The sequence below is a fragment of the Ambystoma mexicanum genome, chromosome 1p (assembly GCF_040938575.1).
Source record: "Ambystoma mexicanum isolate Mex_15411 chromosome 1p, UKY_AmexF1_1, whole genome shotgun sequence".
In the NCBI taxonomy this organism is placed as follows: Eukaryota; Metazoa; Chordata; class Amphibia; order Caudata; family Ambystomatidae; genus Ambystoma; species Ambystoma mexicanum.
Genome location: NC_090921.1, coordinates 390,538,643 through 391,692,075, shown reverse-complemented (window position 1 = coordinate 391,692,075; position 1,153,433 = coordinate 390,538,643). Strand labels below are relative to the sequence as shown.

The 1,153,433-nt window shown below is 47.5% G+C and overlaps 2 protein-coding genes across 8 annotated transcripts; one reads left to right on the top strand and one right to left on the bottom strand.

Annotated features, from left to right (window-relative positions):
* Positions 1-407,068: 407,068 nt before the first annotated feature.
* On the bottom strand, positions 407,069-1,045,945 carry LOC138570837 (serine/arginine repetitive matrix protein 2-like). 7 transcript variants are annotated; one of them, XM_069649149.1, is made up of 18 exons: positions 1,045,832-1,045,945; positions 1,026,839-1,026,939; positions 1,025,248-1,025,847; positions 1,000,643-1,000,768; positions 999,801-1,000,325; positions 975,301-975,409; positions 920,380-920,729; positions 895,544-895,658; positions 853,100-853,707; positions 852,216-852,455; positions 749,982-750,194; positions 687,362-687,592; positions 651,900-652,130; positions 624,011-624,063; positions 572,133-572,165; positions 571,643-571,779; positions 505,299-505,402; positions 407,069-407,261 (listed from the first exon to the last, which is right to left on the bottom strand). In XM_069649149.1, exons 2-17 carry the CDS (start codon positions 1,026,930-1,026,932, stop codon positions 505,333-505,335), a joined length of 3,735 nt encoding a protein of 1,244 aa, XP_069505250.1. In that variant the 5' UTR covers positions 1,026,933-1,026,939; positions 1,045,832-1,045,945; the 3' UTR covers positions 407,069-407,261; positions 505,299-505,332. The 7 variants fall into 7 exon arrangements, 5 of the variants coding, with proteins under 5 accessions (XP_069505250.1, XP_069505251.1, XP_069505253.1 ...); XM_069649150.1 differs by lacking the exon at positions 1,045,832-1,045,945 and adding an exon at positions 1,045,313-1,045,805; XM_069649151.1 differs by lacking the exon at positions 407,069-407,261 and adding an exon at positions 450,747-451,117.
* A 96,472-nt stretch (positions 1,045,946-1,142,417) lies between these two features.
* LOC138486326 (protein LDOC1-like) lies at positions 1,142,418-1,142,885 on the top strand. Its single transcript, XM_069613850.1, has one exon. It carries the CDS (start codon positions 1,142,418-1,142,420, stop codon positions 1,142,883-1,142,885), a length of 468 nt encoding a protein of 155 aa, XP_069469951.1.
* The last annotated feature ends 10,548 nt before the right edge of the window (positions 1,142,886-1,153,433 follow it).

Genomic DNA, 1,153,433 nt, shown 5'->3' with positions numbered 1-1,153,433 from the left:
GTTTTGCGGTAGGCTTTGTGTTCTGTAACGCTCACCTGATTCCCGCAGAGGCGCCGGTCTTGACTGGGTGAATGCCGTATCTTCAAAGGTGATGTGTAACACACGGTTGGCTCTTTGGGCCGGACCTCTGTGCACTGTATGTCTGACTCAAAGAGTAAGATGTCTGCAGATAGAAAATATGGGATTAATGAACTGGGGTTATTGGGTGCCTCTCTCCTCTTCCCTTTCTCTTCTCCTGTAGAACCCCAAAGGTTAACGCCCTCACCTTAGGTAAGTGAACGCCGAGCTCTCCATCTGCCTCGGGGCAGGGTGCCGTAACCAGTTTCTTCACTGGATAAGGGTGCAGGCCTCTTGACCTCAGAGGACTGCTGTCCGTCGTTAACTGCACGAACGGTAAGTGCTGGGCACTTCAAATGTCTTAAAAGTCTTTTGTAATGATATCTCTTGTTTTGCAGGGTTCCGGCGATGGCAGATGGCGGGCTGATGAGAGTTGAGGATCGAACCCGCGTGAGGAATAGAAGCGCCTGGAAGCACGTAAGTAAGCGCTTGTAGCCTGCTTCACGATGCGCACTAACTGTCCCTTTTATCTTGCAGGTACAAGTTCGGAGCTTTAGAGAAGCTGAAGGGTGCTGGAATACCCACTGGATTCGGCGTGGGAAGGAGTAATGGCACGTGAGTAATACAGTTGCCCAATGTCTTTAAATGCACCTTCTTTTGTCTTTCAGATGCGGGATGCAGCGCCGAAGGCCTCCGGAGCGTGCGAAGAGCTGGTAAGCTTTTGTCTTTCAGATGCCGGAATGCAGTGCGAAGACCTCCGGAGCATGCGAAGAGTAGGTAAGCCTTTGTCTTTCAGATGCCGGAATGCAGCGCGAGGCGTTGGTGACAGCCGATGGACCAGGTAAGAGATGCGCTGCCACTGAAGACCGTAGTGCTAACCTGTTCTTTCTTTGTCTTTACAGGTGCTGCTGAAGACTGGATTCCAGGATGGTAAGCCTTTGTTCCCTTAGGCCCAGGATCAGAAGCAGAAGACACGATGAGCGTTCTGCTGCAGAGAATGCAGAATAACACAAAGCAAGATTCATCCATCGGGGGTGGTTTAAATAGCCTCCTGTAGTGCTTAGGTGTCTCCTTCCACAGCCACGCCTAGGTAAGAAAAGAGTTCCTGCTTTCCAGAAGAGTTCCAATGTTCTGAACCTAGGGAGTGGCTCCTGCCCCACCCAACAGGAAAAGTAGTCCCAAACAGAAGAGGATCATGGGTTCAACTGGCAGGTAAGTAAGCAGCATGGTCTGCTGCAGGTAAGTCCACCCAAGCATTATGAGCCCGGCGCTTCCAGCGCTGGGACTGGGCATCTTTATGAGCCTGGTGCCACTGGCGCCAGGACAGGGTCCAAAAGGTCCCAATTGGGACTGGCTGGCACTCGGAACCGGGGTTATGGGTCTGCTTCCAAGGGAGTCGGGCAAGTCCTGATCTTTTGGAAGCAGAGATCATGACATCCAGGCTCTCGAGGAAGCCGGCAGCATCATGGGAGGTGAGCCCTCGACCCCTGCGGGGGACCCGACAACCTCACCGACAGACAAACCGCATAGCTTACCCCCGAGATCACAGCGCAGTCGCTGGAGAAAGGTTCTGAAAGGAGGGAAACTCCCGGCCACACACGACTAATAATCAACATCTGTTCTCCACCTACACTCTCGGCTCCCGGGCGTCCCACGCAATGCCCCAGCCGAGTGGATGGACAGTCACTCTGGCACGAGGCCCCTTGGGCCCAGTTTGGTTGGTTTTGTTTTTTCACCTTTTTGTTGGGCTGGGCCTCCCCCCGGCCCACATGATTATTGGGCCACGTTTGGCCCAGGTTGGATTAATGTTAAAATCCGGTTGCAGCAGACCCGCATCTACTACCCTCCACAAGAGAACTCCCACCAGCTATCGATCAACCTCCTCCCACCGCTAACCACTGACGACATCCAGCAACCCTCACCCCCCTCCACACGCCAAGCTACGCTATGTCTCGCTGAATGTATGGGGTTTGAACTCTCCCGCAAAATGCAAGTCCACCCTCCGCCGCCTACAAGACTTCCAAGCATCGGTAGCATTCCTCCAGGAAACATATCTTCTAGCAGAAGACTTCCCCAGGCTACGGTGCCGGGCTTTCCTGACCCAGTACCTGGCCTCGGGTGCTAGCAAAAAAGGAGGCACAGCAGTCTTGTTGGCGAAAGGCACACCCTTTAAGGAGAAGGGGACCCTGCGGAGCCCAGATGGCAGATTTGTGGCGGTTAAAGGGAACCTATATGGCCAACTCCATACGCTGATCGCAGTCTACGCACCAAATGATGGTCAAGAGACCTTCTTTGCCGAGCTAGAGTCCTCTCTCCCTCCTTTTCTCGAGGGCCAGGTGGTCCTGGGCGGGGATTTCAATGGGGTCCCTAACCCCTTGCTGGACAGAACAGGTCCGCCATCATCCAGAGACTTCAAGATTGCGCTGAGCCTTTGCCACCTGTTCAGAACCCTGGGAGTGGTGGACACCTGGAGGGTCCTCCATCCGGACACAGCAGATTATTCATTTTTCTCCCATGTCCATCGCTCCTCATCCCGGATCGACCTGATCCTAGCTAGCCCACAGCTCCTGCAGTTCACGGACGAAGTCAAAATCGGCACGAGGGCTCTCTCTGACCACTCCCTGATGCTCCTCACCACAAGGATCTTTGACCCGGACCCCACTGAAAGACACAGAGGGACCTTATATGAACCAATGTTACATGACATGGTGGTCCGTGACGCTATATCCAAGGCAATACTTCAAGGAAAACCCCCCTGACCTCACCTCAACAGCTATGAGATGGGAGGCCATGAAGGCCGTAATCAGAGGGCAACTAATAGCGCATACAGGAGAAGGCGAGCGCTTTGGAGGGGCCGGCTGGAGGAGGAAATGGCTGAGTCAGACTCGATCCTGAAGAAGAAATGGTCACCCAAGGTGGCCAAACGGGTGAGATTAGCCCGCACGAAACTGGAGGCCTACTATGAGGAAGAAACAGCGCAGTCCCTGATCAGGACAAAGCAGAACTATTATGTAAACGGCAACAAGGCCAACAGATACCTGGTGAGCAAACTAGCCAGAACCCGCAGACGAAACCACATCATCGCCCTAAAGGACCCGAGGGCATAACCCGGTATGGTGCAGAAGCTAAACTACAAATAGCGACAGCTCATCTGGCTAACGCCCTGACCTCGGCCCCCTGCCAGCGGGCTCTCCAGGAACAATTCATAGCGAGCGCCCGGCTACCGCAGCTCTCGGTAGCAGACAGAACCGCCCTGGAGGCCCCAATTACCACTGACGAGGTGGCAGAAACACTCAAGGCCTTGAAACCCAGGGCCCCTGGCCCAGACGGCTTCCCACCCAAGTTCTATAAAAACTCTTTCGCCCCCTTCTTCTGAACCCGCTGACAGAGCTTTTCAACTCCTTCCAAGACTCAGGCTCCATAGCCCCATCTATGCAGGAGTCCACAACAATCATGCTCCTGAAGCCAGGCAAGGATCCAAAGGGATGCTCATCATACAGACCGATATCGCTTCTTAATATGGACGCAAACGCCTACTCAAAAGTATTGGCGAACAGGCTGGCCCGCGTCCTACCATCCATCATAGACAAAGACCAGGCGGGATTCATCAAAGGCAGAAGCACAGTGGACAACATCTGCTGAGCACTTAACCTCGTCGAAGTGGCGTCCAGAGACCATCAAGACCTGGCAGTCCTGACCTTAGATGCCACCAAAGCTTTCAACAGGGTAGACTGGAACTTCATGCGGCTCACCCTGGAAGCATTCCAGTTTGGCCCTGCGTTCCAAAAGATGGTGTTGGCCAATTACATAGCCCCAAAAACATCACTAAGACTCAACCAAAAGACCTCCGCCTCGATCCCGCTCTCATGTGGAACAAGGCAGGGCTGCCCACTCTCACCGCTCATCTTTGCCCTGCTCATGGAAACATTCGCCCAAAGGACACGATCCAACGACGAAATCACTGGGCTGCAGATAAATGGGGAGCAATTCAAAATCTCACTGTATGCAGACGATGTAATGATCTCCATCACCAACTGTCAGACCTCATTACCCGCCGTCCTAAGAGAACTAAAAGCATTTGAACAAGTAGCGGGATTTCAGGTGAATTACTCCAAATTGGAGGCACTGAGCATCAACCTAAATACCCCCCTCATAACCACCCTGCAAACACTCTGCCCATTGACATGGAGCACCGACTCAACAGCATACTTAAGGATACGCCTCACAGCGGACCCAAAAAAGCTATACGCAGCCAATTTCCCCCCCTATTCAAGGAACTTGAAAACGACCTGCAACGATGGAACAGCCAAGAAATCTCCCTCCTGGGACGGGTCACAACATCTAAGATGAACTTCCTCCCCAGACTGCCGTACCTATGCTGCGCCCTACCAGCCTCGCCCCAGAAACAAGCCCTGGAGCAATTGCAAAAGAAGCTCGCAAAATTCGTTTGGAAGGGTCGCAGGGCCAGAATACCACTAAAAGTCATGACAGGGGCTGCTAAATGGGGCGGCCTGGGGATACCGAACATCACTAACTACTTCCTGGCAGCTCAACTAGTGAACGCCTCCACCTGGACGGAACAAGAATCCCCCCCGAAATGGACCCGGATCGAACAAGCCAACTGTCAGCCGCTGCTACGCTCCCTACTGCACACCCCAAGGGCCCTTCAGAGCCGGGGATCACAGATGCTAACTTCCACCAGAGCGACCATGGAAGCATGGGCATGGCGGAGGAAGAAGCTGCACAAGGGCCGGGGCCCGCTCTCCCCGATCATCTGGAATCCAGACTTCTCCTCAGGGATGGTGGCGTCTAACTTCAGCCGATGAACCGCTGGAGGCCTCCACTCCCTCTCGCAACTCTACGAGGACGACTCCCTGCTTAAATTTGAACAATGCAAGGACCGCCTCCAGGTAACGGAGAGGGAGAGATTCACATACGCTCAACTACGCGATTGGATCTCACAACCGGCAGTTCGTCAGGGGGAAACCCGCGACCTACACCCACTGGAGCACGCACTGGAGGACGACACACACAGAGGGCGGATCAAGCTGTACCGCCTCCTCCACGAGGATATACTGGAGGTCAGACCCCCATACATGGCCGGATGGGAGACGGATCTGGGATATCCCATTGAGGACCAGACCTGGGTGGAAATATGGACAAGGATTAACTCAACCTCCAGATGCGTCACGAACAAAGAATGCACCCTTAAACTCCTCCATCGCTGGTACCTCTCCCTGGTACGCCTACACCATTGCAACGCATCCCTTGACCCAGGCTGTTGGAGACGCTGTGGTGAGCGAGGGGCCTTCTTTCACATGTGGTGGAGCTGCCCAAAGGTCCAAGCCTTCTGGAGGGGGATCATACAAATCATCGAGGACATTACCCAACGCAGACTGCCGTTTACTTCAGAGGTGATTCTCCTGGGGGTGGCAAGCCCGGACTGCTACCCGAAATCAGGACGCTCCGCTAAATTGCTGACGCAACTATTATTAGCGGCCAAGATTACAGTGGCCCGCAAGTGGAAAACGCAAGAGGGCCCATACTATCCCTCTGGTGGTTGAAAGTCTGGGAAATACTAGTGGCTAAGAAAGTCACCGCAGCGAAAGAGGGGACCCTCCACCGCTTCACCGACTGCTGGGCGCCAGTGCTGGACTACCACAGCCAATTCCCAGCACTGACTTTTCAACCGCACCTGGTAACAAACTTCCTAGGTCTACAGAGCCCAGACAGATCCCCAGTCCACTAGAACTCCGCAGACATAGGGGAGTCCGTAAAGGGATCCACTGAGGGAGGGAGGGAGGGAGGGAACAAATTGCATGCATGTCGCTAATGATGGGAGTTGCACCAACGTGATTAATTTACCTGTTATGCTGTAACCGAAATAAAGTTGTTAAAAAAAAAACATTATCTGGCCTCCAAATATGAAATTGTTGGGGCTAGGTCTTTTTACAAGATGGTAGTTGCCAAAGAAAAAGAGAAATTGAAGATTTTGCATGGGCTGTTTCGGTATGAGCATCTACTAACAACGACCCAAAACATTTCTTGGAAATTGCAAACAATGGACTGTTCTATAAATATAAGCCTAAAGTGACAGATGCCATGGTCTCTGACCAGGCGTGGCTGGCCCATTTTTCTTCCCTATATAGTACATGCCCCGGGGGAGGAACACATGGGCACCTTTATACAGAGGATCCCTTATGGATCGTGAAGGTAGCCAACAAAGAGATGATTGAATTTACCGTGGGCGAAGTTATTAAAGCCATTAAGTGCCAGCATTGAGACAGGGCACCAGGCCCAGATAATGTTCCGGCGGACCTCTTCGATCTGAGCCTGACCTGTGGGCCCCTGTTTTGACTTTGAGATTTAACACAATTGGTGCAGGGAATATTAATCCCGGGGTCCTGGTTGTGTGCCATTATCCAGCCACATTATAAGAAAGGGCTGCAGGCTTTACCTGCTTCATATAGGACGATTTCCCTTTTGGACTCCCTTTTTAAAACATTTGGGTGGGCCATCCTAACAAGGTTGGAGGCTTGGGTAGTGGGTAGCAATATTCTTTCTTCTGTACAGTTAGTATTTAGACCTGGTCTGGGCACTCCACAACATTCTCTGAACCTTTATTTGGTGATGGCCCATTTGATGTATGTCAAGGAAAAGACAATCTATCTGGCCTTCATGGATCCATGAACTGCCCAGAGGCTCTAGTTAAACTCTTGCACAGACTGCACTGTTCAACCTAGGCTTGTGTGAGGAGTGGTGTTAACCGAGGATGCACTGATTCTTTTTCAGTGGAGCTGGGGGTGCGCCAGGGCTGCGTGCTGGCCCCCTTGCTCTTCTGTTTGTATATTAACGGTTTGCATGAATGTTTGCTAAACTCTACTCCGGATGTCCGTAGGATGGGCAGTCTGCCTCTGCCGCTCCTGGTATACACAGACAATACTGTCTTGTTGGCACATACCCAGCGAGCGTTGCAGAGGGTTATTGATGACCACCTCATTCATGGAAGCCTTGGGCATTGGGGTTAACATGCAAATGTCTGCCGTGATGGCCTGTAACAGGAGGAGGCGAACCCTGAAATTTCATGTTGGAGTGTACAGATCCCAAGAGTCCATAGTTTCGATTACCTTGGGGTCAGGTTTTCTTCCAGCACCAGTCCTGACCCACATGTAGTAAAAAAAATAATGAGATTCGAACAGGCCTTGGGTGGGGTAACCAGAGCCATGGGTATGTTTAAGACTAAACCCATCAATCTGGTGTTAAAGATGTATAATGGAAAGGCAGTCTCAGTCACCAGGTTTGGCATGGAGTTGTGGGGCCACAGTAACGTTAACACCATCCAGGTGGTGGAGAATAACTTCTTTAAGAACGTTTTGGGCATTCCTCGTTCGTCCACCAACTTTGGAGTACATTTGGAACTTGGCTGTACATTCATCAGTGATATAATTTCAGCACAGTCTGTTTTCCATCAGCTCAGACTCTGGGGCAATCCTAAGGCTGTATTCACCTAGGAGTTAATTAGATGCCTGGTTTAAAGATCCTAATGGGAAGATCCCCTTGCTCAGATATGTTAAGGTGAAACCTGTATAAGTTAATGTGGCCCATTTGTTCCCTCCTTCAGACATTCTATCTGTCAGTGAAATAAGGAATGTGACAATGAGGGTTCACTCGCACATTTCTTCGGAGCACAGAGTGTCCCAGGAGATTTTGAAACCCTTGAATAGGAGACTTGCAACTAGTATGGCACCTGGTATACAAAGTTACTTGCTATGGGTTGCGAATCCATCTCATTGAATGCTTGTAACAAGGGCACATTTTGATTGTGTTTTTCTACGAGCCGTGGTGGCAGCATGGACCGAGGATATTGACAATCAATGATGTCTCTTGTGTAGTGCATCCAGGGAGGAACTGGCCCATTTCGTATTATTCTGCCCTGCTTATCTCAGTTTGAGAGGGCAAATACTAAAACCACTGTTGCAGGAGATGGGGTTCACTCAGTGTAGATCTGCTCTGACCTATTTTCCCTGGGTGGAATCATTATTCGTTCAGGAAATATCTAATGAAATCTATAGGAATGTGATCTGATTATTTGTATTCGTAGCATACGGTTCTTACATTTGTTTGCAAATGTTTTTTATTGTTACTGTTGACTTATGTAACTTTCATGGAAATTGCTGTATGTTTCCGAAATTAACTTACATAATGATGATATCATAAAATACAAGTTACCATCCGAGTCCAGGGGTAATCAATACAAATAAATGCTGCTGTTATTCCTGGGCTAGCAATGAAAACCATCATTCGCATAGTTTTCCCAAGTTTCGAAACCCTGCCGAAAAATGCCAACTATTCCCCTTTCGATTACTTGTAAGAAGATGGTTTTATTCCAGAAGGCCCTATCTGGAGGTGTGATACTAAATTCGTATGTAGAGGAACCCTCTGACAGACAGCAAAATAACAGCCCTTGTGCGGGAAGCCCATTCTTAAGGGGAAGGGCATGTGATGAATTTGATGGAGTTATTACTGATTTCCCGGCGGTAACCTCCTCCCATGTGGCAAGGGGACGGCAACCGCTACCTGATCCTGACCCTGGGGGCAGCTATATGAGGGAGAACCACAAGGGGGGAGAAAACGGTCGAGGAGATGTCATGGCTTCATCAGGTGAGACATGTTATCACTCATTTTCTCTTGACAATTACCCTCCCATATCTAATACCCTCATGGACTATTGCCATACAGCTACTCATCCTCCTGTGAACAACAAGAAAACCTTTTCTCCAGACCTGTAGGCTATACTTCTAACACTGGTCTGCCTTGTGAAATTTATGACACCACCTATCAATCATCCAGGACTGGTTTTCCATTTAATACCATTGAAAATGCTTATTCAAGTTTTTCAAACCAAACATCAAACATGAATTTCCTTTCCCAGAATGACCAAAATGCTGGGACGAGGAAGTTGTTGCTCACCTACACCTGCGCCTGGTTAATTTAAAGAACAGAAGCAAAGAGTTATCAGCTGCTGTTGGCGAGAGAGAGAGACGCATCTCTCTGCGAGGATAGAGATACCGAAAGACTAAGACCAGTGTGGTGGAGCCAGGCGGCTCACCAATAAAGAAGAAAGAAGCTGCTGCATGAGCAGGACATGCTGTGGGAACGCCAGGAGCCAATGAGAGACACCTGGGCATTTGCACGTGACAGAAGGCAATGTTCACTTACCGGAGTCTGGAACGAAGAAGATGTCTCAGGCAGATGCCGCAAGAGATGTGAGAATGACGAGGAAGTGGTTGTGTGAAGGAAACAGAATGAGAACTTTCACCGGCTAACCACAGAAGAATCCAGGCACAAGAGCTGGTGAGTCCACCCAGAGTAAGCTGGGACATCGGGACGTATTGGCGGCCGCACCGAATGCAGATAATTGCAGTAACAGAAGGAGAAAAAGCAAAAGGACATATTGAAAAAAGGGGAATTGAATTACAAATAAAACCTTTACAAATATGTGAATACATGCAGTGCAAGTACATAAGAAACCCAAACAGGATAATATATCAAGAGGATACATTATCCAACAAAGTATATATGCAACTCTGGAAGAGGGCAGAGACTCCCGTATGAACAAAAACCCTGGCAGGAGAGTATACCAGGCAATTACAAGTGTATGACTACAAGAAGTCCTGGCAGGAGAGTATACCAGGCAACCACAAGAAATGTATGAATTTTAAAGTAATCCTAAAATGAAACATCAGTACTAGGAAAAGGATTGTGTTAATCAAATTTAAAGAAATTCTGAGGAGAAACATCGGGATTAGGAAAAGGATTGCGTTAATCAAATTTAAAGAAGCCCTGAGAAGAAATATCTTGACTAGAAAAGATTGTGTTAATCTAAAGAGAAGGAACAAAGTCCTAGCAGAAAAGTATACCAGGTGTCCAGAGAAACCCAAAACCACAAAGCCAGATAGTTTTGTAAGACAGAGTTGTTGTTGGTCAAGACCTACACAAGGAACTATTGTGTGTGAAACTTTAGAGAGTGGAGACAAATCCAGGTGGAGGGAACCAGCCCCTGGAACAAGGACCTTTATCCTTGAAGAAGCCATGTATTATTCCTTTATGAACACTTTTCTAAAACACCCACGATTAAAAACATTTGTTTTTCACCCTAGAATTTAGTTTATAGTGTGAGGGTCCGAATAGAACTTTGGACACAGGACAGTTTATGCGTTGGACTTTCTGACACCAACAGATCCTTAGTTTTTGGGTTAGGTAGGGAAATCCCTCTTAGAGCAGTGTCAGTGAGGGATTTTCCCAACCCCTTTATATTTTCAATAAAAACCTTTAACCAAAATCATGGCTAACTTGTGTCTTAGTTTCATTCCTGACTCCTCACAGACACCTCACACAAGTAGTTGGTTCTTCCGGAGCTTCCTGTACGTGCGCCGAGGCCTGGTCTATTTATATCTTGTGGTGAGGCTTTATAGTTTCAGCGCAACCGTGCAAAACACCATGGCATGTTGCGCTCTTACACTAAGCAATATTCCATGCCATAAGTATTTTGGCATGTTTGTGCAGGAGACAAGCATTTACAAACCAGTCTTGGGCCTGCTAAGAACAGCCCAGTCAAAATTCAATGCCATATTACCAATACACAGGAAAAGAAAAAACCTTTTGACCTTGTTGACTTGATCGGTTCAGCTTGTTTCCGAAAGCATACAAAGTTTGGACCCATGTCTAAGCATGCATCCTTTCACTTGGGTAGATGCATGAAAAACAAAAAGCGGGGGGTTGGGGGGTTGGATGCTTGGTGTTAACCAGTTTATTTTATGGGGGACAGTACATTTCTTGTAAGCTATTGTATTTTGTGCAACGTCGACCAGTCTGCTGCAGTGTCCATTCTTGATGACCATCTTGAAAGTATAAAGGTACACACAGGTAGGGTTGCCACCTGACATCAGTCGAGGAATTGGGCCAGAACAGGACAGAGCTGTGCTCTGTAGACAAAATTTAGAGACATGTAAACTGCCTCACGCTTGAAGAGGTGACATAATGCATTGCATTGTTCATGATTTGTGCTTCTCCTTAGCAACCACGACAATGGGTGTGCATATGGGACACATGTAGCTAGTTACCTGTTCTCCTGTGAGGCAGAACCCCACAAATGGCACAGAGTATCACACGTACGAGGAGCACTCATGTCAACTCACCCAAAGACTGGGCTTTGAATACATCTAAATCAGCGGGAAATACTGAAAGCTCAAACCTTACAAACATGCAACTGCATATGCAAAAATCTGAATCTCTCAAGTATGTCAGAAATGTGATTAAGCAAGGAACAGCATACTCCCTGTGCCATTGAAATATTCATTCTAAAGTTATAAAGGTGAAGTGACTTATCCTGTAATGTTTCCGTGTAATACAAAGAAGCACCTATTTCAGATTCTAAATTTTGTATCGGTGTGTTTTCTTTGTGCTCTCAGAATGCCTTCAGTGTCTTCTGCAACACTTACAGATAGCTAGAGCTATTAGACAAATATATCCTGATAATGAAACCAGTCCTTTCACACCGTTTTCTGGTTTGGTTCAGTTTTATTTCATGGCCGTTTTCTGATCTCTTTAATCGAGGTGTCGGGCTTGATATTTACCATATGAACAGATATATAGGTAGTCCTGTTATCTTCCCTTGTGTGCTTGTGGACACATTTACTCATGGTTCTTCACGGCTGAGCATGTGCAGGGTTCCAGCTCTTGCTAGCACTTTCTTATGGTCCTGCGACAAAATTAACATTTCACTGTCATTTCGCCCAATGTCAACACTTTTATATCATCCTCAGACAACCAACGAATTCAGTTTATAGTCAGTTTATTATTGTGAGCTGGAAGTATCAATATCACATGGAGGATTCTGGGTCGGTCAGAGTTTAATCGTAGCTGCTATGACAATGCTAAGAGCAGTTGGGCACTGATGGAAGAGCGACGGGGTGAGGATTTCCTAGGGTGGAGGGTACAGGGGGTATATGTGATTTACACACCAGGTACCGCAATTAGCGGATTTACACTTAAAGTACATCATGCACACGTACATGCAATTCTTGTCATAATTGTTATAGGTGTGTATAGATTCGGAGATCACTGAGAAACGGAGTCTGCAGCATGAACCATATACAGCGCAAATTCCCTGAATACGGCATACCATCGAAGGGGAGGATTAATCTTGAATTTAGGTGAGGGTTAGTTCACACACCTGATGGAGGAAGGTCCGGGGAGGGGACAGCAGGGCCCTACAAAGGATGTAATTAACACTCTCCACACCCACATTTGCAACTGGGTTTCGTCTTATGTAGCAGGCAGAGCTCTAGGCAATGGAAGGATGGGAATTGCAACAGGAGGGGGAAGGTGTTAGAATCCTGTGCAGTGCCCTTAGGGACCACTGCACACAATTAAGACTACAGGTGGCAATACAAGTTTTACCTTTGGTACAAGCCTGTTCTACTATGTCAGAGTGGTGGCAGTGACGGAGCAGCCAGGCTTATCTCAAGAGTATATGAGCAGTAGCAGAGATTACACAAAGGGACCACAATTACTGTGACTCAAGCAAACACTGACTCAAGGTTTCAGGTAGAAAAATATAAATACATTTATTTTTAAACCATTCGTTATAAACACAACACTTCTATTAGACTTAAACAAAAACCACACGTTAAATATACTACAACTAACCAATTCACTTTGTACAGTATGTCTCAAGGTAAGTACCCTGTGTTTGAATGAACCAGTGTTAGGCACAAAACTTGTTGCCGCAAATACGATTGCGATCACTTTTTGACAGTTCAGTCTACTAATTAAACGCGTATCCGTGACATGAAATGCTACCGGGGCAAAAGCGCACTTAGCACCTGGGATACTCAGAGGGAGTTGGAGCCAAAAATCACAGGCAATATTTTGGTTAGGCAAACAGAATCGAGAAACACTCATAGACAAGAGTTCAATATCAAAGGGCCGGAGCTAGGGTCAAGTGGCACCGGGGCCTGTTGCCGAAGATCACACAGTCAGATAGTTCACGATTCAACATAGCCAAAAGTACTTCGATATTGTCAATGTTCGGAAGCAAAAGTTATAAGGAGGGAAGACCAGGGCAAGCCTTGGAAATGAAGAAAAGGGGTTCACTCAGTTTCCTCAAGCAGAACACAGTACCTTATTCCAATGATGCAGCTGGAGCCCTGGCAGTTGTTCCTGTGGGTTTCCAGGCAGACCCACGATTCCTGGAGCTTCGTTGTGAAGGAGGACGTCTGAAGGGGGTCTGCACCACACAGGGATGAAGCCAGCAGTAGCGACAACGAATAAAAGGTGCGCTCCTTAAAAACACAGGAGAGGCTCTTCAAATGGCTATCCGGACCACTACAGCTGTGTGCAGCGATTTCGACCAAGGAAGAGGATCCTCTGGCTGTGGAAGACGAGCTGGTTATCCCCACCAGGCTCAAGGGAAGAAGACTCCAGACTGGATCTTCTCTTAGTCGTTGAAGGGGAGATAGCTCAGGACTGCAGCAGGGCTTCACCGGGATGCGGTAGTTGCAGCAGCCGTCGTTCTCTCCGCTTCTCTTCGGTTCCTTGTAGTTCCAGTGGCAACTCTATGACTTCTAGCCCAAGAGACCTGCCTTTTATGTGAAAAACCCCCATTCACACAGCCTGGCTGTCAATCACCCAGCAGGGGGATTGTCCAGCCTGGACAACTACCCTGGCCAATCATGACAAAGTGAGACTTGGGTTTCCTAGGATACCCTGTGCAGGGGGTGACTACACCCCTCCCTCACATTCAGCCCACCTAGACACCCAGGCACCTTGAGGAGGGCTTCTAGGTAGAAGCCCGCCAAAAGACAGTGAACAAAGAAGGCAAACCTAGTTTGCCACGCAAAGTAAAACACATGAAGGAGTTTAACAAAAAGAAATAGCGAATAAACCGCATCGGAGACAAACGAAAAAGGATTTGGTCAAGCGGGTTTAAGGTTAAGGCTAACACAATAGCCTTCAATGTTACCACGGTTATATAAGATAACCGCGGTAGAAATTTAGGGTAGATACCACTGCCACCAGCCATGTCTAAATGGTAAAAGAGCGAAACAATGCTCTACGAGGTACAGATGAAAAGAGTTAAGAGTTAACCCTTCCAGTACTCCATGTAAGATGGGGTGTACTGGATCTGTGGTTAGTTTTGACTAAGTAAAGTTAATGGTAACTTTACTCTTTTCTGGGGGACAGTAGTCTTATATAAGATAACCGCGGTAGAAATTTAGGGTAGATACCACTGCCACCAGCCATGTCTAAATGGTAAAAGAGCGAAACAATGCTCTACGAGGTACAGATGAAAAGAGTTAAGAGTTAACCCTTCCAGTACTCCATGTAAGATGGGGTGTACTGGATCTGTGGTTAGTTTTGACTAAGTAAAGTTAATGGTAACTTTACTCTTTTCTGGGGGACAGTAGTCACCTCAGAAATGGAGTCGGTGGGAAGTCTAAATGACAACCCTGTGCCACTGCACAGAAGGTGCGGTGTGACACACACAAAGAAGGGGGCTACTGAAGTGGTGTACTCCAGAGCCCACAACCCCAAAACAGGTACAAAACACATAGCAAAATACAAGTACTAGTGGTGAAAAGCTCACACTCTTACCAAGTGGAAAAGAAACAACTCCGGAGATCCAGCAAAGCTGCTGAGGGACTCACTAGGTAAGGGAAATTAGCCATGAAATGAGAATTCTCCCTAACGGAGGCAGTGGGTAGATCATATCGGACTGGGCTTGGAGGCAGGGCAGTGCAAGGAGACAAGTAGTGCATCTCTACAGGAGTAGCAAATGGTACCGGTGGAGTGGTGGGAGGGTGTTGCTGAAATCAATAATTATTGAGCCTGATTTTGATTTCACTTTGGGATTTCAATTATGCTGCTGTGTCATTGTGATGTTCCTTGGAGTTGCCTCGCTCGAGGCGCCCACACGGCCTCACTCGACCTTACGCGATCTGCGCAGCAGGGAGGAGACGGACTCGAGAGTGCAAACAAACACATCTTTATTCTGCGTGTTACAAACAGGAACTGACCCCTCTCTCCACCTCCCGCCCCTCCCCTTCCTGCAACTCCCCTGTCCCCCAACACGTGACAAGGGAAACTTTTGCAATGTGGACGTCACCCCCCCATACTAAACACATTGATCTCTCTAGTTCATGACCTCGATCAGTCGTTGAGGTCGATTGTGAGGATGCTGGGGCCTGCTCGTAAGTCTCACAGGCTCAGGGTCTTCACTCACTTCAGGTCCTGATACTATTCGCTCATTGCACGAGTCTTCCCCGTCTCCTTCATAGGGTGAGTCCCGCCCAGCGGTGACGTCATCTGAATGGGGATTCCAGTGGGCCGAAGAAGTCCAATGCGATTTCGTTCCATGCTTTCTCTGGCACGTCTGTCATGGACAAGGGTTCAGGGCATGTGTGTGGGTTGAGGACGACACAGGTGGGGCACGTCTGTAGGAGCTCTTCTACTCGGGTGTCCAGCCGGGAAAACCAGTTGTTTTGTCTGAGCATCCTTTTGGTCGATACTATGCCTCTGTGGCCCTCATGGGCTAGGTCCAACACCTTTTGGCGTAGTGCTTGGGGAATTACTAGTTTGGTTCCTTTAAGTAGGAGCCCCTTGGTTGTCTTGCTCAGTTCATCTTTGATGGCCATTAGGCAGGTGATGTCTTGTCTCGTTTCCTCACACATGTTCTCCCCCGCCTGTGTAGCGTGTTTCCAGTGACCTGTTTCAACGCATCGAAGGACGAATTGTAAACCTTGATCATTCTCTGTTTCCTGAGCTATTTGGTGGGGATCTAAACCCTTCGGCGTGACAGCTTGCACTATATAGTGGATATACAGATCTGCGATGGAATGAGAATGTTGTGGTTCCGTGCACAGATGCCTCGACAGGAAGTCTGCCGGGTTATGTTCTTTTCCCGGCCTGTGCACGATGTTGAAGCTATAGTCCTTCATTCGCAGTGCCCATTGAGCTATACTTGGCGGTATCTTGGATTGTGGATTTCCATAGAGGAGCAGCAGTGCCTGGTGGTCGATCACTACAGTGAATGGTTTTCCATACAAGAAGAGGTGGAAGTGCTCGCAGGCCCACAACACTGCCAGTCCTTCCTTTGCTGCCTGCAGGTAGGCCTGTTCCATTTTCGAAAGGCTCCTGCTGCCATAAGACACTAGGGCCCTCATTAGGACCCTGGCGGAGTGGGTTTACGCCAGCGGTATTCGCAGCGGACCCGTCCGCCCTACTACGAGTTCCCGTAGCGCCATGGAGCCGTTTTCCGCCTGGTTTTTCCAGGCGGAGAAATCCATGGCGCTACGGGACCTTGTTGTTAATTACGCCACCGTATTTTACGGTGGCGTAATTAACGCCTTCCCCACTCCCATTATACCCTATGGGGCAAAAATGGGAATGGAGAAGGGTAAAATGGGGAATGGGGATTTACCGCCCCGCCAAGGTCGGCATGGGGCGGTAAATCCGCCAACCCCCATGGCGGTATCGGCAGCTTTCCGCCGTGCTCCATGGTGCATATTGCACCACGATCTCCGCCAGGGTCGTAATGAGGGCCTATGTGCCTTAAGGTGCTGGCATTGGTGTCGATCTGCGTCGGGATGGCTCCTAGGCCAACTGGGCTGGCGTCCACCAGCAGCTCTATGTCCCTTTTAGAGTTAAAGGAGGCCATGTTTTTGACTTCTGAGATGCATTGCTTGATCTCTTGAAATTCTCTTTGACATTCCTCCGACCGGCAAAATCAGTGTTCAGTTTTGTAAGGGCTCTAAGTGGCTCGCTGACAGATGCAACGTCCTGTATGTAACCAGTGCAATAGCTGGCGAGCCCGAGAAAAGAGCGAAGGTCAGACACGTTTTTGGGCGGTTCAGCCTCTTTTAGTGCCGCTACCTTTTCAGGGTCCGGTGTCATGCCAGCTGAGGAAAATATGTGTCCGAAGAAATGGAGGGTGTGTATCCTAAATTCACATTTGACTTTGTTTAAGGTGAAGTGAGCCTCCTCCAAGGCCATGCAGACTCTCGCAAGAGTGTTGTCGTGCTGTTCCTGGTCTTGGCCAAAGACCAGTATGTGGTCCGAATAGTTTAAGCATTTGGGTATATGTTTGATTACGTTGTGAATTGCCGATAGGAAAACCTCTGCTGCCGAGGAGACTCCGAAGCGGAGCCTCTTATATCTATATAGCCCTAGGTGGGTAGAAAAAGTGGTGATATATCTCGAGTTCTTGCTGAGTTCCAGTTGATGATATCCCTTGTTGAGATCCAGTTTGGAGAAGGTCGTGGCTCCATTTAACAAATGCACCATGTCAGTGATGCGTGGTGCTTGGTGTCTCTCTCTCTCAGAATGGCTTCATTTGGTCTGCGCATGTCCACGCATATGCGCATGCTTGTTGAGTCCCTCTTCGGGACGGGGACCATGGGGATACCCACGAGGTAGGACCTTTTGCTGGCTCGATGAGGTCTGCCTCAAGGGGTTTTAGGAGTTCTTCAACCTGCTTCTGTATGTTGATCAGGATTCTCCGATAGTGTTGAGCCACGGGTGGGACACTAGAGTCAATGTTCAGGTCAATTTGGCGTCCTTTCAATTTTCCTAAACTCTCGAATAGAGCTGGCAAGAGCTGTTCGATTTTCGCTGTCGGATCTAGGTATTTGTGGACCATCAGTCTATATAGTACATGTCAATGGCTGCCTTATAGTTTAGGATGCACCCGCTGGCTGTGGCAGCCTCAAGTACGTGCATTGGGATTTTTTCCGACTGTCCCTTGTATTTGCAGGATGCCATGAAATACGCCTTGCAGGGTAGGGGTGTTTTCGCTACGTAGGGGTAGATGTGGAATTTTGCCGGTTTGTGCAGAGGGGCATGAGGTATGCTGTCGTACACTTCTTCGCTTATGACGTTAACGGTTTCACCCGTGTCAACCAGGAATTCAGCGGGAGTCTGGTTTAATTGAAGAATGAGGGTTGGGCTGTGTTCCTTAGCTGTTGGATTTCCTAAAGCGTAGAGGTATCCCTTTTTCCTTGGCTCTTCTCGATGCTTTTTGTTTCTTGGAGTTTCCTCCCTGGACGACGCGCTTGACCTGCTGTCTGATTGCGAGTGTTCAACTAGGTAGCATACGAATCTCCGGAGCCGCCTTCTCGATCTCGTCGGTGTCGGCTTGCTGTCTCGCCACTCACTTGACGCTCTGTTGTGTGACCTTCTTTCTGATTTCTCTTCCTTGAGTCTGCGTGGAGCAGGTTCGAACATTTGGTGGTGTGTCCTAGGGGGGTTTGTGCCGATCTGTCTCTTCCGGCTAGTTGTTTGCCTTTGCCTCGCATCTGGCTTCGGTACATTCGGCAGACGGCTTTGAAGTGATTGTCACCTCCGCAGGCTGTACACTGTTGTCCGATTGCGGGACATAGGCCCTCATGTGGGAATTCGTAGCCACATCTGTAAAAGAATGGCTCGCCGTTGCCCCTGGACACCGTGTCCAGTTTGTTGATGCGTTCACTTTTACCGGGGGTTATCTTGATGTCGCCCAGGCCTTCTACTTGGGAGGCCAGAGCTGTGTCTGAGCGAGCGAGGTGTAGTATTTCTTCTAGCATGCGTTGTTTCTGTAACAGTCTTTTTCTGAAATCCACACACTCGCAACCCACTATGATTTGGGATCTCAGTGCCTCGTTGTTTGAATAATTGTTAAAGTCACAGGGCCTCATTACAACCCTGGCAGTAGCTGTGCCTGTAAAACAGGCACCGCTGCCGCTGGAGTTGCATTTTTTACAGCACCTGTGAATGGGCAAGAACCGGGTCATGCGAGTTAGGCGGAACCGGTACTTGCCCATTTTCGGGTGCCGGTATCAAGGGCCTCCTCATCCCCATTCTGCCCCATAGGGCTGAGGAAAAACCTGGCGGGCTGACAGGCACCCGCAACCACAACACGTAGTATGGCAGACTGGGAACTGCGGTACCGGCATGCTTACCGGTACCGTAGTTCCCAGACCGAAAGGGTCGTAATGAGGCCCACAGTGTTTCATTTTTACTCTGAGCCTCATGACAAAGGCATCCATGGACTCTCCCTTGGTTTGCTTGGTTGTGTGGGACACATGCCTCTCACACTCCACGTTCGTGTGTGGGGTAGTCTTTCAGGGTCACTTTTATGTTTAAATATGTGTCTGTGGCGTCATCAGGGAGCTCATCCATGATGTCCCTGACGTTGGGGCCGATGGATCGGGTGAGAAGGCTGTGCTTCTTTTCCTCATCTAAGGGGCCGACTGCTTTGAGGCACACTTCAAAGTCTCTGATCCGTCTTTTCCAGCATGGCCCTAAACTGCTGGATTCTGTCAGGTCAGAAGGGGAGGGTACTTGCGTGATGAGGCTGTCTTGCATTCTTGGGGGTAAGGATGCTGCAGGTGTAATGGGTACTGTGGGATTGTCAATATCTGACATTTTGGCTGGGCTGTGTTCACTTCCCTCTTTTTGTGATTTTGTGTTGGCTGTGTCCCCTTTTCACTCGGGTGCCACTGACCTAGGTGAGTTTTCAGGTTAGCGATGGTTAAGATGAGAGCGGGAGGGTTATGCCCGAGGTGCTGGTGGAACTGCTTGCAAGATGGGCGCGCTCTTTCTTCCCGCCCTCCACGTGCTTCCGGATGCCTGCACCTCTGTTGTCTGAGTGCTGTTGCGTAAAATGCTGTTGCTGCCAGTGGCGTTTCCCTACAGGTAGCGTGCTTCCTTGTGTACCCTACTGTCTAGTTCACTGAGCTTTGAAGGCGCAATGTGTTTCCGGAACGGTGTCGCAGGAACCTTATCTGCGCGGTTGCTTTGCACTGCAGCTGTCTGGGGAGCCGGCAGCAGCAACGGTGTTCGCATGGGCGGAGCTGAGCTCCACGGCCAGGATTGAGGTGGGGAGGCTCCTCACGGTTCTCCGCTGCCCGGGTGCCTCTCTCTCACCATGAATGTGGAGACGGACCGACTGTCTTGCTCTCTGGTGTTCGGTGCGGCCCTTCTCTCGACTCGCGCCTTCGCGAGGAGAAGCCGGCACCGTGCGGGTCTCAGAACCCTTCATCGCCAGTGTGATGTTCCTTGGAGTTGCCTCGCTCGAGGCGCCAACACGGCCTCACTAGACCTTGCGCGATCTGCGCAGCAGGGAGGAGACGGACTCGAGAGTGCAAACAACCACGTCTTTATTCTGCGTGATACAAACAGGAACTGACCCCTCTCTCCACCTCCCGCCCCTCCCCTTCCTGCAACTCCCCTGTCCCCCAACACGTGGCAAGGGAAACATTTTGCAACGTGGACGTCACACCCATGTCTTCTCCCTTAGGGGGAGCCCCTTCTCATGAGGCCAGGGAGGCGAGGCCGCTACCCGAAAGTCCCCCGGGTAGTTGTACTCAGCGGGTGGATCTCATGGGAAGGGAAACCCGCTATGGGACTAATGATGATCTGCAGAGAACATGGTTTCCCCATAGCCCACCCAAACCTAACACACCTTCCTACCACCCTCCCACCAACACTTTCCCTAGTGTTCCCATATGTTTTGGCCATACCATTGTTGGGAAGGGGGCAGCCCCGCCCCACCGCCATGGGCGCTTTAGAGTGAGGCGAGATGTATTCGAAGCACTATGATGTGCCAGGGGGGACGGTGAGAGGACCACCTCCCAATACAAGAGGACCCCATTTCAATATAATCAACCCACATAGTATAGCGTAGGTTGCAAGCAGAATTGCTATTTTGCATAAATATTAGTAACCACAGGTTGAAGGGAAGGCCTGCGTGGCGAATGCGGCATTGTATGCACTAGGCTCAAATTGCGAGATGAGGGACATCTCCAGCCATGCCTGAGCTCCCATGAGGACAGCCCACACCCCCAACACCACAAAGCGTATCATTGTTCTAATAGTGTTGTAAAGATGTTCGAAAGGAATGTGCCCTACAAGGCTGTGATCACAGACCGGCGCCTGGTGTTCATGTTATCTCACACTGGCCAAAGCATGACCCAGCCCATCCCCAGGCGACCACGAGTTATAGCCCATATTTATTTATTTAACATTTATAAAGCGCTCACACAGCCCGCAGGCATCGAGGTGCTGTTGCAGGAATTGTTTGTTTTTCTTAGTTGCGTAATTGTGTTTTTTTTTTGTCTTAGTTACGGATTTATAACGCGCTTAGGTGTATCTGGGACGGGATATAACTGTCTAAACCTTAAGATCCCTGAATTCCATGGCACCAGGTGCCCTTTGACCACCAACCCCAAAAGTAACAAGGCCTGAAATCTTCAAGAGTCGGGCAAGGCATATTGTTGAGCGACAATCTTGGGATTTGTATTGTGGGGTGCTGGGAAGGATACATTATAGTTCAAAACGAGGATGGAGGCCTTGGAGCCAGATGGCGTGGAAGGAAGTGAGTGAAGGTTAGAGTGCCCCAGAACCTCCTTTGTGTCTGTCTTAAGGCCTGCCAGTTGCACAGTATAGTGATAAAGTAGTTGTATGTCAGGAGTGTAGTTCATTTGTTCTTTGACCTTTGACGTGAGAAGATGATGATCACCGGAGCACCCGCGTGATGGAAAACTGACAGATTGGGTTGGAACCAATGGCCTGGTATCTCTTATGGAGCAGGCAGATCATGTATAGGCGCACACCAACCAGCCGCGCTTACTATATGTATTGCGTCATCTATGACAATGTTTTTCTTTATAAGATTCTGCTTGTACTACTTTTCGGCAGAACTTTCTTAGCAGCAGAGTTCTTTGCTGTTGCTCTCATCTGCGTGTGAGATTAAAACTTGTTATCGTTACAAGATCGACTTGAGCCTTTTCATCCCTAGCGGGTTGTATTCTCTCTGGCGTGAGTGTTAAGGGACTTGTCTTTACCATCAATATAGGAAGTACTGAGCAAGGAAGAGTGTGGACTGATAGGACTCGCCCAAGAATCCTGGTCTGGGACCCACCTCATATGGCCAGAGAATGGCAGACGCTTCCTGATCCCGACCCTGCGGGTGTTGTACTGCGGGAGGATCACATGGGGGGGTGGAACAGACCAGGAAGACTGGGATGAACCCCTTTTAAACTTTGCCTGTAATCCCACCCTTTTGGTGGTCTTTTGCCAAACTAAATAAGTGGAAAAACCTAACTTTGATGAGACAAACTACATGTCCCAGAATCCTAGTGGGACTGAGACATAGACGAGGGCTAAAGAGGCATGTAGAGGTCTTCAGAAGTCAGGCAATTGAGGCTGATGGCTCACACCTGAAGCCATTTGTCAGACCTGTGGGCCATAAAAGGCTACAGCAGGAGAGGAGAGAAGGAAGGAGCTGGAGCAGGATTTGGAAGGCTGACAGTAGCAGTAGTAGAGGAGCAGCAGCACAAGACTGGCAATTCACAAGGAGGTGGGAGCACAGAAGGGACGCCGGAATGCAGAGACAGCAGATTTCACCTGCAAGTAGTGAGAGGGTCCTGTGTTCTCAAAACCTGTATTGCAGGGTATGCACAGAGGAAAATGTGCTAGAAGGGAGGTTTTCCCCATGTGAGCCGATTGTGCAGGAACCCAAAGCCAGAAACAGAAGGCAAGCCAAGGGTTTCGGGAGCGAAGGAAACTCCCAATTAAGGTAGCTGGACCAGAGACACCTGTGCTGGAAAAGGGTGCGTGTCCCAAGTGAGCCCAAAAAAGTAGCAGATGTCTAGGAAGATAGGCGAGCAAAGCAGCCCACAACCGCAGTGTCCCTGAGGCCGGTGAGTGAAGCTCTGCGCTCAGAAACACTTAATAAGCCTTGCTGGTAACTGTAACCAGCACCAAAGCAACTGCTTTTTGTGTTGTTGGCAATTTGCTTACCAATGTTTAGTTGAGGGGATGGGGTTCAGAGGCGGAGCAAACGAGAAGTTGGGAATTGGAAGGGGGGGTACAGGGTTGCTGGTTCTGGTTGTATAGTTGATTAGGTGGTGGTTTGGGCCCCACTGTGGAAGTGTGGGTTTTGAAGGTGGTATGGGGTAATGACTAGTGTGACCAGGGTAGGGGCCGCATTCCTGGTGATTCAACTGGTGTGACCGGCATAGTTGGGACGCATTGTCGAACGCCTCTGTTGGAGAGAGGGGCGGGAAGGGAGTGGGTGTTGGGGAGGGAGGGAGCCGGTGGGGATCTCATGAAGTGGTTCTTATGGATGGAGGGGACAGGGGACTTGATGGGGTATGAGAAGGACAATCAGTGAAGGGTGAGAAAGGGCTATGGCTGACGTGAGGATTGCCACACTGAACATAAAGGGATTACACTCCCAAAACAAGAGATTGCTCACTAGCAATATGTTTCACAAGCAGATATTGGCGATTCTTTTCTCTACAAGCTGGGGGCAGAATCTTTAATAAAGGGGAAGGATATCGGTTTGAACTTCTGGGCTTCCCACAGGGACTCCAAGAAGGAAGGGGTGGATATCCTACTGGGGAAAACATTTAAGATGACGTAGGTCCAGAACAGGAGAGGGTTTGGGGGTCGAGTCTTGGGGTTAAAAGGACTCTATGAGGGAACACAAATTACACTGGCTACCTTACACCCATCTACTGTGGGACAGTTGAGATTTCTGCACCAGATATTTGGGATGCTAGAAAGCTGGGCAGAGGGAGCCACAATCCTGGGGTGTGATTTTAACCTGGGGGTTGACCCGGTGCTGGATTGGTGGCCAGCAAAGGTGGGTTGGCAGAGAGCGGCAGGTAAAGAGAACCTTGCCTTCCGGAACCTCCTGCAGAACCACTATTGGGTAGATGTCTGGTGGGGCCACTTTCAGGGTCCATGGGGCTATATGTTCCTTCCAAAGAAAATAAGTGGGCACCACTGGGTAGATACACTTAAAGTCTGGTATCCATGGAAGTCTAAAGTTTTGAGAAAAATAAGAAAATATTCACAGGAGCTGGCTGTGATTAGTCTGGAGACACCCTGACTCGAAAAACATGTGAAGCAGGAGACTAGATGGAAAACCTAGTCACACAGCCGCTCTCCGTTTAAACCCAACATGGGTAATGCATTTCAAAACGAGTTTTTCAAATAATAATTGTTTCTTCTTCAACAGTATCAATTATGCATAAATTCAAATAAACTCTGAGTCTTAGTTAGAGTGATAAGTTGTCAAGAAATGATCACTAATACAATCTTAGTGAGGACGCGGCTGACACATCTCATAATTTGGGTAGACTTAATGTGCCAATGCATTTCGGAGCATTTATCTCCTTCATCAGGACAAGTCTATGCTAATATGGGGAAATGGTGACAACAACAAATGAAATATGGCATAATGGTAAGTTATCATACAGTGAGTATCATAATACAAGTGACCGGAACACATTACCACAAAGCAAAGTCATGACATGAAAAAATGAAAAAATGATCACATACCAATGCGAAGAAGAATTTGAATCAGGTTAGGGATATAGAAAATGAACCAAGAAGAGAAAAAGAAAAAGAAAAATAAGTGAGGTATTATGCTAACAGGTGGTCAGTTAACCGAATGCGGTGGTAAAAATAAATGGTTACGACCCTGCATTGGATTCCCAGATGGCCGCCGGCGGTGGAGGTTGCGCTCCCGCCGGGCACAACATAAAAAGCACTTCAACTGCGCAATTCCGAGGGGGCAAGCATTGAACCTACCTCCGCAGCACCCCAGTACCAGTGGATCGGCGTCGGGTGGGGAAAGACCGGCAACCTCCTCCCCTAGGAGACAGTCCGCCGAAAGAAGCGGTCGCCCGTCCCCCTCCGAAGACAGACACCATGGCCAAACCGGGGAGATGACACGGAGCATCGGCAGCGGTGCTGAGGGCCAAGGGGCCTTGGAGAGGCATCCACCGCCCTCCCCCCCGCTGTGGGTGTGGAGCTCCAGAGCGGCTCCAGGGACAGCGGAGCACGCGAGCGCCGCGCAAGCAACAGGAGGGGCAGCAACGGATAGACGGAGACGAAGGAGCCAAGGCAGTACCCTCCGGATAGGAGACCCAGCGGGCCCCCCTCCCACACTGCAGTCTGGTGAGCAGGTGGCGGAGGGACAAGCGGAGCCCCGCCGGGCCGGGAAGGAGTGCGGGAGGAGGGGCTCCCGCCCGATCATCCACGGGTGGCGAAGATCACAGAGGTGAGAGCGCCGGCGATACGAATCCCCCCCACTTAACCTAGTGCACGGGGCTGGAGACAGGAGAGCAAGCACAGGTACTGCCCCCCATCTTTACACCGCATCTACTAAAGAAATAGGCAGAAAAGGGGGCAGAGGCTACAATGGAACTGGCAAGACAGTGGGTAGCCCCCCCAACACGGGAGACGACAGGAGAGACACTCTACCCAACCCCATGGGAGCCAGATATAACCTCCTTTAGGGGGTGCAGGGGCCTAGAGAGGAACCTCAACTCCGGGGAAATCACTACCGGAAGACGTTAAGAGGGCCACGGGAACTATCAGACCACTGCCCCCTGGTGAAGCACGTGGGGGGGGGCACCAGACCCCTCATAAGCACCAGACCCCTCATAAGCAAAGAAAATGTCAAGGACAAAGGGGAAAGGGGGTGCCACGCAGCCAACCCCGCAATCCCACAAACAGGATATGAGTTTACTCCAGATGTGGTCCTCAGATTTGGGGGCAAACCTAAAAGATAGGGCAAGTGAAGAGCCACCATTGGACGCAAAACACCCCGAGCCAGAACGCTCTACTACCCACAAAGTACGATATGTGGTCTTGGTTCGCAGAACTACAGGACAGTTTCCTGTCCACAGTCCAGGACCAATTTGCCACTATGAGAAATGATGGTGCAAGAGTTAAAAGCAGATGTGGCCAAACTGGAGGAAAGGACAGACACAGTGGAGAGAATAGTACAAAATATGGAAGAGGAGGCGAAACAAAGCAGCGAAACACAAGAACAGCTGGTTAGACTGACGCATAACCTTGAAATTCAGTTTGAGGATCTGGAAAACCGTTCTCGCAGATCTAACATCCAAATTAAGTTTGTCCCGGAAACGGTGGTAGATAAAGATCTCAAGGTGTCGATACAGGAGGTATTCAGAGATATAATCGAGGCACAAGACTCAGCGGACATAGGGATTGACATAATCCACAGAGTGGGGCCGAAGAGAACTGGTGCCCCAGGGGAGAGACCAAGGGACCAGCTTGCGGCCCTAACATCATATCGCAAAAGGAATAGTTACTCAGGAGAGCGAGGCTACTTGATCACATAAGGATGAACGGAGTCGAAATCCAACTGTACCAAGATCTGGCATCAGCAACACTCCTAAAAAGAAAGGAAATGGGCCAGCTGGTGAGGGAACTGGTGAAGAAAGAAATTAGATATAAATGGACATTTCCCTTTGGCTTACTATTTGAGTGGGAGGGCAAACAAAGGAGAGTGACCACCTGTGAGGAAGGCCTCCAAATAATGGACATGCAAACAGATGAAACAGATATGAGATCCGGCAGGTTGAAAGGGGATCAGCACAAAAGGCCAAGAGGATGGGAGGTGGTGTGTCAAAAGAAGAAATCAACAGGAAGGGGGAAAGCGGAGTTACCCCATAGGGGTCTGGAAAATAGACACAACAAAATATGGCAGCTAGTCCGTCAGAGGGACATAAAGAAAGTTGAAGTTAAAGTTACCCTCGGAATACCAGGTAGCTAGTGGCCCAGTGAGGAACCGGGAAAATCATTGCGGTGGTCTGAGGATGGCGCGGGGTTTAGGACTCCCCGCACAGTTAATCCAGAGACATGAGAGGGCAGGGAGCGCAGGGCGGAACGCCCAGGCATCCATAGGGACCCTGGCCCTCCTCAGGATAAAAGTTGAATTTTGGTTTATTGTTGGGAGGGGAGTTGATTGGTTGGGGGGGGGGGTAATCTCCGGAAGAGGTCACAACAAACGGGAACGAGAGCTAAAGCAATAGATTATACGGGATGGGGGTGCTCAGAATCTACTCACAAAACGTAAGGGGGCTGAACTCACCTGTGAAAAGGAGAAAGGTGGAGACCTTGGTGAGAAGGGAAAAGGTGGATATTCTCCTCCTTCAGGAGACACATGTTAAATCCGCGGATAGAAAGAAGGTACTCCTCAGAGGATTTACCATCTGGACACAGGCGAATGCGGGGGAAAAAAGAGCTGGGGTAATGATAGCAGCAAGAGCGGGTCTAGTAGCAAACCTCTTAGATACTCGAGCGGACAAGGAAGGGAGGTACGCCTTTGCAAATGTTTCAATAGATGGCCGTAAGTTTACCCTAGTGGCAATCTACTCCCCGAACCCGGGGCAAGATGGATTTCTTAGAGACACCCTGGGGAGACTGGAGGAATTTACAAAAGGGGAGATAATTCTGGGTGGAGACCTGAACATGGCTTGGCAACCCAATCTGGACAGGAGTGCGGGGGGTTCGCATGGGTATGGGTCCCCCTCTAAACAACTTAGACAGAGGATGGAACAAATGGCATTGCGGGATGCCTGGAGAGAACTCAAGGGACAGGACAGCGGGTTTACATACTTCTCGCACGTGCATAATACGATGTCAAGGATTGACTATATATGGGTACCAATAGGTCTGGTGGGAAAGATAGATGGAATGGAAAAGGGCTCGATAGCGCTATCAGATCATGCACCGCTATGGCTGGACATACGGACTCCTAGAAGGGGGGGGCCTCTGGAGATGGAGAATGCCGTCTGACATCTTAACGGACCAAGTATTGGGGGAGGAGATAAGGGTCAAAATTGAGGAATACTTTGAGTTAAATGACAATGGAGAAGTCCCGCTGGGATCAGTATGGGAGGCCTTCAAGGCAGTAACCAGGGGTAATAGGATAGCGCTAAAAGCCACCAAAGACAAACAACATCAGGAGTGGGAAAGAACACTTGAGAAGAAACTGGAAGAAATACAAGGGGAGCTCATAATACATCCCACAAGGAGCCTGAAGAAGGCAATGAAACATGTTCAGGGACAATTAGAGATGCTCCGCAACAAAAAAGCTGAGAAATCACTCCTCTATTTAAAACAACAGTACTACATCAGGGCCAACAAGGCAGACAAATTCCTTGCGAGACAGCTCAGGGAAAAGCAGAAAACAATGACAATACTGAATATCAAAGACGCACAAGGAATACCCCACACGAACACTAAAGACATAGGGGAGGTGTTTAAAGCATTCTATCACGAGCTTTATACAACAGAACACCCAAATGAAGAGCTTCAAGACAGGTTTTTACATTCCATCCACATCCCGACTATAACTATAACGCTCACCTGATTCCCACGGAGGCGCGGGTCTTGGCAGGAAGCTGTCTGTGACTCGAAAAGTGATGTGCAGGATTGGCTTCTGGGGTCGAACCTCTTCGCACTGTGTGTCGGACTCGAAGAGTGAGGTTTCTGCAGGTGAAAGAATATGGGGGTTAATGGTCTGGGTAGTTGAATGTCCCTCTCTCTCTCTCTCTTCCCAGCTTTTTCGTAGAGCCCCCAGGTCAACGTGCTCGCCTTATATAGGTGAATGCTGGGCTCTCCATCTGCGTCTGGTGCAGGGTGCCGTTGCCAGTTCCTTCACTGGTGAAACATAGGCCTCTTGAATTCAGAGGATGGTTACCGTCGTTATCTGCACGTGCGGTGAGTTTCTGGACACCTTTTGTCTTTATAGTCTTTAAATGCGTGGCACGTTTATATGCAGACTCTATATAATGCTTTTCCCTTATGTATTGCAGGGCTCTTGAGATGGAAGATGAAGTGAAGCGCCTGGAAGTTCGTAAGTATGGCAAGCGCTCTAACTGTCTCTTTCCTTGCAGCTTAGTTCGTGTTAAAGAGACGCCGGAGTATTTGCAGGCATTTTATTGCGACGAGCGTGATGGACGTAAGTAAATACCTGCTTAATGTCTTTTCTTTTGCCTTTCAGATGTTGGTTTGCAGCGCCGGAGGCCGCGGAATGCCAGTAAATTGTTAACGATACTTTGTCTTTACAGGCGGCGATGCAGAACGAAGAAATCCGGAATTCACAGCGTGCCGGTAAGTATGGCAATGCTTTTGCCTTTGCAGGTGGAGATGCGGCGTGAAGAAGCGGCCGCAGCCGATGGATCAGGTGAGTAAGTACTGCGTGTAAAGTTCGCCTTGCTAACCTGTTGTTTCTGTTCTTTGCAGGTGCTGATGATGTCTGGATACTGAAATGGTAAGTAGGATTCTTGCAGGTCCAGGATCAGAAGAAGAAAAGCCGGAGCAGACTCGGTGAGCGTTCTGCTGCAGATGCAGAATAACGCGAAGCACGCTTCATCTATCGGGTGTGGTTTAAATAGCCTTGGAGTGATGAGGCATCTTCTTCCACGGCCCCGCCTAGGTAAGAAAAGAGTTCCAGTTTCCAGAAGAGTTCCAGTGCTGTATCCAGAGGGTGGAGCTGCCCCACCCAGGTAAGAAAGCAGTTCCTGTTCTTAGATAGCTTCTAAGTGGCTGGTAAGTAAGCAGCATGGTCTGCTGCAGGTAAGTCCACCCAAGCATCCTCACACCTATTATGAGCCCGGCACTTCCAGTGCCGGGACCAATGGTTTTGATGAGCCTGGTGCCACCGGCGCCAGGACAAGGTCCAAAAGGTCCCAGTGGGGACCGGCTGGTGCCTAGGATTAGGGTTAGGGGCCTGCTTCCAAGGACGTTGGGCTGGTCCTGGCTCCTTGGAAGCAGTGATCATGACAATAACAGAGGGGGACAGGCTGGCCCTGGAATCAAGGATAACAGAAGAGGAGGTCAGCAAGGCAATGAAGGGCCTCCCAATCTCAAAGGCACCCGGGCTTCACGGCCCAATTTTATAAAAAATATGCAGATATTCTGGTTCCGGTCCTGACAAGGCTTCTTAACACATTTAAAGACAATGGTAACGTAACTCCCTCCATGAATGAAGCGAAAGTTCTTGTGTTCCACAAACCAGGTAAAGACCCGACTCTCCCGGGCTCATATCGTCCAATTGCCCTAATAAATCTAGATGAAAAAATGTACACGAAGGTACTGGCGACCAGGTTATCACCCCTCCTCACGACCCTAATAAACACTGATCAATCAGGCTCGGTAGACAAACACACGACAACATAAGAAGAGTAACCCATCTGATAGAAAAAATAGGCATTACCCAAACACCGGCAGTACTACTCTCCTTGGACGCTGAGAAGGCATTTGACCGAGTAGAGTGGTCTATCCTCTTCAAAACTCTGAAGCATATGGGGTTTGGGGAACAGTTTGTAAATATAAGAGCTAATTATAACACTCCAGAGATTAGAATTGCCATAAATTGGGAAGTCACAGATAGGGTGCGGATCTCTAGGGGTACGAAGCAGGGCTGCCCCCTCTCGCCTCTGCTCTATGCCATATTCCTGGAACCCACTCTAATCAAGATAAGGGAACTTGAGGAGGTGAGAGGTATAGAAATGGCGGGCAGGCAACATAAAGTTATAGCGTATGCGGATGATATGCTGCTAGCACTAGAGGACCCAGGGAACTCATTACCAAGGGCCATGGAGGCACTCGAGGACTTTGGGGGGATCTCAGGCTTGAAGATCAATAGGAAAAAATCAGAGATTATGCTCCTAGTCGGAAGCAAGGAATCATTAGAAACACTGGCGGGCCAGCTCAATCTAAAAACAGTAGAGGAGGGCATCAAATATCTAGGGGTGACACTCACAAACAGGGTGGACAAGATGTATAAGAGTAATTACACCCCTCTACTGGCTAGAGTCAAAAAGGACCTTGAAAGATGGTGCCCACTTAGGGTCTCGTGGTGGGGAAGAATCCAATCTGTTAAAATGAACATACTCCCCAGGGTACTTTACTATTTCCACGCCCTTCCAATTTCAGTCCCTGATCCCTTTTTCAAAGCTCTCACCAAAGCCATCTCACGATTTGTGTGGAACAAGAAACCCCCGAAGGTTGCGAGGGCAGTTCTCACGGCCGCAACTAAGGCAGGTGGAATGTCCCTTCCCCACTTTAAGAAATACTATCAAGCTGCCCAACTATGGGTCCTGAAGGAGTGGTTGGCGGAGAATCAAAAGACAATCTGGGTAAAGCAAGATAGGGCGGTTGCTAGGACCCCTCTTGAGGACCTACTGTGGAAGAATAAACAACATAGACACCAGAACCTTCGATTAAGCGAAGTTATGAGAACTACGCTAAACGCCTGGGATGTCCAAACCAGAAAGGGGATCATGACCACCTCACTGGCTCCCTTCACGCCCATTTGTAGGAATCTGCAGTTCCCTCCAGGACAAGAACCCAGCGGCTTTGAGAAGTGGGAAGAAGCAGGATGTAGGAAGATAGGGGAACTGATCCATGGCAACGAAATACGATCTTTCAAGGAATGCAAAACAATGTGGAAGTTAACCGAAACGGACAGATACAAATACGAACAGATAAAACATTGGCTGAGTACACCTGAGGTTTATCAGGCGGCTACAAGGGACCTCACACCATTCGAGACGTACTTAATAACAAACCCAGGCGACAAAAAGTTGGTGTCCACACTGTATAGCTTTATATGCACACCAGAAGAGGAAATCAAATGGACTGATATGAGAAGATGGGAAGTCACACTAGGGGAAGAAATTACCAGACAGCAATGGGAGGAACTGTGGGCAGGCGTCCCCAGACTCACCAGGGCTGTCCAAACCAGGGAAATGTGGCTGGAAATTATCACCCAATGGCACTACACCCCAGAGAGGCTTGGATCGATGTATCCGGATGCGTCAAACCAATGTTGGAGGGGGTGCCAGGCTGAGGGAACCTGGAGGCACATCTGGTGGGAATGCCAGGGAGTGAAGAGCTTCTGGAAGGAAGTGCAAATGGAAATGACAAAAATATTTCCCGAAGCGGGCCAAATGGGGGAAGGAGTGTGGATGTGCGGATTCAAAGACCCCATTGCCAAGAAACTTTGCAAAGCACAATGGAGGAGTTTCATGGGCCTGGTTATAGCGGCATGGGCAACAATAGCCCAAAATTGGAAAAAACGAGACCCACCACTGACGTACACTTGGCTGCAAAAGGTGTGGTCCCAAATGACCATGGAAAAGATCACGAATCAGCTCCAGGCCCAACATAACTCCTTCACGAGGGAATGGGGAACGGTGTTGGAATACCTGAAATCAGACTACATGGATCAATGGTGTCCACACAACATAAAAATTTCGGACATATATAGCATGTAAAGTTCCCGAAAGTGAACTCTCTCAGGATCTGATCTCTTCCGGGGGGGGTGTGATGGGGGTGGGAGGAATGTTGGGGAGTACACATGTGATGATGTATATTGCTAAGTTAAAAAACAATAAAAATATGTTTTAAAAAATAAAAAAATAAAAAAATGGTTACCTCGCGAGAAGTGTCAAGCCAAGCGAGGTGAAAAGGTTCTGAATCAGTTTCAGTTTCAAACAGATAGTCTTCAAATGTGGTCAATGTGAAACACAAAATCCAATGCTGAACATAATCCAGTTAGCGATCTGTGGGAGTGAGGCCATATTCAGTCAAAATTGTAAAAGCCAGGAAAAGGGAATGTAATGGGCTGTGCGGGAGCATACCTGAGTGCTTGAAACAGGAGTTGCGGCGGCCGAGAGAATGCCGTTGTCAGGAAATCAGGATTTAGGGGTCCTGTTTCCAAAGTTTCATGTTCCGTCAAACAGGCTCGCTCCAAGTTACAGACACCTTTAGAGCCCCCAGACTCTGCAAAAACCTGTTTGCTCAAGACAGGATCGAAACATTTCGTTTCCTCACGTTTTCGATCCCTCTGACAGCGCTGGGGGTTGCCCTGGAGACGTTGGTTGCCAGAGCACCTACGTGCAAGGCTACGGAGTTTACAACGTTTTCTCTAATGGTCATGTGATCTTCTATAAAGCTCCGCTCTAACAACAGGACTCCGCTTCTGAATTTCGTTTGGAGCTCTTGTGTTTCTGTGCTACTGCCCATGTATTTACGACCCTTGTTTTGCTTAACGGTCTTTCCCCTTGAGATTACCCTCGGCTTCTTGACTTGATTAACAAGGAACTTTTGACTACGGAACGCTACAACCAAGCTCTCCTGCTTATCGTTTTTTGTTGTGTTCGATTCGGAACTTCTCATCCTGCACTTCCCAACTTACTGCTATTCGCGGAACTGCATAGCTGTTGTTTCCCGGCTCTTTGGCAAGCACGGAACCTTCCATTTCACATTGTACTCACAGTTCTTCTCTATGCGCTTTTGGGAAATTCACCTGGGATCTCTTCACGTACTGTCTTGTGTGGACAAAAGATACTTATCCACTTTAGGCGTCCGCGTGCCGGCGGGGGAAAGGTATAAACTGGATACTTTACTGCTGGAACATTCCTGTACGGCCAAGTGGTCCTCTTCAGTCTTCTCAACAATGCCTGTTTCCTGATCATTCATGGTAAGGGATTAGGGTCGTCTTATTCTTTTTCTGGAAGCATTGTTCCCTAACAGTGAATACACTAAGTTCCTCTCCTGTGGTTTTTTTTGCTGCAGGTTTCCGTCTCGTCCTTACCTGCATTTCATGTCTAGAGGTTTTTTCCCGTTATGTGAGACTTTTTCAGGAATCAATTCAGAAACTGTTTATTATTGTAATTCTATGAACCTGAGTCCTGACACTGTGTTCTTTGTCTAGGCAGCTGTGTTCCGGGTTCACCTTTCCTCTTCCGGGCGATTCCCCTTCCAAACAGTCCATCGGTACTATTGGAAGTTGCATTGTCAGGAAGAAGTCTACGGCTACACTACTCGCTCAACTGACAACTGGTCTCTACACCAGGTCTAATTGGGTGATTATTAACAGCTGTTTAGCATCGCCAAGTGAAAGCGTTGCCAGGGAAACGGTGACAGATATAGACACGTGACCGCATCGCGTTAAAGAAAGGCGCGATGCAGAACGTACAAAAGAGGACACAGCATGTGTAGTTATGGGGCATTAATAGAACAAGAAAAGCAATTATAAGGACTGCTAGAAGTAAATCTAGAATTATGGAAAGTGCAGAAATGCAAACAAAAAAATAAGACCTAGAAGAAATACCAGATGGTGAAAACACCAAGGATACTAAGCCAGTGTAGCCACAATTAAACTGTGCATGGAAGAAAAACATAGACTGAGGCAAGTCAGAAAAAACAGACATAAAAAAATGCTAATAGAGTGGAACCAATAAACTATGTATAAGAAACTGCTGATGCTAAAAATACATGCATCTTAGCCATGGTGGGTGGCACCAAAGGGTACCACCTTGGGTCCCAGACATTTGTCCGGGGTTGCCCGCTCAGGTGCAAAAGCGCAAAATGTGCTGTGGTTATTAAGTAACAGTTGTTAGATAATGGCGGATAGTGCATACTTATGATGTAAAAACGACTTGAGTGGTATTAAGCAGCATTGAAATACTACACATACGGAGGTACATCAAATAACCAGAAGGTTTCAACATTACATAAAGGTTAGAAGCACTTGTCAATAGTAAAACAAGGTGCTATGTGCATGTAATGCAAACAGACAAAACTTCTGAAGATTCAAAAACAGTAGGAACACCATTACATGAAATCAAAGAAGTAGTACAACAAATTTAAATTTAACAGTGATAGTTGATCTTTTCATTGAGGCCATTGGGATACAAGCTCCCAAGTCTATCACTCAGGAATGTTTCTCTTTGATTGAGCCGCAGGCCCAAATCCTCATGGGGATTGACTTTATTCAATACTTCCAAGATCAAGAACCTGATTTGTGTCAAATTGTGGCGTTTCGCACTCCAGTGACGAGCCACTGCTGAGTTAGGTTTTGAGTTGCGAATACAGCAGCGATGCTCATTCCAACGTACTTTTGCTGCTCTCGTGGATTGACCAACATAGTATTTCCCACAGGGGCACTTTATTCCATATATAATGTTCACACTGTCGCAGGTGCCAAATGTCTTGAGAAGAATTTTGTCGCCTGTACTGGGATGATATACGATGTTACCTTTGATTACCAAATTGCAGTTTGCGCAGTATAAGCAGGGGTATGTCCCCGTGCGTTGGGTGATGGGTTCTTTCAAGGGGGGTCTTGTGTGAACTAGTTCATCCCGTACATTTTTGCTTCTCTGGTAAGCAAATACCGGAAGTTGGTCAAATAGTTTCTGCACTCTTACATCGTTCCTGAAAATATTCCCATGTTTTTTAATGGAATTCTTGATCTTGTTACTTTGAACGGAAAATCTTGAGACATAAACAGGTGATTTGAGCTCTCTCTTGGGTTTAGCAGTGCTGGACAACAGGGTGTCGTGATCTAGAGCATTCACTCTCTTGGATGCTGAATCAAGATCTTCCTTTTTGTAGCCACGTGCTAAAAATGTGTCTCATTTCTGATTGTTGAGCTAAACATTCTTCTGGTTCACTAACAATTTTTTTGACTCGCAAGAGTTGACTATACGGTAGATTCCTAAGTAGGCTGGGTTGATGGAAACTCAAACGATGTCGTAAGTTATTCTGATCAGTGGTTTTACGGAACAGAGTGGTGCTGTAGTTGGTTCTTTTTACAAATCTCCGGCACACAGATGGGTGCCACCATGGCACCATCATATGCGAACCGCTTCATGCATAAATTTGAAATGGATCATATACTTAACAACCAAGAATGGAACAAAAGTATACACTTGTGGTCACGCTATATCGACGACATTTTTGGAATCTGGATAGGCACTGAAGCCACATTCAATAACCTTTTTGAATATCTCAACAGAATTGACCAGCACATCCAGTTTACCAGCAAGATATCTAAAGACAAAATCACATTTCTTGATGTTTCAATAGAGAAGAAGGATACCAACTACAGCACCACTCTGTTCCGTAAAACCACTGATCAGAATAACCTACTACATCGTTTGAGTTTCCATCAACCCAGCCTACTTAGGAATCTACCGTATAGTCATCTCTTGCGAGTCAAAAAAATTGTTAGTGATCCAGAAGAATGTTTAGCTCAACAATCAGAAATGAAAGACACATTTTTAGCATGTAGCTACAAAAAGGAAGAACTTGATTCAGCATCCCAGAGAGTGAATGCTCTAGATCATGACACCCTGTTGTCCAGCACCGCTAAACCCAAGAGAGAGCTTAAATCACCTGAATATGTCTCAAGATTTCCGTTCAAAGTAACAAGATCAAGAATTCCATCAAAAAACATTGGAGTATTTTCAGGAACGATGTAAGAGTACAGAAACTATTTGACCAACTTCCGGTATTTGCTTACCAGAGAAGCAAAAATGTACAGGATGAACTAGTTCACACAAGACTCCCCCTTGAAAGAACCCATCACCCAACACATGGGGACATACCCCTGCTTACACTGCGCCAACTGCAATTTGGTAATCAAAGGTAACATTGTATACCATCCCAGTACAGGCGACAAGATTCTTCTTAAGACATTTGGCACCTGCGACAGTGTGAACAATATATATGGAATAAAGAGCCCCTGTGGGAAATACTATGTTGGTCAATCCACGAGAGCAGCAAAAGTACGTTGGAATGAGCATCGCTCCTGTATTCGCAACTCAAACCCTAACTCAGCAGTGGCTCATCACTGGAGTGAGAAATGCCACAATTTGACACAAATCAGGTTCTTGATCTTGGAAGTATTGAATAATGTCAATCCCCATGAGGATTTGGGCCTGCGGCTCAATCAAAGAGAAACATTCCTGAGTGATAGACTTGGGAGCTTGTATCCCAATGGCCTCAATGAAGAGATCAACTATCACTGTTACATTTAAATTTGTTGTACTACTTCTTTGATTTCATGTAATGGTGTTCCTACTGTTTTTGAATCTTTGTCTGTTTGCATTACATGCACATACCATCATGTTTTTCTATTGACAAGTGCTTCTAACCCTTATGTAATGTTGAAACCTTCTGGTTATTTGATGTACCTCCGTATGTGTAGTATTTCAATGATGCTTAATACCACTCAAGTAATTTTTACATCATAGGTATGCACTATCCGCCATTATCTAACAATTGTTACTTAATAACCACAGCGCATTTTGCGCTTTTGCACCTGTGCGGCCAGACCCGGACGAATATCTGGGACCCAAGGTGGTACCCTTTGGTGCCACCCACCGCGCCTATGATGCATGTTTTTATTAGCATCCGCAGTTTCTTATACATAGATTAATGGTTCCACTCTATTAGCATTTTTTATGTCTATGTTTTTTATGACTTGCCTCAGCCTATTTTTCTTCCATGCACAGTTTAATTGTGGCTACACTGGATTAGTATCCTTGGTGTTTTCACCATCTGGTATTTCTTCTATGTCTATTTGTTTTGTTTGCATTGCATTTATGCACTTTCCATAATTCTAGATTTACTTCTAGCAGTCCTTGTAATTGCTTTTCTTGTCCTATTAATGCCCCATAACTACACATGCTGTGTCCTCTTTTGTACGTTCCGCATCGCGCCTTTCTTTAACGCAATGCGGTCACGTGTCTATATTTGTCACCATTTCCCTGGCAACGCTTTCACTTGGCGATACTAAATGGCGTTCTCTCTGCCACCGCAGCTCCCGTTTCAAGTACTCAGGTATGCTCGCGCACAGTCCATTACATTCCCTTTTCCTGGCTTTTACAATTTTGACTGAATATGGCCTCACTCCCAGAGATCGCTAACTGGATTATGTCCAGCATTGGATTGTGTGTTTCACATTGACCGCATTTGAAGACTATCCGTTTGAAACTGAAACTGATTCAGAACCTTTTCACCTCGTTTGGCTTGACACTTCTCGCGAGGTAACCATTTATTTTTACCACTGCATTCGGTTAACTGACCACCTGTTAGCATACTACCGCACTTATTTTTCTTTTTCTTTTTCTTTTCTTGGTTCATTTTCCATATCCCTAACCTTATCTGAATTCTTCTTCGCATTGGTATGTGATCATTTTTTCATGTCATGACTGTGCTTTATGGTAATGTGTTCCGGTCACTTGTATTATGATACTCACTGTATGATAACTTACCATTATGCCATATTTCATTTGTTGTTGTCACCATTTCCCCATATTAGCATAGACTTGCCCTGATGAAGGAGATAAATTCTCCGAAATGCATTGGCACATTAAGTCTACCCAAATTATGAGATGTGTCAGCCGCGTCCTCACTAAGATTGTATTAGTGATCTTTTGTTGACAACTATTTTTGATAAACACATATCACTCTAACTAAGACTCGGAGTTTATTTGAATCTATGTAGAATCGATACTGTTTAAGAAGAAACAATTATTATTTGAAAAACTCATTTTGAATTGCATTATCCATGTTGGGGTTAAACGGAGAGCGGCTGTGTGACTAGGTTTTCCATCTAGTCTCCTGCTTCACATGTTTTTCGAGTCAGGTTGCCTCCAGACTCATCACAGCCAGCTCCTGTGAATATTTTCTTATTTTTCTCAAAACTTTAGACTTCCATGGATACCAGACTTTAAGTGTATCTACCCAGTGGTGCCCACTTATTTTCTTTGGAAGGAACATATAGCCCCCTGGACCCTGAAAGTGGCCCCACCAGACATCTACCCAATAGTGGTCCTGCAGGAGGTTCCGGAAGTCAAGGTTCTCTTTACCTGCCGCTCTCTGCCCTCCCCCTTTGCCGGCCACCAATCCAGCACCGGGTCATCCCCCAGGTTAAAATCCCACCCCAGGATCGTGGCTCCCTCTGCCCAGCTTCCCAGCATCCCAAACATCTGGTGCAGAAACCTCAACTGTCCCACAGTAGACGGGTGTAAGGTAGCCAGTGTAATTTGTGTTCCCTCGTAGAGTCCTTTTAACCCCAAGACCCGACCCCCAAACCCTCTCCTGATCTGGACCTACGTCATCTTAAATGTTTTCCCCAGTAGGATATCCACCCCTTCCTTCTTGGATTCCCTGTCGGAAGCCCAGAAGTTCAAACCGATATCCTTCCCCTTTATTACAGATTCCGCCCCCAACTTTTAGTGAAAAGAATCGCCAATATCTGCTTTTGAAACATATTGCTATTGGGCAATCTCTTGTTTTGGGAGTGTAATTTCTTTTCGTTCAGTGTGGCAATCCTCACGTCAGCCATAGCCCTTTCTCACCCTTCACTGATTGTCTTTCTCATATCCCATCAAGTCCCCTATCCCCTCCGTCCATAAGAACCACTTCATGCGATCCCCACCGGATTGTATTAGTGATCATTTATTGATAACTTTTTTTGGTAAACACATATCACTCTAACTAAGACTCAGTGTTTTTTTGAATTTATGCAGAATTGATACTGTTGAAGAAGAAACTATTATTTGAAAAACTCGTTTTGAATTGCATTACCCATGTTGGGTTTAAACGGAGAGCGGCTGTGTGACTAGGTTTTCCATCCTGCTTCACACTATATGTTCCTTCCCCCACATCAGACGTATACAAGGTTAGACCTGCTGGTAGTTCCACAGGACTGGGAGGGAGAGCTGAGGGTGCCTAAAGTAGAGGCGATCACCTGGTCAGATCACAAGCTGGTGATGTCAGAGTGGATGGTACCGAAGTCTCGGCGCATTTCCGCTGGAGGTGTATGGCAATCTGTTGAGGGATCGGGTATTCCCCGGACTTTTTGGGGAAGGAGGTATGGGCGTACTTAGACACCAATGATATCGGGGAGATGGGCATGGCAACGGTATGGGAGGCGGCTAAGGCCACATCAGGGGACTCCTTATTGCTGAAGGGTAGCAAAAGAAAAGGGAAAGGGCGATGATCAAGGCCAGGCACCAGGAGGAGCTGAAAACATTGCAGACCCAACTGATCCAGAGGGATGCAGATAGGGAAAAACTCCTGGGTGTAATAAGGGATAAGAGGCAAGAACTCCACATGGTATTAATAGGGGAGGTGGTAAAGAGGATGAGGTTCATGTGACAAAGGTACTATGAACTCGATGACACAGTGGGAATGCTTCTAGCGAATAGAGTGAGGGGTTGCAGGGCGGAAAGGAGAGTAGACACAGTGAGGGGTAGCGACGGGAGTATGGTGGACAGAGGGGATGACATTTCGACTCAGTTCACGGGATATTACTGGGACGTGGAAGTGGAGGAGATGCAGGATTATTTTGGCGTCAACCTCTCCCCAAGCTCACAGGGGCTTAGAGGGAGGTCTTTGGGGGGAGGTAATGCAGGAAGAGGTGCTGAAGGCGATCCAAAGATTAAAAACTGTGAAGGCCCTGGGGGAAGACGGGCCTACTGCAGACCTTTTGTCCAGTGTGTTGCATTTACTCGAGGATTGTATTGCCCATGTCCAGTGTGCTGCATTTACCCTAGGACTGTATTGCCCATTTCCAGTGTACTGCATTTACCCTAGGACTGTATTGCCCATTTCCACTGTACAGCATTTACCCTAGGACTGTATTGCCGATGTCCAGTGTGCTGCATATACCCTAGAACTGTATTGTCCATTTCCAGTGTACTGCATTTACCTTTGGACTTTATTCCCCATAGCCACTGTACTGCATGCACCCTAGGACTGTATTGCCCTTCCCCAGTGTACTGCATTACCTAGGGTTAACTTAGCTCTGCTGTGATCTGCACACCATCCTGCACCCCTCCCAGCCCATGGTACTATACATCTCTGTACATTCCAACCGTATGGTTACACTTAACCAAGCACTACAACCTCAGACCATCATGATCTCACCCACATGGCCTCTCTACAGAGAGTTACGCTCACCATGGTTACCCTCTTAGCTTTGTTCCATACAATAGTTCCATCCAAGTTCCTACCCCCTATACAGCCATATGCACCTCGCCCTACTTGATCTCAACTCTAGCCAATGAGAACCGCAGTCCTCTCAGCCCGGCTGAATGGATCCTTCACTTCCCCTCCCACACCACTGGTCCCTTTCCCAGTTAGTTCTAGGAATGCAAGACTGGGCTCTCGCATCCTTCACAATAAGCCCACAAGTAGACCTCACACCCTAATGTCCTCAAACAAGACAAGGGTGCCCACGAAATCTAACAAAAGCCCATGCCCAAGTGTGACTACATCACCTCTACTTGTAACTCCTGCCCACATCACTCCTACAATTCAAGGAGCCCTTACCAACGCTTGCTCCTTGGTAGCACATGCCCATGACATCGCCAACCTCATAGTTACCAAACAATTAGACTTCCTTGCCATTACCGAAACGTGTGTACGCCCTGAAGCAGGGCCAGCCCTGTTGCTTGCTCTCCCAGACAACGACACAATCATCCGAGCCGATAGAGCTCTGGCAAAGGTGGGGGAGTGGCATTCATAGCTAAAACACACCTTGTCGTCAGAGAAGTTTCCAATGTGGGTTTTCCCTCAGCCGAACTCGTATCGGTTAAACTTCGTCTCTCCGCTACCTCAACTATTCTAACCCACCTGTTACACCGGCCTCCCGGCCCTATCTCCTCCTTTGAGGGTGACATTACTGTCCTCTTAACCCAAAACACTAAGCCTGGCTCCCAAATCATACTATTGGGAGACCTTAAAGCAGGGGTCTCCAAACAGTTGATCGCGAGCTACCAGTAGCTCGCCAGAGCCTTTGAAGTAGCTCGCACTCAAGTTTCAGAAAAAAAAAGAAAGAAAATTATGCCAGGAAGTGCTCTGACCAATCACAGGCCTGCAATTCTCTATAACATATGGATGGCACATTGCGATTGGCCAGAGCACGTTCCTTGCTGGGAGCTGTGCTCCCATTGGCCACAGTGGTTTCTTTGTGCTCCTCAGTTTGCCCGGGCTTTTGTCTTTAAAAAGCACCATGGCGCCTTGCATCGATTTTCGATCCATTTTGGAGGTGGCTGATGCTGGGGCTTGGACTGTAGGAGATAGCTGACAGTGGCAGGAAAACGTCTTTTGCTGAGGTAAGTTGGGTCGGGTCGGGTGGATGAGGGAAATTAATTTTTTTTTCTTTCTGCAGAGCCATTGCAGCCCCTGTGCGCACAGCTGTTGTGTGTGCTGTCAGAGGGGCGGGCAGCTCGACAGAACAAAGCCCGGGGTGAAATGGAGACATTTAGCTATGATGCTTAAAGTCTCTGCTTCACCCTGGGCTTGTTTGCAATCATGTGAGCTATTTTTAGAAGGCAGGGCTCTGGCGAGCAAGCCCCCTCAGGACTTCCTCGCCAGAGTCCTGCCTTTTCTAATAGTAACTCACATAACTGAAGTCAGCCCAGGGCGAAGCGGAGACATGCAGCATGATAGCTGCATGCCTCCGTTTCGAGCCTGGGCTCATTTTCAGTCTTTTGGGCTATTTTTAGAAGGCAGTGCTCTGGCGAGCAAGCCCCCTCGGAACTTCCTCGCAGAGCCCTGCCGTTTCTAATAGTAACTCACATAACTGGAAGTCAGCCCAGGGTTAGTGTTTGCTGTCCGAGAAAATGAATACACAACAATTTGTTTACTGTGGTGTACTGAAGTCTTTATTACTAAAGCTACATGCCAGCAATTGTCAACAGTCAGACTTTTAGGACAATAACCCTACTACTGGTGATGGCATGGGGAAGTGGCTACTGTAGTGGTAGGCCGGGGCAAGTTTAATATATACAGACAACCCCTATGCACACTTCTCTGTGGGCGTTGAAAGTTTAGTGCTTGGGTGAAATAATTCCCAGGCTTGCAATGCACCCAGTGCCATGGGGAAGTTTCAGTTGTGCATGGGGAGCAAGGGGCATTACAGGGTCCTTGTGTAGACAGGGTGGCGTTGGATTGTTCTGGGGCTTAGGGTTGGAGGTTTCTTGTAGGAGTATAGCTCTAGTCTAGGTTGAGTGGCAGATCTGCTGCTGTAAGAGCACAAGATGGCAGTCCTGGGTTAAGGCTGGATTCAGTCAGTTGTCGGGACCCTTTCCTGGACATTCCCATATTGTACCATCTGCTTCTGGAGTTCTAGAACCTTTACTAGATCTTCAAGTTGTGAGACAGTGATAGAATAAATCAATTTATGTGTGCTTAGAGCCCTGCTGTTTCTAATAGCTGCAGCCTTGTTGATCCCAGGCAAAATAGAAGTTTTAAAATGGGGGAACTTCTTTCATGCTGCTTCTTTCCAAACTCCACACTGTGCATCCGTTCCACTTTAAATCACTTCCCTGGCTGGGGTGCACCCAAAATACAGTTGGTAATACAGTTATTTTGAGTACATTAAGGGATCAATGTACACTCTACTGTAGAAGGTTACCAGGGTAGCTCAGCAGGTTGAGAGACTGTTGCAGAAATGTTAAATATAAAAAAAACTGCTCGTTTTCGTATGACTTTTGCAATTCCTATAACATGTGTTTGGCCAAGGCATGGGTTGGGCTGGTCGCTTGCTTATATTCAGGGGAGAGGGTAGGGTATTTCTGCCCCTGTAGTGAAAAATCAAAAGTTGGCACCCATGAACCCACAGTTTAATTTCCTAATAACTGCTGTCAGCACAACAGAAGCATTTATATATGATTAAACAGTTTGTCACGCATATAACATCTTTATAAATGTAACCTGTGATAAAACACAAAGGAAGGGGCACAAAAATGACGGGGTATGTGTGTGGTAGTCTGACAAAAAAAGAAATGCACTGAATGCAGCATTTCTGAGTTTAGAAATTATTTTTTTTCCTATGAAAGTGTTAGATGCAGATTTGGAATACAATAGTGTGGCCAGCTATGATTCCAGAAGCAAGTTAGAAAGCAAGTCTAAAAACCTCTGGAGTGGAACATGTTCATCATATAATTGAAAGGATTCTGAATGGGGTGTGGGAAGTGGTCACTGCTGCCCTGAGGGAACGTTTAAATGACTTCAACGCTACTTTTTTTCTGACACCAGCATTAGCAAAAACTGCTGAGGTTTAAAACAACCACGTCTGTGCTTAAAACGCACAAGATAGGAGGGCTCACTGTCTGCCCTGGATTGAGCACATGCTGCAGAGGTACAAGCAGGGGTGCAGCAGCATATGCCGAATGTGGGGTGATAGAGGCGCACATACCAGCCGCAATCCTTCCCTGTAAATGCAACAAATACTCGCTCATCTCCTGTCACAGCAGACTAAAGGCTAAAATTGGTTTATTGTTGCACTGGCCCTCTTGTAGTCCCATATTCCCTTGATTTGAGAGGCAGATATTCTCACCATCCATTTATACCTGATTCTTTTGCATAGAGGACTGACTGTATCAGGGCGAACATTACTTTTCTGCAGTGATAATTTTTAAAATCAATTATTATGACTTTATGACTTAAGGGCGTTCAACAAAGTAGGCTTTGACCTTCATCATCCTTGGCTAGATTCGGTGACTAGGTGCATTCCACAAAGTTAATATTTTTAGGAATTGCGAATGTGCTAAATGGCACTGGTTTTTATTTTTTGACTAAGCAGAATTTTGTGTGCTTAATTATTTTAAAAACCATAACACATCCTCCTCAGATTACATTGCACGTGCAGTCCCAAAAGAAACGTGCAAACGAAACGACACTTGTTGAAATCATGGATGCAGAAGTAGGCGGATCAGCCAACAAAAGGCAGAAGACGTATCATTTTCATCAAGAGTGGGAGACCGATTTATTTTTCGCAAGCATAAAAGGGAAGTGTGTGTGTTTAATCTGCAGTGCCAAAGTTGTGTGAATACAGCTAGTCCTGAACTCCTGAACATAGACAAATACAGCAGACTCCTGAGCAGGCTTAAGGAAGAGTTCAGTGACCGGTTCAGGGATTTTGAAAGGATTGAACCGTGCGTGATGTTCATCGCAAACCCCTTCATGGAAGTCAATGTTGTGAACATCACAGAACAAATGAGTGAGCTTTTTACTCTGAACAGTTTTGCTATGGAAATGGAGATTGTTAGCCTGCAAGGGGACATTCAGTTGAAAAGCAGACAATCTCACACCAATTTCTGGAGCCTTGTTGATTACAAGGAGTACAATAACATTTGCACAGCAGCATTACAAGTGACTTCTCTGTTTGGTTCCACCTATCTCTGCGAATATGCATTTTCAGATATGAACTTCATCAAATCGAAATTTCAAACCCGCCTGACCGATGAGTATCTTAGTGACTCCATTCGAGTTGCTGTATCAAGTTATACACCCGACTACAGAGCACTGGTGGATGGCATGCAGTGTCAAGCTTCACACTGAATGACTCATTTTCCTACATTGTGAAAGTCTTTTTATGAGAACTTGTCATGATTCCTGCCCCTCATGTCCCCAGCCCTCCAAGATGTCAGGCTGGAGCCAGGCCACGATCACCTACATGGCCCTCAAGGGCCTCTTCATCCCTCCAAAGACCCACTTGGAGTCAGACTTGGCGCTTGTGGCACCAGGCTCGCTCACTCCCATAGGATAACATTGGGGATTGGACTTTTAGTGCATTGATGGGGACAAGATGGATGCCCCCACATATTTCGGTCCCAGAACTGTATGTGCAGTCTAGTCTTTTGGGTGTGGTTCAGCCCAGAGACCCCTGGGATACACAGACTATTTAAGCCACACCCAGGTTGAGAAACATGCTTTGTGTTTTCTGCACCTGCAGCGTGACACTCACCGTGTTCGGATCGGTCTCCAGTAATACTGCATCTTTCTTCTGCGCTCAGCTCCTGCAAGAACAAGAACACTGTTAGGAACAGCCTTACCTTGCGGCGCTTCTGCCCATCATTCATCGCTCCTTCTGTTCTGCGGGCATCTTCGGCGATGTCATTCCCATCCCGGCACGCCGCTTCCTAAGGAAAAGGGAAAAGAACAGAAAAAAGGCATTAGTAAGCATTCTGCAAATCTTCGCTTATTTTTAAATACTGTACGAGCTTCAAACGCTTACCTGAATCCCAGCCGCTCAGGGGGAACTCTGTCTCCGGAACTTCTCATCCATCTGCAAGAGGGAAGAGACACTCCAGGTTAGCGTGGAAACATCTAGAGGCGCCGCATACTGTGCTTACTCACCGCATTTGTTCTTCATAACCGGCATCCATGCTGAAAACGCTGCGGCACCTAAAAGACACAGGAAAATAACTCAGTTCAATACAAATACGAAAGGGGTGCATCGCGCTCTCACTCACTTTCAGTGCTACTCATCTCAGCAGCACGCCGCCATCCCCAGACGCTGGCTATCATCTAAGGAAGGAAAGGAACAAAGTTAGAGAACTGTTCAAAAGACTCATTATACTTACCTGTCGGACTCTTGCCAGTGAAGTAACAATGCAGCAACGAGCCCACATCAATCAATGCGCTCCTGTGCAGAAAGCAGGACGGAGAGCACACTATCCAAGAAAACAAGGTGAGCTGGGGATCAAAGGGAAGGGTTGGACCCCGGGGAAGAAGGGGTTCAAGCACACAGACAATAGGGAGTTAAACTCTACCAATCCTGTGTTTCAGGCCCAGTCTCCAGTTGAATAGCCTCCAGGGAAGGGTTCGAGGTCGTAAGAGGTCAGAACAGGCCGAGTGACATCCCCGTGGATACCAGGTGAGCATTACAGAACTTCTAATAAAAAAAAAAATGCAATAAAGAGATTTTTGAACTTATTAACATAAACATGAAGGGATATGTTATCCCATATATTTATAAAGGGAAAAAAAGTACAAGTTCCAATGTTAATGAACAACCCCGACCCCCGATATCGCCCGCAAGTAGCTCTCGCTGTTGCCCCCCCCCCACTAAAAGTAGCTCACGCCAACATAAAGGTTGGAGACCCCTGCCTTAAAGGAATGGTTCGGTCAAACTTTTTTATTGCCCCTACGGGTCGGCCATGTGTTTTTAAGCCTAAGTCGCTCGATTTTAGAAAAATTTCCTATGGGCCTTACCCGAGTTTTCGCCCATTAAACGCACGTGAAAACAGCCATTTTGTGATAATCCTATCATTTCCCCCATCTCCCTGGCTGACCTGCTTTTGCAGCACTAAATCATATCCCCCGCCCCTGAGCCTGTCAGCAGCAGACGCCTACCGCCCATTTCACAATGCCAAAGCACGTCTCGTGTCAAAAATCGCTGCGCTTCAGCTAATGACGTGTCGCCATGGAAATGGCAGGACGCCTCTTTCCTCAATAAGTATAAACAGACCGTTTCACAACACACAGCAGCAGATTTTCGATTCCATTCCTCTCTCTGTGTTACTTTGAGTATTCTGTGACTCGTTTCTGTGCTCTGGTCAGCTACCTTCGTTGCTTGTAGCCCGTGTGAACAGATACCAGTACCACCGCTATCAATTATTTTAGTTTGTTTAACACACAATGCATACAATAATGCCCTAAATGTACGAGCCTGAGTATACCGAGGAGGAACTACTGGAAAGGGAAACACACGCAAAAACGATGGGTCTTCGGACGGCAGTTGGGAGGACGATTCAACAGCTGAAGAGCCTGGACCTAGTCGCATGGACGGTGTTTCCACCTGGTGCACATGCAATCGGTGCGAGCTAATGCCAACCGAGGACGAGAACTGCTGCTGCTGTGAAAACTCGGGATGCGTGGCCTACATTTCGGAAGGTGAGCCACGACCGCAATGCATCACCGAGCTGCCAGACTTCAGGGCAGCCTGCCTCACACGGTCCATGTTGAGGATAATGATGCTGCTTATGCACGAACTTCGCGCAACTGTTCGTCCTCGTAATCCGAGTAACGAGTAAGTATACTCTGCTTGTCATGCCACTCCCATTTCATGGTCTTCTACTATATTCAAAATTACATATACATATCATTGTAACGCATGAAAGTCGTTCAATAGTGTGCAGTGTCTAGATAGCATTTGTCCGAGCAGAATGCCATTAGTTACAAGAATCATCACTGACAACAAACGTATATTAAACTTATCTTGGTCATTTAAAAACAGTTTGTTTCATTCCTTTTCACAGGTGGTACAGGCTGGAGGCCTATCGTTCCTTTACATGGTGGTTTCAAGTGAGGCTTGGACACCGCGTTCGAAGAGTGATACCCGCCTGTGCCGTTCGTGCCATAAGAGAAACGTTCCCGAGTGACAGCGGTTAGTACAGGGATTTTTCTCTTGCTGTGCTGAAACCTGAACTGTACAATGTGTAAAGTTTTGTATTTTTGTGTCATCAAAATAAGCAACAAAATAAAACACCACATATATACGGTTGTTTCGATTTTTTAAATCAATCAAGTGTGTCTTCATTCAAGGATGGACGTCAGACACCTGTGCTCGGAATGGGTGAAGTTCAGGCACTGTGAAGCGGGGCGGTCTATCTAAGCTAACATAATATATTATCAATAATGCATGCACTAAATAACACTTGTTCAAAGTCTTTCAGTCGGTTATGTCTCTATAAAAGTCACACATATATCTATACTCTCAATTCACATTGGATTATACAGGCCTTAGGTCAAGGGTCTTGACCACTATAATACACTGTTTGAAGTGTCGGTCTGTGCTCACAAGAATCTCCGTTATGTGGCATTTGTTATTGATAGGCAACGATATACTGCAGTAGGGGTCTAATGTTAGTTGGGGATCTGCTAGGTGGGCATCATGGCGTGGTCAGTGGTCTGGCACATGAAGAGAATACCTTGCAGGGACACAGGGTCATAATGGCAGTAAGTTTCCACTGGCGAGGGTGCATGGGCAAGGACACGTTTGTGGAGATGAACGAGCCATGTGCTTGGTTCAGGCCGGTTCACATGCAGGACCGTGATCTCAAGAGAGTGATGTGTTACATTTATTAGCTGTTGCAAATACCTCTGGAGTTTTCCAGTCAGAGTGGGAATGAGGCTGTGGGCCATGTGCTCTGTGCGCTGTACTATCGCAGTGAGGCCTGGTCACCAAAATGGAGTGGAAAGGAGGTACAAAAATGGATGCCCCGTGTCCTGCTCATTGTTCCCATCTACGCGAATGTCATCCAAAGTTAACATCACATAAGGGCAAGGGGCGAACCCACTACTGGAGGCACTTGGTACGAGTTTCTACTGAGAAGTAAAGGATGAGAGGGGCCTGATGGCCCCTCGCTCCCACACACTTGCCTGCACGCCAAAAGGCGGTTCGCACCCGGAGATGAGCGCTGGCATGGGGGCTGTGACGGGCGCAAACGGCCAAGGTGCCAAATAGCATGTACACTTCAAAAGGTATCCCACGCCCAGGGACGATCGCTCACATGGCCTCCTCAGACCCTGTGCCTCCAGGTAGGCCTCCCCCCTGCAATCCACATAAGTGTGTCTCCATTCAGCAGTCTTCCTGTGCCTTATCTGCACGCCCCAGGCCCATCCATCCCACCCCCTCTATCAAAGGTGGTTCGCACCCGGGGATGAGCGCTGGCATGGGGGGCTGTGACGGGCGCAAACGGCCAAGGTGCCAAACAGCATGTACACTTCAAAAGGTATCCCACGCCCAGGGGCCATCGCTCACATGGCCTCCTCAGACCCCGTGTCTCCAGGTAGGCCTCCCCTGAGGCAGGCCGCCCCCCTGCAATCCACATAAGTGTGTCTCCATTCAGCAGTATTCCTATGCCTTATCTGCACGCCCCAGCCCCATCCATCCCACCCCCTCTATCAAAGGCGGTTCTCACCTGGGGATGAGCGCTGGCATGGGGGGCTGTGACGGGCGCAAACGGCCAAGGTGCCAAACAGCATGTACACTTCAAAAGGTATCCCACGCCCAGGGGCCTTCGCTCAGATGGCCTCCTCAGACCCCGTGTCTCCAGGCAGGCCTCCCCTGAGGCAGGCCGCCCCCCTGCAATAAACATAATACCACGACATACACACGTCATTCATTCACAAACACACCCCTGTTTCTAATACTTTATAAACCACTTGATATGTCTCATGAGAACATCTTTGTGCTTTGCAAGTCAACTCCTGATCCTTCTACCTGAGAAGCACTGAGATCTATGCTAATCTGCTCTTCGCCGTGCTATCTGTGACCGCTTCGAGCAAACTCGTCAGTGTGCTACCCGTGGCCATCTACCTGTTCTCCTGCAACATACTGCTCGGCCTGCTGAATCCAACTGTTTGTTGGTCAAGGTAAGGCCATGTATCCTAGTCCTATTTCGGTCATTTTTACATTTCAATCTATTTGCTATTACAGTACCCAATAGAGCTATGGTCATTGGTCTCATTGCTATTGACTTGAGTTTCAATTGTTATGCTATCAATAGATCTATTTATTTTCATCTGTGTCAATTGTCATCGAATTGCATTCTTCGGGGGTCCAGTCTATAATGTAAGCATGGTTCCTTTTCGTGCAAGACAGAACATCCAAGGGACGAGTCACATGTTCAGAGCTTAGTCACATAATTTAAAACATTTCTGTAACTTATGCAAATACTAAGCCGCACATGATAAACTGGTATAGTTCCGGCAACCAAAACAAACCTTGCATTGAGCATGGTATGGTTCATTTACTTTTTTATGACATTTTTATTCATCAAGGTTTTATAATAATCTTGATATTTACTTTTCAGAATTTTCAACAATGCCTGCCTGTTCGATTAGCGGTTGCCCTTCGAAGACCCATGCTAAATCTGAAGGCACTACAATGCATGTGTTCCCGAAAACAGTTGATCGAATAAGAGAATGGGTCAGACATTGCGGATATCCACTGGATGAGCTGGAAAGTAGAGTCCAACAAGTCTTTGAGGACAAGAGGGGTGATCGATACCGCATCTGCAGCCGGCACTTTCCCTCGAACATGATATGATATGATATGATATGGTATTTGTAATGCGCCTATACACAGGTGTTTCAAGGCGCGACGAGGCAGGGAGGGGAGGGACAAGGGGAGACAGACAACGATCCTACTAGGCCAGGTGTCATTCAGATCGCGCAAGTGCAGGGGTGGGGGAGGGGGAAAAGTGCAAGGGGAAGGGGAGGGGGGGAAGTGCAGTACAAGATAAGTGGCGTAAAGTAATAAATAAATAAATAGGGCCAGCTGGTGGCAAGTGCGAGGTAAGTGCAGAGCAAGTGCTGGGGAGGGGGGGGGGCTGTAGGGATACAGAGACAGTCCCGCAGTGCAAAGGGGTTCCAGGGCATCAGTGCAAGTGGAGAGTGGCTGGGCCCAGGACCGAGGCCGTTTAGAGTGGCCCAGTTGCAGGATCAGTGCATTTTCAGTGAAGATGTACACCACATCTTGGGTAACAAAGAAGAATAAACGGTGATCGACACGAAAATTGCTCGCAAACGCTTTTCCCACTTTATTCGTCCACAATCCGCCACTGGTGAGTCAAGTGTCCGTTTTTAGCTTTAGGCCTTGCGGTAGTGTGTAGGTAGCCGAATGGATTCATTGATATTTTAGGTGTTGTTTCCAATTTGTAATACTTTCAACATTGATATGAGTGTATAGCTTTTTGAATAATGACATTTATCAATATATTATTTTTAGATTTCATAACCCACAAACGAAATCTATATCTGGGCACAGGGAACTGTGCTATATTGCGCATTACTCAAGTATTCTGTCTCCTTACATGGTAATTTTAAATATTGGCATTTCATTATCAAACAATAATTTACCTTTACAACTTCTTGACTATCCCTTGAATCTGAAGCAAGAACATTCTACTTACGTCACGTGCTCGCAGTTATCAACCACTTCTAGTGCGTATCAGGTAATCATACTTGGCTATTCCGCTACAGACTTGTTTTATGCATGTCAAGTAATAGTTTGTATGTATCGTGTGATTATTTTACCAATTGTTTGGTTAGTGCTTTCCAATTGAAATTCACCTTAGTTGTCATCCCCTGGTGTTTGTTTTCAGTTATAATAAGTGTTATGCATACTAATGAAAGTACTGTCTTTCAGGGAGATGCTGAAGCGTCCACCACATTGACAACAGCCCTAGATGTTCTTCAGCAGTCCGAGTTATGGATACTGACAGCTCAACTGACCTTGATCATCAGGACTGGAACACTTGTCGTTTGATTGTTCTACACCATGTTTCATTTGTGGTTAGCCGTTGATATGTACCTGTGTGGTCGACCCCAAGCGTGTGTTGTGTTTTCAATATTGTAATCCTTACTAATGCAAATACTATGTTTCAGGCAGTTGTTGAATCGTCAACCCACGCACTTGATGCGGAGCCTGACATTCAAGTAATTCCGGTGGAAGCGGGACCATGCGGATACGAATCGGCGCAACAGCTTTCGGAAGTGCGCACCACATTGACAACAGCCCTAGCTATTCTTCAGCAGCATGAGGTATGGATACTGACAGCTCCATCGAGCGTGATCATATAACGTGATTGCATTTGCTATACTTTCTTCCCTATTAACGCAAGTACTGTGTTTCAGGGAGATGATGGAGCTTCCACTACAATCACAAGATCCCATTTAGATGATGCAGATGTAAAGAAATCAGAGAAATAAGTCGATTAAATCTGATAATTTTTAAATATTCCTTGATTCTTTTAGACAATGCAACATTTGTGGTTATCTCTTTATATGTACCTGTGCCGTCGACCCCAAGTGTTAGTTATGTTTACGATATTGAAAACCATACTAAAGTACTCTTCAATACAATCATTCGTGGCAGTCCATGCAGAGCCAGAGGTATGGATACTGACAGCTCCATCGAACTAGGTCATCAGAGCTCCGATACTTGTCGTTTGATTGTTCCACACAATGTTTAAATCGTGTTTGGCTATTGAGATGTACATGTGTGTTCGTCCTCACATGCGTTTTATGCTAACAATATTTTGATACACAGTAATGAAAATACTATGTTTCAGGGAGTTGATGGAGCCTCATTCCGTGCTGTCTATGCGGATACAGAAAATATAGTCGTTGCAGCGCAAGAGGAAGGGGAGACATGCGGATACGTATCGGAGCAACAGCGTGCAGATGTTGAAGGTTGAGTCAAAAAAGTTGCAAAGAAAAGAAACAAAAATAAGGTTAGTTACAAACAGTTCATAACCTTAGACATTTTTGTTGTGCTGGGGACTATTTTATGTTTTTTTAAAGTCAATTGTACTATACTTTATCTTGTGTTTAAACTGAACATCCCTTTTCCAATCTGTCCTCTAGTTACCTGTGGGTCTACGAACTATACATACACAGACAGTGAAGCGAATGAGAGATGTTGCTTGCCAGACCATTTACACTATGGAGGCTATGGAGGAACTATTAATTCAGACGCGGCATGTTGAGACTCGGGACGCTCATGTCCAGTGTACAGAAAATGAAATGAATGTGTCCGGAGAATCCAGCAAAGTTGTATTGGACCATTGCTACAGTACGACCGCACCACCGCAACAACATGATACTGGATGTATTGAAGATAGCTCTGAAGTAGTCGCAGATCAATTTACACAATCTACAACCGCCAAAAAATTGCCACCAAAAAAGCTGTTGACATTGTTGTGTTCTCCCATCAATGTTGAAGTAGCAGATGTTGAAATGACAGAGAATGAACCAGCAGCAGCATTCACTGACGCATCAGAACTTGATAGCAGCAATATTTCTTTCAAATGTGGTGATATGTCCTCAACGTCACAGGCCGAAACAACTTTGACGCAGGATGACAGTCTAATGAAAGAGGACAAATACATAGTATTTGACAGTCGTTTGATGGATATTATAAGTATGCTGAAATGTGGGCATTCCGTCAGAGGGAAAGTATGTGGCAAGCCATTGATTCATGTGACTCGTCAAAAACAAGGCAGTAACGTCACAATACATGCCGCCTGTAGATTACATCATACGTTCTCATGGTCTACACAACCAATGCTGGGGAAACTGCCAGCAGGCAATCTACTGTGTGCAGCTGCATCCCTTTTTAGTGGCTCCAGTTTTAGAAAGTTAAAGTCTTTCTTTCAGTTTGTGGGACTCCATTTCATTTCAAAAACGCAGTACCACAAATACCAACATGATTATCTGTTTCCGGCCATTAGTGATGCTTGGAAAATTGAACAATTGTCTCTAGCAAGTACATTCGAAGGCAAACGATTCAGGCTAGCCGGCGATGGACAGTGCGACAGCCCTGGATTTTCTGCCAAGTACTGCACCTACCACTTTCAGGACATGGATAGTAAGAAAATTGTGAGTTCGGTGGTCGTGCAGGTAACACAATGTACATCCTCAGTGGCCATGGAGAAACTAGGATTTATAAAATCAGTGGAATATCTGCAATCGAGTAGAATGCACTTCGACCTCATAGCCACGGACAGAAACGTTTCAATTGCCAAGACAATGAGAGAGCAGTTCCCACATATTAAACATCAATTTGACGTATGGCATCTTGCTAAATCAATCAATAAGAAAATCTCGGCTGCAGGGAGAAAAAAAAGGTTTGGAAAGTATTTCAGAGTGGTCCCAGTCTATCAGCAACCATCTTTGGTGGAGCTCCAAACTTGTTAGGGGTCAGTGGAAATACTACTTGAAAAATGGCGGTCACTGATGCACCACTGTACCAACGTGCACCACTGGTCAGAAAACCTACATTTCCACCAATGTGAACATGGCCCTTTATCCCCAGTGGAGGCACGGAAGAAGAAGTGGCTGAATCCATCTTCACCGACACACAAAGCATTGAGAAGATTGTTTTCGATAAAACTCTATCAAGAGATTTGAGGGGACTGACAGAATTCTGTCACACTGGAGGTTTGGAGGTGTTCCACAACATGTGCCTAAAGTACAGGCCAAAGCACTTGCATTTCAGCATACAGGGCATGAGACATAGGACTCTACTTGCCGTCTTGGCCCATAACGAGAATCTCAGCCGTGAACAATCTAGGACTAAGGGTAATGTAAGGATGTCTCGCTACACTAAGGCATTTTCAAAAAGAAGTAAGCAATGGGTGATCAAATCAGTTTATGAGGAAATGGAGTTCGACTTTGTCAAAAGCCTTATTGTTGCTGTATTAGAGAAGCACAGATATGGTATTTTGAACGTTTCTGTGCAGAGCACTGATCCATTGCCACCCAACATTGCCACTGTGCCATGTCCACCCAAAGGAGAGCTGGTTGTGAAGTACAAATCCCGGTTTAAATAATTGTAATACGATTGTCTTTTTGTAAATAAATTTTATTGTACAGTGTGCATACAAAGTACGCTAACCCTAACCCCTACATTCAGCATCCTGGGTGGCGAACGACCTGGGTGTCATTTTTGAATTCTCTCTCTATTCACCTCATATTGCTGATCTTGTCTATATGTGTATGTATATATTTTTGTTGATGTAACTAATTTTCGCAATATCTTATAAATGCTGGGCACTGTTAACCGAGGGGAGGCTTGCGTATTGCAAATAATAAAACAATAAATCTCACTTTCAACTCAACTCCTCGGGTACTTTATACTTTCCCTGACCTTCCCCAAAAAATTAAAAGTCTCAATAGTTATGGTTCTTTGGGGCTTCAAAGCTCGCAGACAACGAGGACAAAATTGGGGGCCTTAGAACGCGCCAAGCGAGCCGTTGGAGATGGGAGAGAAGCTAGTTCGCATTTGCACATTGAGACGCAGTACATAGATGGATTCGAAACTTCAAGTTCTCACAGATGGTTTTACTACGGGATGTTGGAAAGAAAGAATGTATGCTCATTTCTAGTGAAGGTCAGCGGCTTTGATTTTCAGCTCGCGCCCTGAAGAGGCCCACAACTCGTACTGGCAGTATAGGTTCTATTGTTTTTTGACCTTGAGAGACAGGGACCATGCCGAAAGAACTTCATTTGAATGGGGTTGGGGGGTGCAATAACGTAAGAGACGATAAAGCAGAACATTCTTAAACTAGACCGAGTTTCATGTTAGTTCAGTATACGAAAAATTGTTGTCAAGAGCACAGTGGGATTTACGGACTGCATTACGCAGAGACACAATGGAAATTGCAAATATAATGTAAGTAACTCTTTAGACGCTTTTATACCGGAATGAAGAATTAATGAATGGATGCATGAATAAATGAATGAATGAAGAGCTCTGAAAACGTTTGTGGGATCGTCCTTGTAGCGGGCACATGGGCATGCAGGTCCACATTCCACACGCATGTAGACAAAAAGTCGTTTCTCATTGTGTACTAACCTCGATTTATTTTGTTAGTTTTCGCATTGATTTTAGAGCCGAACATACTCCATTGCACTATCCTTGAAAGCAAATAGTTTCAGCTCGGCCGTAATAAATAAAAATGAATAATATTAATAAAGATCGGCTGGTGAGACTAATTATAAATGTTATGTTTTCAAAACAGGTATATACTTCCATTTTGCCACTGCCACCAGTTTCAGACACCGGCAGACGGTTTCTTCAGCCGCCAGCTGCAGCTTAATGTAAACAACTGCACCATTCTGATGATCTTATGGGACTATCGCCAAGGGCCCATATGCCCTTACGCGGTACTAGCGGCTAGAAGCAACATATCAACCTTTACGCTGGCCTAGTGCCTACTTGATGGAACAGCCTTGCGGTTCAACGTGCGACAAAAGTGCTTCTTTGAACGAAAAACCAACACCACGTGTACCATAAAGGAACAGCGCGTGACGCACGATAAAATTTTACGGATTTGCGGATAGAGATAAAAGAAAATAAATGACTTTCGGAGTTCATATGGAAATTGCTGAATATTCTATAAACATTTAATGTCAAATAAATGTACTTTACCAAATTTACTGTGTTGCTGTTTGATTTTAAAGTACAGTTTCATATTCCGAATTGTGGCGCGCTGTGTTGTGAGTTGATCTGTGTTGGTGTCCGGGTTCTGTGTGAAGTCGTGTAGAAGACGACTGGGCGTGTTTGCCTACGCAGCACAGAAACGTCACAGAGAGAGGCGGGGAATATGAATGTTTTGATAATGTCAGGCTCAGGGGCGGGGGATATGATTTAGTGCCGCAAAAGCAGGTCAGCTAGGGCGATGCAGCGAGTGATAGGATTATCACAAAATGGCAGCTCCCTGGTGCCTGTTTTTGCGTGCGTTTAGTGGACGAAAACTCGGGTAAGGTCCATAGGACATTTTTCTAAAATCGAGCGAATTAGGCTTAAAAACACATGGCCGACCCGTAGGGGCAATAAAAAATTTTGACTGAACCATTCCTTTAATTTAGGTCTCCATGACTCTAAGGATAATAACGCCACCGCCATAGAAAACTCCATCACACAGATTGGCCTCCAACACCGTATCAACGACCCTACACACATTAAGGGCAGAAACTTGGATTAGTTGGCTGACCTAAACTGCACCACTACAATCCTCAATAATGAGCCCTGTGCCTGGCCCGACCACCACTGCATCACTTTCTCCATCCAGGAGAGCACCCACCTCAACACTAGCCCCACCATCGCTCCTCAAACCCTCGCCAGAAACAATAGGAATATAACAGTAGATAACCTACTACCCCTACTTCAACCTTTCACAGGTTTTCCAGAAAATCACGATGTGGAGCTGTCCGTCCTGGTAGACTTGTACAACGATACATTAGAACAAGCCCTAAACAACATTGCCCCTGTTAACCTAAGAAAGGCTAAACCAGCAGCACACCTAAACAAATGGTTCTCAGCTGAACTAAAAACCATGCGCAATGCCAAAAGAGCTGCCGAAGCCACTTGGAGAAAGGCATCCTCAATTCCCAACTCAGCCGCTACTACATATAAACCTGCCATCCACAACACCAAAAAAGAGATCTATAATGTCAGAATTCAAAATGCAAAATCTGGCACGAAAGAGCTCTTGACCATACTAAGCGAATTAGAGTCCCCTGCTTTGCCCACAGAAGACTGCACCAAAGATGCATCCTGGTGCGCCAACATTCATAAGGCCTTATCTGATAAAATAGCCCTGTGACCCGGAGAACGGGCCCTTGTTGTCCACTGACGTTGGAGAATGGGAGCCCGCGCGGATTATGCTGTGCAGAGATCCAGAGACTGGCGCCGAGTGGGAGAGGCCGCACCAATTTGGGGACGCAGTGTGCCCCCCAGGAGGCATTCTATCTGGGAGAGGACAGCTAGCCGAGAAGGGCGCTGAGTTCTGGGGCTTGGGGTGGGCGGCACTGCAGTGGGAGAGCCATCGTGGGCTCGACGGAGTGGACAGAAGCACGGCCCGGCCCGTGCCTCAGGAGGGCGCTTCCCAGACCACAGAGTAAAGTTACGAAGGAAACTGAGGAGCCGGGCAGGAGGGGCCTGTGGAGGTACATTGAACCTCCGCCCGAGGCTTGAACGAAGGGAGGAAATCTGAACGAAGAGAATGCCTGGAGGCTGCCTCGAGGCTCTGGGCGGAATCCCGAGAACAAGCGCCGGGTCCCTGACGAGGGGACTGGGGTACATATATAAAGTGATAAAGAGGCGGCGGCAGGGAGAGAAGCCGCTGAGGCACCATCTATATCCTTCCCATCAAACACTGGGTGTGGGCCTCAGGGTGGGGACGGCCCCGGGCCTGGAGGGGAACCTGCACCATCGGTCCCCGGTAGTGGGTCCCGTGGGCCTCATGCGCCGGGCCTCTGATCGCACACCATCAGCACATCCGGGCATTTGATTCCAGTATCCTGCCCCCGCCCCAGACTCCCCAAGGAAAAAAGGAGGGGTACCACACGGGCATTCAAACTGAGGGCTGGAAGGAAGTGGGTAACCCTCAGTGCAATGGGCCCCGGACTCATATACAGTGGAGAGTCCCCCCTGACCACACTGCTGGTAGGGGTTAACAGCCTACGAACAACAACCCACCGGGTGGAACAGATGGGAGAAGGGGAGGGAGCCGCCCCCCACCCCCGCACAGATCACCCAGTAACAGGTGACTCCACAGGCTACTGGAGGGGCTAAAGGGTACTGGTGAGCTCTCCCGTCCGGGGAGCGATACTGCATCCGACCTTCCTGTGGAACCGAGCTGAGAGAGAGATCCTAGAGCTGTAGTTCAACCAGGGTGGTGACCCCGGGATTTCACCCGGGGCATTTTCCCGCACAGGGAAGACTCTTCAAGACAGTCCCCAACCCAGAAACAACCCCGGAGCCTGGACCACTGAGGGACATAACGCCTCTTGGGAGGGAAGGGAGGCCCTCTCCAACCAATCACACAAGCCCTTTTGGAACCATGAGGCGCCCGGGAGGATCCTGAGATGGAGCATGCAGGTGGCGGCCCAGGTGTTTCATCAGGGGAAGAGGGAGGAGTGGAGGGGATGTCCCCCCAGGGTACATGACATCTCGCTAGCTTCAAAGCGAGGGAGCTCGAGTCAGCAGCAAAGCAATTGTTAGATTGACACGAGGCCATTGATAAGCATAATTTCAACTTCTTCGCATAGCCTTAAGAAAAATCACCGGGGACCTCCCAGATCGTGCATGGTCCTCAGACAACAGTACTAGACCCCAGACAAGGTGAGGACCCCCAGAAATCGGGGCGTGTACCCACCTTAAAGGAGGCCACCACACAATACACCCCTCCCAAAGGGGGGGTGAACAGGAAAGGATGGATCCAGCTACACCCAAAAGAAGCACAGTGGTGAAGGATCCACTCCATCCGTCCCGCGACCACGCAGCAAATGCTTTCTACGGCGAGCATACCTGAGCCTAGGGCGAGCACATTTGAACCAATCGGGCTAGATCCACCTCGCCAACACCGGACACGTCGGTACTACATAAGTTGGAAGACAAGAGGCGATAAGGTGCCAAGACAGCCCGGACCAGGGAGGCGAGATGGACCGGTCCGAGGATTCGACTAAGACCGCCTCAGCAATGGAAAAGGGCTTTGCCTCCGTGCTGCAAGAAATAAGGGACATGTGATCGGACATAGCTCAAAAACTAGAGAAAATGAACTAAATGGTGGACAAAGCAGAGGACAGGCTGCTCCAACTCGAGACCAATCAATCATCTTCCAGTGTCCTAGAGGCACAGAAAGACATGAGACTGGCGGCACTGGAGAAGAGAGACAAGGAAAGAGCTTGACAAATGGACGATTTTGAGAACAGGGAGAGGAGGAATGGCCTCTGTTTTTTCGGCATTCCTGAGGTGCAAGGGGAGACCGAGAAGGATATCTGTCGAGTGGTCAGAGACGTGATCCGCCTCCTGTTTGGGAGCAAAGCGACTACGGAACCCACGATAGACAGGGCGCACAGGGCAGGGGGCCCCCGCTTGATCCTAGTGCGCTTCCACTACTACACCGAAAAAACAAAAGTCCTGGAGGAGGCCAAGAGAGCCCACAACATCACGTATAACAAAGCAAGGATAGCAATTTTTCAGGATTTGTCCTCTTTTACACTGGCCAGACGGAGATTGTGCCGCCAATGTCTGTGGGATAAGGGGTATGATACAGGTGGTGCTATCCATTTTCCCTGTCCTTTGAATACATGAGTCAGAGAACCACCCTTGCCACTGAAGAAGACAGAGGAGCAATCCAAGAATGCGTGGAGTTCTCCGATGGACAGAGACAGCCCACGGGGGAGGCAGCAGCTGGAGTAAGTGGAAAAGGAACTGCGAGGGATAGGAGAAGAATCCCAGGATCCAGAAAATTTAAGAAACGTAACACTCCCCTTCTGACTCAGGATAGAGGCGGGGAAGCCCCAAAGGAGGATGGAGGCCGTGGTCTGGTCAGGGGAAGCTGTCCAGCGATCTGAACTAAGTCACAGTGCACTTCCCCAGTGAATAGTAAGTATTGGGGGAATTTTTGGTGAAAGGCCATCATTGAAGAGGGGAGTGGGAGGTATGGGGGTGCTCAATGGATTAGGAGTACGTAAAAGAGGTCCAGCTGCAGCGGGCATGATGGTGGTCCAGCCAGGCTCCGGGAATGGTCAAACTCTCTGGCTGGGCGCTGGGGCAGAGGGGAGGGAGGACGCTGGGAGTTAGTGTTGAATGTTTTGTAGGAAGGGAGGGGGGGCAGTTGGGGTCAGCCCACATCCAGTGGGAGGGGGGAAGCAGAGAGGGGGGAGGTTGGGAGCAAACATAGGGGAACAGTGGTCTCCAGTTTACTTCTAATATTACAAGCGGGGCAAAAGCAAGGCGAAACAGGCCAGGGGGACCCTCTGGGGCGGATCACTAGAAACTACCAAGCTATTGGGAATGGGTGACGGCATACCGACACTGCAAATTGACTCTCTTAACGTCAGGGGCATGAACTCGCCCATGAAGAGATCTCTACTAGGCAGGGAATTTAGAAGGGCCAAGTTGGACCTGCTCTTCCTTCAGGAAATAAACTGGGCGAGAGGGAGGGTACCGGCCTTCCGAGGTAGACGGGTGGGGGAGGTTCTCCATGCCTCGTACAAGACAAAAAAAGGGGGTGGCGATCATCATGGCCAGTGATATAGGCTTCAAAAAGGAGTTTTCCATCAAAGATCCAGAGGGTCGGTACCTATTGTAACGCTCACCTGATTCCCGCAGAGGCGCCGGTCTTGACTGGGTGAATGCCGTATCTTCAAAGGTGATGTGTAACACACGGTTGGCTCTTTGGGCTGGACCTCTGTGCACTGTATGTCTGACTCAAAGAGTAAGATGTCTGCAGATAGAAAATATGGGATTAGTGAACTGGGGTTATTGGGTGCCTCTCTCCTCTTCCCTTTCTCTTCTCCTGTAGAACCCCAAAGGTTAACGCCCTCACCTTAGGTAAGTGAACGCCGAGCTCTCCATCTGCCTCGGGGCAGGGTGCCGTAACCAGTTTCTTCACTGGATAAGGGTGCAGGCCTCTTGACCTCAGAGGACTGCTGTCCGTCGTTAACTGCACGAACGGTAAGTTCTGGGCACTTCAAATGTCTTAAAAGTCTTTTGTAATGATATCTCTTGTTTTGCAGGGTTCCGGCGATGGCGGATGGCGGGCTGATGAGAGTTGAGGATCGAACCCGTGTGAGGAATAGAAGCGCCTGGAAGCACGTAAGTAAGCGCTTGTAGCCTGCCTCACGATGCGCACTAACTGTCCCTTTTATCTTGCAGGTACGAGTTCGGAGCTTTAGAGAAGCAGAAGGGTCTTGGAATACCCACTGGATTCGGCGTGGGAAGGAGTAATGGCACGTGAGTAATAAAGTTGCCCAATGTCTTTAAACGCACCTTCTTTTGTCTTTCAGATGCGGGATGCAGCGCCGAAGGCCTCCGGAGCGTGCGAAGAGCTGGTAAGCTTTTGTCTTTCAGATGCCGGAATGCAGTGCGAAGGCCTCCGGAGCATGCGAAGAGTAGGTAAGCCTTTGTCTTTCAGATGCCGGAATGCAGCGCGAGGCGTTGGTGACAGCCGATGGACCAGGTAAGAGATGCGCTGCCACTGAAGACCGTAGTGCTAACCTGTTCTTTCTTTGTCTTTACAGGTGCTGCTGAAGACTGGATTCCAGGATGGTAAGCCTTTGTTCCCTTAGGCCCAGGATCAGAAGCAGAAGACACGATGAGCGTTCTGCTGCAGAGAATGCAGAATAACGCAAAGCAAGATTCATCCATCGGGTGTGGTTTAAATAGCCTCCTGTAGTGCTTAGGTGTCTCCTTCCACAGCCACGCCTAGGTAAGAAAAGAGTTCTTGCTTTCCAGAAGAGTTCCAGTGTTCTGAACCTAGGGAGTGGCTCCTGCCCCACCCAACAGGAAAAGTAGTCCCAAACAGAAGAGGATCAGGGGTTCAACTGGCAGGTAAGTAAGCAGCATGGTCTGCTGCAGGTAAGTCCACCCAAGCATTATGAGCCCGGCGCTTCCAGCGCTGGGACTAGGCATCTTTATGAGCCTGGTGCCACTGGCGCCAGGACAGGGTCCAAAAGGTCCCAATTGGGACTGGCTGGCACTCGGAACCGGGGTTATGGGTCTGCTTCCAAGGGAGTCTGGCAAGTCCTGATCTTTTGGAAACAGAGATCATGACAGCACCCCCCCTCAAGGCCCCTCCCAAACCGGGCTTCTCCGGGGGTTTGGGCTTGTTAGGAAATGTTCGATGAAATCTTTTGATTAGACGAGGCACGTGGACATATTCTGCAGGTTCCCAGGATCTTTTTTGGGGACCGTAGCCTTTCCAGTCAATCAGGTAAAATAGTTTAGATTTGGAGATCTTGGAATCCAGGATGCTTTTGACTTCAAACTCGAGTTCTCCATCAACTAGAATAGGTTTTGGAGATGTAGTTAGTCAGGTTTGAGGTTGCACGGGTTTTAATAGAGAGACGTGGAAGACCGGATGTATCTTCATGTGAGGGGGCAAGTCCAACTTGACCGCTACTGGATTTACTATGGTAGTGATGGAATAGGGACCAAGGTATCTTGGGTTGAATGTGCGTGGTCCTTTTAGAGGTAGATATTTGGTGGATAACCAGACTTGATCTCCTACTTGATATTGGGGGGCTTCCTTCCGATGTTGGTCTGCTCCTTTCTTGTATTGTTCTTTAGCCCTTTGAAGGTAAGAAACGGCTTCCTTAAAGGCTTGGGTGATTGTAGAATGCAGGTGGTCTACTGCTGGTGTTCCAAGATCTTGGAGTGGATCCAACTCCGAGGTTCGAGGGTGACTACCGTATAAAAGAAAAACGGGGTCTTCCCAGTTCCCGAGTGGACAGAGTTATTGTAGGCATATTCGGCTATCCAAAGGATATCTTTCCAAGTTTTTTCAGTTTGTTGTAGCATGCAGCGCAAATACTGTTCCAGAGTTTGATTGGTCCTCTCGGTTTGTCCGTCGGTTTGAGGGTGGTGGCTGGTCGAAAGTCTCACATCAATTTGAGCCGACCGACAGCAACTTCGCCAAAAATGAGAAATAAATTGACTACCTCGATCCGAAATTAGAACTGAAGGAAAACCGTGCAGTCGGACGATGTTTTCGAGAAATTCTCGGGCCAGAGTTGCTGCTGTTGGTAAGCCTTTGAGTGGAATGAAATGCGCCATCTTGGAGAATAGGTCCACGATTACTAGGATCGTATTGTATCCGGAGCATGGAGGTAGATCGGTGATGAAGTCCATAGAAAGCGTATGCCAAGGGCGAGGCGGGATGTCAATAGGGCGTAAGAGGCCGGCTGTTTTTTCCTTTTGACTCTTGTTTTGGGCGCATACTCCACAGGACATTATAAAGTCTCTGATATCTTTTTTCCAAGACGGCCACCAGAAGTAGCGCTTGATCTTTTCCGAGGTCTTGGTCATACCGGGATGTCCTTCCATTAAAGAATCGTGATAGCAAGAGATTACCTTTTTCTGTAAATCTGTGCTGGGCAGGTATAACCGTTCTTGGAAATATAATAGGTTGTTCTTCACCGTAAAGTCCTTTCCCTGCAGATGCCAATTCTGTATGTCTGCTGGAGTTACCAGTAGCCTGGCTTTATCCTTAACTTCCTCTATGGATTGTGTGGCGATTACACCTAGAATTCTTTGTTCGGGAATGATAGGTACAGGTTTAGGATTGATCAAATGTTCTTCCACTCCCATCCGAGAAAGGGCATCAGCTTTACCGTTTTTTGTACCAGGTCGATAGGTAATTATGAAGTCAAACTCGGCAAAGAATAGTGCCCAACGGAGTTGCCTAGAGGATTGAGCTTTTGCGGTTTTCAAATATTGCAGGTTTCGGTGATCTGTAATCACAGTAACGGTGTGTCGGGCCCCCAGAAGATAATGCCGCCAAGCCTTAAAGGCGGACTTGATAGCTAGAAGTTCCTTATCAGTAATAGTGTAATTGATTTCAGGAGGCGAGAATTTGCGGGACCAAAATGCCACGGGATGCAACTGATTGGTTACTGGGTCCTTTTGTGATAGAACTGCCCCCATGGCAAGGCTCGAAGCATCAGTTTCAACGATGTAGGGGAGTTCTGGGCGAGTATGTTTTAAGATCGGTGCAGAGATAAATCTAGTCTTCAAATTCTGGAAAGCTTGTTCCGCCTCGGTAGACCATTCAAAACGTTTGTTTTTCTTTAACAAGGCGGTGATGGGCTGGACTATTCGAGAGAATTCGGGGATAAAGCTGCGGTAAAAGTTAGCGAAGCCTAACATGCTTTGAACACCTTTTACGGAGGATGGCGATGGCCATTTGAGAATTGCATCGACCTTCTTTGAATCCATACGCACTCCGCTAGGTGATAATATGAATCCCAAGAATTCAACTTCAGTCACGTTGAAAACACATTTTTCCAACTTAGCGAAAAGTTTGTGTTGACGCAATCTCTCGAGGACCATTTTCACGTGTTTCCGATGTTCAGTTTTCGATGAAGAATAAACGAGGATGTCGTCAATGTAAACAACAACACACACATCTATGAGCTCTCTGAGGACATCGTTCATAAAATATTGAAAGGCGGCCGGGGCATTGCAAAGTCCGAAGGGCATGACCTGATATTCAAATAGCCCATACTTGGTGCGGAAGGCCGTCTTCCATTCATCGCCCTCTTTTACTCGTACCAAGTGGTAGGCTCCTCTAAGATCCAGCTTTGTATATATGCATGCTTTTCTGACTTGGTCCAGGAGTTCAGGGATCAAAGGTAACGGATATCTATTCTTAACGGTGATCTGGTTCAGGGCGCGATAATCTATACAAGTTCTAAGATCCTCTTCTTTTTTTGGAACGAAGAACAAAGCTGAGGAAGCAGGGGACTTGGAAGGACGAATAAACCCATTCGCTAGGTATTGATCCAGGTATTGTCGGAGGTGAAGATTCTCAGGCTCGGTGAGGGCATAAATTCTACTACAAGGAGGAGTAGATCCAGGTATCACGTCTATCTGGCAGTCATAAGACCTATGAGGAGGTAGAGAGTTAGCCTGATCCTTCCGGAAAACATCTTGGAATTCTAGGTATTCAGGAGGTAACTGGGGAGCCTCCGAGGAAATTGCTGCCAGTGCAACACCAGGTCGAGGGTGAGAAGTAGACACACATTCTGGAAACTGAACGGTTCTTGCTCGCCAATCGATCTGAGGATTGTGCTTCTCTAACCAAGGAATTCCTAGAATAATCTGGAACTGAGGGGCCTTGATCACATCGAACACGATCTTCTCATGGTGTCCATCTTGACTTACTAGCGTCACTTCTTGGGTGGTATGCGTTACTGGTCCGGAGGATATCTCCGTACCATCCACCGTAGTAATGACGTCCTTTACAGCCTTTGGACAAAGAGTCAGATTCATCCTCAAAACCATTTCATGATCCACATAATTGCCGATGGCACCGCTGTCGACGTAAGCTTCAATCGCATGTAATCGATCCGGATGTTCAGGGCTAATGAGGACCATAGGTATCACGAAATGCGAGGTCACGGAACTGGTTTTAACGCTCGGCAAGAGGACCTCTATTCTTGTCGGGCGAGGTTGTTTCCCTGCTCAGAGTTTGTGACCCAGGTAACTGCAGCTCCTACTGCCTTCTTGGCTGGTTTCACCAGACAGTCTCGAAGAAAGTGCCCCGAGTTTCCGCAATAGAGGCATAATTGCAGCTGTTTTCTCCTTTTCCGCTCCTTTTGTGTTAGTGGTCCTTTCAGGCCCCCTATTTGCATGGGTTCCCCGGAGTCTACTCCTTTGGTAGGAGTTGGTGGTTTGGAAAATACTCGAGCATCAAACTTGGAACGATCAGCCTTCCTGTTCTGCAGTCTGTGGTCAATTTGAACGACTAAGTCAATATAGTCCGAACAGTCTTGCGGGGGATTCACTACTTGGGCTAACACATCTTTGAGTTCTCCACGTAGACCTCTATAAAACAGCGTAATCCTTTTGTCCTCAGGCCATCGAGTTTCCACTATCAGTCTGTTGAAAGACGCAATATAAGCCAAAAGGTCTTGATTACCCTGTTGCAATGAAAGGAGCTCATTGTCCAAGGCCTGCCCCTGTGAATGTCTTGCAAACAGTTTTTCCATACTGAGCTGAAAAGCTTGAAAATCATGGAGAACCGGATCATCTTGATTAACTAGAGGGATCGACCAGTCTGCCGCATTGCCACTAAGGTACGAAAGCACGAAAGCTACCTTAGCTTGATCAGTTGGAAAGGCTGCTGGCCGGCATAAGAAGTGCATACCGGGATGTCCTTCCATTAAAGAATCGTGATAACAAGAGATTACCTTTTTCTGTAAATCTGTGCTGGGCAGGTATAACCGTTCTTGGAAATATAATAGGTTGTCCTTCACCGTAAAGTCCTTTCCCTGCAGATGCCAATTCTGTATGTCTGCTGGAGTTACCAGTAGCCTGGCTTTATCCTTAACTTCCTCTATGGATTGTGTGGCGATTACACCTAGAATTCTTTGTTCGGGAATGATAGGTACAGGTTTAGGATTGATCAAATGTTCTTCCACTCCCATCCGAGAAAGGGCATCAGCTTTACCGTTTTTTGTACCAGGTCGATAGGTAATTATGAAGTCAAACTCGGCAAAGAATAGTGCCCAACGGAGTTGCCTAGAGGATTGAGCTTTTGCGGTTTTCAAATATTGCAGGTTTCGGTGATCTGTAATCACAGTAACGGTGTGTCGGGCCCCCAGAAGATAATGCCGCCAAGCCTTAAAGGCGGACTTGATAGCTAGAAGTTCCTTATCAGTAATAGTGTAATTGATTTCAGGAGGCGAGAATTTGCGGGACCAAAATGCCACGGGATGCAACTGATTGGTTACTGGGTCCTTTTGTGATAGAACTGCCCCCATGGCAAGGCTCGAAGCATCAGTTTCAACGATGTAGGGGAGTTCTGGGCGAGTATGTTTTAAGATCGGTGCAGAGATAAATCTAGTCTTCAAATTCTGGAAAGCTTGTTCCGCCTCGGTAGACCATTCAAAACGTTTGTTTTTCTTTAACAAGGCGGTGATGGGCTGGACTATTCGAGAGAATTCGGGGATAAACCTGCGGTAAAAGTTAGCGAAGCCTAACATGCTTTGAACACCTTTTACGGAGGATGGCGATGGCCATTTGAGAATTGCATCGACCTTCTTTGAATCCATACGCACTCCGCTAGGTGATAATATGAATCCCAAGAATTCAACTTCAGTCACGTTGAAAACACATTTTTCCAACTTAGCGAAAAGTTTGTGTTGACGCAATCTCTCGAGGACCATTTTCACGTGTTTCCGATGTTCAGTTTCCGATGAAGAATAAACGAGGATGTCGTCAATGTAAACAACAACACACACATCTATGAGCTCTCTGAGGACATCGTTCATAAAATATTGAAAGGCGGCCGGGGCATTGCAAAGTCCGAAGGGCATGACCTGATATTCAAATAGCCCATACTTGGTGCGGAAGGCCGTCTTCCATTCATCGCCCTCTTTTACTCGTACCAAGTGGTAGGCTCCTCTAAGATCCAGCTTTGTATATATGCATGCTTTTCTGACTTGGTCCAGGAGTTCAGGGATCAAAGGTAACGGATATCTATTCTTAACGGTGATCTGGTTCAGGGCGCGATAATCTATACAAGTTCTAAGATCCTCTTCTTTTTTTGGAACGAAGAACAAAGCTGAGGAAGCAGGGGACTTGGAAGGACGAATAAACCCATTCGCTAGGTATTGATCCAGGTATTGTCGGAGGTGAAGATTCTCAGGCTCGGTGAGGGCATAAATTCTACTACAAGGAGGAGTAGATCCAGGTATCACGTCTATCTGGCAGTCATAAGACCTATGAGGAGGTAGAGAGTTAGCCTGATCCTTCCGGAAAACATCTTGGAATTCTAGGTATTCAGGAGGTAACTGGGGAGCCTCCGAGGAAATTGCTGCCAGTGCAACACCAGGTCGAGGGTGAGAAGTAGACACACATTCTGGAAACTGAACCGTTCTTGCTCGCCAATCGATCTGAGGATTGTGCTTCTCTAACCAAGGAATTCCTAGAATAATCTGGAACTGAGGGGCCTTGATCACATCGAACACGATCTTCTCATGGTGTCCATCTTGACTTACTAGCGTCACTTCTTGGGTGGTATGCGTTACTGGTCCGGAGGATATCTCCGTACCATCCACCGTAGTAATGACGTCCTTTACAGCCTTTGGACAAAGAGTCAGATTCATCCTCAAAACCATTTCATGATCCACATAATTGCCGATGGCACCGCTGTCGACGTAAGCTTCAATCGCATGTAATCGATCCGGATGTTCAGGGCTAATGAGGACCATAGGTATCACGAAATGCGAGGTCACGGAACTGGTTTTAACGCTCGGCAAGAGGACCTCTATTCTTGTCGGGCGAGGTTGTTTCCCTGCTCAGAGTTTGTGACCCAGGTAACTGCAGCTCCTACTGCCTTCTTGGCTGGTTTCACCAGACAGTCTCGAAGAAAGTGCCCCGAGTTTCCGCAATAGAGGCATAATTGCAGCTGTTTTCTCCTTTTCCGCTCCTTTTGTGTTAGTGGTTCTTTCAGGCCCCCTATTTGCATGGGTTCCCCGGAGTCTACTCCTTTGGTAGGAGTTGGTGGTTTGGAAAATACTCGAGCATCAAACTTGGAACGATCAGCCTTCCTGTTCTGCAGTCTGTGGTCAATTTGAACGACTAAGTCAATATAGTCCGAACAGTCTTGCGGGGGATTCACTACTTGGGCTAACACATCTTTGAGTTCTTCACGTAGACCTCTATAAAACAGCGTAATCCTTTTGTCCTCAGGCCATCGAGTTTCCACTATCAGTCTGTTGAAAGACGCAATATAAGCCAAAAGGTCTTGATTACCCTGTTGCAATGAAAGGAGCTCATTGTCCAAGGCCTGCCCCTGTGAATGTCTTGCAAACAGTTTTTCCATACTGAGCTGAAAAGCTTGAAAATCATGGAGAACCGGATCATCTTGATTAACTAGAGGGATCGACCAGTCTGCCGCATTGCCACTAAGGTACGAAAGCACGAAAGCTACCTTAGCTTGATCAGTTGGAAAGGCTGCTGGCCGGCATAAGAAGTGCAACCGGCACTGATTAATAAATACTGCAAACCTCTTTGGGTCACCAGAAAATCGTTCGGGCGGAGCCAGAGGTACATTCCCAGGTAGGTTGATCTGCACTGGGTTCGTAGAGGATGTTGAAAGAAGATTTGCCCCTGATGCGGGTAACGGAGTTTGTCCGGCTTGTGACTGTAGCAATTGTCTAGCGAGATCGTCTGTTCGCTCCTTGGAAATAATCAGTTCCCTTCTTAGAGCATTCGTTTCCTGACGGGCTGCATGCACTTCTGCTCTTAGTTCCCCAAGTAACTGGGCTAGCTGGTCGGTATCCGAGGTTTCCATAGCGCCTGGGTGGGAGTTTTGCGGTAGGCTTTGCGTTCTGTAACGCTCACCTGATTCCCGCAGAGGCGCCGGTCTTGACTGGGTGAATGCCGTATCTTCAAAGTTGATGTGTAACACACGGTTGGCTCTTTGGGCTGGACCTCTGTGCACTGTATGTCTGACTCGAAGAGTAAGATGTCTGCAGATAGAAAATATGGGATTAGTGAACTGGGGTTATTGGGTGCCTCTCTCCTCTTCCCTTTCTCTTCTCCTGTAGAACCCCAAAGGTTAACGCCCTCACCTTAGGTAAGTGAACGCCGAGCTCTCCATCTGCCTCGGGGCAGGGTGCCGTAACCAGTTTCTTCACTGGATAAGGGTGCAGGCCTCTTGACCTCAGAGGACTGCTGTCCGTCGTTAACTGCACGAACGGTAAGTTCTGGGCACTTCAAATGTCTTAAAAGTCTTTTGTAATGATATCTCTTGTTTTGCAGGGTTCCGGCGATGGCGGATGGCGGGCTGATGAGAGTTGAGGATCGAACCCGCGTGAGGAATAGAAGCGCCTGGAAGCACGTAAGTAAGCGCTTGTAGCCTGCCTCACGATGCGCACTAACTGTCCCTTTTATCTTGCAGGTACGAGTTCGGAGCTTTAGAGAAGCTGAAGGGTCCTGGAATACCCACTGGATTCGGCGTGGGAAGGAGTAATGGCACGTGAGTAATAAAGTTGCCCAATGTCTTTAAACGCACCTTCTTTTGTCTTTCAGATGCAGGATGCAGCGCCGAAGGCCTCCGGAGCGTGCGAAGAGCTGGTAAGCTTTTGTCTTTCAGATGCCGGAATGCAGTGCGAAGACCTCCGGAGCATGCGAAGAGTAGGTAAGCCTTTGTCTTTCAGATGCCGGAATGCAGCGCGAGGCGTTGGTGACAGCCGATGGACCAGGTAAGAGATGCGCTGCCACTGAAGACCGTAGTGCTAACCTGTTCTTTCTTTGTCTTTACAGGTGCTGCTGAAGACTGGATTCCAGGATGGTAAGCCTTTGTTCCCTTAGGCCCAGGATCAGAAGCAGAAGACACGATGAGCGTTCTGCTGCAGAGAATGCAGAATCATGCAAAGCAAGATTCATCCATCGGGTGTGGTTTAAATAGCCTCCTGTAGTGCTTAGGTGTCTCCTTCCACAGCCACGCCTAGGTAAGAAAAGAGTTCCTGCTTTCCAGAAGAGTTCCAGTGTTCTGAACCTAGGGAGTGGCTCCTGCCCCACCCAACAGGAAAAGTAGTCCCAAACAGAAGAGGATCAGGGGTTCAACTGGCAGGTAAGTAAGCAGCATGGTCTGCTGCAGGTAAGTCCACCCAAGCATTATGAGCCCGGCGCTTCCAGCGCTGGGACTGGGCATCTTTATGGGCCTGGTGCCACTGGCGCCAGGACAGGGTCCAAAAGGTCCCAATTGGGACTGGCTGGCACTCGGAACCGGGGTTATGGGTCTGCTTCCAAGGGAGTCGGGCAAGTCCTGATCTTTTGGAAGCAGAGATCATGACACCTATTAGGTAAAGGCAAGCTCCAGGGCTCCCAATTAACCCTGGCGGTGTTATATGGTCCAAATGAAGGACAAGCGTCTTTCTGAGAAGGGGAAAGGGACAAATTACAACTTTTTGTGGAGGGCAACCTAATTGTAGGAGGCCATTTCAATATGGTGTTGAGCCCCTCGAGAGATAGGAAGAGAATGGCATCCCAATCTTTACAGGCAAAAGATGACCATGTGTCCCAGAATTTCCGTAAGACTAAACAAAAGCTGGGCTTGGAAGACACATTCCCGATCTCGAAGGGGGCAACCCTCCATACACATACCACTCGAAAATCCACGAGACCTTCTCAAGGATTGATTATGTCCTGGTAGACAATTCGCTGCAAGCTCACGTGAAGGACCACAGGGTAGACCCTGACCTAGTGATGGTTACCTTAATGGGAGGCTGCGGACGGCAAAGAGGGGTGGCAAATGGAAATGCAACGACGCCCTGCTGAAGGACCCAGTCATCTCCAAACTAGTGTTAGAACACATAACAGAATACTTTGAATTGAATGACAATGGGGAGGTCAGCCCACGCATCTTATGGGACGCATTTAAAGCCACCATTCGGCGGGTCCTGATAAAAGTGGGGCACAACGGAAAAGGGAAAGGGACAAACAAGAAAAGGCCCTTAGAGGTGAAATCGCAGAATTACAGCCAGGCAATACACCAGGCAAGTTTATCACTCCATAATAGGCAACGGCTCTAGACCAGTGTAAAACCCAATTAAAAGACCTCTTACTGTCCAAAACGGAAAGGAGCCTCCAATTCCTCAAACAAAAATATTATGAGAAGGGAGATAGGGCGGACAAAATATTGCCATTGAAATTGAGGGAAGCCCAGAAAAGTTAAATGGTAAAAGCCACCAAAACAACAGAGGGTAGGTTGACCTTCGACACCCAAGGGATAGGTGAGGCCTTCAAAGGGTTCTATGAGAAGCTATATAAATCTGAATTTGATGGTAACGCCGCCCCAATTAAAGATTTCCTGGGATGGATCCCCTTACCTGGCCTAGCGCGGGGGGTGGCAGATGACCTAGAGGCCCCCATAACAGAGGAGGACATTGTCCAGGTGATTAAGGCGATGAAGGGAGGTACCACTCCGGGGGATGATGGGTTCTCGTGAAATATTACAAGCTGGCCAGATCTACCCTCGCCCCACACCAGGCTAAAGTATTCAACGCAGTTCTCGCGGGAAGAGACCCTGCCCGAGACGGCGATGGGGCCATAATAGTGGTGTTACCAAAGGAGGGTATAGACCAGACTGAGTGCTCCTTGTAGCGCCCAATTTCCTTACTTAACACCAACGTCAAAATTCTGGCCAAGGTACTCGGTAGAAGGATGGAGGGGATAATGGCCTCGCTGGTCCAGAGGGATCAGGTGGGCTTCATTAGGGGCCGCCAGGCCCCTAATGACTTTCCATCGACTTGGAGAAAGCCTTTGACCGAGTGGAATGGCCGTACATAATGATGGCCCTCCTTCAGAAAATGGGATTTAGAGACCATATGAGGATGTGGATAGCTGCCCTTTACAGAGTCCCCACAGCGAAAATACAAGTAAACAGGGAATTTACAGCTCCTCTCCACCTTACCCGGGGTACTAGGAAGGGATGCCCTCTGTCCCCACTGATATATGCTCTCACTATGGAAACTCTAGCGATTGCGGTGACGACTCTCCCAGAAATCCCAGATCATGGATCATGGAGTCCTAGCAACAGCGTTACTAACGCCTAGCCAGGTCCCTGTGAATCGTAGAATGACTCAGCGGTTCACACGCTACAGAGGCAGACTGCGAGCAGGTCCTGTACCCTGACAGATAAGGCCATTTTGCCCGCACTCAGCAGACATTCAGAACTACTGAGGTGCCCTTAGTGCCATGAAACACTAATTGGATATTCCCGTTCGATTTAGGTTTTTGGCCGCGGGACCATTTTAAAGAAAAGAAAAACTAGGCTCGTTTACAAGTGAAACTTCACCTCCAGCTGAGAGGTAAGAGTCTGTGGTATGAAAAGAGTGCCCGCCATAACCGAGTTGTTTTCCGATCCCTACTTAGGTGATCCCCATACCAACAAGAAACTCCTTTCGTTCTGTTTTTTCACAATAGGATCAGACAGAGATTAGCCCTTGTGGCTTATACAACTTCCAATAACAGAACCTTTGGAATTAATACACCCATAGGTAAGCTGTGTGTGTTTTCAATACTGCACAGCGCATGATTTATTCTTCTTTAAATAATCGGTGCATGAATACTCCCCTGACAATTGTCTCCATTCCCCCTGCAGCACAAACCTCATACAGTACAGACCCCCGTCCTGATGAAGGCCGTATACCAGATGTGACATACTAAGCCCACCTAAAAACAGCTGAAACACCGTGGTGTAGACGCACTATCCCCAACTGCAGTACATCTATGCTGCTTTACACAATGAAAATGACTCTTTTTTGTCGAAATGTTCAAGTGATGTTGTAAATGTCCAATTGTTTATATGTTTGCCATTTTCATGCGAACTCCTTGACAAATGAAATTTGAATTTGATTTTGTCTTGCACACACAAAATGGTTGTCTTACCGAAAAACTTTTGACTCAGTGTGATGTAAATATTTTCTATACTTTAGGTCAATGACCTCCCCTTTATCTTGTTGCTAACTCTGAAACGTCCATTTTATTTTGTACTAACTTTAGATAAAAAATAAGTTTGATTCTACAACAGAGTTTGGAAATATGTATTCTTCTTTGATGCAGAGGGTGACAAAAAACAGAAGTATTCTCATAGCACCTATTTCTCGTGAACCTATTCAATTGTAATCATTGTTCCCTACTAACCCTCCTGGGTAGAATAGGCTCCCAACCAGGAGCCCTAACTTTTGAATTTGTGATATTAAGCAGACTCGTAGTTACCTCTGATGATTTATGCGTCTGTCCCGCTTTTGTTAAAAAGAAACTATTTGAGGATTGGATTCAAACAATTGACCAAACAAAGCGTTACTTTACATACTCAGAATATGCTAAATTTACGCGGAAACGTTTGCCATGCAACCCTTATGTCAATCTATTTCCTTGCACTATTATTAGGGTATTGTATATATGTATTTAACTAAATCAATTTCATACTAAAGAACGAGGTCATTACTGGGCTGGAAAAGCAATGTATATGCAATCAATGCAATGTAGATTTCCGATGTGTAAAGAACCTTATGAAACTCTAAAACATTTAGTATTGGAGTGTTGTCATTTTAAAGGACCACGCACATTCCATTTGGTTAAATTTGTTAACATCAAATTCGTTGATTGTACCGAATTTCTATGGGAAAGACATATGAATGGTGTACATTACCCATTAATTCTAGCATTGGGAAATGTTTTAAAAATTGTAGAAAAGGAACCCACAAGCTTTGAAACCCAAGATTAAATTAACTGAAAGCCGTGTGATTTTAATCTACAATTCTCTTTTAAAGTACACATCTACTTCAAATGCATTTTAAAATATTCTTTTATAAATATATATGTTGTTATGCGGAATGATAAGAATGTAATTTTAATAATGTTTTATTGTGTTTTGCATGAATTGTACTTGTAAGATGTGATTAATATGCGAATAATATGATTTCTTCTTTTTGTAAAGGTTTAATTTTAACCAAATACAAATAAAAAAATTAAAAAATGCCTGTCAAACTCTGCCCCTAAATACCTAGCAGATAAATTCTCTAGAAACACTTCTTCTAGACCTACCAAATTCTTCTACTCTCACTGTCTCAATATCCTGAAGTTCAAACTTAAAAGCCGCAAGTGGATCCAGTTTCCCTGTGCTAGCCGCCAAATGTTGGAATGATCTCCTCCCAGTCATCAGAGCCGAACCATCTTTCTGGACCTTCCAATCAAGAGTGAAAGACTGGCTCTTTGCCAAGCAACACTAATCTCTACTCCTACTGCCCTCTCCCTGCCAGCCTCTCCAATATTGCCTGGTACTTTCAACCACCTATTTAGGCGTTAGCCTATCTTGCATCCTTGATCACTGTGATCTGTTTCCAGCCTGTCTAGCACTTCTGTATGTTGTATCTTTCATGTTTCTCCAGTTGCTTGCCTGTTGTTCATTCTGTAACCCTTGTCAACAAGCCAAGCTCCTACAGTTTTTTATGTATGTACCTGTATAACTTACTATGCCTAAGCGCCAAGATACCTCAGGGTTAGGTGTGGTCTATAAATCTACAAATAATAAACTAAACTGTACCAATCCACATTGCCGGCGCCTCTAGCTAAGCTTTTTAACTCTATTATGGGGGAGTGCACAATGCCGCGGACGTTCCTTCGGGCTTTGATAGCAGTTATCCCGAAACCGGGGAAGGACCTAGCCAATTGTGCCTTGTACAGGCCCATTTCTCTGCTTAACATAGACGCCAACATTTTTGCCAAGGTCATTGCATCTCGTTTGGAATCCTGCCTCCCTCGATTGATCCACTCGGATCAGGCGGGCTTTTTAATGCACAGGCAAGGGGCTGACAACTTGCGAAAGACACATCATGTTCTTAATGCCCAGGTGGCGAAGGAAGATGGGGCACTGATGCGGACTTTGGATGCAGAGAAGGCCTTCGATCGGGTGGGCTGGGTTTTCATGGGGGAGGTCCTTGCGACTATAGGGATGGGCCCGAGATGGATGGGATGGAGGGTAGCTCTATACTCTAATCCAATGGCCAGGGTGGTGGTCAATGGTTGTGAGTCACAGGCGTTCCTGCTACAGCTGGGTACGCAACATGGATGCCCACTCTCCCCATTGCTTTATGCATTGGTTATGGAACCATGGGCGGCGGTTGTTAGGGAGGACAAGGGAATATGGGGTGTCTCGCTAGGTGGAGTAAAGTGCAAGGTTAGCTTCTTTGCGGACAACGCCCTGCATTATATCACCAAGCCGGTGCAGTCGGCACCCCCCTTGTTGGAGAACTTGCTGCAGTATGGGAACCTACCCAGCTTCAAAGTCAATCTGGAGAAATTGGTGGCCAACAAGGTAGGGGGTTGTAGGAGACGGAGAAGGAATACACGGGTGCAGGAGGACTCTTATCGTTATCTGGGGATACAGGTGACACATCATTACAGTGATCTTTTCCCCAAGAACTTTCTGCCGTTATGACTATCTGGGCGAAAGGACGTGGAGAGGTGGGCAGGATTGGGACTATCGTGGATGGTGCGTCTAAACTGTATTAAGATGATGGTGCTTCCCAAATTTCTGTTTTTATTCCAAATGCTTTCGGTGGTGATCCCACCGTCTTTCTTGACTGATCCCACCGTCTTTCTTCACTGAAGTGAGGGCAGCCATGCTGAATGTCCTCTGGGCAGGGGCTAAGCACAGGGTTGCCTACAGCACATTGATTTTACAGAAGGAGGAGGGGCTGTTAGGTTCCCAGATCTCGAGATATACAATAAGGCGACCCAGCTTGGGGTCCTGGTGGACCATCTGAAACCGCTCTCCGGTAAGCAATGGGTACCAATGCACAATGCGATCTTGGTCTCCCTGGGTGAATGGTTGTGGGTGCCCAGATCCTCTATCCCGAGAAGGGTACTGGAGGCTTTGTGGTCTATTTGGAAGGAGGGGGGGGTAACCGGTGGCTCTCCCAGCGGCCGTCCCCTCTGAGTTGTATCTGGGTCCCAACTGTCACGGACGGGATTGAGGAGCCACTGGTATTCCAAGACTGGTATGAGTGAGGGCTAAGCAGGGCCTGGGAAAGCTGTCACCATTCCGCTACCTACAATTGAAACGGGCCCTGATGGAAGCCCAGTGGGGTTAAAACTTGAGGAAGGGACTGACAGGGTTTGAACGCCTCCTGATAACGGAGATAAGCTTGAGGCGACTCATCGCCAGGCTGTAAAAGGCAAATCTATTGGTGGAACCCAGGGAACCACTCCCAGCAAGGATCAGGTGGGGGCAAGACCTGGGGAAAGACATTGATGATACACTGTGGATGTATATGTGTAGAAGGGTAGCACGCTCAATGACTTCCCTGAAGTATAGACATCAATTTCTGAAGTGGCTACACAGGTGGCGTTATCTGCTGGCTGTGATAGCTAGGATGTGCAAGGGATATGACCCATATTGTTGTAAATGCCACCGGGAAATGGGGGTTATATCCATATGTGGGGGGATGTCCTAGAGTGCAATCATATTGCATGGAAGTTCTATTGTGTATAAAAGGGGTAGATGGGATCCACAGGGCGCTCTCGCAGTCTCTTCTCCTTTTTGGGGTATTTTTAGAGGAGGAGACTGAGGTGGATGAGGGGTATATGTTGCAGATCATGCTGGCTGCCGCTAGATGTTGCCTAGCCCAATTGTGGAAGAACCTGTGCATGCCTCTGGAAAGGGAGTGGGTGGCAAAGATCCGAGCAATATATGACATGGAATGAGTAGGGGAGAACTTGGTGGGAATGGTTCTGGAGGAAACTTTTATGAAGGTTTGTGATAATATTTGATATAGTTTAATTTTGGAAAATAAAGTTCATAAACACCTGTGAACTTTGTCAAAAGACCAGTACAAAAATACCTGCTCCTGCCCCTCACAACTTTTACCTATTAAAGATGTTCTTTTTCTCGACTTGGGATGGACCTAGTAGGACCGTTGGAAATCTCAAAATTAGGTAATAAATATATTCTGGTTATTTTAGACTATGCTACCAAATATCCTGAGGCTTTTCCTTTAAGGAATAATACCTCAGAGCAAATCTTGAAGCATTTACTACCATGTTTCTGTCAAACAGGTTTTCCAAAATAAATTCTAACTGATCAAAGGTCCACTTTCATGAGTAAACCTGTATCCAAGATAAAAGACATTCTTCAGATCAAAATGTTCAGAACCTCCACTTATCATCCCCAGACAGATGGGTTCGCTGAAAGGTTCAATCAAATTCTAAAGCATATTATGAAGAAATTGGTTAAAGTGGATGGGAAAAACGGGGATGTTATGATACCTTGGCATCTGAAAAACTTCTCAGTCATCTACAGTCCCCCTTTAAATTGTTGTATGAAAGGGAACCCAGAGAAGTGCTAGACATGTTAAGAGAGACTTAGGTAGAGAGGGAAGAGAGGGAGAGAGCCATCATTCCTTTCTCCCAGACCGCTCAAAAGTTGAAAGAACAGATGGCAGCCATAAGGAAATAGTTCACTTAAATAAAAGCACAAGAACAACAAAAAGACTTATGGCCAGAAAGCAGTGATGAGATCTTTTTCCATAGGGCAAAAAGTATTAGTAGTTCTTTCCTCATCTGAGAATAAGATGCTGTCCAATTGGCATGGACCTTATGAAGTCCTAGAACAGATGGGACCTTATCATTATAAAATATCACAACTTGATTGGAGAATTAAAACACATATATATCATATAAACCTACTTAAAGAATGGAAATAATTTGTGTGTAAAGATACTTCCATCATGTGAACCAGTCTCTTATCAGAAGAAAACCATAAGAACCAATTCATCTTCCCTGAATTACCTCAACATAATAAGCTGGATTTATTTTATTTATTATTACAATTTCCTAATGTGTTTAGACCAGAACCAGGGAGAGTGAAAGGAGTATACCATTATATACATACTCCTCCAATTGTACATGAAAATCATTATTGAATTCCTGGGAGTAGAAAACAAACCATTCAGGAGGAAGAAGAAGCTATGTTAAAAGCTGATGTAATTGAACACTCACAAAGTCCATTGTCCTCCCTGATTGCCTTAGTAGCCAAACCGGATAACTCTTGGAGGTTCTGTATAGATTTAGAAAAAGTGAATGAAGTGTCTCAATTCGATAGCTACCCTTGATTGATAAATTAGGTGATGCCAAATACCTTTCCACTCTTGATCTAACAAAAGGGTATGGGAAGGGGCCTGTTAATCCAGCGGATACAGCCGCCTAGATACAGCAACACCCAAGACCAAAAGAGATCTTAGTGCCTTTATCGGGTTAATAGGATATTACCGTAGGTTAATCCCCAACATTTCGAACAAAACAGCTAGGCTGACAGAAACTCAAGAATGCCGAACCGCAGAAACTTCATTGGAATGACGAGGATGATATATGTTATAAGACCTTAAAACAGACTCTGTGCCAGAACACAATCCTGAAGGTAGTAGACTTCTCTAAAGAGATATATTACAGATGGATTCCTCCCTTACAAGGTTAGGAACAGTCCTGTCCCAAGTTTGCAACGGATTAGAACACCTCATCTTATTTGCAAGTTGCAAACTTTTTCCATGTGAAAGAAATTACTGTGTTGGAACTAGAGGCCCTGGCCATCAAGTGGGCCATTATCCATCTTAGATACTACCTATTAGGAAGAAAGTTCACACTCATTACAGACCACTCGCCCCTGTATTAGATCAGCCAACGCAAAGATTACAACACTCCGGTCATGCGATGGTTTCAAAACCTGCAACCCTACTGCTACTGTGGAACACTGAAAAGGAAAAGATCAGGGAAATTCCTTTCCCGGTTCCCCTGTGAAACAGCTGCGGCTACATCACATGGAGGAAGGTTATGTGAGAAATTTGAAGGTGTCCCACGCGCTAGTCCCCGAGATCTGTCATCCAGGTGGCCAGGACAACTCCATCGCTATTGGATCCAGTTCCTGGGGGTGGACCAGTGGGGGAGGATCACCTGGATGGGGGGTCCACAGGGAGTGGAAGTGGGACACCAATGGGTGAGACGCAGTACCCCCTTTCTTATAACACCTTTACCCCATCCAACCCTGTAGGATATTCAGAAGCTCTACTCCCCTTTTCTGACACAAAACTTTCTTATACCGTGAAAGACAACGGACTAACACCAGAGCCATTTACCTGACATGTCCAACACAAGAGCAATTGACATTAACTACACACATCTGACAGCCCTTTCCCTGGTCCACAGGGATCAAAGCACAGCACGAGCACAAGAGTACACTCTGAGAAAGATAATACGCACAAGGAAACAGCTATTCCAGGATGGCAGTTCAAACGGAGGAGAAAGGCGGCGAGACCTGAAAGGACGACAAGGAGGGCAGTGCCCTTACTCCTTTTGAGCCAGACCAGTGAAGCCTCCGTGAAAGGAATCATGGGACCGGGAACTACAGCTGATGTCTGGTGTAACAGATGTCAACGGTGCACAGGGCCCTCCCACACTGATATCCAAGGCAGGGAGACGCGCTTGCTACTGTGGTACCGTCCTTGACACCAGAGACAAGAAATGCCAAGGAGTTCAGCACAGCCAGTGAGTCAGAGGGAGAACCGATAGTAAACCGGGCTGTGTTGAGACAAGGTTGAAAACGGCAACATAATATGAATGGAAAGACCTTGTGAACAAAGAACCTGTATGTTACTGAACTTTTAAGAAATCCCAGTGAAAGACCAGCTGCAGAGTGGTCCAGCGCCGTGTGGGCGCTTATTCAAAAGACTCTGGTTGGTTCCCCTTTTGTTGAAACTACAAATACCAGGAGGCCCAAGGAGAGCCCGACGCAAAAGGTCAAAGTGGTCATGCAGGGTAGAGTAAACCCCTTGTACAATCGAAAGTCTTTGACACGTAGTCAAGAAGAAAGCTAGGGCAAGGGAGCCTCGCTTTCTGATGAACTGTGAAATTGCTAACTAAGGCAAGTGTGAATCCGGGGTGAAGCATAATAACCCTGTGAACATTGTGTTGACAAGAGTGAACCCGGCTGAGGGATATCCACAGTGAAAGGTTGTTCAGGTGAAAATATTATGAGGAAAAAAGGCTGTAGTGACCCTGACGGAGGAAGGCTAACATTCAAAAAGGATCGGAGACTAGTTGAGAGGGGATCCAGGTGTGAAGAGTCACCACCCAACGTAAAAGATTACGAAAAGGAACTTTTGTTTTGTTAGTTGACACTGCAGGCCCATAGAGGCAAGAGACTTTATATAAAAGAGACTTGGCCACAGAAGGTCCTGATATTGCTCAAAGGAGCTGTAACCTTGTGCTGGAGAAGCCCAGTTTTGTATTTTTCTCAGGAGACCTGCCTTGTCCGGTGCTAAAAATGTGGGGAAGGGAGACCCCAGCTATACCATCCTGACTTATCATTTTGTGAACACTTCTTTATTTTCTGGTGAGCATTGTCCCGCACTATTTCGTAACTTAGCGGTAAAGATTGGCAATAGTTTTTTTAGTATAGGCCCTTTTTATTTACTAGGACTGACTTATTATCATTTGATGGTCAAAGCTTGCTCCCATCTTAGATTTAGATTAGGTGTTTTTCTCACCCATTTATACAGTTTAATAAACACCCTTGAACTGTGATCACTTGTGTCTGTCTTTACTGTGACCACCATGAGTTCCTTACAGTACATAAATATTTGGCACCATCCTGTACTGTTGTTACCAGACCGGGAAACTTATGAGGCCCAATATCACGATGAGTGGGTCATGGGTACGACTAATAAAACTCATATGCAATGGTCTCAGGAGGGTTTGTTGTCAAAAAACAGTATTGCGACATATGACAACATATTTACATGCTACATACAAGGTGAAAAAGTTACAGAAAAGATTGGCCGTTTTAGAATTGTTGTAAATGTATCAGAATGAGAATGAAATCCGCCTGAGAAGGAGTGGATGCTTAATCAGCATAAGGAGGAGGATATAACACCTTTGGCTCCTTTTTCTACTCCTGAAAAAACTCCTCTTTCCCCTTCTGAAAACAAGAGCACAGATACTAAGGAATAAGGATTGGATCCATTAAAGGAATTGAAAGCAGCAGCGGGGTATATTAATCCGACATACAAGCCACTGCTTATGACAGTGAGAATAATACGGAACAGAGAAAAAGTAGAGAACGCAAATATATGCCAACACACTATGAAAGTAAACAGCGTGATGAGAGAAAGGACAGACAGATGGTGATAGAGGAAGAGGCAAGGCGACAAAGGGAAGTGAAAGATAAGGCTAAGGGAGTTACGCTAGTACAGAATGAATGGATGGGAGGAAACCTGAAGGTGTCTCGCTTACTAGTCCCCCGGGGATCTATCATCCAGGTGGCCAGGACATGGCCATCGCTATTGGATCCAGTTCCTGGGGGTGGACCAGTGCAGGGGGATCACTTGGGTGAAGGGTCTTCGAGGAGTGGAAGTAGGACTCGAAGGATGAGATGCGGTAACCCCTTCCTTATTACACCTTTTCCCCATTGTAGGATATCTAGAAACTCAACCTTCCCCCCTTTCTCGACACAAACACTTTCTCACTGGCTGATTACCACGAAAGACGACGGACTAACATCAGAGCTGTATACCTGACATGTACCAACACAAGGGGCAGTCAGAGTCAGGAGATAAAAGGTGGAGCATGAACGCACACTCTGAGCAAGGCTAAACGCACGAGGAAGCAGCTATTCCAGGACAGCAGTTCAAACGGAGGAGAAAGGCGGTGAGACCTGAAAGGACGACTGGGAGGGAATTGCCCTTGCCCTTTTCAACCCAGACCAGTGGAGCCTCTGTTAAGATGGATTTCTAAACTCTGACCTGGTGGGTAGAAGTTTAGGAGGCCACCCTCGGTTTAGTGAAACAGGGGAACCTTCTGGACAAGCCAGACCAATCTATGTAGCTTGGCAGGCAGTCAAGACTAAGTCTCAGAAGGGGTGAGAGTGATCAGAAACTCACAATGAGGACACACAGCAACAAACCACAAATTACTCTTAGACAGTTGTGTATGAAAAATAGCTATACATTTATTGTCAGTCGGACCAAATAGACACAAGTAACTTTAGCAATGACAAAAACAGATATCACACAATCCTTAATCTATACAGTATATATACATTACATTTCCTAGTGCAAATTAGTTACAAACTACAACCACAGCCTGCAAAGAAAGGGTTAAGTTTAGTACACAAATAGCAATAGGTAATCCTTCAGTGATCATTCCCTAACTTTCGAGTCCAACCCTAAGAAGACAGGAGCCTTGTGCTCAACAGTACAGTTGTGCGTAAAAACGCACAATCGTGCAGATGAACAACAGAGCAGATCTTCTTGTAGGGGCTGTGGCAAGTCAGGAAGGGGCTTGTGGCAATGAAGAATAAGTTCCCACTATTCGAGTAGGCCCTGCCCTTGGTGGCAAAGCAGTATTTAAGTGGTGAGAATAGCTAAAGAGCGCTAGCTTACCTAGCCAAGTTCGAGTACCTTTAAGGGATACTCGTGCGTAAAAACGATCGGCTGTGCCAGGGGGCCACCAGTAAATTATGCAAGTACTCACTGACCCTCGGCACAGACCAAACTTTGCCAGTTTAGTCGAGGTTGCTAGTAGGTTCAAGTCCTGCAATTTTGCGGCACTCCGTATCTCAGCAGCTGCAGTGGAGAATGATCGTCCATGACAGGACAGTGGTCTTTTCTCCGCTTCGGAAGGAGGTATGAAGAGAATTTCCGGTGCAGTGTGCTTCAGGGCAGAGGATAGAAGAACAGCAGGTGAACTATAGCAACCGTCACCACCAGGTAGCGATGCGGGAATCGTGGATGCAGGCAGCATTATGCACTCTCCTAATTCAGGACCCAGAGGAGCTAGGCCTGCAAAGTTTGGTGGGAGAATGCACAGGACCCTAAGCAGGCGATGTCCCAAGTCTGAGGTTGGCACTCGAGGCAGCGGAGCTGCGGGATACCCTGAGGTAGAGTTGGACAGTTCACTGGATGGCCCAGGAACACTTCCGACGGGGCTCATTGGGTGGGTAAGCAGGAGGCACAGAGAGTGGTTGTTCCCACTACTCCAAAGGGGCGAAGCGCCTTGGCAGGTCTTGATCAAAGAAGAAAGCATGGATCTGACGGGACAGCAGAGGGCGAAGGGCGCCAAAACCTTCTAATGCAGCTCCGGCAGTTTTAAGAGTCTGTTTCTTCATGTAGGAGACTTGGCTCCTTCTGTAGTTCGGTAAAAACACAGGTGATTGACCTCGAATGGCTGCAGAGCCCCCTCTCTTATCCAAAATTAGCTTTGTGCCAAAATCGAGGACTTCCAATAGAAGATTTTCTCTCTTGCAAGCATCCCAGACGTGGACCAATCACAGCCCACGGTGGTCTCAGTCATTCAGGCACTCCTGGCACCAACAATGTGTTTTGGAACTAGACAGTTCCAGCCCTCTCCCTGGGCACAGATATGTGACAGGCAGAAACCCGCAAACGAGATTGTTTTTTGCAGGAGGCTGCATGCCCAAATAATGAAAACCCGGGTTACTCGACCTGGGTGAAGGCAAGGGACAAAATGGCCATGGGACAGAACAAAAGACTTTGTGGCTCGGCCATTTTTGGACCTGTCTACAGTCTTCAGCTAAACGCGGTAAACATGGTTTAACTCGATAAAAAGAAGTAAAACATTATGAAAAGTAACTGCTGCCACCAGTTCATCCCAGGCACACTCGTACAATCACCAAAACTTCCTTCGAGGATGTGTAGGGCCATAAAACAAAAAGGGACCCCAGCGCACGGTACTGGAAGGTACATTGTGCAATGTTCCAAAGTTACCAAGAAATGGCAACATAGTCAAAGAGTAAAGAAAACATATTTTCACAGTACCGACAGTCTGTGACACAAGTGGACAAAAGGGGAACAGCGGGACAAGAGGACAGGCTGGATATTGTCATGTGGGGGGGGGGGGTAATATTACTTTAAGACCTGGAACAATAACGCAACAATCAAGGATTTTACATAACCGACATCTGTCCTGAGGATTTACAGCATTGATGACCTGCTTCCTCAGACAAGTCACACGAGCAGTAATTAGAATATTATCTGACCCCCCTAAGCATAGATGGCGAGCAAACCAAGCAAAGGAAAGGGCAAACAGATAACTCTAGAATCCTTTGAATCCTTTGCTAAGTGCCCTGAAGATAGCAATTGTGCTTTGGAACACAGACTGGACTCCCAGCCGGCTCAGTTGGAAGGAGAACTACAGATTCTAGCAGCCATTGCTGCACTGAAATCAGCACTGGAAGCCAAGATTGGTGACGTCGGGATAGATGTGAGCTTGCTGTGCCAGGATGTGCGGGCGCAAAATGAAACGTACATGCATTGTGGAAAAAAAGGTGGAAGAGAACAGAGGTAACATCCGGACGATGCAAACAGATGTCCACATACTAAAACAACAGGTGAAACTGCTTGAAGACAGGGCTGAAGATGCGGAGGGAAGAGCCAGAAGAAAAAACATTAGACTGCTGGGGCTGCCAGAGAGCATGGAAGGGACGGACCCAAAGGCATATGTAGAAAATCTATTATTACAAGAAGTGGGCCCGGGCAACCTGACATAGGGCTTCACAGTAGAGCGGGCACATAGAGCCCTAACTAGAAGACCCCCACGGGGAGCGCCCCCCAGGACCTACCATAGCGAAAACCCTCAATTACAAAGATAGGGAGAAAATATTAAGATTTTCAAGAACTGGAGGGGTTATACAGAGAGCATCAGCGAAAATTGCGGTCTATCCAGACTACACGTTTCAAGTGCAGAGACGTAGAGCCCAATTCGGGCCCACCAAAGAAAGACTAAGAAAAGCAGGACTCAAGTATATGGTGATATACCCGGCTCGACTGAAGATCCTGCGGAATGGTCATTTGCTGTTCTTTAACAGCCCTGAAGAAGCGCAGGATTGGATGGACAAAGAGCAGATCGAGATAACATCAGATGAAGCAGGGTCATGAAGAGGAAGACTAACGCGTGCCTTGGCGGATGACGACACCCACCTAGTCATTGAAGAGGACAGGAACCAACCAACAATGACATCATCACTTGACAAGCACCCTTAGAAAAGATGGCGCAAATTTAGCAGGAGACATCAAAAGACGTTACAGTAACGATTACATAGTACAAGCTAGTAACCTAGAGTGTCAGTTTAAAGGCACCCACTTGCAGTGCACCAACACCACAGAGGAAGTTTCGAGAGGTGGAGTGCGGTACGAGAGCACGCCTGAGCATGCTGGTCAAAGCTGGGGTACAGTTTCAAAATTGGGTGCTTGGAAAGGGGAATAAGTAGGGTAAGGGAGTTACATGGGAGTTAAGGCCTTTGTCGAAGAAAGGAGATTGCACGGAAGATTGCAGATACGCTACCACCCAACCACGAGGGGGGACTGAATGCTTGAAATTTGATATGGTGGTGATATGGGACATCCCCACTGCTGGCTATGGTGCACCATATTCGATCAGTGACATGGCATGTGAGAGGGTTGAACAGCTTTGTTAAGAGAAATAGAGTTATAATGTACCTGCGCAAACAGAAAATAGATGTGGCCCTATTGCAGGAGACATATCTCACAGAAGAAAGACAATCCAGGCTTGCTAGGAAATGGTGAGGGAGGGGGGCACTTGCGAGGCTACACGTACTCTGCATACTCCAGAGGTGTTTTGACCTGGATTGCACCTAAGGTGCTTCTTTAAATAGCGCATACAGAAAGAGACAAGGAGGGTAAGATGGTCATTTGGAAAACAGAAAGGTATGCATTGTGAACACCTATGCGCCAAATCATGACACAGCTACATTTTTTAGGTCTATGTATACTGGGATTGGGTCATACAGGGAAAGCGCTGTAATATGGGGTGGTGGGCATAATTGCACGCTAAATCCACTAGTAGATAGATCTGACTCGAAATTTAAGAAGCCGTCCCCACCAGCAAAAGTGCTTAGAATGTTACTGCACTCTTTTGCACTGGTAGATGTATGGCGACACCTAGACCCACACGGTCGAGACTATTCGCATTATTCAACCCCACATGATGTTCATACTAGATTAGATTCTTTATTTACGGGACTAGATTCCCTAGGAGAATTTACAGACGCAACATATAAAGGACGAGTCCTGTCAGATCACGCACCGCTGATGCTTAGTTGGCGGGTGACGCAGCCCAGACCACAGGTGCCGACATGGGGCCTCAGAAGCAAAGCGCTCCGAGATGTGGCATTTAGAACGCAAATCAAAGATTGCATTAGTGAATACTTTACTTTAAATACAGGAAGCGTGAAGTCCCCGGGTACAATATGGGAGGCGTTTAAAGTGGGGGTCAGGGGTGTAGCCATAACTAAGTCAGGGGGAATACAGGCAGAATTGACTAAGACCTAGAAATATTTCATGGGAAGGTGGGTATGGATTGAGGTAGGGAAGTAGAACTAAAACAGGAGTGCATTAAGTGCTGGGACAGGCTTGGGAAATTAAACTATGCGCGACATGTGGAAAGGCAACATGCAGAAGGAGACAAGCCCAGAAGACTCCTAGCATGGTTATATAAAAGTGATCGCCGGAGTGTTTGCAGAGTGTTCTTCCTATCTTTGGAGCTGCTTCTACTGTGCTGTGCTGCCTGAGAGAGTCCGTTTACAGTGTCTATCCTACTCTACTCCACTCCTCCTCAAAAACACCATCTTGGATGCAGAGCTTGCGCGGAGTGTTTGCAGAGTGTTCTTGCTATCCTTTGGAGGTGCTTCTGCGGTGCTGCCTGAGAAACTGTGGAAATTCTGTTTACAGTGTTTATCCTACTCTACTCCACTGCTCCTCAAAAACACCATCTTGGATGCAAAGCGTCTCCAGAGTGTTTGCAGAGTGTTTGCAGGTGGGTTCGCAACACCCCATCTGCTTCACCTACAACACCAGCTGAGGCACCTGCTGAGTTTTTACATCACATTGCCCCTAGAAAGGAATTTCCACCAAGAATATGGAGTTGGTCCAAACTATCCAAGTCCTAACAACAGACTCGCTAACGAGCGTACCCACAAATACTTTAAGTGATTCAGCGCTTTTCCATCAGAAAGACACTAAGCAATGAGTGCGTAGCAGGGAAAAATGACAATTGCGAACGTAAAGAAACCCCTGCTTTTACTTGTAATGCACCGTCCCCGCGGAATGGAGGCACCGAGGCTTGGTGGGGTTGGGGAAGTGTCGGAGCCGGTGAATCTGCCCCGCTCAGAGTCGAGCGGGGCCAAAACTGTTGAAAATGCAGCTACAGAGCCTGTCTCGATGGCAACAGTGAAATCAAAGGCTCATGCATCGAAGGTAGCGAAGACTCGCCCTGATTGCAGAACGGATGGGAGACTAGCAAAGAGGTGTGCCATCAAAAGAAGCTACTCGACCTCTGACGCTGGTACACTAAAATGGCATTTTATAGTCAAACCTATTTCTAATCTCCCGACCCACAATCAAAAACTAAACGTGGTCCTGAGGCAACCTGATGAGAATTGCATCCCGAACCTGTCGAAAGTAACTGATGAGGACTTATTACCTAGTATAGCCTCTTTACGAGAAGAGGTGGAACACCCAAAGATAATGGCATGTGCCCCTATAGCAGGAAAGTTAACATGTACCCCTGTCACTAATGAAAAGATTGTACTTAATGTGAAGGAAAATAATGGAACGGCAGTCAAATTGCAAATGAGGTTCGTAGAACCGGAGGAACAAGCTTAGTTCTCTCCTCCACAAAAGTACTTCCTACAGCACAAGGTATTTCGAACCGACCTTCCGGTTGTGCCGCCAGGACCAATGATTATTATTTACATGATATACAACGAGCGATTGGTGAAAATGGAGACAGAAATGCCTTAGAAAGTGCAACAACAAAAAATGGAGTGGAGCATGGTCCCAATTGGAATAATATAAAAGTGTACCATTGCCTTGGGATCAGATTGCCACCGAAAAAGAAGTAGATAGCCGGGTAATAGATAGAATGGGGCTGAAACAAATAGATATTGTTGCTAAAGCTACCCAAGGCGTGGGCCATATAAAACGTAGTAATTCGCCAGTTGGAAGTGCAAGTAGCAATGTTAATCACTGCTACGAAAACACTGCAAATATTAGAACACCGGAAAAGAGCACTTATCATGAACAAGAAAAAGGAAATACGGAAGACTTGTATAGGATCCCAACAAAAAAAAAAAAGCGACATAGTAATGTCCCTTTAAATCAGGTACAAGACTGTGGGCCTCATTACACGTTGTGCGGTAAGGGATTAACATTACCGGTAAGGGAATACCGGTAACGTTAAATCCCCATGCCAATTACGACCCGGATTACCGCTATTAGCGGCACCGCTAACTACGGTGCCACTAATAGCGGTCAGTTCGCGTGCGCGCGACCCTTCATCCCGTAAATAGCGCCATGCCGGTAAATGTCAATTTTTACCGCACAACGTGTAATGAGGCCCTGTGTATTACCTAAAGTGCTGCCCACGAAAGCTGTCCTTGGAAACCACAAAAGTTGTGATAGCAGGGTCCCATGATTAATCTAATACAACATCATAACCTTGACGACTCGTCTGAATCAGAGGACAGTGAAAGCCTCAGTTAGGAGTGACCCGAAGAGATACATTCCTAGAGTGCACCTTCAATACAGAAGCTTACCTGGAATACATACGCTTCAACAAGATGGCGCTAAACCACTCTGGGCTTGCGAAATACAGGAGTCTGTTGCGGCGGCTGTAACAACAACTTTAGCACCGTTTTTGAAATTATATGAAAATCTACACGAAAATTACAAAGATCAAAGAACGCTTATAGTCCTGATGAATTCGAAATTGATATACGTAGAATCTGTGATGGAATCGCTGCAAGAAAAAAAAAGGAGAGAGAAAGAAATGGAAGGAATTATCCTAAAATCTTTGCAGGACGCAGAATCAGATCAACGCATATTTCTACAAGGTGTGTGAGAAATTGCTTTATGGCAATTTACTCAGGCTAAAAATATTGAAATAAGACCTCAACTAGAAAAAGAAGTAATGGACCCCAATCGCAGATCAAAGTGCCCGCCGCCTCAGAGTGACCCCGAACACCATTTGGAAAATCAGGGTGCCATGCCTGGACCAAGAACCGACGTTGGAAATTGCCCTTTTGCAAGCAATCATTTGTAATGCATATGTATTACTTGTTGTACTCGTACTAATCTGCTTTTTGTCTATGTAACCTGTAACCTATAAGTAACTTGTAAGCCTAAAGTATTTTTGCTCCGTGCGCTGATACCTTCGGGTCTGGCGTGCGCTACAAATAAATAAACAAACAAGCAAACAAACAATCTAAATGCATCAAAAGAACTGGACAATCAAACTGGCGGCAACCAAGGAAATCACGAAAAATAAGCACGTTTAACGCCCATTGATCAACCCACACCAAACATCTCAAGACCGACAGTGGGGAAGATTATGAGCCAAAATAATCAGTTATCGATCTTCGAATATAAAAACATAAAAAATGTGGATATAAGAAGAAACTGCGGGTCCCAAAATGTCCTTTGGAAAATCTCTCTCCCGCCAGTTATAAAAGAATCTGGTATTGATCATCTACGAGTCAAGGATCCTTTTAAGAATGCGGGCCATGCAGGCAACAGAATTAGCTGGAGCAGCAAAAATATATCGAAGATAAAAACGATTTTGTTTCCTAGCGATTTGGTTGACCATGTGGGCTTCAGAGATATGGATCCGGAGGCCATTGAGCAATGGATTAGTAAATGGACCCATGCCAATTGCAAAACTATAACACCTGTATCTGTCTCAGGGAACATCAGATCTGATAAACCGTTTGATATCAATATTCACAACTCCTCACAGGGCTACCTTCCAACAAACGCAGCTGGTAGTTAAACAAATTAAGGCAACATATAGCACCTGGTTAAGGCACTATCGTACAAATCAGAGACGTTTTGCCTGGCAGCGGTTCGTTCAAACAATAATTTCTAGTGACAGCAATGAAGTTTGGAGGTTTCTAGCTCTGTCTAGCTCTGAACCAGAGGTTCAGAAGGCCAGCCTAGTTTCTTGGAACAGAGTAACCTCTGGACAAGCAAGACCAATCAGGGTAGCGATGGCGGCGGTCAAGACTAGGTCTCAAGAGGAGTGAGGGTGACTGAAAGCCTGCAATGAGCACACAAAGCAAGGACGCTTACAAATTACTCCAGACAGGTGTTATATTAAAAATATAAACACATATATTACAAGGCCTTTGTAACATCGACCATAGTAAAGAATCACGGTAAAACTCCAATAAACCAACACATCACAAGCAATACAATATATATATATATACACAAGACCAAGGGGTCTAAAGAGTTAGAAGCACGAAATATGCAGACCACCTAGATGGGGAGGAAGACAGGCAGTGCAAGTAATCGTTAGACCCAGTTCGACATCAGAGGCCACCTAACTAGAAGGATGTCCCAGCCCTACGAAGAGTGAAGCCTTGTGCTCAAAAGTAGCTGCACACGCGAGTGCCAACAGGCAAAGGGGAGTCTCTTCAGGGGAATCAGGCAGTTCAGAGAGGTGAACAAAACGATGATGAACAGATCCCCGCTACTCAAGCGCGGCCTCCACTTGTGGGCAGAAGCAAGGCGCGAGTGCGGAAAAGGGTTGCTGTTTACGACAGCGATGGAGAGCCACAGGCTCCTCCGGGAGGGCGACCGGTTAGGGTATTGACTACTCACCGGTCCCCGATGCAGGCAGACCCAGGCTTCTCCGGTTCCATTTCGGTACTGGCAGGTTCATATGCGATCAGCAGGATGTCTCGACGCCGTGTAGATTCCGCGACAGCAGGAATCAGGGTCAAGGGTGTCCCAAATGCAGCGAACACGCACAGGTTTGTTACCACAGCAGGGCAACTCGGCAACCGCAGGTATTCCGGTCCCAAAGCACACGTCTCACTTCAGACCTGGGAATGCCAAGTGTACGAATCGTGTGAGAGTGCTGAGGACAAGGGATTAGCAGTAAGCCAGACGGCGGTGACAGAGCAAGGTTCCTTGTAGGATGGTCAGTCAACTAGATGGCCCAGGGACGCTTCCGAAGGCTTACGTACAGGATTTGGTGAAGATGCCGAGAATAGTTGTTCCCACTATTCTAAAGGGTCGAAGCGCCAGTACAGGCCTTCTCGTTCGATCAGAGGCAGAGGGGTCTCACAGGACGACAGCAGGTCAGGGTGCCAAATCTTCAGAGGGTCACCAGCGATTCCTCGACTCAGCTTCTTATTTGCAGGATACTTGGCTCCTTATCCTTTCTTCGTGAGAACTCAGGAGATCGACATGGTAGTGGTGTTTCCAGCCTCCTCTTATCTAGAGTTCCCTTCGCGCCAAAACAGAGAGGACCCAATGGGAGATCTGCTCACAAAACACTCTCACCATGCGTGGACCCATCACGGACCACGGTGGTCCCAGGCATTCAAGACACTCTAGACTCTCTGGCACCCAGGATGTGTATTGGGAACAGACATCCCAGCGCACATCCTGGAGGCACACACAAGGCATGCAGAAGCCCGCGAAAGCGTTGTGTTTCGCGGGAAAGTGCATGACCAAATAAGGACTGCCCCGGGTCGGCTGGACCTGGGGGAAGGTGAAGGGGCAAGACGGTCAGCGGACAGGAGAAAGAACCTCATGACATGGCCATTTTGGAGGCCAGGCCAACCATTTGGGCCAAACGTGGGAAGCGTGATTAACATGGCAAAAAGGGGTTCAAAACACAAAGAAACGATAGCTGCCACCAGTCCCATCCGTGACACACTTGCACATTTCATGATAAGTCCAGCGAGAGTTTCGAGGGCCATTGGAATGACTAGAGACCCAAGAGCGTGGTAATGTAAGTTACGGTGCACTCTTGTTTCATGTTGCTCAAAAAGCTGCAACATGAGGAAAGGAATAAGGGAAACGAAGTCTACCGGTACTGACTGTCTTAAGGGCATGTCAGTTTCCCCGTACGAATGGAGCGAAAGCCCAGAGGAGTGCGGCGGAAGGCTGCGCTTCTCCGGCAAAGTCTAGATCAGGGTGTAAAACAACAGTAAAAAGTTTGGGGGTTGCCACATGGAAGGAAAATTACCTACAATTATGAAATCTTTCCTAACATTTATGGGTTGAATACGTGACAGAGAAGTTCTTTACCTCGACTATTTCTACATTTAAGCCTGATTCACAGGGTCCCTGGCCTGCCCCACTGAGTCATTTGATCTTGGTGGAAGCTATCATAAAGTTGAAGAGATCCAGAACCCAGGGACCGAACGGACTGGCCAATGTAGTTCTTAAAGATGACCCAGAATATTGGGCACAAATCCTACTAATTTTGTTTAGTAGAATTTGTAGAACTAAGTTAATTCCTTCATCTTGGCAGCAATCTGTTTTACTCCCAGTTTATAAAAAGGGAGATCGAGCCAAAATAAGTCATTACTGATTGCTATCTATGTTAGATAGTACGGGTAAGATTTTCACCTCACTTGTCCTTAAAGAACTTCAAACATGGGTGGTTAGAAATAACATACTCCTCCCAGCTCAGACAGGTTTTCGCCCAGGGTCTGGAACTACCCATAACATCCGGGCATTAGATCTGCTGATACAGACCACTCAGAGTTGGAGGGATGTGACTTTGTACATTGCTTTTATAGACTTTAAGAGGGCGTTTGATCAGGTTAATCGGCATATCTTATGGAACAAGCTGCAGGCTTTAAATTGCCCTAATTGGATTGTGCATATCCTTTGTTTATTACATAGCAATAATAACGCTAGAGTACGCCTAGACCATGGAGGCAATGGTACAGACCCTATACTTATTAACAAAGGGGTGAAACAGGGATGTGTTGCAGCTCCTACCATATACAACTTGTATATAGCAGATCTTCTTCCCAGTCTGCTGGGTGTGGCAAATTGCCCTCGCAGGATCAGTGATTTACCCATATCGGGAATGTTCTATGCAGACGATTTAGTTCTCTTCGACCACACGTACAAGCGTATGAAGACAATGCTTGGCGAGTTGTATGTATATGCCACCAAGCTGGGCCTGTCTGTCAAACGTGAGAAGACCAACCTGATGTTGATTACTAGGAACTTGGTCAACCGTGCCTGGATGGATACAGCGTTTGGTGTTATTGACTATACTGACTCATCCATATTTTGGCCTGGACTTTAGCTCTAGAGGTGATTATGTTGCCATCAGAAAAGAAAACTCGTAGAGCTAAGCAGTTAACCTAACATGCGTGTAAGTTTGCCAGAGACCATGCCAGCTTTTCGTTGGCGGGATTCTTTTGCTATAGAAGCAATGTTTTGTCCCTGCAATGCTATATGGCTTAGATGCTTTGGCGATGCAAGAATTCTCATGGCTTAAAGTTCTTGAGGGCCTCTTTTGGCGTGCACTTCTGCATACGGGTCCATCATGTTCCATGGAATATCTGAGACTGGAGCTGGGTCTCACATCTCTTGGCGGTATGGTGAATCGGGCCAGAGGTTGCTTTTATCTTAAATCCTGCTCTACAGCACAATGTGAGCTCCTGGCTACTATGGGCAAGAATTTCACTTGTGAAAAGGTCTTCTCAGGTATACATTTTCAAAAGTTGAACGAAGGACTCTTTAAGGAGATTAGCTAGATTTATAATCCCAGCCTGGCTACCCCATATATCCATCTGAGGAAAGCTTTCAAGAAATCATTTGACAGATGGGATTGGTGTAATAATTACACCCATTTAGCTAAAATTAAAGGATACAACGAGGTGTCCCATGTGGTACGTTGTTAGTGTAAAGTTCAACCATATCTATTACTTTGCCCGGACCCGATTATAAGGACTTTTATTCTTAAATTACATACAAATCAACTTCCCCTACACACAATTATTGGATCTTGTCTGGGATTGGTGGCTGAGGACCGATATTGTTGTGTATGTACACTCAAAACGCAACTGGAAACAGCTAGACATGCACTCACCCAGTGTATAAAACTTGGTGATATTTACATGGAAAATTATGGAGCTCTGGTGTATAGTTACGACATCATACCTAGTGAATCCTTCTGGGACAGATGCCTGAACACTGAATCCCTGCCCAACAAATCGCTTTGATGCGTGTGTGGAATAGGGTGTTAAACAATAAAAAACTTTTAAGTAAGGTTAGTTATCTAAACAGCTGGCATGGGAGGAACACACTGACACGAAGACAACTGCCCGGATGGGGGGGATTTTGTATAATGACACTCTTCATGTTGGGTTGGGGGGATTCTGTGTAAAAGCACTTGTGGCAAAGCATTTGGGGTCCGCATATATGTTTATGCATGTATGCCTGTGTATGGCATCGATTGCAGACCTTGTATGTTATGTATGAAGTTTTAATAAGCATGTGAATGCTATTTTGTATTTGGATATGGTTGAATTTTAATTGAGGAGGAGTACTTGCCACTTTAGTAGTCTAGCCTCTTTTATTGTGGATGATTGTTGAAGTTTTAGGCTGATTATGGCTATTAGGTATCATTATTATGACACTTTACATTATATTATTAATATTTTATAGTTTGATGACTGTTTATTCATATGTGATATGATATGAATTATGGATTGTTAATTACTTGTATGTGTAAAGTTCTTAATTGAACTAATCACAATAAAGATTTATAATTATTATTATTATATATCAAGAACCACTTCCGATTACAGCACTGCTGGGAGTGAAAAGGAACCAGAAAACGAGGCAAACAAGTTAAATGAAACTATTGAAGAGCTACTTGATCTATCAGTTTACGAAGACGATGTAACGGAGACAGCTGAAGATGAGAGAATAACTCATATCAACAAAGGAGTCCGAAGAGTCTGCCTGTCACATGAGGCGTCCAAAGAAGAAAATTGTCACTTTTTGACGCTAAGTGAAAAACACAAAAGGTGCAAATTTCAAACCTGTTTTCTTGATAAGGATTTATCGCAAAAAGCTTTAATGAAATCCCTTCTCATGAAACTAACACTGTAACAAAGAAAGAAACGTGCAAGGGCCAGACTCATTCGTGCCTGGATGTCACCCCCGGAAGAATGAGAATAACCAATCCACAAATAAGAAAACGATGAATTGGGAACATAGCATTTCTATAGGGCTAGAGAGAATCCTAAGAGCTGAGGATGGTCTGATCTTGAACAGATCGACCATAATGAAATTATTGCAATATATTCCACTGCTAAGAGTTATACGGTCAGAAGACATAGAAATCATGAGCTTCCCGAATGAGGAATAGACGACTCTGTAATAACGATGTTAAAATCCAGTGCTCTGAGTGCCCTAAAGCTTAAAGCGTGTGATGACGGAAACTGACGAAGAAAAGCGTCAAAAACAAAATTTGCACAGTACCGACAGTCGTGAAATATCACCACCAAATGACATGGGTAGGAGAACAACCCAGTCTGAGAAAGAATTGCCTCAATGGCTGATGGTGAACCGAAATGGTAGTAAGGACGATCAGCATTTACAAACAACAAATAAAGAAAGAGAGCCCCTGACTAAGATACGGATTATGATCAGGGGAAGTTACACCACTGAGGTGCACAACATTAGAGAATTCCAGTCTAAAGCTCCACCAACTGCATTCGAGGATCCTTCCCCTTGGAGTTGGGTGGCTAGCACACCAGCAAAGAAAGCTAGAAATTAGGATGTCAAGTCTGATAGATATACATGCTGGAAGCTAGGAAGTTGGAACACAAGGGGGTTTCGACACCTCTTCAATGAGAAAAATCAACCAATGGCTAACATGGAAATTATATGTTTACAAGAGTTGTGGCTTAAGAAAGCGGTTACTTGATGGGTACATAGTTGTGCTGAATCCTACAAAAGGGGGAATCTCGCGGAAGACCCTCGTCTGGCCTCTTGACCATGATTAAAATTGGGATGGAGATGTCCATAATTGAAGCCATAAATCTGAATCCTTATATACAGATTACTGTAATAAAACTGACCAGATGGATCCGCAAATTCAACGATACCCTTCTATTAATAAATGTTAATTGGAACCACACAAATACAGAAGGAGCGATATTATTAGATTTGGTAACTGACTGGATTGATCAGTTACCTGAAAAATATTGAGATACACAGATAGTGGTATTTGGAGACCTGAATGCAGACTGTTTGGGAAATGAGAATAGAAGATCTGAACATAAGACTCTTCATGAGGACAATAAAAGAAAAAGAGGTCAAGAATGGCTGGATGAAATGATGCAAAGATGTTTATATTGTCTCAACAGGAACCGCAAAGGACACAAACCAGCCGCACCAACCTGGACAAATGGTCTTCAAAAGGCAACTTTAGAATACATCTTTGTGTTGGAAAACTTGTTACCAAATATTATATCTTTAAAGATACAAACTGTATCTCAAAGTGACCATGAGCCAATGGCCGCTACAATATCAGGAAGGAACAATGAGCAAAAGAAATATCCTGCGAATGAACTGGAATTGGAAGGAGGACAAAACCGTTTAAAGATCCAACTTAGAGACATCCCGAAAATAACGAGAAACCTGAATGAATGGCAGAATCAAGAGCCTCTCTCTGTCGAATACGATCATACCTTGACATTATATAAGGAAGTGATGAGAGAGCTGCAAGACCTAGCTTCAAGGCTAGTCACATATATGATCTTGAGGTGTCCAGGCAGAAGAAGTTACTGAGGAAAGATCTTTGGTCTCTAAACAAATCTAATCAGCAGGATACAAAGAAGGAGACAACAGCGTTATAAGAACTGGCTAAAGTCCCACAAGGCAATACTCCTTCAGAGAGACGAAGAACATATGCTGAAAGCCTTAGATAATACAAACAGCAGGGATCTGTGGAAGCTATTGAATGAAAACAAAGGCCTTAAAGATCCTTGCCTACAAAATCCAATTGATGAAGACACATGGGTGAAACATTTTGAAACGTTATTTGAGGATGAAAAAAAGAATGCAAAGAATCAAGGTAAACAAGTAAAAATGCATCAATCCTGGAACTTTATGATCTGCAGAGAAGACATTGAGGCCCTAATCAAAAAATCTTGTGCATCCCGAGCACCTTTGAATGCAGTTTTAAAGAAAAATCCGGAATTATGGGCAGAATTCTGTGAGGTCCTATTCAAAAGAATAGTGAACAAAGGTAAAGTTCCAAAGAGTTGGAAAGCTGCGATTATAGTACCCATCTTCAAAAAAGGGGATCAGATGCTACCGACAAACTATTGACCGATCGCGTTGCTAGACTGCATGGGAAATTGTTTTGTCACTCTACTCCTTGAACGTTTGAAAAACTGGATCGAAGAAACGAAGTCCTTTAATATTCGTCAATCAGGATTCGTAAAAGATGTAGGCTGTGACCTCAATCTCTTCCTTTTTAGCCCCCTAAAGAAAAGAGCTCTCTTTACCAAAGGGAAAATCTATATGGCAACTATAGATTTACAACAAGCCTTCCACAGTATCGCTAGAGGAAAGCTATGGGATAAATTTGAAGCAAAAAACTGCCCATGCGATTTATTACTGGTCATAAAAGAACTTTACTCAGAGACATACATGCAAGTAAAGCTGGACCAAAGAGGGACTCTAACCAAAAGAATTAAAACCGGTAAAACGCTGAAACAGGGATGCCATTCAGCAGCTACCTTATTCAGCTTTTATATAGAAGATCTAAAGGAAATACCAGATAATAAAAGCTCATTCCCACCAAAAATAAGTGGGCAGGCTACTATATACAGACAATTTGATCATTTTGGATCAAACTAAGATTGGTCTACAAAGGTCGCTGAACAAGCTATCGTACGTGACCCAGAAGGACCTGAAAATAAATGCCAGTAAATCCGAAATCATGATCCTGGGAGATACAAGAGAAACCAAGAGACCAAAAGAAAATCGGACACTAGATAGGAAATGTCTGCAGCCGGTAAAAGAAATTAAATATTTAGGAGTCCAGTTAAGTACGTTGAAAATAGAAAAGGCATGGATAGAAGTGCTAAAACAAAAAACAAAAAGATTAATTGCGCAAGGAAAGTCTATCGACAGAAGATTTGGAAATGTTTCACTACGGCCAGTCATCATCTTTTATATTCAAAAAGTGCCACCAATACTCATATTTGGAGGAGAGACATGCCTAGGACTTTGAGAAGAGATTTGGAATTCATCAGAAGGTTCCTTCTGAAAACAGATCCTGCGATTACCAATGGCAACTCCAATAGCTGTAATTCGACAAGAATCGGGGCTAATATCCTTGAGTGTAAAAGTTGTGTGAAATATGTTATGCCTATACAGGAAGTCAATCCCCAGTAATTGTGCCCCACAATTTGATGTATTGGGAATGCAAAAATCTGGGAAAAAAGAACGAGTACTTGAAGATTGGAAAGCCGAATATGACACAATTATGAACAACATTGGAACTTCAGCAGACACCCTGATGAACAATCCATCGGTCGTTAAAAAGATTCTCTGGGCCGATGATTGGCAAAAAACAAGAAATAAGATCAAAATCTTCAACGCATTCTCTATCCTAAAACAACTACGGATTGATGAATAAAATACCATCATACTCGCAAAAATGTCCACACCCTAAACAACGTGACCTATTGTTGAGACTCAGATTAAATGTACTCCATAATAAAACCACTCTCAGAAGATATGGGAAACGCCAAGGATGCATTAAATGCCGATTATGTAGAATGGAAACTGAGACACTGAGCCATTTGATATTATTTTGCCCAAAACTGAAAGATCTGACGGCCATCCACTTAAGTGATCGATTAATGGCTATCGGAGGCGATAGACACAATGTATAATATAGCTAAGGGAGGACACACAACGTCACGGCTGTATGAGCTATTACTTTCAAAGGGCAGACATAGGGTATTAACCATCAGGCAGAAATGGGTGATGGACATGGGGAAAGTATGCACAGATAAGGAGTGGAGTTTTGGGATCATTACGCATACTGACACCAAGAAAGGTCCCACAATTTAAGGGAGCGGAAAATTAGAGCTGTTTGAAATGTGGGGACGGAGAGGTGGGGATGCTCCACATGTTAGTGTCTTGCCCGAAGGTACGACAATATTGGGAGGACATAGCAAACATAATGGCCGGAGGAGATATTGCATTAGAAGTACAGTCACCAGGTGCCTGCCTACTAGGGCTCTACCCGCACACGACGAGGAAGAAATATACAAGGAAACTGAAAGACCTGGTATGCATATTGGGAAAACGAAGGCTGGTCATGGCTTGGAAATCAAGGGAAGCACTTGCAGTGGAGGCGTGGTAGAATGACTTAGGAAAATGGATAATAGCAGAGTCAACAGTATGGCTGCAGGCGGCCAGGGGTAGGAATGGGGAAGACTCTGACGATCTCACATCCTGGGTCGAACTCACACAGACCTTGCTCACGTCCAGACCAGTGAGGAACAAACAATAGGACAATAAGATCTAATAGGACTAGATGCATGGCCGGAGCGTAGGCTGATGAAGGAAGACAAAGGCGGAGGGAGGGGTGGGTAACGGGTAGTTAATAGACTATGTATGTACATGTACTGTTGTTGGAAAATACAAATAAAAAAATATTTAAAAAAAGAAAACAAGTCAACAAAAGCCCAGGGGAGTTCAGATGAAGGCTGGGCTACACTGGAAAAAGTCAGGTTAGGATAGCCACACAAAAGCATAATGTTTGGGGGATCCATATATGGAGGGAAAATTGCACATAAATGAAATCTTTCCTAACACTCGCCCCTCCCAGACTAAGGACTGGGAAGCTAATCCACCCCTGGATAGGCCTCATGTTCAGGTTGGTTAAACATTCTGGACAACCCATCAGCATTGCTATGTTGGACACCTGGCCTGTGCTCAATGGTGAAGTCAAACCCTTGCAGACTTATGGACCACCTGAGCAACTTTGGATTCTCTCCCTTCATGTTCATCAGCCACTTTAAGGGCTTATGGTCAGTTTGCACAGTGAAGTGGGTCCCATAGAGGTAGGGTCTCAGCTTCCCTAGGGCCCACACAACAGAGAAACATTATTTCTCTACATTGTCTCTGTCCTTAAACTGGCAACTGATTAATCCAATTGGGTGTTCCTTGCCTTCCACATCTATCTGTGATAGTACAGCACCTATCCCAGTGTCAGAGGCATCTATCTGCACAATAAAAGCATGTTTGTAGTTAGGGGCGCTGAGGACAGGGGCCTGGCACAGGTAGTCGTTTAATCCATTGAAGGCCTTCTCACACTCCTCAGACCAAGAAACCGTCTTAGTAGTAGTGAGAGCAGCCACAGTGGCAGCTATGGTTCCATAGTCTGCCATGAAATTTCGGTAGTACCCATTGAGTCCTAAGAAGGCTGTCACTTGGGTTTGTGTAGTGGGGGTAGGCTAGCCTTGTACTGCTTGTACTTTACTGGGTAGAGGCTGAATCCTTCCTCCACCTACTTCATGCCCAAGGTAGACCACTGATCCTTGACCGATATGGCACTCTTGCTGGCCTTTGTGGTTAAGTGGGCCTTCTGAAGGGCCTGCAACACAATTCTGAGATGCTCTACATGTTCCTCCCGGGTGGCACTGAAGACTGCTATATCATCCAGATATGCTAAGCAGAAATCATCCATCCCATTTAGAATATGCTTTATAAGCCTCTGAAAAGTGGCAGCTGCATTTTTCAACCCAAAGGGCATTACCCTAAACTGGTAAAGGCCTTCTGGAGTTGAGAATGCTGTCTTTTCCTTGGCATGCTCTGCTAAGGTTATTTGCCAATAGCCAGCAGTGAGGTCAAATGTGCTGAGGTACTTGGAGGGACCCAAGCTATTAACCAGCTCATCAGTTCTCGGTAGGGGCGTGTGCATCTGTCCTGGTGACAGTATTCAGAGCCCTATAATCCACACAGAACCTAAGTTCTGAGGTACCAGCTTTTAGCACTAAAACCACCGAGTTGGACGTCAGTGAGAACTAGGAGGAGAACTGGTCCAGCAAAGTTCTTACTTCCCCTTGTTGGTCAGAAGTCAGGTGAGGGGCACCATGCACACCCTCAGTGGAGCCATCTGAAGGACCATTCTGGAACAGGTAGGGTAGAGGTTCTGATTCCTCATCTTCCATATCTAATGCCAGTAGCAGTGCAGCTATTTCAACCCTGGGGATGAAAGCCTTCGGCCTATTTATGTGAAACACTTTTGGGGCCTGTGCAGGCCTTCTAAGGTCCAACAAATAGTTGGCCTCACCCAGCAGCTCCACAACCATGTAAGGGCCTGACCATTTATCCTATAGGGCACAAGGCCTTATGGGATTCCTGATCCAGACTTCTTGTCCTGGGGTAAAGTGCCCAAGTGAAGCTTTCTGGTCATACCAATGTTTGACCAATGCCTGACCAGTCTCCAACTTGTCACTTGCCTGAGCCATTAGGAGGAGCATTCTCTTGCTTCACCCCAACACATAGTGCACTACATTGGTAGTGACAGGAGGAGTGGGGAGCGCCCACCCTTCCTTTACTATGGCCAGCATACAGGGTTACCAAAAAGAAGCTTGAAGGGGCTGAAGCCAGCCCCCTCTTGAGGTACCTCTCTGTAGGCAAAGAGTAAGCATGGCAACAGGAGCTCCCATTTTCTCCTTTGAGGTTCTTCCAGTGCCACAATCATGTTTTTGACAGTTCTATTAAACATCTCAACTAAGCCATTTGTTTGTGGATAATAAGCTGAAGAAAACAAACGTATAAGTGACCCCACACTGCTTCCACATGGTTTGCATATACTTGGACATAAAGTTGCTGCCTCTGTCAGACAACTTCTTTAGGAAAGCCAACCCTAGTAAATATGCTAAGTAAAGCTTTAGCAACTGATTTGGCAGTCACTGTCTTCAAAGGGATAGCTTCAGGATATATCTGGTGGCATGGTCAACCAGCACCAAGATAAACCTATTGCCAGAGAATGTCTGAGGGTTAAGGGGACCAACACTGTCAATCCCTATCCTCACAGATTGCACTCCCACTACAGGGAGTGGCACCAATGGAGCCTGGATTGTTGAGCCACGTTTTCCAGAAATCTGGCAAGTAGCACAACTCCTGCAATTACTTTCTACTTGCACCCCCATCTTGGGCCAGTAGAAGTGCACAGATAACCTTTGCTTTGTTCTCTTGATCCCAAGGTGAGCAGCCAGAGGGACTTCATGTGACAGTTGCAAGAGGAAGGGTCTTACTTGAAGGGGAACCACCAACCTCCTATGGTCTCCTTCATTAGACTCTGTGGACTCACTGTACAGGAGCCCACCTTCCCAATAAATCCTATGCATCCCAGGAGGTTCACCCTCAAGCTGGGAGCAGGCCTGTCTCCCAAGGCTTTCCAAAGATGGGCCCTCACGTTGGCCCTTACTAAACTCTTCCCTATGAGAACCACCTTCAACCAATAAACTTTGGAGTTCATGATAGTCATGTGGGTTGAGGATTTCAGGCAGCACCTCTTCCATGTCAGGTTCTGGTGCTTGGCCAACTATCTCCACCTCAGTGGTAGGTGAGTTTGGGGGACTATTCTCTTTCACTTCATTTTGATTTTCTGACTCCCCTAGACTTGGATATCCCTTTTTGCTTTGGCTCAGCCTTGGAATTGGCCAGGGCAGCTCTTATTTTTGACCTTGTGCATGGTCTTTCTGATGTATCCCTCACAAGACCTAAGTCTCTGAGGTCATTTACCAGCAGAACTTTTCCAGGGACTTGCCTCTGAACACTCACAGGAATTCTTACTACTGTACCATTAATAGTCATTTTAACAAGCTGTTACGCTCACCTGGTTCCCACGGGGCGTCGACCGGAACTGGGCCCTGTTGTTTCCACCAGCGTGACGTGTAGCGCCGAGATGACTGACTGGACTGGCCCGCTCAGCCTAGTTTGTCTGGCTCGCAAGAATATTCTTCTGCAAAGGAGAAGAGGAATTAACCACCCGTGGAATTGAGTGTCAACCCACCTTCTGTCTTTCAGTTCCGTGGCGAAATGGATCAGGATTCAGGTAAGGATTAAAGTTCAAACTCCTGTTCTAACCTTTATCCTTCTTTTCTTCTTGTTTCAGGAGTCCCAGGACTGAAGCGGGCGTGGCTGAAGACTGGAGCTGGTGAAAACACAGTGAGCGTTACGCTGCAGCAAGCAGAATAACGCGAAGCACGTGTGGCTGTTCGGGCGTGGTTTAAATAGCCTTGGAAGAAGATCCAGGTAAGTATTCTTCCACAGCCCCACCCAAGTAACAAAATAGTCCCTTCAGTAAAATAGTCCCTCCTAAGCCTCATTTGGCTTGAGTCTTCATGCAGCATGGTCTGCCTCAGGTGAGTATGCAGCATGATCTGCTTCAGGTAAGTTATCAATAATGAGCCTGGCGCCCATGGCGCCAGGACTGACTTTATCTTTATGAGCCTGGCGCCATGGGCGGCAGGACTGCACCCAAACAGCCCCTAACTGGGGCTTTTGGGCATGCTCCAAGTGGCATGATGTCTGCTTCCGGGGCTGCTGGGCCTGGTCTGGTCTTCCGGGGGCAGGCATCGTGACAGCACTCCCCCTCAAGGCCCCTCCTAAAGTCGTTCTCCCCCTTGGCTGTGGTTTGTCTGGAAATTCCCGATGGAACCTCTTCACTAAACGAGGTGCATGCACGCGGTCACTAGGTTCCCAAGACCTTTCCTGCGGACCATAACCTTTCCAGTCAATTAGGTAAAAGAGTTTTGATCTCACTCTTTTTGAGTCCAAAATATTCTTGACTTCGAACTCGGGCTCCCCGTCTATGAGGATAGGTTCAGGTGGAGTGGTTAGCCTAGTTCCTGGTTGCACTGGCTTCAAAAGAGACACGTGGAAGACGAGATGGATTCGCATATGAGCAGGTAGGTCCAACTTGACGGCCACTGGGTTAATAATTGCCTTGACAGAAAAAGGTCCCAAATACCTGGGGTTAAAGGTCCGAGTCCCCTTGAGTGGTAAGTGCTTAGTGGCTAACCATACTTGGTCCCCTATTTGGTATTGAGGAGCTTCACTTCTGTGCTGATCCGCATCATTTTTGTATTTTTCCTTAGCCTTTTGCAAATGGATGGTTGCTTCTTTAAAGGCTTGTGTAATAACAGCGTGGAGATGGTCCACTGCGGGCATCTCTAAATGCTGGGGTGAGTCCAAATCCGAGGTTCGAGGATGGTGCCCATAAATGGTAAAAAAAGGACTTTGTCCAGTTCCTGAGTGTACGGAATTATTGTACGCATACTCTGCGATCTTTCCAATTCCCCTCAGACTGATGTAGCATACAACGGAGGTACTGTTCAAGAGTCTGGTTGGTCCTCTCCATTTGACCGTCGGTCTGAGGGTGGTGACTGGTCGAAAGCCTAACATCAATCTGTGCCAGTTGGCAGCATTTCCTCCAAAAATGTGAAATGAATTGACTGCCCCGATCTGAAATTAACACTGAAGGAAAGCCATGCAGGCGGACAACATTTTCAAGGAATTCCTTGGCCAGGATTGAAGCTGAAGGTATCCCTTTTAAAGGAATGAAGTGGGCCATTTTAGAAAAAAGATCTACAATAACTAGAATGGTATTGTAACCTTGGTACGGGGGTAAATCCGTGATGAAGTCTAATGACAAGGTATGCCAAGGGGTAGGTGGTATGTCTAATGGTTGCAATAATCCAGCAGGTTTTTTCTTTTGCCCTTTATTTTGTGCGCAAATGCCACAAGACATGACAAATGACTTAACATCCTTTCGCCAGGTGGGCCACCAAAATTGCTTCCTAATTTTAGCTTCGGTTTTTGCAATACCCGGATGCCCTTCTATTAAGGTGTCATGGTAATGGGAAATGACGAGTTCCTGTAGTTCCTTTTGCGGTAAAAATAGCCGGCCTTGGTAATAAGGTAAATCATCGATGACAGAGTACTCTGGACCTTTCTTTGCCCAGTCCTGTAGGGCAACGGAATCAAAGAGCTGGTGGATCTTGTTTTGAATGTCCTCCAGTGTCTGTATGGATGTCAGGCCAAGGATTCTCTGTTCCGGAATTATGGGTACGGGTTCTAAAGTTATTTCTGCTTCTCCCATTCCAATCCGGGGCAAGGCGTCTGCTTTACCATTCTTACAACCTGGTCGATAGGTTATTACAAAATCAAACTCGGCGAAGAACAATGCCCAACGGAGTTGGCGCGAAGATTGGGCTTTGGCTGTCTTTAGGTATTGTAAGTTGCAGTGATCGGTGATGACCGTGATGGTATGTCTGGCACCCAGTAGATAGTGCCGCCAAGCCCTGAAGGCGGACTTGATGGCCAGCAGCTCCTTGTCGGTTATGGCATAGTTTAATTCGGGGGGTGAAAATTTTCTTGACCAAAACGCCACTGGGTGAAGCTGGTTAGTTTCGGGATCCTTTTGGGAAAGGACTGCTCCCATGGCTGAACTGGATGCATCTGTTTCCACTATGTAGGGAAGCTCGGGGCACGGGTGTCTTAATATGGGAGCAGATGTGAATTTAGCTTTTAACTCTTGGAAGGCGTTCTCGGCTTCCTCTGTCCACACAAAGCGTTTGTTTTTTCGCAATAGCGTTGTAAATGGATGTACAATGTGCGAGAAGTCCGGGATAAACCTGCGGTAGAAATTGGCAAAGCCAAGCATGCTTTGAACTCCTTTGATTGAACTTGGCGAAGGCCAATTAAGAATGGCATCCACTTTTCGTGTATCCATCCGGATTCCTCTCGGGGTCAGAATAAATCCAAGGAATTCCACTTCCGTAGTGTGGAAGATGCACTTTTCCAGTTTAACATATCATTTATGCTGGCGTAACTTCTCTAGGACTGCTCGGACGTGTTTTACATGCTCAGATTCTGATAAAGAGTATACTAAGATATCGTCGATGTAAACGACCACACAAACGTCGATAAGCTCTCGGAGGACATCGTTCATGAAGAACTGGAAGGCTGCTGGTGCATTGCATAGTCCGAAGGGCATCACCTGGTACTCAAATAGTCCGTACTTGGTGCGAAAAGCAGTCTTCCATTCGTCACCCTCTTTGACACGTACCAGATGATATGCCCCCGAAGGTCTAGTTTCGTGTATATACAAGCGTCCTTCACCTGGTCTAGTAGTTCTGGGATCAAAGGCAGTGGGTATCGATTCTTGATGGTTATCTGATTCAGTGCGCGGTAGTCTATACATGTTCTAAGGTCGCCTTCCTTTTTCGGTACGAAGAACAAAGCTGAAGATGCAGGGGACTTGGACGGGCGAATGAAGCCATTAGCAAGGTACTGGTCTAGGTACTGGCGCAAATGGAGATTTTCGGGTTCCATAAGGGCATAGATTCTGCTGCAAGGTGGTTGTGCTCCAGGTACAAGATCTATTTGACAATCATACGATCTGTGAGGTGGTAAGGTGTTTGCCTGTTCCTTTTGGAAGACATCCTGAAAGTCTTGGTATTCAACAGGTAATTGTATGGCTACTGGAATTACTGGGGCCAGGACTGAGTTTTGAGTTTTCCTTGGGTAGCAGGTGTGAGTACATTCTGGGAAGGTTAGTCTCTTCTCTCGCCAATCAATACAGGGATTATGTTTTTCCAACCAAGGTATCCCCAGTATCAGCTGAAACTGTGGGGCCTTGATTAAGTCAAACATCATAGCCTCTCGATGCCCCTCTTGACTCAGCAATGTCATCTCTGCAGTGGAATGAGTTACGGGTCCAGAGGCAATTTCCGTTCCATCTACAGTGGTGACAACATCGGCCGTGGTCTTGCGGGTGAGAGATAGATTCATCCTGGTAGCCAATTCCCAGTCCAAGTAATTTCCTATGGCTCCACTGTCTACGTACGCCTTTACTGCGTGCATGCGTGATGGCTGCTCTGGATCTACAAGGACCATGGGTATGGTGAAATGCGAGGTCAGAGTGTCCTTCTTTAAGCTCGGCAAGCGGACCTCTCCGCTTGCCGGGCGTGGTCGTTTCCCGAGTCAGATTTCACATGGTTTTCATCTGCTGCTCCTATAACTTTCTTGGGTGGTTTTACAGGGCAGTTCCGAAGAAAATGACCAGTAGTTCTGCAATATAAACATAATTGCAGTTGCCGTCTTCTATCTCTCTCCTTTTGGGTTAAGGGTCCTTTAACCCCCCCCGATTTGCATAGGTTCTGAGACATCTACTCCCTTGGAGCTTACGTGGGTTTTAACCAACACCCTGTTCTCAAACTTGGTTCGGTCAGCCTTCCTGGTTTGAAGTCTGTGATCGAGCTGAACCACTAGATCTATATATTCAGCACAGTCTTGAGCGGGTTCACGATTTGGGCAAAAACATCTTTGAGTTCTCCCCGAAGTCCTTGATGGAATAATGTGATTCGCTTGGCTTCAGGCCATTCGGTTTCCACTACTAATCTATTGAAAGTTGCAATGTAAGATAAAAGATCCTGGTTACCTTGACGTAGGGATAAAAGTTTGTTGTCCAAAGCCTGTCCTCGGGAGTGTCGGGCGAATAGTCTTTCCATGCTTGTTCGAAAACCCTGGAAATCTCGAAGAATCGGGTCATCCTGGTTAACTAGTGGAATGGACCCATCCGCCGCACTGCCGCTGAGATATGACAGTACAAAGGCTACCTTTGCCTGATCGTTTGGGAAAGCTCCAGGTCTACATAAAAAGTGCAAGCGGCATTGATTCATGAATGTTGCAAACCCTTTTGGGTCTCCGGCAAAGCGTTCAGGCGGAGCCAAAGTAACGGCTCCAGGTAAATTTATCTGCACCGGGTTATTCGATGGTACAGGAGCTGGACTTGCCCCAAGTCCTGGTAGAGGTGTTTGTCCAGCCTGGCTCTGTAATAGTTGTCTGGCCAACTCATCAGTTTGTTCTTTTGACACTATCAGTTCCCTCCTGAGGGCATTGGTTTCTTGGCGGGCAGAATGCACTTCGGCCCTTAATTCCCCTAATAATTGGGCCAACTGATCAGTTTCCGAGGTCTCCATGACGCACAGGTGGGTATTTGTGGGTAGGCTTCGCGTTCTGTTACGCTCACCTCGTTCCCACGGGGGCGTCGACCGGAACTGGGCCGCTGTTTCCACCAGCGTGACGTGTAGCGCCGAGATGACTGACTGGACTGGCCCGCTCAGCCTAGTTTGTCTGGCTCGCAAGAATATTCTTCTGCAAAGGAGAAGAGGAATTAACCACCCGTGGAATTGAGTGTCAACCCACCTTCCCCACTCCCGTTGTCTTCCCACAGATCACTCTTGATGTCCCCTCCTTAGTCTCACCTGATGGTTTGGAAGGATGAGGTCTCCATCCTGCGTCGACCGCAGGGGCGCGTTGATGACCAGTTACTTCACTGGCGTAGAGGAATTGGTGAGTTCCAGTATTGACTCTAAAGTCCAATTGTTCATAAGAGTTCAAATGTCTGATCTTCACTCTGTCCGATTCCTTGCAGGTTGCCGATTAATCCACTCGAAGATTTCCAAATGGCACTTGGTAAGATTCAGGTAAGTCTATTGTGGTTTTCCCCTTGGGGGCCGGGGTACGGCGATGAAGCAGAGTTGACTATGCCGACCCGAGATGAGGTGAGTACCTCCCGTGGTAAATCAAGTAAGTCCTAGGGGGTAGCTTGTATAGCCTTAGAGAGTTCCCTTGCTCACCTTGCTGTCTTTGTCTCCTTAGGTGTCGGAGGGCGGCCGCGAGATGGAGAGAGCATGATGGAATACTGAAGTACCGCCAAGCAGGTGAGTTCAGCGCGGCGCCGTAGGAATGCGAAGCGATGCTTCAAAGACTTCTGTCTTTCAGTTCCGTGGCGAAATGGATCAGGATTCAGGGAAGGATTAAAGTTAAAACTCCTGTTCTAACCTTTATCCTTCTTTTCTTCTTGTTTCAGGAGTCCCAGGACTGAAGCGGGCGTGGCTGAAGACTGGAGCTGGTGAAAACACAGTGAGCGTTACGCTGCAGCAAGCAGAATAACGCGAAGCACGTGTGGCTGTTCGGGCGTGGTTTAAATAGCCTTGGAAGAAGATCCAGGTAAGTATTCTTCCACAGCCCCACCCAAGTAACAAAATAGTCCCTTCAGTAAAATAGTCCCTCCTAAACCTCATTTGGCTTGAGTCTTCATGCAGCATGGTCTGCCTCAGGTGAGTATGCAGCATGGTCTGCTTCAGGTAAGTTATCAATAATGAGCCTGGCGCCCATGGTGCCAGGACTGACTTTATCTTTATGAGCCTGGCGCCATGGGCGCCAGGACTGCACCCAAACAGCCCCTAACTGGGGCTTTTGGGCATGCTCCAAGTGGCATGATGCCTGCTTCCGGGGCTGCTGGGCCTGGTCTGGTCTTCCGGGGGCAGGCATCGTGACACAAGCATTACTGGGACCTTGAGAGGGGGGCCACCAGCTAACTTGGTGGGCATCAGGGGAGCTCTGGCAAGCTCCTCCTGGTTGACCAGGGTGGCATCCACCACCGTTCTGCTGGCTCCACTATCCCTAAGGGCTGTTGTGTTACTCCATTGATTAGCACACTGTCATTGAAGTAGTGCTTGGTGTTATCAATTGAATTTAAAAAAAATGGCATGGTTCCAGAATATGAGAGACTCACTACCATTGAGAAAGTCGATACGTTTTTCAGGAATGGTAATTGTGATTTCATTTTGTCTTATGATTTGTTATTTCTTCCTTATAATTATGACATTCAGACACATAATGATTAAAAATGCAGATACTGTGGGGGACAATGAAACATCCTTCATGATCCCTATCAAAAGCATGAGCAGCATTTCCCCTAATTTTACTAAACAAATTGTTCGACTTAAAAGTGATGTTGGAGAAGATCATGAAGGCATAAACACATATCTTGGTATGGCGATCAAGTAGAACATTTCCATATGAAGATACTTATGTGAAAACACAAAGGATGGAGAAAGTGATGGGGTGGACAAGCAAAAAATGTATTTATCCATCCCAGATTGGAGAACGAAAAAAGGTTGTCGAAATGAGGAGGATGGAATGTTCAGACATAGTGAAAAGATCAGGAGTACCAGGATGCTGGGAGAAACGGCTATATTTTTTATTTTTTTATTTTTTATTATGTTGTTTTTGATGATACATCTTTACAACATACAAATAGAAAAACATTTAATTTCAAAAATACATTTTATCCATATCAACATACTTAAATAAAACATTATCACTAATTGCAGAATATATTTAAAACATTTTTTTAAAAACTCTGCTTCTTCCAAATTTGCATGTATCATTACTATACACAACTCTTACATGATTATACTAGCGTTTTAAATTTATCATATTGGGTTGCCAAGGTGCTTTGACTTCAATCACTCCTACCGTTGTTTTAAAGGGTTACTACTTTGGGAAAGAGGCAACATAGGTGAAGATCTTGAAAAGAGACAGTTCGTAAATAAAATAACCCAGAACCTGTCAACCTATATTTTAACAACATCAAGTTTGTTATCGATAATTAGCAGAAAATGAACTAATGCAAGTACCAATGATATCCTAGATCCCCACATACATTGAACCCAAAGAGTTTCCAGGGCAATACCGCTCTCGCTGTTCACGTACGTTCCAAGATATTTCGGTCTATCTTTTTCAAAAAATACACAGTACAAAACCAGATGTTTCAAAGTTTCAGACACATTAATCATGCAGAATCTACAGTTCTCATCCTACAGTTCACTACTGGTAGTTTTCCAGTATTTCGTGCGGGCCTTGGTTTCAAGCAGATTCAATTTAAATTGCATATATATTGATCTTAGCATGATACTGGGCACCTGCCTAATGTATAAGAGGTATGGTTTCTGCTTATAGCGAAACTTGGCATATTCTTTATAAGTTTTATACTGCCCAAGTAGATATGACATGTTTGCCCAATCATGTAGATACAATTTCTTTTTTACATATTGCGGACAAGTTACCAAGTCATCTGTACTCTGCGCAAACAGATCGAAGTTCTGTTGTACGTCTTTATATACAATATGCACAGATATTGGTTTACCATTAGTCACCATTGCTGCCAAATCTTCATACAATGAGTTTTCCATTGGCTGTAAGATTTTTGAAAAGTTAGATAATCTTCGCCATAATAATTTTGACGCTCGGGATGACAATCCGAGTTCATGAATGATTATGGGATTCGGCATTGAGTTTGTAAGATGTAATACTTTTTTCCATATCATGCCTTGGATGGTATTCAAAATGGCTCCAATAGAGAGAGTGCATAAGTCAAGACCGTATAGAATTATTGCTTCTACCTTGAGAAGGTAGAAATCAATAAGAGGGATTAGAGAGAATCTACAGACCCTCCAATGTGTGATCTTCATCTGAGCGACCAGTGGCATTGCTTTGATAGTGATTGCAGTTTGCCATTTCTTCACTGAATCAGTATTAGTAAGATTGTATTCCAGATAAATCATACCCATGGAGTGAGGGTTCAAATTACCATTCATTTGCCAATTAAATGATGCTTTTTTATTGGAGAAAACCATTACATTTGATTTACAAGGATTTAGTGAAAGATTATGCTTTTCACAAAAGGTAGAAAACAGGTGCAACATATTTTGTAATCCAAAGGGAGTTCGGTCCAACAGGATCACATCATCTGCAAATGCCAACCAATTTATGCGCAGACCCCTAATTTGACCGGAAATGAATCAGAGTGCATCCATAGTTTGTCTAAATCGGCTAAGTACAGGTTGAACAAAATTGCCGCTAGGTTACACCCTTATTTTACCCCTACACATGTCCTTATTGGGTCTATAAGATGCCCAGTACAGTCAATTCTTACCCTGTAATTAGTATTGTTATGGAGCAGGGCAATCATGGCTATTATATGTGCCGGAATCTGGAAATCTCGCATTTTATCCCACAGAATTTCCCTGATGACATTGTCGAAAGCTGATGAGGTCTATAAATGCCATGTAAATAGGACTATTTACCTCCTTTCTTGAACTTTTTAATAAATGAGCAAGAATTGTTGCATTCAGTTGCGTGCCCATTCCCTTCCTAAAACCAGTCTGGAAGCGTGATAAAATATGCCTAGATGAAATAAAGATATTCAGCTCGCTAAGAATTAGGGCAGAGAATACCTTTGCCGGCACATCTATCAGGGCAATTGGTCTAAAATTTGTCAGGTCATCAGTGGCTCCCTTTTTGTGCAGGGGGATAATTATGGCTGATGACCAGGAAGTTGGTAAACATTTTATTTGAAAAAGATGGTCATAACGACGTTTCAGGCATGCTGTCCATAACTTCAGGTCATCTTTCAGAAGACAAGGAGGAATTCCATCTGGACCAGCTGCTTTAGAAGATTTAAGATTCCTGATTATCAACTCAATTTCTTCCATTCCCCATGGACATTTGTCAGGCAGATCTTCTATCAAGGAATAAGACTTGTTCAGTTGCAATAGAACTCAACCCATGCCTCCCCACTTACAGTAGAGCACATTTCAGCCGAAGCTCTTACCATGGGATCTCTTAGGATCCCCCAGATTTCGCGTGTTTTTCTACCGATTAATAGGTTGATCATTTTTTAGTTCTTTAGATAGAAATTGAATTTCAAGATTTTGATATCATTTTTGTACTTTACTAAGATGGCTTTTTTCTTATCGATTATTTTATTTGGGGCAGTATTTGAGTTCCTTAACAAGGCCCGAATTTCTCTCTTTTTCTTCTTGCAATGTCAAAGTTGAACAGGCCTCCTGTGTCATCAGAAGGTACGTGTCTTTTTAAATTTGATAGGTGAATAAGATGGTTGTGAATCATACGGTCGTTCCTAAGGTCTAATGACCTACACTTTACAGAAGACAACAAATTTGGATTACATTTTATGATGTCACGGCTAACTAGGCCGTTAAGTTGTCGACATATTTTTGGGTTCCACCTTATGGAAGCAAATGTCTATCAATTTCAGGTAGTGACAATGGTTTACATAAACTGTGCTCTAAAAATTTACAATCCAATGCACACTCCAGACAGAAATGGTCACTCAGGGTAGTCTCATCTATTGTACAAGGCGAGGCTGTGATAGCTAACCTGCTCAATTTAACAATATAGTCGATAGTAGAGGCATTTGTCCCTCGTGTCCAAGTCACTGTAGACCCACCGTAAGTAAATGGGATGATCTGCATATCCCATTCTTCAAAAAAAATGTGCCACAGTTGTCCTCTCTCATATGAGGAAATAGTATACTGATTAGTGTGCGCTTCATTGTTAGAGTGACTTGTCACTAAGGTGGAATTAAAATCACCACCTAAAAGGATTTCAACATTCAGCATTTCATCCACAACATCCATCAACAAGGAATTCAATCCATCAAGTATACCATCAATAAAAATTGCATTAGAGTTCCAATATAATGATATCACTAAAAGAGGAATGCTCTGCGCATTGCATGACAATATAACAATGGCCAGCATCTGATCAGATGAATATACCTTTTCATTCAGCATTGCAATTTGCACATCCCTTGAATCATTATTTGACTTCTGCTGTACTTCTGGTGCTTGATATTCAATAACACTGGTCGCCTCCTCCATATAATGGCAAGCAGACAGTTTATACCTTAGAAACTCAAGATCTTTGTAGTGATTCCATACTAAGGAGACAATTATAGGCGATTGTAATTTACAGATCATGCGGTGGTTGCGCAAAAGAGGTAATTTAATCCACTCGATATCATCCGATACCAAGTTGCGTAAAGCCGGTATTTGGTGAAAAATGTTCATCACTGCAGCTCGATTTAGGCTAGGTTTATCGATCTTCGTTGGATCTGCCCACCACCCCACCACTGATTTCATTTCTGGGGGGATTTCCTTAATAGGCACAAATTTACCAGTTTTCCTCCAACCTCTTCTGGATTGTCATTTATAGGTAATATAGGGTTTAGGGGCTCTGAGGTCCCTCCCAGGAGCGGAAGATTTGTCACCAAAGCCGGCGGGGAACCACCTTCAGCTTTATCTTTTTCAGCACACCTCCCATTCAATGCTGTGTTATCCACAACTGTCCCTGCTATGCTATTGGACTATTATTTTGTCCATTTTCTCAAAGAATCTTTGCAATTGAGTTTGAATTAGAAGTGGTGAGCTATGAGATGACTCCCCCCGTATCGATCCCTTGTGCCCAATCTGTAATGTCTTGTGTCTTTTCGTATAATTGAACAAGTAGAGGTGGTTTATCATCAGACTGACTCTTGTTCACCTCTAAGTGTGATTGACTCTCTTTGTTCAATTAATTTAAATCAATGCCCATATCCTCACATGACCTTGGCCCAGAAGTTTTAATAAATGAACTAGGGCTACAGGCTTTTATATTTTTTGTTTTTTTAGATTTCTTTTTTGTTTTCTCATGATTGTCTATAGGGAAAGTTGGAGTGTTGGGCATACCCTGTCTTTTCTGAGCTCTTGCAAACAATTTTTTTGCCTTCCTTGACATAAAAAACGTGGATTGTTGTGTATCACGTTGTTCCATAGTAATGTGTCGGGGCTACATAAGTCACTACTTGATTGACAACATTAAGGTCAATCAAGTCAGTTAGTGCCGATGGACTATCCGGCGTATCATTGACGCCAACCGCCAATGTTGGCCGATTTCCCCCATCTCTTTTCATTAACTCGGTGGGAACTAAGTTGGCTGCCACTATGATGCTTTCTCGAACCAAAATACGATCGTGCTGTAGTTTGGCGATATCAAGATAATCAGGCACCGGGTATAAACCCTGTCTTCTATCAGCAGTTGTTTGTTGTTGTATGAATAATGTGCCATTGCTTGTATCAGGGATTAATTCAGTTTGAGAAGACTGATCACAACAAGCATTTGAGGCAGACCTACATACATTTTGAGCCGGCTGCTTAGCCATTATCAGTTGAGACGCCCAAAAAGGGTGACATTTCTCTTGGGACATCATAAACCCTTCAATTCTACTTAATGTATTCAGAATTTCTGCATTAAACCGTCTTTCCAGAGCATGGATTGCACCTTGGTTATATTCATGCCGTTTATCAAGGAGGTTCAAAATTCTAGCCAGTACCGGAACATTTTGGAGCTTTTGCTGGTTTAAATCTATCAGTGTGTCTTCAAGAGGGTAAACGGGTAGAGAGGAATTTGGAAGGCATGTATATTCTTTTCGTTCTTTTTGCTGATTTAGATCAGGGCCCAGTGCAGGCGATTGTAGATGGATCAATTCACTAGGGTTGCCAGCAGACTCGTGAGACGGGGATCTAGCCTTATGGTTCATCCTGTTTAAAGTTGAGCTTGCCTTTTTTTCCCATTTTCTTTGAGCTGTTTTAGATTTGCTGCAATTACAGCATGAAAATGAACCTGTTCTCTAATTCCATGAGAACTCGAAGCCAGCGTTGATGGCCCATTAGACAGTCGCGTACGACTGGGTAACTCGGCCAGGACTACAGGAGCCACTAGAGACGTATCAGAAGGAGGAAAAGCTAACACATCGCTAACAGCGCCTAGCAAAGAGTTGTCCTTGATCGGTACATTACAAATGGGATTCTTTGGATATATGATACTATCAGTGGGCTCAAGATATTTTACCTTTAAACTGGTGGATGGAGCACTGGTGAGGTCAATTTTCAGCTCACCACTTAACATCTCAAGATTCACAAATGTGCTACCCGCATTAGTATTCCTTGGCTCAAGCAAGTCTATACTTGTTGAAGCACTGGCCCCATTGCAGCCTTTTTTTACCTGATTCACAGACTCTTCATAGCAGTCTTCCTCCGATACATTGCCCTCAGATACAGTACTAGGGGAGCTATTCAGGCAACGTTTCCCACTGCGTAAGCTTTTATCCATGTTTGCCTTTCAATTACAGAGGCGCCAGCAGTTATACCCCTTATATCTGTTATATATTTTAACCCTATTAGGTAATGATTTGTCCTTTAGCCATACACCTGAGCACAGCCTCTAGAGTTACCAAAAGACCGCTATGAGAGGTCTCACATGTCTCAGATCTCTACATACCCAGTACCATTTCAATATATAAGCATGACTTCTTTACCACAGTGAATAATCATAACAAGTATCCAACCTTGAAAACTTCAATCTTAAGCTCCTGCACCCCTGCACTCCCGCTCATCTGAACAGCCAAACAGCCACTTGGGAGCCCACTTCGGATGTGCGCGCGCGGATGCGTGCGCACACAGTAAATATAGGAAGTGATGCAGTAATGGGCGGGCAATGTGGGCCGAGCAGGGGGTGGAGACAGGAGGAGCTACAGAAGAAGAAAACAGAGTAAACTCTGGTAAGTACTGGGCAGGAAGCTCTTCAGAAGCACAGTGAGCCGCAGTGAAACCGCGGCACACAAAACAATAATGACACTTTAGCAGCACCAGTAAAGAGGATCCAATTACTTGATCACGGTTCCAAAGCGTTCACGTTGCGGCAACACGTAGGATTCCTCTCGCTGACGGCGAGATAAGCAAGTTTCAATGAGGCAAGTTGAAACAGTCCAGGCACAGGCACACGTCCACCATAGCCTAACAGCCACTTGGGAGCCCACTTCGGATGCTATTGGTGTATGGACGAGTCGCTGCCAGCACAGGTTGGGAAGAAGGAATGTTATCTTGCCCCGCACTCTTATTGAAGAATAAACCAGTAAGTGCAGTACAAATAGTGAATGACATGTGTTTGGAGTCATGGGTCAAGTACTCTAAGCTACTAACATGGGTTGACAATGAAGCAGGACCGTATCTATAATACCACTAACAAATGCGACAACATGCTTCAAGAATGGAGGCCTGTTCCTGCAGAAAATAAAGGATGCAAACAGGTGCTCGAAGTGCCAGGAATGATTGGAGGAACTGCTGTGCTGATAGATCGATATTGGGTCTGTGGATCCAGATTTTATATGCAGCTGCCTGCCAATTGGTGAGGAGTATGCTCCCTTGTGGTCGTACAGGTTCCTGCATTAGTGATTCCTCAAAGTGAACTCCATACTGACAGATTTCCGAAAATGGATGAACACCAGAGAAGGCAGAGGTCACTCAATCTTTGCCGACTGAAGAGGGAGAACTATTTTTCTTCAAAGTCAATAGATGTCTATAACGATATTCCAGATGAGCATACATTTTTCAGAAAGTCAGCGATGATAATAACATCTATATTTATGCCAGGACTTCAAACTGTAGTGAATGCTAAGTGGCTGCAGATTACCAGATGGGAGCTGCTGCAAACGATCAATGCAACAATTCAAGGATTTAATACAATCAGAAATGAGCTGAGGGCCATTAGGCATAGGACCCTCCAGAACAGGTATGCCTTGGACTTAATTACAGCAATGGAATGAGGGGTGCACGCCTAGGTCGGGTCTTCATGATGTACATTCACACCTTCCCCATAATGGAGAAAATGGAACCCTAACAGAAGCAATAACTATGCTGACGACCCTGCATAAAGAAGATGGAGGTTGAAGCTGATGAGACAGCAGGAGATTGCTGGTTTTCGTCTCTTTTTTTGTGGATTCCAACCTGACTGGCAAATGCTTTCAAATTACTTGGAGCAATACTAGTGTTGGTATTGCTAGGATTCTGTCTCATAAGGATCATTTTGGGACAATACCAGAAAACTGCCAAGAAAGCTATTGGGATGAAAATAATGATTGATGTGAATGGAGATCATACACCACAGACCGAAGACACCACCCATGAGAACATAAAGAAAAGTTTGCTTGCACACCCAGGGATGAAGTTCAACTACCCTTAGAATCACAAGAAATATATAGGACGTTGCGTATTTTGTCAACCAACTGGAGAATGCTGTCACATGGCCTGGGGTGTGGATGAGCATATAAAGAGTGCAGATGACCTGAGGGGGGGATGATGAAAATATGGATCCCGAATAAACCTAGATGTGAAGAGAGTATGAAGAAGATTGAAGAAGAGGAGGTGGTCGAAGACTCGACCAGAGGGGGTAATGTAGAGGAGCAGGTGGACATGTTATCCCTAGCTTCCGCCCCCTCACCTCCATCATACTGACGATATGCACTCGGACAACTGTATCAAATGCGCCCTTGCACTGAGCGGGTACAAGGATGTCTGCACACACTATTGGACATCATAGAGTTATAAGGGAAATGTGACAAGAGCTGAGTGATGTCATAGAGGAGTGATACCGAGACTCACTGAAAAGATATGCAAATATTCAAAGAATAAAGATGTAACTCGTCCCGGGAGGATAGCTTAGCAGCAACATGTTCGCCTTGGAAGCAAGACGACACGAAGCAACACAGGTTCGATCCCCGGGTACCGCGCTTAGAAACCTCTGGGTATGTAAGCGCGTTATAAATATGCAACTAAGACAAAAAAAAAACAATTGCAACTAAAAAACAAACAATTCATGTAACAGCGCCTCAATACCCGCGGGCTGTGTGAGCGCTTTAAAAATGCAATAATAAAGTAACAAGAAAAACATGTAATCGAATATGTAGAAATCGTGCCTGCCGATTAATAAATGTATATACGCAGAAACGCAGGGTAGATGAGACATATAGAAGCTTGCTACAAAGGAAAGCATAACATGGCTAGAGCGGCCATGATCGAAAGATGGACGTCAGACTCGTATTAAAACTATTCTAAAACTAGACTCAATAGGTTGGACAGTTTGCCTCATTCAACATTGACAGCAACAATAGAAGTGTCCAGGGAGGTAAAAACGCTATGCATGTACCTCGATTACTCTTTAACACTGACTAGGCAAGCTAAGGCGACTGCCTCGATTACAGCCTACACCTGTAAATTAATTAACGCATGTAGGCCTTTCTTATCCACGGCCAACTGCATTACCATTGCTAGGACTCTGGTCCTATCTAAATTAGACTACCGTAATGCCCTTTACTCAGGAACAAGCCAATGAAACTTTAAAAAGTTGCAAACATTACAAAATAACACACTCAGATCGGTGCTGAACATTCCCAGATCCCACCACATCTCAGTGGTGAGACGTAATGTACATTGGCTTTCAATCAACCAAAGAATTGCGCTCAAAATACTCTCACTCACCCATGAAAGCCTCTCCAACCAAGCACCTAAATACTTGAGCGACAAACTCGTAGGAAACGTCTCAGACCGCCCAAAAAGATCATGGCAAAAACATTGCCTAAGATTTAAGCTTCAGAAAGCATGGGGTAGCAGTTTCCCGGTCCTAGCAGGCAAAAAATGGAATTCCTTGCCCGTAGCCTTAAGAGTAGAACCATCCTACACTAACTGCAAAAAAGTGGCTCACCTCTCAGATCTATGAAAGTGTTCTGCCTAGTACGAGAAATTGCTTTCCTCTGTATCTATCCTGATGTATCATATTTATTCTTGCATGTATTTCTTGTATATAATTTGTAACATATTAACTGCTGTAATATATCTACCTCTTGTACTTTCCTAACTGTATGTAATCTGTAACACATGTAACCTTAAGAAAAGGAGCCCAGATACCTAAGGGTTAGGCGTGCTATACATATAAAATATATACATGTATATATTCAGGCTACCTCGGAGACAGACTAGGGCTGCAGAATCAGGAGACACTGAAAAAACAGCTTTGTGTGAGGAATAAAGAGGAGTCTATAGGCCTGAGATCAAGGATGCTGTTTCAAGAAATAATTGTAAGGCACAAGGGAGTCAAAAGGATAAGCCATGTACGTAAGACATATTTGTCTAAGATTAAGCGAAGGAGAAAACATCTGCAAGAGCCAAGTATTAGACAGTTAAAGATGCTGAAAGTCCATGTAAGATGGAGTGAGCAAGTCTCCAGAGGCAAATAAGTGTAATGACACCCAGCACAATTGAATCAAATAGCAGTAAATAGAAGGTCAAGAGGGACACATTTATGGTCTCCTCACATGTGATTCGGAAGTTGAAAACAAGGGCTATTCATTAAGCACAAATCAAGATAATAGTATGCCTAAACTACCTTAAATATCCCGGAACAGAGAGCCGGCCTTGAGGTCAACTACAAAGGAGAAGCCTTGGCTTGGGGCCTGACTGAAGAGAGACGATGGACTAATTTGGAAAGTGGGGAGTAGTCTGACGTTGCTTGTGCCACCTGAGTTTTGTTTTGCTTATGTGCTGCTAACAAGCCAAAAGTCCAAGGTTGGGAAATGTGAGAAACCTGAAGGTGTCTCACCCGCTAGTCCCCGGGGATCTCTCATCCAGGTGGCCGGACACAGCTGGATCCAGTTCATACGGGTGGACCAGTGCAGGAGGATAACCTGGGCGAGGGGTCTTTGGGGATTGGGAGTGGGGCAACGGATGGCGAGACGCAGCATCCTTTTCCCTGTAACACCTTTACTCCATCCTACCAGGTAGGATACTTAGGAACTCAACCCTCCCCCCACCCCCTTTCTCAACACAAACACTTTCTCACGGACAGCTTGCTTTGAGAGAAAATGGACTAACATCCGAGCCGTATACCTGACATGTCCCAATACCAGGGTCAGGCAATTACTGAACATCACACACATCTGACTTCCATTACACTTCCCCACATGGATAAAAGGCGGAGCACGAGAGCACACTCTGGGCAAGGCAAAACAACAGACGAGTGATTGAACTTTGAAACCAAGATATGATACCTTTGACAGAGTGGTCCGGCACAGCGTGCATGCTCCTTCAAAGGTCTCTATAAGGTATCCAACTGAGAGCTGATAAAGGTGAAAGAGTGGCAAAGAACTGTGCATCAAAGTGGTCCAGCGGCGGCGCAAGTAAAATCCTCTTCCCAATCAAAAGTCTTTGCTGTTGATGCTGCCAAGAATGTTGATGACAAAGTAGATGTATTTGGTCCGAGGCCGAATGAAGGAGATCAATTCAAAGCTTTTGGGATAAAGCAAGTTTGTGTTAGAGTGAATTAAATTGGTTCCAGCCCGGCGGATGGAGACTGATTGAACATTGTGTTGATACCGGTCTGAGCCCGGCTTAGGGGGATACGGGGTAAACTGTGAATCACCTGAGAAATTGAGTATGTGTGAAACCCTAAGAGGAGCATTGTGTTAAATTGGACCTGAGCCCAGCTGAGGGCGATCCACGATGAATAGTGAATCACCTGAAAAATTGAGTATGTGTACAATCCTAAGAGGAAAATAACTTTATGTTTGTTTGTCACATCAGGTCCTCTGAAAGAAGAGACTTTGAAAGACAAAGACTTGGGCACGGAAGGCCCTGATGCTAATGTTTGAACTGTACCCTCATGCTATAGAAGCCAGAGACTGTGCTAAGTTCGAGTGTACCGCCTTGTTCCATGCTGAAAACGTGGGGAAGGGAGGCCAACAGCCAGAATATCCTGACATATTATTTCTTGCACACTTCTTTCTTTTACATAACACTGTTTCCCTCACTATTTGTATTTAGAGGCATGGACTGGCAATCGTTTTCTTTAATATAGGCCCTTTTGTTTTGACAAGACACCACTAGCACTGCATTATTATTATTTGATGGTCGTAACTTGCTCCCATCTTTAGATTCAGGATTAGATGGAGGTTTTTCAAACCCCTTTTGAAGTTCAATAAACACCCTTGAACTATGGTCACTTGTGTCTGTCTTACTGTTGATACCATGCCATCCTTACAGACAGCATGCCAACCAGAGCGTCTATGTAGCAACATGCTATACAATGTTGCAGAGACCAACCAGCTGCTATTTATTTCACAGTATTAGACATATTTAGAGGTAGTTCGAGGCATGCCCACCAGATAAGAGGCAGCCAATTAAGTTATTAACACTTATGTATGCTATAGGTACATATGTTCCCCTAACCAATCCCTCCCTTCAATAGGTTTTAGTTTGGCACGTAGAATGATGTCATAAATGATGCACATTGAGGTATAAAAGCTTTATATAATCACATTTGGTTTAGAGTGCGTGCGTGAATTACTGCCTGTTATTCACCAGATTGCCCTACTTTATTTTATTCTGATAATAAAGTAGTACTTTGTCATATTCTTTGAGTCTGTCCAATTATGTGGGTCCGAGTTAATTATTGGTAATTCCATCTAGCACATGAGATGCTTCAAAGTGCTAGAGCACACTGCTTTTTCCACTCCTTTTGGATTATTTGAATTTAAAGTATTGCTTTTTGTCTTACATGGAGTCCATGCTACTTTCCAGAGATTGATGGATCAAGTTTTAAGAAATTGTTCATCTTTCTGTGGAGCCTATATTGATGGCATCATTATATATTGCAAAACCTGGCCTGAGCATATGTTCCATTTGTATCAAGTCACTAGAGTGTGAAAAACCAGAGGATGTTTCACAACCTGCTCCCCGGGGATCGGTACTCAGGTGGCCAGGGAAAGGCCATCACTTTTGGAACCTGACCCTGGTGGTGGTCAAACGCAGGAGGTTCACCTGGGTAGGGGGTCCTCGAGGAGTGGGGGAGAATCACCTGATGATGAGACATGGTATCCTCCTTTATCCACAGCCAATTTAACCCCTGTCCCTACCTATTTTATGGGAAACTACAGTTCCCATAATTTCTCCCCACTTCACACTGACAACACTATAGTGCCGATGAAGATGAGGAACGAGACAAGGAAGATTTCCTCTAGTGCAATGGCTTGGTCCCTTTAATGAGACTGGGCAGAGTCAGGCACGTAATCCTAACTACACACACCTGCCACTTGTTAACACTCCCTGCCAGCGAGGCTGTGTACGAGAAGGAGCAGCTCTTCCAGGGCTAATGTGAACCAGGCTATCGAAATTGGAAAGCCAAGGGGCTGATCAGGTATTGCGGAGAATGAGAGTGAGTCAGGCGAGAATTCCATCCTTTCGGAAAGCCGTAAGCGTTCCAAGACAGAAACCAATTGAGAAGAAAGGATATACCTTCAAAGTGCTTCAAGGTGGCCCGCCTGCCTCCCGGGTGAACGACGGAGTCTGGGAGGAGCAGGGGAGGTATTGGTAACGGCCTTGACTGCTACATGAAAGGCATGGAAGAAACCCAATTAACACGACCGTTGAGTTATCGAAGGCAACAAAGGCACGGTTTGTGTTAAAAGCAAATGAAACTGTAAGAGTTGAAGGGAGCGCGTGTGCCGGTAAAACGCGTAGTGGAAAAGACAATTGATGAATTGTGATGAGAATATACAAAGTAATAGAGTGGTCCTGCGAGGCGGAATCGCACATTCGAAAGTCTCTGTGAAAATGTTTGCATTTTTGATAAAATGGCAAACAAAGGCAAGAAAGTAACTGCAATCCCGAATGAAAGTTGATTGAGTGAAGAGCGAAGTATACAAACTTTAAATACGCCAAGAGGGCACAGTATGAACTTTAAGCATGCCAAGAGGGCAAAGTAAAGAAGAAATAATTCCAAGAAACTCCAAGTTCCAAGAAGCATTGGTGTTGCGAGCTGATGAAGATTGGCAAATTGTTTAAAGTGAGGTTGAAGTGGTCATGCAGAGGTCTACGTAAAATCCTTGCAGTTTCGAAAGTCTGTGACAGTTAAAAGTTGTATGAAACAAAACTTGGGGAAGGGATACCAACAAAGAGAGAAAAGAGGGTTTGAGCCCGGCGAAGGGAGAACTATGTGAGATTGCAAAAGTGTGGAAAAAAGAAAGACAGGTTCGAGCCCGGCAGAGGAAAGCCTGTGCTGAACTATGGTAAAGTAAAAGTCAAGTGTGAAAAGAAAGACAGGCTCAAGCCCAGCAGAGGGAAGCCTGTGCTGAACTGTGGTAAAGTAAAAGTCAAGCGTGAAAAGAAAGACAGGCTCGAGCCCCACGCAGTGAAGTGTGAGAAACCAGAGGGTATCTCACCGTCTAGTCCCTGGGGATCTCTTACTCAGGTGGCCAGGGCATGGCCATCGCCTTTCGATCCAGGCCCTTCGGTGGACCAGTGCGGGAAGATCACCTGGGCCCAGGTTCCTATGGGATTGGGGGTGAGATACCCAATTGTGAGATGCAGTATCTCTTTTCAACACATTTACCCCATCCTATATTTTATTTTATTACCAACTTTATTTAATTTTTAGAGCATATATGATAGGCATGTATGCATCAATAAACAACGAATGACAAACGTAACTTGTTTTGCTTATGCCAGCTCTTTCTTGCCCCATCTCGGGGTATCAGATCAGTTCAATTCCTTTGCTCATATATAATAACCATATAAAATAACCATCAAACTCCCCCCCCACTCCCCCCGAACATATCCTCAATTTAAGGGTGAATAAGTGTCTTGTTCTTGTTTTAAGAGTTCAACGGGTTAGATCGCTCTTCCAGCTTAAAGTTCGTGTTTATCAAATGATAGATATTGCACGGAGCAACCTAGGCTTAAAGTACATCTGTTCTTTATCGTCTGTAAACTCGTGTAGTGGTAGCCAAGTAGTCTTTTTTTTTTTTAAACTCTTTTTTTATTAGTGGTCACAGAAAGGCAAAAAACACTATCGCACATTTGTTCAACTATTACAACAGAAGTAAATTGTGCAATATATTTTCACAAAACAATATTATGGTAACAAATCATCATCAGTAATCATATTGCACAGGTAGACTCTAAACGGGCCCCAAATATCTTTGGGTCTACATGCCGAAGGTTGGGTCAAAACAAACTGTTCCTCTGATTCATTGACATGTGTCAGTTCTTGCAGGAATTGGTTCATGGTGGGCGGAAGAGAACTCTTCCATTTCTGTAAAATACATTTTTGGGCAACAGCGCATGAAATGTTAAATAGTCTTAATTTTTTCTGAGTGCTTGCCTATGTCTTCAAACAGGTACTTCTGGAGGGTCAAATCGGGGGGTACCTGAGTAAATTCTTCCAACAGTCCTGCCACCACCCTCCAGAACCCCCTCACAACCGGACAGTCCCAGTACATGTGAAAGGAACCGGCCTGAGAAGCATAACATTTGGGACAGGCATCAAAGGCATCTGGTGCAAATTTTGCGATTCTGGCCGGTGTGTAATGCAACCTGTTTAGAATTTTAAATTGGATCAACCTCAGGCCCGATTTAAGCAAGACCTTCTTAGTTAATGAGCAATATCTGGCCCATTTCTTCTCGTTGATGGGAATTTGTAAGTCTGCTTCCCACCGCTCCCTTATCTGATCCAATGTGGGGGTATGGGCCTGGATTACTCTATATAGCTTAGAAATCCTTAGCTGTTACTAGCTGTACACATGGATGTGGTGGGGGTTCATCCGGGAAGAGAGGCCACCTATTCTGAAATGCAGGTCTCATACGGTAATATTGCAACGTTTTCAGTGGTCCGTCTCCCAGCGCCCTCAGCAAAAGATTAAGGTCAACGAAAATACCATTAACAAACATATCACCAAGTCTCATCTCCCCGATGGGGTCCCAGGACTCCTGTTTGGTCGTGCCATGTGTGGGAGGTATACCCGGAAAGTTCCAAAGCGGTATCTCGGGATTATAGGGGGCTTCTAATCCCAGCCTTTTGAATATAGCTTTCCATGCTCTGACTGTACAGCTAACCGGATTGTATTCACATGTGTCATTGTAGTGTGGATCAAATATAACTGATTATATGTTCGTGGGATGTGTAGTGTATTCCTCTATCCATGCATGGGGTGTACTGTTCTCATCATTGTAACAATATCTCGCAAATTGAGCCTGGGCCACATAATAGTATAGCTCGAAATCGGGGGCTGCTATACCTCCAGAGGAGTAGGGTTCTGTCATTTTCTCCCACCCAATCCTAGCTGTCTTACTGTTCCAAAGAAACGTTATTGCCATGGATCTGAGCTTGGAAAAGAAGGCCCTGCCAGGCCATATGGGAATGTTAACAAACAGATTAAGAAGCTTAGGAGGGACCACCATTTTAAGAATAGCAACTCGGCCGGCTAAGGAAATTGGGAGCCGTCCCCAAATCTGAAGCTTGGCGGTTAAGGTTTGCAGGGAACTTTCATGGTTATCTGAGTAGAGTGTGAGCTTGTTCCTGGAGACCAGTATTCCCAAGTGTCTAATGTGGTCTGCAGACCATTTGAGTCCATCTGTAACTGTAGGGCATCGGGTGGCAGGTGCAAGAGGAAATATTTCCGACTTGGACTTATTTATGGTGTACCCAGAGTAATTCGCAAACTCTTGTACCTCTGCCATGATGGGCGTTATATTTACTTCAGGTTCCCTGACATATAGCAACGTGTCGTCTGCGTATAGCAAGATTAGTTGGGTGGATCCCTTAATTTTGATCCCCCTATTTGAATGTCTAAGACGGAACGCAGCCGCCATTGGTTCAATGGTTAATGCCAACAGCAAGGGCGAAAAAGGACACCCCTGTCTGGTCCCCCTCCCCAGCAGGAACATTTCGGAAATAGCTTTATTGGTCAGGACACGAGCCCCGGGCTCCGTATAGAGCAGTCTTACATATCTTATGAAGTTGGGCCCCAACCCAAACGCCTCGAGCATCGCGAGGAGATAGACCCATGAGACCGAATCAAATGCTTTTTCAGCGTCAAGGGATATGGCCACTACGCTCCTCGTGGGATCTATTTGTGCCATAATACCATAGAGTCTCCGGAGGTTTAAGGCTGTAGATCGAGTAGGAACAAACCCATTCTGATCAAGATGAACTAGGGTTGGAACTGCTGGCAGAAGGCGATTCGCCATGACCTTTGCAAATATTTTAGCATGAGTGTTGATGAGTGACAGGGGCCTGTGGGACGAAACGTCCTGTGGCGGTCGCCTAGGCTTATGGAGTACAGTTATTATGGCCTCTCTCATAGTTGGGGGTAACTTACCACACTCGAGCGCCTCCTCCCACAACTGTAACAGTATTGGAACGAGCTCCTCATGAAATTCTTTGTAGAATTCAGCGCCCGACCTGTCCGACCCCGGCGCCCTACCTGTAGATAGAGCTTTGACTGCCTCTACAATCTCTTCCGCAGTCACCGGTTGATCCATTGCTAGGCGGTCTTCGTCGGGGAGCTTAGGGAGGGAGAGAGCTTCAAGATAAATCTTAATGTCTGAGGATGTTTTCCTGTCTTTGTTTGAATATAATTGCTTATAAAATTCCATAAATTCCCCATTAATGTCTTCACCTCTATGGAGAACCCTCCCCTGTGCTGTGCGTATACTTGTGATCTGTGTAGGTTGTTTATCGTGCTTAAGTAAATTGGAAAGCACTCTGCCAGCCTTATTGCCCTCCCCATATCTGCGCGCCCGAATAGGGGCCGCCATATATCGGACCTCCCTCAGTGCAAGTTTGTCAAACTCTTGAAGATGTGTGTATATATCGGCTAATACTGCCTTGTCTTGCATGTTTGAGTATGTTTTCTCCAGAGCATCTAATTCGCTTTAAATAGATGACAACTCGGTTCTCACCGCCTTCAGCATACCAGCAGTTTTGGACATCAACAAACCCCTTATCCAGACCTTGAAGGATTCCCACACTGTTGAGTATTTGTCAACCAATCCCATATTATTGGATAGAAACTCTGCAATTTCAACGTGGAGTGACTCTACTATCCCGGGGTCACCCAACATTCCACCTGGCATTCTCCACCTCCTGAAGGGACGTGGGGCATTCCGGAAAATTAATTCCAATAACACTGGGGAGTGATCTGAAAGAGTGCGAGGAAGGATTTCACATCCCTCAACTACAGCTCTCATGGGCATGGAGACAAACCAATAATCAATCCTGGACTCGGAGTCTTGCACAGAGGAATAAAACTTGTATCTCCTACTACCCGGGTGGGTTTCCCGCCATGCATCAACCAGCAAGAGTTGTGAAAGAACATACCTTAGATTCAGTACTGCCCTACTTGGGGGTCTCACCACATTAGAGGATCTATCAAGAACTAAGTCCAGGGCTAAATTGAAGTCCCCACCCCATAAAACATTCGGAACATCAAGTGACATAATTATTTGATATATATCCATGTAAAAAGCAGGGTCATCGATGTTGGGCCCGTATGTGTTGACCAGGAGCAGTTGTTGGGTAGCAACCTCCCCCCAGACCATGACATATCTCCCCTTGAGATCGACCTTGTGACCTCCCACCCTGAACCCAAGACCTGGGTGAATAAGGGTGAGAACCCCTCTGGATTGGGACGAATAATCTGTATAGAACCCTAAGGGACCCCATCTGGGGAGTATATGAGCATTACCTGTCCCGACTGCATGGGTTTCTTGTAACATCAGGATTTGGGGATTATGCCTAGAAACATAATTGTAAATCTTCCTGGCCTTAACTGGATTGTTTAATCCCCGTACATTCCACGTTAGGAGTCTGACCTTATGGGATCTGAGATGGAGAATTAGCCATTGTCAAATCTGACGAGTTTACAGTAGTCGTGCAATACAATCAATGCCAGCCTAAATGCGACCAAAATTTTACTTTTCAACCAAAACGTTACCGTAACCCATTTTCTACTTGAACATAGCTCCCTTGAGTGGCCACAGTCCCCAATAAAATGCCACCATAAGTCAATACAAGAGCTGAGATAACCAGCACCCTCACCCAGTCCCACCCACCCTCCCTCATCATCACCCCCAACTTGACGATGTGTCCAACTGAATTTATGGAATATTCCGCCGATCAGGTCCAACAACTCCACCAACCATATTGCCTGGTATACCTTAATCAGAACTTATCTGGACTCAAGCCCCAGAGAGGGTCGACTCAGGAGTGTTTCTTAGTCTGCGGGTCTGGGACTGTTTTGTGCCGGTCTGCCCCCCATGGGAGGAAGGGGTATGGAAGTTTCAATGTAATGCGTGGCCTCGGCTGGGGACTCGAAGAAATGGGCCCTTCCCGCATGATGAATCCTCATCTTCGCTGGGAACATTAAAGCATATGGGATCTGGTGTTCTCTTAAGAGCCTCTTGGACTGGCTCGTAGGACCTTCTGCTTGCCGGGACCCCCGAGGCGAAATCCAGATAAATATGTATGCGGCTTTCCTCATATTGAAGGGTGCCCGCCTCTCTTGCCTTACGTAGGATTGTGTCTCTGTCCCTATAGTTGAGGAGTCGGGCGATTATAGTGTGTGGTGGTGCGCCTGGTTTAGGTGGAGGAGCCAATGTACGGTGTGCACGTTCTACCAAAAAATGTTCAGAGAATGTCTCTGGTCCAAACAGGGTTTTAAGTAGTGTCTCAAGTTGTTTGTCCATTTGGCCTTTGCCAAACGATTCCGCTACGCCCACTACACGGATATTGTTTCACCTTGAGCGCGATTCTAGGTCATCGCACTTATTCTGCAGTTTCGCCTTGCTCTCCTTAATTTGGGTGATGTCGCGGCTGTGGTGTGAGATAGCGTCTTCATTACTGCTTATCCTGTTTTCAGTTTTTGTTATGCACAAGCTTTCTTTCTCTACTCTAGCCTTTAAGGAGCCGATGGTGGACACTATGTCATTCAACTTTGTATTGACTGAGCGAAAACCATTCTGAACAATTGCGGTTAGGTTGTCTAAATTCTCACTGGACGCAGTAGGGGCCTCGGTTTCGTCAGTGTGGGCGTCAGCCGATGTGGCCCGACTCTGGCTAACCGTGTAGGCGTCCATAGGGCCTTTCTTTTGCTTCCCTGGGGTCTTGGTGCTTTTCGCTGGCCTCTGTCGTTCCCCCATGATAGTTTCCGTATGGCACTCCGAGGCGGTGAAGTATGTTACCAGCCAAACTATATTCGTTGTCGAAACTTGCCGTTTACACAGTGTCCCAAGGATCAGGGTAAGGATTAGAGACATTATGAGCAATTAATAATATTGAGCCCCCAGCCGGAGCCGGAAACTCTTGAGTGGACTGTGTCCCCCCACATACTGAATTACACAGTCACTGCGTTTGTGGTTCTTTATGGTTCTAATTTGTTCCAGGAGGGGTTCTAGGCCATTCCGATGCGAAGCCACTGCCGACGCTCGGACCCGCACCCCGCCCGGTCCTCTGCGCAGGGTGTGCTCTGCACTGCCAGAGACAGCAATGCTAGCGTGTGCCCCCCGGAGGCCCGATGGCGTGTACTACAGTGCGCCCGGGGGTCAGAGCATGTCACCAAACCACAGCTGGTATTTGGGGTATTGGAGGGGGGCCGACTCCCAAACCGGGGAGCCGGTCCAGATACTGCACCGTCGAGATCCGCAGGTCCAATGATGCGGGAAAATAAAGTGGATTGTGTCAATAAAGTCAATAAAGATTCTCACCAGGTCTGAACCAGCCGCGAGCCCAGGATGGCAATATGTCCCCCCGCGGCAGCTCTTCCTTCGCCCAGCCGCGTCTCCTTACCAGCCGTTAGAACGGGTGCCTCCGTCTCAGGGTTTCTTCTCGGTCGTATTCCGCGAACCAGCCGGATGTCTCGCTCCGCGTTGGACCACCGGATCTGCGAGGAGGCAACTGGGGCCCAGTGGACACAGCAACCACAACCGGGGTCGGGTCGGGGTGCGGCCAGGTCAGCGCCGCAGGATCCTCTGTGTCGCGGCAACCCCAGAGGCTGCAGCGTTCCACTAGCAGGGCGTCAGACTCGAGTCGGGACCAAGCTCCTCCCACACGGGGCCCAGCCACTCCTGCCGCGACAGCGGTCCTCGAGTGGATTTCCCTGGTGCGCGCCTCCGGATGTTCAGTCTCCTCGTGTATCGGCAAATCTGAGTCGAGCTGTATCTCTGGCGTTCCTGGATTCCGATCCACAGGAGTTTGCCCGATCAACCACGGGTAGCCGGGCTAGCGTCCCAGAACGTTTGAAGTCAAATAGGCAGTGCTATAACGGATCAAATGGCTCAGGATTTCTCGGTGGAGCGGGAGCTCTGGAATCAAGCGGCCATATCTATCGTGCGCAACAGCGCCCCCCGGTAGCCAAGTATTCTGATATTTTGAGTAAGAGCCATGGGCTATTGCCATCACCTTTTCCATGCCCATCACTCCCCACAACCTCACCCACCACATGGCTACTTTTGGTCCTTCCTTAGTTTTCCATGCTTGTGCCACAGTGATTCTGGCTCAACATATGAGTGATAAGCGTAGCTGTAGGCCCTGAGTTCGCGTAGCATCCCTCGACCGCCTCTCCCAGAAGCACCACAAGCGGATCAAAGGGAAGCCTTGCACCAGTTATTTATTTAATATGACTTAAGATCTCCATCCAATAGGCCTCTGCTAGTGGGCAGGACCACCACATGTGCATAAAATCTCCAGGTTGCCCACAATTTTTCCAGCAGGTTGCAGGGTATTCTGGGTTGACAGTATGCACACGTACGGGCGTCATATACCATCGGAGGCATAGTTTGTATGCTGCTTCCTTAATTGAAGTATATTTAGAGCTCTTTGCCGTTCTATGCCAAATGTGGCCCCAAGTTTCCCCAGAGATTGGTCTCCCTAGATCCGTCTCCCACCTTTGCGTATATGTGAGGTTCTCCTCAGGATCCACCCCCCACATTAGACGGTATAATCTAGTTATTCCTTTATCTGGTTGGCCTTCTTGTATTGTTAGCTCCACTCCTATTGGGCTTCTAGCTGCCCCTCCTTTACCTTTGCGTGCCTAAGTTGAACATAGTGAAATCGTTCCCGCTCCGGTATGTTAAACTTGGCCTTATAGTCTTCAAATGTTAAGGGTGTCCCCTCTGTGTTAAGGGTGTCCCCTCTGTATAGAGGTCTTTTAGAGCCATGTTACGTTCCCTGCCCCCACAATGTGACCAAAAGTTAGCCTGCATTCCTGGGGTAAATTCCAGGTTGTAAGCAACCGGTGTGAGTGCCCCCCCACCCCCACCTTGATCTTCTTATTTCTCAATACCTTATCCCAATACCACAGAGTAGCTTTAGTTGATTCTAATAGCATACCTTCTTTTTCCCTGTGTCGTGTGGCTAAGAAGCCTAGGTTCCCCAGAGGTATCTTGGTTGCTTCCTTCTCTAATGATACCCCCTGATTTCGATCTTCTCCAGTTGCCCATTGTAGCATCGGTGCTACCTGTGCTGCCCATAGATACCTACGAAATTCTGGGACTCCCAGTCCCCCCAAAGCTTGTGGTCTAAATAGTACTTTTTTGGGAATTCTCGGTTTCTTCCCCTCCCCATATAAAGGTCATCACTTCCTTCTGTAATGTCTGAATGGCTGGGCCTGGGATTCGTATTGGGAGGGCACGCACTACGTATAAAAACGTAGCAAGTAAGGTTATTTTAACCGCTATAATGTGTGCCAGCCAGGACAGTTCTTGGAGTTCCCAACGTTTTAGGTCCCTTGCTAGTGTTTTCAGGAGATCCGGAATATTAGCCCCGTATAATCTATCGTATCTGGGGGTCAATTGTATCCCCAGGTATTTTACCGCCTTATGCTCCCATTTCAGGGGGTATTGGTTCTCCCATTCCGCAATTTGTGCTGCCTTTTCCGTAATATTAAGGGCTTTGGATTTGGGGTAGTTAATATTGAATCCGGAGACCTTTGAGAATTCTTCCAATAATCGTATGGCCGCTGGTAGGGATTTCGCAGTGTCCTTCAGAAACAGAAGAATATCATCTGCGTAAAGTGCCACTTTTTGAGGTCCCCCAGTGCCCACTCCCACACCTTGGATTCCCGGATGGCTACAAACCTTACATGCAAATGGTTTCATAGCCATGGCAAAGATCAGAGGTGACAGTGGACACCCCTGTCTTGTGCCTTTCTGAATGGGGATATTCCCTGTAAGTTTGCCATTGACCATTAACCGTGTGGACGGGCATGAAAAATTGGCCCTTACCATGCCTGTGAAGACCGGCCCACATCCAAATCTTTCAAGGGTTAGCCATAGAAAACCCCAATGCAGGCTATCAAAGGCGCTGGAAGCGTCCAGAGCCACCACTGAAATCCTCTGACCCGTCCTCCGTCCCCAGTCTATCGTATCTATGGCTCTGCAAATATTATCGTATGTGTGCCTTCCCTTCACAAAGCCTGCCTGGTTTGAGTGGATTATCTCCGGGAGTACTATTGCTAATCCCCGGGCCAGTACCATAGAATAAATCTTTGCATCCCCGTTTAATAAGGAGATCGGACGATAACTTGCACAATCCGTTGGATCCCAGTCTGGTTTCAACAGTAATATTGTAGTCGCTGGGCCCATATCCCTAATGAAGTTAAACAGGTTTGTTAAGGGACCCATTAAGGTGATCTTGAATGTTTTATAATATGTATGCATTGCTTAACCCATCTGGGCACAGGGTTTGTGTCCTTTTAGTGCCCCTATCGCCTCCCCCTCTTCCTCCACTGGGAGCTTCCAACCTTTGCCTGCCTGCATCATTAATTTGCGGTAACACTATCTGGTTTAAAAATGCAGTCTGTGTCTCCCCCTCTAGCTTTTCCCTTTTCAGATTGTTGGTGTAGAATGAGAACATTGCCTCTTCTATTTCCTTCTCCTCCCTCACTAAATCCCCGTCTCCATTACGAAGTTGGGTTATACGATTCTGGAGTTTCTGGTGCCTCAATTTAGCAGCAAGGAATTGATTAGCTTTACCCTCATGTGTGTAGTAAAATTGTTTTGTTTGTACCAAAAGGTGGGCTGCATCATCTGCTAAGTGGGTTTCTAAGATCGTTCTGGCCTTTTTTAGTTCACGCCACGCCTTCTGTGAACCCCTGTCTTTGTATTCCACCTCAGCCTTGTGTATATTGGCCTCCATGTTACGTCTCAATCTCTCCCGACTCTTAATGTAATTTGATGTCTGCGCAAAAAACTCCCCCCTTACTACCGCTTTGCTGGCGTCCCAGATAGTCGACCAATCAACCCCTAGTGTCACATTTTCCCGGAAATAGTTCTGTAAGGTTTGCTCAATGCCTATCCGAACTGTTAGGTCTTTCAATATTACCTCATTTAGTCGCCAGGGTTTGTGGGGTAATGGTTGCGGGTAGCTTGGTTCTATTTTCAGGAGTACCGGAGCATGGTCTGATAGACATCGCACTCTAAGCCTGTAACCTGTGGGACCACTGTTTCTGAGATAAGTATCATATCGATACGGGAATAACTCCTGTGTACTGCTGAATGGTGGGTATATGCTCTATCTCGTGGGTTAAAGAATTGCCATGTTTCCAACAAGTGTAGTTCCCTTAAAAATGTAGCCAGGGCTTGTCTAAATATATGATCGTTGGAGGTGGCTGGGAGGGTTTTATCCATTGTTGCATCCATGACCCCGTTAAAATCGCCACCAATTAGATTTTTTCCTATTCCCCATTGTGCAATTTTGGGTAACAGGCTCAGTAGGAAGTGGTCCTGTTTCGCATTAGGGGCATAAATTGAAATTAACGTAAACAGTTGGCCCATCAGTTTCCCCCCCAGTATCAAGTAGCGGCCTTCCAGGTCATTTTTAACAAATGGTTTCTCAAAACTGATATCTTTTGCCAGTAAGATGCCCACCCCCCGCTTTTTAGTCTCGCTGGAGGCCAGATACTGTATAGGGAAGGCTCTATGTCACAGCCTCTGTTCATCCTCTGGGAGTAAGTGTGTCTCCTGCAACCATACCACCGAAGCATGCATATCCCTCAATCACAGATTTCCGCTTGATTGGGGAATTAAGTCCCTGGACATTTAACAAAACAAATGTTAACTCAGACATTATTATACTTTAGCCATTTGTCCCCTTCAATGCATTCCGGCCCAAGAACATGTTTAGGTATTTTGTGTGTGCTTTGTACCTCTTCACCCAAAAAAGAAAAAAAGGAACTCCCTCCCTCCCCCCCAACTTTTGTATTCAAACTCTCCAGTAACATTCTCACCATAGTGTGTTCACAGTAGGTCACCAGGGTCTTTACTCACCTGGGAAATTTGGGATCCGATTTCCTTCCCTCCTCCCCTTTTTCCTGCTGCCAGATGGCTAGCACAATTACTTCTTGTGTACCCAACTTAGCTTGGGGTTACGATCCAGATGTAGGTTTCACCATTCTCCTTGTTTTCCCCATTTTCAAATTCTGGAGGGTCTGTCTCGTACCTCCAGGTTTTTAACAGTTGTTCAGGTGGGGGCTGTGAGTTTAAGTTCTTTATTACGCCCCCGTGGTTGAGGACGCCCTAGCCTCCATTGGCCCCTTCCCGATCCATCCTCTGTCTCCTCATTCCGGGGTGAAGATCCTTCCTTGTCAGTGAAGTTGCCTCCTCCGTCCTCCTGCATGAGCTTAGCCATCTCTTTCTCTTTGGAGACAGTGAACTTTCGGCCCTTCCACTCGAAACGAAGGCATATCGGGTATCCCCATCGGTATCGCACATCCCTGGCTCTCAACCAGTCTGTGACTACCCTAAGCTTTTTCCTCCTGGCGAGTGTTGTTTGAGCTAGATCTTGAAACAGCTGGATTGATGTGGAACGGAATCTGATAGGTCCCTTCTTACGAGCAGCCCGCATAATGTCCTCTTTCAGCTGATATAGTGCATCCAGGTTAGCACATCGGGAGTCAAATTCTTGTTAAGTTGATATGCAGAGTATATCCTGTGCGTCCTGTCTAGCACTATTTCTTGGTTCTCTTCTGGGTCCAGGATGTGTCGAAACAGATCCATCACATATAGTTGTAAGTCAGAGTTGATTACCGACTTCGGAATTCCACGAATCCGAATATTGTTTCGCCTGGACCTGTTTTTGGCATCTTCCTGTTTATTCTCCACATGTTCCATTTGTTGTTCCACCTCATGCACTCTGTTCACCAGGATGTCATGATCATAGCTTTGTTACGTTACCACTGTTTCAACCTCGTCAATCCTTTTTTCAACTGCTAGAACTCCTTTACTGAGATCAGAAATGGACTTGGCTAGGTTATTTGCACTATCTTTAATGTCTTTCTTAAGCTCCTGCAACATTTCCAGTAGATCTGACTTTCGAATGGGTGGATCTTTGAGGTTCCCCGACACCTCCGGAGGGGGTGTGTGTACCTGGGCCATCGCCTGTACCTGATTGCGCTTCTGAGTGTCTGCTGTCTGCAGTAAGGTTTTAATATTGCCAGAGCCTTGGCCTTTATCTTTCGATGTTTGTTTGGACATCGTGATGTTCTTGCTTGTCGTTCTGGATTAGGTCTGTTGAGCCAAGATCAATGTTACTCACCACTGTTGCCCCCCGGGGGGGGGGGGGGGGTTTCCACCCTCCACCACCTAAAGAACTCCCATGTAGGACCAGACACAACTCTATCTATTTTGTGTTTGTGCCTTGGACTGAGGTTTATGCTGCACTTTTGGGTTTAGCCTCAAGGGGTTCGCTCTTCCTCCACCTCCGCCCCTTTTTGAGTTGTGTGCTTCAATTTGTTGTACAGTGGGAGCATATATTCTTTTCTTCTCTGTATAGCTCCTACCACCCGTTCTGTTTATATCTAGCTGCTTGTGGTTTGCTTCATTGGGTGGGCCAGCCTCACGCAAGCTCCATTATAGATAGGCGGTGGGGTAGAGCAACTCAGTGAACATCCGAGCCTTACACTTTGGCTGTTGTTGCGTATCCTGGTCCCCTAAGTGCTGCTCCAAAGATATGCCGTTAGGGATTCATTCTTCTCTCCACTTCAGTGGCGCCTTGAGGATTAGCTTGTGTCCGTTTCACGCTGTACAGACACCCGGCCGCCCCTATGCACCTCAGGCTGTGTTGGCTATTGCTCCATGCCTCCCCCAGAGTGCAGGCCATATTATATCATGCCAGTGCCCAGCTTTTTAATAATCGCCCTTTGTTATGCTGGGTGGGTGACTTCTGTACCAGGATCACATAGAGCCCCCAGATGGGTGTCACGTAACATGGCTATTGCTCTCCTCTGCATTCCGTTTTTAATTTCCCTCCACCATCGCTCTGAGTGTTCCCCCGTTGGGGCCACCCCTCCAGTCCAGATAGAGAGATAGCCCACAGGGATCCCGGGGGCGAAGGGAGGTTTCACTCCCAAGTGTCCATGGATATGCCGGTTGACGGCCGATGTTCCAGGCCCCCACCCGCAGCGCCCAACCGCTCGGGCCGTTGCACGTTTTGCCGGTGACTGTTCGCCTCTTCCTGTTTTCGGCCCTGAGAGGGCTAACCGCTTACTTTTTCCGGGGTGTTGCAGTTATAACCGCAACCCCACCGGGCACCAACACCCCCACAGCCTACTTACCCTCTCCTGGGCTGGGAGTTTTCCTCTGGGTTCAATGGCGCAGAGACAGATCACAGGGACGCGGGGGAAGGGGGATGGGAGCACAATGTAGAGCCTCTGTCTCCAGTCCGACGCCAAAGCTTCACGCTCCGGTCAGAGCACCTCAGCAGCGAGTGTCCCCGGCACCTCTGAAGACTCGTCTGGCTAGATTTGCTCCGCGCAAATGCCCTTATTTACAGATTGCCGCCGAGTCGCAGGCACCCCTGGGAGGACACCCGGTCCCGTCCGCCATCTTGTCCGCAGGCGTCCAATTTTAAAACCTCATTTTTACCCCCTTCTTGTGGGCTCCAATGTTCGCCCAGGTCCCATCATCTGTTCACAAGGTCTTCCGAAGCACTTCAGAGTATCTCAAATGGTCCCGTACATCTTTTAGGGGGGTTAGGGGGCTCAAGAAGGGAAGGAAGCACGGAACTCACCGAGGCGGCATCCGATGGCATCCTCGGCTGGCCAAGCCCCTCCAACCCCATCCTATTTTTAAGGATATTGGAAGCAAGCCCCTAAACGCTTATACCAGATATAATAACCCGCTAGGGAAGAAAGGCCGTAGTCGATCTTGTAAGGATAAGCTTAATCTCATGTGCAGATGAGAGCAACAGCAAAGAACTATGCTGCTAAGAACGTTATGCCAAAGAGGTACAAGCAGAAACATTTAAACATTTAAAGCAAAACATCGTCATAAGTGATGCAATACATATAATGACAACCCGCGTGGCTGATTGGATGGACCCTATACAGGTGCTGCCTTTAGGACAAAGACGGATATGTTTAGGATATTTCTCCTCTGTGAAAGATAGTGAGCTAAAGACTCTGGGTAAGGCTCTTGTAACCAGGACTCATGTCTGGCAAGAGTCTCCCAGGACCCCCCTTGTTATTTGCATATTCCTTACATATAGTGCCAGAAGCGGGATGCAACTAAACCGAAAAAAGTTGGGGAACCCTACAATTTCAGTAACTCAGTCACCGAGCCTCTGACCCCTCTATTGCCACTAAGGAATCCATTGGCTTTTATGTGTGTAGCAGTAGGGAAGCTACCATCCCTCCTGGGAAGAGAAGATTAATTCCCACTGACTTAGTTCTAATTCCCCCATCGCGGTGCTGTATTAGGTTAGCCCCCGAATCTGGTTTAGCATGGAAATTTGGTCTGGATGTCCTGGCAGGAGTTATAGATCCAGACTTTAGGGGAGACATGAAAGTTCCTCTACACAATCATGGAGAAAATACTTTTGAAATACGACCTGGGGATAAAATTGCCCAGGGAATTCTTGAGAAGGCCCTATTGAGGAGGAAATTGAATCTGAGGAAACAGAGAGGCGACCTAGGTTTCAGAGAGGCTAACAAGGAGCCTAACATCAACGGCAAAAGGGATGACGAACCCACCATCCTTCCTGACTTAGCCTTTGCCCAACGAAATTATCCAGTACTCGCAGAAGCCTTCTTACAAACTATTCCTGAAGAAAAAGGCAAAGAAAAAGGCAGCCCCTTTTTCTTTCTGAAACAGGGACTCCTATATAGGAGACAAACATCTAGGGAAGGCCTATTTAAAACCCAATTGGTAATAACTAAAACTCATCGAAAAATAGTATTTTAAATTGCACATTCTCATTTGACAGGGGGACATCTAGGACAATCTAAAACCCAAGCCCATGTCAGCGGAACATTTTATTGTCTGGATATACATGCAGATATAAAAACCTTTATTCAAACATGTGAAATATGTCAAAAGGCCAGTGCACCTATTCCTTTACCGGCTTCGTTAAATCCGTTACCCATAAGAAAAATTCCCTTCTTTAGAATAGGGATGGATATTATTGGATCCTTGGACACCTCTAAATTGGGCAAAAAAATGTATTCTTGTAATTGTAGATTATGCCACCAGGTACCCAGAGGCCTTCCCCATGAGAAATAGCACCACTCAGCAAATCTTAAAGCATTTGTCACCCTTATTTTCTAGGGTTGGATTCCCCAAGGAAATTCTAACTGACCAGGGAATGAATTTTATGAATAAGCTAATGTTTGAAATAAAAAAATGACTCCACATTACTACCTTGAGAACCTCAGTTTACCACCCCCAGAGAGATGGATTGGTGGAGGGATTTAATAAGACCATCAAGACAATTTTGAGAAAGTTAGTAGATAAGGATGGAAAAGATTGGGATTGCATGATCCCATGGGCCCTGTTTGCAGTGAGGAAAACCCCCCAAGCATCTACCAGATTCTCCCCCTTCGAATTACTGTACGGTAAGGACCTGAGAGATGTCTTAGACATGTTCATGGGGACATAGGAAGAAATAGGACGACCAATATCCTTGTCATAGACAGCTACCCAATTGAGAGAACACATGAAGCTAGTTAGAACTCTACTTCATACTCATATGGAAAAAGTTCAAGCCCAACAAAAAAAAAAGAGTGTGAAACTTAGATCATTTTTAGTAGGTCAGAAAGTGTTAGTCCTTTTACCCACCTATGAAAATAAACTTGTTTCAAAATGGCACGGGCTGTATGAGATACTAGAACAAACGGGATTCTATACCTATAGGGTAGTACACCTGATAAAAGACCAAAAACACATCTGTATCATATAAATCTCATGAAGGAGAGGAAAGAAAACCCAGCTGCCTCCAACTCTTCCATATTATCCTGTCTGGTACCTGAAGAGATGGATAATCTAGACCTAATTCCACAAGATATATCTAAGGATAAACAGAGAGATATAAATAACCTTGTTAGTACTTTCCCTGACGTATTTAGTGAAAAACCTGGAAGGGTACAGGCTACTTATCAATACATCACAACACCACAAGGGAAGGTAGTACATCTAAAACCATACAGACTCTCAGAGGCAGGAAAGAGAATAGTGGTTGAGAGGTTTGAGAATATGCTAAAAGCCAATGTCATTGAGCCCTCTTCAATCCTGTGGTCCTCTGCTATCGTTTTGGTAACCAAATCCGACCGATCTTGGCGGTTTTGCATTGATTTCAGGCAGGTCAACACCATCTCCGCCTTTGATGCCTATCCCATGCCTCGTATCGATGATTTAATAGATAAGCTAGGAAACGCAGTATTTTTGTCAACCCTCGATTTAAAAAATAGATATTGGCAAGTCCCAGCACATGGACCTGATAAGGAAAAGACACTATTATGAGGGTACTCGGACAAGCCACATTGACTGCCAACCGAAAGAAATGTAAATGAGCTCAATCAGTAATAAAATATCGGGGCTTTTTCTTGGGACTGGTAGTGTACAGCCAAAGCAAGAAAAGGTAAAAGCTGTTCTAGACGCTCCCACACCCAAGACCAGGAGAGATCTTCAGGCATTTTTGGGTTTGATTGGATATTATCGTAGGTTTATCTCAAGGTTCTCTGACAAAACATCAAGATTGAGTGACAGACTAAAAAACGCAGAGCCTCAGAATGTTCGCTGGACTGAAGAAGACGATATCTATTATAACAACCTAAAACAGACCTTATGCCAGAACCCCATACTAAAAGTGGCAGACTTCTCCAAAGAATTTACATTACAGACCGATGCCTCCTTGACAGGATTACGTGCAGTATTATCCCAGGTACATGATGGTCTAGAACATACCATCCTATCTGCTAGTCGTAAACTATTCCCCAGAGAAAATAACTATTCTGTGTTAGAATTAGAACCCATGGCCATCAAATGGGCAGTCCTCCATCTTTGATACTATCTACTGGGTAGAAAATGTACACTTGTCACTGACCACTCACCCTTAGTATGGATAAGTCAGAGGAAAGAGTCTAACCCTCGAGTCATGCAATGGTTCTTGGACCTACAACCCTACTGTTCACCGTGGAACACCGTAAATGTAAAGATCAAGGGAATGTGGACTTCCTTTTCCGGTTCCCTTGTGAAACAGATGCACCCACATCACATAGGGGAGGGCATGTGAGAAACCAGAGAGTGTCTCACCATCTAGTGCCTGGGGATCTCTTGCTCAGGTAGTCAGGTCACACCCATTGCCTTTGGGTGGACCAGTGCGGGAGGATCACCTGGGTGAGGGGTCCTCGGGGAGTGGGGGTGTGATACCCAATGGTGAGATGCGGTATCACTCCCTTTTCAACACCTTTACCCCATCCTATTTTTTAGGATATTCCAATTTTCCAACTCCCCCCCCTTTCCTGCACAAACACTAAGCCGAGGAAGAAGAGGTCTGAGCGAAGAAAGACTAACACTCAAACAGTACACTGGACAAGTCCTGTTAGTACGGTCAGGCAGAGTCAGGCAATTGACCACAATTGCATACACTTTATACCTATTGACTTTCCCCACACAGATAAAAGGTGGAGCACTTTGAACACTCTAGCAAGGCAAGGCACGGGAAGGAGCAGTTCTTTCGGGGCAGCAGCAAAGCAGGTGGAGCAGGACGGCAGGCCGAGAAGCAGAATCAAGGAGTGGAAAGACATTGGGCGTCCTGCCAAACGATCGCTACCTCCAAAGAATCTTGATATCTGCACAAGTGACCCTGAGGATAGAGAACTGTGAATCCGGAATTGGGTGCGAAAGATGCCAGCAGCCCTCCCGGGTGAGTGATCGGATTGGGGAGGCGAAGCAGCAGCTGTGGTATAAACATTGGCTCCTAGATCAAAGATGCAAGCACAGAAACCAGCGCAGCCGGTGAGTTAAAGAAAGCCGTGAATGGCTTGTCTTTGTGGAAGATAAAATGTACGAGCGGCAACAGTGTATCACAAGAATGAAGGTTGTGCATATACTGAGAAGACGCAAGTGAAAGTAAAATGTGATTAAGCCGCCAAAGTATTGCAGAACTGTGACTCGAACAAGTAAGACATGATAAGAGATAACAGAGTGCTCCGGCATAGCGAAAGAGCCCAATCGAAGGTCTCTGTATAAATGTACATAGTGGTGCAAGCGTAAAAGTGAGAAGCCGAGAAACCCATGAATGACAAATGTATCTGACATCAGTGGGAAAATGAATACGAAAAGTGAACTGTAATTGAAGTGGTCATCCAGAGGTATTAGTGAAAACCTGCGCACATTTGAAAGTCTTTGATGAGAAAAGCGAACTGTGAGAAAGTGTGATTGGAAGGTTCGAGCCCGACAGAGCGAGACCTATATGAACTATAAAGTCTGAAGTTTGTGAACTATGAATCCTTGAGGAAAGGTACTTTTGTTTTGTTGAATGAACCCAAGTCATCCTGTGAATAAGAAACTATGTGCAAACAAAAGTCTTTGTGCGAACAAGAGACTTTTTTTCATGGAAGGCTCAGGTCCACGTCCTGAGTTGCACCCTTGTGTCTAAAGCCAGAGTGTATTCTAAGACCCAAGTGTGACACCTTAGGTAATTATACTCAGTGTTACTTGTCATAGGCCCTCATTCCGAGCTTGGAGGTAAGTATAGGTACTTTCCGGCATGGCGGAAAGTACGAGACCGACCCGGTGACAGACCACTAATTGCGGCCCATTACGACATTGCGAGCACAAGCTTTTCGCCATGCCGGAAAAGTACATATCGGCATGCCGCTAAATGACCCGTAAAACCCCCTACAGGCATGCTGCGAGACGCGTGCCGCTAAATGACCCGTAAAACCCCCTACCGGCATGCTGCGAGACGTACTTAACACCGCCACGGAAGCAGCAACGTCTGTAAATAACGGTGACCGTAATTTACGGATCCCCTAAAATACGTTCACCACAAAATAACAGAACCGGAAATTTCATCATCACACAGGAACGGGAAGGAGCGCGGCGGCCATCTTTAAAAACAATCCATTGCCATCCTCATCAGGCAGCACCCTTGGGAGCAATCCGAAGTTTGGGAAAGGACCACACACCCAGGAACAATGCCAAAAGTCCCAACGAAGTCTGAGGACCGGCTCCGCAATTAGCGATTCTGCCCAGAAGAGCTGCAGGCCATGCTGGACAACCTGGCAGAGCACGCTGACGTCGTGTTCAGCACCAACATGCGGCGAGAGGCAATAATCCGGAAAAAAACATCTGGGCACAAACCGCCCAAAGGGTGAACGCAGTAAGCACCACCCCCCGCACCCTCAAGGACTGCCGCAAGCGGTGGGATGGCGTGCGGGTGCGGAGCCTCCTCTCCACCAACCGGAGTCAGGCACCGCAGACCGGAGGGGGCCCAAGTTCCCCAATGAGACTGGAGCCATGGGAGGAGACATCCGCGTCATTGATCGGGACCGAATCGATAGAGGGAATCGGCGATATGGAGTGCGGGGCAACGTCGTCTACCGATGGAAGTGAGTGTCCAAAGACAACACTGCCAATGGCATTTACATGATGTATACTCCCCCAAGGGCCGTCAAAGGCACCTTGTCATGCTGCCTCCCCCCCCCATCCACATAATGCAGAGCCAACTGTCACACAATCAAGGGACAAGTGCAAGTACATAACGCACATCAACCATAGTGCACTAACTTGCCCATCCCATTATGCACACTGTGCAGCAGGTTCGGCAGTGTGCGAGCCAGACAGCACATTACCAGGGCAGGTTGAGTTACTCTGACATCTGCGTACCAGTGGTCGAAGTGAGCGGGAGCGGTCAGGAGTGGTGCTCCTCTACTTTTTTAAGTTACCTTTTACAGCTCCCATACTTTTATTTTAAAAAGAAACAGTTCCGGAATGGTTTCATTCTAAAACAAAATTGAAAGAAGAAGGTGAAACTTGCACTTTTAGTGCACTGCACTGAACGTTCCCTTAAACAGCAGGTTTAAGTGTTTGGGAGGGGTGTATTGTGTGTGGGAAGGGACGTGGCGATGGGGTTTGTGGGGAGCAGGGGCAGGCCAGCAGGGAACATAGCTCCACTACTTCTTTTCGTACACTTCGACCACTGCTGCGTACATATCATACACATGCATATGTACTAGTGCTGTTGCAATGCCCAAAAGGACACAAACCCCAAATGACTGAAATGTGAATGTAGCCATCAATGTAATTAGCGTCTCAAACAATCACTCATGTCGTCCCTCTCTTCTACCCCCACAGGCACTGAGCATGAGAGCGGGGAGCCCGAGACGAGCCGTCCAACCACCTCCACGGCAGAGGCAGGGTCCGCCGCATACCAGCCCCTACAAAAACAGCCCCCAAAGGTCAGTGGAGGGTGCACCACCCCAATCCCTCCCTGCGCGGCGCCTGCCACAATGGCCACCCCAGGGTCGGAGGAGTCTAGCATTGCTGGGGAGGTGGCAGCTACGGTCCCCCAGGAGAATGTGGACAGCCCCTTGTCCATCTGTCGGGCATCCGAGGAGGAGTTCTACCCCACAGTCCACACCCCGGAGCCCAGCAATGTCCCCCAGGCGTCGTGCAGTGACTCTGGGGAGCCTGAAACACCTGGCCGTAGTGCACATGCCGATACACAGGGAGACGCTGATCCTGTCCCCAGTTCCCCAGTCGAGGCCATGCCAGGGCATGTAGGCCCAATACCCTGCAGGGATGAACAACCATCAATGGATGCACTTCGTGCAACACAGCTGACTGCCCTCATCACTGGGTTGATGGAGGACAACCGCCAGGCCAGGGTGGAGTGGCTAGATGAATTTAGGGAAATGCGTCAGGAGGTCACAGAGAGCAGCAACAGGTTATGTGACGTCCTAGGACGCATCGCAGATGCCCTTGAGGCTGCGCATACCAATCAGCAGCCTCAGCAGGAGGACACGCCCTCATCCAGTCAATCCAACCCGGCAAGCCCACCACGATGCACTCCGAGTTCTATGCGGCGCCGGGACATGCCTCCCCCGGGCCCGGGGAGCATGGTTTAATCGGCATTGCTGCCACATGTGGCCTTAATGGACAAAATGGGACTACTGTTGTGGAGTTGGGGGTGAGGGTTTGTTGTGGAGTTGGGGGGGAGGTGGGTGGGGGGTGAGGATTTGTTGTGGAGTTGGAGGGGGTGGGTGGGGGGGTGGAGGGAATGTTCACACGCATCCATTTAAATTTTCAATACACCATTGGAGTTGCAAAGTTTAACCTGTGTGGACATTCATCATTGAGCATGTGTATTATGACGTCTGACAGTGCATGGTCTACAAGTATACACACACCCAGTGCCCTGTGTACCCATGTAATGACGCCCTCTGCTGACTTGTGTTTTGGTTATTATGTCCAATCAATGTTTGCCACACGACATGTCCCTCCCGTGCACCGCCTCCATGATGCTGTGTTGCCCCTTCCTCCTCCTCCTTCACTCCATCTTCATCTGGTGCTAGCAGTCCCATGTCAGGGGACAGAGCCACATTCCAAGGGAGGCACATTTTGTTCAGCTTTACACATGACATGGGGGTCTTGGACACCACATTGCAGTAGATGGGTCCCCCACCAGTCCAGCTTCGGCAACTCATATGTGCCTTATGCAAGCCAGGTGACTGCTTCATCTCCACGCATGCACGGGTATGGCAAGTATTTTAGGGCTTCCTGGGCCTGTTCTGTGGATTTCTGACAGGGGTCCTGTACCATGGTGTCAAGGGACAGCCACCAACACCTGCATGTCTACCCAATTAAGGTAAGTGTTTGGTCTGTCATGGTGGAGAACTGCACTTGTCTGACATGGCAGCAGGTCATTGATGCCCATATGCACATGTCCATGGATGCATTCAGCCCATTCATGGCCACAATATGTGTCCAGTGCAATGGAATGTTGTAGGGGGGCGCGTCTACGAGATGGTCCATGAACAATGGCACGCACATCTCGTGGTACGTGCTTCGTTGATGCATGCAGCAGTCTTGATGTTAGATCCATGAAGTGCTGTGTACTGTGTGAATCCGTAGTTGGGTGTGTTGGCTGTAGTCAGTGGCTCATATTCATCCTACTGCTCTGATCCATACTATGGTGAATTCCACCACTCCCATGGGTGTGCCGAACTGGTGATGTGGTGTGGTATCCCTGCTGCCCTCAGTTCAATCCACTCCCAGGGATGACTCTCCGGTGTGGTGACATGCTGGAGGCAGCCACATTCTGCATATGCAGTGTGTCTTCGAATATGCCCTTATGGTTGTGGGGGCCGCCAATGAGTGGTGCATGTGTTGTGGGATTTGGCCTTGTCAGATGTTGGTAATGTTGTGTTTGGTGTGTGCCTTACTCCATCGATGTGGGAATCTGTACTCATGTGCCGTTACACTGGTTCTGTGGCACAGTGTTTGGTGGAGTGGACATCGTGCACTGGCTTCATCATTTCAACCCAGTTTGTTTATGCAGGCACCCACCTCATGCCACCAATGCTCTGGAATGACACAGTCAGACAACTCACCAAGCAGCCAGGCACCTCATCCTGCTTGTTGCCCCACGCGGCACGGTAGCATGGAGTTCAGCTGGCCCATTGAGTCATGAGTTGTTCCTGGATGTCGGGCCCACCCATGTGTGATTTCTTGCTTGCGTTGCATTCCGTCTGCACGTTGGGGGCGTGGTATTGCTTGCGGTTGCGATCCGCCACCTGCATGCCATGCAGGTCCACCTAATCCACGTGGGTGCTGTCAGGGGCACCCATGTCATTTGGCATGCCTGTGTCGTATATCTCCTGGGTAGTCCATGTTATGGATTTGTAGCCCCTTGTGTGCTTGAGGAGGTGATCCAGCACTTGGTTCTGCGTCCGTGTAATGGACGGTTGTGACATGCCATGCATGGGCCCCACTGTGTGCTGGTAGGTGCCTGTGGCATGGGTGTGGGGCACAGGCACCACCTTCAGTTGTGCCAGGATAGCGGTGTGTATTTGTATGCTGCTCGCTTATCTCGTAATTTCTCGGCCCAACTATGGTGGTGATGGTGTCACAGTCAAGCTGGTAGGGTGTGTGCATCTGCTCAGGGGTTTCCTTAAGGGACTGGGCCTGCTGCGTGGGAATGGGGGCTGCTGGGGTGGTGATGGAGGCTGCACTGGTGCTGCATGCTGGGCCTGTCTCCCCCTCCTTCTCCCCCTGTGTCTCCCCTCAGTGGGGGGCCTGGTGTTGGTGTAGTTCTTGTGGTTGTGCCCTGGCTGGCAGGGCCTCCTGCTTCATGTCCTGCTACAACTATTGGTCTCATCATGGTGTGGGAGGGGGTTTGGTGTGTGGGTGTGATCCTTTTCCGTTGTGGCAGACTCCATTGCCTCCACCTGTGCAGATTGTGTGCACTTGTGGCTCTGGGTACCACTGCTCAGGGTTCTTTACTCCTTCTCTGAGGTGCCTGTATGTACTCCATGCCGGTAAGGTACTTTACGGCCTTAAGGAGGCCGTTTTTTTACATGTGCTCCTTACTTGTGATCAGCTCCGGTTTACGCCATGCCGCTAATTTCGGCATGGTGGGGCGCGCGCGTGACCCAAGACCGATAATTACAGCATCGTAGTTTACGGTGCTGTAAATAGCGGTCTGACAGGTCAGAATAGCCCGTAGCGGAACGCGATGCCGGTACTCCTTTACCGGCATCGTTTTTCCCTTACTTCCAAATTTGGAATGACCCCCATATTGTTTTGAACACTGCTTTTCCTTTACATATCCATCTTTCCCTATACACATTTATTGTAGTAGAGTAAGGGCAGGCAATAGTTTTTTTTTTTAGCATAGACCATTTTGTTTTGACTGATAAAAGACTAGGACTGTGTTTTTTTACTTAGATGGTCGAGAGTACTCCCATCTTTAGCTATAGGGCAAGCTAGGAGTTTTTCAACCCCCTCTTTCAAGTTACAATAAAGGTTTGCATCTACTTGTGATACCCTGCCTTCCTTACAGAAGCCTGTGCTGAAATGTGGTCAAGTAAAAGTGTTAAAACGAAGACAGGTGCAAGCCAAGCGGAGGGAAGCCTGTATTAAATGGGGGTAAAATAAAAGTCAACAGTTGAACTGTGCATTTGTGGCAAGGCAGTCGAAGCCTAAATAACTTGTTGAACTGTCAAAAGCTTGAAGCCCAAGCCTGAACTGTTGAATTGTACCAGTAAGCCAAAGTGTGCCAGATCAATAGAACTGTGCCATCCACCTTTCCTTTTAAGGAACTCTCGAGACCCTGTGCTTTTGAACGTGGGGAAGGGAGTTGTTACCCAAGTCATTCTGACATTTCTTTTAAGACACTATTTTTCCTTTTTATATCCCCTTTACACATTTGCCATTTCAGAAGTAGGGCAAGGTTCGTTTTTTTTAGTATATGGCTTTTTATTTTGACTAGACCGACTTGGACTTGTTTGTTATTTGTTTAATGGTCGAGTCTATTCCCATTCTAGAGTTCCAGTTAGAAATTCTCCCAACCTTATCAAATACAAAATAATGGTTTTCAAAACGTGCATCTATTGCGTCTATGTCTGCTGTTGAAACCATGCCTTCCTTACAAGAGCCTTGAGAAAAGCAGGATTAACAGCAAACCCAATTTGTTTTTACCTGGACAGATACGCAGTTAAATACCTTGGTTTCTTTGTTGGGAATGGATTAGTACAACGCCAACAAGATAAAGTGAAAGCCATAAGAAGAACTTCCCCTCCTAAAACAAAAAAGAGTTACGTGCATTTTTAGGTCTCGTTGGCTACTATCGAAGGTTTATTCCAAATGTTTCCTCCATCTCTGGTCCTTGTACTGATGAACTTAAGAATGTAGCCCCTTAGAGACTACAGTGGCTATCAGAGGATCAAAATAGCTTGGACAAATTGAAGCAGAAATTATGTAGCAAGCCTGTTTTGAAAGTAACTGACTTTAATTAACCCCTTATTTTACAAACATACGCTTCCCATATTGGTTTAGCAGCAGTGTTATCTCAATTACATGATGAGATAGAACATCCAATCCTCTAAGTCAGAAATGATTTGATCTGAAAAGAACTATGCCACTCTAGGGTTGGAAGCCCATGCTATCAATTGGGCCATAACCTATTTGAAATACTATCTGACGGGAAGAAAATTCAATTAGAACTATCAAAATGGTAGGAAAGAAAAATCATGAAAATGTACCTTGAAGTTGGAGGAATTCTAAGAGGTCTAAGAATCTGCATCTTCCCTTCTTTTGAGGAAGACTATAAAGCAGCCCTTAATGATTGGGAAGAGTTATTGGTGAAAACCTCGAAAGAAATTATGATTAGGATAATCAATCAGGCATCCTTAGTACATGAACGCACCATCAAAGAAATTGCATTAATAAAGGAAAGAAAAACTCAACTATCCAGAACTTACTTTTAAAAATTATCAAATTTTGGACGAATACCTAGTAAACTTTACAAGAGAATTAAAAATTAAAAAACAAAGAAAGTTCATCCGTGATGAAAACGACTACAAAGAAAAAAAAAAGTCTACACATTTCAAAGGGAATGTGATGCTAAAAGCTGTTATAATGCAAGACAAAAATTGAGAACAGCAACTAAAGACCCAGACATGTCATCACAATCATCAGACCTTGATTCCATCAGTGATAATGAAAAAGGTCAAAACGAAACACCTAACACATCAACAGAGAATTTGGATTGTCCTTTTTTAGAGGTACTATGAAGGTACAAGAGGCGCTCATGGCAAAATGCTCAACAGCCAGACAATATAAATTCCATGCAAAAAATGACTCCAAATCAAAATACTTCAACCAAGTACATCCGCACAGGAGAGGCAAGGGGGAGGAGCAAAGAAACCCAAGAGAAAACAATCTGGGAATGAAAACCAGATCACAAAGACGAGGGAAAAGATACATTTGATGTTAAACCTATCAGATTATCATACTGACCCTGCCCTCACATCAGCATTGAATAAAGGTCTCTCATTTAGCCCAACTAATAAGGCTGACTATTTCCAGACCCAATTGGTCATCTTTAAATTCTGCAGATGTTTAAAACTTAAAAAGTTCTTTGAGGAAATCCTGTACAAACAGAAAGAGAGACAAACATCGCAGAATGTCTCAGAACTAATGATGGAACTTGCAGAGAACCCGGTTAACCTATTTAATCTGGACGAAGAAGAAGAATATAACACAAGGAGATTTATTGAAGAACAAGAGATCGATAGTCATCTAACAGAAGGGATGAGTTTAAAACAACAGTCAAAGTTAACTCCGACACTGCCAGAAAACAATGTGATCAACCTCTTTCAAAAGACTACCTGTAAAGAATTAAGATTCGACTATTTGACAAACATTCAAAAATACGCTTTAACCTATCTCTACAAGAAAAACAAGTGATTTGAAAATTGGAGAAAAACAAGGAAGTAATCACAAAGATGGCTGACAAGGGGGACAAAATAGTTCTAATGAATAGCAAAAATTAAGTCAGGGAAGGTAATCTACATTTAAGCAACCAAGATTGCTATCAAAAACTGACCCATAACCCGCTACCAGATCCCCTAAAGGAGTGGCAAGAAAGAAGCAAAGCCTGAGGCAATAGAGGCCTACTTCCAGAGGATGAGTTTCATTATATGAATATAGCATTTCCAGTTATGGTGATTATATATTTTTTATCCCAGATACATAAACAATTTGCTACATTTCTATCCTGCTGTCCAATAATTAATGGAATTGGATCACTGACTGAAAGAATTTCTCAATTTATTGACATCTATTTGCTACCTTTGGCATCAGGATTAGCGTCATTCATTCGAGACACTAAACATGTTATCCAACAATTGCAATCTATCCCTTGAGAAAAGAGTTACAGATTTGTAACCCTAGACGTGATATTCCTATACACTTGTATTGAACACGACATGCAAGTAAAACATACTGAGTTATTTCTGAAAACAAGATCGATTTCCTATAAGGATCAGAATGAGATGATCATAGAAATGCAAAAATGTGCATTTTGCAACGATTTCTTCATCTTTGACAAACAAATCTATCGTCAACTGCAAGGGACAGCCATGGGCTCAAAGGTTGCACCAACGTATGCCAACCTGTTTATGGGGTACATCGAGATAAACCATGCCTGGAAACACAAAGCATTTAATGGGAACAAAGATATAATTTTTTGGGGGCGCTATAAAGATGATATTATGATCTGGGAAGGAGAAAGATCAACACTTCTAGATTATGTCAACTATCTAAATGATAACAAATTCAATATCAAATTCACTATGAAAGAAAGCCCAGAAAAAGTTGAGATTTTGGATCTGGAACTGTATACCCAAGAGGAAAAAATACAAACAAACCTCTATATTAAACCAGCAGCAGGAAATATTATCTTGCATGCACAAAGCAATAATCAACATCATATAATCAACAATATTCCATATGGGGAAGTACTGAGAGTAAAAAGAAACTGTAGTATGAAGGAAACATATCAAAAACATGTGGAAAACATGATGAATACATTTTGTCAACAAGGCTATCACCCTAGAAATCTGGCTAAAGTGGTTGAGAAAGCAGAAAAGATTCCAAGAATCTATTTACTTACGGACAAACCAAAAGTACTGAATAAAATGGCAAACGTGAATTTTATAACAACGTACAGTAGTGATGCGCACATCACTAAAGAAAATACTTGAATAAAAAACCAACGATCACATTTCGGAAAGCACCAACAATAAAGAATTTGATGAGTCCAAGTTTCTTAAAACCGGAACCACCTAAAGACTTATGTAACCTTTAGGAAACACCCAACTAGAATCCATAAATGTGGGAACTGTAGCTATGTCCACAAATAATGAGCTGAACTAATAGTCTAAAATTGCCAAATGGAAAAACCAAAACAATTACACAATTTATATACTGTAATAGCAAATTTGTTGTCTATGGCATAAAATGTGTATGCGAAAAAATTTATATTGGAAGCACAATCAGAGCCCTAAAAACAAGACTGTGGGAGCATATGAGAGCGATAAGAAACAAAGATCTAGGGCCTCATTATAAGTATTGTGGAATGGGTTAACGGGTGCCGCTAATGGAGGCGGACCTGTTAACACCATTCCGCAATATTACGAGGTCCCTCGCGGGACCTGAAGTGGACGTCTGGTCTTACCAGACGTCCATAGTGGGTCCCGTGAGGGGACCAGGGAGCTAACAACGGGCAGGTCGTAATCGGCCTGTTGTTAGCTCCTGCACCCATTCCCATTTGAGCCCTCTGGGGGCTCAAATGGGAATGGGGAAGGTCCGGGCCTGGGTTCCCAGTAGGAGGAATTACTGGGCCCACCAAACTCGGAATGGCCCGGTAATTCCCAATTCAGGGAACCCGGACCCAGACCCGATTTTGGAGGCAGCCATGGCACCAATAGCGCCATGGCTACCTCCAAAGTCGTAATGAGGCCCCTAGACATAGATATTACATTTCTGGGACTTGAAAAAGTGAAGACACCAGCAAGAGGTGATAACAGAGAGTTACTCCTTAGGCTTAAAGAAGCCAAATGTATCTGTTTAATGGCCACTTCACTTGCTTTACACGCTTAAACTCGGACAATGAAATGTCAAACTGGTTGTAAATTGAAGCTAAATGCTACATTATTAGTTTAACCTGTGCGGCCTAAAATAGCTGTTAACCCAGAGGAAACTGCTTTAAGCAATAGAAAATTAGCCTATGGTCTCGTAGTACAAGATGTAAACATTTATAATTTGGTATTCACTTGTGTGGTTTTATAGGTTGTTACTCTATCTTTGTACAAGCTGTAGCAATGGATTTGTATCAAAAGGACCTGACTAAGCAAACGTACGTATACGATCAGGAAAAGCTAAATCCCATGATTAAGGGAGTAGTTATGATGTATCTCTTTTGTATCATGTATGCATAAACTCATTTAAAATATTTATTTGAAATGATACACAAAGCAAGTTCACTCACATAAATGCTAATTCTGATAATTGTGGAGCAAGGCAACAAGAAATCCAGGGCTGTAACACAAATCAGAACTAACACAGCATTTCAAAATGGCCGCGGAACGCCTGGCATAATGACTTCATTGCGTAAAGCTATGCAATGATGTCACAGCATCAGTAAACAAAAAGCCACCATTTCCGAGGTTTAAATGCACCACAGATCGGCAGTGACCATAGGGGGCAAGCGGATCTCCCTTTCTTTGATAAGAAATAATGGCTTATCCTTTAGTTTGCTGAATCCTTAGTTGATACGCTTAGCATATCCTATTTTTGTAAAGAAGACAATACTTCTTGATTCAATTTGACTTAACCAGCATCTTGAATTATTATTGTAAGTGACGTTTTTCTAACCCAATTGTACCACTAGGTGTATGAGTAATAATCTACCTAGAAGAAAAGTGAAGCAACCATTTCATTTCTACTGAAACAAACCCTCCTCCTTTTTATTATTTGTTGAAGGTTCATACCAACTGTGCCATCCTACAGCGTGGTATCAGTAAATGTTACAAAAGGAACCCCTTTAACATTGTGAGACAAAACAAAGCAAGAAAAACAGGGTGAGTAAAAAACCAGCTGAAAGAATTAGGAACCATGTTTATTGTACCAACAGAATGAAGAATGCTAATGTTCTTAATTATGATTCTGTCTGTAGATTCTCTCCTGATGACCCATTACAGAAAAATTGAGAAACACGTGTAGAGAGAAAGATAAGAGAAATGTATCCATAATATGAAAGCAAAATACGAACAACAAATGTCCAAAAGTGATGAAATATATGTTGCAAAATAATTAAACAAAAATAAAATAGAAAAAGAATACTGAATGAAAATTGTGATGTTTGGAAAATCCTTATATGCTATCACCCTGAGAAAATGATGCAATAAGCTGGCGCACTGAGAAAAATACCATTTGGAAAAATGGTTAGCCTAGTTACTGATCATGCCCCGTTGAAATGGGTAAGTTTGAGAAGAGATACCAACGCTAGAGTCATGTGCTGTTTTTATATTTACAGCCTTACTGTTTTATAATGTAACATCAGAAAAGTAAACAACCCGGGAATGTGGATTTCCTTTCCCGGTTCCCCTTACAGGCTGAGAAAACCACTACCATTAGGGGAAATGTATATGAAGAAATAGGATTCTCCCCAAAAACCTGGTCTGGGACCCTCCTCATGTGGCCAGGAAAAGGTAGACGCTTCCTGATCCCGACCCTGGGGGTGGTGTAATGCGGGAGGATTACATGGGAGGGAACAGACCAAGAAGACTGGGATGAACCCTTTTTAACTTTCCCCGTAATCCCACCCTTTTGATGGCTTTTTGCCAAACTAAAGAAGTGGAAAAACCTAACTTTGATGAGACAAACTACATATCGCAGAATCCTAGTGGGACTGAGACGAGGAAAGGGCTGAAGAGGCATGTAGATGTAGCAGTCAGGCATTAAGCCCAATAACCATTTAAGAAGTTTGGAAATTGAGGCTGATGGCTCACATCTGAATCCAATTGTCAAACCTGTGGGCCATAAAAGGCTGCAGCAGGAGAGGAGGAAGGAGCTGGAAGGCTGGCAGCAGTAGTAGTATAGCAGCACAAGGCTGGCAATTTATGAGGAGGTGGGAGCACAGAAGGGACGCCTGAACGTGGAGACAGCAGATTTCACCTGCAAACTCTGAGAGGGTCCTGTGTTCTCAAAACCTGTATTGCAGAGGATGTGCAGAGGAAAACGTGCTAGAAGTGACGTTTTCCGCCATGTGAGCTGAGTTGCTGTGATTGCAGAGTCGTGATTGTGTGGTAACCCAAGGCCTGAGGCAGAAGGCAAGCTGAGGATTTCAGGAATGAAGGAGACGACTCCCAATTAAGGAGGGTGTGGGTCCCAAGTGAGCTCAAAGAAGTAGCAGAGGTCGAGGAAGTCTGGAGAGCGAAGCATCCCGCAACCGCAGTGTCCCCGAGACCGGTGAGTGCAGCTCGGTGCTCAGAAACACTTAATCGCGCCTTGAAACACTTGTGTATAGGCATGCTATAAATGTCTTATCATATCATATCACATCATATCATAATAAGCCTTGCCGGTAACTGTAACCAGCTCCAAAGCAACTTGCATAGAGTTGACCGCAAGTAGAAGTTGTTCGTCACTTTCAAGTACACCGTTAACAATGAAAATGTAACACGTACGCATATTCTGAAATCCGGTGTGTTAGCGTAGAAAGTAAAGACCATTCAATTAATTGTTAAACACTTTTCATATTACCAGAATGGTCGCGTGCCTTTAATTGTGGAAAAAGAACGCTGTTTGAATCCATTCGGAAAACCCAGAGATACTGGGCCTCATTACAACTCAGGCGTTAAGGGTTAACGCCACCGTTAACCCTTAACGCCTGATTCTGATTTTAACGCCTGCTTTTAGCAGGCGTTAAAATCCATGGCGCTAACCTGCCATGGTGCTAATTACGCCGCCGTAATTTAGGGCGGCGTAATTAGCGCCTTCCCCACTCCCATTATGCCCTATGGGGCAAAAATGGGAATGGGGAAGGGAAAATGGGAAATGGGGATTTACCGCCCCACTCACCTTGGAATGGGGCGGTAAATCCGCCATCCACCATGGTGTAAACGGAGTTTACACCATGGTGGTAAAGTTGGTGCACTTAGCACCAAGGTTGTAATGAGGCCCACTGTCTTACAAGAGTTACTAGTGAAACAAGTACAAAGAAAAGTCGAGTGTGACCAATTTTATTTCCCGAACAAAATCAGAAGTAGCCTCTTTAACCTTACGCAGGAATACAATTTCATTCAAGTGTATAAGTTTAAAAATCTATCTTAAAGATTGGTAGTGTGTGCCTAACTATGGTTTCACTTTGAAGTTTAAACCTTGGAACATCCTGAATTGATATTCTTTATTTGATGAAGTTTCTAAACAGAAGGAAATAACAAGCACTGCCCAAGCCAAGAGGTGAATCCTTTCCCCAGTGAAGCAAGTACTGCGTAAATCCCTTCACATAAAATGTGAAGTTGTCAACAGTCCAGTGGCCTTAAAGCAAAATGTGGCATTGTTACCTGAAGCTGAAAGAATGGCACTACGGCTTCTGGGTACTTACTTGGACAAAAGGGCTGTGAACAAGTCTGGGGAAGGGGAAGTGGGTGCTTGGAAGGAACCTTGGGGAAATAACCTGTAATGCTGTAGACGACGCTGAGAGGAAGTCAGTCTTGTGAACAGAGGCAGGTTATACATATGGCAGTAAAACAGACAGAAGAGGCAAAGAGGCTGCCCTTTTCATGCAGCTCATAGAAAGGAAGAGTGACTTGCCTACCTGTATTGGTCCAAGTGTCTTGTCGATGCATGCCTAATAATTCGGAAATATATAACTGAAGAAGTACCTGAACTGTGCTGGTATATAAAACTGTCAGTGGATGTGACATTGAAGTTGTTTGGAGTAGCGGCGTACTGTGGGACAAAGGTGACTGTTCTCATAGTAACAAATGTAGAAGGGTGGTTGTTAAGAGGGAAGCAGCAACCCAAAGAGAAGAATCCTGACAATTATACCTAATTTACTGCAGTGGTCCAAACTAAATGTAAAGTTGTAGATGAAGACATTATATTCATTGAACTGTGGCAACCAATATTGAAGAGAAGATATCCAGGATTACCATTGCTGCTATTTTCTTGGCTGGAATTGGAGGGAGATCTTTTCAACCAAATGCTGGAGAATTGTTACCAGTGGATTTTTGTTTGATTAACTTTTGTTTTGACTTGCAACTAATAAGAACTGGTTCAAGACTTTTACTTTGAACATTTTAAAGTGACTTTGAAACCCTTGGGGAAGGGATTTTCCCAGGACAGATGAAGGCCGTCCAGATATTGTTCAATTCATGTTTATTATCTTATGTTGCTTCATTATTATTCTTTGAATGTTTTGTTGTTTAAAGTGAGGGCCAGTTTAGCTATGTTATGAGTTGTTCCCTTAGCCTTTACACTAGGTAGGAAATTCCCTGATAGAGTAGGGCAAGCAAGGCTTTATTTGCAAACGTTTTCTTTAATAAAATGTCTAATCTTGAGAAAACTAAAAGTAGTTGTCCCCCTCGCATTACTGACCCCTCACAACTCCTCAATGGACATGCATCCCTTAAGTACTGAGACGAGTGAGAGACCAATTGACTCACTGGAAGACCTCAAGATCAGTACTGGGATGAAGAAGAAATGCAGAAGCATAAGATCACTCATGAGAACTTGCATTGATGGCCAAGTGTTTCCCAAAACCTGATTCAACCCATTCAAAACTGAAGAGGGAAAACAGGAAGGGTAGAGAAGCCCTCACTGGAGGAACTGTGAACCGGGAGGCAGACCGTAACTGAGAACAAATAAGGTCATTGCTGGGGACGCTGCCCTGTAGGCAGAGATGTCCTTATCCGGTCCACCGTGGAGAGACCGACCTGAGCTGTGGAGAAGCAGGCATCCAGGCACGAGAAGCAGCTGGAATGTATGGTCAACAGGAAACGCGCAGCCTGCGAGGAACCAAATGCTTCGGAGCCGCTGGTGCATACAAGAAAGCAGCATTGGCCACGAGAGGCCTGAAAGGACACAGAGAAGAGCCCACTAGTGACCGAAGAACACTGGTAAGCACCTTTCAGGTACCTGGGTTGCCGGAATGCTTGGTGGGCCTTCAAAAGGGCTAACAGGTGTCAGAACACGGGTCAGGGACCTGCACCTTTTTATGAAGAGTAACCTAAGTCATCTTCATAGTCACATGAACTGGCAGGATAGTGAACCAGGGCTACAGCATCAAAGGGGATAATCCCACGGGTCTGTGTCCCGTACCCTTTTATGAAGAGGAACCAAAGTCATCTTCATAGTCACAGTACTTGGCAGGATTGTGAACCCGGGCTACCGCAAATAGACAAGAGAAACACACGTGTCTGGGACCCTCACCCATAAGATTAGGAACTTCTGAAGTACAAACTAAGCCTGGGGAAGGAAGGCATTTCCCCCTGGTAATAGTGAACTGTGAATTGTGAATAAAAAGGGGGTAAAGAAGCCAGGGGAAGGGAGGCATTTCCGCTGGCAGTGTGAACTGCATACTAATGTCTGAGAAGGGCGTGGGTGATGGGAGTCATTCCCCCCAGCCTTTGTGAACCATAAAGCCAAGAGACATCAGGAGAAGGAATCGATACCTCTTGGTGTTGTGTCTCATGAAGCCAAGAAAGATACGGGGGAGGAAGCCCTACCCCCTGGTGGTGTATATCATGATGCCAAACAGAAGAAGGCCTGTGAAGGGAGTCATTCCCCTGGCACTGTGGAGACATTAAGAACAACCTATCTGGAGAAGGAAGACATTCTCCGGGAACCCAATAATGAAGAAGACTATGGATAATAAGGAATAATGTTTGAGTTAGAGCTTTGGCTTTAGAATTGGAACCGAGAACTTTACAGCATGACAGGCTGGAACTTTGTTTCCTTGGAAAGGAACTGAGTCCTTCTCTATGGTGAAGCTCCCACCTACGATTGGAACTGTGGCTCATTGTCCAGAAGAAGGGAGTTATTCTACTGGACCAGGAAGATCCACTACCTCTTTTATATTAGCTATAAGTGTGAGGGTGTGAAAGCATCAGTAAGTAGAAACTGACAACTGAGTAAAGCTTTGGTTAAAAACTTTTATTAAAACAAAAAGAGGGTTGGGAAAAGGCCTATCTTGCCCTATGCTAAGGTGGGATTTCCCTTTCTACCTACCTCAAAACACTTGTGTATGGGCGCCTTATAAATAAACAATACATAAAATAAATAAATGCATAACTGAAACTATTGGTAGTCTGTGTCGGAAAGTGCAAAGCACATGTCTGTCTTTGTCCAAAACCTATACTTGCCCTCGCATCTACTTCTATGTAATTTGTGGGGATGTCAGCGTCCAACTAACCCAATGCTATGGCAGGATTTCCCTGTCTAAAGAAATCTAAGGAAAGTCTGTGTCTATAAGTCAAAACCAAATGTCTGTCTGTGTCAAAAACCTATGCTTGTTCCCACAACTACAACAACACAAGTGGGGAAATGCTCTCAACCAAATATAACTGTTCCAAACTAAATGTGCAATGATTGTCAATTTAAGTTTTTCTAAAGCTCTCTGTTTCAAAATCAATACCGTTCCAAAGTAGGCTTGTGGTAATAATGACTGATCAAGTTCTGAGGTTACCTTCTGCAGATTCACAAATATCACAGTTCATATCACTTGCTGGCCTTGGGTTTCCATTTCCCCAGTTCCAAGGGTAAGAAAGTACACACAACACTGTGGTCTCTCCGTTCCCCGAGATGAATATTATACAATTTTTGTTCTCAGGGTTCCCTTCTACAAGATTTACTTTCAACAATTCACTTGTTTCTTCCGCTCATCAGTTTGCAAAAAAATCATGGGATCTACTTGACCCTTCTTTTAGTTAACTTCATCAATGATTCACTTCTTTGCTGCTCCTACACTTTTTGTGGTTTTTGGTCTAGGCGCAATTGTCAGACCACACAGTCCACCCATCACAGGTCACGCAAGCAGCAACCACATGTGCTTTGAGTCTTGATGTTGGAAATGTTTGTACTAGGAAACATTCTGGTCTAGGCACAGTTCTCAGACTGCAACGTCAACTGTGAGAAACCCGAAGGTGTCTCACCCGCTAGTCCCTGCAGATCTCTCTCTCTCTCTCTCTCAGGGGGCCAGGGCATGGACATCGCCTTTGGATCCAGACCCTGGGGGTGGACCAGTATGGGAGGATCACCTGGGTGAGGGGTCCTGGGGCTGTGGGGGTGGGACACTGGATGGTGAGACGCAATATCCCTCTCTTCCCTGTAACACCTTTATCTGATCCTATTTAGAAACTCAACGCCCCCCCTTTTCCAGCACGATCACATTCTCATGGACAGCCTGCTCTGGGAGAAAACAGACTCACACCCGAGCCATGTACATGGCATGCCCCAATGCTTTGGTCAGGCAATTATCGAAAATCACTCACATCTCACTTCCATTGCACTTCCCCATACGGATAAAAGGCGGAGCACAAAAGCACACTCTGAACGAGGCAAAACATGCAAAGGTACAGCAGTTTTGAATTGGTACTTGAACGAGGTGAGAAAGACGGCCAGGCACGAGAGGTTCGTGAGAGGGGCTACACCCTTGACCTCGTTGTCAGGAAGCCGTTACTTTCAAGAAACCTTCAAGGCAGAAAACTTAAGACCAGGAAACAAGCCTAAAGAATCCTGCACTGTGTGTCGCAGATATTGAGGGTCCTCCCGCGTAACTGACCAAGGTGGGGAGGAGCACCTGACGCTGTGCTATTGTTCTTGGCTCCAAGAAAAAAAAAGCAACAGAGAAACACCCAGCCGGTGAGTTGGAGAGACCGGTCTGTGTTGAAGTCAAGGTTTCAAGCAGCAACATTGTAAAGTGAGCACTGGAAAGAACATTGTCAAATGCGAGTGAAACTGAATTGCTGGTGAATATAGTTGAACATTGGAAGAAAAAATACAATACCATTGACAGAGTGGTCTGGCACTGTGAATGTGCTCAATAGAAGGTCTCTGTATGGTATATTGACGAAAGGAAATGAAAGCAGAAGATCAATGTAAAGTGTGAATTGTGTGAAGTGCATCGAGGTGGTTTTGCGACGGTTCAGCAAAATCCATTGCACATGCAAAAGTCTTCGATTCTGGCATTTAAAGGGGATCTGAGCCCAGACAAGGGGGATCCATGGTCCGAACCCGAAAGAGGGAGACCAAGTTGTGAGTGGAAGTGGGGAGAGAAGTGGTTACTGGTGGAACAGTCTCAACTGTTTTTGTGGAGGAGGAGCTTTCTGCCTGCACTGTGATTCCCCTGTATATAATCCCGAGTCCAGCACAGAGGCGCTGCATAGAGAGGAAGTAGGGAGAGAAGTGGTTACTGGTGGAACAGTCTTTCAACTGTTTCTGTGGAAGAGGGGTTTTCCGCCTGCACTGTGATTCCCCTGTATATAATCCCCAGTCCAGCGCAGAGCGTGGAGAGAAAGTGGGGAGAGAAGTGGTTACTGGTGGTTGGTGGATGGTGGTGTGGCGGTGAACAGTGCAGTAAGTTCTCACACATGGCAGATATTTGTGATGCTGGAAATGCACCGGAGGGACAGGGCCTCCGTATCATTGTCCTTTACTGCTTTTTATCGTGTGTTCGGTCGTGTTTTTCACGCAGTTGTTCGTGTGGGACTCCTGGCGGTGCAGCTCTCTCTCTTTTGGTATGGTGAACAGACCCATGGGATACCCTTATGGCACCTATGTGTATGGGTGCAACGCTGTGCCCCTAGTGTATGTTTTTGGGCACCTGTGTGTGACCCACAGAGCAGGGTACGGGCTGGTGGCAGCTCCATGCTGAAATGACTGGTGCCCTGAGCGTCCTCCATTTTTGGATGCCCAGGCCCTGTCATTGGAATCGGTAGATTCCTGATGAAGACAAAATGGCCCCTATGCCCTCTTGCCTTCCATCACCTGTTACCATGATCTTCCCAAAGCCCCAGGAAGCCCTGCCTCTGTCCCTTCCCCCTGACTGGCTGTTGGGTGGAAGTTCTGTATATGGTAGTGTGGGGAAGTGCCAACCAGACCGGCTGGAGCCTTCTCAACAACCGTATGTTGTGGGTATGCCTGTGGGTGGGACCTGGGTGAATGGAGTGTGTGACGAATATACATTCTATGTTGTGACTGTCTAGTATCTGGTGTTTGACACAATGGTTGAGACATCCCCGCCCGAAACCGGTATGAATGCAGTTTGGAGTGTTGAATGGCTTGGTACTTGTCCCAATACACATAACTTGTTGTGAGTGTCTCGAGATAAGTGAATGGCCTGAATACCTTGTGTACCTGATTGGTTGCCTGCCTGCATGAATGCCCGTAAGTGATTGGATGCTTAAGTGCGACCCAGCGGAATGAATGGGAGATCAACAGTATATCGGGGGACCTCTCACTGCTAGGAATCGTGTTCAGAAGCTGAAATCCACTACGACGAGTAACTGGAGTGAAGCTTAACCTTGAGCCCTGCTGGACGAGAACAATTGCTGTTGCTCTCCTTCGCAATCTGAAAGCTGCGGTGTTTCAAGAACTGACCCATAGAGGACCTGGTAAGGCACCCTCTTCCCGAGCTACGAGGGACCATCGTGCACAGCTGATCTTTGCCTACGCTCCCTGGTAGACAGGCCTTCGACAGGCTGCCGACCCGATACGGGGATTGCTGCGGAACTACAAGGAGAAGCGCCCGGACTGTTGTCCACCACTTTCGCCGACTGCCGTCGCCGACCGGAGCCGCCGTGCTCCCTTTGCCTAAGAACTTCATTGATCCAAGGACGCTCTCATCCGCATCGTCGCCGCTGTATCCTGCTGGAGAAGGCCTGACCGTCGGCGCGCCGAGGAGTATCCACCGGTGGGTTTCCTGCCACCCAAAGACCACAGAGACGCCGACGACTCGACGCCCTTGCTGGGCCACAGTTCTTCAACTCTTTGTGGTCCAGAACTATCGACACCGAGGTGCCCCGCACACCTCTTCCTTGCAGGACGTTTACACTTCCCCGTCAACGAGCACCGCTAGGAATGACACGGCCACCTCACCGTCGTAGCTCGACCTGTTCTCCGTTGGACGTTCGACGACCCCTGACTCCTACCTGAAAGGGAGGACACTCAAGAAGGGTTGTCGATTTCCCCAACGCGGAACACTACAACACCAAGGTACTTTGGCATTGCAGAACTATTGGGAAGTCTAAGGGTGACCAATATATGGACTGGGCTTGTATCTTTCTTCTACAGGTTGCCCAGGTGGGGGGGGTCTCCACACAGAGCTGTGTTTAACGGTAGCTATCAGTACTCTGCCTATTGTTCAACCACCTTGCTTTCCTTCCTCTCTCTACTGCTGGTTTCCTCTTTATTTTGATCTGTGTGTCATTCTGACCGTAGGCACTTTAATAAGATCGAGTAACGTTAGTGGTACCACTTTAGAGCTGTACATATTTACCATTGTTGATTTTCAGAGTACAAAGTGAGTTGTCGTGATTGTGTATATGACTTTGAATATTAATTATATAAAGACTGTGTTCTAACCGATACAGTGTGTGGACATTCCTTCGTGGGGTTGGGGACTACACTGTACTTAAGAACCAGCTCGCATCACCTCCCGAGAAGCTAGGCCTTGATTGCTCGACTACATTACCATAATAGAGAATCTTGGCAGGGGTCTCTGTGCCTCCCCTCTACCATATAGAGAGCGGAAGTGCAGACCCCCCTCCGGTCTTTACAATATTTACTTCGTGGAGTATTCCTTGGAGACTTTTCTGGTGTGACTGCCGACTTCCTTCTGAGGTGACTGTGGGGTGTTCGGAGTATACCTATAGGTCCTCTGTACTTTCCTGCCTCTGTCCTAATTCTGTGCGCCTATAGCCTGTACGCACACATTTTAACAGACTGCATGATCCACGAACTATCCAGAGCCTGTGTGTCAACCGTGATGGTTAAGACAAATGCTTTCTAGTTGCTTCTTGGAGGTGTGGCAGGGGGGTATAGACGGACTAAGGCTGCCCCCTGAGCCGTCGGGCATTCCCTGCCCGCCCAGGCCATCAATACGAGTTGTGATTTGGATATTGTTTTGGGAACGTATGCTTACCTGTACCATCTGGAGACTGTTTTAAAAAAAATCCTGATTTTGGGTTTTGGAACTTTTTCTCTTTTTTTCTTTTCTCATTTTATTATTTTTTGATTTTCAGAAGATTTTTGATTAGGTTGTGTATTTTGTCATTTGATATTTATAGTTTCAGGCGCTTTTTACTTGTAAATCTGTCTTTTTGACACGTTGTTTAAGATTGTGAGAAGACCATAGTGGGAGAAGACTATAGTGCCTGTAGAACGCTAGACAGAACTGTTGCCGGTTGCTAGGTGCCAATATAGCTAAAAGAAAAGCGTGGAAGGAGGGAGGCCCGGGGCTGATGGCTACGAGTGCAAAGAAATCTAAGCAATCCAAGGAAAAACCTTGGACTGAATCACTGTGCATGCAACATTCTCTGGGCTCCTACTTAACTAATATGGCAGGAAAATTGGAAAACCGCATCCAGGTTACAGAAAAGGCCATTTGGGATGCCACCTCTGGTATAGAGGGCTGCTCCGAGGCTGGCATAAATCCCAGGCGGAATGCCAGTATGTCGCAGGGAAAATCAACTTCCATACTTAAAAGGATGAGGAAAAGGAAGATTTGGTGGCAATAGCCTTGCGGGAAAGATCCTGGGTCGATCAGGAAGTACTGGATTGTGTGGTAGGAACAAATGAAACAGAGCGGTAGAGGGAGGATGAGGTGTTAGAGGTGGCAGAGGTGTTGGGGAGGTCGGGGAAATTTCTGCGGGGTGCTCCCATGGGGCTTGGGTTGGTATTTTCAGTAACACAGGATCCTAGTGTGGTCTCTGTGGAAGAGGAGGATAAGACCTGATTGGAAGCCCTACTAGATGAGAAGCTTAATCCCCTTTACCAACTCCTTGTTAATCAGAGTAATGCTCCAGAAGGTCTGGAACAAGTTTGTAAGGAGAAGTGGGAGGAAAATCTTCAGACAATATATGAGTCGCTCCATTCCTTTATGTGTGGGGTCATGAACATGCTTGCTATTTTGGATGATTCCATAAGGTAACTTAGGAGGAATGTGGAAATAAATAGTTCAGAAAGGGCTAGGGAGAAAGATAAGGAAGCTCCCGTGATAACTGCACTGCAGGGTCAGGAAAGGGTGGCAGTGCGAAGGGAGGACAGGAGGAAGGATTTGGAGGTTGAAGAGGTTGGCCCTTTAAATTCTAATTCTAAGAGTGTAAACATGGGCCAAGGAGGAAGTTCTCGAAAAGATGTGGGACTCAGTAAGGGATCTCTTTTTCTGGGGGAACAAGGTGAAAGAAAGGATCTTAGGGTTTCCAGGGAGAGGGGGAAAATCCTGTAGAGGAGTATTTTAAACCTAGCTCCCGTGGCCGCCCCTTTGGTGGGGGTAATTATGGGTGTACCAGTGTTGCAAAGGGGTGGTTTTGAATCCACAATTTCACTGATGAACAAGGCAAGTCATTAGATCAATAAAACTTTGATGGACCCAAGTATTGAACCAAGTCTTATTCTGATGGCCAGAAGGGTAGGGTGGATTGGTCCTCAGTGCAAATCGGTGGAAGTGGACTGTATTGTAGTCTCCTTTTCGGATCCACTATTTGTAGAACATCTGATAAACTCTGATAAGAGGCCTTAAATCTAATGGTTATAGACTTCACAGTAGGATGGTTTCATTGGACTTCTTTTGTTTCATTCCCAGGGAAAGGTGCCGATGACAGGATTGGCCCATTGTAGCATTTAGGGAAGAAGGGAGAGTGGGAAGGTGCTTTTCCGCAGGGATCTTCTAATCCCAATGTGTGTTCTAGTTATAACTTCAGGACTAGCGCTGGTATTGATACAGCTAGCCAGGTAACGAAGGGTACGGTGGCTGCCCCTCTGGCAGCATTGACTTCCAATCGGTTTGACCAACTTTCGTCCACTGAAGAGATAGATTGACGGACGGGCTCTTCACCCATCGGTCATGATTGTGGGTTAGTCGGGGTGGGTGCCCTGAGTACAGAGAGTAGGGAGGGCCCTGTTGGGGATGGGGATGCTTCCCCGGTGGTGGGTCTGTTATAATGTAATATAGCAGGGGCTAGGGGGAAACTGTACGAGGTGGATATTGTGGAGTTTTTGAAGTCCCAAGAATTAATGCTTCTTCAGGAAACAGTGGCCTTGGAGATTTCCCTCATTGACGGTTATGTATAATATGGGATTCCAGCCAAGAAGAATGGTAGAGACAGATGTTATGGGGAATGGTTATTATGGTTAGGCCCTCATTGAATTGTAAGGTGAAGGGAAGGGAGATGAGGATGGATTATTTACAGATGTTGCTAATCTCACCAACCCAGGGGGACCCGGAAGCCATATTGAATTTCTACCATAGTCTTCACAAGGCTGAAGCGCACAGGCTGGTCAAACTAAAGGCCTTTATTGATGACCAACTAAGGAATAGGGAATATAGCAGGATCAAGTTTGTGTGGGTAGGAGATTTGACTCTTAGAATGGGTGCTGGGTTATCGGATGGTCTTTTTGACCCACTGGAGGACCTGACTCTAAACATCCGAAAGCTGTTAATTAAGGATGCTCGGGTTTGTGTGAAGGGGTTGCAATTTGCCACCTTGCGTATTGAATTGTGGATGCAATCTGTGAATGGCTGCATAGCGTCCGATGTTCTGGGCAATCGGACCTTTAATAACCATCAGGGTTCCTTCACGATAGACTATTTCTGTCTTTCATTGGGGTTATGGGACAGGATAGTAGGGTTTGAAGTGGTGACTCACCCTTGTAGTGATCATAACCCAATTAGTTTGAAATTAAGTGGTGTGGGGGTGAGGCGTCCAACAATTCCCCCCTGTATGATGAAAGCGGAGGATGTGTCTAACAGGAGAATCAACAGGGCTAAAATTCGGGATTCTAAACTAGATTGTAACATTCTGGCAGGGAAAATCCCAGAAATTCTTTGAATTCTGGACAATACTGCCAATTCAGAGTTGGTTGTGGAATTCTTAGTAAATATATTGGGTGCATTGGCCAAGGGCTTTGTGGTGGAGTGTAAGAGGAAGGCAAAGCTAAAGGAGAGGGGATGGTTTAACGACGCCTGTAGCTTGGCGAAAAAACTATTATTGAAGGCATTACAATCACTGGCTTGCTCTAGGAAGGAGATCATTCAGTCTAGAACTAATTATAGTTCTGTGTTAGAGAAGAGGAAGAAAGAGCTAGAAGAGGAAGCATGGGAAGAGTTTTTAGAGACATCATGATCAAATAACTAAAAAGTATTCTGGGAATTTGTGAATGCGGATCCGGCCTATAAAGCCCCGTAAAGATCTAGGGACACCAACATGGAAGTAGCAGTTTGGGTGGAGTACTTTGCTACCCTGTTTGGAGATAGAGCTCTATCTGGGGGACCTCGGAGCAGCCGTACATAACTTAGCTTTAACTTAGAGGAAGTCGGCAGACCACCAGGGGGCGCAGACGGAATGGCTGCCTGAGCCTTCGCCTCCCTCTTCAGACACGATACTACAGTGATTTACAACAACTAAAAGCAAACTTCACACTGGAAAAATAACACGTTTTAGCTCCAGAACACCTACAGCACATCGAGGTGAATTTCTAAGAGGAACCGCAGCTTGGAAAGAGTGAAACAAGATAGGCTAGTGATCCTGATCCACGTAGCCGCAGCAAGGCCATAATGGCGGCCTGTGGCCGGGAAGGCTGAAACAGGAGGCGATCTCCAAGTAACGCCCAGCCCCCACCTGGAGAAGCGAAAGCCTGGTGAACTATATGGCCGGAGAGGGAGCGACCGCCCGATGTTGGCAGCACACTGGGTAAGAAGCCGGTTGGAACGGGGAAGGCACACGCCGTGAGGAGCGGGCAAGCCGCTGCCTTGCCCCTGGGGGAGAGCGAGCAGTATACTGGGGCGCATAAAGCAACCCCGCAGTGGTGCCCCCCATCTTCAGCCCCCGGCCTACAGCACTGCACGGCAACACCCCCTCCTCTGGGGTGATCGAGCGTGGAGCCACCGCCTAAGTTCCTCTGTGGCGGCTGCCCTGGAACGCAGCGCGGGTCCTGCGCTTTGCCTGCCTGCGTGTGAGCCCACTCCATAGAAGAAGCCACAACGACACAACGCGGAGCTCCCAAAGCAGTGAGAGCGGCTCAGCTGTACTTAAAGCCATAACGAGGGGAACACCACCTCCACCCTCACGCACTACAGCCCCCCCGGATCAGCATCAGACAGCAGGGGGCCCCCTCTCTCCAACATCCCTCAGTGGTGGACAATTAATCAGAGACCCCCATCATAGGCAGCAGCCCCCACGCTTCCACCCACAGACTATAACTATAAGGAGTACAGTGTCCTCAGTGAACTCTCTGGGCCTCACAGAGCAGGGATCCTGGCAGCATCAGATGGCAACCCAGGGAAGCAAGCTGCTGTAAGTCCAGAGGCGCAGGGGCCAGTGATCTCATCGCAACAAACTACCTTGTGACCCCACAGAGGGCTGGAACTTTCATTGCCTCACCTTAATACACCACAGGTATAGCTTGGAGTCACCACCTGGCCCTCTGGTCTTGCAGTCCCGGCCAGCACACTCCTCAATGCGAGAATTGGACTTTGCCAGGCACAGTGGGAAGGAATCTGTGTGCATACCTACATAGTGTGCTACCGGAAGAGGCTGGAAAAGGGGCAGATAACTTTCAAAGAATTATGTTTGTTTGTTTATTTGTAGCGCGCGCCGGACCCAAAGGTATCAGGGCGCGATAATAAGAATACTTTAAGCTGTGGCAAGAGGCGCGAGAAACCTGCATTCTGCCCAACATCCAGCGGGAAGGTGAACCGTAACTACCTGATAATACACTCGGAGTGTGGGGAGAGTCGCCCCCCCAGCTAGAAAGCTGTGTGCGCTGTGAGCGAGCAGTGCTTCTGGTCATGGACGGTTGGGACAAATCACCCAACAAATATACGAGAATCAGCTTTAATCAGGTACGTCGGAGCATTGCCAGGACTAATGATACGCACTCCCCCGGGATAGTGATGGGAAGGAGACCACGAACCTGAGCCCACCAGGGGGTGCAGATGGGATGGAAGCCTAAACCAGCATCTCCCTCTCCAGGCACGACCATAACGCGGGACTCCTGATACCCAGTGCCTAGCAAACCCCGGAGCCTCTCTGCAGCACAGCCCGCCACCTCAACAAAGCCGCCAAGGAGTCAGACCCGGCAAGCCCCCGCTCCTGTGAGGCGGTAGCACCTCAAACCCCCCGACACAGCACAGCTTGCAGGCCAACACAGACCTACAGCAACCAGCGGCCAGCAACAGTCAGCCACGGCGTGTCCCAATGGACCGGCAACAACACTGTGAACTCTGTGGGGAGGGACAACATAGTGGGGGTGAGAGCGGCCCTGGAGCCCTTCCTCCCATCTACGCTGGTCCAGAGCCGGATCCCCCACAAAACTCCCTCCCCAAGGGGCAACAACTCTGAATCAACTGAGCACAACAGGGGCACCAAAAGCCCCCCGCCACATAACCGCACACGAGCCGCAAGGCGGCCCACCATAACTACCCCCTAGCCCTCATCCCGACACCTACCGCCGAACCAGAGCCCAAGCAAGCTCTAGAACCATCCTTCGGCATGGCCCCCTATCTCAGCAGGGGCTTGGGCCGCCACACAAGAGACCACTGGGGGTGAGGAGTTACCGCCAGAAGAAAGCCACCAACCGGAACAATTTGCACCGCAGCAAAGCACCCTCACACCTCCGGAGGTTGGGACCACCACCAGCACCCTAAAACCCAGATCATCCAACCACCCCCAACCACCAGAAAACCCCTGGCTGCCCCTCACAGCCAGTCCCGGAAGCTGGGCTACGGAACCTCCCGGTCAACAACTCTCCCAGAGGGCCCCCCACAGGACCAGGAGCTGAATCACACCACCACCTGGCCAAGAGACCACTGAGGGCCCCGCCATCTCGCACCAACACCCATCACCGGACCAAAAGCCAAGCAAAAGCCTGTCAGGCACAAGGCACTCGCGCACCCCCAGAGTCACCCTCATAGACGGCGGACACCACCTGCCACACCCAAGCCTCAAAGCGGCTAATCTCTGGTGAACACCAGGTCGCACCCCATATTCAAACCAGGAGCTGGGCCCACAGGACAATAAAATCCTGGGTGGGGAAGCCAGTACTGCGGTCCCACGCACCCCGCATCCTGCTTCACGCTGGAGTGACCCAGAGTCCACGTAGCCAAAGCAGTCACAGCTCCCCTCATCCCTAAACCCAAGACTGCCGGACCAGCCCCAAATCTCTACGCTGCGACCTCAGCACATCACACCTCAGCCAGAGACTCGGACCTACACCCATCATGTCGAAAAAACCAGCGAAGCATGCAGACTTAGCTACTCTCCTATCCACCCCTGCAACAGACAGATCCAGGAGGGGGGACTGCCTAGAACCAGGGGAAACCAACGCTGGGAGCATGCACGCAGAACCACCCCGGGAAGGCCCGACTCAGGCGGTCACGAAGTCTGACCTCCAGGACCTCGTAGCAGCACTGACTAAAACATTTCAGAAGGGCACCGAGGAGGTAAAGGGCACCATCACAGCGCTCGAAACAAGAGTGGGGAACTAGAGACAAGAACAATGGAGGCGGAAACCACCCTGTGAGAGCTCAGCTATGAAATTGAGAAGGGGGCAGACAGGCTGAGCGCATTTGAAGCCCGCTGTGAAGCACTCGAAATCAAGCAGGAGGACTCAGAGAACCGCTCCCGCCGCAACAACATTCGCCTGACAGGGATCCCCACATCCATTCCAGAGGCGGACCTCGAGCATTATGTGAGCAATCTTTTCCGCTTCATAATCACCCTGCCGGACGACTCCCCCCTGGTGCTCGACAGGGTCCACAGAACTAGAGTTAAATCCAATGACTTGGCCCCGCCAGACGTCCTGGCAAGAGTACACTACTTCAAGGTCAAGGAGGAGATCATGCGGGGGCTAGAAGCTCCCCGCGAATACAGTTCAAGGACACCTCAATCTCCCTTTACCAAGATCCCGCCGCCACCACACTCATGAAAAGGAAAGCACTGAAACCAGTGACGGAATGGCTGAGAGAAAAGGGCGTATAATACCATTGGGGCTTCCCCACGGCCCTGATTTTCCCCTGCAATGGGAGCATCTGCCACATTCGCAAACTACATGAGGCCGAAAAACTACTGAACCCGGCAGCAGGAGGAGAAACCAACAACGAGGAAGCGCCCTCAGACCAAGAAGACCGGCAGAACTCTAACCGGTTCTGGTCCTAGGTGGAGAGGCGCTGTCGAATAATCAGGGGACCCCCACTCAAGGGCAGGCGCCCGAGCAACGACGACTAAGGTGGGGCGACACCCAGGCTCCCCCGGAACCGACAAGCATCACCTAAAACCAGACGCCAGCCACTAACACTGGTCACGCACCGAATTCTTTAAGTAAAACAACACCTCAAGCTCACATACAGCTCTCACCGCCACGAAATAGAGGCCGAAGGGTCTCATCCTCAAAGGATTGTGATGGCCCATCCGGAGCCCCCGTTGGTCGAAGGCTGGCCCAGTTGATCAAGTTTTGTTTGAATGGGGGGAATAGAGGAGGGGCCACCGAGTGGGAGCAAACCCCCAACACAGGTCCCAGCTCACCTGGCAGCCGCCCGCACAGGCCGGCAATAAGCGGAGCATGATGGTGCTCACTAGCTGCAAAACGCCCACACCAAAATGGGGTCACCCATTAAGAACCTGACCATGATCACCTGGAATGTCCAGGGCCTCAACTCCCCCAGGGAACGGAAGTCCGTGGAACACCGACTGACCCAGCTAGAGGCGGATGTAGTCTTCCTACAAGAAACCCGTATCCTAGCCACGGACGAACAGAGAGTCAAATACCAAAGGTTCCCTAAAAGATAGTTCACATCCTCTGGCCAGAAGAGGGGAGGGATGGCAGTCCTGCTCAGTCAATCAGCGGCACTGACAAAGGTCACGGTCAAACGGAACCACAAGGGCAGGTTCCTAATGATTAAAGGCCTACTGGTCGAGCTCCCAATAACCATCATAGCAATCTACTGCCCAAACAAAGCCCTTGAGCGCTTCCTACGTAGGATCCTCCCAGTCATATTGTCCTTTGCCGAAAGCAAACTACTGATCGGAGGGGACTTCAAACTCACCCCAGACCCAACCATCAACAAGACCTTGCCGCCCACTGGAACAGACTTCACGAAGGCACTGGGGTTCGCGGAATTCCTAAGAGAGACAGAGACAATCGACGCCTGGAGGCTGGAGAATGACAAGACTCGCGACTACACTTTCTTTTTGCATGTGCACAGGGGTCTCTCCAGGATAGACCTTCTACTCATCTCAAGCTCGCTGTTCCCAAGCATCGTGAACATCCACATCGGCCTGAGAGCAATCTCCGACCACGCCCCAGTCATAGTGCGGCTCCAGACGGAAGGCCTACCAACACCGTGACACAGAGCCTGGAAGCTGCAGGACTATCTCCTCACGGACATTGCAGACAGCCAGGAGTTGTCGGAAGCCCTAACTACTTCATGGAGAACGTGGGGAAAGGGCCTACAGAGCCTATGGTATGGGATGCCATAAAGCCAGTGATCCGAGGGGTCACCATGAACTGTTCAGCAGCACACAGGCGCCAGCACCAGCCAAAATCAGAAGAACTGGAAACAGAGTTAGCACAGAAAGAGGCAAACCACAAACAACGCCAATCAACAAGGTCATGGAACGAGCTACGCAAAGCTAAAGTAGCCCTGGAAATGCACCTGGCAGACTGTACAGCCCGAGCGTTGACATACACGAAGCAGTACTATTACCTGAACAGCAACAAAGCCAACCGCCTACTCGTACATAAGCTCAAGAAAATACACACCAGGGACAACATTGCAGTCCTACGGGACCAAGGCGGGACTCCACGCTGCTCTGAGGCCGAAAAGATGAACATCATGACCGAGCCCCATAGGAAAGTAATGTCAGGGAACCCTACGGAAGCGTCAGCACACGCCGCCTACCTGAGCATGATCCCAAGCCACCTCGCCACCCACAGATGGACACCCTGGAAAACCCTATATCCTCAGAGGAGGTGTCTGAATTGATCCGCTCCATGAAAAACACTGCTCCTGGCCCAGACGGGCTGCCCGTGCCATTTTACAATAAATGCAACCACATCCTGGCCACCTAGCTTCACTTTTCAACTCCTTCCTCGAAACTGGCTCCACCTCCCCCTCCATGGAGGAATCAGTCACAGTTTTGAGTCCAAAACCAGGAGCAAACCTAGAACTCTGCGGGTCATTCCGCCCAATTGCTCTACTGAATGTAGACTTCAAAATCTTCTCGAAGTTACTGGCACGCAGGCTCGCTGGCTCCTCCCAGACCTCATTCACCCGGACCAAACGGGTTTCATTTCCGGGCGCAACACCTCGGACAACATCAGGCGCACCTTAAACATCGAGTCAGCCAATAGAACTGGAGAAGAGCTAGTGGTGGCCTTGCTCGACGCACACAAGGCGTTCGACATGCTGGACTGGGGCTATATGAGGGAGACACTGTCACTACGGAATTGTCCCGAAATTTTTGAAATGGACGATGGCTAACTATCAGCACCCCACCACAACCCTGAGGATCAACGGCGCCAGATCCCCAAGAATCGAAATCACTGGAGGCACACGCCATGGCTGCCCCTTGTTGCCTCTTGTCTTCACCCTGTCAATAGAGCCGGCAGAACCCGGCAATCCTGGGCCTCAAATTCAAGGACGATATCTACAAAGCGTCCCTATACGCTGACGATGTACTGCTAACACTTACGCAGCCAAGCACATCCCTCACTGCGCTATGGGAGGAGCTAAGCAGCTTCAAGTCAGCATCAGGGTTCTCAATCAAACTCACGAAGTCCACAGCACTGGGCATCAACATTCCAAGAGCAACGCTGGACTCTATAGGGACCTGCCTCCCAATTCCATGGGCCAGATCCCACTTAAATTACCTAGGCGTCCCCCTACTGAAGCTAGCAGAACGCACCTACAAACTAAACCTCCCACCCCTGCTGAAAGACCTACAGTCGGATATGGCCCACTGGCAAGATCAGGAAATATCCTGGCTAGGAAGAATCACAGCACTTAAGATGAACTTGGTCCTTAGACTGCTCTACCACTGCCAAGCCCTCCCGATAGCAATACCCAAACAAGCCAAACAGAAACTGCAAGCAAATATGCTAAAATTAGTTTGAGGGTGCAAAAAGCCTCGAGTAGCCAGGAAAGTCTTACTTAGGAGCCCCGGGTCCGGAGGTCTAGGAGTCCCTGAGGTCGAAAGATACTGCCTAGCCGCCCAGCTCTCGGCGGCATTCATGTGGCAACCTGGCATCAACAAGCACCGCTGGCTAAAGCTGGAGGAGGACTGGAGCCAATACCCACTGGGATCCCTCCCACACATCACATGGCCCAAAAATCCCCCTAACGTCGGGCCCCTCTCGACCACCAGGAACACGGTAAGCATCTGGAAAGAGGCAGCAAGGAGGTGGAACTGCAGGAGCACGGTGGGTCCACTCTCTCCGATCTGGGAGAACCCAGACTTCACCCCAGGCCAAGGGCAGAACGTTTTTTCTAAGTGGAAGGCGGGCGACCTGCAACGCATAGCGGACTTCTATGAAGGAGACTCTCTCCTCGCCTTCGAGGATTGCAAGAGAAAATTCCAGGTACCGGAAACCGAGAGGTTTCACTACACCCAGCTCCGTGATTGGTTGTCACATGATTCAATGAGAATACATGGGCACAGAGAACTGTCAGCACTGGAGCTCAACGACAACCCCACCCAGGGGGAAGATTTCCACCCTGTACAGGCTGCTGGTCAGGGCAGACCCCGACTCTAAGGAGCCCTACATGACACGGTGGGAGAGAGACCTAGGCCGAGAACTAGACAGGACCAGCTGGGACCGCATCTGGAGAAGAACCCACAAGACCTCTAAATGCGTAACGAACAAAGAGGGAGCCATTAAGGTCTGTTACAGGTGGTACATGACACCAGAAATCCTTCACAAATGCAACCCCGCTATCCCGCCACACTGTTGGAGGGGCTGCACAGACACAGGAACGTTGTTCCACCTCCTCTGGGAATGCCCGAAGGCAGAGACGTTCTGGAGGGAGGTCCTGGAGCAAATACGACAGATCACAGGCCTATCAATACCGTGGGACCCCGGGATTGTCCTACTGGGAGACACGGGAGAAGGACAGTTCCCGATGACCCGCAACCTGGCAGACCTCTGCACACATCTACTGACCGCAGCCAAGATTTCAATCGCCAAGCTGTGGAAACTTCAGGAAGGCCCAGCAATCCCCGTGTGGTGGGTCAAATGCTGGGACATCGCCGCAGCGGAGAAAATTACCGCCATCTGCCTGGGCAACCAAAAAAAGTTTCACAGCACCTGGGGCCCATTCCTGGACTTTGTGGAAAGATTCCAGGAAGTGGCCAGACAACCTACAGCACTCCGCTGGCTAACTAAAATGGACTAATATCCTAGCGGCCCCCTGGACCGGCGCACATGGCAGCCTACCCTATCGCAACCACAGCACCCATACCCTGTAACTCCGACCTGAGACTGATGCGACCCCTCCCCCAGACCACCCCGGAACTCACCCCCCATTCTTTTCTCCCCTTTCGTTTTGTCTTTTTGTTCTTTTTACCTCAGTTGAGGCATGTTTTATTTTTCTTGTTTATTATGTTTCACTCAAAAGCATGTCACAAAGAATAATGAAGCCTCTGTTGTTTATAAATGGCAATAAAATGTTATATTGAAAAAAAAAGTTAGAGGAGGTCTCTTTGGCTATTAATGCTCAGGCTCGCAACCAGTCCCCAAGCCCTGATGCTATCCCCTCAGACCCTGTTCCAAGACCAACTCAATCTATGGGTACCTCTCCTGACAGTAGCCTTTCACACTTTTTTGGATTCTGGCCATTTCCCGTCCTCATGGAAATCCGCCACCATCTTCCCCATTTTCAAAAAAGGGGACCTTGCTAGCCCTATGAGATATAGACCTAGATCCGTATTGGACACTTTTATTAAAATAATTGGAAGGGTGTTGTTGGGGTATATGGAGACCTGGCTGTTGCAAGGCACGGTACTCTCTGATATACAGTTTGGCTTTCGTCCAGGAGTAGGAACAATCGAAAAGGGTTTAATCCTGTATCTACGGATTTCGAATTCCGTGTTATGTAGGGGGGAGGCAGTGTATCTGGCATTCATGGACCTGAGCACGGCCTTCGACAAAGTAGACAGATCGAAGTTATGGGCCCTGCTCGGGTCCATGGGTTGTCCAGAGGAAATTCTAGCGGTATTGTGTGAACTGCACAGCGAAAACTGGGCAAGTGTGCACAGCGGACCAAGGGGGCAATGCACTGCGCATTTTGATGTTGGGATCGGTGTCCGTCAGGGTTGTGTTTTGGCCCCCATTCTGTACACCCTCTAAATCAATGGGCTTTTGGAAGCCATGATGGACACTGGAGCGGACTATCTGAGCTTGGGGGGTAGGGCCTTTCTGGTTCTTGTTTATAACAATGATACAGTGCTAATATCCAGAACTGCTTGGGCCTTCCATATTTTGATCGATGCCTATGCAGCATTCATGAACAATTTGGGGCTGAAAATTAATACCTCAAAATCAGCTGTAATGGGATGCGCGGGAGGGAAGTGTCCGGTAAAGATGTACCCGATGTTCTGCAATGGGGCTGTAATTCCTAGAGTCAAGGAATTCGATTACCTTGGTCTCAGATTCTCAGAGGCAGTTATGGTTCGAGCACATGTTAATAAACAATCCCTGAAGATGAGCCAATAAGTTAGGATGATTTTCTGTTTTTTGCCCCGTTGTCAGGGACAACCTTTGGAACAGGTGAAGGTTTATGCTGTGCAGACCCGGGACATTGACATTGCGACATTGTATGGAGCACCTCTGTGGGGTTACATGAAGGTGCCTGAGATACAGGTTAAGAAAAATAGGTTTCTCAGATGGCTTTTGGGACTCCCGGGATCTGCCCCCTGTGTCTCAGTACATATGGAACTGGGGGTGGATTTTTGGGAGGATCATTCGATGTCAGCCCTGAGTTTTTTTGGCTGCGTCTATGGTCTAATAATCGTGCTACTCTATGCCACTTCATTATCAGGACCCTCATGGAGTGGGCAAATTGGCACAAAATCCCTTAGTTTGCGTTTATTAATGACTCAATGTCCAAGAGCGATCTTTTGGTTCTTTGCCCTCCAAAAAGTCTGTTGACTTTGCGGCAAACAAATCATTATAAGTGCATTTTTTATCGAGTGGTGAGGGAGAAGAGGGAGAATGTGGAATTTGACACCTGCTCTGATAGTAATCACGCCATGATTAGCAGGGTGAATGAAATCCAACAATACCTTCTCCTGAGTTTGAAAAAGGGAGATCGGTGGCTGATTACGTGTGCAAGATTTGACAGCTTGCTGTTGAGAGGAAAAATGGTGAAGTGGCACGGGTACCCTTATACAGCTAGTTGTGCAGCATGTGGGGCTGGGAGTGGGTTTGAAGCACTTTTTATTGTTTTGCCCAGCCTATAATGATGTCAGAAGGGCCACGATTTTGCTGGTTCTTAGGGAGTCAAATTTGCGCCTCCAGAGGCTGGCATGGCTGTTTCTTCGAGCAGCCAACTCTGCATTGACCGCATGGGCACTTTTGTCTGTCTTGAAAAGAGCGTTGTATCAGAGAAAGGGGATTTTGGCACAATTGTGAAGAGCCTTTTACACTACTGGATATGCATTATGCGTCTCTGCACCTGAAATTGTAATATATTATCTTTTTTGTACGACAATGATGTTTTATATTTGTGACAGTGTGGTCTTTTTAATTGTGCTTGTGTTTATTCTGTGTGTGTTTAATGGATGTTTTTATCCGAATAAACATATATATTGATTGATTGAATATTGTGGGAAAAGGTATCTGAGCCCGAACAAGGGGGATCCATGGTCTGAGCCCAAACGAGGGAGACCAAACTGTGAACATCGTAGAAAAGGTGTCTGAGCCCAGACAAGGGGAACCAGTTTACCGAGTCCAAAGGAGGGAGACCAGTCTTGAACTTGTCAAAGTGAAACCTTGACAAAAGAAAGGAATGTTTGTGTTTTGTTTGCTGCATCAGGCCCTCTGCATCAAGAGGCTGTCATTGAGAGAGAGAGACAGACTTTGGCAGAAGGCGCTGATGCCTATGTGTTGAACTGTTACCTCATGGCCAAGAAGCTAGAGTGTGTACGAAGCCTGCACGTGCAGCCTTGCCCCCATGCTGAAAACGTGGGGAAGGGAAACTAACTGCTCAACTATCCTGACATAACATTTCTTGAACACTTTTCTTTTGCTTACATTGTTATCCCACACCATTTTGTATTTAGAAGTCAGGATTGGAAATAGGTTTATTAGTATAGGCCCTTTTATTTTGACAGACTCCACTAAGACTGCGTTATTATTATTTGATGGTCGTAGCTTGCTTCCATTGTTAGAGTTAGGTTTAGATAGGCATTTTACCAACCCATTGAAGTCCAATAAACACCCTTGAACTGTGATCACTTGTGTCTGTTTTAGCTGTGTGATACCATGCCTTCCTTACACCATCCATCACAGATCACGCAACCATACATTTCCCAAAGCTGATGCTTAATAGTTCACAAGTCAATACTTTCATTTTTTATTTCTTTTTTAGTTTTTATTGGCATATGCATTTTTAAACAATTAAACATTTCCCCTTCTCCCTCCCCTTTATCTTTCCTCCCCCTAACTCCTGCATCCCAGAGCTGCTTCCTTTTATCATGCGTTTGATAAGGAAATTCCATTTTTATTGTTTGGTCAGAAGTCCATCACACAATGTCCAAAATACGAATGTTCTGCTGGCACATTTGAATCCTATATTCATCTCTCAAGTATTGCAAAATTACCCCCCAATCTGTACGGAATTGTTGGATGTTGCCTTGAATTGTATAAGTTATCCATTCCATAGCCAAAATATTAAATAACCATTTGTGATGGGTGGGGGCCGTCTCCTGCTTCCAATTCTGCGCTAATACCAATAAGGCTGCCAAACTCAGAACCATACATGCTTTGAAGCACGCCCTTCCTGTCGGTGCCTTATCCTTTCACCACAGACCCAAAAGGCATTCATCAATCACCAGGGGCGTATCTGTCCCTATCACCTCCTGCATTGTTGCACAAAGGTGACCCCAATATGCTTTCAAGACCAGACAAGACAACCAAATATGCCAATGGCCCTTCCCTTTACAATTCTGCCAGCATTCCTGGGATGTCTCTGGATACATAGAACTAGGTTTTTCCAGGGTATAATGCCATTGAGCAAGGGCCTTATACCACATCTCCCTAAGTTGGATGGATTGAGTAAGCCTCGGGATATTCCATCATGTCCCTTAACCGTACACAGCCCGCCTCCAGCCATTTCCTAAATGCGTGTATAGCCCTCCCAGGTGTGAACATGGGATTCCCAAACAATGGCGTAAATGGGCCCGGATTTGTCGAGATATGCCTTTGTTTAATCACCTCATCCCATATTTCCCCCACTAGTGCAGTGATCCGCGATGCTTTCATGCTTGGAGGTTGGTCCTCTTTAGCTACCCATAACACTGCATCAAGTGGAGCTCCCACCACTGCTTTATCCATGGAAACCCAAAGTTTGCTTTCATCCCCTGACAGCCATGATTTCAACACCCGCAGCTGGGCCGCCCAGTAATACAATCTGAAATCAGGAAGCGCCATTCCTCCCCTATTCCTCGTAGCCATTAAAGTTTGCAGGGCCACCTGTGGTCTCTTATTTCACCAAATCAACATAGACAATAAACGATTGAGTGACTTAAAAAAAATTACTGGGGAGGGACACTGGCAAAGCCTGAACAAAGGGAAAGCGTGCAACGGTCACCATTTTAATCGAGGCCATACGCCACATCCATGAGATATGTAACGGATTCCATCTTTGTAAGTCGGTTTTGAGTAGGTTAAGTAATTGGGAGTAATTCCCCTCATATAATGTAGCCACTGATTTCGTAATATGAATCCATAAGTATTTAATTTTGTCCAACGCCCATTGAAATTGGTTCTCCCCTGTATTTCCCTTTCCTTTTCCCTTGACAGTGAGAGGTTTAGTATCTGTGATTTATTTGTATTAATTTTTAATCCTGATACTTCCCCAAAGAAAGCCAACTCGTATGTTACCGCCATTGATGATACCACTGGGTCACCCAATGCCAATAACATGTCATCCGCAAATGCGATTATTATGTGATCCTTTGCCCCAAATTGGATACCTTTCACTCCCAACGCTTCTCGGAGATGTTGTAAAAAAGGGTTCCAGATAAATTGCATGGAGCAAAGGAGACAGCGGGCATCCCTGTTTAGTTCCCCTTTCCAATCGGATAGAGCATGACAGCTGTCCATTGATACACAAATGCAGGGTTGCAGTCTGATAATTGGCTTGTATCCTTCTTAGGTATCGTTCCCCAAACCACATGCTCTTCATCGTTTGAAACAAAAACGACAATTTCACCCAATCAAATGCCTTTTCGGCATCTAGAGCAAGAAGAACAGCTGGAATCTCACACCTCTGTACCTTTTCTATTAGGTGAAAAAGCCTTCTAATATTGTCGAAAGTTTGGCATTGCTTAATAAAACCCACCTGGTCAGGTCCTATTATAACTTTCAGTCTATCCTCTAGCAGTGAAGCTAAAATCTTAGTATATATCTCAGCATCAACATTAATTAATGCTATCAGATGGTAGGACCCACACCCTGTTGGGTCTTTACCTGGTTTCGGAATATTACCAATTTAGCCTGGTCCATAGATGTTGTAATATGGCCTGTTCTTTCAAAAGAATTATATAATTGCGTTAAAAACAGGGTGAGAACTGTTTGGTATTTCTTATAAAAAACATATAAATTATAAAATGGCATTTTAAATTGTTATTGTACTTGGTGTTTGCAATTAATTAAGCGCAAGTGCACAGGCCCAATCCACTCTCCTCCTCCACCTGCCACAATCGAATCAGGTGCCTTTGAATTCATTTTAATCCATTGTGTGCATTTTCAATTGAAATTGTACTTGGTGTTTGCAATCAATTATGAGCACGTGCACAGGCCCCATCCACTCTTCTCTGCCACCTGCCACAATCGAATAAGGTGTCTTGGAATTGATTCATCTATTTATTTGGATTTTTATTTCTAATTGTACTTGGTGTTTGCAATCAATTATGCGCACGTGTGCAGGCCCCATCCACTCTGCTCCTCCACCTGCCACAATAGAATAAGGTGTCTTTGAATTGATTTTAATCAATTTATTTGCATTTTAAATTGTAATTGTACTTGGTGTACGCAATCATTTGTCCAGTTTTATGTGCGCCCTGAGGCCTACGGGCATGTTGGCGCATTACAAGAATTAAAATAAATAAAATAAAATAAATTTAAGCGCAGGTGGGCTGGTCCCATCCACTCTCCTCCTCTCCCCCGGCCCCTACTGTGATTGGTCCTTCCTTCCTTTTAACACTACCTCCCAGGGCAGCCCTCTGCCGTGCATCCCAGCGGCTAAAGGCCCAAGGCAAAGGGTAGCTCCAGAAGCAGCGGCTCCACACAGTGTCTGCAAGTGTCAGCAGGGGAGGCCAGGGGCCACCCACTAACACACCAAACCCCATCCTCTACTTCCCTCCTCCTGTTACACTCCACTTAATAAGCGCACCCTTCCACCTAGCTAGCCTACGCCCTAAGCCCAATAGTAACCTACAGAGCCCACAACTACAGCCAACTAGCAGTGGTTGCAAAGTCACCCCACCAAACCAGCAGTTGCAACAGGCCACAGCGCCCTGACATAACTCACAACAAATAGACTGCCATCACCCAGCATCAACGGATAAGGTAGGAACAATTTTCTATCTACAACATATACAGACACGGTCATACGAAACCTCCTGTACAATACTGCATTATGAATCTTAGGCCTCTCTCTGTCACTATACAGGACTCTCGAACCTCAGTGTGTTCTCCTGAAGATTAGGCCTGTTCCCACTATACAGGAACCTTCTAGGTGTACTCCCCTGTATCTGAAACTGCATTCTAAACTACATTTGAAACTCAGACCTCTCTCCTACTATACAGGACCCCGTTCTCAGTGTGCCCCCGTCTGTATAGGTCTCTCAAGTCTCAGTGTGTTCTCCTGCACAAAACTAGATAGCAAACCTTGCGGCCCCTCTCCAGATATACATCACTCTCAAATCTCAGCATGTTCTCGTGTACTAAGCTGCACAGTGAAACCTAGACCCCTCCACCTCAATACAGAACTCTCGACTCTGGGCGTCCCCTCCCACACCAAGCTGCACTGTGGAACCGAGGCTCCCACCACCGCGCAGAACTCACATCTGGGTGTGTTCTCCTATACCAGACTATACCTAGGTGTGCTCACCTGTGGCCTAGCTGCATTGTGGAACCTGAGGCTCTCCGCCTCTGTACACGAGAGCCAACCCTAGGTGTTCCAACCTCTAGCTTGTACTGTCAAACCTGCTACACTGTGAGGCCGAAGCCTCTCCCGCTGTCTGGGTGTCCCAGCATAGGTGCATAATTGCTGTCTAGGTATCCCAGTCTAGGTACTCAATTGCTGCATGACACTCTGAGATCAGTTGCTACCTGACACCTGACAGCCTCTCCTGCTGGCCAGGTGTTCCAGTCTAGGTATACAATTGCTATCTAGGTGTCCTTTTCTAGGTGTACAATTGCTGTCTGGGTGTTCCAGTCTAGGTGTACAATTGCTGTCCAGGTGTCCCAGCCTAGGTGTTCAATTGCTGCCGACACTCTGCGAGGCCTGGACCTTCCTCCCGATATCTAGGTGTCTTAAAATTGGGTGTTAATTACCACCTACCTCTGTCAACTAAACCTCCCCTGCCACCTAGGTGTTCCTAACCTAATAACTGTTCACCACCTGCCTTCTACGAAGCCTAAAACCCTCTCCCGATAGGTAGGTGTCCCAGTCTTGACCACTGCCTGCCTTTACAGAACCTGGACCCACCCACTGCTGTCCAAGGATAAGGAATAGAACTGTTGAATCATTGCTTGGCTCCCACCGAAACCTACATCCCTTTGGACATCTGATATCCTACACCCAAGAGTACAAACCATTGTGAACCACCTGCAAAACCTAAGCTCTCCACCTCTTACTTCCCACCCGTCTGGATATTATCATTACCTACCATAGTTGAATCCTAAGAATCTGACGCCCCTGAACATCCAGCGACCACTAAAGCTGGTAACTACCACCTTAATCCCCACCTAATTTACCACACCCATAGCCCATAACCAGCCGCGTCACCCTCCCACGTACAATACTCCCCAGGACAGCCCTCCCGTTGTAAGAGAAACACCCCTACCCAACCAACTAAACAAAGACCATAGCCCATAGCCCACACCAGCCGCCCCACCCTCCCACATACAATACCTGCCAGGACAGCCCTCCCATTGTAAAAGCAACACCCCTACCCAATCAACTGAACAAAGACACACCCTCTAAAAAACTTCCAGACGCAAAACCCTAAGAGGATTAAAATCAACATCAGCTTGGAATAAGGAACAACCGTTGGACAACTGACCCTATAAACCCAAACCTCAGACCTCCCCCTTCAGGGGCCCAAAATGCCCCGACGCAGAATTGGACGCAGACAAAGACAAAAGGAACACGGTACAAATAATACAGATGCACAAGCTCAACCACACCCAGCAGAAGACGGCTTCAATACAGAACACACCCTGCAAATCAATACTATAGACAGAACAAACATCAACCCAGTTATCAATCTCACAGACCGATTCAACGATGAAGCCGCCTTCACAGAACTTAAACCAATCAGAGTCAACATAAAAGCACTCCAAATGAACACCCACAAATCAAAACCGGGAACAAATAAACCAAATCACACGAAAATGATCCACTGCAATCTAATTAACGCAAGATCAGTGTCAAAACATGCCACCGAAATCTACAACCTCCTAAGTGACTGAGGCATCGACATCCTTTTCATAACCGAAACATGGCTAGATGATAACTACAAGATCACCCTCAATAACTGCCTGCCCGATACCTTCAAGTGCATCCAAGCAAACAGGAAAACCAAAAGAGGTGGTGGACTGGCAATCATCCACAAGGAACACTTAAATTAAAGCAGAAGACCCATTAAACATCAATAAATGCAAATCCCTAATCATACGTCTATCAACAAATCCAAGAACAAACCTGAAATTCATACTGGTATACAGACCACCAACGTATGATGCAGCCTTCGTAGACACCTTCATAGAAGCAATCGCCAACCTAGCTATCAAGCATAACCAATTAAATTATCCTCAGAGACGTCAACATCTGGTTCGATGAAGAAACCACAACACCACAAAAATCTCTTGCTAGTCCACTAACAACGATGAAACTACATCAGCTGGTTAAAGGAGCAACCCACACGGCAGGACACACACTGGACGCAATCTTCACCAACAGAAAACTAATTACCACAGTGCCATCCATTCAGATCCTCTGGAGTGACCACCTCATCATCCCCTTCGTAATCACACTGCCCTCCCCAATAACCAAGAAACAGGAAAAGCTACCGATCATCATGAAAAGAAACTGGAGAACCATTAAAAACTCCAATTTAACAGAAATGCTGGTGATCACCACTAGCAACAACTATGGATGAAGCTGACCTACACACTAAAATAGATATACTTCACAACTTCCTCACCTTCCCACTCCCTAATTTTCAAGATCGTTTGGGCGGCCCACCTTTATCTCAATTGCTGTGCTAATAAACTCCCCACCCTATTCACCTTGATATAATAGTGTTTTTTGGCTCTGAGAAGGTTCCTCTCAGATTTTTTAGCCCTTAATATCTCGAGTTGTCCGCAAACTGCTCTATATGTTTTTAATGTTTCCCTTGTAGGGTAGTTACCCATTTTCAGTACAATATCTTTGAGTTGAGCCTCTAGATTCTCCTCCAACTGCCAACTTAATTTCTCTCTCTGGGCTTTACATGGAATAATTTCCCCCCTTATTACCGCTTTGAAGGCGTCCTACCATATACCTGGGGAGGTATCCTCCAACGCATTCTCTCTAAAATAGTTTTGACTCTTCTCACCTATCTTGGCTGAGGATAACATATCAGTCAGAATCCATTCTGGCAATACACACTGCCATAACCCTTTATGTCAAAATTACATTTCTAGCATCGCCCCCAGCAGGGCATGGTCAGATAGCATGATTGCCCCCAAAGATACATCGTGAACTCGTCCCACCAATCGTGAGGAAACCAATCTATAATCGATACGTGATTAGGATCTATGGACGTGAGAATAAAACGTGAACCCAGCTTCCTTTCCCTTACAAGCACGCCACACGTCAACTAAGTTGAGGAAGCCATCTTGTCCGGAGTTAGGTTCATATACCGTTGCTAGTGTGTATATCTCTGTCCCAGTACGAAACTTTGCAAATAAATATCTTCCTAGCTTGTCCTCTGTGGAGCCCAAAATCACCACATCATGATTAGTTCTAAATGCAATTAACACCCCCTGCTTCTTGTCCTTGCATTAGCCTGAAAGATTTGTGGATACCCCTTAAGCCGAAGTCACAATCTATCCTTTTTTCTTATATGGGTTTATTGGAGCGCGAGAAAGTCTGTTTACCATGCCTCAAAAAATGCTCCAACTTACTCTGCTTTGCCAGTGTATTCAGCCCTCTAATATTATATGAAGTGACCTTAAAACCCATGGATCAGTTTCAATTTTATATAGTCCCCTCCATTCCTTTGGAACCTTTTCCCTAACTCCCTTTGGGAAGTCCCCTTGGCCTCTTGACTTTTGCCTCTTTCTGCATAAAAACTCCATCTTTGGGCCCTTGTATCACCTGCCCTCTTACCTGCCACCCCAACCCACTTCTCCACCCCTACCCTGCAGCTTTCCCTCCCTACCTCCCCCCCCCATGTGTTGAACCGGGCAGGTTCATTGGGCCTAATGACAATGACGGGAAGAGCCCTGACCATATACCGGTAAACTAGCCTGGATCCTACCAACTGTGGAGAGATAAACTAACCCTCTCCCTTAGATCCCAAGCAGGCCCCCAGCAGCAACCTCCCTCTTCACACCGCCCGCAAAGTCTACAATTACCCAAGCACCCCCCCCTGCAAATTCAAAGCAATAGCATTCTTTTCCCATTCACCAAAGTACCTGAGCCCCCCTCCATCAGCCCTCCGTGCCTGGCCTGTCATTTGAACTCCCCCAGCCTCTCGGGACTTGTGCCTTTCCAATGTCTGGTTTCACCATGGACCATTCCCATTGCTGCCTCCGCTGAGTAGAACAACTCCCCTCCTCTCGTGACCTGACCTGATCACTGCTCTCCAGTGCCACCACATTGAGGCCTTCGTCACACGTTGTTACCCAAATCTGCCAGCCCTTCCATGTAAAAAGCATGTCGAACGGGAAAGTCCATTGGTATCGAACCTTTTCCTGATTGAGAATACAGGTGACTGGTCCCATCTGCTGGCTTTTCATTAGAGTTGAAAAAGTCAAGTCCTGGCAAAGCTGTACCTCTGAGCCATTAATTGTCAAAGATGTGCCCGCTTGCGCTGTCCTCAGAATCTCTTCCTTCTTCCCATAGGACGAAAAGGCTGCCGAAACATCTCTCGGTCGGGCCCCCCCGGCTCTTTTCTCAACAGTCCCACTCTGTGGATCCTATCCAAATGTATTTCTTCCAAAGGTATTCCCAATAGTAACTCAGCACAAAAGCTTTATATCAATTGTTTGAGCTCTTTATCCGCTATTTCTTCCGGAAAATGTTTTAGGCGGATGTTGGAGAACCTGGTCCTGTTCTCGAGGTCTTCACACTGAAGCTCTAAATTATGCAACATCTGTGCCAATCGCTCTATTGCTTCATCATTTTTCCTGAAGTCCTCTGATAGCTCCTGTAGGGCTCGCTCGTTCCCAGCTACTTGTTCCCCTAACATCGAAATTTCGCCTTTTATTTCCTGTACTGCAGTTTTGATGTCCATTTTCAGGGAGGGGGATCTGCTCCTGTACAGATTCCTGAAAAGAGTCTTTAAGGTGCTGCTGATGGTCTGCTAAGCATTGCGTTAATTATTCCTTGGTGTTCACCATCTTATCCACATGTTCAGAAGTTTCTTCGTCTAGTCCTTGTGCACGTGAGGAGTTTGCCGCACCCGAAATTCCCTGCGTCTCCGTCTGCCAGAACTGTGTCATTTAGGCCTCAGCCCCTGGGCGTTCGGTATGGGTTGTGTCGGCGTAGCCTTATTCTGTCGTTTTCCCTTGGCTTTAGACATGTACCTCGATTTGAATTGTCTCCTTGGTAACCACATCGCCCATCCAGTTCGGACTGTGTCCCAGAGTGAGTCGGACCTGCTCCCCCAAGCCTCTGGTAAGGTTGTCCCTCAAACCTGCTGTAACAGCCTTGTATTGCACCAGTAGGCACTAACCTAACCAAGATCTGGATTCCGGTATTTCCTTGCCTCTTCCACAAATCCCCCAGCAGAGCAAAGTCATTCACCACAGCAGTCTAAACAGCCAGGATTCCCACAGTTGTCCTCACCTACACTTGCACTGTGTGGGCTCCCAAGACAAGCGCCTTCCCAAAACACAGCAGAGCCTCATACCATTCACTCGAGCTTTCCTCTTCAATATTATTGAGCGACTACTGCTGTGTTAAGTCACGTGTGGGAGGGGGTACGCATTCCCCCTGACCCAATCCACAAGTGTTAAAAGTTGCTCCCGCGTGGCAACAATACATAATTCTGGTGGAGGCAGGAGCCCAGGATTTCAGGTATTTCAGGTGTTCTCAGTGTTATTTTATAAGCCACCTTCCCACCACATCAATCCGTATGCATGTTTCCACTGGCTCGCCTAAGCACAGACACGGGATGAGGAGCTCAGCTCACTTCCAATGATTCAGTCCACTCCTTGTCATGCGCTCGCCTTCCGCCAGTATACACACCTCCAGGTGCCACTTACAATGCTCCAGTGCCGCTGGAACCGGCTTTTTCACTCCAGAGCTGCTCCGGGCCGCACCCACTGCCACCACGTGGCCGCCCCTCTCCCGCTCCGGTCCTCGGGACATTCTCTGCACCGATGCCTGCAGACTTTCTCCCAATCCTGGTGGTGTGCCTCACGTTGCCCCAATGGGGGAGGGGCCCACTGCTCCAGGTAGCTGCAGTAGCGGGGGGCGGCCCCCTGCTTTATACTCCTTTCGATGATACGAGTGACAAGCCGCTCTTACCACATCCTTGTCCTGTTGGCAGCTATTAAATTTTTTGTTGGATTTTCATATGCCTTTCAATGTGTTTTCCAACCATGAGACAATTGATTTCCCCAGACTGTTCTGATAGTTCTTAACACTTTGTAGTTTTGTTCCAGTAACCACTTTCCTGTTGTTCAATATTTCCAGCATTGCAGAATTCCCTTGGTTTCACTATATCCATGCTTTCCTGTTATTCCATATTCAAGATGTATAACTTTACACTGTGTGATCGCAAATAATGTCTTTCAAACAATTAAGTATTCAATATATGCAAGTTATACTTGTATGTGTTCAGCAACTCTTTTTATCATGTTCGGTATTCAATATTTGCCAGGTTCACTTCTGCGGGCTCAGCAGTCCCTTTCATCAAGTTTGGCATTCAATATTCACAAGGTTTACTTATGCAGGCTAAGCAGCCCCTTTCAACAAGTTCCGTATTCAATATTCACAAGGCTTACTTATGTGGACTCAGCAGCCTCTTTCATCAAGTTCGGTATTCAATATTCACAAGGTTTACTTATGTGGCTCAGCAGCTCCTTTCATCCAGTTAGGTATTCAATATTCAAGAGGTTTACTTATTTGAGCTCAGCCGCCCCTTTCATCAAGTTCAATACTCAATATTCATAAGGTTCTTCTTATGCAGGCTCAACAGCTCCTTGGAGCACCTCAGAGATCCCAGTCTCTTTGAGAGCATTACCGGGTTACTGCTGCTCCGCTCGGCGGCTTCCCCCCTTCACACAGTAGAAGTAACTTGCCAGTTGACCGGCTGCTTCCTTCCAGGTATACCGGCCTTCGCGCTGGGCTTCGCCTCCGCTCCTCAGCAGCTTCTGCTCTCCGTCTGCATTCACAAGAGTTCCCAGTCCTGTTCGGTCTGTTCGGCAGGATTCCCAGGATCTTCAACGGGCACCTTAGCGTCTCGGCTTCCTGCCCCTGAGCACGGCACAAACTTGCTTCTGTTGTTCTTCTCCTGCACCAGCTGCATCTCTCGCTCCCTTTCCACCTCTCTGACTTCCATATTTGATACTCTTTCATTGATAATGGGCTGCAGGTGAAACAAGGTATTCCTAATTGCCTGATCTTGTTTACGCCCATTATTGTGACATGCCTGATCTCTCTTCTTAGTCACAGTACCAGGGTGATGTTAGCCATAGGAAATATGTACTGCTCCTAGTTGCATCATCTTCTTCTCAGTACCTAGAGGAAAATTACTGGGGATGATAGAATGAGATTGACAATAGCCCATAAAGGCTAAGGAAGGGGATGGTAGGTTAGCATTGGAAAAAGAGGGCTACAATGTCTCGCCTTCAGGTACCCTCTCTCCAGTACCCAAGGACCCTCCGCTCAGGTGATCCTCCCTCGCTTGTCCACCCTTAGGGTCAGGATCCAAAAACGATGGCCTTTCCCTGGCCACCTGAACCCAAGATCCCTGGGGAGTAGATGTGAGAGCCCCTTCAGGTTTCTCACACTTCCCTAAGGTTCAGGATAGTTCAATTTACCAAAAAGAGGGGATCCCTTTCCCAAGCTTTCAAGTCTCTCAGTGTTCCAAAACAACACAATTCCTTGGGATACATCCCAGCTTCTCTGGCTGAATTGCCTTTCACCAATTTCACCAATATCACAGAATTCAGTACCCTAATTTCAGATCACACAAGTTTTCCTTGATATTCAATCACAAGCGTTTGAGTGAGTCTGTCTTTTCCTTTAGGCGGGTGTACTCGGTCTAGCAGCAGTTGTCAGACCACACGGTCCACCCATTATAGGTCACGCAACCGACACACTTTACTTGGTTCTTCTTCCCAGTTACACTACCACTGTTTCAGCTAAACAGTGGTATTGGACCTATCCTCTTGGAGCTTTCTCAATACTTGTTTACCACTATTCACTTGTTATCCTTTCAAAGATTCTCAGAGCTTATGCCACTGCTTATTCTTTCAAGTTATACATTTCCTTATATTCTTATGGCACTTGCCAATGCTTGTTCTCTTCAGTTTACACAGTTCACATTTGCTTTTTATCAGGGAATTTCACCAACTGCTTTTAATCCAATTGGTATTCAAACACTCTTGCTTTCTTTTGGTTCGGTATTCAAATAAAGGTTTCATTTCATTCCTTTCAGTCACATTGAATAAACTAAAATCAAATTCCCAGTTTACTCTCCTGCTGTGAATTTGCACCAATTTCACGGGCGTATTCACAAGTTCAAAGATTAGTGTTTTCCCGGCCATTTCTTGGCCTTGCCATTTTCATCTCATTTATAGTTCAGTATTCACAAAACCCCTTAATTCAGTTTTCTCAGCAGCTTCACGTTATCATACTTATCAAAAGTACGTATTTCAAGCTGGGCCGGCATTCATGGTGCCTAAACGGTCACTAGCTATCTCGCGAGCGAGCCGACCTCCAGCAACCACGCAGTCCACACCACAGCATCCCAAAGTCATTCAGACTTCTCTGATTTACTGGATACGCTGTATCCAGGTGCTGTTCTCTGCGTTGGCAGGCTCTCTAACTGTCGCTGCTCCCAGCTCGGCGTGCCTCTCATCCTGGATCTCTGTCACCTTGCTTGTACGGAGAGGGGGTCTCTCTGACTCCAGGAGGTATGCAAACCAGCTCTGCTACCAGAGACCTTTCAAATACTCCTGCCACAATCTGCTCCGCTGCAAGGACTCTGCAGCTTATATTTGCTTCGGGCATGCGTCTTCCTGACTTCACCACTGGCTTCTCTTGCAAGTGTTCCACAGGTGATCTCCTTAGCCTCACCTGAGCTGGCCATTTTTACTGCCCCCTTGGCCTTATGTGCAGGCAATGTTCCTTTACAGCATTACCAGTCTTGGTACTCGCCATCCCTCTTCCTCGTCCCAGTACCAGAGTGGTGTCTGTGTATGTCTGAGTTAATAAAGAGAGCATGTATGGCTCTGGGTTGTCTCTTCCTCGTCTCAGTACCTGACAGGTGTGTACTGTGAGATGGTTTTCTGGAAAAATAGGGAAGGGATTGGTAATACCCTACAAAGGCATAGGGGATATTTTACACCTTATAAAAGAGAAATAAGGGATACCGTGTCTCACCCAAGGGTGCCTCATCCTCACTCCCAAGTCTCCTCCACGCAGGTGATCCTCCCTCGTGTATCCACCCCAAACATCAGGAGCATTTCCCCGGACACCTGGGAGGAGGATATATTGGGGAAAGAAGCATACCCTTCCCCTATGTGGGTTGGATCTGGATGTTTCACAGGCGAATCAAGACAGGAAGTTGAAATCTCTTTGATCTCAACCCTTCCGGTGTTCCACAATGAGACAGTAGGGTTGAAGATCCAAAAACCACAGCATGACTCGCGGATTGGACTCCTTGCTTTGGCTAATCCATATCTGGAGTGAATGGTCAGTGACTAGTCTAAACTTCCACCCCAACAGATAGGATAATGGCCCAATTGATGGCAAGGTCTTTGAGCTCGATAACAGAATAGTTTTTCTGTCTTGGGAATAGCTTCCTACTTATGTAGAGTATTGGAGGTTCCAGGCCGTTGTGATCTTGAGAAGGACAGCTCCTATCCCCGCTAAGGAGGCATCTGTCTGAAGGATGAAATCTTTCGAAAAATTAGCCACTTTTAGGATGGGACTCTGACAGAGGGTTTCTTTCAAGGTTGATAAACACTTTGGATTTTTTTCATTTCACCTGATCTTCTGGGATTCTGCATTTTTCAATTTGTCAGTGAGTCTGGTGCTTTTACTCTAAAAATAGAGGATGAACCTAAGGTAATAGCCGATTAGTCCTAAGAAAGCCCTAAGATCTTTTTTTGTCTTGGGTGTACGGGTGTCTAGGACTGCTTTAACCTTTTCTTGTTGTGACTGTACCGTGCCATTCCCCATGAAAAAGCCTAAATTCTTTACTGCGGTTTGAGCCAATGTGCCTTGCTTAGGATTAGCGATTAACCCTGCTGCTCTTAAAACTTGACTATTTATAGGTGAAAGACATGGTCTGCTCAGGTTTTAATGGGGCCCCACAGAAGTCAGTGTAAGGTTGTAAGAATGTATCCATCAACAGTTGGAATGGTGCGGTGGCCCCATGTAGCCCAAATGGGAGGACTTTGAAGTGTAACAGGCCTACGGGTGTGGCAAAGGCAGTATTTTCTTTATCAGGACCATACAATGGAACCTGCCAATAGGCTTTTGTAAGGTCTAAGGTAAAAAGATAGACAGGGTTGCCAAGCCGATCAATGATATCAGCATTACGGGGCATCGGGTAGGCCTCAAAGGCCGATATTGCATGGACTTTTCTGAAGTCAATACAAAATCTCCAGCTCCCATGGGGTTTGGCTACTAACACAATGGGGGAAGACCAGGGAATAATATTAGCTTCAAGCATCTGCTTGACTTCCTGGATGATGGTCTCTTTCCTTGCCTCGGGTAGTCTATAAGGTTTTAGGTGTACCACTTTTCCCTCGGGGTGCGGATATGGTGGTAGAATCCTTTCACTCTTTAAACACATCATTAAATTGGAGGAGTAGTTCATAGAGATCTTGTTTCTGGTTATTACTAAGTTCAGGAGGTATAAGTACCTCTATATTAAAGTCATCGGGTAATAAACAAGACAGAATGGTGGTAGTAGACACTGTAGGGTTCTCTTTCCACTCTTTTAAAAGGTTGATATGGTATACCTGGGTTTTCAACCGGCGGTCAGGTTGGGACATTTTGTAGTTACAGGGTTCTGTCTGTTCTTGTCTTTCCCTCAAAGACAGTATCATAGATATATTTCCCTTCTCTTGTTCCCTTGTTCCTTAACTTTAGGCCATTCTATATCATTCAAGATGCTAACTGAGATTAAAATTATAGCACCGAGGCTGGGTGATTGCGAATTGGTGTCTAAACTCAGAGCCCTCGGTTTGCCTTTCTTCCTTTACTGAGACAGGTTTCAAAAATGATTCTTTTGATTCTGAATAGGAGAGAGGTTCCTCTATCATTTCATATTTTAGGATTCCTAATAATTGACCCCTGCTAATTTTGATATGAGTATCAGAAACATTTGACAGGGTGAACTTTAATTCCTCTCCACAGGATAGTGTAGGCTGAATCTTTAACCCTGGAATCTTTGATGGTAATATATATATACTTGACTCTAAGGGAACATCAACTTTTAGGCCCAAGGAAATTATTATTTTACCTCTCCATGGTATTCTACACTAATATGGGCAGAAGAGATGATAATTACCTTCGACAGATTTTCTAATAGGGAGGATGGCCTGGATAGTTAAAGTTCGGAAGATTAACCCTAGCTGATGAGCTTTTTGATTGAGAAGACAACCTTTCTCTCCATTTTAGGAACCTACTGATTGGATAGACGGATCAACGTTCTGACAAGTTATACAATCAAGTGGCAAGGTTTTGATATCAAGGGTCTGGTTGGCTCTAGGATTGGAACCTGCCCATGCTAAGCACCATTTATAGGCTGGAAGGTTTGTTCTGGTGGCGCAAGATCACAGGAGTGGTTAGGGGTTTAGCCAGGACCCCAATTTGGTGCGTATGAGAGGTGGGTTTACTCCTGGTTATCTTGTCTGATTCGGTATCAATAATCCTTCTAACACGGTAGTTATTGCGATACAGGTTCGCTTTTATTGATGGTTTATGAAAGATTCCACTTGATACAATGATTAATGTGTAGAACACTGTTATGGCATTTTGTGCCTTGGTGCGGTCAGCCGACACGTGTTTCAACCCATACGGGTCTTTCTCAAGGCAAGTATGTATTGCTGCGGTCCCTAGGTGGGGTTCTTGTTTTATTGTGGGTGGCTGTCCTTATGGCAGTCTAGCTCCTATTGGGCTCTTCGTCTGAGTAGTGTCTGTGATGCGTTGCTCCCTGAGGTTTTGATATCAGTCTCCATCTAAAACCAAAAGAACCTTTCTCTCAAAAAGTCAATAAATAGTCATAGGTGCCCCAAAGAACAGGTCATTTAGCTGTGTTTGCTCTCTCAGAGGGGCGCCTATGGCTGTTTTTGATTGTTTAAGGGACTTAGGTTTAGTAATGCTAGGTTTCCTAGTGTCATCCTGACGTGGACCCCATGCTCACTATGCTCAGAGAGGCACAGCTCCACCTCACTGATGAGGCCCAACAATGCTGAAACATGTGTCTGAGGTTGCTGTTGGTGCTCTTGTTCAGAAGAGAATTGCCATAGCATTTGGGTGCTGGACTGCCCAATCGGGCGGGACAAAGACTGATATGCAAATGTTTATTTCCCTTCCGTGAATGGTACAGTGAGCTAAAGTGTGGCTGCGGACTCTCGAGTGGGTACCTTCCCAAAAAACAGGTAATTTAGCTGTGTTCGGTTCTTGCAGAGGGGCACCTATGAATATTTTTGTTTCTCTCAAAAAGGTTTTAAGTTTCTTATGGTTTGTGTGATCATGTGTTAAATGAGACTGGACTTTTCACAAGACAATGGGCCTCAATACGAGTCTGGCGGTAACCTTGGTGGTGTTACCGGCGGGTTGCCACTAGACTCGTAACATTTTACCAGTGCCTGACTTCTCGGTCCCTCCGGGACATTACAAAACGGGGGCCCGGGAAGTCAGGCACTGGTAAAATGTTGTTCTCCATTTCCGTGGAGTCCTGCAGGATAAGGCATATCTGCTGTATCAGACAAGGAATAACCACCAACACTTTCCTTTCTCTCCTCAGGTGTTACTGTTATATCTCTCTCCAAGTTCCACACCCTTCCAGCCTTTGTCCTTACAGCATACCTGAACACTTCTACAACTTCGATGGGTTTAGAACATCGACAGCCATCACCCCTCAACACCGATGGTACTTTAATTCTGACCCAATCTCCTATCTTCACAGGAAAATGCTTCACCCATCTCCTGTTATCATACAAGACTTTGTTACACATTTGTTTCCGCCTGACGTTTCCTTCCAAACCCTCCAAACTTACATCCATGCCAGCTACCTAACCCATCCAACCTGGAAAGAGCCTTGTGATACACTTCCTTCCTCTGCTGAGCTAAAATGGTAAGACTCCGGTGGTACCATGTGATGTGAACGGCTGTCTTTCTTACCATTACTTTTCCAGTCTGTCCCATTAGACCATGCCCACCTAATAGCTTCCTTAACTATCCTGTTGTACCTTTCCCCAATAACATTGGTCTGTGTGTGGTATATAGCACTGTTTTTTTGTAAGATGGCTCTCTCCTCGCAATACTCCTCCATCTCTTTTGACTTAAACTGCAGCCCATTATCCGTGAGAATCTCTCCTGGATACCCTTCACGCTCACCCAACTCCTCTAAGAACTCAGTCGCTCTCTTGGAAGACACATGTGGTGTCATCATCACCTCTGCCCATCTTGTCAAAACATCCACTTCAACGACACAATACATCTGATACCCTTCGCTCTATATAGGGCCAATTACATCAATAGCTATCTTCCCCCATGGTCTCCCCGGGATGTCTGTGAGAGCCATGGGGCATTTTCCCCCACACACACTTTATCGCTGTTTGAACAAAGGATACACCCTCTGACAATCATCTCTATTTGACTGTCACATGCCGGCCACCAGTAGTAGTTCCTTATTCTTTGTGTCCTTCATGTGCTAGTCTCCCTAACTTCTCTCTTAGTTCCTCAGGTGGAACCAATTTGTCTCCTCTCATGACAATGCCCTCCATAACGCATAGTTCATCTCTGACGTTCCAAATCCCTTCCACTCCTGCCCTCTGGGCAGATTCTTTGTCCAGTCTTCCTTCAATCAGTTTGTTAATAACAATCTTCAATTTCATATCTCTTTCACCTGCCACCAAGCACTCCCGTTTTGATATTGAAGGTTCTCCTATTTCACAAATTTCATCCTGCTCCTCTCCTTCCTTCTCTTGTTCTACATAAGTAGTCATTTGCGACAGACAGTCTGCGACAATTTCGTACTCCTGGAAGTATTGCACCGTAAAATCAAATACCTGCAGTCTGGACACCCACCTTCTTATCCTTCCAGAGAACTTGTCCAAACCCTTTGTGGAGAACACCTCAACCAACAGTTTGTGATCGGTTTGTATTTCAAAGGTGGTACCCCATACGAAGCTTCTAAATTAATCCATAGCCCATCTACTAGCCAGTGCCTCCTTTTCAATTGTGGCATAGGCCTTCTCTGAACCTTTCAATAGACGAGAGGCAAAGGCTAGTACCACCTCTTTCCCTTCTTTGACTTACGTGACAACAGCACCTGGTTCCACATTGCTTGCATCTGTGGTCATTATTGTATGTCGACCTTTCTCATAGTTATGTAATGCCATTGCTGTTGTCAAAGCACCCTTTATGTATTTAAACTCATCCTCGCATTGGTCATTCCATTCAATATTCCCATTCATTCATCAACAGCCCTTATCAACAAAATTGATATCCTGCAACAAAACATCCATGCCTATCACAAAAACCTCTCTAAACACATCCAGTCTGAAACCCACATTGCGAGCAAACACACCAAAGACATAAAACCTTTCTCGTTCAGAGAAGTAAGTGAATCTGAAATAATTGACATCGTAAAGAATATGAAACTCTCCAATTGCAAAGGCGATGCCTGCCCAGCAAAACTGTTCAAAGAATGTGCAGACACCCTTGCGCCTTTTCTCAAAACCTTCATCAATGCTTCCTTCAAATCCAACTCAGTCCCTGATAGTCTAAAAGAAGCCTGGGTCCGCCCAATCTTGAAAAAAAACCACTGGACCTCAAGATAGCCAACAATTAACAACCATGGACTACGGTCCCCTTCCTGCATCCTGGACAAGGTTTCATATATCCAAATCCAGCAATTCCTGGAAGAAAACTACATCCTAGGCAAAAGACAGCCCGGATTCAGACCGGGCCATGGGACGGAGTCGGCCCTACTGAATCTAAAAATACAACTGGGTGACATTAAGGGCAAAGGTAAACGGGCACTTCTTCTGATAGACCTATCGGCTGCCTTTGATCTCGTCAACCACAACATCCTCTGCAAACAACTCAAAAATGCTGCCCACTTCTCACCACAAGCCACAGCCTGGATCGAGTCCTTCCTCAAAGGAAGACTCATAAGGGTCTTCTCAGACACTGCATGCGCAGACCCCACCACCATTCACTGCGGAGTCCCGCAGGGCTCATGCACAGCACCTACAATGTATAACATCTTCACCCCCCCCTCTCTTTAATGACCTGGATCATCGTGGCATAGCCTACACCAACTATGCTGACGATACGCAAGTCCTTCTCCCACTTACAGGATCCTATGAACAAGACTCAGAAGCCCTAGATAACATCTATGCAGCCATACAGACATGGATGACAGCAACCGGCCTATGTCTCAATGGGCACAAAACCAAAATCCTCCTCGTAGGCACCAAAGAGACCCTCAGCAAGCTCTCTTCCCCTATACGCAACCTTCAATATTGACAACACTCCTACCACCTTCAGTCAAAACGCTAGGAGTATTCCTTGACTCTTCGCTATCCATTTCACGCCAGGTCAGTGCCATTGCTTCCTCAGCTGCACTCACCACCAAAATCAAACCATTCCTATCTACCAAGAATTGCCTCAACATCGCCAGGGCCACAGTAGGCGCTAAACTATTGCAATGTCCTCTTCCTAGGTACCTCTGCCAAAAACATCAAAAAGCTACAAGTCACACCTTCACCATCCTTTCCCCTCACTCTCTGGCTGGCCTCCCTTGGCCCTCCTCCTACCCCACCTGCGAGGCTAAGAACCTCAGGGTCATCTTTGACTCCACACTTTCCTTCTACGACCCACATCTCTGATGTCTCTAAAAAGTCAAACTTCCTACTGCACCTCCTCAGAGGTACTCTGCCTTTCCTCTCCTTCCCCAGATGCTCATGGTCTCCCAAGCTCTGGGTCTCTCTAGGTTGGACTATTGTAACAGACTCTTTCTAGATCTACCTGCCTCTACACTCTGCCCTCTGCAACGAATCCAAAACAGGACTGCAAGACTTGTCCTTGGCCTCAAGCCCTGGGATCATATCTCTCCAGCTCTGAAATCCCTCCATTGGCTCCCAGTGCATGCACAGATTAAATTCAAACCCTTCTGCATTGTCCACAAGGCTTTCTGGGGCCTGGGTCCAAAATACCTTCAACTATCTCTCCGCAAATACCTTCCCTCTCGAGCTCTTCGCTCCTCTACCTCTAACTCCCTCAGGGTCAGTCGTTTTTCAAAGAAACGAGCTGGGGGTAAGATCTCTGTGTTCGGCTGAGGCCTCCCTCTGGAACAGCCTCCCTGCCACTCTAAAACTTGAGGAGAACCATCTCCGGTTCCAGAAGCACCTCAATACATTCCTCTTTGCTTCTGCCTTCACTCTCCTTCTCCCCTGTTGATCTGCTCTCTCTTGGCACTGTGCACCTGGCCACCCTCTATCCCCTGTGCCCAGGTACCTGCTCACCCTGCCACCCACTTGCACTGCCTCCAGGCCACCCCTAGCACTGGGGACTGTATCTGTACCCATACAGTCCCCCACCCACATTTTCTTCTTTTTCTGCACTTATCAGACTTACCCAGTCTGCTGCCATAAACACAGCACTTGCCACTTGCTGCCTGCACTACCACTGTTTATTGCCTCCATTATCTATTTCTTTCTTTTCATTTATTATTATTTATCCTGTTCTCCTCTGCTCCACACTTTCCACTCTCCCCCTTTCCATGCACTTTTTCCCCTTTCCCTTGCACTTGTGTGTTCTCAATGTCACTGGGCCTAGTAAGATCATTGTTGTCCTTCCGTGTTTCCCCTCTCTTGCCTTGTCGCACTCTGAAACACGTGCGTCTGTGCGCGATACAAATAAAATATATCGTACTCCAATTGGGACCCAAAGTCTACACAGCGATTACCTGCGCTCGTCTCATCATTCTCCTATGGGCACTTGGAATTTCAGCTGTCTACTCTAGGATACCTCAATTTCCTTTTGGATTCTGACCTACCTACCTGTCCAATGATATGATATGATATGGCATTTATAACACGCCTATACACAACCTATTACCTATTTCCTCTACCCACTCCTCTCCATTCTGTCTTACTCATGTACAATGCAGCATGGCTTTTCTTAAGGCGAATGTGGGCGAAATACTTTTTATCAACGTTCTACAGGAACCTTCTGGGATGTCTTTTGGATTCTTTTCCAGTTTTTACATATGGAAAAAAAGAACCAGGTTGGCATGCATACTTTAGTAAAACTGTCAAACTTAAACCTTTTTCTTATACAAGAAAATGTTCATCCCTTTGCACAGCCATTCTCTCCACTTACTGGGTGACGCAATATGTGAATTGGATCTGAAGAACGCAAATCTCGATGTTCCGATTTGGCCTCCTCCTCAGCAGTTCCTGAGATTCTTATTGAGAAGCAAATCATTTTAGCATAGTGTTTGTAACCTTGCCATGAGCTTGATGCCCCTCATTGTTCACCCAGATGAGTGGACTCCTTTCGACATTGGGATACACATCTACGTGATTGGCTAGTACAGGCTGACTACCTTTTGGAAGGCAATTTGTCTTTGCAAGTTCTACTGAAACTTTTCAGTCTAGGATTCTTAGTAAACCAGAAATAATATCCACTCTGATTTCGACTTCGTCTGATCTTCATTGTTTATCTTTGGAAAACTCCAGAGTGTCAGGTTGTTCAGACCCCAGACATCATACAGCAGCTTCAATTGGCAGTTCATATAATTTTCTTTTCAGGAACACCACCATAGCCTGATGATTCCTATATTACTTGAGGCCTTGTATACCTTAGCAGTCCCCTTTGCTAGGCTCACAACTTGTATGCCAGTGAATTATGGCTTGCAACCTGAATCGGCCTCAACCCCAATTTCTCAAAACATTCAGCAGTACATCTGGTGGGGGGTCAGAGCTAGATCCTTCTAAAGGAGGACCTTTTAAATGCAGGACATCATGTCACTAGTGGATACAGGAACTCTGCTGGAACAACAAGTCCCACAGACAGAGGTAGCATTTTAACCTCTGCACCTCTCAACTAAAATGTCATCATTGTTGCCTTATCCATCTGGTGGTCAGGTAATCTCTAAAAATATGTTATACTAGGTTATGCTATGGTCAGTGGCGTAACACAAAATGTGGGGGCCCCCCTGCGAGCCATGCTGAGTGGGGTCCCCCCCCAGCTCGGCAAAAAATCATGGGTTGTGCCACACTTTGGGCCGGCCTAGATTATCACGCTTGGACAATACACATGAACGTGCTGCTGAAGGGGTATACCACACACTGTACTAGGAGAAAGATATAAATATGTGTTTTAATGCAATATACAGCACACTTTCTGAGAAAAATTGGCTAAAAAGCCGGAGTGTTTGCCATTGTTTTGTAGGGTAAAACCAATCCAATACATGCAAATCACGCGTTGCTATTAAAAATGCCATGCCACATTGAAAACATGTCCCACTGGCTGCACAATGTAGACCAGTGTAGACACATTATAACATTACAGTAAAGCATGCCAGGCCACATTTAGACATACATAGACTGGTTGCGCAAAAATGCCAGTCGAAGCAATAACACTCTTCAAGAAGAGAGCACACATTGAAGCCTGGGTCTCTGCTGCCTCTAACAACACTGCCAAACTCTTTAAAATCTGCATGGAACTGGTCAATCCTGTTGCGGTCTCCACCTCTCCTGTTCCCTCCCAGACCCTCTGTATGGCTCTGGCCTCTCACTTCTCTGCTAAAACTCAGAACATTCTGTCCACTATCTCCTCTTCCTCTCCCCCTCTTGGCCCCCCTTTGGACATCTCTACCTCTCCTCGTCCTTTCTCCTCTTTCTCTCTGACAACACCTGACAAGGTTTCTAGACAAGTCTGATCCATGAAAGTGCTGTCCAAACGGTGCTCCCATGCTCCTCCAGAACCATCAAGGACCATATTGACACCCTCTCTGCACCTTGGGCGATTTCTGTAATCACTCTTTCACCACTGGAACGTTCCCTCTCCCCTTAAGCACTCCCTTGTGCACCCACTCCTCAACACGCCGTCTGTCGATCCTACCTGTCAGGCAAACTATCGCCCAATCTCCATCACCCAAATTCTTGGGCAAACTCTTGGAAAAAAGCTGGCCATCTCGCAGCTTACTCTCCACATTGAATCTGTTGGTTGTCTCCATGACCATCGGTCTGGCTTCAGAGCTGCCAGAGGCACCAAAACCTCTCTCCTGAACACCTGTGAAGATCTGCTCTCTAACCTTGATTCCAGCATTCCTTCTGTCCTAATCCTCCTTGATCTTTCCTCTACTTTCGACGACACAGTCAACCATGCCATCCTGCTAAATTGACTACGTGAGAACCTGGGCATCACGGATCAGGCCCTGGAGTGGCTGACATCCTTCCTCTTGGACTGCCCCTCCCAGGTCCAACTTGGTCCCTTTCTCCCTGCCACCTCTCTACCTGTGGCATTCCACAGGACTCTATCCTCTCACCCTTGTTTTTTAACCTCTACTTGGCCTCTTTGGCCTACCTTCTCCTCTAACTTTCAGTGTTACGGGGTTTCCTTCAGGCTCCTCTCATCTCTTGCTCATTCCAGACTGTCTATCTGTGATTCAGGATTGGTGCACCGCCAATGATATCTACCATAGTGCCACTAAGATGGAGATCCTTCTCATTGGTACCCCTGCCCCTGCTTTCCCTCTCTCAACCTGGCCTCCCACCTAGGGCCCTCTTCCTTCACCTTCCTGCGAGGCAAAAAACCTTTTGTGTCATCTTCGACTCCACTCTCTCTTTCTCTCCTCGCATCTCAGACGTTGCCAAGTCGTCCCACTACCTACCAGCTGCTCCTCCTCAAAGGGACTCTTCCCTTTCTCACTTTCCCCCAGAAGCTCACTGTCTCCAGAGCCCTGTTTCTCTCTAGGCTGGACTACTGCAACAGCCTCTTTCTCAAGCTGCCTTCCTCTCTCCACCCTCTGCAACTAATCCAGAACAGGACAACAAAACTTATCCTTGGCCACAAGCCCAGGGATCATATCCCTACAGCCCTGAAATCTCTCCACTTGCTCCCGGTGGTTGCAATAATCAAGTTCAAGACCCTTTGCATTGCCCACAAGGCTTTCTGGGGTCGGGCTCACACTACATCCAATGCTCTCTTCCAAAATACCTTTTTTCTCGAGCCCTTCCCCTGGCTACCTCCAACTCTCTAAGGGCTAGACGCTTCTTCAGGAAGAGAGTGGGGGGTAGATCTCTTTCCTCTGTAGATGCCTCCCTGCCCCTCCCAAACTTTAGCGAACCACCTGATGTTCTGGAAGCAGCTCAAAACTTTCCTCTTCTCCTCTGCTTTCGCTCTCTCCCTCCCCTGCTGACCTACCCGACCTCCTCTGCTGACCTACCTGACCTACCGGTCCGCTGTACCGACTGGTTGCTTGGCTACCCTCAGAGTCTCACTGAGTCCAGGCTCTTTCTTGATCAGTCACCCTTGCACTGCCTTCGGCCTACCACACACTTAGGGACTGTAACTGTAACCCTGCAGTCCCTTGTCATCCTTGCACTACCTAGAGCCTCACTGTCCTGGCTGCACTTACTCAGAGCACTACAGCCCTGTTTTCCCCTCCCTTCTTCCTTGCACTTCCCCCTCCCTTTCCCCTTGCATTTCTCATTCTCGCACTTGCACGATTTGAATGACAAGGCCTAGTAAGATCATTTGTCTTGTCCACCCTCTATCTTGTCGCACCAAGAAACACTTGTGTATAGGCATGTTATAATAGAATTATATCATATCATTTTATCACAGATGCTCAAAAAAATATACAATGCTGCAGTAAGAAATGGCTAGACTGGCAGCACCCAAATGACAATCTAGCCAGGTAATTACACTTATCAGGACTGCTTTATCATAAATGTGCAGTTAAAATAGGTCATAATAAACTGAGGAATAACTAGACTGGGTGCACCAAAATGCCTCTCTAGCCACTAATACCACATATCATGCCTGCTTAGCCTGGACATGGACAACCATTATGATTTATCGCAGAATCCCACCGCCCACACATCCCCTCTCCCTCCCATGCCCTACCCCAACCTCCAAAATAAGCTCCTTGGCCAAGAATTACCTTCACGTCCCTCTTCCTTGTCCCAGAGCTTACGTTTGAGGATCCTTGCCTCATAGGTAAGTACTGGCATGAGAAAGAGTGGGATTAGGAGTAATGAATATACAGGTAGCTAAGTCAGGCATTACCTCCATGTACCTCTACCTCATCCCAGTGCTTGTGTATGAGGCATGGTGCCTCATACCAAAGTACTGCCTCAAACACAAGTACAGAGACAAGGAAGAATAGGGCTAGGACTAATGACGATTACCAATAAGTAATTAAGGCATTAAACACAAGTAGGGGCTTAACAATATCCAGTTGACTGGGCTGCAGCACTCACCCCCAGAAAATGTGGGCTATGTTGACTCAACCTGGCTGACCTGTCGCGCCTTGAAACACTTGTGTATAGGCGCGTTACGAATGCCATATCATATCATATATACCTTCAGAGCAGTTACCGGACAGAACAGGACGCAGATGTTGAACAGAACAGGCACCTGGGTTTCGCTGTTAACAAGGGCCCAGCCGTTCCTAACATAAAGCATTTCACTGTTAGCACCTGCATCCAAATGCCAAATTTTTTAGGCAATTGAAATTTGATGTGGGTTTAGTACGTTCATGCCAGGGAAGTGATTGGAAGGGTAGAAAGGGAACAGGAGACTGTTCATTCTCACAACAGTTCATAAGTGGATGCTTTTACCCTTAAAGGAGAGAGTTAACTGCTTGTAACATTGAAGCTGCACTAGAATAGTCTCATTAAAATGCGTAAAGAAGTTAGATGCCCCCACTCAAATAAGTTTGCTTCCCCCACCACCTGTGAAGTTAGCGCCTCTTCCAACATTTGAAGAATCAGCCCCCCGAAAGAACAAGTTACTTTCTTACCTGGTAACGTTCTTTCGACGGGATGTTTCTCCGACGTATTCCTTACCTTTGATATACGTTTCCAGCTTGCTGGCCTCGGAAATTTTTTCTGTAGAGGGCGCTGCGCGTCGACGTGCGCCGAGTCGATGTCCCTCGACGGCCACCGTATCGGCGCCGACGTCACCATGCCCATAAATAGACACGCACTGCGTCCGTTGCTCAGTACCGTTTTGTAGTATAAGAAAGACATGCCTGAATTGGTTAGTAACCTTGAAGGAGCGAAAGCTGCAACCACAAGGGAAGTTATCACTGCGGGGATGGATGGGAGGGGCGATAAGGAATACGTCAGAGGAACATCCCGTCGAATGAACGTTACCAGGTAAGAAAGTAACTTGTTCTTCGAAGGGATTGTGTCCTCCGACGTATTCCTTATCTTTGATAGACTCCCATAGCAGTGGTATGTAATGAGAGGAGGGAGTGATAGTGTTATGTATCCCTTTAGGGATGGACCGAGTGTAATACGGCTTTGCCAAATCTGGTCTCTTGAGCAGTGGAGGAATCCAGATTGTAAGATTTTGTGAATGTATGTGCGGACGACCATGTGGCAGCCACACATATGTCCCGGACCGGTACACCTCTCTGGAGAGCCGAAGAAGCTGCGATACCCCTGGTTGAATGAGCCCTGAGGTTTTGTGGTGGCTCTTTCCCTGCTAGTCTATAACATTCCAGGATGGCCAAGATAATCCACCTGGAGATGGTTTGTTTTGTTATGGGTAGTCCCAACTTGTGACCTGAGTATCCTACAAACAGCTGGTCTGCTTGCCTGATTCTAGCCATTCTGCTGATGTAAAAGCTGAGAGCTCGCCTAGGGTCCAGCCTGTGTAGCCTTTCCTCCTCTTTCCCCGGATGGGGAGGAGGGTAGAATGAAGGCAAGGTAATTTTCTGAGTAATATGGAATTCAGAAACCACCTTTGGGAGAAAATTAGGCTTCACCTGGAGGACAACCTTGTCCTTGTGGAAGATTGTATGAGGGGGTTTACAGGAGAGAGCTTGTAGCTCACTCACCCTCCTAGCCGATGTTAGTGCTACAAGTAGGACAGTTTTAAGTGTGAGAAATCTGAATGCGCAAGAGTGAAGTGGCTCGAATGGAGTGCCCATTAAGAAGTTTAAAACTAAATTTAAGTCCCATAATGGAACCTGGAATGGTTTTGGAGGGTAAACATAAGTCAGACCCTTGAGAAATTGTACCACTAGAGGAATTTTGAAATACGATGGTTCCTCCGCAGTGCGCTTGAAGATAGAAAGCGCTGCGAGATAGCCTTTTACAGTGCCAACTTGAAGGCCTGAGTTTGCCAAGTAGAGTAGAAACGATAGCACCGTTGGTGTATCACATGAAAAAGGGTCGATATTCTCTTCCCTACACCAGCTGCAAAACTTGTTCCAACGGCAGCGGTATAAAGACTTTGTTGCTGGTCTTCTGGCCGAAAGCAACACCTCCATGACGTCATCAGGGAGATCCCAATCCTTGTATCTCAACCTTTCAGAAGCCAAGCGTGAAGGTTGAGGGTTCTGTCTGGATGAAGAACCTGACCTCCCTTCTGCGAGAGAAGATTCTCTTTGAGTGGGAGACGGATTGGAGGACAGATGGACATATCTAGGAGGTCCGGGTACCACGTCCTCCTGGCCCAGTCCGGGGCAATTAGGATCATGGTTTTCCGGAATCTTCTCAACCTCCTGATCATTTGAGGAATAACAGGGACTGGTGGAAACGCGTAGAGGAGTGGAAACTCCCAGTCCACTACGAACGCGTCTCCCAGAGCTCCTCTTGGGGGAAATTCCCTTGAACAGAACAGATCGCACTTCCTGTTGGTGCTTGTGGCGAACAGATCCACCTGAGGGGTTCCCCTAAGGGCGAAGATCTCTTGAAGGACTTCCTGAGCTAGCTCCCATTCGTGGGAGACTGTGCTCTGCCTGCTCAGAGCGTCCGCTGTCAAATTCTTCTCTCCGGCTATATGGACTGCCGATAGAGAGATTCCTTCCCGAATTGCCCAAAACCAGAGCTGCATTGCCTCTCTGCACAGTGGCAGTGATCCTACGCCTCCTCTTTTGTTGAGGTAGTGCATGGCCACCGTGTTGTCCGTCATTATCAGGACATTTCTCCCCTGTACTGATGGCAGGAAAGCTTTCAGCGCTAGTCTGATCGCTCTCAGCTCTAATAGGTTGATATGTAGCTGGACTCCGATGGAGACCAACGACCGCTGATGGTCAAGTCGTTGGCATGGGCTCCCCACCTTGTGAGAGAGGCGTCTGTGACTACTGTTATCTCCGGCCATGGTTGCCAAAACAGTTCTCCTTTCAAGATGTTCTCTGAATAGGCCCACCATTGAAGGTCGTGGGCTACCTTGTCCGGAATCCGGAGGAGGTCTGACATTCTCCCTTAGAATTGTGACCACTGTCTTCTCAGTGCCCACTGAAGAGATCTCATTCTCAGGCGAGCCTCTGGCACAAGAAAGATGCAGGATGCCATGAGGCCTAGCAACCTCAAAAAGTCGAAGGCTGGGAGACGTTGGACATTTTGAAACTTGGTGACCATCTGTAGAATATCTTGAGCCCTCACCTCTGGTGACGAGGCTTTTCCCAGGGAAGTGTCCAGGACCGCTCCAATGAACTGGAGTCTCTGAGATGGTATCATCTGTGACTTCTTTAAATTGAGGGAGAAGCCCAGTCTGTGAAGGAAGAGGCAGACATAATCTAGCTGGGTCTGGGCCTGTTCCGAAGATGCGGCCCTGATCAGCCAATCGTCCAGGTATGGATAGACGTGGATCCCTTCCCTCCTTAGACTCGCTGCCACTACCGACATCAGCATGGTGAAGAACCTCGGGGCGGAGGTCAGCCCAAATGGCAGAACTTGAAATTGATAATGAGAGTTGCCAATTGCGAACCTCAGGTATTTCCTGTGCTTGAGATGGATTGGCACATGGAAATAAGCATCCTGAAGGTCCAGAGATACCAGCCAGTCCTGGAGGGCCTGAAGGATCTAGGAGAGAGTTACCATCTTGAACTTGTCCTTCCTGAGGAACTTGTTCAATTCTCGTAAGTCCAGGATGGGTCTCAGTCCTCCGTCCTTCTTTGGTATGAGAAAGTAGGGGGAGTACCAGCCCTTGTTCCTGTCCGCTACAGGTACCAGTTCTATGGCACCTTTCTCTAGCAGGTCCATAATTTCCTGCAAGAGGAGCTGATCTGGAACTTTTCGGGAGCTTTTCCCCAGTGGATGACTCTGAGGGATGTGTAGAAAAGGTAGGCAGTAACCATGGGCAACTGTCTCCAACGCCCAAGCATCTGACGTTATAGCCTGCCATTCCGTCAGATGGTGAGTTAACCTGCCCCCCCCACAGGTGTCTTGTGTGCGAAGGCCTCAGAGTGGTTTGGGGGCGGCTGATGCAGATGCCGAGGGTAAAGAGGCACCTGCTGCTGCTGCGGTCTTAGTACCTTTGACCCGTCCACCTCGGGTGGATCTTCTTTGGCCTCTTTGAGCCGGCTGTCCTCTACCTTTTCCGAATGCCGAATACTAGCGAAAGGACTTTCCTCTCCCAGAGGTTCCTGAGGGGCGAAAAGGAGTCTGGCGGATAGCAGCTCCTAAAGATTTTGCTGCTGCCTTGGAAGTCTGTAACTTTTCCAGACTGTCATCAGCCTTTTTTCCAAATAATGAAGAGCCGTCAAAGGGCATATTCAAAAGTCTGGCCTGTACATCTGGAGCAAAGCCAGACTTTCGCAACCACGCATGCCTGCGGATTGTTGTACTAGCCGCCATGGCCCTGCTGATACTGTCAGCGGAATCGATGCCAGTTTGAAGAGACTCGCACATGGCATCTTTGCCATCTTGAATGATGTTAAGGAAGGCTTCCTTCTCCTCTCCATCGGGTATGCAGTCAGCCGCTGATGAAGCACACTCCCATAATGTGTGACTGAACCTGGCGAGCGTACAGGCGGCGTTGATGGACTTCAACGCCATACTGCAGGCAGAGAAGACTTTCTTTGCCATAGAGTTGTACCTCTTGTCATCCCTGTCCTGTGGGACAGTAGGGTAAGCAGTCCTACTGCTGGATGAAGTTGCCGCTTGAACCACCAGGCTCTCTGGGGTCGGATGTTTTGACAGGTATTCAGGGTCAGCAGCCGCTACCCTATACTTTGTCGACAGTCTTTTATTGACTGCTGGGATGACTTCAGGAGTCTCCCAATTGGATGCAATTTTTCTTTGTAGGGCTGCATGGAAGGGGACCACCGGGTCCTCCTGTGGGCCTTTGTCCAATATATCCGTTAGATCATCCTGTTGGAAAACAGGTGAAGGCGCAGACCAGCCCATAAACTCAATTATTCTTGCCATCAGGGTTCTATATGGTGTTTCGGCATGTTCCCCTGGGTCTGGCTTTACAAATTCCACTTCTGGGGAAGTGTCAAGTCCACTGGCCTCATGAAGTGAGTCCTGTAGCTCCTTAAGCCTCCTTTCTTCAGAGGTGAAATCCTCTGCAGCAGGCAGTGAGGATCTCTGTAAACCAAAAGTTTCTTGGTCAGAGTCTTCTCTTTCTTCATAAATTGAAGAAAGACCAGGGTATTCTGATCTCTGAAATGGAGTAAAGCCCATTTCTAGGGCTGAAGGAGCCAAACTTGTCGTTATTGGACGAGAAAATGTCGAAGTCGTCGACGCCGATGTAACTGGCCTCGAAGGCACCGAAATTGGCGTCGAAAAAACTGGAAGGGGCCTCAAAGAATTCGAGAGGATCGGGATCCTACTCGAGGGCATCGACGACGATCTCGGCGTCGTGCCGGAGGCCCTTGAAAACACCGTTGGTTGTGGAGCCTTGGTCCTCTCTTTCATCGGCGTCGACCCGTGCATCGAAGGAATCTTCGACGACGAAGGAACCCTCGACGACGACGTTGAAGACAGTGCCTTCTTACCCGATGGCTCATGGCGCTCTCGGGTGGAATGTTTTGCTGGGTGCTGCGACTCGTGGCGTTTTGATTTTTTGGGTTTTTCACCCGGTGTATCACCCTCAGCTGTCTTCGAGGGGGTCGAGGCCGCGTTCTCGAAGACGCTTAACATTTTCTTTCGAAATTCCTCCCACTCAGCTTGAGAACTGTCTTTGGTGGGACAGGAAACTCTTTCTGGGGACACCGAAGAGGACGAGGAGTGGGACCTTCGACGTCTCTTTTTTGAGTGTCTAGATCTCAACGAATGGTGGGAGCTGCTTCGAGATCTGGAATGGGAGTGTTTTCGATGGCGAGGAGACGAATGCCTCGGCCGACGAAACCTTCGAGGAGGATTTGGCTGACTTACCTCTCTCGAGCTTCCCCTTTCGCTCCTTCAGGGCTTTCGCCGTCATGGACATGCAGTCCTCACACTCCGAACAATGATGCTCGGACCCCAAGCACCATAAACAGACCCTGTGTGGATCCGTTATTGACATTTTTTTACCGCAGTCTCGACATTTCTTGAAGCCGGATCACGGCGTCGTCGGTTCTGATGAAGAAGCCATCGAGAACTATAAGGAATATTCATCGAAATAGATTTAGATAAACCTGACTGAACTGAGCAACGATGTTCCGAGGCCCCACGATGCGCGGAAAAACGGAACTGAGCAACGGACGCAGCGCGTGTCTATTTATGGGCATGGTGACGTCGGCGCCGATACAATGTCCGTCGAGGGACATCGACTCGGCGGACGTCGACGCGCAGCGCCCTCTACAGAAATAAATTCCGAGGACAGCAAGCTGGAAACGTATATCAAAGATAAGGAATACGTCGGAGGACACAATCCCTTCGAATGTAGGTTTTGTTGTGCCCCTGAACAGAAGCACAAACACCATTCACCATATACATGCATGCACGCCCAGCCATCCTTACATTTAAGTGTGCACTCTTTCACCATACAGGCACACCTAGGCAGCCATTCATACATTTAAGTGTGCACCCTTTCACCATACACGCACACCTAGTCACCTATATATTTGTGTGCACCCTTTCACAATACACTCGCACACCTCATTGGTTTGAGGGACGCCCTATTACAAAAAAAGAAATCGGGCCTCAGTATATGTTTGCTGGGCTGGTAACAACGGTACCGTTAAGCTTGACGAGTTCTGCTCCCGGGTGCCTTCCCGTCCGCCAAGTCTGACCTGGGGGGCGTACCGGCACTCGCGAGCAGAGCATGTCAAATGCACCGGCACCATTCTGAATGGTGCCGGTGCATCCGAGCTCCCCATTCCCATTGAACCCTATGAGGATCAAATGAGAATGGGGCGCATTTTTTTCCGGCCCCCGCGAATGGCCAATTACCGGTAATTGCCCATTCGCAGGTGCCAGAAAAAAGTGCAAGTTTGGCGGCAGCCTACCGGTTTTACCGGCAAGGCTACCGCCAAACTTTTAATAAGGCTGATTGTCTCTTTTTGAAATCACTCTGACTTCATAAAGAAATTATTTCTGTTAAGGACCGAACCATAACGGAAATCATTTCTTTATGAAGGCAGAGTGACTTAAAAAATAAACTATTTCTTTTTTTAATTCATAGGACTCCCCCAACCCATGACATGGAGGCCTCCAGCCTGGGACCTTCCATGTCATGGGGAAGGAGGAGCCCTCTGATTTCAAAAAGAAGGTTTCTTTTGTAGTCACTCTGTCTTCATAAAGGAATTTATTTATTTATTTATTTTTATTTTAAGAAAACTACAGTTTGAATTTAAATAGAAAAAAAAGACAAACTTTTGTTTCAGACAAGACCTCAATTCACGCATCCTAAAAGAGGCCAATCAGGCGGACATACAACTAAGGAACATACAATTACCGACTCCATTAGGTTTACGGCAAAAATGTAGCTTTAGCTCTCTGCTTTCAGAATCGAGTCAAAGTAATTCACAGTTGCACATGCAAGTTTTATGTTGTGTCCAGAGATGATCCTCCCCCACCATTGTTCCATGTCTCCATCTATCGGTGCAAAACTTCCCAAATGTAATGTGCGTTGAGGAACAGTCTGAGTACATTCAATTAACAGATGTTTGACTGATTCGATCGACTGATTACAGAAACGGCAAAGATTATCATTGATGGATTTGTCCTTTCTTTGCCAAAGAATTTCTTTGGTCTTTAAAGCATTAATTCGAAACCTAAGAAATTGGTCTCGATAATGCCTCGAAGGACAATGCAATAAGTAGCTTGCCGGTTCATGCAGCTTTCTATGCACACCTTCCATTAATTTCATCGATTTTATTTTGGATCTTGCATCATTGTTGGCCATCCATGCCCAATTGTCGAATTTTATTTTTGCATGTTGTGGACGATTTATCAACTCCTTGTTGGTAATATTTGCTGCAGAGAGGAACGCCGACAATTTATGAAACCATAAGCTGAGGAGATCATGCTTATTCGACGCCTGATTGTTGGCAAAGATTTTGTATGCCGGGGCTGATGATGTTAAAGCTATTCTCCTCAATGTTGCGATAGAGTTCCAAACCATTTTCATATGCAGCGAATTGATCGCTAATTCATGTCGCAGGACAGCAATTTGTGTTGCTTGCGGCACCCGCATAACTTTCCGTCAAAAGCGGCCTTCCAATGTGTGCCACATTTGAACACTTAAGTTCCAACCTGCCTCAGCCCCAAATATTATAATCTGAGTTACTTTTTGTAGATAAAATTTGAGGACTGGTTCCAATGAAAATTTTCCAAAATTCTTGTTGATTATTGCAGCTTGTAGGGCTAACTTCGTCATTTTCGAAGTTAATTCAGCAGCCCATTGTTTCTCGCAAATCAAATTATTGAATTGTATGCCCAGATATCTTATTGAGTCGACAGTCATTAAATTGGATTCAGCAATTTTCCACCTGAACGCTTTGTCTTTTTTGCTTTTTATGTTTCCAATCGACATGATTTTGGTTTTCAAGGTGTTTATTGACAGTTGGTTTGAGTCCATATATATTTTCAAGCACGAAAGGAGACGGCTGTAGCCCAATTTGTGTTCTATCCATCAGGACCAGGTCGTCTGCATATACTATACAATTGATTGGAGTTTGGTTTATCTTGGGTGGAAAACATGGAATTTTATTCAGATGGATTGGAAGGTCAGCCAAAAATAATTTGAACAGTTCTGCAGCGAGGGGGCAGCCTTGCTTGACGCCCTTGTGTGTAGAAATGGCTTTCGATAATAAACCACTATGATTTAGCCGTACTTTAATTGACGTTTGTTCGTGCATAGCAATAATTGGCTCTAGGATTCCAGGCGGACAACGCCAATTCGCCAATTTTGCCCATAACAAGCTTCGATTCACTCAGTTGAACGCTTGTTTTAGGTCAATGAATGCGAAAAACATCTTGCCGTTCTTATTTAGGGTTTCCAATTTTAAGATTGTCAGTATAAGCAGATTTACATCCACGCCGGTCCCTTTCGTAAATCCGGTTTGCCCTGTATCGTTTATCTGTGACAGTTCAGCCCATTTTGCGAGTCGCAAGTTTGCCCCGAATATTTTGCCAATAGTGTCGAGCAGTGCAATTGGGCGATAGTTGTTGGGATCGTCCCAACTGCCTCGCTTATGAATTGGCACAACAATTGCAGACTTCCAAGATTCGGGCAGTTTTTTTAGATAACTGATTTTTATAAATAGTTTTTCGATAAACTGTGCCCACTCCCATGGATGTTTTTTTAGGTCGATGTTCGAGATCAAATCAGGGCCAGCTGCTCTTGAGAGCTTTAATTGCTCGAATTATTTCCTCCTGTTCCATCCAGACATCCCACTTGGTGCCATTAGAGCTCACTGGTAACGGAATCTCAAAGACTGGTTTTTTGAAGACCAATGAAAAATGCTTCTTCCATGCATCATTTGTTATGGTATTGATTAGGTTTGGGGTACCATTTGTAGACTCCATGTTCAAAAGTTTCCAGATTTCATGTGTGTTCTTAGTCAATATCAATTGTAGCATGTGTTCAGCTCGATCTTGTTCAATTATGGCTGCATGTGACTTTATCCAATTTCGATATCTCATCTGCCTTTCATGTATTGCTTTTTTGAGTTCCCACGCTTGGGATACGTTTCTTTAGGCTTCTTAGATCTTTCCGCAGAGCCTTTTTTGCTTCGTATAGAACCTTACAATATATGTGTCGATGAGGCCTCCCTAAGCTTTGAAGGGAGTTTCCATTGATGGTAAACTCAGTCAATAGCGGAATATAGTTGGGCGCTTACGGGGCTGTCCTGTTATTATCATTACCCCAAGCTCCTCAATTTGCTTACCATTTTCTCGTATGCGATTTCCGCGACAGTTTGTTTTGAGATCTACATTGTATGTCCTTGTCGACAAATTTATGTTTAACTCGAAACGTAAATGTACAAGGCAGTGGTCGCTATGTTTCATTTTCTTTATTTTCAGGTCGACTATCTTCGGAACCAAATTGTTTGAAATCCATATGTAGTCAAGAATACTGTGTGAAAGGTCTCTATTCCATGTTGGATTTGCTGGAACATCTCCTTTCACATTTCCATTTAGCATTTGAAATTCGCATAAACTCATTGCGCTTTCCCATCTTTTTGCCCTTTCAACCAGCGCTTCCTTAGGGATTGGCTGGTAGCTCTCCAAAACTAGATTAAACTGGAACCACGTACAGTTCATGTCTCCACAGCAAATAACTGAAAGCTTGCTATAAGCTAGCGCCGCTTCATCAATTAGGTGTGATACTGCAGAGATGATCTCTTTTGTGCTGATCTTTATTGGGTTCCAGTATATATTTATGATTAATAAATATTGTCGCTCACTGATCTTTTTTCCCTGGTATGCATGATGGTTCCTTGCACGTATGAGTTTGGATTTATTGGAATTGGAGATGACCAGATTTGATTGATCCTCACCATTGTTATAAGGCCCGAACTTGGACTACCTTTAGCGTTTTTGACTGCTACGTTTAATAAGACCGTGAATCCATCACAAATGGGCGGTGTACAAAGCCAGGTTTCCTGCAGACATATTAAAAAAACGTTTTCCAACGGTGTCTCAAATTCGTTAAATAAATGTTTGTAGCCACGTGTATTCCAGGAGATGAGTCCAGTTGGCTTTCCTCCTTTTGTTAGTCATGGCTAATACTGCTTCCTATGATGATTTACATTCAGTTTTTTAAGTGACCCTTTTTTTTGGGACCGCTGGACCGGGCTATACAGTGAGGCAATACTCATGGATTGTCTTAATACATCTGCGTCAACAGGTTTCCTTGACATACTTTTTCCCACGTTTGTTCTTTCTGGTCGTATAAACTCATTGTGTTCAGGTTCGTGCAAGAGTTCGAAACCTAAGAATAGCAGTTCATCACATGCCTTTAGGAGTGTGTTACGTACACTTGCTGAATTGATGTGTAGTAACACCTGATCGGAGAATTTTTCAGTTGCATACTCAACTATGCGTATGTCCTCTGAGACAATTGTGCGAAGCGACGGAACACATTGAAACAGTTTCATAATATTTGTTCTGTTCAGATTTACTACAACGTCGTCGCTTTGAATGTTTTGCAGTCGTAATTTTTGGCAGACACGGGTGTTTAGAGAGGAAGTGTTCTCATGCACTCTACTTTTAAATTGAACACCCTGTGTTCGTTGTTTGAGTGAATTTCGGATTCAGCTGAAAATCCGTAGGCAGAGCCTTAGTAGGTTTTCCAGCACCCACATTACACTGTTGCGAGTCTTGACTTGCGAATTTCCCATCTTTTGCTGAAGGTGTGTTTACAGCGTCGGCAAAGGTCCGAGAGGATAAGGGTCCGTTGCCATTTTGACTGCATTCATCATCTTGTACCTCACCCACTGAGTACGTAGACAAGTCGCAGAGGTCTATGGAGTTAGAGTCAGTTGAAGTCATGCAACTCTCCGAATTGGAAATTATTCTTCTCCGTTTTGAAGTTTGTTTGTGGGACACTTGAGCCAAGGGCAAACAAGCAGCTATATTAGCGGCAACCTCAGCTTTGGTCTTGTTCTGACCATTTTTGCGTTTGAAAATACTCAAACGTGGCGGAGTTGATGAGTTTCTTAAAAGCTTTTTTTTTTTTGGAAGAACCAATTGGATTTGTAACCTTTACAAGGTTTTTGGTTTTACTACTTGCTTTTTTGGGGACGGTTTTGCTTTCATCTGTTGTGACAATTGTAGTTTATGCAGACCCAGAAAAGATGCCAAATGAGGAGAAATGACATCCTGGTAAAGCAACTTTTACTTGAGTTTCAGCCTGGTGTGATACATTGTTATCTTCTATGTTGTTTCCCCGTGCTTGGGATCCAGGAATGTCATTACAGTTCGAAATCCCAGACGTGGTCGCTGCCTCGAAGTGGTTGGACTGTGTCTTCAATTTTTCAGCCCAAGCTGGATTATTAGCATTTATTCGATCACATTTCGCCTCAGATAGAATCACACAGTCCTCGTCTATTTTGTTGGCATTATTTTTTGCTGAAGTTCCGACCTCATTTGCCTTAAGGAAGTCCATTTTCTGCGACATGGTCTTTGCATTTTCGTGTCCACGTGCCACACAGCAATGACATTTTTGCGTTAAGTTCATTGCCTCAATCAATCCTCCAACTAAATTCTCCTGGTAACAGCTGTTTCTGGTAGCCAAGACATCTTGCCTTTTTTGCCATGAAGCCATGTGTTCTGCATCAGCATGAATCTTTTCATTTAGACAGATATTTGACTTTTCTAATTCTGTCATTTTTTTAATCAGATTCGATAGTAGTGCCCCTTGATCCTGTAGCCGTTCACTTAGTGCTTCATATAGTTTGACAAAAGGAATCATTGCCAGGGAAGATGCTGCCAAGACGTTGTTATGAATTTGCATCGCTGCGGCTGATGAAATGCTGGCTTTTGCAGGAGTTTGTCCAATAATCTCTCCTCCACTAGTTGAGAGACATGAAGAGTCTTTCATTAAAGCATTTGTTTCAGTTGTTGAATCAGCTTTTCGAGCTGCTTCCGACCCTTTGCTATTTCTGCTTTTCCGAGATGGTGCCACAGGGGTGCTTGTAGTTGGTTTGTTTATTTCAAACATTGAAACCGCTGTTGCACCATGCATGGAGCTCTTATTTGTCATCTGGGTAGTCTTTGCTATGCGATTTTCTTAGCTTAGCAACAAAGAAGTACCATTTGTGATTGGAACTAAGCTTTCTAACCTAGGGGTCCGAGGAAAATCATCTACGGAGGAAGTAGGCAACGGTGAAAGCATGGAGGTATGATTTGGACCCTTGTCCAATTGCTTTCCATTAGGCATGGGATGATAGCGTATCACCTTGCCTCCAGTTGGATTCGCACCCCTGTGGGTTCCATACAATTGAACCCGATGCGGGTTACATATTGTTGCGTTTGAAGACTCACAAGAGGGCTCATTAGAACTTTCAGCTTGGCCATTTTTCATCTCACTCACTTCTCTCAACTCATTCCCCACTGAGTTGTTTATAGATTTAGACTCAATACATGTCTGGTTTGCTGATTCTGGCACGGCAGATTGCACTTCTAATTGATTGTCGTCACACAAGTTGGTTGGCTCCACGATCTCATGTTCGATACTCCGGTCACATAGTGGAACATCTTGTCGTTTGCAAGGTTGTGTGTTTGCTGAGATTACTTTTGCGCACATGTTTGGTGCAAGAGGCGCAACGTGTGCGGCAGCCATCATGTCTACATCTGTGAGTTCAAATGGAGAATAGAATGTCTCTTGCGACGTCGGGCTGCAAGTTTTCTCGTGGGATTCACAAATCGACTGTGATATGGGTTCTAGATTGTCTAAAGTTAGTAATACAATTTTTGGTAGTGTACTCATCGCTGGAGTCACTGATCGTAACTCAGAATGGATTTCCTTTGGCGAGATACACTTATTGCCAGACTCAACAGTCGACGGATTTTCATTATTGTTATTAGACTGAATGTCAGGTTGTTCAGGAAGTCCTAACGGCTCTTTTTGGGCAGTGAGTGAGGACGTGGGGATGAGAGAGGAGTCTCCATTTGTGTCGCCGGAAGAGGCAATTGCAGTGTTTTTGTTTTGCAATTTCACATCCCCTAACTCGGTGCTCGTCTCCTGCGAAATTGACCTTTCGCTTATAGAGCCCGGAGTCTCCAGGCTTACAGAAGCAGTAGCAGTTACTTTGCTTACCTTTCCATCGCTGGGTCTGTCCTTGCTTAGGGCTGTCCATGGGTTCAGCATCCGACGTTGCTGAAGCGTTTTGTGGCGGGTCTGAGGCCCTGACTTTTTGCTCGTCACGTCCGTCATGGTGCGGACTGGGGCATACTGGGAAACTCGCCGCCGAACTCTGCGCCGCGCTCCGCGCTGATACAGCGATTAAATAGTAGACAGTGAAGTAGGGCACAAACAGCAGCTCTCGCGTCGTGCAGCTCCTCAAAGGAAAGACAAACGGGACTGGGGCAGACTGGGAAACTCGCCGCCGAACTCTGCGCCGCGCTCCGCGCTGATACAGTGATTAAATAGTAGACAGTGAAGTAGGGCACAAACAGCAGCTCTCGCGTCGTGCAGCTCCTCAAAGGAAAGACTAACAGGACTGGGGTAGAAATAATATCTTTATGAAGGCAAAGTGATTTCAAAAAGAAATGTAAAAAAAAAATATTTTGAAAAAAAAAGTTCATTTTTTTTCTCCAAGTGGGGCCCCCTCCCAGGCATGTACTAGCGGGGCCCCCCGTACTGCAGGGGCTGCAGGGGCCCCTGTTACGCCAGTGGCTATGGTGACTGACAAGAACACACACATATTAAAGCCACCTCTATTCGAAAGTGTCAACCCTGTGATCGCAGGTCAATGAAGTCAAGGCGATATACATCAATGGCTAGCCTGGAAGTCTCCACTGCTCCTGGACAGACAATAGCTAGGATGCTGCTTTCCTACGATCCCCCCGGTAAAAGGTACCCCCCACCCGACGCCCCTTCAGAGCACGGGAGCTCTCACCAGGCAGGCTCCTGGGACCCCTGCTTAAAAAGGGCCACCCTCACACCTGACTGTTGCATACCAAAGGGATTTTGAAGTCAGCAAGCTGCTTATGAAGGAGCCAGAGTTAGAGTAGCGAGAGAGGAAAGGTGGACCAGAGAAGGGTTTCCAACAACTTGGTTTTCTGTTTGTTTATTTATTTGTTTATATAGCGCTAAAGCCTGCAGGCATCACAGCCCGAGCGCTTCACAAAAAGACAAGACAATAATGAATAGACGGGACAAAGATGTGAGCCGGGCCATTATTTCATCGTAGTAGGATTGATGTAATTCCAGTATTTATTTAAATAACAGTGTTTTCAATTTCTTCCTGAACTGCATATAGTTAGATTCAAGCTTCAGTGATGTTGGAAGTTCATTCCATTTTTTAGTGCTTTTGGTCGGGCAAGCCAAGCCTAGGCCATTTTGCTTTTTCGTTGCGGTAGTTTGCAGTAAACCTATATTGGAAGATCTAAGGCACCTAGATGGCTCATGCCACTTAAACTGCTTCTTAAGGTAAGCCGGAGCTTTGCCATATAGGCATCAATGGACCATGGTGAGTGACTTGAAGATGATTCTCTCTTTAATGGCCAACCAATGAAGAGCTTTCCTGTCTCCAGTAATATGTTCCCTCCTTGGCCTGCCTGTAATTGTCCTGATGGCGTTATTTTGGATCACCTGACATTGTTTCAAACATTTGCTGTTAGCTCCTAGGAGCAAGGAGTTTCCATAGTCCAGTCTGGATAATATTGTTGCTCTGGCAATGATGGTGCTGTTCTTTTGATCGAGCAGAGGTCTGATTTTTTTCAAGAGAATTTGATGGTACTGGCTATTTTTCTTTAGGTAGGCTGTATGTGCCTCTGCTCCTAAGGAGGCTTGTAGATAAACTCCCGGAGTCTTCACTTTTCCAGATGTTGAAATATGGGTGTTTTTGATACAAAATGAAGAGTAAAGGGAACTCCGTTTCTTTCTGGCCTGTGTGGATCCAAAGATCATGAGCTCTGTCTTAAAGACATTTAGACACATCCAGTTGTCCTTCATCCAACTCTCAAAGGTGTTGTATAAGGTTGAAAGTTTGTCGCTATCCTTTTTGTGATCCCCGCTGAGCTCAAAGATCAGCTGGGTATCGTCAGCAAAGTTTGTGAAAAATATACCCATTTGGGACAGCATGGTGCAAAGGCAGCGCATGTACAGGTTGAACAACAGTGGGGAGAAACTAGCTCCCTGTGGAACTCCACAATCCACCGGTTTGGTATTTGAGGCTTTATTTCCCCAGACAATCCTGGATTGCCTATCATGTAGAAACAAAGCTATCCACTCAGTTGCCCCTGGTGAGCAGTTTCCTGAGTTTTCGAGGGCCTCTCGGAATTTTGTATGATCTAGCAGACCAAATGCTGCCGAGAGGTCCAATAAAATTAACAAGCCTGATTTGCCCTTGTCCAAGATGGACATTTCTGTCTGAAGGTCTAAGAGAGCTGACTCGGTACTATGACTAGACCTGAAGCCGGACTGTTGAGGATGTAATAGGTTGTTGTCATCCACGTATCTTTGGAGTTGTTCAGTAGCTATTTTGTCCAGAATTCTCTGCAGACAATTGCAGTTTGTTATGGGTCTTAGATTAGCTGGATCTTGTTGGTCTAAGTCGGGTTTCTTGGGTAAAGGAGTGACTGCGACTGTTTTAATTATAGTAGATACCGTTTGGTCCCTAAATGAGGCATTAACCATTCTTCTGAAGAAAGGGGCAAAAATATCAGGATTGTCTAGGATGAGTTTGGGTGATAGTACGTTTTCCGAGCATGAAGTGCATCTCATGTTAGTGAGTGTTTTCTTCATTTCTTCTAAAGTAATGGACCTGAATTGAAATTTAGGATTTTCTAGCTCATTCTTGTTTTCTGTTGGATTAATCTTGATCGGTATGCTTCTGGTCTGACAATTAAGAATGGTCTCTTTGGCTTTAATGATTTTATTGTGGAATGCAATTTGGACTTTCTCACAATCTGTTTCTGTGGGCTGGAAAGGTGGAGTGAGTGTTATGGGTTTGTCTATGGATTTGAGAATCTGAAAGAGCTTTCCCGTGGAGTTAGCCGCTGTACTAATGAGCTCATTGTAATAGTTTTTCTTAAGGTCAGTAAGTTTGGATTTGTAAATGTGGTCTGCATTCTTCCAATTAATTTTGTTTGTTTCAGTAGGCTCTTTTAACCATTTCCTCTCGAGGTTCCGTTTGTCTTTCTTAAGATCAATAGCTTCAGCATTAAACCATTTTTGGTGACTGGTATTAGGTCTAACTTTCTTGTTTTTTAAAGGGGCTTGGAGGTCAAGTAGTTTTTTCATGCCTTGATTGTACATCAATATGATGTTTTGGCATGAGTCCTCGTCTTTAGTGTCAGTCTTGATTTTATTCATTTCATCAGAGAGCATATTGCTCGTGATTTTTTTCAGGTTCCTGTCAAGTACAGATTTAGGTGTATTATCTGATTTTTCCTTTTTGTGTTTCAGAGTCAGGGAGATTTCCATTTTGAAGTGATCTGACCAAATACATGGATAAGTTCCAAGCATGGTCACATTGGAGCCATTTGTGACAATCCAGTCAACCTGGTTCCCTGTGGCTGCCGTAGGGCCCTTGTTGATTATAGAGAAATCGTAGGTCTCTAGATCCTCTTCAAGGATTATGGCTTGTTGGTCATTTTGATTACCCCTCTATCTGTTTATATCTCTCAACAGTATGGTCTCCGTGTTGTGTGATTTGAAGTTGTTGAGAATGGTTATAAGTTCATCGTTAAAATCAGATATTAGGGATGGGGGTCTGTATATGACAATTATGTTAATACAATTGTTATGGGTGGGTGTCAGTTTGAGGTGAATAACCTCACATCCTGTGCACTGAATCAGAGTGGTAAAGAGTTTGAGAGTATTTTTAGCGATTATCGCCATACCTCCGCCCTTTCCAATTTCTCTGTTTTTTTAATAGATATTGTAGTTAGGTGGTACTGCGATATCTATAGTGGGGCCCACTCGTTCTTGTAACCATGTTTCCGTCAGACATAAAATGTCTAGCTTCTCCTCTACAATGTAGTCATGGATCTCCTGTGCATGTTTTGACATTGACCTGGTGTTAAGTAATGCAATTTGAAGGTTAGCATTTTCTTCTACTGTCTCCTGGGCTGTTTTATGGAGGTCCGTTTTAGGAAGTGTGCTTCTGATCTGTAATACAGTTGGTTTAGGTAGATCAGGTCTGGATCTAAGAATGTCTTGGACCAGCCCTTGGTGCTGTAATGTAGTGGCTTGGGACAGTAACACACAAAGATTTGGGTAGGCCATACCTGTGTGTTAGATGAAGTTGGGCTACGTTAATAATCCAGCAGCGTTTCGTGCCGTGTGCCGTGGGACACCGTGGACCGGCATAGACCGGCTTTGTCGCGGAAGCGCTGGCGCTGAAACGCCTGACATTTCCTTAAGGCGATGTTAGAGGATTCTGGGAACAGTAGTCGGCTAAGATGCCGGAAGGCACGCAAGGCACTCTATTTCAAAAAGATTACGTTTCGCAATATGTTGAAGTCTGTTTACAAACACAGGACTTCAAGGGCAGCAGAAACAAAATAGGCTAATTCAGTCAAGGCAATAGCCACTCAAAGCGGTCTGTGTTTTTGCTAAGAGGTGGCTTACAGTCAGGTTTCACTGTTACAAAAACAATTCACTAAAAACCTAATTGCTAAATCTAATACAAGTGCTGCAATCCTTATGGGACTGAGCTTCTATTTCTAGTGCACGTTACAAAGGCACAGTGATTCAGAGGCAAGTCAAAGTGAATTAAATATTCAGTACTTTACCAGTTAAGTTACTACTGTTGAGGCTCTCTTCTGTCCTGTCCCCTCCAATTCCTGCAGAACAATGCACTAAGTACGTTCCAAGAAGGCAAGGGTCACTTGTTACAGCAAAAGAGACTAAAACCCTTACAGCAGGCTTTCTTGGAGCCAATCCACAGTGACATGTTGTCTTTTATAAGGAGGGGGGTCTGACACCACTTCCATGATTCAACTTTGGACATCAGAAGAAGAATACATTTTTAGACATCTGCTGGGAGGGAAGTACATTCCAAAGTTCTCTGAAATAGAGCTGGAGCCAGCATGCATTAAATGCAGAGAGGAGCTCTGTTTCCTAACCGTCCCTAGGAAACCTAGGTGGTTAGCTGCTGTGGAGCAAAGCCTGCCACTCTGCCAGCTGCACTGGAACTAGACACCTCACTGAATGTAAAAGAACCCCTGTATCTGCCAGCATTAGGCTAGCATTGCAGAGTCAGAAGGACTTGTCCTAATGTCGCTGGATTGGGATTTACAGAACCCTGAAGTTCAAATGAGCCTGGAATCCTGTTTCACCGCTTGGAGTCACGCAACTTGCATCACCTTGAATAGGGTTCTACCACTGAAAAGCACCAAGATGTCAGTCTCAACATTGTCGAGCCTCCCAAGACAAGAACCAGACGCTAGAATCGCAGGAAATGAATTGTCTTCTGCTCAGCTGCAGTGGACTGGCTATGCAAGTTCATCCTCTCCCCTTTTACCTTGACTGTGTGATGTTCTCACCCAACTGAGCCGTGGGCCAGGCATGTTTGTAGAGCTCTTTTTTTAGTAAGTGCCTACCACACTTCAGGGACAGAATCATTCTACTCTTCCAATCCGTTGGGGAAAAACATTTGGAAGGGATCTGCAGCCTAAATCTGAACATACAATAATACTTTTGGTTCTAGCATATAAACATTTTTGAGTCCATGGCTACAGTTGATTTAATTTTTGTATCTTAGAAGGTAACATTTTTGGTTGCAGTCATCTCAGCTGTTCAGATCAGTGAACTTCAAGCTGTGTCAACTTCTGAACCTCAGACTGTTTTTCACAAGGATTAAGTGGTTCTGCGGACACATCCCTACTTGCTCCCATTTTTTTCAGACTTTCACGATTATCAGGAAATTCCGACCTTTCCCTGAATCCCTCTTCAGAGATGGAAAGGGCCCATTATTGGCACAATGTTGGCCGGGTATTGAATTCTTGTTTGGACAGAGCCAATTACACCAAGTCTTCTGACCAGTTATTTGTGACACACAAGGGGTACACATTTAGGCAAACAGGACGCAAAAGTATCCCTTACCCACGGGACCGTGCAACGCATTTCAGAATATTCTATTTCCTGCACTGACGGGCAACCATGCCCATTTGGTGTGGGGCCAAAGATAACCTTGGTAAACTTCCAGAGACTGTGTTCATTCAATGTCATCTGCATGCAAAGCCGCCTTGACGGCATCATCGACCTTCTATAAATGTCACTGTCTTCACTTCAGCACTAGGGCAGATGCTCGGCTTGGTCAGGCAGTACTGCAAAAACCTTCTCTGGTTAAATGAGCTACATCCATCGCCCACAGTCTTTCACTTTGTCAGTGTTCCTGAAACATGGAGGGGAGAGGAGAGAGACCATTTATAACTTATGGTAGTGACTACCGAATGCTGGTTCCCTTTCCTCCGTAGGCTCTCCTTTCATTCATTCAGCCATCCACCAGGAATCCCCTCTGTGGAGGGCAAAGGACTGTTGGGCAAAGCTGTGGAGCGCGGTAAAGCACAGGGCATGCACATATGTTCTCACTTTGCTTTCTGTTTTCCAAGGTGAGAAGCTCCGGCCCTGTCCACGTGGCAGCTGCCATCCCTGAAGTATGGAGGAAATGGGAGTATGGACTAGCAGTACGTTAGTCACTACGTGAGAAACCTTACATTTTGCATTGTGCTTGCAATACCTGCTGGCACCCAGGATATTTCCTTCATTACATCTATACCAGCACTACTGAGACCCATTCAGGAGCCATATTGTAGCCTTCGGGTTCCCCATGTGTTGACAGTTGACTCCACTATTAACTGTCTTTAGACTTCTTTGTTGTCCCTTTCGTTCATGTCCTTCTTGCAATCTTTATTTTCTCTAATAATTATTGGTTTCTGAGCCGTTTCCCTGAATCTTTTCCCGACTTCTCTCATGTATGTACAGTGGGTTTCCCCGGTGGCAGAAGTGGTACATCTTTTATGCGTGTGCAGTGTTATATTTTGAAATGTTAGTTCTGGTTTCGAATAGCTGGCTGTTCACAGAACACAAGACTACATACACACTTTATAGATTCATTAGTTGATGAATAGGATCCTACACAACATGAGAAAAACAACACATGTCTCTCAGACCAAAAGAAGCACAACATAGAGCAGCCAGGATACACGAATTATTATTTAACATCTTCTAGAACAATGAAAGCACTTCGCTATATCACTTAAAACCAGATACGTAGAAGCTATCACCTTCTCGAGCGTGGGACATATATAACATATCACCCAGAGCACAAGAAACACAACATATAGCAGCTTGAACATGAGTGCACTATACAACGAACTCAGAACATACGAGAAACAGTACCTTCAACATGAGAACCACCGCACAAAGTGTCTATTTCAAGGCAAGGCCACTGCATAACATTTGAGATGCCCACCAGAGCTATATAACCTGGAACAGGGGGCCTGCATTTGTTGGCTCTGCAGATGTTTTGGACTACAAATCCCTTCAAAACCATCCAGCAAAGTCAATGGTGCAGGATTCATGGCAGTCGCAATCTAGAATATCTGGTGGGCAGCAGGTTGCAGATCCCTGACCTAGAACATAACCAACACAAACCACCTAGAACAAGGGAAGCCGATAGCACAGCACTCACTGTACTAGAAAAGCGGAACTTGCAACGACTGCTCTACTGTTCACATTTTCGCACTTCCTTTCTCGTTAAGAACCTGTGCCAACTCGTGGCGAAAAAAGAAGCAAGCACGCTGTTCACTTAGTTAAAAACGGATATCCATCTACAGACAAATGGACAAATCCTCGAGAGCAAGTTTTAGGTTGCAATATGTATACATGAAGAACAGACGTTTACACCTAGTACTGTCTTTCCAGAGAGTTAGTGGAAGAATAGTTGTAAGCTTAAGTCCAAAAAAAAGAGTAGCACAGCTCACCTATAAAGGGAAACGCTTTCAAAGAGATGCTTTCTTACAAAACTACAAACTTTGATTCGAAGATCATCCGAATTGACGCTCCCAAACCACAGTTCCGAATTCCTCTCCTATGAAAGGGATGCCTCAATTTCCTCTTTAATAACTACAAACGTGGGACCTAGATTTTCTTATGCATAAATTGTAGTAAGTGTAATCTGTTGCAATAATAGCCAATGCCCAGTGGTCATCAGAGGGCATTCTTTTCAGAGCTCTTATCCACTGTAGATCTCATTACTGTATCATTCTTGACCTATCGGCCATGTCCTATTCCCCGGAACATCTTCTCTTCCCACAAATATCTGTACTGGTTTAGTTTGGTGTTTTGTATAGCACCACATTTCTCCATGTGACAACTTTGTTCATCCTTATGACCAACACCAATGCTCCTCAGGCCAACTAGTTTTGTTACTACACGATTAGGGTTTCTTTGAGGTGCAGGAGCAGTGTTTCAACTTTCTAGAGAAGTAGGCTTTGTAGTCATTCTTGAGCCAGGTGCTCCAAAGTAGTGGCGCAGAATGTACCAGGTTAACAGCGCTTGCTGGAATTGGAAACGAAATGAATAGGAGATGTCTTGATTTCTTCAGTCTCCTATTATATTGAATTAACTTTTGCTGAGATTGTTCACACCAAATGCAATTTGTGGTTTTCTTACAAATCAATCCTTTTGAAAAAGTTTAGTTTTTCTCTATGAATGCGAGTACGGATGGATGAGGGGTGGATGCTTCAAATCCTCAGGTGGTCAGATTTTTGCTACTGTGAGGATACAGGGGGCCCCCCCATAACCGTTGTAAGCAATAGACCAATTGCCTTGCCCCTTATGTATGAATTTATGTAGGTAACTTCACCTTAAGTTACCTTTTGAGTTCACATTTTACAATTTGAAATAAACACACCATTTTGTACCAGGTTGTGTTTCACACGCCTTATTACTAAGCTAGGTATTATTTATTTAATTGTTTTTTTTAATGCGCTCAATACCCGAGTTCGGTTTCTAACTGCGGATCCACGATCTGAACCTCTTTTGCTCTGAGTGGTCTTGCTTCCAAGACTAGCTCGGTGCCCCTGTGCCATCATCCGTTCACCAATTTAATTACATTAAATTATTGTATTGAAGTTCAAAACAGGGGTTCCCTCTTTTTGTGTTGTGTTCTTGCAGTGAGGCTCAGATTCTTCTTGGGGACGACTCCAGCAAAGACAAATGAACAGACAATGTTTAACTCAATGTAAAATCCATAATAAAAGTGTGCATATCATGTGATTAAACTTTTAGAAGTGCATTTTGACGAAACTGTTGTATTAGTCCTCCAAAAAGCACTATTGAAATTTGGTTGTGTGCGCTTTGGTGTCCTGCCAGCTCTCCCTCCCTCACATTTCCTCTTTGACTCCGACTCTCTGTGTGTAAATGTAATAAGTGAGAGAAAAAAGTGCAGGGTGCGCCAAAGGGCCTATACTGCTAATGGTGGTAAGAGCATACTCAGCTCTTTGCCTCCAGACCTCTGTTCTGGTTCCTTCTTGCTGTTTTCTGTCACAAAGTCGAGTGAATCCGATCAAGGCACAATGCCAGGCATGTAGTCTTGCAATGGTCTATTTACAAGGATAAGCGAATGAATTCAAACTAGAATGTCTTTCACAAGTCCTCTTGTGGATTTACATGGCCTCAACCATCACCGAGTGAAGTATCTCTCTCTTGGGCTTTCTGTTTCTTGGCTGAAGTAGTGCATATTTTAAGTATGCTGGAGAGGCCTCAGTCCACTGTGGTACTTGCCTCATGGATCTGTGGCAAACATTAAATCTGAGCCAGTTTCTCAACTAGGCCCAGAGCTGCAAACTGACAGAAGGCCACCCTATCATTTCTACTGGCTTTTCGCTAGGCCATCACCACCTCCTTCTCTCTGGGTCCTGGCTCCATGACTCACCAGCCCACTGTCTGTCTCTCCTCGTTGCTGTCTGACCACCTACTCGCATCTGTGGCCCATTGACTTACGCCCCTCCTTTGCTCTCATGCACCTCCTCAATGCTTTGATAATTCCTACACCTGTCCCAGACTTCCCTGTGTTAGTGTGGAGAAGGGTGAACCTAAAACTATCACCTTATACCTTTCTGGGCCAGCTGTGCCATTCTCTCCAACCACCTCCTCTCCCTCTCTCTGATATCGGTCCATTGTCAACATCCCCCTCGCTTCTCACCCTCAACCCATTTATTCCATCAGATTAGCTCTACGCAATGGCTGGGAATAAAGGAAAGGTTATTGGGGAGGTTTTCTCTTTGGTAGATCTACTGGACAAGTTTGCATCACAATTTCATCCGCACAAAGCAGATACATTCTGCCACATGGATCAGTTTACTGATAAGATAAATCAGAGTTCCCAAATCATCCAATGTGACTTGCGTTATCTGGCGCCCATGGACATAAATTAACCTTTAGTAGATGGTAAGGGCATAAATATTCTGGATAGTAGGGTCAACTTGTCAGACGACTCTTGAGTTAAGGAATATGGCACAATTTCGGGATAAACTCATTAAACAGCAGAAAGTGTTATCCAACCCGCAAGCTTTGCCCCCAATCACGCCATTATAAGCGGAGGAGTACAATCTTAGTTAGTAATGCTGAGGATCGGAGCAGGAGAGTTCATTCACCTTCTGTATAGCCTGTTCAATAGGATATTACTATCCTTAAACATGGCCTCCCCAGGAGTTTGCATAGAAGTAAAACGTGTATGCCTCCAATCACAGAAGATTCTGTGAGGAAGATTGTGATGGACCATATACATATTCTTATCACAGATGTGGAGGTACCAGCAGGATAGAAACCTAGGGAAGCTAGAGGAATAAGCTGCTGGAGTGGTTAAGTCAGAAGATTGGGCTTGGTGGTGTTAGAGTTTCAAATCTTAAGATCATTTGGAGAATTAAGATGGACCATTGGTGTACCCAGAGTAGCAGGGATTGTATCTTGGTGGGGTGTCGTAAAAGCAATCTTCTGTCCTTTTTGTCCATCTGCAATGATTCCGCGAGTTTCATCTGATTTGAAGTTAATAGTTGACTTTGTTGCACCATAGTACTGTTGAATCTGTGGAACATGGGCTCTCCGTTTCATTTTGATTTTCTGTATTGTCTTGTTTTGTGCTGTGCTCTGAGGCCTATGGGAGTGTGATGCATTATAACAATTAAATGAAATTGTTTCAGAGCACCTGATAATTGTCCTTGGCGTATTGTACCACCAGCCGTGGTGCTCCAGACCTCAGTCTTCTTGGGGAATAGTGAGTGAAACTGAGCAATGAAAGAAGGGGGAGTGGTGAGAGGCGGCTATTTGGGAAAGTGGCAAATCGAAGTGCTTAGTGTATGGATTGCCTAGAGAATAGATATATGTTCTGAAATAGCATATGTAATTTTGTTCCAAGGCAATTCTGGAGAGCTCCAAATGAAATATTGATTTGTGTTGGGTGTGTGAGGTGCTCAAGAACATACTCGTGCAATCCTGGTAGAGGTGTTGGCTTAATAAATATGCTCCATCCATTTACATTATAGCACATATTTCCTGGAAGGTATTTCTGGGACTGCCAAGACAATCTGAATTCAGAAGCATAATCCTAGAGTAGAATGGTCATAAAGGTGAAAGTTGTTGTTGTGGAGGAGAGAGCGAGGGAACGGTGAGCAGTCAGAAATGCGAGCTGGACACAAGTTTGTCAAATTTTTACCAAAGATATTTGTTAGTTCTGGCTAAGATGTCGTCGTTTGATGAGAGGAGATGCTGCCAAGAATCATTGGCGGTTTAATTCTGTGGATATACTTGAATTTACTGGTGGCACGTCCAGTGGACAGAACAGAAAAGATGTGACAAACCTTATTTATGTAAAAGGATCCAAAAATACACTTAATTCGTGTATCTAACACACATTTCTCTATTTTTAGAACAAAGCCCCGCCCTGTTTCCCAGCAACCTATTTGGTTTGCTTGGCACGTGCCACAGCACGCGCGTGCCCATCGTGAAGTTCTTCGCTCGGAGCCTTCGTACGAGGGAGAGCTGCCGGCACTCTCCAGCCCCCACCTTTGTGGGGGCAGAGCCAAGATACGAAGCGCCAGATCTCTGCGTCGCATTAGCACTGCGATGCGGAGAAACAAAGGAGCCGGGCCCGGTGGTGAAAGCTGTCTCACGGAGCTTATTTGAGGTAACGTGAGCCCTGGAACCCGTTGTGGCAAACAGGCTTTGACCTGCCAGTCAGCCCACCTAGTGACCCTAACGCTCACGCTCAGCAGAGCACACAGAGCAGGAAACAGAGCAGGCACACAGAGGCACCGGAGCTCGTGCCTGAAACAATATACAGGAGGCAATTTGCACAGCAGAACAGTACAGAGCCCAATTAAAGGGATTTGAGCGATAGCCCATCACAGGCTTGAAGAAACACAGAGTCCGGTGCAGCCACATATATGCCATAAAAAAAATATATAATAATAATAAATAATAATATTAAGAGAATTAATTCCCATATTAAGCAAAGGACAATTATAAAGATTGGGAGATCAGGTATTACGGCACACAGCAACCTTCCTAAAAAGATGTCGGAATTTGAGTGGAGTGAAGAGGAGTCGTCGCTGGATTTAGCGCCAGCTTCAAGGAGGTGCTGGGGAACTCACTAGTGGATGCTGTGGCGGAAGGGGTCAAGCCCCTTCAAGAGAGGCTGGAGACATTGGAAGCAATCCTACATCAGACCAGAGGGACAGAGCGCACGCCCACTGAACCCTCTGAAGCAGGGTCAAGGGAAGTACTAAGGCCAGGAAGAGGAAAGCCTCTTGCGACCCCCAGGGCCCTTCGGATGGGGCTAAAGAAAAGGCCCCAGAGGTAGTCAACGCTTTCGTAAAGCTCAGAGAAGCATATTTGTAGTGTCAGACAGTGCCGGACTTCACGACCCCTGCTCCTGGGGAAGAAGATGGAGAGGAGAACCCAGGCTCGGAAGGTGAGCCAATAGAAGGAGACCTTCCCTCCCAAGACGAGGATGAGATAGAGGAGGAGGAGGAGGAAGTCAAGCCCAGCGGAGGGAAGAGAATCCGCAAGGAGAAACACCTCGAGGAGGTGGACGAGGATATGTTCGATTCGGACAGCATCCGGAACCCGAGGTCATCGGACTGGCAACCATCACCAAGGGTGGCACAGTACATGACCATGATGTTAAGGAAATCGCTCAACAAGGAAGTCCGACAGAACCTTCGAGCAGAATGCCCGAGACCAGACCTTCCGGGCAAAGTAGCCTAAACACCAGAGATAGACCCCAAGATGCTGACGTTCGTATCTAAAACAAGCAAGGATCCCCGTAAGGGTAGCGATAGAAAGTGCTAGACCTAGCCGGTCTGCTCGCAAAAATCATGGACCTAGCAGAGAGGGCCAGGGATACGTGAGAAGAAGTAGACCCTGACGCCCTGGCAGGCTGGGCGCAGAGAGCAGTCTGCTTACTGGGCTTGCCAACTGCGCCAACTGAAAATGTATGCCAAGCTTGGCGACCTCGCATCATATGAGGCAGGAGAGGCAGAAAAAGGGCTCCTCTTCGGAGAAACCTTTGGGAAAGAGATGGACCGTTTTTTTGGTACCTACAACTCTTTGGAGAAGGCGCAAGTCTCAATTTGCAAGATCTTCCCTAACCGGGCTTTTGCCGGGACCAGCCACTACAGGGGTTGCACAACTGGTGGAAACCAGGGAGGTAGAAGGCCCCCTAATCCCAGAGCCCAATACTGGGAGAACAGGCAGCAGGATTCCTTCTTCCCATCCAGAGGGCGTTTCCCGAGAGGGCGCAGAGGAAGAGGATCCGGGCGAGGACAAGGATTCACTCAAGGTGAGAGCAGCGCATTACCCTCCAGTAGGGGGGTGAACTGGTATGTTCTGGAGAAACTGGCGCGCACTTTCCAGCGATGCCTGGGTGTTGCAAACCGTACTTGGCATGCATCTAGAATTTGTAGAACCGCCCATACAAGAGTGCAAGCTGCACCAGCAGCGATTAGAGCACGCAGAACAGAGACTGCTAGATCACGAGCTAGATCAGCTGGCGCAGAGGAATGCCATAGAGAAGTGTCTGAGAGAGCCCAGCTTCATAAGCAATATGTTACGGGTGTACAGAAAGGAGAAAGTGCGACCAATCATAAACCTCAAGGAGCTGAACGGCTGGATAGTCTACCAGCATTTCAAGATGGAAGGCATCCATCAGCTCCGAGACTCCCTCAGAGAAGGAGATTGGCTGACGAGACTGGACCTGAAGGACGCCTACCTAATGGCTCCAGTGACAGAGGAGTTCAGAATCTTCCTAGCTTTTCTCTGGAGGGAGCAGTTTTGTAGTTTCAAAACAATGCCCTTCGGGCTTGCATCGGCCCCTTGGGTCTTCACCAAACAAATGAAGCCACTAGCGACAGCGATAAGGGAGAAAGGTATAAGGCTAATCATTTATTTAGACGACCTACTATTGGCCAAAGACCAGGAGGCACTCCTATATCAGACGAGATGGGTCCAGGACCTGCTTTCGTCCCTAGGATTCCTTGTCAACGTAGAAAAATCAGACACCAAGCCTGCACAGAGGCTAGACTTCCTGGGTTTTGTCCTAGACACCAGGAAAGCCACGCTGGAGCTTCCAGCCCAGAAAATATGCGACATCAAGAGGGAAATAAGAGTGTGTCTACAGAAACAAGTAGTTTTGCTCAGAACGCTTGCGAGAATAGTGGGGCTCCTAGCAGCATCCATTCAAGCCATATTTCTCAGACCGCTGCAAAGACTAAAGATAAGACATCTGCAGCAAGGCTTGATGTATCATCAGTTGGTACCTTTGGATCAAGAATTTGTGACAGAACTGGAATGGTGGTTGAAGAATATGGACGCCTGGAATGGGCGAGCCATTTTCGGAGATCGACCAGACCTGATCATAGAATCCAACGCAAGCCACTTGGGCTGGGGAGCAAGATGCGGGGACCTGCAGACTGGGGGGAAATGGAGCGAAGAGGAACTCTGCCTCCATATAAACTGTCTGGAGCTGTTAGCAGGGTCCTTTGCGATCAGAGCCTTCATGAAGGGGAAGATGAAATTGTGCGTTTTACTAAGGATGGACAACATATCGGCAGTTCGATATATGAACCATCTAGGCGGCACCAGATCCAGGATGCTGGCAGAGCTGGCGAAAGATTTTTGGCATGTCTGCCTTCACTCACAGCCATCAGTAACGGCGGAGTACGTACCCGGGACTCTGAACGTAGTAGCGGATTGGAACTCACAGTACCTCACGGACTCCAGCGATTGGAAGCTGGATCCAACAGGGTTTCAGAAGATGAACCAAAAATGGGGTCTGCTACACATAGACCTCTTCGCAATGCCGGTTGAACGCCCAGACAGCAGTGTACTTCAGCTTGAGGCTGGACCCGGGGGCCCAGGGCACAGACATGTTCCTACAAGATTGGAGGGACGGCCCACATTATGCTTTTCCCCCATTCATGATGCTGAGCAGAGTTCTAGCGAAATGTCGGAGGGAGAGAGCAGAGCTGCTGTTAGTAGCACCATTGTGGAAGTCACAAGTGTGGTTTCCGACACTTATGGAGCTAGCAGTGGACCATCCGAGAGTCTTACCGGAAGGAGAACGACTGCTCGTTGGATCGTATCATCCTCAGAGTGAGAGGGACACTCCCGCTCATCGTGTGCAGGATATCAGGAGACGCTGGGCACTGCCAGGCATTTCGGCGCAAGCTGCAGAGCTCATCGCAGAATCCTGGGCCCCATCCACTAGAAGGAGCTACGACGCGGCTTGGGCCAAATGGATTAGCTGGTGCAAGAGGGGAGGTGTTCATCCCATTTCTGCACCTGTAGTGATGATACTAAACTTTCTAGCGCAGTTTTTACAAGACGGACGAGTGTTCCGCACAATAGGAGTGTACAGGTCTGCGATATCTGCAGGACATCTGCCGATCGAGGGAGTACCAGCAGGGGAACACCCAGCAGTGGTTAGATTTATTCGAGGGGCCAGATTTAAAGCGCCCCCAGAACCTAGATATAAGACAGTCTGGGATGTATCCCTCGTCCTTAAACTATTAGAAAGCTGGCCCGTAGACAGATACTTATCTCTTAAGCAATTATCAGGTAAACTGGCAATGCTTTTGTGCCTACTGTCTGGCAAGCGCCTATCGGATGCGAGAGCGCTGGAAGTAAATAGAAAGTTCTTTGGGCCAGAGGGAGTGACTTTCAAAATAGTTAAGAGGACTAAGACAGGTACTTCTTCAGTACACTATCCATATTTTCCAAACAAGTCTAAGTGGGGCGTAGAAAGTTGCGTCAAGGAGTATGAAAGCAGAACAGCCAAATACATGGCAGTCAGTATCACGCAATTGCTCATATCGCTGAGGAAACCTTTTCAAGGCGTGTCCACAGCTAGCATTGCTAGATGGGTCAAGGAGATCATGATAGCAGCATAATGACTTAGGAAAGTATGGAGCACACTCAGTGCGAGGAGCTATGGCTTCTAAAGCCTTAACAACAGGAGTGTCTCTGAGAGATATTATGTTAGCAGCAGACTGGGCAAATGATTGCACGTTTAAAGAGTTTTATTTTAAGCCAACCGAGAGTTTAGCGGTTGCTGTGTTGGGAAGCTTTGAACAAGCATAATGCTCTCCTCCAGTCTTGTCATAGAATGAAGATTACCCCTGCTAACTGCGCAGGGAGTATTCATTCTATTAAAGACTAGGAGGCAAGCATTAAATTCCCGCCCAAGTTATGTATTGTGTATATCGTATTTGTATATTGTGATGGATAATACTGTATGTGATAGTGACAATACATGGACACCACCCGGAATCTTCTGCTTTGTATTGTTCCTAGGGGAAGAGCAGAAGAACAATTGAGATAGGAGACTAGCAACCGTAGTTGCCTGCAGTCGAGGAGGATCGACATTCGGTTTGGAGTGGTATAAGTCTTAGCTCTGTTGGCAGGACATAGTGTGGAGTTTTGGAAGTGACTATTGAGAGCGAGTAATAGAGGAGGCGCTCAGGGATAGGAAGTGGTTATAGCTGAGCATGAAAGGAGATAGACTACAGAGACTATGGGGATTGTAGTTCCAAAAGAAGAAAAGAAGTAAAGCCCATTGAGACTTTTTTCAGTGTTTTGTTATTGGTTTTATTGGTTTGTTGAAACTGCTGTGGAGTAGTATATTAAAGAAGTTGAAGCATAATGCTCGCCTCCTAGTCTTTAATAGAATACTCCCTGCGCAGTTAGCAGAGGTGATCTTCATTTTATTGAGCACTGTGAAAAACACAGAGATAACTCAGTGAGCACTGGTATACTTGGGTTTCATTGTGTTAGACATTGCAACCGCTGTTAAAAGCTTATATTTTACACAAGTACTTGTGCAGGAACCTGCTTGTAACGAGTCTGCTAACCTGTTAGGCCCGCTAGTCCAGTAGTAATTGGAAAACAAACTAGACTGGGCAAAAATTGCATACTCTCAGACACGCCGGGCTTTTCTTTCTTCCTTGTATTTTTTATTTCTTGTACCAATTGATATTTGAAAGCATGTAAGTTGAATACAGTTGTGCATGTGTGTAAATTGGTTGATGGATTATTGCTGAGAGAAATATCTAGAGAAAAACACCTTTATGCACTTTCTTACAGGTATATTTATACTTATACATAGATGCGCACTATTTAATGTCTAAGGTTAAGAGAGCCACGATAGTCAAGGAGTAAAAGCAGACTCTCTACTCCCCGAGACATATTGTGAAAGGCTTGCATCAACTCAAAAACGGATTGTTCATCAATATTGAGCAGAGTGAGACAAACGGTCTGCTTTGCACAAGAGTGTGAGATCATGGTAACCATTAGTGATGTGGAAAATGCGAGTACCGTAGAAATGCCACATGAAAATGTTCTGTTAGCAATAAGGTGGTGTAGATGGATGTGCACACCAAAAATTATATGTAAAATGATATAAGTGCAAATAATACGAAATTAACCACCTTTTCCCCTAAGAATAAGAATATGGATCCAGAATTAGAAGAAAGTGTAGCATGTGAAATTGTAAAAGAATTGAGTTGTTGTTTAAGTTGTCTAGGTTCTACGCTTCTAGAAACTGTGATCACTCAACTTCTGATGAAAGTGAGAAGTGCTCACCCTCAGTTGATAAGTTCTGTAGATGAACATGACATAACAGTATAAGGCTGAGAAATAAATACCACCACATACACGGTCAGTGACTAATAAGGAGAGGCTGAACTAGAATAGAATCACACTCCCGTCATATGTCAACAATAGTACATAAACAGCCTAACTCGCATATGCAGGATTTAATAGGACTAGAAGAATCAAAAAACCTAGACTTGAACTTAGAAATGTCAGAAATCATGTATTTGGGGGATGAGAGGTAATTAACCTCTACGCCAGATATAATGTATGCTGAACCAGACCTAATAATAAAGAAAAAAATCCAATAACCAATGTCACATTACCAACTTCTCGCATTAATTATACCGATTGCGAAGGCAAAGAAGAACACTCGACAAGGTGAACCAGAAAGGTCCAGAAACAATACTTCTGAAAATCACGCAGAGTAGTACGTCAAGTATGACATCAAATGACATGTTTTGGGTACTTGATCATTTACTGACGATGCTTGTTGAGAAATATACAAGGTTAGAGAAAAAAATAGATCTGTCTTATTGATGAAAAGCATCAATCGTACACACAAAATCTTAAGATGTTAGTACAGAAATGGAACCATGCGAACAGATAGGATCATCAGTAGTGAGCGACGATAGTATGCAGAGTAAACAGATCAATGACAAAAGAGAAGTAAAGATTGTGAAAATTGATGATAAAAAAGTGAATACTAAACCCATTTCTCATGCGATCATGTACTCAAGACGACTAAAACCTCGTACCAAATTAAATGTAACAAGAAATAAAAATAAAAAACAGGTAGACAGCTCTAATATCCCAAGTGTTTTACCTAAGTTGGGCCATCCTCCACCACCTGTTCCAAGCAATGAGAGTACCATAGATAGTGTGAAACATGCGAAAATTGATGTGAGTAATGAAACTACGTCAACCACCGCAAATAAACTCTGGAGTAGAGATAATTGGTCATCAAATTTCAAACACACAGTCAGCCATTCCTCGTGTGAATAATCAGAATAATCTATTAGATATGTGGGCCCCTAAAACAGTGAAAGCAGTACCATTCATGGATGATGCGAGAAATGAATCTGTCCCAGCGCAGGAACTTCATAAGGCATTGCATTTAAAAATGATCTCCCCCAACTTGAACTTCCCTCTATGGAATCGCTTGGCAGTATTGAGTATCTGTAATCTGATAGTACCACTAAGAGAAATTCAATCTAGTGATATTGTGATAGTAGACCAACTTGAACATATAAATGAGTATTACAAATGTAAGATTTAAATTGCTGTCCACCCTTGATTTTGTATTAGGTTTTGAAGCTCAACTATTCAAATTAGGCTATTTAACGAAAGAAGTAATGTTACCAACAAATAAAATTAGAACACCTAAAATACCTCAAATAACATTGTTACCTACTCAAATAGGGAACCTTGGAACTCCTAACATAGTGAATAATTTTCATTTGATAGGGACAAGTAATATAACGCCTGAGAAAAATCAGACACCCTCTAAGAAAAACAGCTCTACTTATCACATGCGTGTAGAACAATCAACTAAGCCATGTAATACCCCTGGTTAAGAAATTGATGGCTTCTGGCAATGGCTGCCAATAGCATTTAAGTCCCACTTTAGCTTGCAGCAGCAATGTTGAAACCATCATGCTGTCATGGAACACCCGTGGTTTTTCACACATATTCCAAGATGAAGGGCTAGCAGCGAATATGGCTATATTTTCTTGGTAGCACTTCAAGAGACGTGGTTAACAGAAGAAATACAATTTGACGCTCGAGCGACCATGCAACAGTTAGCAACAAAAGCATCCTGAGGCTGTCCAAAAGGAAGACTATTGATCTCCGTAAAACAACCGTGGAAAATAATAGAACTAAAAAATAGTTCACCTAACATCCAAGTAGCCATGATCTCACATGAAAAGGCACAATTTATAGTAATAAATATTTATATACCTCCAAATGCCAACCATACTAAGGGAAAAGTGAAATAAGTACCATCTACAGTGAAAAAGTTTTCTCACTCATATCCTCTGTGGTTAATGGGGGATTTCAATGCTAAAATATTCCCAAAGGCGTTGGGGGTAGAACTAGAGAATTGTTCTGGCCCAGTAAATCACAAAATGTTGAATCGTCAAGGCAAATTCTGTACAAATTTAGTAGAAGAATTGAATCTAACTATTCTTAATGGATATTGCCCCAGCGATGCGACAAGAGCCTTTACACGGGCAGCTGTTAAAAGTGCTTTAACAACCGACTACATTATGGTAAATTCCGTTGGACAGTCCTTGACTCTTGATATGGGAATAGTATTACAGGAGGAAAGTGATCACGTTCCTCTCTGCGTACTGTTGCACCCATATGTCTGGAATGATACTGTTCAGAATAGGGATATGAATGGGAAAATATTCCTGAATGAACAGAATCGTATTGTATGGAATGGGGACACAGTGATCAAGGCTAATATAACCGTGCTTCAATTACTGTCAGCATATATGAATACGTTTGCAGTGAATAGCTATGAAAATCACGAAGAAGAGATTAATGCGTTCTCCAAAATGACTCAATTGATTGACAACTGTAGGAATAAATGAGAATATAAACTCCTTATGAATATTCTAATATTAAAATAACAAATAGAACACAATGATAAAAATATATATGCTGCAAAAAAAAAATCTATGCAGGATGCAATTGCAGCAATACAATACCCAGCAAACAGAATAGTGGAGGCCAATACTAAGTCACTGCTGATAAAAAATATCAAACAATCATTGCAGTTGGCTAAAGGCATACAAATATTCTTGTGAAACTGAGAGGTGGGAAAAAAAGCATTGCTGGCAACCAAAAATAAATCAGAGATATGGAGGGAAATCCGAAATTCAAAGAAAAGAGATTTACCAATTAATTGCATATCTGAAAGAGCATGGGAATCTTATATCCAAAGCACCTTAGGAAGGAATGAGAACAAGGGTGAACAGATGTATCTCCCTGAAAGTAATTGGATACATAGTACTACGCCAGCTGAAATAAAGATAATTATGAGTTTGAATAACGAGAGCCATCGGTCCAGATGGAGTGTGCAATCACCTGATTAAAGAATCATCCGAGCAATGGGCACAGACACTATATATTCTATATATTCATCCTCCTGTACTCAGAAACATCCATAAAAGTAAGATTAACAAAACAAGGAGCCACAACTTTTGCTATACCAACAGCAAATGGACTAAAACAAGGATGCCCTCTGGCAGCAACACTCTACAACCTGTACACTGCTGACATTGAAGAACATCTAACATCCGACAAAACCAACCCTCCAAAAATCAACTCGATACCAGTTCCGGCAATGGCATATGCAGACGATATTGTTCTGCTAGACAAAACACCAACTGGACTACAAGCCTCTCTGACAGCCTTGAGTCAATACATGGAAACTAACGAATTAACAATCAACACTGGGAAAACCAAGACAATGATTCTCACAAAACCATCCACAAAAAAATCATACCAACCGACTTTTACCATTAACGACTCCAAAATTGAAACTGTGACATCCTTTAAATACCTTGGCATTCCAATAAATCAATCGAAATCAGAAGACCAATGGATAGACAAAATTGATCAAACAGCGCAAACCCTATCAAGACAAGGATGTATACTTCATAGAAAATATGGCAAGTTTTCTTTCAACCCCATCATCGCCTATTACAGACAGAAGTACATACCAATATTAACATACGGAACAGAGGCAATGCTGAATGCCTAAACAATTAACTGGACGAAATACAAATCAATATTTTGGCGAAAAATCCTTCGGCTTCCACAAACATACCCAATGCCAAGAATACGCTACGAACTGGCAACCCAGTCAATCGACTCCTTTGTACAATGGAAAAGATTAGACATTTACCGCAAAATACTTACAGATAAAAAAAAAACAGCTATCCAAATTCTACGAGCAAAAGAAAACACCTTTAACACTACAATACTACAAAAATGGAAAGCCTCAATGAGAACTGAAATGGAAAATGAAGATATATCGGAAGAATTCCTCACGCTTCGCCCACAACATGCAAAAATGAAGCTCTTGCATAACGACTGGATAAAGACCATCCAAAAAAAGAATACCTACAAACAGAATCTTCAGTGCACAAAAGAAAATAGAAAAATTCATGAACCACCAGCCTACTTGCAAATCTAAATAAACTATATAATCAAAACAAATATATATATATATTCTTTTTAACGCAATAGGAGCCCAAGGAAACATACCAGCAACCTGGAAAATGAGCAACATCCTCCCTGCCTATAAAAAGGGAGCCTGGGATAATCTAGTTAATTGCTGCCTTCTGGCTATGCTGAATATCCCAGCAAAATGATTTGCAAGGTTATTGTTAAGAGAACTAAAGAGCTGGATTCACGAAAAAAAGATACTTCCACCTAATTAAACTGGTTTTATTGAAGACTCAAATACAGCACACAACCTGATCATCCTGACCACTGTAGTCGAATACTCCTGGGGAGTGCGGAATACTAATCTTTACTGCGCATACATAGATTATAGTGCAGCATTCGACTCAGTGAACAGGAATATATTGTGGAGAAAGCTAATGAAATGGGGCATACCAGTTGGGCTAATTAAAATGATAATGTTACTCTATTCTGAATCCTCAGTCCAGATTTGACTTGATGCAAAAGGGAAGTTGTCACAATCGTTTTCTAAATATATTGGTGTTAAACAAGGGTGGAGAGTAGCCGCCACCCTTTTAACTTGTATCTAGCTGACCTACCAGAAAACTTGCCACAAGAAAAAACATGGCCTGCTAAAGTAGGAGCGGTAACATTTAATTGGTTAGCCTATGCAGACGATTTGATCCTTTTGGATCATATACCGCAAGGATAACAACGGACCTTAAATGCTTTGAGTACTTACTCTAGAACTAACCAACTTAAGATAAATGTAGAAAAGAGTAAGATCATGGTATTTGTGAAGAATCGAGCTAGAAAAAAGAATACATACGTGTGGATGCTAGAGGGGAACCAAGTGTTGAACAGTACCAATATCTCTGACCCTTTGTGGATGAGCATTTAAACTGGAAATATCACTGGTCAGAACTTAAAAGCAAGTCTACGAAAGTGGTAAATATGATTAGTAGCTTCATTGGAAGAAACATGGGCTGGTTGATGCGAACAATTTTGATGTTGTATACGGCAAGAGTAAAATCAATTCTCCTTTATGGAATTGAGATTTGGGGTTATAAATATATACTACACATTCGAAAATTCAAAGCTCGGATTCTTCGTAAACTATTTAGGCTACCCAAACATGTCTATAGAATATGTTCTCTTAGAATTCGACCTGAATAGTATAGACATTGATATGACAACTAGAGTAACATTGAGCTATGATAAACTGCTGGCACTGAATAACAACATGATTGGAGTGCAATTTGTAACCAAATTCAAGGAATTTGACATGTCCAATAAGATTGGCTCATTAGGAAATATGATGGTGATGAATAAATTGTGGTTTGACAAATATGAAAAAATAACTACTGCCAGTAAAACACTAAGATTCATAACCTGGCTGGGAATATCGAATGCACCGACTGATGCCACCAAAATATATTCAAGCATATCCATCCCACAAAGTCATATGTCAATATCCTTTACTAAAATTCAATAAGGGAGAAAACCTAGAGATAAAAGGAGCACATCTGGGTATACTACATTCAGAGAGGTGGTGCAGACTATGTGGTAATTTAGACCAAGAATCACTCAAACATGTATTACTAGAGTTTGATTGTCTAAATTCTTTAAGAATTTTTTTCTAAAGCAGTATAATAATCAGCTTGATAGTAATAACATCAAGTGGTGTTTGGACTTGTTTTTAGAAGGAAATTATATGAATTTCATTTATTTTATGATAAAGTTTTATTGGAAATGTACTGAAATTTAAAAACTGTTATCAGAAAGAGTCTATTAAAAAAGGACATGCAAGAAGTTTTTAGATATTAGTAATATTAACAGTGACTCCATCCCCTTTAAAAAAAATTGATGTGAAAGAAGGACACAAACTGATGATGAATTTGAGTATAATAAGGAAAATGGGGATGCAAACAAATGCATTTTTTATAATATGTGTATGTACTTGAATGAATGTAAACTGTTTTTTATGTGATTTTATTGTATTTGTAATGTATGTTGTATTTACAAAACCAATGGTTGTATGTAAATTAAATCAAATAAAAAATTAAATCAGAAAGGGTTGTGAAAATCCCTAGCTGACCCAATGCTTAAGACGAGTGTCCTTACCTGTAAACTAAATACTAAGGATCTGTCGGTCAGGATATTAATAACTGAAAAGCCGTCTTTGTGTCCAAAACGTCCTATGCTGACCCTTACACTACAAACAAAAATAATAAAACTGTAAGGAAAAAGATCTTCAATTGGTAACTGGCAAAAAGTGTTCACAACTAAGGCAAGAATAATTCCAACAAAAATATTCTCCAAGGTGGAGGCCCCTGGCTCCAGAGGGTTGTGCCCATCCCCTGGAGTCTTGGGTGAAATGAAAATAGTTTCTTGTTTAACAGTTATTTTGCTCCTTGCTTGGTTTCATGAGACTCCTGGAACAATGCCTATCCATTCAACAACATGGTGGGTCTTGAAATGATGACTTCAGATAGTGGGACTGCGGGCAGCCCTGGTGGGCCTTCCACGTTCCCATAGGCGATTTTCCAGTAGTCTTGCAACATGACACCTTAGGGTGGAGGTGAAAGCTCAGGCTAGGGCTGACTAGCAGAGAAGAAATGACTTCTTACCAAAGGGGTCATTCCAGAAAAAGGGAAAGAAATCAAGTCAGCATGAAGAGTTACTGCAACCGGATCAAATAACTATGGGAGAAACTTCCTTACTCTCGTCACTTCAGGGGTTTCACACAGATTTGAATCTAGATGGTGAAAATATTACATTGGCAGTTAAAGCCATGAAGGACAAACTTGGGGAATTTTCTGGAACAGTGGTATCTGCCAAGTAGGCCGTTGGTGGTCTTGAGCCATGGTTGTCTATCTTCAAATGGCAGAGGGGAGTAGCCTTGGTCTCCTTTAAAAATTTCAGATGTGTGTCATTGATAGTATCATGAAGCTGGATGCTAAAGTGGAGATGTTGAACAACCTGAGGCGGGGGAATCTCATATATGCATGTTGGGTCTAAATCTGCAGGCAAAAATAGAGGAAGTCCTGGGTGCACTCTTGGGTGAACTGAAGGGAAATACTGCTGCATACCAAGACACGTGTATAGACTACCCACAAATACCTTACCTCCCCCCCACAGAAACTAAATGTCTCCAGATCTCTGGTCCTCTTTGGCTTGACTATTGCAACAGCCTCTTTCTCAATCTACTTTTATCCTCCCTTCACCCCCTGCAACTAATCCAGAACAGCACTGCAAGAATTATCCTTGGCCTCAAACACAGGGACCGCATCTCTCAGCCCTGATGTCTCTCCACTGGCTCCCGGTTGCTGCTAGGATTAAATTCAAGACCCCCTACATCATCCACAAGGCTATCTGGGGCCTTGGACTCCCTACACCCAACTCTCTCTCCCTAAATACCTCCCTGCTAGAGCCCTTCGGTCTGATAGCTCCAGCTCTCTGCAGATCAGATGCTTCTCTAATCAGAGATTGGGCCTAGATCTCTCTCCTCCACAAGAGCCTCCCTCTGGAATGGCCTCCCTGCCATTTTCAGGCTGGCGCCGGATAGCCTTAAATTCTGGAAGCTCCTCAAAACCATCCCCTTCTCTTCCTTTCCTCTCCCACTCCCCTGCTAACTCCTCCCTCTGCCGCAGTGACTGGCTGCCTGGTTCCCTATGAGTTCGACAGGGCACCAGCCCTCCCCCTCAGTCCATCTCCTCCCTTGCATTTACCACATGGACCCACACCACGTGGACCCACACCACAGCATTCCCTGGCACTTGCCTTCCTGGCCTTCCCTAGCACTTGCACCTGCTCCTCTTTACCATGCTTCCCTGCCCACCCTTGCACTTTGCTTTTTACGCAAACTGGCACCCCCCCAGCCCTCTTATCACTCGCACATCTTGTTCTGCACTTGTACAATCCAAAAGTCACAAGGCCTGGTAGGACTGTTATTGTATTTTTCGCCCTTGTTTCCCCCGCCTTTTTTGTTTTGTGGTACCTTGAAAGACTATTTGTTGTATAGGCACTTTAAACATATGCAATAAATAAATAGTTTGGACCAAAGAACACAAAGAAAAGGGACCTTTCTGGTGGTGCTCTGATCGTTGCACTTAAGCGATGGGTTTCTCTCAGCAACCATTCGAAACAAGGATGGTTCCTTCTGGTGGTCCACAGGTAACCAAGGTTCCACGATTTGAGTCACAAGACTTTGACAAGGAAAAGGGGCTTTTTTGGACTAAGGAAAGAATTGAATCAAAACGGCATTATGGATAGGATTACCATCTCGCTTAATGTTTCCTCTTGTAATCGTCTCATAATTTATGTATTCGCCAAGGAAAGCGCAGCGTGGGCTGTTTTACAAGTGATGGAGGAGGGGCAATGTAAAAGCTACTGTAATCAAAGAGCCTGCTGACACAGTGGGTAGGAGGCAGTTTCTAACTGTGTTGAAGTGCCTTTGGGCCATAGTTTGAAATTTGTTATGGGGAAACTTCCACTGGAGGGGTGTCTCTTTAAGAGGGTAAAGTTTATATCATGGTGTGGGATGACTTCTACTTCTAGCATGAAACTGAGTTGATTCCCTGCGACACTCCTTAGTCACAATACTGCCCTCCCATTTTCATGGGCATAAAATAGCCTCTGCCGAATTTGGACAGAGATCAGGAATAGGATCAGTGGGCATCTGTTGTATAGGGAAAAGGGACACGGCCCCTTTAAGAGGACCAAGGCGAAGGGAGCGGGAGAAAGGCGGAAGGGGAGGGGCATAGGAGGGGGAAACCAGAAAGTGTGAGAGAGAGAATAAAGAAAGTTGACAGGACCCCAGGCTCTGCGTCGTTATTTCGGTGTATGCATGGGCAGTGCATACGGCAGGCCTAACACTGGTGACGAAGCCGATGCGGAAACTCGCGTGCCGGCAGCAGTAACTGGAGGGCGGTGAGCCCAGCAATTGAGGAGGGCCCGTGTGCCCGGCAGTTTAGGCCCGTGCGAGGTGAGGCCTGTGCGTGGAGGGCCCGTGTGCCCGGCAGTTGGAGGCGGCCCCGTACACCCGGAGCCCAGCAGTGGCCCGTGTGCCCTGCAAGCACCTCGAGAAGGTGAGACCTGCGTGAGAAGGGCCAGTGTGCCCAGCAGTCCTGCAGCGGCCCGTGTGCCCTGCAGCCGGAGGCCTGTGCGCCCCGAGAAGGAGAGGCGAGACCTGCGTGAGAAGGGCCCGTGTGCCCAGCAGTCCTGCAGCGGCCCGTGTGCCCTGCAGCCGGAGGCCTGTACGCCCCGAGAAGGAGAGGGCTGTAGCCCTGCAGCGGCCCGTGTGCCCTGCAGCCGGAGGCCTGTGCGCCCCGAGAAGGAGAGGGCCGTACGGAGGGCCCGTGTGCCCGTAGCTGATCGGAGGCCCATGTGCCTCGAGAAGGTGTGGCCCGTGCGCCCGCACAGAAGAAGTCTGCGCACCTCGAAGGGGCGACGCCGGAGGACCGAAGAAGAAAGGGAAGAGCGCCGGAGGACCAGAGCAGGCCCGTGCGCCCGGGAGAGAAGAAGAGCGTCGGAGGACCAGAGCGGGCCCGTGCGCCCGGGAGTGAAGAACCCAGTCCGACGTGGAGACTGGCACCGTGACGACCACGTGAAGTAAGGAGAGGGGGAAAGGAGCCTCGCGTCTCCTGACGGTGACAGGCTAAAGCAGTCAGGACAGACCGCGCCTCGGGGAAGGAACCCCGTGCCCCCCCCACACGTGACACTCACATACCGCGGGAGAAGAAGAACCCTGTGTCTCCCCATGTGACATTTACAGGTGACACGCGGAAACCGCAACCTACACAGGGAAGCCCCACAAAAAAAAACCCTGTGTCTTCCCACGTGACATCTGCAGTTAAAACGCGGCAACCGAAATTCATACAAAGGGGCTCCCGCAAAAGAACCCCGTGCCTCCCCATGTGACATTTTACAGTCGATACGCAGAAGCCGCAACTTACACAAAGAGGATCCCACAAAACAATCCCGTGTCTTCCCACGTGACAGCTTCAAAAAAACAAAAAAAAAAACAAATCGAAGAAAGGACGATCACCACACCACGCAGGAAAAGGAAACCTGCACCCAAGTGGAAACGGTACAAAAAGGACCATAACGGCATAAGTAACCACCACATGCACCCAAGTGCTACCAACCAATAAAAGGAACTTTAGTGACACCATCATGTCGGCTTCAGACGCTGCAGACCCCAATGCACAGCCCGCACCACTAGAGGTACCATCCTCATATGCCAGCCTAATGAGGAGACCCGCGCCGTTCACTCTAAACCCACACCATGACCAGGGCCAACGATGGGAAGAGTGGATGGAAGAATTTGAGGATTTTGTAGGTGCGATAGGAACGCAACAACCACCCAACATACTAAGCATCTTCGCAAATGTAGCTGGCAGAGAAATTAAGAACATCATACGCACGATCCCGCTACAGGACCGTTCCACATATGCAAAATTACGACAAGCCATCAATGACAAAATTGTCATCTCACCCAATCGCGACTACGAGAGATATACGTTCAACCAATGCAGTCAACTACCCCACGAGTCATTCGCCTTCAGAGGAAAATATCGAAGTGTGACTCCGCCAACTTTAATGATGAGGAAGCCATCAGGCTGCGTATAATAGAAGGCTGTGTATCGTCGATGTTCCGGAAACACCTCCTAAAGAAGCCCTTATCCCTGAAGGAGGTATTAGACCTAGCCAGAGTCTACGAGAGAGTGGACATCCAAGCAGCGGCCATCGAAAACCCCAAGCAGGGTGAGGTAATAGCGGCAGTACATCCCTATGCCCGGAACACAGCACAACAAACAAGGATGAACACGAGGTACCCGTCGCAACGGACGCAAAGTGACCGCCAATGTTATCGATGTGGTTTTGAATACCCACACAGAGGTCCCTGCCCGACCATCGGCCAACGCTGCATGAGATGCGGCATGGAAAATCACTTCCAGGTGATGTGTAAAGAACTACTACCGGAAGGAGGATCATCACGCCTGAGACCCGACGCTCGCACGATGGAAGCCCACACAGACCAACCGCGCCAGACGGACAGAAACATGCCAACCTCCGCGAGTGGGTATCAACGGCCAAACACTATAAGAGCCCTCGAAGGTCTCCAGATCGAGCCAGACAAAAAAGATCATGAACTATATGACACACACAGGAGTAACATCATGCAAAACGTGGAGTATGAAGTGACCCACAGGGGAGAGACCACAAGTTTATGTGAGCAAGACAGAGACCCATACCTCAACTTCCCCCCCCCAGCATCACCCAGGAGAGAATGACCACACTCAATACCTGCAAGATGGCTATGACAGAGAGTACGTATGTCTCCTCAGTGTTGAAGATGAAGACACGTCGGCCCCCAGAGTAACGGTCCAACTGGGCAACATCAGAAACAGATTCATCATTGACACGGGAGCGACAGTAAATGTCATGAATGAAGACATCTACCGCAACATAGCGTCGTCATACCCCCTACAAGAATCCAGAACACACATTTTTCAATGGGGAGCGACACAACCCATGTCGACTAAAGGAAAATTCCAATGCAACCTACGGCACAGAAACATCACAATACCAGCCACGATACACGTCGTAAGGAGCCCATCCGTCGGCCGCTGCCTCCTCAGCTACCGAACAGCTAAGGCCCTCGCACTAATTGTCCTACACTACGACCCGTCAGAGGAAATAGAAGGGCTACCACTGCCCCACGGACTCATCAGATCAATAACAGACAAGCCCCTATCGAAAGAAGACCTCAAACGCCAATTCCCCAGGCTATTCGAAGGGGTGGGCATGTTAAAAGACTCATGCATCAAGCTGCACATTGACATCAACATCAGACTGGTCCCACAACACCAGCGTAAAGTGGGTTTCCACCTTCAAGAACAAGTATCAAAGGAAATACAACTTCTTCTCTCCAATGATATCATAGAGAAAGCAGATGGTCCAACACCGTGGGTATCGCCAATAGTCATCGTCCCCAAAGATAACGGCCGTCTTCGCATATGCGTTGACATGCGCATCTCAAACACCGCTATCCAAAGCGAAAGGCACCCGGGCCAGAGCTTAGAAGACATGCTGATCAGCCTCAACCAAGCCAGATTCTTCTCGAAGCTTGACCTCAACCAAGGATATCATCAACTTGTCCTGGATCCTGAGTCACGGCCCATCACTACATTTGCAACGCACGGTGGGCTATTCCGATACAAAAGGTTAAATTTTGGCATATCGTCAGCCGCAGAGATCTTTCAAGAGACCATCAGACGGCTCATAGCATCGGAAATGAATGCACTAAACTATAGTGACGACATCTTGATATTTGGGAGAGATCAGGACCAGCACGACAAAGCCCTTAGAACTGTCTGCTCCATCCGACAGGACGCGGGACTGACCCTCAATGAACCCAAGTGCGACATTAACAAGACAAGCTTAAAATTCTTCGAACACACTTTCTCGAACAAGGGCATAACAGCTGACCCGAACAAAATAAAGGCAATAACCAAACTCAGAGCGCCTACGACCGCTGCTGAGCTACGCTCTCTGTTGGGAATGGCAGGATACTGTGCGCGCTACCTCCCAAACTATGCCTCAACAACTGACCCGCTCTGCAACCTCCTAAAGAAAAATACACCATTCACCTGGGACGCACCTTGCCAGGAAGCGTTCATGGCAATCAAGGAAGGCCTCTCCAACAACCGTCAACTGGCATACTTTCGCCCAGACTGGCATACCATCATTACGGTCGATGCGAGCCCGGTGGTACTAGGAGCCATCCTAGCCCAGACCGACCCCTCGGACAGTACTCATCACGCAATAGTCGCATATGCCAGCCGTGCCCTGTCACACACTGAAAAAGCGTACTCTCAAGCGTAGAGAGAGAGCCTAGCCTCTGTATGGGCATGCGAAAAGTACCACCATTTCATCATTGTTCGAAACTTCACTCTGGTCACGGACCACCAAGCCCTGCTGTCAATCTTTGGAAACCCCAGGACGAAAATGCCGCCCCGCATTGAACGGTGGGGGATAAGACTACAAGAGTACGATTACTCCATCATCCACAAACCAGGGGGAGGTGCCAATCCAGCGGATTACTTATCCAGGCATCCCCTAAGGGACAAAAAGGACACACTAGAACACGAAGCCGCTGAATACATCTCATACCTGTCAGCAAACGCCACGCCGCCCACCATCTCCTTAACAACATTTGAGGAAAGGAGCAAAGCAGACCCGACAATCAGGGCCGCAATCTCCCTCACCCGCTCCAACAAATGGAGAGAACACTGCACAAGAAAAACGGAAATGGAGGAGGTAGACCAGAAAGAACTCGACCGGCTATCCAAGATACACGAAGAACTCATATCAACCGACCAAGGACTCCTGCTACGGGGGAAGAGACTAGTAGCACCCAGAGACCGGAGAAAGACCCTAGCAACCCTAGCTCACGAAGGCCACAGGGGCATAGAGAACACCAAACGATTCCTCCGGAACTACGCCTGGTTCCCATTCATGGATATGATAGTAGAAGACATGCTTAAGCACTGCAGACCCTGCCAACTAACAGCGCAAGGACCGAACCCAAACCCTCTGCAGCTAACAACGCTCCCGACAAGGGGGCTATCTACTAGTAATAATAGATGAGTATTCAAGATTCCCCTTTGTCAAACAAACAATGTCGACATCTTTCGAGGAAACCGCACCCATAGTGGATGAACTGTTCAGCGAATGGGGCATCCCCAATGTTGTCAAAACCGACAACGGATCTCCATTCCAAGGAAGGGAATTCGCAAACTTTGCAAGCCACCTAGGATTCCACCACCAAAAGATCACCCCGCTGTGGCCCCAAGCCGACGGGATGGTGGAACGATTTATGGCTACAATCAAACTGACAAGACTAAAGGCAGTGGCAGAGCAGACGCCACATCCGAAGGCCATCTGCAGCATGCTCTGGGGCTATCGGAATACCCAACATGACGCGACAGGAAAACCACCAGCCGAGCTCATGGTGAGATACCAACCCAGAACACGCATTCCCCGATGGGAAGATTATACACCCGAAGAAGACCTAGCCATCAGAGAGCGGAACGCCGAAAAGAAGAGGAAAGCAAAGCAATGGGCCGACACAAGAAGGAGAGCGAAAGAACAACAGCTAGAGGTCGGACAAACTGTCCTCGTGCGACAAAAGCAGCGCAAAAAAACAGACACCCGGTACAGTCTTGAACCGCGCATAATAAGGGCCATCAAGGGACCCATGGTCACAGCAACTGGGGACCTAGGAGACATTACCCGAAACTCCTCATTCTTCAAGAAACTGTATCTAGAGGAACCCGAGACACAAGGAACACCCACTGAGGACCACAGCGAAGAAGAAGAAACAGAGCCCCCAGTGGAATCGACTGGCGAGAGCCGCGAATCACCAGGGAGACCCCCTCGGACAATAAAGAAGCCAATGAGACTCATCGAACAGATGTAATTGGGCTTTCGTGTTAAGCACGGGGGAGGTGTTGTATAGGGAAAAGGGACACGGCCCCTTTAGGAGGACCAAGGCGAAGGGAGCGGGAGAAAGGCGGAAGGGGCAGAGGAGGGGGAAACCAGAAAGTGTGAGAGAGAGAATAAAGAAAGTTGACAGGACCCCAGGCTCCCAGTCGTTATTTCGGTGTATGCATGGGCAGTGCATACGGCAGGCCCAACAGCATCTACAAAGACCACTTGTTGTGTTAGTTCTGTTTCTACGGCCCTTGCAGAGGAGGAGTTTCAAACGGATGAGCATATGGAAGTAGCTTATTTTTTTAATGCTGTTAACTTTTCATTTTTTCCATGATGTTATTGCTTCTTTTACAAATAAAGTGATATTTAAAAGAAAAATGATTAGCTAGGAAGATCCACTGGCTGAATTTGAGAAAATGTTGCGGCCAGTCTGAGTTGCATAATGGATAAAGCACAAACCGCTCTGGTAACTGCTGTGACGAATCAAGAGTATTCATGCCTTCTTCCCAGGGGGAGAGCCACCCCCTGTTAGGCTAGGGAGGTGAACTCACTCATCAAGACCCTCCCTCTAGGGAACAAGGACTCTCATTCCCATTTGGACCTACCTAGACAAGCAACACTAACTGATTTTATGGGCTTGCCTTTAATACCAAGTAATGTGCCTTTCCTTTCTATTGACCCGAGGCAATGCTGGATCAAATACGAAACATGAAGGAAAACGGAATGCCCCTTTAAACTCTGACGTGTATGTAACTGGGACGAACCAATCGAGAAGATTGATAGAGAGCCATACGCAGGGGAAGCCCATTGACGTGGCTACACCTTGGAGGCACGGAGCAGTGATGAGCCGCGGAGCCAATGGTGGTGGTCAGCGAGGAACATACCATCAACCCAATGATGGCAAGGACCCAGTTCTCTCCAAAGTTTGTTCAACTCAGGAAAGAAGATTCAAACATTGGCCCTTATTACAACTCTGACGGTAGCCGTGCCGTTAAGTCGCATTTTTTCCCGGCACCCGTGAATGGGCAAGAACTGGTTCATGCCGAGTTAGGCGGACCCGGTAATTGCCCATTTTCGGGTGCCAGAATCAAGGGCCTCCCCATCCCGCCCCATAGGGCTGAATGAGGATGGGTACTTTGGATGCACCGGCACAACTCTGAAGGTGCCGGTGCATCCGACGTGCTCTACTCGCGGGTGCCATTAGACCCGCCAGGAAAAACCTGGCGGATGAAACTGTTCCCGCGAGCAGAACCTGTAGTATGGCGAACCAGGAAGTACAGTATTGGCACGCTTACCGTACTTCCAGACCGCCATGCTCGTAATGAGGGCCATTGTTTAGCCAATTAAAGAAGGATAAACAATTCCCAAATTTTATCTGATAGATAAATGGGAATCTTCACTTGATGCACCTAATTACCAGTAGGTGTATCCCGCAGATCAAACAAATGGATGGAAACAAAGGGATTCCAAGATGGCCGCCAGCACAGTGTAGATGTGCTGACGTCACTCTCTCTCCACCCCCGCAGCAATAAAGGGCCCACCACCCCACCAGGGCTAACACCTGACATCAGAAGGACCCCCACAGTTTGCACCCACCGCCTGAGCTCTGTAAGATTGCAGCACCCCCGCGTGTCAAGGTGGCATGGAGAGGTAAGCTCCAGGTGTGGAGAGCGGAGCGGTGTTCCTTCAGCTGCCGCAGCTGCGACAGTGCCCAACAGACGAGGGGTCCACCCTCTGCAGAGGAGCCGCCGCACCCCCGGGCAAAATACACCCGCAGAGACCCCAAAACAGCTGACGGGGACCACAACAAAAAGCGCGGACACCGGCCAGAGGCACCTGAAGCCGCACTTCATCAGCCGGAGCCAGCGCGACTTTTACGGAGCCTCGGTGACCCCCATGAGGCCCAACATCAGCCTGCGGCGGGTGGAGTCGGGTCCCATGCCACGGAGCGCACATCATTGTGGCACACAGAGAGGTCCCAGGCGCCAAACATAATCTGGTTCCCTGCAGAGCGTTCGGGCAACCGACCTTGTGGGTGGACAGACCCGGCCGGGGTCCGAGGACGAGCCTCCAACTTGACAATCGAGGCGGCCCGTGTGCTGCTTCTATATAAAGGGAGAGATCACCAGCTACAAGTACGGCATCACCAAAGGTAGGAGAGCAATCCCGGCTGTCCCGCGTCTTGGAATACTCCTCCCCACCGCTGCAAAACAGAGAAACTGTCCACTGCACCCCCAGCTTGGGCCATAGATCTGTTGCCTCAGCCGCGCCACAAGGCCTGTAAGCTGCTGAGCCCTAGGTAAACCAAGCGGGCCCAACAGCAGCAGCAGCTGCAGCTGCAGACGCAAAGCGAAGGCCCACAAACCAAAGCCACGCCGCGCAAAACCGGGGCATCTGGGGAGGGGCGTGCCCCCGCTGTTCACAACGCATAAAGGGATCAGAGACCCCACAAAGAGCCTGTGGCTTATAGTAATTACCCACGTCCCTTTGTAGCAGGACACCTGCCTAACAATGAACACACAAACAGACAAAGGCGCATACCACCCCGGGGAGAGGCCAGAGCCCCTGCCCCCCATCTCATCAGTAGGAAACCAATATACTGCAACACACAGAGGGGGGGCCCGCAGAGGCATGCTGACCCCGAGGCCCTCGTCCAACCTGACCCCCGACCTCAAACAAAGTACACTGCTGGCTAACTTAACAGAAATAAAGTCAAGAACCAACCCGCAGTAACTCATTTTAAGGTGCATCAGGGCTGGAAGACAACGTGGGGAAATCACACCACAGGCCCCGAAACCAAGTAAGTGGGGCAAGACGGGGAGCAGCCCAGAAACCTGTGGAGAGGGGCTTACCAACAGAAGCTGAAGGACTACGTCTCAAAAAAATAAGGGGAAAGGGGGCAGGGCAGCTCAGGCCTTGGGCGACGTGCCTGGCACCCTACCAAACATGTGGCCAGCAATGGTGGTGAGGGCTCTGCCCAATCAAGGACATGAAGGAACGAGTGGAACCAGCACCCCGGGGCACGAGGACCCCTCTGCCCCCATGCCAAGAGAGGACTTCAGGGGAGAGAAGCTAGCACTGCAGGATAGGTTAGCCAAAACCTTCCAAGAGCAATTTCAACTATTAAGGTCAGACCTAACCTCAGCGTTGGGAGAAATCCAAAAAGACTTGAGGCAGCTGGGCGAAAGAATTGACATTTAATTTAGAAAGCGGTCTGCAGGAGGTGGATAAGGAGACAACGACCCACAGCGAGGCCATAGAGCGCCTTGACAATGCCATGCAGAATCTGTAAATTCAAATGAAGGGCAGGATTAACGTAAGAGTGAAGATGCTTCCGGAAACGGTCGCGGGCAGAGAACTCAAAGGAGATGTTCAGAACATCTTCGCCGAAATCTTGGGGGTAGAGACCCCGGATGCCATAGAGTTAGATCGCATTCACAGAGTAGGCAGGATGGTTAAAGGCCCAGGGGCAAGACCAAGGGACGTAATGCTGCCTTCACCAGGTACGCGCAAAAGGAAAAAGTCCTCCGGGAGGTGAGGAAGCGGGAACCTCTTTTGTACCAGGGGCAGCAAATAGCTCTATACCAAGATCTGGCCAATAGCACAATCGTAAAGGGATGACAGATGGCTCCAGTAACAAAGGCACTTAATGAACGAGGCGTGCGATACAAGTGGACCTCCTTGTTTGGCTTAGTGTTTGACTGGGAAGGAGGTCAGAAGCAAGTCACTTTGGTACAAGAGGGAGCCGACATTATGCAACTGGACCGAGATGAAGCACACACAACAACAGGAACAAGGGCCTCAGACTCCAGGCCAAGACCCAGACCCTGAGAATGGACCACAGTGGGGGGAAAAAGGAGAAGGTGTGAGAGAGTGGGCAGACCCCCCCGGAAAGACAGAACAGGACATGGGGGAGGCGGATAGAACAGGGGAACCAGAGAACTCTTAAACAAGCAATGTCACAGGGGTGGTGGGCCTCGGAAGGATGTAACAGGGCAGGGGAGAGGGGACAAACATCCTGGAATTAGAAAGGGCCGGAATGCCCGAAGAATGTGAGGAGGGGAAGCAGGAAGGGCAAGTACTTCCAGAAGGGGAGGGGAGAGGAGAGGGAGGGCAGGGGGGAGTTAGGTTGAATCAGGGGGGCAGGGAGGAGCGGAGCGACGCGGGTGTGAAGGGCGAGCTCTCCTTGGGGGAGTGAGGGGAATGTTGGGGGGAGTTGGGGTAGGGAGGGTGGGTGAGCACTTCAGGGATTTGGAGGGACTGAAGGTCACCAACAAGTGATGGGCAAGACAGGATCCATAACCATTCAAGTGGCTAACCCATAACGTCAGGGGGCTTCCCTCCCCCCTTAAAACGAAGAAATTAGACCAATTTACGAGGAAAGAGGGGCCGGACGTTCTGGGGATATAGGAAACGCACCTCATGCCTAAGGACCAGGGGTGACAGATTGAGGGGGTTCGACCAAAACCTGCATACCTCCAGAAAGAATAAAACCGGGGGAGTGGCCTTAGCCATTAAAAACACGTTTGACTTTAGAGTCACAGAGACGTTAGGGGACAAGGAGGGTAGGTACATATTAGTCAAGGGGACGTACCAGGAGCAGTTCCTGATGCACGCCTTGGGGATACTAGAAGAGAAAGCAGGGGGTCACATAATCCTGATGGGGATCTCAATATAACCTACGATAGGGAACGGGACAGGACGGGGAGCTCTGGGAGGGGGAGCGGAGATGACAGTGTAACTAAGGGATAGGATTGGAAGGGCGGGACTATGGAACGCATTGCGGGAGATGAAGGGGGATGAGGAGGGCTACACTTTTTTATTGGGAGTTCATGGGGTCACAGTCAAGAATTGACTATGTCTGGGTCTCAGCGGGCCTGGTGGGTTGTATCCGGGATGTACAGACAGGGCCCATCGGGATAGCAGACCACACGACGGTAGACATCCACATGGACCTAAGGCGCAAAAACAGAGGGGCGTGGGGATGGAAATACCCAAAATTCCTACTCAGGGATCCAGTAGTTGGAGAGGAAATAGAAGGGAAAATTAAGAGCTTCTTCGCAGACAACAAGAGAGGGGAAACGAGGGAGGATACAAGGTGGGACGCCTTTAAGGCCACGCTAAGAGGGGAATTAATAGCAGCAACAGCGCAGAGGGTAAAACAGTTGAGGGCGATGGAGACACAGCTCGAGGCGGAAGTAGAGGTGGCAAGACAAAAGGCCAGATCAACCCGACCAGGTCTTCCATGAGGGAGTACAGACGGGCACTAGGGCAACAAGAGGTCCTTCAGATGTTTTAGTTCGAAGGGGCACTGCTCACCGTCCGCCAAAAGTACTACGCTAAGGCAAACAAGGCAGACGCACTCCTTGCACGCCTATTAAGGGGGGCGAGGTCAAAGAACGCCATCACAGCATTGCAACGGCAACAGAGGAGTGGATCACACCATCAGGGGACATTCAAGAAACGGCAGAATTTTATGAATCCCTATATACATCACAAACACCCCAGCCCAATCTGCAGGTGGAGTTTCTAGAAAGGGTGAAGTTGCCAAAAATAGGGAGGGAGGTGCAGGAGACCCTCAACCGGGAGATCACAGAGGATGAGGTAAGGAGAGTGATCAGCAATCTGCCACTAAACAAGGCCCCCGGGCCCAGATGGCACACCGCGGCATTCTATAAAACATTTGCAACAGAGCTAACCCCACACCCGACATTCCTCTTCAACACCTTCAGGTCTACAGGTAGAATAGTGCCATCCATGGAGGAAGCCAAGCTAACCCTTATCCTTAAGCCTAATAAAGACAGAGAGCAGAGGACATCCTACCGGCCCATTGCACTGATAAATGTTGATGCCAAGATATACACATAAATCTTGGCAAATAGGCTGGAAGAATAACTCCTGGACCTGATCCACCCGGATCAGGTGGGCTTTATATGAGGCAGGCAAACAGCAGAAAACATCAGGAGGGTGGCACACCTGGTGGAAAAGGCACAAAATAACGGACACTCCCGCTGTCCTATTGGCTCTGGATGCAGAAAAAGCGTTTGACCACGTGGAGTGGTCCTTTCTATTTCGAGTGATGCAGGAAATGGGCCTCGGAGGGGAATACCTAATAATGGTCCAGGCGAATTACCAGATACCATTAACAAGAGTGGCAGTGAATGGGGTGCTGTCAAGGCCCTTTAAGCTCAGTAGAGGCACGAAACAAGGATGCCTGCTGTCCCCAATGCTTTATGCACTATATCTGGAGACCCTCCTACAAGCTATAAGGGAGGTGGAAGGGATACGTGGCATCCCGTTTGGGGAGTAACAAAAAAAAGGGGGCAGCATTCGCCGATGATATGCTGCTTACCCTGACAACACAATTAGAGTCCAGACTTTGGAGAGGTCTCAGGCCTGTAGGTGAATATCAGCAAATCTGAAATATTGAACTTAACCCTGAAGGCAGGGGAACGAGACACACTGAGGACAAGCACCCCCTTTGTGTGGAGCCCAGGGGGAATTAGATATCTGGGGGTGAAAATCACGGCGACCCTCCCGGCTGGAGAGCGGCCAACTATCCCTTATTGTTAAAGGGCATTAGGCGGGACTTTAATAGGTGGAGGAACCTCCGGGTCTCGTGGCTTGGTCGGCTGGCTGCAGTTAAAATGGCCACACCCCCACGGTTACTTAACCTATTCCAAGCGATACCCCAAGAGATACCAGCAAGCCTTTTCAGGAAGCTACAAGCTCTGATTAACACATTTCTATGGGAGGGAAAGAGAGCGAGGGTCAGTAGGAATTTGATGATAGCACCCAAACGGGAGCAGGGATTGGCGCTACCGAACTTCCAGCAGTACTATGAGGCTTCACAGCTACGGGTGACTAGAAAATGGCTTCAGGAAGGGGAAAGTACGCAAGACAAGCAATGGGTTAAAATGGATAGAGCGGTAGCACACCACAAGCTAGCGTACATTCTGCGGCTACCGAAACAAGACAGGCCAAAGCATCTATATGAGAGCACTATAACCAAACTAGTGGCGGACAATTGGGATAAACTGGTGAGAACCAAGGGGAGAACGACCTTCCCGCCCCCCTTCACACCCATTTTCATCAACGGGGACTGCACACCGGGACTAGAAAAGGGGGCATTTAAGCAGCAGCAGAATGGGGGGTGCAGGAAACTGGGGGACATGTTGCGAGGGGTAGGGGGGGGAATACTTTCCTTTGTGGACTGTAAAAGGGAATTCTCAGTGAAGGAGGGGGAAAGGCTCCGATATGCGCAAATAAGGCATTGGGAACTGAATCCCGGGAACAGGGAAGCAGCAACCAGGGAAAAACACAGTTAGAAAAATTCCTCCTATCTAACGATGGGTACCAACCTCTATAGGATATTGGATAATGCAAATGCTAGGTAACAGTGGCCGTACATGCGGAGATGGGAGCGGATCCTGGGGAGGGAGATTGAAAGGGAGGAGTGGGAGAGGTTATGGAGAAAGATTCCCAAATTAGCTACAGCATCCCAGTTGCAAGAAACTTGGTATAAGATCCTATTAGGCTGGTACTATACACCAGCCCGACTTCACAGGACATACCCGGGAACCCCATGGGACTGCAGGAGGGGCTGTGGGATGGAGGGCACGGCAGAGCATATCTGGTGGGAGTGTCCCAAAATCGTGACTTTTTGGCAAGAAATACAGAGGGCCCAGGATCAGGCCTCCGGGCCAGGGAAGAGTCAACCACCAGAGCAGATTTTGCTGGGAATCAGAGGGGGTACTGCAGTGGGGGAACACAGATCTCGGGAGAAAGCGAGAGTGATCCTAACGCTGGCGGCCATGACATTAATAGCGCAGAGGTGGAAAAGCCCGGAATTACCCATGATGCAGGACTGGCTGCGAAAGATATGGGAAATTATAGCTCTCGAATGGGCAACGTATGCCATGGACAACAATGTGCATAATTTTGCAAAAGACTGGGGAGAAACTTTGCCATTTCTCAAAGATGACTTTAGGGTAGTGTGGTGCCCCCAGCGCCTAAAACTGTTAGATCTACAATGAACCTTGGCGACCGGCCCATGAAGGGACTGAGCAGAAGTTGCCTCCGGGAGGGGGGTAAGGAGGGGCTGGGGAGGGGGGGGATTTGTTGTGGATTGATTCAACATGTTGTAAATTCACTAAAAAGAGTTTAAAAAAAATGGGAAACAAAAAGATAAGTCATAATTAATGGGTTGAAAAAGATGTTTTTTCAGATTTTTACATTCATTTGCTATACATTTGGATTTTATTAATAACGCAGTTTGCTCCAGAATCAGGGGCACCGCAATGCACTTAAATGATTTTGAACATGTTAAGTCAATGGCTGCATTATGTTGCTGAAGTTCAAATCAAGGAAGAAGTCACTTCCTTCCTGGAAATACTCGACAATGCACTTTGCTAGTAAAGATCAGGAAAGAACACGCCTTGTTTATTGAAGAGGCTTTTATTAATTTAAATAATATTCTTCAGCAGCAGGCCCTCTACACTCAACTCCTTTAGGAGATCTCAAAGATGGCACGTCTGAATATTAGTTGCAAGAAGCCCCAAAACACATTTTTATCCCAGGATAATGGCTGTTGATTCCATGGATTTGGCCAATCCCATCATTGGTTCCATACCTGAAGATTGTTATAACAATATTGATGGTTACAGGCCAAAAAGTCTCTATAACGACAACGGGGGAATTTTATGGTGTAATCTCTGTGTCCTTATGGAGTGGAGGATGTTACCTTTGATATGTCAGAAGATGAGGTAGTATTCAGAGTTACTACCTCAGAACTAAGGTAGACACACTAAGTAAGGATGTATCCACCTAATTAGAAGACAGCACAAATAGCCAATCCAGAAATATGTCCAGTCTTCCATCAGACAGTGGAGGAACAGATCAGTATGGCTGATTCATGTGAAAAAAAGAGCGCAAACAAAAGTTGACAGGTATTTTTACATTTTAAGAAAAAGCCCGCTGTTGGTTCCTAGGATTGTGTACATATGTCTCTTCATTATACCACAATACCTACGAACTCTGATATGGCACCAGTATTTGTAAGACAATTCTGATTGCCTTTAGCGTCCATACAATCACTTATAAAGATTGTCAAAAACCTTAATTCCATGGGATTATTTGACTGATTCACAGTGCCTTTAATAACCCAGTACTGACCATATGGAAACCCAATGAGCAGTGGAGAGAGACTGTGCCCAGACCTAAGGGAATTGAATAAGAGGGTACACAGTTCACAGTGGTCTCACCCTTCTATCCATCAGGGTTTAGCACAGATCAAGGGTTCTAAAGTATATATTGCCTGTGTGACTAATGAATATTGGACTATCTCGGTACTCTGCAAACACCAATGTAAACATGCAGTTGCATTTGAAGGCAGCAATATGCCCGGATCCAAACTCTGTTTGGGTATATTAATATTGGAAATGAGTTCAATTTATTACTACATAAATCCATGCCTCATCTTGTAGAGAGGGAATTTGTCCTATTTAGATGACCTGTTAATCAACAGTAAAACTGCGGAAGACCAACTGGTGCAGATCTGCCATGTGTTGACCCAACTAAGAAATGTAGGTGTAAAGTACTATATTTAAGAAGCCTAAGGCAACTAAAGTAACCTTTATAGGGTGTAAAGACTGGAGGGGGGTTTCTGTACTCCTGCTCGCTATATGCCAGAGTAGAAGCACAGAGCACCCCAGCTAAGATTCTCTATAGGGTATCTATGGACGAGAAATCAAGGCTTAAGCTCTCAGGAGGTGATGCAGGCTGGTTCTTAAGTACAGCGTAGTCCCACAGCCCCCCAAAGGAATGGCCACACACTATGTTAGTGATAACAGTTTGTTATATAAATAAGGTTCAAAATATATACACACACAATAATACACTGTGTGCCAAGGCAATACTAAAATGATAAATATGTACAATATCTATGTGGTACCACAATTCACTCTTGAGTCCTTTAAAATGTGCCCACTGCTGACAGTTCAAAATGACATACAAGTCTAATAGCAATGTGAACCAACACTAGACATGGGAGGAAAACAAGTTGGGTTAGACAATTGGCAGAATACTGGGTCCCTACCGCAAGACACAGTTCTGTGTGAGGATCCCCCCCACCTGGGCAACCTGTAAACAAGATATACTGACAAGCCCAGTCCATATATTGTTTAGCAGAGTCTTGTTCTCTTCTAAAAATGTTCTACTACCCCAAAGTACCAGGTTTAGCAGAGTTCATCGATGAGTCATCGACAGATGCCTCATGAGTGAACTCCCTTTAAGGCAGGAGCCACGGATCGTTGAGATTCCTTGAGGAAAAGGTGAACAATGTCATCGAGGCAGCAGCTTCAGTCCTTGCGGTGCTTGTCGATGATCGGCCGTGGACATCCTGCAAAGATGAGGCGAGCAGTGCACCCCGATGACAAGAGTTTGTTACCGCAAAGAGTCAATGAAGAATGTAGGCCCGGCAAGGAGGTCAGATCGTTGGCGATCGGGACTCGACCACGGCTGGCTTTTGGATCTTTGTCGGCATCTTTGTGGACTTCAGACTTTCTCCGGTGGGACAAAGCGGTCGATGGTGATGAGCAAGAGAGTCCTTGATTTCAAAGTGTTTTAGGCAATGGAGCATTGCGGCTCCGGTCGACGAGGTTACAGCGGTTCTCCGAACCTCGTCGACGGTGATGGTCGTCAATTGCTTCGACGTCCTGGCGCTTCACTTCAAATTCCTCGGCAGTCCCCGACTCCGGTTGGCAGCCTTTCGAGGACTGACTTGCAGGGAGCCTTGGTGAAGGTTAGCTGGTGCACAATGTTCCCTCGTAGCTCGGGAAGAGGTATCCTAGCCAGGTCTGGAACAACCACCTGTATGGCAACTCCTGCATGGAGTGATTCAGTCCCAAGGGGAGGGTAGGCCGATATCAACGATCTACATAAATCTGCTGTCAGACACTACTACCCAGTCGATGACCCTGAAAATGAGATGGGAGAAATTACTAGGGGTCACGATTCCAGACGAAGACTGGTCATACGTCCTGCGGAAAACCCAGAAGGTGTCCCTGAAGTCGCGCTATAAGCCGATACATTTTAACTTCCTACATCAAGTGTGCCAAACTCCACAGACAAGATCCAACCATATCAGCAACATGCGAGCGATGCAATGCACCTACAGCAGACTTTATACATCTGGCTTGGGAATGCCCGACGATAAATCGCTTCTGGAAGGAAGTACTGGAGCGAACCTCCGCAATAGTGGGCGAACAAATCGAACACAGCCCCATGACAGCAATGCAAAAGACACACCAGCTTCAGTGAGAAGGTTGACCAGCCTGCTGCTGGTACTGGCGAGATGGAGTGTGGCCATGTCAAGGGGAAGGGGCCGCCCCCCACTCCACAACTTTGGCTACAAGATATGGCATACTGTCAAGACACTGAGGCGAACTTTATCAAGACTCTGACCCTCCACGCGAGGCCTCCAGACGTATGGGGACCCTACATTAACTATTTAATATCCACTTCAGATTGAAACCGACTACACAGTCCATGTCACAAATTAATGTTTCGCCCAAAAAATGTTCACCTTCTCGGCAGGCGCCATATGCTGAATCTCTTTCGCAATCGTATGTATGTCGTACATCCTTTTATCTTACCATCGGGGAAGGGATGGGGCGGAAAACGCGTGGCGCACTGTTGGAACTAGTTTTGTTATGATTTAAAAGTAACGAAAATAAAGTTTTTAAAAAAAATAAAGCATAGGCTGTGAACCAGGTCTTTCCCAAGCACGCTTGTTGGCTTAGCCCATTAAAAATAATGAAAACAGGATTTTACAACACCTAACTGAACTTATATCAGAAGCATGACCAGTTCAATAAAGTGATCTTGTAGTCAAGCAAAGCTTTATCGCTGCTGAGATAAAATGTAATGAATGTGAGAAATCACTCCTTGCAATAGCATAGGTATTGAAAAAAGAACGTCCGTTAATCCATGGAGAACATATAATAGTTGAGACCTCCCACCAGCCTCTACAAAATGCAGAGTAACCGGATAAGGACTGGAAATTTGTCTAACTGAAGGATTACTTCCTACAATCTTTCAATGACTGGTTATTCTGTAGAAAATCTGATATGGTCAGAATAAAGAGTCTGATTGCACAAGCATTAGCTGATATGCATGACTGTGTCCAAGATAATTGTCAAGATGAAGAAAAACTAAAAAAACGAACAATGTAGAGGCTTCTAGCTTCTCCTCATAAGGTGTATGACGAAAACATCTGTCAGGGAATGCCCATAATTTATGTAGATATTAAAAAAAATGATGTGAAATAATTAGTTGTTTGGGTCTGTGTTGTCCGCCACCAATGGCTTAACTTGCTTAGCCCCCGCCATTGGAGAGGCGGAGTTTATAACGGGGAGTTGGGGAACGAGGGGAGTTCTGGGTAAGGCGCGAGAAGCGCCAGTTATCGTTTGTGGAAGAGTAATAAAGACGTGTTGAGAAATCCCTCCGTGTGCGCCTCCTCCTTTCAGGCCTAGTCAGAGGCAACACTGGTGACGAAGGCTGTCCGTGCGCACAACGGAGTCCTCCTTTGGCAATCTGCCTTATCCTCCCTCAGATGTCCGCCGAGTCTCCTCCTACTCCTCCAGTACAAAAAACGTGCGCGTGGGCGTTTTCGCCGAACTCCTCTCCTCCTCCATCGTCACGCCTGGGACGGCGTCCCAGACAGCTGCACGAGCACTGGGATGTGCGCATCTGGTCCTGGCAGTCCGCCAGGTCCGCTCCAGCGACGTGTGCCGGTGATCCCACCCGCGCCCTCCGGCTGCACCTCCGGCCTCTTTCTCCGAAGGGCCAATCTTTGTCGCCCGACCCTCAAGTGAGTGCAAGTCCACGCTCGCCTGCGTGTTAGGCCTACCAAACTGAGGCAGCATTTGGACTGACTGCACGCCCGCAGGCTCCCACCGCCCAGCAACATGAGCAACCCTGTGTCCAATCCTGGATCCCCCCAACTGGCCCGCATACGAAACCAATACAGCTGCGATTACCTCCGCCATTCACAATGGCGTCCCAAGCCACCAAGGGGCCGAGATGGACTGACTGGATGGAAGACTTTCAGCACTACGTGCGGGGGTCTGGCGATGACGACTCCCCCAATATCAGGGACATCTTCCTCAATCTAGTGGGGGGGGGAGATAAAGACAGTTGTGAAAACGATCCCCGCAGCCCAACAAACCACATTCACGAATTTGATTGGGGCCCTTGACAAACTCCTCATTATCGAAGTCAACCGCGACTATGAGCGGTATCTATTCAACAGATGCACCCAATTGCCACATGAGACAGTCGATGAATTCATAACCCGCCTGAGGGTGAAGGGAGCAAACTGTCAGTTCGACGCATTTTCCCTAGTAGAAGAAGCGATAAGGCTGAGGGTCGTGGAAGGGTGCCTGTTCCCCGCACTCAAGAAACAGCTACTGAAAAAAACCCTCACCATCCCAGAAGTCAGCGAGCTTGCTCGCATACATGAGAGGGTTAATGCCCAAGCTTCATCCATGAGCAACACAGGCAACCCCAAACATGACACCAATGAACTCGTCGCAGCCATACAGCCCCCTCATCAAGGTGACAGAGGGACGCAACCATACAGAGCGCCAGCTACGCAGGTTCCGCGCCAACAGAGACAATGCTACCGCTGTGGGATGTCCTTCCCACACTCCGGGTCATGCCCAGCTCTATCCCAATGATGCACAAACTGCGGAAGAGAAGGACATTTTCACTCTGTATGTAGAGAGGGCATACCATATCCTCCAATGCGCCCCCAAGCGCCCGCCAGGACGCCTCTCCGCTCGCCGTCCCCACAATACAATCAACCCAGATACTGCCAGCAAGGGCAAGGACAGAGGCGATACGTCAGAGCCATCGACGAGTACCAAGCACAGGGGTACCCACCACAGGTAGACCAGGCAGACCAAGCCAGATATTTCATGGATGAGTATGACTACCCACCAACAGAATATGGGCCTGAAACATTCTACCACGACGAGCCGGAAGCAGCATACAACACGCCATATGATCAATTCGACCAGGACGAATACGTCAATCTTATACTTGACAACGAAGAGGCCAGGGAAGCCTCCAAAATCCCGATCAAAATGGGGAACTGCCAATTCCGATTCATGGTCGACTCAGGCGCTACTGTTAATATCATGGGCGCACAGGACTACGCCAAAATACCAAACCCGCCAATGCTCGAACCATCACAGTCGAGAATTTTTCAATGGGGAGCTGCCACCCCCCTGCAGACAGTGGGGCGTTTCACACAACGGCTCTTCTTGAATGGGCGGCAAGTGGACACAACCATTCACATCATCCGCTCACTTGCCAGAAGCCGATGCCTTCTCAGCTATCACACGGCATCCCGCCTGGGACTGATTGAGATACACGTAAAGGTGGGAGACACCATTACTGCTACCTCGAACAGACTGAATCCGAGAGACTCTGTCGGCACCATGGCGTGTTACCAATCCCAGAACCTCATCACACAAGGCGACATCACAAGAACATTCCCCAACCTATGCACAGGGCTGGGTAAACTCAAGGCCCCTCCCATCAAACTCCGTATCGACCCCTCAGTAAGACCGGTGCCACAACACCCCAGAAGAGTTGGGTTCCACATGCAGGAGGCAGTGTCAGCAGCCCTCCAACAACTGCTTTCCGATGGCATCATCGAACCGGCAACGGGGCCAACGCCATGGGTATCTCCTCTTGTGGTCGTGCCCAAGGAAGGAGGAAAGATCCAGTTGTGCATGGACATGAGGGTTGCGAACACCGCCATTCAACGGGAGAGGCATCCGGGCCCGTGCATTGAGGACATAATCGTGCAACTTAACAATGCCCGGAGGTTCTCCAAGCTCGACCTCATCCAAGGCTACCACCAGCTGGAGCTACATCCTGATTCCAGGCCCATCACAACGTTCGCGAAGCACGACAGTCTTTTCAGATACCAGAGACTGAATTTTGGCATCTCGTCCGCCGCAGAGATTTTCGAGGAAGCCATACGCCAGGTCATCAGGCCCATAAGAGGCACGCTGAACTACAGTGACGACATCCTCGTTTTTGGGTCTTCAAAAGAGTCCCACGACAAAGCACTACACGCCACGTGCACAGCGCTTCAGGAGGCGGACATCACACTCAACATCGCCAAATGCCGATTTAGCAAGACAAAACTAAAATTCTTCGGACACATCTTCTCCAGTGAAGGGATGATGCCAGACCCCGACAAGGTCGACACAATCACCAACCTCGGCGAACCACTGCAGGTTGCGGAGGTCCGCTCCTTCCTCGGCATGGCGGGATACTGCGCGAGGTACATACCCCATTATGCCTCTCTCACTGACCCGTTGAGGAAGCTACTGCAAAAAGACTCAACCTTTGAGTGGACCCCTGCCTGCCGCCAGGCCTTTACCAGCATCAAACACGCCCTAACAGAAGCCCACCGCCTTGCCTACTTCAATCCCTCATGGCACACGGAAGTGGTCGTTGACGCGAGCCCGGTTGACCTCGGCGCCATTTTGGCTCAAACCAGCGGCGAAGACATCAACCCCAGGCACATGGATGCTTATTCAAGCAGGGCACTGTCAACCCCAGAACTGGCCTATTCCCATGCGGAGAACGAGAGTTTGGCACCGGTCTGGGCATGTGAGCATTTTCACAATTTCCTCATTGGGAAACGGTTCACGCTGATCACTGACCACCAGGCGTTGTTGTCGTTGTTCGGGAACCCGCACACCAAAATGCCCCCGAGGATTGAGCAGTGGGGCATCCGTCTACAGGAATACGATTATGACATTATACATTGCCCCGGGGGTGACCTTAACCCTGCTGACTACCTGTCGCGACATCCAGTCGGGTCCCCATTAACCCGGAAAGGCGATGTCGCCTATGTGCAGTACGTAGCATCCAACTCGCCGGCTCTGTCCCTTGAGATGGTCGCCAACGCTTCGGCTGCTGACCCTATGACAGCCCTCGCTATCAGCCTCACGCTGACCAACAAGTGGAAAGACCATCACAGAGAAATGCTGGCACACCCGGGAGTGAGCAGGCAGGAGATCAAAAGACTGGCTAGGGTGCACAGGGAACTGGCTGTCAAGGACAACAACATTCTTCTCAGAGGGTGCAGGATTGTCATCCCTGCCACACTAAGGAGCGAGGTTGTCCGAACAGCCTATGAGGGGCACAGAGGGGCCGAGAACACCAAAAACAGCTCAGGTGCCACGTCTGGTTCCCCTTCTTAGATGCAGCAGTAGAGGAATGGGTGAAGAACTGCCATGCCTGCCAGTGCACATCCCCGGCTGAGAACCCACCACCACTACAGCACACGCAGATACCCGATCGCCCGTGGGAGCGAGTAGCCATGGACTTTTATGGGCCCACGGAAGCGGGTGACTATCTCCTGCTGCTAATAGACGAACACTCCAGATTCCCGATCGTCAAACTGGTTACCACCACAGCGTTTCCCCAAATAGCAGCGGCGCTGGAGGAAGTATTCAGCGAGTGGGGAATCCCTAAAACAGTCAAGTCCGACAATGGACCACCGTTCTGTGGCCACGACTTCGGGCATTGGCGAAGCATCAGGGTATCACACACATGAAGATAACCCCCCGCCACCCGCAAGCGAACGGAATGGCAGAACGTTTCATGGCATCGATTAAAAAGACGATACAAAGGGCCAGGGTCGAAGCAGTCAATCCCCACCAGGCACTGTGTCAACTCCTACGAGACTATAGAAACACACCCCACGAAGCCACGAACAAGACACCAGCCGAGCTAATGCTCCGCTACGAAGTGTGAACCCGCAAACCACGCAACCCATCAAGCGATGAACCGCCTGACATGGACCTACTCCAAAGGGATGCAGAAGCCAAAGACAGAGCAAGACAAGATACCGACACTCGCCGCCACGCAGTGACAAAAGATTTCCACATAGGGGATGAAGTTCTCGTCCAACAGCCAATGCCCAGAAAGACAGATCCGCGGTTTGCCCCAAGTCCCATGAGGGTAACCGCAGTGAAAGGTACAATGGTGACAGCCGAAGATCAAAACAGAGCTGTCACCAGTTACTGTCAGCAATTTAGACACTGTCAGACGAGAGGGAACGGCGCTACCTCAGAGACCGTGTTCCCCAGAACCGCGAGAGCCGCGGGACGACCTGTGGACCCTTCCGGTAGGAGATCCTGGAGGGACAAGCCAAGAAGAAGGAACTCAGGAAATGTCAGGGCCAGTTGCCCAAGATGAGAGACCACGGCGAACCATCAAGAGACCTATGAGGCTTGTTGAAGAATGTTGAGTTGATGTTTGGACATATTGTTCGGGGGTGGTGTTGCCCGCCACCAATGGGTTAACTTGCTTAGCCCCCGCCGTTGGAGAGGCGGAGTTTATAACGGGGAGTTGGGGAACGAGGGGAGTTCTGGGTAAGGCGCGAGAAGCGCCAGTTATCGTTTGTGGAAGAGTAATAAAGACGTGTTGAGAAATCCCTCCGTGTGCGCGTCCTCCTTTCAGGCCTAGTCAGAGGCAACAGTCTGAAATGGTTGGGTGAATGACAACCCTGAACCCTCAATCGGCTAAAACATAAGCCCCGTTGTAGCCCCGTTGTAGTCTGTCGCAGAACTGATGGCCATATATAAAGCTGTTCTTAGTGCCATAAATCATCAACTACTGGAACTAGTAATCATCACTGATTATGTCCGAAATGGGTTTGTTGAGCACTTGGAAATCCAGAGGTATGCTTTGTGCAAACAACAAACCCCTGAAACACTGGGAGTGAATCCAAAGATGATTTAGTGACAAACAACATGACCTTCATTCTGGAAGAAAATAAAAGGCCACTCAAAGGTTCAAGGCCCTCATAAGACAAAACTATGTGGCCAATCAATTAGCTGAAACCGGAGCATCCTAGGGGAATACACTGATATGGAACATGTCCTTGGGGAAAGGCAAATTACAGCAATAATGTTGTCGCAAACTCAAGCAAAAGAGTATGTTACTTACCGGTGCTATCATTCTTTTGATTGGATTTTCCTCCAATGTATTCCTCATTTTAAGATAGCTATATCCATATCCAGCTTTAGCTACTTTGGAAAAAATGTCCAGCAGGCGGCACTGCATGTCGATGCCTGTCAACTCGATGTCCCTCTAGGGTCTTCAACTCGATGTTGACATCACTGGTATATAGCGCACGCAGAGACCGTTGGCTTCAGTTCTGTTTTTGTGCGTACTTCCAATTTCTCTCTGGATGTGCCTTACGTAAGACAGTTACTCACCTTCAAACAATGTAAACTTGCAATAACAAGAAAATTATACTGCAGGATAGTTTGGGAGGGACGATGAGGCATACGTGGGAGGAATATCCAATCGAAAGAATGTTAACATGGGTAAGTAGCTTGTTCTTCTAATGGCTTTTGTCCTCCCACGTATTCCTCATTTTAAGATAGACACCCAAAGCAGTGTTTGCATTTTTGGAGGAGGGAGTCAGAATTTAGGAGTTCCTTATTGGCTTGTGTGTATCGAATGTAACACTGCCTTCCCAAATCCACCTTCCCAGCCCGAGGAAGAGTGCAGACTATAATACTTTGTGAATGTCTGGGCGGAGGATCATTTGGCCGCTGCACAAATATCCTGAATTGGGACTGTAAAGCAGAGTAAGTAACCATGCCCTTGGTCGAATGAGCTCCGAGACCCTCAGGAGGGTCTTTCCAGCTAATCTGTAGCATTCGGAAATTCCTAAAATGATCCACCTTGATAAGGTTTGTTTTGTGACTGCCATATCCAACATATGGCCTGTGTAACCAACGAAAAGTTGGTCACCCTGTCTTGACTGGGACATTCTGGAAATTTAGAAGCCAAGTGCATGCCTTGGGTCAAGCCTGTGTAATTTCTCCTCTTCCTTTCCAGGATGTGGTGGAAGACAAAAAGATGGTAGTATGATTTTTTTGATTTAAATGAACATCAGACACAATGTTTGGTAAAAATGTGGGTTTAACCTCTATCCTTAAAAAAATTGTATAAGGAGGCTTGCAAGACAAGGCCTGAATTTCACTCACCCTAGGGACTGATGCAAGAGCAACCAAAAGGATGGTTTTGAGTGTTAGCAATCTTAACAGACAGCAATGAATAGGCTTGAAAGGAACACACATGAGACATTTCAAAACTAAGTTGCGATCCCAAACCGGGACTTGAAATGGGATCGGAGGGAATACATTTGTCAATCCCTTCAGAAACTGTATCAGTAGTGGTATTTTGAAGAAAGATACCTCTTCAGAGGAGCACTTAAAAATAGAAAGCGCTGCTAGATGTGCTTTAATTATGCCAACCTGGAGCCCCAGATTAGCCAGGTGTGCTAAGAAAGATAAAATCATAGATGTGCTGCATTTAAAAGGGTCTACACTCTTATCCCTGCACCAGCTGCAGAACTTCGTCCAACGACAGCGGTATAGGGATTTTGTTGCTGGCCTTTTGGCCGAAAGCAACATCTTTATTACATCATCCAGGAGGTCCCAATCCTTATATCTCATCCTCTCAGAATCCATGCGTGAAGGTTGAATTTCTTAACCTCTGGATGGGGAACCCAACCCTCCTCTCGCGAGAAAAAGTCCTCTCTTTGTGGAACACGTATTGGAGGGCAGATGAACATATCCAGAAGGTCCAGTTACCAAGTCCTGCTGGCCCAATCCGGAGAAATTAGGATAATGGATTTCTCAAACTTTATCAACCTCCTTAACACTTGAGGAAAGACAGGGACTGGAGGAAACGCGTACAGGAGTGGAAACTCCGAGTCCACTATGAATGCGTCTCCTAGAGCTCCTCTTGGGAGTATTCCCTGGAGCAGTACAGTTCACAGTTCCGGTGGACACTGGCTGTGAACAGATCCACTTGAGGGGTTCCCCAAAAGGTGAAGATCTCGAAGGACTTTCTGAGCTAGTTCCTACTCGTGGGAGACTGTGCTCTGCCTGCTCAAAGCATCCGTCGCCGTGTTCTCCTCTGCGTCTAGGTGAACTGCTGATAGGGAGACTACTCCTTGAATAGCCCTGGACCAAAGCTGCATTGCTTCTTTGCACACTGGTAGTGACCCTACACCTCCTCTCGTTGAGGTAGTACATGGCCACTGTGCTGTCCGTAATTAGCAGGACACTCTTTCACCGTACAGAGGGCAGAAAGGCCTTAAGCGCTAGTCTGATTGCCCTCATCTCCAAAAAGTTGCTGTGTAGTTTGGACTTCCACTGTTGATATTGTCAGATCGTTGGCATGTGCTCCCCACCCCCTGAGTGAGGCGTACATAACTACCGTTATCTCCAGCCAGGGTTGCCAAAAGCGTTATCCCTTCAGGATGTTTTCCTTGCAGGCCCTGAAGAAGGTCCTACATCCTGCCTGAGAATTGGGACCATTGAGTCCCAAGAGCCCATTGGAGAGATCTCATTCTCAGAGGAGCCACGGACACCAGGAAAATGCAGGATGCCATGAGGCAGAGCAACTTCAAGAAATTGAAGGCCAGAAGACACTGGGCACTCTGGAATATGGTGACCATATGCAGAATGTCCTGAGCCCTCACCTCAGGTGGCAATGCTTTTCCCCAAGGATGCATCCAGGACTGCCCCAAAGAATTTGAGCTTTTGAGATGGTATCATGTGAGACTTCTTGTTATTGAGGGAGAAGCCCAGTCTGTGGAATGAGTGGCAGTTACGCTTAGATGTTCCAGGATCAGTTCGGGAGAACGGGACCTGATCAGCCAATCGTCCAGGTAGAGGTAGACGTGATCCCCTCTCTCTCCTGAGAGTCGCTACGACCCCTGCCTTCAACTTGGTGAACCCTCGGAGAGGAGGTCACCCCAAATGGTAGAACTCAAAACTGATAATGAGAACCGGCAACGGCAAACCTCATCACAGTGGATGATCCGGAGGCCTTTTTAGAAAGGGAAGGCAGTACCCCTGGGCTACAGCTTCCAAAGCCCATGCATCTGAAGTAATACCTCTCCATTCTTGCAGATGCTGTGAGAGTCTGCCTCCCACTGGGGTTTGTGGAATAAGGTCTCCGAGAGGTTTTGAGGCGGCTGATGCAGCGGCCGAGGGTAAAGAAGCTGTTGCCTAGACGGTCTTAGCACCTTTTCACCGTCCAACACGGGGGAATCATCTCTGACCTCTTTGACTCAACAGTCCTCTCCCTCTTCCAACTGAGGAGTAATAGCGAAAGGAACTGCCCCTCCAAGCTGTACCAGTGGGGCGAGTTTGTGGTTTTCTGATTGCAGCACCAAGGGATTTGGCTGTTGCTTTGGCGGTCTGCAGCTTCTCCAGCCTCTCATTAGCCTTGCTGTTAAATAAATGTGTGCCATCAAAGGGCATGTTAAGAAGTCTCGATTGCACATCTGGAGCAAAACCCGACTTTTTTAACCAGGCGAATCTGTGCATTACAGTGCTAGCCACCATAGTTCTGCTGATACGGTCAGCAGAGTCAAGACCAGTCTGAAGGGTTCGCACATTGCGTCCTTCCCATCCTTAATATTTAGGAACCGGTCTCTTCCTTCCCTTTTGGGGATATGTTCAGCCCCCATCGATATAAATTCCCATAGGGTAAATGTGAATTCAGCCAGTGCACTCATGGCATTTGCCGATTTAAGGGCCATACTTCCCGCAGAGAAGACCTTTTTTGCCATTGCATCATAGCGTTTGTCATCCCTGTCAGGGGAATTGTTGGGTACTGCGAGAGCCCACATGATGTCTCACCCGTTAGTCCCTGGGGATCGATCTCTCAGGTGGCCAGGGCACGGCCATCGCCTTTGGATCCAGATCCTGGGGGTGGACCAGGGAGGGGTCTTCGGGAAGTGGGGGAGAGGCAGCTGATGGTGAGACAGTATTCCCCCCTATTTTGTTTATCCAACCCATCCTATGTTTTAGGCTGTTCTGAGGTCCCAACTCTGCCCCCCCGTTTTTACACAAACACTGGGCGGAGGAAAAGGGTGAAAGAGTAACAACATTAACTGTCACACATCGTACTGGACATGTCCCGCTAATCGGGTCAGGCAAAGTCAGGCACTTAATTCTAAGTGCATACACCTGAAAACAATTAGCTCTCCTCACACGAATAAAATGAGAACGATTACGAGCAGGGTTTGTGGGACGAAGTGAAGTGGGAGAATGGAAGACCAGGCTCCCGTCCTTCACCTCTCGCGCTTGGCCTAGAGGGTCACGGCCCAGACACCCGCCGCGAGAAGAGTTCGTCCAGTTACCAGACGACCAGGTACCATGGTACAGGAACATACGGATGTGTCCACCTGCCTGCCCAGCAGCCCGCACTGGCCGTGCCGACACCTGCGGCCCGGATCAGCTAGACTAAAAACCACACGTCGTTAGAGATGCCATGACGACCTAGACAACGGGAAGCACATCTGTATAAATATACACACTTAACATTCCCACACCAATCTACACGAAGAATATACTCAGTGCTCTGACGTAGGCGACAGGCATATTCACGGACATGCATCTTTATTATTTTTACATAGGCTTTCAGAGTACAGAAACGCAAGACGCATCATGAACTCATCTATAACGCTTGCTCATGCTTCCCTTGAAACCCGTTACCACCGTGAGAGGTATAATGGAAACACGATATTGGTCATGGAAATATATGCCACTATAATCTAAAGCACCCATGCACGAAATGGATCACTTATGCACCAGGCCCAAGTAGGCCTCAAGCAAGAGTTCCGTGGACATTAACAAAGCAAAAGTCAGGTTGCTGATCCTGCAGAATGAGCCTGGTGGAGCACCCAGCCAAGGTCGCAATGTTGCAAACCCACATCCAAGACCAAATCATCAAAGGCACGATGTTGCAACCTCGCACTCCGCGTACCAACGTTAGAATCATATCTACAAATTAAACCAGACACACAGTGGAAAAACAATATTAATTGTGCAGAATTCTGCCTCAAACACGGTCCCGCCTCACGTGACCAAGCCGAACCTGACGAGATGCCAAAACCCAGGAGAGACCGGGCGTCTGGGTCCCGCACTACGAGACACAGGCCGGGACACTTGAAAGGCTCAATGGACACCTGCTACAGTGGGAACGGTCAGCTCCCACCTATGAATAAATCCTCACATTGTCTGCATGTACCCATATTGAAACATTGTTGCAAACACGGGTACACCGAGAGCTGGGAACAACGGTGGTCCCAGGCTGGGGAGCTCACGGATGCACCAATCAGAGCATGGGGCTCTTATCTCAGACGTCAGTAACATTAGCCAATCCTCAGGGGTCTTCATGTAACAATTCTTATGTATCTAATTGAAGGGACAACCCAGATATACCACCTGACTACACCTTGACCACTAATATCATTCTCTATATGTGTACTATACTAACCCTACCACTCGAGCAACCAATTAAGAGTGGCGGTAGGTTTTTGTTAACTTTTTGAAGTGACGCAAGTAGCGCGTCATATTACAGTAAAAAGGGCCTGCGAGCCCCACGATCGTGTGTGTGTCAGGACGAACGCGTACGCTCCTTGACCCATCCCTGCCGTTTGCATAATAAACAGCAGAAGTTGCCTTGCTCCTTGTGTGTGCCTCATACTCTGTCTCGATCCGAGATATACACGGGAGGAGTTGGGGCCTCCCTGCCCGGAGGTCTGCGGGCGGCCCGGCCGACCCCGGCAGAATTTCCCCCCGACAAGTTGGAGGCACTGCTGAGATCTGTTTAAGATCGACTTTTATTTTTAATTTTTCCAGGCACTCCCGTTGCGAGGAGGCCCGGCGGCGCGGCCCCCTCTGCCGTTGCCCCCTTCTGAGGACTACAGGACCATCGCGGAGCTGCGAGAGGACCGGACAGCGCAATCCGGATATTGGCCCTCGGGAGCCGGTTGAGAAGTATCCCGCCCGCGGTCGGCGAGTGTCCAGACGTGGTCCAGACGAGGGGAGGTGGCGAGCCGCTTGGAGGGGTGCACGCAGTCGAGCGGCCCTGCATCGAGAGAACTTGGTGAGCATGACACGCACAACAAGCAATGCGAAATTGTGAGGGAGGGGGAGGAAGTAAATAAGGGAGGAGGGAGGAATTGTAAAGTGGCGAGGGTTTAATTGAGTGTTGCTAAATGGAATGAATGGTAGCGAAACGAGTGCGAAAGCAGGCGGCTAACGTTACGCGAAAGAGGGGGGCGGGGCACGAAAACATCACGTGCAGCCGCTCGTAACAGTGAGCTAACGTTACGCGAAAGAGGGGGGCGGGGTACGAAAACATCACGTGCAGCCGCTCGTAAGACACTGATTGGCCTGAATCGCGGATACGTGTGAGGGTGGGTGTGTGGTTTCCTACGATTTGATATTTATTATTGAATGAGTAGATGAGGTTCCCTATTGTTCGAGCAAGAAACTCGATAGGTAGATGACGTTTCCCTGTGGGCGGTGGCTAGTTACATAGTTGCCCAAAACGGAAGATAATTGGCTGGTTAAGCCCTCCTGTTGAGGGGCGTATCACACGCGAGGCGACGCAGCGTGCGCAGTCCGGTTATAGTATTGATGAGATTACCTTGTTCCAGGAGAGACAGGAAGACAGCTGTAGGGTTAGCGGGGTAGATTACAAGTGTATTTTGAATTTAAAGAACATAACACGAATATACCAGTAGCTCGAAGAAATAGGTGACGTCACCAGTAGGGATTTAATAGGATATCGTGAGCACAAGGAACCTTGGGTTCGAGAGTGGTGGGGAGGAGAAGCATGATAAAGGAGCTGATACGGAGATAAACTATAAACCAGTGGATCGAAAGAAGAAGGGGAAAGGGGCGTGGCTGCGCACGGAGAACGCCGGCCACGGCAAGTGTAAAAGGGGGAGGAGAACGGAGAAACAGGACAACTGTATAAGATCGTCGTAAGGGGTACGCAGCCGCAGGGGGCTGCGTGCGCTTCGGCCGCAGGGGGCCGTAGGGGAAGGAATATAATATAACATCACATTTATTACTATTGCATAATTTGTCAAAGGATTGTCGTAAGTCCCCACACTTGCGGGGCGAGGTAAGCAATACAAGGTTGTATATTGTAAATTGGTAGTAAGGGGAAGGGTAACAAGGGGAGTACAACCATGTCATACGGGAGAGGGTCGGGAGGGTGGGGGAACACCCTCACTACCCCACTACAGCACATATGCACCACACTGCCACCACACAGGGAGAAGTTAATTAAGTACAGCATAGAGTGGACCCAGGGGACCGACAATAAAATGTTAACACCATGGCCGCCTAATGGTAGTTTCGATCCATATGCCCAACACTCACTACTGAACCATCTGCACAATACATACAAGGGGAAGAAGTTGGCAAACCACGTGGAGGTGTTTAACTTATGGAGGATGTTCCAGGGGTCTCGACCAGGACCAAATGGAATGTTCACTATGGGGGAAACACCGGAAGAAAAGGAGATTAAGAAAGAAGGAACGGGTGGGGAAAAGGAGTGCGAAAGCACAAAGAATACGGGGATCGAAAGACAGGGAGGAGAAAATGTTGATAAATCAGACGACATAAAAAAGGAACCGAGCAATGAGATACCCATAACACCGGGAGTGAAAACAGAGGGAGGAGGGTTGTACCCGTTAAGAGAATTAGGAGAAATAGAAGGACGGTTAAGGGCGGCTGAAGGATACTCAAACCCGGCATACAGCCCTCCACCATATGTAGCTCATGGGAAGATACCAATGGGGGAAGGGAGGATTAGAGAAGAGCAGACTGTAGAGATAGGAGACGATGAGTGGGTAGCTGCACAGATATTGTTGAAATTACGAGGCTCACTAACTGGAGAAGAAAAGGAGGCGGTAAGGAGAACAAACGAGGATAGTGCCAGAGAGAGTGAAATGAGGGGAGAGGAGCTACTACGGCAGAAGGAAGAGATTTTGGAGGAAAGATTAGCAAAACTAAGGGAAGAGCAGAATGAACTGATCAAACAACTTGAGAGGGAGGAAAGAGAGAGAGTGAGGAAAAGGAAAGAAGGTAAGGACGAATTGGAAAGATTAAGGGAACGAAGCGAGGAACAAAAGAGAGAAGCTGAAAGGGTAAAAGCAGCAGCAGATAGGGTATCAAGAGTAGTGCTGAGAGAGAAGAAGAAGGAAGAAGAAGAAAAGGAAAAAGAAATGGAAATATGGAGGAGGAGGATAATATCTGAGACAGCTAAAAAATATGAAGAGGGGAAGGTAATAGAGAGTATAGTAGAAAGAGAGAGGGTGAAATGGGAAAGGAAGAGGGAGGATGAAAGGATATTGGAACAGATGAGCAACGAAGTAATGGAGGAATTAAAAAGGAAAAGAGAGGAAAATAGTAGGGAAATGGAGGAGAGAAGTGAAGAAGGAAGAGAAGGGAGGGGTAGGGAGAGTGAAAGATGGGGAGATGTATACAAAAGTAGGGAGGTAGCAACGACATCAGCACTAGGGGGGACAGTTGGTAACAACGAAAGGGGAGAAAGAGACTTAATAGATTTAAAAACAGTAACAATAAAAGGAAAAAAGGCAGAGTGGGGGGTGGAATTTATAAATAATTTTTGCAGTGAGGAGGAAGAAGGAGTGGAGAAGGATGGAAGAGAGAGTGAAAGGGAAAGCTTAGATAAACTGTACCTCACTAGAACAAACATAGATTCGCCCTGGATAAGTAGAAGAGGGGAGGAGCTGGAGAGAAGTAAGGAGGAAACGAAAAGAATAGGGGAAACACAAACCAATGAAACCACGCCACCCACATCTCCATCACGCCGCCCTCCCACGTCACTACCTACGTGTTCAACCACCGCACGTTCTCTGCACAGAATAAAGTTCGCGCCCTTCATGAACGAACTTACACCGTATGCATGTCGGCTTAGGGACCTCCCTAGTCGCAGGCAAGACAGACAAATAAACATACCCATATTGAACACAGGAAATGATGAAAGAAGGGGAAAGGAAGAAGAGGGAGGTAGGGGAAGAGGTAGTAAGGAAGAATTTGAAGTAGTAAAAGAAATGGGGGAAGAGGAGGGGTGTGAAGACTCAATATCATGGAGCGTAAAGGGTGAAAAAAGACAGAATTTAATGCCACTGCTGGAGAGAGGAGGGGTTAGACCACAGTATGTACCTTGGAAACATACGGATAAGGAAAATATAAAATGTAGGCTCCCATCACTAAGTGGAGGTGCGGGTAAGTGGATATATGAAATGGAAAAACACACCGCAGGACAGAAACTAGCAGTAGGAGATGTGAAGGGCCTGTTAATATCAATATTAGGGGATAGAGCGGATGACATTTGGAAAAGAGCGGGATTCCATGGAGTAACAATAACAAACACATCGCATGATGGGGCACCATTTGCAAACTGCAGACATGCGCTATGGCAGGCACTGAGAGTGCAGTACCCAGACACCTCAGACATAGGAGCCATTACTTCCCGTAAGATGGGTGAAAATGAGGATCCTGTTGATTATATCCAGGACATTCAAGAGAAGTGGCGCATGGAGACTAGAGAACAATGGGACAAGACACCAGCCATATTTTATCATATACTAGTACAAGGGCTCCCAGAAGGAGTTCAGAAACAGCTAAAGAAAGTAGTAGGAATGGAAGCAAAACCATGGCCAGAAATACAACTGACTATAGTTCATCACTGCAGGACATGGCAAGGAAAGATGAAACAAAAGGAGGAGGACAGGAAAACAGAAGAGGCCAAATTAGTACAGAAAAAACTTACTAAATACACAATGGAAGGGGCACTAATAACTACGCCCACACCAATGACCCAAAGCCCAACGCAAGTAGTGGCTGCACAAGATCAAGCTCAAATAGCGCCCCCACAAGGTGTAATACAGCAAGTGCCGCCTCTGCAATTACACACACCGAACATGGGAGGAGGGTACCCAATGCAAGGAACTGGGTATTATAGTTATAACAGAGGGAGAGGAGGGTTTATGAGAGGGAGAGGATATGGATATAATACCCAACAACAGGCTGGGGGACTCAGAAATAACTACTCCACAGGGCAACCCGTATACCAAGACAACGCAGGGAGCTTCCCATGGCAAAACAGGGAACCACCCGTGTGTTGGAGCTGCGGAATATTAGGACACATGTCACGTACATGTAGGGTCAGGCCAGGAACACCAGCATGGAATGAACAAGCACAACCTAGGACATCACAAGAACAGCAGGGCATACAACAGCAGCAGATGTCACAACAAGGGAGTGGCCAACCACAACAACCACAACAGCAACAAACCTATTCACTGCCACAACAACAAATAACACAGTATCTGCCACCGCCACAACAACAAGTAGCGTTAATACAATCACCACCACAAAATGAACGAACACAATTGGGTGGGGTGACGGTGTTGGGACACAACCCTTACACAGGGAATGGCCAATCATTGTACCCCCAATAGGCCAGCCCACAGACGGCCTTGGTGTGTCCCATCCTGTCAGTAACACCTAATAGTGCGGAGGAACCACGCATAGAGGTAAAGATAGGTGACAAAAAATTATCATTTCTTGTTGACACCGGGGCAACCCGGTCTTGCATAAGGGAAGGTAAATTTAAGATGTCAGGCGAAGCCATGAACACCCAAGGATTTTCTGGGGCTAAAGGGTTGGTTCCATTTACTGATAACGTTCCGTTATCTATTGGAGATTATGATCTGTCAGTTCCACTTTTGTATTATAGCGCCTCACCAGTAAAGATACTGGGGAGGGACATAATGAACAGGTTGAACATGACGATCTCGTTTACAGAGGATGGCATAATTTGCTCTACTCCAGGGATTAACATGCTCGCAGCACGACAGATTTTGCAAGCATACTGTGGACAGACAGCGATTAGGGCGGAGCCAGTAGATGGCGAGATATTTCAATATGGCACTGACATGGCATTTGCATGGATGCCAGGGATAGAAGGGAAAATATGGAGGAGACCAGCAGCCTATCTATTCCGACCAGAAACACCAGCTAATGAACTGGAAGGGAAGGTGTTTGCAGTGGACATTGAGAGCATTATTGCAACAGCTGATTATGTTGCTGTGCACGCCCAAGATAAAGAAGGGAGAGCTTGGAGGGCGGTGATAGCACTAGCAGAAGGGTGTAGGCTGACCCAGGTGTCAGATGAAGAGCTGTTCTCAGAAGAAAAGGAAGAAAATGAAATGGTGTTCATGATGAGCGTAGAAATATGGCTAAGAGTGGCTCACAAACAAGTAGCACAGAAAATTGCAATGGCACTTGAGGCACCCGCAGGCACCCCAGTCCCATTTTTTAAGGAGGATATGTCAAAGGTGCCCAAATCATTATGGACTATTAGCCCTTATGACGTAGGATGCATAAAAAGCATAGGGGGTGTAAGGATAAAGTTGAAAAAGGGTGCCATATTACCAAGAGTGAAACAGTACCCATTGTCAAAAGAGGCAGATGAGGGCATATATGAAACCATAACGGCCCTTATAAACAATGGCATATTAGTCCCCTCAGAATCACCATGTAACACAGCTGTGTACCCGGTGCGCAAGGCTAAAGGGGGGTCTTGGCGCTTCATACAGGACCTCAGACCTTTGAACAACATAGTAGAAGCAGAGTATCCAGTAACAGCAAACCCGGCCACAATATTGTGTGGCATTCCGGCAGAAGCATCACGTTTTACAGTGATTGACCTTAAAAATGCTTTTTTCTCAATACCATTACACCCAGACTCACAAGATTTGACAAGCTTTACTTACCGAAATACAAAGTGGAAACATACCAGATTACCACAGGGGTATTGTGAATCACCCTCAATTTTCAATAGAGTAATACAGATGGATTTGGGTAACGTTGAGGTGGAAAGCACAGTGTTACAGTATGTGGATGACATAATAATTTGTAGTACAAACGAAAGCAAATGTAGAGAGGACTCATTAAAAATGTTGACGATACTGGCAGAAAAGGGGTACAAGGTAGACATGGAAAAGATACAATACTGTCAGGAACAGGTACTTTACATTGGCCAACTGATATCCCAACATGGAAGAAGGATTGCACCACAAAGAGCACAGGCCATCTCAAGCACTCCCGTGCCACAGACTGTGAGAGAACTACAGCAATTTCTGGGGCTGTGCAACTACTGTAGAGCATGGGTATTTGATTACAGCTCATACATAGGACCCCTGCTTGAGGGGTTGAAGGAAGCAAATAAAGGGGAGAAAAAGTTGGGATGGACTATGGAAATGAGGGAGGCATTTGACGAATTAAAAGACGCAATATCAACTGCTCCAGTACTGGCATCCCCAGACTATGAGCGGCGCTTCTTTATATTTTCACATTGCGACTCAGCAGTGATGAAAGCAGTATTGGCCCAAAAGACTAGCATGGGCTATAAACCAGTAGCATTTTACAGCGGTCACTTAGACCCTATAATGTTAGGCCAATTCTCGTGTGAACAAGGTCTCGCTGCAGCTGCTTTTGCAGTAGAAAAAGCATCAGCAATAACTATGGGGTGTCCAACTACACTATTTGTGGAACATGCACTATTTGCGATATTGAATAAACCTAAGTCCACACTAACAACACAGAGGGCATCAGGTTATGAGATTATTTTGTCTAAAGCTGAACTAGCAATTGTTAGATGTAGCACGGTTAACCCTGCAAGGTTCCTAGCAGAAGTAATTGAAGAAGGAGATTACGCCCACGACTGCACCCAAGTAACTGAACTATACTCATGTACTAGGAAAGTTGAAGAAAACGCACTAGAGGGAGGTGAGCTTTTGTTTATTGATGGGTCATCAACTATTGATCAAGGAGATGGGATACGAAGGACTGGGGCAGCTGTAGTAAAAATGATGGAGGCGCCGGTGTGTGTGGCTATGAAGTGTGTACAATTACCACAGCATTACTCTGCTCAAGCGGCGGAACTCGTTGCACTCATATTGGCATTAAAGGAAAGTTTTAATAAAAGAGTAACCATATATTCCGACAGTGCATATGTTACATCCACTGTCCACTCAGGGCTATCAAAATGGAGAAGAAGAGGGTTTAGGAGAGCTGATGGCACTCCAGTACAACATGCCCTCTTGTTGGCTGAACTAATTGAAGTAATAAACGATCCCCAAGAACTAGCCCTAGTAAAATGCACCGCACACACCAATGGAGAAGACTATGTATCAAAAGGAAATGCAGCAGCAGACGCACATGCGAAATATGCTGCATATTTTGGTGAGATATGGAACCCCACCGACTCACAGAGAGGGAGAGGGAGGGGAATAGCGAGGGAGATGTTAATAAGAGAAGGGTACACCCATCTCCCAGCCACACAGATTATGGAGCTACAAGCGGCTGCACCAATGGCCGAAAAAGAAGTATGGGTGAAAAGAGGATGCACAATGTCACCAACTGACGCACTATGGCGCCAGGGTGGCACTGGGAAAGTTGTAATACCGTTGGCACTGTTAAATACCGCCCTGAGCCAATTACATCACCCTGCCCATACAGGCAAGGAAATAATTGCAGCACGAATTAGAGAAGATTGGTTTTGTCCCGAGCTAACCTCTCATGTGTCAAATTTTATCAGCAATTGCCTCACATGTCAACAATTTACGGCCGGCCATACTTTAAAAGTGATAAGAGGTACAATACCCCGGCCAGAAGGACCTTTTCGGCACCTTCACATTGACTATGTTGATATGATCAACATCTGTCAAGGCAATAGGTATATGATTGTAGTAGTATGCCCATTTTCTAGGTGGATTGAAGCAGGGCCCTGTTCACACCCTGATGCGTTTAGAGCAGCCAAATTCATAGTAAGGGAGGTCTTCCCCAGATGGGGAGTGTGTGAGGTGTTAAGATCAGACAACGGGCCCCATTTCGCAAACGAAATGTTCCAGCATATCACATCCCTGCTGAACATTAAACACAAATTTGCATGTGCATACCACCCACAGGCTAATGGTGTATGTGAACGCCTGAATGGCTTATTGAAGGAGGCAATTGCTAAAATACAACAAACAACAAAGAAAAGTTGGTTGTATTGCCTCCCGTTAGCATTGTTTGAACTTAGAAACAGGCCAGGGTCCGACCACCACCTCACCCCACACGAAGTGGTTACTGGACGCCAAATGCGCCTTCCCCTAACACCAACGTCAAGGGCATTCACCGACCACGAAAGTTCAGCGAATGTATTAGGTGATGAAATGTATCAATATGTGTCTTCTTTGATTACTAGTGTCGTGTTTGTGTCTCAACAGCTCGAGCGCACACGGGGCGGGTCCACCAGCAATCAAGAAAAAGACGAAAGTACGGAATTGGGAAAAGAGAACTCCTGCAAACTTGCCAAAGGTGACCACGTACTACTTCGCAATTTCAATAGAAGGTGGCATGAGAAGAGGTTCACTGGCCCCCATCTGGTAGAGGACGTATCAACAAGAGCTGTAAAACTAAAGGATAAGCGTGCCTGGAACCACCTACATGACGTAAAGATCTACAAACTGCAGACCCGCCCCAGCGCCAACGACAGAGCAATTGGAAGAACAGCAACCACATCCCCTACAGCGGAAGAAAGTTCAACCACAGACAACGACCCAATTGTTCCCTCGGAGACAATAACTGACCAAGAAGGAAGTGATCCCCATACTGCCCACCCCATGATCACTCGCTCAAAGAGTAAAAATACTTCCGCCATTTGAGCACAAACCCCCCCATTGACTGCTAAGTACAGTTGTAACTAAAACTGAAGGACATGCTTGCACTAATACACATGTAAACACGTGAATGTTCTCTTTTTCTCTCGCACATACAGGAACTGCGTAATATTGTATTGTTAAGAAAAGTTAATTAACAAGTTCAGTGTACAGGCGTAGATGGTGCTGCCAGACGATAACTACCCAGAAGAATTGTCACACCAATTTGTATACGAAATAAAGAGGCCAACATACTTAAAAAGGAGAAGGGTACGTGTATACTACACAGCCTTCCTCCTGGCCATAGAATATCACATGCCCCACCTCCACCCATACTTACCAGTCCTAAGAGACCCATCACTTAGAGTAGCGTGGGAGCAGCTCTTCGCCTGGGCACTGAATGACTACTTGATAGGGAGAGCTTAAAGGTAACAAAACTAACATCTAATAACCAGCACTTTTGAGAATTTTCAGGCGGGCAACTATAACGTCGCAAGAATAAGCTGCCAGGACCGCAGCAAGGTAAGAGCAAAATGCCGGTGAAATTAGCATATGTAATAAAAATAATAGGGATTTTTATGATCACCGGGTTCTTGGCTGCTTCTGTCTGGCAGTACAGCTATGCTATTGATTTTATTGCTGCACCCAACCTTAATATACCCCCGTCCCCTGCTGCAACAGGTGTTACGTCAGGTGGTAATAGTAATTTTGCACCCAAGCAAAATAGAGTTAAACGCAGCACATACTCAGACAATAAAGGTATTGATAATTATGTACAAGATTCAGCACACGTCACAAACAACATATGGTACCAACACATGACCCGCATTGGTAAGCAGACAACTGAGGATAGCTGTTACGTTTGCTCATTAATACCATACGCCATGAGCGCTTCACGAACATTTGTTGCCACAGAAATAGATGAAAAAACAGCACAGTGCGTAATATATTTGGCCCTGTTCCAAACAAAAGGAAGATTTCAAGGAACAGTAGTGCACATGACATGGAAAACACGAGACTCATACCCATATGAAAACAACTTCCTCAAGACCTATTTAAGTTATCACAAGACCAGTTTACATGCTGAAGCATTCAGGTACATAACAAGTGGCCCTGCAAAAGGAGAAACAAAGAAGGTAACACTGCAGTACCTACCATGTGATTGGTACGCCACTGAAGTTCCGGGTAAACAAGGATGCTGGGAAAGGCCGCTACTGACGATAACAGGAAAGGTGTTCCTGGGCAACAGCTGGGAGATAGGAGTGATTGGCAGCAACATGGTAACAAAAGAAACTATCTCAACTATCGAGACACACAATCATCGATGTTGGACGACGTGGATCAAGTATGTACCAATGCTCACATGGGTAGAAGAAGATGAAGACCCGATAACTATACTACCATTGACTGCACCCAAAGTATGCTACCAGCATAAAGGAGAGGTGGACGTAGGATATAACACCAATTGTGCAAACGTGATGGAGTTACCTGAGGGGGGAGCGGGAACAGCAGTAATAATGGACCATTATTGGGCCTGTGGGGAAAAGGCATATCATACATTGCCTCCCCTGTGGAATGGTGTGTGCACAATGGTACACGTCAATGTACCATCACTAGTGGTACCTAAGAAGCATGTCGATGTGGCGAAATTTCCTAAAATGGATGAAGGGGATAAGAGAAGAAAGAGATCTGCACCACTCCAAAAGGAGCAAGGAAACAGGACCAACAGCAATGATACTGTCCTAAACAGGAGAAAAAGACAAGGAGAGCCATTGACAGGAAATTACCTGTGGGGAAGATCGGAAACGGAACTAACATCAATACCGCCAGAACATAGACTATTCAGTAGAGCAGCAATGTTCTTCTCCTCAATAATACATCCGGGACTGCAGGCATACGCAAACGCAAAATGGCTCCAAATAACAAGGTGGGAACTAATGATGACCATCAATTCAACAGTAAATGGGTTCAACGCAATTAAAGAGGAGCTGCGAGCTGTAAGGATGGTTGCACTCCAGAACAGATATGTATTGGACCTCCTCACAGCAATGGAAGGAGGAGTTTGTGCAAAGATAGGACAATCTTGCTGCACGTTCATACCTGCCAACGATGCTGACAATGGTACGCTGACAGAAGCAGTTTCACAATTGGCCCAGATGCACTCCAAAATGATGGACGAAAGTAACGGTGTGAACAAGGATAAGAGCTGGTTTTCACTATTATGGTCATGGATGCCATCTTGGCTGTCAGATGGACTGAAAATAATAGTGGGATGTGCTATTTTGGCTGGAGCTGCCCTGATAATAATTAGGTTTTGGAAGGCCCGGAAGGCACGCACGACTGACGAGTTGCTGGAAATGGTGGGAATGCACCCCTTGATGCCAGCAGATGATGGTCAGCATACAGGGGTGATAATACAAGAGAGGGAGAAGCTGCGCACACAAATCATCGCCAACCATCTAGATCCACCATCAGTGAAGATCGAGAACCCAAGGAACCCCAGGAGCTACATAGGAAGATGGGTATACTGTACTCCTGGAAGAACATGTGAATACATGTATTGGTCGTTTGAAGATCATGTAAACCATTATGGACATCTCGGAGGGATAACTAAGATATGGAGGGTAAGAGGAGATAACGAGAAGGATATGTTTGTGGTCGACAAGTCGACCAGAGGGGGGACTGAAGTGGGAGAATGGAAGACCAGGCTCCCGTCCTTCACCTCTCGCGCTTGGCCTAGAGGGTCACGGCCCAGACACCCGCCGCGAGAAGAGTTCGTCCAGTTACCAGACGACCAGGTACCATGGTACAGGAACATACGGATGTGTCCACCTGCCTGCCCAGCAGCCCGCACTGGCCGTGCCGACACCTGCGGCCCGGATCAGCTAGACTAAAAACCACACGTCGTTAGAGATGCCATGACGACCTAGACAACGGGAAGCACATCTGTATAAATATACACACTTAACATTCCCACACCAATCTACACGAAGAATATACTCAGTGCTCTGACGTAGGCGACAGGCATATTCACGGACATGCATCTTTATTATTTTTACATAGGCTTTCAGAGTACAGAAACGCAAGACGCATCATGAACTCATCTATAACGCTTGCTCATGCTTCCCTTGAAACCCGTTACCACCGTGAGAGGTATAATGGAAACACGATATTGGTCATGGAAATATATGCCACTATAATCTAAAGCACCCATGCACGAAATGGATCACTTATGCACCAGGCCCAAGTAGGCCTCAAGCAAGAGTTCCGTGGACATTAACAAAGCAAAAGTCAGGTTGCTGATCCTGCAGAATGAGCCTGGTGGAGCACCCAGCCAAGGTCGCAATGTTGCAAACCCACATCCAAGACCAAATCATCAAAGGCACGATGTTGCAACCTCGCACTCCGCGTACCAACGTTAGAATCATATCTACAAATTAAACCAGACACACAGTGGAAAAACAATATTAATTGTGCAGAATTCTGCCTCAAACACGGTCCCGCCTCACGTGACCAAGCCGAACCTGACGAGATGCCAAAACCCAGGAGAGACAGGGCGTCTGGGTCCCGCACTACGAGACACAGGCCGGGACACTTGAAAGGCTCAATGGACACCTGCTACAGTGGGAACGGTCAGCTCCCACCTATGAATAAATCCTCACATTGTCTGCATGTACCCATATTGAAACATTGTTGCAAACACGGGTACACCGAGAGCTGGGAACAACGGTGGTCCCAGGCTGGGGAGCTCACGGATGCACCAATCAGAGCATGGGGCTCTTATCTCAGACGTCAGTAACATTAGCCAATCCTCAGGGGTCTTCATGTAACAATTCTTATGTATCTAATTGAAGGGACAACCCAGATATACCACCTGACTACACCTTGACCACTAATATCATTCTCTATATGTGTACTATACTAACCCTACCACTCGAGCAACCAATTAAGAGTGGCGGTAGGTTTTTGTTAACTTTTTGAAGTGACGCAAGTAGCGCGTCATATTACAGTAAAAAGGGCCTGCGAGCCCCACGATCGTGTGTGTGTCAGGACGAACGCGTACGCTCCTTGACCCATCCCTGCCGTTTGCATAATAAACAGCAGAAGTTGCCTTGCTCCTTGTGTGTGCCTCATACTCTGTCTCGATCCGAGATATACACGGGAGGAGTTGGGGCCTCCCTGCCCGGAGGTCTGCGGGCGGCCCGGCCGACCCCGGCAGAATTTCCCCCCGACAGAAGGCAAACCAACTGGAGTAGAGCAACGGACCAAGGAACTAGAGCAGTTGGTTGAAACCCCAAGATTTCCCTATTGGAGGGTGTTGCCTTCGACAGGCCGCAAAAGACACGTGGAGAAGGCCAGATCCCACAAGTGAAGATTGCATTGAGCTTCAAGGACGCCAGCGACCCTCCCGGGTGAACGGCCGAGTTGTGGAGGCGAGGCCAAGCCTGTGGTACTAACTTTGACTCGTGGATTGGGAATCGCAAAATCAAGAAGAGACGTACACAGCCAGTGAGTTGGCAAGTGACCTCAAAGACCGTTGTGTGTTAAAGTTTGAAGTAAGAACATTGTATCGCAAGTGAAGGTTGCACCTGTGTAAATGAAACACGAGGAAAGGGAAACCTGTGAATGAACTTTGAAGTAAAAAACATCGGCGAAAACAGCAATACTAAGTAACGGAGTGGTCCGGAAAAGAAAGTAGCCCTCTCGAAAGTCTCTGTGAAAAGTAAATTGTTTGAATAATAAAGTGTATGAACATCAAAAATGAAATAAAGAAGCTTAACTCCTAGAGAAGGGGAAAGTGAAAGTTGAACTGTAAACTTTGAGTCCAAGTGGTCCTGCAGTGGTCTGCAAAGAAAGTCATGCACATTTGAAAGCCTTCGACATTCAAAAGTGGTCCGAGCCCGACAGAGGCAGACCAGAAGTGAAATAAGCTTGTGGAAGGGAGCCTCCCTTGCAAGTTTGTGTTAAACTTTATCGTGAGAGGTCTGAGCCTGGCCGAGGGTGACCTAAGAGAACTGTGTAGTTAAAGGTCTGAGCCTGACAGAGAGGACCTTTGTGAACGTTTTGTTTGAAAAATTATTTTGAAAGTCAAGAGACTTAAACGTGGAAGGCCAGACGGACCCCAAACCACGTTTTTGAACTTTTTATTGTGTTGGAAGCCGAGCCAGTGTGCGTCATCCTGCCTACAGGGACAGCCTTACTCCGTGATGTCTAACGTGGGGAGGAGAGCTGGTTCTACCACATTTATGTATATGAACACTGATTTTTCCTTTCGCATATATTTCTCCTTTTTACACTTCTTTTGTACAAGAGATAGGGCAGGCATTCGTTTTTTTTTTACCATGGGCCATTTTGATTTGACAGACTCCACTAGGACTGCGTTATTTATTATTTGATGGTCGAGACTACTCCCATCTTAGTTACAGGGCAAAATAGGAGTTTCTCCAACCCTAACAATTTCAATAACCGTTTTACAGATTGTACCCATTCTGTCAGTGCCATACTTGTGATACCATGCCTTCCGTACAGTATGCAGTCTGCTTAGAGGAGGATGTGGTGGCCTGTACCCCCAGACTTTCTGGAGAAGGCTATTCACTTGGGTAAAAGGGGTCACTGCTTGAAGCTTTGTATTTGCTTCTTAATTTTTTATTTACTGCTGGAATTCCGGGGTCTCCCAGTTGGCATTGACCTGCCTTTGAAAGGATACATGAAAGGGAAGGATAGGATACTCCTGTGGTCCCTTATCTAAAATATCTGTAAGATCATCCTGTTCAAACTGTGGTGCAGGTCTACTCCATCCCAGATATTCAATGACTCTAGACATAAGTTGTCCGTACGACCCATCAGCATGGTCTGAGGGATCTGGTCTTCCAACCTCAATTTTGGGCAAAGTATTTATCCCACTTACAGTTTGTAAAGTCTCACGTAGATCCATTATCCTTGACTCCTCAGCTATCAGAGCCTCTGAGACACCTTGTGTCCCATATTGCAACCCAAAAGGACTTGATTCATCAGTAGAGGATTCATGTTCCTCATAAACTGAAGGAAGTGATTTAAAGAAATCCTTCCTTGGTAGTGGGAGAAAAGAGACTTTTTTTTTCAACCTCCTTTGAGGATTTTGTCACATGCGTCGATAATGGTGAAGTCTTCGACGCCGAGTGCTTCGACAACTGAGGTGTCGAAGATTCTTTTGACAAGTTTGTCGACTCTTTAGGCATCGATGACGTTGAAGATTTTCCCTTCAAACAAGTTTATTCTCGACTTGATGGAACCTCCGAAGGTTCGAGGAGTTTTCTCCTGGACACCCGGACCTGAAAGCACACAGGTTTTGTCTTTTGCCTTCTTGCTAGGCCATAAAGCCTACACATGGAAATTAAGGCACAATAACCATATATCCAAGTGACACGTCAGGCACGAGGTTCATTTTCCAAACAAGTCTGGTTTATCTCAAAGTATTCTCAGTCGGCCGACCCGGTCTCAACATCTCACGACGTGTGTTCCCAGACCTCGTGAGATGCGAGAGAGCCAGCAACGCTTAAGCAGTAATATATATACATTACATATAATCTTTACGGAGGCAATTCGATCCGCCCACAATCATGTTTTTCAGGCTAGGGTTCAATGATTGACAATCATGACAATTATGACATGTTATGACAAGTCTTCATTCACTCTAAACATAGTTATTCTAGCAAAGGCAGCAGAGACAACTTTCTGTTATGGGGAACATGGAGTTTCTGGCTCAGCAAGGATATTGCGTTCTCCGCAGGGAAAACATTCATTATTACATTATCTGTATGACTTGGGTCATGAGCTAAAAGGTCAGATAGTTCTGAAGCAGAATACCGCTCACTGTGAAGGAGCACCGCTGAAAGAATATAATTCATGTTTTAACTGCCTTTTACTACAGCGTTTGCAAGACAGGCCGGCACCTGGACTACTGATTAGATGCGGCTTCTGCTCGGTTTCAAGGACTTAGTGAGAGAGAAAAACAATGTATTTCTGCATAGTTTGACATTCCTGTCTGTGTTAGTATTTCAGCATTCAGGCCATGGCCTCGCACTGTGTGCGAGTTCGAAGCATATAATACATTTGCAAAGCGGTTTGACAGAAAGGAAAAAAGCAAATGGCCGACATTTCACAAAATGGACGCCCTCTGGTTACATTGAAGATTCTCTGACCGCGATGTTTGTCACATGATGCAATTGGTTTCAGGCCAACATACTATACATACTATAGGGTTGTTTCTGGTCTAACATTCTCTTTGTTGGGTTTCTCGACATGGGCATGACTCTTGCTCTTCAGTCTGAATCCCTCCCATTCAGCCGGTGAGGCCAATTTGGTCAGACAAGCAACCCATTCAGGGGAGGAACTAGACAACGAAGAGGGCGATCTGTGATGCCTTTTCTTTGAATATCATGAAGACGATGGCGAGTGGCGAGACCCACTCCTTGATCGAGATCTTTTAGCTTTCTTATGACGAGGAGTCGCCCCTCGACTCGTCACAGGAACGCTTTTTCAACAGAGTCGTTCAGGGGATTTGTGTGACATAAATCTACATTTCAATGTCTTATGATCGGATCCGAGACACCATAGACACACCCAACAGGGGTCCATAAGGGACATTCTCACCCACAGTCATGGCATTTCTTAACCCCAATTTGGGCATCGATGATGCCGATGAAGATGCCATATTTTTTCAAAATAACTGTAGATTCACAGAGGCATCAAAGCACGCTGATGTTCCGAAGCAAGAGCTCTCATGGAAAAACAGAACTGAACCCACGGTCGATGCGCGCACTATATACCAGTGATGAAGTCAATATGGAGGTGGTGGCACTTCAGGAACATCGAGTCGACAGGCATCGACACGCAGCTTCCCCAGTTGAAATATTTTTCCAAAGCAGCCAAAGCTGGATATGGATATATCTATCTAAAGATGAGGAATAAGTGGGAGGACACAATCCATTCAAAATCAAGTTCAAAATAGAGAAATGACTGTACCATGGTCTGATCTTCAGATCAACTCTTTTGGTTCAGTGATTTTACAAATATATGTAGACCATTATGTGACTCTTCACCAAGTAGATTGAGCGCCTCTCCACCTCAAATATCAAGGCGGAGACTACAATTATGTTATTGCTCAACCACATCTTTTCTTGTTTCGGCATTCCTCAAAGGATTGAGTCTGACTATGGAAGTCATTTCACCAGTGAGGTAATTAAAGGTGGGACATATTAGGCGTCAAAAGAAAGTTGCATATCACCTACCACCCAGCATCCATTGAGGTTTGGAGAGGGCAGAACCATATAATAAAAGCATTGTGTGAATTTCAAAGAAGTTCATAATGGGTTGTGTACCCACTAGTCAGAATGGTTCCGACATATATCCCTAACTCTGCAACTAAGATGTTGCCAAAAATGGCCTTGTGTCAACATCTGTTGTACAGAACAAAGGAACAAACATTGATCAATGCCTCTACCACTCATGATTATGTAGAAAACCTGTGCAAGCATCTCCACAATGCTTTTGCATTGATGAACCCAGAGAAGGCTATAGTAAGTATGAACATATACTACGATATGACGAACTCCAAAAATTAATACATCCTTCATCAGGGAAATGTCAAACTAATCATAAAAAATATTATAATTGCATATATGCAAGTACCAATGAAAGTTAAACATAATCAATTGTATTGTATATGATCCACTTACCTCATTTGTGTCTCAAAGTGTCAAATCTGAAAAAACAAACCGAGAATCTTTTTAGCTGGACTACAGGACCTCTTCAAAGGGATAGCTGTTCAAATAAAAATATATGTATATATGTATATCCCATTATCCATTAGAATATGCTAATGTCAAAATATAGTACTAAACTTATTTTCTCACCACAGTGTAAACTGCCACTGCTGCTATTGCATGAACTGCTACTGTCATAAACAAAGGTTGTCTTCAAAAGCGATGTGAATGAACCACCACACTGTCCAGTTCTAAATTATGCAAGATGGCACCTAGCACCATATCATGCAAATGTGATGATGTCATCATCCCTGATGCCATCGTGTGAATTCTTTTCTTGTTAAATACAAGCTTTGCATAACGTTGGATCAATAAATAAAAAATGATAGTATCCCCCTATACAAAAAGGAATATTAGCATCTTGTGTATGTTTGTGGTAAATAATGTAGATTAGATTTGAGATCCTTTAAATGTTGGGCAGTTAATGTCACAATTTATGGCCATCTTAAGTGGTCAAACTCAGTATACAAATATAAACGACAGCAAATCAAACTGCGAATATTTACGCAATGCAGCCACTCTCAACACAATTAGCCCTTCAAATAGTAAATACATTTGGAACACAACAGACTCTTCTCAAATTTGGTGGTAGGTCCCTGATCAGGGACACAGGTAACACTACACATGATGAAGATCCGTCCAAGAAAATTGAACATCTAGAACGTTGAAGACATAAAAAAATAAACAGAAAATTACATGCAGTAACATTAAGTACATACTACAAGGCCTAGTATAACCCCAGGAGCTGGCGCATTACATTGAGACCAACTCTGTGCAATGAGTGTAAGGAACGTATACGTAATGGGAACAAATGTTCCTTAGATCTTATATTGCTGACTATTCAAGAGTCATCAAAGATCCTAGACCATTTAGAAAGAGATTGAGGAAATACTAACAGACTTACATAGAACACTGAATAGGACAGAAACAGATAAAATATTGGAGGAAAATAATGCTAGCTTACATCAATATCAACAGGAATTAGAACAACAGATAACCAAGTTTAAAAGAGAGGAGTATGATTATCTCAATGATGAGGTTTATATGTAGATGAACTGCTATAACACACACACTCGGATTTCCAAAAAGAGCAACTCTGCATAGTTTTCCAGTTCTGATTCAGATAACCACAGTTTGATACAGAATGTACAGAGAAGGGACTGAACACAGTTCAACATCAAACACTGCAGGAACATCCTCTTCTTTTTTAGGGTGAGGCACGCAATTAAGATTAGCAGTAGAGGGCCCCAGAAAGGGAAGTTAGACATGGCCATTGACGAGACAATTTAACAAGAAAACATAGTAGTTAATTTATCTAGTAGAATCCTATTACCATGTGAATTGACAAACCCTTCAGAAAGGTCTATGCTGTGTACCAACCAACAGCAGTTTGTTTTTTTAGAACACGATAGACCTACAAACATGTGTGAGGAAATATTTTTTTCTGATTTAGAACAGTCAGGAAAATACTTTAGAGGAATTTGTAGAATCCAAACTGAAGAGTACATGTATTCCACTCTTTCAGAAAAACAGTCCAGTAACATTGGTTTTCTACCGGTTACCTAAAATTCACAAACATCCCACCAAGTCACCACGGAGACCAATTTTATCAGTGACTGATAGCCTTCTTCAACCATTAAGTACATATATTTTTACAACCACTCGTTACAAAATAATCTACATATACTAAAGACAACATACTTTCTATGTATTTTACAAGATGTTAAGAGTTGAAGAAACTGACATTTTATTTACTGTGCATCTTAAGTTTTTATACGTTCGTTGCTCAGGCAAGATCCAGTGGAATGGTTGATACTACAGGAGGAACAACTTTGAGCATCTTAATTATTCATTAGAACACTCTTGGCAATATTCATTTTAAAGTTATTAAAGCCAGGTGAAAATGTCCTGTAATTTTATAGGATGTTGCCATGTTATCCATGTTATCACCTTTCTGCTGAACACGAAGAAATGACCTTAATGCAGAGAAGATATGCTTTAAAGATGTTTTATTTACACTGCCAATTGTAAATTTATTAAAATGTACAACTACATTATTGCCAAATGTACATGGCAAAATAGATTTTGCATTCTCACTCCAAATCTTGTTTTGTTCTCATCCCTGTAATGTGACAATGTATTTTATATAAAGCAGGTAAAACAGATAAATGAACAGTATAATCCTCTGATCAACCGTTGTATTTTGTATTATATCCAAGTGCTAGATTTCATAGAGGAATCCATTAGTGTCTTAAATCTACATGGCTCAACGAGGCTGTTGCAATGTTACATTCTTGTGGATATTAAAAGTTACAGAAAAGCAAGTTTGAACTTTTCATAGCATAGACTGTGCATTAAAGACGTTTCTCTCAGTGGGAAGGTGGTGTAGCTAGCAGCCGATCGATGCGAAGCGAGCTCCGGCACAAACCACCAAACATTTGGAAAAAATACAATCTTTTCGGCTAAAGCTTCATCTAAAACAGAAGGAATAGCTTGGTCGTGTAGCTACTTCAGAATTTTTGTTTCGGCACAGGGCGCTGTGCGTCAATGCAATCGACTCGATGTTCCTGGAGGGCATCCGTCTCGAGGATGATGTATTCCAAGGGTTATATAGCCCGCGCAGCGCCCGTTGGCTTCTGTTCTGTTTTTTCGTGTCATTGTCAAGTAGCACTACCCACATCAATACGGGTTTGACCGTACTAGGCTCTGAAGGAGCAAAAGCTGTAATAGCATGGGAAATTCTACTGAGGGGTAGGCTGGGAGGGCATTGAGGAATACGTGTGAGCAACATCCAGTAGAAAGAACGTTAACAGGGGTAAGTAACTTGTTCATCGAATGGATTGTGTCTTCTCACGTATTCCTTATCTTTGATAGACTCCCAAAGCAGTGTTAGTTTTGGTGGAGGGAGTAAGAATTTTGTCATCAATGGTTTCCATGAACAGAACAGAGGACAGTTTTTCCGAAGCTTCCATCCTGACTAAGCGTAGAATCAAGGCAGTAATCCTTGGTGAGTGTGTGTATTGTGGACCACGTAGCAGCCTCACAAATGTTTTTTTAATTTTTTTTATTGTGTTTAGTTTCTTACAAACATTTTACATTTCAAACTTTTATTCCCTCCATCACAACACCCCCTTAAAATCTGAGTAAGTCTAATGCATAGAGTTTGTTTTTCATTACTGTGTGCTCTTCTCTTTCAGCTTTCTTAGAGCAGCATTTAAGAAGTTCACTGTACAATAGTTAACTCTTTGATCAGCTGCTCCATAAATTAGCTCCCACCATTTCTCAGCATCTAGTCCGGCTTTATTTTTCTAACTCCTTAAGGAGATGTATAGATCTTAAGCCCTTCAACTCAGGACAAAAAAGGCATAGATACCTTAATGTTTTGCAACCTTTTTCACATAGCCAGCAAGTGTCTTCTCTTTCTTGTACCTCTTAAGTGTGGTGTTGTTTTGTATAGGTTTAATCTAAACCTCAACAATAGGTTCCTTGCTTCATTGTTTGGGAATTTCCTTAAATACAGTCTTGTCGTGTTTAGGTGGACAATGTTATTTTTGACAAGGTGTGCATTTTTGACATCGCTCTCTTTTCTTCAGTAGTTCTCCAATCATCAGCCCATATAATTGTTTGTAGTTAACAATGGCTTTTTACAAAGTGTCTCCGTTGATATACCCATATTTAGAAAATAGGTTTCGCAGTCATTATTCCATTTTTTAAGTACCCATTCATCGTCACCATTCTCTCTACTTTTCAGTACTTCAAATTGTGGAGGACTCTCCTTTAGTATTATTTTTCTGAAAAGTAGTAACTTATTCCATTGAACTTTCACCTGAAGTGTACACTGACCTAGTGCATAGCAGATCATTGCTACCGGGATCGTTTGTGGATGTTGTAACACTTTCTTCCAAAAGTGTCCTTCAAGTCGCTCCCAGACCTCATTTTGTATCCCCATTCAGGATTCCGCTCCATAAAGTACAGGTGTCACATTTTGTTTAAAGAAATTCAGAATGGGAATCAAGGAGAATTTTCTGAATCTTCTATTTAGGACTTTTCCTTAAACGGTAAATTGTCTGACTTTTTTCATAAGATGCTCAATCATTGGCCTTTCACTTTGTAATACGTTTAATGACTCCCCAAGTATTTCAATTCTACAACTGGAGATAACCTTTCCGTATTTAGCATCCAGGAGTTTTGGGATTTTTTTCCTCTTTTTGTTTCACCAAATACCACATCAGATTTTTCGGCATTGATTCTCAACTGATTTTTCTCAATGTACTTCTGCAATATAGATTACTTTCTTTGTAAGCTGATCTTGGTAATCTCTAGCAGTATTACATCGGCCGCACATAATATCCTTCCTGCTTCTCTGCCATTGAATTTTGGTGGGAATGTGGTCTTATCTGTCAATACCTCTTGAACATCATGGATAAAGAAGTTAAACACGGTTGCTGCTAACAGGCAACCCTGTTTTAACCCCTTAGATGTTTTGATTTTCTTCGATAGATTTCCCCGGTTGTCCAGTTTTACTTGTATACTTGTATTAGAATACACCTCTTGAATGATTTCCAATAGATCTTTCTGGCACCCTTTGTTTCTTAGTTTCTGCCATAATATTGTGCAATCTATACTGTCAATAGCTTGGCTTAAATCAATGCTGGCCATGAAGGTTTTTCTTTATGTTTCGCTCGAAGAAGTTTAAGATCAGTAGATTTAGGTTACATCCTTCCTCCTTCACAAACCCAGTCTGTCGAATGTCAAAGGAGTTTGTGTCTCTTATCAAATCCTTTAACCACCCTAGTATCATTGTCGCAAAGATTTTTCCCACCACATCCGACAAGGCGATTGGTCTATAGTTTTTAGGTATAAATCTGTCCCCTTGTTTGTGGATGGGAATTATTATCGCGGTCTTCCAGGATTCAGATATTTTTCTTTTTTCAAGGATCCTGTTAAATATGATTTCACAATGTCGCTCACTGCTTGGGGGCTTCTTTCATTAGAGCATTTGAAACTCTGTCAGGCCCGGGTGCTCTTGACCGGCTAGCTTTTTTGATTAGCTGCAAAATCTCCTCTCTCTCACATGGTATGTTCCAGCTTTTTTGATTTTTACCCAATTTGGCAGTATCTTCTTTCGTAGGTATCATATTCTTAATTTCAAATAACCGTTCGAAGTTGAGCATAAGTGATCTTAACATGCTTTCAGCGTCTTTCTGGTGCATATCCGATCTTTCATTTTTCATCCAGTTTCTGTACTTTTGTTTCCGTTTCCTTACGAGTTCTTTTTTTCTGGGCTCTTTAGCTTGTTTAATTCACGTAGATCTTTCTTTAACAGCTTTTTTTGGTCCATTATTTTTTATTATGGACATGATAATGGATAAACTTTGGTCCCAGAGGGCCTTTATTTACTTCTTTAAATGCCGTTAGAACCCAGTCATACTCCACCACTTCTAATTCTTGTTTGTATAACTATTAGGTTCTCTGATATTTTAGGCACATCTTGCGGGTTTATTCTAACCCTATTTGACCCTCTATTAATCTCAACGTTATGCAACCATTTCGATTGAGATCTCAGATTTACCCCTTTAAAAGTTATTATTAGGGGATCATGGTCGCTGTGTATCGATTTCTCCATCACCATGCTTTGTACCTCTGACAGGATATTTCTTGATACAAAGCAATAATCAAGGGTTGCGCGAGTAATTCGTCCATGTGGGAGCTGCTGGGATATCTCCCATAATGTTACCATCTAATAGATGCAAGTCCCTTAGCTTCATTTCATCGATGCACGTTTTTCCCCTCGCCGATTTTTAAAGCTTCTTTTTTCTGATCCTTTTTTATTCTAAACTGCTCTTTTCCATGATGCAGTTGGAATTCAAACTGCCACAAATCACAATTCACATCTTAGGGTGCTCGTCCATATTTTGATCAGACTCTAGAAAAGTCACCCCTTCTTTTGTCTCAGGGTTCCAATACAAGTTCATAATGAGAACGACCTCCTTTTTATTATTTCCATTTATTTTTGGCAATTTGATCGTCTGGATATATGAGTTAGGGTTCTTCATTTTGGTTATGGCAAAATTACAGTCATTTTATACCATTAGGCCGGAGGAAGGTCTTGCCCGAGGTCCTCCCTTCGCGGGATTAAAATAGACGGTGTATCCATTAAATAGTTGGGCTTCTTTTAACCATGTTTCCTGGCAGCAAATTATATGTAAATCAAATAGCTTTTGAAACAGATTAAATAATTGGTTTCAGCCTCTTGTGTTCCAGCTCCCAAGTTTCCAATGGTCACAATCTTTCTTCATCTGGCTCTAGTCTTAACATTTGAATGCTATTGCTGTGGCCATCCAATCCTAAGAAGTACTTTTATTTGCCTCATTCTTTTACTTATTTGGGTTGCCATTTTTATGGTGTTCATCATTGGGATCCTTACCTTGGATTGTTACTTTGATTTTTTTGTAGCACGTTTTTCTCCATCCTATAAACATCAGCACCGTTATTCTTTTCTTGGTCTTGTTTACCTGGTGGTGACAACCTGTAATCTTTTGTTTTTAGAAGTTGATCTTGTTTTTTGAGCATGTTCAGGGCTTCTTACTCCTTTTTTGCGGGCTAGTCTCGTGCCTCCTTTATCATTGTTACCAGTATTAAGGAACTCATAATCAGTGAGACTTTATTGTTAATCCTTTCGTCTGGAAAACAAATGATTTCTTAATCACCCGCAGCCGCAGGATGTGATGAAAGAGTCATCAAATTTCATCGATTTAGAATGAATCCATCGTTCTTCAATATTCTTTCTAAATGTATGCACACATTGCCATCGCTTTTCTCCAGTCTTTTTAAGGTTTCTCTAAGGGCAACTTTTGTAGGACTTCTTTGGTGATTAAGTGACTGATGATCCCCTTTATTACTTCCTTTAGTTGCAGACCTCATCTTTGTCGAGTTCCCCATAAGCCTCCTCATTAGCGCCTCTTCAGGCAACCTGGTTTACATTTTTTTCTGTTTTTCACTTAACTTGAGAAGGGGGGGGTTCACGGAAACTCTCGGTCTGACCCCCAAATCTACCACACCAACTTTCTCTGGACTGATTACAACCATACGTTCAGTTTTTTGGGTTCAAGTTTTCTTCATAAGTAGATAGATCCAACAATTCAATCAAACTCTCATCAAGGGCATCCTGTTGGGAATTTGATGCGACTTCTTTCTTGTGACTTGCCTTACACATCTTTGTTTGGTCAGGGGTAAGAGATGGTTAGTCTTGCTCGGTATCTCTCCAGAGTCATCTCCATTCTGCTTGTTACAACCTTTCAATTTCTGCAGGAATCTGCGCAAGCCACATGCTTTATTTTTTGCCAATTTTTTGATGTTTTTTGATTTCTGCACTTGATTTTCTCCCCCTTTGGATTTTTCACTTTCATTCGACTGTGAGTCCTGTTTGAACGTGGAAAAAGGGTTAGCACATTTGAGCTTCGTCAGTAGAATTTTCCTTTTCACTCTGGCTGTGATATGGTCTTCAATTCCTATATTTGTATTTGCACTGTGTATCAGAGCATTGGTTATTTCCATCGGGGCCCTCATCTCGCTGGTACATGGCTTCGTCGGAAGAATGATGCGTTCGACATCTAATAGTAAAGGCAGCACCACTTCCGTTGGCTCTTCTAAGATTCACCTCACTGCTATGCTTGATTGGCATGGTGGGAACAACCACTACCTTCTTTAGCGGTACTGTTGTTTTTTCTTTCCCGCATGAATCAGCTTTTACCCAATCAAGAATTTCTTTAACTCCTATCTGTTTTGGAATCTTGTAATCATCCATGAGGGATTTCAAGATCACTCCATCTAGTTCTTTCTCTCTTCCCTTCTTCTCTCTCATATAACCGATGAAGTTTTCTACAAGAACAAGCTTGGAGATCATCATTGCCAAAAGTGTCGAAAGGTCTTTGTAGTTATCGCTCATACAACTTAAGGTACGGCACTAACGTTAATGCAACTGCCGAAATAATTGCTGAATGCATGTTAGTTCCATCCTTTCCATTTGCTTCTTGCGTCGCTCGCTTTTGGTATGACACTGTTGCTCCCCGCAACAGTTTTGATGGTCTTCTTCTGTTCCGTTCTGCTCCTTCTGAGTTTTCTGAGTCAGACAAATCAGAATCATTGCTAAAGGACATCTGTTATTTTCTGCTGTTTTGATTCAGTATGTTTTGTAGGGTTGGATCAAATGGCATATTCATCGCAGTGGTTTTTGGGGGGTTGTGGAGGAGCAAAGGCAGTCATTGACCACCTCTTTCCTTCTCTGGTACGGATGACATACCTTCATCTGTAAAACCATCCTTATCTACTGCTTTCCCAACTCTTATTCTTTCTGATGCAATGTTTGTTTTTGTAGAGATATTTACTTCATTCGAGGTAGCTCGATTTGGCCACCCGTTCGTATGTAAATCTTTCTCTTTATTGAGTGGTCCATTTATTCTAACATCATCAGAAAATAACAGTGGGCTTCCAAGCATAGCTTCCAGTTCATCATTAACTCCGACTGATGTAACAACACCGGTACGTAACAGGCTGAACGTATGTTGTATGCGTTTTTGGTTCACTTGTGTTGTCAAAAGGCCATCTCATGTCTCCAGCATTTTGATTTGTCACATCGGGCTGCATTAAGGCAGTACTTTTTATCACTGCTTCGTCCATCTGTGAATGTTTCCCAGTAGCCCCACTTTCATTAGGGCAGTCAAATAGTGCCTTTCTCGCTTCTAGATGATTTGCACTAAGTAATGGTATTATGCAGGCTACAGTGGGTTCGGCTGTTTCAGTTGGGGACCATGGAAAGGTAGCACAACTTTCTTCAAAAATGTTCACTGTGCTATTCAAAAGGTCTTCATCAGTGACTTCTCCCATTCCTTTATAAACTCTGATTTGTCATGCATTGAACATTGTGCAACACCTCTTGCCTTTCGTATGTTGAAGCAATTCGCTGTGTGTTTTTAATTTCCCTAGGCTTGAAGTGCCATTTTAATGTTCCTAATTCGGAGTTAGAGTACCACCTCTTCTTTAGGACTCTGTCTATGTTTGTCTTGCTCAGCCGTTCATTTCTGATCTGTGTACTAATTTGCATGACTGTTTAGAGTGTCAGTGCCGCTTGTCAGTGGGCAGCTGGGAACGGCTGCCTGGCTTTTGGCTGCTCGCGTAACGAGCTTCCCTGCTTCGGGTCCCCAGCTCAAGCCACTTTCGGTTTTGCTGTTCATTGCCGCAGTGAACACACTGTCTTTCTCAAACACGGCATACTCTTGGATGGATGGCAGGCAGCTTGTTGTATCCGCTCCGGCCGCCACTATTTGATGGTGATCTTGATCGGCAATGTACGGCCCTTTACAAACACTCAAAGCCGCAGCTGCAACCACAACCTCAACATCTCTTACGCACTCTGGTATATTGTGTTTACTGTAAGACGCGCGGAGGGGGGATGAAACGGGGGATGTGACTGCAGAGCACCTCATACTCGCACAGTCAAGTAGAACAAGATACTTACCAACTGTAACGTTCTTTCGACTGGATGTTCCTCCCACGTATTCCTCATCTTGTGATAATTAGTTATCGCCAGCTTCGCTGTTTCAGAAAATAAATTCTCCGCAGAGGGCGCTGTCCCTCGACGGACTCTGTACACTGTCGACGTCACCGAAGGTATAAATAGCTCGAGCCGCGCCCGTTGCTTCAGTTCTGTTTTTTCGATGAACATATAGGAGGAACACCCAGGTGTGCCCCATGACCAATACATTCTTTGTGAGAGGAAAGTGTAAGAAAACGTAAACTGTACTGTGGGGTAGGATGGGAGGGCTGATTAGGAATATGTGGGAGGAACATCCAGTCGAAAGAACGTTACAGTTGGTAAGTAACTTGTTCTTTGAATGGATTGTGTCCTCCCACATATTCCTCATCTTGTGATAGGCTCCCATAGCAGTAGTAATTTTGGAGTTGGGAGTACTAATTTCAGTTTTCGTGGACAGAATGCAGAACTGCCTTTGCAAATAAACCCTCATTAGAGGAGGCAGTATCCAAACAGTAATGTTTGACAAAAGTATGCATTGTTTTCCAGGTTGCGGCTGCACAAATGTCCGCTGCCGGGACTCCCCTCTTGAGAGCCGCAGAAGTAGCCATTCCCCTTGTAGAATGGGCACAAAGCCCTTCTGGTGGTTCTTTTCCCGCTAATCTGTAGCATTCAACTATGGCTAAGATGATCCAGAGGGATATGGTCTGTTTTGTTACAGATAAGCCTAATTTATGACCAGTGTAACCCACGAATAGTTGGTCATCTTGTCTCAATTTAGCCATCCTTGAGATGTAAAAACTAAGAGCCCTCTTGGGATCTAGTCTGTGCAATCTCTCCTCTTCCTTGCCCAGATGAGGAGGAGGATAAAAAGTTGGCAGTACTATTTTTTGTGACAAATGGAAGTCCGAGACTACCTTTGGTAAGAACGAAGTTTTAACTTTAAGGACTACCTTATCCTTGTAAAAAATAGTATATGGTGGTTTGCATGGGAGAGCCTGAAGTTCACTAACCCTGCGGGCTGATGATAGGGCCACAAGAAGGACAGTTTTTAGAGTTAAAAGCCTCAATGGACATGAATGCAGAGGCTCAAAAGGTATGCAGGTCAAGAATTTTAGTACTAAATTTAAATCCCAAGTTGGGACATGAAAAGGTACTGGAGGGTATACATTAGTAAGCCCTTTTAAGAATTGAATGATTAACGGTATATTAAAATATGAAACCTCCTCCGAGGAGCTCTTGAAAATGGACAGCGCAGCCAGGTATCCTTTGATTGTTCCTATCTGGAGCCCCAGATTAGCTAAATGTACTAGAAAAGAAAGCACCATTGGGGTGCCACATTGAAAAGGGTCCACATCCCTGTCTTTGCACCAATTACTAAACCTGTTCCAGCGACATCGGTACAAAGATTTTGTTGCTGGCCTTCTGGCCGAAAGCAAGATTTCCATTACGTCATCCAGAAGATCCCAATCCTTCTATCTCAACCTCTCAAAAACCATGCGTGAAGGTTGAGTGTGTTGAGAACCCGACCTTCCTCTTGTGAGATAGGATCCTCTCTTTGCGGAAGACGTATTGGAGGGCAGATGGACATGTCTAGAAGGTCCGGGTACCACGTCCTCCTGGCCCAATCCGGGGCAATTAGGATCATGGTTTTCCTGAACTTTCTCAACCTCCTGATTACTTGAGGAATCACGGGGACTTGGGGGGGGGCAACGCGTACAGCAGTGGAAACTTACACTCCACTACAAATGCGTCTCCCAGAGCTCCTCTGTGAGGAAATTCCCTTGAGCAGTACTGATCGCACTTCCGGTTGACCGCAGTGGCGAACAGATCCACTTGAGGGGTTCCCCAAAGGGTGAAGATCTCCAGAAGGACTTCCTGAGCTAGCTCCCACTCGTGGGAAACTATGCTCTGCCTGCTCAGAGCGTCTGCCGCCGTGTTCTTCTCTCCGGCTAGATGAATTGCCGATAGAGAGATTCCTTCTCGTATTGCCCAGAACCAGAGCTGCATTGCCTCTCTGCACAGTGGTAGTGACCCTACACCCCCTCTCTTGTTGAGGTAGTACATGGCCACTGTATTGTCCGTCATTATCAGGACATGCTTGCCCTGCACAGAGGGCAGAAAGGCCTCAGCACTAGTCTGATTGCCCTCAGCTCCAAAAGGTTGATGTGTAGTTTGGACTCCGATGGAGACCAACGACCGCGGACTGTCAGATCGTTGGTGTGTGCTCCCCACCCCGTAAGTGAGGCGTCCGTCACTACTGTTATCTCCGGCCATGGTTGACAAAAAGATTCTCCTTTGAGAATGTTGTTGTTGCAAGCACACCATAGAAGATCCTGAGCAACCTCGCTCGGGACTTGCAGAAGATCCGACATATTCCCTGAGAACTGGAACCACTGCCCATTGAAGGGATCTCTTTCTCAACCTGGCCTCTGGTACTAGGAAAATGCAGGATGCCAAGCAACCTGAGAAAATCGAAGGCGGGTAGACGTTGGGCATTCTGGAACTTTGTTACCATCTGCTGGATGTGGAGAGCTCTCACCTCGGGAGGCGAGGCTTTTCCCGAGCAAGTGTCCAAGACTGCTCCGATAAACAGGAGTTTCTGGGAAGGTATCATGTGGGACTTCTTGAAATTGAGGGAGAACCCCAATTTGTGGAGGAAGTGGCAGGTGATCGAAAGATGTTCCTGAGCTTGTTCTGGAGAACTTGCTCTGATCAACCAGTCGTCCAGATAGGGGTAGATGTGAATCCCCCCTCTCCTGAGACTTGCTGCCAGAGCCGCCAACAGTTTGGTGAAAACCCTCGGGGCGGAGGTCAACCCGAATGGCAGAACTCGAAATTGATAATGAGAATTGCCAATCGCGAACCGCGGATACTTTCTGTGCTTTGGATGGATTGGCACATGAAAGTAAGCATCCTGAAGGTCCAATAATACCAACCAATCTTGGAGTTGGAGAGCCTGAAGGATCTGAGAAAGAGTCACCATCTTGAACTCGTCCTTCCTGAGGAACTTGTTCAAGTTTCTCAAGTCCAAGATGGGTCTCAGTCCTCCGTCCTTTTTTGGAATGAGAAAATATAAGGAGTACCAACCCCTGTTCCTCTCCGCTACAGGTACCGGTTCTATGGCACCTTTCTCTAGCAGGGTTAAAATTTCCTGCAACAGGAGCAGATCTGGAATTTTGGCGGAGTTGGCTCCCGATGGATGATCCTGAGGCCTTTTTTGGAAGGGGAGGCAGTAACCTTGGGCTACTGTTTCCAGTGCCCAAGCATCTGAGGTAATGCCCCGCCATTCCTTCAGATGCTGAAAGATCCTGCCTCTAACTGGTGTTTTGTGCGACAAGGTCTCAGAGGGATTTGGAGGTGGCTGCAGGAGTGGCTGAGGGTACAGATGCCACTCCTGAGGCTGATTTTGCACCTCTTCCTCGTGTTCCACGAGGAAAGTTTCTTCTGCCCCTTTGAGAAGCCTGTCCTCTTCCTCTACTAAATGAAGAGTAGTAACGAAAAGAACAACCCCTCCAGGAAGATGAGCCGGAATAGGGCTTTAGAGGCTGGCGCAAAGAAGCGCCAAGTGATTTAGCTGCCGCTTTCGAGGTCTGAAGTTTTTCTAGGCTTTCATCAGCCTTGCTGCCAAAGAGCCTCGAGCCATCAAAGGGCATGTTGAGGAGTCTAGCTTGCACATCTGGTGCACACCCAGACTTCCTCAACCACGCAAATCTGCGTAGCACAACGCTTGCAGCCATGGATCTGCTGATACTATCAGAAGTATCCAGTCCAGACTGGAGACATTCCCCCATTGCCTCCTTCCCATCTTTGACTATATTCAGGAAGCCTTCCCTTTCCTCGCCTTCCGAAATATGATCAGCCGCCGCCGAAATACAGTCCCACAGGGTGTGGGTAAACCTGGCTAGGGTACAGGTGACATTTGCCGACTTAAGGGCCATACTGCCTGACGTGAACATTTTACATGCCCACGCATCAACTTTTTTATCCTCTCTATCTGGAGGGATAGTTGGATAAGCAGTTTGTTTTGAAGTGGATGCTGCCTGAATGACTAAACTCTCTGGAGTCGGATGTTTATTCAAATATTCAGGATCCGTTCCAGCTGGTCTACATTTATTTGGAAAAGTACTATCTGCAGCAGCAATAGTCTCTGGTTTATCCCAGTTTTTCTCCACAGTCCTTTGAAGGGTCCTGTGGAAAGGGAGAACAGGATCTTTCTGAGGTCCCTTGACAATTATATCCGTCATGTCATCTTGTTCAAAAATGGGTGAAGTATTACCCCAACCCATATATTCAATTATCCTGGTCATAAGACCCCTGTAAACCAACACAGGTAAGTACACTTGCACACCAATTTGAATGTAATTTAGTTAGGTTTAAACAGAATGGTAATCTTTAGTAAATTATTTGAGGTGCGGGGGAGAAAGACACAGCCTTGGTACCTAGGCTGGTTATATACAAAAAACAAAGAAGAAATCCAATGTGGATAGCCACGTCCCCTGCACACTTTCTAGATGGCCAAGATAGGCCTTTTGAACATTTTTTGTAAAATTTTTTAAATACAATATTGATAACTTTCAATCAATTCTGTAGAAAATGTCCATAAATGATTCAGTTGAAACTTTGTTTTATAAAAAACTATTTTTGCTTTTTATTTGTCTTCTGGTGAGCCCAACGCGTTTCGAGTATAAAAAACTCTTCATCAGGGACGGCATTTTTCAACAAATTAAAGTCTACAAAAGAAAATACATATATACTTCAATTAGTTTGAACTTAAAGCAGTTTTTACACAATTTTGAAAAACATCATATCAAACTTTTAGATCAATTTTAACAAATAAATTGTTTACAAGGCAGTCAGCCTAGTCTATAGGGCAACATCCCATTTTTCAGTACTCATTTTAAATCCATCTCCCACAGGGCTACAAGCTATAGGATTTCGTCAAAAACCAACAATTAAGGTTGATATGCAAATGACCTAAGTCTAGTATGGGCGTATAGTTTCTTATTAAATTTCGAATGTGGGGTAATATGCCTTATGTATCCATAGTTGTGGTACACAGAATTGGAGAACGTGGTATAATATTTTAAGCAACTGTGTTTATACGGAGGAAGTGATGAGAGAAACAGGCTAGGAGAGGTGGGTCAAATAGCATTCGGAATGTGAAAAAATGGGCAACCATCTTACCCAGGAACATATATTAGGCTCATGGAATGATCCAAGATTAGCAGAGCTGATCCAGGTGCAAGCGGACACTATGTAGTGCATCTCATGGAAAGAAGACTTTGGTGAAGCCTTGATGGATATGGATATCTAAATGGGATAATGGTATAACCAAGCGGTTATTAAATTAGCTGAGCGGAATAATAAGTGCAAACGAGAGGGTCCAGCCTCTAACTCAAAAGGAACTTACAAGTTCAGTATCCATCTGCGTCCAGGAGTAGTCCGAGTACGATCGGGAACCGCACCAGAGTGATGTGTTCACTCGGCGTCCCTGTTTATACACTGAAAAGAGGCTGTGAGGTCATTGCGCGCAAGTGCATGTGACGTCACCCGCGCATGTGCTCCAAAACGTAAACAAACCAAGTAAATACGTTTTAGGGGACCGGGTTGGATTTGAGCCATGAAAGAATTATGAGTGATAAGGATGGTCATGAAGTTGAACAGTATTTGTAAAGACTAGGTGATGTAAATCACAATCAGAAGGTATGTAAAAAAGCAAGAGTTAGGCACATAACAAACAATTAAAAACAATGTTATTAGTCCCATAGATTATTGGGTGTGCTTTCTGGTGTTCGTCTAAATGGCAAAAAAATGTGTCTGGCAAGGGAATTATCAGAATGCAGACAGTTTAGATACATCTAGAGAATGTCATTTACATTTCAATTTGAAAACAGAATATGTACACAAATCTCGAGATGCCAAAAGTATAGATATCCTAGGTATACAGACTAGTACATGTAGGAATAATTTATGTTTAGAAAATGGGGTAGCATATAATACACAATATCAGTCACAAATTTCACAATATTAGTCCCAAATTACAATTGTTGTGAGTTTACATGACATAAGTAAACTGTACATTTATATTTTATACAAAAACTGGGTACAGGTGATCCCTTGTCTAGACAAACAGGTGCTAAAAGTGAATAAAGTTTTAAGGAGTGTCAGGCCAAATCTTGAATTTTGATATTTGAGCTCCTATCATGGAATGAGATGTTTGGGCTCAAAGTATTACAGGGGTAATTTACAAAAAAGTTCCTAAATAGTAATCTTCATTGATTCCAAGTGGAGTCATGGAATCAAGTTTGTTTATCCAAAAAAGTTCTCTTTGGGCCAGAAGTTTTGGAAGGTCCCCACCTCTACTTAGGGGTCATAGGACTTCGAGTACCACAAATCTCATCTGTGATACATTGTGTTTATCGTCTCGGAAGTGTCTGTACACGGGGGATTTGCAATTTTTCGTCCTCACACAAGATTTGTGCTCTGTCCACCTGTCCTTAACCTTTGTTTGTTTTGCCTACGTAGTACATACCACATGGGCAGCGGATTGCATAGATTACGTTCTTTGTATCACATGTAGCAAAGTTCCTTAGCATTATTTTTTTGCCATTGTGTGGGTGTCTAATATTGTCACCTTTGATCACGTTGTTACAATGTTAGCAATGTAGACAGGCGAAAGTGCCTGTTTTTTGTTTGCTGAGGGTCATCTGAGTTGTCCGTTTTGGTTTCTCTGCTTTTATCAAATGGTCTCTCAAGTTTCTGCCTCTTTAATAGGCCATCATAGGTGGGTCCAAGAACAATTCAGATAGTGTACTGTCGGATTTGATAAGGTCCCAAATTTTGTGTATTATTCTTTTGATCTGGAAGCTTTGACACGAGTATCTTAGTGTGTGGATTAGTCCTTTGTCTTTTCTTTTTGGGTTTCCTTCCAATAGTGTATTTCTGGCTTGAGTTTCCGTGCGTGCTATGGCACTATCAACAACCTCCGGAGGAAAACCTCTATCCAAGAATCTTTTCTTCATTGTGCTGTATTCATTATGCAGCGTGTCTGCCTCTGACGTAATTCTCTTTACTCTTAGTAACTAGCTGTACGGTAGGTTGTCTTTCAGATGTTTCGGATGATGGCTTGTGTGGTGAAGACAACTGTTCACGTTCGTAGGTTTTCTGTATATCTTGGTTTTCACAGTGGAGCCTGTGATTTCCACCGTGACATCTAGAAAATTCACATGTGGCTTGCCGATTTCGATGGTAAATCCGATTTTTGGGTTACAGCTGTTAAGGAAATTCCAAAAGTTTAGCAATTCTGTTTCGGTGCCACTCCATATCCCGAAAATGTTGTCGATGTATCTCTGCCAGCATTTGATTTTATCATTCCAGAGTATACTATCAAGTACAAAGGCCTTTTCATAGTGGTACATGAAGATGTTTGCATAAGATGGGGCCACTGAGGACCCCATTGATGTTCCGGAGATCTGAAGATAATATTGACCATTATGTCTGAAGTAATTGTTATAGAGGATGATGTTCAATAGTTACAATGCGAACATTTTTTGAATGTTTACCCGTCCATGATTTAGTAAAAACCATTCTAGTGCTTCAATGCCTTCTGAGTGTGGTTCAACTTCATGACCATCCTTATCGCTCATAATTCTTTTATGGCTCAAATCCAGCCCGGTCCCCTAAAACGTATTTACTTGGTTTGTTTACGTCTTGGCGCACGTGCGCGAGTGACGTCATGCTTTTCGTGACGTTGCACGCACTTGCGCGCGATGACCTCACAGCCTCTTTTCAGTGTATAAACAGGGACGCCGAGTGAATACATCACTCTGGTGCGGTTCCCGATCGTACTCTGACTACTCCTGGACGCAGATGGATACTGAACTTGTAAGTTCCTTTTGAGTTAGAGGCTGGACCCTCTCGTTTGCACTTATTATTCCGCTCAGCTAATTTAATAACCGCTTGGTTATACCATTATCCCATTTAGATATCCATATCCATCAAGGCTTCACCAAAGTCTTCTTTCCATGAGATGCACTACATAGTATCCGCTTGACACCTGGATCAGCTCTGCTAATCTTGGATCATTCCATGAGCCTAATATATGTTCCTGGGTAAGATGGTTGCCCATTTTTTCACATTCCGAATGCTACTATTTGACCCACCTCTCCTAGCCTGTTTCTCTCATCACTTCCTCCGTATACTCACAGTTGCTTAAAATATTATACCACGTTCTCCAATTCTGTGTACCACAACTATGGATACATAAGGCACATTACCCCACATTCGAAATTTAATAAGAAACTATACGCCCATACTAGACTTAGGTCATTTGCATATCAACCTTAATTGTTGGTTTTTGACGAAATCCTATAGCTTGTAGCCCTGTGGGAGATGGATTTAAAATGAGTACTGAAAAATGGGATGTAGCCCTATAGACTAGGCTGACTGCCTTGTAAACAATTTACTTGTTAAAATTGATCTAAAAGTTTGATATGATGTTTTTCAAAATTGTGTAAAAACTGCTTTAAGTTCAAACTAATTTAAGTATATATGTATTTTCTTTTGTAGACTTTAATTTGTTGAAAAATGCCGCCCCTGATGAAGAGTTTTTTATACTCGAAACGCGTTGGGCTCACCAAAAGACAAATAAAAAGCAAAAATTGTTGTTTATAAAAAAAAGTTTCAACTGAATCATTTATGGACATTTTCTACAGAATTGATTGAAAGTTATCAATATTGTATTTAAAAAAATTTACAAAAAATGTTCAAAAGGCCTATCTTGGCCGTCTAGAAAGTGTGCAGGGGACGTGGCTATCCACATTGGATTTCTCATAAGAACCCTGTACCCAGCATCTGCATGCTCTGCAGGATCAGGTTTGGCGAACTCTAATTCTGGGGATGTGTCAATTCCACTGGCAGAATGTAGAGTATCACTCAGGTCTCTCATTCTAGATTCCTGGTCAATATGTTCCTCAGGAACTTGTCTTGTACCATAAGTAACTCCCAAAGGAGTAACCTCGTCTTCTTCTGAAGCAGACTCTTCATAAATTGCTGACATAGATTTGAAAAGGTCTGACCTGGGCAAAGGAGTGAATCTCCTTTCTTCCTCTTCCATCCGCTTCGAAGAAATTGGTAAATCCTTTGAAGTTGTCGAAGGGGTCTTTGAAGACTTTGAAGATGACTTTGATACTGGCGTCGAGGATGTTTTTGGCTTCGTAGCCGAGGGCGTCGATGAAGTCGTCGAAGTCTTCGACGACTTGTGTTTCTTGCATGGCACTGGAGAAGTGCTCGACTCTCGAAGAGTCTTCGACGGTTTTACGTCGACTCTAGTTTTTTGGGATTCCTCAACGCTACCAGTCTTTGCCATGGTAGCCTTGGACTTCCCTTTGTCGTCCAATAGGAGCGACTTTAGGGGCATGGCTTTTTCGAGGCTCTTTCGAGGGGGTTGGGCCACGTTCTCGAAAACCTCCATCATCTTTTTACTGGGAGAATCCGATTTAGTCGGACATCGAATTTCTTCGGTCGACTCTGAAGAAGATGATGATGGAGATCTATGTCTCCTCTTCATTTTTTTCGATGATGGCGAAAAGTGTCTCGGTCTACTCCTAGATCGAGATCTCTTTGAGTGCCTATGGCGATCCGATTCCTTAGAATCAGTCACTTTCTTGTGTCTTTTTGACATAGCCTTTTTTGAGGCCTCTCTCCCCACCGACAGTTTACCTCTCCTCTCACGAAGCGCTTTCTTGGTCATGGATTGGCAGGACCAGCAGTCGTCTGTACGGTGACTGGAACCGAGACAAATCCGGTGGGGATCGGTGATCGACATTTTAGATCCACAATCTGCACACTTCTTGAACCCAGTCTTGGGTGTCGAAGGAGTTGAAGGTGACATTTTCTTCACAGAAAATAGAAGTGCACCGTTCTCGATAGCGAAGGGATCGGAAAAACGGAACTGAAGCAACGGGCGCGGCTCGTTCTATTTATACCATCGGTGACGTCGACAGTGTACGGAGTCCGTCGAGGGACAGTCGGCGCCACGACCTCGAGCACAGCGCCCTCTGCCGAGAATTTTTTTTCCGAAACAGCGAAGCTGGCGATAACAAATTATATTATAAGGAATACGTGGGAGGACACAATCCATTCGAAGAGGAGAGTTTTTAGAGCTTAAATTTTCCACACTCTCGCTCTCTTCTACTCTGTGTCCCTCCCGCTCCCGCAAGACAGTGCTGCGGCTTTGTTAATCATTCATTTGCGTACCTTACTTCTTGTTCTCTGTTGTGGTCCGTGATCAGAGGTACCATCCATTCTGGCAGTCAACGATCTTACGCTATCTCGTCTATGTCGCACTGCAGAGAGGCAGAGTTGGTTGCGGTGTGATTCCTCACACATCTGCGAACACTCTGCAAACGCTCCGCGTACAGAGTGGAGTTTTTAAAGGTGAAGCCAAGTGTTGATAGTGAGGACAGACTCCCAATCTTAGAGGACAGACTGGTCTCCAACAGCAGAAAACCAGGGATCCTTACAGATTCAAACACTCTGCAAAGACTACACTGTTTTTAATAGGAACACCTTGCTGCAAAGCAGAGAAGTGGCCATGCCCCTAGCATAATGGGCCCGCAAGCCTTCTGGAGGAGCCTTGCCCGCCATCCTGTAGCATTCTGAAATTGCTAGAATAATCCATCTGAATAAGGTTTGCTTGTCACAGCCTGACCCAGTCTATGTATGACCTGCATAACCTATGAATAGTTGGTCATCCAGAAAAAGTTCCAACAACCTTGAAACGTAGAAGCTCAGAGCCCAATGTGGATCGAGCCTGTGCAACCTCTCCTCCTCCTTGCCAGGATGAGTTGGAGGATAGAAAGTGGGTTACACAATCTTTTGTCCTAAATGAAAGTCTTACATGATGAAGGCTTAACCCTCAGGGCGACCTTGTCCTTGTGAAACACAGTAAATGGTGCTTTAGAGAAAAGTGCCTGCAACTCACTCACTCTACGGGCTGAAGTTAGTGCTACCAACAAGATAGTCTTGAAAGTTAGTAACCTTAAAGGACATGAATGGAGAGGTTCAAATGGTGCACACATACAAAATGTTATCACCAGATTGAGGTCCCAAACGGGAAACCTGAAAAGGAGATGGAGGGAACACATTAGTGAGTCCTTTCAGTAAATGTATCACCAAAGGTATCTTACAATATGAAGTTTCCTCAGACTAACGCTTCGAGATGTATAGTGCCGCCAAATAACCTTTAACCCCATAGTGCCAATGACACGCCATCTCATCCTCAGCAATACGTTTCCAGTAACAAGCACAAGATAGCTCGTCCTTTTTGGCACTTGTGTTTGTGCAAATGCTGCAAAGCAGAGAATGCACAAACTCTAAATCCAACTCCCAGTCTATGTGAGGAGGATGTTCCCCTTCACGGCCCGGGGTTTCGATTTACTTCACTGTCATGTCAGCGTGCATAATGCGTGCTGACATGCCACTGAATGTAAATTTCACCACTGCAGCCATTTCTGGCTGCAGCAGTGAAATAGAAGTTAATTTCCTCCCTCGATATCAGGTATTTCTATGCCGTTTTTATCGAGGGAGGCATTGTTAGAAAGGGGAAACTCTCCCCTTTCCAACAATCCTTCCTTGAAGCATTGCTGGGTGCGGATCGCTCGATCCGTGCCCAACAATGCCACTAGACCACCAGGGATCTGTTTTTGAAGTGGAGGGGCGAGGGGGGCACTTACTATGTAAGCAGCCCTCTCCCCCGGTCCCTTAAGCATGGGGCAGTACATTTTGCCCACCTAGGTGTGGGGGCTAGGTGTGGGTGTGGGGGCGGGGTTGTTTTCGACCATCCTGGAGAGCTGGCTGGACTGCATTACAGAATTTCCCTCACGGAAGGAAAGGGGACCCTGCAGGGGCTCCCTGGGACAGCCGCTGCACTTGGGGATGGTCGCCCCATATGGGAGACAGCTGCCCATGGCCAGGGACATTACCCCTGACTATCCTGCATTACAGCTTCTCCATGTGGGAAAGGTTGGGACTCTGTCAGGGCTCCCTGGTACTGCTGCTGTGCTTTAGGATGGTCGACCCACATGGTAAACTGCCACCCAAAACCAGGGACATCACCCACGACTATCCTGGAGCTCTGGCTGGCCTGTGTTACAGCTTTCCCCTAACAGGAAACCCCAGCAGTGTGCCAATACCTCCACGGAGGGAAAAGCTGTAACGCAGCACAGCCAGAACTCCAGTACGGTTGGAGGTGCTGTCCCCATCCTTGGGCATCCATCTCCAATGAGCGTCTACCGTCTCCAAGCACACTGGTAGTCCCAGGGAGCCCCAGCAGGGTCCCCATCTTTTCCCAGAGAGAGAAGCTGTACCGCAGGCCAACAGAAGGTCAGGATAGTCGGTGGGTAATGTCCCCAGCCCTGGAAGGCTGTCTCCCATGTCACCACCAAAGGGAAATTCCCCCAGAGGGAAATTCAGCAATGCAGCCCAGCCAGAGCTCCAGGATGGTCGGGGTGATGACACCTGCCTTGGGTGCCCGTCTCTCATTTGGATGGGCAGCAACTAAGTTCAACGGATGTCCGGAGGAGCTCCGGCAGGGTTCCCGTCCCTTGCTGGAGGGAAAAGCTGTAATGCAGCCCGGCCAGAGCTCCAGGCTGGGCTTGGGGATGGTCAACCCACATGGGAGACGGGTGCCTAATGCCTGGGACATCACCTCTGACCATCCTGGAGATCTGGCGGAGTTGGATACCCTGCCGGGCCTCCCTGGAATCACTGCTGGGCTTGGGGACGTTCAACCCATATGGGAGACAGCCAACCAAGGCCTGGACATGACCCCCCCACCACTCTGGAGCTCCAGCTGGGTTGTGTTACAGAATTTCCCTCCAGGAAGGGATGGGGACCCTGCCGGGGGACTCCCTGGAACCGGCACAGGGCTTGGGTACGATCAATCCACATGAGACTGGTGCGCATGGCCGGGACATCACCCCACCCGTCCTGGATTTCTAGCTGCGCTGCGTTAGAGCTTTTCACTCCGGGTAGGCATGGGACCCTGCTGGGATCCCTGGCACTGCCGTTGGACTTGTGGACGGTCAACACTTTCTTTTCCGCCCAGGTAGGTGCACTCACACGTGAGATACCGTTTTTGTCAGGACACCTGTGGGAATGTGGGAAGGTAGGACAAGCGTTGTTGCTGGTGTGTTTCGGTGGTTTCGTGGTGGGCAATGTCAAAAAGTGTGTTTTTTCCCCTACATTTTGGACTTTGCCGAGCCTTGGGGGTAATAAATTCAAGGGCGATTTGCGCAAGTCAGACCTTTGTGGATTCCCACTGGTGTCTTCTTTTCAGAAATGCATGGGGTTCCTCGTTTACGTTGGTGGCTCGGACACCCCAAACCATTTGGGGATAGTAGTGGTTTAGCCTTTTCCCCAGATAGGTGCACCTACACATGAGGTACTGTTTTCGTCGGGACAGCTGTGGGAACACAGGAAGGTAGAACATGTGTTGCTGGCGGCGTGTTTCGGTGATTTCCTGGTGGCATATGTCTCAAAATTGTGTTTTGTTCCCTACATTTTGGAGATTGCCGGGGCTTCTGGGTAATAAATTCGAGCGATTTGCACGAGTCAGACCTCTGTGGATTCCCACGGGTGTCCTCTTTTCAGAAATGCATGGGGTTCCCAGTTTTCCTTGGTAGCTACGACACCCCAGGCCCAAATCTGTCAGTTGTCCACAAGAGTCCAATCCTAAAAACGTGCACTCCCAAAACCCTTTAGGATACCAGTGGTCTAGCCTTTTCCCTTTGCGCCAGGGTAGGTGCAACCACACATACAAGGTACCGTTTTCGTCTGGGCACCTGTGGGTACGCGGGAAGGTAGGACAAGGGTTGTTGGAAGGGTGTTTCAGTGGTTTCCTGGTGGCAAATGTCTGAAAATTGTATTTTTTCCTGTACATTTTTGACTTTGCTGGGGCATATGGGTAATACATTCGAGGGCGATTCGCACAAGTTAGACCTCTAGATTCCCACGGGTGTATTCTTTTCAGAAATGCATTGGGTTCCGTGTTTTCCTTGGTGGCTGCGACACCCCAAGCCCAAATCTGTTGGTGGTCCAAAGTCTTCCCCAGGACATTTTATGTATCAGTGGTTTGGCCTTCTCTCTGCGTCCAGGTCGGTGCTCCCACACATGTGATGTACCGTTTACGTTGGGACACCTGTGGGAATGTGGGAAGGTAGGACATTTGTTGTTTTCTCTTGGTTTTGATAATGTTTCATACATTTGCTACTGCACTTTGTTACACAAACCTTTCATTTCCCAAATGTACCCTATATTTAGTCGCTGCTTTAGGCACCATACACTTTTGTAACCTGCACAAGTCACCTTTCCTTCAAAAGGTCTGCCTGTGCTCTGTCAATAAATGTATGCTTGCCATTCCTCACCAAATTTCTTTTCCTTATTTACACATGCTAAGTACATCTGTTTAGGCCATCAGCATGAAAATCCGGAGTACCATGGCTCCGTTTTTGGCTTGTGATATTGCTTGTTTTTTTAAACATTACGGAAAATGTGTCATTTACTAATTAGAAGAGTCGTGGGAATGTAGTGGTGCATTGCTTTTCTCAATATTCACTGAAGCAATTACCTCACAGGTCCAACCATGTCCAGCACATACCTTTTTTTCAGTCATTTTTTCATTTTTTTTCCAAACTATGGGAATTGTACCTACATAGTTGTTGCCTGACCTGTGCAAATGACCTTCCTAAACTTGGAATTTTGTCTACTTTTTATTTTTACTAGTTTATTCATTTTACCGTCATACAAACTTATAATAAGCACAAATCAAAAAATAAAGTTTCAACCATGAGCATCATTATACATTTCTAAACATACAGGAACTCTCTCCATCCCCACCCACTAAACCCCATACTAGTTCTTAATGTCTAATTTAATGGAAGGAGAGAGAGAAGAAAGAGGAGGAAGAAAAAATAACTCATTCCTATTTCTTACTTTGCTTTAACATTGTAAATACTAAAAACATTTCACATGTCTACTTTTCAGAAATGTATGCCTTTCTGTCTTCCCAAATACAGAACAGCAAACAATTTGTTCCTAGCTCTTACAAGGACAAAACCACAGGCTCCTTTGTACACCAGTTTATTGTCATTTTCTGAAAAAACACAAAATGTGCTCCTTTTTTTAATTTTCTCTCATCCCCATACAGCAACCTAGTATGGGGGTGAGAGACCGCCTACTTGTGGGAAGAAAAGGGGCCAAATTTGGCACAGATATCACATATTGCAATGGATCGAATGGCGACACATACCGAAATCACCAAGAAAGGGCTTGGCACTGGGAGGGCAGTTAAAGGGGTAATGGTCCCAACCTGGAGCCCCAGATTGGCTAGGTACAGTAGAAAGGATAACACCTCTGGTGTTTTGCATAGCAAAGGTTCTACATTTTTGGCCCTGCACCAGCTGCAGAATGTGTTCCAATAGCAGCAGTACAAAGATGATGTTGCTGGCCCTCTGGCCAAAAGCTAAATCTCCATTACATTATCTGGGAGGTCCCAATCCTTGTACCTCAGCCTCTCAGAAACTATGCGTGAAGGCTGAGTGCCTTGACCTGCAGATGGAGAACTCGACCCTCCTCTCACGAGAAGCTCCTCTCTTTATGGAAGACATTTTGGAGGGCAGATGGACATGTCCAGAAGGTGTGGGTACCACATTCTCTTGGCCTAATCCGGGGCAATTAGGATCATGTGTTTCCTGAACCTTCTCAACCTCCTGATCACGTGAGGAATGCCAGGGACTGGATGAAACGCTTACAGGAGTAGAAACTCCCAGTCTACTCCGAACGCGTCTCCTAGAGCTCCACTTGGTGGAAATTCCCTGAGCAGTACAGTTCGCACTTCCGGTTGACACTGGTCTCGAACAGGTCCACTTGAGGGGTTCCCCAAAGGGCAAAGATCTCTTGAAGAATGTCCCGAGTTCGTTCTCACTCGAGAAAGACTGCTTTGCCTGCTCAGAGCATCCAATGCGGTGTTCTCCTCGCTGGCTAGGTGATTCCTCCTTGAATTGGCCAGTACCAGTGCTGCACTGCCTCTCTGCACAGTGTTAGTGACCCTTACACCTCTCTTGTTGAGGTAGTACATGGCCACGGTGTTGTCCGTCATTATCAGGAAATTCTTACCACAAACAGAGGGCAGAAAAGCCTTCAGCGCAAGTCTGATTGCTCTCAGCTCCAAAACATTGATATAGTTTGTACTCTGATGGAGACCAACGACAGTCGATTGTCAGATTGTTGGCGTGGGCTCTCCATCCCGTGAGTGAGGTGTCCATCCCTACTGTTATCTGCAGCCAATGTTCCCAAAAAGGTTCTCCCTTCAGAATGCTGTCCTCACAGGCCCACCACAGGAGATCCTGTGCGACCCTGAAGTAGGTCTGACCTACTTCAGGTCCATGTTGCCGAAGAATTGAGACCATAGTGTCCTGAGAGCCCATTGAAAGGATTGCATTCTCAGGTGAGCCTCTGGCACCAGAAAAATGCAGGATGCCATGAGGCTGAGCAACTTTCCGGGGGAAACTTTGAAACCATCTGCAGAATGTCTTGAGCCCTCACCTCGGGTGGCAAGCTCTTTTCCACAGATCTATCCAGTACAGCCCTGATGAACTGGAGCTTTTGAGATTGTGTCATATGGGACGACTTCTAATTGAGGGAGAAGCCCAGTCTGTGAAGAGAGTGGCAGGTGACGAGATGATCCACAACTTGTTCTGGAGAACGTGCCCTGATCAGCCAATCGTGCAGGTAGGGGGTAGATGTGAATCCCCCCTCTGCTTAACTCGCTGCCACCACTGCTATCTGTTTGGTGAAAACCCTTGGGCAGAGGTCAGCCCGAATGGCAGAACTCGAAACTGATAATGAGAACCGCCAATGGCAAACCTCTGGTACTTATTGTGCTTGATATGGATTGGTACATGAAAATAAACATCCAGAAGGTCCAATGGCACCATAAATCCTAGAGTTGGTGGACCTGAATAATATGAGGTAGTGTGACCATCTTGAATTTCTTGAGGAACTTATTCAAGTATCTCAAATCCAAGATGGATCTCAATCCTCCGTCCTTTTTGGGGATTAGGAAATATGGAGAGTACCACCCTTTGTTCCTCTCCGCTTCAGGTCTCTATAGCACCTTTCTCTAGCAGGGTCAACATTTCCTGCACCAGGAGCGGATCTGGATCTTTCAAAGAATGGCTCCCCGGTGGATGGTTCTGAGGTCTCTTAATGAAGGAAAGGCAGTAACATTGGGCTATGGTTTCTAATGCCCAAGTATCTGAAGTAATGTCTCGCCATTCTTTCAGATGCTGAGCCAGTCTGCCTCCCACTGGGGTGTCGTGACTCAAGACCTCAGAGAGGTTTTGAGGTGACAGAAGCAGTGGCTGTTGGTAAACATGCCTCTGCTTGAGCCAGCTTTGCACCTCTCCCTCGTCCACCACGAGGGGATTTTCTTTGTCCTATTTGACCAGCCATTCCTCTCGCTCTTCCAACTGAGGAGTAGTAGCGAAAGGATCTACGCCTCCAAGACGGTCCAATGGGGTGAAAAGGCTGAGGCTGCCTAATAGCGGCACTCAAAGATTTGTCTGCCAACTTCGAGGTCTACAACTTCTCAAGGCTTTGTCAGCTTTGCTGCCAAAAAGGTGAGAACCGTCAAAAGGCATGTTACGGAGTCTACATTGCACATGCAGTGTAAATACATGCTTCCTTAACCACACAAATCTGCGAATCGCAGTGCTTGCCGCCAGGGCTCTGCTGATGCGATCACCAGAATCCAGACCCAATTGAAGAGACGTGCACATTGCTCCCTTGCCATCCTTAACGCTCAGCGACATCTTGGTATCGTAGTCTTGACACTTCTAAAACCGGTCTTCGGGGTAGCCGGCGTCGAAAATGTTTTCGTATATTTCGCAAAGGAAATATTGAAGCGCTGTAGTTCTCGAAGCGCAAGCTTACGGAACTGAAGCCAACAGGCGCTGCACATGGTATAAATACCTTCAGAGACATCATCCTCGAGACGGAGGCCCTCGAGGGACATCGAGTCATCTGCACTGACGCACAGCGCCCTCGGGTGAATTTTTGTTTCTGAAGAAGCTGACACTGGTTATTGGAGATATCAAAGATGAGGAATACGTGGAAGGACACAATCCATTCAAAGTAACCTACACTGGCGGACCTGGGATAGGCCTCCCAGTCAGCATTATACCAGTGATCAGACTCTGTATCAAGCTGCGGCTGGCGCTAGACACCTAACAACGCTGGGCCAAAGGAAACAGGTATGTCGCTCTCCCCTTCGTCTAGCAGTTCTAAAAGGGAATTGTATAATGACCTTTTATACCTGCCACTGAAGGGTCATTTGTAAGCCAGGGCTCCGAAGGTAGCTGCCTGACCCTGTCATGGCCACCGCTGGTGCTCCCTTCCATATATGCTGAAATGGTAGAGGGTAATACACCCAATCACACAGCATAACTGTGTGGAGAAGCAGCTTTCCAAAGGACTAGTCAGCGGCTCTCTGTATGAAAGTCACCTGTACATTACCATATGATACTATATGGCCCTACTACCTCTACTGCAGAACAACCTCCCTACATTTGCTTTATGGTGAGAACTTCCAAACCGCATTCAATTAAAAACTTGCTGAAGATACAAAATGGCCTGTGTGCTTACAAACAGAATATATATGTCACAGAAGGCAGAGAAGACTAGGATGTCCAATTGTGGAAAAGATATTCTAAAGAATGGGTACTCACAGTTTTTTGATATCGGGGGGTCGGCACTATCAAATGGGAGACTAATTTAACAACAGGAAAGTAATAGGTCAACTACCCCCTCCTTGAGTCCCTGTGACACTTGTAGGCTGAGTCCAGGATAATCCTGATGAATCAAAGATTAAGCAAACCACAATTTAATCAGTTATAAAAAATGTATTTATATGCATCTTATGCAAAAACACAAAAAGGACCAACACAGAGTCGTACACATCAGTAACTAAGACTACTAAAATCTGTGCTAACCACTTACAGTCTAAATGGTGTGGTAACACCAAACCTTTCATGATGAATAAAACCAACACAGAGTGAACAGGAAAGAATTCACACACACAGGAAAAAGAAAGAACTCATCACACAAGTTTGTTAATGACCAAATTGGGATCAATATTCCTGATCCCTTATGCATACATACATGTCTCACAGTTTGCTTGGAGCGGTTGTGAGATATTAAATTGATATGCCTATTTTTAAACACTCAATATTTATTATAAAGGTCAATCAAAGGTATCTGGAGGTATATTCTACACTCTACCCTTCGTTGAAAACTTGTGAAGTGGAGAGATAGGAAAAGTAGAATACAGATTTCCTAGTGTAAAGTCGACATATGTTTAGGCCTTGTAACTCATACAATGCACTTCACAACAAGTTTTCAACAAAGGGTAGAGTGTAGAATATACCTCCAGATACCTTTGATTGACCGTTATAATAAATATTGAGTGGTTAAAAATAGGCATACCAATTTAATATCTCACCCTTACTACAAACAACTTGTGTGTTGGAGAATGGATGGATGATGGAGAGGGCGACTCACACAGTGGAAACCAAAGAATAGTAGGTATGCCGAAAGGAGAGAAAGGTGGCTTAATGGAATTATTCTTAGAAACCTGGCTAAAACAAACCTTTGTTTCGTAGAAGCCTCTCCAAATGGCTTGCAGTTGAAAGAACACATAGCGTTCCTATTAGAGTCTTACCTCCTGGAACCAGACAGAGACCCTTCCTCTTTCAGGGACTGGGACGCTATTCGGCAAATGGCGAGAAGTAAAGGCCCCATCAATATTAAGAACAATACTATTCCCGTACTACACCACCAAAAGTTCAGGAACAGCGCCAGAGCTTTGAGGAAGTGAAAAGAAATCCAAGGGCCCATGATACCTGGTACATGATGATGTATCGTTCAAAATTAGAAATAATTCAAGTCACCAAAACGTGTATCTGCTACTCTCCTCAGGAAGTTTGGGACTGATGGGAAAGGGATGAATCCTGGACTAGAAAATCAAGCAACAAACTAAAGGGAAAGAACACAGAAATAATTTGCCAAGACTATGCAAAGCAAGACACCTGAAATGCCACATACTTACTGGAGTCCAATCAACAATCAAGGAATGGCAGAGAAGCAGCACAGGAACAAAAGGATCAGCTATTTGAGACTGGAATACTTATGGAAAACAGACACTTACTACAAGAAAATGATTACCGGAGACCAGAATGACCCTCTCTCACAAGGCTTCCAGTGGCAGGGGACTTGAACGGAGGGCACAACATGAACCATATTAGGCGGTTATCTTTAACACACATGTTCCTAAAGAAAAAAACCTGATGGATAAGTAAGCCAGTTTGGCTCCTAGACCCTCCCCTGGTGGATAGACCTTGTATATATCTCCCCCGCAGGTCCTGGAAACCTGCTCATTAGGGACTAGGGGCTTGATGGTTTACAGGCACACATTGGGGTGACCGAGTTTGACCAAATGTTTAGAATATATATTTTTGCTACAAATTCATTATTGTTATTGGGGGTTTTTAATTATAAAAATTGTTGGCCTGGTATTTCACTATATAGGAATGTGTACAGGCAGAATATTTTTTTAACACATTTTATTTATTCTGTATACATTCATGAATGGCAGACAGTTCCAACAGTAGTAATATCTTGCATATATGCTTCTCGCCATTTTACTGTGCACCCCTCTCGCATTGTATCCAGCCCTCTTTTTGTGCACAAGGTTTCTTACATCACGTCATAAAGAGTTTCAACGCCACTTTTATTTTAAACGTACCCCCTTCCCTTATCCCTCCCTAACCCCAACTTGTATGGCTTAGTCTTCCACCTCTAGGTTTAGCGCTTCCCAGTCTGTCTCCTCAGGGGCAGTCTATTGCCTTCATTTCCTTTATTCGACACACATGAACATTTCTAAGTAACAGGTTTGTGAAAGCAATTTTCCCTGTCCTTTATGTATTCATGAAAGGGTCTACATACTGCCAAAAACTTCAGATATTGTCCAGCTTTCAAGGCGCATACTTTCTCCATGGCCATCACACCCCAGATCTTAACTCACCACCATTCAATTATTGGGCCCTCCACCGTTTTCAACCCTTGCTCCAATGTCATCCGCGCTGCCATCAGCAAATGTGTAATAAGGGTGGCGTGGTGCCCAGTTGCCGCATAATGCACCTCTACTTCTGCCCCCAACACATCACCTTTGGTGAATTAGGTCATTGCACCCCCGTGATCTCCTTTATATGTCCCAGGATCTCTTGCCAATAGATTACCGCTTTCAGGCATGTCCACCACATGTGGAATAGATCTCCTTTCCCTCTGCATAATCTCCAGTACCAGGGGGGATATTTTGCGTTTATTCCGTGTAGTCAATGGGGGGACAGGTACCATCTATAACAGATTTTATAAGCTGTCTCTTTGATAGGTGTGCTTTTAGATTATTTTGTGCGCCATCCTCTAAATCTGTCCCCAATCCTCCTCTGTGATTGATTCACCCAAATCTTTCTCCCAGTTTTCTTTATACGAAAGCTTGTCTTCCATTTGCGTGCTAACCACCTATATAGTCTCGCTATCCCTCTAGAAGTTGCAACCTTCCTGCATGGTCAATTCTTGTCCCCGCTTCCTTCACCCTCTTTTGGGAGATCCAATGTCTAATTTGTATATATTTGTACCTATCCTTGTCCCCAATACCACATTTCTGTTTACATTCTTCAAACAGAACGGGGACTCCTCCCTGAACCATCTCCTTTAGGTCAATAATATCCACTCCCATCCAATCCTCCCAGAATGTCTATTGTTGGCCTGGGGTGAAATCCACATTATGTGCCACTGAGGAGAAGGGTCTACTCCTCGCCGTATTTTCTTCCTTCTTAGTGCCTTATCCCAACCCTGCAGAGACACCTTAGTAGCTTCCAGCAATTGTCCCTCTGCTCCCCGGGCCTCTGTGCCGAGAGCTTGTAACACTTACAGTGGAATGGACGTAACCGCTTGTTCTACACTGCACCAACACTTTGGTATATCTTGCCCTAAACATTTCAACATCGGTGCTACGTGCGCTGCCAAGATATATCTTTCTATATCTGGGACCCCCATTCCACCTAGGAGTGTTGGGCGGGTCAGGATTTTCTTTTGTATCCTCAGCTTCTTTCTGTGTCATACAAAGGAGAGTATTGCAGTCTGTAGTTCCTTAATCATTCGAGAAGATACATCGACGGGGAGGGAACCCGCAACATAAAGCAATCGGGGAAGCAGGGTAATTTTGACTGCCGCAATTCGTTCAAACCAGGCGAGCTCCTGGGTATCCCATCTATGCATATCGTCATGTAATTGCTTCCAAAGTGGTCTTATATTTGCTCCTAACAGCCCACTAAAGTCCCTCGTCAATTTTATCCCAAGGTATTCAATGCTTTCTTCTTCTCAGATTGAGGGATATATTTTGCCCAGTTTTGTAATCTCTCCTCGCTCATATGTTATGTTTAGTGCCTTGGATTTTGAGTAATGATGAAATCCGATATTGTGGTGAAATCCAGTAACCTTTTCATCACTCTAGGTATTGTGTCCTTGGTGTTTTTTTAGAAATAGCAATATATAGTCAGCATAGAGCGTGATTTTATGGGTTATCTCCCTGCCCGTCACCCGCAGAATCCCCTGGTAATGTCTAACCACCAACGCAAAGGGGTCCATAGCCATTGCAAAAATTTGATGTGATAAGGGGCAACCCTGACGCGTACCTCTCTGTATTTTAATCTATGCAGAGCTCTGCCCATTAACTAGAAAGTTCGTTGTTGGAATTTGAAAGTGCGCTATACCCATCCTAGTGAAGTCGGAGCCACACTTAAATCCTTCCAGGACCATCTGCAAATATCCCTAAATTAAGCCATCGAAAGACCCTAGAGCGCTGCAACCACAAACTGTTGTCCAGTTCTTATCCCCAGATCGATTATATCTATAGAGGGTGTTACATTATCCTGTGTGTGCCGCCCCACTATAAAACCCACCTGTTCCTCATGTATGATCCCCGGTAGTACCTTCATCAACCTTACTGCTAGGACCTTAGCATAGATCTTGGCGTCCCTATTTAACAGCGCGATGGGACGATAGCTGGCAAAATATGTGGGGTCTTTCCCTGGTTTAAGTATCAGTATCGTGGTGGATTTCCCCATGTCCTCTGAAATTCTACCACTCTCCCTGATGGCATTAAAGAGTCGTGTTAATGGCGCCAGAAGTTGTGATCTAAAGGTTTTGTAGTACCCATTACCTAACCAGTCCGTGTCTGGAGTTTTAGTAGTCACTAACTTCTTGTGCTGTTATCAAGCCATTTAGTGTGTCCGTGCCACCTTCTGTGACTTGGGGTAGAGACATTGTTGACATATAGGCCGTTTGTAGTGAGGGCTCTAGGTCTGCTTGTTTCAGCAATCCTTCATGGAATCTTTCCATTATTTCCATTTTCCCCTCATCCGCCGTACATAGTTCCCCTTGTTCGCTTTTAAGTTGGGATATGTAGTTAAGGGATCTTTGCTTTCTTAATTTGGCATCTAAGAATAGGTTGGCTTTCCCACCGTGAGTATAATATTTTTGCTTAGTGTTTACTAGTTTCTGTGCCACATGATCAGCAACGTGCACTTCCAATTGGGATCTAACTTTCCGTAGTGCTCTCAACGATTTTTGTGTCTGACGTGCTTTAAGTTGCTTCTCTGCTTACTTTACCTCCCCCTTCAGTTTCTTAGTGATGAGACCGCTTTCTCTGAAATATGCTGCAGATTGAGATATGAATTCTCCCAGGACCACCGCTTTCCTCACATCCCACACTATACTCTAATCTGTCTCCGCGTTATCATTGTCTTTGAAATAGTTGTTTATAGTTTTCTCCATATTCTCTCTAAGTGGAATGTCCCTCAATAGCATCTCCCTCAGTCTCCAATGATTCTGCTTTTTCCTCTCGTCATTGCCCACTTCAATTTGTATTCACACCGGGGCGTGGTCAGAAAAGTGTTTTACCCCAATTTCCACCATTATCACTTGCGGGATCAGTGTTGCAGAGACCAAGATCATATCAATCCTTGAGTAGCCCTTATGTACCGCCGAGTAGTGAGTTTACTCCTCATGTTTGTGAAAGAATCTCCAAGTTTCAATTACCCCTAAATCCTTAAAGAATGTCCCCAATGCCTGCCTGTTCTCTCAGTCTGCTGAGGAGGGCGGGAGTGTTTTATCTAATGTAGGGTCTATCACACAGTTGAAATCTCTACCAATCACCACCTGTCCTTCACACCACCCTCCTAATTTCAGCAATATCTCCATCAGGTAAGTATCTTGTTTCTCATTGGGGGCATACAATGCAATCAGTGTGTAGAGCTGGCCCCTTATAGTACCTTTGAGCACCTGGTATCTACCTTCGGTATCTCTATATAGGTGTTGCTTTTTAAAACCCAGACTGGGGCCAAGCAAATTGCAACCCCCTTCGCTTTTCCCCACTTCACGCATAAAATTGGTTGGGAAAAGCCTTTTGCGACATCTGTCGTTCATCCCTTTCATCCCTAGGGAGGAGATGCGTCTCCTGCAAGAATACAATCGATGCCTGCAATTCGACCAGTCTCCCCAAGATTGAAAGGTGTTTCGCTGGTGTATTTAAACCCTGTATGTTCAGGGTTATGACGGTTGACTCAAGCCATCCGATATATTTGTGGTACTGTATACCATTGGCCGAGGGCCTCTGCTCCTATACCCTTTCATGCTCATCCACGCCATATACCATACTATTACCCCAATGACTCTAAGCCATACCTCCCCCCCTTCCCGACGTCACCCCTGATCCCAACCCCCCCCCATCTCCTCCTTCCCCTACCCCAACGATCCCCCTTCCCTTTACCCCAACATGGTCAGGGTTCTCTCGAACCTCCCCCACCGCGGTATCTCCGCAGGCCATAGGGCCTTGTACAACCCCGGGAAGTCCCTCCGCCAGGATATCCCCATACCCTGAATTGGATTCCAAGATGTTTCTCCCTCCCCTCGTTGACCAGGATCTTAATGTACCTCGCTTAGTATTTGTAAGGCCCTATTCCCACCCCTCGGTCTGCCTATTAGTAGCTTACACCCCTGAGTTTACTGCAAACCTCTAGTACCCACACGCCCATCATTTCGTTTAAGGACCTGACAGTTTTACTTCCGTTCCACATCTCAATCTCTTGTCAGTCGACTACTCCCACGGTCTGGCAACTTCCTTTGAGGTGCTTTGCTTTGGGTCCTGTCCTCTTGGTTCGTGTCCGCTTCCATCTGCAGCAGTGATAATCCTTCCTCATACGTAGTGATCTGTTGCTGCTTACCTTCCCATGTAAAGAGAAGCCCAAATGGGAATGTCCATTTATAAGCTATCTGTTTAGCCATCAGTCTCCTCTTGTGCAATGTTGATGGCGCTAGGGTCCTGGATATGGGCTCCGCTGATTGTCAAGTCCTCTTGCGTTCTTGCCGCCCTAAGTATTTCCTCCTTCAAGGTATATGAGGTTAGGGCTATTAGGACGTCTCGTGGTCTTACTCCCGGGTCTCTCAATTTAGGGCCAATTCTGTGCAATATATCTATGCGTACCTCTTCGGGTTGCGTTCCTGTTAAGAGGCTGCTGAAACAGTGCTTCATAGGGTCTTTTAGTCATTGTCCATGACTGATTTAACCAGGCCCGTGACACTTATATTGGACCTGCAGGACCTATTTTCTAGGTCCTCTGCCTGAATGTCCAGGTTATGAGTTGCTCTGGATACTTGTTCTAGCACCATGCTGCTCCGTTTCACCTCCTCAGACATTTCAGATAGGCCAGCTTCAACCACATCCACTCTATTGCCCAGATCATTGATCCTGGAATGATGACTTAAGTTCTTCCTTTATTTTCCCGAATTGGTCATGGAAGGATTCCAGCATCCTGTTTTCCATTCCCTTCAAACAGTACTGCAGCTCCACTTTATTTAATGCCATCGTAAGTGGTGTCTCTGTGTCCACCGTTCCCCGTCTCCTTTACGGATTCAGGTATTTGAGGTGTACCTGCTGTTGTTGCCTCCAGCACCTTTCCAGTTGCCCCTCTTTGCAGTCTTGTTGACCCTTTTGCTCTGGCTGGTGTACTTTTGGGTTTAGTCCCTGGCATCTGGGGACTCAAACACTTGCACGTGATCCTCCACCTACTATGTGTTCAGGGGTGTGGGGGGCTCCACTACTCCAATGTCACCCACTTGTAGTTTGCCCGTTATACTGCAGGTGCGCGTTCTCTATCCACTGACAATCTTCTCCTCTATTCCGTCCTGCTGCTCACTACTTCTTCCTCCCTCTTGCTCAGGCCCGGGGCTGATGTAGGATTTATGTCCCGAGTGTCTTGTCTTTCTGATCCCTGGCCGCTACTTCTGCGTGTGACCCAGTTGCTTCTTTTCCTGGGGGTGGAACTCTTCCGTCACCCTGTCTTCGAATTGCCTTCCCCCTAGTTTTCAGACGCACCTATGTGCTCATCTTCTCCTTACGCTCTGCAGATTCTGCTATGATAACCGACATGTATAGCCCTCTCTACACCCTTTGCCCCAGTTCACCCGCTGTCCCCTGTCTTCAGTGGGGTGCACTTCCTTGGGTGCATTCCCTCCCCCTTATGGCAGGTGCTCTATTCCCGCAGCTATTGTTCCCTTTCTGGTGCCACCTCTCTCCCACTCCTTTCTTTTGGAATCTTCCCGTCACTCTCCCCCTCTGTGTGGGCTTAGTTTATGGCGCTCCCGCTGTGTACCTTTGAGATGGGGCGTCCTGCTCCTTCAGACCATGAACTGATTTGTTCCGCCTTCCACTGGTTGCTGCCGGGTCGGGGGGCGAGACCACTCTTGCTGCCGTGATAGGGGGAGACTGCTCCACACTGCTTTCCATATCTTGTGTTAATCCAGTGGACCGTAGACCGTCTTATCTCCTGCATCCTACTCCACCTCTCCCTTACGCATTGCGTTTTTGGGAGGAAGGATGGTACCCCACGTGGTCTTGTTTTCTTTGCTTCGGCTATCGTTTATCCTTGCATTTGCGCAGTTCCTTGGCTCCCACTGTCCTACTTTTGGGTGCTGTTTTGTAATCGGTTGTTTCCTCCTAATTGGTATGGAGGCTCTAGTAATGTGGAATTACGTCCTGTTACATCCTTTAATTTGTATTACTGCTGTATGCTTTCCTTGGACTGTCCGCTAACACTTTTCCTCATGTGTTTGTTGCCCTCTGTTGTCCCATACTTTATTTCCTCCTCTCCCCGTGTGTCACGCTTCTCCTTTGCGTATCTTTCGGCAGTGCCGTCTTCACAGCGGTTAACTTCTGAATGAGTGCTTTCTGTAGCGTTGTCTACCGAAGTTGGGTTTCCTCGCCGTCTGTGCTCCTTCGTCACTGCTTAATCCCCAGCCTCACCGTGCATCTGTGGATCTAATAGTCGGGAAAGCCCGGGACTCGCTGAAGCTTCTACGCTTCTTACCCAACTCGGCATTGCGCTGCTGTATGCGTCCTCTGACTCTCAACCTTCTTTGCTCCCTGCTCCTACCAGGCTTACTTGCTGTGTGGTGGGTCTCGTAGCTTTCTCATTACTCTCTGCACAGTGGGACCGACACCGTTGTGCTGTTTCTCTGCACTTTTTACTGCTGGGCTTCTTGCTGTTTCATGTGGGGTGCCCCGGGCGCTTCTCACTCTGGTGCCGCTGCTGTACTGTCGTGGTCCGCAACTTTCGATTATGGCTCTTGTGAGCTTGTAAAGTTGTCCGGGAGTTTTGTATTATCGGCGGTACACAGGAGTATTTATTTCAGTCTCTGCTTCATTGGCGGGTTATTGCAGATCTCCGCCTGTCGCCCTCCTGGGGCCTGCTTCAATGTTCACTCTGCGTTGGGCTTCCTTCTCAGGACAGCTGTGGCGTCGCTTTTGAGTCAAATTGCTTTCTACTTTCTCTCCTGCCTTCTCTGTGGGCCTCGGGAGGGTGTATTTTCTACTGCTTTCGTGTTTCTTCGGTTTCCCTATTTTCTCCCACCCGGACAGAGGTCAGGAGTGTGTACCTTCACTGAGTGGCGGCCATCATGGAATCCTATACAGGCAGACTATTAAGAAAAATCAAGATATCTGTGTCCATGATGCTGAATAGGTATGTGTACTCAGTACTGGAAATATTTCTCCAGAATGAGTAGGATAAAATAATGACAAGAAATTGATCCACTCCGACCAGGTGGGGTTTATCCAGGGTAGGCAGGTGGCCAACACCCAGCGCAAAACGCTACACTTAATGGGGCCTGCAGCAAGGAGTGAAGGGAACCCAGTAATGGTTGCCTCGGATGCAGAGCAGGCTTTCGACCGTGTCGACTGAGACTTCCTCCACAGGGTATTGAGGACAATTGGGTTTGGTAAAGGCATGCAGAGGGGTATACAGGCACTGTGCAGCTCCGGTGGCCGGGTCACAGTAAATGGGTGCCTATCATGGTTCTTTCTACAGAGGCAGGGATGCCCTTTCTATCTGCTCATGTTCGCTTTAACGATGGAGGTATTGGCAGAATACTTGAGGATGGTGCCTCAGGTCCAGGGTATCACGGTGGGTGGTAGGGTGTTGAAACTGGGACTGTGTGCAGACGATATGATGCTCCACTTGCTGAAGCCAGGGGGGTCTGTCCCGGCGGCCTTGGTAATATTTGAGGCGTATGGGAGGTTCTCTGGCTTCAGGGTCAACAGAGCTAAGTCTGTGTTATTCCCCTTTGCTGCAGATGGTGTTAGGGATGTAGACGCACTCGGGCCCCTGGGACTGCAGATCCAAACGGGAAGGTTTCAAATATCTCGGTATCAATATCGTTAGACCGGGAGAGGATCTGGGAACTGCTAACCACCCCCGTCTTTGAGAAGTTGTTTGCAGAAATGATTACTTGGGGGAGCAGGCAGCTCTCCTAGATGGGGAGGCTCAATGCGGTAAAGATGAACCTTCTACTGAGGGTACTATACTTGTTCCAAATGTTACCCGTCAGGGCCCCGGAAGCACTCTTGAAGGAAGACATGCATTACTCACCGTAATAGCATTTCTGATGATTGTATCTGCTTAGATTCATATACTGTGCATATAGTCCAACATCCAGTGGTAACAGCAGAGTATTGCATCTTGACTTTCGAGGATCGAAAGGGACGTCGACATGGGTGTACCTGCAACACACTCCCTAACGTGACTTGTAGTGTACCCAAAATCCCTCACGCGTCGAAGTCCCCCCAATTGTATTTTTTCTGCCATGAGGGAGCCCAATGACTATCATGAGTACATAAAAGAGAGGAAGTAGTAAGACGTCTATGTTCCTTCCACCCGAGCGGGGAGGAAGGGTGGGCGCATGTGAATCTAAGCAGATACAACCATCAGAAATACTATTACGGTGAGTAATGCATGTCTTCTGGTGCTTGTTAATCTGCTTAGAATCACATGAGGTGCATAGACTACCGAGCAATACCCAGAGTTGGAGGTGGGTTGTGAGAAGGAACAGTAGTGAAAAGATGTCTTCATACTGCTTGTCTCACCTGAGAATCAGATCTAGAATGAGTGTCTAGGCAATAGTGTTTTGTAAAGGTGCAGAACCCCAGGTTGCCGCTTTGCAAATGGAATCAAGGGGAACATTTGCCATGAATGCCCCAGTGCCTCGAGTAGAATGTGCTCTAGGCTTGAAGGGCAGTTCTTTCTTAGCAAGAGTGTAACAGTGTAATGCAATTGACAATCCACGTTGAGATGGCTGATTTAGAGACAGGATCCCCTTCTCCACTAGCTGCCACTGAAACGAAAAATGTATTTGTCTTTGTCAGTGGTCTAGTTCTTTCCAGGTAAAACATGACTGCCCAGCACACATCTAATGTATGTAGGCTTCTTTATGGCCACCTTGGTGGGGTTCTGGAAGAAAGTAGGCAGCACTATTGATTGGTTCACATGGAACTTGGAAATAAATTTAGGCGCAAATCGAGGGTGAGTGCGCAGAGCCACCTTATCTTTATGGACTGTAACGGAAGGGTCTAGGACTGAAAGGGCCTGTAGTTCACCAACTCTTCTTATAGAAGTGATGTTCACTAGGAAGGCTGTCTTATATGTAAGATCCCTAAGACTTGCTTTATGCATAGGCTCAAAGGGAGACCCCATTCTAGTCAATACCACATTTAGGTCCCATTCGGGAGTCGGGTTAGAAATGGGGGGGATGATTTCTTTTATCCCCTTCCATGAAAGCCTTAATAATTGGTACCTTCCACCACAACACCTTCTTTTGTGATGCGGTGTAGGTTAAGAGGGCGCTAGATGAACTTTCAGGGAATTAAAAACTAGACCCGAGTCCAGTAAGTGAGTCAGGTACAACACAATGGCCCTCATTACGACCCTGGCGGAAATCGAAAAACGATGGCGGAAATGCAATACCGCCATCGAATAGCGCTCGGTGCGACTATGACCCGTCACCGCAAAGTACGAAGCCATTAGCGACACCGTAGTGAACGCCAACGCTAACTGCACCAAGCACGCGCGCGCGCGCCATGCCAAACCGCAAACACCACCATGGTGCAACGGTACGCCAATTCCGACCCTAGCGGACATGCACCGAACGCCATCAGGCATGGCGTAATGTACCATTCCGCCATGGCGAGAAGTACGGCATCGCGAATCAACCGTAAACGGCCCCACTGAGTGCCTGTACACCGCTCCATGCCCACAAAGTACAACTCCCCGTAGGTGCAATGAAGCCACAATGCAACCATTGAAATGTACAAGTCACCCATGCATGCCAGCGAACAAAAGAAACACAACAGGGGCCAATGGGAGCTGCAGGGCACAGATGGCACGAATACAGAAGCCATCCCAATGGACATGACCACAGTCCCCCACCAAGAAACGCACGCAAACACAGGCACCTGTGACCAGCAATATTCCGAAAATCACATCATTCCACCAGTCCACCTGGCTGACCGGCATCTGTTACACAAAACCCAATCCCCCGCCCCTGAGCATGACAACATTCAAACTGTCATATTGGCAGCCCCCATCCCTGACCTCACTGGGCTTCGTAGGCAAACGCGGCCAGTACAGTACCACGCAACTAAACCCCGAAGCCGGAACCCGATGCAGATCTCCTCACAATACATCGCCCCCCAAATTGGCATATGCCACATCACTTGCAAAGAAAAACGCTACACGGGCCAAATCCGAATAGAAATTTAATGCACATCAAAATCACCAAGCCCATACAGCCATCAGGCCATGAACTCCAAAACACCAATCACCATTGTGGGCTGCTTCCGCAAGAAATGACCAGCCACTACCTGTGTGTCGCCCTGTTCCCCCATGGTACACAGAGCCACAATCACGTACGAAAAGGCAACATGGAAGCGCACAGAACCGCAGGCCCGTCCCAATGGGGAGGCACTAGTCCAGCTGAAAGGCCGAAATGTTGCTCCGAGCCACCAGTACTGCGTAAGGGCATGTGGCCCATTGGCGATCGTCCCATAAGATCATAATGCTGCTCCACTGATTAACACGAAGCAGCAGGTGTCGGGAGTAAAATCCATCTGCAGGAGTGGCATACAGATGGCAGTGGCAAAAGGGGAGGAGATACCGGTCAACCAAAAGAAAAGAAAAAGAACAGAATGGCCATCAGAACTACATTCCAACTACTCACTTCAATGATCACACGAAATCCACAGCCATATGCATGCTAGCCCAACCAAAAGGATCATCACCACCCCAAAACCACTTGCGACTCATAACCATCTATATCGAGGTGCAAACACCATCACAAACGAGTGTACCTGTGCATGCGTCTGTCAAAACAGATTCCATCAGATGGGAATGTTAACGTGCATGGACACAAGTGTCTGAGGGCGCCTCGAGACAGGGAGGGCTCAACAAGGCCAGATGGACGATGGTCCCACAATGGCAGCCCTGCATCACATAGCGTAGGGGAGGCGGATAGATCCCAAGAAGCCCTGTACATGGCAAACTCTGTATCAAATCACCTGCCCATGCATCCATCCATCATTCCCTCATCCCGGGATCAAAATGCCTGAATAATTACTCACATAACATTAGAAACATCCATTGAGTCCGTGCGTTATGCAGCCTGCTAAATCCACAGTGCCCCAGCCCGTAATTCCAGTGTTGTGAAGTAACATGTTTTTGGGAACGGACGGCCTCATCGCCCACGTAGCTATTGCGCATCCCAAACTATTCATATGAATCATTGCTCCCTCGCCATGGGCCCTGTCTCAAGGACATAGAAATATAGAACGTTACATTTGCAGTCAGACCTGTGGGCATCTCCTCGCCGCTAGCTGGAAACCGAAAGCGCCGCCCCTCGAATTCCTCATTTGCAACATCACGTCGAAAAGGCATCTGTGGCCGTTTGAAATCACTGATTATTCCATCGAGTGCGGCTGTGTGTGAAAATGGCAACTGCCTTCACCCACGAATGGGACGCCCCGCCCGTCGTTGAACCTCGGTGCAGTGATGCATGAGGGTCCACCGTTACTCGAGTACTACGTTCCACTGACCCCTCACAAGTCAGTTCGCGACTGCACAGATAGTATGTGAAACAATGGGACCACAGCAGAATGAACATATCAACCAATCTTACACGGCCATCGGGTACAAATACATGATTGCAATAGCAAGATACAATTCCCCGAATTGCAGCGTTGTGCGCGGGACGTGCTCGGCCAAAGGGGAGAGCAGTTTGCACAGGTGGAATCAATCACCACAGGTGGAGGCCATACAGCCTGAAAACACATAAATTGCACATCCAGTCTCCTCCCACAACCACACCGAAATGCTACCGGCAGGACTCGCGATGTTGGCGCTGGGGGACCTGATAGCACTGCAAGCGCTCCGACTCCAAGAAGAAGACGAACACCAACTACAACCAGCCGCACGGAGGAGACGCAGGAGGAGGAGGAGGCCAAGGCAGGGCCAGCAAGGGCTGCCAGCACAGCCACTACCACCACGCAGGCAGCCCGCAATCCCACGCCTCCGAGCACATCCGTTCAACCTCACTGATGAGCAGATCCACACCCTCTACCGTCTGGACCGGGACACCATAACCGCCATTGTGGACATGACACAGGCTGACCTTGTCAGCATGATAGATAGCCCAACCGCCATCCCACCCCTACTGAAGGTGGTGTCTGTACTCCACTTCCTGGCCACAGGCACCTACCAGCACACAGTCGGACAGTTGCATGGCATTTCTCAGCCACTGTTCTCACGGACACTATTGCAAGTGCTCGATGCCCTCCTGAAGCACGCAGACGACTACATCTCTCTACCACGCTCGGAGCAGGAAATAACCAACACAAAAGTGGGATTCCATGCACTTGCCGGCATACCGGGTTGCATTGGTGCCATCGACTGCACCCATGTTGAATTGGTCGTCCCACATGCCATGGAGGCCCAGTACCGCAACCGAAAAGACAATTTCATTCCCTGAATGTACAGATGGTGTGTGACTCCAACAGGATCATTACACATTGTTGTGCCCGATTCCCTGGATCAACCCATGATTCGATGGTCTTGAGGAACTCTACAATACCACGCTACATGGAGCGACACGCAGGGAACAGATCCTGGCTACTCGGTGAGTCTCATTACATGCATGATGATGTGGGGTATGTGAATTGGCATTGACCTGCCAGGAAGGGGGGGGGGGTGTGCGTACGTATCAATGGCATTCCACATCATACGTTTCTCGTCCACATACAGGTGATGCTGGATATCCACTGAAGAGATGGCTCCTCACACCAGTCCGGAACCCACGGGACCAGCATGAGGAGGACTACAACCATGCCCACTCACGTACCCGTGTAGTCATTGAACAGGCATTCGGCCTACTGAAGACCCGTTTCCGCTGCCTCAGCAGGTCTGGCGGGGCACTCCTGTACCGCCATGAGAAGGTTGCAAAGATGGTGATGGCATGTGTCATGCTCCACAACATGTGCGTACGTAGAAATGTGCCCATGCCCCCTGACGCAGAACTGCAAGCACCTGATGATGGTCATGATGAGGGTGGGGATGTGGCAGCACCTCATGGAGTCTGCGAGGCACCGGAGGCCCGTGACATTCGTCAGCATCTCATTGATGTATGCTTCTAGCACTCACGCCTGGTGGCTGATACATGGACACGGGACTCGTGGCACTGCGTGTGTCTGGGACATGCACAATATGGACTGTACGCCTATGATGGCCTAGTACACAAAGATCAATGTCCACACTTCTCATTGGTTGATCGTGCACTTTTTATGGCATATGTGATATCATGTTGAACACCCTATCGACCCGCCACCCAAGTGAGCCCAACACACCCCCTCCACCCTCCTACCTCCCCCCCGAACACCAGTGTCCAAAGATGCTCATTGTAAGTGGGCTGTCGCTATTGCATGCCCCCTCTGCGGGTATCAGGGGCACCCCTGCCTGTGGAGCGCAGGTTCCTCCCAGATCTACGTTGGGGGCTGCCCTGGACGGAACTTGCAACGGATGATGTGTCTGCCTGCTCACGTCCATGCATGTCCCTAAGGGTTTGCGAGAGCTCAGTGAGCACACGGCGCACTGCGGCAAGTTCGGCACATACGTCTTTGGACGTCGCATGCAGTTCCCCCCTCAGGCTCTCGGTGCTTCTCTCAATTTGTGCCCTTAGCGTCTCTGTACCTCTCTCCATTTCTGCCCTAAGTGTCTCAGTTGATGTTTCTATGTCTGCCTTAGTGCACCCACATTCATCGGCATGGTCCTTGAGGAGTGTGGCCAGTTGCTGCTGTTGTTCGATCAACTGGTCGAGGGACTGTTGCCTCTGCTGGGCCATGGCCATTTGCGGGGGTGTCACAGAGGGGCTGTTGTCCTCATGTTGCCTTGCCACAGGGCTTGTGGGGGATGGCCAGTCGTCGTCTGGTGGGTGCCCCTGCGTGGTATCCTCATGTTGTACGGGATGGAACAGACAGGGGGATTGGGACAGGTCATGGATGGATCTGACTTCGGCATCCCCGTTTTCTGTGTCCGAGCATGCTGCCATCAATGGGGTGTCACCTATGGTGCTGCTGCCACCAGAGGCAGTGCCTTCTGTGGCATCCATTGGGGGGACCTGTGGTGGTGGTGTTGTGGGCATGCTGGCTGCTGGGGTGCCTGTTGATGTTCCCTCCTCTGTGCTGCCACCTGATTTGTGCTGCTGCCGTGTCTTGATGCGTGCAGCTGAGGTGGAGGGTCTCTGGCCGTTGGTCTTGGCCCTCTTTGCAGGTGTGCTGGTAGGGGTGTCCTGTAGCTCGTCGTTTGGATCGGACCCTGTGGTGGAGTAAAGGAGGGCGAGGGTTATTGATGGGTCTGTGGGAATTGGAATGGCATTGTATCACATGCATTGTGGTGGTACCTGAGGGTGATTTGGGTCGGGGCCTTGGAGGTGCTTTGATTTGTGTGTGGAGTGAGGGTGCAGTTGTCTGGCAGCCTGCAGTTAGGGTGTGCCTGCTGCACGTGTAGTGCGTGTATTAGGGGTTTTTAATTATTTATGTATTTATTGTGGGTTTTAACGTGCGCTTGCAGGCCGATGTGTGTGGACGTTCTCCTGGACATGTGTTTCTGTTGCACTATGTGGACGCATGGTACTTCACATGGATGGACTGTGTGGATTTGGCATTGTTTTATCTGGCCCACCTACCTGAATCTTCGGATGTCTGCACTCCTTTCTCCATCCCTCCGACTCCCTCTATGCTCTCCATTCCGATGGTGGAGGCACAGATTTCTACCCAGGGGGTCAACTTGATGGGTGATTCAGGACCTCCCCCGGTGGCTGTGGCAATGTTGCGGTTGGCAGAGAGTATGCTGCGGACGCGTATCCGCAGGTCGTCCCATCGCTTGCGGCATTGCTGTGGGGTGCGGGGTGCGGTCCCCACCGCACTTACCCGCTGTGCCACCAGAGCCCATATGGCCTTCTTGTTTGCAAGTGCCGTTCTGGTCATTTGCGTGGAGAAGACGACGGCAGCATTCTCCTGGAGGGTCTCTGTTAGCACGGTGAGTTCCTCACGGGAGAAGTGGACCTGCCGCTTGCGGTCGCACGCTTTCTTCGCTACTTTTCCCATTTTTCTTGGTTTCGCTAGGGTGGTTGACGGGTTGGGGTGTGTTTCAGGGTAGTGATTTTAGTGGTTGTGTGGTTTTAGTGTATTTATAGGTGTACGCCGGGATGTTTCCCGTTCCGGGCCCATGTTTTAACTTCCGTTTCCGTATATTTCCGGCCACCGTACTTTCCGGTAGGCGCACACTGCGGTGACCGCTAAGAGGGGTGGCGGTATTGCACCTAGGGCGCCGTACGGCGGCGGTGTGGGCCGTTTTGGGGTCATTTCCGCCATCGCGGACTTTGCACTTCCGCCATGCCGTGGTGCTCGTGCCCGATGGGTCGGAATGGGCCGCACTTTGCTCCTTCGTGCAATGGCGGAAACGCTATTTACGCTGTGGCGCTCCGGTCAGTCGCTTTCCGCCAGGGTCGTAATGAGGGCCAATGTGTATATGAGAGCAGTCAATGGGATTGATGCCCTTGGAGATGCACCAGATAAAGCGCTTCCACTTACTGTAGTAGCAATATCGGGTGTTAGGTTTCCTCGCCTCCCTAAGTATGTCAATGCATCTCTGAGGGAGTTGTTAGTGCCCGAACTCTATGACCTCAGGAGCCAGGCTGCTAAATTCAGGGTTTGCGGGCATGGGTGAAGTGTTTCTCCCTTGTCCTGAAAGAACATGTTGTACGGACAAGGCAGTTTTCATTGGAATAGACAGGGACATCGCCATCAGATGAGAACCATGGTTGGTGGGCCCACATGGGGGCCACCAATATCATACTGACTGGTTCCTGGTGCACCTTGTGCACAATCTTGTTGAGTAGCAGAGTTGGGGGGAAAAGCATAAAATAATGTCCCTGACCATGCAATCCAGAGACCGTACCACTTGGATCGGTTCTGGGGGTACCTGGAGGCGTAATCTTGGCATTGAGCGTTCTCCACAGTGGCGAACAAGTCGATCTCTGGGAAGCCCCATTGTGCGAAAATGTTGGAGACGTCTTCGTGTAGTCACCAGTCGTACTCTACAGACAGTGGGAAGTCTCTGCTGAGCACGTCCACCAGAAGATTGAGTTCCCTTGGACCGTGAGCCCATTTCCAAATGTTCTGGGACAGCTTGGATAGCCCTGGAGTGTGTGTGCCCCCTTTTTGTTCAGGTAGTACATGGCTGTGGTGCAGTTTGTCAGGATCAGGACCGTCTTCCCCTGCAACTGTGTCTGAAAGGCTTTCAGTGCTTTTGAATACAGCCAATAGCTCCAATAGATTTATGTGGTTGGATGCTACTTCTGGGGACCACACAGCGTGTGCCGTCTGCTGAAGCAGGTGAGCCCCCACCCCGTGAGAGATGCGTCTGTTGTGAGAGTGGCTTCTACTGTGGGGGTGGTGAAGGCTTTCCCCTCCAAAAAGTTTTACTTCGACCACGACTGCAGAGAGACAACGAGGGTTGACGAGACAACTATCAGATCTTCCCATTGTCCACTGGCCAGACACCACTGGCTGTTAATCCACTCTTGCATGGGACGCATGCGCAGACATGCGTGAGGAACTAAGTAAATGCATGACGCCATCATTCCTAGCAGTCGCATGGCCTTACGTACTGCCACCTCTCGACTGGCTACATACTGAGGGATCTGAAACCGCATGTTCTGAACCTTCTCTTTGGAGGGGATGACGAGGCAGTCTTCTATCCGAATTAGAGCCCCTAGAAACTGACTGACTTGACTGGGGTCTAGGCTGGATTTCTTCCCGTTGATGGAGAATCCCAGGCTGAATAAGAGGTCTATTCAACAGGCATGTTCAGTAGGTCCCCCCTGTTATGAGCCAGTCGTCAAGGTAAGGGTAAACCGGGACTGATTCTCTGGCAGGTGCGCTGCTGACACTGCCCGTATCTTCGTAAACACCCTTGGCGCCGAGGCAATGCCGAAGGAGAGTACTTTGAACTGATAGTGCTTGTCTTCCATCATGAACCTTAGGTATTTTTTGTGCACCGGCAACATTGAAATATGAAAGTATGCATCTTTCATATCCAATGTTGCCATGTGATCCCCCTGTTTTAACAGCAGGATTACCTTCTGTAATGTGACTATACAAAACTTTTGAGGTTTGACAAATTTGTTTGCTGGGTGCAAGTCTAGCACACGGCGCATGGTGAGATCCTTTTTGGGTACAAGGAAGTACACTAAATAAATACCCTCATTTACCTGTAGAACAACCTCTTGCTGTAGGATGCATAGGTGTTCCGGCATCAGGCGTCTTGATTTTGGCGGCTGAATTGAGGTGGATGGCAAAATTCTATGCATTACCCGTGGACGACGGGTTTGAGTAACCACTGGTCTGTTGTTATCCCCTCCCATGCATAAAGTAATGATGTTAGACACCCCCTGACCGGGGTGGCATGGGATGGGACCCGGATCTGAGGGTCATTTCTAACCTGAGGCTGGGGAGCCTCTGGGAGTGGAACCCCTGCCTCCATCCTTTCCATGCTGTTGTCCTCTGGGTGGATACGCATTGGTGGTATTAGATCCTTGTCCTGAATTTCAGTTGTTTCCCATACTGGTTTTGAGGGGAGCGAGATAGCCCACAAAAGGACCGACGAGAGCCGCCCCCTCTGTTGTGAAGGCTTCTGGGTAATCTGTTGCAGGGACTTGAATCTCTCAGCTTCTTTTTTGGCGGTCTCAAGTGCTTCGTCCACTGCCTTGCTGAACAAGTTGGTTTCCTCAACGGGCTTGTTTATTAAGGCAGCCTGGGTCTCTGGCTTAAACCCAGAGTTCCTCAGTCAGGCGTGTCATTTAAGTAAGGTACCCTGTGCCAAGGTTCTTCCCACTGTTTCAGCAGTGTCTAAAGTGTTCTTAAGCACATTCTGATACACCTGTTTGCCTTCCATTACAATTGCGAGCAACGTAGCCTGCATTGGTTCAGGTACCCCTTGAAGGCCTTCTTGCAGCAGGTTCCACTGGACGTCTACATAGCTAGCCAATAGAGTGGTGTTATTGGCCATTAGGGTGGAAAACGCAGCAGCAGTCGTGACCCTCTTCCCCAGTGCATACAACCTCTTGGATTCTTTATCAGGCAGTGCTTCACCTGTAGACAAAGGTATACCTGCCCTTTTCCTAGTAGTGGTAACTACCAGTGAATACGGAGTGGCATGGCCCTTGATGTAAGCAGGGTCGGTTTAAGGGCGAAACAAATTCTCTACCCTGGGGTTAACCACTCTGGTCTGAGTTGGTGTCAACAATGAAGGCCCAAGTCTCCTTTTGATAGAATTCAACAAAGGAATGGCCTGGCAGCAGGATGCTTTTCTTTCAGTATGTCCTCTACAAAATCTGAATCCGGTAAAGCCTCATCTGAAAATGTTCATCCACCTTTTTCAAGATAGCTTTAAACGCCATCTGATAATCCACAGGGGAGGCTTGGCAGACTGGAGTGGAGGGGGGGGGGGTCCATACTCGGGGCATCAGGGACCGGGGTAGGAGGAGGGGACGTCCAAGGTTGACAATCAACCTGATGGCTGCCTTCCCAATTATCCAATGGATCTGCAGGATCATCAATACTGTCATTGTCCCCAAAATGGGCATCATCTTGTACATATGTGCCCACGGAACCTCATCATCAGTGAGGTCATAAGTATATTCCTCATGAGGATCGTCAAAGGTCCTCTGAAACATGGCCATATGTGTAAAGGGATGGTCCTCATGAGTCCTTTTGGGAGCAAACCCCTCAGAAAGAGAGACAAATTTCTCTAGTCTGTCCATACACCCCTCACACTTCTCCCTGGTCCATGAAGATGAACCAGAGGAGTCCAGGGGAGGAAAGGGGTCAATTCGACCCATTTCTTCTGTAGAGCGTCGAGATTGGTCTCCTAAAGCACTGGACAAAGGCAAAGGACTCTCAAAGTAGTTCTTGCGATGTTCCAGAGGTTGTGACGTGTCTCTCAGCGCGTCTATAAGCCGTTCCTTCTGTTTCAGCGTCTTTCGACCGTGCCTTATGTTTAACCACCAAGGTGATCCTTGCGATACTATTGCTGATGCTCGGGGTAGTAGGGAGATGTGCCGGTTGAACAGGTGGCTGCGCAGTGCATTTTGGTGTCACCGGGGCCGTAAGCAGTGTCAGCGCTTTCATCTGTAGCGTCTCGACAGCCTTTTTTTCGTGCTAGCGCCCTTTACTTGAGATTGCCCAGACGCATGCCGCTGCTGCAGTTGAGGGGAAGGCTGCCGATCATAAAGAACAGCGGACCCCATCGAAGTATCCAACTATCCCGTTGGCGCTTTAGAACGCTTCGACTGTACTGCCGAAGCTGAACCTTGGGTTGTGTGTTTAGTGTGGGAACTTTGGTTGTCCCTGTCGCCGGGTGTTTTCCCCATAGCATGACTCACATCGTGCCTATAGGGGTCTGGGATGGACGCTGCAGAACAAGAACTGTCCGCCGTTAGGTCAATGGCTTCCGAAACGGAGCATTGGTCATTGCTAGTTACTGCGTCACCCTCGGTGGATGTGGCGGCGGGGGAATTATTTTTGGCCTGCGACATACCGTAGGCCGCCCACTGCTTCAAACGTCGCTCCTTAAGCGTCTTTGAACGCAGGAGTTTACAGGCCACTTTGTTGTGGTTGAGGGGTAGACAATTATTGCACCGACGTTGCTAGTCTTTCTACAGAGATTTGGCCTTACACGAAGGACAAAATCTAAATGGAGTCCTGTCCATAGTGCAGGATTGATCCAGCGATGACAAAACCCAGGGAACAAAGAGGGGGGAAAAGGAAAGGCATTCTTGAAAGAATAGGACCACCCAACCCCACTCTTGCTACTGTACAGGATGGCCAGAAGGCCCGGCCATGTGGTCGGCAGTGCCTGCCGGATCAACAGGCATCAAAATTCCCAGCGGTCTTCGACGGTGCACAGGATTCAACCGTCAAAGTGACTTAACGGGAATAAAACAACCAAAGATCGATAAATATAACAATAACGCAATCTCTTATGAAGAGCTCTGCATTAAGGCAACCAGATAACTGGGTGGAAAAAAACAATCTGAGGGACCTCGACGCGTGAGGGATTTTGAGTACACTACACGTCACGTTAGGGATAGCGTTACAGGCACGCCCATGTCGACGTTCCCTTTCGATACTCGAAAGAAAGGATTCAATACTCTGCGGTTACCACTGGATGTCGAACTATATGCACAACATGTGATTCTAATCAGATTAACAAACATCCGAAGCAAAGTTACGGATCTTAAAGTTCCTCTGGCAAGGTCGAAAGCGCAGGGTGGGATATGGGATGCTAATATTGCCAAAGGACAGGGGAAGGGTGGGGCTCCCAGACCTGTTAACATATTATAGGGCAGCACTACTCGGGGGCTCTGGTCCCACATTTGAGGGATGACCTGGACAGGCAATGGGTATTTTTGGAGAATCAGCTCATGCTCTCGGCAATGGTGGGGGAATGGCTCTGGGTCCCAAGAAGTAGACTCCCTAAGCAAATCTGTGAACATCCAAATCCTGGGAGTCCACTGGGAGATGTTGGGCATGAGTGGGAAGAAGGAAGGGATTACTACTTGGCCCTCCCTGATGAGCCATATCTGGGCTCCACCAGGGAGGGACGTGATGCCGGAAGTCGAATGGTACCAGTCGTGGTTCGGAGGTGGACTTGCTAGTATAGGTCAGCTGTGGAAAGGAGGGGACTTCATTAGTATTCAAGACCTGGAAAAGGCGCTAGAAATAGGCAAACTGTTGGTGCTCATGTACCTCCAGTTAAAGGGAACCTTCACAGCAGAGAAGTGGAGAGCGTATTCAGAGAGCTCATGCCAGTTGAAAAGGTCCTCAATGGACACACAGAAATTAAGGGCCTTATCTCACCTCTCTATGGAGCCCTCTTGGAACCAAAGGTGGGGGTCATATTGGGGCTTCGAGCACTGTGGGAGAGGGACCTGGGGACGGAGGTGGGTGAGCACTTATGGCAGCTGATGTGTAGGAGGGCTTTTAAAAGTTCCATAGCGTGCCAGTACAAGTTCAATGCCGTGAAGTTGTTACATAGGTGGCAATATGATCCGATGCGCCTGTCCAAAAGGTTCACCACAGTTGACCCCCATTGCTGGCATGCTTGCAGTACCAGGGCCGATTGCTGGCACATGTGGTGGGGTTGTGTCAGGGTGCAGGTGTATTGGACAGAGGTCGTAGGCTGAATTAAAGAGGCGGGGGGAGGGGAATGCAAGCTCGATCCCATGTTGGTACTGTTTGGGTTAGAGAGGCATGAGGATCAGTGGCTTCCCCTCATACCATTGGTGCACTTTCTCCTCTTGGCGGCACAAGTTTGCCAAGCTAGGCAGTAAATGAGTGGTCAGATACAGCGAAAGACATATACGCAATTGAAAGGATCACAGCAGCAATTCATGGGGGAAGTGCAACCATTAAATTTGAATGGCTCCAATTTTGCAATACATTTGAATGAGGGGGCGGAAGGCGGATGTTTTGCAAAGAGTGCCGGCCCGGCCCGAGAGACTTAACTGTAGGGGTGCAGGATAGTGATACAAGGTGAAACACGTGTGTATGCACCACTGGACAGTTATCGATCCACAAGCATACTGTCTGTCATATTAATTACAGTAGTGTTTATTTGAATTTAAAGGGGCTTGGGGGGGGTTCATGTGGGGGATAAGTAGAGTTTCCTGGAGGATTTGTAGAGGACAGGTTCCTCATGAGGTTATGTTTTTCTCTAAGCTTGTCACTGTTTAAAACAAACTTCAATTTACAAAAAATAAAATAATGACATGGCTTGTAAGGGTGCTGAGAGGGAGGGGAAAAAAAAGATAAAAACTGGAGCATATTTAAAGAGGAATGGGCTGCATATAGCACTCCTACAATAAACACACCACCTAAGACATAACCTAGATAAATTAAAATTAAGATGGGGTGGTGAGATATATTGCTGTAACTTTTCCTCATATGGTAGGGGATTCCTTATAAGGATAGGGAAATAAGCCCCCTACAGGTCAATAAAAGAGTGAGGGATTCAGAAGGCAGAACAGTTCCAGTGATTGGACAGTTAGATGGCAGGGGCCTGCTTGATTAATTCATAGGCTCCTAATGAGGACAACAATACATCCTTTGTGGCAAACCACACAAGAAGAGGGCTCCTGCTGGGCTGGGCTTGCAGTCCCTGATTTTCGGGCCTGTGAGCGCTGCATGAGTGGCCCTGCCCCCTCCTCAACTTTATTTGAACTGCATGTTTAAGCACCTCTGGCCACCTACGTGGCGATCCACGCTAGGAAGAGGGCTCCTGCTGCAACGATCTTTTAGCTCCTGATAATTGCGCCTGTGAGCGCTGCGAGTGGCCTTGCCCACTCCTCGCTGTAATTTGAACTGCACTTTTAAGCGTCTCTGGCCTCTGTGGAGTGTCAGAAGGAGAACACAGACACTCTGAAGACATGTTTCAAATGTTTTTATTAACGAATAAGGCCTAACTTCTCTATCGCTATGGGATAGTCCCTACCTATATATCTAACTAGGGTGCTTGTTAGTCTGTGAACGTTCAAATGAATAAGTCTGCTGTCCAAAACTAATCAAACTGGCCCTACCACTATTCTAAATAAACAAAGGTCCAGAGAATGGCTTCCTTCTCCTGGGGGTACTTCTTGTATCAGTGGATTGCTTGTTAATAGGTAACCTTTAGTTAGTCTCTATACTTGGTGTATCAGTTCATGCAGCTCTTTCATGAGACCATTAGCTTTTTTCTCGTCCTGACGAATATCTTTCCTTGACCTTTTATACTTTCTTTGATCCTTTTTAAAGGATTCAGAACAACCTGGAAACATACAATTTATTCAGTAGTTCTTGCCTTCTAGACAATTGTGGTTCACCTTACTCTGACATTCTCGGTCTTGTATATTGCTTACTTCCTCACTTTCACCCAGAAGCTTAATGTCTCTCAAGCTCTGTTCCTCCCTAGATTAGACTACTGCAATAGCCTCTTCCTTAATCTACCCTCTTCCTCCCTACGACCCCTCCAGCTAATCCAGAACAGGGCTGCCATACTTATCCTTGGCCTCAAGCCCAGGGACCACATCTCTCCAGCACTAAAAACTCTTCACTGGCTCCCGGTTGCTGCAAGGATCAAATTCAAATCCCTCTGCATCATCCATAAGGCTGTGTCCAGGGTCCATGCTATCTACTACTTGACCTCACTAAATACTCTGCCTCCAGATCTTTACGAAACTCTCTATGCGTCATGCGCTTCACTGAACAGTGAGCTAGTGGCTGTTCTCTTTCCTCGGCAGGCTCCCTCCTATCGAACAGCCTCCCCCTTCGCCCCATGCCTCCCACACATCACCTTCAGTCTCTGCCCGCTCCCAGCACTTGTCTTCGCACTCACTGCCTATGCCACCGCTGGCCTGCTTGTTTATTGGCAGCTGACCACTCACCTTGGCACTTACAGCTGCTCACTCCATAGCACTTCCCTCCTGTTACACCTGCACTTATCCCCCAAACCCCTCGTATCTTTTCTCTCTCTCTGCACTTGCACGTTCTGAATGCTCACAAGACCTAGTAGGTCTGGCTCCATCTTTCATTGTTACATTTGACTTTTGTTCCCATGTTCCCTCTCTGTTGTCCTGTGGGAGCTTTGAAACACAATTCACTCTCTTTCTCTTACGTTCCTCTCTTCCTATCTTGAATAGCTCATCTGCTTTTCCTCTTCACAGGATATTGATATCTAAATTCTCTTGTTCCCTCAAGGATTTCTATGAGCTTCTTTCTCACATTAATATCGTTCCTAAAGGTTTTGTGAAACCTGATAGTATGGAGAAGCCTGGTTTGTTATCATTATGGAATCATTACTCATGGTTATGGAATCATTACCCATCATTACCCATTTAGGGATTAGTTATCCATCATTGCATCCTGTTTAGTTATATGCATTTGCAAATTGAATATCGAATGAGGCCCGTTATATTTGAAGTGCCATGTAGAGACACGTTATACATGTAGAGATATGTTATGTATTATGTATGCATTGTAGAGAGACACACATTGAGTGTGCTCTTAGAATATGCATTGAGCTTTAAGTATACTGCTTGGTATGAACGAATGTGTTAGGCACTACATTCGAGAATAGAAAGAATGAGGCCTATGGCATTATACAGCCATTCTGAATGGAGACACACAGAAGCGGTTTGTTCCGTGGAGTGCAAAGTTGTTATGAGTTAGTGTACAAGTATTCGTAAACAGTTGCTTGGCAGGCAGAGACAACATGAACCTTTGTCTGAGAGGAGCTGGATGCTGGCTTTATCAGCATGGCTGGCTGTGCTTCGCAGACTAAGAAAAGGTGGGAGCTGCGCCATGGAAAGAGGGAGAGCTTGTCTACGGAGAGCTTTGCATGAAGGAGGATAGAGGGATTTGATGGAGAAATAGATGGTAAAATGGTGTACTGCAGGCAGACAGAAGCACTGATAGCATGGTATAGATATGTAGAAATGTCACATTGACAAAGAACACGTAGTGATTGCAAAGTAAAGTACATGCAACACAGACATTTAGGCACTGGTTTAGATTTAGAAATGCTGACAGAGACAGACGAGTGAATTTTAGCTTAGAGAATGAATGTAACCATAGGGATTTGTATACATCATTGAACAGTATAATGAGAGGTGAGGCCTGAGGGAGTTTCTAGTTGTTGGAGATGTAGATTTGAAGTAGTTGCTGCTCTGCTCTATGGGATGTTGTTGGAGAGGCAGTTCTAAGATCGAGGGAGCTGACTTTAAGATGGGAGAGAAATGTTTGGCGGTGGCATAGGAGAGACGCTTGGATGACAGAGAGGAAGCTTGGGGAAACATTCTGCAGCAGAGCTGATGAGATCTGGCAGGGAGATGCCTGGCCCTTCCTGACTGACTGGTTGCAGAGTTAGCAGGAGAGGAGAGCAAAACAAGAAAGGAAAAGGAGAGTATTGTTGAATAAGATGCGTGCATGGGGATTAGAACAGGCACTCGCACAAAGCTATAGATGGGGTAATCACACAGGGTCTGTCTGAGAGAGAGTGTGTGAAGTATGGTGTGGAATGGAGAGGAATTGTACTGCTTGCATTAGAAGCCTGTAAGGCTTACAGATATTTCACTGCATGGTAGATTTGCACCTAAAGCATTAAAGGTGCAAATCCGAGTTTGCATTATAGTAGTGCTTGCATCATTCATTGTTATGTATGAATAAAAGTGTTTCTATTTTTTAATCAACTCATGTGTTTTCTTTGTGTCTTATGTTAATGTGTCCATTGGAGTAAGATAGGAGTATGTTGTTGGGAGTAATATAGGAGTAACACAGTGCACAAAGGCCCTGAGATATAAGAGCAGGGGGGGCATAGTGATCCACACCAGATTGTCTAGGATTGTCTAAGACTGATGCATGGTCGCCAACTAGGGGCAAGATAAAGGCAGATTTGTATTACAGTCTCAGTTTCTCTATACTTCAATTCATAATATTATCTTTCTCTTATGTTCCCCTCTTTCTGAAGGTTTGGGTACTTTCCCCTTTTTCCATAAAAGCAATTTAAGTTAATCAGTTTTGTATTCAACGTTTCTTTACTTGTACTGGGACTTTTTTTCTAATTGTATAACTATTCCCTTTTGGCCTCCCAGTCTTCCCATTCTCCCAGTTACCTTCAACATAATAGGGGAACTTCTCTGGGCTCTGTGCCTGTCTGGGAGCTTCTCTCTCGCTCCTCGTTGCTGTCAGTTCACTGTCACCATTGTCCTTTTCCTGGGATTCTCTCTCGCTCCCACTGTAACGCTCACCTGATTCTCGCAGAGGCGCCGGTCTTGACTGGGCGACTACCGTATCTTCAAAGGTGATGTGTAGCACCCGGTTGGCTCTTTGGGCTGGACCTCTGTGCACTGTATGCCTGACGTGTAGAGTAAGATGTCTGCAGATAGAAAATATGGGGTTAATGAACTGGGGTTATTGGGGTGTCCCTATCTCTTTCCTCTTCTCCTCTCCTGTAGACCCCCAAAGGTTAACGCTCTCACCTTAGGTAAGTGAATGCCGAGCTCTCCATCTGCCTCGGGGCAGGGTGCTGTAACCAGTTTCTTCACTGGATAGGTAGCGCAGGCCTCTTGACTTCAGAGGACTGCTGTCCGTCGTTTACTGCACGAACGGTAAGTTTCGAGTCATTCAAATGTCTTTAAAGTCTTTAGTAATGATGTCTCTTGTTTTGCAGGGTTCCGGCGATGGCGGATGACGGGCTGAAGTGAGTTGAAGATGGAGCCCGTGTGATGAATAGAAGCGCCTGGAAGCACGTAAGTAAGCGCTTGTTGCCTGCTTCACTATGCGCTCTAACTGTCTTTTTATTTTGCAGGTACGAGTTCGGAGCGGCTGCAGGGTGCCGGAATACCCACTGGATTAGATGTGGAAAGGAGTAATGGCACGTGAGTATCAAAGTTCGCCAATGTCTTTAAACACACCTTGTTTTGTCTTTCAGATGCGGGATGCAGCGCCGAAGGCCTCCGGAGCGTGCGAAGAGTTGGTAAACTTTTGTCTTTCAGATGCCGGAATGCAGTGTGAAGACCTCCGGAGCGCACGAAGAGTAGGTAAGCCTTTGCCTTTCAGATGCCGGAATGCTAACCTGTTCTTTCTTGTCTTTATAGGTGTTGCTGAAGACTGGATTCAGGATGGTAAGCCTTTGCCTTTCAGATGCCGGAATGCTAACCTGTTCTTTCTTGTCTTTATAGGTGTTGCTGAAGACTGGATTCAGGATGGTAAGCCTTTTTCCTTAGGCCCAGGACCGGATGCAGAAGACACGATGAGCGTTCTGCTGCAGAGGTTGCAGAATAACGCAAAGCAAGATTCATCCACCGGGTGTGGTTTAAATAGCCTCCTGTAGTGCTTAGGTGTCTCCTTCCACAGCCACGCCTAAGTAAGAAAAGAGTTCCTGGTAAGAAAAGAGTTCCTGCTTTCCAGAAGAGTTCCAGTGTTCTGAATCTAGGGAGTGGCTCCAGCCCCACCCAACAGGAAAAGTAGTTCCAAACAGAAGAGGATCAGAGGCTCAACTGGCAGGCAAGTAAGCAGCATGGTCTGCTGAAGGTAAGTCCACCCAAGCATTATGAGCCCGGCGCTTCCAGCGCTGGGACTGGGCATATTTATGAGCCTGGTGCCACTGGCGCCAGGACTGGGTCCAAAAGGTCCCAATTGGGACTGGTTGGCACTCGGAACCTGGGTTATGGATCTGCTTCCAAGGGAGTTGGGAAAACCCTGACCTTTTGGAAGCAGAGATCATGACACCCACTGCGTCCCGGTGTTCCTTCAGGTAAACGTTAGGATTGCTGCTCTGTTCTCTGGATGGTATCGGCATTGGTTTGTGGGCCACCTGCCCACCACGTATCCTTCATGGTCACACTACCACCCTGTTTCGGGCTCCAGCCTCTTCTGCTTCTTGCATTTGGGCTATCCGTGTCTCCGGCGTTTCCCCTTCAGTTCAGCGCATGCTTGAATGTTGCAGGATCTGCGGCTCACTTCTGCTCAACCTTCAGGTGTTACATCGTAACGGGGCTGCCTTGCCTGCGTATACATTCCTCTCTCTCGCTACGTTGTTTGGCATGTACTCGCTATTGAACATACTCGTCTCAGTGGATTGGAGACTTATATTTAAAGGGACACAATCTTTCTTCTTTATAATGGTATAGATTGGCTTTTTCTTGCAAGTCCGTGGTATTTTAGAGAGTCTCATGTATGCCATTATGCATAATGGTTTTGTGAGTTCCTCACAGGAACGGAGTCCTTGTCCCCTAAGGGGGAGTCTCTCCCGGTAGGCCCCACTTGTCTCGAACCCTAGGGAGGGTGTTGCAGTCGAGCTCTGTGATGATCCCTCAGATGGCGTCACTTTTCCCCAGGTGGGAGTACCTTTCCATGAAGCTAGGGTGGTGAAGCCACTAACCAATAATCGCCCTAGGGGTGGTAAAACGCAGGAGGAGCTCATGGCGAGGTAATTCCCTCCTGAGGAGAAGGCCGTAACTCTGGGGAAAGCCGTTGTCACATCCCAACCTTAGAACAAAACCACACGATTTCTAAAAATATAATTAATTCAGAAACTATGTGCTACTGTACTAGTTTGGACATTCTACTGACAAGTATTGGGGCGCAAACAAATCAAAGAATGCTTTTGGACAGCACAAAGATTACTCAATCAGGTACTGACAATTGGGCTGACGCCGCGTCAGAAAGGACTTGGATATTGTGATGAATCTCGAGATGTTGTTACTTATACCTGAGGTAGCCCCTTCCCATGAAGCCAGAGTGTTGAGGCCGCCAACCGATAGTCCAACTGACGGTCGTATTCGGCAGGAGGATCTCATGGAAGTGAGCTCCCCTCTGGGAACAAAACATCTTGGAGAAGGCGCTATACCCATCCTTCACCCATGCTCTATACACCTCCCTTCCATTACAAACTTGTATACTGACTGTAGGTCCATGTACTTCTGCAACATATGTGAAATTGACATAACCAAATGTACTGGGATGAAGAAGATCTTTAAGAACCAGGAGGGTTTGCCTGACCCAAGTACTGGGACGAGGTGGGCCGTAGGAGGAATAAGGACTGACATGGAATCTAGTCACAAGTGTAGATGTTGTGCCGGGGGTGCCATAAAAAGAAAACAGAAGAACATCTGCAGCCTGCAGCAAACCCAGAAGGTTCAAAACGTGTTCCAAGAAGAACCAGGCAGAGCAGCGGACGCCGACAAGCTGTGGTAGTAGCCTTGAGGAGGGTGAGTTGGCAGCGACCTCCCCTCCAGACCAAACAAGCAGAGAGACGGCGGCATGACCGTTCCCAGGCAGACCAGATGACTGGGTTACAGCGCCAAGAACACAAAACAGAAAGGTCAAGAGTAGACCCAAGAAGCTGATGAACCAAGTGAGAAGGAATGTCTTCCATCAAGAAGCCAGATCCTAGGAAGAACCAGAGTGCTACCTGATCCAAGTGACAGGTATGGGAAGTTAGTGAGGTCCAGTAGGGACGCATGGCAGGCGGCAAGGAGGGTTTTGCATCCGAGGAACACTTCCTCAGCACAGTGGCCTAATGAAAAGCACTGACCACCAGAGAGGGGTTTGGGACCAGAGTGTGAAGATTGAGAGTCAGAGGGGAAGGGAAAACCAATGACTACAGAAGGGGGGACGGGAACCAAAATTGCAATCATCTTACGAGCCATTTTCCTCGTGGCAGTACTTGGCATAGTAGTTAACCAAGACAATGAAGAAGACAAACCTGGGTCTGGCACCCAAACCAAGAAGAGAGTGAATGGAGTCATCTTCCTCGAGTCAATCTTTGGCAGGCGAGTGAACCAAGGGGGCCAAGTGGAAGGAGATAATCAAGGGTCTGGGACCCAACAACGCAAAGCAGTGTTCAGAATTACAAGTCCTCTTCCTCGTCGTAGTATTTAGCAGGGTAGTAAGCCAAATAGCCCTGGTGAAAAGATGGAGAAGTTCATTTTTTCTCTTATTTTCTTCTCTAATAAAAGTCTACAGCAATCACTATTCCACCTGGGTGTCATTCTCCTCGTTTTGCACCCTTACAATATCTAAAGTAAACAGCAAGCAAGGACGACGGAGAAGGAAACGACCGGAGAGAAGTTGACGCTGAAGCTAGAGGAGAGAGTAAGGAACCAGGAGTAAGACCCAGACACAAAGGCATTGTGGTGGTTGGCAAAAACTTTTATTCAAAATAAAAAGAGGGCTGGAGGAAATCTTATCGCACCCTAACTCTAAGTGGGGATTCCCGGCCTCAACAAAACTAAAGGATGTCTGTCAGAATGTCCAAAACAAAGTTCTCCGTCCTGTGTCCAAGTCCTAATCTGACCCTTACACGGTAAACTGAAGATAAGGTGAAAAGGGCTATAGTCTTTCAACTGGTAGTCTGTAGTTCTTTCCCAAACTCCAATTACAATGTAAAGTTAAAAAAGGTGCAAAAAATAAACAACCAACCAAAGTTGAACAGGTCTCATGAGGTTCTTCCCGTTCCCCGAGTTCCTCAGGTTCTTTACAGTTCACAACTTTAAAGATAATGTTTTTTCACTTCTTTTTCAAACACTCATGGTATGCTTCACTTCCCCTACTTATCATATGCAAGTTCCAAGTCCAGGGGGAAATTGCTCCCTTCCCCTGGATTTCACACACTCAAGAGGTGGCTTCCCTTCCTCTTGATTTTGTTAGTTTCCATACAGATTCTTGTTAAGCATGAGTGAGTCTCAGACCCTCATTCTGTCAATTTGGCAAACTCTACTCATTTGCTTCCAACACACTTGTTTAACACAATTGGGTGCAGCTCCCCCACTGTCAACTGTTACGATTTTGCAAAGTTCACAAGGTGAGGGGCTATCCTTCTCTCCCCATGACCTCTCTTGGGCTTTGCTTCTCTTTGAAGGGGTATGGGTCTTCCCTGGTCTTTATTCTGTGGGTTTGTGAAACGGCATGACTTAAAACCTGCTCGAGGTTATCGACCTAAATTGTGAAGTCTAAGAAATCAACTTCACTCTTGCTGTACGTAGAGGTGAATTTCATAAATGGGTTTAGCTGGTTAATCCATTCAATAAATTCCAAAAATGAACTTTCTGAACCATCCCAAACAATTAGGATGTCGTCGATGAACCTCCGCCAAAGCGAAATATGGGAAAAGAACAGTTTGGTTGGCTGGTATATGTGGGTGCAACTGGAGACCCCATCGCTGTACCGTGAATTTGATGATACAGTTCTTTCTCTGTCAACGCCATTTCGGCACACCACAGTATGAAACTGTTCGGGGTGGCACCAGTCACTCTTTTGGACAGCAGTACTTCTTCCAGAACGTCAAGTGTATCCCTCTGCGGAATACACGTGCATAATGATACTATGTCCAAACTTGCTAGTAGCTGTTTCTCTGAATCAAAAGTCATGTTTTCTACACAATAACCTCAGTGGGGTCCTGTATATACGAAAACATGGTTAAGACAAATGGTTTCAAATATTTGTCTGCAAATTTGGACAAAGATTCTAACAGTGAACCTGTGCCTGATACTATGGGACGGCCTGGTGGATTATCCAAAGATTTGTGGATTTTGGGCAGCGTGTAAAATTTAGGGATAGAAGGGTTGGATACCGCTTGGTACTCATGTTCCTGCTTGCAAATCCACTCCCTTTTGAACGTTTTGTCTATTTTGTTGCAAATTAAGATAGAAAGTCTTTCTGTAGGATCCTCAGCAATGTGTGAATAGAACGACCGGTCTTCCAGTTGTCTATTGCATTCAGAGATATATGCTAGTCTGTCCTGTAACACGACCGCACCACCTTTGTCTGACTATCACAATAACTTTATTGTTAGCAAGGCTTTTGACTGAAATTCTTTCTTCATTACTGAAATTGTGAAAAGTTGCTGGAGTTTTTTCACTGTCCAACTGGTAGAGATCTCGCCAGACTCTCTTGGCAAACACCAAAGCCTCGGGTGTATAACTCGCTACAGGTGGATCAAACTGCGAACGGATGCGCAACCCACTCTCATTGTTCGTTATGTCGTACGTTTTGTCTTGTAAGTACTGTTTAAATGGATTTTCCGCAGTAGTAGTTCAATTTCGACACGGGTTTCAAATGTATCGTACCAGCGCAGTGGGTACAAACCCTAGCCCTCTCTTCAGTACTGCCTCTTCCAAGGGACTTGCTATATAACTTGAGAAATTGACAAGTTGGGGTGGTTGCTGCATGTCCTTCTTTCTTCCTGCTTCCAATTGCTGGCCGTCGAGCGCTTGTCTAAAAAAAGAGACTACAAAAGATGCCTGCAATTGTTGCTGGAGTGGTGGTTGACCTGAATAGAATTGGTTGTTAGCCCCACATCCCCTCTGGGGATGCCTATCCCGATTGTTACCCCTTTGCTGTCGCCCCCGATTCCTATAGGGTCTTTGGCCACGCCCACAGTTACCTCCATCACTAGAGCTACCCGAGCTGTAGGATGTGTATCCCATTTTTCCTGGTCTTTGTTGACTCTGTCCTCTTTGTTGAAGAGGAGGTGAGATGTACCCTTCTTTTGTATACTGAAACGCACTTTCATGTGTGAACTGTATCAAATCCTTCTTCATCCGCGTGACCCGATCTTTAGTGCACAATACTTTGAATTCAGCAATCTCCTGTGCGATTTCATAAACCGTTTCTTATAAGTTTCCAACGGTACTAACTTTTTAATTGCTTCCTCCATGTTGTTCAGGTCACCCATGATCTTAAGTATCATCTTGCGTGCAGTGTCTATGACCAAGACCCAATCTCGTCCGCACTTGTAAGCTATGTAGCTCCACTGTAACAAAAATTGCTGGTCATCAAGAAACAATTGCGGCTCATTATACACAATAAGGCCTTGTAGTAGGGTTCCTGAACATAGGTATTCAATCATAATAGAACTATGAACTTCTGTCTGGATCAGTCTGTTCTTGATTTGTACCAGCTCATCCCAATTAGTGGCTAATGGACCTGTTACGCTCACCTGGTCTCTGCGGAGGCGTTGGGGCACGGTTGCAGCCCTCCCAGGAGTTGGATCACCCCTGTCAAGTCTTTCCCTCTGCGCATAAACTGCGAGCGGTGGCAATTGGTGACACTGCTCCTGCGTGGATATAAGAAAACTTGAGTGCGCTGATCGGTGACTATTGTACCTCTCAAACCCTTCTATCCAAGGTGCTCACCTGTTAATTATTGATGGTAAGCTCTACGTCCTGCTACTTTCTGGCAGGGGCGCTTATCGAAGGGATTTAGTTCCTTCACTGATCCCTGGTAAGTAATAGTCCAGTCTAGCTGCGACTGTGCTTCTCCTCTTGTCTCTTTTCCCTTCTGTTTTCTCTTTGCGTTTTCTGTTTTGGTATTATTGCTCTCAATATAATTCCTGAATAACGTTTTCTCTTCTGCTTTTTTCCCAATAGATGGAAATGCAGCCCAAAAGCAGCTGTGGAGGCGCAGAGCGCGGGCAGGAGGAAGATGGATGAAACCGCAATGTCCGACAACAGTTGAGTGATGATTTAAGGCAAAGCGCGAGGTTCGGTGGTAGCGCAACCTTAAACTGAATGTCTTAAGTGTCTAACCTTGCCTTTCGTTTTATTTGCAGTTGCTGCTGTCGTGGACGAAGCGTGTCGTGCTGCGGTGCCAAGATGAAGATTTCAGCATCCCAGAAGATTTGAAGATGAGCTGCGGTGCCAGGATGAAGATGTCAGTGTTCCGGAAGATTTGAAGAAGAATGTCAGGATCAACGAAGACACGCACAGGTGAGAGCAGGTTCCCCAGGTGGTAAGTATGAAAGCAGGATTTCCAAAGGTAAATTAATCCCAGGCGGCGGTGAGCGTTACGCTGCATGGAAGCACAGAATAACGCGAAGCATCTGCCTTGTGGATCGGAGCAGCTTATATAGCTGCGATCGTGGGCACGCCCACTAGGCCTGGCTTGCCTGCCACTCCTAGAGAGTCAGCACATGCAAGGCAACCCAGTAGCATCAGCAGCCACACTCAAGAGTACACGTGGGGGCTGCTTTAGTGATGGAAGTTCCCATGTTAAATGCACCGTGCACCCGAATTTGGTGTTATGTCCCAAATTAAATCATTCTTGTCCCAATAAAATGTTCTTGTTTTTTTTTTTATTCATGAGCCTGGCGCCAAAGGTGCCAGGACTGTGTCCATCCGGGCACCCTGTGTATGTGACCCTTTAATGTTTGCGTCCTTGGCCCGATGACCATTACAGCACCTTCCCCTTCTTCTAAAAAGAAGGTGGCTTGTGCTAAAAGTTTCTCTACATATTTGTCGTAACTTAGTCTTGTCGGACGCCATTAGTTAGTCTGTAAAGTCCGTCAATAATTCGCAATTGATCTAGTCAGTTGAAAACTACTGTTCAGTCAGAAACACCACTGGCAACGTCCCTAACACCACAACTTATGCTCAAAACCCCTCAATCTTAGACAAAGTCGAACCCCTGAACAAGTCTCACGGGACACACCCGCGAATGTACAAAATACTACAAAGAGACTGGGGAGGCTGTAACCGACTCCAACCAGGGGTTACAACCACGGCTCAACCCAGCTAGCCCTTGAACTGCCACATCATTGATCGCAGATTGGCGCACCCAAGATTATCACTTTGACGGCTGTCGCCCACCGACTCGACACACTGGAGCGTCACTCAACATCCCCTCCTGGCGGCTAAAGCCAGACTTAACCTGGCCATCTGCAAAGCATTCCGGGGTCCACCCGACATTCTGGGGTCCACCCGACCTGCATCTTTGAGAGCCACCCTTCTACCGCACAGAGCACCCACACTCGCCCCCAATCACCTCGCGCTTGCTGCTGGAGCCTCCAATATCCTGCATGCCCAAACTGAGCCTGATCAGTTTGCATCTACATTCAAACCTAGGACTGATTGCGTCAGCCCACGAAGAACTGAATCCAGGTACTGTTGACTCTGAACTGCCCCCTCGGTCCACTTGGACTTTAGAGGCTGGTTAGGTCACGGTCGCTCATGTTTTCAACAAGATTTCCTTTTTGTTGTTAGTATTCTACCTACCACCCTCTGGAACTATACTCAAGAGTGCTACTCTCTCCAATCTCCGTCCTTCCTTTGCGACGGGTTTTTGTACAGCGCTTTTTATCCTTTCTATGTGTAAATGGCGTGTTTGATTAAAGTATATATATTTTTATAGAACCTTGAATGGACATTCCCTTTACTTTGTACTGTGATACTGTGTTGTTTGGGTCACTACTGATTCAAGACCACACCGCTCGAGAGTATAGCCTTGCCTCAGCCTACGTTACCACAAAAGGTAAAAGAGGTATCTCTCTTAACATTTCCTGTTTTACCTTTATGATTGCATTGTGTTTTTGTTTGTAGAAGTGTGAGGGGTGAGTGGCCCATTGTACCCCTACTTACCCTTGTACTCTTGCCGAGCAGAATCCAATTCGTCACAGGCTGCATACAAATGAGAAGATCCTGTGATGCTATTTTGTAACTGCACTGTATATCTTAATTGCATTCCTAAACTGTCAAAACTAAAATCACAAGTTGCTTTCTGTTATTTAATGTATGCTTACTGTTTTGAGGGAATATATCAGATTTACATCATACTTTATAAGAGAGTTAACTGACAATGAATGACACAAGGTGATGTTTCTTGCTGAGATTTCTGCAGCAGGTACATCAACCGTACAAAGTATACATTCTGCTGCATTAACTACTTAAACATAAGTGAAATCATAAGGTTGTGTGAGGGGTCAGGAATAAAACTCGGACACAAGTTTGCCATCTTTTTGGTTAAAGACTTTTATTGAAAATAAAAGGGGTTGGTAAAATGCCTCTCTGACCCTGCTCTAAGAGGAATTTCCCTTTTTAAATCAAAAGTAAGGATCTGTCCATGTCCGGATGTCAAACACAAAATTGTGTTCAAAGTTCTATTCGGACCTTCAAACTATAAACTAAACTCTAAGGTGAAAGGGAACATTTCTTTAACCATGGGTGATTCAGAAAAGTGTTCTTAAAGGTAGAATACATGTTTCCAACACAAATGTTCTTCACAGATAAAGTTATTTCTTGGCTCCAGAGGGTAGTTCCCTTCACCTGGATTCTTCTTTACTCCTTGAGATTTTTATACACCACAGTTCTTTGGGCCTCTCTTGGCCAACTACAACAATTGCACACAAAACTGTCTGCCTTTACATATTTGGTTTCTTTCAGGACACATGGTATTTCTCTTTATCAGGTGGTGTGGTTTCTTCTTTCTTGTTTAACACAATCCTTTTCAATCACCTGGTATACTCAACTGCCAGGGCTTCTAGTTTTCACACACTTGTGACTGCCTGGTGTACTCTACTGCCAGGACTTCTGTTGTTTTGGGGTCTCCCGCTCCCAAAGTTGCTTATATATAATGTCAGACAATGTATCCTTCTGATATGTTATCCTCTCTCTGCTTCTTAAGTATTTGCACTGTGTATATTCACACATGGGAAGAGGGGTGGTTTGGGATTTAAGATCCCCTTTCCAACATGTCCATTCTTTATCTCTTTCACAATGAAGTGGTTCTCAAATGTTCGCACTCGGCAGCGATATGCCTCGGCATCCCTGCTACTTCTGGGTGGACCCACTGGTTCCTGTTGGTGAATTCCCTTGCGGTATGCGGGTGAAGGATTCTCCATCTACCGCCTTCTTGCGGCCGCCTTTCCTTCATTCGCCGGTCCTCTGTGGCTTCCACTTGACACACCTGCTTTCCTCTAGGCTCCGGTAAGTGAAATGCTGCCTTCCTTTGTGAGTGCCCAGGAGTCCCTCACTGGCTCCTGACGTTCCCACGGCATCTCTTGGCTCAGCAGCTTCTTTCTTCTCCGCCAGTGACCTGCCTGGCTCCACCACGCCGGTCCTGGCTCTTTGGTTCTCTGCTCCTCATAGCTCTCTTGCCAGTCACCACAGCAGCTGTCCTTGATTCTCTGTTAAGCTGCTTACATTTACCAGGCTCAGGTGTTCGTCAGAAAACACCAGAGAGCTTGTTGAGCTTGCAGTCTCTTTGGCACCACATTGTTGGATCCCTCCTCCGCGTCGCAGTATTTTGAGGATTCTAGGACCAGAAGTCCATTGCTGATAATTGTGACGTGTCAGAAATGAGAGGCAGGCACAAAGTTGTAATATTTTCATTATCAGACATCTTAATTAAAACAAAAAAGGGTTGGGGACAGGCCTCTATGTCCCCATCCTAAAGAGAGGTTCCCTACCTAGAAAACTAAAACTAAATATCAATCAGTGCCAAGTCTTCAAACTTATAAACATACAAATCTGACCCTCACACTAGAAATGATCAACTATGGGTGCAAGGAAATGTCTCTGACTTATGTTTGGCAAAATGTGTTCATAATCAAAGCAAATCGATAAATCCAACAGAAACAGTATTTTCCAAGAAGAAATCCTAGGATCCAGAGGGTAATATATGATATGGCATTTATAATGCGCCTGTACACAAGGGTGGTTCCCTTCCCCTGGATATTTAGGTAGGATGGCAAATATTTCTCTTTCAAACAACAGTTTAAGGATGGCAAAAGTTTCAACAATTTCTTTGGTTCCTTATACCAGGTTCAGAAAGTTCCTGTGCAAAAAATATGTCCCATAACATTTAGCTCTTCTTTGGTTTCTTTGAACTGAGTTCACAAAAAGGATATTATTCAGATGAGAAATTCCATATAAGGTTTCCTTTAACCTCTTTTGTATCTTGGTGGATAACCTGATGTGCTCCTCTATTAGGAATCCTCCTGTGAGCTCTTCAGGTCTCCTTGTCTACCCCTCTGCCAGGTATTTTGGTCGCAACATGAAAAGGTCTTTGTTCAACTTTACAACTTCAAATGCCTGGTACATCTATCCACCAAGATCTTTTCCATGTGCTTCCCCGAGTCTCTGGTATAGTTCTCTACCATGTGCTTTGAAAATGAAGTAAAATGACGCTCTGGTTAAAATGGCACTTTATGGACCGAGAGAGTCTGCAGAGGCATATAGTGACAAATAATTGGTGGGGGTTAGAAACATTTTTCTCTGACAGTTCAGACCACAGTGTTGCTTGGTCTGACTTTTGCTAAAAAAAAAAAGAAGAAAAAAAAATGTACTAAACTAAGCAAATACATTTAAAAAAATGTGGTCTGATTTTTTTACTCCTTTTGACTAATCTCTCTGCCTTATTTACTAAGAAGGCTGGTAAAAGGAAGGGAAGGCGGCACCCTGGGTGGTTTAATGCAGACTGCACAACATCGAAGTCCTCTCAGCTTGACATTTTGAAGAATCCCCTGGCCACGAAGCGCTATATAGTCATGGCCCAGGACATTTACAATAAAGTCATTGCTTCTAGAAAGTGTGAAATTGAAGCAAAATCTTGGGAGGATTGGGTTAACTTCTCTGTTACTAATGACAAACATTTTTGGGACATTGTAAATAATGGGCCTTTTGATAAATGTAAGCTTAGTGGCACGGTTGTGATGGTCTCGGATCAGGCATTCGTTTCCCATTATTCCTCCTTATAAAGCAATGGTCCTGGGGAGGTGGTTACTGAACGGCAACAAGCTTTGGATCGGCAACAGATATCTCAGACAAAAGACAAAATTACCTTCATAGTTGGGGAAATCCTGATCGCTTTGAAATGTCAAGTTAGGAATAGAGCTTCTGGCCCAGATAATTTTCAAGCAGATTTATCTGACAGAACCGAACCTTTGGGTCCCTATTTTGACCTTGGGGTTTAATACCATCTGTGCAGGAGGTACTCAAACTGTCTCTTGGTCTCGTGCAGTGATCCACCCAAATTATAAGAGGTCAAGGGCGCTCCCAGCCTCATATAGACCAATCTCTCTTTTGGATTCAGTGTTTAAGATCTTGGGGAGGGCTCTCCTGGGGAGGTTGGAGTCTTGGGCTGAGAGTAGTAATATCCTCTCCCCTATTCAGCTGGGTTTTATGCCGGGTCTTGGAACTGCAGTGCAGGTCTTGAATCTCTATTTGGTGGTGGCACACTATATACCAAGGAGGAGCCTATTTTCCTGGCTTTCATGGATCTGAGCACTGCATTCGACAAGGTCAGTCGTGACAAGTTGTGGAGCGTGCACAGATCTGTGAATTGGCCAGGTGCTTTGGTGGAAATACTCGAGAGGTTACATCTCTTAACGGTGGCGTGTGTGAGGAGTTGGGTATATGGACCTAGCACCACATTTTTCCAGGTGGATCGTGGGGTCTGACAGGGCCAGAAATCGGCTGTTATGGTCTGCTGCAGGGCGGAAGCGTTCTCTGAAATGTTCACCAATACTTAGCAATGGTGAGGTAATCCCCAGAGTGGATACTTTTGATAAACTGGGGGTCAGATTCGTATCGAATTTCGGGGCAGAAGCACATGTTGATAAGAAGACCATAAGATTTAAACAGGCTATTGGTAGGGTTGTTAGAGCTTTGAGTACGTTCAAAACAAAGCCGATTGAGCTTGTGCTCAAAGTTTATAATGGCAAAGCCACCTCTGTCGCTAGGTACGGTATGGAGTTGTGGGGTTATGGCAAGATTGAGCACATTCAGGTGGTGGAGAACACCTTTTATAAGAGAATATTGGGGCTTCCTAGGTCTGCCCCCAATTCTGCGCTGCACCAGGAAATGGTGTGATGGTTTCTTAGTGATCTTATTGCATCCCAGCTTGAAAGTCACTGACAAAGTTTGGGGGAATAGTAAAGCCATTTTGACTTGCAAGCTAATTAAATATCTTGTGCACAGGGACTCCATTTTAAGATTCCCTGGCTCAGGTATGTTACAGCTTCACTGGTGGAAGTGGATGCAACTCAATATTTTTACACAGCAGATCTTCTAATGTTGTATAAATCATGAAAGCCAATGTAAATCAGTCTCTTCCAGAGACGAGTCATTGAAGATCATGAGGCCTAATAGGAAATTCATGATTATTATGGTCCCAGGTCTCCAGAAATATCTGTGCTGGGTTCAGAATTCTTCTCACCATATACTTATTACAAGGGCACGTTTTAATTGCATTCACTTGAGAGCAGTGGTGGTGGCCTGGTCCAAGGGGACCAATAATATGCATTTTGTGCGGTGGCTAAAGAAGATGTAGCACATTTTCTATTGTTTTGTCCCGCATTCTCATCCATTAGAGGAGCATACATTAAAACCAGTTTTTCAGTGCTAAGGATTCTGTTATGAGCCTCCTTTGCATTTTTGTTTTGGGCAAACTCAGTTTGTGTGTGGTGGGAACTTCTGTCATTTTTACAGTATGCACTGTCTCTGGGGAAATGTTTAGTAAGGTTTGTTTGAACAGAGTATCTTGGGAATGTTCTGAGGGTTTTAATGTTATTTTTATCATTTTTAGTTATGTACAATATTGTTGTGATTATTGCTGTTTTTATGGTATGTTTTGTATTATCGAAATAAACTCATTTAACTGACCGTACATTTATTTCTACGACCTTAGTAGACCTTCTGGTGTACTCCCCGGCCAGGAATCCTTTAGTAGGTTCTTCAGATCCCCTGGTATACTCCCTTGCCAGGTATCTTGTCACAATGTCTTATCCTTCCATATACTTTGGGTGGATATTCTGGTATACTCCCCTGCCAGGAATCCCATTCTGGGGTCTTGCAGATCCCCTGGTAAACGTCTCTGCCTGGTATCTTCCCCCAACTGTTCACTGCCTGATGTGCTCCTTTCACCAGGGCTCCTTCTCAGTTTCACTGTGTTTTAGTAAAGCACAGTTATATTATTTCACTGTGTTTCTACTTTATTTGCTTGAGGTACTACTTGTTCCAACGTTACCCACATTGAAATCTCATGCATGGGCACTTGTTCAAGTTCTGCCGCTGCATTTATTTCTTTAGCATTTATTTGCTTAGGGTAACACTTGCTCCAACTTTCCCCACATTGACATCTCATACATGGGGACTCGTTCAATTTGTCTTTGTGCTTTATTTGGTCAGTATTCAAATAGTCGTATTCGATTTATTTGCTTACATGCCTGTCGGTACGCCCCGGGCCGCTGTTGCTGCGTGAAGCAGAGTCTCTATTCTGTCTACGGTGCAAGGACGAGGAGCCCTGCTGTGAGCCCAGCAGTGTTCAGCCGTGGTGGAGTAAGCCATCCCTCCCTCTGTTTCGCTCAAATTGGGAAGTCGACCCTGCTTTAAGGAGTCTGCGGAACGGATCTGCTGCACAGATTGCGCCGCGCTCCAAAAACCAATGTGAGCGGCGTTAGCAACAAAGAAGCATATTGGGTGCCCTTGTATTTGGCTTCTACGTTGGACAATAGAAACATGGAAAGGGAAATTGATAACGCAGCCTCAACCGGTTTGAATGAGGAGATCAATGAGACCGACGACACCAACAAGATTAACGGGACTTGGTCCGAATCTTATGAGGAGGCGGGTGTATAGAATATGAGCAACCCATTCTCTGTCTCTGGCTCCGTTGTTATTGGCACAAAAACTGCGGCTTATATGGATGCACTCCAGAAGGGGGAGCTGGCTACAAGCACTCCCATCTTTAGTCTACCAGCCGTGCCTATCCATACTCTGGTCCCCCACCTGGTAACTAACTGTTTTGCGAACAGGCATGCAGGAATCACCTATTAAAGTTATTGAGGGGGCGGGTTCCGCAGTGAAATCTTTGTGGCCCAATTGTGATGATGACTTGTCTAAGGATTTAAGAAAAGAACTAGAATGTGCATTAACTACAGAACATACCCAGCAGTATTATCAAAGGGAAACTCGGCTGAGACTGCATCCTCAACCTGTGCCTGTACCCCACACAGAAAATCATTGGGGCCATCTCATATGGTGTCCAAAACTGTTCCTTCACCAATAGTGGGAAAGCCACAAGATTCTACAGGGGTATCCAAGCAAATACAGTGGTGGCCCAACAGGCAGGGAGATGTGCAGAAGAACACACCTGTTACGAGAAGCGACACTAACAGAGGGCCGGTCCATCAATGGAATCATCCACAGAATCAGTCCACAGACCCCCTGGAAGGAGAAAGAAATATCTGGAAACCCAGGGGGCTGACAAGGACTGATTCTTTAAACGGAAAGGGCTTTTCATACCGAGACCCAATCTTGACGGCTAACCGAGGATCTGAAATATCGGATCAACTGCTATTAGAGAGTGCCTCCAAGACTGAGTTAGGAGGAGAGTATTCTGCTAAAAGCAACGCCTTGGATCAGCTGTCACGGGATTTACCCACAAATGTTAGAGTGACTGCCGCGCTTTCCAAATGTACGATCTTGCAACCCCCTTTGCAGAGGGAGTACCAACCTTCATGTTCACGGCCGCAGAAAAAAGGCTGCGCAGCGACAGTCCTAAAACAAACACCACAACTGTGTACAAAGACACAATGGTGCTAGGTCATTCTACACATACGTCTGCAGACAAAGGAACAAACACTTTAAACCAAGTGCAAGAAGCTACGGGCGGGGGTCACTGACTTCGCAACCATTACAACACAGACATCTATTTTAGCTTCTTTTATGAAGCTTTACGAACAGACGGGTGATCAGTTACAAGACCAGACAACAATGCTAGCTATGCTACATTCTAAGACGGTCTTTGTCATGGTTTTGTAACAGCCATTCAGAAAGACATGGATGCCAGTACTGCGATAAGTAACAGTACTGATGCATACAATACTGGACCCTTTGATCTAAGAAAAAGAAAATCGACGAGTGTGTAGATTGTTTGATATACAGGACCTCTGTGACGCCACCTCTACGTCTCAAACTCCAATCATTCACAACCAAAAGGGCCGAATCCCAGTGCAAAGGACCACCAAGAACATCAAAGTGATAACTGAGACTTTACATCATTAAGTAAAGGAACCTTAGGAAGAATGGATACAGATACCACCCAGGGCCATCTTAAGCACTTTTGGGGCCCTGGACACGGACATCTTTGGCCCCCCCCCCTCCACCAAACCAAAGGAATTGAGGGATCCAGAGTACTGGTCACCCCCCACCCGTCGCGCTCACAACCTATAGGATATGCTGTCTCGCAGCATAATAAGCAGGTTTACTCCCTTTAAGTCCCCTTACCCTCTTCATTCAGAATGATAAACAAGTAGCATTTGAAGACCAACATTAGCAGTCTACGAAGATGTAACTGTTCTAGTACATACAGGATACTTTTTATCAATAACATCCAGGAAGGTAGGCAGCCTGTAGTATTAATGCAGGACTGTAAGTAAAAGGTACTTGTAACCCACAATCGACAGAACTCACATTAGCTGCCTCACAGAATGCAAAAGTGCTCATGAATGGATAGAGACCACCAATCCGAAGAAAGGAGAATGCTACACATACTGTAGTATGGATAGTGGCGGCAGATTAGAAGCTACCAGGAAGGTCTCTTTATCCAGACAGACTGAGATTAGAAGTGGGATATGGTTTTCACATAGTGTTGCCATTAGATATCAAAGGAACAAATGCCTGTGGTGCGCAATATAAATATGCTCACTATTAACACAGTGAAACCATGATTAAGGCTTTTATGACGATCATACCATGAGAATGAAATCCCTCTGAAGAACTGCCAATTTTAAAGGGTTTAGGGACTGGCAATTTTAAGAGGTTAGGCAATACAAGATTAAATGAGATGGCCAGGATCACACATTGGTTAAGGGGTGAAGGTGGGATTTGTGCCAACTCTGCAATTCCTGCATTTGAACACTTTCTTTTCCAGTTCTTACCATTAACTAAAACAATCTCATTTTATATTAAAAAAAACAGATGTGTAAAGTACACAAAACATTACCAAACATGACCATTTTAAAACAAAATATCATAGAAATGCGTTATGCAAAATATGAATGATTCTAGCTTCATTCTCTCCATCATCTACGGAAGTATATAAGAACCAGCATACCAATCAATGTGATTTAACAAATGTAATCTGGGATTGTCTTTTGTATTGTAAAGCTTTAAATACTTCCAAAACAATGGCTTGTGACATTTTTATTTATAAACATGCATTAAAACCTTTGACTTTTACCAAAAGGCAAACCATTTTTTGTGACAAAGAAGCATACCTTAAAATATGCTTGCCCGAGGCCTGCAACATATGGTCTGCTCTCTTCGGTCTACCATCCCTTCCACCCAAATGGCCTACATAAGAAGAAAGATCAAGTAATGGGCTAAAGTACGATACCAGCAGCATGCAAGAAGGCAAACCTCACAGAGGACAGCACAGTAATGTAAGGTATATTAGATGATTTGACAAGGATCACTATCATCTGCTGGCAAATCCAGGATACAAGCATGAACGCTTTTGTTCCATAGTCTCGAATTTGGATACTTATTCACCTCTTGGACTAACAGTTTATGCCATCGCTGGAGGCGATTGCCTAGGTTTTACACACCACATCTGAACAAACCAATTTCTAGACCTTCACCATACGGATGAGATGTTAGTTTTTATAGCAACCCCTATCTGGTGCAGGTACATTGCTGATAATAGCAGATGTTGTTCTGCAAAACCAAGTACATATGCAGACACGTTATAAACTTCAGACATAGGAAAGGCTCAGCCAGCCTTGCTGGAATGTGATTTTCTAATTTTGCATATCAACGCTCATCTCTGCAATGGGTGCTTCACACCATGATCTAACTTCTGAACCATTGTGGTCTCAATTTATCAATATGCGTTTCACAATTGCCTATTGCACATGATCAACATAATTCCCACAGGAAGGAAAGAATGCCACACAGTTGTGCCGTAAAGAACACACAAAACTATGTATACCACAGTGGACACCGAAAGCAATACATGATGAATTGATCAAAGCAGAATGTACTTGTCAAAACAGAAAGGCAATGAGTTTAGAGCCTCAGCAGCACCCCACAAAATATCCTGACCTGTGCCATTTAAGACTGGTGAACAATGGACTCTTACTTCAGATCAGCTAGCCTTGTGGGGCCCCCCTCCAAGGTGGGGGGCCTTGGGCAAATGCCCCTTTTGCCCTCCCATAAAAACGTCTGATACCACCTCCAAAACAAGTACGGCAGACCCCATTCAAAGGATGTCGGAACAGCCGTTGAATACTACAAAAGAGTTGGCAGTCCAGGCCAGTGTGAATCCGGATGAACCGTTGCACGAAACAGTGACTTCGAATTTAGGTGTACCACAGTTGGAGGTCAAACAAGGAGAGGTGGGGGTGAACTTCATGAAAGGCTCCAGTCAGCTATGCCCTATATTTACTAATCCAAGAATTACTCAAAAATCAACCACGAGTAAGGCTACGTCTGATAAAAGTGTTGCCAACTTGAATGGTCCATTAACAAAACAAGTAGGGGTCACGCAACAAAATTTACAAAAGTCAAAAGATTCAGAACTGCCCCCAAAAAAAGACAGCCAGGGGAATTCGAAAATGTATAAAAAACATCACGCAAACTGTAAATATAATCCAATTTAGTTCAGAAGGAAGCATTAAGGAACTGTCAGAAGGCTTCAACAGCAAAAACAAGTAAACATCTTTGTGAGAAGGAAAAGGAAAGAGCACTGCGTGAAGACGACCGGGATGAAAGTCCATCAATAGATTTGAAGGATATATCTACATACTCAATTTTAGATCAGAGTATGTCCAATGAGCATTATCAAGAACAGGACGATCAACATAATGAGGAAGAAGATCAATACAGCGAAGAAGCAGCCAGAGGACTGGAAGAGAAATGCACAAACATAAATCAAAAACCGGAGTGGCATAAAAGACCATTGGGCCCGAGTCAAGCATTAGGTCACTCTAGACTCAACATTACCAAATCTCAATCTCCACCAGAGACAGAGAACGCAATTAAGGAGGGGGATCGTCGGAAAAATCCTTGTGCAACATGGCATACGGAAGGAATGTCAAAGAAGGATGAAGGCCTAGAAAAAAGGCTCTGCCCTTAAATAAGCAGGAATATTGAACAAAGAAGAAAGCGGAAGAAACTCAAGTCCGTCATGCAGAAGAGAACGTAAATAAGGAGACTGCTTCTACAATCTCCTATGAAGTGGAAATTGCACACTCGGCAGTCAAGGAAAAGATATATGTGGCCCCCCCCTCTAAAACTAACACGACCATTGTTAAGAGTTAGTAGGGAAAGAGACCCTAAGATCAATCACACCTCAGAATACTACCGGGATAGAGCTGGGTGACCCAACACCTACAGAGGACATAATAGTAATCATCAAGATGGTTTACTATTAGAGAGATTGACGAAGTCATCGGATGGCCTGATCTTAAATAGAGCTAATGTTATAAGACTATTTCATCATGTACCATCACTAAGACTTCTAGCCTCTGACTGTTTGGCAATAGTTGAATTTTCGGACGAATTTCGAACAGACATGCTGACCATTTATCCGACCACCCCTCTGATCAGCCAACTTCTGAAAGAAGAAGCGAGCCGACTAAGACCATTGGGCTTTCATTTGACGGAGCCAGAGTACCAAAAAGATCACCATAAAGAATACCATAGAAACAAAGAGAAACTCATAACTATCCCTGTATGGAAAGATCTGGCAGATTTAAGGAGAGAGGAAACTCAAGGGAGCGTCCATATGGTCGGAATATCGGTAGAGACGGCCATAAGTCAACTAACACGGGAAAGGAAGTCCAAAGGTCAGAGTAAAAGAACTGAAGATAATGGGAAGTGGCTGATGGGCTTGGTGGCAGAAAAAAAAAAATCAAAATGTCAGACTCCTCAACCCACTGCAATCAAACCCTTGACAGTGGCAAGCAGGAACACTAGGGGTCATTCCCATTTGTTCACTAAAGGGGCTTCTAAAATAAAGGAACATGATCTTATATGTTTTCAAGAGACATGGCTAAGAAACCCCTTCTAATAGACGGATACTCAGTCTACTTAAATGCGGCAACCAAAGGGATAAAGGGCAGACCTATGTCAGGTCTAGTGAAGAAGAAATAATGTCAAACCCACTTATCCAAATATTAGTGGGAAATATACATTTGGAAGGCAATAAGAAGAACAGAACATTAGGTCTGATTAACTTATTTTGGAATCCAGCTAGTATGGCAAACCTTAACGATCCAATTCAAGTGGCCGAACACAGACAGCTGTCGAACCAAATGGAAAGATACCTGGTTTATACTATGCAGAGACTTAAACTGTGCATGCCTGTATAAAAATGGTGAAATCATTGGTGCAGAATCCCGGAAAACAATGTCAGCCGAAAGAAGAGGGTCTCTGGAAAGAGACTATGGATTTGAAAGACCTGATTATCCTAAATGGTAACATCCGGGGTGACACATCCGGGAATGGCAAATATGGTGGTCAGATCCTTGATTACATTTGTATTTCTCAAACTATGGTTTGAACTCAAGATACTATGAGGTGATCACAATCTATTAAGTCTGTCCCTATCCCCTGCTGTCCAATACAATGGAGAAATGCATTTACCAGATGTAGAAGTCACTCAGGGGCCTAAGAGATTAAGAATCGCATCTCATCACCTTAAACATCTGTCAGAAGATTTCAAAACAACTATCTCCCGGTACGAATTGAAAGGGGAAACCCTAAGATTACATAACTTAAGTCTTTTCTCTGCGTTCGAAGAGAAGCAGAGGGGGATGATTAGATCTCAAATTACCCACCGTCATGTCTATGACCAGGCAGTGGTTTCTAAAATGAAGGTTTTGAAAGAAAAAAATTCTGAGTCTCAAAAAAGAGAATTCTTTTCAAGCTGATCAGCTGAAGGCGGCCTGCCAACAATATCACAATTTACTGAGATTTTACAAGAAAAACCTGCTAAAACATGCAGAAGACATGCTAACTTAGCTAAAGACAAGGAATACGGCGGGGATCTGTTACGCTCACCTGGTATCCACGGGGACGCCACCCAGCCCTGGTTGGATGATTTGCAATCTCGAACGTTCTCCCGGTCCCTTGGTAAGGCCTCTGGTTAAAGATAGGTCTTAATATTGTGAAAAGTGGATTCTCCGTCCTGCTCCTCGTGGCAGGGGCACGTAGATGTGGGGGGCGAGCAGCGACCAAGTTACTTCACTGGTGCAAGCCCCCTGTGTGAATCCAGGCCTGCTGCGACTCTGTAGGTTTGCTGCTTTTACAGTATTTATTTCTTTACAGTTCTTATGTTCCTCTTAGTTCGAATAATAATGTCTTGTTCTTTCCTTTTAGGTATGGAAAGGTATTTTGGTGTTGTCATGCAGTTTGAAGATAAGCATGGGCCGGTAGGCGAAAGCACGGTGTGCGCGATGCTGTCCGGTGAGTAATGCACGGCGCTGTTTCTCCTTTTATTTTGCTAACCTGTGTCTTTTCTCTCCTTGCAGGTTGCCATGTTCCTCGCCAAGTGCTGTGATGTTCCAGCAATGATACTGACCAGGAGATGGCTACCGAGGTAGGAATTGTGTGGCTTTCTTCGTTCAGGAGGAAACGTGAGTAAACTCTTATTCCTCCTCTTTCCAGGTTATGGTATTCCAGGATGCATGCGGTGCCGGATGATGGAGTTCTTACCTTCAGGTGAGTGGAACTGATGTTGCAGATGGTTTGAAGACAGGATACTATTCCCCGTCACGTAAGTTTTGTAGTGTTCTCTCTCTCTCTCTCTGCAGGTCCTTGGTTTCAGGTAAGCTGGCATCAAAGAACTGCTCACGGTGAGAGTTACGCTGCCCACAGCAGAATACCACGAAGCGTGTTCTGCTGTTTGGGTGTGGTTTAAATAGTCTCAGGTAAAGTAGTCCAGGTAAAATAGTCCCACGCCTGCCACACCCAAAGTAGTCCAGGTAAATTAGTCCCAGGCCTGCCACAGCCAATAGACTAGACCGCATAGCTCAGTACCTTATAACTGAGCTATTTGTGTGCCTCCAGGTTGACTGAACTCCCCCTGCCCCCAAGTTAAATAGTCCCAATTCTAATGTTGGTCAACATGATGGTTATGAGCCTGGCGCCAAAGAGTCTTGGATAAGGTTTTAAGGCCTTTGACCTGTCCCTAACTGGAAGGCTAAAACAGAGGTGATGGCTGGAAGGTTTAGAATGAATCCTAACCACTGGCATTGCTCTGGGCAACCCTCCAGACCACTGTTCTTCACCTGCCAAGCCATTACAGAAGGGGAAAGACCATATGCAAATCAGGCTTGGCCCCACCCCAAAAGGGGCAGTCCAGCCCGAACTGCTAGGTCACATCCCTTCTGCACGAGACCACAAGCATCCCCAAACATGTTTCGCCCTTGTTGGGGCTCATCAGGGAGGAGTAGCTTGGGTCTCTATGCCCAGCAGGCACGGGACCCACGTCTTGGCATACCCGTCCCACTCGGGGTGACAAAGCAAAAACAAAGAGGTGACAGCTGGAAGGTTTAGAATGAATCCTAACCACTGGCATTGCTCTGGGCAACCCTCCAGACCACCGTTCTTCACCTGCCAAGCCTTTACAGAAGGGGAAAGACCATATGCAAATCAGGCTTGGCCCCACCCCAAAAGGGGCAGTCCAGCCCGAACTGCTAGGCTAACTTGCCAGTGAGTGCCAGGGTTAAGGGTCATGACAGGATGTGGGCCTTAATTAATCACTAACACCGTTGGACGCCCTACAATTGACTACATTTCACCAATGGCTTGGATAGCCTACTTCGAGAAGTTTATTTATTTTTTTAAACAATTTTATTATTAAACCAAAACAAAATGCAACAAACTTACAGCACACATTGTAACATTTTCATATCTACTTTAACATTTGAGTCTGCTGGCCACCTCTCCCCCTCCCATCCGAGCCTACTCCGCTTCTCGCTCTGCACCTGTTCCTACTAAGGGGATTCCTCTTTCTGTATCCTATTCTGAATCCTGGTTGCTTGAGCAGTCTTTGGCAGGTCCACACAGTGTTGTCAGGGCTTCTGCCTCTTCCTCCCCCCTCTATTCCCGGTTTTGTGCCATACTGCTGTTTCAGCTTCGGTCCATTTTTGTAGATCACTCCACCAGGCTTCTATTCTAGGTCTGTTACATGCTTTCCATCCCATGGCCATTCTGCGTTTGGAAAGTATGTATGCCAAGTCCTTTAATTTACTCACATGTTTTAGTTGACGTGGCCTGGGGAATCCTCCTAGCAGACATGCCCACACTGATTCGACATCTAATTTAATCCCTTTCTCTTCAAAGCGGTGAGCTATTTTCCTCCCAAAATTTCCCAATTTCTGTGCATGCCCAAAACATATGCATCATCCCCGCATTATCTCCTCCACATTTGGGGCATGTTTGTCGTTCTGCGTTCTTGAATTTGGCTATTCTTTGGGGAGTCATGTATGCTCTATGGGTTATATATAGCTGTATTTGCTGTAGCCTCGCATTTCCGGATACTTTTGTGTGGTACCCTTGTGCCCGCACCCACATCCCATCACTCATTGGTATCTCCGCCTCTTCTTCCCAATCCTGTCTCAGTTGAGTCACCTCCTTTCCCACTCTAGTCATCAGGAGTATGTATAATCTAGATATCTCATGCCCTCTCTCTGCAATATCATATATTGAGTCTATGACGGCATCAGGTTGCTCTTCCAAAGTGATCTCTGACCATGTCTCTTTAATCCGCCGTACCATTCTATTATATGTAATGTACTGCCCCTCAAGCAATCCAGTTTCCTCTACTAGCCCCTCAAACCCCTTCATCTCCCCTTCCTGCCACATATCTCCCAGTGCCTCCTAATTGTCTTTCTTAGTTGCTCATCCTTCCCCGCCAGTGCGACCAGTGGTATTTGTGGGGAACATGGTGTCGGGTTCTCCATGGCCTGACAAGCTTTTCACTATATCGCCCAACCCAGTACCAACATCTGAGCGCTCTATTATCTCTTCTTTAGGCAGCCATATTTCTGTTAGGAAGGTGGTCATAGTTCAGCAGTTTTATATCCCATTTGTCATGTGTGTTCTGCAACTTCCAAAGGGCAATTCTATTCCTTGTCCCATGCCATAGAAACCCCCTGCATATGCTCTGTAGCTTCAGGAAGAATCGCCTTGTTATCAGGCATGGTATATTCCCAAAAAAGATTAATAGTCTGGGCAATACTAACATCTTCAGCAGCGCACCCCTTCCCATCATTGCCAAGGGGAGCTTGGACCAGAACCTCATGTTGTTTTCAATTTTCTGCACTGCTTTCTCGGTGTTGTACTTAAGTTCCACCTCCACGGAGTGATAGATGTCTAGCCCCAGGTATCTAAATATTTTTGATTCCCAAGGTATTTGCAAGACCGGTAGTTGATCGCATGGGATCCCTACATACCTCCCTAATGGGAATATGCATGATTTCTTGGGATTCACTGCTATACCAGATAGCGATGCAAATCGATCCATCACTTCCAGAATATATTGGGGATTTTGCTCAGGGTATCGTAAGTATAGCAGCATGTCATCCGCGTATAGCAAGATTAGATGCGGCTCCCCTTTTATTTCGATCCCTATTATCTCGTATTGCTGACAGGTATATTGCCAGGGGTTCAAGTGCTAAAATATACAGCATCGGTGACCAAGGGTATCCCTGTCTGGTACCTCTGCTCAGTTGCCATCTTTCGGAGATGACGGCTCCAGTTTTGACGCTGGCTAGCGGCGCGCTGTACAATAGTTTTACCCACTTGAGGTACCCTGGTCCTATCCCATAATGAGTCAGGGGCGCCATCAGCCAGGGCCACCTGACCGAGTCAAAGGCTTTTATCGCGTCGAGTGATACAATTGCCATCTCCTCTGTATTTTCTTGTGTGTGTTCTATAACCCGGTGGAGTCGTCGGAGGTTGTCGGATATGTTCCTGCACGGAACATACCCTGTTTGATCAGGGTGTATTCATTTGTTAATGATCCGTTACATTCTGTTTGCTAATACCACCGAGTATTTTACTATCTTGGTTCAGCATCGATAACGGTCTAAACAAGCCGCAGTTCATGCCCGGCTTGTTAGGTTTTGGGAGGGGAATAATTATTGCTTCTCTTGCCTCATTTAGCATTTCAATTAGCGGGGGTAGTACCTCGTTCTTGTACATCTTATAGAATTCGCTGGGGAGCCCATCCGCCCCCAGGGTCTTACTAGTGGGTAGTTGTACCACCACCTCTTCTAGCTCCTCTAGTGTAATCAGGGCATCTAGGTCCTCACGCTCAGCCGCACTAATCCGTGGCAATCCTATGTCCTCCAGCGTATCCATTATTTCCCCGTTATTACTACCTTCTTCATCCCCATATAATTTCCTGTAGTATTCTAGGAACTCTCGATTGATGCCCTCTTGGGTGTCTAATAGTTGCTCATCTTCCCCTGTTATTGCCCTTGTTGTAGGTCTGGGTGTCTCTTTTGTACAACCACGCTAACATCCTTCCAGGTTTGTCTCCCCCCACATGCTGCCTCTCTATATACTTTTTATAGTTCAGATTACATAGCCTCTCCCAGTGTTCTGCACATTCCAGTTGCAGTCGGCCTATGGTTTCGGCCTATGGGTTCAGCCTCCTCCTTCGTGCTGCCTCCTCTGCTTAAGGCTATCTCTAGTTTGGTTTCGGCCTTCTGTAATTCTCTTAGTATACCCCCCTGCAACCCCTTAGATTTGGCTATCGCTATCCCTCTCACTACCACCTTAAAGGCTTCCCATAGCGTACCAGCAGACTCCCCGCTCCGAGTATTAGTCTCAAAGTACCTTACAATTTCTTCTCTTAGGTCCTCTCTGAACATTGCATCTTTGAGTGCTTTAGCTCTGAGTCGCCAAGTTGGCATCTTGGCCCTTGGACGATATTGCCATATTAAAACCAATGGCGAGTGGTCCGTTATGACCCTCGCCTTGTATTCCGTCTGTAGTGCTTCTGCTACCACTTCCTGCGTGGCGAACATGTAGTCTAGTCTCGTATACAGGTTATGTGGAGCGGAGTAATGCGAATATTGTCATATCTTGTGGATGGCGCACCCTCCATATAACCTCTAGTAGCAAATCCATAAGCAGGGGACGCAGGGCCTAAGCTGAAGGGGCGGGCCTATCTGGTTTATGGTCCGACCTGTCCACCTTCTGGTTTAATGTGCAGTTAAAATCTCCTCCCCAGATCACCGCCTCCCCCATGTGAGGACTCAATTTGCTGTATAGGGTCTTAAAGTATGTCCCAGTGTCCTGGTTTGGAGCGTATCTATTAATTATACATATTGCTCCATTTTCCACCAGGCCCCGTATAACCACCAACCTCCCGTCCGCTTCAATTGTGGATTGTAGTAATTGAAATGGGACATGCAGTGCTACCCACGTGATCACTCCCCTGGCGTAGGCCGAATATGTCGCTCCAATAACGGTACATCTCCACTTTTTCTGAATCATCTCCAATTTTTCTTTTGTGAGGTGGGTCTCTTGTAGTAGGGCTACATCTATTTTCTGCTCTTCTGAGGTACATCATCTTATTCCTTTTTAGGTAGCTATTAAGCCCCCTCACATTCCAAGAAATTACCTTAGGGTCCCCCATGCTCTAGCCTATCCCCTCGTGCCTTCCTGACCCTTGTCCAGTATGCAAGTGCTAGCGCGTGTAAGTTCGTACCCCAACATAAACTACCCTTAACTATTAACACTTCCCAAACCTCCACTCCTCCCTTCCCTTCTTCCCTTCCCCGCCCCAACTTAATCCCAAACTCCCTGCCTTCCCTCCCCCATCCCAACTGTTGCCCAGCTCCATCCCTGGATCTCAGGCACCCCTGCATCTTGCCCGTTTCCTTGCTGTCTAGCCAAGAAACGGGCAAGATGCAGGGGTGCCTGATGCAGGGGTCACCAGTACTCGGGGCACAGCAGGGACATAACGCCCTACTGGCGTCTCTACAACTTTAGCTATTGGGGGTAGGTTGTCTTCATTCTGTGTCTGCTATATTGGCTATTGTTTGCAGCGCATTTATGTTTTATAGCTACATTATGCAATTCTATATACCAGTCCAACATGTCCGCCCACTGATTTATCAATTAGTTCGCGTCCGCACGTCTTGGCGCACCAATTACACCCGTTCCTGGCACCTCACTAAAGCTTCTCCCACCTTGTGCAATATCAAACATAGTGCTGTCATTTATCCTGTCCATCTCGATCCTGGCTGTCTTCAGACTGCGCATCCCTGGGTATCCAGCCAGCATGTCGCCTCCTCCGGGGTTTCAAAAATAATGCGCTTTCCCTTTGTGTAAGACCTTAAGTTTTGCAGGGTACAAAAGCATGTATTTGAATCTGGCTGTCCTCAATCTTCTTTTTACCGCAACGTAGCTGCATCGTCGTCTCTGTTCCTGCATGGCATAATCCGGGTATGCAGTGACAGTCCCGCCGCTGGCGTTATTGTTCCTCCTTTCCGAAAAAATTCAAAGAACTTTTCCCTGTCTCTGTAGTTCAATATCTTTGATTTTATGGCTCGGGGAGGGGCCCCAGGTTGCGGCCTTCTCATCAAGGCCCTGTGCGCACGTTCAATCGCAAACCCTTTGGAGAGCTTGCCTGCCCCTATTTCCTGGATGAACATGTTTTCCACATAGTGCCTGGGGTCCTGGCCTTCTTCTCCTTCCGGTAGGGCCACCACGCGTATGTTATTGTGTCTCGCCCTCCCTTCGTCGTCCTCAGCTCAGTTTTCCAGGTTAGACATTTGTTGCTTTAGTATTTGGACCTCTTTGGCGTTAGTGGTGCTAACATCAGAGTTGGTTGTAACAGCACTTTCTAAGCTGCTTGTTTGGTCCGCTAGTGCTCTTACGTTCTGCCTTAGCAATTGACCTCTATCCCTACAGCATCGATCTTCGTTTCCAATGCCGCTTTGAGGTCTGCCATCGCGGCTCCCCACAAGGATTTCAGTTCCGTTATGGCCGCCAGGACCTGGCGGTCGTCTCTTGGCGAGGTCATCTCCGCCGGTGTGGTGTCCGTAGTCTGTGCAGGCGTGGTCAGGGCATGCTGTATTTCGGTGAATATATCCATCGTTGGCTGCTTGCCTTTACCTTTGCCTCCCTTGAGCACCATTGCCTGAACGTCCCAGGTCTTGCCCATCTACTGCTCAGGTTTACGTCTCGCTCACCGTAGTTTGGTGTTTGTGCTGGTCCACCGCCTTGGCTTCTCGAGTGCGGGCCTCTTTGTGGCCGTATCTGCTGCATGCGCCTAGTCCTCCGTGTGCAGGGCACCCTTGTATGCGACCTGCAGTTCTGATCCCTCGACTTCTCAGCTCTCTCATTGGGGCTTGTGCTGCACCAGTTCTTTGCTTATAGCTAAGCTCAGTCACCTCTGGTCCACCTTTCCACGTACATGATGCACGCTTCCTACGCCCAGGTGGTGTGCGCACTGGCTCTTCAAGTGTGTCTAGGCCCCCCCTCCAGGGTAGGTGTGCTGTTTCAGAGGAGGACGAGCCCGGCTCTAGTTCCACTTGCGTGATGGCACTTTGCGAGGCTACTACCTTGCCTCATTGTTATGCTATCCTTATTAGTCAGCCGGTGTGTCTTTTCCGCCTCACCGAGGATGTTCCTCCCTTCTCCTCATTCTTTACTTGCCTCCAACTTTATTTATGTATGGGGGGGTGCACCTCCTTTCATGCCAAGGTCCACTGTCTGCATGTCCTTGGCTATGGCTTACTTCCGCTGTCCCCCTAGGGCCATCACTGGACAGCTTTTCGGTGCCCAGTCTTGGTTTGCGCCCCCAAGGCACCGTTTTCTGTGTTCAGCTGCACTCTGGTGTACGCGTGTTCTGGTGCCTACTTTGGAGCCTCTGTATATGTCTCTTTTTTGTTGGCAGGGGCAGCTTCTCGTGCATCACCTGCTGGGTGCACTGCACCCTCAAATTAATGTGTTTATTCTTGAGGCTTGTTACTGTATACATATGGTACCCATTGGCTGTAGGGGAGACATTGTTCTCGTTCTGCTTGCCATCTTCCTTTATGAGGGCTGCATTAGCTTGCATTCACCAGCTTTCATATGGCGCTGTTGGGCAATGGCGGTGTCTATATTCCTTGGCATTCACTAAGTAGTGTAGTCCTCCAGAGCTCCTCCGTGCCCGCTATACGGCCTGTATGATATTGCGGTGGCCGCGTACTTTGTCCGTTTGCGCTCACGTTTCCTATTTGGTGTTGCAGCCGTACGGCTGCCTGCTGCTGTTACGGCACGTGTGGGGCCGCTGAGTTCCACCCGATTCCTGGGCGTTTAGTATGCGACCTTCGGGGACCTCGGCTGTCAGCACAGGATTCGTCTCCTGTCCCAGGTCGCCCACCTGGCCACCCTCTTCCGCCCCTGTAAAACGGGCGCTGCGGCATGGGCAGCTACTTTCGGCCGTACGCTAGTCTTCTTTGCTGGATGTGCTCAGGTTTTGTTCCGTCCGTGTGAATACACGCCTGATTCCTAGCTGTTGCTGTCTTCACAGCCGGACCGTTCCGCACATCCGGAGGCTCCTTTGTTGTGGGTTTGCTGCCATCTTGCTGCCAGCTCCACATCTTCGGTCGGCGACTTCAAGGCTTCATAACTCCTGGAACCTCCATTCGATTTGCACGCGAACGCATGCATTAGATTCCGTTTGCTTTCTCATTGATGCCATCTGCTTTCTTTCCTGAAATAAGTGGTCTAAAGGCATGCACCCGTCCGGATCAATTTTTCCGATCGGGAGCACACAAAAAGAGCAGCCTATTCCATGGCTGCCAAGCCACCCCCCCCGAGAAGTTTATTTTTACCAAGAACAGAAGCAGGACCAGTCTATCCTGACTTTGCTACTAAGGGGTAGGGGTGGGACTCTATTTAACCAGAACCCGAATATGTACTTGAGATAATTCGAAAATCATCTAACTCTCGTGCCCTTGGCCCAGATGGCTTGAGTAATGCCATCTTAAAGGAATGGTTCGGTCAAATCTTTTTATTGTCCCTACGGGTCGGCCATGTGTTTTTAAGCCCAAGTCTTTCGATTTTAGAAAAGTTTCCTATGGACCTTACTCGAGTTTTCATCCATTAAACGCACGCGAAAAAAGGCACCAGGGAGCTGCCATTTTGTGATAATTCTGGGAGCTGCCATTTTGTGATAATTCTATCGCTTGCCTCCATCGCCCTGGCTGACCTGCTTTTGCTGCACTAAATCATATCCCCCGCCCCTGAGCCTGACATTATCAAAACATTCATATTCCCCGCCTCTCTCCGTGACGTTACTGTGCTGCGTAGGCAAACGCACCCAGTCGTCTTCTACGAGACTTCACACAGAACCCGGAAACCAACACAGATCAACTCACAACACAGCGCGCCACAATTCGGAATATGAAACTGTACTTTAAAATCAAACAGCAACACGGTACATTTGGTAAAGTACATTTAACATTAAATGTTTATAGAATATTCAACAATTGGCATATTAAATCAGAATGTCATTTTTTTTCTTTTCTCTCTATCCGCAAATCCTGTTCCGTTTTATCGTGAGTCACGCGCTGTTACTTTATGGTACACAGGGTGTTGGTTTTCGTTAAAAGCACTTTGGTCACACGGTGAACCGCAAAGCTGTTCCATCAACTAGGCACTAGGCCAGCGTAAAGGTTCATATGTTGCTTCTAGCTGCTAGTACCGCATAAGGGCACATGAGCCCTTGGCGATCGTCCCATAAAATCGTCAAAGTGGTGCAGTTGTTTACCAGAAGCTGCAGCTGGCGGTTGAAAAAAACCATCTGCCGGGGTCCGAAACTGGTGGCAGTAGCAGTAGGGTAGGATATGCCTGTTTTGAAAACACAAGAATTATAATTAGTTTCGCCAGCCGATCTTTATTACTATTATTCATTTTATTTATTACGGCTGATCTGAAACTATTTGCTTGCAAGGATAGTGCAATGGAGTATGTTCGGCTCTAAAATCAATGTGAAAACTAACAAAATAAATCGAGGTTAACACAATGAGAAACCACTGTTTGTCTACATGCGTGTGGAATGTGGACCTGCATGCCCATGTGCCCGGTACAAAGACGATCCCACAAACGTTTTACTTGCTCTTCATTCATTCATCCATTCATTAATTCTTCATTCCGGTATAAAAGCGTCTAAAGAGTTACTTACATTATATTTGCAATTTCCATTGTGTCTCTGCGTAATGCAGTCCGTAAATCCCACTGTGCTCGTGACAACGATTTTTCGTATACTGAACTAACATGAAACTGTCTAGTTTCAGAATTTTCTGCCTTATCGTCTTCCGTTATTGCACCGCTACTTCAAATGAAGTCCTTTCGGCATGGTCCCTGTCTCTCAAGGTCAAAAAATAATAGAACCTTATACTGCATGTGCGAGGTGTGGGCCTCTTCATGCCGCGAGCTGAAAATCAAAGCCTGCTGACCTTCACTCGAAATTAGCATACATTCTTACTTTGCAACATCCCGTATTAAAGCCATCTGTGAGAACTTGAATTTTCACATCCATCTATGTACTGGGCCTCAATGTGCAAATGCGAACTGGCTTCTCTCCCATCTGCAACGGCTCGCTTGACGCGTTCTAAGGCCTCCAATTTTGTCCTCGTTTTCCGTGAGCTTTGCAGCCCTAGAGAACCATAACTATGGAGACATTTAATTTTTGGGAGATTGGCAGGGAAAGTATAAAGTACCCGAGGAGTTGAGTTAAAAGTGAGATTTATTGTTTGTTTTATTATTTGCAATACGCAAGCCTCCCCTTGGTTAACAGTGCACAGTATTTACATGAGATTGCGAAACTTAGTTACAGCAACAAAAATATATACATACACATTCACAAGATCATCAATATGAGGTGAATAGAGAGAGAAGCTACAGATGACACCCATGATGGTCAGGGTGGTGAAGGGAGGGGTTAGGGTTGGCATACTTTGTATGCACACTGTACAATAACATTATTTTCAAATAGACAATTAGATTACAATTATTTAAACCGGGATTTGTACTTCTCAACGAGCTCCGCTTTGGGTGGACATGACACAGTGGCAATGTTTGGTGGCAATGCATCAGTGCTCTGCACAGAAACGCTCACAATTCCATATCTGTGCTTCTCGAGTACAGCAACAATAAGGCCTTCAACAAAGTCGAACTCCATTTCCTCATATACTGGTTTCACCACCCATTTCTTACTTCTTTTTGCAAAGGCCTTAGTGTAGCGAGGCATCCCTACATTTCCTAGTACGAGATTGTTGGCGGCACACATTCTCGTTATGGGCCAAGACCGCAAGTAGAGTCCTATGTTTCATGCCCTGTATGCCGAAATGCAATCGCTTTGGCCTGTACTTTAGGCACATATTGTGGAACACCTCCAAACCTCCTGTGTGACAGAATTCGGTCAGTCCCCTCAAATCTCTTGATAGAGTTTTATCGAAAACAATCTTCTCAATGGCTTTGTGTGTAGGTGAAGATGGATTCAACCACTTCTTCTTCCGTGCCTCCTCTGTGGACAAAGGGCCATGTTCACATCGATGGAAATGTAGGTTTTCTGTCCAGCGGTGAACGTTGGTACAGTGGTGCAGCAGTGACCGCCATTTTTCAAGTAGGATTTCCACTGACCCTTCACAAGTTTTGGAGCTCCACCAAAGATGGTTGCTGATCGACTGGGACCACTGTGAAATACTTTCCAAACTTATTTTTTCCCCTGCAGCCGAGATTTTCTTATCGATTTAGCAAGATGCCATACGTCAAACTGATGTTTAATATGTGGGAACTTCTTTCTCATTGTCTTGGCAATTGAAACGTGTCTGTCCGTGGCTATGAGGTCGATGTGCATTCCCCTCGATTGTAGATATTCCACTGATTTTATAAATCCTAGTTTCTCCATGGCCACTGAGGATGTACATTGTGACACCTGCACGACCACCAAACTCACAATTTTCTTAGTATCCATGTCCTGAAAGTGGTAGGTGCAGTATTTGGCAGAAAACCCTGGGCTGTCACACTGTCCATCACCGGCTAGCCTGAATAGTTTGCCTTCGAATGTACTTGCTAGAGACAATTTTCCAAGCATCACTAATGGCCGGAAATAGATAATCATGTTGGAATTTGTAGTACTGCGTTTTAGAAACTAAATTGAGTCCCACAAACTGAAAGAGACTAACTTTCTAAAACTGGAGCCACTAAAAAGTGATGCAGCTGCACACAGTAGATTGCCTGCTGGCAGTTTCCCCAGCATTGGTCGTGCAGACCATGAGAACCTATGATTTAATCTACAGGCGGAATGTATTTTGACGTTACTGCCTTGTTTTTGACGAGTCACATGAATCAATGGCTTCCCACATACTTTCCCTCTGAAGGAATGCCCACATTTCAGCATACTTATAATATCCATCAAACAACTGTCGAATACTATGTATTTGCCCTCTTTCATTATACTGTCATCCTGTGTCAAAGTTGTTTCGGACTGTATCGTTGAGGACATATCACCACAATTGAAAGAAATATCGCTGATATCAGGTTCTGATTCGTCGTTGAATGCTGCTGCTGGTTCATTCTCTGTCATTTCAACATCTGGTACTTCAACATTGATGGGAGAACACCACAAAGTCGACAGCTTTTTGGGTGGCAATTTTTTGGCGGGTGTAGATTGTGTGACTTGATCTGCGACTAATTAAGAGCTATCTTCAATACATTCAGTATCATCTTCTTGTGGTGGTGCAGTCGCACTGTAGCAATGGTCCAATATAACTTTACTGGATTCTCCGGACACATTCATTTCATGTTCTGGCCATTGGACATGAGCATCTCGAGTCTCAACATGTCGCGTCTGAATTAATAGTTCCTCCATAGTGTAAATGGTCTGGCAAGCAACATCTCTCATTTGCTTCACTGTCTGTGTATGTATAGTTCATAGACCCACGGGTAACTACAGGACAGATTGGAAAAGGGATGTTCAGTTTAAACACAAGATAAAGTATAGTACAATTGACTGGAAAAAACCATAAAATAGTCCCCAGCACAAAAAAAATTCTAAAGTTATGAACTGTTTGTAACCTTATTTTTGTTTCTTTTCTTTGCAACTTTTTTGACTCGACCTTCAACATCTGCACGCTGTAGCTCTGATTTGTTTCCGCATCTCTTCCCTTCCTCTTGCGCAGCAACGACTATATTTTCTGTATCCACATAGACAGCACGGAATGAGGCTCCATCGACTCCCTGAAACACAGTACTATCATTAGTATGTATCACAATATTGATAACATAAAACACACGTGAACACAGGTACATCTCAATAGCTAAACACAAATTAAACATTGTGATTAGAACAATCAAACGACGAGTATTCGAGCTCTGATGACCTAGTTGGATGGAACTGTCAGTATCCATACCTCTGGCTCCGCATGGACTGCCATGAAAGATTGTATTGGAGGAGGCATCAGCAATTCCCTGAAACACAGTCCTTGCGTTAGTATGGTTTTCAAAATTGTAAACATAACACACACTTGGGGTCGACGGCACAGGTACATATAAAGAGATAACCACAAATGATGCATTGTCTAAAAGAATCTAGGAATATTTAAATATGATCAGATTTAATCGACTTATTTCTCCGATTTCTTTACATCCGCATCATCTAAATGCAATGTTGTGATTGTAGTGGAAGCTCCAACGTCTCCCTGAAACAGTACTTGCGTTAATATAGAAGACAGTATAGCAAATGGAATTACGTTATATGATCACGCTCGATGGAGCTTTCAGTATCCATACCTCGTGCTGCTGAAGAATATCTATGGATGTTATAAATGTGGTGCGCAATTCCGAAAGCAGTTGCGCCGGTTCGTATACGCATGGTCCCGCTTCCACTTCCCCTGGAATGACTTGAATGTCAGGCTCTGCATCAAGTGCGGGGGTTGACTCTTCAAGAACTGCCTGAAACATAGTATTTGCATTAGTAAGGATTATAATATTGAAAACATAACACACACTTGGGGTCGACCGCACAGGTACATATCAATGGCTAACCACAAATGAAACATGGTGTAGAACTATCAAAAGACAAGTGTTCCAGTCCTGATAATCACGGTCGATGGAGCTGTCAGTATCCATACCTCCAGCTGCTGAAGAACATCTAGGGATGTTGTCAATGTAGTGGACGCTTCAGCATCTCCCTGAAAGACAGTACTTGCATTAGTATGGATAACACTAATAACTGAAAACACTAGGGGACGACAACTAAGGTGTATATCAATTGGAAAGCACTAACCAAACATTCAGTAAAATAATCACGCGATACATATAAACTATTACTTGACATGCATAAAACAAGTCTGTAGCGGAATAGCCAAGTAAGATTACCTGATACGCGCTAGAAGTGGTTGATAACTGCGAGCACGTCACAGAAGTAGAATTTTCTTGCTTCAGATTCAAGGGACAGTCAAGCAGTTGTAAAGGTAAATTATTGTTTGCTAATGAAATGCCAATATTTAAAATCGCCAGGTAAGGAGACAGAATACGAGAGTAATGCTATTGAAAATGCGCAATATAGCACAGTTCCCTGTGCCCATATATAGCTTTCGTTTGTGGGTTATGAAATCTAAAAAGAATATATTAAATGTCATTTTCCAAAAAGCTATACACTCATATCAATGTCGAAAGTATTACAAATTGGAAACACCTAAAATATCAATGAATACATTCGGCTACCTACACACTAACGCAAGGCCTAATGCTAAAAAGGACACTTGACTCACCAGTATCGGAATGTGGACGAATAGAGTGGGAATAGTGTTTGCGAGCAATTTTCGTGTCTTCGCCGTTTATTCTTCTTTGTTACCCAAGATGTGGCGTACATGTTCGAGGAAAAGTGCCGGCTGCAGATGTGGTATCGATCACCCCTCTTGTCCTCGAAGACTTGTTGGACTCTACTTTCAAGCTCATCCAGTGGATATCCGCAATGTCTGACCCATTCTCTTATTCGATCAACAGTTTTCAGGAATACATGCATTGTAGTGCCTTCAGATTTAGCATGGGTCTTCGAAGGGCAACCGCTAATCGAACAGGCAGGCATTGTAGAAAATTCTGAAAAGTAAATATCGACAATATTAAACAATCTTGATGAATAAAAATGTGATACAAAAGTAAAGGAACCATACAATGTTCAATGCAAAGTTTGTTTTACTGACCGGAACTATACCAGTTCATCATGTGCGGCTTAGTATTTGCATAAGTTGCAGAAATGTGTAAATGATGTGACTAAACTCTGAACATGCGACTCGACCCTTGGATGTTCTGTCTTGCACGAGAAGGAAACATGCTTACATTATAGACTGGACCCCCGAAGGATGCAATTCGATGACAATTGACACAGATGAAAATAAATAGATCTATTGATAGCATAACAATTGAAACTCAAGTCGATAGCAATGAGACCAATGACCATAGCACTATTGGGTACTCTAATCGCAAATAGATAGAAATTTAAAAATGACCGAAATATGACTAGGATACATGTCCTTACCTTGGCCAACAAACAGTTGGATTCAGCAGGCCGAGCAGTATGTTGTAGGAGAACAGGTAGATGGCCACAGGTAGCACACTGACGAGTTTGCTTGGAGCGGTCACAGACGACAAGCAGATTAGCATAGATCTCAGTGCTTCTCGGGTAGAACGTTCAGGAGTTGACTTGCAAAGCACAAAGATGTTCTCAAGAGACATATCAAGTGGTTTATAAAGTATTAGAAACAGGGGTGTGTTTGTGAATGAATGACGTGTGTGTATGTCGTGGTATTATGTGGTTTGCAGGGGGGCGACTTGCCTCAGGGGAGGCCTGCCTGGAGAGACAGGGTCTGAGGAGGCCATGTGAGCGATGGACCCTGGGCGTGGGATACCTTTTGAAGTGTACATGCTGTTTGGCACCTTGGCCGTTTGCGCCCCTGACAGCCCCCCATGCCAGCGCTCATCCCCGGGTGTGAACTGCCTTTGATAGGGGGGAGGCCGGTGGGCGTGCTGGCAAGTGTATGGGAGCGAGGGACCATCGGGCCCCCCTCATCCTTTACTTCTCAGTAGAAACTCGATTCAAGTGCCTCCAGTAGTGAGTTCGCCCCTTGCCCTTATGTGATGTTAACTTTGGTTAACATTCGCGTAGCTGGGACCACTGAGCAGGACACGGGGCATCCATTTTTATCCCCCTTGCGACTCCATCTTGGTGACCAGGCCTCACTGCGATAGTACAGCACGCAGAGCACATGGCCCCCACCCTCGTTCCCACTCTGACTGGAAAACTCCGGAGGTATTTGCAACAGCTAATAAATGTAACACATCACTCTTCCTCTGAGATCACTGTCCTGCATGTCCTGAACTAAGCACATAGCTCGTTCATCTCCACAAATGTGTCCTTGCCCACGCTCCATCGCCAGTGGAAACTTACTGCCATTCTGACCTGCAAGGTATTCTCTTCATGTGCCGGACCACGCCATGATGCCCACCTAGCAGATCCCCAACTAACATTAGACCCCTACTGCAGTATATCGTTGCCTATCAATAACAAATGCCACATACCGGAGATTTTTGTGGAGCACAGACCCACACTTCAACCAGTGTATTATAGTGGTCAAGACCCTTAACCTAAGGCCTGTATAATCCATTGTTAATTGATAGTATAGATATATGTGTGACTTTTATAGAGACATAACCTACTGAAAGACTTTGAACAAGTGTTATTTAGTGCATGCATTATTGGGAATATATTATGTCAGCTTAGATAGTGACCACCCTGCTTCACATCGACCTGACCTTCACCCATTCGGAGCACAGATATCCGACGTCCATCCTTGAATGGAGACACACTGGATTCATTTAAAAAAATCGAATCAACCGTTGTTAAAAAATATGTGTTTTTTTATTTTGTATCTTAGTTTGATGGCACAATAATACTAGACTTTACACATTGTACAGGTCAGGTTGCAGCACAGTGATGGAAAATCCCCTGTACTGACAGCTGTCACTTGGGAAAGTTTGTCTTATGGCACAGGCGGGTATTACTCTAACGCGGTGTTCAAGCCTCCCGTGAAGACACCATGTAAAGGAACGATAGGCCACCAGCCTGTACCACCTGTGAAAAGGAATGAAACAAACTGTTTTTAAATGACCAAGATAAGTTTAATAAACAGTTTGTTGTCAATGACAATTCTTGTAACTAATGGCATTCTGCTCGAACAAATGCTATGTAGACACTGCACACTATTGAACAACTTTCATGCGTTACAATGATATGCATATGTAATTTTTGATAAAGTAGAAGACCATGAAATAGGAGTGGCATCACAAGCAGAGTATATTTACTCGTTACTCGGATTACGAGGACGAACAGTTGCGCGAAGTTCGTGCATAAGCACCATCATTATCCTCAACACGGACCGTGTGAGGCAGGCTGCCCTGAAGTCTGGCAGCTCGGTGATGCATTGCGGCCGTGGATCGCCTTCCGAAATTTAGGCCACGCATCCAGAGTTTTCACATCAGCAGCAGTTCTCCTCCTCGGTTGGCATTAGCTCGCACCCATTGCATGTGCACCAGGTGGAAACGCCGTCCATGCGACTAGGTCCATGGTCTTCATCTGTTGATTCGTCCTGCCAACTGCCGTCCGAAGACCCATCTTTTTCGCAGGTTTCCCTTTCCGGTAGTTCCTCCTCGGTATACTCTGGTTCGTACATGTAGGGCATTATTGTAGCCATTGTGTGGTAAAAAAACGAAAATAATTTATAGCGATGGTACAAATGTTCACACAGGCTACAAGCAACCAAGGTAGCCAACCAGAGCACAAACGAGTCACAGAATACTCAAAGAAATACAGTGAGAGGAATGGAATCGAAAATCTGCTGCTATGTGTTGTGAAACGGTCTGTTTATACTTATTGAGTAAAGAGGCGTCCTGCCATTTCCATGGCGACACGTCATTAGCTGAAGCGCAGGGATTGTTGACACGAAACGTGCTTTCGCGTTGGGAAATGGGCGGTACGCGTCTGCTGATGACAAGCTCAGAGGCGGGGGATATGATTTAGTGCCGCAAAAGCAGGTCAGCCAGGGCGATGGGGGCAAGCGATAGGATTATCACAAAATGGCAGCTCCCTGGTGCCTTTTTTCGCATGCGTTTAATGGATGAAAACTCAGGTAAGGTCCATAGGAAACTTTTCTAAAATCGAGCGACTTCGGCTTAAAAACTCATGGCCGACCCGTAGACACAATAAAAAGATTTGACCGAACCATTCCTTTAAAGCAAGATGAGCCTCAATGGAAGGAATTCTTTTCCATAATGTTTAAATATGTGGTAAAATCTGAAAGGATTCCGAGCTCTTGGAAAGCCTCAATTATTGTCCCTAGTTATAAAAAAGGACCAAGAAACGATTCAACAAATTACTGGCCCACTGCCTTGCTAAACATCCCAGTAAAGATTTTTGCTTCATTGATCCTTGAGTGCTTGGTCAAATGGTCAATCACATCAGGCCACCGAGACGTCTGGCAAGCAGGCTTTGTGAAGGGGGACGGTACGTCACTGAACATCGTCATTCTAAATTTGGTGAAAGCCAGAACGGACAGAGATAAGGATAAGAAGATTTATCTTGCGTTCATTGACTTAACCCAGGCTTTTGACACGGTATCAGACCCAAATTTAAAAGTCAGACTGAATATGGCAGGCCTTTTGTCTCTACGCTCTTAACACTAACAAATGCTTAAAGCAAGGTTGCCCACTGGTCCCAGAGCTTTTTAACCTTTTCATCTCCGACATGGACCAAACTACCTTTGCGATATTAGATGTTTTCCACTGCATCTGGCTAACACCTGCATTGGGAGAGTCTTGTATCTGGATGATGTAGTCCTGATGGATCAGACCCAAATCCCTTCAAATCTAGGATTCTGCCGCTGGGACATCGCAAGGGGCAAGGAGGAAAGAAGCTCATGGAATGGCATCTTCAGGGCCAGAAAAATTCCAATGGTGAATTCATTCACCCATCTACGAGTTTGTAGGAACACAAGCACCACCAACGCCCCGAGATGGGAATCTTTAAAGCAAAAGGCACAGAATCTGGCTGGACAGAGGAGATTACTTTTGAAAAGATTATGAATTTTCTATATGTCCATTGATTACATTCTATTGCCCAAAAGTGGCCCCAATCCTGACATGTGAAGCTTAAACCTCTTTACCTTCAAGGCAGAAAATTGGGCATGAATAGAAGGATCATTCTGGAGAAAGGTATTGGGGATACCCAAATCTACCCCAGTGCAGGCAATCCGCATGGAACTGAGGTTGACGTCACTAAAGGCGATGGTGGTTTGGAAATCACTCTCCTTTCTCAGAAAAGTGGATAGAGGAAAGACCGAAGGGAGGCTTTATAGTCCTAGAAAAGGCCTTACATGAAAATACACAGGCTATTTTGATGGAATGGAAACAAGTCCGCCAAGAAATGTTGATAAATTTGGGTGAATATGAACAAACTCTTGTCCTAAACCTAGAGAAAATTAAACGCAAATTGTATATTCAGGATTGGATCCTCACACAGAATGAAAGAGCCAAATATAAATTCTACGGGAAAGCCTTGGATGAATCGCAAATCTTAAATACTGTACGAAAGTATTTACAAACCTTTACAAAATGTTTTTTCAGAAAACAATTTTTGCGATGGAGATTAAATCTTTTCCCAACCAAAGATGTACTGAGGTGGAGGAAAAATGAAGACATTTCGGTGATATGATATGGAATTTATAACACGCCTATACACAAGTGTTTCAAGATGCGACGAGGCAAGGGAGGGGGAACAGAGGGAAGACAGACAACGATCCTACTAGGCAAGGCGTCATTCAGATCGTGCAGGGGAGGAGGAAAGTGCAGTACATGGGATAAAGAATAATAAACAATAAGTAAAGTACGCCCAGCTGGTGGCAAGGGTAAGTGCAGACATCAGGTGTCAAGTGCTGGTAGTGGAACTGTAGGGATACAGAAAACAGTCTAAGTTCAGGGGTTACCAGGAAGGCAGTGCAGGTGTGCGATCGGGGGGTGAGGGCACCTGGGCCCGAGATCAGAGGGCAGCCAGATAACCAGTGCAGTTTCAGTTTCAGCCAGGAAGTCAGCAGGGGAGAGGAGGAGAAAAAGCAGAAGCAAAGAGAAAGGTTTTGAATGGCTTCGGAAACAGAGATGATTCTCCTCAAGTTTCAGTGAGGCATGGAGGCTGTTCCAGAGGGAGGCCCCCAGCCGAGGAAAGATCTACCGCCAACTCATTGCTTGGAGAAGCGACTGACTGAAGGAGTTGGAAGCGGATGAGCCAAGAGCTCGAGAAGGAAGATATTTAGGAAGAGAGAGCTGAAGGTATTGAGGTCCCAGGCTCCAGAAGGCCTTGTGGACGATGCAGAAGGTTTCGAACTTAATCCTCGCAGCTACTGGGAGCCAATACAGAGATTTCAGTCCTGGAGAGATCCGATCCCTGGGCTTGAGGCCAAGGACAAGTCTCACAGTCCTATTCTGGATGAGTTGCAGAGGGCAGAGTGTAGAAGCAGGCAGATTTAGAAAGAGGCTGTTGCAATAGTCCAGACTAGAATGTAGATTGCGTCAAGAAATGGGCTCAATCGAAACCCTGAAACATCTGGTTATGTCTTGTTCGGCAATCAATGATCAGAGAGTAAATTTAATGATGGCGGCAATTGATAAATTTGGACACAGACCCGCTGACGAATGGTGGCAGATTTTTCAGGGTGGGGAAAAAGTCCCTATAACGTTAGCATTGGTCAAACTGCCAACAATTTTTGAAAAAATTGCAGCTTCTGCAGCTGAAATTTCAGTCACAAGGGAATGTGACCAGCTTTTCTACCATTTTTCTTTTTCCACACTTTTCATTTTTAAATTTTCATTTTAAATTCTTATTTCTTTTACGTTTTTCTCTTTTCTCCTCTCTGGGTCTCTTAGTAATTTTATGTTTTATTAGTGACACTGTATTTTAAACGATGTAATAGTGTCTAAAGGTTGTCTTGTTGTATAACCAATGTAAGCCAATCCATTTGGAAAAAAAAATAAAAATGTCCTGCACACTAATGATTCACCAAACACAACTAGTCTGCATATTCAACTTTGTGCTTCTTTCAATCTACATCAACTCCTTCTGCCTCTTCCTCGTTTCAGTACTTTAGGATTTGTTGGAATCCATTGAAATTCTAGGATTTCTAAAGTGATGTTGTTTAGAACTTTCACTTAGATGGTGTGATATGTGTGCGAGGTATGAATGATATTTTGTGTAGAGCGATTTGTAGGAAGGGGTTTCTGGGTTTTACAATGGCAGGGATTTGTACTGTGACAAGCCATCAAGAATTTAATAACTATGAGGTCGTCTTCTCTAGAAAGGGAAGCATACCGAGCCTCTCCTGATGGCGTCACCACTTCCCCCTAACACCAGGCAACCGTCTCCTCCCATGTAATCCTCCCTCATAGCACCAACCCCAGGATCAGGTAGAAGCTGCCGTCCCCTGGTCACCAGGGAGGAGATCCTTGTTTGTTTGGTAATGCGCACCAAACCCTCAGGTAGCTGGGCAGGGCAGTTACAGTAATATTTGAAGCTTAGTTACAACAAGAAGGTTCAATACATAAACCTGAAGCAGATTACATTATATACAATTTACAGTCAGTCAATAGTGTAGTGCACAAAGAAACGCGCAGATAGTCCTAGGGTCAAGAGGATAAGGTGGAGGAATGCTAGAGTCATTTCTTAGATGTCCTTGGTTCGAAACCAGCTCAGCAAGGTACGTCTAAATCTAGAGTGTGGCTGTTCCGTTCTAAAAGGCAGTAGGGAGTGGAAGGAAAGGCCAGCTTTGACTGGAAAGCTACCTCCACCAGCTTTGGATAGTCTAATCTTGGAATTTCTAAACAGATGTGATTTGAAGATCTAGTATGGTGAGTAGAGACTTTTCTGGTCAGGCTGGCAGATAGAGAGGTGCTGCATTATTGAGGCATTTGAAAGTGAGTGATAATGTTTTGAGGCATATCCTGTCGCTAATCTTTAGCCAGTGCTGGTCTCTTATGATGTCGGAGATGTGCTCTGTGCGGGGTATATGCAGAGCTGCTCTCAGGGCATTATTCTGTAATATTTGCATTTTATTCAGGATATTTGTTAGCGCCTACGTAAAGGGCATTACAATAATCTAGTTTAGACATTAATGCATTGGCGAGTGTAATGCAGCTAGCTTTAGATAAAAAGGGTCTACAGGCTCTAACCCGTTTACAGGTGTAAGCTGTAGATGAGGCCATGGAGCTGACTTGTCTTTTTAGTGATATTGTAGAATCAAGGTAAAAGCCTAGTGTTTTTACCTCGGTTACTACTTTGATTACGTTGCCATCGATGTTGAATGCAGTGTAGGTGGGGCTGAGTTTTTTTAGGTTGGAGTCAGAACCCAGAATCAGGATTTTGTCGTCATTCAGGCAGAGGCCATGTGAGGCCATCCATTCCTGAATGAGGAGGTATATCCTGTTTACCAAAACCGTGTCTTCGGCGAAATTGCCTGAAAGGGGTATGAGGATCTGGGTATCATCAGCATAATTAGTATATGTGACACCCAGCCTGTCAAGTTTGTCAAAGAGTGGCTTGGTAAAGATGTTATACACGGTCGGTGAGACGCATGAACCTTGTGGAACTCCACAGGTAATTTGGATTGGGTCTGCTGAGGCTGAGAACACCCATCGTACGGTTAGCTAGGAAGGATTGTACCCAGGCTATAGCATCACTCGAGAAATATGCAGCCGACGCTAGGTGTTCACATAACACTGCGTGATCCACCAGGTCGAATGCTGCTGATGAGTCGAGGAGCAGCATAGCTGTTTTACCTTTGTCCTTCAACTCGTCGATTTGTGTCTAAGTCAATTAGAGCCACTTCAGTCCCGTGTTGTGGTCTGTATCCAGATTGGCGCGATCCTAGTAGAAGGTTTGCCTCGAGGTAGCTTTGGATTTAGAGGTAGGCTACTCTATCAATGATTTTGAGGAGGGATGGGACTGTTGTAATGGGTCTGTTATTGGTGGGGATGGCCGGATCTAGGGTCTGTTTTTTGAGGAAAGGTAGTACCCAGAATTCTTTGAGGTTAATTGGGAAAGTGCATGACAAATGAAGCGTTGATTAGCTTGGAGATGAAGGGTGCTAAATCTCTAGCTGCATCTCTGATAATTTGTGCTGGACAGCTGTCACGGTCCTTGGTATTGGAGTTAGCCTTGGTGATTCTTTCATTGAACATGTGTTTTGGCAAGGATTATTTCTTTCTTGTACATATTTGCGAAATTGGCTAGAACGGTTTTGTTCTCAACCGTAGGGCAGTGTCGCCAGATAGCTTGGAGTTTCCTTTTTTGTAGTAGTAATTCTTTAAGCTGGGGAGTGAACCAGGTATTAAGGTGAGGTTTTTGTTCGTCTTTGCGTAATTTGATTGGCACAATCTTGTCAATGGCCTTGATCATGGTGTCATTGAAGGTCTCTACTAGTGCGTTTGGTTCGGAATTATTAGTGATTGAAGAGAGGGTGTGTAGGAGCAGGAGAAGTAGCTTTTCAATAGTGATGTCTTTTTTGCTTCTAGTTGGGAGCGATGGTGCTATTTCAATGTTTTTCTGCTTTTGGTGTTCCATTGAGATGACAAGCCGATAAGGTGGTGGTCTGTCCAATGTTGAGGGGTTATTTTGGTAATATTGATAGAACAGTTCATGTTGGCTACCAGTCTAATATTCACCCTTTTATGTGAGTAGGAGCAAGGACTTTTTGGGTCAGGCCATGTTCAGTCAAAATGGTTTCAATCGATTGGGCATGTTTATCCTCGGGATCGTTCAAGCCCAAGTTGAAGTCTCCTAGCAGTAGGAGCTGTGAGGTGTCCTTGATGTTGGTGAGGAGCCCAGCGAGGTCTTCCTCAAAAGTTGTCTATAGGGCCAGGAGGTCTATATACTAGAAGGATGGTTAATGTGCCATTATTGGAGATCGGGAGTTTAGCTAAGAGTAGTTCGCAGGATTTGATTTCGTGGCGGGGGGGGGGATTGTGGTAAGCCTTAATGCCAGTTTGGTTTTGGCCATGATGGCAAGGCCACCCCCTCTGGTATTGGGCCTGTCAACCATGAATATTATCTGGTATGGCTAACATAAGGGCTGGGCCTGCTGCGTCATGTAGCCAGGATTCAATAATAGCCAAGATGTCTAAGTCGTCAGTGGAGACCAAGTCTGCAATTTCGGTGGTATGCGCCATAAGTGATCTGGCGTTGATGAGGGCTCCTGAAATATTTGTCATTTTATTCTGCCTTTGGAGAGGGGGTGGTCATTGTTTAGTGTGGTTGGTTCTAGTGTGATTGCAAGGAGAGTGGGCAATGCTGTGGGTATGAGTTTCTAAGGTGGGTGTAATTGGAACGTAGTCTGTGGCAAGGGTATTAAGGCTGAGATGGGAGTCTGGATCTAAATCTATTAGTTTTAGGTTCATAGATCCGGGGTAGTCTTGATCAGTCTCTGGTTTCTCTCCTGCGGGGTGCAGTGTATGAGATTAATGCAGGCCATTATATTGAGGGCACAGACAAGGAACAAGTTACTTACCTGTAACTGTTGTTCTCCAGCATGGGTCTGGCATGGATTCACATGCTCATGAATATTCCCCGTCGTCAGGCTGGGAATCCTCGGTAAAGAAAAAAACCAGTATCAGTTTCGTTTCTGATCTGTCTTTCGTAGTAATAACCAATCACTGGTCTCTGCGTCATACTGACCACAGCCAATGACTGCCCTCTACCTAAGCACCGCCTCTGGCAGCCATCTTCAGATTTGGAAGCACGTGAAGTGGCAGTATGACCAAGTGAAGAGCCGCAGAGGGGTAGGCGGGAGGGTTCGCATGTGAATCCATGCCAGACCCATGCTGGAGAACAACAGTTACAGGTAAGTAACTTGTTCCTTCTCCAGCATGGGGTCTGGCATGGATTCACATGCTCATGAATAAAGAATACATAGCAGTACACACATGCACAACCACGGGAGGTGGCAAAGGCTCAACATTAAGCATCACATCAACTCAACATTAAGCATCTTACCTCCTCACCAGGCTCACCTCAGGCGAACAGGTTTCGCAGCACTGCTTGGCCGACCCTGGACTCCTCCCTGGAATCCCGGTCGACGCAGTAGAATTTCGTGAAGGTGTGCGTCGACCTCCACGTAGCAGCCCTGCATATGTCCAGCAGGGGCACACCAGATAGGAACGCCGTGGTAGCTGCGATCGCTCTGGTGGAATGGGCTCTCGGACGGCCAGGCAGCGGTCGGTTTGCCAACCGGTGACAGCACATGATACAGCCGGAGAGCCATCTGGAGATGGAAGCCTTCGAGAGAGCCTTCCCCTGATTGACAGGTCCAAAGTTCACAAAGAGTTGTGACGTCTTCCGAAAACCCTTCGTGCGGTCCACGTAGAACTTCAGCGCTCTAGCTACATCCAGCGAGTGCAAAGTCCTCTCAGCCGGCGACGAAGGCGACGGGAAGAACACAGGTAACACCAAGGGTTCGTTGAGATGGAAGTCCGACGGTACCTTGGGCATGAAGGAGGGGTGCGTCCTGAGCACTACCCTCGTGTCGTGGAAAGTCAAGTACGGGGCCTTGCAGGAAAGGGCCTGGATCTCTCCCACTCGTCGTGCGGAGGTGATGGCCACAAGAAGGAACAAGTTACTTACCTGTAACTGTTGTTCTCCAGCATGGGTCTGGCATGGATTCACATGCTCATGAATGGAGAAGGACTGTGCGTTTTGCGGCAACATGTCGGAGCGGACCATGAAGGACTGCCATCAACGTCTCACCAACTGGCTGGAAGGGAAGAGCCCGTCAGGCGAGAAGAAGAGGAAGAAATCCGAGCGGTCTTCTAAGACCTTTGAGGACGCCCCGGCGACGGGGGTCCAACACAAGGCCAAGCACCGCGAGTCCGCTGGCACCGGGAGCGCCGAACGGTCGGGCTCTACGGGCGCCAGGCAGGGCGCACCCTCCCCGGCACCTTCAGCCACAAATGGAAGAGGTTCTCTGTCTGGTGCCACGCACAGAAGATTAACCCTCTACGGATTACGGCTCCCCAAGTACTGCCGTACCTGCTGACGCTGGCCAAAGCTGGACTGGCACACGCGTCCATCAAGATTCATCTTGCTGCGATCTCCCGATACACCAGAACCACGGGCCGGACGTCCTTGTGGTCTCATCGTCTGGTGAAAGAGTTCATGAAGGGACTGTTCAGATCTTTCCCGCCGGTGAAGGCGCCGGCCCCGGCGTGGGAGCTCAACGTGGTGCTGACCAAGCTCATGGGACCTCCGTTCGAGCCTCTGCACTCGGCCCCGTTGAAGTTTCTGTCGTGGAAAACAGCTTTTCTTGTGGCCATCACCTCCGCACGACGGGTGGGAGAGATCCAGGCCCTTTCCTGCAAGGCCCCGTACTTGACTTTTCACGACACGAGGGTAGTGCTCAGGACGCACCCCTCCTTCATGCCCAAGGTACCGTCGGACTTCCATCTCAACGAACCCTTGGTGTTGCCTGTGTTCTTCCCGTCGCCTTCGTCGCCGGCTGAGAGGACTTTGCACTCGCTGGATGTGGCTAGAGCGCTGAAGTTCTACGTGGACCGCACGAAGTGTTTTCGGAAGACGTCACAACTCTTTGTGAATTTTGGACCTGTCAATCAGGGGAAGGCTCTCTCGAAGGCTTCCATTTCCAGATGGCTCTCCGGCTGTATCATATACTGTCATCGGTTGGCAAACCGACCGCTGCCTGGCCGTCCGAGAGCCCATTCTACCAGAGCGATCGCAGCTACCACGGCGTTCCTTTCTGGTGTGCCCCTGCTGGACATATGCAGGGCTGCTACGTGGAGGTCGACGCACACCTTCACGAAATTCTACTGCGTCGATCGCGATTCCAGGGAGGAGTCCAGGGTCGGCCAAGCAGTGCTGCGCAACCTGTTCGCCTGAGGTGAGCCTGGTGAGGAGGTAAGATGCTTAATGTTGAGCCTTTGCCACCTCCCGTGGTTGTGCATGTGTGTACTGCTATGTATTCTTTATTCATGAGCATGTGAATCCATGCCAGACCCCATGCTGGAGAAAAGCTGTTTTCCACGATAGAAACTTCAACGGGGCCGAGTGCAGAGGCTCGAACGGAGGTCCCATGAGCTTGGTCAGCACCACGTTGAGCTCCCACGCCGGGGCCGGAGCCTTCACCGGCGGGAACGATCTGAACAGTCCTTTCATGAACTCTTTCACCAGACGATGAGACCACAAGGACGTCCGCCCCGTGGTTCTGGTGTATCGGGAGATCGCAGCAAGATGAATCTTGATGGACGCGTGTGCCAGACCAGCTTTGGCCAGCGTCAGCAGGTACGGCAGTACTTGGGGAGCCATAATCTGTAGAGGGTTAATCTTCTGTGCGCGGCACCAGACAGAGAATCTCTTCCATTTGTGTCCGTAGCATTTAAGAGTCGAGGACGCCCTGGCCTTTGCAAGAACCTCTCTGCAATCGGCCGGTATGTCGTATCCTCCAAACTCTAGCGCTGCAGGAGCCAGGCCTGCAAGTTCAGCGACTTCGGGTCGTGGTGGAGGATGGCGCCTCCTTCCCTGGAGAGTAGATCCGCGTCCGCCGGCAGCTTGATCGGCGGGGACGCTGACAAGTCCAGCAAGTCCGGGAACCATATCTGCCTCGGCCACGCAGGTGCGACGAGGATCATCCTGCACCGTGACCTCTTGAGCTGGTTGACGAGCCGGATTAGCAGAGGCAAGGGAGGGAACGCGTAGAGGAACAGGCCCTCCCAGGGGAACGAGAAAGCATCGCCCATGCTCCTCGTCTGGGGAAACCTGCTGGCGAACCTCCGGCACTTGGTGTTCGTCGCCGTCGCGAACAGGTCGATCTGGGGTGTGCCCCACCGTCGGAAGAGGCGATCCACCAGATCCTGCCGTAGTTCCCACTCGTGGCACGAGTGCAGCTCCCTGCTGAGTGAGTCGGCGATGGTGTTTTTTATCCCTGCCAGATGAAACGGCACCAGAAAAATCCCTTGGGCGACGGCCCAATGCCACAGGTCCTGCGCCTCCTTGGACAGCGCTGGGGACCTGGTTCCGCCCTGTTTCCTGATGTAAAACATGGTGGTGGTGTTGTCGGTGAAGATCCTCACCACCTTGCCCTTGAGGGACGGAAGGAAGGACCTGAGGGCCCAAAACACTGCACGGAGCTCCAGGACGTTGATATGCAGGGACTTCTCCGTCGGGAGCCAGAGTCCCCTTGCGTGCAGATTTTCGGTGTGCGCTCCCCACCCTTCCAGGGAGGCATCCGTGGTCACAGTCTCCTGGTGGGCTGGGGTCTGGAAGTCCATGCCCGCCGTCAGATGCGCGCGGGTGCCCCACCACCGTATCGCTCGTCGGAAACTCTCGTCGAGCTTGATCCTTTCCTCGAAGCTGCCCGTCGTCTGGATCCAGCGCGCATCCAGGAATTCTTGCAACGGGCGCATCCGGAGCCTGCACATGGGAATGAAGTAGATGCAGGAAGACATCATCCCGAGGAGGGACTTGATGGACCTCACTTTGGCCGCGTCGGCCACCAACATCCGTTGCACCTTGCCCATGATGGTCCTGGTCCTCTCCTCCGACGGGGAGGCCAAAAGGGACACTGTGTCGAGCCTCGCTCCCAGAAACAGTGCGACTTGCGCGGGCACCAGGTGGGATTTGGCGTAGTTCACGGAGAATCCCAGGTCCGTGAGGAGTTGGACGGTCCTTGCCGTGTGGACCACGGCGAGCTCCCTCGTCTTGGCGCGGATGAGCCAGTCGTCCAGGTAGGGGTAGACGTGAATCCCCTCGCGGCGCAGCTGCGCCGCCACCGGTGCGAGGCACTTGGTGAATACCCTGGGTGCCGACCGTAGTCCGAAGGGAAGGGCTTTGAACTGGTAATGACGCCCCTGGACCACGAACCTGAGGAATTTTCGGTGCCCCTTTAGGATGGGAATGTGGAAGTAGGCATCCTCCAAATCCAACGACGATAGGAAGTCTCCTTCCTCCAGCTGACCCAGGACGTGCTGGAGGGTGACCATCCGGAACTTCTGCGCCTTGATGAACTTGTTCAGACGTCGCAGGTCTAGGATGGGGCGCCATCCTCCCGTCTTCTTCTTCACGAGGAAGTATCTCGAGTAGACTCCGGAGCCCCGAAGCCTCTTTGGGACGAGTTCGATGGCGCCCTTTCTGAGCATCGCCTTTACCTCCAGGAGAAGTTGAGGGACGTGAAGTTCTTTCCTGGCCACGGGGGGGGACGCGCGGGCACCTTCTTTGAAACTCGAGCGCGTGGCCCCGGGCCAGGGCGTCCAGCACCCAACGGTCGGTGGAGATGGACTCCCACACGCTGACGAAGCCCGCCAGCCGGCCTCCCACCGGGGTGCTTCGGTGGGGGCCCGACCCCACGGCCGGTTCAATCCTGCTTGGACGCGGCCTTGCCGCCTTGACCTCCTTGGCGACGACGGCGGGGTCCGCTAGACTTGCCTCGTCCTCTGTAGGCCTCTTGCGACGACGAGCGGGCCGCTTGACGGTAGGAAGCGAAACCGCCGCCGGAACCTTTGGAGGCGCCCTTGCCTCCGTCGCTCCGAAAGGGCGTCCGTCGTTGCTGCAGAACTCCAAGGGCCCGGGCCGTCTCAGTATCCGCCTTGATGGCCTGAAGGGAATCGTCCACTGTCTTCCCAAACAGGTTGTTCCCGTCGAAGGGCATGTCCAGGACTCTGGTCTGGACGTCCTGCCGGAAGTCCGTAGCTTTGAGCCATCCACGACGTTGAAGGCAAACGCCGTTGCCCAGCTGGCGGAACCCAGTGTCGGCGATGTCCGTCGCCACGGTGATGGCGTGGTCCGAGGCCACCTCACCTTCCTGCAGGATCTCCAGGGCCTCCGCCCTCTTGTCGTCCGGCAGAAAATCCAGCAGGGGAGCTATCTTGTACCAGAGCTCCCTGTCGTAGCGAGTCACGATAGCCAAGGCGTTGGCCGCTTTAATCGTCGTCGCTGCCGACGAGATGACTCTACGTCCCATAGCATCCAATTTCTTTCCCTCGCCGTCCGGCGGGGAAGTCGATGTGGAGGCCGCACCCCCCCCCACTTTCTTCCTGGCTGCCGCGGAGACGACGGAATCCGGGGTAGGCTGCGCCCGGAGGCATAGGGGGGCCGTGTCCGGGACCCGGTACTTTTTCTCGTACCGGTCTCTTCTAGCTGGCGTCGTGGAAGGGTTCTTGAGGAGGGAAAGGCCCTCATCCCAAATGTCGTCCAACAGAGGCACTGCGAGGACCGTCTTCCTCTTGGCCTCGCGCCGCTGATAAAGGAAGCCTTCCTTTTTCTTCTCCTCAGGGCAGAGTTGGAAAAGCTCGGAAGCCCTGGAGATCATGGAGTGGAAAGATCCGATCTCGTCGGGCGGAGAAGCCCTGGTGGGAGGCGACGACGGAATATCCTCGTCGTATGCCTCGTCGTCCGTACCCGTCGCTGCCGTGTCAGTCCCCGTATCATCCCCTCGGGTGGACGGGGAGGAGGGCTGGACGGGGCGCGACGGTTGAAAAGGAGGTGGTGGATGGATCCTTCTTTTCTTGGTAGGGGGAACACCAGAAGGTCCCGGTTCTGGATCCCCCGACGGGAGAGGTTCCTCCGTCGGTAACGGTAGCCTCGTCCTTATCTCGGAGCATAAGGACTGTATGGCCAACAAAATGGCCGCCGAGTTGTCTTGCGGCGCTGGCAGAGGGGAATCCGACGGGCGAGCAGGGGCCCCTTCGGTATCCTCGACGATGTCGTCGTCGTCACCTGCGTCGGGGTCCATTCCGACGGGCTGGCCTTCTTCCACGCCTAGGCCGTGGCTTAAGACCTTGATCAGCTCCTCTTCTGAGGTTGAGGCCGAATCTACGACGACGCCCTGCTCCCCCTTCTTCCCCACGGAGGGTTTCACGGGGGTCCTATCGATGGGCACAAAAGAAGACTCCCTCCGAGGAGGCAGGGAGATTCTGGGCCCTGAGGTCGCCACCACTGGTGCAGCCACCACAGGCTGAGGCAGGGCCGCCGCGACCGTTTCGATAGAGGGCTTGGTCGGATGGATCAAGGCCTTCACCACCTTAGGTGCGCTCACCGCCTTATCCTTGAGGGAGGGGGCACTGCCACGCTCCTCCTCTGCCTTAGAGCTCGACCGGGGCCTCTCCAGGAGCTTCGCCGGGTGCTCGGCCTTCCTCTTACCCGACCCAGAGCGTTGGCTCGTGGTTGATGGTGCCGGGGAGGGTGCGCCCTGCCTGGCGCCCGTAGAGCCCGACCGTTCGGCGCTCCCGGTGCCAGCGGACTCGCGGTGCTTGGCCTTATGTTGGGCCCCCGTCGCCGGGGCGCCCTCAAAGGTCTTAGAAGACCGCTCGGATTTCTTCTTCTTCTCGCCAGACGGGCTCTTACCCTCCAGCCAGTTGGCGAGACGTTGATGGCGGTCCTTCATGGTCCGTTCCGACATGTTGCCGCAAAACGCACAGTCCTCCACGTGCGTCTTGTCCTCATGAAGGCAGTAAAGGCAGAAAGAGTGTTCGTCCTCCTTAAAGACGTTCTGCAGCTGGCATCCAGGGCAGACCCTGAACAGCTTTCCGGGCGTCGAGCTTCCCTTCTCCTGGGCCATCTCCGAGACCGGGCCTGAGAAGCTTCTGGAGTCCTCCGAAGTGTAGCTCGACGAAATCTTCACCCTTGAGGGGCACAGACGAATCCGACACGGGTCCCCGTTGATCGGATGTAGGATCGGTGGAGCTTGAGGCTCTTTTGACCGAAAGAATCGAAGTTTTTTGTGAAAAAGCGCGAAAAATAGCACTAACGCTCGAGAGCAATAGCACGAGGATCCCAACACATGAACGTGCGGTAAAAATCTGAAGATGGCTGCCAGAGGCGGTGCTTAGGTAGAGGGCAGTCATTGGCTGTGGTCAGTATGACGCAGAGACCAGTGATTGGTTATTACTACGAAAGACAGATCAGAAACGAAACTGATACTGGTTTTTTCTTTACCGAGGATTCCCAGCCTGACGACGGGGAATATTCATGAGCATGTGAATCCATGCCAGACCCCATGCTGGAGAAGTATCAGTCATATGTTGGTCAGATGAATCTTTATGGTGTGCATAATTCTGTTTGACTAAAGACAGTTGGTCCTAGGGCTCTGGAGGGTAGGTGGTATCCTAACAGTAGAGATACATTCAAATATGATAGGCTAATTCCAGGGTTAGCTTGATTATATTTGGTCAGATGGGTACGTTTTAGAACAGGTGGCTGCGTCATACATTAGCTAAACGGTAGTGTGGGCAAGAATAGGCTAGTCCCGTTTTGGCATAGTGCTAATAAGGGCTGGTGAGTAAATATCACAGTATTCAGGCAAATAGGCTAGTGAGCAAATATCACAGTATCACAGTATTCAGGCAAATAGGCTAGTGAGCAAATATCATAGTATCACAGTATTCTGGGCAAGTAGGCTAGTGTGCAAGTATCACGGTAGTACAGTATTCAGGCAAGTAGGCTAGTGTGCAAGTATCACGGTAGCACAGTATTCAGGCAAGTAGGCTAGTGTGCAAGTATCACGGTAGCACAGTATTCAGGCAAATAGGCTAGTGAGCAAATATCACAGTAGCACAGTATTCAGGCAAATAGACTAGTCCCATTTATAGCAAGGTGCTAATCAGGGCTGGTCAGTACATATAGCAGTATTACAGTGGTCTTGGACACATTGCTCAGGGTAGGTTACTGTTGGAAAGTTCAGACAGTTGCAAAATGAGTGATGGGTGGGGCTCAGTCGTGCATTCCGGCTTAATGGCGAGGAAATTAAAAAGTTGATCAGACGAGATATGTCCGGGAACAATAGTGCTAATCAAGGACAGGGTAACACGTACTTTATGTGCTGCAGGTGGTACACAGCATTGCGCAACCATGCGCATAACAGGGGCACAACAGGGCCTTTGTATGGGCTTCGTATTGGGCCACCGGGGTATTCGCCTACTGGCGGATGTTTGAAAATATATTGTTACAAGATCAGCCTTGTTATGGTGCCGCAAAGCGCCGGGCATTCATAGGTCAGGCAGGCCGTGTAAGGTGAACAGCATAAATAAATCAGCTCTTACTGAGTGAAATGATAGTTGCAGTATAGAGGATTGCTCTGGTTCACCTTATTGTAGCAGAAGGAGCGTAGGTTCGGCTTCCGTGACGGTCAGGGATGCGACTCTGCTTGAAACACACCACGTGCTCAGTGTGGATTCAGGAGAGGGGAAGGGCTCCTGCCCTCTTCCCTCGGTGTTGGTGGTGAGATGGGGGTCCTGGGGTCACAACAGGGCCTTTGTATTGGGCCACCGGCGTATCCGTCTACTGGCGGATGTTTGAAAATATATTGTTGCGAGGAAACTAGGATCAGCCTTGTTATGGTGCCGCAAATCGCACGGCATTCATAAGTCAGGAAGGAAGTGGGACACTGTCAGGCAGGCCCTGTATGGTGAACAGCATAAATAAATCAGCTGCTACTGAGTGAAATGATGGTTGCAGTATAGAGGATTGCTCCGGTTAACCTTATTGTAGCAGAAGGCGCATAGGTTCGGCTTCCATGGCGGTCAGGGATGCAGTGATGCGACTCGGCTTCAAACACACCACATGCTCAGTGTGGATTCAGGAGAGGGGAAGGGCTCCTGCCCTCTTCCCTCAGCGTCACTGGTTCCCTTAATAGGGAACCAGTGATGACTCCAGAGGATTCGATACAATTGACTTTACAGAATTTGAATAAGCATTTTTGAAAGGTTTTAATGGCAAGTCAGACCTGGTTGATTGACGGGTGGAATTGAAAAAAGGTGATTTCATCATATGGCAAAGCAGACCAAAGTTGGAAGTTTGGTCCATACATTTAGTGAAAAGGTTTTCCCTGTTCTTCGTAGGAAAAGAAGATGCATAGCAATTGGCCATAAGTGTTTTAGTCATGGGGAGGTTATTTTTAAGGGAAAATGGAAGATAGCATGTCTCACCCGATGGTGCCATGAAATTTCCCCAGAGGCTGTCTCCTCCCATGTGATCCTCCCTCATATAGCTGCTCCCAGGGTCAGGATTAGGTAGCGGCTGCCGTCCCCTGGTTACATGGGAGGAGATTATCGCCGGGAGATCAGTATTGACTTCACCGGATTCATCACATACTCTTCCCCTAATGCTGCTGCTTCTCTCAGCATCTATTGGAAAACGGCAAAGGAAGTCTACATTACCAGTTCTCTTCCTTTTCAGTGTTCCATCTTAAAACAAAAGGGCTGCAGGTCTAAAAACCTGTGCATGATTCGTGCATTGGGGTCCTTGCAGAGGCTCATCCATGTTAATTGATGATGATATGTGACCAACCTAAACTTGCCAAGGCCTTCAATTAAATAGCGGCGTAGTTCTTTTCCCGGGGAAACCGTTTCCTACTAATGTACAGAATCGGGTGTTCAATACCATTTTGATCTTCTGAAAGAACTGCCCCTAAGCGAACATGTGAAGCATCATTGTGTAAAACAAAATTCTCTGTTCAAATCTGCTACCTTCAACACCGGTTCACTACACAGAATGTGCTTCAGCTTATCAAAACACAATTGGTCTTCCTCGTTCTACTTTGCCTTCTGGGGTTCTGCATTTTTGAGCTCATCAGTGAGGCAAGACATGATGGCTGAATAACTGGGGATAAATCGCCTATAGTGCCCCATTAGGCCCAAAAAAGCACTTCAGTCTTTGTTTTTGGTATTGGCGTTTCCTTGACTGCTTTTACTTTTTCAGTCTAGGGCTGGACTAATCCATTACCAACAAAAAATCCAAGATACTGACTGCTGATTGTTATGAGCCCTGCCTTTCTCACTGTTCTGGTAACTAAGTACAGGTGGTGTAAATGTTCTTTCCATGTCCTACTGTGGATGATTTTATCACTCAACACCACGTAAGTGGGATTTCTACTGTCTCTCTCAATGGTGTGGTACCACCACCCCTGGGGCCTCTCCACCGTTTAACCTTTGTCTGGCTTTGTATAATTCTCTGGCTGGTGCTTGAACATAATTCAAACTGATTGGCAGAGTCTTTCTCTAATGCGTTCCAATGTTCGACAAATATGCTTCTGACGCACCATAAATGGTGTTAGCGGTAGTATGGTAAAGTCCTGAGACAGAGAGAACGCCCATCCTCCCAAGGGTATACGTAAACATCTAGGATTGTCCGGTATAAAACTTACCATAGGAAAAAGAAAATGCACTGCCCCAGCTGAAAGAGCATCATCTACTCCCCTGAATGTTAAATTACCTGATAATTCAGACCTGGAAGAAGGAGTAGAAAATAACCAAGGTCCCTGAGGATTCAGGTGAGTAGGAGAAGCCGAAAGTGAATTTTCTGAGACCTGTGTCTCTTTGGCTACCTCCAACCTCACCACGAGTTCCAATGAAACCCTCATGAAGTGCACAGTAGCTCATCAGATAGAAGTAGATCAGCAGCTCAAAGAAGGATTAGAACAAGTGAGAATGAGTCCTCAACGCTGCATGGTATATTTCAGTCCTACTAGAATGGCAAGGATTTGGGTGCGTTCTTTGTAAATTATGAATGGTTGGCTATCCTATTTAATTGTGACGAGGGATTAAAAACATGTTATTTAGCCACTTTGTTTAAAGCAGATTTACAGGCCTACTATCAGAACACTGATCCCTTGGGGACTACGCCATTTCCTGAAATCAAAAGGGCACTACTAGAGCAGTGGGACATGCAGAGGCTTTTTTTTGATTAAGGTTCTGAGAAATCCACCGTTTGTCCAATGAAAGCCCATTAGAATTACCTGGACGCGTACAAAATAAGCCTATCCAATGGCTACGGAGGAACACTATCGGAGGTCCTTGAGGCCCTAGCCTTAGAAGAATTTATTAATGCTCTCCCTCCGTCTTTGCAACAAGGCATTTTACAGCAACATAAACCCTCACTTGAGAAGGCCATTCGGGTAGCCCAAGCCCACTCAGAAGCAGCTAAATATCTGAAACAAATAGGGAAACCGGAAGAAGTGAAGAGATATATAATTTGATCCCAAGTTCGTGCAACCCAAAAAATGGACAAGAGTCAAGAAAATTCCTCCCTGAGAAAATACAAGTAAAGAAAATGCTCATAAAATAAGTCCTCCAGTCCCACTAATGACATATTACCCATCAGCTAGAGAAGAAATGGGGATAATATAAACTGCCTTCCAAGCGACCCCTGTATGTTTCTCATGTGGAGAAAAGGGATACATTGCCAGGTTTTGTCCCAAAAATAGCCATCCTATTTCCATAGATTCTTTTAGGTTAACAGCAGAGCGATGGGAAGAGGGGAACGAAGAATTGGGGGTAGAGCCTGATAATTCTGAAATATAATACTGTGGAACACAACCTTTTCAGACCCATGAGAAAGTGCAAGTAAAAGGGGTGAGCGCTAATGCACTCCGGCTCTGACTGCAGTTTGTCTGCACCCAGAGTCTCTCCTATAACCAGAGGTAGTTCACCCATAAAAATAACCTGTGTTCATGGGGATGTGGAGACCTATCCCAAGGTACCCTTGTCCCCGAAGGTTAGAAACCAACCTAAGATTATGAAAACAAAAGTGGTACTTGGTCTGCCAGAGGAGGTAATCATAGATGTGGATTTGACAACTTTTATGAAACTTAATACCTGCTGGAACTCAAAAATCGAATCCACCATACTCTCCTTTACAATCTTGGGAACCCTCCATCAAACCTTCAGACACCCCCATATGGAAATGGGGCGACATCAGGTCTCTAGACCCAGAGAGAACAGGACCACATGCCCCAATGTTTGCAAAGACAGACAAGAAATTACGAGAAACTATATGAAGATTATATATTAATAAAGAGACCCAAGACTGGTACCACAAGCACCAGAGCCATTCATCGGATCTAAGTTATCATAGTGGTAGAGTCAGTTAGGTTAGTTTGGACATCATACTTATTCCTTTGGACTTGCATGAATGACCGACGAGCACCTTAGTAACATAGGTAGGGACCACCCATAGTGATAGTGAAAGTTAGGCCTTATTTCCTTTAATAAAATTAAGTGAAACATACCCTCAGAGTATCCATATTCTTCTTCTGACTCACCACAAAAGGGTCCTGCTTGCTTTCTATGAACACCTTCTGATAAATAAAAAGGAAGCTACACAAACATTTAAACACATTTAATAATAAATCAGTTTTAAATGCAATGCAAACCTTGTCAAGAAAATTGAATAAGGCAGTGATTTAGACTGGAATGAAATTTCAATTACAGAAATGTATTGCAACAAAAGCACTTATGCAATAAAACAACTACCGAAGGCAAAGGTAGAGGTTAACATGTTTTTATTAAAATGGTACATTACCATACAATGGATCAATCTCCTTTCTCTAGTTGCTACATAAGATTTATTGCAACATTTAGCAAACACAGACATACAAAACGAGTTGCTCAAGCAGGGATTTGAAACTCAAACTAAACCCCACACCAACGAAAGAAATCAGTCTTCATGGAAGAGACCCTGCAACACAAACAAAAAAACATTTATTGTTTTATGGAATTACATTTACAAATTTCATTTACACCAATTTCCTCATCTTGACCCATATACAATGAGAGACTTGAAACCACACTGACCCAGACATGTTACTTCTGCAAGACCATGTGTGTTCATCTTAACAGAAATTACCTTTTGGTGCATTTTGAGGTGCTCGATGTGTGTGTCAAGGCTAAGACTCATTGAAATTCAGTTGTTTAGGAACATGCCCATAATCGAAGTGCCTATAAATATACCACCATCTCATAACATTCAAATTTAATTTGGATCCATGAAACAGTTGCATCCAATGAAATTCCTAAAATGATTATCCTACTCCTCCTGGGACGTGCGGCTCCACAGCCAGACAATGGGGGGGAAAAACTGGCAAGAAAACAGTACGGCATGGGGTGCACTATATTTCATATCCCATCCCAACATGGCCTCCGTCACACATGTTCCGAGTGACGGTGGCCAGGTGTAGGGTCATGGCTGACCCAGGAAACAAACACAAATGGAAGCATAAGAGAGTGCACTTCCAGGTGTGTTATGTTTTTTATATTGCGCCACTCGCCCAAAGGCTGCAGTGCTCTCACAAAAAAGACTAACAGAAAACAAATCTTGGGCTACAATGGATGGTATATCAGTTATCGCAGGGATCCTATACTCATTAATCTATCCTTCTATCAAACAGTAACGTTTTCAGTTGTTTTTTTGATGGAGTTGTGGTAGCATAGATCGTAAGATCAAAAGGGAGTGAGTTCTAGATGGTTGGTGCCCAGGCATTAAAGCCAGAGCCACCAATCCTTTTTAGAGACACGTGATTGGTGCAACATCATGATATTGTTTGAACGGAGGGTCCGCCTGAAAGGAACCCTTTATCCTCAACGAAAAATAAAGAGGGGCTTCACCCGAGAGACATTTGAACACCAGAACGGAACCCTTAAATCGAATTTGCTGCTCACCTGGGAGCCAATGCAGCTTCCTACAAGATGCAGAAATCTGGGAGCGATGACCCAGTCCACATACAGCATGTACAGTTCCGTTCTGTGCCACCTGTAGCCTTTTTATGTTGGCCTTAGAGGTTCCCACCAAAAGACTGTTGCAGTAGTCCAGCTTTGTATTTACAATAGCTGCAGCAACCAGGGCTCTGTTGGCCTCTGATCGGTACGGGCGGATCTGCCACAGTAAGTTCGTATAGTAGGAGCAGGATGACTTAAGATATCAAACATTTTTCTTGAAGGACAGATGAGTCAAAGAAGACACCTATCATTTGAAACTGTAATGGCATTGCCATTGACCAAGAAGCATTTGTACTGGGGGTTTTGGTTTTTTAACTTTTGCTGGGTGCCAATGACAAGCAACTCTGTCTGAGTCATTCAGAGCCAGTAATTTACAGCCCTCCATATCCGTATGGCTTCAAATACCTTATTAACTCTGTCCACATCTTCGCTATAAACCCGTTAGTTTGAAGACTGAGTGTCGTCTGCATAATTTGCAAACTGGACTTCCAGCGTGACAGGCAGATCACATAGGGGTTTAGAATACACATTAAAAGCAATGGAGATAAACATGATCCCTGAGGGACAACAAGTTAAACGTTTTCTTAGCGAGTGGGCATTACCTTTAGCCACTGTAGCCATCCTTGGTCCCAAAAATGACTTGAACCAATTTCCAGCCAGGGGGTGGGGTGGGGTGGAGGGGTGCATTTCCCAACCTCAATCAGTCTATTCACCAACAGTGCGTGGTCGACCAAGTCAAACGCTGAGGAAAGATCTAACAAAAGTAAAGCTGCACTACCTTCCTCAATAATACCTGTAATATTAGATTTAAAATCTAGGAGGGCAGTCAACGTCCCATGATCCATATGAAAAAAACAAAGGTTTTTTTTTCTCTCTGCGGCAGAGGAACGATGGAGCGGGCAAGGATGGCTGTGGCACCAGGTAAGGGGTGGGTCTTGCTCCTGTGTGCGAGTGGGGTGGAAAGGTTTGATCCTGTGGAGGAGTGGGGTGGGAGAGCTTTGGATTCACTGGAAGCAGGAGGTTGTGGACTGCTGGGAGTGTTGGGGGCGCCCAGAGACTGTGCTGGGAGAGGGGTGGGGCAACCTAGGGTCTATGCTAGAAGTAGGGTGAGCCCAGGGACAGCTGGGATAGGAATGAGTAAACTCAAAGTCGGTCTTGGGAGATGGGTGGGAGAGGCTAAGGTATGTGCTGGGAGAGGGATGGGAAGAGCCCAGGGACTGTGCTGGAAGAGGGATGGGAAGAGCCCAGGGACTGTGCTGGAAAAGGGATGGGAAGAGCCCAGGGACTGTGCTGGAAGAGGGATGGGAAGAGCCCAGGGACTGTGCTAGGGGTGGGGTAGGGTGAGCCCAGGGACTGTGCTTGGAGAGCAGTGGGGGAGCCTGGATACTCTGGTAAGAGTGGGGTGGGAGAGCCCAGGGACTGCTGGGAGAGGGGTGGGGAGCACATGGACTGAGCAGGGTTGAGGAAGCCCTTGGACTGTGTAACGGCATAAAATAATTCATGGCGATTGATAACTACTGGCAATGTGGGGGACCTGGCTTGCCCAACATTTGCTTAGAGAGGGCAAGGATAAAAAAGTTTGAAGACCACTGATATATATATATATATATATATCTTATATGATCTGATATGATACATTACTCACCATAATCGTATTTCTGATGCTTGTATCTGCTTAGATGCACATGCTATGCATAGGCTATCTAGTGGAAGCTGCAGAGTTTAACAGTTGTTTTTGAAACTCGAAAAGGGACTTTGATAGGGCGTACCAGTAATACTATCCATTGTGCGACGTCCACTGTACCCATGGTCCTTCACGCGTCGAGGTCCCTCAGATGTTTTTGTTCTGACATGAGGTTGCATGAAGTGTAGCGTGAGTACAGCTATATCCAAGCAGATAAATAACAGAAAGCTCATATAAACATCTATGTGACTTCTCTCCGAGCGGAGGAAGGGTGGGCGCATGTGAATCTAAGCAGATACAAGCATCAGAAATACGATTACGGTGAGTAATGTATCCCTTCTGAGGCTTGTGGAATCTGCTTAGATCACATTAGGAGACGGTGGTGGGTTGTGATAAGGTTCATGGGCGAACAGATGTCTTAGAACCGCTTGTCCCACCTGTGTATCTGTCTTGGAATGTGTGTCAATGCAGTAGTGCCGAGTGAAAGTGTGTACTGATCTCCATGTAGCTGCTTTGCAAATGCTGTCTAGGGGGACATTTGCAATAAATGCCAGAGTAGCTCTCGTGCTCCTTGTAGAGTGAGTGCTAGGCGTGAAAGGCAGTGTCTTGTCTGACAGGGAATAGCACAGTTGTATTCACCTGACTATCCACCTGGAGATGGCATTCTTGGAAATGCGATTGCCTTCTCTGCCTGTGGTTACGGAGAGAAACAGTTGGTCTGTTTTCCTTAACGGTCTGGTCTTGTTTACATGGTAAAGGACCACCCTTCTTACATCTAGTGTATGGAGTTTTACCTCAGCTGAGCTTTTTGGGTTCTGGAAGAAAGCCGGAAGCTCAATGAACTGGTTCACATGAAATTTAGAGATACCTTAAGAGAGAACCTAGGATGAGTACGTAGAACCAGCTTGTCCTTGTGTATGACAAAGAAAGGATCCTGCACTGGAAGTAATAGCCACTAAGAAGGCAGTCTTGTAAGTCAGGTGTTTAAAACTTGACTTGTGCATCAGCTCGAAAGGGGGGGGGGGGGTCTCATGAGCTTAGCAAGTACTACATTGAGATCCCATCCGGGCGGCAGGTTGGAAACCGGAGAGTGAAGTCTCTTTACCCCCTCCATGAATGCCTTGATGACCGGCACCTTCCACCATGATGCTTTATTGTGGGAGGTGGTGTAGGCTGACAAGGCCGCCAGGTGGACCTTTAAAGAGTTGAATACTAACCCTGAGTCTAGCAAGTGGAGCACGTAAATTAGAATTTGGAATGGGGTACATGCTATGGGGTTAATTTGTTTAGACTGGCACCAAAGAACAAGTTACTTTCTTAACTGGTAACTTTCTTTTGATGGAATGTTCCTCCGACGTATTCCAGATCTCTGACAGCAATGTCCACAGCTGTGCTGCTTCGGAAATTTTTTTGGCGTCCGTGTCCTACGCTATACGCTGTCCCTCGAGGCCCTCCATCGCGAGCCAACGTCACTGGATGTTATATGTAGGACACACGACGCCTGACACCTCAGTTGTAGTTTTTTTCCCAGAACGTGTGGCACCAATCTTCTGCCAGTATGACTACAGAAAGCCTTGCGGAAACGTAAGCTGCAATCACCTAAGAATTCTGTAGAGGGGCAGGCTGGGAGAGTTCAATGTGGAATACGTCGGAGGAACATTCCATCGAAAGAACGTTACCAGGTAAGAAAGTAACTAGTTCTTCGAGGGGATTGTGTCCTCCGACGTATTCCACCTCTCCGACAGACTCCCAAAGCAGTACCAACGTATGGAGGTGGGAAAAGAATTTAGAATTTTAGAATGCCCAATAAAATTGCTGAATAGAGGACCACCTTCTTAAAGGCCAAATCCTGCCCATGGATGGAATCCAGGGAATAGTGTCTCACAAAAGTATGGACAGAGGCCCATGTGGCTGCTTCACAGATATTACAAATGGGAACACCCCTTTGCAGAGCAGTGGAGGCAGCCACACCCCTAGTAGAATGAGCCCGTAAGCCTACCGGAGGGTCCTTACCCGCCAAACGGTAACATTCAGAGATCGTCAAAATGATCCATCTGGACATGGTCTGCTTAGAAACAGCTTGACCTAAACGCCTTCCAGCGTATCCAACAAAGAGCTGATCGTCCACTCTGACCCAGGACATCCGTAAGAGAGAGAAACTCAAAGCTCTCCTAGGATCCAACCTATGGAGCCTCTCTTCTTCCTTACCAGGATGCGAAGGAGGATAAAACGCCGGAAGAATTACCTTCTGGCTCAAATGAAATTCCGACACAACCTTCGGAAGAAAAGAAGGATGAACCCTAAAGACAACCCTGTCCTTATGGAACACCGTGAAAGGTGGCTTGGCGGAAAGTGCCTGCAACTCGCTCACTCTGCGAGCGGAAGTAACCGCAACTAAAAATACAGTCTTAAAGGACAACAGTTGCAATGGACAAGAATTTAAGGGCTCAAACGGAGCTCCCATTAGGAATTTTAGAACTAAATTCAAATCCCATCCCGGCACCTGGAAAGGTGACGGTGGAAACATTAGTTAGTCCTTTCAGAAACTGAGAAATCAAAGGAATCTTAAAATAAGAACAATCCTCAGACGAGAGCTTAAATATGGACAGCGCTGCCAGGTAACCCTTAATGGTACCCACTTGCAGGCCCTTGTTGGCTAATGAAAGCAAAAAAGACAGAACCACAGGAATTGAACATTGAAAAGGATCCACATTCTGTACCCTGCACCAGTTGCAGAACTTTCTCCAATGGCAACAGTACAGGGATTTTGTTGCGGGCCTTCTGGCCGAAAGCAACCCTCCATCAAGTCTTCGAGGAGGTCCCAATCCTTATACCTCAACCTTTCAGATACCAAGCATGAAGGCTGAAGGACTGGACCTCGGGATGGAGAACCCCGACACCCCTCCTGTGAGAGCAGATCGTCTCAGTAGGGAAAACAGCATGGAGGGCAGATGGACATGTCTAGAAGGTCCGGGTACCACGCTCTCCTGGCCCATGCCGGAGCAATGAGGATCATTCGGGAACCGAACCTCCGTAACACCTGCGGAATGACGGGGACTGGAGGAAACGCGTACAGCAGTGGGAAGGACCACTCCACTACGAACGCGTCCCCTGAGGCTCCTCTTGGCGGAAATTCATGCAAGCAGAATCTTTCACACTTCTGGTTGAAGCCCCCGCGTTTTCGTCTCTGGCCAGATGAACTGCCGAGATCGAAATTTCCTGCTGAATGGCCCAGAACCAGAGCTGTATCGCCTCTCTGCACAGTGGGAGTGACCCCTGCCCTCTGCCCCCTTTTTGGTGAGGTAGTTCATTGTCACTGTATTGTCCGTCATACTCAGGACAATTTCCCAAGCACAGCCTGAAAGCCCGCAGCTCTAACAGATTGAGGTGGAGTATGGACTCCGACGGAGACCAATGACCGCCGACTGTCAACTCGTTGGCATGAGCTCCCCATCCCATGAGGAATGCGTCCGTAACAATCGTCACCTCCGGCCAGGGTAGCAAAATGGTGCACCCCTCATCAGATTGCCTTCGACGGCCCACCACTGAAGATACTGGGCGACCGAGGGCGGAACCTGAACGGGATCTGACATCCTGCCGGAGGACTGCGACCACTGCATCTTGAGAGCCCAATGCAGAGATCTCATCCGCAGCATGGCCTCTGGCACCAGTAGAATGCAGGATACCATGAGGCCGAGCAACCTCATGAAATCGAACGCCGGGAGACTCTGGGCACGTTGAAACTGGTCTACCATCTGCAGAATGTGATGAGCCCTCACCTGGGGAGGCAAACACTGCCCCAGGGATGTGTCGAGCACTGCTCCAATGTACTGGAGCGGCTGGGTAGGTGTCAAATGAGACTTCTTTAAGTTGAGGGAGAAGTCCACCTTGTGATGGGAGTGGCAGGTGATGGGCAGATGACCCAGGGCTTGCTCGGGAGAGTGCGCCCTGATCAACCAATCATCCAGGTAGGGGTAGACGTGAATCCCCTTTCCTGAGATTCGCTGCCACCACCACCATTAGCTTGGTGAAGACCCTCGGGTGGAGGTCAATCCGAACGGCAGGACCCGAAACTGAAATTTCGAGTCGCAAACCTCTGGTACTTCCTGTGCTTGGGATGAATCGGCACATGAAAGTAAGCATCATTGAGGTCGAGAGACACCAACCTATCCTGAAGTTGAAGGGCCTGGAGGATTGAGAAAGAGTAACCATTTTGAACTTGTCCTTCCTGAGGAGCTTGTTCAAACCACGCAAGTCCATGATGGGTCTCAATCCCACCGTCTTTTTTCAGGATCAAAAAATATGGGGGATACCATCCCTTGTTCCTCTCCCAGTTCTATGGTGCCTTTCTCCATCAGGGATAGGATTTCCTGCGCAAGGAGCGGATCCTGACGCTTCAAAGAGCTTCCCCGGTGGAATGTCGCGAGGCCTCCGATGAAAAGGAAGACAGTAACCGTGGGCAATGATCTCTAGAACCCACACATCTGAAGTAATGGCACGCCATTCTACAAGATGCTGCACCAGCCTTCCCCCAACCGGCGAACCATGGGCCATGGCCTCATGACTGAGCGGAAGCAGCAGTGCCTGAGGGCAAAGAGACAACTGCCCAAGCGGCTTTAGCACCTCGAGTACCTTGTTTTCCACCTCTGGTACTCCTACGTTGGCCCCTTTGACTGGCAGCTCCTCTCGATCTACCAAAGGAAGAGTAGAATCGAAAGGAACCTCCCTTCCATTGCTGTCCCCTAGGACGAAAAGGCAGAGGTTGACGCGCTGCAGCGCTCAAGGACTTTGCTGCAGCTTTGAAGGTCTGCAACCTCAAGGCTCTCGTCAGCCTTGCTGGCAAAAAGATGGACACCCTCAAAAGGGCATGTTGAGAAGTACATCAGGAGCAACCCCCGACTTCCGCAACCACGCAAACCTGCGCATCACGGTGCTCGCCGCCATGGATCGGCTGACACAGTCTGCCACGTCCAGACCCGACTGAACGGATTCACACATGGCATCCTTGCCATCTTGAACCAGGCTAGAAAACCATCCCATTCCTCCCCTTCGGGAATATGTTCAGCCGCCAAAGGTAGACAATTCCACAGAGTGTGAGTGAATCTTGCCAAGGTACAAACGAGTTGGCTGCCTTTAAAGCCATACCCCAAGATGAAAATACTTTCTTCGTCCAACCATCAAAGCGCTTGTCGTCCCTATCCGGAGGGATGGTAGGGTACGCAGCCTGCTTCGCTGAGGCCGTAGCCGCCTGCACCACCAAACTCTCCGGAGTGGGGTACATAGACAAGTAGCAGGGGTCGCCACTGGCTGGATGGTATTTTTTCAGTAGCGACTTATTCACTGCCAGGAGACTCTCCGGAGCAGTCCAAGCTGCTGCCGCCGCCACCCTTCTCTGTAAGGCCATATGAAATGGCAGCACTGGGTCAGTGGGTGGACATTGGTCCAATATATCTGTCAGGTCATTCTGCAGAAAATCCATAGGTGGAGCAGACCACCCCAAGTACTCAGTCACCCTCGACATGAGACTCATGTACAATGACTCAGCATGTGTACCAGTCTCAGGCCTGCCAAACTCAACCTCCAGAGAGGTGTCCAGACCACTGGCGTCATGTAAGGACTGACACAGGTCTTCCATCTGGCTGTGACCAGACAACAGGTCATCAGGAACCTCAGGAGGTACAACCCCCTCCTCATCCGACCCTTCTTCCACCTCTGAAATGTAATCCAAAGGCTGGAATGAGGGTACAGAAAAAGGCTCAAATACAGGCCTCACCGACTTACTGAGGGCCTTTCTCTGAGTTTCCACAGCCCTCCGGGGCACCTCCGGTAAATCCTCCTCAAAAGGCGTTGAGGGCGCCGATGGAATTGGTGTCGACATCGACCGAGGCGCTGACGACTTCGACAACGGCTTCGAGCATGACCTTCAACGGCCTCGGCGCCGATGGCACGACAACTTCCTCAGAGCCGGAGCCTTGAGAGAGTCCCTCGACGGACATGGCCCCAACGGCGTCAATGCCTTCTTAGAAGGCTTCACAGGCTCAGACGGTCTCGAGGGTGTCGAGAACCAGGACCTGGACCAGGCACAGCTATGACGATCAACCTTGTCCGATCAGGACCTCGACGGCTCCCGATGATCGCGCTGACGGCCCGAGCCCGAAGGCGTGCGAGCGGTGGCTCTAGCTCATTCCTTGCCGGTTTCTCTCGAAGGCGCGGACAGAACGGTGCCCAGCGATTTGAAAATCGCCATCATCTCCTTGCGGAATGCATCCCATTCCGCCGACGATGAATGCTTGGTGGGACAAGCTACCCGCCGTCTGGCGGAGTCCTCTGACGAGGAAGTCGACCGGTGACTGCGCTTCCGCGAATGCCTAGAAGAAGCAGATGAATGGCGGGAACCACTTCGAGACCGACACCCCCTGGACTTACGCTGACACGGAGAGTCGCCCCTCGAATCGTTGGTTGCAAGTCCAGCGGATTTCGACTTACAGGGTTTGGAAACCCTACCCTACAGACAACTTCTTCTGCTCCCGCAAGGCTTTGGACGTCAAGGACTGGCATTCATCGCAGTGGTCAGTGTTGTGGCTCTCGCCGAGGGACCAGAGGCAGACGTTGTGCAGGTCCGTAATTGACATTTTGGAAACGCAGTCCCGACACTTCTTGAAGCCCGACTTCGGGGTAGAAGAAGACGAAGACATATTCTCAATACAAAGTTAGAAGAACCGATTCAAAGGAGAAGAACCGAGGTGTGCCGAGATTCCGAAGCAGACACATTCGTGGAAAAAACGGAACCAAGGCTACGGGCGTTGTGCTTCCTACATATAACATCCGGTGACGTCGGCTCTCGAGGGACAGCGTATCGACGTCATCGACATAGGACACCAACGCCAAAAATGTTTGCAAAGCAGCACAGCTGTGGACTGTCAGATGTGGAATACGTCGGAGGACACAATCCCCTCGAATTACACATCTCCTCCACTTGTCGAAATAACTGTCTAGATTTAGGCTTTCATGCTTCCGTCAGGATATCCATACACCTCTGTGGCAGGTTACGATGTCCGAACTTTATGACTTCGGGAGCCATGCGACCAAGTTCATTGAGTGTAGTTGTGGGTGCACTGTTAATCGCCCATGCTGAGTGAGTAGATTGATCAGGCACACGAGCAAGATGGGATCGCACATCGCCAGTTTGCGCAGATGCGATACCAAGGTTGTCTTGCCCACATAGGAGCAACTAGGATGAGCGTCAGTAGTTCCTTGTGGATCTTGTACACCGCCTTGTTCATGAGAGGAGTCGGTGGAGGTGGGAGGGGGGGGTGCGAGGGGAGGGACGGGAGTAAGCAAATTTCCGTGACCAGTTCATCCATATGGTGTTCACCTTGGAGCATGGCTGGGGGAACTTGGACGCAAAGTCTGGGCACTGACTGTTTATGCTTGTGCAAACAAGTCTATTGTGGGGAAACCCCATTGAGAGAAGAGTTGCTTTACGACCCTTGTGTCTAGTTGCCATTCGTGTTCCTCTGGTAGAGGATCTCTGCTCAGAGAGTCTGCCAGAGAGTGGAGTTCCCCTGGAACATGCTGTGACAATAGGAATATTTTCCGTCTGAGGGCCCATTTCCAAATTTGCTATGCTAGCTTGGACAGATTTGGAGAACGTGTGCCCCCCCTGTTTGTTGATGTAAAACATCGCCATAGTGCTGTCAGTGAAGACTTGCACTGACTGGTTAGCTAGGTTTATCTCAAACGCCTGAAGGGCTTTGAACACCGCCAGTAGTTCCAAAAGATTGATGTGGTTCTGCGCCGTAGCATGAATCCACAGACCTTGAGCTGTGTGATGAAGGTAATGAGCCCCACCACCAGGCGAGTGAGGCGTCTTTTGTGACAATCGCTTGCACTTCTGGATCGTGGAAAGGGTTTCCCTTCAACAGATTTTCTCTTGTCCAACAATGAAGGTTTTGTACTAGTGTTGGCGAGGCGACCACTAGATCGTCCCACTGACCGCTTGCCTGAGACCATGGTTTTGACAACCACTCCTGCATGGGTCGCATGTGCAGGCGCGCGTGTGGCACCAGGTAAATGCAAGATGTCATCATGCCTAGCAAACGCATAGCTTTGCATACGCTTATCTTCTTTCATCTGACGGAAAGACCAACCCCTCTTCTGAGTTCATAACAGATCCTAGGAACTGCTTGGTTGTGCATGGCACTAGGCTTGATTTTTTCTCGTTGATGGAAAAAGCCCAATTGAAAGAGAAGGTTGATCGTTCTTTTAATGTTTTGTCTGCAAATTAGGGGCGACTCCCCTCTAATCAGCCAGTCGTCCAGGTAAGGGTACACTGGGATTGCCTCCCTGCACAGTTGTGCTGCCACTACCGGCAGTACCTACGTGAATTCCCTTGGTGCAGATGCTATTCCGAAGGGCAGGACCTTGAATTGGTAGTGCTTGTTCGCTATCTTGAAATGCAAGAATCTTGTGGTCGCTGGGAACATTGAAATATGAAAATAAACATCTTTCATATCTAGTGTTGCCATGTAATGCCCTTTTTTAGCAGAGGGATTACATCTTGTAGCGTAGTCATGCAGAACATTTGTGGCTTGACATATTTGTTTGCAGGGCGCAAATCGAATACTGGGGGTATTGTTAGATCTTTCTTTGGCACAAAGAACTAAGTTGAATAAATACCCCGGTTTACTTGGTTGGCCGGGATGATTTCTATGGCGTCCTTTTGGAGCAGCGTGATTATTTCCTCGAGGAGGATGCAATGGTCTTCTTTGGCGTGGATTTTCTGGTGTGGGGGGTGATTCCGGGGTTGCTCGAGAAGCGCTATACAATATCGGCCTTCTATGGTGGACAGCACCCATCTGTCTGAGGTGATTCCCTCCCAGGCTTGAGTGAAGTTGGCAATGCGCCCTCCTACTGGAGAGGCATGGGAGGGCACCTGAAGCAGGATGTCACTGCTTCTGAGGTGGGGTACCACCTCTGGAAGAGGGACCCTTTCCCAGACCGCACGATCTGCGCGGTCCTCTCTGGTAATTCTGAGAGGCTTGGCCTAGATTGTTCCCCCAGGCTGTTCCCTGACTTTTTGAGAGTAGCCTGGGTCTCTGGCTTAAACCCGGATTGGCGTAACTAAGAGCAACGCTTAATAATGGTTCCCTCAGCTATGATTCTGCCGGCGTTGTCTGCGGCATCAAGACCGCTCTTTAGCAGGCTATCAGCTCCCAGTGCAGAAATCCTGAATGAGCAGACAAATAGCCCACCAAATCCCACAAACTGGAACACCCAACAGTTAGTTGTAACAACTATTGAGTTGTCCAGACTGGGGGAAAGGGGAATTGGAGAACACAACAAATGGTCAGGACTCCTCTGGTTCCCTTCACTCTCAGATACTCTGGAACACTGGATAACCTGCAATAATGCAGCATAGATGAAGTATTTAATCACATTACACCAGCACTAGAAATCATATGCTTCTTCCCAGCACTCTCTGCTACCTGAGAGCCTCTGCTAATTGCCTAGAGGCAATTTAAATTGAAAGAAATTCCTTATAACTCTGCTAAAGCCTTTACTGCTCAGCCTTCTTGACTCTCTGGGACTCCTTTCAAATGTTGCTCACTTGCATTTAACTTCCTTTTTCTATTGTTTACTAGTTCCACAGTATGAGTTTCTTATGAATTAAGCTTCTGTTTTACTGGAGTTCCTTTCCAAAGGTCCAACTCACATGCTTACAGAGTCAGTTACTTTATTTAAACTATCTCAGTGCTGAACTGACTGGAAAGCTTTCCTGTAGTAACTTGAATTCACACGATAATTTAACCTTGCCAACTTTTCATTGAGAAATATTTGCTGCTGCGCATTTACGGTATTCTTAGCAATCTACTCTGTCACCATGCGCTGCCACTTACTGCAGGGATCTTACTGCCAAAACTGGATTTGCGCGAGTACATGCTGACTCTCCGTGCCAGATTCTGAATTGAAGACGGATTCTTCCGCTCCGCGCACACGAAAGCCAAACTGACTCCTCAGCTGACTGCTTCAAACAAAAAAAGAAATGCACACACGGAAACCCGTAACGGTTCAACGGAAAACTGTATGGCGCTGAACAGCTGAAAAAACAAACGCTTGATGCTGCAACTCGCACTGAGCTTCAATCACACGTTACACACGCCGCTAGGTCTGTTCTTCTAATGCGGCTGGATTCACGACGCATTATTAAAACATTTCAATGCTTTAGGAAAAACACACGCGTGAGCCGGCACAATGTTACTTTACTCTACTAAGGCTGACGCGCACAAGTATATCCAATTTGAAAACTTGTAAATACCATTTTCAGACTTTTCTTCCACTGTCTTTAAATAAATGCTGTACATACAATTCCTTTTGAAAACTATAATAGGAAGTCATTTTCTCAGTAACTTATCTAAAAATTAGTCTCTGGCTCTTTCTGAAGAAGTCCTCCTGGATATGTGGTTTCTTTTCCTTGGTTTCTATAGTTTATTCTGGAGCTCTTGAGCGCTGTGACCACTCTCAATGGGATCTTGAATGAACGGCAGTTTAGAACCTCTCCTGAGGTTCCAAACTGCATCACAATAGTCCTTAGCTAATTATTGCTGAGCAGGAAGTTCTCCATCTTGAACTGGGACAATGGCTGCTGGCTAACATTAAGGTCAAGGAAACGCAGTGCACTCAACCCAAAACACAACTATTAATGCCTCCGATACCCAGGGACCGGACTCCGGCAGCTTGACACTGCCCTCCCTTCTGCAGCCATCAGTACTAAATGAGTCTTGAGAGGTTCCGGGGCTGAGGAGAGTAACGCTGAGACTTCGTCTCATTTATGGCAGTTTTAACTAGCTAATAAGGGAGCGTTATTAGCAATCCTGGTCTGGAATGCAGCCGTAGAGGCCACCTTCCTAACCATTGTGTAAAGCCTCTTACTTTCGTTGTCTGGAGGAGCCTCAGAGGAAGCTAGGGGAGTACTTGCTCTTTTTCTTGTTGTAGTAACTAGAGAGTCAGGCTTTAACTGCCCCCTGATTTACATCGGGTCTGATAGTGCAGGTCTGAAAAGTTTCTCTATGTGGGGGTTCACTGCCCGCGTCTGATTGGGCGTTTCCAGCGACGGTTGTACCTTTTGCTAGACAGACTTCTTTAGAAGGGGAATAAACAGAGTTACAGCTTTTTTTTATCTCCCAAGATTTCAGCCGCTTTGATAAGTACCTTGTTCAGAAGAGGCTGATTATCTATGGGTGAGTCTACAACAGGGGAATCGATGTTGTACATGTCTATCGGGATCGTCCTCATTATCCCCATAATAAGGGTCTGCGGCCTCTTGGACATAGCGGTCTTCGTGATCAGTGTCCGTGTCAATGACAGTGGGGTCTTGCTCACCAGGGAGAGACTTCTTAGCAGGAGGTTAAACAGCGTTCTGAGACCCAGAGGCCGCTGTTGTGGGAGGAGTGGATTGAAAACTTGTGAAGTAGTCAGGGTCTATCTCATAAAAATTTGCCACGAAGGACATTCTTCTCATGACCCATCTATATCTTCAGATGACCATTCGGCAGAACTAGGAATGACGATAGGTTGAGGTGGGAGACCTAAATCTTCTTGAGTGGGAGGGATTACAGTAGAAGGTGTAATTTTCTTCTTTAAGGCTAAAGACAGGGAATACTGTGTCTGAGGTTCCTTACTCTTTTGAGGGGACCTATCCTTCTGTGTTTTATCCCTATGAGGGGTCTTAGAGGAGCTCTTCTTAGACTCCCTTGACTTTACAAGGCCTTCTGGTACGTGCTGTCGATGTCCCTTTTCGAGTTTTAAAAACAACAACTGTAATACTCTGCAGCTTCCACTAGATATCGGCCTATGTACAGCATGTGATCTAAGCAGATTCCACAAGCCTCAGAGAGGGATCTAGATATATATATATTAATGAATTGCTAATAACTTTTCACTCGTACAACTGGTTTAGCTGAAATTTTGCTGGCTGACAAAATTGTACCGGTACTCCCCTCCCCCTATTAGTATTAATATTATTTGTTATGCGCAACCAAAGTGGCCGGAGGCATATGGGCGCAGATCATTGGAGTGGATGTTTCAAGACTGAAAGCATAAGAATTTTGATTATCTAAAGAGGTGTCTCTTGATTTTATATTTAAATTCTCCAAGCCACAGTTTTTTATGTTTGATGGTAATGTGTTCCATGTTGTGGGAGCATTAGACCACAAAGCACACTTTCTCACGAGTTCTAAGGAGGTTTTAGGAACGTCAAGGTTTCAATCTGTTTGAGCGGAGTGACCATTTTATTTGCTTTGGTTTTAGCCTATTAGCTTTATAAGTCGGTGCATCACCGGCAAGAGCCTTAAACGTGATAGTTAGGAGTCTAAAAGTCACCCTCTGCTCTATAGGTAGCCAGTGCAGTTTCGTTCTTATCTCTGAGACATGGGCACATTTTCTTAACCCCATAAGTGCTCTTATAGAACTATTCTGAACTACCTGAGTTTGTTCAGTTCAGTTTTGTTTATCCCAATAAGTAACGAACTGCAATAGTCAAGTTTTGCAGATATAATAGCTCTCGTGATGGTTTCACATCCTGTTTGTGACAGGAATGGTCTTATACGTGCCAGGAGTCGAATATAGTATGCCGACGAGGAAACAAAGTTGTTTACATGAGCTGACATACTTAGCGACTGCTCAAATGTAACTCCAAGGATTTTTATTTTCTCCTTAACTTGGATAACATGGTTATCGATACAGAAAGTTTGGTAATCTGATGTCAGCATCAGCTCTATTTTTCCGGGATTCAGGGCCATGCCGTTCATGTCCATCCATTTGTGAATGAAATCATATTTCTGCTACAGTTGCTACGTCCTGGTCATAGTTTCCGGATAGGGTAATAGGACCAAGTCATCAGCGTAATTCAAGAAACATACTTTCCTATTTTCCAGATCGTCAAAGAAGGAGACTGTGAACAAATTGTATAAAATCGGTGATAGGGCTGCCCCCTGAGGTATACCATCATTCATGGTGACTGGGTCTGCCTGTGCTGGTTTACTACAGACTGATAGTTCCTGAACCTAGGAAGGACAGCATCCAATTCTTCGCATTAGTATCAAATTGGTTCTTTCCTCCAATCTGTTCACAAGAAGTTGGTGGTCCACCAGAGCGTATGCCGCTGAGGGGTCTAAGGACATCAGGAGCATTGTGGAGCCTTCATTTATTTTGGTCATCATGTTAGATTTAAGTTCCAGCAGAGCCGACTCCGTACTGTAACCTGGGCAGAATCCTGACTGTCCATTATTGAGTATCGTATGTTCATTAATAAAAGTTGCCAGCCGGTTCTAGGCCACTCTATCCATGATCTTCAGGATGAAAGGGGAGTTGGTGATAGGCCGGTAGTTCTTTGCCTCTCCCGGGTCTAAGTCAGCTTTTTTTTTTAAGATTGGGGTGATCCATGACCCTTTAAGCCTAGTGGGGACTGTGCCCTCACTAAATGAAGCATTTATTTTTGTAATGGAACCAATAAGTAACTCAGAGCATGCTACTGGAAATGTAGGGAAAGAGTGGTTAAAAACTAAACAAGTTACTACAAAAACAAAAATAACACTTTAGGCCTAATCTAAATTCATATTCCCACAGAGCAAAAAATGACAGCTTTTGCTCGAATGCACAGCGAAAACTGCTGGACGGAATAGGACCAGGTATGAAACAACTTGGACACAAAGCATTGACTTGATTTGTGGGGGAATGGGGTGTCTGGGTTTATTCTGTCCAGTAGTTTTCTAAAATATTTACTCAAAATTATAGGTATATCTACCACAGTGCATTGCAGCAGACCCGCTTTTCAGGACTAAACATTTGCTATTTTTTGGGGTTTGAGGCAAGAGAGTATGGGTGTACCCAAAAAGGAGAAGGCAGAAAAATGCCATCTGCAGCTCAAAACACAATGAAATGCCATCAGACTAGAGGTGGGTTGGGGGGGCTCAAGAGTACACCATGTGAAATTGGCAGTTGGGGCTGGGGACAAAGTTTACAACACAAAGTACAAGCCTTTGCTGGTAGCTGCGGTTATTCGGTAGGATAATCGTGGCAAACATCGGAAATTAAAGTGCACCACGGAAAAAAGTGGTGTGGGGGGGAGGTGGGTGGCGAGAGGGCTGGGGAGGTGAGGTGGCCTTGAAAGGAGTGGGGAAGCAGGCCATGATGAGGCGAGCAGGGAAGCATTTTCTTCTGCATTGTCCCGATAACCCCGGGTATCGAATAACTAAAGATAACTGTGGCTATCTGTAGTACATTGTTAAAATACCTGCAGTTATAGGGCACATGTTTTTTTAAAAAGAGTAAATAAAATTATATTTATACAGCTACAGTGAGGTAGGAGGTGCAAAGTGGACCCAAAGGCTGTGGCCAGTGGCCTGGTAGTGTTTTAAAATAGAGAGTGGGCACAGCCAAAGGCCGTGCTTACTAGTCCGAGCCGAAGGCACTGGCCGATGTGCTCAGAGAGGGGGAACATGCAGTGGACACAGCTAAAAGAAACACATTGGTGGAACATATAAAGTGGACACGGACGAAAGCCGTGGCCACTGGCCACGACTGAAGATCAAGGCCAGTGGCATGGAAAAAAAATGGTGGTATAACAAAATCCTTGAAATTAACTGAAAAAAAAGTTTGTTGCAATAAATCTGATCAACTAAACCCTTCGAAAAATTCAGCACATTGGGTTTAACCCGCCGCCTTTCCGTTGCAAAGTCCAAGAGCACATACATATTATAACAGAAGGGACTCACAGTAACATACAAAATGGCATTATGGGGTACATCAAGCTGGTCGTGACTTTGGGGTTTGTTGCGATAAGCTCAACTTAAGCTCGTTTTTTCAGTGAAAATATACATAGCATACTACATACCTATAACCGTCTTTCTGATGCTTGTACGTGCTTAGATTCACATCATGGGCAAACATCTAATGGTTGGTGCTGAGTACTGCATGACTTGTTTTCAGAGTTTGAAAAAGGACATCGACAGGGCTTGTTTGTAATGCTATCCCTAGTGTGACGTGTACTGTACCAATGGTACTTCACACGCCAAGGTCCTCAGATTGTTTTGTTAATGACATGAGGGAGCATGAAGTGTGTATTGTATTAGAGTAAAGAAAGGTGTGCAAGGTGTCTATGTACTTTCTACTCCAAAGAATGGAGGAAGGGTGAGCGCAAGTGAATCTAAGATGATACAGGCATCAGGAAGACTATTACTGGTATGTAATATTTGTCTTCTGAGGCTTGTGGATCTGCTTAGCATAGACGAATGACCAATACCTGAAGAAGCTGGTGGGTTGATAGAGGGTACAGAGGCAAACGGTTGTCTTAACACTGCTTGTCGACACAATAATGCTGTGTGAAATTGTGTACTTAACTGCAGGTTGCTGCTTTACAAATTGCCTCTAGGGCACATGGGCAATGAAAGCCAAGGCAGTACCAGTACCCCGAGTTGAGGGTGATCTGGGTGGAAATTCTAGTGATTTGTTTGCCAAGTTCGTATATACTATTCTGCATAATAATGTCTGTATGGACTCAACACTGTATACCGTATGTTACATTTAAAGAAACAAGAGAACACTACATATATATGATACATTACTCACCGTAATCGTATTTCTGATGCTTTTATCTGCTTAGATTCATATGCTGTGCATAGGCCGACATCTAGTGGAAGCTGCGGAGTATTAGTTTGTTTTTCGAAACTCGAAAATGGCCATCGACCCAGGGCATGCCAGTAATACTATCCCTAGTGTGATGTCCACTGTACCCATGATCCCTCACGCGTCTAGGACCCTCAGATTGTATTTTTTCTGACATAAGGTAGCATGAGGAGTAGCGCGAGTACAGATTATCCAAGCAGATAGAAAGATAAGACTACAAGCATCCATGCGCCTTCTCTCAGAGGGGAGGAAGGGCGGGTCGCATGTGAATCTAAGCAGATACAAGCATCAGAAATACGATTACGGTGCGTAATGTATCCCTTCTGAGGCTTGTAGAATCTGCTTAGATCACATTCTGTGCATAGATTAGCGAGCAGTGTTAGAAGAAGGAGGTGGGATGTGAGAAGGATCATGAGCAAATAAATGTCTTAGAACCGCTTGTCCCACTTGAGTATCTGTCTTGGAATGGGTGTCAATGCAGTAGTGCTGAGTAAAAGTGTGAATAGAGCTCCAGGTAGCTGCTTTGCAAATGGTGTCAAGGGGTACATTTGCAATAAAAGCCAGAGTGGCCCCAATGCCTCTTGTAGAGTGGGCTCTTGGCGTGAAAGGCAGAGTTTTTTCAGAAAGGGAGTAAAACAGCTGGATACAGTTTATAATTCTCTTAGAGATGGCACCTTTAGAGACACGATCTCACTCTTTGCCTGTACCTACGGAGACAAAGAGTTGGTCTGTTTTCCTCAGCGGTCTGGTTTTGTTTACATAGTATAGGACCGCCCTATGCACATCTAGGGTGTGTAGTTTCACCTCAGCCGAGCTTTGTGGGTCTTGGAAGAAAGCCAGAACCTCGATGGACTGGTTCACGTGGAATATGGAAATAAACTTAGGTGAGAACCTAGGGTGTGTTCGTAAAACCGGTTTATCTTTATGGACAGTAAAGAAAGTATCCTGCACTGACAGAGCCTGCATTTCACTGACCCTTCTTATAGACGTAATGGCTATCAAGAAGGCAGTTTTATATGTCAGGTGTTTGAGACTGCTCTTATGCATGGGCTCGAAGGGAGGGCTCATGAGTTTAGCAAGCACCACATTAAGGTCCCACCCTGGTAGTGGGTTAGAAATTGGAGGGTGAAGTCTCTTTACTCCTTCCATGAAGGCTTTAACCACTGGTACTTTCCACCACGATACTTTGTTATGCGAGGTGGTGTACGCTGACAGAGCTGCCAGGTGTACCTTCAGTGAATTAAATACCAACCCTGCGTCCAGCAGGTGGAGCATGTAGGTGACTATAGTGGACGGACTGCAATCAACTGGGTTGATTTGCTTATTCTGGCACCAGATAACAAATCTTTTCCATTTGTCAAAGTAGCAATACCTCGTGTTTGGCTTCCTAGATTCTTTTAGGATGTCCATACATCTGAGGTAAATTGAGATGCCCAAACTATGACCTCAGGAGCCATGCTGCCAGGTTCATTGAGTTGGGTTGAGGATGTACTGTCTGACCTTGGTGCTGGGACACCGCTAGTCTGCGTAAGTGTGGGAACCACGGTTGCCTCGCCCACATGGGAGCAACTAGGACGAGCGTCATCGATTCCCTGTGCATCTTGTTGACCACCTTCCTGATTGGGGGGGGGGGGGTTGGTGGAAAAGCATACGCAAACATCCCTGACCAGTTCATCCACAGGGCGTTCCCCTGGGAGTCTGGTTGGGGTAACCTGGATGCGAAACCTGGGTACTGTCTGTTTTCGCTTGTGGCGAATAAGTCTATAGTGGGGAAACCCCACTGAGAGAAGAGATCTTCTACGACTTCTCTGTGTAGACACCACTCGTGTTCCTCTGGGAGGGGGTCTCTGCTTAGAGCATCCGCTAGGGAATTGAGATCCCCTGGAACATGTGATGACAGGAAGATGTTCCGTCTGAGTGCCCATATCCAGATTTTCTGGGCAAGCTTGGACAGATTTGGCGAGCGAGTCCCTCCTTGTTTGTTCAGGTAGAACATGGCTGTAGTGCTGTCCGTCCGGATTTGCTCTGACAGGTTTAAAAGGTAGGGTTCGAAAGCTTGAAGCGCTCTGAATACTGCCAGAAGCTCTAGAAGGTTGATGTGATTTTTGGCCACTGCGTGAGACCAGAGACGCTGAGCTGTGTGGTAGAGATGGTGAGCTCCCCACCCCGTCAGGCATGCATCGGTTGTGACTACCGCCTGTATCTCGGGATCGTAAAAGGGTTTCCCCTTGGACAGATTCTCTCTTGTCCACCAGTGAAGGCTTTGTACCAGTGTTGGCGAAACGACCACTAGATCGTCCCACTGACCACTTGCCTGAGACCACTGTTTCGCCAACCATTCCTGCATGGGACGCATGTGCAGGCGCGCGTGGGGGACCAGGTAAATACATGACGCCATCATGCCCAGCAAACGCATTGCTTTGCGTACCGTTATCTGGTGACCGGACTGGTATTGCGGGATTTGCAGCAGTATATTCCGAATTCTTTCCTCTGAAGGAAAGGTCAACCCCTATTGAGTGTCTAGGATAGCTCCTAAGAATTGTTTGGATGTGCTTGGCACTAGACTTGACTTGACTTTTTCTCGTTTATTGAGAAACCCAATTCGAAGAGGAGGTCGATAGTTCTTTGAATGTTTGTTCTGCAAATTACTGGGTTTCCCCCGTGATGAGCCAGTCGTCCAGGTAAGGGTACACCGGGATTGCCTCCCTGCGTAGGTGTGCTGCCGCCACCGCCAGTACTTTGGTGAATACCCTTGGGGCCGAAGCTATCCCGAAGGGCAGTACCTTCAACTGGTAGTGCCGACTGTCCACCTTGAAGCGCAAGCATTTTCTGTGCGGTGGGAACATGGAAATATGAAAAAAGGCATCTTTCATGTCCAATGTTGCCATGTAATCCCCCTTTTTTAGGAGGGGGATTACCTCTTGGAGAGTTGTCATGCCAAACTTTTGGGACTTGACATACTTGTTGGCAGGCCGTAAGTCCAATACTGGGCGCATTGTCAAATCTTTTTGGCACAAGGAAGTAAGTTGAATAAATACCCTTGTTTACCTGGTGTCCCGGGACGAGTTCTATCGCGTCCTTTGCTAGCAGATTGACTATCTCTTCTAGGAGGTTCTTCTGGTGTTCCAAAGAATGTATTCTTTGTCGTGGAGGATGGTCTCGGGGACGCTCTAGTAGTTCTATACAGTACCTCTCGGATACTGTTGACAGCACCCATCTGTCTGATGTGATCTCTTCCCAAGCTTGGGTGAAGTTGGAAAGGCGTCCCCCTACTGGGGTTGCGTGAGAAGGGACCCTGAACGGAGCGTCACTGTTTCGGTGGAGGCGTGCCGCCTCCTTTATTGGGGCTGCCTCTACCTCGACCACGTCCTCGCTTATTCCCCCTGCCGTAACCCTGGGTAGACTGCTGGTTATTACTGTTCCACTGTGTACCCTGCCCTTGGGAATAGTTAGAACCTCTTTGGGAATTTTGGCCGCGTGGGCGACGAAAATTGCCATTCCCTCTCTGATTAGGGGGTTTAGTGGTTAGCTGGCCTAGGGATTTGAGTGTTTCATACTCGTCCTTAGCATTCTTTATTGCGTCCTCGACCGCCTTACCAAACAGATCCGGCTACACCGGTTTGTCCAATAGTGACGCTTGTGTTTCAGCCTTGAAACCAGACTGGCGTAGCCAAGCGTGTCTCTTAATAACAGTTCCTTCTGCTATTAATCTGCCTGCGTTATCCGCGGCATCAAAGGTTGCCTTTAAAATGCAACCGGACACGGCTCTTCCCCTCTGCTGAAACTCGTGCCAATTGGCTATTTAAGGGTTCTGGTGCGGAGTCTATGAGTGCCGCGACCTCTTCCCACTGATGGCAGTTGTAGCTGGCCAACAGGGTGGTGGAGTTGGCTGGTAGGCGGAAGTGGAGGCCACTTTCCTGCCTAACCCGTAGAGTCTTTTGCTCTCCTTGTCGGGAGGAGCCTTGGACGATAAGGGTGTTCCAGCCCGGGGGGCGTGGCTTGGACGCCATGTGAAAGGACGTGCCTGAACGGGAGCTCCCGCTGATCCGAACATTATCCGGCTGAATCCGCGCAACGGCCGCTACGATGTGGCATAGACGGTGATGACTGTAAATGCGAAGCTCGGCTGCACATGTGGATGCATTTTCACACGGGATTGTGCAGCGCTTGTGTACTCAGGAGCCGCGAGAAGTTTTGGTGCCGGAGCTTCGCCGGCAGACAAAATGGCTGCCGTCGCTTGATGCTGGGACAAAGGATCGGGGACCGGGATTCTGGAGGCGATTCTCTCAGTTCACGTTCAGCGCGATCCAGCGAGAGCAAGCCTGACTGGAGGTAGCCGAAACTGTGTGGCGACGGGGGGACATAGTGCCCCCAGGCCTGGGGCCTAAGCGAGATCGAAGGGACGCTCCTGATCGAAGATATGTCGAGCAAGCTCCTGAGGGCGAAGAATAAACAGCCCACGCTCGACGAATTTGCCAAGACGTCGCCTGGCACCGAGGGGACCAGGAGCAAAGAGAAGGCCCAGCCCAAGGAGATGGCCGCAGGAGGAACGAACCAGGAGGTCCTGGCAGCGATCGCAGATCTGAAGGCGACATGGGAGACCAAACTCCAACTTGCGGTGGCCGAACTGAAAACTGCGATGGAACTACAGGTCGGGGCGGTACAGGAGGACGTGAACCTCCTGAAGCAAGATGTGCGAACCCTGGCCGAGCGCACAGAGACCCTGGAGAAGGAGATGGGCCCGACTGTGGCGGAATGCACCGCGCACAAACGAGAGATCCATGCCCTGGTGCAGAGGGTAGGCAACCTGGAAAGCAGGGCTGAAGAGGCAGAAGGTCGGGCCCGCAGAAACAACATCCGGATTGTGGGCCTACTGGAGGGAGCGGAGGGCCAGAATCCCACAGATTTTATTGAGACCTTGCTGCTGCAGGAGATCACCGGAGGTGCCCTAACGCAGGGATTTGCAGTGGAGAGGGCACATAGGGCCCTGATCAGAAGGCCACCGCCGGGTAATCCGCCCAGGCCCGTGATCGCCAAGATCCTCAACTACAAAGACCGGGAGAAGATTCTGGAACATTTTCGTAAAGGGGGCACCATACGGCGAGGGGAGGCAACCATCACTGCTTACCCCGACTACACTCTACAAGTGCAGCGCAGTCGGATGAACTTTGGGGCGGTCAAAAGGCGCCTGCGGACGGCCGGTTACAAGTATATGTTACTCTACCCAGCCAAACTTAAGGTCTTCTTCAAGGCTAAGACGCTGTTTTTCGACACCCCTGAGGAGGCCATGGCTCGATGCGCAGAACTGCCCTCAGGAGCCCGATGAGCAGATGGCGGACGGAGCAGGGAGAGTTAAGTGAAACAGTGGGCCCGGCTGACTTTGAACATTTGGACTGGAATATAGTCTTTGCCACTTTGTGATGGGGATGCACTTTTTAACTGTTTCGAACATGGTCCGCGAGCGCGGATATAGATGTGTAGGGGGCATCCGAGGGCCGTTTTTTTCGTACCCCAGTGTGTGTTTAGATTAGTCACTGTGTCGGGTTCTCTACACGGGCTTCCGGAGAGAACCGGACACGGGGATGCCTGAGATCCAGGGATGGAGCTGGGCAGTTGGTTGGGTTAGGGGTGTTAGTTGTTATGTGAGCCTGGGGAAGAAACTGAGAAGGGAAGTAATCGGGACTGGGGGGAGGCGATCAGACCAGAGGGGGGAAGTGGGAGCTACGGATAAATCATGGGAGACCTTAAGGTATTGACATGGAATGTTAGAGGGTTGAATAGCTACCTGAAGCGTAATAAGGTCATGTTGTATTTGAAGAGGCAGAGGATAGACGTGGCCTTGTTACAGGAGACGCATTTGACACGGGATAAACTTGAAATGGTGCGGAGAAAATGGAGGGGGACAGTGGTTGGATCCACATTCTCTGCGTATGCCAGGGGTGTGCTGGTTTGGGTTGCACCACATGTCCCGTTCAAGCTCTTGGGGGAGGTTGTGGAGTCGGACGGGCGGCTGGCCATGGTTCGGGGGATTGTGGAAGGTAGAGTTGTCTGTATCATAAACAGATATGCGCCCAACCAGGACACAGCGACTTACTTTAAGACACTGTGCGCGAGACTCGGTGAAGGGATGGGGAGCACAGTAATCTGGGGTGGAGACTTTAATTGTGTGCTTAACCCCAGGGAGGACAGGTCGGATGACAAAATGCTTAGGCCCAGCCCAGCGGCCAAGGTATTGCAGTCGCTGCTAACGGATCTAGGCCTGGTAGACGTGTGGAGAGCGAGACACCCGGGTGGGAGGCAGTATTCGCACTATTCGGCTCCGCACCAACTGCACACGAGGCTCGACTACTTTTTTGCCACTCCAGACATTCTTACGGAGTGTGAACAGATTGACTACAGGGCGAGGGTCCTCTCGGACCACTCGCCCCTAATCATGCAATGGCGGCTGCGTCCCCCACGTGCACGGATTCCAACATGGCGCCTTCGGGCGGACGCGCTACGGGATCCGGTATTCAAGGAGGACATGAGGGAGGAGATAGTCGCGTACTTTGAGTCGAACACAGGGAGTGTCAAGTCGGCTGGTACTTTGTGGGAGGCTTTTAAGGTGGTGATGAGGGGAGTTGCTATCGCGAAGTCCAAGGGATTAATGGGCGGAATCCTGACCGACCTGCGAGAGGCCGAGATCGAGCTGGAAAAAGAATTGGAGAAGGGTGGGACTGATATGGAAGTAGTTACTGAGCTGCAGCAGCGGTGCTCTGGGCATTGGGACAGACTTTGTAACCTGAATTATACGAAGTACATTGAGAGGTTGCATGCGGGTGGGGACAAGACAGGCAGGCTCCTCGCTTGGCTATATAAGAGCGAAACCCCTAGGGCTCCGATCCGATCGGTCATCACCGAAGGGGGTGCGGAGATCGATACGCAAGAAGGGGTAAATGGGGCATTCGCAGAATACTACCAAACATTGTATGAAGATCGGGAAGGGGGGAGCCGAGAGGAGATAGATGAAGTACTCGGGGATATAGGCCTGCCCAGAATCAGCGATGAAGAGCGAGAGGAGATGGATGCTCCGATCACTCTGGAAGAGCTCAGAGAGATAGTGCGACAGCTGCCCACTTGCAAGGCCCCGGGGGCGGACGGGTTCCCCAGTGAGTTTTATAAGGCGTATGGGGAGGAGGTACTCCCACCCATGCTGGACATGTTTAATGAGGCGTTTGAGCTGGGACAGCTACCAGAATCACTCAGGGAAGCGGTCATAGTGCCACTCCCCAAGCACAATACACCGGGACACGGTTGCGGCTCCTATCGACCCTTGTCGATGCTGAACCAGGACAGCAAGATCCTAACAGCTGTCTTGGCGGCTAGAATGAGGAGAGTGATAGGCAAGCTGATTCACCCTGACCAGACGGGCTATGTCCCGGACAGGAACATTACCCACAACCATAGACGCCTACACAGAGTGGTCGAATGGGGATGTAGCAAAGACGGCGAAATGGCGATAGTGGCGCTGGATGCGGTCAAGGCGTTCGACTCTGTTCGTTGGCCGTGGCTGTTGGCGGCACTGGATCACTTCGGAATGGGGCCAGGGTACAGGAGGTGGGCCGAATTATTATACAGCGCGCCTCTAGCCAGAGTTCGTACGGGGGCAGTAGTGTTGGACAGGTGGCAGTTAGGTAGAGGCACCAGGCAGGGATGTCCTTGGTCTTCAATGTTGTACATCCTGGCCCTTGAGCCCTTGGCAATTTACCTCCGGCAACAGTATGACCCGGTGGGCATAGAGGTGGGGGGGGGGAGAGCCATCTGATATCCCTGTATGCCGACGATATGCTGTTGTACCTCCAATACCCTGAAGAGAACTTGCAATATGTCTTGGAGGTGATGGAGAGGTTTGCTTGGCTTTCTGGCATAGCGGTCAACCCTCGTAAATCCACTCTGTTCCCGCTGGGCGGCTATGTGGGGATACCGGCTGAGAGGTTGCCAGTATTGCGGATCCCATGGGCGACAAGCACCTTTCGGTACCTTGGCATAGACGTATACCACACGACCGGGGAGGAACACAGGCACAATACTGAATTGGCAGTGGGGAGGATTGAGAAGTGCATGAGGTTTTGGGAGAAACTACCCTTAGCGATGATGGGCCGGGGTGCTATGCTTAAGATGGTCGTGCTACCTAGGCTGCTGCATTATTTCAATAACATTCCATACATGATACCCAAGGGGTTTTTTGCTAGACTACATAGGGTATGTAGAGATTTCTTATGGCAGGGCACGCGTAACAGGGTCGCATTGTGGAAATTGCAAAATGCTTATGAGAAAGGCGGCGTGAGGCTGCCGAACTTTGAGGCCTACTACGTGGCAGCGCAGCTGCAGTACGTGGCCAAGTGGCTTTCGGACGACGAAACCCCGGAACACAGACTGTTGGGAAAGGACTGCTCCCCCTTCTACCTGCGAGAGATTATTTGGGTATCCAGCACATGGATGAGGGGGCGTCCTAAGATGCTAGCGTTGGGCAGGAACATGTGGCGAAGAGCCTGCCGGATGATGGGGGATCCCCTGCCGTGCATGCCGCAGCTGCCGCTGGTGGCCTTGGCAGGGGAAGACGGACAGCTTAGGGCCATCCTGCGAACATACTGGGAGTCAGTGGGGCTGGTCACTTTGGGTGACATTTGGCAGGATGGGGCCTTGGCGGAGTTCGCAGATCTAGAGGCGGGGGCGGGGCTGCATACGGGGCAATACATGACGTTCCACAGAGTGGTCAGGGAGGTCCGGAGCACTTGGCCCGAGACCGTATTGGCTGACGAGCCGGATGCGACGCTGGAGATTATGTATGACGCATCCGAGGGCGGGCATGAGGTCTCCAGGCTGTACGAGATGCTGATGGCAAAGGTTGGGAAGGATTTGGGGTACCTGAGGTTGGAATGGGAAACAGAGATGGGGGCCCCGATGGCGGATGGGCAGTGGGAGCGCGCCCTGGGGTACCACAAAAAGTTATCGAGGAATGCCAGGTTTAAACAGATACAACTATATATCACGCATAGGGCATACATGACCCCCCTGAGAATTTCCAGATTTCGAGACACTGGGCGCCAGGCGTGTCCCAAGTGTAACACAGAGAACGCTGATATGATTCACATGTTCTGGGCCTGCCCTGTGATTGCAACCTACTGGAGTGAAGTGGCGCAGAAGCTGGCAGGGAGGGGCATTGTACTTAAGATAGATTCGGCCTGGGCCTGTTTGCTTGGAGGGTACCCCAGGGCACGCAAGCTTCGGCACGTGGAGAAGCTTAAAGATTTGGCTTATGTACTTGCCAAACGCAGAATAGCCATGGGATGGAAGAATTGTCAGAGGCCACGGGTGGAGGTATGGTGGCGTGACCTCCAGAAATGGGCTGCCGCCGAGACGACAGCATGGTGGGAGGCCAGCAGGAGGGGAGGAAGAGGTGAGCTCCCTCACGGCATGGAAGGTGCTATTGGCTGAACTGTTTAGTACGGGGTCGACCTCGGCTGGATCTGAGAGCGACGGAACCCCACCACACGGAACGGACAATGATGGTGGACACCCTACAGGCTCATAGGGGGGAGGGAAGGGGATTGTTAAGTTAATTCTGTTCTGTTTTTTCTTTCTTTTCTTTTTCATATCTGCTGTTTGGCCTTTGTTGTGGCTTGCTGTGTTCTATTTATGTTCTGTTGCACTGTGTGGTCGTTATAAAATAAAACACATTTAAAAAAAAAAAAAAAAAAAGGGTGTTCCAGCCCTCTTACGGGTGTTAGTAACAACCAGAGAGTCCGGCTTCAGATGCCCTCTTATATATAGTGGGTCTGATTGGGCCGCCTTGAAAAGTTTTTCAATCCTAGGTTTCACTGCTCTGGTGAGGTTATGATTGAGGAGTGACGGGTCTATTCTTCTTTGAATATATTTTAGGATAGGGATGGCCTGAGCAACAGGCCTCCTCTCCCCCACTAACTTCTGCGAAATCTCTTTCCTCCTGGGCACCCTGGGTGTCGATGTGGAAATGTTCGGCTGCTCGAGCCAGCACTTCATTCAGGAGTGGCTGGTTGTCGACAGGGGAGTCAGTAATGGGGGCCTCTCTTTCTTCTGGGGAGTCTCCCCTGTAGGGGTCTTCCTCCTCCTCATCATCATCCCCATAGTAGCCTGTCATCCCCATAGTAGCCTGTCCCAGTTTGTTCCTCCACCATGCCCAAATCTGGATCCTCAACAAAGGATGTATCTCCCTGGTAATGAGAGTAGGGCTGGACGTAGAAGGGGTCTGAAGACCCTGTTGGTGTCTCAAGGTGGGACATTGCACTTTGAGGTATAGGATCCTTAGAGCCAGAGGGTGCTGACCCGTCGGGAGTATAAGCAAGAAAGTGTTCTGGGTTTTTTGCATAAAAATCTGCCAAACATTACATCCTTGACATTACCCTATCTATGTCAACACTGGTCCATTCTCTGGAACTGGGAATGACCCTTTCTGGTAGTTCACCAAATTTATCCTGACTAGACTTGGTAGCCTGTGCAGGGGTTTTGGTGTTATTAGAAGACGTGGACTTGTCTTTCTGTTTTTGAGGAGTGGAGTGTTCTACGGGCTTGGAAGTGGGTAGAGACTGCTTTCTTTGCTGTTTCCCTCCCTCCCCGTGACTGGAGGAGTGTTTCCCGTGTGTTTTAGGGCCCTCTGAGCTTTTCGACGCCTGGCGTCGAGGTTCAGGGGTCTTGACCCTATCCTTCGAGCGTGGAGGTAGGGTTTCAGGACCTGTAGTAATTCGGTCTGCAGGCGCCGACTCTTGGAGTGCGGCCTGAGGGCGGGAGTCGGCTTCGTCTCCAGACGATCGAGCTTCCGTGACCTTAGGGAGCGAGGCACTCTTGGCAATAGTGGATGCTTGCCTGGCGTCGTATGGCGATCTAGATCGAGAGCGCCCAGGACACACTGATTCGGACCGTTCTCTACGTGCCTCTTTCCGAGAACTCGGTTGGACTTTGTGTGTTTTGTGAAGGTGTCATGGGAAGCGCTCGTGTCGCCGGGGGTGTTCCCCATAGCCTGCCTGCCGACCTACCTTCCGAGGTCGGGGATTTGTGCTCGGCTGTCTTTCGACACCATAAAGCCCTCGCCGTCCGAAAGTACGGCGTCGCTGCCGTCGCTGAAGGTGCCCTCCGCTGCCATGGCCTCTTGACGCCTGGCGTGGTGGGCCCAACGCTTGATTGAACGGTCCTTAAGTGTTTTAGGCTTAACCCTACTACAGGCTCTGCAATTTGCCTCGGGGTGGTCCCTCGGCAAGCAGAGGTTGCACGTGGCATGCCTGTCGACCCAAGGGTATTTGCGATTGCACTTGGGGCAGAATTGGAAAGGGGTACCCTCCATACGCACCTTGTGGCAGCGGGCTGTTAAGTGTAGGAATATATAAGTGTGTCTATATATTACAAGAGTGTAGAGTATGACCACCCCCCACTCTCCCTACTTGCAGGGCCTTGGCCAGCAGCCCAGGCCCGGGCCGAGACGGAAGCCTCAAGGCCCAAAGTCGTCGTGCAGTCGACGGTCGAAATCCTCTCCGATCCGGCGTCGAGTGTAGAAATTCGGTATCTCGACGTTGGGGTGGAGAAGGGGTAAAATTATCACTATTGTGCAAAATTATGGCTTAGTGCCAGGAACTCCGTGAAATGCTTCCGACCAGTAGGGCGGAAAAAAACAATCTGAGGGTCCTAGACGCGTGAGGGATCATGGGTACAGGGGACGTCAATCTAGGGATAGTATTACTGGCACGCCCTGTGTCGACGCCCATTTTCGAGTTTCGAAAAACAAACTGTTATACTCCGCAGCTTCCACTAGATGTCGGCCTATGCACAGCATGTGATCTAAGCAGATTCCACAAGCTTCAGAAATATATATATATATATATATATATATATATATATATATATATATATATATATATATATATATATATATATATGAGAATCCTCCTAACATGTAGTAATGCGGTTGACAGGAAACAGTGCATGTTTCTTCAATAGTGTCCGCAATGACGTTGTCCGTCACATCGTGGCAAATCTCTCATGATAATTACAGAAACTTCATTTCCCACAGAAGTTGATGAAGGTATGCCATCTCAACTGTAGGAAGCTTACATGCTATAGCGATACATGTACGGCTGTAGATTGAGAAACCAATTATGTTGCTCGGCGCTCCAACTCAAAGTAGCTGGAATCGATTTTTACAGGATTCATGCTTTTCCAATGGCCAGCTTCATGTGGCTTGCTCCAGAGTTAGAGTTACAGGAAAGACAAGCAATATTGTCTACAAAGCAGCATTGGTTTAGCTCATTAAATAAACTTCAAGCTAAGACTGAGGTAGGAATTTCCCTCCCAGGACCTCTCCCACTACCCCGCTTTCACTCTTGGTTCGTGCGATGCAATATCTTTTCCGAGCAGGTCTTCCATTGTAGCAGCGTGAATCGCGCTAGATTCCCCCGATAATCCCAAAAGGTTCAAACTAACTGGCACCCCAGACCACCCCCAAATCTTCAATGTCACATGGTATCCTCTTTCCCCTTCCCTACCTTGAGCTTCATGAAACTGCATCCTTTTTCCTCCTCCAAATAGCTTTATGAGCACTTTGTTTTCGCATTCTCCTGGTAATCACTTGCACCGAGCAAACTTTTTTTAATTGGCGTATTTTCATTTCTGAAAAGCTTCTCTGCTGCAAAGCATCATGGGAGATGTAGCTAAGGCACACCTTCCCCGTTAAATATTTTGAAACTGACTGGACGGATTTACCCCAAATCTGTCCCAGAAATGAAGTCAACGCTCTGTGCCCAAGTTGTCTCAACTGCTGCAAATCCACCCAGTAGTGTTTGCGCTTCGGCTTTACCAAATTCAGACTTTTTCTCCATTGGAAATTAATGGGATTAGGCCGAAAACTTTTTTTGCTTTGGGGGTAGAAAACATTTGGTGGTTTGTAATACTATCCCTACTGTGACGTCGAGGTCCTCAGATTGTTTTATTTCTGACCTGAGATTGCATGAAGTGTTTATGGAGTGTTAGCTAAATTATAAATTACTCACCGTAGTGACTAGTCCCCTTTCATCCATACTGCATGGGCGTCCCTTCCAAGGGACGGGAGACAGAACCTTTTTCACCAGAAAAAACCTTCTTCCCCTTTAAATTTAGAGGCGCGCGTGGGTGCAGCCATGGGAGCATGCCTGCTCTGACTCCGCCCTCCGGCGCCACACCTCAGTCCCCACAGACGCGTCGACAATAGATTAACATTGCCTAATGACACCAGTTTTATTAAGGGGGAGGATGGTGGGACATATGGAGGAAAAAGGACTAAGAGTGCGTTAGTCACTACGGGGAGTAAGACATGCATTACTTACCATAATAGCATTTGATGATTGTATCTGCTTAGATTCACATGCTGTGCATATGGTCCGACATCCAGTGGTAACCGCGGAGTATTGCATCTGGTCTTTCGGGGACCGAAAGGGGACATCGGCATAGGTGTGTCTGCAACACACCTATGCCGACATGTGACTTATCGTGACATGTGTAGTACTCAAAAACCCTCACGTGCTGAGGTCCCTCCGATTGTATTTTTTCTGCCATGAGGGAGCCCAAGGCTATAGTGAGTGAGTACATAAAGAGAGAAGTAGTAAGAGTCTATGTTCTTTCCACCCCGAGCGGGGAGGTAGGGAGGGCGCAGGTGAATCTAAGCAGATACAATCAGAAATGCTATTATGGTAAGTAATGCATGTCTTCTGATGCTTGTTCATCTGCTTTGAATCACATGCTGTGCATAGACTAGTGCATAGACTAGCGAGCAGTAACCGGAGTTGGAGGTGGATTGTGAGAAGGAACAGTAGAGAAAAGATGTCTTAGTACTGCTTGTCCCACCTGAGAATCAGACCTAGAATGAGTGTCTAGGCAATAGTGTTTTGTAAAGGTGTGTACAGAAGTCCAGGTTGCCGTTTTTTCAAATGGACTCAAGGGGAACATTTGCAATGAATGCTATGGATGCCCCAGTGCCTCGAGTAGAGTGTGCTCTAGGCTTGAAGGGCAGTTCTCTCTTAGCAAGAGTGTAACATAGTGTGATGCATTTGACAATCCACCTTGAGATAGCTGATTTAGAGACAGGATCTCCTTCTCTGCCAGCGACCACTGAAACGAGAACTGTTTAGTCTTCCTAAGTGGTTTAGTTCTTTCCAGGTAAAACATGACTACCCTGCGCACGTCCAATGTGTGAAGGCTTCTTTCGGCCCTGTTAGTAGGGTTCTGGAAGAAAGTGGTAGTTCGATTGATTGGTTCACATGGAACTTCGAGATGAATTTAGGCGCAAACCTGGGATGTGTGCGCAGAACTACCTTATCTTTGTGGACTGTAACAAAGGGGTGCGATTGATGCTCTTGGAATTGCACCAGATGACAAAAAGTTTCCATTTGCTGGCATAGCAATAAGGTGTATTAGACTTTCTCGCTTGCCCGAGTATGTCCATGCACCTCTGAGAAAGTTGCAGGTGTCTAAACTCTATGATCTCAGGAGTCAAGCTGCGAAATTCAGAGTTTGCGGGCATGGGTTTAGGGTCTTCCCCCTGCCCTGAGACAACATGCTGTACGGGCAGGGCAGCTTGACTGGTGGGGAGAGGGACATTGCCATCAGGTGAGCGAACCAGGGTTGGCGGGCCCACCAGTATCATGGTAACTGGTGCATCTTGTGCACTATTTTGTTGAGAAGGGGAGTCGGGGAGGAGGTAGGGGGGGGGGTAGGAGTTAAAGCGTAGCCAAATTTCCCCGACCAAGTTATCCAGAGACCATTCCCCTTGGATCGGTTCTGGGGGTACCTGGAGGCATAGTCTTAGCATTGGGCGTTCTCCTGAGTAGCGAACAGGTCGATCTCTCGGAAACCCCATTCTGCAAAGACGTTGGACACAATGGCCCTCATTAGGACCCAGGCGGTAAGGGGTTTACGCCGGCGTAAACCATGGCGCCCCTTACCGCCTGAGTACGAGTTCCCTTAGCGCCATGGTGATTTTAACGCCTGCTTTTAGCAGGCGTTAAAATCCATGGCGCTAAGGGACCTTGTTGTTAATTACGCCACCGTAATTTACGGTGGCGTAATTAACGGCTTCCCCACTCCCATTATGCCCTATGGGGCCAGGAATGGGAATGGGGAAGGGTAAATGGGGATTGGGGACTTACCGCCCCGCCAACCTCGGAATGGGGCGGTAAGTCCGCCAACCCCCATGGCGGAGTTGGCAGCTTAGCGCCATGGACCATGGTGCTAATAGCGCCATGGTCCTCCGCCAAGGTCCTAATGAGGGCCAATGTCTTAGTGCAGTCGCCATTCGTATTATTCTGGCAGAGGAAAATCTCTGCTGAGTAAGTCTGCCAGAAGATTGAATTCCCCTGGAACATGTTGGGACAACAAAAACATCTTGTGTTTGAGAGCCCATATCCAAATGTTTTGAGACAGCTTGGGTAGCCCCTGTTTGTTCAGGTAATACATTGCTGTAGTGCTGTCCGTTAGGATTAGCACGGTTTTCCCTTGCAGTTGCTTCTGAAATGCTTTTAATGTTTTGAACACCGCTGATAGCTCCAGTAAGTTTATATGGTTGGACGCTACTTGAGGGGACCACACTCTGTAGGTTGTCTGCCGAAGCAGGTGAGCGCCGCACCCCGTGAGAGATGAGTGTCGTGAGAGTGGCTTCCACTGCAGAGGTGGTGAAGGTCTTCCCCTTCAAGAGGTTTTCTCTTGACCACCACTGCAGAGAGAGGGAACGGGGGCTGGCGAGACAACTACCAGATCTTCCAATGGTCTGCTGGCCTGACACCACTGGCTGTTGAGCCACTCTTGCATGGGACGCAGAAACCTGTGCAGTTCCCTTGGGGACCACTGCAAAAGGCTTAAGACTACAGGTGTTGGCAGTAAACCCAACTGGTAGCAGTCTGTACCACCCAGATTTACCTGGTAGCTGTGGCTGAGCAGCCAGACTTCTCTCAAGAAGAGTTAGACAGTATATAGAGTATACAAGATAGGTACCCAAATACAGTAGCACAAGCAAACACTGACCAGAGCTTCGGTATAAAAGTATATAATTATTTATTTAAAAACACACTTTATGAAATACACTAACACTAATATGGCAAGCAAGTTCAATCACAGTCACTATTAATATATATACATCCCTGATCACTTATTGAACAAGTCTTGGTTAAAACACCACTTATTTGCAGACAGAGGTGAGCGCTTAACCTAACATGGCACTCCAATAAGTTAAAAAGGGAGGGGAAAAAGGCAGAATTAGGAACATACACAATACCAACACTTTAGGTGAACCAGAGCAAGTCAGAAAAGGCAGATTCTACTGAGGAGCAAGAAAGTCATAGGCCAGGCCCACTCAGAGAGCAAGGCGGAATGTATCCAAGATCACACAGTTGAATAGTACTTTAAAAAGAGTCTTGCAGATATTTCAAGAAAGGGTTGGATCAAGTCAGGAAAAGTTTAGTAGCAGGTCCCAAGTCACCCCAGGATAGAAAGTCAAGGATTTACGGGACACCTCGAACAGTCTGTTGCAAGGGAGACCAGGCGGGACTCAGTACCTGAAATGGTGAGGAAGCTCCAGCGGGGGCAGTTGTTCCTGGCAGCGGGTGCACGTCGGTGTTTCGTCCAGAGGAAGAGAGGGTCTCGACGTGGAGGAAAGCTGGAGGTCGTTGCACTGCCAGGGAAGAAACCAGCCGCAGAGTTTCTCGGTTAAAAGGTACTACCGTTTTATTCGCGGTAGTGGTGAAGCGTGGCTATCCGGCCGCCGGGGTGCTTGGCACGGGTGATTAGATCACGAGACGATCCAGGAAGGCGAAAAAGAGGGCGAACTGGTTATCTCCACCAGTTCAGAGGAAGAAGACTCCCGGGATGAAGATCTTCTCTGTCGTTGGGAAGTTGTGAGACGGTTCAGCAGGGCTCCACCGGTGGTGGTGTCGTTGCAGGTCGGCTCAGCTTCTCCCTCTTCGGATTCTTTGGTCCTGTGGCGACTTCTGAAGTTCCAGTCCCCAAAGCCCTGCTTTTATGCAGAAATCCCCCATTCATCAGTCCTAGCTGTCACTCAAACATGCTAAGTGGTGAGCCGGGCGGCTCACCACTGGGCCAATCACACAAGAGTGCGACTTGAGTTGTCGAGGCAACTCAGTCCAGCTTGCCTAAAACCCCCCTCCTCCCACACATCCTGTGGACCCAGACAGAGTGGCACCACTTTTGGAGGCTTCTGTGCAGAAGCCCGCCAAAAAGTGGCACAAAGGGCACGACTTGGGTTGGAGTTAGAGGCGAACACAAACGCCATTTTAAAACCGAGTCCTGGCAAAAAGACGCAACCGGGGAATAAATATTAAATAACCCGGCGGTATCTTTAACATTGCACCAAAAAAGTGGTGCGTTTAAAATGAATGGGAAAATCCCATAGGAAATATTCTGGTGGAATATTTCGCGTGGTAACCACTGCCACCAGCCAGAAACTGCACAGTGCCCCCTCATAAAACAGACCCAGGGGCAATCTAATTGCCCCTACCAATACTTCCACAATAGGATGGTTTGTACTGGTTCTGTTCACAATTTAAGACTAGTAAAGTCAATGGCGACTTTACATGCCCTGGGAGACAGTCAGTCCCAGGGTATGGAGTCTATGTTTGGGGGTGACTATGACACCCCTGTGTTACTGCACTGAGGGTGCTGTGTAACACTTACCAAAAATACATGAAACCCTATGGAGTAAAAGACCCCATAGCCCATAAAACACATTACTAAGTCAAAGGATATCTCAAATCATGTCTAAGAGTGGGAGAAAAAGAGTCTCACTCTTAGCAGGAGAATAAAATAAACCCCAAAAATCCAGTAAAGCTGCTGGGGGACTCACTAGGTTTGGGAAATAAGTCTTAACAGAGAATTCTCCATAACAGCGCCCCCCCCTCCAGACTAAGGGACAGGAGGATTTAATCCACTCCTGGATGAATCTCATACCTCTAGTCGATGACATACATCCTAGAGAGACCATCAGCATTTTGGTGGCGACATCCTGACCTGTGCTCAATGGTAAAATCAAACCCTTGAACGCAGATTGACCATCTCAATAGTTTTGGATTTTCCCCCTTCATTTGCATCAACCATCTCAAGGGTTCGTGGTCAGTCTGAATGACAAAAGTAGAACCATACAAGTATGGCCTAAACTTCTTCAGTGCTCATACAATAGCAAAACATTCTCTTTCAATTGTTGCCCACCTTGTCTCAGGATCCTTCAGCTTTCTGCTGATGAAGCAAATGGGGTGCTCCCTACCCTTCTCATCCAGTTGGCCAAGGACTGCACCTATACCTATATTAGAACCATCTGTCTGCACAATGAAAGTTTGGTGATAGTCAGGAGCTCTCAATACTGGTGCTTGGCAAAGAGCTTTCTTCAGGTTTTCTAAGGCCTGATTGCATTCCTCATTCCATTTGACCTTCTTAGCGAATTTTGGAGAGGAGATTACATTCAGTGGAGAAGCTATGGTCCCATAGTTCTCTATGAAATTCCTGTAATACCCAGTGAGGCCTAGGAAGGCTCCCACCTGGGTTTGAGTAGTAGGTGTTGTCCAGCTTCAATATTACTGAGCAAAGGCCTTATTTCTCCCCCTCCTACCTCATGCCCAAGGTAGACCACCTTACTCTGACCAATCTGGCATTTACTTACCTTTATGGTTAGATTGGCCTGTCCAAGAGCCTGCAAAACATGTCCTAGGTGGTTAACATGCTCTTCCCAGGACTGGCTGAATACTGCAAGGTCATCCAAGTATGCCATGCAGAAGTCCTCCATCCCAGCCAGAACCTGATTTACCATCCTTTGGAATGTTGCAGGTGCATTTTTCATTTCAAAAGAGGCATAACCTTAAATTGGTATAAGCCAACTGGGGTAGAAAATGCAGTTTTCTCCTTGGCATGGTCTGTCAGGGCTATTTGCCAATAGCCTGACGTAAGGTTAAATGTGCTGAGGAACTTGGCTGAACCAAGTCCATCCACCAACTCATCTGTCCTTGGCAAATGGTGGGCATCAGTCTTAGTGACTGCATTAAGAGCTCTATAATCAACGCAGAATCTGAATTCTTTGGAGCCTGCCTTTGGTACTAACACAACTGGGCTAGACCATGGACTAGTAGAGGGCTCTATTACCCCGAGATCAAGCATCTTCTTGACCTCCGCTTTGATGTGGGTCCTTACATTTTCTGACATTCTATATCCTCTGCTTTTGACTGGCAGACAGTCACCAGTGAGTATATCATGCTGGCCCCAAGGTGTCAAGCCTGGTGAAAGTGAGAACAGGGAAGCAAAATGATTTAACATACATTTGCACTCCTCTTGTTGCTCAGGTGTCGGATTTGAAGAGAGATTTACTCCTTCAATCTTTTCATCTAAGGGTAAGCCTCTGAGGAGATCAGGGAGAGCTTCACACTCTTCTTCCCCTTCCGTTGAAGCTAGAAGCAAGGCTCCTACTTCAGGCCTGGAGACATACACCTTTATTCGGTTGGTGTGAAAGACTCTGGGAGCCTCCTTGGGATTGCCCAAGTCCACCAGATAGTTCACCTTTCCAAGTTTACCCACAACCTTGAAGGGTCCCATCCATTTATCTTGCAAGGCCCTCTGCCTTGTTGGGATCATAACTAGAACTAGCTGGTCTTGAGTGAACTCAACCATGTTAGCCTTTTGGTTATGCCAATGCTTGACCAAAGCTTGCCCAGCTTTCAGGTTATCATTAGCTTCTGCCATCATGTGTGACATTCCCCTCCGGAGACCTATCACAGTGAAGGAGCACTGGTTGGGGGAAGGAGCACTCTCCAACCCCTCCTTAATCAGGGCCAATGGACCTCTGACTGGATGACCATAAAGAAGTTCATAGGGAGAATAACCTACTTCCTTCTGAGGGACTTCTCTATAAGCAAAGAGAAGGCATGGCAGTAGAAGGTCCCATTTTCTTTTAAGGGGATCTTCTAAAGAACCTATCATGCTCTTCATGGTTCTGTTGAACCTTTCTACCAATCCGTTTGTCTGAGGGTGGTAGGCGGTAGAGAACTTGTAAGTAACTCCACAGGTTTTCCACATGGCTTTCATGTAGTGGGACATAAAATTTGACCCCCTGTCAGAGATTACTTCCTTAGGAAACCCAACCCTGGTAAAAATACCAAGGAGGGCCTTAGCTACAGCCTGAGTTGTAACAGTCCTCATAGGAATTGCCTCAGGGTATCTAGTAGCATGGTCTACTACAACAAGGATAAACCTGTTGCCTGAGGAGGTTGGAGGATCAAGGGGACCAACAATGTCAATCCCTACCCTCTCAAATGGGACCCTCACTACTGGGAGAGCCACTAAAAGGTGCCACATTCTTGGAACCAACCTTACCAGAAGTTTGGCAGGTGTGGCAGCTCTTGCAAAACTTATCTACCTCAGCCCCCATCTTTGGCCAATAAAAGTAGAGTGAGAGCCTTTCCTTGGTCTTCTTGAAACTCAAGAGACTAGCCTAAGGAATCTCGTGGCCCAGTTGCAAGAATTGTTGTCTGTTTTCTTGAGGTACTACAAGCCGCTTGTAGTCTCCAGGTGCAGACTCAGTCGGTTCACTGTAATCCCTGTTTAATAAATGGGGATTTGTGGGACGAATGGTTCAGAAATCGCAGTTTCTTTTATGCGCAAATTACATGAATGAACCACACAGTGTGAGGAACAGTAAGAATATTAAGGTAGTATTGTACTTATTCTTTTTTTGTGGAATGAACAGGTTTCTTCGGATATTTTGTTTGTAGTTCAGATGCTGCTGATTTTTCAGTAAAGTGGTCTTCACTGCAATTGTAAAAGAAAGAAATTAGTAATTTTGTGCGTTTATAGCACTGATGTTAATGTAGACGTTGATTTTTATGTTTGTGGTAGTATTCTTGTTTGATATCTGAACATACCGTATGCATGCATTTCATTTGACTACGTGCAGCCTTTATATTTTATTTACAATATGTTATTTCAACATGCTTTGCAAATGAGTAGAATTTTAAGTGCATGAAATTCACTTGGTTTTTTAAAGCTGTGTTGTAGATAGCATACAGGTTTGGAAGTGACAGTTGATTATAGTAGATGGGAAACATTTCAATATGTTGATTTAATAGGTAGACATGCCAACAATCGGGAGCCTCAGAGGGAGATTTCACCACAGCAATCGGGAGAATTTATTTTTCCCATAGGATTGAATTGGGATTAGCATTAATTTAGGCGGGAGATAGTAAAAAATAGTGTGATTTTTCAATGAAAAATCGGGATTCTCACGCCTAAATCGGGAGGGTTGGCATGTATGTATAGGCTATGCAGGTTTAGTGGCATAACTGTTTACATGGATTCATAAGAGTTGTACATGTACTGTGAATAAAATATGCATACCTGTAGTTTGTATTCATGCATGTGGATATGAATGCAGCTGTAAGCAGAAATCTGGGAGACTTGTAGAGTAGTTTTTGTAGTAGGTGCTTTCCAATGATATGAGACTTGTACTCAGAGTGATCAACAGTACATTTGAAGTGCGGAACTCTGATGATGGAGTTAGATGTAGAGGTCTTGGATGTGATTGGTGGATGGTTGTGTGAGTGCTTAGCTGTATCCAATGAGGGAATGGCACTGAGAGTGATGTGGAAAGGGTAGAAGGGCTGGCTAAGAGTTACGCGCTGCGCAGACACTGCGGCTGTCCGCGGATAAGGCGTGCCACATCCGGGGTTTCCAGCAAATCCAGTATCGAAAGGGGACCGTAGGGATCAGCCAATCAGATGTTGACGTTGTAGATTTGTATAGAAAGAGTGTGTGTAGTGAAGATGGCAGAGGTGGAAAAAGTCAGGGTGTTGGTGCTCGGAGATATATTTGCGCATTGTTTACAGCAGTATGCTCAATGCAGGCATGTGACAAACTATTTCGATGTTAAAGGAGTGGAGGTGGTGTGGAGTGCTGTGCCTGATGGCAATGTAGAGCAAATTCTACAAGCTTGTGAAGATATGCGCAGGATGAACAGTCCCCATCTGGTAGTTTTGCACTATGGCGCTTTCCATTTGGGCTACATCAGTGCCCCTACTTTGTTGGCAGATTTGGAACAGTTGGTTCAAGGAGTAATGAACATTCTTCCAAATGCGAAAGTAATTTTTTTCTGCATTACTACCTAGGGCAATATGGGAGCATAGTTCCGTTTTTTTGTCCTCTGCAAAACATTGCTAGGTGTGCAATCAACCGAGGCATGTGCGCTTTCATGCTTAGAGCTGGTATGTTTTTCTGTAATAATGAGAATATTGATTCGAGTAATGCTGTTTATTTTGAAGAAGATGGCATTTCCTTATCTTTTTTGGGAAACGCCATGCTGTTTTGGAATGTAAGGGTTGCTTTGGAGAAGGTTATGTGAAGATTTTAGTAGTAAAGTAAGAAGAAAAGAACACCAAAAAAATACAAAACGGGTGTCTGTCAGGCATCTGCAAAAAAACTAAAAAAAAAAACACGACTCTTTTCAGAGCCCACCTCAAAGGGAAAATGGGGCTCACTATATAAATTTACATTCACCCTGCTCAGATTTTCAATATGTCCGCGGACATGGCAGTAGTCTGCGGACAGTGCATATTACCTTCAGGAATTCTGGGGTGGAGAGGCATGCAAATGAGAATGAGCGGAGCTAGGGATTGGTCAGTAAAGTTTACTGGGTGTGTTGTGTAAGGAGAGATATTGTCAGAACATCTTTTTCCAGAGAGAAGAACAGATAGCTATGGCTGTGTGTTTCCGAAAAACAGATTATCTGGATTTTGGGAGACTCATGGACACATTGGTTGGAGGTGCATGCAGAACGTTGTGGAGTAGTTGCAGATCTTGGATTCCCTAATGTGGAAGTGCACTGGCATGGAGTGCGTGGAATTAAGTGGCTTAACTTGGTACCCCTCTGTGCTACTTTACAGACAGAGCATCATCCAGGCATAATTCTAATTGATTGTGGAGGGAACAGTTTAGGACATGTGTGTGGAATTTCTTTGCAATTTGCAATGAAAGAAGGACTTGAGAAGGTCATGGACATGTTTCCAAAATCCCAAGTAATTTTTTCTCGTATTGCGCAAAGACAAATGTGGCTGCGTTCTTCTTTATTTGGTCCACAAATGGAAAAAGTGAGGGGCAATGTCAATAAGGCGGTTTGTGCCTTTCTAAGAGATGGTTACACAATGAAAATATGTTTCATAGCGCATATATTTCTTGCAGAGATGGAGTCCATCTTACTTATGCTGGCAATCAGATTTTTCTGAGAAATGTACAAAATGCATTGCGACCTTTTTTGGAATTAGAGTCATCTATTTTGCAGTAGATGTTGACGATTTCAAGTTTTTCAGACACACAAAAACACCACCAAAAGGCTCTTTTCAGAGCCACCACTTCCTCCCAGAGAAAAGTGCATTGGTTTTGCTAGGGCAGCACCCTAAAAGTTTATATGTCCTAGGACTGTCCGCAGACTTACAAAAAAACGCACAGGGCCCTGCACTGTTTATTTGCCACTTTTATTTTTAAACTGTGAAAGGCGGCTCTGAAAAGAGCCTTTTTTTGGATTTTTGTTTTATATATTTTTTTATTATTATTATTTTTTTAACACACAACACTAGGAGAGGAGGGGAAAGGAGGGTAAGGAAGGGACACCAACCACAGGGATAAGAAAGGACAGGTGGAGAGAGGAAGATGTAGGGTGGGCCTTACTTGGGTAGGTAGCAGGTCTTCTGGTGCTCCCAGACCGTAGTCTCGAAAGCGCTTCGAAGACTCTCCCCCCTGCAGAGTACTGCTTTGCAGTACATACACAATATTGTGACCCTTGAAAGGTAAGGGTCAACAGCATCGTGAATGGCCTGTGAAGCAGCTGGAGGGATGCGCTCTCCCACTGGAGACTCTTGTGGTGAGAGGAGCGGAAACCGAGGATGCAGTAGAGGAACTCAACCTACTACGTTTATCACAAGGTACAACATTGCGAATGTCCACACTGTGGAACGACGTTAGGTTAGGTGTCGCTTCATGGAAGTCGTACCAAAGCTGTACGAACCACTTCTCCCACGACTCTGCACCATTTTGCACTGTTTGCAGGTGACCTTGTTCGCATGTGCTTTTGGTATGTTACCATGAATGGTAAACAACCGCCACACCCAAGACTCCCGGCGAGTGCTGGTAGTAGGGAGTTCCTCGACTTCATCCTCGTTCTCTACATCCTCATGCATGTTCCACTCTGCAGGCCCTTGGGGAGGAGGGTTTAGGGGTGGTGCTGAGGCAAATGTAACAGCAGCCATGGATGCCATCAGGGTTGATGAGAATCTCAGCAAGAGCAGCAAAGGTAGCAAAAGTCAATCTGCAATTGCCAGAAGTACAATGAAGATCAGCTCTGGGGTGTGGACTTTTATAGGGGTAGAGGGGTGCGCTTTGCAAACAGATTGAACACCCAAAAAGGTTCAAAAAGTATGTGGAAAGCCAGGGTCATTGTCTGGGACATGTGCAATGGTGAATTTTTAATGTAAAATAATTTGGGTTGTCTCAAAATGTTCTTTTAAAATGTTGGGGAACCGGACAGTGTCTGCGAATTAGGACACATGCTCAGCGTGGGTGCGGTCACATGATGTCGGGAACATGTCTGCAAAGGGAACGGGTGTCCGCAGGGCACCAAATGCACGGGAACGGTCGTGCATATGCGTATGGGTGTTCTACGGACTGTGTTTGGGTCCTCAAATAAATTAAAAGTGCGACAAGTGAGACGGACAGTTACGGACAGGTGCGATGTTCGCAGGATTTACGGGTGTGGTGCGCATGTGCGTAGATGTTCTGCAGACTATACGGACAGGTATAGTGTCCTTAGGATTCCTCCATTTTATTCAGTTACGGACATCCTGGACACCGGGTGTGTTCTAAGAACAGTTCCATCTTGGTTGCGAACGGTACGGACAGGTATAGTGTCCTTAGGACACCCCCATTTTGGCTGATTACGAACATTCCGGACAGGTGCGCTGTCCGCAGACATTTTAACTGCTTTTTGAAAAAAAATTAAGACACAAAGAATTTCATTAAAAGAAACACAATATTTTTTTATTATATACATATACACAATTTATGAAAGAGGGGGGAAGCAGAAACCGATACAAATACAGGGGAATTAGGGGATTGGAGAGGATGGATGGGAGAGAATGAAGGGATGGAAGTCTCAAAAAGATTTTCTTGGTGTTGAGGGTTTGGGGATAGTTGACTGGGACATGGAGAGGGGGAACAAGTACATGTGGCGCAATGGTATTTAATTTTGTCTTTTATGTGGTCCTCCACAAAATGTTTCAAAACACTGAAATTTTCCTTGAGCATGTTCATTTTCTGTTCCATGCGTTGCAGAGTCTTTTCCAAGGCGTCTTTTGGTGTATTATTTTCAATGTTTGTATGGTCTGTTAAAAATAAAGTACACATAAAGTAATGATTATTAATTTGCTTATATAGAGAAGTATCTACCATTATCACGGTCTTCAGACATTTCCTCACGTGGAAAATGTTCAAGCCATTCCAAAGTACTGTACATTTCTGTGTGAAAAACAAAATTTATTGTAGTGTACCTAATACATAAAGTTTACAAATATATAAGAAAAATGAAGTTTACTTACTAGTTTCTGGTAAATTGTATTTGTACTGTTGCGTAGGTCTACTGTTGCTTCTAGCTCTGCAGTTTCTGTGAGGTAATTATGTTGGAGGCATATCTTTTTTTGTTTTGGTATATTCCATTTTACTACATATGGTATTTAAATGGATGGTTGATGTGTTAGATATAAAAGTTCCACTGCTTATTTATTATTATATATATTGTCTTTATGTGCTGCTTTTTGAACTTGTACAGTGTTTATATGGTATGATAGAACAATTTAAGATACCCCCTGAGTGTTTGGCAGTGTTGATGTCGTCTGCGACCGTTCGCAGACATATGCCCAGTCTGCAGACATCAAAATCATTAGCGGGGAGTTCAGTATGTTCTGTTACATGTATATAAGGTAAGGGAATCCTAGTAAACATCAAATTCACACTATGAAAATTGATATTCAGTAAAAAAACGTTGTTAAAGGGACATTATGGTTAAGTTGCGCTACTAAAAACCTATGAAATTCAGTAAAAAAACTTTAAAAAGGGACGTTATGGTTCCAAGTAAAACCGAAAACCCCCTGAAATTCCCCAGTTATGGTAAGCTAAGCAACCATAACTCGCACCACCACAGTGCACTGCTAAGACTAACACTCAGGACATCAAAGATGACATCATAAATGTCTTGATGACATCACTGATGACATCACATGTGCATTTACCTTTCATGAAGTCTGTACAAGGGATTCTTATTGTAATGTTAATAAAAAAGTGTCAATGATCATTGGAATAAATCTGAGGTACGTAGTGCATTAAGTAATGTATTCATCCAAATAGCATTGTATTATGAAGTTTTTTCCAATATACTAGGGTACACATGCAGTAACATAGGCATAGTGTGCAGAAATGAAGATGAATATTAATAGTCTTGCCATGTTAAATACTAAAATTATAAATGCTTTCTTATTAGAGTCTTGTATACTGTGAAACATGTAATAAGTACCTAATGAAACCCACTTCCTCCATTATTGCATTACCGCACACAAGACAGACAACACATACCAATAGAGCATATACAGGGAAAGTGAAGTAAACAAAAAAACAGCAGTATTACCCACCAATCTTCATAACCTAACTGATTATCTTTATGCAGAGAAATGATTGGTCCGTTTCAAAGCTGCTACTTACCATATGTATGTGTATCACATGTGACTGGACCCTAAGGAAAGTAGTGCGAGTACAATGTATACAAATATGAGCATATAAAGGGAAAGTATAGTAATAAAAAAAAAACTATCAGAAAGTGCTTATAACCCTACTCATTATCTTCATGCACAGAAAGGATTGGTGTCTTTTAAGCCTCTCTTCCCCTATGTATACGTTTCATACGATGTGACATGACCCTAAGGGAATTACTGTAAGAACATACTTGAAAGGTAAGTCTACAAATATAGTACCTTTTCAATTTTTAGTTCCTGACCGTTACTGAACAAAACCATGTGGCCTCGATAGGTCAGTAAAGGAAAAAAGGGGGAGCCAGACATGTGATGTCATCAATGACATTTGTGAGGTCATCTTTGATGTCCTGGGTGTTAGTCTTAGCAGTGCACGGTAGTGGCGTGAGTTATGGTTGCTTATCTTACCATAACTGGACATTTTCAGGGTTTTTTCAGTTTTACTTGGAACCATAACGTCCCTTTAACAAAGTTTTTTTTACGAATAAATCATCTTTCTATATATATATATATATATATATATATATATATATATATATATATATATATATATATATACATACATACATACACACACATATATATATGGGATACATTACTCACCGTAATCGTATTTCTGATGCTTGTATCTGCTTAGATTCACATGCTGTGCATAGGCCGACATCTAGTGGAAGCTGTGGAGTATTAGTTTGTTTTTCGAAACTCGAAAATGGGCGTCAACAGTGCATGCCAGTAATACTATCCCTAGTGCGACGTCCACTGTACCCATGATCCCTCACGCGTCTAGGACCCTCAGATTGTATTTTTTCTGACATGAGGTAGCATGAGGAGTAGCGTGAGTACAGATAATCCAAGCAGATAGAAAGGTAAGACTACAAGCATCCATGCGCCTTCTCTCAGAGGGGAGGAAGGGTGGTTCGCATGTGAATCTAAGCCGATACAAGCATCAGAAATATGATTACTGTGAGTAATGTATCCCTTCTGAGGCTTGTGGAATCTGCTTAGATCACATGCTGTGCACAGATTAGCGAGCAGTACCTGAAGGAGGTGGGATGTGGGAAGGGTCATGAACAAATAAATGTCTTAGAACCGCTTGTCCCACTTGTGTATCTGTCTTGGAATGGGTGTCAATGCAGTAGTGCTGAGTAAAAGTGTGAATAGAGCTCCAAGCAGCTGCTTTGCAAATGGTGTCAAGGGGTACATTTGCAATAAAAGCCGTAGTGGCCCCAATGCCTCTTGTAGACGGGCTCTTGTCGTGAAAGGCAGAGTTTTTTCAGAAAGTGAGTAACACAGTTGGATACAGTTAATAATCCACTTAGAGATGGCACCTTTAGAGACGCGACCCCCCCCCCTCTCTGCCTGTAGCTACGGAGACAAACAGCTGATCTGTTTTTCTTAGCGGTCTGATCTTGTTTACATAGTAGAGGACCGCCCTACGCACATCTAGTGTGTGTAGTTTCACCTCAGCCGAGCTTTGTGGGTCTTGGAAGAAAGCCGGAAGCTCGATGGACTGGTTCACGTGGAATTTTGAAATAAACTTAGGTGAGAACCTAGGGTGTGTGCGTAAAACCAGTTTCTCTTTATGGACAGTAAAGAAGGGATCTTGCACTGACAGAGCCTAAATTTCACTGACTCTTCTTATAGATGTAATAGCTACTAAGAAGGCCGTTTTATAAGTCAGGTGTTTGAGACTGCTTTTATGCATGGGCTCGAATGGGGGGCCCATGAGCTTAGATAGCACCACGTTAAGGTCCTATCCTGGTGGTGGGTTTGAAATAGGGGGGTGAAGTCTCTTTACTCCTTCCATGAAGGCTTTAACTACTGGTACTTTCCACCACAACACCTTGTTATGGGAAGTGGTGTATGCTGACAGGGCTGCCAGGTGTACTTTCAGTGGGTTAAAAACCAGTCCTGCATCCAACAGGTGCAGCATGTATGTAACAATAGTGGAAGGAGTGCAATCAACTGGGTTGATTTGTTTATTCTGGCACCAGATCATGAATCTCTTCCATTTGTCAAAGTAGCAGTGCCTCGTGTTAGGTTTCCTAGATTCTTTTAGGATGTCCATGCACCTCTGTGGTAAATTGAGATGTCCGAACTCTATGTCCTCAGGAGCCATGCTGCTAGGTTCATTGAGTTGGGTTGAGGATGCACTGTTTGACCTTGGTGCTGGGACAGTAGGCTGTACCAGCCCGGAAGTTTGATGGGTTCACACACTGCCAATCTGCGTAAGTGTGGGAACCATGGTTGTCTTGCCCAAATGGGAGCAACTAGGACGAGCGTCATCGATTCTCTGTTCATCTTGTTGACCACCCTCCTGACTAGAGGAGTTGGTGGAAAAGCGTACGCAAACATCCCTGACCAGTTCATCCACAGGGCGTTCCCCTGGGAGTTTGGCTGGGGGAACCTGGATGTAAATCCTGGGCATTGTCTGTTTTCGCTTGTGGGGAACAGGTCTATAGTGGGCAAACCCCACTGAGAGAAGATATCTTCTACGACTTCTCTGTGTAGACACCATTCGTGTTCCTCTGGGACGGGGTCTCTGCTTAGAGCATCCGCTAGGGAATTGAGATCCCCTGGAACATGTTGCGATGACAGGAAGATGTTCTGTCTGAGTGCCCATATCCAGATTTTCTGGGCAAGCTTGGACAGATTTGGCGAACAAGTCCCTCCTTGCTTGTTCAGATAGAACATGGCTGTAGTGCTGTCCGTCCGGATTTGCACTGACAGATTTAGCAGGTAGTGTTCGAACGCTTGAAGCGCTCTGAATACTGCCAGAAGCTCTAGCAGGTTGATGTGATTCTTGGCCACTGAGTGAGACCAGAGACCCTGAGCTGTGTGGTGGAGATGGTGAGCTCCCCACCCCGTCAGGAATGCATCGGTTGTGACTACCGCCTGTATCTCAGGATCGTAAAAGGGTTTCCCCTTGGACAGATTCTCTCTTGTCCACCAGTGAAGGCTTTGTACCAGTGTTGGAGAAACAACCACTAGATCGTCCCACTGACCACTTGCCTAAGACCACTGTTTCGCCAGGCGTGGGGGACCAGGTAAATACATGACGCAATCATGCCCAGCAAACGCATTGCTTTGCGTACCGTTATCTGGCGACCGGAATGATATTGCGGAATTTGCAGCAGTATATTCCGAATTCTTTCCTCGGAAGGAAAGGTCAACCCCTCTTGAGTGTCTAGGATAGCTCCTAGGAACTGTTTGGATGTGCTTGGCACCAGACATGACTTTCTCGTTTATTGAGAAGCCCAATTCGAAGAGGAGGTCGATTGTCCTTTGAATGTTTGTTCTGCAAATTACTGGGGTCTCCCCCGTGATGAGCCAGTCGTCCAGGTAAGGGTACACCGGGATTGCCCCCCCTGCGTAGGTGTGCTGCCGCCACCGCCAGTACCTTGGTGAATACCCTTGGGGCCGAAGCTATCCCGAAGGGCAGTACCTTGAACTGGTAATGCCGACTGTCCACCTTGAAGCGCAAGTATTTTCTGTGCGGTGGGAACATGGAAATATGAAAATAGGCATCTTTCATGTCCAATGTTGCCATGTAATCCCCCTTTTTTAGGAGGGGGATTACCTCTTGGAGAGTTGTCATGCGAAACTTTTGGGGCTTGACATACTTGTTGGCAGGCCGTAAGTCCAATACTGGGCGCATTGTCAGATCTTTTTTTGGCACAAGTAAGTAAGTTGAATAAATACCCTTGTTTACCTGGTGTCCCGGGACGTGTTCTATCGCGTCCTTTGCTAGCAGATTGACGATCTCCTCGAGGAGGATCTTCTGGTGTTCCAAAGAATGTATTCTTTGTCGTGGAGGATGGTTTCAGGGACGCTCTAGCAGTTGTATGCAGCACCCTGCGGATACTGTGGACAGCACCCATCTGTCTAATGTGATCCATTCCCAGGCTTGGGTGAAGTTGGAAATGCGTCCCCCTACTGGGGTTGCGTGAGAAGGGACCCTGAGCGGAGCGTCACTGTTTTGGTGGAGGCGTGCCGCCTCCTCTACTGGGGCTGCCTCTACCCTTTCCACGTCCTCTTATTACCCCTGCCGTAACTCTGGGTAGACTGTTCCACTGTGTACCCTGCCCCTGGGAATAATTTGATCCTCTCTGTGAATTTTGGCCGCTTGGGCGACGAAAATTGCCATTCCCTCTCTGATTCGGGGTTTATTGGTTAGCTGGCCTAGGGATTTGAGCGTTTCATACTCGTCCTTGGCATTTTTCAGCGCATCCTCCACCGCCTTACCAAACAAATCCGGCTCCACCGGTATATCCAACAATGATGCTTGTGTTTCAGCCTTGAATCCAGACTGGCGTAACCAAACATGTCTCTTGATAACAGTACCTTCTGCTATTAATCTGCCGGCATTATCTGCGGCATCAAAGGTTGCCTTTAAAATGCAACCGGACACGGCTCTTCCCTCCGCCGAAACTCGTGCCAATTGGCAATTTAAGGGTTCTGGTGCGGAGTCTATGAGTGCCGCAACTTCTTCCCACTAATGGCAGTTGTAGCTGGCCAACAGGGTGGTGGAATTGGCAATTCTTGCCTGGTAGGCGGAAGTGGAGGCCACTTTCCTGCCCAAACCATACAGTTTCTTGCTCTCCTGGTCGGGAGGAGCTTCGGACGATGACAAGGGTGTTCCAGCCCTCTTACAGGTGTTAGTAACAACCAGGGAGTCTGGCTTCAGATGCCCCCTTATATACAGTGGGTATGATTTGGCTGCCTTGAAAGGTTTCTCAATCCTAGGGTTCACTGCTCTGGTGAGATTAGGATTAATGAGTGAAGGGTCTATTCTTCTCTGAATAGACTTCAGGATAGGGATGGCCTGAGCAACAGGCCTCCTTTCTCCCACTAACTCTTCGGCGAAGTCCCTCTCCTCTTGAGCACCTTGGGTGTCAATGTGGAAATGTTCAGCTGCTCGAGACAGCACTTCATTCAGGAGCGGCTGGTTGTCGACAGGGGAGTCGCTAACCGGGGGTTCTCTCTCTACCGCAGAGTCTACTCTGTAGGTTTCCGGGTCTTCCTCCTCCTCTTCTTGGTCCTCATCATCCCCATAGTAGCCCGTACCAGTTTGTTCTTCCACCATGCCCAAATCTGGATCATCACACCTTGATACTGAGAGTAGGACTGAACATAGAAGGGGTCCGAAGACCGTGTTGGTGTTTCAAACCGGGACTTATTACTTGGAGGTATAGGTTCCTTAGAGCCTGAGGGTGCTGACCCGTCGGGAGTGTAAGAGAAAATGCTCTGGGTTTTTTGTGTAAAAAACAGCTAATGATTACATCCTTGACATGACCCTATCTATGTCATCACTAGACCATTCTCTAGAACTGGGAATGACTCTTTCTGGAAGTTTCTCAAACTTATCCTGACTAGACTTGGTGGTCTGAGCAGGGGTCTTAGTGATATCAGAAGACTTGGATTTGTCTGTCTGTTTATGAGGAGTGGAGTGTTTTAAGGGCGTGGAAGTAGGTTGAGGCTGCTTCCTTTGTTGTTTCCTTCCCTCCCTGTGACTGGAACAGTGTTTTCCCTGTTTTTAGGCCCCTCAGAGCCTTTCGACGCCTGGCGTCGAGGTTCGGGGGTATTGTCCCCATCCTTTGAGCGTGGAGGTAGGGGTTCGGGAACCGGTGAAACCCGGTCTGCGGGCGCCGACTCCTGGAGTGCGGCTTGGGGATGGAAGTCTGCTTCGTCTTCCGACCTGTTACCTTAGGGAGCGAGGTACTCTTGGCAATAGTGGATGGTTGCCTGGAGTCATGCAGGGATCTAGAACGCGAACGCCGATTCGGACCGTTCTCTATGTGCCTCTTTCCGAGAGCTCGATGTGCGTGTCGAGTCCCGGTTGGACTTTGTGTGCTTTGTGGAAGTGTTGTGGGAAGCGCTTGTGTCGCTGGGGGTCTTCCCCATAGCCGCCCTGCCGGACGACCTTCCGAGGTCGGGGACTTGCGCTCGGCTGTCTTTCGAAGCCATAATGCCGTCCGAAAGCACGGCATTGCAGCCATCACTGAAGGCGCCCTCCGCTGCCATGGCCTCTTGACGCCTGGCGTGGTGGGCCCAACGCTTGATTGAACGGTCCTTAAGTGTTTTAGGTTTAAACCTACTACACGCTCTGCAATTTGCCTCGGGGTGGTCCCTCGGTAAGCAGAGGTTGCACGTGGCGTGCCTGTCGACCCAAGGGTACTTGCGGTTGCACTTGGGGCAGAATTGGAAAGGGGTACCCTCCATACGCACCTTGTGGCAGCGGGCTGGTAAGTGTAGGAATATAGAAGAGTATCTATATATCATAAGAGTGTAGAGTATGACCACCCCCCACTCTCCCTACTTGTAGGGCCGAGGCCAGCGGCCTTCCAAGGCCCGGGCCGACGTCATAGGCCTTTACGAGGCCCAAATCCGTCGTGCAGCTGGCGACGGTCGATTTCTTCTCCGAGCCGGCGTCGAGTGTTGGAAGTTCGGTATCTCGACGTTGGGGTGGAGAAAGGGTTAAATTTAACAATATTTAGCAAACATATAGCTAAGGCCAAGGAACTCCGCAAAATGCTTCCGACCAGTATGGCGGAAAAAAACAATCTGAGGGTCCTAGACGCGTGAGGGATCATGGGTACAGTGGACGTCACACTAGGGATAGTATTACTGGCACGCCCTGTGTCGACGCCCATTTTCGAGTTTCGAAAAAAACAAACTAATACTCCGCAGCTTCCACTAGATGTCGGCCTATGCACAGCATGTGATCTACGCAGATTCCACAAGCCTCAGAAATATATATACACACACACAGTTCTTTGTGGTACCACTGTTACCTTTAATTTCAATTGTAATGCACCAACTGCTGGCAGTTATTAAAAAGCAATTAACTTATAAGGCAAGGGTTAACTTCATAAAACATTACTGTAGTTGGGAAGGTAATAATTAGAACATAGGCAGAATGCTCTCTTTGGGATACAAAGTGCAATACTGCGTGAATATCTCCCATCTGGGCAACCTGTAAGGAAAGTTAAGGTGTACTTTTAATGGTATACTACAGCCCAGTGCAAATATGCTTCTCTTTCTACATATCTCACTACCCAAAAGTACCTGGGAAGCCACAGGAGAACAAGATCCAAGAAGAATCTGGGACCCCTGGATAAATCCTGAGGATGGAAGATGCTCTTCCTCGTCACAGTATTGTTGGTGCCTTGGCAGGCTAAGTGGTGGAGTTTCTTGGCTTTACTCAACAAGACCCCTCTTGGAAGCAGAAGTTGCTGGGATGTCAGTGTCGATTGGAAGGTAACCAAGCAGTGTCGGAAAGGCAGCAATGCAGGTGTCCCACAAAGATGAAACTTGGTGTGGACCTCAACAAGGCCTGGATGAAGAAGACAAGTCCTTTGGCGGTCATCGATGACTTTCAGTGGCAACGGGTGCAGTGGTAGAAGTAGGTGTCAGGATTTGGGAGTTCACCGCCTTTAGGTTCTTTGGTTCGGCGGCCGCAGCACGGTCCTCAGGATGGCTTCTGGCCACCAGGACACGACCACTGGACTGCGGACCCTCACCAAGTCTAGACCCTTGGGATGTCATCTTTGGATTTTGGTGGTGGAAACCCATCAACAGACATGCCTCTGCAGACCATGACCATGGATCTTCTCCGGCATCGAAAAGTGGATACATGTGCTGGCAGGAATGCCCTTGAAGATTTCTTTGGATGGTTGGAACTTTGACAGCTTTGGGTGTTGGGCAGCACTATGCCAGGGTAACCCCTCTTCTGGGCGATACTCAGCAACTTAGCTTCTAGCAGTCACAAACAATCCTCAGGACCATAGGTGACAAAGATGGACTTCTTGGCTTCAAGATGTCCAGGTACTCTTCTTGTGGACCCACAAAGATCCCTTCGCTGGACAGCAGGCACACAGGACTGGGTTCCAGGACACTTCGGGTGAAGAGTAGCAGTTGCACGATGTCCCCTTGTAGCTATGGGAACAGGTTGCCTATCCAGGTCCTCTGATTCAGTCCTCGAGCCAGCACAGCAGCTTTTGGATTACTTGGAAGATTTGCAGCCACAGATGTCTTCCTCCAGCTGGACTCCAGGATGGAAGCTTAAGATTCAGCTTCAGATTTCTTGTTTCAGCTTCTGACTAGCAGGTCAGCGTGAGGTCCCTGTTACACAAAACACTCACCCATTCACTCAGGCCGAGCCAGGCCCAGCCAACCAATCACACACAAGCGCATTCATGCAGGTAGCACCCAATCAGACTTGCAGGCATTCAGGCCATTCACCAGAAACCAGACACCCATATGACAGGATGTGGATTGGGGGCTACTCCCCAGCTTTTCAGAGCAGTACACTGCATTCATTCCAGTTTGTCAAGGCGGACTCAGGCATTGTGTCACACAACCAAAACCAGACACACAATACAGAATGCGCTGTCCAGTCCGATAGCACAGCGAGTAGAGTGCTTGCTTTGACATCTGTGCAGAGCCTGCTGACACAGGTTCGAATCCCGGCAGGGTCAAACTCAGCCTTTCATCATTCCGAGGTCGATAAATGAGCACCACACTGTGGGTAATAATAAGCAGTGCTCAGATACCCGCGTGTTTGTAGCGCTATATAAATGCTAAATTATTATTATGAATGCATATTGACTACTCACTCCATTCATGCAGGCTCCACCTCACGGGTGTACCCACAGCAAGCAGTCCCTGTGAAGGCTCCAGCCAGTCTGGACGGAGGCATTTCCAGAGCCATATATGGTCCTTCCACACAACAGTCATTCAGGAAAGGGGACAGAGCCAGGGCTTTTCAGAACTTTGAGAAATAAGGGGGAAAGGAAGAGGCCACCAGTCGCCAGGTTGTCTTTGTAGAGAAGTACATTGATACATATGGCTGGGCCTGGGTAATGTAGCATGTAGCTGCCACCAGACAATAATTTGCTCTGTGGGTGTTAGGGAGATGTATCATTTCCATGCTTCATCACCCGCTCCTAGTGAGATCCCCAGCACTTTTGCTTGACGTCTGGACCTTTTTCTTTCAATCCTGAATGAGTGGAACCTTTTTCCACTCATTCAGTCTTGTGGGCTCTGTCTTTTGGAACTCTAGTCTTTGTATTCTACCTCTACTATGGAGTCTGTCTGCTCCATAGCTCTTAAAAGGCATCTGTTTTACTACTGCAGCACACCGCTCTTTATGGGCAGTGTTGCTGGGGTCCTCCTTTAAGATTATTTTCTATATCCTCAAGTAACTGCAGTTCTTATACTTCGTATCTCTCCCAAAACTCTATAGTCCGTTGTTAGCACACAGCACCTTCAGTGGAGTGGCAAAGGGATACTTGCAATCCCCCTTCTCGCTGCTCCTGTGACTTTTTAGTCACAATCACCTAGTTATGGCTGGTTGCAGTGGACGTGTTCTACCAACTATTGTGTCTTTTTTTAGACTGCAAGCTATGTTCATAGCCCCGGTAGTGCACAATAGGGGCACCCAAGTCTTGACTTGGGGCCTCCCTTCTTTTTTCACCATTACTAGCGTGGTTCTTCTTTGATAGACCCCCCCCCACCATTCTGGGAGGGGGAGGTCTATGTGTGTGTGTGTGGGTTTTGACTTTGGTGGGAACCAGTAGGTATCCTTGCCTAGGCTCCAGAGTGTCTGGGCGGGCAGGACATGGGGGAGGAGTCTTCCACTCCCCTGTCCTTTGTCTGCCAGAGTGCCTGAATAGGTCTAGCTCCCACAGAGGGTCTGGCTGTCCCGATTGGACAGCCAAATGCCCATTTCTGTAAAATGCTGAGAGGAATTGCAGAGGAGTGTGTGCTCAAACTGTATAATAGGTTAGTCTTATGGAGTGTAAAGCAAGTCGACCACAGGAAACAGAAGTAACAGAAGAGGACAGCCAGAGACACCTGCAGACCCTTTGCAAGACTGAAGCAACCACTGCTGTCCTGAACCTGTTTTCTATGCGACAGAGGAGCTCCTGAAGAGGCATACTCCTTACCTTTGTCTGGTGGGAACATCCAGTCCCAAGACAAACTTTGAAACGGCCCATCTCCTGAGGTCCTAGGAGCTTCCAGAATTGGGGAACCCCAATACCAGGAGACATGCTGCCCATTTCGAGTTTATCGTCATGAAAAGGCCAAATCGATCCATATCTTTGCTGAACCCGTAAGGACACCCCATAGATCCGATCCAACACGCCCAGAACCGCTCACCGGGACTGCAAGAAGCAAGGAAGATTGACTGGGCGATTTTTTGGTGCTACTGAAAAGGCACCAAAACCACACAGTGAACCAATTAGTTACTATAATTTGTTCTACAGGTCCTCCCCCGAGACTGCTGCTGAGAGACACCGTCCATTGTCCTGCCTTTTGTCATCAGACCAAGGAACCCGGATGTTGGGTCCAGAGCTACCACATTGCGGATAAGTCTTCAAACCAAAAGGTACTGTGGGGAAAAAGGTATTGCTTACCTGATTCCACGAACTCGGCCCAGAACGTTGGAGTGCATGTAGAGGTGTCCAAGGCAACCCCCTCTTATGTCTGACCCAAGCCGCTGCTTGTGTTCCCTTTGAGTATGTTTTAAGGTCTCCTTTGTTAATTGCTAACTTGCTGCTTCAATAACTTTAGACACTGGAAGAAATCTGCAGGAATGTGATGCTGGAAATGCATCGGAGGGACGGGGCCTCCGTATCCTTGTCCTTTACTGCTCTTTATCGTGTGTTCTGTCATGTTTTCCGCGCAGGAGTTCCTGTGGGACTCCTGGCGGTGCCGCTCTCTTTTGGTTTGGTGAACGGACCCGTGGGATACCCTTATGGCACCCATGGGTGGGTGTACAACCCTGTGCCCCTAGTGTATGTTTTTGGGCACCTGTAGGTGGCCCGCAGAGCAGGGTATGGGGGTGGCAGCTCCATGCTGAATTTGACAGGTGCGCGCAGTATCCTCCATTTTGGGATACCCCGGACCTGCCATTGGGATCAGTTGATTCCTGATGGAAAACAAGATGGTCCCTGTGGCCTCTTGCTTTCTATTACCCATTACCTTGTTTTCCCAAAGTCCTGGGAAGCCCCGACTCTGTCCCTTCCCCTTGACTGGCTGTTGGGTTGGGTGGAAATGCCATATATGGTGGTGTTGTGAAGGCCCGGCCAGACTATCTGGAGCCTTCCCGGTGATGTTGTGGGTACCTCCTGTGGGTGGGACCTGGGTGAATAGAGTGTGTGACGAATATGCATTCTGTGTTGTGGGTGTCTAGTATCTGGTGGTTGACACAATGACTGAGAGAACCCTGCCTGAAACCGGTATGAATGCAGCTTGGAGTGTTGAATGGCTTGGTACTTGTCCCAATACGCATAACTTGTTGTGAGTGTCTGGAGAGAAGTGAATGGCCGGAATACCTCGTGTGCCTGATTGGTTGCCTGCCTGCATGAATGCCCGTGATTGGATGCTTGAGTGTGACCCAGCGGAATTAATGGGAGATCAACAGTATATCTGGGGACCTCTCACTGCTAGGAATCGTGTTCAGAAGCTGAAGTCCACTATGATGAGTAACTGGAGTAACTGACGCTTGACCTTGAAGCCCTGCTGGACGAGAAGAATTGCTGTTGCTCTCCTTCGCAATCTGAAAGCTGCTGTGCCTCTAAGGACTGACCCAGAGAGGACCTGGTAAGGCGCCCTCTTCCCGAGCTACGAGGGACCATCGTGCACAGCTAATCTTTGCCAACGCTCCCTGGTAGACAGACCTTCGACAGGCTGCCGACCCGATACAGGGACTGCTGCGGAACTCCAAGGAGAAGCGCCCGGACTGTTGTCCACCACTGTCGACGACCGCCGTCGCCGACCGGAGCCGCCGTGCTCCCGTTTGCCTAAGAACTTCATTTGATCAGTGGACGCTCTCGTCTGCATCGTCACCCGCTTGTCTCCCGCTGGAGAAGGCCCGACCGTCGACGAGCATCCTCCAGTGGGTTTCCCGCCACCCAAAGACCACTGAGACGCTGATGACTCGACACCCTTGCTGGGCCACAATTCTTCATCATCTCTTTGCGGTCCAGAACTATCGTCACCGAGGTGTCCCGCAGGCCTCTTCCTTGCAGGACGCCAACGCTCTGTCGTCGACGAGCACCGCTAGGAACGAAGCTGCCACTTCACTGCCGTAGTTCAACCTGTTCACCGTCGGACGTTCAACGACCCGTGACTCCCGCCTTAAAGGGAGGGCACTCAAGAAGGGCCGTCGATTCCCCGACACCGAACGCCAAGTTCCCCCGACGCCTCTCGACGATCCGTGGCTCCTGCTTTAAAGGGAGGCACTCAAGAAGGATCGGTCGACTCATCGTCGGAGAACTCTACTCCACCAGGTACATTGGGGGGGTAAAAACCTTAGTAGGAAGTGAGACTATTGAACATATGGACTGGGCTTGTGCTATATATCTTTATTTACAGGTTGCCCAGGTATGCGGGGGGGAGGATCTCCACACAGGACTGTGTCTAGGTAACGGGGCCAGCATCCTGCCTATTGTTTCAACCATCTTGCGTTCCTTCCTATCTCTATTGCTGGTTTACTCGTTATTGATCTGTGTCACATTTCAACCGTACAGTTGATGCACTTTAATGAAATTCGATAACACTGGTGGTACCACTTTAAAATTGTATATATTTATCATTATTGACTTCCGAGTACAAAGTGCGTTATTGTGATCATGTACATACCTTTGAATATTAATTATATAAAGACTGTTTTCAGTAATACAGTGTGTGGACATTCCTTTGTGGGGGTTCGGGGACTACACAGTACTTAAGAACCAGCCTGCATCACCTCCTGAAAAGCTAGGCCTTGATTGCTCGACCACGTACCAATAATACAGAATCTTGGCTGGGGGTCCTCTGTGCCTCCCCTCTACCATATAGAGAGCGGAAGTACAGACACCCCCTACCAGTCTTTACACCCTTCATACTTTGCTGTTTTTCAAGACTTAAAGCCCTCTCTGAACTGCCTCTAGCTACGGTTGTGTTTTTCGACTTAAAAGACTTGCCAGGCGAAGAAACCGTCTCTAGAACCTTGAAATAAGCTCATGTTGCACTAACCACTTACTTTCCTCCCTGTAAGTGACTTTTCTATATGTTTTTGCAGAGTAAATGCATTACCGTATGACCTATTGAAAACCGCATGAGTGCGCAGTAACCAATAATACGATAACCTTGCCTTTTCCCTTTCTAATGTTGCGACAAATGTAAGTACAAACAGACACAAAGTGAAAGTGCCCTTTGAAGTGTATTCTAAGTCAAGACCGGAGGCTCACATTATGCTTCTCTTTCTTTTAATTAATTATTAAACAGAAGCTCAGCAGAAAGGTATTTCCGCACTTAGATGTAACAAAAGAAGTGCTAGGAAAATACATAACAAGGAAAAATAAAATACATAAGTCCTCAATACTAAGTAGGGAAAAACTACAAGTCCCATGATGCCCAGTAGTACATTGGGTTCCAATGTCACTTGACACAGTTCCTCCAATAAGTGACCAAATGTCTCAAACAGTCCTGAATAAGAAAGATAAGCCATTTCTTATTCAGCATTGTTTTACATATTCGATACTTGCCATTGCTATATATTTGCATGTTTGCCTGAATATACGTGGATACAACTTAGTACATTTGTGTTTTGTTTTGCTCACCAGAGACAGCCGCTCTGCCGTGGGATTCGCTACTTGAAACACGAACGTTGTGTAAACAGAGGCGAGGAGGAAAAAAGGGGTTTTAGACCCTCGAGCCCGGAGGAAGACCAGCAGGGCATTTAAGAGGATACAAACCCGATTGTGCATGAGGATTCATTACATACCTCCTCAGATGAGGATACCGAGAGATGGGGTACAAAACCCTCGACCTCAGGGAATGCGGCAGTCCCCGTCCCCAAGGCAAACATTCAGGAACTGCACCCTACGGAGGGAATGTTTGATCCAGAGGACTTGATTCACCCCAGATCTACTGACTGGCAGCCGTCAGTCAGAACATCAGAGTATATGTCCTGCAGGCTACGTAAGCCGTTAGAGAAAGAAACCTGAGCTCGACTCAGAGCAGAATGCCCTCGTCCTGACATCCCGCATAAGATTGCCTTGACACCGGATCTCGATCCGAAGAGGATTACCTTCATGGCCAAACACGTAAAAGACCCTAAGAAGGGCATAGACAGGGCCTGGAAATCATGCCAGGACAAATTGCTAGATGTAGCAAGCCCGCTTGCTAAGATTTTAGATCTGGCAGAAGGAGCTTCCACCACCTCCAATCCTATTGATCCGATATTCTTTCGGGGTGGGCTCAAAGAGCTATTTGTCTGCTCGGGAATGCGAGCTGTGCCATTTCTGCAGAACGCAGGAAGGGTATTCTATTCAAGCTTGATGGGAAGCTCGCAGAATTGGCGAACACCGAGTCCGGCATGGCCGCACAAGGTCTGCTTTTTGGCGATCCCTTTATGAAAGATGACCAAATTCGTAAACACCTTCACCGCTTTAGATAAAGCGCAGGCCTCCATTAAGAGGGTCTTTTCATCTAAGGTTTTCGGCAGCGCTGGTCGAGGTCGCTCCACTGGCCGATATGCTGTCGATCGAAGACCTCAATATCATCAGCAAAGCACATGGCAAGATCGAGCCGACACCTTTTTTCCCTCCAGAGGACGTGGTAGAGGACGCTACTGGAGGAGAGGATCAAGGGGCGGATCCCAACAACCCTCAGGTCAGTCTAACAATCGCAGCGCCAGCGCCGCGCACGCCTATTGGGGGGAGATTAGCTTTCTTTGCAGACGCTTGGGGCGCTTTATCAGGCGATGCATGGATCAGGAATGCAGCGTGCGGATTGCAGCTAGAATTTTTCGCACAGCGCCTTCAATACACTTCCCCAGCTCGGATCCTTATGTCAGAGCTAGATCAAAGAGCGCTAGACAGCAAAATTCAAAACCTGCTCCTGAAAGGGGCGATGCAGCCCTGCTCGACGACAGGTGGATTTTTCGGAGAAGGGAGAAAGTGAGACCGGTAATAAATCTAAGGGCACTCAACAAATTCATTGTCTACCGACACTTCAAGATGGAAGGCATTCACATGCTGAGAGATCTCCTCAGACAGGACGATTGGCTCGTACGTCTAGAGCTCAAAGACGCTTACCGGGCAGTGCCCATCCATCCGGACCATGTGCAGTTCCTAAGGTTTTCTTGGGATCACAAAGATTGGGAGTTTACGAGCCTACCCTTCGGGCTATCTTCAGCGCCCTGGGCATTCACCAAGCTGTTAAGACCCGTGGTAGCTCACTTAAGAGAACGAGGCGTCCGCCTGATAATCTATCTGGACGAGATCATACTCATGGCTCTCGAGAGCTACTGCAGGATCAGGCCAGATTAACAATAGACTTACTTCACAGTCTCGGTTTCCTCATCAACTGGGAGAAGTCAGTTCTGTGCCCTTCCAAGAATTTGGAATTCCTGGGTTCATTGTAGACACCCAGAACTCGCAGCTTCGTCTTGCGGCTGCCAAGATACACTCGACCAAAAGAGAAATTTGCAGGCTTTTGCAGAAGGATCTCATCTCTCTGCGAGAGCTAGCGAGAGTAATAGGCCTCCTGTCCTCGTCCATACAAGTGATTTTTCCGGGTCCTTTAAACTACCGGGAATTACAGAGCCTGAAAGGTCAGCATCTGCGCCGCAGCCTTTCTTACTCCCGAAGACTGACACTATCATCACAGGCTAGGACAGAGCTGAATTGGTGGCTTTCGCACATGGAAGCCTGGAACGGCAGAGCCATTTTCGGTTCCACTCCGGACATCATAGAATCGGACGCCAGTCGTTCCGGATGGGGGGGGCAAGATATGGCGCAGCCACCACTGGAGGGACCTGGTCTCCGTAGGAGCTGGATATGCACATCAATTGCCTGGAGCTCCTCGCAGGATCTTTCGCAATACGATCTTTCGCGAAAGACAAAGTGAGCTGTTGCATTCTACTGAAGATGGACAACATATCCGCCGTGAGATACATAAATCATCTGGGTGGTACCAGGTCTCGTCCACTAGCAGAGCTCAAAGACTTCTGGCATTTCTGCTTGGACCATCAGATCTCAGTAAGGGCGGAGTACCTGCCGGGCCTCAAGAATGTAATAGCGGACTGGCACTCTCGCCATTACGTCGATTCCAGCGATTGGAGTCTCAACAAAAACATTTTTCCGCTTACAGCAACATTGGGGTCCATTGTCCACAGATCTCTTTGCGTCTCGGCTCAACACGCAACTACCAGTGTTTTACAGCTGGAGATCCAGCAGCATTAGCGACAGACGCTTTTCTACAGCCTTGGACACAAGGGGTACTCTATGCGTTTCCCCACCTTCTCGATGATAGCGAGGACTCTGGCGAAGGCACAGCTTGACAGAGCAGAATTAGTCCTCATAGCCCCAGTATGGCCTTTTCAGATTTGGTATCCAGTTATTCAGTAACTTTCCACGGATTCTCCAATCCTTCTACCCCAGTGTCGGGATCTCCTGTTAGATCCATGGGGACGAGTTCACCCGCTACTGATCTCCGGGTCCCTGACCTTGGCAGCGTGGAGGATTTCAGGACAAGATGGCGAACACCGGGTATGTCCAGCACGGCAATTCACCTCATTGAGGAGAGTTGGGCCCCTGCCACCCGCAAACAGTATTCCAATTGCTGGAATGCATGGAAGCGCTGGTGTCAGGACCGAGAAGTGCATCCAATTTCAGCACCACTGGATGAAATCCTACATTTTTTAGCATCCTTAGTAGAGAAGGGTTTAGCCTATAGAACAGTGAACGCTTACCGTTCAGCAATTTCTGCAGGGCACAATTTTATACAGGGAGCACCTGCGGGAGAACATCACCTAGTGTGTAGATTAATGAAGGGTATCCGCCTCACAGTGCCTCCTACGTCTCGTTACAATAAACTTTGGGACGTCAATAAAGTACTTAATCTCTTCCTTTCCTGGCCGGATAATGCGGAGCTATCTCGTACGGCACTATCCGGAAAGCTTACCACACTAATTTGTCTCATCTCCTGCAGGAGAGTATCTGACGTCAGAACCCTAGACCTGGAAGGTGGGTCTTTTTCTCCGGATGTTATCATTTTTCATATACGAAGGAGAAATAAATCTGATTCTACAGTAATTTCTTACCCTGCATTCAGAGAGCAGCCCAAGCTTTGTGTGTTTCGTTGTTTAAAAGTTTATGAGGAAGTCATGGCCCCGCTTAGACTCTCTCCAAACGGGCAACTCCTGATAGCTATTCGTAAGCCTCACAAAGCAGTTTCTGCCCCTACCGTAGCTCGCCGAGTGTGTTGGACGCTATCCCAGGCAGGAATAGACACATTGCAGTTCGGAGCCCATTCAGTCAGGGGTGCCATGGCTTCTAAAGCCTTCCAAGTTGGTGTCCGTCTCGAAGACATCATGAGAATGGCTGTCTGGTCAGGTGAGTCCATTTCTAAACAATTCTACTTAAAACCAGTAGAACAACCTGCTTCGATAGTGGTAAGTAAGCTTTGAACCAGCATAATGTGAGCCTCCGGTCTTGACATAGAAAAAAGATTTTCCATAATAACTTACTAGAAATTCTTGAGTCTATTAAAGAAACGGAGGCGAGCATTATCCCACCCTTCGAAGAAAAGCATATAGCGCTGTATGTAAATATCACTTTGTTGTTTCAGCCTGCAAATATAAATTTGTTTACGCTATGTATGATATGCAGATGTTTTTTCTTCCCGCCCTCTTGAGAACTAGGGTTGTCATACGCAAGAGCCAACGTATTTTCTTTTCTTGACAGCTCCCACAGACAAGTCCACCTGATGTACACAGTGATGGATCTTACCTGGTTGGGCCTGTTTAAAGTTTATCGACGATAAGTTCGCAGCCTCGAAAGAGGAAGTCGTTTCTTATTCAGGACTGTTTGAGACATTTGGTCACTTATTGGAGGAACTGTGTCACGTGACATTGGAACCCAATGTACTACTGGGCATCATGGGACTTGTATTTTTTCCCTACTTAGTATTAACGACTTATGTGTTTTGTTATTTTTCCTTGTGTATTTTCCTAGCACTTCCAACATGAGTTTTGTTACACCCAAGTGCGGAAATACCTTGCTGCTGAGCTTCTGTTTAATAATTAATTAAAAGAAAGAGAAACATAATGCTCGCCTCCGTGTCTTTAATATAATCAAGAATTTCTATTAAGTTATTATGGAAAATCTTTATTATCTAGTATTCCTAAGTGTTCCATCGTAAACGTCTGAAGTATTTAAAGTGATTCTGCTATAAATATAATAAATATATATAAATGCTTCTTTGTTGTGCCTGTCTAGATAAGATTCAGCATACTTACCTACAGCTCACATCTTCATCTTAAGATAAGCCTGGCTGCAGTGCCACACTACTCAAGGTCCTGAGCTAGTACAGACTGATATTAAGAGTTGGTGATCTACAAACCACTGCAATAGCTTACTAAACTCTTACTGCCAGTAGGATTTAGGAAAACTCCCCCTATCAGCGGGTAACACACAGGTGCCCAAAAACATACACTAGTGGTATGAGGGTGTACCCCTACCCAAGACCGTCCTACTGCACAAGCATCTTTGCTTACAAGGTACTGTTCAGCCCCTAATACTTCCTTGGGGCCTGCTTTGTTGTTCCTGTGCTTCAGAGGGTCGCAGTGAAGCTGTTACTTGCATCCCATTCCAGGCCTACATTGAGCTATATTGGGGTGGACAACCCTTTGTGCTCTTTATGAAAGACACTTAACTGTAACTCACCTGTAAACTTGATGAAATCTTCAGAGACTCTGCCTTGTCTACTCATTACCTGCCTTTAACTTCCTCAGCCCTCGGTTATTGGCCCCAAGCACCCCGCTGGACTCTATGAGACTGGCTTGAATAGGGTTGGACTTCTTAAGATTGGTTAAGCAGGGGTTAACTAACATTATACAAGTTGGTCTCAAGTTTGCATACTTGTTTCAGAAGTTTCAACTACTTTTGTGTGACAGTAGTTACCTTACTTAAATGTTATAAGCCTTAGTTTATATAAAATAAATGCTTACTTTTATATTAGTATGTAAGGGTTTCCTTGAACTAAGTGCATGCTCTGAGACACTGTGCCTCACTGCAGCTCTCATCCCTCCTAGACTAGGCCTGGCTGCTCGGCCATTGCTATCAAACATTTGGGTAGTTCAGGCCAAACCTAAGGAGTGTCCCCTAGTTCATCCAAGCCGGGCTTTCTAAAGTTTTCTCACAGACAGGACTTTGGCAAAAACCCCTAACAAGCCTCATTTTCAGTAGAAACAAGTAAATCTGCCGCCTCAACTAGTTTGTCTTTTAAGTTATCCTGCGTCTCTGGTTTAAATCCAGACACCCTAAGCCAAGCGTGACTCATATCAACAGTGGACACTGCTATTACTTTTTTTATTATTTATTTTTTTTATTAAATGTTTGGTTTGATTTTACAAACTTTACATTACATTCTTATTCATTTTCATACTTAAAAAGAAAAATTTCATTTGCTCTGTACATTTCAACTCATTTTATAATCTCAGTCCAGAATTTCATTATTGTAATTATTAGCCATTGATCATTTCCTCTTAACAGATTCGCCCATCTTTCTTCTGTCGTCATCTCTTTATTCGATATTCTAAAGAAGTTTCTGAATAGATCTCTTTTTTCTTTCAGCATCGGACACACCATGATTAAATGGAATAATGTTTCTGGCGTTTGCAGTTCTTTACAAAATCTACAGTCCGCGGAGGTAGAATCAGTTTTATCAAATGTAGCTAAGTAGTCCCTAGTTGGTAATATATTCAGGCGAAATCTTAAAAATAAATCACGGATCCTCCTATCAGGAAATTGACTTAAGTATTTTGGTAGTTCGTTTAAGGCCCTTACTTCTGTATCACATTTAAGGTACCTTTTGTAATTTTTTTGTTTGTCTATTGTTTTTATCCAGTCATTCGTTTTAAGTTTTGTTTTCGCTTGCTGAGGTCTCTTTACCAACATTTCTTCAGTGATTTCTTCAACTTGCGTTTTTCTTTTTATTGTTATAATCCATTTAAAAAGAGCTATCGTGTGAAATGCTTGTTCTTTTCTTTTTAATATTTCCAGTGATGGGATCCTATCGTCCAAAATGACTTTTCTGTAAAGGTCCATCTGCTTACATGTGACTGTAGATTCAATGTATTGTAGGCCCAATTCAAATCGGATCCTAGCAATGGGAAATGATTTGGGTGTGCTAACGTTTGACGCCAGTATAGGCCTTCGAGGACGGACCAGTTAATGACCTTCTCGTTGATTAAAGATTCACTGGCATAGGTTAACATTGGAACTACCTTTTGCCTGTATAATAGCATTGTGGCTATCGCTGAGTATGTACCATACTTCAGATAAAAGAATCTACCTTGCCTGGCCAAGGACCTTGTCTTTTCTTCGATGTTTTCGTACCATTCTTTTTCATTATTTGAAGGGTTTATGAGAGCCCCTAGATATTTTATTGTCTTTGTGATCATCCTTTCTTTATTATCATGCAATATTTTTATGGGATGTTGATTTTTATGCTTCTGACTGATGAGTTTCATGATCTTCGTTTTACACGTGTTGATTTGGAGATCGTTTACATACATGTAATCTTGTGTTTTGTTCAAAGATTCTTGTAGACCTGATGTCGTTTTATCCAGTAGAATTATATCAGCATAGATTAGTGCATAAATCGTTTCATTATTAATTCTTGGGGGATTTGCCTTCGTGTTTTCAATCTGCTTCTCGAAATCGTTAGTATACAGATTGTATAAACAAGCAGCTAATGGACAGCCTTGCTTGAATCCATTTCAAGTTGCAACTGGTTCAGTGACCATTCCAGCATTTGTGAGTCGAACTCGAATGGAGGTATTTGAATATAGTTGGATGATTGGGTTTAAGATATGAGTGGGACAACCTCATGTTAATTTACCCCAGAGCTTCTGTCTGTTTACTGAATCGAATGCCATTTTCAAGTCTAAGAACAAAGCATATACTTGTTGGTTTTTGGTACTTGCTTCTACTTTTATCATATTCAGTAACAGTAATTTACGTTTGTTCCAATTTTTGTCACAAAGCCAGTTTGCCTTTTCGCCTGTTTCCCGTTCTTTGCTGCCCAGATGTTCAGTTGTTTTTGTAGGTAGCTTGCAAATAATTTTCCCAGTGGGTCTAGAAGGGCTATGGGTCTATAGTTGCCTGGCATCTTTCGGTCTCCTGTTTTGTGGATTGGAATCAGAATTGCAACTGTCCAAGTGTGGGGGATTTTTCTATGAGTTCGAGTAGATGGAAGAAAAATGCTGCCCATACTTTTGGTGTTGCTTTAAGGACTGAGTTTGAAAGCCCATCCGGGCCTGGGGCTCGTGACGGATTCAAGGCTTTAATTTTGTTTGTTATATCCTTGATGTCCCATTCAAATTTCCAAGTACACTCTTCGTTTCCTCTGTTCGTTGTCAAAATGGATGTTTTGCTATTGTAAACTTCTTGATAATGTTTTACCCAAACGTGGGGCTCAACTTCTTGGATTAGATTTTTTTGATTGGATTTATCAGTCATCATTGACCTAAAATGTCTTGTGTTTTTATTTTGTAGTGCACTCAAAATTGTTTCTGCGTCGTGTTGTTTCATCATCGCCTCATTACTTTTTAGAAAATTAGAGTAAATTTGTTTTTCTTTGTGTACCTGTTTTTTGCGGTCTATATCATTCTTTAATTTCAAATGCCTTATTCTCTTTTGATGTTCTTGCTTTTCTTGTTTGATTTTTTGATTGAAATGATGACAATGTGAGGTTTTTGGGGCACTCTGTTTTTATTTGTGGAAATGTATATTTTTCTAAAATCCATCCATAATCTAATTTTTCGTGCTCTTTCGGAGGGGCCACTTGGAAAGTTGAGAGTATTTCGCTGGCTTGATTTCTTATTCTTAATTTATTCAGCCCATTAGATAACTCTAATTCAGGTAAGTTTATTTGATCATTGGTTGTTCTGTGTGCAAGCCATGAGATTGAAATTTGGTGATGGTCACTTTCCTCGTTTGGAAGGTTATTAGTTCCGGTTATGGAATGTTGTAAGTTGTCAGAAGCAAATATATAGTCAATTACTGAGTTGGAAGTTTTACATTTCGTGTGACAAGTATTTGTTACCCTCTTTATCAAAGAGATGCATGTTGAAATCGCCAGCTATGATGAATTCATTTAGATTATTCGCTTGCATGATGGAATCAATTTCTTCGAATATAGCATTGATAAAAATGTTGTCATTAATTGCAATCGGATTCCAATAGATGTTGAAGATTGAAATACTTCTATATTCCGTACTGCATATCGTTTGCTTTCTATTGTGTTCTGAACTGTATGCTGGCATGCTAATGGTAATATATTGACACAAGGGATTATTGTTCTTTCTTGCAGTTATAGACCATGTCACATTAATTTGCATCAGAACATTCCTGAGGCCGCTCTGCCTATTTGACGGAATTGAGGGTTCAACCAGGATATATATCCCTCACATAGGATCTCCTCAGTTAGCCAGGTCTCTTGTAGGCAGATTATTTCTGATTTTACTAACATTGAGGATTGATTTTTCAGGAGATGTTTGTAGCCCCTTGTGTTCCATGACATTAGGAATATTTTATGTGTGTCGCTTAGTTTGTCCTTTGATTGTTATAGATATGTTTTCCTTGGTTGTCTGGTAATCTTGACTTTTTCCACTCCATTTACCTGAGTTGGAGAACTTGAATAATTACTTTGAGTGTCCCCTTGGTTTAGCTCATTCTTTTTGTTATATTTCATCCTTTGATCAAGAAGTGTAATGTTTGTTGATTTTTTGCTAGCCTTCAGTCTGGTTACATATATTTCTTCAGCCTTAAAGCCCAGCCTCTTGAGTTGATTGATTGTTGCTAGGACACGGCCCATGGTTTCTTCTGAGTAGACGTCAACATGGGCTTCCTCCATATGTTTCTTATTCGGGAAGATAATTACTTCGATGTCATTAGTTTTTAAATCTCCAAGATGTGGGATAGCTTTCAACAGTCGAAGAATGTTGGATCTGTTTAGCGTCACCAGGTCTTCAGGATGTGGCGATAGTTGAAACAGAGCCACTCTATAGGCATACTTAGTACTCAAAGGGTTCTGGAACTTAGGTCTCATAATGGGAGCATCTCAACTTTGTTTATCGTCATTTTTTTCCTTCTGTTGTGTCTCTATCATTGACCATGTTTCATCACTTGAAACCGCTGAATAAGTAAGGGATTAGTTTCCCTCTTGATCTGTCAATTCCTAGGAGTATGTCGATGACAATATTGAGTCATTATATTCGTCAATTACAATCAACTCCTCATTTGGATCACTGACGACGGATGAAGTATCTTCAGTTGAGTCCGCAATTGTTGAAGGCTCTTTTGTCAATACTATGTTTGGATTAAGATTTTTGTCGTCTCCATTGGTGTCTATTCCCTGGCTTGTTGACTGCTTATTGTTATGAAGATTTATTTCAATTAGCAGATCATCCAATGGTTCCTTTGATATTTGTTTGGCTAATTGGATAACTGGTTTAGAGCTGGTTGTTTTAGCCAGAGCCATATTTGGAGCTGTAAAATCTGTTTCGTTGCCCTAGTCTGCTTGGCTTGTGGTGATTTGTCAATTGTAGATTTTTGTGCCCTTTGCATGTTTCTCGAAAATGCACGAGATCCCGTTTGTGATCGTTTTGTCGCTTGTCTGATCACGTTATCTTGTCCTGTTGGTCCACGTTTTGTAAGGTCGAATATGTCAAAGGGTGTGCACGTTGGAGGTTCATTATTATCAATTGTGATTGGATTTAGCTGAGAATTTTGTTCCATCATTAGTGGTTGGATCTCATACTGTGTTGTCTGTTCACTGTTATTTTTGTTTGGGTAACCTTTTTCTTCAGTTTGTGTTTTCTTGTGTTACTAATTTAGAGGAATGTGTTTGTGACCGTTTTTTCGCCTTTTCATCTATACGTTTTTTTGTTATATTTGACACTGTTTCCATTAGGTTCTGCTTTTCGATGTGCTCCGCTCTTGCCATATCCGTTAAGCATGCTTGCCAGGTCCTAGACGTTTCTGCCTCATATTTCATTCTTTCCTGTAAGCTATTTGGTAGGGATTCAAAGAGATTGTTTTGTCATGATCATCGCTAATAGCGTTGCCTGGTCTTTTGTGGCATCAACCATTGACTCCTGTATTTTCAAGAATGGAATCATCGCATTTGATAAGACTGCAATTAGAGTATTTTGCAAGTCTAACATTGTGGTAGATATTCTCAATGGAGACTCAACCAAGTCCTTTGTGCGATCTGAGTGCGTATTTATCGATCTCGATTTCAGATTTATGATTTTGCACGTAACCATTTGCTTCGTCCCCGTGTGTTTTTGCTGGTGTTTTGCTGTCTTTGTACTTGTTTGGTGTAGAGGTATTTATTTGGTTGGTATGGTTAGTTAATCCTTTCCCATCAAATATATCTTGTCTTTTGTCTTGACAGTCCATTAGAGCATCTATCTCTGTTATGTCCATTGACAATCGAGCAATCCTAAGGGGGAGAGCCTGTATATTATCATCATATAATGAATGAGTGGGACGATAGGTTGTCTTCCACTGTTTAGCAATCCATGCTCTCTCTTTTAAAGATGGTGTAACGCATGAGTCATCTGAATTTTCTTTTTGTAAGTGGTTGGACTCCGCTTCCCCTTGTTTTGGTGTCTCTTTGACGTGAGCCGTTATCATTTCAGTTGGGGTCTGCTGGTTTAAAATTGCAACTGATAAAGGGTAGACCAGGTCTGTGGAGATTTTGATCGGACAGTGTGTTTCGCTATTCATAATCTCCTCTCTAGTAAGTGAGTTTTTTTGTGTTGCCTCGCTAATGATGTGTTTTTGCTCGTGGTTCAGTGGAATGGTTGCATTAGTTTTAATTGCACTTTCTTTTCCCTCTGTATGCATGTTATTTATTTGAGGTTTAGTACTGTTTTGAGCTCTATCTTTTTCATTCAACGCTAACGTTTCTTCCAGTTTCTCTTGTAGTCTAGTACGAGGTTTTACATTATCCATCTTGATCAAGTTGAGATTATGCTTAGGCAGACACTGTACTTATACCAGAAGTAGGTTAAATAGGTCTCTTACCTAGTCTTTTATCCGCCTTCCACAGGGACTGCACTGCTGAGGTTTTATGCCGCTGTTCGGGAGGATTGTCTCCGGGTTGCCACGTGACCCTGCTCACGTGATGGAACAGCAACCAATGCACACTGGCCCGCTCACTTCAACTGCTGTCTGCTGATGGTAGTTCAGCTGGCAGTCTTACGCGAATTGGAGCAGGTGAGTATTTCGAGAAAGAGTTACTTCATCTGAGATTAAGTAGAGCCTCCACCCACACAGCAGTCGTCAGTTTGCCCTTTTCACCACCCGGTCTCCTATGAGTATGTTTCAGTTTATATGCACGTGTGTATGAGCGATGGACCGCTAATGGAATCAGGCGTCAGGTCTTCGCACCTCCGGTCCAACAAATGAATGGTATGCAGACTGCGTATGGATTTGGACACCCCAGCCCAAACAGCCGCACAACAGCCGACGCCCTTTTCCCTGACGGGGTTAACGCCGTCAGTAAGTAGTGGGTGAAGGTCACGTGATCTGTCACAAGACTGTCACTAGGCTCGCCTCTCCAGGAAGCGTCCGCTGGGCAGCAAGAGCTTTCCTTGCTCGCAATGCTGCTAAATGCAAAATGAAGATAAAAGCGTTCCAAACACCAGGCGGACTTTGCAGGAAAGGAGTAACACACCGCTCGGGCGGATGGGATGTCCGTAAGTAGTGGGTGAAGGTCACGTGATCTGTCACAAGACTGTCACTAGGCTCGCCTCCTCCAGGAAACGTCCGCTGGGCAGCAAGAGCTTTCCTTGCTCGCAATGCTGCTAAATGTAAAATGAAGATAAAAGCGTTCCAAACACCAGGCGGACTTTGCAGGAAAGGAGTAACACACTGCTATTACTCTACCAGCCGTATCTTCTGTGTCTAGTCTAAATAGATTTTAATCACAGCATTAGCCAAATGTTTTTCTTCTGCCATCACTTTAATCATGTTCGATTATAATGGTTCAAGAGCTTCATTTGTGAGGTGCTCCATCTTGTGGCACTGGGCCACGTTATACTGTGGCATATTATATTGTTATTCTGTGGCGTATTAGAAATTCTGAGTTCATGTGCCACTGATGTGGCTATTGTTCGACCAAAAGCATACACTTTATTGCATTTTGTCAAGGGGGTTCTCACTGGTTGACAGAGGAGGCCATTCTTTTTCCGTGTAGTGTTAGTTCCAGTGAGTCTACTTTTAAAAATGTCCCCATTATGTAGAGTGGGTCACTAGGGTTATATATGATCTTACCGAAAAAGATCAGAGTGGTGCATTTCATCGCGACCATAATACAGAAAAATACTGTTTAAAAAAAAGAAATTTTGATTGTGCCTCCTAATCCCAACCATCCGACTCTCTATCCTTATAACGCCAGCCCAACCCCACCCCGTCCCATTTTTATATATATATATATATATATATATATATATATATATATATATATATATATATATATGATACATTACTCACCGTAATCGTATTTCTGATGCTTGTATCTGCTTAGATTCACATGCTGTGCATAGGCCGACATCTAGTGGAAGCTGCGGAGTATTACAGTTTGTTTTTCGAAACTCGGAAATGGGCGTCGACACAGGCGTGCCAGTAATACTATCCCTGTGTGACGTCCACTGTACCCAAGATCCCTCACGCGTCTAGGATCCTCAGATTGTATTTTTTCTGACATGAGGAAGCATGAGGAGTAGCGCGAGTACAGATAATCCAAGCAGATAGACAGAAAGGTAAGACTACCAGCAATCATGCGCCTTCTCTCGGAGGGGAGGAAGGGTGGGTCGCATGTGAATCTAAGCAGATACAAGCATCAGAAATACGATTACGGTGAGTAATGTATCCCTTCTGAGGCTTGTGGAATCTGCTTAGATCACATGCTGTGCATAGATTAGCGAGCAGTACCAGAAGAAGGAGGTGGGATGTGAGAAGAGTCATGAGCAAACAGGTGTCTCAGAACCGCTTGTCCCACTTGTGTATCTGTCTTGGAATGAGTGTCAATGCAGTAATGCTGAGTAAAAGTGTGAATAGAGCTCCAAGTAGCTGCTTTGCAAATGGTGTCGAGGGGAACATTTGCAATGAAAGCCAGAGTGGCCCCAATGCCTCTAGTAGAGTGGGCTCTTGGCGTAAAAGGCAGAGTTTTTTCAGAAAGAGAGTAACACAGCTGTATACAGTTGATAATCCACTTCGAGATAGCGCCTTTAGAGACGCGATCTCCCTCTCTGCCTGTAGCTACGGAGACAAACAGTTGATCTGTTTTCCTTAGCGGTCTGGTTTTGTTTACATAGTAGAGGACCGCCCTACGCACATCTAGGGTGTGTAGTTTCACCTCAGCCGAGCTTTGCGGGTTCTGGAAGAAAGCCGGAAGCTCGATGGACTGGTTTACATGGAATTTAGATATAAATTTAGGTGAGAACCTAGGGTGTGTGCGTAAAACACCCCCCTACCTCGCCCAGCGCATCGCCTTCCCCACTTCCACAAAGCCATCTAGGCTAGCCTACACCAACTTGATCACCAAGCCCAAAACCTGCAGAGTGCGTGCAGGGGGCTCCAGCTTCCCAGCCATCGCTGCCACCCACTGGAACGCACTACCTTCACACATTAGGGTAATTGACTCTCACCTAGCCTTCCGCAAGGCCATCAAAACCAGCCTGTTTGTCTGAAATGTCAGGCGCCGTATGCCCATCTGTACTCTGTAACCTAGCACATATGATGTAACCAAGTAACCGCATGTCCTAATGTACTCATGCCTACGTACACTTTCATGTAAACAGCGCCTCAATGCCTTGGGGCTGCAGTGCTCTTTACAAATGTAAAACCAGTTTGTCTTTGTGGATAGTAAAGAAAGGATCCTGCACTGACAGAGCCTGAATTTCACTGACCCTTCTTATAGAGGTAATGGCTACTAAGAAGGCAGTTTTATAAGTCAGGTGTTTGAGACTACTTTTATGCATGGGTTCGAAAGGGGGGCCCATGAGCTTAGCTAGCACCACATTAAGGTCCCATCCTGGCGGTGGGTTAGAAATAGGAGGGTGAAGTCTCTTTACTCCTTCCATGAAGGCTTTAACTACTGGTACTTTCCACCACGACACCTTGTTATGGGATGTGGTGAAAGCCGAGAGGGCAGCCAGGTGTACTTTCAGAGAGTTAAAAACCAATCCTGCATCCAGCAGGTGGAGCATGTATGTCACGATGTTGGAAGGAGTGCAATCAACCGGGTTGATTTGTTTATTCTGGCACCAAATAACAAATCTCTTCCACTTGTCAAAGTAACAGTGTCTTGTGTTTGGTTTCCTGGATTCTTTTAGGATGTCCATACACCTCTGAGGTAAATTGAGATGTCCAAACTCTATGACCTCAGGAGCCATGCTGCCAGGTTCATTGAATTGGGTTGCTGGTGCACTGTTTGACCTTGTTGCTGGGACAGTAGGTTGTACCAGGCTGGGAGTTTGATGGGCTCGCACACCGCCATCCTGCGTAGGTGTGGAAACCATGCTGGTCTCGCCCACATGGGAGCAACTAGGATGAGCGTCATCGATTCCTTGTTCATCTTGTACACTACCTTCCTGATGAGGAGTTGGTGGAAAAGCTTACGCAAACATCCCTGACCAGTTCATCCACAGGGCGTTCCCTTGGGAGTCTGGCTGGGGGAACCTGGATGCAAATCCTGGGCATTGTTTGTTTTCGCTTGTGGCGAATAAGTCTATAGTGGGGAAACCCCACTGAGAGAAGAGATCTTCTACGATCTCTCTGTGAAGGACCCATTCGTGTTCTTCTGGGAGGGAGTCTCTGCTTAGAGCATCCGCTAGGGAATTGAGCTCCCCTGGAACATGTTGCGATGACAGGAAGATGTTCCGTCTGAGTGCCCATATCCAGATTTTCTGGGCAAGCTTGGACAGATTTGGCGAACGAGTCCCTCCTTGCTTGTTCAGATAGAACATGGCTGTCGTGCTGTCCGTCCGGATCTGCACCGACAAGTTTATTAGATGGGGCTCGAACGCCCGAAGCGCTCTGAATACTGCCAGAAGCTCTAGCAGGTTGATGTGGTTCTTGGCTACTGAGTGAGACCAGAGACCCTGAGCTGTGTGGTGGAGATGGTGAGCTCCCCACCCAGTCAGGCATGCATCTGTAGTCACCACTGCCTGTACTTCGGGATCGTAAAAGGGTTTTCCCCTTGCGAGATTCTCTCTTGTCCACCAGTGTAGGCTCTGTACAAGTGTTGGCGAAACGACCACTAGATCGTCCCACTGACCACTTGCCCGAGACCACTGTTTCGCCAACCATTCCTGCATAGGACGCATGCGCAGTCGCGCGTGGGGGACCAGGTAAATGCATGACGCCATCATGCCCAGTAACCGCATTGCTTTGCGTACCGTTATCTGTTGACCGGTCTGATAATGTGGAATTTGCAGTAGTAAATTCCGAATTCTCTCTTCCGAGGGGAAGGTCAACCCTTTCTGAGTATCTAGGATAGCTCCTAGGAACTGCTTTGAGGTGCTTGGCACTAGGCTTGACTTCTTCTCGTTGATTGAGAAGCCTAATTCGTGGAGGAGGTCGATAGTCCTTTGAATGTTTGTCCTGCAAATTCCTGGGGTTTCCCCCGTTATGAGCCAGTCGTCCAGATAAGGGTACACTGGGATTGCCTCCCTGCGTAGGTGTGCAGCTGCCACCGCCAGTACCTTGGTGAATACCCTTGGTGCTGAAGCTATCCCGAAGGGCAGTACCTTGAATTGGTAGTGGCGACTGTCCACCTTGAAGCGCAAGTACTTTCTGTGCGCCGGGAGCATGGAAATATGAAAATAAGCATCTTTCATATCCAAGGTTGCCATGTAATCCCCTTTTTTAGGAGGGGGATTACCTCTTGTAGCGTGGTCATACAGAATTTTTGGGGCTTGACATACTTGTTGGCAGGCCGTAAATCCAGTACTGTGCGCATTGTCAAATCTTTCTTTGGCACAAGGAAGTAAGTTGAATAGATACCCTTGTTTACCTGGTGTCCTGGGACGAGTTCTATCGCGTCCTTTTCTAGCAGAATCGCAATCTCCTCGAGAAGGATCTTCTGATGTTCTAAGGAGTGTACTCTTTGTCGTGGAGGACGGTTCCGGGGACGCTGCAGTAATTCTATACAATATCCTGTGGACACTGTTGATAGCACCCATCTGTCTGAGGTGATCCCTTCCCAAGCCTGGGTGAAGTTGGAAATGCGTCCCCCTACTGGGGTTGCGTGAGAAGGGACCCTGAACTGAGCGTCACTGCTTTGGTGGAGGCGTGCCACCTCCTTTGTTGGGGCTGCCTCTGCCTCTTCCACGCCCTCTTTTGTTACCCCTGCCGTAACTTTGGGTAGACTGCTGGCTGTTCCACTGTGTACCCTGTCCCTGGGCATAGTTGCCTCTGTGAATTTTGGCCGCGTGGGCGACGAAAATTACTGTTCCCCCTCTGGCTAGGGGGTTTGTTGGTTAGTTGGCCAAGGGATTTCAGTGTCTCGTATTCGTCCTTGGCGTTTTTCATTGCGTCTTCGACCGCTTTCCCAAACAATAGATCGGGTTCCACCGGCTTGTCTATTAATGAAGACTGAGTTTCTGTTTTGAATCCCGACTGCCGTAACCACGCATGTCTTTTGATAACAGTACCTTCTGCTATCAATCTTCCCGCGTCGAAAGTTGCTTTTAATATGCAACCAGACACGGCTCTCCCTTCTGCCGAGATCCGAGCCAATTGGCCTTTTAACGGTTCAGGAGCTGAGGCTATGAGCGCCGCGACCTCTTCCCATTGATGGCAGTTGTAGCTGGCCAACAGGGTGGTGGAGTTAGCAATCCTTGCTTGGTAGGCGGACGTTGAGGCTACCTTCCTGCCAAACCCGTAAAGTTTCTTGCTCTCCTTGTAGGGAGGAGCTTCAGATGAAGATAAGGGTGTTCCAGCCCTCTTCCGAGTGTTGGTAACAACTAGGGAGTCTGGTCTAAGATGTCCTCTTATATAGAGAGGGTCAGAATGGGCTGCCCGGAAAAGCTTTTCGACCCTGGGGTTGACTGCTCTGGTGAGGTTTGGGTTCACCAGGGACGGATCTATTCTTCGTTGGATGGATTTAAGGATAGGGATGGTCTGAGCGACCGGCCTCCTCTCTCCCACCAACTCTTCTGCGAAGTCCCTTTCCTCCTGTACACCGTGGGTGTCGATGTGAAAATGTTCTGCCGCGTGAGCGAGAACCTCATTAAGGAGGGGCTGGTTATCGACTGGCGAGTCGGTAACTGGGGCTTCGTTCTCTACCGGGGAATCTACTCTGTAAATTTCCTGCTCATCTTCTCCCTCCTCCTGATCCTCATCATCCGCATAGTATTCCATCCCGGTTTGTTCCTCCATAATTTCAAACTCCTGGTCCCCCTCAGGGAATGGAGTAGAGTAAGGCTGCACCTCGAAGGGTTCAGGCCTTTCAAACCGGGCCTTTTTACTTAGGGGGATAGGATCAGTGGAACCTGAGGGTGTGTCCCCCTGAGGGTCATACGAGAGGAAATGCTCTGGATTCTTGTTGTAGAAATCAGCCAAGGAAGACATCCTTGACATGACCCTGTCTATGTCGTCACTGGACCATTCTTTGGAACAGGGGATGATTTTAGTAGGCAATTTAGGGGACTTATCAAGGGTACCCTTGCTGGATGTTGATCTCTCAGTAGACTTGTATTTGTCTGTCTGCTTAGGGGGGAAGGATGGTTGTACAGGAGTGGAAGAATGTGCTTTCCGCTGTTTCCCCCCCCCCTCCCCGTGCGTGGAAAAATGTTTTCCCTGTCCCTTGGAGGCCCCGGAGACTTTCGACGCCTGGCGTCGAGGATCGGGAGAGGTATTTGTGTTTTTCGAGCGTGGGGCCTCGCTGGAGTTAACTGCGGGCTCCGCCTCTTGGAGCGCGGCCTGGGGGTGGAAGTCGTCTTCGTCCTCCGACGATCGAACTTCCGTTAGTCTAGGGAGTGAGGCACTCTTGGAAAGAGTGGATGATTTCCTTGCGTCATGAGGCGATCTCGATCGAGAGCGCCCAGAGGACACCGAGTCGGACCGTTCTATCTGTGCCTCTTTCCGAGAAGTCGACGTCGTCGAGGTTCGGTTGGACTTAGTGCTTAGTGTGTGTAGGGTGTGTAGCGCTTGCGTCGCCGGGGGTCTTCCCCATAGCCGCCCTGCCGGACGACCTTCCGAGGTCGGGGACCTGCGCTCGGCTGTCTTTCGACGCCGTAATGCCCTCGCCGTCCGAAAGTATGGCGTCGCTGCCATCGCTGAAGGCGCCCTCCGCTGCCATGGCCACCTGCCTGGCGTGGTGGGCCCAACGCTTAGTCGAACGGTCCTTAAGTGTCTTAGGTTTAAACCTACTACACGCTCTGCAGTTCGCTTCGGGGTGGTACCTCGGCAAGCAGAGATTGCACGAGGCGTGCCTGTCGACCCAAGGGTATTTGCGGTTGCACTTGGGGCAGAATTGGAAAGGGGTACCCTCCATACGCACCTAAAGGCAGCGGGCTGGTAAGTGTATGAAATATATAAGATAAGGTGTACCTATATACCAAGAGTGAAGAGTATGTACCACCCCCCACTCTCCCTACTTGCAGGGCCGAGGCCAGCGGCCTACCAGGCCCGGGCCGAGGCCAGCGGCCTTCCGAGGCCCAGATCCGTCGTGCGGCAGCCGACGGTCGATGTCTTCTCCAGCCGTCGTCGAGGGTCGACGTTGGGGTGGGGAAGGATGTTATTAAAGAATTATAAATTAAAATTATTAGCAAAAGTATGGCTAAGGCCAGGGGACTCCGCAAGATGCTTCCGACCAGTATGGCGGAAAAAAACAATCTGAGGATCCTAGACGCGTGAGGGACCTTGGGTACAGTGGACGTCACACAGGGATAGTATTACTGGCACGCCTGTGTCGACGCCCATTTTCGAGTTTCGAAAAACAAACTGTAATACTCTGCAGCTTCCACTAGATGTCTGACTGGGTACCAGTCACTAGTGGCCAGCTTATAATTTGTTTCTATCAAAGGGTTTACCGTTTTATTTTGTACATGATTTGCTAAATGGGTAACCCTTTTGAGAATGCTTTCAAGTAGAGGTATAGATTTCCTTTTTTAATACATCCTCTATAAAATATGTTTTACGGATCTGATCGTGGTTCTGGATCAGCTGCTCTTTTAAGGAGGTCTGCGTTCAGTACTTGCGTCCCTGTTGGTGAGGAGGTTGCACTATATCTGGTGATGGTAAAGTATAGCGGCCTGGTTTTGTATTATCCTTGCGGTATTACAACCTCCTACTCTGAAAATTCTTCCTCTTTGAACATGTCTTCTTCCTCCTCCTGTAACCTTCCATTTTTAGCAAAGTATCCACTTTTCTCTTTTTTAAGGAATTTGCCACAAAAATCCATAAAGGACTGCATTTTACCAAGAACAGTTGCAAAGCGCTCTTCTGGCCCTGGTGTCCCTTATAGGATGCCTTTAAATGTGGATTTAGAACATCTAATTCTAGTTCGGATTCTGAAGAAGAAATTCTATTTTAAGACGTCCCTGGAGCCTGACTTGACTGTACTCGTCTTCGATCAATGGACTGCTACATGTTTTGAACCCTCTTGTTGGAGGGAAATACAAGACAGTCTTTGGTCCGGATTAGAGCCACCAGAAACTGTTTGACCCTATTGGGGTCTAGACTAGATTTTTTCTCGTTTATAGAGAATCTTAGGTTGAAGAGGAGATCTACCGGCTTCTGGTTATTTGTTTGGCATGTTCTGTACAAATCCTGTTATGAGCCAGTCATTGAGAATAGACTAGGATGGACTGCCTGTGCAGGTGAGCAGCTACTACCGGCAGCACCTTCGTGAATACCCATGGTGCTGAGGCAATGCCGAAGGGGAGAACCTTGAACTGATAGTGGGTGTCCTCTCTCAAGAACCTGAGGTACTTTGTGCGCTGGCAAAATTGAAATATGAAGGTATCCATCTTTCATGTTCAATGTGGCCATGTAATCCCCTTGCTGCAGCAGTGGGATTACCTCCTGTAGTGTTGTCACCCTGAACTTTTGAGGCTTGACATACTGTTCGCCCAGCGCAAGTCTAGAACAGGGCGCATGGTGAAATCCGTTTTGGGTACAAGGAAGTACACTGTATAAATACCCTTGTTTACCTGGAGAAGGGGGACGACTTTTATGGTGCCCTTTTGCAGCCGGACCTGAACTTCTTCCAGCAGGATACAAAGGTGTTCTGGTGACAAACGTCTGCTTCTTGGTGGATGGTATCGAGGTGGTCGGAGAAACTCAATACAGTACACATGGGCAACAGTCTTTAGTACCCACTGGTCTGAAGTGATCCCCCTCCCAGGCGTGGCTGAATGACCAGTGACTCCTGATCGGGGAAGCGTGGGAGGGGACCTAAACTGGTGAGTCACTTTACTCAGAGGCTCCCTGGCCTCCACCTCAGAGTTCCTGCCTCTACCCTTGACCCTATGAGGGCCTCTGTTGGTATTGGAGGCTACCAGATGAGCTTTGGCCGGAGGACAAGGGGGTTCCATGAGCCGTATTGTCCTTGGGGAGAGCGGGATAAGGATTGGCCACGAAAGGACCGGCATGAGTTAGAGCCTCCACGCTGGTGGACGGGTTTAGCTTTCTTTGCCGTCTCTAGGGCATCAACAACCGCCTTCCCAAAAAGGTTGGAGTCCTCCATTGGCTTGTTGATTAGAGAGGTTTGAGTTTCGTGTTTAAAGCCAGAGTTGTTCAACCAGGTGTGTCTTAAGTAAGGTCCCCTGGGCTAAGGTGCGTCCAGCGGTCTCAGCCGAGTGCAGCGTGTTCTTCAGTATGTTATGTGTTACTTGTCTGCCTTCAGCCACGCCCACCAGCAGGCGTGATCGGGTGGGCTCTGGAACAACTTCTAATAATCCCCCTCGATGAGAGGGGATGCCCTTGTACTCTGGCTGCCGAAATGATACTCGCAAGGCTTTTGCAAATTTTGGTGGTTGTATTGAGGGTCTCGACGCACTTGAAGGCGCAGCCGGTGACTCCACCAAGGCCTAAGGCGCTTGTGCGCCCTTGGACGGTGTGTCGACGGCAGTATGTTTTTTAGGGTGAACGCCCGTTCCAGAGGTATGCCCAATCGCATGCAGCGAAAGCAGTTGCATGGAGGGCGCTGGACCGTGAGGTTAGGAAGGTGTCAAAATTTTCAGCGGCCATGTGGGCATTATGCACTTCTTCGGCAACTCCAAAGAGGCTTTAGGGGTTGTGTGCTTGTATACACGTAGTGCGTGTGTTATTTCCCCATAACAGTGCCGGTGGCCTGAATGTCGGGGCCAGGCATTTGACAGCCCGAGGGCTCCGCTGAGAGGTCGATGGCTTCCAATTCGGAGCCATGACTGCCGACAGATTTCTTGTCATCCGAAGCAACAGCACCAACAGGGGAAAGGCTTTCGGCCTGTATAGAGTAGGCTGCCTACCGTTTAGTCCACCTGCCTTTCAACGTTTTCAGTCAAAAGAGTTTACAGGCCTTGCATGAGCGCTTGTCGTGGTCGCGAGGAAGACAGATTACATTGGCGATGGGTGTCCTTCCAAGGAAACTTGCCGTTACACGACAGGCAGAATTTAAAGGGAGTCCCCTCCATAGCAGAGGGTAGCGGCAGCCAGACCAAGAAGAGAAAGAGGGGTGAAGGAAATACATTCTCCGAGAGGAATAAACCCAGGACCCCCACTCTCCCTGCTATAAGGGCCTGGCCGGAGGGCCGAGGCCATGCGGTCTACCGTTGTCGAGCAGTTGAACAGTCATCGAGCAGTTGTAGATGCGTCAGTGGCAGGAAACCCACAAAGCAGTCGTCGAGAATGTTTGTCAGGAGACTAGACGGCCGTAGGTTGTGGGGACAAATTTAGCAATATAAAACTCTTGCGAGCTACACATAGCGACCAACAAGGTTGGCGGAAAAAAACAAACGTAGGGACCTCGATGCGTGAAGGATTTTGGATACACTACACGTCACATTAGAGATAGTGTAACAGTCACGCCCATGTCGATGTCTCCTTTCAATCTTCTAGTGGAAATCGCGGAGTGTTGGACTATAGGTACAGCATGCGATTCTAAGCAGATCCACAAGCATCGGAAACAGTGTTACTAGAAGCATTATTGACAAGTTATCTATGCGCACATAATTTCCTCGCTAAAGCAACTAAGGCCACATACCCAGCTTGTATCCATGCCAGTGTGCTGGGTATCGCAAAGAATGTGTTCTTACTCTCAGAGTTAAATCACTAGTTTTCTTAACCTGGTACCAAAAAATAGACAACATATATTTTGTCATTAGGGTGGCCTGTAAATCAGCACCACTCCCACCGCTAACATGTCAAGTGGAATTCTCCTCTCCTCCCCCACAGGTATATAAATGCGTCTAATTACCTTTCCCATGCTATTAAGCGTTAAGAGTTCCCATGGCAACGAAGGCTGCTTACTCATAGCTGAGCAGCCGGGACGCTCTTATCTAGAACGTTAAAACACAACAGAGTGCCGTGCATGCAGTATGCGCCTCGCACTGTGCGATCTCGCTGGTACTTACTAAGGCAGTATTAAGCAGAGTCACCGCCAGGCAGCAGACCGGCAACACTGGTCGTGTGCCCCGCGGCCGTCAATAAATAACTCGTCTCCATGGCGATGGCCTGCCGGCCAATTCAATTGCGTGATGCCAGCGTGTCGGCCATTATGGATTAGGAGATACATTCGCCCAATATAGTGTACCCCTCACTTATGAGGCAAGATTACTTAGCGCAAATTCCATTCATGATGCTATCCTTCGGGTAAATAGTAGCACATGTAGGCTTTTATTTCGCATAGGTAATGGCTCCGATGGCTGATCCCTTTAAAGCGGAAATACGCCGCCTGACTGTTGAGTCTCCTCTTAAGATCGCTACATTCCCCCTTTTACCCTTTGTGTAATTCCATACAAGCTATACTGGCAGATCCACTCTGCTCACACCATCACCCTCAATGGTTTTTGTACACTCCATATTACAAAGTAGCCAATAATATATACAGCCTCTCAGGAAATTCCTGCTCACATTCTGTGATGGGCTATGCTCCACATTACCATCTATCAAATAGTGTACACACACTCAGGAGATTCCTGCTTACATTCTGTGGTGGGTTCCGAGGACCATGGGGTCCATAGTGTCCCCCCAGTAAGATCCTATCATCAATCTGCAGGGGAAGGTGCCAGTGTTGCCCCATAGCAGAGGTTACAGGGGTAGATTGTCATATGGCCAATTTCTTAACAACAATTTAGAACAGAGACATTAGCCCAAGTGTTGGGTGTTATGTTAAAATGCATAGCATTTTTTGGTTTGTGAGAATGTGATTAAAATCATTAATATTGACGAATGCCTAATCTAGTAAAGATTTATTTGAAGGACCCTGTCTGTTAGGAGTGCATCTAACAGGCATTCTTTAGGGTCTGGACCGTCTCTGCTGTATGTTGCGTCGTCTGGGCATGAGAACGAGACCGTACCAGCAACCTCCAGTTCTGTACACACCTTTACACAACACTACTGCCTAGATACACACTCTAGGTCTGACTCTCAGGTAAGACAAGCAGTGCAAAGACATCTCTTTGCTACTGTTCCTTCACACATCCCACCACCATCTCTGGGTACTGCTCGCTAGTCTATGCACAGCATGTGATTCTAAGCAGATCCACAAGCATCAGAAGACATGCATTACTCACCATAATAGCATTTCTGATGATTGTGTCTGCTAAGATTCACATGCACACACCCTTCCTCCCCTCGTGGAGTAGAAGGAACAGACCTCTTACACCTTCTCTCTTATGTACTCGCTCACGCTATGAGGCTCCCTCGCGGCAGAAAAAAAAGGGACCTCGACGCATGAGATTTTGGGTACACCACACGTCAAGTTAGGGATAGTTTTAGTCACGTCCATGTTGGCATCCCCTTTCGATCTTCGAAAGAAAGATGCAATACTCCATGATTTCCACTAGATGTCGGACTATATGCACAGCATGTGAATCTCAGCAGATACAATCATCAGAAATGCTATGACGGTAAATAATGCATGTCATACTTTATTACGGGTCAGACTCGATCTTTGTGAACCCACATAAATCTAAAGGTTTCACCTGATTTATATTTACCACATGAGTATGTTCGCCATGAAAGGATAATGAAATGAAGAAGGCATCACTCGTTGTAGGTTACAGATGACTGTTCAAGATTGTTAAACATCAATGTAAGGACAGCTTATAGCCTTCAAGATGGATATAATGGCATATTTGATGCGCGTTTGTATTTAAATTGGAAATTTGAGACTTCATTTTTTCAGGATTAAGCTGTACTGTGTGTTCAAGTCTTCACAGCCTTTGAGTTCGAAATTGTTCTTGAGAAATTGGCTATAACAGACATTAGCCCAGGTGTTCGGTTTTATATTTAGATGTATAGCATTTTTTTGTTTGTGAGAATGTGATTAAAATCATTAATATTGACATATGCTTAATCTAGTGAAGTTTTATTCCGAAGGACCCTGTACGTTAGGAGAGCATGCGGGTTACCTTTTGGAAGCAGGCTTTCTTTAGAGTCTGGACCGTCTCTTTTGTATGTTGTGTCGCCTGGGAGTGAGAACGAGACCGGACCAGCCCACTGTCCAGGTAGGGCTAGACATACAGTCCCTTCCACCGAAGGAACGCCGCCACTGGGGCTAGGCATTTGGTAAACACCCTCAGGGCTGATTTGAGGCCAAAGGGTAACACCTTGAACTGGTAATATCTTCCTTGGAAGACGTACCTTAGGAATGTCTGATGTTTTGGATAAATGGGGATGTGGAAATATGAATCCTCCAGATCCAGCGTCAATAGGAAATCTACCTCTTCCAATTGGCTGAGCATGTGCTGCAATGTGACCATCCTGAACTTTTGTAACTTTAGGAATTTGTTGAGTCAAGGGAAGGCCAGGATGAGCCTCCAACCGCCTGACTTCTTGAGAACCAGAAAGTATCTGTAGTACACTATGGGGCCCTTGAGGGACAGGTTATATTGCCCATTTTAGCAGCAAGGCCTGAACTTTGAGGAATTTGGCTCTGTGCTGCTCTCATCATGGGGGAATACGGGGGAACTTGTCCCGGAACTTTAGACAGTGTCCACGCTCGATGACATCGAGCACTCATTTGTCCGTGGAGATGGAGCACCACATGTAGACAAATTGAGATAGCCAGCCTCCCAGTAGGGTGCTGAAGTGGGGGCTCGGGGACTGGGCCTGGTCAGGCTTTCTTCGGTGTCTGCATCATGGTGGCCTAATGACAATGATGCTCTGTACCTCCCCTATAGGCCTGGGAACGGCCTCTATACCCCCTCCAGGGTTGAGGAGCGAGAGGGCTGGCGGTAGGAAGGGCTGAGCACCTTGGAAGTTCGAAAAAACCTTTCCTTTCTGGGTGCGAAAAGTCTGCCTCCTTTGTTGCAGTGTCTACAGAGAGCGTTTTGTCTCCGTGTTTGTCTTGATGGCGAGAAAAGAATTGTCCACGGCCTTGCCGAAAAGGGGATTTCCGGTCGACCAACTTGGCTTGGCCGTCCTGCCTGAAAGCTGTGGCCCTGAGCCAACCCTGACTGTGTAGGGCAACCCTGTTGCCCATCTGCCGGAAACCGGAGTCAGCAAAATCAAGGGTGACTGATTGCATGGTCAGATGCCACTTCCAACTCCTGAAAGATGGCCATGGTCTCAGATGTCTTGTTCTCTGCCAGGAAATCTCTTGTGACAAAGTTCTCTGTCCTGGCACACAAGTATGGCTAGGGCGTTGACTGTAGACGCTGCAGTAGTGGTTGTGCGCTTTCCAGTTGCATCAAGCTTCCTTCCCTTCAGGTCAGGAGGGACTGAGAAAGAGGACGATGGATTAGACAACCTCTTTCTCGTAGCAGCCAAGACTACTGAGTCTGGTGTCGGTTGGCTTCTTGGGCATTTAGGAGCCGTAACCGTGACTCAATATTTCTTCCCCAGACTCCCCTTTAAGGTGGGCGCGGAAAAGTGTTTTTCCATCACAACCAGCCAGTCTTCCCAGACATCATCCAGAAGCGGACTGAGACTACGGCCCTTCTGGAGGATTCACAGCGCTAGAAAAGGAATACTTCCTTTTTTTTCTACGGAACCAGGTTGAAGAGCTTGGCTGCCCGGGTAGTCATCGTTTGGAAAGATCCCACTTCAGCCAGGGGCGAGTCCATAGATGGTAGCTCTACATGTGATGGCTCACCGTCTGCAGGGACATAGGACTCAAACTCATGCGCACTCTGGGTACCATTTGTATTCAGGTTTGTGTCTGTATTAATGTCAACTCCTCTATGATAGGGGTCCGTGGAACAGGATGTGGCTGAGAGATGGTGGTCACTGGGGAGGTGCCGCCAGTTGGGGCCGAGACGATCTTGGTGGACTGGCCACAAGAGCTGGGCCCAGCACCAAAGGAGGCCCAGTAGGTGCTGCTGAATCTGAGAACACAGTGTAGAGTTGACAACATGTCCAAAGAAACATCTCTTGGCAATGGAGCTCTCTGGGCCTGAGGCATCAAAATTGGTGCATGAGGCCAGAGGCTCATATGGCTAGCAGGCTGAAGCGGTTGCTCATGCGGCAGAGCTGGCTGTGTTACCAGGCCAACATCACCCTCCATAGGGTGTGGGCCGACATCAAAAAAGTTGGCGTCCTTTTCCTCCTCCGATAGGATGGAAGGAGTGGAGACCAGGGCTGGAGACAACCCTGGGAGACTTCACAGGGGATGTGGCAGGCAGCTGAGTGGTCTTTGGCAGAAAATAGAGTTTTTGTAGTATCTCCCTCTCTCTACTAAAACCTCTCTGGAAGGTGCCCAGCACAGCCGTAGCTGGATAACTTAGTGCGGATGGAATAGACCCAGCCAAGACTGATGGAGGCCTTGCAGGCAATGCTACCCTTGAGATAGTCATTGTTACATAGAGATTGTGCCTGCAGTCGTCAACGGGCCTGTAGACATGACAAAAACCGATACTGCCAGATGGTGTTGTCGATGGAGTCTGTCTATGACCATTTAGTCGACTGTCTTTGGGGTGGTCTTCGATTATGCTGACGAATTATGCTTTGACGACGGGGCCAGCGGTGAACGAGTCGACAATCCCCAGTCCGCCAGATACAGGGTTCTCTTCATGGTCGTCACAGATGCAGACGCCACAGTGCTCGGCGATGAGGAAGTCAGAGTGTGCAACCAATTTTCCTTTTTAGGTACCTTCCCCTTGGAAGCGTCCCCAAAGTATCTCTAGTTCTTTCCAGAAGGAGTACACTCTTTGGGCCTGCTAGCCCTGTCAGAGGCATGACTGCGCACAGATGCTGAGTGAAAGGCCTTATATCCATATCCAGCCGCAAGACCAGTCTCTGGTGGAGATCCTGTCTTGTCCTGGGAGAGAAAGACTGACAGATGGGGCCTCTCTCCACATCGTGGTCTTGGTGCAGGCAGTAAATACATTTCTGCTGGCTGTCTTCGATGAAGACATTCTTCTGACCACGTCTGGAGCAAGCCTTTAAGAGGCTCGTCTTCTCGGGTATCTTAAATGGCGCGTGAACCAGGTCCAAAACTCAGCTTGCGGCCTCAAACGACCTAGCGATCCGACTGAAGGTTGGATCGAGACACGCAGCCAACAAGTCACAACCCTGATAAATTTGAGTAAAATCGGGACAAAAACTATCAAAAATAGGCTCAAACTCAAGGAGCGAAACTCGAGGACTCCCAACATGAAAATGTGCAGTACAAATCTGAAGAAAGCCGTTAGGCAAGATTGTATGGAGTACCCTGTGGGAGACTGCACCAGCCTTGTCCTCTTGGCAATAGTTAACCCAACCTTTGGTGTAAGCATGTACTAAACAAGTTGGTAGGGTGACTGAGCAGCCAGGCTCATCTCAAGAGGGATCAATGTGAGCTGTAGGGTTGCTACATAGAGTTGCTCAGTGACAAGTATCCAAATAACACTTACACTCCAGGTTTCTTGATGAAACAATTATTCATTTAACAGTCAGTTTGAATAAGCCTTCTTTAGAAGGGAGCAAATATGCAACACTTAAATATACTTTAAAAAAAATACACGCTCAGTTTCAATAAATCAGTAGATACCCTTTTGGGATGGCACACAGACATGTCCTACACCCTGAGGTGACTTCAATAACGAGGACACTGGACATCGATATATCACTGGTACATTAAGAGCAATACTGATTTTGGTGTCAAAAGGAAATGTTTAGAGGAAGAAACAATGTTTAACAAGTTTCTCAAACAGATAAGCACATTTGAACCCCCCAATGCAATGTAGATTAACCGTGTCCCAGCTATACAAGGTATCTATGACTTTTTGGTGCGACAGATCAAAACACACCGTCAGAGGTTAGAAGAGTCTATCAGGAGCCAGGACAGCCAATGGCAATTGAGCAAAGTCTAAGGGAGCTGAAGTTCTTCTTGAAGGCAAGTAAAAAGTCTTGCACAATGTTATAAAAAGTTTTTGTTGAAAAAGAAAATCACTGTTGGGCCACAAGCTGGGAGGCTTATGAAAGGCAGCGCTGCAAGCAACTCTACAAAAGGTAGTAAATGCAAGTTTTAACTGAGAGCAAGCAAACTACACAGCAACAGGTAAGTACCTCTTAGTTTACAGTACCATAGGTCTGAAGAAATGGGTTCCAGCTGGCTTCTGTTCCTGTTGTAGTAGGACAGATCCTGTTGTTCCTGGGCCTCAGTCGTGGGGACAAGAGGGAGGACGTCTGGGGACTCCTGCACTACAGTTTGAAGGTCCAGCACTCTGTTGAGGTGGCTCAGGCTTGGTTAGTCCTGCTTCGAGGGACACCGGAGGATATTCCTGGAGCTCGGGTCTGACTTAAAAACGATGCACTCGATTCTTGTGTTCCTCTCCCTGCCACTCGGTTCTTGCAGCAGCAATGGAAGTACAGCCAACTTCGAGAGATTTTTAGATTAGTTTGTTTTGGTGTTGACTGGTCCCACCAACCAAACGGGAGAAGTCGTCCTTTGCAGGCCTTCTCTAGTCAAGGCAAATTTAGAGCTTCAGCACTGCATCAGGGCTTCACCGGGCAAACCAACGGTCCAGGAGTTGCAGCAAGCGCCTCTTCCAAGTTCTTCGGATTCCTTCGCCCATTGGTCGACTCTGTCTCAAAGAACCCACATTTTATGCAGGTTTCTCCCATTCATTCGAAGCCTAGCTGCCACTCACACAGCACGGTGGCTGTCCTCCAAGGGTAGCCAGCCAATCACCTTTGGGTGCATTCCTGTAACCAAGGAGACGAAGTACAGAGAGCTAAGGAGGACTAGTGTCATTGGTTAGGGCAGTATGACCCCAAGTGACGAGCAACAATGTAGTTTTTTAGCTTAAAGCTGAACCGCTTCATTTTACTGACAGGGAATATTCTTATAATGTGAATCCTTGTAAGACCCCATGCTGTAGAAAAATATATACCATGACTCTGCGTTTTCCATCCAACTATAAGGACGGAAAAAAAAAATCTGAGGATGTCAATGCGTGAAGGATCATGGGTATCCACACATGCAGGCATGGTTTCGCATTAATTCATCGTTACTTCTCTTTAGTTAATAGTTGTACCTGTGATTTTATGTCTGGAGTGTTGAGGCCTAATATAGTATTTTTTTTTATAAATATCCTTTTTTATTTGAGTGCCCTGTGAATGTCTCAGTGTACCACTAGCCTTGCTGCTCCACTACTCTTACTTTTACTGGGTTCGGATAGACCCAAGTGTTAATTACCCTTTCCACAGACTAGAGTGCGATATATAGTAACCCTGTAGCACTTCACTGTAAGGTGATGTGTGCTACAGCTAAACAACAAAGGAATCTTGCAGAGCGGACAACCCCACCTCCCACACCCCTGCAATGGTAATCATATTGGCTGACAAGGCCCACCAAAAGAGGAGTTGAGCAAGGAAAGGCAGTCAAAAAGACTAATTACCGCCAAAAGTCAAGACAGGCTTTAAGCCATAGCAAAATGTTAGGGAGTTCTATTGATGTCAATGGAGAGAATGTTTTAAATACTGTCCACATGAGTAGTGGATAGATACAAGTATAATTCCCGTAAAGATATTAATGTGGCCATCTACATTGCACTTTTGTTTAGTGCTGCTTACTGGAAAAATCATAATATAAATGTTAATTTGGGGGCGATTTGTTTATATTCAGTATGACATGGTCAGAAGCAGGACTCTAACGTTTATTTTAGAATCAAAGGGACTATTCTTTCCTTAAACCTATGAGCTCCAGCCCTATTCTACAAAAACAAGTAAAAACTGCTTATTGCGATGTCAGAATTTCTAACCAAAGTCCTCGGTCCTGAATCCTGCTCGAACCTGGTCTCTTTCCCTACCTCTAAAAAGAAACAAAACACAAACATGCATTTAATACTTGCACACAGAAAAAAAAAAGTTGGCTGCGGGCTTCTGACCCCATCCTTTTTACCATAAGACACCGCCTAGGTGTACAGTGCCAGGCAAATAGTTCATGTCATACTGGAAGCCATTCCAGGACTACAGCCAAGTCTCTTCACTTCTGAATCTGGGGTTTTCCCCCCCCATTTTCTCCCTTTGGGGAGACCTTTGTCCATCCTGGTCTCTCAGTCTCTTCCCCACTCAGGGGCTCACCTCACACCACACACTGGGCTTTTATTCAATCAGTCTCTTTACCATTATGGGCCTCTGCATCTTCTCAATTCCCACTCTGCGGGTTTCTTTCAACCTTTTCCCCACTCTGGGATGGTCCCCCCATCTCAGTCTGGGGTTCTGGGTCTCAATCCATTCTCCATTGTGGGGCTCCGCTCCTTCTTGCTCCCCACTAAAGTGTTTCTTTATACCTTTCCCAACTCTGGGGCATTCCTCCTTTTCCTCTGCAATCTGGGGTGTCGCTTATATTGTTCCCCAGCTCTAGGACTCTGCTCTTTCTCTTCCCCCCAATATCGGGTTTCTATTCTACAGTCTCTCCCCACTCCAGGGTATTTAAAAAAAAAAAAAAGTTAGTTGGTTGAGAGAATTCAACATTTAATAATACATAAGCAAAATACATTTCCTTTAAAAACACAAGCCCATTCTTCACATATTTACATACATATGTACATTTCTCATGAAGTACAAACTGCATACATACATAGAAATTCATGAAGCAGGGGGTAGTACTCACAAATGATTTAACAAATCTGTTCCAGGCAAACTTCCTGCCCCTATGGGAAAAGATTAAAACAGACTTGCAAAGATGGTCAAAAATAGATCTCTTGGGCCACCAGGTTTACGTCTATCAAAATGAGCATACTGCAGAGACGGTTTCTCTTCCAATCACTTCCAGTAGTGATCCCAGAGCCATCCCACAAAGTTGAAGCAAACGTTACTTCAGTTCCTGTGGGCTAGCCAGCGACCATGGATATCATACATTGATAACGCCCAAGGACAAGGGGGTTATGGGTTTCCCAGACGTCTTCGAAGACTATAGGCCATCACAGTTGCGTATTCTCTCGGATCACCTGTGGGAAAATACTAAGAAGCAATGAGCGAATCTTGAAAATGGGCTCTTTCTGGTCACCCTGGGTAAAGGTTATGGGTCCCTTGAGGTACCATGCCCCGTAGAATTCGTGAGCACCCAGTACTTGCAGTCTTGTAGTCTCTCTGGCATCCATCACACTGTATGCAGTGACTGACATCCTTGGGGGATCACCACTTAGTTGCATTTGAGCCCCCACCCCATAGGAGATCTGCTGGTTGACCCAATTCGCCTCAATAGGAGGTCGGCTTGGTATGAGCATGGCAGATGTGGAAGGATGGCGCCTTTGTGACAAAAGTCAACCTATAATCGGCCCAACAGGGCTAGGTCATTCCGCCGTTGCAGTACTTGCAACAAATGAGTGCACTATAGACCTGCGTTGGGGCCAATCCCTCAAGCAAGCACTTGCGCCGCTAGAAAGCGCCCTGAACGAACACCACGGCTCCAGAGGGTTGATAGCAAAGCTTTACTCCTCCTTAATAAGCAGAGGTCATTTACTGATACCAGGGACACAAACTAGATGGGAAGGAGAGTTGGGATTACAAGACAGCCAAGACACTTGGGCAGTGAAATATAGAGCGGTCTGGTCCACTTCAATCTCCATAACAGGAGGCTACTGATACAATGGCACTTAACCCTGCAAAGATTGGCAAAAATGTATTCAGGCGTTACCCCGTATTGTTGAAGAAGTTGCCCCAAAGTTTGAGACTATTGGCATCAGTGGTGGAGTTGTCAAAGTTCAGGTATACTGGAATGAGATCCTGGGCTTGATGTAAGTCATAGATTGGATTCACAGAAACGTGTCCCTGTTCATAATGTTATTTGGAATTGAAACGGATGCAGAGGGGCCACACACAGTACTGTCACACATGCCTAGGAACCTGCTTTTAGCAGCAAGAGTCTGCCTCACGATTCACTGGAAATGTAACATGCTACCCTCAAAGAAAGCATGGTTGAACAAAGCCCATGAGATATACCAGATGGAAAGTATTACAGCTGCATTGCTGGACACACATTCTCACATAGATATGACATGGCTCCCCTTCTTTGGATACTATGCTGCGTTTAAGGACATACACACGCAGGCCACACAAAAAACATAGGGGGCCCGATAACCTACGAAAGGATCACTCTAAGCACATAGATAAGTGGGCCTTGGTCGAACAAAATTAGTGTACCTGTGATTCTTTTCCCTGACATGTACATTATTATATCTGATGGACAAGTGGAGTTGCGGTTTGTATAGTTTTAGAATTTAAGACTTATTTTTTCCCCCGATGTGAAGTGTAAGTTGTTGGGGTGTGGGGAGGGCCGTGGGTAATCTTCAGATTTCTTAAATTACCATAGGTTCGAAAGCCATCAGGGTCACCTCTTGCAATTGTGATTTACTTGTTCTTTAATTTTTGTTGACCAATCTTATTTCTTGGTACATTACCTAGGTTGGGTAATGTCTTAACAATGAAGGAGGCTGCTGATTATGCTGTACTTATATGATGCTGGTTGTATTACGATGGTAACAATAATCCAATAAAATACAATTTCAAAAGAAAAATTCATGAAGCAATTCAATCATCCTAAAACATTTCTAAATTCAATGCTCTAATAAAACAGGAGACTCCTACGACTGTCAAGGTAGTCCTCCCTGCCAGACAAGTGTACCAGATCACATCAGTATCCAATCTCAGGGGAAAACCAAATAACTTTCCCAAGTATACCCTGCGCAAGTTGCTCAAAGCAGTGCAGTCCATTACCCAATGTTTGGTGGTCTCCAACACACCTATTGTTTTTTCAGAATCTGCAAAAACTCAGATTTGCTGGAATCTCATTGTGTCGCAACAGAACAGGTTTAGAGCACAGTAAATTCCAGCGAAAATTAATAGAGTGCACAGGTCGATGTGTCTTGGTATATACGAGAATGGGGTTAACACGGCCCTCCTTTTGTAATCATTCCTCAAAATGTGCCAAAGATGGATAATAATGAAAACCTTCCAGTGTCAATGTCCAATCATGTTGATATAACAGTAACTTTACCCTGCCTGGGTTGTCAATCAAATCCTGTGCACAGCATCTAATTATTTCCAATAAAATATCACATAACTCCTGGAGGGCTCAAATTCTTCTACAACACTGCTTGATATAAAAGGTATTAAAATCTACAAATAAAGATATGCTTATTTTAGGGAGACTAATCCCAATTCATATCGAATTGCCCCAGCTGGAAAACTCATAGGTAGATTTACATGTTTCCAGATTCTTCCCTCCAGAATTGTCAAGTGGTCTAAAATAGCAAAAGGGTGGGTCTCGATACCATAAAGGAGCTTAGGAATAATGGCTCTGAGACATCCGGTCCAGCAATCTCCCTTGCTCTCCCTCAGGGATACTCCATCCTCTGTCAAGACAGACAGCTTTTGAAAGGTGGAGGTGTAGCCCTCAAATCCAAGGATGTGCTCTCCATTAGGCTATGCAACCACCCATGGGAAGGAAACACTGACCTCACAGCCATACTTTCATTATCCCCCCCCCCAATTGTGCTATTAATTTACATATCATTTACAGACCCCCCCCAGGCACAGCCCCTGACTTTCAAGGGCACCTTCTCCATGTTCTAAGTAACAACTTAAAGTCCACAAAAACCATTTTACTCAGAGACCTCAAGGACATAGCAGCCTCCACCCTGGCTTAAGAACTTAAAGACCTTGGGTTCTTACAAAAAGTTACAGGTCTGACCAACTACAAAGGCTGCACCCTCGACTGGGTGGCAGACCACAACTGCTCATCCTCCATCACCTCCAACTCAGCTTACCCGTGGATGGATCACAATTGCATCCAATTCACCATTCTCACCGAACCTACCACTGAATTACTCTCCTATGCTCCCGCAGCTAAGGTTAGATGCTCCAAAAAATGTACAAAGTATAACCTTCTTCCCTTTCTGGATGTCCCGGAACTCAAACCCAAACCTCCCCCCTCCCCCTCGCAAGTGACCCGACCTCACTCACCGACATCTACTCTACTCTCACACCTTGACACTATAGCTCTGATTGAAGCAACAAAAAAAAAAAAAAAGAGAAAAGATCCATGCACACTAATTACTGGTTCTCGGAAAACCTACTAGCCCTTTGTACCAGCAAATGCATTGCTCTAGCCAACTGGCAGTCTACGCCTAGTGATTCCACCAAAGTAGAATTCAAAAGACTATCAACGCAATATAAGAAAGCTAAATTCAAAGCCAAGTCTAACTCCTTCAACCATCAGATTTCCAACACCAACTCCAAATCTAAGGAAATGTTCTCCATTTTTAAGGCCATCATCACCCCTTCCACTAGCCCTGAAAAAAAACATTATGGATGAAGCCTGGCACCCCAACATACAGGTAGCCTTGCTCAACAAAATAAAACTTCTTCAGGATAAAATACAAGCACGATGCAAAGCACTCTTGAAGTCTGACCCTGTTACTGCACTCCGTATCCTTCCACACTCCATCCGCCCCTCTCATCTCATTCAGAGACGTCTCAGAATCGGAAGTCCTAGATCTCCTCCAAAATCTCAAACCATCCATGTGTAAAGGAGACATCTGTCCACCCAAAATCATCACCCTGGTCCCTCTCATTACGGCATACATCAATGCCTCTTTTACCACAGGCACTGTCCCATAGAGCCTTAAAGAAGCCTGGGTACACCCCCCTTCTAAAAAATACCTCACTAGATCCCTCATCCCCCAACAACTACCGTCCTATCACCACCGTCCCATTTCTCCTCATAATCCTAGATAAAAGCAGCCCACAACCAGCTCCAACATTTCCTAGAATCCAACTCCATCCTAGGTAAAAGACAATCAGGATTCCGTAAAGGCCATGGCACCGAAACCGGCCACCTGGACCTGAAAAACCAAACAACTGAGATAATGGACAAAGGCAAACCAGCTCTCCTCCTGGACCTCTCGGCTGCGTTTGACCTTGTGGATCATAATATTCTTACCACCCACCTCACCCATGCAGCTCATTTCACTAAACGAGCCTCCACATGGATAACCTCCTTAGAAGGTAGTGCCATGAAGGTCTTCCCTGATATGGTAAACGCAGCTCCTGCTACCATCCATTGCGTAGTTCCCCTGGGCTTCTGCACAGCGCCTATTCTCCATAACTTGTTCACAAAACCACTTTGACAAACTGGACTCCATGGGCATAGCTTACACCAACTATGCCGACGAGGCGCAAATACTCCTCCCTCTCTCTGGATTATATGACCAAGACTCATCAGCCCTCCGCCAAATATACACCACCATCCAAGCCTGGATGGTGGCCAGTGGACTGGGCCTCAATGGAGGCAAAACAGAGATCATCATCATAGGCTCCAAAGAAACTGTCCAAACTAAACCAAACATATCGTAACTTTACCATCGCCGACACCATCATCCATGTCTCTCAGTAAAGATCCTTGGGGTCTTCCTAGATTCCACTCGGTCGATGACACGACAGCTCTGCTCCATTGCTTCCGCCTCTGCCCACACCACCAAATTAATAAATGCCAAGAAACCATTCTTATCCAACCAGAACTGCCTATCCATAGCTCGAGCTACCATCGGTGCTAAACTAGATTATTGCAATGCTCTTCTAGCAGGCAGCTCGGCCAAAAATCTAAATAGGCTTCAAATAGTCCAAAACAATGCGCTTAGACAGCCCTCAATATCTCGAAGAGAGACTATATCACGCAGGTCGGACGGGATGCTCACTGACTCCTGGTAAAGGAGAGAATCACCTTTAAAACCCTCACACTAACGCATAAATGCTTAAGCCTCGCTGCCCCGCCATACCTATCTGAAACGATAGCTCGCCCCAAAAGAACCTGCTACGCCAACCAACAGTGCATCCCTCCCATCAAGAGGGCTAAATGAGGGGGGCTCGGCTTTCCACACTTAGCACCCAAACTATGGAACGCCCTACCCAACGCACTCAGAGCTGAGCCAGCCCTTGCAGCATTCCGCAAAAGGGCTCAAAAGCACACTCTTCAACTAACCCACCCCCCTACAACAACCCCACCCACACCCTCCACAACTTCAAGTATTATAAACTGCCATGTAACCAAGTACGTATACCTTACCTACGTTGTCATGTAACTAAGTATACTTTTTTCTGCAACCCGCAATGACTTCATGTAACAGTGCCACAATGCATAAGGGCTGCTGCGCGCTTTATAAAAGTTAATAAAGGAATGATTTTAGCCTCATAGTACTTTATAACAGGTTTCAAAGAGAACCTACCAATCTTTGTCAGTCAGCTTTAGCTGAGTGACCAATTTCGAAGTTAGCTCATTCAACCAAACAAGACTATTCTTCAAAGAAGGTCTAGCATTGACAGGAAACCCCAGGTAAATCAATGAATCAACACTAGAGACCACCGATTTTCCTATAAACCACTTAAAATTAGACTTCTTCGTACTCTTTGTGAAACTTGCAACCTCTTTCCTCTTCCCGCTCTACCGGTGGCCTCTTCCCCTCTCCTGTGTCTTCTGCCCACCCTGGGGTTTCTTCCTTCCCGCTCTGTTCCTTTCCTCTTGCTTTGCCGCCCATGCCCTGATACTCTGGAGCCACTGCGTACCTGCCTGTATTGACCGGTGCTCCTCTGGAGGGATGCGAAGACTGATCTGCCCTCCTCTCGCTGTCGAGCTGCTTACGCGACTCACCAACTGGACTCTGGTGTCTACCGGTAGCAATTCCTCTCTGCTTGCTCGGTATGGGGCAGGCAGGCAACCGCTCTTCAGGTCTTTGCCTCGGGCCTCTGAGATACTTCTTTCTCATTCTCCTTGTGGACCAGGACTGTTCTGGTTACTCGTCCGTGGTGCCTGTCTGCACTTATCTACTGCGTATCATGGGCCGGGACACCACGTCTGGCATGCACGCTCTCTCCTAAATCGGTCACCTGGGAGTTCTCTGGAAACTTCAGCATAGCGCTCCCCCGGGTGGTTCCTTCAATGATGCTTCCCTGCTGTCTTCCATGGATAGTGATTTATCGCAGTTGCATACACCCCAAGTCTACATACCCCACCAAGGTGTCTGGGGAAGAACAGTGACTTACACACCTCTCTGGGGTTTTCCTATTCCATAAGTGGGTGCTGAGGGAGTGGGGGTAGGAGGTCACCTCCAGAGCGATCCCGTTACCATATCCTCTGGGGCTGTTAAGGGTAGTGGGCTCACCTCCCCAGTCCCAAAGTGTGGCTTCCCCTTGGGGAGAGGGTGACAACCCCTTTGGGTTTGTCACAGCAGTGAATTACTGAAAGGAAAGAACATTTTGATTGTGATTTTTAAATTATTTTCACTTAAGGAAAGAATGCATCAATATTTCATGATGTGCGTGGATTACAAGCAAAACCCTCCCTAATGAAATTCCTCTGTGCACAGAATGTTGTTTTGCAAAATCTGCTGTAAACCTCAAGACGTCAGCTGTGAGGAATTGCCTTTCCTTGTGGATTTGTAAATGCAAATGTCATAAATATGCTGTACCAAATTGTAGCTACTTTAACCAGAGACGCTAAAGTGAACAACCCACTACAATCAGCAAAAGATGAGTAAGGCAAACATAATGAAATCCATTGCTTTAATTCTGTCACAAAAACGTTGCTTTAGCTCAAAGGATCCAATTTGTATTTGCTTGCAGGGCATTAGCATTAGCCAATTTAGAGTTAAGCGATATTAGCAAATGTTCTGTACTGGAAATCAATTAAAGATGAACAGGCAGCTCATTAGTAAGAGTCAGACTTTCAGTCGGAAATTGAATGATTGAATTAGTATGGCATGTCTCCGACTGCAGAAGACAGAAAACAAGATGCAGCAATTAAAGTCGAAGAGGATCCCCATTACTTCTGAACTGTACTCAAACCTCCCCCTCCAGTGGCATCAGTTATTTGTTTTCCCCATACTGAACACCATCTAATCACCCTTACCAACATGTATATGCAACACAATAGCACATTTTCAACATTTTGTTCACACATACACACCTGGTAGCCCTGGTTCTTATTGTGTTGTAAACTAATCCATTGTACTCGCTGAAGTGGCCATTAGACAACATGTTGGAACCATACACAAAACCATAATAAAATTGACAAGAAAAATAGATAGAAACAATTGCTGCTAACATACCCAATGAGTTACGGTGAAGGGTTTCCTGGCACACTCATTTTTTAACCGAACGTGCTGATTTCCTACCAGTAACATTCAAGTTACCCTTTCCAGTGGAGGGAGCCCTGAGGATTAAAAGGATGATTAGCTCTTTTCCGTAGGTTTAATTGTTTCAAGAGATAAGCAGATCAACATTTGAAATCAAGAAAACTTAAAAATGCAGGAGGATATTTGACAGACTGCGATTCATTCTCCAAAAGCCCTGTAGAGTAACACACATTGATCCAAAAGATTTTCTTTTTGCTGCTTTCCTCCCATATACTTCAATAGGACACCCTTTCTTTTTTACTTTGTTCTGAATCCAGATCTGGCTTTCTGCTTTACTTCCCTTATCTTTTGGCACATTGTTATGGGGAAACTGATCAGTCCATAATACTATCGGTGCTGAGAGACTAGGTCTCTCTTCGTGAATTTCTTGTATTGTTCCAATTGCAAACTTAACCTTAAAGTGAAGTGCGGTTAGGTTACTTTGTATCCTTGCACCTTTTTCTATAGGGGCTTTTTGGTTACAATGGGCGTCATTACAAGCTGGGCTGTGTGGGTAAAATGCTGCGGTAAGACCGTATACGGCACATTACTGCACCGACCAACTATGAGTTTGGCATTAAATTGGCTGATTCACCTCCAGCTATTAGCTGGAGGTGAATCCGCCACCTGTCCGCCAAATCCCGGCGGAATTTCTGACGGTGTAATTACTGCTGAGCTAATTCCGCCAAAATCCCCCATGGAGTCCTCTGGACTCCAATTAAATGGGACCACCAGCGCCTCCACAACTTGTAATCCAGCGGTAATACAGCCGGACCAAGTGGCAGCAACAGTAATTCCGTTTGGTGGCATCTCTGCGAATTTATGGCCGAGATACACTAAACTTAGAATGTTCCTAGGATGGGCTGGTGGCAGCAGATACTTTTTTACTGTGTTCATACTTTTTACTTTTGCAACTTTGCATGCACCACAAATGCCTGTCCTTTGGCCATATTGTTCCGCCGTCTTCCTGTCCTCACTGGTACAGAATTGCCGTACATGGGAAGACCTTTCTCGGGGAAAGATGCTGCTTTCCCGGGTAAAGAGGTAGTTTACGTGTGAGCCAGGTTGGAAGGGCTTGGACTGTCTGATCCCAGTTAACATCCTGGTGCCTGAATGTCTGTTGCGGAGCACATGTTGTGGACAGTGGGTATCCAGGATTGGATAGCTACCACCAGTTTTAATGGTGTAGATCCTTCTCATTGGTAGTTCTGAGTGACCTTACAATACAGATCTTGGATAAAAGGAGGACTCCCTCAGCCATTGAACATATCAAGTGCAGCCCACTGACAACCCGAGACAGTCTCATGCAGCTGACCAGCATCCACTCCAATGAAGTCCCAGTAAAGGCTCTGCTCGATCAAGAAAACTTTTGTTTGTGTCCAAGAATTCCGAAAGAGAAAAAGTCTCTCAGTGCCAACAGTCTTCATGACTAGTCAGTTTCCCCAAACGAATAAGCAAAACAGGCAAGGGAAGTAAAGAAGAAGGCTTTACTGACCTCCAAAAATTAAGAGCAGGTTCACAAATAAGCAAAAAGACTGAGGGACCTATACGACTTGAAACACATTTTGTATAGGCACATTAAAAACCCAATAAATAAGAATCTATGGAGGGAAAGGTGCAAAAAGAAAATCTTTTACTTACCTTGATGGGGTTTGGCTAGACTTCAGTGTCCCTGTTCATCATAATAGGTTGGCCTCTCAAAATCCAGCCCAGGTTTGATTTTGGAGATCCATTTTAACGCACACCACAAGAAAAAAATATCCAGATTATAAATGTTGTGCTTTCACTGAATTTACCTTTAAGAGAAACTGCAGCATGGAAATATGTACTACAGATTAAATACACATTTATCTAAATGTTTGAATCTATTTGTATAGAAAACCCAGTGAGGGTCAGCACTGGGATCTTTAGATTCCTGGGAGCCATCATCCTGAAACCGGTGACCCATCTTTATGGTAGAGACACCAACTGGACAGGGCCATCTTAAACACTTTTGGGGCCCAGGGCACGGACATCTTTGGGGGCCCCCTCCACTGAACCAAAGGGATTGAAAGATCCAAAATAGGTGTTTGCGCCCCCCTCATTGTACTCACAACTCATAGCTTGATGTGCTTGTTTGCCGTGATCAAAATAATCATGGGTACTCCCTTTCCGACCCACTACCCTCTTTGTTCCTGCTGTAATCGGAATGATAAACAAGCAGCATTTCAAAGCCAAGATTAGCAGTTGACAAGCACACTTGTGTTCTACCATCGGCAGAGGACACTTAATTAATAGCAGGCACGAGGAAGGTAGACCGGCTATAGTATAAAAGCTGAACACAATCATATGAAAAAGGGTGCACACTCCAGAATAGACAGTTGACTCAGATTAGGTGCCTAAAAGAAGGCAAAAGGGCGCAAACATGGATACCGCAAACCAATTGAAAGCAAGGAAAAAGATACAGATACTATGGCATTGCTGACAGATGAAGATTAGAAGCTACCGGGAACAAGTCCATATTCAGGCATACTGAGATTAGAAGAGGGACATGGATTTCAAGAAGGTTTCAATTAGAGAGCAAAGTAGTTCTGGTGTGCAATATATCAATGCTCACCCTTATTACAGCAGAAGTAACACCATAGCCAGTGAAACCATGAGTGAGGCTTTTTGGACTCCGACACCCTGAGAACAAAATCCTTCTGAAGGATCACAATTTCCAAAGGTTTTGGGACTGGTAATTTTGACAGGTTAGGCAATACGAAATTAAATGAGATGACCAGGATCACACATTGGTTAAGAGGCGAGGCTGGGATTTGCACCCATTCTGTAATGTCTGCACTGTACCATTTTCTTTTCCAGTTCTTACCATGTACTAAAATCATCCCATTTTATAGTAGTGACGTGAAAAGTACACAATTCACATAATTCAACATGCCAATTTCTAATAACAAAATATTATAGAAGCATACTATGCAAAACGGGACTGATTCTAGCTTCGTCTCCATCAAGGGAAGTATACAAGTACCAGCATTTTAGTTGATGTGATCCTAATAGAATTGTATCCAGGTTTCTGTTTTGTATTTTAAAGCTTTGAACATGCCAAAAAATGCAGGCTTGTGAAATTGTTATTTATAGGCGTACAGAAAAACCTTTAAATTGTACAAAAGGGCAAACCGTTTTTGTGTCAAATAAGCAGACCTTAAAATATGCTTGCCAGAGGCCTGTGATGTCCACTATCATCTCTCTAGAACCCTTCCAATACAGGATGGATGCTACAGGAGTTTTGCTGCAGTCAATTCACAAACTATGTAGCCAAAGTGTACACAGAAAGCAGAGCAGAATTCAACAGATACAAAATAGGTTTAGAGTCTCAGCAGCATGCCATAGAAAATGCTATGTAAGTTTGGTTAACAATGTAAGTTTTCTTTCGATATGGCAGCCTTGTGGACCCCCCCCCCCCAAGGTGGGGGCCCGGGGCAATTGTCCCATTTGCCCTCCCATAAAGACGTCTCTGCAACTGGAAGCAGAAAAACTGGAAACCCAACGCTTGTAATTGAAATTCCCTGTACTGTAGGATTAACAGGCCTGTGCTGCGGGTGGTTGTGCCTGGGCATGAAGCCTCTGCTTATTGTTCCACAAAACAAATGAATTATAGTGAAACAACCACACTGTGTTTAACACAGACGCCGCGGCCAAAAGGCTGTTCAGTTTTATTCAAGCCTCGCGCAACAGCAACGTACAAAAGAATCAACTCCTGGGTTATTACCCGCATTCCGCACGCAAGTGCCTTAGGACTGCATACTCTGCAATAGCAACATAGGCCTTGAGAAAGAGCATGCGCTCTAACCATGAGTCGGCTGGTCCATAAGTTGCTTTGCTTTCTTTGAAATCCCTTAACTATTAAATTCAACATCAAGGGTGAATTTGCGCAGTGTGGTTGTTTCACTATAATTGAGCCATCTTTATGATAGTTTACTCTTCGCTTACCGTGAAGCGAGGAAGCAGAAGCGTGTTAGGGAAGTTTTTCAACAGCAATCTGCTGAGGGATGTCTAGCCATCTAACCTAAAGGATTCCAACCAAATGAAAGGCCAAACTCTCAAGTGGTGGTAGTAGTGCCAGAGCAGCCAGACTGGTACTGAAGAACAGTTATTTCAAATAGTTACCCCCTATATATTAAAGAACACTGGCATACTGGAAAATATACACTTTTTGTAAAATCGCAGTTAGAATATCTATAAACTCAAATAGGTTCTTTAGGTAAAACATAACATTCCTAATACCTGGTGGGAAGAAAAACTGAAACCTAGACAGTAAAACATATTTACAGAGTCATATTAATTCCCCTCTCCTCCAGTACATAGAGTCATTAATGTCACATATGTACACTATGCATTACATATAGCACCTAGAGGGAGAAAAGGGGTTAACACTAACAACCAAGCCCAGATAACCACCAAATAAGGACACTTATGCTTAAAGTAACAGGCTCATAAGGTATCATTATACTCCTCGAAAATAAATAAAAAAGTAAACGGTAGTGATACGCAGTAACTTCGCATATTTCCGTAGGAAGGAGTGTAATGACGTGATTTAAAAAATATCTATACAATGAGAGGTATACGATTACAATTCCAGTCTCTTTTAGTAAAGTCCAAGGGTCCTAGAGGCACCCTGAAGTCAATGTAAGTACCCTTAAAAGTCACTTCAGTAGTGTTTTCCATGGCAGCAATGCAGGAATTGGACAAAGTCTGCAGGCAGAGGGAGGCAAGTCTTAGTTATACGCCCATAGGTTTAGAGATGGGTGCAATCAGCCCAAAGGAACACAAGTGGAGACTTTCTTGAAGAGTTCCAGTTTCAATGCCCAGATTCCCCAGGAAGAAGAGAAGCAAATAAGTATGTTGACTGTTGGGCAAATACTGTATGCAGTACCCTTAGGGTGCACTAAAACAACCCTGACCACCTGGCAACAGGAAGCTAAACTTTGGTATAAGTCTGTACTACACAGGTTGGTAGCATGTTGAGCAGCCAGGCTCATCTCAAGAGGGGTCAATGCGAGCTGTAGGGGACTACATAGAGATTCACAGTGACAAGTATTCAAATAAACTCCTACACACAAGGTTTCTTGACTAAACAATTATTAATTTATCAATCAGAATAAGCCTTCTTCAGAAGGGAGCAATATACCAGTAACACTCAAATAGACTTCAAAACACACACTTTAGAGTTCGTCAAAGGGAAAGATTAATATGACATAAGAGATCTCACAAATATTCTCAAAGCAGGTAAGTACTTTTGTAAACCCACCCAATGCAAAGTTAGTTAACACTTTCCTGTAAGGAAGACCAAACACATTCACAGAGGGAAGAATCATCATTCATGGAGCCAAGCCAAAGTCAATTGAGCAAAAGTCTAGGTGAAACTAAGACTGATTGAGAATTATTTGTGTTATCTCTTGTTGTGTCATATTAACCTTTCTCTTTGACAAACTCTGAAACCTAAATCTAAATGCAACAGTGATATATTGCTGATTTAGAAATATTAAGAGTGCATTTTTGAAGTGTATTTGAGTGTTACTGTTATATTGCTCCCTTCTGAAGAAGGCTTACTCTAACCCACTGATAAATTCATAATTGTTTATTCAAGAAACCTTGTGTAAGAGTTTATTTGAATACTTGTCACTGTGAATCTCTGTGCAACAGCCCTACAGCTCACATCAACCCCTCTTGAGATAAGCCTGGCTGCTCAACACGCTACCAACCTGTCTAGTACAAGCTTATACTAAAGGTTGGGTTCCTATTGCCAGGATGTCAGGGTTGTTGAAGTGCACCCAAAGGGTACTGCATACAATCTTGCCTAACAGTGCAGAATACATAGGCTCAAACGGAGGTCCCATGAGCCTAGTAAGCACCACATTGAGCTCCCACGCCGGGGCCGGAGCCTTCACCAGCGGGAACGATCAGAATAATCCCTTGACGAATTCCTTGACCAAACGGTGCGACCACAAGGATGGTTGTCCTGGGGATCTGGTGTAGCAGGAGATAGCCGCCAGATGAACCTTGAGGGGGGGGGGGGGCGTGGGCCAGCCCCATTTGGCATACGACAGCAAATATGGCAGTACCCGAGGAGCTGTGGCCCTCAGCGGGTCAATCTTCTGGGAACGACACCAAATAGCAAATCTCTTGCATTTAAGTCCGTAGACTATGCTCTAGCCTTGGTGCAAACTTCCTTGCAGTCTGCCGGGAGATCGTAGCTGCCGAATTCTAGCGCTGCAGGAGCCAAGCCTTCAGGTTCAGAGACCCTGGATCGTGGTGAAGAATGGCACATTCTTCCCTGGCGAGAAGATCCGTGACCACTGGCAGCTTGACTGGTGGAGATGCTGACATGCTGAGAAGGTCCGGGTACCAGATCTGCCACGCCGGTGCAATGAGGATCATTCGCACCGGCACTGTGAGTGGACTGATGACTGGAAGTAACAACGACAACGGAGGGAACGCATACAGAAAGAGGACTTCCCAAAGGAATGAGAATGAGTCCCCCATGCTCCCCCGCTGGGGAAACCTGCTGGCAAACCTCTAGCACTTGGTGTTCGTCGCCGTCGCAAACAAGTTGATCTGGGGTTAGCCCCATTTGAGGAACAGTTCTCCACTAGGTCCTGCCGAAGTTCCTACTCGTGGCAAGAGTGTAGCTCCCTGCTCAGGGAGTTGGCGACCGTGTTCTTTACTCCTGACCGATAAAACGGGATAAGGAACATCCCCTGGGCAACGGCCCAGTGCCATAAATCCTGCGCCTCTTTGGAGAGCGTTGGGGACCTGTTGCCCCATTGTTTCCGGTACTAAAACATTGCGGCAGTGTTGTGTGAAGACCCGCACCACCATGCCCTTGAAGGACAACAGGACCGACCTGAGGGCCCAAAACACCGCCCGTAGCTCCAGAACGTTGATGTGCAACGTCTTTTCCTTCAGCAGCGAAAGGCCTCTGCCGTGAAGACTTCCGGTGTGGGCTCCCCATCCCTTCAGTGAGGCGTCCGGTTACCGTCTCCTGATGTGGTGGGTTCTGGAATACCGCGTCTCCGGTCAGATGAGAGTGTACGCCCCACCATCTCATCTCCCGACGGAACCCCTCGTTGAGAGCGATCTTGTCCTTAAAACTTCCAGACACCCGAATCCAACGGGGGCGTTGAGGAACTCCTGCAGTGGCCGCATCCATAGCCTGCAGAGTCGGATGAGATAAATGCATGACGACATCATGCCAAGCAGAGACTCGATTGTCCTCACTGTGGCGATCATCAAAGTGAGCAGCCATTGCACCTTGCCCAGGATGGCCGTCGCTCTCTCCTCAGACAGTGTTACCAGGCATGACACTGTTGAGCCAGGATCCTAGGAACAGCGTGTGCTGCGATGGGGTCAAGCAGGACTTTGCATAATTGACCGAGAACTTCAGATCTGTCAGCAGGCAGATGGTCCTCGCTGTGTGGTCGACAGCGATGCTCCTTGAGATGGCCCGGATGAGCCAGTTGTCAAAGTAGGGTAGACGTGGATCCCTTGCAGCTGGAAATGTGCCAGCACCGGCATTGGGCACTTGGTGAAAACCCTTGCCGAAGGGAAGGGCCTTGAACTGGTAATGCTTCCCCAGGAGGACGAAGTGCAGAAACTTGCGGTGTCCCTTGTGAATTGGGATGTGGAAGTACGCATCCTCCAGATCCAACGATGACAGAAAGTCTCCCTCTTCTAGCTGTCCTAACACATGTTGAAGAGTGACCATTCGAAACTTCTGGGACTTGATGTATTTGTGCCATCGTCGTAGGTTGAGAATGGGCCTCCAGCCCCCGGTCTTCTTTCTCATGAGGAAGTACCGCAAAGCTGCTTTGGGACAAGCTCCTTCGCCCCCCCCTCCCCTTTTTTTAGCATGGCCTGAACCTCCAGCAGCAGCAGCTGAGTGACGTGGTTTTCATGTTGGGCCACCAGTGGTATACGGGGACACTTCCGTTCCGTCTAGAGGGTGTCCGTGGGCGAGAGTGTCCAGCACACAACAGTCGGTGGAGATGGTCTTCCACACGCTGACGAAGTTAACCAGCCGGCCTCCCATCTGGTTGCACGGGTGGGGGTCCGATGTCACGGCCGGTTCATTCTTGTTTGGATGTTGACATGCCACCTTGGGGTCCCTGGCGATGACGACGTCCTCCTCCGAAAGCCTTGGAGTGGCCCCTGTTGGTCTCTTGGCCGAGGAGCAGGAGGGCTGGCGGTACAAAGAGGAACTCCCACCGTAACCCTTGGAAGAACGGGGAGACTTGCCTACAGTGAATCGAAAGGACCGCCGTCGCTGCTGTTGCGTGCCCGGGGCATGTGCCGTCTGTGTCCGCCTTGATGGCCTGTAGACACTCATCTACAGCCTTCCAGAAGAGTTTGTCTCTGTCAAAGGGCATGTCCAAAACCCTCGCCTGGATGTCCTGTCGAAAGTTGGTGGCCATTAGCCAGCCACGACGAAGGCAAATGCTGTTGCCCATCTGGCAGAACCTCGTGCCTGAGATGTCCGTGGCCATCCTGATGGCGTAGTCCGACGCTACCTCGCCTTCCTGGAGAATCTCCAACGCCTTCGACCTCTTGTCATCGGGGAGGAAGTCCAGAAGAGGGGTGATCTTGAACCACAGCTCCCGGGTGTAGCGTGCTATGATAATGAGGGCGTTGGTGGCCTTGATGGTCGTCGCTGCAGAGTAGATAACCCATCGTCCCATAGCATCCAACTTCTTCCCCTTGCTCTCCAGAGCGGTAGATGCTGCAGAGGAAGAAGGGCCCGATGACTTCTTGGCCGCAGCAGGGACCACCGAGTCTGGGGACGGTTGGGCCTCTAAGCACTTGGGCACAGTGTCCGGCACCCGGTATTTATTCTCCAGACGGTCCTTCGCTAGGGCCGTAGAAGGGTTCATGAGACAGGCCTTCGTCCCAAATGCCATCCAAGTGCGGGACTGAAAGGATGGTCTTTCTCTTCTCCTCACGGCGCTGCTATAAGAAGCCCTCCATCTCCTCTGGCTCGAGCTGGAAGAGCTCCGAAGCTCTGGAGATCATCGCGTGAAACAAGCCTATCTCGTCCGGGGGGAGGATCTGGGCAGCGGCAACGGGAGGTCCATCCCACTGTCGTTGTCCTTGCCCATCGTTTTCATGTCCGGATCCGTCTCATCCCTCGGGGGAGGAGATGGCAGCGAAGGGGGGCAAGGAGGCAGAGGGGGCCTCTTCCTCTTCTTGGCCGGCGGTTCCCCCGTTGCCAGAGGGTCGGCCGCCACCGGAGCCGCGGGTGGGGCCATTAGCAGAACAGGCATCCTCATCTCGGAGACCAGTATATGTAAGGTAGAGAGAACATCCACATAGGTCTCTAGGGGGCAGCGGAGGCGGAAAAGGAAGCTGGGGCGCAGGAAGAGAGCCAAGGCCCTCATCTTCCTGAGGCTCTCCCTCACCTTCTACCATGTTATCTTTGTCGTTGCCTTCATCGGCACCCTCATCGTAGGGTCTGACCACGACGTTCTCGTACTCCTGGATGGTCTGAGGGTAGACCAGCTGCTCCTCTGAGGAGATATTTGTGCCCTGGAGGACCTCCGTTCCTCCCCCCTTTCCTCGCGTCCAGAGGGGACAGTCACAGGGGAGATGACCGGCATCATCTTCTCCGGGGTCTTCTCAATCGGTTGTAATGAAGACTCCCTCCTGGCAGGGAGAGACACTCTTGCCTTCGAAGGTGTGCCCTGCAGGTCCGCCACTGCAGCCTTCGAAAGGGATGCCACGACCACCTTGATGGAAGGCAGAGCCTTCGTCAGGTGTACCTGGGCCTTCACGGTCAGGACCAGTCCCTTGTCCCGCTTAGCCTTCTCCTTACGGAGAATGTCGGAACCTCGATCCCCTTGGCCTTCTCTGCCGAGGGCAGACTGGCTTTGGACTTCTCCTTGGTCGTCTCGGGAGCCACCTTGAGTTTTCATGGATGGTCCGACTTACTCTTGGACGAAGATCCTGAGCGTTGACTGGTAACCGAAGTTGCTTGAGATGTCAGACGCGCCCTGGCAGCCGAGGAGCCCGCCGCAACGACGTTCCCGGTGGCAGTGGACCCGCAGTGCTTGGCCTTTTGTTGGACCCCCATGGGAGGGGTGCCCTCAAGCTCGTTCAGCTTTCCCAGATCCGGGGGAGAGGCATGCTCTGGGAACCACCCGGTGCAGAGGCCTTGGCCTGCAGACACTCATTCAACGTGCGTGTTGAGTATTCCCGTCAAAGTGCACAATCGTCCTCCTTGTGTGTCGGGTACAGGTAATAAAGGCACTGGGAATGTTTGTCGTCTGAGAAGACATTCCGTAAGCCGCAGTCGGAGCAAAGCTTCAAAAGGAGGGTGGAAACCTCCTCCGACATGGTCCACGCAGCGTAGGCCTGAAGAATCTTCTGGATGCCACCACAAAGCTACTCGACGTAATCTGCCCTTGAGGGGTGCTGAAGAATCCGAAAAACGGGTCCCCATTAATCGGAAGGATGCTCGATGGAGCACAAGGCTCGATTGACCAGAAAATAGAGTAAAACTAAGCTAAGCACGAGGACTCCCAACACTTGAACGTGCGGTAAAAATCTGAAGATGGCTGCCAGAGGAAGGGCTTAGGTAGAGGGCAGTCATTGGCTGGGGGGAAGTATGACCCAGAGCTCAGTGATTGGTTGTCAGGAGAAAGACAGTTCAGAAATTAAACTGAAACAGATTTTTTTAGTTAGAGGATTCCCAGCCTGACGACAGGGAATATTCATGAGCATGTGAATCCATGCGAGACCCCATGTTGCAGAAACTTTTGTATCACACTAGTCTTGGGATTTTGGGTTATTTGTATAAGTGCCTAAAGATAAGCTGGTGGCAGCAATTACCTTTTACAATTTTTGCAATATTTATAGCGTGGACATTCATGTTTACTGAGTTTGGCTACTAAACATGGCTAGTGCCCTACAACGCTAGTGCCACGAGATTTTCACTTGTTCTGCAACCATATTGTTTGGCATTCTTGCTGCCTTCTTGGGCCAGGAAATCCCACAAGTCACCTTCCTGCCAGGTTCCAGCTTCTCGGCTTCAAGGGATCCGTGCTCTGGAAGGTATTCTTTGACTGACTGGAGAGATGCCTGCCATTGTCGCTGTGCGGTGACAATCTGTGGAAGTCAATACCCTGTGTCCTGTGAGGTGTCAGGAACAGCCCTGCATCAGTGAATCCTGTTTGCCTTCTTCGCCAGGTGTTGCATTCTGCACCAGCAGCCAACCAGACTCTGACCGGAAACCTTTAGACATCCTGCACTGGAAACAAAGTGTGAAAACCTACCTCCAGCGACCTCCTGTCGATCAATCTAGTCGTCTGAAAAAATCAGAGTCAGGGGGAAAGTAATTCAGCTCCCTCGTTCGCCTTAGAATACACTTTGGGTATTCCATTCCATCGCTTTTTGATCACCAGATCTGAAAGCTTTTATCTGAAAGATAGGAGTATAACTTTGTTGAAATATCTTCTGGAACATATTTATCACCAAAATAACTCTTACAGCAGTCCCCTCTCCTAAGAAGAAGCTTTGTGACTTGCCCCATACATTATAGGAAAAGGACTTGGAAAGTTATGGTATACATTTTGTGAACTGGTTTCACTCTACTACATCTCTACTTACCTTCTTTTTGTTCTCTAGGTTATTGAATGCATTACTCAGAACGTGGCTCACAAGAACACCCTCCCTCGATGGATACGAAATTACCTTGGCCCCGGCAAAAAAGAGCACGATGGGACGTCCCTCCTCTGGCCTCCTCATAGCTAGCCGCATTGGAAACGGGCTCAAGCTGGACAAAGTGCTGGTTGCAAACCAAAACCTACTGGCAACTCTCGTAACTTGGACTCATAAAAACGACAAAAACAAAACTGCACAACACACTCCATTAGCCATCGTAAACACGTACTGGAACCCTGCAAACACCGAACCTGCAGCTTTTCTGCTGGAAATTGAGACCATAATCGACGAGATCTTGACAGTCCACCGAGTACTCCACATCCTAATCTGTGGAGACCTAAACACCTCTTTTATACCCCACAGCCATAAAAGAAATCCCACTCCATCGGAATATTAGAGGCTCTCTCTGGTTAAACTTAATGAACTCCAGAAAGCTGCAAAGCTTAGATACGGCTTTCTCCAACATCGATCGCTTACCAACTTGGTCAAATGGGACCACATATTCCACTATTGACCACATTTTCGTCTCAAGACCACTTATCGAACTCATTATGTGCTTTGAAGTTGCCCAATCCAAGGCCAGCGATCATAATCCACTAATAGCCACCTGGAGGAACATTAATAACGCAGTGGAAACCTTGGATCACCAGCTTGAATTAAATCCCCAAGGGAGCAGACTTCGGCTCTCGGCAAAAGACAGAGCTGACTAGCAAGTATGAAGAGACCCCAATTAAAAAGTACAACTCGGCTGATTATGGTCCCTTGCTAATAGCTTACAAAAAAACTAGCTAAAAAAAGTCTCAACCTATCGACCGTAAAAAGCATACTTACGACACTGCTCTAGTTCAAAAGCGGCGAGAATATCGGAAGGCCCTAAGGAACGCAGAAAAGCTCAATCACGAGCAAACAAACAATGAAAAACAAGAGGCCAAACAACTATATCGGACCTTGGTAAAAGCACATCGAACAAAGCTCTACCAACAAGATTCTGAAGCTGTTCTCAAGTCGATATGCACGAAAAACTCGAGAGAATGTTGGTCTCTACTAAACTCTACAACATCAACCAGGAATGAAAACATCCAGAATGGCATTGGGGAAACGACCTGGACAACCTACATCAAGAAAACGTTCACACTTCCCCTGGGCCAGACAACGCCAGAACCGAGAAAGTGTGCTACTCGAAATCTGTAACTTGATAAAAAAGCTAAAAAACTCAAGAGCACCAGGCCCAGAAGGCATCAGCAATATAGACCTAAAAGCCCACCCCAGCAGCCTGGGCAAAACTCAGTCTGGTTTTTGCAAGATGCTCCGCGACTAAATCAATTCCAGCTTCCTGGACCTTAGCCATAATAGTGCCTATATACAAGAAAGGCGACAAAAAGCCCTTCCAACTATCGCCTGATCACGCTGCTGGACCCGATTGGAAAGGTCTACGGTTCTCTCCTTTTGAAAAGGTTCCAAATCTGGGCAAATGATGCACCGTGCAACGATCAGTTCCAATCGGGATTTAAGAAAAACTTAGGAACCACAACAAACATCTTGATGCTAACCGCCCTGAAAGGCAAAGTGATCGAAGGGGGACCCAGGCTATTCATGGCCTTTATAGACTTCAGCCAGGCTTTCGACAGGGTCGACAGAAACCGCCTCTGCGAGAAACTAGAAGGATGGTCCTGTCCTAGCGAAATCCTCGACCCCATCAAAGCACTCCATAACAATACCACTGTTAGAGTGCGGCTAAACTATAAAGGGGCCTTATCGGAATCAATTGATACCCAAACAGGAGTTAAACAGGGATGTCCGCTGGCTCCCTCCCTTTTTCTGGCCTACCTAGGAGATTATCAAGCTTCAGAAGATGACATCAGATCTTTCCTATATGCTGACGACTTAATTAATCAAACGCCTATTGGATTGCAGCGTCAACTTGACAACTTGATATCTTACACAACCAACAACAACCTGGAAGTCAACAGGGAAAAAAACAAAATAATGATTCTGGAAAGGAAATCAAGGAGGACTGACAAGACAAAATGGTACCTCCAATCAACTGAGATTGAAAAAGTGAAGAACTTCAAGTACCTCGGAATAACACTGGATAGTTCCAAAAAGGAATTTGCTATGCAAGAAACCTTACGTCTAAAAACCAGGAAACTGGCCAGCCAAGGAAAGGCAATTGATCGAAAATTTGGCCACTTCTCTACAATACCATCCATAAGCTTCTATAAAATGAAAGTGGTGCCCACACTCACCTATGGAACTGAAGCAATGTTATTGCTTCCAAACGAAATATGGCCCAAACTCGAAGCACTTTTCTGGAGGTCAGTCCTTGGCTTACCGGCCTCAACACCAGTAGCTTCAATTAGAAGAGAACTGAGCCTCCAGTCTTTGCAAGGATCACGGAACTGAAATTCCCTGATGCTATTCAGGAAATGTCTCCTCCCTACAAGCCCATTACCTTACAGAATCATTAAACTGGAGATGGAGAACCAATGCAACAAGACACTGCAAACCTGGAGGCTAGACATCTCAGCACTGCTAAACTATCTAGAGCAACGAAGAGGAACTGGTGAGCAATCCGGCAAAAGTACTGAAAAAAATCAAAGATCTAGACTGGATCCAGACTGACACAAGCTGCAGGAAACAAACTAACACTCCATTTGCCGACAAATACAAAGAAGCTCAACGAACTGCAAGGCTACATTAAACAATTTCCCAACAGACAAGCAAGAAACTGCCTCCTTCGAGCCAGACTTAATGTTCTTCCCACAAACGAAGTTAAAGCTATTAGAGGCCTCTCAAGCACTAACCACTTCAGACTTTGCTGTCAACAAAATGAAAAAGAAACAGTCTGGCACCTTCTTCTCAATTGCTCTGAAACATCAAGTCTTAGATCAAAGTACATGAAGCACTTCTCACTTAACCCCTCATTGGAAAACGAGACATGCTGGTGGTCTAGGTAAGTGGAGATCAGCTAACCTGATTAATGGCTACATCTAAAATACTGCAACATCTAATGACTATGCTGGAAAATTTGCCTCCCATAACCTCGGAAACTTTTGTGGCCAGTTAGATCTCAGGCCTCCAGATACCCTAATCCAACTTGATGATATGACACTACTGAAAGAAAAAAAAAAAAAAAAAAAAAAAAAAAAACAAACAAAAAACGAGACTACAAGTGGTTGATCCTAAACAGCTGATGAACCAGGGAAAAGGGCCCAAAGTGGCTGAAAAAAATCTTTGACAACGATTTTTGTTAAAATCATATCTTTGACAAAACACAAATAAAAAAAATAAAAAAAATACTCAGAACCTAAAGGTGACTCTACAGATGTGAAAATTTAGTATTGTGAAATATTACCTGCTCATTTCATTTCATTGTTTATTTATGTATTTATATTTATTTGAATTGTGCATAAGTACAGGCCGGTAGGCATAGTAGCAAAGTCATGACAAAGCATAAAACGGAATCATCAAAAACGTGTCGGATCAGGAGTAGGAGGTAAATCAGAAAAATAGGAGTGTTTTCAGGGCTTGTTTGAGAATGGCAGCCACAGATGATCTTAAGGGAAGAAGGGCACTTTGTATCCTTCCTAAAACAAATGTAAGAGCGATTATAATAGGCCAACTTATGTGAAGTGCTAAGGGGATACCTACTATCCCCCTTCTCTCGCTCCTCCTGTGCCTTTTTGGTCACAGTGGCAACCCTATAGTTATGGCTGGTGGCAGGGGACGTGTTCTACCAATACCACCTGCTGTGCAAAGAGCAGCGGCAACACCTTTTTTCCCTGTAGGCCTGGGACCAGCAGGAGGGCCTGAAGTCGCAGGACATCCTTGAGAAGAACTAGTTACTTACCAACTGGTAAAGATCTTTCGACTGGATGTTCCTCCAACGTATTCCAAATCTTTGACATTTAATGTTCACAGCTGTGCTGCTTTGGAATATTTTCGGCAGAGGGTGTCCTGCATCAATGGCGTCGGGTCGAAGTCCCTCGAAGGCCGTCAAGGGTGACGTCACCGGATGCTATAAATAGGACGCACGGCACCCGTAGCCTCAGTTTGTGTTTTTTTCCCCCCATAACGTGTGACATGCTAGTACACAATGCCTGCTTGACTGCACATAGCTTTGAGGGAACACAAGCTGCAATAGCATAGGAAATTCTGCAGAAGGGCAGGCTGGGAGGGCGATGTGGACTACGTTGGAGGAACATCCAGTCAAAAGAACGTTACCAGTTGGTAAGTAACTAGTTCTTCGAATGGATTGTGTCCTCCAATGTATTACACATCTTTGACAGACTCCCAAAGCAGTATCAGTGAATGGAGGAGGGAGAAGAATTTAGAATACCCAATCCGATGGCAGAATAAACCACCGCTCTACCAAAGGCCATATCCTTACCATGGAGTGTATCCAGGGAGTAATATTTGACAAAGGTGTGGATGAAGACCACGTAGCTGTGTTACAACAAATATTCCCAATAGGAACTCCCCGCTGCAGGGCTGTGGATCGAGCCACGCCCCTAGTGGAGTGAGGTCGCAACTCCTGAGGAGGGTTCTTGCCCGCCAATCTAACATTCAGTAAAGGCGAGGATAATCCACCTGGACAAGGTCTTTTTGGTAACAGCCTGGCCCAATCGGTGTCCAATGTACCCCACAAAAAGTCGGTTGTCCACTCTGACACTGGACATCCTAGAAACATAAAAGCTCAAAGCTCTCCTAGGGTCCAACCTATGGAATTGCTCCTCTTCCTTTCCAGGAGGGGGAGGATAGAAAGCAGGAAGTACCACTTTCTGCCTCATATGAAACTCGGACACTACCTTAGGTAAAAAGGATGGACGTACCCTCAGTACAACCCTATCCTTGTGGAACACAGAAAAGGGTGGTTTACATCAAAGTGCCTGCAATTCACTCACTCTGCGAGCCGATGTAACTGCAACCAAGAAAACCGCCTTGAATGACAAAAGTTTCAAAGGACCTACAGAGGTGCAAACGGAGCACCCATCAGGAATTTCAAGACTAAATTCAGATCCCAAACCGGCACCTGAAAAGGATCAGCATTGTTTCCTCTGCACCAGTGGAAAAACTTATGGCAATGGCACAGGGATTTGGCCGCCGGCTGCCTGGCAGAAAGCAACACCTCCATCACGTCATCCAGGAGGTCCCAATCCTTGTATCTCGACCTTTCAGAAACCAAGCGTGAAGGTTGAGAGTCTTGACCTCTGGGTGGAGAACCCCCTGACCCCACCCCCCCCCTTCCCAACTCCCTGCGTGCGAAAGAAGGTCCTCTCTGGTTGCGCGCATCAAGTATGGCTGCCTAGAGGGAGAGCTCCGGCTCGAAAGAAATCCTAATACAAAATAGATCCTCTCAGACCGCTCCAGACACATCAAGCAGCTGGAATTCGGTAGCGGAAGACGAGGGGCACAACCTGGAAAAGAAAGTGAAATTCCGTGGCGACAGCGGCGAGATAGTGCCCCTGAAACCCGTGGCGGCCGAGAGACTCCCGTGTGGCCGCCTGGAGGCTCCATGACCACGTAGGCTGTGAGCCGAGCAGGGGGAGGGGCGCCACGTTGTCTGTAATATCCTGACACTCAAGGAAGGAGCCGAGCGGCCATCCCGCCCTGAGACGGCTGCAGTGGCACCAGCGAACGCTCCGGCGATCCGAGGAAGGTAACGGGAGGAGGAGAAAGCGGGGGAAGAGACACCCAGGGGCTGTGTGCTGCTACCACCGAGGGCGCGGCTGGAGGCGCTGCGCGGATCTACCTCCGGGCCGCGTCGCCGCATGGCGCTGCCCACGATCTCTGCTGAGGGGAGCGCGCTGGAGTCGAGGACATGCGGGGAAGGAACCCCCCCCCCGCACCAAGTGAATGATACCAGGCCAGGGGGGTGGGGTGGAGGTCCTCTTGGCCTTTTCTGATGTCCGTAAACAGGACTTTTTTACAACATACGGCCCGCGGTGGCGGCTGCCAGGGAGGGGGGGGCACATCATTCTTTGCAACTGCTGTCCCATACAGCCCCCCCCCCCAGGCTGACCCTCTACAACTACGCGGGAGATAAACATCAATCTTCAGGCGCGGAATGACCGCCTGCAACCCTATAACACGGGCACATCCAGGGGGTCCCCGCGGGCCGTCCCTGTTGCTCCAGGCGTGCCGCCACACGCCCCTCGCTCAAATAGGCCTGGAGGTCAGGCAGTGGGGATCTCGCCAACACAGAACTGCCAAACCCACTCCTATATACATGCAGCATATCATGAGCTAAGAGCGGAAGTACAGGGAAACATCCCCCCCCTCGTCTTGAGCCACACAGAGGTGCATCTGGCGACAATACGTGGGAGAACACAGTCCACCCTAAACTGCAACACATGGGCCACAACAAGAAGGGTACAGGAGGGAAAAAGATCAGCCCGATGGATACCTTCGCCAGTTCGCAGCCACATGGGGTGACTGGGAGGGCACCACCGACACCCGATGGGCAGGAGAATGACCCTATAGATCGCCTAGCGACACTGGTGCAAAATGGGTTTATGGCCGTCAATGTAAAAATGGATGATATAGTGGCGACAATCAGATCCCTGAAAGCACGAGTGGAAAAAGAGCGCACGTATCACGGAGGCAGAAACAGGATATGCACAAACAAAGATACGATATCACAACACAGTCGCGACATAGCCAATCTCCAAACGGAACTGCACAAAACTCAAAACAAGTGCGAGGATCTCGAATCGAGATCCCGGAGAAACATCCGGATTGTTGGGGTTTCAGAGACCTTTGGCAAGGGACCCATGGAAAAACAAGTGGAAAGCCCGCTGAAAGACATCCTGGGAGCCGACTCCTTCTCGGAACACTTCCTAATTGAAAGGGCCCACCGTACCCTAGCACCACACCCGAAACCAGGAGCTCCCCCCTCGTACCATAATTGCACAGCTCCTTAATTACAGAGACAGGGACACCATACTCCGATTATCGAGAGAGAAAGGAACTTTGCATTATGATCAAAACAGAATCCACATATACCCGCACTTTTCAGCTAATGTACAAACGCGAAGGAGATCCTATGATGGGGTGAAAAGGCAGCTACGGATGCGCAACGTACCCTATGCCCTTATCTTCCCGGCAAAGATGAGAATACAATATGGGGGAAGAGCTCACTTCTTCGAGAACCCCACAGAAGCCATGACATGTGGAAGCCTCCATTCCGTTATCTTTTGGAAATCAAGCGGTTGACTAAAATGCGAGACCACAGCCGAGAGACGAGAGGCGAGACCCCACAGACTGAAAGAGATAATGATAGCCAGCTGCTAACCGCCCAAAGGAAGGAATAATTCTGTAATATGGACGGTCTGAATGAAGACTTATAATTAACCAGGCCGTGAGCCTCCGTCGGGGCAAGCCAGGTGCCTACAACAGGCGACCCTCAGGAAAGCTCCACCAGTTTAAGGGAATGAACATTACAGGGCAGCATCGTCAAGTTGGGAGAGATGTGGGTGGGGGACCAAAGTATCACAGGATGTTCAGCTCTGGTGAGCAATGTGGGAATGGGCAGGGGGTGTTGAGGGTTTGGGACTCAGTTGATGGAGTCCTACAAGTTAAAAATCATGGTGGCATTGCAGCACATGGAACTCCCCTGAGTAACAGCAAGACAAGAGACGCAACAAAGGTATACAGATATGGCTAATCCAACTGTGACAGGCCGAGGGCTGAGACTAAAACTTCTCACATGGAACACCCATGGGCTAAATCATCAAGCCAAGTTGAACAAGGTGGGAGCCTAGGTCACTCGACACCATCCCCAGATAATCATGTTGCAAGAAACTCACGCACTCCAGAAAGTCAATACTGAGCTCTTGAAAGGGTGGGGTCAGCATAGCTACTACACCGAATACTCTTCACAGGCAAGAGGAGTACTCATCCTGATCCACCCCTCCGTTGGGTTTCCATTTGGGAAAAGTAAAATAGACCCGCTGGGTCGCTATGTAATAGTGTGGGGCAGCATCGCTGGGGAAGAACTCATTAATAAACACGTGTGGTCCGAACATGGACGACCCTGACATTTACACAAATGTGATGCAAGAGATAGGCTTCTCTTGAAGCGAGCAAATATTGTGGGGGGGGGGGGGGGCCTCAACACCATTTTGGACACTACCCTAGACCGCTCCACCTCCAAGTACAGGAAACCCACAAAAACAGCTGGTATTCTGCAACATATCATGTTGCAACGAACACAAGTAGACGCCTGGAGAACACTACCCCTCCCCCCATAAAAGACAGTATTCATTTTACTCTTCTGTGCATGACAGCGAATCTCGCATAGATTACTGGCTGGTGTCCGCATCTCTAATGAACCAAATCGACAACAGTGAAATACTTCCCTGTACCCTATCGGATCACTCCCCTATCCTTTTAGACATGACACTAGGAAATCTAAAACCCCCGGTCAGAAGATGGAGAATGCCATCCGATATTCTTAAGGATCCTACAGTGGCAGAGGCACTACATACAGAGGTAAAATTCTTCCTTGAAACTAATAAAAACTCAGTCAATAGTTCTGCAACTCTATGGGAGACATGGGTGAGGGGGATCCTGATCTCCAAATCCATGGGGCTGTTGAAGGCGGTCAGGGTGGAGCTGGCAGAAATAGAGAAACTGTTGGGTGAGTTAGAAAAGCGATATACAGCCGCACATGAAGACAACAACCTGGCGGACAACAATAGTAACCTACAAGAATTCAATAGACTAGCTACCAGGGAACTGCTGTATATGCCTACTCCAGTCAGTGCACGCCGGTATGGCGAGGGGAACAGAGCGGGTTGCACCTTAGCCAACCTGCTGAAGGCCGAGGGACACCACACAACTATCTCCAGCATAGTAGCGGGGGACGGTAACCACAAGTGAGGAGGGCATAAACAGAGAATTCTCCAATTCTTTTACACAGAACTGTATGCCAATCAGGACCTGAAAACTCCCAATGACATTAGAGAATACTTATACAACATCATGCTCCCGACGTTGCCATCAGAACATAGACTGTTGCTAGACCAACCCCCAACGGTCGATGATAAAGGAAGCGATAAAATCGCTAGCCAACGGAAAGGCACCCTCAGACGGACTGCGGGTTGAGTTATATAAGGAGCTCCATGAGGAGCTGGCCCCGATACTATTGTCCATGTGTGAGGAGGCCTTGGAGTTAGGGACACTTCCAACGTCCATGAGAGAGGCCATAATAACGGTCCTCCTCAAGCCCAGGCGCCCGCCGAATGAGATGTCCTCGTACCGGCCCCCATCCCTTATAAACTGTGATGCCAAGGTATTTGCAAAGATTCTGGCCACGAGACTCCTACCCAACATGCCTGTGTTGGTGCATCCGGACCAATGCGGATTTATCCCCACCAATTGATAGCACTGAATCTACGTAGGTTGTTTGGTATAATGGCCCAGATTAAGCCAGAAGCCCAGGCGGTGGCCATATCTCTAGATGCCGAAAAGGCATTTGATTCAGTGTCATGGTCATACCTCCTCATGGTGCTTGAGAAATTTGGACTAGGCCCATACTTCCTAAAATGCGTCAAGGTATTATACACTAACCCGGGAGCCAGGTTATTGACTAATCGCACCATGTCAGAATAGTTTGAGCTAGGAAGGGGTACGAGACAGCGTTGCCCATTCTCCCCTATACTGTTCGCCCTTACTATGGAACCAGTCGCAGCAGCAATTAGGGAACACCAGGGACAGAGGGCTATATGGATGTCGGGCCTGACCCAATCAAATATCACTATATGCAGATGACGCCCTGTTATACATCCGAGAGCCAGACACACACCTGGGGCCAGCAATGGAGACTGTGCATGCATTTGCAGAGTACTCAGGATACAAAACCAACAGCTCCAAATCTGAAATCTTTCCCCTGACCCCTGCCACTAGATGTCCAAATAACACACACGGCCTACAATGGTCCCCTGCTAAAATAAGATACCTGGGTGTTATTGTGTCGGGAGACAGAGCATCCCTATTCTCGAACAACCATGACTCCCTATTGAACACGATTTCTACTAAACTCCGCTTCTGGGCCAAACTTCCCATTTCACTTATCGGCCGGGTCGCTATATTGAAAATGGTTATTCTCCCCAAGCTGCTATATATATTTACTAATATCCCGATATGGGCCGGTAGGCGGTTCTTTGATGCTCTTAGATCCATGACTGTAGAGTTTGTCTGGAGCGCGGGGGGGGGGGCGGCCAGAATTAAGTGGGAAAAATGGTGGAACCCTATAACAAAGGTGGCATAGCAGCTCAATACTTTGAATTATACTTCCTAGTGGCACAGGCCCAGTTTGTTAAACACTGGTATGATGAGCAGGATACCTCACCCCACATTTGTTTAGAAAAACACGCCGCACGCCCAACCGACTTAAGGTCAGTCATCGTTAAAGGAAAACACAAAGATGAGTGCCCATTTGATCCACTCAGCACAACAGTGCATGCATTGTCCAGAATTTACCGTAGGCTCGGGCTGGAGACACCATACTACTCTGAGGCCCCGTTCTGGAACTTCTCCGGTATAGCACCCACATATGATCCAGATGTGCAAAAGACATCGGACCCGGAGGGAGAATTTAAAATCAAAGTCATATTCCCCAACAGCAAATTTATAACATTGGAAGAGTTCAAAACAGGGATGGGAAGGGAACAATTGATATTACAATATTACAGAATGAGAATGGCATTTAAGGCTAGGTGGCCACTGTTCCCAGATGAGCCCCTACCACACCCGTGCCTGGAGGCTTTGTCAAACCGGTGGGGAACCAGTGTCTCGGGGCTTTACACTGCTGTGCAGGCCAACACTCCAACGGTAAACACTATAAAGACCTCTTGGGAAACGGATCTGGGTACTACCATAACTGATAGATCCGGGGAGAGATACTGTGAACTGACAAAGTGGGTGTCCATGAACATGGGCCTCCGGCTGATCCAATTTAAGGTGTTGAATACGTTGCACTATACCCCCCAAAAAATTGTGAAATTCACAAAAAACAGTCCCGGCATGTGTCAGAAATGTGGGGCGGATCGGGCTGACTCGATACACATGTACTGGAGCTGGCCACACATAGGTGTATTCTGGGGGGAGGTGGCGAAAATCCAGGAAGAAGTCGCGCAGATACCGGCAGACCTCACACCACAAAAATATCTGTTCGGGGATATAGGAAAATGGTCTGAAGTAATCAGAAGGCTCTTTAATATTGCATGTGCGGTGGCCAAAAAGTACATTCTGCAAAAGTGGAAGAGTGCACAGGCACCACAAGTGACCCATTTCCTTAAGGAACTAATGTATGTTAATGAATGTGAGTAACACTATGTAATGTCTCTCCCGAACTCATGTAAACCAAAGGACATCTGGGCCCCGTTCAGAGTGTATCTATGCGAAATGGATTCGACCAGCTTTAGCCCGGCAGGGCCCAGTAATACGTCTATTCTGTAATACTGCATGTTATATAACTGAACTGTACGTCTCCGATATGGCTATGTATGGAGTGTCGTGTTGATGCAATGTTGTGTGCCACAATCATTAAATAAAGTTTTTTAAAAAAGAAGGTCCTCTCTGTGGGGAAGCTGGCGTGGAGGACAGATGGACTTTTCTAGAAAGCCGGGCACCACGCTCTCCTGGCCCAATCCGGAGCAATGAGGATCATGTGGGACCTGAATCTTTGCAACCTCCTTAGCACCCGAGGAATGACGGGGACCGGAGGACACGCGTATAGAAGTGAAAACAACCAATCCACGACAAACGCGTCTCCTAAGGCTCCTCTCGGAGGAAATTCCTTTGAGAAAAATCTCTTGCACTTGCGGTTGGCACCAGTCACTAACAGATCCACTTGAGGGGTTCCCCAAAGGGCCAAGATCTCCTGAAGGACTTCCTGAGCCAACTCCCACTCGTGGGAGACAGTGCTCTGCCTGCTCAGAGCGTACACCGCCACATTCCCCTCTCCGGCCAGATGAACTGCCGAGAGTGAGATTCCTTGCTGTATCACCCCGAAACCAGAGCTGCATCACCTCTGCACAGCAGGAGTGACCCTACCCCACCTTTTTTGTTGAGGTAATGCATGGCCACTGTGTTGTCCATCATGATCAGGACACTCTTCCCCCCACACAGATGGCAGAAACGCCTTCAGGGCAAGCCTTTTGACACTCAGCTCCAAAAGGTTTATGTGGAGTTTGGACTCCGATGGAGACCAATGACCGCTAGTGGTAAGCTCGTTGGCGTGAGCTCCCCAACATGTGAGGGAAGTATCCATCACCACCGTCACCTCCAGCCACGATTGCCAAAAAAGCTTGCCAAAGCTTGTTAAGGAGAACGCGCCCAGATCAGCCAGTCGTCCCGGTAGGGGTTAGACGTGAACCCCCCCTCCTGAGATACGCCGCCACCACCATTAGCTTGGTGAAGAACCTCTGGGCGGAAGTCAATCCGAACGGCAGGACTCAAAACAAAGTGCGAGTTGCCAGCCGCAAACCTCAGGTATTTTCTGTGCTTTGGATGGATGGGCCCATCAAAATAAGCATCCTGAAGGTCCAGAGACACCAACCAATCCTGAAGTCAAAGGGCCTGAAGGACCCGAGTGACCATCTTGAACTTGTCCTTCCTGAGGAACTTATTCAAGCAACGTAAATCCAAGATGGGTCGCAGTCCTCCGTCTTTCTTGGGAATCAAAAAATATAGGGAATACCAGCCCTTGTTCCCCTCTGCCACAGGTACTAGTTCTATAGCGCCTTTCTCCAGCGGGGTCAAGATTTCCTGCACAAGGAGCGGATCCAGAAACTTCAAAGAGGTTCCCCAGTGGATTGTCATGAGGCTGCTTTAGGAAGGGAAGGCAGTAGCCGTGTGGTATTGTTTCCAGAACCCACGCATCTGAAGTAATGGCTCGGCCGCCTGAACCACCAAACTCTCAGGAGTGGGGTGAGTGGATAGGTAGCCGGGGTCGCTACTGGATGGGCAGTATTTCTTGGTTAACCCCTTGTTGACCGCCGGAAGAGACTCCGGGGTCTGCCAAGTAGCCGCCACCCTTTTCTGTAATGCCAAATGAAAAAGCAACACTGGGTCAGTGGACAGACCCTGATCTAAAATATCAGTCAGGTCATCCTGATCAAATGCAACCTGAGGGCCGGACCACCCAAGGTACTCCGTAACCCTCAACATCAACCTCCTATAGGAGGAATCAGCATGAGCCCCAGGCTCTGGCCTACCAAACTCCATCTCTGGAGAAGTGTCAAGGCTACTGGCATCATGTACTGAATGACACAGATCTTCCAACTGACTGTCCTCAGAAAAGACCATGTCAGGAGCCTCAGGTGCTACACCAGGATCATCAAAGGGCGCCAACTCCACCTCAGATCTCTCCTCATCCTGCAGAGAATGAAAGAACTCCTTCCTAGGGACAGGAGTGGTCTTGGAGACAAGAACAGGCCTCACCGTCTTAGACAGAGCCTTTCTCTGAGGGTCTACAGTCACAGGGGCTTCCCATTTTGCCCCGATGGCGTCGAGGGCATCTGCGTTCTCGGCGTCCACAAGGGCGCCGAAGGCTCCGAGGGCCAGCCCGATGGGAAAACCCTAACAGCCTCTCTCTAGCCCTTTCCAGACGTCTCTGTTTTTGTTGGGGACGAAGGCCACAATCTAGATCTGGCATTTCTCTGGCGATCCACCGGAGCCTTGTCCGAACGAGACCTCGACGGTTGCCAATGCTCATTACGCCAACTACCCGAACCCGAGGGCGCGCAAGCCTCGGACCGAGATGTTCCCCGACAGCTTCCATCGAAGGCGCAGATGGAACTGTGCCCTGGGATTGAAAAATCACCAGCATTTGCTCCCTGAATGCTCCCTGAATGCATCCTATTCCTCTGGAGTAGAGGATTTAGTGGGACAAGCCACTTTCCTCGCAGAGCCATCATCCGACGAGGACGGGGAAGGCGAACGGTGACGCTGCTTCCGAGAGTACTCTACGAGGACAACGAGTGGCAGGAACCACTCCAGGACCGCAAGCCCCTGGATTCTTTCAGACGAGGAGAGTCACCTCTCGAATCGTCAGTGGAAATACCCATAGATTTTTTTGGTTTTACAAGGTTTGGAAACCTGACCGACCTGTAACTTCCCCTTGTCCGTAATCGACATTTTGGATTTACAGCCCTGACATGGCATAAACCCAGACCGCAGAGTCGGAGGGGTAGAAGATGAAGACATTTTATTCGAAGATAACACGAGGCGCGCTCAGTTCTCGAATCAAACACGTTTGCTGAAAGAATGGAACTGAGGCGAAGGGCGCTGTGCGTCCTATTAATAACATCTAGTGACGGGCCTTCACAGAGGCCTTCGAGGGACACCATCCCAACGCCATCCACACAGGATGCCCTCTGCCAAAAAATGTCCAAAGCAGCACAGCTGTGGACATTACATGTCAGATGTGGAATACGTTGGAGGACACAATCCATTCGAAACCTGTCTTCTCGGACTGAAGGCGCTGTTGCAGCGTGCCCAGTGAGTGGGCGGTGTCCGTGTCCACCTTGATGGGTTGAAATGTGCCCTCCACCTTCTTATGAATAGGTCTTCCCCATCGAAGGCCAAGTCCATCTTTGCTTGCACTTTCGAATCAAAATCAATGGTGTGCGACGTGTGTCATCGTGAAAGGAGCAGCGAACAGAGAGGAACGCTTTCATTGCTTCCTGCTGTTTGTGGAACGCTTTCATTGCTACTGACTACAGGAGGCTTGGCTTTAAAAGCATCCTTGTGCGGGGCCGCAGTGTGCGACGCGTGTTTTCGTGTTCTTGTGGCATCAGCGACTCGGGAGCTCACTGGCATAAGCGAGGAAGCACAGGACCACTGGAAAAACCACCCCCCCCTTGCCGGCTGTCTTCTACAGCTCACTGGCACGCTTCTCAGGTATTGTGCCTGCAATTATATGTGCCCATTGCACAAATAGTTTTATATGTTCATCCTGAGCTCATTTTGATTAAAACACTGACCGTAAGCCCATTCCAAGTGTTTGGATAGAGACTAAGTTTGCGCTAATACTTCGCCAAGATCTACTGGGGTAGTTGCGGGAGGTTGGCACGTATCATAGCCCAGTCCTACGTCCCTGGCTCAACTAGTGTTTCAGGAGTGTGGTGGGGACACTTCAACAACATAGCCTGAACGCCCTTCAGCGCCACACAACACATCCTTGGTAGATTATTGGGCCTTGGTATTGCATCATTGGTATTGAATTCGCCACACTAGACCAAGATGCCTCAGAAAAGGGGGAAGTGGATACCACAATGAAGTCCCTCAGGCTGTGTCCCATAGAACTGAGAAGGAAAGTGGCAAATTTGCTACTATATCCCAGACGGGGATCATTCCATCATTTTTCCAAAGTGAACAACATGTCTCTAACCCCCTGGTTGAACCGGAAATATTGGAATGCCCCACACAGGAGGAGCGGATCTCTAATCACTCACTTAACTTCGAGAACATAGATAACAATTCTCTGCTAGACCTCTGCTTGTCTATTCAGCCAAATATGGCTGCAGTGTCAGAGTCCTGTTCACTTAGTAGAGCTAAGAAACAGTGGGACATTGTTCGCACGTGAACTAATTTCTATGGTTGCCAGTCAATTTGTCGAAAAAAATTGGTCGACCAGACAAATGGTCGAAGCAAATTGGTCGAAAACCATTTCGTCGAAATTTTTTTTTTCTATTTTAACCCTTCATTTATTTATTTTTTTTGGGGGGTCCTCCCCCAACCCCCCTTTTTTGCCTTAAAAAACCTTTTTTTGCCTAAATGAACACCCAAAAAAATATATATAATTTAAAAAAAAAAATTCGACGAAATGGTTTGACGAAATTGCGTCGACCAAATGTCATTCGACCAATTTGAGGTCGACGAATTGACTGGACACCATTTCTATCAGATATAATCACAAGTTCTACAAAAATAATTGAACATTTTTGATGCTGTGGGACAATCTTGACTCTTAGATTGAAGTAGAGTTGTAATACTACTGAGACTGTTCTCAAATCCTTAAGTTACCACTGTGATGGAATTGGATGACTCTTTTGGAAAGAAATAAATTTGTTGTAGCCATTTAGTAGCACTCGATTTGTAGGATACTAATCAACTTTGTGATTTTTGTGTGAAATTCTACGCTTGTTAATTTTCTTTTTTCCTTTTGCTTTGCTTGTTGATATTAATTATCATTGTTGGATTTTGTTTAACCATGATGTTCTTGTTTCCCTTCTTTTTTGAACTAGGTTTAAATCGGAGTTTGTAAAAAAGAATTATATAAGGTTTGTAATAAATTGTGAAAATGTTATGCTCATTGTTAGGTTCCATGTTTCATGAAGTTGACAAATTGAAAAAAAGAAAAAAATGGCTCATCTAAATGTATGATTGAGTTTATATGCATGTGATGCTATTTTGAGCGAATAGTGGAGAGGACACCATCTGAGAAAGCGATTAGAACATCCAGATAGGAGTGATCCTCTATTGCCCATTCTTGTTTTTTCTGTTTGGACTAAATGAGGTTGCAGGTAATTCACATACCGCATTACATCTAGACCATTACCTGTGGGGACACATTTTACTGGTTTTTAGAGTCCTGTTCACTGCCAATGGAGGACGATCAGGTGGTGAGTGCTCAAGTCATCCGAGTGCAGGTGAGCCCGGTGCCGAACATGGCCTCAGCGAGCCTTTCAGCCTCCCCAACCTGGTTACAGAGTCTTCAGAGGCTTTATAAAGTGAAGATTCAGTCCAGCCGGAAAGCTCACTTAGTAATGGCTTTTCGGAAATACAATCTTTTATTACATCAATACAGTTCGCAATGAAAATCCTTTTAAAGTTATGTGGTAGCATCCATGAAAATCTGTACCCTCACCCTAACCTAACACGCCTAATTGGCAGCCTGCATTGGCAGCAGCACAGCTGGTGATAGTCCCCATGGCTATCGCACAGAATGATGTCATGTCATCCTCGCCTCCGGATGCTAATATTGACATTTCTAACTCCTCCGCCATCTTTTTCTCATGCAAGCAATGCCGTCGTGCCAGAAGGGCTGCCGCCAGCAAACCTCTTTGTGAGGTAGCTGCCTCATTACCTGCTACGGATATTCTAGCCAAGAAATCTAAAAAAGCACGGAAAAAGAAAGCGCTTAGTAAAAAACAAAGGGAAAAGCCTGGGCAACTTATCTAGCTGGGTCATTGAAGACAAATCTGCTGATATGGCAAATGTTACACTTGATCAACAGGAAATAAGCCTAGGCTCTACGGCTTTGCAGCCAGACCCAAAAGGTACCAGATAGTAATTCTACTCCTAATACATCTCAATGCAGACCACTCTCTGGCTCGAGCACCAAGCAAGGTGGACGACCTGATGGAGCGCACTGTACTGACACTATCACGGAAAGTAACATATGCACAAGAACACCAAACAAAAAGTTCTTGACAAATGGCCATCACTCAGTCCAACAACTATGAGTGCTGGTATCAGATTTTCAATTTATTGAGCCCCTCAGGGACAATAATCCCAATGTTTGGGCAATTCATTGTAAGTGGAAGACCACAGTGCAGCTCCTTTGAAATTATTTTGAATGGCTTTTAGCCCGGGGAGGTTGAGCTGGATGCTGAGGTGAACTGGATTGATCCCATACTAACGGTCAAGACTGGCGCTAGCAATATGGCATCAGCAGCGGTGGACCATCTACCACCAAAAGACTAAGTTCAGCTCTCAGATATCCAAAAGATGCCGAAATGGCTGGCAGATTCTCTACCTATGGCCATGAATAAGCAATGAGACTGGTCACTCATATCCTGGGATTCTCACATCTGTTATCACCTACCGGGTCTCTCTCATACATTACTCCACACACTTATTTCCTATTGCAGGAAACATAGTTAACTTCTCCCATCATAATGGACGGGTTCACCATCCACCAATCATTTGCTAAAAAGGGCACTAAAGGGAAACCCTCAGGTGGCCTTGTAACTGGGTTGCTATATAGTTTATCATGCACAATTGCTATTACATAACTGCTTTTAGCGGGAGAGGTGTCTACCTCTGCAGAAGGTAAATACAACAAGATCTTGCTCGTCAACGTATATAACCCTCCCGGTGCTCTCCATAGAGAACAGCTGCAAGGCGCTTTGCACAAGCTCTTTATAAAGTGGGATGGTGGGCAAGGGGAGGAATGGGTCATTATAGGAGATGACCTTAATTGTCATTGTGCCATGGGTGTAGGAACACAAGTGAAAGACATTACTCCCAGAAGCATTATAAAGCAAAACCACTCTGACAACAAGGGGCTTTGTTGGCTGAGATTCTTCCAGAGTTGGGAACTTGAACTCTTGAATGGGCGCACTAAAAGTGACACTCCTGGCGGCTACACTTGGAGGGAAGCACCTGTGCGACACTTGATATTTTTCTAAATTGCGAAGCCGCAATGAGGTTGATAGATCTATATATCAGTGTTAACACATGGAGTGACCACAAGGCCCTCATCCTCAAGCTCAGGGCCCAGTCTGTGCAGACAATAGTGCAACCCCTCAGGGACTTGGAGATTAACCACTCAAGAACAACCTCATCAAGGCCAAGCTTGCCACATCTCATATGGACTCGCTGGACCTGCGGGCGTTTCATAAAATGAACAGGGAGGGCATTGAGAGATGGATTGTTTCCTTCACGGGACTACACGCAACATCTAAACCATGCATGACACTAAGAGTAAAAACCCCCATTTGATTTACGACAAAAACGGACGCTAAACAAAAGTTGCAAGGGGACCTGCGCAGGGCTAAATTCACTGCATTGTCTCGGGTGGGCATATCGGTTGGTGATAAAATCAATACACACTCTTTTGGCTCAGCTGGTGGCGCAGATCTGAGATTTATTATGGCAACATATGGTGGCTGCCCTTTGCTATGGCGATTCCTGCAGCATTTGGTCTCTTCTGGGTGAGGCTAAGGGATTTAAGAAACAGGGTATGATTTGTAACCACATAAATGAACATACATGGGTGTCCTTTCTGTCTAAACGCAATACCCCTCTTCGGGTCTCTCCTCCTCTTTGGGTTGATAGTAAACCCTTGAACCTCCCCATGGAGATCAAAGCACATGATATCTACCTGCAAATTAAGAAGTTAAAATCTTCCAGGGCCTCTGGGCCAGATGGTCTGGCCAATGTGGTTATGATACAAAATCAGTATTTCTGGTCCACACGCCTAAAGATAGTTTTTGACAAGGTACTCAAGGAAGGAAAGATTCCTGCCACCTGGCAAACCACCATCCTTGAGCCCGTTTTAAAAAAAGGGAACCCAAGAGATGTCAGTAATTACGATTGCTTTCAATGCTTGACTGTACTGGAAAGCTCTTTGCTTCATTCCTTGTAAAGGAATTACAGAAGTGGGTCGAACAAAAGGGCATTCTGGATAGATACCAGTGTGGATTTCGCCTACATTACTCTAGCTCACACAATCTGCAGCTCATGGATTCCCTGGTGACAAGCCCATGGCCTAAAAAAATCCCCGTTCGGTAAATATTTGTGGTAGTACCCTCTGGGTGCACTACAACAACAATAGCCTCCTAGCAATAGGACCCAACCTTTGGTAGAAGTCTGAACTACACAGGTTGGTAGTGTCGTAGACCAGCCAGGCGTATCTCAAGACGGGTCAATGTGAGCTGTAGTGAGTTTACACAAAGATTCACAGTGACAAGTATCCAAATAAACGCTTATACACAAGGTTTCTTGATAAAAGCATTATTAATTTATTTACAGGTCATTTTAATAAGCCTTCTACAGAAATATCTTAGCAACACAAAAATACCTTCAAAATACACACTTAGTTTCTAAATCAGCAAACACCAACTGGGGATGACACAGACACTTCCTACACCCCTCAGGTGACTTTAGTAGCTAGGACACTGTGGACATTGATCTATTACTGTTTGACACTGTTAGGGAGAATTCTCATTTCATGGCTAATTTCCCTTACCCATAGAGTCCCCCAGCAGCTTTGCTGGATTTGAAGGGTTTGTTTCTTTTTACCTGCTAAGAGTGAGACTCTTTTTCCCCACTCAGGCATTTTTGCTATGTGTGTTCTAGGCTATTTTTGTGTTTAATGCCTATGGGATCTTTTCTCTCACCCATAGGAACCATCTTTATGCACATGTGTCACACAGCACCCTCCGTGCCGTGAAACAGGGGTGTCGTAGCGACCCCCAAACAGACTCCATACCCTGGGACTGACTAGTGTCTCCCAGGCATGTAAAGTCCCCATTGACTTTACTAATCGATTTTTATGAACTTAACCAGTACACCCCATCTTAATATGGAAGTACTGGAAGGGGTTAATAGTTTTTTCCCTATGTTCATTTTCGAGAGGGTACCTTAAAGTCCCCCCTCTACAAAGTTTCTGGCTGGTGGCAGTGGTTACTACCTTTTATATTCAACCGCAAATATCTCTCTATGGGTTTTTCCCCATTGTTTTCGAGGCTACCACTTTTACTGACAGCCTCTAACATACTGCCGGTCTATTTATTTTATTAACTTTACTCCGGTAGGTTTTATTTGCCAGAACTTTGATAAAACTTCTTTCTAGAGTCTTACTCCATTTTCCTAACCCAGGTCGGGGATCCTTTGTTCGTCCTTTTGGCGGGCTTCTGCCAAGAAGCCCTCCTTTCGGCGCCACTGAGTCTGGGGTGGGTCTGTTTGGGAGGGGGAGTAGAACCCCTGGACAGAGTTGCCACCGCAACTCAGGTCGCTCTCTAACCCGATAGGCTGGAGGGTCTCCCGCCAAGATGACCACTCCACTGTGTGAGTGACAGCTAGGCTGTATGAATGGGTCTCTTTCTGCATAAAAGCAGGGTCCTGAGGACTGGAAGAGCAAGACGTTGCCTCTGGAACTACGGAACCGAAGAGAAGCCAGAGACATCTTCAGCATCTACACCACCGGTGAAGCCCTGCCGGATCATCTCACCACTTTTCTTCCACACGACGAGAGGAGATATTCAACCAGTTCACCTATCGCATCCTCGGACCTGCCTTGGTCGACTCGACAGTCCCTCGCACTTGAAGACCGCATAGCCAGGCAGCTATCGACCTGGACCGCGATTAAAAGGAGCGTACCTTTTAAACTTCGTTTGGCAGCACCGCGGCTGGTTTCATCCCTGGGTAGTGCAGCGACTCGAACCTTCCTCCATGACGAGAGCCTCTCTTCCTCTGTTGGACCTCTCGACCTGCAGGAACTACCAGGAACAACCGCCACCGCAGGAGCCACTTCTCCATGTTTAAGGTACATTGTTCCGCCAGGCCGTCCTTTCTCCGTGGTAGCCCTAAAGGTGTTTTAAATCCTTTAACTACTTGTGGGGTCGGCCGCCCTCCCTCTTAACATTGTCTTTCGCCTTGCATCTACCTCTTCAAAAATGTACTAAAGACTTGACTGCAGCTACAAGAACATTTTTGCTCCTAAGCTCTTGGTCCTGTACCGCTGACTCTGGCTCAGGCCTATTGACTCTGGCTGATTTGTTAGATCTGCTCTCACTAGATTAGTTTTCAAAGAGAAATGTGTTGATGCACCTTAATCTTCTAAACACCTCTTCCTTCCTACTGTTTTAACTTGTGGTGTGCCATTTTGCTCAGTTTTTCATTCACTTGTCTTTTGGTTAAAGTGTTACTGTGCATTACTTGCTCACAAAACATCAGGGAAGAGTTGCTAGGGGGTGTCTGAAGATATTTTGGTTTAACGTGTACTTTCCCTCCCTTTCGTAGAATTGGTAGAGTGCCATTTGTAGTAGGTTTTCACTGTACCGCAAATTTGTCTACAATTGAATAGGGAGTTGTATATGCTTTTCTTTTGACTAAACTTAACTTACTTTATTAACTGTGATCTATGTGTTGACTTAGAAGTGTATAAAATATATATTCTCTTTTTAATACAAAACTTTGGTCAGTGTTTCCTTGCTCCATACTACTGTACTACCTATTGTGTCAACCCTGAATACTGCTCATCTCCCTCTTGAGATAAGTCTGACTGCTCAGCCACAGCTACCAACTAAATCTTTGTGGTACAGACTGATAAAGGGGATTTATTGCTCTCACCTGTAGTCCTAATCTGGGGTAGTGCTCCCTAAGGGAACTGCCCTGGATTCCGCTTACCAGATACTCATCCCAGTGCTATTCTAAATGCTAAAGAAAAGGTTGTTAGAACAAACAAGAGATCACAAATATTCTTAAACAGGCAAATACTTTCGGATCCCTCAATAAGAGGGATTCAGTGAAACAGGCTAAGCCAAAGTCAATAGGCAAAAGTCTGAGAGCTGAAGCACTTATTGCAGGTAAGAAAGAAAAGTCTGTGCACAATGTTTTAGAAGTCTTTGAAGAAAAATAAGAATCAATGTAGGGCCACAAAGACTTGGGAGTAGTAGAAGGTGCAAGAAACTCCACAGTAAGAGGTAAGTTCTCTCCGACTTTACAGTACCTTTAGTTAGAAGAAAAATGCAGCAGATGACTTCTGTTCCTGTGCAGCTCAGCAGATCCTGGTGTTCCTGGGCCTTAGTCGTGGGGACAAGAGGGAGTACTTCTGGGGACGCCTGCACTGCAATGGGACGGTCACTGACAGTAACCGGCAATCTTTAAACAAGTGGCACTTTAGTGTTTCAGCTCCGCGCGTCTATCGCAAACAGCATCACAGCGGTTCCTGGCTGTCAAGATGGGCTTTCCTTGCTTCTGGGGAGCAGCACTCTGTTGAGTTGGTTCAGGCTCGGTCAGTCCTGCTTCTTGGGAGTCCGGAGGATCTTCCTGAGGCTCTTGGCCACCTTAAAAGCAACTCACACAAACTGGTGTACCTCTCCCTGGCTCTTCGGTTCCAACAGCAACTGCAGTGGAATTGCAGCCAGCTTCGAGAGGATGTTCAGTTGGCTTACTTTGGAGTCGATTTGTCCCACCAACTTAAGGGGAGAAGTTGTCCTAGCATGGGCTTCTTTGTCTATACGAATTTGGCGTTTCAGAACAGCAGCAGGGCTTGACCGGGCAAACCAATAGTCCAGGGAGTTGCAGCAGGCGTCCTCTTCAAGTTCTTCTTCGGTTCCTTCGTCCAGTGGTCGACTCTGCCTTCCAACCCAAAAGCATTGCCTTTTATTCAGTTCTTTCCCATTCATTCCACCCCAGCAGGGTGGCTGTCCTTGCCGGACAGTCAGCTGGCCAATCACCACAAGGTGCATTTGGGTCACCTCCCTCATTTCCTGCCCCCACCAGACACCCTGGTGCCAGAGGCGGGCTTCATTTGTGAACCCTGCAGAGTAAATCTCAAGAGGACCTTTCCATAAAGAAATGGCGAAAAAAGAAGACCTGGGCCATTTTCACAAAAATGGCACCCTTGGGTGCTTTACTGCCGCTGCGAATGCAGCCCGTGGTAAATGCACACCATAGTAGTTAAAAGTAAACCACTGCCATCAGTCATTCATCGAGGAAATGGTAACATAAAAATGTTACATAAGAAACTAGACAAAGGGCATACTAAGTAACCCCTCCAGCACCCTATTGTAAGCGTGTGCTGGGTCTAGAAAGTTGTAAATGTAAGTAAAGTCAATTTCAATTTTCTGCTCTTGGAAACAGTGAGGGCGGATGGCTGTCCTAGACGCCCCCCCACCCGTGTGATTGACAGTTTAGTGTGTGAAAGCACTGGTGAAGCCTTGCAGTTGTGCCCAACCCTTTTACCCATCGACAGGGAAGCTCCGCCAAGGGTAACTTCCTCCCTTAGGCTGGTGGGACCAACTAGCCTCAAGACCTGCTTCATTCTGGGCCAACTCCTATGTTGCTGCGACCTTCCTGGGCAGCAATTTCCCAATACCCAGGATACCTGGGCCATCGACGAGTACGTCGTCTTCCGAAGGGCGAATCCGGCTGAATCTTCGCAGGCATTTGTGTGAGTCTACAGAAGCAGGAACTCTTCGTCCAGAGTCCCCTCACCAGAGTTACCGGACTGAGGAAATTTGTTCCTCTTTGGCGGCGAGAAAAAGGCACCAAAACCACAAAGAGCCGCTGAAACAAGTGGAAACCATTGCTGCAGAGTCCCTCTAGAGAGTGCTGCCGCAGAAGCCCGCCAGGCGTTCTTCCTTTCGTCACCACGACCAAGGTCCAGGAACAAGGGTCTACATCGCTGCATCAAGAAGGAAGTAGCTGGAACATCTGCTTCAATTCTAAGGTACTGTGGGGCTTTTGGCTTAACCACCTTTAGCCAAACCTAGTGCTTCCTAGCTCGAGGAGTGCTCCTTTCTATCCTTTTCAATTACTGCAATGCACCTGTGCAAGCCTAACAGCTGGTGCACCTCAGGTAGGCTCCCTTGAGCTCCTGGAGTTTTCTTTAATGAACAACTGACTGTACAACTAACTTTGTCTAAGAAGATTGCATCAGAACTAGAACCGTCCTATTGACTTTGGCTGTCCTGGCTCCCTAAAGGCATCCCTTCTGATTGCCCCCTATAAAGGTTTTAATTGGTTGACTCTTATTGCTGGGGAAAAAAACTTCCTACATCCCTCAGAGAAAAGACTTGTTACAGTGCTACAGTGTTCTATTCCACACTATTTCCCTCCAAACTCAATATTGAATGGTGAACCATAAGTGTTACTACTGACCTTGATTGATGTCACTCCGTATGCTGGAAATGTTTTAGCACAAAAAGAATGTTCTCACCTGCATTACACTACTGCTTGAACAACTTGATTCTGAAATTCAACTTGATGTTTCCATTAGTTGCTGCATATCAAGTGTGATTCTTTCACTTTGTATATATATATATATATATATATATATATATATATATATATATATATATATATATGATACATTACTCACCGTAATCGTATTTCTGATTCTTGTATCTGCTTAGATTTACATGCTGTGCATAGGCCGACATATAGAGGAAGCAGCAGAGTTTATCAGTTGTTGTTTTCGAAACTCAAAGGGACGTCGACAGGGCGTGTGTCATGCTTACCTGAGCCTCCGCAGGAGCGATGGAGTCCACTGGCTTTTCCCTTGATTTCTACTTGCCCACTACTGCTGGAAGCGGTATCTGCCAAGAAAGGTAATGTTTTAGAGGAGAGGCGATGAGTAGTCCAAAACCCCCGACCTTCTACCCAGTCCCCACTAACCAGAAATGTACCTGCCTTCCAACCAGGGGATAACTCACTTTTCTGTTTAACTAGGGGAGCTCTCCATCCTGCTCTTGCACGGGCGCAATGTCTGGGGTACGGAGGGCGTTGATGGAGATGGCCGCTTATAACAGCTGTTGCTCTGGTATGTGTTCCTTCAGTTAAAGTTCGGGACCAGTTGCCTCACTGGTAGGTTTCCTTGTGCCAAAAGTAAGTTCTGAAACCCAGTTAACTCACTGGGTTTGGTTGAACAGGTAAGTTCTGGTACCAGGTAAGTTCAATTCCCCACTGGGTTGCACAGAGTTCCTTGCGCTGTGTGATTTGCAGCCTGAATGCGGCGAGAGTACTGAGCGAATGTTTGCTGGGACTAACCTTGTCTTCCCTTTCTCTTCTTAGGTCCGCTCCGGGAGGTGCTGAAGTACTGGATGGAAGAAAAGAAGCAAGAGGCAGGACCAACAGCTGTTCCAGACGAAGAACCCAATCTGAAGGTGAGTGTCTGTAAGCGGTCTCAGCGCAGTATCTTAACGCGCTGCAGAAAACGAAGTAACGTTCCGACACTGGCCGGTCTTAATCACCTGTTTTTGCCTTTCCTTTTCAGGTGCTGGTATGCTGTGTAAGCCGTGGGACAAAGGCGAACACTTCGGAGATGAACTCGTTATCGGTTGATGGTCGCGAAGTCCTCAACGGAATTCTGGTAAGTGGAGAAGTTCACACAAGACTGCAGGTAAGCTGAGAAGTCCGGGTAAGCGTGTGAAACAGAATTCACACCAAGCGCATGTTGATCACTGGCCGTGGTTTACATAGGCAACCACGCCGCCCAGAGACTAGACCGTGCTGCTTGCTTTGTGCTGGGAACTCTTGTCCAGAATAAAACAATCTGGAGGGACCTAGACGCGTGAGGGATCACGAGTACAGTGGATGTCACACTAGGGATAGTATTACTGGCACGCCCTGTCAACATCCCTTTTTGAGTTTCGAAAACAACTGTAATAATCTGCAGCTTCCACTAGATGTCGGCCTATGCACAGCATGTGATCTAAGCAGATTCCACAAACCTCAGATTATATATATATATGACAATGCATTACTTACCGTAAAAGCATTTCTGATGGTTGTATCTGCTTAGATTCACATGCTGTGCATAGGTCCGACATCCAGTGGTCACTGCGGAGTATTGCATTTTGTTTTTCGTAGTCGAAAAGGGGGACGTCGACAAGGCGTGTCTGTAACACTATCCCTATAGTGACATGCGTTGTACCCACAATCCCTCACGCGTCGAGGTCCCTCTGTTTGTATTTTTCTGCCCTGAGGGAGCCTTCTCGACGTGAGGGAGTACAGAAAAGAGAGAAATATAGAAAAGGATGTCTATGTTCCTTCCATCCGAGCGGGGAGGAAGGGTGGGCGCATGTGAATCTAAGCAGATACAACCATCAGAAATGCTTTTACGGTAAGTAATGCATTGTCTTCTGATGTTTGTTAATCTGCTTAGAATCACATGCTGTGCATAGACTAGCGAGCGGTACCCGGAGTTGGCGGTGGGTTATGAGAAGGAACAGTAGAGAAAATATGTCTTAATACTGCCTGTCCCACCTGGGAGTCAGATCTAGAGTGTGCATCTAGACAGTAGTGCTTTGTAAAGGTGTGCACAGAACTCCAGGTAGCCGCTTTGCAGATGGACTCAAGGGGAACATTTGCAATGAACGCTATGGAAGCCCCAATGCCTCGAGTGGAATGTGCTCTTGGCTTGAAGGGTAGTTCTCTCTTAGCAAGAGTGTAACAGAGAGTGATGCATTGAACAATCCATCTAGATATAGTGGACTTTGAAACTGCATCTCCTTCTCTTCCTGCTGCCACAGAGACAAAGAACTGATTAGTCTTTCTCAGTGGTCTGGTTCTTTCCATGTAGAACATGACAGCTCTGCGTACATCTAGTGTATGCAGACTTTTTTCTCCCGAGCTGGAAGGGTTTTGAAAGAACGTTGGTAGTTCTATTGACTGGTTTACATGAAATATCGAGATGAATTTTGGTGCAAACCTTGGGTGTGTGCGTAGAACCACCTTATCCTTGTGAACTGTTATGAAGGGGTCTAGTACAGAAAGAGCCTGTAGTTCACTTACTCTCCTAATGGAGGTGATAGCTATTAGGAAAGCAGTCTTAAGAGTGAGGTCTTTAAGAGTTGCCTTGTGCATAGGTTCGAAAGGAGGGCCCATGAGTCTAGAAAGTACCACATTTAAGTCCCATCCAGGAGCTGGGTTAGCTATCGGAGGGTGTATTCTCTTTACCCCCTCCATGAAGGCCTTGATAACTGGTATCTTCCACCACGACACTTTAAGTTGGGAAGTGGTGTATGCAGAAAGTGCCGCTAGGTGGACTTTAATGGAATTGAACACTAGACCTGAATCCAGTAAATGGGTCGAGTACAGAACAATGTGTGTGGGAGAGCAGTCAACTGGGTTGATGCTTTTACCTCTACACCAGATGACAAATCTTTTCCACTTGCTAGAATAGCAGTGGCGAGTATTAGGTTTTCTGGCTTCCCTGAGGATGTCCATACATCTCTGCGGAGTTGTAAATGTCCAAATTCTATGATCTCAGGAGCCAGGCTGCTAAGTTCATGGTCTGAGGGCATGGATGCAGTGTCCTGCCCTTGTCCTGTGACAGCATGTTGTACGGGCAGGGAAGTTTCACTGGCGGAGATAGGGACATCTCCATCAAGTGAGCGAACCATGGCTGCCGGGCCCACATTGGGGCCACTAGTATCATGGTAACCTGCTCCTGGTGCATCTTGTGCACCACTTTGTTGAGAAGGGGAGTCGGGGGGAAAGGCGTAAACAAATTTCCCTGACCATTGAATCGACAGACCGTTCCCCTTGGACTGGTTCTGGGGGTACCTGGAGGCGTAACTTTGGCATTGTGAGTTCTCCAGAGTTGCGAACAGGTCTATTTCCGAGAATCCCCATTGCGTGAAGACGTCTAAGACGATGTCTTCGTGCAATTGCCATTCGTACTCTTCGGGCAGGGGGAAGTCTCTGCTGAGTTTGTCTGCTAGCAGATTGAGTTCCCCTGGTACATGTTGTGATAGTAGGAACATGTTGTGTTTGAGAGCCCACTTCCATATATTCTGGGACAGCTTGGACAGTCCTGGAGAGTGAGTGCCCCCTTGCTTGTTGAGGTAGTACATGGCTGTGGTGCTGTCTGTGAGGACCATCACTGTCTTTCCTTGTAGGTGTTCCTGAAAGGCTTTCAGTGCTTTGAACACCGCTAGTAGTTCCAGCAGGTTTATATGCTTGGATGCTAAGCTCGGAGTCCACGCTCCGTGAGCAGTCTGATGGGATAGGTGAGCCCCCCCCATCCTGTAAGGGATGCGTCTGTGGTTAGAGTGGCTTCCACTGCGGGTGTGGCAAAAGTTTTCCCTAATAACAGGTTTTCTTTTGTCCACCACCGTAGCGAGAGAACCAAGGCCTGCGAGACCACCACTAGATCGTCCCATTGTCCGCTGGCCTGACACCACTGGCTGTAGAGCCACTCTTGCATTGGGCGCATGAGCAGGCGCGCGTGAGGTACCAAATAAATACATGACGCCATCATCCCTAGCAAGCGCATTGCTTTGCGTACCGTCACCTCTCGACCTGCCACATAATGGGGGGATCTGAAACAGCATGTTTTGGACCCTCTTGTTGGAGGGGAAGACGAGGCCGTCCTTTGTTCGAATTAGAGCCCCTAGGAATTGTTTGATTTGACTGGGGTCTAAGCTGGACTTCTTTTCGTTGATGGAGAAGCCCAGTTGGGACAAAAGGTCTACGGTCATTTGGGTATTGGAGAAGCATGTTTCGTAAGAATCCCCTGTTATGAGCCAGTCGTCGAGGTAAGGGTATACCGGGATGGATAACCTGAGCAGGTGGGCCGCTGCCACTGCCAGTACTTTCGTGAATACCCTTGGTGCAGATGCTATCCCGAAGGGTAGTACTCTGAACTGGTAGTGTTTGTTCTCTATCTTGAACCTGAGGTATTTTCTGTGCGCTGGCAACATTCAAATATGAAAGTATGCATCTTTCATGTCTAGTGTTGTCATGTAATCCCCTTGTGATAACAGTGGGATTACTTCCTGCAAGGTCACCATATGAAACCTTTGGGGTTTGACAAACTTGTTCGCTGGGCGCAGATCTAATACAGGGCGCATGGTTAAGTCCTTTTTGGGTACAAGGAAGTACACTGAATAAATACCTTCTGTTACCTGAGATAGGGGGACAGCCTCTATAGCTTCTTTTTTCAGTAGCTCTTCCACTTCTTGAAGAAGAATGGTGAGGTGTTCCGGTGTCATGCGTCGGTTCCGTCGGGGTCTGTACTTCGGGGAACCGTTGAATTCGATGCAGTATCCGTGGGCTATGGTGGATAATACCCAGCGGTCTGATGATATTCCCTCCCATGCTGAAAGGAACGATGTTAGCCGGCCCCCGACCGGTGATGCATGGGAGGGGACCCGAATCTTCGGGTCATTTGTTGGTATTGGGCGTGGAACCTTTGGGGCTGGAGCCGCGACCTCTTCCTCTGCCACGGCGTTGGCCTCTTTGACTGAACTGGGTGTTGTTACCCTGGTTAGAGGGCCAGTTGGTAGCAGAGTAAAATTGCTGTTGTTTTTGCTGCTGGCGTTGGCCACGAAAGGAGCGTCTATTGCCATAGCCGCGTCTGTTAGGGGGCCTAGAGATTTGGTCAAGAGTCTTGATGGTATGAAACTCTTTCTTCGCATGTTCTAGGGCCTCATCAACTGCTTTCCCAAACAGATGTGTTTGTTCTATGGGCTTATTTATCAGGGAAGCCTGGGTTTCCGGCTTAAATCCCGAATTGCGCAGCCAGACTTGGTGTTTGAGAAGTATTCCCTGAACCAGGGAACGGCCAGCCGTCTCTGCGGCATCTAAGGAGTTCTTTACGATGCCCTGGTTTACAAGAGTTCCCTCTGAGATTGTAGCTAACAGGCGTGAACGCAGGGGTTCTGGTGCGTCCTCTGCTTCGCTGCGCAGCTTGCTCCACTGTGCATCTGCGTAGCTAGCTAGTAGGGAATTGTTATTTGCAATTCTAGTTGAGAAGGCGGCGGACGTCGTGGTTCTCTTCCCAAGTGCATAGAGCTTCTTGCCCTCTTTGTCAGGTGGTGCCTCACTAGTGGATAGTGGTACCCCCGCTCTTTTCCTTGTATTAGTAACTACGAGGGAGTCCGGAATAGAATGTCCTCTGATGTACAAAGGGTCAGAGGACGAAGGGCTGAAGAGCTTTTCTATCCGAGGGTTGACCCCTCTGACTAAGGCAGGATTGGAAAGGGAAGGAGTTATTCTTCTCTTTATAGAAGCCAGAAGCGGAATAGACTGACTAACAGGGGCTTTTTCTTTAATAACTTTCTCTACAAACTCTATGTCAGGAAGAGTCTCCCCTGTGTCTATTTCAAAATGCGCTGCTGCCTTGCGCAATAGCGCATTAAGTGAAGGTTGGTCATCTATGGGAGAGGTGTTTCCAATAGGTGAATCCTTGGGAGGAGAAGGGAAAAAGACATCAGGGTCTGAGTGCACTGATGGGGATTGCCAAGGCTGCACTGATGGGGATTGCCAGGGCTGCGAGGTAGCTGTATCTTCTTCGAAAGCTCCTGCACTAGTGTAAGGATCTTCTTCAAACCCCTCTTCCTCATGTTCTTCCTCTCCACCCAAACACTACTCATCTTCCTGGAGGTATTGCTCCTCTTCAGTGAGGTCATATACGTCTGTAGGAGGGGGAAACAGCCTAGGAATCTTGACCCTAGGGTCACCCTGGGGCCATTCTCTTGGTCTTTTGGGTGTGGGTGGGTTTTGGTTTCCCTAAAACCTTTCCATTTTCTCCATACAAGAATGGAGTCTTTCAAGGGTCTCATGGGGGACCCCTGAATAGTCTAGAGGGGGGAAATCAGTGTTTTCACCTTCAAAACACTTAGAACGCTCCCACAACGAAGAAAGGTTTCCGTCGCCCTCTGAAAAGCCCTCCGGTAGTTCAGAAGTGCCCTTAGATGAAGGGGGCAGTTCCTGGCTACTCTTGTGCTTTTTCGGCGTTTCCATAGCTTTTTGTGCGGTATTCGACGTTTGTTTCGTCGTCCGCTTACGTTTGTCTTCGGAAACAATTCTCGCCAGGCTCTCGACAACGAGTTTGTCAGAAGAGGACTCTGGTGTTGGCGTTGTCTGCGTTACGCGTTGTTCCTCGACGGCCGCTCTATGGAGCGTTACGTCGGATGATTTTGGGGTAGCGCCCGTGTTTGATGAAAGCCCAATCGCTGGTCGCGGCTGCGTTTGCGGGTGGGGCTTGAGACCCTTACGGTCTGAGGTAGACGCCAGAGTGCCCTGCGTCCCCTTCAGCGCTGATGGATCCTTCGTCTTCAACGAAGAAGAGCCGTGGGTTGTGTGCTTAGGCCTATGGGGTCTATGTGCGTCCTTGTCGCCGGGGTGTTCATCCCCATAAGCAGGGCGTGAGCCGAGCACGTCGGGGACGGACGTCGAGGAGCGCGAGCGCTCCTTCTGGGGGTTAATGACTTCCGTAACGGACGTTGAGTTATCACCCTCCTCGTCACTTTCTGTAACAGCGGCGGCGGGTGAGGAAACTGACTTCGACATAGCGTAGTCCGCCCACCTCTTAACTTTGCGTTCTTTAAGAGTTCTTGGTTTCAAGAGCTTACAGGCCGCGCAGCTGTCCTCCTTATGATCGAGGGGCAAGCAACGATTACAGAGCTTGTGTTTGTCCTTCCAAGTGTATTTGCCCCTACAGCATGGGCAAAACTTAAAAGGTGTCCTCTCCATAGCTGAGGCAATAATAACTGGTGATAACAACCCCAAGGGAAAGATAGGGGAGAAAGAAAGACATTCTCAAAGAGAAGATAAAAGTTCGAACCCCCACTCTCCCTACTGTATGTTGGTCGGCGAGGCCTGGCCACGTGTTCGGCAGCGCCGAAGGATCTCCTCCGTCTCTTCCCCTCCGTCGAAAACTTGCTTGGCGGAGAAACAGCTTCACAGCTAACGTCGAGGGGAGGGATCTTTAACAATAAGTATATATTAAGGACCGAGGTCCGTAGTAAGTATTTGCAATGTCTCTCTAGGAGCTCCGCGTAAGGCGACCAGAAGCTGGGCGGAAAAAAACAATCTGAGGGACCTCGACACGTGAGGGATTTTGGGTACAACGCACGTCACTATAGGGATAGTGTTACAGACAAGCCTTGTCGACGTCCCCTTTTTCGACTACGAAAAACAAAATGCAATACTCTGCAGTGACCACTGGATGTCGGACCTATGCACAGCATGTGATTCTAAGCAGATTAACAAACATCAGAAATATATATATATATGATACATTACTCATCATAATCGTATTTCTGATGCTTGTATCTGCTTAGGATTAAATGCTATGCATAGGCCGACATCTAGTGGAAGCTGCAGAGTTTAACAGTAGTTTTTTGAAACTCAAAAGGGATGTCGACAGGGCGTGCCAGTAATACTATCCTAGTGTGACAACCACTGTATCCATGGTCCTTCACGTGTCGAGGTCTACCAGATTGTTTTGTTTCTGACATGAGGTAGCACGAAGTGTAGTGTGAGTACAGGTGTGTCCAAGCAGATATGTATCAGAGAAGCTCATATAACATCTATGCCCCTTCTCTCAGGGGAAGGAAGGGTGTGCGCATGTGAATCTAAGCAGATACAAGCATCAAATGTGTTCGCTGGGCGCAAATCTATTACATGGCGCATGGTTAAGTCCTTTTTGGGTACATGGAAGTACACTGAATAAATACCTTCCGTTACCTGGGATAGAGGCACAACCTCTATGGCTCCTTTTTCTAGTAGTTGGTCTACTTCTTGAAGAAGGATGGCGAGGTGTTCCAGCGACATGCATCGTCCCCTCAGGGGTTTGTACGTAGGGGATCTGTTGAACTCTATACAATAGCCGGGGGCTATAGTTGATGGCACCCAGCGGTCTGATGTTATACCCTCCCATGCTGGAAGAAAGGATGTTAACCGGCCCCCGACCGGCGTAGCATGGGAGGGGACCCAAATCTTTGAGTCATTTGGTGTTGGTGGCTTGGGAACCTCTAGGGGTGGGAACCCAACCTCTTCCCTTGCCACGACGGTGTCCTCTTTGGTTATATTGTCCGCTGGTGCCTTGGTTAGAGGACCAGTTAGTTGCAGAATATTCCTGCTGCTGTTGTTGCTGATGTTGGCCTTAAAAAAAAAAAAAAACGCTTATTGCCATAACCACGTCTGTTGGGAGGCCTTGCAATTTGATCTAGTGTCTTGATAGTGTCAGATTCTTTCTTTGCGGTTTCTAAAGCCTCATCCACCACTTTACCAAAGAGGTTTGCATCTTCTATAGGTTTGTTAATAAGAGATGCTTGCGTCTCGGGTTTAAAGCCTGAATTGCGTAGCCATACATGGCGTTTCAGTAGGATTCCTTGTACTAAGGAACGGCCGGCCGTTTCTGTAGCATGCAGGATATTTTTGATGATGCTTTGGTTGACTAAAACACCTTCAGACACCGTGGCTAGAAGGCGAGTACGTAGGGGTTCCGGTACCTCCTCAATGTCCTTACGTAGTTTGCTCCATTGTGCTTCTGCGTAACTTGCCAGCAAGGAGTTATTGTTGGCAATTCTTGCGGAAAAGGCAGCTGAGGCGGTTATCCTCTTTCCTAGGGCATATAATTTTTTACCCTCTTCATCTGGTGGTGCCTCGCTAGTTTACAGCGGCACACCTGCTCTCTTCCTGGTATTTGTCACCACTAAGGAGTCTGGTACAGAGTGGCCCCTAATGTATAAAAGGTCCGAAGGAGAAGGACTGAACAATTTTTCTATCCTAGGGTTGGCCCCTCTGATCAACGCAGGAGTGGATAGTGAAGGAATAATTCTCCTCCTTACTGAGGCAAGGAGGGGAATGGTTTGGCTGACAGGGGGTTTCTCCTTAATGATTTTTTTTCGACAAAGTCAACAAAGTCGATGTCAGGAGGAGTCTCAAAATGTGCTGCTGCCTTACGTAGAAGTGCATTAAATGTGGGTTGATCATCTATAGGCGATGTATTCCTAATAGGCGAGTCTTTTGGAGGGGACAGGTTTATGGCTTCAGGATCTGAAAACACCGACCGGGACTGCCAGGGCTGTGAGGCCCCTTCTTCTGGGTCTTCTCCGAAGCCCCTATCACCCATATCAGGGTTGTCTTCAAAACCTTCCTCCTGTAGGTTTTCTTCCCCCTCATTGCCTAGGAATTCATCATCCTCCTAAAAGTGGGTGTCCTCTTCAGTGAGGTCATATAAATCTACATTTTCTTGGTGTGGATCAAACAACCTGGGGTACTTGGCCCTGTGATCCTCCTGAGGTCCCTCTCTTGATCTCTTGGGTGTTGGAAGGTTCTGAGTCTCCATGAACCTCTCCATCTTGTCCATACAGAACTGGAGTCTCTCTAGGGTTTCTTGAGGTACCCCGGAGCGGTCAGCGGGAGAAAAGGGAGGGCCTTCCGTTAGAAAAGGCTTCGACCTATCCCATAACATCGAAGAGAGGTTTCCCTCGCCCTCTGAAAAGCCTTCTGGTAGGCGAGGAGTCCCTCTTGACGGAGCGGGCAGTTCCTGCCTTCCTTCTGACCTTTTAGGCGTTTCCCAGGCCTTATGAGCGGAAACCGATGTCTCTTTCGCCGTCTGTCTCTGGCTATCGGTGGAAATAATCCGCGGCAGGCTCTCGACCACTAATCAATCTGTCGAGGGTACCTCTGGCGTCGACGTTAAAGGCGTCGCTTGCTCTACGCTGACGGGCGCTCTCTGCCGGTGCGCGTCTGGCGGGTTAGTGGTAGCACCCTTATCTGGGGGTAGCCCAGTCGCTAGTCGCATTTGCGGTTGCGAGGGGGCCTTCAGACACTTAAGGTCTGAGGCGGCAGCCGGTAGGACCTGCGTCTCCGCTGGCGCTAATGCTCTCTTCGTCTTCGACGAGGAAGAGCCGTGGGAGTGTTTTCTGTGTGCGTCCTTGTTGCCGGGGTGGTCATCCCCATAAGCAGGGCGTGAGCCGAGCTTGTCGGGGGCGGACGACGAGGAGCGTGAACGCTCCTTAGAGAGGTCTACGACTTCCGACACGGATGTCGTGTTGTCACATTCCTCGTCACTTTCAGCGGCGGCGGCGGGTGATGAGTCAGACCTAGACATGGCGTAGACCGCCCACCTTTTGACCCTATGTCTTTTAGAGTCTTCGGCTTAAGTAGCCGACAGGCCGCACAGCAGTCTTCTTTGTGGTCGAGAGGCAAGCAACGGTTACACCGTTTAGGCTGGTCTTTCCAGGTAAACTTGCCCTTACAACGCGGGCAAAACCTAAAGGGTGTCCTCTCTATAGCTGAGGAACAAAGTGGATGTGACAACAACCCCGAGGGGAAAGGGAAAGGCATTCTCAAAGAGAAACAATGTCCCACAACCCCACTCTCCCTACTGTATTTGGCCGTCGAGGCCAGGCCACGTGTTCGGCGAACGCCGAATAACCTCTTCCGTCGAAGGCACCACCGTCGGAGATCTTGATCGGCGGTCAACAGCCTTGAAGCTACGACGACGAAGGAGGGGGTGTAAGTAATATAAGTTACGGGCGATCAAAGGTCGAATAAAGTTTTTTGCAATGTCTCTCGAGGAGCTCCGCGTATAGACGACCAATATCTGGGCGGAAAAAAACAATCTGAGGGACCTTGACGCGTGAGGGATTGTGGGTACACAATCGTCACTATAGGGATTGTGTTACAGACACGCCTTGTCGACGTCCCCCTTTCGACTACGAAAAACAAAATGCAATACTCCACAGTGACCACTGGATGTCGGACTATGCACGGCATGTGATTCTAAGCAGATTAGCAAACATCAGAAATAGATATATATATATATATATATATATATATATGGGATACATTACTCACCGTAAATGTATTTCTGATGCTTGTATCTGCTTAGATTCACATGCTGTGCATAGGCCGACATCTAGTGGCAGCTGCGGAGTATTACAGTTGGTTTTTCGAAACTCGAAAATGGGTGTCGACCTAGGGCATGCCAGGAATACTATCCCTAGTGTGACGTCCACTGTACCCATGATCCCTCACGCGTGTAGGACCCTCAGATTGTATTTTTTCTGACATGAGGTAGCAGGAGGAGCAGCACGAGTACAAAGTATCCAAGCACATATAAAGATAAGACTACAAGCATCCATGCACCTTCTCTCAGAGGCGAGGAAGGGCGGGCTAATGTGAATCTAAGTAGATACAAGCTTCAGAAATACGATTACGGTGAGTAATGTATCCCTTCTGAGGCTTGTGGAATCTGCTTAGATCACACGCTGTGCATAGATTAGCGATCAGTGTTAGAAGGAGGTGGGATGTGAGAAGGGTCATGAGCAAATAAATGTCTTAGGACCGTTTGTCCCACTTGAGTATCTGTCTTGGAATGAGTGTCAATGCAGTAGTGCCGAGTAAAGGTGTGAATAGCGCTCCATGTAGCTGCTTTGCAAATGGTGTCAAGGGGTACATTTGCAATGAAAGCCAGAGTGGCCCCTGTGCCTCTTGTAGCGTGGGCCCTTGGCGTAAAAGGCAGAGTTTTATCTGAAAGGGAGTAACATAGCTGGATACATCGGACTATCCATTTGGAGATGGCACCTTTAGAGACACAATCTCCTTCTCTGCCTGTGGCTACGGAGACGAACAGTTGATCTATCTTTCTTAGCTGTGGTCTTGTCTACGTAGTAGAGGACCGCTCTTCGTACATCCAGTGTGTGTAGTTTCACCTCAGCAGAGCTCTTGGGTTCTTGGAAGGCCGGTAGCTCAATGGACTGGTTAACATGGAATTTTGAAATGAACTTAGGTGAGAACCTAGGGTGAGTTCGTAGAACCAGTTTATCCTTATGAACAGTAAAGAAAGGATCCTGCACTGACAGAGCCTGAATTTCACTGACCCTTCTTATGGATGTAATTGCTACTAAGAAGGCATTTTATAGGTCAGGTGTTTGAGACTAGCTTTATGCATGGGTTCAAAGGGGGGGGCATGAGTTTAGCAGGTACCACATTAAGGTCCCATCCTGGTGGTGGGTTAGAAACTGGAGGGTGGAGTCTCTTTACCCCTTCCATAAAGGCTTTAACCACTGGTGCTTTCCACCACGACACCTTGTTATGGGAAGTGGTGTGGACTGACAGCGCCGCCAGGAGTACCTTGAGTGAATTAAATACCAACCCTGCGTCCAGCAGGTGGAGCATGTAGGTGACAATATTGGAAGGAGTGCAATCAACTAGGTTGATTTGTTTATTCTGGCACCAAATAACGAATATCTTCCATTTATCAAAGCAACAGTGTCTTGCGTTTGGTTTACTTGATTCCTTTAGGATATCCATGCACCTCTGTGGTAGATTGAGATGGCCAAACTCTGACTTCAGGAGTCATGCTACCAAGTTCATTGAGCTGGGTTGAGGATGCACCGTTTGTCCTTCGTGCTGGGATAGTAGGTTGTGCCAGCACGGGAGTCTGATGGGTTTGACACTGCCAGTTGGCGCAAATGCGGGAACCACGGTTGTCCCGCCCACATGGAAGCAACTAGGACGAGTGTCATCGATTCCCAGTGCATCTTGTTGAGATCCCCTGGAACATGTTGAGATGACAGGTAAATGTTCCGTCTGAGTGCCGTCATGCTGTCTGTTAAGATCTGCACTGACAGGTTCTATAGGTGGGGTTTGAACGTTCAAAGCGCTCTGAAGACTGCCAGAAGTTCTAGCAGACTGATGTGATTCTTGGTCACTGTGTGAGACCAGAGACCCTGAGCTGTGTGGTGAAGGAGGTGTGCTCCCCACCCCGACAGGGACGCGTCCGTAGTGACCACGCCTGTATCTCTGGATCGTAAAAGGGGTTTCCCCCTTGCCAGGTTCTCTCTTGTCCACCAGCGAAGACCTTGTACCAGTGTTGGCGAAACAACCACTAGATCGTCCCACTGACCACTTGCCTGAGACCACTGTTTCGCCAACCATTCCTGCATGGGTCGCAGGCGGGCGTGGGGAACCAGGTAAATACATGACGCCATCATGCCTAGCAAACATCGCTTTGCGCACCCTTATCTGGCGACTGGACTGATATTGAGGAATTTGCAGTAGTAGATTCCGTATTCTTTCTTCTGATGGAAAGGCCAACCCCTCTTGAGTGTTTAGGACAGCTCTTAGGAACTGCTTGGAGGTGCTTGCCACCAGGCTTGATTTTTTCTCGTTGAGAAAACCAATTCGAAGAGGAGGTCTATCGTTCTTTGGATGCTGGATCTGCAAATTACTTGGGTCTCCCCCTTGATGAGCCAGTCATCCGGTAAGGGTATACTGGGATGGCCTCCCTGCGTAGGTGCGCCGCCACCACCGCCAGTACCTTGGTGAATACTCTTGGAGTCGAGGCTATACCGAAGGTCAGCACCTTGAACTGGTAGTGCTCACCTTGAAGCGCAAGAATCTTCTGTGCGCTGGGAACATGGAAATATGAAAATAAGCATCCTTCATGTCCAATGTTGCTATGTAATCTCTTTTTAGGAGGGGGGTTACCTCTTGGAGTGTAGTCATGCAAAATTTTTGGGGCTTGACATACTTGTTTGCAGGGCATAGGTCTAATACTGGGCGCATTGTCAGATCTTTTTTTTGGCACAAGGAAGTAAGTTGAATAAATACCCTTGTTTACCTGGTTGCCCGGGACGAGTTCTATCGCGTCCTTTGCGAGAAGATTGACGATTTCCTCGAGGAGGACCTTTTGGTGGTCCAGGGAGTGTATTTTTTGTCTTGGAGGGTGGTTGCAGGGACGCTCAAATAATTCAATGCAGTATCCCGCGGACACTGTGGACAGCACCCATCTGTCCGAGGTGATCCCTTCCCATGCCTGGGTAAAGGTGGAAATGCGCCCCCCTAATAGGGATGCATGGGAAGGGACCCTGAGCGGAGCGTCACTGTTGGATGGGAGGCGCACCGCCTCTACCTGGGCTGCCTCTCCCTCTACCACGGCCCCTCTTGTTACCTCTACGGTAACTATGGGTAGTCGGTTAGTTTCCACCCCACGATGTACCCTGCCCCTGTGAGTAATTAGAAGCCCTCTGGGAACTTTGGCCACGTGAGCAACGAAAATTATTATTCCCTCTTTGTTTTGTGGGTTTGTTAATTGTCCCAGGGACCTTAGGGTATCATTCTTCTTTGGCAGTTGTGAGTGCCTCCTCTACCGCTTTCCCAAACAAGACATTCAGTTCCACTGGCATGTCGATAAGGGGAGCCTGGGTCTCGGGTTTGAACCCTGACTGTCTCAGCCAAGCGTGTCTCTTGATGACCGTGCTCTCTGCAATGAGCCAGACTGCATTGTCTGCTACGTCAAAAGTCGCTTTCAGAATGCACCTGGACACCGATCTACCCTCTGACTCAATCTGGGCTAACTGGCCCTTTAGTGGTTCTGGTGCGGAGGCAATGAGGGCAGCTACTTGCTCCCATTGGTGACAATTATAACTTGCCAGCAGAGTGGTGTTTTTCGCGATTCTTGCCTGGTAAGCGAAAGTGGAAGCCACTTTCCTTCCTAGACCATATATCTTCTTGCTCTCCTTGTCTCGGGGAGCTTCAGATGCTAGAGGTGTCCCCGCTCTTTTCCTGGTGGTAGTAACTACCAATGAGTCGGGCTTAAGCGGACCCCTTTTGTAAAGTGGGTCAGAAGGGGCGGCCCTGAATAGTTGTTCAATTCTGGGGTTGACTTCCCGGGTGAGATTAGGGGTGAGGGAGGGGACAATTCTGCGTTGGATAGACTTCAGAATTGGTATGGCTTGGGCAACGGACTTCTTGTCCCCCATGATTTCTTCTGCAAAGTCCCTCTCTTCTTGAGCCCCTTGAGTGTCTATGTGAAAGTGCTCTGCAGCTCTAGCTAAGACCTCATTCAGTAGTGGCTGATTATCCACAGGTGAGTCATTGACCGGTGGATCTTTGGGGATAGGCGAGTCTAGACTATAGGCCTCCGCCTCATCTTCTTCCTCCTCATCATCCTGGTCCTCGTCGTCTCCATAATAATCGACCCCTGCTTGGTCGTCCAGTATTTGTATGTCTGGATCTTCAGCATACTGATGGTATGGTTGCACAGAGAGCGAGTCTGAAATCAGACCCTGAGCTGGAGTCTCATTCCGAGGTCTCTTACTAGGAGGCTGAGGGTCTTTGGATCCTGAAGGAGTAGAGGTGACAGGGGTATTCTGATAACTCAGAAAATAGTCTGGGTTTTTCTCATAGAAATAAGCCATAAAAGACATTCTTCTCATCACCCTGTCGATGTCATCAGAGCTCCATTCCCTGGAACTGGGAATGACCACCTCTTGCTGAGGTTCCTCTTCTATTCCCCTATCATGTGGAGTGGGAGGGACAACCTTGGGCCTAGTGACAGGGTCAGGGGTCTTAGATTTGTCTTTATCCAAAGATTTATGTTTGTCTTTGTAGGCTTGGGGTACAGATGTTTTCTCTGATGACTTTTTCTTCTGCTGTTTTTACCCCTTCACCCTGAGCAGAGGCATGTGTCCCTGATTTTTTGGCCTTCTCTGAATCTTTCGACGCCTGGCGCCGAGATTCGGGGGTGGTTTGGCTAGGTTCTGTAGCTTTAGAGGGTGTGCGTCGAGACTCGGAGGCAGACGTGGAAAGGACTGCCAGAGTCGACTAAGCGTGCTGCTTGGGGGTAGAGGTCGGATTCGTCTTCTGACAACCATACATCCGTAACTTTGGGGAGCGAGGCACCCTTGGCAATCGTGGACGGTGGCCTTGTGTCGTGAGGCGATCTCGACCTGGAACGCCCAGAGGACACCGATTCTGTGGACCGCTCTCTTTGTGCCTCTTTCTTCCGATGACTCGACACGCGTGTTGAGTCTCGGCTGGGGTTGGTGTGCTTAGGTGCAGTAGTGTGGGTAGCGCTCGTGTCGCCGAGTCTAATCCCCATAACTGTCCCGCCGGACAATCCTCCGAGGCCAGGGACTCGCGCTTGGGTATCTATCGACACCCCTGTGCCCTCGCCATCCGAAACTGCGGCGTTGCTGCCATCACTGAAGGAACCCACCGCCTCCATGGCCTCGAGCTGCCTGGCATAATGGGCCCAACGTTTAGTGGAGCAGTCCTTTAGTGTCTTAGCTTCGTGCAGTCTCGACGGCTGTTCATTCTTCGGACCAGCGTTGATCTTCAGAATCTCGACGTGGGATTTAAAGAACGGGGAATTTTAGATGAATTATGACAAAATGGCTGAAAGCCAGCGAACTCTGCAACTATGCTTCCGAAAAAATAGAACACTTGAAGGGCCACAAGTTGGGAGGCTTGTGAAGGGCAAAGCTTTAGCAACTCTGCAAGGTAACCAAGGCAGGTCTCAACTGAGAGCAGGTAAGGCTACACAACTAGAGGTAAGTTCTCTTAGACTGTACATTACCTCTGGTTAGAGGAAATGGTTCCAGCTGGCTTCTGTTCCTGTACAGCTCTGCAGATCCTGTTGTTCCTGAGCCTCAGTTGTGGGGACAAGAGGGAGGACGTCTGGAGACTCCTGCACTGCAATGAGACCGTCACCGCTCACAACCAGCAATCTTCAAATCAGTGGCTGTTCAGTGTTTCAGCTCCTCACGTCTACTGCAAATAGCAACACAGCGGTTTCTGGCTGTCGAGATGGACTTTCCTTGCTTCTTTCCTTGCTTCTGAGGTCCCGCACTCTTGAGGGGGCTCAGGCTCGGTAAGTCCTGCTTCCTGGGAGTCCGGAGGATCTTCCTGGAGCTCTTGGCCAACTTAAACGCAACGCACACAATCTGTTGTTTCTCTCCCTGGCTATACAGTTTCCAGCAGCAACTCTATGGAATTTCAACCAGCTCAGAGAGGGATGTCCGGTGGCTTACTTTGGAGTTGATTGGTCCCACCAACTCAAGGGGAGCAGTCATCCTTGCAGGGGCTTCTCCGTCAATATGAATTTGGAGTTCCAGCACAGCAGCAGGGCTTCACTGGGCAAACCAACAGTCCAGGAGTTGCAGCAGGCACCCTCTTCAAGTTCTTCTTCGGGTTCTTCGTCCAGTGGTCGATTCTGCCTTCCAAGCCAAGAGACTCGCCTTTTATTCAGTTCTCTCCCATTCATTCCAGCCTAGCTGTGACTCACCCATCAGGGTGAGTCAGAACCCAGAACCAAGGAGAGTGACACCAGTTTGTGTGCGTTACTTACAGCCACTGAAATTGAAGTTTGCCAGTTGCAAACTTTTGACTGTCCCAGTGTAGGAGTCCCCAGACGTCCTCCCTCTTGTCCCCACGACTAAGGCCCAGGAACTGCAAGATCTGCAGGAACTGCCAGGAACAGAAGACATCAGCTGCCTAGTTTTCCTCATTGTAAGGTACTGTAAAACAAGACAGAGTACTTAACTCTCGTGGTGAAAGTACTTGAAACTTTTGCAACTCACATGCCTTATCAGCTTGTGACCCAACATATGATTCTTCTTTCTACAAACTACTTCTAAGAACTTGTGCAGAGACTTTTCCGTCTACTTACCAGAACTGCTTTGACCTATCCAAAACTTTAGCCCATCGACCTTGGCCAGCCTATTGAAATTAATTGACTTCTGGTGAACTCAAAGTATTTGCACTGTCTAAGAAACATTGTAGCCTTTGATGTTCTAATAACCTTTACCTTTCACTCCTCTTGAAAAGTATTCTGAATGCCAACAGTAAGATATTCATGTCCCCAGCACCCTTGTTACTAAAGTTACCTGTGGTTGTAGGTTGTGTCTGTGGGCCATCCCAAAAAGGTCTTATTTGATTCAGAAACTTAGAATGTACAGTATTGAAGTATAGTTGTGTGTTATGATTGCCTCCTTCTATTGAATGTTTTATAACTGACTGGGTAATAAATTAGTATTTAACCAAGAAACCTTTAGTGTAACAGTTTATTTGAACACCTGTGATTGTAGACCTCTGTGTAACATCATTACTGCTCACATTTCCCCTTTTGAGATAAGCCTGGCTGCTCATCACGCTACCAAAACTGCGTAGTACAGACTTATACCAAAGGGTATTTGCCTAACAATCCTCCTGCACTGGTCCACCACCAGGAACTGGATCCAAAAGCGATGGCCGTGTCCTGGCCACCTGGATGACAGATCTGCGGGGACTAGCGGGTGAGATACCTTCTGGTTTATCATAAGGCGGAGAGATTCCTTGAAGAGGTGGGTCTTAAGAACAGAATGCAACTTAGAAATGCGCGAAACGTACCCTTGACTAAGAATGGAAGGAAGAAACAAAACAGACGCAAAAGAAGGAAAAACAAATGTATCAGTGATTTCGAAGACTGATGAATAAAAATGAATAATATGGTTGTCAATTCAAGGTGTGGCAATGCTGGGGATAATGTGGAGTCTGAAAAGCTAGACATCGCTGGAAACTCAGTAAATGTAGAATCTAGTGGTGCTTGCATGATAGGGGTTGAGATGGAGCCTGAAGATAATAACCAAGTACAGCATCTTACTATTGAGCAACATGATCATTTAACTGTTGGTGCAGCAAATGTAGCAGACTTTAGTAAGAAATGTCAAAACAGAATAGTTTTTCAATTGCAGCTCTGTTCATGGAGAACAACCTAAATCTGTTAAATCGTTGTCATACTACACCTTTTCTCCCAAATTCCACTGTTGCGTGTATTGACTACCCTGGAAATTAACTTAATTGAATTTATTGACATAAACTTGCACCCAAAAATAAGAGCACAGTGCACTTTAGAAGTAGCTGCAAGAATGATTACATCTCATTCGCACCACTTTTTTAAACTAGGGTATGACATTGGACGTACAACGTGACGGATAAAAAAGTGAACTATGACAAAATCAAAGTAGATGCAGGGAGGAGTGTTTATTGTAAAATGGATGCACAAGTCGGTTCTGATATTGTAAATTAAGATAATAGAGAGGAGTGAACATGGTGGCCTGAGATTCTTCAATCTACCCCCCTACACCTCCAAGACTCTGACCTGTTCAAATTATAACTTGAAATATGCAAGGGCATTAATATCTTGCCAAGTAGGGACTCAAATTACTGTACAAGGCTGACATTTTCTTAGTCCAAGAAAGTTGGCTTACTATTACTATTTGGGTTAATAGGTTCAAAGTTTTCCAGAGATATGCTACTGTGGGCAAATTATGATGTATTGTGAGCGAGCCATATTAACTAACACACTTTGGATGTGGGAAGAAACCTAGATGAGAAAATAGGGGACTTAAATATTAGCAAAGGGGCCAAACGTATATATTGGTCTGATCAGAATAGAAATACATGAGCAAATTTATTACTGACCTTGCTTAGTATTGTATGACAATTTAGATTCAGGTCACCTGGCAAGATTGTTGCTTAAAGTTATAAGCTCAGACACACTTTTGTGCTGAATGACACACGATGCATGAAAGGGAGGGAATGTTCATGACTACGTTTATGCCATCGTGATTAGAGATGCCAAGCATATGCAGACACCACAGATAGGATATTAATCGGCACCATGTAAATGTTGTAGGCAGAATTGCCTTGATCAAAAAAGAAAATAATTGGGTAAAGGTCCATATGTTTGCAGTAACTAAAGCACATTGGAAGGCAATGTCCAATGAATTGCTCAAGGGTGCAACACCCAAACTATTGTACAGATATATGATTATGGTTTTAAAAGGACTCTAAACCATTATAAAAATAGATCATAACCAACATTCAAAACATTGCCTACCTTTGAGATACAAGTTTCTCAGGTAGCTAATATTTCTGAGGAATTGCTTTTTGTTTTGTAATGTTGCTCGTCATTCAAACCTTGATGGTTCCCTTTCAATGTCTTTTCTCCGATTCCAACAAATTAACAAAATTAGGATGGAAACATTGTCCCAAATGTGCCCTATACTCAATTTAAAATGTCCCACTAATGTGGGTGTATAGCTTACCTTTGTTGGCTAAGTGAATACTGGATAGAAGTCCAGAGGTAGTTTTAAAATGTTGCTGTGTGGTTTTCTGCAAAACAAAATGGCTGTGTATCTGTATTAATCCTATCGCCCTCACGTTGAGCGTGATGTCCTTACGTAAAACATAATGCGCAATGACATGTGATTTGAAAGGTCAGCCATTGCAGAACAATTCAATGCAGCCGCTATTGTCTTGAATACCACATTAAAACCCTTGTTCTTGCCATTTTTCTTAACAGTTCACACAAGTATTTCCGTGTTTAAATTACATTTCTAATGATAAACTTCTGGAATTCAATGGATTGTCAATAAGAAAAGTGCACCGTTACATTTATTCTTTGGTTCAGAGTCATAGCAATAGTCTTGTTGGGGTACATATATTAGAGAAATAGCCTTCCAACTTCAAAGATATGACCCCAGTTCATCGCCCCGATTTAAGGCAGAAAAACACGTATCCATATATGTAATATATTTAGCTTCTTGTCGTAATTTGAGTTCTATTTTGCCCCCTCTGTTCAATGTTTGTAATGTTGTCAAGGCTTTTTGCTTGGAAGGCAGAGACGACCACTGGACGAGGGAACTGAAGAACTTGAAGAGGACGCCTGCTGCAAATCCTGGACCGTTGGTTTGCCTGATCAAGTCCTGGTGCTATGCCGAAACTGCAAATTCGTATCAACAGAGAAGCCTCTGCAAGGATGACTTCTCCCCTTCAGTTGGTGGGACCAATCAACTCCAAAGTCAGCCACCTGGACAATCTCTCGGAGTTAGTTGCAGTTCCACAGAGTTGCTGCTGGAAACCGAAACCCCAGGGAGAGGTACACCAGTTTGTGTACGTTACTTTTAAGTTGGCCAAGAGCTCCAGGAAGATCCTCCAGACTTCAAGGAAGCAGGACTGACCAAGCCTGAGCCCCCACAACAAAGTGTGGGACCCCAAAAGCAAGGAAAGTCCACCTAGACAGCCAGAAACCGCAGTGTTGCCATTTGCGGTAGTCGCAAGGAGCTGAAACACTGAAGTGCCACTTGTTGTAAAGATTGCCGGTTGCGAGCGGTGACCATCCCATTGCAGAAGTCCTCCCTCTTGTCCCCACAACTGAGGCCCAGGAACAGTGTGATCTGCAGAGCTGCACAGGAACAGAAGTCATCTGCTGCACTTTCTCTTCAATATAAAAGATACTGTAAAGTCTGAGAGAACTTACCTCTCATTGTAGAGTTGCTTGTTTCTTCTACCACTCACAAGTTTAAACAGCTTGTGGCACTACATTTGATTCTTCTTTTCTTCCAGGACTTCTAAAACATTGTACAAAGATTTGTCTACTTACCTACAAGAAGTGCTTCAGCCCATATGACACTTTTTGCCCATTGACTTTGGCTTAACCTGTTATACTGAATGACTCTGCTTAGGGGATCCAAAAGTATTTGCCTGCTTAAGAATATTTGTGGTCTCTTGTTTGTTATAATAACCTTTTCCTTTTACCAACTTCTAAGAGTATTCTAAATGCCAACAGTTAGATACCAAAGTCCCCAGCACCCTAGCTATTGAAGTCACCTGAGGGTGTAGGTTGCGACTGTGGGCCATCCCAAAAGGGTTTTTACTGATTTAGAAACTAAGAGTGTACAGTTTTGAAGTGTTTTCGTTTGTTACTTTTATATTGCTCCCTTCTGAAGAAGGCCTAGTTTAACTGACTGGTAAATTAATAATTGTTTATTCAAGAAACCTTGTGTGTAAGTGTTTATTTGAATACTTGTCACTGTGAATTTCTGTGTAACTCCCCTACAGCTCACATTGAGATAAGCCTGGCTGCTTATCCACACTACCAACCTGTGTAGTACAGACTTATACCAAAGGGTGGGTTCCTAGTGCCAGGAGGTGAAGGTTATTGTAGTGCACCCTAAGGGTACTGCATATAATCTTGCCTAACAGTGCTTTACTTCGAGAGTAAACCCTTTCTCCTGTCGACAACCTTCGGGACTGGCTTCCAGGGTACCTCAATGAAGATCAGCTTCTGCACAATGTTCCCTCGTAGCTCAAGGAGAGGTATCCTATAGCCAGGTCCTCTCTCGGATCAGCCCTCGACAGACTCAACAGCTTTTAGATTGGGTCGAAGGAAAGCAGCAGCAATTCTCCAGCTGGGCTTCAAGGATAAGGATAAGCAGCTTCAGGTTTTGACTTCAGCTTCTGAACAAATTGTTAACTGCGAGGTCCCCAGATATACAAATTTGTCCTTCATTCACACTGCTGTGCCAAGCTTAGTCAATCAGACAGACGGGCATTCATGCAGGGGCAGCCAATCAGGCTCCCAGTGCATTCAGGCCATTCACTTCCACTCAGACACCCATAACAAGGAATGTGGATTGGGGCAAGCACCCAGCCTTTCAGTACACCAGACTTCATTTGTGTCAGTTTCAGGCAGGGCTGTCTCATTCATTGAGTCATCCACGCAGAAATCAGACACCAATAACATGGAATGCATATTGGTCACACACGCCATTCACCCAGGTCCCACCCCAAGGGTGTGCCCACAACATAGTCATTGGGAAGGCTCCAGCCAGTCTGGCCTGGACTTCCCTACAATACCATATTTGGTTCTTCCACCCAACAGCCAGTCAGGGTAGGGGGAACAAGGTAACAGGTAACAGAAACCAAGAGGCCACAGGAGCCATCTTGCCTTCTATCAGGAATCCACTGATTCCTATGGCAGGGCCTGGGTATCCCAAAATGGAGGATACTCGGAGCACTTGTCAAATTCAGCATGGAGCTGCCACCAGCCCATACACCGCTCTGTGGCCACATACAGGTGCCCAAAAACATACACTAAGGGCACAGGGTTATACCCCAACCCATGGGTGCCATAAGGGTAACCCAAGGGTCTCTGTTCACCACAACCAAAAAGAGGAAGGACTGCACTGCCAGGTGTCCCAACTGGACTCCCGTGCAGAAAACACAGAACACACATAAGGGAGTACAGGACAAAGACATGGAGGCCCTGTCCCTCATATGCATTTCCAGCATCACAGTAAACATTTCTGTTTAGATATTCCAAACTAAACAAAACCAACTAAACAAAATTGAAAAGTTTGTGTCCGATGCATCCAACTCTACAACCACTACATTTTTAACTATTATCATACTTTTGTGCAGACAGTGGCTGTAAGGAAGATGACAAGACAATATAAAAGATATTTAAGAACATTGCCTTGGGAGATGCCAGATTTGAAAACATTTTGGCAAATGATTAATCGAATGAATGGTATCAAGAAGCAGTTGTTTATAAAACCCATAGTGGAAGCAGTTTGGGTTAAATATATTGAACAAATTAGGCCACCTGGATAAAGGCACATTTATGCAACTCCTGATGGGATCCTGGTCTTTGATATTGGATATCTCTGAGGAGAATGTCTTTGCAATAATATTAAATCAAGTAGTCGATGGTGAATTTGTCCGTCGAAGGCTGTCGAGCAGTCCGTCGGCTGTGCAGCAATAGCGGACAATAAGGAAAGAAAGAAAAGTCTACTAATCAACTTTCAACTAATCAAAGGCATCAGCGTGGAAAGGAACTCTGCAACTTGCGACTGACCACGATGGCGGAAAGAAACAATCTGAGGGACGTTGACGCGTGGCGAACCATGGGTACAATACACATCACACTAGGGGGAGTATTACTAACATGCCCGGACGACGCCCGTTTGAGTTTTCAAAAACAAATCTTGTAATACTGTGCGACTACCACTGGATGTCAGACTATGCAGAGCATGCGATCTAAGCAGATCCACAAGTTCCAGAAATATATATTTTTAACAGTGGGAAGCTTATATGTTTAGGCAGTTTTTGTGCCACCCTCTGTTGAGATACTAAAACCACTAACTCTAGCGGGGGGAAGGGGTAGAGGAGATTAAGGATAAGAAAGAGAAGCCACACCTTATAAGTGTAGGTAAAATTGTCAGAGCGAGCAGGCATGACTCTCAGGTAGGGGCAGTAGGTTTACAGAGGTACAATTAGTCCACACAAATCTAGAAAAGACACTACTCTAGATATACTGAAAAACATTCTTTAATAAATTAAACACATACAAAACTCTCAGTTCAAACAGATACTTTGAGTATTAATATAAAGTATTAAAAGGTATCAGCATAAATACAAAAAAAAGTCGATAAGAGCATACAGCATGCTCCATCCTACAGGAAATCCACTTGCAAGTGGATCACAAAACACACACACTTGAACAGGGCCACAGAAAAACAACATTTTCAGAATGAATGTCATTACCCTACTTAATATACACTTTTGGGGCACTTCAGCTTCTTCTACAGCAGTTGGGAAAGTGCAGGTGAAAGGTCCCAGTGGGTTGCTTCTCAAAACTATTGTTTTGAACCTAGGTGGGAGGGAAAATATGTTTTTGCCTTCTGGCAGCCTTTGAGCTGGTGCCTTTTTTTGTAATGTTGTGGGTCACAATTGATATACTTACCTCTTCAAAAATCACCAATGTTTCATGCATCACCACCTATAAACCTAAAACAAAAAATGGACACTCATCCAGCCAAAGCGGAAGTGGAAAAATGTCCATCCACTTAACAGTAGGAGCAGTTTTTTCAGATTCATTTGGTTTCTGATCTTGAAAACATCTTCCGAAGGGATAAGGGTCATACTGAATTTGTATTTGTCAACACCTTTACAGGAAAAGAGAAGTTCAGGATTTTGGCCCTTCATTATACCATGCTACAAAGTCTCCTAGAGGTCTGGCTTTGCAAGGTATAACTTCAGGATATGTGCTACCAAGCACTAGTTCATCCAACTCAAGGAATAATACCTCTGCTCTTATGCTTTTGTCTAAGTCTTTTATATTAAGCTACAGTGTGCGTCTGCTCTAAAATACACAAGAAAGGTGTTCCAAATGCCATGGCAGTAGTGGCAGCCCACCTGAGGAAAAAAAGGTTGTTTACATACACGCAGCTGGACACTTTTTTCATTAAAGTAGATGCCTTCTAGAAAACCACTTTGCCCTCAAGTCGGCTTACCTTCTCAATTAATCTGGCCTTTCAGTGAACATACGGATTGTTAGACATTCATAAAATAGGCTTTATCCCACACAAGGCTTAGGATGTGATCTGTCTCTCTAGCCCACAATTAATCACTTTTTCACCAGGTGTCCAATGTAGACAAAGAATGAGTTTGTCGAATGCTTGAAAGTGAAGAGTTCTAGATTTTTTAGCAACGTTTTTTGCCTCGTGTCCTATCATGAGATTGCATTACCGCTGGCAGTTCTAATCACGGAACATAAATAATTATTCTTCGTTGGAGAGGTTCCCCTCCATTCTCCAGATGTTTCAGCTGTTCCAAATAAATACAAAATAACCTTATAAGTCAACTACCTCCCGAGGACGATGGCTTCTTGTGTTTTCCTCGACCCAAATGCCAGGCTTCAAATATGGCCACTTGAGTGCCTCGAAAAGCAGTGGACACATCAGGTGACATGGAAGTCTACTTTAGCATGCCCAAAAAAGCACAGCAAGCTCTACAGATCCAGTATGATAGGAATGCCCTGTACAGTGAAGGCTGCAGGTTACTACCATTTCAGACACCTTTTAAATGGCAGGGAGCATCACCACAATGGGGATGAAACACTGTTTCAGAGTCATGTCTCCAGCTGACAAGAGATGGCACAAACATGCTGTAACTTATGAAGGATTGAAATTCCAAACACTGTTCTCTACCAGTAGAACCATATTTATAGAAGGAAACGGAAGGATAGAACTAACACCAATGTCCCTCAAAGGTTAGGCATTGTGATATTGTGCTCTGCAGCAGTAAATGAACCAGATATTCCAAACGGTATCTTTCATGACAAAGAAATACCACAATTTGACTAATTCACAAAAGCAACAAATGTCTAAGCTTTACAGCTCAGTTTTGCAAGCAGGGTAACTCGAAGATTGCTTTTAAATTTCCTTTTGGACGTACATACCACTGAGATCCGTGGTGACCTCAAACCTCAATACTTATGAAGGGCAGATTACTTCAATTGCACCAATTTATTGTCACCATTGGTGTATCCAGACTCCTCTTCATTCATTGGAATGGCCTAACTGCACACTACCAAGAAGGCCGGATTCACTGTAGCGGTTGGGTGCAAGATCTTTAACCACAACCTTTTAAGGGCGAACTTGAGAGCATAGCTCTAAAGTCTTGCCATATGTATGCCGCAACATTCTCCTGCATTGTATGGCAATATACTTACTGCTTTACGATTTCAGTGATCAAGTTTTTTTAGTTTTTAGAAGGACTGCAAAAGGTTTTTCTTCCTGTGAAATGGCAATCACTTTTGGGGGAGTTTAAAATAGTTATTTCCAAATTTAGGAAATCACAAAGCAGACTTGACAGTTTTTTACTGGAATTTTGTTGTAGCAATTATTAATTCTGATAGAAAACTGATTTACATCGAGAAAATGTTCATGGTCTTTCAATGAGCAAAGGTTGTTTGAAGGACTGTGGCGTACTGGAGTGAGGAGTTCGCGACAGATGGCATTTCAATATGCTTTTTATTTAAGCAAAGAAGAAGATAACATCTACCTTTCCCTACTTCTAGAGGGTTGTCCCTACCTAACCAAGTCCAAACGAATATCAGTCCTCTGTCCAAAAATCTCTCTGCTAGCCCTACAACTAAACAGACAGAAACCTGGATAGTACAAGGAGAATGACTCCCTTCTCCTGGATTTGCAAGGATCAGTCCTAGGGGCAATGTCCAAGAGTCTATTTCAGTTCAGGTCTTGTTCTCGAATAGACAATGCCTGGAGAATTACTCCCTTCTCCTGGCTCCACAAGTCTGACAGTCCTTTACAACCTTTAACTTTAGCTTTTGATTCAACGAATACAACCCAGCAGAATGACTCCCTTCTCCTGGTTCAGTGACTCAAAGTGCTCATCTATATGTTTTTCATAATAGTTCTTATGAACCCTTCAGTTCCCTCCTTCTCCTGAGGTTTTGCTTACTGTTTTAACAGTTACTGAGATGAAGGGGATTCCTTCCCCAGGCATGCTTGCCAACTTATTCTTAATGCAATTACTGGGATGAGGGAGATCAATCTCAAGGTTTGCTTCACAATTCTTATTATCAGTGCAATTACTGAGACGAGGGAGAGCACTCCCAAGGTTTACTTCACATGCCTCCACTCCTGTAGCTCCAGTTACCTTTACTTTGGTCAGAGCACATCACTGGTTCTTCCTGCGGTGTCTGGCTTCTGCATTCCCAGTGAATGCTTGCCTGGCTTTGTTCTTCTCTCTCCACAGACCCGCTGAGTCTATCTCTGTGGGCTTTCTGGGCAGGCGGTATCAGCATAGTTGTGGGACCACTCAGTGATCCTCCACGGTTCACGCTACAGACTCCCAGATGCCAGCGTCCAGTTCGGCTTTCTTTCACTCGGCCATAGAAGGACTTTTCTGGTCTGTGGCCGGTGCCTCCTAGCGCCTGGTTTGCTCCTTCAACCTCTCGTCTTCTCTACCGTTTACAAATATCCTGGGGGCTCACCAGGTTTCACACCCGTTGCTCGCTTTACTGAGCCCTTCTTTGCTTTTTATCTTGTTGAGCTGGGACCTCCCCCAGCAGAGAACAATAGTCCATCGTCAGGCTCCTCCAACCTCCTCGGAGCCATCTCGTCCCAACATCTCTCACATTAGTGTTCTGCAAGACTCTCTGAATGTTGTGGTGGTTGTTCTTCTCAGTACCTTCATAGTACAAATCCAGTTTAGATTGAAGGTCCATATTGATGGTATACAATCTTACAGGAAGAAGAGAAGGAGGATCACAATAGCAAACAGTAGAACACCAACATATCTTAAGGGTTTCATAGTTTTTAGGACAAGAAGGATAGGACGTTCCATCATGGCACAGGAGTCCTTGTCCCCATAGGTGTGTGTGTGTGGCTCCCCGTGAGGTCTTCCCGCTTTTTACCACCCCTAGGAGGACTATCTGGTAGCAGCATCACCTCCCTAGTCAAACATGGAAGGGTTCCCCCTTGGGCAGAAGTGACGTGATCCCATGAATCGTCACATGACACCCTTCCTTTTGTTGGAGATTGTGAAGACATCCCTATCAGACAGTTTATTATTCCAAACACAAAGGTTGCTTCTAAGCAGGCTGTCCATAGAATAGATGTAAAACGTCCACTTATGCTTTATACTTCATATTTATAGAATAAGAGACATCAATTCATCCTATCAGCTGTTATATGACAGAGGCAGCAGCTGCTTCCACTTCAAAGCAGTCTATTACAAGATGGACTGTATCATACATAAAACGATATAAAAGGTTAACGGCCCAGTGCTGACTGACAGAGCTTATTGCTTGTTTCAGAAACGACCAAATCAAACGTGAAAGTCAGAAAGTGTCCCTCAAAAACATGTTCAGAAATCCAGGACACCCTAAATATTAGGGTTATTGCCCTTTCCACATCCACTGGTGAGGCACTGATAATTACTCATTCGATTCAAAATATTATGATTGATGAAGAGCTCATAACGGTGCAGGAAACCTTATTTGGATATTATCATATTTCTCCATAATGGGTATCTGATGACTTTGAAAAGTATTATCAGGTCCCATCTCTTTGTGGCAATGTAGCATGTCTGTGGCACTAGATTGAAAATGTTTGAACAAGCAGCACGTTGTTTCAACCTTTGATTTAAACTTCTGCAACTCAAGTCCCCATTGAGTGAGGAAATAGAAACAGCTGTTAAGTGTCAAGACACCTCATACCCTAGTGCTTTAGAAAAATAGTCACCATCTTTTTTACTATCCATATGCAGCATTCTGGTTTGTTCAGTCTTGGCCACCCTCGTGACAGTACCAACCCTAGCCTTTGTGAATTCATTGGACAGTAGAGAGCTTGAATATCCTTCGTCCTACTCCTTTGGTCAACGGTTAAAAGAGGTCCTGGTTGTGTTGATCAGTCTTGCTATCATTTGGCCATAAATGGCATCATTTTGACAGCACAACAATATAACAATGATAAAAAAAGGAAAGCATGTTTGAGATCAACAACAATATTTGCCCTCAAACAAGCCATACAACATAGCTGAAGCCATTTATCCTTGTAACCAAAAAAACCCACATGTGGATTAAGTGTAGCACCGACATTGAGGACTCATTTTGTCTTCGTGTGTACCTTCCGGGATGCCTTCTTGTCTGTGATATCCGGATTTGGCCTTCTGAGTTGTAATGCATCAGAAATTGCCTCCAAAGTATCCGTAAATGAATATTTCTTTTTTGAGAAGGTAAACCGAGTAAAGGCATGAAGGTTTAGTCAGGCAGGGTCTGCCTCATAGGAACTCGCACCTGGTCTTCGGCAGCAGAAGTCTGACCATTTGAGATTCTTCTCCAGATAACAAGAGCCATTAAAAGAATCTGCAACCTAATGTGAGATACATCCCACATGAATTCTGAGAATAAATAGATAATGGACATTTGTTAATGGGTTTCAGTTACTTACATGTTACTAAGTTGTTTGACTGCCATTTCTCGTGAATCAAGGCTAGGCTTAGGTGCCTCTATGCTGTCTCTCTCTTCATAACAAGCTTCCTTCGTGCTTTGTTCTGTGGTGGCAGGCGGTGCTTGTTTGGACTGCTTCTACAAAGAGGCAAAAAGTATTTGTTATTTATTCAACATATGGCATGCATGCTAAAGGATGTTTCTCCGGCAGCTGCTCATGTCAGGGCCTTAATTATGAAAGAATTCTTTATGCACGCTGAGTATACACAGTGAGCTATTTAATGGGCTTTAAATAGCAGAACCTATGGCCAAGGGGTGAAATTCTTGCAGTAACACAATCTCACTGCACAAAACAGCTGTTGGGCAAGACAAAACAGCCCCAGGCTCCAGCCAGTTTTATCTTGAATGTTGTAGTACAGATGTACAACCAACAGAACACAACCACAGGTTACAGATTTACATAGATGTTATGTTGTTTCTGAGATTTATACCTCACACTGCTGCCTCCAGTTGCTCTTGCAGTTCTGAAACAGAGGGGCAAGATGGTAAGAACAGGTGAACAAATGAAAAAAACAAATCCTTATTCTAAATCTTCCAGTGGGGACTGAAAGGACCCTCAGTAAGAATAATACAATGGAGTTCCAGCACTTGGAGCGCGTTAGCAGACACAAAGTAAATGCCATCAGAATGTTATGCCGTCAGAACACCCAGGATGCATTCAGACAAGAAAAGGAACACATTAACACTGAAGATGATTTCATTGAAGCAAAGTTTTGGGCAAAGCAATAATATTTGTGAAGAAAACACATTCTTAAAAAGAAAAAGCAGTTTGATGCAGCATAGTGGGTGGTATCGGAACATACCATTAGTGTAACAACCACTCCCATACAATTTGTATATACACTAGACAATTTATTGATCATAATATTCAACAATTCCAAATACACTGCAGTGTCATGGCCCATATGGAGAAAAATAATGCCAAAATGTAAACGTTCATGTTAATATAATCCCAAGAAAAAATGTTGGAATCATTAATGTCTTAAAGGGTCTCGAGTAATGTTCCTGAGTGGTTACAGTACAGCGATTCATTCATGCTGCTAAAGATAAAATGGAAATCTTTTATGTTGCAGCAAAATTCAATTTCTAAATTGTAAATATTGTAATGTAATACACAGTATTGTAACTCAAGCTGAACAATCCACTTTTTGCCTTCTGCGCCCAAATACCCTCGGGTCTGGTGCGCAGTATAAATAAACACACAAACCTATTCTAAGCCGAGTTTGGGTTATGACTCATCCAGGTAAGCAACATCCATTCAGTTGCAGCAGTTAGGCATGCCCCCAGTGGAGCAAGCACTAACCTTGGGTGAAGGCAGCTTTAATGTGCCAGTGAGAAATCCTTCAATGCTTTTCAATAACTATGTTTGACATGGATAGGGGAAGGTGTAAGGGCTCACGGAAACAGGCACAACGTGGCAAGTGGCTCGTTTACTCGAGCATCAATCACCAGTATGGTCAGGACACCTATACTTCCTACTCCCCAAACTGAATCCAGAGATAAATTAGGGATGCAATAAAACTACAACTTAAAAAAATAAAGAGACCTCATAAAACATTTTCCCACTAAAAACTTACCCTAAATGACTGTTCCTTTCATTGTATCCCATTACTAAGGAAGGGTGGTGTGTGTTCAACAAATATTTGCAACAGCTCTGTAGAGGGAAGTGACCAGTGACAACACTAACAACCGGCCACACGCTTTGATAGGTTTGACAAATGACCCGCCACTCAAGACAAAAACATCCCCCACTCCCAAAAACCAAGTATAACAAGTCAGAACAAGAGAAATGGCAGTGTGTGGCATGCTCTTTGAGGTGACTGAGGTATGTGGCAGTAGAAGCTAATGAACACAAAACTATCAATAACACATAGAATTGCCTAATGGTGGAAAGAAACATCATTTTTAAAGGAGTGGTACACTCAGGACTTTTAATCGACAAAACAAACTAGTTACTTACCAACTGGTAACGTTGTTTCGACTGGATGTTCCTCCGACGTATTTCACATCTTTGACATGTAGTGTCCACAGCTCTGCTGCTTTGGAAATTTTTCGGTAAATGCGACCTGCGTCGGGTCGATGTCCCTCGAAGGCCTGTTGAGGGTGACGTCACCGGATGTTATAAATAGGACGCACGGCACGCTCAGTCTCAGTTTATGTTTTTTCTCCCATATCGTGTGACATGCTCGTACACAATGCCTGCTTGACTGTACATAGTCTTGAGGGAACGCAAGCTGCAATAGCATAGGAAATTCTGCAGAGGGGCAAGCTGGGAAGGCGATGTGGAATACGTTGGAGGAACATCCGGTCGAAAGAACATTACCAGTTGGTAAGTAACTAGTTCTTCGAATTGATTGTGTCCTGCAACGTATTCCACATCTTTGACAGACTCGCAAAGCAGCATCAGTGAATGAAGGAGGGAGAAGAATTTAGATTACCCAATCAGATGGCAGAGTAAAGCGCACTGCTTTACCAAAGGCCATATCTTGACCATGGAGTCTATCCCGGGAGTAATGCTTGACAAAGGTGTGGATGGAAGGCCACGTCGCTGCATCACAAATATTCTTAATAGGAACTCCCAGCTGCAGGGCTGTGGATGTAGCCATGCCCCCTAGTGGAGTGAGCTCGCAACCCCCCAGGGGGGTCCTTTTCCGCCAATGTGTAACAGTGAGGATAATCCACCTGGACAAGGTCTGTTTGGTAACAGCCTGGCCCAATCGGTGTCCAGTGAACCCCACAAAAAGTTGGTCATCCACCCTGACCCTGGACATTAGAAATATAAAAGCTGAAAGCTATCCCAGGGTCCAACCTATGGAGTCACTCCTCTTACTTTCCAGGATGAGGATAGAAAGCAGGAACTACCCCTTTCTGGCTCAGATGAAACTCACACTACCTTAGGTAGAAAGGATGGATGGACCCTCAGTACAACCCTATCCTTGTGGAACACAGTAAAGGGCGGCTTAGATGAAAGTGCCTGCAATTCACTCACTCTGCGAGCAGATGTAACTGCAACCAAGAAAACCGTCTTGAAAGACAAGTCTCAAAGGACAAGAGTTCAAAGGTTCAAACGGATCACCCATCAGGAATTGCAAGACTAAATTCAGTTCCCAAACCGGCACCTAAAAAGGGGACGGCGGGAACACATTAGTGAGCCCTTTTAGAAATTGGGAAATCAAGGGAATCTTAAAATAAGAACATTCCTCAGACAGCGCTTGAAAATCGGTAGCGCCGCCAGGTAACCTTTAACAGTACCCACTTGACCCCTGTGGGCCAAAGAAAGCAAGAAAAAAACCATCGGAATGGAACACTGAAAAAGATCAAAATTGTTTCCTCTGCAACAGTCGCAAAACATAAGCCAACGTTACAGGGATTTAGTCGCCGGCCGCTTGGCCGAAAGCAACACCTCCAGCACATCATCCGGGATGTTCCAATCCTTATATCTCAACCTTTCAGAAACCAAGTGTGAAGGTATAGAGTCTTGACCTCAGGATGGAGAATCAAACCGCCATTAAACCCATAGATCACCCACCCACCCTCGCACGAGTGAAGATCCTCTCTGTGTGGAAGACGGCATGGAGGACAGTTGGCCATTTCTAGAAGGTCTGGGTACCACGCTCTCCTGGCCCAATCCAGAGCAATGAGGATCAAGTGGGACCCGAATCTCCGCAACCTCCTTAGCACCTGAGGAATGACGGGGACCGGAGGAAACGCATATAGAAGTGGGAATGACCAATCCATTTCAAACACGCCCCCCAAGGATCTTCTCGGAGGAAATTCCCTTAAGCAAAATCACTCGCACTTCCGGTTGGCACTGGTCGCGAACAGATCCACTTGAGCGGTTCCCCAAAGGGCGAAGATGATCTGAAAGACTTCCTGAGCCAACTCCCACTCGTGGGAGACCATTGCTCTGCCTGCTCAGAGCGTCCACCGCCCCATTCTCCTCTCCGGCCAGATGAACTGACGAGTGAGATTCCTTGCTGCATTGCCCAGAACCAGAGCTGCATCGCCTCTCTGCACAGTGGAGTGACCCTACCCACACCCCCTTTTTTTGATGAGGTAATGCATGGCCACTCTGTTGTCCATCATGATCAGGACACTCTTACCCCGCACAGACGGCAGAAAAGTCTTCAAGTCTAGCCTGATGGCCATCAGCTCCAAAAGGTTTATGTGGAGTTTGGACTCTGACGGAGACCAACGACCGCTGTCAGCTCGTTGGTGTGAGCTCTCCATCCTGTGAGGGAAGCGTCCGTCACCACCAGCCAGAGTTGCCAAAAAACCTCCCCATCATCAGATTCCCTTCGCTGGCCCACCACAGAAGATCCTGCGAGACAGAGTAATCTGAATGGGATCCAACATCTTGCCTGAGACTTGCGACCACTGCATCTTGAGAAACCATTGAAGGGATCTCATTCTCAGGCTGGCCGCTAGCACAAGAAAAATGTAGGATGCAATGAGGCCGAGCAACCTTAAGAATTCGGGTCAATCTGAATGGCAAAACCAGGTCCAGATACACCAACCAATCCTGAAGTCGAAGGGCCTGAAGGACCTGAGAAAGAGTGACCATTCTGAGGAACTTGTTCAAGCAACGCACGTCCAAGATGGGTCTCTGTCCACGGACTTTCTTGGCAATCAAAAAATATGGGTAATACCAGCCCTTGTTCCTCTCCGCCACAGGCACTAGTTGTATAGTACCTTTCTCCAGCAGGGTCAAGATTTCCTGCACAAGGAGCGGATCTGGAAACTTCAGAGAGATTACCCGGTGGGTTGTCGTGGGACCGCTTTAGGAAGGGAAGGCAGTAGCCATGGGCTATTGTTTCCAGAACCCACGCATCAGAAGCAACAGCTCGACATTCTTCTAGATGCCGAGAAGTCTGCCCCCCAACCGGCAAACAATGGGACCTGGCTTCATAGCTATTTTGGAGCACCTGAAGGCAAAGCGGCAGCTCTCCGAGTAGCTTTGGCACCTCTTCCCCGTCCACCACGGGTACTTTTACGGTAGCTCCTTTCGCTCTACCAAAAGTGGAGAAGTAACGAAAGGAACCCCCCTCCATTGCTGTCCCTAGGATGAAAAGGTGGAGGTGGACGCACAGCAGCGCCCAAAGACTTAGAAGCTGCTTTGGAGGTCTGCAACCTCTCAAGGCTCTCGTCAGCCTTGCTGCCAAACAAATGCAAACCATCAAAGGGCATGTTGAGAAGACTGGCATGCACATCTGGAGCAAAACCCGACTTTTGCAACCATGCAACCTTGCGTATCACGGTGCTCACAGCCATGGACCGGCTAACACTATCAGCCGTGTCCAACCCAGACTGAAGGGATTCACACATGGCATCCTTGCCATCCTGCACAAGAGCAAGGAACCCATCCCTTTCTTCTCCCTCAGGAATATGCTCAGCCGCTAGAGAGAATTCCACAGTGTGTGTGAAAACCTTGTCATGGCACAGGTGGAGTTGGCCAACTTCAGTGCCATACTCCCAGCTGAAAATACCTTGGGTGCCCAACCATCGAGGCGCTTGTCGTCCCCATCAGGAGGGATGGTAGGGTACGCCACCTGCCTCGAGGTGGCTGTGGCCGCCTGAACCACCAAACTCTCAGGAGTGGGGTGAGTGGGATAGGTAGCTGGAGTCGCTACTGGATGGGCGGTATTTCTTAGTTAACGACTTGTTGACCGCCGGAAGAGACTCCACGGTCTGCCAAGTAGCTGCCACCCTTTTCTGTAATGCTAAATGAAAAGGCAACACTGGGTCAGTGGACGGACCCTGATCTGAAATATCAGTCAGGTCATCCTGAGGGCCGGACCACCCTATGTACTCTGTAACCCCCAACATCAACCTCCTATAGGAGGATTCAGCATGAGCCCCAGGCTCTGGCCTACCAAACTCCATCTCTGGAGAAGTGTCAAGGCCACTGGCATCATGAAGAGACTGACGCAGATCTTCCAACTGACTGTCCTCAGAAAAGACCATGTCAGGAGCCTCAGGTGCTAGACCAGGAATATCAAAGGGCTCCAACTCCACCTCAAACCTCTCATCAAATGTCCTGCAGAGAATGAAAGAACTCCTTCCTAGGGACAGGAGTGGTCTTGGAGACTAAAACAGGCTTCACCGTCTTAGATGGAGAGTCTAGTACAAGACGCATAGTTAAGTCTTTCTTTGTTTATCTGGTTTTCTGGACTATCTTCATTGCGCCTTTCTGTAGCAAGGTCTTTATTTCCCTCTTGAAGAATAACTTTTCTGATGTTTCGGATTTTTTTCTATGAACTCTTTGCAGTACCTCCCGCCCCATCACTGTGGATAACACCCACTGGTTGAATGTGATCCCCTCCAATGCGTGGTTCTATTGGCAAATGTATTCTCCAACTGGAGATGCATGGGAGGGAACCTGTATTGGGGAGTCATTGTTTAGAGGCAGGGGAGTCTCTGGTGGCGGAGGCTCTACCTCTACTTCTAGTTCCTCTATACCCGCTTTGAAAATTGGGTTGGTGTCCGGTTGACTGAGTGTTGCCCCAAGATGATTGGGCTTAGTTATAACCCATAGATTTTAGGTAGCTTTGCCCACGAATGGAGTGTCGGGCGTTGAACACCCCTTGATGGATGAAGAGCCTGTTAGTTATTTGGCCTGAGGATTTTAGAGTCTCGGGCTCATTTGCACTTGTTACAGCATACTCAACGGCCTTGCCAAATAGTACGATACGTTCCATTGGCATATTCGGAAGTGTGGCCTGAGTTTTTAGCTTGAAATCTGACTAAGTCAGGCGTGCCGTTTGATCAGGGTGCCTTCAGCTATAACCTGGTTTGGCGTGCAGAGTAAATCTCAAGAATGACCTTTCCACAAAGAAATGGCAAAAAAAGAAGACTTAGTAAGATTGTTCTTTTGTCCGCCCTATGTTTCACCCTCCTTGTCTTGTTGCGCCTGGAAACACTTGTGTACAGGCCCGTTATAAATGCTGTATCATATCATACTTTAGTTTACAATGCAAATGTGGTTTTATCTCATGAGTTCCCAATATTTGTATATATTAATGTATTCCGGTTATGTTATAGTCAACAAATCATTCTTGTTTTTTCTGTGAGTCTTCAACTTTCTTTGACACGTGTATAACCTACGACAAAAATACTTGATAAAACTATTTCTTTACCTGGAAATATTACTTTGCAGATCTTATTTTCTATTTGCTGTTGAACTCCTCATCTCCAACTATGTGTTTTGGCTTATCTATCTAGGACTACTTTTTTCAAAGTCATGCAAAAAACATACAAATAAATGTTTTCAATTAGTTCAACAAAACAATTTCTATATTATTTACACAGATGGTATAGTCTGTTAGCATTATTTTTCGTGAGCACATTCGCTTTTGCCGTGTATGGCTATTAAACGTGGTTAGTACCCTAGCATGGCTGTGCCACAAGATTTGTGCTTTTTCTTTTGCCATATTGTAGTTTGGCCTTCTTCCGGCCATTTTCCTGCCTTCTCAGGTCATGAAAGTCCTTTTAAGGACATGCACTTGCCCGGGAAAGCTGCTGCTTTCTCGGGCTAGTGGGCCATTGTGTGTGGGGCACAGGAATGGGGCCAGGACTTTCATATTCTGTCATATGTCATCTGGATTTGGGTTGTGGGAGTCACCCAGTCTCGTTTAGCTTGTACTTTGCTGGGTAGAGGCTGAATTCTGCCCCACCAATCTCATGCCCAAGAAAGGCAATTGACCCTTGACCAATCTGGTACTTGGTAGCCTTTATAGTCAAGTGGGCCTCCTGAAGGGCCTGTAACAAAGTCTTGAGGACGCTCACATGCTCTTTCCAAGTATGACTGGATTGATCTAACCCATTCAGGACATTATTGACTAGTGGCAGGTGCATTCTGTAGACCAAAGGGCATTACCCTGAACTCGTAACCCCCACACCACCCCCCAGGCATTGAGAATGCGGTCTTCTCCTTGGCATTTTCTGTCAGGGATATGGAACAAGTTACTTAACTAACTCCTGTTCTCCAGCATGGCTCTGGTATGGATTCACATGCTTGTGAATATTCCCGGTCAGGCTGGGAATCCTCGGTTAAAAAAAGAATGCAGTTTAGCTTTAACCTGAAAACTGTGTGTCCCCTCTATAACCAATCAGTGTCCTTTGGGTCATACTGCACCAGCCAATGACGGTCGTCTCCCTAAGCTCCACCCAAGGTAGTCATATTCAGATTTGGTAGAGTACGTAAAGTGGCAGTATGAACCAAGAAGAGCCACAGAGGATGGAGTGAGGGTTTTCATGTGAATCCATGCCAGACCTATGCTGGAGAACAGGAATTACAAGTAACTTGGTTCCTTTTCCAGCATGGGGGCTGGCATGAATTCACATGCTCATGAATAGGATTACACAGCAGTACATATATGTTAGGGAGATTAATTGTGTTTATGCTTCATCCCCTCTCCGAGTGAGAACCATAGCCCTTTTTGCTGGACTTCTGGACCTTTTTATTTAATCCTGAATTAGTTTCCACTCATTCATTCCTATGGGTTCTGTCTTTTGGAACTCTATTTACCTGTCCTATGGGGTCTGTATTGCTCCATTATTCTTAAAGGCCACTGTATATTACCATTGCAGCACACAGCTCCTTATGGGCAGTGTTGTTGGGGACCCTTCGGGCCCTCCTTTGAGATTTTACTTTATCCTACAGTAACTACAGGATAGAGAGATACATAGCATCTCTCCTAAAACTCTATAGTCTAAGAGACTGGCACACACCACCTTATGTGGAGTGCCGAAGGGATACCTATTCTCACCCTTCTCTCTGCTCCTGCAACTTTTTAGTCACATAGACAATCTCTTAGTTATGGCTGGTGGCAGTGGACGTGTTCTACCAACTATTGTGTCATTTTTCTACAGCAGGCTATTGGTAGTGCACAATAGGGGCACCCAAGTACCAACTTGGGGCCTCCCTTCTTTTTTCACCATTACTAACGTGGTTGTTCTTCGTTAGCCCTTCTACCATTCTGTGAGGGGAAGGCCTGTGTGGGCATTTTGTCTTTGGAGGGAACCATTGGGTGTCACCGCCTAGGCTCCAGAGTGTCTGGCAGGCAGGAACTGGGTAAGGAGTTTGCCACCCCCTGTCCTTTGTCTGCCAGAGTGCCTGAATGGGACAAGATCCCACAGGGGGGTCTTGGCAGTTCAAACACTCCTTTCTGTTAAATTCTGAGAGAGATTACAGAGAAGGGTGTGCTGGAACTGTAATTAAGGTGAGGCTTCTGGAGTGAAAAGCAAGTCGACCACTGGAAACCGAAGAAGTCTAGCAGAGACGCCTGCAGACCCTTTGCAACACAGTGTAGCGACAACTGCAGGCCTGACTCCGTTTTCTATGCGACAGAGGAGCTCCGAAGAGGACGACTCCTTTTTGGCTGTTGGGAACAACCAGTCCCAAAATGAACTTTGAAAAGAGCCACCTCCCGAGGCCCAAGAGCTTGCAGAACTGTTAAACCCCAAGACCTGCTGCCCATCTCAAGTGCATCCTCATGGAAAGGCCGTAAGGACACCCCAGAGATCCGATCCAACTCGCCCAGACCCCCTCACCAGAGTGTGGGACTGCAGGAATCGAAGAAGATTGACCGAGCGATCCAGGTCCTTTTTTCGTGCTGCAGAAAAGGTGCCAAAACAGAAGTTGCTGAATGTTGTGTCACAGGTCCTCCCTCGAGACTGCTGCTGAAAGATCCCATCCATTGTCCTGCCTTCAGTCACCAAACCAAGGAATCCAGAGGTCAGGTCCAGAGCCGCACCATCGTGGAGCATCCAGCATGAACATTTTCTTCTAATCTAAGATACTGTGGGGAAAAAGGTATTGCTTATCCGATTCTAAGAAGTCACTCCAGAGCATTGGAGTGCATGTAGAGGTGTCCAGGGTAGCCCAGTCTTACCTCTGACCCAAGCCACTGCTTGTTTCCCCTTCTTTAGTCCAATTTAAGGTTTGTTAGTTGTTAACTTGCTGCTTCAATAACTCTAGAAACTGGAAGAATCCACAGGAACTCTTCGTAATTCACTGCTCGTCAAGACTTCAAGTCGTTTCCGAACTGCCTTTAGCTAGGGTTGCATTTTTTGCACTTAAAAGACTTACTAGGCAAAGAAAACTCTACAACCTTGAACTAAGCCTATGTTACACTAACCGTTTTCTTCCCTTTCAGTGACTTTACTATATGCATTTTCAGAGTAAATGTATCACCGTATAAACAATTGAATATGGCATGAGTGTGCAATATTCGGTAATACGATAACATTGTCTGTTCCCTTTCTAACATTGCTACAAACATAACCGCGAACAAACACAAAAGTGAAAGTGCCCTTTGAAGTGTATAACCAAGTGATTCTAAGTGTTCGAGTATAAACGTCTGAAGTATTTAAAGAGATTCTGGTGTAAATACACAAATAGTTACATAAAAAAATATATAGTATAAGTGCTTCTTTGTTGTGCCTGTCTAGCTAAGATTCAGTGTACTTACCTACATCTCACATCTTCCTCTTCAGATAATCCTGAATGCTCTGCCACTCTAGCAAGGTCCTGAGCTAGTACGGACTGATACTAAGAGTTGGGATCTACAAACCACAGGAATAGTTTACTGAAGTCTTACCGCCAGAATTAATTTAGGAAAACTCCCTTAACACTGCATTAAGAGCTCGGTAGTTTGTTTGTTTTTGTTTGTTTGTTTGTTTATTTATTTGTAGAGCGCTCCGGACCCGTGGGTAAAAGGGCGCTTAAGGAATCGGTTACAGGCATAAGATAAGCATTTACAGATACAGAGTACAACAAGTTACAGGGAGTATTTACAATTACAAAGTACATCAAATAGAGAGCATTTACAATTACAAAGTACATCAAATAGATTTACAACGTACAACAATTTACGTATAATACAGGTGTGGTTACGGCTGTTAGAGTTTCGAGATGAGGTTAAAAGCTACTCTTTGTTCAGTAACCAGCCTATAACAAGTTTCCTAAAGATAGGGAAGGACTCAGTGGTTTTAATGTTGAGTGGTAGGGTGTTCCAGAGTTGGGAGGCTAGTACAGTGAAGCTGGCGCCTCCTGCTCTTTTTAAGGCAAATCTGGGCACTAACAGGCATAGGGAGTTGGACGATCTGGTGGTTCTGGGTGTGGGTTTTAGAGTGAATTTGTCAGAGAGGTACAGTGGGGCTAGGTTATTTAAGGCCTTGTAGGTGAGGCAAATAGTTTTGAGGTCGATTTTTTGCTGTATGGAGAGCCATTTACACGCTTTCCTGGTAGTGGAGATGTGCGCACGCCATGGGATGTTCAGTGCTGCACGCAGAGCATTGTTCTGAAGAACCTGGAGTTTGTTAGTTACGGATAGGTTGGCTCCTAGGTACAGGCTGTTGCAATAGTCTAGTTTGGATTGAATGAGTGCTCTGGCCAGAGTGAGGCAGCTGTCGGGGGATAGGAAGGGTCTGCTAGCCCTGATTAGCTTGCCCGTATAGGCGGTGGCCGAGGCAGTTGAGTTGATTTGTTTGGAGAGGTTGGTGTTGGCATCGAGGTGAAAGCCTAAGGTTTTCACACTTTTAGCAATAGGGATGGTGTGACCGTCTATGATAATATTCTTGTAGCTAGGACTGAGTTTAGACAGGTTATGAGGAGAGCCGACCAGCAGAAGCTCCGTCTTCTCATCATTCAGGCAGAGGCCGTGGGTGGCCATCCATGCCTGAATGATGGAGAAGATTTTGTTGATCCGGGAGACGTCCGCGTTGTAGTTGCCTGAGATGGTGAGGAGGATCTGGGTGTCATCTGCATAGTTGGTGTAGGTGACACCCAGACGGTCCAGTTTGTCGAATAGGGGCTTCGTAAATATATTGTACAGGGTGGGGGAGACACAGGAGCCTTGAGGGACTCCACAGGTAATGGGGATGGGGTCAGCAGCGGCTGTAGTTGAGAAGACTCGCATGGTTCTATTCGCCAGGAAGGATTGTATCCAAGCGGAGGCAGAGGAGGTGAAGTGGGCTGCGATAGATAGGTGGTTGCATAGGATTTCGTGGTCGACTAAGTCGAAGGCCGCTGAGAGGTCTAAGAGAAGTAGGATAGCTGCATTGCCTTTGTCTTTGATTTCGTCAATCTGGCTTTTGAGGTCAACCAGAGCGGTTTCAGTTCCATGTAGAGGTCTGAAGCCAGATTGACGTATCCCTAGCAGTTGATTAGATTCCAGGTACTCCTGAATCTGGATGTAGGCAACTCTGTCCAGAATTTTTAGCAGAAAAGGGACAGTGGTGATGGGTCTATAGTTGGTTGGTATGGCTGGGTCTAGGGATTGTTTTTTTAGGAGGGGGAGCACCCAAGATTGTTTTAGGTTGTTGGGGACAAAGTTGTTTGCAAATGACAGGTTGATAAGCTTAGTGATGAAAGGGGAGAGGTCTCTGGCAGCGTCTTTTATTATTTGGGCGGGGCAGCTGTCCCCTTTGCAATTAGAAGGTTTTAGGGAAGTGATGATTTTTTGGACTTCTAGGATAGTTACTTTCTTAAAGGTGAAGCCTGTGTTGGGTTTGATCGGTGTTGGTGGGCTTAAGCTAGGGTTAGTGGTTTTGTTGCTGAAGAGTTGTTGACGTTTGTCCTCAATTTTGGTCTGGAGCCCTGTGATTTTATTGTTGAGGGCATTCTGGATGCTAGAGCACCAAGGTTTGTCTTTTGGGCAGTTGTCTAGGAGGGGAATAGGGTTTTCTAGCTCCTTTAGAATTTTAAATAATTCTTTAGTGGAAGAACCTGCCTGGTTAATCCTAACGTTGTAGGCATCTTTTTTAGTGCGAATAATCTCACTTTTGTATAGTGCAGAGGTGGTATTTAAATTGGATTTGTTTACAGGTGATGGGTTGGTTTTCCATAGTAGTTCAAGTTTAGCTTTCTTTTTCCGGAGTATTTTGAGTTCGGGAGTGTACCACGAATTCAAGTGGTTTATTGGTTTACTTTTGCGTAATTTCAAAGGGGCAATGGTATCGATGGCGGTGGCCATGGAATTGTTGAAGGTGTCAACTAGGAGGTTAAGGTCAGCAGTGTCCGGTAGAGCGTTAAGGGTAGGTAGGACCAGAGGTAATAGTGCTTCGGCAGTGATGTTGCGTTTGTTTCTGGTTGGGCAAGCTGGTGCCAGGGGGTATTTCTTAGGCGTGGACTGGTTGAAGTGAATTTCAAGTGGGATAAGGTAGTGATCCGTCCATGTTAGAGGTTGGGGGTCTTTACAGGTAGTGTTGCAGTTAAGAGTTGCTACCCAGTCGAGAATTCTGCCTTTCTGGTGGGTCGGTACGATACTGAGTTGAGCAAGTCCGTGCTCAGTTAGGGCGTTTGCTAAGGATGCAGCTGGTGCGTCTTTGGGGTCATTGTAGCCTAGATTGAAGTCGCCAAGGATAATAATTTGTGCTAGTGGCTTGGAGTTTTCTGTGATGAGCGCTGTAATGTCTTCTTCGAAGGTTCCAGGCGGGCCTGGGGGTCTGTATATAAGGTGAAGTGTGATCGTACTTGTGGGGGATGTTTGTAGCTTGATTGTGAGTAACTCACATGATTTAAGAGATAGGGTGGTGACTTGTCTGCAGCCAAGTGGTGTTTTGTAGATGAGTGCTACGCCTCCTCCCTTGCCATTAGGTCTGTCAGCTCTGAGGATGGAGTAGTTGACAGGAATGGCTAGCGATAAGTGTGGTCCTGAAGCCTCGTGTAGCCATGTTTCCGTTAGGGCAAGGAAGTCAAGATCATGGGTTAGAATGGTGTCAGCAATTTCAATGGGGTGTGCGGCCAGGGATCTGGCATTGAGTAGGGCTCCTTTTAAGGAAAGTGGGGCGGGCTCTTTGGGGGTCTTTGGTTTCTTTGAGGTTTTGGTGTTAAATTTGGCTGGGGGGATGCTATTTGTGAGGGGCAGCCTAGTGCCTAGTCTGTTGTTACGGGCAGTGATGTCTGCGATGGTAGAGCGTGGGGGTTCTGGAGATTTCAGTATGGGGAGCACAGTGAGAGATGGAACACTGAATGTACCGTGAATCCGAGTTTTGTTAGGGGTCACGATGGCTGGGGAGCTGTTATCTCCGGTGGAAGTAAGGTGAGAGTGGTGGTTAGGTGGAAAAGGCGGCTGGGTGGGTAGGAAGGGAGTGGGGCAGGGGATCGGGTAGTGCCTAGGACAGCCAAGATTGGCTAGGCCGTTGTTGACGGTTATGAGGATGTTGCCAGTACAGTGTATATTGTCCGGCATGATGCAGAAAGGGAACATAGTGAGTGTAAGCCAGGTGATCATGGTCAGGGCGCACGGCTACACAATGCAGGTCTGCAACACGCTAGGGCTAGGTTGCAATGGGACAGTGCCTGGAATTTAGTGGTACACCCAGCGGATAGTGCTGTGAGGTAGCAATTAGGGGTGCATGCAAGGCAGGTGTAGGCAGGCGCAAAGAGACACTAAGAGATGAAGCAGTTGGGAGCTGGAGCGGGCTAGTAGAGGCTTTACCTAATAGCATGAGACATGAGTACAGCAATGTTGGGGCAATACCGCCATGCCAGATGGTAGGCTGATGGTGGGCTTATACATGCCAGAGTAACACTACTGAGAACAGCATATTGCTAGAGTAACACTTGTGATAGCAACATAATGTTTACTTGAATGTAAGATCCGTCTGACACCGTATCATGTGCCATGCATCGGATACGTGCAATTAGTTGTACAAATAGGTTGTGAACAGATGTTAAATTTAAACATGCATGGAGGAGCAGCTGGGAGCAGAATGAGAGAGCAAATAAGTAAAGGCTCTGTAAAGGGGCTGTGAGCAAAGACAACAATGCAATTTAGTTTGGACACACGTGGATGAGCGGCTGCGAGCAAAATGAACTGACAGTGTGGCAGGGCTCTGTAAGGGGGCTGCAAACACAGTCAATAATACATTAGAGAGTAGGCACACATGGAGGAGCGGCTGCGAGCAAAATAAACTAACAGTGTGGCAGGGCTCTGTAAGGGGGCTGCAAACACAGTCAATAATACATTAGAGTTTAGGCACACATGGAGGAGCGGCTGCGAGCAAAATAAACTAACAGTGTGGCAGGGCTCTGTAAGGGGGCTGCAAACACAGTCAATAATACATTAGAGTTTAGGCACACATGGAGGAGCGGCTGCGAGCAAAGTAAACTAACAGTGTGGCAGGGCTCTGTAAGGGGGCTGCAAACACAGTCAGTAATACATTAGGGTGTAGGCACATATGGAGGAGCGGCTACGAGCAAGATGAAAAAGCAATAGAGCAAGGCTCTGTAAAGGGGCTGCGAGCAATGTCAACAATGCAATTTAATTCGGACACACGTGGATGAGCGGCTGGGAGCAAGGTGCGGCGCAAGGCAGTGTTTTAAAGGTAACAGTGTAGGAGACGGTGATCTCATTCATAGAATAGGATTAATGCCAAATCGTGCAGTGAGATTTACTGCTTAACAAGTCATGCAGCTGAAGATGTGACCACAAATACAAAGGAGCCTTTAAACGAGGGCGGTAGGAAGGTAGGTGATGTGCTGTGTGCTGGCAAGTCAAATTGCACGCAGAGTCTTACCGATCGGCGGCAGCAGGTTGGTGATTTCCCGATTTCCCGGGACACAGGCACAGGATGTAGGCAAGGAGGTGGTGAGAAAAACGTGCAGGGGGTATCGGCGAACGGTGAGGAAGGCTGAGGACAGGCAAGGGACAGGGAGCCTTTGTGGGTCGAGCCTTCGTGGAGAGGGCCGGCTCTCGCCTCTCGGTTCGGATTGGCTGACAATATCAGGGCAGCAGCCAATCCGGCGACAGAGAAGGCAGCAGCACTAGGTAAGCAGGGATGGTAGGGCTGCAATCCGGCAGGCGGCCATCTTGGAATGGTGGTAGCCTCGTGGCATCTAATGGAGGATCACTTTGCAGATGGTAGTTGCTGGTAAAAATCAGGCAGTAAGTTTATAGTGAGGACTACTGCGGTATTAGGGCGAAAATAGCGCCCGCGATTCCGGCGTCACGAATTGATTATTGGATTCTTTCGTTTCAAAGGGAATGGCAGCACAATAAACCTATTGGCCTACCTTGCAACTATGTGGTTGCTTCCAGTGGATCATCATGGTGGTTACACTGCTCCCGCAGTGTACGTCTGGGAGCTCCTGCTCCTACCAGGGTGATGTGATCAGTCAGGCTGGGACAGGCAAGGGACAGGGAGCCTTTGTGGGTCGAGCCTTCGTGGAGAGTTCATGCAAAACCTAAAATCTGTGGTGACTGCTTTTGGTACCAATACCACTGGACTGAACTAAGGGATACTAGAGGGCTTGATCACCCCAAGATACAACATCTTGTTGACCTCAGACTTGAAACCCCTACTTTTGGTAGAGACACTGTCTCCTGTGTCAATATCATGCTTACACCAAGGTGTTAGGCCTGCAGTTAGAGAGTCAAGGGGAGAAATTGTCTAAGCAAAGTTTTCACCTCAGCTTGCTGTTGTAGTGTCCGTTGTAGTGTTATGGGGTCAATTTGACACACTCAATGGAATGGAACCTGGAACTCATCAGGGAGAGATTCAGACTCCTCTGTTTCTGAAGTGAGAAGCAGGGCTCCCTTTGAGGGTTTTATACAAAAGGTACGGTCTAAGGCAGCACTTGGGAAAGCATACCTTGGGTGAACAGCGTTCCACTACTTCGGTTTAGACTGAACCACTCAAGAGTATAGTAGAATGGCGAGCGGCCAGGCTTAGTCTAAGGAGGGAGGAGGGCTGTAGTGAGGTACTAAGAACTCGAGCATATACTTAGTGCAAGAAAGAACTGATCTATTTATATAAAAAATAGTTATGTAATATATACACACTAAGGCACACTGTTGTAACTTTCAAGTCCAGTAAGTACTATAACACAGTAAAACAATAGAAGAACACTTGCAACATTATGTGGAGGATAAATCACAGATGTAGTCACACTAGAATAGCTTCATCAGTTACAAATTGCATAGAAATACCATCTGACATGAGATGCAAACTTTTCCAAACTCTTATACCCGTTTAGTAACTTTGTTCCAGCCTGCCTTTAAGAGTCCAACCCTATTTTAGGAGAGTCTTACAATGTTCAGAGGGGACACTGGGCCACCAGTGACCAGGGTTAGGGCAGGAAAGGCAGGAAGACGGAGTGACAGGTTCAGATTGGCAGAGTCCAACAGGGTCTCTTCTTGGTTTTGCAGGCAAGTAAATGTTAAGTTTCACAGGTCAAAGAAGCCAAGAGGTTTCCTTGAAGGGTTGCCCCAAGGACCAGTGTCCTATGGCAAGATTATGGTACAAAGGGTTGTATACCCTAATGTAAAAATATGGGACCGCCGGGGGGGGGGGCGCGGGGGGCAAGGTACCAGCTAGCTACAGCTCCCAGGAACACATGATCATCAAAGCAGGCTTCAGGTAAGTTTTACTAGGAGCAAGACAGTACCTTGGAGTGAAGAAGCAATTGCTGAAGAACGGTTCCAACGGTAAGGCGACAGCAGACACACAGGTCACAGGTTTCTCAGTCGTGGCGACAGAAGAAAGGGACTTTGGTGGATCTGGCGACAGCTCTCGTGCAGACAGACGCCAAGCAAAGGATCTTTGCAGTTCTGGCTTGTTGGCGCCTTTTGCAGGCTTGGATGAAGGACGTATGATGTGCCGGTAGACTTCTGCTCCCGGTCTTCGTCTAGGGTGAGGGTACTTTAGAGAGCTTGCTCGAGCCACTGCATGCTTAGAAGGATGCCCACAAAGTTCCAGGCAAATTTGCGCTTCGGTCGACAATGCACAGAGATGCAGCACATGTCCACGGGTATTTGTGAATTGCAGGCCGTCAAGGTTGTAGCTCTTCCAGGGATGGCGCAAAAAACAGTTCGTCTTGGGACAGGTTGGGTCCACCAGTCTAAGGGAGGAAGTTGTGCTCAGATCTTCCCTGCTGCTTAGAAGTGGAGGTCGGGACAGCAGCAGTTACTCAGCAGGCTCTGGCGGTCGTAGGAAGTTGCAGGCAGCGTCATCCCTTCTTTGGAATCTTCAGTTACAGCGGTTGACTATGTTTCATCTCCAGGACCTTAAAATGTATCCAGAAACACCAGCCGAGTACAGTAATCAAGACCTATGCACCATTCAAACCTGGGGGATGGTTGTCCAACGGGGGCAGTCAGCCTCCCAATCTAAGCTGATTTCAGTCAGCCACACTGCAGGACAAAGACCAGGGGAGTTTCGGTCATCTCCCTCCCAATTCCTGTCCAGCCAGCCACTAGAGACCCTTCGTAGGCTTTACTTTGGAAGCTTGGCGAAGACAAAGGGACCAGGGAATCCTCCCCTACCCAGAAAAGTAGAGGAAGACATCAGAAAGGACAAATCATCTTGTTTAGGGCTTAGAAAAATACAGCCACGATTTTGGGTCAATGGTGACCCTTGTGTCCCCAACGGCAGCTGCGAAAACTGCGGGTGACAAAAGTACACAAAAAGTAGTGCAAAAAGGTACACTGCCACCAGCCTAAACAGAAGACTTATCACAGTAACCAAAATGTTACTGGAGAGTCGAGAAAAGGGATACATTGGATACAGTCAGCATTCCACATAAGGTGAGGTGTGCTGATCTCGCAAAAGAAAATGCAGGCTGGAAAAAAAGGATCCCCCTGCCCTTGATAACATCAGTTAACCCAACAAAAAAAGTGGGAGCTCTAGGAACGTCCAGCAACACAGCACAGAAAGTGCTGTGTAATGCAACAGTAAAAGGTACATGCCAGAAAAGTTGGATGAACGCATAGCTCCAAAATGAAACACCCAAAAGAGGTAATAAGGGGTCCCAGGACCAGAGTAAAAGAAGGAGTGAGTGGAAAAAGATTCCCACTCACTCAGGAGAAGTAAAAAATCCAGTGGTCCAGCAAAAGGTGCTGGAGGACTCGTTGGTGGAGAGAATTTCACACAAAAAAGGGAAATCTACTCTAACACTCCCATTTCAACCCTACGGATGAACACAGTCAAACTATTTACATGGAAAACATGAAAGGGGACCACCAACATCCAATGGTCTCCTTCAGTGGACTCTGTAGGGTCTCTATACAGTAACCCACCTTCCCAATAGAGCTTATGCTTCCCAAGGGATTTGCCTTCCAACTGTGAGCAAGCCGGTCTCCTTAGGCCTTTCAGTGATAGACACTCACTTTTACCCATAATGAACTTATCCCTAGAGGGGCGTCCTTCTGCAGGTAAACTTTGCAGTTCGAGTGCTTATGGGGATTGAGAACTTCTGGCAACCCTTCCTCCTCGTAAGTTTCAAGGGTTTGGTCAGCTATCTTAACCTCAGTTGTGCGCATAGCAGGGGAAGAATGCTTATTTCCCCAATTGGGATTGATCACTCATATAGCCTAAGGTTTCCCCTTTGGTTTAGATTGAACCTTAGGCTTGCCTAAGGCAGCATTAGTTTGAGACCTAGTGCGTGGATATTCTGCAGTGTCCCCCAAAAGACCCAAGTCTGAAATAATTCGCTAATTTTTCCTGGAACTTGCCTCTACACACTGACAGGTACCCTGACCACTCCTCCATTGACAGCTAAAGTCATACGCATAACTAGAAAATTGAGAGGGGGACCATCAGCCAATCAGAGGGTATCGGAGGAGTTCTGGCCAGAGCCTCTTCATTTTTCAATGTAGAATACACCACAGTTCGACTGGCCCCTATGTCTCCAACAGCATAGGTGTCTACACCATCTTCTAATACACTATCCTTAAAGTAATGTTTGGTATTACAAGGATGGCAGCATAAGCTTTAGGAAATCTAGGTTCCCAGGGAAACAAACTACTTCAGCTCCAATTCCACTGGGAAAGGTGGTTGAAGAAAATGCTACAGTAAGAATCTCTTCCTAACTAAGTGCCATATTCACAGAATGGACCCCCGAAATCTTACCCCGACATCTGGGTTTATCCTTCATGTGGTCACTTGCTCCACAGATTACACAAGATCCACTGGACCTTTGCATGTAGGAAGGCTTATAGTGTCCACATTCTTGCTTGAAATGTTGAGTCCCACGACCCTTCCATGTTCATGTGATTTTACCCCTCTTCCCCCTTATTAAACATTTTGTGGGCCTTATGGGAAGATTTTTCAGAACAGCCCCCACCCCCTCCTTTTTCACCACCTCATGCGTACCAGAAGCAGGTTTGTTCTTATGGGACACTATCAGAAACCCAAAAGTCAGCAGCAATGGCCAGCTTCTTATGATCTAACTCCTTGGAATCTGCTGAATGCTGCTTCAGCTCAGGGGCACAAGAGGCAAACATCTGTTCAAGCATGACAAGATTAAATCATACCTTCAAAAATGGTTGCTCTGTGGCCTCCAACCCAACCACAGGTTTTTCAAAGAGTCATTGACAAGTGTAACCCAAGTATTACTTTTTTTCTTTTTGTGGCATCTCATTCTCTTGTACTGGGCAGGAATAGCAGAGCCTGTTCAAATGTTTCAGTCTTTTCTGTCACCCTTTGAGCACTCCATAATGACAACCATGCAATCTTATTAGACTCCTCGACTTCTTGCACTTCAAAAGGCATTCTCAAAATCAGTCAACTAATCTATGATATCATTTTGTTCATCACACATACTTCACAGATCCTTAGGAAATCTAGGATGAAATGAGGACTCAGAGCCACTTCCAGGCCCTCTGGAGGTGCCTTGGGAATCCTGTAGTCTGGCCAATTCCAGCTGGAATGTTCTCTCCTTCAGCTTTTCAATCTCATCAAACTCCAACTTAGCCTTGTTAAACAAGTTATTTTTCTTTGAGCCTACGTTTTCCTTTCTTCTGAAGTCCTATCTTCTTTTATCTGGGTTTTCAATTGTAGCAGACAGAACAATACGATTGCTACTGCTAGGCCCTGCCCCAGCATCAACTGTATCACTAGCCACAGGAAAAGGAATTACCCTATATTTCTGGTGATACATTAATCAGACCCTCCAGGATATTACAGCATGAATGGCAACTTTTGCAGCATGAAATGTCAAATTATGCGGCACAAACCTTTATATATTGCAGCACTGTTGGGGAGAATTCTCAGAAATGTGCTAATTCCCTCCACCTTAGAAACCCAAGGGCAACTTCTCCCTTTGGGTTGGTGGGACCAATCAACTCCAAAGTAAGCCACCTGGACATCCATCTTGCAGCAGGTTGAATTTCCACAGAGTTGCTGCTGGAAACCGTACAGACAGGGAGAGAAACAGCAGATTGTGCATATTGCTTTTAAGCTGGCCTAGAGCTCCAGGAAGATCCTCCGGACTCCCAGGAAGCAGGACTGACCGAGCGGAGCCCCCTCAACAGAGTGCGGGACCCCAGACGCAAGGAAAGTCCATCTCGACAGCCAGGAACCGCTGTGTTGCTATTTGCGGTAGACGCTAGAAGCTGAAACACTGAACAGCCACTGAATTGAAGATTGCCGGTTGCAAGCGGTGACCATCCCAGTGCAGGAGTCCCCAGAAGTCCTCGCTCTTCTCCCCACGACTGAGGCCCAGGAACAGTGAGATTTGTGGAGCTGCACAGGAAAAGAAGTAATCGGCTGCACTTTTATTCATTCTAAAGGTACTGTAAAGTCAGAGAACTTACCTCTTACTGTAGAGTTGCTTGCATCTTCTATTACTCACAAGCCTAATCAGCCTGTGGCCCTACATTTGATTCTTCTTTTCTTCAAAGACTTCTAAAACACTGTGCAAAGACTTTCTACTTACCTACAAAGAAGTGCCTCAGCTCATATAGACTTTTGCCTATTGACTTTGGCTCTTTTACTGAATGACGCTTATTGGGGGGGATCTGAAAGGATTTGCCTGATTAACAATATTTGTGGTCTCTTGTATGTTCTAAATAACCTTTTCTATTACCATACGACTCTAAATGCAACCATGATTATATTAATGTCCCCAGCACCCTGGCAATTGAAGTCACCCGAGGGTGTAGGTAGTGTCTATGGGCCATCCCAAATGGGTATCTACTGATTTAGAGATCGAGTGTGTATTTCATGAAGTGTATTTGAGTGTTACTATTATATTGCTGCCTTCTGAAGAAGGCTTATTCTAACTGACTGATAAGTAAAATAATGGTTTATTCAAGAAATCTTGAGTGTAAGAGTTTATTTGAATACTTGTAACTATAAATCTCTGTGTAACTCCACTATAGCTCACATTGACCCCTCTTGAGATAAGCCTGGGTGCTCAACACGCACAAACATCTACCGAAACTGGGTAGTACAAGCTTATACCAAAGGTTGGGTTTCCTATACCTGTAGTCCGAGTTGTTTGTAGTGTTCCCAGAGGGTACTGCATACAAACTTTGTTTAACAAGCACATTTTATTATTGACTGACGGGTGTAAGATTGGGACATTGCCAAAAAGACACGTGTGCAGGGCTACAAGAGAGCCAGGATGTCTCTGGTTTGGCAGAAGAGTGTTTGTTATGGCTACGTTTTTGGTTTAATGTGTATACCCATGTAATATTATTAATGTTAAGTAAGAATTGGTGCATTCACACTGAGACTACACAAGATTTATCTGATTGGTATTAAGGTAACCCACCTTTTGGTATAGGTCTGTACTACAACGTTGTTAGTGTGACTAAGCAGCCAGGGGTAAATGTGAGCTGTAGAGCTGTACAAATGAAATCCGTAAATACAAGCAGCCAAATAACACTTACATTCAAGGTTTCAGTTATAAATAATTATTTAACATCAGTTTTAAATAAGCATTCTTTAAAAAGGCAAATGATTGTAACAATTAGAGTAAACTTTGAAATTACTTTTCAGAATCAATAAATCTAGTGAATAATCTTTGGATATGCTCAATACATTTCTCCTACACCCTGAGGTGACGTCAATTACAAGGATAGTATTTGCATTTATTTATCACACCAATATACTTTGTAGATTCTGAGTTGCAGAAAGAAAGGGTTAAGCGAAGTAAAAAAAAAAAAAAAAAGGTTAGAACAGTTTCTCAGAACATGTGAGGACAACTGAATTCTCCAATGAAGTCTAGCTATGCCTTTCCCAGCAGTAACAGTACACAAGCCACAAACCTATGGGGGGATAAGAAATACCAAAGTCAATGGATTTAGAAGAGTGCCTTTAACAGCCAAAGTCATTTGGACACAGTCTACAGTTCTGAGGCACTTCTTGGTAAGAGTCTCTCACAAAGTTAGAGTTCAGAAAAATCACTTGTAGGGGCACAAGCTGTTAAAAGTAAGCAGGTGCAAGTCTCAAGTGAGAAAGCACGACTTAAGGCAAGAAGGTAAGTACCCCCAAACCCGAAAAAGTTCCTTTGGTTAGAAGAAAGGGGTCCAGCTGGATTCCGTCTTGCTACAGGCAAGCAGACCCTGGATCCGGATACTCAGTCGTGAGGACAAGAGGGAGGATGTTTGGAGGGCTCCTGCGCCAGTAATCGGGAAGGTCGTCTGCAGCTTTGGGTTTTCTTAATTTCAGCAGCACTTTGCTGTTTCAATGCTTCGCAAACAGCACTGATGCAGAACGGTGGACAGCAGTAGGGCTTTCCTTGCTCCCTCGGTCCTGCACTCTGGTGAGGGATTTCCTGCTTCTGGAGTGTCCTTAGGAGGCTCCTGGAGCTTTTGGCTGGATTCGGTCTGCGGCAGACGTTGCACTTGGTTGTGGACACTCGACCCCCTGGTAAATGTCATCTTACTATTCTTGGGAACTGTAGTTCACCCAAGTAAAGGTATTTAGACCTCAAGAGAAATCCAAAGGACTTCTCAGTGACACTGCACTGGAGGTGTTGTGTGTCACTATACAAAAAGTAGATGCCTATGGAGTTTGTCAAACTCCACAAACAGTGAAAAAACAAAATCCAAATCAGGGAAAAAAAAAAAAAACACACGAGAGTGAGAAAAAGGTCCCACTCACTCAGGAGTTAAAATAAAGAGTTCAAAGTCCAGCAAAAGATCTGGGGGTCTCTAAGGTGGGGGGAATTTGGCACTGTATTGAACATTCTCCCTAACAATTAACTGTATTGACCATAATCAGTTGTAATGCTCAAAATATTCCCCTTCTATTTTCTCCAATCCCCCAAACACCCACGCACCTCTTTCACCAGCACCCCTCACACATCTCACCAATTCTCCATCACAACTTGCATTCCAGAATTGCTCAATCTGTCACACATATAATCATGTGCTGTCACACTGCCAAGTCACAATTTGCACACCCCAGTCCCTGCCACACTCCAAATCGTACTCCCAACTCACACCTTACGCTCCCCAATTCCTCCCAGAGTATCCTACCTTCACCCTTTTGTGCTACTTCTGCATCTTGAATCCTTCCGCCAAGTCTATTGCACTCTTCCCATATTCTTCCAATATGCAGCGCTCAGCTACTTATCGGCACTTCTCTGATTTCTGGCCCACTGCCCCAATGCTTCCTCTCTGCTCTCTTGCCCATCGCTTCCCAATTTGACCCACTGCTCTCCCTCTGTTTTCTTGCCCATCACTTCACATCTCACTCATCTACCGCCCCCCCCCTCACCCTCTCCCATTTCCCTTTATTTATTTTTTACATTTATAAAGCATGCACACATCCAGCAGGCATTGTGGCTGTTAGGGAATATTGTATGCAGTACCCTGTGGGAGACTGCACCAGCCTTGTCCTCTTAGCAACAGTTAACCCAACCTTTTGTATAAGCATGTACTACACAAGTTGGTAGAGTGACGGAGCAGCCAGGCTTATCTCAAGAGGGGTCAATGTGAGCTGTAGGGTTGTAACAGACTTCCACAGTGACAAGTATCCAAATAAAACGTATACTCAAGGTTTCTTGATCAAACAATTATTTATTTAACAGTCAGTTTGATTAAGCCTTCTTTAGAAGGGAGCAAATAAATGCAACAAAAATAGACTTCAAAATACACGCTCAATTTCTGTAAATCAGTAGCTGACCATTTGGGACGGCACACAGAAGCTTCCTACACCCTGAGGTGACAAAGAACTAGGACACTGTGGACATTGATATATCACTGGTACCTTTAGAGCAATACTGAGTTCGGTGTCGAAGAGGTTTTGGGAATAAAACAATGGTTAAATATTCGTAAGCCGGTAAGTACTTTTTGAACCCCCAATGCAAAGTAAATTAACCCTTTCCCAGCTACACAAACCTTTGTTGGGAGATAGTTAAAGCACAAAGTCAGAGGATAGAAGAGTCTTTCAGGGAGCCACGACAGCCAATGCTAATTGAGCAAAAGTCTAGGTGTGCTGAAGCACTTCTTGCAGGTAAGTAAAAAGTCTTGCACAATGTTTTAGAAGTCTTTGTAGAAAATGAAATCTGTGTAGGGCCATAAGCTGGGAGGATTGTGAGGGGCAAAGCTGCAAGCAACTCTTCAAAAGTAACCAATACAAGTCTCAACTGAAAACTAGTAACCACACAACAAGAGGTAAGTCCCCTTAGTTGTGCAGTACCTTTGGTTTGAAGAAATTGTTTCCAGCTGGCTTCTCTTCCTGTGTCTGCAGATCCTGTTCCTGGGCCTCGGTCTTGGGGACAAGAGGGAGGACGTCTGGGGACTCCTACACTACGAACTCGAGGTCGGCGGCGGCAATGGGCAAACTTCAGATCAGCAGCACTTCACGGTTTTAGCTTCTCGCAGCTCCCGCAAATAGCACCACCGCGGTTCTCAGATACCTTATGGTCTTTCCTCACATCTGGGGTCCAGCACTCTGTTGAGGTGGCTCCCAGAGGATCTTATTGGAGCTCAGGTCCAACTTGAAGACTACACACTCAAGTCTGGTATTCCTCTCCCTGGCACCCGGTTCCTGCAGCAGCAATGGAAGCAGAGCCAGCTTCGAGAGGATTTCCAGATGAGTTTGCCTGGGGGTCGATTGGTCCCACCAACCCAAGGGGAGTAGTCCTTTGCAGGGCTTCTTTAGTCCAGGCAAATTCGAAGCTTCAGCACTGCAGCAGGGCTTCATTGGGCAAACCAACGGTCCAGGAGTTGCAGCAAGCGTCTCTTCCAAGTTCTTCTTTGGATTCCATCCTCCAGCGGTCGACTCTGCCCTCCAAGCGAAAGACTTTCCTTTTATGCAGGTTTCTCTCATTCATTTGCAGAATAGCTGTCAATCACACAGCAGGGTGGCTGTCCTCCAAGGACAGACAGCCAGCCAGCCAGCCAATTACCTTTGGGTGCATTCCTGTAACCAAGGAGCCTTAGCAAAGGGAGTTTCGGGCACCTCCCTAGCTTCCTGCCCTGTCAGACATGCTGGAGCCAGAAGCGGGCTTCACCAGTGAATCCCGCCAAAGACAAAACAAACAAAAGGTACCAAACCTGGTTTGGCGCCCAGAGTACATCCCAAGAAGGAGCTTTCCAACAAGAAATGGCGAAAAAAAGACGACCAGGGTAATTTTGACCAAATGGGCACCGCTCGGTGCTTTACTGCAGCTGCAATTGCAGCCCGCAGTAGAAACTCTCAATGGTAGTAATAAGTAAACCACTTCAACCAGCCATTAATTATAGAAAGGTTAACAAAAAGGTTACATGAGAAACTAGACAAAGGGGATACTAAGTAACCCCTCCAGAGCCCTATTGTAAGATAGTCAGTGCTGGATCTAGAAAGTGACAAATGCAAGTAATGTCAATTTCACTTCACTGCTCTTGGAAACAGAAGTTCAACCAAGAGAAGGTATTTAAAGGAATAGTGCGCTCAAAAATATTATTGTCCCAAGCATTCAAGCATGTGGTTTTATGCAAACTGATCGATCGTAAAAATATTTCCTATGCACCTTATCTTGGTTTTTCTGACTTTTACACATGCGAAATCAAGCAGCGGGTGCGCCCATCTTGTGCTAATCTTATCCATTGCTGCATCGTCTAAGATGATCTGCCCTCGCAGCACTAAATTATATCCCCCGTGCCCCTAAAGCTGACATCTCTGGATGCGTACGGCCAATTTCACAATGCGAATGCACGTCTCGTGTCAACGTTCTCTGTGCGCAAGCTAATGACGTGTCTCCATGGAAATGACAGGACGCCTCTTTCCTCAATAAGTATAAACAGACCGCTTCTCATCAGACGACATCAGAGTTGCTTTTTCAATCGTTTCACTGTCTTTTTTTGTATAGCCTGTGACTCGTTTCTGCTCTGTTCAGCTATCTTCGTTGCTCGTAGCCCGTGCAGACAGGTACTAGTACTAGCATTACGATTGATTTAAATTTTGTTGTATAATGGCAACAAGGAACAAGTTACTTACCTGTAACTGTTGTTCTCCGGCATGGGTCTGGCATGGATTCACATGCTCATGAATATTCCCCGTCGTCAGGCTGGGAATCCTCGGTAAAGAAAAAACCAGTATCAGTTTCGTTTCTGATCTGTCTTTCGTAGTAATAACCAATCACTGGTCTCTGCGTCATACTGACCACAGCCAATGACTGCCCTCTACCTAAGCACCGCCTCTGGCAGCCATCTTCAGATTTGGAAGCACGTGAAGTGGCAGTATGACCAAGTGAAGAGCCGCAGAGGGGTAGGCGGGAGGGTTCGCATGTGAATCCATGCCAGACCCATGCCGGAGAACAACAGTTACAGGTAAGTAACTTGTTCCTTCTCCAGCATGGGGTCTGGCATGGATTCACATGCTCATGAATAAAGAATACATAGCAGTACACACATGCACAACCACGGGAGGTGGCAAAGGCTCAACATTAAGCATTACATCAAACATCTTACCTCCTCACCAGGCTCACCTCAGGCGAACAGGTTGCGCAGCACTGCTTGGCCGACCCTGGACTCCTCCCTGGAATCCCGATCGACGCAGTAGAATTTCGTGAAGGTGTGCGTCGACCTCCACGTAGCAGCCCTGCATATGTCCAGCAGGGGCACACCAGAAAGGAACGCCGTGGTAGCTGCGATCGCTCTGGTGGAATGGGCTCTCGGACGGCCAGGCAGCGGTCGGTTTGCCAACCGATGACAGTACATGATACAGCCGGAGAGCCATCTGGAAATGGAAGCCTTCGAGAGAGCCTTCCCCTGATTGACAGGTCCAAAGTTCACAAAGAGTTGTGACGTCTTCCGAAAACACTTTGTGCGGTCCACGTAGAACTTCAGCGCTCTAGCCACATCCAGCGAGTGCAAAGTCCTCTCAGCCGGCGACGAAGGCGACGGGAAGAACACAGGCAACACCAAGGGTTCGTTGAGATGGAAGTCCGACGGTACCTTGGGCATGAAGGAGGGGTGCGTCCTGAGCACTACCCTCGTGTCATGAAAAGTCAAGTACGGGGCCTTGCAGGAAAGGGCCTGGATCTCTCCCACCCGTCGTGCGGAGGTGATGGCCACAAGAAACGCTGTTTTCCACGACAGAAACTTCAACGGGGCCGAGTGCAGAGGCTCGAACGGAGGTCCCATGAGCTTGGTCAGCACCACGTTGAGCTCCCACGCCGGGGCCGGAGCCTTCACCGGCGGGAACGATCTGAACAGTCCCTTCATGAACTCTTTCACCAGACGATGAGACCACAAGGACGTCCGGCCCGTGGTTCTGGTGTATCGGGAGATCGCAGCAAGATGAATCTTGATGGACGCGTGTGCCAGTCCAGCTTTGGCCAGCGTCAGCAGGTACGGCAGTACCTGGGGAGCCGAAATCCATAGAGGGTTAATCTTCTGTGCGTGGCACCAGACAGAGAACCTCTTCCATTTGTGTCCGTAGCATTTAAGAGTCGAGGACGCCCTGGCCTTTGCAAGAACCTCTCTGCAGTCGGCCGGTATGTCGTATCCTCCAAACTCTAGCGCAGCAGGAGCCAGGCCTGCAAGTTGAGCGATTTCGGGTCGTGGTGGAGGATGGCGCCTCCTTCCCTGGAGAGTAGATCCACGTCCACCGGCAGCTTGATTGGCGGGGACGCTGACAAGTCCAGAAGGTCCAGGAACCATATCTGCCTCGGCCACGCAGGTGCGACGAGGATCATCCTGCACCGTGACCTCTTGAGCTGGTTGACGAGCCGGATTAGCAGTGGCAAAGGAGGGAACGCGTAGAGGAACAGGCCCTCCCAGGGGGGGGTCCCGGTTCAGGATCCCCCGATGGGAGAGGTTCCTCCGTCGGCAACGGTAGTCTCGTCCTTATCTCTGAGCATAAGGACTGTATAGCCAACAAAAAGGCCGCAGAGTTGTCTTGCGGCGCTGGCAGAGGGGAATCCGACGGGCGATCAGGGGCCCCGTCGGCACGCCAAGGTCGTGGCTTAAGACCTCGATCAGCTCTTCCTCCGAGGTTGAAGCCGAATCTACGACGACGCCCTGCCCCCCCTTTTTCTTCCCCGCCGGGGATTTCACGGGGGTCCTATCGATGGGCACAAAAGAGGACTCCCTCCGAGGTGGCAGGGAGACTCTGAGCCCCGAGGTCGCCACCACTGGTGTAGCCTCCACAGGCTGAGCCAGGGCCGCCGCGACAGTTTCGATAGAGGGCTTGGCCGGATGGATTAAGGCCTTCACCACCTTAGGTGCGCTCACCGCCTTATCCTTGAGGGGGGGGGGGGGGGACACTGCCTCGCTCCCCCTCCGATGGGGCCTTCGAGCTCGACCGGGGCCTCTCCAGGAGCTTCGCCGGGTGCTCGCCCTTCCTCTTACCCGACCCAGAGCGTTGGCTCGTGGCTGAAGGTGCCGGGGAGGGTGCGCCCTGCCTGGCGCCCGTAGAGCCCGACCGTTCTGCGCTCCAGGTGCCAGCGGACTCGCAGTGCTTGGCCTTGTGTTGGACCCCCGTCGCCGGGGCGTCCTCAAAGGTCTTAGAAGACCGCTCGGATTTCTTCCTCTTCTTTTCGCCTGACGGGCTCTTCCCTTCCAGCCAGTTGGCGAGGCGTTGATGGCGGTCCTTCATGGTCCGCTCCGACATATTGCCGCAAAACGCACAGTCCTTCTCCACGTGCGTCTTGTCCTCATGTAAGCAGTAGAGACAAACGGAGTGTTCGTCCTCCTTAAAGACGTTCTGCAGCTGGCATCCAGGGCAGACCCTGAACAGCTTTCCGGGCGTCGAGCTTCCCTTCTCCTGGGCCATGTCCGGGCCTGAGAAGCTTCTGGAGTCCTCCAAAAACGTAGGTCGATGAAATCTTCACCCTTGAGGGGCGCAGACGAATCCGACACGGGTCCCCGTTGATCGGATAGAGAGTCGGTGGAGCTTGAGGCTCTTTTGACCGAAAAAACCGAAGTTTTTGAGGAAAAACGTGAAAAAATAGCACTAACGCTCGAGAGCAATAGCACGAGGATCCCAACACATGAACGTGCGGTAAAAATCTGAAGATGGCTGCCAGAGGCGGTGCTTAGGTAGAGGGCAGTCATTGGCTGTGGTCAGTATGACGCAGAGACCAGTGATTGGTTATTACTACGAAAGACAGATCAGAAACGAAACTGATACTGGTTTTTTCTTTACCGAGGATTCCCAGCCTGACGACGGGGAATATTCATGAGCATGTGAATCCATGCCAGACCCCATGCTGGAGAATACAGTCCTACCCGTACAAGCCGGAGTATTCAGAGGTGGAATTATTTGAAAGAGAATGATGCAGAAACGATGGGGCATCTGATGACAGTTGGGAGGACGAATCACCGGATCATGAACCTGAGCCTAGTCGCATGGAAGAGGTTTCCACCTCGTGTACCTGCAATCAGTGCAAGGTCATGCCAACCGAGGTGGAGAACTCCTGCTGCAGAGAAAACTCTGGAGGCTTGGCATACATAACCAAAGAATACACAACCGCTATGCGTTACCTAGCTGCATGACTTCAGGGCAGCCTGCCTCACAATGTCTGTGTTGAGGATTATGATGGTGCTTATGCACGAACTTCGTACAACAGTTCGCCCTCGCAATCCAAGTAACGACTAAGTGTACTCTAGATATGATTTCAATTAGGCCACTAACATTTCATGTTTGTCTCCTTTATTGTCGTAACTTTGACCTATCACTGCCAAATGAATGTAGTCTGGCAATTCAATACATCTCTCGTGATTTGGGGAAATCAAAGTGGTCATCTTATGTGTCTTTCTCGTACAACCAAGAAACAACATTTCTCTGTGCCCCAAATGCTATGGATAGCACGGGTGTTCAGTTTTGTAATGTGTCTACACTTTAAAGCCCAACTTGATTGATTCATGAAGTAACATTTGTACTGGCAACTATGCCATAGGATACAGGATGCATTTTCAAATAAGGTTTGTACACTTATAAGGTTCATTTAAATACAGTTTGTATGTATCTTCCACAGGTGGTACAGGCTGGTGGCCTATCGCTCGTGTATATGGTGGCTTCATGGGAGGCTTGGATACCGCGTTCGACGAGTAATACCCGCCTGCGTCGTTGCAGCCATTCGAGCCAAATTCCCCAGTGACAGTGGATTTTCCCACACCGTGCTGCAACCCAAAGTATACAATTTGTAGTACATTTGTGCCATCAACAACAAAATAAAATACAAATCACCTTTTATGAGGAACAAGTTACTTACCTGGAACTATTGTTCTCCAGCATGGATCTGGCATGGATTCACATGCTCATGAATATTCCCTGTCAGGCTGGGAATCCTCGGTAAAAGAAAAAAATCAGTTTAATTTCTGAACGGTCTTTCTCCTAATAACCAATCGCTGGTCTCTGGGTCATACTGCCCCAGCCAATGACTGCCCTCTATCTACGCCCCTCCTCTGACAGCCATCTTCAGATTTAGTAGCACGTAAAGTAGCAGTAGGACCAAGAGAAGAGCCGCAGAGCGGTAGGCGGGAGGGTTCGCATGTGAATCCACGCCAGACCCATGTTGGAGAACAACAGTTACAGGTAAGTAACTTGTTTCTTCTCCAGCATGGGGTCTGGCATGAATTCACATGCTCATGAATAAAAGAATACATAGCAGTACACATGCACAACCACAGAAGGGGGCAAGGCTCAACATTAAGCATCTCTTACCTCCTCGCCAGGCTCACCTTCAAGCGAACAGGTTGCGCAGCACTGCTTGGCGGACTCTGGACTCCTCCCTGGAATCCCGGTCGACGCAGTAGAATCTCGTGAAGGTGTTTGTCGACCTCGGTGTACAGCCATAATGTCGAAAAACAATAATGTCGACAAACAAAAATGTCGACATTTTTCGATATTTTTTCGAAATTTAATTTAGTGTATGCATAAATAAAAAAATAAATATATGATGTGTTGAGTATGAGGGGTGGTTGGGGTGGTGTGGGGGGGGTGTTGGGTGAGGGGGGGTTGGGGGGGACCCCCCCATAGTAAATACAATTTTTATTTATTTAATTATTGAATAAATAAATAAATAAATAATTGGTATGTGTTGAGTATGAGGGGTGAAAGGGTGGTTGGGGGGTGTGGGGGGGTGGCAGGGGGGTGTTGGGTGAGGGGGGGTTTGGGGGGGACCCCCCCCATAGTAAATGATCCTTTTTTAGGTTATTTATTTATTGAATACATAAACAAATAAATAAATAAATAAATAATTGGTATGTGTTGAGTATGAGGGGTGAAAGGGTGGTTGGGGGGTGTGGGGGGGGTGGCAGGGGGGTGTTGGGTGAGGTGTTGATAGTTTTAAGGGTTTATAGTCATGTCAAAAAAAAAATGTCGACATTTTTTTTCGAAAAAATGACTTTTTACATTATAAGTATAGGATGTCGACATTATTATTTTCGACATTTTTTTTTCGACATTATGACTATAAACCGTCGACCTCCACGTAGCAGCCCTGCAGATGTCCAGCAGGGGCACACCAGACAGGAAAGCCGTAGTTGCAGCGATCCCTCTGGTTGAATGGGCTCTCGGACGGCCAGGCAATGGTCGGTTTGCCAACCGCTGACAGTGTCTGATGCAGCCGGAGAGCCACCGGGAAATGGAGGCCTTGGAGAGGGCTTTCCCCTGGTTCACAGGGCCAAAGTTCAAACACAGCTGTGACGTCTTCCGAAAACTCTTCGTGCGGACCAGGTAGAACTTCAGCGTACTAGCCACATCCAGCGAGTGCAAAGTCCTCTCAGCCGGCGACGAGAAGAAAACGGGTAACACCAAGGGCTCGTTGAGATGGAAGTCAGGCGGGACCTTGGGCATGAAGGAGGGGTGTGTCCTCAGCACTACCCTCATGGAAAGTCAAGTACGGAGGCTTACAGGACCTGAATCTCTGCCACTCGTCGTGCGGAGGTGATGGCCACCAGGAACGCCGTCTTCCACGATAAGAATATCAGAGGTGCCGAATGCAGAGGCTCGAGCGGGGGACCCATGAGCCTAGTCAGCACCACACTGAGCTCCCAAACCGGGGCTGGAGCCTTCACCGGCGGGAACGAGTGGAAAAGTCCTTTCATGAACTCCTTAACCAGGCGATGCAACCACAACGACAATCGCCCCGGAGTTCTGGTGTAGCGGGAGATAGCCGCAAGCTGGATCTTGAAAGAGGCGTGCGCCAGCCCTGCCTTGGCCAGCGACAGCAAGTAGGGCAGCACTTGAGGGGTCGTAATCCGTAGAGGCACCAGACGGTGAACCTCTTCCATTTATGTCCGTAGCACTTAAGAGTCGAAGAAGCCCTGGCCTTGGCAAGCACCTCCTTGCAGTCTGCCGGGATCTCGTATCCTCCAAACTAGTGCTGCAGGAGCCAGGCCTGAAGGTGCAGCAATGACGGGTCGTGGTGCAGGATTGCGCCTTCTTCCCAGGCGAGAAGATCTGCGTCCGCTGGAAGCTTGACGGGAGGGGACTCTGACATGTCCAGAAGGTCCGGGGGCCATATCTGCCCTGGCCACACGGGTGCGACGAGGATCATCCTGCACCGGGACCGTCTGAGTTGACTGATGAGTCATAGGAGCGACGGCAACGGTGGGAACGCATAGAGAAACCTGTCGTCCCAGGTGAATGAATGCATCCCCCATGCTCCCCGGCTGGGGAAACCTGCTGGCGAACCTCCGGCACTTGGCGTTCGTCGCAAATAGAACGATCTGGGGGTTGCCCCATCGTCGAAACAGTAGGTCCACCTGATCCTGCTAAAGTTCCCACTTGTGGCAAGAGCACAGCTCCCTGCTGAGTGAGTCGGCGACAGTGTTCTTCACTCCTGCCAGATGAAAGGGCACCAGGAACATCCTTTGGGCAATGGCCCAGTGCCATATATCCTGCGCTTCCTTAGAGAAGGGGATCTGGTGCGCCCCTGGTTCCGAATGTAGAACATCATCGTGGTGTTGTCAGTAAAGACCCGCACCACCTTGCCCCTAAGGGACGGAAGGAATGACTTGAGAGCCCAAAACACGGCCCGGAGCTCCAGGACGTTTATGTGCACCGACTTCTCCGGGAGCCAAAGGCCTCTTGTGTGGAGATTTCTGGTGTGTGCGCCCCATCCCTCCAGGGAGGCATCCGTTTTCACAGTCTCCTGATGCGCCGGGATCTGGAAGTCTGTGCCTGCCGCTAGATGAGCGCGGTCCCCCACCATAGAATCGCCCGACGGAAGGCCCAGTTGAAGGCAATCTTTTCCTTGAAGCTTCCCGTTGCCTGCATCCAACGGGCGTCGAGGAACTCCTGCAGCGGCCGCATCCGCAGTCTGGACAGCCGAACGAGGTAGATGCATGACGACATCATGCCGAGCAGGGACTTGATGGACCTCACACTGGCAACCTTCATGGTCAACAGCCGTTGTACCTTGCCGAGGATGGCCTTTATCTTGTCCTGCGACGGTGCGGCCAGGCGTGCCACCGTGTTGAGTCTGGCTCCCAGGAACTAGGCGTCCTGAGATGGCTCCAAGCAGGACTTTGCATAGTTTAACGAGAACCATAGTTCCTTAAGTAGGCGGACGGTCTTAGCTGTGTTTCCGACGCTGAGTCCCTTTGACTTCGCTCTGATGAGCCCATCGCCCAGGTAGGGGTAGACGTGGATCCCCTGCAGGCGCAGCCGCGCTGCCACTGGTGCCAGGCACTTGGTGAAGACCCTGAACTGGTAGTGCCGTCATTGAATCACGAAGCGCAGAAACCTTTGATGCCCCTTGTGAATAGAGATGTGGAAGTAGGCATCCTCCAGGTCCAACGACGACAGGAAGTCCCCTTCTTCCAGCTGTCCCAGCACGTGCTGAAGGGCGACCATCCAGAATTTCTGGGATTTTATTTATTTGTTGAGGCGGCTGAGATCTAGGATGGGTCGCCAGCCGACGGTCTTCTTTCGAACAAGGAAGTACTGAGAGAATACTCCAGAGCCTCTTCGGGACGAGCGCTATCGCGCCCTTTTTTAGCATTGCTCGTACTTCCAGAAGTAGTTGAGGAATGTGGTTTTCTTTCCTGGCCACAGTTGGAAAACGGGGACACTGCCTTTGGAACTCCAGTGTGTGCGCACGGGCCAGGGCATCCAGCAACCAATGGTCGGTGGAGATGGATTTCCACGCGCCAATGAACTTCGCCATCCGGCCTGCCACCCGGTTCAGTCCTCCTTCGCTGAGGTCTTACCACCTTGGCGATGAGGACGATGTCCGCCGGCCTTGTTGCGGCCTCTGTAGGCTACCTGTGACGAAGAACGGGCCGCCCCGCATGACGTTATGAGGAAGAGCTGCCGCCAAATCCTTGACACCTTGTCAAGCGTCCGGAAAGCCGAAAGGACGGCCGTCGTTGATGGCGCGTGGCCAAGGCACGGGGCGTCTGTCTGCCTTGATGACCTGCAGTGACTCGTCTACTGCCTTGCCAAAAGTTGTTCCCATCGCAGGGCATGTGCAGTACCCTAGTCTGAACGTTCTGACGGAAGTTGGTGGCCCTGAGCCAGCCCCCGCCAGCAAATGCAAATGCTGTTGCCCATCTGGCGGAAGCCGGTGATGTCTGTGGCCACCGTGATGGCATGGTCGGAAGCCACCTTGCCTTCTTGCAATATTTCAAGGGCTTCCGCCCTCTTGTCTGGGAGGAAGTCAAGGAGGGGGGCCATTTTAAACCACAGCTCCCTATTGTAGCGGGCCACGACAGCGAGAGCGTTGGCCGCCTTTATGGTCGTCGCCGCCAACGAGATGACCCAACTTCCCATGGTGTCCAGTTTCTTCCCCTCGTCGTCCGGCGGGGATGTGGAAGTCGATGCCGTTGCCCCAGCCGATATCTTCTTGGCCGCCGCAGAGACAGTCTGGGGGGTGGCTGTGCTCTGAGGTACATCGGTGCAGAGTCTGGAACCCAGTACTACTACTCGTACCGGTCCCTCTTCGCCGGGGCTGAGGATGGGTTCTTCAGGGGGGCCAGCTCCTCGTCTCAGATGTCGTCCAACTGCGGGACTGAGAGCACAGTCTTCCTCTTGGCCTCCCATCGTTGATAAAGGAATACCTCCTTCTGCTCTTCGGGGCATAGCTGAGAAAGCTGAGGCCCAAGTAATCATGGCGTGAAAGGAGGCAATTTCGTCGGGAGAAGCCGCCCAGGTTGGTGGCGAAGGGAGATCAGTTCCGTAGTCGCCGCCGTCGTCCGTCCCTGTCGTCTGTCTCGTCCCTCGGTGGAGGGGATGGAGGTGAAGGATGGAAGGGTGGGGGGGCGGATGAACCCGCTTCCGCTTGGAAGGAGGGCTCCCCGACAGTCCAGGCACCGCTGGGTCGTCCGCCGGAGGCAAATGCATCCGTGTCCTTATCGCTGTGCACAGTGTGTGCAAGGCTAATAAGAAGTTCTCCAACCTGTCCGTCGATGGTTGCGTCGGCAGCAGCGTAGTGTCCTCCGGTTCCTCGTCGATCTGCCGTTCCTCCTCGTCACCTCCGTCGCTCTCCACGTCCACCTCATTGGGATCCTTCCCGTAGGATCGGACCTCGTCAAACTTCGTCACAAACTGACTTGAGGCCCGAAAGCTCATCCTCGGAGGAGTAAATCGGAGCATGGTAGGACTATTGTGCCCCCCCCCCTTTCTTCTGGGTCAGGGGTTTCACAGGGGTCTTCTCGATGGTCTTCTCGATGGTTGTGAAAGACAATTCCCTCCGACTGGGCAGAGACGCTACCACTCCCTCAATCAAAGCCTTAGCCTGGTGAATCTGGGCCTTCGTGACCTTCGGCGCACCTGAAGCCTTCACTGTGGGGAGAGAGAGAGAGAGATGGGGGGGGAGGGGGCACCACCTCGCTCCCCTTTGGCTTTCTCTGTCGGAACCGGTCAGGCCTTTTCCAGAAGCTTACCCGGGTTGTCCGATTTCCTTTTCATCGAGCCGGAGCGTTGGTTCGTGGTTGACAGCATCAGTGATGCTGCGCCTGGCCTGGCAGCAGAGGAGCCCGTACCAACGGCGCTCCTGGTGTCCGTGGACTCGCGGTGTTTCGCCTTATGTTGGGCTCCCGTCGCCTTAGCGCCCTCAAAGGTCTTAGAAGACCGCTCGGATTTTCTCTTCGGAGAAGTACATTGCTGGGGCTCACCTGCCGCCGGGCTCTTCGACTCCAGCCAGTCAGCAAATCGCTTGTGACGGTCCTTCATAGTACGGGAAGACATGTCCTTGCAGAACGCACAGGCCTCCTCGACATGCGATTTATCTGCGTGCAGGCAGTAGAGGCACTGCGAGTGCCCATCCTCCTTGAAGACGTTCTGTAGTCCACATCCTGGGCAGATCCCAAACAGAGGCGTCAAGTCTCCCCTGTCTTCGGCCATGACCACGAGGGGTAGGCATCCAAGATCTTCTGGAATCCTCCAAAAATAATTGACGAAAATTCTCCCTTGAGGCATGTAGAGATTTCCGAAACGGGTCCCCGTTGATCGGAAGATGAAACGGTGGAGCTTGAGGCTCGATTTGACTGAAAAAATAAGAGTAAACTCTTTGGAAAAAATGCAATAAAAGCGCGAGAGCTAAGCACGAGGAATCCCAACACTTGAACGTACGGTAAAAATCTGAAGATGGCTGCCAGAGGAGGGGCTTAGGTAGAGGGCAGTATAACCCAGAGACCAGTGATTGGTTATTAGGAGAAAGAGTTCAGTGCGCTCCCAAGGGGACTGGCAGGGTGGGAACGCCCAAGGTGCCAAACACCATGTACACTTCAAAGGTATCTTCCACACAGGGGCCATTGTTCACATGGCATAGCCAGACGCAGTGTCTCCAGGCTCCCCTGAATCAGACCGCGCTAGAAACATGGTCACTCATTCGCATACACACCCGCTTTTCTAATTCTTTATAAAACCCTTGATATTTATCCTGAGAACAACTGTGAGCACTGCAAGTCAACTCTTGATCGTGCTATCTGTTCTCCTGCTACTAACTACACTGCTTGCTGAATCCAATTGTTTGTTAGTCAAGGTAAGGGCAGGTCACCTATTAACTTCACTATAATCATCTCTTTCTGATCTCAAAATGTCTATCTATTTCGAACAAATGTACCCAGTGGTGTAATGTTCATTCATCTCAATGACTTTACCATTGTCCACTCTTTAAAGTCTTCTGATCTCAACATATAGCAATTTTCATCAGTGTCAATTGTGACAGAATCGCATCTTTCTGGGACCATGTTCATAAGCTTGTTTCCTTTTGATGCATGAAAGTACATTCAACGGACTGGTAAGGCATTACGATTTGCGTTACATCAATCAATTTTGTATGAAAGTCATCCCAGCGTACATTCGACTACGCTACACAGGTTTTGCTTCTTTGACCAAAACAAACATTGCATAGAAAACTTATATAATTCCATCAATCTCATGCAGTCAGTAGAACTTTTTTTGTAATTATGTATTTTTTTTTTAGAGAGATCTTATAGATTTCTCAAGAAAGCCTGCTTGTACGGTTTTCGGTTGCCCTTCTAGGAGCCATCTCAAAAATAAGGGCTCAATTCTGCATACATTCCCGAGTGATATTCATTTAATAAGAGAATTGGTTCGACATTGTGGTTTTCCGGTGGACGAGCTTGCAAGTAGAGCCCATGCTGTCTTGGGAGACCCCAGGGCGAATCGATTCCGCATCTGCAGCCTGCACTTTACAGACGATATGTACGACCAATCAAAATACACAAAAAAGCATCGACTCAGAACGTCTCGTAAATTGCTTCCAAATGCAATTCCAACTCTATTCATGCACACGTGGCCTGAGGTGAATCCCGGATGATGAATTAGCTGTAGGTGGTGGGGTACTGAACAGGTAACTACAGGAACGGATTAGTGCTTTCGGTGTAAATGTGTCTAAAAGTTTGCATATTTACCAGATTGTATTACTTTTTAATTATACCACATTTTACTACACATGTCCATGGTTTAAGGAGCACCATAGAAATTATAAGTTACTCACCGTAGTGACTAACATACTCTTGGTCCATAGCCCCCTTTCCTCCATACTGTATGGGTGTCCCTTCCAAGGGACGGAAGACGGAACCTTTTTCACCAGAAAAAACCTCCTTCCCCTTTAAATTTAGAGGCGTGCCCTGACTCCGCTCTCCGGAGCCACACCTCAGTCCCCACTGAAGCGTCGACAATATATTTCACATCGTCTAATGACACCAGTATTATTAGGGGGGAGGTTGGAGGGACATATGGAGGAAAGGGGACTATGGACCAAGAGTACGTTAGTCACTACGGTGAGTAACTTATAATTATTCTTACGTCCCCTTTCCTCCATACTGTATGGGCGATTACAAATTAATGTAGCCCCAAGGTGGAGAGGAGACCCTTCTTAAGCAAATAGGTTCCCGAGTACCGCCTGTCCGAAAGCCGCATCAGATCTGGAGCCGGATTCCAAACAGTAATGCTTGCAGAAAGCCGAGGGAGAGGCCCATATGGCCGCCCTGCTTATGATTTGTCAAGGGACATGGCGCTGGAATGCGATGGCTGTTGCCTTGGCCCTGACCAAGTGGGCATGCATGTTGGCCGGAAGTGGCTTGTGCTGGCCCTCATACGCTTCTTTGATGGCAGAGACCATCCAGCGGGATATGGAAGCCTTAGAGGCCCGATAGCCTGGTCTTAAGCCTTCTAACATGACAAACAGGGAGTCTGATTTGCGGAAGCCGTTGGTCCTGTCCCAGTAGAATTTCAGGGCACGCCTGACATCCAGGCAGTGTAGCACTGAGCATCGTTCTTGGGATCAGGAAAACACGTAGGAAGGACTATTTCCTTGTTCAAGTGGAAAGTAGACGGAACTTTGGGTAGAAATGCCATGTGCGTATGCAAGACTGCCTTGTCCTTGTGAAAGGTAGTATATGGTTCCGAGGTGACCAACGCCTGGATTTCGCAGACTCTACGAGCTGAGGTGAGGCCGACTAGTAAAGCTGTCTTGATGTTGACTAGCCTGATGTCCACGGACGCCATTGGCTCGAATGGTTTGTGTGCCAGGGCTGCCAAGACTATGTTAAGGTCCCACACAGGGTGTGCCTGCCACCAAGTTCCTGCAAGTCCAATGGTTGCGAGATATGTGCAGCAGGTGTCCACCTGCACGCCTGAGTGGGCGAGGTGCGCCGAGAAGGAGAGCACACCGTCTAAGGTGCATGCCAGGGGGTATATTCCCTTGGAGTCGACCAGTGGCAGAATCTGGTCCATTTGCTCTTGTACTGTGCCTTGGTAGCCTTGTTCCTGGCACCCTATATAATCTCTAGATTGGCCTGTGAGAGGCTGAGGTGCCGAAGCGTTACCTGCTCAGGTACCATGCTGTGAGGGCTAATTTGCCTGGAGCGGGGTGGATGACCCTGCCCCCCCTGCTGAGCCAGGAGAGGTGCTGGGCCTGTCGGGAGGTGAATCGGGGGCACTTCCGAGAGACTAAGTAGCTCCAAATACCATGGCCTCGCCAGCCACCATGGAGCTATTGGAATGATGCAGTGTTGGCGGGACTTCTTGATCTTGCAAATTACCCTGTGAATCAGGAGGAGTGGACGGAAAGGCGTAGGCTTTCATGCCGGTCCACTGGAGGTGAAATGCAACTCCCAGAGAGCCGGGACCCTGACCTTGCCAAGATGCAAACTGAGTACACTTCTTGTAGGCGGTAGCAAAAAGATCCACCTGGGGGAGACCCCATCTGTCAAAGTTCTCCTGAATCACAAGGTCGTTTAGCTGCAACTAGTAATTGACCGCTCCCAGCCTGCTGAGCCTGTCCGCTTCCAGGTTGGCTTCCCTGGGGAGGTGGACTGTCGCGAGGTAAATGTTTTCCAGGGCATACTCCCATATGCTGACCGCCAGTCTGCCCAGAGGAGGGGATCTGGTGCCTCCCTGCTTGTTGACTTAATACATGCTGTTCGAGTTGTGCATCTGGATGAGGACAACCTTGCCCCCGAGAAGTGACAGGAAGGCTCTGAGCACCAGCCAGATGGCTTTCAGCTCTAGCCAGTTGATGTGGTATTTCTGCTCCTGCTGAGTCCAGGTGCCGTGGACCGAGAGTTTGTTCAGGGTGGCTCCCCAGCCCTCGAGCAAGGAATCTGTGGTAATGGTGGCCTGCGGAGTAGGCGGACGGAAGTGCTTGCCCATCTGCAGGTTGTAGTCTCTGGACCACCAATTTAGGTCCGGGTGGAGAGATGGAGGAACGTTGACCAGCTCGGCTTGAGAGTCCAGCTCCTGGTTCCATGAGGCCGCGAAGTGCAGTTGAATCCTCCTCATCCTTAGTCTTGTGTGCAGGACGGCCAATAGGACCGCTGCTATTAGACCCAGGAGATGTCGGTACCACCATGCAGAGGTCACTTCTCCGTTGAGTAAATGGGTGGTCGCCCTCTTGATCGCCGAGACCTCGTCTTCCGAAGGAAATTCCTTCTGGGAGCCAGTGTCCCAGATAAGGCCCAAAAAAGTCAGTCTGCGTGGGTTGCAGCGGAGACTTCTTGAGGTTCAGCGAAAAAGCCCAGATCGTGCAGAGTGTTCATAAGGGCATGGGAAGAGTGGTGAACCGCTTCCGGAGAAGTAGCCCTGACGAGCCAGTCGTCGAGGTACGGGTAAATGTGGAGGCCACGCACGCTGAAGAGGGCCGCCACTGCATTCATGAGGCTGGTGAAGACCCTGGGGGCAGAGTTGAGGCCGAACGGAAGGAAGGATCTTGTACTGAAAATGTTAGACCATGATCCTGAACTGGAGGAAGGAATGATGGGGCTGCCAAATCGGGACGTGTAGGTACACATCCTTCAGATCTAGGGAGCACATCCAGTCTCCCTTGTCCAATGTCTCCGCTATAAAAGCTGGCGTAACCATCTTGAATTTTTGCAGGGGTAAGGAGAGGTTGAGGGTTGAAAGGTCCAGCACAACTCTCAGACCCGCCAGGTTCTTCTTCTGAATGGCGAAAATTCTGGAGTAAAGGCCAAAGCCTCGTTGGGAGGCTGGGTCTTCTTCCACTGCCTGGCTCTCTATGAGCGACCAGATCTCCCCCAAAAGAGTTGTTGTCCCCCAACCTGTGGGAGTGGAGGGGAGGAGGGAGGAGAGGCTGGGATAGGGAGCCGTAATCCGTGGATACTACGGTAAGGATCATGGGTCCACGAAATTCTGGCGCCAGAAATGCGCATGGAGAGCAAGCCTGCCCCCCACTGGAGACATGCGGACCCGAAGGGGCGTGTCATGCCTTCTTTCCCTCTGAGGCTGTCACAGAGGAGTGGGACTGGAAAAAGCTGTTACTCTCCCCCTCTACCCCCCGTTTAGTTGCTTACGCCGGTTCTGAGACGGCGAGCGGTCCGGCTGCCTGGGTCTATGTTCCTGGAAGCCCCGGAACCCTCCGTACGTACGACCCCTCTCGGAGCGTTGCTGAGATTGGGTGTACGATTTGGGCATGGTCTTTGTAAGGATGGATAAAGTCTTGGCCGTTTGTGAGATACTGTCCTTTTTGTCCAGCTCTTCATCCGCGGAGGAGTGGAACAGGTCCCCCCCTGGAAAGGTAGATCTAGAATGCGATCCTGGACGTCCGGGTTGAACTTCGTTGCCCAGAGCCAGGCTGTCCTTCTCATGTCCTTGGCAATGCAGATGGCACGGCCAGAGTGTGTCAATATGGGCCATTGTGGATTCCATGAGATCATGCGCCACCAGCTTAGCCTCTACTAGCTCGCCTTAAAGCGTGATTGGCTTTGGGCGGGGAGTTCCAGAGGAGAGTCTGCAATTTCCCGCCATAATCTTTGGTTGGCAGCAGCCAGCATGGCATCTGCATTGGCCTGACGAAGTTGCAAGGAGGCGTTGGAATAGAGTTTCTTGCTGTACGCCTCCAAGATCTTCTCCTCCTTGCCTAGCAGCGCAACAGGAGGCAGCTGAGGACGACTGAGGCTTGGAATACAGTGATGCCGCAGCGATCACCGAAGAGTGCGGCTGAGGATGGGCCAAGAGCAAGAGTGTATTCCCCTTCATCTGCCTGTACTTGGCGTCCTGGCGTCTATTGACTGGCTGGGCCGAGTGGGGTTTGAGCCAGCCCTTCTTGGCCAGGGAGACTACATCGGTTTGCAGTGGAATCCCCGTTTTGGCAGAGGGGCGTTGCGGGAGGACTTCAGCCAGGACCCCCTCTGCCAGCTGCTCGACCTCTGGCTGCGGCAGGCCCAGATATTCTGCCAGCCCAGCAAGACGTTCGTGGAAGGCCCTGGCTGAGGATGGCTCGTCAGGAGCCTCTTCCTAATCCGTATCCTGTGGTTCTAGGGGATCCTGTGGAGGAGGAGTAGCTGGCGCTGGAGGCTGGGACCACAGCCAGAGGCTGAGGAAGCGGCAGAGGCTGGTACGGAGCTGCCTGGGGATCCAGGGGAGGTGGCTGCGCCGGGGCGTCAGCGGAGGCATCTGTGGTGCTACTAGCATTGTGTTACGCTCACCTGGTCTCTGTTGGGGCACGGTTGGAGCGCTCTCTCGACCTGGCTCCCCTGTATCGGCTATCTTCCCCAGCTGCTGCGGTGTATGCTTTTCTGGATGCTGGTATTGCCCCTGGGAGAAGATGAGAGGCAATGAGAATGGTGTGGGCGTGTTGCGAATTCCCTCGACCCTTTTATGCCAAAATGTAGTGCGCAAGCGTTTTCCCATGCAAGCTCACCTGTTTTGTAATGCTAAGCTCTCCGTCCTGCATCCTTCAGCAGGGGCACGTAAGTTCGGCAGAATCTTGTGCAGTTCCCTTGGGGACCACTGCAAGAAGATTAAGACTACAGGATTAAGCAGTAAACCCAATTGGTAGCAGTCTGTACCACCCAGATTTACCTGGTAGTTGTGGCTGAGCAGTCAAGACTTCTCTCGAGAAGAGTTAGGCAGTATACAGAGGATACACAATAGGGCTAAAAAACACAGAAGAACAAGCAAACACTGACCAGAGCTTTGTATCAAAAGTATATAATTATTTAACACACTTTAGGAAATACACTAGCACTATAAATCAATGCAAGTTCAAAACACAATCAGAAAAGTATTCACACCTCCCTTAGCAATTACTAGACAAGTCTAAGTCAGAACACCACTTTTTGTCAAAACAGAGGTGAGCGCATAACTTAGATGGCACTCCAATAATTAGGTTAAAGGGAGAGAAAAAGGCAGGCCATACAAATAAAACAGTTCCCAAGACTTTTTAAAGACCAAAACAAGTTAGTGAAGGCAGAGTCTACTGTAGAGCCAAAGTTCATAGGCCAGGCCCACTTCATATGGGGCAAGGTGAAATGTGCCCAAGATCACACAGTTGCGAAATGCATTCAAGTCTTTGTAGAAATGTTCAAAAGAGGTTGGGGTGGTTCAAAAGATAAAGTTAGAAGGTCTGAGGGCCAACCCAGTTGGAAAGCCAAGGATTTAAGGGTCACCTTGGGCAAACCGAAGGTGGAACACAGTACCTTTAAAGTTGAGGAAGCTCCAGCGGTGGCAGTTGTTCCTGGCAGCGGGTGCAGTTCGTGGTTTCAACCAGGGGAAGAGAGGATCTCGTCGAGGAGGAAACTTGGAGTCGTTGCATTGACCAGGGAAGAAACCAGCCACGGAGTTTGTCGGTGAAAAGGTGCATTCCTGTTATTCGCGGTCACAGTGGTGCAGCTTGGCTATCCGGCCATCGGGGTGCTTGGCACGGGCGATTCGACCAAGAGACGTCCTGGAAGGCGAAATGGCAAACTGGTTGATCCCACCAGCTCAGAGGAAGAAGACCCTTTCAGCAGAAGATCTTCGCTTGTCGTCGGGAAAGTGGTGAGGTTGTTGCAGCAGGGCTCCACCGGTGGTGTCATCGTTGCAGATGGCTCAGCTTCTCCCCTCTTCGGATTTCCTAGGTCCTGTGGTGACGTCTGAAGTTCCAGTCCCAAAAGCCCTGCTTTTATGCAGAAAACCCCCAATTCAACAGCCTAGCTGTCACTCAAACATGCTAAGTGGTGAGCCGGGCGGCTCACCACTGGCCCAATCAGAACAGAGTGCGACTTGGGTTGCTAAGGCAATGCATTCCAGGGTGCCAATTCCCCCACCCACACATCCTGTGAACCCAGACAGAGTGGCACCAGTTGGAGGGCTTCTGTGGAGAAGCACGCCAAAAAGTGGAACAAAGGGCCCGACCTTGGTTGGAGTTACAGAGACGGACACGAACGCCATTTTAGAAAAGAGTTCTGGTAAAAGACCCAACCGTTGATTTAATATTAAATAAATAAACCGGCGGTATCTTTAACATTGCACCAAAAAGTGGTGCGTTTAAAATCAATGGGAAAATGCCATTGAAAATATTCTGGTGGAATATTTTGCGTGGTAACCACTGCCACCAGCCAGAAACTCGACAAGGGGGGACTGGACAGTGCCTGCTTGGAAACAGACCCAGGGGCAATCGAATTAACCCCTTCCAGTACTTCCACAATATGATGGTTTGTACTGGTTCTGTTCACAATTTTCGACTAGTAAAGTCAATGGTGACTTTACATGCCCTGGCCAGTCCCAGGGTATGCAGTCTATGTTTGGGGGTCACTATGACATCCCTGTGTTACTGCACTGAGGGTGCTGTGTAACACACACGACAACAGATGATACCCTATGGAGTAAAAGACCCCATAGCCCATAAGCACTCAAAAAGTCAAAGACATACCTCAAATCATGCCCAAGAGTGGGAGGAAAAGAGTCTCACTCTTAGCAGGAGAAAGAAAAAAAAAAAAGAAATCCAGCAAACCTGCTGGGGGACTCACTAGGTTTGGGAAATTAGCCTTATAAGAGAATTCTCCCTAACGGCGTAGAGTGGACCTAGTTGCTTCACTGGCCCGAGGAAGTGGCGATCCAGACTGGCTGTGACCAATCCACTTGGAAGTTAAGTCTTTTGTTATGATTATTATAATGTCTTTGGCAGGGAGTCTTTTGCCTTGATTGTAAAATAATTCTTGCAATGTCTCTTCTCTTCCCAATAGGTGTGAAGATGACAGATCGGAATCGTGAAGTGATTCTGGGGATTCCCTCGAGGATGATGGAGCTCTGAAATCAGCAGGTAAGTTGGCCGTTATAATGGGGTTCTAAACTCAGGTATGGAGCGGCCAAGTGTTTGTTATTTATAAGATTTCTAACCTGTTGTGTTCTTTTTCCCTTGCAGGAGCGGTCTGGCGGCATGGAGCAGAGTCTGGATGCTCGAAGGCCGTTCTGCGGCCCTGGATGAAGATACCACGAAGATAAAGAAAAGGAGCTCCCGCGTCGCTGGACCTCCGGATCGGGTAAGGAAAGGCTCCGATTCCGATGTCGACGGAAAGCCGATAGGGTGCGCATACATTGATGGAGCGGCTGGAATCAGGTAAGGTGCGCCTTCAGCAATGGAGCGGCTGAAAACTGGTAAATTGCGCCTTCCGCGATGGAGTGGCAGGCTTCAGGTAAGATGGTCTTCAGAGGTGGAGTAACAGGAACTGAGCTGAGGAACAGCAGTAAGCGTCACGCTGCAAAGCAGAATAATTCGAAGCAGGGGCATGTGGTTGGGCTGGCCTTAAATAGGCTGGCTCTGGCCCCTGCTTTTGGCCTCGCCTTGTGGCTCCACCTTACCCCTCCAAGGGATTCTTGCACGTGCCTCCCAATGATGTTCTATGGCCACGCCCGGCCCTGATACACGTGCCTTAGGCACAGTGTGCAAAGCACACTATTCTTTAAACCTTGCGCCAGGACTAGGTCCATTTGGACCCTGGGGGTGAGGAAGGCCTGGGCCCTTGCCCAATGGCCATGACACATTGCGGGAAGGACTTCATTTGAACTTCGGGTGATCGATCCACATATAAGATTAGCACACGATTGCAGGCCCCGCTCGTTGATTTTGCATGTGTAAAAGTGAGGAAAACTATGGTGCAGTGCATTGGAATTGTTTTTTCACGATCAATCACAGTTTGCTTAAAACCACATGCCCGAATGCTCGGGACAATAATATTTGAGCGCACTATTCCTTTAAACATTTGGAAAATCTGAAAGACTTCCCTGTGTCACTGCACTGAAGGTGCTGTGTGTCACAATGTAAAAAGATGATGCCTATGGAGTTCAAGGTCTCTCACTCTACAGGATCAAAATTAAAACTCCTAAGAGCCGGGGGTCTCTAAGGTAGAAGGGAATTAGCATATGTCTGAGAATTATCCACAACATTCACAGTGGCTGCAGGAGTCCTCTGCATATCCAAAATTCGAGCTGGCAAAACGTCCAAGCCAACCAATGGTAAGGATCTGCCGCATTCAAACAGTCAGTAGTTGTCCAATCAGGCACAACTACTGGTTTCACATCTGCCCCATTCACCCGTGAGACCCCCCCCCCCCCCAGAACTTTTTGCTGCACTTGTGGGTTTTTTGTCTATGTTCCTGGGTGAGTGTGAACTTTTCCCCCACTCGCCCCTTCTTTTAGTCTGGCTATTTGTATATCATTTTTGTATATCTGCATACCTTATTTTTGGAGTCATACTTTCCTCCAACTTTATAGGCATCTGTAATTTACTTTTGCAGCACAGAGCACTCTCTGTGCAGTGTTGCTGGGGCGTCCCTTGGGCTTCCCTTTTCATTTTATTTTCCTTGTGTGAACACATGTTCCCAAGGGTAGAGGGATACATTTTATCCTTTCCACATTTTATATTGTGAGATCAGCAGACCACCTTATGTGGAGTGCTGAGGGGTTACACTGTATCCCCTTTCACAGGCTCCTGTAACATTTATTTTACAGTGACACGCGTACCTGAATGGCTGGTAGCAGTGGACGTGTTGTACAGAGTTGTGTGTAATTTTTGTCTGCAGGCTGTACTCCCAGAAGCGTCACTGTTGACCCAAAATGGTTACGGTTTCTATTTTTGCCATTTCTTGTGTGCTTGTCCTTTTTTGGTCCTTCTGCCCTGCTGGGTGGGGGAAGGTCCTGGTTTGACTTTCGTCTTCGGAGGGAATCCTTTGGGAATCTCGCTGGGACGATGTTATGCAGAGTTTGTATGCAGTACCCTCTGGGAACACTACAAACAACTGACTACAGGTATAGGAAACCCAACCTTTGGTATAAGCTTGTACTACACAGTTTTAGTAGCGTGTTGAGCAGCCAGGCTTATCTCAAGAGGGTTCAATGTGAGCTGTAGTGGAGTTACACAGAGATTTACAGTTACAATTATTCAAATAAACTCTTACACTCAAGGTTTCTTGAATAAACAATTTATCAGTCAGAATAAGCCTTCTTCAGAAGGGAACAATGTAACAGTAACCATCAAATACACTTCATGAAATGCACACTCTCAATCACTAAATCAGTAGATACCCTTTTGGGATGGCCCACGGACACTACCTACACCCTCAAGTGACTTCAATGATCAATGTTGCATTTAGAATCATATAGTAATAAGTCCAAGGAAAAGGTTATTTAGAACATACAAGAGATCACACATATTCTTAAGCAGGCAAATACTTTCAGATCCCCCAATAAGTGTCATTCAGAGAAAGAGGCTAAGCCAAAGTCAAGAGGCAAAAGTCTGAGCTGAAGCACTTCTTTGTAGGTAGGTAGAAAGTCTTTGCACAGTGTTTTAGAAGTCTTTGAAAAAAAGAAGAATCAAATGTAGGGCCACAAGCTGATTAGACTTGTGAGTAGTAGAAGAGGCAAGCAACTCTACAGTAAGAGGTAAGTTCTCTCAGACTTACAGTAGCTTTAAAATGAAGAAAAGGGCAGCAGATTACTTCTGTTCCTGGGCAGCTCTGCAGATCTCACTGTTCCTGGGCCTCAGTCGTGGGGACAAGAGGGAGGACTTCTGGGGACTCCTGCACTGCAAAGGGACGGTCATTGCGCGCAACCGGCAATCTTCAATTCAGTGGCTATTCAGTCTTTCAGCTTCGAGTCCACTGCAAATAGCAACACTGCAGTTCCTGGCTGTCAAGATGGACTTTCCTTTCTTCTGGGTTCAGGCACTCTGTTGAGGGGGCTCCGGCTCGGTTTGTCCTGCTACCTCGGAGTCTGGAGTATCTTCCTGGAGCTCTAGGCCAGCTTAAAAGCAACGCACACAATCTGGTGTTCCTCTCCCTGGCTATAAGGTTTCCAGCAGCATCTCTGGAAATTCAACCAGCTCCGAGATGGATGTCCAGGTGGCTTACTTTGGAGTTGATTGGTCCCACCAACTCAAAGGGGGAGAAGTCGTCCTTGCAGGGGCTTCTCTGTCGATACGGATTTGGAGTTTCAGCACTGCAGCAGGGCTTCACCTGGCAAACCAACAGTGCAGGAGTTGCAGCAGGCGTTCTCTTCAAGTTCTTTTTTTCGGTTGCTTCGTCCAATGGTCGACTGCCTACCAAGCCAAAAGCCTTGCCTTTTATTCAGTTCTCTCCCATTCGTTCCAGCCTAGCTGTCAGTCACCCAGCAGTCCTTGGCAGACAGTCAGCCGGCCAATCACCACAGAGTGCATTTGGGTCTCCTAGGAGACTAAGCACGGAGTTTCGGGCACCTCGGGCATCCTACTGGATCTCTAGAGACAGGATTCAACTCGGTGAAGTCTCCTCACCTGGGTGCTGGACCGAGAAAGCAAGGCATATCGATCAGACTCCGTTCTTGATTTGGTATACTGAAAAGGGTGCCAAAATCATAAAGCTGCGAGAAGCAACAAAGAATCGTTTACTGGGAGCCCTTCCACTCGACTACTGCTGCAAAATCCCTTTGTGTCCTTCCTCTTGTATGAACACAGAGAATTATGTGACCGGGTCCTGTAGCTGCTGCATCATGAGGGCGTCCGTCTGCATCATCTTCACTGCTAAAGTACTGTGAGACTCGAGGTAATACTTACCCAGTGTCATTCTGCTATTCATGTGTGGCTAGGGTGGCGATACGTACGTTTGGGGGTTCGCTCCTACATGTTCGCCCAGGCTCAATGTTGGTATGCATTCAAGGAGCCTTCTCTGAAGTTCCTGAACCCTGTGACCTACAAAAAGTTACTTATCTGCTACAAAAGATTTCCACAGGAGCTCTCGACTTTGCTACAGCTTGTGCCTGCCTTTTTACCTCCAATTTGACCCTGGAAGAACTAGATAGGGAAGGACTCCTAAAGCCTAGGCTCTGAAAAGATTGCTAAGTAACTTACCTGGTATTGGTGCTCTGTCATAATGATCTGAAACAACTTATTAAAGTTATTACTCACCTTTGAATTGCCTGGCTGTTCTGCCATGGCTGTTCTGCCATGGCTACCCTTACCATGAGTGATACAGGCCTTTACTAAGATTTGGAGTTCTGCATTGCCCAGGGAATAGCAGTGTTCAATACCCATATGTGGTAAACACAAATGCATGCACCAAAAATAATGCAAAAAGGGGAAAAATGTAACCGCTAGAATGAAGATGGGTGGGCACCACCTCTCGGTTAAACAAATAATAAACTTTTAAAAAAAATACAGGCGAACTACGGTGGAAAACCCTAGGCACTAGGGTAAAAAGTACACCAGTGTAAATCCTAGGACAGTCGTTCCAGGACACCACATGCTCACCCAACACTGCTCAAAGAGCTAGTAAACCATGTCAGCACTGTACATTGTCAATTACAGATAAGTATATTTAATAGTACATATAAATGATAATACAACTCAAATAAGTGGACAGAATATTTAATCGTGGTCAACTATGGCAGAAATTAAACAGACCCGGCAGGTCTCTTGAAAATGTCTGTTGCACTTTACCAACACAACTGTGATGGGTTAATTAGACATGACTGTAGACTAAAAACATATTGGACTTAATCAGGGATGCATACTAGCTCCCTTAAAGTTTAATCTGTACCTGGCTGATTTAACTGAAGCACTGAGCAGCCAGTGTTCTTACCGGCCCAAATTGGTATTACAAAAACTCCAAAGGTTAGGATACACAGAAAATTTAGTGCTTTTGAACTTGGCAACCTCTGGATGCCATGCAGCTTTACAGCACATTCATTTGCTCAAAAGAAAAAGGTTTACTCAATCAAAATAAAAGATCATGGTCTGGTAATAATTAAAAGTCTAAGGCTACCCAAGGCAACTGAGCTGGAATACACATTAATAATCCAACTATTAAATGTCCGTATCTTACCTCTGCATGAAACCGTTACTTCCAGCAATACAGAGGATAATGCTTATTACCAATTATCAACATACATAAGGTCAAATTATCTGCAATCATTTTATAAGGTAGCACAAACTGGGCCTCTAGACATTTGAATACGATTACCAAGCTTGAAAGTGATGCTTAAAACAATATTTCAAGCTTCCCAAATGCACATCAGTACGGAGCTTAGCCTAACTTCAATGCGCACAAGGGTGAAGCAGAGATTAACTCCTTACTCTGACATGCTACAGGCAACCCATCGGTACACTATTATAAAGTAGTAATAATCAGCCAAGCACCCTTGACCGATAATACCACTGTGGTAAAACCCAGGAAAATGTTTATTGATATGGGTACATTATTTAAAATTAACCCTAATGAATGGTTCTAAGAACTATATAAATCCAATATTCGCCACAGGCTTTGAGCACTGAACTATGAGCATAACATCACAGACTTATGAACGAAAGCACACACAGGACACTACACATTAAAACTTTGACATTGAATGTGTTAGCCAACTACATCACTACATTTCCTAGCCCATTTGTGAGACGTGAGAATTTACATCTTAAATCTAACTTGCTACCTACACTGGACGTGTTCGGAGCGAAGGTTTGGCATACCTAGAAAGAATAGGTTGTGCACAACTGGGTGTCTGGTTGAGACCATGAAGCATTCACTGTTAGAATGCCCAGGCCTAGATGACAGAGTGCAATATTTGGGCTTGATTCAATATCAAGCCATTCACATGATTGACCAAAACTGGTGTCAAATCTTATTGTCTGTAATTATGGTAGCTGTTATAATGTGGCTTGTGATGTCCAGAATGCTCCTGGATATGTGAACGTGGACTGTCATTTTATTGACTTCCTTTTTTATTGATTCCCTAGGTTCGTTGTTATTCTATAGTGCAATTTATAATTTCTAAAAATCAGAGATTGCTGTACATATATAATAGAAAATAAGCATAAAGTACCAAAGAAAATAAACATTAATTCAAACATTTCCACCATTTTGTGGGCTAAATTACAATGGCTGCATCAGTCAGTTTTAACTGCACAACCGCTGAATTAAGGTAAGTCAGGCTAATAACCTTATATTAACAGCATAACATGTGTTTCCCTCACCTTTCTTAGAGGTTGTTCTCCACTTAGCTTCCCACTCTCGGTTTTGACAGGGACTGTGGATTAAATTCAAATCAATGTTATAATCGCAAAGGAGAACGTCGGAGAACAACATTTCACAACAATCACTGACCTGTCAAACATCTATCCCACCTCAAGACGAGTTGTGGGAAAAACTTGGAAGGAACATCAGAGAAAGTACAAAGCTTGGATTTCTTAAGAATGCATCATTTTAGAATAAGCAAGAGTTTCAAACAAATGATAGGAGTCACCCTGCTTTGAAATCTGCTACATGTGGCCAAGCTAAGATCCAAGGGAACAAGATACAGCACACCTCAATGCCCAGATCTCCTTCGCTCATTCTGGTCCATGCTATCTTGAGTAAGTCCCTATAGTCAATCAGTACCTAGAAACAATAGCACATCATTAATCTTGTTTCCTCTCCATGAAGGCATAGAACCCTCTTTTTCAACCCAAGTCTTTATTTAGCACTGGCCCAACGTAATGCAGCATGGGAAATGTCAGCATTTTCCTAAAGACATTTTCTCGCGAAGAACCTCGTTAGTCCTATGGTCAAGTATAGGACTTGAAACTGGCTGCTACTCGGAGGCTGAAAACTGTGTACACAAAAAGTGCTTGTTGGGCATATTTTAGTGCTTATTCATAGGGCTCAGATATAGCAGCCTACTTGGTATATAGGGTTTTTCCTTTAAGTTCTGTTAGGACAGATTTCTCTTTACAGCACACAGCACCAAGGTACAAACAGAAGAGACAGCTATCCCCGTTTGTCACTACACTATGCCACCACTCGCACCCGTCTACAACCTTGAATTATGACTACAGGAACACATTTCCACTACACATAGCACACGTCCTAGTCCACCCCTTGTTGCAAGCTAGACATCCATCAGAAAGGCAAATCCTGGTGTGTTTTCTGTTATTGACTATTATATTTTGAAACCTAGGCCTTCTTTCCACTATCCAGGATATTCAAACCTAGGTGTGCTTCATTGACTGATATATTTTGAAAACTAGGCCTTTTTTCCCCCCACTATCCAGGATATTCAAATCAAAGTGTGTTCTGATTGACCACTATAGTTGGAAGCGTAAGCCTATGAGTATAGGGGAAAATCATAGTTCGGTGCGTCTCCACAACTGATATACCCTGACTTCAGCACACTAGCAACTAACCGCAGAAGATAATTGACGATAGGTAGATCCCAATCTCAAACTAATTTGAAGCTCAGCTCCCCCCTCATGCCCTCCCTTCCAAACCAAACAACCACTAAGTGAGTTTCTCTCACTGCACCCCTAGAAACTCAAACTACTGTTAACTCTGGGTCCACCTTACCCAGGAAAGTGGCACACTAGAACTCTATCTCACAACATGGGTAACCCCTCTAAAAACCCCAACGAGATAGCCAGACGCCACAACAACCCCATCGCATTCAACCCTGTGCCTCCTTTAACCCAACCTCAAGACAAACTAATCTGTAGGGTAATGACGCCCCCGTCAATACCTCTGCCGGGAGACCCCACCCCTACATGATTACCACCCCACATATCAAGCAACAAGACCGTCCAGACTACACAGTTACACCAATGCCTCCAGATAAGGTTCGTACCAGGCCTTTTTACGCATGACAATCTTCTAACTACGACAGCTTTATTATTTTCTTGTGCACATTTACACACCAGTTTAGAGCAGAGGGCAGTGCAAAGGTCAGGTTACTTGACAGAAACCACAACGCATTTTTTGATTTTTAGCTACATGGATGTATTTGCAAGCCATGGAGTAAAGCCTCTGAAACAGAATGCATTTCTCTGAAGCCTTAAAGAAAAAAAGAAAAAAACTGCACATATGATAAAAGGTTTATTTCCATTTAGCTTCTGCTCTGTTGGGTGTAGATGCTCATCGAGCAAACAGATGCACTGTGCACATTTTCCTAGCATTTTAGGATTGTATAACTAAGATGGAAAACTAAGTTGCAACTGAGAATTCACCTTTTGTAACACAGTATGACTTTTTCCAGTGAAAGCAAACCAGTATTGCACAATTATATTTTTTCAAGTGCCGTGTGCATAATCATGCAGAGGCAACCATTTTTACACTTATAATTTAATTTACACTCCAAGTATAAAAACAGTGTAAAATGATGAATATGCAGAGTTTGGTTTACATCCATTCAATCATGCAGTCAATGGGGTACATTACTATAACGGGCAGTGACAGCAGAGTTTTGCTCAAGGGTGAGTGATTGTCATTACACCAATCACAGGTGTTATAGACTCAAATCTTCAAGACTAATTAAAACATCCAAAACCTGACTCTCCAGAAAGTGCAAGCACTGTTCAAAAACAAATAAATTCAAGTTACATTTGTAATTGAAATAGAAACTCAGCAAAACTTTTCCCTGTTATAATCCAGATAGGCATTTAACTGTATGAAGCGCTTCATACATGGTTTGTTCAACATCTAGGCACTGTGATCATTATACCTCAGTCGATACTCAGTTTACCGACCTCTGAAAGATGTTCACCAATAAGAGAGCTCAGCTGGTTGAGTGCTCATTGCAGCGATCTGTGCGTGCTCTGTAGGCTACAGGTTCGAATCCCGGCTTGGCCAACATCCTTTCGAGGTCGATAAAGGAGTACAGACTTCGGTTTGGTGATAACTGTGATAAGGAACAAGTTACTTACCTGTAACTGTTGTTCTCCAGCATGGGTCTAGCATGGATTCACATGCTCATGAATATTCCATGTCGTCAGGCTGGGAATCCTCGGTAAAGAAAAAAATAAATCAGTTTCATTTCTGAACTTACTACTAGTAACCCATCACTGGTCTCTGGGTCATACTGCCCCTAGCCAATGACTGCCCTCTACCTAAGCCCCTCCTTTGGCAGCCATCTTCAGATTTGGTAGCATGTAAAGTGGCAGCAGGACGGAGGGTTTGCATGTGAATCCATGCCAGACCCAGGCTGGAGAACAGTTACAGGTAAGTAACTTGTTCCTTCTCCAGCAAGGGGTCTGGCATGGATTCACATGCTCATAAATACAAGAATACATAGCAGTACACACATGCACAACCACAGGAGGTGGCAGGGCTCAACATTAAGCATCTCTTACCTCCCAACCAGGCCCACCTTCAAGCGAACAGGTTGCGCAGCACTGCCTGGCCGACTCTGGACTCCTCCCTGGAATCACGGTCGACGCAGTAGAATCTAGTGAAGGTGTGCGTCGACCTCCACGAAGCAGCCCTGCAGATGTTCAGCAGGGGCACGCCAGACAAGAACGGTGTCGTAGCAGCAATCGCTCTGGTCGAATGGGCTCTCGGACAGCCGGGCAAGGGTCGGTTTGCCAACCGGTGACAGTGCATAATGCAGCCGGAGAGCCATCTGGAAATGGAAGCCTTCGAGAGGGCCTTCCATTGGTTCACAGGTCCAAAGTCCACAAATATCTGTGATGTCTTCCGAAGTCTCTTCGTGCGGGCCACATAGAACTTCAGCGCTCTAGCCATATCTGAGTGCAAAGTCTTCCCAGCCAGCGACGAAGGCGATGGAAGAAAACAGGTAACACCAAGGGCTCGTTGAGGTGGAAATCCGACGGCACCTTGGGCATGAAGGAGGGGTGCGTCCTCAGCACCACCCTCGTCTCGTGGAATGTGAGGTATGGAGGTTTACAGGAGAGGGCCTGGATCTCTCCCACTCGAACGTACGGAGGTGATATCCACAAGAAACGCTGTCTTGCATGACAGGAACTTCAACGGTGCCGAATGCAGAGGATCGAATGGTGGCCCCATGAGCCTGGTCAGCACCACGTTGAGCTCCCACGCCGGGACCGGAGCCTTCATCCGGCGGGAACGATCGGAACAGTCCTTTCATGAACTCCTTCACCAGGCGATGAGCCCATAGGGATGACCGCCCCGGAGTTCTGGTGTAGCGGGAGATAGCCCCCAGATGTTTCCTGATGTGACGGGGTCTGGTAGTCCATGCCCGCCGCCAGATGCGCGCAGGTGCCCCACCACCAAATCGCTTGACGGAAAGTCTTGTTGAGTGAGATCCTGTCTTTGAAGCTGCCCGCCGCTTGCATCCAATGGGCGTCAAGGAACTCCTGCAATGGTTGCATTAGCAGTCTGCATAGGCGCACGAGGTAGATGCACAAGGACATCATGCCGAGTAGGGCCTTGATGGACCTCACCATGGCCACGTCCATGGTCAACAGCCGTTGTACCTTGCCCAGGGTGGCTTTCGTCCTTTCCTCCGGCGGCGAAGCCAATCGCGCCACTGTGTCGAGCCTAGCTCCCAGGAACAGGGCGACTTGCGACGGTACCAAGTGGGATTTCGCAAAGTTGATCGAGAATCCCAGATCCTTGAGCAGATGGTCTTCGCTGTGTGATCGACGGCAAGTTCTCTTGACTTTGCTCAGATGAGCCAATCGTCCAGGTATGGGTAGATGTGGATTCCCCTGCAGGCGCAGCTGCGCTGCCACGGGTGCTAGGCACTTGGTGAACACCCTTGGCGCCGAGTTCAATCCTAAGGGAAGGGCCTTGAACTGATCGTGTTGCCCTTGGACCACAAATCGCAGGAATTTGAGGTCCTTTTAGAATCGGGATGTGAAAGTAGGCATCCTCCAAGTCCAGTGACGATAGGAAGTCGCCCTCCTCCAGCTGTCTCAGCACATGCTGGAGGGTGACCATCCGGGACTTCTGGGACTTGATAAACTTGTTTAGACGACGAAGGTCCAGGATGGGTCGCCAACCGCTGGTCTACTTCCGGATGAGGAAGTATCGCAAGTACACTCCGGAGCCTCTTTGGGACTAGCTCGATGGCTCCCTTTCTCAGCATCGCCCGTACCTCCAGCAGCAGTTGAGGGACATGGCTTTCTTTCCTGGCCATGGGTGGAATACGGGGACACTTCTTTAGAAATTCCAGAGTGTGCCCGCGGGCCAGGGCATCCAGCACCCAACTGTCGGTGGAGATTGACTCCCACACGCTGATGAATTTCGCCAGCCATCCTCCCACCGGGATGCTCAGGTGGGGGCCCGACGCTACGGCCAGTTCAATCCTGCTTCATCGGGGCGTTGCCGCCTTGGCGGCGGCGACGGGATCCTCCTGCCTTGCCGCGTCCTCTGTAGGCCTCCTGCGACGAGGAGCGGGCCGCTTGGCGGTACGAGGAACTGCCGCCGAATCCTTTGGAGGCACCTTGCTTGCCTCCCAAGTTCCGAAAGGACTGCCGTCATTGAACACCCAAGGCCCGAGCCGTCAGTGTCCGCCTTGATGGCCTGCAGTGACTCGTCCACTGTCTTGCCGAACAGGTTGTTCCCGTCTAAGGGCATGTCCAGAACCTTGGTCTGCATGTCCTGGCAGAAGTCTGGGGCCTTGAGCCAACCGCGCCGGCGAAGGCAAACACTGTTGCCCATCTGACGAAAGCCGGTGTCAGCGATGTCCGTGGCCACCGTAATGGCGTGTTCCAACGCCACTCATCCTTCCTGTAGGATTTCCAGGACCTCAGCCGTCTCGTCGTCCGGGAGGAAGTCCAGCAAGGGAGCGATCTTGAACCACAGCTCCCTGTCGTAGCGTGCCACGATAGCGAGGGCGTTGGCCGCTTTAATCGTTGTCGCCGCCGACATGACCCGTCGTCCCATGGCGTCCAGCTTCTTGCCCTCAACGTCCGGCGAGGATGTTGAAGTTGAGGCCATCGCCCCCGCCGCTTTCTTCTTGGCCGCCGCAGAGACCACTGAATCCGGGGACGGAGTCTGGGACCCGGTACTACTTCTCGTACTGGTCTCTTAGCAGGAGCCGTGGACGGGTTCTTCAGTTCTTCGGGGCAGAGCTGGAAGAGCTCAGATGACCTGGCAATCATGGCGTGGAAGGAGCCAATCTTGTCGGGGGAGGGTTATGAGGTAGGCCCAAGGAGGTGGTGAAGGGAGGTCCATTCCGTCGTCACCACCGTCTGTCGCCCCCGTCTCAGTCGTCCCCGTCTCATCCCACGGAGGAGGGGATGGAGGTGAAGGCTGGAAGGGGGGAGGAGGAGGAGTGACTCGTCTCCGCTTGTTAGGTGGGGTCCCCGACGGACCAAGTTCCGCTGGGTCTTCGGTGGGGGGTAATGGCATCCTTGTCCTTATCGCCGTGCACAGGGCCTGTATAGCCATCAAGATGGCTCCTGAATTGTCCTGTGGCATGGGCACCGGCTGCAATGGGACCGACGGTTGGGGCGTGAGGTCCTCCGCGTCCCTATCTTCCTCATCGGCTCCCCCGTTGCTTTCCTCGTCGGCCTCGTCGGGATCCTTCCCGTAGGCCTTGGATTCCTCGAACTTCTTGTCTAGGATCCTTTGGACGCTTGCCAACTCATCCTCAGAGATGGTATCCGTGTCAGTTATGGCTACCGTGCCCCCCCCCCTTTCTCCTGCTGGGGTTTCATAGGCAGAAATGAGGATTCCCTCCGGGGTGGCAGGGAAACTCTAGCCCCTGCAGTCGTCTCCACTGGGGAAGCCTCTGTAGGTTTTGCCAGGGCTGCCACGACTCCCTTGATCCAGGCCTTCACAACCTTGGCCGTGCTAGAGGCCTTCACTTTGGGGGGAGGGTCACCGCCTCGCTCCCCCTCGGCTGCCTCCATCGGGATCGACCGGGGCTTCTCCCGAAGCTTACCCTGGTTCTCCGACTTCCTCTTCACCGAGCCAGAGCGTTGGATCGTGGATGATGGCGTCTGATAATGCACCCTGCCTAGCAGCCGAGGAGCCCAACCGATCGGCGCTCCCGGTGCTTTTCCTTTTGTTGAGCCCCCGTCGCCAGAGCGCCCCCAAAGGTCTTAGAAGACCGCTCAGATTTCTTCTCACCCGCTGCTGGGCTCTTCCCCTCCAGCCAGTTGGTGAGTTGAACACGACTATCCCTCATTGTCCGTTCGGACATGTTCTTACAAAACAGTCCTTATCCACGTGCGATTTGTCGTTGTGAAGGCAATAGAGGCACCAAGAGTGCTCATCCTCCTTAAAGACATTCTGAAGTCCGCCTCCAGGGCAGCTCCTGAACAGCTTGGATCCAACAGGTGTCATGCTTCCTTTATCCTGGGCCATGTCCACGCGGGGTAGGCCTCAAAGATCTTCTGGAATACTCGGAGAAGGGGACAACACGACGAAAAAGTGCCCTTGAGGGGCGTAGAAAATTCCGAAAACGGGTCCCCGTTGATTGAAGTAGAGTTGATGGAGCTTCAGGCTCGACTGACCGAAAATATAAGAGTAAACTCTTAAAAAAAAAACGCAAAAAGCAGTAAAAGCTCGAGAGCTACAGCACGAGGCCTCCCAACACTTGAACGTGCGGTAAAAATCTGAAGATGGCTGCCAGAGGAGGGGCTTAGGTAGAGGGCAGTCATTGGCTGGGGGCAGTATGACCCAGAGACCAGTGATTGGTTACTAACAGAAAGACAGTTCGGAAATTAAACAAACTGGATTTTTGTCTTTACTGAGGATGGGGAATATTCATGATCATGTGAATCCATGCCAGACCACATGCTGGAGAAAAATATGCAGCTGAAGAACTCTGTTCCTGGCAGTCCCTGCGGATCTTGCTGTTCCTGACCCTCAGTCGTGGGGACAAGAGGGAGGACGTCGTGGGAATCCTGCACTGCACAGGGACTGGTCAAAAAGCTGGCAAACCGGCAATTCTTCTATTCTGGTAGCTGTCTTCAAGCTGGTGTCGTTCTACCTGCTTAATCCTAACCAGGTCTGAGAATGGTATCCAGGTGGATTCCGAGTTGATTGGTCCCACCAACTCAAAGGAAGAAGTCGTCCTTGAAGGGCTTCTCTGTCTAGGTGAACGTGGCGATTCAGACCTGCAGCAGGGCTCCACCGGGCAAACCAACGGTCCAGTAGTTGCAGCAGCCGTCCTCTTCCAGCTCGTCTTCGGGTCTTTCGGTCCATTGGTCGACTCTGCCTTCTAAGCCAATAGCCTTTTAAACAGTTTTCTCCCATTCATTCCAGCCTAGCTGGCACTCACCCAGCAGGGTGGCTGTCCTTGCCGGACAGTCAGCCAGCCAATCACGCCAGAGTGCATTCGGGTCTCCTAGGAGACTAAGCACAGGGAGTTTCGGGCACCTCCCTCACTTCCTGCCTACCTTAGACACTCTGACGACAGAGGCGGGCTTCAGTCCTAAAGCCCGCCAAAGGCATAGAAACAAAGGGACCAAACCTGGTTTGGCGCGCAGAGCCAAACTCTAGAAGGACCGTTCCAAAAAACCACTGCTAGAGGTCATTTCGAAGGAAAGGATAGCAGGGGACTGCTACACGAGTTTGATATTTTATTTCTATCGTGCTCGTACACAAGTGTTCCAGAGCACGACAAAGCAAGGGAAGGGAACAGGGGAGAACAAAACCGCGATCTTACTAGGCCCAGTGAAATCGAGAACGTGCAAGTGCATGGTAGAAGGGGAGGGGAAAAGTGCATGGAAGGTGGGAGAAGTGGAAAGTGCAAAGCAGAGGAGAAACAGATAAATAACCATAAATAAATAATAAAGGTAACAAACAGTGATAGTGCAGCCAGCAATTTGCAAGTGCTAGGTTTAAGGCAGCAGCCAGGGTAGGTCTGATAAGTGCAGGAAGAACAAAGGGGGGGGGGGCTGTACGGTTACAGATACAGACCCCAGTGCAAGGGGTGGCCCGGAGGCAGTGCGGGAGGGTGGCAGGGTGAGCAGGTACCTGGGCCCGGAGGACAGAGGGTGGCCAGGTGCACGGTGCCAAGAGAGAACAGATCAGAAGGGGAAAGGGGGAGCGAAGGCAGAAGAAAAGAGGAAGGTCTTGAGGTGCTTCCGGAACCAGAGATGGTTCTCCTCAAGTTTTAGAGTGGCAGGGAGGCTGTTCCAGAGGGAGGCCCCAACCGAAGACAGATCTACCCCCAGCTCGTTTCTTTGAAAAACGACTGACCCTGAAGGAGTTGGAGGTAGAGGAGCGAAGAGCACGAGAGGGGAGGTATTTGCAGAGGTATAACTGAAGGTGTTTTGGACCCGGGCACCAGAAAGCCTTGTGGACAATGCAGAGGGTTTTGAATGTAATCCTTGCATCCACTGGGAGTCTTGCAGTCCTGTTCTGGATTAGTTGCACAGGGCGGAGAGTAGAGGCAGGTACATTTAGAAAGAGGTTGTTACAATAGTCCAAGCTAGAGAGAACCAGAGCTTGGGATACCATGAGCTTCTGGGGGAAGGAGAGGGAAGGCAGAGTACCTCTGAAGAGGTGCAGTAGGAAATATGACTTTGTAGAGACCTCAGATGTGGGCGGAGAAGAAAAGGGTGGAGTCAAAGATGGCTCGAGGTTCTTAGCTTCGCAGGTGGGGGTAGGAGGAGGGCCAAGGGAGGCCAGCCAGAGAGTGAGGGGAAAAGGATGGTGAAGGTGTGCAGATGAGGATGTTTCAAGACATAGGGATACTAGGTAACACCTCCAGCACTCTATTTAACTTTACATTCTCTGGGAAACAGTAGTTTATCCCAGAGAAGATATTTAAACCTTGGGACAGCCTAAAAGGCTTCCCTGTGTCACTGCACTGATGGTGCTGTGTAACACACATGAAAAGATGATGCGTATGGAGTCATCTAAAACACCATAATCAAAGAACACAAGAGTACTAAACACAGAAAAATACATGAGCGAGTAGGAAAAAAAGGCTCTCACTCTCTCCAGGTAAAGAAATCAAGACCTCAAAATCCAGCAAAGTTGCTGCGGGTCTCTAAGTTGAAGGGAATTAGCACATTTACGAGAATTCTCCTCAACAAGGGTACTGCATACAATCTTGCCTAACAACCACACAATATGCAGACCCAAGTAACCGCATCAATTTCCCACTGATATTAAGTTAAGCTAATTTAATTTTGTGTTCGAAAGTAGGCAAACTCGCTCCAGTTGTCCTTGGTCCTAGAGGCGGCAGATTCCATTGCTATGAAGGACTTGTCACACTCATAAATCCAGGTTAGGTCTTCCAGCCATTTTTCACTTGAGGGGTGTACTGATCCCTCCACTTCTTACGTATACACCTTTTTGTGACTAAACAGCCCACGTTTAGGAAAGTTCTTTTACGTTTCTCAGGAACGGTGTTCCAGATTCCAAAGAGTCCGCTTATTGGTAATACAACTAGTTGGTGACTGATTATCTGAGCCAATGAAAAAACAATCCGATTCCAAAACCGAGAGACGTGGACAATTCCAAATCCTATGCATGTAATCCACATTCTCAGGATGGCAATTTACAAGCCACTGTGAGGGAGATTTATCATTTGTATGCTTAATCCCCTCTTCTAGTGAGGCCCGGAGAACATTTTGCTGGACTTCGGGATTGAAAGAAAAAGGTCCAGAATGAGTTGAGCCTTTTTCCACTTAGGAGATAATTTAGGAGATCATTTTTTACTATCCCCGTAACTACAGTTCTAAGTGATACTTAGTATTTCTCCCAAAACTTGACAGACTGAGATTGGCACACAACACCTTCAGTTGGGTGCCAAAGGGATACATAGTATCCACCCATCTCTCTGCTCCTGTGACTTTTTCGTCACATACACAATCACCTAGTTATGACTGGTGGCAGTGGACGTGTTTAAACCAACTATTGTGTATTTTTTGGTACCGCAGGCTATGTCCATATCCTCGGTAGTGCACAATAAGGGCCTCAAGTACCAACTCTGGACACTCCGCCTTTCACCATTACTAGCGTAGTTGTTCTTAGTCAGCCCATCTTCTACCATTCTCGGAGGGGGAGGCCTGTGTGTGTGTGTGTGTTTTTCCTTTGGCGGGAACCCTTGGGTATCTCCGCCTAGGATCCAGAGTGCATGGGCAGGCAGGAAGTGGGGGCGTAGTCTTCCATCCCCCCTGTTCTTTGTCTGGCAGAATAGGACCAGCTCCCACGGGATTGGTCTGACTGTCCTGATTTGACACCCAAACACCCCTTTCTGTAAAATGCTGAGAGAGATTGCAGAGGATTGTGGGCTGGAACTATATAAAAGGTGAGGCTTCTGGGGTGGAAAAGCAAGTCGTCCATTGGAGCTGTAGGTAAGCACACTGAATTTTAGCTAGACAGGCACAGTAAAGAAGCACTTATACCTGTAGTTCTATAGTAAGTATGGATACATTACTCACCGTAATCGTATTTCTGATGCTTGAATCTGCTTAGATTCACATGCTGTGCATAGGCCGACATCTAGTGGAATCTGCAGAGTATTACAGTTGTTGTTTTCAAAACTCGAAAAGGGACGTTGACAAGGTGTGCCAATAATACTATCCCTAGTGTGACGTCCACTGTACCCATGATCCCTCACACGTCGAGGTCCCTCAGATTATTTTTCTGACATGAGGTAGCATGAGGTGTAGCGTGAGTACAGTTGTAGCCAAGCAGATACGTATCAGACAAACTCATAAGCATCCATGCCCCTTCTCTCCGGGGGGAGGAAGGGTGGGTCGCATGTGAATCTAAGCAGATACAAGCATGAGAAATACGATTACGGCGAGTAATGTATCCCTTCTGAGGCTTGCTGAATCTCCTTAGATCAAATGCTGTGCATAGATTAGCGAGCAGTGGTAGAAGGAGGTGGGACGTGAGAAGGTTCATGAGCGAATAAAGGTCTTAGAACCGCTTGTCCCACTTGTGTATCTGTATTGGAATTAATGTCAATGCAGTAGTGCTGAGTGAAAGTATGTACATAGCTCAATGTAGCTGCCTTGCAAATACTGTCTAAGGGAACATTTGCAATGAAAGCCAGAGTGGCTCCTGTGCCTCTTGTGGAGCGAGCCCTGTGCGTAAAAGGCAGTGTTTTATCTGATAGGGAATAGCACAAATGGATACATCCGACTATCCACCTATAGATGGCATTCTTAGAAATGCGGTCACCTTCTCTGCCTGGCGGTATGGCGACAAACGATTGATCTGTTTTTCTTAGCGGTCTTGTCTTGTCTATGTAGTAGAGGACTGCTCTCCTCGCATCTCGTGTGTGGAGTTTTACCTCAGCTGAGCTGCTGGGTTCCTGGAAGAAAGGCGGTAGCTTAATTGACTGGTTTACATGAAATTTGGAGATTCATTTAGGGGAGAACCTACATTGAGTACATAAAACCAGCTTGTCTTGGTGTACAAAAAAAAAAGGCTCCTGCACCGATAATGCTTTAATTTCACTAACCCTTCTTATGGAAGTGATAGCCACTAAGAAGGCAGTTTTATAAGTCAGGTGTTTTAGACCAGACTTGTGCATAGGCTCGAAAGGGGGTCCCATGAGCTTAGCGAGTATCACATTGAGATCACAACCTAGCGGCGGGTTAGAAATTGGAGGGTGGAGTCTCTTTACTCTTTCCATAAATGCCTTGATAACCGGTACTTTCCAACATGAGACCTTATGATGAGAGGTTGTGTAGGCTGACAAAGCCGCCAGGTGGACCTTTAGGGAGTTGATACTAACCCCGGATCTAGCATATCGAGCATATAAGTTAGAATGTGGGATGGAGTACATTCTATGGGGTTGGTCTGTTTAGACTGGCAGCAAATTACGGATCTTGTCCATTTGTCAAAGTAACAGTGCCTAGTGTTTGGTTTTCTTGATTCTTTTAAGATATCCATGCATCTCTGTGGCAGGTTGAGATGTAGAACTCTATGACCTCAGGAGCCATGCTGCCAAGTTCATTGAGTGCGGCTGAACTGTTAGTGCCTCGTGCTGGGTGAGTAGGCTGTACTGGCACGGGAGTTTGATGGGATTGCACACCACCAGTTTGCACAGATGTGGATACCATGGTTGTCTTGCCCACATAGGAGCAACTAGAATAAGCAAATTTCCCTGACCAGTTCATCCATAGGGCGTTCCCCTTGGAGCCTGGCAGGGAGAACCATCCATGACGCGAAGTCTGGGCATTGACTGTGTTCACTTGTGGCAAATAAGTCTATAGTGGGGGAACCCCATTGAGAGAAGAGGCGTTCTACGACTCATTTGTGTAGATGACAACTAATACTCTGCAGCTTTCACTAGACTTCGGCCTATGCACAGCATGTGATCTAAGCAGATTCCACAACCCTCAGAAGAACAAATGACTTACCAAGTGGTAACATTCTTTCGACTGGATGTTCCTCCAACGTATTCCTCATCTTAGATATATTCCATCCAGCTTTAGCTGCTTCGGAAATGTCGGCAGAGGGCGCCGTGCATTGATGTTGTCGAGTTGAAGTCCCTCGAAGACTTCCATCGAGGGTGACATCATCGGGTATACAAGTAGCACGCGCGGAGCCCGTTGGCCTGAGTTTAGTTTTTCCCCCTCTTGCTCTGCTGTATAGATAGTGCAGGTAGCCAGGTGTCAGCCTTGCGAGAGTTGAAGTGGTAATACCGGAAAATCTACAGAGGGGTAGGATGGGAGGGCGATGAGGAATACGTTGGAAGATAATCCAATCGAAAGAATGTTACCTGTTGGTAAGTAACTTGTTCTTCGAATGGATTGTGTCCTCCAACGTATTCCTCATCTTAGACTCCCAAAGCAGTGTAGAATGTTCTCTGGATGAGGGAGTAGATTTTTAATATTATATAGCTGAAAAGAACACTGCTTTACCAAAAGCAAGCTCTTTAGAGCGGGAAGCATCCAAACTATAGAATTTAGAAAAAGTGTGCAGCTATGACCAAGTTGCTGCTTCACAAATAGATTTTATGGGAACACCTCTTTGAAGGGCTGTCGAAGAGGCTATGCCTCTGGTAGAATGGGCCCTCAAGCCTTCTGGTGGATCTTTGCCCGCCAATCTGTAGCATTCTGAAATGCAAAGCACAATCCAACGTGATAGGGTTTGTTTTTGACACAGATTGACCCAATTTCCTTCTGGTGTAGCCAATGAAAAGTTCATTATCCACTCTAAGCTTGGAGAGCCTAGAAATGTATAAGCTTAGAGCTCTTCTCCGGTCCAGCCTGTGCAATCTTTCCTCCTCCTTACTGGGATGAGGTGGAGGATAGAACGCGGGCAGAATAGTTGTCTCATTTCCATTTAAATCAGAAAACTTTAGGTAAGAATGAGGGTTTAACCCTTAATACAACTCTGTCCCTGTGGAACAGAGTATAGGTTGGCCCAGAAGACACTGCCTGCAATTCACTCTTCATGCAGATGTTAAAGCAACCAAGAAAACGGTTTTCAACGTTAGTAATCTTAATGGAAAAGTGTGCAAGGGTTGAAAAGGGGCTCACATTAAAAACTTTAGAACCAGATTAAGGTCCCAAACTGGGACCTGGAAAGAAGGAGGGAACACATTGGTGAGTCCCTTTAAGAATTGTATTATCAAAGGAATTTTAAAGTAGGAACATTCTTCCGAAGAGCGCTTGAAAATGGAAAGCGCTGGTAGATAACCTTTAATGATCCCAACATACAGGCCTCTATGTGCCAGGGACAAGAGGAAAGACAACACTTCTGGGATAGAACACAGAAAAGGATCAACATTCTTTTCCCTGTACCAGTTGCAAAACTTCTTCCAACAGCAAAGGTACAGAGATTTTGTTGCTGGCCTTCTTGCCGAAAGCAACACCTCCATGATGTCATCTGGAAGGTCCCAATGCTTGTTTCTCAGCCTTTTTATATACCAAGAATGAAGGTTGAGAGTCCTGACCTCTCACAAATGGAGGGCCAGGTTCTCCATCCAGAGAAGGTCATCTCTCTGATGAAGACGTAACGGAGGGCAGATGGACATGTATAGAAGGTCCGGGTACCACGTTCTCCTGGCCCAATCAGGGGCAATTAGGATCATGCGGTTTCCGAACCGTCTCAATCTGATGACTTGAGGAATGACGGGAATTGGAGGGAACGAGTACAGCAGTGGGAAGTTCCACTCCACCACAAACGTGTCCCCAGGGCTCCTCTCGGGAAAAATTCCCTTGAGCAATACTTTTCGCACTTACGGTTGAATCCAGTCGCAAAAAAGGTCAACTTGAGGGGTCCAGGACTTCCTGAGCCAGTTTCCTCTCGTGGAACACCGTACTCTGCCTGCTCAGAACGTCCGCCGTCATATTCTCCTCCCCGGCTAAATGAACTGCTGTTAAGGAGATTCCTTCTTGAATTGCCTGATACCAGAGCCGCATTGCCTCTCTGCCCAGAGGTAGTGACACTACGCCTCCTCTTTTGTTTAGGTAATGCATGGCCACTGTGTTGTCTGTCATTATCCCTGACAGATGGCAGAAAAGCCTTCAGAGCTAATCTGATTGCTCTCAGCTCTAAAAGGTTAATCTGTCGTTTTTACTCCGATGGAGACCGCTGACCGCCGATTGTCAGATCGTTGGCAAGAGCTCCCCAATCCCATGAGTGAGGCATCCATCACTACTGTAATCTCCGGCCATGGTTGCCAAAAATGTTCTCCTTTTAGGATGTTCTCTGTGCAAGTCCACCACAGAAGATCCTGCCGAACCTTGTTCAGAATCTGAAGGAGATCCGTCATTTGACCAGAGAACTGGGACCATTGCGTCTTTAAAGCCCATTGAAGGGATCTCATCCTCAGGCGTGCTTCTGGCACTAGGGAAATGCAGGATGCCATGAGGCCAAGCAACCTCAAGAAGTCGTAGGCCTGGAGATTTGGGGCATTTTGGAATTTGAAACCATGTGAAAAATGTTGTGAGCTCTCGACTTTGGAGGCGAGCTCTTTCCCCCAGGATGTGTCTAATACAGCCCCTATGTACTGGAGCTGTTGGGGAAGGTGTCATTTGTGACTTCTTGAAATTGAGGGAGAAGCCCAGTCTGTGGAGGAAGTGGCAGGTGACTTTCAGCTGATCCAGGGTTTGTTCGACAGAACGTGCCCTGATAAACCAATCGTCCAGGTAGGGGCAGATGTGAATCCCCCTCTCCTGAGGTGCGCTGCCACCACTACCATTAACTTGGTGAAGACCCTCGGGCAGAGGCCAACCCGAATAGCAGGACTCGAAACTGACAGTGCGAGTTGCCAACTAAGAACCTCAGGTATTTTCTGTGCTCGAGATGGATTGGCACATGAAAATAATCATCCTGGAGGTCCAATGACACCAACCAATCCTGAAGTTGAGGGGCCTGAAGGATCTGAGAAAGAGTTACCATCTTGAACTTGACCTTCCTGAGGAGCTTGTTCAAGCACCTTAAGTCCAAGAGGGGTCTCAGTCCTCCGTCCTTTTAAAAAATATGGGGAGTACCATCCCTTGTTCCTCTCCGCAACAGGTACTGGTTCTATAGCACTTTTCTCCAGCAGGGTTAAGACTTCCTGCTATAGGAGCGGGTCTGGAAACCTCAAAGAGTGCCTCCCTGGTGGATTGCTTTGTGTTGCGTTAGAAAAGGGAGGCAGTAATCTTGGGCTATTATTTCTAGAGCCCAAACATCTGAAGTAATGGCTTGCCATTCTTGCAGATGCTGTGACAGCCTGCCTCCCACAGGTGTCTTGTGATGCAAGTCCTCAAAGTGGTTTTGTGGTGGTTGCTGCGGCCGCTGATGGTAAAGAGGCTGAAGCTGGGGCTGGCTTTGCACATTTTCCTCGTCCACCACGAGTGGCTTTTTTCTGGCCTCTGAATGGCCATTCCTCTTGCCTTTCCATAAGAGTAGTAATTATAGGATCGTCCCCTCCAAGATGGACCTGATGCACAAAAAGGCTGAGGTTGCCTAATAGCAGCTTCTAAAGATTTGGCAGCCGCTTTTGAGGTCTGCAACCTCTCAAGGCTCTCATCAGCTGTGTTGCCAAGTCAAAGGCATGTTCAAAAGACGGTTTAGCACGTCTGGTGCGAAACCCGACTTTCGCAACCATGCAAATCTGCGCATTACCATGTTAGTGGCCATGGACCTGCTCAAACTATCTGCAGTGTCCAATCCAGACTGAAGGGATAACTGCATGGCCTCCTTTCCACCTCTACCAATGGCTAGGAATCCTTCCCTTTATTCCCCTTCTGGTATGTGCTCAGCCGCCATTACAATGCACTCCGACAGAGTGTACGAATATTTTGTCAAGGCACATGTGGAGTTGGCCGATTTTAACGCCATACTACCAGTTGAAAATACCTTGCGTGCTCAACCATCCACACAATTGTCGTCCCTATACGGAGGGATACGCCACCTTATTTGAAGCTGTGGCTGCCAGGACCACCAGTCTCTCAGGAGTAGTGTGTTTGGACAGATAGCCGTGGTCGCTACTGCAAGGGGGGAATTTTGAAGTGAGGGACTTATTCACAGGAGGAATTGAGTCGAGGGTCTCCCAATTTTTGGCCATCCTATTTTGTAAGGCTACATGGAAGGGTAAAATCGGATCTTCGGTGGGGCCATGATCCAATTTATCAGTCAGATCATCCTGGATGAACGGAGTTGGTGGTCTAGCCCATCCTAAATAATCGACCACCTTGGTCATCAGCTGTCTGTATGAGGGACTGGCATGTTCCCCTGGTGCTGCCCTGCCAAAATCTGTCTCAGGTGAAGTGTCAATTCCACTTGCATTATGAAAGTTTCCACCAGATCTCTCCATCTGCTTTCTTCAGAAATCGGGCATTCTGGGACATTCGGGGTGCCATACTCTAGGCCAAAAGGAACATCCCCCTCCTCCTCAGACCTTTCTTGTTCTTCAAAAATGGAAGTTAAGGATTTAAAATATTCTTTCCTTGGTAGAGGTTTCTACATTTCTTCTGGAGGATTTGTTGCAGTAGAGACTGAAGGCTTTACAGCTTTTTCTTTTGCTGCTATTTTGACAGTTGCTGGCTGAATTGGAGCCTTTGAAACATTCAGCGCCGAGGGCTTCGGGGTTGACGTCGACAAGGGTGTCAATGAACTAGTAGTCCTCGACGGAAGGAGCTGGTTTAGAGGGCGTCGAGGCGCTCTTCAAAGGCTCGCCCTTCGAGGTGTGTCGGGTTCCGGATGGCATCGGTGACCTCGAGCGGTCGATTCGAGCAACCTTTTTTGGTCAGGGTCCTGCAGGGTTCCCGATCTTTTCTCCTTCGATCACCCGAGCTCGAGGGCAAGCGAGTGTCGGAACGATAACGCTGCCGGCCATCTTCTGAGGATGACGCGGACCGAGGCTTAGCCTTTTCAAAAACCTACATCATTTTAATTCTAAATGCTTCCTATTCTACCGGAGGAAGAATGTTTTGTGGGGCATTTCATTCTCTTGGGGGATTCGTCCGAGGACGAGGTGTAAGGGGGTTTGGTGGCGTCTTTTTTTTAACTTTTTCGAAGACTAAGAGTGGTGTGAACCACTTCGGGACCTAGACCGATGCTTTTGCCTTTCGCGTTGAGGAGATTTCTCCTCATGGGACCTCGACTCGACGCTTGAGTCTTTTTGGTCGGGTTCTCGACCTACCTGTAGTTTTCCCTTGCTCTCGCAAGGCCTTCCCTGTCATTGCCTGACACTTCGTACGGGCCTCCATGTCGTGGCCCTCACAGAGGCATCACAGACATTCTCGGTGTGGATCCGTGATGGACATTTTGGAACCACAGGATTTACACTTTTTGAACCCCGAACGCAGTTGGGGTCGACAAGGACATCTCGATTATCGCTTCATAATAACTGCGTCACAGAACTATTCGAGGCACGCCGAGTCTCTGAAGCAACACGTACTGTGGAAAATCGGAACTGAGGCCAACGGGCACCACACGTGCTACTTGTATACCCGATGACGTCACCCTCGACAGAGACCTTCGAGGAACTTCAACTCGAAAATGGACTCTAAGGGGACCCAAGCAGCAGCTTGGGTCTGAGGTAAGAGGGGGTTGCCATGGACACCTACGTGCACTCCAACGCTCTGGAGAGACTTCTTGGAATCAGGTGCACAATACATTTAGGTTAGAAGAACATGTTTGTGCTGGATGCTCCACGATGTTATAGCTCTGGAGCCGACTTCCAGATCTGCTGACTGAAGGCAGGACAATAGACAGGATCTCTTAGCAGCAGTCTAGAGGTAGCACGACTTTCAGCAACTTAAGGGTTCACTCTGCGGTTTTGAGGCCTTTTCTGCATCCTTCTTCACTTCCTGCAGTCCCGCGCTCTGATGAGGGAGTCTGGGCGAGTTGGATCGTATATCTGCAGTGTTTTTACGGTTCCAGCAAAGATGTTGACAGATTCAGCCTTTCCACAACAATGCACTCGAAATAGGTATTGGGGTTGTTAGGTAAGATTGTATGTAATAACCCTGTGGGAGACTACAACAGCCTTGTCCTCTTGACAATAGATACCCGACTATTGGTATAGGTCTGTACTACACAAGTTGGTAGAGTAACTGAGCAGCCAGACTTATAATTCTGAGCTGTAGATATGCAACATAGGCATTCACAGTGACAAGTATTCAATTAACAGTTATACTCAAGGTTTCTTGATTAAAATTATGATTTATTAATTTAACAAGTCAGTTGTAAAATAAGCCTTCTTTAGAAGGGGCAATATGCAACATTTAAATATACTTAAAAATTACAGTCCTTCAGTTAAGTAGATACCCTTTTGGGATGTGTCACACACACCCTTCCTACACCCTGAGGCGACTTCAATTGCTAGGACACGGTGGACATTAATAGATCACTTTTTACACTTAAATGCACTACTGAAATGATGGCAGAGGAAAAGGTGAGGGAAGGAAACCAAGGATAACAAGTTTCTCCAAACAGGTAAGTACCTCACAATCCCCCAATGAATTATAGTTTAACCCTTTCCCAGCTATACAAGTAAAGTATGTATCACTTTTTGAGGGACAGATCAACACAAAGTCAGAGGGTCAGAAGAGTCTGCAGGGAGCCAGGACATCCAATGTCAATTGAGCAAAGTCTAAGGGAGCTGGGGCACTTCTTGAAGATAGCACAAAAGTCTTGCAATGTTAGAGAGTTTTGCTAGTAAAAGCATCACTGTTGGGCCACAAGCTGGGAGGCTTGTGAAAAAGCAAAGATGCAAGCAGCAAGAAGGGCAGCAAATGCAAGTCTCAAGTGAGAGCAAGCAAGTGACACACAAGAGTTAAGTAGCCCTAGTTACAACAGTTCCAGGAGTCTGAAGAAAAGGTTCCAGCTGGCTTCTGTTCCTGTTGTAGTCCTGCAGATCCTGTTGTTCCTGGGCCACAGTTGTGGGGACAAGAGGGAGGACGTCTGGGGACTCCTGCACTACTGTATGAAGGTCGGCAGCAGCAAGGGGCACACTTCAGATCAGCTGCACGTTGCAGTGTCAGATACTCGCAAATAGCAACACTGCGGTTCATGGATAAACTTGTGGTGGACTTTTCGTCCTTCGGTTGAGGTGGCTCAGGCTTGGATAGTCCTGCTTCGAGGGAGTCCTTAGGATCTTCCTGGAGCTCGGGTCCGGTTTAAAGGCAATGCACTAGCTCCTGGTGTTCCGGTGCCCTGGCACTCGGTTCCAGCAGCAGCGAAGAAGTACAGCCAGCAGGGAGAGGTGTTCCAGCCGAATTCATCTTGGGATCAGTTGGTCCCACTATCCAAGGGGAGTTGCCATCCTTTCCGGGGTTCTCTAGTCGATCGGAAATTTGGAGCTTCAGCACTGCAGCAGGGCTTCACCGGGCAAACCAACAGTCCAGAAGGGTGCAGCAAGCTTTTGTTCCAGTTTCTTCTTCGGTTCCTTAGTCCAGTGGTCGACTCTGCCTTCCTTGCAAAAGACCGACTTTTATGCAAGTCTATCCCATTCATTCGCAGCGTAGCTGTCACTCAAACAGCAGGGTGGCTGTCCTCCAAGAACAGGCAGCCAGCCAATCATCTTAGGGTACATTCCTGTAACCAAGGAGACTAGGCAGAGGGAGTTCGGGAACCTCCCTTGTTTCCTGCCCTGGCAGACACCCTGGAGCCAGAGGCGGGCTTCACCAGTGAATCCCGCCAAGACAAAACAAACAAATGGACCAAACCTGGTTTAGCGTGCAGAGTAAATTTCAAGAAGGACCTTACAAACAAGAAATGGCGAAAAAAGAGGTGCTGGGGCCATTTTGACCAAATGGGCACCCATGGGTGCAATACTGCAGCTGCAAATGCAGCCTGCGGAAAAAAACGAACAATGGTAGGGAAAAGCGCACAAAGGACAGGGGAGTGGAAGACTCCTCCCCCACTTCCTGCCTGCCCAGACACTCGGGAGTCTAGGCATGGACACCCAATTGTTCCTGCCAAAGGGAAAAAACACACTGACCTCCCCCTCCCAGAATGGTTGAAAAAGGGCTAACTAACCAACCAAGCTAGTAATGGTGAAAAAAGAAGGGAGGCCCCAAGATGGTACTTGGGTGCCTCTATTGTGCAATGGTATGTGGTGGTATAAAACCGACAATAGTTGGTAGAACACGTCCACTTCCACCAGGCATAACTAGGAGATTGTCTATGTGACTACAAAGTCACAGGAGCAGAGAGAAGGGGTGTTAGGCAAGATTGTATGCAGTACTCTTAGGGTGCACTACAACAACCTTGACCTCCTGGCAATAGGAACCCAACCTTTGGAAGAAGTCTGTACTACACAGGTTGGTAGCATGTTGAGCAGCCAGGCTCATGTCAAGAGGGGTCAATGTGAGCTGTAGGGGAGTTACACAGAGATTCACAGTGACAAGTATTCAAATAAACACTTACACACAAGGTTTCTTGAATAAACAATTATTAATGTATTGATCAGTCAGTTAGAATAAGCCTTCTTCAGAAGGGAGCAATATAAAAAGCAACACACAAAAACACTCCAAAACTACACACTCTTAGATTCTAAATGAGCAAAGACCGTTTTGGGATGACCCAGAGTCACAACCTACACCCTCAGGTGATTTCAATAGTTAGGGTGCTGGGGACATTAATATTTTATTGTTGCATTTAGAATACTCTTAGAACGTGGTCAAAGGGAAATATTAGAACACACAAGAGACCACAAATATTCTTAAGCAGGCAAATACTTTTTGATACCCTAAGCAGAGTCATTCAGTATAACAGGTTAAGCCAAAGTCAATGGGCAAAAGTCTTATACGGGTTGAAGCACTTCTGGTAGGTAGAAAAAGTCTTTTCACAATGTTTTAGAAGTCTGAAGAAAAGAAGAATCAATGTAGGGCCACAAGCTGTTTAGGCTTGTAAGTAGTAGATGCAATCAACTCTACAATAAAGGGTACGTTCACTCAGACTTTACAGTACCTTTGGCTTGAAGAAAAAGGGCAGCAGATGACTTCTGTTCCTGTGCAGCTCTGCAGATCTCACTGTTCCTGGGCCTCAGTCGTGGGGACAAGAGTGAGGACTTCTGGGGACTCCTGCACTGCAATGGATGGGACAGTCACCGCTCGCAACCAGCAATCTTCATACAAGTGGCACTGCAGTGTTTCAGCTCCTCACGACTAGCGTAAATAGCAACACAGCGGTTTCCGGCTGTCAAGATTGACATTCCTTGCTTCTGGTGTCCCACACTTTGTTGAGGGGCTCAGGCTCGATCAGCCCTGCTTCCTGGGAGTCCAGAGGATCTTCCTGGAGCTCTTGGCCAACTTAAAGGCAACGCACACAATCTGGTCTTCCACTCCCTCGCGTTTTGGTTTCCAGCAGCAACTGGAAATGCTCCAAGAGAATATCCAGGTGGCTTACTTTGGAGTTGATTGCTCCCACCAACTCAAGGGGAGCAGTCATCCTTGCAGGGGCTTCTCCGTCAATATGAATTTGGAGTTCCAGCACAGCAGCAGGGCTTCACTGGGCCAACCAACGGTCCAGGAGTTGCAGCAGGCGTACTCTTCAAGTTCTTCTTTGGTTCCTTCGTCCAGTGGTCGACTGCCTTCCAAGCCAAAAGCCTCGCCTTTTATTCAGTGCTCTCCCATTCATTCCAGCCTAGCTGTCAGTTACCTGGCCAATCACTACAGAGTGCATTTGGGTCTCCTAGCACACTAAGCACAGGGAGTTTCGGGCACCTCCCTCACTTCCTGCCGACCCCAGACACCCTGGAGCCAGAGGCGGACTTCACCAGTGAATCCAGCCAAAGACAAAACGAACAAAGAAACCAAACCTGGTTTGGCACGCAGAGTAAATCTCAAGAAGGACCTTACAAACTAGAAATGGCAAAAAAAGACACCGGGACCATTTTGACCAAATGGGCACCCATGGGTGCCATACTGCATCTGTGAATGCAGCCTGCGGTAAAAACTAACAATGGTAGAAAAAAAACACACACAAAGGACAGGGTGTTGGAAGACTCCTCCCCCCACTTCCTGCCTGCCTAGATACTCTCGTGTCTAGGCATGGACACTCATTTGTTCCCCCAAAAGGCAAAACACAAACACACTGACCTCCCCCTCCCCGAATGGTTGAAGGGCAAACAAATAACTCAATTCACTCGTGAATCCCACCAAAGGCAAAGCGGACAAATGGACCAAACCTGGTTTGGCACGCAGAGTAAATCTCAAGGACCTTTCCACAAAGAAATGGCAAAAAAGACAACCGGGCCATTTTGACAAAAATGGCACTCTTGGGTGCTTTACTGCAGCTGCGAATGCAGCCCGCGGTAAATGCACACCACGGTAGTTAAAAGCAAACCACTGCCACAAGCCATTCAGCAAGATAAGGGTAACAAACATGTTACATGAGAAGCTAGACAAAGGGGATCCTATGTAACCCCTGCAGCACCCTATTGTAAGATAGTGTGTGCTGGGTCTAGAAAGTTACAAATGTAAGTAAAGTCAATTTCACTTTATTGCTCTGGGAAACAGTAGTTTATCCCAGAGAAGGTATTTAAAACTTTGGCAAATCTGGACGACATTCCTGTGTCACTGCACTGAAGGTGCTGTGTGACAATGCAAAATATGATGCCTATGGAGCTTGACAGACTACACAACCAAAAGAAACACAAAGTTCAAAAATCAAATTTAAAATACATGACAGAGTGGGAAAAAGGGTCTCACTCTCTTGAGGTGAAAAAAAATCAAGTCCTCAAAACCCAGCAAAGTTGCTGGGGGTCTCCAAGATGGAGGGAATTAGCACATTTCTCAGAATTCTCCCTAACAAGGGGAATAGTAGGTATCCCTTTGGCACTCCACTGAAGGTGGTGTGTGCCAATCTCTCAGACTATAGAGTTTTGGGAGAGACAAAAAGTAAGAACAGTAGTTACTGGAGGATACAGAAAAAGAATTTTAAAAAGGAGGACACTAAGGGTCCCCAGCAACACAGCCCATAAAGAGCTGTGTGCTGCAGTAGTAAAAACACAGATGCCTTTAAGAGCAATGGAGCAGAGACTCCATAGTAGAACTAGAATACAAAGAATTGAGATCCAAAAGATAGAGCCCACAAAAAAAGGCTCCACTCATTCAGGATTGAAAGAAAAAGGGATGAAGCATACAAATGATAAATCTCCCCAACAGGCTCCCGCTGTAGGTTTTCAGTAAAAAGCCAGGCTGCCATGTCAGGATCCAATTAGTGTAGGCAGCAGTTACGGAGGCTCAACAAGGAGCAACCATGTTGTAGGCTGCTCAGCAGCGCTCCTGAAGGGTGCAGTTTTTCAATATGATGGAGGTTTTGAGAAAATAAAGAAAACATTTGCAAAAGTGTGGCCGAAACTTGTTTCTGTTTGCAAAGTTTGGGTGTAGTGACGTAGGAAAACTAAAGGATGTACTTTCTGCCAAACTGGGCATGATCAGTCTTCAATACTGTCCTCTGGAATGTAGGACTTCGCAAAACTATGCCAGTGGTTTGTAGATCCTCAACTCTTAGTACCCGTCTGTACTACTGCTGGAACCTTGTTAGAGTGGGAGAGCAGTCAGGCTTACTATAGGTACACTGTAGTTAGGTACACCGAACCTAGTTAGTAATGCACATCAAAGAAACACTTGCACATAAATATAGATAATATTTACACAAGATTCACTTTAAAATACATAGCAGAATAAACCAAAACAGTTGGGCATACTGTAGGATACTTTTCAAAGGCCACTGCTTAGTTTGTAGTTGCTTGCGGTTACATTTGTTACAGCCTTTGACAGTAATGACCGTTCTACCGTATTATCGGTAATAACGCGCACTCGCAAACCTTATCAGAAATGCAGTAAAGACATTTACTCTGCATACACATATAAGATAGTGACTTTTGGGAAGGAAAATAGTTGGTTAGTGTTATACTAGAACAGCGTTAGGTTCTAGAGGTAGTTTCTTTGCACAGCAAGTATTTCAAGTCTCAAAACGCAACCCTAGCTTAAGGAAGTCGGAGAGGGCTTAAAGACTTGACGAGCAGCAGAATACAAAACGTTCCTGTGGATACTTTTGATGTAGCAAGATTAAACCAACGTCAGAGACCCTTTTAAGGACTAGCTAAAGGTACACAAGTAGCGGCTTGAGTCTGAAGTAAGGGGGGGGGTTGTACCTTGGACATTTCTATGTGCACTCAACGCCATGGAGCGACTTCATGGCGCAAGGTAAGCAATACTTTTTTCCCCACAGTACCTTAGGTTAGAAGAAAAGATTGTGGCCGAATTCTCCTCAACTAGGCAGCGCTGGACCAGACCTCAGGATTCCTTGGTCTGATGAAAAGCAGGACAATGGACAGATCTCTCAGCAGCAATCTCAAAGGAGGACCTCTGATATGGCTTTCGAAGGACCCGGTTCGCCCAGTCAATCTTCTTTGCTTCTTACAGCCCTGCACTCTGAGGGGGTCTGGAGGAGTTGGGTTGGGTCTCTGGCATGTCCTTGAGGGCTCAGCAAAGATATGGACAAATTCAGCCTTTCCACAACGAAGCACTCGGAATGGGCAACAGGTCTCCTGGTATTGGGGTTTCACAGCTCTGGAAACTCACAGGACTTCGGAAGATGGCTCAAACCAAGGTTGGTCTTGGGACTGGTTGTTCCCTCCAGTCAAAGGGAAGGAGTCCTCTTCTGAGTTCCACGGTCGCTTAGAAAACGGGATCAGGTTGCAAAGTGTCTGCAGGCATCTCTGGATGTCATCTTCGGTTACTTCAGTTTCCAGTGGTCGACTTCCCTTTCACCCCAGGAGACTCACCTTTTATACAGTTCCGGCACACACTCCTCTGTAATTTACAGAAAGGGTCGGGCGGCTGTCCAATCAGGACAGCCAGACCCCCAGTGGTAGCTCGTCCCATTCAGGCCCTCAGGCAGGCAAAGGGCAGTGGAGTGACATTTGGGTGACTATTTTGTATAACCAGGGCTATGGACATAGCTAGCGGTTGAATTGCATACAATAGTTGTTAGAACACATCCACTGCCACCAGACAGAACTAGGAGATTTCCTATGTGACATAAAATTCACAGGAGCCGAGAGATATACCCTTGCCACTTCACTGAAGGTGGTGTGTGCCAGTCTCTAAAACCATAAAGTTTTAGGAGAGATGCTAAGCATCCTTAAGAACTATAGTTACTCTAGTATATAGAAAATAATCTCAAAGGGGGACTAGAGGGGTCCCCAGCAAAACAAGGAGCTGGGAAATACAAAGGTACGAGTTCAAAAAGACAGATCCCATAAGAATGATTGAGTGACAAAAGGCTCCAATCATTCAGGATTAAAGAAAAAGGTACAGAATTCCAGCAGAAAGTGCTGGGGGTCTCACTCAGAAAGGAGATGAAGCCTACAAATAAGTCTCCCTGACAAATACACCTCGGATAAATGAGCATGCAGGTAGCACTGCAAGCATTATTAACCTGTGGAATTATAGCACGGGTCATATTCTGGTCATTTTCCAGTATTCCTGTTCATCTTCTGGCTTTTTGGCTTGCCAGTTGACCCTGAAAACTCAGTTCAGTGAAATGGCAAAGTTGGAAACATGGTCTATGAATGTAGAATTCACATAGCACATCTGATGCACACATGACCCATCTTAAAAGTGTGCAGCATTTTATGAATAACGGTAACCCATCTTAACCTGAAGCTCACCCATAGGTTGACAATTCTGCAAATTTATAGGTCAAGTGGGCAGAGGTTGTGCCATTGGACCATGTTATCAATTTCATGGGATAGCTTCATAGAGCAACTAGAGGACAGACTAGCAGAGGATGACCATTGCAGCTGATCAGCATTGCCACCAGGAAAGACCAGCTGAAGTCCTGCTCCTCTGTCTTGATCTCAAGAAGGCCAATGTCAGTGCTTTGACCATATTACCAGCGGGAACAACCAGTCTCTACCCCTGCTCGAGGATCCATGCCTCCTGAGCCTTTGAAAGAATCCTGGCACATCCTGTGTACTGACCAGCTAAATTAATGTGCTTATATGCTAATTTCATTTCAGAATATTTGCCTCTGCACAAAGACCAGCTTTTCTATTGGAGAATGTAAATATAAAGCCCCCGTGCCCCCTTTGTTCCCCCTTTCTACCTGGGTCACAACTGTACCACTTCATGCACTTGCACTAGGAGAAATGCTGACAGGCCTAGTATGCTACTTTTTCTGTTAGATCATTCAGAAACTTCAAAGACTAAGAATGATTACTGTATTCCCTTGTTCCCTTCCCGCCTTGAAGCGCTTTGTAGCGCTACACCTGTGTATAAGCGCTGTATACATAAACAATTACAATTCACTGTTGCTACTCTTCACACATAGTTGAAACTAAATGACTTAATGCTTGAACACTGTTGGGTAACTCATTTCGAAGTTTGCAAGCAATCATGTCCTAGCAGGTCATCCACATTATGATCTAAGGAAGGTCTATAACCTTTGGCTCTTGAGAGGCTATGGACTACAATTCCCATAAGCACTAGTCAGCATAGTCAATGGTGAGGGATTATGGAGTAGTAGTGCTAAACATATAGAGAGCTGCTGGTTGCAGAACCCTGATGTAGGGCTTCTAAAAAGCAATGACAGTAGCAGGAAAGATCCCTTTAAGATTATAAAATCCTTAACACAAAACCACCATCATCACTTTGATAAAAAATGAGGAGTTATTCGAGACAGAATAGAACCGTTCCTTCCCATAAATTACTGAAAGCAATTCTGAATTCAAGCACTAGAAAGGGAAATGCACATGATGCTAATACAAAACAGATTCAAGCCCCCAAAACACACATGGATACTTGCCTACAGTCTCTCGTGCAGAGGACAATCTCTTCGGTGATTTTGTTGCTTCCTTAAGAGGTCCACCCTGAGGGAGTGGACACTGTGTTGATGGTACATTGGGTTCTACGTCATCTGAGTTGGAGCTCTCTGCAGGCTCACACTGCGCACCTGAAATTTGAGCGGACTCCTCTTCAGTCCCGAGGTCAAGGTCCAGAGATTCAGAGGATTTCAAGGCAGGACTGTGAGGTTTATCTGAAACAATAGAATTATGAATTTTAAAACAAGTAACCTCAAAATATTGATTCAAATTATAGAAAGTTCAGGAATACAATGTGTCTCTTCATGAACTTAGAAAGCTTAATTATAATGCACAAAGGTGGATGACTGTTTACTTTAAAATGGAATGTTCTCACTCCTACAGTATATAGCAAGGCAGGATCTATTGCCGGTTGCACCCACGGCTTCCAATCTTAAGAAAGAGGGAGCCAATCTTACAAATTCTCTAACCTCAGATGATGTGTTAACATGGATTATGACACAGTTATTGATTAGACAGGGTGAGGGTTTCAAATCTGGACTACACTGGAATTAGGATTTTAATTTTGTTGTAGACTACGGATCCTGAAGTTGAGCAGGATTTTAGTGACTGATCTTGGGTTTAAGAACTGAGCATGGTGTCCCCTGCCAAAGTCCTGAGGGAATGTCCGGATTGTCGGCTGTCCTCTGGAGGGGTCGACAGTGCTTTTGGCTGGTGTCTCGGGGGTCTTTGGGGCCTGAGCCCTTTCCGGACCCTTGAGGGGGGCAGAGACCCTAACAGTTGTTCAATAGAGTTTTTTTTTTAGTCCCCTCACTTTGAAACCGTTCTTCCATCAGTCTACGTTACAATTGTTGTGGAGTTGTGTCCTCTAAATGGTTGGAGGAGGGGTCTCAGAGGTGGCATGTTGAACACTAAGCCCAAGGGCGGCGTAGCAAAAGGTGGTCTGGCCCAGCAACCTTTGGATGTCGCCCGGAGTCCAGGCACCAAGGGGAGGGGAGGTGGTGGGAGTTAAGTTGTTTTCAAAGGCGATCCCAGTTAGGAAGAATTCTCAGAAATGTGCTAATTCCCTACAGCTTAGAGACCCCCAGCAACTTTGCTAGATTTTGAGGACTTATTTTTTTAACCTGGACAGATTGAGACCCTTTTCCCACTCTTTCATGTATTTTAATGTGATTTTTATACACTGCGTTTCTTTTGGTTGTGGAGTCTGACAAACTCCATAGGCATCACCTTTGACATTGTGTCAGACAGCACCTTCAGTGCAGTGACAAAGGGAAGTCTTTCAGATTTCCCAAAGGTTTAAATACTTTCTCTGGGATAAACAACTGTTTCCCAGAGTAGTACATTGAAATTGACTACTTATATTTGTAACGTTCTAGACCCAACACACACTATTTTACAATAGGGTGCTGGAGGTGTTACCTAGTATCCCCTTTGTCTAGCTTCTCATGTAACATTTTTATGTTACCCTTTTCTCATTGAATGGCTGGTGGCAGTGGTTTTGTTTTAACTACCATGGTGTGCATTTACCGTGGGCTGCGTTCGCAGCTGCAGTAAAGCACCCAAGGGTGCCATTTTTGTCAAAATGGCCCCAGTCTTCTTCGTTTGCCATTTCTTTGTGGAAAGGTCCTTCTTGAGATTTACGCTGCACGCCAAACCCGGTTTGGTCCCATTGTTGGCTTTGCCTTTGGCGAGATTCACGAGTGAATCCTGCCTCTGGCTCCAGGGTGTCTAGGGTAGGCATGAAGTGAGGGAGGTGCCCGAAACTCCCTGTGCTTAGTCTCCTAGGAGACTCAAATGCACTCTGTGGCGATTGGCCAGTTGACTGTCCAGTAAGGACAGCCACCCTGCTGGGTAACTGACAGCTAGGTGGGAGAGAACTGAATAAAAAGGTGAGGCTTTTGGCTTGAAAGGCAGAGTCGTCCACTGGACGAAGGAACCGAATAAGAACTTGAAGAGGACGCCTGCTGCAACTCCTGGACCGTTGGTTTGCCCGGTGAAGCTCTGCCTCTGTGCTCTGAACTCTGGTTCAAGATAGCTCCCCTGCTAGACTTCCTACCTGACAAGAGGGCGGAGGCCCTAGAAATTCTGCAGGAAGGTGAGGTGGCGTCGGATCACGCAATAACGGTGGCAACAGACATTGCCGATACCAGATTTCGCCAACTGGGCAACGGAGTTTGCCTCTGACGACGAGGATGGCTCAGGGCGACAGACTTTCGCCAGGACGTCCAGACCAGAGTGTTGCACATGCCGTTCGACGGCAACAACCTTTTTGGTAAGGCGGTGGACAGGCCATCAAGACAGGCCATCAAGACCGACTCGGAGACAGCCCGGGCCCTAGGGGTGCTTCAACAGTGATGGGCCTTTCGGAGCTCCGGAGGCAAACGGGGTGCCTCCAAAGGATCCAGCAGTGGATCCTCCACTTACCGCCAGGCGGCCCGCTCCTCTTCCCAGGAGGCCTACAGAGGCCGTGGCAAGCAAGGGCGATCCCGCCGTCGTCGCCAAGGCCGCCTCCAAGCAAGACTGACCCGGCCGTGTTGTCGGGCCCCCACCGAAGCACCCCGGTGGGAGGCCGGCTGACGAAGTTCTTCAGCGTGTGGGAGTCCATCTCCACCGACCGTTGGGTTTTGGACACCCTGGCCAACGGGCACTCGCTGGAATTCCAAAAGAAGTGCCCTCGCATCCCTCCCGTGGCCAGGAAGGAGAATCACGTCCCTCAACTGCTGTTGGAGGTAAGGGCAATACTCAAGAAAGGTGCCATCAGGCTCGTCCCCAGGAGGCTCTGGGGCTCCGGAGTGTACTCAAGGTACTTCCTCGTCAGAAAGAAGACAGGCGGTTGGCGCCCCATCCTGGACCTGTGTAGGTTAAACAAATACATCAAGGCGCAGAAATTCAGGATGGTCACCCTCCAGCACGTGCTGGGGCAGCAGGAGGAAGGCAACTTCCTATCGTCGTTGGACCTGGAGGATGCTTACTTCCACATCCCCATTCTAAAAAGGCACAGGAAGTTCCTCAGGTTCGTGGTTCAGGGAGCCACTACCAATTCAGAGCCCTACCGTTTGTATTAAAGTCGGCACCCAGGGTTTTCACCAAGTGCCTGGCACCAGTGGCTGCGCCTGCAGGGGATCCACGTCTACCCCTACCTGGACGACTGGCTAATCCGGGCAAGGACAAGGGAACTCGCCGTCGAACACACGGCGAGGACCGTCCGGTTGCTCATGGAGCTGGGGTTCGCCATCAACTACCTCAAATCCCACCTGGTTCCATCGCAAGTAGCACTGTTTCTGGGAGCGAAGCTCGATACAGTGGGGCAATTGGCCTCCCGCGTCAGAGGAGAGGACCAAGACCATCCTGGGCAAGGTGCGGCGCCTGGTAGCCACCGACGTGGCCAGGGTGAGGTCCATCAAGTCCCTTCTCGGGACGATTTCCTCATGCACCTACCTTGGACCCCTTTGCAGACTTCGGATGCGTCCACTACAGGAGTTCCTCGACACCCACTGGTTTCAGGCGACGGGCTGCTTCGAGGACAGGATCCCTCTCGACGAGGAGTTCCGTCGGGCGATACTATGGTGGGGCACCCGTGCTCACCTCACTACAGGCACAGACTTTCAAACCCTGGCGTTTCAGGAGACGGTGACGACGGACACCTCTCTGGAGGGTTGGGGGGCCCGCACCGTCTCCACGCAAGAGGCCTTTGGCTCCCGGAGGAGAGGCCTCTCCACATCAACATTCTGGAGTTCCGAGCAGTGTTCTGGGCTCTCAAGTCGTTCCTTCCGTCCCTCAAGGACAAAGTGGTGAGGATCTTCACCGACAACACCACCACGTTGTTCTACATACGGAAGCAAGGGGGCACCAGAACCCCAGCCCTATCTAAGGAGGCCCAGGATCTGTGGCACTGGGCCGTCGCCCAGGGGATGTTTCTGGTTCCCTTCCACCTGGCAGGAATAAAAAACACCATCGCCGACTCACTCAGCAGGGAGCTGCACTCATGCCACGAGTGGCAACTTCGCCAGGATCAAGTGGATCAGCTCTTCCAACGATGGGGCAAACCCCAGATCGAACTGTTCACGACGGCGACGAACTCAAGTGCCAGAGGTTCGCCAGCAGGTTCCCACAGCCGAGGAGCATGGGCGATGCTTTCTCGTTCCCCTGGGACGGCCTGTTTCTATACGCGTTCCCTCCGTTGCCGTTGCTGCTCCGCCTCATCAACCAGCTGAAGAAGTCCAGGTGCAGAATGATCCTCGTCGCACCGGCGTGGCCGAGGCAGATCTGGTTCCCGGACCTTCTGGACTTGTCAACGTACCCACCAGTCAAGCTGCCGGCAGACGCAGATCTTCTCTCCAGAGAAGGAGGCGCCATTCTCCATCACCACGACCCACAGTCGCTGAACTTGCAGGCCTGGCTCCTACAGCACTAGAGTTTGGAGGGTACGATATACCGGCTGATTGCAGAGAGGTTCTTGCAAAAGCCAGGGCATCCTAAACTCTCAAGTGTTACGCTCATAAATGGAAGAGGTTCTCTGTCTGGTGCCGTGCACAGAAGATTAACCCTCTGCGGATTACGGCCCCTCAAGTACTGCCGTACCTACTGTCGCTGGCCAAAGCTGGACTGGCTCATGCCTCCATCAAAATACATCTGGCTGCCATCTCCCAATATACCAGGACTACAGGACGGGCGTCCTTCTGGTCTCATCGCCTGGTGAAGGAATTTATGAAGGGACTATTCTGATCATTCCCGCCAGTGAAGGCTCCTGCTCCAGCGTGGGAGCTTAATGTGGTGCTGACCAGGCTCATGGGGGCCCCATTCGAGTCCATGCATTCGGCGCCTTTAAAGTTCCTGTAATGGAAGACAGCGTTCCTCGTGGCCATCACCTCCGCACGAGTGGGAGAGATCCAGGCCCTATCTTGCAAGCTTCCATACTTGACTTTTCATGACACGAGGGTGGTGCTGAGGACGCACCCCTCCTTCATGCCCAAGGTGCCGTCGGGCTTCCACCTCAACAAGCCCTTGGTGTTACCAGTTTACTTCCCGTCGCCGTCGACCGAGAGGACTTTGCACTCGCTGGATGTAGCTAGAGAGCTCAAGTTCTACGTGGACCGCACAAAGAGTTTTCGGAAGACGTCACAACTGTTTGTGAACTTTGGGTCTGTGAATCAAGGGAAGGCTCTCTCGAAGACTTCCATTTCCAGATGGCTCTCCGGCTGCATCATGCACTGTCACAGGTTGGCAAACTGACCGTTGCCCGGCCGTCCGAGAGCCCATTCGACCAGAGCGATCGCTGCTACCACGGCGTTCCCGTCTGGTGTGCCCCTGCTGGACATCTGCAGGGCTGCTACGTGGAGGTCGACGCACACCTTCTCAAGATTCTACTGCGTCGATCGGGACTCCAGGGAGGAGTCCAGGGTCGGCCAAGCAGTGCTGCGCAACCTGTTCGCCTAAGGTGAGCCTGGTGAGGAGGTAAGAATTGCTTAATGTTGAGTTTTGGATGTAATGCTTAATGTTGAGCCTTTGCCACCTCCCTTGGTTGTGCATGTGTATACTGCTATGTATTCTTTTATTCATGAGCATGTGAATCCATGCCAGATCCCATGCTGGAGAAGGAACAAGTTACTTACCAGGATGGGTCTGGCATGGATTCACATGCGAACCCTCCCGCTTACCCCTCAGCAGCTCTTGGTCATACAGCCACTTTGCGTGCTACCAAATCTGAGGATGACTGCCAGAGGCGGGGCTTAGGGAGAGGGCAGTCATTGGCTGGGGGCAGTATGACCCAGAGATCAGTGATTGGTTACTATTAAGAAAGACAGATCAGAAACGAAACTGATACTGATTTTTTCTTTACCGAGGATTCCCAGCCTGACGACGGGGAATATTCATGAGCATGTGAATCCATGCCAGACCCCACGCTGGAGAAGTAACGTTTCCTTGTCGAAAAGGTCAAGGGAATTTCCTTCCTTGCGATCTCCTTCGGTTTTGACGCCTTTCCTCTCTTGCTCAGCTGTTTCCTTGTGTGTTTTGCCTCGGTCACCGTGTGCTCTCGTGCTCTGATTTTTATCTGTGTGGGGAAGTGTAGTGGATGTCAGGTGTGAGTGACTGTCAATAATTGCCTGACCATAATATTTGAACATGTCAGGTACACGGCTCGGGTGTTAGTCTGTTTTTCCTTAGAGCAGGCTGTCAGTTTGAAAGTATGTGTTGTAAAGGTTGAGGTCGGGGGGATGAGTTCCTAAATATTATACTTGGTAGGATGGGGTAAAGGTGTTACAAGGAAGGGGATACCGTATCTCACCATCCAGTGTCCCACTCCCAGAAAACCCCTCACACAGGTGATCCTCCCGCACTGGTCCACCCGCCAGGAACTGTATCTAAAAGCGATGCCCGTGTCCTGGCCACCTGGATGACGGATCCCCAGTGACTAGTGGGAGACACCTTCTGGTTTGTTACATTAGTCAATTCTTATGAGTACCAGGGATATGACTGAGGTTTCTGTGGGGGAAGGAGAGTTAGAGGAGTAATCCTCTGAGCAGTTGTAGGAGGAAGAAGCATTTTTTGGGTTCCAGTGATAGCCTGTTGTCCACGAGTATTCCTAGGTTATTACATCTACATCAGTAGTCTCTGGTTGTGTACCGGCCAGTCCAGTTGTGGGTTCCCTCCAGCAAATTCTGCGGGTGATGGCATTATTTCTGTTTTTGTCGGGTGTAGTTTAAGGTTGTTAGTTGTCACACAATTGTATATGTCTGAGGCAATCATTGCGGCTGTTATTTTGTACCTGGGCTCAGTTTGTTTTTACTATCAGTTGTGTGTCATCTGCATAGTTGTAGGCGGGTCTGTGGGTTCGAATGATTTTCATCAGTGGGCACATGTAGATGTTGATAAACAGAGGGGAGAGACTGGATGCATTTTTGGTGTTTGAGGTGAACGGTGGTAGGTAGGTTCTTTCAGTTTTGTTTATTAGGAATAAGGTGGGCCACTTTAGTGAGATTTCCTGTATGACACATTACATCAATCTTTTTATTAGTGTTGCATGGCTGATAAAGCAGCTGAGATGTCCATTAATATGAGGGCCGATTGGGCATAGTCATCTGTTTATTTTCAGGTCGTCCCAGATCGATAGAAGTGCCGATTCTGTTGCTCTCATTGTTCTGTAGCCTACTTGTTACCGGTCGAGTATTCAGTTTGTTTCGACTTATTTAAGAAGGATTTTGTGCACGTGGTTCTCCAGGATCTTTTCTGGGTGTGGCAGGCCGGATATCGGTCTGTAGTTGCTTGGGTCTTCTGCACTTTGATTCCTTTGTTATCAGTGTTTTAATCTATACTGATTTGAAGGACAACGGACTATTCCTCTTTTGAGTGATAGATTAATTAGGTTCCAGAAGTGTGTTGCCGGGTTTCTGTGGTTGAGGGTTCCTTTGAAGCTGTCAAGAGGGCAGGGATCTCTTGGGGATCCTGCAAGGTTGGTGCCCTTGATCAGTGTGACAAAGGTTTCTTCTGTGATTGGTTCTAGGCAGGTGAGTTCTGCTGTAATGTTCCTACTCTCCATCTCCCTCTTCTTCCTGTCCATTCCCCTCCTCCATCCCCTTCCCCACTCCTCCCACTCCACACCTACCCCCCTCACCGTCCTAACCTTATCTCCCCCCCTATTGTCCATCCCTCCAGCCTCATCAACAGTGCTCTCTGGAACGCCAGATCCCTCTGCAACAAGACCGCTGCCGTCCTGGACATGTTCTTTCGTCTCAACCTTCATTTCCTATGTCTAACTGAAACCTGGATTCCCCCTTCACAACTCTGTCCCTGCTTCCCTCACCACCTCCTCTTCATCGTTCATTCACATCGCTCGCCCTTCTGGTCGTGGCATTGGCATCGGCCTTCTCTGCCACTCTAAATACCTTTCCTCTGCCTCCGCACCCCCCTTCCTTTGAATATCTTTACAAAACCTTTTCTTCCCCTCACCCTATCTCCTTTCTAATAATCTATCGGCCTCCTGGCCCCTTTCCTCTTTCTTCGACGACCTTGATCACCTCCTCTCTCTTATTTCCCCCTCTACTCTAACTGTACTAGGCGACTTTAATCTGCACCTCCCTATCCCCCCCTCACTCCTCCCCCCTATTCTCTATCCTTGACTCCTCATCTCCTCTCCCCTCCTCTCCTCTTCCTCCCACCCACCCACCCTTGACCTGATCTTCAACTCAACCTACCCCTCTTCTACCGTCTCTATACTACCTATCCATCTCTGACCATGCTCTACTCTCCTCCCTTACTTCCGGTCCCCTTTCACCTTCTCCTTTACCCTCCCCTATTATCTTTTCTCGACGGGACCTTCGCGACTTTAAACCCTCTCTCTTTTTTGACACTTGTTCTTCCTCTCTTCCCTCGCTCCCCGACTTCTCTTCCCTTCCGCCTAGCGAAGCACTATCCACTCTCTTCTCCTCCTCCATCTCCTCCACTCTCGACTTACTCTACCCCCTCTCCTCTTTCCGTCCTACCCGTATACCCTCTCAACCTTGGCTCTCGCCTCAACTTCGCTCGATGCGTCGTCTCCTTCGACGTCTTGAGCAACTCGCTCAAATTTCCCGCACCATCCAACCAAACCTCTTACTTCTCCTACCATTCTCTTTAGGACTCATGCCTTGCCTCTGCTAAACGTTAATACTACTCTAACCTTTTCCACACAAGCCCCTCACCCTCGCCATATTTTCCAAACTCTCTCTCGCCTTCTCTCCTCACCTACTCCTGACCCTTCAGCTTCTTCTACCCTTTCTCCTTCTGACTTTGCAAACTACTTCTCCAAGATTCTAAACTGCTCTTCCTACTCGTCCCCCCGGCCCCCATTCCCCCTTAACATGCATGTCTGACTTCTTGCCTGTCTCCCATTCTGAAGTCTCCCTCCTCCTGTCCAAAGCCCATCCGACATCTGCCCCTTCTGATCCTCGCCCCACCCTTATCCCCAAGATCTACCCTCTTCTTATTCCTTACTTAACTTCCTTCTTCAACTCCTGCCTTTCCTCAGCCACCTTCCCCTCTGCATTTAAGCATGCCACCACCATCCCTATCCTGAAGAAACCTTCTGCTGATCCTCTTCTTACCTCCAACTTCCGTCCAATCTCTCTTCTCCCATTCCTCTCTAAACTACTTGAACGCCTTGCTTATTCCCAGCCTTGGTCACTAATCTCTCTCTCTCTCATTCCACCCTCTCAATCTGGCTTCAGACCTAAACACTCACCCGAAACTGCCTTCACTAATATCCTTAACTCCCTTCTTTCCGCTCGATACTCTAAGCAATCCTCTGTCCTTATCCTCCTTGATCTATCTGCTGCTTTTGATACTAATGATCACCCCCTACTTCCTAATACTCTTTCTTCTTTTGGTTTCAAAGGCTCTGTTCTTAACTGGCTCTCCTCCTACCTCTCCTCCCGCTCATTCGCTGTCTCCTGGGGCGGCCGTTCCTCGCCTACCCTCCCCTTGGAATACGGTGTACCCCAAGGTTCGGTTCTTGGCCCTTTCCTGGTCTCTCTCTACACCTCTCTCCTTGCCCCCGTTACCTCTTCATTCGGTATCTCTCACCATTTCTATGCTGATGAAAGCCAACTCTTCCTCTCTTTCTCTTCATTCTCCTCTGATCTCCACCTTAAACTGTCTTCCTGTCATCCAATTTTCTTTCTCTCAATACTGATAAGACTGAAGTCCTGTTCTTTCCCTCCAATACTCTTCCCCCTCCTTCTCCTCCACTTCCCCCCCTCCAATCTTCCTATCTCTGCCCATGCTCGCAATCTAGACATTCACTTTGACTCTTCCCTCTCCTTTGCCCACCATGTTTCTCTTAGCTTTCGCGCCTGTCGCTACCACCTCTTCAATATTCGCAAGGTCCACTCCTCTCTCACCTTCCATGCAACAAAACTTGTAATCTCCTCCCTTATCTTCTCTCGCCTCTTCTACTGCTCCTCCCTACTCTTTGGACTACCAGCTTCTCATCTTGCTCCCCTCAAATCAATATACCACTCAGCTATCCGTACCCTCCGTCTCCTTGCCCCGCATGACTCCATTTCCTTTCGCTCTCCTCTCTTGGCTGGCTTCCCTTTAACGCTCCACACCTACCTTTTCCTCCTTTCACACTTCCCTGAAATCACTTCCCCATTCCCCACCTTGAAACCTTTGCCTCCTCTCAACCTCTCCCCTTCCCTCGAATCCCCCTATGATCCTCTCCTCCCTCCCCACTTCCCCTTATCCTCCCTCACTTCACCCTCTTATCCCTTCTATCCCCCCACCCCTTCCTCTTCTGTCTCTTCCCCTCCCCCCTTACCGATGAATTGCTCTGCTTACTGTTTTTATTGGTTTGATTCATTGTAAATTGCTTCTTGGTTATAATGTTCTATGTATTCTGTTATAATGTAAAACGCTTTGGATGAAAGCGCTATATAAAAATAATAAATACAAATCTGTGTTTCGCCCAGTGTCTGTGGTCCGGCAGTCGTGGTTGCATTTTCCTGGACTCGGTTGATAGTCTCCTGGATTGCTCCTTTTTATTGCTCTCAAGTGGTTGGTGATGTGGTTGGTTTAGTTTATTTTACTTATATAGCGTGCCTATCCCAGGGGTATCTAGGCGCTTTTACTTCACAATGCAACAAGGTACATAACTACAGGCATGGTATTACATAATTACAATATAGGCATGAGGCATCATTTACAGTATTAAACGTTATACAATTATATACAGTGTAGCAAGCAGGAGAAGGGCAGAACTTTTGCTGTTAGCCAAGTTAGGTTGAGTGCTGAGCGAAGAGCCAGGATTTGACTTTAGCTCTTGTATGGGAGGATTGGTCCAAGGGACCACCCTCCCCCCTGCATCCTCTTCCCCCCTGTGAAGTCCATGGCTCGTCCAGGGTTCCCCCTGCCACCAGGGCCCAGGTGGTGGGTAGGCCACTGGCTGAAGACATGGACCAAACAGGCTGAATTTAGCTAGGCCCTGGAAACCATTTTTGTGAAATAAAGATGGCTTGAGCCCTGTCCACCGCAGCGCGGCCCCCACCCTTGGAGAGTGTCACTTATCCCTGTGGCCGCAGTTCTCTGGCAGATCAGCTGAGAGCCCGTTCCCACAAACAGGCGGACATGAGCTAGTGTCAGATACCAACACTAACATTTCACCTTCCACAGTTATCGCGGTTCCCCGTATGACCCGGTCAGCAGGGCCGGGGTGGAAAAGAACTGTAAAATGGTCACCTGACAAAAGCAGAGTCCCCAAATACTAAAGAGCAAACCACCTGTGATGAAACTTTTCTCTCCACAGCCTTTCTGACTAAAAACCTGTAACCTCCATGAAGATGGCAGAATGTGTGCTTACATGACATTCGGGATGAAGTATCCACATCCCCGTAGCTATGCGTAAATAGTAAAGGTGTCCCGGGGGTTGTTCGTGTTATGTGTTTCACCGAGAAGACTGCACCCCACGGTCCCGCACCATAACTGAACTAATGCTGCTAGAGTGCAAAGGAAGACAAACGCAACCATATTGAGAGCTCATGTAAGGGGTGAACGAAAAGGCACCATATGCGGGTCCAAGCTCACTATGTGTCACTGCCGTCAGCCTTGTTGACGGTTTGTTCCTGCGCGCTCCACCAACCTTACTACTACCTCACTTACCGCACATGTATAGAAATGTAACAGGATGTTGTGGGTGTTAAATACTTAGCGTATAGATATCGTGTGTTAAATGGCCATGTGAAAGGGACTAACAATGTCAAAACATAAGCTTTGAAAAGACTCAATGGTACTGTAAATTATGTGAATGTTTATGTCTCCTCCACTTAAATCTGCAACACACGAGGAAAATACCTTTGTGAGCACATGCAAGGCCATTCCCCCTTCCTCCCATTGAAGCCTGCCAGACGAAAAAGCAAAGGCCTGTGCTGCGCTGCTCACCTCCCGCATTTCGGCTGAAGCCGCTTCAAGCATTCACATTCCCCCGCAGCACCCAAGGCCACGGCCTGCCACCTGAATTATTTACAACCCAGCAGTAAACCCCGGTCTTAAAACACAGATCCAAAGGCGCCCTTTCTTAGGCTACACGACCCACCGGCTTACCTTAGGTTAATGGCCCCTGTAAAATTAGGACACCCAATATTGTAGCAACACTACAGGAACACATTTATAATGACTTCTAACGAGACATGATAACTCGGACAGCCGTCCCATGCCCTTAGACCCAACCTCGCGACCTATGATACCCGGTCAAAAGGACGATGGTAACCATGTATTGATGGTATCGCCAAAAGACCCCACTCTAGGTGCATTCCTCCTGTGTTGCATTAACCTGTAGAATTACCTATTGAAAGATTTACCGGGGAAGATAATATTGCAATGTTGAATGACTGCGGTGTGCGTGGCCTTAGGGCAGAAAGTCAGGAAAGACATTCATCACGGACACTGGTCGCGGCTGGCACAACAACACCGCCCGGATGAGCCCAGCTGACCTGCCCGGCCCAGCCCAACCCACGAGGGTAACCAGTGACGTCCACCAAACACGGCAAACCACATCGCAGCAGCACCTATAGTTAGTCGTCGCCACCCAATCCCCACGAACTTGTGCCCCCTATAGCATGTAGGTTCTTATGACGCTTTTTGTAAATATATACGCCTGTCTTTGCTATTGTCAGACAGAGCGCTCTCGGAGTTTGCAGAGTTCTTTGCATGCCCTATTCTGATTGATAAACTCCCATTTAAGCTCACCCGCACTTTGTCCTGGCCTTATTCCCATCCTGGGAGAGTCCATTATTGTCTCTCATTGTGGGGAGGATCGTGCTATCTGGGGGACGCTCGCCTTCACTCTGAAGGCCCATAAAGAGGGTTCAGCTCTGATGGGGGGAGTGGGGGTGGGCGGGGAGTGTGTTCCAACATTTGGCCGCAAGTACCAGGTAGCTGCAGCCTTCAGCTTCCCGGTACTTGGTGATGTTGTCACAAAGTGCTTGTGTCAGGATGATGGAATGCTTGCAGGAAAAGGGTTTTATCTCCTTGATGATTTTCTTTCTGTGTATTGTTTGCAGATTCTATTCTTGTGGCGTAGTAGAGCCTTATTTGCTTTGAGGACTGTTGATTTGTATAGTTTGAGTTGTCTTTGGTATTTTATTTTGTCTCATCAGGTGTATTCTGTCAATTTATTTTCCTTTTTTGTAGTTTTCAGTTCTTCTATGAACCATTTTGCTGCCAATTTCTTTGGTGTTGCTTTGAATGTTTTTGCTGGTGCCTTGGTAATCCAATTGTTGATTGTGTCTTCTGCTGTGTCTATGGTGGTTTCAGTGGGTTCTCTTTCACTTGGGAGGCTTGAGTCTAGACGGTTTTATAGAGCAGGTGGATGCATTTTCCCTAGCTCCCGCCCCTCACTACTATCATACTGGAACAGCAGGAGACAGGCCCTGTGTGAGATCTCATGTGTTATGCCTATATCTCCTCGAGCGTATGAGAGAATGTATGCACTAATACTACCATTTTGAATGCAACCTCACAGTGTGGAAGGATGCCGTATAGAAGGATGTCAGCACGCACCATTGGACATCCTGGAGCGCTGAGCGAAATCTGACAAGGGCAGAGTGATGTCATGGAGATGATGTACAAAGCCATGCTGAAACGATCTGAAAATACTTCACAGTGATGATGTAACTGAAGCGATAAGAGAAACATGTACAAAACGATAAAATAATCATGAATGTAAAAGAAGACAAAGTAAATTGTTGCCCAATAAGTGTAAATAAGCGGTATTGCGACTTTTTGCCGACACCTGTTTTTCAGACGGGTGTTTTGCTGAAGATTTCCATCTAAATCTTTAAGGGGGGCTGGGTTGCGAAATGGTAAATAAAGGGTTGGGGGGAAGGGTGAACCTCCATTCCAAAATAGGTTTTTCTGCAAAATTCCCACGGCAAAACACCAGTCGGAAAAAAGGCGGTCGGCGAAATGACATGCAACCACACAAGCAGTAACGCATGGTAGAAAAGATACATAGAAGCTTGCTATAGAGGAATATAGATTGTGGCAAGGACAGCCATAGTTGGAAAATGGAAGCCGGCTTGTGTAAATATTCACTTCAACTACCTCAGAAGCCGATCAGTGTTGCAGAGTCAGGAGATGCTGGAAGAACAGCTGTGTGCAAAACAAAGAGGAGCCAATGTTGGCTGGGTTTTGGTTTCCTTACATACTGCTAGCCGAGTCAAAAGTCCAAGGTTGCATGAGAATGCCAACCAATCAGTGGGTCAGCCTGCTATACAATGTTGCATAGACCAATCCTTTGCCATTTTGTTCCCTATAATCAAGGCTGTACTGGCCGATTGGGAACTCTGGAGATTTCCCGGGCGGCCTCGGCACTCTGGGCCTCTTTTGTGTTGCATTTCCAAATTTTCCCATAGGAAAAGGGTTGGGCTTGCTGAAAATGTGTAATTTGGGGCCACTTTGAACATTTCCAGGGCCTCTTTTGGTTCCCAGTCCACCCCTGCCTATAATTAGTAATATATGCATTTGTTAGGTAAGAATGTGGTGTGGGACTTTACAAGACTTATATCTTGTTATTAGGTAACCCACCTTTTAATATAGGCCTGCACTACACAAGTTGGTAGAGTGACTGAGCAGCCAGTCTTGAGGCTCGTTTGAAGTGGGGTAATGTGAGCTGTAGAGCTGTACAATGAAATCGGGACATACAGGTATCCAAGTAAACACTTGCACACACAGAGTTATAGTATAAATATTTATTTATATATACACACAAGGATAATTAGCTTGGCGTGATGGCATGGTCTGGTAATGATGGGGTTAACGCTAATGGCCTTCTGGCTACTAGGAAGGTTGTTTTTTTTTATTTGCCATGGGCATAGATCTGGTAAGGGGTTCGAAAGATTTAGTTAATCTAGATCGGAGTCTGGAATTCCTGGGAGGTACAAGGCTTACTTGGAAGTGTTCCAAATGTGGAGTGTCTGACTTGTCCAATGGAATGTGAGCCAGTCGAAGTTTTTGGTCAGGCTTAAAGGGGCTCACGCGTCAGTAGAGAGTGTTGAGCTAGACACACGGAGGTTGAATATGAATAGTATGCTAAAGGCGCAAATGATGTGCACAGTAGAAATCATATTATGAAGATTTCAATTGTGGTAATATTGGCAACTAGTACAAGTTGGGATAGTTAACGAGGTAGGCTGGAGCAGTTAGCGTAGTAGTCTAATCCAACGTTTGCATGGATGGGGAATCCATGGATCAGTTCAGAGTACAGGTGAAGGAATGTACGAGGTAAGCTATCACACAACATTAGCCAAGATAGGTGAGCTATCGCAACGATGGCTAAGGTAGGGGATCACCAGTGCAGGCTAGAACTAACGATTATATTAGACTAATCTCGTAATACATGCAAAAGTAATGAGCAAGTAGGCTAGTCCAGTTATTAATTGAGCTGGGGATCAGCAGTACGTACTAGCGCAAAGATTGTAATAGGCTAGTTTTGCGGTACCGGCAGAAGCAATAGACAGGTAGGCTATTCCAAAATAGCTAAGATGCGGCAATCCGCAGTGTAGGCTGAGGCAAAAATATAAGGTAGGCTGGTCTGACTGTGGGCAAGAGCAATGAACAAGGTAGGTGGGTCAATAATAGCTAAGCTAGGGGATCAATAAGGCATGCTAGGATCCAAATCGTAGTAGGCAAGTCTGGCAGTGCAGGCATAGGCAATGTGTAGGTAGGCTGGTCCAGCATTAGCTATGATAGGGGAATCACTAATCTAAGCACATCTAGGAACCAAAGGGAGGTAATCAAAGGCATATAAGTTGGCAATACAGTAATCAATACTCATGTACTAACAGTGAAGCAGCTACAGACAACACCGTATTGCAGTCAGTCGGTGAGTACTTACAGTAATGACAATCAAGATGGCAGGTAATTGCGGAAGTGTGGCGCGGAGTCTCATAGGCTCAATGTGCAGTGTATGCAGTTCTATGGGTATTCCGATTACGTTTGCCGAGAACGACATGCATAAACACATAAACACAAGGGTATTGCAAAGGATACCTTGAGCTAAAGGCGCGCAGTAAATAGGACTAAATAGTGTAAGAAAAGCACATTGGACTTCAGAGAGTTCCGAAGCTAGTATCTTTAGGTTTCCGTTGACTGTAGCGTAGTGAATGTTCGCAGTTAGTTTTCAGAGTGTTGTAATAGGTTGCAGGCAAGCAATATGGCTTACTGGGCACAAGGAATCGAGAGAATCACGCCAATGCTCCAAACGCGAACAGGCACAAACAGGGCCTTATCAGCATGGGCCTTGCCGGACACGGGCCTGCTTCCACCTGCTGGGGGAAGGACTGGATTTAAATGAGGATTCAGTTGCTTAGCAACATGATGCTACCCTTTGTTAGGGGGCGGGCGGCCATTTTGGAGCGCAGGCAGTAGCCAAGAGATACTAGTAGGCAAATGGTGGCGTGGCTCATTGTGGGTGATCTTACTGGATGATCAGCACTTTGCTGTAGAAGGTGCAGAGGCGAAATTATAAGTTACTCAACGTAGTGACTAATGTACTCCTAGTCCCCTTTCCTCCATACTGTATGGGCATTCCTTCACTAGGGACTGGAAACCGAACCCTTTTCGCCAGAAATCATTTTCTTACCCTTTAAATTTAGTGTGCGCGTGGGGGCGCGGCCCTGTGAGCATGCGCTCCCCTGACTCCGCCCACCAGCGCCACTGCTCAATCCCCTTTGACACATTGACGGGAACGGACCGCATTCACTAACGCTCCTAGGTTAGGCCTCCGGCCTTGTAATTCCATGTGCTCTTCCCCGGAAGACTTTTTATCTTCTTTTTTCTCTTAGCAATTGTCAGAGATACTACTTTGTCCTCTGGTGCCACAATCCTCTCAGTTGCATGTCGACTGTGGGTTTCAGCGGGTGTCCGGCCTGCTACCGTTCCTTCCCCGCGTCGGATCACCACGAGCTCCGCTTCCGGTGCCTTGGCACCGACCATGGCTGGGACAGCTGTTCTGCGTGCAACGCATTGACTCCGCAAGCTCTCAAGAATCGTTTGGCTAGGTGGAGAGGGCTGTTTGAAAGATCACCTCCAGAGGACATCAATTCATACGTGAGGGGGAAGACCAGGCCCGGGGTAGGTGCCCTGTTCTCCTCCGCAACCCGGAAGGGCTACTAGTTCCCAGGGAAGCACCCAAGTGGGAGTGGCCTTCCAGGTCCCAAGACCAGCAAAGGGACAGAGGCTCCTAGAGCTACGCACCAACAGGCTGAAGGGTCATAAGATCCTCCCGGTCCCACCGCTGAGGGTACGCACGGCTCTGGTACTGGGGACTTCCCCCAAGGTGACGGGAAAAGAAACGGGAAGTAGGAGTAAGAGGACATATGGCTAGCTACTGTGGCAGCACTCAGGAGAGGGACTGCAGCAATGGATTCTCCTTGATTCAGCAGCCTTTTGTAGTTCAGGCACCTTTTACGAAAAAGGCGCCAAAGAAGATTGAACAGCTCTGGTTGGAAGTTACTTGATCCATCGGACCAGGACTCTTAGGGGACAATGGATGCATATTTCCTGCTTCTGTAGGGTCCTCTGGATGCCCAAAAAGTTTTGGCCGGATTCGCACTTCCGAAGACAATGCACTTGATGGTTAGGGGTCCCCGGGCATTGGATTCTGCAGCCATGGAAAGTCACAGTAAATCCAGGGTTGCGTCAAAATGAAGTTGGTCCCACCAGCCCAAGGGAGGAAGTCGTCCCTTGAGGGTTTTCCCCAGTCAAAACGTAAACTGGGTGAGCACAGCTGCAGGGCTTCACCGGGCACTTTACAGTTCAGAAGGGTGCTGCTGGCATCTCTTCACGTCTTCATCGGTTGTTGTCCTCCAGTGGTCGACTCTGCCTCTAGTCTCAAAATCCTTGCCTTTTATGCAAGTCCCCATTCTTTCACAGCCCTAGGCTGTCAATCTTCAGGAGAACCATCTACGGTTCCGGAAGCACCTCAAGACTTTTCTCTTTGCTTCTGCCTTCGCCCCCTTCTCCCCTGTTGATCTGTTCTCTCTCGGCACTGTGCACCTGGCCACCCTCTGTCCTCCGGGCCAAGGTACCTGCTCACCCTGCCACCCTCCCACACTGCCTCCGGGGCACAACTTGTACTGGGGTCTGTATCTGTACCCATACAGTCCCCCACTTACCCAGCACTTGCCACTTGCTGGCTGCACTACCACAGTTTATTGCCTTTATTATTTATTTATTATTAATCTGTTGCTCCTTTGCTGCGCACTTTCCACTTCTACCCCCTTCCATGCACTTCCTCCTCTCCCTCTCCCATGCACTTGCACGTTCTCAATGTCACTCGGCCTAGTAAGATCGTTGTTCTGTTCTCCCCTGTTCCCCTCCCTTTACTTGTCGTGCTCTGAAACACTTGTGTACGAGCGCGATAGAAATAGAATATCAATTCCATTCAATCACCCCAGAAGGGTGGTTGTCCTTCCGGACAGCCAACCAGCCAATCAAAACGGGTTTCAATCAGGCACACCTAGAGACAAAGGACGGAAACATTTCAGGACCCTCCCTCACTGCCTGCCTTTTCAGACACACTGGAGACTGGCATCAGGACTGAAGCCTGCCAAAGGCAAAATGCACAAAGGACTTAAACCTGATTCAAACAACACAGTAAAAGCCCAGAAGGAACGGACAAGAAATGGCAAAAAAAGAAGACTGGGGACATTTTGGGAGAATGGTCACCCTTGGGTGCACTGCAGCTGAGAAATCAGCTTGCAGATACATGGCACAAAGGTAACAAAAGAAATCACAGCCACCAGCCATTCAAGTGAGTTAGTGTAACATAATGTAACATGAGAAGTTACTATGTAACCCCCTCTGCCCCCAGCACTCCACGTCGTAGGGTGGTGTGTACTGGACCAACAAAAGAAAAAGACAAAAGTCATCTTATTATTCTTGGGAACAGTAGTTCACCCAAGAAAATGCTATTAAACATGAACAGGTGCTGTGTGTCACATTGCAAAAAGCACATGCCTAAGTAGTTTACCAGACTCCGTTAAACAGTGAGAAACACAAAATCCTACTCAGACACAGGCGGGAGATGGGGAAAAAGTCCCACTCAGGAGTAAAGATTAAAAAGCCCAGAGTCAATTAAAAGAGTTGGGTGTCTCCAAGGTTGAAGGGAATTGGCACAGAAATAAAAATTCTCCCCAACAGTATTTAGAGGTAGTTCAGGGGTTGTCTTACAGATACGAGACAGCCAATGAAGAACTAAGCCCTTTATATTCGTTAAGTGGATGTTCCCATAAAACCTCTGTGTAATCAAGATTATGTGTGAGTGTGCAAGCATCTGTTTGATGTTTGCCAGTTGACCGTGCTTTATTAACCTGAGAATAAAGTAGTACTTTGCCATATTTCTTGTTTTGGTCTGGTTATTTGGCCCAAGATATTTATTGATAATTCCATCTAGCACAAGAGACGCTTCAAGATGCCAGAACACAGTTTGTTAGGGGCTCTGTTCATCCAGTTTCTTTTCTTGCTGGTATGGAGTATTTCCTTCGCAACCAGTAGGCGGGTTTGGGACGTGATGTTGAATAGTATGTAGTGGTCGCTCCATACCATGTGTGTAGGTGGTGCAGATGCGCCAAGTCCTTCCCTGCAGAAAATCAAACCTAGGGTGCGTCTCGCGTCATGGTGGAATCATTTACTATTTGCTTGAAATGCAAAGTTTCTAGGAGTGTGCAAAGTGAATTTGCTGTGGACTCGTTTTCTTTTTCGAACCATAAGTTGAAGTCTTCCAGTAGGACTAGGTTGTCTCGGTGGGTTGATAGCATGGAGGTCGCGTCCCTAGTTTCATTGCAAAATTGGGTTTTTAAGACGGTGGTGTAAAGGAGGCATGGCATCACAAGTATGACACTGAAACAATAGCTACACATTTCAAAACCTTTATTAAATTCTTGGGGTCTGGAAAAACTCCTACTTTGCCCTATAGCTATGATGGGAGCAGTCTCTAACATCAAATAATAAAGAGAAAACAGTCCTAGTCAGTCTATGTCAAATGAAAATGGCCTAGGCTAACAAAACCCAATGACTGTACTTTCTCTTATACAAGAATTGTGTAAAGGGGAATGTGTATATAAAGGAAAATCAGTGTTATAACAAAGGATCAAGGTGGCTGAGTCGGCTCTCCTCCCCACGCTGGACAGCACAGAGTAGGACGGCTCCTGTAGACAGAACACCACATACTGGCTCAGGTTATTTATTAAAAAAAAAAAAAATTTAAAAAAAGGCAGTTCAAAACGTGGGCCGAGGCCTTCCACATTCAAGTCACGTATTTCCAGTTCACAGCTCTTTCACGGTTCAACAAAAGTTCCCGTGCATCTCCCTCAGCCGGGCTCGGTCCTCGTAATAACAGCACTTGCAGGGGTTCCCTTCCCCAAGCTTCATTCACATTTGTTATGGGTTCCCTTCCCCCCAACTTATTTCCTGTTCCCGGTCTCCCACAGTCAGGCTCGAACCTTTCACTGATGTTCCATAGACCTCCGCAGGACCACTTCGACTTCCAATTCAGCTCCCTTATGTTATTTGCTGCAGTGTCTCTTGGTCTTGGTAGTTCCATAACACTAAGAAAGTTAAAAGAAATCTTTCTCTTAAAGCAATCAACTTTTAACTGCCCCTTTCGACGGGATTAATCTTGACCATTGCGCTTTTCATAGTTTGTTTGCTTAGTTGCTATATAACAAGACATAAAACATTTTGCAGAGACTTTCGAGTGGGTAATTTCCTTTTGGGCAGCACTCGGCTACTCCATCACTGGCTTCACAGTTATTGGTAACTTTTAAAGGTCAATACTTGTTTGGTTTCTTTCACGTCTCAACACGCGCTCAATCTTTAATCCTGAGATACACTGTTGCGGCTTCAATTTCTCCTCAAGACAAACTGGCCTTTCATGTCTATCGCTAACTCACCGGTTTTGTGCATTCCTTTGTTGTCTGCAGCTTTGATTCACGAGTCAAGGTTGATACCACAGTCTTGGCCTCGCCTCCCCAACTCGGCCGTTCACCCAGGAGGGTCGCTGGTGTCCTTGAAACACAATGCAAGCCTCTTCTTGTCTGGGATGTGGCTTTCTCTGCGCATCCTTCACTGTTTTCCGGCGGCAACAACCTCCTGCAGGGATCTTCAGGGTTTCCCTACCCTTCGCTCTGGTCCCTCGATCGGTCGTCCTGCTCCAATGACTTTGCCTTTGCCTGGATGATCTCCGTCTCGCCTCTCACCATGCACAGAGTGCGTCTATGTCCAGCCTTTTATCCGTGTGGGGGGAGCTAATGGGTATCAGATGTATGTGATTAAGGTCAAGAGCCTGACTTTGCCTGACCTTATTAACAGGACAAGTCCAATGAAATATGCAAGTGTTTGCCTCTTTACTCTCAGTCCTCTTCCTCGGCCCAGTGTTTGTGTACAAACAGGGTGGGAGGGTGGGGGGGCGGAGGGTGGCGGAGTTGGAACGTTGTAGTATCCTATAAAATAAGATTGGGTATGGCATGGGAAAGAGTGGGATCTCACATCTCAACATTGCCTGCCTCACCCAACCCTCTTATGGGGCAGGAAGTGAGGGAGATGCCCGAAACTCCCTGTGCTTAGTCTCCTAGTGGACCCAAATGCACACTGATGATTGGCCGGCTGACTGTCCGGCAAGGAAAGTCACCCTGCTGGGTGACTTACAGCTGGGCTGGAATGAATGGGAGAGAACTGAATAAAAGGCAAGGCTTTTGGTTTGGAAGGCAGAGTCGACCACTCCACTGGATGAAGGAACCGAAGAAGAACTTGAAGGACGCCTGCTGCAACTCCTGGACCGTTGGTTTGCCCGGTGAAGCCCTGGTGCTGTGCTGAAACTCCAAATTCGTATTGACAGAGAAGCCCCTGCAAGGACGACTTCTTCCCTTGAGTGGGTGGGACCAATCAACTCCAAAGTAAGCCACTTGGACATTCTCTCAGAGCAGGTTGCATTTCCACAGAGTTACTGCTGGAAACCGAAACACCAGGGAGAGGAGCACCAGATCGTGTGCGTTGCTTTTAAGTTGGCCAAGAGCTCCAGGAAGATCCTCCAGACTCCCAGTAAACAGGACTGACCGAGCCTGAGTCCCCTCAGAGTGCGGGACCCCAGAAGCAAGGAAAGTCCATCTCGACAGCCAGCAACTGCAGTGTTGCTATTTGCGGTAGTCCCAAGGAACTGAAACAATGAAGTGCCACTTGTTGGAAAGATTGCTGGTTGCGAGTGGTGACCATCCCATTGCAGGAGTCCCCAGAAGTACTCCCTCTTGTCCCCACGACTGAGGCCCAGGAACAGTGATATCTGCAGAGCTGCACAGGAGTCCTCTGCTGCACTTTTTCTTCGAAACAATGGTACTGTAAAGTCTGAGAGAACTTACCTCTCATTGTAGAGTTGCTTGCATCTTCTACTACTCACGGTCTACTCAGCTTGTGGCCCTACATTTGATTCTTCTTTTCTTCAAAGACTTCCAAAACATCGTGCAAATACTTTTCTACTTACCTACCAGAAGTGATTCTGCCCATTTAAGACTTTTGCCCATTGAATTTGGCTTAACCTGTTATACTGAATGACTGCTTAGGGGATCCAAAAGTATTTGCTTGCTTAAGAATATTTGTGATATCTTGTTTATTCTAATAACCTTTTCCTTTTACCAACTTCTAAGAGTATTCTAAATGCCAACAGTAAGATATTTATGTCGCCAGCACCCTGGCTATTGAAGTCACCTGAGGGTGTAGGTTGTGACTGTGGGCCATCCCAAAAAGGGTCTTTACTGATTTAGAAACTAAAAGTGTACAGTTTTGAAGTGTATTTGTGTGTTACTTTTATATTGCTCCATTCTGAAGAGGGCTTATTCTAACTAACTGATACATTAATAATTGTTTATTCAAGAAACCTTGTGTGCAAGTGTTTATTTGAATACTTGTCACCGTGAATCTCTGTGTAACTCCCCTACAGCTCACATTGACCCCTCTTGAGATAAGCCTGGGTGCTCAACACGCTACCAACCTGTGTAGTACAGACTTATACCAAAGGTTGGGTTCCTATTTCCAGGAGGTCAGGGTTGTTGTTGTGCACCCTAAATACACTGCATACAATCTTGCCTAACAATGGCGTTATAGTTGTCCGATAGCGAGGTTTCTGTGAGAAAGAGCAAGTCTGTGCCTCCTTAGGTCATGGATTTCTATCGAGTGTTTTGCCATGGATCGAACGTTGAGAAGGCTGCAGTGTAGTTTGTTTGATTTTCTTTTCGGGTTGTTCGGCCCGGTGTGTCGTCGTATGGGTTTCCCCTGGTTTAACGTTCTGGGCGGTGTGGTTCTTTGTTGATCGGTCTCTTAGAGAAGACTGAAAAGGTTTATGGAGGGGTTGGTTGGTTTTGGTTCATTCTAGGTGGTAAACTGTGTAGTTATCCGCCCGTTGTTCCAGTCTTTGTTGATGTAGAACATGTAGAGGGTGATGATTCCAGTTTGTCCCCGATTCTGGTATTGTCCATGGTGTAGACCGAGTTGGGGTGGTTTTGGTGTCCTGGTGGGGGTCTGTATTTTTAATGCTTGTTGGCTGTCGGATAGTTGCTGGGCCATTTTTGCTTGCCACGCGGTCGGATGTGGCGAGGCAGCGACCCATGTAGTCTGTCTCTGCTCTTTAGATGTCTCCTTGTGGAGTCTGGACTGTTTATTGTCCAGTTGTTCAGAGTTGTGGGATCATGCAGGTCAGTACCTCCCAGTGCTGCTTGGGTTTTGTTATTAATGTTTGATTGTTCTGGCTTCTTTGTCTTTCTGGTGGTGAAGCATGATGTTTGGGGTGTATTCCATCGTGTAGCCGTCCTCTTTGAATTGGTGCGCTTCCTGGTCCTTGGGGTTTAGTCTTTGCGGTTTGTGTTTAGTTGTTGCTTGTAGTTTGTGAGGTTGTGGGTAGTGGAGACCACGGTCAAAAGACCTTTGTTGTTTGGTTCGTTTATTGTGCTTTCCATTCTGGCTCCTGTGAGGTTTTATTATTTATTTTGGTGGGTCTTTTGGTTGAGATTGTTGAAACAAGGGTAGTAAACTAGTGTGGTTTTCGTTTTAGTGGTCTTTTCTTTCGGGCTCCGATGTACGAACCTGCAGTGTTAACGAGTCAATACAATTTAAATCTCTTTGCATAGTCCATAGGGCTTTCTACGGCTCTGGAGCTGTGTATTTTCAGGAGTGGTTTACTACGTATGCTCAATCCCGTAATCTCTGCTCAGCAAATCTTTTGCTCCTCTGTGTTCCTCTGATGTCTAGGAGTACCATTGGTAGTCAGGATTTTTTTCTGGTACTCCCTTCCTCCCTCCCACTCTGAGGGCTATTTCTGACCATATGTTCTTCAGAAAAAAGACTTAACACTTTTTTATTTGCTTAGAGTATAGGAGCGGCCTTGATTCTTCTCTGCTTGTGGGGGCCTACCGGTAGATAGTTGTACTCTCAGTGCCAAGATACCCCTGGGTCGTTGTCGCGCTTCTTTACATTAAAGTGTATGAATACGTCAAACACAGTGGAAAAAGATGCACTGCTACCAGTCCATCTTGGCCACATGGCATTTCTAACCACAAAGTTATAAAAGAAACAGTAATAAGGATACAAAGCTCCCAAACCGCACTGTAAGGTGATGCGAGCGATAATGGCCCAAATTGTTAAGTTGAGGAAATCTGGACACTCAAAGGTTTATAGGCTTTTAATAAGATAATCAATATTCATTGATTATCTTAATAAAAGCCAGTACAGCACTACCAGAGAAAGCCAACATCAACTGACTAATCTAGAACCTCAACAGAAAGTAAACAATAACAGCTGATGACCTACTAGCAGCATTCCATCCATCAGCAGCATTGCACATAACACCCATAAAGAACTCATTAACATTGGCTTACAAGCCACACTAACACAAAATGTCGCCCTCACAATTACGACAGCAAATAAATTCACAAAAAAAGTCGCCATTTTCAGCCATAGTAATAAAAGTGGTCACAATAATCAAATAGATCCGATGTGAGCAGCTTAAAAACTACAGGCAAGCCACTTTGTCTCCCAGTACTGATAGTCCTATTGACTGTTCAGTATCCCCATAAAAATTAGCACAAAGCAAGGTAAGTAAAGCAGAAGTGTGGTCAGGAGTCCAAAAACAGCAAAAAGACAGATGTGTATGGGAATAAAAGCAGCAAAAAGAAAATCTTTCCTAACGCTGAACCCCCAGACTAGAGACAGGGGGAACTAATCCAACACTAGATGGGATTCTTGTTCCAGTGGGTTATACATCCTGAACAACCCATCAGCATTGCTGAGCAGAGGACCTGGCATACGCTCAATACTGAAGTCAAAGCCTTGAAGACATACAGGCCAACTGAGCAACTTTTGGTTGTTCCCCTACATGTGTTCAGCAGCCATTTTAAGGACTTATGTCAACAAGACGTGCATTACTCATCGTAACAGCATTTCTGATGATTGTATCTGCTTAGATTCATATGCTGTGCATATAGTCCGACATCCAATGGTAACCGCGGAGTATTGCATCTGGTCTTTCGAGGATCGAAAGGGGACGTCGGCATAGGCCTGTCTGTAACACTATACCTACCGTGACGTGTAGTGTACCCAAAATCCCTGACGCGCCGAGGTCCCTCCAATTGTATTTATTCTGCCACGAGAGAGCCCAAGGCCTATCATGAGTGAGTACATAGAAGAGAGAAAGTAGTATGACGTCTATGTTCCTTCCACCGGAGCGGGGAGGAAGGATGGGCGCATGTGGATCTAAGCAGATACAATCATCAGAAATGCTATTACGGTGAGTAATGCATGTCTTCGGATGTTTGTTAATCTGCTAAGAATCACATGCTGTGCATAGACTAGCGAGCAGGACCCAGAGTTGGAGGTGGGTTGTGAGAAGGAACAGTAGTGAAAAGATGTCTTAGTATTGCTTGTCCCACTTGAGAATTAGACCTAGAATGAGTGTCTAGGCAATAGTGTTTTGTAAAGGTGTGTACAGGTTGCCGCTTTGCAAATGGACTCTAGGGGAACATTTGCAATTAATGTTATGGAAGCCACAGTGCCTCTAGTAGAATGTGCTCTAGGCTTGAAGGGAAGTTCTCTCTTAACAAGAGTGTACAAAATGTGATGCATTTGACTATCTACCTTGAGATAGCTGACTTAGTGACAGGATCCCCTCCTCTGCCAGCTGCCACTGAAACAAAAAATTGATTTTTTTTCCTCAGTGGTTTTGTTCTTTCCAGGTAAAACATGACTGCCCTGCGCACATCTAACACATGTAGGCTTCTTTCGGCCATGTTAGTGGGGTTCTGGAAGAAAGAGGGCAGTTCCATTGACTGGTTCAGGTGGAACTTGGAAATAAATCTAGGCGCAAATCGAGGGTGCGTGCGCAGAACCACCTTATCTATGTAGACAGTAACGAAAGGGTCTAGTACTAAAAGGACCTGTAGTTCACTAACCCTTCTAATAGACGTGATAGCCACTAGGAAGGCTGTTTAATAGGTAAGGTCTTTTAGACTTGCCTTGTGCATAGGCTCAAAGGGGGACCCCATGAGTATAGTCAGAACCACATTTAAGTCCCATCTGGGAGCTGGGTTTGAAGGGGGGGGGGATGAATCCTCTTAACCCCTTCCATGAATGCACCGATAACTGGTATTTTCCACCATGACATCTTTTGTTGTGACGTAGTGTAGAGCAGCAGCTAAGTGAACTTTTAGGGAATTAAAAACCAGGCCTGAATCCAGTAGGTGGGTCAGGTACAATACAATGTGAGTAGGAGAGAAGTCAATGGGATGGACGGCCTTGGTATTACACCAGATAACCAAGTGTTTCCATTTACTGGAATAGCAATATCGGGTGTTGGGCTTTCTCGCTCCCCGAGTATGTACATACATCTCCGAGTGAGTTGAAGGTTTTCCGAACTATATGACCTCAGGAGCCAGGCCGCTAAATTCAATGTTCGCGGGCATGGGTGCAGTGTTTCTCCCCTGTCCTGAGATAACATGTTGTATGGGCAGGGCAGTTTCATAGGAGGGGAGAGGGACATCTCCATCAGATGAGAGAACCAGGGTTGGCGGGCCCACCAATATCATGCTGACCGGTTCCTGGTTTTGTTGAGTAAGGGAGACTAGGTGCAGAAGCGTAAACAAATTTCCCTGACCATGCTATCCAGAGCTCGTTCCCCTTGGAACGGTTCTGTGGGTACCTGGAGGCGTAATCTTGGCATTGAGCGTTCTCCAGAGTTGCGAAGTTGATCTCTGGGAAACCCCATTCTGCGAAAACATTGGAGACGATGTCTTCGTGTAGTCGCCATTCGTACTCTACGGGCAGTGGAAAATCTCTGCTGAGCACGTCTGCCAGAAGATTGAGTTCCCCTGGAACGTGTTGGGACAACAGGAACATCCTGTGTTTGAGGGCCAATATCCAAATGTTTTAGGACAGCCCTGCAGAGTGTGTGCCACCTTGTTTGTTCAGGTAGTACATGGCTGTGGTGCTGTCTGTCAAGATCAGGAGTGTCTTCCCCTGTAACAGTGTCTGAAAGGCTTACAGTGCTTTGAATACCGCCAATAGCTCCAACAGATTTATGTGGTTGGACGCTACTTGTGGGTACCACACACCGTGCTCCGTCTGCTGAAGCAGGTGAGCCCCAAACCCTTTGAGAGATGCGTTGGTTGTGAGAGTGGTTTCTACTGTGGGGGTGGTGAAGTTTTTCCCCTTCAAGAGGTTTTCCCTCGACCACCACTGCAGAGACAGAACGAGGGCTGGCGAGTCAACTACCAGATCTTCCCATTGTCCACTGGCCTGACACCACTGGCTGTTCAGCCACTCTTGCATGGGACGCAATCGCAGACGCGCATGAGGAACCAAGTAAATGCAGGACACCATCATCCCTAACAGTCGCATGGCCTTGCGTAACGTCACTTCCCGAACTGGCTACATACTGAGGGATCTGAAACAGCATGTTTTGCACCCTCTCGGAGGGGAAGACGAGGCAGTCTTTCATCTGAATTAGAGCCCCTAGAAACTGTTTGACTGGAGTCTAGGCTGGATTTCTTCTCGTTGATGGAGAATCCCAGACTGAATAAGAGGTCTATTGTCTTCTGAGTGTTCAATAGGCATGTTTCGTAGGACTCCCCTGTGTTAGGCAAAGTTTGTATGCAGTACCGCCTGGGAACACTACAAACAATTATAACCACAGTTATAGGCAACCCAACCTTTGGTATAAGCTTGTAGTACATAGTTCTGGTAGCGTGTTGAGCAGTCAGGCTTATCCCAAGAGGAAACGTGAGCTGTAGTGGAGTTACAAAGATTCACAGATATAGGTATTCAAGCAAACTCTTACACTCTTAAGCATTCTTCAGAAGGGAGCAATAGAATAGTAACACACAAATATGACAATGCAGATGAAAGGGGCAGTTCTTGGCTACCTTTGTGCTTTTTCGTCGCGGTATTCGACGTTTGTTTCGTCGTCCGCGCACGTTTGTCTTCGGAGACAATTCTCGCTAGGCTCTCGACAACGAGTTTGTCAGTCGAGGGCTCTGGTGTCGACGTTGTGTGCGTTGCGCGTTGTACCTAGACGGCCGCTCTATGGAGCGTTACGTCGGATGTTTTTGGGGTAGCGCCCGTGTTAGATGAAAGCCCAATCGCTGGTCGCGGCTGCGTTTGCGGGTGGGGCTTGAGACCTTTACGGTCTGCGGTAGACGCCGGAGTGCCCTGCGACCCCTTCGGCGCTGATGGATCCTTCGTTCTCGACGAAGAAGAGCCGTGGGTTGTATGTTTAGCCTTATGGGGTTTATGTGCGTCCTTGTCGCCGGGGTGTTCATCCCCATAAGCAGGGCTTGAGCCGAGCCCGTCGGGGCCGGGGACGGACGTCGAGGAGCGGGAACGCTCCTTCTGGGGGTTCATGACTTCCGTAACGGACGTCGAGTTATCGCCCTCCTCGTCACTTTCAGTAACAGCGGCAGCGGGTGAGGAAACTGACTTCGACATCGCGTAGTCCGCCCACCTTTTAACTTTTCGTTCCTTAAGGGTTCTAGGTTTCAAGAGCTTGCAGGCTGCGCAGCTGTCCTCTTTGTGATCGAGGGGCAAGCAACGATTACAGAGCTTGTGCTTATCCTTCAAAGTATATTTGCCCCTGCAGCGTGGGCAGAACTTAAAAGGTGTCCTCTCCATAGCTGAGGCAATAATAGCTGGCGATAACAACCCCAAGGGAAAGAAAGACATTCTCAAAGAGAAGATAAAAGTTCGAACCCCCACTCTCCCTACTGTATGTTGGCCGTCGAGGCCCGGCCACGTGTTCGGCAGCGCCGAAGGATCTCCTCCGCTCTTCCTCTGCGTCGAAAATCTGTTCGGCGGAGAAACAGCTTCACAGCTAACGTCGAGGGGAGGGATCGTTAATAATATATTAAGTATAACAAAGGACCGAGGTCCGTGGCAAGTATTAGCAATGTCTCTCTAGGAGCTCCGCGAAAGGCGACCAGAAACTGGGCGGAAAAAAACAATCTGAGGGACCTCGACGCGTGAGGGATTGTGGGTACAATGCACGTCACTATAGGGATAGTGTTACAGACACGCCTTGTCGACGTCCCCTTTTCGACTACGAAAAACAAAATGCAATACTCCGCAGTGACCACTGGATGTCGGACCTATGCACAGCATGTGATTCTAAGCAGATTAACAAACATCAGAAACTTCAATACTGTACACTTTGAGTTTCTGAATCAGACACGACCCTTTGGGGATGGGCCACAGACACAACCTACACCCACGGGTGACTTCAGTAACAAGGGTGCTGGGGACATTAATATCTTACTGTTGGCATTCAGGATACTCTTAAAGTAAAAGGCAAAGGTTATTAGAACAACCAGAGACCACAAATATTCCTGAGCAGGTAAGTACTTTTAGATATTCTTAGAAGAGTCATTAAATTCAATAGGCTAAGCCAAAGTCAATGGGCAAAAGTCTTGGATAGGATGAAGCACTTCTGGTAAGTAAGTGGAAAAATCTTTGCACAATTAAGTTCTTAGGAGTCTTTGATGCAAAGAAGAATCAAATGTAGGGCCACAAGCTGATTAGACTTGTGAGTTGTGGAAGTTACAAGCACTTCTACGGCAAGAGGTAAGTTCTCTTAGACTTGTTTTACAGTACCTTGGTAAACGTCAGGGGACTCCTGCAATGCACTGGGACTTTCAAAACCTGCAACCGGCAAACTTCACTTTCAGTGGCTGTTTGGCGTTTCAGCTACCGCAAATAGCAACAAAGCGGTTCCTGGCTGTCAAGGTGGACTGTCCTTGCTTCTGGGGTCCTGCACTCTGCTGAGGGGGCTCAGGCTTGGTCAGTCCTGCTTTGTGGGAGTCCGGAGGATCTTCCAAAAGCTTTAGGCCAGCTGAAAAGTAACACAATCTGGTGTCCCTCTACCTGGCTATACAGTTTCCTGCAGCAACTACGAGGAAATCCAACCAGAGATGGGTGTCCAGGTGGTTTACTTTGGAGTGGATTGGTCCCACCAACTCAAAAGGTAGAAGTTGTCCTTGCAGGGGCTTCTCAGTCGATACGAATTTGGAGTTTCAGCACTGCAGCAGGGCTTCACCTGGCAAACCAACGGTCCAGGAGTTGCAGCGAGCGTCCTCTTCAAGCTCTTCTTTGGTTCCTTCATCCAGTGGTCGACTCTGCCTTCCAAGCCAAAAGACTTGCCGTTTATTCAGTTCTCCCATTCATTCCAGACTAGCAGTCACTCACCCAGCAGGGTGGCTGTCCTTGCCGGACAGACAGCCAGCCAAACACCACAGAGTGCATTTGAGCCTCCTAGGAGACTAAGAACCGGTAGTTTCGGGCACCTCCCTCACTTCCTGCCTATCCCAGACACTCTGGAGCCAGAGGCGGGCTTCACTCCTGAATCCCGCCAAAGGCGAAATGAACAAAGACCAAACCTGGTTTGGCACGCAGACAAAATCTCTAGAAGGACCTTGCCACAAAGACTTTGTGAAAAAAGAAGACCAGGGACCATTTTTGTCAAAGATGGCTCTGCACCATTTTGAAAAAGATGGCTCCTGCGGTTAGCTTAACCAGAGCTGCGAACAGCAGGGTTAAATGCAAACCATGGTAGTTTAAAACAAAACCACTGCCGCCAGCCATTCTGTGAGGAAAGGGTAACAAAAAGTTTACATGAGCATCTAGACACAGACCAAGTAAACCCTCCAGCACTCTATTTTAAGATAGTGTGTGCTGGGTCCAGCAAGTTACAATGCTAAGTAAAGTCAATTTCACTTTACTGCTCTGGGAAACAGTAGTTTATCCCAGAGAAGGTATTTAAAACTTTGGCAAATCTGGACGACTTTCCTGTGTCACTGCACTGAAGGTGCTGTGTGACAATGCAAAATATGATGCCTATGGAGCTTGACAGACTCCACAACCAAAAGAAACAAAGTTCAAAAATCAAATTTAAAATACATGACAGAGTGGGAAAAAGGGTTTCACTCTCTTGAGGTGAAAAAAAATCAAGTCCTCAAAACCCAGCAAAGTTGCTGGGGGTCTCCAAGATGGAGGGAATTAGCACATTTCTCAGAATTCTCCCTAACAAGGGGGATACTAAGTATCCCTTTGGCACTCCACTGAAGGTGGTGTGTGCCAATCTCTCAGACTATAGAGTTTTGGGAGAGACAAAAAGTAAGAACAGTAGTTACTGGAGGATACAGAAAAAGGAATTTTAAAAGGAGGACACTAAGGGTCCCCAGCAACACAGCCCATAAAGAGCTGTGTGCTGCAGTAGTAAAAAAACAGATGCCTTTAAGAGCAATGGAGCAGAGACTCCATAGTAGAACTAGAATACAAAGAATTGAGATCCAAAAGACAGCCCACAAAAAAAGGCTCCACTCATTCAGGATTGTAAGAAAAAGGGATGAAGCATACAAATGATAAATCTCCCCAACAGGCTCCCGCTGTAGGTTTTCAGTAAAAAGCCAGGCTGCCATGTCAGGATCCAATTAGTGTAGGCAGCAGCTACGGAGGCCCAACAAGGAGCAACCATGTTGTAGGCTGCTCAGCAGCGCCCCTGAAGGGTGCAGTTTTTCAATATGATGGAGGTTTTGAGAAAATAAAGAAAACATTTGCAAAAGTGTGGCCGAAACTTGTTTCTGTTTGCAAAGTTTGGGTGTAGTGACGTAGGAAAACTAAAGGATGTACTTTCTGCCAAACTGGGCATGATCAGTCTTCAATACTGTCCTCTGGAATGTAGGACTTTGCAAAACTATGCCAGTGGTTTGTAGATCCTCAACTCTTAGTACCCGTCTGTACTACTGCTGGAACCTTGTTAGAGTGGGAGAGCAGTCAGGCTTACTATAGGTACACTGTAGTTAGGTACACCGAACCTAGTTAGTAATGCACATCAAAGAAACACTTGCACATAAATATAGATAATATTTACACAAGATTCACTTTAAAATACATAGCACAATAAACCAAAACAGTTGTGCATACTGTAGGATACTTTTCAAAGGCCACTGCTTAGTTTGTAGTTGCTTGCGGTTACATTTGTTACAGCCTTTGACAGTAATGACCGTTCTACCGTATTATCGGTAATAACGCGCACTCACAAACCTTATCAGAAATGCAGTAAAGACATTTACTCTGCATACACATATAAGATAGTGACTTTTGGGAAGGAAAATAGTTGGTTAGTGTTATACTAGAACAGCGTTAGGTTCTAGAGGTAGTTTCTTTGCACAGCAAGTATTTCAAGTCTCAAAACGCAACCCTAGCTTAAGGCAGTCGGAGAGGGCTTAAAGACTTGACAAGCAGCAGAATACAAAACGTTCCTGTGGATACTTTTGATGTAGCAAGATTAAACCAACGTCAGAGACCCTTTTAAGGACTAGCTAAAGGTACACAAGTAGCGGCTTGAGTCTGAAGTAAGGAGGGGGTGGTACCTTGGACATTTCTATGTGCACTCAACGCCATGGAGCGACTTCATGGCGCAAGGTAAGCAATACTTTTTTCCCACAGTACCTTAGGTTAGAAGAAAAGATTGTGGCCGAATTCTCCTTAACTAGGCAGCGCTGGACCAGACCTCAGGATTCCTTGGTCTGATAAAAAGCAGGACAATGGACAGATCTCTCAGAGCAATCTCAAAGGAGGACCTCTGATATGGCTTTCGAAGGACCCGGTTTGCCCAGTCAATCTTCTTTGCTTCTTACAGCCCTGCACTCTGAGGGGGTCTGGAGGAGTTGGGTTGGGTCTCTGGCATGTCCTTGAGGGCTCAGCAAAGATATGGACAAATTCAGCCTTTCCACAACAAAGCACTCGGAATGGGCAACAGGTCTCCTGGTATTGGGGTTTCACAGCTCTGGAAACTCACAGGACTTCGGAAGATGGCTCAAACCAAAGTTGGTCTTGGGACTGGTTGTTCCCTCCAGTCAAAGGGAAGGAGTCCTCTTCTGAGTTCCACAGTCGCTTAGAAAACGGGATCAGGTTGCAAAGTGTCTGCAGGCATCTCTGGAGGTCATCTTCGGTTACTTCAGTTTCCAGTGGTCGACTTCCCTTTCACCCCAGGAGCCTCACCTTTTATACAGTTCCGGCACACACTCCTCTGTAATTTACAGAAAGGGTCGGGCGGCTGTCCAATCACGACAGCCAGACCCCCAGTGGTAGCTCGTCCCATTCAGGCCCTCAGGCAGGCAAAGGGCAGTGGAGTGACATTTGGGTGACTATTTTGTATAACCAGGGCTATGGACATAGCTAGCGGTTGAAAATGCATACAATAGTTGTTAGAACACATCCACTGCCACCAGACAGAACTAGGAGATTTCCTATGTGACATAAAATTCACAGGAGCCGAGAGATATACCCTTGCCACTTCACTGAAGGTGGTGTGTGCCAGTCTCTAAAACCATAAAGTTTTAGGAGAGATGCTAAGCATCCTTAAGAACTATAGTTACTCTAGTATATAGAAAATAATCTCAAAGGGGGACTAGAGGGGTCCCCAGCAGAACAATGAGCTGGGAAATACAAAGGTACGAGTTCAAAAAGACAGATCCCATAAGAATGATTGAGTGACAAAAGGCTCCAATCATTCAGGATTAAAGAAAAAGGTACAGAATTCCAGCAGAAAGTGCTGGGGGTCTCACTCAGAAAGGAGATGAAGCCTACAAATAAGTCTCCCTGACAAATACACCTCGGATAAATGAGCATGCAGGTAGCACTGCAAGCACTATTAACCTGTGGAATTATAGCACGGGTCATATTCTGGTCATTTTCCAGTATTCCTGTTCATCTTCTGGCTTGTTGGCTTGCCAGTTGACCCTGAAAACTCAGTTCAGTGAAATGGCAAAGTTGGAAACATGGTCTATGAATGTAGAATTCACACAGCACATCTGATGCACACATGACCCATCTTAAAAGTGTGCAGCATTTTATGAATAACGGTAACCCATCTTAACCTGAAGCTCACCCATAGGTTGACAATTCTGCAAATTTATAGGTCAAGTGGGCAGAGGTTGTGCCATTGGACCATGTTATCAATTTCATGGGATAGCTTCATAGAGCAACTAGAGGACAGACTAGCAGAGGATGACCATTGCAGCTGATCAGCATTGCCACCAGGAAAGACAAGCTGAAGTCCTGCTCCTCTGTCTTGATCTCAAGAAGGCCAATGTCAGTGCTTTGACCATATGACCAGCAGGAACAACTAGTCTCTACCCCTGCTCGAGGATCCATGCCTCCTGAGCCTTTGAAAGAATCCTGGCCCATCCCGTGGACTGACCAGCTAAATTAATGTGCTTATATGCTAATTTCATTTCAGAATATTTGCCTCTGCACAAAGACCAGCTTTTCTATTGGAGGATGGAAATATAAAGCCCCCGTGCACTTGCACTAGGAGAAATGCTGTCAGGCCTAGTATGCTACTTTTTCTGTTAGATCATTCAGAAAATTCAAAGACTAAGAATGATTACTGTATTCCCTTGTTCCCTTCCCGCCTTGAAGCGCTTTGTAGCACTACACCTGTGTATAAGCGCTGTATACATAAACAATTACAATGCACTGTTGCTACTCTTCACACATAGTTGAAACTAAATGACTTAATGCTTGAACACTGTTGGGTAACTCATTTCGAAGTTTGCAAGCAATCATGTCCTAGCAGGTCAGCCACATTATGATCTAAGGAAGGTCTATAACCTTTGGCTCTTGAGAGGCTATGGACTACAATTCCCATAAGCACTAGTCAGCATAGTAATGGTGAGGGATTATGGTGTAGTAGTGCTAAACATAAACACAAAACCACCATCATCACTTTGATAAAAAAATGAGGAGTTATTCGAGACAGAATAGAACCGTTCCTTCCCATAAATTACTGAAAGCAATTCTGAATTCAAGCACTAGAAAGGGAAATGCACATGATGCTAATACAAAACAGATTGAAGCCCCCAAAACACACATGGATACTTGCCTACAGTCTCTCGTGCAGAGGACAATCTCTTCGGTGATTTTGTTGCTTCCTTAAGAGGTCCACCCTGAGGGAGTGGACACTGTGTTGATGGTACATTGGGTTCTACGTCATCTGAGTTGGAGCTCTCTGCAGGCTCACACTGCGCACCTTCTGAAATTTGAGTGGACTCTTCAGTCCCGAGGTCAAGGTCCAGAGATTCAGAGGATTTCAAGGCAGGACTGTGAGGTTTATCTGAAACAATAGAATTATGAATTTTAAAACAAGCAACCTCAAAATATTGATTCAAATTATAGCAAGTTCAGGAATACAATGTGTCTCTTCATGAACTTAGAAAGCTTAATTATAATGCACAAAGATGGATGACTGTTTACTTTAAAATGGAATGTTCTCACTCCTACAGTATTTAGCAATGCAGTAGGCAGGATCTATTGCCGGTTGCACCCACGGCTTCCAATCTTAAGAAAGAGGGAGCCAAGCTTACAAATTCTCTAACCTCAGATGATGTGTTAACATGGATTATGACAGTTATTGATTAGACAGGGTGAGGGTTTCAAATCTGGACTACACTGGAATTAGGATTTTAATTTTGTGGTAGATTACGGATCCTGAAGTTGAGCAGGATTTTAGTGACTGATCTTGGGTTTAAGAACTGAGCATGGTGTCCCCTGCCAAAGTCCTGAGGGAATGTCCGGATTGTCGGCTGTCCTCTGGAGGGGTCGACAGTGCTTTTGACTGGTGTTTCGGGGGTCTTTGGAGCCCGAGCCCTTTCCGGACCCTTGAGGGGGGCAGAGACCCTAACAGTTGTTCAATAGAGTTTTTTTTAGTCCCCTCACTTTGAAACCGTTCTTCCATCAGTCTACGTTACAATTGTTGTGGAGCTGTGTCCTCTAAATGGTTGGAGGAGGGGTCTCAGAGGTGGCATGTTGAACACTAAGCCCAAGGGCGGCGTAGCAAAAGGTGGTCTGGCCCAGCAACCTTTGGATGTCGCCCGGAGTCCAGGCACCAAGGGGAGGGGAGGTGGTGGGAGTTAAGTTGTTTTCAAAGGAGATCCCAGTTAGGAAGAATTCTCAGAAATGTGCTAATTCCCTACAGCTTAGAGACCCCCAGCAACTTTGCTAGATTTTGAGGACTTATTTTTTTAACCTGGACAGATTGAGACCCTTTTCCCACTCTTTCATGTATTTTAATGTGATTTTTATACACTGCGTTTCTTTTGGTTGTGGAGTCTGACAAACTCCATAGGCATCACCTTTGACATTGTGTCAGACAGCACCTTCAGTGCAGTGACACAGGGAAGTCTTTCAGATTTCCCAAAGGTTTAAATACTTTCTCTGGGATAAACAACTGTTTCCCAGAGTAGTACATTGAAATTGACTACTTATATTTGTAACTTTCGAGACCCAACACACACTATTTTACGATAGGGTGCTGGAGGTGTTACCTAGTATCCCCTTTGTCTAGCTTCTCATGTAACATTTTGATGTTACCCTTTTCTCATTGAATGGCTGGTGGCAGTGGTTTTGTTTTAACTACCATGGTGTGCATTTACCGTGGGCTGCGTTCGCAGCTGCAGTAAAGCACCCAAGGGTGCCATTTTTGTCAAAATGGCCCTGGTCTTCTTCGTTTGCCATTTCTTTGTGGAAAGGTCCTTCTTGAGATTTACGCTGCACACCAAACCCGGTTTGGTCCCATTGTTGGCTTTGCCTTTGGCGAGATTCACGAGTGAATCCTGCCTCTGGCTCCAGGGTGTCTGGGGTAGGCATGAAGTGAGGGAGGTGCCCGAAACTCCCTGTGCTTAGTCTCCTAGGAGACTCAAATGCACTCTGTGGCGATTGGCCAGTTGACTGTCCAGTAAGGACAGCCACCCTGCTGGGTAACTGACAGCTAGGTGGGAGAGAACTGAATAAAAGGTGAGGCTTTTGGCTTGGAAGGCAGAGTCGTCCACTGGACGAAGGAACCGAATAAGAACTTGAAGAGGACGCCTGCTGCAACTCCTGGACCGTTGGTTTGCCCGGTGAAGCCCTGCTGCTGTGCTCTGAACTCTGGTTCAAGATAGCTCCCCTGCTAGACTTCCTACCTGACAAGAGGGCGGAGGCCCTAGCAATTCTGCAGGAAGGTCAGGTGGCGTCGGATCACGCCATAACGGTGGCAACAGACATTGCCGATACCAGATTTCGCCAACTGGGCAACAGAGTTTGCCTCTGACGACGAGGATGGCTCAAGGCGACAGACTTTCGCCAGGACGTCCAGACCAGAGTGTTGCACATGCCGTTCGACGGCAACAACCTTTTTGGTAAGGCGGTGGACAGGCTATCAAGACAGGCCATCAAGACCGACTCGGAGACAGCCCGGGCCCTAGGGGTGCTTCAACAGTGATGGGCCTTTCGGAGCTCCGGAGGCAAACTGGGTGTCTCCAAAGGATCCAGCGGTGGATCCTCCACTTACCGCCAGGCGCCCGCTCCTCTTCCCAGGAGGCCTAGAGAGGCCGCGGCAAGCAAGGGCGATCCCGCCGTCGTCGCCAAGACGGCAAGGCCTCCTCCAAGCAAGACTGTTGTCGGGCCCCCACCGAAGCACCCCGGTGGGAGGCCGGCTGACGAAGTTCTTCAGCGTGTGGGAGTCCATCTCCACCGACCGTTGGGTTTTGGACACCCTGGCCAACGGGCACTCGCTGGAATTCCAAAAGAAGTGCCCTCGCATCCCTCCCGTGGCCAGGAAGGAGAATCACGTCCCTCAACTGCTGTTGGAGGTAAGGGCAATACTCAAGAAAGGTGCCATCAAGCTCGTCCCCAGGAGGCTCTGGGGCTCCGGAGTGTACTCAAGGTACTTCCTCGTCAGAAAGAAGACAGGCGGTTGGCGCCCCATCCTGGACCTGTGTAGGTTAAACAAATACATCAAGGTGCAGAAATTCAGGATGGCCACCCTCCAGCACGTGCTGGGGCAGCTGGAGGAAGGCAACTTCCTATCGTCGTTGGACCTGGAGGATGCTTACTTCCACATCCCCATTCTAAAAAGGCACAGGAAGTTCCTCAGGTTCGTGGTTCAGGGAGCCACTACCAATTCAGAGCCCTACCGTTTTCACCAAGTGCCTGGCACCAGTGACTGCGCCTGCAGGGGATCCACGTCTACCCCTACCTGGACGACTGGCTAATCCGGGCAAGGACAAGGGAACTCGCCGTCGAACACACGGCGAGGACCGTCCGGTTGCTCACGGAGCTGGGGTTCGCCATCAAATACCTCAAATCCCACCTGGTTCCATAGCAAGTAGCACTGTTTCTGGGAGCGAAGCTCGATACAGTGGGGCAATTGGCCTCCCGCGTCAGAGGAGAGGACCAAGACCATCCTGGGCAAGGTGCGGCGCCTGGTAGCCACGGACGTGGCCAGGGTGAGGTCCATCAAGTCCCTTCTCGGGATGATTTCCTCATGCACCTACCTTGTACCCCTTTGCAGACTTCGGATGCGTCCACTACAGGAGTTCCTCGACGCCCACTGGTTTCAGGCGACGGGCTGCTTCGAGGACAGGATCCCTCTCGACGAGGAGTTCCGTCGGGCGATCCTATGGTGGGGCATCCGTGCTCACCTCACTACAGGCACAGACTTTCAAACCCCGGCGTTTCAGGAGACGGTGACGACGGACACCTCTCTGGAGGGTTGGGGGGCCCGCACCGTCTCTGCACCGTCTCCACGCAAGAGGCCTTTGGCTCCCGGAGGAGAGGCCTCTCCACATCAACATTCTGGAGCTCCGAGCAGTGTTCTGGGCTCTCAAGTCGTTCCTTCCGTCCCTCAAGGACAAAGTGGTGAGGATCTTCACCGACAACACCACCACGATGTTCTACATACGGAGGCAAGGGGGCACCAGATCCCCAGCCCTATCCAAGGAGGCCCAGGATCTGTGGCACTGGGCCGTCGCCCAGGGGATGTTTCTGGTTCCCTTCCACCTGGCAGGAATAAAAAACACCATCGCCGACTCACTCAGCAGGGAGCTGCACTCATGCCACGAGTGGCAACTTCGCCAGGATCAAGTGGATCAGCTCTTCCAACGATGGGGCAAACCCCAGATCGAACTGTTCGCGACGGCGACGAACTCAAGTGCCAGAGGTTCGCCAGCAGGTTCCCACAGCCGAGGAGCATGGGCGATGCTTTCTCGTTCCCCTGGGACGGCCTGTTTCTATACGCGTTCCCTCCGTTGCCGTTGCTGCTCCGCCTCATCAACCAGCTCAAGATGTCCAGGTGCAGAATGATCCTCGTCGCACCGGCGTGGCCGAGGCAGATCTGGTTCCCAGACCTTCTGGACTTGTCAACGTCCCCACCAGTCAAGCTGCCGGCAGACGCAGATCTTCTCTCCAGAGAAGGAGGCGCCATTCTCCATCACCACGACCCACAGTCGCTGAACTTGCAGGCCTGGCTCCTGCAGCACCAGAGTTTGGAGGGTACGATATACCGGCTGATTGCAGAGAGGTTCTTGCAAAAGCCAGGGCATCCTAAACTCTCAAGTGTTACGCTCATAAATGGAAGAGGTTCTCTGTCTGGTGCAGTGCACAGAAGATTAACCCTCTGCGGATTACGGCCCCTCAAGTACTGCCGTACCTACTGTCGCTGGCCAAAGCTGGACTGGCTCATGCCTCCATCAAAATACATCTGGCTGCCATCTCCCGATATACCAGGACTTAAGGACGGGCGTCCTTCTGGTCTCATCGCCTGGTGAAGGAATTTATGAAGGGACTATTCTGATCATTCCCGCCAGTGAAGGCTCCTGCTCCAGCGTGGGAGCTTAATGTGGTGCTGACCAGGCTCATGGGGGCCCCATTCGAGTCCATGCATTCGGCGCCTTTAAAGTTCCTGTAATGGAAGACAGCGTTCCTCGTGGCCATCACCTCCGCACGAGTGGGAGAGATCCAGGCCCTATCTTGTAAGCTTCCATACTTGACTTTTCATGACACGATGGTGGTGCTGAGGACGCACCCCTCCTTCATGCCCAAGGTGCCGTCGGACTTCCACCTCAACAAGCCCTTGGTGTTACCAGTTTTCTTCCCGTCGCCGTCGACACCGGCCGAGAGGACTTTGCACTCGCTGGATGTAGCTAGAGCGCTCAAGTTCTACGTGGACCGCACGAAGAGTTTTCGGAAGACGTCACAACTGTTTGTGAACTTTGGGTCTGTGAATCAAGGGAAGGCTCTCTCAAAGACTTCCATTTCCAGATGGCTCTCCGGCTGCATCATGCACTGTCACCTGTTGGCAAACCGACCGTTGCCCGGCCGTCCGAGAGCCCATTCGACCAGAGCGATCGCCGCTACCACGGCGTTCCCGTCTGGTGTGCCCCTGCTGGACATCTGCAGGGCTGCTACGTGGAGGTCGACGCACACCTTCTCAAGATTCTACTGCGTCGATCGGGACTCCAGGGAGGAGTCCAGGGTCGGCCAAGCAGTGCTGCGCAACCTGTTCGCCTAAGGTGAGCCTGGTGAGGAGGTAAGAATTGCTTAATGTTGAGTTTTGGATGTAATGCTTAATGTTGAGCCTTTGCCACCTCCCTTGGTTGTGCATGTGTATACTGCTATGTATTCTTTTATTCATGAGCATGTGAATCCATGCCAGACCCCATGCTGGAGAAGTAACGTTTCCTTGTCGAAAAGGTCAAGGGAATTGCCTTCCTTGCGATCTCCTTCGGTTTTGACGCCTTTCCTCTCTTGCTCAGCTGTTTCCTTGTGTGTTTTGCCTCGGTCACCGTGTGCTCTCGTGCTCTGATTTTTATCTGTGTGGGGAAGTGTAGTGGATGTCAGGTGTGAGTGACTGTCAATAATTGCCTGACCATAATATTTGAACATGTCAGGTACACGGCTCGGGTGTTAGTCCGTTTTTCCTTAGAGCGGGCTGTCAGTTTGAAAGTATTTGTGTTGTAAAGGTTGAGGTCAGGGGGATGAGTTCCTAAATATTATACTTGGTAGGATGGGGTAAAGGTGTTACAAGGAAGGGGATACCGTATCTCACCATCCAGTGTCCCACTCCCAGAAAACCCCTCACAGGTGATCCTCCCGCACTGGTCCACCCGCCAGGAACTGGATCTAAAAGCGATGCCCGTGTCCTGGCCACCTGGATGACGGATCCCCAGTGACTAGTGGGAGACACCTTCTGGTTTGTTACATTAGTCAATTCTTGTGAGTACCAGGGATATGACTGAGGTTTCTGTGGGGGAAGGAGAGTTAGAGGAGTAATCCTCTGAGCAGTTGTAGGAGGAAGAATCATTTTTTGGGTTCCAGTGATAACCTAGGAATACTCGTGGACAACAGGCTATTACATCTACATCAGTAGTCTCTGGTTGTGTACCGGCCAGTCCAGTTGTGGGTTCCCTCCAGCAAATTCTGCGGGTGATAGCATTATTTCTGTTTTTGTCGGGTGTAGTTTAAGGTTGTTAGTTGTCACACAATTGTATATGTCTGAGGCAATCATTGCGGCTGTTATTTTGTACCTGGGCTCAGTTTGTTTTTACTACCAGTTGTGTCTCATCTGCATAGTTGTAGGCAGGTCTGTGGGTTCGAATGATTTTCATCAGTGGGCACATGTAGATGTTGAAAAACAGAGGGGAGAGACTGGATGCATTTTTGGTGTTTGAGGTGAACGGTGGTAGGTAGGTTCTTTCAGTTTTGTTTGTTAGGAATAAGGTGGGCCACTTTAGTGAGATTTCCTGTATGACACATTACATCAATCTTTTTATTAGTGTTGCATGGCTGATTGTCTCAAAAGCAGCTGAGATGTCCATTAATATGAGGGCCGATTGGGCATAGTCATCTGTTTATTTTCAGGTCGTCCCAGATCGATAGAAGTGCCGATTCTGTTGCTCTCATTGTTCTGTAGCCTACTTGTTACCGGTCGAGTATTCAGTTTGTTTCGACTTATTTAAGAAGGATTTTGTGCACGTGGTTCTCCAGGATCTTTTCTGGGTGCGGCAGGCCGGATATCGGTCTGTAGTTGCTTGGGTCTTCTGCACTTTGATTCCTTTGTTATCAGTGTTTTAATCTATGCCGATTTGAAGGACGACGGACTATTCCTCTTTTGAGTGATAGATTAATTAGGTTCCAGAAGTGTGTTGCCGGGTTTCTGTGGTTGAGGGTTCCTTTGAAGCTGTCAAGAGGGCAGGGATCTCTTGGGGATCCTGCAAGGTTGGTGCCCTTGATCAGTGTGACAAAGGTTTCTTCTGTGATTGGTTCTAGGCAGGTGAGTTCTGCTGTAATGCTCCTACTCTCCCTCTTCTTCCTGTCCATTTCCCTCCTCCATCCCCTTCCCCACTCCTCCCACTCCACACCTACCCCCCCTCACCGTCCTAACCTTATCCACCCCCCTATTGTCCATCCCTCCAGCCTCATCAACAGTGCTCTCTGGAACGCCAGATCCCTCTGCAACAAGACCGCTGCCGTCCTGGACATGTTCTTTCGTCTCAACCTTCATTTCCTATGTCTAACTGAAACCTGGATTCCCCCTTCACAACTCTGTCCCTGCTTCCCTCACCACCTCCTCTTCATCGTTCATTCACATCGCTCGCCCTTCTGGTCGTGGCATTGGCATCGGCCTTCTCTGCCACTCTAAATATCTTTCCTCTGCCTCCGCACCCCCCTTCCTTTGAATATCTTTACAAAACCTTTTCTTCCCCTCACCCTATCTCCTTTCTAATAATCGATCGGCCTCCTGGCCCCTTTCCTCTTTCTTCGACGACCTTGATCACCTCCTCTCTCTTATTTCCCCCTCTACTCTAACTGTACTAGGAGACTTTAATCTGCACCTCCCTATCCCCCCTCACTCCTCCCCCTCTCTTCTCTATCCTTGACTCCTCATCTCCCCTCCTCTCCTCTTCCTCCCACCCACCCACTCTTGACCTGATCAACTCAACCTACCCCTCTTCTACCGTCTCTACACTACCTATCCATCTCTGACCATGCTCTACTCTCCTCCCTTACTTCCGGTCCCCTTTCACCTTCTCCTTTACCCTCCCCTATTATCTATTCTCGACAGGACCTTCGCGACTTTAAACCCTCTCTCTTTTTTGACACTTGTTCTTCCTCTCTTCCCTCGCTCCCCGACTTCTCTTCCCTTCCGCCCAGCGAAGCACTATCCACTCTCTCCTCCTCTATCTCCTCCACTCTCGACTTACTCTACCCCCTCTCCTTTTTCCGTCCTACCCGTATACCCTCTCAACCTTGGCTCTCGCCTCAACTTCGCTCGATGCGTCGTCTCCTTCGACGTCTTGAGCGACTCGCTCAAATTTCCTGCACCATCCAACCAAACCTCTTACTTCTCCTACCATTCTCTTTATGACTCATGCCTTGCCTCTGCTAAACGTTAATACTACTCTAACCTTCTCCACACTCAAGCCCCTCACCCTCGCCATATTTTCCAAACCCTCTCTCGCCTTCTCTCCTCACCTACTCCTGACCCTTCAGCTTCTTCTACCCTTTCTCCTTCTGACTTTGCAAACTACTTCTCCTCCAAGATTCTTAACTGCTCTTCCTACTCCTCTCCCCTGCCCCCATTCCCCCTTAGCATGCATGTCTGACTTCTTGCCTGTCTCCCATTCTGAAGTCTCCCTCCTCCTGTCCAAAGCCCATCCGACATCTGCCCCTTCTGATCCTCGCCCCACCCTTATCCCCAAGATCTACCCTCTTCTTATTCCTTACTTAACTTCCTTCTTCAACTCCTGCCTTTCCTCAGCCACCTTCCCCTCTGCATTTAAGCATGCCACCACCATCCCTATCCTGAAGAAACCTTCTGCTGATCCCCTTCTTACCTCCAACTTCCGTCCAATCTCTCTTCTCCCATTCCTCTCTAAACTACTTGAACGCCTTGCTTATTCCCAGCCTTGGTCACTAATCTCTCGCTCTCTCATTCCACCCTCTCAATCTGGCTTCAGACCTAAACACTCACCCGAAACTGCCTTCACTAATATCCTTAACTCCCTTCTTTCCGCTCGATACTCTAAGCAATCCTCTGTCCTTATCCTCCTTGATCTATCTGCTGCTTTTGATACTATTGATCACCCCCTACTTCCTAATACTCTTTCTTCTTTTGGTTTCAAAGGCTCTGTTCTTAACTGGCTCTCCTCCTACCTCTCCTCCCGCTCATTCGCTGTCTCCTGGGGCGGCCGTTCCTCGCCTACCCTCCCCTTGGAATACGGTGTACCCCAAGGTTCGGTTCTTGGCCCTTTCCTAGTCTCTCTCTACACCTCTCTCCTTGCCCCCGTTACCTCTTCATTCGGTATCTCTCACCATTTCTATGCTGATGAAACCCAACTCTTCCTCTCTTTCTCTTCATTCTCCTCTGATCTCCTTAAACTGTCTTCCTGTCATCCAGTTTTCCTTCTCTCAATACTGATAAGACTGAAGTCCTGTTCTTTCCCTCCAATACTCTTCCCCCTCCTTCTCCTCCACTATCCCCCCTCCAATCTTCCTATCTCTGCCCATGCTCGCAATCTAGACATTCACTTTGACTCTTCCCTCTCCTTTGCCCAACATGTTTCTCTTAGCTTTCGCGCCTGTCGCTACCACCTCTTCAATATTCGCAAGGTCCACTCCTCTCTCACCTTCCATGCAACAAAACTTGTAATCTCCTCCCTTATCTTCTCTCGCCTCTTCTACTGCTCCTCCCTACTCTTTGGACTACCAGCTTCTCATCTTGCTCCCCTCAAATCAATATACCACTCAGCTATCCGTACCCTCCGTCTCCGTGCCCCGCATGACTCCATTTCCTTAAGCTCTCCTCTCTTGGCTGGCTTCCCTTTAACGCTCCACACCTACCTTTTCCTCCTTTCACACTTCCCTGTAATCACTTCTCCATTCCCCACCTTGAAACCTTTGCCTCCTCTCAACCTCCCCCCTTCCCTCGAATCCCCCTATGATCTACTCCTCCCTCCCCCCTTCCCCTTATCCTCCCTCACTTCACCCTCTTATCCCTTCTATCCCCCTCCCCTTCCTCTTCTGTCTCTTCCCCTCCCCCCCTTACCAATGAATTGCTCTGCTTACTGTTTTTATTGGTTTGATTCATTGTAAATTGCTTCTTGGTTATAATGTTCTATGTATTCTGTTATAATGTAAAGCGCTTTGGATGAAAGCGCTATATAAAAATAATGAATACAAATCTGTGTTTCGCCCAGTGTCTGTGGTCCGGCAGTCGTGGTTGCATTTTCCTGGACTCGGTTGATAGTCTCCTGGATTGCGCCTTTTTATTGCTCTCAAGTGGTTGGTGATGTGGTTGGTTTAGTTTATTTTACTTATATAGCATGCCTATCCCAGGGGTATCTAGGCGCTTTTACTTCACAATGCAACAAGGTACATAATTACAGGCATGGTATTACATAATTACAATATAGGCATGAGGCATCATTTACAGTATTAAACGTTATACAATTATATACAGTGTAGCAAGCAGGAGAAGGGCAGAACTTTTGCTGTTAGCCAAGTTAGGTTGAGTGCTGAGCGAAGAGCCAGGATTTGACTTTAGCTCTTGTATGGGAGGATTGGTCCAAGGGACCACCCTCCCCTGCATTCTCTCCCCCCTGTGAAGTCCATGGCTCGTCCAGGGTTCCCCCTGCCACCAGGGCCCAAGTGGTGGGTAGGCCACTGGCTGAAGACATGGACCAAACAGGCTGAATTTAGCTAGGCCCTGGAAACCATTTTTGTGAAATAAAGATGGCTTGAGCCCTGTGCACCGCAGCGCGGCCCCCACCCTTGGAGAGTGTCACTTATCCCTGTGGCCGCAGTTCTCTGGCAGATCCGCTGAGAGCCCGTTCCCACGAACAGACGGACATGAGCTAGTGTCAGATACCAACACTAACATTTCACCTTCTGCAGTTATCGCTGTTCCCCGTATGACCCGGTCAGCCGGGCCGGGGTGGAAAAGAACTGTAAAATGGTCACCTGACAAAAGCAGAGTCCCCAAATACTAATGAGCAAACCACCTGTGATGAAACTTTTCTCTCCACGGCCTTTCTGACTAAAAACCTGTAACCTCCATGAAGATGGCAGAATGTGTGCTTACATGACATTCGGGATGAAGTATCCACATCCCCGTAGCTATGCGTAAATAGTAAAGGTGTCCCGGGGGTTTTTCGTGTTATGTGTTTCACCGAGAAGACTGCACCCCACGGCCCCGCACCATAACTGAACTAATGCTGCTAGAGTGCAAAGGAAGACAAACGCAACCATATTGAGAGCTCATGTAAGGGGTGCACGAAAAGGCACCATATGCGGGTCCAAGCTCACTATGTGTCACTGCCGTCAGCCTTGTTGACGGTTTGTTCCTGCGCGCTCCACCAACCTTACTACTACCTCACTTACCTCACATGTATAGAAATGTAACAGGATGTTGTGGGTGTTAAATACTTAGCGTATAGATACCGTGTGTTAAATGGCCATGTGAAAGGGACTAACAATGTCAAAACATAAGCTTTGAAAAGAGTCAATGGGTACTGTAAATTATGTGAATGTTTATGTCTCCTCCACTTAAATCTGCAACACACGAGGAAAATACCTTTGTGAGCACATGCAAGGCCATTCCCCCTTCCTCCCATTGAAGCCTGCCAGACGAAAAAGCAAAGGCCTGTGCTGCGCTGCTCACCTCCCGCATTTCGGCTGGAGCCGCTTCAAGCATTCACATTCCCCCGCAGCACCCAAGGCCACGGCCTGCCACCTGAATTATTTACAACCCAGCAGTAAACCCCGGTCTTAAAACACAGATCCAAAGGCGCCCTTTCTTAGGCTCCACGACCCACCGGCTTACCTTAGGTTAATGGCCCCTGTAAAATTAGGACACCCAATATTGTAGCAACACTACAGGAACACATTTATAATGACTTCTAATGAGACATAACTCGGACAGCCGTCCCATGCCTTGAGACCCAACCTCGCAACCTATGATACCCGGTCAACAGGACGATGGTAACCATGTATTGATGTATCGCCAAAAGACCCCACTCTAGGTGCATTCCTCCTGTGTTGCATTAACCTGTAGAATAACCTATTGAAAGATTTACCGGGGAAGATAATATTGCAATGTTGAATGACTGCGGTGTGCGTGGCCTTAGGGCAGAAAGGAAAGACATTCATCACTGACACTGGTCGCGGCTGGCACAACAACACCGCCCGGATGAGCCCAGCTGACCTATCCGGCCCAGCCCAACCCACGAGGGTAACCAGTGACGTGCACCAACCACGGCAAACCACATCGCAGCAGCACCTATAGTTAGTCGTCGCCACCCAATCCCCACGAACTTGTGCCCCCTATAGCATGTAGGTTCTTATGACGCTTTTTGTAAATATATACGCCTGTCTTTGCTATTGTCAGACAGAGCGCTCTCGGAGTTTGCAGAGTTCTTTGCATGCCCTATTCTGATTGATAAACTCCCATTTAAGCTCACCCGCACTTTGTCCTGGCCTTATTCCTATCCTGGGAGAGTCCATTATTGTCTCTCATTGTGGGGAGGATCGTGCTATCTGGGGGACGCTCGCCTTCACTCTGAAGGCCCATAAAGAGGGTTCAGCTCTGATGGGGGGAGTGGGGGTGGGCGGGGAGTGTGTTCCAACATTTGGCCGCAAGTACCAGGTAGCTGCAGCCTTCAGCTTCCCGGTACTTGGTGATGTTGTCACAAAGTGCTTGTGTCAGGATGATGGAATGCTTGCAGGAAAAGGGTTTTATCTCCTTGATGATTTTCTTTCTGTGTATTGTTTGCAGATTCTATTCTTGTGGCGTAGTAGAGCCTTATTTGCTTTGAGGACTGTTGATTTGTATAGTTTGAGTTGTCTTTGGTATTATTTTGTCTCATCAGGTGTATTCTGTCAATTTATTTTCCTTTTTTGTAGTTTTCAGTTCTTCTATGAACCATTTTGCTGCCAATTTCTTTGGTGTTGCTTTGAATGTTTTTGCTGGTGCCTTGGTAATCCAATTGTTGATTGTGTCTTCTGCTGTGTCTATGGTGGTTTCAGTGGGTTCTCTTTCACTTGGGAGGCTTGAGTCTAGACGGTTTTATAGAGCAGGTGGATGCATTTTCCCTAGCTCCCGCCCCTCACTACTATCATACTGGAACAGCAGGAGACAGGCCCTGTGTGAGATCTCGTGTTATGCCTATATCTCCTCGAGCGTATATGAGAATGTATGCACTAATACTACCATTTTGAATGCAACCTCACAGTGTGGAAGGATGCCGTATAGAAGGATGTCAGCACGCACCATTGGACATCCTGGAGCGCTGAGCGAAATCTGACAAGGGCAGAGTGATGTCATGGAGATGATGTACAAAGCCATGCTGAAACGATCTGAAAATACTTCACAGTGATGATGTAACTGAAGCGATAAGAGAAACATGTACGAAACGATAAAATAATCATGAATGTAAAAGAAGACAAAGTAAATTGTTGCCCAATAAGTGTAAATAAGCGGTATTGCGACTTTTTGCCAACACCTTTCAGACGGGTGTTTTGCTGAAGATTTCCATCTAAATCTTTATGGGGGGGCGGGGTTGCGAAATGGTAAATAAAGGGTTGGGGGGAAGGGTGAACCTCCATTCCAAAATAGGTTTTTCTGCAAAATTCCCAAGCGAAAACACCAGTCGGAAAAAAGGCGGTCGGCGAAATGACATGCAACCACACAAGCAGTAACGCATGGTAGAAAAGATACATAGAAGCTTGCTATAGAGGAATATAGATTGTGGCAAGGACAGCCATAGTTGGAAAATGGAAGCCGGCTTGTGTAAATATTCACTTCAACTACCTCAGAAGCCGATCAGTGTTGCAGAGTCAGGAGATGCTGGAAGAACAGCTGTGTGCAAAACAAAGAGGAGGAGTCAATGTTGGCTGGGTTTTGGTTTCCTTACATACTGCTAGCCGAGTCAAAAGTCCACGGTTGCGTGAGAATGCCAACCAATCAGTGGGTCAGCCTGCTATACAATGTTGCATAGACCAATCCTTTGCCATTTTGTTCCCTATAATCAAGGCTGTACTGGCCGATTGGGAACTCTGGAGATTTCCCGGGCGGCCTCGGCACTCTGGGCCTCTTTTGTGTTGCATTTCCAAATTTTCCCATAGGAAAAGGGTTGGGCTTGCTGAAAATGTGTAATTTGGGGCCACTTTGAACATTATTTCCAGGGCCTCTTTTGGTTCCCAGTCCACCCCTGCCTATAATTAGTAATATATGTATTTGTTAGGTAAGAATGTGGTGTGGGACTTTACAAGACTTATATCTTGTTATTAGGTAACCCACCTTTTAATATAGGCCTGCACTACACAAGTTGGTAGAGTGACTGAGCAGCCAGTCTTGAGGCTCGTTTGAAGTGGGGTAATGTGAGCTGTAGAGCTGTACAATGAAATCGGGAGATACAGGTATCCAAGTAAACACTTGCACACACAGAGTTATAGTATAAATATTTATTTATATATACACACAAGGATAATTAGCTTGGCGTGATGGCATGGTCTGGTAATGATGGGGTTAACGCTAATGGCCTTCTGGCTACTAGGAAGGTTGTTTTTTTTATTTGCCATGGGCATAGATCTGGTAAGGGGTTCGAAAGATTTAGTTAATCTAGATCGGAGTCTGGAATTCCTGGGAGGTACAAGGCTTACTTGGAAGTGTTCCAAATGTGGAGTGTCTGACTTGTCCAATGGAATGTGAGCCAGTCGAAGTTTTTGGTCAGGCTTAAAGGGGCTCACGCGTCAGTAGAGAGTGTTGAGCTGGACACACGGAGGTTGAGTATGAATAGTATGCTAAAGGCGCAAATGATGTGCACAGTAGAAATCATATTATGAAGATTTCAATTGTGGTAATATTGGCAACTAGTACAAGTTGGGATAGTTAACGAGGTAGGCTGGAGCAGTTAGCGTAGTAGTCTAATCCAACGTTTGCATGGATGGGGAATCCATGGATCAGTTCAGAGTACAGGTGAAGGAATGTACGAGGTAAGCTATCACACAACATTAGCCAAGATAGGTGAGCTATCGCAACGATGGCTAAGGTAGGGGATCACCAGTGCAGGCTAGAACTAATGATTATATTAGACTAATCTCGTAATACATGCAGAAGTAATGAGCAAGTAGGCTAGTCCAGTTATTAATTGAGCTGGGGATCAGCAGTACGTACTAGCGCAAAGATTGTAATAGGCTAGTTTGGCGGTACCGGCAGAAGCAATAGACAGGTAGGCTATTCCAAAATAGCTAAGATGCGGCAATCCGCAGTGTAGGCTGAGGCAAAAATATAAGGTAGGCTGGTCTGACTGTGGGCAAGAGCAATGAACAAGGTAGGTGGGTCAATAATAGCTAAGCTAGGGGATCAATAAGGCATGCTAGGATCCAAATCGTAGTAGGCAAGTCTGGCAGTGCAGGCATAGGCAATGTGTAGGTAGGCTGGTCCAGCATTAGCTATGATAGGGGAATCACTAATCTAAGCACATCTAGGAACCAAAGGGAGGTAGTCAAAGGCATATAAGTTGGCAATACAGTAATCAATACTCATGTACTAACAGTGAAGCAGCTACAGACAACACCGTATTGCAGTCAGTCGGTGAGTACTTACAGTAATGACAATCAAGATGGCAGGTAATTGCGGAAGTGTGGCGCGGAGTCTCATAGGCTCAATGTGCAGTGTATGCAGTTCTATGGGTATTCCGATTAAGTTTGCCGAGAACGACATGCATAAACACATAAACACAAGGGTATTGCAAAGGATGCCTTGAGCTAAAGGCGCGCAGTAAATAGGACTAAATAGTGTAAGAAAAGCACATTGGACTTCAGAGAGTTCCGAAGCTAGTATCTTTAGGTTTCCGTTGACTGTAGCGTAGTGAATGTTCGCAGTTAGTTTTCAGAGTGTTGTAATAGGTTGCAGGCAAGCAATATGGCTTACTGGGCACAAGGAATCTAGAGAATCACGCCAATGCTCCAAACGCGAACAGGCGCAAACGGGGCCTTATCAGCATGGGCCTTGCCGGACACGGGCCTGCTTCCACCTGCTGGCGGAAGGACTGGATTTAAATGAGGATTCAGTTGCTTAGCAACATGATGCTACCCTTTGATAGGGGGCGGGCGGCCATTTTGGAGCGCAGGCAGTAGCCAAGAGATACTGGTAGGCAAATGGTGGCGTGGCTCATTGTGGGTGATCTTACTGGATGATCAGCACTTTGCTGTAGAAGGTGCAGAGGCGAAATTATAAGTTACTCAACGTAGTGACTAATGTACTCCTAGTCCCCTTTCCTCCATACTGTATGGGCATTCCTTCACTAGGGACTGGAAACCGAACCCTTTTCGCCAGAAATCATTTTCTTACCCTTTAAATTTAGTGTGCGCGTGGGGGCGCGGCCCTGTGAGCATGCGCTCCCCTGACTCCGCCCACCAGCGCCACTGCTCAATCCCCTTCGACACATTGACGGGAACGGACCGCATTCACTAACGCTCCTAGGTTAGGCCTCCGGCCTTGTAATTCCATGTGCTCTTCCCCGGAAGACTTTTTATCTTCTTTTTTCTCTTGTCAGAGATACTACTTTGTCCTCTGGTGCCACAATCCTCTCAGTTGCATATCGACTGTGGGTTTCAGTGGGTTTCAGCGGGTGTCCGGCCTGCTACCGTTCCTTACCCGCGTCGGATCACCACGAGCTCCGCTTCCGGTGCCTTGGCACCGACCATGGCTGGGACAGCTGTTCTGCGTGCAACGCATTGACTCCGCAAGCTCTCAAGAATCGTTTGGCTAGGTGAAGAGGGCTGTTTGAAAGATCACCTCCAGAGGACATCAATTCATACGTGAGGGGGAAGACCAGGCCCGGGGTAGGTGCCCTGTTCTCCTCCGCAACCCGGAAGGGCTACTAGTTCCCAGGGAAGCACCCAAGTGGGAGTGGCCTTCCAGGTCCCAAGACCAGCAAAGGGACAGAGGCTCCTAGAGCTACGCACCAACAGGCTGAAGGGTCATAAGATCCTCCCGGTCCCACCGCTGAGGGTACGCACGGCTCTGGTACTGGGGACTTCCCGTTTCTTTTCCCGTCCCCTTGGGGGAAGTAGGCGTAAGAGAGTACATAGGGCTAGCTACTGTGGCAGCACTCAGGAGAGGGACTGCAGCAATGGATTCTCCTTGATTCAGCAGCCTTTTGTAGTTCTGGCACCTTTTACGAAAAAGGCGCCAAAGAAGATTAAACAGCTCTGGTTGGAAGTTACTTGATCCATCGGACCAGGACTCTTAGGGGACGATGGATGCATATTTCCTGCTTCTGTAGGGTCCTCTGGATGCCCAAAAAGTTTTGGCCGGATTCGCACTTCCGAAGACAATGCACTTGATGGTTAGGGGTCCCCGGGCATTGGATTCTGCAGCCATGGAAAGTCACAGTAAGTCCAGGGTTGTGTCAAAATGAAGTTGGTCCCACCAGCCCAAGGGAGGAAGTCGTCCCTTACGGGTTTTCCCCAGTCAAAACGTAAACTGGGTGAGCACAGCTGCAGGGCTTCACCGGGCACTTTACAGTTCAGAAGGGTGCTGCTGGCATCTCTTCACGTCTTCATCGGTTGTTGTCCTCCAGTGGTCGACTCTGCCTCTAGTCTCAAAATCCTTGCCTTTTATGCAAGTCCCCATTCTGTCACAGCACTAGGCTGTCAATCTTGGGGAGAACCATCTACGGTTCCGGAAGCACCTCAAGACTTTTCTCTTTGCTTCTGCCTTCGCCCCCTTCTCCCCTGTTGATCTGTTCTCTCTCAGCACTGTGCACCTGGCCACCCTCTGTCCTCCGGGCCAAGGTACCTGCTCACCCTGCCACCCTCCCACACTGCCTCCGGGGCACAACTTGTACTGGGGTCTGTATCTGTACCCATACAGTCCCCCACTTACCCAGCACTTGCCACTTGCTGGCTGCACTACCACAGTTTATTGCCTTTATTATTTATTTATTATTAATCTGTTGCTCCTTTGCTGCGCACTTTCCACTTCTACCCCCTTCCATGCACTTCCTCCTCTCCCTCTCCCATGCACTTGCACGTTCTCAATGTCACTCGGCCTAGTAAGATCGTTGTTTTGTTCTCCCCTGTTCCCCTCCCTTTACTTGTCATGCTCTGAAACACTTGTGTACGAGCGCGATAGAAATAGAATATCAATTCCATTCAATCACCCCAGAAGGGTGGTTGTCCTTCCGGGCAGCCAACCAGCCAATCAAAACGGGTTTCAATCAGGCACACCTAGAGACAAAGGACGGAAACATTTCAGGACCCTCCCTCACTGCCTGCCTTTTCAGACACAGTGGAGACTGGCATCAGGACTGAAGCCTGCCAAAGGCAAAATGCACAAAGGACTTAAACCTGATTCAAACAACACAGTAAAAGCCCAGAAGGAACGGACAAGAAATGGCAAAAAAAGAAGACTGGGGACATTTTGGGAGAATGGTCACCCTTGGGTGCACTGCAGCTGAGAAATCAGCTTGCAGATACATGGCACAAAGGTAACAAGAAATCACAGCCACCAGCCATTCAAGTGAGTTAGTGTAACATAATGTAACATGAGAAGTTACTATGTAACCCCCCCCGCCCCAGCACTCCACGTCGTAGGGTGGTGTGTGTTGGACCAACAAAAGAAAAAGTAAGACAAAAGTCATCTTATTATTCTTGGGAACAGTAGTTCACCCAAGAAAATGCTATTAAACACGAACAGGTGCTGTGTGTCACATTGCAAAAAGCACATGCCTAAGTAGTTTACCAGACTCCGTTAAACAGTGAGAAACACAAAATCCTACTCAGACACAGGCGGGAGAGGGGGAGGGGGAAAAAGTCCCACTCAGGAGTAAAGATTAAAAAGCCCAGAGTCCATTAAAAGAGTTGGGTGTCTCCAAGGTTGAAGGGAATTGGCACAGAAATAAAAATTCTCCCCAACAGTATTTAGAGGTAGTTCAGGGGTTGTCTTACAGATACGAGACAGCCAATGAAGAACTAAGCCCTTTATATTCGTTAAGTGGATGTTCCCATAAAACCTCTGTGTAATCAAGTTAATGTGCGAGTGTGCAAGCATCTGTTTGATGTTTGCCAGTTGACCGTGCTTTATTAACCTGAGAATAAAGTAGTACTTTGCCATATTTCTTGTTTTGGTCTGGTTATTTGGCCCAAGATATTTATTGATAATTCCATCTAGCACAAGAGACGCTTCAAGATGCCAGAACACAGTTTGTTAGGGGCTCTGTTCATCCAGTTTCTTTTCTTGCTGGTATGGAGTATTTCCTTCGCAACAGTAGGCGGGTTTGGGACGTGATGTTGAATAGTATGTAGTGATCGCTCCATACCATGTGTGTAGGTGGTGCAGATGCGCCAAGTCCTTCCCTGCAGAAAATCAAATCTAGGGTGCGTCTCGCGTCATGGTGGAATCATTTACTATTCGCTTGAAATGCAAAGTTTCTAGGAGTGTGCAAAGTGAATTTGCTGTGGACTCGTTTTCTTTTTCGAACCATAAGTTGAAGTCTTCCAGTAGGACTAGGTTGTCTCGGTGGGTTGATAGCATGGAGGCCACGTCCCTAGTTTCATTGCAAAATTGGGTTTTTAAGACGGTGGTGTAAAGGAGGCATGGCATCACAAGTATGACACTGAAACAATAGCTACACATTTCAAAACCTTTATTAAATTCTTGGGGTCTGGAAAAACTCCTACTTTGCCCTATAGCTATGATGGGAGCAGTCTCTAACATCAAATAATAAAGAGAAAACAGTCCTAGTCAGTCTATGTCAAATGAAAATGGCCTAGGCTAACAAAACCCAATGACTGTACTTTCTCTTATACAAGAATTGTGTAAAGGGGAATGTGTATATAAAGGAAAATCAGTGTTATAACAAAGGATCAAGGTGGCTGAGTCGGCTCTCCTCCCCACGCTGGACAGCACAGAGTAAGACGGCTCCTGTAGACAGACCACCACATACTGGCTCAGGTTATTTATTAAAAAAAAAAAAATTTAAAAAAGGCAGTTCAAAACGTGGGCCGAGGCCTTCCACATTCAAGTCACGTATTTCCAGTTCCCAGCTCTTTCACGGTACAACAAAAGTTCCCGTGCATCTCCCTCAGCCGGACTCGGTCCTCGTAATAACAGCACTTGCAGGGGTTCCCTTCCCCAAGCTTCATTCACATTTGTTATGGGTTCCCGGTCTCCCTCAGTCAGGCTCGAACCTTTCACTGATGTTCCATAGACCTCCGCAGGACCACTTCGACTTCCAATTCAGCTCCCTTATGTTATTTGCTGCAGTGTCTCTTGGTCGTTCCATAACACTAAGAAAGTTAAAAGAAATCTTTCGCTTAAAGCAATCAACTTTTAACTGCCCATTTCGACGGGATTAATCTTGACCATTGCGCTTTTCATAGTTTGTTTGCTTAGTTGCTATATAACAAGACATAAAACATTTCGCAGAGACTTTCGAGTGGGTAATTTCCTTTTGTGGGAGCACTCGGCTACTCCATCACTGGCTTCACAGTTATTGTTAACTTTTAAAGTTCACTACTCGTTTGGTTTCTTTCACGTCTCAACACGCGCTCAATCTTTAATCCTGAGATACACTGTAGCGGCTTCAATTTCTCCTCAAGACAAACTGGCCTTTCATGTCTATCGCTAACTCACCGGTTTTGTGCATTCCTTTGTTGTCTGCAGCTTTGATTGAGTCAAGGTTGATACCAGTCTTGGCCTCGCCTCCCCAACTCTGCCGTTCACCCAGGAGGGTCGCTGGTGTCCTTGAAACACAATGCGAGCTTCTTCTTGTCTGGGATTTGGCTTTCTCTGCGCATCCTTCACTGTTTTCTGGCGGCAACAACCTCCTGCAGGGATCTTCAGGGTTTCCCTACCCTTCGCTCTGGTCCCTCGATCGGTCGTCCTGCTCCAATGACTTTGCCTTTGCCTGGATGATCTCCGTCTCGCCTCTCACCATGCACAGAGTGCATCTCTTTGTCCAGCCTTTTATCCGTGTGGGGGGAGCTAATGGGTATCAGATGTATGTGATTAAGGTCAAGTGCCTGACTTTGCCTGACCTTATTAACGGGACAAGTCCAATGAAATATGCAAGTGTTTGCCTCTTTATTCTCAGTCCTCTTCCTCGGCCCAGTGTTTGTGTACAAACAGGGTGGGGGGGCCGAGGGTGGCGGAGTTGGAACGTTGTATCCTATAAAATAAGATTGGGTATGGCATGGGAAAGAGTGGGATCTCACATCTCAATATTGCCTGCCTCACCCAACCCTCTCTTATGGGGCAGGAAGTGAGGGAGATGCCCGAAACTCCCTGTGCTTAGTCTCCTAGTGGACCCAAATGCACACTGATGATTGGCCGGCTGACTGTCCGGCAAGGAAAGTCACCCTGCTGGGTGACTTGCAGCTGGGCTGGAATGAATGGGAGAGAACTGAATAAAAGGCAAGGCTTTTGGTTTGGAAGGCAGAGTCGACCACTCCACTGGATGAAGGAACAGAAGAAGAACTTGAAGGACGCCGTACTGAAACTCCAAATTCGTATCGACAGCGAAGCCCCTGCAAGGACGACTTCTTCCCTTGAGTGGGTGGGACCAATCAACTCCAAAGTAAGCCACTTGCACATTCTCTCAGAGCAGGTTGCATTTCCACAGAGTTCCTGCTGGAAACCGAAACACCAGGGAGAGGAGCACCAGATCGTGTGCGTTGCTTTTAAGTTGGCCAAGAGCTCCAGGAAGATCCTCCAGACTCCCAGTAAACAGGACTGACCGAGCCTGAGCCCCCTCAGAGTGCGGGACCCCAGAAGCAAGGAAAGTCCATCTCGACAGCCAGCAACTGCAGTGTTGCTATTTGCGGTAGTCCCAAGGAACTGAAACAATGAAGTGCCACTTGTTGGAAAGATTGCTGGTTGCGAGTGGTGACCATCCCATTGCAGGAGTCCCCAGAAATACTCCCTCTTGTCCCCACGACTGAGGCCCAGGAACAGTGATATCTGCAGAGCTGCACAGGAGTCCTCTGCTGCACTTTTTCTTCGAAACAAAGGTACTGTAAAGTCTGAGAGAACTTACCTCTCATTGTAGAGTTGCTTGCATCTTCTACTACTCACGGTCTACTCAGCTTGTGGCCCTACATTTGATTCTTCTTTTCTTCAAAGACTTCCAAAACATCGTGCAAATACTTTTCTACTTACCTACCAGAAGTGATTCTGCCCATTTAAGACTTTTGCCCATTGAATTTGGCTTAACCTGTTATACTGAATGACTGTGCTTAGGGGATCCAAAAGTATTTGCTTGCTTAAGAATATTTGTGATATCTTGTTTATTCTAATAACCTTTTCCTTTTACCAACTTCTAAGAGTATTCTAAATGCCAACAGTAAGATATTTATGTCGCCAGCACCCTGGCTATTGAAGTCACCTGAGGGTGTAGGTTGTGACTGTGGGCCATCCCAAAAAGGGTCTTTACTGATTTAGAAACTAAAAGTGTACAGTTTTGAAGTGTATTTGTGTGTTACTTTTATATTGCTCCATTCTGAAGAGGGCTTTTTCTAACTAACTGATACATTAATAAATGTTTATTCAAGAAACCTTGTGTGCAAGTGTTTATTTGAATACTTGTCACCGTGAATCTCTGTGTAACTCCCCTACAGCTCACATTGACCCCTCTTGAGATAAGCCTGGGTGCTCAACACGCTACCAATCTGTGTAGTACAGACTTATACCAAAGGTTGGGTTCCTATTTCCAGGAGGTCAGGGTTGTTGTTGTGCACCCTAAATACACTGCATACAATCTTGCCTAACAATGGCGTTATAGTTGTCCGATAGCGAGGTTTCTGTGAGAAAGAGCAAGTCTGTGCCTCCTTAGGTCATGGATTTCTATTGAGTGTTTTGCCATGGATCGAACGTTGAGAAGGCTGCAGTGTAGTTTGTTTGATTTTCTTTTCGGGTTGTTCGGCCCGGTGCGTCGTCGTATGGGTTTCCCCTGGTTTAACGTTCTGGGCGGTGTGGTTCTTTGTTGATCGGTCTCTTAGATAAGACTGAAAAGGTTTATGGAGGGGTTGGTTGGTTTTGGTTCATTCTAGGTGTGGTAAACTGTAGTTATCCGCCCGTTGTTCCAGTCTTTGTTGATGTAGAACATGTAGAGGGTGATGATTCCAGTTTGTCCCAGATTCTGGTATTGTCCATGGTGTAGACCGAGTTGGGGTGGTTTTGGTGTCCTGGTGGGGTCTGTATTTTTAATGCTTGTTGGCTGTCGGTTTGTAGTTGCTGGGCCATTTTTGCTTGCCACGCGGTCGGATGTGGCGAGGCAGCGACCCATGTAGTCTGTCTCTGCTCTTTATATGTCTCCTTGTGGAGTCTGGACTGTTTATTGTCCAGTTGTTCAGAGTTGTGGAATCATGCAGGTCAGTACCTCCCAGTGCTGCTTGTGTTTTGTTATTAATGTTTGATTGTTCTTGCTTCTGTGTCTTTCTGGTGGTGAAGCATGATGTTTGGGGTGTAATCCATCGTGTAGCCGTCCTCTTTGAATTGGTGCGCTTCCTGGTCCTTGGAGTTTAGTCTTTGTGGTTTGTGTTTAGTTGTTGCTTGTAGTTTGTGAGGTTGTGGGTAGTGGAGACCTCGGTCAAAAGACCTTTGTGGTTTGGTTTGTTTATTGTGCTTTCCATTCTGGCTCCTGTGAGGTTTTATTATTTATCTTGGTGGGTCTTTTGGTTGAGATTGTTGAAACAAGGGTAGTAAACTAGTGTGGTTTTCGTTTTAGTGGTCTTTTCTTTCGGGCTCCGATGTACGAACCTGCAGTGTTAACGAGTCAATACAATTTAAATCTCTTTGCATAGTCCATAGGGCTTTCTACAGCTCTGGAGCTGTGTATTTTCAGGAGTGGTTTACTACGTATGCTCAATCCCGTAATCTCTGCTCAGCAAATCTTTTGCTCCTCTGTGTTCCTCTGATGTCTAGGAGTACCATTGGTAGTCAGGATTTTTTTCTGGTACTCCCTTCCTCCCTCCCACTCTGAGGGCTATTTCTGACCATATGTTCTTCAGAAAAAAGACTTAACACTTTTTTATTTGCTTAGAGTATAGGAGCGGCCTTGATTCTTCTCTGCTTGTGGGGGCCTACCGGTAGATAGTTGTACTCTCAGTGCCAAGATACCCCTGGGTCGTTGTCGCGCTTTTTTACATTAAAGTGTATGAATACGTCAAACACAGTGGAAAAAGATGCACTGCTACCAGTCCATCTTGGCCACATGGCATTTCTAACCACAAAGTTATAAAAGAAACAGTAATAAGGATACAAAGCTCCCAAACCGCACTGTAAGGTGATGTGAGCGATAATGGCCCAAATTGTTAAGTTGAGGAAATCTGGACACTCAAAGGTTTATAGGCTTTTAATAAGATAATCAATATTCATTGATTATCTTAATAAAAGCCAGTACAGCACTACCAGAGAAAGCCAACATCAACTGACTAATCTAGAACCTCAACAGAAAATAAACAATAACAGCTGATGACCTACTAGCATTCCATCCATCAGCAGCATTGCACATAACACCCATAAAGAACTCATTAACATTGGCTTACAAGCCACACTAACACAAAATGTCGCCCTCACAATTACGACAGCAAATAAATTCACAAAAAAAGTCGCCATTTTCAGCCATAGTAATAAAAGTGGTCACAATAATCAAATAGATCCGATGTGAGCAGCTTAAAAACTACAGGCAAACCACTTTGTCTCCCAGTACTGATAGTCCTATTGACTGTTCAGTATCCCCATAAAAATTAGCACAAAGCAAGGTAAGTAAAGCAGAAGTGTGGTCAGGAGTCCAAAAACAGCAAAAAGACAGATGTGTATGGGAATAAAAGCAGCAAAAAGAAAATCTTTCCTAACGCTGAACCCCCAAACTAGAGACAGGGGGAACTAATCCAACACTAGATGGGATTCTTGTTCCAGTGGGTTATACATCCTGAACAACCCACCAGCATTGGTGAGCAGAGGACCTGGCATACGCTCAATACTGAAGTCAAAGCCTTGAAGACATACAGGCCAACTGAGCAACTTTTGGTTGTTCCCCTACATGTGTTCAGCAGCCATTTTAAGGACTTATGTCAACAAGACGTGCATTACTCATCGTAACAGCATTTCTGATGATTGTATCTGCTTAGATTCATATGCTGTGCATATGGTCCGACATCCAATGGTAACCGCGGAGTATTGCATCTTGTCTTTCGAGGATCGAAAGGGGACGTCGGCATAGGCCTGTCTGTAACACTATACCTACCGTGACGTGTAGTGTACCCAAAATCCCTGACGCGCCGAGGTCCCTCCAATTGTATTTATTCTGCCACGAGAGAGCCCAAGGCCTATCATGAGTGAGTACATAGAAGAGAGAAAGTAGTATGACGTCTATGTTCCTTCCACCGGAGCGGGGAGGAAGGATGGGCGCATGTGGATCTAAGCAGATACAATCATCAGAAATGCTATTACGGTGAGTAATGCATGTCTTCGGATGTTTGTTAATCTGCTAAGAATCACATGCTGTGCATAGACTAGCGAGCAGGACCCAGAGTTGGAGGTGGGTTGTGAGAAGGAACAGTAGTGAAAAGATGTCTTAGTATTGCTTGTCCCACTTGAGAATTAGACCTAGAATGAGTGTCTAGGCAATAGTGTTTTGTAAAGGTGTGTACAGGTTGCCGCTTTGCAAATGGACTCTAGGGGAACATTTGCAATTAATGTTATGGAAGCCACAGTGCCTCTAGTAGAATGTGCTCTAGGCTTGAAGGCAAGTTCTCTCTTAACAAGAGTGTACAAAATGTGATGCATTTGACTATCTACCTTGAGATAGCTGACTTAGTGACAGGATCCCCTCCTCTGCCAGCTGCCACTGAAACAAAAAATTGATTTTTTTTCCTCAGTGGTTTTGTTCTTTCCAGGTAAAACATGACTGCCCTGCGCACATCTAACACATGTAGGCTTCTTTCGGCCATGTTAGTGGGGTTCTGGAAGAAAGAGGGCAGTTCCATTGACTGGTTCAGGTGGAACTTGGAAATAAATCTAGGCGTAAATCGAGGGTGCGTGCGCAGAACCACCTTATCTATGTAGATAGTAACGAAAGGGTCTAGTACTAAAAGGACCTGTAGTTCACTAACCCTTCTAATAGACGCGATAGCCACTAGGAAGGCTGTTTAATAGGTAAGGTCTTTTAGACTTGCCTTGTGCATAGGCTCAAAGGGGGACCCCATGAGTATAGTCAGAACCACATTTAAGTCCCATCTGGGAGCTGGGTTTGAAAGGGGGGGGGGGGGTGAATCCTCTTAACCCCTTCCATGAATGCACCGATAACTGGTATTTTCCACCATGACATCTTTTGTTGTGACGTAGTGTAGAGCAGCAGCTAAGTGAACCTTTAGGGAATTAAAAACCAGGCCTGAATCCAGTAGGTGGGTCAGGTACAATACAATGTGAGTAGGAGAGAAGTCAATGGGATGGACGGCCTTGGTATTACACCAGATAACCAAGTGTTTCCATTTACTGGAATAGCAATATCGGGTGTTGGGCTTTCTCGCTCCCCGAGTATGTACATACATCTCCGAGTGAGTTGAAGGTTTTCCGAACTATATGACCTTAGGAGCCAGGCCGCTAAATTCAATGTTCGCGGGCATGGGTGCAGTGTTTCTCCCCTGTCCTGAGATAACATGTTGTATGGGCAGGGCAGTTTCATAGGAGGGGAGAGGCACATCTCCATCAGATGAGAGAACCAGGGTTGGCGGGCCCACCAATATCATGCTGACCGGTTCCTGGTTTATCTTGTGAATGATCTTGTTGAGTAAGGGAGACTAGGTGCAGAAGCGTAAACAAATTTCCCTGACCATGCTATCCAGAGCTCGTTCCCCTTGGAACGGTTCTGTGGGTACCTGGAGGCGTAATCTTGGCATTGAGCGTTCTCCAGAGTTGCGAAGTTGATCTCTGGGAAACCCCATTCTGCGAAAACATTGGAGACGATGTCTTCGTGTAGTCGCCATTCGTACTCTACGGGCAGTGGAAAATCTCTGCTGAGCACGTCTGCCAGAAGATTGAGTTCCCCTGGAACGTGTTGGGACAACAGGAACATCCTGTGTTTGAGAGCCCATATCCAAATGTTTTAGGACAGCCCTGCAGAGTGTGCGCCACCTTGTTTGTTCAGGTAGTACATGGCTGTGGTGCTGTCTGTCAAGATCAGGACTGTCTTCCCCTGTAACAGTGTCTGAAAGGCTTACAGTGCTTTGAATACCGCCAATAGCTCCAACAGATTTATGTGGTTGGACGCTACTTGTGGGTACCACACACCATGCTCCGTCTGCTGAAGCAGGTGAGCCCCAAACCCTTTGAGAGATGCGTTGGTTGTGAGAGTGGTTTCTACTGTGGGGGTGGTGAAGTTTTTCCCCTTCAAGAGGTTTTCCCTCGACCACCACTGCAGAGACAGAACGAGGGCTGGCGAGTCAACTACCAGATCTTCCCATTGTCCACTGGCCTGACACCACTGGCTGTTCAGCCACTCTTGCATGGGACGCAATCGCAGACGCGCATGAGGAACCAAGTAAATGCAGGACACCATCATCCCGAACAGTCGCATGGCCTTGCGTAACGTCACTTCCCGAACTGGCTACATACTGAGGGATCTGAAACAGCATGTTTTGCACCCTCTCGGAGGGGAAGACGAGGCAGTCTTTCATCTGAATTAGAGCCCCTAGAAACTGTTTGACTGGAGTCTAGGCTGGATTTCTTCTCGTTGATGGAGAATCCCAGACTGAATAAGAGGTCTATTGTCTTCTGAGTGTTCAATAGGCATGTTTCGTAGGACTCCCCTGTGTTAGGCAAAGTTTGTATGCAGTACCGCCTGGGAACACTACAAACAATTATAACCACAGTTATAGGCAACCCAACCTTTGGTATAAGCTTGTAGTACATAGTTCTGGTAGCGTGTTGAGTAGTCGGGCTTATCCCAAGAGGAAACGTGAGCTGTAGTGGAGTTACAAAGATTCACAGATATAGGTATTCAAGCAAACTCTTACACTCTTAAGCATTCTTCAGAAGGGAGCAATAGAATAGTAACACACAAATATACTTCAATACTGTACACTTTGAGTTTCTGAATCAGACAAGACCCTTTGGGGATGGGCCACAGACACAACCTACACCCACGGGTGACTTCAGTAACAAGGGTGCAGGGGACATTAATATCTTACTGTTGGCATTCAGGATACTCTTAAAGTAAAAGGCAAAGGTTATTAGAACAACCAGAGACCACCAATATTCCTGAGCAGGTAAGTACTTTTAGATATTCTTAGAAGAGTCATTAAATTCAATAGGCTAAGCCAAAGTCGATGGGCAAAAGTCTTGGATAGGATGAAGCACTTCTGGTAAGTAAGTGGAAAAATCTTTGCACAATTAAGTTCTTAGGAGTCTTTGATGCAAGGAAGAATCAAATGTAGGGCCACAAGCTGATTAGACTTGCGAGTTGTGGAAGTTACAAGCACTTCTACGGCAAGAGGTAAGTTCTCTTAGACTTGTTTTACAGTACCTTGGTAAACAACGTCAGGGGACTCCTGCAATGCACTGGGACTTTCAAAACCTGCAACCGGCAAACTTCACTTTCAGTGGCTGTTTCGCGTTTCAGCTACCGCAAATAGCAACAAAGCGGTTCCTGGCTGTCAAGGTGGACTGTCCTTGCTTCTGGGGTCCTGCACTCTGCTGAGGGGGCTCAGGCTTGGTCAGTCCTGCTTTGTGGGAGTCCGGAGGATCTTCCAAAAGCTTTAGGCCAGCTGAAAAGTAACACAATCTGGTGTCCCTCTACCTGGCTATACAGTTTCCTGCAGCAACTACGAGGAAATCCAACCAGAGATGGGTGTCCAGGTGGTTTACTTTGGAGTGGATTGGTCCCACCAACTCAAAAAGGTAGAAGTCGTCCTTGCAGGGGCTTCTCTGTCGATACGAATTTGGAGTTTCAGCACTGCAGCAGGGCTTCACCTGGCAAACCAACGGTCCAGGAGTTGCAGCGAGCGTCCTCTTCAAGCTCTTCTTTGGTTCCTTCATCCAGTGGTCGACTCTGCCTTCCAAGCCAAAAGACTTGCCTTTTATTCAGTTCTCCCATTCATTCCAGACTAGCAGTCTCTCACCCAGCAGGGTGGCTGTCCTTGCCGGACAGACAGCCAGCCAAACACCACAGAGTGCATTTGAGTCTCCTAGGAGACTAAGAACCGGTAGTTTCGGGCACCTCCCTCACTTCCTGCACACTCTGGAGCCAGAGGCGGGCTTCACTCCTGAATCCCGCCAAAGGCGAAATGAACAAAGACCAAACTTGGTTTGGCACGCAGACAAAATCTCTAGAAGGACCTTGCCACAAAGACTTTGTGAAAAAAGAAGACCAGGGACCATTTTTGTCAAAGATGGCTCTGCGTCATTTTGAAAAAGATGGCTCCCGCGGTTAGCTTTACCGGAGCTGCGAACAGCAGGGTTAAATGCAAACCATGGTAGTTTAAAACAAAACTACTGCCGCCAGCCATTCTGTGAGGAAAGGGTAACAAAAAGTTTACATGAGCATCTAGACACAGACTAAGTAAACCCTCCAGCACTCTATTTTAAGATAGTGTGTGCTGGGTCCAGCAAGTTACAATGCTAAGTAAAGTCAATTTCACTTTACTGCTCTGGGAAATAGTAGTTTATCCCAGAGAAGGTATTTAAACCTTGGGAGATCTGAAAAACTTCCCTGTGCCAGTGCACTGAAGGTGCTGTGTGACAGATTGTAAAAGATGATGCCTATGGATTTTGTCAGACACCATAACCAAAAGAAACACAGAGGTAAACATTTGCATTAAAATACATGAGTGGGAAAAAGGGTCACACTCTCCAGGTAAAAAAAATCAAGTCCTCAAAATCCAGCAAAGTTGCTGGGGTCTCTAAGGTGGAGGGAATTGGCACATTTTTGAGAATTCTCCAAAACACCCTGTTATGAGCCAGTCGTCTATGCAAGGGTAAACCGGGACAGATAGTCTGCGCAGGTGTGCTGCCGCTACTGCCAGTACCTTTGTAAATCCCCTCGGTGCCGAGGCAATGCCGAAGAGGATTACTTTGAACTGATAGTGCTTGTCCTCCATCATGAACCTTAGGTATTTTCTGTGCACTGGCAACATTGAAATCTGAAAGTATGCATCTTTCATGTCCAGTGTTGCCATGCAATCCCCCCCCCCCGTTTCAACAGCGGGATTACTTCCTGTAAAGTGACCATACAAAACTTATGGGGTTTGACAAACTTGTTTGCATGGTGCAATTCTAGTACAGGGCGCATGGTGAGGTCCTTTTTGGATACAAGGAAGTAAACTGAATATATACTCTTGTTTACCTGTAGCATAGGGACAGCTTTTATGGAGTCCTTTGCTAGAAGGGTCTGCTTCTCTTTCAGTAGGATTTGCAGGTGGTTGGGCATCTTGACATTGACAGTCTGAATTGGGGTAGTCGGGCAAATTCTATACAGTATCCGTTGGCGACCGTCTTCAGTACCCACTGGTCCGTTATCTCCTCCCATGCAGTAAGGAAAGATGTTATACGCCCCCCCCGACCGGGGTTGCATGGGAGGGGACCTGGATCCGCAGGTCATTTCGGACCATAGGCCGGACCGCCTCTGGGGATGGAACCTCGTCCGCTACCTTTCCCACGCCGCTGTCCTCTGGGTGGACAAGTGGTGGTTTTAGACCCCTGTCCTGAATTCCAGCTGTTTCCTGTATTATACTGGTTCTGGGAAAAAACGAGATTGGGCACGAAAGGACTGGCGGGAGCCGCTTCCTCCCCGAGGAGAGGGTTTCTGGGTAATCTGTTGAAGGGACTTGAGTGTCTCATCGTCCACTGCCTTGCCAAACAGGTTGGTCTCCTCAGCAGGGTTGTTAATCAGTGCTGCTTGGGTCTCTGGCTTGAAACCGGAGTTCCTCAGCCATGCATGTCTTTTGAGCAAGGTACCTTGTGCCAGGGTCCTCCCTGCTGTCTCGGCAGCGTCCTGAGTTTTTGAGCACATTCTGGTTCACCCGCTTGCCTTCGGAAATGATGGCGAGCAACTTGGTCCTTCTAGGTTCTGGCACTTCCAGAAGGCCTTCTTACAGAAGGTTCCACTTGACGTCTGCATGGCTGGCCAATAGCGTGGTTTTATTGACTAAACAGGTGATAAACGCAGCAACAGTTGTTACCCTTTTCCCCAGTGCATAAAGTCTGTTGAACTCCTTATCGGGTGGTGCCTCTCCTATAGACAGGGGAACACCAGTCTGTTTTCTAGTAGTGGTAACCACTAACAAATCTTAAGTGTCATGACCCTTGATGTAGGCAGGGTCGGTCGGAGGAGGCCTAAACAGCTTCTCCACCCTAGGGTTCACAACCCTGGTCTGGGCTGGCAACAACAGAGAAGGTGCCAATCTCCTCTTGATTGAGTTGAGCAAAGGGATGGCTTGGCTGGCTGGAGGTTTTTCTTTGAGTACATCCTCCACGAAATCAGAATCTGGTAAGGGCTCTTGAGTAGCGATCTGAAAATGGTCAGCCGCCTTCTTCAAGATGGCGTTGAATGCCATCTGGTCGTCCACTGGGGAGTTTTGCCGAGGTGGAGGGGGGAATCTATGCACAGATATCGGGGTGGGAGTAGGGGACGTCCGGGGTTGAGCATCAACCTGACGGCTGTCCTCCCAATTGTCCATAAGACCTGTCTTATCATCCAGATTGTAGTTCTCCAGAAAGGTGCCATCTTCATCCTGATCATAAGTGTCCATAACATCATCATAGGATAGCTCACTGGCAACGTGTTCACCTTGGAAGCAAGTTGAACGAAAAAGGCGGGCACCGCTCTCTTCAAAAAAATTCCGTTTGAATGTAGATTATGGGTTAATGTCGAGATTCAAGGCGTCATCCAAAACATGCGACATACACAATGGCACAGAAAAAGTAACAAGAGAAAACCGCTCAGTGGCACTTCCACTGAGCTTTGGAGACGCCTTTTTATGTAGTAAACACTACATCAATTGTATAATAGTTTTAGATTTGATTTTAGGTATATAATACTCCTTTGGTGGTCAATCATCCATGTGAGGACCCCCATTGTATGCTTGCTATTAAATCACTTATGCATTGTTTTGCAATTTTTCTTTATTATATTTATTGTGGCAGAAGCCCTTGCCGATGCATTTCGGACAAAGTGGAAGCAAGGCAACACGGAGCAGCACAGGTTCATCCCCGGGTCCGCGCTTAGAAACCTCTGGTTATTTAAGCGAGTTATAAATGCGCAACTAAGACAAAAAAACAATTACGCTACTAAAAAAAAAATCCTGTTACAGCGCCTCGATGCCCGTGGGCTGTGTGAGCGCTTTAAAAAAAATGCAAATAAATAAAATCTGTGAGGACACAAGTAAACTCCTCGTGTGGATCTTCCAGGGTCCTTTGAAACTTGGACACAGGCGAAGGAAAGTCTTAGAGGCCTCTTGGGAGCAAGGGTCTCAGAATAAGACATTTTTCAAATCTGTCCATACATCCCTCAAATTTCTGCCTGGTCCATGAGGATGAACCAGGGGGGTGCAGGGGAGGAAAGGGTTCATCTTCCCCGGTGACGACGAGATTTTTCCCTTAATGTGCCCGACAAAGGCACAGGACTCTCAACGTAGTCCTGGCGGGGTTCGAGGCACTGTGGCGTGTCCTTTGACATCTCTCGGCCGTTCTTTGTGCTTCGCCGTCTCCTTCGACCGCTCCTTCAGTCGAACTGCTGAAGTAATCCTTGCGATGCTCTTGGTAAAGGCCGGAGAATCCGGGCGGTCTACTGACTGAATAGGAGACTGAGCAGTGGATTTCGACGCCACCGGGCCTTAACCGGCATCTGCGCATCCTCCTGGAGCACCTCAATGTCGCGTGTTTTAGTGTTAGCGCTCTTTACTTTGGATTGCCCAGTCGCAGGCTGCGACTGCAGTTGCAGGGAAGGCTGCCGATCAGCGGATCCCGTTGAAGATTTCAGCGGTTCCGTTGGCGCTTTGGTACACTTCGACAGTGCCGCCGAAGCTGAACCTTGGGTTGAGTGTTTGGTGTTATGATCGTGTGCGCACCAGTCGCCGGGTGTTTTCCCCATAGCGTGACTCACGTCAGGCCTGGTGGGGACGGTCATCGCGGACCGAGAGCAAGTAAGTTCTAGGGGGTAGCTGAGGCAGAGAGCAAATGGGACGCTGGGGCGCAGGAAGAGAGCCAAGGCCCTATTCGTCCTGAGGCTCTCAGTCGGCATCCTCGACGGTATCTTAGTCAACCTCATCATGGGGCGTGACCCCGACGTTTCCCTCGTCGCCTTCACCCTCCTGGATGGTCTGAAGGTAAACAAACTCCTCCTCTGAGGAGATGTCTGTGCCCTGGTAGACCTCTGCGCCCAGAGGGTACGATCTCGGGAAGATGACCGGCATCATCTTCTCCGGGGTCTTCTCAATGGGCTAGAATCAAGACTCCCTCCTATGGGTCCGCCTCAGCAGCTTTAGAAAGAGATGCCACCACCATCTCGATGAAAGGCAGAGCCTTCATTGGGTGTACCTGGGCCTTCATTGTCGGGACCGGTCCCTTGCCCTGCTTGGCCTTCGTGGCCGTCCAGGGCGCCTTGTCCTGCTTGGCCTTCTCCTTAGGGGGCAGGTCGGAGCCTCAGCCCCCCCCTTGGCCTTCTCCGTCGAGGGCAGGCTGGCTTGGGACTCCTCCTTGGCCGTCTCCGGGGCCACCTTGAGTTTGCCCGGATGGTCCGATTTCCTCTTGGACGAAGTTCCTGAACGTTGGCTGGTGACCAAAGTTGCTGGAGACGGCAGACGCGCCCTGGCCGAAGAGCCAACAATGGCGCTCCCGGTGGCAGTGGACTCGCGGTGCTTGGCCTTTTGTTGGACACCCGCGGGAAGGGTGCCCTCAATCGACTTAGAAGCCTGTCCAGCGTTCCCGGATCCGGGAGAGGCATGCTCCTGTGACCCATCCACTGCAGAGGCCTTGGTCTGCAGCCAATCTTTCAGCCGCTTACGTCGATCCTTCAACATGCGTGTTGAGAATTCACGGCAAAATGCACAATCATCCTCCTTGTGCTTCGAGTACAGGGAGTAAAGGCACTGGGAATGTTTATCATCCAAGAAAACATTCCATAAGCCGCAGTCGGAGCAAAGCTTGAGAAGGGGGTGGTGGAATCCTTCTCTTCCTACATGGTGCATGCGGCGTAGGCCTAAGAATCTTCTGGAAGCCTCCACGAAGAAACTCGTTGAAATCTGCCCTTTAGGTGCACTGAAGAATCCAAAAAACGGGTCCCCGTTAATCAGAAGGGTGATCGATGGAGCACAAGGCTCGATTGACCGGAAAATAGAGTAAAAAAAAAAAAGCGATAAACGCAGTAAAAGCACGAGAGCCAAGCACGAGGACTCCCAAAACTTGAACGTGCGGTACAAATCTGAAGAGGACTGCCAAAGGAGGGGCTTTGGTAGAGGGCACTATGACCCAGAGCTCAGCGATTGGTTGTTAGAAAGACAGCTCAGAAATTAAACAAACTGATTTTTTCTTTACCGAGGATTCCTGGACGTCCGGGTTTAACTTCGTAACCAGGCCGTCCTTCTCATGTACATGGCGATGCAGATGGCACAGCCTGAGGTGTCTATATGCGCCACAGTGGACTCCACGATGTCCTGGGCCACCATTTCTGCTTCTGCAAGCCCCGCCTTGAAACGTGCCTGACTGTGCACCGGAAGTTCTGGGAGGAAGTCGGCTATTTCCTGCCAAAGCCTCCGATTAACGGCTGCGAGAATGGCATCTACATTAGACCGACGAAGGTGTAGCGAGGCGTTGGGATAGACAACCTTTCCATGGTTCTCCAAGATCATCTTCTCCTAACCTAGAAGAACTGAAGACGAGGTGGCCGAGGACGACTGAGGCTTGGAGTAGAGTAAGGCTACAGCAATCACAGGCGAGTGTGGTTGAGTATGCGCCAACAGCAAGTGTGGATCCCACTCCAATTGCCTGTACTTGGTGTTGAGGTGCTGATTGGTAGTCTGGGCTGAATGGGGTTTAAGCCATATCTTTTTGGCCAAAGCGACAACGTTCTTCTGCATTGGGAACTCCGTTCTAGCCACAGGGCGTAGAGTGAGGACCTCGGCCATGACCCCCGCCTCCGGTTGTTCAACCTCGGGTAGCGGAAGCCCCAAGTTTTCGGCCAAACCTGTGAGACATTCATGAAAATCCTTGGCATGTCGGGGTCCTCCTCCTCATCCGTGTCCAGTAGGGTGTTTGGCAGGTCCGGAGCAGGCGGAGAAGTGTTGGGCACTGAAGGCGGAGGTGGAACCGCCTGAACTGTAGTAGGGAGAGAAACCGGAATTGAAGAACCCATCATGGGCAACTGCAGCTGCGCGGGGGCCTGAGGGTCTGGAGCCATAGGAGTGATTACTATAGGGGCAGGAGGCGGGACTGGAGGCATGTCCCTGATCACATCCCAAAGGATGGCACTCATCTGAGGGGACCTCATGAGCATGAGTAACTTCTCAAAAAACCTGTCCTTGCAGGCTGGTGGAGTGGCAGGTGGAATTGGCGGAGTAGCATGCGGCTGCTCGGTCCCGTGCATACTCTGCCTTGCTGATTGCGGGGTGTATCTGCCCTGCAACGCTGAAGAATAAGCTGTAGGCCACGTACCTGGTGAAGACAGGTCCCTACTTGAAACTCGATCTCCTACCTGCTCCCCGAATGGGGGTGGTGTCGGACGAGCAGCCATTTTGTCATGCTGCATAACACTTGCCAGCGTCGTGTTGCTTGCCGTGCTGGGCAGGGCCTCCTCCAGAACTCTTGGCGGTGGAGCTTGAGGCCTACCCTGCACCTCAGGACAAGGCCTGGTAAGCGTAGCGCCCTCAGCTTTGTCACCGGTAGTGCTGCGTACAGGCGCCCCTCAGACATTTGCCCGGTAGTAGAGGTAGCTCCTCGGGTGGACACCCAGTGAAATAACCTTGCGGTCACCTCCGCACTGTCTCCGGAAGGATCTAGCGACCCCAAGGTCTGGTGGACGGTAGCTGAATCAGCCACGTACCTGTGCTGGTGCGAGAACCTGAATGGTCCTTCCCGCTCGGATGTTTTCTTGGGAAGGAGTCGTCCTTGTGGGGTGCGATGGAAAAAAGCGGCCATATCTTGGGCCTTGACTTGTGTCTGACGAAGTTGAAGTCCTCTGGAGGCGACTTCTCGAAGTGCTCCCTCCACCGAGCTAACCTATTCTTCAGAGCATGCGGTGTAAGTGAGTCACACGCAGTACAACAATTCCAGCCATGTTCGGGGCCAACTCAGCGGGGGCAAAGAGCGTGGGAGTCAGGCGTAGGGAAGAGCCCATCGCAGGCCGGAAACCTGCTGAAGCCTGCTGACATCGACATGCGCCGATTAGGTACACAGCCCTAGAGTACTGAGTACCTGATTAAGACCAAAAACAGAATACAAAAAGACAGAAATCCAGGGAAGGACGCATGTGAAAGCGGTCAGTTCGCGTCAACACAGAAAAGGGTACTGGGGAGCGGTGCTGGTGGGCGGAGGCAAGGGAGCGCATGCTCCCAGGGCCACGCCTCTACATTTAAAGGGGGAAGAAGATTTTTTCTGGTGAAAAAGGTTCTCCCGTCCCTAGCGAAGGACGCCCATACAGTATGGAGGCAAGGGGACGATAGTAGGAGTATGTATGGTGAAGTGAGTTCCAAAGAGATACATGTTCTGCTTCCTACATGTCCACTTAGCACCCGGTCCTTAATCTGACGGCTGATGAAACATAGGGTGTCCCCTGCCTTTGACACTGGAATAGTAGCCATCCTCTCTCAGATGACAGAGGCATTAGCCTGAACAATAAATGGTCTCTGGCAGTCAGGTGTCCTGAGAACAGGGGCTTGGCAAAGGGAATCCTTTCAGCCTGAAAGGCCTTCTCACAAGCCACAGACTAAGTAACCTTTTGGGATTTCTTAGGAGTAGTGAGTGCAGTCGAAGGGGCAGAAAGATTAAATGAAATTCCTGTAATTGCAGAGAGGCCTAGACAAGCTCTCACCTGGTTTTGGGTGGTAGGTGTCCTGTACAACATGTGCTTTGCTAGGTTGAGGCAGAATCTTACCCCCGCCAATCTCATGCACAAGATAGGTCACTGATCCTTGTCCAAACTGGCATTTCATAGACTTTATGGTTAAGTGGGCCTCATGAAGAGCCTGGAACAAAATCCCAGTTATTTTATGGTCTCATTCCGAAATAATTCAAATTGACTGATAAAATCCCAGGTGTTTCATGTTTTCTTCCCAAGTAGGGCTGCAGACTGCAATATCATCAAGATATGCCCTGCTATCAGGCAGCGTGTTATGCTGGTGCCTCGTACTTGATATCCTTGTACTTGAGCAAGATTGAGCCACAATGCCACCAACAGGCGTACTGCAGAACTAGTGTAGTTCAGAAAGACAAACCGGCACTCATGAGAATAGGAGACACAGGGGTAACTTCACCAGTCTCCCTGTGTCTGCCACAGGATAGCACCTCAGATTAACATGCCGCAAGGACAGTGCAAGCCCTGTTACTGAGTCACTGAAACCAAGCTAGTCAAATCCAGGAAAGTAGCCATGGAAGGAGGACCAGCAAGGGCAGGGTTGAGGCAGTCCAGGGCAACTGAAGGTGGCAGAATCATGGCAAGGACAAGAAGAACTAAGGGACTACCCCAGGAGGCATGGGTCACAGGAGCAAAGAGGCAAGAATAAGGCGAGAAGATCGGAGGAGCAGTGTGAAATGAAATAAAAATTATATAGTTAAGTGGTCTGATATAGATACATTTAACTTGACACATGCAAGAGACTGCAATAAGGTAGCATACAGCTGAGTACATGACAAGCCATTTCACACTTATTAGGTCACATGTGGGTTGAATTAAATTATTATGAATGTGCAAAAATGTCCCCATATCTATAAAACTGTCTGGATGCTCTGATGATAGAATAATTTTATCGATGAAAAGCAAAAATACCAGTTCTCTGAACGGGTTCTATAGCAGACATGATAGCACTCAGTTGTTGAAAACAAATGATCCTGTATGATGTGATAAAGCATTTATAACGCGCCTATACACAAGTGTTTCAAGGCGCTAGGTTGCTGTTCCGCCTTATGGCGTGGTGCAGTTCATTGCGGTGCAAATGTCTTGGAAATCATGCATCCTAGGGTCTTGAAACGTAGTTCGAGGTCCTATATGAATAAACTCCAAACAACACAAAATAATGCACTAAGAGCAGCCCTCAATATACCTAAACGGGACCACATCGCGCAAGCCAGAAAGGCAGCACACTGGCTACCTGTCAAAGAGCGCATCACATTCAAAATACTTACCACTGCACATAAATGTATTCACCTATCTGCACCTTCCTACCTGTCTGACACGCTAGTCAGATCGCACTCCACTAGACCAACCAGACAATGCCACACCAACCAGCTTAGGGTCCCACGCATCAAACGAGTCAGAGCAGGTGGAATAAGCTTCCCTTACATTGCACCGAAACTATGGAACGCACTTCCTAGCACACTCGGAGCAGAAACATCTCTTTGCCTTCCGAAAAAAACTGAAAACCACCTTGTTCAACTAGCTCGTCGTACAACATCATCTCCTCTTCCTTTCCTATCTTCTCCTTACTACTCTCTTGTAACTAAGTAATGACTTCTTTGTATGTATAACAAGTCATCTCTGTAACAAGCGCCACGATGCCCTATGGGCTGTATGTGCGCTTAACAAATGCGAATAAATAAATAAATAAATTGGGCCCTCTAGTTTTGTTCTTCGTGTTGGGACCGGTTGAGAAGACAAGTTACTCCTGGTAACATTCTTTCGATTGGATGTTCCTCCAACGTATTCCTCATCTTAGATGTATTCCATCCAGCCTTGCTGCTCTTCGGAAATTCTTTTGGCAGAGGGCGCCGATGTCGTCGAGTCTATAGTCCATCGAGGACCTCCGTCGATGGCGACATCATTGGGTGTATAAGTAGCACACATGGCGCCCGTTGGCCTCAGTTCCGTTTTTCCCCCTCTTTTTTATCTGTGATCTTGTACTGTGTAGATTGTGCCGGCAGACAGGTATCAGCCTTGCGAGATTTTAGATGGCAATAACCCAGAAAAAATCTACAGAGGGGTAGGTTGGGAGGGCGATGAGGAATACGTTGGAGGAACATCCAATCGAAAGACCGTTGCCAGGTAAGAAGTAACTTGTTCTTCGAGTGGATTGTGTCCTCCAACGTATTCCTCATCTTAGATAGGCTCCCAAAGCTTTTGTATAGTTCCTCTGGAGAAGGGGTCAGATTTGTTTTTATTTTTTTAAATGCCCTTAGATGGCAGAGTAAAACACTGCTTTTCCAAAAGTTAGCTCCCTAGACTGGGAAGCATCCAGGTTATAGAATTTTGAGAAGGTGTGAAGCGAAGACCAAGTTGCTGCTTCGCAAATGGACCTTATGGGAACACCTCTTTGAAGGGCTGTGGAAGAGGCGATGCCTCTGGTGGAATGAGCCCTTAACCCTTCAGGTGGGTCTTTTTGTGCTAGTCTGTAGCATTCTGAAATGCAAAGCACGATCCAGCGTGAAATTGTCGGTTTTGTTACTGATTGACCCAGCTTTCTTCCAGTGTAGCCTATAAACAACTGGTTGTCCACTCTTAAGTCTAGAAAGCCTAGAGATGTAATAGTTTAAAGCTCTTTTAGGGTCCAGTCTGGGTAGTCTTTCTTCCTCCTTAGAAGGATGAGGTGGAGGATAGAATGAGGGTAAAACAATTGTGATTTAAATGAAAATCAGATATTACCTTCGGTAAAAAAGATGGTTTAACCCTCCACACAACTCTATCCTTATGGAACACAGTATAAGGTGGCCCAGAAGATAATGCCTGCAATTCGCTCACTCTTCTTGCTGATGTTAGAACTAAAAATGCTGTTTTCCATGTTAATAATCTTAATGGACACGTGTGCATAGGCTCAAAAGGGGCACACATTAAGAATTTTAATACGAAATTTAGATCCCAAATCGGTACTTGAAATGGGTGAGGAGGAAACACATTAGTGAGACCTTTTATGCATTGTGTTAAAGGAATTTTGAAGTAGGAGCATTCTTCCGATGAGCGCTTGAAGATGGAAAGTGCTGCAAGGTAACCTTTTATTGTTCCGATATTCAGACCTCTATGTGCTAGGGTCAGAAGGAAAGGTAGTACCTCCGGAATAGAACATAGAAAAGGATCGACATTTTCCCTGCACCAGTTGCAAAACTTTTTCTAACGGCACCGGTACAGAGACTTTGTTGCTGGCCTTCTTGCCGAAAGCAACACCTCCATATCATCATCTGGAAGGTTCCAATCCCTGTATCTCAGCCTTTCAGATACCAAGCATGAAGGTTGAGTGTTCTGACCTCTGGGTGGAGAACCTGACCTTCCATTTGAGAGAGAAGGTTCTCTCTCTGAGGAAGACGTACTGCAGGACAGATGGACATATCTAGAAGGTCCGGATACCACGTTCACCTGGCCCAATCCCGAGCAATTAGGATCATGCGGTTCCCTAAGTGTCTCAGCCTCCTGATGACCTGAGGAATGACGGGAATCGGAAGGAACGCGTACAATAGTGGGAAATTCCAATCCACCACGAACGCGTCCCCCAGGGCTCCTCTCGGGGGAAATTCCCTTTAGCAATACCTTTCGCATTTTCGGTTGGTACTGGTTGCAAATAGGTCTGAGGGGTTCCCCAAAGGGCGAAGAGCTCTTGAATGTCTTCCTGAGCCAATTCCCATTCGTGGGACACCGTGCTGTGCCTGCTCAGAGCATCTACCGTCATATTCTCTTCCCCGGCTAGATGAATTGCCGTTAAAGAGATTCCCTCTTGAATCGCCCAATACCAGAGCTGTATTGCCTCTCTGCACAGCGGTAGTGACCCCACACCACCTCTTTTGTTTAGGTAGTGCATGGCCATTGTGTTGTCCGTAATTATCAGGACATTCTTTCCCCTGACAGACGGCAGGAAGAGCTTCAGCGCTAGTCTGATTGCCCTCAGCTCCAAAAGGTTGATATGTAGTTTGGACTCCGATGGAGACCAGCGACCGTTTATTGTCAAATCGTTGGCATGTGCTCTCCACCCCAGGAGTGAAGCGTCCGTCACTACTGTGATCTCCGGCCATGGTTGCCAAAAGGGTTCTCCCTTTAAGATGTTCTTTGCACAGGTCCACCATAGAAGGTCTGACCTTGTTCAGAATCTGAAGAAGATCCGTCATTTGGCCCGAGAACTGGGACCATTGAGTCTTTAGGGCCCATTGAAGGGATCTCATCCTCAAGCGTGCCTCTGGCACCAGAAAAATGCAGGATGCCATGAGGCCAAGCAACCGTAAAAAGTCATAAGCCTGGAGATTTTGGGCATTTTGGAATTTTGAAACCATCTGAAGAATGTCCTGAGCCCTCGTCTTGGAAGGCTAGCTCTTTCCCAAGGATGGGTCTAATACAGCTCCTATGTATTGAAGCTGTTGGGAAGGTGTCATTTGAGACTTCTTTAAGTTGAGGGAGAAGCCCAGTTTGTGGAGGAAGTGGCAGGTGACTTTCAGATGACCCAAAGCTTGGTCGGCAGAGTGCGCTCTGATCAGCCAGTCGTCCAGGTAGGGATAGACATGAATCCCCCCCCTCTCCTGAGGTGCGCTGCCACCACTACCATTAACTTGAAGATCCTCGTGGCGGAGGTCAACCCGAATGGCAGGACTCGAAACAGATAGTGTGAGTCGCCCACAACGAACCTCAGGTATTTTCTGTGCTTGAGATGAATAAGCACATGAAAATAAACATCCTGGAGGTCGAACGACACCAACCAGTCCTGGAGTTGAAGGGCCTGAAGGATCTGAGAAAGAGTAACCATCTTGAACTTTTCCTTCCGGAGGAACTTGTTCAGGTTTCTTAAGACCAAGATGGGTCTCAGTCCTCCGACCTTTTTGGGGATCAAAAAATACGGGGAGTACCAACCCTTGTTCCTCTCCGCTGCAGGTACTGGTTCTATAGCACCTTTCTCCAGCAGGGTTAGAACTTCCTGCTGTAGTAGCAGATTTGAAAGCTTCAACGGGTGTCTCCCTGGTGTATTGCTTTGAGGTTGCTTTGGAAAAGGAAGGCAATAGCCTTGCGCTATTATTTCTAGAGCCCAAACATCTGAAGTAATGGCTCGCCATTCTTGCAGATGCTGCCTCCTACAGGTGTTTTGTGGCGGATGTTGCAGCCGCTGATGGCAAAGAGGCTGGAGCTGGCTTAGCACGTTTTCCTAGTCCACCACGAGTGGCTTTTCTTTGGCCCCTTTGACTGGCCATTCCTCTCGTCTTCCCGTATGAGGTATAATAACGATAGGATCGTCCCTCTCCATGATTGTCCTTGCGCACGAAAAGGCTGACGTTGCCCAATAGCAGCTCCTAAAGATTTGGCCGCTGCTTTTGAGGTCTGCAACCTCTCAAGGCTCTCGTCAGCCTTGTTGCCAAAAAGGTGAGACACGTCAAAAGGCATGTTTAGGAGGCGGTTCTGTATGTCCGGTGCAAAAACCGACTTCCGTAACCACGCAAACCTGCGCATTACCGTGCTAGTGCCCATGGACCTGCTCACACTATCCGCAGTGTCCAATCCAGATTGAAGGGATTCCTGCATGGTCTCCTTTCCATCTCCAACGATGGCTAGGAAACCTTCCCTTTACTCCCCTTCTGGTATGTGCTCCGCCGCCATTGCGATGCACTCCCACAGAGTACGAAAATTTTGCCAAGGCACATGTGGAGTTGGCAGATTTTAATGCCATGCTCCCGGCTGAAAATACCTTCCGTGCCCAACCATCCACACGCTTATCGTCCCTGTCTGGAGGGATAGACGGGTACGCAAGTTTGTTGGAAGCTGTGGCTGCCTGTATGACCAAACTCCCGGGAGTTGGATGTTTTGATAGATAGCCGGGGTCGCTACTGGCTGGGCGGTATTTTGATGCTAGGGATTTATTCACCGGAGGAATAGAATCCGGAGTTTCCCAATTCTTGGCCACCCTGTTTTGTAAGGCTACATGAAAAGGTAAAACTGGGTCTTCAGTGGGACCATGGTCCAATACGTCTGTCAAATCGTCCTGGATGAATTGGGCTGTTGGTTTAGCCCATCCCAAGTAGTCTACCACCTTTGTCATTAACTGACAATAAGATGGACTGGCATGCTCTCCTGGATCTGGTCTACCAATGTCATTCTCAGGAGAGGTGTCAATGCCACTTGCATTATGTAAGGACTCCATCAAATCCTTCATCCTGCTTTCTTCCGATATTAAGCATTCCGGGACATTTTGGGTGCCATATTCCAACCCAAAAGGTACTTCTTCCTCTTCGGATCTTTCCTGATCCTCAAAAATTGAGGTCAAGGATTCGAAAAACTCCTTCCTAGGGAGAGGCTTGAAAATCTTCTCTGGGAGAGGAGGAGGAGTAACACTAGATTTAGAAGAAGATACATTTCTTTCAGTTTTCTCCTTCTCCTTTTCTAGCTGCCCTGGCTTGGTTGGAGCTTTTGGCGCCGAAGGTTTCGGCGTCGACGTCGATAAAGGCGTCAACGACATCGTGGTCATCAACAGCGTCTGCTTCGAGGGCGTTGAGGCGGCCTTCGAAAGTTTCCTCTTCGAGGTGTGGAACGTCTCGGACGGCGTCAGTGACCTCGATCGGTCGACTCAAGCGTTTTTCGCTCGGCGTCCTGGAAGGTTCCCTATCCTATTCTTTTACGATCACCCGGGCTCGAGGGCGTGCGAGTGTCGGAGCGATGACGCTCCCGGCCGGCTTCCGAAGAAGGCGCGGACCGAGGCTTCGTTTTCTCAAACACCTCCATCATTTTGACCCTAAATGCTTCCCACTTTTCGGAAGACTAATGTTTTGTGGGGCATTTCATTTTCAGAGACTCATCTGACGAGGTGGAGGGAGATCTATGGCGTTGTTTCTTCGACTTTTTCGACGAAGACGACGAGCGATGAGAATCGCTGCGAGATCTGGATCTATGCCTTTCGCGTCGAAGAGATTTTTCCCCATGGGGTGTCGACTCGACGCTAGAGGCTTTCCGATCGTTCCGACCTACCTGTAGCTTTCCTCTCCTTTCTCGCAAGGCCTTTCCAGTCATCGCCTGACACTTCGAACAGGCCTCCATGTCGTGGCCTTCCCCGAGACACCACAAACACTCGCGGTGCGGGTCCGTGATCGACATTTTTGAGCTGCACGATTTGCATTCCTTAAAACCCGATCTCAGGGTTGTGGTCTGCGTTGATGACGAGGACATAATTTCTTCATCGAAATATTATATTTCCTGACAAAACTCGAGGCGCGCAGAATGTCCGAAGCAACTGAGGCTAACGGGCGCCGCGCCTGCTACTTATACACCCGATTACGTCACCCTCGACAGAGGCCCTCGAGGGACTATCGACTCGACATCGACGCACAGCGCCCTCTGCCGAAAACATTTCCGAAGAGCAGCAAAGCTGGATGGAATATATCTAAGATGAGGAATACGTTGGAGGACACAATCCACTCAAAACATTTTTTCTTTCCATTCCTGGTAAACATGTTTTACGGTTTCGTCGGCAGACCCCCCCATCTCGCAAAAACCCTCTGGAAAAGTAATTTCACCTGATGGGGCCAAATGTAGAAACTTGTGGAATGGTACCTGCCTTCATCTCCACCTCTCGGGTCCATTCACCTTGCATCCATTTTTTGTTTCCCTTCCCGGTGAACATGGTTTATGGCTTCATCGGCAGGCCACAAACCACAAAGAAATGGAAGTCCAACAGCATTGTCATTTTTCTGATGTGTATTTAAGGCCGATCACACAGTTTGGCAGTAAGTACATCCTTTAGTTTTCCCAGTTGCTACACCCAAACTTTACAGACAGAAGCAAGCATCAGCCACACTTCTATAAAAGTTTTATTTTCTTAAAACCATCACCACATTGAAAAACTGTGGCCTTCACTACAGGACTGCTTATGATATTGGATACAATATATGGCATTTATAACACGCCTGTACACAACGTTTTCTAGGCACAGCAAGACAAGCAGTGGGAAACCAAGGAAGGACAAAACGACGATCTTACTAGGCCTGGTGTCATTCTGATCGTGCAAGTGCAGGGAAGAGGGAGCGGAGAAGTGCCAGGAGGGGAGAAATGCAGGTAGCTCAACAAGTGCAGCCAGCGAGGGGCTTGTCAGTGCATAAAGAAGAAAAAGTTAATTACCCCAGGTAACGTTCTTTCGACTGGATGTTCCTCCTACGTATTCCTTATCTTTTGATATTTCCCACATCCAGCTACACTGCTCCGGAAATAAAATGTCAGCAAGGGGACGCTGTGCATCGATGCTTGTCGACTCGGTGTCCCTCAGCGGCCTTCAACTCGATGTAAAAGTCACTGAAGGTATATGTAGCATGCGCATCGCCCGTTGGGTGCAGTTCAATTTTTACAAGTGAAGGTTTTATCTTTATCTGACGGTTACTCCTCCTGAGAGCGCAGACTAATAGCAAAGGAAATTTTAGTGCAGGGTAGGTGGGAGGGGCGATGAGTAATACGTGGGAGGAACATCCAGTCGAAAGAACATTAGAGGTAAGTAACTTGTTCTTCAAATGGATTGTGTCCTCCCACGTATTCCTTATCTTTTGATACACTCCCAAAGCAGTTTGAAATGTTACTGGAGGAGGGCGTTCGAATTGCATATGTTAATTTAATAGACTGTATGGGTGTGTGCGCACAGAGTGCAACACTGCTTTACCAAATACAGTTTGACCTGAGGAAGGGTCTAAACTATAATGTTTAGTGAAGGTATGTACAGACAATGTGGCAGCCGCACAGATTTCCTTTATTAGTACCCCCTCTGTAAAGCAGAGGAAGTTGCCATGCCTCTGGTTGAATGAGCTCATAAGCCATCTGGAAGATCTTTTCTCAACAGTCTTTAGCATTATGATATTGGTAATATAATCCATCTGGATATTTGTTTGGCGATCGCCATACCCAATTTGTGACCTGAATAGCCCACAAATAACTGGTGTTCCGTTCTCAACTTTGCCATTCTAGACATATAAAAGCTCAGTGCACATTTAGGGTCAAGCCTGTGAAGCCTCTCCTCTTCCTTCCGAGGGTGAGGAGGAGGGTAGAATGATGGTAAAGTTATCTTTTGTGCAAGATGAAAGACGATTTTGGGAAGAAAGGTGAGTTTTACCTTCACCACCACCTTATCTTTATAAAATACAGTATAGGGAGGCTTGCAGGATAAGTCTGTTGCTCACGCACCCTTTGGGCAGACATAATAGCTACTAAAAAGATGGTCTTTAGGGTTAGTAGCCTCAAAGCACAGGAGCATATCATAAACTTCAACACTAAGTTGAGATCCCAAACTGGGACTTGAAATGGGATTGGAGAGAAAACATTTGTCAAGCTTTTTAAGAATTGGATTATTAGGAGGTATCTTAAAGTAAGAAACTTCTTCTGAAGTGCGCTTAAAAATAGAAAGCGCCCCCAGATATCCCTTAATGGTACCAATCTGGAGCCCCAGATTAGCCACATGTAACAAAAAGGATAACACCATCGGTTTATTATATGTAAATGGATCAAAATTCTTATCTCCACACCAGCTTCAGAACTTATTCCAACGGCAGCGGTACAAAGATTTAGTTGCTGGCCTTCTGGCAGAAAGCCAAATCTCCATTACGCTGTCCGGGAGGTCCCAATCCTTGTATCCCAGCCTCTCAGAAACCGTGCGTGAAGGCTGGGAGTCCTGATATCCAGATGGAGAACCAAACCCTCCTCTCGCAAGAGAAGGTCCTGGACATGTCCAGAAGGTCCGGAACTTTCTCAACCTCCTGATTACGTGAGGAATGACGAGGAATGGAGGAAACATGTACAGAAGTGTACATTCCCAGCCAACTATGAACGCGTCCCGTAGAGCTCCTCTTGGGGGAAATTCCCTTGAGCAGTACAGCTCACACTTCCTGTTTGCACCGGTTGCGAACAGATCTACTTGAGTTCCCCAAAGGGTGAAGATATCTTGAAGGACTTCCAGAGCTAGTCTGCACTCGTGGGAGCCTGTCCTCTGCCTGCTCAGAGCGTCCGCTGTTGTGTTTCGCTCTCCAGCTAGAAGAACTGCAGACAGAGATTCCTTCTTGTATTGCCGAGAACTAGAGCTGCATTGCCTCTCTGCACAGTGGTAGTGACCCTACACCACCTTGCTTGTTGAGATAATACATGGCCACTGTGTTGTCCGTCATAATCAGGACATTCTTTCCCCATACAGGCAGCAGAAAGGCCTACAGCGCTAGTCTGATTGCCCTCAGCTCCAAAAGGATGCTATGTAGTTTGGACTGTGATGTAGACCAATGACCGCTGATTGTCAGATCGTTGGTGTGGGCTCCCCACCCTGTGAGTGAGGCATCCGTCACTACTGTTATCTCCAGCCATGGTTGCCAAAATGGTCTTCCTTTCAAGATGTTCTCCCGACAGACCCACCACCGAAGGTCCTGTGAAACTGTTCGGGATTTGTAGGTCAGACATCCTTCCTGAGAACTGGGCCCACTGAGTCCTGAGAGCCCATTGGAGAGATCTCATTCTCAGGCGAGCTTCTGGCACCAGAAAAATGCAGGATGCCATCAGGCCTCAGAAAATTGAACGCCGGAAGATTCTTGGTATTCTGGAATCTGGTCACCATTTGCAGGATGTTTTGAAGCCCTCACCACTGGTGGTGATGCTTTTCCCATGGATACATCCAGGAGTATTCCAATGAATTGGAGTCTTTGTGATGGTATGTTGGTTGAGGGAGAAGCCCAGTCTGAGAAGGGAGTGATGGGTATAGCTGAGCTGTTCCAAGGCATGCTCTGGGGAACTGGCACTAATTAACCAATCGTCCAGATAGGGGTAAACGTGAATTCCTCCTCTCCTGAGACTTGCAACCGCCATCAGTTTGGGGAACACCCTCGGGCGGAGGTCAGCCCAAATGGCAGAACTCGAAACTGATAATGAGAACCGCCAACTGCAAACCTCAGGTACTGTCTGAGCTTGTGATAGATCAGTACAAGAAAGTAAGCATCCTGAAGGTCCAATGATACCATCCAATTCTGAAGCTGGAGTGCCTGAAGGATCTGAGAAAGGGTAACCATCTTGAACCCGTCCTTCCCGAGGAACTTGTTCGAGTCTCGTCCAAGAGGCATCTCAATCCTCTGTCCTTTTTTGGAATGAGAAAATACAGGGAGTACCAACCCTTGTTCCTCTCCGCTACCGGTTCTATAGCACCTTTCTCTAGCAGGGTTAGTATCTCTCGCATAAGGAGCGGATCTGGAAGAGTTGTTCCCCGGTGGATGACTGAGGCTTTTGCAGAAAAATAAAGCAGTAACCCTGGGCAACTGTTTCCCATGCCCAAGCATCTGAAGTAATAGCCTGCCATTCTGTCAGATGCTGTGATTGTCTGCCTCCTACTGCAGTCTTGTGAACCAAGTGCTTAGAGAGGATTTGGGGTGGCTAACGCAGCGTCTAAAGGCAAGGCAGCCACTGTTGCTGCAGTCATAGTAATTCTTCCACGTCCACCACAGGGGAATCTTCTTTGGCTTCACTGCACTGTCTTCTGCCCCTTCCAAATGTGGAATAGTAACAAAAGGACGTCCAGGGTGTGCCCGTGGGGCGGTTTGGAGGTTGTCCGATTGCAGCACCAAATGATTTGGCTGTGGCCTTAGAGGTTTGCAGCTTCTCCAAACTAATCATCCTTGCTTCCGAATAAAAGAGTGCCGTCAAAGGGCATGTTGAGAAGTCTGGATTGTACGTCTGGGGCAAATCCTGACTTTCTCAAACAGGCCAACCTGCACATAACTGTAGTCACCGCCATAGCTGTGCTGATGCTGTCAGCAGAGTCAAGACCAGTCTGGAGGGATTCGCATATTGCATCTTTCCCATCCTTGACTATATTTAAAAACCTGTCTCGCTCTTCCCCTTCGGGGATATGGACAGCCATCATGGAAATGCACTCCCAAGGGGTGTGAGTAAACCTTGCCAACGCGCATGTGGCAATAGCCTATTTCAAGGCCATACTCTCAGCCAAAAAAACATTTTGGGCTAGAGCGTCGTAACGCTCATCCCTATCCGGGGGGTAGACATTCTGTCTGTGAGGTGGCAGCTTGGACCACCAAGCTCTCTGGTGTTGGATGTTTTGACAAGTACAATGGGTCAGAGCCTGAAACTCTGTATTTTGAAGTCAACTTCTTGTTGACGGCCGGAATAGCCTCAGGTGCCTCCCAATTGTTAGCCACAAGCCTTTGTAAGGCTTGATGGAATGGCACAATTGGGTCCTCTTGGGGTCCCCTATCCAAAATGTCCGTTAAGTCGTCTTGCTCAAAGAGGAGAGTCGGTCTCGAGCAACCAACCCCTATATTCCATGACTCTGGACATCAATTGCCTATAAGTAACCTCTGCATGGTCACTGGGGTCTGCCCTGCCACATTCTACCTCAGGTGAGGGGTCTAACCCACTGGCATCACGCAGGCATTCCTGTAAATTCTTCATTCTAGAGTCCTCTGAGATTAATGCCTCAGGCACGGATGGTGTACCATACTGTAGACCAAAAGGTCTAGATTCATCCGATGATTTCTCTGCATCTTCATAAATAGAGGAGACTTGAAATTGTCAGATCTGGGTAAAGGAGCATAGGTTTTCTCCATTGTCTATGTCGTCATAATATTTGTAGTTAAAGAAGCCGAAATCATTGAGATTGTCGATGTAGACGGCTTTGACACCTGTGGCATCAAGGCCCTCAGAGCGTAGACGTTTTGGGCGCCGATGACGCCTCTTTCAACCCTGATTGTGTCGATGTCGAGTCTTTCGGCGTCAATGACGTCGACTACTCAGCCCTCGAAAAGACCTTTCCTCTAATCGAAGGATCCTTTGATCCATCTTGACAAGCTTTGCCCGCCAGGGCCAAAGACACACAGCTTTTATGCTTATGAGGTCTTTCGACGGGAGCATGGATTTTAGGTGTAGTCGAGGGGGGCAAAGCCGTGTTCTCAAACACCTTTAACAATTTAAACAAACTCTTCCCACTGAGCCGGTGAAGCAGATTTAGTGGGGCAAACTACCCGTTCTGGAGAGGAACTGGAAGACGAGGAAGATGGCGATCTATGGCGAAGTTTGTTTCCATGCCACGATTGGTGGGAACCACTGTGTGATCGTTTGCTCTTCCTATTGCGAGGAAAACCGTTCGACTCATCTGAAGTTTTTTGTTTTTTCAACAGCGATGAAGGGGATTTATGGATCCTACCTGCCGCAAGCTTCCCCCTGTGCTTTCAGGGCTTTCAATGTCATGGATAGGCTGTCCTCACAATAAAACGACGGATGCTTGGATCCCAGACACCATAGACATATCCTATGCGGGTCCGTAACTGACATCTTTGCACCGCAGTCACAGCATTTCTTGAAACCCGACTAGGGAATAGAAGACGCTGATGACAAAGCCATTCTCTCGATTTTGCTCGAAAATGTTAGTCAAAGTTTTCCTCACAAGGAACGAAGTACACTGTATCCAAAGCGTAAGCACGGAAAAACGGAACTGAAGCCAACGGGTGCTACACGTGCTACATATACCTTCGGCGACGTCGTCATCGAGACGGAGGCCGCCGAGTGACAGAGTCCACAGGCATCGCTGCACAGCACCCCCTGCTGAAAAAAGAATTCTGAAGCAGCGAAGCTGGATATGGGAAATATCCAACGATAAGGAATACATGGGAGGACAATATCCATTTGCAGGGACTGTAGGCTTGCAGGTACAGACTTCAGTGCTGGGGGAGCCCATAGGCAGTGCAAGGGCAACTGGACATGCAGGAACCTGGGCCCGAGTTCAGAGGGTAGACAGGTGACCAGTGCGTGAAGCAGTCAGGGATATCAGCAAGGGAGAGGAAGAGAGAAAAAAGCGAAAGTGGGAAGGTCTTGTGTTGCTTCCGGAACCGGAGGTGGTTCTGCCCAAGTTTAAGAGAGCAGAAGGGCTGTTCCAGCGGGAGGCCCCAGCCTAGGAGAGAGATCTAACCCCCACCCTCTGCTTGGAGAAGTGTCTGACCCTCACACAGACAGAGATGGATGAGCGGAGAGCTCGAGAAGGAAGATGTTTAGGAAGAGAAAGTTGAATGTAGTCCAGTCCCAGGCACCAGAAAGCCTTGTGGACGATGCAAATGGTCTTGAACTTGATCCTTGCAGCCAGAGGGAGCCAATGAAGAGATTTGGAAGCTGGAGAGATGATCCATGGGCTTCAGGCCAAGGACAAGTCTTGCAGTCCTGTTCTGGATAAGTTGTAAAGGTCAAAGATTAGAGGCAGGCAGATTTAGAAAGAGGCTGTTGCAGTAGTCCAGCCTAGAAAGGACCAGAGCTATGGAGACAGCGCGCTTCTGGGGTAAAGTGAGAACAGGAAGAATACCGCTGAGGAGTTGCAGCTGATAGTTTGACATCTTAGAGACGCCAGAGATGTGAGAAGGGGAGGGTGGAGTCAAAGAGGACACCAAGGTTCTTAAGCTTACAGGACAGAGCAGGAAAAGGGCCCAGAGTGGGCAACCAGGGAGAGAGAGGGGAAAGGAGGCAGCAAGTGTACCAATGAGGAGGATCTCAGTATTACAGGCATTAAGACAGATCACTGACAGCACACCAGTACTGAATTGCGGCCAGAATGTCTGGTATGAGAGAATGAGCAGAGGTGGCTGAGGGGAGCGTGAAGGAGAGCTGGGTGTCATCCGCATAGCACTGAAGTTGGAGCAGAAAGTAGTGATGCGGTGGGCAAGAGGTGCCACATAGTGGTTGAAAAGCTAGGCAGAAAGGTTAGACTCCTGGGGAACACAAGTAGAGAGAGAGATAGAAGAGAGGAAAGACCCCAGTTGGACCCAAAAGCAGAGGATAGATGGAGAAGGAGGACAGAAGGAAGATTAGAGCGCAGATTTTCATGAGTGTTGAGGAGAGCAGTTTCCATGCTTCTGGCAGTTCTGAAGCCAGACTGGTGTTCGTGGAGACAACCAACAGATTCAGTATGCAGATTAAGCTGGGAGATTTTCAGCTTTTCCAGGACTTTGCCCAAGAAAGGAGTGATGGAGATTGGGGTGATAGTTGGGGAATGATCAGCAGAAGGCTTCTTAAAAAGGGTGTGCACAATGGAGTGCTTGAGGGGACAGGGGAAGGTTCCAGTGGCAAAGGAGTGATTGCAGAAATTGGCCAAGGCTGGAGCACGGGTGTCAATGTGGTCCTTGATGGTTCTGGATGAGCAGGGGAGAACCTGCTTTGACAAGACTTTCATAGGTTCGAATTGTCTAGTAACATTGTCAGGGAAAGAAGGAGAAAGGAGGAGGAGAGCCACCCACAGACAGGCCAGGAGTGGTAGAAGAAGAGGAAGAGGGGGCGGACAGGATGTCCTGAGTTTTAGTGGTGAAATGAGAAGCCAAGGCCGTGCAGAGGGACTGGGCGGGAATGAGTTGTTAGATGCTGAAGAGACACAGGCTTAGATGTAGGCTCTCTTCTTGGAGAGGACAGAGTCGGTAATGCCTTTGGAGAAGGCGGCAGGCCAGTTTGTCAAGGGGTGCACCTGATGCCCTCCGCTTCCTCTCATTCGCACTATACTTGCGTTTAAGGGAGGAGAGGTCAGAATCGTACCTATAGTTGCACTTGGTATTGGGATTCAAGCAGATCCTCAGGAGAGGGGCAAGGACATCTAGAATATTAGAGATAGAGAGATGAAGATTAGAGAGCGCTGTGTCAGGGTGTGAGTCAGCCAAAGTTGAAGGAGGAGAGAAAGTGGCAGCGAAAGCCTCATCTGACACACACTTCATGGGTCGGATGGCCGAGAAGGTAGGTGGCAGTGCTCGGGTCAGCTTAACCTGAGGGGTAGAGAGAGGTGGGAGGAAAGGAGGAAGTGGTCACTCCAAAAGAGGAGTGGTGAGAGGGTTAGAGAAGAAAGGTTGTCTGAGGAGATCAGGGTGTGCCCTGCAGAGTGTGTGGGGCAGAGGGAAGAATAGAGTGGGAGAGAGTGTCACAGAGGTTGCGAAAGAGTCGAGAAGGGCTAGTATCATCCAGGAGGATGTTCAACTTGAGAGGTAGAGGCAAGGAGGGAGGAGGCGAGGTCAGCCCACTCAGAGGAAGAGGACGACCTGGCCAGGTGGCCTGTAGATAGTGGCCAGAGTGAGAGCGGCCAGGATAGATAGAAAGCCTGAAAGCCAGGCATTCAAAGGAGGAGTAGTGCTGCATTGGAATGATAGATGCAGGGATCCACTCCAAGAAATTCAAGACTTCACCCCCACCGGGACGGTTGGTTCGGTGTATGGAGAGGATCTGTAGTCATCAGGAAGAAGAGTGTCAAAACTCTTGACAGAGATGGCCATGAACAAAGTCTGTGTGACAGAATACATCCAAATCAAGCTTTTTCATGAGACGGCGGATATCAGAGGAACGTTTGACAGCTGAGCAAGAGTTGAAAGTAGCAATGTGGAGCAGGTTTCCACATTTGAAAGTCTTTGTGGAGAGGTATAGGCCAGAGGTACACCCTGAGGAAGCGTTGGAGGTGCCAGAGGAGGAAGGAAGAAAAGACAGGTTAGTCGGAGAGGAAGAGGGAGCCACAGGGGTGGCGGAGGAAGACAGCAACAGGGTGGCCAGAGAAGCAGAAAGGGATCCCGGAGAGGTGACTGGGGAAGGAGGCGGCAAAGGAGCCAGAGAAGGGTAAGAAGGGATAGCAGGAGAGGAAAGAAATTGATAAGGCGCGGGAAGCATCTATCAAAAAGGAGGAGATTGGACTGAGGACCCTGGACCAAGATGGTGCCATTCAAGTAGACAATGATGTTCTTAGGGGGCCAAGAGGAAAATGGAGAGGGGGGGCGTCTATAGGCCTGGAGAGGGAACAACAGACATTCCTGATATTGAGCCCCCTCATTTGTCTATTGGTTAGGCCTAATCTAGGTCATGAGGTCGGATGTATGGACCCTCTATCCCAAACTGCAGTGTTGGATTTTTCTTTTAGGCTCCAGTCTTCATAAGAGTTATCCACAGCTCACTTAAGATAAACAAACTGAAAATGAAATCGGAGGACATGATAATCCGGCCCAAAATGTCATCGTTTCATCAAGTTTTTATTTTGTGTTAGTTTCATTAACCAGTTAGACCAGATAGTACTCCAAGCATTAGCAAACTGTGGAATGAAAGCAGGGGTAATATTCTGGTCATGTTCCAGTTATCCCATTTATCTTCTGGCTTTTTGGCTTGTCAGTTGCCCCTGAAAACTCAGTTCAGTGAAATGTCAAAATTGGAAACATGATCCATGAATGGAGGATTCACAGAGCAGCTCTAAAGCACACATGACACAACTTAACATTTGCAGCATTTTATGACCAACGGCAACATATCTCAACCTAAAGCTCAGTGATTGGAGGCGTACAATAAAAAACATATCACCATACAAGCTGTACAAAGAGTATGGTGCCTTTCTTAAACGCACACCCCGCTTTGACCATGTACTTCTATTCCCAAGTAATCACACGCATCAAACATATATTAGGTACTGACTGAATCTATATCATACTAGGGAGAAAACTGCTAATTGGTTTAATCACAGTGAGCCAAAGGTATTGAAATGTCGATTCCTTTTTGTAATGAACCGATCGAATCTTTGAAACATCTTATTCTAGAATGCCCACATTTTAAAGTAATGAGGACCAACCGGTTCTCGAAATTTGTGAATATTGACTTTGAGGATTCTATAAAATTTCTTTGGGCACTTATGATGCTAGGCACACACAAACCTCTGATATTTGAATTAGTCAGTTTCTGTAAATTTATTGAAAATGAGTTGCTCAAATTTTAAGTATTAGGAGGAAACAAACAGGCCGATTCATGGAAATACAGTCAAAAGTATCGCACGCGGCTGGCGCAGAGTGTTCCCGTGCGAATGTCTGCGCCAGCCGCGTGCGGTAAAATCCATTTCAGCGCACATCGTATTCATGGATTAATCCTCCAAAACAAGCCGTGGCGCAGAGTATCGCAGCGACACTGCAGCAGCGCCAGTTACGCCCCCAAGAACGCCCTTGCGCAAGGAAAAGCCATCAAGATCGCAAAACCATCGCAAAGGGCTGCGCCAACCCTGTACCAGTGCGAGAAGTAACACGCGACCTGGGGGAGCGTGTGCGTGTAATTCAGGGGTGCGCGAAGTTCCACACACGATTGGCCTGGGCGCGTGTGCGTGTATTTCAGGGGCTCACGGGTGGTTTCACATGCGATTGGGCTGCGTGCGTGTATTTCAGGGTGCGCGAGAAGTTCCACACGCGATTGGCCTTGGCGCGTGTATTTCAGGGGCTCGCGGGTGGTTTCACACGCGATTGGCCTGGGCGCGTGTATATCAGAGGTGCGCGAGAAGTTCCACACGCGATTGGCCTGGGCGCGTGTATTTCAGGGGCTCGCGGGTGGTTTCACACGCGATCGGGCCTGGGGGAGCGTGTGCGTGTATTTCAGGTGTGCGCGAGAAGTTCCACACGCGATTGGGCTGCGTGCATTTCAGGGGTGCGCGGGAAGATCCACACGCGATTGGGCTGCGTGCGTGTATTTCAGGGGTGCGCGGGAAGTTCCACACGATTGGGCTGCGTGCGTGTATTTCAGGGGTGCGCGGGAAGTTCCACACGCGATTGGGCAGCGTGCGTGTATTACAGGGGCTCGCGGGTGGTTTCACACGCGATCGGGCCTGGGGGAGCGTGTGCGTGTAATTCAGGGGTGCGCGAGAAGTTCCACACGCGATTGGGCTGCGTGCGTGTATTTCAGGGGTGCGCAGGAAGATCCACACGCGATTGGGCTGCGTGCGTGTATTTCAGGGGCTCGCGGGTGGTTTCACACGCGATTGGCCTGGGCGCTTGTATATCAGAGGTGCGCGAGAAGTTCCACACGCGATTGGCCTGGGCGCGTGTATTTCCGGGGCTCGCGGGTGGTTTCACACGCGATCGGGCATGGGGAAGCGTGTGCGTGTATTTCAGGTGTGCGCGAGAAGTTCCACATGCGATTGGGCTGCGTGCGTGTATTTCAGGGGTGCGCGGGAAGATCCACACGCGATTGGGCTGCGTGCGTGTATTTCAGGGGTGCGCGGGAAGATCCACACGCGATTGGGCTGCGTGCGTGTATTTCAGGGGTGCGCAGGAAGTTCCACACGCGATTGGGCTGCGTGCGTGTATTTCAGGAGTGCGCGAGAAGTTCCACACGCGATTGGCCTGGGCGCGTGCATTTCAGGGGCTCGCGGGTGGTTTCACACGCGATTGGCCTGGGCGCGTGTATTTCAGGGGTGCGCGGGTGGTTTCACACGCGATCTGGCCTGGGGGAGCGTGTGCGTGTATACCAGGGGTGCGCAGAAAGTTTTACACGCGATTTCAGCAGGATACGTGTATTGCAGGGGTGCCGGGGAGTCCTACATGTGATTTGCCAGTGTGGGTCCTCCCAGGTGTTCCCTGTACACCCTCCACGGCCCCTGCAGGCAGCCCACACCACAGGGGACTACCCTGCATCCCTGGTCATGTCCCGCAGGCAGCCCACCCAACATGGGCATGCCCTCCAGCAAAGGCACATGTCTCCTTGCACAAATAATCACCAACTCATGTCTCCCACCACCCCCAGCACTGTGGGGCACCTGCCAGCAGGCCCCCACCCATGTCCAACTCATGTTCCCCACCACCCCCACCACCCAGCAGTGCAGGGGCACCCTCCACCAGGCCCCCACCCATGTCTCCCACCACCCTCACCCCCAGCACTGTGGGGCACCTGCCAGCAGGCCCCCACCCATGTCCAACTCATGTTCCCCACCACCCCCACCCCCCAGCAGTGCAGGGGCACCCTCCACCAGGCCCTCGCCCATGTCCCATCCATGCCCCCCTGCACCTGGGTCCCAACAATCCCCAACCATGTCCGTATTGGCCATCCTCCCCTGCCAAAAGGGCCAACCAACTATCACATCCACCCATATATCAAAGGCAATTACATGTTACACACCCAATGTAAATCATGCAAATGAACACATGTCTGTCACACACAATGGCTGCAAGTGAATGTTAAAACACCCAACATGACATGCATGAAAGCAATGAGATGATACGACACATTGAAGGATGAAAATAAAAATGTAATGAAAATCAACTTGAATGGAAATGAAATGAGAAAAACCACAAAGCAAAACAACCAAAAGAAGATGAATGTCCATGAAAAATTCAAAAAAATAATAAAATCCATTGAAGAACTATTTACAAGATGGTCCCGGGTCCATGAGCCCAACCAAATGAAACCTAACTATGACAACTAACTAAAAACTGAACTATATACAAAAATGTGGCGCATTGTCCAATCGCAACCAAATAAAAAAAAATTAAAGGAAACCTAACACTAACTATATACAAAGGCAGCGGGCTAGTCCGACGGCTCACTGGTTGTTGTCATGGGCCAGGGCATCATCGAACTCCTGTTCAGTGGCTTGGAGGCGGGCATGTTCCCTGGCCCCGAGGTCCCGCAGGGATAATGCAGTGTCCAGCTCAAACTCCCTGCGAAGACCCTCGAGGCACTCAGCCCGCCTCAGCGCCCTCCGCATGGAGTTCTCCGCCCTGACCATTGTGAGCCGTTCCTCCTCTGCCTGCTGCCGCTCCGCACCCAACTGCTGGCACAACCGCTCCCACACGGAAGCCACTCCCATTCCAGGGTTCTCCTGCCCTCCGGCCGATGCCTGCACCCCTGATGTTGTTGGCCCCGAGCCATGATGCCTCCCACGTTGAGCCTGCTGCTGCCTCCGACGCAACTGCCTGTGCCAGCACGACGGCATCCAGGCTGATGGAAACCACCAACGCCGTCGTGCACGTGCCCTGCCCGATGATGCCGTCACATCCTCCATCTGCTGGGGTCCAGTTGCTGTGGTCTCCACCCCTGCTGGACCTCTGACTCCCGACTGTGGCAGGGATGGGATCCCCACCGAGCTGGCTGCATTGGTCAGGGCAGGTCCACAGGGGGCCCTGGTGGCATCTGGGCCGCAAGACGGCAAGGAGAACGACTGGCGTATAGTCTCCACAGAGGAGGAGAGGGCTGCCAGATTGGCCGACACATGCAGGAAACCCCCGAACATGGACGATCCCAATTGGGCCACGTCGGCACGGTGCTCTTCGTGATGACGTGCGTGCTCCTCCTGGGAAGCACGCACGGCATCACGAATCACAGCCGTGCGCATCGCGACCCCAATCAGGACCTTCTCCATACGGCCAGGGGTCCCCTCGTCCGCAGGTGGAGGGGAGTCAGATAACATGGACATCCCCTGTACCTGCGGACGGGCCTGGGACGGGGCATCCCTGCTGGTGCATGGTGGTGCACCCACAGGGTCAGGGGCAGCGACATGCACAGGCCCCTCCACGGTGACCTCTGCTGCCTCCTGCCCCTGGACTGCACCACTTGCACCAGCAGGGATGCCCCCACCAGGCCCCATGTGCGCCTCAGTGGCGGCCTCCTCCTCCTCTGTGGAAACCACCAACCTGGATGGCTCCTCGCCGTCTACTGCTGTAGCAGGCCCCTGTGGGGGCTCACCCACCCCTTCCGCTGCAGCCATGGGGGCATCCCCGCCGCCTTGCTCCACAGCGCCGTCTCCGCCCTCTTCTTCACTAGCCGCTGCGTAGAGGGAGACATGAAACACAAGCATCAGGGTACTGTACAATGGTCCCCTAGACAGGAAGCAATAGCAGATGAGTACCACTGTCAAAGTACACTTCCATCATGTCCCTCCACAACACATGGGTCAGTCCAGGCAAAACACACACAGTGACAGGCATGGTGCATGCCATGGACATTTCCATACATGTCCAATGGACTCTCGAATCAGACAATGTAATGGTACTCACATGCATCATGGGTCATGCCCATCACATGCACACACTTCACCTCAGTCACATCCATCTGGCCCCGTACACCCCAATCACAGTGCATACAAGGATGACTAGGCTGCATCAGTGAATCTGTAAATTGTCACAGACATGTGTCATGCATCCATGGCATTCACAAGTCATAGATACGCAGGTCAGGCACACAGACATGGATACCATATATGTACCTGGCATCAGCACCCATCCCTCACCCCCACCCATGTCCAGGAACAGAGACTGCCATGCTCTCATGTGTGCAATCTGCACAGGGCTCCCCATGTCGCATTTGGACACATGCAACAACCGTGCGGTTCACACATTACTGGTCGCACATGCATTACCATGATGTCCCTGCACACATACATGCGTACATGGCCTATGTCACACATGCAGGCAAGTATCAGGCAACCAGCACACTGCAACATGCCCTGTCTCAAACAGCAATGCTTGGCCACTTACCGCTCAACTCCAGACGGGTCTCCCTCTCAAGGACCTGGACGTGGAGCGCTGGGTGTACGCGTTCCAGGACCCCCATCTGGATGGAACTCATGTGGCCCCGACCCCCCTCCACGAGGCGCCGGGCCTTTATGAGGGTCCTGGACCTCAAGTCCTCCCAGCGCTTCTTGACCTTCTGGATGGTGCGGGTTGCCACCCCCTCCGCGTTGATGGCAACCACACAGTCGGCCCAGATTCTCTCCCGTCCTTCCCTGTTGGCGCGGGACGATCCGAAGAGGGCATCATACTGCCCCAGGACTTGCTCCACCAGGACACCAACTTCGGTGGCAGTGAAGCTGGTGCCCCTCTGCCCCTCTGGCCGGGGGTTGCCACTGGTGTCAGATGTTGATGTGCCCAACATGGCAACCCCAGGGGCAGGAGTGGGTGGGCAACTGGGTCCTGGGGCTGGGCTGTGGAGCGATGTTATCCGAGTCGGGAGTCTTCTGTTCCAGCAGGGGTGGACACAGCAACTGGACCCCTGCAGATGGCTGATGCGCAGGCACCGAATGGCAGGGCACGGTGGCAGCAGGCAGCAGCAGATGGCATGTGGGAGGCTGCTCGGGGCACTGGGGGGCAGTGATTCGGCCTTCTGGGCAGGAGCGTGGTCTTCCGTGTGTTTTCGCGTGGCCAGCTTGATACGGAGTGATTTGGCACGTGAAAATCCTGCACGTCAGCGTGAAATTCGAGGAAAGGGCCTTAGCGCGTAAGCGCGTCAGCACGCGTACGCGATTTCATTGGACCAAAGGCCCTTACAGCGTAAGCGCGTCTGTGCAGTTTCGCGCACGGGCGTTGCCCTGGCAGGGCTTCTCTGTACGTGCTTTTCGTGCGGTGCGTGTGTTTTCCATCCGTTGGGGTTCACTCGCTATTACTTCACAGCGGGTGTTGGCTACGCGTTCTTCTACATGCAAGGCAGACGGTGAGTGGTACCCCGCTCCCCCCCAGGCCCGATCGCGTGAAACACTTCACGCGCACCCCTGGAATACACGCACACGCTCCCCCAAGCCCGATAGCGTGTAAGAACACCCGCGAGCCCCTGGAATACACGTACCCCGCTCCCCCAGGCCCGATCGCGTGTAAAAACACCCGCGAGCCCCTGGAATACACGTACCCCGCTCCCCCAGGCCCGATCGCGTGTAGAAACACCCGCGAGCCCCTGGAATACACGTACCCCGCTCCCCCCAGGCCCGATCGCGTGTAAAACTTTGCGCGCACCCCTGAAATACCCGCACGCAGCAAATCGCGTGTGAGACTTCTCGCGCACCCCTGATATACACGCACCCAGCCCTCACGCGTGTGAAACTTCACGCGCACCCCTGATGTACACGCACCCAGCCAAAACACGTGTGAAACTTCTCGCGCACCCCTGATATACACGCACCCAGCCAAAACGCGTGTGAAACTTCTCGCGCACCCCTGATATACACGCATCCAGCCAAAACGCATGTGAAACTTCTCGCGCACCCCTGATATACACGCACCCAGCCAAAACGGGTGTATGACTTCGCGCGCTCCCCTGAAATGCACGCACATGCTCCCCCAGGCACAATCGCTGAGCTGTGTATACGGTATTTTTTAAGCGCACATTTTGGCGCACATGTATTGGGACGCTACCGCCTGCTTTCTGTGGCGTACGGGTATGGGCCTGTGCGCGTCTTTGGCCGTGCGCGGTTTTACCCGATTCGATTCCATGAATGCCTGTTGTAGGCGAGCGTCTGGGCGTTCCGCGCACTTGCCTCCTGGACCTCCCCTGTGACGCCCACATTTTCACGAGTTGTTCCCCATTCCGCGTGTCACGCCCCGTTTTCCGCCTACTTTTGGGATGTGCGCCGCGCTATGTGCGAATTCGCTGTGGCTTTATCGCACAGCGTTAGATGACCTGTGCGCTAGCATGCGGCGCGCACTTTTTCAGCGCACATCCCACATTTTGCTCGTGCCCGTGCTTCCATGAATGAATGTGCACTTTTTTCTGTGCGATTTTCTGCGATTTTTTCTGTGGCACTGCGAATCGCACGTTTTCGCACGCGTGCTCCGGTTTTTCCGCGCACATTATTTCCATGAATCGGCCTGAAAGTGTTCAATTAGCTATCCTCCTTTTTCTTTTAAATTTCTTAAAATTTCTCAAATTTTGTAAATCTGTCGTGATCATGTTGTAAATTTGTATGATATATGTGTAATTATTTTATGGTCTTACCTTCTCGTTTGTATCTTGCTTTATAAAGGTTCTGCAAAATTTGTTTTGTAAATGAACCAAATACAAAAAAAAAAAAAAAGCTCTGACAATTCAGTAATGAAGTAATGAAGCCCGCCAAAGGCAAAATCGAACAAAAGGGTTAAACATGGTATGGCGCGCAGAGTAAAACCCAAGAAAGATCTCACAAACAAGAAATGGCGAAAAAGACGACTGTGGCCATTTTGAAGCAACGGTGACCCATGGGTGCTATACTGCAGAGGGTTCCGCCTGCGCTAGAAAAGCACAATGGTAGGAAACCTAAACCACTGTCACTAGACATTAAAAGTAGCAAGGGTAACAAATGTTATTACATGAGTAAGTAGGAAAAGGGGCTACTAAGGAATCCCCGCAGCACTCCACATAAGATGGGGTCTGCTGGTGCTGGACATACATAGGAAAAAGTTAAGTAAAGTCAATTTCACTTTACTCCTCTTGGGAACAGTAGTTCACCCAAGATAAGGTATTTAAACCTTAGGAGAAATCTAAAGGACTTCTCTGTGACACTGCACTGACGGTGCTGTGTGTCAGCATACAAAAAGTATATGGCTATGGAGTTTGTCAGACTCCAAAAACAAAGAAAACAGTCTGAATCAGATCAAAAATATATGGGATAGTGATTAAAAGGTTGGTCTCACTCCAGGGTAGAAATGTAAAGTCCTAAAGTACAGCAAAAGAGCTGGGGGTCTCTAAGGTTGAAGGGAATTAGCACAGAAATTAGAATTCTCCCTAACATAATACAATTCCCATCAGCAATAGTTTGCAAAGTCAATGGTGAGGGATTATGGAGTACTAATCCAAAACATCTAGAGCGCTGTTGGCTGCAGACCTCCGAATTACGGCTTCTAAAAAGCAATGACAGTAGCACGAAAGATCCCTTTTAAGATGATAAAAACCATAACACAACCACAATCGTCACTTTGAGAACAAATGATGTGTTATAAGCAGAGGCAGAATATAATCGTTCCTTCCCATAAATTACTGAAAGCAATTCCGTATTCAAGCACTAGAAAGGAAAATGAACATTATGTTAATACAAAACAGATTGAAGCCCCCAAAAACCACATGGATACTTGCCTACAGTCTCTCGTGCAGATCCCTTGGGTGATTTTGTTGCTTCCTTAAGAGTTCCACCTTGAGGGAGAGGCGACTGTGTAGATGGTACATTGGGTTCTACTTCGTTTGAGCTCTCTGCAGGCTCATACTGTGCATCTTCTGAAGTTTGAGCGTACTCTTCAGTCGCAAAGTCATGGTCCAGAGAGGATTTCAAGGTGGGACTGTGAGGCTCATCTGAAACAATACAATAATGAATTTCAAAACATGAACCCTCAAAATATCAATCCAAATTATAGTAAGGTCAGTATTACAATGTGCCTTTTCGGGAACCTGGAAGCCTTAATTTAATGCACATAGATTGATGGCTGTTCACTTACTACAGTATTTGGCAATGCAGTAGGCAGGATTTAGTGCCAGTTGAACACACGGCTTCCATTCTTAGGAAAAAGGGAGCCAAGACTACAAATTCTCTAACCTCTCTTCCTTAAGATTTGGATTTTGCAAGATCGGGTTTGAGACTTCTGATGATATGTTAACATGGATTAATACAGTTATTCATTAGACGGGGTGAGGGTTCCAATCTTGGCTACACAGAAATCGGAGTTTAATTTTGTGGTAGATTACGGTTCCTGAGGTAGAGTGGGATGGGGTGACTGACCTTGGGATGAAATAAAGAGGCTTATGATCTCAGTTTAAGTGGTTAAGACCCTTTAGTTAGATGATGGGAAAAAATGGGCTGGTACTTATATGAATGACCCAGGTCTATCTCATCTTGGGTCAGCATGGCAGCTGGCGCAGTGTGCTGACCCTGAAAATCCGAGCAACGAGCAGCATAACTCTGAAGGTGGCCTTTCCGCATTACATCCAACTGCCATGCAACATGAACTGCCATAGAAAGCGCCTGAGATACAGGTGGTGGGTTCTATTCAAGGAGTTGATCAAAATAATTGATAAAAAGACGTGCAAAGAGGCATAGCCAGGAAAAAAAGGGCAAACTTATACACTGGTGGATCAGGGTTTTAAACACAACAAGTAGCTCTAACAGGTTGATATGTTTGTTCACTACTGATTGTGACCACATGCCGTACGCCATCTGGTGTAGAAGGTTTGCTCCCCATCCTGTCAGGGATGTGTCTGTGGTTAGAGGGACTTCTGCGTGGGTGGTGAAGGATTTCCCCTTCAGAAGGTTCAACCACCACTGCAGAGACTGAACGAGGGCTGCCGAGACAACCACTAGATGGTCCTCATGATCGCTTGCCTAACGCTGGAGCGCCACTCCTGCATTAGACGCATGTGCAGATGAGCGTGTGGAACTAGGATGCCATCATCCCCAACAGCCGAATGGCTTTCCGTACGGTTACCAGACGACTGGCCCCATCTTTAACCATAGGCAACATTGAAATATGTAAGCATGCATCTTTCATATCCAAGGTGGCCATGTAATCCTCTTGCTTCAGCAATGGGATTACCACCTGCAGAATCGTCATCCTGAACTTTTGAGGCTTGACGTACTTGTTCACAGGTCTAATACAGGGTGCATGGTTAGATCCTTTTGTGTACCAAGAAATATATTGAATAAATACCCTTGTTTACCCAACAATCTGGGACAAGCTCGATTGCTCGCTTTTGCAGCATCACTTCGTCCAGGAGGATGTGAAGATGTTCTGTAGACAGTCTTCCGGTATCAGGGCAGATGGAGAAACTCGATACAAAAGCCACTGATTAAAGTCTTGAGCACCCACTGGTCTAAGGTTATTCTCTGCCATGCGTGGGTGAAGCACGTTAAACGTCCTCCTACTAGAGAAGTATGGGAGGGTACCTGAGTCATTTGCTGGCAGGGGCAACAGAGCCTCTGTCTGGATGCAGCATTTCTTGCCCTATCTTTGCCACACCGAAATCCCCTTTGTTGAGGGGTCTGGAAGATGCTGGATGTTCCCTGGCCGGAATACCAGGAAGATCCCCCCCCAGACCCACAGGCACCCTGAGCGGAGCAGGGAAAAGACTGCTCACGAAAGGACCAGCCGGTATTGAAGACCCTGCGCTGTACATATGGCTTGGCCGAGATCTGATTAAGAGACTTGAACGTCTTATGCTCCTTCGTGGTCTGAAGGGTGTTGTCCACCAACATGCCGAAGAGGGCAAGGTTCTTGATAGGTTTCTCAATGAGTGAGGCCTGGGTATCAGGCTTAAACCTGGAATTCTTAAGCCATGCATGGTGCTTCAAGAGAGTACCTTCGGCCAACACCCTGCCTGCAGTCTCCAGGGAGTCAAGCGTGTTCTTCAATATTGTATATGTAACTTGACGTCCCTCATGCACCACCTAAAGTAGCTGAGACCCTGTAGGCTCTAGTACATTCTGTAGACCCTCTTGCACCAGTCCACATTGGACATCGCTAAAGCTAGCAAGAAGAGTAGTATTGTGTGCAATGCAGGTGCTGTAAGCCACAGAAGTAGTGATGCGTTTTCACAGGGCATATCGTTTCTTGCAGTCTTTGTCGGGGGGCAATTAGGAAGACACATTTTCTCATTGTAGTAATGACTTGGAAGTCCGGGACAAATATAGAGTGGATCAGAAGGGGCAGGGCGAAGAATCTCCATCCATGGATTAACCACCCGAGTAAGAGGGCGTAAGCAAGGAGGGGGCAATACGCTTTTAAACAGAAGCAGCAGGATACCTTGGCTGACATGAACTTTTTCCTTGAGGATATCCTCAACAAAGTCTGGATCAGGTACTGCCTCCTGGGTGACCATTTTAAAACAATCTGCTACTTTCCTTCGAAAAGTAGCAAACAGCATCTGGTCATCAATGGGGGAAGCCTGCCTGGGTTGAGAAACAGAAGGAGTGTCCACAAAAATATGATCTGGCTCAGCTTCATGAGCAGGTGTAGTGGGCCAATTTCCCTGGACATCTGCTAGGGTTCAAGCATCTGGATCGTGAGAGACTGGGTCTTGGGAACCATCGTCCTGATCATCTTAGAAAATGTCTGCAGAGGGATCAGGTAATCTCTGCCTAGGAGAAGAAGAGCAAGCCCCAGGAGTGTGAAGCCTACAGGACTTTGAGGGCCTATGACCTTCATCAAGGGGATGGGATCTCTTACGGACATCAAACGTATCTGAAAAGTCAAATTCAGATACCTTATTCATACAGAGTTCAAACCTTTCTCTAGTCCAGGCAGACGAAGAGGCAGCTTCTGGAATAGGGAAAGCGGAGTCAAAAGGAGCAAGGTCTGCATGCTGTTGTAGGGCCTGGGCCAAGGAGAGGAGGCCTGGGAATACACTAGAGGCAAAGAAGTGTTTATGTGGGCCCAGAACCATGAGGAGCTTTGGTATTCATCTCCCTGAGTTTGGGGTGAGTTTTAAGAAACGCGTTTCGACGCGTCTTTCAACGCACCAGAAAGGACTTGGGGGGCAGCACCCTGGGTAATAGGTTCAGTAGGCCCCGCCGAAACATTTGACTGGCCTACAGGTGCCAAAGGCTTTTCGGACTAATATGCCGAAGCAGGCTATGGGTTTGTGTGCTTGTCTTTGGAAGAGAATGTGGGCCCTTGTCACCAGGGTGTGATTTCACCATCGCACTGCCGACAGCATGCTTAGCGGGGCACGAAGGAGTCAGCCGACACCACAATAACGTCTTCGTACTCCGAAACAGAGCCGTGGCTTGTTGAGGAATTCTCGCCTGAGGTGCCGGCAGGAGAGGGACTCGGACGGCATAGCGTCAGCCGGCCACCGTTTTGTGCACCTTTCTTTCGTTTACAAGCTTTGCAGCGCCCCTTGTCGTGGTCATGAGGGAGACAACTGCTTAAATCCTTGTGAGTGCCTTTCCACAGAAACTTCCTGTTGCAGCAAAGGCAAAATATAAAAGGAGTTCTCTCCATGATGGTGTTGAGAAGCAACCAGATGAGAAAAAGAAGAGCAGGAGAGAAAGGAAAGAAAAGGCATTCTCCTAAGAGACGTGTCTAGAGAAAACGTGTCTCCACTCACCCTACTGTAAGGCCGAAGCCTAAAAGGTAAGGCTGAGTCCTCAAAGTTCGCAGAATGGCAACATTATTTAATCTTCATTATCGCAAACCCACAGCAGGTGAATCCTTAGTTCATCACCCACTCTTCTGTGCCTTACTTTTGTACCTCCCTAGCCTTATACACTTTGGATTTTTGATTACTCTTAGATGTGCCTAAAGACAAGCTGGTGGAAGTGACTATATTTTTACAATTGGTGTGATTTCTAGTGTGCACATTTGAGTTTACCATGCATTGCTACTAAAACGGGGCTAGTTCCCTAAAATGCCCATTGCAAGAGATTTTAGATTGTACTTTGGCCATCTTCCTGCCTTTCCAGGCCAGAAAATTCAATATAACTTCTTGCGCTTGCCCGGGAAAGCTGCAGCTTTCCCAGCCTAGTGATACCTTTGTGTGCATGTTGCTCAGCAAGGGGGGTATCACGGTCTAGTCCCATTCCACATTCTTGGAGTTCGAGATCCTAGGTGTGGGGAATGAGCGAAACCAATAGTTGTTCCTGATTGAACAACTACTGGCAGTTTGAATGGTGCAGATCCTTAACATGAGTGAGATCGGGCTTGCTTCCAGGCTGTATTTTGGATAGGATGAGGACTTCTGCAGCCATTTCTTCAGATCAGCATTAGAGATGTGAAATCCTCAGAAGAACAGCCAACTGAAGATACAAAGAAGATGCCTGAAGAGGCCCAGCATCCCTTCCTGCGGACTACCTCATCTGCGAGTGCCCTGTGCAGTGCTTCAACCCTTGTACTGGTGGGCCAATCAGTCTTGACAGGTTCGAAGATCCAGCCGTACTGAGTCTTTGGAAGTGTCCCTGGACCACCCAGTGGACTGTCCAACTCTAGGGTCGGCTACCACGCTTGAACCATCGCCATTCCATGTTTGCAGCCGGAACTTCGGTGGTCGCCAGCTTGCGGCAAGTAGTTTTCCTGACATATTTCAGCCTCAAGGCATCATGTCCTGGAAGGACTTCTACAAACGCAACTGGAAGGACACCGGCAATCATATATGTGTTATGGCCGTCGCTGGAATTCACCTCCCCGTACCTCTGTGAAGTGTTCTGAAGAGGTCTTCATTGGTGCGTTCTGCTTTTCGCCAAGGGTTGCACTCCGCTCCTCGACCAAACCTGAACAATGCTTGCCCCGCAGATCCTGGATACCTCTCACCAGAATCGACAGCAGCAAAAATCAACTTCCAGCAACACCCAGTCAACCCATCCAGCCATCTGGAAAATGTTTAGTTAGGGTGGTAAGTAAACAACCTATTTGGCTACCCCCCTGTCCTCCATAGGATAACATTGAGAATAAACCTCTATGTATCCTTCCATTCCACTTAATTTTGGTCGTCGAACCAGAGTAGTAAAACCTGAAAGATAAGAACACATTTTACTTACCCAGTAATTTTGCTGCATCTCTTCTTTTGAACAATCACCAACACAAGTAATTTACCTGCTACAGATATATTCTGGGGAGAAGCCTTGTGACATTTAGGCACAAGGCCTCACTCTTAAGAATTGGACTGCTGAAGCTGGGAAATATCACTTGTGACTTGGTTCCAGCTTTACTGCATCACTTCAATTTGCTCTTTTTTGATTTAAGTCATTCAATGCTTTTTAAGAACCTCTGGTGACTGTATATGACAACAAATCTACATACAAACAAACTGTCAAACATACAGGGGGAACTGGAGAAGAGTCCGGAAAAGATTTACTTTTACTCTAAAACTTAAATATTAATATTTTAAAAGGAACAAGTTACTTACCTGTAACTGTTGTTCTCCAGCATGGGTCTGGCATGGATTCACATGCTCATGAATATTCCCCGTCGTCAGGCTGGGAATCCTCGGTAAAGAAAAAACCAGTATCAGTTTCGTTTCTGATCTGTCTTTCGTAGTAATAACCAATCACTGGTCTCTGCGTCATACTGACCACAGCCAATGACTGCCCTCTACCTAAGCACCGCCTCTGGCAGCCATCTTCAGATTTGGAAGCACGTGAAGTGGCAGTATGACCAAGTGAAGAGCCGCAGAGGGGTAGGCGGGAGGGTTCGCATGTGAATCCATGCCAGACCCATGCTGGAGAACAACAGTTACAGGTAAGTAACTTGTTCCTTCTCCAGCATGGGGTCTGGCATGGATTCACATGCTCATGAATAAAGAATACATAGCAGTACACACATGCACAACCACGGGAGGTGGCAAAGGCTCAACATTAAGCATCACATCAACTCAACATTAAGCATCTTACCTCCTCACCAGGCTCACCTCAGGCGAACAGGTTGCGCAGCACTGCTTGGCCGACCCTGGACTCCTCCCTGGAATCCCGGTCGACGCAGTAGAATTTCGTGAAGGTGTGCGTCGACCTCCACGTAGCAGCCCTGCATATGTCCAGCAGGGGCACACCAGATAGGAACGCCGTGGTAGCTGCGATCGCTCTGGTGGAATGGGCTCTCGGACGGCCAGGCAGCGGTCGGTTTGCCAACCGGTGACAGTACATGATACAGCCGGAGAGCCATCTGGAGATGGAAGCCTTCGAGAGAGCCTTCCCCTGATTGACAGGTCCAAAGTTCACAAAGAGTTGTGACGTCTTCCGAAAACCTTTCGTGCGGTCCACGTAGAACTTCAGCGCTCTAGCTACATCCAGCGAGTGCAAAGTCCTCTCAGCCGGCGACGAAGGCGACGGGAAGAACACAGGTAACACCAAGGGTTCGTTGAGATGAAAGTCCGACGGTACCTTGGGCATGAAGGAGGGGTGCGTCCTGAGCACTACCCTCGTGTCGTGGAAAGTCAAGTACGGGGCCTTGCAGGAAAGGGCCTGGATCTCTCCCACTCGTCGTGCGGAGGTGATGGCCACGAGAAAAGCTGTTTTCCACGATAGAAACTTCAACGGGGCCGAGTGCAGAGGCTCGAACGGAGGTCCCATGAGTTTGGTCAGCACCACGTTGAGCTCCCACGCCGGGGCCGGAGCCTTCACCGGCGGGAACGATCTGAACAGTCCCTTCATGAACTCTTTCACCAGACGATGAGACCACAAGGACGTCCGGCCCGTGGTTCTGGTGTATCGGGAGATCGCAGCAAGATGAATCTTGATGGACGCGTGTGCCAGACCAGCTTTGGCCAGCGTCAGCAGGTACGGCAGCACTTGGGGAGCCGTAATCCGTAGAGGGTTAATCTTCTGTGCGTGGCACCAGACAGAAAACCTCTTCCATTTGTGTCCGTAGCATTTAAGAGTCGAGGACGCCCTGGCCTTTGCAAGAACCTCTCTGCAATCGGCCGGTATGTCGTATCCTCCAAACTCTAGCGCTGCAGGAGCCAGGCCTGCAAGTTCAGCGACTTCGGGTCGTGGTGGAGGATGGCGCCTCCTTCCCTGGAGAGTAGATCCGCGTCCGCCGGCAGCTTGATTGGCGGGGACGCCGACAAGTCCAGAAGGTCCGGGAACCATATCTGCCTCGGCCACGCAGGTGCGACGAGGATCATCCTGCACCGTGACCTCTTGAGCTGGTTGACGAGCCGGATTAGCAGAGGCAAGGGAGGGAACGCGTAGAGGAACAGGCCCTCCCAGGGGAACGAGAAAGCATCGCCCATGCTCCTCGTCTGGGGAAACCTGCTGGCGAACCTCCGGCACTTGGTGTTCGTCGCCGTCGCGAACAGGTCGATCTGGGGTGTGCCCCACCGTCGGAAGAGGCGATCCACCAGATCCTGCCGTAGTTCCCACTCGTGGCACGAGCGCAGCTCCCTGCTGAGTGAGTCGGCGATGGTGTTTTTTATCCCTGCCAGATGAAACGGCACCAGAAGAATCCCTTGGGCGACGGCCCAATGCCACAGGTCCTGCGCCTCCTTGGACAGCGCTGGGGACCTGGTTCCGCCCTGTTTCCTGATGTAAAACATGGTGGTGGTGTTGTCGGTGAAGATCCTCACCACCTTGCCCTTGAGGGACGGAAGGAAGGACCTGAGGGCCCAAAACACTGCACGGAGCTCCAGGACGTTGATATGCAGGGACTTCTCCGTCGGGAGCCAGAGTCCCCTTGCGTGCAGATTTTCGGTGTGCGCTCCCCACCCTTCTAGGGAGGCATCCGTGGTCACAGTCACCTGGTGGGCTGGGGTCTGGAAGTCCATGCCCGCCGTCAGATGCGCGCGGGTGCCCCACCACCGTATCGCTCGTCGGAAACTCTCGTCGAGCTTGATCCTTTCCTCGAAGCTGCCCGTCGTCTGGATCCAGTGCGCATCCAGGAACTCTTGCAACGGGCGCATCCGGAGCATGCACATGGGAATGAGGTAGATGCAGGAAGACATCATCCCGAGGAGGGACTTGATGGACCTCACCTTGGCCGCGTCGGCCACCAACATCCGTTGCACCTTGCCCAGGATGGTCCTGGTCCTCTCCTCCGACGGGGAGGCCAGAAGGGACACTGTGTCGAGCCTCGCTCCCAGAAACAGTGCGACTTGCGCGGGCACCAGGTGGGATTTGGCCTAGTTCACGGAGAATCCCAGGTCCGTGAGGAGTTGGACGGTCCTTGCCGTGTGGACCACGGCGAGCTCCCTCGTCTTGGCGCGGATGAGCCAGTCGTCCAGGTAGGGGTAGACGTGAATCCCCTCGCGGCGCAGCTGCGCCGCCACCGGTGCGAGGCACTTGGTGAAAACCCTGGGTGCCGACCGCAGTCCGAAGGGAAGGGCTTTGAACTGGTAATGACGCCCTTGGACCACGAATCTGAGGAATTTTCGGTGCCCCTTTAGGATGGGAATGTGGAAGTAGGCATCCTCCAAATCCAACGACGATAGGAAGTCTCCTTCCTCCAGCTGACCCAGGACGTGCTGGAGGGTGACCATCCGGAACTTCTGCGCCTTGGTGAACTTGTTCAGGCGTCGCAGGTCCAGGATGGGGCGCCATCCTCCCGTCTTCTTCTTCACGAGGAAGTAACGCGAGTAGACTCCGGAGCCCCGAAGCCTCTTTGGGACGAGTTCGATGGCGCCCTTTCTGAGCATCGCCTTTACCTCCAGGAGAAGTTGAGGGACGTGAAGTTCTTTCCTGGCCACGGGGGGGACGCGCGGGCACCTTCTTTGAAACTCGAGCGCGTGGCCCCGGGCCAGGGCGTCCAGCACCCAACGGTCGGTGGAGATGGACTCCCACACGCTGACGAAGCCCGCCAGCCGGCCTCCCACCGGGGTGCTTCGGTGGGGGCCCGACCCCACGGCCGGTTCAATCCTGCTTGGACGCAGACTTGCCTCGTCCTCTGTAGGCCTCTTGCGACGACGAGCGGGCCGCTTGACGGTAGGAAGCGAAACCGCCGCCGGAACCTTTGGAGGCGCCCTTGCCTCCGCCGCTCCGAAAGGGCGTCCGCCGTTGCTGCAGTACTCCAAGGGCCCGGGCCGTCTCAGTATCCGCCTTGATGGCCTGAAGGGAATCGTCCACTGTCTTCCCAAACAGGTTGTTCCCGTCGAAGGGCATGTCCAGGACCCTGGTCTGGACGTCCTGCCGAAAGTCCGTAGCCTTGAGCCATCCGCGACGTCGAAGGCAAACGCCGTTGCCCATCTGGCGGAACCCAGTGTCGGCGATGTCCGTCGCCACGGTGATGGCGTGGTCCGAGGCCACCTCACCTTCCTGCAGGATCTCAAGGGCCTCCGCCCTCTTGTCGTCCGGCAGAAAATCCAGCAGGGGAGCTATCTTGTACCAGAGTTCCCTGTCGTAGCGGGCCACGATAGCCAAGGCGTTGGCCGCTTTAATCGTCGTCGCCGCCGACGAGATGACTCTGCGTCCCATGGCATCCAATTTCTTTCCCTCGCCGTCCGGCGGGGAAGTCGACGTGGAGGCCGCACCCCCCCCCCGCTTTCTTCCTGGCTGCCGCGGAGACGACGGAGTCCGGGGTAGGCTGCGCCCGGAGGCATAGGGGGGCCGAGTCCGGGACCCGGTACTTTTTCTCGTACCGGTCTCTTTTCGCTGGCGTCGTGGAAGGGTTCTTGAGGAGGGAAAGGCCCTCATCCCAAATGTCGTCCAACAGAGGCACTGCGAGGACCGTCTTCCTCTTGGTCTCGCGCCGTTGGTAAAGGAAGCCTTCCTTTTTCTTCTCCTCAGGGCAGAGTTGGAAAAGCTCGGATGCCCTGGCGATCATTGAGTGGAACGATCCAATCTCGTCGGGCGGAGAAGCCCTGGTGGGAGGCGACGACGGAAAATCCTCGTCGTATGCCTCGTCGTCCGTACCCGTCGCTGCCGTGTCAGTCCCCGTATCATCCCCTCGGGTGGACGGGGAGGAGGGCTGGACGGGGCGCGACGGTTGAAAAGGAGGCGGTGGATGAATCCTTCTTTTCTTGGTAGGGGGAACACCAGAAGGTCCCGGTTCTGGATCCCCCGACGGGAGAGGTTCCTCCGTCGGTAACGGTAGTCTCGTCCTTATCTCGGAGCATAAGGACTGTATAGCCAACAAAATGGCCGCTGAGTTGTCTTGCGGCGCTGGCAGAGGGGAATCCGACGGGCGAGCAGGGGCCCCATCGGTATCCTCGACGATGTCGTCGTCGTCACCTGCGTCGGGGCCCATTCCGACGGGCTGGTCTTGTTCCACGCCTAGGCCGTGGCTTAAGACCTCGATCAGTTCCTCTTCTGAGGTTGAGGCCGAATCTACGACGACGCCCTGCCCCCCCTTCTTCCCCACGGAGGGTTTCACGGGGGTCCTATCGATGGGCACGAAAGAAGACTCCCTCCGAGGAGGCAGGGAGATTCTGGGCCCCGAGGCCGCCACCACTGGTGCAGCCTCCACAGGCTGGGCCAGGGCCGCCGCGACCGTTTCGATAGAGGGCTTGGTCGAATGGATCAAGGCCTTCACCACCTTAGGTGCGCTCACCGCCTTATCCTTGAGGGAGGGGGCACTGCCACGCTCCTCCTCTGCCTTAGAGCTCGACCGGGGTCTCTCCAGGAGCTTCGCCGGGTGCTCGGCCTTCCTCTTACCCGACCCAGAGCGTTGGCTCGTGGTTGATGGTGCCGGGGAGGGTGCGCCCTGCCTGGCGCCCGTAGAGCCCGACCTTTCGGCGCTCCCGGTGCCAGCGGACTCGCGGTGCTTGGCCTTATGTTGGGCCCCCGTCGCCGGGGCGCCCTCAAAGGTCTTAGAAGACCGCTCAGATTTCTTCTTCTTCTCGCCAGACGGGCTCTTACCCTCCAGCCAGCTGGCGAGACGTTGATGGCGGTCCTTCATGGTCCGTTCCGACATGTTGCCGCAAAACGCACAGTCCTTCTCCACGTGCGTCTTGTCCCCATGAAGGCAGTAAAGGCAGAAAGAGTGTTCGTCCTCCTTGAAGACGTTCTGCAGCTGGCATCCAGGGCAGGCCCTGAACAGCTTTCCGGGCGTCGAGCTTCCCTTCTCCTGGGCCATCTCCGAGACCGGGCCTGAGAAGCTTCTGGAGTCCTCCGAAGTGTAGCTCGACGAAATCTTCACCCTTGAGGGGCACAGATGAATCCGACACGGGTCCCCGTTGATCGGATGTAGGATCGGTGGAGCTTGAGGCTCTTTTGACCGAAAGAATCGAAGTTTTTGTGAAAAAGCGCGAAAAAATAGCACTAACGCTCGAGAGCAATAGCACGAGGATCCCAACACATGAACGTGCGGTAAAAATCTGAAGATGGCTGCCAGAGGCGGTGCTTAGGTAGAGGGCAGTCATTGGCTGTGGTCAGTATAACGCAGAGACCAGTGATTGGTTATTACTACGAAAGACAGATCAGAAACGAAACTGATACTGGTTTTTTCTTTACCGAGGATTCCCAGCCTGACGACGGGGAATATTCATGAGCATGTGAATCCATGCCAGACCCCATGCTGGAGAAAACAATGTTATTTAACAAATATGCACACACAATATTGGTTAAGGGAGTAGTTTCTGACCTGTAACTCCATTTCTCCAGCGTTGGTACCTTTCATGTATTCACATGCTGTGCATATTCCCAGTCAAGATGGGAATCCCTGGTTACTTTAATTTAGTACTTCTCGTTATGCAAAAAGTTTGACACCTTGAGTTTCCCATCAACGTTGTGGGTGCTTTTGGAACCCACCAATGGGACGTCAGGTGTATAGCTCCACCCCAGCAGCTTCCCCCCCAGATTTTAACCACTCCAGCTGGAGGATAACCCCCATGTAGGGGATGTTTGCATGGAGGGGAAGGCTGGAGGGCGCATGTGGATCCATGAAAGATACCAAAGCTGGAGAAATGGAGTCACAAGTAAGAAACTACTCCCTTTTCCAGCATTGGATGTTTCATGGATTCACATGCTGTGAATAGATTTTATAGCAGTATATATGTCAGGAGGAGACAAACCAGCCAAACAGAGTTTAGAAACATTTGCATTTTTTTTGCTCAAGCGAGACGAATATGTACGCAAGTACAAGAAAACACCGGAAGCTGCAGGGCTCACCTTACTGGAACAGCCGTTGAAGGACTGCTCGTTTCATCTGCACATCGTCCGTGTGATGATGTTGTCGGCAGTAGTGCCTAGTAAATGTGTGAGGCACTGCCCATGTTGCCGCCAGGCAAATGTCTTTGATGGGCATTCCCAACCAGAGCCGCTGGAGGCAGCTGTGGCCCTCGTATAATGCACCCTAGCTGCAGTGGCCGGTTGGCCTTTGCGTGGCAGAATGAAATCGCTGAGGATATCCACCTTGCGATGCCTTATTTTGTGATGGCTTTCCCCTTGTTTGAGGGGCCAAAGGCGACAAAGAACTGTCTCGCTGTTCTAAATTATTTTGTCTGGTCCAGATAATATTTGAATACCCGTTTTAAATCCAGGGAGTGCAGAGTTTTCTCTGCTCGGGTGGTAGTGTTCTGAACATTTTTTTACAAAATTCAGGCAGGGTGATGAAATTATGATGGTACTTTTGATATAGTGAAGATTGGTGGATAGGATTACTTTGTCCTTTGCACATCGGAGATACATAGGTACAGAGGGTCCACCACTAAGGCTTTAAGTCAGAGACCCGTCTGGGACTCCTGGACCGTTGGTTTGCCCGATGGAGCCCTGCTGCAGTGCTGAAGCTCTGAATTCGCCTCAACTAGAGAAGCCATGAAAAGGACGACTTCTCCACTTGGGTTGGTGGGACCAATCGACCCCAAAACGACCCCATCTTGAAATCCTCTCGGAGCTGGCTGTACTTCCATTGCTGCCGCAGGAACCGATTTCCAGGGAGAGGGACACCAGAATCGAGTGTGTTGTCTTTATGTCGGACTCGATTTCCAGGAAGATCCTCCGGACTCCCGTGAAGCAGGACTGACCAAGCCTGAGCCACCTCAACAGAGTGATGGACCCCAGATACGAGGAAAGTCCATAAGGTATCCGAGAACCGCAGTGGTGCGATTTGTGAGAAGCTGTAACTGCGAAGTGCTGCTGATCTGAGGTTTGCTCTTTGCTGACGCGGACCTTCAATTCGTAGTGCATGGGTCCCCAGATGTCCTCCCTCTTGTCCCTACGACTGAGGCCCAGGAACAGGATCTGCAGACCTCCAACAGTAACAGAAGCCAGCTGGAACCAATTTCTTCAGACCTAAGGTACTGTAAAACTAAGGGGTACTTAGCTCTTGTTGTTTAGCCTTGCAAGCGCTCAGTTAAAACTTGTCTTGGGTCCTTTTGCAGAGTTGGTGCAGCTTTGCCCCTCACAAGCCCCCTCCAGCTTGTGCCCCAACAGTCATTTAATTTTCTACAAAGATTTCTAAAACATTGTGCAAGACTTTTTACTTAACTTCAAGAAGTACTTCAGCTCACCTAGATGTTTTGCTCAATTGACATTGGCTGTCCTGGCTCCCTGAAATACTCTAACCTCTGACTCTGTGCTTCAACTATCCCTCCAAAAGGTCACACATTCTATAACTTGTGTAGCTGGTAAAGGGTTCATTTACTTTTCATTGGGGGGGTTGAAAAGTACTTACCTACTTAAGAATAATTTTTAACCATTCTGTTATTCCCTAACCTTTTCTTTTGACACCAAACTCAGTATTGCTCTAAATGTACTAGTGATATATTAATGTCCACAGTGTCCTAGTTATTTATGTCACCTCAGGGTGTAGGACGTATCTTGTGTTCCATCCCAAATGGGTATCTACTGATTTATTGAAACTGGGAATGTGTATTCTTGAAGAATATTTTAAGAGTTATATAATTTCTCCCTTCTAAGGAAGGCTTATTTTGTTTTTCTTTCTTTTTTTTCTGCCCCAAGGAAGACTTATTCAACTGACGGTTAAATGATTTGTTTAATCAAGAAAACCTGAGTGTGTTTGTTTGAATACTTGTCACTGTGAAACTGTTACAACCCTACAGCTCACATTAACCCCTCTTGAGATAAGCCTGGCTGCTCGGTCACTTTACCAACTTGTGTAGTACATGCTTATACCAAAGGTTGAGTAAACTATTGCCAAGAGGACATGGCTGGTGCAGTCTCCCACAGATTTACTGCATACAATCTTGCCTAACACAGTTTCCCTGAAACAAACAGAAGCTATTCTCCAACAGTTGGTATTTGCAATCAATTACGCAAAATCTTGCATATTTCCATCAAAAGGTTTGTTGTTCCTGGGCGCACAATTTCTCACGGGACAAGGCCTGGTCAAACCCTCAACTGACAGAGTGAAAAAATTAATACTTTAACAAATTCCTTCACTCCGAACAAACAAATCACGGTGCGCAAATACATGGCTCTACTGGGGACAATGTTCTGCATTCCACGAGTACCTAATTTCAGGCTGATGGTCCCAAACACAAGTCCTGGTCAGACAAAATAACCATCACTCCGGCTCTCAAATTCATGGAAGTGGTGGGCAGTTCGACAATATCTCGGAAGGGATGCCCCAAGTAGAATCTACTCACCATCTCGCTATAGTAACCGATGCTTCGCTGGCGGGTTGGGGAGCTCACCTAGGCAAGCACAAAGTCAAAGGCCTGTGGACTCCCAAAGAATCCAACCTTCACATACATTTTCTGGAGCTGCATGTGGTTCATTGGGCCCTGAAGTCTTTCCTTCCTCTCATCATAAATTCAGTAGTGCGAATCCTCACGGACAATACCACCACTGTTTTACCTGCACAAACAAGGCAGAACTAGGTCAAACTCACTGTCTCGAAGCACAAGCCATTTGGTCCATTCACAACAACATTGTGTTGCACCTCCTGGGGATACACAACCAAGAAGCGGACATCCTCAGCAGGGACTCTATCCAGTCCCACGAATGGCAACTGGACAACAATCAGATATCCAGAATCTTCACCGTGTGGTGCCATCCTCCTCTTGACGTATTCGCCACTCAGGGCAACAAGCAGTGGAAGAAATTTGCGAGCAGGATTCCACAACCCGACTCTCAAAGGGACGCATTCTCGTTCCCATGGACTGGCTGTTGGGGAGAATTCTCAGAAATGTGCTAATTCCTTCCACCTTAGAGACCTCCAGCAACTTTGCTGGATTTTGAGGACTTGATTCTTGTATCCTGGAGAGACTAAGACCCTTTTTCCCACTAGCATGTATTTTATTGTGACTTTGAACACTGTTTCTTTTGGTTGTGGAGTCTGACAAACTCCATAGGCATCATCTTTTACATTGTGTCGCATGGCACCTTCAGTGCAGTGACACAGGGAAGTCTAAGATTTCCCAAAGGTTTAAATACCTTCGCTAAAGACTGTTTCCAAGAGCAGTAAAGTGAAATTGACTTTACTTATATTTGTAACTTTCTAGACCCCGCACACACCATCTTACAAAAGTGTGCTGGAGGGGTTACCTAGCATCCTCTTTGTCTAGCTTCTCATGTAACATTTTTATGTTACCCTTTCCTCGATGAATGGCTGGCGGCAGTAGTTTACTTTTAGCTACTGTGGTGTGCATTTACCGCGCGCTGCATTCCCAGCTGCAGTAAAGCACCCAAGAGTGCCATTTTTGTCAAAATGGCCCCTGGTCGTCTTTTTTTTCACCATTTCTTTGGGGAAAGGCCCTTCTTGAGATTTACTCGGCATGCCAAACCAGGTTAGGTCCCATTGTTCAATTTGCCTTAGGCGGGATTCACGTGTGAAGCCCGCCTCTGGCTCCAGGGTGTCTGGTGGGGGCAGGAAATGAGGGAGGTGCCCGAAACTCCCTGTGCTTGGTCTCCTACGAGACCCAAATGCACTCTGTGATGATTGGCCGGCTGACTGTCCGGCAAGGACAGACACTGTGCTGGGTGACTGACATCTAGGATGGAATGTATGGCAGAGAACTGAATAAAAGGCAAGGCTTTTGGTTTGGAAGACAGAGTTGACCACTGGATGAAGGAACCGAAAGAAGCACTTTAAGAGGACGTCTACTGCAACTCCTGGGCCGTTGGGTTGCCCGGTGAAGCCCTGCTGCTTTGCTGAAACTCCAAATTTGTATCGACAGAAAAGCCCCTGTAAGGATGACTTCTCCCTTTGAGTTGGTGGGACCAAACAACTCCAAAGTAAGCCACCTGGACATCCATCTCGGAGCTGGTTGAATTTCCAGAGTTGCTGCTGGAAACCGTATAGCCAGGGAGAGGAACACCAGATTGTGTGCGTTGCTTTTAAGATGGCCAAGAACTCCAGGAAGATCCTCCGGACTCCCAGGAAGCAGGACTGACTATGCCTGAGCCTCAATAGAGTGCAGAATCCCAGAAGCAAGGAAAGTTATCTTGACAGCCAGGAACTGCGATGTTGCTATTTGTGGTACACGCAAGGAGCTGAAACACTGAACAGCCACTGAAAGTGAAGTTTCCCAGTTGCAAGTTTTGATGGATTCTTCTTTTTCTTCAAAGACTATTGTGCAAATACGTTTTTTACTTATCTGCAAGAAGTGCTTCAGATCTCAGACTTTTGCCCATTGACTTTGGCTTAGCCTTTTGTACTGAATGACTTTCTGGAGGGATCCAAAAGTATTTGCCTGCTTAAGAATATTTGTGGTCTCTCACAAAGCTTCTATTTTTTTCCTTTGACTTATTACTATCTGATTCTGTTGTCTGTTGGGGAGAATTCTCATAAATGTGCTAATCCATTCACCTTCCAGACCCCCAGCAACTTTGCTGGATTTTGAGGACTTGATTTCTTTTCCTCGAGAGAGTGTGAGCCCTTTTTCCCCACTCGCTCATGTATTTTGATGTGTGTTTTACTTTTGTTTTCTTAGATTATGGGGTTTTAGACAACTCCATAGGCATCTTTTCATGTGTGTTACACAGCACCCTCAGTGCAGTGACACAGGAAAGCCTTTCAGGCTCTCCCCAGGTTTAAAACACCTTCTCTGGGATAAACTACTGTTTCCCCAGAGAAAGTAAAGTTAAATTGACTTTACAAGTCTTTTTAAATTCCTAGACCCAGCACACACTATCTTCCAATAGAGTACTGGAGGGGTTACCTAGTATCCCCCAAGTATAGAAACTCATGTAGCAGTCCCCTGCGACCCTTTTCCTCTCAAAATGGCTGGTGGCAGTGGTTTTACAACAAACTACCATGATTTTTCCCGACTGCGCACACCGGTAGCTATAAATCGTGAGAGCCATGTTTTTCAAGATGGCGCCTGAGCCCCCTTTGTTTAAACAGGTCCCGGTCGTCTTTTTTTGCCAATTCTTTTTGGAAAGGTCCTTCTAGAGTTTGACCCTGCGCGCAAAACCAGGTTTGGTCCCTTTGTTTCTATGCCTTTGACGGGCTTCAGGACTGAAGACCGCCTCTGGCACCAGAGTGCCTGGGGTGGGCTGGAAGTGAGGGAGGTGCCCAGAATTCCCTGTGCGTAGTCTCCTAGGAGACCTGAAGGCACTCTGGCGTGATTGGCTGGCTGACTGTCCGACAAGGACAGCCACCCTGCTGAGTGAGTGGCAGCTAGGCTGGAATGAATGGGAGAAAACTGTTTAAAAGCTGAGTCTCTTGGCTTGGAAGGCAGAGTCGACCACTGGAACGAAAGAACCGAAGACGAGCTGGAAGAGGACAGCTGCTGCAACTACAGGACCGTTGGTTTGCCCGGTGGAGCCCTGCTGCAGGTCCGAATCGCCAAGTTCGCATCGACAAAGAAGCTCCTGCAAGGATGACATCTCCCTTTGAGTTGGTAGGATCAATCAAATCGTAAGCCACCTGGACATCATTCTCGGAGCTGGTTGTAGTTTCCTCAGAGTGCTGCAGAAAACTGAATAGCCAGGGAGAAGGACACCAGCTTGTGTGCCTGAAGACAGCTACCTAACTCGAAGAATTGCCAGTTTTCCAGCTTTGCGACCAGTCCCCGTGCAGTGCAAGAGTCCCCAGATGTCCTCCCTCGTATCCCCACGACTGAGGCTCAGGAACAGTGAGATCTGCAGGAACTGTCAGGAACAGAAGTCTTCAGCTGCATCTTTTTGGTCAAAATAAGGTACTGTGAAAACCTGACCGAGAAAACTTACCTCTCACCACGGAAGTTTGTGGAACTTTGGCAACTTGTAGGCCTAATCAGCTTGTGACCCGACATATTAACCTTTCTTCCATGTACTACTGATAACCGTGGCAAAGACTTTTCCTTTTAATACTAGAAACGTTTTTACCTATACAAGACTCTAGTCTTTTGACTTTGGCCTTGCTATTACATTGAATCAACTCTTCTGGTGAACTCAAACTATTTGCACTGTTTAAGAGTAACTAATATTAGTTTTTATTAACTTATCCCATTTTGCTCCTCCTTCAAAGTAGTGTAAATGTTTCAGAACCGGTTAGTGTGAAGTATTGTAGTATATCGTTTGTGTGATATTGATTGCCTCATTTTAGTGAATGTTTTCTAACTGACTGTGTAATACATTAAGAAGTGTTTTACCAAGAGTGTCGAAATGAATACTTGCGATTGTTGACCTCTTTGTAACATCATTATAAGCTCACATTCCCTTTTGAGATAAGCCTGGCTGCTCAGCTCGCTACCAAAAACCGTGTGGTTCAGGCTTATACCAAAGGTTTGTTTTGCTTACAACTGTAGTCATAGTTGTGTGTAGTGGTCCCAGAGGGTACTGCATACAAACTTTGCCTAACAGATTCTAAATGCAACAGTGATATGTTAACGTCCCCAGCACCCTAGCAATTGAAGTCAACTGAGGGTGTAGGTAGTGTTTGTGGGCCATCCCAAAAGGGTATCTACTGATTTAGAGATATTAAGAGTGTATTTCATAAAGTGTATTTGAGTGTTACTATTATATTGATCCCTTCTGAAGAAGGATTATTCTAACTGATAAATTAATAATGGTTTATGCAAGACACCTTGAGTGTAAGAGTTTATTTCAATACTTGTAGTTTTAAATCTCTGTGCAACTCCACTACAGCTCACATTGACCCCTCTTGAGATAAGCCTGGCTGCTCAACACGCTACCAAAACGGTGTAGTACAGACTTATACCAAAGGTTGGGTTTCCTATACCTGTATTCAGAGTTGTGTGTAGTCAGAGTTGTGTGTTTCTATGCAGTACCCGAGAGGGTACTGCATAAAAACATTGCCTAACAGTGAAAAGAAACAGAGTCCAAATCACAGAAAAATGCATGACAGTGGGAAAAAGGTCTCACTCTCGCCAGGTTACAAATTAAAAGTCCTAAAGTCCAGCGCGCATTCAAAGTGATTCAAAGTGTTGGGCTGCAATGCTGCCACGCCGTCTTTCTGCTGTACTTTCGTTTTATTTTCCTACATAGATGCTCCATGGACAAGAGGAAGGAGCAGTCTACCAAATTGGAGCGAAAAGCCATTCTGTCGTTGTGAACACGGACTCTCTCCCAAAGTAAATATAGACTGCCGTACTATTGCACCTCTTAGCGGCGAATTGACACTTGTGTATGGGCAGTGCTGATTCCTGTAGGTTGGCCTAAATTGTTTACTATGTGCATTGGAGGTAGTGACAAATCCTTATGGTGCATTTCTCCATCTTTTTGTTATTTTTTGTTTTATCAAAATGTATTGATTTTACAAAATGTGTATTCTGTTGGTTGTTGTTTTTGCTTCTCATTGTTTATTTCTTTACAATGTATCTCTCTCCTTTTCAGATACATTGCTCACGTTTTCATTTTGGCTCCGCCCCCCACCTGCCCGGAAGCCCCATTTCTACTTCGGTGCATGCGCATTTCACGCGCGCATTCAAAGTGTTGGGCTGTTAGGGTGTGGAGGTGTGGGGCGATGTGTTTACATTAGATGACTTGCACGCTTCTAGTACATAAGGTAAGGAGGTGTTTCAAGTCCTGGGCCGAACAATTTGCAAAGGTCCGCTCCAATTGTACTTTCTTACTAAAATTCAGTACTGTCATAAACTTGTTTGTTTTGTGCTCCTGTTTGCCATTGCCACTGGCTACGAGGCACATGAACTCTTGCAATAGTGATGGTTGATCCGATCATTAAATACTGAACAAGTGAGGTGGGGCTGTTTGGAGCGGATAGGGAAAATCAACTGTTTACGCTTGCCACACCAAACACATTGTAGGTGTTTGGTATTTTCATTAAGGCATGGCTGATGGCTCAAGAAGTGGGCGGAAACTTTTCAAAGATAAGATTCCATCAAATACTACTGTCATGGTCACCGCAAATGTAGAACTAGAAGATTCTAGAAGATTCTGGCCAACTTAATTTCTCAGACGACAAACAATTGGAAGAAGAGGCCTTTTGCAAAGTTAAATTAACCTCCGTCCTACTACTGGTATGCACTGAGGAAGCCCTTGCTACTAAGATGTTACAAATTCATGCTGCATATGTGAATGGGCCTAGCCCTCGATCTTTATCAAGCAACCCTACCACGTTTATCTTACACAAGGTAAATGATATGCACCACAATGTTAACAAACCTGCTAATAATATGGACTCTCCGTCTACTAAAGGGTCAAAATCAATGAATGATGTAGAATGTTTTGATAATCAAATTGCTGACTGCTCGATGCTGGCCCCGGCAATTCAGACAGAACTAGGCAGGCGCACAAGTCTGTCCCTAGACCCATCTACGCCTGTCACTCAGCGTAGATCGGGCACAGAAAATGTTTTTTTTATTTAATCAGCAAGGTGTAAATCCTATACAATCTTATGAAGAGGTCAATCATCAAATAACGCAGCCATAGCCTTCCAATGCTTTTCCCATGGATTATATACCTGTTGCTGGTCCATCCATTTAAAGATAGCTCTGCTGTATTGGATTTGATTAATTCCAATCGTTCAAGCAAATCAAGCTCATGGAACAGGAACTGGAGCGTCAAACACCCAAAATCGAGAGTGAGCATCCAAGGGCAGAGGCTATTACGCGGCCCCCGTTGTTAGAGGACTCTCATTGACGCAAATTTCCCACTAATGACCCATATACTGAACTTACTCGATAGGGGCCATGAGCAATCGTACTGGGAGATTCACGACCAACCATGAAGTTGTATATAAAACCATAGCCTGCAATACTGCATTAATAGCCAAACTAGGCAAGGAAATTGATGAGTTTAGAGTGAACAAAAATCACCAGACAACCAAACAGCAGAGGATGTTATTGACAGCTTTGGTTCTGCATTATGCAATGAAGGGCTTGATAGTCCATCGGCTCTTACAGACCCAATTGCCCTCGCTGAGAATCACCAATTTCCACCAAAACAAACACTAGCAGATCTTAATGAGTTCCATATTGACAAACCCCAAAAGATTTGGCTCTTGGACGGTAGCCAGGATCAAATTGCAATTATATCTTGGAATGTATGTGGTTTTAAGAACTTCTTATATTGGTTCAAGAATTTAAAAATCTCTCAAAAACCAGCAATTATGCTTTTGCAAGAGACAATGCATAGCTCACAAATACATCTTGAAGGATATACCTCCCACATTCAATTGGCAAAAAAGGTATTATGGGGAGACCGTCTGGAGGTCTAGCGGCATTGATAAATTGCGCCTATAATATTTCATCCCGTACAATATATATAGTGATAATGCAATTTTGGCTGTCCACCTCAACGTTCGAGGAGACGCCATAGGACGGTCCCGATTGTATGCATATTGGAATGACATGCATTACTCACCTTAATAGCATTTCTGATGACTGTATCTGCTTAGATTCACATGCTGTGCATATGGTGCGACATCCAGTGGTAACCACAGAGTATTGCATATTGTCTTTCAGGGACTGAAAGGGGATGTCGGCATAGGCATGTCTGTAACACTATCCCTTTCGTGACGTGTAGTGTACCCAAAATCCCTCACGCGCCGACGGCCCTCCGATTGTATTTTTTCGGCTATGAGGGAGCCCAAGGCTATTGTGAGTGAATACAGAAAGAGAGAAAGTAGTAAGACGTCTATGTTCCTTCCACCCTGAGCGGGGAGGCAGGAAGGGCACATGTGAATCAAAGCAGATACAATCATCAGAAATACTATTACGGTGAGTAATGCATGTCTTCTGATGCTTGTTAATCAGCTTAGAATCACATGCTGTGCATAGACTAGCGAGCAGTAACCGGAGTTGTAGATTGGTTATGAGAAGGAACAGTAGAGAAAATATGTCTTAATACTACTTGTCCCACCTGAGAGTCATATCTAGAATGAGTGTCTAGGCAATAGAGTTTTGTAAAGGTGTGTACAGAACTCCAGGTTACAGCTTTGCAAATGGACTCTAGGGTAAAATGTGCAATGAATGCTATGGAAGCCCCAGTGCCCCGAGATGTGTGCTCTAGGCTTGAAGGGCAGTTCTCTCTTAGCAAGAGAGAAACACAGTGCGATGCATTTGACAATCCACCTTGAGATAGCCGATTTAGAGACAGGATCCCCCCCCCCTCTCTGCCTGCTGCCACTGAAACAAAAAAATTAGTTTTTTCCCCCTCAGTGGCTTCGTTCTTTCCAGGTAGAACATGACTGCCTTGCGCACATCTAGTGTGTGTAGGCTTCTTTCGGCCATACTCCTGGGATTCTGGAAGAAAGTGGGTAGTTCGATTGATTGGTTCACATGGAACTTCGAGATGAATTTAGGAACAAATCTGGGATGAGCGCGCAGCACTACCTTATTCCTGTGGACTGTAACAAAAGGGTCTAGGACAGAAAGGGCCTGTAGTTCGCTAACCCTTCGAATAGCAGTGATAGCCACTAATAAGGCCGTCTTGTAAGTAAGGTCTTTTAGACTTGCTTTATGCATTGGCTCAAAGGGAGATCCCACGAGTCTGGTTAAAACCACATTTAGATCCCATCCAGAAGCTGGGTAAGAAATTGGGGGATGGATTCTCTTAACCCCTTCCATAAAGGCCTTGATAACTGGTATTTTCCACCATGACACTTTCTGTTGTGACGTGGTGTAGGCTGAGAGCGCAGCAAGATGAACCTTTAGGGAATTGAAGACCAGTCCTGTGTCTAACAAATGGGTTAGGTACATCACAATGTGTGTGGGGAGCAATCGATGGGATTGACACCCTTGGTATTACATTAGATGACAAAGCATTTCCATTTACTGGAATAGTAATATCGGGTGTTAGCTTTCCTAGCTTCCCCGAGTATGTCCATGCATCTCTAAGGGAGCTGTAGGTGTCCAAACTACGACCTCAGGAGCCAGACTGATAAGTTGAGAGTTTGTGGGCATGGGTGTAGGGTCTCCCCCCCCCCCCTGTCCTGAGACATGTTGTACAGGCAGGGTAGTTTTACTGGTGGGGAGGGGGACATTTCCATTAAAATGAGCTTACCAGGGACGGCGGGCCCACATGGGGACTGGTTACCTGGTGCATCTTGTGCACTATCTTGATGAGTAGGGGAGTCGGGGGGAGGGGGGGGAGGGGAGAGAAGACACATTCCCCTGACCATGTTATCCAGAGTCCGTTCCTCTTGGAGCGGTTCTGGGAGTACCTGGAGGCGTAGTCTTGGCACTGGGCATTCTCCTCAGTTGCCAACAGGTCGATCTCTGGGAAGCCCCATTCTGCGAAGACGTTGGAGACCATGTCTTCGTGCAGACGCCATTCGTATTGTATGGGCAGTGGGAAACCTCTACTGAGCACGTCTGCCAGAAGATTGAGTTCCCCTGGAACGTGTTGGACAACAGAAACCTCTTGTGTTTGAGAGCCCACATCCAAATGTTTTGGGACAGCTTGGATAGCCCTGGGGAGTGTGTGGCCCCTTGTTGGTTTAGGTAATACATGGCTGTGGTGCTTTGTCAGAACCAGAACTGCCTTCCTTTGTTGTTGAGTCTGAAAGCTTTTAGTGCCTTGAACACTGCTAATAGCTCTAGCAGATTTATATAGTTGGATGGTACTTGTGGGGACCACACTCCATGCACTGTCTGCTGAAGCAGGTGAGCACCCACACCGTGAGATGAATTTGTCACGAGATTGGCTTCCACTGCGGGGGTGGTGAAGGAATCCCCCCCCCCCTTAAAGAGGTTTCCCGTCGACCACCACTGCAGGTAGAGACCAAGGGCTGGCGAGACAACTGCCAGATCTTCCCATTGTCCGCTGCCCTGACACCACTGGCTGTTGAGCCACTCTTGCAAGGGATGAATGCGCAGGTGTGTGTGGGGAACCAAGTATATGCATGACGCCATTATACCTAGCAGCCACATGGCTTTGCGTACTGTCACCTCCAGACTAGCTATATATTGAGTGATCTGACAAAGCATGTTCTGAACCCTCTTGTTGGTGGGGAAGACAAGGCTGTCCTTTGTCCGGATTTGAGCCCCCAGAAATAGTTTTGACTGGGGACTACACTGGACTTTTTCTCGTTGATAGAGAATCCTAGACTGAAAACAAGGTCTACGGTCTACTGGGTGTTCAAAAAGCATGTGTCGTAAGAGTCCCCTGTTATGAGCCAATCGTCGAGGTAAGGGTAAACCGGGACGGATAGTCTGAGCAGGTGTACTGCCACTACTGCCAGGACCTTTGTAAATACCCTTGGCGCCGAGGGGGTGGGGGGGGGGGCTTGAATTGTTAGTGCCTGTCCTCTATCATGAACCTTAGCTATTTCCTGTGTGCTGGCAACATTGAAATATGAAAGTATGCATCTTTCATGTCCAATGTTGCCATGTGGTCCCCCGGTTTCAACAGTGAGATCACTTCCTGAGGCTTTACCATACAAAACTTTTGAGGTTTTATAAATTTGTTCGCTGGGCGCAGGTCTAGAACAGGGATGGTCCTTTTTGGGTACAAGGAAGTACACTGAATAATACCCTCGTTTGTCTGAAGAATAGGGACGGCTTCTATGGCGTCCTTTCCCAGAAGCGCTTCCACCTCTTGAATCAGGATCTGCAGATGGTCTGGCATGAGGTGTCGTGAACGTGGCGGTCTGAACTGTGGTGGTCAGGCAAATTCCACGCAGTACCTGTGGGCGACCGTCTTTATGACCCACTGGTCTGAAGTTATCCCCTCCAGTGCAGCGATGAAAGTGTCCCCCCACCCCCGACCGGGTGCCCTCGGAGGGTACCTGGATCCGTTGGTCATTTCTGACCAGAGGCTGCGGCTCCTCTGGGGTTGGGGCCTCTGCCGTGTCGTTGACCCCTAGGTGGGTAGTTGGCGGGGCTTCCGGATGCTTGTCCAGAGTTCTAGTTTCCCGTATTGTAGTTATTTTGACTTGAATGGGATTGGCCTTGAAAGGACCGATGAGAATCGCCTCCCCTCTGGGGGGAAGGCTTCTGAGTTATTTGTTTTAAGGACTTAAGAGTCTCATTCTTTTTCTTGGCCGTCTCCAGAGCATTGTCGACCGCTTTACCGAAGAGATTGGTCTCTACGGGTTTGTTAATAAGAGCGGCCTGTTTCAGGCTTGAACCACGAGTTGCGGAGGTAAGCGTGCCGCTTGAGAAGTGTGCCCCTGGGCCCAGGACCTGCCTGCCGTCTCAGCAGTGTCCAGAGTGTTTTCAATTGTATTTTGATTTACCTGCCTGCCCTCGGCCACAACGGTGAGTAGTCTGGACCTACCTCCTGGAGACCTTGTACAAGATTCCATTGTGCGTCTGCATAACTGGCAAGCAGCGTAGTGTTATTCGCTATGCGTGTGGTGTATGCAGCTGCCGAGGTAACACGTTTACCTAAGGCGTACAAACTTTTAGATTCCTTATCCGGAGGTGCCTCTCCCATAGCAAGGGGTACCCCTGCCCGTTTCCGGGTGGTAGAGACTACTAAGGAGTCGGGGTTGGCGTGGCCTTTAATATATTGAGGGTCAGTAGGATATGGCCGAAATAGTTTCTCCACTCTTGGATTCAATGCCTGGGTCTGTGCTGGCGTGACCAGGGAAGGGGCCAGCCTTCTTTTAACAGAGTTCAGGAGAGGAATGGCTTGGCTTGAGGGGAGTTTCTCTTTGAGAATGTCCTCCACAAAATCTTGTTCGTGTATCTCCTCCTGGGTAGTGATCTTAAAGTGCTCTGCTGCCTTTCATAAGATGGCATTGAACGCCAGTTGATCGTCCACAGGCGACGCCTGATGGGCCGGAGTGGTGGGAGGGGAATCCAGGCATAGGACATCAGTGTCCTGATCTTGCGTAGTGAGCGCGCATGGCTCCATCTCCACTTGCTGGGTCTCCTCCCAGTTGCCCATGGCATCCGCCTGGTCATCAGGGTAGTCTTGCAGGAAGGAAGGGTCTTCGTCCTCGTCATAGATGTCCTGGTAAGTGTCCATCTGGACCACATCTTCATGGTGGACAGAAGCCGAAGGGTCTTGAGAGTCAAGATTTTCATGGAAACGTGAAGCCCACAAGATAGGGGAAGGATGCTCTGAACGCGAGACAATCCTTTCTAGACGGTCCATGCATCCTTCAAACTTTTCCCTGGTCCACTTAGATGAACCAGAAGGGGCATTAGGTGGAAAAACGTTACCTTCACGTTGGCGTCGAAATTTTTCCGCAAGGGTGTTGGACAAAGGCTCCTGACTGTCCTCGTAGCTTTCACGAGTACTGGGGCGCCATGGCGTGTCTTTAGACCTATCCGCGTCATGCTCCATGCGTTTCTACAGTGTCTTAGCCGTCAGCCCAACCGCTGAAGTAATCCTTGCGATACTGTCCTCAATCTCCACCGAATTCGCCTGAATCAACAGGTCAGCGTCAGATTTACCGCCTACTGCGGCGCCAGAGGGCTTAACGGCAGATTTTTCACATGCGGAAAGGCTAGGAGGCCTAGTTGTAGGTTAAGCCTACCAGGACCTTAGGGGGCTCCGGAGCATCGGATGATCGCACTTCGGCGTCCCAACCCAATTTAGAGGTAGCACCCTTAGTTTTGGAGCCCCCGTCAGTTTTGGCGGGTGTGGCGGACGGGGAAGAGGGTTCAGCCCATGACATACCATACGCGGCCCACAGCTTTACACAGCGCTCCAAAAGGGTCTTAGGCCGAAGGAGCTAACAGGCCGCACACCACTTCTCGTTATGATCTACGGGTAGACAAGAATTACACGTATTGTGCTAGTCTTTCCATGGGTACCTGACCCTACACTTAGGGCAGAACCTAAATGGTGTCCTTTCCATTGTGAAAGGTATAGACAAAGATGACCAGACCTAGAGGGCAAAGAGGGGCAAAGAGGAGAAACATACCGAAAGAGGGCCCGGCCACATGGATGGCTCAGCTGTCGGATCGTAGGTGCCGAAATCCACCACCCTAGAAACTTCCCACAGACTTTGCCGAAGTTGCTTGAATCGCTGTCGAAGTGATTTAGGGGGAAATAACCGACAACGTTGGTATAAAGATGAACAATGTCTCTTATGAAGAGCTCTGCTATAGGGCGAGCAGTTATCTTAGTGGAAAAAAAACTATCTGAGGGACCTCGGCGCGTGAGGGATTTTGGGTACACTGCACGTCACGATAGGGATAGTGTTACAGACACACCTATGCCGACGTCCCCTTTCGGTCCTCGAAAGACCAGATGCAATACTCCATGGTTCGCACTGGATGTCGGACCATATGCACAGAAGCATCAGAAAGAAAGGTTCAATTATTTGATAATATCGCTGACCAACTCAACTCTATTCTTGAACAAGCCCTTAGCCTCAATCCCCAAATTAGAGTTATAATAGTGGGCGATTTTAATGCCATCTGTGCCTCCTCGATACAAGATAGCATAGACTTGGGTAATTCTATGTTGGTATCACTTTCAAATGGACAGAGAAGGGTTGACTTTTTATTAGAATGGGATCTTCAAATGGTCCAGCATGACATGACTAAGCACAATTATATTTGGGCTTGCGCAAATAATCGATCTCTTATTGATTATTTGTTCATCTCTTCATTATTCGTATTAACAGAACAGATTTTAATATCTAATCCTCAATGTGGCGATCACATGTTAAGTGAACTCATGCTGCCAATTTCTTGCACCCAATTTAAACCTGGTATAGGACTTGCGTTATCAGAACCAGATCGACACAAACTCACTGTCACATGGAATCCAAAAATGTGTTGGCTATTACTTAAGCAAATTCAATCTGATCTAGACATCAACCTGAATATAACTGCTTCAGGTTGTTCCATTGGTGAGCTAGAAGAGCTTAATCAGAAGCGAATCCAATATCCTGTGACTAACATTGCCTCTGAATCTAAAAACAAACAGCTTAGACAGCTACATAGATCAAATGCTTCACTACCCGATATTCTTAACCAACTGAAATATATCCGACAGATAAGAATAAAATAAAGAATATAAAACATCAACCTTTCATAGCAGATAATCAACAAATGAGGTTTGACTTGGTAAAGCACAACAGGCAGATGTGGGCTACACTACGTATGCTTGCAACGAACGATTCACCTCACTCAGAACCGTCGATATCAGCCGAGGAATGAACTAATTACATTACTCAGAAATATCATCTTCCTTCGCGATTTTCTCCATCAGGTTGGGTTAACTATAAATCTTTTATCGCCAAGTATTTGCCCTGGTCTCAAGGGGGATATAGTATATGCGATAAATAGGACTAAGAGTTCCAAAGCTGCGGGTCCCGACGGTATACCCCCCTTGCTTGTTAAAATCTGATCCCGAATTTTGGGCTAAAACTCTCAAAATAAAATGTTATTGCATCTTTCAATTCGAGACGCTCCCATCCACATGGTGCTCAACCAATATCATTTCGATATATAAGAAAGGCTTAGCAAATGAAGCACGTAATTTTAGGCCGATCGCACCAATGGATTCATCCTCAAAAATGTTTTCAATGCTTTTATTTGATACTGTTCAAGCATTCATCGACCAAAATAATATCTTGCCTCGAAATCAAAAATCTATGGGGTGTCCTCTAAACGCAGCTGTTGTCGCCCATCTGCAATACCAAACCAAACATTCAAAGTCAGGGCCTGTATATATGGCAGCTTTAAACCTAACAGCTGCATGTGATACAGTTATAAGAGAAGTACTCTGGGCAAAAATGATTAAGTTGGGCTTTTCTACGCAGCTTGTTTCCATCATAGCCTTTTTGCACTGTAATACAAACTAATGCATTCGATTAAATCATCAAGGGGCACTTCTAGAACTTATCTCCACATACATCAAAGTGAAACAGGGCTGGAATTTGGCAGCGGTACTCTTCAATTTATATTTATCCGATCTAGATCATGGAAGGATCTTCCTATGTACCCCACCAAACTAGGCCCTCTTATGTTAAACTGGATTGGTTTTTCAGACGATCTGCTGTTTCTTGATAAGACGCCGTTTGGGCTTCAAAACAAGCTTAACCTGTTTGCAGATTTTGCCCGAAAACACAATCTCCAAGCAAACTCAACTAAAAGTCTTATTCTAACCTTTGCAGATGGAAAGCGTAGAACTTCAAGATGTTTGGCAGTTGGAAGAAATACCAAACATGTACACAGCTACAATACGCTATCTTGGATACATATTAACCAACAATTACTCTGTAGAAATGTGGAAAGCTGCATTAAACCACAAAATTAAACCAATAACATCACAAATGAACATAATTTTCCATAGATATTTCAAGTTTTCTTTGTTACCTCTTATTCAGTTCTATCTCCAAAAAGTAGAACCCACTATTCTGTATGGGCTAGATATCGGTTTATCCGAGATCTGCGTCTTCTTAGACATCCTACAAGGGTGGCTGTGGAAATTGGTACTGGGGCTGGCTTTATCAATTCCAAATTTTATTATATGTCACAAGCTTGGTCTTCTCCCCTTTCTGTTAAATGGAACTGGTGTTTAATGAACAATCAAGCAAACATTATGCAGCCTTTGAGAAATTCCATGTATGAGGAGTTCCACCATATATCTCTATGGATGCAAAATCTCCTTCCATTATAAAAATTACATGCAAGATCAATACAATTCTTTGGGCTATTCTGTTAACAAATGAAGATCTTTGTGCCAGACTCCCTCGCTGCAAACAAATTCCAAAAATGTAATTGGTGTATCTTTACGGACAAAGTGTGGCTTTGAGTCTTTCACAGAATATTCTAAATGCCTCAGAAAATGGGGGGGAAGAGACCAATGTACATCCTCAAATTTCCATGTCATAAGATTAGAAAAATGTATATGTACTACAAATTCAATTAATTTCTTACCAACTAGAAAATTCAACATTGGGACACAAAAAATGTGACTGGTGTCTGTCGATTCTGTAGCAGAATGCAAGAAAAACAAACACTTAAACATCTTGTCATGTATTGTGAGTACTTTGAAGACATTAGGATTAGAGTATTTGACACTAACCATGTAACTCGTATGTGGGGCAATAGCCAAATATTGATACTTAAATTGGCAGACATCCTTGCTATCAGAGGAGAATCTTGTGGTAAAAATGGCAAATATGGGATATAGTATTATATCTGAGAATCCTCATATGATAGGAGATATTGCAATGCAAGTATTGCCAATGACTTTGTATATAAAATCTATGGCTGTCGTTTTGAATTGAATGGAGAAGATTAACTTAGAATGCATTCTTGTTTAGACCAGAAGATGAACTCAAAATGTACTTTGTTTAGTCCAAATTATTTTGATGAAGTTGTATGGTTTAAGTGTTTGTCTAATTGCCTTGGTTTTTTGAAGGCTGTAAACTTTCAAGTGTCATTAAGGTTATTTTTATTGAAATGTAAAGATTGGGTGTTTTGTTTATATTATAACTTATGTGAAACAATCTTTTTGTAAAGATTCGTTGCAAACCACAAACAAAAACAAAAAAGTCCAGCAAAAGAGCTAGGGGTCTCTAAGGTAGAAGAGAATTCGCAATTTTCTGAGGATTCTCCCTAACACTTGCCCCCCCCCCCCCAACCCCCGACTAAGGGACAGGATTTAATCCACTCCTGGATGAATCTCCTGAATCCAGTCGGTCATACTTTCTGGAGAGACCATCAGCATTTTGGTGATTACACAGTGACCTGTGTTCTATTGTGAAATCAAACCCCTGAAGGTTGATTGACCATCTTAACAATTTAGGATTCTCCCCGTTCATCTGTATTAACCATCTAAAGGGTTGATGGTCTGTTTGAATTACAAAAGTAGATCCATACAATATGGTCTAAACCTCTTCAAAGACCACACATTGGCAAAACATTCACGTTCTATGGTTGCCCACCTTGTTTCTCGGTCCTTCAGTTTCCGACTGATGAAGCAGATCGGGTGTTCCCTGCATTTCTCATCCATCTGGCTCAGAACTGCACCTATTCCTGAATATGAAGCTTCAGTTTGTAAAATAAAGGATTGGTTGTAGTCAGGTGTTCAACACTGGAGCTTGATAAAAGGTTAAGTCAAAGTCAAAGCCTTAGTGCACTCTTCATTCCACCTGACCTACTAGGGGAATTTGGGCGAGGAGATCACATTCAAGGGATAAGCTATAGTCCCATAGTTCTCAATTAAGTTCCTATAGTAACCAGTGAGACCCAGTCTTGTACAACGTGTACCTTGCTAGGCAATGGCCTTATTCCACCTCCTCCTACCTCATGTTCAAGGTAGACCACTTTACTCTGACCAATTGGACATTTGCTTGCCTTTATGGTCAGATGGGCCTGCTCAAGGGCCTGCAAAACATATCCTAAGTGGTCAATATACTCTAAGTGGCGCTGAACATTGCAATGTCATCCAAGTATGTCATGCAGAAGTCCTCCATCCCATTCAGAACATTATTTAGCATCCTTTGGAACGTAGCACGTGCACTCTTATAACCTTAAACTGGTAAACTCCTTGGAAAAGTCTGTCAAAGCTATTTGCCAATAGCCTGAGATTAGGTCAAATGTACTGAGGTACTTGGCTGAACCAAGTCTATCCACCAGTTCCTCTGTCCTAGGTTAAGGATGGGCATCAGTCTTGGAGACTGCATTAAGAGCTCTATAGTCCATACAGAATCTCAACTTCTTGGATCCTGCATTTGGCACTAGTGCAACTGGACTAGCCCATGGACTTGTAGATGGCTCTATTACCCCAAGATCAAGCATCTTCTTGACCTCTTCCTTGATGTGGGTTCTTACATAGTCTCACATTCTGTAACCTCTGCTTTTGACAGGGAGACAGTCACCAGTGAGAATATCATGCTGGCCCCAAGGGGTCAAGCCTGGTGTCAGTGAAAACAGGGAAGCAAACCGATTTAACAGAACTTTGCACTCCTCCTGTTTCAGAGTCAGATCAAAAGAGAGATTAACTCCTATTTTTCCATCTAAAGGCTGTCCCAAGGTCAGGTGGAGGCTCACTCTTCTCCTCTTCCTCCTCTTGATCAGATGCTAAGAGCAAATATTCCAGTTAAGGCTGGGCTACATATGCCTTTAGGCGGTTGGTGTGAAAGACCTCGAGGGCCTCTTTGGGTTTGCCCAAGTCCACCAAATAATTAACCTCTCCAAGTTTGCCCACAGTCTTGGAGGGTTCAATCCATTTGTCCTCCAAGGCCCTCTGCCTTGTAGGTACCATAACTAGACCTGGCTAGCCTAGAGTAAACGCAAACATGTTGGCCTTCTGGTCATGCCAATGTTTAACCAGAGCCTGACCGGCTTTCAAGTTATCAGACGCTTCTGTCATCATGTGTTTCATTCTCTTTCGGAGACCAAACACATAGTCAGTGACTCTCACTGGCTTGAGGGAGGGAGCACTCTCCAACCCTTCCTTGATTTGGGCCAATGGACCGCTAACCGGATGACCATAGAAGAGCTCAAAGAGGCTGAAGTCAACCCCTTCCTGAGGGACTTCTCTATAAGCAAAGAGAAAGCATGGCAGTAGAAGGTCCCACTTTCTTCTAAGGGGTTCTTCTAAAGAACATATGCTCTTCATAGTTCTATTAAACCTCTCCACCAAGCCATTGCTTTGGAGATGGTAGGCTGTTGAGAACTTGTAGGTCACTCCACAGTTTTTCCACATGGCTTGTATGTAGTGGGACATCAAATTGGTCCCCCTGTCTGAGAAGACCTACTTAGGAAAACCAACCATGGTAAAAAAAAAAAAAAAAAAGATTAAGGAGGGCCTTAGCCACTGCCTAAGCAGTAACCGTTTTCATAGGTATAGCTTCAGGATACCTGGTAGCATGGTCTACCACAACCAATATAAAATCGGTTGCCTGAAGATGTGGGAGGGTCTAGGGGACCAACAATGTCAATCCCTACCCTCTCAAAAGGAACTCCCACCACTGGGAGGGGCACCAAGGGTGCCATGTTGTTGGTTCCACTCTTGCCAGAAGTCTGACAAGTGTGACATTTTCTATCGAATTTATCTGCATCAGACCCCATCTTGGGCCAGTAGAAATATAGAGCAATCCTTTCCTTGGTCTTCTTAAAACTTAAGTGACCAGCTAAAGGAATCTCATGGGCTAACTGTAGAAACTGGGGTCTCGCCTCCTGGGGCACTACAAGTCTTCTGTACTTCCCTGAGTAGACTCTATAGGCTCACTGTAAAGGAGGCCATCCTCCCAGTACAGACTGTTGCTCCCTGGCTCTTGCCCTTCCAGCTGGGAAGCTGCCTGTTGGCAAAGTCCTTAAAGGTTAGGACACTATTCGACCTCTGCTGAAGTTTGCCCTACAGCGGCCACCTTCTGCAAGCTAAGTTTGCAGCTCAGGATGGGATTTAGGATCCAGATTTCCAACAGGGGGAAGGACTTCTTCCAGTTCTGTTTCACCAGTAGTGGGAGGACCTCCCACTCAGCCTCAGCTGGTGGAGGGGTCACAGGTGTGACCTTGGACTGTCCTTTCGGGGATGGCCTTGTCCTATGCACAGGTGTGATACCCTTCTTCTTTCCCGAGACCTTGGGTTTCCCCTTTGTCTCTTTCTTTGTCCTGGAATTAGAAGGGTGTCCTTCCTATGGACTGGGAGTTATAGACACTTCTGTAACTACCCACTGAGAGTCATCTAAAGTTGCCTCTCTGGCCAGTCTAGTCTGCTTCCTTTTACTGGGAGGCCTGGGGGTGCTTGATACAACTCCAAGAACCTTTAAGTCATTCTCCAACAGGACTCTCATTTTGTACGACGACAGGTATTCTTACAGTCATTTTGTTGCACTGGTTGAGAGCTGGTAGTATTGGTAACATCTAGACAGGGCCTCCAACAAGCTTATTGGGGCCTGTGGGTGCCTTATTAACATCCTCAGGTTTGAAAAAGTTTTCATCCACCACTGTAATGCTGGCCCCATTGTCTCTAATGGCAGGGGTTTCCTGACCATTCACAAGTACACTGTTCTTGTATTATTCTTTGGTGTTATCTGAAATAGAGTTATACACATCTACATTCTGCTGCTCCCACAGACCCAGGAACACTAAATAAACACTGGCTGAGAGTCCAATGGGGTCTTCAGCCAATAGATGAGTTTCCGCTTGCCATGTGAACTTCTCCCTCAGGGATGAAGGCTAAGGAGGCAGTGTGGATGCCTGAAGGTTTACCCTTGCATCTGGGATTCCCTTTGACATGGTCAGTTGACCCACAAGCATAACATCTACCAAATGTTTTCTGGAATGGGGGCTTCTGCTGACCTCCCTCTGGTTTAGCACCAGAGGTTTCACTAGACTGACCTGGTTTCCCAAATGGCTTAGCCTTGTTATGTTTACGGCCCTCTTTTGGGTGGTTGGATTTAGAATTCTGTCATCTATCTTGTGCTGCTTCCCCTCATCCTTTTTGAGAGAGGCCCCAGAATCTTTGTGAGTGGCCCTGTTGGCAACCCACAATTTAGCAGCTTTTGCTAGCTTTTTGGGGATCAATCTCGAGTCAGCCAAGTGCTGTCTCAGCTCAGGAGAGCAGGCATCAAAAATAGATTCCAACTAAAACAGCTAATTTTTGCAAAGGAGTTCATGCTGTAACCCTTAACCCCATCCATCTACGTTTTTCAAACATTCCACACACCCAGGTAGCCGAAGAGGTACCATCAGCCTTATTGAGGGTCCTAAACCTCTTAAGGTATTGGGAAGGAGTTTTCCTAAATCTGGCTATCAAAGCCAGTTTCTCATACTCCAGTCTTTCAAGTTCACCCACCTCCATTACAGCATCAGATGCAACCTGGGGAAGCCTAGACAAAAGCCAAGGAATCAACTGATTCCTTGTGAGACCCAGACTCCCATGATTCTATTCAAAGGCACCCAACCAATTAAAAATATTAAGTTTCACATCAAACATACTCACTGCTTCTTTGGGCAGGCAAGGCACCTTGGGACTGGAAAACCTAGAGGACTCTGGGAAGGAAATTGTTTCAAGAGGCAATTTCTTCATTTCAAGGCATGTTATTTCTAATTCCCTGAGTTTGATGTCCTGATGTTTGGCTTCAGCTTGAGCTTGCAACCTTTTAAATTCCAATTCAAGTCTAATTCTCTCAAGAGAAACATATTCTGGACTCAGTGATGGACCTTGTGGGGTCCCAGTGGATATAGGTTGAGGCAAAAGAGCAGCGTGAGGCAAAGAGGGGCTCCCTTGCTGGGACGCCTCTCCCTCCTCTGTTTAGGCTTGTGAAGTAAAAAAGCTGTTAGCAACTCTACAGAGCAACCAAGACAAGTCTCAGCAGAGATCAAGTGAGGTTAAACGGCAAGAGTTAAGTTCTGTTAGACAGTACAGTACCTTTGGTTAGAAGAAAAGGGCTTTGGCTAGCTTCTGTTCTTGTGCAGCTCTGCAGATCCCGTGTTCCTGGGCTTCAGTCAAGGGGACAAGAGGGAGGACGTCTGGAGGACACCTGGACGGTCAGTGACAGAAAAGGACCAACTTCTATTCAGTGGCACTTGGCGGTTACAGCTCCTCGCATCTAAGCAAATAGCACCACCGCGGACTCTTGCTTGTTGATATGGGCTTTTCTTGATGATTCCTGGGAGTCCGCAGGATCTTCCTGGAGCTCTTGGCCAACTTAAAAGCAACGCACACAATCTGGTGTCGCTCTCCCTGGCTATTCGGTTCCAGCAGCAACTACAGTGGAATTTCAACCAGCTAGGAGAGGATGTCCAGGTGGCTTACTTGGAGTTGATTGGTCCCACCAACTCAAGGGGAGAAGTCGTCCTTACTTCTCTAGTCGAAACAAAGGTTTAGCACAGCAGCAGGGCTTCACCAGGCAAACCAACAGTCCAGGAGATGCAGCAGGTGTCCTCTTCAAGTTGTTCTTCGGATTCCTTCGTCCAGTGGTCGACTGCCTTCCAAGTCAAAAAAGCCTTGCCTTTTATGCAGGTTTCTCCCATTCATTACAGCCCAGTGGTCAGTCACCCAGCATGGTGGCTGTCCTTGCTGGACAGCCAGCCGGCCAATTACCTTAGAGTGCATTTCTGTCTCCTAGGAGACAGAGCGCAGGGAGTTTCGGGCACCTCCCTTGCTTCCTGCCACCGCCAGACTCCCTGGAGACAGAGGCGGGCTTCACTCGTGAATCCCGCCAAAGGCAAAGCGAACAAAGGGACCAAACCTGTTTTGGCGCACAGAGTAAATCTCCAGAAGGACCTTTCCACAAAGGTGGTGAAAAAAGATCGGGGCCATTTTGATAGAAATGGCAACCTTGGGTGCTCTACTGCAGCTGCGAACACAGCCCGTGGTAAATGCATACCACAGTAGTTAAAAGTAAACCACTGCCACCAGCCATTCATCGAGGAAAGGGTAACATAAAAATGTAACCCCTCCAGCAACCTATAGTAAGATAGTGTGTGCTGGGACTAAAAAAGTTACAATGTAAGTAAAGTCAATTTCACTTCACTGCTCTTGGAAACAGTATTTTACCCAAGAGAATGTATTTAAACCTTGGGGAAACCTGAAAGACTTCCCTGTGTGACACAATGGAAAAGATAAACTCCATAGGCATCATCAGACTCAACAACCTAAAGACACAGTGCCCAAAGTCACATTAAAATACATGAGTGGGAAAAAGGGTCTCACTCTCTACAGGTTAATAATTTAAGTCCTCAAAACCCAGCAAAGTTGCTGGGGGTCTCTAAGGTAGAGGGGGATTAGCAGATTTCTGAGAATTTTCCGTAACAGGAGCCTAGCCTTGTGAAGGTTTTTAGTTGAACAAAAGCAAAGCAAATACTCCATGTAACAACTCTACAATAGATCCTCACTGCCTGCCACCAGTGTTAGGCAAGATTGTGAGCTGGAGCCTTACTACAGCAACCTTGACCTTCTGGCAATAGGAACCTAACCTTTGGTATAAGTCTCTACTACACAGGTTGGTTGTGTGGCTGAGCAGCCAGGCTGATCTCAAGAGGGGTCAATGTGAGCAGTAGGGTTTGTACACCGAGATTCACAGTGACACGTATTCAAATAAACTCTTAAACTCAGGGTTTCTTGATTAAACAATTATTAATTTAACTGTCAGTTGAATAAGCCTTCTTCAAAAGGGAGCAATATAGAAGTAACGCACAAATACACTTCCAAATACACACTTAAGTTTCTCTAAATCAGCAAGTACCCATTTGGGATGGCACACAGATGGTTCCTACACCCCGAGGAGACAAATAACTAGGACACTGTGGACATTAATGTATCACTGGTACATTTAGAGCAATACTGAGTTGGTGTCAAAGAAAAGGGTTTGGGAATAAAACAAAGGTTAAACAAATATTCTGCTGCAGTTAAGTACGTTTGAACCCCCAATGCAAAGTAAATGAACCCTTTCCTGGAGGAAAGGTAAAGCACAAAGTCAGAGGTAAGAAGAGTCTTTCATGGGGCTAGGCCAGCCAATGTTAATTGAGCAAAAGTATAGGTGAGCTGAAGCACTTCGTGCAGGTAAGTAAAAGTCTTGGACAATGTTTTAGAAGTCTTTGTAGAAAAAAAGACTCACTGTAGGGCCACAAGCTGGGAGGCTTGTGTGGGGCAAAGCTGCAAGCAACTCTGCAAAGCAACCAAGACAAGTCTCAACTGAGAACAAGCAAGGCTACACAACAAGAGGTAAGTCCCCTTAGTTGTACAGTACCTTTGGTTTGAAGAAATTGGTTCCAGCCGGCTTCTGTGCCTGTGTAGGTCTGCAGATCCTGTTGTTCCTTGGCCTCAGTCGCGGGGACATGGAGGATGTCTGGGGACTCCTGCACTACAAATTGAAGGTCAGCGGCAGCAATGGGCAAACTTCAAATCAGCGGCATTTTGTGCTTTCAACTCCTCGCGTCTCTAGCAAATAGCAACACCATGGTTCTCGGATACCCCCTTTGGACTTTCCTCTCATCTGGGGTCCAGCACTCCGTTGAGGTGGCTCAGGCTTGGTCAGTCCTGCTTCCTGGGAGTCCAGAGGATCTTCCTTGAGCTCGGGTCCAACTTAAAGACAATCCCTTGATTCTGGTGTTCCTCTCCCTGGCACTTCGCTTCCTGCAGCAGCATTGGAAGTACAGCCAGCTCCAAGAGGATTTCCAGATGAGCTTGTCTTGGGGGTCGATTGGTCCCACCAACTCAAGGGGAGAAGTCATTCATTGCTGGTCTTCTCTAGTCGAGGTGAACTCGGAGCTTCAGCACTGCAGCAGGGCTTCACCGGGCAAACCAACGGTCCAGGAGTTGCAGCAAGCATCTCTTCCAAGTTCTTGTTCGGATTCCTTCGTCCAGTGGTCGACTGCCTAGCAAGCAAAAAGCCTCGCCTTTTTTCAGGTTTCTCCCATTAATTTGCAGCCTAGCTGTCAATTACACAGCAGGGTGGCTGTCCTCCAAAGACAGCCCTCCAGCCAATCACCCTTGGGTGCATTCTGTAACCAAGGAGACAAAGCACAGGGAGTTTCGGGCACCTCCCTCACTTCCTGCCCTGCTAGACACGCTGGAGCCGGAGGCGGGCTTCACTCGTGAATCCTGCCAAAGACAAAACAAACAAAGGGACCAAACCTGGTTTGGCACGCAGAGTTAATCTCAAGAAGGACCTTTCCAACAAGAAATCGTGAGAAAAGACGACCAGGGCCATTTTGACGACATGGGCACCCATGGGTGTCTTACTGCAGCTGCAATTGCAAACCACGGTAAAACAAAACACACAATGGTAGGAAAAAGTAAACCATTGCCACCAGCCATTAATTGTAGAAAGGGCAACATAAAAATGTTACTTGAGAAACTAGACAAAGGGGATACTAAGTAACCCCTCCAGCATCCTATTATAAGATAGTGTGTGCTGGGTCTAGAAAGTTACAAAAAGTAAAGTCAATTTCACTTGACTGCTCTTGGAAACAGTAGTTTCACCAAGAGAAGGTATTTTAACCTTTGTGAAATCTAAGACTTCCCGGTGCCACTTCCTTGATGGTGCTGTGTGTCACAATGTAAAGATGATGCCTATGGAGTTTGTCAGACTCCAAAGTCAAAAAGAAACCAGAGTGGAAAAAAGGTCTCACTCTCTCCAGGTTAGAAATGAAAAGTCCTAAAGTTGAGCAAAAAGAGCTGGGGGTCTCTAAGGTAGAAGGGAATTAGCACATTTCTGAGAATACTCCCTAATGTGTGCATATTTGTTAAATAAAACTGATTTTTGATATTAATATTCATTTTTTCAGGACTCTTCTCCAGTTGCCCATGTATGTTTGACAGAGTTGGTTTACATATATAGCCTTCCTTTTTTGATAGAATATTGTGCACCTCATAAGGTTGAAAGGCTATTTTCCCCTTAGGTGGGGTAGCCATTTGTATAATAGGGAATGTATATGACATACATTACTTACCATAAACATATTTCTGATGCTTGTATCTGCTTAGATGCACATGCTGTGCATAGGCTGTCAGCTACTGGTAGGTGCAGAGTATTGCATTCTGTATTCGAGTTTCGAAAAGGGACACTGACTGTGCGTGCTTGTAATACTATCCCTGTGTGACATGTATTGTACCTAGGATCCTTCATGCGGCGAGGTCCTTCCGATTCTTTTGTTTCGGACAAGAGGGAGCATGAAGTAATACGCGAGTACAGAAGATAAAGAAGGTCTATGCAAGGAAGGGTGGGCGCATTTGAATCCAAGCAGTAACGTACATCTTCTGAGGCTTGTGGATCTGCTTCAAATCACATGCTGTGCAAAGACAAGCAAGCATTACCAGAAGATGGTGGTGGGATGTTAGTAGGCACAGCGGCAAAAATATGTCTTAACACTGCCTAACTCACCTGTGAATCACTCTTAAAATGTGTATCGAAGCAGTAATGCTTTGCAACGTTGTGAATGGAACTTCAGGAAGTTGCTTTAAAAAACAGCCTCTAAAAAGGTACATTTGCAATTTATTTTATTTATAGCATTTGTTATAGGCCCAAACCTGGAGGTATCACGGCGTAGGTTACATAGAAGCTTGGTTAGTTACAGATAATGTTACAGTACTGAAGTACATTTACAATCCAATGTAATCACAAATTCAGGCATAGAGGTAGACACAGGGAAGGTCAGAGGTTTCAAATCGTGCTGGTCAAATATTTCTGGTAGTGGCTTAGTTGTATTCATCTACGAGCCAGGTCTTAATCGGTCTCTGGAAACTCTGGCGAGAGGGTCTTTTTCTAATATAGGTTGGGAGGGAGTTCCAGAGCTGAGGAGCTACTACGGGAAAGCTCGAAACACTTCCCCTTTTACTCTTGAATCTGGGAACCTTCAGATGCGTGCTGGGTCCAGATCTTCGTGATCTGGTCAGTCTTTTTTGGTTTAAACAGTTATTCAGGTAGATGGAGGTCTCGTTGGAAATGCATTTATGTACTGTGGTCAGGGTCTTAAAAATGATTGTGGCTTGGATGGGGAGTCAGTGTGCTTCTCTTCTAGTGTTGGAGATATGTTCATTTCTTTTTAGGCCATAGGCTGACCGGAGAGTTTTGTTCTGCAACAGTTGTAGTTTGGCCAGGTTTGTTGTTGTGGTTCCTAGCAGTAGGATGTTACAGTAGTTCAACTTTGAAAGTATGAGGGCTAGGGTGAGGCAATTCTGTGGGGCGAGGAATTTCGGCTGAGTGAGATCAGTTTGGATGTGTAGGCCGTGGAGGACGATGGGGCTTTGATATGTTTAACTATAGATAGGTAAAAACCTTGGGTGTCCATCTAGATGCCAACCTGTTTAAGGACTGGGATAGACGGTGATGGCAGAGTAGTCGGAATGTAGGGATTTAAGGCAGGCATGGTAGCCTCTGATGAGGATTTCTGTTTTTTCATCATTCAAACAGAGGCTATTGGAAGCCATCCAATTTTGAATGATAGCATAGATTTTGTTAATAGTGATGGTGTCTTGTTTATAATCTCCAGTAATGGGAATCACGATCCGAGTGTCGTCAAGGAAGTTGTTATAGATGACTACCAAGGAGTCAAGTGCTGCGAAGAGAAGTTTAGTGTAGGTGTTATAAAGAGTGGGAGAGAGGCAGGATCCTTGCGGTACACCTAGGGGTACTGGGATGGGGTCAGAGGCATCCTCACCAATAGAGAGTCAAAAGGTGCCAGATAGAAAGGACTTAATCCAACGGGTGGCGTCAGTGGAGTAGTTGAAGTTCTCTGATAAGGTCGCACATAGTTTGTCATGGTCTACCAAATCAAAAGCTGCTGACAAGTCTAGGAGAAGTAGGATGTCCATGTTCCCGGCGTCTCGTATCATGTCCATCTGGATTTTTTACTCTAGAAGGGCTGTCTCGGTGCCGTGTCTAGGTCAGAAGCCAGATTGTCTGAGTAAGTGATAGCTTTCCAGGTAGTCTTGGATTTGAGTGCAAGCAATTCTGTCCAATATTTTTATTAAGAAGGGGACAGTGGTAATAGGGTGGCAGTTCGTGGGAATGGAGAGGTCCAGAGATTTTTTTGAGCAAGGGAGTTACCCAAGCTATTTTGATAATGGGAGGGACTGAATGTAATGAAGGTGTTAATGAAGTTGGCGATAATGGGAGCTAATGCAGGAGCGCAGAGTTTGACTAATCGGACAGGGAAGCTGTTACCTTTGCAGTTACACGGTTTCAAAGTGGAGATGGTTTCTTCAACCTGGTCTTCACACACAGGAGTGAATTTGAATTGGCTAATGGGATTATTCTTAATGGCATTGGGAGTAATGGGTGGCATGCTTTTGCCGGCCAGCAGTTTTCTTTTGTTTAGTATTTTTTTTTTTTTTGAGTGGTGATTTTGTATGATAAGGCGTTCTGGATGGAGGTGCACCAGGCTTTGTCTGTAATCACAGAAGTAACTGGGGAAATGGGAGATTCGAATTCTCTAAGAACAGAGAATAACTCTTGTATTGGAGGAGGCATTGTTGATTCGGGTATTAAAGGAATTGGCTTTGTGGCAGATTTATAGGTTTTAGAAGCCGACAGGAGGGTTAATGTCAATGAAGGATTTTTTTTGTGTGTGTGTGCGTTCCACTGCTCTTTTGTGTCTGCGCAGCAGGGCGAGCTCTTTGTCGAAGCAGTGGTTGGCTTGTTTGCGTTTCAGAGGCGTTTTAGAAATGATGGGAGCTACTGAATCAATAGGGAGTTTGAGGCAATTGTGGTAGAAGATAGAAATATTGTCAGGGTTGGTACCTACTGAAGGGTAGGTCTTAAGGGATTCGGAAAGAGTGGGCATGAGCTTTTCTAAAGTGAGTTTACGAGTGTTTCTATCGCGGTGAGTAAGCATGGAGTGAGTGTAGGGCGGAGGGGGGTAGGAGGGCAGTGAATGGACATGGGGGTGGGCTGGGGTAGTGGTAGTTCCTGTGGTGACATGCGTGTAGTTCGGAGCAGGTTTGTGCTCACTGATGTCTAGGGGTTTGATGCTGATGGATAAAGTGGCCATTGGTCGAGTGGGGGGATGGGAAGGGAAGGGGGAGCTCTTAGGTAGGAAAAGTGTGGGGCAAGGGAAGAGGTTATGGCGGGGACACCAGAGACGGACAAGGCCATTCCCGAGGTGTGCAAACGCGCTAGCCGTGCAGGGAAGTGTATTTATCATGCTAAGGTTTGGATAAAGTGTTTAGAGTACACTAGTACCTAATATGGGTAGTGGAGCAGTAGTGTGCTTTAGAAAGTGGCTAAGGGCTGGGCTACTATCAGTGAAGGGCTATAATAACCAGGTGCTGGACATGATGCTAGAGCATATTTTTGGCTTTGCTGGCCCAATCGGCAGTATGCTGACCATGCAAGGAAGATATTCACCTCACACTGGAGAGAATAGGGGAGAGCAGTAGCCAGGGCCAAGGCACGAGAGGTGGGCAGGGAGGATTCCGTATAGTGGGCTAGAGTAAGCTATGCGGCAATACAACAGATAATGGACTGGGGGTCACCATGTGTACCGGGAGATAAGCACCCAGAGCAGTTTAGGTGCAGCAGTAATTAGGCTAGTGGGAGTACAATCAAGAAATATGAGATCAGGCACACCCAGGTAGGCCTGGAACATGTAGGAGCCAAAGCAATGAAAGCTAGAGTAGCCCATTGTGCCTCGAGTATACTCTGAGCGTAAAAGGTGAAGTTTTCTTTTAAAGAGTAGAACACATCTGGATGCATTTCACAATCTATTATGAAATAGCCAACTGAGACAGGATCTCATTTTCTAGTGGCTATGGAAACAAATAAAGCTAAACCACAACGGAAAACAGACCAGTTCTTTATGTAATACATTACAGCTCTTCTGACATCTAATGTACAGAGCCTTCTCTCCGCTGAATTTGTAGGGTTTTGGAAGAAAGACGGAAGTTCTACAGACCGATCGACATGGAACCTGGAGATGCATTTAGGAGCGAAGCTTGGATGTGTGCCCTAAACCACTTTGTCCTTGTGATTGGTGCGAAATGGATCTATTCACTGAGAGAACCTGCAGTTCACTCACCCTCCTTAAAGATATAATGGCCACAAGAAAAGCAGTCTTATAATTGAGACACCCAAGACTTGTTTTATGCATTGGCACAAAAGGAGGGCCCATGAGTTTAGTAAGGACTACGTTCCATTCCCATTCAGGAGTTGGATTTGAAAACGGAGGGTGTAATCTTTTGACCCATTAAACAAAGGCTTTAATTACAGTGACTTTCCACCCTGAAACTTTCGTTTGAGAGGTAGTGTAAGCAGAAAGAGCAGCTAGATGCATTCAGTGAATTAAAGACTAGCACTGAATCCAAAAGGCAAATAAGGTATAGAACAATGTGAGAAGGTGTGCGGTCAATAGGATTGACGCTACGTAATATACACCAAATGACAAAGCATTTCCATTTATTGAAATAGCAGTGTCTTGTATTAGGTTTACATGCCTCTAACAATGATCATACATCTGTGTCAGATTTAAATGCCCAGACTTTATGAACTGAGGAGCCAAACTAGTAAATTCAGTGTTTGAGGACATGGATGCAGTATTGATCCCTGATCTTGGGACAGCATGTTGAACGAGCATGGAAGTTTGCCTTGAGGACAAAGATTTCTTCATTAGTTGTGAGAACCATGTTTTCCAGGCCCACATTGGAGCTATTAGGATACGTTTGACTTGTTCCTGGTGCATCGGCAAATCCCACTGACCAATTCATCCCCAGGGCGTTGCCCTTGGATTTTGTCTGGGGATACCTGGAGGTGAACTCAGGGCATTGTGCGTTCTCCAGTGTTGCCAGGAGTTCGATGTTAGGAAAGTTTCTTTTAAGTCCAACTAACGGCTTAGTAAAACCATTCAACTGAGACAGTACAAGACTGCACTGTTAGTGTAAGTCTGTACCACCCGAGTATATGGTAGCATAGACCGAGCAGCCAGGCTTATTTTATGAGGGAGAAAGAAATTGTAGTATACATATGGCCCAAAGAAACACTAGGTACTGTAAAAACAAATGGTTTATTTAAATACAAGTAGGATCAGATACATCTTGGAGGAAATAAGTGCCATCACAGATCATATAAAGATATTATAAAAAACTCAACACTATGCTTTAAAATGCACAGACCAAAGCATATACCTTATTTAGAACACTAACAGTATTTCTAGTTAAATCAGACCTTATCAAACACAATTATAGGGCACCACTATTCATGGTAAGTAAAACCATTAGTTACTTTTAGATCACTTTCTATAATGCAATGGTAGTAGACCCTAGCAGTTGTACAATGATGCTGGAGCAAAGAAATCACTTAGTGAACCAACCTGCAAGTATACTTGTCTGAACTGTGGAACACTCATTCAAGGAACAGTATATACCCATAACTACATTCATGATAACAGTTATACTAGGTGGGTAAGACTTGTTTGTGTAATATACAATTACAGTTGCTTTTCAGCGCAGTGCAACATAGTCTAAGATAAGCAATAACTTAACACTATTTTAGTATGCACCAGGCAGACCAAGGTCAGCTACACCTAAAGAACCCTTTTCAAGAACGCACACAACTATTCTAGGCAGGTAAATCATAATTTTGTAATATACTATTACAGTTGCTTTTCACATCAGTGGAACACAGACTGAGGTAAGCAATAACCAACTTATTTTAGGACAGCACACAGCTATCTCAAGGCAAGTAAAACATGTATACTTTTTAAAAGGAGCTACCAGCAACATAAAGATATGTAAAGACCTCTGACTGTTTTGCATCTGTATAAAACAGATAAGGGAAATCAAAACCCTAATTTAACACTTTATGAATGACTCAATGTTATTCTAGGTAGGTAAAATCTAAGGCAGACTAATTCTATACAGGCTATACAGCGAATTAGGGGAAGCAAGACCCAGTTGGGAAACCTACACACCTATTCTCTGAAAGAAATAGGGAAGCCAGCAGCATTACATTTGGGAAAGAGGCATAGCCAATTCACAGGCGAGTAACATAACCTTACATATACTTTTCAGAATGGCACAACACACATTCAAGCGAAGTAAGAACTTTTGTAATTGTTCACTCTCAGAGTTACGGTTACCAACTAACTTTCACAAGTAAGTACTTTACTTGTTATACTTTTCAAGACAGAATCCTTTACTTATCCAGTCCATCCCTAGTCTATTGCATGAGGGACCCTTGTGGTCTAAGTGCCGGCTGTAGGCAGGGTGAGATAGTGTTCTGTTGTAGGCAAACGTCTGTGGAAGACTGTTCAAACAAGTAAGTAGTTCACTTTAAAGTTAGGGTCCAGGGACTTCAAAGAAGATACCCTAGGAGGATTCCAGCAATGGGCTTGGGTGAACTGGACCAAAGGACTCCCAATAGCAAGAAACACCCCAAAAGCTTTAAAGAAATCACACAGGCTTAAGGGAAGTAAAACCCCCAGCCAACACAGTACCTCAGCACAGAAGAGTTGCAGCACGAAGACTTCAGGATCCGCAGCCAAAAATCTGGTTGATGAATTCCTTTGTCATGAAGATGGAAGACAGGACTTTGAAAGGGAATTTGCAGCAGGGATCAACAGAGAAGGCTCCAGGCAAGAGTTTCCTCACAGCTGGAGGCAGCTCTGTGGTTTGGTGCCCTTTACAGGAGCCAGAAGAAGACTGAATATCGCTGGTCGGATTCTCGTCGTTTGCAAGGTCTAGCACTCCGATGAGGGTAATTATAGGACTCAAGTCGTTTCAGCTAGGATTTGCAATTCAGAAGACCCTGCACCCCACAATGGCTTGAGGTTCCAGGGTATTGGGCTATTGCAAACCCGCAAGGTCGCAGCACGATGTGGGATGGCTCAAAATGCATGTTTTCTTGAGTTAGTAGATCTCACTAGGCTCGGGGTCGTTTGTTCCGTGATCCCCAGGTCAATTGGAAGTAAGGGTTACAGCAGGCTCTCCATTCAATGAAAATCACTACAGCCTTGGTTTCTTCATCTTCCTCTTCGGTTTCAGTTCCAGCGATCGACTTGTCAGCAGCTTTTTCTATCAGGAACTACAGAACAAACTCTGCCTTCTCTCCCTACATTTTGCAGCAAGTGGTGGACTTGCTGTCCAATTAGGACAGCCAGCCCCCCGCCCCAATCCCCCACTGGGAGTTGCTTCCTTTCAGGCAAGGTGGTAGACAAATGGCTGCAGAGTTTTTGACTCCTCCCTCACGTCCTGCCTTTCCAGACACTCTGGTGCCTGGGCAGTGAATCTAAAGGATTCCCCCAGAAGACAAAACAGCCACTGAAGTTGTTCCCGCCTAGAATGGCAGGGGAAGACCTCAAAGAGCAAGCACACAAATAGCAAAAAAAGAAGGATCCCACCATTTTAGAAAAATGGTAGCCCTTCTGTGCATCACTGAGGCTGAATTAACAGCTTGAGAGTAATGGAGACTAAAAGTCAAAGGTAAAACCACTGCCACAGCCATTCATGTAAACTTCGCAATTGTAACAAAATGTTAACAGGTAAATACGAAAGTGGATGCATTGCATCCCCCCAGCAATCCACATAAGGTACATGAAAGAGAAATTAACAGGGAAGCCTAACTTTAAATGCCTTCTCTTGGATAAACTACTGTTTCCAAGAGCAGTAAAGTGATTTACTTACATTTACAACTTTCTAGACCCAGCACACACTATCTTACAATAGAGTGCTGGAGGGGTTACCTAGTATCCCCCCTTTGTCTAGCTTTTCATGTAACATTTTTATGCTACCCTTTCTTCGACAAATGGCTGGTGGCAGTGGTTTACTTTTAACTACCATGGTGTGCATTTACTGCGGGCTGCGTTTGCAGCGGCACTAAAGCACCAGAGGGTGCCATTTTTGTAAAAATGGCCCCAGTCTTCTTTTTTTTCCATTTCTTTATGGAAAGGTCTTTCTTGAGATTTACTCAGCGCGCCAAACCAGGTTTGATCCCTTTGTTCGCTTTGCCTTTGACGGAATTCACAATTGAAGTACGCCTCTGGCTCCAGGGTGTCTGGTGGGGGCAGGAAGTGAGGGAGGTGCCCGAAACCCCCTCTGGTTAGTCTCCTAGGAGACCCAAAAGCACTCTGAGGTGATTGGCCGGCTGACTGTCTGGCAAAGACGGCCACTCTGCTGGGTGACCGACAGCTGGGCTGGAATGAATGGGAGAAACCTGCTTAAAAGGTGAGGCTTTTTGGCTTGGAAGGCAGTGTCGACCACTGGACGAAGGAATCCAAAGAAGAACTTGAAGAGGACGCTTGCTGCAACTCCTGGACCGTTGGTTTGCCAGTGAAGCCCTGCTGCTGTGCTGAAACTCCCAAATTTGTATCGACAGAGAAGCCCCTGCAAGTTGGTGGGACCAATTCAACTCCAAAATAAACCACCTGGACATCCTCGAAGCTGGTTGCAATTCCACTGCCAGTTCATGTGTGTTGATTTTAAGCTGGTCAAGAGCTCCAAGAAGATCGTCCGGACTCCCAGGAAGCAGGACTGACCAAGCCCGAGCAACCTCAACAGAGTGCTGGACCCCAGAAGCAAGGAAAGCCCATCTCGAAAGCCAGGAAGCACAGTGATGCGGTTTGCGGTAGACGCGAGGAGCTGTAACACCGAAGTGCCACTTGATTGAAGATTGCCGGTTACTGTCGGTGACCGTCCCATTGCAGTGCAGGAGTCCCCAGAAGTCCTCCCTCTTGTCCCCATGACTGAGGCCCAGGAACACCAGGATCTACCAAGCTAAGAACAGAAGTCATCTGCTGCATTTTTCAGCCAACTAAAGGCACTGTAAAGTCTGAGAGAACTTACCTCTTACTGTAGAGTTGCTTGAATCTACTACTACTCACAAGTCTAACAGCTTGTGGCCCTACATGGATTCTTCTTTTTCTTCAAAGACTTCTAAAACATTGTGCAAATACGTTTTTTACTTACCTGCAAGAAGTGCTTCAGAGGTCAGCCTTTTGCCCATTGACTTTGGCTTAGCCGGTTTCACTGAATGACTCTTACTGAGGGATCCAAAAGTATTTGACACTCATCTCAGTGCTATTCCAAATGCAAAATATATCAATATCCACAGTGTCCTAGCTACTAAAGTCAGCTGAGGGTGTAGGAAGCGTCTGTCATCCCCAATGGGTGTTTGCTGATTTAGAAACTAAGAGTGTGTATTTTAAAAGGTATTTGTGCGTTGCTAAGATATTGCTCCCTTCTGTAGAAGGCTTATACAAATGACTGGTAAATAAATTGTTTTTATCAATAAACCTTGTGTATAAGCGTTTAATTGGATACTTGTCACTGTGAATCTTTGTCTAAACTCACTACATTGCACATTGACCCCTCTTGAGATAAACCTGGCTGCTCTACCACACTACCAACCTGTGTAGTTGAGACGCATACCAAAGGTTAAGTCTTATTGCCAGGAGGCTAAGGTTGTTGTTTTGAACCTAAAGGGTACTACCACAAATCTTTACCTAACATGAACTAACCGCGCCGGTGAGGGAATGGGTTTCGACCTGCATGGCGTAGGCCAGACCGCCCACCACTTAAGTGCGCCTGTCTAAGTGTTTTTAGCTTAAAAAGCTTGCAGGAATCGCAACGCTGTTTGGTGTGATCAGGTGGAAGGCAATTTATACACACTCAGTGTGCATCTTTCAAGAGGAATTTCCTGTTACAGGAATGGCAGCATTTAAAGCGCGACCGTGTCATAATTTTGTATAAAATTTACAGCAGCTAGACAAATCTCAGTAGAAAGGAAAGCAGAAAGAGGCAATGGAAGACCCCGAGCTCACCTTACTGCAAAGGCTGAAGCCTGGTGAAGGCCGCAGAAGGCCATCGAGAAGGTGATGTGTGTTGAAGCTACAGATGGTAGTCACCAGACATTTAAGAATCATTCATCAAGATTGAATATTCATTTTTAAAACTGCAATCCATCTTCATTAACAAAGCTACAAGCTCTGCATATGCGACCGAACACAATGGCGGAAAAAAATAAAAATGAGGGACCATGAAGGATCATGGGTAAAATATAGGTCACAGGGACAGTATTACAAGCACACCTAGTCGAAACTCAAACAAAATGCCATACTCTGAACCTACCTCTAGATGTCAGTCTACGCTCAGCATGTGATTATAAGCAGATCCACAAGCCTCAGAAATGTTTGTTATTGTGCATGTTTCATTTTTTAGTGTGTGTTTAAGGCCTAGAATAACTACTGTATTTGTACACATTCGTGTCTAAATTGAATTATTGTGTGATTCACTGTGTACTCAATTTGGCCCCCTGACCTAACTCACTCCTGAGAATAGCCTTGATTGTGCTCCATTGTTACCTTGATTAGATTCTGGCTAACCTCTCAGAGCATGCCTGTTCACTTAACTAAGGTGGCCTCCTAAAATCTGTTCAGCTGGCCAGATTCTAGAAATCTATCTAACAAGTTGGTGGCAGCATGGTTTAAGGTCTTTGGTACCCAAATGGTCTTCACTGGTTTAGTACTATAATTCCATTTACACAGAACACAGTTGTTTGAAGTTAGTAGTAGATATAACTGAGTGAGGTGAAGCTGCGCCTCTCCAAGCACAGTGAGCAGGGGATCCATGTCTGGATTTACCCTGGGTAATTTAGGGTGAAATCCCAAGTCCCTAAACATATACACTGGGTCAGTTTTGCCTCAATGAGGCGGCCCAAAAAGCAGAAGCACATCTCTGGGGTTGCTGATGGTACTCTTGTTCAGAGGAGAATTGCCTAGCATTTCGGCGCTGGACTGAAGGGACCAGACTGATATAGATATTCCTCCTCTGTGAAGGGTGCAATGAGCTCAACCGTGGTTGTAGAGTCTCCTGAATGCAAGTCATTCCACAAAACAGGTTATTTGAACCATGTGCGTCCTCAGTAGATGGTTTCCCAAACTCTTGTTCAAGATGTAGGCAAGCCTGATAAAATTGCTTGTTTGCGCAGCAAACTAGCCTATACTGGCTGGAGTGTGCAAGGAACTGATGGTGGCAACAGTAAAGACAGACACGTGATCACAGTTCAAGGGTGTTTAATAAACTGTATAGGAAGGTTGGGAAAATGCATAATCTAAACCTAGATGTAAGAGGGGAGCAAGCTTCGACCATCAAATATAAAGGCAGTCCTCGTTGGGTCTTGTCAAATAAAAAGGCCCTATACTAAGAAAAACCTATTGACAATCCTTATGCTAAATACAAAGTGTGAGATAATGGTCACAAGAAAGAAGTGTACATAAATAAATCAGGATTTGGTAGCCAGGGTTCTCCCTTCCCCATATTTTGAGCACAGGACAAGGTGGGATTCTGGGGCACAGCACACCCTTGAGCTTCCCCTGCAGGAGCCAACAGCTCAGCCCTCCGATATCAGGGCGGTTGGTGGTTAAGTCTCTCTTTCAACAAAAAAGAATCTTGCCTCCGAGGACCTGATGTATCCAAAATAATAAACAAAAAGTTCCTTTTCACATTCACGTTAGGTGATGCCTTTAGTAGCCTGGGTCCCCCTCTTCCGGGCTCAGGCCTTTCTCAATTCAGACCCCCTCCGTGGGGTTCACTATGGCTATTCAAAACAATCTCTTCTGTGACATTCACAAATCTTAATGTCTTTTTTAAACAGTTCACTGTGGCCATCCCTCCATCAGGTTCACTCTTGCCAACTTTTGCAAATCACTGTGCGGGATCCACTTCCCTTAGCTTTACCTTAATTTGCCAGTCAAATACTTTCGACTGTACAGAGGATTTTGCTAGACCCCCATATGACCACTTGGACCCTCTTCCCGCCTTTCCCAAGGCCATCTGGTAATGGTAGTTTCAACAATAAGGTCATCACCCCGAGTTTACTGAGTGAGTACCCACGTGGTGCCTGACTCCTCTGTAGCTGGTTTTCCCCTCTCACATTAAAATTTCATTGTACTTTCTTCAATTAGCCGCTTGCCACTTTTGTTCAACACAGTTTGGTTTCTTATCGGTTCACCTCGACTCACTGGCTATGATGAACCGCTTGGCTTTTCTGGTCTTTGGAGTCAAGGCCAGTACCACAGTGGTAAACGCTCTCCTCGGCTTGATTATCAGCAGAGGCGGGCCCTATGTAGCATTGACTTCTGCTGCAAAACAAGTTGGCTATTGTTCGTGGTCTTACGATTCCTTCCGTGGAGGTTTCACGTGCCGGGCTCGGAAAGGGCAAGGTCGCTTCTCTCCTTGTCATCCTCTCAGTTTGCACAGATTGTCTCCTGCTCTTGAACTGCCATGCTGGGTTAGCAGTTTCGTTGTGCGATCTGCCTTGCTAGTATTGTGCTCTTGTGCTCCACCTTTTATCCCTGTGGGGAAGGGAAAGGGCCATCAGGTGTGTGTCAATTGCCCGACTTTGCCTAACCCTTGTGGCGGGACATGTCAGTTAAACAGCTCTGGTGTTTGTCCGTTGTCTTTTGCAGTGTGCAAAAGTGTTTGTGTCGGAAAAGGGGGCTGGGGTAGAGTGTTAAAGTATCCTACGAAAAGTTATTACAAGGGGGATACCACGTCTCATCAGTCAGTGTCCCAATGCCACTCCCTGAGGACCCCACATCCAGGTGATCCTCCCTCACGGGTCCACTCCCATGAACTGGATCCAATAGCGATGGCCGTGTCCTGGCCACCTGGATGATAGATACCGGGGCACTAGCCAGGGAGATACCTTCAGGTTTCACACAAGTGCCATTATGGATATGGCTAAGGCTGACAAAAAAGACTGACAAAATTGAAGCAGGCCCTACACTAAAGTTTGCGAAGAATAATTCTTATTATTATTGGGTTATTTATGAAGCGCGTACCTAGCTTCGGGAAGCAACGCTTTACAATCATAGGGAGAACACCACAGTGAGGGAAGCAGACAAAAAAGGAGCAAAAGCTAACAATATCAAGGGTGGTGTAAGGGTGCAGAAGGAGGCGATTGACACAGGTAACATGGTCATTTTTTAAATGTTTTATTTTTATTATTTAGTTGGGTTTAGTTTATGAACAAACCTTTACAACTTGACAAATTATTCAATTATCCAAAATGTACTTAATCATGTGAGCATACACTTTTCATCAAGGCTTTACATCATACAATAACAAAAAATGATTACAAAGTTGAAAAAATTAGGAGTTAAGGTGAATTTCACACTTTTTTTTACATAGGCACCTTGTAACTAAAATTCACATGCACAATCGTTCAATATGCTTTTTGTGCAAATCACAAATGTGCCAATAAAATCGCTACTAGAAAAAAAGAAAACCATTTCTATGTAGTGTGACCAATTAAAATTAACAGTTCAGCAATTTGATTGGTAAAATAGTTTTGAAAAAAAAGATGGTAAATGAAACTACTCAGTCAATATACCAGTAATATTCACTGTAGACTCATAATATTAAAATTGCCACGAGAGGCTTTTCATTTGTGATTATTTAACGAATACAACCACATAGGTAGGACATTCTTATATCCCCTAAAATACATTCAATTTGCTAAAGAGCTCTTCATTAATGATAGCTAATAATCAAGTTAATGACAAAAGAGTTATACTTGTTCCCCACATGCATCTGATCCACAGTCAGTCCCTTGAAGGTTCAGTGATGCCAATATTACATTCCGGTACTATTCCTTACAAATTAATCACAGAAAATGACCAAGTGTTTGAGGGTTTCTACTTGTGCACAACAGCCACAAAAGCGACAGGCTCCCTTTAATCCACCTTAAATGTGGGGGTACCAATGTTTGATTCTTTCATTGGTAGAAAATTGGTTCAATTTTAATCTTGAATAAAGATCCCGAGACCTATCACAAGGAAAACTAATAAGATATGACTGTAGCAGCACTCTTTTGGTAATAAACTAATAAACAGTGCCGCCTCCTTGTATCCGTTATATGTCCCTAAAAATTTGACTGTATGACACCAGTCAAATTCATACTTTTTTTTTTTTAAACGTATGCTGGCCTTAGAGGTCATCAACATTTGAGTCAATTGATTTCAACAAGTTTTTCATTTTGTCATAGTACAACGAAATTGACACTGGATTACGCTCTTATCATAATGGCAATATCCTCATTTAAAGAATGAATTGGGGGAGAGATAATTTTAGCAAAATTGTTCAAGCGTCTCCACTTATATCTAGGCAACAGTGAAGAACTCCCCAATTCATGGTGCAACATTGCATCAGGTAATGAGCTTACTAAACTGAGGGCTTGTTTCCATACTCTTCCTTGAAGTTGATCAAGGATGGCTTCGATATTCACAAGACGCATGTCTAATCTCTATAGGATAACGCCTCTACTTTCAGGATATAAAAATCAATTAGAGGCATCACAGAATATTTACAATATTTCCTGTAAATCAGACTTTGCTGTGAAGCGAGAGTCTCCACATGGCAACTGATGTCATGTCGCATAAGTTGTATCCCAAGTATTTAACAGATACTGCACCCTCAACGTGCAGTCCATCAATGGACTACTTAAATGAAGATATTTTTTCTTTAGATTATTGAAAACAATGATTCTGGATTTACTGGCGGTAGAGTGAAGATTAAGATTCTGTGAATACTGAGCAAAGAGCTCTAGTTTAACCTGGAGCCCAAGCAGAGCCCTGTCTAAGAGGAGAATGTTGTCGGCGAAGGCCAGCCAATGGAGGTGGAATTTACCAAGTCTGACATTTTGATGCCAAAACTTGTCCATGTCGCTCAGGTACAAATTAAACAACGTAGAGGCTAACTTACAGCCCTGCATGACACCCACACAAGTGGGTATAGGCTGAGTTAGGGCACCATGTTGGTTAACTCTGACCAAGTAGATCGTTTTCAAATGTATTTGGATAGTAAGAGATCCATTTGAGAAGGGAAGCAGAGTTTAAGCATCATGTTCCATAACAGGTTGCGAATGACAGTCAGATGCGCAGACAAATTTAGGGATGCCATATATACCGGCCCAGAGTTGAACATTTTGCGTCTTGCAAGTATGTGGGCTAGAATGGTGCCATTTAAGGCTGTCCCCATTTGTCTACGGAAGCCGACCTGGAAACGTGACAAGATGTTTTTCTTCATATGAATTTCTAGTTCTTAGTTCTCTTTCGAATAGGAACACCCCTCTGCAGGGCAGTAGAGGCAGCCATACCCCTGGTAGAATGGGCCCGTAAGCCGACCGGTGGGTCCTTACCCGCCAAGCGGTAACACTCAGATAGCCAAAATAATCCAGCGAGATAAAGTCTGTTTCATCAAAGCCTGTCCCAAACGCTTTCCAGCATAACCAGTGAAGAGCTGATCGTCCACACTGACCCGGGACATGCGTGAAATATAAAAGCTTAACGCTCTCCTAGGATCAAGCCTATGGAGCATCTCCTCTTCCTTACCAGGATGTGGAGGAGGATAAAATGCCAGAAGAACAACCTTCTGGCCTAAATGAAATTCCGATGTCACCTTCGGAAGAAAAGAAGGACGAACTCTAAGGACAACCCTGTCCCTTATGAAACACAGAAGGGTGGCTTAACTGAAAGTGCCTGTAACTCACTCTGTGAGCGGAAGTGACCGCAACTAACAGTCTCAAAGGGCATGAATGCAAAGGCTCAAACGAAGCACCCATCAGAAACTTGAGAACAAGGTTCAAATCCCAACCGGGCACCTGGAAAGGCGACGGAGGGAACACATTAGTGAGCCCTTTCAAAAACTGAAAAATTAAAGGAATTTTAAATTAGGAACACTTCAGACGAGCGCTTAAATATGGACAGCGCCGCCAGGTAACCTTTAATGGTACCCACTTGAAGGCCCCTGTGGGCCAAAGAAAGCAAAAAAGACAGAACCATGGGAATTTCACATGCAAAAGGATCCACATTCTTAACCCTGCACCAGTCGCAGAACTTTCACCAACGGCAGAGGGACTTTGTTGCGGGCCTTCTGGGCGAAAGCAACACCTCCATCACGTCTTCAGGGAGGTCCCAACCCTTATACCTCAACCTTTCAGAAACCAAGCGTGAAGGGTGAGGGACCCCGACCTCTGGATGGAGAACCCGACCTCCCTCCCGTGAGAGCAGATCGTCTCGGTAGGGAAGACGACGTGGAGGGCAGATGGACAAGTCGAGAAGGTCCAGGTACCATGTCCTCCGGGCCCACGCCGGAGCAATGAGGATCATCCGGGAACCGAACCTCCGTAACCTCTGCAGTACTTGCAGGATGATGGTGACTGGAGGAAACGCGTACAGCAGTGGGAATGACCACTCCACTACGAACGCGTCTCCTAAGGCTCCGTTTGGAGGAAATTCCCACGAGCAGAACCTCTCGCACTTCCAGTTGACACTGGAGGCAAAGAGATCCACTTGAGGGGTCCCCCAAAGAGCGAAGATCTCCAGGAGAATCTCCCGAGCCAACTCCCACTCGTGGAGATCGCGCTCTGCCTGCTCAGAGCGTCCACCGTCTCGTTTTCGTCTCCTGCCAGATGAACTGCAGAGATCGAAACTTCCTGCTGGATTGCCCAGAACCAGAGCTGCATCGCCTCCCTGCAAAGCGGAAGTGACCCTGCCCCCCCCTTTTTGTTGAGATAATGCATGGTCACAGTTTTGTCCGTCAGGATTGGGGCATTCTTTCCTCGCACAGTCGGCAGAAAAGCCTTCAGGGCTAGCCTGACGGACCTCAGCTCCAACAGATTGATATGGAGTCTGGACTCCGATGGAGACCAATGACCGATGTCAACTCGTTGGCATGAGCTACCCATCCGGTGAGGGATGCGTCCGTCATGATCGTCACCTCCGGCCAGGGCAGCCAAAATGGAGCCCCCCTCATCAGATTGCCTTCGTCGGCCCACCACAGAAGGTCCAGGGCGACCGAAGACGGCACCTGAACAGGGTCCGACATCCTGCCGGAGGACAGACCACTAGAGCTTGAGTGCCCATTGCAAAGATCTGATCTGCAACCTGGCCTCCGGCACCACAAGAATGCAGGATGCCATGAGGCCGAGCAGTCTCAAGAACTCGAACGCTGGGAGAGTCTGGGCAAGTTGAAACTTGTGCACCATCTGCTGAATGGGATGAGCCCTCACCTGGGGAGGAAAACACTGCCCCAGGGACGTGTCGAGCACTGCTCCGATGTACTGGAGCCTCCGAGTTGGTGTCAAATGGGACTTCTTTAAGTCGAGGGAGAAGCCCAGCTTGTGGAGGGAGTGGCAGGTGACTGACAGATGATCCAGGACTTGCTCGGGAGAACGCGCCCTGAACAATCAATCGTCCAGGTAGGGGTACGCGTGAATCCCCCCCCTTTCCTGAGGTCCGCTGCCACCTCTACCATGAGCTTGGTGAAGACCCTTGGGGCGGAGGTCAATCCGAACTCAGAACCCGAAACTGAAAGTGCGAGTCGCCAACCGCGAACCTCAGGTACTTCTTGTGCTTTGGATGGATCGGCACATGAAAATAAGCGTCCTTGAGGTCGAGACACCAACCAGTCCTGAAGTTGAAGGGCCTGGAGGACGAGAGAGAATAACCATCTTGAACTTCTCCTTCCTGAGGATTTTGTTCAAACCGCGCAAGTCCATGATGGTTCTCAATCCCCAGTCTTTCTTGGAAAGAAAAAAATAAGGGGAATACCATCCTCCACCAGTTCTATGGCACCTTTCTCCAGCAGGGATTGAATTTCCTGCGCAGGGAGCGGATCCGGACTCTTCAAAGAGATTCCCCGGTGGATTGTCTTGAGGCCTCTGCCGGAAAGGAAGACCGTAGCCGTGGGTTATGATCTCCAGAACCCACACATCTGAAGTAATGGCGCGCCACTATGCAAGATGCTGCGCCAGCCTTCCCCCAACCGGCGAACCATGGAACATGGCCTCATGACCGAGCTGAAGCGGCTGTGGTGTTGCCTGAGGGCAAAGAGGCAACAGCCCGAGCGGCCTTGGCACCTCGAGTACCTTGTTTTCCACCTCTGGCACTCCTACGGTGGCCCCTTTGACTGGCAGCTCCTCTCGCTTTACCAAAGGATGAGTAATAACTAAAAGGAACCTCCCCTCCATTGCTGTCCCCTAGGACGAAAAGGCAGGTTGTCGAACTGCAGCGCCCAATGACTTCGCTGCAGCTTTTGAGGTCTGCAACCTCTCATGGCTCTCGTCAGCCTTGCTGCCAAAAAGATGTATTCCGTCAAAGGGCATGTTGAGGAGCTGGGCCTGCGCATCAGGATCAAACCCCGACTTCCACAACCACGCAAACCTGCTTATCACGGTGCTCGCCGCCATGGACCGGCTGACGCAATCTGCCATGTCTAAACCCGACTGAATGGCCTTACACATGGCATACTTGCCATCCTGAACCATGGCAAGGAAACCATCCCGTTCGTCCCCTTCGGGAATATGTTCAGCTGCCAACCAAGGAAACAGTTCCACAGAGAGTGCGTGAAACGCGACAAGGCACATATGGAGTTGGCCGCCTGAAGCGCCATACCCCCTGCAGAAAACACTTTCTTCGCCCAGCCGTCAAACCACTTGTCGTCCCTATCGGGAGGGATGGTAGGGTACGACGCCTGCTTTGTTGGGGCCATAGCCGCCTGCACCACCAAACTCTCCGGAGTAGGGTGCTTGGACAAGTAGCAGGGGTCACTACTGGTTGGGAGGTATTTTCGCAGCAAAGACTTGCCCACTGCTGGGAGACTCTCCGTAGCAGTCCAAGCCGCCGCCGCCCTCCTCTGTAGAGCCATATGAAACAGCAGTACCGGGTCAGTTGGTGGACCAATGTCGAGGATATCCGTAAGGTCATCCTGAACAAACTCCTCCGGGGGAGCAGACCATCCTAAGTACACGGTGACCCTTGACATAAGGCGCCAGTACGAAAAATCGGCATGAGTGCCAGGCTCAGGCCTACAAAACTCAACCTCCGGAGAGGTGTCCAGCCCACTAGCATCATGCAGGGACTGCCTCAGGTCCTCAAACTGGCTATGGCCTGAGAGAATCTCGTCTGGAACCGTGTCAGGCACCATGCCATCATCAGAGCCCTCATCCACCTCTGAAATAAACTCCAGATGGCGGTAAGAAGGCACAGAACTTGAACCAAAGCCATGCTTAACCTTGGCCAGAGCCTTCTTAGGGGGTTCCACCGAACCACGGGGTACTCCCGTCGACACAGCCTTGAAAGGCGTCGAGTGAATCGGCGTTGACGCCGAGCGCGACATCGACAGCGCCGACACAGTCCTCGAGGCCGGGGCCCAGAGCATGTCCCTCGACGGCCGGAACGCCGATGGCGTTGACATTTGCGAAGGCAAGCCCTCGAAAGAGTCCGTCAATGACCTTGGCGTCGACGTCTTCCGTGAAGACACCACAGGTTCACGCGGTCTCGAGCGCGTCGAGGACCGGGCATGCCGAGAAAGATTCCCCTTGTCCGAGTGGGACCTTCCCCGCAAATTGTGACGACCACCAGAGCCCGAAAGCGTGCGAGCGGTGTCTCTCGGCTGATCACGACCGACCCCACTCGGAGACGCAGACGGACCAGTGCCCTGCGATTCGAGAATCGCCAACATTTTCTTCCCGAAGGAAGCCCATTCCTCCGTTATCGCATGCTTGGTGGGGTAAGCGACCCGCCGATGGGCGGAGTCCTCGGATGAGGAAGGCGACCGATGACGGCGCTTCCGGGAGTGCCTCGAAGAGGCAGAGGAGTGGCGAGACCGTCTCTGGGACCGAGACCCACTGGACTTCCGACGACGACGCGGAGAGTCGCCCCCTCGAGTCGTCCGTCAAAATCCCTGCAGACCTCGACTTCCGGGGCTTGGACACCTTATCTACCAATAACAACTTCTTGCGCTCCTGCAAGGCTTTCGACGTGAGCGACTGGCAGTCGACAGTCATCCGTGTCATGGGCCTCCCAGAGGCACCAGAGGCAGGCGCTGTGCGAGTCCGTGACCGACATCTTGGACCCACAGTTCCCTCACTTCTTAAAGCCTGGACGCAGTGTGGAAGACGAGGTAGACATCTTCACGAAGAAATACTTCACAAACAGCAAACAGGTTCGAAGAACTGAGAAAAAAACAAACTCCAAAGAGTCGAGGCGCGCCGAGATTCCTAAAGCGAACGCATTCGCGAAAAAAACGGAACTGAGGCTACGGGCGTAGTGTGCCCTACTTATAACATCCAGTGACGTCAGAGGAGGTCCTCGAGGGCGGCGTATCGACACAGGACGCAGACGCCGAAGATTTTCCGAAGCAGCACAGCTGTGGTGATTACTGTCAGATATGGAATACGTCGAAGGACCCAATCCCCTCGAAACAGCTAGTGGTCAGACCGAGGTTCATTTGACTATGCCTCTTCCGCCAACTAAAATAGTGGAAGAGGCAGGTTCGGGTGAGCCAAATCAGCATGTTGCTGTTTCAAGTGTGCCCAAGAGTGGCGAGGTTTCACAGAGATGGAGCACAAAACAGGGTCCAAAAAATTGGACGCAACAGTAGCATTCTGAGCCCCAAGAAAAGTCAGCAGGGGAGGATGAGTATTTATGCATATTTCTCAATCGACTCTTTGAGAGCACCAATAGTTACCCTTTGAATAGACATCATACTTTAGCCTTAATGCATGAAATTCCCAACTTGAGACTGGTATCAACAGGAGATATCAGAACTGTGGAGTTTGTGCATAGAGAGTGTTGGGATACAGTAAAGCTGCATTTGAAATCTTATTTAATCAAGGATATTATGGCAGAAAAAGAGTGTTTCCTTACTCTAGGCTTTGAAATAACGGACATAGGTCCCTTTATACTGTCAAGCCTGGCTCCAATTTACCCAGGCATCAAGGGGAAGCCACAAGGCTTGAGAAGTACGTATAATCAGGACATCTACAGCTCAAGAGGATACACGCAAGACCCATCACAGAATAGAGGACGTGGGTGGAGGAAAGACACCCAGAGTACACGATGCACCAACTGGTCGTTGGCTACATGGAACTCTAGAGGGTTTAAGAACATTATGAATAATCCTACCCTCTTTGTAGAATTTGACATAATGTGTCTTCAGGAAACTTTTTTACAAGACATTCCTATAATAGAGAGTTTCGAAGTGGCACATATTAAGGCAAGGCGGGGGGAAAGGGAGGACCGTTTGGGGGTTATTGACGGCTGTTAAGCAGTCACTGGGAGCATCAATGCAAATAGAATCAGGGAGGCCAGATATCCTGGTGGTACTACAGGATTGGCAAGACAAAGGACAGGGTCCGTTCGGTAAATGTCTTTTGATAAATGTGTACTTTAGCCCAATAAAGGAGCAACTGGAGGAGGCACTGACGGCTTTATCTTTTACATTGTTGATGGTGCCTCTGTGATAATTGTCAGTGACTTCAATGCTGAATGCCTTAAGGACAGGTGGTATTTGGAACCTGCCAGAAAGTCAGTAGGCAAGGATGCTAGGGTCAGGGGAGGAAGAGTGGTACAAGAGATGGAGGCCTGGAACTTGGCAATTGTGAATGGTAATGCCTTAGGAGACATACCACCAGGATGTACATGGAGGAATGGTCCGTGGAACACAACTTTAGATTATGTCTTTCTCTCAGAGGATTTAAAGTTAAGAGGAGGCTCCCTTGAAATAACACCCATGACTTGGAGTGATCATTCTTTGCTTGCTTACAGGATAAGTGGTTTAGAAAAGAGGCCTGAAACCACGCCTTTGTAGTATCAATTCAGTGAAGTCAGAGGTAAAATGGGTTACAAGATTAGCTAAGGCCTTCTTGGGAGAGATTTTAAGTCTGCCTCTAGAAAAGATAGTCTTTTTATGCTCAGCAGAGGGGTTTTCGGGAACAGTTCAGGAGGTCCTGGGCCGGTTAACTTCAGATAGATATCTATCAAAAGGAAAGGGGGGCACTCACACCTTTGATCTTGAGATCCAGACACACAAAAAGGCAACTGCATCGCAAGGCTAGGTTCCTCAACACAACTCTAAGCCTGGGATATAAGGTAGATGTCAAAAGACTAAGACAAATGTATAAAAACTGGGTCAAGGGAAGGCAATTTATGCTGTATTTTAAAGACTCAGAACAAATGCTGGCCTGTATGGCAGGAAATAGAAAGGAGCAGGAAATAGAAAGGAAAGATTCATGGAATTAATAAAATCTCCTGGTAGACAGGGATTTTTGCAGGCGCAGACAGTATTGTAGCCTGGGTAAAGCATTTAGGGTAGAAGGGTTGGTCAGGCCAGTCAATTGGTCCCAGGTTGACTGAAGTTTTTTTTCTTTTTTACATGGGATTTGGATGATGTGTGCTCTTTGATAAAAAAAAAAAAAAGAAGCAAGAAGTCCAATGCACCGGGGCCAGGCGGCTTGTCAAATTTAACCAAGATCATTTGCTGGTCTGGTCCAGAGTACTAGCAGATTTATTTAGTAGTATTCTTATGAATAAACAGTTTCCCAGTATCTGGTGTGCAGCTACTATTGTTTTCTTCAAAGGTGGGGATAGGTCATCTCCCTTATATTACAGGCCAATCTCTCTTTTGGATGCTTCGAACAAAACCTTTGCTAAAATGATTTTGAAAGCATTACAAAAGTGGGCTGCTGATTCAGATGTGCTGGATGTTTTTCAGTCAAATTGTGTGGTCCTTGACTTACTTGCACATCAAGCCAAAATTCAGGCGAAGCCTGTATTCCCAGCTTTTTTGGATATTAGTAAGGCATTCGACCTTGTAAACAGGTCCCTCTTGTGGAAAATAAACTACAGGCTCGGGGGAGTCCCCCGGCTCTGGTGGGGGATCCTTGAGGCCCTACATACAGATGAGAATGCATTACTTACCGTAAAAGCATTTCTGATGATTGTATCTGCTTAGATTCACATGCTGTGCATAGGTCCGACATCCAGTGGTCACTGCGGAGTATTGCATTTTGTTTTTCGTAGTCGAAAAGGGGACGTCGACAAGGCGTGTCTGAAACACTATCCCTATAGTGACGTGCGTTGTACCCACAATCCCTCACGCGTCGAGGTCCCTCTGTTTGTATTTTTTCTGCCCTGAGGGAGCCTTCTAGACGTGAGTGAGTACAGAAAAGAGAGCGATATATAAAGGAAGTCTATGTTCCTTCCATCCGAGCGGGGAGGAAGGGCGGGCGCATGTGAATCTAAGCAGATACAATCATCAGAAATGCTTTTACGGTAAGTAATGCATTCTCTTCTGATGTTTGTTAATCTGCTTAGAATCACATGCTGTGCATAGACTAGCGAGCAGTACCCGGAGTTGGCGGTGGGTTATGAGAAGGAACAGTAGAGAAAAGGTGTCGTAATACGGCCTGTCCCACCTGGGAGTCAGATCTAGAGTGTGTATCTAGACAGTAGTGTTTTGTAAAGGTGTGCACAGAACTCCAGGTAGCCGCTTTGCAGATGGACTCAAGGGGAACATTTGCAATGAATGCTATGGATGCCCCCGTGCCTCGAGTAGAGTGTGCTCTTGGCCTAAAGGGCAGTTCTCTCTTAGCAAGAGTATAGCAGAGAGTGATGCATTGAACAATCCATCTAGAAATAGTGGATTTTGAAACTGCATCTCCTTCTCTTCCTGCTGCCACCGAGACGAAGAACTGATTAGTCTTCCTCAGTGGTCTGGTTCTTTCCATGTAGAACATGACCGCTCTGCGTACATCTAGTGTGTGCAGAGTCCTTTCTCCCAAATTGGAAGGATTTTGAAAGAACGTTGGTAGTTCTATAGATTGGTTTACGTGGAATTTAGAAATAAATTTCGGAGCAAACCTAGGGTGAGTGCGTAGAACCACTTTATCTTTGTGAACTGTAACGAAGGGGTCTAGAATAGAAAGAGCCTGAAGTTCACTTACTCTCCTGATGGAGGTGATAGCTATTAAAAAAGCAGTCTTAAGCGTGAGGTGTTTAAGAGATGCTTTGTGCATGGGTTCGAATGGAGAGCCCATGAGTCTGGTAAGTACCACATTAAGGTCCCATCCGGGAGCTGGGTCAGCTATCGGGGGGTGTATTCTCTTTACTCCCTCCATGAAGGCCTTTATAACAGGGATCCTCCACCACGACACTTTGAGTTGGGAAGTGGTGTATGCAGAAAGTGCAGCTAGGTGGACTTTAATGGAGTTAAACACTAGACCTGAATCCAATAGGTGGGTCAGGTATAGGACCACATGTGTGGGAGAGCAGTCAATAGGGTTGATGCTTTTACTCCTGCACCAGATGACAAATCTTTTCCACTTGCTAGAATAGCAGTGGCGAGTGTTCGGTTTCCGGGCTTCCCTGAGGATGTCCATGCATCTTTGCGGGAGTTGTAGATGTCCGAACTCTATGATCTCAGGAGCCAAGCTGCTAAGTTCATGTTCTGGGGGCATGGATGCAGAGTCCTGCCTTTGTCCTGAGACAGCATGTTGTACGGGCAGGGGAGTTTTACTGGGGGGGATAGAGACATCTCCATCAAGTGAGCGAACCATGGTTGTCGTGCCCACATTGGGGCCACTAGTATCATGGTCACTTGTTCCTGGTGCATCTTGTGCACCACTTTGTTGAGAAGGGGAGTCGGGGGAAAAGCGTAAACAAATTTCCCTGACCATTGCATCGACAGACCGTTCCCCTTGGATTGGTTCTGGGGGTACCTGGAGGCGTAACTTAGGCATTGTGAGTTTTCCAGGGTTGCGAACAGGTCTATTTCTGGGAATCCCCATTGTGTGAAGACGTCGAAGACGATGTCTTCGTGCAGGCGCCATTCGTACTCTTTGGGCAGGGGGAAATCTCTGCTGAGACTGTCTGCTAGCAGATTGAGTTCCCCGGGTACATGTAGTGATAGTAGGAACATGTCCTGTTTGAGAGCCCACTTCCATATATTCTGGGCCAGCTTGGACAGGCCTGGAGAGTGGGTGCCCCCTTGCTTGTTGATGTAGTACATGGCTGTGGTGCTGTCTGTAAGGACCATTACTGTTTTGCCTTGTAGGTGTTCCTGGAAGGCTCTTAGCGCCTTGAACACAGCTAGTAGCTCCAGTAGATTTATGTGTTTGGATGCTACGTTCGGAGTCCACACTCCGTGAGCAGTCTGATGGGATAGGTGCGCCCCCCATCCTGTGAGGGATGCGTCTGTGGTTAGAGTGGCTTGCGCCGCGGGTGTGGCAAAGGGTTTCCCTTTTTCCATGTTTTCCTTTGTCCACCACCGTAGCGAGAGAACTAAGGCCTGCGAGACCACAACTAGATCCTCCCATAGTCCGCTGGCCTGACACCACTGGCTGTTGAGCCACTCTTGCATTGGGCGCATGCGCAGGCGCGCGTGAGGTACCAAATAAATACACAACGCCATCATTCCTAGCAAGCGCATTGCTTTGCGTACCGTCACCTCTCGACCGGTTACATATTGAGGGATCTGAAACAGCATGTTTTGGACCCTCTCTCTGGAGGGGAAGGCGAGGCCGTCCTTTGTTTGAATTAGAGCCCCTAGGAATTGCTTGATTTGACTGGGGTCTAAACTGGACTTCTTTTCGTTGATGGAGAAGCCCAACTGAAACAAAAGGTCTACTGTCTTTTGGGTATTGGAGAAGCATGTTTCGTAGGAATCCCCTGTTATGAGCCAGTCGTCGAGGTAAGGGTAAACTGGGATGGACAACCTGCGCAGGTGGGCCGCTGCCACCGCCAGCACCTTCGTGAATACCCTTGGTGCTGATGCTATGCCGAAGGGTAGCACTTTGAACTGGTAGTGTTTGCCCTCTATCATGAACCTGAGGTATTTTCTGTGCGCTGGCAACATTGAAATATGAAAGTATGCATCTTTCATGTCCAATGTTGTCATGTAATCTCCCTGAGAAAGCAGTGGGATTACTTCCTGTAAGGTTACCATACGAAACTTTTGGGGTTTGATAAACTTGTTCGCTGGGCGCAGATCTAATACAGGGCGCATGGTTAGATCCTTTTTGGGTACAAGGAAGTACACTGAATAAATACCTTCTGTTACCTGAGATAGAGGCACGACCTCTATGGCTCCTTTTTCCAGCAGTTGTAGTACTTCTTGGAGAAGGATGGCAAGATGTTCCGGTGTCATGCGACGTCCCCTCGGGGGTTTGTAGGATGGGGAACTGTTGAATTCGATACAGTATCCGTGGGCTACGGTGGAAAGTACCCAACGGTCTGAAGTTATCTCCTCCCATGCAGGAAGAAAGGATGTTATCCGGCCCCCGACCGGTGTTGCATGGGAGGGGACGCAAATCTTCGCGTCACTTGGAGTTGTTGGGGGCTTGGGAGCCTCTGGGGGTGGATCCCCGACCCCTCCCTTTGCCCCGGCGTTGGCCTCTTTGGCTGTACTGCCCACTATTGGTTTGGTAATTGGTGGCAGGGTATTGCTGATGTTGATTTTGTTGTTGGTGTTGGCCACGAAAAAAGCGTTTGTTGCCATAGCCGCACCTGGTAGTGGGCTTAGAGATTTGGTCAAGAGTCTTGATAGTGTCGAACTCTTTTTTAGCCATCTCTAGGGCTTCATCTACCGCTTTTCCGAAGAGGTTAGCGTCCTCGACAGGTTTATTTATCAAAGACGCCTGTGTCTCTGGTTTAAAGCCTGAGTTGCGCAGCCATACATGGCGCTTTAGGAGTATTCCTTGTACCAAGGAACGTCCTGCTGTTTCTGCCGCGTCCAGAGAGTTTTTAACAATGCTCTGGTTCACTTGGGTTCCTTCGCCAATAGTTGACAGTAGGCGCGTACGTAAAGGCTCCGGGGCTTCCTCTGCGTCTTTTCGCAGTTTGGCCCACTGCGCGTCTGCGTAGCTTGCAAGCAAGGAATTGTTGTTGGCAATTCTTGCTGAGAAGGCAGCCGAGGAAGTAACTCTTTTTGCAAGGGCATATAGCCTCTTGCCCTCCTTGTCAGGGGGTGCCTCACTGGTGGAAAGTGGTACCCCTGCCCTCTTTCTAGTATTAGATACCACTAGGGAATCCGGAATGGAATGTCCCCTAATGTAGAGGGGGTCTGAGGGTGAAGGAGTGAAAAGTTTTTCAATCCGTGGATTGACCCCTCTGATCATTGCGGGAGTGGACAGCGAAGGTATGATCCTTCTCTTCACTGAAGCGAGGAGTGGAATGGTCTGGCTGACCGGGGGTTTTTCTTTAATCACTCTTTCTACAAAGTCCAATTCTGGAGAGAGTTCCCCGGTGTCGAGTTCGAAATGCGCTGCTGCTCTGCGCAACAGTGCATTGAACGTGGGCTGATCGTCAATTGGAGACGTGTTCCTAACTGGAGAATTGTCCGGAGGAGTTAGGTCTAGGACATCAGTGTCGGAATACACTGATGGTGATTGCCAGGGGTGTGAAGGTCCCTCTTCTGGGTTAACCCCGAAGCCTTCTTCTTCTTCTATAATGTCTGTTCTGTCTTCCAGACATTCCTCCTGGTTCTGTTCTTCATTGTCCATGAAATCATCTTCTTCCCTGAAGTATTGTTCCTCCCCAGTGAGGTCATATACATCTTGGAAGTCTGAGGCTGTGTCCTGCTGGGGATCGACTAGCCTCGGATTTTTGGCCCTGGGGTCCTCCTGAGGCCCTTCTCTGGTCCTCTTGTGAGTTTGAGAGGCCTGGGTGCTCATGAACCTTTCCATCCTCTCCATACAGAGGTGGAGTCTTTCCATTGTTTCATGGGGTACCCCAGAGCGGTCTGGCGGGGGAAACATAGGGTTATCTAACTTGAAATGGCTCGACCTCTCCCAAAGCGTCGAGGAAAGTGTCCCGTCGCCCTCCGAAAAACCTTCAGGTGTGTCGGGAGACTCCCTGACTGAAGGGGGTAGTCCCTGCTTCCCTTCGGGCTTTTTCGGCGTATCCTTTAACTTATGCGTAACGCTCGACGTAATTTTCGGCGTACGCTTTTGGGCGTCGGCTACAGCGATCCTTGCTAAGCTATCGGCGACTCGCTTGTCGGCGACTCGCTTGTCGGCGGAAGCTTGAGTTTTCGACGCTATGGGTATCGAACGCTCTACGGCGGTCTGCGCTTTCTGTTGATGCGCACCGGCCGATGGTTTGGTGGCAGCGCCCTTGTTTGCCGAAAGCCCAGTCGCAGGTCGCGGCTGCGGTTGCGAGAGGGGCTTCGAACCCGAACGGTCCGAGGAGGCCGCCGGTGGAACCTGCGTCTCCTTGGGCGCCGAAGGTCTTTTCGACTTCGTCGAAGAAGAGCCGTGGGTTGTGTGTTTATGTGGATCTTTGTGTGCTTCTGTGTCGCCGGGGTGTTCATCCCCATAAGCAGGGCGTGAGCCGAGCCCGTCGGGGCCGGGGACAGACGACGAAGCGCGTAAGCGCTCCTTAGAGGGGGTTTCGACTTCCGTAGCGGAGGTCGTGTTATCGCGTTCCTCGTCACTGTCGGTGGTAGCAGCGGCGGGTGAACCTTCGGCCTTCGACATCGCGTAGGCCGCCCATCTTTTAACCCTTCGGTCTTTTAGAGTTTTAGGCTTAAGAAGCCGACAAGCCGCGCACCCTTCCTCCCTGTGATCGAGGGGCAAGCAGCGGTTACACCGTGAGTGCTTGTCCTTCCAAGTGAATTTGCCTTTACAAAGTGGGCAAAACCTAAACGGTGTCCTCTCCATAGCCGAGGCAATAAATCGCGATAAACACCCCAAGGGAAAGGAAAGGCATTCTCAGAAAAGACCCAGAGATGTCCCACGACCCCACTCTCCCTACTGTATATGGCCTGCGAGGCCAGGCCACGTGTTCGGCAGCGCCGAAGGATTTCTTCCGCTCGACCCTCCGTCGAAGATTCTTTTCGGCGGAGAACAGCTTACAACTGCGTCGAGGGAGGGATTATTAATATTAGAGAAAAAACGACCAAAGGTCGAGGAGTTGCAATGTCTCTCGAGGAGCTCCGCGTGAAGGCGACCAGAAGCTGGGCGGAAAAAAACAATCTGAGGGACCTCGACGCGTGAGGGATTGTGGGTACAACGCACGTCACTATAGGGATAGTGTTTCAGACACGCCTTGTCGACGTCCCCTTTTCGACTACGAAAAACAAAATGCAATACTCCGCAGTGACCACTGGATGTCGGACCTATGCACAGCATGTGATTCTAAGCAGATTAACAAACATCAGAAACTAGGATTAGGGCGACATTGGATGCCTTTGGAGGTTACACACCCTGGATGTACACAAATAGAGGTCTACGTCAGGGGTGTGTATTGGCTCCTTTTCTTTTTAGTTTTTATCTTTTGGGGTTGTGAAGCCATTTGGGAAACTAACACATTCCCCCCCCCCCCACCCCAAGACTGGGAACAGTTGTCATCCAGTATTTATTGTACGCAGATGTTATGTTATACGCATTTATAGAGCGCACAAACCACCGAAGGCACCCTGGCGCTAGGATGAAGAGCTACCCTATGAGAAAATTAGAACAGATGTTTTTAGCATATGCTGAAAGGTAAGGTGATCAGCTGTCATCCGCAGTGGCAGCGGAATAGCATTCCAAGCCATAGCGGCAGCCACAGAGAAGGCCACCAGTATGGAACAAGTTACTTACCTGTAACTGTTGTTCTCCAGCATGGGTCTGGCATGGATTCACATGCTCATGAATATTCCCCGTCGTCAGGCTGGGAATCCTCGGTAAAGAAAAAACCAGTATCAGTTTCGTTTCTGATCTGACTTTCGTAGTAATAACCAATCACTGGTCTCTGCGTCATACTGACCACAGCCAATGACTGCCCTCTACCTAAGCCCCACCTCTGGCAGCCATCTTCAGATTTGGAAGCACGTGAAGTGGCAGTATGACCAAGTGAAGACCCGCAGAGGGGTAGGCGGGAGGGTTCGCATGTGAATCCATGCCAGACCCATGCTGGAGAACAACAGTTACAGGTAAGTAACTTGTTCCTTCTCCAGCATGGGGTCTGGCATGGATTCACATGCTCATGAATAAAGAATACATAGCAGTACACACATGCACAACCACGGGAGGTGGCAAAGGCTCAATATTAAGCATCACATCAAACTCAACATTAAGCATCTTACCTCCTCACCAGGCTCACCTCAGGCGAACAGGTTGCGCAGCACTGCTTGGCCGACCCTGGACTCCTCCCTGGAATCCCGGTCGACGCAGTAGAATTTCGTGAAGGTGTGCGTCGACCTCCACGTAGCAGCCCTGCATATGTCCAGCAGGGGCACACCAGATAGGAACGCCGTGGTAGCTGCGATCGCTCTGGTGGAATGGGCTCTCGGACGGCCAGGCAGCGGTCGGTTTGCCAACCGATGACAGTACATGATACAGCCGGAGAGCCATCTGGAAATGGAAGCCTTCGAGAGAGCCTTCCCCTGATTGACAGGTCCAAAGTTCACAAAGAGTTGTGACGTCTTCCGAAAACACTTCGTGCGGTCCACGTAGAACTTCAGCGCTCTAGCCACATCCAGCGAGTGCAAAGTCCTCTCAGCCGGCGACGAAGGCGACGGGAACACAGGCAACACCAAGGGTTCGTTAAGATGGAAGTCCGACGGTACCTTGGGCATGAAGGAGGGGTGCGTCCTGAGCACTACCCTCGTGTCGTGAAAAGTCAAGTACGGGGCCTTGCAGGAAAGGGCCTGGATCTCTCCCACTCGTCGTGCGGAGGTGATGGCCACAAGAAACGCTGTTTTCCACAACAGAAATTTCAACGGAGCTGAGTGCAGAGGCTCGAACGGAGGTCCCATGAGCTTGGTCAGCACCACGTTGAGCTCCCACGCCGGGGCCGGAGCCATCACCGGCGGGAACGATCTGAACAGTCCCTTCATGAACTCTTTCACCAGACGATGAGACCACAAGGACGTCCGCCCCGTGGTTCTGGTGTATCGGGAGATCGCAGCAAGATGAAACTTGATGGACGCGTGTGCCAGTCCAGCTTTGGCCAGCGTCAGCAGGTACGGCAGTACTTGGGGGGCCGTAATCCGTAGAGGGTTAATCTTCTGTGCGCGGCACCAGACAGAGAACCTCTTCCATTTGTGTCCGTAGCATTTAAGAGTCGAGGACGCCCTGGCCTTTGCAAGAACCTCTCTGCAGTCGGCCGGTATGTCGTATCCTCCAAACTCTAGCGCTGCAGGAGCCAGGCCTGCAGGTTCAGCGATTTCGGGTCGTGGTGGAGGATGGCGCCTCCTTCTCTGGAGAGTAGATCCGCGTCCACCGGCAGCTTGATTGGCGGGGACGCCGACAAGTCCAGAAGGTCCGGGAACCATATCTGCCTCGGCCACGCAGGTGCGACGAGGATCATCCTGCACCGTGACCTCTTGAGCTGGTTGACTAGCCGGATTAGCAGTGGCAAAGGAGGGAACGCGTAGAGGAACAGGCCCTCCCAGGGGAACGAGAAAGCATCGCCCATGCTCCTCGCCTGGGGAAACCTGCTGGCGAACCTCCGGCACTTGGAGTTCGTCGCCGTCGCGAACAGGTCGATCTGGGGTGTGCCCCACCGTCGGAAGAGGCGATCCACTAGATCCTGCCGTAGCTCCCACTCGTGGCACGAGCGCAGCTCCCTGCTGAGTGAGTCGGCGATGGTGTTTTTTATCCCTGCCAGATGAAACGGCACCAGAAATATCCTTTGGGCGATGGCCCAATGCCACAGGTCCTGCGCCTCCTTGGACAGTGCTGGGGACCTGGTTCCGCCCCGTTTCCTGATGTAAAACATGGTGGTGGTGTTGTCGGTGAAGATCCTCACCACCTTGCCCTTGAGGGACGGAAGGAAGGACCTGAGGGCCCAAAACACTGCACGGAGCTCCAGGACGTTGATATGTAGGGATTTCTCCGTCGGGAGCTAAAGGCCTCTTGCGTGCAGATTTTCGGTGTGCGCTCTCCACCCTTCCAGGGAGGCATCCGTGGTCACTGTCTCCTGGTGGGCTGGGGTCTGGAAGTCCAAGCCCGCTGTCAGATGCGCGCAGGTGCCCCACCACCGGATCGCTCGTCGGAAACTCTCGTCGAGTGTGATCCTTTCCTCAAAGCTGCCCGTCGTTTGGATCCAGCGCGCGTCCATGAACTCCTGCAACGGGCGCATCCGGAGCCTGCACATGGGAATGAGGTAGATGCAGGAAGACATCATTCCGAGGAGGGACTTGATGGACCTCACCTTGGCCGCGTCGGCCACCAACATCCGCTGCACCTTGCCCAGGATGGTCCTGGTCCTCTCCTCCGACGGGGAGGCCAGAAGGGACACTGTGTTGAGCCTCGCTCCCAGAAACAGAGCGTCTTGCGCGGGTACCAGGTGGGATTTGGCGTAGTTCACGGAGAATCCCAGATCCGTGAGAAGTTGGACCGTCCTTGCCGTGTGAACCACGGCGAGCTCCCTCGTCTTGGCTCGGATGAGCCAGTCGTCCAGGTAGGGGTAGACGTGGACCCCCTCGCGGCGCAGCTGCGCCGCCACCGGTGCGAGGCACTTGGTGAATACCCTGGGTGCCGACCGTAATCCGAAGGGGAGGGCTTTGAACTGGTAATGACGCCCTTGGACCACAAACCTGAGGAATTTTCGGTGCCCCTTTAGGATGGGAATATGGAAGTAGACATCCTCCAAATCCAACGACGACAGGAAGTCTCCTTCCTCCAGCTGACCCAGGACGTGCTGGAGGGTGACCATCCGGAACTTCTGCGCCTTGATGAACTTGTTCAGACGTCACAGGTCCAGGATGGGGCGCCATCCCCCCAGTCTTCTTCTTCACGAGGAAGTATCTCGAGTAGACTCCGGAGCTCCGAAGCCTCTTTGGGACGAGTTCGATGGCGCCCTTCCTGAGCATCGCTTTTACCTCCAGGAGAAGTTAAGGGACGTGAAGTTCTTTCCTGGCCACGGGGGGGACGCGCGGGCACCTTCTCTGGAACTCGAGCGCGTGGCCCCGGGCCAAGGCGTCCAGCACCCAACGGTCTGTGGAGATGGACTCCCACACGCTGACTAAGCTCGCCAGCCGGCCTCCCACCGGGGTGCTTCGGTGGGGGCCCGACCCCACGGCCGGTTCAATCCTGCTTCGACGAGGCTTTGGCGCCTTGACCTCCTTGGCGACGACGGCGGGGTCCGCCAGACTTGCCTCATCCTCTGTAGGCCTCCTGAGACGATGAGCGGGCCGCTTGACGGTAGGTGGAGAAACCGCCGCCGGAACCTTTGGAGGCGCCCTTGCCTCCGCTGCTCCGAAAGGGCGTCCGTCGTTGTTGCAGAACTCCCAGGGCCCGGGCCGTCTCAGTGTCCGCTTTAATGGCCTGAAGGGAATCGTCCACTGTTTTGCCAAACAGGTTGTTCCCATCGAAGGGCATGTCCAGGACTCTGGTCTGAACGTCTTGACGGAAGTCCGTAGCCTTGAGCCATCCACGCCGCCTAAGGCAAACGCCGTTGCCCAACTGGCGGAACCCAGTGTCGGCGATGTCCGTCGCAACGGTAATGGCGTGGTCCGAAGCCACCTCACCTTCCTGGAGGATCTCCAGGGCCTCTGTCCTCTTGTCGTCCGGCAGGAAGTCCAGCAGGGGAGCCAGTTTGTACCAGAGCTCCCTGTCGTAGCGGGCCACGATAGCCAAGGCGTTGGCCGCTTTAATCGTCGTCGCTGCCGACGAGATGACTCTGTGTCCCATAGCGTCCAATTTCTTTCCCTCAACGTCCGGTGGGGAAGTCGATGTGGAGGCCGCACCCCCCCCCGCTTTCTTCCTGGCCGCCGCGGAGACGACAGAGTCCGGGGTAGGCTGCGCCCGGAGGCACAGGGGGGGCCGTGTCCGGGACCCGGTACTTCTTCTCGTACCGGTCTCTTCTAGCTGGCGTCGTGGAAGGGTTCTTGAGGAGGGTGAGGCCCTCATCCCAAATGTCGTCCAATAGAGGCACTGAGAGGACCGTCTTCCTCTTGGCCTCGCGCCGCTGATAAAAGAAACCTTCCTTCTTCTTCTCCTCAGGGCAGAGTTGAAAAAGCTCGGATGCCCTGGTGATCATGGAGTGGAACGATCCAATCTCGTCGGGCGGAGAAGCCCTGGTGGGAGGCGACGACGGTACATCCTCGTATACCTCGTCGTCCGTACCCGTCGCTGCCGTGTCAGTCCCCGTATCATCCCCTCGGGTGGACGGGGAGGAGGGCTGGACGGGGCGCGACGGCTGAAAAGGAGGTGGAGGGTGGATCCTTCTTTTCTTAGTAGGGGGAACACCAGAAGGTCCCGGTTCTGGGTCCCCTGACGGGAGAGGTTCCTCCGTCGGCAACGGTAGTCTCGTCCTTATCTCTGAGCATAAGGACTGTATAGCCAACAAGATGGCCGCCGAGTTGTCTTGCGGTGCTGGCAGAGGGGAATCCGACGGGCGATCAGGGGCCCCGTCGGTACCCTCGTCGTCACCTGCGTCGGGATCCATCCCGACTGGCCGGTCTTCTTCCACGCCGAGGCCGTGGCTTAAGACCTCGACCAGTTCCTCCTCCGAGGTTGAAGCCGAATCTACGACAACGCCCTGCCCCCCCTTTCTCTTCCCCTCGGGGGATTTCACGGGGGTCCTATCGATGGGCACAAAAGAGGACTCCCTCCGAGGTGGCAGGGAGACTGAGCCCCGAGGTCGCCACCACTGGTGTAGCCTGCACAGGCTGAGCCAGGGCCGCCGCGACAGTTTCGATAGAGGGCTTGGCCGGATGGATTAAGGCCTTCACCACCTTAGGTGCGCTCACCGCCTTATCCTTGAGGGGGGGGGGGGGGGGGACACCGCCTCGCTCCCCCTCCGATGGGGCCTTCGAGCTCGACCAGGGCCTCTCCAGGAGCTTCGCCGGGTGCTCGGCCTTCCTCTTACCCGACCCAGAGCGTTGGCTCGTGGTTGATGGTGCCGGGGAGGGTGCGCCCTGCCTGGCGCCCGTAGAGCCCGACCGTTCGGCGCTCCCGGTGCCAGCGGACTCGCGGTGCTTGGCCTTATGTTGGACCCCCGTCGCCGGGGCGTCCTCAAAGGTCTTAGAAGACCGCTCAGATTTCTTCTTCTTCTCGCCGGACGGGCTCTTCCCTTCTAGCCAGTTGGCGAGACGCTGATGGCGGACCTTCATGGTCCGCTCCGACATGTTGCCGCAAAACGCACAGTCCTTCTCCACGTGCGTCTTTTCCTCATGTAGGCAGTAGAGACAAAAAGAGTGTTCGTCCTCCTTGAAGACGTTCTGCAGCTGGCATCCAGGGCAGACCCTGAACAGCTTTCCGGGCGTCGAGCTTCCCTTCTCCTGGGCCATGACCGGGCCTGAGAAACTTCTGGAGTCCTCCAAAAGCGTAGCTCGACGAATCTTCACCCTTGAGGGGCGCAGACGAATCCGACACGGGTCCCCGTTGATCGGATAGAGAGTCGGTGGAGCTTGAGGCTCTTTTGACCGAAAAAAAAACGAAGTTTTTGAGAAAAAACGTGAAAAAATAGCACTAACGCTCGAGAGCAATAGCACGAGGATCCCAACACATGAACGTGCGGTAAAAATCTGAAGATGGCTGCCAGAGGTGGGGCTTAGGTAGAGGGCAGTCATTGGCTGTGGTCAGTATGACGCAGAGACCAGTGATTGGTTATTACTACGAAAGTCAGATCAGAAACGAAACTGATACTGGTTTTTTCTTTACCGAGGATTCCCAGCCTGACGACGGGGAATATTCATGAGCATGTGAATCCATGCCAGACCCCATGCTGGAGAAGCATCAATCTGAACCAGGGGATCTTAACCAAGAAAGCAGAGTGGGAGCGGAGACATCGTGTTGGTACGTAATGGGGGAACTTAGATTGAATATATTCAGGCCCAAGGCCGTTGAAAGCCCGATGTACCATACACAAGGATTTAAACAATATCCTCTTGTCCACCGGAAGCCAGTGGAGCTGCCTCAAAAGAGGGGTAATGTGGGTTCCAATAGGAGGCCGGAGAGTAGCTCTGACAGCAGCGTTCTGTAGTAGCTGTAACCGATGAATCACATAGCGGGGCTGGGCAAGATACAGTGAATTGCAGTAGTCAAGACCACTCAGAACGAGTGCTGGCACCACCGGAGCGCAGCATTTTTCCAGCACAAAAGGGAGTACCTTCCGGAGTACGCGCAGCCTAAAGTGACCGCTCTTACATACTGCTGCAACCTGGGCATCCATAGCAATAGAGGAGGAAATAACCCCCAAATTCTTTACAGATGCCACGGGGACCGGGAGAGGGCCAAGGGAGGCTGGCCAGCACTCATTGGTCCAATAAAGGAGAGGAGGGGTGGTACCAACCACCAGTAGCTCCATCTTACTACCATTTAGTTTGAGCCAGTTTGATGACATCCATTCCCCGACCTCCTGAAGATGCATCCTAAATCGATTGGCCGTATTGGCATGATTAAGGTCAAGGCTGACCAGAATTTGGGTGTCATCGGCGAAGGAATAATAGAGGAAACCATGGGAGTGAAGGAATGCCAGAAGATGCCCAATATAAGGATTGAAAAGAATCGGGGAGAGGGCAGACCACTGCACAACACCGCAGGATAATGAAACGGGGCTAGAGCGAAAAGGAGGGAGAGACACAGATTGTGAACGGACGGCCAGGACGAAGACGAACCAGTCCAGGACTCTGCCAGACAGTCCAGCAGTAGAGAGGCGGGAGATCAGAGTGGGATGGTCAACGGTGTCGAACGCAGCTGAAAGATCTAAGAACAACTGCACCGACACCCCCCGGTCCACCAGGTGAGCCAAGTCGTCAAGCGCAGATGATATTGTTTTGTGTGAGCTGACCGCAATAGGCCTACTTGTGCTGAAGGGCGGAAAGAAAATCTGCAAGGTATTTGTATTTTTTATTTGTATCGCGCACCAAACCCTAGGGTAACTGGGCGCTTGAGAAATTTGAAAGTTACAGCAGGGATAGACAATCAAGCAAACAGGATATCACAAGTCATCATCAACGAATGGACCCTGGGTTACAGGTGGGTCAGATACAGCACAGCGGTGAGCTACGGGGGCCGGGTGAAGGTAAGGAAGAGAAGTGCTACTTATTGAGAAGACTTGGTACTCAGCCAGTTTTTTTATACTGGCTCTGAAAGTGAGGATTGAGGGTTCTTGTCTGAGGGAGATGGGTAAAGAGTTCCATCGTTTAGCTGCTTGAACTGGGAAGCTAGCTCCTCCTGCCGTTTTTAGATTAAATCTTGGGACCACTAGATTGTGGGAGTGTAAGGATCTGGTGGTGCGTGTAGGTTGGTGAACCCGGATTTTCTCTGCCAAATATTTAGGGGCACGTTGGTTAGACATTTGTGAGTAATGGCCAGGGTGCGTAAAGTAATTGTCTCGGATGGGTAGCCAACTGGCGTTATGTCTATGCGAGGATATATGGCATGATCTCGGGAGACTGAGTACAGCTCTCAGAGTTATTTTGGAGTACCTGGAGTTTGTTTAGATTGTGTTCTGAAGTGCCGATGAAGAGTGTGTTGCAGTAATCGATTTTAGAAACGTCGCTGTTAAGAAACTGGCTGTAGATATTTAAGGTTTGCAGCTGTAGATTAATTTGTTAGTATAGGCTGTTGAGGACGCTACACTGTTGACCTGTTTAAGAGAGGGTTGAGTTGAGATAGACGCCCAGGGTTTCTATCTCTTTAGTGACATTGATTATGTTGCCATCAATGATGAGAGTATTTGGGGTTGAGTTTATTCAGCCGTGCCTGGGTAGCCACAATCATTAACTCGGTCTCATCATCGTTGAGGCAAAGGCCATTAGTGGCCATCCAGGCTTGGATTTCAAGATAGATGCTATTTAGCAGTTTGGAATCGTGGTCCTAACAACCAGTAAGAGGGATGAGGACTTGAGTGTCAGCATAGTTGGTGTAGAAGACACCCAGTTTGTCCAGACGGTCAAAGAGGAGCTTTGTGAAGATATTGTATAGTGTGGGTGACACACAGGATCCCTGAGGCACACCGCACAATATTGGAGTCGGGTCTGCTGAGGCCGACAGGGAGAAGACTCTGGTGGTCCAGTAAGATGAGAATGATTTGATCCAGTCGGACGCATCAGAGAAAATAGATGCAGCTGTGGTCGACGAGATCGAAGGCTGCAGATAGGTCAAGTAGGAGGAGTGTAGCTAGGTTGCCTTTATCCTTCGTCTAGTCCATTTGGATCTTTAGATGCAGAAGCGCTGTCTCAGTTCCGTGTCTGGGTCCGAAACCAGATTGCCTGAGTCCCAGGAGGTTGTTCTCTTCTAAGTACTTCTGGATTTGCAAATAGGCAATGCGGTCCAGAATCTTTCGAAGGAACGGGACAGTGGTGATGAGCCTGTAGTTGGTGGGGACATTAGGGACGAGATTGCTTTTTTAAAAAATTTTATTAGTAGTGGCATGACCCAGGCTTCCTTGAGGTTGTTAGGTACCCGATTGGAGGAGAATGAGGAATTAATCAAGGAGGTGATGAAGTTTTTAGCTCCAGCCTTGATGATTGTGGCGGGGCAGATGTCGCCTTGGCAGCAGAGTGGTTTTAGACTTTTTATGATGTCCTCTACTTCCTTTGAAGTTCCCTGTGAGAAGGAGAACAGGATGCAGAGGGGAGATGTATTATCTGGGTTAGGGAGAATGGTTTGGGAGACTGAGGCTGGCTTTTTTGGCTTTGATCTTGTTTTAGAGTAATATGATTTTATCTGCGAGGGCTTGCTGGATTTTTGTCCACCAATCTGCGTTTTTAATGCAGTCTTGGGCGGGAGGTGCAGGGGATTCAAGCTCTTAATATGCTAAAGAATTCCTTTGTTCTGGATTTGGCGTTTTGGATTCTAGTATCGTAGGTATCTTTTTTAGCAGCAAGGAGGGCCGCTTTGTAGATGATGGATGCTGACGTGAATGCAGTCTTGTTGGCGATTGAGGGTGTTTTTCGCCAGGTGGATTCAGCAGCTCTTTATGTTCCTGAGATGTTTTAGTTCAGGGGTGAACCATTTATTGAGGTGTGCCAGAGGTTTGGCTTTCCTGAGTTTGAGAGGGGCTGCAATATCTAAAGCAGATTTAAGAGTGCTGTTGTAAATGTCTACCAGCCAGTGCGGGGTGAGGTTGTTGAATTTTGTCTCATTGGGGATATCGTTAATGTGGAGCTGGAGACAGTCTATGGTAATATCACGACAATTTCTGGATAGCGAAGGAGGTGCTAACGTGGTTTTGACCGAGGAGGCTGTAGGGATGGAGAATAGGATAAGGGTGTGATCTGACCAGGCTACGGTTTCGTTTTGGGTGATGAAATGGAGCAGTGGAGGTCAGAAACCCAGTCTAGCGTTCTACCTTTGGAATGTGTGGGTGTTGTAATTCCATGTATGAAGCCTAGGTTGGAGATGGTATTTTCAACGGCTAAGGCGTAAGGGTCGTTAGGGTGTTGGAGGCCCAAGTTGAGGTGTCCTAACAAGATAGTTTTGGATAAGAGTTTGGTGTGTGTGGATAGGAGGTCCAAGATGTCGACCTCGAAGGTGGGTGAGAGGCCGGGAGGACGGTAGACAAGGTGCGTGAGTATTGTCTGGGTGGGAGACAGCGTTAGTTTCACTGAGAGGAGCTCAGCTGATGGGAAGCTTATAAGTGGCATGGCTCTGAGAGCTAGGTGAGATTTGGCAATGAAGGCCACGCCCCACCTTTGCCTGAGGTTCTGTTGGCTCTGATAATAGTATATACTTGAGGTAAAGCTAGGGACAGTGCAGGACCTGCTGCCTGGTGAAGCCATGACTGACAGCCAGGAGGTCTAGGTTGTTAGATATAACGAGGTCGGCAATCTCAGAGGCATGGGCTACAATGGAACGTGCGTTGATTAGAGCTCCATTGATGTTGGTGGTAGACTGGGTAGTGAGGTCAGATGTAGTATGGGTAAGGTTTAGTGGGAGGGGCCAGGCTGAGATGCAGCTGGCATTGTGCTTGAGTGTCTTGTGTTTGGTGGTGACTTTGTGGTGGAGGAAGCGAGAGCCTAGTCTTTGGTTGCGGCTATGGATTGAAAGTGGGATGAGTGGTGTAGGACGTGTGGCAAAGCGCTGCAGCCATTCGAGGGGGCTGAGAGGGTCAGTTATTTAGGTGTGGACATGCTTTAACAGTTGGATTGATGTTGGGTATGGAGGGTGGGTGAGACTGATTACACTAAGGGCAGGAATGAGGCCAATGCCAGCGTGGCTCTGTGGAAGGAGGACATGATGATTTGTCAGGAGTCTGGCAGTGTTGATTCAATCAATAGCTAGTTCCGTACTTAGTTAGGCAGACAGAATGGTAGCAGTAGGCTAGTTCAAATAACAGTTGGGCAGACAGATTGGCCATGGGCTAGGCAAAAGGCTAGTTCAATTCACAAATTAGGCAGGAGGCTAGTTCAAGCCACAAATTAGGCAGGAGGCTAGTTCAAGCCACAAATTAGGCAGGAGGCTAGTTCAAGCCACAAATTAGGCAGGAGGCTAGTTCAAGCCTAGTTCAAGCCACAAATTAGACAGAAGGCTAGTTCAATCCACAAAACAGGCAGACAGCTAGTTCAATCCACAAAACAGGCAGACGGCTAGTTCAATCCACAAAACAGGCAGACGGCTAGTTCAATCCACAAAACAGGCAGACGGCTAGTTCAATTCACACATTAGGCAGACAAAATGGGCAGACAGGTTGTTAGCCATAGCGGCTAGTTCGAGGTAACAGTTAGGCATACAAAGCAAAGGATTAGCAGGCTGATGAGTAGGAACATTTGAGAAGAAACAGCTTAGGTCATGAAATAGGAGGTGGCAGGGTTAGAGGTACTCACACAAGTTGATTGTCTGTACTCCGACGATGCAGAGAGTTTTGAGATAGAGTTTAGGTAGATTATGTGTCCCCAGTGGTGAACAGGGCCTTAGTTGGGAGGATACAATGGGCCTCATGTGGCATTGAAGAGCGCCATGGCTGTTAGTGTGAGGCAGTGCCTGGGCTCATAGTCTTAGTGAATATTGAGCTATGGACGAGCAAATCAAGGACTGCGCTTCATGTCGATGCAGCACTTTTCCTTGGCCTTCCCCGCCAGATGGCTACCGCCTTACAGCGATCCCAATTGGGCAATAAGGAAGCCTGTTACCAGGCAACCGCGAAGCTAGAAGCTATCTTCGCTTTCATGACGCCTTGCGCCAGCCATTTTGAAATCAGGCAATGGCTCAGCAGCAACGAGGTGGCAGGCAGAATGGGCCAATTTCAGTAAAATCATGAGGATCGGATCACAGCAACGGTGCAAATGGGCATGGGTGGTTCTCACTGCAATTTTTGGTAATTGGTGACACTATTCAAGGATGTGTCCGATGCCATGCGACCTCGTGGGCTCGATTATGCTGGGTCCTGCCAAGGTGTTACCATGGCAGTTGAAATCTGGGAGGCTAGAAGCTGTAACTAAGTTTGTTTACTTGGGTCTTATTGTGTATGACAAGGTAACAGGTTTGGAGATGATGGACGACCTTATTGTGAAATTTCGAGGGGCAATAGTAAAGTTGCGAATCTTTCATAATAAATTTGGGAGATTTTCTTTGTTACCGGTTTCGAGATTATATAACCAGCAGCTGGTTCCAAAGCTTATTTTCTGGACTGGTCTAAACTAGAGGGCCTACTATGCCGCAGTTTCTTGCAGCTGCCGCATTCAGTACCAGTATTGGGGATTTTGTTTGAATTCGGTTTGCTCCCCATTTAGGTTTTGGTAGACTGGGGTAAACTTCAGCTATTTAATTGTATCCTACACCCACCTGTTAACTCAGTTCTTGAATTGTTGAACTCGGTTAGGATACAGGGTGGTTGTGGGGTCTTGAATGACTGGGTTTTGAAGTGTGAAAATATGTTATAGGATGCAGACCTAACATTGGAAAAATGGAGTCTCACACCAAAAGTGGCGATGTTAAAATGGTGCCAAAACACTTGGGTCAAGATGAGAGAAACTTTGGTGGACCATAAGTGTTTTGGTGACCATTTTATGTGGATTTGTAAAAGCTTTAACGCCCCGGCTCCTTACTTGAGAAAACACCTGTCAAGAGTCTATAGGTCCCAAATTCTAAGGTTCCGTTTGAACCCAGTACTAATGGATGAAATATTGGGGTGACGAGTGAAGATTGCACGGGACCAAAGACTGTCGCTATTGCAATATGCAGATTGAAAAATTGAAGCATGCGTTTGTGTAGAGTGCCCAAAATTGAAAAATGTGAGGTCCCAAATTTTATCAGTAAATGTTTACATCACTAACGATGATTTATGGAAGCGAATTTCAAATTGTAATGTGTTCACCTTGACTATACATCTTTTAGAGTTTAAGGATAATTGATGTATCTTTTTAGTAGGGCAATGAGTGTACTGTATATATGTGATCTGAACAGATTTAGACTCACATTTCTAACTCTGATGTAAATGAAAATGTATTGGTTTGTGAATATTGATCATTTTTATTCTGTGTTAAAAGTAGAGTTGTATTATGTAACACAATAAATAAAAAAATAAAAGTCAATTTAACTTCCCAGAGAAGGTATTTAAACCTTGGGACAGCCTAAAAAGGCTCTGTCACTGCACTGAGGATGCTGTGTAACACATGAAAAGATGATGCCTAAAGAGTTGTCTAAAACTCCACAATCAAAGAACACAAGAGTAAACACATCAAAATACATGAGAGAGTGGAGAAAAAAGGCTCACACGCTCTCCAGGTAAAAAATCAAATCCTCCAAATCCAGCAAAGTTGCTGGGGGTCTCTAAGGTGAAGGGAATTAGCACATTTATGAGAATTCTCTCTAACAGTTATTTGTAAAGCGCTCCTCGTCCGAGGGTATCTGGGCACATTACAGGAATATGCAGTTTCTTAGCTGCAGTATGTATCGCCCGCCCCACTGACTCCAGCCAGCCCTCGCTCTGGGATAACAAAGCAGAGTGTGTAAGGATTAGATAAAATGTAACAATATATTCAACACACCAGAGTGCTTACCGTAGATATAGCAATTAGTCATTCAAAGCAGTAGATAAACCTACAATAGTTGAGGCGTATTTGAAGAAACTATGTACGTCACCCGCACCCCTCCCACCCGAACAGTCAAACAGCACTTTGGTGGCACTTCTGGAGGCTGATGGGAAGTGGTGGGTGGGGCCAGGCGAGCACTATAAAGTTAAGCAAAGATAAAAGATTATAGATGTTGACTAGAGTCCAGGCTATTACTTGTGAAGTGGATTGAGCAGGACGTAATCTCTACCTATTGAGCACACAGGTGGAGCAGAAGAGCAGCCAGCAGCGAGGACCGCCAAACAGGAAAAAAAAAAAAAAGAAAAGAGGAAATCCTTTGAAATCCGATTTAGTTCCACCTTTGATTAAATGTTATTTGTTCCATTCCATTCATTAAACTGTCGCCTCAATAGCAAATACTTGCTTCTCATTCGGGTACAGATAGTATTTTTATTCATTCAATTGTATTCCTGGACTTTAGTGAGGGTTCCCTGCCTCAACTAAAATACTAAGAATGTCTGTGTAAATCAATGGTCCACCATCATGTATCAAAAAGCCTACTTCTGTCCTTTACACTTAAAACTGAACTAAAGATAAAGACTTTCTTGGTCCAGAAGAATAACTCCCATCTTCTGGACTGGGAATAAAAGCACTTCCCGTTGTTGGGTTCTTCTTGGGGAAATGGCCCCCTTCCCCGGGTCATAATTGTCCTCCAACACAAAAGTTGCAGCACTTTTCTTTGGTAGACACTCTGCTTATCTTTTAACACATTGTACAGGAAAGTCTTTTCAGCTCTGATTACCAGGAGAATGACTCCTTTCTCCTGGCCTTTCTTACACTTGCTTTACCACAGGTCACAACACCCGGGGCAATGACTGCCTTCTCTTGTATTTATTTTTACCAGACCTGGCTCACTCTCCTGCCAGGTACTGCCCCGAAGAAAAGGATTTCTCTGGCTCTTTTGTGGATAAGGGTACCAGACCCGTGGGTATGCGGTTTTCCCAGGGTTCCCCTTCTCGGTGTGTTTGGAGTTCTCCATGACTGCCTCACGCCATCACCAGCGGTCCCATCAACCCTGGTACCTCTAGGTTTCTTTCTGGCTTTCTCTGGAAGGTCTGAGATTCTCTGGGTTCAGCTTCAGTCTTCGCCCTGTGGTAAAGGTCCCAACAAGAAAGAGGGATACACGTTGCACGCACCAAATTGGTGACTATGGGAATGGCAACGTAGATTTATATGCCAAAAAGACCTACCACCAAAAGGCCAACCCCCCGCCCCCCATTTGTTCGCAATGATATATGTGTGGGGGGTAACGTTAATAGGAAAGATATAGGCGTAAGGTGGGGGGTCTCCCCCCACATATATATGTATGCGAACAAATGGGGGGAAAAAAAAAAAAAAAGTCGGACATTTGGTAGTAGGTCTTTTTGACCTCAGACTTTCACAGATCCGAAATTTTACATGTCTCTAGTGAAGTTAATATGAATGGGATATGCGTTACTTTTAGTGTTTCAATTGATCCATTTTAGATTGCACGTGCTCAGCAATATAAATGTCAAAACTGCTGAACTATAAACAATGTAGGTATAGTGTGACACGTAGCGCCTAGAAGCTTCATATGCGCATGCGAGAAAGGAGATTTGTAATGAAGAAATCAGTGAGAAGGAACACGGTAAACTTGAACATACGCACCGATATTCATGCATGGGGGTCTAGATGTGTTTGGGACAATTGGGGTACATGGTGAATATATAATATGTATGCCGCAGATCCTCTCGTGGCTAATGATTGTGCAGGACCTAGGAACCCGGGCTGGCGAGATGAACCATGTGCGACTGTGAAAACTGGTTTAACAAAGTTGAAGACCCGAAGAAGGGCAACAAGCAGCTGCGACAATATCAGATCGTCAGCTACAGGCAGGCTCTATTTGTTTTAATGGTTTAGCACTATTGTGGAAAAGAGATGAAATCTTTTAAATACATGGGAGCCTGTTCAGGGAAGTCTGGCCATCTGTTTGTGACCCAGCAATAAACTTGGTGCAAAGGCCCCTTAAGGGCAGATTTGACAAATGCTTCATGGTTTTTCCATCAGTACCCCAGAGACCATGCGTGTTGAATTGGTAGTTGTGTAGATCACAGTGAAACAAGGACACCAGCAAGTCTGGGTGGGTAAGATATGCATCGCTAGTACAAGGGGAACTTGTTATTTCTCCCCTTCCTCATACTGTTAACGTGTCCTTGCAAACCATGTACATCTCGTCCTGTGTTAGAGGCCCCAAGCCAGCACGAACATTTAATGAATTATGCTTGTGTTTGAATGTGTAACTGTGACCTACCACGGAAGATCCTATAAAAAGGTGTGCTACGAATATGAGCTGATGGTAGATAAATGCATGCGTCCAATGAGAGTGTGGGGATTAAAGGAGATTGGATTTCTTTTGTATAGATTTGACCAATAGCGTGGGGGGATGATTTGTAATAAAATGTGGGAGTGTTTTTACGGTTACAAAATGTATAAAACGTGCCAACTTGTGTGGTTCGCTGTGGAGACTCGGGTAGTTTGACTCTAGTGTCATCTAGCTCCTACTGGCCAGTTCAACAATAAACTTGCTTTACGGACAAACGTGCACTAGCTTCTTTAGTCATGGGCCTACTTTGGGTTAAGGTGAGCAGATGCCCATCTGCCCACCCCGGTTTGTCTTGTTCTCTGGCAGGCTGTGGCGGATCCACAGCATATGGTTTCTCTCAGCATGCACTTCTGCATGTACACGCACCGTCCAGGATCCTGGCGCGCCGGGACCTTTGGCTTGCCAGTTTTCTGTGTGGTCCTTCATCGTTGGACCAAATAGGGGAATCACGGCTCCCTTGTTCCAGTCCCAATCAGCGATCTCGGCTCCGTTCTCTGCCGAACCACTTCCTTGCTCACAAGTTGCTCCAGGGAGGGCATGACGCAAGTAAGTCCTTCCTTCCTCTTTATTCTGAACGGGTAGACAACTAGAATGCCCATTCACATGCTCATCATGGCTCTTCATTGTTCCACAAGTCATCCTGATCTGAGTACTTGTTAAGGGACTCATCCTTGGGTAGTCCCTACTCTTCCTCATCAGTGGAACATATGTCACTGGCTTTACACAGGTACATGGGGTGCTTGGGTATGTTCTTGGGGTGAACCACAGGTTTGGATGATGAGGGGTCATCGGGAGGGTGTCGTACTGCATTCTCCCTAGATGTCCGTTCCTGTACCTGAGGTGGAGTCTCTCAACATGAGATCCTCCTGCTATGTAACACCCCCAGGGGTACTATCGGGTAGCAACCTCACTTCCCTGCCATCATGAGAAGGGAACCCTCTCGGGGAGAAGTGACATCTAGGGATTCGTACAAGTGGGCAAATAGCAGCATGGGGGGGAGACAGTGGGGAAGCAGATCACAGTCTCAGGTAGGGTGCAGGGTGTGTGGAAATCAGTGTTAAGGAGGAGCCATTCCTTGAAGGGGAAGTCTGGAGCTCTTTCCTGAACTGTAGAAGTGATGGGGCAAGTCTTATGTTAATGGGAAAGAGGTTCCAGAGTCTTGGAGAATAGACTGATGAGGCCTTTTTTCTGGTGCTTTACTTCTGGCGCTGCCGTAATTCAAGTCTGCACATTTCCTTATTTCGGGTGGATCGCAGGCCTACGCAGAGGCTGAGTTTCTCAGTGAGGTAAGCTTGGTGATTTCAGGATGACAGCCTTGTAGATGATGCAAGAGGATTTGATGATGATACAAGCTTGCATTGGGAGCCCAATACTTGAAGAGATTTAGAGAATAAAAAAGAAGATAGTATAGTAATACTATGGAGATACAAAAAGGTATCTCCATTGCACTGCATGTACGATGCTATGTGCAATGAATGAAAAAAAAGCAAGAATTCAAATGGGAAGCAAAGGTTTCCCAGTACTTATAGTCTGAAAAACTAGTCAGTTTCCTGATAACAAAAGAGCAAAAGGCAAAGCTGAAGGCTTAGCTTCCCTTCAAAAAGTCAGCACAGAACCAAAATCAGAGCAAAAAGAATAGGGTCCTATAGAAAACTATAGAGGGGAAGTTGCAAAAAGAAGATCTTTCCTAACAGAGAGCACTGTAGGGGTTCCGGAATCAGTTTAGGACACAATCTTCTGTGCTTGGTCCGTTCGAGGAAGGCACAGGGGTTGCAGTGCACAGCAATTTGTTCAAGACAGCTTCCAGAAGAAGACCCAAAACAAGTAAAGGCGAAGATGTCTGTGGTGCAGACCTCCACGGGACACCTTACAGAACTGAAGAAGGAATGTTGCAACGCGAGTTACCATGGTGAGGCAGACACAGGCTATCTTAAGTCGACAAGCACAGGAGCAGGCCCAGCACAGCATTCCTTGCAGTGAGACGGCTGAAAAAGCAGGTGCAGTCAACTTGTGGCACAAAGTGAAGATCTGAAAAGTTCCAAGGCTCTGCTTAAAATGCCAATGGCGGCAGCAAGGTAGCCAGAAGAGAGCTGTTCGGTCCACTTGTTGGTCCAGGGATACTTCCCAAGGCTCGGCAGGCACAGAACCTTGAGCAGGGGTCTAGACTGGTTGTTCCTTCCGGTCCAGGGGTCAAAGCACCAACAAAGGTGTTCTTGAAATCTTCGCAGACGTCAGTTTCAACAATGATCTGCCGAACAGATGCAGGAGGAGTCCTTTTAATCCAAGATTCAGGCTGGGAGAAAGTCCAGGCAAACCAATGGGAAGCATCTGCACCATTCAAACAGTAGGGGTTGTCCAATCACCACTTGGCATCACATCAGCTCAGCAACAGACTTTCAGGTATCAGAGGACGTATATTGGAACTATGCAGTTCTAGCTCCCTTCTCTGGCTCACGCACAAAAGCCCCTTTGCTCGAGAAACCCGCGGCTGTCCCTCAGAAAATGTCCATTTAAGGCATTTCCTGACCTGAGAAGGTAGGAAGGGCACCAAATAACAATATGGCCAAAAAACAAGCGGAAACCTATACATGGCACAGCCATTTTAGGGTGTTGGCCATTGTTAGTAGCAATCTGCAGATGCACAAGTAAAACCACACAAAAACAGTAAAACTATCACAGCTGCCACCAGCTTGTTTTAGCACATGAAAATCAACCAAAAAGCCATTATATAAAAAGATACCAGGATAGGGGGGGGCGCTGTTGTGCGCCGAGCAAGAAGGCCGCCTGAAGCGTGAGCTCCGCAGCAGGCAGACTTCATAATCCTGCATTTTGGCACTTTTTTCTATTGCAGCCGCGCATGGGACACACGACTTTGTAGCTGCTGCCCCAGTGATCCTGTGGACCGGGCCCCGCCGTGAATCGGAACCGGGAAGTGCTGTTCCCCGACTCCGCTGTGCCCATCCCCCCGCCTGCGACGCTCCTGCGCGCCTAAAATCCAGCCCCGGCGGAGGCTGGTCGAGCCCGCCCGGGGTCTCTCTGCGTTCCTTCTCATATCGGCTGGGCATCGGTGGGGGCCAGCGTGCCTCACCCTACTCGGCGGCGGGGTCGACGGAGACCTGGGACCGTGACCCGCCGGCCGAGCCGTTTCTTCTGCTGAGACGGAGCGGCCTCGTGTCCCTGGAGGGGCGCCCGGCCTGCGTGGTGGCCGCTCCGCTCTCCCTCCCCGACTGCGTGATCCATCGCGGGGCTTCCCCGCCTTCCAAGTGAAGCCTTCCCTGAACGACTCTGCAGCCGCTGCCGCGGGGCTCCGGCGGACCCGGCCCCGGTGCGGACCGGGGGCCGCGGGGAGCTTTCCTGGACTCCGCTGGACTACGCTGGGCCCGCCCCCCTCCTGTGGTGATCCTGCGAAGCCTACACCCAACCCCAGCGGGGTCTTCCCCCTGCATCTGCGGTGTGTTGGTTGTGATTGGCCTGCCTTTCCCCTCTCGGCGGCGGGCCTGACGGAGGGCCGGGACCGTGGCCCGCCGGCCGTGCTACCATCTTGGCTGGTGCTGAGTGGCCTGGCGCTGCCCCGGCGTTTCCTGATCGAACGTCTGCCCGCTCTTTCTCCCCGGGGGGGGAACCATCGCGAGGTCTACTCGCCTTCTCCCGGGAGATCTTCACCGCCCGTAGGGGGGGGGGGGGGGGTCGCTGGGACCTTCCCCCCCCCTGTTGGCACACGCTGCGCTGCTGGAGCAGCGCGGCCTCCAGGTACGTGCGGGGGGGGGCCCCCACGGGCTTCCCGTGCCGGGGTTGCTGCTTTCCTGCCGCGGTGGGGGGCGCCGGAGGCCCACAACAGTGACCATTTCCCCTCCCTTCTCGGTTCCCCGGCTTGGCGGTCCTGCTCTTGACCTCCCCCCCCATTTGGGGGCTGTCTTGCCTTCGCCGACCTCACGTCTTCCACCCTGGCTGGAATCCCTCGCTCTTAGTGACCCTACTGTTTGCTGGGGGCCTGCCTCTTCCCGCTTCATCACTTCTGAGACTGCTGCCTCTCCACCCGCAGTGATACTTTGCAGAAGGGGTGCTGACAGTACCGCTGGTCCCCACTCTCCCATCTTTGGGATCTCCCACCTTGGAGGCCCTCTGGTACTGCTTGCTACGCCTCCCTGAGCGGGCTGGAGCCCTGCGGTCTACACTTTACCTACACGGTCTCGGGGCCACGGCATCCCCGGCTTCCCTCTCTTGTTACGCACCCTACCTGCGGTATTGGCTTGCACGGCCTGGGACTCCCCGTCTCCCTCTTGGGACGGATAGCGTTTCCCCCTTTTCCCCACTCGACCACTATCCTCGTCAATATGACTAAAGGGGGCGCGCGGAAACAGAGCTCTATCAACATGTTTGCGAAAGCGGCTGTGAGATCACCGGAGGAGTCCACTGAGCAGAGCCCTGCTGCGACATCATCCGCCGAAGCATCCGAATCTCAAAACATGGACTTCATTAGGGAGGGCTTCACCGCCCTACACTCAAAACTGGACGATATGAACGGCACAATATCCTCGATCAAGGCCCACATTGAGAGGACCGATAGTCGCGTGTCTGAGGTCGAGACACGGGTCAGCTCCGCGGAGGATGCACTGGGTGCCTTGCGCTCCGAGGTGGTCGCTCTCTCTGGTAGAGTCCTCGAAGTGGAGAAAAAGAACGAGGACTTGGAATCCCGCTCAAGGCGTAATAACCTTCGTATTATCGGGGTCCCAGAGAACGAGGTCCATGAGCCAATGGAGGACTTCGTTGAGCACACACTAATGTCACTTCTGGACTCACCCAAGCTCACTTCGCCATTGAGCGGGCGCACCGTGCCCTTTCAGCTAAACCCAAACCCGGAGCACCGCCTCGGCCCATCATCGCCCGGGTCCTAAACTACCGGGACCGTGATACCCTACTCAGAGCCGCGAGGATCAAGGGTGAGCTGCTATTGGGTGGTGCGAGGATTCATCTTTACCCCGACTTCTCGACGGCCGTCCAACGTGAGCGTAAGACCTTTCAAGCGGTGAAGCGGCGGCTGCGAGATCACTCCATTAAATATGCAATGCTCTACCCCGCCAAACTGCGCATAGAACATGCTAACCAGGTGTTCTTTTTCACGATCCCTGAGGAGGCCTCCAAGTTTATGGACGAACACTTCCCAGGTTGACTCCCTTCTCCTGTCCGCTGCTTTGTAGCTACCCCCTTGGGCCCTGCGGGGGGAGGCCGAGGCCGGCCGTCCCCCGATACTGGTGCCGCATTGATCCTCCTTCCCGGATTCGGCTTGTTCAAGTTTCTCCTTTTATTGCAAATATGTGCCATTCCGCTAAGTGCAAGACACCTTGTTTAAAGTTACACACAATGTTTGTAGTTGCACCTTAAGCTCTACTGGTTCTGCTCCGTCCCGGAGCGCCACGGCCAGCCGGCCTACAGGCCCCCAGGCGCTGATGCCTCTAGTTTGGTTCTGGTTGAGGGGGTTTGGGATGGTCATTCCTCTGTTTGGGAGTGGGATGTGGGTGGGGGTGGGACATGTTGGGGGTATTAGTATTAGAAAATTGGCGCTGGCAGCGAAGGCGGACCGGGGTGCAGCTTTCACCCATTGGTCTTGGACACTTTTTTTGACTGTAACACTATCACATCTATGGCTGAGGGGGACCTGACCTTTATGAGTTGGAACGTGTGGGGATTGGGTAACTATAAAAAGATGCGTCAGCTCCAGCTGCAGGCTGAGCGCCACGGGTCCAAGATTCTTTTTGCAGGAGACACACGCCCGCACGGAACAATGCGTGCGATTCGCTAAAACCTGGGGCCCCCATAGATTCTTTACTGACTTTTCTACTCAAAGTCGTGGGGTCATGACCCTTATTCACAAGAGTCTCCGTTTCACCCTCATTTCCTCACACATTGACCCCCTGGGCAGGTATGTTCTGTTACACGCCACGCTTCAGGGGAAGGAAGTGGTTCTGCTAAACATTTATGGCCCCAACCTTGATGACCCGGAGTTCTACAGACAGGTTACGTCTCTTCTAGATGGCTTCCCCCTTGTTCCTATTCTTTGGGGGGGTGATTTTAACACTATTTTCGATGTAGCCCTTGATAGATCTGGGTCCAAGCCCCGTCATCTCTCCAGGGCAGCCTATGCTGCATTATCATCCTTACCTCGTTTGGCCATGGTGGACGCATGGAGGTTCTTTTACCCTGACACCCGCATTTATTCGTTCTACTCCTCAGTCCACGACTCACACTCCCGAATTGACCGATGGGTGATCTCCAATGTCTTGGTTAAGGACGTGATACAGTTAATGATCCTACCCAGAACCTGGTCCGACCACTCTCCAGTGACCATCACCGTAAGTTGGAGCCCCGATCCTGGCCGGTCCCGGAGTTGGAGACTGAAACCCCTTGCCCTACTCGATCCAGAGTTCCGCTCCGAGCTCGGGGACTCTATTGAAGAGTTCTTTGAGTTCAATGCGGGCTCGGTGCCATCCCTGGCCACACTATGGGAGTCTTTCAAGGCTTATATTAGAGGGATTGCACTTTCCAAGGAAAACGGGGTCCTCAAGTCGATCCGGAGAGATCTAGCCGAGAGTGAATCCAAGTTATCGACCCTGGAGGCAGCGTGTTCACTTCACTCTTCTCCGGGTAACCTAGCGGCCATTGGGGTGGAATTGGATACGTTTCGCTCTCTGGCTGACCGTGAACGGAGGTTTCTGGACAACCCAGGTATGGCGAGGAAATACGGGGAGGGTGAGCGCCCTGGCCGCTTCTTCGCAAGGTTGATCCGACATGAGACCGGTTCCCCGCATATACTCGGGATCGAGAGACCGGACGGCTCCTTGGCTGTCTCCTCCCGGGACGTCAACACGGAATTCTTTAATTTCTACGAGTCCCTATATTCCAGTTCAGACGAAGTATCAGTGGCAGAGATTGACTCCTTTCTTAACTCCCTTCCCTTGTCTGCTCTGTCTCCTGAGGCTGCGGGCTCCCTTGATTCCCCACTCACACTGGAGGAGCTCTCTGACGCTATCGACTCCCTATCCTCGGGAAGAGCCCCCGGCTCGGATGGTATCCCAGTCGAATTCTACAAGTCTTATAAGTCACTTCTGCTTCCCCACTTGTTGGCTGTTTGGGAGGAGTCGGTTGAGGCGGGTGTGTTCCCCCCTTCACTACGTGAGGCCACGATTACAGTCTTATTAAAGGCCGGCAAACCCCCCTCGCAGTGTGGATCGTACCGTCCGCTTTCACTTATAAATTGTGATGCCAAAATATACGCAAAAGCCCTGGCGCTCAGGTTAGCCCCCCTCCTACCATCCATTATCCATCCCGATCAAGCCGGCTTTGTCCCGGGGCGTTCTACCTCCCTGAGTCTAAGACGTATATTTAACATAATTGACAGGATTAGCCCAGAGACTCAGGCTGTGGCGGTCACGCTAGACATGCAAAAGGCCTTTGACTCGGTCTCATGGCAATTCCTCTGGCGGGTTCTTGAGAGCTGTAAATTTGGTCCCTCCTTTTTCTCTTGGGTCAAGCTACTTTATTCATCCCCCGTGGCTAGGGTCCGCACTGGTGACCACTGCTCCCCTTTCTTTGGGATCGCCAGGGGGACGAGGCAGGGGTGCCCATTTTCTCTCTTGGTCTTTGCAATTGCCATGGAGCCCTTTGCGGACATGCTCCGTCACAGTCATGCCCACAGAGGCCTCCGTGCTGCGGGGAGGGCGGACATAGTCTCCCTGTATGCGGATGACGCGTTGTTGTTCATTCGCTCACCATCCATTAACCTGCCTCCAGTGCTTGAGGATATCATCTATTTTGGCCGGGTCTCGGGCCTTAGGGTGAACTGTTCAAAATCTACCCTGTTCCCACTTACGGAATGCACTCCCCCCCCCCTGACACTCTGGGATTTACATGGGCTCAATCCACGTTCACTTACCTGGGAATAGAGGTAACGCGCCAGCAGGCGCTAACCTTCGAGGAGAACTTTCGGAGGTACCTCACACTTCTATCCATTAAATTATTAGCCTGGGACAAGCTCCCCATTTCCCTTGCAGGCAGAATGGGATTATTGAAAATGGTGGTGTTACCTCAGCTGCTTTACAAATTTGCTAACATACCCTTGTGGCCAGGCGCGGACTTCTTTCGCGACTTGACCCCTACTGTTAACTCTTTCCTTTGGCACTCAGGAGCGGTCCGGCTTAAGTATGAGACTTTGTCCGCTCCCATGGCCAACGGGGGCTTTGGTGCTCCTGATTTTCTTAAATACTGGCTGGTATCCCAGATCCAGCATAGCTCCCATTGGTTCAACACAACTGACCCCCCCCCCCCCTCATGTCCGGCTCGAGAAACTCGCGGTCTGCGACCGCGAAATTCGCTCTCTGGTTATACAACCCGCTCCTCTGGTATTGAACTCACAGAGCCCGGTCGCTAGCACATCCCTTGCATTAGCCAAGACATGGAAGCTGCTGGGAGTTGCCCACGCCTTCCACGGCAACCTTCCTCTCTGGAACTTCCTCCCGGGGGTTCCCCAGGTTCCACCACTTACTGTTCGTCGCTGGGCCGAGGCAGGCTATGAGTTGCTGCGAGACGTGTTTGACCAGGGTATATTCATTGAGTGGCTTGACCTCCCCCTGCCCTTGAGGAGTGACCGGAGTGTCTGGCTTCAATACGCGTCTCTCCGTAAGACCCTCAAGGGAAAGTATCAGATGTTCCCTGCGTTACCACCAGACGACCCGGCCATTGAGGAACTGACCTCCCCCTCACCCATGAGAGGTAAAATCTCCAGGTTATACTCTATGCTGCAGTCCAGATCCTTCCCAGTATTCGCTAAACTTAGACGGTCCTGGGAGGTAGACTTGGACGTAGAAATGTCAGATGATCGCTGGGCACGTTTATGTGAACGCACTCACCGGGTGTCCCTTAATTCCCGATTCAAACTCATTCAGTTTAAAGTGCTGCATAGGTTCCACTACACCCCGGTCAGATTGCATCGTATGTCCAGTGAATACTCATCTAGTTGCCCTCGATGCAGTCATGATGATGCGGACTACATCCACATGATTTGGTCCTGCCCCCGCCTCTCGCGGTTCTGGGGAGCGGTTTGCTCGACGGTATCCGCTATTCTCGATCACCCTATCGACCCTTCCCCAGCATTGTGCCTCTTTCACGACTTCCCGGGTCTCTCTCGAAACTCCAATAAAATGGCCGGCATCTGCATGCTCTTAGCGGTTCGATCTATCCTGCTTTGTTGGCTTCGCCCCTTTCCTCCCACACATGCCCAATGGTTGGGTGCGGTCACGTGGGCCTCTGACTCCGAGGAAACTTGGTCACACATGCAACCCATCCACTCCAGGCCTAGGGACATCTGGCTTAGGTTCCGCACCTACATGTCCGACCTCAACGCGACTCCGGTTGCTTCCCCACCGCCCACTCTTTCTCATTAGTCCGAGGGCTCCCTCCACATCATTGTGTTCGGCCACCTCCCCTTCACATGTTGATTGTACTTATGTTTCTTAATCATCTTGTATGCAATCTCTGTATGCCTGTACCATGCATAACGTTGACAGACTGTTTTTGCTGGGCGCTGTTCGCCTGCTGTTTTGCTGCCATGCTGCCTAATAAAAAAGAATTTAAAAAAAAAAAAGATACCAGGATAGAAAATATACTAACTGCACTGAAAGAGATGTCTGCAATTGTAACAATTTAAGAATTCATAAAGAGAGACAGTCCCTCAGTACTGACAGTCTAGGGACTAGTCAGTTACCCCATAGGAAAGAGCGAAAGAGCAAAAGAGGCAAGGGAATTTAAAAGGCTTTAGTTGCCTCCAAAAACTCAGGACAGGGTTAAAACATGAGGGTCCAATAGAAATCTATGGAGGGAATGATGCTAAAAGAATATTTTCCTAACATAGCTTTTATCACCTAGATATGGAACCAAGGCCTTATTTTTATCCCCACCTATCTTAAGTAGCTTGTACCCTTATAAATGAATACCTTGACTACAGTAATGCTGTTAGCTTACCGAGCTACCAGAAACAAAAACTTAAAGATTCAAAATGTTGCAGTGCGTCTCAGCTCCCCAAATGTTCACTTATTTTAGGCCTTATCGGTAGGAATTTCACTGGCTTCAGGTCTACCAAAGAACACATTTAAAAATCTTATGCTGGGGGGGCGTGGCTTGGAGCGCCATCGATGTGGTCGCTCCTCTGAGGCCGCCCGTGGGATGCCCGCCGCCGCTGTCGAATTCTGGCGGTTCTAAGCAGGGTTCCGCGTCGCCAATACCATCTAAAGCGACCGGAACCAACATGGCACAACCTGGCTAAACATAGCCCTCGACCGAGGAGGCGTTCTACCAGAATTTAGCGGCTGAACCTCTTCCCCGTCTTCGACCGAAGAAACCAAGATGGCCGCCAATTCGGAACCCAGCAGCACACGCCGCACTCGTCGGTAGCGGGGCCCTGGGACGCCGGGGGTGCTGGTGAGGGAGAGCGGTACTTAAAACAGAATCACCCGATTCACACCAAGGCGGCCCGGAACACCCCGGGTTGCTGCTCCGGCGGCTACGGCTTACATACACCCGGAGGGACCAAGAGAGCAGGCCTCCACCCCTCCCCCCGCTACGCAGAACGAATCGGGACCCCCGCTGCCATCTTGCATCAGACCCGACGGAGACCTGCTCCCCATACCAACGTTTCCTGGGGCGCCCCTGCCCACTCACCCAGACCTAGTCCAGAGCAGGGGCCGAGGGGGCGAAGCGCTCTGACTGCGGTCTCCCGCCGTCCTGGGCCTCGCTGCTACTCTCTTGATTAAGACCGCCTGACACGAGCAGCATGTCGAGGCAGACGAAGGCGAGCAAGGGCACCGATATCTCCGCCATGTTCACGGCCCCAGAGAAACCCAAGAAACAGGATCCTCCTAAACTGACCCCACAGAAGCCACAAGAGGACAGGGGCGCTCTCGCCACCAAAGGAGACCTGATAGCCTTCATGGTGGACATCAAATCTGAGTTCTGCGCCTGCCTCACGGAACTCACCGCTAAAGTTGACCAAACGGATCAGAGGGTCACAGAACTCGAACAGAGGTTCGGAGAGATCGAGGACCATTCCCAGGATCACGCTACCACACTGGGGGAAATGCAAAAATCCATCGATTCCCTGCATCACAAATACGAGATCCTGGAATTCAAACATGAAGACCTCGAAAACAGGGCTTGTCGCAATAACCTCCGCATTCGGGGCATCCAGTCCTCTGTCCCCGACAATAAGCTAGCGGACTATGTGGAAAGCTTCTTTGAAGCTTTACTCCCGGATCTGGACAAATCACAGCTCCTACTGGACCGGACCCACAGACTCCGCCCGCGCCGTGGGACAGATTCGGACCCCCCTCTGGATGTGATTACCAGGGTCCACTTCTTTACGACGAAAGAGGCAATATCAGCGATCAGTCGCCAAGGAGAAGAGATCACTTTTCAGAGCACTCCACTTCAAATCTACCAGGACTTCTCACCACTCACTCTCCAGAAAAGAAGAGCACTTCGGCCTCTGACATTGTTCCTCCAGGAGCAACAGATCCGTTATAGATGGCTGTTTCCGACAGCTCTCCAGTTCACGTATAATGGCACCCTACGCCGAATCAGCCATTTGGAAGACACGGATAAAATCTTGCACCCGACCTCACCCCGAGATCCTTCCACGCCAATCCTAGAGGGGACCGAAGTCTCTGGACCGCCTCCCCCTCCAAAACCCAAACGCACGCCTTGGTCGTCGACCCAGCGGAATAACAGAAAGAGATGATCGGGGACTCTTCCATGGTCCCAGGCTCCGTCAGCAAGTAAGCCAGGACACAGATACCCCTGCTTGAAGCAGGACCCGCCACTGAAATTACAACCTTAAACACGGTGGCGGCGGGCCACACCCATGGTTCATACCCACCCCAAGGATGCTTTCCATCTCTTGTTCCTTGGGAACCCACAGTACTCGATACATGATGGGACAGTTGGCCCTGTTGGCCTTAGGTATGACCGTACTGACAATGTCGGTCTACCTCCCTGTTAAAGTTGCGGTCCCCCGTTGGGACTCCGCGTTAAAACCTCAAGTGCAGAATGATACCAAGAGTTCCCCTATCAGACATGGCAGTTGAACCTCCACCCCAGGACCCCCCCTCTAACCCAAGGAACGGAGAATGAGCCTTCAGAGGACCTTCAGTCACTTCGGATCCTCTCCCTGAATGTTAATGGCCTGAACTCCCCCAACAAGAGAAGGGCAATTCTACTAAAACTTTGCGACGAAGAGGCAGCGATAGCTATGCTTCAAGAGACCCACCTGCTGCTGGCAGATGTATCTCGCCTTCGATCCCGGCTATTCCCGCTCCAATTCTTCACTTCTGGCACGAGTAAAAAAGGAGGTACGGCGATTCTCTTCAGGAAAGACTTGAACCCACAGATCCTGGAAACGAAAATATGCCCAGAAGGCCGATTTACAGCGATTAAATGCCTCCTGATGGGAGACCTGTATACCCTTATTTCAGTATACGCTCCCAACACTGGACAGTCACACTTCTACGACGCCTTGAGCACATCGCTCGCTAGCTTTGTGGAGGGCCAAACAATCGTCGGGGGGGACATCAACGGGGTTCCCGACCCCACCAAAGACCGTTCACAACCCCCGACTCCAGGCGACTTCGCCCAAGCACTCAGCCTCCTTCGATTCTTCAGGACTCTGGAGATAATAGACTCATGGCGGGTGTTTCACCCTGACGAAAAAGATTTCTCCTTTTACTCTTTTGTCCATCGCACCTTCTCAAGGATCGATTTGTTCCTGATCTCTGCGCATACGTTCCCCTCAGTCAAAAAGGTCACCATCGGCACAAGAGCGATCTCCGACCATGCCCCAGTGCTTCTGGAACTCCGGGTTCATAACCCTAAACCCAACGTCCCGCGTAAATGGATGCTATACGACCCGATCCTCAACGACATGGCCACCAGAGACAAGATCGCAACAGGAACAAGTAACTTTAAGGAAAACCCAGCCTCAGACACCTCATTGGCGAACAACTGGGATGCCATGAAGGCAGTAATCAGGGGCTCCCTTATAGCCCAAGATGCGGCCTACCATAGAGATAGACGACAGACCCAGACGGCCCTAGAGAACGAACTAAGAGAGGCCGAGGCACTCCACAAGGAGAAAGGCTGGTCCCCCAAAACACAACGGATCGTCCGTACGGCACGGAAAAAACTGGAAGCCCACTACGCGGAACAAACCGCCCAACTAATGGCAAAGGCCAAACAGTCTTATTATGCGAAGGGCAACAAGGCGAACAAGTTCCTGGTGGCCAAACTAGCCAATCAGAGACGCATCAACGCGATCATGGGCCTGCGGGACGCCAACGGGGTCACACTATACTCAGAGCCCGAGAAGCAACGCCTCGCAATAGATTACTTGGCCCAAATCATGAAGGCAACCCCACGAAACCTATCACAACAGAAGGAATACCTGCAGCAGGCAGAAGTGCCCCGGCTCTCCGACGCAACGAGAGACGAACTGGAGGAGCCCATCACGGGGGAGGAAATTGAGGAGGCCATCAAATCACTCAAAACACGGGCCCCAGGCCCGGATGGCTTCTTCACCAGGTTCTATAAGCTATTCAGAGCACAACTGACCCCCCATCTAATTACCTTATTCAACTCCTTCAGGGAAACGGGGGCGGTGACCCCATCGATGCAGGAATCAACCACCATCCTTCTACCCAAACCTGGAAAAGACCCAAGAAGCATAACTTCTTACAGACCAATCGCACTCTTAAATATCGATGCAAACATATACTCAAAAATTCTGGCAACCCGTTTGAATCGCATCTTGCCGAAGATCATCCACCCGACCAGGCTGGTTTTATCCTGCACCGGACAGCAGGTGATAGTATCCGGAGAACCCTGAACCTGGTGGACCTCGCCTCCCGGAACTCCCAAAAATTAGTCTTGGTGGCTCTCGACGCAGCTAAAGCGTTTGATAAGGTAGATTGGACGTTTATGAGATACACCCTAGGGGCCTTCGGCTTCGGACCGGCTTTCCAAACGATGGTTCTAGCTAACTATGACTGCCCTAAAACAAGCCTGAGAATCAACGGCCATAACTGGGCCCCAATCCCCTTGTAATGCGAAACCCGGCAAGGCTGTCCACTGTCGCCCTTGCTCTTTGCACTCACCATGGAGCCCTTCGCACAAAAAAAATCAGGCGGAATGACCAAATTAAGGGCATTCAAAGTGGCCCCACACACCATAAACTCGCCCTATACGCGGATGACATTTTGCTTACGATTTCAGAGGCCCACTCATCCCTTGAACATGCGATACGTAAAATCAGCAGCTATGGCGAAGTCTCAGGCCTCACCATAAATTTTGATAAATCATCCGCCTTGGGAATAGACCTCACCTCAGCAGAACGAGAACCGTTGACTAAGATGTGCCCGATAACATGGGAAAGGAGCGCCATCCCCTATTTGGGGGACTACATCCCGGCTGACCCAAGGGGGACATATAAAGCCAACTTTCCCCGACTCTTCAAGGAACTGGAAGGCGACTTGAAGCGATGGGAGACCCAAGAGATCTCTCTGCTCGGGCGCATCACTGCATGCAAGATGAACCTTCTCCCGAGATTCCTATACACATGCGCCTCATTACCGGTGGCAATCCCCACGCCAACCCTCCGAGGGATCCAGAGGAAAATGCTGAACTTTATCTGGAGAGGTAAGAAAGCGAGAATCCCTCTCAGAACTATGTTGGGGAGTCCCAAATGGGGAGGGCTGGGGGTCCCAGACCTACAGGCCTACAGAGTGGCAGCCCAGCTGGCCCGGGTCCAGGCCTGGCAAAATACGACAAACCGCCCCAGATGGGTGGAGCTGGAACAATCACGGGCACCCCTACCCCTGCGATTTCTACCACACATCCCGCCCCTCCCCTCAGGACCCATTGGGGAGAGCTCCTGCTATCAACTAAACACACCCTTTGCACTTGGGACTGGGCGCTGAAACGAAAGGGAGTGCCAAGAGGACTGAGCCCACTTTCCCCGGTCTTTCATAACCCAATGTTCACACCGGTTACGAATCCCCGCAATTTTCGTAATTGGATCAAAGGTGTGCTGGAGACCATAGGCCAGCTGTATATGGGGGAGAGACCTCTCACATTCGCCCAATGCAAGGAGAAGTTCCAACTCCAGGAACGGGATAGATTCACATATATCCAACTACGCCATTGGTGCTCGCATCCCCAAACCTTGCAAGCAGCAACGCGCCCTCCCACTGCCCTGGAACTCATCCTAGGAGACCTTCCAACCCGCGGCAGTGTATCCACCCTGTACAGACGCTTTCTAAGCGACTTCCTGAACACAAGAACCCGATGCATGGCCTAATGGGAAGCGGACCTGGGTCACCCGATAGAGGACCAAACCTGGGTTGACATATGGACCAGAACGCACACCTCGTCCACCTGCATCACCAACAGGGAATGTGCGTATAAGATCATGCTGCGGTGGTACTATTCGCCCCTCAGACTTCACCATATGAACCCCCAGGTGGACCACGCTTGCTGGAGAGGATGCGGCCACCCAGGCTCTTTCTTCCACATGTGGTGGGACTGCCCGAAGATCCAACCATTCTGGAAAGCCTGCCTAGAGTCCATCTCACAAATCACCGGAACATCGATTCCCTTGAAACCAGAACCGATCTTGCTGGGAGCACCAATCCCCGGGATCTACCCGCGCTCCGGACCCAGAGCGAAACTACTAACGCACTGCCTACTAGCAGGGAAAACGGTGGTGGCCCGAACCTGGAAAACCCCGGAAGGCCCCCACATTGCCCAATGGTGGACCAAACTATGGGACATTCTGATAGCAGAGAAGGTGACGGCACCACAAGTGGGAACTCTACATCGCTTCCAGAACATCTGGGCTCCAGTGTTGGAATTTGACCAGCGCTTCCCCGCCCTGACCTACAAACCCACCAGGGCCCACTGGATCTTAAAAAACCAGGAGAGCCCGGAGGAAGACGCATAGTCGTTGAGGCTTAATCCGGACTGCCCGGGAGGGAGGAGCCCGCTCACAGACCCCATGGGACGGATGGACCAGGGGGAGGGTGGAGGGAGAGGACACAGGGGGGATAAAGGACTGGGGGTCAACTTGCCGATATAACCACTGCATATAATGTCTGTACTTATCATTCTGCCTTGATTAAAATAAACAAAGTTAAAAAAAAAAAAAAAAATCTTATGCTGGATTTCTAAATGCAAGCATGACCTAGCACTCCCTTATCTTGCATCACTTCTGAAATGGTGGCAGCCAGCCAGGAGCCTCAGGCCAACAGGCAGCAATTTAATGGTCATCCCTTGCTCAGAGGCAACAGACGCTTCTCTGTAATCGGACGTAGATTGTGGAACATTCTCCCAATTGAGTTATGCAATTAAGTCCCTAGAGTCATTTCAAAAATATAAAACGTACATGTTTTGTTAAACCTTAGCTATCACCTCACCCTCTGCAAACCTCACTGAATTCCATATAGGCACAGATACAGGTTTTCCTGCCCATTTCCCTTGAGATATGCGCACAACAAATATTTAAAACAAACATAGTTACCTAGAGTTTTCATTGCTAAATGTGTATTTTAAAAGCCTAATAAATCATTGCATATTTTTAGACCTTTGTCTAGCTAGGATTATTGGAGTGCTCTCTGCTACCTACCTTGATTTGGTTTGGCTAGACATCAGCGTCTTTCCTGTTCACCATAATAGGGCGGCCTCCAAACATACACCCCCAGAGATGATTCTAAAAATCCAGTTTACAGTCATACAATTAGCTACAGGTGTCAGAACAGTCTACTTAGGCCCTCTCCTGGTCTTGTACATATGCTGCTTTACTATATTGCAGCTCAAATACTTATTTGAACTGCATTACAGGGTTGCATATAACACAAAGAACGTATATTTGTTGGTATGAGTGTGTGTATTCTCTTGGGGTTTTTGTTTAGGACTAATTGTTCCTATCCATCGGTCTTCCTTCCTCTCTTAAGGACCAACTGCTCTGCCCCTTTGCTACCAATAAAGTTTGCTCTATCTTACAATAATTGTAAGCTTGAGTTAGGATAGATGGCTTCACAGCCAGCACCAGGTGGGTTTGGAAAGTTCCACTTAATAAATGGTAAAATAAATGTTACATTCTCGGACTAGAAAACTATGATACATGGCATGTTAATCAAAAACAGATGTGTTGCATATCCAGAAAAGTACTTGCCTGATGGCTCATGTGCAGAATGCAACCTTTTGGGTGATAGTGTGGCTCCCTTTGGAGGGGTGCCCTTCATTTGCGGGAGAGAGGACTGCGTAAGTGATACACTAGGTTCAGCTTCTTTTGCTGTTAATCTCCCTGCTGGCTCAAACTGCATGCCTTCTGACGGTTGTTGAGACTCCTCTTCAGTCACAAGATCAAGGTCTAGAGATTCAGAGGATTTAAATTCAGGACTCTGAGGCTTATCTGTAAAAAGACAATCATGGGTTTCAAATTATACAATCTCAAAATATGTTTAAAGGTTTCAAAAACACCAGACTTTAAACATGTGCCTTCAGGAACCCAGAGACATTAATTTTAACGTACATAGATGGATTATAATGCTCTGATTCTCAGTCTGTGACCACGCACTAGGAGGATCTAAAAGGGAGCAGTATCAGAGGCTTATGATTTTAGGGATGAGGGAGGAAGACTTCCAATCTTGGGGAAGAGAAATTTGAACATAGGAAGTTGAAGGGATAAGGGCCTAAAGATTCTGATTCTATGGTAACATGAATTGCAACATCCATTTATAGATTAGATGGGCAGGAGTGGCCAACCTGGCTACACAGAGTTTATTTTCTTTTAGGGTAAAGGGGATTGAGATTTCTGACCTAAGGTGGAGCAGAGCTCCGTTTTTGATCTTGGGGTGGTGTATGAGACTTTTTATTATGGGGTCAAATAGGCTAGGGAGGGTTAAGCCTTCTAATCGAAGGGCACCCAGCATCAAGTTGGTAAAAGGCTTCAGTACTTAAATGGGATTGAGCCTATTGATAACATTCAAGGCGTAGAAATTTGTGAAACTACAGTAGAAAAGGTTCAAGCTCCCAATACTGGTTTACGAGACTTACCATCTTGGTGTAAAGGAAGCAGAAGTTCAGGATTTTGTTGTAGGGGGTTCTGTTCTGACGGTACAAGGAGTGCATGCTGCAGATTTTGTGGACAATTCAATTGAGGTCCTATTATATGTGATAGAGCAGGTTCAAGCTCATTTTTAGGGTTTGGTTGTGATGTCTCTTCAGAATCGGTATCGGAAATGTCCTCTTCAGAACAACAGGAGACCAGAAGTGCAGAGTTGTCAAGCCCAAGCTGCTGAGACTCAGAGTCTGGGGGCTCAGTCCCAGGAGCGCTGGAGTCGTCAGTCTTGGAGACCCTGGGTTCAGACTCTCTAGGCACAGATTCCGGGGAATCAGAAGTGTGAGGAACAGAGCCTTGGAGTGCTGGCACATTGGGCTCAATAAATCCAATTATTTCACAATCAGAATCATAGAGGTCAGCAGCCAGAAGCTTCGAAACTGGTGGTTTTGTGTTTTGATCTGTCGAAATGGTGTCTTGAGTAATTGCTTTTTCAGGATTTTTAGATTTAAGGTGTTTATCAGAAATACCCTTGGCATGGCAGAGTTCAGTGAGCTTCATGTGATAGTATTTATAAGCTGGACTTTGTTGTTCATTCAAAAACCTACAAGAAAACAAAATTGAAAGCACTTATTTACCAACATCTTCACAAACCTTGCACATAGTTAAGGAACGATTGCAATGAGCATTAATATTTCACTGTTTCCCAACATTCCTCTCTGATCTGCACTCAACAGACCCACAATTCCTGCAACAATATCTTAGTAGTGTTAATGTTAAAGGTCATTTGTACCGCGCACTATCACCACCGGAGTGGTCCCCTGGCGCTCTGGCGGCTCTGAAAGAGGGGGGGGGGGGTGGTGGGTTAGTGGGTGGAGGCTGGAAAAGTGCAAGATTGCAGTGATGTGCTGTTGGCAGCCTCAGCCCGGTGGTTCCGTCGGCTGGGCCTGGGGTGTATGCGGCCGGTAGTCGTCGTGTGCTGATGTGCGAGTCTGTTTTTTTGTTTTGTTGTTGCAGTGAAGTTCGTGCGGTTTGCTGCGCTAGAGGTTTGTGGTTGTGTTTGGTTTGGAGTTTGAGAGGTGTATGCAGAGAAGGAAATTGTTAATGGTATTCGTTAGTCATCTCTATCCTGGACTGAACCAGTTGGGCTTGTGTAATCTTACCCAACAGGATGCTTGTACACCCTGAGCCTCAGGAGGTACGTGCCCGATTTTCCATTCGAGGCCGTTTGAGGATCTAGCTGTCCCCTCCGCCCGCTCCCTTAATAAACTTGCATGCTCCTCACCCCCTCCACATGACTAGCGCCGCTGCTAGTGTCCATACACCCGGTTGTGTGGTGATTGGTGGTATCTTGTCTGTTCCACAGCCTCGTGGAACCTAGTTGTGGCTGTACGGGCGGTGGGGGATGGTAAGGGTTGGCTGGAGTAGTTGTATCCGTTTCTCTGGGTCTCGCGGGTGGACCCGTGTCCAGCGTCAGCCCTACTGGTGCCCAGGGTACTTCTGTCGGTTCTAGCAGTTTGTCAATGTCCTTTTTTGATGATTCGTTTGTCTTATTGTTGTTTCGGTTTTAGTCTCCGGTGTTGAAGAGGTAGGTTTTTAGTAATTTTCTGAATTTAAGGTGGTCTTTGGTGTTCCTTATTAATTTTGGGATGTTGTTCCAGGTTTTCGCGGCTAAGTGGTAGAAAGCGGTGCCTCCGACTTTCTTCTTGATGTAAGGTTTTTGTTCCAGTCGGATTTCGTTGGTTGACCTGAGCGGTCTCGTTGGCTTGTAGATTGTTATTTTTTTTTTTAGGAATTCTGCTCCTTGTCCGCCGATTGCCCTGTGCGTTATGCACATTGTTTTGAAGATGATACGCTGTTTTACTGGGAGCCAGTGTAGTGTTTTTAGGGCCGGGGTGATGTGGTCTCTTCTGGATAGTTTGAGGAGTAGTCTGGCTGCAGTGTTTTGGATCCGTTGTAGCTTCTTCAGTAGGTATTCCGGTATACCGAGGTAGAGGCTGTTTGCATAGTCGATACTTGACATGATGAGGCCGACGATGGTGAGTGTTGTGTGTGAAGGAGAGGAAAGGTAGTATTTTTCTTGTCGTGTGGAGGAGGAAGAAGCAATTCTTGACTGTTGCGTTTATTTGCGGTTCTAAGGTTAGGGTGTTGTCCATTAGGACTCCCAGATTTTTTTACTACCTTAGATGGTGATGGTGTAGATCCCATTTCCGTTGCCCACGGGATGGCGGTTTCCTTCTCTTGGTCTTTGGATATGATCATGATTTCGGTTTTTCCTGGGTTGATTTTCAGGTTGTTGGCATTCATCCAGTTGAAGACTTCTTTTAGACAGTCGGTTAAGTTTGAATGATCGGCTTGGGTGTCTTCGATCCTGTAGATGATTTGAGTGTCGTCTGCATAGTTGTAGCATTTGATGTTGTGTTTCTTGAAGATTCTGATTACAGGGGTTTGGTAGATGTTGAAGTACAATGGAGATAGTGAGGATCCTTGCGGTACTCCACAGTCGTTGACTCGTGGGGTGGATTTGAAGGGTTTGATCCAGACGGTTTCAGTTCTGTCTGCTAGGAATGATTTAGTCCAGCGTAGCGCTGTGTCTGTTATGCCTATGTCTTCTAGTCTTTTGGTTAGGGTGTCATGGCTAACTGTGTCGAAGGCTGCCGAGAGGTCGAGCAGGATAAGGGCAGATGTTGTGTTGGAGTCTGCGTTTGTTTTTAGGTCATCCCAGATGGATAGTAGTGCGGTTTCTGTACCTCTTGTGGGTCTGAAGCCGACTTGGGCTTGGTCTAGCAGGTGGTGTTCTTCAACGTATTCTTGGGTTAGTTTGTATACGTAGGTTTCGAGGAGTTTGGCTGGGTTGAGGATGTTGGAGATTGGTCTGTAGTTGGAGGTCATCTACGTCCCAGCTTGTGTTTTTCAGAAGTGGTTTGATGTAAGCCGATTTGAAGATCCTTGGTACTGTCCCTGTTGCCAGTGATAGATTAGTGTATTCTGCTGGTGTTCCTTGTCTGAGGATTGATTTGTAGATGACCGGGGGGCAGGGATCCATCGGTGAGCCCGCTTTCTTGATGTGTTTTATTAGCATTGTGAATGCCTCTGCTGATATTCGAGGGTAGTTATTGAGTTTGTGCTGCGGTTCTGATTTGGGTTCGTTTGGTTGTAAGTCGCTGCTGGTTGGTCTCTGTTGGATGGTTTGTCGGATGTCATTGATCTTTTTGAAGTGGTCTGCAAGGTTGTCACAATTATATCCACATACTTCCTTTAGCATATCTATAGTGTTTCCCTACCAAGAGTCTCATAGATCCTATAACAGATACTCCACAACTTCTGTAAAGACAAAGCATGTGCCAGACAGTAGTCAGAGGACTGGAAAGGCACAGGGTCTTACATACGGTGTGGGGAGAGTTACAGGGGAATCAAGGAGTCTGAGTGAAGCGGCACTGGATTGATGATGCACATTCATGGCTCAAGAGGAAGAGCTTTGAAAGTTTTAAAGGAGCATGTGCTAATAGAGTTAACGTGAAGAGGGGGGGACAGGTGAGTGAGTTCCAGTGTCGCAGTGCAAGGAGGGAGAACAACCATAAGTAGAAGGATACACAGGGTGGTTGGGAAGCAGAGAGATTGGGGAAGGTTGGATGTTATGTTTTATGGTTTAAAGGACAGACCTTTGCGACAGGGCCAGCTTTGTGGCCTTGTCAAGGATGTCAGGGGGTGCGGGAGTAAGCCCACGGCCACCCCAAACAAGTGCCTGAATGCAGGCAGGGCCCCTCCACATCCCCTCCTTAGCTGTGGCGGTGAAGGCCTCCCAGCCATGGGTGGAAGGGTGTAGCTGCACCAAAAATGCAGAGGGCGGCCGGGTCAGAAAAAGCTCTGCTGCATCCAGAAGAGACACTGGAGGCCGCGTGATGGTTGAGGCATCCCTGACACGGGGTGACATGAACAGCACAACACTGTCTGCAAGACGAAGCAAAGGCAGACGCGGCACCAAGGGGTGCTGCGTCCTTCACAACATGGGCAGACTCCAGAAGTTTCTGCAGCCAAAAGGAAGCCACCACTAGCCCACCAGAGATTTCTAAATAAAGGCACCAGGAAGGCCTTATCCACTTTACCACCAGGGATATTATTTGTATTACTATTAATTTCAAAGGCCTACAGGTTCTAGAGAAGTCCAGCGTCCCAGGACCCCAGCAGTGCCTATGTTGGAAAAGGGGTAGGGCTTAGTAGCCCTTATGCCCTCCCATGGCCTTCCCCTGTCACACCCCTTGGTGGCAGTTAAGTGATTGGACAGGTTAAGTAGCCAATCCTAGGGTTTGGGTATTTAAGGAGGTGTGTGCGAGTGTGTAGATGTGGGTTAGTCCGGTGAGGAAAGGAGACAGTACAGTACATCCGAGAGGTAGAGTATGAGTAGTGGTGGAGTGGGATAGTAGTAGGAGCAGAGGTATTAGCAGTTGGGAGTGAAGGTAATAGGAAGCGGCGAGGGAAGAATATAGGTGTTAGTCGATAGTTAAGGGGTAGGCAGGGCGCCATATCCCTGGGTTCTGTAGTAGTGAGAAGAGTGTGCAGGGCACAATATCCGAGTGTCTTGGAGCAGTAAAGGTAGTAGAGAGGTAGGGGTGTAGGAACAGTAGTGGAGGAAGAGTGGGAAGAGCGACAGTGAATGGGAGAATAGGAGTAGCTATTGGCATCGAGTGAGAAAGAAATTATTATGAGAGGAATAACCAGAGGTGGGAGAATAGAGGGAGAGGAAGGAGGAAAAGCAAACAACCGAGGAAGAGGGATAGTTGGAAGTGCAAATGGCAGAAAAGAATAGGAGTGGAAAAGGAAGCAAGATTGAAGGGTGGGAGTGGAAATGCAGAGTGAGGGATTGGAGGGACAGTGATTTAGTGAGAACGTTTTTTTTTTTTAAACAATTTGTATTGGTTTCAACATAAGCAACATACAGTGGGACGCCAAACATGCATTCACATCATTACACATAACCACATTTTGTTTTCCTGCCCCATCCTACCAGAGCCTACCCCTCGCTTCTTCTTGCCTCAACCTCTTCCATGGGCGTCACTTCCCCTTCAGCACCTGAAGTTACCTTCCTCCGAGCTTCCCCGACCAGGCTCGAACAGAGTTGCAACTAAGTGTTTCCAGGCTACCAGCATGCCCGCTTCTCTCTCCCCCCACCCCTATTTACGGCCTCCTGCTACACTGTTGTCTCGGCACTTGCCCATTTCTGGAGATCATGCCAACAAGCTTCCACTCTCGGCCTTCTGCTTGCTATCCAACTCATTTGCTATTCTACGTTTAGCAAGTATGTACGCTAAGTCTTTAAGCTTGCTCACATGTTTGAGTTTACGTGGCCTAGGGACCACCCCCCCCCCAACTTGCCCGCACACACGGAGTCTAGGTCTAGAATTATCTCCGTTTGCCTAGAGGTGCACCACCTCCCTCCAGAATCCCCTTATTTCAGGGCATGCCCAAAACATATGTACCATTCCTGCGCTTTCCTACCCACATTTTGGGCATGTGTGTTCCAGCGTTTTTGAACATGGCTACCTTCTTAGGGGTCATGTAAGCTCTGTGGATCACAAACAACTGAATCTGTTACAGCCGCACATTTCTGGATACTTTTTTGTGGTAACCTTGCACCCGGAGCCACAGCCCATCTCCCGACCCTCGACATCAACAGCTTGTATATCCAAGAGACTTTACGGCCCCCTTCTGACACATCACAAAACGTTCCTATGGTTGCATAGGGTTGTTGGGTCAACAAAGCCTCAGACCATGTACCTATAATCATCTTAATTAACCTAGCATATGTGATGTATTGTCCCTGGTGTAATCCTGTGTCCCCCATCAATGTATCAAACCAGTATTGCTTCCCCGTCTTGCCATACATCCCCTAAGGTTGCTATACCTTTCGTTTCCCAGTGCCTTCTGATTATCCCTCTCATTTGCCCATCAATCCCTTCCAGTGCCACTAGTGGCATTTGTGGAGAGTACGGGGTCGGGTTCCCCATCACCCTTCACATATTTCCCAACACAAGTTCAGCAATCTCGTCCCCTCTCCCCTGCTGCTGCTTCGACAGCAACATCCACTCAGGACATCCATAAGGGGCGCACTCTGCGCCGAGCTGTCTAGATTCAAGTGTGGGGGTCATCCGCCTGCCATCGTGCCACATACTGCAGTTGGCTGTCCAAGTAGTACACTTCAAAATTGGGCAATCAAATGCCTCCTTGTTCGTACGGGTTTTGTAGCTTCCATAACGCAATTCTGTTTCTGGAATTATGCCATATGAACCCCCTGCATATACTCTGTATACCATCAAGGAAACATTTAGGTATGAAATACGGGATGTTTGCAAAATAATGTAATAACCTAGGCAGTACTACCATCTTCAACAGTGCTACCCTCCTCATCATGGCCAGAAACTGCTTAGCCCAGAATGTCATGCCGTTTTCAATTTTGGACATTGCTTTCATAGTGTTCTGCTTATATTCAGCCTCAACCTTATGGTATATGTCTATTTCCAGGTATCTGAATGTTTGGGTTTCGCACTTTATCTGCAATACTGGCAGTCTGTGTAGTGGCAGATCTACGCATCTTCCTAGGGGGAATATGCTAACCATTTTGAGGTTGACTAACGCCAGATAACATTGCATACCGCTCCATAACCTCTTACATATACTGCAGGTTCTCCTGGGGTATTTCAGGTACAATAACATTGTCCGCAAACACTGATATTTAATGTTGCCCATCCTTAGTGTCAATCCCAACTTCACCATATTGCTGTCTCGAATACGCCGCCAGGGGTTCCAATGCTATGATTAAAAGCATCGGGGACCACGGGCACCAGTCTGGTGCCTCTACTCAATTGCCATTTTTCAGATATGGTCGCCCCTGTTTTAACTCGGGCTAATGGTTTGTTGTATAGCAGTAGGACCCACTTCAGATTAGGGATGTAACAGTATTACGGTATACCGTTAAAGATACCGTGAACCACTTAATTGAACAATAATAACCGCACATTGTTATACCGGTATACCGTTCATACCGTTAATGTTAATGTTAATGTTAAAGGTCATTTGTACCGCGCACTATCACCACCGGAGTGGTCCCCTGGCGCTCTGGCGGCTCTGAAAGAGGGAGGGAGGGAGGGAGGGGTGGGTTAGTGGGTGGAGGCTGGAAAAGTGCAAGATTGCAGTGATGTGCTGTTGGCAGCCTCAGCCCGGTGGTTCCGTCGGCTGGGCCTGGGGTGTATGCGGCCGGTAGTCGTCGTGTGCTGATGTGCGAGTCTATGTGTGTTTTTGTTTTGTTGTTGCAGTGTAGTGAAGTTCGTGCGGTTTGCTGTGCTGGAGGTTTGTGGTTGTGTTTGGTTTGGAGTTTGAGAGGTGTATGCAGAGAAGGAAGTTGTTATTGGTTAGTTGGCATCTCTATCCTGGATTGAGCCGGTTGGGCTCGTGTAATCTTACACGACGGGATGCTTGTACACCCTGTGCCTCAGGAGGTACGTGCTCGTTTTTTTTTTTTTCTCCATTCAAGGCCGTTTGAGGATTTAGCTGTCCCCTCCGCCCGCTCCCTTAATAACTTTGCATGCTCCTCACCCCCCCACATGACTAGCGCAGCTGCTAGTGTCCATACTTCCGTTTGTGTGGTGATTAGTTGTGTCTTGTCCGTTCCACAGCTCGTGGTACCTAGTTGTGGCTGTACGGGTGATGGGGGATGGTGAGGGTTGGCTGGAGTCGTTGCCTCCGTCTCCCTGGGTCTCGCAGGTGGACCCCTGTGTCAAGGTCCTTTTTGTTGAGTCATTTGTCTTATTGTTGTTTCGGTTTTAGTCTCTGGTTTTGAAGAGCCAGGTTTTTAGTAATTTTCTGAATTTGAGGTGATCTTTGGTGTTCCTTATTATTTTTGGGATGCTGTTCCAGGTTTTCGCGGCTAGGTGGTAGAAAGCGGTTCCTCCGAGTTTCTTCTTGATGTAAGGTTTTTGTTCCAGTCGGATTTCATTGGTTGACCTGAGCGGTCTCGTTGGCTTGTAGATTGTTTTTTCTTTTGTAGGAATTCTGCTCCTTGTCCGCTGATTGCCCTGTTAAGAGTGCTTTTCAATCTGATTTGTAAAGGCTGCAGTAAGCAAGTGCTGCGCAGTCTTGGTCTTGCACTGTTGGATGTGCCATCTGCCAAGTAGTTTCAGTTGGAGCAGTTTTTAATGCCATTCCATAAACCACACGTGCCTGACGCAAAATCAATATGTTAGCAATAGGAAGAATAAATACAGTGCCAAGAAGGAAAAGGGTTTACTTTGGGTTGCCGGCTTTGTGGTTTATATATTTATAATGGATAATGTTTTCTAAACATATGACAATGGGGGATTTCCCTGGTTCTATCATTGAATTTACATATAATAAGTCATGCTGCGAAATTTACTAATCTCTGTGGGTATTCCCTGCTGCCATACCAAAGGGTAACATGTCTGATTACTGAACACCTTTTCGCCAGCAACTAAACTTAAGGCTGTAACGTAAAGAGACGTGTGAATATGCGCACAAGCGCATACTACCATCAGCCTCCATTGATCTGTGGCATGCGGATTATCAAGATGACATGTTCATCTTCACCAGTAGCCAGTGGGGGAGCTAAAAGCCTAAATGACCACTTAAGAAAAGCTATTAAGTTTGCTTTGCCAGTCGCAGCAGGGCTTCCTCCGCCCCCTCCTCCGCTCCATACGTGTGTTTTTCTGTTTGGTGGAAGCAAGGGGTGGCATTTCAGTGGAAAGTATGTTGAAACGCCCAATTCTGGCCCTGGGTGCCTGGTTTTGTTTGTGATGATAAATCCAACAATGTACGACCTTTTAAGAAAATATTTGTTAAGATTAGTTAACTCCACCTGTTATACCGCATAACCATGATATATCGTCATTTGGCAGAAGGTTATCGTACCGTCATAAAACTAATACCGTGACACCCCTACTTCAGATATCAAGGCCCAACCCCGTATTCCCTCAACACAGCCAGCAGCCATGGCCATTTGACTGAATCAAAGGCTTTCACTGCATCTAGTGAAACTATCACCGTATCCTGGGAGATTCCCAATGTCTGATCTATGACGTGGTGGAGCCTTCTAAAGTTATCTGAAATACACCTGCCCGGGACATACCCTGTTTGATTCCAGGTGGACAAGTTTGTTTATAACAGGCCTCAATCTATTTGCCATCATTGCTGTAAGTATTTTACTGTCTTGGTTAAGCATCGAAAGCGGTCTGTAGGACCCACAGTCTGTATCTTGTTTGTTAGGTTTAAGTAGCGGGATGATTATTGCCTCCCGAAGGGATGCAGGCAATGTATTTGCATTAAACGCTTCATTTAACATTGTTAATTGCCAACATCGGAGGGAGCAATTCCGTCTTGTATGCTTTGTAAAACTCGCTCGGGAGACCATCGGATGACCCAAGTAAAATCTATGGGACTCCAACAGAGATGAAGAAGAGGAGCAGAGCAATGAATAATATCTAGTGGAGCGGTAATCACCATTCTAGCTTTTCGCAGAGGCAGGACTGGGAGATTAGGACAAAAACTGATAACTGACTTACAGAATTGTCTGAGAAGCCAGAGGAACTGCATTGGGAAGGGCCAGAGATACAGCAGCAGCCAAAGAAGGACCACCAAGTCCAGGAGATGGGCAGGAGCCACAGAGAAGAACACACTTCGGTCTCGAAGGAACAAAGAACACAGTGGCGTGAAGAGAACCTTTAGCAGCACTTGGGAGTGGGAATCCAGAAGCGCGGGACCAGAGCCAGCGGGCAGAGAAACACCCACGCAGCACAGTGAACGACCGGAGCACCCAAGGAGGATCTGCAGAGCGTCCAGAGGCTCGCAAAGGTGAAGGGCTAGATGTTGGTGCCGGTTTGGAAAACAGGTTCTGGGACCCACAAGAATAAACAAGGTATCTTCCTTGTGACAGTACTTGGCAAAAGAGGGAGTCAAGTTGGTCAAACTAAGGAACAAGAGAGACCATTGTCTGGAACCCCACAGAAATTAGAGGTCTTCCTCATGGCAACGCTTGGCAGGAGAGTGAACCACATGGGTAGAGCCAAAGAGAGAGCAGAGGATATGAAGACCCTTCAGCAGTTTAAAAAAAATATGTATGACTTATTAAACACTGCTAACTTTGCATACAAAGAAGGAAATAGAACAAAGGTACACATTTCAAGACTGACAATTGGTTACAATGTTTTGCCATACTATAACACTTATTTCTAAACATTAAGATACACTACTGTAAAAAGATTACTAAAACAGTGAAACATTAATTCAATAATGTTTCCTTAATTTGAGTCACACCTGTCATACCCAACAATTTTAAGAAAATCGTGTATCTTTAGAAATAAGTGTTAAAATACGGAAAATAATTGTAACCAATTGTCAGTCTTGAAATGTGTACCTATGTATAATATCATCCCTACTCAGGATGATTGTAAACGAACTCAAAGCTTTTTCTGATAAATTGCTATGTGCCCAAAATAAAATCAGAAGCGTTGGAGAGTCAGAAACCAGATACAGACACCCTCACTGTAGGGAGTGTGGATATTAGTAGTGTGACTGACACACAGGCACCTAGTGATAATTGTTCTAACCAGGAACCATCCTCGGTAGGTTTTCAGTTTCCAGAGATATCAGTTACAGAAACCATAAATATTATGAAAGCTATGAATTCCACCAGCTGTCCAGGGGACCTTATCCCCTAGCAGATTATTCTGAGTCACCAGGATATCTTTGCTCCATTTTTATGTAGATTCATAAATGCTTCCTCTAGTTACTATAGTGTACCGCAAGCCGTGGCAGTGATACCTCTACTGAAACCATGCCTTGATCCCAAGGATGCCACAAACTTCCGACCCATTACTAACACTCTTTTTCCTAAAGTTGATTGATAAGGTGGCTACGACCCGCATCCAATTTTATATGGAAAATGCTGGTCGGTTGCATGGCAGGCAATCAGGCTTTCAATGTCACCACGGTACGGAGAGTGCCCTGGTGGACCTCCAGACTCATATGCTGACTATAGTGGAGAAAAGTAGATCAGGGCTACTGATCTTACTGGATTTATCAGCAGCCTTTCATCTGCTAAATCACGAGATGCTACTGAAGCGGCTGCGAGATACTGGTGGCTTTGCCGAGGAGGCGATAAATTGGGCAAGTCGTTTTTGGAAGGTAGAAGATCTAGGGTGTACTGGGGAGACTCTGCATCCGAGGTGGAGACCATATGCGGTGTCCCCCAGGGGGCATGCTTATCCCCTCTACTTTTTAACATCTATATAGCGCACTTATGTAGAGAACTGGAAAAACAAGGCTTTTTTTTTACGAATTACGCCGATGATTTCCAGCTGTCCCTGGTGCTGTCAAGCAATTACCAAGAGGACCAGGACAAGTTTAGTGAGGTCTACCAAGTCTCAAAAAAATTGGATGACCACACATTGGTTGCGTTTAAATGCCGGAAAAACAGAGTTATTGATATATGGGTCTAAGAAGTCCAGGGAGAATCTAACTTCCACCTTTGCCAGCTTTCTAGTGGAGGGTAGTCAGATAGCAGTAGTCAATAAGGTAAACACCTTGGGCACGTACTTAGAAGCCACCTTGAATGCAGGTGCCCAAGTAGACGCTATTGTGAAAAACACACAATACCATTGAGAGTGCCAAGGCAAGTGGCCCCGTTAATTTCAAAAGAAAATCGAACAAAATTGGTCAGGGCCGTGATTCTTCCACGTGCGGGCTATTGCAATGCCTTACTGGGTGGCACCAGTAGGGAGGATATTTTCAGATTGCAAAAATCTGAAATGTGGCCATGCGTATTATCCATGGCATGAAACATAATGAACCAACTTCCTCGGCCAGGAAGGAACTGCACTGGCTGCCCATATCAGCTAGGATCTCCTTCAATTTTTTGACCTTATGTCATCAGGAACAAGTTACTTACCTGTAACTGTTGTTCTCCAGCATGGGTCTGGCATGGATTCACATGCTCATGAATATTTCCCGTTGTCAGGCTGGGAATCCTCGCTAAAGAAAAAATCTGTTTCAGTTTCGTTTCTGAACTGTCTTTCTCCTAATAACCAATCACTGGTTGAGTCATAATGCCCCCAGCCAATGACTGCCCTCTACCTAAGCCCCTCCTCTGGCATCCATCTTCAGATTTGGTAGCACGTAAAGTGGCAGTAGGACCAAGTGAAGAGCTGCAGAGGGGTAGGAGGGAGGGTTCGCATGTGAATCCATGCCAGACCCATGCTGAAGAACAACAGTTACAGGTAAGTAACTTGTTCCTTCTCCAGCATGGGGGCTGGCATGGATTCACATGCTCATGAATACAAGAATACATAGCAGTACACACATGCACAACAACGGGAGATAAAATGCTTGATTTTGAGCCTTGCTATCACTCAACATTAAGCATGTCTTACCTCCTCACCAGGCCCACCTTCAGGCGAACAGGTTGCGCAGCACTGCCTGGCCGACTCTGGACTCCTCTCTGGAAACCCGGTTGACACAGTAGAATCTCGTGAAGGTGTGCGTCGACCTCCACGTAGCAGCCCTGCAGATATCCAGCAGGGGCACACCAGATAGGAACGCCGTGGTAGCAGCGATCGCTCTGGTCAAATGGGCTGTCGAACGGCCGGGCAATGGTCGGTTTGCCAACCGATTACAGTGCATGATGCAGCCGGAGAGCCATCTGGAAATGGAAGCCTTCGAGAGGGCCTTCCCTTGGTTCACAGGTCCAAAGTTCACAAACAGCTGTGATGTCTTCAGAAAACTCTTTGTGCGGTCCACGTAGAACTTCAGCGCTCTAGCTACATCCAGCAAGTGTAAAGTCCTCTCGGCCGGCGATGAAGGGGACGGGAAGAAAACAGGCAACACCAATGGCTCTTTGAGGTGGAAGTCCGACGGCACTTTGGGCATGAATGAGGGGTGCGTCCTCAACACCACCCTCGTCTCGTGGAAAGTCAGGTATGGAGGTTTACATGAGAGGGCCTGGATCTCTCCCACTCGTCATGCAGAGGTGATGGCCACAGGAAACGCTGTCTTCCACGACAGGAACTTCAACCATGACGAATGCAGAGGCTCAAATGGAGGCCGCATGAGCCTGGTCAGCACTATGTTGAGTTCCCACGCCGGGGCTGGAGCCTTCACCGGCGGGAAGGATCGGAACAGTCCCTTCATGAACTCCTTCAACAGGTGCTGGGACCACAGGGAGGAGCGTCCCGGAGTTCTGGTGTAGCGGGAGATAGCCGCCAGATGGATGATGGAGGCATGGGCCAGCCCCGCCTTGGCCAGCGATAGCAAGTACGGCAGCACTTGAAGGGCTGCAATCCATTTGTGTCTGTAGCACCTGAAAGTTGAGGACACGCTGGCCTTTGTAAGCACCTCCTTGCAGTCCGCCGGGATATCGTACCCTACAAACTATAGTGCCGCAGGAGCCAGGCCTGCAAGTTCAGCTACCCCGGGTCGTGGTGGAGGATGGCGCCTCCTTCTCTGGAGAGGAGATCCGCGTGCGTCGGCAGTTTGACTGGGGGCGCTGACATGTCCAGAAGGTCCAGGAACCAGATCTGTCTCGGCCACGCCGGTGCGACGAGGATCATCCTGCACCGGGACCATCCGAGTTGGTTGATGAGTCGCAGCAGCAACGGCGGGAACGCATAGAGGAACAGGCCATCCCAGGGGAATGAGAAGGCATCGCCCATGCTCCCCGGCTGGGGAAACCTGCTGGCAAACCTCCGGCACTTGGCGTTCGTCACCGTCGCGAATAAGTCGATCTGGGGATTGCCCCATCGTTGGAATAGCAGATCCACTTGATCCTGCTGCAGTTCCCACTCGTGGCACGAGCAAAGCTCCCTGCTGAGTGAGTCAGCGATGGTTTTCTTTATTCCTGCCAGGTGGAAGGGTACCAGCAGCATCCCTTGGGCGACGGCCCAATGCCACAGATCCTGGGCCTCCTTGGATAGGGCCGGGGATCTGGTGCCTCCCCGTTTCCGGATGTAGAACATTGTGGTGGTGTTGGTGAAGATCCTCACCACCTTGCCCTTGAGGAACGGAAGGAACAACCTGAGAGCCCAGAACACGGCTCGGAGTTCCAGGATGTTGATGTGTAGCGACTTCTCCTCCGGGAGCCAATGGCCTCTTACGTGGAGATCTCCGGTGTGCGCTCCCCAGCCCTCCAGGGAGGCATCCGTCACTGTCTCCTGGTGTGCAGGGGTCTGGAAGTTCATCCACGCCACGAGATGCGCGCTGGTGCCCCACCACCGGATCGCTTGGCGGAAGGTCTCATTGAGCGAGATCCTGTCTTCGAAGTTGCCCGCCACTTGCCTCCAACAGGCGTAGAGAAACTCTTGCAGCGGACGCATCCGCATCCTGCAGAGGCGTACGAGGTAGATGCACGAGGACATCATGCTGAGCAGGGACTTGATGGACCTCGCCCTGGCCACGTCCATGGCCGACAGTCGTTGCACCTTGCCTAGGATGGCCTTCGTCCTTTCCTCCGACAGAGAGGCCAATTGTGCCACTGTGTCGAGCTTGGCTCCCAGAAACAGTGCGACTTGTGACGGGACCAAGTGGGATTTCGTGTAGTTGATGGAAAATCCCAGATCCGTAAGCAGCTGGACGGTCCTCGCTGTGTGTCCGACGGCAAGTTCTCTCGTCCTTGCTCGGATGAGCCAATCATCCAGGTAGGGGTAGACGTGGATCTCCTGCAGGCACAGCCGCGCCGCTACTGATGCTATACACTTGGTGAAAACCCTGGGTGCCGACTTCAATCCGAAGCGGAGGGCCTTGAACTGGTAGTGCCGTCCTCGGACTACGAATCTGAGGAACTTTCAATGTCCTTTTAGAATGGGGATGTGGAAGTAAGCATCCTCCAAGTCCGGCGACGATAGGAAGTCGCCCTCCTCCAGCTGTCCCAGCACGTGCTGGAGAGTGACCATCCAGAACTTTTGGGACTTGATGTACTTGTTTAAGCGGCAAAGGTCCAGGATGGGTCGCCAGCCGCCGGTCTTCTTCCTTACAAGGAAGTATCGCAAGTACACTCCGGAGCCCCGGAGCCTCTTTGGGACGAGCTCAATGACTCCTTTCTTCAGCATCGCCCTTACTTCCAGCAGCAGTTGAGGGACGTGGTTCTGCTTCCTGGCCACGGGAGGAATGCGGGGGGCACTTTTTTGAAACTCGAGGGTGTGCCCGCGGGCCAGGGTATCCAGCACCCATTGGTCAGTGGAGATGGACTCCCACACGCTGACTAACTTCGCCAGCCGGCCTCCCACAGGCCCAACGCTACGGCCAATTCACTCCTGCTTGGTAGTGGCCTTGCCCTCCTTAACGATGACGGGATCCCCCTGACTTGCCACATCCCCTGTAGGCCTCCTGCGATGAGGAGCGGGCTGCCTGGCGGTACGTCGAGGAGCCGCCGCTGAATCCTTTGGAAGCACCTTGCTTGCCTCCAGAATTCCGAAACGGCAGCCGTCGTTTTTGCAAAACTCCCAAGGCCCGAGCCGTTTCCATGTCGGCCTTGATGGCCTGAAGTGACTGGTCCACTGTCTTGCCGAACAGGTTGTTTCCGTCGAAAGGCATGTTCAAAACTCTGGTTTGCACATCCTGGCGGAAATCGATTGCCTTGAGCCAACCACGCCGGCGCAGGCAAACACTGCTGCCCATCTGGCGGAAGCCGGTGTCAGCAATGTCCGTGGCCACTGTTATGGCGTGGTCCTACGCCACCTCACCCTCCTGCAGCATCTCCAGGGCCTCAGCCCTCTTGTCTGGGAGGAAGTCCAGCAGAGGAGTGATCTTAAACCACAGCTCCCCGTCATAGCAGGCCACAATCGCGAGGGTGTTGGCTGCTTTAATCGTCGTCGCTGCCGACGAGATGATCCGTCGTCCCATGGCATCCAATTTCTTCCCTTTGCCATCCGGCGGGGAGGTCGAAGTTGAAGCTGTCGCCCCCGCCGCTTTCTTCTTGGTCGCCGCCGAGACAACCGAATCTGGGTTCGGCTGCGTCCTAAGGCACAGGGGGGGGCAGAATCCGGGACCCGGTACTTCTTCTCGTACCGGTCTCTCTTGGCAGGTGTCGTGGACGCTCCAGCCTCTCGTCCCAGATGTCGTCAAGCAACCGGACCGAGAGGACAGTCTTCCACTTGGCTTCACGCCGTTGGTAGTGGAAACCTTCCTTCTTCTGTTCCACAGGGCAGAGCTGAAAGAGCTTGGATGCCCTGGCGATCATGGCATGGAAGGAGCCAATTTTGTCGGGTGGGGGGGAATCGTGGGGGGGGTGGTGATGGAAGGCACATCCTGTCGTCATCACCGTCGTCGTCATCAGTCCCCGTTGTAGCCGTCTCTGTTCCCGTTCCCGTGTCATCCTTGGGATCCGGGGAAGGAGATGAAGGCCTTGAGGGCCACGCCGGCTGGAAGGGCGGTGGGGGATGAGTTCTCCTCCGCTTGCTTGGAGGGCTTCCCGACGGTCCAGACTCTGCTGGGTCGTCAGTTGGGGGTAAGGGCAACCTTGTCCTGATCTCTGTACACAAGGCCTGGATCGCCATCAGGATTGCTCCCGAGTTGTCCTCTGGCCCAGGTACCGGTTGCGACGGGCGCGACGCTTGGGGAACCTCGTCGGCGTCACTGTCGCTTTCTTCGGCCTCTTTGGGATCCCTCCCACGAGACCGGATTTCCTCGAACCTCTTGCTGATCTTCACGACTTCAGCCAGCTCCTCTTCAGAGGCTGTGTCCGTGTTGGCCACCGCGCGCCCCCACCCCCCTTTTTCCACTGGGGTTTTCACGGGGGTCTCATCAATGGGCTGAAAAGAAGATTCCCTCTGCGGTGGCAGGACTTTGGACGCGCTTGAGGCCTTCACCTTGGGGGGGGGGGGGGGTTCGCCGCCTCGCTCCCCCACTGCTTTTTCTGTCGGGATCGACCCGGGCTTACCCATGTTCTCAGACTTCCTTTTCCCCCGAGCCAGAGCGTTGGCTAGTGGTTGATGGCGTTGGTGAAATTGCACCCTGCCTGGCAGCCGAGGAGCCCGACCGTTCGGCGCTCCCGGTGCCCGCAGACTCGCGGTGCTTTTCCTTTTCTTGGGCCCCTGTCACCGGAGCGCCCTCAAAGGTCTTAGAAGACCGCTCGGACCTCTTCTTCTTACCTGCCGCTGGGCTCTTCCCCTCCAGCCAGTTGGTGAGGCGGATCCGCCGATCCTTCATGGTCCGTTCTGACATGTTCTGGCAAAATGCACAGTCCTTCTCCACATGCGTTTTGTCTTTGTGAAGGCAGTAGAGGCCTCTAGAATGCTTGTCCTCCTTGAAGACATTCTGCAATCCGCATCCAGGACAGCTCCTGAACAGCTTGATCCGGGTGTCGTGCTCCCTTTTTCCTGGGCCACGTCCGCGCAGGGTAGGCCTCAAAGAATCTTCTGGAATCCTCCAAGAAGCGGGACTCGACGAAAACTTCGCCCTTGAGGGGCGTAGAAAATTCCGAAACGGGTCCCCGTTGACCGGAAGTAGAAACGGAGGAGCTTGAGGCTCGATTGACCGAAAAAATGAGGTTTAACTCTGAAAAATCGCAAATGCAGTAAAAGCTCGAGAGCTATAGCACGAGGACTCCAACACTTGAACGTGCGGTACAAATCTGAAGATGGTTGCCAGAGGAGGGACTTAGGTAGAGGGCAGTCATTGGCTGGGGGCAGTATGACCCAGAGACCAGTGATTGGTTATTAAGAGAAAGACAGTTCAGAAACAAAAACTGAAACTGATTTTTTCTTTACCGAGTATTCCCAGTCGGACGACGGGGAATATTCATGAGCATGTGAATCCATGCCAGACCCCATGCTGGAGAAGTAATTTTCTGGATCAGCACCTAGTTATCTGAAGGAAAAGTCTCCTCTGTCCACAAGCCTATGAGAGACTTCGATCTACCTCAGCTCACCTCTTGAAAGTGGCCAGGGTAAAGAAAACAGGGAAAAGGACGCTCCTTTCCAGTTCTGGCTGCATACACTTGGAATGATCTGCCCCAAAGACTCAGGGAAGAAGCAAATCACCTAGCCATTAGAAAAAGCCTGAAAATGACGTTGTTCGGGTCCATTTTTCCGGCCTTAGCCTTCTTGTCTGTCTGTCTGTTGCAAGCACCTGGACGCCCTAAGGCTTTTGGCGCTATACAAGTGTTGTAACATAACATAACATAACAACCTCTTTTCGTGAGAGCAGCTTGAACCCATTTCCCCTTCCCTCTTTCCCCTCCTTTGCCATTCCTTGCCACTTGGAGTGTGATCCACAAGTCAGCCCCAGGAGCCGAGCCTTCCTTGTGCACCAGGCCTGCTTGTGGTCCTTCATAAGAAATTGCAATGCCAAGTCCCAGTCTGCCAAAAATGTAGCGTGCCCCCCCCTGATCTTGTACGTCAACTTTTCCATTACCACAAAGTTCCACATTTTGGCCAGCCACTCCTGTTCCGTCGTGGGATCTCTTACGTTCCATTTTTGCGCCACGACTAATGCACGCGCCATCACCAAAATGGCGTATACCTTTCGCTGTGCCTTCGTGGCCAGGTTTTCTAACTCTCCGTCCAGTCCCAAGATGAACATACCCAGGTTGCGCTTTTTCTCAAACACCAGAATACCCCTGACCGCTTCCTGCATCATGTCCCAGAACCTCCCTATGATCGGGCAGCACCACCAAATATGTCTCCATGTTACTTCCACCCCGCAACCCCTCCAACATTTCCCAGAGATCTTCAGGTACATTTTCCTCAGCCTGCTGGGGGTGGGATGCCACTGGAACTCAGTTTCATCCATATTTCCTCAATCTGCAGCGAGTGTGCCAGCCTAGGGATACTCCTCCATAATGTGGCCCTGAGCTCTTGCTCAACCTCGTGCCCTACCTCCCTTTCCAAATTCGCCATGACCCTCCTGGCCCCTTCCTCCTCCCCCTCTTTGATCAGTCTTTAAAAGGTCCCCTACAAAATACTGGTCCACTGTACTGGTTGTCACATTTCTCAAAAGGGGGGTTAAACCTCTCGTCACCGCAATCCTATTTCCAGGACTTAATGCCCAATGCCTCAACTGGGCATATTGGAATCTTGCCTCTTCCCCTACTCCAAAATCGCTTTTACATCTTAAAAACATTTCTCTCATCTCCTTCGAATAGGTTCTGTAGTTTACTGCAACCCCCATCCTATTTCTTGAACCCCTTACCATCCCGCCCGGCGCAAATTGCGGGTTCCTAAAAATCAGAGTGAGCGGCGAAGGAAATGTGGTAATGTTAGAGTAATTTACAACCTTGTCCCATATGTCCCCCATCAGGGCTTCTATCGAGCTGCAGTACATGTTACGGGGTCCACCTTCCCTTGGTAGCCATAGGACTTCCGCTAAGGTAGGACCCACCACCAACTTGTCCATGTCTCTCCAAGTCTTCTCCCTATTGTCTCCTGACCAGTCCTTCACCAATCTAATTTGGTCTGCCTGATAATATGCCATGCTATCTGCTCCCATTCCCCCTTTAGTCCTGCATATGTTTGCTAGGAATCCTCGGTTTCTTTCGAGCCCAAATAAACAATTGTATGTGTTTTTGTACTGGCCTAAAGTAGGACTTCGGAATCTTTATGCGTAGGGCAATAAGCGCATATAGCAGCATTGGTTGTATTGCCATTTTTATGACATTTATTCTGCCCAATCAGGATATTGATAACGGGCACCATCTGTTCAGTGACTATGGCTTCTAGAAGGCCGGGATAGTAGGCCTCGAACAGTTGGTCAATAGTTTTAGTGAGGAATACCCCCAGGTATTTCATGTTCTTAGCCCACCTCACTTACATCCTTTTGTGTCAACTGCAGTCCTAGCACCTCAGATTTGCTCATTTATTTTCAACCCCGCCACCTCCACGAATTTAGTCGGTTCCTTGTCCACCTCCTCCAGCGACTTCCCCAGGTTGGTTAACATTAGTAGCATGTCGTCTGCAAACGATGCAACCTTATGTTCTTTCCCCCCCGAAAGGAACCCCTTCAATATTTAAGTTGGATCTAATCCTGCTTAGAATGGTTTCCAGGTAAATAGCGTACAAGGGTGGGGATAAGGGGCACCCCTGTTTTGTACCCCTGGAAACTAATACTGGTTCTGTCAGCTCGGCATTAATCAATAGCCTCAGGGGCGACGTTTTGTAATTAACCGCCATCTTCGAGATAAAGGCATCCCCCATTCCCATCTTGTGTAGTGTACCGAACAGGAACTGCCTTTTGACTAATGCTTTTTCCGCGTTCAACGCCACTACCAAGGCCTCTCTCCGTCTTTTGTTCACCTTCACTATGATGTGCGCTACACTTCTAATTTTATAATGGGTCTGTCTTACCCTGATGAAGCCCAACAGATCAGGGTCAATCAGCCTAGGGAGGAGCGAGTCCAACTGGGACGCCAGGATTTTCGTGTATATCTTGGTGTCAATGTTGATGAGAGCAATTGGTCTATACGAGCCACACTGAGTTTGGTCCTTCCCTGGTTTAGGCCGCAGAATCACTTTCGCCTCTTCCATGGACAGCGTTATTCCCCCATCTATCCCAAATCTGTTGAAGAGCTGCTAATGGCGGGGCTAGGCTTTATGAGCGAGCTTTATCAAATTCACATGCAAAGCCATCAGGGCCTGGGGCTTTGTTGAGTGAAGGGAGGCTATAACTCTCCCCACCTCGTCACTAGAGATCTCGCTCCAGTATCTCCCTCTCTCGAGTAGTTATCCTTGGAATCTGGCATCCCTCCAAGTACCTCTCCAGGTCTGTCCCTTCCAAATTTTCTAACCTATACACCTTCCTGTAGTACTCCAGATATCACCTCAATCAAGAGGGAATTTGCGATCTCACTTCCCCCTTAGCGGTCTTTATTTTTAGGATGGTCCTCTCTTCCACTCTGAGCAGCCTTGCCAATAATCTATCCGCTTTATTGCCCCTCGCATAATGTTTCTGTTTCAGATGTATTAGCGCCCTTTCCGCTCTTCTAGTAATTAGCAAGTCCAACTGGCCACTCACTGGCCTGTATTCCTTTCGGACCTCTCCTGTGGGCCTAGATGCCATTTGGAGAGCAAGCGATTCGAGTTTTTCCTCCCGGTCCCTCTCCATTTGTATCAGTCCCCTCTCTCGTCTGGCTTTTATCGCCATTATCTTGCCCCAAATTGTGGCCTTGAGGCGTCCCAAATAATTCTCTGATCTACCCCTTGTGTCACATTGCTTTGGAAGGATCGGTCGATCTCCTTCAGTTCGTCCCTAAGGACTCGATCTCTAAAGATGTGTCGGGTACCTCCCATTTACATAAGCTCGACAGACGGCTGAGCATAGTTAATGAGACTATGACAGGCGCTTGGTCCGACAATGTGATGGCCCCCACTTCCCTAACTCTACCCAACAAGAGAGAAACCCAGACATTGTCGATCCTAGATTCTGTTCTATGCACGTGGGAATAAAAAGTGTACCCCCTTGCTTCGCCTCTCTTTGCCCTTCATGCGTCCACCAATGCAATGTTATCCATCATCCCCATTAATTCCTTGGAAGGCCTGCTTTGCGTGGTGAAGGTCACTGCGCTCCTATCCCTCCCGGGGTCCCAGGCGATGTTAAAGTCACCCACTAAGATCATGTTCCCTCTAGCAAACTCTTAAAGCTTTCCAACCATTTTTTGTATGTAGTGATCTTGTCCCACATTTTTTTGCATCCGAACCTACCACATCCCCTTTCTGACCCCCCCCCCCTTCCCACCCCATACTGGATGGACTCAACCAGCCTCTGTCCCTCCACACCCCCCCCCCCCCCCCCCCAATTCCCCACTTGGGTGTTGATCACCATTGCTCCTCCAGTAAACCCTTGTGCTGGTCTTCCCTGACCCATAAGAGATCCAAGAATTCTCCCCCCGCCTTGAATTGCACAACTGAGTATCCCCCCCCCCTTCCCCAGGGACCTATAGTGTGAGCCAGGTTTTACTGGTGGCTTTAGCCTTGAGGATGTGTGAGCATGGGATCCACCTCTTGCGGCACGTCCTTCTGAGGAAGTTCCGGGCCTCTTGGTCCCCGCTTAATCTTCTGCTGCCGCTTCGACCCCTGCGTTGACCATTCCCAGCCTTTCCTTTTTATCCAATCTCTCATGGGAGCCGGGCCCTCCGTGTTTGCATCCTCTACATCGAGCCCAAGTAACTCAGCGCCTTCCTTGACCGTAGAGACTCTCCTCTGCCTACCATCAATCTCAAAGAGGAGACCAAAGGGAAAGGTCCACTTGTAGCTTTTCCTGCGCTTGACCAGTTCTTGGGTCACCGGGCGCAATTGCCTTCTTTTGTTCAGCGTTATTTGAGATAAGTCCTGGTATAGGAACACTGCAGCACCATTGAACTGGAGGTCGCCGGATTGTCTGGCCGCCCTCAGAATATTTTCCTTCTGCTTGTATTCGTGGAGAGCTGCCAGGACGTCCCTATGTCTAGCACCAGGCTGATTGCGCTTCGGATCCACCCTATGCACTCTGTCCACTCTCATCTCCTCCGGGTTCGACAGGGCTAACAGGGATGCAAAAATCTGTTGAACAGTTTGTAGTAGATCAGCATCCTCCACTGCTTCCGGCAGCGCTTTTATTCAAACGATAGCTCTCCGGGACCAATTTTCAAGGTCCTCTGTCTGGAATTCAAGGTTGTGCGTGGCATTGGCTAGTTGCTCCATCATATCAAACCAGTTTACGATTGTCCTCGCCCCTTTCCTGTAGCGCCCTCTCGTTCGTGTCCACTCTAGCCTCGATGCGTGCTCTCATTTTTTTCCAGCTAAGTCTGCATAATGTTTGACATTCCGTCTCCAAAGCTCAAGAAACATTGCTCCATAAATCTCTGGGTGACCCCCCCCCTGTCCGCCCTGGCTTTCCTCTCGAGGGGCATTTTCCCCACTCCAGTCGTCTCTCGCCTCCACCTCCAGCCATGATCCTGCATCCTTCTTCCACATTTAATCCCCTGTCTTGTGGATACCTCTTCTTGCTGTTGACTGCCCCACACCACCTGAGGTGTCCCTTTCTCTCACAGTGTGGGTATCTGCCTTTCTGCTGCCGGGTGGTTCACCTCTTTGCTCTCCTTCACATATCCTATCCCCCTGGAGTACTCCCTGCCAGCCGCGCTTAAGTTGGGGCCTGCAGGTCTGGCCTTCCCCTTTCCTTGCTCTGGGCTTACTGGTTCCTCCTTTCGCCCCTTGGTGTTCCTTCTGTTCTGTTGCTTGCTGGGGAGCTCTGCTTCCGTACTATCCTCCTTTTCGGCCCTGGCTCCCGGTGGTCTTGCTGCCTGGTTTTGTCCGATCCCTGATGTGCCGTTCCTCTCCCAGCCTCTGGGTTGCTGGTGTTTGGTGTGGCGCGCCTCCCACCCCCCATTCCAGCACCACAGCCACCGGGCGCTCTCTGGACCCCAGCCGGGTAAGGGGTCAGTGGTTAGCCGTGTCTCGCTGGGTGGGTTGGGGGGGGAGGGGGTATAGTTGTGGGTGGGGGGATCCAGGCCAGCGTGTGTCTAGTTATCTTCTCCCCCATCCTATGGAGTCCTCCTCCTCGCAGGTGAGCTCCCTGCCTCTCGTACGCTCACCGTCTCCTGGGCTACCAGCGCCTTCCAACAATATTCCATCACCCGGTTCGATGGGTCATAGCTTGTCCGCCTACTGCCATGCTGCCGGACTGGCCTCTCTGGCTGCTGTGTACTTCACGGGTGGGCTCCGTCGACTTCAGGTCTGCGTTATAATCGGACCCCTCAGATCGCTCCACCTCCTGCGTTCGTTCTGCTTGCTCAGGACGCTCTCGCTGGGGCTCTTCCCTCGCACCTCCTCAGCTGCACCACGCCTCCTTCACCCCTACTATGTCGTTCGGGCCGCAGCCGATCTTCTCCACTGGATGGCGCTGACCGATCACTTGTCCACAGCCGCATCTGCCCCCGCCATTCTCTCGCCAGCCCACTCTTCCACTGGGCTGGTTTCCACAGCGGATCCTGGACCCCGGATTTGTTCCCAGGGGTGTGCCTTGTCCTGCGCTTCTCATTGGTCACCAAATCTTGCCTGGGGAGCGGGATTTAGCATGAGTTTAGACTGTATTACGGCCGTGAGGGCTGGGGAGCACCAACTCACTGTGTTCCCAGCGCAACGGCCATCTTGGAATCCAATCAGTTTATAGTATATTTGAGGCAGTTTCAAGGGATTGGATCCAGTCCCACCGTTTAAGTTTCAGATTTACCTTGGATGGGTTACGCTCAAGCTCTTCTTCCGTGCTTTCCATTTCATCTAGAAGGTTAATGTTCCATATTGCACAGTTAGGATCATGTTACTCCCTCTATTTCCTTTTTGATTATATCCAATATTTTTGGTCGAGGCACGCGTTGGATCTTCCCATAAAACTGCAGAACTGCAGCATGTTCCTGTCAATATGCCCCTTTAACGAGACTAGTTCTTTCCTTGTACCGGCTATGAGCATGGAATTAGGTACTTTCAGAACGCGCCGCCAAAAAAGGCCCTCTAGTTTGTTCCAGAGTTGACCCGCGATTCCTGGCATCGCTTCTGCTCCATATGAGATGGCTGGGACAACCTTCGCTTTATAGAAATTGAGTACTGGAATCAGGAGAAGCAGACATTTTTTATCAATCACCATCGCTTGTGAGGTGAAGGTCTTCATTTTGGCGTATAAAGTAGCTTGCATCAGACTTTCTACTGGGCTCCTGCTAACTAATGCCCAGGTATTTGTACGTTTGTTTATTTGTATTGCGCGCCAGACCCAAGGGTAACCGGGCGCAGTGAACAGAATATACGAAGCTTACAATGTTGCATAGAAATTACAGTGTTACAGCAAATTACAAAGTTACATAATTAATAATTTACAATAGTGATAAGTCTTTGATGGTACATATGTACATTCAGATAAGCAACATCACACATTAAAGTCTTTCAAACCTTACATGTTGTTGTCATTGAGGTGTTTGATAAGATTCGTTCTAAAGTGAGGGAAAGGTTGGTCTGATCTGAGGTTGTGTGGCAGGGCATTCCACCATTTAGCGGCTAGCACAGGGAAACTTGTGCCGCAAATTTTGGCAAGTTTAAATCTTGGAATTGCCAGGCAGTTGGAGTTGGGAGTTCTTGTAGGTCTGCTAGAGATGTTTCTTCTTATTTTGTCCATCAGGTAAATGGGGGCAGCGTTGTTGAGGGCTTTGTGCGTCAAGGAGAGCATTTTTAGGTGAATTTTATTGTCAGTGGAGAGCCATTTGTATTATTGTCTAGTGGAGGAGATGTTCCCTTTTGTTTATGCCTAAGGCGGCTCTAAGGCCGTTATTTTGAAGGATTTGTAGCCTTTTGGTGATAGTTTTGTTAGCGCTGCTGTAAAGGGCATTGCAATAATCGAGTCGTGATAGTATTAAGGCTCTCGCTAGGATCATGCAACTGTTGTTAGATAAGAAAGGTTTACCTGCTCTTATTAATTTGCAGGTATAGGCTGTTGTGGAAGCTGAGTTAACTTGTTTGGCAAAAGACATGGTGGAGTCGAGATAGAAGCCTAGTGTTTTTACTTCACTCGAAACCTTGATGCTATTGCCATCTATGTTAAACGTGGAATAGTCCTTGCCTAGTTTGTTGATATTGGCCTGAGTGCCCAGAATAATCAGCTCAGTCTTATCATTCAGGCAGAGGCCATGTGATGCAATCCATGCTTGAATAATGAGGTACACCCTATTCACCAACTCCCTGTCCTTGCTGTGATCCCCAGAAAGCGGGAGGAGAATCTGTGCATCATCTGCATAGTTAGTGTAGGTGATTCCTAGAATGTCCAGATCATCGAAGAGGGGTTTAGTGAATATGTTGTACTGGGTTGGTGAAACACAGGAGCCTTGAGGGACGCCGCACGTGATTGGAAGAGGGTCGGTTGCTGCTGAGGGGGAGAAGACTCATTGTTCTCACTCAGAAAGGATTCAATCCATTTGGTGGCATGCGTGGAGAAGTGTGCAGCAGTGTCTAAGTGTTTGCAGAGGACCCTGTGATCCACCAGATCGAAAGCAGCTGAGAGATCAAGTAAGAGGAGGAGTGCCGTCTTACCTTGATCTCAGTTCGTCTATTTGGGTCTTTAGATCAATCAGTGCAGTTTCAGTACCGTGGAGTGGACGGAAACCAGATTGTCTGGCTCCCAGTAGATAGTTTAATTCAAGGTGTCTTTGAATTTGTGTATAGGCAACCTTGTCTAGTATCTTCAGTAGGAAAGGTACAGTAGTGATGGGCCGATAATTAGTGGGGATGAGGGGGTCAAAAGTCTGCTTCTTGAGAAGTGGGAGCACCCATGATTGTTTTAAGTTCGCCGGGATGTTACCTGTGGCGAAGGAGGAGTTGATCAATTTTGAAATGAACCGTGAAAGGTCTCTGGCAGTGTCTTTTATTAGATGTCACCTTTGCAGTTCGACGGTTTGAGGGAAAGGATGATTTTCTCTACCTCTAGGATGGTAGTTTTTGTGAAGGAGAATTTGTTGGTTGGGTCGTTAATGGTGTTAAGTGGCGGCTTGTTTGTGAGGTTTAGGGAATCTTTTTTTAGTTGGATTTTGTTTTGCAGTGTGGTGATTTTATTTGTTAGGGCTGTTTGAGTGGTCCTCCTAAGTTAGTGTTCTAGTTCATGGTCTCGAAATTCACCTGCTTTGGTAAAATCTGCTCGATTGTAGCTCTGGTCCTTTAGGAAAGTCACACAATCTCTGGGTTATATCATTGGAACATCGCTAGCAACATCACCTCGATCGTGGAGGTTGATGTATGGTAATCAACCGTTCAGAGACTGTCAGTGCTTGTAGTTCACTTATTCTCAGAATACATGTTATAGCAATAAGGAAAGCAACTTTATATGTGAGATTTTCAAGAGAGGCTTTGTGTGTGGGTTGTCCCATGAGTCTGCTGAGTACTATGTTTAAATCCCATCTCAGAGGAATGTGTGTCACTAGGGGGTGTATGCACAGAACGCCTTCACTACCACCATGACAGTCAGTAAGCTATATGCCAGGCCCAAGTCCAGCAAGTACATGATATAGTACGGGTTAGTTGAACAAGTTACTTCTTACCTTGTAACGTTCTTTCGATGGGATGTTCCTCTGACGTATTCCTTATCTTAGATATCTCTTTCCAGCTTTGCTGGCCTCGGATGAGAATGCATTACTTACCGTAAAAGCATTTCTGATAATTGTATCTGCTTAGATTCACATGCTGTGCATAGGTCCGACATCCAGTGGTCACTGCGGAGTATTGCATTTTGTTTTTCGTAGTCGAAAAGGGGACGTCGACAAGGCGTGTCTGAAACACTATCCCTATAGTGACGTGCGTTGTACCCACAATCCCTCACGCGTCGAGGTCCCTCTGTTTGTATTTTTTCTGCCCTGAGGGAGCCTTCTAGACGCGAGTGAGTACAGAAAAGAGAGCGATATATAAAGGAAGTCTATGTTCCTTCCATCCGAGCGGGGAGGAAGGGCGGGCGCATGTGAATCTAAGCAGATACAATCATCAGAAATGCTTTTACGGTAAGTAATGCATTCTCTTCTGATGTTTGTTAATCTGCTTAGAATCACATGCTGTGCATAGACTAGCGAGCAGTACCCGGAGTTGGCGGTGGGTTATGAGAAGGAACAGTAGAGAAAAGGTGTCGTAATACTGCCTGTCCCACCTGGGAGTCAGATCTAGAGTGTGTATCTAGACAGTAGTGTTTTGTAAAGGTGTGCACAGAACTGCAGGTAGCCGCTTTGCAGATGGACTCAAGGGGAACATTTGCAATGAATGCTATGGATGCCCCCGTGCCTCGAGTAGAGTGTGCTCTTGGCCTAAAGGGCAGTTCTCTCTTAGCAAGAGTATAGCAGAGAGTGATGCATTGAACAATCCATCTAGAAATAGTGGATTTTGAAACTGTATCTCCTTCTCTTCCTGCTGCCACCGAGACGAAGAACTGATTAGTCTTCCTCAGTGGTCTGGTTCTTTCCATGTAGAACATGACCGCTCTGCGTACATCTAGTGTGTGCAGAGTCCTTTCTCCCAAATTGGAAGGGTTTTGAAAGAACGTTGGTAGTTCTATAGATTGGTTTACGTGGAATTTAGAAATAAATTTCGGAGCAAACCTAGGGTGAGTGCGTAGAACCACTTTATCTTTGTGAACTGTAACGAAGGGGTCTAGAATAGAAAGAGCCTGAAGTTCACTTACTCTCCTGATGGAGGTGATAGCTATTAAAAAAGCAGTCTTGAGCGTGAGGTGTTTAAGAGATGCTTTGTGCATGGGTTCGAATGGAGAGCCCATGAGTCTGGTAAGTACCACATTAAGGTCCCATCCGGGAGCTGGGTCAGCTATCGGGGGGTGTATTCTCTTTACTCCCTCCATGAAGGCCTTTATAACAGGGATCCTCCACCACGACACTTTGAGTTGGGAAGTGGTGTATGCAGAAAGTGCAGCTAGGTGGACTTTAATGGAGTTAAACACTAGACCTGAATCCAATAGGTGGGTCAGGTATAGGACCACATGTGTGGGAGAGCAGTCAATAGGGTTGATGCTTTTACTCCTGCACCAGATGACAAATCTTTTCCACTTGCTAGAATAGCAGTGGCGAGTGTTCGGTTTCCGGGCTTCCCTGAGGATGTCCATGCATCTTTGCGGGAGTTGTAGATGTCCGAACTCTATGATCTCAGGAGCCAAGCTGCTAAGTTCATGTTCTGGGGGCATGGATGCAGAGTCCTGCCTTTGTCCTGAGACAGCATGTTGTACGGGCAGGGGAGTTTTACTGGGGGGGATAGAGACATCTCCATCAAGTGAGCGAACCATGGTTGTCGTGCCCACATTGGGGCCACTAGTATCATGGTCACTTGTTCCTGGTGCATCTTGTGCACCACTTTGTTGAGAAGGGGAGTCGGGGGGGAAAAGCGTAAACAAATTTCCCTGACCATTGCATCGACAGACCGTTCCCCTTGGATTGGTTCTGGGGGTACCTGGAGGCGTAACTTAGGCATTGTGAGTTTTCCAGGGTTGCGAACAGGTCTATTTCTGGGAATCCCCATTGTGTGAAGACGTCGAAGACGATGTCTTCGTGCAGGCGCCATTCGTACTCTTTGGGCAGGGGGAAATCTCTGCTGAGACTGTCTGCTAGCAGATTGAGTTCCCCGGGTACATGTAGTGATAGTAGGAACATGTCCTGTTTGAGAGCCCACTTCCATATATTCTGGGCCAGCTTGGACAGGCCTGGAGAGTGGGTGCCCCCTTGCTTGTTGATGTAGTACATGGCTGTGGTGCTGTCTGTAAGGACCATTACTGTTTTGCCTTGTAGGTGTTCCTGGAAGGCTCTTAGCGCCTTGAACACAGCTAGTAGCTCCAGTAGATTTATGTGTTTGGATGCAACGTTCGGAGTCCACACTCCGTGAGCAGTCTGATGGGATAGGTGCGCCCCCCATCCTGTGAGGGATGCGTCTGTGGTTAGAGTGGCTTGCGCCGCGGGTGTGGCAAAGGGTTTCCCTTTTTCCATGTTTTCCTTTGTCCACCACCGTAGCGAGAGAACTAAGGCCTGCGAGACCACAACTAGATCCTCCCATAGTCCGCTGGCCTGACACCACTGGCTGTTGAGCCACTCTTGCATTGGGCGCATGCGCAGGCGCGCGAGGTACCAAATAAATACACGACGCCATCATTCCTAGCAATCGCATTGCTTTGCGTACCGTCACCTCTCGACCGGTTACATATTGAGGGATCTGAAACAGCATGTTTTGGACCCTCTCTCTGGAGGGGAAGACGAGGCCGTCCTTTGTTTGAATTAGAGCCCCTAGGAATTGCTTGATTTGACTGGGGTCTAAACTGGACTTCTTTTCGTTGATGGAGAAGCCCAACTGAAACAAAAGGTCTACTGTCTTTTGGGTATTGGAGAAGCATGTTTCGTAGGAATCCCCTGTTATGAGCCAGTCGTCGAGGTAAGGGTAAACTGGGATGGACAACCTGCGCAGGTGGGCCGCTGCCACTGCCAGCACCTTCGTGAATACCCTTGGTGCTGATGCTATGCCGAAGGGTAGCACTTTGAACTGGTAGTGTTTGCCCTCTATCATGAACCTGAGGTATTTTCTGTGCGCTGGCAACATTGAAATATGAAAGTATGCATCTTTCATGTCCAATGTTGTCATGTAATCTCCCTGAGAAAGCAGTGGGATTACTTCCTGTAAGGTTACCATACGAAACTTTTGGGGTTTGATAAACTTGTTCGCTGGGCGCAGATCTAATACAGGGCGCATGGTTAGATCCTTTTTGGGTACAAGGAAGTACACTGAATAAATACCTTCTGTTACCTGAGATAGAGGCACGACCTCTATGGCTCCTTTTTCCAGCAGTTGTAGTACTTCTTGGAGAAGGATGGCAAGATGTTCCGGTGTCATGTGACGTCCCCTCGGGGGTTTGTAGGATGGGGAACTGTTGAATTCGATACAGTATCCGTGGGCTACGGTGGAAAGTACCCAACGGTCTGAAGTTATCTCCTCCCATGCAGGAAGAAAGGATGTTATCCGGCCCCCGACCGGTGTTGCATGGGAGGGGACGCAAATCTTCGCGTCACTTGGAGTTGTTGGGGGCTTGGGAGCCTCTGGGGGTGGATCCCCGACCCCTCCCTTTGCCCCGGCGTTGGCCTCTTTGGCTGTACTGCCCACTATTGGTTTGGTAATTGGTGGCAGGGTATTGCTGATGTTGATTTTGTTGTTGGTGTTGGCGTTGGCCACGAAAAAAGCGTTTGTTGCCATAGCCGCGCCTGGTAGTGGGCTTAGAGATTTGGTCAAGAGTCTTGATAGTGTCGAACTCTTTTTTAGCCATCTCTAGGGCTTCATCTACCGCTTTTCCGAAGAGGTTAGCGTCCTCGACAGGTTTATTTATCAAAGACGCCTGTGTCTCTGGTTTAAAGCCTGAGTTGCGCAGCCATACATGGCGCTTTAGGAGTATTCCTTGTACCAAGGAACGTCCTGCTGTTTCTGCCGCGTCCAGAGAGTTTTTAACAATGCTCTGGTTCACTTGGGTTCCTTCGCCAATAGTTGACAGTAGGCGCGTACGTTAAGGCTCCGGTCCTTCCCCCTGGTCTTTTCGCAGTTTGGCCCACTGCGCGTCTGCGTAGCTTGCAAGCAAGGAATTGTTGTTGGCAATTCTTGCTGAGAAGGCAGCCGAGGAAGTAACTCTTTTTGCAAGGGCATATAGCCTCTTGCCCTCCTTGTCAGGGGGTGCCTCACTGGTGGAAAGTGGTACCCCTGCCCTCTTTCTAGTATTAGATACCACTAGGGAATCCGGAATGGAATGTCCCCTAATGTAGAGGGGGTCTGAGGGTGAAGGAGTGAAAAGTTTTTCAATCCGTGGATTGACCCCTCTGATCATTGCGGGAGTGGACAGCGAAGGTATGATCCTTCTCTTCACTGAAGCGAGGAGTGGAATGGTCTGGCTGACCGGGGGTTTTTCTTTAATCACTCTTTCTACAAAGTCCAATTCTGGAGAGAGTTCCCCGGTGTCGAGTTCGAAATGCGCTGCTGCTCTGCGCAACAGTGCATTGAACGTGGGCTGATCGTCAATTGGAGACGTGTTCCTAACTGGAGAATTGTCCGGAGGAGTTAGGTCTAGGACATCAGTGTCGAAATACACTGATGGTCATTGCCAGGGGTGTGAAGGTCCCTCTTCTGGGTTAACCCCGAAGCCTTCTTCTTCTTCTATAATGTCTGTTCTGTCTTCCAGACATTCCTCCTGGTTCTGTTCTTCATTGTCCATGAAATCATCTTCTTCCCCGAAGTATTGTTCCTCCCCAGTGAGGTCATATACATCTTGGAAGTCTGAGGCTGTGTCCTGCTGGGGATCGACTAGCCTCGGATTTTTGGCCCTGGGGTCCTCCTGAGGCCCTTCTCTGGTCCTCTTGTGAGTTTGAGAGGCCTGGGTGCTCATGAACCTTTCCATCCTCTCCATACAGAGGTGGAGTCTTTCCATTGTTTCATGGGGTACCCCAGAGCGGTCTGGCGGGGGAAACATAGGGTTATCTAACTTGAAATGGCTCGACCTCTCCCAAAGCGTCGAGGAAAGTGTCCCGTCGCCCTCCGAAAAACCTTCAGGTGTGTCGGGAGACTCCCTGACTGAAGGGGGTAGTCCCTGCTTCCCTTCGGGCTTTTTCGGCGTATCCTTTAACTTATGCGTAACGCTCGACGTAATTTTCGGCGTACGCTTTTGGGCGTCGGCTACAGCGATCCTTGCTAAGCAATCGGCGACTCGCTTGTCGGCGACTCGTTTGTCGGCGGAAGCTTGAGTTTTCGACGCTATGGGTATCGAACGCTCTACGGCGGTCTGCGCTTTCTGTTGATGCGCACCGGCCGATGGTTTGGTGGCAGCGCCCTTGTTTGCCGAAAGCCCAGTCGCAGGTCGCGGCTGCGGTTGCGAGAGGGGCTTCGAACCCGAACGGTCCGAGGAGGCCGCCGGTGGAACCTGCGTCTCCTTGGGCGCCGAAGGTCTTTTCGACTTCGTCGAAGAAGAGCCGTGGGTTGTGTGTTTATGTGGATCTTTGTGTGCGTCTGTGTCGCCGGGGTGTTCATCCCCATAAGCAGGGCGTGAGCCGAGCCCGTCGGGGCCGGGGACAGACGACGAAGCGCGTAAGCGCTCCTTAGAGGGGGTTTCGACTTCCGTAGCGGAGGTCGTGTTATCGCGTTCCTCGTCACTGTCGGTGGTAGCAGCGGCGGGTGAACCTTCGGCCTTCGACATCGCGTAGGCCGCCCACCTTTTAACCCTTCGGTCTTTTAGAGTTTTAGGCTTAAGAAGCCGACAAGCCGCGCACCCTTCCTCCCTGTGATCGAGGGGCAAGCAGCGGTTACACCGTGAGTGCTTGTCCTTCCAAGTGAATTTGCCTTTACAAAGTGGGCAAAACCTAAACGGTGTCCTCTCCATAGCCGAGGCAATAAATCGCGATAAACACCCCAAGGGAAAGGAAGGGGAAAGGGAAAGGCATTCTCAGAAAAGACCCAGAGATGTCCCACGACCCCACTCTCCCTACTGTATATGGCCTGCGAGGCCAGGCCACGTGTTCGGCAGCGCCGAAGGATTTCTTCCGCTCGACCCTCCGTTGAAGATTCTTTTCGGCGGAGAACCGCTTACAACTGCGTCGAGGGAGTGATTATTAATATTAGAGAAAAAACGACCAAAGGTCGAGGAGTTGCAATGTCTCTCGAGGAGCTCCGCGTGAAGGCGACCAGAAGCTGGGCGGAAAAAAACAATCTGAGGGACCTCGACGCGTGAGGGATTGTGGGTACAACGCACGTCACTATAGGGATAGTGTTTCAGACACGCCTTGTCGACGTCCCCTTTTCGACTACGAAAAACAAAATGCAATACTCCGCAGTGACCACTGGATGTCGGACCTATGCACAGCATGTGATTCTAAGCAGATTAACAAACATCAGAAATCTCTTTCCAGCTTTGCTGGCCTCGGATATCTCTTTCCAGCTTTGCTGGCCTCCGAAAAAAAATTCTCTAGAGGGCGCTGCGCGTTGACGTCCGCCGGGTCGATGTCCCTCGGCAGCCGCCGTATCGACGTCATCCTGCCTATAAAGGCCGCGCACAGCGTCCGTTGCTCAGTTCCGTTTTGTAGCCCACAATAATTCTTTCTGGACTAGACTAATCACCCTGAAGGAGCGTAAGCTGCAACAACAAGGGAAGTAGTACTGCAGGGATGGATGGGAGGGTCGATAAGGAATATGTTGGAGGAACATCCCATCGAAAGAATGTTACAAGTTAAGAAGTAACTTGTTCTTCGAAGGGATTGTGTCCTCCAACGTATTCCTTATCTTAGATAGGCTCCCATAGCAGTATTCTGTTATTGGAGGTGGGAGTACTGACTTCATGCTTCCTTTTATTGATGAATAGAGTGCAATACTGCCCTTCCAAACCTAGTCTCTTGACTGGAGGAGGAATCCAAGTTGTAAAACCGTGTAAAGGTATGGACGGACGACCATGTGGCAGCCGCACATATGTCTAACCGGCACTCCTCTTTTGAGGGCCGATGAAGCTGCGATACCTCTGGTCGAATGAGCCCTAATATTTTGAGGGGGCTCTTTTCCTGCCAGTTTATAACATTCCAAAATGGCTAGAATGATCCATCTGGAAATGGTCTGCTTAGTTATCGGTAACCCCAGCTTGTGACCTGCGTTGCCTACAAACAGCTGGTCTGCTTGTCTTATCCTAGCCAGTCTACTGATGTAAAAACTTAAAGCCCTTCTTGGGTCCAGCCTGTGTAACCTCTCTTCCTCTTTCCCCGGATGAGGAGGAGGATAGAAAGATGGAAGGGTAATCTTCTGAGTGATATGAAATTCAGAAACCACCTTTGGGAGGAAATTAGGTTTCACTTGCAGAACAACTTTATCTTTGTGAAAGATTGTATGAGGGGGGTTTACAAGAAAGAGCTTGTAACTCGCTCACCCTTCTAGCAGATGTAAGTGCTATTCATAAAACAGTCTTAAGGGTAAGAAAGCTTAACAAGAGTGGAGTGGTTCGAAAGGTGTGCCCATCAGGAAAGTTAGGACCAAGTTTAAATCCCATAGGGGAACCTGGAATGGTCTTGGGGGATAAACGTTAGTTAACCCCTGCGAGATAGCCCTTGATGGTGCCAACTTGAAGGCCTGAATTTGCTAAATAGAGTAGGAAGGACAAAACCATTGGTGTACCACATGACAAGGGGTCGATATTCTTTTCTCTACACCAGCTGCAAAATCTGTTCCAACGGCAGCGGTATAAAGATTTTGTTGCTGGCCTCCTTGCCGAAAGCAACACCTCCATAACATCATCAGGGAGGTCCCAATCCTTGTACCTCAGCCTTTCAGAAGCCAAGCGTGAAGGTTGAGGGTTTTGATGTCTGGATGGAGAACCTGACCTCCCTTCTGTGAGAGCAGATTCTCTCTGAGTGGAAGTCGAATTGGAGGGCAGATGGACAAGTCTAGAAGGTCCGGGTACCACGTTCTCCTGGCCCAATCCGGGGCAATTAGGATCATGGTTTTCAGGAATCTTCTCAACCTCTTGACCATTTGAGGAATGACAGGGACCGGTGGGAACGCGTACAGAAGCGGAAACTCCCAGTCCACTATGAACGCGTCTCCCAGAGCTCCTCTCGGGGGAAATTACCTTGAACAGAACAGATCGCACTTCCTGTTGACACTGGTGGCGAACAGATCCAACTGAGGGGTTCCCCAAAGGGCGAAGATCTCTTGAAGGACTTCCTGAGCTAGTTCCCACTCGTGGGAGACTGTGCTCTTCCTGCTCAGAGCGTCCGCTGTCAAGTTCTTCTCTCCGGCTAGGTGAACTGCCGATCGAGAGATTCCTTCTTGGATTGCCCAAAACCAGAGCTGCATCGCCTCTCTGCACAGAGGTAGCAACCTCAAAAAGTCGAAGGCTGGGAGACGTTGGGCATTTTGGAACTTGGTAACCATCTGTAGAATATCTTGAGCCCTCACCTCTGGTGGCGAGGCTTTTCCCAGGGAAGTGTCCAGGATCGCTCCGATGAACTGGAGTCTCTGCGATGGTATAATTTGTGACTTCTTTAAATTGAGGGAGAAGCCCAGTCTGTGAAGGGAGTGGCAAACGTGATTTAGCTGGATCTGAGCTTGTTCCGAAGATACAGCTCTGATCAACCAATCGTCCAGGTAGGGGTAGACGTGAATCCCTTCCCTCCTTGACTTGCAGCCACTACCGACATTAACTTGGTGAAGACCCTCGGGGCGGAGGTCAGCCCAAATGGCAGCACTCGAAATTAATGAGAGTTGCCAATTGCGAACCTCAGGTATTTCCTGTGTTTGAGATGGATAGGCACATGGAAATAAGCGTCCCGAAGGTCCAGAGATACCAACCAGTCCTGGAACTGAAGGGCCTGAAGGATCCGAGAAAGAGTTACCATCTTGAATTTGTCTTTCCTGAGGAATTTGTTCAATTCTCGCAAGTCCAAGATGGGTCTCAGTGATCCGTCTTTCTTTGGAATGAGAAAGTAAGGGGAGTACCAGCCCTTGTTCCTCTCCGCTACAGGTACCGGTTCTATGGCACCTTTCTCTAGCAGGTCTAAAATTTCCTGCAAGAGGAGCGGATCTGGAGCTTTTTGAGAGCTGATCCCCGGTGGATGACTGAGGTATGCGTAGGAGAGGCATGCAGTAACCTTATGCAACTGTCTCCAATGCCCAAGCATCTGACGCGATAGCCTGCCATTCTGCCAGATGTTGAGTTAACCTGCCTCCTACAGGTGTCTTGTGAGGGAAGTCCTCAGAGTGGTTTTGGGGCGGCTGATGCAGATGCTGATGGTAAAGAGGCACCTGCTGTTGCTGCGGCTTTTGGATATCTACCCCGTCCACCTCGGGTAGTTCTTTGTCCCCTTTTAGCCGGTCGTCCTCTACCTCTTCCGAATGCGGAGTAGAAGCAAAAGGACTTGCCTCTCGCAGAGGATCCTGTGGAACGAAAAAGGTGTCTCACGGATTGGAGCGCCTAGGGATTTTGCTGCTGCCTTTGATGTTTGCAGTTTTTCTAAACTGTCATCCGCCTTTTTCCCAAACAAAAAAGAGCCATCGAATGGCATGTTCAAGAGCCTGGCTTGCACATCTGGGGCAAAACCAGACTTTCTCAACCAAGCGAATCTCCTGGTTGTTGTACTTGCCGCCATTGCTCTGCGGATACTGTCAGCCGAATCAATGCCCGTCTCGAGGGATTCGCACATAGCGTCTTTACCGTCCTGTATGATATTTAGGAACGCCTCCCTTTCTTCTCCCTCCGGGATGCAGTCAGCCGCTGTAGAAGCGCACTCCCAAAGTGTATGGCTGAATCTAGCAAGGGTGCAAGTAGCATTAATAGATTTTAACGCCATGCTACATGCCGAAAAAACTTTCTTTGCCATAGCATCATATTTTTCTATCGTCCCTGTCCTGTGGGACGATAGGGTAAGCAGTCTTGATGTCAGTAGAAGATGCTGCCTGTACCACCAGACTTTCCAGGGATGGGTGTTTGGACAACTCCGGGTCTGCAGAAGATACCCTGTATTTAGTAGGCAGTTTTTTATTTACTGCCGGGACGACATCTGGGGTTTCCTAGTTCGTCATGATTTTCCTTTGAAGAGCTTTATGAAAAGGCACTACAGGATCCTCCTGTGGACCTTTATCAAGAATATCCGTGAGGTCATCTTGTTGGAAAGACTGAAGGTGTTGACCACCCCATAAATTCTGTGATCCTGGCCATTAAGGCTCTATAGGGGGTTTCAGCATGCTCCCCCGGGTCTGGCCTAGCGAACTCCACCTCAGGGGAAGTGTCTAACCCACTTGCCTCATGTAAGGAATCATGGAGTTCCTTTAATCTGCGTTCCTCTGAGGATAACTCCTCTTGAACTGGGGTTGCAGATCCCTGCAACTCAAATGTCTCTTCTTGGTCAGATAGTTCTCCCTCTTCCATAATTGAGGACGTAGTTCTCAATTGGTCTGAACTCACAAAGGGTGTGAAACCCATCTCCAAGGCAGAGGGTGCCAAACTTGTTGTAATCGGCCTCGAAAACGTCGATGTCGTCGACGCTGAAGGCTTCTAACGTGGAGTTGAAAACAAAGGCGGAGGCCTCGAGGTCCTCAATAGAATTGGGATTCTGCTCGAGGATGTCGACAATCTCAACGCCATCGAAGACCTGGGGATAGCCACTGGGTGTGCCGCAACCGTGACTTTCCTTGGCGTCAACACCGGCGTCGAGTCGACAGACCCGTGTGTCGAAGGTCCCTTCGACAACGGCGTCGAAGACACTGACCTCGGCGCCGACAGAACCTTAGTCGACGGCGTCGACGGAACCTTCGAAGAAGGGTTCGAGGTCATAGCTTTACTCGAGGGTTTGTGACGCGCTCGAGAAGCTTCCTTCACCGGGTACTGCGACTCGCGGCGTTTTAGACATTCGGGTCTTTCGACCAGAGCATCGCTCTCGGCAGTCTTCGAGGGGGTCGAGGCCGCTTTCTCGAAGACGCTCATCATATTTTTGCAGAATTCCTCCTATTCAGCCCGGGAACTATGTTTCGTGGGGCAAGGGATTCTCTTAGGAGAAACAGAGGAAGAGGACGACGAAGAAGGGGATCTTCGACGTCTCCTCTTCGAGTGCTTCGATCTCGAGGAGTGATGGGACCTGCTTCGAGACCTGGAGCGCGAATGGTGACGAGGAGACGAATGTCTCGACTTCGTCGAGGAAGAAGAAGCTTTTGAAGTCTTACCTTTTTCCAGCATCCCCCTACGCTCCTTCAGGGCCTTAGCTGTCATGGACATACAGTCCTCGCACTCCGAACAATGGTGTTCAGCTCCCAAACACCACAGACAAACTGTGAGGGTCAGTCAGCGACATCTTTTTCCCAGTCTCAGCATTTTTTTAAACCGGACCGAGGCGTCGTCGGTTCCGACGAGGAAGCCATCGAGTATGGATCGAATATCTCGAGGAAATTGGATTCATTCTCTACGAAAACTGAGCAACGATATTCCGAGGCACTGAGTAAGCGCGGAAAAACGGAACTGAGCAACAGACGCTCCGCGCAGCCTTTATAGGCAGGATGACGACGATACGGTGGCTGTCGAGGGACATCGACTCGGCGGACGTCGACGCGCAGCGCCCTCTAGAGAAAAAAAATGTCAGAGGCCAGCAAAGCTGGAAAGAGATATCCGAGGCCAGCAAAGCTGGAAAGAGATATCTAAGATAAGGAATACGTCGGAGGACACAATCCCTTCGAAATGTTTCGTTTGCACCGAAACATACATATTTTTCACTTGTTAAAGTAGCCATGTCTTGTGTTTGGTTTTCTTGCTTCTCGAAAGATATCTATGCACTTGGGGGGAGTGTTTGAGATGATCTCAGGAGCCAGCCTACTAAGCTGGTTGTCTGAAGTGTAGGGCGAGTTACATGCTTATTCCTCTGTTAGCAGGTTTTGTTTTGTATTGGATGTAGATATGTGGGCACAGGGACATGTGCATTAGATGTGGGTACCATGGCAGTCTCGCCCACATTGGTGCAATGAGTATCATTGCTAGACTCTCTTGGTGCATCTTGTGAATTATTTTGTGAATGCATTGTCGGGGGCAGGGGGTGTATGCAAATATCCCCGACCTGTTCATCCAAGTGTGTTGCCTAGGGACCTGGGTTGGGGGAACCTGGACACATATGCATGGTATTTTTTTGTTTTCTTTTGTTGCAAATATGTCTATTTACAGGTGACCCCATGTTGCAAAATATACGTTTGAGTGTATTGGTGTCGAGTTCTCACTCGTGTTCTGGTATTAAGACTCTGCTAGAGGTTTGAACACCCAGGACATTCTGTGCCTTTATGGAGAAGGCCCTCTGTATGCACCAGTACCAAATGTTTTGTGCCAGGGTGGAGAGATGTTTTGAATGAGTTCAGCCAGGGTTACTGATACAGAACATTGCAGTTGTGTGGTTTGTCAGTATAAGGACGGTCCTTTCCTGTAGGACATTTGTGAAGGAAAGTAGCGCCATCTTTATTGCTAGCAGTACAGCTAGTTTATGTGGTATGTTTTGCTGCCCATTTCCCCAGGGCAGTGAGGTGTAGGCAATGCGCTCCCATCCTGCCAGTGATGCGTCTGTTATTGCTATTTTTGTCTGCACTGACATGAAAGGTCTTTCTACTTTAATGTTGGAGTAAGTTTCTTACTTGCAACACCTGTTCTCCAGCATTGGTATCTTTCATAGATTCACATGCTGTGAATATTCCCTGGCGTCAGGCTGGGAATCCTTGGTTACCTTATGTTTGCATTGCCTAAAGCAAAGAACTTTTCATTGTGTAGGCAGTCACCCTCCTAATGGGTGCTTTTGGTGCCAACCAATGCGACATCGAGTAGTTAGACCCTCTCCTCTTCAGATTCTAACCCGTCATGCTGGCCAATCCGTAAGGCTTTTACCTTTTGGGCCGGAACGAGGGCGCAAGTGATACCAATGCTGGAGAACAGAAATTACAGGTAAGCAATTTACTCCTGCTCCAGCATTGGATCTTTCATAGATTCACATGCAGTGAATAGACTTTGTAGCAGTATGTGGTACCGGTGGCTCCAAAAGGTAAAATGCCTACCTTACTAAAAAAAAAAAACGGACACTGCAGGACTGCTCTCCCAGTCTGTTGCGCGATGTTTCTCCAAGCAGTAGTGCCTTGTAAATGTATGTGGCACCGACCATTTAGCTGCTTGGCAAATGTCTGATGGAGACGCACGCCCACAATGCCGCTGAAGCTGCTGTGGTCCTTCAGGAATGAGCATGGGGCAGAGTGGCCATCAGTTTTCCTGCTGACACATGGCAGAAGCAGATTACCTAAAATATCCATCTAGAAATGCCCTGCTTGGACACAGCTTTTCCTTTGTTAGGTGGGCCATATGGCAGGAACAGTTGCTTTGAGTTTCTAAATAACTTGGTCCTGTCGATGTAGTATTTCATAGCTCTCTACATCCAGAGTGCAGAGCTACCTCCACAGAAGTAGCCTTTGGAAAGAAGACTAGTAAAGCAATGGGAGCAATGAAACGTGGATTAGTCATTAGCAGAACTTTATCCTACCGAAACCGCAGCTATGCCTCGTTTACTGCTAGAGCTTGTATTTCTGACACTCTTCTAGCCGTTATGATAGCTAGCAAGAACACCACCTTCCATGAGAGGTATTCGAGTTGGGTAGTGGCCAGTGGCTCAAAAGGCTTCTTCATGACACCTGCCAAGACCGTATTGAGGCTCCAGTCTGGCGGGGTTCTCTTTGTAGGTGGGAAAGTTGTGAACAGACCTTTGAGAGAGTGCTTAACCACTCTGTTGCTATATAACGGCATGCCTTTACTTTTCTGGTGCAGCTCGATATCGCCACCAGGCCGACTCGTATGGATTTAGGTAGAAAAGATATGGAAGTAGCTGATATGGCTGCACCTGGAGTGGGTGAACACCCTGTTTTGCAAACCATGCACAGAACCTTTTCCACTTCAGGTTACCCCATTTATTAGTGGCAGGAGCTCGAGCCACTGACAAAATGTCTTTGCAGTTCTGCAGAATCACTAGTTGGCCGAATTCTGGCAAATCAGGAGCCATGCTGTCAACTTTAGGCACTGCGAGTTGTGATGCAAGATTTTTTCAATGTTCACGTGATATGATGTCAGGATGATTGCGCAGTCTTATTGGTATTCCATGAAGGAGGAACTCTTTACTTACAAACACCATATTCTGATAAAGAAAGAATGTGATGCAGGAACATGAAAGCTTTAGCTTTAGTTTACGCATGTGTCAGATTTATGGCTTGACAACAGCCCTAGCAACCATCAGGAATGCAGGGCAGCCACATGGAGGGGGATTCTCCTCCCAGCAGCACCGGTTAGCATGACAAAAAAATGAGTCCAAATACAGTACCTTACAGGTGCAGTTAAACTCCACTGAACACTTTATCATTGGAAACAATGCATTTCTTAGAGTGCAGCACCACTTTTCTAGTGTAATGAAAGTTTAAGAAATGCTCTTAAACTAAAAAAAGTGGCAGTCTATTAAGAAATCCTCGCAATGTCACCGGAGCACATGTTTTCCCCCCCCACAACGTTTGATTTTAGCAGCTTTTGTTGCTGGCATCCCACATCAGTATTTCCAGCCACCTCGTAATGATGGTTGCTGGGAACTGGAGGGGAGAATGCCGCATTTCCACAACTTTTTATCGCAAGGTCGGAATCAGGCCCAAGGTGTTGGGGTGAGTAGCACTGATGTAGGGAACAAGTTCAAAGGTCAATCATCCCGCCAGATCTGATAGTAAGGGATCATGAAGCTAGCCTTGCCCAACAGGATAGCTAACCTTTTTATTATGGTATTTATTAAGCGTGGACCTAGCTTCGAGAATCAACAGAGCGCTTCACAAAGCGCTACAACAGAACAGATAAACAGCAGGTATAGGATACTTGGCTGACTTAACCCTGCGTTAGCATACATTTCCTCCACAGTACTTTAGAACAATGCCCAGGGCCATAACTGGAGTTAAGTTTTCCCCATCTACCTCAGTGAATAGCAAAAGTTGCTAACATACACGCAACAACAAAAAAACTCAGACCATCATTGAAGAAACGAGATCAGAAAAAGGCACCTTTTGGTCTGCAATTCAAGATTCAGTACTGTTTGGTTTGTGGGAATGAAATACCTTAAACATTTGAGGATACAGTAGATGTAGAGGGGATTGGATAGGGCTCCACCAGTGGTCCCCAAGACTAAAAGTCTTTAGACTCAAGAAAGGGTTTACTTTTTAAAAAAAATGGAACAAACTTCTTATAATCCCCTCTCAGACAAAGCTCACATCTCCTGTAGGTCAGTCATTACATTACATCGTAATGTGCATTCAGGCCCAACTTTTCACAGCATTTTCCATAGTGCACAATGACCCCTCAAAACAAAAAGAAAAAGCACATGGGTGAAAGGCATTTAAAAAGCTCAAGTTCTCAAGTAAAATACATACCAGAATTCTGGATCTTTGGAAACAATATCCAAATCAAAGCCCCCATCAATCTCTGGTCCAACCTCAACAAGAAACCGTGCAAGGTTTTCTGCAGTTTCCTTGGTGCTGGCATCAACTGAACAACAAAACAAAGGGCACATAATTTAACATTATTAAGTTTATCCACCGCAGCCTACATAAATAGCAAGATGGGTGCAACACCACAAATAAAGTAGAGCTTCCTTAATAAAATTTCAAAAGTTTGGGATGAGGATTTTCTTTCCATGGACACCCAAACAGCAACATCTTCACTCCCTCGGTCTCCTTTTACACATCACTGATTAAAAATATAAAACCTTGCATTGGGCAAAAAATGAGTTGGGTGACATGGGAAATGGTCTGGCAAAAATCCTTATTTTCTCCCGTAACTGTTACAAGAACTCCAGCTAAGAATTTAGGCCAGGCAATATTTCACTTGATAGAATACCATTGAAACACATTTCAGCCTGCAGCGTTTGCTGCCAGGAAAACAAAACATGCAGTCCCCATTTTACAGGGTCATATGGAAAACACAAAGATGAGAAACCTACCTGTGACAATTACATTGATGAGCACATGACCCGTCTCCTTACACAATGTTGAACAAGAATAGCCTTATAACAGGCTTTTGCGTACTAAGGGTGCAACACATTGTAAAAGGCGGGAATTGACAGGGTAGATATCAAATTCTGTCTTGAGGCCAAAGGGCAATGGGCAACTGGTGTGGATCAGTTAATAAACGTCACATGGAGAGTTGGAGAGTAAATCAGCACCCTGGGTGCTTGGTGTTGCGTGGCTATTATCCCTCATGAACTATCTCCATGACAGAAAACCAGCTCCATGTGCTTTTAAAATCTTCATTGGAAAAGCTCAGAAAAGAGCGGGAACATGTGGGAGGAGCTACTTGATGGTTTAGTTCCTTGAGGGGCATTCAAGGGATAAAAAGGCTTGCACTTCTTCCACAATGCCCATACCAGGAACAGCCTCAGATGAGAACAGTGATGCAGACCCACTGGCTGAACATTGCAGTTTAAAAGTTCCTTCGCCCTCTCCTCTGCTCTTTTCACCGTTTTTATTCTCTTCTCCTCTCCCCTCTCCCCTGCCCATTCCCCTACTTTTCAGTGCACTTACTCTATCAGAATTGTCCCTGGACCTAGTATGATCGTAACAAAGTTTTGTCTCCCCACCCCCCTTGTTATCCCCCGCCACCCCCTGAAGCACTATCTGAAATGTCGTCAGGCCTAGTACGATAGTCACCTGTTTTGTTACTCTCACCTCCTATGTCCTCCCCTCTCCCTCACCTCGTGTAATTCTCCGGCTCTACCAGAAATGTCGTCAAGCATAGTACGGTCGTCGCCTGTCTGTTCCCATTTCCTTCCTATTTGTGTCTGAAATGTTGCAAGTCCGAGTATGATAGTTAATTTCACATTCTTGTTATTCATGGCCTGTAAGAATGTTTTGTATTTTCCTTTGTTCCCACCCTTGTCGTGAAGCGCTTTGAAACGCATTGTGTATAGGTGCTATATAAATAAACTATCATATCATAACGACAGATTCCATTTCTGTACATTTTCTATTTGTGGCTTTCAGACTTCAGAGGAGTGAGTCTTCAGGAAAAGACGAAACAGCAGAGTGACAATGCTTACAAATACCACCTGAGTTTGTTACATTAGAAATAATTTATACTGTGTCAAATCAGCAGGGTAGTGGTCTCAGAGCGCAGTGGCTTGGAGTTGGCATATTGTACCACCACCTGGGGTATCCAGGCCATTGCATGCCAGTAGAAAAGAAAACAAAGGGGTGAAAAACTAGGGGAAAGATGGTAGCGATAAAACTAACAAGGTTGTTCAAATGGAGGTGGAGCATTGTTGAAGGAAGAAGGGTGTGTTTGATATCTTGGGAAGATGGCTCAGCAGCAACACACTCACCTTGGAAGCAAGACGACACGAGGCAACAGGTTCGATCCCTGGGTCCGCGCTTAGAAACCTCTGTGTATTAAGCGCGTTATAAATAACATATCATATCTTGGATACAGGACCGTCAAATGGGGTGGGGGTACATGCCTCGCTCTACTCGGGGGCCTTGCACTGAGCTGCAACCATAGTTATTTAAACAGGGTAATGGTATAGAGTGTCAGCTGCTGCCATTTCAAAGCAATTAAAAAGTGGAGTGTCATTTCTCACAGACCAGCTTTGCAATGTTTATTTTTCATCAGTCGCACTGGTCTCACCCAGCCTTTTCTCACCCTGTTTTCCTTATTGTTAATATGGATATCTAGAAGCTGACTTGGTTGACAGATTTTAATTATAGGATCTTGGAGACGTTAGCCAAAATGCAATCAAGGTAAACCTGGAAAGCACTCAAGGCTAGTCTCAAGAGAGAGAGGGGTCGGGGGCCCTCAAATGAGTCCACACAATATTTCAATTTAGACAGAAGAGCATACAAATAAAGTTATTTATTCTAGGTCGTCTACACACACTGAAAAAAGAAACCGGTGATGATACCACACAATACTCGATATGTAAAAATATGCACATTCACCATAGGTTCATAAATGCATTCAAATTACTTATTCAACAAAAGAGGTTAGTAAAATAATTCAGTAAAAAATTATGGAACCAGTTCACAAGTAAATTCCCTAACTTAACCAGTCCAATCCCTAAAAAGAATGGGGCCTTGTTCCCAAAAGTCACAGGAGATCACAATGCTTCTCAGAATGGAGTCTCTGAAGGTAAGTTCTATTTTACTTGTGTGATAGTTCAAAGAGGACATTCAACAATGTTACCATGGTAAGTAATTATGTTCTTATCTTTCAGAAAGTACTACCCAGGTTTAACAACTAAAAAAGCACTTATTCCCAATGTTAACCTATGGAGAACAGGTAGAGTTCGGGGGGGACAACAGATGCATTGTTCACAAGGAGACGACATGCATCCTTCCAGTCGCAGCCTTGCAGCCCCAGAAGCTCCTCTAGGACAGGATCCCTTGATGCTGGAATGCCGAAACTCAGAGGGTAAGACAATTTACAAGCTAGCAACTACCAAAGTTACAAGTGCAACCACAGAACGGCAACGGTTCTAGCGAGGTAGCCCACAAGAGAGCTGGTCGGTTCACCAGGTGGTCCAGGGACACTTCCGAAAGCTCAGAATGGCTAGATCCTTGAGAAGGTAGACTACATGGTCTCACTAGTCCAAGGGCTGAAGCACCACTCATGGTCTTCAGAGTTTAGGTAGTCCTAAAGGGCTTCACCGGGCCAGACGCAAGAAGAGATGCCAGGCCTCTCCAGCAGTCTTCTTCGGATCTTCAATCAGCTGTTTGTCTGCGAGGGTGCCTAGCCCCCCCCACTGGCCCACAAACGCATCAGCTTTCCCGGGCAAGTGCCTTATATGGGATTTCTTGACCTGGCAAAGCAGGAAGCAGGCCAAACAATATGGCCAAAGAACAAGTGAAATATCTTGTGGCACAGCCATTTTAGGGCACTAGCCATAATTAGTAGCCATACGTGGTAAATCCGAATGTGCATAATATAATGCAAAAATTATCTGCTGCCATCAGCTTGTCTTTCGGCATATATAAAGTAACCAAAAATCCTAAGTGTAAAAAGCTAGGTTAATACAAATGTATCCCTATTGCACTGCACTGTAAGATGCTGTGTGCAGTGTAAAAGGTCACAAAAGGCAAAAAGGGTGTTGGATAAGATTTTAAATCATTTCAGTGATAAATCTTCCCGACCTGTGTCAACCCCAGGACTTTGTGATTATGTTTGCCCTATTCCTAGGGGAGAAGGAATCTCCCCGCTCACCTAGTCTTTTACTCGTTTTTATGGGTGGCCTTTCTATGTCCCTCCATAGTGTGTGATGTAACTTTTGGTCTTAGGCAGGGTTGCCCCTTTTGACTTCCTTTTTAATCCTCTTATTATTTCTTGGGTGAACTATTGTTCCCAAGTAGTAAAGGGGGATTCCTATCCCCCTTTACAGTGAGCCAGCACAACCCATCTTCCTGCGCACTGAGGGGGGCGCGTTGTGCACTACAAATAGTGAATACAAATAATATGTGGAGTGCTGGAGGGTTACAATGCATCTCCTTTCTTATTTACCTGGTAAAATGTATGTCACAATTGCAAGTTTACTTGAATGGCTGGTGGCAGTGAATTACCAGGTTACTCACCGTAGTGACCATCTTACTCCTAGTTCACAGTCCCCTTTCCTCCATACTTGTGGGACATCTCTCCGTCCTGTGGGACGGGACCGGAGCACTTTGTAAAAAGCATCCACATTTTTTTCAAAAATGTGTCCCTCCTCTTTCATGCGCGGGGCCCGGCACGCGGCCGTAACGCCGCCCGCCTTGGCTCCACCCCACGCATCGCCCATCAGTCCTTTTCTATCGCCAGGTCAAAGACCCATTAGCAATAACAGAGGAACCTTATTAGAGGGGACGGCCGGCGGGCATATGGAGGAAAGGGGACTATGGACTAGGAGTAAGGTGGTCACTACGGCGAGTAACCTGGTAATACTCCTACGTCCCGTCCCCTTTCCTCCATACTTGTGGGAGGTTCCCAAGCACTCCTTACAGGAACTACAGGTGGATGGAAATACCCCTTACTGAAACAGGTTCTTCAGCACAGCCTGACCGAACTGAGCGTCAGCTCTTGAGCTCATGTCGAGACAGTAATGCTTACAAAAAGCAGATGGGGAGGCCCAAGTAGCTGCCCTAGCGATGGACTCCCAGGGGACATATTTCTGAAAGGCACCCGCGGCTGCCTTGCCCCGCACCAGGTGTGCATGGATACCCTTAGGAGGTTTCAGCCCTTGAACTGTGAAAGACTCTGTGATGCAGGCGGAAAACCACCTAGAAATAGTTGCCTTAGACGCCGACTTGCCCTGGGGGTTACCGAAGGTCACAAAAAGTTGAGAAGAACTCCCAAGCTCGGAAGTCCTGTCCAGGTAGAACTTAAGAGCTCTTCGGACATCCAGGCAGTGTAAAACCCTTTCAGCCTCTGAGGCAGGGTTCGGAAAAAAGACCAGAAGGGAGATCGACTGATTCAGATGGAATTTGGTCACTATCTTCGGTAGGAAAGCCGGGTTTGCCCGAAGGACTACCTTGGCCTTGTGAAAGACTAAGAAAGGATGCTCCACCAACAATGCCTCGAGCTCACTCGCTCTCCTCGCTGACATAACGGCGACCAGAAAGGACACTTTCCAAGACACATACTTGAGGTCTACCGTAGCCATTGGTTCAAAGGGTTTATGGCACAGCGGCGTCAGGACTACATTTAGGTCCCATGGCGGGTGCGGAGTACGAACCGGAGGGTAGAAGCGTGTCAAGCCAGCAAAATGCCTCTTCACCACTGGGTTAGAGAAAAAGAACAAAGGTCTGTAGAAAGGTAAGCAGAAACCGATGAGAGATAAGTCCTGCATGACAGAACATGAACCCCTGACTCTGCTAGGGCTGACACGAAGGACAGCACCGTGTCAATGGTGGCCACCCTCGGATCCAACTTCTTCTCCAAACACCAATGACAGAACCTGAGCCATTTACTCCTGTATTGAGATCTGGTCGAGGGTTTCCTGGCTGCCTCGATAATGCGCATGTTATCCGCAGACAAACTCAGATGCTCTAAAGACTTGAACTCAGGCACCATGCCGCCAAGCTGAGCGATTGTGGGGAGGGGTGCCACATCTGTTCCCCCTGGTGAAAAAGATCGGGAGTTACTGGTAACCTGATGGGCAGATACACCGACAGGTGTTGAAGATCTGAGAACCAAAACCTGGCCGGCCACCACGGGGCTATCAGTAGAAGGGAACAGTTCACAGAGTTCTTCAACTTCCAAATTGCACGGTGAAATAGAGGCAGAGGTGGGAAGGCGTAAGCTCTCATGTTGTGCCATGGAATCACGAGAGCATCCCCCAGAGAGAAGGCTCCCAGCCCCCCCCCCTCTGGAGGCATACTGAGGAAGTTTCTTGTTCACCGCCGTGGCGAAGAGGTCCACTTCCGGTGTGCCCCAACGCGAGAAAATCCATGATAGGACCTCCACCTTCAACTCCCACTCGTAACTGACCACTGTCTGCCGGCTGAGGGCATCCGCTGTGACATTCAGCTGGCCCGGGATGTGCACTGCAAGCAGCCAGACACCATGAAGCACGGCCCACTCCCAAATCTGGATGGACAGGTCCACGAGGGGGTGGGGGTGCGGAGACTTCGTTCCCCCTTGCTCGTTTATGTAATACATTGATACCACATTGTCCGTTCTTATGCGGACCACCTTGTTGACAATGAGCGTTCTGAACGCTTTGAGCACCAGGAAGATCGCCAGAAGCTCCAAATGATTTATGTGTAGGAGCTTGTGCTGAGGCGACCAGAGGTCGGAGACCTGAAGATGATCTAACATCGCACCCCACCCCAAAAGGGAGGAGTCCGTCGTGATCGTCACCATGGGGGCTGGGTCCTGGAACCCCACGCCCACCGACAGGTTGCTGAGGGATGACCACCAGTCCAGGTCCACTCATGGAATCCAGAATCATTATCCGTTTGGAATCCGGGGCCACAGCCTGACGCCAGGAACTCCGAAGAGCCATCTGGGTCCGTCTAATTTTGAAACGAGCAAGAGGAAGAGCCAGTACACACGAGCCATGAGGACCAGAAGCCTCTGGAATCACCAGGCCGACATGCTCTCCGACTGCGCAAACATCTGACACAGATCCGCCATTCTGTCCCCGGTCAGATACACTCTGCAGTCGATCGTGTTCCAACGAAAACCCAGGAAGATCAGGTCATGTGAGACTGTCATGGAGGATTTCTGCCAGTTCACCGACAGCCCAAGATGGAACAGGAGCTGAAGGAGAGACTGGCGGTTGCCCGCTGCTGCCAACGGACAAGGGCTGCGTAAGAGCCAGTCGTCCAAATCAGGATACACATGGATACCCTGGTGACGAAGATAGGCCGCAATCACCAACATCTTCGTGAAGACACGCAGCGCCGAGCTGAGGCCAAAAGGAAGCACCCGAAACTGGAAGTGCTCCTCTCCCAAAGAGAAGCAGAGTTATCTCCTGTGTGGGTTCCAAATCAGGAAATGCATGTACGCATCCTGAAGATCCACCACGCTGAACCAATCGCCCATCTGCAAAGAGGAGCGTATCTGGCTGGGCGTGATCTTGAATTTCTCTTGGGGTAGGAAAAGATTGAACTGGGAAAGGTCTAGGAGGGTGCGCAGGTCAGCCTGGTTGGGTTTGGGCACCGTAAACAGCCGGGAGTAGAAGCCCTCACCTCGCTCCCCAAGGGGAACGGGTTCCACAGCTGTGAGGTCCAGATGTTTCTGAACTTCGGCTTTGAGGGAGGGTGAGCCCAACAGCTGAAAAGGAGGGTTGAGGGGTGGGGGAGGGGGTAAAGGCAAGCGGAAGCCCGCTCGAGCGACTGACAAGACCCATCTGTCTTCTGTGATGGTTTGCCACGCCTCCCAATGAGACGCAATGCGTCCTCCCACCGGGGTCTCGTGCGAGCACGGAAAACCCTCATTTAGTAGGTTTATCGGTGGCAGTGCCACCTGAACCTGAGGAGGAAGCTGAGGAGCGGGAGAAAAACTGTCTTTTGTCTACGGCGGTTATTCCCAGCAGGAGTATCCACTCTGCTAGATTTGTGGTCGAGGAAGCCCCTAAAACCAGAGGAGGGTCGACTTTGCGACAACAGTCTCTGGGATTTGAAAGGAGATTTGACCAGAACAGACAATGATTTAGCCGTCTGAGTGCTATCCTTGGTCTTCGTGAGCTCTACATCAGTAGTAGAATGAAAAAGCTCCTTACCATCGAATGGAAGGTCCAACACCTTGTCTTGCACTTCCTTTTTAGTAGCATGCAGCCACGCCTGCCGTGAGGCATCAAACCCAAGCATCAGGCCCCAAGCCGAGGTGTCTACGTGGTGAGCCGCAGCCTCCAGGAGATCCTGGGCCAAGACCCTGGCATCGGAAGGGCCTCCTTTGAAGTCTTCCAACTTCTCATCCGGGATGTGCTCCTCAAACTCGGACCTTTCCACATCCGCATGTTAGCTCCTGCCAATATCAATTCGGCGTTGGCCTGCCTGAGCTGCAAGGCCGAGTTGGCGAAGAGTTTCCTCCCGAAGGAGTAGAGGAGCTTGTCCTCCTTTCCCAGAACCTGAGTAGCCGTCGTGGAAGAGGATGCTGCAGGCCTGGACTGCAAAGTACCCACAGCCACCACTGTGGAGGAGGGAGGCGGACAAGAGGACAGGGCCACCTCTTCCGAAGAATGCAGCCTGTACCTTGCGTCAATCTTTTTATTGACAAAAAGTCCTGAGTGTGGCTTTTCCCCAGACTCTTCGGACCTCGGCCAGAACGTCCTTCTGCAGGAACAGTCCGGTACGCTCCAAGGGAGACAGGGTGAACGCCCCAGAAAGCACGCCCTCCTGCAGAGCGGGTGCCTCGGGCACCGGAACATCTAAGAAACTCATCATGTCCAGTACCCGGTCATGAAAGGCTCTGATAGAGCAGGTAAGGTCCTCGTTGTCCTGATCGCCTTGAGGATCATCTGACAGGTCAGGATCCTGCTGAGCCGTGTCAGGCATTGCCTTGTCCACTGGGGACAATGGAGGCAAAGGCGGGAGATCAAGGGGGGGCACCACGGGCAAGGGAGGCGCCGGCGGAACCACCGGAGGCACCGGTGGAGCCGGATGCACCGGTGGACATATCTCCTTGAAAAGCCCTTTGAAATATTCCCTCATGGGGTCGGTGCGCATAAGCGCTTGAAATTTACCGAAAAAGGCATTCTCAGGAGATTGTTTCGGAACCTGAGGAGGCCTCTCGTGAGGACAAATCCAGGGACGTAACGGGGAAGGGTGCCACACCGGCCCCTCCACCAACGTATCCACATAAATCAAAGGAGCCGCCCCCGCGGGCAACAAAGCATTGTGCAGAAGAGGCATCCGGGCGTTCCAATCATAAACCGGCCGGTAAGTATGCGTACAAGGGACCTTAGGTTCACCCAAGAGACCGAGCCCTACACCAGAAGCCGATGGCGTAGTTGTAGGGGTAGCACCTAAAATGGCCGCCGTGGTCGTGGCGGGAACGGGCGCCATTTTGTTCTCATTTAAGGGGAACTGTTGTACGTGAGGAAGTGAGGCAGGGGTCCCAGTCGATGGATCAGGGGTCTTAATCTTAGCCTTAACATAAGGAACCTCGGCCGAGCCGGTACTATGAGGCCTGGAATGTTTCTGTGACATACCAACTGCGCCTTTCGAAGGAAGCACCTCGGCACTGCCGGTAAAAGAACTACTTTGCTTCTTTGCCCCCTCAACAGATCTGTTGTCACCACAAGAGCGGGAACGGTGCGCTTTCACCGACAAAGCCTTGACCGGCCTCTCAGAACTGTTGGTAGCTTTAGCCTCTGTACGAGGGACCTCGGACCCAGGCCCGGTAACAGCCTTTTCTGAGCTGGCCTCGAACATCCGTTTGGTAACTACAAGCCCAGCCAAGGCCTCGGCGTGCACCCCAGTTTTGTTTTTGAGGGAGGCCGACAGAGGCCTCAGAGCGAGCTCCGGTACCCCACAACTCAGTAGAACTGGGTCTACAAACAGCCCCCACAGGAGAGGCCTCGGAGCGTACTCTGGTGTTCACAGGCCCCTTACGGAGACCCTCGGAGCAAACTCTGGTAGACTTATTAGGCCCAACGGGCACCTCAGGGCGAACCCCGGTAACAGAGCGATCAACACCCCTCCCGGACCGAGAGGAACCCAGAAGGGTATCCCCCGGTCAGGGTGCTCTGAAAAGTAAAGAACTTACCGGGCGTTTTTTCTTCTCGTCGATGAATGCCTGAAAATGCGAAGGAGGAGATTGTCGGAACACCACCTCCCACCGCTCCAACCGACTTTGAAGTGCCCGGACCGAAAGGGAGTCACAGTAAAAACAGGAGTCCCAACGGTGTTCTGGATTCAAACACTAAAAGAGGATGGGGATCCGGCCTTGCGAAGCGACGGTGACGTGATGAACAATCTGGAAAGTCTAATTTGAAAGACAGACTAGTAAAAGAACGCCAGCGAGAGCCAGAGAGGAAAAAAGGGAACAAAACCTTCCGAGGATGCAAGTGTGTCCGGCCCCGATCGAGCGGAGAAAAGGACTGATGGGCGATGCGTGGGGCGGGGCTATGGCTGCGTGCCATGCCCCGCGCAGGAAAGAGGAGGGACAAATATTTGAAAAAAATGTGGATGCTTTTTACAAAGTGCTCCGGTCCCGTCCCACAAGTATGGAGGAAAGGGGATGGGACATAGGAGTAACTACTTTCATGACATTTAGTCATTATTTGCAGGCTGCTATATGAGCCACAGTAATGCACAGGAGGGCCACCATTCTACTATTCTCGCCATTTGTTTGCTTGATGTTTCCTAGGTCGTCTTCTGCCATTTTAGGTGGGAACAACCTTGGTTAAAGTTTTGTTTTCAGCTGGAATCCTTTGCATTATCCACAGAGGCTCCAGAGCATCTGAGAAGGCAGGAGGCGAGGGAGGAGTCCAAAACTCTGCAGCCCTTTGTCTTTCCCCTTGCCCAAGAGGAACCGGTTCCCACTGGGGTGCTGGCTGTTGTGAATGCATCATGAAGTAGAAACAGACAATTGAATACCGTTTTGGGCTATAAACTTATTAAATCAAATGTAGGGTTGGAAAAAGGCCCAACTTTCCCTGTGCCAAGGTGCAATTTCCCTACCTAAAGAAAACAAAGGATAGCCTGTGTCAGGAAGTCCGAAACAAGTGTGTTTCCACCTCTAATTGTAGACAATGTGTAGGGTTGCCCGCATCAAAATAAGCAGTTTTCAAAACTTCTTCCAGCTCTCGTTTTGTTTAGGGTTTCCCTTCCCCTAGTTCAAAATGCACAGGTGTTCCCTTCCCCCAAGCTTTCAAGTGGCTCACCTTTCCAAAACAATACAATTCCTTGGGACACTTCCCATCTCTTCTGGTTTGCTTACTTTTCACCAATACCATATAGTTCAGTTCCCGGATTTCAGATCACACAAGCTTTCCTTTCTCTTCAGTCACAACCTTCTTTGTAGGTGCTTTCAGTGGCTTTACCATAGAGAGGTGAACACGGTGCATTACAGGTCACACACCGCCACACCTTACTTGGTTCTCTTTATATGCACGTTGCCACTGCTTCAGCTTTACAGTGGTGCGTGATTCATTCTCATTTCCACATCTTCCTGAGGATTTATCATATTTTGCCACCATTCACTTGTTGAACTTTCACACACATTCAGGCTCTTGCCAATGCTTGTTCATTCAACCAAGAGTTCTTACGGCTCTTGCCAATGCTTGTTTGCCAATTTGTTTTCTCAATCCTTATATTCTCATGGCTCTTGCCAATACTTGTTTGTCAATGCTTACTTTCTCCAATTTCACAGTTCCTTATATCAGGACATTCCACAAACTTGCTTTCAAACAGATGGATATTCCAAGATTGCTTCCTTTCGTTTTCATTCATATCGCTATTCAAAGAGTATTTGTTTTCATTCAAATCAGCATTCACTAAAAGCGCTGTGTGCTTGCCTGCCATCCTGGTGTCCCCTTTCCCTCACTATTCAATGTTTACGGCGTTCCAGCGAGGATTCCAGCCGCCAGAAGCTCTCTTGTGCAGCGCATAGCTCCGTCTCCTCAGCGGTTCTCCGTGGCCTCAATCACATCTCTGATGCTTCTCTCGCAGCTTGGGCCTCAAATGAGAGCTTTGCTTGGTGACGCTGGTTCTCTTTCCGCCACCGGCCTCCAGCTTCGCTTCCCGCTGCACACACTACATCTTCCAAAGGATCTCGAGCACTCCGTCTGCTCTAGTCCAGCTTCCACAGCAGACTGCATTTTCGTAGTACTTCCTGCTTTTAAACTTCCTGCCAGGTTGATTGGTCAAAAAAAGGACTAGACCACTCATTGCTGACTCGGAAGGCCTGCATTGCTCTTGCTGGCCTCCCCCACGTCCAAGTACATAACGAGTGTGTGTGTTAATAAAGAGGATAGGATGTATTTCTCTAATTGGTCTCTTCTTCGTCCCAGTACCAAACTGGTGTCCATTAGGGAATGAGGTAGGGGGAAAAATAGGGAAGGTATTGATAATAGCCTATAAAAGGACCCACGCTACTCCTCACTGATGAGGTTAGGATTAATTCCAAACCTTCCAGCAATCCCCTCTTGTTTTGCGCAGGTCAGCCCGAGTGGGACAGGTATGCCCAGATGTGGGTACCGTTACTGCTGGGCATAGAGACCCAAACTACTACTCACTGATGAGGCCCAATAAGGCCGAAACATATTTGAGGATGCTTGTGGTCTCGTGCAGAAGGGATGTGGCCAAGCAGTTCGGGCTAGACTGCCCTGATTGGGGTGGACCAAGTCTGATTTTCAAATGGTATTTCCCCTTTTGTAATGGCTTGGCAGGAGAACACTGGTCTGGGGGTTGCCCAGAGCAATGCCAGAGGTTAGGATTAATTCCAAACCTTCCAGCCATCATCTCTTGTTTTGTATAAAGACTTGGGGCACATTAGACTCAAGGTGAAAGGGGAGCAGGGGATACCATGTTTTACCCAAGGGTGCTTCATCCCCACTCACCAAGTCTCCTCCAACCAGTTGGCCACCTGGGGGAGAACATTCTGGGGAAAGTAGTGTGGACGCCCATAGATTCCTCACACTGTCCTGATTGGACAACCAGATCAACACCGTCTGTAAACTGCAGAAATTGTGCTGTAGTTCCCGATGAAGTCTGATTCTGGAAGCTGCTGACAAGTCAACCACTGGCACTGAATCCGGAGAGGAAGATGAAGAAAAGACGTCCGTATCGATTTCGAGCGACCAGAGAACATGCTATGTAACTTGAGTCTGATGTAACTTTTCCTTCCAATCGACCTTGGGCCCCGAAAACGACTCCTACCCAGAGGCTGGCGAGACCCGCTAATCTCAAGACGACCTGCAAAACGAGCCATCCTTTGACGTGCTGTGACCTTCCTGGGCTGCAAAACACCAGTACCAGAGGACCTTGAGCCCGAGTACAGTGCATGAACTTCCGGAATTCGAAACCTGCTGAGACGTAGGTGGACTCCTGCTGGATTCAGTGACATGATTCAAATACCTGAAGCCCCAATACCAGAGTGCAGGACAGAAAGAGTGAAGAGAATCAGACCAGCTGTTGTCCATCTTGTTACTGTAAAAAGGTGCTAAACACCCACAGAGCCACAAGAAACCAGGAAGAACCCTTTGCTGGAAGACTCCTCTGGCAACTGCTGCTGCAAGTTCCCATCCAGTGTCCATTTCTTCAGTGTCCAGACCAAGAATCCAGGCTCTGCATACACCCAGTAGCTCTTCCTTTCTCCTAAGGTACTGTGCAGGCTTGGGTAATGCTTACCTTAAGCCTTGTGTGAATCCTTTGAAGCAGAGTGCGTGATTTGTGCGGTTGGGAGTTTGCCCATACCATTCGCCCAGGCCTAATCCTGGAACGCCTATAGGGAGCCTTTTGAGAAGTCCCTGAACACTCTTTACTAACTCTAAAGCTAGTACTGTGGAAGATGATATCCACTAGAAATCTGACGTTCCTGCATCTGAACACCATCCTGACCTGCCTACAGCTGGCTCCTAGACCACTAGGGTCCCATGTCTGTTTCTGAGAAAACTCTTGCTGTAGAGTAGGGAAGGACTACAAAAGATTAGGCTTCTGTCTTGATTCCTATAGCAAGTGTAAAAGTACTTACTTGTAAATGAGTTAGTGTTGTAACTATCTCTGAAATAGAATGTGTTGCAAAGTGTTACTTATCTTTAAGTTGCAGGATGCTCCTTTAAAAAGTATATAAGTTTGGATAGTGTCCCACTCTTCTTAAAAGTAATTATGTTGGCAGAATCAGCAGTCTTGTGGAGAAGCAGTGGAGAGCGGAGCATTTCACTGCGCTCGTATAATTTTTTTTCCTCAAGGAAGTGAAAGACAGTCTGTCGTCTTGTTTTACTGGAAGGGCCTATCCCTTCAAATACCCCGACTATCCGCCGAGCGGCGCAGAGTCATGTGGAGTATTTGGAGGCTTTGAGGAGGATGCAACGACGTGCCAGATTACCTCCCTCTGTGTTTATGTGTGTTAACGGGATCACAGAGTGGTGATATCAAGTAAGAAGTGAAGTCCAACACGTGCCAAGGTTCCTTTTTCCTCACTGTATCAAACTCTACCAGCAATCTAAGGTGAGCGTTTCCACTGCACGTTTGAGTCATTGAAGACAGACAATTAAGTGAGAGAGATGACAGTTTATGTCAAGCAGTTAACCTCAGCATACTACGAGCCAGCGTCACCGGGTGTCCTCACAGACATTCACTGAAGGGAAAGTTTCCGACTGGGGGTTCACGTATAGCGAGAGCACCTGGAAAGTTCAGCAACAGAGCTCTCCCATTTCAAAACAGATCATGCCAGCCAGATACAACTTACGGAGCTGCATACCCACTGATGATTTAAAAGGCACTTGAGTGGGAGAGTTTGTTTTGAACTCAACTCTAACGCTGCAAAATCATGGAGGATATGCAAATGCTGCAAAGCATTCTGGCAGGACAAGTGCTGGGTAGTGCTCAAGTGCATAACATGGACGATACCCAGATGCCATGCTATGTTGGTGCAAATAGGGAAACAACCTTGGATTCCATCTCAAAAGGTAGGGAAAGATTTTACCCTCACAGCAACTAATAAGAAAAAAATTAAGGAATGTTTTTGCAAGCGGAGACATAGGAGCTTGGGCGATTTGCACACAAGCTCTTTGGATCAATGTTATCCGCCAAAAATCATGGCAGGAAACAAAATAATGAACAGACTCCTGGCTCATATTTCACCCATTCCCTCAATCTCTCCACTATACCCACAAATAGCCAAGCAAACCTGCCGTTTACCTTAACCTTGAACGATCCTTCTTGGCTGGATTTAAAAGTGCTAAGCCAAATGGCAAATATTGCTTACCAAACTTCTCCACGTAGGTCAAATCAGGATTTGAGCCCAAAACAGGCAACTTTGGTTGCCCTGAATTGTGTCCTCAATTCATTGGTAAATTTCTTTTTTTTTACATTTTATTTGTAATTTTCAATCGAGCACATGCGAAGATATTACAGCATACATTTAAATAGTACAAGTGAATTATCCTAGCACATACAATTTCTAAACAAACATGTCTCAAAAATATTGATAACATAATTGATTACGTATTCATCAGGGCAATAATTACCATGCCAAATTACACCAAATGAACTGCAAAAATATTATCCAGTTCCCCCCACTTAGACAAAAAGCACAAAACAGACAACAAAAACAATACCTCTCCATTTCTAAAATATGACCGCTTAGATTAATGAGTTACTAAATCTGACGTTACACTACCATATAAATCATGAAAAGGCGTCTATAGGTTTCAGTAAGCTTCTGCCTAACCCTTTCTTTGAAATTTAACCCGTTCGAAATCGGATAATATCAATGTATCATTAATCCAACTCTCGACTTGCGGCTTCTTCCTGGTTTTCCAAACTCTCAAAATCTGCTTTGGCGCCATCACAAGAATCTGATCAATCCAACTCCCATACAATAGAGCCATTATACAACGCCCACAATTTGCTAACATTAGCACCTGTAATGGCTGGCTTGGAAATTCGATAGATAATATTTATAGTCTTGCACCAGAAGGTAACAACTCAGGGACAGTACCACAGCATATGAAGTAATGTCCTTTTCTCTTTTCCACATCCCCAACATCTATCATCTACCAATCCTAAATTGCACATGAGTTCAGGTGTCCAATACAATCTTCCTAAACTTTTTGATGAATAAGTCATAGTTTGAGGTCCAGTTTACTACTGTGCCCAACCTGCCACATGTTTTTCAAAACCCCATCAGTGATAGTACAACCCAATTCTTCTTCGAATCATTCTCAGGCATAAGATTCAAATACGTAGAAACTGTACACGGCGATAAACAAAAGATGGTCCATCCCGCCGGCTCTTTCTCCATTGGTACAGTTAACATATTTAAAGTCTGAATCAAGAGAGATTCCAATTCCCTAAACCTATTCCTTTCCCTATTATTCAAATGATAGAACTCTTGAAGCTCTTCAAAAGACAACATATGTCCATCAAACATTAAATCCCCCATAGTTAAGAACCCAACATAGCTTACACCAACGATGCCGATGACACGCAAGTTCTCCCCCTCTCCGGAGACTACGACCTTGACTCAAGCCCTCTTCAAAATCTACTCCACTATCCAAACCTGGATAGCTATCAATGGTCTCTGCTTAAACAGAGACAAAACCGAAATCATCATCCTAGCCCCCAGTGAAACACTATCTAAACTCATCCCGATTACCCTCACATGACTATCGGCAGTATTATCATACCTGTCTCCACTGCCATCATGACCTTATGAGTCTACCTGGACGCCACTCTCCATGACCAGACAAACTAGCGCCTCAGCATCTGCTCTGGCCACCAAACTTATTTATGCCATAAAACCCTAGATTACCATGCCCAACTGCCTCTCCATAGCCAGAGCTACTATAGGAGCCAGATTGGACTGCAAGGCCCTCCTGGCTGGCACATCAACTAAAAACCTAAGCAGGCACCAAATAGTGCAAAATAATGCCCTTCGCGCTGCACTACACATCCCCAAAACTGACCATATTTCACAGGCCAGAAGATTTGTCCATTGGCTCCCAGTCAAGGAAAGAATCAACTTTAAAATTCTCACTCGCACACATAAGTGCATCAATCACACAGCACCCCCCTACCTATCTGAAACTATAACAAAGAACTCCTCCATCCGTCCTAGAATAAGCCATCACACCAACCAACTCGGAGCACCCACTGTAAGAAGAGCCCAAGCCGGATTCCAAGATGGCCACTGTCTGAGGTAGACGCACTCCTCCGAGCTCCGTCCGAGCGGGAGATCTAACGGCGACATAAGCAGCCCAAAGAAGCCCCCAAGCGAGTCCCAACTCGCGGAAAATGAAGAGGAATGGACGCGGTCACAGCTGGACCCAGGGAACCTTGACGCAAGCACCGGAGGGCAGCTATATCAAAGCTGCACAGAGGGACTCAGACCGGAGCAGTCACCCGAGCCCAAGCCCGCCAAAAGTCGATCCACAGGCCGATGCGGGTGGAGTAGCCGTGGGGAAGGAGAGGCGCACAAACTGAGCCTCAGCAACACAACCCGAGGACGGGGTGAACGGCGGGACCTCCCACGGCCCCCACCAACAGACCTTTTGGTCTAAAGCACCTTGCGGCAACCCGCCCCGATACAGCTTCTGGCCTTGGCTGGCTGGGGACCCCCGAAGCGGCGAACATCGCCCTGCGGCTGACTTGCTCCTGGAGGAGCGCACCTGGGCGGAATCCGCTGCTCGCGGCCGCGAACGTGGAGCCCCCCTTTTGCCCCCCCACCTGCCCGCAGGTGGCCGACACCATTGCGCACTAGCTGGAGCGGGGGGCCGCGGCCGGAGGAGATAGGTGGACCGGGGCCACAAGGTCTGATAGCCGCCACTGCCGGAGAACGCACGTCCCTCTGGAGCTGCGAGGAGAGGAGCGCCGTGGTCGGGCCCACGCTCCGGCTGACAAGTAAGGCGGAGGGGGGGGGGGGGTGGGGGCGAACAAGGCATCGCTGAATGGAATCCGTCCCCCGGGCCTACGCCGGAGGGACCAGTGTCCCTCATCCCGCAGGCATAGACCGTACACAGAGGAGGGTAGCCAGGCAGAGAACCACAGGCCTGAGCAGCCAAAGCCCCCCAACGTGCTGGACACCCCCAAAAGGCAGCTCCTGGCAGGGGCCACAACTTGTACCAGGCAAGGGCTCCACCCCGTGGTGTCTGCCCTCCGACTGCGCCTGGGACCCATACTGGTGTCGACAGACGCGGGCTGGCCCCCCCCCCGCTCGGTGGGCCTGTCATCTGCAGCCCATCTGCTCTACACGGCCCGGGGCTGACAACGGGGGCAACGAGCCATGGGTGGCCCGCGGCCTTGCTTGATCCCGCGCTGCGGGAAGATCCGGAAACTTCCTCCCGTGGCGGGTCCCTGCGGCACAGCGAGCTGCTCCTTCCCACGGACCATCCGGACCCGGCCCGGCGAGACTTCAGATGAGAAGCTGGGGGGCGGCCTGATCAGCGCTGCATGCCCCCTGTTGCCTGCCTACACGGACCCCTGCCTCTCCCCCAGCTGACATAATATCCCCAGGAGACTGCCCCCCGGGGCCTGCACTACTACTGTTTACCAAGTTGCCACATAGTGAGCGCACAAGGTGTGCCCCCAGAGCCAGACAGGGCTAAGGGCACGACGAAGAGTCCTGCCAACACCCACGGACTCAAGTACGCAGCAGCGGTGTGGCCTGGGCTCACAAGTAAGTGGCACACCCAGCCCCACCGTGCCCCCACAGCAATTGCATAACCCTGACATTAGCGGAACGCTAACCCAACAAGAACGCCCTGGCCCACCCAGACAACCAAAGGAAGGGCGACACTGATGGTTCCCTAGCCCCTGCACCAGGGATAAAGGCCCCCACGAACCATGCACCGCTGCACAAAACAGTGCCACAGTCCAACCCACAGCCACCAAGTGCGGCAGTATGCGCAGGGCGCTGGCATCTGATAAACCACCAGCCTTCGCATGGGTGCACTGCCCCGGACTAGGCACACCCATCTACACCGCAGTGAAGCCAGAGAGCCCCACACCGGAGCCCCCCCCGGCCCCATCCACCTAGTGACATATCGCGGACCCGCTCCTGTCCTGTGACGCTCATAAGGGGGCTCATCACCATCTGGGCCGACGCTGGAGCGCGCCCAGACACCCCCTACACACAGAAGCCCAAGGAGAAAGTTGAGGAGAGGGGCGCTGCTGCCCCAGCAGTATATTGGACTCTTGGGGCCACCAGTGCAGTCCACGCAGTGCAAGGGAATTACACCCAGCAGGCCTTAAAACGCCCGGCGGCAGTGGCAGAGACGCTCCCGACCAGCACCAACACCGGGGAGAGGTAAGGAGCGGGGGTACAGGCTGGGAGAGCGCCCCCTTCTTGAGACCAACACCACCCGGGAGGGTACGGAACTCCCCCTCCCCCCAACTGGGCCGTGCCACCACCTCGGGCCGACGCGGGAGCGCGCCCGGGACCCCCGCCCCCTCTCCCCTGCCATTAAAAACATTACCATCTGGGGGTACCCCACACTTTGTGATTGGTGCCCTTTGCACCCCGCTGATCGGCCCCAGCTTGGTGTTTATACCCAACCACACGGAATACCGCTAAGAAAACCTAATCAGATGGAGCTATCCCTATCAGAGGCCCACGAAAAACAAGTGTCACGAGGCCCACACAGAGTCTCAACGGAGAGAGAACCTGATGCCCGGGATTAAAAGGAAAAGCCCCCACACAAGAACCAAGACACCGGCAAAAAAACAGTCTGCTGGAGTACAACACAACAAAGTGCCCCCCCAAGAACCTTCGGACCAGGGAGAACCAACGACACCTAACAATTCCGATATGGCTATAAATAAGGAAGAACTACTTGACTGCTTAGGGGCATGGAATCCAGGATAACAAACACACTCCAGACCCAACTAGAAACAATGAAAGAAGAGCTGAAGACATCCCTGAAAGAGGTACGACAAGCAACATACGAACTTGGAGGCAGAGTGGACACACTCGAAAATGGACTCTCACATATGGCAGAGGAAGCAAAGCAATACAATGGCCTACTAGACCAGGTCGCCAGAGCTAAAAATAACCTAGAGATCCAAACCGAAGACTTGGAAAATCGCTCACGAAGATCCAACATCCGGGTCAAGGGCCTCCCAGAGACGATCCAGGATAAAGATCTACGGGACACCATGCAACACTGCTTCAGCAGCATCCTGAACGACGCCCCTCCCCCCCCCAGAGAGATTTGAATTTGACAGTATCCACTCAGTGGGCACCAAAAGGAATGAGCCAGGAGTGAGACCTAGAGATGTTCTTATTGCCATGACCTCCTATAGTCTGAAAGAAGACATCTTGAGAGCCGCACGTACCCACAAAGAACTAAATCAATGGGGGGCGAATCCAACTATACCAGGATCTAGCATTGATCACCCTACATAAAAGGAAGCTTATGCAACCGATCACAAAAGCACTACAAGCCAAACAAATTGCATACAGATGGACATTCCCCTTTGGACTAGCCTTCCATTGGAAAGAGAAACAAAGAAGGATCAGTACATGCGAAGAAGGCCTTTCATTACTACAAATTGAGGAAGAACAATGCCAAACCGAAACTAACACAAAATAGCACACCCAGCAACCAAAATAACCAATGGGACTGGTCATCCGAGAGGAAAAAAAGACCTAACAGAGAAAAGAAACTGGCAGGCCCCTTCAAATATCACGAACGAAACACCCTGAAGACACTAAACAAAGAAGCAACTGGAAGAGAAACCGAAGAAACACCTGAATACAGCAGGTGGGCCACCTCAAACTAACCCGAAACAAAAACACACCAAAAGACAGAAGTAACAAACATATTACATACAAAAATGGCAGATACACTGATCGTATCGCTAAATGTACAAGGGCTGAACTCCCCTGGGAAACTACGTGCGATTCTCAACAGGCTCGAGAAGATGCCTGCAAAGGTAGCGCTCCTTCAAGAAACCCACCTCTTGCCACTGTGTAACACTGTACCAAAACGACTCCGAAGAAATGTAAAACGGAGCTGGAAAAACCGCAAGAGAATTTTGGAAGCTGATGAAACTGACGGGCATTCCAAACAGTCCCCCAACAAATAACGTCAGTGAAGAGAAATGGCAGGAACACTTTGAATCCCTATTTCAAGAGCCAGCCAAATCGGGAAACACTCCAAGATATGACCAAGAATCACCATGGACAGACGTCTCAGACGAAGAGGACATCTTAGAAATCATACAAAAACTGAAAACCTCCAGAGCCCCAGGACCTGATGGTATCACAAACATAGACCTCAAAAATTTTCCAAACAACTGGGCACCGTTTATCAGCAGGGTCTTCATTCACTGCTCAAACTCAAGAACAATCCCGAGATCCTGGACAACAGCGACGGTTGTCCCAATCTACAAAAAAGGTGACAGGTCAGACCCATGCAGCTACAGACCAATTGCCCTTTTGGAGACGATCGAAAAATCTACGGGATGTTACTGTTAAAAAGATTCCAGAACTGGGCAAGGTCAGAACCATGGGCGGATCCCTTCCAAGCTGGATTTTAAAAAAAACAACTCCACAACTGTTAACATCATGTTGCTCAGTATAATCAAGAGCAAAACACTCGAAGGCACATCCAGAACATTTCTTGCATTCATAGATCTAACGTAAGCCTTTGACTTAGTAGACAGAGAGAAACTGTGGGCGAAGCTCACAGCTTGGAGATGCCCGGAAAATAACCTTGCTCCGATAAAAGCTCTACACAAGGACACAACAATGAGGGTAAAACTGAACAACGGTCTATTGTCGACAGAAATACAAATGAGCCGAGGAGTGAAACAAGGCTGCCCTCTGGCCCCGGCTCTATTCACAGCGTTCACTGGCGACTTGAAAGACTCAGGCCAAGCCGTCAGAGCCACCCCCACCCCAAAAATCGGTGGCGATTCAGTGCAAAGACTGCTATATGCTGATGACATAACTCTGCTGGACCGAACCGAGACCGGACTGCAAAGGCAGCTGAACAACCTGTCAGAGTACATGAGCAGGCAAACCTGCTAATAAACGAAGCAAAAACAAAGGTCCTTATCCTGGAACGGAACTTGAGAAGATCTGAAACCTTCCACTGGAATTTGGAAAAAGTTAAAGTCGAAACTGTCACAAACATCAGATACCTGGGAGCAATGGTCGACAGCACAATCTCAAAAGAGCATGCAAAAGTAACTCAGGAGAAAAGTTTGCTCCCTGACAACACAAGCCAGAGTCCTGGACAAAAGCTACAGCCGCTTCTCTCTGATACCAACACTTAAGTTCTACAAAACAAAAGTGGTCCCCGCACTAACATACGGCACCGATGGCATGCCAACAATTCCGGTCAACATCTGGCAAAAAAATTGAGTTTTTTCTGGAAATCAGTACTGAACCTGCCAAAATCAACTCAGACAGCAGCTACAGAAGAGAACTAGGCCTCCCCTTGTTAAAAGCGACGGTGGAATTCAGCAGCATATCATTATTCAGGAAAGCAATTCTCCCAGACGTACTTCCTCTTTACAAACTAATAGACACGGAAATCAAAGAAGGAAGGTGCAAAATGCAACTAACTGGGCAACACCGGAAAGAACCCAGCTCAAGCAAATTGCTTGCACGGAAGAGGATTTGATCCAGAATCCCACCAAAATAAAAAGGAAACTGGCGGAATCAGACTGGATCGTTACCCAGGAAAAAGCCAATGAAAACAAGCTTCTACTCCACCTCCCACCCTTCTCAATGAAACTAAACAAAACTATGCAGCTGCTGCGGAGATTTCCAAATAAGCCGATGAGACATACCTTAAGAGCTCGCCTGAACCTGCTGCTCACAAATGAAATCTTATACGTAAGAGGCCAATCTAGCACTAAGGCATGTCGGATGTGCAAAAATATTGACCAGACGGAGACAGTACGCCACCTGCTACTGGTCTGCCCAGCTACTCTACAGATTCGACAAACATACCTACGCCTGATCTTAGAGACCTACATTGTGAGCGAAGAAGAGGTATGGTGGCAACGACTGAGGAGCGGCCAAAAAACATCTTGGTCAATCGCTACACCGAAGATCCTGCAAACCGCTCTCACACAATGCAGTAAGGTAAACTCTGACAGCGCCACTTCGACAGAACAATCAGAACTCAACAGTGAAACGAAAAGAATGAAATAACTGAACTTTGAATACAGAAAAAAACAAACGAATCCTTGTAAAATCAAGATAACTTGATACACAAGTAAAAAAAAAAAAAAGTTATCCAAATTTTTGTGGGGTGGGAAAGGGCAGATAAGGGATTGGGCGGGGGTCAGGCCAGCCCTCTAAAAAGTTAGATAACTTTTTTCTCAATAGTATCCTAGTAAAAAAGGCAGTCGTAAAAATGCCAGTGGGTGAAACATAGAACCGTTCCAAGATTGCAATTTAATACAAATGCGGAAGATGACAAAACCAAAGGGGATTGCAAAGAGGGACGTGCCCTTGACCTTTTCATTGAAAGACCGTTCCTTTCATGAATCTTCGAGAATAAGAAACGTAAGACCTGAAAATCAAGGCTGAAGAATCCTGCATTGTGTGTCGGAGGTACCCGGGGCTCTCCCGCGTCGATAGTCAAGGAGGAGAGAATCGTTTGCCGCCGTGGTACTGTCCTCGTCTCCTACAACAAAGCAGCACCAGTGAAGTCAGCACAGCCGGTAAGTTGGGGCGACTGATATCAGACCTGTCGGTGTTGAAGCCAATGTTGCAAGCGGCAAAATTGTATCATGAAAACTTAATAGAACAGTGTTTGAAGTGTAAGAGGCAAGTGACGCAAACACAAATAGATGAGTAATTGAACTTTGAAGCCAAGATACGATACAGTAAACAGAGTGGTCAGGCACAACGTGGGTGCTCATTCAACAGTCTCTGTTAGGTATCCAGCTGAAAGGTGGCAAATGTGAAGAGTGATAAAGAATTATGAAATTGAAGTGGTCCTGCAACTGGTTAAGCAAAACCATGTGCACATTCAGTTGATGAAAAGGTATTGGATATTGGAATTATACCGGCAGAGGGAGAATAATTGAACATTGTGTTAAAAGGGATCTAAGCCTGGCTGGGGGGATCCGGAGTGAACCATGAGTCACCCACGAAAGAATATCCCACGGGAAATTGGACGCATGAATAATTTACAAACCTTGTGTTGAAAAGATCTGAGCCTGGCTGAGCGGAATCCAAGATGAATAGTGAATAGCCCAAGAAATGGAGTACTTCTGAAAATCTGAAAGAGGAAAAGAACTTATTTGTTTGTCGCATCAGGCCCTCTGAATGAAGAGACTTTGAAAGGCAAAGAGACTTGGGCACGGAAGGCCTTGATGGTAACAATGGAATGGTATCCTCGTGCTAGAGAAGCCAGAGACTGTGCTAAGCTAGAGTGTACTACATTGTTAAGTGCTGAAAATGTGGGGAGGGGAGGCCAAAGCCTGAACATCCAGACATACTTTTGTCAACACTTCTATCTTTTTCGTAACATTGTTTCCCAAGCTATTTGTACTTGGAGGTAAGGATTGACAGTAGGTTTATTAGTATAGGCTCTTATTTTGACAAGACGCCACTTGGAATGCATTCTTATTGGAAAGTCGTAGCTTGTGCCCATCTAGAGATTGAAAAAAGTCTAATCCTAAAACCCTTTTTTTAATTCAATAAACACCCTTGTAGGGTGGTCACTTGTGTCTGTCTTAATGTTGATACCATGACTTCCTTACATAGTCTTCACCTGAGAGAGCTTACTAGGACAACCACCTTTTATTTGTAACCTTTTGTAGTTCCACAGAGACTTTTTAAAGCACTTTGAACGTGTCTTCATGTGTGGGCTATGGCCTCAGTGGCCCTCATTGCAATACTGCATCGTTGGCTTGTGCACTCAACAGGATCATGGCAAAATGCATGACGCTCACAGAATGGCGCCTTTTTAGATTAGTTTTACACCTCTTCAAGTCCAAGAGAGATCAAGGATTAGGTGTTTTTGCAATTAAATGGATAGAAAAAAAATCAATTACCTCTTCATTGATGTGCCTTATAGCAAACTATCATTTAATATTTTAGGACTATAACGTCTCCACTCTAATTCAAAGTTTACTTCAAAATACAAGAATATAATATGACCTACCTTCTGAAAATTGCTTATCAATAGAGTGGTTTGGCTCTACAATGGTTTCTAAAGATGGAGACGAAGCTGTCTCTGTAGCAGTGCTTTTTGGTTCCACCACTTTTCCAGCAGGGCTTTGCATAGGGGTAGAATGTTCAACAGGTTTAACAGAGGCCGGTAACACCTGTAACAGAGACTCTTTGTGTTCGGTCTGCAGCCCTACAGCTGTAGTCTGAATGGTTTCCATTTCCGATTTCTGGTATGTATCCGCTTGGACATTTGCATCCTTTGTGAAATTTTTCATTTTATGAATTGCTGCCAACTTGAACCGATAATATCTATATTCCACACTTTTCTCGTCAAACAAAAACCTACAAGGAAACAAAAGAAAAGCAATTCATTATAAGTTGCAACTAAAAAGGTACGTACAAATGTGTAAATGCACTAAACTCATGGAAATTTAGAGAATCCGGATAAGAAACTACGCAGATCACTTCCAGAATTTGAAACCTAAGCAGGTTGAGGTCTCCTATTTGCATGGTCAATGCCAACATAAAGCACATACAGTTGGCTCGAAATGTCAAGCATGAAAGTATGAAGAGGTCATTAAGCTTCCTTCTGCAACTGTGTAAATGAAACCCATCATGTTTTTTTCCCCAAGCCTTTTTTTTCGATTTCATTAACAATACATAATATTTCAATATTAGATTAACAATGAATTGCACCTCTAAATACCTCATCCAAATTAAACATTTAAAGTAAGAGTCCTCAAAAAATGGTTACCATACATATAACACGCATTGGCAATGCTAACAGTTTTGGGTTTGTGTAGGCATGGGACAGGCATTTTCGTAGTCTTATTGTGACAAATTGGACTCTGCCCTGCAGAAGTACAAGGATGTGTAGATGCTAAAGTGCCCACACATCCTTCACACTGCTCCAAACCAAGAGCCTACACAATCATTAGGGTATAACAGGCCCAGTAAATACACACTTTCTTTGCCTTTTGAGGTAATGTGGGCCGAGGGAAGGTTATGCTCTTAATAAGGGGTGTGAATGCGATTCAGAAGCGACCCAAACAGCAGAGCTTAACAGTCCAAAATAACAGGAATGTCAAATCAAGGTTTTATAAAAACAGATATACTTCTATAAAACACACCACCTGCCAAATAAATAAAAAAAATACTACACAAAACCCACTCCTGAGGAAAGAGCAGAGAATAAGCAAAGATAGCACAATGCAGCACTCTGGGTAATGAAACAGGTGTACAAAAATATACTACGGTGGGCCGTTGCCTGTGAACCTATGGAAGACCGTTGTGGCGGCTCTCTAGTCTGAACCCTTGGCATGTTGGTTTGTTTATCTTTAACTGGTGGTGACGGTTATTGTGACGTTTTTGTGAACAATGTATCATAGAAGAAAACATTCCTCTTTTTGGGTTTATTATTCAAATTTAGCTCCTGAAAAAGGGGACTAATTCCCCAAAACGTGTTTAGCATCGACTGCATTTTGGCATCCAACAGCTACTGTTATTTTAAACATCAAAAAGATTAAAGACATGTTGTATTTTACTTGAACTTCATGATATGGTTTATTTTGAATTATTGCCTATGTTGATCTTTATAAAGACATCTAGCCAGTGATCTGGCATTAGGGTGTGCAGGGGACGGGAGGGCTTATAGATTGGGCTATTTATCCATTTAATGAATATGGGGTGCAAGATAACTGAAAATCACAATGTTCTTAAAAGGATAGGTTTCTTGGATGAAAAAAGGTGACCTAACCAGTCTCTAGGGCCCAAATGAACCAAAAAGGCAGTTACTGGTCAATGGTACCTTGTTTCGTTTCTTAGGCGGTTCAACAGTGTCAAACCTCGGCTTCGAGCAATAGTGCGAGCAGATCTAGCTCAGTTTTGGCACGGTGAATTGTGTGAACCCAAGCAGCAAACAAGTGAAAAGGTTCAAATGAGGAAGTTCTGTGAGGATCGAAGTGGCTTTCAGCGATGCAGGTCGGGACGTTCACCAGGATCTGAGGTCGAACAGAGTTGTACCCCCTTTGAAGGGTTGATGCCCGGCGCGGTAGCGGTTCGAGCCGGTAGGCAACAGAGGTAAAAATAATGATCCTGTTGCTCTGGGGTGCAGTTGGGCGAAGCAGCTGTTTTGAGGGCGAGTCAGGCGGAGCCGTGATGTAACCCTTGATTAGAGTCGGCAAGTGACTGCAGCAGTTCGAGTCTGGTCCCTGTGTCGTGTGGTTGGTTTGAGCTTAGCTGGGGATGGGCTCATCGAGGGCAGTAAGCAGCAATGAGCAGGCCCAACGTGGAAACACTTGTTCGAAGGCTCAGAGGAGTGCCAAAGGAAGCACCAATAGGATCCCTCTGGTTTGATGAGCGGCAAACGCTGTTCAACAGTCAGACTGGTTCAGTACAGCAGCAGGGAGCCTTAGATGATTTGGTATTCTAAATGCTTTGAGACCCACTCCTAGGGCTCTAGGATAGGAGGAGTTCTTTTCAGGGTCTGCCGTCCAAGCCTTGGGTGATTCTGGTGCAGAGTAGCAGGTCCTGGTTCACAGCGAGAGTCATCCCCATTGTTCCCTCGCAGGGATAGGGAGCAGAGCATTCCTCTGCCTTGGACTGCTCCTTCACCTAAGTGGTTGAGGGCTTTGGAAAGTGCAACTATCCCAAATGAGGTCCAGTGAATCCTTCTCCGGTGTTGTCCCAGAGTGAATCAAAGAAGTGGTGGGAAACCACTTCTTTATAAAGGTAAATGTCCACTGGCGATTGGACTAAAGCTAGCGTGCATTAGTGGTCCAATCCCCGTTTTTAAAAAGAAGTGACATCACACCCAACGTGCTTTGCTCTAGAGGAAGTGGAGAGCACAGGAAGGAGGGAAGAGAGGCAGAGTGAAACAAAATGGTTGTATCCTTCCACAGTACAGAACTCTGACAACTTTAAGCCCACCCCCTTCATCGACCCGGTTTGGACAAAAAAAAAAAACAGTCTCACTTTGACAGCACAAAATGCCCCATACTACATGTTGGGCATTGCCCTATGGACCAATAGCCCAGTCGGAGTCTGCTGATAAATGATTACATTCCGATATCCTGCAGTTAGGGTCAAGGCCCTTCACTGTATTAGCGTATGCTAATGTGGTGATGGTGGCACGCACCCCCATGGCCCTACAAAAACAGATTGACTGTTCATGAACTCCTTAGACCTACAAATAAATACACACAAATCTGCTGTCACGGTAGGTTTTAAAAATTGGAAAATGAAAAGAAATGCCAGAGATGGTCAGTGAGGCACTCGTGGTCCCGAGAGTCAGGGAATTAGATTATCTAGGGGTCAATTTTTCCTCAAATTTGAAGGGAGGTAGTCATATGGAGAAGCATCTTTCAAGAGTGACAACAGCTGGGGGTGGGTTTGTCCCTATTTATGTCTATGTGCCAGGGCCAGCCACTGAAGCCGATCCTTGGGGTTTAAAATACCCAGGTGTAGGTTGCAGTAAAATACAGAGCCTCACTATGGGGATATGGAAACACTAATACATTCTAGAAAATAATTTCTTTGCTTGCCAAGTTCAGCAGCCAATTTTGCATCACATGAAGAACTAGCCCAAATTTGGATTCCACCCTTTGCAGTTGGTTTGCGAGTTTGACGGTTTTGGTGTGCAGCCAAGAGCATATAGAAACAAGGGACGGGTTGGAATCAATCATTAAGCCCAGATATACAAATAAGTAAATCCTCTCCCCCGGGTCCGTTTGTACATGCCACTTGAAGGAAACCTGTTTAGGATTGGATGAGAGTTGAATTACCTTTGTCTTTGGGGGGGTTGACATGCAATGAGCTCTCACTCAAAGGCAGAAAAAGTGTTTAGAATGCGCTGGAGGCCGATCGGGGTGTTATCAAAGACCAGATAGTCATCCGCATATCCAGTGCAAACGCTGCAGTCAGGTCAATCAATGACAAAGACCTGATTGCTCCCCTTTGACCAGGCCTGGCACTGTATGCATTCAAGTAGGATGCCGTTCAAATGGGTACCCATCCCCTTCCTGAACCCCGTTTGCCATTTACATATTAAGTGCTGGCTACAGGTCCAAGCTTCCAGATGCTCTAGGACGACACAGGAAAAAGATTTTTGAATCAGCATCAAGGATCGCCATCAGGCGATAGTTACCCGAGTTCTCACTCTCCCACCTTTTATAAATGGGTATGACGTGGGTTCGGCCCCATGTGGGCAGAAACTGCACAGATTTAAGAATATCAGAAATAAAAAGAATAGAATTTCTGCCCAAAGAGGTGGATTAGATTTAAAAGTACAATTGAAAAACCCATTTGGGCCTGGTGCATTAGAAATGGTACAGTAACCAATTATTTCAGTAACTTTCAACTCAGAAAAAGTTATATCAAACTGTGTCCCATGTGAGGTATAATTTGTCCAGTTAACATTGTTCGATTTGGGAGGTAGTGCATAAAGAGTTTTCAAATGCTGAACCCAGGCGTCTCCCACTACCGCATTGACCAGCCTACTTACAGGAGCGTTACCCGTGGAATTAAGGACCAAAAGGACTTACAGTCCCGTTAGGCAAGATTGGATGCAGTAACCCTGTGGGAAACTACACCAGCCTTGTTCTCTTGGTAAGAGGTAACCCACCTATTGGCATAGGTCTGTACTACACAATTTGGTAGAGTTACTGAGCAGCCAGGCTTCTCAAGAGGGGTAAATGTGAGCAGTAGAGATGTAACACTGAGAATCACAATTACAAGTTTCCAAATAACACTTTTAAATAAGCCTTCTTTAAAAAGGGCAATATGCAACAATAGAAATACAATTCATAACACTTCCTCAGATTTAAGATAAGCAAGTTGATAACCTTTTGAGATGCCTCACACACACACACTCCCCTACACCCTGATGTGACTTCAATTACTAGGACAATGTTTGGCATTAATATATCATTTTTTGCACTTCATGCAATTCTGAGGTGGTGGAAAAGGAAAAGGTTAGGGAAGAAAAAAGGTTAACAGGTTCTCGGAGCATGTGAATACTTTTCAATCTCCCAATGAAGTCTAGATTAGATCTTTCCCAGCAATACAAGGTAAACCTATGCACCACCTATGAAGGACAGTTAAAATCAAAGTCAATGGGTTAGAAGGATCTGCAGGGAGCCAGGACAGCCAAAGTCAATTTGAACAATGTTTAGGGAGCGGAGGCACTTTAGATAGCACAAAAGTCTTGCAATGTTTTTTTTCATTTATTCTTTTTAGAGTTTGTAGAAAAAGAATCACTGTTGGGCCACAAGCTGTTAGGCTTGTGAAGGGCAGTGCTGGAATCAACTCTGCAAAAAGCAGGTACTGCAAGTCTCCAGTGACAACAAGCAAGCTACAGACAAAAGGGTCAAGTACCCTTTAGGTCAGGACAGTACCTTAGGTTTGAAGAAGAGGATTCAGATAGCTTCTGTTCTGGTGGTAGTCTTGCAGATCCTGTTTTCCTGGGACTCAGTCGTGGGGACTAGAGGGAGGCCATCTGGAGGACTCCTGCACTGCAGTTTGAAGGTTGTCGGCGGCTACGGGCTCCTCTCAGATCAGCGGCACTTCGCGCTTTCAGCTACCGGCAACTAGCACCACTGCAGATCTTCAACACTTGATTGGGTTCCCTTGCTTCTGGAGTCCAGCACTCTGGTGAGGTGACAGACTTGAGGAGTCCTGCTTTCGGATGGTCCTCAGGATCTTCCTGGAGCTCTGGTCCGGTTTAAACACGATGCACTCTACTATGGATTTCTCTACCCCGGCACTCGGTTCCAGCCAAAGCAAAGAAGTACAACCAGTTGGGGAAGGTCCACCAGCAAAGTTTGTCTTGGGTTCAGTTGGTCCCACAAACCCTAGGGAAGAAGTCGGCCCTTCCAGGGCTTCTCTAGTCAATTCGGAATTGGAGATTCAGAACTGCAGCCGGGCTTCACCTGGCAGTTCAACAGTCCAGGAGGGTGCAGCAAGCTTCTCTTCCAGTTTCCAACGTCGGCTGTTAGACAAAACTAACAAAGAAGCCAACCCTGGTTTGGCAGGCAGAGTAAAGAGGGAGCAGACAAGGACACACGAAACAACAAACAGAAAAAAGTTAGTGTCAGGCAAGCAGACCTGGTCAGAGATTGAAGGTCAACGCGACAGATGAAATTAAGAGAACAACCAGGTGTTCCTTTTTTTTTTGAAAAGGTTCAGGGCAATCAGACCACGCAACTCCGGGGGAAGAAAATTTGGGCCTTCCGGGCTGCAGAGAAGAAAACTCAATTTTCAACCTTATTTGTTCTACATCTGGGAGGGATCAAACAATTCTGATTTGACTTAAGGGTTCTGCTATTAACCTTACTAATAAGGTCTTGCAAATATCCAGACATGAGGCCCAGTCTAGATTTGAATGTAATGACCAGGAGTCGGAAGCAAATTTGCGCTTCCGCAGTGAGCATCTGGCCGCTGAAACGTGGTCAGGGCGGGAGTGTCCAACGACCACTTGAATCGCTCCATTCTGGACCACTTGGCGTCTATTTGTGTCTGCTTTACAGAGGCCCGCCAGAATACTGCTACAGCACAATTAATAGCTCTTGCTATAGTTTCAGCATTTTCCTGGGAAATGAAGGGTCTAAGGTGTGCCAGCAGCTTCACATAGTAAACAGCTGCAGAAACAAGACTGCCAACATAGGCCTTCATGTTCAGTAGTTGATCAAGAACCACCCCTAAGATTAATACTTCACCAGTGGGGTTAGGTTACCATCCCCCAGCGAGAAGCAGCAATAAGCGGGGTCCAACTTTGTCAACATCGATGCGAAACCACGATCAGCTTAGTTCTTTTATTTAAGGAAAGGTTGTTACAAACTATCCACTTCTCAGAGAATAGACTCAAGTTCATCCTTAGAATGTTTAACAATCATCGGGATGACACATTGAGTGTTGTCCGCATAATTAGAGAACATGACCCCTACCCCCTCTGCTCCAGGAGGGCAAAGAAGGGGGCCATGAAAGATGTAATATAAACATGGGGAATTGCAAGCCCCCTGCGGCACCCCAAAGTTCACCAGGGAGGCCCCAGCCTCTTCAGAGTAGACCAGACTTTCCCTCTTGTCCAAAAAGGAACCAACCCACTGAGCCGCAGATGGTGAACGATTGGCCACCTCTGCCACTCTTGAAACTACAATGGCTGAAAAACCAAATCAAACGCGGCTGACAGTCCCGTGATATTAGCAAGGAAGGTAGGCCCTTATCAATACACCCCATGAGTCTCGATTTCAGCTCCACTAGGGAGGTTTCGGTACCAAAACCCCTCCTGAAACCGGATTGATAGCAATTCAGAATGGGGAACTTATCCAGGTGTTGCGAGATCAGACTCTATGCAATACGATCAAGAATTCTAAATAAAAAGGGCAGGTTTTTAAAAAAAATAGGGGTGACTCAGGCTTTTATTTTTATATCAACTGGAACGAAGCCCTCTTGTAGAGAGGAGTTTACAAATTTGCATGTAGCATCCAGGAAGACAAGATTTGATGACCATGGTGGAGCACGGATCTCCCTTGCATCTGGTTCCTTTCAGCTGCTCAACCACCACTGCCAGACCCTCAACCCCTATAGTTAAGTTAAATTGGGGGATTGAGGGACATCTGACAAATGACTCTTGCCCACTGATGTTAGATGCTGATGGTTGAGGGTCTTTAGGTCTGATGTAAAAAAATAATAATGCAGCTCAGCTGGTTTTGCATCACGTCGTGAATTTTCTGGCACCAAGATGCATCCTTTAAAAGAGAACTAGCTTGTGGCAGAAAGATATTCTCTTGTTCCTTCAATATTTAAAAAAGCTTTCCAACATCAGACTTGGCATTCTGAATTCTTGAATTGTGGATGTTTTTCTTAGCTTCCACAATCTCAGATTTGTAAAGTTTAGTAGCTGCTTTATAGTCTGCCAGAGACTATAACTTTGATTAGTTTACCATAAGTGAAATAACTTCATAGAAGACTATTTCAGTTTTTACAGATCTAATGAGAACCAAGGTTTACTTTTCTTCCCTTCGATATGTTTACTCAGTTTCAAAGGGGCGAGGGAGTTTGTGATGGAGTCCAAATTGGCTCTCAGAGTTTTGGACATAGCAGCAACAGGCATGGAGTCATCAAAATTAATATCAGGGTCAAGTAGGGGTTCAATTCTCTTGCAGGTAAGGAGCTTCAAATTTAAAATTCCTAGCCAGTGCGGTGCAAGTCATCCTAATCTTCAATTTTTTAAGGAATATTTCAATAATGGAGAAGTGCGCAAAAGGCATGGTCGGACCGTGGACAGTGAGTGACCAGAACGTCCTGGCTATTAGCATTGATTGTAGAAAACCAATTTAAGGTCTTACCCAATTGGTTCGTAGGGATATGAATATTTTGATCGAACCCAAGGTCGACAAGAACCAGCTCCAAGTCTGCCGCCAGGGCATCCTCTTTGTGACCTAACCAATAATTAAAATCTCCTAGTAGGCCAAAACAGGAGTTAGGCTTCAAGCTATCTATCAGGTAATTGGACAGAGCTAAAAGAAATGTTTGTTAGGGAGGGAGGCCTGTATATTTAAAAAAAAAAAAAAAAAAATTCACAGTGGATTCTGCATTTAGGCCCACTTTAATGTCCCTGGCCTCAACGCCATCCATAGTATGGCAGTGCACTTTCCAGATAGTCGAGACTGCTTTAAAAATAAAAAGCAATCACACCCCCTCTACCTTCTGATCTATTATGACGTAGTATTGCAGAACGCTCAGGAATAGCTAAATCGAGGGAAGGGCCAGCCGCATTAGAGTCCCAAGTTTCGGTCATTGTGCAAATATCAATGTTAAGTTCTGAGTAGTCTCAGACCTCATGTGCGTGCTTAACCAGGGATCTGGTGTTTAAAAGCAAACAAGCCGATTTAGAGACCGGAGTAATAGAGCGTTTAACAGGCTCTTGAGTCGTCATACCAATCTCTGGCACAGGAGTAAAAAAGGGGCCATTGTCAAAAGGAGACCAGGCCACATCCATCTATCTCCCCCGACCCCCTGATATTTCCAAATTATTTGCAGCATGTGTAGGAGGGAGCATGAGTGCATCAGGCTCATCAGCATAAACGGCAGCGTTATAGTCCAACTGGTATTCAACTTGGGGAATAGAATGTACCAGAGCCTCCGGCGTAGTCCAGGAAACTGGAGTGTTGAAGATATTTCTAGCAGCCGATATTGGCACCAGAACTTCAGAGATCCTCATAGTTGAGGATGTAACAACTGGCAGCGCATCCGGCCCACCATGGCCCGAACATGGACTGGCAAAGACCGGCTTGCACCCATCGCGTTCGCGCCGGGTTTATGCAGAAATGGGCTTCAGAACTACAAGGCGCATGGGAAAACAATGCATTACTTACCGTAAAAGCATTTCTGATGGTTGTATCTGCTTAGATTCACATGCTGTGCATAGGTCCGACATCCAGTGGTCACTGCGGAGTATTGCATTTTGTTTTTCGTAGTCGAAAAGGGACGTCGACAAGGCGTGTCTGAAATACTATCCCTATAGTGAGGTGCGTTGTACCCACAATCCCTCACGCGTCGAGGTCCCTCTGTTTGTATTTTTCTGCCCTGAGGGAGCCTTCTAGACGTGAGTGAGTACAGAAAAGAGAGATATAAAAGGAAGTCTATGTTCCTTCCATCCGAGCGGGGAGGAAGGGTGGGCGCATGTGAATCTAAGCAGATACAACCATCAGAAATGCTTTTACGGTAAGTAATGCATTGTCTTCTGATGTTTGTTAATCTGCTTAGAATCACATGCTGTGCATAGACTAGCGAGCAGTACCCGGAGTTGGCAGTGGGTTATGAGAAGGAACAGTAGAGAAAAGATGTCTTAATACCGCCTGTCCCACCTGGGAGTCAGATCTAGAGTGTGCATCTAAACAGTAGTGTTTTGTAAAGGTGTGCACAGAACTCCAGGTAGCCGCTTTGCAGATGGACTCAAGGGGAACATTTGCAAAGAATGCTATGGACGCCCCCGTGCCTCGAGTAGTGTGCTCTTGGCTTAAAGGGCAGTTCTCCCTTAGCAAGAGTATAGCAGAGAGTGATGCATTGAACAATCCATCTAGAAATAGTGGACTTTGAAACTGCATCCCCTTCTCTTCCTGCTGCCACCGAGACGAAGAACTGATTGGTCTTCCTCAGTGGTCTGGTTCTTTCCATGTAGAACATGACCGCTCTGCGCACATCTAGTGTGTGCAGAGTCCTTTCTCCCAAGTTGGAAGGATTTTGAAAGAACGTTGGTAGTTCTATAGACTGGTTTACGTGGAATTTAGAGATGAATTTCGGAGCAAACCTTGGGTGAGTGCGTAGAACCACCTTATCTTTGTGAACTGTAACGAAGGGGTCTAGAACAGAAAGAGCCTGTAGTTCACTTACTCTCCTGATGGAGGTGATAGCTATTAAAAAAGCAGTTTTAAGAGTGAGGTGTTTAAGAGATGCTTTGTGCATGGGTTCGAATGGTGAGCCCATGAGTCTGGTAAGTACCACGTTAAGGTCCCATTCGGGAGCTGGGTCAGCTATCGGGGGGGGGGGGGGTATTCTCTTTACTACCTCCATGAAGGCCTTTATAACAGGGATCTTCCACCACGACACCTTGAGTTGGGAAGTGGTGTATGCAGAAAGCGCCGCTAGGTGGACTTTAATGGAATTGAACACTAGACCTGAATCCAATAGGTGGGTCAGGTATAGAACAATATGTGTGGGAGAGCAGTCAATCGGGTTGATGCTTTTTCCCCTGCACCAGATGACAAATCTCTTCCACTTGCTAGAATAGCAGTGGCGAGTGTTAGGTTTTCTGGCTTCCCTGAGACTGTCCATGCATCTCTGCGGGAGCTGTAGATGTCCGAATTCTATGATCTCAGGAGCCAGGCTGCTAAGTTCATGTTCTGGGGGCATGGATGCAGAGTCCTGCCCTTGTCTTGTGACAGCATGTTGTATGGGCAGGGGAGTTTCACCGGGGGAGATAGAGACATCTCCATCAAGTGAGCGAACCATGGCTGTCGGGCCCACATTGGGGCCACCAGTATCATGGTCACTTGTTCCTGGTGCATCTTGTGTACCACCTTGTTAAGAAGGGGAGTCGGGGGGGGGAAAAGCGTAAACAAATTTCCCTGACCATTGCATCGACAGACCGTTCCCCTTGGATTGGTTCTGGGGGTACCTGGAGGCGTAACTTAGGCATTGTGAGTTCTCCAGGGTTGCGAACAGGTCTATTTCTGGGAATCCCCATTGTGTGAAGACGTCGAAGACGATGTCTTCATGCAGTCGCCATTCGTACTCTTCGGGCAGGGGGAAATCTCTGCTGAGTTTGTCTGCCAGCAGATTGAGCTCCCCTGGTACATGTTGTGACAGTAGGAACATGTTTTGTTTGAGAGCCCACTTCCATATATTTTGGGCCAATTTGGACAGTCCTGGAGAGTGGGTGCCCCCTTGTTTGTTGATATAGTACATGGCTGTGGTGCTGTCTGTCAGGACCAACACAGTCTTGCCCTGTAGGTGTTCCTGGAAGGCTTTTAGCGCCTTGAACACAGCTAGTAGCTCCAGTAGATTTATGTGTTTGGATGCTACGTTCGGAGTCCACACTCCGTGAGCAGTCTGATGGGATAGGTGAGCCCCCCCATCCTGTGAGGGATGCGTCTGTGGTTAGAGTGGCTTCCGCCGCGGGTGTGGCAAAGGGTTTTCTCTTTCCAGGTTTTCCTTTGTCCACCACCGTAGCGAGAGAACCAAGGCCTGCGAGACCACCACTAGATCGTCCCATAGTCCGCTGGCCTGACACCACTGGCTGTTGAGCCACTCTTGCATAGGGCGCATGCGCAGGCGCGCGTGAGTTACCAAATAAATACACGACGCCATCATGCCTAGCAAGCGCATTGCTTTGCGTACCGTCACCTCTCGACCGGTCACATATGGAGGGATCTGAAACAGCATGTTTTGGACCCTCTCGTTGGAGGGGAAGACGAGGCCGTCCTTTGTTTGAATTAGAGCCCCTAGGAATTGTTTGATTTGGCTGGGGTCTAGGCTGACTTCTTTTCGTTTATGGAGAAGCCCAACTGGAACAAAAGGTCTACAGTCTTTTGGGTATTGGAGAAGCATGTTTCGTAAGAATCCCCTGTTATGAGCCAGTCGTCGAGGTAAGGGTAAACTGGGATGGACAACCTGCGCAGGTGGGCCGCTGCCACTGCCAGTATCTTCGTGAATACCCTTGGTGCTGATGCTATGCCGAAGGGTAGCACTTTGAACTGGTAGTGTTTGCCTTCTATCATGAACCTGAGGTATCTTCTGTGCGCTGGCAACATTAAAATATGAAAGTATGCATCTTTCATGTCCAATGTTGTCATGTAATCTCCCTGTGATAGCAGTGGGATCACTTCCTGTAAGGTCACCATACAAAACTTTTGGGGTTTGATAAACTTGTTCGCTGGGCGCAGATCTAATACAGGGCGCATGGTTAGATCCTTTTTGGGTACAAGGAAGTACACTGAATAAATACCTTCCGTTACCTGAGATAGAGGCACGACCTCTATGGCTCCTTTTTCCAGCAGTTGTTGTACTTCTTGGAGAAGGATGGCAAGGTGTTCCGGTGTTATGCGTCGTCCCCTCGGGGTCTGTATGTTGGGGAACTGTTGAATTCGATGCAGTATCCGTGGGCTACGGTGGAAAGTACCCAGCGGTCTGACGTTATACCCTCCCATGCTGGAAGAAAGGATGTTATCCGGCCCCTGACCGGTGTTGCATGGGAGGGGACGTGAATCTTTGCGTCACTTGGTGTTGTTGGGGGCTTTGGAGCCTCTGGGGGTGGACCCCCGACCTCTCCCTTTGCCCCCGGCGCTGGCCTCTTTGGCTGTACTGCCCACTATTGGTCTGTTAATTGGTGGCAGGGTACTGTTGCTGCTGATTCTGCTGTTGGCGTTGGCCACGAAAAAAGCGTTTGTTGCCATAGCCGCGTCTGGTAGTGGGCTTAGAGATCTGGTCAAGAGTTTTGATAGTATCAAACTCTTTTTTAGCCATCTCCAGAGCCCCATCCACCGCTTTCCCGAAGAGGTTTGAGTCTTCAACAGGTTTATTTATTAAAGACGCCTGTGTCTCCGGTTTGAACCCTGAGTTGCGCAGCCATACATGGCGTTTTAGGAGTATTCCCTGAACCAGGGAACGTCCCGCTGTCTCTGCAGCATCCAGAGAGTTCTTTACAATACTCTGGTTGACCTGGGTTCCTTCGCCAATAGTTGATAGCAGGCGTGTACGTAGAGGTTCCAGCGCTTCTTCGGCGTCTTTGCGCAGTTTGGCCCACTGTGCGTCCGCATAGCTAGCTAGCAAAGAATTGTAGTTCGCAATTCTTGCCGAAAAGGCAGCCGAGGATGTGACTCTTTGCAAAGGCATATAACCTCTTGCCCTCCTTGTCAGGTGGTGCCTCGCTGGTGGAAAGCGGCACCCCTGCCCTCTTCCTTGTATTAGTTACTACAAGGGAATCCGGAATGGAATGTCCCCTGATGTACAGCGGGTCCGAGGGTGAAGGAGTGAAAAGTTTTTCAATTCTTGGATTAACTCCTGATTAGTGCGGGTGTGGATAGCGAAGGGATGATTCTTCTCTTCACTGATGGAGGAGGGGAATGGTCTGGCTGACCGGGGGTTTCTCCTTAATTACTCTTTCCACAAAGTCTATTTCAGGAGAGATCTCCCCAGTGTCCAGTTTGAAATGTGTTGCTGCTCTGCGCAACAGGGCATTTAATGTGGGCTGATCGTCAATGGGAGACGCGTTTCTAACAGGAGAGATGTCAGGAGGATTTAGGTTCAGGACATCAGTGTCCGAATATACTGATGGGGATTGCCAGGGATGAGAAGGTCCTTCTGGATTTTCTCCGAAGCCTTCTCCTATAATGTCTGGGCTGTCTTCCAGACCTTCCTCCTGGTTCTGTCCCTCTTCATCGTCCATAAATTCATCTTCCTCCTCCAAGTATTGTTCCTCACCAGTGAGGTCATATACATTATGGAAGTCTGAGGCTGTATCCTGCTGGGGATTGACTAGTCTCGGATATTTTGCCCTGGAGTCCTCCTGAGGCCCTTCTCTTGTTCTCTTGTGAATGGGAGGGTTTTGGGTCTTCATAAACCTCTCCATTCTCTCCATGCAGAGATGGAGCCTTTCCATGGTTTCATGGGGTACCCCTGAGCGGTCTAGCGGGGGAAAATTAGTGTCATCTAGCTGAAAACGGCTCGACCTCTCCCATAACGTCGAGGAAAGTGTCCCTTCGGCTTCCGAAAAGCCTTCCGGTGTGCTGGGGGTCCCCCCCGACTGAAGGGGGTAGTCCCCGTCTTTCTTCGGGCTTTTTCGGCGTGTCTTTCGCCCTCTGCGTAGCGCTCGGCGTGTCTTTAGGCATACGCTTCTGGGCGTCGGCTACCACGATCCTCGCCAAGCTCTCTGCGACTCGTTTGTCAGCGGAGGGCTGTGGTTTCGACGTTACGGGTGTCGATCGTTCTACGGCGGCGTGCGCCTTCTGGTGGTGCGCGCCGGCCGATGGTTTGGGGGTGGCGCCCTTATTTGCCGAAAGCCCAGTCGCTGGTCGCGGCTGCGGTTGCGAGAGGGGCTTCGAACCTGAACGGTCCGAGGAGGCCGCCGGTGGAACCTGCGTCTCCTTGGGCGCTGATGCTCTCTTCGTCGAAGAAGAGCCATGGGTTGTGTGCTCATGTGTGGTATTGTGTGCGTCAGTGTCGCCGGGGTGTTCATCCCCATAAGCAGGGCGTGAGCCGAGCCCGTCGGGGCCGTGGACAGACGACGAAGAGCGCGAGCGCTCTTTAGAGGGGTTTACGACTTCCGTAGCGGAGGTCGTGTTATCACGTTCCTCGTCACTGTCGGTGGTAGCAGCGGCGGGTGAAGCATCGGCCTTCGACATAGCGTAGGCCGCCCACCTTTTGACCATACGGTCTTTTAGAGTCTTTGGCTTAAGAAGCCGACAAGCCGTGCAACCTTCCTCTTTGTGATCGAGGGGCAAGCAGCGGTTACACCGTGAATGCTTGTCCTTCCAAGTAAACTTGCCCTTGCAACGCGGGCAAAACCTAAAGGGTGTCCTCTCCATAGCCGAGGCAATAAATCGTGATAACCACCCCAAGGGAAAGGAAGGGGAAAAGGAAAGGCATTCTCAGAAAAGAACCAGAGATGTCCCACGACCCCACTCTCCCTACTGTATATGGCCTGCGAGGCCAGGCCACGTGTTCGGCAACGCCGAAGGATCTCCTCCGCTCGTCTCCTCCGAAGATCTTGCTCGGCGGAGACAGCTTCACAACTGCGTCGAGGGAGGGATCGATATGTTATATACTAAATAGGAAAACGACCAAAGGTCGAGGAGATGAAATCTGCAATGTCTCTCGAGGAGCTCCGCGTAAAGGCGACCAGTAGCTGGGCGGAAAAAAACAATCTGAGGGACCTCGACACGTGAGGGATTGTGGGTACAACGCACGTCACTATAGGGATAGTATTTCAGACACGCCTTGTCGACGTCCCTTTTCGACTACGAAAAACAAAATGCAATACTCCGCAGTGACCACTGGATGTCGGACCTATGCACAGCATGTGATTCTAAGCAGATTAACAAACATCAGAAATGTAGTTCTGAAGCGCTTGGTACGTGCAAAGCCAAGGATCAGGCTCTGGTTCAAATCTCACTATGCGTACAAGCTTACAGACTAAAATCAATGCATTAAACTGACTACGAAGGCAGCAACAATCAGACACAAAAATTCAGAACAATAAACAAATTCAGAGGAGGTTAAAAAATTGTTTAAAAGGACATTAAAATAACAGAGCAAAGTTATCAAGAGCTTAAAGGCCCACGTAGCCTATATAACCAAACAAGTTGAACAAAGCAAAGACTGCCTAAAGTGAAAAACAAATTGTCTAATGTTGCCAAAAAAAGAACTTGTACCAAGAAAACAAGAACCAAGCAGGACAAGGGAGCCATTCTGCATTATTTTGTTACGATAAATGATAGGGTCAGATAGTAATTTTTTTGGGCAGTGGACAGACTTCTTTTTGGACACCGAGGAAAAGATGACTGACTAGCACCTTCTTTATTATTTAGGTAGGGAAAACCCCATAGCTATAGGGATAGTTAGGTCTTTCTGACTTTGATGTAATACAACTTACTTAAAATGTCCTCAAAGAGTCTGCATCTTTCTTTTGACCCGTCACAGAATACACTTATATACAACAATATCTGTGGGCCATATTCTGCACACAGTGTTTATGGATATTGGCGAGGGAGCATTGATTCATGGCAATTTAAACTGAAGGGCATTGTATTGCACAGTACTATTCTGCATCAACAGTGCATATATTTTCGGGCACAGTAATTCTTATGGTATTTAAGAGAAATTATTACTGATGGCACAGTATTTCTTTCTTGTTGGTCAGGTCCATACACAAAATTACTGGCAACAAAAAATATATATAGTGTCTTAAAATTCAGAGTAAAGATGGGATTACAAATCTTTTCTTTAATTTTTTTTTTAGTTAGTTACTGTCCAAACAGCACCTGCGCATTATGAGAAATTGTGGAATTTAGCATGAAGACACTTTCAGATCTTTCAATGAAGATGGTTTCCGCATTTCGCGTAGAGGCTGGGGTTTGGTGCTTACCGTCAGCAAGGACATGTTTTCTTACTGCGGCATGGTAATTTATATAGGTGTTAAGGGCAACGCCAATATGATGAGTATTCTTACATGTGGGGGGCACTTGTGCAGCCAGCACAAATCTTTTCTTACTGTGGCATACCGTGTTTCATACTGGCCTACATTGTTGCAAACAGTCTGTGTTTACTATGGCATGGCGATTTCTACTGGCATCAAGGGTAAAGCAAACATGAAAAGAGTTGTTTCATTGGGTTGGGGGTACCATTTGTGTAGGCAGCAAAGACATGTTTTGTTACTATACCTTGGTATTAATTCCGGGCGTTAAAGGCAAAAGCTAACAGGTGCAACCAGTCTGGACATATTTTCGTATTAAGACATGGCATTTATAACTAGTGTGAAGGGTGTTTGTTAGGGGAGTTTTTCTAAAGTCGAATTTGGAGGTAGACTTGTTAAAACTATCCCAATGGTTTGAAGATCTCCAACTCTTCGTTTCATTCTGTACTACTCATGGAACCTTAGTAGAGTGGCAGAGCAGTCATGATTATCATAAGAGGAATATGTGAGCTGTAGGTAAGTACACTGAACCTAGTTAGTAATGCAATTCAAAGAAACACCCCTAAATGTATATTATAATATCGATTTATTATATTTACACAAGGTATGCTTTTAAATACTTAGTACATTAAACCAAAACACACATCACTTGTAGATACTTTTCAAAGGCGACTGCTTAGTTTGTAGTTGCTCGCGGTTACTATTGTTACAGCTTCCGACACTGACAGTACTACCGTAGTATCAGTAATATCGCGCACACACAGATATACATAAATTGTATTTAGTTAGCAAAACCACATAGTCTTTTTGGAAGGAAAACAGTTGGTTAGTCCAACCGTAGCAGAGTTTACGGTTTTAGAGGCAGTTTCTTTGCATACTAAAGCTTTTAAGATCCAATTTGCAACCCTAGCTAAAAGGCAGTTCTGAGAGGCTCAAAGTCTTGTGAAGAAGCAGAACAAACAGTTCTTATGGATACTACCAGTATATAGTCAAAGATGCTGGAAGAATAAACCACATTTTGGAAACCATGTCAAAAGACTTGCTAAAGGGACAAGCAGCAGCTTGGGTCAGATAAAAGAGGAGGTTACCTGGACACCTCTACTTGAACTCCAACTATCTGGAGCAACGTTTCGGATTAAGGTAAGGTAACTTTTTCCCCACAGTACCTTAGGTTTGAAGAAATATTTGTGGCTGGATTCCCTTGGTCTGATGACGAAAGGCAGAACAATGGATGGGATCTCGCAGCAGCAGTCTCAAGGGAGGACATCAGGCACAGATTTCATCAGCTTCACTGGTCCGTCTGCAGTTTTGGTGCCTTTTCTACAGCACCAACTAAGGACACGATTTGCCCGGAATCCTGGAGTCCTGCACTCTGTTGAGGGGACCAAAAATGTCCTTCCTCTCTTTCTACGCGGGGCCTGGCATGCGGCCGCAACCCTGCCCATATCAGCTTCGCCCCGCGCATCGCCCATCAGTCCTTTTCTAATCGCCAGGTCAGAGACCTATTAGCAATAACAGATGAACCTCATTAGAGGGGACGGCGGGCGTATGGACTAGGAGTAAGGTGGTCACTACCGTGAGTAATCTGGTTATACTCCTACGTCCCATCCCTTTCCTCCATACTTATGGGAGATACCCAAGCACTCCTTACAGGAACTATGGGTGGATGGAAAAAACAAACCTTACTGAAACAGGTTCTTCAGCACAACCTGTTCAAACTGGGCATCAGCTCTTGAACTCCGGTCTAAACAATGTTTACAAAAAGCCAATGGGGAGGCCCAAGTAGCTGCCTTCGCAATGGTCTCCTAGGGGACATTTCTGAAAGGCAACTGCGGCTGCCTTGCCCCGCACCAGGTGTGCATGAATACCTTTAGGAGGCTTCAGCCCTTGAACGGTCTAAGACTCCGTAATGCAGGCCGCGATCCATTGGGAGATGGTCGCCTTAGAGGCCTGCTTACCTTGTGGATTACCAAAGGTGATAAACAGTTGGGAAGAGCTAAGCTCGAAAGTCCTGTCAAGATAGAACTTAAGAGCCCTTCTAACATCCAGACAGTGTAGAATCCTTTCCACCTCTGAAGCGGGGTTCGGAAAAAAGACTGGCAAGGAAATAGACTGGTTTAGATGGAACTCAAACCACCTTCGGGAAAAAAAAGCAGGGTTTGCCCGTAGGACCACCTTATCCTTGCAAAAAGCCAAGAAGGGATGTTCCACCGACAAAGCTTGGAGTTCACTACCGCGCCTTGCTGAAGCGATGGCCATCAAAAAGGACACCTTCCATGAGAGGTGCTTAAGGTCCACCGTTGCCATTGGTTCAAAAGGATATGGCACAACGCCGTCAGGACCACATTTAGATCCCACGCTGGGTGCGGACTGCAAATTGGAGGAAAAAGGAGCGTCAAGCCTGCAAAATGTCTCTTAACCACTAGATTAGACAGAGAGTAAGAACACTGGTCCGTAGATAGATAGGCAGAAACCGCCAAAAGTAAGTTCTACATGAAACTTCCCACTCTGCTAGGTGGGCTACAAAGGACATAACTGTCAATTGTAGCCCGCCTTGGGTTCATCTGCTTGTCTAAACAACAATGACAGAACCCAAGCCATTTGCTTTTGTACTGGGACCTAGTCCAAGGTTTTCTGGCTGCCTGGATAATGCGCATGTTATCCGCGGACAGGCCAAGATGTTCTAGTACCATCTACCATCTAGCACCGCGCCACCAAGCAGAGCGATTGTGGGGAGGGGGTGCCACAGTTGGTGTTCCCCCTGGTGAAGAAGATCGGGGGTCACCGGTAACCTGACCGGCGGATACACTGACAGGTGTTGAAGTTCTGAGAACCAAAACCTGGCCGGCCACCACGGAGCAATGAGCAGGAGAGACCACTTCGCTGAGTTCTTTAATTTGCAAATCGTCCGATGAACTAGAGGCAGAGGCAGGAAGGCATAAGCCCTCATGTTGTGCCATGGAATCTCGAGAGCATCCCCCAGAGAGGAGGCTCCCAGACCGTTTCTGGAGGCATACAGAGGAAGGTCTTGTTTGCCGCCGTAGCGAAGAGGTCCACTTCCGGAGTGCCCCAGCGCAGGAAAATCCATGTGAGGACCTCTGCCTTCAGTTCCCACTCGTAGCTGACTATCGTCGGCCGACTGAGGGCATCTGCCGTGACATTCAGCTGGCCCGGAATGTGTACTGCAAGTAGCCAAACTCCAGGCTGAACTGCCCACTCCCAAATCTGTATGGAGAGTTCCACGAGCGGGGGAAACTTGGTGCACCCTTGCTTGTTGATGTAAAACATTCAGGAGAACGGGACGTCACATATCCCGGCCATCAAGAGGGGAGATGGTACTCTGGCTCTGTCATCACCCGATATCAATACCGAATTCTGCACCTTTTATGAAACCCTCTACTCCAACACAGATAGTGCTCCTACCACCGACATAGAACATTCTTAGACAGTCTCCCGCTTTCTATCCTTCCTCAGAAACAAGAGATGCCCCAGACACCCCGATCACACCGGAGGAGATCTCCAAGGCCATAGACTCGTTGGCCTCCAGAAAAGTCCAGGGGACTGACGGGCTCCCCGTTGAATATTATAAACTATATAAGAACCGCCTGGTCCCCCACTTGTCTACATGACATACATCGTCCACGCTGACCAGTCGGGCTTCATTCATTCCACCTCCCTCAATTTGCGCTGCCCATTTAACATTTTTGCCCGGATTGACCAAGGTACACAGGCAGTTGCAGCTATCCTCGATATGCAGAAAGCCTTCGATTCTGTGTCCTGGAGAGATCTGTGGCAGGTTCTTGAAAAATGCAACTTTGGCCCCCACTTGACATCCTGGGTTAAGCTTCTCTACTCCTCTCCCGTCGCTAGGGTTCGCACAGGGGACCGGTGTTCAGCCTCACTCCCAATATCTAGAAGCACAAGACAGGGTTGCCCCTTCTCGCCATTAATTTTTGCCCTGGTCATCGAGCTTGGCAGACAGGATACGGCAGCGTCATGCACATGGAGGCATAAGACTAAGGCCCATCAGAGATAATTTCCCTCTATGCGGATGATGCTGTCCTCTTCATCCGCTCACCTGATCGTAATCTAGCCCTGCTATTGGAGGACGTCGTACACTTTGGTGAGCTCTCGGGTCTCTGAGTAAACTGCTCTAAATCTATATTATTCCCTCTGACCGAGGTCACCTCCCCGCCAGACCCTAAGGGCTTTGCATGGGCGCAATCCGAGATTACCTATCTTGGAGTAGTGGTCACGCGTCAACAAAGCACCCTGTATGAAGCCAATTTTGCAAAATATGATATGTTAACTATAACACGCTTAATACCCAGAGGTTTGTAGATGAGGACCCGGGAATCGAACATGTGGTCTCCGTGTCTTCTTGCTTCTAAGGCGAGCACGTTCCCACCCCCCCCCCCCCCCCCCGAGCTATCCTCCAGAGGATACCTTACAGCGCTTGACCGGCAATATGCGGGCTGGGCTAGACTACCGATTTCCTTGGCTGGCAAGACCGCCATCCTTAAAATGTGGTGCTGCCCCCACTACTGTACAGATTTCTGAATGTCCCCCTATGGCCGGGTCGCGCGTTCTTTACGATTCTCACCCGAACCATCAATGCCTTTCTGTGACACTCTGGTGCGGTCCGTATGAAACTGGAAAAGCTAACCATCCCTAAATCAAGGGGTGGTTTTAGCATTCCTAACTTTGAGAGGTACTGGATAGCTGCTCAAGCCCACTTTCCATCACTCTGGTTCGTACCTACTAATCCTCCCTTCCACGTTAAACTTGACTGCCTTGCCACTGATGGGCAGGGAGAGCTAAGGAACAGATATCTCGACCATCACATATATTTGCACCCCTTGACCCAGCTGGGTCCACGGCACTAGCCCTGGATAAGCTATGCAAACACGTCAGCACCCCGCTGCCCTTCACAGTGACCTTCCCCTTTCGAACTTTTTTCCGGAATCTCCTCAGGTGGATTCCGCAACATCCAGTTGGTTAGATGCTGGCCTCAGCACTGTCCGAGATCAGGGATCCTTTCTGGAATGGCCCGACCATCCGGAACCTCTGCAAGGCAGGCCCTCCCACTGGCTACACTATGCAGGCCTACGTCACTCTCTCAAGACCAGGTTCACAAATGTTCCTGCTATCCCTCCTGATGACTCGATACTTTCAAAATGATTGAATACAACGACCTTCAAGGGAAAAGTCTCTAGATTGTACACTATCCTCCAAAGTAGGGTAACCTCCCCATTGGCCAAACTCAGGAACTCCTGGAGCAGGGATCTAGAGGTCGAGTTGACAGCCCAACGTTGGGACCACATGTGTGCCCGCACCCACGACATCTCATTTAACTCAAGATTCAAACTGATCGAATTCAACGTACTTCATAGATTTCACTATACCCAGATTAGACTGCACCGCATGATGAAAGACCATTCACCCACGTGCCCCAGATGTGATTACAGATGACGCAAACTATATGCATATGGTGTGGTCCTGCCCTCACCTCTCCCTGTTTTGGGCGGAAGTATGTACTACTGTGAGCGAAGTATTGGGGCGCACCATTACCCCTTCCCCAATTATGCGTTTTTCATGAGCTTCTCCAGTTGGGATGTGACTCCAGGAAATTGGCTGGACTCGGTTTACTGCTGGCAACCCGCTGTATCCTTCTCTGGCTTCGCCCGGTGACCCCCCCCCACACACACGCAATGGCTCCGAGCTGTCACTTGGGCCTCCGATGCTGAGGAATGCTGGGCTCACCTACAACCAATCATGTCCAGACCCAGGAAAATCTGGACCCCATTCCGCTCCCATCTCTCCTCCTTGTCTGCTGATACTGATGCCAGCTTCCGGATCTCTCGGTATCCACCCCCCCCCCCTTTAACCTATATAGGTTAAATGCTGTGTTACTTGTATCATGATTACCATACAACAGACTTAATTTGTTGACCTGCATGCTTTTCCTCCAGCACATGTACAGTGCTCGTATGCTTTGAGATTTTCTTTATACTACTCGCTTTTTTTTCCCTCGGCTGCTTTGTCAAGCTCAATAAATAAAGTGTTAGAAAAGAAGAATTCAAAGCAGGGCCACAAGTTTAGACTTGTGAAGTAAAGAGGCTATCAGCAACTCTACAGAGCAACCACAACAGGTCTCACAAACAGAGAATAAGTGCAGTTAGTTCTCTTCGACTGTACAGTACCTTTAGGTTGAAGGAAAAGGGCAGCAGATGACCAGTTCCTGTGCAGCTCGGCAGATCATGGTGTTCCTGGACCTCAGTTGTGGGGACAAGAGGGAGGACGTTTGGGGACTCCTGTACTGCAATGGGACCGTTAATGACCGCAACAGGCAATCTTCAAACAAGTGGCACTGTTTCAGCTCCTCAAGTCTACCGCAAATAGCAACATAGCGGTTCCTGGTTGTCGAGATGGGCTTTCCTTGCATCTGGGGTACAGCACTGGGTTGAGGTGGCTCGGGCTCGGTCAGTCCTGCTTCCTGGGAGTCCGGAGGATTTTCCTGGAGCTCTTGGCCAGCTTAAAAGAAACGCACATGATCTGGTGTTCCTCTTCCTTGCAGGGGCTTCTCTGTCGATACGAATTTGGAGTTTCAGCACAGCAGCAGGGCTTCACCGGGCAAACCAACGGTCCAGGAGTTGCAGTAGGCGTCCTCTTAAGGTTCTTCTTCGGATTCCTTTGTCCAGTGGTCGACTGCCTTCCAAGCCAAAAAGCCTCACCTTTTATGCACGTTTCTCCTATTCACTCCAGCCTAGTGGTCAGTCACCCAGCAGGGTGGCTGTCCTTGCCGGACAGCCAGTCGGCCAATCACCTAAGAGTGCATTCCTGTCTCCTAGAAGACTAAGCACAGGGAGTTTTGGGCACCTCCCTCCCTTCCTGCTCCTGTAAGGACACCCTGGAGACAGAGGCAGGCTTCACTCCTGCATCCTGCCAAAGACAAAATGAACAAGGGACCGTACCTGGTTTGGCACACAGAGTAAAGCCCAAGAAGGACCTTTCCACAAAGAAATGGCAAAAAAAGAAGACCGGGGCCATTTTGACAAAAATGGCACCCTTGGGTGCTTTACAGCAGCTGCGAATGCAGCCCGCTGTAATTGCACACCACGGTAGTTAAAAGTAGGGTAACAAAATTGTTACATGAGAAGCTAGACCAAGGGGATACTAAGTAAACCCTCCAGCACCCTAGTGTAAGATAGGGTGTGATGGCTCTAGACAGTTACAAGTCTAAGTAAAGTTAATTTCTCTTCACTTCTCTTGGAAACAGTAATTTATCCAAGAGAAAGTATTTAAACCTTGGGGAAATCTGAAAGACTTCCCTGTGTCACTGCACTGAAGGTGTTGTGACACCATGCAAAAGATGATGCCTATGGAGTTTGTCAGACGCCACAACCAAAAAGAAAACACATAGAATTAAAAGTGCAAAGTCCCAAAGTTAAGCAAAGGAGCTGGGGGTCTCTAAGGTGGGAGGAATTTAGCATTAAACTCAGTGGTCGAAGTGAGCGGGAGCAGAGTTCATCTACTTTTTTAAATTACCTTTTACAGCTCCTATACTTTTATTAAAAAAGAAACCGTTCCGGAATGATTTCGTTTTGAAATAAAAGTGTAGGAAGAAGTTGAAACCTTCACTTTCAGTGCACTGCACGTCCCTTAAACAGCAGTTGCATGTGTTTGGGGGAGGGGGGTGTATTGTATGTGGGAGGGGTCGTGGCAATGGGGTTTGTGGGGAGTGGGTGCAGGCCAGCAGGAAACATCGCTCCACTACTTCTTTTCCTACACTTCGACCACTGATTAAACTGAAAATCCTCCCCAACAGTGGGTCGCTGTCAAATCACTCTATCCTCAAGAACTCTAGAAATGAAGGATACAGAATGAATGCCAAAGGAGAACCCAAAGTGTTCCCAGCAACACTGGCCATAAGGAGCAGTGTGCTGCAAAAGTAAAATACAGATGCCTTAAGAGATTGTAGTAAGTGTCTTGTATTGTGTTCACTAATGCAAGCAGTAGAATACAGTCCTGTACCTTGGAACCTCGCAGTACATCAAGGTTCTAAGGATGACAGTTAAGGATTCAGGATGGGATATCTGAATAGAGAGGATGCATATTATCTTGCTCCTGCCTCCCTTTTCCCAACTAGCCCTGAAACTAAAAGCAACTTCCTTTTATACATACCTGCCTCCAGAGTCATCTCCGCTACGTGTGCCTGTTACCAGAAAGAAAATATAGAGGAAAGTAGACGCCAGAGAAAAGTTAACACACAGAACACAATCCCAAAGACAGAGCCCATAAAAAAAATGAGTGGAAAAAGGCTATTCATTCAGGATTGAAAGAAAACGGTCCAGAAGTCCAGCACAAAGTGCTGGGGTCCTCAATAGGAGAGAGGATTAAGCATACAAAGGATACATCTTACTAACAGAGAGCAACGCCAACTTGGTAAGTTGTCACGAAATGGAGATATATATATATATATATATATATATGGGAGGGGTGGGAACTTGTGCAGCCAGCAAGGGCATGTTTTCCTACTGTAGCATGACATTTTTCATTGACATTCAGGAACAAGCCAACATGAGTTCTAACCTGGCCTTCATTGGTGCAACCATTCTGGACACATTTTCTTACGGCGGCACGTTATGCTTTACTAGCCTTCTGAGAAAATCCAACAGTTATGTTCTTATATAGGGATACTAGTATATACTGGCAGACCCAGTGTGGGCATATTTTCTTAGAGCATCATTACAATCATTATGGGCAAAGCAAACATGTGTATGTTCTTATGTGGGAGTACTGGCATATATTGGTAAAGCTAGCATGGATATTGTGAGGGCTGAGAAATGAAAGCCGGACACAAAGTTGTTATTAATAAAAATGTCCAATTTTGATTAACAAAAAGGGGTTGAGATAATGCCTCTCTAGCCCTATTCTAAAGAGGAACTTCCCTACCTAGAAACTAAAGTGAAGGGTCTGTCTGCGTCATTAAAGCAAGCCATCCTTGTGTGCAAAAACATCCTATTCTGAATGTCACATTACAAACAAAAACAACAAAAGGTGCAAGGAAAATGTCCCATCTTGATGTTGGCAAAAAGTGTTCAAAACCAAATGTACAAGGATGATTCCAAGGAAAATGTTGTCCAAGACCATTGGATCCAGAGGTTGATTCCCTCCCCCCCCCCTCTGGATTCTTATATAGGATGGCAACAATGTCTCTTTAGTTAATGCTTCCTTTGGGTCTTCACAAAGTTTGTTTAAACAATGAGTTCTTTAACAATCCTTCTGTAGTGTTTTTGAAAACTTTGTAGATCACCTGGTATCTTCATACCATTTGAGCTGCCTGATGTACTCGCCTGCCAGGACTTTGTGTTTCACAGTTCTTGACTATATCACAATAGCATATACCATAAGGTACTTGGTATATCATTCTATGGTAACTTTTACCCAAACTTCTCTCCACTTTAGCATCTCATCCATCTATACTTGATTAGGGTTTGCCTTCATACTTTGCCTTGTATACATTCAAACATTGTTCTTATTGGGTATAGCACTTCTACTTCAAAACAGGCTCTACTGGCTCGGAGCAGTGACAGCGCAGTAAAGGCACAAGACGGGGAGGCCAATGGTCTCCGATGCTCTTCATATTAGCGTTAGAACCACTAGCGGTTTATCTAAGGGATGAATATGGAGATACAGGTATAAGCACCTCAGGGGGAAGGCATCTGATCTCTTTATATGCAGATGATATGCTCTTATACCTGCAGTACCGAGAAAATAATTTACAATATGTCCTGGACGAGATGGAACGTTACACGGCTCTGTCGGGGATAACCATTAACCCCCAGAAATCGGGGTTGTACAAAGTTACATTAACAACAAAAGGTGATGTGTGAGTTGCGGGCATTTAGTTCAAAGGTGGAGGCCTGGCTATAATGGCAATAGGCCATTAAGAACTCTGGTATCAGAGGGTCTTCCTCATGGGAAAAAGGAAGGGGGGGGTACTGTGTCTTGGCAAATGCAGTCAAAACATATTACTGGTAGTGGTCTCCTTCCATGTGATCAGACCCCCATAAAACCGTTGTTAGGGAGAATTCTCTGTAAGGCTAATTTCCCAAACCTAGTGAGACCCCCCCCAGCAGCTTTGCTGGATTTTTGGGGTTTATTTTTTTCTCTCCTGCTAAGAGTGAGATTCTTTTGCTCCCACTCTTAGGCATGATTTGAGGTGTTCCTTTAACTTTCCATGTGTTTTATGGGCTATGGGGTCTTTTACTCCATAGGGTCTCATGTGTTTTTGATGTGGGTTACACAGCACCCTCCGTGCCGTAACCCAGGGGTGTCGTAGCGACCCATACCCTGGGAGTGACTAAGTCACCATTGGCTTTGCTAGTCCCAAATTATGAGCACAAACCAGTAAAAACCATCATATTGTGGACGTACTGGTCGGGGCAATTCGATTGCCCTGGGGTCTGTTGTTCGAGGGGGGACGTCTCCGTCCCCCCTGATCCGAGTTTTGGCTGGTGGCAGTGGATACTACTTTTTATATTCGACCGCGAATATATCTCTATGGGATTTTCCCATTGTTCGAGGCTACTAACTTTAATTATTTAATTCTTATAGCCTCGAACATACCACCGGTTTATTTAATAGTAATTCACCGGTTGGTATTTTTTGCCAGAACTCTATTCTAAAATGGCGTTTGTGTTCCCTTCTCTGACTCCAACCCAAGTCGAGCCCTTTGTTCCACTTTTTGGCGGGCTTCTCCACAGAAGCCTCCAAAAGTGGTGCCACACTGTCTGGGTACCACAGGGGGTGTGGGGGGGGGGGGGGGGGGGTTTAGGCACCCTGGACTGAGTTACCTTGTGCGATTGGCCCAAGTGGTGAGCCGGCCAGCTCACCACTTAGCATGTTTGATTGACAGCTAGGCTGAGTGAATGGGGGTGTGCTGCATAAAAGCAGGGCTTTGGGGACTGGAACTTCAGAAGTCGCCACAGGACCTAAGAATCCGAGGAGGGAGAAGCTGAGCCGACCTGCAACGACGCCACCGGTGGAGCCCTGCTGAACCGTCTCAGCACTTTTCCCAACGACAGAGGCGATCTCCGGTCCGGAGAGTCTTCTTCCTTTGACTGGTGGGGATAACCAGTTTTACCTTCTTTTCACCTTCCTGGAGCATTTCGTGGCCGCCTTGCCCTTGCCAAGCACCCTGGCAACCGGAATACCACGGTTTACCACTACCGCGAAGAGAAGGGTAGTACCTTTTAACCGGAGAACTCCGCGGCTAGTTTCTTCCCTGGCAGTGCAACGACCTTCATCTTTCCTCCACGGCAAGACCTCTTCCTCTGGTCGAAACACTGACTTGCACCTGCTGCCAGGAACAACTGCCCCCGCTGGAGCTTCCTTCACACTTAAGGTACTGTGTCCCGCCTGGCTTCCCTTGCGACAGTTCGTTCGGGGCGACAGAAAAGCCTCGACTTTCTAACCTGGGCTGGCCTGGGGCAACCTAGCTAACGTTTCCTGACTTTAATTTCATCCTTTTTGCACAAACTATCTACAAGGCTCTTTGGGCATAACCCCATTGTGTGAACCTGGACCCCTTCTGCTTGTTCTCTCCAAGAGTGGGCCTTGCAATTGACTTCCTTGCTCTCCAGTAGAACTCTGCCCATCTTGCCTTCCCGTGGTTCTTTGTATAAGTATTGAAACTTGTGTGCTTCCTTAACTCTGCCTTTTTCCCTCCCTTTCTTTACAACTTATTAGTGTCATCTTATGTTAAGCTCTCACCTCTGTGCTAGTGTAACTCACGTGTTTTTAAATAAATAATTATATACTTTTACATCAAAGGTCTGGTCAGTGTTTGTTTGTGCTACTGTGTCTCTGTACCTATTGTGTATACTCTGCATACTGCCTAACTCTTCTTGAGGGAAGTCTGACTGCTCAGCCACAGCTACCAAGTGAATCTGTGTGGTACAGACTGCTACCAAGTGGGTTTACTGCCAAACACCTGTAGTCTTAAATCTTTTGCAGTGGTCCCTAAGGGAACTGCAGAGGTGTCTGCCCAACAACCGTCCCCAGGGTCAGGAAGCAGCTGATGTCCCCTCGCCACATGGGGGGTCACCACCAAGAAATCTGTGATGATTCCACTGGATTCATCACAGTATGTATTGGCATAGTCAGCATGATTTCTTTACACTGGCAGAATACTGACATACTGGGAAAAGGTTTCATGAAAATGTGTTGGAAAATGGTCTTGTGCACTGTTGGTGGCTTGGCATCTAATGGATTGTTTCATGTCTTACACTACAAAACAGATTGTTAACTGTCAGAAAATGTGGTGTAAAATGCATCATTTTAACCCAATTAAAAAAATGTTTCCTGGTGGAGAACCCTTACCCCCTCAAGCCCCCACCCCTCCCCGCTCTCAATCCAGTTTGTTTGGTTCCGGCTCCCTCGCTACACTCAGTCATTCCTGCATTTTCATGGAAAATCTTTATACTGTCCAATTAAAACATTCAACAACCGCCACTGCCCTTTTTCTGAATAATGTACTACATTAGCTACACTCTGATTCAGGAGGACCTGCCGTGGTTACAACCTCGCTTTCGGGAGTTAGTGGCACAAGCGATCACCCCCACTCTGAAAATAGTTCCAGTAACACTGGTCCAGGGCTGATGTCTCCCAGCAATTCCACACAATTTTAGCTCGCACACTCAGGTTTTAAGCGGTGTCCTCTAGTTAGGTCCCTTACTTCCACCCTCTAGGTTAGGATTCTGCGCCTATACCCAGCTGCTCCAATACAGTTCTCCTCCCCAGCATCTCGCCCCCCCAAATCCTTAGACTGTTTTACTGCGTTCTTGGGTATACAGTTTTGTCTTAGGGTTCATCACCTTAGAGAAAAACATGCTGTGGATCATTGCTAAAACCAACACCTCCTCCGCTAGATCGTTAACAGTCCTTCCCTTCACATCTTCCATTTTCCCTACTTCACCTCCTGGAGATTACCCAACATAACCCCTTCACTTCTTTGTCACCTCTTTCACGTTCCAAAGGGGCCTCTACTCCTCCTCAGGCACTTCCTCCACTTTGTTTAACTTTCTTTATCTACTGTTTTTTTCTTACCCATCTCTCATCAACAGTTTTTCACAACTGCTTTCTATTCTCAACTTCTTCACCCTGTGTGGTCTCTTCAACCCTTTGGGTCCCATTCTGACATTTACGTTAAGTCAAAACCTATTCCAACATTACCCGCTTCTTCACCCCTTTGGGCGATTCTACCGTAAAAATTACAGTTCATGAACTCACTTGCTACTCTCTCACCATTTCCTCTTTTGGAACCTTCTTCACTCCTTTGGGCACATCCCTTATAACCTCTACGTTTCTCCACTTCTCCTTTATTGCTACAACTTTCTGGGCGTTCATCTGCCCATTTTAGTGGGTCCTCTCCTTTTAAGTCACCTGTGTCCCATACCACATTCACGGTCTGCATTGATCCAGCTTCCTTTGAGTGGCTCGTCTCCTCCTTACCTAAGCCTCAGGGCTCCTCTCCTCCAGCCTCCCGCTCACCAGGTCCAGTAGCTCTGCTACAGTATATTCAACTTGCGGTCTCCTTGTTAAGGTAGTTTTTGTGCCACCCTCTGTTGAGGATGCTACAACCATTAACCCTAGGAGGAGGTTAACACAACTGATAAGAAATCAACGAAACCTCTCGGTGTAGGTAACGTAGTCAGAGTGACAAGGTCTACCTCTTTGGTAAGGGTAGTAGGGCAACACAGAGGTACAATTAGTCCACACATTCTATCTCCAGAAAATACACCACACTGATATACTGAGAAATATATACTTTAATAAAGTCACATCTAAATCTAATCTGTTCAATTGAGTACTCCGGTACACAGTATTAGAAATATACCAAGCGAATTATAAAAACTAATATCTATACAAGGACTCTTCTAACCTCAAACGTATATGGCTTCATTACAGGTTTGGTGGTACCTTGGTGGCGAATCCGCTGAGATACCATCAAACAGATTTTTTCTTATTAGTGTTATTAGTTTACAACAAACCTTTAACACTCATAAAATGTTAGTTTCAAACATACAAATTATTATACAATAAAATATATACATTCCTCCCATATAAAATTGTAATAGCTTAAAGATCACTTAATTTACTAGCATGACTTTCCATAAAGTAGAAATTCTATTTCATATTACAATACCAGAAGTCAAAACAGATTCACCGTTACGCCACTTGGTCCGGCGGAATTACTGCCGGATGACGAGTGGCAGTATGACCGTGTTAGTCCCTATTCATGGAGTCCATAGGACTCCATGGGGATTTCGGCGGATGGAGTTTATTTAGCTGTAAAATGGCAGCATGTGATTCTAAGCAGATTAACGAACATCAGAAACAATGTTTTTGGGCATTTGTATAGCACATTTTTTTCCATTGATATGATTTCAAAGGGATGTGGGATGAACGCCCTCCAGGACCGTAGTCCAGGTCAGTGGTGAGAGTAGGGTAGTAAATAGTGCTTGGGTGCACTCAGTATGTGTGCAGCCAGTGGCGGTTTATGTGGTGTGTAGCTGCATTCTAACGCTAGGCGTGGTGCAGTGGTTGTGCAAGATCATTGGAATGTGTGTAGCAAGGCCGATTTGACTTGGGGGTAGCTGAATTCTGGTGGTGGTGGAGCTTGTGTATGCAGCTGTCAATTTTTGCATGGGGATAGCTGCATTCTAAAGGCTGTTGAGGTGTTCATGGAGGTGTAAAAGTATGTGAGCAGCTACATCGAATAAATCGAGGGGTATATCTGCATTCTATTTGTTGGTGAGGAGAGAGAATTAGCATATTGGTATGGGTTATTGTGGTATCCTAGCATAATATCTGCTATGTGAGCTGTGTGACTATATGAGTGAGCAGTGGGGTTTGGAATGTTGGTGCGAGACTTGGAAAGAGGTGAGTGTAAGGGTTCCAAGGAGGATGGTTAGGGACTGGCAGGGAGAGAACCATGGAAAGCAGAGACACACCACTGTATCTCCTGTCTTACTTTCCCACTGTAACTGAAACAATAAAGAAGACTTTACCTTTTGATAATCCTGGATCTGGTGTGGTTCCCCGATTTCCTGCCTGCGTCTTAACCACACCAAGATGCATCAGTTATCTTAAAGGTTCTTATACCGTGCATAGATTGCCACTTGCATGGTTCCTTGACGCTCTGGCGGATCTTGTAAAGCAAAGGGGGGTAAGTTAAGACTGAGTAGGAGAAACGAGCAAGAGAGCTGTGATGTGCTGTTGGCAGCTTGAGTTCAATTGACACTGTTCATTGAGCATCAGTGTTTTTCGGTTGGTCGCCGCAGTGTGCTGTTCGGCGAGGCTATGTGTCGTTTGTTTCGTTGTTGTGGTCTAGTGAAGTGCGTGCGTTTTTTTGTGCTGTAGGTGTGGTTGTGTTTAGTCCAGAGTTTGAGAGGTGTATGGAGAAGAGTGTTGGAGTTGGGTTGCTAAGTGGCTGTACCCTTTCCTACCCCCGCTGTTCTGATTGTGGGCCATACCCCTTCCCCTGTTGTACATTCTGGTGTGCTACAGTTACCACTCCTATGTTGTGTGAGGAAGTGTGGGTTTTTAATAGGGTTATTTGGTGGCAGTACCTTTTCTACCCCAAGTGTTCAGACTAAGTGCTGCCCAAATCCCTTTCCTTTCGTATATTTTGGTATGGAGCAATTACCACCCCCACGGGCTCCTCTGGGGGGGCGGGAGGGGGGGGGTTCAGGGGTTGGTGCATTTTCTGTGTCCTGTGGTCCACCCCTTCCGAGATTGGGACACCTCTCTCTCCCCTTTTTCCATCCAAGACCCTCTATCGGTGGTCCAATTAAGTCAAACCCATCTCTTCCCTTTCCCCTTTAACCTTCTATAGGGAAGGGTACAGCCTAGGTCCCCGAAAAGTACGCCTTCCATTGAGGGAGAATTGGCTATGACACAGGAATGGACAAACTCAGAAATCAACTTTGGCACTGCTGTAAAAACGCTAGATTTAACTATGGCAGTGAAAAGGAGAATGTGGCCACGTTTACGTTGGAGGCTCAACAGTAAACAAAGAAATATCTAACATTTTGGATACTAGAGCAGTGGCAGAAGTGCCCATCTTAGAGCCTCAACAGTACACAGGGAAAATGCCCAAATCTGAGACTGCAGCAAATGGAGAAACGCCCACATTTGAGAAACTTGAGTAGAGATTCAACAGTACATGGGGAAATGCCTACATTTGCGATACATGAGCAGTGATTGGAAACTAGTTGCTAGCTGACTACCAAGGGTGTGCTATGTTATGTAGGCTAATAAGAGTGGTAGGGCTTTAATGGAATACAGCAATTCCTGTACTACTCACCCAGATCACACTTACCTTGTCAGTCGCTGCTGGTTGACAGCGGCAGGCTTCCCAGGCAAACACCAGCAAACACAGACTGGAGCCACCCAGAAGACGAGCTGCCCTTTGCTGTGGCCCTTAGCTGGCTGCCCTGGGGGATCCAGTTAAGAAGCAGTTTCCTCTGAAGGAAAGGCCAGTCAAGGGTTGGGGAGGCAGGTGGGGGTTTGTAAAGAGGGCAGGGGCGAGGTAGCACAAGAGAACCAGGTACGGCAGAGGCTGGAATCCAGTAGAAGCGAAAGGCAGAAAAAGGATGAACAGCAGCAGACAAGAGCAGGAATAAAAGGGAAGCAGGGACCGCTGAGTGCAGGAAGGGGGACACTCCCATCGCAGGAGGCAAGATGGAAAGGAGCGTCCTTGTCCCAGAAGGTGGTTTTGCCTTCCTCTGAAGGAAAGGCCAATCAAAAGTCACAGAGCCTCACAGTCTTCATGAAGGAGTACCGGAGTCCAGTCCCGCAAAAAGGCTTCCATTTTATCGTGCGCCAGTGCTGACAGTTTCTCATAGGTAAAGATCACCCACAAATTCAACAACCAATCTGATTTGGATGGTGCCAACGTAGCCTTCCAATTCTGCGCCAGAGCCAACCTCCCCGCCCTCAACATACCCTTGACTACCTGCGGTAAGCCTCCCGTGTCTTCCTCACCCCCGAGGCTGAAACGCCGACAAATATTTCCAGGGGACATTTAGGCACAGCAAAACCCACTATATCTTTAATCCAACTCAGAAGCTACGACCAGTAAATTTGAGCAGACGGGCACTCCCACCACAAGTGAAACCATGTACCCCGCTGATCACAGTCCCTAGGGCACAAGGGGGAGAGACCCCAAAATATCTTTGACAGTCTGTCCGGGAAAAGGTGCCAAGCATGGAGTATCTTAAAGTTATGCTCCATAGCTGCAGTGTACAGGGAACCTGAAAAGAGGGCCTTGTAAATTCTAGACCAGGTGGAATCCTCTATCACCAACCCAAGTTAGAGTCTAAACCCTTGTCTACCCTGGAGTTGGGCTGTAATCAAGACCTGATCAATCCTGGAGAGGGACCCCCGGCGAGAAGAATACTCTACAATAACTTTCTCAAAGGGTGTGAGAGGGCACGCTAGCACCTTGAGCCAGGGGGTGATGTGAGGATACCTTTAATCCGGAGAAACTCAAAAATGTACATCCCCCATAGCCTTTACCAGGGAGTCATACTCTATAAACGAGGACTTTGGGAACAGTTGAACAACCCTTTCCAGGCCCATATCTGACCAGATAGGTACTTTAAAAAAACCTTCCAATGCAGAGTAAATTAACCCTTTCCTGGGGGAAAGGCCAAAGCACAAAGTCAGAGGTAAGAAGAGTCACTCAGGGAGCTACAACAGCCAATGTTACGCACAATGTCTAGGGAAGCTGAGGATCTTCTTTTGCAGGTAGGTAAAAAGTCTTGCACAATGTTTTCAGAATTGTTTGTAGAAAATAGAACACTTTAAGGGCCATAAACTGGGAGGCTTAAGGGGGACAAAGCTATAGCAACTCTGTAAGGTAACCACGACAGGTCTCAACTAAGAGCAAGTAAGGCTACACAACAAGAGGTTAAGTTCTTAGACATTACAGTACCTCTGGTTAGAAGAAATGGTTCCAGCTGGCTTCTGTTCCTGTACAGCTCTGGAGAGCATGTTCCTGAGCCTCAGTCGTGGGGACAAGAGGGAGGACGTCTGGGGACTCCTGCTCTGCAATGGGAAGGTCAGCGGCAGCAATGGGCAAACTTTGATTTAGTGGTTCAGCTCCTCGCTCCTGACAGCAAACAACAACAATGCAGTTCCGGGATACCACTTTAGACGTTCCTCGCATCTTGGGTCGAGCACTCTGCTGAGGTGGCTCAGGCTTGGTTAATCCTGCTTGGGGGGGGGGGGGGGGGGGGTGATTCCTGATGAACTTCCTGCCACTCGGGTCTGACTTAAAAGCAACACACACAATCTGGTGTTCCTCTCCCTGGCACTTCGGTTCCAGCAGCAGCCGTGGAAGTACAGCCAGCTCCGAGAGGATGTCCAGGCGGACTTACTTTGGAGTTGATTGGTCCCACCAACTCAAAAGGGAGAAGTCGTCCTTACAGAGCTTCTCTAGTCGAGGCGAATTCAGAGCTTCAGCGGGCAAACCAACGCTTCAGGAGTTGCAGCAGGCGTCTCTTCCAAGTTCTTCTTCTGATTCCTTCGTCCAGTGGTCGACTCTGCCTTCCAAGCCAAAAAGCCTCACCTTTTATGCAGGTTTCTCCCATTCATTCCAGCCTAGCTGTCAATCATACAGCAGGGCGGCTGTCCTTGCCTTACAAATCACCTTTGGGTGCATTCCTGTAACTAAGTGGATTAAATACAGAGAGTTTCGGACACCTCCCTCACTTCCTGACACTGCCAGACATACTGGAGCCAGAGGCAGCCTTCACTCATGAATCCTGCCAAAGGCAAAATTAACAAAAGGGACCAAACCTGGTTTGGCGCGCAGAGTAAATCTCAAGGACCTTTCCAACAAGAAATGGCAAAAAAAGAAGACAGGGCCATTTTGACGAAATGGGCACCCATGGGTGCCTTACTGTGACTGCGAATGCAGCCTGCGGTAAAAACACACAATGGTAGTAAAAAGTAAACCACTGCCACCAGCCATTTATTTTAGAAAGGGTAACAAACATGTTACATGAGAAACTAGACAAAGGGGATACTAAGTAACCCCTCCAGCACCCTATAGTAAGATAGTGTGTGCTGGGTCTACAAAGTTACAAAATGTAAGGAAAGTAATTTACACTTCACTGCTCTTGGAAACAGTAGTTTCACCAAGAGAAGGTATTTAAACCTTTGGGAAATCTAAGACTTCCCTGTGCCACTGCATTGAAGGTGCCATGTGCCACAACGTAAAAGATGCCGCCTATGGAGTTTGTCAGACTCCAAAACTAAAAAAACGACGACGACCAAGGCCTGTGAAACCTCTGCAGATGGAAACATAAGACAGAGCAATAGCCAGCGTGTATTGCAGCAGATGTCGACGGTACACAAGACCCTCCTACACTGATTACCAAGCTGGGGAGAGAAGCTCGTTTGGTAGGTACCAACCTTGACTCCAAAGAGAAGGAAAGCCAGGCGGCTCATTACAGCCGGTGAGTCGAGGGGAGACTCGGAAAGAAACCGAACTGTGTTGATCGAAAACTAGCCAATGGCTAATTTGAACTTTGAAAGGTTTAAAGAAACCATTGATGAAAGAGGGGGAACACCAGCAACAGAGGAGTCCAGCACCATGTGGGTGCTCATGCAGGGGAAACTGGGCAATTACCTGATGAGACTATCGTAACCAGAAGGCCTTGGGGAGAGGCGAAGATGGGTCACGAAATTCTTTGAAACCGGACCGTGGAGTTGATGGTTCGGATGAAGAAGACATTGTTTTAAGGTAATAATATTCAAAGAATAAGAACGTTTTTCTTGAAGAAAGGAACAGCGTTACGTTTCCGAGGCCCACGAAGCGCGGAAAAACAGAACTGAGCAACAGACGCTGTGCAAGTCTATTTATACGCAAGGTGACTTCGGCACCGATACAGAGGCTGTCAAGGGGCACCGACTCGAGGGACGACAGCGCCCTCTACTGAAAAAATTTCCGAGGCTAGCCAGCTGGAATGGGTAACATCAAAGATAAGGAATACATCGGAGGACACAGTCCATTCGAATACTGTGTTTCTCAGGGCTCAGAACATCACACCTGAACCTTCATCTTGTCGACCAGTTTCAGCGGGCGCTTTCTTCAGGACATATATAATGAAATAATCAAAAAAGACAAATGTTCTCATTCTTTGTCTTGGTTGCCATGTGTTGGATTAGGGAGAGCGTCTCAAAGTTTCTCTGATGGATGTCTTAGTTTCCTTCCACATAGCCTAAAAGGGGAAAGTACAAAAGGGAGGACACCATAAGTATCCCAACTCTAAAAATCGTGTTCTTTTTGGCATCTATTAAGTTAGACCACAGAGAACTTTAAAAGTTCTTACCTGTCTTCATGTATTGTTTGGCACATTCATTTCTCGTGCATTCTGATCTGATTTCAATAGTGTATCTATAAACCAGAAATCTAGATTTACTATCTGACCATTTGTTGGTGACTCATGCTGAATATCTGGCAGGAAACTGTAAAAGCCCTTACCTGTCTTTATGTAGTGTTTCCCACGCACATTTCGCGTGTAGTCTATTGTATATTCAATAATGTATGGAAGAAACCTGAAAGTTAAAGAACTGTGTTTACTCTCTATCCATTCGTCAGTAAAGGTATGCATATTTTAAGGTTCCCATAGGTTATTACCTCTTATTGAATTCATATGATCTTCGACATGATCATATTCTTCTGCACATTTTCTTTCCCTCTCTGAAGATTTACAGGTTGGGCTTGCCTGAAATCAAAATACTGAGCGTTATGCCTGCATCTAGATGCATCGTTGTTTTGGATTTCAAAATTAGCTTCCCATGGGGATTGATGGGGGGGGGGGGCACGGGTCCATATTACTCAGTGTTTTGCTTTGTGTATATGCAAAGCGCTACATCTATCTCTGTTAGATCTTAGCTTATGCGCAGCATTGCAGGATCCCCTCTCCTCTCCGGGTCACCCTTATGGCCACCATCTTTGAAATCTTACTTTTTATAATGCAGCCGGTCACATGATTTTTTTACGTTTGTGTCTTCTATTAAGATTTTTCTTTCTCGATTTTCCAAATCCAATTTCTATATGCAATTGCAATATTTTCAGCTCTGTGGGTCTCTCTGCTCATTTGTCATGGATCCAATTCTATTGAATCGTGTGTGTTTTAGTTCACTCTGAACATTTAAACACAGACTTTTTGGGTAATGTAGTTCTATATTGTGTTGTTCCCTATGTCACACTTGATGTTTCTCAAATAAGGTTCAGGTTCCCGAGTGAATGGGGGCTCCCGTTCACTCATTATGCGGCGTACACGCTGCAACTCACAATTTACCCAATATAGGCTTCGTGCAACTGCAAACCATTGGGAGCCCATATATTAATCCGCTCAATTGGTAACTTATTTACCTCAATTTGTAACCATTGTTTTGATAAACTCAAGTACAAGCCTCAGTGGAAGAGCATGTAGCTCGAAACACGGGTCAGGCTGCTACAGTGTTGATTAAAAATTGTTAAACATTAATAGCAATTGTGCTACTCATTGCAGTTGTGCGCGCAGTGTGAGAGCAAACCCTTCCTTTTCGAGTTACATTTCCTGGTGGGCGCTTGGCAGGCTCCCATTGCAGCTCTCACCCGCAGCCCATCCACAACCCATATATTTGGAGTCAAAGCGCTGTACCTTGTTGGCCTCTTTTCTGCCAAACCTCTTGCGAATTTGCAACAACCACTCACACGTACAAATTTGTGCTCATCACAACTACTCCCCAGGAATTCTGCATAATGTAGTTCCACTGTTCTTTGGAGCCTATGATGGCATAGATAGTTGGAAGGCCGGATCGCACCAGACTCTTGTTCCAATTAGTTTATGCGTTTCCCTTATAGTATTTATTCTTAATGACGCTCCCATCATGACTTCTGATGTGCCATTAGTGATTGATTATACAATATTCAATAACTCAGCTGGGTCATTTATAGAGGGATTACCTTTCCCAATCTCTTATGTCCTCATCCATATAGGGATTTATATTCTTCCTCTCCGATTCCGTTATTATTTTTAAGTAACCCAATTTTCAAGCTTTTCCTACGCCGAGCAGCCTTGCAGACAAGACACAACCTAGTCTGATTGTGATAGTATTCTGACCTTATAGTGTGGCTAGGGTTTGCCAGCAGATTTCTTCATTCAGGCCTTCTTGATGCCTTAAGTCTGTATATCCACATCTGTTCTCTTCTAAGTAGCAAGGCTCCCATTTTCCCACCTCTTTGGGACCACTACTTTCTCCAGTGTATGTTCAGCTAATGTCATTCTCTGAGTGGTTCTTCTGTGTGAAATGGTCGACAAGTCGAGCTGTTATACGTCTGGTTCTGATATTAGACCTGTGTTCACACATTCGTATTCTAATGGCTTTTGTTGTCATTCCAATATATATCTTGTCACATGGACATTTAATAAGATACACATTTGTAGTATTACAATTGGTGAGCAATCTTTCTCCCATGGTGTATTCCAACCTATGTTAATCATAGTAGTACGTTTTGTAAGATGAGATACTAAACATCCTGCACATGGAGTGTGTCCAGGGGCTCTTGGTAAGTGGGCTGGTTCTCAGGCACTATTCGTTGAAAGCCCAGAAAAAGCCAACATGTGGACGGAACATAATTTGGAGACCAAGGATGATATGATATGGCATTTATAACGCCCCTATACACAAGTGTTTCAAGGTGCGACGAGGCAAGGGAGGGGGAACAGAGGGAAGACAAACAACGATCCTACTAGGCCAAGTGTCATTCAGATTGTGCAAATGCAGGGAAGGGGATGGAGAAGTGCAGGGAGGGGGAAGGGGGAGAGGATAGTGCAGTGCATGGGATATAAATAAATAACAGAAAGGTAAGGCCAGCAGGTGGCAAGTGTAAGGGTAAAGGCAGACAACAGGTGTCAAGTGCTGGTATTGGGACAGTAGGGATACAGAAACGGTCCCTAAGTGCAGGAGTGAGACTGGTGGGGGAGGGGAGCTGGGCCGGAGATCAGAGGGTGGCCACGTAACCAGTGCAGTTTCAGGGTCAGCCAGGGGGTCAGCAAGGGAGAGAGGGAGACAAAGCAGAAGCAAAGAGTTAGGTGCTTCTGGAACCGAAGATGATTCTCCTCTAGTTTCAGGGAGGTTGTTTCAGAGGGAGGCCCCAGCCGAGGAAAGAGATCTACCACCAACTTGTTGCTTGGAGAAGCGACTGACCCTGTGGGAGTTTGAGGTAGATGAGCGAAGAGCACGAAAAGGAAGGAATTTAGGAAGAGAGAGTTGAAGGTATTGAGGCCCCTGGCCCCAGAAGGCTTGTGGACGATGCAGAGGGTTTTGAACTTGATCCTTGCAGCCACTGCAGAGATTTCAGTCCTGGAGAGATACCATCCCTGGGCTTGAGGCCAGGGACAAGTCTCGCAGTCCTGTTCTGGATAAGTTGCAGAGGGCGGAGAGTAGAAGCAGGCAGATTAAGAGGCTGTTGCAATATTCCATCCTAGAGAGAACCAGAGCTCTGGAGACTGAGCTTCTGGGGAAAGGAAAGGAAGAATACCCCTGAGGAGGTGCAGCTGGTAGTGTGACTTCTTAGGATGGCCCTGCGTGCCATCCTAGCCTTGAAACAAGGAACCTCGGCAGAGCCAGTACTGGCAGATCTAGGGTGTTTACTCGACCAGTCAGGGGCTTCCCCAGAATTAGCCTCTAGTGGAGGATCCTCGGCAGAGCCGGAACTGGAAGGTCTGTGTTGCGTGACCCCCTTCTTTCACCCCTTCAACAGAACTGGTATCCCACAGCGATGCGCGCGTAAAGCTTAGGGATATACCTTACAGCCAGGACCCTCGATGAGAGACTCTTAAGTTCTGTTGGTGTCCGATTTAACCCAAGAAGGGGAACCTCATGTTTAACCCCGGTCTCATAGCCACCTCGAGAAGGGCCTCGAGCCACGACTCGGTACAGTTAGCTCCAGATGGAGAAGCCTCAGGGTGAACCATGGTATCCAAAGCCACAGGGGAACTGGGCTCAGCCTGATCCCCAAATGGGGAACCTTGGACGAAGATCTGGTATTGGGAGACACGCTGCGGGGGCCCTCAGAGGAGTTTCTGGTGTGTCTCGCTGAGCCTAGACCAAAAAGAGTACTTGAATCTGAAGTGTTCTGCTCCCCCGGAGAACCGCCGATATTTCATAAGCGGGCTCCAAATCAGAATGTGCATTTACACATCCTGGAAGACCACCACACTGAGCCAATCACCCTTCCGAACAGAGGACTTCATTTGGCAGGGCGTGATCAACTTGAATTTCTCTTGGAAAGATCGAAGATAGTGCACAGGTCAGCCCGGTTGAGCACTGAAAAAGCCAGTAGTACTAGCCCCTCACTTGCTCCATGAGGGGAACAGGTTCCACCGCTCTGAGGTATAGAAGTTTATGTAACTCTGCTCTGAGGGAGGGTATCCCGATCTGTTGGAAGCGAGGTTTGAAGATTGGGGTAGGAGGAAAGGGCACGAGAAAACCCACTCAAACAATGGACAAACCCCACCAGTTTTCGGTGATGGTTTGCCACCCCTCCAGATGAGACGAGATTCATCCTCCCACCGTAGTGTAGTGTGAATGACAAAAAATATCATTCGGGCGATTTGTCGGCAGGGAGATTACCTGTCCCTGATAATCAACCACCGTGCCACTGATGCTTAAGGCGGGGCCACCAACCGGAGAATCAGATCGGCGCGCACAGCAACCCTGAAACCCCCTGATCCCCGAGAAGGACAGAGTCTGGGATCCTGACCTCTGTATACAAGGGGCCTTAGCTGAAGCCGTTGCCAGGACCGATAAACGGGTCTTTGTTGTCTCGTAACCCAAAGCAATTAACAATGGATAATATCGAGCCACTGATTGGGAATTCACTGGATTTCTGATCAGAAAAAGAACTGACAGTTAATGCTAATGCCATTTTGTGAGCTAACAATCCAATTAAAACAGGAGATGATACACAAAGATGACAATAATGAAAAGTTGGTTCTCAGAAGAATTGAGAAAACTAAAATCCGCATCGATGAAAGCGTTTCATGTCTGGAAACGCGATTTTAATCCCGACTCACTTGCCATATATAAGAATGCAGTCAGGGTTTATAAAAATGCCATTCTCCAGGTGAAGAGAAACTTTCATAACACTTGTATTAGTAATTTAGTAATGCTGATACCAAAGAATTGTTTAAAATACTAACGGAACAGGAAATTACACCGGCTCCATTGGGACTAGTTCAAACTAACGACAAGGAGTGGTGTCAACTTATCCTAGACGGTCTGCAAAATAAGCTTCATATTATTAGATCAATAATGCTTGAAAAAAAGAAGCAGAACTCTGCGTCTGTGGATACTGCCCCACTTAAGGTCTTTAAAAAGGAATTTAGATATTCCTACTTTTAACTTTCACCCTATAAGGGAATTGGAATTAGAAAAAATAATTGAACAGATGAAACCATCAGAATGCAGAGGACATGTCTATGCTTCAATGATCATTAAATCCTGTGCTCTGTCTTTAGTAAAAGTAGTCTTCACATTGGTTATTGCCTCACTTATTGAGGGGAAGTGCCAACGGGACTAAAACAAACTACGGTTACTCCAATTATTAAAAAACTGGGGTTGCCAAGGGACAATCCATTGAACTTTCGCCCTATTTCGAATACTCCTTTCCTCTTGAAAATACTTGACCGGGATAGTATCATCAAATTGCTGAACATCTGAATCAGGATCCTAGTCTACATTCACATCAATCAGGATTTAGAAAACTATTAGGAACTGAGACTTCTCTCTTGGAGCTTAAGTCCAGGTTACTAACACAGATGGATAAGAGTGGGCTCTCACTGATTATGTCATCGGATCAATCTGCAGCTTTTGATTTAATAGAACATTCTATACTGAATACGAGGCTCAAGGAAGTGGCCAATTTCTCAGATCAGGCCACATCTTCGGTAACTTCCTTTTTAGAACAGACACAGTAGTGTCTGCTCAGATAGTGCGGAAGCAGACCCAATCTTGGTACTTTATTGAGTCCCAAAGGGGGCTAGCAATTCATCTTGCATTTATAATCTTTTCATGGCACCTTTTTTCTACATGTTGGAGCAGGAGGGCATAGTTTTCTCAAACTATGCAGATACCCAATGTGTAGTTCCCCTAACAGGCTCCCATGTACAGGACGAACTCGAAGTCAACAGTCTTTAGCCGGATTGAAAATTGGATGCTGGATAATTATCTGGCTTTAAATAGGAGCAAGACAGAGCTTATTATCGTTGGTAGTCTACACGCTCTGAAGGCTCCAAGTCCCTCTTACAGCTCTTTCAAGCTAGGGGACGACACCATAAATCCACTAGCAAACACGAAAATATTGGAGTTACTTTAGATCAATCTCTTAATATGAAAGCGCATGTGACCTCGGTTGTGTCCTCTTCAGTTTATTATGTTAAACTACTGTCACACCTGAGGCCACTCATAACACAGAAAAATGCAGAAACCATTGCGAGAGAGATAATAGGGGCCAAGTTGGACTACTGCTGCAGCCTTCTGCTAGGCACCGGCAAGCAGGTCCTACAGAGACTACAAGCGGTACAGAACTGGGCAGTTAAGAGTGGTAGTGGGGCTTTCAGGGCGCAAACATGTATCGGAAGCTAGGCGAGAGCTTCATTGGTTGCCAGTGGAGTCAAGAATCAAGTTCAGAACTCTGGTGATAACCTATAAGTTTAGAACGCAAAGGATGCCGCCGTATCTTCAGTGCTACATTAAAAGATAAAGTAAATTCCAGATTGTTAAGATCAGGATCTCAATCTTCTTGAGCAACTCAGACCAAGAACTTCCACGGCAGAGAACGGTGCTTTTGCTTTCAAAACGCCTTGTTTGTGGAACCAATTACCAGATCATCTGCGTAAACACAAAATCCTTACAACATTCAAGAAAGAGCTTAAAACCTTTCTTTTCACATAAGATTAGCACTTGGGGCTAATGCCTTTGTATGGCTCACCTCCTTTTAGCCAGATCTTAGGTTAGCTTTAATTTGGTCCTCAGAAGAGTAAGCTGCGTTCACACATAGCCATAAGTGTCTTGTGTGTCATGTCCTTCCATTTAGCGCCTTCATGCCTGCGGGCTCATAGTGTGCTATATAAATAGCATGTGATGCAACATAGCGTGGAAAAGCTACACAGCCACAAAAGAAATGCTCCCAGCACCAGTCGTCATGAAAGTTGGTGTAAGGGAGGAATCCAAAATGGCCACCGTGGAACAAGGAGGTTGGGCCGCCATTTAGTGAACACCTGACGAGAACTAGGTCATAGGAGGAAATGAGGCTCCCGTCAACTCAGGGGAGTGAGAGGACTAAAGTAATACTTTAGCCTTGAAACAAGGATCCTCGGCCGAGCCAGTGCTGGCAGATCTAGGGTGTTTAGTGGACATCCTAGGAACTTACCCAGAATAAGCCTCCACTGGGGGAACCTCAGCAGAGCAAGTACTTTAAGGCCTTGTTGCTGATCGCCTTCTTTGCCCCCTCAACAGAATCGATAACACCCCCACCCCGAGCGTGGGACGGTTGAGGAATGTACTCTACCGACAGGATCCTTAGAGGATCCCTTGACTATCGGTACTGTATTTAGAGGAACCTTGGGTTTTAACCCGGGACATATAGTTCCCTCAAGAGGGGTCTCGAGCCATGGCTCTGTGTGCCAAGCACCAGAAACGGAGACCCTAGGGCGTACCCCGATATCAATGCAGAAAGCTCCAGAATTGGCCACAGACGAAGTGAGCTGAACCCTAGCACCCAAATGGTGAACCTAGAAACCACGTCCGGTTTAGGCAGGTCCTATGAGAGTCCCTCAGACAACACTCTGGTAGGCCTATTAGTCCCTGGAGGCCCCTCAGGGGAATCCCTGGAAACAGAGCTACACAAGCCCCTCCCCATCATGGAACGCTCTCACCGAGTGGGGCTGCTCATCGCCGTCCTCATCCGCTTGATGCTCATCCCAACGAGGCAGGAACAGAAGACTGGTCCTCCCCGCCTACCACCTCAGGTTTTAAAAAGGGAAAACTGAATCGGCGGCCGGGGCCGGAACAGGAGTAAATAGATGCTTGAAATACATCCTGAGAGGGTCAGAGTGCATGAAAAAACATGCAAAAACTCATCCTCAGCCGAGGGCTTCGGTGTCAAAGAGGAAGAAACGGCTCGTAAGGAACCTACCTCCACGAACACAAGGAGGATGGTAGCCAGGAGGGTCCACCACCGGCCGGGTCCACATAGATCAGTGGAGCAAAAGCAGGAGGGAGCGAGTCAGTATGAGGCAGCAGAGCCCATGTACGCCAGTCAAAAGGAAGGGCGGAACGGGTTATTGTCGAAAGGAATGCTCCCAGCACCAGACGCTGCAAACATAGGTATAAGGGAGGTATCCAAAATGGCTGCTGAGGGCCACGCAGGTTGGGCCACCATTTTGTCACCACCTGAAGAGAACTGCGTCACATGCATAGCTGAGGCAATTGTCTCCTCAGGACAGTCAGGGGACTGAATTAACACTTTCGTCTTACAAGGATCCTCGGCAGAGCCGGTACCAGGTGGTCTCGGATATTTAGTCGACATCTTCGAACCAGTCCCAAAATTAGCCTCCAACCTCGGACAAGCCGGTACCAGAGGGAATGCGGTCCGTGACCCCGACTTCTTTGCCCCCTCCACAGAATCCTCAGAGAAGGTCTCCGGGTTCTGTCGGTACTATAGCCTCCACAGAAGGAACCTCAGGTTTCAACCTGGTTACAGCGGGGAAAGCTCCAGAAACTGAGACCTCAGGGTAAACCCCGGTACCCTAGCACCCAGCCGAACTGGGCTTAACTTTAGCACCGTGATGGTGAACCTCGGAACAATTTCCGATACTGGCAGGTCCATCAAAACCCTCGGAGGAATCGCCGGTACGCCCGTTGGGCCCTTGGGGCACCTCAGGGGAAACCGTGATGACAGCTACAAGAAAGGCCCTTAAAGTACTCCCTCATGGGGTCAGAGTGCATAAGTCTCTGTCTAAATCTTTGTCAGAGGATGCTTTTCTCTGGAAGTTTCAATGGACTGGCGAGGTGGCTCATAAGGGGCAAACCCCCTGGAACGTAATGAAGAAGGCTGCCAAGAGGGCCCGCCACCAACCGGGTCTACATAGACCAACAGGGCAGAAGCTAAACCGTATGTGGTAGTGGCATCCGAGCACGCCAGTTATAGGAAGGGCAGAACTGATTCCCACTGTCTCATGGAAACAGTTCACCAAAAGAAGGTTCCAGCACCTGATGTCGATAGCAGAGGTTTAGGGGAAGAATCCAAATTGGCAGCCGTAGACCACGCAGGAATGCCCACCATTTTGTTAACATCTGAGGAGAACTGTCTCACGTGTGCATGAGGCAGGCATCTCCACAGTCTGGTCAAGGGACTTGATCAAAACTTTAGCCTTGCCACAAGGATCCTCGGCAAAGCCGGTAGTGTCGGGCCGCGGATGTGTACTGGACATCCTGACGTAGCCTCAAAGAGAGGAACCTCGGCAAAGCCGGTAACAGGAGTTACGGTCAGAGACCTCTCCCTTTGCCCCCTCAACAGAACCGGTATCACTGCGAACGCAGTTCTGTCAGTACAGACCTTCGCCTCAAAGAGAGGAACCTCGGAACAGAGTCCGGTATGTGAAGCTCCCCCGAGAGGGGCCTCGAACCGTGGTTCAGTACAGAAAGCCTCAATGGAGGCCTCAGGGCGCACCCCGGTGTCAGTATGGGAAGCTCCAGACTCGGAGCAAACTCTGGTACCCAAAGCCTCAGCAAAACTGTGCTGGCTATTAGCACCCGATTGGTGAACATCGGATCATAATCCGGTGTCGGCAGGCCCCTTGTGGGAACCCTTGGAGAAAACCCTGGTACGCCCATTAGGCCTGCGAGGCACCTCGGGGGAATCCCTGGTAGCAGAGCTCCTGAAGCCCCTCCCAGACGTCTCTTTTCATCGATGAAGAGTTGAAAATGCGGTGGAGGAACTCGCTGGAAGACCTACCACCGACGAAGACAACGCTGAAGCGCCCAGACCGAAAGGGAGTCAAAGTAGAAACACAAGTCTCAACGGTGATCCGGGCCCAGACACTCCAAACGGAGAGAATGGGGATCCGCCCTAGCAAAGAAAAAGTTCGCTAGAGGAACAAGAGACAAATCCCAAATGATCCAGTATAGACTGAGGACTACGCGACCGCAGAACCGGAGCAGGAGAGTAGGACAACGGGAAAGAAGAGAAAATGTCTTCCGGTGATGCAAGCGCATCCAGCCCCGACCGTGCAGAATAAAGGACAGAGGGGCGATGCACAGGGCAGAGCTCAGGAGGGCGAGGCTACGGCCATGTGCAGTACCCCGCGTAAAAAAAAAAAAGACATTTTTCAATTTGATGCTTTTTTACAAAAGTGCTCCGGTCCGAGCCCACTGGACGAAATGTCCCAAAAGTATGGAGGAAAGGGGACGGGAATTTATTTTCTTTGATGTTGTGAAAAGTCAAAAATATTACTAATACAAACACTAAAATTCTAACTTTTCATTAAGCTATTTTAATCCTGTTATAAAATGACATCGTTTTGCAGCTGTAATTGGAAAACACACGGCCACCAGTTCTCGCCAATCTAAAACGAGGAACCTGGATCAAACACTTCTCTTGAGACCTCAGACACCTGCTAGGAACATAAACACATGTTGAAGGTACTCCACGCACCTTGCCCATAAAAAGCTTGATGGACAATACAGACTGATTTAAACATGATCCTCTCCATTGCCAGCCAATGAAGTTGGCTGAGAACCGGAAAAATAGGAGGACCAAAAGGGAAGTCGGAGGCTACCCTAGCAGTCAGGTTCTGTAAGAGTTGTAAACAATTTAGTAAGTATTTTGGCTGGGCAAAGTATATTGAGTTACAGTAATCCATTTTGCTTGACACCATACAGAAGGAGACTCCCGGTCCTATTGTAAATTTGAACCTTCTAAGCAAAATTATCCTGCACACCCTAAAACAACCTGCTAATACACTTAGAAGGAACCCATTGCAAATTTAAAAAAGCTCTCCTACAGAATGATTGGTCTGACACCATTGAGAGAATGCAGTCAGACACTATACAGAAGCTTCTCTGTAGTTGAAAAGCCGGTTGGTAATTTACCAAACTATTTTTAAAAATTTCAAAACGCAAACTGGAGAGTTCAGTTTTTGCGAATTTGTTCACGGGGGAAATTCAATACATGTGATCAAAGAATACTGATGGCATAAACTATTGTGTAGTCAAAAGGATTGTGTGCAAAATTTAAACCACCTACTAATGAATTGCCGTACCGTACATCATTTGAGAATATTGCTGTTTGGAAAGGTGTTGATAATGAACACTGGTTACTGATGCTGAATTTCTGGGATCACTTGTCAAACAGGAAAAGAATTCTGATGACGTTTCTAACATTTCTGTACCAAATCAATCGGATTGATAGCAAACAATAAAAATTCTGTCCTTCTATAATTAAGAGGAAAGAAAGGATTCTGCAAATAGCACTTTCCTTACTTTTGACCTGATTTACACTTACACTTTTAGACTCAATTGTGCACACAAAGTATTTGCAACACAAATGTGGGGGATTATGAAGCTAATTCTTCAGACATGTAACAGATGGAATGTTATTTGAGATTAATTTTTAAATGGATCTGTAAACCTCAATTGGTTGTAATGTGTTTTTAATCCAAATAGATTTATATTATGGGTCCTATGATTTTCTCATCTTTTATATGTTCATATTTGTGTAATTTGTAAGAATAAAACACATTCACATTACAAAAAAAACCCTTTATAAAATATTTGAAAACACTTTTCTGAATTAATTTCGACATCTATGCTCGGCCCATAGATACGGGGAGTATTAACATTGGCACATACTCCCAAAAAATAAAAATAGGGAGTAAAAAATAATCCTGACAAAAATAGGAAACAAACATGTAGGACCTTGTGCTCTTGCTTTCTCCCACACAGTTTCATGGATATGTTTGAACCAGTAGTGCACATAAGAAACTATTATTACTGCCCGACTGGAAGAAGTAAACATGCATCTTTTAATGTGTATGAATAACTAGGTGCAAAGGAATGTTTATTACAAAAACACTTCCATTTTCCAGTTTAACATTTTTTTAATCACTTATAAAATACTAGCATTGGGAATGGGACTTACATTTTTATTCCCTAAAAAATAAATTTCACTCCCAACTTTAAAAAATACTCCCCCTTAAAAATGTTATCTGGAGTATTGATCATTGCGCAGCCGACACTTATGAACCTGCCTAGCACTCAGAAACCCTTATGGGTGCAAGTTAACAGACTAGAAATATTGTTAAACTGAACTAAACAATCCAGAAACGGTATCCAAACGTATACACAAACTTGCAGCAATAACTTATTCAGTCAATGTTTTACTTTCGAGTGGATTCATTGCTGCTAGAGTAACGCATGCATGGATCATCCCACTTGTAAATAAGCCCACACTTTACACAAGAACCAACCAACCATCCATAGGAGACAGTGTCAAATCCCAATTCTCACATAAATTGTTGACGATGAAGCCACCCCGTCATTAAGCACATCACCTAGCAAGTAACTAGTACTAAGGCTTCAGATTGTTAGTAGAACTCCCGAATTTCTGATCTACAAATAGGACTATCTTATGCAGAGGAGGGTGGCAGATGACAATGCATTACTTATCGTAAAAGCATTTCTGATGGTTGTATCTGCTTAGATTCACATGCTGTGCATAGTCCGACATCCAGTGGTCACTGCACAGTATTGCATTTTGTTTTTCGTAGTCGAAAAGGGGACGTCAACAAGGCGTGTCTGTAACACTATCCCCATAGTGACGTGCAGTGTACCCACAATCCCTCAAGCATCGAAGTCCCTCTATTTTTTCTGCCCTGAGGGAGCCTATTAGACGTGAGTGAGTACAGAAAAGAGATAGAAAAAAAGCATGTTCCTTCCATCCGAGCGGGGATGAATGGTGGGCGCATGCGAATCTAAGCAGATACAACCATCAGAAATGCTTTTACGCTAAGTAATGCATTGTCTTCTGATGTTTGTTAATCTGCTTAGAATCACATGCTGTGCATACACTAGAGAGCAGTGCCCGGAGTTGGAGGTGGGTTGTTGTGAGAAGGAACAGTAGAGAAAAGATGTCTTAATGCCGCTTGTCCCACCTGGGAATCAGATCTAGAGTGGGCATCTAGACAGTAGTGTTTTGTAAAGGTGCGAACAGAACTCCAGGTTGCCGCTTTGCAAATGGGCTCAAGAAGGACATTTGCAATGAAAGCTATGGAAGCCCCGGTGCCTCGAGTGGAGTGTGCTCTTGGCTTGAAGGGTAGTTCTCTCTTAGCAAGAGTGAAACAGAGTGACGCATTGTACAATCCATCAAGAAATAGTGGATTTTGAAACTGCATCTCCTTCTCTTCCTGCTGCCATCGAGACAAAGAACTGATTAGTCTTTCTCAGTGGTCTAGTTCTTTCCATATAAAACCTCACTGCCCTGCGAACATCCAGTGTATGCAGGCTCTTCTCACCTAAGTTTGAAGGATTTTGAAAGAACGTTGGTAGTTCTATTGACTGGTTGACATGGAATTTAGAGATACATTTTGGTGCAAACCTATGATGTGTGCGTAGAACCACCTTATCCTTGTGAACTATAACAAAGGGGTCCAGTACAGGGAGCGCTTGTAGTTCACTTACTCTTCTAATGGAGGTGATGGCTATTAGAAAAGCAGTGAGGTCTTTAAGTGTTGCTTTGTGCATGGGTTCAAAGGGAGACCCCATGAGCCTGGTTAGTACCACATTTAGGTCCCATCCGGGAGCGGCGTTAGTTATGGGAGGGTGGATCCTCTTCACTCCTTCCATGAAGGCTTTAATAACTGGGACCTTCCACCATGACACTAAGTTGGGAAGTGGTGTATGCGGAAAATGCAGCTAAATGGACTTTAATAGAGTTAAACACCAAGCCTGAGTCCAGTAGGTGAGTCAGGTACAGAACAATTTGTGTGGAAGAGCAGTCAACTGGGTTGATGCTCCTTCCCCTACACCAGATGACAAATCTTTTCCATTTGCTAGAATAACAGTGACGAGTGTTAGGCTTTCTAGCCTCCCTGAGAATTTAAGGGTATACTGGGATGGACAACCTGCGCAGGTGGGCCGCTGCCACTACCTTTGTGAATACTCTTGGCGCTAATGCTATGCCGAAGGGTAGCACTCTGAACTGGTAGTGTTTGCCCTCTATCATGAACCTGAGGTATTTCCTGTGCGCTGGCAACATTAAAATATGAAAGTATGCATCTTTCATGTCCAGTGTTGTCATGTAATCTCTTTGTGAAAGCAGGGGGATTACCTCCTGTAGATTCACCATACGAAACTTTTGAGGTTTGATAAATTTGTTCGCTGGGTGCAGATCTAGTACAAGGCGCATGGTCAAGTCCTTTTTAGGGACAAGGAAGTACACTGAATAAAAACCTTCCGTTACCTGGGATAGAGGCACGACCTCTATAGCTCCTTTTTCTAGTAGTTGGTCCACTTCTTGAAGAAGGATGGTGAGGTGTTGTCCCTTGGGGGTCTGTACGTAGGGGAACTGTTGAATTCTATACAGTAGCCGTGGGCTATGGTTGATAGTACACAGCGGTCTGATGTTATACCCTCCCATGCTGGAAGAAAGGATGTTAACCGGCCCCCGACCGGCGAAGCATGGGAGGGGACCCGAATCGAGTCATTTGGTGTTGGTGGCTTGGGAACCTCTAAGGGTGGGACCCCGACCTCTTCCCTTGCCACGACATTGTCCTCTTTGGTTATATTGTCCACTAGTGCCTTGGTTAGAGGACCAGTTACCTGCAGAGTATTGCTGCTGTTGGCGTCGGCCTCGAAAAAAACATTTGTTGCCATAACCACGTTTGTTGGGAGGCCTTGAAATTTGATCTAGTGTCTTGATTGTGTCAAATTCCGTCTTTGCGGTGTCTAGTGCCTCATCCACCGCCTTACCAAAGAGGTTTGCATCTTCTATAGGTTTGTTAATAAGAGATGCTTGTGTTTCAGGCTTAAAGCCTGAATTACGTAGCCATACATGGCGTTTGAGTAGGATTCCCTGGACTAGGGAACGCCCAGCTGTCTCTGCATCATCCAGAGTATTTTTAATGATGCTTTGGTTGACTAAGGTCCCTTCAGTCACCGTGGCTAGAAGGCGAGTACGTAGCGGTTCCAGTACCTCCTCAATGTCCTTCCGTAGTTTGCTCCATTGTGCATCTGCGTAACTTGCCAGCAAAGAGTAGTTGTTGGCAATTCTTGCGGAAAAGGCAGCTGAGGCTGTAATCCTCTTTCCTAGGGCATACAATTTTTTACCCTCTATCTGGTGGTGCCTCGCTAGTTGACAGCGGGACCCCTGCTCTCTTCCTGGTATTTGTCACCACTAAGGCGTCTGGTACAGAGTGGCCCCTGATGTATAACGGGTACCATGACCCAGGACTACATTTTTCTATCCTCGGGTTGACCCCTCTGATCAACGCAGGAGTGGATAGTGAAGGAATAATTTGTCTCTTTACTGAGGCGAGGAGAGGAATGGTTTGGCTGACAGGGGTTTCTCCTTAATGAGGTTTTCTACAAAGTCGATGTCAGGAGAAGTTTCCCCGGTCTCGATTTCGAAATGCGCTGCTGCCTTGCGCAGGAGTGCATTAAAGGTAGGTTGATAGTCTATAGGAGATGTATTCCCTAATGTGTGAGTCTTTGGGTGGGGAAAGGTTTATGGCTTCAGGGTCTGAAAACGCTGATGGGGACTGCCAGGGCTGTGAAGCGCCTTCTTCTGGGTCTTTTCCAAAGCCCCCCCCCCCTCCCCATCACCCATATTCTGGTTGTCTTCAAAACCCTCGTCTAGGTTTTGTTCCCCTTCATTGCCTAAGAATTTGTCATCCTCCTGAAAGTGGGGGTCCTCTCCAGTGAGGTCATATATATCTACATCCTCTTGGGGGGGGGGGTCAAACAGCCTGGGGTACTTGGTCCTGGGATCCTCCTGAGGTCCCTCTCTTGATCTCTTGGGTGTTGGAAGGTTCCGAGTCTCCATAAACCTCTCCATTTTGTCCTTACAGAACTGGAGTTTCTCTAGAGTTTCTTGCGGTACCCCGGAGCGGTCAGGGGGAGAAAAGGGAGGGCCTTCTGTTAGAAAACGCTTCGACCTATCCCATAATGTCGAAGAGAGGTTCCCCTCGTCTTCTGGTAGGCTAGGAGTCCCTCTCGACGGAGCGGGCGGTTCCTGCCTTCCTTCTGACCTTTTCGGCGTTTCCCAGGCCTTATGAGAGGTAACCGACGTCTCTTTCGCCGGCCGTCTCTGGCTATCAGAGGAAATAATCCGCCCTCGGCAACTAAACTGTCTGTGGAGGGCACCTCCGGCGTCAACGTTACAGGCGTTGCTTGCTCTACCCTGACAGGCGCTCTCTGCCGGTGCGAGTTGTCTGGCGGTTTAGTGATAGCGCCCTTATCTGGAGGTAGCCCAGTCACTGGTCGCGGTTGCGTGGGGGGCTTCAGACTCTTCCGGCGGCCTCCTCAGACCGTTAGGACCTGTGTCTCCGTTGGCGTTAATGCTCTCTTCGTCTTCGAAGAGGAAGAGCCGTGGGTTGGGTGTTTATGGGAGTGTTTTCTGTGTGCGTCCTTGTTGCCGGGGTGTTCATCCCCCATAAGCAAGGCGTAAACCGAGCTTGTTGGGGGCGGGGACGAACGACGAGTGTGAACGCTCCTTAGAGAGGTCTACGACCTCTGAAACGGACGTCGAGTTGTCTCATTCCTCGTCACTTTCGGCGGCGGGTGATGAATCAGACCTAGACATGGCGTAGGCTGCCCACCTCTTGACCCTACGGTCTTTCAAAGTCTTCGGCTTAAGAAGCTGACAGGCCGCACAGCCGTCTTCTTTGTGGTCGAGGGGCAAGCAACGGTTACACCGTTTATGCTGGTCTTTCCAGGTAAATTTGCCTTTGCAACGCGGGCAAAACCTAAAGGGTGTCCTCTCCATAGCTGAGGAACAGATTGCATGTGACAACCCCGAAGGAAAGGGAAAGGCATTCTCAAAGAGAAACAATAAATGTCCCACGACCCCACTCTCCCTACTGTATTTGGCCGTCGGGGCCAGGCCACATGTTTGGCGAACGCCGAACAACCTCCTCCATCGAAGGCACTGCCATCGGAGATCTTGATCGGCAGTGAACAGCTTTGCAGCTACGACGAAGGAGGGATGTAAGTAATAATATAAGTTAAGGGCGACCAAAGGTCAAATAAAGTTTTTTGCAATGTCTCTCGAGGAGCTTCGCGTATAGGCGACCAATATCTGGGCGGAAAAAAACAATCTGAGGGACCTCGACGCGTGAGTGATTGTGGGTACACTGCACGTCACTATAGGGATAGTGTTAGACACGCCTTGTCGACGTCCCCTTTTCGACTACGAAAAACAAAAATGCAATACTCCACAGTGACCACTGGATGTCGGACTATGCACAGCATGTGATTCTAAGCATCAGAAATTGATTTATCAGCTTAGTTTTAGAACACAGAGCATAACAACCTACTTACTTGAGCCTATGAAATAAAATGAACCACAGAACCCAACCTGAAATTATCCACTTTCTTCCTAACTGGTATCGAAAATCAACATGGACAATGCTCCTCCTTTCATGAAATGCAATGTCCCTCTGCGCTCACGTCAATTCTCATGAACATGAAGTGACTAATTTATTTACCAGCCATCCAAAAGATAAAGTTCCACGCACATGCCAAGTCGATATCAGTCTTTAAAATATTTATTAAATGCACTAATTGATTGATATAATAGCAGACAGGAGATAATCCAGCATAGTTTTGCTGCAACCTAGCTGAGCCTCAACATTGATCAAATGAAAACACTGCTAACAAGCTTAAAGTAAAGTGACTAGTTTAAAGCAAGAATATGTGTTCACTTTTTTTATTCAATGTGTTCACTTGAAGCAATATGAAACCTTCTAAATAAAAATAATTGCTATAAAAACTATTGATGTACACAACTTGATTACAGTAACATTCAATAACTTAGTCCATAGCAATTTAAAAGTGGGCACACTTGCTTCACATTTTTAATTTACTCACCAACATGTTGGCTTCTCTGCATTATAGTCTTTCATGGTCCAACTTTTAACACTGTGCTCCCACAAACCGTGAATCATCTTGATTATTTCAGGATCTGGTTTCTTTTTCTCTAAAGAAACAAAAATAATTGTTACTTGCTGCTGAGAAAAAGGTCAGATTTTCAAATTCCTGGCCACTCTTGATCGTTTTATTATCTAGCCAATGTGCAGAATTGTAATGACGGGCCGACACGAGTATAAAGCAGGTAAGTGTAAATGTATTTACTTAAAGTAAAATAAAGTTAAGTGGGTGTTAAATGCGAGCCCTGTTGGCACCAGCCGCGCTGTCGTCCTCCAACCATTGCAGAGCCCGTTCCAGGCAGTTGCAACCCCTGCACTTGCAGGGCTCACGAGACCGCAGGATCTGTTCATAAGGAAGCCGACCCAACACATCCCCTTTTCTTCACAGAATCTCCAACATAATTTTGACAAAAGATACATGAACTTATTGAACAGTCTCTAAGGTAAGCAGGTCTGCAGCAGTTCCTTCCACTCCTGGAACTAGTCGAATCCGTTACTGTAGCACCCTGTGAGGAAGAGACGCAAGATCCATGATTCCTTCTTCCGCAAGAAGACTCTCCATCTGAAGTGCTTGGCAAAGAACGTAGACCAAAACTGTTGGAATTTCCCCTCTTCTCAATCATCACTTGTTCCAAGTTCCACACTGTGTTGTCCTCAGTCTTAAATTTTACTCTGATAGGGTCGGACCACTTCCATGCTCCAAACTGAAGGGACAGGGGGAGCTTGATCCTCAACATGCACCAGTATGCAGCAACCTCTTCTCCCTCACTCCACTCATACAACTCCTTGTTCCTCAACTGGCTTCTTTCAATGGTCTCTCACGCACGCCCCAAACTCTCCTCTGACAAAGCAGGTTGACCCATCCATGAGGGAAAGTTCTGGATTGGATTTCCTCCTCCTACTGTGCTTGAACGGCGAAACACCAGTGCTGCTGTGTGGGGTAAAACTACGAGCTCTCACAACATCCCATAAGGAACACGTTACTTACCTGTAACTGTTCTCCAGCATGGGTCTGGCATGGATTCACATGCTCATGAATATTCCCAGTCATCAGGCATTTCTGAACTGTATTTCCTAACAACCAATACTGAGCTCTAGGTCATACTGCCCTTAGTCAATGACTGCCCTCTACCTAAGCCCCTCTGGCAGCCATCTTCAGATTTGGTAGCACGTTAAGTGGCAGTAGGACCAAGAGATGAGCCGCAAAGTGGCAGGCAGGAGGGTTTGCATGTGAATCCATGCCAGACTCCATGCTGGCGAAGAACAAGTTACTTACCTGCAAGTAACTTGTTGCTTCACCAGCATGGAGTCTGGCATGGATTCACATGCTCATGAATATAAGAATACATAGCAGTACACACATGCACAACCACGGGAGGTGGCAAGGCTCAACATAAGCATCTCTACTTCCTCACCAGGCACACCTTAAAGCGAACAGGTTGCACAGCACTGCTTGGCCGACTCTGGACTCCTCCCTGGAATCCCTGTCGACGCAGTAAAATCTCGTGAAGGTGTGTGTCGACCGTCACGTAGCAGCCCAGCAGATGTCAAGCAGGGGCACACCCGACGGGAACGCTGTAGTAGCAGCGATCGCTCTGGTCGCATGGGCTCTCGGGCGGCAAGGCAACCGTCTTTTTTGCCAAACGGTGACAATGAATGATGCACCTGGAGAGCCACCTGGAATTGGAAGACTTGGACAGGGCCTTCCCATGGTTCACAAGGCCAAAGTTCACAAAAAGTTGCGACATCTTCCGTAAACTCCGTGCGGTCCACATAGAACTTCACCGCTCTATCCACATCAAGCGAGTGCAAAGTCCTTTCAGCCGGCGACAGACGTCAGAAACACAGGTAACACCAAGGGCTCGCTTAGATGAAAGTCTGACGGCTCCTTTGGCATGGACGGGTGCGCCCACAGCACCACGCTAGTGTCGTGAAAAGTCAAGTAAGGTGGCTTACACGACAGGACCTGAATCTCATCCACCCGTCGTGCATAGGTGATGGCCACGAGGAACACTGTCTTCCACGACAAGAACTTTAGTGGAACAGTCTGCATGGGTTCGAATTGTGGGCCCATGAGCCTAGTCAGTACCACATTGAGTTCCCACGCCTGGGCTGGAGCCTTCACCGGTGGGAACAAACAGAACAGTCCTTTGGTGAACTCCTTAACCAGACGGTGGGACCAGAACGTCGACCGTCCTGGAGATCTGGTGTAGCGGGAGATAGCCGCCAGATGAACCTCGATGGAGGCATGGGCCAGTCCCGCTTTGGCCAACAGCAAATGTGGTAGCACCTGCGGAGCATCTGTGCACGGTGCCAAATTGCGAACCTCTTCCATTTATGTCCGTAGCATTTAAGAGTAGACTATGCCCTGGCCTTGGCAAGCAACTCCTTGCAGTCCGCTGGGAGATCGTAACCCGCCGCTCCAGCACATTGATGTGCAGCGTCTTCTCCTCCGGCAGCCACTGGCCTCTGGCTTGAATACTTCCGGTGTGAGCTCCCCATCCTTCCAGGGAGGCATCCGTCGTGACCCTCTCCTGGAGCAGTGGTCTGGAAATCTTCGCCTCTGGACAGATGAGAGCACACTCCCCACCACCTTATCGTTTGACGGACACTCTCGTTGAGCGTGATCCTGTCCTCTAAGCTCCCTGACACTTGTATCCAACGTCATCGAGAAACTCCTGTAGTGGACGCATGCATAGAACGCATCCTGCGATGGCGTCAAGCAGAACTTTGCATAGTTCACCGAGAACCCCAGATCCGTCAGTAGGCGAACGGTCCTCGTCGTGTGGTCGAGTGAGACTTCCTTCGCCACCGGCACCAGGCACTTTGTGAAGACTCTGGGTGCCAACTTCAGCCCGAAGGGAATGGCCTTCAACTGGTAATGCACCCCTTGAACGACGAAGCGTAGAAAATAGCGTTTCCCCTTGTGGATGGGGATGTGGAAGTACGCATCCTCCAGGTCCAGCGACGACAGAAAATCTCCCTCTTCCAGTTGTCCGAGAACATGAAGATGTCTTACCATGCAGAACTTCTGGGACTTTATGAATTTATTTAGCCGTTGCAGATCTAGAATTTCATACGAATACGTACCTAGAGTACACTCCGGAACCCGTAGTAGGAACAACTCGATCGCTCTTTTCTTCAACATGGCCCAGGCCTCCAGCAGCAGCTGAGGTATGTGGTTTTCCTACCGGGCAACTGGTGGTATTCACGGACACTTCAGTTGGAATTCTAGAGTGTCCGTGGGCGAGAGCGTCCAGCACCCATCGGTCGGTGGAGGTGGACTTCCACGCACTGACAAAGTTCGGCAGCCGGCCTCCCACCGGGGTGCACAGGTGGTGGCCCGATGTCACCGCTGGTTCAGACCTGCTTGGTGGTCCAGGGGCAGCCTTGTGGTCCACGACGACGACGGCATCGTCCTCCAACGTTCTTGGAGGGGCCCCTATTTTCCTGGGCCGAGGAACGGGAAGGTTGACGGTAGACAGAGGATCCTCCGCCGAAACCGTTTGAGGAGCGGGTAGACTAGCCCCATGAGGGCCGAAAGGACGTTCGCCGTTGATGTAGCGTGCCCAGGACGTGTGCCGTCTCCATGTCTGCTTCGATGGCCTGAAGGGACTCATCTACAGCTTTCCGAAGAGGTTGTCCCCAGCGAAAGGCATGTCCAAAAGCCTGGTCTGGACCGCCACATGCTCATGAATATTCCCCGTCATCGGGCTGGGAATCTGCGGTAAAGAAAAAAATCAGTTTGTTTTGTTTCTGAACTGTCTTTCTACTAGTAACCAATCACTGGTCTCTGGGTCATACTGCCCCCGGCCAATGACTGCCCTCTACCTAAGCCCCTCCTCTAGCAGCCATCTTCAGATTTGGTAGCACGTAAATTGGCAGTAGGACCAAGAGAAGAGCCACAGAGGGGTAGGAGGGAGGGTTCGCATGTGAATCCATGCAGGACCAATGCTGGAGAACAAAAGTTACAGGTAAGTAACTTGTTCCTTCTCCAACATGGGGCCTGGCATGGATTCACATGCTCATAAATATAAGAATACATAGCAGTACACACATGCACAACCACGGGAGGTGGCAAGGCTCAACATTAAGCATTTTACCAACTCAACATTAAGCAACTCTTACCTCCTCACTAGGCCCACCTTCAGGCAAATAGGTTGCGCAGCACTGCCTGGCCGACCCTGGACTTCTCCCTGGAATCCCGGTCGACGCAGTACAATCTCGTGAAGGTGTGCGTCAAACTCCACGTAGCAGCCCTGCAGATGTCCAGCAGGTGCACACCAGACAAGAACGCCGTGGTAGCAGCGATCGCTCTGGTCTAATGGGCTCTCGGATGGCCGGGCAACTGTCGGTTTACAGGAGAGGGCCTGGATCTCTCCCACTCGTCGTGCGGAGGAAATGGCCACAAGAAACGCTGTCTTCCACGACAGGAACTTCAACGGGGCCGAATGCAGAGGCTCGAATGGCAGCCCCATGAGCCTGGTCAGCACCACCCGGGGCCGGGGCCGGTGCCTTCACCGGCTGGAACGATCGGAACAGTCCTTTCATGAACTCCTTCACCAGGCAGGGGGACCATAGCGACAAGCACCCCGGAGTTCTGGTGTAGCAGGAGATAGCTGCGAGATGGATCTTGATGGAGGAATGCGCCAGCCCGGCCTTGGCCAGTGATAGCAAGTACAGCAGCACCTGAGGGGCCGTAATCCGCAGAGGGTTAATCTTCTGTGCACGGCACCAGACAGAGACCCTCTTCCATTTGTGTCCATAGCACTTGAGTCGAGGACGCCCTGGCCTTTGCAAGCACCTCCTTGCAGTCTGCCGGGATATCATACCCTCCGAACTCTAGTGCTGCAGGAGCCAGGCCTGCAAGTTCAGCGACCCCGGGTCCTGGTGGAGGATGGCGCCTCCTTCTCTGGCGAGAAGATCCGCGTCCGTCAGCAGTTTGACTGGGGGGGGGGAGGGGCGGGCGATGACATGTCCAGAAGGTCCGGGAACCAGATGTGCCACGGCCACGCCGGTGCTACGAGGATCATCCTGCACCTGGACCGTCTGAGTTATGATATGGCATTTATAACGCGCCTATACACAAGTGTTTCAAGGCGCGACGAGGCATGGGGGGGCGGTTGACAAAGTGAGGACAGACAGCGATCCTACTAGGCCAGGTGTCATTCAGATTGCACAAGTGCATGGGAAGGGGGGAAAGGAAAGTGCACGGGGGAAGGGAGAGATGAAAGTGCAGTACATGGGAAGTGCAGTACATGGGAAGTGGAATAAATAAGAAATAAAACAAATAAAACAACCAGCTAGTGGTAAGTGCAAGGATGTGCAGACATAAGTGCTGGTAGGGGGACTGTAGGGATACAGAAAACGGTCCCCAGGTGCAGGGGTTGCCAGGGAGGCAGTGCAGGTGTGCAATTGACGGAGCCTGGGCCAGAGATCAGAAAGGGTGGCCAGGTAACCAGTGCAATTTCAGTCAGGAATTCAGCAGGGGAGGGGAAGAGAGAAAGCAAAAGCAAAGAGGAAGGTTTTGAGGTGCTTCCGGAACCGGAGATGGTTCTCCTCGAGTTTCAGGGAGGCAGGAAGGCTGTTCCAGAGAGAGGCCCCTGCCGAAGAGAGTGATCTGCCACAACTCATTGCTTGGAGAAGCGACTGACCGTGAGGGAGTTGGAGGCAGATGAGCGAAGAGCTTGTGAAGGAAGATATTTATGAAGAGAGAGTTGAAGGTATTGCGGTCCCAGACCCCAGAAGGCCTGGTGTACAACGCAGAGGGTTTTGAATTTAATCCTTGCAGCCACTGGGAGCCAGTGCAGAGATTTCAGTCCTGGAGAGATCAGATCCCTGGGCTTGAGGCCAAGGACAAGTCTCGCAGTCCTGTTCTGGATAAGTTGCAGAGGGCGGAGAGTGGATGCAGGCAGCTTTAGATCGAGGCTGTTACAATAGTCCAGCTTAGAGAGGACCAGGGCTCTGGAGACAGTGAGCTTCTGGGGGAAGGAGACCCTCCCAGGTCCAAATGGGCTCCTTCCTCTCTGACATCTTTTTCTCCACCTGTGGTGTCCCCCAGGGATCCAACCTCTCTCCCTGGCTTTTCAACCAGTATCTGGCACTCCTTGCCCACCGCATCGCCGCTCTCTGCCCCCACTTCCAGTGCTATGCGGACGATACCCAGCTCATTTTCAGGCTACCCTCGGCCTCCTCCTCTCCTTCCCTCATCTCCGACTGTCTGTCTGCTATCCAGGAATGGTGTGCCGCCAATGACCTCTGCCTTAACGCCAGTAAGACTGAGATTCTACTCATCGGCACACCCACTCCCTCCTTCCCTGCAGCTCTCTGGCCGGCCTCCCTTGGCCCCCTTCCTGCCCCTACCTGCAAGGCTAAAAACCTCGGGGTCATCTTCGACTCCACACTCTCCTTCTCTCCTCATATATCTGACGTCTCTAAGAAGTCACACTACCAGTTGCACCTCCTCAGAGGTATTCTTCCCTTCCTCTCCTTCCCCCAGAAGCTCACTGTCTCCCGAGCCCTGGTTCTCTCAAGGCTGGACTACTGTAACAGCCTCTATCTTAATCTGCCTGCCTCCACTCTCCGCCCTCTGCAACTTATCCAGAACAGAACTGCGAGACTTGTCCTTGGCCTCAAGCCCAGGGACCGTATCTCTCCAGGACTGAAATCTCTTCACTGGCTCCCAGTGGCTGCGAGGATTAAGTTCAAAACCCTCTGCATTGTCCACAAGGCCTTCTGGGGCTTGGGGCCTAAATACCTTCAACTCTCTCTTCCTAAATATCTTCCTTCACGAGCCCTTCGCTCATCCGTCTCCAACTCCCTCATGGTCAGCCGCTTCTCTAAGCAACAAGCTGGGGGTAGATCTCTCTCCGCAGCAGGGTCCTCCCTCTGGAACAGCCTTCCTGCCTCCCTGAAACTCGAGGAGAACCATCTCCGGTTCCGGAAGCACCTCAAAACCTTCCTCTTCGCTTCTGCCTTCTCTCTCCCTCTCCCCTGCTAAACCTGCTTAACTCCCCACTGAATTCTGCACTAAACCTGCATCTGGGCCACTCTCAGTGACCTCGGTCCAGGGCCCAGCCACTCTCCACTTGCACTGCCTCCCTGGCTCCCCCTGCACTGTGGGACTGTCACTGTATCCCTACAGCCCCCTTCCCAGCACTTGCTCTGCACTTACCTCGCACTTGCCACCAGCTGGCCCTTTTATTTATTATTTATTATTTTATTACGCTACTTACCTTGTACTGCACTTCCCCCCCACCTCCTCCCCCTGCACTTTCTCCTTTTCCCCTTACCTCTGCACTTGCGCGATCTGAATGACACCTGGCCTAGTAGGATCGTTTGTCTGTCTTCCCCTTGTTTCCCTCCCTCCCTGCCTCGTCGCGCCTTGAAACACTTGTGTATAGGCGCGTTACAAATACCATATCATCACAAATACCATATCATCAAAGGAAGAATACCTCTGAGGAGGTGCAGCTGGTAGTGTGACTTCTTGGAGACGTCAGATGTGAGGTGAGAAGGAGAGTGCAGTCTAAGATGACCCCGAGATTTTTTGCCTTGCAGGTGGGAGTGGGAGGAGGGCCAAGAGAGGCCGGCCAGAGAGCTGCAGGGAAGGAGGGAGTGGGTGTGCCGATGAGTAGCATCTTAGTCTTACTGGCATTAAGGCAGAGGTCGTTGGCGGCACACCATTCCTGGATGGCAGACAGAGTCAGAGATGTGGGAAGGAGAGGAGGAGGCCGAGGGTAACCTGAAAATGAGCTGGGTATTATATGCATAGCACTGAAAGTTGGGACAGAGCGCAGCGATGCGGTGGGCAAGGAGTGCCAGGTATTGGTTGAACAGCCAGGGAGAGAGGTTGGATCCCTGGGGTACACCACAGGTAGAGAAAAAGATGTCCGAGAGAAAGGACCCAAGTTGGACATGGGAGGGTCGGAGAGGAAAGAAGTCAGCCACGCCAGAGCCGGACCAGTGATGCCCAGGTTATCACAGAGACGGTGGAGCAGGATGGCATGGTTGACAGTGTCAAAGGCAGAAGAGAGATCAAGCAAGATAAGAACGGGCGGGGTGTTAGAGTCAAGGTTGGTCAGCAGGTCTTCACGGATGCCCAGGAGAGCAGTTTGTGCTTCTGGCCGCTCTGAAGCCAGATTGATGGTCATGAAGACAGCCAAAGATTCAGTGTGGAGCTTGAGCTGGGAGTTGGCCAGTTTCTCCAGGAGCTTGCCCAGTTGACTGATGAGTTGCAGCAGCAACGGTGGGAATGCATACAGGAACAGGCCTTCCCAGGGGAATGAGAAGGCATCGCCCATGCACCCCGGCTGGGTAAACCTGCTGGCGAACCTCCGGCATTTGGCGTACGTCACGAATAGGTCGATTTGGGGGATTGCCCCATCGTCGGAATAGGAGATCCACTTGATCCTGCCGCAGCTCCCACTCGTGGCACGAGCGCAGCTCCCTGCTGAGTGAGTCCGCAATGGTGTTCTTTATTATTGCCAGATGGAAGGGACCATCCCTTCCTCTGTGCCGTTGTATCTTGACCAGGATGGCCTTCGACCTTTCCTCCGACGGAGAAGCCAATCGAGCCAGTGTCAAGCCTGGCTCCCAGGAACAGGGCGACTTGTGACGGTACCAAGTGGGATTTTGCGAAGTTGATTGAGAATCCCAGATCCGTGAGCAGTTGGACGGTCTTCGCTGTGTGATCGATGGCAAGTTTTCTTTACTTTGCTCGGATGAGCCAATCGTCCAGGTAGGGGGTAGACGTGGATCCCCTGCAGGCGCAGCCACGCTGCCACTAGTGCGAGGCACTTGGTGAACACCCTGGGCGCCGACTTCAATCCGAAAGGAAGGGCCTTGAGCGGCTAGGGTCGCCCTTGGACCACAAATCACAGGAATTTGCGATGTCCTTTTGGAATGGGGATGTGAAAGTAGGCATCCTCCAAGTTCAGCGACACTAGGAAGTCGCCTTCCTCCAGCTGTCCCAGCACGTGCTGGAGGGTGACCATCCAGAACTTCTGGGACTTGATGTACTTGTTTAGACGACAAAGGTCCAGGATGGGTCGCCAACCGCCGGTCTTCTTCCGGTCGAGGACGTATCGAGAGTACACTCGGAGCCCAGGAGCCTCTTTGGGACGAGCTTGATGGCTCCCTTTCTTAGCATCGCCCGTACCTCCAGCAGCAGTTGAGGGACGTGGTTTTCCTTCCTGGCCACGGGTGGAATATGAGGACACTTCTTTAGAAATTCCAGAGCTGTGCCCGCGGGACAGGGCATCCAGCACCCAACGGTCGGTGGAGATGGACTCCCACGTACTGACGAATTTCGCCAGCCAGCCTCCTACCGGGGTGCTCAGGTGGGGGCCCGACACTATGGTCGGTTCAATCCTGCTTCGTCGAGGCCTTGCCGCCTTGGCCTCCTTGGCGACGACGGGATACTCCTGTCTTGCCGCGTCCTCTGTAGGCCTCCGGCGACGAGGAGCAGGCCGCTTGGCAGTACGAGGAACCGCCGCCGAATGTTTGGAGGCACCTTGCTTGCCTCCGGAGTTCTGAAAGGACGGCCGCCGAAGAACACCACCCAAGGCCCGAGCCGTCTTGGTGTCCGCCTTGATGGCCTGCAGTGACTCGTCCACTGTCTTGCCGAACAGGTTGTTCCCGTTGAAGAGCATGTCCAGAACCCTGGTCTGCACGTCCTGGCGGAAGTCTGTGGCCTTGAGTCAACTGTGCCGGCGAAGGCAAACGCTGTTGCCCATCTGACGAAAGCCGGTGTCGGATATGTCCGTGGCCACCGTAATGGCGTGGTCAGACACCACTTCTCCTTCCTGTAGGTTTTCCAGGGCCTCAGCCCTCTTGCCATCCGGGAGGAAGTCCAGCAAGGGAGCGATCTTGAACCACAGCTCCCTGTCGTAGCGTGCCACGATAGCGAGGGCGTTGGCTACTTTAATCGTCATCGCCGCCGACGAGATGTCCCGTCGTCCCATGGCGTCCAGCTTCTTCCGCTCGCCATCCGGCAGGGATGTTGCAGTTGAGGTCGTCGCCTCTGCCGCTTTCTTCTTGGCCGCCGCGGAGACCACTGAATCCGGGGACGGCTGTGCTCTGAGGCACATAAGGGCGGAGTCCGGGACCAGGTACTTCTTCTTGTACCGGTCTCTTAGCAGGAGACGTGGACGGGTTCTTCAGGAGTGCCAGCCCCTCGTCCCAGATGTCGTCCAGTAACGGGACTGAGGGGACAGTCTTCCTCTTGGCCTCCCGCCGCTGGTAGAGGAAACCTTCTGTTCTTTGGGGCAGAGCTGGAAGAGCTCAGATGCCCTGGTGATCACTGCATGGAAGGAGCCAATTTTGTCAGGGGTTTGGGGGAGAAAGACACCCGAGGAGGTGTTGAAGGGAGGGCCATTCAGTCGTCACCACCGTCGCTGTCTCCGTTCCAGTCTCATCCCTCGGAGGAGGGGATGGAGGTGAAGGCTGGCCTCGTCTCCGCTTGTTAGGCGGTCTCCCTAACGGACCAGGTTCCGCTGGGTCTCCGGTGGGGGGGTAAGAGCATCCTTGTTTATCAATTTGATAATGCGCACCAAGCTCTTGGGCAGCTGGGCGCAACAGTACAAGAAGTTTCTAAGCTTAGTTACAGTGCCTGACATAGGCCAGTACATACATATGAATACAGTGTGCAATACAATTCATAGTACAATGCAGACATTTGCCGGACGAGGAACAGGAAGGTGTGACTATATCAGATACCCGTCAAAGATCGGGCCTAACATTACATATAGTTAAGGAGCGCAAACAAATAGCGAAAGCCTACGGCTATGGACAGGCAAGTCTGGTGTATACGTTTCAGTAGAGATGAAGTCAATAGTTGTACGGGTAGTTTCAGGAGGATAGTGTGGCAGTGGGGGGGGGGGGGAGGGAAAGAGGTGGTTATGCGTTAGTACGAAGCCATTTAAGAGCATTACTTCTAAATCTGGTGTAAGGTAGGGGACGCCGGAGGTCAACTGGGAGTGTGTTCCATGATTGCGCAGCTTTGACAGGGAAGCTAGTTCTGCCAGCCGTGGCCAATTTAAATCTAGGGATGTCAAGCATAAATGTATTGGCGGATCTCATGGGTCGGGCTGTGGATCTCCTGGAGATTTTTTCCGATAGATAGGGAGGTGCTACATTGTTCAGGCATTTGGAAGTGATAGAGATGGTTTTGAGGAGGATTCTAACCTTTATTTTTATCCAGTGGGCCTCGCTCCGGAATTTAGAGATATGCTCTCTATACGGGATGTTTAGTGCTGCTCTTAAAGCATTATTTTGCAATCTTTGAAGTTTGTCAGTGACATACTTGTTGGCTCCCGAGTACAGGGCGTTGCAATAGTCTAATCTAGACATAAGAGCATTGGCCAGGGTAACGCAGCTGGCGGTGGAGAGGAATGGTCTGGCAGCTCAGATTAATTTGCAGGTGTAAGATGTTGTGGAAGAGAGGGAATGGACTTGCTTCTTAAGGGTGAGAGAAGAGTCCAGATAGAATCCTAAGGCATAACCTTAATGATGTTATTGTCAATGTTAAAGGATGCATAGTTTGGAGGTTTTTTTTTTTTTGGAGGGCCCAAGATTCTTTCAAGTTATTAGGTACTGTGTTTGATATGAAGGAAGAGTTTGAGCTTCGAGATAAAAGGGGCTAAGTCCCTAGCTGCATCTTTTATTATTTGCGCTGGCCAGCTGTCGCCCTTGCAGTTGGAGGGTTTCAGGGAGAGAATGACCTTTTCAGTATCAATGATTGAAATGGTTTTGAAGCGGAAAGGTGGAATAGTATTAGGCTCAGTGGGCAGTGAGGTTTGTTGATCAGAAAGGGGTAGAGTCTCCTTTTGTTTCGTTATTTTAAGTTGGAGGTTAGAGAGTTTATTTCATAGGGCGTTTTGTAGGTTAGTACACCAGGTCTTGTCCTTGGGGACAGTGTCTACTGGTTGTAGGGGGGATTCCATTTCCCGGAGGATGGAAAAGAGTTCCTTAGTGTTTGATTTGGCATTTGTGATTCTGTCGTCAAATAGATTTTTTTTTTGTGTTGATCATTTCTTTCTTATAGAGTTTGGATAGTTGGGTTAATTTAGCTTTATTGTTGTCGGTAGGCGAGTTACGCCAGATAGCTTGAAGCTTTATTTTCTGCTTTCTTAGATCCTTAAATGGGGTGTAAACCAGGCATTCAAGTGCACTACCTGTTTGCCTTTGCGCAGTTTGGTTGGTGCAATAGTATCTAGTGCAGAGGTCATAGCTTTGTTAAAAGGTATCCATTAGAGTGTCTGGGTCGGTGTTATTCTCCAGGTCATTGATAGTGGGGAGGAGGAGAGGGATGAGTTTTTCGGCAGTGATATCTTTTTTACTTCTGGTAGGGAGGTGAGGTATCATACTGATGGATTTAGGGCTGAGGAGCTCAAGTGTGGTGGTGAAGTTTATCAGATAGTGGTCTGTCCAGGGTTGTGGGACGATGTCGGTAATGGCAATGTTGCAATTGAGATCGGATATCCAGTCAAGGGTTCTGCCTGTAATGTGGGTAGGGGAAAGGACTTTTTGGGTAAGACCGTGGTCGTTAAGTAAGGCTGTTATTGATAGGGCATGTTTGTTGTCTGGGTCATTGAGGCCAATATTGAAATCGCCCATCAGCAAAGTTTGGGAGTGGTTTTGAGTATTATTCGCTATGAGGCTAGTAAGGTCCTCTTCGAAAGTTCCTAGTGGTCCTGGGGGCCTGTAAATCAAATGGATGGTCAGCATGCGGTTGTTGGATAACAGCAGTTCAGTTGCGAGTATTTCACAGGAAGCACAGGGAGGCGAGGTAGCGAGCCTAATAGGCAGGGTAGTTTTAGAGAGGATGGCTAGGCCACCGCCTTTGGCCTTGGATCCATCTACTCTGAGGATCTGGTAGCTGTCCCGTACCGCTATCAGGGTTGGTCCTGCTGCCTCGTGGAGCCAAGTCTCTGTTATGGGAAGTACGTCCAGGCTACCGTTGCTTAGAATGTCTGCAATTTCGGTGGCATGGGCTATCATGGATCTGGCATTGATGAGCGACCCAGTTAACGTCAAGGTGCTCTTAGGAATAGGATTATGTGGGGATTTGTTTGTGTATCTAGTTTGATTCTGGGACTTCTTTGTACGCGAGTGGGTAGGCACAGAGTTTGGGGCGTCTGTTTTAGTTGCCTGTGCTTGTTTAGCTAGGTAGTCATGGGTAGGGGGGGCGGGGGGGGAGGGGGGGGGTATGGTTTATGTTATTTCTTTTGGGTTCGTAGATGCAGGGTATTCTCGCCCTGAGTCTCATGTTTCGGTCCGTGGGTGGGCTTGTGCTAGAGGTAGCAGAGGCCATGATGAGACCACCAATCGTGAGTCACAGTATGGGCTAGAAATACGGTGTGCAGGAGGCTAGCTTCAGCAGTAAGGGTTCCCCTAGATTCATAAGTAGCACATTTCTCTTTTAGCTTATACTGCTATCTGGTAGGTGCAGTTTCAAGAGTGGGTGGTCATCTAGATTCAAAAGTCACAGTATAGGCTAAAATGTAATGGGCAAGCGGGTAGGTGCAATTTCAGCAGGCAGAGCCTTAGGGCAGGCAAAATGTAGTTGATCAATCAAGTTGGGCAGTACTATGGCTAAATGCAAAAGGCAAGCAAGGTACAGTTAAGCCACAAATCAAAATAAATAAGTAATCAAATTGGGTAATGCTGTGGCTGAATGCAGGACACGCCTGAAGCGTGGCCGTCATAGGAAAATACTAATGCTGAGAGCAGGCATCGAGTAGTGACAAAAGGTTCCTTTATAAACAGTGCCAGATCATTACAGAGGTAAAGTGAGGGAGGATGCTAGGGTGGGGATGAGGAATGTAAGATGTTGTTTCAATATTTAAACATTTATAAAGTAGCAAAGTACATTAGGGCCAATAGCAGGGTAAGACGCCTCCAGTTGTAGTACTTCCGAGTCATGGCTGGCGTGTGGCGTGTATGTGCACAAATGAGATATAGTTTTGGTGGTCGGGGAGTTGCATGATGTGCTAGAACAGTACCCGAGTAGAGCTGCCAGGCAGCAAGCAGCGCTCGCCGGCGAACAGCGGGCAAACAGGGCTTTTTTCTTCTGGCCTTTTTTCCTGAGGCCGGCTTCCTTCCGTCTGCCAGCGGAAGCGACCCAATAAACCACTGAGGTTGCTTAACAACCAAGGCGAGCCTCGCTTTCAGGGCACGCTGCGCCATCCATTTTAGGGCCAGGCGCTCTTTTTAAGTTACAAGCACAGATGATTTAGATGGCTACGCCATTGCTGCAGGGATGGCGCATGTGCTGGGCAACAGGGTGCTCATTTTAGGGCCAGGCACTGGGTGCAGTGGTAGGTGGGTGGGTGCAGTGGTAGGTGGTTCCAGGCCCAGGCAACAAGGTGGCTGGCGATCGAGGTGCATGGAGTGCTGCGGATGCAGCTGGAGGTGGGCTCCTGCCCTCTGGACTCCAGGTAGGTGGATGAGGAGCTGTCCTCATCTCCGTGCACAGGGCCTGTATAGCCATCAAGATAGCTCCTGAATTGTCCTGTGGCACGGGGCGTGGGATCCTCTGTGGTCCCATCTTCCTCGTCAGCTTCCCTCTGGGGTGGCAGGGAAACTAGCCCCTGCAGTCGTCTCTACTGGGGAAGCCTCAGTAGGTTTCGCCAGGGCTGCCACGACTCCCTCAATCGATGCCTTAGCTGGGTGAATCAGGGCCTTCACAACCATGGGCGTGCCTGAGGCCTTCACCTTGGGCGGGAGGGTTACCGCCTCGCTCCACCTCAGCCGTCTCCGTCGGGATCGACCGGGGCTTCTCCCGAAGCTTACCCGGGTTCTCAGACTTCCTCTTCACCGAGCCAGAGCGTTGGCTCATGGATGATGGTGTCGGTGATAATGCGCCCTGCCTGGCAGCCGAGGAGTCCGACTCATCTGTGCTCCCGGTGCCCCTGGACTCGTGGTGCTTTGCCTTTTGTCAGGCCCCCGTCACCAGAGCGCCCTCAAAGGTCTTAGAAGACCGCTCGGATTTCTTCTTCTCACCCGCTGCTGGGTTCTTCCCCTCCAGAGAGTTGGTGAGTTGAACACGACGATCCCTCATTGTCCGTTCGGACATGTTCTTACAAAACCCACAGTCCTTCTCCACGTGCGATTTGTCGTCGTGAAGGCAACAGAGGCACCGACAGTGCTCATCCTCAAAGAAGTTCTGAAGTCTGCATCCAGGGCAGCTCCTGAACAGCTTGGATCCAACAGGCGTCATGCTTCCTTTGTCCTGGGCCATGACCACGCGGGGTAGGCCTCAAAGATCTTCTGGAATTCTCTGAGAAGTGGAAAACACGACGAAAAAGTGCCCTTGAGAGGGCGTAGAAAATTCCGAAAACGGGTCCTCGTTGATCGAAAGTAGAGTCGATGGAGCTTGAGGCTCGATTGAATGAAAATATAAGAGTAAACTCTTCAAAAAAACGCAAAATGCCGTGAAAGCTTGAGAGCTACAGCACGAGGACTCCCAGCACTTGAACGTGCGGTAAAAATCTGAAGAGGACTGCCAGAGGATGGGCTTATGTAGAGGGCAGTCATTGGCTGGGGGCAGTGTGACCCAAAGACCAGTGATTGGTTACTAGTAGAAAGACAGTTCAGGAACAAAACTGAAACTGACTTTTCTTTACCGAGGATTCCCAGCCTGACGACGGGGAATATTCATGAGCATGCGACTCCATGCCAGTCCCCATGCTGGAGATCACTGTTGCCCATCTGGAGGAACCAAGGGTCCACGATGTCTGGCCACCGTGATGGCGTGGTCCTACACTACTTCACATTCTTGAAGAATCTCCATAACCTCGGTCCTCTCTTCGGGGAGAAAATCCAGCAGAGGGGCGAGCTTAAACCAGCTCCCGGGTCGTAGCGCGTCATGAGAGCGAGGTCATTGGCGGCCTTGGTCGTCGCAGCAGAGTAGATCACGCGCCTTCCCATCCCATCCAACTTCTTCCCCTCTTGGTCAGGCGGGGTGGACGCAGCCGAAGACCTAGAGCACGAAGACTTCTTCCTGGCGGCTGCCGAGATCACTGAATCTGGTGACGGTTGGGCCCGCAATCACTTGGGCGCGGAGTCCGGCACTGTACTTTTTCTCCAGGCGGTCCCTCTTCGCTGGGGCCGTCTAAGGATTCTTCAAGAGTGCCAATCCTTCGTCCCAAATGTCATCCAAGAGGGGGACCCCCCCCCCCCTTCTTCTCAGGTGTGAGTTGGAAAAGCTCTGACGCCCTGGAGAGCATAGCATGGAAAGATCCAATCTCGTCTGGATGGGACGATCTGGGAGGAGGCGACGGGAGGTGCCCCATCCCACTGTCGTCATCTGTGCCGGTAGTAGTCGCTGTGTCAGGTCTGTTTCATCCCTGGCAGGGGTGGGGTTTGAGGGGGGCGGGGGGGCGCTGAAGGGTGACGAGGAGGCAGAGGGTGCCGCCTCCTCTTAGTCTGTGGTTCCCCCATCTCCAGCGGCTCAGGGTAACCGGCATCCTCCTCTGAATCTCGGATACCAGAGTGTGCAGCGTAGAGAGAATGTCCGCTGATAAGTCTCTAGGGGGTAGGTGAGGCGGGGGGCAGGTAGGATGCTGGGGCACCGGAAGAGTGCCACGGCCCCGCCGTCCTGAGGCTCTCTCGTCATCCTTGACGGTATCCTCGTCAGAGGCCTCATCGTAGGGCGCGACTGACATTTCCCTTGTTGTCATTGACCTGGGTGGTCTGAAGGTAGGTGAGCTCCTCCTCAAAGGAGATATCAGTGCCCTGAAGAACCTCTGCGCACCCGCCACCCCTTTTTCGCATCCAGAGGGGACGTCTCGGGGAGATGACTGGCATCTTCTTCTGGGTGGGCTGGAACGTAGTCTCCCTCCTGAGAGGAAGTGACATTCTAGCCTTCGGAGGTGCGCCCGGCAGGGCTCTGCCTCTGCAGCCTTCGAAAGGGATGCCACCACTACCTAGATGGAACGTAGGCCTTGGTCGGGTGTACATGGGCCTCGAAGGTCAGGACCGGTCCCTTGTCCTTCACAGCCGATCAGACGCCTTGTCCTGTTTAGCCCGGACTTCGTCTTCTCCTTGGCCATCTCCGGAGCCACCTTGAGTTTTCCCGGATGGTCCGACTTCCTCTTGGACGAAGATCCTGAGCGTTTACTGGTGACTGATGTTGCTGGAGATGCAGGGCGCGCCTTGGCTGCAGAGTAGCCTGCCGCAATGGCGCTCCCGGTGGCAGTGGAGTCACTGTGTTTAGCCTTTTGTTGGACCCCCACGGGAGGGGCACCCTCAAAGGACTTAGAAGCCTGCTCGGTCTTCTTGGATCCGAGGGAGGCCTGCTTCTGAGATCCACCCAGTGCGGAGGCCTTGGCTTCCTTCAACACCCTGTTAAAGCGCTCCACCACCACATTGGTTGGTAAAGCACTTGCAGGCTATTTCTGAAATGTCAGGCGCTTCAGAAACAAGCCGGTCTGCGTCGGTCCCCCTACTTTAACCCTTCAGTCACAGCTTTCTACTTATACTGTGGGGCTACATATTTGCTGGGAAGAACGAAACTACCAAATATCTAAATCTGTATTTCTCAGTGCAAGATTGACGGACCTTTCCTTGATCCAGGGATAAACGTAATTTCTACAACCTGCGTACACCTCGCCATACTCTTTATGTGACTGCTGCATTTACTTCCTGAGAGGCTTTATTACTAATCCACTCTTGCTGGCATTTACTGTGGTAACTTAACTTGTTTTGTAACTGTATTCTGTTTTGGCAACGAGTAAGCACGCGAACTTTCACTTTCATTGTGTGCGCCCTGCTAAACGGGAACTACAACTCCCAGGAGCATTAGCAGGCTAATTCTGAAACATCAGGCGTTTAAGCGCTGGCGCTTCAGAGACAAGCCGGTCCTCGCCGTCCGAAGCAGGAAACTCTGCTCGAATCTCCCCAGCCTACCTGCAACCGCACCACAAGGAATCATGCGGCTACTTCCCATAGACTGGTTAGTGCTAGACCTCTGTTAGGGAGAATTCTCTTTAGGCTGAATTTCCTAACCTAGTGAGTCCCCCAGCAGCTTTGCTGAATTTCTGGATTTGTTTTTTTCCTCCTGCCAAGAGGGAGACTCTTTCTCTCACTCTTGGACATGATTTATGGTATTCCTTTGACTGGTAATGTATTTTATGGGCTATGGGGTCCTTTACTCCATAGGGTCTCATGTGTTTTTCCTATGTGTGTTACACAACACCCTCCGTGCAGTAACACAGGGGTGTCATAGTGACACCCCACCATAGACACCATTCCCTGGGACTGACTGTCTCCCAGGGCATGTAAAGTCACCATTGGCTTTACTAGTCCCAAATTATTAACAGAAACCAGTACAAACCATCATATTGTGGACGTACTGGTCGGGGCAATTCGATTGCCCCGGGGTCTGTTAGTCGAGGGGGCACGTCTCCGTCCCCCCCTGGTAGAGTTTTGGCTGGTGGCAGTGGAAACTACTTTTTATATTCGACCGCAAATATTTTCCTATGGGATTTTCCCATTGTTCGAAGCTAGCAACTTTAATTATTTAATTCTCATAGCCTCGAACAGACCGCCGGTTTATTTAATTAATATCGCCGGATGGTATTTTTTGCCAAGACTCGATTCTAAAATGGCATTTGTGTTCTCTTCTGTGACTCCAACCCAAGTCGTGCCCTTTGTTCCACTTTTTTGGCGGGCTTCTCCACAGAAGCCTCCAAAAGTGGTGCCACTCTGTCTGGGTACCACAGTGGGTGTGGGAGGGGGTTTAGGCACCCTGGACTGAGTTGCCTAGGCCACTCAAGTCGCACTCCGTCCTGATTGGCCCAAGTGGTGAGCCGGCCGGCTCACCACTTAGCATGTTTGAGTGACAGCTAGGCTGAGTGAATGGAGGTATGCTGCATAAAAGCAGGGCTTTGGGGACTGGAACTTCAGAAGTCGCCACAGGACCTGAGAATCCGACGAGGGAGAAGCTGAGCCGACCTACCACGACGACACCACCGGTGGAGCCTTGCAGAACCGACTCACCACTTCCCGACGACAGAGAAGATCTACCGGCTGGAGAGGCTTCTTCCCCTGACTGGTGGGCACAACCAATTTACCTTCTTCTCTTCGCACCCCAGACCGGTTTTTGGCAGCCGGATAGCCACTTACCACTAGACCGCGAATCAACGGACCGCTCCTTTTACCTGAGAAACTCTGCGGCTGGTTTCTTCCCTGGCAGTGCAACGGACTCCTGTCTTCCTCCACGACGAGATCCTCTCTTCCCCCGGACGAAGCACCGACTTGCATCCACTGCCAGGAACAACTGCCCCTGCTGGAGTGTTCTCCCCACTTTAAGGTACCGTGTCCGCCAGGCCTCCCTTTCTAAAGATTGCTACAAGGTAATAATAACCCCTTAACCTTCTGGACTGGGCTGGCCGCTTTGACCCTCTAACTGGTCCCTTTCTTTGGTCCAACTCCTTTTTGAACCTTTACAAGACTTTTGTGCACTGCAACAGTGTGACCTTGGACACATTTCGTTAGGATCCTCTGAAAGTGGGTCCGGCCTCTTGAACTCTAACTTCACGGTTTTACTTTGCCTTCCTCTCTTGTTATGTTCTGATAAAAGTGTTGGGATCTGTTTCAACTTGTTCTCTGCTCTTCTCTCCCTTTTTAAAAAAAGGACTATTAGAGTGCCATCTACGTTAAGCGCTCACCGCTGTCTGAAAATAAGTGGGGCTTTACTTAAGACTTGTCTAATATTCTTTTAAGGGAGTGTATATCTTTTAGTGACCGTGTTTTTGAATTGCTTACTATTAGTGCCTGTGTGTTTTTCTAGATGTGGTTTTAAATAATTATATCTCTTTTACACCAAGCCCTGGTCAGCGGTTACTTGTTCTACTGTGTTCTCTTGACCTATTGTGAATACTCTGTATACTGCCTAACTCTTCTTGAGGGAAGTCTGACTGCTCAGCCACAGCTACCAAGTGAATCTGTGTGGTACAGACTGCTACCAAGTGGGTTTACTGCCAAACACCTGTAGTCCTAAATCTTTTGCAGTGGTCCCAGAGGGAACTGCACAGGTTTCTGCCCAACAACCTCCACAAAATCCAATGTAAGAATATGGTCGAAAAAGTACGTACCTGCTACAGCCCTAGACTGTTCCAATCAGGACACCCCCTCATCTGGGGAAAACCTTGCAATTAAAAGGTTCACAAAAAAGAAGAAAAAAAAAAAAAAACAGACCATACCACCATGGAACGGTGCCGCGCACCAACCCAATCAAGACCTCAAACTATGTGTACTAAACACCCGCTCCCTCAATAAACATGCTCAATGTGTACATGACAGGATCATAGATGAACAAATAGATATTTTTTGCATCACTGAAACCTGGCTCAAGGACCCGATAGGCCCCACTTGTGATATAGCGGTCCCAGAGGGCTACTCCATTTTCTACTCCAATAGACAAGGACAAGGGGGAGGTGTTGCAGTAATTGCAAGAGGCACTGTCCACATGTTTCCCAATGACATAGCATTCACGGGTAGTGAAATCTTGCACCGCAAACATCTCCACACAGCCAATAGTAGCCTAAACCAGATCGTCCTCTACAGGCCCCCTTCCCCTACACCAGAGTTCAATGCACACCAGCTCAACATGCTCAAAGGGCCCAACACAGCCAACCTAATTTTAGGAGACTTCAATCATTGGTACGGGGATACAAACGATAAAGAAGCCAGTAATCTACAAAGACTTCTCAACAACATTGATTTCAAGATTGACAACCAGGAACCCACGATGGACAATGGTTACATACTGGACTGGGTCGTCACAAACAATCTTGAAACTCGTGACTTTACGACAGAACCATGCATATGGTCAGACCACCACAGTATAACATTTCACATGCCCCTGCCACTCCCCAAATCCAAAACCCACAACCCACAACCGTCCCAGCCCAGCGACATACCGAAACTATAAAAACATTGACAGGAACCAACTCATACAATGCCTTGCCAACACGGAAAATGATCAAGGTGAGAAAGACTCATGTGAATCCCTATTGACTAATCCATCACGCAACCTGGTTAAACTAATAAAGTAACCAGCACCTCTCCAAACCAAACCAACCAGACCAGATAATTAAATAAATAAAATAAACGGTTCTCTATTGAACTCGCAGATCAAAAAAAGGTCAAGAGAAATAGAGAAAACAGCTGGCGAAAAAAAAACATCACCTGCCAACAAAGCCTCCTGGAAGGAAAGTGAAACTAAACACAAATTCATGATACTAGAAGCCAAGAAAAACTACTATAATGAACAAATTCGCAGTGGCAGCTAATTCCACTAGTAAACTTTTCAGCATCTCGAAATCAGTAGAAAAACCCATTGCCATCACCCCACCTTTCTCACCCACACAAGAAGAATGTGATGCTACCCAGACCTCCTTCAATAAAATCTACAAAGCCAGGGATTCTATCTCAAACTCCCGGATTAATAAAAAAGACCTCAGTTCCATGCCAATTGAGACACCACCCCCATTCTCCGAAACTTTCAAGTTCTCAGAAATCACTGTTAGTGACATGACTAAAAACACTTGCTTCCATGTAACCCACCACCTGTGCGGAGAATAGTCTCCCGCCTAAAATAATTCTGGACAACATTGACATCTTCGCACCGATGCTAACCAAAATCATCAATGCATCCTTTAGAGACCAGAAAGTACCCACAGCCATCAAAAAAGTCAGTGACACTGTTCGTCAAGAAACCCAACCTCTACCAAAGAGATCTTAATAACCTGAGACCCATTACGAACTGTAACTTTATACTAAAAATCATGGACAGGATTGCCACTAGTAAACCCCAGGCGCATGTGGAATCAATAAACTCCGTGCACCCTCAACAATCAGGTTTTCGCCCGGCCCACAGCACGGTGACAGCCATGCTGGACTTACAAACCAAGATGCTCAGCATCATAGACAAGGGAAAGACCGGCCTCCTCATCCTCGATCTAAGCACAGCGTTCGACTTACAGGACCATAACTTACTCCAGTCTGCCCTGAAGAAAACAGCCAACTGTTCGGATGAAACCATTGGCTGGATAATGTCATTCTTAAAAAATAGGATAGCCAGGGTCCATTGGGGTGATAAGTTTTCCATAGAAAGGGAAATTCTTTGTGGAGTCCCCCAAGGCGCTAGCATGTCACCATTGCAATTTAACCTCTACCTGGGATACCTATGCTTTGTCCTTGATCATATAGACACATTTTTTACCAACTATGTCATGACACGCAGCTGGTGTTTGAGCTAATTGGAGATGATCAGAAAGACACCGATTAGCTCACCATGATATACAACAACGTGGAACATTGGATGGACTCCAATTGGCTTTGCCTTAACAGAAAAAAAAACAGAGCTCATGATATTTGGCTCTCCTCTTGCCAGAGCCGAACTACCCTCCTTGTACAAAACATTCCAAATAAAAGACACTCACATACAGGTTCTGAGTAAGGTCAAAACACTAGGTATGATGCTATAAGCATCCTTTGGGACCAATGCGCAGACACAATACATAAAAAGAAAAACTGCCTACCATCTCAGATTACTAAAATCCATCCGACCATATTTATCAGAGGACGAGGACAACAGTGCCACCATTGCTAGAGCCATCATAATGTCTTGCCTTGACTATGGTAACGCCTTGGTTTTGGGTGCCTCCAAAAATGATGGTGCAGTTATCAAGTTGTCCAGAACAATGCGGTAAGGATCGTCAAGCTTAAAACTAGAACACAACACATCAGTGACTGGAAGGGAGCTTCACTAGCTGAAAATCGAGGATAGGGTACATTTCAAACCCTTAACAATTGCACATAGATGCATCCATGGAAAAGCCCCGGCCTATTTAAAAACTAGGATTCAATATTGTGTACAAGAAAAGTGGGGCTTATTTAGTTTGAAGTTGCTCAAGCAGGTGACACCTTCCAATCCCTTGTGTAAATTGATTATTGAAAAGACATTAGTTAGGATATTGTTGTTATCCAAATAGTCAATCTTGTGTACCCAGTAGAACATTAAGATCATCCCACCTTGGCAAAATCGCATAACCCCACACAAACTTAAATGTGGCCTTGGCAGATCCTTTCCAATAACTTGGAACAAAATCCCCAACCACACTAGAATGGAAACCAACCACTTGCGATTCCGCAAAGAGGTGAAAACCCTCATCTTCAAATAATCCCCAGCTGAAATCCCCTATCTAGGCCCTGCGTGATTCTTCTCGGTCAGTCCTCTTCTGTATAGTCCTTGTCCTATGCAGTGTGTTCATGTTTCTGCGCCCCGAGGCTCGCGAGCTACCGGCGCAATATAAATAAAAAAATAGCACTTGTGTGTGATGGCATGCATGCAGCAATAGCCACTCCATCTGTAGGAGAAATGTCCCATTTAGAAAGACTGACAAATTTGGCAATAGTGGTTGAGTAGGTAAAGATGACATCCTTGTGACTTCAGAAGCAGTGTTAGCAAGTACCGTTAAAGGCTCCTTAAGACCAAATATTCTGAAAGACTAGTTGATCAACCACCATTAGAGCCACTGTATTAAATATCAAAAGTACTAAAGGTCAGTATAGCCATTGTCTATTTCACTTCAGTGTTTAAAGGTCCAGGGACACATGTGGCACCCCAAAACTTGAAAGTTGAAAATTGATGTGGGCTCATATGAAAAAAATGAGGTCATCATCAAGACTGCACGCAGCATGCACATTTAAAAAGAACGAATGCAAATTGCTCTACATGTCTCCTGTTGGGAAAACCCTAGCTTAGCCCTGTTTGGACCAATCACATTGCCTACTAACTTGAGGAACTCAGCCAATTAAGTATTATACAGGGATCCTTGGGATGCAGGAGAAGAAAGGGAGTAGAAGTGGGGAGGGCTAATTATTTAGCCACCTAATCCACCCTAGAGCACTAACAACAGATTGCCTTAAATTTTGCATTGTAAGCATTGTGGTTTAACCTACAGAATTTGAATTAGAAATGTTCTTTTATAACGCGCTTAATATTAACAAGTGGTTTCTAAGCATTCTAACCTGTGTTGCGCTGCGTTGTCTTGCTTGCAAGACAAACGCATTGCTCCCGAGCTATCCTTCCTCCCCACTATGATGCTTTATCTTGCAAAGACCCTATTTCACAGGGCAGATGTCCATTAAAAACTGCATTCTAGCACAGGTAGAAGAAAACTTTTTAGAGCAACATCAATGATGGATTGAAGCCTTATAGACTTTCACCAGTTTATCACAGTTTACCACAAAGTGGCTTCCTAAAGCGCTATGAAGCCACAATCGTCATGAGAACATGCTCTACAAAACAGTTTAACATATCAAAACGCAGTGCTCTGTGAGAAGTAAACAACTGACCTTTTTTATAAAAAAAAAAAGCCAACATCTCTAAGACATTACATCTTTTTCAGCAATGACACTGGTTACCTTTTGGTGCTGCTCCGTCTTTTTCTGCACTTATTTTTGCAGTACTGGTCTCGCCTAGTGTCACAGTCCCACTTGTTTTTTTCTGAGTTGGCAAACCTTTTTTTTCAGACTTTCCGTCATGCTTTTCAGACTCCTTTCGTGCATGACTACGATCATGGTGCCGCCCAATACTGTGAGAATTTTCAGAACTTGAAGGGGTGGATGACCGGGAGCGCCGTCGGTGTCTTTTGTTGCGGTAGTGATCAGAGCTTGAGGAGTCCGATCTGGAGCGCCTTTTGCGTCTATCCCGATCGCTGTGACGACGGCTCCTGCGTGAGCTTCGAGAACGTTGGCGTCTTGAGGAGGAACGAGAGCGCCTGCGTCTTGAGGAACGAGAGCGTCTGCGTCTTGAGGAGGAACGAGAGCGTCTGCGTCTTGAGGAGGAACGAGAGCGTTTATTATCTTTATTATCTTTCCCTGCAGACTTTGGTTGAGAAATTGAGTTTTTGGCTTGGTTAGGTTTCTGCGTCTGCGTCTTTACAGAATCTGGAAAAAAAAAATATATAAATATATTTAGTACAATTAGCATTTGCAGGACTTCTTTCAATAGGCCCATTGCTACCATGGGGAGTGAACACAGAGAAAGTGGTTGATGAATAATAAATTCAGGATGGCAAAGACATTACTCCGTTTTAGGACCCCAATGAGGCCGAATGTAACAAGCCACAGGTCTACAGTGTCACTGGGTACTGATTTTAGAAAAACATGCAACTTTTAGACAGCTACACACCTATAGTTTTAGTTTTATAGAGATGAACACATGAACTGTGATCAGAATCAGCATGGTAAGGAAACAACTTTACCTGGCACTGGCACCCCTAGCATTGTCATCTTCACTAAACTTTCTTCAGACACTTTATTACTTCCAACCACGTCTTTCATAATTGTATCAAAGATGACTTCAGCCTTGGCTCCCTTCACTGGTTTTCCTGCATCCAAAAAAAGTGTAATATGAATTTTTTTATTTGTATTCATTAAAGAATGGCATGTCATTATCAACAAGAATAACTAACAAAGTAGGCAAAATTAGAGCGGAGAAAGTCCTACGGTAAGGTGCTGTGGAGGAAATATAAGCAATAAAGTATATGCATGTATGTACCCTTCGTTTATGATGCACCATTACATCCTGTTTGCCACTTGAATATTCAAACCACTGTCTCTAGCTTGCATGAGGAGAAATGGAATCCAGTACTGTGCATGTCGGAGTTAGAAAAACGCTTTGACCATCACAGAAGAATTATTACGCTCACCGTTCACGCTTCCGACACATATCCCTTTCGGCATTACCAAGCAGGTTCTCTGCTCTCGCGTTTTACTGAAAGGTGGCTTTAGTGGCAGAAGTCATATTAAAAGGACTATTGCCTGCCTATCAGAAAATGCGAGTATTAGGGAATAAATTCACCTTGGAGAAATGCATCACGTTGTGCTGTATTCACCGATAACCTAACTAGCACCACAGAATGCAGCTGGCCTCAAAGGACATATAATGAGGACTTGTTCTCAGTCAGCGAAAAGTTTCAAGGTGTGAACTTGCCAGGTTGGGACCACTCCCATCCATTGAAACTCATGTATTAATGTGGATATAAGAGGACAGCCCGGAGATGGGAAGACGGGTTCACTTGCACTGCTGTTTCGTTTTGCCGCTGGTTATGTGTCTGCTACTGCTTTACTAAAAGTGTTATCAATCCACTGGAATCGCGAGCGATTGTTATTTTCCACTGCAGTGCCTTTACTTAAGAGTATTGTTTGAGGGAGTGGCTTATACCGGGTGGAAAGGGAATAAGAGTGAGAACATACCAGGCACAGGGATGGCAGGACATATTTTGTTAAATGGACAGCTTTGGGCCAGCGTTTACACCTTCACAAATCCCGAGGGTGGAAATCATAAGCGGGCAGTCCGAAGATTAGTTTGGATAAGAAAGTGGAGTTTGGGGCACTGCTGTGTCTCTTTTGGAATTCTTGTATTTTTATAATTGCACACATCACCTTACAGTGAAGGACGGTTAGGATACTTTTCATCTTCATAACCTTTTACCCAACAGCTTTTTGGTTACTTTGACGATGTGCCCAAAACAAGCTGGTGGCAGCTGGGTGAGTTACTGTTTGTGATATTTGTGTAGCGCACTTTTGCATTTACTGGATATTAAATGTGGCTAACACCCTAAAATGGCTGTGCCACGATATTTTTGCGTGTTCTTTGGCCATCTTGTCCTTTAGCTGCCTTCTTGCCTTCTCAGGTCAGGATATACCAGATATGGTAACCCCTTTCCCGGGTAAAGATGCTGCTTTCGCTGGAATGTGTCCTGTGTGTGCGTGAGCCAGAGTAGGGGGCTGGGACAGTCTGGTCCCAGTCCATATCCTCTGGGTACCTATAAGCCTGTTGCTGGACGGATGTGATGACCAGTGGTTGCCCAGGATTGGACAACCCTGGGCAGTTTGAATGTTGCAGATTCTTACCATTGGTGGGCTTAGGCTAGCTCCCAGCCTGAAACTTGGGAAAAAAAGGAGAGCGCCCACAGCTATTCGACAGATCATTGTTGGAACAAACATTTCTAAAAAGAAAAGCACGGCCACCGACTACCCAAAGACGACCCCTGCAGCTGACCAGCATCGACTCCAGTGAACGGCCCAATGAAGTCCTTCGCCTAAAAATTCTTGTTGGTGCTTTGGACCCTGAATCAGTGGGACAGCCACTCTCGACCACTATTTGCCGATCCATGCCTTGGAATCCTTCGGAAATGTCCCTGGACCACCCGGTGGACTGGCCAGGTCTCTTTTGGGCTACTGCGCAGCAGCAGTCGCCGTTCTGAGCAGCGTCTTGGGACTGGCAATTTCAAGTCTTCTCACATTAGGGAAAATGAGGTGGGGCTGCTTCTTTGCTCACCGCTGGAAGATCGCCTGTCACTGCTTACCCGTAGTGACATCCGCCAGAAAAAAATCAATCTGCAGCTGCTCCGCCAACATCAGCATCTTTTCTTTGTTTGGGGTCTTCAAGAAGTTGCCTGGAACTGTCTGGTGAGAACCACAAACAGCTCCCAACACGAAAAGTGACCTGTGCACCCATGACCACTGGAATCCTCATTCGGATCAAGGATAGAAGACTGGAGTCCCAGCTAATTCTGGAAGACCGGCAGTGTCACCTGGAAGAATCAGTCAGGGGTGCAAGTTAACATACCTGTATCTGCACCATCCTGCGCCCCATTGGGTGCAGAGTCCTTGTCCCTAAACTCCCTCTGGCCTGGCCTTTGGTCATCGACCCTTGGCCACGGACCCTGTCCTAAGACTTTGGAACAGGATAGAGTGGGGTACTTGCATTATTTGAAGAAAATACCCATCTTACAGTAAATAACTTTTCAATCACCACCACAGCCCACTGCATGAGTTTGGAAATACCTTCCCTGGAGAAACCAGAATGGAACTTGCGACTTTTTGGGCACAGGGCCCCATACCGCTTAGGGTTGGACTTCATAAGAGATGAAGAACTGGGGTTGTGATTATTCCATCTAATCCAGGGGTGAACACCTTATTTCACTGGAGGGCCCGAATGTACCACATAAATCCCATACAGTGGGCCAAACTATCAAGGTGAATGTGCGGGGTGTAGGGGGATTGGTTAACAAATTTGAGTTATAAACACGTGTTTGAAGGAGTCATTTGTTTTGTTAGTTTGTTACTGTAAGACAGTATAGATAACCTAAAACTACACATGATGCAAAGGTAAAAGCTGGACCTCAGAGGATTCACACATAGGGCAGCCTTAGTGACTGACTTTACTTGGAGGGGCATAAATAAATAAATGTCCTAAATGGCCACATGTTGTGCACCACTGATCTAATCTAACTGTTTTCCTGCATTGAATTACTCACCTGCTGACTATTGGTATGTAATCTTCTCTCTAAAAAGGTAGGGCGTAGTGTGGCAGATGGCAGGCGAGGTTGTGTTTGCTTTAGTTTATTATTTATAGGGCGCCCCAAACCCTTAGGTAGCTGGGCGCACAACATGACAAGAATACTTAATGCATGGTTCCAGTTTGCTTGGTTACAGGTATATACAGATAAAGAGGATATTTACAGGCACAGTATCACAGTTACAACAATTGGTACATGAGAGGCAAGACATGAGAGCAGGTATATAAGGTCATGGGTCTAGTGGTCATTTTGGCGTAGCCAAGTGCGGGTGTTGCATCTAAAACTGTCATATAACTGGTCCCTTCTTAACTCAACTGGTAGTGCGTTCCATTGCTGAGCTGCTTGTACAGGGAACCTGTTACCTACTGTTTTTTTTTTTTTTTTTTTTAGACGGAATCTAGGTATTTGGAGGCGATGGGAGTTGGCTGTCCTGGTTGGTCGTGCAGAGGATTTTCTTGTTATTCTTTCATTCAGGTATGGGGGGCTGTATTAGACAGTTGAAGGTTAATGTAACAGTTTTGAAGAGGATCCCATCGCTGATTTTTAGCCAGTTGTAGTTTCTCCTAACGTTAGATATGTGCTCTCTAGTAGGTAAGTCGAGGGCCGTTCTGAGCGCATTGTTTTACAGTGCTTGTAGTTTGTTGTTGAGGTATTTATTGGCTCCTACATACAGTGCATTACAGTAGTCCAATTTTGATAGATAGGATAAAGGCATTGGCTAGAATAATACAGCTTGCTAGTGAGAGGAAGGGTCTGCATGCTTTAATAAGTTTGCCAGTGTAGGCGGTGGATGAGGCCAGGGAATTTACTTGTATTTTAGTGATAGTGTGGAATCCAGATAAAAGGTATTTTTAGTAGAAATTTTGCCTGTATGTTTTATTGTTTGTGTGTTCACATAAACCTAATATTTTTCATTCACTTACTAACTTCAATTATTGATGTTCTGTATGGACTCATTGTAGCCCTAAACTACTCTTCCACTTTTCCTGAGACCAAGCCTCGACTTCTCCTTCACGTACCTGGATTGGGTTTCAGCTAACCTCTCATGGTCTTCCCCGTTTACTATAACTAGGGTAGCTTCCTAAAATCCATTTCAATAGGGAGCATAAGTGTAGAGGGTTAGACCAAGAAGTAGGATTACACAGTAGTAGTGCAGCTTGCTGAGCACAAGAGTAGTTAACGCTTTAGTTAAGTGGTGTGCTCGATGGTGGCAGATTTTTCTAGAGAGGTTGGTCTGACTGTAGTAAAAGGAGGTGTTTTTGACACTGGTCTCAAACTCTTCAGTGCAAGAGAACCCCAAGGTTTCGAGTCATGGGTGGGCGGTAAGGGGGAAAGAGATGGAAGCTGTGAGTGGGGTTGATGATGGAGGCAATCTGAGGAGTTGCACATGAGGCAAAACAGTCACCCAATGACACATGGCAGTTGGTTATGCTTTCAGAGATTGCAGGCATGAAGGAGATGATCAGAGTAATGTCATTAAAGAGATGATGGATAAAGCTTAAGGATTACGAACAGACACGGGAAGGGGTGTTTGGGGTGAGGGTGGAGTGGGCCATGAGATATAGAAGGAGTGGTCAGAAAGATAGGAGTTTTCTCATTAAGTAGGGGGACTTTGCAGTCAAGGAGCAGTGACCATATTGTTGAATGCAGTGGAAAGGCCTGTAAGGATCCGAATGGTGAGAGGCAATAGTGGTGGGCAGTTGTAAGAGAATTAGTTACATGGGTGAGAGCAGCCTTAGTGGAGTGTTTGGCCCAGACTCGAGATTGAAGGGGGTCAGCAAGTGCTAATTGAGACAGTTGGCTATGTGATTGAAGAAAACCTTCAAGGCTTTTAGAGTGGAAGAAAGTGAGAGAGACTGGTCTGAGGAATGAGCGGTTGCTGGGGGCAGTATTTGGTTTCTTTAGGAGAGGTAGGACTGTTTATGTTTAGTAACAGCCTGGAAATATACTAGTTAAAAGAGGGGTTGAATAAGACAAAGTAGTAAGCAGACATGATGGGTGCAAGTTCCTTAACAATTTGTGATGCAAAGGAGTCAATCAGAGCACAGGATGGGTTAGCAGAGAGAAGGATGGGTAGAGGTTCAATGGCAGTGGGGGAGAAATTGGATAGAGAGGAGAGTGTGAAGAGAATGGACAGAGGGGAGAATGCTGGGGAGTGTGGTAGAGACAGAAGAATAGACAGCGGGCCTCATTACGAGGTGGGCGGAATAGGTTTAACGGCGCCGGTAAACCCATTCCGCCCTATTACGAGGTTCCCTTGCGGGACCCGCTCTGAACGTCTGGCCCGTTATTAGCTCCCTCCCCATTCCCATTGAGTCCTATGGGGGCTCACATGGGAACAGGGATCGGTTTTTTGAATGAGGAATTACCAGGTCCTCCAAGGTTGGAATGACCGAGTAATTCCTCATTCAAGGAACCCGGACCCGAGTTTGGAGGCAGCCATGCCCTTATTAAGGACATGGCTGCCTCCAAACTCGTAATGAGGCCCAGTTTACAGTATGTTGGTGATTTAAGTGGAGAAGTAGGAGCAAACGGTGTCAGAGGAGGAAAAAGAGGGGTTCTTATGGGAGTTTGGGAAGGGCAAGCATGGCCTGGAGGATCCTCTAGAATTTGCAAGGGTGCAAGTGGAGAGAGCAAATAGGAGTGGTGTAATAGGAGCTGGCTGTGATGATAGCCTATCTGGGTCAGAATGGGAATCATGGAAGGCATCATGGAGCATTAGCAACTGGTCTCTGCAGCAGCATTAACACGTGGTTGTCTTAAGCAGCTGGATGGATGAAGATATCCATGGTTTATGACATTGGGGGTAACAGAAGGCAGGGTAGTGATCATTGAAGGGGTGGACGGTGCAACACTCAATGTCAGCAAAAGCGAGATACATTGAATGAGCAAGATCTTGGAGGGAAATGTTGACTTAGTCAAGGTGGGGGACCATGGAGACGGGCTTGAATTTTCATTTGGTGATGGTTGAGGGAGGGGGGGGGGGGGGGGCATGAGAGTGGGGGAGGAATAGAGATTGTGCAATGAATAACAGAGTGGTCAAATAGGGAGCTTTCAATTGTGGGAGTAGAGGAGACCATGGTAGAAGACAGGACTTTGGGATTGAGAGAGTTGCCTTGAGTGTAGTTTGACTACTGACTTGCCAGAGCAAGTGGAGGCAAGTTGAATCGGTTGGCCTTCTATATATTGCAGCAGCGGGTGGAAGAACTTTGAGCAAGGTTTACTTTTTGTGAGTTTTTAAAAAGTGCATTAAAAACTATGCATTTCTATTTACTTACATTTTCCAGCTAGACAAATCTCCCTAAAGGTTATTTTAGAACACTCTCACATAGCCTCTCAACTGAACTAGCTGCAAATGAAACTTACAGGACGCATCAACAGAGGGTCACACAGCTCCATCAGATCTTCACGCAGGTGCTCGCATAGCCCCCAACAAAGCATTATGTAGCCCCTCTACAAATCCCAAGAGAACATGACAGAGCCCTCAACAGGCCCTTTCTTAGCCTCCCAACATACCCACCCATATCCACATTAGATCCCGACAACGCCCCCAGAATATCCTGGCACAGCACCCAGAATATGTACATATTTTTGTATTTAGTTATACAACACAGCATTTCACAGTGATGATTTATAGTAGCTGGAAAGATGGCTGAAAGACCAGAGTCTTTAAATGCATGAGAGAAAGCAAGATTTTACGCATTTTGCTGAAGTGGAGAAGGTTGTCAGTCTGATGAGACTGTATGAGGTACTTCCAAAGGCTGGCTCTTGAGTGGAAATATTCTTCCAATTGAGGTGTATTTGAAAATGCAAATGTCTATTAGGTTCTTGCAAGAAGATCTAATGGATCTAGAATGTCAATGCATGGTTATGAGTTACAACAGCAGCAGCATTCCCATAGGTCACTCTATGGACTACACTGATGACCATCTTTGAGTCTTCACTCAAGAGATTATAAAATGTGAAGATCTAAATAAACACCCTTGCACCATCTTTGTAAAGTGGTGTGTTCTGGAGGCCATCCGTGCCACACTTAGTAGCTCACAACAAGATAAACTAAAACCTTTAGATGTCTCAAATTATAGGACGTCTTAAAATACAATAGCCAGCCGCCTCCCATTTATCTAGACACATAGGAGTAATCGAGGAGATTCATAGCCAGTTGAGAATTACCCGAGCAATCATTAAGCCAGATTTCAGGTACAAAATCTCACATTTGTTGTCCAATATCAGATCATGAAGGGATGAAGCATAAGTCACTGATGAATTGCATAGATTAAGTTACATCTAAGAGAGCGGCCCAAAGCAGGTGTCGGTTCTTGAGTCAAGTCTGAAGACTGCCTATTTGGAAGGAACAGCTCAGCTAATGGCAGGATCTTATAAGACTCTTTGGTATCGAGTAGACGAAATCTAATCAAAAGGTTCTTTGAGAGATCCCAAGAAAGGCATGATTAAGCCAGTCTTCATCTTATCTGGTCAGTAAATGAACATGATGTAAAAAAAGAAAAAAAAGAAATAAGAAGTGACCAAACTTAGGAGTCAACATCCCTACTTGCAAGAACTGTGAATAATGCAGCAAGCAGAAGAGCACTGACTAGCAGGAGAAAGCGTAATCAGCCAACTAGCACGACCTATCAGGTTTCACAAAATGCCAAAGCGGCATACGCAACGAAGTGTGCAAAATGTTGGCACCCTCACGGAACGGTAGGATAATCCTAGTAGGACAATGGCATAGGAGGAACAAATAGAATGATATTCGATAATACAAGCAAGATATCATAATAGGTTTATTCAGCTAAAAAAATATTAAATGTCACATCAAGATACAATCAAAGGTAAATATGAGGCCTATAGGTCAGAAGACCACAAATTGGTAAACTAAAGTACACTGAAAGCAATTTTATACAACATATGGATACAACTTGTCTGTGTACCATGAACAGCCAATCTAAGCATCTGTACTACCACAATACAATTACAGACAGCGCTTCCTTCTGGATCTTGGACTTAACCTCGGGGGATCCCACAGGCCGGGATGAAGGTTTCTGCAGGTCCCCTTTTACAGCTGCTTCCCATTGTTTTGCATTGGCAGACATGCTTGGTTGCATCTCCTCCTGGGCCTATGAGTCTCGAACCTGGCACCGGAGCTTTGAGAGGGTCTCCTCTGGTGGTCTCTGGGATGGTTGCCATCCTAGCAGCGCCGGAACTGGAATTAATCTTTTTTCCCCATAACCGTGGGTGTGACTGATGTTTCGTCCCATTATTTCCTTTGGGGTACACTAAGAACTTACCTGCAACTCGCCTAAAGTGAGTTTGGCGTAGCCATGCCTAGCGTCTAAGGACCATCCCATTGCTGATCTGTTTAAAGCCCGTTTTGGCCAGATCTACAGCTATATTGATGCTGTGATTTGATGCCGCTTCTCGCACCAGCAGTATAGCCGCCCTTATTTGTTGTTCTGGCAGGTGTTCCAATAGAGGGGTCAAACGGTGCCACATTTCTCGGTCGTATCTAGCACCAAGAGCCAGGGAATTGGCTGCTTTTACCATTGTCATTCCAATGGTGAGAACCTTCTTACCAAAGGCATCCTTCTTTCCATTGTCATTGTCTGGAGGAGTGGCACACATGCAGTGTTCCAGGCTTGCTGCAGCTGAGACCACTGACCCTGGGACTGGTTGTGAAGTAAGACATCTCGGAGTGGAATCAGGAGCCTTAAACTTCTTCCTTCCTTCCTTCCTTCCTTCCTTCCTTCCTTCCTTCCACCGCCGGTTCCGTGAAGTGGCGTCTCATGGTACGAAGGCCATCCTGCCACTGTGATCCAGAATATGAATGGAAAAAGACTGCCTTCCTTCTTTTTCCCCATGTGTTCGAAGAGAAAACAATCCTATTTATCCAGAATCAGGCCAAATTCCTTTCGCCATCATGGAATGAAACGCTCAAATCTGGTGGTGAATGTTGAGCTGGGCTACCCGGTGCGTCTTGGTCTCGATCTTTGTCCCATGTCTCAGCTCTCCTTGGAGAGGAGGCAGTGGAAGTCGTATCTCTTGGATCAGTGTCCTGGTCCGTGTCGACCAATTCACCCTCTTCGTGTTCCCTCCTTCATGGACTAAATGTACGTGGAGGTCTAGTAGGAGATTGCCTCCTAGGGCGTGTGCCCTGGTCTCGAAAAGGGTAGGATGCATTCCTTTGTTGAGGGATAACCTGTGGGTCTCCATAAGGGTGGATTGGTGGAGCCTGAGGAAGAGGGAGTCCGGCATCAAGCTGACCTAGCAGAGATTGTAGTGTGGGAAGGACCTGCATGGATAGCAGGAACTGAGGATTTAAGAGGGAGTATTGCGTTTGCATATCTCCTATTCCTGCCGATGTAGATGGTAGAGAAGGTGCCCGAGACCTTAGAGGCATGTCCAAAACTGTAGATGGACCCTGAATGGGAACCTCAGAAGTCCTTCCTCCGGATCCGATTGAAACACCCCTTGGCATTCATATGGAGGAGGAGCGAAGTCCGACATGATCTCGTGCTGCAGAATATCTCCTGGCATGACCACTGGGTATTCAATTGGCGACATTTGCAGGGAAGCCTGGTCGTGCTGTAGCGTGGTCCAAGATTAAGTTTTTAATATACCCTTAGGAGATAATATATTGGCTTCCAATTCTGAAACCTCCAACCTGGTTGACGATGGACGAGTCGGCTTTTCAGCCAGCAATTTTTTCTTTGTCGTCGATGGGGCGGTCGTTGACGAAGCTGTGGTTGATGTCATGGGTATCAGGCAGGTAGTTGGGGCAAGCTGGATGGAGGCTTTGCAGGCCTGGCATAGTCACACAAAGAACCCATAACAAATCCCTCCTTTCATTCCTTCCTAATGTTTGTAGTAACTTCCTTGTTACCACTTTCTGTTGTCAAACAGGAAGTGCATGATAACTCATGAGCTCTCTAGTGTTTGGGTGTGGCTGGCTATATAAGCCACACCCAAGACTCTTCCAGTGCTTCGTGTTGCTTACTGTGAGCTGTATCAGCCAGCATCTGCTTGCCTGCTCCAGATCATCCTGCTGCCGCTTGCCTGCTCCAGATCATCCTGCTGCCGCTTGGCCGCTCCAGATCATCCTGCTGCCGCTTGGCCGCTCCAGATCATCCTGCTGCCGCTTGCCCGCTCCAGATCATCCTGCTGCGCTTGCCCGCTCAAGATCATCCTGCTGCCGCTTACCCGCTCCAGATCATCCTGCTTCCGCTTACCCGCTCCAGATCATCCTGCTTCCGTTTACCTGGTTCTTACTCCACGGCGCAGATATCTCCAGTCAAGAGGGGACTTCTACACCGGCACCTGTAAGAACAAAGAAGAACAGCGTTAACACGCGCACATCAGCAACGCTGCGCATACTCACCAAATCTTCCCACGATGCTGGAATCCAGGTTAGTTGCACGAGCGCACAAAACCCTGTAAGAAAGAAGAGACATTCATTGCGCTCGCTCCAATAACGCGGACACTTATTTCACTGCTCTCTCTCTCTCTACACGGTGCATACTTAGCAAAAGCCTCCGTGCAAACTTACCCAACCCCCAAGTCTCCAGTAGCGCTAAATCCAGACTTGAGGCGCTAATACCACAAAATTTCTCCTGCAAGGGAAAGGGAGAGACATTACCAGGCGCGATCGAATTGAAGGCGCTGCGCAAACCTACCAGCAGCTAGCTTCTACATGCAGCGCTACTCACCCACAAAAATACCGGCAAACAAAGACAATACGGACAATTTTGGACACTCAACATTCGCCGCGCAACCTTCACTTGTGGAAAGGACTTTCTAGTCAGTGAAGAAACCGGCGCCTTGAACTCTCGGCCTCGCTGTGAAGGAATAAAACAGCGTTTGGCATCTGAACTCAGCCTATAGACATTGGCACCAATCACATGAGTGAATCCCGCCCCTGCACATGCAGGATGGAGTGCACACCCTACTAAAGATCACGGTAAGCCCATAGGGGGACACAGCAGCACACAGTAAAGAGAAGGGAAGGGCCCAGGGGAAATCGGGTAAATTCAGATCAGTGTACACCTTGTATTTTACAGATATTCCTCAGGGTGAAACAGGGGAAGTGAAGACTGGGTCAAGGGAGGCTCGTCCATCGCTCCTGCAGAGATACAGGTGAGTGTGACAGTTGACGAGGTGGTAGTCGTCAAGGTTATGGTCTACTGGTGACGAGCCGTAGTCCCCGATGAAAATGCTGTCGACGCAGACAGTGTTGATGGGGGTTTGGACGACTATTTGGTCGATGAATGGTGTCTTGAAGAGGACTTGTGGCCGGAGGAAGATTTGCGTGATTCTGACAAGTGGCGTTTCTTGCTGCTTGTCGAGGTAGATTTCTTCACCGACGAGGTTGAGGTCATAGTCGGACTGGTTTTAGGTTTGTCCATTGACAAAATATATTTCCGGGATGAGTCAGTGGATTTTTAGTGTGGGTGCGAGCCCTTCGCGCTTGTCTTGTCTTGTCCGAAGGCAACTTCAACAAAGTATCCTTAGAAGAGTAATTAGACCCTGTGTGGGACTTTTCACCTTTAGATGGTGGTTTCTTTAGAGGCAAAGAGTGTCATGGCCCGAAGACGATTTAGCCTCACCTGTCTTCTGCTCTTTAGCTACCGGCTCCTCGGACCTGGACCTCAGTCGTGATGGTAATCTCTTGTCAGAGGGAGTGGTACTCCGTGATGAACCAACCTCTGACGCCAGATAGGCCCCTTCATTGAGCCAAAAGAGAAGGCGTCGATCATTGTCCTTAAGGCTCTAAGAGAACCCTTGGCAGATGTTGCATCCGTCGGCCGAATGGTTCGGGTAAAGACAAAGGCATTCAGAGTGCCTGTCTCCCTCAAATATTTTTAAGGCCACAGATCCCACATGGCCTAAACAAGGGCTTTTTCAGTCCTGAGGTTTCCATGGTGGAGCTGGAAACAAATATCGCCGGAAAACCCGAAAGACTAAATCTGAATCTGGAGAAAAAGTTGTTCTTGAAGAAATGTACATTTTTTTCTCAGGAGAGAAATGCGAGAAATCCCAACAGACTGGAAGATGGTTGAAATCTGAGGGGAAGCTGCTGGGGCAGAGTTTATACACTCTACGTCTCAATGGTGTTGCCAAAAGCACCCACAACAACAATGATGGGACACTGAAGGGGTCAAAGTTTTTCCATAGGAAAATTACAAGTAGTTACTGGGCTTTCCCAGCCTGACTAGGAATATTCACAGCATGTGAATCCATAAAAGATCCAATGCTGGAGAAGGATAAAGTTCCCCTCTTGGTATAGTGAGCCCGCCGTGTGGTAGCCATGTTGTGCCCAGATTCTACGTGAACCAGTATCTAACTGCAGTAGTGTGGGGATACAGTTCCACAGAGGGATGTTTCCATGGTATGGGGCCGAGGTCCCAGCCATCGCCCATATTTTACGCTAGGCCAGTGCCGTGGCAGGATCGAATCCGCACTCATGAGCAAATTTTGTAGGGAGAACAAGTGATCGGACGTCCCGGTCACCCTCCACAAAACCAGGAGGCTGCAAATTGTGCCTGTGCGGTCATCCAGTACAGCCGGAAGTTGGGGGCTGCAAACCCACCCCTCTTATATGGCTGTGTTAGCGTGTCCCACTTGAGCCGCACCGCCCCAGAGTGCCAGACAAATTTGGTAATTTTGCTATCCAGCACCAGAAAGAATAATCGACCAGGCCATAGTGGCACATTAAGGAAGAGAGAAGAGTTTGGGGAGTACTATCATTTTCAATCTTTCCAGCAATTGTAATAGATAAAAGATGACCAGTACGTGAGTTTAGCATGCAGCAAAATTGTGTTCGTGTAATGGGGGGGGGGGGGGGTTCGGTTAGGAGTGCCATGCTACCGTCACTCCTAGGTAGCGTATGGTCCCTGGGGACAACTTGAAACCCAGGTGTTCCATGGGTGGGTGTTGTCCTTAAGGGGGGGTGGGGTGGGTGGGGGGGTTTGGGTAGGAGAGCTCCGATTTGGTGCAACTGACTCAGAGGCCGGAGAATACTCAAAAGTGTAAAATGTCTTGCATTATGGGACCCGGCTGCAGGTTAGGGTTGCAAATGTACAGTAACGTGTCATCCGCATAGAGATTATCCGTCGTATTGCGTCGGCTAGTGGTTTGATAAGAATAGCAAATATTAGAGGAGAAAAGGGGCAGCCTTGGCAGGAGCCCCTCTGAATCTGGAATTGCTCAGATGCATCCCGTTAGTGCCGACCCTAGCAACCGGTTATGCGTAAAGGAGGGATACAGACTCAAGGAACCTCTGGCCAAATCCACATTTCTGAAGCACAACGTACATAAATTGCCACCGGACCGAGGCAAACGTCCTTTGGATGTCAAGCATAGCGGCCACCGCCTGTACCCCAGGGTCTATGCGCGCTAGAATATTAAATAAATGCCATAAATTCTGTGCCGTGGACCTCTCTGGGATAAATCCCGATTGGTCGGGGTGTAGAATGTAGGGCATGACCGGCATCAGTCACGTAGGCAGTATTTTTGGAAAGATTTCCACATCAGTGTTGAATAATGAGAGTGGCAGTAAAAGCCGCACTGGTCTTTTGGTTTGTCTGTCTTCAGTGGTACCGTGATTACTGCTTCTCGCATGCTACCCAGGAGCACACCCAATGTTAGAGATTCTTGCCATACCTGTTGTTGTTGGGGGGGGGGGGGGGGGGGGGGGGGGGTCAAGGGTTGCCTTGTATTTCTTAAATAGTTCTGCCGAGAGGCCATCTGTGCCTGGAGATTTGCTGGAAAGTAAGCTTGCGACGGTGCGGGAAATCTCTGCCAACAAGACCAGGAGATCTAAAAGTTCACTAGTGTCTCGGGAGAGCTGGCTGAGCGGTAAAGTATCTAAGAAGGCGTCGATTGCCTCCCGTGTGCATTTATCTTTATTGGAATAGAGGTCCGCATAAAATTGGGCGAATACCCAGTCAATAGCGGTAGGCATGTGCACCACTCTCTCGGCCGTGTCAGTGAAATAGGGAACGCACCCACTGCCTCAGTCGATGCGTGCCAACAGTTTACTGGGCCTGTCCCCTTCCCCATACCTCCTAGAAAACAGCGGGGTTTCAAAGAACTTCACCTCCCTCTCCGAGGGAATCATAAGAGCATCTATGGCATCCTTTATCTGTGTAAGAATGGCGGGTTGGGGGTGTGGGGGGTAAAGGGCCGCAAGACCCTGTTCCAGTATTTTCAGGTCATTTTCAGACAATTCAATGCTACGACTGATCGTTTTGAGGACACTAAATTCCGTAGCCATTGCGATCCCTCCGATATAGACCTTAAAGGCCTCCAACACTGGGGTAAGCAGGGGACACAGACCCCACATTCTTTTCAAAGAACAGTTGGACATGTTCATCAATATTGGATGTAAAAGCAGTATCTTGCAATGACTGTGGCTTAAATCTCCAGTTGTTGCGTGATCTAGGGAGTGCTGGGATTGACAGAGTCAAGCTAAAATCGGGAAGTGGTCGGAGTAGGTGCAGGGGAGTATGTGTGTTTCATTGACTCCGCCCAGTAGCGTATCCGATATAAGCCACATATCAATGCAGGATGAGGAGTCATGTATCGACGAATAGAAGCAGTACGAGCGGGTATCTGTATGCAGTGTTCGCCAGACATCCATTAATCGCAGGGAGTGCATGCCCTCTGACTGTTTGAGCCGAGCGTGTGGGAGTCCTTTGTGCAAGGGAGGATCGGTCGAGGTTTAAGTCAAGGATAGTGTTGAAGTCCCCCCTGAACATTATAGGGTTCAGTGGATAGCGGGCAAGTTCCTCAATCATATCCGTGTAGAACTGGGAGTCATCCACATTCGGGCCATTTTTATTTACCAATAAAACCTCCCTACCCGCAAGTAGCCTGTACACCATAACATACCTGCCCAGTGGATCGGCCTTAGTATGCTTACATTGGAAAGGGAGGGACCTATGAATCAGAATCACACCCCCCCCCTAGATTGTGAAGAGTAGATGGTGTAATAGCGGTTCCCACCCCAGTTCTTGACAAACCCTTCACAGGTCGCAGAAAGAGCACGAGTTTCCAGTAAATACAGGAGTTTTATCTTTGTGTCTCTCAGCATAGAGCTGCGCTACCCGACGTTTGATCGGGTTCCCCAAGCCACGTACATTCCTGCCAAGGCCGGTTATGTCCCCCATTTCGATGGTGGTTGCGTTTTGAGTCTCGTTCCAATGGCATGGTTCTGTCCCACCAACCTCCTAATACACCTCCCCGGAGCCCTCTCCTCCTAGTTACAAACAATGTGTTCAAAGTGCTTTTTAACAAACTTCAACTTTAGCAGAGATAACTTCCCCCTTCCTCCCACCAAACGGGGACGGTGATAACCCAGAAGAACCTTCACCAACCATAAATGCAACTTTGCATGCGGTGCTGATGCACGGGCGTACCCAGGTTAGTAAAGGGCTTAAACACAACGACAATAGGAAACAAGGATGAATCTTAATATACTTCGGGCTCAGCAATAACCCAATGGGGCACAGTGTCCGCTGGCCATCAGGTTAACAAAAGAGGAACGCTCCTCATGTGCTCCAGACGTTATAAAAACAGTGGGTGCAGCGTGGAGGGATGACATCACAAGATAGCTACGAGACCCAGCTCAAGTCAAAGAGCGTAGTTACCATTCAAAGGTCACCGGGTCTGGAATCTTGAGAGAAGATCAGGGTGCCGCGAGAGATTCATCCAAGAACTTCATGGCATCATTAGGGATAGTTAAGAAATAAGTCTTGTCATTCCATTGACTCCTAGTTTAGCAAGGTAGAGCATAGCGTATTTCACATTGTCCCGTAGTCTCTTTTTCACGGCTAGGAAGGACTTTCTTTCTTGCTGGACTGCTACTGAGAAATCAGGGTAGATATGTATCTGGTTCAATCCCAACAATAGTTTGCCACCATTCGCGGCCTGCCCGTAGGATAGCGTCATGATCTTGACAGCCGAGTATATGAGCAATTATCAGGCGCAGATGGGCTCAGGTTTAGGCTTGGGAGCCAAGGATCTGTGGGCTCGTTCAATGGCAAATTGCACAGATAGTTTCAGATTGCCTAGTAGCGGAAGAAGGGTAACCTGTATATATATATATTGCTAATGACCATGTAACTAAGCTTTGTACTGTAACAAGTGCCACAATGTCCTTGGGCTGTTGTGCGCTATATAAATACGAATAAAACAAAAACAAACCTGTTGCAGGAAGGATTCCGTGTTACTCTCGAGACCCCTATAATGCGTATATTATTGTAGCGAGATCTGGAATCCAGGTCATCTTTTTTCTTTTCGACTTGGAGTACCCGCTGGTAAGGAACGCCAACTCCCCATGCATGGTGGACATGTCATCCTCCACCAAGCTCACTCTGGTTTCAGCCTCAGATAGCCACTGGTCTGTTTTGTTGATACAGGTTTTTATCGAGTCTATGGTGCTTGTCATGTCATCTAGCTTGTTATGCACCTTGGAGAATCCTTCCTGCATGCATTGCATCATGCACTGGGTCTCGGAGGGTTTCATTAGAGAGGTTTTAGGGTCCACACCAGAGATCATTGCGCTAGTTTCCGGGGGATCGGAGGTGGATTTAGTGTATTGGCTCATGGACCATTGGAGTTTGGTACCTCTTTTTGACATTTTTACGGGAGCGGTCTGGGCTGCTGGTGGCCTATAGGAGATCCAACCGCGCGTCTCTCTGCACCCGGTTCGCTGCTCGCCAGTGCTATTTCTCAGGTAGCAGATCGGTTGGGCGGTAAGCACCACCAGGTGGAAGCAGGGAGGCCGATACACGGTCAAGGGGGAGGTCAGGCCTGTGTGTCACACCGGGAATATTAGGCCGACAATGGATCAGTGGTAGGCAGAGGGGCAAGGGCCAAATGACTGAGGTAGTAGCGCGTCGCGCCTTAAAGGTGTTCCCCACAGAGACAAAGATTGCGCAGCAGCCTGGATGGTCCCTTGCTCGACCACAAGATGGACGTAAAGGCAAACACAAATGGGACCCAAGGAGAGTGTGCCAACAATAATGCAAAGAGTGAAGTGGAGGGATGGTAGCAGCGCTCAGGGCTGATGTGGCCGGTGTAGTGATGTCTTATGGTGCCCAGGTGTGTAGGGAGCTGTGGATGTTCTCATTCAACAAGCAGCAGTAGTGGAGGCAGCCGTATGGTGGGTGTGGGTGGGAGGGGGTTTGCAGTATTGCATACATTAATTGCCGTCTACCAGTATCACCCTCCCCAGCACCAGACTTGCCTCCAGTAATCCACAGTGCTGCGGGTGGATCCACCCATCCTTCCACCTGGTGCAGTATCCAGGGGAGCAGCACAGGTGTAGAGGGGGCCGCGGCCAGCCCCGTAGAAGTCAGGACCCACACGCAGCAGACACGCCATTTGAATCCGCAGCTACCCGCTGCAGGAAGGCAACGGCGGCCGTCACATTCGGTGGCGAGTCAGGCAGGCCGCCAGTTGTAGATATAGCCCGGTAACCACCTCTCCCCACGCCGCGGAACACCACAGGCAGAGGGGTCACCAGAACTCCAGATCAGGCCTCTCACTCCGGCCCGCGACTCAGCAGCAGCACCGGCCCGTGTCATAGTAGAGCGCTCAAGGCTTATCACGGCAAGTCGTCACGGCAGCCTTGAGCATTCACTCCCGCCTCACAGGGCGAGACGAGGGGCCGGAGGGGAATCAAAATGTAGCTGGAGACACTAGAAGTGCTTCGGTCCACTGAATGGCAGCTCAGGCTCTATGTGGGGGAAGTATATTTATCCCAACGGCCCGCCGGGTGCGGGAGCTCTAACAGAGAGCCGCCATCACAGTCGCCGCGCAACAGTGCCCCTTCCCTGTAACTAATTACTGGTGTTGCTCTGTGTGGACTCATTGCAGCCCGAAACCATCAACACCCCCTCCTAAGACCAAGCCTTGCAGTTCTGCAACCTTACATTGATTGTGTTTAACAGCTCAGTGTCTCCCTGGCCTCTGAAACTACTCCCCCCATGGTTTATTTTGGAAATCCATATCATCAGGCACTCCCTCAAAACCAAGGCAGCAGCCATTTGGTCACAATCGAACAATGACCATTTTTCCTCCACCAGAAAACTGCAATTAATATGCAACCACTCTGACTATTCTGCATGGTGGCATCACACACAAAATTCTGAGATTAAAAAATTAATTTAAAAAAGAAAGCATATGCTAATTATTTAATAAAGAAACCTTGGCCATGCATGCCACATATTTGTCCACTATGCATTTACAGAAGATGGTATTTTTCACTAGGACACTAGCATAGGCATGTGGCTCAATTAGACTATTAGTGTATACTTAGCAACTTTACAAGAACATTTCTAAAAATAAATGTGTATGCACATTTTGCATATGCAAAAAATCTCAATTGGAACTTTTTAATCGTGTCATTCCAGTTATGTATTTTTCCTTATGTACTTGCTAAACTTCTCGGAATAGCCCAATTGAAAACTACTTGAGCGCAACAGGGGAATGCTCGATTGATTGCAACAGTTGCCGTACAGATTATGCACCCGTTTAAGACAGAAGCTTACCTTATTGTGTAATGGAGCTCTAATTGATGCAGCAAATGTAGAGTGTATCTGGCCTAATACGTGTCGATTTATATGTAGCATTTAGCAGTTTCATAGTCTTCACTGTGATTGTCAGGCCAGTCTAATTTCTGGGCTTCCTGTACTCAATTGTGTCTTGTTAGATCTATCTCAATTACATACCCACATGGGCCAAGCAGTTTAGGGGCACCAGTTGAACGTTAATTCTATCTAATCTAGAGCTTTAAAGGGCCATCTCTGCAGCCTCCTCCTTCACTTTAAACCCAGCCAATCCCCCCCCCACACCCGACCCCAAAGGCCACTCTGCTGATGTTGCCACAGCTAATGGGGTATTGCGTCCGGACGACAGAAAAGGCTGTTTTGACTAGCTTTACTGTAACATTTCAGAACTATGACACACTACCATTGCACTCTCATATGTGCAGAGTCTCCTCCTTCGCCTGCCCACCAAGGCCCAGAGCAACATTTTAGGGTACTGTGAGCAACATGTTGCTTGCGAGCTACACCACATTGGGGATCAATGCAATAAAGTTAGTTACAAATTAACAGGAACATAGGTTTTGCCAAATTCAACAAAAACCTCAAATATTTTTGCAAAGGGTTTTTTAAATGCTTCAAGTTGTGCTGAATGTTATTGGCCCAATGCACTTAAAACTACATTTCCGGATAGTGAGCTCAGAGGAATAACTCCCAAATCCTTCAGTACATTTCTTTGATTTCTAATAATGTTTTGACTAATATAACAGGCTCTTGATGCTTTCAAAAAGCACCACTTTCCACTACGTTTCATAGGAATTCCTAGTGGATATAACCCCCAGTGAAGTGAAGTGACCTACCATGTTTTGACCATTTTTACTGGTGGTCTTCTTAAAAATACACCTTTTGCCAAAATGAATCGGACAATTCCTTGGGGAGAAACAAAATCCACTCATGGCCAAATGTACTTTCCAAATGTACTTAATTGAATAACATGTCTCACTAAATGTACCAAAGGTTTTTTAGATGAGAACTCTAAGCATTAACTTTTTTTATGCGCTGCCATGTTTTTGAACCGTTTTTCAGGCTTCGTGTCTAAAAACACCCTCCTTGCCACCTAGTTTTGGTAACGTTCCTTGCAAACACCAACTTAGTGTCAAACGAAGGTGAAGTCAATTATAAAATCGCTGGGAACATAACTGCACTTGGTCTAGATTACAGTTAATTACTGTACATTCACAAATCCTCTTAGCAATATTAAGTTTCTTTAAGTTATATTTAGTGTTGCCATCATTTTGCCACTGTCTGAAAACGATATTTTCCAGAAGTACAAAGTTGCTAATCACTTCATTTGATGCACGCATTTTGCTCCTGGTCTGCAAAAGGTTGGGGATCCCTATACTAGAGTAATGGGGAATTATTGTGGCTGTCTGCAGAATTTTGTGTCAGAATTATGACTTAGTAACTGTATGTTTATTATGATCTATGATCCCCTTTATTCCGCCACTCCTTAGTCTTATGTGAATTGTGTCTTCCCACAGGTAGTGTACATACATTTAAATTCAGAGAGGGCAGGGACATCAAATGATCATTACTTATTTGATACATGCACTGGGACAATTTTATGTTAAACCTATAGTAACAGATATTCTGTGCATTTGTATACTAACATGTATATTTCAGTATACCAGTGCAGTATATTCTTTGGGTATAACTATGGGAATAACAGTACTTAACCAGCTTACCTATTCCCATGTGTTAAGCCTAACCGCTCTGCCATAGCTCCACTGTAGAGTTTGGCATTTCATTTAGTTGGAAACACTGTCTTACCTTTAGATTAGGTCGCTTAACATCCCTCACTAGCGGACTACAGAAACATACAAAAGCACAGTAAATATGTGTAGGCGTAAAAAACTTGCCAATCCAAAGTCTAACTTTTTGTTTTCTCCAAATACCACAGTGTTGCACCACGCTTGTATACAACTCCAATGTAAACAGTAAGCGAATGTCAGCTGACATTGCATGTGTTTCGTCTCCTGTGCCTTGAGCGCCTTCTACAAAATTCTATCTTACTTAATTTATGTCCGACAAGTTTGTGAATTATAGCAAATACCTGAACACAGAGCAATACCCACAAAGACAACAGAGAAGCAAACAGTAGAAACATATCATTTACAGCAGACAATAGAAATAAGAATACATACAGAAGAGCTAAATCATGCACACTTTTGGATCCTGTCAATTAATATTGTGCAGACATTCCTTAATTATATGCTATAAAGTGTTAACTGTAACTACCCAGTGCCCTTTTGAGAGTACCACCTTGGCTGCTCTGCCACGTGTACAAATAGGAGTGTGTCAAGTGAACTTTAGGGTAACCTTGTGCCTAGTTGTGGGGAGAGTCCACTCATAACCTGTACAGAGGGGCAGAAAGAATTCCTATTAACAACTCCAACAGAAGGATTTAGTTAACTACCAGCACTCAAGTTGCTTGGGTAGATGCAGAACAGGGACATTAAATGTATGCTGCCCTGATGAGTGCAGACTTTGCAATCTATGTGGAATTAATGTTGGGATTAGATTCATTATTGCATACAGGCTTCTCCAGAAAAGGGGTTTTCACTTGGTGTTGAAGAAGGTGAGGGACATAAATGCCTGAGGGGAAAAAAAGATTTGTTGAATAGAGGGCAACAGGTATGGGTTCAGAAAAGAAGTATAGGTTAATTAAATCCCTGCACACCACCATAGTCCTCTGAACAGTTACTCCTACCTAGGTGGCTGATGGGGCCATGTCAAGGAGCCAATGGGTGCATCTGGGAACAATACGCAGATTTCCTGCTGCGTTAGCCACAGAGGCTTACTTTCAGTTAGGGTTCAAGTTAGTTCTCTAAGGGTACACTTTCAGAGAATGCACACCAGATTTCTTTCCCTCATTCCTACAGCAGGGATACAAATGTGCTTTTTGACCATTCCACTTAGCCTCAAAGGTGGGACAACCACATGTAACAGAAAATATAGGAGCTTCTACAAAGGGGTGGGGCAAATGGCCCCACATTTTATGTGCATCAGATGAGCAGCAGACGGTGCACTTGTGTTGGGTTTCGTCCAGCACACCCCTGTGCTCAACTCAGACTTTACAAGGCCCAAGTGACTCCCAACAGTATGGCAACCCCTCGGATACAGAACAAAAAGGTGATGTGCAGTGACAGACTTCTGCTTCAGGCTTGGATGGCACCCAGAAGGAGAGCGCATCCAAGCTTCAGACTCACAAGTGGAGGGTGAGCCTCTGCTTAGAAGTCACGATACAGGCCGCTGCATATTGCAAACCTTTAAAAGTAACTCAGTGAGTTACTTTTAAAGGTAACTCACTGAGTTGAGTGGCCGTGGGCTAAGGCAGCAGTGAAGTAATAGTTTCTGGTGAGGTGTCTGGGAATTAATCAGGGACAACCCGCATACAAAAAAGGAGCTTCACTCATATTCTGCTTCTGCTTTACAAAGCCTTTAAAAGACAGGGGACGCTCTTAACGTAGACCTCCAAAGAAAGGTGTAGCCTGTGATGGAGGCCTAACCAGAAAGGGAGTCAGAGGGTAAACTCTGGTCAATGATGCTGTGGTCATATGCACATATTGTATGCCAAGTTATACATTATTTGTAACTCAACAGATCTGGATATTTGGTTATGCCAAAGCACTGAACAACACATGTAACAGTACCACACGTTCTGTCACCTATGCTAAAAATAATAAATGTTATAGGAAAGGCACATTGGAAAAAGAAAATACTGATTATACACTGCAGAAAACAGCGTGTTCTTGTGTTTTATTTATTTATTTTAATGTTTATAACATGCCACATGCCCATGGGCCTCAGAGCGCACAAGACGACAAGGACAGACAACAGTCAATTGCCAGAGGATGCAATTCCAGCAGCACCGTACTTAACCCGAGTTAAGAATAAAAAAGTGAGTTTTGATTTGTTTCTTGAACACTGCAAGGTTGTTAGCCAAGCGTATTGACCCAGGAAGTGCGTTCCAATGTAAGGGAGCCTGAGTGCCAAAGGAGGTCCCCCAAAAACGCACCGGCTTGTATCTGAGCTGCATGAGGGTGGGATAGGCAAAGGACCAAAGTTGTCCCCCTAATGTGTAAACCTTAAAAACAGTCCTTTAAATATGTTGGGCTGGCAATAGACTGGCATTTAAATGGCAGAGTAAGAATCTTGTGGGTGATCCTATGTTGTACTGGTAACCAGTGTAATGTCCTCCGCGCATCCGATACACGAGCACGTTTGGACATTCCATGAATTGCAAGAATTGTGCTGTTCTGAGCAACCTGTAGCAATTGCGTGTTAGAGTGCTGAATCTAGCAGAGTGCAGTTCTTGATTGAAAGAAATGGGTGAATGTAGTAAAGTAACTTGGAGATGAGGCCACAGGAAGATCGAATGCAAGACGTGTGGTCTCATGGTCAGTTCAGCATCAAGAATAATCTCTAGCGCTTTGACTTTTTTGGACACAATGTTGCCGGCAATACAAAAGTTGGCATAGGCAGTGTTCTGTTTTTTAAGATGAGAACTAGATGCTACAATCAGAAGCTCGGTTTTGTCGCAGTTCAAGGTGAGCGAGTTGCCTGCCATTCAGGCCTGACTGCATTATAGATTTTATGGCAGCTGAGTCCTGTTCATAATTCCCGCTCAGCTCAAGGACGACCTGGGTGTCATCCGCATAATTCATATACTTTACACTCAGGACGTCCAGTAAGTCGAGCAGGGGCATAAAATAGACATTGAACAGGGTTGGTGGAATAAGTGAGCCCTGGGGGACACCACATGTTTGAAGAACAGGGAAGGAGCTTGCTTTGCCCACTGCTACCCGAACAGACAGAGGGCCAAGGAAGGAGGAGATCCATTGTGCTAAATCCCTGAGCCTTGTCACCATAACAGAGTGGCACACTAAATCGAAGGCAGCAGAAAGGTCTTGAAGCATCACAGCAGGGCGGGATGACCCCTATCCACTAAGCCGGCCAGGGTGGATTTAAGGTCCAGCATAGCAGTTTCTGGCCCATGCTGAGCTCTGAAGACAGATTGAAGATCATTACATCTTCAGGGTCACGTCAATGTTTCTCTGTAGCTGCACGTATGCCAATTTGTCCATGATCTTAAGAATAAAAGGAACGTTTGTGATTGATCGATAATTATGAGTAATTCGAGGATCTGCATTAGTCTTCTTTAACAGAGATGTAATCCATGCCTCCTTGGGGGAGGATGGGACTGAGCCTTCGTCAAAGAAGAGATTGATGAGCTTTGTCATCAGTAGCTCGAGTGAGCCCTTGAAAATGTCTGCCGGGCAGCAATCGCCGAGGCAGGATGTGGGTTTCAAATCATTGATAACTTTAAAGACTAGGGCCTCTGTGTAGTGAACAAATTTGAACATAGAGACGTTATTGAGTACGGGGACAGAGACCTGAGCAAAACTTGCATGGGTGAGAAGACCCTGTGATAGTACCTGCATATTGCTGATAGTTTGTTTATGAAATGCGATTTGAGCTAAGCCCTTCTCACCTTTTTTTTTTTTTTTTTTTTTTTTAAACGCACTGACCTTTCTTCGTGGGATGTATGTGACCAGACCCTTTAGGAACGATACAGATCAGCAAACATAATTAAAAACAAGCCACGGACTTGGGGTGGATCAATAGTTTCATTTGCAATGCTACAAGCATCTTTCAATGAACTCAGAATGCATCACTGTGCATGCAATCAGACATATACATGTGTGTCAGTTACTCTAAGTTTCAGATGAAGAACAGGTCAGCCATTACACAAAATATTTAAAAATGTATACTCCTCATACCTATGGTATGAGGGCAGCTTTTGGAGGTCAGTCACAATCTCATTGGGACACACGATCGAAGAAAACACTCAAATCCAGAATAAAGACATTTCTATTCGGTAACACCTACCCTTGTCCGATGTCGGTCCTTTATTCCTGGCAAGGCCACCGATTTGAGAGGTTTCTTTTTTTGCGTTTGCGAACAATAAGAGACTGTTGGTGGCTTCTTTGCTAGTCTGGGTAGGGTTGAAAGAAAGCAAGCTCATAGGTTGGCCTGGCAATAGGACATCTTTTTTGGAAACCAAGCTTGTTGAGACCGACTGACTGTTGGAGGCGTGGTTGATACTCGTCAGGTTGGAATGTAGCAAGTTGCTGAGAGGCACTGGCAGGTTAATATCTTTTCTGAAATTCAAACTTGATGCGATAGATGGATTATTAGAGGGTTGGAAGCTACTCTGAGTGGCTTTGAAGTGTAGCATACTGTTGGGTTGTCCAGGCAAGTTAAAGTTGTTTAGGAAATTCATACTTGGTGGAACTGATGTCATGTTGGAGGCTTGTTTAATAGTAGTAGCAGGACTGCCAAAACGCCAAGAGCCATCGCCCAATGACATGAAAGCAGGATGTCCTTTTTGAGGAGCCATTCCGTGGCTGGCCAAGAAGCCAACAGGGACATTTTGTGGTTTATTTGTAATACCTCCTTTGAACACCTGGAGCTGTGGTCCTGATAGACCTGTTGGAAAAAAACAAAAAAGAAGGTTTACAAATATGTAAATTGAGAAGCAGGTTGCTCCCAGTGAGCAAGAATGGAGATTACGCAAGGCTGCATTTCTGCACAATGAATACATAAATAGATCTCTACACGAAAGGGGCTAAAGCGCAGAGGCTGTCCATATAGGCCATTTCTTATATAGAATCAAAGGCATTCCTTCACAGTGACGGACCCAAGTAAAAAGGCCCAAACAAACAGTCATTATCCCATGCTGAGTGATAGTGTAACCAACAGCTTCATCTCTCAACAATGGCTAGTTTATCGTCTCAGAAATCGTGATCTAATGTGCAACCTATTCAGGCTCAAAACCCATCAAAGGTTATACAAGTAGCACACGAGGCTTTAAAACGTTGTCCCCACACAGTAACCAGAACAAAGCCCAGGAATGGTGAACAACTGTTATCAAGCAATAACATTAAACAAATTACAAAGGTCATTTTAAAACAGTCTAATAATATACACAGACAGATATGAGGTCTGTGCAAATGATGCCTTTTGGCTAGTCCATAAGCTGACATGCAGTTGCATTTTGATTCTGGAACCGGTCAAAAACAGGGATTATTATACCTTAGGCTCTTTCTGCACCCTTTCCTGCAGTTATGATTACTGAGTGCCGACAGCTCAGATGTCACTGCTCCATTAAACTATATGCCACTTGCAAACCAATCTGAGAAAAATTAACATATGCAAGCCTATGCCTTGACAGAAAGGGATGGAACTTTGTAAAAAAATATGTTTGCCAAATATCAAAAGAGGCTTGTTTTTTAAATGTGCGCCGTGTTGGGCGCAATACAACATTATTAATACATCAAATTTATTGTCTAGAAGATGGCCTTTCTCAAACAAAATTGATATTTAACATTACAGTTACGTGTGATCTCTATTCTTTAAGCACAAAGCAAAAGACTGCCCTTCTTTGGTAGGTCAAACTGGGGCACTGGAGTTATAGTACCTCGAAGGTCAGAAGCAGCAATTGGGGGTCCTTTGCGTTTTCCACTCACATCCATCATCAAATCATTGAATATGTCATCCGGCATACGATCCATTTTTAACCTGGAGAAAATAATAAAAAGCAAATGTGTGTATGTTACATTAAGCTATACAGCAAATCATGTGTTTTCTTATTCGTCTCGATTTTGCAAGGGGCAAAAGGAGAAAAAATGCTCATTGTACATGCTTTTTTCTCAAGGGCACACTGCTCAGGTTTTAGGACAATACTCCCCGCTAGGCAAAGTTTGTATGCAGTACCCTCTGGGAACACTACAAACAACTCTGACTACAGGTATAGTAAACCCAACCTTTGGTATAAGCTTGTACCACAGTTTTGGAAGCGTGTTGAGTAGCCAGGCTTATCTCAAGAGGGGTCAATGTGAGCTGCAGTGGAGTTACAGATATTTACAGTTCCAAGTATTCAAATAAACTCTTACACAAGGTTTCTTGAATAAACAATTAGCTCAGCTCAGTAAAGATATACTGGACTCCATCCAGAGTGATGAAGACGAACTGATCAAATATCTGACAAAAGTCCTAAAGAAACTCAAGGAACTCGACAGGATCATGACCTTAGACGCAGCGGCGGGCAACAAACTTGCAACACACCTGCCTGCCAACACAAAAAAAATTGAATTAACTCCAAGGATTCCTCACGCAATTTCCAAACAGAACCTCACGTAACTTGCTTTTGCGAGCTCAGTTTAACATCTTGGAAGCTAATGAAATACTGGAAATAAGAGGCCTCTCCTCTACAAGCAACTGCCGGTATTTCAATTTGGCCAACAAAAGAGACCATACGACATTTGCTCCTGTTGTGTGCTGGCACCCGCCAGATAAGATCTTAATATCTGAGCTACTTCTTCAGCAACCCTCTAATTATGGACGAAGAGACTTGGTGGTCAAGGATGATCAGTGGGGACAGGTGTACTTTGCAAATAGAAACATCAAATATTCTCCAACCCATTAGGATTAACATGACAGCTGTATCTCCCCCTCTCCCCCCCAACTGACCCCCCCCCCCCCCATCAGCAGGGCTTTTGAAAAAACTGACTCATGAAAATATTGGACTCAGTTTACACAGAGACTAGTCATAGACATGTCTACATTAAGACACCCTCAGGTGACTTCAATTGCAAGGGTGCTGGGGACATTAATATATCACTGTTGTATTTAGAATCCGATAGTAATAAGTCAAAGGAACATACAAGAGACCACAAATATTCTTAAGCAGGCAAATACTTTTGGATCCCCCCCAGAAGAGTCACAGTACAGTAGGCTAAGCCAAAGTCAATGGGCATAAAACATATATAATATGAAGCACTTCTGGTAGTTAAGTGGAAAAGTCTTTGCACAAGTTCTTAGGAGTCTTTGATGAAAAGAAGAATCAAATGTAGGGCCACAAGCTGATTAGGATTTTGAGTAGAAGATGCAAGCAACTCTACGGCAAGAGGTAAGTTCTCTCAGACTTTGTACAGTACCTTTACAATGAAGAAAAAGATGCAGCAGATGACTCTGTTCAGCTCTGCAGGTCTCGCTGTTCCTGGGCCTCAGTCGTGGAGACAAGAAGGACGACGTCGGGGGACTCATGCACTGGGACGGTCAAAACCCACACCCACCAAACTTCACTTTCTGTGGCTGTTCAGTGTTTCAGCTCCTTGCATCTACCGCAAATAGCAACACTAGTTCCTTGCTGTCGAGATGGACTTTTCTTGCTTCTGGGGTCCAGCACTCTGTTGAGGGCGCTCAGGCTCATCAGTCATGCTTTCTGGGAGTTAGCAGGATCTTCTTGGAGCTCTTCGCCAGCTTAAAAGCAATGCACACAATCTGATGTTCCTCTCCCTGGACATACGGTTTCCAGCAGCAACTCTGGAAATTCAACCAGCTCTGAGATGGATGTCCAGGTGGCTTACTTTGGAGTGAATTGGTCCCACCAACTCAAAAGGGAGAAGTCGTCCTTGCAGGGGCTTCCCCGTCAATACAAATTTGGAGTTTCAGCACAGCAGCAGGGCTTCACCGGGCAAACCAATGGTCCAGGAGTTGCAGCAGGCGCCCTCTTCAAGTTCTTCGGTTCCTTCTTCCAGTGGTCGGCTCTGCCTGCCAAGTCAAAAGTCTCGCCTTTTATACAGTTTTCTCCCATTCATTCCAGCCTAGCTGGAAGTCACCCAGCAGGGTGGCTGTCCTTGCCGGACAGTCAGCCGGCCAATCACCAGAGTGCATTTGGGTCTCCTAGGACCTCTGAGATCAATTAAGGCACAAATCTGGGGCGAGTGCGCAGAACTACCTTATCCCTGTGGACTGTAACAAAGGGGTCTGGAACAGAAAGTGCCTGTAATTCGCTAACCCTTCTAATAGAAGTGATAGCCGTTTAATAAGTCAGGTCTTTTAGACTTGCTTTATGCATTGGCTCAAAGGGAGCTCCCATGAGCCTCGTCAAAACCACATTTAGGTCCCACCCAGGAGCCGAGTGAGAAATGGGAGGTTAAATCCTCTTAACCCCTTCCATAAAGGCCTTAATCACCGGTATCTTCCACCACGCCACCTTTTGTTGCGACGTAGGCGAAAGGGCCGCCAGATGAACCTTTAGGGAATTGAAGACCAACCCAGTGTCTAACAGATGGGTAAGGTACAGCACAATGTGTGTGGATGAGCAATCGATGGGATGGACGCCCTTGGCATTACACCAGATGACAAAAAGTTTCCATTTGCTGGCATAGCAATAACGTGCGTTAGGCTTTCTAGCTTCCCTGCGTATGTCCATGCACCTCTGAGGGAGATGTCCAAACTCTATGACCTCAGGAGCCAGGCTGCTAAGTTCAGAGTTTTTGGGCATGGGTGTAGGGTCTCCCTCCTGTCCGGAGACAACATGTTGTATGGGCAGGGTAGTTTTTACTGGTGGGGAGAGGGACATTTCCATCAGATGAGCGAACCAGGGTATCATGGTAACTGGTTCCTGGTGCATCTTGTTGAGAAGGGGAGTCGGGGGTGGGGGGGCTTAGGTTCGGCGGGCGTAGACAAATTTAATTTCCCTGACCATGTTATCCAGAGACCGTTCCCCTTGCAGCGGTTCTGGGGTTACCTGGAGGCGTAGTCTTGGCATTGGGCGTTCTCCTGAGATGCAAACAGGTCGATCTCTGGGAAGCCCCATTCTGCGAAGATGTAGGACACGAGGTCTTCGTGCAGACGCCATTCGTATTCTTCGGGCAGCAGAAAAGCTCTGCTGAGCACGTCTGCCAGAAGATTGAGTTCCCCTGGAACATGTTGGAACAACAGGAACATCTGGTGTCTGAGAGCCCATATCCAAATGTTTTGGGACACCTTGGATAGCCCTGGAAAGTGAGTGCCCCCACCCCCCCATGTTTGTTCAGGTAATACATGGCTGTAGTGCTGTCCGTTAGAATCAGCATGGTCTTCCCTTGTAGTTGCATCTGAAAGGCCTTTAATGCCTTGAACACCGATAATAGCTTCAGTAAATTTATATTGTTGGATGCTACTTGAGGGGACCACACTCCATGTGTGGTCTGCTGAAGCAGGTGAGCCCCCTCCTACCCCGTGAGAGATGCGTCGGTCGTGAGAGTGGCTTCCACTGCAGGGGTGGTGAAGGTCTTCCCCTTCAAGAAGTTTTCTCTTGACCACCACTGCAGAGAGAGAACGAGGGCTGGCGAGACAAATACCAGATCTTCCCATTGAAACACTGAGTGAAGAAACAGGAGTAAACCCAGGGCAATACATTACATATACTAGACTGGTAAGGCAGGTCAAAGCCACATGATCTGAAACAGAGTTAGAAGAACAACCAGACACAGCCATAGAGACAGTATATGATATTTCAGAAGGGGGTGCATGAAGTGTCCCGGATTTATGAACTATTGATGTCCAGGGTGGGGAAGGAGTTCATCCAGCTGAGACGCAAGTGGGAAATGGACGTGGGGGAACCCATGCAAGACGGACTATGGGAAAGAGCACAGGGGTACCATAAAAAGGTGTCCAGGAACACGAGACTACAAGAAATCCAACTATATGTCACTCAGAGCATATGTGACCCATCAAAAGATAGCCCAATTTAACAGCACAGGAACACAAACATGCCCCAAATGCAGAGAAGTGAATGCGGGGGATGACATGTTCTGGGGATGCCCAGAAATCCAGGAATTCTGGGGAGAGGTTGCCACCCGCTTCACGGAGAAAGGTATTAAGTTGAACGTGGAATCAGTATGGGCGTGCATGGTGGGCGGATTCACTAGACCACGTAATATGAAACATGTGGGCAAACTTAAGGACCTGTCCTACATATTGGCCAAATGTAGAATAGCCATGGGGTGGAAAGCAAGCCAGAGACCCATGTTTGGTGTGGTGGCAAGATCTTTTGAAATGGGCAGAGGCGGAAACAGCAGCATGGTACGAATTGGTCAACAGGGGGGAGGAAGAGGAGGTGGGGATGCTGATGGCCTGGAGACAGCTGGTGGCCACACTAACCAAGTCCACCCAAGCCTGTCCAAGCAAACACGACACCTCAGAGAGCGCAGAAGGAGGGGCGCCCCTGGGGAAATTATAATGGACGGTACATTGGAGTAAGCTCGAATAAGGGGGGGGGGGGGGGGAGAGATGGCAGTGGCAAAGTCATGTGAATACATAGTGGGTCTGGATGTATGCAACCTCCACTGTCGGGTGTGCGGTGCGGTTTGAAGATTGTAAAAAAAAAAAAAAAACTATATGGCACGGGGAGTTTCAATACAGGAAAAAACTCTTCAAGAGGGCAGCGATGCGGCAGAGGTAGAGGCTCCAATCCTAGAGGAGCCACAGCCTCTGGTCAGAAATGACCATCAGATCTGGGTCCCCTCCCATGTTACCCCGTTCTGGGGGCGATTAACTACTTTCCTCACGGCATGGGAGGGGACAACATCAGGCCAGTGGGTCATAAAGACGGTCGCCCACGGGTACTGCATGAAATTCGCCAGACCTCCACAATTCAGACCACCACGCTCACGGCGCCTTTCACTGGACCATCTGGAAATCCTGAATCAAGAAGTGGAAGCGCTGCTGCGAAAGGATGCCATAGAAGCTGTCCCTATTCTTCAGGTAAACTAGGGTATTTATTCAGTGTACTTCCTTGTACCCAAAAAGGACTTCACCATGCGCCCTGTTCTAGACATGCGCCCAGGGAACAAGTTCATAAAACCTCAGAAGTTTTGCATGGCAACACTACAGGTGGTGATCCCACTATTGAAACAGGGGCACTACATGGCAACATTGGACATGAAAGATGCATATTTTCATATTTCAATGTTGCCAGCGCACAGGAAATATCTAAGGTTCATGATAGGGGACAGGCATTACCAATTCAAGGTACTCCCCTTCGGCATCGCCTCAGGTGTTTACAAAGGTCCTGGCAGTTGCGGCAGCCTTCCTCGGCTAAAATAGAGAGACGCTTGGACTTTGTGTGTTCTGGGACCTCCTGAAGGCCTTCCTGGAGTAGGGTCCACTGAGCATCAGCATAACTTGCCAACAGCGTGGTATTATTTGTTTTACGCGTAGTGTATGCGGCAGCCGAGGTGGCTTGTTTGCCTAAGGCATACAGCCTCTTGGATTCCTGGTCCGGCGGTGCCTCCCCAGTGGCAAGGGGAGCCCCCTGCTCTTTTTCGGGTGGTAGTCACTACCAGAGAATCGGGGATGGCGTGCCCTTTAATGTATTGTGGGTCGGAAGAAGACAGCCAAAACAATTTTTCCACTCTTGGGTTCACTGCCCGGGTTTGAGATGTGAAACCAAGGAGGGAGCCAACCTTCTCTTGATGGAATTAAGGAGGGGAATGGCTTCTCCTTAAGAATATTCTCTACAAAATCCTGCTCAGGCAAAGCCTCTTGAGTAGAGATCTGAAAATGTTCAGCTGCCTTCTTCAACAGAGTTGTAGACCATCTGGTCAGCTACAGGCGAGGCCTGACGAGCCGGAGTGGACAAAGGGGAATCCAGACACAACACATCAGTGTCCTGATCTTGGTGGGGAAGTGTCCAGGGGGCCATTCCCTCTTGCTGGGTTTCTTCCCAATTGTCTGTGGCACCCGCCTGTTCCTCTTCATAATTCTGTAGAAAGGAAGTTCCTTCCTCTTCATCGTAAATGTCCCTTTAGGTGTCCATGTGGACAATGTCTTCCTGCTGGATGGGGACAGAAGGCTGATCTTCCTGATAATGAGAAGTATATTGAAGGTTAGGCTCTCCACGAGACCTTTTCAGGGAAGGATGATCAGAAAAACAGATAATTCTCTCCAGACGGTCCATACACCCTTCGAATTTCTCCACCCAGGCGGTCCAAAGGGTGGAAAAGCGTCTTCCGCCTTACAGCACCGAAAAGTGTCTCTTGGGGTGTTGGAAAGAGGCCCTTGACTGTCTTCATAAGTATCGTGAGAACCGGGGCCCCATAGCGTATCCAAAGATTTGTCCGCGACTTGCCCCATGATTTTCGGCGGAACAGGGATAAGTCCCACCGCCACAGTAATTCTCTCAATGCTGTCCTCGATAACCGCCGAATCGACGTGAGATAATGGTTCCGATGTTCTATCAGTAGGTGTATTGCCTTATGCGGCGCTAGGGGGCCTAGCGGTCGGTTTTTCAACTACAGTCCTAGTCGTGATTTTTGACTTTTTGGGCCTACCGCAGCCTTCGGGACAGTCTTGGTGTCGGATTTCCGCACTTCGACGAGTGAAGCTTTTGGAGTAGCGCCCTTACTTGTTTTTGAGTGCCCAGTTGCAAGACGATCTGCACGATCTGAGGAAACCGCCAAACTTTGACGCCCTTGCTGGCGCCTTCACCTTTTTCGACGTGGACGTCAAAATAGACGTAGGGGTTGTGTGCTTAGTGAGATGCGCTTGTACGCCCCTGTCACCAGGTGTTGTCCCCGAGGCGAGACCAGAGTGAGGCCTTAAAGGGTCGGGACGGGCGTTGCGGACCTAGAAGTGTCCGCCTCGAGGTCTATTACATCCGCAACGGATGTTTGGTCATCTGAAGAGCCCCCGTCACTCTCAGCTGGTGTGGCGGTGGGGGAAGGAGGATCCACCCGCAACATATCGTACACGGCCCACCGCTTTGCACAGCGCTCCTTAAGGGTCTTCGGCCGAATGAGATTGCAAGCCGCACAACGCTTTTCGTCCCGATTATATATAATATACTATTCTATATAATTATAATAATTAGAAGAATAAGATCGGCTAGAACCAGGAAATACAACCCACTAACCCGCTTCAAATTTCTGCATATCCAATTCACCCGAAAACCCACACAACCATTTCTTGCCCAGCAAACCGCACACACTTCACCACACCGCAACAAACACATAAACCACATCAACAGCACACAAGGTCTTGCTCCGATCTGAACTTGCACCAAAGCTCTGCGCACAGTGGAAACCGAACTGAAGCAGCCAACACCACACCACTTCTCACACCCTCCTGCTCCCTCTTCACCCGACTAACCTAACCCCCCCCATCCCCGCCTGTTGGTGACAGTGCACGATAAAAATAACATTAACATATCCAGCACACATAACCTCAGTTAAGGTCAGTAAAAGCACTTATATGTACCACCTTTGCAACATTACGTTTAGAGGGAAATATAGGTTAGACAGAACACAGCTATCAACTGTTAAACAAGTACTCTCCCAGAGGGATATTGTTATTGTTATTTTGCATTTATATAGCGCCTTATATACCATTGGTATGGTCTGAAGGCGCTGGTAGGTTGAACGCCCTTGGGAACCGAAGTTCATATCAGTAGAGAGAGTAGAGAGTCAAAAAGGTGCGTGTGAGCACCGGGTATGTGTACAGCTCGTGCAGTATCAATGTAATAGCTGCTTTCTAGCGGTAGGTGTGGTGGTTGAGAGGTCAGGAGTATGTGTTCGTTCTGGCAGGATTAATCCAGATCGGATGTGGCTGCGTTAGGCCTGAGGAGAACGCCTCGCTGGGGGGTGTGTAACCAGCAGTGATTATTTAGAATGATGTGGAGAGAGCGGCGAATGTTGATATGAGAACAGTTATACCGAATGGTGTCATAGTATCTCTGTGTTCTAGTTGAGTGGTGATGTAAGGAGAGAGTAAGCGTGTTGGTGAGATATGATGGGTTTCATGCCCTTTCAGAGACTTCTACTTCATAGGGAGGCTATTGGGGACACTTCTAAATTCAACTTCATAGAGAGGCTATTGGGCACATTTCTAAAATCAACTTTCAGGGAGAGGCTATTGGGCACATTTCTAAATTTAACTTTCACAGAGAGGCTATTGAGCACAATTCTAAATGCAACATTTCACAGCTATTGGGTGCACTTCTGAATTCAACTTTCTAAATGTACTTCTAAATTCAACTTTTCACAGAGAAGCTATTGGCTACACTTCTAAATGCAACTTTCTAAATGTACTTCTAAATTCTACTTTTCACAGAGAGGCTCTTGGGCACACTTCTAAATTCAACTTTCCACAGAGAGGCTATTGGGCACACTTCTAAATTCAACTTTTCACAGAGAGGCTATTGGGTACACTTCTAAATGCAACTTTCTAAATGTACTTCTAAATTCAACTTTCCACAGAGAGGCTATTGGGCACACTTCTAAATTCAACTTTTCACAGAGAGGCTATTGGGTACACTTCTAAATGCAACTTTCTAAATGTACTTCTAAATTCAACTTTTCACAGAGATGCTATTGGGCACACTTCTATATTCTACTTTTCACAGAGAGGTTATTGGGCACACTTCTAAATTCAGCTTTTCACAGAGAGGCTATTGGGCACCCTTCTAAATTCAACTTTCCACAGAGAAGCTATTGGGTACACTTCTAAATGCAACTTTCTAAATGTACTTCTAAATTCAACTTTTCACAGAGAGGCTATTGGGCACCCTTCTAAATTCAACTTTCCACAGAGAAGCTATTGGGTACACTTCTAAATGCAACTTTCTAAATGTACTTCTAAATTCAACTTTTCACAGAGAGGCTATTGGGCACCCTTCTAAATTCAACTTTTCACAGAGATGCTATTGGGCACACTTCTATATTCTACTTTTCACAGAGAGGCTATTGGGCACACTTCTAAATTCAACTTTTCACAGAGAGGCTATTGGGCACCCTTCTAAATTCAACTTTTCACAGAGATGCTATTGGGCACACTTCTATATTCTACTTTTCACAGAGAGGCTATTGGGCACACTTCTAAATTCAACTTTTCACAGAGAGGCTATTGGGCACACTTCTAAATTCAACTTTTCACAGAGATGCTATTGGGCACACTTCTATATTCTACTTTTCACAGAGAGGCTATTGGGCACACTTCTAAATTCAACTTTTCACAGAGATGCTATTGGGCACACTTCTATATTCTACTTTTCACAGAGAGGCTATTGGGTACACATCTAAATGCAACTTTCTAAATGTATATCTAAATTCTATTTTTCACAGAGAGGCTATTAGAGATGTCATCTAAGTGCGGCATATGCTTACAATCACCTTACTGCCTAGAAGTGGCGCAGTCTAATCAGTGTGGTTCTCTAGGGCAATGGTGCTGGTTAACATTAGACTGCAGGCTATTGAAAGGTAAGTGAGAGTGGCAGGAGCTTTCTGGAGTAGAGTAATTGCTCTACCCCCCACCCAAGCCAGCACTTACAGTTTTGTCGGTGTCTGGTGGCTTCCTTGGCTTCCCCTGCGGACACCTGCTGACACTTCCTGGAGCCGCCCTTGGCCTTGGGGCCCTTAGCCGCTGGGGCTGCCGGGCAGAGGGCTGCCCTGGGAGGACCAGTGATGAAGGGCTCACGGCCCAATCAGAGCGGCGGTGGGCGGGTTGGGAGGCGGGAGGGGAGCGGGAAGCAGGAAGAGGGTGCGGGGTGGGAGAGGGACGCTCGGAGGGCCTGGGGGCCCAGTTGGCGCCCGGAAATCGGCGGCATGCCCGGATGGACCTCCTTACCTCGCGTCGGCTGCCTGCAATGAATGCAGGGGCCGGTGCGGGGAGGGTTGCTAGACCCTTACAGCTGGGCTCACGGCCCGATCAGAGCGGCGGTGGGTGGGTTGGGAGGCGGGAGGGGAGCGGGAAGCAGGAAGAGGGTGCGGGGTGGGAGAGGGACGCTCGGAGGGCCTGGGGGCCCAGTTGGCGCCCGGAAATCGGCGGCATGCCCGGATGGGCCTCCTTACCTCGCGTCGGCTGCCTGCAATGAATGCATATAGGCAGTCTTTTTTTTTTTTTTTAAGTTAAACAATCACAATTAAAGTTTATGGAGGAACCTGCATTGCCAAAGCCAGTAGGATCAAGAAGATTGACCTTTGGGAAACCAGCAAAGGCATAGTCAAATGGACAGCACCAGTTCTGATGAAAATCTTCAGAAGAAAATTAAGTAACCAATCAGTTCTTGTAGAAAACAGGTGCTCAAGGGAGCCTTCCTGCTAGCACACAGGCTGTAAGGCCTGCACAGTGGAGTTAAGGTAAACTCCCAATTGAAGAAAACAGTACTCCCCAAGCAAAGTAGCACCAAAAATGACCCAAGGTAAATACAACCCAAGCCCCACAGTACCTTAAGAGTCAAGATGAAAAGTTAGCTGGTCGCCTTCTACATGCAACAATACAGATCCCAATTCCTTCTCCTTGGTCGTGGTGACGAAAGGTGGGCTTCTGCGGCAGCACTCAGGAGAAAGGGTCAGCAGCAAAGGATTGAGCTCACTCCAGCAGCTCTTTGTGGTTTTGGCACCTTTTTCTTAGTGGCAAGAAGAAACTAATATCGCAGGTTGGATTCTCCGTTTGATTACTCAGTCCTGAACTCTTGTGAGGGGACTTTTGGTGAATTCCTCCTTCTTTCGGTCCACATGGATCCCTGCAAAGTTTCAGCGAGGTTCGAGTTTCACATGACGATGCACTCGTAAATGGTCCAGACACCCCAGGTATTGGTGGTCTGCACCCCAGGAACGTCATGGGATGTCAGGGGGATGGGGAGTATGGTCCAAAATGAAGGTCTTGAGGCTCGTTGGTCCCACCAGCCTAAGGGAGGAAGTCATCCTTGGCTGAGTCCAGATGAAAACGGGATCAGCACAGCTGCAGGGCTTCACCAGTACTTTGCGATTCTTGAAGGTGCTGCTGGCGTCTCTGCTCGTCTTCTGCTTTGGATTCCTTGTTCTAATGGTCAACTCTGCCTGTAGTTTAAAAATCCTCGCCAGGACAGCCAGCCAACCAGTTAGAACTGGTTTCAGCCAGGCACACCTACAGACAAAGGACAGTGAAGTTTCAGGACCCTTCCTTACTTCCTGCCTTCCCAGACAACTGACTCAGATTAAAATAAAAAATGAAGAGCAGACGGAAGACATACGTCAGACTCCCCGGGAGGCCCCTTGAAAGACAAGGCCGTCCGTGGAAAGACCAAGAGAAGGCAGACCTAGGATGGACGGAGCACCCGGCACGTTTAGGTGGAAAGCCTGCACCCGGCACAATACGGGAGGACTTTCCTAAAGCCAGGAAAGACGCTTATGAGGGATAAAACAATTGCCCAGTGGGGTAAGGACCAGGGAGGGTGTCCAGGGCAATTCTACAATATTGGCGCCACACGTAACTACCTAAACTGGTGAGCAAGGTTAATAGAGCCCACTGGAAACAAGGGAGGAAGGAGGCTGTGCAGGGGCACTGTGAAGGTGCACACCCACGCCACAAGTGGGGCGAGAGCGGAGCCTCGACCAGGCCCGGCAACAAGCGTGTAACGCTACAACGAACCCACCCCCAGCTAAACGTGGTGGGAAGCACTCCCACCATCAAACAAAGCAGAGAACACACCCGCAGGGACAAGGGGGAGAAGAGCAGGAAGGACATCCACTGGGGAAACCGACCCTCAGAAGGGGGATGGGGGAGAGACCACCCATTATGACAAAACGAGAGGGAAAGAGCCCTCCTTGCCTACAAATAGTGGCCAAAAAGGACAGCAATCTTCAAAAGATGTGGGTCTGGGAGATGAGCCACCTGCAATTAAGAACAGTTCTAGACCAGCCTGAAAAAAGGCGACCCTCACTTGCAGGACTCCCAAGGTCACCACAATGGTCCAAAAGCAATACTTCATGGATTTCTGAGACAAAATATCAGATGGTCCGAAGGCAAATAGACAAGATAAGGGAGGACCTCGCAGAGGCCCTCCAAGACATAAAGAGGGATGTGAAAAAGGGGCCGTGGCTAAGGAGGCATGTAGGCGGATGGGCTTTCACTAAGAGCTCCTGCTGATCCTTGCACCATCCTGCTAGAAACTGCATTGGAACGGATACAAAAGTCCTGAAACTGGAGGATGGTGCGTCGGAGGTCTTTGGGCAAGTCAAGATACATTGTGGCACTGCTCAGAGAAGTGCCAGTGATATTAGGAGTGGGTGAAGATCCCTCAGTTTGTTTGTGGCGGTGAGGAAGATGGCTGCTGCCCGACGGTGAAAAGACAAAAGGACTTGGGCGGAGTGGGTGTCGAGGAACGTCCTGCAAAGTGTGCAGTGGGGGTGCCTGTAGCAGAGGGCAGTGTCGGCCGAGTGCGCTGTGAGCTCAAATCATGCTGAATACTCTTTTTTGGTTCTTAATGGATACACGGCCCGCTGGGAACATCAACTTTGGAATCTGCACCTGGAGTGCCTGTACGACCTGAGAATCGGCCTGCAGTGAGAGTCGGACGCAAGTTCCTGGGATGGAACGAGATACAAAGTGGCCTCAGCAGCAGGCGTTGGTGCGGACGAGCTGCTGTTCATAAGTTTCTAGCCCCGAACTGACACCGAGCCGGCACCAGCAAGGATACATATGTATCAAGTTCGGAGTGCACCGAGCTGACTATTACAACCGATTAGCTCGAGAACACAACGCAGGGTGCCGTCTCAGGCGCTTCTGCACTACACCGTGAACGAGCACCACAGAGGCAAGGCTGGCAGTATAGGAAGCAAAGCGCCCACTTTATCCATTAGCGTGCCCAGCTAGGGATGGGCACAATGGGTCCCGTTGTGCACTAGAAGCACTAACTGCAGGACAGCAGCTACACAGAGTGTGTGAATTGCCTAGTGGGTGGCCAGAAGAACAGGGAGTACTGGGCACTTGACACATGGAACATGTGAAACAGGCTTGTGGCTGCCCATGCCAAAGTACCCACGGCTGAACACAGGGCTGCTAGCTGTCCTTGATCCAGCGGCAACGCCGGAATTTCATAATGTTGGATCCCCACTCAGACAGTGGGACTCACATTGGCATATGGAACCAAGTACCCTCAATGAGCAAGTGTGCACACAAGAATCCTTCTCGTTTGTAGGGCCAGGCCCACACTACAACACCCCCTGACTCATATTGGTCCCCTGGGAGTGGTTCTGGACTTTGATGGATGCTGAAGGTCCCGGATAAATCTATTCTCGGTGGCAGTGCCACTTGCATGAGGAAGGGGTCCCGGATCATACGAACCGTAGTAGGGGTGACTATACCACAGATCCTGCGACCTGTCCTGAGGTGCTTGGCACGACCAATGACTGTGGCATGGCCATAATCAACATGCAGATGCACGAGACTGGAGGGCATTGGCCACGGACAGGAGGGGCATACCCATAAGCTAGCCACATCGACCTGCTGTCCTGAGGCGTCCCTGGGCGAGACATACACGTGACGGAGGAGGGCATGGCGAGCAAGGTAAATAAAAATAAAAGCAAACAGCCCACGCTGGAGGAATTCGCCAAGGCTGGTCCCACGCACGATGCAGCCAAAACTAAAAAACATGAAACACAGGCTACGGAGACCCTGCCACGTGAGGATCATCTGATCTTGGACGCCATAGCTGAGTTGAAGACATCTTGGGCGAGTAGAATGGACGCATCAATTGCCTAACTTCGGTCCTCGCTGGAACAGAAAATGTACGCTGTTTGTGTGGACACGAATCTCCTGCAGCAAGATGTCAGGAAACTGAACGCACGGGGGCATTGGAAAAGGAGGTGGCAACCAACACAAATACCAGCATTGTCAGTGTTGCGACTTCCCTGGCATTATCAACCAGTGCATAACCTGGAAAATAGGGCTGAGGAGGCAAAGGGAGGGCGCGAAGGAACAACCTCCGCATTGTTAGCCTACCTGAGGGAATGGAGGACTCAGACCCTACTAACTATATAGAAAACATGCTGCTGCAGGAAATTGGAGCTGGTGCACTCTCTCAGGGATTCGCAGTAGAAAGAGCGCACTGAGCCCAGACCAGACGGCCGAAACCAGTGGCCCCCCCTAAACCGTTGATTGCCAAGATCCTGAACTATAGAGAGAAGATCCTTGACTATTTCCAGAAGGGTGGGCTGATCAGCAGAGGGTCCGCTACCATCACGGCTTATCCCGACTATACCTTTTTTGAACAAAGCCAATGGTTGAGCTATGTGTCAGTGAAAAGGAAATTGCGTGATGCTGGGTACAAATACATGCTACTGTACCCAGCGACGCTGAAAGTAATACACAACAGCAAGGTGCTTTTCTTTGACACCCCGGTGGAGGTGACAGCATGGATGGATGCACAGAACTGCCCGGCAAACGCAGACAACCTGGCGGAGAACAGAAATGATGGGTGAACATTAGAGGTCCCTATGACACATCATAATCTTAACCCTGCTGATTTCTAGCATAGCTGAATATTGTGTATTGATTGTTGGGATCATGCGACAGATGCAAAATGGACCCCAACGGGCCAACCTCTAGAAGAGCAGAGCAGTGAATGTGAATTGACGCAGGACAACAGTGGGTGCACGTTAGTACCCCCAGTAGCTTAGGCTAGTAGTTAGGATATTAGTAGATTAGTATCACCCCATTGGGTTCCGGGTATCGGTGTGAACTGTAGAAAGGGGCTAGATACAGGGGAGCCTGAGATCCAGGGATGGAGCTGGGCATTTGTTTTGGGAGTTCGGGGGGGACGAGCTAGAGGGAGGGGGGGGGCAGTTGGGGTGTGGAGGGTAGTCTGCGATCACAAGCTGTTTTGGGAAAACGAAACACAGGTCCGCATATACATGCCAGGTGGGGAGAATATGAGAAAAGGGAGGGGGGAGGGTAGGTGTGGGATAAGACTTAAAGATAGTGACGTGGAATGTAGGGGATTGAATTCTTACATCAAACGCAACAAGGTAATGATGAATTTGAAGAGGTTGTGAGTTGATGTCGCATTGTTACAGGAGACTCACCTGACTAAAGAAAGGTTGGGGGTGGTCATACGGAAATGGAAAGGCACGAACCTGGGAGAGAATTATTCGGCATACACAAGGGGGGTCCTTATATGGATCGCACCACGATTTCCTGAATTTTAGGTGATCTTCAGTGTTTCTTATTTCTTTGGGATGTTGTTCCAGGTTTTTGCGGCTAAGTGGTAGAAGGAGGTGCCTCCAAGTTTTTTCTTAAGGTATGGTTTGAGTTCCAGGCGGATTTCGTTGCTTGATCGGAGGGGTCTCGTTGGCTTGTAGACTGTTATTTTCTTTTGAAGGAATTCTGCTCCTTGTCCGCTGATTGCCCTGTGCGTTATGCACAATGTTTTGAAGGTGATGCGATGTTTTACTGGGAGCCAGTGTAGCGTTTTTAGCGCTGGAGTGATGTGTTCTCTTCTGGATAGTTTGAGGAGTAGTCTTGCTGCTGCATTTTGGATCCGTTGCAGTTTCTTCAGGAGGTATTCCGAGGTAGAGGCTGTTTGCGTAGTCGATTTTTGACATGATTAGGGCGACGATAGTGTTTTGTGCGTGAAGGAGAGGAAAGGTAGAATTCTTCTCGCCGTGTGGAGGAGGAAATAGCATCTCTTCACTGTTGCATTTATTTGTGGTTCCAGGGTTAGGGTGTTGTCCATTACGACTCCCAGATTTTTTACTACCTTCGATGGTGTTGGTGCGTTTCCCATTTCCGTGGGCCATGGGATGGTAGTTTCATTCTCTTGGTCTGTGGATATGATTTCCATCTTTCCTGGGTTGATTTTCAGGTTGTTGGCATCCATCCAGTTGAAGACTTCTTTGTATGTGCAGGCTCTAGTATGTGTAGAGCCATCTCCTTCGCAGAAGCATGTAAATGCTATACATACACGGTCTTGGTTATCTGCAGCTTTAAATTAAGTACATCTGGAACTATACCCTTGAGTGGTCATCATTTAATTTGAACCAACAGTTTGTTCTGTATTTACATTGTCCAACATCACTCTGGGAAAGTGTGCCTTGCCAAGTTCCCACAGCAACCGCAGGCGAGCTAAGGTCACTTGGACAGATCCACACGCTTGTTTTAATCAGGGTGGTGATCTGGTGGGCTTAAACACAAACGCTGGAGATCACCCACAACATGTAGCCTGTCCCCAAAGCACACGGCTGCATGCCACATCAAGGGTCTACGCAGATACGACCACATCACCCCAGCCCTCATCGACCTTCACTGGCTCCCACAAATCTCCTTCAAGTCTTGCTGTTTCATCTATAAGGCAGTCGCCCTCAAATCACCCAGCAACCTTGCAGAGAAACTAAGTGTCTCTGGCAGACAGCGCGCCACCAGAGGCCAGGACACGTGCAGACTTGAAATCCACCACTGCAAAAAGCAAAAGGTCCACAAAACAAGCCTTCTCTGCCTACGCCGCCTTTGCCTTAAAACTACAGAACCTCCTCCCCATCAGCATCAGACTTGCCACCACGCTCCTACAATGAACTGCCGCTGACGACAGAAAGGCACAAAAGAAAAATGGAGGCGGCAGCATGATAACCGCTGCAGGGTCCTCTACCAACTTTCCCCCCTCCCCCTGGGAAAGGGGAGGGTACGGGGGCGGAACGGCGCCAAAACACCCCGAAGCCATCGAAGGGCAAAACAAAGGAAAGGGGCGGGGTGAGCCCCTTTATAACGAGCAGGGTCCTACAGCAGAGTCATCCAGCTTCTGCAGTAGGACCCTGCAGACACGCCGTGACGTGTGAGGGATTTTGTTTCAGCTCGTTGGAGGATTTAGTTGCTGTGCCTTTAGGAGGGATTGCCTAGCAGTTTTGGATCTCACAGCGCGGCGCTGGTGTGAAGCAGCTGTGTCTCCAGTGAGCGGATCAGCTGTGCAGTGGAAGGCGGGGCAGGAGCCCAGGAACGTCGGCAGCCGCGACAAAGGGTCTGCGAGAAGGCGAGGAGCGGCGAAGTCTGCGACAGCGGATGCTCTTACCTCGGCTACCCGGGCCGCCCAGGTGAAAATCTAGGACCGGGTGCAGGCACCAGAGCACCGGCTGCCTGCGTGAGAGCAGCGGTCTGAGGCCCAGATGCGCCGCGCCCGAGTGGGGAAAGCTTACCCCTCCCCCCTGCTACCACGGACAGCCCTCTGAAAGGAGGGGGAGGAGGTGTGCATCTGTCTGCAACGGGAATGTAACTCTTTTTCTGGAACATATGTACCAAATTGTTGGAGCTGTAGAGAGGAGACAAGAGGAAGGGGAGCAACAGTGGGCGGTAACCCAGCTAGTGGCGTGCAGTGTTTGGGCCACCAAGCACAAATGACAGACTCCGGATGAGCCAGAAGGAAACCGGAATGGGTCATCGCTCTTCCGGACCAGCGCCTCTTGGGGGCGTCTGGTGGTAACAACTAAGGCTCAGCTTCCCCCAAAAAGAAACGGCGCTCTCCCCACCCACGGACACCAGCGTGGGCAGGATAGGCTCAGGCACAAAGGGTTGGGAGAGTTGGGCCTACTATGGAAACTATACAAAAAGGTATAGGGGGAAGCAGGAGAGGTCGGACACGGAGCAAGTGCCACACTTACAGACTGGAGTTCACAATGTGTACAATAATTCTATTATGGAAATAAAACTGCGGCCAAGTTTTCCATTTGAAATACCGTCTCATGCCAATTCATTGCGTATAAAGAAACAAGGTGCAGCGAAGGAACGAGCGAAAGAGGGCTAATTGGCGATGAGGGCAAATGGACAAATGCAGGGGTTATGCTGTATACCTCTGTAAAGCTCTCGGTTATGCATCTGTACTGAAAAGCGTTCCGTTGCTTCTCAAAGCTAGGTCTATGCTGAATAAATGCCATAATATACAACACTCCAAACGGCAAAGCAAGACCAATGATTAGTTGATTAAGTGACTGATTCACAGATGGTGCCACGGTTCAGCCACTTACAGGTGCACTCTAAATTAAGGCAGGACAGATCATGCTCGAGTACCAACAAGTAGGCCTAATAATTACATCTGCTTGCACAGGTTTCTGTGGATCGCTACAAACTTTGGTGATATCATGTAACAGACACTATACTATCTTGTTGGGTGTGCGGGTGGAGTTCAGAGACCTATACATTATTCACGACATTACAGTATACGATTTGGGCCTGCAATCGTACGTCAAATGCCCGAATGGCTTTCCAAGTTGCATAAACTGAATACAAATGAAGATGGTATAAAACAATTATCTTGACACTTTGAAGTGGGCGAAATCTGAATTGAAGGGATATAAAAACGTGACAATATAACAACAATTACCTCTATCGTAGTTCTCTGCCAAATTGGGAATTTCATCAAAAGAACGGTTTGCGACACCATGCGCATCATTTTACACATTAAATGATGTCATCTTCAGTTCGGAAAACGTGCTGTTCAAATGGACAGCGTAAGTAAAAAGACGATACAAGAACGCGCGCTCTGCAACCAGCCCAACTGTGGCATCAGTTGTATCCGTCTTCTTATTTGCAGGAGAGAAAAATGATGTCATCAAGGCAACGGAGGTCGTTTCGTTTTAGATTGGTCAGAGTTGACATGAACTGTGTCATCAACCAGAGCCGAGGACATATTCTCCCGATTACACTCCTGCTTAATCAGAACAAAATCTACTCGTTCGCCTTCCAATGGCGGGACTACAGCCGCCTGTATATCGCTTCGTTAATCATAGAGAACAGATGACGGCCAACAAAATACACCACTGTCATTTTACGAAATCTCGCTACCCCTCCTTGCATCCGCTATCAAAATATCCACTTAAAAACACTTCGATTTAAGACTTACCCGGATCAACGTGATCACTGTTAACAAAGATGAAGATATCAGCCACTGGAAATCCCACTAAAGGAACGGACCTATGAACGTGCCCTTATCACGTGCTTAAACGATACTTTTTTTATTTCAACTACGAAACCAACTGGAAAGCCAGCATTCTATCAAAGACTGTGCTAGTCGTTGCCGCCATGTTGGTGGAAACAAACACCTTGGAATCCCTCCCTTTACTATACCTTCCAGGCCAGCCTTTTGGAGCCAAAACTTTGTCATCCTCTGTGCGGCTATAAATTGTAGCAGTAAGGAGGGACCTGACACAATTATATTTGTTTTCATAGCAGTGCATATTTTAAATGTGTTTGTGTTTTCTGAATTGTGTGTTTACTTTATTTTTCTCTCTAAAAATCCTTCAGAATTTACTGTTTTTATGTAACTGCTACCACTACTGTTAGTTTGATGGATGTGTGTGTGTGTTTATTACACAGCCTGCAGTAGGCCGTGTAGTTATGGTTAAGTTGCTAAACCCGTAGGAAGAGCACTATTTGGGCGGCTTATAACTTCGCCCTCCCTGGACGAATCCTCACCAAACTTTGCAAAAAAAAAGTATATGTCCCACTCTGAATTTTTATTGAAAGTTTGGTGAGTTTTCGTCAAGGGGGTACAAAGTTATAGGGGGAGTCCCAAAATCTTTTATTTTTCCATAGACTAAATGGAAAAAACTTTGCTCGCGCCTACAGCCCAAACTGCTGGATGAATTTTCACCAAATTTGCAGCAGGAATTGAATTGAATTGATATTTTTTTTCATACCGCGCTTGTACACAGGCAGCTTGGTCCCGAAAGCGTGCTTTTGTACATTTGGTGAAAATCCATCCATTAGTTTTTTTAAAAACAGGTAAAATGTAGGTAAAAAAAATTAGTGATATCTGGCTCCGCTCCGTGGAGCCAGATATCACTAATTTTTTACCTGTTGGGTCTGCTGACTGTTGCCCATGGATCTAGGCCTAATGAAGGACGCACACACGGAGGGATTAGAGGAACGTCTTTATTCCCTTTTACAACGTGTCGCCTCTCGCGCACATTCCCCAGAACCCCTTTCTCCCTCATCAGACTCCGCCTCCCCAACGGAGGGGGCCGAGAGTCTTAACCCCTTAACCCCCAGGTAACACTACCCCCGAGCAATATGTCCAAGCATCAAATTAACACTCTTCAACAAGTCTCATCGGTTTCCTGATGATTCATCGTGGCCTCTCACCTTGAGCAACGGGCTCTGGAACATCTTGAGCTTCCACTCTCTGACTCGTCCCTCCAGGATCTCCCTCCGGAGGGGTCCACAGGTCGTCCCGCTGCATCCGTGGTTCTGGGGAAACGGACCTCTGTGGTATTTCTGTGCCTTCTCTCTTAACATAATGTCTGAATTGTTGACAGTTCCTGGTGACAGCTCTGTTCTGATCTTCAGCTGTCACCATCGTGCCTTTCACTGCGACTACCCGCATGGGACTTGGGGCAAACCGCGGATCTGTCTTCCTGGTTGTTGGCTGTTGGACTAGGACTTCATCTCCTATGTGGAATTCTTGTGTCACCGCTCCGCGCCGCGCATCAGTACTGCGCCTCGCGTTCTCTTTTGCCTCAGCATCCCTTTGGAGCAGGTCCCTGACAACCGGCACTGCACTCGACGGGTTCTGCGGAATGCGGGTCCGCACATCGTAGCGGAACATGAGCTTGGCCGGTGTCTTGTTTGTAGCCTCATGGGGAGTGTTCCGGTAGTCTCTTAAGAGGCGACATAATGCCTGATGTGTGTTGACTGCTTCAAGCCAGGCTCTCTGTATTTTCTTCTTAATCGACGCCATGAAGCGCTCGGCCATTCCGTTCGCTTGTGGGTGGCGAGGAGTTATCTTCATGTGTCTGAAACCCAGGTGCTCCGCCAGTGTTCCAAACTCGTGCCCACAGAACGGTGGTCCATTATCAGACTTGACACATTTGGGGATCCCCCACTCGCTAAATACTTCCTCTATCGCCGCTGCTACCTGGGGAAACGCTGTGGTGGTAACTACTTTGACCATAGGAAATGTCGAATGTTCATCTATAAAGAGTAGGAGGTAATCACCTGCTTCTGTAGGCCCATAGAAATCCATGGCTATTCGTTCCCAGGGGCGGTCAGGTATCTGAGTGTGTTGTAGTGGGGGTGGACGTTCGGCAGGGGCTGTACACTGACAGGCATGGCAGTTCCTTACCCACTCAACGACGGCGGCATCCAGGAAGGGGAACCACACATGGCACCTCAGCTGCTTCTTCGTGTTTTCAGCCCCTCTGTGGCCTTCATGGGCGGTGCTGACCACCTCGCTTCTAAGCGTGGCGGGAATGACAATCCTGCACCCCCTTAGTAGAATGTTGTTGTCTTTCACGGCAAGTTCACTCTGCACCCTAGCTAGCCGCTCAATCTCCTGTTTGTTCACTCCTGGATGGGCTAACATTGCTCTGTGATGATCCTTCCATTTGCTGGTCGTCGTTAGGCTGATAGCCAGGGCTGTCGTTGGGTCGGCGGCGGACGCGGCGGCGACCCTTTCAAGGGATAACACTGGTGGCAATGAGTGGGATGCCACATATTGTACATAGGCAACATCGCCCTTCCGGGCGAGCGGGGCTCCAACAGGGTGTCGTGACAAATAGTCAGCGGGATTGAGGTCACCTCCAGGGCGGTGTACAATGTGATAGTCGTATTCTTGGAGGCGGATGCCCGACCGTTCGATCCTCGGTGGCATCTTGGTATGCGGGTTGCCAAATAGGGATAGAAGTGCCTGGTGATCGGTGATCAGAGTGAACCTCTTCCCGATGATAAAGTTGTGAAAATGTTCACACGCCCAGACCGCCGCCAAGCTCTCCTTCTCGGCTTGGAAATAGGCTAGCTCTGGCGTTGACAGCACCCTGCTTGCATAGGCGACCACATGCCTGGGATTGATGTCTGCGCCACTGGTTTGTGCCAAGATGGCTCCGAGGCCGACCGGGCTGGCATCCACCACCACCTCGGTGTGCCACGATGGGTTGAAGTATGCGAGGCGGTGGGCTTCCGTGAGGGCCTGCTTGATGTTGGTGAAGGCTTGTTGACATGCCGGGGTCCATTCGAAAGATGACTCCTTCTGCAGCAACTTTCTCAAAGGGTCTGTAAGGGAGGCGTAGTGGGGTATGTACCTCGCACAGTAACCCGCCATGCCGAGAAAAGAGCGGACGTCCGCGACCTGTAGGGGTTCCCTGAGGTTGGTAATCGTGTCGACCTTGTCAGGATCAGGCATCATGCCTTCCCTGGAGAAGATATGTCTGAAAAATTTGAGCTTCGTTTTACTGAAACTGCATTTGGTGATATTGAGTGTGAGACCTGCCTTTTGAAGGGCTTCACAGGTGTTGTGCAGTGCCGTGTCGTGGGCCTCCTTGGATGATCCAAAAACGAGTATATCGTCGCTATAATTCAGAGCTTCCTTTATAGGTCTGATTATTTGACGTATCGTTTCCTGGAAGATCTCTGCGGTGGACGAAATTCCGAAGTTTAGTCTCCGGTATCTGAAGAGTCCATCGTGCGTTGCGAACGTCGTGATGGCTCTGGAGTCAGGATGGAGCTCCAGCTGATGGTATCCTTGGATCAGGTCTAGCTTGGAGAACATCTGGGCGCTGTTTAACTGCACAATCATGTCCTCAATACATGGTCCCAGGTGTCTCTCCCGTTGTATCGCTGTATTGGCCACCCTCATGTCCACACACAACCAAATCTTTCACCCTTCTTTGGGTACCACCACGAGGGGGGAAACCCATGGAGTCGGCCCCGTCGCCGGTTCTATGATGCCATCGGAGAGCAGTTGTTGGAGCGCCTCTGATACTGCCTCCTGAAGGTGGAACCCGACTCTTCTGGGGTGTTGTGGCACTGATCGCACCTGAGGGTCGATGTGCCGTTTGATGGGGGGGCCGTTGAGTTTCCCTAGTCCCGTGCACAGCTTGGGGAATCTTCTCGCGATGTCGTCCTGTGAGACAACAGTCTGAGGCTGGTGGAATGCTATGTTCCAGAGGGTGACGTGATGTCGGCGGACATCGGACACGCCCCCTGATTGGATGGAGAAAAGCATGAAGTGCACCAGATTTTTGGAAACGGCCGCCATGTTGGATTTGCGGACTTCGGCCGATGTCCACAGACATCGCGGTAAAAACATATAAAAAAACACAACATTACACTTGTCAAACTTATCAAACAATCTCTGGAGAGGTGAGGGGTGATGTGGATGGCATGGGATATGGCCATAAGAAGCCAAAAAACTGGTGTTTTTCACCGTAAAAGTCAGCGAACGGTCCGGATGTTCGCGAACAGTGCTGTGAAGTTCAGGGACACTTCTGAAGTTCAGGAGTAGTTCTCGGATGGCTTATAACTTTGGCACCACTCATTGAAACTGCATGAAATTGTCGAATTCTATTCTAGACCTGGTACTGAAAGACTTGGGTGGATGAGAGTTAGCGTTTATGGTTAGAGTTAGGGTTTTAAATGTAGTGCCATTTGAAAAATCTGCACAAAAGTTTGAAAAACAAATTTCAATCTCGATATAAATGTTTTTGTAACATTTGGTGGGCTTTTCTCAAGAGGGGGCTAAATTAGAGGGGGTATCAACATTTTTAGATGACTTATAACTTTGTTTCTGTTTGAAGAATGTGGACAAAAGCTTTCAGAAAGATTATAGATTATAGACCCAACCTTGAATGTTTATGTAAAGTCTGAATAGATTTTGTCAATTTGGGGGCTAAGTTACATGACTATTGTATGTACATACATTTTGACACTTTTGGAAAAAAAAAATGGGCGGATTTCAAGCAAACTCGTGTAAGGAGCATTGGCAAGGACCTGAAAGCATGGTTTTGCAAATGTGCCTGTGTTTTATTTTTTGAAAAGTGTTATAATGTAGGTACAAAAAATAGTGATGTACCTTTGGTGACTGAGGAATAGCCTCTGGCCATGGGCAGTGGCCAGATTGTCCGGGTCATAGTATAAGGTCATGACCCGGACAATCTGGCTACTGGCTTTGACAGCGAGGGATGAAAAATGGTGGTAAAGTGGCCATGTCCACCTGGGACCAGCTATGTGATGAAGCTATTCGAAAGTAGGATAGGTTTGAAAGGGGAAAGAAAATGTGCTTATGGTAATATGGTCAGAGGGTTCTGACTTTGCCTTCTGCAGGCTGCCATGGAAAGGGAAGAGGGGCTCTGTACTGAGCCCCACCTTCTCTTTCCCTGGTGCCCCTCTTGGAAAAGGATTTTCCTTCCTACAGCGGGACGCCACCATGGAAACAGAAGGTGGGGCTCAGTACAGTGTGGGATTCTGTAAAGTGGTGGTGAAATTAGAGGGGGTCCCAAAATAATGTAAAGGCTTATAAATGTGGTGCCATTTGACGAATCTGCACAAATGTTTGCAGGGCGATTTTAAATCTAGATATTAATGTTCTTTCTAAGTCTGGTGGGATTCTGTCAAGGGGGGCAAAATTAGAGGGAGGGTCCCAAAATATGTTATAGGCTTATAAATGTGGTGTCATTTGAAACATTGTAAATTGGACACAAACAATGCTATATTGGGGTAACTATGATATTAGTAAGTTGTAGGAAAATAACATGCACTGGTAAAATCCCATGGAATTCTCTGAAAAAAACGTTGTTAAAGAGACGTTATGGTTAAGTTGCACCAATAAAAACCTATTCAATTCAATGTTTCGGGAGGATAGCTCAGCGGCAATGTGCTCGCCTTGGAAGTAAGACGACACGGAGCAACACAGGTTCGATCCCGGGTCCACGCTTAGATACCTCTGGGTATTACGCGCTTTGTAAATAACCTATCATATCATATCAATGAAAAAAAGTTATGGTTAAGTGCACTAGTAAAAACATATGAAATTCAATGGAAAAACGTTGTTACAGGGACGTTATGGTTACAGGTAAAATGGAAAAACCTCAGAAATTCACCAGTTATGGTAAGCTAAGCAACCATAACGCGCGCCACCACTGTGCGCTGATAAGACTAACACCCAGGACATCAAAGATGACATCACAAAGGTGATTAGCAAAATTCTATTGCTAATAACTTTTGACTTGCTGGACGGAATTGAATGACATTTCCATAAACAATTTTGTCACAGGGTCCACTCCTCAGAGCCTCAAAAGGGACATTTAGAGAAAGAAAAATGATTAAGAAAACAAAAAAATGCTGTTTTCGACCTACTCTCATTCATTTTCCCATAGAGGAAAAGTGCAATTACCACAGCAGTGCCGCAAAACTCGCTCGGAATAAAACTGTGTCACACGCACCGAAGATTGATAGGAGGTGATAGGAGAAGGTCAGGGAGGGAAAAAACAATTGACGGGAGTGGGGGGACCAAGGAAAGAGGAGGGGGGCACGCTGTGAGTGCATGTGAGGACAGGGACGAGTTTTTAATTGTCGTGCATTATTAGTTGAATACCAGAGGAATCGTGTGAGAATACGCACATATCGGTATAATCAAAATTGATTTTTGGGGGAAATTACCATGGGAGCAGAGAGTGAAAAAAGGGGGATAAAATAAATGTTACACCTGCTGTGATCTCATCTACTATGCAGGGGCAACAGGTCTTTGTGCCACTGGCCATGCCAGTGGCCATGCCCAAAGGCCATTTGCATTAGCAATGCAGCATCAGACTCCAAAGAGCTCTTCTCTATCCTTAGAGAACTTGAAAATCCACTTCCGACCGACACACCCACTAACACAAGCAAAGAATGGTGTACCACCATACAAGATGCTCTTGCCTCCAAAATCACCATGTTGCAAAATAGAATCAACTCCAAAAAACTACTCCTAACAACCAAGAATTCCCCCACCCCTACTTCGTGTACCCCAAACGATGACAACTCCAAACCCCCCTTTAAGTTCACACCAGTCACGCACTCGTATTGGACACTATCTCCAAACTAAAAGCATCCAACTGCAAAGGAGACACTGTCCCAGCCAAACTAGTCACAGCCTGTGCACCCACCCTGACCCCCCTCATCACTAAATTTGTCAATGCCTCTTTGAACTCCAACACAGTCCCGACCTGCATTAAAGAAGCCTGGGATACCCCGCTTCTAAAAAAAACAAATCTAGACCCCACCATTCCAACCAATTATCACCCCATAACCACTGTCCCATTTTTACTCAAAATCATCGACAAACTAGCCTACAACCAAATTCAAACCCACTTAGAATATAACCATCTTCTCAGTACCAGACAATCAGGATTCAGGCCCAACCACAGCACTGAAACAGCTCTCTTGGACCTCAAAATCCAGATGGATGCCATCAGAGATTCAGAGAAACTCTGCATTCTCCTGCTGTTGGACCTTTCAACCGCGTTTGACCTGGTGGACCATGACAAACTCTGTAACTCACTTGCCCGGGAGTTCAATTTCTCCAGGGCAGCCACTGCCAGGGTGAAATCCTTCTTAACCGACCGCACCTCCAGAGTGTCCATAGGCAAAGAAGCAGCCAACCCCATCCCTGTCCCCATAGGAGTACCTCAAGGCTCCTGCCTTTCTCCCACGCTGTACAACGCATATACCAAGCTCCTGTTCTCAGCACTTGACGATATGGGTGTCATATACACAAATTTTGCAGATGACACCCAGATCCTCATACCTCTTACAGGCAACTATGACCAGGATACATTAACAATCAATAAAATCTATGTCATCATACAAAATTGGATGGCATTAAACAGTCTATGTCTTAACGATGAGAAGACAGAAATTCCTCATCGTAGGATCTCCAGCCAAAATAGCAACCCTTCAGCCAGAATATTCAACCATCAATATCAATGGTACCAATATCCCAGTATCGAAGCAAGTAAAAACACTGGGCGTGTACATCGATGCTAGCCTGACTATGACTAAACAGATCAATGTACTTTCATCCTCAACGGCCTACACCTCCAAATTAATTGCGCTCAGCCGACAATTTCTGACACCAGCAAATTGCCTCACCCTAGCCAGAGCTCTGGTCCTATCGAAACTGGACTACTGTAATGTATTACTACTGGGTACCTCCAACACCAACCTAGCCAAAATGCAACTTTTGCAAAATAAAGTCCTGAGGGCAGCCCTAGGCTTAAAAAAATCAGACCATATATCCAAGACCAGGAAAGATGCCCACTGGCTCCCTATCAAAGCCTGAATTATCTTTAAAACATTATGCATCACCCACAAATGCCTCACCAAAAAAGGACCTATCTACCTCAATAATACTCTGCATCCCAAAACCGACATGAGATTACTTAGATCCAATGACAAATTCCTCCTGGACCCACCCCCCAATTCAAAACCACTAGAGCAGGGGGCAGCAGCTTCACCACTTTAGCCCCCAAACACTGGAACTCCCTACCCATTAACATCAAAAAAGTACCCTCATTCACGGTCTTCAAGAAACAGTTAAAAACATGGTTATTCAACCAATATTACCACCCAAAGATAGGACCCCGTCCATCGTATACGGTTGTGAATATTTAGTCCATTGTATACTGCTGTGAATACTCTGTTATTGTGAATACGCTGTAATTTATATCATGTAATGTAATGTTTTGAATTTTACTAATTTCTAAGTTGTCGTATATTGCTGTGAATACTCTGTAATTGTGAATACTCTGTAATTTATTTCATGTAATGTAATGTTTTGAATTTTACTAATTTCTAAGCTGTCTTATAACCACGCCGTGACACCCGAGGGTCTGGGCGTGTAACAAATATATAAAATAAATAAATAAAATAAATAGTGTGCCCCAAAGAAAATATATCGGTACAGCATGTACAGTCGGCCATGCCCACTGGCCATGGCTATTGGGCTTCAAAGAAAACCCATTGGTGCAACATGTACAGGGGCCACAGGCGAAGGCCATTGCTAGTGGGCCCCAAAGAAACATATTGGTGCAACATGTACACTGGCCATGACCAACGGCCATGGCTACTATGCCCCAAAGAAAGCTTTTGGTGCAACATATTCAGTGGCCATGACCAAAGGCCATGGCTAGTATGCCCCAAAGAAACCCATTGGTGAAACATTCACAGTGGCCACAGATAGTGGGCCCCAAGGAAGCCTACTGGTACAACATGTACAGCGGCTAAGGCTGAAGGCATCGTCACTGCCCATGGCTGTAGCCCATGGCTAGTGGGCCCCAAAGAAACCTCTTGGTGCAATATGTGCACCAAGATCAATTTGTTTTCTCTCAAAATCAGGCTCAGGCACGTCGACAATTAATTGATACAGGGACGCCCCCTGGTTCAACTCAGAATGCAGAAAAATGAAAACTCAGTTAAATTAAGCAATCAAGGAAGTTATATGGACCTCGGTGGAGCTGTTTAAGCTGAACAAATCCTATAGGAAATTGCTGCAGGATAGAAAGAAGGACGATATAATTAAGCAGTGCAACTTCATTGAGAATATTGTTCTTTCCAAAGACTGCAAACGATTCTCGGTGTTAGGGGCTAAGGGCTTTAAAGCACAGGAGGACAATGAGGAAGGTTCTATCTCGCCTGGTAGCTGGTTAGCTCACATTAAGGAGTTGTTTTATGACCAAAGATGGGTAAATAACGAGACATCTAATCCCAGATGGAATAGTGTTAATGATATCATATTTACTGAAGAGGACATTTTGTCATTTGGAAAAGCGGCAGGTAGGCAGCCTGGGCTCAGATGTTTTTTAATGGTGCCCTATTTGGCAGGCTTCTATTTTGTCTCAGCTGTTCAATGCGAATACCCAGGTTGGAATCATTCCAAAAAAACATGGAGCGGGAGCCTTGTTGTCCCTTTTTAAAAAAAAGACTCAATTGATGACCCCCGATGTTACTGTCCGATCTCGCGCCTTGATACAGCAAGCAAGATTTTTAATAAAAGCCTGATGTACAGACTTGAATACTGGGCCCTTGATAATAATATCCTGAATATAACACAAGCAGGATTTAGAAAGGGCTTTTCCACAGTTGATCACTGCTTTGTGTTGAATACTTTAATAGAAAAATATTGTATGTTAAGAGGGGGTAAATTATGTGTAGCCTTCTTAGATTTGGAGAATTGAATCAATTGACGGAGATACTATGGAAAAAAGTACAACTATGAATATCCCGCTAAAGCTTTTAAATCTTATTTAAGTCTGCTACACTCATACATACGTATCAGTGAACTGTTAAACAACAGGAACACTTTCTCCAGATTTTAGGACAAATAAAGGGGTAAAGTGAGGCTTTTTGGCGGATTTTAATCCCCTTTCTAGTGGGAACATTTGGTTTCCCCCATCTTTGCAGAAGACTCACTATGGCTCCCTTTTGTATGCGGATGAAACAACACTGCTACATCTGACCCCAGGTGGTCTGCAGCACAGTATAGAGTATTGTAAGGGTGTCGAAGAAGGAAGCTGACAAAGAGGTGGCATGATGGTTGCTATAATCATTTTTTTATATTAAAAAGAAACCCTAACTATCCCTATCTGGATTCCCTGCCTCAAACTAATACTAAAAGATCTGTCAGATTGTCTGTCAAAATCAAACTCCACCGTCCTGTGTCACAACCTACTCCTATCACTTACACTACAACTAAAGAATAATATCCATCAGAAAGTTCTTTCTCGAGGAGAATGGCTCCATTCTCCTAATATTCGGGTGTTCCCAAAAATGTTCTCTGTTTGCCAGGAGAATGACTCCAATCCCCTGGCGTCTCTTGAGTATATTCAAAAGGCTTTAGTTTCTTCACTGGGAGAATGACTCCCTTCTCCTGGAGTTTGAGAGTTCCTTTCCATATCTTTCAAACTTGGTGTTTATTTTGCCACTCTCTCCCGGGATTAGCAAAGATCCAAATCTTTCTATGTGTTTCAGTGGACTATCTGTGCCGCTGCTATGAGGAAGGTTTCCTCAGGTACACAGTTCACTTATGTTAGGGTTCCAGACCCTTTTCTGGTGGTCAGTGGGTTTATCTCTACCACTGCTATGGGGAAGATTAGTTGGACGTACGGCTGACCTCTCTTAGAACCAACAGCTGTCTCACTGCAAACAAACCGAAGGAGAATCACCTGTGCCTGCCCCGCTCTTACCCATGTATCCCAAACGGGTTTCCCGTACCATCGTTACCTTCACTTGGGCTTCAGTATATCACCAGGGCTTCCTGGGACTAATGTTCAACTCTCTGCTCTTCGGGCTGCTTTCCTCTGCTCTCGCTGCACCCCTGAGTCTTGGCATGCAGCTCCACACAGCTCTGCTTCTCCTCGGTCACGTGCCTGGGTACATTCCAGCAAGACCCCAGGGGGACTCTCTCCGTTGTCCGTTCTTCTCTTACTCTTGTCTGCCTTCCTGGTTTGGAAGGTCTCCGCCTCTGCTGCTTTGCCCAGCTGGGCTTGACAAGTTCTAAAGTCCATTGTTGCCAGTGCCGCCCTGGCGGATTGTAAAAGTCTTTTGTTTCTTTTGACACCTTGATCTCTATGCCTCCTCAGGGCCACCTCATACCAGTACTAGCACAGTCAGTAATCTTCACGTCTTCTGTGCTCTTTGTCCTTGTATTTTCTATTTTGGTTGTATCCCAAGTACTGCAGTAATTCCTTGGTCTACTCTCAAGGAAGTGGCTTGGGATGGAGTGGGGGTTAGGGAAGGTTGGGGTGTGACCTTGTTCAACTGATTGTACCCTGGGTGATCATCCTTGTCCCAAGAAGGGGAGTCCCTCCCCATGAGGTCCTCCTGCATTAAACCCCTCCTGCATTAATCCACCCCAAGGGGGATTATTGTGTAACAGACGCACCTCCCTAGCCTCATGGGAAAGGGCCTGGGGAGAAGTGACGATACTTGGCGAATCGTCACAATATGCGGACCAATATTTTCAGATGAATGGGTTAAAATTGAATATGAGTGAAGCTAAAATGACGGTCTTTGGAAAAGAAAAAAATGGTTACTCCTGGCATTTAAATCAAGAGAACATAGAGGTAGTGGAAACTTAATGCTATCTCGGTCTCACGTTTGCTAAAACTGGTAAATGGGTTACCCATATTAAAGTCACTATTAAGAAAGCTACCCCGCGGTTGAGAGGCATAGCAAGATTATATCATACATTTGTGGCTTGCATTTTAAAGAAATGCCTTGAAGTTTACAAGGCAAAGGTAGTCTTAACGATATTATATGGAAGCGAAATACGGGGGCACACTAATTATATAGAATTAGAGATATTACAAAATAAAACACTAAAAGATTAACCGATCTCCCGCCAGGCACCCCAAACAGTGCTATACACCTGGAATTGGGGGTTCTTAATATCATCGTCCTGCCGCGCTTGCAATTCAGTACTTTCTTTTTGAAGACGCATGTGTATGGGTTGGAGAACCTAAATACTCAAAATGATATCTGAGGTCAAAGGAAAGTACAGATCGTATAGTGAAGTGTGCAAACTTATAAAGAAACTGAATATGTGAGATTTGAAAGTATTACAAATTACAAATGGCTGATAACAAAAGATGTAAAAAGGATTTAGCAAACAAAGTACTTGTGCATTATTGAGAGATGGAAAGGTGGGGTGGGGAATCTACCCTCGCTCATATCATAGCATGAGAGTCCATTCTGGAGTAAAAGGCGAAATAAACTCACATGAATGCCAGAGAGTGATGACTAGATTTAATATGCTAACACTAAATGCACGCAAACGATGGGGAGGGGAAGTAGAGTCTCCACGGTTCCATTGTGATATGAGATCTTATGAAGATTTGGGTCACTTCCTATTTATTTGTAAGAGGTATGATGATTTAATAAGGAAGTAGCTAAAACCATATTTAAGGAATTTGGTATTAGATTTTACACGGATGCATTGTTTTTAATAATGAATTATAAAAATGTAAAACTATTTTTAGTCTATCATATTATGTAAGAGATGTTCTTTAGTGACGGCTAAAATTAAAAGGATATTTGGTGTTTTGAGAAGGTTTTTAAGATCTGGTTTTGTATATTTATGTGTTTATTTATTGTTAATGGAGAAATCCGATATTAATAAAAATTACTTACTAACTTACTACAGTTGGTCGAAGGTGCAACATTTACAGTGAGCACGGCCGAAGGCTGTGACCACTGGGTACGGCCAAAGCCATGCCTAGTGGGCCCTGAAGAAATTATACTATAACAAAACCTTTGAAATTCAGTAAAAAAAAACTGTTGAGAGAGTTAAGGGGATCAAATTTAACACAACAAAAACGCTGGAATTCTGCACTCCCATTTCAAGCAAGTCAAACTTAACTATGTGCCCCCCGTTGCATAGCGTATGACCACAATGATGACATCAATGGGGACATCACTAATTACATCATATATGACATCACTGATGGTGTCACTAATGACATCATATATGACATCACTGATAAGATCAATAAATACATCATATATGACATTACTGATGATATAAGTTAAAATATGTTTGTTCACCTCTTTTGATACGCATTTTATTTTATTACTCTTAACCTCATTAGTGCCAAGGACAAGATATCTCGTCCTTGGGATTCCCTCCCTGTTGCCAAGGACGAGCTACCTCGTCCTTTCAGGCACTCTGTTTTGTGCGATCCCTGCAAAGCAGGGATTTTACAAAACTGTAATCCAACCCCCGGGCTATGTGAGGGGGAGGTCCCCATTCACTGCCCGGGGGTTGGATTACCTTCAATTTCATGTCGGCGTGCGTGACGCACGGCGACATGAAATTGAAAGTAAATTCACTGCGGCAGCCATTTTCAGCTGCCGCGGTGAAAACAGAAGGTTAGTGTTCACCTTACTCTGCCTCGATCTCCGGCTGTATTTCAAGCAGGAGATCGAGGCAGGTATGTTGGAAAGGGGAGATTCTTCCCTTTCCAGCGATACCTTGTGTGACAGCATTGCTGGTCACAGATCGGGCACAGAGCTCGATCCGTGGCCAGCAATGGCCACTGGACCACCAGGGATCTGTTTTGGGAGCAGGGGGAGGGGGGTTCCTTACTAGGTAAGCGGCTCCCTCTCCCCCAAGCCCCCAAAGCATGGCGCCACAGCGCTGGAGACCCCTGGGGGCAGTGATCATCTGCCCCCAGGAGTGAAGATAAAAAAAAAATAATTCGAAGGAAGGTGGGAGGCGGTTTAGGGCCCTGGGGCCCACTAGCCACCAGGGATATTGGAAAATGTGGTGTCGTTGGAAAGGGGAGATCCTCCCCTTTCCAACGACACCATGTATGACGCATTGCTGGTCACGGATCGGCTCTCGATCCGTGACCAGCAACCCACTGGATCACCAGAGATATGTTTGTGATGTGGGGGGAGGAGGGGTTGCGTACAGTAAGCAGCCCAAAGCATGGGGGCAGATATCTGATAAACCCTGGGGGCAGATTGCTGATCATCTGCCCCCAGGGAAGGGGGCAAAATAAAAAAATAAAAATAAAAACAAAATCAACGGGGATGGGGGGTGGGGAGGCCCAGGATATTTTGCCCCCCTGAAAGGATGGTGGCCCTCCCCCTCCCGCACCAAGTGGAAAGGGGGGGCACCCCTTGTAGCCCTCCCTGGGGGCAGATCTATGCTCCCAGGCAGTGATACATGAGGTGGCCCCTCATCCAATTGGGGTGTGGGGAGGAAGGCCACCAGGAATAAGTGTGCAGGCCCCCCAAAGGATTGGGCCTGCAGGTTAGGGCCCCCCTGGGGGCAGATGGCTGATCATCTACCCCCAGGGAAGAGGCAAAATGAAAAAAAAAGAAAAGAAGGGGGGAGAGGGCCATCAATAATTGTGGGACACGGGCCCACGCTTAGATACATCTGGGTGTTAAGCGCTTTGTAAATAACCTATCATATCATATCAATGAAAAAAAGTTATGGTTAAGTGCACTAGTAAAAACATATGAAATTCAATGGAAAAACGTTGTTACAGGGACGTTATGGTTACAGGTAAAACGGAAAAACCTCAGAAATTCACCAGTTATGGTAAGCTAAGCAACCATAACGCGCGCCACCACTGTGCACTGCTAAGACTAACACCCAGGACATCAAAGATCACATCACAAAGGTGATTAGCAAAATTCTATTGCTAATAACTTTTGACTTGCTGGACGGAATTGAATGACATTTCCATAAACAATTTTGTCACAGGCGTCCACTCCTCAGAGCCTCAAAAGGGACATTTAGAGAAAGAAAAATGATTAAGAAAACAAAAAAATGCTGTTTTCGACCTACTCTCATTCATTTTCCCATAGAGGAAAAGTGCAATTACCACAGCAATGCCGCAAAACTCGCTCGGAATAAAACTGTGTCACACGCACCGAAGATTGATAGGAGGTGATGGGAGAAGGTCAGGGAGGGAAAAAGCAATTGACGGGAGTGGGGGGACCAAGGAAAGTGGAGGAGGGCACGCTGTGAGTGCCTGTGAGGACAGGGACGAGTTTTTAATTGTCGTGCATTATTAGTTGAATACCAGAGGAATCGTGTGGGAATACGCACATATCGGTATAATCAAAATTGATTTTTGGGGGAAATTACCATGGGAGCAGAGAGTGAAAAAAGGGGGATAAAAGAAATGTTACACCTGCTGTGATCTCATCTACTATGCAGGGGCAACAGGTCTTTGTGCCACTGGCCATGCCCAAAGGCCATGGCTAGTGTGCCCCAAAGAAAATATATCGGTACAGCATGTACAGTCGGCCATGCCCACTGGCCATGGCTAGTGGGCTTCAAAGAAAACCCATTGGTGCAACATGTACAGGGGCCTTAGTCGAAGGCCATTTCTAGTGGGCCCCAAAGAAACATATTGCTTCAACATGTACACTGGCCATGACCAAAGGCCATGGCTACTATGCCCCAAAGAAAGCTTTTGGTGCAACATATTCAGTGGCCATGACCAAAGGCCATGGCTACTATGCCCCAAAGAAACCCATTGGTGAAACATTCACAGTGGCCACAGATAGTGGGCCCCAAGGAAGCCTACTGGTACAACATGTACAGCGGCTATGGCTGAAGGTGTCGCCACTGCCCATGGCTAGTGGGCCCCAAAGAAACCTCTTGGTGCAATATGTGCACCAAGATCAATTTGTTTTCTCTCAAAATCAGGCTCAGGCACGTCGACAATTAATTGATACAGGGACGCCCCCTGGTTCAACTCAGAATACAGAAAAATGAAAACTCAGTTAAATGAAGCAATCAAGGAAGTTATACGGACCTCGGTGCATCTGTTTAACCTGAACAAATATGATAGGAAATTGCTGCAGGATAGAAAGAAGGACTATATAATTAAACAGTGCAACTTCATGGAGAAGATTGTTCTTTCCAAAGACTGCAAACGATTCTCGGTGTTAGGGGCTAAGGGCTTTACAGCACAGGAGGAGAATGAGGAAGGTTCTATCTCGCCTGGTAGCTGGTTAGCTCACATTAAGGAGTTGTTTTATGACCCAACATGGGTAAATAATGAGACATCTAATCCCAGATGGAATAGTGTTAATGATATCATCTTTACTGAAGAGGACATTTTGTCATTTGGAAAAGCAGCAGGTAGGCAGCCTGGGCTCAGATGTTGTTTAATGGTGCCCTATTTGGCGGGCTTCTATTTTGTCTCAGCTGTTCAATGCGAATACCCAGGTTGGAATCATTCCAAAAAAACATGGAGCGGGAGCCTTATTGTCCCTTTTTTAAAAAAATGCTCAATTGATGACCCCCAATGTTACTGTCCGATCTCGCGCCTTGATACAGCAAGCAAGATTTTTAATAAAAGCCTGATGTACAGACTTGAATACTGGGCCCTTGATAATAATATCCTGATTATAACACAAGCAGGATTTAGAAAGGGCTTTTCCAAAGTTGATCACTGCTTTGTGTTGTATGTTAAGAGGGGGTAAATTATGTGTAGCCTTCTTAGATTTTGAGAATTGACTCAATTGACAGGGAGATACTATGGAAATAAGTACAACTATGAATATCTCGCTAAACCTTTTAAATCTTATTAAAGTCTGCTACACTCATACACACGTATCAGTGAACTGTTAAACAACAGGAACACTTTCTCCAGATTTTAGGACAAATAAAGGGGTAAAGTGAGGCTTTTTGGCGGATTTTAATCCCCTTTCTAATGGGAACATTTTGTTTTCCCCATCTTTGCAGAAGACTCACTATGGCTCCCTTTTGTATGTGGATGATACAACACTGCTACATCTAACCCCAGGTGGCAGATTTATGCCCCCAGGCAGTGGTACATGAGGTGGCCCCTCCATCCAATTGGGGGGTGGGGAGGAGGGCCACCAGGAAAAAGTGTGCAGGCCCCCCAAAGGATTGGGCCTGCAGGTTAGGGCCCCCCTGGGGGCAGATGGCTGATCATCTGCCCCCAGGGAAGAGGCAAAATGAAAAAAAAAGAAAAGAAGGGGGGAGAGGGCCATCAATAATTGTGGGACAGGCCCCCCAGTGGGTGGGGCAGTAAGGGCTGGGCACCCTACGGCCAGATTGGCACACCAATGTGCCCCTCTGCGCCACGGCAAGTTTCGTAAACAAAGAATAAAATGAAAGATGGTACACTACACCTTAGGGTGGGCTGAGGGTGTGGGTGCACAGTACGAAATGTGGGGAAAAAAACGCATTTTCCGCACATTTCACTCGGCTCACCCATCGAAACACACCGCCAACAACACATGGCCTACCTTCCCGCGTCCCCACACGTGTCCCGATGAAAACGGTACCTCACATGGGTGGGTGCACATAGCGGGGGCGCAAAAGGAAAAGGGTAACCCACTGGTAAACCCAAGCCTTTCGGCACAGCACATTTTGTTCATGTGGGCAACCTACAGATTTGGGCCTAGGATGTCGAAGCCAGCAAGGAAAACAGGGAACCCCATGCATTTCCCAAAAGAGGACACCAGTGGGAATCCACAGAGGTCTGACTTGCGCAAAGCGGCCCAGAATTTTTTACCCATAACCCCAGACAAAGTGAACATTGTGTTTTTTCCCCACCAAATATCACACTTTGTCGGGGATTGTGGCTAATAAAAACTGCTTCGATGGGTGAGCCGAGTGAAATGTGCAGAAAATGCGTTTTTTCCCACATTTCAGACTTTGGGGGGGTGTCTGGGTAATACATTCTCGGCCGATTTACACGAATCATACCTCTGCGGATTCCCACGGGTGTCCTCTTTTCGGAAATGCATGGGGTTTCCTGTTTTCCTTGGTGGCTTGGACACCCGAGGCCCATATCTGTATGGTGTGCCCATCTGGAGAAAGTGTGAAAATTCAGCTGTCATAACAGACTTGGGGTTACCTGTGTTTTAAGCTTTCCCATTGGCTCCCAGGTAGGTGCACCCACAAGTGTGAGGTACTGTTTTCATTGGGACATCTGTGGGAACGCGGGACGGTAGGCCATGTATTGTTGCGGGCGTGTTTCGATGGGTGAGCCGAGTGAAATGTGCAGAAAATGCGTTTTATTCCCACATTTCGGACTTTGCGGGGGTGTCTGGGTAATTAATTCTACGCCGATTTGCGCGAATCATACCTCTGCGGATTCCCACGGGTGTCCTCTTTTCGGAAATGCATGGGGTTCCCTGTTTTCCTTGGTGGCTTGGACACCCGAGGCCCATATCTGTATGGTGTGCCCGTCTGGACAAAGTGTGAAATTCAGCTGTCATAACAGATTTGGGGTTACCGGAGTTTTAGGCTTTCCCCTTGGCGCCCAGATAGGTGCACCCACACATGTGAGGTACCATTTTCATCGGGACACGTGCGAGAAGGTATAACATTTGTTGTGTTTGTGTGATTTTCATAACGTTTTGACCCATTTGCTGGTGCCCTTTGTCACCCAACCCTTTCATTTCCCAAATGTGCCCTACATTTAGTCGCTGCTTTAGGCACCATACACTTTTGTAACGTGAACAAGTCACCTACCCTTGAAATGGTCTGCCTGTGCTCTTTCAGAATATGTATGCTTGCCGTTCCTCATCACATTGGTTTTCCTGATTTACACATGCTAAGTGCGTCTGTTCAGGCCGTAAGCATAAAACTCCTGTGTACCATGGCTCAGTGTTTTGCTTGTGGTATTGTTTGTTTTGTAAAACACTACAAAAAATGTGTGCTTTCCTAACTGCAAGAATCGGGGGAATATAGCGGAGCATTGGTTTTCTCAAAATTCATAGAAGCCATTGCCATACCAAGCCAGCGATGTCCACCACATACCTTTTTTTCGGTCATTTTCCCGCTTTTCCCCCAATCTAGGGCATTTTCCCCTACCTAGTTGTTGCCCGACCTACGCAAATCACCCCTTCCTAAACTTGGAATTTTGTCTACTTTTCAGAAATGTATGCCTTTCTGTCCGCCAATTCATCTTTCCTACCCTTTTCTTCCATTCCGTCCATGCATGTCCAATTGGCAAAAACAGCCAAAATCGCCTACCTCTCACAAAACGGTTGATAACCACATCAAAATAATTTTGAAAGCAAGGAAATTGGGGAATTCAGCACAGCAAACAATTTGTTCCTAGCTCTTACAAGGAAAAAACACAGGCTTCTCTGTACATCATTTTATTGGCATTTTTTGAAAAAACGCAAAATCTCGCCCTTTTTGCTTATTTTCTCTCAGCCCCCTACAGCAACCTAGGATTCCTGGGTGGCGTTACGACCGCCTAGATGTGGGAAAAAAGGGGCCAAATTTGGCCGAGATATCTCATGTAACAAAAAAGTTACAAGGCATTGAATTGCGATATACCGAAATCACCAAAAGAGGCCTTGGCACTGGGGGGAAAAACAATGCTAACAAGATGACATGGAACAATACACTGAACCACAAGTATCATATGATTACGTGTGAAGGATTAATTTGTAGCACTTATCAACTTATAAAATTTGAAATAAATATATGTACTGTTATACACATGGTTTGAATTTCATGTATTAGTAATGTGCAAGAAAGGGTTTGGCACTGTGTTAGTCCAGTTGTAAAATCAATCAAAATTCAAGTTTTTATACCTTTTATTGGATTAACAGAATATTGTGCTCAGATGGTGGTTCATTAGTCCAATAAAATATATCAAAACTTGGATTTTGCTTGATGTATTAGTAAGCAATTACAATACTTGATTGCAGAGAAAGTACATGAAGGAAGGATAGCTCCAGGGTTGGCATGGCTACACAGCCATGCGGTAGGAGGAGTTTCCTGGAGCTCCTGAGATCCGTACATGATATTGCCTTGATGATGATGCTTAAGTGAGCCTAAGCGTCCGTGATTGCAGCACAAGGTGGGAGAAACCAGGGTGTACAGCAGAGCACTCTTGGGGAACTAGTAGTGCCCGAATCATGGAATGCCGGCCATTCAAAGTTCGGGACCGGCCTGCGAGCAAGGGAAGCAAGATGGCTGCGCGCAAAAAAGGGGAGACCTCTAAGCGCTGATGGCCTGAGGCAGGACAAAGCCACAACGGATGCAGAAGCGGAGGACGGGCGCTCGAGGACAGCGACAGAATAACGGCATTATGTGCTGATGCACCCCGCTCGAACAGAGAGGGATACGCTTGGCACAGCGGACTGCACAGTAAGCAGCGTGGGTGGCACGGGTACTTGGTAACACTGGGATCCTGAAGGTGCAGGACGCGGACACAGGCGACCGGAGTGCAGCTCTAGACAGAGGAGCAGCGCGCACACCAACGGGACACAGAAGATAGCACACAGCGGTGCAGAGATATGTCAGTGACTGTATCCGAGTAAAAGGCATCAATGGATTTACCAACTGGTCAGATTTAAGAATTGCAGAGAAGCGGCTACTGCTGTTGTGCATGAAACGGGAGACAGTCGCAATACGACCAAAGACAGTAAACATAGAAAACTAAGACAGAAAGACTAGAACGAATCATCAAGAGGACCAGGACCTAACTATGACCTTCCCCAATAGCCCTTAGAACAAAACATAGAGAGGGAAAGAAAGCACTGCACCACGGGCCAATGCAATGGCTGAGAAACAGAATGTTTCATCACTACACACGGTCCACCAATACAAAGCAGGAAGCACAATGCCCCACCACACAAAACTACAACTAAACAACAGTCCCAAGGATGTTCACCCCACGGAAATTAAAGAACCATTTGGGACAGAAGGATACGAACGTCTGAATATACACACTCACCAAGACGGATCCACTAGGACAACACTTCAACACGACCCCGACCGTGAACCACCCAAAGCCTTAATCGACCAGGGTCACACTAGATCACCTGAGAATAGATATCACCCACCCAGTCCCACACCTGAAGACTAGGTTCAGACGCACCCACCAATCCAAACTATACTCAATAAGATACAGTTGGATCAGCGCAACACCACCAAATCGAGTCGGCCCACGAGGAACCAACAACATCCGAATCCACAGGTATACAACTCTAATGGAATCATAAGTACCTGAGCCAGGATACAGACCCCACTAACCCAACCCTCAATCTTCTGCATACTTAAACCCACGCAAAACCACACAACCATCTCTCTCCCAGCAATCCGCACGCACTTAACCACACCGCACCAACAACACATAAAACTTCACCCACAGCACTCAAGGCGTTCATCCGATCCGATACTAGCACCAAAGCCCAGCACTCGGTGTGTACCGAGCTGAAGCTGCCAACAGCACACCACTTCTCCCACTCTTCTTCTCCCCTCCTCCCGACTAACCCTACCTCACCCTTTCTGTTTACAGATCTGCCAGAGCACTTGGGGACCAATTCCGTTGGTGACGGTGCGCTATACAAGTACCACTAACATAACATAACATAACATGAATACGGAAGCAAGTGGAAAACCCGAAGCACAAAGAGAAAGGGAAGTCTCAGAACGGACAATAAGCGTGGTGGAGAAATAGCAGTAAGCGGAGTGGTCCGGGCGTAGAAGTCACTGAGATGAAGCGAGTTGCGAGGAGATCAGCAAGGAGAAGCCAGCCTGACATGCAGTAAGCTGCGTGTCTTCAAGAGCGGGCCTCAACACAAGTAAGGACACGGCCGCCAGCAAGGTAGGGTGCTGCAGGCATGACCTTCGCTGCAGAAAGTGCAAATGAATAGGGGCGGTCTCTGCACCCCGATCGCCCATGGTTTCGAACTGATGTGAGAGCGTGGAACGAGCCATCGGAGCAAATAAGGTCCCCGAGAATAGGGCAAGCAGCTAGCTAAGTAACGGCACAGACAAATACCGGCGCTGCCAGTAATAACCTGGAGGGATCATAGCAAAGCCACATGTGCAGGGGCCATTTGTATCAGCAACGTGCCAATTTGTGCAATCCCCAGACCGGCACAAGAAAGAAACAGAGAAGTTCTGAGGCTGCAGGAGGCCCAGAGGAGCCAGAACCTGGCAATTTCAGCATGAATACAAGTAGCAAATGAAAGCTAGTGGACACAAAAACCATTAATCTACACGGAGCAAGAAGTCAGCTCTGGTTGGGGCATCGTGTAAGGTCTGTATGAGCAGGCCTGGCACAAGTAAGGACATGGCCGCCAGTAAGGTAGGGTGCTGCAGGCACGGCCTTCACTGCAGAAAGTGCAAATGAATAGAGGCAGTCTCTGCACCCAACCGCCTGTGGTTGCGAACTGATATGAGAGCGTGGAACTAGCCATCGGAGCAAATAAGGTCCCCTGAGAACGGGGCAAGCAGCTAGCTAAGTAATGGCACAGACGAATACCGGCGCTGCCAGTAATATACCGGAGGGATCATAGCAAATCCATATGTGCAGGGACCATTTGTATCAGCAGCGTGCCGATCTGTGCAATCCCCGGACCGGCAGAAGAAAGAAACAGAGAAATTTGGAGGCTGCAGGAGGCCCAGAGGAGTCAGGAACCTGGCAATTTCAGCATGAATACAAGCAGCAAATGAAAGCTAGTGGACACAAAACCCATTAATCTACACAGAGCAAGAGGTCCGCTCTGGTTGGGGCATCGTGTAGGGTCTGTGTGAGCGGGCCTCCACACAAGTAAGGGCACAGCAGTTAGTAAGCTAGGGTGCTGCGGGCACAGCCTTCACTGCCGAAAGTGCAAATTAAATAGAGGCGGTATCGGCAGCCCGACCACCCGTGGTTGTGCACTACAGCACAAATACAAGCAGCAAATGAAATCTAGTGGACACAAAAACCATTAATCTACGGAGCAAGAAGTCAGTTCTGGTTGGGGCATCATGTAGGGTCTGTGCTAGGGCCTGCGCCATCTGGGCGGCAGAAGAGACATGCAAGAACATTAAGATCTCACTCAAACGCAAAGATCCTTCGTGCATACGCTGCCAAGAGCACAGGTGATGGGCTGGGGAGAGCTTGACAGTGAGGCCAGCCTGCAGGCATTGTGTAAACTCATGACACAGGTAATAGTGAACGCGTGCTTGGGGCCTGGCAACAAGGTCTGCATGCTAGCACAATCCACAGGCCCTAGCAGAGTCACATAGCATCCAAACCAGCAGGAAGTGGACGCACATTGATCCCCTCCTATCTGGAGGCACATATCATTGTGAAACAAGGAGCAGAGATTTGTGTACTGAAGGGCAGGGGAGTTGCTAGGTCTGGAAAAGACCCGGGGCTACGCTGATGTCGGAACTGTTGGGACTGGGGGCTAGCTAGTCTTTTGGCTGTAGCTCCTGAGATTCCAAGAGATCAGGGGCTATAGCCCCCTTAGCCCCCCCTAGCAACGCCCCTGCTGAAGGGCGATACTGAGGGCCCCAAACTAGCATCCCGTAGATTTTTGGAGGCCCTGCAAAGGACAAAGAATCCACCATAATCACCAGTATCCTGGGACGAATAACCATAGCGAGCATACAGGAGCAGTAAACAACTTTACTACACATGGGCAGATCAAGAAGGGCAACCAGAAGATCCTGGAGGCAATAGCATCTCTGAAGATGGCCCTCGAGGCTAAAATGGATGCGATCAGCATAGATGTGAACTTGTTGAGGCAAGATGCGAGATCCCTTGCCGAATGCAAGGGAACACTTGAAAAGGAGATGACAGAAAACACAGGCGGGCTAAAGGTTACTTCAGAAGAATTATTATTATTATTATTATTATTAATATTATTAAGTCATGGTACTGCAACAACAAGTGCGGAACCTAGAAGAAAGGGCCGAAGACGCAGAAGGGAGAGCCAGACGTAACAACGTAAGGATTATCATTCCTCCAGAAGGAAAAGAGGGCCCGAACCCAACTAATTACATAGAGACGTTATTGTTACAGGAGATCGGCCCCGGCCCTCACTCAAGGATTTACGGTTGAAAGGGCGCACAGATCACAAATGGGAAAATCGCCACTCGGCGCCCCCCTGATGCCAATAATAGCTTGGATACTGAACTTTCCTGGAGCACTTTCACAAAGGAGGAACCATCCAGCGTGCATCTGCCATGATAACGGCATACCCGGATTATACCTTACAAGTACAGAAACAACGGATGAACTACATAGCGGTCAAAAGAAGACTGCGAGTGGCGGACTTAAGATATATGCTGCTGTATCCTGCGAGACTGAAAATACTTCACAAGAGCCGTGCCATCTTCTTTGATAACCCGGAAGATGTACACAAATGGATGGGCGCAGAGAATTTACCTACTGGAACAGAGTCTGGGTCAAGTGCAGAAGGAGGAACACTAAAAGAAAGCCAAAGCAACTAAACAGCAGTAGACAATAGCACCAGCGGATCAGGCTGGGATGGACCCTACAGAGAGATGCCTCAAGAATCACATTTGCTAATACAGAAGTCAAGAACGTAGTGCCCATTTTGGACTGCACTTCGCAGGAAAGTCCTGCACTTCAGACTAGACCAGTTGGGGTAGTTAGTCGGGGGTTAGCCTATAAGTCCACATTAAATATGCTGAATGTGTACACTGAGTTACAGAGGTGTGTTAGAATTTTTAAGAGTGATAGGGGAACTTAAAATAGCATCCTTGAACGTCAGGGGCCTTAACAGTTACATTAAATGGAATAGGATTATGACTTACCTTAGGCGCCAGAAAATAGACATTGCACTCCTGCAAGAAACGCATCTCACCAAAGAGAAACATGCTGCTTTGGCAAAAAAATTGAGAGGTACTATGCTAGGCTCAGCATACTCTGCATAAACTAGGGGAGTGTTAATATGGGTGGCCCCATCAGTGCCCTTGAGGGTGCTGGAGACTTTCCAGGATAAAGAAGGTAGGATGTGTGTATTGCGGGGGCGGCTGGAACACAGAGAAGTCTGTATTTTAAACACATATGCACTTAAACAAGAGACGGCAGCCTCCTTCCACACGTTATACCCATTTATAAGTCCACACGTAGATGGCCCACTGATATGGGGAGGAGACTTTAATTGTACGCTCAACCCTAGATTGGATAGGTCTGACTAGAAGTACACCGATCCAGCCCCCTCGGCCAAAACCCTATGCACCAGATTCGATTATATTTTTACAGGTGAAGGCACCCTTGGGGAATTTGTGAAGGCGGAATATAAAGCACGGTTGTTGTCAGATCACACTCCTCTAGTGGTCACATGGCGGGCCTCCCCCCCTAGAGCAAGGATCCCAACATGGAGACTTAGAAGTGAGTGTCTGAGTGACGATGCATTTCGCAAACAGCTAAGAGAGGGAGTGCAGGATTATTTTACACACAATACAGGCAGTTTGGCATCAGCAGGAAAATTATGCGAGGCCTTCAAAGTGATCAGAGGGACAGCAATCGACCAAGGCAAACGGGGTGCAGGCCGCAATACAGAGGGACTTACATAAAGCAGAAACCAAACTAGAATGGTCAGGAGGACCCACCCAGTAGTATGGCTCGGGAGGCAGTAGTCTTGCAGCAGGAATGCTTAGAACATTGGGATTGGCTGGGAAAGTTAAGTTATAGGAACTATGTTGAGCGACAGCTCGCTGAGGGAGACAAACCGGGACGCTTACTAGTCTGGTTTTATAAAAGTGAAACTGAGAGAAAATGATCCGAGCGGTGGTACGGCAGATAGGGGAGATCCGTGAGACACAACAGGACATAAACAAATGCTTTTATGATTTTTATAAAACTTTATATGAGAAGTCATGAAGTATGTGAGAAGTCCAAGCATCAGATATTCAAGAAGCCTTGGAGTCGATAGACCTTCCGAGACTAGAAGCAGACGAGGCAGAAAAGCTAGTAGCCCCTATAACTATTGAAGAGCTGGAATGTACAATACAAGGTTTGCCAACGGGTAAGGCTCTGGGTGCGGATGGACTCCCCAGTGAGTTCTATAAAGAATTTATAACCCAACTGTTGACAATGTTGAATGAATCGTTAGATAAAGGAAGGCTGCCGTTGTCGTTAAGGGAGTCAATTATTGTCCCATTATTGAAGCCTAACAAAACTGAGACAGAATGTGGTTTGTACAGGCCGCTCTCATTGCTCAACCAAGATAGATAGAAAGATATTAACATCACTGATGGCTGAAAGACTGAAGCCAGTAATTCATAAACTCATACATCCAGACCAGTTGGGCTATGTCCCTAATAGGAACATCACATGTAACCTAAGAAGGTTGCACCATGTTATAGATCAAATGCAGGGGGTAACCAGCTGATGGTGGTAACCTCATTAGATGCAGTCAAGGCATTTGACTCGGTCCCGTGGCCATGGTTTCTGGCGGTGTTGGGAGGATTTGGTATTGAACCTACATACATAAAATGGGTGAAGCACCTATATAGCAACCAGTGGCAAGAGTCAAAACGGGTATCACGATATCGGAGCAATGGGAACTACGTAAGGGCACCAGACAGGGCTGCCCATGGTCCCCTATGCTGTTTATATTGGCCTTAGAGCTGCTAGCAGTATATCTATGGAAAGAATATCATAAGGCGGGCATCAACATACGGGGCAACACACACCTGATCTCGATGTATGCAGACGATATGCTCCTTTATGTACAACACCCGTAGACTTAATTACAATATATACTAGATGTGTTTTTTAATGATATGCTGATCTTTGAGGTATTACAATAAACGTGCAGAAGTCGTGCCTATTCCCCCTAATGGGGTACAGAGGGCGACCTCGTGGAGCGCTGCCAGAGTTACCGATTAAATGGGAAACTGACACATTTTAATACTTAGGAGTAGATATGTACTATGACCCCAAAACAGAACATGTACAGAACACGCTACAGGCAGTGGATAAGATAGAGAAGTCCATGAACCTCTGTGCCAAACTGTCGCTCTCATTAATGGGTAGGGCTGCGCTGTTGAAAATGGTGGTGCTTCCACGGTTGCTCCATTATTTTACGAATGTTCCATATAATATACCTAGAACCTTCTTTAGGACTCTGAATGCTACCTGCCGGGGATTCCTGTGGCGCAACTCGAGAATTAGAATGTCGTTGGAGAAATTGCAGAGACCATACGAGCAGGGAGGGATAAGCGTACTGTATTTTGAAGGGTATTTCGTAGCATGCCAGCTCCAATTGGCCACGTATTGGTTTTTCAGATTAACAAATCCAGGATACTGTGCTACTGCAACCAGCAAGCACCCCATACTTTCTGAAAGAAATGGTATGGATCAAGGCATGCCGAATACAATAGCAACTAGTGGTTTCTAAGCGCAAGTTCGAGATTCAAACCTGTGTTGGGCTGCAAAAGACAAATGCATTGCCCCTGAACTATTCTTCCTTTTTTTAATAACAATTTGTAGAACTTTTTCAACGAAATAACTCACAGACTTATACATCACATCAAGTTATAAATGTTCTGCTTTACGCCTGTTCAAACCCACCCCCCCGCCCTACACACCATCCCGTTGAAGGTGTCTCACCTGCTAGTCCCCGGGGATCTGTCATCCAGGTGGCCAGGACACGGCCATCACTATTGGATCCAGTTCCTGGGGGTGGACCAGTGCGGGAGGATCACCTGGATGAGGGGTCTTCGGGGAGTGGAAGTGGGACAACGAAGGGTGTGATGCAGTATCTTAGGAACTAAAAACCCCACACAATACTTTTCCTACACAAAAACGGTTTCACAGACAGCTCACTGTGAGAGGAAACGGACTAACACCCGTACCTTATACCTGACGTGTGCCAACACAAGGGTCAGGCAGAGTCAGGCAATTACTGATAATTACACACACCTGACTTCCACCACACTTCCCCACATGGATAAAAGGCGGAGCACGAAAGCACACTCTGAGCAAGACAGAACACAGGAGGAAGCAGCAGTTCCAAGATGGCTGTTTAACACGAGGAGAAAGGCGGCAAGACCAGAAAGGGTTGCAAGGAGGGAATTGCCCCTGGCCTTTTCAGAGGATGAAAAACGCTACTTGCACGTACCCTTGATAAGAAAAAATATAAGACCGGGAATTAAAGCTGCAGAAAGGTGCGCTGTGTGTTGAACATACATGGGGCTCTCCCGCATCGATAGCCGAGGCGGAGAGGAGCGATTCCTGCTGTGGTACTGTCCTTGGTCCCTGCAGCAAAGCTGCTTCAGTAAAGCCAGCAGAGACGGTGAATCGTGGAGACTGATAACAGACCAGTCTGTGTTAGAACCAAGGGTGCAAGCGGCAACATGGTACTAAGAAATCTGCAAATAACAACGTGTAAGGCATATGTGATGAGCGATGTGAATATAATTCAGAATCCAAGAAGTGATTGAACTTTTGAAAACCAAGGTACATATACACAGTGGTCTGGCGCCACGTGGGTACTCATTCGAAGAACTCTGTTAGGCATCCAACTGAGAGTGTAAAAATTGTGAACTGTGAAATCGAAGTGGTTTAACAACGGGTCAAGCCAAATCCCATGTACAAATTGAAAGTCTTCGATTGCTATACGAATTGTAATTGGTCTGAGCCTGTCTGAGGCAGACTAATTGTAAAAAGGGGATCTGAGCCCGACTGAGGGAGATCCGGAGTGAACCGCGAGTCACCCAAGAAAAGCTTGTGATACAAAAGGGATCTGAGCCCGGCTGAGGGGGATCCAGGGCGCGAGTGAATTCCCCTAGGTGAATACTTGGAAAGGAACTTTTGGTTTGTTTGATACATCAGGCCCTCTGAAGCAAGAGACCTTGGATAACTTAAGGCCCTGCTGCTTGTAAAGGTACTGTGTCCTCGTGCTGAAGAAGCCCAAGAGTGTGCTATGCTTGAGTGAACCACCTTGTCCCATGCTGAAAACGTGGGGAAGGGAGACCAACAGCCGAACATCCTGACTTATTATTTTGTGAACACTTCTTTCTTTTTCATGAACATTACCACACGCTATTTGTAACTTAGCAGTAAGGATTTGGCAATAGGTTTTCTAGTATAGGTCCTTTTATTTTGACGAGACTCCACTAGTACTGCATTATTATCATTTTGATGGTTTAAGCTTGCTCCCATCTTAGAATTAGGTTTAGATAGGCGTTTATCACACCCTTGATAAAGTTCAATTAACACCCTTGAACTGTGGTCACTTGTGTCTGTGTTACTTTGATACCATTCCTTCCTTACACAGTGTTGGGAATGGGGAGTTACCAAACCCACCACCTGACTTCCTGCACTGCCGGCACTTGTAATGTCTCGGGGGCACCGGGAAGTCAGATGGCGGATTCAGTGTTTCTGGGTCGGCGGCAACCCGCCGGCGGCACCGGCGGGTTACTTTAGACCTCGGAACGAGGCCCTTTGAATGGCAAAGAGACTGTGGCACAGAAGGCCCTGATGTTGAAGTCGTGAACTGCATCCTCGTGCTAGAGAAGCCATAGAGTATGCTAAGCGTGGGTGTGCCGCCTTGTTCTGCGTTGAAAGGGTGGGGAAGGGATGCTAACGGCTCGAATATCCTGACATAGCATTTTGTGAACACGTTTCTTTTGTACAACATTGTTTCCCACACTATTTGTATTTAGAAGTAATGATTGGCAATAGGTTTATTAGTATAGGCCCTTTTATTTTGATAGTCCCGACTAGGACAGCGTTATTATTATTTGATGGTCGTAGCTTGCTCCAATCTTTAGATTTAGGATTAGATAGGCATTGTTCAAACTGATTTGAAGTTCAACAAACACCCTTGAACTGTGATCACTTGTGTCTGTTTTACTGTTGGATACTATGCCTTCTTTACAGAGTGCTGAATTCCTAAAGGTTTTGTTGTGTTAAATCTGATCAACTAAACTCTATCTTAACTAATTTAACTAATATTGTTTTCACTGAATATATATATATATATATATATATATATATATATATATATATATATATATATATATATATACCTCGACCTTCTCATCACTGCACTGTCTTCTCTCCACTACAGCACTCCTCGCTCGCTAGACCGGTCTGACCACTGTAAGGAAGGCATGGTATCAGCAGTAGACATAGACACAATAGATGCAAGTTTAAGGAAGGATGAGAGAATTCCTAACTGGGCCTTACTCTAGAATGGGAGTAGTCGCGACCATTAAATAAATAACCAACAAGTCCAAGTCAGTCTAGTCAAAATAAAAAGGCCTATACGAAAAAAACCTAACCTTGCACTCCTTATCAAATGACAAATGTGCAAAGGGAATATAAAAAGGAAAAATAGTGTCTTGAAAGAAATGTCAGAATGGCTTAGATAACAACTCCCTTCCCCACGTTCAGAAGCACAGGGTCTCGAGAGTTTCTTAAAAGGATAGGTGGATGGCACAGTTCCATCAGTCTTGCACACTTTGGCTTACTGGTACAATTCAACAGTTCAGGCTTAGACTTCAAGATTTTGACAGTTCAATAAGTTCTTTAGGCTTTGTCCGCCTTGCCAGAAATGCACAGTTCTACTCTCGACTTTTACTTTATCACATTTCAACACATGCTTCCCTCCACCACGCTCGAGCCTTTCTTGCTTTTCACACTTAACTTTCACCTTACTATATACATAGATCCACACAGGCTTCCCTCTGCCTGGCCCAAGCCTGCCTTCCTTTTCATACTTAACTTTCAGTTTACCTCAGTTCAAAACAGGCTTGCCTCCGCCGGGCTCGAGTCTGTCTTTCCATAAACGCTAGAAATTTTATTTCTCACATGGGTCTCCCTCTGCCGGACTCAACCCCTCTTTTCTCTGCGTGGAGGTTCTCTTCCCCACGTTTTCTTTTATCCAACCTTTTACTGTGGAATACTTTCGAAACGTCAAGCATTTTACATAGACCTCTGCATGACCTATTCAACCTCTTTTTAAACAATGTATCAATCAACAATCTTTATCATCTCGCAACTCCAGTGCTTCGTGGTACTTGTAGTTTCTTATTCTCTTTACTCTGCCCTCTTGGCATCTTTCAAAGTTCATATACCTTTCCCTCTTGGCGTACTCAGAGTTCATATACTTTGCTTTTCACTTAATCAACTCTTGTTTGGGATTGCGGTTACTTTTTTGCCTCCGTTTCTCGCTATATCATTACTTTAAACATTCACAGAGGCTTTTGAATGGGCGATTATGCCTCGCAGCACCACTATGTTACTTTGTATCCTTTTGCACAATTCAGCAATTGTCTTTTCCAATATGTGTTTTATCGGCACACGCACATCCTTCAACTCTTGTTACAGTTACTTAACACAAACTGGACTTTTGTTGCTTTTAATAACTCACTGGTCGTGTTAATTGGGTTTCTGTCTTCAACACCTTTCATGCAGCAGTCAAGGCGGTTACCAATGCCTCCTCTGCTCCTCCCCAACTCTGTCGCTCACTCGGGAGGTAGTGGGCTGCCTCGAAGTACTTTGAAGGTACAGTACTTTGAAAGTATTTCCTTTCTACTCACTCGGTTTCAGTCTTGGAACGCTTACGGCTTTCTAAAAGTGTGGAATTCTCACCTGCCGCTCTCTCGTTCTTCGCAAGTGCCGGTCAGCCCCTTGGCCTTCCAACTTCGATAGCCTGGTTCGCATCAGGCCCGGAAGAGCTGCTTCGTCTCCTACCCAGCCTCACTCTCAGTGTGCCAACAAGTGGGAAGTGTGTGTAGTTAGGATTACGTGCCTGATCTCATTGAAGGGACAGGGCCATTGAAAGTCAGTAGAGGTAATCTATCTGGCCTCATTCCTCATCTTCCTTAGCTCAGTAGGGTTGTCAGTGTGAAGTGGGGGGGGGAATTATGGGAGCTGTAGTTTCCCAAACAAGGCTTAGGAGTTAGATGAGTTGTGGAAAAAGAGGGATACCATGTCTCACCATCAGGTGCTTCTCCCCCCCTCCCTGAGGACCCCCTACCCAGGTGATCCTCCCTCGCTTGTCCACCCCCAGGTTCGGGATCCAAAAGCGATGGCCTATCCCTAGCCACCTGAGTACGGGAGCCCCAGGGACTAGGTTGTGAAACACCCTCTGGTTTTTCACACCACCTAGCCTTGTCTTTCAAAATCCTGCATACCACTCAAGTCAAGAACTCCCAGCAGAAACCCATCAGACAAACCTTCAGGTTCTTCAAGAACCTCCCGGTGGAAGCCCTTATGGAAGACATTGCCAACCTCTATCTTACATGGACCTAACACCCCCAACCCAACTGCAACTCTATACTGGGAGCAATCAACACCACCCTTTCAGCATCCATTGACCGCACACATCTCTGAAACAACTTCCTTCAAACCAAAACCATCAGCACCCTGGTACATGCAAGAACTCAACCTCAGCAAAAGAGTCATCAGGAAACAAGAGAAAACCTGGTGCCGCCCCAGGACTGCATCTGACCTGGTGCTCCTAAAGGAACTCTGAGCAACCTGCCGACAAATCAGTACCACAGCCAATGCCTCCTACTATCAGAACACTATAGCAGAAGCCGACAACAAAAGCAGAGCCCTCTTCAAAGTGGTCAAGCACTGCGTCAGCTCGCTACCCGCCTCCTGCCACCACACTCCATCGAAAAATCCACTGCCATCAACACATTCTTCATTGTCGAAATCAGCAAGATTTGGCAGCACATAGACACCAGCTCTGCATCCACAAACCCACCTCACTTCTGTAGGCAAGGCATGGTATCACAAGTATGACACTTACACAATGGGTGCAATTAAAGCCTTTATTGAAATTATTGTTGTTGGACATACTCCTACTTTGCCCTATAACTAAGATGGGAGTAGTCTTGACCATCAAATAATAAATAACGCAGCCATCGTGGAGTCCTGTCAAATCAAAATGGCCTATGCTAACAACGCCTAATGCCTGCCCTATCTCTTGTACAAACAAGTGTAAAAAGGAGAAATGTATGCAAAAGGAAAATCAGTGTTCAAATGATAATGTGGCTGAACCAGCTCTCCTCCTCACGTTAGGCCTCATGGAGTAAGGCAGTCCCTGTAGGCAGGATGACACACTCTGGCTCGGTTTCCAAAACAATACACAATTCAAAATCGTGGATCGAGGCCCGCCTGCCCTTCCACGTTACAGTCTCTTTCTCAAACCTTCAAATGAGTTTTTCAACAAAACATTCACAAAGATCCCCCTCTGTCGGGCTCAGATCCTTTACCACAGTTCTCGTAGGTCCGTCCCTGTCTGGTTCAGGCCTATCACCATAAAGATCAACACAAAACACAGTTCAAGGGGCTCCCTTCCCCAAGCTTATGATACTTCGGGTCTCCCTCAGCCGGACTCGGACCACTTTCATATGTCAAAGACTTTTGAATGTGCGTGGCTTTTTTACATCCCACTGCAGTACCACTTCGACTTAAAGTTCACGGTTTTAAACAAAGTACCTTTCACAGAGACTTTCGAGTGGGCTACTTCCTTTCACCGACCACTCCGTTACTTAGTATCTCTGATTTCACAGCTGCTTTTTACATCAAAGTTCACTCAACAGGTCTGCCTTTCTTTGCGTCTCATCCACACGCGTTCAGCCTTCGCTTGCAATGTATTGTTTGTATTTCAAACTTTAACACACACCAGTTTCTCAGGTCGCTTGCCAACGCCCCGGCTGTGTGCTCTTTTTCTGGGTTTTGCTATTTCAATTCAGAAAACAATCTTGGTACCACAGGCTTGGCCTTGCCTGCCCAACGCTGCCGTTCACACGGGAGGGTTGCTGGCATCCTTGAAAAACAATGCAGTCTTCACTTGTGGGATATGGCCTTCTCCACGTGTCTTTCACGGTCTGTCGGAGGTAACACCTCCAGTAGGGAACCCTTGGGACTTTCCACCCGCAGCTCTCATCCCTTGGCCCGTCGCTCTGCTCCAGCAGATTTGCCTTTATCCCGGAAGCTCTGCTCATACTCGTGTTCCACCTTGCTCAGAGTGTTTCTTTAGGTGTTGCCTTTTATCCGTGTGAGGAGAGCTAATTGGTATCAAGTGTGCGCACTTGAAGTTGATTGCCTGACTTCGCCTGACCCGATTAACGGGACATGTCCAGTACAATGTATGCGATTTAATTTGTTGCTGTTAGTCACCCTCTCCGTCGGCCCAGTGTTTGTGTCAAAGGGGAGTGGGAGGCGGGCTGGGATCTCGGAGTAGCCTAAAAAATAGGATGTGGTAAATGAACAAAAAAAGTGGGAATACCGTGTCTCGCCATTAGCGTTCTCACCCTCACTCCCCGAAGACCCCTCACCTAGGTGATCCTCCCGCACTGGTCCACCCCCAGGAACTGGATCCAAAAGTGATGACAGTGTCTTGGTCACCTGGATGACAAGTCCCCAAGGACTAGCAGGTGAGACACCCTTTGGGTTCTCACATACCCCTCCCCTATGCGAGGTGGATAGGTTTGTTCTTCTCCAAAGTCCTCTAATCTGAGGGCTCTGGAGAGGACAAGCGGAAAGTCTATCTAAGCACTCTCACATAACTACAGAACTTATTAATTGCACTGGTGAGGGCTGTATGTTAATTTTAGTTCCTTTTGAGTAGCCTATGAACTGGGATCGAGGGGTTTTGATATCCATAATGTTGTGGTGTACATTCTCAGGCTTAGAAGGGAGGTTCTTGAAGGAGGGTGGAGAATTCTGTAAAGTCTCTCCCTATAATAACTTCTTCCGGGAGTCCAGGGATAATGTCAGATGACACTAGCCGGGTTTCCCCTCTGACATTAATGTACACTGGTAGTCAGGGGTAGATCTTGTCATCTCTGTGTACACAGGTGACTCTAACCACGGTTGCAGGTTATAAGTCTGTCAGAGTGTCGTAATCGGCTCTTATGGTTGTTTGTTTACTGCCAGAATCAATAAAGGCTTTTACTACTTGACCATTTACCAAAGCCCTCTCATATGTAAAGTCAACTGAGGGTTAGCATAAACGTATGCTAAAGGTTTCTAGATCTTCCTCTTGTTCTTCCCATTCCTCTCCTCTCAGGCATCCTATTTCCATAGGCTCCTCCTTTTGATTTTTGGGACAATGTCGGGCCAAATGACCTGTCTCCCTACTTGAGAAGCTTATGGGTGGTGATGGTCTAATCCCTCTGTGTTCTTCTCTTCTTAGTTCTTCCTTACCCTTAATACCAGTTTTTTATTTATTTCTACCTTTTCTTTCGGGGTCCACTCTCGAGTTTTAGAGAATCCTCCTCATTCTACTGTCAGGTTTTGTGAGCGGTAGGTTGGTCTTTGATCTTTTCTATCTTAATTTCTATGTAAGGAATGGAAATGTTTTACTGCATCCAAATGATTTTGTGCAGTCTCAATAGCCATGCTAAGGGTGCGCTGATTCAATTGCAATATGACTTTTTAGAGAAAAGGAGGTAACAAATTGGTAAACTGTTCTAAGATAATTTCTACTAAATCCTCTAGACTTTTATTGCCGACCCATAGGGAAACAGTATTTTTTATTCTTTCCCCTACTTCCAGGGGGGTCTCACCAGGGTTTAATCTGATGGACCTTAGTTTTTGTTGATAGAAATTACTGGTCTGGCCAACTCTTTTAAAGAGTCCATCCTTGATGGATATGAAGGTAGCTCCCAAGCTTAGGTTAAGTTACTGATAAGAGGTCTGTAGCTCGCCTTTTAGTAGAGGACCCAAGTAGCATTTTTTTAAAGTTCTCTCCCCATTCCAGCTGTTCAGCTAATATTCAAAATTCAGAAAAAAACTACCTAGGTCTTCTCCTTCCTGGTTGGGTTGTAATATCCCTTGAGGTACAGGGGTCTAGTTTGCAATTCGATCAACTTCGTCAGATTTTCTTGAAGTCGGGCTTTGGCCTGCATCTGATGGGCAGCCAGTTGAGCCATGGCTGTTTCAAAATCTGCCATATTTTCAGGAGGGGTAAGGGTTCCCTCGGTCGGGTTTTCGGACTCAGAGAAGAAAACGGTCTCAACCTCTTCAGAGAGGGTTTCGAAGTCGTCTGATCCCTCCAAGCTTGATTTTGATGAAGGGGGCGTGGTCCCGAAAAAAAAAAGGTTCAGGAAAAGGTGGATTTAAGGTACTAGATCTAATGAATATATGGGAGGGTCATATTTTTAAGACTATTCGGTCCCACTGTTTTATTTGGTAATGGGCTACCGGTAGGGTGTCTAATAGTACCTGGAATTTAAAGAACAAATCCTGTTTGCTAACTGGGATTTGCAGTTGGGAAAATAAAGTTTACTTAATGGTGAATATTCAGTCATCATCAAGGACTATAATCCTGTTCTCTCCTTCTGGTGGGATGACAATTATTCACATGGGTTCTCAACTATTATCAATTGAGTCAGATCCCACCCCTGACACCGTATGTAGGGCAGGCATGGTATCACAAGCATGACACTGACACAATGGGTAATATTTGTAAAACCTTTATTGAAGTTGTTGGGGTTGGAGAAACTCCTATTTTGCCCTATAACTAAGATGGGAATAGTCTTGATTATCAAATAATAAATAACACAGTCGTAGTGAAATCTGGCAAATCAAAATGGTTTATGCTAAGAAAAAGCCTGCCTTATGTCTTATACAAAAAAGTGTAAAAAGGAGAAATGTATGCAAAAGGAAAAATCAGTGTTCAAAATAATAAATGTGCTTGAACCAGCTCTCCTCCCCACGTTAGACCTCACGGAGTAAGGCTGTCCCTGTAGGTAGGATGACACACTCTGGCTCAGCTTCCAACACAATAAACAGTAACAAAACATGGTACGAGGCCTGTTTGGCCTTCCATAGTGAAGTCTATTTTCTTTACTTTCAAAAGAATGTATCAACCAAAAAGTTCTCTATGGTCCCCCTCTGTCAGGCTCAGACCTTTCACCACACAGTTCTCGTGGACCCCCCTCTGCCGGGCTCAGACCTCTCACGATAAAGTTCAACACAAACTTGCAGGGGGCTCCCTTCCCCAAGCTTATTTCACTTTGGGTCTCCCTCTGTTGGACTCGTACCATTTACGATAAAGTTCAACACAAACTTGCAAGGGAGGGCTCCGTTCCCCAAGCTTATTACACTTTGGATCTCCCTCTGTCTGGCTCGGACGCTTTCGGATGTCGAAGGCTTTTGACTGTGCATGGCTTTCCTTACAGACCACTGCAGGACCACTTTAACTCAAAGTTTACAGTTCAACTTTCACTTTCCCCTTCTCTAGGAGTTAAACATCTTTATTTCACTTTTGCTGTTTATATGCTTTATCGCTTCAAAGAACTTACTTTTCACAGAGACTTTCGAGTGGGCTTCTTTCTTTCGCCGGACCACTCCTTTACTTAGTATCACTGTTTTCGCAGCTGTCTTTTACATCAAAGTTCATTCGCGGGTCTGCCTTTCCTTGCGTTTCATTCTCACGTGGGCATCCTTCACTTGTGATACAATGTTCCTACTTCAAACTTTAAAACACACTAGTCTTTCATGTCGCTTGCCAACTCACCGGCTGTATACGTCTCTTCTTGGTTTTGCGATTCATGAGTCAGGGTTAGTACCACAGGCTCGGCCTCGCCTCCCCAACTCTGCCATCCACCCGGGAGGGTCGCTGGCATCCTTGAAACACAATGCAATCTTCACTTGTGGGATCTGGCCTTCTCCACATGTCATTTGCGGCCTGTCGGAGGCAATGACCTCCAGCAGGGAACTCTTAAAGTTTTTGAACCGCTGTTCTCGTCCCTTGGTCCGTCGTTGTGCTCCAGTAGGTTTGCCTTTGTCCCGGAAGCCCTAAACGTACTTGTGTTCTGCCTTGCTCAGAGTGTGTCTTTAGGTTCTGCCTTTTATTTGTGTGAGGAGAGCTAATTGGTATCAGGTATATGCACTTAGAATCAAGTGCCTGACCTTGCCTGACCCAATCAGCGGGACGTGTCCAGTACAATGTGTGAAAGTTAATGTTGTTACTCTTAGTCACCCTCTTCCTCGGGCCAGTGTTTGTGTAAAAAGGAGGGGGGAGTTGGGACCTCAAAGCATCCTAAAATATAGGATGGGTTGGATAAACAAAATAGCGGGGAATACCGCGTCGCACCATCGGCTGCCTCACCCCCACTTCCCGAAGACCCCTCACCCAGGTGATCCTCGCACACTGGTCCACCCCCAGGAACTGGAATCAAAAGGGATGGCCGTGTCCTGGGCACCTGGATGACAAGTCCCTGAGGACTAGCGGGTGAGACACCCTTTGGTTTCTTACAACTGTTACAAGAGAAGAATAAGAACAAATCTGAGAATAGGAAACTTGAGGGAGAAAAGTTAGTTCAGAAGAAGTTGTTGAAATTTGCCATAGAAGGAGCAGTACTGACGAGCGATGAAGGAGAGGCCACACAAGAGTTTCCCCAGACACAGCCAGTCAATGTAGGGTACCCCGTAGATCAAGGCGGGCACAACCTTTGGCCACGTGTTAGAGGGAATGGATCTAGAGGACGAGGAGGCAAATTCTAAAACCCTCAAGGGGGAAGAGGATTTAATGAGGACAGCCGCAACAGTGCTGAAATTGTGGGAGTGCAGGACATATTGCCTGACCATGTAGAAGCAGTGTGGACATGCAGAAAAACTGGCATACTCCAAGAGTGGGACAGGCTATTGTCCACCATATAGTAAAGAACCAACAGAGTATTATGCCCAAGATCACATCCAGCAAATACAGCAAACACAGATTCCGCTGCAACGACAGTCACCACAATGGACAACCACAGCAAGCTCCTATGCAAAAAGAACAAGTGCAGACAACGCAGATGACGATGCCACAATGGAAGGTGAATACAGGAACCCCAGAAACACCTACACCCAGGCTAGGGAGTGTGACAGTAGTGGGAGGGAACCCTTTTACGGGTACAGGGATGAACTAATATCCACAATAGGAAGGCTCATAGAGTGACCTGATGTGTTCAGTACTATCTGTGACACCGGACCCCAAGAGGAACCGAGGGTCAGGGTAATGATAGGAGGCAAGATATGTCTGGTATTGCCATGAAGGCGCAGGGATTCTCTCTGGGGCTATGAGCTTGTTTCTGTTTACTGATGAATTACCTATTTCAATAGGAGAAAACAACGTGTCTATGCCACTATTGTATTCTCGACAGACACCAGAAAATATATTAGGACGTGATTTAATGACAAAACTTAATATTACTATATCTTTCACTGAAAAGGGGATAATATGTTCCACTCCAGGGATACATTACATGAATGTAAGATCATTTATATTAGCATTTACATGCGAAAAGGCATTACGAGGTGCTCCTTTAAACCCAGAAGTAATTTTGTATGCAGTAATATTTTGTTGACATGGCTGCCTGGATTCATGGGTAAATTGCTGAGAATACCTGACAAGTTTTTGTTTAGACCAGAGGTACCTATGGATTGCGAGGAAGAACAGGTTATTCCAATAGAATTGGAGGAAGTGATAGTGAGAAAATAAAGGGTGATTTATTCATGGGACAGATGACAAAGGAAGAGCATGGAGAACAGTAACAGCTCTTGATGAAGGGTATAGACTAACAGACTTGACAGACAAGGAGTTGTTCAGAGATTAGAATTCAGACGATGAATTAGTATTTTTCATGAGTCTTACCTACTGTATGAAAATAGAGAATAGGGAAATACCACAGAGAATGGCATTGCTGAAAAAGAAACCATTGTTTTTTCAGGCAGATTTAGAAAAGGTGCTAAGCATTATTTGGACCAACAGTCCATATGACCTGATTCTATTGAGTAGATCAAGAGCAGGTAAAATAAAGCTTAAGGCAGAATCAATTTTGCCACATGCAAAACAGTATCCAATGTCAGATGAAGGTATATTTGAAACCATTTCCGATTTAAAACAGCAGGCAATGTTGCTTCCATCAGACTCCATGTAATACAACTGTGTACCCAGTTAAGAAATGAACGGGGGGGTCATGGAGATTTATTCAGGATCTAAGCCCCCTAAACAATATTGTTGAAGCAGAATTTCCGCTGGTTCTGAATCCAGCTACGATATTATGTAACATTCCAACTACAGCCAAATGTTTTACAGTAGTAGATTATTTTTTTTAACAACTTTATTTATTACGGTTACAGCGTTATCTATGCATTACAGGATTATTGTGAGTCAGTTTACAACTAATGTGCATGCAGCAAATTCCTTGCCACCTCCCGTGATCCCTCCTCCATCACCCCTTTAGTCTGTGGCGCTCTGATGGGTTGGCGTCCTGTCTGGGCTTTGGGGACCCAGATAGTTCGATACCAGGTGGGATTGGAATGTCAGCGCCGGGAATCTGGAGTGGTAGTCCAGTACCAGGGCCCAGCAGTCGGTGAAGCGGTGGAGTGCCCCTTCCTTTGCCGCTGTGACTTTCTCCACCACCAGGATCTTCCAGACCCTTATCCACCAGAGGGCTAGTAGAGGGCCTTCCTGCGTCTTCCACTTCCATGCCACTGCAATCTTCGCCGCCTGCAGTAGATGTGTCAACAGTTTGGCAGATCGGCCTGTTTTCGGATAGCAGTCCCGGCTCACCACCCCGAGAAGGACAACCTCCGGGTCCATCGGCAGTTTGCCCTGAGTGATGTCTTCCACGATCTGCAGGACCTCCTTCCAGAAAGCCTGAACTGTCGGGCTTTCCCACCACATGTGGAAGAAGGATCCCGGCTCGCCGCAACGTCTCCAGCAACCCGGGTCAATGTCAGCGTTGCAGTGGTGCAGGCGGACCGGGGAATAATACCAGCGGTGGAGGAGCTTCAAGGCGCACTCCTTGTTTGTGACGCATCTGGATGTCGAGTTGATCCTGGACCATATCTCCACCCATGTTTGGTCCTCTATGGAATGCCCCAAGTCCGCTTCCCATCTGGACATGTACGGTGGTCTGACCGCCAGCATGTCCTCCTGGAGGAGGCCGTACAGTTTGGTGATCTGGCCTCGACCTGTGCTTTCCTCTGTCCCCTGTTCAAGGGGGTGGAGGTCCCGGGTAGCACCCCGGCGGACCACTGGCTGCGACATCCAGTTGCGGAGTTGAATGTATGCAAACCGCTCTCCTTCTGTCAGCTGAAAGCAGGCTTTGCATTCCTCAAAGCTGAGTGGGGTGTTAGCCTTGTAGAGTTGGGAAAGGGTTCGGAGGCCTCCCTTGGTCCAACGGCTGAAGCGAGCTGCCTCCAATCCCGGCCTGAAGTCAGGATTCCAGATGACCGGGGATAGCGGGCTGAAGCCCCTGGGCATCTTCCTCCTCCGTCGGGTCCATGCCCATGCTTCAAGGGTCGCTTTGGTTGAAGATAGCATCTGGGGTTCTCGGCGACGGGGGGACCCGGGGATATGCATCAGAGAGTGTAGCTGTGGCTGGCATCTGGATTGTTCGATGCAGGACCATTTCGGGGGGGGGGCCTCCGGACTCGCCCAGGCCACAGTGCTCACCAATTGGGCCGCCAGGAAATATATATATATAGTTTTTAAAGTTTTTATTACATTTTACAAACAAACAAACAATAAAAACCAAACCAACAGTGCATGTTCCAACAGTTTCTTTACACTTTTCTTAATTCCTAACCACTACTCCCTCTACCCCCACCCCTCATGCGAGTCTATTGCGTTAAACCTTCAGTTTCCACATCCTGTGGTTCGGTCTCCTCCTCCACAGGTTCAGTCGGGTCGTCTAATGACCCAAACAGTCCGGCTATCAGTGATTTCCAGGCCATCAGGGACTCATTCTCCTCTTCGCCCCCATTGCTACACGCTTCTTGCCATGCCATGGTTTCGGCTTCTGCCCATTTTTGCAAGTCTTTCCACCACACCTCTATCTTCGGCACATGGCATGACTTCCATCCCATGCCAATCCTTCGTTTTGCAAGCACATAAGCCAGGTCCATTAGTTTGCTTACATGCCTGAGCTTCTGTGGTCTGGGGAACCCCCCCAGCAGTCCGGCCCACACCGTATCCACTACTATCTTGACCCCTCTTCCTTCTAGTTTCTCTTTTACTCCCCTCCAGAACCTCTCTATGATCGGGCATGACCAGAACATATGCACCATGCCCGCGTTCTCGATATCCTCCAAGGCGTCATATAAGCCCTGTGTGTTATGTACAGCTGTATCTGTTTCAGCCTCGTGTTTCTAGACACCTTCTTATGATACCCTTGCACCTGTTCCCACATCCCATCTCCCATTTGTGCCCCAACCTCCTTTTCCCAGTCCAGTCTCAACTGCGTGACCTCCTTCCCCACTTTGGACATCAACATCTCATACAGTCTGGAAATCACATGACCCCCCTCAGCTATATCATATATCACGTCTATGGTGGCGTCCAATTCTTCCTCCAGCACAGTTTCAGGCCATGTTCTCTTAATCCTCTGTACCATTCTGTGATATGTAATGTATAGGCCTTCGTGCAACCCAGCTTCTTCCCGCAGCCCCTCAAAAGTAACACTAGAGCACCCCTGCCAAATATCCCCCATCGTTGCCACCCTAGCCAGTTCCCAGTGGGTCCGGAGTATCAGTCGCAGCTGAGCGTCTGCCCCTGTCAATACAACCAATGGTATCTGCGGTGAGCATGGGGACAGGTCCCCCATCATTTGACATGCCCTGAGCCACACCTTCCACCCTAGTAGCATCATTTTAGGGCGCCCCACCATTTCTGCCCTGGGTGCCCACATAACTTCTTTCAAATAAAAAGGTGCACAATCACACCCAAACAGCCTAAGTTCAGAGGTCTCTTCATCAGAGAGCCATTTGGCAACATACTGCAACTGGCTCGCCACATAGTACGCCTCATAGTTGGGCAGCTTTATTCCCCCTTTGTCATGGAAGTTCTGAAGCTTCCATAACGCCACTCTGTTTCGCATGCCATGCCACAGAAAGTCCCTACACATGCTATTCTGTTTGGTGAAGAACACTTTAGGAATCAGGTACGGTATATTCCCGAAGTAATGTAGGAGCCTCGGCAGGACCACCATCTTTAGCATCGCTCCCCGCCTGATCATCGCCAAAGGCAGCTTTGCCCAAAACCGCATGCATTTCTCAATTTTTTGGATTGCCACTTCTGTATTACACCTATGCTCCTCCTCAACGGTGTGATATATGTCTATCCCCAGGTACCGGAAAGTACTAACCGCCCACGGTACCTGTAAAACCGGTAACCTCTCCGCTGGAACCCCTATATACCCCCCAACGGGAACGGGCTAGACTTCTGGGAGTTCACCGCTTTGTCGGATAGCACAGCGTATCTCCCGAGCACTTCCAAAATGTACTGGAGGTTTTCCTCTGGAAACCGCACATACAGCAGCATGTCGTCTGCATATAGGGAGATCAAATGCCGCTCCCCGTTCACCTCGATGCCTATGGTGTCATATTGTTGCCTCAGATCGCGAGAGGTTCCAGGGCCAGTATGTAGAGCATAGGAGACCACGGGCATCCTTGTCTAGTACCCCTACTAAGCTGCCACCTCTCTGATATCACAGATCCCGTCTTAACTCTAGCCATCGGTTCACTATACAAAATCTTCGCCCACCTTACATAGCCAGGCCCTAACCCTAGTGTTTCAGGGCCGCCAGCAGCCACGGCCACTTGACGGAGTCAAAGACCTTGATCACATCCAAGGACACGATTGCCATTTCCTTATCACTTCCTCTGCCAAACTCAATGATCCTCTGGAGTCGCCTATGATTATTGGTGATGTTTCTATGGGGGACATAGCCCGTTTGATCTGGATGTATTAACTTGCTAATGACCCTCTTCAGTCTATTCGCCAAGACAGCAGTCTTGCCGTCTTGGTTCAGCATTGACACAGGTCCAAAGGAACCACAGCTACGCCCAGGTTTATTAGGTCTAGGGAGAGGTACTATGACAGCCTCTCTCAGTGACTCCGGTAAGAGGCCCGTCTCGAACACTTCGTTTATCAACTTTAAAGGCCTCCCATAGTGTCCCCACCGAGTCCACACTCCCAGTATTGGTTTCAAAATAGTTTACTATCTCCTACCGCAAATCCTCTCTAATGAAGCGGTCTCGCAACGCCTCCGCTCGTAGGCGCCATGTCGGGATCCTCGCCCTCGGGGGGCAGTATTGCCACGCAAGAATCAGGGGCGAGTGGTCCGAGAGGACCCTGGCCTATACTCTATGTGTTCAATCTCCGCTATCATTTCAGGTGATGCGAAGACATAGTCCAGCCTCGTTGATAACAGCTGTGGGGCAGAATAATGCGAATATTGCCTTTCCCCAGGGTGCCACACTCTCCATGCATCTTCCAACCCAAAGTCATCAAGCAGTGTCTGTAGCGCCCTGGCTGCAGGGGCAGGTCTATCCGATTTCCCATCCGATCTATCCACCCTTGGGTTCAATACGCAGTTGAAGTTCCCTCCCAGATCACCGCGCTTCCCACACACACGCTCAGGTTCGCACTCAGAGTCCTAATGTACGCCGCTGTGTTCTGGTTCGGGGCGTACGTGTTAACAATACTTATCTCCCTGTTCTCTACCAATCCCCTCAGCATAACCACCCTCCCGTCTGTCTCAGCCACCACTTGCAACCGCTGAAACGGGACATGTGGCGCCACCCATATAAGTACTCCTCTTGCATAGGCCGAGTACGATGAGCCCACCTAAAACCCCTTCCACTTTCCCGCAATCATGCCCATCCTCTCACGTGTAAGGTGGGTTTCTTGCAGCAATGCAATATCTATTTTCTGCCTGCGCAGATACAGCATAACCTTGTTCCTTTTTAAATAGCTATTAAGCCCCCGCACATTCCATGCAAGTATTTTAAGGTCCCCCATGGCCTGGTATGATCCCCTTCCCTTCCCCTTCCAGGTGCAGTTTAACTTTGAGTTCCAATCCAATCTATATAGGCTCGCATCCCATTCTAAATCCCCTATAACCAAAAACACACCAAACTTCCTGCTCTCTCTCCCCGCCGCCTCCCATCCCTTCCCCAACACCCCCCCCCCAACTGTTGCCCAGCTCCATCCCTGGATCTCAGGCTCCCCCGCATCTAGCTCTTTCCGGCTTTCGCCTGTACTCGAAGCTCCGCAGGGTGAGGCCACCCTAGTGGCCAACCTACTACAACTACAACTATAATTCGGGGGGTAGGGTGCTTCCGCCCTGCCGCTCCAATAGCACATCGAATAACCACACATAGCCATACAGCTTAAATATATGTAACCGCCACTGTATTCCAGTCCATCAAGTCTGTCACAATCAGCAATATGTTATCGAATATCAGCCTCGTACAGCCAGGCCCATCGTTCTTAGCCTTCGCCTAGGCGCCCTTGGGATGTTCGCCCGCCGCCATAACAGTATGCATACCGTATCTGAGTCACTTATCACGTCCATCTTGTGTCTCTTCCGTGTCTTAATCCGGGCAGCCCTGCAGATCCAGCCATGTTGCTGCTTCTTCCGGAGTGTCAAAAAAATGCATTTTGCTCTTATGCAAGACCTTCAAGTTCGCAGGGTACAGCAGCATATATTTTATCTCGGCCGCCCACAGCCTCCTTTTGATGGTTACATAGCTGTACCACTGTCTTTGGACCAGCATAGTATAATCTGGGTATGCTGTGATAGTGCTCGAGGCCCTCTCAATTGTTCCGCCTTTCCGAAAATACTCCAGTATTTTCTCGCGGTCTTTGTAGTTCAGTATTTTGGCGATTATCGCTCGTGGAGGGGCCCCTGGTCTCGGCTTCCTCATGAGGGCTCTATGTGCGCGCTCCACCACAAATCCCTGCGAGAGTGTGCCGGCCCCGATTCCTTGTAGGACTAAGTTCTCAATGTAATCAGTCGGGTTCTGGCCCTCCCCACCTTCCGGCAAACCCACCACGCAAATATTGTTTCTCCTCGCTCTCCCTTCTCCTTCTTATTAGGTCCTTATTAGGTCTAGGGAGAGGTACTATGACAGCCTCTCTCAGTGACTCTTGTAAGCGGCCCGTCTCGAACGCTTCGTTTATCATTTCTAGCAGCGGGGGGAAGACCTCTTCTATATATACCTTATAAAATTCGCTTGTGAGCCCATCTGTCCCCGGGGGCTTACTAGTAGGCAACTGCCTCACCACCTTCCCCAGTTCTTCCAGGGTAATCGGGGTGTCCAATTCCTCTCTTTCTTCCTCGCTTATCTTGGGCAGCCCCATATCATCAAGCGTTTCCTCTATCATTACACAGCTATTTTCCCCATCTTTCCCGTATAACACTTTATAATAATCCACAAACGCTTGATTAACTCCCTCCTGGGTGTCCTCTTTAAGGCCTCTTCCAATTTTGCTTCCGTCTCCCTCAGTTCAGCCGAAACCCCACCCTGTAGGCCCTTGGATTTCGCCATGGCCGCCCCCCTCATGACAACTTTAAAGGCCTCCCATAGTGTCCCCGCCGAGTCCACACTCCCAGTATTGGTTTCAAAATAGTTTACTATTTCTTCCCGCAAATCCTCTCTAAATAGGCGGTCTCGCAACGCCTCCGCTCGTAGGCGCCATGTCGGGATCCTCGCCCTCGGGGGGAAGAATTGCCACGCAAGAATCAGGGGCGAGTGGTCCGAGAGGACCCTGGCCCTATACTCTATGTGTTCAATCTCCGCTATCATTTCAGGTGATGCGAAGACATAGTCCAGCCTCGTTGATAACAGCTGTGGGGCAGAATAATGCGAATATTGCCTTTCCCCAGGGTGCCACACTCTCCATGCATCTTCCAACCCAAAGTCATCAAGCAGTGTCTGTAGCGCCCTGGCTGCAGGGGCAGGTCTATCCGATTTCCCATCCGATCTATCCACCCTCGGGTTCAATACGCAGTTGAAGTTCCCTCCCAGATCACCGCGCTTCCCACACACACGCTCAGGTTCGCACTCAGAGTCCTAATGTACGCCGCTGTGTTCTGGTTCGGGGCGTACGTGTTAACAATACTTATCTCCCTGTTCTCTACCAATCCCCTCAGCATAACCACCCTCCCGTCTGTCTCAGCCACCACTTGCAACCGCTGAAACGGGACATGTGGCGCCACCCATATAAGTACTCCTCTTGCATAGGCCGAGTACGATGAGCCCACCTAAAACCCCTTCCACTTTCCCGCAATCATGCCCATCCTCTCACGTGTAAGGTGGGTTTCTTGCAGCAATGCAATATCTATTTTCTGCCTGCGCAGATACAGCATAACCTTGTTCCTTTTTAAATAGCTATTAAGCCCCCGCACATTCCATGCAAGTATTTTAAGGTCCCCCATGGCCTGGTATGATCCCCTTCCCTTCCCCTTCCAGGTGCAGTTTAACTTTGAGTTCCAATCCAATCTATATAGGCTCGCATCCCATTCTAAATCCCCTATAACCAAAAACACACCAAACTTCCTGCTCTCTCTCCCCCCCGCCTCCCGTCCCTTCCCCAACACCCCCCCCAACTGTTGCCCAGCTCCATCCCTGGATCTCAGGCTCCCCCGCATCTAGCTCTTTCCGGCTTTCGCCTGTACTCGAAGCTCCGCAGGGTGAGGCCACCCTAGTGGCCAACCTACTACAACTATAATTCGGGGGGTAGGGTGCTTCCGCCCTGCCGCTCCAATAGCACATCGAATAACCACACATTGCCATACAGCTTAAATATATGTAACCGCCACTGTATTCCAGTCCATCAAGTCTGTCACAATCAGCAATATGTTATCGAATGTCAGCCTCGTACAGCCAGGCCCATCGTTCTTAGCCTTCGCCTAGGCGCCCTTGGGATGTTCGCCCGCCGCCATAACAGTATGCATACCGTATCTGAGTCACTTATCACGTCCATCTTGTGTCTCTTCCGTGTCTTAATCCGGGCAGCCCTGCAGATCCAGCCATGTTGCTGCTTCTTCCGGAGTGTCAAAAAAATGCATTTTGCTCTTATGCAAGACCTTCAAGTTCGCAGGGTACAGCAGCATATATTTTATCTCGGCCGCCCACAGCCTCCTTTTGATGGTTACATAGCTGTACCACTGTCTTTGGACCAGCATAGTATAATCTGGGCATGCTGTGATAGTGCTCGAGGCCCTCTCAATTGTTCCGCCTTTCCGAAAATACTCCAGTATTTTCTCGCGGTCTTTGTAGTTCAGTATTTTGGCGATTATCGCTCGTGGAGGGGCCCCTGGTCTCGGCTTCCTCATGAGGGCTCTATGTGCGCGCTCCACCACAAATCCCTGCGAGAGTGTGCCGGCCCCGATTCCTTGTAGGACTAAGTTCTCAATGTAATCAGTCGGGTTCTGGCCCTCCCCACCTTCCGGCAAACCCACCACGCAAATATTGTTTCTCCTCGCTCTCCCTTCTCCTTCTTATTAGGTCCTTATTAGGTCTAGGGAGAGGTACTATGACAGCCTCTCTCAGTGACTCTTGTAAGCGGCCCGTCTCGAACGCTTCATTTATCATTTCTAGCAGCGGGGGGAGGACCTCTTCTATATATACCTTATAAAATTTGCTTGTGAGCCCATCTGTCCCCGGGGGCTTACTAGTAGGCAACTGCCTCACCACCTTCCCCAGTTCTTCCAGGGTAATCGGGGTGTCCAATTCCTCTCTTTCTTCCTCGCTTATCTTGGGCAGCCCCATATCATCAAGCGTTTCCTCTATCATTACACAGCTATTTTCCCCATCTTTCCCGTATAACACTTTATAATAATCCACAAACGCTTGATTAACTCCCTCCTGGGTGTCCTCTTTAAGGCCTCTTCCAATTTTGCTCCCGTCTCCCTCAGTTCAGCCGAAACCCCACCCTGTAGGCCCTTGGATTTCGCCATGGCCGCCCCCCTCATGACAACTTTAAAGGCCTCCCATAGTGTCCCCGCCGAGTCCACACTCCCAGTATTGGTTTCAAAATAGTTTACTATTTCTTCCCGCAAATCCTCTCTAAATAGGCGGTCTCGCAACGCCTCCGCTCGTAGGCGCCATGTCGGGATCCTCGCCCTCGGGGGGAAGAATTGCCACGCAAGAATCAGGGGCGAGTGGTCCGAGAGGACCCTGGCCCTATACTCTATGTGTTCAATCTCCGCTATCATTTCAGGTGATGCGAAGACATAGTCCAGCCTCGTTGATAACAGCTGTGGGGCAGAATAATGCGAATATTGCCTTTACCCAGGGTGCCACACTCTCCATGCATCTTCCAACCCAAAGTCATCAAGCAGTGTCTGTAGCGCCCTGGCTGCAGGGTCCAATCTATCCAATTTCCTGTCTGATCTATCCACCCTCGGGTTCAATACGCAGTTGAAGTCCCCTCCCCAGATCACCGCGCTTCCCACACACACGCTCAGGTTCGCACTCAGTGTCCTAATGTACGCCGCTGTGTTCTGGTTCGGGGCGTACGTGTTAACAATACTTATCTCCCTGTTCTCTACCAATCCCCTCAGCTTAACCATCCTCCCGTCTGTCTCAGCCACCACTTGCAACCGCTGAAATGGGATATGTGGCGCCACCCATATAAGTACTCCTCTTGCGTAGGCCGAGTACGATGAGCCCACCAACACCCCCTTCCACTTTCCCGCAATCATGTCCATCCTCTCACGTGTAAGGTGGGTTTCTTGCAGCAATGCAATATCTATTTTCTGCCTGCACAGATACAGCATAACCTTGTTCCTTTTTAAATAGCTATTAAGCCCCCATACATTCCATGCGAGTATTTTAAGGTCCCCCATGGCCTGGTATGATCCCCTTCCCTCCCCTCCAGGTGCAGTTTAACTTTGAGTTCCAATCCAATCTATATAGGCTCGCATCCCATTCTAAATCCCCTTTAACCAAAAACACACCAAACTTCCCGCTCCCTCTCCCCCCCGCCTCCCATCCCTTCTCCAACACCCCCCACCCCAACTGTTGCCCAGCTCCATCCCTGGATCTCAGGCTCCCCCGCATCTAGCTCTTTCCGGCTTTCGCCTGTACTCGAAGCTCCGCAGGGTGAGGCCACCCTAGTGGCCAACCTACTACAACTACAACTATAATTCGGGGGATAGGGTGCTTCCGCCCTGCCGCTCCAAAAGCACATCGAATAACCACACATTGCCATACAGTTTAAATATATGTAACCGCCACTGTATTCCAGTCCATCAAGTCTGTCACAATCAGCAATATGTTATCGAATATCAGCCTCCTACAGCCAGGCCCATCGTTCTTAGCCTTCGCCTAGGCACCCTTGGGATGTTCGCTCGCCGCCATAACAGTATGCATACTGTATCTGAGTCACTTATCACGTCCATCTTGTGTCTCTTCCGTGTCTTAATCCGGGCAGCCCTGCAGATCCAGCCATGTTGTTGCTTCTTCCGGAGTGTCAAAAAAATGCATTTTGCTCTTATGCACGACCTTCAATTTCGCAGGGTACAGCAGCATATATTATATCTCAGCCGCCTGCACCCTCCTTTTGATGGTTACATAGCTGTACCGCTGCCTTTGGACCAGCATAGTATAATCCGGGTATGCCGTGATAGTGCTCGAGGCCCTCTCAATTGTTTGCCTTTCCGAAAATACTCCAGTATTTTCTCGCAGTCTTTGTAGTTCAGTATTTTGGCGATTATCGCTCGTGGAGGGGCCCCTGGTCTCGGCTTCCTCATGAGGGCTCTATGTGCGCGCTCCACCACAAATCCCTGCAAGAGTGTGCCGGCCCCGATTCCTTGTAGGAGTAAGTTCTCAATGTAATCAGTCGGGTCCTGGCCCTCCTCACCTTCCGGCAAACCCACCACGCAAATATTGTTTCTCCTCGCTCTCCCTTCTGTCTCTTCTGCTCGAGCCTCCAAGTTGGCTACCTGTTGCTTAAGGACATGGATCTCCTTTGCATTGTTGATGCTGGTGTCCGTGTTAGATTTCACCGCACCCTCCAGGCTGCTTGTGCGTTCCGCCAGCCCCCTGACATCTTGTCTCAGCAGGGAGACTTTGATGCCTACTGCTTCAATTTTAGCCTCCAGGGAAGTGCGTAGGTCCAACATCGCACCCCCCAAGATTCCTTCAGCTCCGTAATGGCTTCTAAAATCTGATGATTATCAGCCGCTGTGGCGCCCTCTGCCTGTGCCATCGGGCCTTTGGTTGCGAAGGCCGCAGGAGACTGTTGTGTTTTTGCGAAAATATCCATTGTGGGTTGTTTATTCTTATTCTTACCCACGGCCCCTCGCACTGCCATTTTAAGGCCTTCGTTGGGTCTCCCTATTACGATCCAACGTCCGAGTGTCTCCCCAACCGTAATTTCCGCTCTTTACCGACTGTTGTGGTAGTATCCAGGCAGTCGCGACATCCACCTCCTCTCACCGCTGCTAGTTGCTCATCAATGCCGAGCGAGCGCTTCTCGTGCTTGTCGTGGTGTGGCCTGCATTTTCACACCTCTGCTGCCCTCGGGCCCCTGCCGTCCGGGCCAGCACCCAAGCCTTCGCAACCCAAGGCCCACAGCCACCAGGGGTTTTTCTCCGTCTTCACTTCGCCATTGTCATTCCTTCCCCGTGGCCGTGGCCTCTATTCGTCCTCTTCGGGTGCCCTAGTTTCGTTTCCTTTGTTGTCGGCCATCTTGTGTGACAATGGACTGAACAGCCGCCATCGTTCGTTGAGCAATTCCTCCAGACTCCCGCTTACGATTCTCTCGATCTTTATACAATCCCATACAATGAGCAGAGCATACATTCCCGTGCGTGTGTGATCAATTCTGGAACCAATGGCGCACTTTCAAAGTCGTTTTCACGGATCATCTGTCGGATCCTCCGGAGCTACACGGGAAGCACGTCCTACTCCATGGCTGCTCAAGCCACGCCCCGGCCACCAGGAAATAGTTCATCAGGTTGGGGAGCCCAAAGCCACCCCATTTTGCGTCCCCGGTCATGACCCTCATGGGTATCCTGGCTCTGCGTCCCCTCCATACGAATTTCACTAGCTTCCTCTATAGATGCTCCAAGGCCTGTTTTGTGGGGGGGACCGGGAGAGCGGAGCACATGTACAGCAGTCTAGGGAGGAGATTCATTTTGCACGCTGTGATCCTGCCTAATAGAGAGATCTCTTGGCTGTCCCATCGTTGGAGGTCCTCCTCTAGTTCCTTGAAAAGCGGGGGGAAGTTAGCAATGTATAGCTGTGAGGCGAATACCCAGGTAGGCTGTTGAGGAGGAGCTCCATGCTAGCGGGCAGAGAGCCTGGAGGTTGGCTAAGAGGGGAGCGCTCAGGTTGACGCTCAGGGCCTCTGATTTGGAGTAGTTCACCTGGAATCCAGCAACTCCCTCGAAGGCCTTCAGCTCCTCCAAGGTAGCAGGCAGAGAGGATTGGCAGTTGGTGATGGAGATCGTCGGCGTATAGGGAGATTTTGAATTGTTCGCCGTTTATTTCTAGCCCGGTGATGATCTCGTTGGCACGCGTCCTTTGGGCGAATGGTTCCATGACCATAGCAAAGATCAGCGGAGAGAGCGGACAGCCTTGTCTCGTCCGGCAAGAGAGCCGGATCGGGAGTGAGGTCTTCTGGTTCAGGCGGAGTAATGTTCTTGGGGCTTTGTAGTTTGCTAGCACCATTTTCTGGAATATCGGGCCGAACCGGAATGCCTCCATGGTAAGGCGCATGAAGTTCCAGTCCACCCTGTTGAATGCTGGGGCGGAATAGTTTGTAAAATTTTGTCAGGAAGCCGTCTGGGCCTGGGGCCCTGGGTTTCAGGTTTTCAGTACTTCCTCCACCTCTTCAGGTGTGATCGGGGCTTCCAGGGCAGCTCTAGTCGCCCCTGAGATGTGTGGGAGCTGGGCGTCAGCTATATATTGTTCCTGGAGCGACTGCGGGCGAGGGGCTGTGGTCAGGGTGTCAGTGAGATGAGCTGTCGCCACCCGCAATTTCACTCCTTCTCCATACAAGGTTCTGCCTTTCGGGTCCCTCAGTGCGGTAATGTGGTTCTGTCGGCGGGTTTTGGCTAGTTTGTTCACCAGATATTTATTGGCTTTGTTGCCATACGCGTAGTAGCTCTGTTTGGTCCGAAGCAGGGTCTGGGCTGTGTCCTGGGCCTAGTGGGCTTCCAGCTTTGTACGCGCTAGTCTGACCATCTTGGCCACTTTAGGTGACCATCTCAGTTTAAGGGTTGCATCAGCCTCCCTCATGTCCTCCTCCAGTTGGTTTCTGTTTCTGGTTTGCCTCCTAGTATATGCGGCCGCTTGAGCTATCAGTTCCCCTCTGATTACGGCCTTCATGGCTTCCCATCTTGTCGCTGTGGAGGTGAGATAGGGGGGGGGGTTCTCCTTGAAGTAGTTGCTAATTGCCTTGGCTATGGTGTCGCGCACCGCCATGTCATGTAGCATTGGCTCGTATAGGGACCATTTACGCCGCTCCGGGGGATCCGGGTCAAAGACCCTTGCAGTGAGGAGAATTGGGACATGGTCCGACAGCACCCTTGCGCCGATCACCACATCGTCCGTAAACTGAAGGAGCTGCGGGCTGGCCAAAATGAGGTAAATTCAGGATGAGGAGCGGTGGACATGTGGAAAGAAGGAGTAGTCCACGGTGTCCGGGTGCAAGACCCTCCAGGTGTCCACCACGTCCAATGTCCTGAACAGGCGGCAGAGGCCCAAGGCTAGCCTGAAGTCCCTAGAGGACAGGGGGACTGACCTGTCCAGTGAGGGGTTGGGTACCCCATTGAAGTCTCCGCCCAAGACCACCTGGCCCTCGAGGAAGGGGAGGAGAGAGGATTCCAGGGTACAGTAGAAGCCCGCCTGGCTGCCGTTTGGCGCATAGACCGCAATCAGCGTGTGGAGCTGTCCGTAGAGCACCCCTTTAACTGCTACAAATCTGCCATCTGAGCTGCGCAGGGTCTCCTTCTCTTTAAAAGGGTTGCCTTTCACTAACAGAATCGCTGTGCCACCTTTCTTGTTGGGGCCAGAGGCCAGGTATTGTGTTGGGTATGCAGGGGAGCGCAGCCTGGTGAAGTCCTCTGCTAGGAGGTGGGACTCCTGAAGGAAGCCCACCGAGGCCCGAAGGTCCTGTAGACGTCGGAGGATGGACTTGCGTTTTGTGGGGGAGTTCAATCCTCCGACGTTTAGTGAGATGTAGCGGATTTTGGTATGCTCCGGGGGGCAGGTCAGTGGGTCGCCACTATGGTCCAAATAGGTGGTGGTTAATCCTGTGTTCAAGGGTGTCACAGGGGGGACCGCAGTCTGCATGTTTCAGCTGCAACCAAATTTTAACTTTGTCTAACTCAGGGCCAACCAGGCCCCGGCAACCAGGGGGTCTGGGGAGGTCCCACCCAACTAAAGAAGCAGAAGGAACAAAAATCAACCAAACTGACCCCAACGGGTCTTGGGCCGGAGTGACTGTCCATCCACTCGGCTGGGGCATTGCGTGGGAAGCCCCGGTGGAAAGAGTGCAGGTTCCGGCATGGATTGCTGAAGATTAATTACTGATCGTGTGCGGCGAGGTTTCTCCCCACTTTTGGGACCCTCCTCCAGCGGCTATGCTGGGGTTTCGAAGTTGAGCTGCGTGGTTTGTCTGTCGGGGAGGTAGATGAGTCTTCCTCGGGTGTTGAAGGCAAGGGCTTGCATCCCATGATGCTGCTTGCCTCCTCCAGGGCATGGATTACCCTCGTCTGGCCCTCAAGCGTAAACTGAAGCGAGGCTGGGTAAAGCCAATGGTATTTGATTCCCCGCTCCTGCAGGAAGGTTGTTAGGGGGCGAAGCGCTCTCCGTCATTGGACCGTAGGAGTGGACAGGTCCTGGAACAGCTGTATGGTGGCTGCCTGGTATGTCAAGTCGCCTTGTGATCGGCTTGCTGCCATGATCTCCTGTTTCGTCGAGAAAAAATGCACTCAGGTGATTACTTCAGGGCTAACCGCTGATGGGTTGTTCCTGCGGCCTCGCAGTCTATGAGTGCGATCAAGTAAGAGCAGTGACTTTTCGCAGTCTTGGAGGAGAGTCTGGAAGAGGTCTCTGATGTAGGCCGGGAGGGCCTGGTCCGGGATCGAGGCGGGAACCCCTTTGATTCGAATGTTATTTCTGCAGCTCTTGTTTTCCAGGTCCTCTTGTTTGTGATGCATAGATTTGGCGCTATCCTCTAGGGTCTGAATTTTCTGTGGCAGCTCCGCAATCTGTGCTGAGTGTTCCAGGACCTGGTCCTCCGTGTCCCTGACCCTATGCTCCACCTCCTCCATGCGGTTATCCAGGCCATCTATCCTGGTTGTGACCTCAGCCATGCAGTTGCGGAATTCCGTTTTGATGTCAGCTAGAAGGCCTTGGACATCGTCTTTTGTAGCCCACTGTCCTTGGGCCCTTGCGGGCGAGGCAGGTTAGGTCAGGGGGGTTCCGGCTGCTTAGGTTTCTCTTTCAGGTAGAGCAAGTTGGCTATGTCCGCCGATTCTGGACCCTTCTGCTTAGTCATCTTGGTGCGTGTTATCCGAAGGCTGGTGTAAGGGGGAGGACGATTCCGAGTGCGATCCCTTCTCCGTCTCCGCTGGGCGCTCGTATCTCGAGCCGGGGGTGGGGAGAGTCCCACACCGAGAGCCTCGGCTGATGGGTCTCTGCTGGTGGGGAGCACCCTGTCTCCAGGGGGTTCTGGAGCTGACCGTGGTATGTGCTAGAGTACCCTCTGTCAGGTTGTCAGGCGTGCACTGGGGTCCGATTCTTCTCCACCCCTCAGGGACCGGGGAGGTGGGGGCCCAATGCAGAGCAGCCAGAGGGGGGTGTCGATGCCAGGGGTGGGGACCCCGCAGGTTGTAGCTCGTTGCAGTGCCTAGAGGTAACTGTTGAACCCATATGCAGCAGACTTACCTTAGTTGATGTGGGTTGTGTGCGTCATGTCTTACGGCCCATGCCCTCCCCATGAAATATTACACCACAACAATATGGTCAAGTGTTGGCAATAAAAGGCCGTAGGATTTTATTGTTACAGATATGGTCAGGGGAACATGAACATAATCGCATATCATAATAATATCATACTTTTGGGCACCGGGTCCAGAGGTTACCCCCTCTGGCCCGTTCCGCCTTTCTTGTCCCACGACTTGTTGTGGCCACCGTACGGTGTCCTGAGTTTCTTTCTGTTGTTCTTCTCCCCTTTTTATGTGGTGGGAGGGTTTTGTGGCAAAGAAAAAGAGCTGGAAGATGCTTAGTCAACAGCGAACTTCCAGGTACTGTTTGGGTCCCCGTGCAGGGTCGACAAACAGTTTGTGTTTTAGGAGCTGTTCACTGCTCATTATATAAGCCCCAGAGAGGCCCTGAGTCTTTGTACTGTGTGGGGGGCTGCGCACCAACCCCCTCCAGGCCCTAATTGGGCCCCCTCGTCCCCCCGGGGGGAGTGGGATCCCCCTGTACTACCCTGCCTAAATATCCAGGGTCTCCACGGTGCACCACACCCATATATTCTCCTGGAAGGGTGAGGTATTTATTTCCTCACCCTTCCGTGCTTTGCTGTGCCAGACCCTGCTGACTGTCTCCCTTATCTGAAAGACAGAGAGGGGCACTGACCCTGGAGGAGAGCTGCTGCCCCTCTCTGAAGCCTGCTGCTCTGTAACAACAGTTACCTGGCCTCGCCTTGGGCGGCCCGGCGGCATTACCCATAACTGTTGAACCCATATGCAGCAGACTTACCTTAGTTGTTGTGTGGTGTGTGCGTCATGTCTTACGGCCCTTGCCCTCCCCATGAAATATTACACCACAACAATATGGCCAAGTGTTGGCAATAAAAGGCTGTAGGATTTTATTGTTACAGATATGGTCAGGGGAACATAAACATAATCGCATATCATAATAATATCATACTTTTGGGCACCGGGTCCAAAGGGATACCCCCTCTGGCCCGTTCCGCCTTTCTTGTCCCACGACTTGTTGTGGCCACCGTACGGTGTCCTGAGTTTCTTTCCGTTGCTCTTCTCCCCTTTTTATGTGGTGGGAGGGTTTTGTGGCAAGAGAAAAAGCTGGAAGATGCTGAGTCAACAGCGAACTTCCAGGTACTGTTTGGGTCCCCGTGCAGGGTCGACAAACAGTTTGTGTTTTAGGCGCTGTTCACTGCTCATTATATAAGCCCCAGAGAGGCCCTGAGTCTTTGTACTGTGTGGGGGGCTGCGCACCAACCCCCTCCAGGCCAGCCTGCGGCTGACTAATTGGGCCCCCTCGTGCCCCCGGGGGGAGTGGGATCCCCCTGTACTACCCTGCCTAAATATCCAGGGTCTCCACGGTGCACCACACCCATATATTCTCCTGGAAGGGTGAGGTATTTATTTCCTCACCCTTCCGTGCTTTGCTGTGCCAGACCCTGCTGACTGTCTCCCTTATCTGAAAGACAGAGAGGGGCACTGACCCTGGAGGAGGGCTGCTGCCCCTCTCTGAAGCCTGCTGCTCTATAACAGCCCCATACGGGGAAAAAGATCAAATTACGACACTTTGCAACTTGTCGATCTACTGGTGTCATTTACTGCATCAAATGCCCATGCGGTTTAATCTATGTTGGGCAGACCGCCCGTTCAGCCCGAGAGAGGTGGACCGAGCACAAATCAAATATTCGTTGCAAGAATAACAAATCTCCGGTTTCGAGACATTTCACATTAGCTCGCCACATCATAGCCCAGATTAAGTTCACCATCCTGGAAGTTGTTAAGCGTCCCACCAGGGGAGGAGACTTTATGAGAATCTCAGCAGTTTGTGGATTTTTCTCCACACAGTACCGCTGTACATCAGATTCAGCACGCCCATGTTTATTTCAGGTATTCGCTTTTATTGAGCCTACTCATTTTCCCATCTCTTTTTGGAGTCATACCCTTGGTTAAATCGATCTCTATATCTTGATCACCTGTGTATACCTAAATGTGGATTTTCATGTACTTTTGTGAATTAGTTAACATCTTTGTACTCTTGCACTTAGCGGTGTTGGATTGCTCAATTTTTGTGTACATCCTTGTTTTAACATTGTGAAACAATATACTGATGTTGTACTTTTGATACATACATTTTCAGATTACTTTGCTCCTGAAGAAGAGGTTATTCCCCGAAACGGGTAGAGCATCTGATCATCTGAGTTCACTACTACGAAATTCATCATTTGAAAATTCGGATTGTATATCATTATTTCAGTTGCTAATTTGTATATATTCTTCTCATGATCTATGGCTTATTTCTATGTATTGAATGCCTTTATTCCTTTATGTTGATTTGAAGTGATTTTTACAGTACCTAGAACTGTTTGCTTCGATTAAAGTTTGACTTATTAGAAGAATACACTCTATTTTCATTATTATTGACTGATAGTGTATCAGTATCAATGGTGTGCAGTGGACGGGAGTGTCTCTAGATGTAGACACTTTTTCTTGTTTCAGTTTTTGCACAAACCCCGTGTCAGGGTTTGTATTCCTCCCCAGCACCCGTACTTTCTGAAGTTGTTTAATCTCTAATGTACATATGTTAATTTGGTGTGCACTTATCCAAACCCTTCGTTGCTTGTTATTTTCCCGTCACTGTGTGACACTTCTCGATAGGTAGCACCCTTACTCTGACATAGCATGTCCTTCTCGAAAATTAGTGAAATCACAGACAAACATGCCACTACGTTGGCGTTCACCAATGAGGAAGCTAAAGAGATTTTAGCTTTGATAGGCCAGACCGAGAAACTTAGCGATACACAAGAGAATCCAGACCGCATCATCTCTAAACTTGAGAGAATTATTAGACGCGCTATTTCACAAAAGATACACGCCTCTACCTTGGTAGAGTATTATAAGTCTCAACGCATTCTCAGAGGACTTAGAGTCTATCTGAGACCCACTTTATGTAGGGAGAATAAAGATTTCATTGCCAAGTGGGATCAGATATTGAACAAATGTTCACTGGACCTTATTCTTTTGACTATTCAAGAATTAGCAAAATCACTAGACGTGATAGATAAAGAAATCACCGATTTAACAGCTCAATTGAGTAAATTGAAATCCGCACAAGACCTTCAGGCTATTTTGGAAGATATTAATCAGAAACTTTCATCCTATAAACAGGACATTGAACAAGGTAAACTTCGTAAGTTTAAACGTGACACTTTTGATTACCATAACGATATTGTCTATTCGTGGCAAGAGTTTTATGCCCAAAGGAATAGAACTAGATTTCCAAACCCTCGACCTACTTCCTCTGATTCAGAGAATACAAGCGAGGGCAGTATAGGTGATCCTATACCAGGTAAACAAGTATCAACCCATCGACCACCAGCATCCTCTCAAAATTTAGAGAATAGTACAGTTGCATCTAATCCTGTAGGTGTATCCATTGAGCCTCCTTTTTTAGAAAAAAGACCCGACGTGGGCACAAGATCAAAAAAGAAAAACAAGTAAAGGATTCAATTGTGGTGAATATCTCAAGTAAGACTCTGTCATCTAGCCAAATGAACATTCTGAACATGGGACTCTCCTTTGTCCCGACCTCTAATTCTACTCTCTTTGATGAGAAAGTTAATTTACACATATTACTCCGGAAAATCAAACTCAAACTATTTTTCGCATCGCAAGTTGATGAGTTAGAACGGGAAGATTCAGGTGACTCATTGGAAATGAAATCTAAAAGCTCCTTTGATCCGCCAATTGACAATCCAGTTCTGAATATGTTTAAATTGAAGGTTGAGGATCACCTTAAGAAAATAAATGTTCACTTAAAATCTCCAGTGAACTTGAAAGATTTTCAACTGAAAGAGTTGGAATCCTTAGCCAGAGATCTTTATCTCACGATCAAACCAGCAGATAAGGGAGGTGCGGTAGTGGTTATGGATTCTACCTTTTACCATGCCCAGTGTACCACTATGTTGGAGGACACCACCACATATTTAAAGTTGAACGGCGACCCAACACATAAAATCAAGGTAATCATTGAAAATTGTGTTAACGATGCACTTGAGAATGATTGGATCTCTGTAAAAACTAGGTCTTTCCTTTTGAAAAAATTCCCTATCATGCCAGTACTGTATGGATTGCCAAAAATCCACAAAGATAAAGACCACCCCCCATTGAGACCAATTGTTGCCTGTACTGAGAGCATTTTTGATCCCTTATCCAAATATGTTGATCGAATTTTACAACCAATTGTTCAATATATACCAACGTACTTGAGAGACACCACAGACTTTTTGTTGAATGTTAAAGAATTTTCTTGCCTGTCATCTGAATGTATTCTTTTTTCAATGGATGCATGCAGCAAATATACCTCTATTCCCCATCAGGAGGGTATTCAGGCAGTAGAATGGTTATTATTGCAAGCAAGAAATGTTAAATGTGATCCACAATTAATCATTCAATTTATCACGATCATCCTTTACAACAGCTTTTTTCGATACCAACGTGATTATTTTGCTCAAATATCTGGTACAGCGATGGGGTCAGCGATGGCCCCATCATATGCTAATATATACATGTATTGGTTTGAGAAAAGATTTGTACTGGACAATATGGAACGGTCGTCAAAGATTATTATGTGGAAAAGGTACATAGACAATATTTTTGGTGTGTGGTGTGGCTCCAAAAAAGAACTGGAAGATTTTCTTGACTATCTTAATTCTGTTCATCCAAGAATTAAATTCACTTTAGACATTGGGGAACCTTCTCTCCATTTTCTAGACGTACAACTAGAAATTGTGAACAATCAAATTAAAACATCTGTATACCACAAAGCTACTGACGTCAACAGTTTATTACATTACGCTAGTTTCCACCCTAAGGCAATGATGGCCAGTTTGCCATATAGCCAAACGTTACGTTTGAAGAGGATCATCACTGATTGTGATGTTTTTCAAGAGGAGTGTGTGAATTTGTCTAAGCGATTTACCTCAAGAGGGTATCCAGTGGAATTAGTAGAAGAAGCACAGGCAAAGTCACTCCTGATGACCAGAGAACTATTGAACGTTACAACCAAAAAAGAGAATACGGCTATCCTCCACATTTCTAAATTCCCTAGACAATCATTTCACATTAAACGAATTATCCAAAAACATTGGCCCATTCTGCATTATGATCCAACTCTAGGCGAGCTGTTTCCTGAACCACCAATGATGGTATACAAACGAGGAGTCAACATCCGAGACAAAGTTGTAAAGGCAGAACGCACACTTAAGGAAACTCAATTGACACTAGCCACAAAGAAAAAAGGTAAATTTCCTTGCTTATCCTGCAGTCACTGTAACAATATATCTAAGGGTGAATCTATTTCACACCCCCATACGGGGAAAAAGATCAAATTACGACACTTTGCAACTTGTCGATCTACTGGTGTCATTTACTGCATCAAATGCCCATGCGGTTTAATCTATGTTGGGCAGACCGCCCGTTTAGCCCGAGGGAGGTGGACCGAGCACAAATCAAATATTCGTTGCAAGAATAACAAATCTCCGGTTTCGAGACATTTCACATCAGCTCGCCACACCATAGCCCAGATTAGGTTCACCATCCTGGAAGTTGTTAAGCGTCCCACCAGGGGAGGGGACTTTATGAGAATACTCGCCCAAAGAGAGATGTTTTGGATCGACTTGCTTGACACTATTTCACCTAGAGGATTAAATGAGGAGTTCTCGCTTAACTGCTTTGTTTGAATCTGATCTTTTTCTGGCAAGTTGAACTACCTATATGTGACTTCCATTAGTAGCGTTTATCTCTCTATTTCTTTCTTATTCTGTTAACTTGTGTTGAGCATCTTTTTTCACTTTATTAGTTATTTCTGTTTTGTTATTTTATTTGTTTTACTGGGCACACGGGGTTACATTTGTTTCATTGTTCACGCAGTACGTTTATTCGCTTGCTTAGTTTTAGTAATTGGTTAGGAATTCATTGCTCATTTTACCCAGCTCATTTTCAGGCTACCCTCGGCCTCCTCCTCTCCTTCCCTCATCTCTGACTGTCTGTCTGCTATCCAGGAATGGTGTGCCGCCAATGACCTCTGCCTTAACGCCAGTAAGACTGAGATTCTACTCATCGGCGCACCCACTCCCTCCTTCCCTGCAGCTCTCTGGCCGGCCTCCCTTGGCCCCCTTCCGGCCCCTACCTGCAAGGCTAAAAACCTCGGGGTCATCTTCGACTCCACACTCTCCTTCTCTCCTCATATATCTGACATCTCTAAGAAGTCACACTACCAGCTGCACCTCCTCAGAGGTATTCTTCCCTTCCTCTCCTTCCCCCAGAAGCTCACTGTCTCCCGAGCCCTGGTTCTCTCAAGGCTGGACTACTGCAACAGCCTCTATCTTAATCTGCCTGCCTCCACTCTCCGCCCTCTGCAACTTATCCAGAACAGAACTGCGAGACTTGTCCTTGGCCTCAAGCCCAGGGACCGTATCTCTCCAGGACTGAAATCTCTTCACTGGCTCCCAGTGGCTGCGAGGATTAAGTTCAAAACCCTCTGCATTGTCCACAAGGCCTTCTGGGGCCTGGGGCCTAAATACCTTCAACTCTCTCTTCCTAAATATCTTCCTTCACGAGCCCTTCGCTCATCCGTCTCCAACTCCCTCATGGTCAGCCGCTTCTCTAAGCAACGAGCTGGGGGTAGATCTCTCTCCGCAGCAGGGGCCTCCCTCTGGAACAGCCTTCCTGCCTCCCTGAAACTTGAGGAGAACCATCTCCGGTTCCGGAAGCACCTCAAAACCTTCCTCTTCGCTTCTGCCTTCTCTCTCCCTCTCCCCTGCTAAACCTTCTTAACTCCCCACTGAATTCTGCACTAAACCTGCATCTGGGCCACTCTCAGCGACCTCGGTCCAGGGCCCAGCCACTCTCCACTTGCACTGCCTCCCTGGCTCCCCCTGCACTGTGGGACTGTCACTGTATCCCTACAGCCCCCTTCCCAGCACTTCCCAGCACTTGCTCTGCACTTACCTCGCACTTGCCACCAGCAGGCCCTTTTTATTTATCATTTATTATTTATTTTTTATTACGCTACTTACCTTGTACTGCACTTTCCCCCCACCTCCTCCCCCTGCACTTTCTCCTTTTCCCCTTACCTCTGCACTTGCGCGATCTGAATGACACCTGGCCTAGTAGGATCGTTTGTCTGTCTTCCCCTTGTTTCCCTCCCTCCCTGCCTCGTCGCGCCTTGAAACACTTGTGTATAGGCGCGTTACAAATACCATATCATATCATATCATATCATTTATCTTTTTATTTATCCGCTGCCTTTTTCACCTTTCCCTTCATCATCTGTTTTGCCCAGGTGTTGTGGATTCACTTCCATTAACTCGGTGCTAGTTCACGCTTTAGATGTATTTTTTGGCTCTCTTGACTTAGTTCTTCATATATGGCGCCGCATTTCAGTTTATATTTGTTTCCTCCCCTAAATGCAAGTGTTCCTTTTTATTTTTACTATTGCTCTTTACTAACGGTACACTGTGCATTCAGTGGTGCACAGCTGCCGTTTGTTCCGCCTATGCCTCCGCGATTAGAACGTTCCGTCTACAACCTTTGGGTCACGTGACATCCCTTTGTCATATGACTCATTATGAGTCATTACTACTTAACACACGTCCGGCATCAGCGTGCAGAGCTACTGGAGCGGTGACGTGCGCGGATGTTCTTTGCATTTTTCCAAGGTGAGTTTGGAAGTTCTATTTAGGCTTTTTTATTTATGTGGGGCACTTTCATCCGTGCGCCGAGTTAAAGGCTTCCTTTTTACTTTTTGTCACTTGGTGCTTTGAATGAATGTACCTTGGACTACGTTTTCCTTGCTCAGTTTTTGGTAATTATCTTGGGTGTGCACTCCACGTGCATTACCTGCCTCACGCGTTTACTTTGGTTTGATCTTTGTTTGTTTACCTGTATGGTACATTTTTAGAGTTATAGCCCAAGAGTTTTTGCTACAGTTAGATGCTTAGTTTAGCTAAGTGGTAATTCTTGTTTCTTTTTCTTTTTGGTACACGTAGTACAGTACTTGTATTTTTCCACACAAGATTGGCATTACTTGGGTACTCCCTCGATTGACTCTTGAAGTGTCTAGGATTGAAGCTGGACCTTCCCTGATTGCTTCGGCTGGAACCCCGAATATCTTAATATAGTTAAGCGACTGCGGCTTAATTTTGTGGTAAGCAGCTCGATTGTTAACTGTCTCTCCAGCAGGTTATAATTTTCTTTGACCTAAAATGTTTTTGTCTCACACAAGTGGCTATACATATTCATTTATTTTTTACACCAGGTTTATGACCTCGAAAAAAGTTTATTTGCATCTCAGCAGTTTGTGGATTTTTCTCCACACAGTACCGCTGTACATCAGATTCAGCACACCCATGTTTATTTCAGGTATTCACTTTTATTGAGCCTACTCATTTTCCCATCTCTTTTTGGAGTCACACCCTTGGTTAAATCGATCTCTATATCTTGATCACCTGTGTATACCTAAATGTGGATTTTCATGTACTTTTGTGAATTAGTTAACATCTTTGTACTCTTGCACTTAGCGGTGTTGGATTGCTCAATTTTTGTGTACATCCTTGTTTTAACATTGTGAAACAATATACTGATGTTGTACTTTTGATACATACATTTTCAGATTACTTTGCTCCTGAAGAAGAGGTTATTCCCCGAAACCCGTAGAGCATCTGATCATCTGAGTTCACTACTACGAAATTCATCATTTGAAAATTCGGATTGTATATCATTATTTCAGTTGCTAATTTGTATATATTCTTCTCATGATCTATGGCTTATTTCTATGTATTGAATGCCTTTATTCCTTTATGTTGATTTGAAGTGATTTTTACAGTACCTAGAACTGTTTGCTTCGATTAAAGTTTGACTTATTAGAAGAATACACTCTATTTTCATTATTATTGACTGATAGTGTATCAGTATCAATGGTGTGCAGGGGACGGGAGTGTCTCTAGATGTAGACACTTTTTCTTGTTTCAGTTTTTGCACAAACCCCGTGTCAGGGTTTGTATTCCTCCCCAGCACCCGTACTTTCTGAAGTTGTTTAATCTCTAATGTACATCTGTTAATTTGGTGTGCACCTATCCAAACCCTTTGTTGCCTGTAACAACAGTTACCTGGCCTCGCCTTGGGCGGGCCGGCGGCATTACCCATAACTGTTGAACCCATATGCAGCAGACTTACCTTTGTTGTGGGGTGTGTGCGCCATGTCTTACGGCCCTTGCCCTCCCCATGAAATATTACACCACAACAATATGGTCAAGTGTTGGCAATAATAGGCCAAAGGATTTTATTGTTACAGATATGGTTATGGGAACATAAACATAATCACATATCATAATAATATCATACTTTTGGGCACTGGGTGTCATGATCTCTGCTTCCAAAAGGTCAGGGTTTTCCCAACTCCCTTGGAAGCAGATCCATAACCCAGGTTCTGAGTGCCAACCAGTCCCAATTGGGACCTTTTGGACCCAGTCCTGGCGCCAGTGGCACCAGGCTCATAAATATGCCCAGTCCCAGCGCTGGAAGCGCCGGGCTCATAATGCCTGGGTGGACTTACCTGCAGCAGACCATGCTGCTTACTTGCCTGCCAGTTGAGCCTCTGATCCTCTTCTGTTTGGAACTACTTTTCCTGTTGGGTGGGGCAGGAGCCACTCCCTAGATTCAGAACACTGGAACTCTTCTGGAAAGCAGGAACTCTTTTCTTACCTAGGCGTGGCTGTGGAAGGAGACACCTAAGCACTACAGGAGGCTATTTAAACCACACCCGATGGATGAATCTTGCTTTGCGTTATTCTGCATCCTCTGCAGCAGAACGCTCATCGTGTCTTCTGCATCTGATCCTGGGCCTAAGGAAAAAGGCTTACCATCCTGAATCCAGTCTTCAGCAACACCTATAAAGACAAGAAAGAACAGGTTAGCATTACGGTCTTCAGTGACAGCTCTTCACTTACCTGGTCCATCGGCTGTCACCAACGCCTCGCGCTGCATTCCGGCATCTGAAAGACAAAGGCTTACCTACTCTTCGTGCGCTCCGGAGGTCTTCACACTGCATTCCGGCATCTGAAAGACAAAAGCTTACCAACTCTTCGCACGCTCCGGAGGCCTTCGGCGCTGCATCCCGCATCTGAAAGACAAAACAAGGTGCGTTTAAAGACATTGGGGAACTTTAATACTCACGTGCCATTACTCCTTTCCACATCTAACCCAGTGGGTATTCCGGCACCCTGCAGCCGCTCCGAACTTGTACCTGCAAAATAAAAAGACAGTTAGAGCGCATCGTGAAGCAGGCAACAAGCGCTTACTTACGTGCTTCCAGGCGCTTCTATTCATCACACGGGCTCCATCTTCAACTCACTTCAGCCCGTCATCCACCATCGCCGAATCCCTGCAAAACAAGAGACATCATTACTAAAGACTTTAAAGACATTAGAATTACTCGAAACTTACCGTTCGTGCAGTAAACGACGGACAGCAGTCCTCTGAAGTCAAGAGGCCTGCTCCCCTTATCCAGTGAAGAAACTGGTTACAGCACCCTGCCCCGAGGCAGATGGAGAGCACAGCGTTCACTTACCTAAGGTGAGAGCGTTAACCTTTGGGGTTCTACAGGAGAAGAGAAAGGGAAGAAGAGAGAGACATTCAATAACCCAGTTCCTTAATCCCATATTTTCTATCTGCAGACATCTTACCCTTCGAGTCAGACATACAGTGCACAGAGGTCCAGCCCAAAGAGCCAGCCGTGTGTTACACATCACCTTTGAAGAAAAGGTATACGCCCAGTCAAGACCGGCGCCTCTACGGGAATCAGGTGAGCGTTACAGAACGCAAAGCCTACCACAAAACTCCCGTCCAGGCGCTATGGAAACCTCGGATACCGACCAGCTAGCCCAGTTACTTGGGGAACTAAGGGCAGAAGTGCATGCAGCCCGTCAGGAAACAAACGCTCTAAGAAGGGAACTGATTATTTCCAAGGAGCGAACAGATGATCTCGCTAGACAATTGCTACAGTCACAAGCCGGACAGACCCCGTTACCTGCATCTGGGGGAAATCTTCCTTCTACATCCTCTATGAATCCAGTGCAGATCAACCTACCTGGGAATGTACCTCTGGCTCCGCCCGAACGATTTTCTGGTGACCCAAAGAGGTTTGCAGTATTTATCAATCAGTGCCGGTTGCATTTCTTATGCTGGCCAGCAGCCTTTCCAACTGATCAAGCTAAAGTAGCTTTCGTGCTTTCGTACCTTAGTGGCAATGCGGCAGACTGGTCGATCCCTCTAGTAAATCAAGATGATCCGGTCCTCCATGATTTTCAAGCTTTTCAGCTCAGTATGGAAAAACTGTTCGCAAGATATTCACAGGGGCAGGCCTTGGACAATGAGCTTCTTTCGTTGCGACAAGGTAATCAAGACCTTTTGGCTTATATTGCGTCTTTCAACAGACTGATAGTGGAAACTCAATGGCCTGAGGACAAAAGGATTACGCTGTTTTATAGAGGTCTATGTGGAGAGCTCAAAGATGTGTTAGCCCAAGTAGTGAATCCCCCACAAGATTGTGCGGACTATATAGACTTAGTCGTTCAAATAGATCACAGACTGCAGAACAGGAAGGCCGATCGTTCCAAGTTTGATGCTCGAGTATTTTCCAAACCGCCAACTCCTTCCAAAGGAGTAGACTCCGGGGAACCCATGCAAATAGGGGGTCTGAAAGGTCCTCTAACACAAAAGGAGCGGGAAAGGAGAAAACAGTTGCAATTATGCCTCTATTGCGGAAACTCAGGGCACTTACTTCGAGACTGTCCGGTGAAACCTGCCAAGAAGGCAGTAGGAGCTGCAGTTACCAAAGTTACAAACTCTGAGCAGGGAAACGACCTCGCCCGACAAGAATAGAGGTCCTCTTGCCGAGCGTGAAAACCAGTTCCGTGACCTCGCATTTCGTGATACCTATGGTCCTCATTAGCCCTGATAATCCGGATCGATTACATGCAATTGAAGCTTACGTCGACAGCGGTGCCATCGGCAATTATGTGGATCATGAAATGGTTTTGAGGATGAATCTAACTCTTTGTCCCAAGGCTGTAAAGGACGTCATTACTACGGTGGATGGTACAGAGATAGCCTCCGGGCCAGTAACGCATACCACTCAAGAGGTGACGCTAGTAAGTCAAGATGGACACCATGAGAAGATCGTGTTCGATGTGATCAAGGCCCCTCAGTTTCAGATTATTCTAGGAATACCTTGGTTAGAGAAACACAATCCTCTGATCGATTGGCGAGCAAGAACGGTCCAGTTTCCAGAATGTGTCTCTACTTGTCACCCTCCACCTGGTGTTGCACTGGCAGCAATTTCTTCAGAGACTCCCCAGTTACCTCCCGAATACCTAGAATACCAAGATGTTTTCCGGAAGGATCAGGCTAACTCTCTACCTCCTCATAGGTCTTATGACTGCCAGATAGACCTGATACCTGGATCTACTCCTCCTTGTAGTAGAATTTATGCCCTCACCGAGCCTGAGAACCTTCACCTTCGACAATACCTGGATCAATACCTGGCAAATGGGTTTATTCGTCCTTCCAAGTCCCCTGCTTCTTCAGCTTTGTTCTTCGTTCCAAAAAAGGAAGGAGACCTTAGAACTTGTATAGATTATCGCTCCCTGAACCAGATCACCGTTAAGAATAGATATCCGTTACCTTTGATCCCTGAACTCCTGGACCAAGTCAGAAAAGCATGCATATATACAAAGCTGGATCTTAGAGGAGCTTACCACTTGGTACGAGTAAAAGAGGGCGATGAATGGAAGACGGCCTTCCGCACCAAGTATGGGCTATTTGAATATCAGGTCATGCCCTTCGGACTTTACTTTACAATGCCCCGGCCGCCTTTCAATATTTTATGAACGATGTCCTCAGAGAGCTCATAGATGTGTGTGTTGTTGTTTACATTGACGACATCCTCGTTTATTCTTCATCGGAATCTGAACATCGGAAACACGTGAAAATGGTCCTCGAAAGATTGCGTCAACACAAACTTTTCGCTAAATTGGAAAAATGTGTTTTCAACGTGACTGAAGTTGAATTCTTGGGATTCATATTATCACCTGGCGGAGTGCGTATGGATTCAAAGAAGGTCGATGCAGTTCTCAAATGGCCATCACCATCCTCCGTAAAAGGTGTGCAAAGCATGTTAGGCTTCGCTAACTTTTACCGCAGGTTTATCCCCGAATTCTCTCGAATAGTCCAGCCCATCACTGCCTTGTTAAAGAAAAACAAACTTTTTGAATGGTCTACCGAGGCGGAACAAGCTTTCCAGGATTTGAAGACTAAATTTATCTCTGCACCAATCTTAAAACACCCTCGCCCCGAACTCCCCTACATCATGGAAACTGATGCTTCAAGCCTTGCCATGGGGGCAGTTCTATAACAAAAGGATCCGGTAACCAATCAGTTGCATCCCGTGGCATTTTGGTCCCGCAAATTCTCGCCTCCTGAAATCATTTACACGATTACTGACAAGGAACTTCTGGCTATCAAGTCTGCCTTTAAGGCTTGGCGGCATTATCTGCTGGGGGCCCGACACACCGTTACTGTGATTACGGATCACCGAAACCTGCAATATTTGAAAACCGCAAAAGCCCAATCCTCTAGACAACTCCGTTGGGCATTATTCTTTGCCGAGTTTGACTTCATAATTACCTATCGACCTGGTACAAAGAACGGTAAAGCTGATGCCCTTTCTCGGATGGGAGTGGAAGAACACTTGATCAACCCTAAACCTGTACCAATCATTCCCGAACAAAGAATTCTGGGTGTAATCGCCACAGAATCCATAGAGGAAGTTAAGGATAAAGCCAGGCAACTTGTAACTCCAGCAGACATACAGAATTGGCATCTGCAGGGAAAGGACTTTGCAGTAAAGGACAACTTATTGTATTTCCAAGAACGATTATACCTACCCAGCACAGATTTACAGAAAAAAGTTATCTCTTGTTATCACGATTCTTTAATGGAAGGACATCCCGGTATGGCCAAGACCTCAGAAAAGATCAAGCGCTACTTCTGGTGGCCGTCTTGGAAAAAAGATATCAGAGACTTTATAATGTCCTGTGGAGTATGCGCCCAAAACAAGAGTCAAAAGGAAAGACCAGCAGGCCTCTTACGCCCTATTGACATCCCACCTCGCCCTTGGCATACGCTTTCTATGGACTTCATCACCGGTCTACCTCCATGCTCCGGATACAATACGATTCTAGTAATCGTGGACTTATTCTCCAAGATGGCGCATTTCATTCCGCTCAAAGGCTTGCCAACAGCAGCAACTCTGGCCCGAGAATTTCTCGAAAACATCGTCCAACTGCACGGTTTTCCTTCGGTTCTAATTTCGGATCGAGGTAGTCAATTTATTTCTCATTTTTGGCGAAGTTGCTGTCGGTCGGCTCAAATTGATGTGAGACTATCGACCAGTCACCACCCTCAGACCGACGGACAAACCGAGAGGACCAATCAAACTCTGGAACAGTATTTACGCTGCATGCTGCAACAAACTGAAAAAACTTGGAAAGACATCCTTTGGATAGCCGAATATGCCTACAATAACTCTGTCCATTCGGGAACTGGGAAAACCCCGTTTTTTCTTTTGTACGGCAGTCACCCTCGAACCTCGGAGTTGGATCCCCTCCAAGATCTTGAAACGCCAGCAGTAGACTACCTGCATTCTACAATCACCCAAGCCTTTAAGGAAGCTGTTTCTCACACCTTCAAAGGGCTAAAGAACAATACATGAAAGGAGCAGATCAACATCGGAAGGAAGCCCCTCAATATCAAGTAGGGGATCAAGTCTGGTTATCCACCAAATATCTACCTCTAAAAGGGCCACGCACATTCAACCCAAGATACCTTGGTCCCTATTCCATCACTACCATAGTAAACCCAGTAGCGGTCAAGTTGGACTTGCCCCCGCACATGAAGATACATCCGGTCTTCCACGTCTCTCTATTAAAACCCGTGCAACCTCAAACCCGACTAACTAAATCTCCAAAACCTATCCTAGTTGATGGAGAACTCGAGTTTGAAGTCAAAAGCATTCTGGACTCCAAGATCTCCAAATCTAAACTATTTTACCTAATTGACTGGAAAGGCTACGGCCCCCAAGAGAGATCCTGGGAACCTGCTGAATATGTCCACGCTCCTCGCCTAATCAAAAGATTTCACCGAACATTTCCTGACAAGCCAAAACCCCCGGAGAAGCCCGGTTTGGGAGGGGCCTTGAGGGGGTGGTACTGTCATGATCTCTGCTTCCAAAAGGTCAGGGTTTTCCCAACTCCCTTGGAAGCAGATCCATAACCCAGGTTCCGAGTGTCAACCAGTCCCAATTGGGACCTTTTGGACCCAGTCCTGGCGCCAGTGGCACCAGGCTCATAAATATGCCCAGTCCCAGCGCTGGAAGCGCCGGGCTCATAATGCTTGGGTGGACTTACCTGCAGCAGACCATGCTGCTTACTTGCCTGCCAGTTGAGCCTCTGATCCTCTTCTGTTTGGAACTACTTTTCCTGTTGGGTGGGGCAGGAGCCACTCCCTAGATTCAGAACACTGGAACTCTTCTGGAAAGCAGGATCTCTTTTCTTACCTAGGCGTGGCTGTGGAAGGAGACACCTAAGCACTACAGGAGGCTATTTAAACCACACCCGATGGATGAATCTTGCTTTGCGTTATTCTGCATCCTCTGCAGCAGAACGCTCATCGTGTCTTCTGCATCTGATCCTGGGCCTAAGGAAAAAGGCTTACCATCCTGAATCCAGTCTTCAGCAACTCCTATAAAGACAAGAAAGAACAGGTTAGCATTACGGTCTTCAGTGACAGCTCTTCACTTACCTGGTCCATCGGCTGTCACCAACGCCTCGCGCTGCATTCCGGCATCTGAAAGACAAAGGCTTACCTACTCTTCGTGCGCTCCGGAGGTCTTCACACTGCATTCCGGCATCTGAAAGACAAAAGCTTACCAACTCTTCGCACGCTCCGGAGGCCTTCGGCGCTGCATCCCGCATCTGAAAGACAAAACAAGGTGCGTTTAAAGACATTGGGGAACTTTAATACTCACGTGCCATTACTCCTTTCCACATCTAACCCAGTGGGTATTCCGGCACCCTGCAGCCGCTCCGAACTTGTACCTGCAAAATAAAAAGACAGTTAGAGCGCATCGTGAAGCAGGCAACAAGCGCTTACTTACGTGCTTCCAGGCGCTTCTATTCATCACACGGGCTCCATCTTCAACTCACTTCAGCCCGTCATCCGCCATCTCCGGAACCCTGCAAAACAAGAGACATCATTACTAAAGACTTTAAAGACATTAGAATTACTCGAAACTTACCGTTCGTGCAGTAAACGACGGACAGCAGTCCTCTGAAGTCAAGAGGCCTGCTCCCCTTATCCAGTGAAGAAACTGGTTACAGCACCCTGCCCCGAGGCAGATGGAGAGCACAGCGTTCACTTACCTATGGTGAGAGCGTTAACCTTTGGGGTTCTACAGGAGAAGAGAAAGGGAAGAAGAGAGAGACATTCAATAACCCAGTTCCTTAATCCCATATTTTCTATCTGCAGACATCTTACCCTTCGAGTCAGACATACAGTGCACAGAGGTCCAGCCCAAAGAGCCAGCCGTGTGTTACACATCACCTTTGAAGATACGGTATACGCCCAGTCAAGACCGGCGCCTCTACGGGAATCAGGTGAGCGTTACACTGGGTCCAGAGGGTACCCCCTCTGGCCCGTGCCACCACGACCTGGATGGGTTACCGGCTGTCCAGGTTTCCCCCAAAAGTTTTTGCTTGTTCTCTCCTGTTAACCCCTGTAGGGGTTTGGTTTTGTAGTTATGTGTGAGCCGGCACCTTGTGCTGGCCTCCGAATTGCCTATGTATGGCTGCTCTAAGTTTGCTTTCTTTCCCGTGCCGCAATCAAAGCCTGCTTGTTTGGGAACATTTTGATTCCCACCTTAAGCTGGTTTTAGCACCTGTTCCAGGGGAGCCCCGAAGCTTTCTGGCCATGGCCTTTGTGGCGTTGGCCTGATTGTCTATTTTTTAAAAATGTTTGTATAGGTTTGAGAGTTCTAGAAGCGTGGCCCCTGCCCTCTATGGCGTTGGCCTGCTTATCTAACCCTACCTTTTTGTCTGTGCTGTATGTTGTTTAACCACCTAGAGTGAATTTACGAACAGGTGTGGGGTAGCCCTATGCATAGTTGCTCAAATTTGGACCCTGGAACATGATTCCTATGACCCCGGCACCTTTATCTTATATGGGTGGGTAACTTCCCCCTGTGTCCCGAGGTTCGGTAACCATTGTGGAATTTCCCAGGTCTTCTAAGTGAAGGTCACCCTTGTGATACTCTTATTTGGTAACAAAAGATTGTTTTTTACCTGCCTTTAGGTCCCGAGCTATGTTGTAGCTCCCAGGCCCTGGCTGTCGGCCATTTGTTGGCCTGTTGTATTGTGCTGTGTGGAGCTTTCCCCACGCTGCTTATACAATTTTTGTTGAACCGGTTTCCCGATTCCGTGCTACTTGTAGCACTCTGGCCCCCGCTCTCGGGCGTTGGCCTGTTGTGCTGTGTGGTTTTATTCCGCAATGCTTTTACTTATGTTGGGACCGTATTTAGGTTTGGTGCTTATTAACGGACCCTAGTCCCGGCCTTCTGGTGTATTCTGCTGCCTCGTGGGCTGTGTCGCCCTAGACTCTGGCATCTTGCTGGACTGGCTGCCTGCTTGGGATGTTACCCGTGTGTTATTGGTCTTTCCTTGTGTTTTAAAACATATACCTTATTATCTAGTATTTTCCGGTACCTCTTTTGATTTCCTTCTCTATTCCGTTCTGCAAACGCACGCATTGCATGCTCTGTTATTGCTATTTTTATGGCGCTACGGCCCCTCAGGCAAAACGCTTCTAAATACCCACCGTGTGTGGTGTTAATTTATCGACCTTGGAGAAAATTGACAGGCTGTGCTAGGCCCTGTCAGGGTTTGAAATTGCGTCAGCAGGCTCAGCCCTGGTGTCAGAATGAGCGTCCCGTTTGCTTCGCTATCTGACTAGCTGTACCGTTATTGGAGGTGTTGACTATGCTTTGGAAATATATCCTCTATCTGGTACCTTAGCTGGCCAGCGGCAAGCTTGGGTTTTTATTCTGGCCCCGGTTGCGTTTCTTTGGACTGTTATCTGTGGGGTGTTATTTCTTCTCCTGCCTCGGCCACCTCGAACCGCTGGAAGCTGATCATTCCCTTGAGTACTACCTGCATGTTGCGGGTGGTCCTGATGGTCTGGAACACTTCTCTTTTGCGGGCGCCCTAGTCTCTGGGTTTGTTGTTAAACTTCGCTTGCACTTTGGTTATGTGTACTATTGTTGCCCCTGACCTCTGGCACTGGGTTTTTTGTCCTTGTGAGAGGTGAAGGCTGAGGATTCGCCCGGCCGGGCGCTCTTTGTTCCAGTTTATTGAACCGTTAGTGAGGCTGGCACGCTGTTTGTCTGCCTGTGTGTGTGTGTTTATTTGGGACCCTTGTTCGCTGGGTGTCCCTCGGTGGGTTTGCAGAAAACTTGTCTTCCTGTGCCCTGTGGGGGTTCTCTCTTACTTACCTTGCCGTGGTGACTTTGGTGTCATCGCCCCCTCTTCACCTGGCTCCTCACAGCTAGCCCCTGAAAGTCCTGCATGCTTCACTACCTCAGTAGTATTGTTGCAACTGGGTCCCCTGAGTACAGGTTTTCCTTAGTTGTACATTGTTTCGAACCCCATTCAGGGTTCTGTGTTTATTCTGCGTACAAAGAAATATCTGGCCAGCTCCGTTTAGGATAGCTGCTTGTAGAAATATTTGGCCAGCTCCGTTTTGGATAGCTGCTTGTAGTTGAAGATCCCTTTTGCGGGTTCTCCCTTTGATGGCCTTTGTGTCTGGCTGATGCTGCTACGCATTGGCTTGCGTGTTGGCTCTGCCAGGCTTCAAACTGCATCAGTAGACTCTGTCCGGGTGTGCAAAAATTGAGTGTGTGCGCCGGCTTTTGTACAGGTGGTTTCCCCTCAATTTGGTAATTCGAAAGACTACCATGTCTGTGATACTCTTAGCTTGTTGCTTGCTGGCCATGAGCCACCCCCTGTTTGTGGTTGGCATGTTCAAACCTTGGTGTGCCCTGTGCCCTGTTAGTCAGGGTGCTGGGTTCATGGCTAGTTACACCATTTGTAGTGTCTGTGCAAGAAACTTGCCATGTGTGATTATTTTTGTTCAAATCTCAGCTTTGTACTGTCCTTTTTGCTTCCATTTGTTTTGAGGTGGCTTACCGGCCGCATGTTGTTACTGGACGACCTCTGCGTCAATAGTTGCGTTAATGGACAAACCCCTCGCGATTTTTTATTGAAGATTGGGTTGCTATTGGTCATGCTTCCAGTTTTTTCGCTGGGACGCACTGTTCCCAGTGATGTACCCCTTTCTAGCGAAGTTATTGTGCTACTCTGTAACCAGGGACTGTTGCAGCAATTTTCCCCCGCATAGGAACCAGGAAGACTGTTTTTTCATGTCTCTGTTTTTTCATGTCTGGTTGCCCCTCACCAGCCTGTAACCAATATGCTGCACCCCGTATCAGGGTGTACTTCAGAGCTTTTGCCGTTTTCGTTTCTGAGAGGCATGGGTAGATGTTTACTTTTACTCATTAACGATGCACCCTTGGTAAGCTTGTTTGGCTGCTTGTATTTTGAAAAGTTGCACAGACTAATTGTTTCCTCCACCCGTGTTTCATTATGTGGTAATTGCTTATCTTGGTGTCTTGTGGGTAGTAAGCCTCACGCATATGGGTTTTTGCGGTTTTCGTTTGGGAGCCATTTGTCTTGTCTGTTTGTAGCATAGGAACAAAAACTGTCAATTTTTATAATTTTAGGCAAACTTGAGCTTGGTGGCTGTCTTAAATGCAGTGCAACTCCATGCTGAGATTTTGTCACCCGTTTTGGGTAACTGCCTGGCTCTCTGCCCCGTATAAAGTAAAGTTTGCCTAGGAAGGCCCAGAAAATTATTTGTGGTCAATGACAGTTTGTATTTTTATACTTCTTAGCTGGCGTAGGTGTTTGTGCAAGTTCTGAGCTTCATACTTTACTCAAAAACCTTTGTCCGCCCCCGACATGTGAGTTACTAAAATCCTTACTGGTGTGATACTTGTGGGGCTGGAAGCATTTGTCTTTAGTTCCTTCAAAATTGTATTGTATCATGCTCGATGCATCGTATAAATAACAGTTTGCCTTGTAAGGTTGTTTATAGAATTTAAGACTTTGGATTAAACACTTGCAACATTAGCTAGCAGCAGGCGTTTGTGCAAGTTCTGCGGTTTGAACCATATTAACTATTATTTGCCCTTGCCATGCATATGCATACCGTCCCCAGTGATGTGGGACTCTTATATTTGCAATTATTTGTCATATGCATTCGACATTACATTCTAACTATGCACGAGATGTCATTGGGCCTCATTACGACCCAGGCGGTAAGTTACCGCCTGGGCCGTGACTTTACCACCATGGCGTAAACTACGTTTACGCCATGGTGGTTGGCGGACTTACCGCCCCATTCCGACCTTGGCGGGGCGGTAAGTCCCCAATCCCCATTTACCCTTCCCCATTCCCATTTTTGCCCCATAGGGCATAATGGGAGTGGGGAAGGCGTTAATTACGCCACCGTAAATTACGGTGGCGTAATTAACTCCATGGTCCCTTAGCGCCATGGATATTAACACCTGCTAAAAGCAGGTGTTAAGTCCGCCATGGCGCTAAGGGACCTCGTACTCGGGCGGTAAGGGTCGGCGCTGTTTACGCCGCTGTAAAACCCTTACCGCCTGAGTCGTAATGAGGCCCATTGTGTCTAAAAAGAACAAAACATGTTTGCAAACGCGGTTTGTTAGCACAACGTTGTGTTTTAAAGGAAAGAACCCCCGCGTTTGTTAAACCTAGCAAATGCATAAACTCTGCATGATATGTCTGTGTCACCAGAAATGGGCTAAACATGTTCCCAAATGCAGTGTGTTTTAAGGATGAAAACGCTCGAGTTGGTCCTGCTGGGATTTGAACCTGGATCGGCAGGCTCCCGCACAGATGTCAAACGCATGTACTCTACTTGCTGTGCTATTAGCCCTGCCATTTAATGGCTTGTTAACTTTATTTGCCAACCTGCCCGCATCGTGATATCACTGTGGCTTTCAATGACACAGGAGGCTGATGTGGTTCCTTCTTTCCCCGTTTCCTTGACGCGGTATTCTGTGACCCATTTACTTATACTTATAAACACAGATGTCAAAGCGGGCTATCTATGTAGCCTTAACAACAGAGGGACTTATGCGGTGCTTAGGTTCTCTTACGGATTGTGCTGTGACCTTTCTCCTAACCCGCGTGGCAACTGCGCCTCTGAACTCACTGAACTGTCATAACGTGCCCTTAAGTAATAATGATTTATAAAATGCACGCTCACTGTGTAGGAGCTGAAAATAGACTTGCACCCTTTCCACCTTAAGGTACAAGTCAGAACACTTCCTGACTGTGCTAGTGTGCCTGGCTCCTGCAGTTCCGCACACCCCCTTGCCTGCATTATGCTTCCATGGTGCCTATAGTTAAAAAAGGGGGGGGCTTATTTATCACAGCCAAGTCATTAGCCCCGCTTCGTGATTAATTTATTGATTTAATTAATTAATTAATTAATTTTTAAGGACGCAGCGCGTCAGTTTCAGCTCACGCAGAGCCTGGTTCTCCTTTACTGCTCAGCGATGGGGCCTAAGGCAACAGTTTGTAATTGCTTGAGGACATTAGCCCCGCTTCATAATAACTTATCAATATCAGCTTGCGCATAGCCTGCTTCGTGGTTTTACGTATATTTAAACTGCGTCAGTTTAACTGCTGTGAAACCCTTCTCTTGCAGAGTTTTGGGCTGTGCACGCCCAGCGCCGCGGCAGAAACTTACTTGAATGTAGCAAATCGCCGCGAAAATCTCAGGAGGCTTAAAAAGCCTGAGTTTTCTCGTGGCGGGATCTGAACCTGCTTCAGCAGGCTCTGCTCAGATGTCAAAACGTGCGGCTCTAGCCACTGTGCTCTGTATGCAGCCTTACAACCCGAGGGATATATGCTTTGCTTTCCCCTCAGGTTCTTTCATGAAGCTCGCTTACAGTGATTTTAAGGGGATGAGTCTGAACTGAATGCAAGTGCCAAACGAGCCTGGCTAAATTGTCTCAGACGAGTGTAATTGCTAAAAGTCTATTTCAGCTCGCGCCGCGCCGCGCCTGCTTCTTCCTGTGTTTATTTAATGTGCGTCAGTTTCATTGTTTGTGAAACCCTAACGCTGAGGCCTGCTCTGTGCTTCTTGCTCAATGAAGCGTCACATTTCGTTTATAGAGCTTAGGCTGTGCATGTTCGGCGTCGCGGCAGGAACTTACTTGATGCAATGTAGCGAGTCGCTGCAGCGCCGGGTTTCTTCCTCAGAGCGCTGGACACCCCAGAGGCTTGGCCTTTAATTGAACACCTTCTCAGACCAGAAAAAGGTGGCTGGTGGGGGGGACAGCTCGTCTGCCTTCACAGGCACTGTCGGATTCCAACAGCAAAGCGGGAGGGGAAGCTGCAGTCCGTTATCCTTCTGCCAAACAACGCAAGTCCTCAGCAGGCCACTGCAAGACAGTGATTGATTTGTGATGCCTCGTACAAGGCGAACACATTCAAGAAACTACCAATGATGCTGAGTGCACAGCAAACATTGGCAAATGCAAAGAAAAAGAGCTGGAAGACGCTGAGTCAACAGCGAACTTCCAAGTACTGTTTGGGTCCCCGTGCAGGGTCGACAAACAGTTTGTGTTTTAGAAGCTGTTCACTGCTCATAATATAAGCCCCAGAGAGGCACTGGGTCTTACTGTCATGATCTCTGCTTCCAAAAGGTCAGGGTTTTCCCAACTCCCTTGGAAGCAGATCCAAACCCAGGTTCTGAGTGCCAACCAGTCCCAATTGGGACCTTTTGGACCCAGTCCTGGCGCCAGTGGCACCAGGCTCATAAATATGCCCAGTCCCAGCGCTGGAAGCGCCGGGCTCATAATGCTTGGGTGGATTTACCTGCAGCAGACCATGCTGCTTACTTGCCTGCCAGTTGAGCCTCTGATCCTCTTCTGTTTGGAACTACTTTTCCTGTTGGGTGGGGCAGGAGCCACTCCCTAGATTCAGAACACTGGAACTCTTCTGGAAAGCAGGAACTCTTTTCTTACCTAGGCGTGGCTGTGGAAGGAGACACCTAAGCACTACAGGAGGCTATTTAAACCACACCCGATGGATGAATCTTGCTTTGCGTTATTCTGCATCCTCTGCAGCAGAACGCTCATCGTGTCTTCTGCATCTGATCCTGGGCCTAAGGAAAAAGGCTTACCTACTCTTCGTGCGCTCCGGAGGTCTTCACACTGCATTTCGGCATCTGAAAGACAAAAGCTTACCAACTCTTCGCACGTTCCGGAGGCCTTCGGCGCTGCATCCCGCATCTGAAAGACAAAACAAGGTGCGTTTAAAGACATTGGGGAACTTTAATACTCACGTGCCATTACTCCTTTCCACATCTAACCCAGTGGGTATTCCGGCACCCTGCAGCCGCTCCGAACTTGTACCTGCAAAATAAAAAGACAGTTAGAGCGCATCGTGAAGCAGGCAACAAGCGCTTACTTACGTGCTTCCAGGCGCTTCTATTCATCACACGGGCTCCATCTTCAACTCACTTCAGCCCGTCATCCGCCATCGCCGGAACCCTGCAAAACAAGAAACATCATTACTAAAGACTTTAAAGACATTAGAATTACTCGAAACTTACCGTTCGTGCAGTAAACGACGGACAGCAGTCCTCTGAAGTCAAGAGGCCTGCTCCCCTTATCCAGTGAAGAAACTGGTTACAGCACCCTGCCCCGAGGCAGATGGAGAGCACGGCGTTCACTTACCTAAGGTGAGAGCGTTAACCTTTGGGGTTCTACAGGAGAAGAGAAAGGGAAGAAGAGAGAGACAGTCAATAACCCAGTTCCTTAATCCCATATTTTCTATCTGCAGACATCTTACCCTTCAAGGCAGACATACAGTGCACAGAGGTCCAGCCCAAAGAGCCAGCCGTGTGTTACACATCACCTTTGAAGATACGGTATACGCCCAGTCAAGACCGGCGCCTCTACGGGAATCAGGTGAGCGTTACAGAACGCAAAGCCTACCACAAAACTCCCGTCCAGGCGCTATGGAAACCTCGGATACCGACCAGCTAGCCCAGTTACTTGGGGAACTAAGGGCAGAAGTGCATGCAGCCCGTCAGGAAACGAATGCTCTAAGAAGGGAACTGATTATTTCCAAGGAGCGAACAGATGATCTCGCTAGACAATTGCTACAGTCACAAGCCGGACAGACCCCGTTACCCGCATCTGGGGGAAATCTTCCTTCTACATCCTCTATGAATCCAGTGCAGATCAACCTACCTGGGAATGTACCTCTGGCTCCGCCCGAACGATTTTCTGGTGACCCAAAGAGGTTTGCAGTATTTATCAATCAGTGCCGGTTGCATTTCTTATGCCGGCCAGCAGCCTTTCCAACTGATCAAGCTAAAGTAGCTTTCGTGCTTTCGTACCTTAGTGGCAATGCGGCAGACTGGTCGATCCCTCTAGTAAATCAAGATGATCCGGTCCTCCATGATTTTCAAGCTTTTCAGCTCAGTATGGAAAAACTGTTCGCAAGACATTCACAGGGGCAGGCCTTGGACAATGAGCTTCTTTCGTTGCGACAAGGTAATCAAGACCTTTTGGCTTATATTGCGTCTTTCAACAGACTGATAGTGGAAACTCAATGGCCTGAGGACAAAAGGATTACGCTGTTTTATAGAGGTCTACGTGGAGAGCTCAAAGATGTGTTAGCCCAAGTAGTGAATCCCCCACAAGATTGTTCGGACTATATAGACTTAGTCGTTCAAATAGATCACAGACTGCAGAACAGGAAGGCCGATCGTTCCAAGTTTGATGCTCGAGTATTTTCCAAACCGCCAACTCCTTCCAAAGGAGTAGACTCCGGGGAACCCATGCAAATAGGGGGTCTGAAAGGTCCTCTAACACAAAAGGAGCAGGAAAGGAGAAAACAGTTGCAATTATGCCTCTATTGCGGAAACTCAGGGCACTTTCTTCGAGACTGTCCGGTGAAACCTGCCAAGAAGGCAGTAGGAGCTGCAGTTACCAAAGTTACAAACTCTGAGCAGGGAAACGACCTCGCCCGACAAGAATAGAGGTCCTCTTGCCGAGCGTGAAAACCAGTTCCATGACCTCGCATTTCGTGATACCTATGGTCCTCATTAGCCCTGATAATCCGGATCGATTACATGCAATTGAAGCTTACGTCAACAGCGGTGCCATCGGCAATTATGTGGATCATGAAATGGTTTTGAGGATGAATCTAACTCTTTGTCCCAAGGCTGTAAAGGACGTCATTACTACGGTGGATGGTACGGAGATAGCCTCCGGGCCAGTAACGCATACCACTCAAGAGGTGACGCTAGTAAGTCAAGATGGACACCATGAGAAGATCGTGTTCGATGTGATCAAGGCCCCTCAGTTTCAGATTATTCTAGGAATACCTTGGTTAGAGAAACACAATCCTCTGATCGATTGGCGAGCAAGAACGGTCCAGTTTCCAGAATGTGTCTCTACTTGTCACCCTCCACCTGGTGTTGCACTGGCAGCAATTTCTTCAGAGACTCCCCAGTTACCTCCCGAATACCTAGAATACCAAGATGTTTTCCGGAAGGATCAGGCTAACTCTCTACCTCCTCATAGGTCTTATGACTGCCAGATAGACCTGATACCTGGATCTACTCCTCCTTGTAGTAGAATTTATGCCCTCACCGAGCCTGAGAACCTTCACCTTCGACAATACCTGGATCAATACCTGGCAAATGGGTTTATTCGTCCTTCCAAGTCCCCTGCTTCTTCAGCTTTGTTCTTCGTTCCAAAAAAGGAAGGAGACCTTAGAACTTGTATAGATTATCGCTCCCTGAACCAGATCACCGTTAAGAATAGATATCCGTTACCTTTGATCCCTGAACTCCTGGACCAAGTCAGAAAAGCATGCATATATACAAAGCTGGATCTTAGAGGAGCTTACCACTTGGTACGAGTAAAAGAGGGCGATGAATGGAAGACGGCCTTCCGCACCAAGTATGGGCTATTTGAATATCGGGTCATGCCCTTCGGACTTTGCAATGCCCCGGCCGCCTTTCAATATTTTATGAACGATGTCCTCAGAGAGCTCATAGATGTGTGTTGTTGTTTACATTGACGACATCCTCGTTTATTCTTCATCGGAATCTGAACATCGGAAACACGTGAAAATGGTCCTCGAAAGATTGCGTCAACACAAACTTTTCGCTAAGTTGGAAAAATGTGTTTTCAACGTGACTGAAGTTGAATTCTTGGGATTCATATTATCACCTGGCGGAGTGCGTATGGATTCAAAGAAGGTCGATGCAGTTCTCAAATGGCCATCACCATCCTCCGTAAAAGGTGTGCAAAGCATGTTAGGCTTCGCTAACTTTTACCGCAGGTTTATCCCCGAATTCTCTCGAATAGTCCAGCCCATCACTGCCTTGTTAAAGAAAAACAAACGTTTTGAATGGTCTACCGAGGCGGAACAAGCTTTCCAGGATTTGAAGACTAAATTTATCTCTGCACCAATCTTAAAACACCCTCGCCCCGAACTCCCCTACATCGTGGAAACTGATGCTTCAAGTCTTGCCATGGGGGCAGTTCTATCACAAAAGGACCCGGTAACCAATCAGTTGCATCCCGTGGCATTTTGGTCCCGCAAATTCTCGCCTCCTGAAATCAATTACACGATTACTGACAAGGAACTTCTGGCTATCAAGTCTGCCTTTAAGGCTTGGCGGCATTATCTGCTGGGGGCCCGACACACCGTTACTGTGATTACGGATCACCGAAACCTGCAATATTTGAAAACCGCAAAAGCCCAATCCTCTAGACAACTCCGTTGGGCATTATTCTTTGCCGAGTTTGACTTCATAATTACCTATCGACCTGGTACAAAGAACGGTAAAGCTGATGCCCTTTCTCGGATGGGAGTGGAAGAACACTTGATCAACCCTAAACCTGTACCAATCATTCCCGAACAAAGAATTCTGGGTGTAATCGCCACAGAATCCATAGAGGAAGTTAAGGATAAAGCCAGGCAACTTGTAACTCCAGCAGACATACAGAATTGGCATCTGCAGGGAAAGGACTTTGCAGTAAAGGACAACTTATTGTATTTCCAAGAACGATTATACCTACCCAGCACAGATTTACAGAAAAAAGTAATCTCTTGTTGTAACGATTCTTTAATGGAAGGACATCCCGGTATGGCCAAGACCTCAGAAAAGATCAAGCGCTACTTCTGGTGGCCGTCTTGGAAAAAAGATATTAGAGACTTTATAATGTCCTGTGGAGTATGCGCCCAAAACAAGAGTCAAAAGGAAAGACCAGCAGGCCTCTTACGCCCTATTGACATCCCACCTCGCCCTTGGCATACGCTTTCTATGGACTTCATCACCGATCTACCTCCATGCTCCGGATACAATACGATTCTAGTAATCGTGGACTTATTCTCCAAGATGGCGCATTTCATTCCGCTCAAAGGCTTGCCAACAGCAGCAACTCTGGCCCGAGAATTTCTCGAAAACATCGTCCGACTGCACGGTTTTCCTTCGGTTCTAATTTCGGATCGAGGTAGTCAATTTATTTCTCATTTTTGGCGAAGTTGCTGTCGGTCGGCTCAAATTGATGTGAGACTATCGACCAGTCACCACCCTCAGACCGACGGACAAACCGAGAGGACCAATCAAACTCTGGAACAGTATTTACGCTGCATGCTGCAACAAACTGAAAAAACTTGGAAAGACATCCTTTGGATAGCCGAATATGCCTATAATAACTCTGTCCATTCGGGAACTGGGAAAACCCCGTTTTTTCTTTTGTACGGCAGTCACCCTCGAACCTCGGAGTTGGATCCCCTCCAAGATCTTGAAACACCAGCAGTAGACTACCTGCATTCTACAATCACCCAAGCCTTTAAGGAAGCTGTTTCTCACCTTCAAAGGGCTAAAGAACAATACAAGAAAGGAGCAGATCAACATCGGAAGGAAGCCCCTCAATATCAAGTAGGGGATCAAGTCTGGTTATCCACCAAATATCTACCTCTAAAAGGGCCACGCACATTCAACCCAAGATACCTTGGTCCCTATTCCATCACTACCATAGTAAACCCAGTAGCGGTCAAGTTGGACTTGCCCCCGCACATGAAGATACATCCGGTCTTCCACGTCTCTCTATTAAAACCAGTGCAACCTCAAACCCGACTAACTAAATCTCCAAAACCTATCCTAGTTGATGGAGAACTCGAGTTTGAAGTCAAAAGCATTCTGGACTCCAAGATCTCCAAATCTAAACTATTTTACCTAATTGACTGGAAAGGCTACGGCCCCCAAGAGAGATCCTGGGAACCTGCTGAATATGTCCACGCTCCTCGCCTAATCAAAAGATTTCACCGAACATTTCCTGACAAGCCAAAACCCCCGGAGAAGCCCGGTTTGGGAGGGGGCCTTGAGGGGGGGTACTGTCATGATCTCTGCTTCCAAAAGGTCAGGGTTTTCTCAACTCTCTTGGAAGCAGATCTATAACCCAGGTTCCGAGTGCCAACCAGTCCCAATTGGGACCTTTTGGACCCAGTCCTGGCGCCAGTGGCACCAGGCTCATAAATATGCCCAGTCCCAGCGCTGGAAGCGCCGGGCTCATAATGCTTGGGTGGACTTACCTGCAGCAGACCATGCTGCTTACTTGCCTGCCAGTTGAGCCTCTGATCCTCTGCTGTTTGGAACTACTTTTCCTGTTGGGTGGGGCAGGAGCCACTCCCTAGATTCAGAACACTGGAACTCTTCTGGAAAGCAGGAACTCTTTTCTTACCTAGGCGTGGCTGTGGAAGGAGACACCTAAGCACTACAGGAGGCTATTTAAACCACACCCGATGGATGAATCTTGCTTTGCGTTATTTTGCATCCTCTGCAGCAGAACGCTCATCGTGTCTTCTGCATCTGATCCTGGGCCTAAGGAAAAAGGCTTACCATCCTGAATCCAGTCTTCAGCAACACCTATAAAGACAAGAAAGAACAGGTTAGCATTACGGTCTTCAATGACAGCTCTTCACTTACCTGGTCCATCGGCTGTCACCAACGCCTCGCGCTGCATTCCGGCATCTGAAAGACAAAGGCTTACCTACTCTTTGTGCGCTCCGGAGGTCTTCACACTGCATTTCGGCATCTGAAAGACAAAAGCTTACCAACTCTTCGCACGTTCCGGAGGCCTTCGGCGCTGCATCCCGCATCTGAAAGACAAAACAAGGTGCGTTTAAAGACATTGGGGAACTTTAATACTCACGTGCCATTACTCCTTTCCACATCTAACCCAGTGGGTATTCCGGCACCCTGCAGCCGCTCCGAACTTGTACCTGCAAAATAAAAAGACAGTTAGAGCGCATCGTGAAGCAGGCAACAATCGCTTACTTATGTGCTTCCAGGCGCTTCTATTCATCACACGGGCTCCATCTTCAACTCACTTCAGCCCGTCATCCGCCATCGCCGGATCCCTGCAAAACAAGAAACATCATTACTAAAGACTTTAAAGACATTAGAATTACTCGAAACTTACCGTTCGTGCAGTAAACGACGGACAGCAGTCCTCTGAAGTCAAGAGGCCTGCTCCCCTTATCCAGTGAAGAAACTGGTTACAGCACCCTGCCCCGAGGCAGATGGAGAGCACGGCGTTCACTTACCTAAGGTGAGAGCGTTAACCTTTGGGGTTCTACAGGAGAAGAGAAAGGGAAGAAGAAAGAGACATTCAATAACCCAGTTCCTTAATCCCATATTTTCTATCTGCAGACATCTTACCCTTCAAGGCAGACATACAGTGCACAGAGGTCCAGCCCAAAGAGCCAGCCGTGTGTTACACATCAGCTTTGAAGATACGGTATACGCCCAGTCAAGACCGGCGCCTCTACGGGAATCAGGTGAGCGTTACACTTTGTACTGTGTGGGGGGCTGCGCACCAACCCCCTCCAGGCCAGCCTGCAGCTGACTAATTGGGCCCCCTAATCCCCCCCCCGGGGGCAGTGGGAGCCCCCTGTACTACCCTGCCTAAATATCCAGGGTCTCCACGGTGAACCGCACCCATATATTCTCCTGGAACGGTGAGGTATTTATTACCTCACCCTTCCGCGCTTTGCTGTGCCAGACTCTGCTAACTGTCTCCCTTATCTGAAAGACAGAGAGGGGCACTGACCCTGGAGGAGGGCTGCTGCCCCTCTCTGAAGCCTGCTGCTCTGTAACAACAGTTACCTGGCCTCACCTTGGGCGGCCGGGCAGCATTACCCAGACTCTTTATTGTTTCATACCATTTGCTTCGACCGTTGTGTTTGGCTGTTGGTGCCTGTTGATCTCGTTGTTGCACTGATTTTGGAGTCCAGACAGGTCCCTATGTGTAGCCTGTGTTGGCACAGGGTCACCCGTGTCAGGTGTGTAGATGGGACCCCTCTACCTGGTGGCCACGTGCGTTGAGGGTGAGCTGCAGACATGTCTCTGTGCCCCCCGGCCGCAAGCAGAGGCGGGGGAGGAGGTCCCTCAGGCAGTCTGAGGTGAGGGGGCCCAAAAGGGCCGCTGTCTTGGGCTGGAGGGGGCCTAGGAGGAGGGGGTGGCACAGCCCCTCTCAGGCTGTTAAGGTCCGCTGGTTTAGGGTGCGATGCAGCTCCTGCTCATCAGTTGGCCGGTTACAGCTGCTGCTGGGGCTGTGTTGATGTCCGCGGGGCCTCCGCAGCTCCCCAGGGTCCCAGGGCAGGTGAAGGTGGACCACAAGGGTGCTGGTGCTGTGGCGGCGTTGGCCCCAAGTCTGGTGCGGGTGCTGCTGGTCCTGTCTCGGGAGGTCAGGGGACCCCCCACACCCCTCTGCTGCCCCAGAGCCCAGAAGAATGAGGCTGCATGGGAGGCAGCGCCCGGGTTGGCCCGTGGCCGAAACAGTGGATGATGGCAGAGGGGGGTGGGATCGAGCAAGGCTGGGCCGTGGCTGAGGTGAACAGGCCCGGAGGACCCCCGCAGCGCCCCGCAGCACGCTGGAGAGGAGAACGTCTGCTTCCCTGGGGGGCCGACTCCCCGCCGTGCCAGGCTCCGGTCTCCTCCTTATTGCTGGGTGCGGGGTGCAGGATCAGGGCCGGCGCTGCGGCTCCCCGACGACCACCGGCTGGGAGCCTAGGGTCTTCGGTCCCGGGATGCTGCGTCAGGCTGGACGGCTGGGCTGAGGCCTCAGAGCGGGTTCGCAGGGCCGCCATCTTGGAAGGCAAGTCCCGTTTCGGGGAAGGCCCTCCAGGTAACGAACTGAGGCTTCCCCGCTCCAATTTCGCTCCAAGGTCCGGCTGCTGGCTCCCAAGGAATTCCGCCGCAGTTCAGGGTATTTTCATGTCAGGATTTACAATTTTAACAGCGTTTAATGGCATTGAGTCCCGGAAGAGGGGGACTCGGGGGTAAAAAATCCTCACCCTAAGTGAAACCAGGAAACAAACTTTCATTTTGTCAAAGGAACTTTTTCTTTTGTTATTTGAATACATCAGGCCCTCGAAGGCAAGAGACTTTCAAGAGAAATGAGATTTGGCCATCAACGGTCCTGATAGCTGCAAGTGGAACTGTCATCTTATGCTAGGGAAGCTCGAGCATGTGCTGTGCTTCAAGAACCCGCCTTACCCCGTGCTCAAAACATGGGGAAGGGAGTCCCAGGCTTCTGTATCCTGACATATTATCTATAAACACTTCTTTCTTTTCTTGAGAACTATCCCACACCCTTTTTGTATTAGTTGTAAGGTTTGGCAATAGGTTTCTTAGTATAGCCCCTTTTTATTTTGACACAACGCCACTAGGACTTCCTTATTTTCATTTGATGATCAACGCTTGCTCCCATCTCAGATTTATGTTTAGATTAGGTGTTTTTCCAACCTGCATGCAGTTTAATAAACACCCTTGAACTGTGATCACTTGTGTCTGTCATTACTGTTGCCACCAGGGTTGGCGCTCTATATAAATAAAATACAATACACTATGAGTTCCTTACAACAGTGAGACAGAAGAAAAATGCAGAGAAGATTCAGTTCAGTTAATGACAGTATTGGCAGAAAAAGGATACAAAGTAGACAAGTAAAAATTACAGCATTGCCAGGAAGAGGTCCTATTCATAGGACAGCTAAACTCTCAAGACAGGAGAAAAGTGACACCTGAAAGAGCAGAAGCGATCATGAAAACTCCAAGACCTGAGACAGAAAGAGAAATGCAACCATTTTTAGGCCTATGTAATTATTGTAGGGCCTGGGTTTTTTGATTCCAGTACATATATTAGACTACATTTAAAAGGACTCAAGGAAGCACAGACAGGTAAAATTGAGATAATATGGACAGACGAGATGACAGTGGGATTTGAAGAGTTAAAAAGGGCAATTATACAGCCCGTGTGTTGGGGATCCCAGACTATAATGAGGGTTTTTTATTTATTTTCACATTCAAATGGAGTAGTGATGGCAGCAGTCCTCACACAGAAGACAACATTAGGGCATAACCCATTAGCCTATTACAGTGGGATTGTAGAACTGGTAATGAGAGGGCTTTACCCCTGTGAACAAGCATTAGCTGCTGCTACTTTCGCAATTGAAAAAGCTGCAAGTATTACAATGGGGTGTTCAATGACGATAATTGTAGAGCATGATTTATTCCCCATTTTGGAGAAACCCAAAAGCACGTTGACTACACAAAGAGCATCAGGATATGAAGTGATTATTTCAAAACCATGAATTAAAAATTGGTAGATGTAGATTAGTGAATCTGATGACATTCATAGCAGAACCAATAGAGAAAGAGGATTATGTACAACATATACTGAGTTTTATGACAATATTACCCACGTTAAAGAAGATGCACTAGGAGGGGGGTCATTTTATTTATTGACGATTCTTCAAATATTGATCTAACGATAGGAGACAAACCTACAGGATTGGCAGTAATGAAGTTAAAACAGAATGGTGAATTTGAAGTAGTGACAAGTGCAAGATTGCCTTCACATTGTTCAGCACAGGATGCAGAATTAGTGGTAGTTGTCGCTGTACTCAAGAGATATGAGGACGTGACAGTGCACTCTTACTTCGCCTATGTGACATCAACTGTACATGCAGGATGGTCACGCTGGAAAAGTAGGGGCTTCCTTCGCGCAGACAGCACACAAGTGCAATACGCGTTATTATTGGACAGACTTATAAAGTACTAAACCTCCTGTTGGCTATTGCCATGGTGAAGTGCGCAGCCCATACTAAGAGGGCAGACATGATTTGTCACGGTAACGAAGCCGCAGACATTGAAGCAAAACGAGCAGCATATTTGTCCAATATTTCTAGTTTGGGAAGTGTTGAATAAATGTTAGGACGATGCATGAGGATGAAGGAAGGCTTTAACATGCTCTCCATTGTATAGTTAATTGAGCTGCAAGGTCGAGCTTCGCAAGAAGAACAAGACTTATGGAAAAGACAGGGGTTTTCTTTATCCCCCACGGAGGCTATGCGGACATACTGGAAAGCCAGTTATGACTCTAGCATTTTTTAAAGTTGCGCTGGATCAACTTCACTATCCTGCGCATATAACCAGAGAGAGTCTTGCTGCCATGATTGCAGAAGACTGGCTTTTACCAAATCTGTTAGAACACGTTGAATAGGTTATTGTGTACTGTATTGTCTGTCAGAAATTCACAGCAGGGCATACCTTGCAAACAATGAGAGGAGCAATACCTCGTCCCAATGGTCCCTTTCAACGTCTACATATAGATTATGTGGATATGTTGCAAACATGCAATAAATACAGATATATGTTAGTGGTAGTATGTCCCTTTTCCCGATGGATTGAGGCAGATCCATGCATGCAGTCAATGCCACATGTCCTGCCAAGTTTCTCGTACGTGAGGTGTTTCCTAGATGGGGTGTATGTGAAGTCCTATGGTCTGACAATGGGCCACGTTTTGTAAATTAGATCTTTGAGCAAATAGCTCTTCTATTAGGCATAACGCATATGTTTTCATCTGCTTATCACCCACAGGCGAATGGTATTTGTGAACGTTTGTATGGACTCCTTAAAGAGAGGATAGCGGAGATAAAGATCTCTTTGAAGAAGGGATGGCTTCATTGCCTACCCCTTGCCCTATTTGCATTAGGAAACCAGCCTGTCTCATATAACCACCTGACTCCTCATGAGTTGGTGACTGGATGCCCCATGAGAGTACCCCTTGCTCCTCCCACTCAAATAAAAGCGGATGCCATAGTGTAGCAAGAACAAGAGATTGTAGAGGAGCAGGTGGACGCATTTTCCTAGCTCCCGCCCCCTCACCACCGTCATACTGTAACGGTGGGAGAAGGGCCCTGTGTCAGATGCCATGTGTTATGCATATCCCTCATTGAGTGTATGAGAGTCCATATGCACTCAGACAACTGTATCGAATGTACCCTCGCACTGAAAGTGTGGAAGGGTGCCGTATGGAAAGATATCAGCAGGCACCATTGAACATCATGGAGTGAAATCTGACGTGGCAAAGTGATGTAATGGAGAAGATGTACAAAGCCATGCTGAAACAATATGAAAATACTTAAGAGTGACGATGTAACTGAAGCGATAAGAGAACTATGTATGAAACAATAAAGTAATCATGAATGTTACTTGCTGACCAATAAGTGTAAATACGCAGTAACGCAAGGTAGAAAAGATACATAGAAGCTTGCTATAGAGGAATATATAATGTGGCAAGGATGGCCATATTTGGAAAATGGACGCCGGCTTGTGTAAATATTTAATTCAACTACCTCAGAAGCCGATCAGGGTTGCAGAGTCAGGAGACGCTGGAAGAACAGCTTTTTGTACAAAGAGGAGTCAATGGGCCTCATTCCAACTGTGGTGGTCCGGAAGGCCACACTCCAACTCTGCCTTTCAGGGCCATTGCGCCCAGAAGGTCTGACCTGCTGTGCTCAGCGGCCCCGGTAGGCGAGGCTGTCATTAACAACGGTGCCTGTGCTTCTGTGTCCCCATTCCCATGGAGTGCCATGGGACTCCACAGGAATAGGGACTTGCACGTTCCGCCGCCTGATATCCCTTGTAATGTCCCAGTGGCACCGGGATATCAGGTGGCGGAATGGTGTTAAAAGTTGAGCAGCAACCCGCCGGTAGCACCGGCAGGTTACTGCCGAACTCAGAATCAGGCCCAATGTTGGCTGAGGAACAAGGATGCTACTTTTAAAGAATATTTGCAAAGTACAAAGGGAGGCAGACGGATAAGCGATGGATGAGACATATTTCTCTTGAGATTAAAAGAGAAGAAAACATTTGCAAGAGACAAGTATTGGACAATTAAAAGGGTATACAGTCTATACAAGGTAGAGTGAGCAAGTCTATAGAGTACAAGAGGGGAAATGACACCCAGTATAATTAAATCAAATAGCAGTAAATAAGAGGCTGAAATAGACACATTTGTGGTCTCTTCACATGGGAGTCCAAAACAAGGGCTATTCATTAAGCCTTGAGTGAAGATAGTGATGTGTTTTCACTCCCTTGAATGTCCCAGAACAGAGAACAGGTCAACTACAGACGGGAAACTTTGGTTTATGGCCGGTCTGATGAGAGATGATGGACTAATTTGGAAAGTGGGGAGTAAGCTGATGTGACCTGAGTTTTGGTTTCCTTACTTGCTACTAACTGAGTCGAAAGTCCAAGGTTGGGTGAGAATGCCAACCAATCAGTGGGTGTATGGGGCAACCTACTATACAATGTTGCATAGACCAACCCACTGTCATTTTATTTGCTATTATCAGTATTATAGGGTTGTCTTACAGATAAGAGGCAGCCAATGAAGTACTAACCCATATATATTCTATAAGTGGATATGTTCCCCTAACCAATCCCTCCTGCTAATATGTTTTATGGTTTGCATTGTAGTATGATGGCATAGATGATACATATTGGGGTAAAAGACCCCTGTGTAATGAAGTTTAAGTGTGAGTGTGCAAGCATCTGTCTGTTCTTTGTCAGTTGACCCTGCTTTATTTAACGTGAGAATAAAGTAGTACTTTGCCATATTCCTTCAGTCTGTCCAGTTATTTGGTCTGAGAACTTTATTGGTAATTCCATCTGCACAAGAGATGCTTCAAGGTGCTAGAGTACATGTTGGTAGCCAAGGATGGTTCAGGTTTAGTCGACCTAGGACCAGATTCTCTGATTTTTGGCTGCTCCCACCATTAGCCAGAAGACCGCAGAGCTTCCTGTGGAGACCGGCACACAACAAATCATGCAATAAAAGATCCGATTGGCAGGTTCCCCTTTGACGAAATTCCTGTCCGGTTCCCTGCAGGTACCCCGTAGACAGAAGGCAAACTGGTCGGTTGAGGGAGAGTCGATGCCAAGGGACTCAAGCTGAACTACCGATGTAAGTAGAACATCGAAAGTACCAAAAATAAGGGGGAGGGACTATGTTTCAAATAATATATATAGTAAGAGGAGTGAGCAAGCACACTCTAATAGACACAGACCATGTTATCCTTCAATCTATAATCACAGTGATAAGTACATATTGTGATAGTCCGAGTTACATTGTGTTAATATTGCAATGCTTATATGTATCAGACAACTGTGATATATTTTTCTATCTCAGGTTGTGTTGGTCTGCGCTGTGCACCTTAAGACATCTGCCAGATTCATTTTAAAATACTTGGATCACCTCATTTAAAATTCTAGTCGCAGCAACTTTGTATGTTATGCTGCTCGGCCTTTAGCACTTTAGAGTCAGCGTCTAGATTAAACTTAAAGCACTGAGACTCATAACAAGGTTGTCGGTAAAAGAAGGACATTTCCAGCATGCCAGTGCTTCCTTTTCCATGTAGCTAGCATGGTAACAGCCCCCAACACCGGCATCCTTGATGCCGCAGACACCGACTCTGGCACTAACGCCGCCGTAATTACTGGTACTGGTAATATCGTCACCGGAAACAATGTCATCGTGCCAGAACGGGAAATGCACCGGTAGCCATCTTTAAAATGACATCCATTGCAATCCTCATCCTACAGTCTAACGGGAAAACCGAGTAGATACCAACAAAGTACACCATGTCAGCCAGTCAAGGCACTGCCTGTCGCTGAAAACCACATTTCAGCGAGCTGGAGCTCAACATGTTGGCTGACACACTGTTGGAGCATGCAGATGTGGTGTTCTGCGCTGATCTGCAGCGGCCAGCACAACTCTCGGCAGTGGGGCAACACCACGGACCGTCCGAGATTGTCGTAAGAGGTGGGACGATCTACGTCTCGGTGTCTGCAACCTCCTTGCTGCAGAACGCAGCCAGGGGCTGGCCACAGTGGGTGGCGTGCCATCCCACATCAAACTTACATCATGGGGGGAGACCTGCTGCACCTTACTCCACATGGAGAGCATCGAGGGAGTACGAGATGCGTAGACGGGAGCAGCAACATCTGATGATGACGGCGAGTGACCATAACCGTAATCCCAAAGTCACACCACACACCTTCATCCCCAATGCCAATGGTGAAGTCAAAATGTCAAGTAAGTGGCACCAGATCCCTGCTGCATTTGCACCAACCGAAAGCCTCCACCCACACAAGTACAATGTACCTGCCATGAAGACAATCAACAAACCCCACTGACACACCCCACATGTCCCCTGTATTGCTGGCACAAGTACCATCTGCATGCGCACACACACACACATCACTATCCAACTGCTGCCATCACCACCGTGCCACCACATGTCAAGATGCAGACATCACCAGCACCAGTTGCACACCTGTCACACACACCATGTCCATACACACAGAGTAAACACCAATGCATCAACGTACAGAATGGGAACACATCAGTTTCACAATCAAACTCCACATGACACACAGCCCCTGTGGCATGGCCACAACACCCAAGCCACTAGACACCGGTACCCCAGCCAACAGACACTGTGCACCACACGGCCGCCCCACAATGATGCTCCCACACTGCATCCCCCCCACATCCTTGTGTACACCAGGTCAGGCCCTCCCACACGTTCATGACAATGCACATGACTCTGAATGTACTAGCATCGATGTATGTCAGATGGATGCACACCCATTACTAATGCCCTGCCTCACTGTCCCCCACAGGCACATCAACTAACAGTGAGGGTGAACTTGCCACCACATCCCGGTTATCTGCTGCACGTTGCCGCCGCCGCGAAGACCCCGCCTCTAGCCAGGAGCCAGCCACCTCCACGGCAAGACCCGAGAATGCCACAACATCAACGGCAGAGCCCCCCCCGCCACCATGAAACAGAGTCTGCCCAGCAGCCCCAGCACCCACCACCAACTGCCAGCAAGGACCCCCAGCAGTCCACAACACCTGCCAGCAAGGCCCCCCGGCAGTCCACTACACCTGCCTGCAAGGCCCCCCGGCTGTCCACTACACCTGCCAGCAAGGATAAAGACCATTTAAGATGTAAATTACAGAGTTTAAGTTCTGTTGCGGGAAAATTAATTTATGAGCTAGAGAGAATGACATCAGGAATGATGTTAGCCATAGGTGATATAAAAAGCTTGCTATCAGCTATCATAGGGGAGAGAGCTGACGACATTTGGAAACGAGCAGGTCTGACTGCACAAAACACGACGCATGACTGAGTGCCATTTATTAATTGCAGAGCAGATGAATGGCGGGTGCTCAGAGTGCAATACCCTGATACATCAGACATGGGTGCGATTATGACTAGGAAAATGAGGGAGGATGAAGACCCTGTTGCTTATATTCAAGATATTCAAGAGAAATGGCGCCTTGAGACGCGTAAAACCGTGTGATATAATGGTAGCATTATTTTACCACATTCGGTGTCAGGGACTACCCGAGTCATTGCAGCGCCAATTGAAGAAACAGGTGAGAATGGAAGCAAAGCCATGGCCAAAAATACAATTGACGATTGTGCCTCACTGCCGATTAATGCAAGAAAAGAATAAGAAGAAAGTTGAGAATAGAAGGTAGGAGGAAGCAAAGTTGTCAAAAATAGCCCTAGAGGGTATGGCATTGACGAGTAATGAAGGTGGGGTGACACAGGAGATGCAATCAGTGCAGCAATATAACATAGGTAATGTCATGCCGCGGCGGGGATGGCGGAAGTGGAACCGCTGGCGGTTCTGTCCGCCGTAACATTCCCCTTCTCGTCTTCTGCTTACCGCTCTAGTCATTGGGCCTCATTAGGACCCTGGCGGAGAGGGTTTTACGCCAGCGTAGTGCATGGCGTACCTCTCCGCCATACTACGAGTTCCCGTAGCGCCATGGAGGTTTTCTCCGCCTGGTTTTACCAGGCGGAGAAAACCATGGCGCTACGGGACCTCGTTGTTAATTACGCCACCGTATTTTACGGTGGCGTAATTAACTCCTTCCCCACTCCCATTATACCCTATGGGGCAAGAATGGGAATGGGGAAGGGCAGAATGGGGATTGGGGATTTACCGCTCCGCCGAGGTCGGAATGGGGCGGTAAATCCGCCAACCCCCATGGCGCTATCGACGGCTTTCCGCCGTGCTTCGCGGTGCATTTAGCACCGCGAAATCCGCCTGGGTCCTAATGAGGCCCATTGTACGCGTTCGTGACCCGGAAGTATAAATCACTTCACTTCCGGGTCGCATACGCGTTGCAACGTTTTCGGATTCCCTCCTGTGTTGCTGCCGCTCCCGTACCTGGTGATATTCCTGCCTTTCTGCCTTTCATTTTCGCTGGTTCCACTCAGCTGTGTTCCACCATTGTTCTCAGCCCTGTGCTTTGCCTCGTCCTTGCCTAGTCATCTCCTCTCTTTAGTTCCTTTTCTTTTTGCTTCAGCTTACCCCTGCCTCTTCCTTTCCCTGTTTCCCTTCTTCCTTCTTTTTCTTCCTTTTTTCTCTCAATTGGATCTAACTCCTGCCAGACTTGTGCCTGCCTATCGGACTGCCTGTGTATTATCCCTTGTGCCTATTTTGGATCCACCTCCTGCCAGACCTGTGCCTGCCTATCGGACTGCCTGTGTATTATCCCTTGTGCCTATTTTGGATCCACCTCCTGCCAGACCTGTGCCTGCCTATCGGACTGCCTGCGTATTATCACTTGTGTCTGTTTTGGATCTACCTCCTGCCAGACCTGTGCCTGTTTACCGGACTGCCTTTGGTTCAATCCTTGGTTCCATTATTGGTATCTCTGCTTACCAGATTCTGTGCCTGCTTTCCGGATTGCTCTCCCATCAGCGAACTCATCTCCTGCGATCATCCACCTGAAATACTACATCTAGGGGTTTTTTGTGCCTTCAGGCTTTTTTCCCCCTGTGAGGCGTTCTCGGTAGGATAACCCCCGTTGCCCCTATTTAGTGGCACGGTGGCATCCTATCGAGGGCGTCCTTATCTTCACAAGAAAAAAGAGAAGCCTCCACGACATAAGGACGGAAAGATCAAGCAGAAAGAGGAAGGTGAGGAGTTGGGGGAAGGGGGAGAACTCGACTTTTCATCAGAAGAAGAAAACATAACAGACATTATTGACAGTTTGCAACGCCCACAAGAAACTGAGATGGCAACCCCCCAGCAAGTTCAGGAACTCATAGCCGCCGTCCAAAACCTTAATTTGGAGGTTCAGAACCTTAAGGCAACCAACGCAGCATTGCAATTAAGAATGAACGAACGGGAGCGACCCTCTGCAGACCTACCGTCATTCCCTTTGGTCTCCGGCAAATTTGATGGATCGCCGAAACGAGTCAAGGAGTTCTTAGATGCTTGTAATCTCCACTTTTCCTTCTTTCCGCAGACCTTCACCTCGGATCATGCCAAAGTAGGATTCATGATTACCCATATGACGGGTAATGCCCTGGCGTGGGCCACCCCTTTGGTTAACCAACCAGATCCTGTGCTGCAGAACTATAATGATTTCAAGACCTTGCTGCAGCAAACATTTTTACGCACAGAAAGTACTTTTTTGGCCTCGGAGGACCTTTTAGACATCTGCCAGGGAAATACAGATCTTCTCTCCTATATCACTTAGTTCAAACAGATAGCCGCCGAAGCTGGCTGGCAGGAACAGGCCCAATATACCATCTTCCGTCGAGGGTTGAGAGAGGATCTCAAGGACGAACTTGCACGTATCGATCGTCCATCCTCCTTTTCGGATCTCATCACGGCCGCTCTTCGGATTGATTTCCGGCTCTCGGAACGACGGTCCTAAAGAAAGAAGAACAAACCCTACAGTCTCTCTCCATTAGAAGCCCAGTTGCCTTCTTCTCTACCACCTTCACGTCTAAGCAAAGAGGAACCGATGCAGATCGGTACTGCTCGTGCACCACTCACCCCGGAAGAACGAAAGAGACGAAGGAATGGCAACCTGTGTATGTATTGTGGAGCCTCTAACCATTTGTTACGGAACTGTCCTGACGTCCCTCCGAGGCGTTCGGGAAACGAGCGCCCTCGGTGAGCATTGGGACGCACTCCCGAGGGGCCATTTCTAGTCCTTACGCAACTTTGTCAGTAGCATCTTCTGGTATACTAGAGGATTCTAGGTTGATGGTGCTGTCTGTCACTCTTACTGTGGGTAGGACCGTGGTCCCAACTCAGGCTTTACTCGACTGTGGTGCAGCCGGCAACTTCATAGATACCTTGTGGGCTAAACAAAAAGGAATAACACGCCTGGCCAAACCGGAGGATCAGAAAGTCGAAGGAGTGGATGGTGAACCTTTGATTTCCGGCATGATTACACACACCACAGAAGAACTACACCTAAGTATCCAGCAACATACCGAAAAGATCTCATTTGACATCATCCGAGCAGCCCATTTCCCTATCATACTAGGGATAAGCTGGCTACGAAAGCACAACCCTCACATCGACTGGGCAAAGAACGTACTCAGTTTTCGGTCCACCTTTTGTAGATCCAAATGTCTGCCTGAACCAGAATATGAGACAGTATTAACCACCAGTGTTTACGACTCCAGACTCATACATTGTCTTCCACATCATCTGCAAGAATACGCAGAGGTAGTGACAGAAAAGACGCCTAGCGATCTTCCTCCCCACCGACCAGAAGACTGCTGTCTGGATCTTGTTCCTGGTGCACTGGTCCCGTTCGGTAGGATGTTCCCTTTATCCCTCAGAGAAAGACACTTCCTCCGGGAATATCTGGATAACAATCTGGCCAACGGGCTTATAAGACCTTCAAAGTCACCGGCTGGAGCTTCACTGTTTTTCATCCCTAAAAAGGACACCCAAGAACTGAGACCCTGTATCGACTACAGGGGTCTAAACAAGGTGACCATAAAGGACAGGTATCCTATGCCTCTTATCACCGAGATCATTCAAGCTGTTCATGGCGCCACAATTTTTACAAAATTGGACCTCCGGAATGCCTACCATCTCCTCCGGATCCACCAAGGGGATGAATGGAAGACAGCTTTTAGGACCCCCTATGGGTTGTACGAATATCAAGTGATGCCCTTTGGGCTCGTCAATGCCCCATCAGTGTTCCAACGTTTTATGGACCGGCTTTTTTCAGACCTGCTGTGTCAGACCACGATTGTCTATCTCGATGACATACTGGTGTATTCAAAGACTCCGGAGGAACATGTAGTCCATGTTAAAGAGGTCTTCCAGAGGCTAAGAGAAAATCACCTTTCAGTCAAATTAGACAAGTGTGTCTTTTCTGCAACCTCCATCCCATATTTGGGTTTCATATTATCCAGTCAGGGTGTCGCCATGGATCCCCGCAAAGTATCTGCCATATTGGATTGGCCTTCACCTAAATCCATCAAGGAGGTAAAACGATTCTTAGGTCTGGCAAACTTTTACCGGAAATTTATATCCAACTTTTCCCACCGGACCGGACCTATTACCACTCTACTTAAGAAAAGCTCCAAACCATTTTTCTGGTCCAGAGAAGCTGAGGATAGCTTCCACAATCTCAAGGAAGCCTTCTGTATCGCCCCCATCCTTCAGCAGCCTGATCAAGACCGGCCTTTCATTGTCGAGACAGATGCTTCTTCATCAGCTATGGGGGCAGTTCTTCTGCAGGAACATCAAGGAGTGGAACATCCAGTCTCCTATTTCTCCAAGACACTCAACGACAGCCAAAGGAACTACTCAGTTATAGAGCGTGAATTATTGGCCATGAAGTCAGCCTGTTTGGAGTGGCGTCACCTCCTGCAAGGAGGTAAACACCCCTTCTCCATCAGAACCGATCACAGAAATCTACAAGTCCTGCGACAGTACGAGTGCTACAACACACGGCAAGCCCGCTGGGCTCACTTCTTTGCCCAGTTCGATTTCAACATTACCTACATCCCAGGGCAACAGAATGTAGTCGCGGACGCTCTATCTCGCAGAGGAGACTATGTGACCGAATCCGACAGGACACCGGATCTTATGTTCCCCTTGACAAGGCGAATAGGAGTTCTGTCCACTTTCTTGAGACAAGTGAAAGAAGCTTCAAAAGGGGGTTTTGAATCTGAGAGACACCCACAAAACCTTGTCTACGACGTCAAGGAAGGACTCTACTTTGTGGAAAGCAAATTATATCTACCTACTCCTGAATTTCGGAGATTGGCGTTAAAGTGGTGTCACGACTCCAAGTTGGCAGGTCATCGAGGTATCAAGGGCACGTTGGATTATCTACAGAGGCACTTTTATTGGCCGGAGATGCGACAAGATGTGACCGGTTACGTACAATCCTGCATGACTTGTCTTCGCAGCAAGAGTTCTCGTCTTAGACCTTTGGGACTTTTGAAACCTAATCCTGTTCCCGACGGTCCTTGGGAAGTAATTTCGACCGATTTCATCGTGGACTTGCCTCCTTCTGAAGGGTGCACATGCATCATGGTGGTGATCGATTTTTTCACTAAAATGGCTCACTTTTCCCCATTAACAAGGGTACCGACTGCTGTAGCCATGGCTGAAACATTCATCAAGGATGTCTTTCGTCTCCACGGGATACCAAAGAAGATCATCTCAGATCGAGGTAGCCAATACACCTCTCGTTTCTGGAAAAATCTCTGCAGCCGTTTGGGTATAGAAAGAGCTCTAACGTCCGGTTTCCACCCTCAGTCCAACGGACAGACGGAACGTCTAAATGCCACTTTAGAACAGTACCTACGGTGTTATGTGAACCTTCAACAGGACAACTGGGTTACTCTACTACCCCTGGCGGAGTTCTCCTACAATAACTCTTTTCAGACTACTCTTGGTTTCACTCCTTTTTTCTGCAGCTATGGCTACCATCCCCGGTCTATACTACCGGTCTCTAATATCTCCACCTCTTTACCCACAGTTGATTCCACTCTCGCCTTGCTGAAAGACGTTCACCTGCAGGCTAAACACAACCTTAGCGAGGCTCAAATTAGATATAAGGACCAGGCCGACAAGCTTCGGAAAACTGTACCTGATTGGGGGGTAGGATCTCAGATCATGTTGTCCACCAGGTACCTACCGAGATGGGCACACCCTTCCAAACTCTCCCCTAAATTTCTGGGTCCATACGAAGTCACCCAAGTCATAAACCCGGTGGCCTTTCGTCTAAAACTACCCAAAAGCCTACAGAGGGTCCACCCGGTGTTTCATGCCTCACAACTTAAACCATTTCATGCAGATACCTGGTCCCGTAAAGAGAAGAAGACTCCCTTGCCTGCTACTTCGACCCAGGAGGAATTTGAAGTAGCCCAGATCTGTGACTCCCGGTACCACCGGGGAAGGCTGGAATTCCTAATACGGTGGAAGGTGTATCATTGGTCGGAAAACTCTTGGGAACCAGCCTCTCATGTGCATGCCCCACTCTTGGTCCGAAGGTTTTTTCACGCTCATCCGGGTAAACCGGGTGGAGGCCCCCCTAGGAGGGGGCATACTGTCATGCCGCGGCGGGGATGGCGGAAGTGTCAGGATCGGTGGTTGGAAGGTATGGAATTACTGGCGGCGGCTTTAATTCTACTCTGAATAGCGCTCTAGTCCTCATCCAACATGGCGGACTATACTATATTTGCCGGCTCCTCCCCTTCTGCCGGCGCGTTGTATCTGTTTTCTCTCGCTACTACGCTTGCATTTCGGTGCCACTCTTGTGATTCTAGTGATTCTTGTGATTACTCTATTGTATCTAGAAAACCCCTCCCCGGGGTCTATTCTGTTTGGTATCTGTGATTTCACTTCTTTCTTTTCCTTCTGTTCGTTTACCTACCTGTTTATCATCTTTACCCTCTGTCTGTTCGCCCTCGGTAACTATACTTTCTTTCTCAGATTGCATTTCTCAGCTTGCATTCACAGCTTGCATTCACGACTTGCATTCACGGCGTCTTGCCAAACAAACCAGCCGCTTGTAACACACGCAAAACGGCGGTGTTACTTCCTGTATGCGAACAGCTTTCGCGACTTTCATTTCAGTTTTCTTACTTACTCCTGGCGACCCTCTGTCTGTCCGCCTTCTGTAACTATACTTTCTTTCTTGGCTGGCATTTCACCGCTTGCATTCACGGCTTGCATTCAAGGCGTCTTGCCCAAACGAAACCAGCCGCTTGTATCACACGCAAGACGGCGGTGTTTACTTTCTGTATGCGAACAGCTTTCGCGACTTTCATTTCATGTTCTTACTTACTCCCAGCGATTTTCTTCGGTGTTAAGGGATCTTTGCTATATATATATAATACGTTTCCCTATATGTTTTGTTCGTTACATTCTTCTCTGTGAATCGAGCCATTCTCAGCTTACAGTACTACATTCAGTACTAGATTTGGTCTTTGGAAACAACTCTCACTTACTTTGGAACCAGGGTTTTTTCTGCCTTCCGGCTTTTTCCCTGGGGCGAGGCTGGCCCTCCTGGGGGCCTCCCTGGGCAGTTTCTCATCTCTGTCACGGTGGCCTCTGGAGGGGCCAGACCTTATTTACACGAAAGAAAAGGTCGGAGACTAAGGGATAACCATCCCAAGGAAAGGAAGAAGGACAGTAAGAAATCCGAAAAGGTACTTAAGAACCGTTCTTCTGAGGATTCAGGTGAGGAGAAGGGGGATTTTGAACCAGAACCTGACAGGAAGTGGAACCGCTGGCGGTTCTGTCCGCCGTAACATTCCCCTTCTCGTCTTCTGCTTACCGCTCTAGTCATTGTACGCGTTCGTGACCCGGAAGTATAAATCACTTCACTTCCGGGTCGCATACGCGTTGCAACGTTTTCGGATTCCCTCCTGTGTTGCTGCCGCTCCCGTACCTGGTGATATTCCTGCCTTTCTGCCTTTCATTTTCGCTGGTTCCACTCAGCTGTGTTCCACCATTGTTCTCAGCCCTGTGCTTTGCCTCGTCCTTGCCTAGTCATCTCCTCTCTTTAGTTCCTTTTCTTTTTGCTTCAGCTTACCCCTGCCTCTTCCTTTCCCTGTTTCCCTTCTTCCTTCTTTTTCTTCCTTTTTTCTCTCAATTGGATCTAACTCCTGCCAGACTTGTGCCTGCCTATCGGACTGCCTGTGTATTATCCCTTGTGCCTATTTTGGATCCACCTCCTGCCAGACCTGTGCCTGCCTATCGGACTGCCTGTGTATTATCCCTTGTGCCTATTTTGGATCCACCTCCTGCCAGACCTGTGCCTGCCTATCGGACTGCCTGCGTATTATCACTTGTGTCTGTTTTGGATCTACCTCCTGCCAGACCTGTGCCTGTTTACCGGACTGCCTTTGGTTCAATCCTTGGTTCCATTATTGGTATCTCTGCTTACCAGATTCTGTGCCTGCTTTCCGGATTGCAAACATGAAAATGGTTACCCTTTAAATGTGCTCCAGCGCCCATTGATATGAAATCCTTAAAATGGAAAAAATCACATGACTTCAATTGGAAATTGATATTACTCAATTTATCTTGAAAACGTTGCCCTATGGTGATTACACGTGTTTCGACGTATCCAACGTCTTTTTCAAATCAGGGCTACATAATTCATAAATGATAAATTAATTTACAAGTCAGATATTGTAATAGGCAAAAAAGCACAAATTAAATGATCAACAAAATGAAATAAAATAGCCATTGATGTGATAATTACGAATCATTGTACATTCAGTCAAAGTACAAAGAGAAAGTAGAAAGATATTTGAGAACAAATGGCCATGTTCGGGAGGGGGAGAGGGGTAGGAGGTTTGTGGGAATTAGAGAAAGATCACAAAAAAGAAAAGAAAAAACAAACATGTTAATGCAAAAATAGGTGAGATTCATGGGTCAATCAAGTGTAATTGATTCTAATCATATACAAGAAATGATTAAATATCTTACCTATTGTTAACCGTGAGTGTATATATAATGGTCAGCTTTCATGTACAGTCATGGGATAATCCCAGCTACCTGGGGGGAAAAAAATACCCATCTACAGTCAATTCGATGATCATTTCATGATGTAACTTAAAAAGGTTTGTAATGCAGAAACTCTTTAAAGCCGTCTCTGAGTTTTCCTGTTCAACTTCGTCTATGGGTGCTAATAAACATAACATATGGTGGGGGTGTCTCCTTCTTTAATTTAAAACACGGGAAACAACGCTGATCTCTATGTTGTTCTACAATTAATTGACCGAGATTGTATTGTTCGGTTGACTCGCCTTTCTGTTCATGTGTGTGAAATAGAGGTTCACATAAGAATCATGACATAATTTTGAAACAATACCGTTTCGTCAAATACGGAAGGTATGTTTGGTAAGGACAAAAACCACGAGGGTCCGCATGTCTGTATTACATATCCTATGCCTGAGGGGGCTGCTCTTGCTGTTAGACTCACCTAAGTTGTTCTGTTATTTCTTTCCGTCCGCGTTCCGGCGTGTCCGCCCTGACCCTGTCTGTTGTATAAACTGGTTTCTAGGCAACCAGTCCTACTCCTGTTTCTAGCTTTGGGTGCCATCTTTTGGGCTAAAGTCCTAGTTTCCCAATGTTACTTACGTACTCCGTCCTCGTTCCGGCGTGTCCGCCCTGGCCCAGTCCTACTACTGTTTCTAGCTTTGGGTGCCATCTTTTGGGCTAAAGTCCTAGTATCCCAATGTTACTTATGTACTCTCATTCTTTCTGATATCGATTGTCAGTGTTTCCATTCATGTCGGTTGTACTAAAATTGCCAAATGAAATATGGAAATATAAATGCTCCTGATTCTAAGAGTCATTTTAGTAAAAAATATGTAATATATTGTGTCATGTACAAAAAACACACTCGTACTAATGCAGTTATCGGCCTGGCTTGTTTGACGTGATGGTCAGTATACGGGAAGTGTGATACATTGATTAATGGTTAATAAAAGTAAAAACGAGACTCCTTGTGTTTCATATTAACATGCAATACTATCGAGCAATTGTAAATCTGACTTCCACAAATATTAGTTAAAACATGGCATCCTTAACATTGTGAATATCCTGTTTGTTGAGAGTAAGTAAAAGTGTCCTATTGTCGTTATGTACTAACTCTTCTGGGACCTTGGGTTCCAGATTCAAACAATGTTGATGGTTATAGAAAGGAATACATTTCATTGTCTGAATTGAGACCTCTTTCCACAGTACGGAATTTGCAGATCAATTTGGCTTCCTCTTGTCGCAATTTCAGCTCATGGTTCCCTCCTCTTGGTCCCAAGTTCACTCTCTTGAGTCCGGCAAATTTTCGGATTGCTCTCCCATCAGCGAACTCATCTCCTGCGATCATCCACCTGAAATACTACATCTAGGGGTTTTTTGTGCCTTCAGGCTTTTTTCCCCCTGTGAGGCGTTCTCGGTAGGATAACCCCCGTTGCCCCTATTTAGTGGCACGGTGGCATCCTATCGAGGGCGTCCTTATCTTCACAAGAAAAAAGAGAAGCCTCCACGACATAAGGACGGAAAGATCAAGCAGAAAGAGGAAGGTGAGGAGTTGGGGGAAGGGGGAGAACTCGACTTTTCATCAGAAGAAGAAAACATAACAGACATTATTGACAGGTAACCCATAGATCAGAGTGTGTAAAATGTTTGGCCAAGAGGAAGAGAAAATGGGCAGAGATGAGGACGACGAGGTGGATTTCAAAACCCTCAGGGTTGAGGAGGTTCTAATGGTGGACAACTGCAACAAAGTTGGAATTGCGGAAAAATAGGACACATAGCTAGAACATGTAGAAGCAGATGAGGCATGCAGCAAAATTGGCAAGCTCCAAGAGGGGGATGGGTTATGCTCCGCAATATAATACAGAACCACAGGAGTATTATGCCCAAGATCACAAACAGGTTCAGACATATGCGCTGCAACCATAGCAAATTCAGCAAGCACCATTACAAATGAAATTGCCACAATGGCAATCACAGCATGTACCCATGCAAGCACAACAGGTACAAACACAGCAAGCACAGACACAGCCGCCATGGTACTGCAATGGAATATGACTACAAGAGCTCAGCAAGCACCTGCACCCAAATTAGGGAGTGTGACAGTGTAGAAGGAAATCCTTTCACAGGTACAGGGATGAATTTATATCCACAAAAAGACAGCCCAGAGCGACCTCATGTGGTCAGTACTATCAGTGACATCAGACCCCCAAGAGGAACCAAGGGTCAAGGTGACGATAGGAGGCAAGACATTTTCATTTCTTGTAGACACCGGAGCAACTTGTTCCTGTGTCCGTGAAAATATCCAATGTCTGGTATTGTAATGAATGCGCAGGGATTCTCTGGGGTGATGAGTTTAGTTCCTTTTACAGATGAATTACCAATCTCTATAGGAGAACCCAACATGTCTATGCCATTATTATATTCTAGGCAAACGCCAGTTAACATATTAGGGCGTGACTTAATGATGAAACTTAACATGACAATGGCCCTCATTACAAGTTTGCCGGTCTGGAAACAACGGTGCCAGTAAGCTTACCGTTGTTTCCGGACTGGCAAACAACGAGTCTATGGGCGGGTGCCTGTCTGCAAACTTTCACGGAAGCACCAGCACCGTTATTAACAGTGCTGTTGCTATTCCAAGATGGCAGCCAAGCTGGGTAGACGTGCGTGAGCGTAGCTCCGTCCCCCAGCTCGGACCGCAACAATAAAGAAATCAAAATAAGCAAGCACCGAGCCCTCCAAGACTCGCCGACCTCCCACGAAAGGTGAAGAAGGCGAGAAACGCCCGGATAGAGCAGGTCGGAGGCGATCGAGCTGAAACTCTAGCCCCGGCCCAAGACAGCCTTCCCGCCGGTGCGGCAGCCCCGAAAAGAGCTGAGGCCCCGAGCCTGGCGGAGACAGCGACACGGACAGATCCAGCGAAAACCCAGGACATCGTCTGGAGTGAACCCCATCGGAGGGACGAGAGGCCGGGAGGAGGGTTCCGCCCCGACAGGACGACAACACAGAGAAGCAGGCAGGGTCCGGAGCCATCGCAGCTCCGGCAAGAAAGGAAGCAGACGTGGGAGAAGCCAGCCGAGAGAAGGAGACGGCCAGGCGTGAGAAGCCGCACACCCACCCGGCCCCGGGCGGGGTCCGGAAGAGAAGGCAGCAGAAGCGGTAGGCGGAGAACAGTCGGCAGAGCCCAGCGGAGCCCAGCGGCAGTCGGCCGAGCCAAGCGGAAACCAGCGGAGCAGCAGAAGCGACACAAGCTGGTACGAGGCAGGGAAGAGGTCCCGGGATCAGCGGGGAGGGAGCCGCCCTCCCAGGCACAGACAGCATCGCCGCCCCAATACGCAGCGTCGTGGGAAAACAGAACGGAACACCGGGGGAAGGGCGATAAGGGAGCATTGCCTCCCGGAAATATAAGAGATCAAAACTACGATCCCAGCAAACCTCTACCGAAGCGTTAGAGAAACGGTCTCCCCCCACAAGGACCCCCCCAAAAAAAGCACAGAAACACAGAGAGAAGCCCCGCCCAAATACCTCTCAACGGGCCAGGGGGGAGCGCATCGGCCCCCCGAGGGACAGACCCCCTGGCTGCGGAGTACACAATAATTGAAAATCAGCAGAGGCCCAAGTACAAACTAGGCATCTGGGAACCGCAACACCAAGTAGCAATGAAGAAAGGGATCGCAGAGGACCCACAAAGGAAGCCCCCAGAGTCACTCTATAGCTCCCCAACAAAGAGTGCCAAAACCGGGGGAGAAAACTCCATCAGGCCCCAAGAAGCAGGGCATAAAACATTCTAGCAGCCACGACGCGGCTGGGTACATTCCATAGCCGGGAATAAACGGATCGCCACAACGCATTCTGGGACCCGAAGGCCCGAAGAGAGAAACACGTTAAAGAAGATCACCGGTAAGGAAATCCACACATGTCCAAAGCTAGGACGAGGCTTGGGTCACAGGCTTCGGCGGCAAATAAAAGCGGAGCCAAACAGGACCAAGATCTGACCCAGATCTGTGGAATAGGAAACGCAGTATCAAAACAAATGAACAAACAGAAAAGTAAAGGGGGAGACCCAACAGATCGGAAAGAAGGTTTAGATATGGCCTCGAGAGATGACAGGAAAACCTGATTTAAGGAATTTACAGACTTCCTTGAATTTATTAAGAAAAATCACTTGTTAGATATATCTACTTGTTGGTCTGGTATTCCAGATATTAGATAGTGTGCAGGGGACGTAAGTTCCCGGCTTGGGAACTTAAATTTTCTTCATTGT

What these genes read in the sequence shown, in the direction of transcription:
- LOC138570837 (XM_069649149.1), bottom strand. Translation starts at nt 1,026,932, where the DNA reads ATGGATCGTATGCCGGATGACATATTCAATGATTTGATGATGGATGTG. An exon ending in AGGACCGACATCGGACAAGG is followed by an intron (nt 1,000,769 to 1,025,247) that starts GTAGGTGTTACC and finishes TTTTGGATGCAG; the next exon opens with GAAAACCAGTGAAGGGAGCC. An exon ending in AGACGGAGCAGCACCAAAAG is followed by an intron (nt 975,410 to 999,800) that starts GTAACCAGTGTC and finishes TTGTTTCTTTAG; the next exon opens with AGAAAAAGAAACCAGATCCT.
- LOC138486326 (XM_069613850.1), top strand. Translation starts at nt 1,142,418, where the DNA reads ATGGCAACCCCCCAGCAAGTTCAGGAACTCATAGCCGCCGTCCAAAAC.